Below are 1,142,765 nucleotides of genomic sequence, written 5' to 3' on the forward strand. Positions count from 1 at the left end.
CATTCTAATAAAGCCCCTTGGACATGAGGAGATGCATTCCTCCTACTTTGTGGTCTGTGGTTAAGAAAGATGAACAGATATGTTCTATACTACAGTTTAGATGAGTAGTTCTTAACCCTGGCTACACATTAGAATCACGCGGGGAGCTTCATAAAAGAAATAAAACAGAATCCCTGGTGGGGTGGGGCCAGGAATCTCCATATTTTAAAAGGCCTTCATGTGACACTATTAGACAGCCAAGATTGGGAAACACTTCTTTAGATCATATCTAGAGCAGAATTCAGTCCATCAGTACCAGCTCTAAAGAAAGCATGGTGCCAGTGTTTTTGCTACTATTTATAATAGCTATGTTATCTTGGAAAATCACTTTATTTCTCTAGATATCTGGTTTCTAGACTAGAGCAATGGTTCCAGACCTTGGTTATGGTATTGGGGAGCTTTAAAATCTCTGATTCCTGAATCCCACCCACACAGATTCTAATGTAACTTATGCCCTGGGCATCTGGATTTTTAAATGCTCCTCTGGTGACTTTAATGTGCAGCTAAGGTTGAGAACTATTAAACAGATGATTACTGAGGTTCTTTCCAGCTCTATTCTTATTTTAAATACCTGTGGTTTGGATTGACATAATCCATAATATTAAAATATTTTATACATTTATGGGGAGAAAAAAATCTCAATCTTCACAGTTAACTCTTGTAACATATTGTATATAGTACTATTTGTGAATAATTCAAATTTGTTATTAATATTTGAAGTCATTCAATAAATTGAAGAATTGGAATTGGGTAGAGTTAAAACTCTTTCAGAGGAATGGAGTTATTAGCAAAATTGGGAAGTCAGGAAGTACCACAGAAGGATGGCAGACCTAGTGACACCAGGTTTTGTGGATTGTGCATGGATATGGACAGAAGGCCAACTTAATTTTCTGAAACCAGGCATTGAATGATTTTTCCATGGCTGCCCACCTAATGACCATATTGTCTTTTTTTTTTTTAGGAGGTACCTGGGATTGAACCTAGGACCTTGTACATGGGAAGCAGGCACTCAACCACTGAGTTACATCTACTCCCCAATGTGAGTTGTTTTTTGTGTTTGTTTAGTTTTTAAGAGTTACATGGGAAGCAGGCGCTCAACTGCTTGAGCTACATCTGCTCCCCCAAATAAAGTATGTATCATTTTTTATTTTTATTCTTTAAATGGGGTAACAGAGGAATGTTTTCTGTGTTTCTATTTGTAGAAGTAAGAAAGCATGATTCTGTAGTTGCTTCACAAAATGACCAGTGCAAGTTGCTTGAAATCAGTGACTTCAGTAAGAGTTGCTTGTGGCAGGTGGTCTCTAAGATGACCCCCAACGATCCCTGCCTCTCCCCATGGAGAAATCAGAGTCATTCAATGTCTAGTTTCAGAAAATTAAGTTGGCCTTCTGTCCATGGCCTTGGAGGTGGACTGGACCTAGCGACTTGCTTCTAACCTATGTAATTCAGCAAAGCTGGTAGAATGTCACTTCCAGGATTGGGTTATAAAAAACTGAACTTCATGATGTTTGTACTCTCTCTCTCTCTGACTTGCCATGGGCTGGCTCTGATGAAGCAAGCTGGAGAGGCCGACTGAGGATAGCTTCTGGTTATTTGTCAGTGAGGGACTGAGGTCCTCAGTCCAACAATTTTTGAGGAACTGAATCCTGCCAACAGTTATTTAAGTGAGCTTGGAAGGCTTCAAATGAGAACTCCACCTTGACTGCAGCCTTGTGAAAGAACCTGAAATAGAGGAACCACCTAGCTGTGTTCAGATGCCTAACCAAAAGAAACTGCAAGATAATGAATATGTGATGGTTCAAGCTGCTAAGCTTTAGGATGATTTGTTAGGCAGCAATAGATAATTAAGACAATGCTGACAGAGAACGAGGCTGGAGGAATCTCCAGGTGATGCCAGTTTTTCAAACTTGGAACTCAATAAAAGTGAGAATAACTGCTGCTTTCTTGCATACAGAGGCTTACTCCAAGGATCTCTGGACTGTACTCCCCATAGGATATCTTTATTCCCTGGGAAGGACTCCTGGCCTGCCTACTGATGCCAGGAATGTGGTTTGTTGACCAAGAACCAGGCTTCGCTCTTCCTGGCATGGACACTCATTTTGATAAACCCAAAATTAGAGAAGTGAATCTGCTGATAAAGGAAGAAGGGAATGAAGAAAATTGAATGCAGGGCTGGCAGACATGTGCTCATTGCTTGACCCAAACATTGGACATAAATATAAGGTCAGTGAAGTTGTTCCATTTCACAGAGGAGGAAATTGAAGCTAATGGCAGTTAAGTCGCTTGGTCAGACTCTACCTACATTTTTCTAGATATTATTTTTCTACTCCAAGCCATGCTTATAAGTAATCAATTTGGTCTGAATAGGTCATTCCCACCTATAAATACTATCAGGCAAATCTAAAACTTGACCTTTCTAAACACAGAGTAATTTTAGCTGAATTATCATCATCATTGTCAAAGTCATTTTTATGGAGAGAGCAAAAAGTGATATAGAATGTTTTTTGGCTTCTAGCTCATTTGGAAATAGGGCTTGTTTCTTTTGCCAGTGCCAATTGATTGGTAGTGGTTGCTGGAAGTCTGTGTTAAGAAGGTTCCTGAGGCCAAGTCTAGGCTTAATTGGACAAGGAGTTATGATTGATTAGAGATTAGTGAGGGAGGGTTGTGGTAGAACAATTGTTAAGGATTTCCATTGTTTGCTCTGCTAATTGTTGGACCTGACACAGCCAGGCACCTAGGTGGGATGAATAACTTGCCCTGATTTGCCTGGAGCTTTCCTGGTTTTAACATTGAAAGTCATACATCCCAGCAACCCCCTCAGTCCCAGGCAGACAGGGACTGTTGGTTAACCTACACTTTCTTGATTGGGTTTTGGGTATATTATAATGCCTTTTTACTCAAACTGTGGTCCATGGATCAGCAGCACTGGCATGACCTAGGAGTTTATCTAGAATGCAGAATCTAAGGCCCCACCCAAGACTTACTGAAGCAGAGTCTGCACTTTAATATCATCACTGGGTGATTCATGTACATTAAAGCATGAGAAGGGAAGTGGATGTGGCTCAAGTGATTGAGCTCCCACCTACCACATGGGAGGTCCCTGGTTTGTTTTCCCGTACTTCCTAAAGAAGAGAGCGAGCTGGCAAGCTGACAAAACAAGATGACGCAATGAGACACAAGAAGAAAAACATGATGAGAGGTACAACAAAGCAGGGAACAGAGATGGCTTAAGTGATTAGGTGCCTCCCTCCCACATCGGAGGTCCTGGGTCCAGCTTCTGGTGCCTCCTAAAGAAGCAAGAAGAATGAACAGACACAGCAAGTGCAAAACAACAAGGGGGTGAGGAGAAATAAATAAATATTTTTAAAAATCAAAATAAAGTGTGAGAAGCTTCCCTGGGCTGTCAAACTCAGCTGGAGGTGCACTGTGTATAGATCACTGACTCCCAACCCTTTTTCAGCCAGAACACCCACGACTGGTCACATCACTCGCACGACACAGTCTCATGGACACACCCCACACTCTGTCAAAGTGCACTGGTGATGGCACTCCTCTCTCTCACTCAGGAGTCACACTCAGTTGAAAGGAGCAAGAGTGAGGCTATTACATAACTGCCTTGAAATGTCTCTAATATTTTTCAAAAGAAAGCATCCCCAAACATTGTTACCTTAAGGACTGCTGGTGACATAGTAGTTTGTGGATATGCCGTGGATGCAGACTGCTGCACAAAACTCAGGCTGGTCTGACCACTGGTCACTGAGGAAGAGAGAGAGAGGTTGGTCTTCTCTTGCTTCATGCTCATTGCTTGGTCATATGGCTTGGCGACATTCTCTCCTAGGCTGCCTCGTGTCCAAGTTCCCCTTCTAGATGCTATATATGGGGAGTAGGGCGTGGGATTTGGAGAGGAGCCGTGAGATCCTCTAAACCAGTGGTTCTCCATTTTGAGCGTATATTAGAATCGCCTGAAGGGCTGGGAAACAGGCAGCTTGGTGACCCCACCTCCAGAGTTCCTGATTGGCTAGGTCTGGGAAGGGATACAAATACTTGGCATTCCTTACAAGTTCCCACGGGACCTTAGTTACACAGGGCACAGCCTGTAGACCAGCAATGGAGGAATTACCAGGTAGCTTGTTAAAACTCTAACTGTCACAGACTCTCAGGTCCCAGGCTGAGTTCCTGAATCAGAATCTGCATTTTAAACAGATGCACAGGTGATTTGTGCGCTGTGGTTACGCAAACTACACACCTTGAGCAGCCAGGCTAAGGCGGCCATGAGAAGTTGTTTTTTTCCTTCCAAACTTGATTTTCTGAGGGCAAGGCATCTTGCATGCTGGCTCCTGAGCTGTTCTGTGCTCTATGACCTGTCTTCCCTTGAGCCCCTGAAGGAAAATACTATTTGGTTGTGTTCCAGGGTATGAGTGTTCAATCGTGCCGAGAAGGTGAATGCTCAAACAGTTGTCCACCTCCATGCTCCCTGCAAGCGGGTGATGACTTGTTTGAAGGAGACTGCTCCCTCCCCACCTCAGCGGGCTTGGAGCTCCTCACCTTCCCTCCAGTGTCCTTTAGTAAATGTGCTCGAGGTCAAAGCAATTCCACTTCAGGGCACTGTGACGGGAAGTCTCCAGGTATGTGCTTGAGTTAACGGTGGTGATGCATGTGTGCCAGGTAGGATTGGGGCATATTTGGCAAGGATCTCTGACCACCCTGAGGGATCAGGACTCCACTGAGGGGTCCTGAACTGAGGATAATCTAAAATTGTTCAGGAAGGAAAGCAAGAATGGCAGCAGTGCCGTAGACCTTCATGCGCTAGCCTAGCATTGACTAGGCTGAAATTTAGCATATCTTTCTCCTGCTTTGCCCCTATCAGCCACCCTACATGGGTCTGCAAAGAATTAGAGAAGTAATAAGCCAATATGAAAAATTTGGAAAATAGAGTAGAAAATATTCATTCACTATCCCACTACCCTAATATGCAGCTACTTATAAAAATATTTTTTCTCAGTCTGTTGAAAACCATAGGTGGTGGGCAGAATGATGGCCCCTCAAATATGTCCATGTCCTAATCCCTGGAACCTGTGAATATGTTAGGTCTCATGCAAATGGGGTATTATAAATTGCCAGTGAAATTAAGGTTGCTTATCTGCCGACTTTAAGATAGTGGGACTATCCTGAATTATTTGTATGGGTCCAAAGTACTCAAGGGTCTTAAATGTTAGAAGAGGCAGACAGAAGAGAAGAGGCAGGGGGAGATGTGACAATGGGAGGGGGACTCGCTACTGGCTTTGAAATGGAGGAAGGGGCCAGGAGCCAAGGAATGTGAGTGGCCTTGAGAAGGGGGAAAAGATGTGGATTCTCCCCAGAAACTGCCAGAAAGGAACTCAGCACTGCTGACACCCAATTTTAGCCCAGCTAGACCTACATCAAACTTCTAATCTCCAAAATTATAATTATTGTTATTGTTTTTTTAAAAGTTTTATTTATTTATTTATTTATTTCTCTCACCTCCCCCTCCCCACCCCGGTTGTCTGTTCTGTGTCTTTTTACTGTGTCTTCTTTGTCCGCTTCTGTTGTTGTCAGCGGCACGGGAACCTGTGTTTATTTTGGTTGCGTCATCTTGTTGTGTCAGCTCTCCATGTGTGTGGCGCCATTCCTGGGCAGGCTGCACTTTCTTTCGCACTGGGAGGCTCTCCTTACAGGGCACACTCCTTGCATGTGGGGCTCCCCTATGCAGGGACACCCCTGCATGGCAGGGCACTCCTTGCACGCATCAGCCCTGCGCATGGGCCAGCTCCACATGGGTCAAGGAGGCCCGGAGTTTGAACCACGGACCTCCCATGTGGTAGATGGATGCCCTAACCACTGGGCCAAGTCCGCCGTCTAATTGTTGTTTTAAGTTGCTAAATTGGGGGTAATTTGTTATAGAGCAATAGAAAATTAATACACTATATTTTTCGTTGTTGTGTCCTGCATAAACATTTTTCTGTGTTATGACAGTCTTCATAATATATTTGAATGGCCACTTATTCTGTGGAGTTGAAGCACTGTCATTTCCTTAACCATTCTCTTTAATCAAACATTTGATGTGTAAAGATCTTTCTCTATTTTCCTTTTTGTAGTACTTTGATTATTTCCTAAGGATAGTCTACCAGAAATTAAGATCTTGAATTTTGTCCAATTTTTCTATGTTTAATTTTTTAAATTATTTATTTATTTTTTATTTCTCTCCCCCTGCCCCAGTTGTTTGTTCTCTGTGTCTATTTGCTGCGTGTTCTTTGACTGCTTCTGTTGTCGTCAGCGACATGGGAATCTGTGTTTCTTTTTGTTGCGTCATCTTGCTGTGTCACCTCTCCGTGTGTGCGGCACCATTCCTGGGCAGGCTGCACTTTCTCTCGCGCTGGGCGGCTCTCCCTACGGGGCGCACTCCTTGCGCGTGGGGCTCCCCTACGCAGGGGACACCCCTGTGTGGCACGGCACTCCTTGTGCGCATCAGCACTGCGCATGGGCCAGCTCCACACGGGTCAAGGAGGCCCGGGGTTTGAACCGCGGACCTCCCATGTGGTAGACGGATGCCCTAACCACTGGGCCAAGTCCGCTTCCCTTTTTTTATTCTTGAGTTCACTTGGAGCTTAACTTGCTATATAATATAAAATGAGAGTGTACTTTTTTCCTAATCTGTATGTTTCAACAGGGTATACTAAATAAATTTTCTCTTCTGTGGTTTTTATAATCATTTCTTTATTAAAAGTTCAATGTTATACCAAAGTAAGTTTGTTTTCTGAGTTACTGATTCAATGGCAGAGTTGAGTTGTTGTAATAGACTGTCTACATTATTGAAAATATTCACTACTGGCCCTTTACAGAAAAGGTTTGCCAACCCATGTCCTATCTTGTCTCCAGTAATTCCCTAGCTGGGTTGAGTCAAGTTGCCCACAGTGCTCACTTTCTTGATAACATACCTTCTTTTGCTGTTCTCCCCTTCCATGTCTCATTTTCACACCCCCTGCCAGTGTTTCCTGGATCACCTCTAAAATAAATGATTTACACTCATATCCTTGACCCAAGGGTGATTTCTGAGGGATGAACCAATGCACACATTATATCCTTGTTGGTCTCAGTGCTGGCACCGCCACTTACTAGCAGTGTTAACTTCAGCACAGCGGTTAAGCTTATGAGACTTCTTGTTTCTTCTGCACCACCACATGAAATTCTAACTTTGTAGGTGCAGGTGTTTTTCTCATATGTAAGTTTCTGTCCTTTTTCTCTGACTTACCAATCACCACCTCAGTACCAGGGATGGTGGAGGAGAGAACAGAGGTGGAGAGGAAGAAAGAAAAGCCCATCTTGCACTAGACATTAGATTCCCTTTTGTTAAAAAGCAGCCTGCTTGGATCCCTTCCATACATGTCTGGTGTAAGATGTCCACATGCCAGAGTCATGGCCAGTTGTTTGGTCTGGGCCTCTGGCCCTTTTCAGCCTTCCAATCCATTGCCCACCCCGACCTTATTGCTGCTGATTCCATTTGTTTCTGTCTACCCTTCCTAATTACCTAGGTCACTTCAGACTTTAATTCTGTCTTCTAAAGTGTAACACAGCCATAATTAGGCCAGGTGTTAATTAGCAAGATGACGGCTTGTCACCAGTGAGGGATGTGGATCATCCCAGAAAGTACCATAGAGAGGGGTGTTCAGAGGAAAGAGGAAATCCAAGGAGGCTGGAAGTGACTCTGCTCAGCAAAAACCGCCTTAGAGTCAAGGAGAACATGGCAGTATGCAAGAGGAGGAAAGGATGGGGTCACACAAAGAAAAAGAGCTAGAGCTGGCCTTTTCTCCACTCAGGGAATGAGATGTAAGCTGCAAAGTGAGTCCGAGGCTGAGAACCCACCAAGGATGGCAGTATCTCTCGAAGGACTAGAGGTGATGGCCACGTCTGAGGTTAAGGTCCCTTCAGAGGCCACGGGCAAGGTGAGTACCAGGCATGCCCCCATCTCGTGCCCCAGAAACTCCTGGGAATGTCAAACCAATCAAGGTCAGTCCCTGCCTCTGTGGCCACTAATAGTTTTCCTACAAGGAACCTGAAAGGGAGGGGTTGCTTGAGGACTGTTTTTATGCACCATTTCATCATTTAATGTTGTTTCCTCCCATTTTCTGTTAAACGTATTTTCTGATAATCTTGGGAAGGATTGGGCAGGTCATGGTCATATGCTATTTCAGATATTGTCAACTTTGTCACCCAGAAGGGGATTTTCCAGGAAACTAATTATGAGAGAATATATGATTGGAAGCAATGACATGTGCATTTTAAAGATATTTACCATCCCTTCAATTTCCTGTTGAGCCCATTGATATGATGGGAGCCTGTTCTGTCATCATGCAACTAATGGATGAAAGGGACTAGGAGAGTCACTTTAAGTTATGTATTTGCTTGGATTTCAGAAAAAGGCATTTGACACAGGAACTTTGAAAGCACACCAAAGGATAAAATTGGAGAGGTAAAGTTCATGCTGATAATATTAACAAGTGTTATTGCTATTATTGCTAATATTTGTGGAGTTCCTAGTATATTCCATACCTCTTTGTGCATTACTTCTAATACTCCTAACAGTCCTTCAAAGAGAATATGATTATCCCCACTGAACACATGAACACTTGCAGCTCACAGGTATTGGGTCACACTGCCAACTAATACAGAACCAAAATCCATGTTTTGTTTTTTTTTACTATAAAATTTGATCTCTTATCACCGTACCAGGGGTCAGCAAATTTTTTTTCTGAAAAGAGCCCAATAGTAGATATTTTCAGCTTTGATAATCTCTGTTACAACTAGTCAACTCTGCTGTTGTAGGATGAAGGCAACCATAAACAATATGTGAGTGAATGGGCATGGATGTTTTCCAATAAAACTTTATTTATGGACACTAAAATTTAAATTTCATATAATTTTCACATGCAAATGAACTATTATTCTTCTTTGGGTTTTTTCCAACTTTAAAAATGGTAAAAGTTATTCCACTTGTGGGCCATACAAAAGCAGGCAGCAGGCCATGTTGGCCAGTGGGTTTTAGTTTGCTGACCCCTGCACTATACAAAACTGCTTATCTAACAATGAATTATAAAAATAGTCAAGTGAAAACAACTGAGCTGCATATTTTACCAAAGAGAGCCAAGTCAGCTATGGGAAAGCTTAGGGGACCAGAAGCTGTAGGAGACCATAGTTCTCATTCTGGCTCAACCACAAATTGAATGTGCAGATTTAGTCACATCTCAAAAACATTTGGGTCTTGCACTCCTTATCTCCCAGGTGAGGTTCCTTACAGTACTTTTAGCACAGACCAAATCATGTATATATATATAGTCTTCTGTCCTATACTTAAAAGCAATTTTTTTTCTTAGAGAAGTTGTAGGTTTATAGACCAATCATGTATAAAAGATAGGAGTCCCATATGCCACCCTACCACCAACACCTTGCACTGTTGTTGAACATTTGTTAAAATTGATAATAGCACTTTTTTTGGTAATTGAACTATTTTTTTAACAGTAATTACCATTGTTGCAATTGATGAAAAAATTTATTAAAATAGTCTGATTAATTATCCATAGTTTACATTAGGAGTACTTTTTCCATGGACCACCTGTCATTAACATCTTGTATCAGTGCCATACATTAGTTATAATTCATGAATGAACATTCTTGTACTATAAACTATAGTCCATTGTGTAAATTAGGGTTCACTATGTTCTGCAGTCCTATGCTTTATCTTTTACTTTTTATTCTAGTAACATATATGACCTAAAGTTTCCCCTTTTAACCACATTCACCAATATAATTCAGTGCTGTTAAATACTCTCAAAATAATGTGCTAAAATCATCACTTTCTATTACCAAACCTGTATAATCAATCTAACTAGAAGCTCTGTACAAATTAAATATTAATTCCTCATCATTGAACCCCAATCTGTTCCCTGGTAACCTATATTCTAGATTCTAATTCAGTGAGCTTCCTTATTATAATTATTTCATGTACTAGTCAGCCAAAGGGGTGCTCATGCAAAATACCAGAAATCTGTTGGCTTCTATAACAGGGTATTTATTTGGGGTAGAAGCTTACAGTGTAAGTTACTTCCCTCATCAAAGTTTGTCACCATGGGTTGGAATAAGATGGCTGCCAACATCTACAAGGGTTCAGGCTTCCTCTTCCCCTTAAGCCTCTGTGGTCCCAGCTTCTTCCAATATCAGGTGTAGGTTGGGATAAGCCTCATCTCTCTCTCTCCTAGGTCTCGTTTCTCTCCTGGCTCAGCTACTCTGCTCTTTCCTCACATACCTGCTTCTCTGTGTATTTACTTCCTGGGGCTCCAGCATTAAAACTCCAACTCCCTCCTCTGCTGTGAGGACTCAACATCCTACTGACATGGCCCAATCAAAGCCCTAATCATAATTTAATTGAGTAAAAATGAAACCTCTGAAGTTAATACAATCTTATACACCCAGAGGAACAGACCAGTTTACCAACATAATTCAATATCTATTTTTGGAATTCATAAAACCAAACCGTTACACTTCATATCAATGAGAACATACAATATTTGTCCTTTTGTGTCTGGCTTATTCTACTCAACATAATGTCCTCAGAGTTCATCTATGTTGTCGCATGCATTGGCACTTCATTCCTTTATAATATCCCACTGTATGTATATTCCACATTTTTTTTTTTTATTCATTCGTTGGTTGGTGGACATCTGGGTTCTTCCATCTTTTGGCAATTGTAAGTAATTCCATTACGAACATTGGTGTGTAAGTTTTTGTTCTGTTCCCTGCTTTTAGTTCTTCTGGGTTTATACTTAGTAGCAGCTTTGCCAGATCATATGCTAATTCTATACTTAGTTTCCTAAGGAACTGCCAAACTGTCTTCCACAGCGGCCGCACCATTTTATATTCCCAGAGCAATGAATGAGTGTTCCTATTTCTCTGCATCCTCTCCAACACTTGTAGTTTTCTGTTTTTTAAAATAGTAGTCATTCTAGTGGGTGTGAAATGATATCTTGTGTTTTTTTAATTTTGTGTGTGTGTTTATTATTTGAATTTTCATTGTGGTTTTGATTTGCATTTCCCTGATAGCTGGTGATGTTGAACATCTTTTCACATATTTTGTAGGCATTTATATATTCTCCTTGGAGAAATGTCATTCAAGTCTCTTGCCCATTTTTTCACTGGGTTGCTTGTATTTTATTGCTAATTTGTAGTATTTCTCTATGTATTCTTGATATTAAACCCCTTTCGGATATGTGGTTTCCAAATATTTCCTCCTATTGAGGAGGTTGTCTTTTCACTTTTGTGACAAAGTCCTTTGATAGACAAAGTTTTAAAATTTTGATGTCGTCCCATTTATTGTTTTTTTCTTTCATTGTTTGTGCTTTAGATGTAAAGTCTAAGAAACCATTGCCTAACACAAGATCCTGAAGTTGCTTCCTTACATATTCTTCTAGAACTTTTATAGACCTGGTTATTATATTTAGGCCTTTGATCCATTTTGAGATAAATTTATTTTAAAGATGTTTACTTCTCCTTTCAGTTTTGCCAGTATTTGCCTCATGTATTTTGGGGCATCGCGGTTAGATGCATAAATATTTATGATTGTTATTTCTTCTTGGTGGATTGGCCCTTTTACTAATAGTGTCCTTTTTTTGTCTCTTATAATGGCTTTTGACTTAATGTCTATTTTGTCTGATATTAGTATAGCTACCCCAGCTCTTTTTTTTGTTACTATTTGCATAGAATATCTTTATACAACCTTTCACTTTCAACCTATTAGTGTCTTTGGGTCTAAGGTAAGTCTCTTGTAAACAACATATACTTAGGTCATGTTTTTGTTTTTTTTTTTAAATTTTTTTATTTTTTATTAACTTTGTAATAATATTACATTAAAAATATATATGTGAGGTCCCATTCAACCCCATCCCCCCACCCCCCCCTCTCCCCCCCCAACAACACTCGTTCCCATCATCATGACACATCCATTGGATTTGGTAAGTACATCTTTGGGCACCTCTGCACCTCATATACATTGGTTCACATCATAGCCCATACTCTCCTCCATTCCATCCAGTGGGCCCTGTGAGGATTTACAATGTCCGGTGATTCCCTCTGAAGTACCATCCAGGGCAGCTCCATGTCCCAAAGACGCCTCCACCTCTCATCTCTTCCTGCCTTTCCCCATACCCTTCGTCCACTATGTCCACTTTTCCCATTCCAATGCCACCTCTTCTATGTGGACATTGGATTGGTTGTGTCCATTGCACCTCTATGTCAAGAGGAGGGTCAGATTCCACCTGGATGCTGGATGCAATCCTCCCATTTTCAGTTGTAATCACTCTAGGCTCCATGGTGTGGTGGTCATGTTTTTTTTATCCATTTTGCCACTCTCCTTTTGTTGACTAGGGAATTTAATCTATTACCATTCATATTTTTTTCTGTAAATGCAGTTCTTTTCAGCCCTTGTGTCCTTTGATTTTTCACTGATGCTGTCCTCATTTCTGATTCTGTATATATTTTAAATACTTTCTTTGTGGTTTACCCTGAGGTTTATATTACACAACCTACATCTATAACCCACTAATTTGAAAAGATACCAACCTAGCTTCAATAGCATACACATTCTCTGCTCCCATATCCCTGTTTCCCCTCTTTATGTTGTCCCATTTTATAATATGCCTTTATATTTTTCATGTCCCTTATCAGAAAATATGCTTTTTTTCTAGTTAAATTTTATTCTGACTCTTATAGGAAGTAAAGAGTGGAGTTATATTGTGGATACTGTATTTACCCTTTAGTTACCCTTACTGATAATCTTCATTTCTTCACATTACTCCAAGCCACTCTCTCCTGTCTTTTTCTTTCAACCTGCAGAACCCCATTTAGTAATTCTTGTAGGGCAGGTCTCTTGATAAACTCTCTCGGTTTCTGTTTATCTGTGACTATTTTACTATCCCCCTCATTTTTCTTAGGAGGTACTGGAGATTGAACTCAGGACCTCGTACATGCGAAGCAGGCACTCAACCACTGAGCTATACCCACTCCAACGCACCCCCCCTCATTTTTGAAGGACAATTGTGCTGGATAAAAAATTTTTGGCTGGTGGTTTTTCTCTTTCAGTACTTTAAATATATCACCTCCATGGTGTCTGTTGAGAAATTGGCACTTAGTCTTGTTGAGGATCCATTGTATGTGACAAATTGCTTTTCTGTTGCTGCTGTCAGAATTCTCTATCTTTCGCATATGACATTCTAATTAGTATGTGTCTCAGAGTAGGTCTATTAGAGTTTATTCTGTTTGGAATACGTTGTGCTTCTTGGACATGTATCTTTACATCTTTCATAAGGGTTGGGAAATTTTCAGCCATTATTTCCTCACATCTTCTTTCTGCCCCTTCTCCCTTCTCTTCTCCTTTTGGGACACCCATGATGTGTATATTTGGGTGCTTCATGCTGTCACTCAAGTCCCTGAGACATAGCTTATTTTTTTCTGTTTTTTTTTTTTTTTGCTCTACTTCTTCTTCTGACTGTGTGATTTAGATGGTCCTGTCTTCTAGTTTGCTGATACTTTCTTTTGCCTGTTAAAATCTGCTGTTGTATGCCTCTGGTATATTTTTTATCCCAAGTATTGTGCTTTTCATTCCCATAATTTCTGTTATGTTTCATTTTATACTTTCAAATTCTTCTTTATGCTCACACATTGTCTTCTTAATATCTTTTATCTCTTTATGCACATTTTCCTTCTTCTCCTTGAATTGATTTAGGAGATTTGTTTGACCTTCTTCAATTAGTTGTTCTAAATTCTGTGTCTCCTCTGAAGTTTTAATTTGCTCCCTTGACCTAGCCATATCTTCCTGTTTCTTAGTATTGCTTATAATTTTTTTGCGGATGTCTAGACATCTGATTATCTTGATGAAGTAACTCTGAATGTCAGTTTCTCCCTCTTGCCTAGGGTTTCATTGTTGATTTGCTTTGTGTTAAGACTCTTCTTTGACATTTGGTCCAGCTTTAGACCTTTAGAACAACCCATGTCTAATCACATTTTTTCAGCTCTTCTTCATCTGATTCTTGCCCTGGATATATGGTACAATTTTTAAGATTACAGTTCTGCTGTAATTGTTTCACCTCCAGGATAAAACTTCCTTTCCTCTGTTCCTTTTCCAGGAATCTTGATCTGCTTGTTTTTGTGCAAAATTTTCTGCCCAGCTCCTGTGATTTGTTTTAATTCCCTCATTCAGTGCCCTGTTTTCCTTAACTCTTTTCAGGTCTGGGACCCTCCTGTCTTATAGAAGTTCTCCCTGCTTCTCTCCCCTTCTCCCCCCTTCTCCCCGCTTTTTCCCTCTGTGAGGCTTTTCTGCCTTGGATTTCTTCCCCATTAGGGTAGTCCATCCTGGGAAGTCAGAGGTGTTCAGTCTGGAAAGGTGGGTCACGCTAAAAAAATCTGTTTTTTATTTAGGTGGTATAATCAATAGAAACTGGATTGAGTGCAGCACTTTCTAGCTGCAGTTTTACTGCAGTGTCTCTCGCCTTCTCTCCCTCTTTCTCTCTCTCTGTCTTGCCCCCTCTCTTCCCCCTTTCCCCCTCCCCATCTTTCTTTCTCTCCCCCTCCCCCTCTCCCTCTCCCTCTCTCTTTTTGCCTCCTGGAGACCCTTTTGTTTGTAACACTCCTCAACAGCTTTTGCTCCACCCTGGGTCTCTGTGGACTTGGGTCCGTGCGCCTAGATATGTGTGGGGTTCTATTGCTGCTGTCCCTGGTGGCAGATTGTAGGATCCCTGCCCCTGCCTCCAAGAAACTCCCAAGCTGCTCAGGACCAAGTGAGGGAGAGGGAGTGGACAGGTGGGTGTAGCATCAAAGTTTCCTACCTGATATTTTCCTTTTGCTTTGATTCAGCATCTAGGAGTCTTTCTACAGTCTCTACCATCCTCTGGAGTTCTAAGCAAGTGAGATTTATCCTTTTAGTCCCTGAATTTCTGGGGAAGTGTTTTCAGGGGATGTCTTACGTTGCCATGTTGATGATGTCACTCTCTCTGCCCATACTTTAATTGGTTTATTCACTCATTCAGCCAATATTTATTGTCTACCATTTGCTAAATAACTTGTTTTCTGGGCTGGGGATCTTATGTCCCCACAGAGCTTATTTTCTAGAAAAGGAGGACCTATAGTAAATAAGCAGATATATGCATAGCATAATTTGATGTTATGTTTAGTACTATGAATAGAAATAAAGCAGTATACGCTACTTCTTATATGTTGCTCTGGGAAGGTGATATTTGAACAGACACAGAAAGGAATGCAAATACTGGGGGAAACATGTTTTCCAGATAGGTGTTAAGAGCATAGCAAATGCAAAAGTCCTGTGGCAGGGATAAGCTTGGCCCATGTGGCTGGAACACAGTGAGTGAGGAGAGGATGAGGTAGAGTTTAATTTGGATTTTATTCCAAGTGTGATTGATTGGAAGACAACAGAATACTTTGACTACAGAGTGGTGGGATCTAATTTATGCTTTATAATGATCATGGCTGAGAGTGGAGAATAGACCTTGGGAGGGAAATAGTGACTTCATTTTGGCAGCTAGAGTAGTCTTATAGGTGATAGTAGTGGTGGCTTGGGTGGGGGGGCACTGGCTATGGTGAGGAATGATTGAAGTCCACAATTTTAGCAAGGCTTTGTTAATAGCTTGATGTGAAGAAATAATAAGAATCCAAGATGATTAATTGGATATGTGCCCAGAAGCTAGACAGATAAGGAAACATTTGTGATAAGAGGAAGAGCAGGGTAGGAGTAGATTTGTGAATAAAGTCAAGAGTTTGGTTGTGAACAAGTTAAGTTTGAGGTGCCTTAGAGACATAAGTGGAGTTGGTTGGATATTAGAAGACGGGAGGGAAGGTAGGACTATTGGTGGAAATTTTGCAGTTTTCAGCATATAGATTGACTCTGGGATGATCATGGCATTGCAAGAGTTATTTTAAGGTACTAGTTCCTAACCTCATGACATTTGGGGCTGGATAATTCTTTGTTGTGGGGGCAATCCTGTGCATTGTAGGGTATTTAGAAGCATCCCTGGAATCTACCCACTAGATGTCATAGCAGCCCTCCTCCCAGTTGTGGCAACCAAAAATATTTCTGGACATGGTGAAATGTCCCCTGGGGACAAAATCACCCCTGGTGGAGAATCACAATTTTAAGGAAAAGACCGAGGACTGATCTCCAGGGACTCCAACTTTGGATATCTGGAAGTGGAGGAGAAGAGAGTGGGAAAGTGTTGTCAGTGAAATAGGAGAAAAAGCCACATGATGGGTCCCAACTGTTTAGACTGGACTTGATTTAATAGTTAATGAAAAGCCACGATAGAAGTCAGAAATGAGCTAATGCCCCAGATCTGAGCCCCAGTGAGCTCTGCCATATTTCCTATTTGGGATTCCCAGAGGTGGTTGAGGGGACGGGGTGACATGAAGCATTAAGAACATACCTTTTCTAACTGCATGAAGCCTAAAGGCAGTGCGCTCAACAGAACATTTTGTAGTAGCAAATGGTGACTAAACTGAATAGGAGGTGAAAGTGACATTTAGGAATCAAAGATAGAGACCTTTGTGCATTTTTCCTTCTTTCTCATTTTATTTTTAGAAATCATCCTCAGAGGATAAAACTGTTACTGTCTGGGCACAGTAGAAAAACAAGAACAGAAGTAGAGTTGCTCTGGTTTTGAGGAAAAACAAAAGGGTGTAAAAACGGCAGCTTTTACCATCCCAAGCTGCAGGATGGGCCCTCTTTGTTTGTGATCTTTTCATTTGCTTCATGCCTAAGTCAAGTAAAAAGAGAAAAAATAGTAAATAGATTATGTGGACTTTCTCTTTATAGATTTGAAGACTGAGAGCTATGACTTAATAATGGCCCAAGCTGAAAGTGGAAAAGAATCAATTCCTCGTGTTGTAATCAATGTCATTAGATGGGCCAGGCCTCACACCTGATGCTAATTGACCGAAAGAAGGGGATAAGTATGTTTCCCTACTTTTTTTTTTCTCTCACTCTAAAATGAAGATAAACTTATCTCATGAGCTTATTATTTAAAAGCACCTCACAGTGCCTAGTACATAGTTGGGCTTCCATAAATGTTTTAATTTTTTTTTATTTTTTATTTTTTATTCATTTAAAAAAAAATATTACATTCAAAAAATATGAAGTCCCATTCAACCCCACCGCCCCCCCCATAAATGTTTTTAAAAAATAACAACCTGTACCCCGATTATGGTGGTGGTTATACAAATGTATAAATGTAACAAAATCTCATAAAACTATAACCATACCCCCTTCCCAAAATAGTACATTGTGAAAAACTGGTGAAATCCAAATAAGGTTATTAGTTGAATTAATTGTTTTATACCAACGTCAATTCCTGCTTTGGACATGGTACTATAGTTGTCTAAGATGTTATCATTGGGGGAACTCTGTAATATTTTGGCAACTTTTTGTGAGACTTAAACTATTTCAAAATAAAGGGGTATTAAAAAGAACAATAATTAGATATTGATATAGATTGAAAAGACATCCTGTTTCTGACTATTGTGCAGCTCAGGATCATTTGGTTTTATGGTCAACCTTACCTTATTTTTATTTTTATGGAGACTTAAATCATGAGTAATCCAAATTATCTGGTTTTATTAGTAAATGACAAAATAGACTCTAATCAATACCTCTTTAAGCTAATGCAGTAGATCAAGAATCCAGATCCTGAACCTACATAGATTTTAATAAACAGGCAGGCACGAAGCCCAACTATAGGTGAAAGTTTGAAATGAAACAGGCTTACCATGGAGTCTTTAATTTTGGTAGATTTTATATTTGGATATTCTAGGACTCATCTAAGTTTGCCTGAGATTGAAATTTTCACGCAATATATCCTTAAAGTCCCTGGGAAGTAGAAAGTAGAGGTGGCTTGCCTACACTTTTGAGTGAGAATTTTTATTTCAGCAGACTTTGGGGAGGGCAAACCTTCTCTGTCTTGCTGATATGCCTAAGATGTGATCTATTTATATTACCAACCATATGCAGAGCCTGGCAAGCCTTTCTGCAAATGAGCTCATCAGCTCTTGCCTAAAATAGGCGGCTGGGAAGAGTGGGCTGAAGGCATTAGGGACCTTTCACAACCATTACGCTTCTTGGTGCTGATTGAACAGGAAGGCTAAACAAAATCTTTGATTTCTGACAGGAAGGATAAATAATAAATATCACTCACGGTGACGAGATGCTCTCCTTGCTCTTTGAAGATCTTCAAAGTCAAGTCCTAAAGGACTTGAGTGCTTTTAATAGGTGTTCCTTTTTTTGTGTTGTACAGATTGCAAGAACAAACAATTTCAGGTTTGTCTTATTGACAGGCCTCCTTCAAAGTGCGGTGGACTTTATGTAAAGTTTCATTCAAATCAACCAGCATTTTTTGAGCATTTATTCAGTGTTACATAACTAGATTTATCTGTAAAGAAATAGAGACGAGCAGTTGCTGAGCTCAAAAGGTTCCCAGACAGGGCGGCGGACTTGGCCCAGTGGTTAGGGCTTCCGTCTACCACATGGGAGGTCCGCGGTTCAAACCCCAGGCCTCCTTGACTTGTGTGCAGCTGGCCCATGCGCAGTTCTGATGCGTGCAAGGAGTGCCCTGCCACGCAGGGGTGTCCCCTGCATAGGGGAGCCCCATGCTCAAGGAATGCGCCCCATAAGGAAAGCTGCCCAGTGTGAAAGAAAGTGCAGCCTGCCCAGGAATGGTGCCGCAAACGCGGAGAGCTGACACAACAAGATGATGCAATGAAAAGAAATACAGATTCTCATGCCACTGACAACAGAAGCGGACAAGGAAGATGCAGCAAATAGACACAGAGAATAGACAACCAGGGTGGGGGGGGGAGGGGAGAGAAATAAATAAATAAATCTTTAAAAAAAAAAGGTTCCCAGACAAGTAGGAAAGAGAAAATTCAACAAAGACTATATTACAAAGTGTAGACAGTGAGAGAGGCACATATAAAATTCAGAGAAAGGTTAAAAGAAGGGGGTGGGCTATCATTAACTGTTTAGGACAGTGTGTCTCAAACTGAGCCTGCAGAAGGATGTATTCTTTCTGGGAGGGTGGTGTTAAATATATATATATTTTCCTTCTAGTCATCTGGCTGAGTTTGCATCTTATTGAATACTCCTTTACTTTGAATAGAGGGAGGTGGATAAGAAAACCCAGTCATTCCACAGCACAAGGTAGTTGGGAACATTGAAATAAAGAACAAAAAAAACAAAAACAACAACAACAACAAAAACTTATACTAGTAAGCAGTTAGCATATTCCGAGTTCTAGTGAATGCTTTGCACAGATGCCATCTTTAATTGTACCAATGTGCAAAACTTCCTTAATATCGATTATAGTAGTACATATTGAAAGAAGAAGTTTTCTGCTGCTACTTCCAACCGCAATTGGATTGGATACCCAGTTAGTGCTTAACTCTGCATTCAAGGGAACAGGAGAGCTGTACCTGTGACAGCTCATTTTTTAAGGCATTTGATGATTGTTGTTCATGCCCAGAAATGTGGATAAATACAGGACTTCCTTGAATGTTAGCGAACAAAGCCTTGAAATCATTAATAACATTTTATGAAACTTCCTTACGAGAACAGGTATTCTCTGCATTGCTCATTTGGAAGTAAGAATTCATAAACATAATTACTATGGAAACAGACCTGCAGTCATATATTTCTGTAATTAAACTCAATATCAGTGATTTATTTATGCAAAATAATACCATTAATCAAATTAGGAATACTGTTGAGATTGTTACTGGCTTTGTAGTTTTGTTTCTATTTGTAAAAGGGTAATTGGTTTAAGGAATTTAATATTTAGTTTAATGTTGAGACCTACTCAAATAAAATTATAATAGAAGAGCATCTAAGTTTACGTTGAGAGTTGTGCATGGGAAGCAGGCGCTCAAACACTTGAGCTACATCTGCTCCCTTCGATAAGAGTTTTAAAAATTAAAAGTAGGATTGCCAAAATAAGAACTCAAAAGAAGGCACATAAAGAGCCAAAGAACTCTCCCAGAATTTAAAAATTAAGGAAAGTGATTTTTTAAAATGAGAGAAAAGATAAGACAAGGCGTATCATTATGTTCATTACCCAGCATAATGAATATAAAAGGCCCATAACTAGGCAAATCACTGTGAAGTTTCGGAACTCTAGTGTTCAAGAGAAAAATTCAAAAAGGTTCATAAAAGGGGAAAAAAACTATAAAAGAAGAATCAGAATGGCATTTTCAGGAGCAATGTTGTACTGTGGCAGACAATAGAGGAAGGTCTTTAAAATTCAGGCACAAAATGACTTTTAAGGTAGGATTCTATCTCCCAGTTTATTAAGAAAGCATGCAGGCAGATTAAAGACATTTTCAGACAGGTAAGGGCTCAAAATGTTTATATCCTTGTACTATTTCTTACTCAGATACTTCAGGACACACTCTACCAAAAGAATGTGAGGAAGGGAGAGAGGGACAGAGGGAAGGAGGAATGAAGGAGGGGTAAGGAAGGGAGGGAGGGAGACTGGTTCAGAAAAAGGCTGGTATAATCCACAAGATCAGTTATGGGTGAATTGTGGGGCAAGAGTTGTGTCGCCATCTAGGTAGTGACAGGTCGAGATGAGATCTTTGGGGATAAATGACAGTCAAGAATATATACTAATATCAAGGGCTTTGAGAAACTTGAGAACAAGATAAAGACGTTATTGAAGTGAACATAAAAACAGTCAACTAAAATGCACACTAAGAATATTTTCCTTTGAGTAATAAGGGGTCTTGTATTCTTAGCATGTACTTGTTCTTCAGCGAACAGTATCTTTGCTGTTTATTCAACATTCATCCCTTCTTCTTCTTCCTTGTTAACAGGACTCTAATTTTATTTAAAGTAGCAAAGAGCCAAGTGTAAGGCACATGATTTGTCTAAGGCTTTAAGACAACCTTATTAACTTGCTTTCCCTTGCAGTGAGGGTGACAAATTAGACTTAAGATTGCTGGGAAAACTTTGCTTTTTTGGTGAAAGAGGACATATGCAGCATCACAGACCCTTTCCCCTTCTCCACATTCTTGCCATGCCCAAGCAAGGCAGCAGCAAATTTAAAACCACAATGAAAAGGCCAAGAGACCTTTAGATTCATTGGCAGTATATAAGGTAGAGATTTCATTCAGCTAATAGCAATAAAAAGCCCTAAAAGAGTAGCTTAAATTACAGCTTTAGGGAAGCTGATTTGGCCTAATGGATAGGGTGTCCACCTACCACATGGGAGGTCCAAGGTTCAAACCCGGGGCCTCCTGACCCATGTGATGAGCTGGCCCACGCGCAATGCTGATGTGAGCAAGGAGTGCTGTGCCATGCAGGAGTGTCCCCCGCATAGGGGAGCCCCACATGCAAGGAGTGCACCCCATAAGGAGAGCCGACCAGCATGAAAGAAAGTGCAGCCTGCCCAGGAGTGGCGCCGTACACATGGAGAACTGACGTAGCAAGATGACGCAACGAAAAACGATACACAGATTCCGGTTGCCGCTGACAAGAATACAAGCAGACACAGAGGAACTCACAGTGAATGGACACAGAGAGCAGACAACGAGGTGGGAGGGGCATGGAAGGGGAGAGAAAAAAAATTATGACTTTATTTCTCTCCCATGAAATGTAAGTCCACGGTAGGTAGTCCAGGGCTGTTATGGTGGTTGCATGATCTAATCAGAGGCACAAGTTTATTTTGGTTTTTTGCTTTGCCATCTTTTGGGCAGAAGCTTCATCCTCCTGCTCCTAAAATGGCTGTCAGAGATCCAGCCATCATATTTTTCATTTCAGGCATGAAGAAGGGGAAGAGCAAAGGGAAAAGAAGGCATATACCAACTGTGTTAATCCCCTTTAAGTTATCTTCCTGGAAGTTCTGCTCAATGATTTCCACTTACATATCATTAGCCAGGACTATGTCAGATGATCACTTCTAGTTGTAAGGGAAGCAGGAAAATACTGTTGTTAGCTGGTGACACTGTTGATTCAAATAAACTCAGAGTTCAAATAGTATTTGGTAGACAGCTAGTAGGCTCTGCTGCAATGGGATCTAACAACGTTGAACTTTTGATCCATCTTCAGCAACCACCCACGTCCAGACATCTTGAAATGTGAGAATAAGACACCTCTTTTTGTTATTTAGGCTTCTGATATTTACAACTAAACACATTTCCTAACTGAAACGAAATATAAACACTGTTTATTGATATACAGTGTTCAGAATTGACTTATGGACCATGAATCCCAAATTCAAACATATTCAGAACTGGATGGGCAATGTGAGTGAGTGACACCGGCTTGGGGATGGGGAGCATGGCAAACTGGAGAGTGGTATGCTCTGTCTAAAGTGGGCAGCAGCTGCTGCTAGGGAACTGTGAGGGCTGTTTGCATACACAATTGCCAGCTCACTGTAACAAGATCTAAAATTTTAAGAGAACCAGAAAGCTGGATTTTTATGCATATAGCAGGGCCACAAAATTCTTTTCACACCACAATATAGACAGGAAGAAAAGAATCTCATTTCTTTATTTAGGCTGTAATGATGGCCTTTCCCCATTCTCCCTTCTGCTAGTTAGAGGAAAAACAAAACAACTCCCAAAATACCTAAAAGCCAATCTCGTTTAAATCCTACTCCACTCTGATAATTTAGGAAATGTTTACTTCTTTTTTAAAAAATTGAGATATAATTCACATACCATAAAATTTACCCTTTAAAAGCATACAGTTTAGTGGTTTTTAGTATATTCATAGAGTTGTGTAAGCCACCACCACTAATTCTAGAATATTTTCATCACCTCAAAATGAAGCCCCATACCCCTTAGTATTCATTTCCCATTCCTTCCTCCCGCCAGCCCCTGGCAACCAATAATCTATTTTCTGTCTCTATGGATTTGCCTCTTCTGTGTATTTCATATAAATGGAATCATATAATACATGACCTGTTGTGTTATCAAGGTTTATTCATGTTGTAGTAAGCATCTGTACTTCATTTCTTTTTATGACCAAATAATATTCCATTGTAAGGATATACCACATTTTGTTAACCCAGTCATCACTTGAAGGACATTTGGATTGTTTTCACTTTTTGGTTATTATAAATAATGCTGCTTCAAGCATTCATGTACAAGTTTTTGTTTGGATATATGTTTTCGCTTCTCTTGGGTCTATACCTAGGAGTAGAAATGTCTAATCATATGGGAACCCTATGTTTAACTTTTTTAGGAATTGCCAAACTGTCTTCCAAAGTGCCTATGCCTATTTACAGTCTCACCAACAGGTTCCAATTTTTTTCACATCCTTACCATCACTTGTTATTGTCCTATTATAGCTATCCTAGCTGGTATGAAGTGGCATCTCATTGCAGTTTTGATTTTCATGTAATTTCCCTAATTATTAGTTGAACATCTTTTCATGGACTTAAGGGCCATTTATATATGTCCTTTGGAGAAATGTTTATTCAATTTCCTTGCCAATTTAAAAACTGCATTATTTTTATTGTTGAATTGTAGGCTTACATTTTTTACTTTTTATTTATGGTAACATATACAACTAAAAATTTCCCATTTCGATCACTTTCAGGTATACAATTTAGTGATATTAATTACATTCATAATATTGAGCTACCATTACCAATATCCATTTCCCAACGATTTTCATTGCAGAAAATCTGTACCCATTAAGCATAACTCCCCATTTTCCTCTCGCCTGACCTCTGGTCAAACAAAAGTCAAATATTTGAATTTTTTGTGTCTCTCTTATTTCATTCAACATGTCTTCAAGGTTCATCCATGTTGTGGCATATATCAGAAAGCCATTCCTTTTATGGCTAAATATTCCATTGTTTGTATATAACATATTCTGTTCATTCATTCATTTCCTGATGGACATTTGAGTTGCTTCCATCTTTTGGCTCTTGTGACTAGTGCTGTTATGAACATTTGTGTACAGATACCAGTTTGAGTTCCTGCTTTCTATTCTTTAGAGTAAATACCAAGAAGTGGGATATACCAGTTCATATGGGTAATTCTATGTTCAACTTTATGAGAAGCTGTCAAACTGTTTTCCAAAGTGACTGTACAATTTTACAATCATACCAACAATGTACAAGGGTTCCAATTTCTCTACCTCTTCCTCAACACATTATTTTCTGCTTTTTTTAAAAAAATAGCCATTGTAGTGGGTATAAAGTGATATTTCATTGTGGATTTGGTTTGCATTTTCCTGATGATCACCACTGATTTTGAGCGTATTTTCATCGCTTCTTGGCCATTTTTATATTTTCTTTGGGGAGATGTCTATTCGAGCCATTAGCCCATTTAAAAAATTGAGTTGTCTATTTGTTGTTAAAGTTTGGAGTTTATGTTATTGTCATTTTTGAAGGGCATGAGTGGTTGAGACTTGACAATTAATATAGTTCAAACTAATATAAAAATACTCGATCCTACTGCTTTAATCTCTAGAATAGCATTGAGGAATAGGGTAGGTTCTGGCTTTTGCAACCTCCTGGTAACAGGGAAAGAGTCAGGGTCTTTGGATCTTCTTCTGGGTTCCATGAGCAATGTTCTTTGTCCATTTGGGCTTTTTTTTTAAAAAAAAGATTTATTTATTTATTTATTTCTCTCCCCTTCCTCCCCCCACCCCGGTTGTCTGTTCTCTGTGTCTATTTCCTGCGTCGTTGACTTTGTCCATTTCTGTTGTTGTCAGCGGCATGGGAATCTGTGTTTCTTTTTGTTGCATCATCTTGTTGTGTCAGCTCTCCGTGTGTGCAGCGCCATTCTTGGGCAGGCTGCACTTTCTTTTGCGCTGGGCGGCTCTTCTTACGGGGCGCACTCCTTGCACGTGGGGCTCCCCTACGCGGGGACACCCCCGCGTGGCACGACACCCCTTACACGCATCAGCACTGTGCATGGACCAGCTCCACACGGATCAAGGAGGCCCTGGTTTGAACCGTAGACCTCCCATGTGGCAGACGGATGCCCTAACCACTGGGCCAAGTCCGCCGCCTCCACATTTGGGCATTGTTAGTCTGGCTTACATTTATGGAATATAATCTTTGATATGAGATAACTCGAGATTTGTTCACTCTTGGCTTTCTAAGGGTCTTGTGTTGCTTTTGCTGCCTTGGCCTTAGCAAGACCTCTGTTGGCACTTCAAAATTCTCTGAGGTCTGATCTTGACTTCCATTTAACCTTGACTCAGGTGAACTTCTATGGAGTCTTCAGTGGAAAGCCACCTTATCTCCACTATGAATATTCCTTTGGGTGAGCTCTACATCTAGAAACTCAGCTACTTTTTTCCATAGTAGAACCCAGGGTAACTAGAACAAGCTAAATTTCAGGGTCTCTTTTTGTATGACCTGGTCGTCAGACAGGTAATATGACTTCACTGTATAATGACATGACACAATTTCTTCTCAGAGCTCCCTTATCATTAGTATTCTCCCTAATTTTCCCATTGTATCTCTCCCTTGCCAGGAGCAGGCTAAATAGGAGAAATATGTTATAGCTAGAGTGACCATAAAATGTATCATCCAAGCTGAGACAGATTTGATAATGAAATGAGGTGCTAACTGAATGGTATTCATGGACAACAAGTGTAAACTGGGACAGTAGAGGTCAAGATGTATGGTGACCCTACATGTAATGTCCTCCTACTACCATAGAGTATATCCTGATGGCAGAAATGGAAATATGACCTATTGTCATGCTACTATAGAAATCGATTGGGGAAATGGATGTGGCTCAAGCGATGAACTCCTATCTACTATTGGGAGGTCTTGGGTTCGGTTTTTGGGGCCTTCTGGTGAAGGCAAGCTGGCCTGCATGGTGAGCTAGCCTGAGTACAGAGCTGATACAATATGATGACACAACAAAGAAAGCGACACAGATGAAAGACAATGAGAGACAACAAAACCAGGGAGCGGAGGTGGCTCAAGCGATTGAGTACCTCTCTCCCACGTTGGAAGTTCCCAGGATCAGTTCCCAGTGCCTCCTAAAGAGAAGATGAGAAGAGAAGACAAGCAGACACAGAAGAATGTGCAGTGAATGGACACAGAGAGCAGACAGTGAGTATAAGTAGCAAGGGAGGGGGGAATAAATAAATAAAACTAATCTAAAAAAAAAAGATTAAAAATCAGAAAAACAAATCTATTGGCCTGGAACCTTGATACTTGGCGCTTGACAAGGGTAACACAAAGCAATATAGAAAATCTAGAAAATCTTCCCTTAAGAAAACAGCTAATATCAAGATGGCAGAGTGAGACACTTCTGGGCTTCGTACCCCCACAACAGCTTTGAACAACAAGCAGCACTGGCAGAAACATCTTTCTCAAAGCTCCAGAAAACAGTTAAAAGATTGTAGTAACATGGTTACTGCCTAATCAAAAAAGGGGAATTTGAAAAATGATAGGATCTCCTGACACCCTTGCTGGCCCCTCCCCCATTCCCTTACTGGGTTGGTGCAGAGCCAACCCCCACTCCCAGTGCAGATCCCTGGTCCTGACTCTGTAGGAAGCAGATTAATTTTTGTGCACCTACTAGGGTGTGTGTATTTCTGTGCCAGTCAGGCTGGGGGAAGCCTGAAGGACTAAACCAGGATATTTGTGGCAGGCTTGCCATCCCAAAACTTGCCCTGTTCCTAGAGGCAGTTCACAGAGCTCTCCTATAGAACACTGTAGAACAATCAAATCTAAGCTGCCTGAGGCAAAGGAGTGCCAGCTATAGGAGATAAAGAATAGCACCAGGCACCATGAGGATATATTGTTTCCTAGAGGAATGAGGGCATTTGTATCAGTGTAATCTGGGGAATTCCTAGGGCTGTGTGCTCATGCCTTGCATATGACACATATGCAGAACAGACTGGAAAGTCCCTATACTTTTTCCTTGGGCTGTTTTCTAAACTTATTGTGTGGTTAAGCTTTGAAGGACAACACTTGCACAGGCCAATCTGCAAATACTGGAAAAGTGTTTTCCTTTTTTTTTTTTAAACTCCTGGCAATTTCTGTCATAAACTAACTGGATGCAGTCTTAAGGAACACGTGCCTGAGAGTCTAAATTTCAGCAATAACACATTAAAATATCAAACTTTCCAGTTTATAACAAATGATTACAAAAGATACAAAGGAATGGAAAGCAATGGCCAGTGCAATGGAGAATGAAACATTAGAAACCATCAGTGAGGAGGACCAGACCTAGGGCATAGACTAAGACTAAGACAATAATCCTAAATATATTCAAAGACATAAAGGGAATTATGGACAATGAACTAAATAACATTAAGAAAATGATGGAAGAACACAAAGAGAATATCAATACAGAGATAGAAATTATGAAAAGGAACCAAACACAGCTGAGGATCACAGTAACAAAAATAAAATTTCCCTAGAGGGGTGCAACAGCAGATTGGAGCTGGAAGAAGAAAGAATCAATGAACCTAAAGATAAGACAACTGAAATCATTCACTCTGAGGAGCAGAAAGAGGAAAGAATGAAGAATAGTGAACAGCGCCTGAGGAACCTATGGAATACCATCAAATATACCAATACATGCATTGTGGAAGTCCCAGAAGGAAAAGAAAGGAACAGAGAGAATACTCAAAGAAATAATGGCTGAAAACTTCCTAAAGTTAACAAAGTCATGAATATGTACATCCTAGAAGCCTAGTGAACTCCAGATAGGCTAAACCTAAGTAGATCCACACTGTAGCATATTATAATCATACTATTGAATGCCAAATATAGAGAACACTGAATGTCACAAGAGGGAAGCAACATGTCACAGAATAGGGAGCCTGAATAAGATTAAGTACTGATCACTCATCAGAAACCATGGAGGCAAGAAGACAATGAGATGACATATTTAAAGCACTGAAAGAAAAAAAAATTGCCAACAAAGAATTTTCTATCTGGCAAAACTGTCTTTCAAAAATGAGGGAATACTTAGTTCATTCCCATATAAATAAAAGCAGAGGGAATTTGTCACCACTAGACTGGCCCTTCAAGAAATGCTGAAGGGAGTTCTTCAGAGTAAAAGGAAAGGACACTAGATAATAGATCAGAGTTTCACATCTCCAGAAAGATAACAACATGGGTAAATATAAATATGAGTTCTATTGTATTTTTGATTTGTAACTCCCTTTTTTACTTCCTGCAGGATCTAGAAGGCAAATGTATAAATGTAATAATGATTCAGTGGATTTGGACTCTTAATGTATAAATATGTAATTTGTTACAAGAACTACATAAAGGTGTGAGGGCAGAGGGTTACATGAACATAGTTTGTATGTGTTATTAAAGTTAAGTTGCTATCAAACCAACCAAGATTGTCATTGATTGAGGGTATAAAATTTAAGCCCCATGGTAACCACAAATAAAATATTGGAAAAATGTGCATAGAAGGAAATTAGAAGGGATTATAAAGGGTTTACTACAAAAGATCAGCTAAATATGAAATTATGCAGTAATGGGAGCCACATTTTTTTAATGAAAGAACAACTAAAGAGACAACAACAATTAAATGCAGTATCTTTCTTGGATGGGATCTAATAATAGAGGAAAAAAGGCTCAAAATGGTGTTATTGGGACATATAAAAAATTGGAATATAGATTGAACTTTTTATCAATATTAAGTTTCTTGAGCTTGATAGGTATACTTAAGGTAGTTATATAAGGAAATACCCTTGTTCTTGGGAAATGTACATGGAAATATGTGTTCAGGGAGGATGATGTATATACAACCTACTTTGAAATGTTTAGAAAATAGATGGATAGATAGAATGATACAGCAAATGTGAAATGTGGCAAAATGTTAAAATTGTGGATCTGGGTATTGGGGGAAGATATGTTGGAGTTAATTGTATGGGTTTTAGATTATTTTTGCAACTGTTGTAATGTTTCAAAATTTAAAGTTTAAGAAAAACAAAGAGAAAATATCTAGCCTTAGACCATTATTGTCCTGCTTCATAAGCCTATTTTTGAATGTGAAAAGATGAATATTCCCTTGGACTTACATTTTGAATTTCTTCTGTGATGAATTCTGGTCTCCCACCAGGCAACTGGACAAAGACTATTCAAGGGCGAAGATCATGTAATTGAGGAAGCACATGAATAAAGCACAATAGAAATATTAAGAAATTGCTACTCATTCTACAAGTGAAACTTCTCAATTAAAAATACAGGGAAACTAATTTAAAAATTCCTATTTATATCAGAAAAAAGCACGTCTATGCCTCCTTCACTAAGGGGCCAACAGTTTGTAACCCTTGCTAGGAAAATCATAGACAACTTTTGTTACCAATTCAGGTTGGAGGAGACAGGAAAAGCAGGAACATTGCTGTTTCACCTATTAAATTGGAGAACCTGGAGCCATTGCCTAAGGTGGATAGAACACAAAACAGAGAAATAGAAGTATACTTGGCTAGTTGCAGCGTTGTCCAAAGGAGGTCTTGATCTAGAGATATAACTAGAGTATATAGCTAAATGTAAAAGGATACTGATTTTAAATTAAATAATAATTTTTCCTACGTGAGAAAGCTGAAGACAATTTTTTTCTCCTTGAATCTACAACATTTAGGGAAAGAGTTGAAATAGCCAAATGCCTACCTATAAAATTTAACGTAAACTTTAGTTATATATACATATTTTAAATCATATGTTATATAAAATATATTCTTATACAAAATTGTTCTTTTCCACATTTGGACTCTTAATGTCATGATTGTTTTTTTTCCCAGACTCCTCACATGCACATTGACATTTGTTTCTTCCTCATCTAGAGCCACTTGCAAACCTAGTGCATAGTCACTTCCCCTAAGGATTGGATTGCAGCACTTTTTGAATCTGTATGTGATGCTGTCAATATAAGTATTGTCCTGATCCACATATGCCCATTCATTTGCAGTGAGCACCACAACATAAGCATTAACGTATTGAAATAAAGTGATTATTAAAAGGCTTGTATGCAGTGGCAAACAGAGGTGACACTTGAAACCATTTCTCGAGAAATGCTGACTCAATCTGTGTTAAATTTATGTACCTTACCCATCATGTCCTCAATAAGTATCCAAATCTAGCATTGGATGAGGTCATTTCAGGTTAATTATGTTTTCCCCAGATAGTACTTTGTTGTTCAAAATTAAGTAATTGAGAAACTCTGTATGATGAAAATTTTAATAAGAATTTTATGTTTGATGGGATAATTTTGAGGGGTAAACCTTGCCTTCTACTTGGGTACATACAGTATTTGGGGAAGGGCTACTGGAAGTTTTGGTTGATGTGAGTAAAATCTTCATCTATCATAGCAGAAAATTAATAGCAATAGTATCTGATGTTGATAAACCAAGAAATTGTGGCATAAAATATATTATCTAGAAGTATTCAGACCCCTGTTAGATGATCAAAGACCAGGAGTGATTTCATTTGGCAGCTTGTGGGAAGCTGGACTGGGATAGGGTGAGACTGAGCCAAGAAACTGTTACTGTTTATTATAAAAATTAAACTATATTACAGTGAAAATTTTAAAAAGTTACAGCAGGGGTAGAGTTGATGGAATTGTTGCCTAGATAATGGGGGTTCATGTAGAAATAAGAATGCAGGATGACTTCTGGTTTCCCAGCTTTGGTGACTGAGTAATTCTGGTGTCCAGTTGGAAATGGATGAGCAGGGCAGTGAGCAGCAACAGGATCCGTTGTGAACCTACATGCTCTTGGTTTCTGAGGCCTGTTCAGATAGAGGAGGCTGGAGCTCAGGAGAGAGGATCTCAGGAGCGATGCACATTTGGAATTCATCACCTTATTGGTATAGATACTGCATGGAGTGGTTAGGTTCTTAGCAAATATGTTTCATGCAAGATAACAAGGCCTTGGAGAAAACCATCATTATCTGAAGGGCGGGGAGGAGAATCCAATGAAGAAGGCTGGGAGAAAATGGCCAGAGATGAAGAAGGTCAAAACAAGGAAGGGGAAATGCCAAGGAAAGAGTATTTAGTGTTGTCAGGTGTTGAAGGAATACCAAGTGAAATAAAGGACTAAAAGCTATCCATTTGATTTGGTTAAATTCTTTTCTGTCTTCTAGGCAAGGCTGTAGACCCCAAGAAGAGAGATCTTTCTGTCTGCCAGCAATTTAGAAGAAGCTCTTGTGGGAGTTATGATTTAGGAATTCTTAAAAAATAATAAATATAATTCTTAAAGAAGCTTTAGATTACATAAATGTTACATTTTTTGTGATTTTTGTATCTTAAAAAATACAATTAAAAATACTATGAAAAAAAAAAGAAAATAAGATATATGAAAACCAATGTGTATATATATATATAGGGGATTCCCATCCCCTCCCCCTCCCATACTTTCCCCCATTAACAGCATCTTTCATTAGTGCGGTACATTTGTTACAATTGATGGACACATATTGAAGCATTGCTACTAATCATGTTCTATAGTTAATGATTTAGGGATTTTTAGTTGAAATAAACTCAGCATCCATCAGGAAGATACCTACCCTTGCACAAACAAATGAATCTGCTCTTTGCCCAGTCTGGCCTGTGGCTCTGCATAGTGACCACCTCATGGGCATCTAAACTGAGTGCCTACCCCTCTCCTACATGACCTCAAGGTCACTCTAAGTCTTGCTATCCTTTTTGGTTATGTCTGATTTTCCCTGTTCCTTGACTCTGATCCATTTTTGTCCAGTGTCCACCTCTCTGACAAGGGCTTTACATTTACTGGTAAGGTTCTCTGTTGATCAGAGATCAGATGTGCCTCCAGGCACTGCTGTCTTTCTTTTTCTCATGCGTACATCTAAGAGATGGGAACTTTGGGGAAACCGATTGTCTCAATCATTCCAAGTTTGTCTCTCAAAGTGATTCAAGGAGGTATTGAAAGAGTTAATCAAAAAAGCACCAAGTTGCCAGGATTTAAAGATCTTCCATTACAGATAGATGACCTGTCAGCAATAGTATTGCAGAGCAAAGAATGTATAGAATGACCTTTAAAATCCTTTCCTGCCCCTAAGAGGTAGTGGTCATCCAATACCTATCATAGTGTAGAAATCAGGGAACCTCAGGGTTGGACAGGATTTTAAGAGGTCATCTGATTCACTTCCTAACAAATAAATGTGTCCCTTCTACTGACTTATTGAATAAGGGGACTCCTGTTCCTTTGTGAATGCTCAGACAATAGAACTTCACCATTGTCAGAAATTCAAAATGTATTTAGGGCTGGAGTGCCTTATAGGGCATAAACCAAGATAAAGAATGTTTGCAGCTCCTCTGCCTGGACACATAATTCTATACGGGCTTTGGGCAGTGCACCCTCCTGAAGCAGAGCTCACTGAATATTTATTTCCTCCCCTACATTTTCCAGCCTCTCTTGTGGTTTGTTTGGCACATGTGGTTGAGCTCTGACTAATGGAAATAGCAGAACTGAAGGCACACTGCAGAGTCATTTAAGAATCTTTGTGCATCTTCCTTTTCCTATTTCTCACAATCAGAGACATTGGAGCTCCTTTGCTCCATCTGGAGCAGCTATAAGGTGGCAGAGCCTCTGTTCGTTTGGGCCCCCCAGATGACTGTGAAGAACAAAGCTCCTTCTGACTTATTTTTTTTTAAATTTATTTATTTCTCTCCCCGCCCCCCCACACCCCGGTTGTCTGCTCTCTGTGTCTATTTGCTGCGTCTTCTTTGTCCGCTTCTGTAGTCGTCAGTGGCATGGGAATCTGTTTCTTTTTGTTGCGTCATCTTGTGCTGCATCAGCTTTCTGTGTGTGCGGCGCCATTCCTGGGCAGGCTGCACTTTCTTTCGTGCTGGGCAGCTCTCCTTACGGGGCGCACTCCTTGTGCGTGGGGCTCCCCTACACGGGGGACACCCCTGCGTGGCACGACACTCCTTGCGCGTATCAGCACTGAGCGTGGGCCAGTTCCACACGGGTCAAGGAGGCCCGGGGTTTGAACCGCGGACCTCCCATGTGGTAGACGGACGCCCTGACCACTGGGCCAAGTCTGCTGCCTCCTTCCGACTTATATTGGGACATATAATGTGAGCAAGAAAACTTTCTAGTATTAAACCACTGAAATTTCAGGGTTGATTTGTTACCTCCCCTGGATCTCAGTCCTTCTCTCCCTATCTAGTTGGAACTCCCTTCCATGTCTGTGCGAAACTTTAACTTCAGTCCTCTTTCATTTATTTGGCAACCTGACTCAGGTTTTAGGAATGTGCCCCATGTCCACAAGCCTTCCCAGGCCCTGAGTTTATTTCTGCTGATGATCTTTTCTTTAGACTGCCTGAGTTTTTGTGCTCACTTTTCTTTCTGGTCCTTTCATTGGCTCTCCAGTGATTTCTCAGAGTTTCACTAATACCAGGGCTCCAGTTTTGAGCACCCTTGCTTGACAATTACTGTGTTAGACTGCCCCTTCTAATTTTAGAAGGATCTAATTGATATCAAGCCTTTTCCCTAATTGAGCACAATGACCCTGATGAAAACTGTCTTATATTTGTTTGACCTCCATTCTCTGGAGTTGTAAAGTATATCTATTCTTTCTTTCATGTGGTAGACATTCAGAAAATTGAAGATGGAAAGTTATCTTGTTCCTCCTAATTTCTTCCCTGCTCTGAGATGTGTTTTTCTCTAGGAATATGTGTATTTTTTACAAAAGTGAAATTTTCCTGATAAAAAATGGGATGATAAATGGATGTATATTTCTGCATAGAACTATAATTATAACTAATATCATAAGTTTAACACAAGAGGGATGAACTTGTTTTAAAAAAACATCACATGTATAGGCTGCATACCTATACTCAATCTGCTTTTTACACATCTTTTAGTTTTCTTGGTAAGATTTCACTTTGGTTTGAAACTTGGCAAAGCCTTAGTCTGACAGAAATTTTTAAAATACAAAATGTGAGAAGAGGAGAAAAGGATATGTCTTTTTTTTTTTCAGTTACAAAAGCCCCGGGGCAGGGAATAGCTCTTTTATCTTTTTTCCTTTCTCTGAACTCAGAAAGTCGAAAAAAGGGAGTGTTGGAAGAATAAAACCCCAGCACCTTCTAGCACTTTTATAAAACTTGCCCTGGATATTTAAATGAGAGAATAACCAATGACCTCTCAGAAGTCAGGGAGGTCACTGTAATTTAAAAGTACACTCAGAAGAGCCCATTCTGCCATGATATTTTCCCAGTCTCTCTTGTCTTCTAAAGACAGAGGACTAAGTATTTCTTTCAAAGTTCAGAAGGTTGCTGGGAATCTGTTATTGCCACCTTGTTCATTTAGCTCTAATGATTTTTCCTATTTTATCTCCTTACTCTTGGTTTATCCTCCCTCTCCCTTCATCTCTCTCCTTATCAAAGCATCCAGATGAGACCAAGGCAGCAGGACTAAGGAAACAGATATGTGTATACACAGAGAGGATGAAAAATAGGTATGTACAGCATTGCATAGTAAGAAGTGGGCTGTCGTGGGGAGTGGTCTTGAGTAAGGTTGCTATAGGGTCAGGTTGCCTAAGAAGCCAGATGGTGATTACTCTCTCTCCTTTCTGTCTTCTCTCTTCTTTCTTCCTGACATCTCTTTACTTATGTTTCTTTCTTTTCCTTTCCTCCATTTTGTCCTTTTTCTGTTTTCTCCAGTTCTTCCTCTTCTTTCTCGTAACGCCTGTGCTCTTTTCCTGATGTATCATTTACTATGCTGTGTAGAAAGACGCCAGCATCCTGAAGCTGCTGTTGGTAGAAGGCTTGCTGGCAATATTGGCCCTTGGCTGGCACCTGGGAACATGTTTTTCAAAATGTTCCCTAAGTCAGTATCATTGCACTCAACTGCTAGGGCACTGCGCCACTGCTTCCTTCTGCGTATCTAAAATTTTGGTTGTTGAGAATGGTCACAGACAAGCCCCCCAATAAAAACCCTGGGCTCTGACTCTTAAACAGGCTTCACTTGGCAGAAACACTGCACATGTGTTGCTCCATTTCATGAGAAAGGAAGGAACACATTCCTTCTGATGGCAGGGAAAGAACATAGCACACCTGTCCTTGGATTCATCCCGACTCCTGATGTGTCTTTTCTCCTTGGTGATAATTGTATTAAACTATAGCCATGAGTACAATTGCTTCTGAGTCTTGCAAGTACATCTACTGAATCACCAAATGTATGGGTGGTCTTGGGATCCCCGAAACACATACCAAGACTAACAGGCCCATCTTTGCTCGCCTGACTTTTTTGCCTTGTGAAATTATTACTATTTCCCTTTGGGAAGAGACTTGTTTGAAAAGAAAAGGTGAGGTTGCATAGAGACTGCTGTGTACCAGGCCCTTTGCTAAGTGTGTGTGTGTGTATGTAGTCATAGTGTCATTTAAACAACACATCTGTGAGATAGTTACTTTGAATGGGAAGATGACCCACCAAAGGTTACAAAGATGGCAGATGGAGGAGGCAGGATTTCAGAGGTCTAGTTCAGTTTAATGAACATTTATTGAACAACTGATATATACCAGGCAACGTACTAGACATGAGAGAAAATGATAAATAAGACAGAGACTGGCCACAGAATTATTCCCTGTTTAGGGATTAAACAGACAGAGAAACGTGATTATTATACTCTGGTGAAAGCTTAAGACAAAGGTACACCTGAAGTGCTGTGGGATTTGAATCTAAATCTTTCCGATGGTAAACCCTTTTCTTCTTAGAGTATATTATTGTTTTATTTTCTCCCCTTACTTTCATTGGAAATTCACATGAGGACATTTAAAAGCTCGAATTTGTTCTTTAATACTTAATAGTTTTTAAAATGTAAAAGAAGTATATGCTCATGATAAAAATGTTTGACGGTTCAGAAAAGTACAAAGTGAGATGCCAAAATCCACTTCCCTATTCAACCATTTCCCCCATTCCATTCTCCAGAGAGAATCATTTTTCCATTTGCCATTGTCCCATTCACTCCCTATTACTGGGAAATATCAAATAAAAAGATACGAGCCCAACAATAGCTAAATTTAATCCCTAAAATGGCAAATTACTTTTCTCACAGCCTTTCTGGGCAGAGTTTAAACATCCTGATTGGTCATGCTGAACTAGATTTGCATTTCTGAATAGGAATTATATTTGTGGCTAGAAATTACATTTTAGTTTACATTTCAGTTCACGTTTGTACAGAAAATGAGTTGTATTTTAGTTTCTTCATTTTTAAAAATACTACTGGTCAATATTTTGAGTTAGGAGTCTCAAATATTTATGTTGATGTTAGATTTTGAGAAAATTATTTTTAAAAAGTTCCTGGATTCAGTTTTCTAAAAGCTGATACTGTATATTTCTTTGACTCTTGATATGAAAACAATTTACTTTCCTAAGGATGTGGTAAAAGAATTGTGTGACAAAAATAGATTCACGCTCAAGTACTACAGAAATAGGTGATAGTGGTAGAGATGATAAATGATAGGAATAATCGTCATACTTTATGTTAGAACTGGAAGGATTCTTGGAGCTCACCCAGCATGCCTGCTCATTTTACATATAGAACTTTCCATAATGCTAATAAGAAAAGCAGAAATGAGTATTAATTCACAGAGTACAGTGTTGTTGTTGTTTTTAATCCTGCAGGTTGTTTTTCATTTGCCCCTGGGTATCAGTATTCCTGTGTATGTTTGGATCATTCGAAGTACTACAACTGAGTAATTAAGGAGTAGAAAAACCGCACTGTTAGATCCGAGATACTCTCGGTGTCTCCAAGCTTGTTCCTATGAATTTAAGTCAAATAAGTTCAGTCCAACTTAATGCATCAGGAATCTAGCACAAATTCTTGGCCTAAATTCTAAGGTGTTCGTCATTCCATGGGGAACAGAACCCCTGACATGATAAATTAGAAAGCAATATCAGAATGCAAATATGAGACAGACAAAAAGTTCTATGGGAATATTCGTATATTTTTATGTGCTGAAGATGGTAATTTTCCTTTGGTAAAATGAAGATTTTTGGATTAATTGGACTCAATGCTTTCTTTTATTGTTTTTAGTAAATTTATAGAGTCGCATAACCATCACTGCAGTCTGCTTTTAGAACTTTCCCAGTAGCCCCCAAATTTCCCTTGAGCCCATTTATAGTCAGTCACCACCCCTACACCTCCCACCTTTCCCTCTACCACTACCCCTGCCATGCTCAGGCAACCGCTGATTTGCTTTCCATTTATATATATTTGCCTTACTGACATTTTAAATACTTGGACTAATACCTTATATAGTCTTTTTCATCTGGCTCCTTTTAGTTAGCATAATGTTTTTGATATTCATTCTTGTAGCATGTATCAGTAGTTCATTTATTTTTATTGCTAAATACTATTCCACTATATGGATATATCCCATTTTATTTATCCAATAACCAATTGATAGTCATGTAGGTTATTTTCACTTTTTGCTTATTATGAATAATGCTTCTATGAATAGTCACATACAAGTTTTTGTGTAGACAAATGTTTTCATTTTCCCTTGAGTCGATTCCTGGGAGTAGATTGCTAGTTTGTATGATAAACTTATGTTTAATTTTTAAAGAAATTGTCAAACTGTTCTCCAGAATGGCTGCGCCAATTTACATTACCACCAGCAGTAAGGGTTCAGGTTTCTCTACATCCTCACCACATTCTGACCACATCCTCTATCTTGATTACAGCTGTTCTAGTGTACGTGTAGTGGTCATTTATTATGATTTTAATTTGCATTTCCCTATTGACTATGTTATGCATCTTTTATGTGCTTATTGGTTATTTGTATGTCTTTTTTGGTGAAACATCTAAGTCTTTTACCTATTCTCAAAATTGAGTGGTTTGCCTTTGTATTTTTGAGTTACAAGAGTTCTTTATAGGGAAACGGACTTGGCCCAGTGGTTAGGGCGTCCGTCAACCACATGGGAGGTCTGCGGTTCAAACCCCGGGCCTCCTTGACCCGTGAGGAACTGGCTCATGCGCAGTGCTGATGCGTGCAAGGAGTGCCGTGCTACACAGGGGTGTCCCCCGCGTAGGGGAGCCCCACGCGCAAGGAGTGCGCCCTGTAAGGAGAGCCGCCCAGCGCGAAAGAAAGTGCAGCCTGCCCAGGAATGGCGCCGCCCACAATTCCCGTGCCGCTGACGACAACAAAAGCGGACAAAGAAACAAGATGCAGCAAATAGACACAGAGAACAGACAACCGGGGGGGGGGGGGGGGGGGGAGGGATTAAAGAAATAAATCTTTAAAAAAAAAGAGTTCTTTATATATTCTGAATACTAGTCCTTTATCAGATATGTGATTTGTAAATATTTTAGTCTGTAGTTTGTCTTTTGATTTTCTTCATGTATCTTTTGATGATATATATTGAAAAAAATTTTAACTTTAATGAAGTCCATTTTTTGTTATAGAGATTATCTTCTGTTTTCTCTAGAAATTTTATATTTTAGCTCTTACATTCAGGTCTGGGATATACTCTGAGTAAATTTTGTGTGTGGTATGAGGTAAGCCTCTAAGTCTTTTAAATTTATTTTTCTTTTTTGGCAAATGGATACCCTGTTGTCCTGTTTGTATATGTGTGTGTGTATCTGTAGGATTTTTACATATGGGATCATGTAATCTGAAGACAAAGGCATGTTTGTATTTCTGTTTTTTTTTTTTAAGTCTTACTGAATTTACTAAAACTCCAGTTCAATCTTGAATGGAAGTGGCAAGAGCAGACATCTTTTGCCCTTGATCTTAGGGGAAATCTTTCAGTCTTTTACCAGTAAACGTGATGCTAGCTTTTTTAATATAAGTGAACTTTCTCAGGTTGAGGAAGTTCCTTCCTGTTCCTGTTTTGCTGAGAATTTTTATAATGAATGGGTGGTAGATTTTTTTCAAATGCTTCATCTTCATCTATTTTGATGATCACATGGCTTTGGTCTTTATTCTATTAATATGATGCATTATGTTAATTGATCTCTGACATTTTTAATACACCTTGCATTCTTAGGATAAATTCCTCTTGGTCATCCTGTATAATTTTTAAATAAATATTTTATTTTGAAATAATTTCAAATTTCCAGGACAGATGCAAAAATAATGCAAAACCCATACAGAGAGCTCCAAATACTCCTCCCAGATACCCAACTCTACCAACTTTTAATATTTTGCTACACTTACTGTATCATTCTATCTATATATCCATCTATCTGTTTATCTGTCTGTCTGTTTTCTAAACATCTGAGACCAGATTGTACAGGTCATGCTCCCCAAACACTTGGTACTTCCATGAACATTTCCTAAGAACAAAGATGTTCACTTATGTAACCATCTTAAGTACAGTTATCAGGTTCAAGAAAGTTGACATTGATATAAAGCTTACAGTCTATATTTCAGTTTTTTCATATGTCCAAGTAATGTCTTTTTGGGGATTTTCTCCTCCATTGTTAGATCCAGTCCAGGATCATGGATAGCATTCAGTTATTATTGTCTCTTTAGTCTCTCTTTTTGTCTTAATTTTGGAAACCTATGTGCAAATGAACTTTGCAATCACAGCCACTCCTAGGCATATAATTCAGTGATATCAGTCAACATTCATAATGTTGTACCACCCTTACCATTATCCAAACCAGAACCTTCCCATCACCCCAAACAGAAGCCCTGTAACAATTATATGTTAACTCTCTTTCTCCCTCCACCCCCAATAATCTGTAGTCTATTTTCTGTCTCTACAAGTTTGCATATTCTAGCTCTTTCATATAAGTGGAATCATACAGTGTCTTTCCCTTTGTGTCTGGCATTTTCACTCAACGTCATGTCTTCGAGGTTCCTCCATGTAGTTTCATGCATCAGAATTGCATTCCTTTTTAAGGTTGAGTGTAGTAGTCAGGGTTCTCCAGGGAAAGATAACTGACAGAAGATACATACATATATATGTGCATATGTGTGTGTATATATATGTGTGTGTGTAAATATATATTTATATTACATATATAATATAAATATTAAGAGATTTATTATAGGAATTCTTTTGTGTGACCATGGGGATTGGCAACTCCAAAATTTGTAGGGCAAGTCACAAGTTAGGAGCTCTGGTGAAAGTTTTGATAAACTCCCCAGGAGATGCCAGATGACTGTAGTAGAGATAAAAATTCTTCTTTCAGATTGCCAGGTCATATGGTAGTTCAATGTTTAACCTTTTGGGAACCCACCAAACTGTTCTAGAGTGCCTCTACCATTTGAATTCCCATCAGCAATGTGCTAATGTTCTTAATGTACTCAGATTCCTATTTCTCCTCATCCTCACCAGGATTTAATTTTTTTAATAATAACCTTGCTAGCAGTATGAGATGGTATCTCATTGTGGTTTTGATTTGTGTTTCCCTGATGGCTAATGATGTTAAGCATCTTTTCATGTTTTTAATGCCCTCTTTTAAAATTGGGTTGCTTTTCTTTTTGTTCTTGAGTTATAGGAATTCTCTATATATTCTGGCTTTTAAATCCTTATTAGATATATGATTTCCAAATCTTTTATGCCATTTTTTTGGTTGTCTTTTCACTTTCTTGGTAATGCCCTTTGGTGCCCAAAAGTTTATAGTTTTGACAAAGTCCAGATGTAGTTTATTTTTTTATTAAAAAAAAATTTTTTTTTGGTTTATTTTATTTATTTCTCTCCCCTTCCCCCTCCCGCCCCAGTTGTCTGTTCTCTGTGTCTGTTTTGCTGTGTGTTCTTTTTTGTCCACTTCTGTTATTGTCAGCGACATGGGAATCTGTGTTTTTTGTTGTGGCATCATCTTGTTGTGTCTCTGTGTGTGCGGTGCCATTCCTGGGCAGGCTGAACTTTCTTTCATGCTGGGCGGCTTTCCTTACAGGGCACACTCCTTGCAGGTGGGGCTCCCCTACGCGGGGACACCCCTGTGTGGCATAGTATTCCTTGTGCGCATCAGTGCTGCACATGGGCCAGCTCCACATGGGTCAAGGAAGCCGGGGTTTGAACCGTGGACCTCCCATGTGGTAGACGGACACTCTAACCACTGGGCCAAGTCCGCTTCCCCAAATGTATTTTAGATAAATCTATGTTTAGTTTGGTTGCTCATGCTTTGGAACTAAAATCTAAGAATCTATTGCCTAATACAAGGTCTTGAAGCTTTATCTCTATGTTGTTTTTTTTCTAATCAGCTTTATAGTTTTAGCTTTTATTTGGGTCATTGATCCGTTCTGAGTTAATTTTTGTATATGGTTCACTTTCAATAGATACCCAGTTTCTCTAGCACCATTTGTTGAAAAGACTATTCTTTTCCTACTGTTGGTGCCCTTATTAAAAATTCATTGGCCATAGATGAGTAGGTTTAATTCTGAACTCTCCATTCTAGTCCATTGACCTATATGTCTGTCCTTGTGCCAGTACCACACTGTTTTGATTACTGCACCTTGGCAACAAGTTTTGAAATCAGGATGTGTGAATCCTCCAACTTTGTTCTTTGTTGAGATGTTTTTGACTATTTGGGGATCCTTGTCATTCCCTATGAATTTTTAATGATTAACTTTTCCATTTCTGTGAAGAAGGCTGTTGGGGTGGGAGCAGGACCAGGTAAGAAAGCCATAGACTCAAAAGCCGTTCTTACACAAAGTTCAGTCGTTTTTATGAATACACGCTTCTTGGCTTAATGTATGCCAATGGTCAAGTTTCTGGATGCTGCAATAACTGTTTTTGACAGATTTGTACAGTTTTATAGGGAGAGGATTTGTTAACTCCATCATCTCTTCAAGCTAGAAGTGAATCTCAGTTCCCAAGTGTTTTTATATTTTAAACTCATAGACCTCTTTCTCACTGATAGATTATTGGAATAGTAAGCAAATAGAATAAAGGAGAACACTGGCTAATTGCCACCTGACTTTTATGTCACATACTCCATAGCCCCTGAATAAGCATTCAGAGGAAACCCCAAAGTTCTTTGGAGCACAGTTGAAACAACTCTTTGACTAGATGCTTTCCAAAATATTTACTAAGTAAATAGGTGACAGCTTGTTTTTTCATGGGATTGTGTTTCATATAATGGGGAGGATTTTTTTGGTAGAGAATAAGTCGAAATTTGTTATTTCAGAAGAAATTATTCCTTCCCATTCCCCATTCCATTCCTTGATTCCTTTCAGATTAATGCTAACTAGCTCCCTCAAAGAAAGCAGACTACATTTACTTCTGCAAGGTTTCTAGGTCAGAGAGCTAAGAAACACATTTTTAATTTTTGAGCTGTGTATTTTGCTAACAAAGGATTCTGGAAAGTACTTGACTTTAGCTTACGTGTGATGACAATAGAATTTTTTTTTTTAATTTTTTTATTTTTTATTGACTTTGTAATAATATTACATTAAAAATATATATGTGAGGTCCCATTCAACCCCACCCCCCCACCCCCCCCTCTCCCCCCCCCCCAACAACACTCGTTCCCATCATCATGACACATCCATTGGATTTGGTAAGTACATCTTTGGGCACCTCTGCACCTCATATACATTGGTTCACATCATGGCCCATACTCTCCTCTATTCCATCATGTAGGCCCTGTGAGGATTTACAATGTCCGGTGATTACCTCTGAAGCACCATCCAGGGCAGCTCCATGTCCCGAAGACGCCTCCACCTCTCATCTCTTCCTGCCTTTCCCCATACCCTTTGTCCATTATGTCCACTTTTCCCAATCCAATGCCACCTCTTCTATGTGGACACTGGATTGGTTGTGTCCATTGCACCTTTATGTCAAGAGGAGGCTCAGATTCCACCTGGATGCTGGATGCAATCCTCCCATTTTCAGTTGTAATCACTCTAGGCTCCATGGTGTGGTGGTTGTCCTTCTTCACCTCCATCTTAGCTGAGTGTGGTAAGTCCAATAAATCAGATTGTAGGTGCTGGAGTCTGTTGAGGCTCAGGATCTGGCTATCACATTGTCAGTCCAGAGATTCAAATCCCCTAAATATATCTTAAACCCCAACATTAACTGCACCTCCAGCACATTAGCATGAAAGTCTTATGAAGGGAGATCCCATCTGAGTCCAGATTCATCACACATAAACACCATTTCCAAAGAGGGGCCATCTGCCCTGGTAGTTAACCCCATCGGCCATGACCATAACTCCCATGGGTCTCTTTAGCCCTCAAAGGAACCAATATCTGGGGGTTGTATCTGCTTTATCTGTCTCTCTGACTCTGCTCAGTTGTGCATGAGGGCAAACCTTCTGCCAGCCTCCAGACTCTTTTTTAGAAACTCGTAGCCATATAAACTCATTTCTCCTTTCCATTTCCCCCTTACTTTAGGTCAAACAGCATTTTAAAGTCATGGTATTTTATGTAGACATGGATATTCTGCTGATCCGCATTGAACCTTCCGTATAAGGTCATTTTCCAGTTGCATCATCAGTTGGTAGTTGATAGTGGTCCCTCGTTGCCAGGGAGGCTCATCCCCGGGTGTCATGTCCCACGCTGGGGGGAAGGCACAATAGAATTTTTTGAGACTAAACTCATACCTTGGAATGTGAGTTATATGCAGCTTATATATAGTAAATTAGACTTAATAATATATCCAATCATCTCATATATAGTGGGGTCTGTTTTGAATCTCTAGCTCTGTATCACAAGGAAGTTTATGAAATCCCTTAACCTGGTATGCCTGAGAAAAGAGTCTTTGTTTTGGTCCAGTGGCAAAACTTAATTCCCTATTGGATATGAGCTGAAAATAAGAGTCCACCCCATTGGGTTGAAAAATGTGTGGTGTAACAATGTAGCAGGTGGGATGGGAGTTGGGATATTTCTGTTTAACCATTTTGTACTTAATGTCAGCAGGGCCACATAATCATGCTTTTATATGGGAATTAACTGTGGGGCCACAGGAGACATCTCCATGTGTCATCCAGTAAAGTGGGTCACATTTCACTTTCTCAGAATCTGTGGGGAGAAAACATACTTCATATGATTTTAACCTTTTGAAAGTTATTGGGATGCACTTTGTGGCCCAGCCTATAGTTTATCCTGTGGAATGTTCCATGTTCTCTTGAAAAGAATGTTTGCTATGAAAACTCTTTTAGAAGAAAAGAAGTTGATTCTGACTAGAAAATGTCTCATGAAATGTATCAGTTCATGATGCCTTTGTGTAAATGGGCTTCTTTCTATTTTTTTTTTGACTGAAGTAATTTTTTTTATTTTTTTATTTTTATTTTTATTTTTTTTTATTGACTTTGTAATAATATTACATTAAAAATATATATGTGAGGTCCCATTCAACCCCACCCCCCCACCCCTCCTCTCCCCCCCCAACAACACTCGTTCCCATCATCATGACACATCCATTGGATTTGGTAAGTACGTCTTTGGGTACCTCTGCACCTCATATACAATGGTCCACATCATGGCCCATACTCTCCTCCATTCCATCCAGTGGGCCCTGTGAGGATCCACGATGTCTGGTGATTACCCCCGAGGCGCCATCCAGGGCAGCTCCACGTCCCAAATACGCCCCCACCTCTCATCTCTTCCTGCCCTTCCCCATACCCATCGTCCACCATGTCCACTTTTCCCAATCCAATGCCACCTCTTCTATGTGGACATTGGATTGGTTGTGTCCATTGCACCTCTATGTCAAGAGGAGGCTCAGATTCCACGTGGATGCTGGCTGCCATCCTCCCATTTTCAGTTGTAATCACTCTAGGCTCCATGGTGTGGTGATTGTCCTTCTTCAACTCCATCTTAGCTGAGTGTGACTGAAGTAAATTTAACAAGAAGATGCATATATTATGTTGTGAATCATTAGGAAAGCAAATGTTGTACATGCAGAAATTCTTAAAAATGTAGCTTTCAAAATATTGTTTTTCCTTTTCCCAGTCCCAATAAACAATTGAAGGTGTGGAAATAGTGTTCCTTTATCTGATTCTTCAACATTTGTGTACCTAATGCAGGCTTATTAAGGCCATTCCTATGCATAAACTGAACTATTTGACATTTACTTAATTTAAAAATTACTCATTTATTGCACATGGGAAGAACTACATTTGCAGGCAATGACAGGGGCAAAATTACCCAGGATATCAATTTTTATTCTTCATGCTATAATCTTGATAATAGCTAAAAGCAGGAAGTACAAAGCAGCAAAACACAGCATTATGCAATTCTTTGAAACTTTGTCATGTAGTAGTAAAAAGAAATTCAGGTTTTTACATTATAGATTTTGGAAAATGTGTTCATCTCTGTTCTTTCAATCTTGGAATTGGTCATTTGAGACAGAATCCTGAGAAAATGTAGAACATTTCTAGGATAATTAAAAAAAAATGTTAGAATTATAGGATTTCTTGATTTTGCAGAAAGGAAATCCATTTTTCAGATTTTGAGTTCCTGTTTTTTCATGTTTTATAAGATAAATAGTTAAGATTACTTTGTTACTCAATGTATAACTATTTTAGAAAGGACCCTAAAGTTCAATATCAGGGAAAACTACTGAACTTGTTTTTTCCTTATACTTCAAGAGTTTTACTTTTTTGGTTTGCATTCCTACCATCTTGTCTCTGTCTCTTCACTTAGTGGCTTCCCATAGGTTCATACTAGGGGCTGCTGCCACTTAAGTGAAATGCTCATGACTGTTTCCTGATATTTCCACTCTTTTGGTGGCCTTTTCCCATTTGGGGAAGTAGGTCCCTATTGTTGGGTGTGTTTATTCTGGTTTTCTGGTTTTCATTCTTGAGGATTTGGACTATCATTTCTACTAATTTTGCTTCTTTTCACCTTGTGTGTTGCAAACTACCAAGAATTATTGTTCATTTACATGAGTCAAATTATCATTCAAATGCAACAAGAATGTACCTCAGGACAATGTGAAATCTAGAGCACATTTGCTGGAGAAGTTAAAACCTAAGACAATAAGCATTTATTTTTGAAAGGATAATTTCTCAAGATGTTATTTTCTCTTGAAGAATAGCTTGCTGTGGCTCTTGGCTGTCTACTTTATTATAAGCAAACTTATGCATGGTTACTATCTCTCAGGAAAATTGCCTCTTTAAGATTGAGGCGCAAGGAGAGAAACTGCTTGGTTGAGGATTTTCTGTGGAATCTTGGCCTGAAGTTCAGTTTCATCCAGGGTGTATCTGGACTGTGTGGTTGAAGCAATTCTGTGGCTCAGGTGGTGTGTGCAATCCTATCTCATGACTTGCCAAGTAATATTTTTTAAAAATTTATTCAAGTGTATCACTCATACATAAACATACATAAACAATAAGTGTGTAGTAATAATGGTGAACTTACAAAACAAACATGCGTAACATCGTACAGGGCTCTCATGCTGTACCCGCCCACCAATACCTTGCATTGTTGTGAAACATTTTTTAATGATGAAAGAGCACCTCAAAATATTACTCCTAACCAAAGTATCTTACATTTGATGTATTTTTCCCCCAACCCACCCTATTATTATTGTTATTATTATTTTTGTATTACTTATACTTGAACACACATAAACAATAAGTGTATGGTAAAAGTTGTGAACCTACTAAGCAAACATGCATAACATCATACAGGGGTTCTATTCATCAACCCACCACCAACACCTGGCATTGTTGTGAAACGTTTGTTACAAATTATGAAAGAACATTATCAGAATCTTACTGCTAGAGAGCAGAGGTGGCTCAGGACACTATTTGCCTCCCTCCCACGTGGGAAGTCCAAGATTCAATTCCTGGCACCTCCTAAAAAGAAGACCAGCACACAACAAACAGACACAGCACATGCAAACAATGAGGGTGTGGGGAGAAATAAATAAAAATAAAATCTTACAAAAAATCTTACTAGTAACTATAGTTCATATCTTACATTTGGTGTATTTTCCCCCAATCCACCCTGCTATTATTTTTTTAAATATACTTTTATTACAGAAGTTGTGAACATATAAAACAATCATATACATGTTCAGAATTCCCATATATCAGCCCTCTATCAACACACCACACCATGGTGGAACATTCATTACAGATTATAAGATAATATCATACTATTACCACTAATCATGGTCCATAGTGTACATTTGGCACACTTTTTCCATAATCCCCCGTTATCAACACAGTACATCTTTGGCATAGCTGCTTGCATATTATTACTGTTAACCACAGTCCATAGGTCACTCCAGTTGTATTTTTCTCCACATTCCCACCATCCTGCAATAGTGGCATACATCTGCTTTAGCTCACAAAGGACACTCTTTTTTTTAAAAAAAGATTTATTTTATTTGTTTATTCCACACACACCCCCCTCGTTGTTTTGCACTCACTGCTCTCTGTGTGCATTCTCTGTGTGCTCTCTATGTCTGCTTGTCTTCTCTCTAGGAGGCACTGGGAAATGAACCTGGACCTCCTATGTGGTAGGTGGGAGCCCAATCACTTTAGCCACAACTACTTCCCCACAAAGGACAGTTTTGCATCTGTACCATCCACCACAATTCTCACCCACCTCTGGGTTTACTGTGCTATTCAGTCCCTAGATTATTCTCTAGCATTCTTTCAATTGACATTTACATCCCTAGACTACCCTTTCCAGTCACATTCCCATTTATAAACCAGCTATTACTCAATATAATGTGTTACCGTAAATGCTATACATTTCCACACTTTTACAGTAAAGTTATTTAAAACTTCTACATACATTAAGCATCAGTAGACCATCTCAGTCCTCCTCTTATCTCCTTTAGGGATCCACCACCTACCACCAGGTCTTGAAGATGTTTTCTTAAATTTTCTTCTAGAAGCTTTATGGTTCTTGCTTTTATATTTAGGTTTTTGATCCATTTTGAGTTAATTTTTGTATAAGGTGTGAGATAGGGGTCCTCTTTCTTTCTTTTGGGTATGGATATCCAGTTCTCCCAGCACCATTTGTTGAACGGACTGTTTTGCCTGAGCTGGGTGAGTTTGACAGGCTTGTCAAAAATCACTTGACCAGGAGAGGGGGCAAGATGGCGGCTGAGTGAACATCCCTGTTAGAGTCTTCTGCAGGGAATCGGCTGGGCGGCGTTGGAGACTCTTTGGGACCGGATTGTTTCGGGATTTTTGCTGGTCCGGAGGTGTCTGGACATCGATTTGGAGGGAAGGTAACAGAGAGGATTCGTCTGTGAAATATACACGGAGATCCCAGCTACCTGCAGAGGATTCCCTTCTTGGCTGTGTAGTTCATACCATATTCCTCCCAAATTCAGTCATCAACTTCATAAAAGGTACTCTACCTACAGCTATAACTCTATACAATCTACATGAATCTAACCTCCATCCTTCCAGATCTCATATTCCTGCTTTATTAACGTACATCACCAATACAACTTTACACTTTTCCCTTGCTTACACAATTGCCTTTCCCCAACACTAATACTTTCCTCTAAAGTGAACTTAACCAACAACAAGTAACTAGAATAAGAAGAAAAAAGTGACAAAGAGAAGATATAACACCTGTGCAAAAATAACAACTAATTAACCTCCAAGAGCAGACAAAGAAGCTAAGGAACTGATTAAATTCGTCAAAATAAAGAGATGACCAGAAAGCAACAAAAATCTACGAACCAAACCAATAATCAGGAAAACATGGCTGAATCCAATCAACAAACCAATAATCACGAAGGGGAGCAAAACTTGGCACAAGCAATGAAAGATCTCAGAACATTTATCACCGACAAATTTGATGCAGTAATGAAAGAGGTTAACAACATGAAGACATCACTTGGAGGGGAAATTGCAGACATACGCAAAAACATAACAGATATGATGGGAATGAACACCACAGTTCAAGAAATCAAAAATACACTTGCAGCAAATATCAGCAGACTAGAAGAGACAGAGCAGAGAATTAGTGATGTGGAAGACAGTACATCAGAAATCAAACAGATAGTAGAAGGGGTCAATAAGAAGATAGAAAAAATCCAATTAGGATTTAGGGACCTGAATGACAATGCAAAACGCTCAAACATACGTATTATAGGCATTCCAGAAGGTGAAGAGAAGGGAAAGGGGTCAGAAAGAGTGTTGCAGGAAATAATGACTGAAAACTTCCCAAATCTACTGAAAGAGACAGATGTACATATCCAAGAAGCACAGCGCACTCCACAAGTCATAAACCCCAACAGGCCCACCCCAAGACATATACTTGTCAAATTATCCAATGCTCAAGACAAAGAGAAGATCCTAAAAGCAGCAAGAGAAAAGAAAACCATCACATACAAGGGAAGCTCAATTAGATTAAGTGCTGATTTCTCTTCTGAAACCATGGAGGCAAGAAGACAGTGGTATGATATAGTCAAGGTACTAAAGGAAAAAAATTTTCAACCAAGAATACTCTATCCAGCTAAACTAGCATTCAAACATGATGGAGAGTTCAAAATATTCGCAGACAAACAGAAACTGAAAGAGTATACCAACAAGAAACCTCCCCTTCAAGAAATTCTAAAGGGAGTTCTGCAGGAAGAAAGGAAAAAACAGGAAAGGCAAAGTTGGAGGAGAGTATAAGACCAACAACAACAACAAAAAAGACAAAAAAAAATATACAAACAAAATATGACAAACACAAATCCAATCAAAATATGGCTAACATAAATAATTCCTTGATAGTAATAACACTGAATGTCAATGGATTAAACTCACCTATCAAAAGATTCAGACTGGGACACTGGATAAGGAAATATGACCCATCCATATGCTGTCTACAAGAGACACATCTTAGACCCAGAGACGCATGGAGATTGAAAGTGAAAGGCTGGAAAACAATCATACAAGCTAACAATAACCAAAAAAAGGCAGGAGTAGCTATATTAATATCAGACAAAATAGACTTTAAATGTGAAACAATTGTGAGAGACAAAGAAGGATACTACATTTTAGTCAAAGGGAAAATCTGTCAAGAAGATCGAACAATCATAAATATCTATGCCCCTAACAAGGGTGCCTCTAAATACGTCAGGCAAACGCTGGAAAAACTAAGTGAAAGAATAGATACATCTACAATTATAGTGGGGGATTTTAATACACCACTATCAATTCTGGACAGAACATCTCAAAAGAGAATCACCAAAGAAGCAAAACATCTGAATAGTATATTAGAGGAGCTCGATCTAATAGACATATATAGATCGCTACACCCAAACACAGCAGGATATACATTTTTCTCAAGCGCACATGGATCATTCTCCAAGATAGATCATATGCTAGGCCACAAAGAAAGGCTGAACGAATTCAGAAAGATTGAAATCATACAAAACATTATCTCTGACCACAGTGGAGTCAAGCTGGAGATTTGCAAGGGAAAGAAGCCCAGATTTCACACCACGATTTGGAAATTAAACAACACACTCTTAGAAAAACAGTGGGTCAAAGAGGAAATCTCAAAAGAAATCAATGACTACCTTGAAACAAATGATAATGATAACACAACATACCAAAATTTATGGGATGCAGCAAAAGCAGTACTGAGAGGGAAGTTTATAGCCATAAATTCATATATCAAAAAAGAAGAAAGAGCAAAAATTGAAGAACTAACTGCACATTTGAAGGAATTAGAAAAACAACAACAAAGTAACCCAACAGGAAGAAGAAGGAAGGAAATAACAAAGATAAGAGCAGAACTAAATGAAATAGAAAATAAGAAAGCACTTGAACAGATAAACAAGACCAAGAGCTGGTTTTTTGAGAAGATTAACAAAATTGACAAACCTTTAGCAACACTAACAAAGAAAAAAAGAGAGAAGATGCAAATACACAAAATAAGAAATGAGAAAGGCGCTATCACCACTGACCCCACAGAAATAAAGACTATCATAAGAGGATATTTTGAAAAACTATATTCCAACAAAAATGACAATCTAGAGGAAATGGACAAATTCCTAGAAACACATAAACAGCCCATATTGACAAAAGAAGAAATTGATGATCTTAACAAACCAATCACAAGCAGAGAGATAGAATCAGTTATTAAAAATCTCCCAACTAAGAAGAGCCCAGGGCCAGATGGCTTCACAGGTGAATTCTATAAAACATTCCGGAAAGAACTGACACCAATCCTGCTGAAACTATTCCAAACCATCGAAACAGAAAGAACATTACCCAACTCCTTCTATGATGCCAACATTACCCTAGTACCAAAGCCAAACAAAGACATCACAAGAAAGGAAAATTACAGACCAATTTCTCTAATGAACCTAGACGCAAAAATACTTAACAAAATACTTGCTAATCGTATTCAACAACACATTAAACGAATTATACACCACGACCAAGTGGGATTCATCCCAGGTACGCAAGGATGGTTCAACATAAGAAAATCAATCAACGTAATACACCATATAAACAGATTGAAGGAAAAAAATCACATGATTATATCTATTGATGCAGAAAAAGCATTTGACAAAATACAGCACCCTTTCTTGATAAAAACACTCCAAATGATTGGAATACAAGGAAATTTTTTGAACATGATAAAGAGTATATATGAAAAACCTAAAGCCAATATTGTTTACAATGGAGAAATCCTAGACTCCTTCCCTCTAAACTCAGGAACAAGACAAGGATGCCCACTGTCGCCGCTCCTATTTAACATTGTCTTAGAAGTACTTGCTCGAGCACTGAGGCAAGAACCAGAAATAAAAGGCATTCAAATTGGAAAGGAAGAAGTCAAAATTTCATTATTTGCAGATGACATGATCCTATACATAGAAAACCCTGAGAGATCTACAACGAAGATTCTAGAACTCATAAATGAGTTTAGTAAAGTCGCAGGTTATAAGATCAATGCGCAAAAATCAGTAGCATTTCTGTACACCAATAATGAGCAAGATCAGGAGGAAATCAAGAAACAAATACCATTCACAATAGTAAATAAAAAAATCAAATACTTAGGAATAAATTTAACTAAAGAGGTAAAGAACTTATACACTGAGAACTATACAAGATTGTTCAAGGAAATCAAAGAAGACCTAAATAAATGGAAGACTATTCCTTGTTCATAGATAGGAAGACTGAACATTATTAAGATGTCTATCCTACCAAAATTGATCTACACATTCAATGCAATCCCAATAAAAATCAATGCAGCCTTCTTTAAGGAACTAGAAAAACTAACTATGAAATTTATTTGGAAAGGAAAGAGACCCCGAATAGCCAAAGACATACTGAAAAAGAAAAACGAAATTGGAGGAATCACACTACCTGACTTCAAAACATACTATAAAGCTACGGTGGTGAAAACAGCATGGTATTGGCATAAGGAGAGACATATAGACCAATGGAATCGAATTGAAAGCTCTGATATAGAACCTCACATATACAACCACATAATATTCGATAAAGCCACCAAACCCTCTCAACTGGGAGAGAGTGGCCTATTCAACAAATGGTGTCTGGAGAACTGGATAGCCATATGTAGAAGAATGAAAGAGGATTACCATCTCACACCTTATACAAAGATCAACTCAAGATGGATCAAAGACCTAAATATAAAAGCCAAGACCATAAAAACCTTAGAAAGCAGTGTAGGGAAACATCTACAGGACCTTGTAATAGGTAATGGATTTATGAATATCTCACCAAAAGCACGAGCAGCAAAAGAACTAATAGATAAATGGGACTTCCTCAAAATTAAAGCCTTCTGCACCTCAAAGGAGTTTGTCAAGAAAGTAAAAAGGGAGCCCACACAGTGGGAGAAAATATTTGGCAATCAGATATCTGATAAGAAACTTATAACTTGCATATATAAAGAACTCCTACATCTTGAAAATAAAAAGATAAACAATCCATTTAAAAAATGGGAAAAAGACTTAAACAGACACTTCTCCAAAGAAGAAATACAAATGGCAAGAAAGCACATGAAAAAATGTTCCAAATCTCTAGCTATCAGGGAAATGCAAATCAAAACCACAATGAGATACCATCTTACACCCATAAGATTGGCAGCTATGAAAAAAACAGAAGAATACAAGTGCTGGAGAGGATGTGAAGGAAGGGGAACACTCATCCACTGCTGGTGGGAATGCAGAAGGATCCAACCATTCTGGAGAACAGTATGGCGGTTTCTCAAAAAACTAGCCATAGATTTGCCATATGACCCAGCAATACCACTGCTGGGAATATACCCAGCAGAACTGAAAACAAGAACACAAACCAATATATGTACACCAGTGTTCATAGCAGCATTGTTCACTATTGCCAAAAGTTGGAATCAACCCAAATGCCCATCAACAGACGAGTGGATCAATAAAATGTGGTATATACACACAATGGAATACTACTCGGCTGTAAGAACAAACACACTACAAACACATGTGATAACATGGATGAATCTTGAGAACCTTATGTTGAGTGAAGCAACTCAGACATTGAAGGACAAATACTACATGACCTCAATGATATGAAATAAACAAGCTGCCCTAGATAGCAAGAGACTGAACGATAGGCTTGCAGGAAATCGGAGGGTGGAGGAAGGATATGAGCCGATGTCTGCAGGGGTGGAATTTAAGACGAGATGGTGGTAAGTATGAACACAAAGAAGAGATAAAAGGGGGGCAAGGGGTTGCCTTTGCTTGGGGCTTTGCGGGTTTGAGGGTGGCTGGGGAGGGGCGGGTGGGTAACGTTGCCCAAAAGTGGGGGGAGGGAGGGGTAGCATACGAACCAGGAGAGGGTCAGGTGTTGGTGGAGAGTAAAATGCCGAGAAAATCATATCAAAATATAATAAAGAGGGTTACCTGTTTAGAATGCTCGGAGGGGAGGGTCTGATGCAGGACGGGCTCCTGGGGAATGTCTAAATGCTCATTCTGCCAGAGTGGGTGACACCATGGGGTAGAAACCCAAGTAGTGAGAGTGGGGGTGGACCCACATCCTGGGGAGGACTAATGCCATCCAATAGAGGGAACTGTATCCCTCGAGAGAAAGGGTGGCTCCCAGGGCATTGGGGCAGTTGAGCAAGTTAGGCCCTGAACACTATTCCATCTATCTCTGGAAGTGGCTCCTCAGGAAACGGAGGTTGGCTATCACTGAGGGCACCAAGGTGGAAGGGAAAATGGACGTTAAATGTGTGGAACCAAAGTAAATGGGGGGTAAGAGAGGAGTTTCTTGAGAGTACACAAGGATGGATATAAAACATGTAATATTACACCATAACATATAGGAGATGACAGACTGATAATGTAAACCATAATGTAAAACATAGGATAACTAAAAATGTAAAGAACTGTGTATCCTAAAGTATGCACCATAATGTAAATACAGATGTCACCTTGTTAGAAAGCTAATGTCTCAGACTCTGTACATCACTTTAAGTAAATATGATATGAATAGGGCGTAAGAGTATCACTGTGGAAGGGAAAAGGTTTTCTGGTGGATGTGTGGGAGTGCTGTATATTATATATATACATTGCTGTGGTCTAGGACTCCTGTGAAGAAAAGCTGAATAATTAGGGGGGGGGGGGGGGGGAAAAAAAAAAAAAGAAAAAAATAGGATGTGGAATTTTTTCAAGTCAACATTCTTTATCTAAGTTCTTTAGCTAACTTTATCCAAGTTCTTTATCTATCCTTTAAACCCATCGCTATATGCCATTCCCTAGTAAGGGACCATGACATTATATTGGGCTTCAAATTTCGGGGAGTTCTGGATCACAGAGTGTTTCAACAATGGCAATGGAGGGATACTGGTATGGGATACCAATGACAGGTGATATATGACTGACAGGGAGCTGTACAGATCATATGTCCAGGGTGCATGGTAATGTTTGGATATACTCATAGTGGCAACAATTAAAAACCACAGTAGGGGGGGTACTGGGTTCCTGGCCAGTGGTGCTCTGTCGTGGTCCCTAGGGGAGCAGCGACAGTCTCCCAGGTACAGTGGTGGGGACCGGGAGGGAGTGAGGGTTCAACAGTGAGCCCCTGATACTAATGACTATGCTTGTGAGCTGATAAACCCAAAATAAGAACAAGGCCTAGAGCAACTTTGTGCCTGGGAATTTCCTTCTGTCAGCCTTCATGTTACTCAAATGTGGCCAGTCTCGAAGCCAAACTCAGCATGTAAATGCAATGCCTTCCCCCCAGCGTGGGACATGACACCCGGGGATGAGCCTCCCTGGCAACGAGGGACCACTATCAACTACCAACTGATGATGCAACTGGAAAATGACCTTATACGGAAGGTTCAATGCGGATCAGCAGAATATCCATGTCTACATAAAATACCATGACTTTAAAATGCTGTTTGACCTAAAGTAAGGGGGAAATGGAAAGGAGAAATGAGTTTATATGGCTACGAGTTTCTAAAAAAGAGTCTGGAGGCTGGCAGAAGGTTTGCCCTCATGCACAACTGAGCAGAGTCAGAGAGACAGATAAAGCAGATACAACCCCCAGATATTGGTTCCTTTGAGGGCTAAAGAGACCCATGGGAGTTATGGTCATGGCCGATGGGGTTAACTACCAGGGCAGATGGCCCCTCTTTGGAAATGGTGTTTATGTGTGATGAATCTGGACTCAGATGGGATCTCCCTTCATAAGACTTTCATGCTAATGTGCTGGAGGTGCAGTTAATGTTGGGGTTTAAGATATATTTAGGGGATTTGAATCTCTGGACTGACAATGTGATAGCCAGATCCTGAGCCTCAACAGACTCCAGCACCTACAATCTGATTTATTGGACTTACCACACTCAGCTAAGATGGAGGTGAAGAAGGACAACCACCACACCATGGAGCCTAGAGTGATTACAACTGAAAATGGGAGGATTGCATCCAGCATCCAGGTGGAATCTGAGCCTCCTCTTGACATAAAGGTGCAATGGACACAACCAATCCAGTGTCCACATAGAAGAGGTGGCATTGGATTGGGAAAAGTGGACATAATGGACAAAGGGTATGGGGAAAGGCAGGAAGAGATGAGAGGTGGAGGCGTCTTCGGGACATGGAGCTGCCCTGGATGGTGCTTCAGAGGTAATCACCGGACATTGTAAATCCTCACAGGGCCTACATGATGGAATAGAGGAGAGTATGGGCCATGATGTGAACCAATGTATATGAGGTGCAGAGGTGCCCAAAGATGTACTTACCAAATCCAATGGATGTGTCATGATGATGGGAACGAGTGTTGTTGGGGGGGGGGAGAGGGGGGGTGGGGGGGTGGGGTTGAATGGGACCTCACATATATATTTTTAATGTAATATTATTACAAAGTCAATAAAAAATAAAAAAATTAAAAAAAAAAAAAAAAAAAAGAATGTGAAAAAAAAAAAAAAAAATCACTTGACCAGGGAAGTGGCTGTGTGTCAATCAGTTGGGCTCCCGTCTACCATATGGGAAGCCCTGGGTTTGTGTCCTGGGGCCTCCTTGTGAAGGCAGGCTTGCCCACATGCTGTGGAGAAATGCCCAGTCCGCAAGTGCTGTGGAGTGCCTCCTGGCCCACGAGTGCTGTGGGGTGCCACTCTGCCCACATGCACCATGGAGAGCCAACTCAGCAAGGTGACACAACAAAAAGGGAGACAAGCAAAGAAAACACACACACACAAGAGCTCAGTGACGGACACAGAGAGCAGACAGCAAGCAAGCCACAAGGTGGGGAGGGGAAATAAATAAATACAGATACAGAAGAACGCACAGTGAATGGACACAGAGAGCAGACAGCATGCAAAAAGCTGCAAGGGGCGGGGCGAATTAAAAAAAATCACTTGACCATAGATGTGAGGTCTGTTTCTGAACCATCCATTTGGTTCCATTGGTCTATGTGTCTATCTTTATGCCAGTACCATGCTGTTTTTACCACTGTAGCTAGGTAATATGATTTAATGACTGGAAGTGAGAGTCCTCCAACTTTGCTTTCCCTTTTTAAGATGTTTCTGGCTATTTGGGACCCCTTACTCTTCCAAACAAATTTGATAATTGTGTTTTCCATTTATTTTAAAAATGTTGTTGGAATTTTTATCAGGATTGCATTGAATCTGGATATGAACTTGGGTAGAATTGAAATCTTAATGATATTTAGTTTTCCAATCTATAAGCATGGTATAATCTTCCAATTACTTAGGTCTTTTTTTATTTCTTTTAACAATGCATTGCAGTTTTCTGAATGCAAGTGCTTTGCATCCTTAGTTAAGTTTATTGCCAAATATTTGAATCTTTTAGTCGCTAATGTACATGGAATTTTTTTCCTGACTTCCTCCTCAGATTGCACATTACTAGTGTCTTTTAAAGTCTATCTCTTTCATCTGATATAAGTATAGCTACTTTGGCTTTTTGTTTTGTTACTGCTTTCATGGAATATCTTTTTCCAGCCTTTCACTTTCAATCTATTGATATCCTTGGGTCTAAGGTAAGCCTCTTGCAGAAAGCATATAGATGGCTCATATTTTTTTATGCCTTCTGCCAGTCTGTGTCTTTTAATTGGGAGTTTAATCCATTAACATTCCATGTTATTACTATAAAGGCATTTTTTATTTCACCCATTTTGACCCTTGACTTTTGTCTGTCATATTTTATTTTCACCACTCTTGACAGTTTTAGCCACTTTTACTGATATAATCTTCATGTCTAGACTTTCTTCCAAGGCTCTTTCTCCTGTGTTTTCTTTTCAAGACTGTAGCACACCCTTTAGTATGTCCTGCAAGGCTGGCTCTTTGTTATAAACTCTCCCAGTTTCTGTTTATTGTGAATATTCTAAACTCACCCTCACTTTTGAAAAGTAGTCTTGCCAGATATAAGATTCTTTGCTGGCAGTTTTTCTCTTGTAGTATCTTAAATATTTCATACCAATGTCTTCTTGCCTCCATGGTTTCTGATGAGAAATCAGCACTTAATCTTATTGGATATGTCTTACATGTTATGCATTGCTTGTCTCTTGCTGCTCTCAGAATTCTCTTTGTCTTTGGCGTGTAACTTTCTGGTTAGTATGTGTCTTAGAGTTGGTCTATTCAGATTTATCCAGATGGGAGTACATTGTGCTTCTTGGACATGGATATCTATGTCCTTCAATAGGGTTTGGAAATTTTCTACCATTCTTTCTTCAAATATTCCTTCTTCCCCCCTTTTTTTTTTCAGAGTCTAGTCAAATCTCCCTCCACATCCTGTCTCTTGGGGTGTATTTTTTTTCTTTTTTTTGTCTTTATTTTTTTAATGTTACATTAAAAAATATGAGGTCCCCATATACCCCCCACGCCCCTCACCCCACTCTTCCCCCCATAACAACAACCTCCTCCATCATCATGAGACATTCATTGCACTTGGTGAATACATCTCTGAGCACTGCTGCACCTCATGGTCAATGGTCCACACCATAGCCCACACTCTCCCACAGTCCACCCAGTGGGCCATGGGAGGACATACAATGTCCATTAACTGTCCCCACAGCACCACCCAGGACAACTCCAAGTCCCAAAAAAGCCCCCACATCACATCTCTTCCTCCCACTCCCTACCCCCAGCAGTCACCATGGCCACTTTCTCCACACCAATGCCACATTTTCTTCGATTACTAATCACAATAGTTCATGAATAGAATATCCATAAGTCCACTCTAATTCATATTCTCTTCCTCCATCCTGTGGATCCTGGAATGGTTGTGTCCACTCCACATCTATATCAAGAGGGGGCTTAGATTTCACGTGGATGTTGGATGCAATTCTCCTGCTTTTAGTTGTAGGCACTCTTGGCTCCCTGGTGTGGTGGTTGACCTTCTTCGCCTCCATGTTAGCTGAGTGGGGTAAGTTCAATAAACCAGAGTGTAGGATTTGCAAGTGATGTTTGTTCACAAGCCTCTCCTGTTACTTTTACTGGATCTGTAGTTGGCGCTGAGGTTTAGTGTATACCCAGGGGACCTGAATCTCTGGACTGACCATGTGAAAGCCAGGCCCTGAGCCTCAACAGACTTGCAACTCCTTTTTCCCCTTTTCACCTCTCTTCTTCTGGGACACCCATGACACATGTATTTGCATGTCTCTTGCTGTCCTTTAGTTCCCTGAGATCTTTTCTTATTTTTCCATTCGTTTCTTCATCTATTCTTTTGTGTATTCTCTTTTGGAGGCCATGTCTTCAAGCTTACCAGTTTTTTCTTCTGCCTCATCAAATTTGCTGTTACATGATTCCAGTGTATTTTTTAAAAAATTTATTGAAGTAATATCACTCTTACATAAACATACATAAACAATAATTGTATAGTAATAGTTGTGAACTTAGAAAACAAACATATATAACATCATACAGGGCTCTCATAACTTACCCTACCACCAATACCTTGCATTGTTGTTAAACATTTTTAACTAATGATTAAAGAGCATTGTCAAAATATTACTACTAACCAAAGTATTTTCCCCCAACCTACCCTATTATTACATTATCTTTATATAATTTATACATGAAAATACGTAAACAATAAGTGTATAGTAAAAGTTGTGAACTTACAAAGCAAACATACATAACATCATATAGGGGTTCCATACAACAACCCTCTACCAACACCTTGCATTGTTGTGAGACATTTGTTATAAATTATGAAAGAATATTGTCAAAAATCTTAATACTAATTATAGTCTTTATCTTACTTTTGGTGTATTTTCCCTCAACCTACCCTATTATTATTTTTTAAATATATATTTTTATGACAGAAGTTGTAAACTTATGAAACAATCATGCACATGTACAGAATTCCCAAATAACACCCCTCTATCAACACACCACATTGTAGAAAATGTAGAAAATACCATCTAATTGTTGCCATGTCCATAGTGTACATTTGGCTCATCACATTTTCCAAACTGCCTCATTATCAACACAGTCCATCTTTGGTATAGATACAAGAATATTATATTATTATTGCTGTCCACAGTCCATAGGTCACCCTAGTTGCATTTTTCTCATGCTTCTCCACATTCCCACAACCCTGCAGTAGTGATATACATTTACTCTAGCTTACAAAGGACACTCTTACATCTGTACCATCAATCACAATTCTCATCCACCTCTTGGCTTACTGTGCTTTTCAGTTCCTAGATTATCTCTAGCATTCTGTCGATTGGCATTTACATACCTAGACTACCATTTTCAGACCCATCCCCATTTATAAACTAGCTGTTACTATGTGCTACCATTCACTCTGTACATTTCCACACTTTTACAGTAAAGCTAATTAAAACTTCTATGTACATTAAACATTAGTAGTCCATCTTAGTCCTCCTCTTATCTCCTTTAGGAATCCACCATCTTCCACCAGATCTTGAAGATATTTTCCTTCAATTTCTTCTAGAAGCTTTATGGTTCTTGCTTTTATTTTTAGGTTTTTGATCCATTTTGAGTTAATTTTTGGAAAAAGTGTGAGATGGGGGTCCTCTTTCTTTCTTTTGGGTATGGATATCCAGCTCTCCCAGCACCATTTGTTGAATGGACTGTTCTGCCCGAGCTGTGTGGGTTTGCCAGGCTAGTCAATAATTGCTTAACCACACATGTGAGGATCTGTTTCTGAACCATCCATTTGGTTCCATTGGTCTATGTGTCTGTCTTTATGCCAGTACCATGCTGTTTTTACCACTATAACTAAGTAATATGATTTAAAGTCCAGAGATGAGAGTTCACTCTTACTTTTTAAGATGTTTCTGGCTATTCAGGACCCCGTACCCTTCCAAATAAATTTGATAATCATGTTTTCATTTTTTTTTAATGCTGATGGAATTTTTATCAGGATTACATTGAGTCTGTATATCAGTTTGGGTAGAACTGGCATAATAATGATATTTAGTTTTCCAGTACATGAGCATGGAATGTTCTTCCAGTTATTTAGGACTTTTTAAAAATTTCTTTTAATAGTGGGTTGCAGTTTTTTGAATACAACTGATTTACATCATTGGTTAAGTTTATTCCTGACTATTTGAGTTTTATCTGTCATACTTTATTTTCACCCCTCTTTTGATGCTTTTACTTTTATTGATATAATCTTTATTTCTATACTCTCTTCCAGGCCTCTCTCTCCTGTCTTTTCTTTTCAGGCTCTAGCACACCCTTTAGTATTTCCTGAAAATCTGGTCTCTTGATTAGAAATTCTCTCAGTTTCTGTTTATTTGTGAATATTTTAAATTTACCCTCAGTTTTGAAAGACAGTCTTGCTGGATATAAGATTCTTGGCTGGAAGTTTTTCTCTTGTAGTAATCTTAAATATATCATACGACTGTCTTCTGGCCTCCATGGTTTCTGGTGAGAAATCAGCATTTAATCTTATTGGGTATCCCTTATATGTTATGCATTGCTTTTCTCTTGCTGTTCTCAGAATTCTCTCTTTTTCTTTAGCATTTAACATTCTGATTAGTATGTGTCTTGGAGTTGGTTTATTTGGTGGTCCTTAACTGCATTGTGATTTTCAGTCCAACCCCCTTCCCCTCATCCAAGGACAGAGTCAAAATGACTTCTACAGGCTTCTTTCTAACTTATACAGGCTCTAACTTTAGTTGTTCTTAGGATTATACTTTCGCCTGCTGAATTTACTCATCAGTAGCTGAAGTTGGTGCCCAACCTCCTCTTTCTCCCCTGTTTTTGGGAAGTGGAGCCTCCAATTCCAGTCACAGAATAGCACCCAAGGCAGCTTGTGCCTCCAGTGCAGGATGGACACCAGCCACCACAGTGTGGAGTACTTTACTCACGAATCTTCTCTGCAGATGGGCAATCTCCTCCTTCCATTCTTTCAAGGATGTTGCAAGATGCTCTTCTGGTCTCCTGGATCCCCCAAACAGGTGCTTTAGATAGCTCTGGGTGGTTACTAACTGACTTTTAGCATGAGCTGATTCTAGGAGTTCCTTACTCTGCTGCCATCTTGCTGGTTCCACTCATTGCTAAGTAGTATTTGGATGCAGAGAATGTTTTCTGATTATCATCAAAGCTCCCTTTGCTTAGATATACTTGGTTTTTCCAGGAAAGGGAATTGGCAACTTAGAGCCAGTTGGCACTTGACTAGCTATTACTAAAGTGTTCTTCTCTCTCTGGGTGTCAGCTCCCCAAGGGCTCTGTGCCAATCACACTTTAATGACATTTGAAAGAGACAAATTGTTTTGGAGAAAAATGTTTCTGCCTTGGAATCATCTTATGAGATTCTTGAAACCTGATTATAAATTAACTCATCAAAGAGATAAAAAGTTTTGTAAGTCAGCTTGGATTTTTTCTAAATTGAGTAGGAACATATGGTTCCTTCATGGCTGAAGGTGAGGTGAGATGCATTTTAAGGGCTTTCAGTAAAGTACAAATTTCTTCTCATCCTGGGAGATGAAGCTTGATTAATCTTCATTTACCAATGGTTGTTCTCTTATTGGAAAGTTTGCAAGGTTATCCCTTCTCATTAGAGTAGAATCAATTCAGATATTTTCTTTTTAGTCTAAGACTCTTGAGTTCAAGTGAAATGATTAAACATAGTGCTTAAATTTTTAAAAATAAAGCATTAATCTCTGCTATGGTACTCTTAAGTAGCTTCAAGGTATCTAGTAATTATACTTCTGTGTATTAATTGTGGCTATATTTGTATAAAGATCATCAAGAGCCAAAGATATAATATAAGGTTGACACCAAAACCCGAGGCAAGGGGTATCTGAGAAAAGGAGACAGAGAGTTGAAGAGGTTTTTATTAGGATCTTATATTTAAATCTCTTGCAAAATAGTCATTTTCAGGGTTAGTATCCTATGTCAGCTAATTATACTGTGTGGGTTTCTCCATGACCAGAGCAGTGATGATGGCCTTTCCTAGTGAGTCTGTGGCTTTTTGCCCTGAATGTTTGGATCGATATTACTTTATTTTATAGTCCCTGTTTATCTAATACATTTAAAACACACATGCACAAACACAAAAATCCACAAATAAGAAAAAAAAAGGAAAGCCATTTAGCTTTATTTTTAGCCCACAGTTATATAGGTATGCATCAGGTCAGAATTTGTCTTTCTTTAATTCATTCATCTGTTTATTCACTTTTCTGTTCACGTGATATTAAAGGAACACAAACATGAAATGGATGCAGACACTCTTGGGGTCTGCTTTGGAGGCAAAACATATAACAAAATAACCAAAGCAAGTAGAAAGTGTTCAATACTTCAAGTACTTACCTCCAAGTAAAAGTCCCATGGAGGTTCTGAGGAGGCAGAGAACTTTTGCATTAAGGTGGGATTTGAGTAGAGGGGTTACGGGCATGAGTTACGAGTACAGTGCTGGAGGTGGTAGGTAGTATCTTGAAAAAGGGACTTGGGGGATGGCAAATCCATCTAAAGAAAGGAAATAGCATGAAGGAAAGCATTTTAGTGACCTGTGGGGCTCATTTGGGGACCATGGGATTGTTAGGCTAATACAGGTATCAAAAAAGGAAGTGCTAGAAAATAAGGTTTACACTTGAGTTAGGTGGAGATCAGGGAACTTTTGGAAACCAGACTCAAGATTTATTGTTGTACAGGTGTAAACTCTTAAATTTTTCTGTAGGAGAGGTGTGATAGCTATGAGGATCTGTCTCCCAGACTTCCTACACTGGGGAGCAGTTGACTCAGGGCTGCAGTGCTGTGCTCTGGAGTCCATTGTGGGTCATGCCTCCCACAGTTGCGCCCCACCAATGACTAAGTGTGGTAGGGATACTAAGGCAGTCTGTTCCAGGAGATAGACTCTTTTGTCACTTGATCTTGGCTCAAGAACTTCCTGACAGCTTTGCTGAACCTTCTTTACACTGAGAGTCTAGAATGCTTCCACCGTACTAAAGGTGGGTCTCTTCTCTCTCCTAGCCTTGCCCAGCTCCATCTGTATTTCTTTTACTCAGGCATTTCTGCTAATAAAGTCCTTGTATGTTTAATCCCATCTTGAGGTCTGTGTCTTGGAGGACTAGGACTAACTCAAAGTGTTTAAGGGTGGCACCCTGGTTGAAGGTATGTGGCAAGAGAACTTGTCTTGAAGATGTGTTTGCATAGCAAGCACTTTGATTTTATTTAGATTGTATAGATATTCAGGGTGTCTTGGGTAGGAACTGATGGAGATTATAGAAGTCTATAGCACCTCCTAAATTACCATGGGTGTTGGTAGTCAGGAGCCATTTAAAGTTTTTAACTTCTTAAAAGCTTATTTCCTATTTCAGTCATAAACTGACTGAAGTCATATATTATGTATGTAAATAGGTAGAGAAAACATACTGTTTAACCACTAGTTAATACAATGATTATTTTATTAAAATAAAAATAACTTCTGCCTTGTGTTCAATGCTTCTGACTTAGAAAGAACTGACATCTTAGGTGTTTGACAAAGACAGCTTGGAAATTCTTTTTTTTTTTGAAAGATTTTGTTTATTTCTCTCCCCTCCCCCCCACCCTGGTTGTCTGTCTTTGTGTCTATTTGCTGCGTCATCTTTGTCTACTTTTGTTGTCAGCAGCATGGGAATCTGTGTTTCTTTTTGTTGCGTCACCTTGTTGTGTCAGCTCTCCGTGTGTGCGGCACCACTCCTGGGCAGGCTGCACTTTCGTGCTGGGCGGCTCTCCTTACAGGGTGCACTCCTTGCACGTGGGGCTCCCCTACGCGGGGACACCCCTGCGTGGCAGGGCACTCCTTGTGCACATCAGCACTGTGCATGGGCCAGCTCCACACAGGTCACGGAGGCCCGGGGTTTAAACCGTGGACCTCCCATATGGTAGACGGACGCCCTAACCACTGGGCCAAGTCCACCGCCGGAAATTCTTTTCTGTATTTTTTTTCCTAAGTGTCCTCAATACATTTTATGAGGAATTATGGCATGGCCATGTGAGTTCTTATTTCACAATGCTCCTTCTTTGCATAATTTGCAAAAGACCTCTTATGACAGTCAAAAATCACTCAGACTCGATTTAATACTGACTAAGATATAGGCTGACACCTGCACCTTGTTCACCTGTTACTCAGCTTTGAGTTGGGCTTTCTCTTGGGTTGAAGTAATTCTGTTTAGGATGTTTCCTTTGGTTGCCTTGGATAATGTGATAGTGTCACAGCTTTAGGCTGTGACTTGACTGCAGGTGCTAACTGGAGGAAACAGTAGAGTGCCAGGCATAGGCAGAGGAGAGGAAGATGAATTTCCCACTTGCTTTGGCATATCCCACATGTATGGGTCTGTGAAATTAATACCTACTGGGAAGATCTTCAGTAAATAAATAGACTGCTCAGAAAGTTAACAAGAGTGAAGGAATGAGGGAGCAAGCAGAGAGGAGACCAGGTCTGAACTGAGGGCATCTGAGGCCACTGCATGGGCAATGTTAAGTGTGTGGTCAGCCACACAGGAGTGAGGACAGAGGACCGAGGGAATGTCAGGGCTTACATGGTGTAGCAGTTTGATATTGTTTATAAATTCCAAAGATAGATATTGGATTATGTTTGTGAAGTGGTCTGGGCATATTAGATTGTATTGGATTCAGAGGTTTCACTTTTACTTGATTAAATAATGATTAAAGCTTTGATTGGGCCATGTCAGTAGGATGATGAATCCCCGCCCCCTTCATGGGCAGGGACGCACAGAGAAAAACACCAAGGCACAGGAGTTAGTTGGAGTTTTGAGTTGGAGCCCTGGGAAGTAAACACACTGAGAAGCAGATACTTTAGACACAGCAGAGGCCCTGGGAAGAGAGACGAGCCATTCACCTGATTGTCCATAGCTGACTTTGTAGAGAGACCGGAGCAGCTGAGCTAGGAGAGGAACGAGCCCCGGGAGAGACGAGACTTATGCCAGCCTACAGCTAATATCGGAAGAAGCTGGGACCACGGAGCAAAGGGAGGAATAGGGAGACTGAACTCTTGCAGACGTTGGCAGCCACCTTGCTCCAACACGTGGCAACAGAATTTGGTGAGGGAAGTAAATTATGCTTTATGGCCTGGTATCTGTAAGCTTCTACCACAAATAAATGCCTTTTATAAAAGGCAACAGATTTTGCATGAGCACCCCTTTGGCTGACTAATACACATGTGTAAGCCAAGACACTGAACACAGTGAGTAAAAGAGAAGAGGAAAATTGTCAGTGGTTTTGATTTGCAGGCGCAATTGGAGAATAAGAACTTTTGGTACCCTTTGGATAAAGTATTTGTTTCCTCATGAGTGTTTCCTTATTTGTTTCCTCATGAATAAGAGCTTTTGGTACCCTTGGATAAAGTATTTCTTTCCTCATGAATCCCTCATGAGGGATTATTTGGCAAATGGAGAAGGTGCTCACACCTTTTGTCTTTCTATGCAAAACTATCCTGTCATTCCTTTGTTGTCCTGGGAATATTCTACAGAATTGCTGCCCCATTTACTCATGAAGACTTCCAATCTTTTCCCTTTCTATTAAGAGCAAAGTGCTTTCCAAAATTGAAAATAATTTAATGGACAATTTCCATTGACCTTAATAGCTCTTTAATTTTGTTGGCATTCTTGACTTCTGTTTATGGTAAAATGTGAGTGATTCCCTCCATAGTAAATGTTTTTTCCTCCAGTAAATGTTTGCCCTTGTGCAGAAAAATGTGAAAGAATCCCTCTAATTCATTGTTACCAATAATTTCATTAAGCTAATCATGAATTCATTTGAGGGTGGTGAAGGTAGGAATGGCAGAAAGATATCCATCTGTGACGTTCACAGAAGAATTCTTACAAAGAGCAGAACTGAGTGAATTATATTCTTTAAAAATGTATAGCATATTTGGTACAAAGAAGAGAATCAAAACCAGGTATCATTTATCTTATAGGTGGATGGGAAAGAGACCAAGAGGAAAAAAAATAAGTGACTCAATGACCTGGCTTTACCCCAAGAATGGAAAGTAAAGTGCAAGATCCCACGCTTTGCCCTTCCATTTCATGTTCATCTTTGACAGAGACGGGTGAGTATTTATATTCATTTTGAGAGTTGACCTAGTGGCTGTGGAAATCAAACATGGCCAAGACATCCATGTGGATCTGACTAAAAGATTGCTTTCATTTGCTTGCAAATGTAATCAGGATGGTATTGTTTTTTTCATACATGAATGTGAAAATGTGTGACTTGATTTCCTTTTAAAACACATCTGTGTGCTTTACAGAATTAAACCTCCACAACAACAATTACCACCACAACAGTAACAGCTGTGCTTTATGGCAGTCTCGTGGTATGATGAGTATTGTGCTTAAGTGCATTCCATAGATTTTAAAATTAATCCATGTAGCAGGATTAATTCGAGACAGGCATTTTCATGATTTGATGAATATAGAGACTGAGGCATAGAGAAGCTAAGGTATTTGTTGGGGCTCATATATGTAATATGACTGGTCTAGGCTTGTTTCTCTCCAAACCAGGGCAGAGCATGAAACTGACAAACCGAGTGGTGGTTAGGATACTCCAGATCCTTTTACAAATTTGGTTTTTCTAGAAAGATACCCAAATTTTAGAGTCAGTTGAATAAAAATGAACTGATTCATTCAAGACTTTGACATAGGAATAATTGATATGTGCCCTGATCTTATGAGGTCACATGTCCATTAATCGCTTGCTTCGAGGAAAAGAGCTTCACGAAGGAGGTAGAGTGCAGGCTAATAGTTTAGGTGATAAAGTGCTGAGAACATTGGGATTAGGTAGTAGCGGGTCAGATGGATAGGTATTGCAACAAGGTGAAGCAGCCTAGTCCTTCCTCTAAGGTCCTCACAAATCCACAGCCAGAGGCTAAATGTCCAGGGCTGACAAAGTCTGTGAGCTGTGGTTGTATGCAAGCTTATTTGCTTGCATGTCCCCTCAGTTATAAAAAAATGATGAGCCTTTTCTACTGGATTAATATATTAAGAAGTTTTGAAAGCGGCTTTTAAACATGCATTATGTTTAGAAAAATTCTGTAAAGGAATGGAATGAGTTTTGTCTCATGACTTTTAATATTACTGAAAAATATCACTGCATTTTGTCTTCATGAACTGGATATTTAGTTTTGAAAATATTTTGTAAACCGTGGTGACTTCCACTAATCTTAACCAATTTCTAAGAGAGGGAACAGACATTTGTGGTGAAATTGATGGTCAACTGGATGTTAATCCGTATTTCAGATAGTCTGCTTAATTTTGATTTTCTTATGGATGATTTCTCCTTGCATCTTATTTTATCAGTGATTTTCAAAATACTCATCACAAGCCTTGGTGGATTATGATATTATTCATAACGAATATCATTTTTAATAAAGTAGGAAAGGTCAGAGTACATCACTAATTAGTATTATTTTGAGAAACTTTTAGTTGTATACTAATATCTCTATGCCTGTATATATTTTACATGTATATTTATATATACTGTACCATGCTGTGAAGTGTGGCAGTCAAAAACTTTTGAAATTATTGCAGTAGATCATTGTTGTTTTTACCCAGGACCTGTAACTGTTGAAGGGCCCATACCAGGAGAGAGACATAAACTGTACTACTTTATAGTTTTCTCTTGTGCTTACATTATTAGCATTGCTTTCAATCCTTGATTACTTTGCACAGAGCTTTTTAAACCACTTGTGCATCATATGAGGATTCACTTAGTTACAACTAGAGAATATAATCCATAAATTCACCTAGCAAGGCTATAGAGCAAAAGTACTGCAGGTGCCCCTACCAACTCCTCAATAACCCTCTTTCCGCAGGAATTTTCCAGTGACATATCTTTTTCATGATCTTCAGTCATCCTGACTGAGAGAGGTAGCCAGGAGCAAGATTTTTTTGTTTGTTTTTCTTTAAATATTTATTTATTGTTATTATTTCTCTCCCCTTCCTGCTCCCCCAGTTGTCTGCTCTCTGTGTCCATTCGCTGTATGTTCTTCTGTGACTGCTTCTATCATTATCAGCGGCACCGGGAATCCATGTCTCTTTTTGTTACGTCATCTTGTTGTGTCAGCTCTCCATGTGTGTGACACCATTCTTGGGCAGGCTGCACTTTCTTTTGCGCTGGGCGGCTCTCCTTACGGGGCGCACTCCTTGCGCGTGGGGCTCCTCTATGTGGGGGACAACCCTGCGTGGCACGGCACTCTTTGCGCGCATCAGCACTGTGCATGGGCCAGCTCCACATGGGTCAAGGAGGCCCAGGGTTTGAACCGCGGACCTCCTATGTGGTAGGCGGACACCCTATCCATTGGGCCAAGTCTGCTTCCCCAGGGGCAAGTTTTATATGACCTATTTAATAGAACGTAATTTCTTTTTTATTTTGCTATCCAAAAATTACATTTAGATAAAAGTTCCAGTACTTTCATCCTGTGCCCTAACAGGTCATCTTGTGTCATGCCTTGTGGTGCACATACCTTGCTTTGTAGACATTGGTTCACAAGCATGGTGGTCAGTGGTCGCAACCAGCTCTGTCTTCTGTTTTGACCTCATCACACACCACTCTTGTGCTTATCCATCATGCTCTAGTCTAGCCACACTGAGCACACCAAACAAGTTCATGCCTCAGGGCATTTATCCCAGAGGTTCTTATTACCCATATTTCCTTGAGGCTGGCTCCTTGTCATCATGCAACACGTGTTCCAAAGGACACCCTCATGGAGAGACCTCCCCTGACCACTGTATTTTAAGTAGCTACCCCTCCTCTCTTCACAGCCCCTAGTCACTCTCTGTTCCATTACTCTTTTATTTGTTTTTTTCCACAGCATTCATAATTATCTGTTTAAGTCCCCCTCCCACTGTAATGTAAGCCCTTCTAGAACAGGGACCTTTCTCTGCTGTTCACTTTTTTATCTCTAGCATGTTATAGAGGCTGATAAATATTTTGTGGAAAGAGCCAGTGAATGACTAAGCACTTCTCTTGTCCCTCTGCTTCTTTCAGGCCAATCCCTTTGACTCTAGTCTCCACATTTGTCTCTAAAGGGACTGTTCCCCATGATATCATTTGTCAGAGACACTGTATTAGGAAGGATGGAGCAGTGGAGGGTTAGCCAAATGTTATGAGAACTCTCTGGAAGAAATGCTTATCACCCAGGGTTTGAGCAGGGAGGGACACTGGTCCCAGAAATCCTGATGGCTCATGTTAGGTAATAAAATTATCAGGGCATCTATGCATTTGGGAACATAGACCTTCAAATGCAGATGTATTGTGCTGTTCGCACTAAAGAGAATCAATTTGTTGAGACCTTAGAAAATTCCCATGATCAGAATTTGGAGAAGTTTTCCTGAGACACAATTAGTTGAGACTGCTAAGTTTTTCCCCCTGTAGACAAAATACCACAGTCTGAGTTGCAGTCAACTTTACTGGGTGTGGCAGAATGCCTTACCACCCTGCCCCATGTCTTGCACTCAGTAGACTAGTAATAAGTATTGGTTAGATGGATGGATATATAAATAAGCACAGTAAGTCATGGAAACTGACTTATTCAGCTGTGTAATCTAGAGAGGGGTTGCCAAACTATGACCCATGGGCTAATTTTAGTTCAGCACCAGTTTTTTAACATTTATTTTATTTAAGTATATTATTCATACATGAACATATATGAACACTAAGTGTGTAGTAAAGCTTGTGAACTTACAGAACAGAATAAACATGCATAGCGTCATACCGGGCTCCCCACATCACCCCACCACCACCACCTTGCATTGCTGTGATACATTTGTTGCAAACTATGCAAGAACATCATCGAAATATTGCTACTAACTGTAGTCTATATTTTACATTTGGTGTATTTTTCCCCCAACCCACCCTAGTTTCTTAAATATATTTCTATGTCAGCACCAGTTTTTGTCAATAAAGTTTTATGGGAACAAAGCTGTTCGAGTTTTCTAAGCCTGCTCAAAGCAGATGCCATAAAATGGGTTGACTTTTAACAGTGGGAATTTATTAGCTTACAAGCTTATAGTTTTGAGACTGAGAAAAATGTCCAAATCATGATACCATCAAGGTGGTGCTTTCTTCCTGAAAACTGGCTGCTGACTATCCTAGGGGTCCTCTGCCACATGGCAAGGAACATGGCAGCATCTTCTAGTCTCTCCCCTCTCTTCCAGATCAGCAGAATATCCATGTCTACATAAAATACCATGACTTTAAAATGCTGTTTGACCTAAAGTAAGGGGGAAATGGAAAGGAGAAATGAGTTTATATGGCTACGAGTTTCTAAAAAAGAGTCTGGAGGCTGGCAGAAGGTTTGCCCTCATGCACAACTGAGCAGAGTCAGAGAGACAGATAAAGCAGATATTGGTTCCTTTGAGGGCTAAAGAGACCCATGGGAGTTATGGTCATGGCCGATGGGGTTAACTACCAGGGCAGATGGCCCCTCTTTGGAAATGGTGTTTATGTGTGATGAATCTGGACTCAGATGGGATCTCCCTTCATAAGACTTTCATGCTAATGTGCTGGAGGTGCAGTTAATGTTGGGGTTTAAGATATATTTAGGGGATTTGAATCTCTGGACTGACAATGTGATAGCCAGATCCTGAGCCTCAACAGACTCCAGCACCTACAATCTGATTTATTGGACTTACCACACTCAGCTAAGATGGAGGTGAAGAAGGACAACCACCACACCATGGAGCCTAGAGTGATTACAACTGAAAATGGGAGGATTGCATCCAGCATCCAGGTGGAATCTGAGCCTCCTCTTGACATAAAGGTGCAATGGACACAACCAATCCAGTGTCCACATAGAAGAGGTGGCATTGGATTGGGAAAAGTGGACATAATGGACAAAGGGTATGGGGAAAGGCAGGAAGAGATGAGAGGTGGAGGCGTCTTCGGGACATGGAGCTGCCCTGGATGGTGCTTCAGAGGTAATCACCGGACATTGTAAATCCTCACAGGGCCTACATGATGGAATAGAGGAGAGTATGGGCCATGATGTGAACCAATGTATATGAGGTGCAGAGGTGCCCAAAGATGTACTTACCAAATCCAATGGATGTGTCATGATGATGGGAACGAGTGTTGTTGGGGGGGGGGGGAGAGGGGGGGGTGGGGGGGTGGGGTTGAATGGGACCTCACATATATATTTTTAATGTAATATTATTACAAAGTCAATAAAAAATTAAAAAATTAAAAAAAAAAAAAAAAAAAAAAAAAAAAAAAAAAGAAAAGGCAACTTAAAAATGGTCGTGAAGGAGACCAGGCATAGAGTGCTACATATTGTATGATTCCATTTATATAGAATGTAAATATAAATAAATTTATAAAAATGAAAGTAGGTTAGTAGCTATTTAGGGCTGGGGAAGGACTGATAAGGGGCATGGAGTCTCTTTTTGGAGTAATGAAATTGTTCTAAAATTTTTTAGATGATGAACATACAACATTACAACATTGTGATTATCTTAAAAAACATTGCTCATACACTTCGGATGGATCATATGGTATATGAATATATCTCAATAAAACTGCTTAATAAACAGATAAAGAATTGTGCAACAATAGCCAGAAATAGCAGCTATGTACAGCAGGGGAAACAGAGATTGAGAGGTGGGTAATTTTCTTTGTCTGGTTTTTGTTTATTATAATTATTATGGAAATAATGAAAATGCTTTAATAATGATTGAAGTGATAAACACACAACTCTGTGATTACACCAGATACCATTGATTGTATAGTTTGGATGAATTGTATGTTTTATTAATATGTATCAATAAAATTGATTGTTAAAAAAACAACAACAGTAGGCTCTCATGGCACCCTTTCTGTCCCCTCCTCCATTCCCTCACCAGTATGGCATGGAGCCAACCAGTGCTTCTAGGGTGGGTCTCTGGTTTCCAGTTCCGTTTCTGGAAGGGGCAGAGTAACCTTTTTGCATGTACGAGGGTACGTATATATCTCTGCCAGTCTGCCTGGGGGCACCCTGAAGTACTGAACCAGCACTTTCATTGCAGGATCGCCATCCCAGAGTTTGCCCTAAACTTAGAGGTAACTTACTGAGTTCTCCTATAGAACACTTTCTAGGGCAAAGGAATGGCAGCTTTGGGGCATACAATATAGTATACCTGGGACCATGAAGAAACACTGGTTCCTAGGGGAATGAGGACATTTGTGTCTGTGTAAATGGGGTAATTCTTGTGGCCACACGCATATGCCCAGGAAAAGATGCATGCACAGAAAAGACTGAGAAGTGGGAAAGGTGTTTTCTTTTTTCTTTTTCTTTTCGTTTTGGTTAGATTCTAGCATTCAAAGATCTCTGTCCCAACACTATCTGGATACAAACTTAAGGACAAGTACCTTAGAATCAAATTCTAGGGATAATACAATAATATATCAGAATGTCTAGGTTGCAACAGAAGATTACAAAACACACAAAGAAACAGGAAGCAATGCTTAATGCATCTACTATGTGCCAGTTCTGGTTTGAGTTGTAATATCCCGGTTTTATATTCTTTTATAGATTACAGAGCCATAGGAACTGCTCAAAGAGCTGTTTCTCCCTTGGGAGTTGGAGTAGTGGGCCCAGGGTTCTATAGAATGTGAAAATTCTTTGTAAACCATTCAACGCTGTTCGATGGTGACCTGATAATATTAGGAATAGCATCTTGGCTCTGCAAATACTTAACTTTTTTTTTTTTTGCCTTTGGGCAAGAAATAGTCCCTGGGCATAGTGTCTTGATCTGTGAAATAAGGGAATTAAACTAGATTATCTCTGCGGTCTTTCTCAGTTCTTACTTGCCATGGTTCTTGGACTTCAAATTAACTTGACTCCTAAAATAACTTCATTTATGCTGGGCTTATGCTCCAGAGATATCACTGTAGCAGATGCTATCACTGCAGTTCCTCACTCATATCCCCTGCCACTCACCATGTTTCCTGGCTTTTGCTACAAGCACCTATGACTCTCTGCCAGAGGGTTTCCTCTGGCTACAGAGACATGCTTGGATGCCAGTGCAGAGAGTTACAATCTTCAGGAGCAGCCTGCAACCAATGGCAAAGGTGAGTTAAAGAAAGATATTCCAGCATTCTTGTCCCGGGTTAGACACACCTCTGAAGCAGGTTCTGTACTTACCCATAGGAGTATGCTGTTGGTTAGTGCACCCTGTTGTGGCTTCCTTGATTTCCCTCTCTTATGTCACCTCTCAAGTAATCCACTTGCACTCAGATATTTATCTCAGCGTTTGCTTCTCTAAAACAATCCCCCAGCAAGTTTTTAACTGACTTATCTAGTAGCACTCGTATATTAATTCACAGTGGTCAGTTCCTTGAGGAATGTATTTTATATGTGTCCACTAGGGTTGCCATATTTAGCAAATATAAACAGAAGGCACCCAGTTCAATCTGAACTGAAAACAAGAAATAATTTTTTTAGTATAGTAAGTGCACGGGATACACTTAAACATTAAAAAGTCATTCATCAGAAATTCAAACTTAATGGGAGTCCTGTTATTTAACTAGCATCCTTATTTCCAACTTTCTTGGGGGACATTGGACATTGCACCCAGATCAGATTCCAGAATTGGGAAATCAAGAGTGATTGGGACAAGTTTAGAAGATGCAGGATGTGGAGGGAGTGAGGGGGAACTAGATGGCAATGTCCAAGGATAAAACTGGATAGAGAAATAAATAGTGATGGGTGTGGGAGGTAGATGAAGAATTATCCATTCAAAGGGCTCTGACAGGGCAGCAAAACCCAGGTACAGCAAAACTGAAACCAGAGTTCTCAAACATTGTTTGTTGGGAAGGAGATGCTGAGGTACTGAAGCTGGGCGGACATGATTCATTTTTCCAGCCCTACTGCCTAGCAGAGTACCTGGAGAATTTCTGGTGTTCAATAAACACTGAATATATGAGAGGGAATAAAAATTGGTGGAAACGTGAGATTCTTCCATTGTGGTTTTATGGAAAATGGTGTCCATTGATCACATAGGGCCTTTTTGAGCAATGACTTGTATCTGATTATAGATGCATAGAAAATATGAATTTCTATTTGAGTTCTAAGTAATTAGCTCTTCTAATGCTTTCCTCATTTTTCATTGTAGGTACAACTCAACTCAAAACTTTCATGGCTAGACTTGAATGCCACTTTTGTGTTCAAAGCTAATTTACTTAACAGGCAACTTGTGAACCTTGAACAATATTACTGGAGCATTTAGATTGAGAGAAGAGTTTGGGAGGAAATTTTCCCATTCAATTTCAGAAGACTAATCAATTTAGGTTTCTCATGACATTGCCTTTTCTTTCTGCTGAAAGGATAAAATGAAGGTTACAATCTCATTCTATGTTTATTATTTTAAACTCTAAGTTCAAAGTTGAAAAAACTTGGTTTTATTCTCAGCAAGAATGTGGTATTTTCATTATTTTGCAGAGAAAGCAAAGGAAGAAAGAGAAATAAATGACAGCATGTAGATAACAGAAAACTGGTACGAGCACTTTATTTCTGTTAAAGTCAGTTTTCATTTTTACTAGAGAAAATACATAATTTTTACAAAAGAGCAAGCAGACTGCTCTTCAAAGGATAGTTTTAATTTGAAGTCATTTATTCTGTAGAAGATGTATATTAACATGTTCATTTTATGCTAACACTATATCAGCCACATGAAAAAGCCAGAAATCTTTATATGAAGTACTAAAAATGCACCCAAGAAATAAAGATATAAGTATATGTATTAAGGTAAAGTTTAAGATATACTTGTTTTTGGTGTTCTTTCAAAAAATGAATATTTCTCCTGATGCTGTAGAGCCAACAACATTAGTGTGAGGCTTACTGTAACCAATCTGTGTGGGAACTATCATAGAAATTTGTGAAAGAATTAAAAGGAGGCTTCCTGTTTCTGATAGGGTCAGTTATTCAGACTAATTCTCCAGATAAAATGTTTGCAAGTAAATACCAGTTCAAGAGTGAAACAAACAAACAGGTAAATGAGCTATGGACACTGAGAGAAAATGTGGCTTTGCTGAAACCTTGATTTGGGACTTCTGGTCTGTAAAATTGTAAGCCAATAAGTTCTTGTTGTTTAAGGAAACCCATTGTGTGATATTTGTCATGGCAGTCTGGCAAACCAACACAATCGTCTAACGTAGAAAAATCCCAAAATATCTTCAAAAAAGCTACAAAAACAACAAGGTCAGTAGAGTGGGAAAGATGTAATGTTTTAATACATTAGAAGTCTCTATATTATTAATATGTCAAGTCTCCTCAATTTATCTATAGATTCAACATATAAAAACAGGCTGTTTTGTAGAAATTGATAAGCTGATTGATTGTAAAGTTCACATGGAAATACAAAGTACCTAGAGTAGCTAAAACAACTTTGAAAAAAAAAGAACAAAGTTGGAGGACTTATAACTTCTAAACTATAACAGTTTATTGGTGGTATTGGTGAAAAGATAGGCAAATAGGTCAAGGAAACAGACTAGAGAGTCCAGAAATACACCCACATATAGATGGTCATTGGTTTGCAACAAAATTGCCAAGAGAATTCAATGTGGAAAGAATAATCTTTTCAACAAATGATGATGGAACAATTGTATAGTCATATACAAGAAAATGACTCTCAACCTTTACCTCATATTAAATGAACTCAAAATGGATTATAGACCTAAAAGTATAAGTTAAAGTACAAACTTTCTCAGAGAAAACTTAAGATAAAATCTTAGTGGACTCAGGTTTGGCAAAATTTATTTTTCTTTTCATTTTTTTATTTTTAAAGAAGCTCTGGATTACATAAATGTTACATAAAAATCTAGGGGATTCCCATATGCCCCACCTCCTCCCCTCCCACACTTACCCAAATTAACATCTTTAGTTACAATTGAAGCATTGCTACTAACCACAGAATATAGTTTACACTCTGCCCTGCCCAATTTTATAGGTTTTGACAAAATGTATAATGGCCTGTATCCATCATTGCAATGTCATGCAGGACCATTCTAATGTCCCGAAAATGCCCTCATGTTATACCTATTCTTCCCTCTCCCTCCCTTCAGAACATCTGGCGGCCACTGCCTTTATATCAATGATAAAAGTTCTTCCTTTGCTAGAATAATAATAAGTCTACTTTAGTCTGTTGTTCACTCCCCAATCTTTAGGATTTGGGGATGGTGAGGCCCACTCGCTTCTAACTGAGAGGGTCCTTAGATCCATGGGGCAGATGGACAGAGCTGTCTTGCTTGCAGTTGCAGACACTTTCTGTTCCTTGGGATGGGCGTTGTCCATCATCATCTCCTTGTTAGTTGTTCTGGGTAAGTCGAATGAACTGGAGAGTAGGCATTGCAACTCTGCTGAGAGTCAGGGCTCAACTGGCACATGGACAGACCAGAGGTTTAAGTCTCTGGGACATATATTTAACAAGTATAGTGCTAATTACAGGTTCAAATAAAAGGGGCAGAAGAGCCACGTGTAGGGAAACTATAAATGAGTCTAACCCTGTTACACTGGGAGCGTAAATTCCAAAGTAATGCCCACTGACAGGGTGCTGAATTCCTGAGCCTGTCTGCCCTGCTTATAGTGTCTACAAGTCTCGAGACCTCAGGAGCCCTGCTGTTTGGGGTACTGTTTACCGTGGCAATCAATGAGATCCTGCTGAGACGTGCATAAGTGTAACCTCTGGAATGACCTCCCAATTCTCTTTGAAGTCTTTTAGCCATAAAAACTTATATGTGGTGGCGGACTTGGCCCAGTGGTTAGGGCGTCCGTCTACCATATGGGAGGTCCGCGGTTCAAACCCCGGACCTCCTTGACCCGTGTGGAGCTGGCCATGCGCAGTGCTGATGCGCGCAAGGAGTGCCGTGCCACGCAAGGGTGTCCCCCGCGTGGGGGAGCCCCATGCGCAAGGAGTGCGCCCCGTGAGGAAAGCCGCCCAGCGTGAAAAGAAAGAGCAGCCTGCCCAGGAATGGCGCCGCCCACACTTCCCGTGCCGCTGACGACAACAGAAGCAGGCAAAGAAACAAGACGCAGCAAATAGACACCAAGAACAGACAACCAGGGGAGGGGGGGACATTAAATAATAAATAAATCTTTAAAAAAAAACTTATATGTGGTGGCGGACTTGGCCCAGTGGTTAGGGCGTCTGTCTACCACATGGGAGGTCCGCGGTTCAAACCCCAGGCCTTCTTGACCCATGTGGAGCTGGTCTATGCTCAGTGCTGATGCGCGCAAGGAGTGCCGTGCCACACAGGGGTGTCGCCGTGTAGGGGAGCCCCACGCGCAAGGAGTGCACCCCGTAAGGAGAGCCACCCAGCGTGTTCAGCCTGCCCAGGAATGGCGCCACACACACGGAGAGCTGACACAAAAGATGACGCAACAAAAGAAACACAGAATCCCGTGCTGCTGACAGCAATAGAAGTGGACAAAGAAGACGATGCAGCGAATAGACACAGAGAACAGACAACCAGGGTGGGGGGAGGGGAAAAGGGGAGAGAAATAAATAAATAAATAAATCTTAAAAAAAACATGTATTTACTATTTCCCCCTTTCAGTCAAGGTCCTTTTTTTAAATTTAAATCAAGTCATTAGCTTTATTTATTTATTTTAAAGATTTATTTATTTATCTCCCCCTCCCCCCAGTTGTCTGCTCTTTGTGTCCATTTGCTGTGTGTTCCTCCGTGACCGCTTCCATCCTTATCAGCGGCACTGGGAATCTGTGTTTCTTTTTGTTGCGTCATCTTGCTATGTCAGCTCTCCGCGTTTGCAGCACCACTCCTGGGCAGGCTGCACTTTCTTTCGTGCTGGGTGGCTCTCATTACGGGGTTCACTCCTTGCACGTTGGGCTCCCCTACGCGGGGACACCCCTGCGTGGCAGGGCCCTCCTTGCGCACATCAGCACTGTGCGTGGGCCAGCTCCACACAGGTCAAGAAGGCCCGAGGTTGGAACCGTGGACTTCCCATGTGGTAGGTGGACGTCCTATCCATTGGGCCAAGTCCGCTTCCCTCAGTCAAGGTCTTTTTACAGATGCATTGCTAGTTGGTGCTTGGTAATAATCCCTTGGTGCCAGGCAAAATTTTTAAAAGTAGGACATAAGAAGCAGATAAATCAGACTTGATGAAAGAATTAAGAGATGCCTTTCAAAAACACTGCTGTGAAAATGAAAAGGCAAGTGGGAGAAAATACTTGCAAAATATATTCAACAAAGAACTTGTATCTAGAATATATAAAGAACTTTTATAACTCAATAATTTGAAAACAACTCAATAAAGAAAATGATGTGAAATATTCTAACAGATACTTCATGCATATGAAATATGTGTAGCAAATATGCACATGAAAAACAGCTAAATAGCCGGAGCTATAGAGCAAAGGAGAATCATCAGGGGAGTTCAGGTGTGCTGGGGACAAGGGAGAAAGAAATGTATGTGCATTATGCTTCCTAAGTCTGGCTGTAAGTTGGAGGCTGCTTGAAATAATTAACTAAAACTCAAATGATTTAAGAAACTAACTTCAGGACCACCAGAGACACTTCTGGAAGGCCTAGATATTAAAACAGTTTCCCTTTGAGATGAAGATGAATGCTTTCTTGTTAAACAGTCTCTTAACACCCAACCAATGAGGCTGGTAGCCACTGCTACAGTTTAAACTCTAAAATGGGTTCTTAATCGGTGAGCTTGAATTTAAATTCAAGAAAACATTATTTTTGTGGGGCCATGTTGGTGTGGGTGTGATATATTTATTATATAATGCACAGTACAGTGTGAACTTAGTAAGGGGTCCATGGTTTTCCCCTGACTGGCAAAGGGGTCTGGGGAACAAAAAGGTTGAGAACCTCTGCTCTAAAAATACATTTTTATGGCCCCTACTATTAAATAATGATGGAAGTACCATCTCCTCTCATTAATGTTCTGGAAGAAATAACCATAAATGACATTTTAAAAATCATCCCTTTGAGGGATGGAGTATGAATTCCTTCATATCAAAAATTGCCCTTTATGGAAGTTAAAATTTCAGGAAATACACCCTCCAAGAAAGCCTAATTTAGCTTTTTTTTCCTACTTGGGTGAAAGGCAAAAAATGGTATTTTTTAAATGAACATGTTTCTTCTTCAATTTTACACAATAACTTTTATATTTCTTGAGTTATATACTGTGTGCCTCATGCTAAGCACTTTATAACATGGTGCTGTCTTTGACTACTTACAGTCCGGTAGGAGGGAAAACAATTATTTCCATTTTTATTCTTGAGAACCTACTCTGGATCAGCCAACTGTTCTAGGTTATATCCACGAAAAAAATAGACTAAAATTCTTACCTCATGGAGCTTGCTTTCTAGGAGAAGTAGTGAACACAAGTGCTTGCAATGTAAGGCAGAAGTACACAGCCCTCAAGAAGTACTGAGGCAGAGAGATGAATTCCTCCAGAAAAAAGGGAATACATCATAGGAGATGGGCTGGGAAGCAGGCGTTTGAGGAAGGGTTGATTTTGGTCAGGAAGGAGGGAAACAGTGTTCTAATAGGAGGGAAGAGGAAGAAAAAAACAGGCTGGAAGTGGATAGCCATGAGGAGATCATTGCATTCTTGATGTAATTGGCATGAAAAAGGGCTTAAGGGAGGAAGGACCAGAAGGGAAGTCTGGATAGAGGTGGCAGAGGCTTCCAATGTCAGACCTAGGAGCAAGGAGTCTCTCTGAACAACTTGAAATAATTCCCAACATCTTCCATACAGGGGTATAAAATTATTTCCTTTTCTGTAAAACGGTAGTCTTATTTTTCTACTGGCTATTCTGAAAAAAAAAAGATAATGTTCAAAAGTAGTTTTCAGGTCTTTCAGTTAAAGTGTAACTTCAGTCTTTAGGCAAAATAATCCAATTTTATGTAAAAAGAATGGAATGAAATCTTTCAAATCTGCTCTACGAAGATATTTTCTTTATCATTTCTCTATATAATCCTAGCATAGAGGCTCTCTGAAGGTGGAGATATTAATACTTGATCTAACTCTTTCATATTTGTCATCTGAAGGTCATTTAGTAGGTGTTTAATAAATGCTTGGTAATCAGCTATGACATAAAGAGGATAGTAATCCAGTTGGCATCTCGTGACATTATTAAGAAACAAGTGTTTCCAAGTTAAAAACGAAAAGCAAAATCCTCAGCAGACAGCCAAGAGATAAATTTTGAAAATAGGGTAGAAATAAAGAGACTTTATTTCATGAAGCTCCTGCTGCTAGGTCATAGCTCTCGAAGTTAAGGGTCCTTCCCCAATCCAGGCTACGTTGAGCACCCTGGGCATTTCCCAAGTCAGACAGATTCCTCCCCGTGGAATCCAGTCCGTAGATGGGACACAGTTTATCCATCTCAGAATACCCTTCAGCTTTGTTAACAACACGTGTTCCCCTCTTATCCCAAAGGAAATGGTGCACAATATATCTCTCTTTCCCTGCCTACTCAATGTCCTTCCCCAGCGACCCTCAATGCACAAACCTCAGCCTTCAATATTGGTCCCTCTATGCTAATTTCCAAAATAAGCCCTGGAGTGGACAGAAGGCTGTACTGACAGTTTCCTGTGTGGAAACTCACCTCCCTTTTAGGCATACCCACTCCTACTCAAAAGGGAAACTCTGAAGTTCTCAGGGTGTTCCTTGTCCCTGGACAACTTTCCCTCTGTACCATCTCACCCTCTAGCATGCAGTTCTTCTTAATGAGATACCATCACCTGTGGACTTCTGAGCTGCATTTTTGCTTTTGAAATCATCTTCCTAATTTTCTCTGATTTGACTCTAAAGAGTCTGCTGTTATTGGATTTAATTGAAAATACTTTTTGCATGACTCTCAGGCGTCTAAGAAAACAACCCAGCTGAGGTTGGTTAAAGTTACATAACTAGGCAGGAGATCTATGTCCTCATTATCTCTGTCTTGATTTGTTTTGCTGTCAAAGAGATGCTAGAAATAGTTTTCTAGAAGAACTCCTACCTGCAATGGGATGGCAAAAACACAGGTAAATAAAGAGAAATTAGCTTTTTCCTTGATTTGGAAATCATGTGAGTGCAAGGCTCAGCAAATGTCACTGGAGAGTTGACATTCCCCACTTTAAATGTGCTTCCATTTTGTCAAAGCCAATTGGCCACCTGAACTTGGGTGCCTGAATCCTATCCTTGGCTATTTACCTACCACCTGTGTTTGGCATGAGCCCATCTGAGATGTAAAAGACATTTCTCCCCTATTGAAAAACTTCACTAAAGAAATGGATTTAGAGCAGTAGTTTCAACTGGGGGCAATTCTGTCTCCCAGGAGACATTTGGCAACATCTAAAGACATTTTTGGTTGGCATGACTGGGGAGATGGCACTGGCATCTAGTGGGTAGAGGCCAGGGATGCTGCAAAGCATCCTACAGTGCTCCTTACACCAAATAAGTGGCTAGCCCAAATTGTCCATAGTGCAGTGGCTGAGAAACTCTGTTCTAGAGAAAAGAGATATTCCACATTGAAGCCACTTATTGCTTCAATTCTAACTGCCCTGGGTTGTCCTGATTCATGGGGCTCACTGACAGAACTGCAATCAACCCTGAGTTGTCAATTTCTATACTCCATGCTGAACCTGACTACTTTTTCCCCAGATAAGTAACCTGGGTATCTTTGCTCATGTTCCGGAAAAAAAAAAGTCCCTGTTAATAATTTACAAAAGACAGATCTCCTCCTCTTTTGCATCCTCAAATCCTTCAGAGCACATGATCGCTTAAGCATATCTGGTTTCCAAGTAGCTAAGTGATGAAATATGATTGGCCTCTCAGCATCGATTCCTGCTCTCCTTTCTCTCTCTTCTGGTCTAGCAGTTGTTTGTTATGATACAACCATTCTTATAAAAGAATAAAGAACTGGGTTCTTCCTTTTTATCCTTAGGAAAAGGTGGGCTGTTTTGGCTTTCTACCATGGAGGAGGACCTTGAAGGAGAAAACTGGCAGACCTTCTCCATTCCCTGGGGCTTTGGCAAGGTTGCAGAAGATGAAGGAGAACATATTTGCCAGTGAGTAATGGTCCTCAAGTAGAAATATCAGGGTTCTTATTGTTTTCTTATGATATTGTCATGCTTTTCAGTAGGATGGATTTATTTGGACAAGGGTTGAAAGCCATGTCTTAGATTTATACAAGAGTGATGCCTTTGATAGAAAAGTGATGAGGTCTTTCTGAGTTTTGTCCAGGAAATTCTAATATTTAAACAGAATGTTGGAGGTGAGTCAGAAATACCCTGTAAGAGAAAAATACAAGGCCATATACTTCTTTGATTGTTTTATTTTGTTAAGAATGAATGTCCAGAGGTACTTTTGGGAAAAGAGAAACTGAATTTAGCTGCTTGTCCTTATATATGGCTTTTTAATAGGTCATAATTCACAGTAAACTTTTGACTGCAATTTTTCCAAGGGAAATTGGATTGTGCTATCTTGTTTATATTCTTTTTAAAATGCTGTCTTCTCGGTGACAAATATGTCTGTCAGGGTGAAAAGGTTTGATTTTTAAACAGATGCTGTTTTGGCTACACAAATTGGTTTATATTAATTGCTTCTTTATGTTCAGTGGTCTTGGTAAATAAGTTTTGCTCATTATGAAATAAACGACAGTTTTACAGAATGTTAAGATAATTGCTGAACAACTTATGGCTTATATAAATATATATTCTTTCTTGGGGTTGTCTAAGTTTCAAGTACGAGAAATTTGTCAGTAATATAGGCACTTTGGAATGCTGATTGGAAAGTTTCCGGTCATTCTGCTATTTAATGTTTGCTCATTAATCCCTGGTACTGTATATTATAAACCACATATGAATTGTTTAAGTGATGCTCTAGCAATAGATTCTATGATTTTTGAGTGTTTAAGCCTCGCAATAAGAACATTGTGTGAAGGCCCAAGTTTAGAGGAACTGCCACAGGTTAAGAGAAACTCTCCAAATTGATGTCATTAGCCTTTGCTTTTACTTCTTTGGACTTTGAGCCAAATACTTTTTAGAGCTGCCATATTTTTCCACGATGATAATCATTTGGTAGTACTGTTTGTTTAAAACAGCATTGAGATGTGTGCAAATGAAAACGTCTTTCCTTATGTAGTCCATGGTGAGGGAAATTTAGGAATTGCTGTCATTCCATGGAACTAAAAAACATGGAACACTGACATTTTGGAGCTAGCTACCGTCACCCCCAAACGCTACTGCTTGCTCGTGAGGTAATTTCATTGGGTAACTTTTCTTTAGCACACATTTTCCTCTTGATTTCATAACTGAAGGGCAAAGAGATTTGATATTTGGGCTTTGGAAGGTAACCATATAGGTATAGAATCCAGGGATCTGTGTCTCTTATCTTACCACATCAATTATGTTAAAAAAATAGATCTGGCTCCAAGCTCACTAAAACATACCATGAGGAAGAGTGCATGTTAGGTTAGGAATGCATGTATGTTAGGAAGAATGTATGTAATAAAAGAGATGAGAAATGCTTTAAATCAAAATACTAAAGCCAAATCACTGAATTCCAATTTGATAGTTGGCCACGGTTTTAACTCCATGTGTCTAGTGAAAAGTCTGGTTTTTGAATTGTTTTCTTTGAATTGGTGCTAGATATGTCTCTAAGGACTTAAGTTCTGTACTCTCCTTGGATGTGCTTAGTCATTAGATGATCCAGGTTAGTCTATTATTTATTTTGTCCATATAAAATTCTATTTTATTTTTAGGACTCAGTATAACAGTAATCCATGATTATAACTTCAGCTCAGGCCTCCAGTGGAGGATGCTCGCAAGTGTAGAACTTCATGTAAATGTGGTTCGAGAGTCCATGGATGGGGATAATGATATAGAGTTTGCTCATTTGATTCCCACTCATGCTATTGGCTTCATAAGGAATAGAATCTCAAATGCAAAGGCTGTCCTCCAACCAGGCAGTGAGTGAAACTTCCCACCCCACTCCAACCATGTGCTTCAGGGCTGTTTTGAAGGAGGTGTCATAAGGCTGACCTGAGGAAGAGAATGGAGTAACCAATAGTCATTGATGCCTCAGAGTCCACCAATTTGTACTCCATAATTTTCTTCCAATATGCACCTATTTTCTGAAGATTTTAAAGAGGACAATTGAGAAGTCTTCTGGTGTCTCAATAAAGTGGATTTCTAGAAGGAAAGAGCTTGGAAATATGCCAGAACTGCAGAGATGGATTTAGACAAACTAATTTTTTTTTTCTGGTTACAAAGCACTGACAAACTGTGCTTTGAAAGGCAAAGAGAGATGTCAGATTCAATATGCACCTGAAGGACCCCGCTTTGACAGTGACTCTTCTTTGCCCTTTCAAAGCCCACTCTCAGGTAAAAATTGTTATCCTGTGTTACAGATAATTGCTGACAGGATTTAACACAATCCTGCCAGGGGACTGACACTAATGGGTTTGCAAGTTCTGTGTCTTTAATATATTTCCCCTGGGCAGACCACCTCCCCTCCCCAGTATATATAGCACTCAGAATCCCAAAGACAGGAACATGCACACATATACACACAAAGCCAGTTCCGTCAATTATATCTTTTATTTGTTGTTGTTTAATTGTTTCTGTTTATTCTCTTTCTCTATTTCATGGTGTTACTTTTGTTTTTATCTGATAATCACATCCTAATATCAACCCTTCTTTCTGTCTCAGGACTTGTGCTAACTGCCCCCTTTCCCTAGAATGTTCTCTCCATCATGTCTCTGCTCAAACATCATCCCCTCTTGAGAAATCCTTCCTGACCACTTTATCTAAAAATTGTTCCCACTCACTGCTCCCCTCCTTCTTCTTACTCAGCTTAATTTTCTTCAGAATACATAACAACCGTCTTGCATTCCTATACATGTATTTGGGTTTTTTGGTTTTTTTGCAAGGCAGAAAACTGCTTTCTTGATTTTATTTCAGAAGTACACAGGGTCACAAAACTAAAGCAAGTTTTGTTTTTACAAATTTCAAAATCTGCAACAATGAATACTGAAGCCAGAAACTTTAAATACAAAATCATTTTAAAACTGACATTATCAAGGCAAGTGAAGTGTCAAAATATGTTTTCTCAGTAGTACAAGTGTATTTATTACTAAAATTCACAGGTCAGGGACACGAATAAGTGAATCAATGAATTGTGGTTCTCTTAACACTTGTGTCAGTAAAAATAATTAATAGAAAACACAAAGTTCTCCCTTGATTGGTGCTTTTAGGATCTATCCCCCAAACCCAACCCAACTGATATTCGCCATCCTTTTAAATTCACCACCCTTTTAAATGACAAAATAGGGTACTTTGTAAAACTTGATATTAATTAATACTAAGAGGCCAGATGTAGCAAATATTTGCTGGTGTTAGCAGTCATAAAATGAATGATCAGCCTAAAGAGGCAGAAACAGAACCACAATTCACAAGTTTATTATTATTCCGTGTTTCTATAATTTATAAATGGAAGTTGTGCTCAGCTATGGACAATAGGCAAATAAGTAATAGGTCCTAATGCAGAATGTGTTGCCTTTGTTGCAGGAATATCCGAAGGCATTGGAAATATTAAAACTTGCTCAGAACATTTACACTTCTAAACACAGGAATGCTATAAAATTATATGTACATATATAAATATAATGTCACAAGCCACTAAAAAGTTAAAATTGTATCCCCATGTTCCACAAAGTATTATGTGACACATCAGAGCATTAACCACATAAAATATGAACTTTTTCTGTGTACACTAGAGTAAGACATTTGAAAGCTCTGCACACTGTTGAGATGAAATTTAAAAAAAAAACTTTAAACATTCACATAATTTCAAATTTACATGCCTCATACACAAAGACACCAAGAATAGTTATTTTAAGAAGCCACACATTACAGATTTTTTATCCAACATCATGCAATGGGTTCTTTTTGTACTGAGTCAAAATGTTTACTTGTCCTTGGAGCTAATGCTCCAAATTTCTGGGAATCTTAAAATTAAACATTTATTGAATTGAGGAATGAGAAAAGTAACCACATAAATTGATGCTTTTATCTTGAGACAAAGAATTAATATTTCATCATATCCGCAATTTATATGGATAATGGTTTGAGTTTCTTTGTATTAACTACCACCCACTCCCCAAGACAGACTCAGGCTCTGTGTCCATTTAACAACTCCACAGCAGATAGCCCATAGTGAAAGCAAGTTATTTGTCTGATCAGTGGGACTTTTTTCTTTCCGACGGGAAAATAAGTAATATTGTCAATAACAAAAACAATACCAATAAGCTATTCTGTATTCAAGACACAGAACCACACAGGCACAGCATCATTTCTTTTCAAGTTATCAAATGTAACTGAAAAGATGGTGTCAAATCTCTAGGTATAATATGGAATTGAATAGTTTTGCTTCAAAGATATAATGCCTTCCTTGGCTGATGTTGTCTTTCTAATGGAAATGCTTTAATAACAATTTTTGGTTGTGCTCCTTAATGATCAGTAATAGTGATTCTAGAACAAATATTTGATCACTGACTCAAGTGAAATTATCAGTGAGAATTTGGGGGAAGTTATCAGATATTTTCTGACCTTTGGATCAGTTGCAGTTTACAATGAAAGTAGCTGGAGACATAAGCCTAAAAAATGAAATTCTGTCTCCTAAACTTAAGCACACCCAGTAAGACTCTTCAGGTTACACAAGTGATTTTTTAAAGTGCTTGATTCTCATGCTGTGGTTGTTATCACTCTAACCTTGAAAGCCTTTCTGGAAGAGATTATCAGTAGCTGAATCCTAGATAGACATGAAGGCTAAAGGAAAGAAGATCTTACACATGTCTACCTTTTGTAGTATTTCTACTTAGATTGATAGCATAATCTTCATTATATAAAAATCAAGAAAAGGAAGGGCCAAAATTTCTGTATTATTAAAGTTTCTGATCTGCTTTTTATTTATTCTCATAATATCTTATAAATAAATTATATTAGTTGTAGCAGTTTGATGTTATTGATGAATTCCAAAAAGAAATATTGGATTATGTTTGTAAACTGATCTTCTCCTCTGGGCATATTAGATTATATTGGATTCAAAGGTTTACTTGATTATGTAATTATGTAGACCTCTTGTGCCTGTGGGGCATTGAGCCCCCACCCTTGGTGGGTAGGGACTCACAGATCATGGCAAAGGACAGAGTTGGGGGGTTTTTGATGCTGGACTTGTGATGTTGGAGTTTGATGCTGAAGCCTTAAGTTGGAGCCCTGGGAAATAAGCTCACAGAGGAAACAGAAGCAAGCCCCAGAAAGAGAGGAACCCTGAGCCCAGGAAAAAGAAGCCTGAGGAAGGGAGGAACCCAGGAAGCCTGAACCCTTGCAGACGTCTGCAACCTTCTTGCTCCAACATGTGGAAATAGACTTTGGTGAGGGGAGTAACTCATGCTTTATGGTCTGGTATCTGTAAGCTCCTACACCAAATAAATACCCCTTATAAAAATCAACTGATTTCTGGTATTTTTGCATCAGCACCCTTTTGGCTGACTAATACATTAGTATAAAAGAGGTCAGACATCTGGCATTCAAAAGGAGCTACTGTTATAAATCATGAATTGTTTTCTTACTGTTAGAAAGCTGTGAATTCATTCAAAGAATGTTGGAAATATTGAAATTTAAAAATCTTTATGAACAGCACAGTCATTTAAATTACATCTAAAAATCACAGAGAAGAGGCAAGATTGGAATTGGGGATAGATAGTTGTCACAATGATGTGTTTTGGAAACAGTACCTTCACTTCTAGTACGTGAAAGGTGATAGCTAGCTCATAGACACCAGAAATTGATAATAAAAATTAAATTACCCAAAAGGCACAGATGAAAAGGTTAACACAAGTATAAAAGTAATTTTATGCAAGGTGAAGAACCTATTTAAAAAATGCTTCCGGGGAGTGGGTGTGGCTCAGTGGCTGAGCACTTGCTTCCCATGTGTGAGGTCCCAGGTTCAGTCCTTGGTACCTCCTAAAAAAACAAAAAACAAACTTTCAAACATAAAAGTATACACTAATCCTTTACACAGACATTCAGCTTAAGCATACCATGAAAAAGTGTATATAGTATTCTGCCTAATTACAAATTCATGCCAACACTAATTAATAATATGGCATTGGCCATCACAGTACGCAAAGAAGTTAATAGAAACGAATTCCCTAATAAAATCTAGGGAAAAGGTTTCAGAGCTAGCAAAATGATTTACTGCAGACCTTTTTGACTATGGACATTCTACTCTATCCACACTCCCTTACAATCGTATGGGAAATACAATAAATTCACTTTCCTCCTCTAAACAGCACTGAACACATTTGGCAGGTAGGAGTATTCTTTATGCTCCTTTTTATTCATTTTCCTTTTTTTTCTTTTAAAGAACCGATCACTTTCACAAAATTAAGACTCAAACTTTTTTAAAGCTCAACTTGACTTTCTGGATGAAACTACACAAAATCATGTTGGCCAGACAATAGCAACCATAGAGCCTCTCAGTGTTTCTAGAACATAAAATATGCAACTTCAAAAAACAAAAAACAAAACCACTGAAGTAGAAAAAAATTACTTTGGAACCAATAATAAGGGCATTTCAACTATAATTGCCAAGTAATATAGGCATACGAATTTTTTCTTATTAGAAAAATATCACCTGAAGTGAAAAGGCAGTGTTTAGTTGGCAACAGCCATTCATTTTAAAGAGCCTAGGTCAGTGAGTTCAGCGAATAAAATACACTAACTAAACCCTATGCCCTGACCTGGCCAGTTGCGCTTCTGAAGACTGCCTGAGGCCTCAAGGCTGCAAGGCCTCATATCACTCATCAACAAAATCCATCCCTACTATTACACCGACAGTGTCATCTTGGTGTGTAGCTGACAGCGTTTTTTAACTGAATCTGAGAGGAGCTCCTTTGCTGAGTCTCAGTTGCTTGTAGCAGTCTATTAATTAAATACTTAAATCATTTCATAGACAAGGTTTATGAAAGACTGACTCAGAGGTAAAACCAATAAGTTCTAGACCACTGTAGTGTTTTCTACGTTATTAGAAACATACTTCAATACATATAGTTTTCAAAGAATCATTAAAAACAAGAACACACACACACATATATATATTTTTTGCCATGTTTCTTTACTAATTTGGGGTGGGGGTGGGGGACAAATATTGACTCATGAAGTGAGAAAGACCCTGAAATTAAAGGTAGAAATTATAAAGTACCACTTTCAGATAATTCAGGTGTCAATCTGGTGTGCATGTAAGTTTACCAATTTCTTCACCTATCATTTCATATTCAAAGTGCTACTTATTACTTAAATATTGATATTTAATCACCTATAAAATCAATGTTCTAAAGACAATCCATCTTCTCTATGTGGCAAATTTATCTTTAGTAACTTTGATGCCTTTACTGTTTCAATACAACCAAACTAAACTTTTTGAAGTAAATGTCTTACGGTCTCTAATGAACTACTTTTTGACATATTTTAAGCATGGTGACCTAATTTGGAACAGAATAGGTTTTCATATGTCAAGAGAAGAACAGAAAAGTGGAGAACATAGAGGGAAGGCACAGAAGCTCTCTTACATGCTCTGTGCTGGAATCATCACAGGCACCACTCCCATTCTACTCAGATTAGGGGCAGCTACCTTGGCAGGCGCAAGAGTTGGACTCAGAATTGCATTTACTATCTTCACTTGGGACTTGGTTATACTGTCTTGGACTATCCTTCCATGTTGGAAAGAGACCTGGATGCCAGGGATGTAGCTCCTGGCTGTGGGTGTGCAGCTCTTTGGAGGAGGCACATCTTCCCTGAAATCATGATGTACTTCCTTTTCATATTTTTCTTCTCTGCACTTTTCACCACAGCAGGAGATGATGAGACCAATGAGCAAAAGAGCAAGCAGTGTTCCTATAATAGCTCCGGGAATTGTTCCAGCTCTCTTTGAAGAGGGAACAACACCCAAACATAGCAGGCACTGATCAGAACCCACTCTGTTTTTGACTACAACTGTAGGTCCCAGAGCACTCAGCAGTGGCATTTAAAAAAATAGATGTAATAGGTGAAGTCATTTCTGCTAACCATGAGGTGGGCACTTTCTGTGAGTTAGACAATTTTTGCCATTCATATTATAATGTAAGAGACCCATCTTTTGGTTCACATTTTAGTTTAAAGTCATTTCCAATTTCTTCTGATCCATCAACACAGCACCTTATACCCAAATGTATAGGCGTATACAAGAATTGTGAGCTGAATCTTTTTATTTCCAACATCAGGAGCTTTTTTCATTTTGCACTGATATATGCCATTCTCTGATAACTCTAAATTGGTTATATTTATTGATGCATTGCCAGATTTGAGAGCACTACTTGTAAAATGCACTTGTCCTTTCAAATCCTGATGGTAGTCATCATAAATTTTGTCTCTGGAATATAAAATAATCACTTGATCCACCTTCTGAGTATCAGCTGGTGACAGCAGCCACTTGATGTTCAATAGTCCTTGATCTCCAGGATACAGGGTCAGTTTGCATGGCAACTAGGCAGTTTCCCCTTTGGCTTTTTCATTCATCTGTTCAGGAGCTGTTATACTCAACCTTCTGGTCAAATCCATGACTCTGCATAGGAGCACGAGGTGCCGCAAAGGCGCCATGGTGGTGGCCTGGCCTGGGCTGTGGCTGCAGGTGGGTGGTCCTGACTCGGCATTTCACCTTGGGTCTAGCTTTTCTCATGGCCTGCATGCTCCTGACTCTGTTAGTTTATTGTCAGTTTTCCCCCCACCAAGGTTTAGGTCCTCAACAAATATTCCTTTACCCCGACTTTGAGTTTGTGTAATTTTTTCAATATTGGTCCTCATTGTTAAATGAATAAATGAATGACTGTTCAAGGGAAAATCTAACTGCAAGAAGTTAAAAAACCACAAACAGCCCTATACTTTCTTCTTACATCCTCTCTCAAGGCTGTCCTTGGGAAAGCATCCATGCCTTCACATTCATTCATTTAATGAATTTACTGAGGACTAACTGTGTACACATATTGATCTTTGTGCTGGGGGGAAGTTAGCATTATGCCATTACTAAGCCAGTCTTTGTCTCTTTGGGAATACTCGACTTTGATTTTTGAATGAAATTTTGATCTAAAACAAGCACTATTATAAGGACTCACAGTACCAATATATCAGGCTTATGTTTTTACCCCCTTGGATTTTCATAGGGGAAGAGGTAGCAAAGCGATAACATAGTTTTGAGCAGGTGTCTACAAGACTAATACCCTGTTCAAAAACAATATGTATTGACTTTTTATCTAGTGCAGTTAATGTATGATTTGTAAGTTCAGAATTTCCTTACAGAAAATGCTTATAAAGGATGTTATAAAAGCAATTGTAATTTATTTTTCTTACATCTTATTCTTACCCACTGCACTTGTTTTGTTGGAATATTACTGGCTTTTAAAAAAATTCTGAGGTCTCACATTACCAATAGTGATCATGTGATGGAAATGTTTTCTGTAACAAAATACATTATAACTGGAGTGTGGATGTGAGGGCTAAAGGTGATGCATCCATCAAATCTTTTGCATTTATTCCATATGTAAAGGGTTCTCTTTTATGTACACTTTTCACCTTCAAAGTCTTAGGTCGTCATTGTTGGCCCGAACACTACACTCCCCATAATAGGTAAAAACTGTCACATATGTTCTGCAATACCCTTGTAATCCCATGGTTTATTAAGTTAGTGAAAGTGTGTGTGCCACATGCCATAGCAAATAATAATTTCAAAGGTCTATTTAAAATTGTCATTCTGTATTTAAAGAACTTTGAGGACTTTCTGGAGTGTATTCATCAATGAGACTGACTGTTGCATTTTTGTACAGAAAATTTGGACACCGTTATTCAAACATTGCATAGTTCTTTTTACCCCTTCATTCTTCCAGGTTTAAGTTTTACTTCTTCCAATGAAGCATTCTCTGATAACTCCAGAATACACTGACTGAGCTCCTTCTAGTTGTCCATAACATTTTATTGCTGATATTAAGATATTTTGATTTTTAAATATATGTTTAGTGCATTGTTATTAATTGATATGTGTTCTCTAACTGTTTTCTTTGGAACACTAGTATTCCCAGATATATTTCAAGTTCTTGGAACTACATCCTAACTTTTCTCACATTCCTTAATAGCCCAGAATAAATACTTAATAACTTGAATTGAACATAGAACAGATGCCTTCATTAGAACTCTATAGATGTAAAGGTCAGTTCTCAACATATATTCTGTCTTACAGCTAATAGGCATGCTCCTCTATAATCCTTCCCTATTATCTCCTATGAAAGCAAAACATGTGCATCAGCAATCAATTGCTGTATAATGAACCACTCCAAAACATGATGACCTAAAACAACAAGGATTTATTCTTATGATTTTGTGGATTGGGCTCAGCAGGGTGGTTCTTCTTCTATAAGAGATCTTGGCTGCCATCACTCAGGTAGCTGCATAAAGCTCAGAGATCAGCTGGGGCTGAATGTACAAGATGTCTATGCTCCTATGTCTAGTACCTCAGCTGCAGTGACAGGAATAGATGAGTACTGGCTGTATGTCTCTCTCTCTCTCTTCATTCAGCAGATTATCCTGAGCTTCTTTATGATACAGCTGGATCTGGAGAAGGCAAAAGGGATGTTGTCAGGCTTCCTAAGCCCTAAGCCTAGAAGTCACACAGTTTTACTTCTGCCACATTCTACTAGTCAAAACAAGTCACAGGACCAGCCAGATGCAAGGGGACAGACTCCGCCTCTTGGAAGGAAAGGCAAAGTCACATTGCAGAGGGGCATGTGGAATTGGAGTATAATAAAGAACTTGGCTGGTCTTTGTTGCTAGGAGATAACTCTAAATCTTTGGAATTTGCTATGATAAGAGTGTCTTTTGTTACTCTTGGTGGGCCCCATAGCACACCTGATAGTTTAGGCTCTCATAGAGTTATGGCTCAGGGTGAGCCCAGCCACACTGGTATTCTGAGGGTGGAGGTTGGCCACATCAGAATACCAAGCATGTGGTAGTGGTGGGGGCTTTGAGCCACATCATATCAGGAGGGGAGGGGGGACAGAGGTTGAGTTCAACTGCTTGGGCATTGATTCAGTTGATCATGCCTTCATAATGAATCTCAAATTAAAACTCTGAGCACCAAAGCTCAGGCAAACTTCCTTGTTTGATGATATATATTGATGTGATGCATCCTGACACCATGGGGAGAGGACCCAGGAGCTTTGCATTTGGGGACCCATCCAGGCCTCATCCTATGTGTCTCTTCTTTTGATGGTTCTGATTTGTGTCCCTTTTTGCTATAATAAAACTATAAGCATACATCTAGCACTTTCCTGAGTTCCTTGAGTCATTCCATGAATTACCAAACCTGAGATGAGAACTAGCAAATTTCTAGGCAATTTTTCAAAGTGCTGGTGGCCCAGAAAAGTCCCAAACTTGCAGCTAGTATCTGAAGGTGGGACCGACTTGTTAAGGATTGTGCCCTTATCCTGTGGAATCTCACCTAACTCCGGGTAGAGCCAGAATTACATTGTGGTTGCTGTCAGAACTTACTGTAAGGAGGAATTGTTGGCAGCTATCTTGGCAGGACCACATGATGATAGCCTGAAAGGGATCTGAGGTTATCTAGATAAACTTGTAAAATTTTGCAACTGAGTAAACTGAAGCCGGGAGAAGTGAGATGACTTGCCCGAGATGACTCAGCTGGTTTTCTTGCTGTGCAGAATGTGGTCCTTTGACCGGCAATATCAACATCACCTGGGAGCTTGTTGGAAGTGGAGAATCTCAAGCTCTGTCCTGGAGAGAGGGAGAGGGGGAGGGGGAGGGGGAGGGGGAGAGGGAGGGGGAGAGGATGTTTTGAGGTCAGAGACTTGACTCAGCATGGAAAAGGCTTTGTTTCACTTACTGGTTGAGTCTTTGTAAGCATTGCCCCTAGCTCTTTAACAAATATTGTTGAATTTAATCCTCGCAACAACCTTGAAGGATAATTATTATACCTTTTATTTTACTAAAGAGGAAACTGATGCTCCAGAAGAGGTCAGTTAAGTAACTTGCCAGGGTCACACACACTTGCACATGGTGAACCAGGATTCAAACCAAGCGTTTTCTGACTCCAGACTCCATGGTCATCATCACTGGCCCACAGATGCTTGCAACTGCCACAGGGCAGTGGTCAAGGAGCCTAAAGATTTCAAGGAAGAGACTGTGGAAGGAGAGCCAGAGCATGTGGCTGCCTTGGTGAGATCTTTCTTCTCTCCTGATGCCTCCCACTCCCAAGTTGCCTGAAGTGAAGAGGCTGGCACGGGCGTGTGACAGATGGCACGGCCCCTTTCTGCCATATGTGCACTGCTCCCTGTTCCTGGGCACACAGCTGCCTGACACAGGCCTTGCCAGCTGGGCAGCTGCCTCTTGGGGTCTCTCCAAGGACCGTTGCTCAGAGAGTGCAGTCCAGCATTTTCTCTGTGTTCCCTTTTAGACACATCTTTCCCCTCTGCTACTCGGGTCTCTACCTGGGGCAGAGAGCACTATTTGGCTCTTCCTGGGAGCCAGTGCCAGACCTTGCACTGTATGTAAGAGGTGGCATGTGGATGGAGCCTATCCCACAGCAAGGGAGCCAAAAGATGGAGCAGGACAGCTCCTCCTGGATTCCCTCTTCTAGGAGAGTATGGTGCCTGCCAGAGCCTCCTTGCAACATCTGTGTGTGGGATGGAAAGGCAATTTCCTCCTTGCTGTTTCCTTTCCAGGAATGAGACAGGAGGGAATAAGGAACAAGTGCACGGCAAGGGCATGGAAAGAGGGGGCCAAGAAAGAAATCTCTAGGGTCTCTCCACATCACTCACTTTGGTCCAGTTGGCACTTGAGGCTACCAAAGGATAGATGAACTGTTGACATCTAAGACTGAATATACAGTCATGCTAGCTCTGGTGCTGGCATTACCTTCTCAAGATGAAAATCCATGTGCTATCACTTTCCTTGTGTAGGGTATTTGATCTTGCTAAACCTCAGAGTCCTCACCTGGAAAATGGGAGTAATGAGTTTATCTCCTCAGAGTGTTGCTGTGAGGAATAAATTGGGTAAACATGTAAAGGGATCACTTAGTCAAATAACTGGCCTTTTACACGTACTTGATAAATGCTATTGAGTAATGCTAATGTTTTCGTGAGAGTAGAAGCACTGTATTGTTCACTTTTGTGTCCTCAGTGCCAAGAACAGTTCCGGCACATAGTAGGTACTCAGTAATTATTTGATGAATGAGTGAATGAATGAATGAATGAACAGATTCTATAGCACTCTAACCATAATCTTTGTGCTTCATCAGAGGACACAATGGCTTCTGGCATGTTGGGTGGAGCACTTCTGTTGTACATGCATGTGTGTGCATGTGTGTGTTTGTATGTACATATTTATATAGAGAGGGTGTATATATCTATATGTATGAGGTTAGAGATTTTTCAGGTGCTGCTCAGCTGGTCAGAAATGACATCACATTTTCTTTCTCCCGGAATTTCCTTTCTTTTAAGTCCTTATTTTGGTTTTGGTGTTGAAATTCTGCCTCAAAGCACTATATTGCTCACAGCAGAGCAGAATAATAGTAACCTGGATAGAGCCTCAAGGTCTTTGCCAGGTAGGTAATACAGTCTTTCTGCTCCAAATGTAGCCTTTCAACAATGCATTTGCTGTTGTTGTAATTCATACCAAGCACCAGAACAATCAATCGTTCCACGCTTGCTTGGTGAGTGAGGGGTCTGCAGGAGGGGAGACCCTGCAGGAGAGGAGGCCTGTGGGAGGCTGTGAGGCTCTGACAACCACCAACTCCTTAGCTCCGTGCCTGTTAAAAGAAGGACAGGGTGAGCACAAAGATACATGTGCCTTAGGATACAGGCAAAGGCAAAGAATCCGTACATAAAAATCCTTTGCACACAGAATGGATCTACTCTACTCAATAATTACATCCTGTTGTCATGAAACAGAGGCGACTTCTCCCAATTAAAGAAAAGGCAAAGACACTGTAAAAGTGTGGAAATGGATAGAGTTGATGGTAACATATTATAATGAGTATAACTAACATGGCTGTTTTAAATGGAATTGTGGCTGAAAAGGGTAGTATAAGGACGTAAATGTCAATTGAAAGAAATCTAGAGAATAATCTAGGAACTGAAGGGTGAGGATTATAGTTAATAGTACAAATACAAGAATGTTCTTCTATGAACTAGAATAAATGTATGTCACTGTTACAAGGTAGTAAGAATATAATGATGAATAGGAAAAATGTAATTAATGTAAGTTATGGACCATAGCTAACAGCAATATTGTAATACTTTTGCATCAATGTCAAAGAAGGTACTGTTTCAGCACTAAGGGTCAATAATAATGGGGTATGGGATTTTTTTCTTTTGGACTAAGGTAAACTTTCAAAAATTCACTGAGGCGATGACTGCAAAACTCTCTGATAAAAGTGAGAACCACTGAATGTACACTTTGGATAGATTGTACAAGGCATGGGACTGTATAACACAGTGAACCCTGTGGTGGATGATGGACTGTGGTTAACAGAACAAAGGTGAGAGTGTTCTCTCATGAAGTATAACAAATGTACAATCCTAATAAATGGTGTTAATAATAGGGGGTGTGTGGAAAAAATACACCAAGTGTACGCTATCGACCGTAGTTAGTGGTGACAGTCTGATGATGTGCTTTCCCAATCTGTAACAAACGTTCCACAACAGTGTAAGGTGTTAGTAGAGGGGTGAGGTATGGGGATTCTGCACATAATGCACGATTGTTTTGTAAGCTCACAACTTCTCTAATAAAATATATATTGGGGGAAAAAAGGCAAAGAATGGAAGCTGACAGATCTCCGGTTCCTTAGGGGTCTGCTGCTTTGGGCCAGAGTTTGAGGGACACTGAAAGCAGCCCCACAAGGTCCTGGCTGCAGGTTGCTTTCTTGTCCCTCAGGCACCCTGCATTTCCTGAAAGGGTGATTTTATGACAAGAATTGGGAATAGAATCTGTTCTTTTAGAAATGAATCTTGGGATGGCTCACAGCCCTAGGTTTCGCTCCAGAATCAGCAGGAGGTTTCTCAATAGATGCATGTCTGGACCTCAGAATTTGATCAAAATTCGTGGGAATGTATTCCAGCTTAGTTTATTATTTTATGAAATAACCAGTTTTATTTTAGAACAAATTTAGATTTACAGAAAAGTTCCAAAGAAAGTACAGGGAGTCCCTATGCACTCCTCACTCACTTTCCCCCAGTGGTAACACATTACATTTCCATGATACACTTGGTATGTTACTATGAACTCAACTCCAGACTCTATTTGGATTTCACCAGTTTTTCCACTACTCCTTGTCCTGTTCCAGGATCCTATCCAGGATCCCACATTGCATTTAGTGTCATGGCTTCACAGTCTCTTCTGGGCTTTGGCAATTTCTGGTCTTCCCTTGTTTTTCATGGCCGTGACAGTCTTGAAGAATACAGGCCAGGAATATATGTATGTGTGTATGTATGTATGTATGTACTGGAGATTGAACCCAGGACCTTGTACATGGGAAGCAGGCGCCCAACCACTGAGCTATACGCACTCCCCAATGAGAATTGGTTTGTTTGTTTTTTAAGAGGTGCCAGAAATCGAACTTGGGACCTCATACATGAAATGCAGGTGCTCAGTCACTTGAGTTACATCCACTCCCATATATATATATATATATATATATATATATATATATATATATATATATATATATAAGTTTTAAGTGGATTCTCATTCTGAAGGGTACCCCTCTTCAGAACTGCTTCCTTTTGAGGGGCTTGAGCCTGTGTTTTCTTTTTGGTAACTATTTCTTCCTGAGCCCCTAAAGGTTTTAAGATTTTTCACTATCTGTCAAGTAACTACGACAGTTTGGTGGTAAATAACCTAGTTTGGTTAGGGATAAAAATATTGGCTATAATATAAGCCAATATAAAGTTGAAATTGAGATTTGACTATATCAAAATGCATTTTATGAACAAGCATTTTGGTGTAAGAATCTTTGGCTAAATAAACATTTATTGATGTGATAAGGATACTCATTACTTACTATATGCTAACTATGAGCCAGGTGCTGTTCTCAGAGTGCTAGCTGTGGCAAGGCCTTTAACCCTGTGATGGCTTTTGATATGTCAACATGGCTAAACTCAGCTGCAGTTCCTAGAATTCCCTTCTAGAAATTCTTTTTCCTGTTAGGGTGGGCTACAAGGGATATTCCCTAGAGAGTAGAGGATGGAAGGGAGGCAGTGGCCATTTTGTAGCATAAATACATCTTATCCCAGTTATTCAATCAAACACTAATTTAGGTACTGCTGTGAAGGCAGTTTACAGATGTAGTTAAGGTCCCTTGTCAGTTGACTTTAATCAAAAGGGAGATTATTTTGGGTAGGCCTGACTTAATCAGCTGGAAGGCCCTTAAAAGTGGGCTTAGACTTCCTTGACTTAAGAGACTCCTGAAGACAGCAAGCTTCAAGTTGCTTGCTTGTAATCTTCCCTTCCTAACTTCTTACACTAGGAACTTAAAAATTGATAAGCAGTTCCCACAATTGTACAGCCAATTCCTTGTAATAAAGCTATGGAGATATAGTCTCCTACTGGTTCTACTTCTTTGGTTGAACCTTGACTGATGGAAACCCTTGCCACATGAAATAGTTATTCCCATCTTTGTTTGGAGAAACTGAAGCAGAGAGAGATTAAATAACATTCCCAAGAACATACGATCAGTAAGTGACAGCTGGAATTTAAACCCAGGGGATTTGGACCCAAGGCTAGGTTCTTGACTGCTGTATTGTACTGTATTGGAAGCTCTAAATGAAAGAAGCCAGAATTGACCATAACAAGGGTGATTAAGCCAGAGTAGAGGTTCTCAATCTTGGCCACAGAGTAGAATCCCATGGGAAGCTTTAGAACTCCCAATGCCCCGGGTGAACCCCAGATCAATTATATCAGGCTCTCTGGAGCCGAGACCCAGGCATTTGTGTTTTCTAAAGCTCTCCAAAGTAAAAATGCAGTTTTTAACACCTGATATTACATGTAGGCTGAAATATTCTGCCAGTCTGAGTTGACCTCTTTGTTCATGGTCTTTTTGTAGTTACATCATCAGCTGGTGCTTGGTAGTAATCCCTTGGTGCCAGGGAGGCTCATCCCCGGGAGTCATGTCCCATGCTGGGGGGAAGGCAATGCATCTATATGCTGAGTTTGGCTTAGAGAGTGGCCACGTTTGAGCAACATGGAGGCTCTCAGGAGATAAGTCTTAGGTACTCCACAGCTATAGGCCTAGTTCATATTTCAGGCACACAGGCTCATAATCGGAGCCATCAGTATCAAGGGCTCATCATTGGACCATCCATCTTTATTGGTCTTTGCCATTGCACTTGGGGGATTGTTGTTGTTCCATTGGGGAATATGATCGAGCTCCCCTGGCCAGGAATTCAGCACTCTCTCATCTGTCGTTTCCAACTGAAACCACTATGAAAATATCCAAACCTTTCTATGTACCCTATATACATGCCCTGGAGAACTCCCTCCCAACCGTGTGCGTCCCACCAATGACACCCCACACAAGTGCTCCTCCCCCGCCATAGTTGAACCTCTCTGTAGTCCAAAACTTCTTCAAAAAGGAAGCCCAATATATTGCCAGGTTCCCTTAATAGAAAAATGGAATATAGTGATGGGTTTAAAGGTTAGATGTAGAATACATAGAAATTTAGAAAAATTAAATAAAGGAAAAATAAATTGGGGTATCAAAGAGATAAAAAAATGAAAAAGCTTTGTTTTTGACATTTTGACTTTGGATATAAAGGGGGAAATGGAAAGGACAAGTGAGTTTATATGGCTAAGAGTCTCCAAAAAAGAGTTGGGAGATCATCAGGGGGTGATGCTTATGCATGCCTCAGCAGGGTACCAGAGACAGCCAAGGTAGATGGAAACCCAGGTGCTGGTTCTCCTGAGGACTGCAGTGACCCACAGGTTCTATGGTCAAGGCAGATGGCTCTGGAGTTCGGGACCATGTCAGTTGGCCCTACTTTGGAGTTTGTGTTCCTGAGTGTGATGGAGTTGGACTCAGATATAACCTTTCGACACATGCCTCTTCTGTCACTATTACTGGACCTGTGGTTGGCGTTTGGGTTGGTGTGTACTCAGGGGACCTGAATCTCTGAACTGTCCATGTGACAGCCAGGCCCTGGGCCTCAGCAGACTTGCAGCTCCTACCCTCTGGTTTCTTGGACTTGCCCTGGCCAGCTGACATGGAGGTGAAGAGGGTCAACCACCACATCAGGGAGCCAAGAGTGCCTACAGCTGCAAGCAGGAGAATTGCATCCATCATCCATGTGGAATCTAAACCCCCTTTTGATGTAGAGGGGTACTGAACACAGCCATCCCAGGTCCACAAAATGGAGAAATAGAGTATGGATTAGAGTGGACTTACTGGTGTTCTGCTGGGGAACTACTGTGATTAGTAATGGAAGAAATTGTAGTAGTGATGTGGAAAGGGTGGCCACGGTGGCTGCTGATGGTTGGGAGAGGGAAGAAGAGATATGGTGTGGGGGCATTTTCAGGATTTTGAGTTGTCCTGGGTGGTGCTGCAGGGATGGATCCTGGATGTTGTGTGTCCTGTCTTGGCCCACTGGGTGGACTGGGGAGAGTGTGGACTACAATGTGGACCACTGTCCATGTGCTGCAAAGGTTCTCCAGAATGTATTCGCCGGGTGCAGTGGCTGTGCCACCATGATGGAAGAGTTTGTTGATGGGGGAGGGGTGACGTGGATGAGATGGGGGGAATATGGGGACCTCATATTTTTTGAATGTAACATTTAAAAGAAAATAAAGGAAAAGAAATAAAGCTCTCCAGGAGATACCAATTCACAGCTAAGTTCAGGAATCACTGCTGTAGATTAGAGCAAGAGGTCTCAGACTTTAATATGCATAAGGCTCACGTGGGGATTGTGTTAAACTGTAGATTCTCTAGACCTCAGTAGGTCTGTGGCAGGACAGAGCTTCTGCATCTCTGGGATGCTCCTCCTAGGCAGTGCTCATGCTGCTGGTCTGTGGACTAACTTGGGTATTGAGGTTCTAGGACATGCTCCAAAGTGAAGGATATTTGAGAGGAGGGAAGACACTGGAAAAGAGGAGGGTATCTTCAGCAGTGAATGCTTGCATGTGGAGTGGGCTCCTTGCAGCACATGAGGGAAAGCATTGGGCAGTCCAAGTGAGTGGAGTCACCTGCCTGACAGGGTCCCAAGCTGAAGGTGGTTGCTGGGGGTCCAGGGATGGTCATCAGTAAAAATCCTAGAGCCTCCTCCCAGAAAGTCTCAAAGGACCAGAAGATTCCAGACTGGCTATTTTGGATAAGATGGTTCTTGCTAGAGCACAGTGTCTTAACAGCAGCACTATTGCCATGTGGGACAGGATAATTCACTGCTGTGCAAGGTTGCCCTGTGCGTTGGAGGATGTTCATTAGCATCCCCGGCCTCTACCGCAGTGGACCCCCCAGTTGTGACAACCACAATTATCTCCAGATATGGCCAGATGTGTCCCAGGGGTAGGGGTGAACCACCTCCAGTGGAGAAACACGGGAAGAGACTGGAGGTTAACCCAGGGCTGTTTGTTGCACTAAATTCCAGTGGCTGATGGATCCATTCACTGCTGTAGAGTAATTGGGAGCCCTCGGCCAAAGGGGAATGGAAATGAGGTGGGTTCAGCCAATGTAACAAGCGTTACCCTATTAAAATCAGCAAAAACTCTTCTTAATTTCAAAAATAGGTAAGTAAAGGAGAGCAAAACAGGGGGATAGCTTGGTGCTGAGGTTAACATTCAGAGCTCAGCAGAAGGAAAAATGAACTGTTGCCGTGTCCAGGTTTTTTTTTACATCATGTTAAGACCGGGGACTTCTTCTGCCGTTTAGTCTCCCATTAACTGCCTACCCGGGGCCCGTGTGCCTTGTTGTTCTAGAAATCCCTCAACCATGTAATAGGTAGAGTGCCACCTCACATAATTTGTTTTCTTCCTGCAGCTGGGTCAATGTTTATGGTTCTGACACAGTCATTTAAGCATCCTGAGATTTTATAGCCATTTTAAAAGTCACTATGTAGATTTGCACTTGAATCCTTTGCCTAGTTTTCTTTTTCACCCCCTCTAATCAATCTACCCGTTCTGCTTTTAAAGATGAATATGTAAGAGCACCAGGATTCTTTCCTTTCAAGGAACCCTTCCTTATTGATGCTCTTCGATGTAATTTCTCAATTTCAGGCTTGCAGCCATTGAGTTCTGAACCATTTCCCCTGTGAAATTGCGCAGACACCCTTCTTAAGCTGTTCAGGCTACCATGGTCTCAGATTATGCAATTAGCCTTCCTAAGATTCAGAGGCGTATGTATTTTAAAGAAGAGAATTCAAACTTGACCACATTAGTTGCCTCCTCCTGCAGTGTTCTTTCCTTATCTTTCCACCCCCTACTGCCAAGGGATGGTGTTCTAAAGAGGCCAAGGTGATATCAGGCATCCTTGCTTAGTTCCTGTCACCTGACCAGCAGCAGGGAAATGTGCCAGGGATGGGGCCCTGACACAGCTTTTGAACATGTGTGCCGGGCCGCTGAATGGTTCCGCAAAGATTCTTTTGACGGGTGCTTCTCAGTCTGGTAGGTGCTCACAAATTCCCTGGGCATCTTGATAAAATGTAGATGCGGATTCAGTAGGTCTGGGACAGGGCCTGGATTTCGGTATTTCTATTAAACTCCCAAGAGATGCCAATGCACCCATCGCCAGGCCACACACACTTTGAGGAGTAAGGATTTAAGCAGGTCTTGGTGACTGGAGGTTTGAGGGTCATTAAATTCAGTGTCTGAATTGATCTGTCTCTAAGTTACTTAACAGTCACCTCACCCTGCTTTCTTTAAAAAGCTTGGTAATCACTGTTCCATTTTACTCCTTTAAAATCTGATATGAAACATAGGCGAATTGCAAAAACAGTACGCTGGGCAACTGAGGCCAGATACAAAAGAGTTCATACTGTATGATTCCATTTCTATAAACTTCTAGAACAAGGAAAACTAATGGCGAGTGACAGAGATCAGATCAGTGATTGCCTGGGTTTGGGTGGGTGGGGTCTAAATTTGTTAGGGATCCTTATCTCTTAGCAATAATACTGATATATTTACACATAGTCAATATGATTCCTGATCTAGATCCATAGACCTTCTCTCTTGCTATCCTACCTCTGACAGGAGGGTTTTGAGCAGAGTGGCACCACCCAGCTGCCGGGTTGAGGATAGACTCTAGGGGCATGAGTGCAAGCGAGGGGAGCCGCCGGGCAGGCTTGCTCTGCCCCCAGTGCTTTGCCTCACATGCTGCCTGGAGACGGCTCCAAATCCTCTCATTCACAGTTGAGGAAACCCTCTTTTCCAGTCTCTCCTTTCCTCTCGAACATCCTTGGAAAGATACTCTGGAGCTTTGCTAGCCAGTGTGGTCTACAAACTGCCAACTTTGGCATCACCTGGGAGAGGCCTCTTAGATGCCCCCTCAATAAGCCATGTGAGAGGCGATGGGGCGGGGAAGGGGGAAAGAATTAGACCAGATGAAAGCTCCAGAGGTGGTGAGAATGATCAGATTTTGGAAAAATTTTGAATGTACAACTGTCAGGATTTCCTGACCCATTCACTGTGGGCTGTGAGAGTAACAGAGACTGAAGACTGTGTCGAAGTTTTGGGGCCTGAGTAAATGGAAAGATGATGTTACCTTTAGATGGGGAGCACTGCTTTGGGTGTCCAAGTAAGGGTGTGAAGGTTGTTTGACATATCCTCCACTTTAAAGTGAAAATTACACCTAACTTTTAAAGCCAACAGACTCAGGAGCATTGACTTTCTTTGCAGTTGACACTTTGTGCTGCCAACCTCCCCTCTTATTTATTTGAGTTTGCTTTTCATAGTCACACTGTTGGCATCTTTCACTTTTTTCTCATTAGAGTTAAGACTTAGGGTTTAGACGAGAGATAAGATGATAATGATTATTTAGCTTTGGTCACAGAATTAATGATACTTTCATTGTAAAGAGATTTGAATATAAGTACACATTCACTTAAAGTAACTATTATGTGAAAGAGTTTTTATGGCTGGCTACTGGGTCATTGCTTTGCCAAAAATAGCACAATTCTAAATGGACAGTGTTTCTCCCCCTTCTCTTTTATTAAATCAGTTTTTTTATTCCCTGTCAGAATAGCATCATACTTCCCTGAATTGTGTTCTGCTATTACCACAACCCTACAATAATACAAAGTATTGGGTATTAATGACTTATCCAAATGTGTGGTGTTTGTAAAAATACTATATTACTGGTTCAGCGGCCCAAGTTTCTGAACAGTTTTCTTTAGGTCAGTTTCTTTGAGTTCTGTCAGGAGCTGATTTCCTTGTTACACTTTTATTTTTACCCAATCATAAGCAATTCCATATGGAAGATATAAGAATTTTACAGATTATTGAATTGCCTTTCAGTGAGTTTTATTTAACTCTTACCTCAGAGGAATATATTTAGCAGGAATCTGCTGTGTGACTGTTCACATTTGGTGTGAGAATGGAATTGGATCAGAAAAGGCAGTGACCTCTTACTTTCCTCTCACACCCTATATGGGGTGGAATACCTGGAAGGAAAATGAATAGCAGGCCAAAAACTGTTGTCCCCCTTTCCTTGACTCTTCCTTTTAGTGTCAGGTTTGATCTAATGAGGTGCACTCGAAGGGACACCTGGTCTAGAAGAAAATCAAGGGCTTTGGTACCACATGGGCATGAGTACCCTGATCCTTCAGTGGGAGACCTTGAGCAAGTTATTTAACTCCTTGGAGCTTTGGTTTCCTCAGCTATAAAAGGGGAGTGCAGCAGGTATGACTGTCAGGCCATGGACTCCAATGAGCAAGAAATACCATTTCTTTTACATTTTCTTTAAATTAACTTTATTTCAACCCCAAGCTCCCTTTGCACTTGATCGACAGGAAATTAAGTTCTAGTTACCTCTGTGGCTCCCCTCACAGGGTGGAGTAAATGTCCTAGAGTCTTAACTGATAGCATCATTCCAGCCTTCATTCATTTATTCATTCATTCATTCATTCACTCATTCATTCATTCCAGAAATGCTCACTGAGCACCTAAAATGTACCAGGCATACAGCAATGAACAAAAGAGATAAAAGGCCTGCCCTTGTTTGGCTTAAGTTCTAGTGGGGGCTCAAGCAATAGGCTTAATACATAAGGAAACTATATAATATATTAGAGGGTGATAAGTGATGGGGAAAAAGAGATGGATGGATTCTGGGTATATTTTGAATATAGGGCTGACAGGATTTGCTGAGGCAATAAATATATAGCCTGGGTCAAGGATAGCTGGATGTGTTTTGGCCTGAAGAACTGGAAGAATGTAGTTGATAGGCAGGGCATTCTCAGGGGCTTGCAGTGGGGATACTGAGGAAGACAGGATTCGACAGAATAAAGTGGCATTGAGAAAGAGGCAGCTGCCTTCTTCCATTTTGTTTACAGTCTTTTGAGTATGATGGGATGTTTTCCAGAACTTTCTAGTAAATGAAAACTGCTGGGAAAGAGAAGCAGCGTGTGTTTATGTTTGGGTATTGAGCATTGACGTTAACTCTAAAATGGAATATATTGCCCTAGTTTTCTAAACTGTAATATTTTCCATTTTAATATTTATGCTAATATAAATGTATTGAATAACTTTTATTGAAGGGCAAATTGAATCATTTTGGTTGAAGAGCAAATTAAAGCTAACCACATTTATATAGAGTTGAAATCCTCGGGCCAGAACATCAAAATAGTTGGTAAAGCTATCAAATAATGAGGCTAATTACTAAACCACATGGGAAACTGAGTCTTGGTTCTTTACAATCCTGCTTTCTCATTACCTATTTAAAACCGAATCACAATTCCATTTGTTCAAGTCTCATTTTCTAAATTCCATATTTCTTATTAGAAGTCAAGACATTTTCAAATTACAAATTTAAAAGGCATTAAGTTATATCAGAAACCCAATACTTGAATCAGAATTGTGAATTTAGATTCTATATTCACCAGGCAAAATTCCACAGAAATTTCTCTTTGTAACCTCCGGCTAGAAAAGGTCCCTTCTTTTGTCCTTTTAAAAATTATTCTTATTTTAAATCCTGTGCTATCTAGATTTTAATGCTTCCTGCTTTTTTGTATCTTATTTTGAGAATATTAAGTGAAATGCCAGGGTGTTGTGGAAGCCTTGTCAATTTATTTTGGAATGGCCACATTTATCATTTATCCCCTTTCTCTTTCTCTTTCAATTGTGTGGGTGCAAGTGGTTATCATATGTGGTGAAAAACATTATTGTTTTTATTTTTTACAGTATCTGTTTAAAGAAAAACTGGACCCAGCCCTCCATCATGAAGGGTAGATATCATAAAATGTTGCCTTACTCACTGAACGCAAATAATCAAAGAGAGACTTTGCCATTAAGTGCAAATATATGTTCTTTCTTCAAGTCTTGTTGATCCTAGGTCCTCATAGTTGAAGCGCAAGGCATACTTTAAAGATGTTGGCTCAAGGAAAGCAAGAGCTTAATTTGGGTTTTAAATTTATCGTCCAGTTTTGTCCTACCAACACCAAGTCAAGTGGTTTTACACAATTAGCTGAAAGAAATATCGAGTTTCCTGTCGCACTTCTTACTTTCACCCTTCTCAAGAAGCAACCGGAATTGACTGCATCAGCTTTGGGAGATCAATACTCATCAGCCACCTTTTAGGAATATCACCAGTGACCACAATAGGACAGAGCTATTATTAATCCTTTGATTGTTGTTCTCACTTTAATGGCAGGACTCTGAAGTCTTGACTTTGTACCAGTAGCCCTTGAGCTTTTTACAGTATGATTATTTTAAAAATATGACAGGTTTATTGACATATAGAGAATAAATCTATTTTTGGAGATATTTGTTTCTCAAATAGCTTGACTGTTTTTTCTATTTATTTCCATAGCAAACACAGTTGGTCATATCTACAATAGCACTTTCCCTTCTTGCTTGCCACCAGGAACTCATTTCTGCTTGGGTGGCAGTGTACCGAGCTTCAGGGCATGCCATTATTAGTCTACACCTGTGCATGATAATTCCATTTTATTTTGACAGATACTCCTATTCCAGTCCCCTCTTGCAGCCTAGGTAGCCATGTGAGTTTTGGTCAATGAGATATAAGAGGAAGACTGCTGCGGGAACAACCAGGAGAGGTTTTACTGTCTGACAAAAGAGAGTTTACAAGGATACCTCCTCTATGCTGCTTTTTTTTCTCTTCTTGAATGTGGTCTCAAGAAGATAGTAATGCCTGGATCTGCAGCAGTTATCTTGCAAGAACGAGGTTACAAGCCTAAAGCAAAATGCTTAGGTGGCAAAGTGGGAAGATAAAAATGAGCTTGGAACTTTAGTGGCACTCTTCATCTAAGGCATCAACTGGAAAAATTCCTACCTTCTCTTATTTTGAAATAGTTAAATATATTTACTGTTCAAGCTGTTGTCAATAATTCCATTCATCAGCAAGAAGCATTCCTTATTGATTCAGCTTCTGTTGTATTCTCCAGGCAAGTCATATACTCCACTTTGTAGAAGCGAACATAGCGTATTAGAAAGAGCCCTGGATTAGGAATCCAGACTTGGGCTGTAGTCCCAGAACACTTGTATTTACATGCCAACTATTCCTCAAATGTTGTGCTACATATTGGGTATTATTAAGACTGATAAACGTGTTCCTAACTGGGAAGGATCTTATAAACAAGTAGGGGAGATTGGCTTTAAATGCATAATTTTGATACAGTGTGTCAAGTATAATAATGGAGACATAGATTAAAAGCTATGGGAACAAAATAGGGGGTCATGGATTCCATTCTGTGAGACTCAGAAAATTCCTGAAAGAAAACTAATTTGTAAAATAAGATTTATTGAGGTATACTGTATACTTTACAAACAATAAAATTCACCAAATTTAAGTGGCCCTTTCAAGGAGTTTCAACAAATGTATATAATCATGTAACAACCACCAAAATCAAGATAAAAATAATTTTACCACTCCTCAAATTCCCTGTGTAGTCAGTCCCCTCCACAAATCCCCTGATTCTGGCAAATACTGACTTTCATTCTTTCCGTATAGTCTTGCCTTTTCTAGAATGTGAAATGAATAGAATCATACAATGTGGGCTTTTTTTTTTCACTATTTATTTTATTTTATTTTATTTTTTAATTCATTTTTTCAAAAAATATTACCTTCAAAAAATATGAGGTCCCATTCAACCCAACCGCCCCCACCCCCCACTCCCCCCACAGCAACACTCTCTCCCATCATCATGACACATCCATTGCACCTGGTAAGTACATCTCTGGGCATCACTGCACCCCGTAGTCAATGCTCCACATCATAGCCCACACTCTCCCACGTTCCATCCAGTGGGCCCTGGGGGGATCTACAATGTCCCGTAGTTGTCCGTGAAGCACCACCCAGGACAACTCCATGTCCCGAAAACGCCTCCCCATCTCATCTCTTCCTCCCATTCCCTGCACCCAGCAGTCACCATGGTCACCCTTCCCACACCAATGCCACATTTTCTCTGTGGACATTGGATTGGTTGTGTCCATTGCACATCTATGTCAAGTGGGGGCTTAGATTCCACATGGATACTGGATGCAATCCTCCTGCTTTCAGTTGTAGGTACTCTAGGCTCCATGGTGTGGTGTTTGACCTTCTTCAACTCCATGTTAGCTGAGTGGGGTAAGTCCAATAAATCAGAGTGTAGGAGCTGAAGTCTGTTGAGGCTCAGGGCCTGGCTATCATATTGTCAGTCCAGAGATTCAAATCCCCTAAATATATCTTAAACCCCAGCACCAACTACAGTTCCAGTAAAGTAGCATGAAAGTCTTGTGAAAAGAGATCCCATCTGAGTCCAGTTCCATCACACAGAAACACCAGCTCCAAAGAAGGGCCATCTGATATGGCAGTGAACCCCATCTGCCATGACCATAGAACCCGTGGGTCTCTTTAGCCCTCAAAAGGACCAATACCTGGGGTTGTATCTACTTTATCTGTCTCTTAGACTCTGCTCAGTTGTGCATAAGGGCAGTCCTTCTGACAACCTCCAGACTCTTTTTTAGAGACTCGTGGCCATATAAACTCATTTCTCCTTTCTATTTCCCCCTTACATTAGGTCAAACAGCATTTTGAAGTCATGTTATTATATGTAGACAGGGATATTCTGCTGATCCGCATTGAACCTTTAATTTAAGGTCATTTTCTAGTTGCATCTTCAGCTGGTATGTGGTAGTGATCCCTCGGTGCCAGGGAGGCTCATCCCCTGGTGTCATGTCCCACGCTGCGGGGAATGCACTGCATCTACATTGGCTTTGAGAGTGGCAATGTGGGCTTTTATATCTGACTTCTTTCCCCTAGCACAATGCCTTTGAAATTCATCCATATTGTTGTATCAGTCATTCCTTCTTTTTACTGTTGAGTAGTGTTCTCTTGTAGGGATGTACCACAATTTGTTCATCCACTTATAGGCTGATAAACATGTGGGTTTTTTTCAGATTGAGTATATTATTAATAAGCTCTTATGCACCTTCACACTTAGGCCTTTGTGTAGATATGTTTTCATTTCTTTTGGGTAAGCACCTATGGGTGGATCTGTGGGTCATATGGAAAATGTATGTTCACCTATTTAAAAAATAGCCAAACTATTTTTCAAAGTAGGTATACCATTTTGCATTCCTGTAAGCAATGTATGAGAGTTCCTGTTGCTCCAGATCTTTTCCAGCATTGGTGTGGTGGATTGAATTGTGTGCCCCAATTTGGATATGCTCTTGATCTTGGTCAACCTTTCGGTGGTTATAGATCCATTATAAATAGGATCTCTTGAACATTTAACTCCAGTTAAAATGTGGCTCAACTGAATCAGGTTGGGCTCTAAACTGGATTACTAGAGTCTTTTATACAAATTCAGACATAGACAGAAAAGGGCAAGAAACAGAATCAAATTCAGATGATATTAAGAGACTTAACTGAGGCTGGAAGTCATTGGAACATGGAGGAGAAAGGAGAAGGCATAGATATGTGTATTGCCACATGACAGAAAAGCCAAGGACCAAGGATCACCAGCAGCCAGCCCCAGCATGCTATACTCTTTGGCAAGAAAGCATTGGCTTGCTTATGCCTGATTTTGGAATTCTCCTAGGTTCAAAATAGTGAGCCAATAAATCCATTTTGTTTATACCATTGTATGATATTTGTTTCAGCAACCAGGAAACTAACTTAATTGCTATCAGGAGTCTTTTCACTTTAGCCATTCTAATAGGTGTGAAGTGGTATCTCACTGTGGTTTAATTTGCATTTTCTTCATGACTAATGATATTGATCTTCTTTTCATGTGCTAATTGGCCATTTTTATAGCTTCTTTGGTGAAATTTTTATTCATATCTTTTGACCACATTTAAAAATGAGATATTTGTCTTCTTAATATTATGTTGTGAAAATTCTTTATATATTCTGGATATAAATCTTTTTTCAGATACATGATTTGTAGATATTTTCTTCCAGTCTATGACTTATTGTTTCATAATCTTTCATTGCCTTGTTAAAGAGCAAAATTACTTACTTTAATAAGGCTAATTTTAACAATTTTTTATGGATCCTGCTTTTTGTATCATATGTAAGAAATCTTTGCCTAGTCCAAGGTCACAGATATTTTCTCCCATGTTTTTTTCCTAGATTTTAAAATAAAATTTTTCTTTTAGATTTATGTTTATGGTCCATTTTGAGTTGATTTTTAAATTTTATTACCTTTTATTTAAAGGTATATAGATCACACAAAGTGAGTTGATTTTTATGTATAGAGTGAGGAAATGATCTATCTTCATTTTAGATATAGATCCAATTGTCTCATCACCATTTGTTGAAAAAACTACCCTTTCCCTCATTGAATTGCCTTGGCACATTTGTAGAAAATGAATTGACTTTAAATTTTTGCCAGGTTCTCTTGGGTCTTCCTTGCATGTACAAGCAGCCTCAAAGTTATTCAGAGATTTATGGTGATCTTGGGCCCACTCAAATCTACCCTGCACACAGCCTCATGGTTAACCAAGTATGTGTCATAAGGTTAGGCCCCATCAGGTGTGTATTGCCCTGGCACATAACTCCTCAATTAGCTAGAGGTGTGTAGAAAGAATTTCCAATTCCTCTATGGTCTTTCATTTCCAGGATCTCCCTATTGTATTTCTTGATTGTCACCTAGTCTATAGATAACCTCAAGAATGACTGCAATCTCAGGCTAACAGAGCTGTAAACTTTCCTCTTTTGTTTCTTACTGATTTTGCTATTTTTACTGACAATATTTCTGCACATGTAGGTTTTTCTCCCTCTGCTGCAAACCAAGTCAGCTGCTTCTAGCAAAAAAATCTGCTTTTTTTTTTTTTTTTTTACATTGCCAGCCCCACCTGGCAACTACTACAAAGTAGCACTACTATGCTGATTAAGCTTCATGGGTGAATGGGTGTGTGCACACTACCATGCAAGAATGCCACAGATTCCCACATTTCTTCAACACTCATCAATTTTTCAGAAATAAATACTTTTCCATTTTTAATCTGCTTTTGGTCAATTTTGAGAGCCCTGAAATGGATGTTTTTGAGAATTGGTTCTAGTTTTATAATTGTGTATTAGGAAGAGATTTGCTGACAGCTTTACTCTGCTATCACTGAAAGCCTAACTTTAACATTGATTGATTTTGGGAGGTTTATTTTTAGTTTTGCTTTTTTAGGTTAAGTAATTTTTTAATTAGAGAAATAGCAGATTTACAGAAAATCATTCAGAAAATATAGAATTCCCATATACCCTTTATTATTAACACTTTGCATAGGTGTGGTGACTTTATTACAATTGATGAAATAATATTATTGTAATTGTACTCTTAACTATTGTTCCTAGTTTACATTAGGGTTCACTGTTAGTGTTGTACAGCCCTATGGGTTTAAAAAATTTTTTTTGTTCTAGTAACATATATATAACCTAAAATTTTCCCTTTTTACCACATTCAAATATGCAGTTCACTGGTGTCAGTGTTCACAGTGTTGTGCTATAATCACCACCATCCATCACCAGAATTTTTCCGTTATCCCAGATAGAAATTCTGCACCAATTAAGCATTATACCTTATCGCCTCATACTCTACCCCCACTTTGGGACCAGGTAACCTGTATTCTAGTTTCTTACTCTTTAAATTTGCTTGCTCTAATTATTTCCTTTCAGTGAGATTATAAAATATTTGTCCTTTTGTGTCTGGCTTATTTCACTAGGCATATGCATTCAACCTTCAGTCATGTTGTTGCATGCATCAGGACTTCATGCCTTTATATACCTAAATAATTTCCATTGCATGTATATACCACATATTATTTCATCTGTTTTTGGACACTTGGTTGCTTCCAGCTTTTGGCAATTGTGAATAATGCTGTGATGAATATCAGTATGCGAACACCTGGTTGAATCCCTGCTTTCAATTCTATTGAGTGTATATGTAGAGATGGGATTACCAGGCCATAAGGTAATTATATACTTAACTTTCAAAGGAATGGCAAAATTATTTTCCACAGAGGCAGCACCATTTTACATTTCTACTAACAATGTACAAGTGTTCCTATTTCTCTACATCCTCTCCAATACTTGTTATTTTCCATTTTAAAAAATAGTAGCCTTTCTAGTGGGTGTGAAATGGCATCTCATTGTGACTTTGATTTGCATTTCCCATATTGCTAATGATGTTGAGCATCTTTTCATGTACTTTTTGGCCCTTTGTATGTCTTCTTTGGAGCAATGTCTATTTAAGTCATTTGTTCATTTTTTCCCTTTGGGTTGTTTGTCCTTTTCTTGTTCAGTTGTAGGATGTCCTTATATACTCTAGATATTAAAATTTTATTGGATGTATGGTTTCTAAATATTTTCTCCCATTCTGTAGGTTGTCTTTTTATTTTCATGATGAAGACCTTCGATGTACAGTAGTTTTTAATTTTGATGAAGAACCATTTATCTATTTTTTCTTTTGGTGCTCATACTTCTGGTAAAAGTCTAGGAAACCATTAACTAACACAAGGTCCTGAAGGTACTTCTGTGTGTTTTCTTTTAGGAGTTTTATGGTTTTGGTTCTTATATTTAGATCTTTGATCCACTTGGAGTTAATGTTTGTATATGGTGTGATGTAGGGACCCATCTTTATTTTTTTGCATATGGATACCCAATTTTCCCTACACCCTTTATTGAAGAAATTATTTTTTCCCCATTGAATGAACTTGGCACCCTTGTCAAAAATTACTTGGCTATAGATTGATTTCTGAACTCTTGATTCAATTCCATTAGTCTATATGACTGTCCTTGTGCCAGTATCATGCTGTTTTGATTACTGTAGCTTTGTAATAAGTTTTAAATTTAGGAAGTGTGAGTCCTCCAACTTGGTTCTTCTTTATTAAGAAGGTTTTGGCTATTTGGGGCCCTTTACCCCTTCATATTAATTTGATGTATTGTTTTTCTTTTTCTGCAAAGAAGATTGTTGCAATTTTTTTTGTCGTTAATAACAATTTTATTGCATTTTATGTAGAACTATTTACAATTTTTAAAGAATATTTCATTTATTTCTCCCCCCTTCGTTGTTTTGCACTCACTGTCTGCTCTCTGTGTCTGTTTGTTGTGTGCTCCTCTCTTCTTAGGAGGAACCAGGAGCAGAACCTGGGATCTCCCATGTAGGAGAAAGGCACCCAATGGCTTGAGCCACCTCCACTTCCACTTGTTGTGTCTTTCACTGTGTTTCCTTGTTGTGTCTCTTCTTTGCATCACCTGTTGTATCTCATTACATCATCTTGTTGTGTTGATTGTTGGAATTTTGATCAATATTGAATTTAATGTGTAAACCACTATAAGTAGAATTGACATCTTGACAATATTTAGTCTTCCAATTCATGAACACAGAATGTCCTTCCTTTTATTTCAGTCTTTGATTTCTTTTAACAATGTGTAGTTTCCCAAGTATACATTCTTTACATCTTCAATTAAATTTATTCCTAGACATTTATTCTTTTGTTGCTTTTATAAATGGATTTTTTCTTGATTTCCTCTTCACATTGTTCATTACTAGTGTATAGAAACTCTACTATGATTTTTCCCTGGTGATCTTGTCCTTCAGTACCTTGCTGCATTCACTATTTGGTCTAGTAGCTTTGCTGCGGATTTTTTCAGGATTTTCTGCATATGAGTTCATGTCATCTGCAAATAGGTAAATTTTTATATCTGCCTTTACAATTTGGATGCCTTTTATTTCTTTTTCTTGTCTAATTGCCCTAGTTAGAACTTCCAGTACAATGTCGAGTAACAGGTTTGACAGTGGTCATCCTTGTCTTGTTCTTAATTTTAGAGGGAAAGCTTTCAGTCTTTCACCACTGACTATGATGTTGCTGTGGACTTTTTGTATATCCCTTTATCATTTGAGGAATTTTCCTTCTTTTCTTAGTGTTCTAAGTGGTTTTTTTTTAATCAAGAAGGGGTGCTGGATTTTGTTACATGCCTATTCTATATCATCTAAGATGCCCATGTGTTGTTTTCTTTCGTTGTATTAGTTTGATATATTAATTGATTTTCCTATGTCAAACCACCCCTGCATACCTGGGATAAATCTTGCTTGATCATGGTGTGTAATTCTTTCATTTTACTATTAGATTCTGTTTTATAGTATTTAGCTGAGGACTTTTGCATTTCTAGGATATTGGTCTTTGGTTTTCTTTTCTTGTGGTCTGTATCTGGCTTTGGAATTAAGGTGATGTTGGGCTCATAGAATGAGTTAGGTAGTATCCTTCCCTCTTTAATTTTTTGGAAGAGTTTGAGCAGGATTGGTATTAAGTCATCTTGGAATGTTTGGTAGAATTCTTCTGTGAAGGCCATCTGGGCCTAAGCTTTTCTTTGTTAGGAGCTTTTTGATTACTACTGATTTAGTATCTTTATTTGTGTTGATCTGTTGAGATAGTCTATTTCTTCAAGAGTTGGTGTAGGTAACTTTTATGTTTCTAGGTATTTGTCCATTTAATTCATGTTATCAAATTTGTTGGCCTACAGATGTTCATAGTATCCTGTTATAAGACTTTTTCTTTCTGTTGGGTCAGTAGCAATGACACTTGACAGATTGGCATGTACATATAGGCATCCCTGAATGTACATAGGTGTTACTTTGCTCTCTCTGATACTGGGCCAGGGACCCACAATGGGAGTGCAGGCTGGTTCCATCTGGCTCTGAGGAGGGGGTAGTGGTGGGGCCAGCAAGGACACTGCAACTTTTCCTACCATTTTTAAAACTGAGTTTTCTTGGTTTGACATTCACCCATTTACTACAGCCCTTTAACTATTTTCCTGAATATTGAGGAAGATGGCTCTGCCATTTTTTGCTCACTGTTCAAAGATACTGTGGGGGGTCAGCATCTTTGAGCATCTTTCACAATCCTCTTGACCCTATCTTTAAACCATTGATTGATTTTTTAATCTTACATTCATAGGAGAAACCAAATCCTATTTGGTCATGATATATTATCCTTTTTGTTGCTGGATTTGATTTGCTAACATTTTAAAGGATTTTTCTGCTTGTATTCATAAGTGATACTGGTTTCGAATTTTCTTGCATTGCCTTTTTCTGATTTTGGTATCATGGCAATGCTGGCCCCATAAAATGAGTTGGAAATATTCCCCCCATCTGTATTCTGAAAGAGTTTGTGTATAATTGGCCTTACTTCCTCTTTAAATATTTGGAATTATTCACCAGTGAAGCCGTCCATGTCTGGAATTCCTTTTCCAGGAAGGGATTTTAACTATGAATTCAGTTACTTTAATAGATATAAGGGTATTTAGGTCATCTATTTCTTCTTGAGTTAGTTTTGGTAGCTTGTGTATTTTAAGGCATTTACCCAGTTTCCCTTTATTTTGAAATTTGTGGGTATAATATGGGCCACAGCATTCCCTTAATCTTGTTTAAGGCCTGTAGGATCAATTGTGAAGTCTCCTTTTCTTCCCTGATATTATTAAGAGGTATATTTCATTTTTTTCCTCCATCAATCTGGATATAACTTTTCCCCTTCAATTTTATTAATCCTCTCGATAATGCTTTCATTAAATTTTCTGTGGCCCTCTGTTTTCTGTTTCATTGATTTTTACTCTTTTTTTCCTCATTATTTTCTTTTCCTTACTTTGAGTTTTGTTTGTTTTTCTTTTTCTGGTTTCCTTACGACATTCATTTGTGATCTTCCTTCTTTTCTAATAAATTCATTTAATGTTATAATTCCCCTTCAAAGCTCTGTTTTGGCTGCATCCCACAAATTTTGATATGCTGTGCCTTCATTTTCAAAATTCTGTTCAAATATTTATAATACCTATTGTGATTTTTTTCCTTCATCCCATGAATTATTTAGAATTGTGTTGTTTAATTTCCAAGTATGTGGGCAATTTTCCCAGATACCTTTTCTTTTTGGTTTCTACTTAAGTTTTGTTAAGTTCAGAATATGTACTTTTAATAACTCTTCTGAAGTATATTTGAGGCTTATTATGTGCCCCAGAATATGGTCTATCTTGGTAAATGTTCCACACTACTTGAAAAGCCTGTGTATTCTTTTGTTGTTAGAATGTTCTATAAATGTCATTTAGGTCAAGTTGGTTGTTAGTTTTAAAGTCTTTTCTATCATTACTGATTTTCTGCTTGCTTCTATCAATTTCTGAGACAGAGTGATGAAACCACCAGCTGTAATTTTTTATTTGCCTATTCCAAGAAATCTTTAATATTAAGATGTGAAACTCTTCTACTCACTAGCACAAGATTGTTGAAAAATCTCTTAAGCCCCGGGGATCAGTTCCTTCATGTTTAAAATGCTTATACTTTCTCTTTCTACCTCAGTTGTGGTTGTGTTCATAAAAAGGAATAATTCAGGAAGAGGCTTTATAAACTATATGGCACTATGTAAATGTACTACCTCATTAATGCCCATATTGAAATATTACATAAACATAAATACAATAATTTACAGTAATATAGAACTAGATCTTCTAACTTTGTATTTGTAATTTGGTGCTCTTGCCAAGGTAAGAATCATTCTTCCAAGGTATATGACACATCAAAACTCAGGGTGATACCTAGTAGGATTTCAAGCTATGACTTATTGGTCTTTTGTGAATTAATTGTAAACCTCCATAATAGACCTTCAGAATCACCATTTTCATTGTTATTAGTGAATAAATGTAGTTAATTTTGCTGTTACATTGAAGTAAATACGTAACCCTCAAATCAAATCTGCCCTGAACTTCTGTAGAAGGAATATCTATTGTGCTTAAGTGTCAGAACACCATATTTTTGGTTCACTGTTACTGATTAGATGATTTAGACAGTAAACTTCACTTTACCCTCCCCCAGTTCAAACACTGATTTTCTTTGTTCTATACTTGTATTTGTTATCTTAGAGAGGGGAGAGGATATATTGAGAATAGTTTGTTCAGGGAAGGTGACAGGTGGGAAAAAGAGAGGGGGGAAAGGTTAAAAACTGTCCTTTGGCTGGTTTTGAACTCCCTACCATGAGAGCAACACAGAGACAAGGTTAACAGAATTGGTCAAGAGGGGCTTTTTGGGACTGGCTGCCAAAATGTGGCATTGTGTGGCAGCAAAGGGCTTCTCCCTCCCTCTGAATGGACTCCAACCTCCATTGTGGCACCTTCAAGAAGAGCCAGACAATACCTCTTTGGCATGACTTTGGTGGGGCCTGATGGACACTGGCTGCAGACAATCTTGTCTGAGAAGCTGAGTGGGATAGACACCAGGTTGACAAGAGTGAGCAAGTATGCAGGCAGACAGCTCAGGTGGACTACAATTTGCAGATGTTTTTTGTGGTTGCATGAGAGGCATCCTTCTGAGAACTGAGAGATTGCGGTGATGGTGGTGGGAGGGAGAGTTAGGGTTTCAAGTCCAGTTGCCTTGCAAGTGAATGCTATGGAGCAAGAAGGTATTTAAGCAACAAGAGGAAATAGCTGAGGTAAGCCAAAGTGGTGTGACAGCCAGATTTGGTCAGAGAACTGTCAGCTGGGCAGGCAGGACACTTTCCCTCAGAGAGCTTTGATTGTAGCAAGGAGGTGAGGTCTAGGCTGTAACTGTGTGATTAATTGGCTGGCTGATTATCAGGAAGAGATTGACAGAGTAGAGAGAGAGGAAGGCTTTCAGAGGATACTTCAGCTGCAGTGGCTGATTTCTCCTACCCAGAAACCACCAGAAGGAAGAGGAACTTGGTCCTCTCAGCTGTTAAGTTGGCAGCTAGGGGAGAAGTGAGTTTGGATAAGCCACTCCCAGCCTCTTGTTATTCTCTGCCTCTTGGTTTGAAAGTGTAATCAGGTTGGTCTCACATTTTTATACACAGCTCATCCTCGGAATGTTACCCTTGGAAACAGAAACACATGCTTAACAAAGGACAAATTGTATTCTCCTCTACTCAGAGTTCAAAAAGGAGATCATTTCCCAAAAAGATAATTTCCTCCCTGCTTTCCGTCTAAATGATTGACACAGTGAACAGACAATTTTAGTTTACTGTTGTTCTTGTAGGTTAGAATAGCAAATGACTTATAGGTATAATAGCATATAAAAGAAATAAAAAGACTCAGGTTCCTCCAAGAATGAAAACACCACTTGACAGTAGAGTCCACTGGCCTGACAAGCCAGTGAATTTATTGGCCTAAGAAGAAAAAAAATTCTATATATTCATGATGACAAAACAAGATTTTGGAATGTGCCTGCAGGAGTTCCTTTTGTGCAAATCAACAACATTATAAAGCCCCATAAACACATGCAATTTTTTAAATATGTGGAAGCATTCGGTTGTCTAATCACAATGGTAGGACATGACAACGAATTGCTTATTGTCTGGTATTTATAGCAGAATATGAGATAAAAAAGAGGCTTCTTTTAACTGCTAATGAAGTAGGGAAGGGAATTTATGTATCACTTACTTTACCTCAGGCATGAAACTGCTGTAATTTAATTAGTTCATAATATTTAATATAATTCTGAAGTTATTACAATGACTTCATATTAGAGATAAGGAAACTGAGGCTAAAGGGGATTAAGAAACATATTCAGGAGACTTGAATCTCTGGACTGACCATGTGCCAGCTGGGCCCTGAGCCTCAGCAGAGTTGCAACTCCTACTCTCTGGTTCATTAGACTTAATCTGGTCAGCTAACAGGCAGGTGAGGATGGTCAACCACCACACCAGGGAACCAGGAGTGCCTACAACTGCAAGCAGGAGAATCGCATCCATCAGCCATGTGGGATCTAAGCCCCCTCTCGATTTAGAGGTGGAGTGGACATCACCTTCCCAGGGTCCACAGGATGGAGGAATAAAATATAGATTGGACTGGGCTTGCTGGTATTCTATAGAACTATTGTGACTAGCAATGGAAGAAATTGTAGCATTGATGTGGAGAAAGTGGCCACGGTAGTTGCTGAGGGTAGGGAGAGGGAAGAAGAGATGTGATGTGGGGGCATTTTCAGGACTTGGCATTGTCCTAAATTTATTGCAGGTACAGATGCTGGACATTATATATCATGCCAAACCCACTGGGGGAGAGCATAAACTACAATGTAAACTATAATCCATACTGTGCAGCAGTGCTCCAAAATGTATTCTCCAAATGCAATGAATGTGCCACACTGATGAAAGAGGTTGTTGATGTGGGAGGAGTGGGGTGCGATGGGGATGGGGTATATGGGAACCTCTCATATTATTTTCCTTATTTTATTTTTTAACATCTTTATTTCAAGGTTTGAGGACATTACAGGAGGATTGGCTGTTTAGGATGGGGTCTGCATAAGCAGAGGCCTGTGCAGGTAGGATACTGAAGGAAGGGGCAGAACTCCTACTTCCCATCACCTTCATTCACTGAATGAAATATTCTCAGATTGTAGTAGCAGTTGGGTGTATGCAGTATCAAAGGCCAGGATGTGAGAATTCTGAGAAGGACGTTTTATTTCAATAGGCTGGACTCAGCGGACTCTTTTCCTGATAAATACCAAGCTCATATTTTTTAATGTAACATTTTTTGTGATCTATGTATCTTTTCAAAAAAGGCAATTAAATTTAAAAAAGTTTTTTAAAAATGAAACTTTTAAAGGTGTCCGACAGATTTTGTGGCCACATTGAGATTCATACCCATATCTGCCTCGAGTCCTTAGTCCTTGTAATTCTCCAGCCTGTGGTTCAGATTCTAGTGAGCCTAAGCATTTCAGGCAGAGCTGATCCATATGCAGCTTTCTGGGCCCTGAGCCCCAAGAGTCTAATTCTGATATTTTCTTGGAGAATGGGGATGAGAAATTCCCAGGCATACCCTGTGATTCTGATGTTGTCTGAGGTTCTCCACCCTGATAGCACAAAAGAATCATCTGGGGAGGTTTGAAAAGTACCAATCAATCCTTGCTGTCTCACCCAGAGTCTTGGAGATGGGATTTAGGCATCAGTATTTAACAATAAAGTTTTCTCCCCATCCCAGATTATTCTCGTGGACAGTGAGGGTTGTGAATCTCTCATTGAGCTGGTTCTGGTCTCAGTCTTTCACTGAGTAACCCCCATGGTCACTGGCAGTCCATGTTCCTCCATGGAAAATTTAAGTATTGGATTCTGCCTTCAAGGTTTCTTCTGGATACTGGGGTCTTAGAGGAAAGCTGGTTGACATTGGGGGCATTGTTCAGGTTTCAAAGAAATTCCAGATGGTCTCCGTATGGTTTTCTCCTGGAATTAATTTTGTTCCCTTTTGTAAATAAAGAAAAGAATAAACATTTTCAGGCAAGGCATGCTTTTGTTTCAACACTTCCTGTAGTATGAAGATCAAGAATTTCTTTCCCCAATGCTATAAAATCAAATGGGGAAAGGGAGAAAGAGGGGGTTCAAATGGTAGAGTGAGGGAGCCAAGGAGGGGTATGGTCCCAAGCCAATTTCCCTGCTTCAGTGGGGCTCCCAGCAAATTCTGGAGAAGACAGATATGGAGGGAAAAGAGTAATGGTATTTTTAGATTTGTAATTGTAGTCACTTCAACCATGTTAGGTGATGAGATTTGCCAATACATCCTAGAAATCTAGTTCAAAAAGAATTCCACAGCTTGAAGAACATGGGGCTAAAGCTGTCACTCTGTGTTCTTTAAATATTTGTTAGATTATTTAATCCATTCAGATTTATAGGAAGTTCATAGATGCAGAAAATGAATTTGTCTTTTTGTTGAAAGGATTAATACATATACCATTGTGAACTGATGGGGTGTTACTATCTGGATAGTGCCTTGCAAATGTCCTTCGATCAGGATTGCTGATGGAATATGACTTGTTTAGAAAGCAACTAAGTGCTCCGGGTTCCTGTAAAAGAATCCTGCCTGAGAAGGGGTTGCAAACACAAATGCCAACAGGGGCCAGGCAGGTAAAAAAAGATAGATGTGCTAAGCAGATATAAAACTAGAAGGGACAATGAGAACTATGGGAAGTTGGAGCATGCAAATCTTGTCTGAAGGCATTCAATGTTTTTAAAATCATTTTGCAGGCCAAATAAACACATCTGAGGGTGACCACTTTGCAATCCCTGATACATACAAAACCAATCAGTAATCTTACAGGTTTGAATTGTATAGTTTAAAGCTATAATCCTTTGACTTATTTAGGAATTCTTTTTAGTTTATAGTGTGCCACTGTGTTGCTGTGCTCTCCTCGCCCTCTGAGAAAGAAAACAAAACTCAAAACAAACAACCCTGTGTGTTCTTTAAACTGTAGCAGATGGTGGCTAAACATATGGGAAAATTATTTCTCTGGGTATTATTATTCTCTGTGCAGTGTTCCGGATGAGGGAGAAAAAATAACTTTTTTTCATGTATATGTTAAATAACATGGTGTAGACACAACATATGCTGCCTTTGTCACTAGAAATTTTCACACTGAGTTTTGAATGGTGTTCGGAAATTTAAATTGATTTAACTTCTTGAAACAGATATCTGCTAAAGTTTCTATTCGTGAATCTCCAAAGGAAAGGATATATATATATGTGTGTGTGTGTGTGTACATATATATATTAGGGAGAAGAGCTTTCTAGCAACACAAAACAAATAGCTTTCAGGATGTGCTGGTCTTTACAGTAACTAACTTTTATTTCATATTTCTTGGCGTGTGCTGACCTTATAAATGTTACTAGTGTTGTCTTGCAAATATAAATAAGAATCTTCAGTAAGTGGAATTGTATTTCTGAATCCTGTGAGATTCTCCTCCAAGCTGTATGAGGTTGCTTTGTGAGCTTATAGTATATTAAAAAAAAAAACAACAATTTGTTTGAGAAGCATTTTCAATTAGGAGTAGTTAACCTGTTTTTTTCAAATAATAGGGATTGTTAAGCATATATCACACATGGGACTCAGGAAAATTTTCTTATCTTTCAGTCAAAGGAGTAGCAAAATACCCTACATTTTTAGGGCACAAACTAGCAAACATTTGGGTGGCTCTTGGGCATCTGGTGATGTATAAGCTGTGATTCTGGCCCTGATATGGAGAGGCATAGGACATAGAGCTGTGCTATCCAATACGAGAGTCACTAGGCCACATGCGACTACTAAAAGTAAAAGTAAAATAAATAAAAATTCCAGCTCCTTGGTCACATTAGGCACATTACAAGTGCTGAATAGCCATGTGTGACTACTGGTTACCATATTGGTCAGTACAGATGTGGAACATGCCCACCGTCACAGAAAGTTCCATTGACAGCACTCGTGTAGAGATCATAAACTTACCCCTGGAAGCAGACTTCTCTGGGTTTGAAACCTGGGTGTACCACTTAGGAAGGAGTTCCCTGAGATTACCATGCCTCACACTCAATTTTCCCTATTATTAACAATTTGCTTGAGTGTGGTAACTTCTTTTCAAGATATTTTTAGGTATTCAGGTGCCTTACCCTCCACATATATGTAACTTTGTTACAATTGATGAAAAATGATTATAATTATACTGTTAACTATAGTCCATTGTTTATAATAGGGCTCACTGTGTTGTACAGGCCTGTTTTTTAAAACGTTATTTTAACATATATACATCCTAAATTTCATGCTTTTAACCACATTCAAATATATAATTCTGTAATGTCAAACTCACAATGTTGTGCTACCATCACCACCTCCCATTACCAAAATTTTTCCATCACTTCAACCAGAAAGTCCGTACCAATTAAGCATTAACTCATGATGTTGTCAAGGCTCAGCCATGTTGTTGTGTGTATCAGAACTTCATTCCTGTTTTTGAATGAATAATATTCCATCATTGTTTGTATGTACCACATTTTGTTTATCCATTCTTCAGTTTTTGGACACTTGGGTTGCTTGCATCTCTTGGCAATTGTGAATAACATGGCTATGAACATCAGTGTGCAAATATCTATTCAAGTCCCTGCTTTCAGTGCTTTTTGCTATACACCTAGAAGTAGGATTGGTGGGTCATATTATAATTCTATACTTAATTTTCTGAGGTACCACCAAACTGTTTTCCACAGTGGCTGTACCATTTTACATTCCCATCAAAAATGTTTAAGTGCTCCTACTCTTCCCAATCATCTCCAACACTTGTCATTTTCCTTTTTTTAAAAAATAGCAGTCATTCTAGTCGGTATGAAGTAGTATCTCACTGTGGTTTTGATTTACGTTTCCCTAATGGCTAATGATGTTGAGCATATTTTCATGTGGTTTTGGTCATTTGTATATCTTCTTTGGGAGAAATGTCTATTCAAGGCTTTTGCCTCATTTTCATTTTGCTTTTTGTCTTTTTGTTGTTGAGTTATAGGATTTCTTTGTATATACTGGATATTAAATCCAATATTAAGGGTTTATTTCTGAACTGTTATTTTGGTTCCAATGGTCTATATATCTGTCCTTGCTGTTTTATTTGAGATTTGTAATAAGTTCTCAAATTGGGAAGTGTGAGTCCTCCACTTTGTTCTTCTTTTTTCAAGATGGTTTTAGATATTCAGGCCCCTTACCCTCCACAAAAGTTTGATGATTGACTTTTCCATTTCTGCTAGTAAGGCTGTTGGAATTTTGATCAGGATTACATTGAATCTGTAAAGCACTTTGGGTAGGATTGGCTGCTTAACCGTATTTACTGTAGAATCCATGAACATGGAAATGTCCTTCCATTTATTTAGGTCTTCTTGGACTTCTTTTAGCAATGTTTTGTAGTTTTCTGTGCATAAGTCCCTTACATATTGGTTAAATTTATTCCTAGATATTTTTTTAAAAATTCTAATATTTGTTAGTATAAATGAAAATTTTTTCTTGATTTCCTCTTTGTATTTTTCATTACTGGTGTATAGAAGCATACTGATTTTTGCATGTTGATCCTGTACCCTGCTGCATTGCTGAATTTGTTTATTAGCTCTAGTAGTTTGTTGTGGATTTTTCAGGATTTTCTATAAATAGGAGAATGCCATTGTAAATCAGAATTCTCTTAATTTTTCCTTTACAGTTTGAATGCCTTTTATTTCTTTTACTTGCCTGATGGTTCTGGCTAGAACTTCCAGTACAACTTTGAATTACAGTGGTGACTGTGGGCATCCTTGTCTTGTTCCTGATATTTAGAGGGAAAGCTTTCAGTGTTTCACCACTGAGTATGATGTTAGCTGTAGATTTTTCATAAATGCCTTCTATCATGTTGAGGCAGTTCCCTTCCATTGCTAGTTTTCTGAGTGTTTTTATAAAGGTTGCTAGATTTTTAAAAATGTTTTTTCTGCATCAGTTGAGATAATCATGTGTTTTTTTTCTTTCCTTTATTCTATTAATGTGCTGTGTTACATTAATTGATTTTCTTATGTTGAACCCACCCATGCATACCTGGGATAGAAAAATCCCACTTGATTGTGGTGTATAATTCTTTTAATGTGCTGTTGGATTTGGTTTGATAGTGTTTTGCTGAGAACTTTTGCATCTATATTGAAAAAGGATTTTTGTTTGTTGTTTTCTTTTAGTGTTAGGGAGTGTTCAATCCTCTACAGTTTTCCAGAAGAGTTTGAGCTGGATTGGTGTTAATTCTTTTTGGAATGTTTGGTAAAATTCCCCTGTGAAACCATCTGGTCCTGAGCTTTTCTTTGTTTGGAGGCTTTTAATTACTGATTCAATCTCTTTTCTTTTTATTGGTCTGTTGAGATCTTCTTTCTTCTTGAGTCAATGTAGTCGGTTTGTGTGTGCCTAGCAATTTGTCCAATTCAACTGTTACCCAATTTCTCATCATGTAGTAGTTCATAGTATCCTCTTATGATCCTTTTTATTGCTATGGGGTTGGTAGTTATGTCCCCCCTTTCATTTCTGATTGTAGTTACTTGTATCTTCTCTCTTTTTATCTTTGTGTCAATCTACCTAAAGATTTGTCAGTATTTTTTATCTTTTCAAAAGAACAATTTTTAGTTTTTTTGATTCTCTCTGTTGTTTTTTCTTCTCTATTTATTTCATCTATATTCTAATCTCCTTCTTTTCTAACCCAGTTAGCTTGATAGAAATAACATCCTCTACTTATTATGGACATGCCATTATCACTCATCTTCTAGGTCATTTTCAAGATTTCTCAACATCAGCATTACTGACATTTTGGACTCTCCTGTGCATTGTAGGATGTTTAGCAGCATCCCTGGCCTCCACCCATTCAATGCCAGTAGCATGCCTCGCAACCACTCATGACAACCAAACATACATCTTGTGTCTCTAGGCTTTTCCAAATGTCCCCTGAGGGGGCAAACTCACCCCCAGTGGAAAACCACTGGTCTTGCACAAAGGATTTGGTTAATGTCAAAATCTAAAGTCCAATTAATAAGGACTACACAAATATATTGGTGAGTTCATTAGAATCCATTAAACAGCCTAGCAGTTTGATGGTCGGAAGGGCAGGGTCTAAAGGCAGTGCATCAGGGGGCAGGGTGGTGGGCTGGGATCAGGGGTGCTCCTGGGAGATGATTGGTCTGACTAGAATGCTTAAGGGAACCCCTAGGGAGTCAGCAGACAATAGGGGGCATCAAGATATCTTGCTTAGCAGGTGTTTTTAAAGGGTCCAATGATAATCTCTACCTGATTTTTAAGAGCTGACTTTGGGGATGAGTGATAGGAAAATGCTGCCCAAGTCAAAATTTCCACCATTAAAATTATTTGTGTTTCAAATTCAAGGCTATTAATTGAAGCTACTTTATCATACTCAATTCTCATGGTTTAAAAGCCAAACAAAGTGGAGTATCTTAAAAACAAAAATCCCTTCTCCTTACTCCTTGCTCCTCTCCAAATGTTGTCAGTTTCCACTTGGTAAGGAGTTCAGTATCCATGACTGCACTGCGTACTATCTGCTGGGTAACTATTAAACTGTTCTGGAATTAGTACTGAATTAGTGAAGGACAATATAGCAATGAAAAATAAAGGAATGGATATTTATTAATGAATTTCTTTTTAGCACTGTAATTCCACAATTAGAAACAACACAGATGACATCATTTTATGAACCATTATACAACACAGCAAATTCTCCTTGCTCCCACCCTCTAAGTTTCTGATATAATCTCCAAGATCCTACCCCCCCATACCACATTTTATTTCTCATAGAAAGATACAAATTTTATTCTAGGTCCTTGCAGTCACTGAGATTCTGAATTGCTAGGGCCAGGAAAAAAATAAGGGAGAGGAAAAAAAGCCAAGCATGTTTTCAGCTTTTGCAGTAACTGTGAGCTTTGATCACAATTGATGATTAATGCTAACATCCTTAAATGCCAGGGTTGTTATGACAAGCAAATTTCAGTCAGCTACACCATAGTCCTATTAAATAGAAATGCAGTGGACCTTCCTTCTTGTCTGTAGGTTGGCCCCAACAGATTCTGTTCTTCCCTTCTCATCTCACTCTCCCCAGAGTTCAACTCATTAATCACAATATCTTCTGTACAGTAATTAGTCCTCAAAGATGGGCTCTAATTTGAAATAATGATCTGTGGAACAAAGGAGAATGTCTCTCTTGATAAGATTGAGACATGCTAAGTTTTAAATTCCCTTAATGATGAACTTCTTCATTTCCTAAATGTAGTAGAGTGTAGGAAGAAAGCAAAATAACATTTGATGAAAACCTACTGTGTTCTAGGAGCTTCTCTCATTTGCTTCTCATAGCACCCTGGGAAGCAGTTAGCAGTATTCTTATTTGACGAATAAACTGAGTAAAACTCAAAAGCTCAAGAAGTTTGCCAAGGCCCATCTCTAGTAAATGTTGAAATCACGTCACAAGAACAAAATAGCTTAGCTATGACACTGGTCTCTTTCCACTGGGGACAGCTGTTCTTCATTCTATGAGGTCAAGGAGCAGAGTGAGCTCTGTATAAATAGCAAAGAGAAGGAAATTTTATCTTTGGTGCTCCCAGACTGCCTTTTTGCATGTTTCTAGCCCTCATGGCATCTGAAAAGTCAAGGTAATGCTGGCCACCTGCTTTAACAACCATTCCCCGAGCTCAGGGACCTAATGTGGCAGATGGTTTAATTGTTCCTAATAGTTTGGTCTACTTCAGTATAAGAAGATATGCCAGTTGCCATTTAACTTGCAGTGCCTCCCTGTGAAGATAGAATGGTAGACGGAGGCTTGGCCATGTGATAGGCTTTGGCCAATGGAACATGAGCAAACATGATGGATGCCACATCTCAAGTTTAAGAACCTTGCATGCAGCTCTTTTGACCCATTTCCCCCCTCTATCGTGAAAATAGCATGTCCCACGTAGGGGCTTCTACTTCAGTCTGGATTCTGGAATAAAGAACAGATGAGGAGCACAGCCACAGCCAAAAAGCAATTAACATGTAATATAAACAATAAATAAGCCTTTGTTGTCATAAACTGTGGAGATTTTGAGGTTGTTATCATAGCATAATCTAACAAAAGCTGACTGATATGCCTAAGAAGATAAAAACTTATTCCTTGCTCATTCCCAGCCTGATGAAGGTTGGTTAGCTCTCCTTTATGTCTCTCTTTCCATATATTGGTTCAGTAATTGGAGCTCCTGGAATCATGAGGTTCTGTCCTCTTAAAGTCCTCACTTCTAGCTACATAGATGGAACCAAGAAAGAGCCAAGAATCTCTTGGGAGATTTTAGTGGACAGGCATTGAAATGGAGTATATCACTCTGCCCTCATTTCTTTGGTAAGAACTAATCACACGGCCCAAACCTAAATGCAAGAGAGGCTTGGAAATAGTTTTCCTGAGTGTCCAAGAAAAGGAAATAATGGCGAGCATCTAGCCACCCTCTGCTTGCACATCTGCCCCCAAGCTTTAACTTCTAAGAGGGCTCCTCACTTCCGGCTATCAATAATGCCCCAAAGGTGTTAAATGACAGTGACATGAAGTGTTAGGCACTCATCTGTTTTAATAAAGGGCTTTTAAAGATCAGAAATCCTTGTGAGCACCAAAATAATAAAATGCCAGAATAATCTGCCTGCCAGATGGGGGTACTACCTCTGTGCATCCCTTCCTAAAGTTGGACTTGACCTCAGCTGGTTCATTAACCATTTAGCTGTGTCCCAGATACATGGGAGTGACTAATTTTGACTGTGAGGTATTGAGAAGGTTGTTTGGAGGAGGTGACATTTGAGCTGGGTCCCAAAGACTGTTCATCCAGGGAAGGTGGTGAATGGCATTCCAGTCAGAAGGGTACCATCCTCACATGAGCACAGGCACAGAAGGCATGACCAAGCAGTGTGTTGTAGAAGTGCAAGTGGCCAAGGGTGTCCAGATCACAACATGCATTGGCCAGGGACAGGGTGAGAATGAGTCTCATTCTATGTGTCTTGTTGAGGGGTTTGGATGTCATTCTGGGAATAGGGGATGGCTGGGGAGGCAATAATTGATAATCCATAAGATGGAGATGGATATTGTCTGCTTTGTGCATTAGAAGGGCAACTCTGGCAGCTTTAATGAGTATCAGGCAGTTGTCAGTCTTGTGCTTGTCGAGTGGGGCAGTGATAGAACTGTGGATGAGCCATGAGGCACAGTGGGACTGAAGCTGAGATGGCTGCCTGTAGAGACACTGGCTGACCTTGGCCATGAGGTTTCCATAGCTACTACTCAACCCAGCCAGATGCCTCAGTACCCTCTCAGGGGATGCTAGTGAGCTGCCTTTGCTGGGCCCCTAAATAACTGTCTCATTACCAGAAAGATGGAGAGAAAATCCTTTTAAGTGGTTTCCCTCTGCAAAAGGCCAACATTTTGTAATCATTTGGCCATAGATTGCCTCTTCTAGAATAGTGACCTCAAAATATTCCAGGTGTGATGTAGGGGCTTGTCCCATGGGTGAGCACCCAAATTCTGTTGAGGCTTGTTATTTATTACTGCATTACAACGCACCCAAAACATAGTGTCTGAAAACAACAGCCATTCTCTTCTCTTTCATAGTTCATGGGTTGACTGGACTCAGCTGTGCAGCTCTTCTGCTGCCCTTGCAGCCTCTCTTGGGTCTCAGAGTTATAGGCAGATAGCGAGGATCATTTCAAGGCTCACCTGGGACACCAGGACCCTGGGGCACTGGGATGGCTGTGCCTTTCTCCCTCTCCAAGTAGCTTCAGCACCTCTCCTTACCATGTGTCTTCTTCACGTGGTCTCTCCAGGAGGATAGCGGACTTCTTACATGGCAGCTTTGGAGTCCCAAATGTGAGAGTTCCAAGAGGCAGGAAGCAAAAACTGGCAGTTCTCTTCAAAGCCAGGTCTGAAATCCACCTACCTTCACTTCTGCTGCATTTTATTGGTTAGAACCGGGTCTACCCAAATTCAAGTCTGTCCACCTCTTTGTGGGAGAGGGCAAATAATTGGCAACCATCTTTACTGCATCTCAAGGCCATTTTTGAAAAGTTCCACTTTTGTCATTCTCCTTAAACAGAGCCAGTGGGAGTGGAGTAGCACTGAGAGAAGTACCTGGCACAGGGTAGGTATTCAAAATGAATGCCCTGGTGCAAAAGAGTAATCTACATTGTAGAATTTCTAAGGTACTTTTTTTTTAAAGATTTATTTTATTTATTTCTCTCCCCTTCTCCCCCATTGTTCCCCCCAGCCCCCTTGTCTGCTCTCTGTGTCCATTCGCTATGTGTTCTTCTGCGTCCGCTTTCCTTATCCGCAGGCATAGGGAATCTGCGTCTCTTTTTTTTGCATCATCTTGCTGTGTCAGCTCTCTGTGTGCCGTGCCACTCCTGGGAAGGCTGCACTTTTTTCACACAGGGCAGCTCTCCTTACAGGGCACACTCCTTGCTCATTGGGTACCTCTATGTGGGGACGCTCCTCCATGGCATGGCACTCCTTGCATGAACAGCACTGTGCGTGGGCCAGCTTACCACATGGGTCAGGAGGCCCTGGGAATCGAACCCTGGACCCTCCATATGGTAGATGGATGCTCTATCAGTTGATCTATGTCTGCTTCCCCTAAGGTACTTTTAAAATGGGGAATTTGATAATATTCCCAGGATGAAGACAAGGTCCTGAAATTGCCCAGGAATATTTGAGGTACATTAGAAAAAAGGAAAATCTCCAGGTCTGAGTGTGATAGCTGGGAAATGTGCTTATTGAAATTTCTTCACTTAAGCAGCTTTGAAAATTCTCAAACTAATTGAGCTGGTTTTCTATTAATCTAATTTTAGAAGTTTACTCTTTGCGCTTGGTTCCCTGAAGGATAGTAACCAGACCTTCCCAGTTTTGCTTGCAGGAATAAGATAACATCTCAAAGCAAAACCAGACTGAATGGTGTAAATTTGTAACTTTTCTCAGAGACAAAAAGCCACCCTTGAGTGGCTGGCTGAGAAAGGAGCCATGAAGGCCTTGTCCCTGCACAACTATATCTAAACTGTGGTTTTTTAGCCTCAAGGACAAGTTGGATGTGCTTGAGACAGGACTGAGAAATTACACATACCCTCTTCATAAGACCCCTGGCATCACCGGTTATTTTTACTTGTTTTTCTTCTTCCCTACTCCTTTCCTTTGCCTATAAAAACCCTAGCTCCCATTCTCACTTTGAACCAGTTTTGAGAAGATTCCCCCAGTTCCTTGCTTGTGCACTCGCAATAAAACACCTTCTCACTAAAAGACATATTTGTCCTTTATAGCGTGGGATTGGGCGGGCCTGTCAATTGGAAATAGCTGTCCTTATGGTAACAAGTGTGAGCATAATTTCAGCATAGGGTGGTGCTATTAACTGAATTATGTTATTAAATTGCAGGGTGGATGCCTCTACCAAGGTGCAGGACCCAAAAATACTTGTTTGGAAGAAATCTTTGTTGCAAAGAAATATAGATGATAGTAATTTCTTTTTACCTGAACTGTAAACCAGTAGATAAAACTGCTGCAGACATAAGTTAAGAAACATAAGCTAGTCACTTTTAAAATGTCCTAAAATTAAAAAGCTTTTAGATCAATAGATACATTTCATCTTTACTGAATCATTCCACATACATAAATCATATTATTTCCTTTGCTTAACTTTTTCTAATCTTTACCTTTCTCTGTTTCCTATGATAGGAATCCTGAAAGTCCTATGCTTTCTAGTTTATGATATCATGATTCTGTGAATATTATAGATTACATACTACCTATCATGTTAATGATTCGGGTAGCATACAGAAAGGCATATCAAAATACAGGGAAAAATACCAATAACTTTATTGGGAAGATGTTATTCAAGTTGAGAGATTGGTCAACTGTCAGCTGTACAATGTGGGATGAAATCCTTCAAAATCCTGTTTCCTTGAGGTGGGTATGTCAGCCTGTGTATAAGATAGTAAATACTCAAAGCAAGTGCTGTTCTCCTGTTAGGTCTAAGAAAGATACTCAAGAGGACCAAAGAATCAGACAAAAAGCAGTGAAAAATGCCATGACCTCCACAAGGGTGCTCTTGCATGCCTTTGGCCAGGCCTCGACCCATATCCTTTGTCCTCCTTGGCCTGGAATTCACGTCTACAGTGGGCTTGCCCCTAATTCCATTCAGAGGCCTACTTGAATTCCACCTCACTCACCAAAGTGGCCTTTCCTGACCACCCTGGCTATAATAGCATCTCCACAATTCTAAGTTTCTTCGTGGCATATATACTTTATATCCTTTCCCTGAGAGCAGGGGCATTGTTTTTTCACTGCCAACTCTGCAATGCCTGGCACTTAGCAGCTGCTCAATAAATACCTGTAAATTACTCATAAGACCAACCTCCAAAATGCTGGCTTAATGTATCACACAGGAGCTGAGGGCACAGACACTCCACACTCAGGTACATGCTTCCACAAAAAAAAGAAAGATAAGCATAGCCACTTTATGTCCCAACCCTAGATTCTCACATGGAGACATCAGCACCAATAGTGAATAAAGCTGCCAGGGAAGCAGACTTGGCCCAATGGATAGGGCGTCCGCCTACCACATGGGAGGTCCACGGTTCAAACCCCGGGCCTCCGTGAACCGTGTGGAGCTGGCCGATGAGCAGTGCTGATGTGCACAAGGAGTGCCATGCCACGCAGGGGTGTCCCCCACGTAGGGGAGCCCCACACGCAAGGAGTGCGCCCCATAAGGAGAGCCGCCCAGCGCAAAAGAAAGTGCAGCCTGCCCAGGAATGGCGCCGCCCACACGGAGAGCTGACACAGCAAGATGACATAACAACAACAAAAAAGAAACACAGATTCCTGGTGCCGCCGATAAGGATAGAAACGGTCACAGAAGAACACACAGCGAATGGACACAGAGAGCAGACAACTTGGGGGGGGGGAGGAGAGAGAAATAAATAAAAATAAATCTTAAAAAAAAAGCTTCCAGTTCCAGGTTGGTGTCGTTTTTTATGGATTTAAAAAAGATTTGTCTCTTCCTTGTTGAGGCTTGTGCATCATTAGTATTTGTTTTTTTTGTCCTAAGAGCCATGCCCTTGTAATGTCCCCACCTTTTTTGGCATTTAATCTATAGTTGATCTCAGCAGCCTCATATTAGGCTGGAAATATCCTTCATTTGGGTCACTGAAAGTTTTCCAGATATATGGAATAGTGGTAAACCAGAAAAAAAAAAGGCAAGCAGAATATCAAACGTTTTCTTTTATTGCTACAAAATGAATTTAAGCCCTCCTTATACCCAAATCAGTGTCCAAAAATTCCAAGGGAACAAAATGGTCTCTATTGCCTCTCAGTGCCTCCACCAGCAATGCCATTTCATGAACCAATCGTATAACCACCACCACCACCCCCACACACACAATTGTGCAGAATAATTGCATGGATTTGTGGGTTTCAGACTGAGTTTCTAAAATATTTGATGACATTATGGAGGTTAGCTTTTGTGCTACTTAAGAGATGATCAATATCTCGCTAGAATAAATGTAGCAGCAAATTGCATTATTTCGATGGCAGGACTTCTCATCATGATTCAGTTGATAAGTCTAGTGCTAAATAGGCAATAGCTTTGCCCCTTCGTTTATGTTTGTCTCTGTGCTAATTTTCTTTTTAAATTAAATTATTTAAAAGAGAGCTTAAGGTGTGGAATTTTTATTTCTGTTAAATAGTCCTGGCTCATTCATGGCATATATGCAGTTCTTCTGGCCTGTTGTCAGTCATATTTAAAGGATTGATGAATTATCAAGATGGTTTGATAATATCAAGCAACTAGGCAACTACCTGAGAATCTCAGGTGCAAAGAATTACAAGTAAGAGATTTGGATTTTGTCTACTCTGCTGGGTAGGTGGGAGGATCATTACATGCTTACTGGGTCAGTGCATTGTGTACTAAGACTTGGGGTTGTTGGGAGTTTGTTGACTTGCTTGCCTTACTTGGATCTCCTTAATTCTTAAAAGAGAGCCATGTGTTTGCATTCTCACCTGAGCATGGTTCTGCCAAAGGCAGTGGACCTACCTAGAAACACGGATGTTAGGGATGGGCACAGTCTCTTGAATCCCACATTCACCAAGCCCAACACCAATATGGTTATTGAGAATTGGAGAACATTCTTCTGGCTTCTTGGCACAGTGGTTGCTAGGCTACCACCACTCACATGAAAGTTTCCATGGTAAAAGTGATTTACGTAACTTCTGAGAAAGATCAACATTCATTATGAGTGTAAAGAGAGAAACTGAGGAACATTTTCTGTTCCTACTTGCTGAAGTAATGTGTTCTGGCCAAATATAATTGGGGAGTATTTAGTATTCCTGAGAAGGTAACTTGATGGAGGAGGACCTTGTTCTTTCTTAAAACGATTATTTATTTGTAGCTACTTATATGTCTGTGTCCCTTCCTGCTGGGTTATAAAATCTCTGAGGATAGGAATGATGTATCTTTCTCCCCAAGACCTAGCAGAGGGTCTGATACATGGCAGAGGGTCAATAAAGAGTTAAAGATTGAATGAATGAAGGAATGAATGCTATCCTTGAAGTTAATAGCAGTTTACTGCCCAGATCATTTGTGTTTGTTGTTTAATTTGTTTTGCAGAAGAAGAGGAACTTGCACACAAAACATAGGGCAAGACAAATTACAAGCAGCTGGTCCAATCTTGTGACTGTCAAAGGTCAAGTTTATTCATATTTATCAGTTTGCCAAAAAACTTTGACCTTTCATGACACTGAATTTCTAGCAGCACAATAAACTATACGGTTTTTTTTTTTTAACATACTGTTGGGAGGTCTTCAGAGGTGATTATTGTGAGAAATGCTGAATGTTTTACCTACGGGCCATTCTGGTATTCTCCGTGGCCCCCAGGACTTAGTGAAGCAGAAGCATTCCACCCTTCCTTCCTCGCCACTTCATATCTGTAGGTAATTCTTGCACATGCATTCCCTCTTGGGGAGGGAAATCAGCTCTCATATACACTGGCTCATTCCAAAATGAAAAGAATGGACAGTGTCTAATTTGTTTATATTTCACCCCAAGTAATTAAAAGCTTAAAGGGAGCACGGTTCCTTTGCTGAAATAAAGCCAATGTTCCAAATTTGAAGGAATCTGGTTGGCTTCAAGCATGCTTCTAGAGTTATCGCCTAGTTTAAAAGACTTAGGCCATGGAGACCGAAGGCATACAAGTTATTTTTTACCACTAGTGAAATAATGGAGGCACATTTTTATTGCTGTGCTAGCTGAGAAAGCTTTTCTGCTGTGCTGAAAACCTCAGGTCTTCTTCCTCCTTTCTAAGGCAACACCAACACGGGCTTCCAAGCCAGTGTGTGTGAGGCTGGCAGGAGCCCTGTCACTTCATCAGTCATGACCCGGTACTTGGAGGAAGACAGAACATGTGCAGTGGAGACGTGAAGAAAACAAGCTACCCACATGCACAAGAATGTTAAAGTTCTGAGATGCGCAAGGGCTCAATATAATTACAAATTGCCTTCCAGTATTGATGCGTACAAAAGAGCAATGTGAAGCTGATCCCTGCCAGTGAAAACCTATCTTTGTAAGAATTGTTCTTTAGTGGAAATTTATGCTACATTTTACATTTTCATAGTAACTCTGCTTCAAATGCTTGCCCTATAGAAATTTCCCTGGCAATTGTATCAATCAATTTTCTAATTGTAAGATGCATTTTTAGTATATTGTTACTGAAATACAAAGAAATTAAGGCATAGGGGAAGCATAGGTAGAATTCCAGATATAGGAGAATTGAGGGGAGAGTAGTAACCTCCCACTTCATGAAATCTACTGGAATTGAGAGAGTGGAAGGTTCCCTAAATATCATGGCACTTCTTGTCCATTTTTTATCTGACAAAGTGGTGTTAAGGAATAGGTTGTCTTCCATAATATTGGTCTTTTCTTTTTAGAATATGTAAAAGAAAATCACAAGGGTTCCTCTTTTATTTGTAATAAAATACTCGTAAAATTCATCATTTTAACCGTTTTAAAGTGTACAATTCAGTAGCATTTAGTACCTTCCAGTGTTGTGCAGCCATCACCACTAGCTAGTTCCAGAGCATTTTCATCACCCCAAAGGGAAATCCCATACCTGTTAGGGAGTCACTCCCCATTGACTCCTCCTCCCAGCCCCTGATAACCAGTAATCTGCTTTCTATCTCTATGGATTTGCCTATTCTGGATATTTCCTATAAATGGGATCAATTTTCTTTTAAAGGGGGAACATACAGGTCAGTACTAGCCATGACTTAATAAGTGGGCTGAAGACAACATTCAGATTTTGCAATTTGGAACCCTGCAATCTATCTGTCCCTATAACATCCTTCCAGGGAGCTTGGAAATAAAGAGAATACAAATGAGGAATAAAGTTGGTAATTCAGTGCAGGTTAGTGAACATTTATTGAATACCTCCATGTACCAAGCAGAAGATGGCACCATTTCCTACAGAATTTTGAAGGCATTACTCCTAGATCCCAGTGTTGGTTTTGTTGTTGTTATTGTCTTGCCACTGTGATGGCCAGGCCGGTTCTGAGTCTTGATTCCTTGCTTTATGACCTGGCTTTTGTCTCTGATAGCTGGAAGGATTTGTTCTTCGTTTTTTTTTGTTTGTTTGTTTGTTTTTGCTCTTTCATGATGATGAGCCCTGGTTTGGGACTTTGGTCATCCACTTTGCTGGTACTCACTGAGTCCATATAGTCTCAAAATTCATGTTCTTCAGTATTTGGAATTTAAAAAATGATTTCATCAATCATTTCCTCTCTGCCATTTCATTTTTACTCTTTCTGGAAATCTTTCTGTTCAGATAGTGGAGTACTGATACTTTGTCTTTCTTCTTGTACTTTTAAGACATTCACACAACTTTATCTTCCAATGCATCCATTGGGCTATTTGTTTTTAATTTCTGTGAATGCTTTTAAAAATCTCTGGGTGTTCCTTTTGTACAGGATCTGGGAAAGCAGAAGTCTAGTTTACATACTAGATGTCAACATACTTTTAGCCAATTCTTCTGTTTTTCAACTCCAACTTCACCCCACTGCTAGAGATACTTGAGGGCTCCCAGTTCCTGAGACTTGTGGGTAATCTCTGAAGGGACAGATAGTAAATATTTTAGGCTTCTCTGGCCAGAGAGCTGTTACAACTATCAAATCACTACTGCTCACAGTTCCTCAACTCTGGCATTGTATCATAAAGGCAGCCATATACAATATATAAACGAATGTCTGTGGCTGTGTGCCAGTAAAACTTTATGTACTGACCCCCTGGTTTATGATATCAACTGGGAAACATCATGACTTTCCCCACTGCCAGTTTAGGATTCAGCTTCCTTTGGTCTGTTAACTTCCTATCTGCTTTCTGGCTTCCAGAATTTTTTAATAAGATTTATTTTATTTATTTCTACCTTCCCCTCTCCCCCCGTTCCTCCCATTGTCTGCTCTCTGTGTCCATTCACTCTATGTTCTTCTGTGTCTGCTTGTATTCTCATTAGGCAGCTCTGGGAACCGATCCTGGGACTTCCAGAGTGGGAGAGAGGCGATTACTCTCTTGCGCCACCTCAACTCCCTGTTCTGCTACATCTTATTTTCTCTCCTCTGTGTCTCTTGTTGCATCATCTTGCTGTGCCAGCTCTCAGCATCAGCCGGCACTCCTGCGTGGGGATGGCTTTCCCGCACTGGGCGGCATTCCCACACAGGGGGGCACTCCTGCCCAAGCCGACATTCCCACATGGGCCAGCTCACTGCGTGGGCCAGCTTGCCCTCACCAGGAGGCCCTGGGTATCAAACCTTGGATCTCATATATGGTAGACGGGTGCCCAGTTGGTTGAGCCACACCCGTTTCTCTGGCTTCCAGAATTTTGTTGCTGTCATTTGTCCCCTCTCCAATTCTTGTTATTTGAGATTATATATTTTAATGCTCAGAAAGTCATTATAGTGGAGTTTCAGGAGGAAGTGAAAGTAAATAAATACCCCGTGTCTTATATCATGTTTACCTGGAGAAGAGTTGAGCATTAAGAAAGGGTAGAATGAGGCATGAAAGATAGGTATTCCCATGACTTATTTCTGTAGTTTGATCCAGACAGCAGAGGCCATTTACAAATTTTTACTTGTACCCTATTGCAGCACCCACTAACTCTGGTCTTTTAACCTTAGATTTCCTTCCTTGTGGCAGATTTCACTCTCATTTCAGCCTTTATGTAGGAATCTCTTCCTGGCAGTTGGTGGGATTTTGGCATTTGTAACTTCATGTAAAATTAATGGAACATAGATTGTAGTCAGTGCACTCAGTGTATGAAGCTAACTTGCAAATGGCAGGTGAGAGAAAAACAACTCTCCCAATGAGGGGGCAGCACCAGACGAATTGCTTCAAGCATGTGGCCGCTGCTGCTTTCCCAACCGCCCACCACTGACAGAACTGAGGCCACTAAGAGAAGTGTTAGTCCCCGTGCCCCGGGAGCTTGAGCTACAGTGGCAAGTAGGACAGGAAAGCCACTCTCTGAGCCGACAGGTCCCCAGTATAAGTTGGGGGCAGCAACACCTTGATTACACTCCAAAATTCCTTCCTTCCCCCTCCCAGGGCAAAACACGGGCTTTCTCAGGATACGACTGCTGAGGCCAGAGGGCTGAAAAACCAATCCGCTGGTTTTTCCCAGCAGAGAATGTGGGCTCAGCGTTTCAGGAAAGGCCTAAGAGCAGCGCCTCTCTTAACTTGCCTGCAGGTCGGAATCCTCCTGGGAGCTTTGAAACATCCTGGTCCCAGGCCACGCCCCAAACCACTTACATCAGACTCTCTGGGAGTGGGGTCCAGGCTTTAGAATTGTAAAGTGACCCCGGTGATTCCACTGCCCAGCCAGGTGGAAACCTTGTGTTCTTCAACCTCGAGTTCACTTGGAAAGTCTCCTGGAGATTGTCTTCCTATACGGCTGCCGACTGCCGCTTCACCTGTAATCCTAACTAAACATTCCTTTAAAGCGGTGCTTCTCAAAGTGTGGCCCCAGTACCAGTAGCAGCCACATTACCTGGGAGCTTGTTAGAAATGTAAAATCTTAGACCCCCCCACTCAGACCTATTTAATCAGAAAATGGCGTGGGCCCAGCAACCTGTGTTTTAAGCAGCCCTCCAGGTGATTCAGATACACACTCAAATTTGAGAACCACTGCAGCCTATTTAAAAGAGCAGATATCCTGGGGTGACGGGATGGCAATGGCTTTGCTTATCAACTCACTTTCTTTAGCAGTAGAAAATCGAGAACAGGATGTGACACAGGACAAGGGTCATTTGACTTGGGAGCAAATTGTATAATTATGGCTTTAAAGCATAAGATTTTTAAAATGTAAGAATATGAGAATGATGTCACATTTAATTAATAATTAGTAGTAGCTCAAATTTAAGCACAATTTTAAGCATTTCCATATACTACCTTGCTTAATTTGACCTAATAATAACCCTATAAGGGAAGTTTTTATCATTTTCACATTTTCACCAAAAAGGCAACTGAGGTAAAGGGAGGATAAGTTACTTGTCCAAAGTATTATACAGGAAATAAGTGGCGAGCTGGGAGTCAGTCTCCAGGGTATGCATGTTCAAGGTCATGGCTACACTGCCTCTACATTTAATTTTGCAAATGGATGATGACTTTATGGAAATTAATCAAAATTACAATAAGTTAAATAAGAAACTGAGCAAAAATATAAATCACTTAGCACAGTACATATCTACAATCTTTTATCTCAATTCTGAAATCCCCAAAGCTTGAAAGTCAGGAGTTAGGCAAAACTCATTCACCTACAAAACCTGAACTAAGCCAATGAAGGGTTATGCAGAATCCATTTTTTCCCCATGTAGTCTAAATATTCACATTTGATTGTGGAACAATTACGGTGTTCTTGTACTCTTTGTCGTGGCAGACTGCTGAGACAATTAAATAATATGTGGCTGTAGAAGACAGAAGTGCTGTGTACCAAATATTTCTAGATCTCCATTCTCTAGGCACATTGTGGGGTTGCATTTCCCTGTCCCTTTGAAGCTGGGTATGATCATGTGACTTGATTTAGCCAATGTAACATGAGTGGGAATGTTAGAAGATAGTTTGTGTTTGCTTTAGCCCTCTTTCCCTCTGGAATGGTGACCAGCAACAGTCTTCACTGATAGTAGTTGTTCTGGCAGTTGGAGACCTGAAAGAGATGCAGAGCAAAGCCCCCACCAACTTGAATTTGGGGAGGGATGTTTGTTACTGGTGCATAATCTAGTTTATCCTGACAGATACAATGGTTTAAGTACATTACCTTTCTAAAATTGGAGAGATTCTGAATTCTGAAACAAATCTGGCTCCAAGGGTTTCAGATAACAGACTGTAGATACTTATTTGAATAGTTGAAATCAGAATTTTTTCCCCAAGAAAATTTGAATTGTGTCATTGCTTTAAGCTCCACCATTTCCTGGAGATAGTAGACTAGATTCTGAATAGCTTTCTCTAGATTGAGCTCTTGGAGGTCAGGTCCTCTCTCCCAGTACCTGGTACAGAGTGGATGCTTGGTAAATAGTTGCTGAAAAGAAATGGGTGTCAGAAAGTCATTTAGTACCTGGAGATTGAGGTTCCAGGGTAAAGAACAGAGAAAAGAGGAGATCGGAAGGCAGGAGTTATCTACTTCATAATTTTGGCCTTGTTCAAAGAGAAACAAACCCAAGACATGGCAAATCCTTTTTGAAAGGACTCTGGAATGACTGTAAATGAATGCTTATGGGGAGGATGTCAGGGCTCAGTGAGGTCATTGGAACCCGTACGTCTCTTAGCACAGAACTGGTTTATGGTTAACCTGTAATGATTTTAGCTATTATTAGTGTTAATAATAATGAAAAATTAAGTATCAATTCCCATGAAACTATACTTGAGAGGAGAAATCGGCCAACACTATAGTTTTCAAACTGTGCTTTACTGTGCCGTAAGGATTCTGAAGCACCTCCTTACATCCCTAAGGTGGGGGTCTCAGAGCCCCCCGGGGGGGCAGGGACAGCTGAGCGGGCAAGGCCCAAGCTGTAATGCCTGCTTCAACCTCAGCAGCTCTGCTTGAGCGTGGTCATTTATTAGTTTCCATATAGGATTTGTTTGAGGGAAGATTTCTGTGGCTAAGAGCCAGTTTGAGAGCCATTAGAATAATACATTTTAGAAGGATTTTTGGCAATAAATGTCAAAAACCAAGGCTTTTTGATAAATATTTTTAAATAAAAGGAATTACCAAACCCTGGCATTCTAGTTAATTAAGATGTTAATGTAGCATTTTGACATAATGTTTTGAAAAATATTTAATACTCTAGCAACCATAAGTAGCATTCTCCCTGCTTCTTCAGAAATCAAATGATAGATATGGAAATTTGTAGGTTAATCACACAAGAACTTCATTAAATTAGAATTTAATGAAATATTACTTCAAGCTCCTCAGATCTCCTCCTTGGCTCTTGAATTAGTGGCTTTGAAGGACATGTTCTTAGTGTGTTCTAGACATTTGTAAAAAAGAGAGACTTTGAGTAAAGTCCGTTGGTAAATTCCATTTTTGTGGTCCAATTAATGTAATAAATGTGATTCACTAAGTCTGGATTTTTGAATTGTGTGGGGTGGGCTGGAGAGAGGAATGGACTTTTTTCCTTCTCTTCTTCTTGCCTATCTGGAATGTCTCAGATTTCCAGGATCCTCAAGTGAGACTAGTATTTTGAGAAGTCTACTTGAGGTAGCGTAGGGCTCAGAGAAGCCTTTGGCTGAGAAACACCATCACCTCATGCAGCATGGTGAGCTGGTGATGGAAGATGCATCCTAGGCTTAAAGTGTTTAACAATGGACTTTGAGAACAGCACCCAGTGCCAGATGAGAAGTTGGTGACAGGAATTTTATATCCTTTACTTAATGGAAGTCTTTTTGATTATTAATGTTGTCATTTAATAGTTGAAGAAACTGAGGCTTTGAAGAGTCTAAATGACAAAACCTGAATATAAACCCAGAATATCCAGCACTGAGTCTGGCCATCTTCCTCTAATTCCTGTGTGGAAAACATGGCTGACCATGTTCCCTAGTCAGCCATGTTCATGTCAGCAGTTAACGTTGACACTACCACTCCTCAGAGTGTCGAATACCAAGTGGACTTTGCACTGTGTTGACTCTTTCAAATAGCAAGTAGACTGCTTTGTGTTGATTCTTTGGGCCCACCTCCCTTGACTACCATTTTGACCATGCTTGTGAGTTTCGTTGACTAGCCCACTTTAGGGAAGTGGGATTTGAAGAGGCCTGAGACTGGCCCTCACTAGAGAAGAAGCTGCCTTTCAGACCTAAGTATAGGTACTGCATGGACAGTCGAAGGGCGGGGCAGGCACACTGACTCAGAGGTCCACATCCAGTGGGTGGGCTGTGGCTTGGCAGAATCTGTCAGTTCTCTACTGACCTGTGAATTGTCTGATGGCCAAGAAAATATCAAATTCAACAGTTAGACTTTGAGAAGGCACTCAGTTTTGTTTTTGTTTTGTGCAACCATTAAAGGAAATTTTATTTTTTTTCAATTGAGGTGTAATTCCATTCTTTAAAATGTGCCATTTTAAAGTATCCAGCTCAGTGTTGCTTTGTATATTCACAAAGTTAGGTCCTAGGCACTGTCTCCTGTGTTGAATGGCTGCTCGGCCTTACTTTCGTGAATAGTCTAGCTTGTAGTCAGTGACAGGGGCTGTGGGAGCCTAATCCCCCAAAAGGGAACTTGAAGGGAATAACAGGATGCAGGCTTCTTCCTAGTTAGCCTAAACTTGGGGCTTCTATTGCTTGAAGCTGTAAAATCAACACTTCTTTTTTTAAAAAAAGATTTATTTTATTTATTTTTTTCTCTCCACCCCCTTGTTGTTTGCACTTGCTGTGTTTGTTCATCTTCCTTCTTTCTTTAGGAGGTACCAGGAACCCAAACTGGGACCTCTAGGAGGGAGGCACCTAAGCACTTGAGCCACCTGTTTCCTGCTTTACTGTGTCTCTCATCATATATTTCTTCTGTGTCTCTAGTTGTATCATTTTGTTGCATCAGCTCATTGTCTTCTTTAGGAGCTACCGGGAGCTGAACCAGGGACCTCCCGTATGGTAGGCGGGAGCTCAATTGCTTGAGCCCCATCTGCTTCCCAAAACGACACTTCTTGGGACATCAGGATAGGAGTGTTAACTCACAGCTGAAGCTGCAGCAGGAGGCTGGGTTTATAAGGGTAACCTCCTCAAATTTATCTCAGACTTTGCAGTTTTCATCCCAGGGGAGCAAAACCTAATCTGTCTTTCCCAGAACCCAATTGTAACCTTTGAAAGGCAGTGGGAATGGCAGCCTGCATCACTTTCCATCGCCTTCCATCACCTTCCATCATGGATGTAGATGGTTGAGATTGAAGCAGGTACTCAAAGCTCAGACAGGTATATTTAAGGAGCCCTGATTTTTTGCATTTCTTCCTGCTCCAGAGATTTTGGGAGGGGATATATTTACAGTCACCACCCTGCCCACATCCTGTAGCATCCTGCCTATCCGATAGCTCTCCTCTCCACCACCACCTTGTGTGGGGATGGCTGCTTTGGCCAGGGTGGTTTGGGACTCCTTGGTCAAAGGTGGCTGAGAATTAATTGCCCAGTGCTGCTCAAGGTGGGGATCATTAGCAGCATGTGCCTCGCCTGCAGCTGGTTAGAAATGCAAGCTTTTGGGCTCCACCCAAATCATAAACTCCGAGTGTAATACCCAGCAAGAGGTGTTTAACGAACCCTCCAGGGGATTCTTTTGCACATTAAAATTTGAAATGCACTGAGAAGACCCCTGATCTGGTGGGACTGGGAGTGCTGGAGAATGAGAGAGAATGAGACAGCTCCAAAAGCTTCTGCAAAATCAACCCAAAGAAAGGAGACCCATGTCCAAACTCTGAGGCTTAGCTTATATATGCAGCCGCAAATACTCTCCTCATATCACTTTCATGTAGGCTGCGAAGGCCTGAGCCTTGCACCTCTCCTAACTGCATCTGTTGTTTTAACATTTACTGATGTCCTTCTTCCTTTAAGATGTTCTTTATTGTTTTTGTAACTTCATTGCAAATGGATTAAATTAAACAAATAATAATAGCAGGGCTGGGTGAAGAGAAGGGAAACTGATTTTGTGTGTGCTTTGTACCCTGGTTTTCTTTGCAAATATTGACCTGGAGTTAAAACCCCAATTTGGAGACAATTCAGATTACTTATGGCCCATTTCAGGAGTGGGATTTTCTCACAATGGGATTTAGGGATCCAAGATTCTCTATCATGGTGCTATCTAAAACTTTTACCCAGATTTCCAGATATCATTTACACATTTGAAAACATGAACCTCTGGTTAGAAAACTGGTGAGATAGAAAAGGTTTTAGGAAAAATGTCTAGGGTTTTAAATGGCCATCACAGTTCGGACTGCCCTGAATCCATTTTATGCCAAACTAAACATTTCACGCCTCACAGTTTTATTAAATTGAAGTCACAAAATATGTCTTGTAACTCACCAAGTTTTTCATTAAACACATGCAAATATATAGCGTAGTTCTTTTTAAAGCACTTTGAGGGTAGGATTGGGTGAACAATTTAAAGTTGGCTGAAAGATATGGAAATCTTGTATAGATGGTGTTTGGCACTGGGCAGCAAAGAAATGTAGGGAAGTCATGAATTACAGAGAACCATGTGGCTAATAGGGTGTTCACAGGTTGTCCCAATAGCACCTCCTAAAAATAATCATCATGGCTGCCATGCTTTTTTAATGTTCAACAACTTAATACTTACAACAAAGCAGCTAAAAGCAGGGGAATATAAGTAGAGGTGAAGAAGGAGGAAAGGTTACTATTTTTTAACTTCTTATTTTTCAGTACTGTGTTCTACTGGGACCATCAGCTGACTACAACTTCTATGAAATAATGCATATCCTTCCTAATAGCATACTGTGTTCTTGCCATAGCATCTTGTGCCTTATCATTTTTATCCTTCATTACAGGATCATAAATTGATTGTGCAAACTGCAAATTCCTCACTGGGGGTTTGTTTCTGATCCTGTTAGGGTCCTTGGAGGCTTTTCTAATAGAGTAGGAAAATCTCATCACCAGGGACAAGCGTGAAACCTCTCCAAAACAACAGCAATGAAACAATAACAAATATAGGAAACAATTAAGAATCAACTGTGTCTTTGGCTGGTTTATAAATGGAATTGTGGCTGAAAGGGGTAGTCTAGGGATGTAAATGTCAACTGAAAGAAAGCTAGAGAATAATCTAGGGACTGAATAACATAGTGAACCCAGAGGTGGATGACGGTTGTGGTTAATAATATTAATACAAGAATGTTGTTCTATGAGCTAGAGCAAATGTACATCACTATTACAAGGTGATAAGATTATAATGATGCTTGGAAAAATACAATGAATGTAACTTATAGACCAGAATTAACAGCAACGTTGTAATATTCTTGCAACAATGTCAAAAAAGGTACTGTATCAACACTAAGGGGCAATGATGGGGGGGGGTATGAGATTTTTTCTTTTGGGCTAAGGAATACTTTCAAAGTTTACTGGGGCAATGACTGAAAAACTCTGTGATGAAATTTAGTGCAGCCACTGTGTGTACACTTTGGATAGAATGTACAAGACATAGGACTGTATAACACAGTGAACCATGTGGTGGATGACGGACTGCAGTTAACAGCACAAATGTGAGAGTGTTCTCTCATGAAGTATAACAAGTGTACAATCCTAACACATGGTGTTAATAATGGGGTATGAGTGGAAAAAATACACCAAGTATACGCTATGGACCATAGTTAGTGGTAACAGTCTGATCATGTTCTTTCCTAATCTGTAACAAATGTTCCACAGTAATGTAAGGTATTGGTGGAGGGGTGAGGTATGGGAATTATGCACATTATGCATGATTGTTTTGTAAGCACACAACTTCTCGTACAAAAATAAATAATAATTTAAAAAAGAATCAACTGTGCCTTAGTTTGCCAGAACTGCTATGACAAATACCACACAATGGATTGGCTTAAACAACCAGCATTTATTGTCACATGGTTTGGAAGGCTAGAAGTTCAAAACCAAGCTATTGGCTTGGCTGAGCTTTCTCTCTGAGTTAGTAGCCTTCTGGTGATAGCAGTCCTCTGTCACATGGCAATCTCTCTCTTTGTCTGCTTTTCTAGTTTCCACTAACCCTTTTTCTTTTTTAGCACTTTTTTCCTTTATTTTTTGAGGAGCTTTATGTTACATAAATGTTACATCAGGTGGCAGGCTTGGCCCAGTGGTTAGGGCGACCGTCTATCACATGGGAGGTCCGCGGTTCAAACCCCGGGCCTCCTTGACCCATGTGGAGCTGGCCCATGCACAGTGCTGATGTGTGCAAGGAGTGCCGTGCCACATGGGGGTGTACCCCGCGTAGGGGAGCCCCACACGCAAGGAGTGCGCCCCGTAAGGAGAGCCGCCCAGTGCGAAATAAAGTGCAGCCTGCCCAGGAATGGTGGAGCTGCCCAGCATGAAAGAAAGTGCAGCCTGCCCAGGAAATGGAGAGCTAACACAACAAGATGACACAACAAAAAGAAACACAGATTCCCGTGCCGCTGACAACAACAGAAGCAGACAAAGAAGACGCAGCAAATAGACACAGAGAACAGACAACTGGGGTGGGGGGGAAGGGGAGAGAAATAAATAAATAAATCTTTTTAAAAAAGTTACATCAGAAATATAGGGGATACCCATATGCCCCATCCCCTCCTCCTCCCACACTTTTCCCACATTAATAGTATCTTTCTTTAGTGTTCCACTAACTTTTGGTTTTTGGTTTCTACTGACTCACTGCTTTCAAAGTTCTTCTCTTAGAAGGCCTCCAGTCATTCAGATTAAGATCCACCCTGATTCAATTTGGCCACACCTTAGCTAACAATAACCTCCTAAAAAGGTCCTATTTACAGATGGGTTCACACCAACAGGAAAGGGAGCAAGACTCAAGCATGTCTTTTGTGGCAAACATGATTCAATCCCCAACACACTATTTTATTTGATAGCAAACTTGAATTTCTAAAGCCAGGCTTTTCACTACACTCCAAGAAATTTCCAAAATCCTCAACAAGAAAGGAAACACCTTTGGAGCCCAGATTTCTGAAGGGCAAGTAAGGGGCCTTGTCGGGAGGGAGGGAGGACTGGTCTTTCCAGCTTCTCTCGGCTGCAGGCCCCAGTGACATCACATTTTATGCTCAGCTTTGCCAAGGTACTGAATCAATTCTGTCCCAAGCAGGCATTATGTTAATAACCTTACACCCTTTGGAAGATGAGCTGTAGAATTCTTACTGCCTGCCATCTTCTTGATTGATGATGAGTTTGCCAAGCCAAAGTCTTCCCAACCCTTCTCAACAGCTTTCCATGTTGCTAGGCCTAAGTGCCCTGTTCTATGCAGTCTCCTTAGCACTCCCTTTCCCCCACTGTGTCCGGAGCCACCCTGACTCTGCACTCCATATCTTGCTTTCCAAAGATGGTATTATAATAAATTCAATGAAAGATATCAGGGAGGTATGGAGAAGGGGGAGCTTCTTTAAAGAGCATTGGCTACTCCAATATAAAGTAAGGTCTGACCTAGAAGATACAGAATATAACAAGAGGAACACACATCACTGTTAGTGTATAGTTAGGTTAACATTTAGTGGGATTCACTGGCTACAATTCCATGATAAATTTATGCAGCTTTTTAATTACCCTTGAGAGCAACCTGGCTCTTCATTGTTTGTGGATATTCTTTCTTATTAATATGCTTTTTTTAACATAGAACCTCTTTCAAATGTTATTCTGTCCCAGCTTTTTAATAGCGTTTTTGTTCTTTCCCTTTTTTATCATTGGCCTTCCTGAAAATAAACCTTGGCTGTTTTAGAAGCATTAGAATGTTTTTCCATCTTAAAATGAGAGCAAAATGAGAGAATTGCCACTGAGGGAGGTGGGCTGGCTACCTGACATATGTTCCAGGATCTAGCCCTCAGGTCTGAAGTTTCAGAAATTGGAATCTTTGAGCCCAGACTCAAGCAGCATTGAACGTAGCCCACACATACTCACAAGACTTTGTTTTACAACTAGAGTTAACAGTTTATTTAGACTGAGAAATCTGATTTTCAAGAATACTAGAGTACTTGTTTTATCTGGTAGTGCATTGTGTCCTTTATAGAAAACTGTGGTTTTTGGTGAGCCTGGGGAAATAGGACAAGAGCTGGATGAGCTCATTGGCTCTTGTGTGGGGACTTCTACCTCCTTCTCGATCCCATGTGCCATCTCTCATTTGATCCTATGAATATTAACAACTTTGTGGACAGAATATGTTAAAGAGTAAATTTTTCACAAAAGGTAAACCCATGACTCTCACACAAACATAAAATGAACTCATAAATAGTTTACATAAATTAATCAAATGGGGGATCCAGCAAGATATTATAACCAGGTCAAAGTAGAATTAAAGAACCACTAATTTATATGGGGTAGAGAAATATCAAATTTACAAATGGACACAGAACTGTCTTTTTCCAAGGGTGGAGTGAGGGAGTCAATTAAACTGCCACCAGACAGAATTTATTTGCATATCTATAGGCAATAATTATATTGCATTGCTATCAGATATGTACAATTTATGTAGTCATCAAATGGCTCAAAGAAAATGAGTGGTAGCTGCTGAGTGTAGGGAGAGGGAAGAAGAGATATGATGTGGGGGCATTTTCAGGACTTGGAGTTGTCCTGGGTGGTGCTGCAGGGACAGATGCTGGACATTGTATGTCCTGCCATGGCCCACTGGGTGGACTGGAGGAGAGTGTAAACTACAATGTAAACCATTATCCATGTGGTGCGGCAGTGCTCCAAAATGTATTCACCAAATGTAATGAATGTCCCACGATGATGAAAGAGGTCATTGATGTTGGAGGAGTGGGGTGAGGGGGGTGGGGGATATATGGGGACCTCATATTATTTGAATGTAACATTTAAAAAAATAGAGAAAAAAAAGACTAAAAAAAAAGGATAACCCAGAAGCTTGTGCTCTACAAAATGCATAGTTTTCCATTGTAGATTCCTAATAATCTTTTTTGCTTATACCAAATTTTCTTACAAACTTGTTTGACATCTTTTGATTGATAGTCATTACCTTGAAGGCCAATGGTAGAACTGATTCCTTCTACCCTGCTTTCGCTTTCACTGGCCGACAGCTAAGATTCCCTAATGATATCCCCTAAGGAAATGACTTTTATTATTTTTAAAACAACCCTCAATTGTTCTTTTGTTCAATTACAATTTATTAAGCACTTAATACATGGACTCCCAAATCTGATCGATGGGCATCATCTAGGTAGATTATTACAAGTACAGATTCCCAGGCCCATTCCCAGATTTTCTGATCCTGTTTCAATATTAGGAGTCTGTGCATACTTTCAAGGTTCAAGACATGGGGGGCCTGAAAGAAGGAAATGTCAGTGTTGATGGAGATGAGGGTTACGCTGGAGAGATATTTGAGGTGGAAGAGGCAGGACCTAATGACAGATTGCATAGTAGTGGCTGGTGGGAGAGGAGCAGGAGTTTTGAAGAGTTGAGGATGACTTCCAATCATTGATTGGTCTTGTTGTATGACAATAAGGAAGGCCCATTATCTTCTTTATAATATTTAAATAATTAAGACACTCACATTTCCGTTAGTATAGCTTTTCCCTCTCACTGTCAATCTGGAATTAATCCCAACATTCACCATTCCTTTAGAGACATGCTAAGTCTCTAAAGTATAGTACGTGAGAAATAGAGAGGATTACATTGTCTTTTATACCAAAAACCATTATGTAAACATAAGATATGTTTGGTAGTTTTGGACTCCATTAGAGTTTATTTAGGTAAGCATTAAAAAATCAGAATGCAGTTTATGTGTCCAGAAAAGAAATCTTAAATGAAATGTCCAAACTATTTATCATTGCAGGTTATATTTCTTAAAGCCGTTTCTATAAGTGAAGCAGACATGCCTTGTTACCAACCCTACTGCTTTTCATAAAGGATATAAAAGCCTTTAATTGACATAGGCTTTCTCTCCTATAAGGAAAAGTCACCTCCACAAACAGGAATAGACAATACCAAAGACAGCTGTGGGAGGTTTTAAATGTCTCAAATGATGGGGAGGTACTAGATGAATTCAAGAAGCCCTAATCCATGGATGTGGAAAGGGAACAGCATGCCCAGACAATGGCAGGTGTGTTAGCCTTTCCAGCAGTTGGCGTGTGTGTCCCCAGAACAGACACAGCGCTGAGTATTACAGTGTTGGGAAATAATAAGTCCATTTGGAGTTGCTTCCTCATGGAACATGTAGGACTTCCCTTCCTCTCCCCTCATTCTGAGTTTCTTCTCTGCTTGTGTGCATGCTCTTAGGGACCATTTGGATTTTAAAGGCTGAAGAGTAAGTCAAGTTCTTTTCCTGCCTGGGGTCGACCAGTTGCCAGCTCTTTCTTCTTCTGGGTGTTATTTCGTTCAATCTGTCATTGGGAAAGCCATGCATTGCTGCCCAAGAGGACCTGAGAAACAGCCTGATAATTTCAGATGCACTGATCCATATCAAGGGCTTATATTAAAAATACAAATTCAGCAGCCTAAAAATATTTGTCAGTTATCTTCATTTCTTGGCATAATTTTCTAAGTATGTTTTTGGCTCTTAAGTTTGGTTAAGAATTTTGACTTCTGCACAGATATCTGAAGATTTGAATCTCCCTATAATACAAAGATGTGTGTGCCATATCTACTTATAGGTTTTTTTTTTGCCTTTATTCTCTATTCTAATCCTGCAGTTTACTCTTTATAAAACTCTGCCTTGTACATGCTACCCACTCAGCATTCGATATACATCTTTATCATGACATTCATCACTGTGGACTGAATTCATCTATAATTTGTCTGCTGCCTCCATGGAAGCAACCTTATTTATTTTTATATCCTCATTACCTGGCACAATGCTCAGAACATATTTGAGTTAAATTGAATTTATTTCCAATTGTCTTCAGGGGTAAGTTCTAAACTCCATAACCTTGTAACCAAAGCCTTATTTAACTTCCCAACTTCCTTTCTTTTAATCACCTCCTAATAATCAATATGTAGAATGAGAAGAATTTATGGGATTGAATCGCAAAGGAAATTTAATTTTGCTTCCTTTATCCCTTTAAATTTTCTCTGTGGAGTTGTTTTTTTTCTTGTCCTTGGACTTTTCTAGCCACTCTTGAAAACACAAATTTCTATAGTCACTTTAGGCTGCAAAATAAAATCTCAATTCAGTAATTAAATTTGTTCATGCCATTTTACAGAACCCTGAACTTGGGCTGGCTGCAGGCAGCCAGAGAATGATGCTTTGTTGACATCATCTCTTTCCTCCCCTGGAAATTCTGCTCCTCCCCTTTCAAATTCCTCCAGAGTAGAGAGAGAAGGATGAAAGCAAAGGAAACAAGCAAGTTCTTACTTGACTGGCACTGTACAGTGTTCTAGCTTTGGTGTCCTCACTTGGCTTGACAGGGATGTAAAGTCAAATATCCAAACTGTAGGGGTATGGTGTTTTGAAGCTGTATGTACCCCAGATGTGTTCTTGAATATAGTCCATTCCTGTGGGTGTGAACCCATTGTAAATAGGACCTCCTGGCTAGGTTACTTCAGTTAAGGTGTGGCCCACCTCATTCAGGATGGGCCCTAATCCTATTGCTGGAGTCCTTCATAAATGAGAGAGAGGGAGAGGGAGGGGGAGGGAGAGGGGGATAGGGAGAGGAAGAGGGAGGGGGAGAGCCAAAGAAGCAAGAGGCTGAAATTAATGATACCCAGAAAAGAAGGGAGAGACCATCAGATGCCGCCATGTTCCTTGCCCTGTGGCAGAGGGGCCAAGGATCACTAGCAGCAGGTCTTGAGGGATAGAGCATCACATTGATGATGTCTTTTTTTAAAAAAGATTACTATTTATTTATTTCCCCCCCCCCTCCATTGTCTGTTCTCTGTGTAGTTTTGCTGCGTGTTCTTCTGTGTCTGCTTGTGTTCTCATTAGGCGGCTCCAGGAACTGATCCTGGGACCTTCTGGAGTGGGAGAGAGGCAATCATTCTCTTGTGCCACCTCAGCTCCATAGTCTGCTGTGTCTCTCATTGTCTCTCCTGTGTCTCTTTTTGTTGTGTCGTCTTGCTGCGTCAACTCTCCATGTGGGACAGCATTCCTGCACGGGGCAGCACTCCACACAGATCAGCACTCTGTGTGGGCCAGCTCACCACATGGGCCAGCTTGCCTTCACCAAGAGGCCCTGGGTATTGAACCTGGATCTCCTATATGGTAGATGGGAGCCCAATTGCTTGAGCCACATCCACTTCCTGATGATGTCTTGATTTGGACATTTTCTTGGTCTCAAAACTAAGCAAGTAAATTTCCTTTGTTCAAGCTGAACCATTTCATGATATTTGCTTTAAGCAACTTAGGAAACTAAAACAAGGTAACTCATCATAATTCCCCTGAATACTTACTCTTTTGGATGATCTGTTTCCCCAGGGATCCCTCTATACTTCATTCCATTCTACCAGCCATTTGAAGAGAGGATTCATATGAAACATATAACATAAATAATTATTAATTAGACTAAAAGTTGGTGGTTACTGATAGGCTCTTTTATCCTATCAGTAACCACCAACTAAGAGCACTCTAAGGGGTAACTGAGTTAGCCATTGCTAAAAGAAGCTACCTTCTCTAGGCATGATAGGTCAAAAGGAAGAGGTTGGAATTACTAAAGCTTAGCAACTGAGAGAAGGGGCCTCATCAAGCTGGTGCCTCGGGAAGTGGACTTGGCCCAGTGGATAGGGCATCCGTCCACCACATGGGAGGTCCGCTGTTCAAACTCTGGGCCTCCTTGACTCATGTGGAGCTGGCCCATGCGCAATGCTGATGCGCGCAAGGAGTGCCGTGCCACGCAGGGGTGACCCCGCATAGGGGAGCCCCATGCGCAAGGAGTGCCCCCCGTAAGGAGAGGCGCCCAGCGTGAAAGAAAGTGCAGCCCGCCCAGGAGTGGCACTGCACACACGGAGAGCTGACACAGCAAGATCACACAACAAAAAGAAACACAGATTCCCATGCCGCTGACAACAACAGAAGCGGACAAAAGAACATGCAGCAAATGGACACAGAGAACAGAAAACTGGGGCGGGGGGTGGAGGGGGAAGGGGAGAGAAACAAATAAAAAATAAATCTTAAAATAAAGCTGGTGTCTCTGAGTTGGAGGAGGGGCTCTATTTAGCTGGGACTCCCCTTCCCCCAAATATACACTGCTCAGTGACAGGAACAAACCCCTGCCACTGCAGCACTGAAACATTAGTGGGCTGGCACTCCCAGGAACTGCATGCTAACAGCCAGCTCCCTGGAGAGCAAAACTAGAAAGACCAAGTTCCTTCTCTCTTTCTAACTTTTTAAAAAATTGAAGTTTATAGTTCATACATGAGCATCCATAAACAGTAAGTGTATAATATAAGTTGTGAACTTACAAAACAAGAATACATATCATCATACAGGGCTCTCATACATTACCCCACCACCAACACCTTGCATTGTTATGAAATAATTGTTACAAAATATGAAAGAGCATCATCAAAACATTCCTACTAACTATAGCTCATATCTTACATTTTCCCCCCAACCCACTTTGTTAATGACACCATGTATTAGTATTATATACTCATTATCATTCATGAAAGAATGTTCTCATATTTATTGTTAACCACAGTCCATCTTCCACCCTTGGATTCCCTGTGTTATACAGCCCCATACTTTATACAATCCATTCAAAGTGTACATTCAGTGGCTCTCATATTCATCACAGAGTTGTGCTGTCATCACCTCAGTCAATTTTAGAATGTTTTCATTACTCCAAAAGGAAAATTCCATACCCCTTTATACCCCCTATTGTTGCCCTTTAGAATTGATATGATATCTTCTTTGCTATTGCAAAAAAATTACAATATTACTGTTAACTAGAATCCATAAGTTAAATTAGTTGTAATTTTCCCATGTATCACCATATACTTAACACTTTGTAAAGGAAGAATGTTTTTATACTATTAACCACAATCTTTTTCCACCACCCGAACCACTATGGTATATAGTCCCTACAGTATTCCCTGTTCCTTTCAATTAAAGTATTACAGCCACAGACTACCCCTTTCAGCCACAATCATATTTATAAGTCAGCAGTGTTAGTTATACTCACTATAATATATTACCATCAACTCTATTCATTTCCACATGTTTACAATAAACCTTACTAAAACTTCTACATACATTAAGTATCAGCTCCCATTCTTAACCCACATTCAATTTTCTAGTAACCTATAATCTAGAGTTTACCTCTGTGAGTTTACTCATCATGTTACTTCATATTAGTGAGACCATGCAATATTTATCCTTTTGTGTTTGACTTATTTCACTCAACATAATGTCTTCAAGTTCACCCGCGCAAATGTCAGTCTGAATCCTTGCTTTCAATTCTTCTGAGTATATTCCTAGTAATGGGATTGCTGGATCATGTGACAGTTCTATAGTTTCTTGAGAAACCACCAAACTTTCTTCTACAGAGACTGCACCATTCTACATTTCTATCAACAGTGACAGAGTGTTCCTATTTTTCCAATTCTTTCCAACACTTACAGTTTTCTGCTTCTTAAAATAGGGTATAAAATATCTCAGTGTAGTTTAGAGCTGTATTTCCCTAATATTTAATGATGCTGAATGTTTTTTCATGTGCTTTTTGGCCATTTGTATCTCCTATTTGGAGAAATGTCCATTCAAGTCTTTGGCCCATTTTTAAAAATATGTATTTTTTATTGAAGTATATCATTCATGCATGAACACGCATAAATAATAAATGTATAGTAAAGATTGTGAATTTACAAAATAAACATTTATAACATCATACAGGGGTCTCATACATCACCCCTCCACCAACACCTTGCATTGTTGTGAAACATTTGTTACAAACTATGCAAGAGCATCATCAAAATATTACTAACTATAGTCCCTATCTTACATTTGGTGTATTTTCCCCCAACCCACTCTATTTTTTGAAAATATATTTTTATTACAGAGGTTGTGAACTTACAAAACAATCATGCACATGTGTAGAATTCCCATACAATACCCCTTCACCAACACATCACACTGTCGTGGAACATTTGTTACAGATTATGAAATAATATCATCAGACTATTACCACCAATCATGGTCTGTAGCATACATTTGGCATACTTTTTCCATACACCTTCATTATTAACATAGTACATCTTTGGCATTGATGGAAGAATATTATAATATTGCTGTTAACCACTGTCTATTGGTCAACCAATTGTAGTTTTTCCATGCTTCTCCATATTCCCACCACCCTGCAATAGTGATGCACATCTGCTCTAGCTCAAAAAAGGACACTCTTGCGTTTGTACCCTCAACTACAATTCTCATCCACATCTGGGTTCACTGTTTTATTCATTCCCTAGATTATTACTTAGCTTTTTTTTCAGTTGGCATTTGCTCCCCCAGACTACCCTTTTCAGCCACAATCCCATTTATAAACCAGCTGCTACTTCCTATAATGTGTTACCATCAACTCTATCCATTTCCACACTTTTGCAGTCAAGTTAATTTAAACTTCTACAAACATCAAGCATCAGCAGTTCTTCTCAATCCTCCTCTTATCTCCTGATAACCTATACTCTATGTTTTAACTCTCTGTGCTTTTTCTTCATATTTAGTTCATATTAATGAGACAATGCGATATTTGTCCTATTGTGTCTGGCTTACTTTGCTTAGTATAATGTCTTCAGGAGTCATCCATGTTATCATATGTGTCCCAACGTCATTTCTTCTTACTGCAGCATAGTATTCCATTGTATGTGTATACCAACTTTTGTTTATCCATTCATTGGTTGATGGATACTTGAGTTGTTTCCACCTTTTGGCAATTGTGAATAATACTACTGTGAACATTGGTGTGGATGTCTGTTCGTGTCATAGATTTTGGTTTTTCTGGATATATTCCTAGTAGAGGAATTCCTGGAGGATATAGCTGTTCTATATTTAGCTTCCTGAGGAACTGCCAAACTGTCTTCCACAGAGGTTGCATCTTTCGCCCATTTTTAATTGGATTGCTTGTCATTTTATCATTGGGTTGTATGATCTCTTTATATAACATGGATATGAAACCTTATTGGATATGTGGTTTCCAAATATTTTCTCCCATTGATTAGGCTGCTTTTTCATTTTCTTGACAAAGTCTTTTGAAGCAAAAGAGTATTTAAGTTTGAGAAGGTCTCATTTATCTGTGTTTTCTTTCGCTCTGTTTTAGGTGTAAGGTTTAAGAAACCATCACCTACCGCAAGATCTTGAAGACATTTCCCTACATTTTCTTCTAGGAGTTTTATGGCTGTAGTTTTTATATTTAGGTCTCTGATCCATTTTGAGTTAATTTTTGTATTATGTGTGAGATAGAGGTACTCCTTCTTTCTTTCGGATATGGATATCCAGTTCTCCCAGCTCTATTTGTTGAATATACTGTTCTGACCCAGCTGGGTGGGTTTGATAGCCTTGTCAAAAATCACTTTGCCATAAATTTGAGGATCTATTTCGGAACACCCAGTTCTATTCCATTGGTCAACATATCTATCTTTATGCCAGTACCATGCTGTTTTTACCACTGTAGTCAAGTAATATACTTTATAGTCAGAAAGTGGGAGTCCTCCAACTTCATCTTTTTAAAGGTATTTTTGGCTATTCAGGAACTATTACTCCTCTGAATACATTTGATAATTGGCCTTTCCAATTCTGTAAAAAAAGACTGTTGAAAGTTTATTTGGATTGCATTTAATCTGTTGATAAATTTGGGAAGAATTGACATCTTAACGATACTTCCAGTCCATGAACATGGACTGTCCTTCCATTTGTTTAGGTCTCCTTTGGTTTCTTTTAGCAATGTTTTATAGTTTTCTGAACACAAGTTCTTTATGTCCTTGGTTAATTTTATTCCTAAATATTTGATTCTTTTAGTCTCTGTTGTAAATGGTATTCCCCCCCCCCCAACTTCCTCCTCAGATTGCTCATTAGTAGTATGTAGAAATGCTACTGGTTTTTTGCATATTAATTTTGTATCCTGCCACTTGCTGAACTTATCTACTAGTTCTAGTAGCTTTGTTGTGGAGTTTTGGGGATTTTCTAGATATAGGATCATGTCATCAGCAAATAGTGGAAGTTTTACTTCTTCCTTTCCTATTTGGGTATCTTTTATTTCTCTTTCTTGCCTAATTGCTCTACCTAGAACTTACAGCACAGTATTGAAAACAGTGGTGGTAGTGGACATCCTTGTTTTGTTCCTGATCTCAGAGGGAAAGCATTCAGTCTTTCTCCATTGAGTACAATGATAACTGTAGGTTTTTCATATATGCACTTTATCTTGTTGAGAAAATTTTGTTCTATTTCTATCTTTTGGAGAATTTTTATCAAGAAGAGATGTTTGATTTTGTCAAAGGCCTTGTCCATGTCAATCAAGATGATCATGTGATTTTTCTTCCTCAATTTAGTAATGTGATATATTACATTAATTGATTTTCTTGTGTTGAACCACTCTTGCATACCTGGGATAAAACCCACCTGATCATGATGTGTAATTCTCTTAATGGATTATAATATCAATTTTTACATCAATATTCATTAGAGAAATTGGTTCATAATTTTATTTTTTCCTGTTATCTTTATCTGGCTTTGGTATTAGGGTGATGTTGACTTCATAGAATGAGTGTGGTAGCATTCCCTTCTGTTCTATTTTTTGGAAGAGTTTGAGCAAGATTGGTATTAATTTTTCTTTGAAAGATTGGTAGAATTCATCTGTGAAGCCATCTGGTCCTAGGCTTTTCATCTTTGTGAGGGTTTTGATGACTACTTCAATCTCCTTACTTGAGATTGGTTCGTTGAGGTCTTCTGATTCTTCTAGGGTCAGTGAAGGTTATGTCTGTGTTTCTAGGGATTTTTCCATTTTGTCTTCATTATCTAGTTATATGGTGTATAGTTGTTCATAATATCCTCTTATGATCACTTTTACTTCTGTGGGGTCAATAGTAATGTTCCTCCTCTCATTTCTGATTTTATTTATTTGTATCTTCTTTTTCTTTTTTTCTTTGTGAATCTAGCTAAGGGTTTGTTGATTTTGTTGATCTTTTCAAATAACCAGCTTTTGGTTTTGTTGATTCTAATTTTGTTGTTGTTGGTCTCAATTTCATTTATTTCTGCTCTGATTGTTGTTCTTTCTTTCCTTCTGCTTACTTTGGGATTAGCTTGCTTTTATTTTTCTAGTTCCTGCAGGTCTTAAGTTAGGTCTTTGATTTTAGCTCTTCTTTTTTAACGTAAGCATTGAGAGCTATAAATTTCCCTCTTAGCACTGCCTTCACAGTATCCCCTATGTTTTCATATGCTCTGTTTTCATTTTCATTTATCTCAAGATATTTACTGATTTCTCTTGTGATTTCTTCTTTGACCTACAGATTGGTTAAGAGTGTGTTGTTAACCTCTATGTATTTGTGAGCTTTCCCTTTCTCACCTGTTGTTGATTTCCAGCATCATTCCATTATGATCAGAGATAGTGCTTTGTATATTTTCAATCTTTTAAAATTTATTGAGACTTGTTTTTTTTTAATTCATTTTTTTAAAAAATATTACATTCAAAAAATATGAGGCCCCATTCAACCCCACTGCCCCCAACCCCCACTCCCCCCACAGCAACACTCTCTCCTATAATCATGACACATCCATTGCACCTGGTAGAGACTTGTTTTTTGACCCAACATATGGTGTATCTTGGAGAAAGATCCATAAACACTTGAGAAAAATGTATATCCTGCTGTTTTGGGCTACAGTGGTCTATATATGTCTGTGAGATCTAGTTCACTTATATTATTAATGTTCTATGTTTCCTTATTAATCTTTTGTCCAGTTGTTCTATCCAAAGATGAGAGTGTTGTACTGAAGTATCCAACTGTTATTGTAGTGACATCTATTTCTCTCTTCAGTTTTGTAAGTGTGTGCCTCATGTATTTTGGGGCACCCTGGTTAGGTGCATAAGGACAGTTTTGTTGGATAAAGAATTCTTGGCTGGCAATTTTTCTCTTTCTGAACCTTTAATGTATCATACCACTGCTTTCTTGTCTCCCTGGTTTCTGATGAGATATTGATACTTAGTCTTATTGAACATCCCTTGTATGTGATGGATTGTTTTTCTCTTGATGCTTTCAGAATTCTCTATCTTTGGCATTTGACATTCTGAACATTCTGAACAGTAGGTGTCCTGGAGTAGGTCTGTTTGGATTTATTTTGTTTGGGGTGCATTGTCCTTCTTGGATATCGGTATGTATGCCTTTCATAAGATTTGGGAAAGTTTTGGTCATTATCTCCTCAAATATTTTTCTGCTCCTTTTCTAGTCTCTTCTCCTTCTGACACCTCTAATGCATATGTTTGTGCACTTTGCATTGTTGTTCAATTTCCTGAGACCCTGTTCCATTTTTTCCCATTCTTTTCTCTTTCTGTTCTCCTGTCTTTTCAAATTCACATGCCCTGTCCTCTAACTCACTTATTCTTTCCTTAACCAATTCAAATCTGCTATCATACATCTCAAATGTATTTTTAATCTCTTCCATTGTGTCTTCCATTCCCATAACATCTGTTACTTTTCTTTGCAAACTTCCAAATTCTTCTTTGTGTTCAACCAGAGTCTTCTTAATATCCTTATTATCTTTAGCCATCTCATTGAATTTATTAAGGAGAATTGTTTGGATATCTGTGATTAGTTGTCTCAAATCCTGTGTTTCATCAGAAGGTTTAATTTGTTCCTTTGGCTATGCTGTATCCTCCTGTTTCTTAGTATGGGTTGTAATTTTTTGCTGGTGTTTTGGAATATGATTTTTTATGTGTTTATTCTGTGTTCGGTTCCTCTGTTCCTCTTCTGTGAATGTTAGTCTGTTCTGTTTGTTTTCTATTTGCCTCTGTACATTTTTAATACTCCTTTTATCTTTACTTGCTGCTATTTCCTGGAGGGCTAATTTTGGTAGAAGTGTCTCCCTGGATACAACCTTCCCAGACCTGGGAAGTCAAAACAGGCTCAGGGGACCTATGAAGGAAGTACAGATACATTCTAATGTTCTCTGGAGAAGAAGCCCTAAAGGCCTTCTATCTTTCCTTTGATGTCTCCCCCTATCTAAGCTTTCCTAAAGTACCAGCAGGTAGCAGTTTTTATCCAGTTGTTCCCTGCTGCCATAAGGTTATTCTGTGCCTTTAATTCTCAGATGACTTAGTTCCTGCTGGGGGCATGGTTGAGGCTGAAGTTGCCATCCTACCAGGGATGAAACTGTTGCACAGCTCCCAGTCCCTGAGATCTGAGTTCTCTGATCAACTGCCACCGCCTGTGTTGCACCCATTCCCAGGTGGATGAGGTGACTCTGCCTGCACTGTCTTGAGAGAGAGTGATTTGAAGGCTCTGGGTTCCTCTCTTTCTTGGGGCCCCTTGGGAATGAGTGTGCAACAGCTGTTCAAGTTGGACAGGGTGAATCTGCCTGCACCACCTGTGAGAGTGTGCATGCTTCCCCTCCTTCCAGGGCTTGTTGGGGCCCAGTGTGAATGTACCTGCTCTGCACCCAGTTTCCTCACCTGCTGGGTGTAGGGGCCTATGCAGTGGCTTTCCAAACTGGGCATGCTAGATCTGATCCCTGCCACCCTGGGGGACTGGTATGTTTTTCAGTCACCCCTGCTTCCACTTCTGCTGGGGGTGAAGACAGCACAAATGCTGCTGGCTTCTTGGTGGCTTAGACAGGTTTAAACCTCAGCTGTTCTCAGGATTGGAATCCAGGTAGCCGAATTTGCCAGTCAACAGCTGTAGTTGGTGCTAGGCCACTGCCCTTTCCTGCTTTTGGAAAAGAGCTTCTGCTTCCAGCCAGAGAGTGGGTCCGGAGGCGGCCCTCCTCACCAGCGGGGGTTGGCACCCTCCTCTGCAACATGGAGGAATCTACTCAGGAATCTTCACTGCAGGTGGTCAGTCTCCTCTTCCTGTTCTTCCCTGGATGGTGCACGGTGCTCTTCTGGTCTCTGGAGTCCCCCAGACAGGTGATCTGGGCAGATCCTGGCTGATTATTAGTTTGCCTGCAGGACAATCTGATTGTTAGAGCTCTCTACTCTGTCGCCATCTTGGGTTTTTTCTGTAAGTTCCTTCTTTCTTCTCCATCCTTATAGTCTCTCTCTCTCTAGTGCCACCTATTGGTAGAGCCTATCAAAAACTGAAATATGGTACTTGAAGTCCCAGCCCCAGTATCACAGAGCAGAGTTTGAAGGGCACGTTTTCAGCTGAGTGACAATAACTACCTGGCACAACTCACCTTTGGGGAGGGACTAGACTCATAGCACATCAACAGCACAATCTCTTCAACAGGCCTCCTTGAACCATTCCCTGAAGCCCTTTTCATGGGTCTTGTGGTCAGGAGGTGGTACTTCCCTACCTTTCTCCCTTGAGGGCCTGGGGTTCTTAGCAGTCATTGCCCCCCAAAATAAATATGGGTAGGAGGTTGAGAGTCAAGGAACTGAGTTGTAGATAACTCTTTATAAATTTCTCATTTGGTTAAATACTTAAAAATATTATCTACATTGTCTCTTGGTGCCCTCTTAATATACATAAAGTGCCTCCATCTGACTTGTTTTCTCCTTATCTCCCTTCTACTAGCCCCTCCTACCACCACCACTAAGAAGCAGGGTTTGTGCCCTTGGTCTTTCTTGTAATATTGTCCTTATCTTCATTTACCTAATTCATTTCAATACCCATCCTGGGGTGGGCAAGTGAAATTATACAAATGATAGAATTGTCCAATCAGATTCACACAAATCAGAGACCTGGATAATTTCAAGGATATGGTAATCCCAAGGCACAGGTGATCACATTGAGAGGGCTGGGGCTGCTGCTTACTCCTCATGTCTTTTCTTGTTCAGGTTTTGTTCTCTTCGTGGTTATTGTATTAGTCAGGTAACTTAATCTCTTTCAAGAGAGAGGATGGATTACAGGCCTGCTGGCTAACCATTTCCTTCTCAGCTGGTGAGATGGAACTGACAAGAATTAATGGTGACTATGTTGATAGACAATGAATGGAGAAGAAAGCAGAGGGCAGAGATGTATGGGCAAGCTAATTGGTGTTGGGTCTTACAGGTGTTTTCTTTTAAAAGGTGGGTAAAGGCTAGGTCAAAAGTGGTAAGTCTAAGCAAGGGACAGAAGCAAAGCCTGGGAGTAAGCAGACAGGTTGTCAGAGAGTTTGGTTGAGGGCATGATGGGAGGTAGAGCCAGGGTTCAACTTGGCAACTCACAGATTACAAAGTTCTTGGGGATCATATTGCTTAACTTCTGAGTGGCTCTAAGCTAGTCAGGAATACTTAAGGTTTCCTAGGAAGATGTTTCCCATACTCCAGTGGTCATATGATTCATCTAGGACAGGGGCTCTTAACCTTTTTTGTTCCACGAACCCTTTTGCCAGTCAGGTTAAAACCATGGACGCCTTACTAAGTTCACACTATACTATGTATTATTTAATAAATAGATCACTCCTGCACCAACCTGTCCCCACAAGAAAAATGTTTTTTTTTGAATTTCAATTCAAGCTCATGGACTCCTTGTTAAGAACCCCTGATCTAGGAGACAGGGGGAAGGTTTTGACGAGTGCAAAATCCTTGGACCTATGTGAATTAGAGTCTGTGGATGGAGCTGGGATTGAATATCTTTGAGATGCTCCCCAAGGATATTCTACTCATGAGCTGCACAACCTTGGCACCACTGCACTGTAATACAGATCAAACCAAGTAGAACTTCTCAAGCTGTACTGTCTGGATCTGAACTACCCAGGTCTTTAAATAGAATGAGCCTCTTTCCCAGAATGCTAATACCCTGTGATATATCTGGTCTCTTCCATTTGGCACCAGGTAAGTATTACTGTGAACAGTTATTTGTCTATCTATGAATATATAGAGAAAAATATATTCACTATTGTATATTCTTGTAATGAATTCTTTTGTTATATATTTGTTACATAACGAATATATTTGTTGCTGTTGTGACAAATTACCACAACTTTAGTGGCTTAATCAATAGAAATTTATTGTGCAGTTCTGGAGATCAGCAGTCCAAAATGTATTTCAGGCTAAAATCAAGGCATTGGCAGGGCTGCACTCCTTTTGGAAATGCTAGGGGAGAATCTTCTTCCTTGCCCCTTCCATCTTCTAGAGGCTGCCCACAGGCCTTGTCTTGCAGACCCCTACTTCCATCTACAAAGTCAGCAGTGGTGGGCTGTGTCCTCATGCTGCCATTTCTCTCGTTCTCTTCTGCTTTCCTCTTCCACTTTGAAGAGCTGTTTTGATTATATTGGGCCCACTTAGTTAATCCAGGATAATCTCCCTATTGTAAAGTCAGCTGATTAGCAAATTTAATTCCATCTGCAACCTTAATTTCCCTTTGCTATGGAATGTAATGTGTCCCCAGGTTCTAGGGATTAGGATGGGGCCATCATCAGGAGTCTTTATTCTGCCTACCACATGTGCTGTTTTCCAAATTGGATGGAAAGCTTCCCAAGAGGACAGGGCTGCATGTAATCCTTTTAATTTGGAAAGTGTTTTCGCCAAAGTAATCACTCAACAATTACTTGCTCAATGGATGGATGGATTTGGGGTAAATGCTGAATGAAAGTGCCTTCATTCCCTAGTTTTATTCCACTGAAAAGGATTCCTTCATGTTGCCTCGTTCATCATTCAGAATAATTTTATTAAGTACATTTTAATCAGAAATAAGACCCATCAGTTTTCTATAAGTCATCTCAGTGTCCAAAAGAAATATTATTTCTGCTTATTTAGATCAATAAACATGCTTCCAAAACTATTGTCATTTCTCTGGGACCATGTTCCGATCATTTGATTCAGTAAATGTTTCATTACTTCAAGAGTCCCTGGAATATATGGCAGAATAAGAGTATGAAAAATCATCTTCCCTGTTTAATCATTATTTTGGGGGATAGAAATCAGTATTCTTTTGTCAGTTTCACATGGTTCCTGTCTCTTTCCACTCTCTCAGCATCTTAAAAAAAAACCCGTACACAAAAGGAAGAAATCAAACAATATATGAATGCAAAAGAAAATAGCTATTTTCACCCCGGGATGGGATTTGAATAGTGTCTTGATTTGGTTATTATTTAGAAGCAACCTCCTTATGTTTCATAGTTTTTATTCTTGAGCTAGGCCAGAAGTTCTTTCCTCTAACAAGGGAGAAATAATAGTTTTCCTGTATCTCTCACAAGGTTTAATGTTTTGTGAATCAATCAGGGAGTATTTGTTAAGCAATGTGCTTGATAAAGGACACCTAAGACACAAATTCTACCTAAAAGAGGTTTAAATGGTATGCTTTCAGCCTGTAGAATTTAAAGAACAATCTTTGAAATCATATTTTTCAAGACCTCTTTGTAAAATGAATAAATTATCTAAGGATGAAAAAAATCTACTAGAAAGATCAGTATACACAAACTTAGAAGGAAAGAAGCTTCTATACAAAGAAACAATTAATTGAACTTCTTTTATACATGGAAACATATTTGTACATAGTAATAATAATATTTTAGTCTCAATTTGGCATGGTAATAGGTTGAAAAGATAGCATGGATATGCAAACTATCATTAGAGATCCCCAAATGCTGTTTTAATCAAGAGTTTTAATTTTTTCCTAGTCTAATCTTTTATTTTTAATGCAAAATCAATAAGTAAAACCAACTAAGTTGAAATTCACTTTCTTTCTCACTTTTAACCTTTTCAGTAATGCCAAGTGACAGTTCCTTTGAATTGCAGACTCTTGCTTCGATCCACAATCTTCCTTAATACTTCATCCCTTAAACCTCCAGTTTGGTTTATTTCTTTTTAAGAAACTGACTTGTATGAATGCAGCTTAATTTTTCCCCCCAAGTATGAAAGATTAAGCATTTCTGGATGGCCACACTTGTTTGGATTACACTGGAGGATTTTCTCTTTTAATTATGTTAATATTCAGCTCCACCCCCACCCCCCACCATGAGCAAGTAAGCGGCATGAGTGTGAGTCTTAATCCTTTATCTTGGTTTCTTTTATGCTTTTCATGGTAAGAGGTAACAGCAAATAAAAAAGAATCCTGCTGCCATCCTGGAATTTGGACTGGGTGAAGACTTTAAACGTCAGTGTATCTTATCTTTGTTGCCTTCAGAAATTGGAGACACTGCTTCCCTCACCCATTACTGCTGAAAACTTAACAATGTAATGAACTGTTTTGCATGGACAGCAAAACAGTGTGATGTGAGTCCCTGATCGGATCCATAGCTTTAGAGTCCCAATTTACTACCTTTGTTAGAACTCTGTCTTTTGTGTCTCTGCATGACTTTCATTTGAACAATGCGTTCATAGCAGTGAGCTTTTGAATTTGTAAATTTCCAGTGCCTTGAGCTCCTACAGTAGCCAAGGCATTTTGAACCTGATCATTTGTCATTTTACAAGAAACACCTGGTCTTGCAATTCCTCAGAACCAGATACTGTTGAAACTCAGGGGAATGGAGGGGAAGCTCACCAGCTTCCTTCAGCTTGCGACCTGGCCCAAAAGGAGCGTGGGATACACTGAGAAGTGATTCAGCTCCTCTGCAAATGTGGCTTCTTTCAGGACGCTGACTAGCAGCAGATGGAGTAGGTTTGCTCAGAGCAGATTCTGCTGTCACTGTTGTCTTGATTTTCTGTGAGAAAGAAATCAAGATTGACAGGACGCTCCACTAAGGGAGGTGGCTAACATCTAGAATTCTCGCATCCCCTTTTTTCTCTAGTGTATTACATAAGCCTGCCAGTTATTTTCATTCCAGGTCCACTTGCACTTGCATTTCCTTCTCTGGCCACTAGCTGGGGACCCCATCATTTTTTGCAACTTGAAGAAACAATAGTATCTCTATGCCCCCCATCTTATCCCTTCACTGCACAACTACTTACCTCCACTTTATCACAGATTTCACCTGTGTAGGCATCAGTGCCGAGGGATTACTACCAATCACCAGCTGGTGATGCAACTAGAAAAAGACCTTGAATAAAAGGGGGAATGGTAAAGACAAATTATTTTATATGGCTAAGAGACTTCAAAATGAGTTGGGAGGTCATCAGAGGGGTTGTGCTTAACGCATGTCTCAGTAGGTTCTCAGGGACAGCCAAAGTAGATACAACCCCAAGTAGAGGTTCTCCTGAGGGCTATGGAGACACACAGGTTCTATGGTCATGACAGATGGCTCTGGAGTTCAGTGCCTTGTCAGTGGGCCCTACTTTGGAATTGTGCTCCTGAGTGTGATGCAGTTGGACTCAGATGTGACCTTACTACACATGCCTTTTCTGTCACTTTTACTGAACCTGTGGTTGGCGCTGGGGTTGGTATATGCTCAGGAGACTTGAAACTCTGGACTGTCCATGTGACAGCTGGGCCCTGAGCCTCAGCAGAGTTCAACAATCTACTCTCCGGTTCAATGGACTTGCCCAGGTCAGCTAACAGGGAGGTGAGGATGGTCAACCACCACACCAGGGAACCAAGAGAGTCTACAACTGCAAGCAGGAGAATCGCATCCATTAGCCATGTGGGATCCAAGCCCCCTCTCGATTTAGAGGTGGAGTGGACATCACCATCCCAGGGTCTGCATGGAGGCATAAAATATGGATTAGAGTGGACTTGCTGGCATTTTATTATAGAACTATTGTGACTCCAGCAATGGAAGAAATTATATCATTGTTGTGGAGACAGTGGTCATGGGATTTGCTGAGGGCAGGGGGAGGGAAGAAGAGGTGTTATATGGGGACATTTTTGGGACTTGGAGTTGTCCTGAATGATATTGCAGGGACAGATGCAGGACATTATATATCCTGCCATAACCCACTGAATGGACTGGGGGAGAGTGTGAACTACAATGTAAACTATAATCCATGGGGTGTGGCAGTGCTCCAAAATGTATTCGTCAAATGCAATGAATTTGCCACAATGAGGAAAGAGGTTGTTGATGTGGGAGGAGTGGGGGTGGGGTAGGGCATGGGGAATATGGGAACCTCTTATATTTTTTAATTAAGCATTTTGTATGATCTGTGTATCTTTTAAAAAAAGACAATTAAAAACAACAACAATAGCTGTGGCTCAGAGAGACTCAGGGCTATTTTATCTTGGACTGTGGAGCCTGTCTGCTGGGGGAAGAAAGGAAACCAACAGAGTGAGAGCAGCAAAGAGAAAGAATGGAGGTCACACCCTCCCACTGTCTAAGCTTTGGGTCTAGTTGATGATCAAAGCTACCACTTATTAAATGCTTATTATATGCCAGACACTGTGTTATTATTTCCAACAGTCCAATGGGGAGATGCTAGCATTTTCCCCTTCTTCCCCTATTCTTCCCAGATATGTCAAGCAAGAAACAGAGAGGGTAAGTTACTTTCCCAATGGCTACTTAAGAAAAAAAAAACAGAAAATAACAAGTGCTGGAGAGAAAAATTAAATCCCTTGTGCTTTTTTGGTGGAAATGTAAAATGGGGCAGCCCCTGTGGAAAGCAATATGGTTGTTCCTCAAAAAGTTAAATATAGAATCACCACATGAGTCAGCAATAAAACTTCTAGGTATGTACCCAAAGAAAATGAAAACACAGTCTCAGATACTTGTAAACCAATGTTCATAGCAGCTTTATTCACAATAGCCAAAAGGTAGAAACAATCCAAGTGCTCATCAAGAAATGAATGGGTAAACAAAATGTGGTACTTACACACAACGGAATATTATTTGGCCATAAAAAGGAATGAAGTTCTGAGACATGCTGTGACATGGGAGAATCTTGAAAACATTATGCTGAGTGAAATAAGCAAGGTATATTTAGAACAAATAATGTATGCTATCACTTACATGAGCTATCTAGAAACAGCAAATTCGTGGAGACAGAAAATGGATTGGAGGTTACCAGAGGATGGGGGAGGGGAAAGGAGGCTTTTTTGCTTGGTGAATATAGAGTGTTTTTAAATTTAAAAAAAAAATCCTTTCCGTAATAGGACTGCTCAGAGGAGCCCCACCCCAGCTCTCAAAGTATGGAAAAATGCCTTAAAATTCTTCTTGGGTGACCCCTTTAGCACAGGCCCTACTAATCCATTTACTAAAACTAGGTAGAATGGCAGAAATTTCTTGTCAATATTGATGAACTTCAGTTGTAGAGAAGCATAAATTTATGGCATTATGCCATCCTAAGGGTGAAAGCACCAATGGATTTCTATGGAGTTAGGCCTCGGATCTGAAAATAGGGAATCTTTCTTCAATGACTTGGATAATGGAATAAAAACATCATAGGTATTAAGATTCCAAATGACCTTAAAGCAATTATAGGGGTTGCCTATCGCTTGGAAATTAGGTCAGGATCTAAAGTGGCCTTGATAAATGGCAGCGATCATTGGTAAAGACCCACTGATGAATGTAAGTGTGAAGTATTGTGGTCTCTGGATGGCTAGCTAAGTCTGGGGTTAGGGAGATGCAGAGAGCTTGGTATCTGCATTATTTTATAAAATATCATTGTCTTTTTTACTTAAAAATATGTAACCACCATGTCAGTTCACTCTTACTTGAAATTCCCAAGGTAATAAGCTTCATTTACTACTACAGGGTTGCTTTATTCCCTCTCCCCCCATTCTATCCTTCTTCCCTCCACTCCCACCAATCTTCTTCAGAATATCCAAAATACAGGTAGTCTTATTATTGAGTTATAGTAAAAAGTTGTTACTAGTACATTTCCACCCCTTACCCTTAGTTCCATTAGCTGTGTGGTAGTTTTGGGGTCCTTGGGATACTGTAGTGAAGCCAGAGGTGGACACAGTTTGATGTATTGTGGGAAATTTTACTAACTTTGTAAGGCCTGTCTACCCAAAAGAGTAAGCAATATGGGTCTTCTGCCCAATTCAAAGGGAGACACTTTTCCAAAGGTATTTGTTTTTAAGCCTTTTTTTTCTCGTTTCCCATTAACCTTCAACCTTCCTGTCATCAAGAGAGGCAAAAGATGGAAGGTTGTTTGTGTTGTTGTTTCTCTTTGTGGGCCCCATCTAATGTTCTTATCTTCTTCTTGAAGGCTCTTTGCATGTTGTAAACCTGAGCTGCCCTACCCCAGCCACTAGACCTGTGTCACCAAATGGAGTCAGATGCTCACCACTTCATATAGGAGCTCTTTGATCACTCTTTTGCCTCTCCATTGTCCACCATCCACACATCATGGCCTAGGTAAATATCCAATCTCACTAATCCTACCCAGAAAACAGGGGAGAAGGGCTTGATCCTAGCACCAACCATTTTCTAAACTCAAAAATTAACAGTCTTCTAAGACCAAAAGAGCTGCAGGGTGTCACCACTCTTCATCGATATGAGCTAATCACCAGTGGAACGGAGAGAATAAGTGCTGAAGCCAGGTAGGGAGTAAAATACCTGCTGCCTACAAATCTCTACTCCCTTGACTAGGTTAAATGATCTTTCCTCCAAGATTGCTGTGATTGCCTCCAGTACCTGTTCAGTTTGTTAACGTGGTTTGACCTTGCTGGGGCTCGGTTCACAAATGTCTGTCATTTATCTCATACTACACATAGCCAAGGCAGAGGAATTTATCCCCATTTGGATAATCACACTTTTATTCAACCCAAATTCCATTTGCCTGTCTTCTGATTTAAGCCTCCCCAACAAATAAATAAATTGATTTGAGGGTTAGTATGTGAAATTGGCAGTGGCTTTTCCCATACTTCCAAAACATTTGTCTCGTGTGGTTTAGGATAAGTGAATATGCCAGGGGTCTTTCCAGTGGACATAGTAGATTGCCAGAGGTCATGATCTGCTGCCCAGTGTTTCTTTATTTCCTATCTTTCTGGAATCTGCAAGTCACTAAATATCTCAGCAATGATTGCAATATTATAATTTTAATACCTATGCAGAAATTATACATGTGTGTACATGTGTATTTAAATTAACAATGCAAATATTAGCAGAATATGAGCCAGTTTATGGCAGGGTCTTTATCTCATCAATCTTTTATATATTAGGGCCTTGAAGAATACCCCACTCAGAGATGGCTCTCAATATATGCTTTCATTTTAATGAATAAATGAATGAATCAAAGAATGAATTTGCACTGTTAGTTCTCCTCATGGTAGTATGTAACTTAACATTTTGATTGCTTTCTCAACATCCATTCTACTCTTCTCCCATGGGAGATAGCAGTCATGCATTTGGGGCAGGGATTGATGCCACCCCAGCTCTAGAGATAATTCTTGACTGGTCTAGGCCTGTTGTTACAGCGTTAGGTTCAGAAAAGGGCACACTATTTTAGGTACCACCAAGAAAGAATAAAGAAAAACCCTGCCAATTATATGAGGTAGGTTGAATTATGTACTGCAGGGAAACAAAAACATGCTCTTAATTTTAATTCCCATTCCTGTAGGTGTGACCCCCCTATAAATAGGATCTCTTTTGAAGATGTTATTTTTGGTGAAGGTGTGGCCAGCTGAATTCAGATGGGTCTTAACCCTATTCCTGGAGGTCTTATAAAAGAGACAGCCACAAGGAAGCTAGAAGTCAACGGGAGGCCAGAAGTCAGCAGGACCCAAAAGGAGAGGGCATTGTCATGTGATGGGAAATCCAAGAAACCCAAGGATTGCTGGCCAGCCAGAATGCTATCAACCCCAGGAGGAAGCCCTTCTTCTAGCCTCTGAAACTATGAGTCAATAAATTGCTGTTGTTACGCCAGTCCATTGCATGGTATTTTTTCCAGGAGCCTGGAAACTAAGCACTGTATCTCAACCAGAAGATGTATTTTACTTCAAGGATATTAAAATATGAGGAATGTGCATGTAAGAATGGATGTAATCTTGTAAGTTGGTCCAGTCAGAGTAAAGCTCAGGACTTTTATTTCATGACCTGGGGAAGAGATGCCTCCTGTTCTCAGGTGTGAGTGAGCAAGCATGTAGCCCTGAGAGTTGCTGGCCATCAAAACCCTACAACTCTAAGGGGAACTGGATCCAGATGTGACCAACAGCTTCAATGACAATGGGGAATCCTGAAAAGAAGGTACTCTTGAAACAAACCTATCTTGGAAGTTTTTCAGTTATGTGAGTTTAAATACATTCTCTTGGTCATTTAAGCAAGTTCCAATTACGATTATTTTTTATTTGGGACCCAAAGCCATTCACATGTGGGTTTTAAAAAAGGATCCTTGGCTCAGAGGAAACACAATATACTAAGCAGGAATTAGAAATGTAGCACTCTGCAATAGGGAAAAAATCCAAACCATAGTTCAGTATGCAGCAGAATATGAAAGAAAGAACGTGATGTAAGTGGGGTAAAGTATTCCTTCTGTGTTCTCACTCGTCTTGATCCTCAGGTCACAACTAGTTCCTGCTCTCAGGTTACCCTGTCGGACTCTTTATTAGAAAGGTCATAAGGAAATAAGTTGTAAGTGTTCAGGTTGGGGGGAAAAATGTCACGGAGAGGCAGGAGCATGTCATGGCTAAAAGCTCAGTGGCTAGAGTCAGGTGCCTGAGTTCCAATCCTGGCTCTTCTGCTCACTCTCAGGACCTTGGGCATGGGGTCTACTTTTCCTTCTCTTCTTCCCTCATCTGTCTTCTGGGTCTCATAGAGTACATAATCTTTGCATTGTTAAAATAATTAAATGAGGTTGCTGCATTTAAGCACAGAGTGGATGCCTTATAAATGATACCCATTAATACTGAAGAAATTTAGAAATCATTTTCAATTATATGCTATACCCTGAAGAGATAATCATTAGGTGACCTTAGTCTCATGAGTACATAAGAATAAATTAGTTGATATTAAAGCTCAAAGATTTAGGTGGTAAAAAGGGGGAAATTTTTCAACCACTTAAAGCCACTTATTTGTGGCACAAATAAGAGAATTATTACTCAGTAAAGTCCTCTCGAGTCATTCTGGTACACATTCCGAAATGGGTTTGACTTTGCCTCCCTCTCCCAATGTGTTGTGCCTTGGGGATTCAGCAGCATAATCCAGTATCTTTCCATTTCATCTGGTTTCCCCATAATCGCCACTTACCTCATTGCCACCTTCTAATTTATGCTTCCTCTGTCCTGTCGCCTCTCTTCGTTGAAGGAAACAACTTCTATATCTGTTAATTCAGAATCCCATCCATGGCTGTGAATATAGAAATCATTGTTATGTTTGAAAACATTTGGTTTCATTTATATGTATTATACATATTATGTTCCAAAGAAAAGGCTATGGTCTGAATTGCAGACCAGAGCTATCTAATCTTGTGTGTTCTGATTAAGAAGCTGGCCCAGTATAAATCCATCTTCAGGAATCAGTAGATCTAGAGCTTTGCTGTTCAAAGGGTGGATCTTGAGGTAGTACAACATAATCTGGGAGCTGATTAGAAATGCACAATCTCAGCACCCCTTCCCCCATCTACTGAACTAGAATCTGCATGTTAACAGGCAACTCTAATGCCTATCAAATGACCTGAAGCACTGTTCTAGGGAATATATATGGAAAAAGGTGGAGAAATGACTGTAAATCTCATCTTCTTATAGGGAAAAGGCCTTTGTGAGATTTTTTTGGCTGATAAATGTTAATTCTTTGTTTTTTCCATATTTTGTATTATGTACCTTTGTCACTAAGAGAGAAAGCTACCACTTACTAAGAGAGAAAGAAGATAGAGACCCACTGGTGATAAGGAGTGCTATATAACTCTAGGTAATAGGCAGTAAAATGTCTTGTGCCAGTGAAAGCTCAAAGGCTATAAGAATGGCTGCTAATTAATTCTGCTTAAATCTTGAGAACCGGGATTAGATTTAGCTGTGATTGGCATTGATTGATGATGCCTTTGGACCTTGGGATGCTAAGGAGCTGGGGCTAACAGGCCCAGGCAAGAGCTGAAAGGAGTCAACATAGAGTCAGGTCCGGGTTGTCAGGTGGAAACTAGATCTGGAGTGAGTGGTGTGGAGTGGAACCCTGGTCAGCATCAAGTTGAAAAATTTGTAAACGGAAAAGGAGAGAGTCAAGAGACAGGGGTATCCAAGTAGCATAGGAAAGAGCAAACTAAAAATATAATAAGCCCAAAGCAATAATCAGCAACTAGAAGATGCCTGGGAGCTTAAGAGGTAGGAAAAAGTAAAGCAGGAGATACGGAGTGTCAGCCCAATGACCAGCTTTGCTACTGAGAATATCTCTTTTCTCAGCCAGTGATATGATATTCTTTGGGTGTGTGCAGAACATTGAGCCTTGCATGTGGCTCATCAGGAGCCAAAGTTATTATTAAATAGGGAGCCCCTGGCTGGAGTGGGGAGAGGGGTCATAAAGAGAGGCAGCTACTGACCCAAGAGCTATTGATCCAAGTGGACCTCTGTGGGACAGGAAGTAGTGGGGCAAGGCTGGTCAAGAAAGATGAAATTCAGGAGGTCAAAGAAGGTCGAGGAGAAGGGTTCATGGAGGAGGTCTAGTTTCCTCACTATGCTAGGTCAAGGATCAAAGAGTTCTGAAGGATTGTTAGAGCACCGGAAAGCCAGAGAAAGATGTTAACTCAGGTCAAAAGGTGAGTAGGAGTCAGGCAAAAGAGGCAGTTGGCCTGGGATGCTGGGATTTTAATGCTTGTGCTCTTTCCCGTAGCCTAATGGGCGTGAATGATCCTGAGCAAATATCCTATCAAAAAGTAGGTTAGAGGCTTGCAAAGTACAAGAGCAAGGTACCCCAAATCAGTGAGACTTATACCTAGGTTGAGTGTTTTCCATTGTTCACTTAATCCAAAGAAGATGATACCATCTTGAATATAGGACAAAGCATGTACAATGGAAGCATGCAGGCATGGCAAACAGACATAGAGGCTTTTGGACAATTATCTTTGTGCTTTGTTTCCACATGCATAAATTGAGAAAACACTACCTTCTTTGCGGGGTTGTTGGGGAGGTTTAAAATATGTAGAACACCTAACAGTAATACGAGACACATAGTAGGGACTTGGTAAATCACAACTAAATACCCATGAGGGGGAGAAATTATTCATACTAGCTGTCTTAACCCTCTACCTACTATCACCTCATTATGGAAGTATCTTTTTTTTTTTTTTTTGCATTTAGGAGTACTAAAATTTTTTGCACTCACTGCATGAAGATAATAATTCTGTTTCTGGTGGGTCCTGGATGAGTACAGAAGAAATTCTTTCTTAAAAATATAATTGAGAGGGAAGCGGCTGTGGCTTTATCAGATGAGCTCCCGTCTACCATATGGAAGGCCCTGGGTTTGCGTCCCAGGGCCTCCCTGTGAAGGCAGGCTCGCCCGCACGCTGCGGAGAGCCACCTGGTCTGCAAGCACCTGACTCAGCAAGGTGACGCAACAAAGAAGGGAGACAAGCGAGAACATGGAAGAGTGTGCAGTGAATGGACACAGAGAGCAGACAACAAGCAAGCTGCAAGTGGGGAGGGGAAATAAAAATAAATAAATACAGACACAGAAGAAAGCACAGCTAATGGACACAGAGAGCAGACAGCCACAAGGATGGGGGATAAAAAATATATATATATATATATAATTGAGAGAGGGAAAATTGAACTCTCTGTAGAAGCTGCACCCAGCCCAGTGTAGAAACAACTGCTGTTTGCTGCCTGCTTCACATCTGGTGGGCAGAGAGCCTCGAGGAAAATAACAGTTTCTTAGACCGGCCTGAAAAATCCCATGTCTATAAAGTGAAGGTAAACACTTCAACTTAAATCAGTCAAGGAGCTGCTCTTTAGCTGGTGAAATATATGAAGTCCAGCTGCTGTTGAAATTAATGGGTGGGTATAGCTTAGCACCTTACCCTTTCCAGAGAACACATTTGCATTTTAACAGAAGTCTCCAGAAGAAAAAAAAATCGCCACCATTCAATGCAGTGACTCTTACATGGGGGGTTTTTGATGATGTGGCAGATGTGTGGGAGGCAGCTTGGGAACAGGGGACTTTTTGTTCTCCCTGGCACTCTTGAACTCTCCCCCTCTGGGTGATCCTCTTCTCTGTAAGTTTAACCCTGGGCTTCCCTGATATTGGGTTAGGGAGTGGATTCTTCTCAAGCTGCTTTCTACACAGAGATTTTAGGTTCTGAAATAGAACTATCTGAATAATCTGTAGCTTATCACACACAAAAAATTAAATGACAAATTCTCTATGAAAAAATGAAAGGAATAATAATAACAAAAAGAGCCACTGAGCTTTCGATAGTGAATGCCACAGGAGATTAGTCTTTCCTCTAAAAGCTATTTTGGCTTTTTAAAAAAAAAATATCATACAGTTTTGATGTTCTGGTGCTGTCTTCCTTCCAACAAACACTCTCTAGAATACAATAGTGATGATGACTCATCCAGGGCTGGTAAACTGTAGCCTTGATCAATAAATTAGTTTTTATTTGAATGGGAAGGAAAGCCACCTCTGGCAAGGGCATCAAAGTGGTTGAACCCTGGGTGTGCTCATTACAACTGTCAAAGGACCTGGAAGACATAGTTTTAAGTAAGTGCGATGTGATTCCACACATTTCTGTTTTGTATCAAACGAGCCCATTGCTCGTCACCATGTCACGTTATGTGAATTAATACCAAACAAATTTCTAGTAACTAGCCAGTTTAAGACATTAACCTTGCTCACAACTGTCTAACCTGGCTGGGTTTAAAGCAGTTTTTGTTAGACCTGGTTCTTTCCTCTTCCTTCGCCATGCCTCATCAGCCTCTGAGAGCGGCTCCGTGATCATTTTCATTCTGTGTACTTTCTTTAAAATTGCATCAGATTTTCGTTTTAATTTTCCATAGCACAGGATCACATTTGTTGCAGAAGGGCTTATTTCTTCTAAACAAACTTAAAAAATTATAAATCCTGGCTCATGGAACCAGTGGCAAATAGTACTCCACTACTAATAGCTTTTCTTTTGTGTATAATGTGTAAAAAATGCTAAAAAGGCATTTAGGTTCATAAATTTTGCTGCTTCCACTTATTAAAAAGTAGCTGGAACAGTGGAAAACAAAACGAGCAAATGGCTGTGTTAAGGTAAATTTGTTTTTTTAACAGTTGCAGTGCAGTCCTGGGTCCCAGAATGGAATCTCTGTACAATGATGATTTCAAGGCCATCTACCAGCCCACATGCTTTTTTATTCTCTGAGGATCTGAGAATAAAACAGCCTGATGTCACTGGGGCTTCGCTTGTTTGTTCTTCCTCCTGGAAAACCTCTTAAGGCTGTAGACCTTCCTTGTGAGGCAGAAGGGTTTGGCTTTGGAAAGAGAAGGTTTTTTGGTTTTGGTTTTGGTTTTTTAAAGGGTAGAATATGTCAAATGATGTCAATGAGAGATGTGAAAAGAGAAGTACACCCAAGAAGACTGCAGCATATCTGCTTTGACGAAATTGAGAGAGATCTAGGACATTTTGCCTGTTTAAAAAAACAGAACTACCTCCGGAACTGAGGAAATTCAAGGAATATATGCTGCTTTTCTCAGAGGGCAAGAACAAGAAATCCTTCTGGTAATTACTGTAGGAGAAATCTAAACTGCATCACTAAAGTAATGAAATGGTTATTATGAGCATTATAACTCAGGGCTGCTGGGAAAATAGAGTCTTAATGAGTAGAAAATAAATCACGCCCCACAAATACAGAACTTTATTTTGAAGCAATTAGAAAATTAAGGTGTAAAAGAAAAGCACATCTTTAAGATCTTCATTCACATCAGGGTTGGTGCTTTTCCTTAAAACTCAGCGTATGTAGAACTGGAACCTTCCATGTCTTCTCCCCTTTCCATACCACCTGCCCCCAAACTTCGCACCCTAGGGTAGGGCCGGCCCCCTTCATTCCCCAATAGTACCTTATCCCTCTCCCATGTGGCACTAATCACTAATTACCACTTTTGGAAATTAATTATGGGGAATATATATGCATACAAAAGAATGTTTAGAGAAGTACAGTTTAAAGAAGAAAAACAACATACCACCTGGATAAAGAAATAGAATAGTACCAGTACTTTTGAAGTTTCCTCCATACTGCTCCCTGATTGCTTCTCCTCCTTTACCCAGCAGTAACCATTTCCCCGAGGTTCTTGATAAAATCGCCTTGCTTTCCTTTATGGTCTTACGACTTAGGTATGTATCCATAAACAATACCCATTTAGTTTTGCTTCTTTTTGAATTATATATTGCCTGGCTTTTTAAAATCAAGGTAATGTCTTTAGATTCATCCATGATGATGTATGTAGTTATAACACTTTCATGTATTTATATTATTGGATTATATTAATATAAATTATCCATTCTGCTGTTGATGGATACTTATTCCCATTTTTTTTAATGAACAGTTTTCCTTTGTGAACTCCTGCTTATCTCCTAGCATATATTTGCAAGCATTTTTCTAGAGTATATTCCTAAGAGTGGAATTGTTGGGTCATAGAGTGGGAACATGCACAATTTAATAATACCAAACTGTATTCCAGAGCACCTGTGTCCATTTCTTGTCACGTCCATGTAGGATGAAATCTTATCTCTCTGTACTTCACCAATGGTTGGCATTATCCAAATATTTTATTTTTGCCAATCTGGTAGGCATGAAATTGTACTTCATTGTGGTTTTAATTTTTATTTCCTGATACTAATGAGGTTTAGCATCTTTACTTATGCTTATTAGTTACTAGGATTTTCTCTCCTGTGGCATCCCAGTTCATATCTTTAGCATTTTCTATTGTGTTGTCTATTTATTGTTGATTTGGATGTTTTCTCTGTATATTCTGGATTATAGGCACTTATCTGTTCTATACATTGCAAATGTCTACTTCTGCTTCATGGTCCATATCTTCACTCTCTGCATGGGGACTTTTTTTTTTTAAGATTTATTTATTTATTTTTTATTTATTTCTCTCCCCTCCCCCTCCCCCCTTGTCTGCTCTCTGTGTCCATTCGCTGTGTGTTCTTCTGTGTCTATTTGCATTCTTGTCAGCGGTACTGGGAATCTGTGTCTCTTTTTGTTGCGTCATCTTGCTGCGTCAGCTCTCCGCGTGTGCAGCACCACTCCTGGGCAGGCTGTGCTTTTTTCTTTCGGGGTGGCTCTCCTTGAGGGGCAACCTCCTTGTGCGTGGGGCTCCCTACGCGGGGGACATCCCTGCGTGGCAGGGCACTCCTTGCACTCATCATCACTGCGCGTGGGCCAGCTCCACACGGGTCAGGAGGCCCTGGGTTTGAACCTTGGACCTCCCATGTGATAGGTGGATGTTCTGTCAGTTGAGCCAATTCTGTTTCCCTGAATAGTGACTTTCAATGCACAGAGGTACTTAATTTTAATACAAGTGAATTCATCCACCTTTTCCTCTATAGTCTTATAAGTTAAGAGATCCTTCCCTACCCCAGGATCATAAGGCTTTTCTCTGTTATCTTCTAGCATTTTGGGGTCTTGTTTACCTTTAAGTCTTTAATAATTAAAGTCTTGTGTGTGTGGTAGATTACTAGCATTTGACCCTAGTGATTTCTCTGTGCAAAGTTAACCACTATCTCAATTTCTTTAATAGTTATAGGATAAATCACGTTTAAAAAATATATTTATTTGAATTGTTTTTGTTGGTTGTATTTTTTACAGAAATTTATCAATTTCATCTCATCTATTTTAAATGTATTGACATTAAGCTGTTCATAAAATTCTTTTTACTTCTTTAATCCCTTGCAACATCTCTACATTCCCCTTTTTGTTCTCAATATTTTTCATTTGTTTCTTCTCCCTTGTTTTATCTCTTTATTCATCTTGTCAGAGACTTGTCTATTTTATAATCTCTCCAAAGAACCATTTTATAGCTTCATTGGTCCTATTTTGGTTGGCTTTCTATTTAGTTAATTTTTCTTTAATTCCTTACTAATTTCAGGTTTTGAGTTTCTGCTCTTTTCTCCTAACTTTTCAACTTTGTCAACTTCCTGAATAAATTGGGTTGTTCTTATCTGAGGTAAGCATTTTTTAGGCTATTAATTTCTCTGTAAGTACTGCTGTATGTCTATCCCTCAGATTTTTACCATTTAATACTTTTTGTTGAGGCATAATATACTTATAGGACAATGCACATATGTATTTATAGCTAGATTGATTTTCAAAAACTTAGTCTACGCATGTAACTATTGACCTGAACCCATCTCAAAAGTTTTGTTTGGCAGGATTTTCATCATCAGTCATTCTAAATGTTCTGATTTTCACTGCGATGTTTTATTCTGCTGTGTTGTTTATATGGGACACTAAACTTCCAGACATGTGGGATCTTTAAATTATCCTTGTTACCGAAATCTAATGAAATGAACTAAGATAAGGGCCAGCAAACTAGGGACTGCAGTCTAGTATGGTTTTTGTAAATGAAGTTTTATTAGAACACAGCCACACCACTTGTTTCCTTATTGCCTGTGCCTGCTTTCGTGATATAACATCAAAGTTGACTATTTGCTACAGAAACTGTATGGCCCTTAAAGCCTAAAATGCATACAATCTGACCCTTTGTGAAAAAGTTTGGCAACCTCTGATCTAGGTTAATAGCAGATACAATCCTGGCACTGATCAATTTTTGTAATGTTCAAATTGTACTTTCCAGATGTGGGATGTGATAGTCTATATTTGCTCTTTAGATAGTTTACAAATTATGATATCCAGATCACCTATTTTTTTCTGACTCTTTTGTCTGTTCTTTTAAAAAATAATCGAGATATTATCATCATAATGGAATTATCAACTCCTTAAAGTTCTGGCGATTTTGCTTTCTACCTTTTAAGGCTCCATAATTTGCTATTATTTTAGGATTATGGATATACTTGGATTATTTTATCATTTTATTGTGCACTTATTTTTCCTGACAATGTTCCCTTCCTCTATCCCACCCCCACCCTGCCCTCATTTCATTTGGAATGATCTCCTTTGTCCCCCTTTTTTGCAAAGCACTTTTGCCCTCCATGAGATTGGATGCCATAGACTGGACTTTGTCTATTCTTTTATTGCTCACTCTAGCTATTTTACTATGGGAACATCAAATTAATCAGTATCTTGGCCTACTACTGAAAAATAAAAGCCAGTTAGAAGTCCTTAACTCCAATCACCCCTCCCAACTTATGTCACTCTTTAATATTTTAGATCTATCTTTTTAACCCTACAAATTATTATTTTCATATAGTCAGTATTTTATTTTATTGTAACTATTTACAGATATCTTACCACTTCTTTCTGTGGTAAAAAAAAAGAAAGAAAGAAAGAAACTGTAATCACTTTTCTTTTGCCTAATGTCTATTTTTAGAATTTCATTTAGTGAGTATAGGTTGTGAGTAAACTCTTCATTTTTGTTTGTCTGCAAATATATTTCTCCCACCTTATCCTTCAAAGATTGTTTTGGTAGGTACAGATTTCTAGGGGAACTGTTAATTTCTCTTGGCACTCCTCTTCTGGCTTCTACAGATGAAAAATCATCATCCGCCAAATTGCATTTTTTTTTGCCTGTGATTTCTCTTTTAGTTTTCCCTTGTCTTCTTTTGAGATCTTCTCTTTCTCTTTGTTATGCATTTCCATGATGATATGTCCAAGTATGGATTTCTTTTTATTTATGCTATTCAAAATTTATCAAAACTCTTGCATCTTAGGATTGATATCTTTCAACAATTCCAAAACACTCAGAGATTTAGCTCTTTCAAATATTGCTCATCTCTGTTCTTAATATTTTACCCTCTGGATATCAGATTAGATGAATAAAATCATCTTACATTATCTTTCATGTCTCTTATCTCTGTCACATTTCCAACTCTTTGTCCTCTAGGCTGTATCTGGAATTACTTCATTGGATGGCTTCCAGCTCCACTGTCCTGTTGAGCTATGCTAAATTTTCTGTTTCATCTGTCTATCAAGTTTCTAATTTAATTATTACAGCTTCATTTCTAGATTGCTTTTCTAATTTTTTCAAATCTGCTTGATGAATTTGTATAATCTCTTTTCCCTGATCATACTTTTAAACTTTTCTCACATGTCTTTAAAATATTTAATAGTTATTTTATATTTTGGGTCCACTAGTTCAAATATGTGAGGTCTTTGTGGGTCTGATTCTGCTGTCATGCTTCTGCTGACTCTCACTTATGTTGTTTTGTTTATTTATATTTTTTTGTTATTTTTCACTAGATCTCACATCCTTTGTAACTTTATTTGTGATCATCCTTTACAGTCTGGGTGAGACTGAATTCCTCAGGAAACTATTGGTGTTTGTTCCTATCAGTCACCTAGGAGCACCTCCTTCCCAGGATTGTTCTTCACTCAATTTCCAACCTAAGCTTTTCATCCCACACAGGTAACATGATTTGAGAAAGCCAACCCGTGTGTGGATCAGCTTTAGGTCACACACTCAGGGGAATGTTTTTTCCTCCACCTAGCACCAAAGTTAAGACAGGTATTTCTTTGCTGAACCTGCGTAGTAGATTTATTTCTTTTTCGCATTTACATTAAGGGGTGCAGCCTCCTACCAAAAGTATGGCCTTGTATACTTCTGTTATATTGTCTGTCTTGGATGGACCCTTGCCTTTACCTCTCCTTCTCTATACCCTGTGGAATTTTAGGATCGTTCACCTTCAACAGAATCCCTTGAAGAGAAAGGTAGATTGCTATTTGCTTGCCTCTTGAGGTTCACACTTTTACTGCATTTTGCCCTCTGTGGACTTTTTACTTTCATGCCAGCTCAGTGAAGCACTATAAAGTATCTATTCTTTTCTGGCTTAACTCAGAAGTTTAGTTGTTTTCATGGGAAGAATTGTTCAGTATATTCATTATAACCTAAAGTCATACAGAGAATATAAGGAATATTTCGGATCATAAGCTCCATGATGACAGGGGCCACCTCTAGTTTGTCCACTGATGTTTCACAGTGAAAAAAGCAAATGCCTGGTGTCCATCAACTGACGAATGAATAAACAACCTATGGTTTGTACACACGATGGAATATTATGCAGCTGTAAGAAGAGATGATGTTGTGAAGCATATCACAATGTGGGTGAACCTGGAGGACATTATGTTGAGTGAAGCAAGTCAGACACATTAGGACAAATACTGTATGATTGTACTTCTATGAACTAAATATATTACGTAAAATCATGGAGTTAATAATTAGAATATAGGTCACCAGAAAATAGAATGAGGGTAGAGAATGGAAAGCTGAGGGTTACTCTGTGCAGAACTGGTTAAAAGGTTGTTTGTAAATCTTTGGAAATGAATAGAAAAATAGTGAGAGCACATCAAGGTGTTTGTGACTATCAGAGCTATTATATGGGTATGACAGCGGTTGAAAGGTCATGTATATTACCAGAAGGAAAGCTGAAAAATGTAACATGGGACTATATAACATAGTGAAACCTCATGTAATATGCAAATATGGGTGCTATTGCATATACAAAACTGTTTTTACAAAATATAAATACAAATAAACTAGAGAGATGAAACAATAGCAGCTATGTATGGCAGGGGAAGCACAGAGATTGAGAGTTTTTTTGGTTTGTTTTTTATTTATTATTGTTATAATGAGAATGCTCTAAAATTATTGAAGTGATGAATGTACAACTATGTGATTATATGGAATACCATTGATTGTAACTTTAGATGGATTTATGCTTTATTATTATGTATCAGTAAAATTGATTTGGTTAAAAAAAAAAGCAAACACCTGGTACATTGTAGATTCTGGTGCATAGTAAAGCCTTAATACGCATTCATGCATTCTTCTCTTTACATGATGGAATTCTTGCAACCTCTTTTCTGGCCTCAGTTGGGATAAGTTTCCTCAGGGCCTCTAATATATGTAAAACTTGAAGCTATTGCTTTGTTTTGTTGGTTTTTGTTTTGTAAACAAACTATCCAGAGTCACTCTGCCTTGTTTTACCAAAAATGCTTTGGAACCACACAGTGGGCAAGCCACTCATCATGAAGACCTCTATTCTCAATCCCTCTCCCCACTCCCCACCCTGCATCCTTGCTTCTTCGAAACACAGATTAACCTTTCCTGGGTCCATGATTAGACCAGTCCTGTGTGGTCACTCTCTTGGCCTTTTCTTTGTAGGTTTTACTCTCAAACTTGCTAGGGAAAGTTTGTAAAGTGTGTTCAAAGAATGAAACAAAGCATTAGGGTTGGGTGATAAAAAATCATTGATTTAATATACATGGTGAGACAGGAAACCAGAACACAATGAAATGGAATTTTCAGTAAAAAAATTTCCCAAGTATTACATTTGCAAGTAAAATGATTCTTTTTACACATAACTGCCCCCCCCCACTTGCCCCATTCTCTGTGGGGATGATCAAGAGGGAAGATAGTGATCACAAAACTTTAATACAAACTGATGATGTCATAGTTACTGTTATGAGACTCTTAAAATTTTACTAAAGGGTTTTGCCAAACTGGACACCTTGGCTCATTTGTTGTCCTAATTTCTTCTATGGTATATTTTCTTTCTGTGTAGCATCTTTGGGGATCTGAAACATAATCCATTGTATCCTCCACCATAGTCCTTTCCTTTCCTACCTTTTCATGGGATTCTTGGGGTCTGTATTAACTCCCTAGGGCTGTGTAGCAAATTGCTAAAAACGTACTGGTTTTATAAAACACCCATTTATTATCTCACAGTTTCTGTGGGTCAGTAGTCTGGGCAATGGATAAGCTAGGTGCTCTTTACAGGGTCTTATAAGGCTAAAATTGTAATGTGGCCTGGCCTGAATTCCCACCTGGAGGCTTGAATGAAGAATCTGCTTCCAAACTCCTTAATGTTCTTGGCAGAATTCATTTCCTTGCACTGTAGACCTGTGGGCCTTGGTTTTTTGCTGGCTTGTGGATGGAGCACACCTGCAGCTTCTTGAGGCTGTCCTCAGGTCCTAGAGTTTGCCTGCCCTTTCTTGCACTGAGACCTTGTCCAACATGGCCGTTTACTTCATCACGCCTGCGAGGAGACTCTCTCACTCTAGTCTGCTAAGACAGAGTCTTATATAATGGAACTTGATAATGGAAGTGGCATCCCATCCCTTCTGCCATGTTTTGTTGGTTAGCTTATTTGGCTAATCGCAAGTCACAAGTTCTGCCCTCCCAAGCGGAGGGGATCACACAAAGATATGAACACCAGACTAGGCAGTTGGAATCATTGGGGGGCCCCTAAGGGCCTGCCTGCTGCAGGGTCTAATCGGTAAGAGCATGTTAATATAAGGTCCAGCGTTTCAGGCATAAACACTTCCAAGTCATGATTTCAGGAATTTATTATCATGTAAAACAAAGAGCTGGCCCCTTCTTGTTGCCTGTGAAGATCCTGTGCTTTTGAATTTATGTTATCTTTCCCTGGATGCCCAGAAATAAAAGATAAGTTGCCTCATGTAATCATACATTGCAGCAGAATTTCTAGCTCTGTTCTTCTTTCCAACAACAGACAGGGATTTAAATTTAGACACTAATTCTAGTTGAATAGATTTTTAAAGTCAAGTTTAAGGATAGCAATTGCTTCTAAAAGCCCCACACTTCCCACATCCTCTTGATCCTGAAATATTTCTTCTGTGCTTTGAGTAATAGAAAAAAATGATTTCCATTGCATTTCAGTCGTTTGCCATTTAGTTTATATGGCAATATATAATAAAGTTTGGAAATTTGTTCCTCTAAACAGCGTAGGAGATAACACTACCTCTGACAGTGTGATAAACCTTGCATTTCTGTTGAGGTGCATTGTAAGTACTCAGAAGAGTTGAGTTGATTTTAGGTTTGCTTGCCCTAATTGCAGAGAAGCAATTGAATTCGCATTGAAGTTTTATTGTAAGTGCACTCACATCCAGATCACAGGGTAGTGCTTTATTTTTATATCCAGACTACTATCCAATGATTTAGAAGATAGATCTCCTCTAATTTTATTCAGTGTATTCTTTCTGGGTGCTATAATAGGCTTTTGTTTGCACGCAGGCACCTAATTAAGAGAGGGGGAAAAAAAATCCCTTGTTAAAATCAGCTGGGAATAATCAGAATGCTCATTCTTTGGCTCATAAATATTACATGAGCAATATGGGGACATCAGTAATATTTAACTCTTTTCCAGTTCCACTTAAAACTTTTTGTTCTAAAAATCTCTGAGCCCAGAAGGAGATTGGTGCTTTAAATTCTTAATCAAAAGAAGAGCTCATGGGATTTCTATTTGCAGCAATTTGGTTTATTTATACACTTTCAAGGATTATTCCAGAAACCAAGGTGTTATTGCTGTGGCTACTTGCTTAGTCTCTTGAGATAGAAAGCAAGTGTGACTTACCCAGATCCCCAGGGGTGAGATGTCTGCACTTCCTGAGCTATTTCACCATTGCCCAGGTTTTCTACTTGAATACTTTGATTGCGTCTTTGTGTTTGTTTGTTTGATTTCCACTCCCTTTAGAGAACATGGAGCAATGCGATATGATTACATAAATCTTCCAAAAATTTGAAGTCAAATCAGAGCTCTCAGTCAACAGGTTTAACTAGAGTTCCAGAAAAGAGATGCAAAGGAGAAAAGAAATGATGGTGAAGAAATGTGCTTAAAGGGGTGGAGGTGGGAAAGGCCCACCAGAGTTCTACTGACTGTCCACTTTGTGGCCCTGCCCTCTAGCATGATGCCTCCTTGGGACCTCGGGAGTCACTTTGGTGGTGTTCTCGCCTCCTCTTGATGGCGGATGAGGGGTGGGGTGAGTAGAGGTGGAGTTTCAGGGTGAGAAGAGCCTTGAAGTACCCCTGGAGTTTCTAATGCATAACCAAATAATGTATTCCCATACCAGCAATAATGAATGATTTTCATGGGTCTTGATTTTTTTCCAGCCATGCAATTCATCCGTTTAAAAATAGGATTTTATTCCAATTGTGCTTTATTATTATTATTATTTTTTGTATTAAATGATACTTTTTAAGAATTTTTTTTAATTAAAATTATTTATTTTTACGAATTACATTAAAAAAACACGAGGTCCCAATCAACCCCACCGCCCCCACCCCCCATTCCCCCCACAGCAACACTCTCTCCCATCATCGTGAGACATCCATTGCACCCAGTAAGTACATCTCTGAACATCACTGCACCCCGTAGTCAATGGTCCACATCATAGCCCACACTCTCCCACGTTCCATCCAGTGGGCCCTGGGGGGGTCTACAATGTCCTGTAATTGTCCGTGAAGCACCACCCAGGACAACTCCAAGTCCTGAAAACGCCTCCACATCTCATCTCTTCCTCCCATTCCCCACACCCAGCAGCCACCATGGCCACCCTTCCCACACCCATTCCACATTTTCTCTGTGGACATTGGATTGGTTGTGTCCATTGCACATCTATGTCAAGTGGGGGCTTAGATTCCACATGGATACTGGATGCACTCCTCCTGCTTTCAGTTGTAGACACTCTAGGCTCCATGGTGTGGTCGTTGACCTTCTTCAACTCCATGTTAGCTGAGTGGGGTAAGTCCAATAAATCAAAGTGTAGGAGCTGAAGTCTGTTGAGGCTCTGGGCCTGGGTGTCTTATTATCAGTCCAGAGATTCAAATCCCCTAACTATATCTTAAACCCCAGCACCAACTACAGTTCCAATAAAGTAGCATGAAAGTCTTGTGGGAAGAGATCCCCTCCGAGTTCAATTCCATCATGTAGAAACACCAGCTCCAAAGAAGGGCCATCTGCCATGGCAGTGAACCCCATCTGCCATGACCATAGAACCTGTGGGTCTCTTTATCCCTCAGAAGAACCAATACCTGGGGTTGTATTTACTTTATCTGTCTCTTAGACTCTGCTCAGTTGTGCATAAGGGCATTCCTTCTGACAACCTCCAGACTCTTTTTTAGAGACTCATAGCCTTATAATCTCATTTCTCCTTTCCATTTCCCCCTTATATTAGGTCAAACAGCATTTTGAAGTCATGTTATTATATGTAGACAGGGATATTCTGCTGATCCGTATTGAACCTTTAATTCAAGGTCATTTTCTAGTTGCATCTTCAGCTGGTATGTGGTAGTGATCCCTCGGTGCCAGGGAGGCTCATCCCCGGGTGTCATGTCCCACGTTGGGGGGAATGCACTGCATCTACATGCTGAGTTTGGCTGTGAGAGTGGCCACATTTGAGTAACATGAAGGCTGTCAGGAGGAAACTCCCAGGCACAGTGCTACTCTAGGCCTTGTTCTTATTGCAGATGTATAGGCTCAAAAGCATAGCCATTAGTATCAGGAACCCACTGTTGGGCCCTCCTTCCTTCCTGGTTCTTGCCGTTGCCCCTGGCGGACTGCCGCTGCTCCCCAGGGTCCATGACCATGACCCCCCGGCCAGGCGCCCAGTATTTATTATTATTTTTAACTTTACCAGGTACTATTAGGCAGATGTTAAATTAAAAACTTGAGCAAACTTTGGTTAGATTTCAGGTAGTTCTGATGAATGATTTCACAAATTGGGGAGACTCCAGTGGCCACAAGGTAGTCATTTTGCTGAACAAAGAGAGCAATGGATTTTTATAGGCAGGATAAGCAAGTACATAGGGAAAGAATTTTATCAGTCAGTGCAGGCTACATTTCCTCATATGGTTTGTGGAGGTGATTGCTTAGGAATGAGGAAGTTAACTGGCCATAACTAATCGACTGTATTTAAATTTGGTTTTCTGCACGATAGGGGTATTTGCAGGGAATAGAAACTTGCTTAGGTTTTTGGATTTGCTGACATGGGCCTTAGCATGGGCACGTCCATGTTAGGTCTACTGACTTTTATTTATCAGGTCTTCTCAATCCAAAAAATTGACTTTGTCATGTAACAGTGTTACGGGGTGCCCGCAGTGGATATAGTCCTATATTGAGACATCGCAGATCATTAAACAAATGGAGAAGATGTGGGTACCATCCCATTCTCAGGTTGTAACCAAATGGGAGGCTGTGAATGGGAGTTCTAATTATGTAGGCACTATTAACATTTGGGCCGGGTAATTCCTTGTTGAGAGGCTATCTTGTGCATTAAAAAATGTTTAACAGCACCCCTTGCCTCTACCCACTAGATGCCAGTAGAATTCTCTCCCGCTCCCAAGCCCCATAAACCAAAAATGCCTCCTCCAGACATTGTCAGATGTCCCCTGCGGGGGATAAAATGCCCAGTTGCCCAATGGAGAAGCACTGATCTAGGGAAACGACAGGGAGTAGGAATAGAGAGTACAAAAGAAAATAAGCATTCATTTTCAAATCAATACGTTATATAGATTAATATGTCAAATGAGCTAGAGACATGTTATAGACATATATTATACCACAAGTAAGAAATAAAGATTGGCATTGTTTTGGAAAAAAAGAAAAAAGCTCTGCCTCTACATACATTCTTAAAAGTTAATTTTTGTTTCAACAGTTTTTCTGATGCAGTATTTTCCAGGGCTACAGTGAGTCCAAAGGAATATAGTCTGTTGTTTGCCCAGTAATGCTTTTAAAAGTAGGTATTTCTAAATAAATCTGTGGACAAAGAATGTGACTGTGTATTGGGTACTTGCTTAAAGAATATGATTCAAGAATAAGCAAGAACAAAAGCTCTTGATTAGAATCCAGTTCTGCTAATTATTTTGTGATGAACAGGTTTCTTGTTGTTTTTCCAATGATTTATGTACGAATAGCAACTGCAAAAGAATAAAAACAAAATACGAGGCAATGAATTTAAGGTTCTTGTTGTTTGCAAGTAAGATCCATCTTTGCGTAGAACAGTGGTTCTCAACTCGGGTCATTTTGCCACCCAGGGGACATTTGGCAGTGTCTGGGAAAACTTTTGATTTTCACAACTTGGGGAAGGGGGGCTACTGGCATCTGGTGGGTAAAGGTCAGGGATGATGCTAATCATTCTACTGTGTACAGTTATAGGGAAGGCCCTACAACCAAGAATTACCTGGCCTAAAATATCAATAGTGCCAAGGCTGAGAAACCCTGGCATAGACTTATGGGAAAGGAAGGCTTCCTTTATGATGGACAGGACCATTCTTTTCCCCTAAAATGACCCCCCATCTGGCCTTTCTGGGTTGATTCCTTTGGGTTTCGCATAAACTTCTCCTTCTCGTCTTTAGACGGCAGACATTCTTGGCAGAGGTATGATATTGAGTTACTAAAATACCATCAGCCCTCACCGGATGGTTTGCTCTGATAATAGGAAAATTGCAGGATAGAGCTAGTATACCAACCTTGTTTGGGAATGTTTTTGGGAGTGGAGGAAGAGTCTTTGAAATGAGGAAGCAGCCACTGAAAGGGGCAGTCGAATCTGCTAAGGTTGGACTCTCTTTACTGCATGATTTCCTCATGGTTGGTTGTTTTCAGGAGTATTCTTAGTACACACACAAAATGGCAAGCTGTGTATTCAGGAGAGTGGGGGAGCTTTTTAGATTAAATATAAAAGATTTCTTTCAGATGAATTTCCCATGCGTTCTTGTTCTTCAGATAATGAGTGATAATAGGGCCTACTCATCCCAATAACTCAAATCCTCGAAGTTTTCATCTACCTGATAGACTTCTGGAAGACACCAATTCTGTAGGAAGCTCTACGCTTGGTCCTTCTTTCCAGCTCTGAGTCTATGTTATTCTTTTTTACTGTGGCATGTATTATGCCATATGTCTACTCTGAAGTAGGCCAGGAATAATTTGAAATACTGGACCACTTTTTTAAAAATCTAAATATTAAAAACTCTAAAATACTTAAAACAGCTCTCTCTTTTTTCTCTCAGAACAGCTTGTAAAGTCAACTTTGGACCTTATATTTTTCCTTCCAGAATATACTTTTGTCAGTGTACTAAATTCTGTCTCATTGCTGAATTGTAGCAATGTAGCAATTGACAATGAAGGTTGGGTTTATTTAAGAGTTTCAAAAGTGATCTGGAGAGCAAAGATAATCACCACAAATGTCACACTACAGTTGTTCGAGGCACAGCATCCCCTAAAATTTGGGCTTCCTGGCATCTGTTTCTCCACAGTGACATACTATAACCCCTTGTTTTTTTCAGTCAATGATCAGCCTGGAACAGGTCCCAAAGAAATTTAATTTTGTCATTCCAATATCTTCCACTCTTGCTTGGGTCCTGCTAGATTTGTTTATTTTCTTAAAATTCTCATTTTTTGTTGCCAGTGAGCTGTAAATAGAGTTGAATTGTCAATGTTTCAGCCTTCTTGCCTCTACCCAGCAGGTACAAAGGAAGACTCTACTTCATATGGAAAATACTCTCTAAATTTGAAGATCTTGAATTGAAGATAATGAATTTTCTGATACTCTTTCACCAGTTAGATTTTAAGACATGCAATTATTTAAAGTATTAAGAAGAACTTATTAAAATCAGAAAAATCTCACTGTTTCTGCCACCGTTAGGTACTAATGTAGTTATCTTTCTTAGTCATTTGAAGGCCTTTACCCAGAGACCTGTCAGCTTCTCTTTTCACTTGGCATTAGTCATATCCCGGGACCATCCTGGATATGGACTAAAAGTGTGGGTATAATGACTCACTTATGTGGCTAAATACCCAAATAATTAGTGTCAAATTATGTTTGAAAGGCCCAACACTGCAAACCTTATGTGTATTAAGGCATGGTTGAAATATTGGAAGAAGTTGTCTTCAAGCAAATTTCACTTTTCATATGTGCATCAAGGCCATTTTTCAGTATCTTTTGGCAAATCACTTTAAAGTTCTGTTATGAATTCTATTTCACAATCAACAATGGGACTTTAAATTTACCCCAGTATGTGCCAGGTATAAACATTTGGTTATTTAGATAAGCTCTTCATTTATAAAAAGGAAAAAAAAGCAGGCAGAGAAACTAGGAAATGCAATTCCATTAGGCATGCATTGATTTTGCAACGTAATATGCTGCCTCTTTGATAAATTATGGAAGCTGCTACATTTATGTCAGATGACAAGGGAGAAAATCAAGAAAACACATTTAAATATTTGTTTCTGGTAAATTGTGGAAAAATATAAATATTGTGCTTTAGCAGAAAATTCTCTCCCCAGATGCCCTTTCTTCCCTTCCTCCTTTCCTTTGTAAAGAAAATAAATAAGGATTGACAATCATGTGCCCAAAGTAGTCGTAATTATGTTAAGAATATTCCCTAGGTAAGACATGATTGTGATTTCTGGAAATGCATTTGTTGTGCTCATCTTCCATCTTTTAGTCCAGCACTAAATATCAACAATTAAAATATATGCAATAAATAAAACCAAGTTCCTTCAAAGGAAAACAGTAATGCTTCCTTTTGCATATTTACTTTTTGATGCTGTAAATTGTCACATCCTCAAGGCCTTAGGCTATGGTTTATCTTTTTGTGGCCAATACATATCATAGTGACTGGCATATCGTAGGTGCTCAGTCAGTATGATTGAACAAATGAACAGTTATTTTTAGGCATCAAACAAATGTCCATTTCCTATTGTGTCCAGCCATTCTGCAAAGAACTTTGGAGGGAGAAGAGAATATAGTAGAATTTTATATAGCTCTGACTTTTGAGAAGATTTCAGGGTAGTTGGGAAGACATGATACACACAAACACCCACGTACACACATACAGATATACAAAGCCAATGTTTAATAAGATGCTTCTGGGTTATAGACTAAAAATGAAATAATTGTTTCATCTGCATTATATAACTCCAAAACCTTTATTTCTTAGAGCTGATGGAAAGTTATGAAAACTTTGTAATACTTCTTTGGGAACCAACTTGTCTTTCCAAATGGCTTGCATCAGGAACAGCTGCACAGTTACTTAAATGAAATAGTTGACTAAGTGCTTTTCAGTTTATACAGAAAGATGGTTTTCCATTGCTTAATAAAAAAAATCTGCTTTGGTTTTTTAAAAGAAGATAGCACTCAGGTTTCCCATGATGATGTGATAGTTATTCTTCGGGTAAATCTATTTGTCTCCAGGACTTACAGTAAATAATAATTGATCATCTGATTTCTGGTGTATATGCATTTCATCTAGAAAGCCCTTCCACCCACTTTCTTCTGGAGAGGGTATGGGAAATGGGCACCTGAGGAACTGCCCCTTCCACCACATCACTTTCTCCTGGGAGCCAATCTCACCTTTACCCATGTCCATAGGGCTCTCTTGAGAGTTGCCATGTTTAACTTTGACCTGCTGCTCAATCCCAAAGTGATAAAGAAAGGGCTGGCTATACCATACCCAAACTGGATGTGTGCTCTGAAAAATCTCAAGAAGGAAAGAGGTCAAGGATCAGCCCAATCCCATAAATTAATACAGAGTTTTGATTATGAAACACTAACCTGAACAAATGAACCAGAAAAACTATTAAGTTGAATAGTTTTTCAGCAAATCGGACAAAAGAACATACACGAGGACAAATAACATCGGGTATATTGTAGCTTGTGGTGGATTGAACTGTGTGCCCCAGTTTGAACATGTTCTTGGTCTTGGTACGCTTTCTGGGTGGTGTGGGCCACTGTAAGTAAGCTCTCTTCAAGATGTGACTTCAGTGAAGGTGGGGCTCCACTGAATCAGGGTGGGCTTTAATCTGGATGACTGGAGTCCTTTACAGGCAGAGTGAAAGTCAGGAGGAGAGAAGCCAGGAGAGGCCACCATGTGCATTGCCATGTGATGGAAAACCAAGGACCAAGGATCGCTGCAGCTAGCCTCAGAATGCCAAGATCTTCAGGACTAACCATGGCCTTGCTGACACCCTGATTTTGGACTTCCCCTGGCTTCAAAACCGAGAGCCACACTTTCATGCTACTTTACTGGAATTGTAGTTGGTGTTGGGGTTTAAGATATATTTAGGGGATTTGAATCTCTGGACTGACAATATGATAGCCACGCCCTGAACCTCAACAGACTTCAACTCCTACACTCTGATTTATTGGACTTACCCCTCTCAGCTAACATGGAGTTGAAGAATGTCAACCACCACACCATGGAGCCTAGAGTGCCTACAACTGAAAGCAGGAGGATTGCATCCAGTATCCATGTGGAATCTAAGCCCCCACTTGACACAGATGTGCAATGGACACAACCAAGCCAAGGTCCACAGAGAAAGTGTGGCATTGGTGTGGGAAGGGTGGCCATGGTGGCTGCTGGGTGTGGGGAATGGGAGGAAGAGATGAGATGTGGAGGCGTTTTCGGGACTTGGAGTTGTCCTGGGTGGTGCTTCACGGACAATTACGGGACATTGTAGATCCCCCCAGGGCCCAGTGGATGGAACGTGGAGAGTGTGGGCTATGATGTGGACCATTGACTATGGGGTGCAGGGATGTTCAGAGATGTACTTACCAAATGCAATGGATGTGTCATGATGATGGGAGAGAGTGTTGCTGTGGGGGGAGTGGGGGGTGGGGGCGGTGGGGTTGAATGGAACTTCATATTTTTTGAATGTAATATTTTTTAAAAAATGAATAAAAACAAAACAACAACAACAACAAAAAACTGAGAGCCAATAAATTTCCATTGTTTAAGCCAGTCCATTGTAGGGTATTGGTTTATTCCCTCCAGAAGCCGCTAAGGTATACTTGCAACTTGAGGCGGAAAGTTGGGGAGGAGATTGAGAAATTCACCATGGCAGGGTGAGTGAGCACATGCAAAGGGAAGCGTGCACCTGTACCAATCACGTGGGAACAAGGTCCGCATCGCCTGCCGCTGATCACATCAGAGACTCTCAAAAAGCAGAAAGCGAGCCTGAATGGGAGATTACAGAGAAACAAGCAGAGGAAGCAATTAGCAAATGGAGTGCACCAGCTCCCCCAAATAAAAACCTCTTCATTAAATGATTATGAGCATCTGTGTGTGCCGTTGATGGCAGTGTCTGTCTTTGGGAGCCCATCAGAGATATTCAGAAAGTGGTAAAGATGAGCTTTTCCTTGTCAACACGCCAAACAAACGCGAAAGGAATTTTTCTATGCTTTGAATTCTCTTCTACTCTTTGAGGAAAAGGACTTAACTTCAGACATTTAAAAGGCCCATATTTGAGACTTAGTGATAAAATGATCTGCTTTCTCAGAAGTCTTTTTAATCATATCAAATCACAAGTTTTAAGGATATTAAAAAAAACACACTTTGTTACCTACTGGAGCTCTCAGCGTCTCTGCTCCACCCCCTCTCTGCTCCAAACACATGAAGTCTTTTCTGTAGGTTTTTTTTTTAAAGATTTATTTATTTATTTATTTAATTCCCCTCCCCTCCCCCAGTTGTCTGTTTTCTGTGTCTTTTTGCTGCGTCTTGTTTCTTTGTCCGCTTCTGTTGTTGTCAGCGGCACGGGAAGTGTGGGCGGCGCCATTCCTGGGCAGGCTGCTCCCTCCTTCGCGCTGGGCGGCTCTCCTTATGGGTGCACTCCTTGCGCGTGGGGCTCCCCTACGTGGGGACACCCCTGTGTAGCACGGCACTCCTTGCGCGCATCAGCACTGTGCATGGCCAGCTCCACACGGGTCAAGGAGGCCCGGGATTTGAACCACAGACCTCCCATGTGGTAGACGGACGCCCTAACCACTGGGCCAAAGTCCGTTTCCCTCTGTAGGTTTTGATACAAGTTTGGATTCATTTTTCCCAGTTAATTTTGGCATAGAGTAGACCTGTGAAAATGTTTGTGAAGAATTTTTGTTACGTGGAGGTAAGGTGGTACATAAGCCAGAAAAGATTTCATGCTATTTACAAATATTTCGGGAACAGTGACTGGAATTATGCAAGAGAAATAAAGATATGGTCCAGTAAAAAATGAACAAAAGGCAACTTTGACATAAAAATGCAGCAAGATTTCCCAGGGGAAAAGAAGTTCACTATCATAATAGACTAAAGGGAGTTGGTTTGCTTGTAAAGAAATTGTCACACATGACTCTGCATTCTGCTTGTTCTGAGCCACCCTGTTCTCATTCTTTCCTCATCGCAGTAGCTGTCTTGGGATATATTTTCCTTCCCCAGAATATCCTTCTCTGTCTCTTTACTTCCTCAATTTATGGTCACACTTCCCCAGCCTTGAACTCAGGCATCACCCTGCTCTGAAAATTCTTCCTGATCCCTCACTGGATTTGGTTTCCTTTCTCTCTGCGTCCCTAGCACCCCCTGGTTAGCTCCTTCACAGTGCTCATCACACTAAGTCACCATAATCTTCTGGCTTGTGAGTTTCTTCCCTAAAAAACTGTATCTTTCATTTCTCTAACCCCCAGTGCCATAACAGCTTGTTGAACGAATGGGTCTTTTATATCTAAATCTTGCTTTTCTAGTTGATACAATTTAGAACTCATTGGGTGCTTTTTAAAACCAACATGAACCTAATTTTAGTCTTTATTTATCTTCTCCAGAGTGAATATTCATGAATTTAGCTGTAGAAATATTAATGTGGTTGATTATAGGGTGCTGCTGCTCTCTCTCCTACTGGTGGGTTATGTAAAAATGGTACGGGCACCATTTACCTTTCTAAAATCGTTAAGAAAAAGGATGATTTCACGTAAGCCTGTGATCCTAAGGGATTCAGATAGAGGACTGTGGACCTGTTTATCTCACTTGTACCGGGACCAGCAGCTGGCACTTAGTGCAGAGGCACTTGCATTAGTGAAGCTTGGCTGTGCTAGCTGCAGCGACAAAGGTTGAGAAACAGCCACATCCATTAAGCGACTCCTAACATTCCTTAAGGTGGGCCCCATGAAATGGAACAGAGGACATATTGGAAGTGCAGGGGTTTCTCGGTGAGAAGCCTGTATTTAGATTTTAAAAAACAGCATATTATTGGGGGGGGGAGGGGAAAAATCCCTTTTAGGGGAATGATTGCATTTTCTGACAAGTTACTTCACAGTCACACTGAAGCTTAATTGAAAATATAAAAAGATGATAGGCATTAGATTTAAAATAAGGTGGAAGATGACCTAGAGAAGAGAGTATAAAAATAACCATACACTTCTCGGATATTTTAGAGTGTGGTCAAATATTGACTTAGGAAAGCAATGAGGCCCGACCATCTTCTCCAGTTCAGAGGCCCTGAAATACAAAGAAACAAGCGTTATTAGAAACAGACAAAACAAAGAAGGTGGTAAAGAGGAGCGGGAAGTCGTGTCTGATACACTGGAAATGTCATTTTTCAATTTTGAATTTTTCTTCTGAGCTAGAGGCTTGCTGGAATGACTTGCCCTGCACAATTGACCCATTTTTATCTTTGTCATTAAATGAGACCTTTGGAATTCTTTCCCGTGAACAAATGTGTCAGATTGGCCATGGAATTGATAATCTCCCCATTGTGCTTTTCCAGGGACTTTGGGTTTTGAATAAAGATTGACTTGCCATCATTAAGACCTACCTCAAAGCCTGGGCTTTCAGAAAATGTAATCTAGGGTGGGCCTTGTGGATGACGGTGCCTGTGTGTAATCAGGATCTTGGAATTTGATCATAATAATTGTGGCTCTTCCTCTTCCCGGGAGCCAGCAGGGCACACAGAGTTCCCTGCTAAACACAGGGTTAGGCAGCAAGTCGGAGGCCTGTTCTCACAATGCCGGAAAGAAAGATGCAAAATGTGACCACAGAGCACTGGACAGCCTTTTCAGCACATCCAGGAGGGCATTTATTAACTCAAATTCTGGACAATGAAGGATGCATTTTAATTAACTTTCTGTCTCCCCAGTGAGTTTCTGGACCCCTCACCCCCCTTTATGTGGCTCGAATGATATACAGGAGCAATAGCCTGCCTGCCTCTGCTCACGTGGCATGGGAATCAATTATTTTCCTAGGCTTGTTCATAGGCAGGTGGCTTTGATTGCCTGTCAGGTCAGCAGTTCCAAGAGGCTCAGTATCATTACTCCTAGAATCGTACTACCAACCTCAGGACAGCCCCACAGACTGATTTTCTCATGTGAGACAGGAATGCCAAAGTAAAATGAAAGTTAGATGTCAAAAGCAGTCATGCTATGTTCTCATCCTTCTCTACCTCCTTCCCCCGCTTTAAGCCCTTAATCTGAGCGCGACCATGTTGGACCTCGGTGAGCCTTTGCCCGCGCTCGCTGCTGTGTTCCCACCTCCTGGTACTGTGTGTGGCACATAGTAGTGCTCAATAGGCATTTGTTGATTGAATGGAAGAAAATTCCCCTGGAAATTGAAGAAGTCCCCTGAGGGGTCAGTCTTGTATTCACTCCTTCTTCAGGCAATGAGTAAGCGGTTACGAAGAGTCTCCTAATATTTGGCATTGTGGGTCGCCAAGCTGAATCCTTCTTGCTTGTGTTTCTCAAGCCTAGGGGGGGAGGGCTTGGAACATGTAGGCACTTGGGTGGAATACACCTATTAAACTTGCTCCAGTAGATAGATGTTTCTGTAGTCCCCTCCCACTAACAGAGGAGGGGATAGGGATTTCTTCCCCAAAGCCCCAGGCCCTGGGAAGCTGTTGGGTGGAATTTTAGTGAAATAAATGGTAGCTGAGTGGACATCTACCAAGTACCCCAAAAGCTGCTCTGGTGGTAAGCTAGTCCACTGAGCGCCCCACCCGTGCTCAGTGTTCTCGGAACTTGGGTTGTACACAGACTGCAGTGACCCATGAGCAGGAGCAGCTTCGAGGTGGGTCACCCCCTGCATTCCTACCTATTCCAGCCTGAGAGAGTGGAAGGGGGGCTGGGAGCCCAGAGAATTGATTTGGAATGCTAGCTCTTGCAAGTTACTTCACCTTGTTTAAGCCTTGATTTCTTTATCTGTAAAATAGGGATATAATAGGATTAACGGGGACAGTTCAGGGGTTCTGAGAAGTGATATATTCCACCTCCCTGGCACATATTCTGTCATTAATTTGATTCAGTTCAGTAAGTGTATATTGAAATCCCACTGAGGAGCTATTCATTCCTTTCCCACATGTTGCCCTGGGCCCCTTTCTTGGGGTCTTTTATACCTGCCCACCATCAGTTCCAACATACATCATTAGCATTACAAAATATACAAGTATTTTCATTACTCTTTATTCATGGTGCAGACGATTGATTGTTTGTGGTCATTCCAGGCATATGCTCCTAACATAATTAGCTCAACCAGGTTCAAGTCATGAATCTGTCCCACTCCTCCCCTGCATCTGCCTCCCCCAGGCAGGCAGGGTCAGGTCTGCCTTCGCCTCCCCTCTCCTCTCGATGTTGGCTGTTTATTAGAATCACTTGGGGAGCTTTCTAAAATTACTCCAGGCAGCCCCCTCCCCTCCTTCAGCAATATAATTGATCTGAGCCTGGGCATCATTATGTGTCAAAAGTTGTAGAGTTTAAGAATCCCTGCTCTAAAGCAGAGCTCTGTTTTGGTCCTGGTAGGATGGGGAACTTCCGGCCAGGTCCAAGGTCTGCCCACCTGATTTAGATGAACACTCCCAACCTGAAGCGGTAGCAAGCTGATTCAGCTGGTGCTTGTTCAGTCCTCATGGTGGAACACATGAGTGGCCTTCCTTGCTTTGGACACACCAGCGGTATCTGAACAGGGCCTCTGATTGGCATCAGTCCTTTCACCTCCATGTAGCCCACACTAGTGCTTGTCTGGTAATGTTCACCATCAGCCTTGGCCTGGCCCACACCACACCATGAGCCAGCACCTATTACAGTTTGGCCCCCAGATCCTCATATTGTTTATGGCCTTGGTGTTAGGCACTTCAAAATGGGAACGAATTGGAACAGGTTAGATTTTTCAGCTTCTGATATTGTGCCTCTACTTCCTGTTTATAATCTCCAGCTGCCCTCTCGTACCTGAATGCTTGGGATCATACCTTCTGCTTTGACCCTGTGTCTTTCCCCTTGGTGGAGGGGGCCATGTGGCTCCACTGCCTCCGCCAGTAGGGGTGAATGTCCTATCCAGCCCAACCCAGCCTCAAAGACTCTGGACTGGAGCCAGGTGCTCCTCCATCCCAGGAGTGGGAGCCAGGTCTGCTGGCCCAGCATTCTGCCCGACTTCTTCCTGGCTTCCTTTCCTAACACCCACATATGACCTTCGTGGCCATTTCCTGAAATCTAGTCTACACCATCAGTGATTTGGGGACAAATAGTTTAGTAATTGATCTGTGAAGGTGCCAAGTTTCATTGATTAGCACTTATTCAGCTCCTCTCAAACTTTAGGCAATTTCCTAAAACCCTAAGTGACATGGAACATATGTTTCATTTTATTATTTGGAAGAAAAATGAAAGAAAACAGGGAGTTCACAAAATGTCTTCTTTAGCATTAAGCCTGAATAAGCCAGATGTCTTTCTATTCTGTTATTTTACTTCTATCCACAGTTTGAATCAGGACTTCTCACACTATAGTGTGCTTAAGAGTCATCTGTAGAGCTCATAAAACACAGATTGCTGGACCCCATCCCTAGAGATTCTGATTCAGTAGGTCTGGGACGGGGCCCAAGAATTTGCACTTCTAACAAGTTTCATCTCTGCTGCTATTCCATGAACTACACTTTGAGTAGCACTGGCCTAAATCATAGACGTTCCATCTTGCATTGACAGTATATTTAAACTTCAGCTCAACAATTATTGAGAGTTCTCAGCATGAAGATCTTGTGACACTGTTTCCCCCCCCCCCAAAAAAAGAGATACCCATTCCTTTGGTCCTCTTTATTTTATTTCCAGTCTAGACAGAATCCATTTTATTTCCAGTGTTCCATTAATCCCTAAGTACCTGAAGACGCAGACCCATTCCGTAGAATTTTATTGTCCTAGTTTTTACCCTGATGAATCATCTTTTAATAGGCATGTGAGCCTTCACCAAATGCATTATGTCATCCTTCTGAGCTCTGCAGAGAGAAGAACTGAAGTGCCTTTGGGTTCCATGTGAGGCAATGGCTTCAGTGTGCCCATCATGCAGGAACTCTGACTTGGGCAGTTTCCCAGAAGCCTGAAAGAAAACCCTATGGTTAGTGCCGAGTAGGGAAGGGTGGGCTTTTGACACTGTTTTTCAAGCCTCCCCAGTCCATGCTGGTCTGAGCAGCTCTCTCCCTTCCCAGGCTGCCTCATTCAAAAGTGGAAATTATTTTTAGAGAAGACATCATTAGTCATTAGTCTTTTCCAAGCTTCTTTTTTTCCCTTTGGGCAAATTTTAAGAACCTGATCTTTATGAGAAAATTTTCAGGCTGTTAAAAGAAACGGTAAAATGATTATAGCCTTGGTACAATGAACCCATTCGCCTCCCTTCCAGACAAAGGCAGAGTTCCCAGAGGAGTCACTGCCTGAAGCTCCTGGACCCGGCATCTAAATCAGCCTGTTCTTTCACGTATTATTAGAGAATCCCGTGGATCTTTTGATTTTTCTGGCCCCCTCAAACCTAGGATTTCAGAAATTAATTCTGTCGCACACTGAATGTTTGCTCCTTAAACCTATTATCAAATCTCATAATGGAAGTTGATTCTTAGCAAATAGCCCTCTGGCTTAGGTAAGTACAAATTTTCACTTAAGAGCAGAAGGATTCAAGAGATGGATATATATATATATAATCTCAAAGCAGAAATAACTGAAATCAAGGTTTCTCTATCTTTAAATTTGTGGTTAGATTACAAGAACCTTTCAACATGTTTCCATTGCCTTGGGCTATATAAAAGTGATGTTAATGTTTTACTACCAGAAAAGCCACAAAAAATACCCAATTTTGCTTTAGTTAAATTTCATCTGAAAATGTGAAGTTGGGAATGTCATCATTTAGCAGCTCATCAAAAATTCACAATCACCTGGTGACTGACAAAGCCACGTTCTCCCCTGGGAGGAACACAGCACCTTTCGTTGGATACCTCTTTCCCATCCTACAGCAGAAACATTTTGCATTTATAGGTCAATCTTACTGAGAGTGAGACCATCAATTTTAGAAATCATAGGAGGTAGATTCTGCAAAGAGATACAAGAAACCCAAAAGGAAGGGGTTCTAAGATAGGGCCACCCAAAGCCCAGTAGGTTTCTGTGATTTCAGAGCTGGAAGGAGGGCCCCTCTGCCTTACTGAAGGGATGGAGAAAGAGGAGAGAGAGGTAATATAAGGTCTTTCTTCTCTTCTCCTACTTAAAAAAATGACATGACAAAGATGGCCACAGATTCTTTGACATTCCTCCCATCAGAGGAAGATTCCAATGTCCTATCCCCTTAAATCCGAGTGGGCTCTGTGACTGACTGCACAACAGAGTACAGTGGAATGATGCTGTGCCACTTTCTGGACCCAGATCTTAAGAAACAGGAAGCATGTACTTTCCGTCTTTTGGAATACCCATTCTTGGAACCCAGCCTCCATGCACTGAGGAGGCCAGAGCAACTCTGTCGACAAGCCCACATTAAGAGGAACTGAGGCCTCTGGCTAGCAGTTCAAACTGACCTCCCAACTAACTCAAGCACCAATTTGACAGGCATGTGAACAGGCCAACTTGGAAGTGGATCCTCTAGCTTCATCACACTGTCCCAGTTGATACCATGTTGAACAGAGACAAGCCTTCCCACTAAGCCCTGTCCAAATTGTAGATTCAGGAGCAACATGAATGATTGTTGTTATTTTAAACTGCTAAGTTTTGAGGTCATTCATAGTGAAGCAATAGATATCCAGAACAGTTAGCATCTTTTCCTACTCTTTCCCATAGTTCCCCTGTGAGGCACTGACAAAACCAAGTAATAGCTCTAATGTCAGAGCCTTTCAGATAGGGTCCTACTAGAATTTTCAAAGCCCAGAACAGCTTTGAACATGTCCTCTCAGTACCTTTTCACTGGCAATTGCTGTAGTCCAAAATGCTTGCTTCTTCTTTCCTATTCCATCATCCTCATGCTGCCTTTTCTCATTCAGAGAGCACTGATTGGCCAAGTAGTGTGTTTGAGGGAAAGGGCAAAAAGTAGCCTGAGAATTCCAACCAGCTGCTAGTCATCACACCATCAGAACCCTTTTATCAAGATTTAAAACTTCTTGGTCTTATAGAAGCTGGAATATAGAAGATACAACTCTTCAGGTTGTAGTAAAAATCTGTGACATTGTTGAACTCTGAGCAGGGACTGGTGGCAATCAGCTAACAGTAAGGATCTGCCTGTCTGTGGCCACAGTATGAGGCCCTCCCTCCCCAAGAGTGGTAGGAGAGTGGGAGCACTCACCTTTAAGAGAGAGACACTGAGAAGAAAATAGGAGATGGGAAGGCATCAAAAATATGCTTTGCATGGTTTACCCTTCACTCAGAAAGGCTGGTCCTAAGCCACTCCCTGCAGGCTGATGCTACTTCTGTTTGCTGACATAGCAGGACTTTTCTTTGTGTCAGGTACTGTTCCAACTACCTGATACTACTTAACTATGAATTAAGAAAGGTGCCATTATCATTCCTGATTTATGATTGAGGAAACTGAGGCATAGAGAGGAGAGTATACTTTGCCAAGTTCACATGGCAGTGCAGAACCAGGATTCAGAACCAGCATTCAACCCCAGGTGGCCTGGCTCCATCCTGTGTCATCAGTTTTGGCTAACACTGGGAGTCGAGGCAGAGGCCGGGAGAAGCCCAGTTTGAGTACACAATCCAGTTTTAGTCCTGGGCTTATGTCAAGAATCAGGGGAATTGGGCTAATAGCTGCTTCCTTTTTCTTAGTTTAAACATATTTTAATCTCACATATATGTCCTTTTGCAGGCTGTTTTAAGTCACTCTAAGAAAAAGGCAGCATATAAGTAAATACACAAAAGCAGTTGTAAAAAACAACAGAGTAGCTCAGTGTCATAATAGCTGTCATTTGAGGTCCAGCCCATTGGCCTCTCCCCACCAGAAGTGCTGAGCATGAGTGGCAGGCAGAAAGGCCTGGGTGTATAAATGGCTGGTTTTCTGTGACGAACCAGGAAATGAGGTCACACCTGCATTAGGCACATATCTCTGCATTTACAGACATTTGGATAACCCTTATCACAGTGACTTTGAAAATATTCGTTTTTGCTTAAAAATTTAGATGAAGACTTATTATTTTTTTCAGTTTGCAAACATTTATTGAGTGTCCACAGTGACACTATTTTATGGTAGGTATTTTGCCAATAGGATCACCTCCAGCTCAGAGAGACTCCTGCTTATGGAGAAACCTTTCATTTATGTTAAATTGCTTACATAATTTAGGCTGGCTGTCATACCTCCAAGAGGCTCAAAAATGAATCCATTCCTCCTCACTGGGCAGATAGAAGTAAACTCTCTGTAATTATAAAGAATGTGATTCCTTTCAGAGACAGGGATATTAAAAAGAAATTCTGATCTCTGTATCAAAAACGATGCAATTGTCTATTGTAAATACAAAGACATTACAAATATTGTTTAAAAATTCATGTGCTAGTGTTTAATATATACAGAATAAAGCCAAGAGGTTTTTACAGGAAGATATAAAACAAACATCCTGTCTTCTCACCACAGCTTTTTTTGGTTAATGTTTCATATCAGCTGTGTAAACAATCGATACCAAATACTAAAGAGGTGTCATTGAGCAGATAATGGACTTGAATTGGAGAAACTTGATCTGGGAAGAATGCACACACTGATGGGGCATATTATTCTTATGGATGGTTTAATCTAATAGCTACTAACCTGAATTTTAACAGTTTGAAGATGTTGAATGAAACAGAGGGAGTTACTCCCTTTCTAAAGAGGACAGATGGAGCAGGGAGAGCCAGTGTGAGCAGTGTGAGAACTGTGCATTTTTTTTTTGGTATCTTTTGAAGTTTTGAAAAAACATTTTTCCTTCCTTTTTTTAACAGAAAAATTATTTTTCAAGAAAGCTTTTAACATCATAAGGTTTCACATTTAATGTTTAAGTTGCATTTTGAGTTTAGAAACAAAAAATATTTTTATATGACCAGTTCTCTTAAAAATTGTTGCTTTTCCATTAAAAACGAACATGGCTTATCTGGGCCATGATCACGAGTTTACTAACTGGATGTCTTTGTATTTACATTTTCGGTTCTGCTGGCATCTTAGTTCAATCTGGGGGAAAGCAGGTAAGCACAGAGAGGCAAAATGACATAAGCACTGAGCCAGAGATCAGAAGATCTGGGCTTATGATCCAGTTTTGCCACCTCCTTACTATAAGCCAGCCCGTCTATGTTCCTTAATTTCTCGCTGTGCAAAATGTGGATAATGACACCTGCTTGCTCTGTGGCAGGAAGTTATCTTGACAGTTAAATGAAAAATTAGATGGGATAATGTTTGCAAAGAAAAGAGTGCTATACATAGCAGATACTACAATTAAACCCTTATAAAAAGGGAAATCATCTAAAATATATATGGTGTTACTGCTATATGTAGAGCAATATTCTAGACTTTATAAAGATTTTAAAGAGAGTACTGACATAGTTTTTGTAGTTCCTTCAAGAAGCTTATAGTAATCCAAGGCTGGCAAACTTTTTTTGTGAAGGGCCAGATAAGATATATATTAGGATTTGTAGGCCAGACTGTCTCTGTTGCGGCTACTCAACTCTGCCACTGTAGCATATAAGCAGCCATAGTAGATATGTTTAAAAAAGGTGTGACTATGTTTCAGTAAAACTTTATTTACAAAAACATGGAAGGGACCAGATTTACTGACCTTGGGGGCCATAGTTTACTGACCTTCAGTCTAATTGGAGAGGTGATGTGCACATAAAACTATAGTGTATGGTCAGAATGCTAAATGTTACAAACAAAGCAGATGAAGAATAAGATGACATCCAGGTGAGGCATGAAAATGACCTTCAAGAAAGTCTTCCAGAAGATAGTAGATTTGAGTTCAACCTCGAAGGATATGGCCATGTTTACACTTGTACAGGTGGAAGAAGACATTCCCAGCAGAAAAGACATCCAAAGAAAAGGTACAATGGTGGAAAAATGAAGGAGGTATTTGAGGAAGAACAAGCAAATTGTTTGGAAAATCTGTAGGGGTAGAGTTAGAAGCAAGAATTTACTGGAGTTGATGTGAGAAGAAAAACATATATAGTCACTTAAACATAAGCTATACTATTTCTGACCTTACCCGCACCCTCTCAATGACTATTAAGCTATAGTTGATAGGAAAGCACTTCTTTATATTTTTGTTTAATGAGAACATGCTTGCGTGTTTCTACATTGCAGAAGTGGTTTTGATGTTTCTAAGGACCTACAGCAACTCGTAATCATTGTCCAGGGGTGGTTTGTTTACCTTCATGCTGCTTCATGCATTACTCATCAATCAATAAAGAGCTGCATGTAGGTTGGCTGCTCCGAGGATAGAAAGTTGAGGAGGAGTGTCTGATTCAGAGCAGGGACTAACTGCTCTCTCCAACATGCTGGCCACTAGCCTCATGTAGCTATTTTGACTTAAATTTAGATAAAATGAAAATTTCAGTTATTCAGTCACATGGGCCACATTTCAAGTATCTAATAGCCACTTGGGTCTAGTGACCACCATGCTGGACAATGCAGATATAGAGTATTTTCAGCACTGCAGAAAGTTCTATTGGATCATTTGCTCTTAAAAGAAACCAAGCAGCCATAACAGTAGAGAACTAGGGCATAAGCTTGGGTGACAGTTATAACATTTAGTAACTGTGGATCCAGTAACAAGTACTTTACTTTCTGATATGAGTTTTGACATCTGTAAGACAGAGGAATGATAGCTCTGTGGTTGTGAAGATGAAATGATGCATAGCTCTTTGGAAGCTATAAAATGCTACATAAATATACAACCACTAATGCCATTTCTGTGCCTTCAGGCAATTTCCACAATTTCCTTGCTTGCTTCTACATACAAGATAATGCCATCAGCAATAGAGAGAGTTTTGCTTCTTCCTTACCAATTGGGATACTGCTTATATCATTTTCTTGCCTAATTGCCCTGGCTAGAATCTCTAGTACAATGCTGAATAGAAGTGGCAAGAGTGAGCACCCTTGTCTTGTTTTTCATCTTAGGCAGAAAGTATGCAATTATTTCCCACCGTTGAGTATTATGTTAGCTGTGGATTTTTCATGGATGCCCTTGGTCAGGTTGAGGAAGTTCTCTTCTATTCCTAGTCTGTTGAGAGTTTTTAATCATGAATGGGTGTTGGTTCTTGTTCCCCTCTATGTATTACATGTGCGTGTCACCTTTTCTTAATCCCTTCACCTGCTTTTATTCTCTAATTCCTTGTAGGAGTGGAGAATAGCTATGATGCTGGTTATGCCTAGCATCCCTTAAAGATTTTCTTTCCCTTGTAACCAGTAAGGTGAGACAAAAATATATGGATGGATTAGACAAATCCATGGAACCCATGTTAAGGCTACTGCCAAAGAATCAATGGAGAGTTCATGTCCTACCACAGTGGAAAACACATTGTGTCTTGGGAGAAGAACCACGTACAGTGAGTATTCATAATTTATTATTTTGTCATGAAAAAAAAGGAGATTATTGATATGGAAACCGTCTATTGGGGAGAAGAGAAGAGATATATAGGAGAGAAGTTAAAGTATGAGAAAGGAAAGGACTCTAAGTTGGCAAAACTGCCTGAGCAAAGACACAGAAGTGGAAAACAAAAGATTATGAAAAATTCACAAACTAGTGAGGGAGTTGTCTTTGTAGCATAAGTAGGTAGGTGTTTAGGGTGCCACTGAGTCCAGGCCTCCCATAAAATGTCACTTTGTGTAAAGAGCTACTGAATTTGGGTCTGGAGTCCCTTAGTTCACAGAGGTCTTGTGGTTGAAAGGGAGTCGATAAAATCTTTCAGATTCTAAGGAAATTGTCTCTCAAAAGAACTGAAAAATTACTCTCTTTTTCTTTATAATTACCAATTTGACAGTGTACTACAGTGTTTCAAAGCCTTTGCTTTCTCTAGGAAGGGTACACAGGTTTTATTGTGCCCTTCTTCCATTATATTCCCAAACTTCATTATTTTCTGCATGTTCATCGGAGGAGTCATCAGGCCATTTATATCCATGGTAAGGAACAGAATTTTATAGTCTCCCAAAGATCTCACCAATGTGGAATAGATGGTAAGCATTGTTTCTACAGCCTTTGTGTATTATATTTCTCTTTATCCAGCTCAGTTTCAAGCTCACTTTGTTTCTGCTGCAGTATGAATTTGCTGACTCATATTTAATTTACTTGACCCCAGGCTATTTTCTCAAGCTCTGATGATGTCTATTCCTATCCTCTTAACTCCTGTATCAGTGGAAGGCTAGAATTAGCTTCTTCACTGCCCATCTGCCCTTTCTGAGACATTTTACCATTTTTTTTTAGCTCCCTCCACCTCCTAGGTGTCAAGCCTTCACCTGGGTTCCTCCTGAGTCTACAGAAATCTGACAAATGTATTCACACTAAGGTATGAGGTGCTTCATATGTTCTCTCTCTGCTGAGTGCAAGCATGTTAATACAGGACATCAAGGCGTGATGTGGTAGGCAGCTTCTTACATGGCCCCGGTTAACTCCTTCTCTTGGTATTGGCTCATTTATGTGATTCCTTCCCCTTGAGTGTGGGCTGGACTTAGTGACTTTCTTCTAATGAATGGTACTCAGTAAAAGTGATAGGATGTCACCTCTGTGATTAGGGTATAAATGATGGTGACTTCTGACTTGCTAGAAGACCCTCTCTATTGCCTTTTTTACTTTCATGCTTTGTCAAAGCAAGCAGCTATATTGGGGGAGGTTCACATAATAAGGAACTGAGGGTGGCCTTTGATCAAGAGCTATTGATAAACTGAGGCCCTCAGTTTAATGGCCCACAAGGAATTGAATCCTGCCAACAACCATGTGAGCTTAGAAGGGCATCCTTCCCCAGTTGAGTCTTCAGATGAACCCCCAGACCCCGGGCTGACAACTTAGTTTCAGCCTCACTGTATATCATGAAGCAGATGACCCAGTCAGGCCACAATCAGATTCCTGACCCACAGAAACTATGAGATAATAAATGTGTGTTGTTTGAAGCCACTAAGTTTTGGAGTAATTTGCTACACAGCAACAGATAACTAATACTGGTAGATAATATCTGATACAAAGTAATGAATTGCAAATGGTGGACATCTAGGCATTTGGGATCAGGAAAGGCAAATATTTTGGAACAGGAGCTGTCCCTGGCACTCCCCATGCAGACAACTGCCTACTCCTGCTAAACATAAGGTCATCTTTACTGATGGTAACCAAGAAGCTCACAGAACTTAATAATGAGTTCTTCAGAGTTAACAACTACCGTTAGTACATGGACTTGGCATAGGCCTGTCTCAGAAGTTTCAATTTTCCCTTCCTTTATGATTTGACCTAGACATGTTGTCATTGGCCTGCGTCATGTTTGTACTCCTGCAAAAATTCAACTTAGAATTATTTCAACTGCATCTCTCCAGGTGTTAATTACATCCCCCACCTTGGCTTTGTCATCAGAATATCACATGAATAATCTCTTCAGCCCATTACCTAAATCGGGAAGCATCACAGTACACTGAGAACTAACCCTTATAAAACTGACTCAATAGAAACCATGTATTAAGTACCACTTTGAAAATGGTCCTCAGATCAGGTATATTATTTAACACATCTTTTCTTAGTTTTCTTGCAAAACCCAGAGTGTGCTTATCAAAAGGTTTCCTAGAGCCAGGTCTCATTTTATGCCTATCTGGTCCCTAAGCCAAGAAGGGAGAGGTGCATGCTCTGATTTGCTGCACACCTTCCTCCAGAGTATGCCAGCCTCAGATCTGACAGCACAGGCAATGGCTCTCAACTGGGCTTCAGTGTGTCACTGATGGGGAAGCAGCAATGAGAAGCGGGTAGGAGGTGGGAGTGGGCAGGGTTGCTTCATGAGGTCAGCCACTCTCGATGTGCTCAGATAAGAGAGAAGACTGTGACATGAGGTGTGGGATAGCAAAGAATCCTTAAATGTCCTAAACTTGGAGATAGAAATCTTGCTGATGATAGTCTACCTTAAGATCAATCCTTTTGTCCAATCCCATATGCATGATATACTTCAATACATTTTATCTATAAAAAAACAAAGCAAAGAATAAAACCTTTTTTTCCCCCCAGAATCCAAGTATAGTGTTGCCTGTTAACAGATGCAGCAAAGAAACCTGTCCCCCTCTCACTCTTCCTTTTATATCTTTGGGTCCAATCAGAGTCTTCGTCAAGCTAACTTATTTGTCCTTTACCTTCTAGAATGGCATTTTTACTGGTCTCTTGAGAAATGGGGGTATTTGGAATTTAATCATCATAACTGCTCCTCTAGATCCTTATAGCCCACTTCTCTGTCATAGTTTGCAGATCTTACATGACCGTTACTTCCACTGAAGTTTATACCCAATAAAATCATGGAGCACTTGATTCTGTATGTTTTAAGCAGTTATCCAGGCACAGCTCTCTCTGTAATTCCTGAAACCTAAATATACACAGTTGAGTATGCATTTCTTATATCAATCAACTTTTTAATTTTCTCCTTTTCTCTCCATAACACTGAAAACTAAGAGAAGAAATTTTTTCCCTTATTTTCCACAACCCCCAGTTTAATTCTCTGTGAAACAGGTGCCAGCCAGGCAGGGATGCCTATATCCTGGTCACTTAACTCAGACCTAGTCAAACCTTTCAGTTTGCAGAAGTGAGCTTCCAGCCCCATGAAACAACTGGAATGTCACATTAAAAATACTTTGTAGCTACTCGGTCAGATAGTATCCACTTGGCATTGTAAAATCAAAATGCTATAAAAAAACAATTAATTTACTCCTCATAGAACAGAGTGATGAATGTCACAAGTTAAAGGGAAAGCAGATTGGTCTCTCCTGGGCTCCTGTGCTTTTACAGGTGGCCATGAGAAAGGATTCTGACGGTTAAGATGTAAGTAAGGCTTCAGGGAATGCTGTTGCCTATCGCCCTACTCTTTTTTTTTTTGTCTTTATTTATTTTTTTAATGTTACATTAAAAAAATATGAGGTCCCCATATACCCTCCCCACCCCCCTCACCCCACTCCTCCCCCCATAATAACAACCTCCTCCATCATCAAGAGACATTCATTGCATTTGGTGAATACATCTCTGAGCATCGCTGCACCTCATGGTCAATGGTCCACACCATAGCCCACACTCTCCCACAGTCCACACAGTGGGCCATGGGAGGACATACAATGTCCGGTAACTGTCCCTGCAGCACCACCCAGGACAACTCCAAGTCCCGAAAACGCCTCCACATCTCATCTCTTCCTCCCACTCCCTACCCCCAGCAGCCACCATGGCCACTTTCTCCACACCAATGCCACATTTTTTTCGATTACTGATCACAATAGTTCATTAATAGAATATCAGTAAGTCCACTCTAATCCATACTCTATTCCTCCATCCTGTGGACCTTAGAATGGTTGCCTGCTTGGGGCATGGTCACAAAACTGAAAGAACAGCAGCCACTTTGCAACCATGAGGAAACAAGCATAAGAAAAAAAAAGCCACATACTATACAGAAGCCGAGAAGAAAGACAGATATGGCCTAGATCCCCAAAGGCATCATCCAGCTACTGTGTTCCTTGGCACACTGTATTTTAACACAAGAGAAAGAACCCCTTTCCTGATGTTCGTGACTTTTTTTTAAAGATTTATTTTTATTATTTATTCATTCCCCACCCCCCCTTGCCACTTACTTGCTCTTCACTCTCTGTGTCCATTCACTGTGTGTTCTTCTGTGTCTGTTTGTCCCTCTTTGTTGCGTCATCTTGCTGCACCAGCTCTCCGCGGGCGCGGGCCAACCTGCCTTCACAGTGAGGCCCTGGGAGGCAAACCCAGGGCCTTCCATATGGTAGATAGGAGCTCAGTCAGTTGAGTCACAGCTGCTTCCCTGTTTGTGACATTTTGAAGAGTTGTTCTTACTTGTGGTGGTAAAAAATGAAACACAAAGAAGGAATGATATTAGGACTATTTTGCTTAGAGAAGAAAACCTAAGTTTCGTTGGACTGTGTATTATGGCATTGAGGGGTGAGAGAGTGATGTGAGGGGAAATCATACCCCTTCTTGGGAACTCACATGTGAAGAGGTCGTAGAAAAGAAGAAATTTGAAGGTGAGACCAAGGTGCCGCTAGAGAGAAATAGGAGACGTGGTGATTGAATGAGTTAAGTCAAAGGGAATGAAAGGGGAATTTTGAAGGTTTGTGGGCTATCAAATGCTCTTGTTATTAAATGTGGTTGATTTGGAGAAGAGAGACTCAATGTGGTTAGTGTACTTACCATGTGCATTAAGCAGACTAGAGTGCATTAAATGGGGAGTCAATTGATTTTATACAGTGAAACTCTGCCATCTTTTCAGAAAAATCATGACTAATGCAACCCTGCAATTATATTTCTCCAGAAAGCTTTTGGGGAAGGGAGATTTATTTTATCTAATTCCTTTTCATCTATGTTATAGATTATTTAATTTGCATATTTGACCTTGAGAACTATACTCCTAACACAAAGGAAGGCTTGCCAAAGAAGAGAAAATATATTTAGCACTATTCTTTTAAAAAACTATATTTAGGCTAATTTTCCCCCATACTTAATCATATAGAGTACATTGCCAATAAATGGAAAACTCTGCTTTTGGAAGGCGAAGCCTGTAGACCAACGCATAGCCCATAGTAGAAGCCACCTCTCTCTCTCTACCCTCCTAGTCCTTCTTCCAGGGAAATTTTCCCGGATGACTCCAGCCATGGAGCTCAGACTGTCCACACTAGGGGAAGACCCAGCCTTCCCACAAATCAGGTCAATGCCTCTTACAAGAGGCAAACCTGGGTCTTTCTTCTCCAAAACTTGGATCTGACTTCCTGAGCTTCACCCCTTTCCTCTATTTTCTCCATTCACTGTTCTATTGTTTGTCTTAGAATAGTGCTTGTCCCATATACCGAGCTTATTTATATCCTCTTGCTTCTTGCTGATTGACCTAGCTTTGGAATCCTTTCTTGCCCTGATCTTTGATTGCTGCATATGCTTCCTTACTGGCTTGCCTTGAGGCTTCTGGTCCATTTCCAGCTCTGACTTCTGGTATTTGCCCAGCCAATAACTACCTACTTTGTTTCTGCTTCCTTGTTTCCTTGGTTGGCCCCTTGGAACTGGTTGAGTTCTTCTACAAGGTTAAATGTATAGAAACTCAGCAGACAGACTATTTAGCAAGGAATGTGTTATGAGCACATAACCTTCACACAGCCCTGATACACAGTAGAAGCCAGACTTCTTGCCTGTGGCTGTGTTTACAGCAAACCTTTCTCAGTAAGTCAGAAACCAGTTAATCCCTGGAATCTTATTTTGAGCAGGCTCAATTTCAGATGTCCTCATTTCAAGACTTGGGCCATCAATTCCCTTTTCTTTCTTTCCTTTTTTTTTTTTTTTAACACTTATATCTCAAAGGAACCTCAAACTCAGCTCTTCATAGAAAAGCCTGTTCAGGCCAATGAAAGGTAATGGACCTGTCATCCAGAAATAAGGAAGAGGTTTATGGTGTAAAATTATTACTTTCTTCTGTAAATCCTACCCACCACCCCCATTTTGTTTACTATTGACAATGCTTTTTGTAGTTCCTAGGGAATGGAGACTAAGGATCATGTAGTTCTCTGTTGCTAAGTCAAGTACAAATCTTGGGGTCCTGTTCCTCTCTCAATGGATGAGCCAACAGAGGGCCTGCAAAAGGGAGAGTTTGCAGTGTATAGCCACAGCTCTAGATCAGGCATTCTTAAGCAGGGGTCCACAGACCCCCAGGAGGTCTGTGGAAAGATTTCAGGGGTTCTGAGCTTGAATTTTTAAAAATCAACTTATCTTTATTTTCTCTGACTTCTAACTGAAATCTAGCATTTCCTTCACTTATGAATGTATGTAATAAATAAATTACAGTAGTATTCATTTCACTTGGCTGGCAAAGGTGTCCATGGAACAAAAAAGTTTCCCTGCTCTAGATTGAAAGGGACTCAAGATAGTCTAAGCATTTATCCCAGGTTAGCTAGCAACAGGCAAATGGTAGGCATTTGGAAAGTATTTATTAAATTGGGCTCCGGATCTGCTGATGATCAGATGGGCGGCATTGTTCTAATCTCTTTATTTCTATTTTATAGATGAAAAATTTGAGGCTCAATATCTGCTCTTCTATCAGAAGTTTTGTAACTAATATCATGATAATGTTTATTTATTTATTTATTTCTCTCCCTCCCCACCCCGGTTGCCTGTTTTTCTGTGTCTGTTTGCTGTGTCTTCTTTGTCTGTTTCTGTTGTTGTCAGCGGCACCGGGAATCTGTGTTTCTTTTTGTTGCATCATCTTGTTGTGTCAGCTCTCTGTGTGTGCGGCCCCATTCCTGGGCAGGCTGCTCTTTCTTTTGCGCTGGGCGGCTCTCCTTACAGGGTGCACTCCTTGCACGTGGGGCTCCTCCCCGCGTGGCAGGGCACTTCTTGCGTGCTTCAGCACTGCGCATGAGCCAGCTCCACACGGGTCAAGGACGCCCAGGGTTTGAACCGCAGACCTCCCATGTGGTAGACGGACGTCCTAACCACTGGGCCACATTTGCTGCCAATAATGTTTATTATAAATCAAAAGCACTGTATAAATTTTACTACACTGACCCCTTATCTAAGACCTTTGGGCCAGGAGTGTTTTGTATATAACATATATTAGATACTCTTCCAGCAGGGTCTGGAACAGCACCATGTATTAAGCACTGTAATATATTTGCGGGAAAATATAACCATTTTCACACCAAGTAAGATAAATAAAGGCCAATAATATGATCTCATCAGTTAGGTCAAGTTTTACTGCCAAATGAATTATGGCATAACTTTGACCTGATGTATTTTTCGAAGGTCAGAATTGCAGGTAATGGATTATGGGCCTGTAACACACAGACTTGGATACCTTTCCCTTCAAAATCTTTGTCTCCTAATTCATACCTTTCTCATTCTCAGTGTCATTTTTCTAGTTCTGGTCCTTAGTAACTCACAGCTAGATCACCAGAAAATCTTCCTAATCATCTCTCACTTTCACATATTCCTAACTTCCTAACCAGTCTCTTCTTTCTCTCTCTCTCCACTCGTTAATCTTGCTTGCCCTCTGCCACTAGATTAATCTTCCTGATACACAGTACAGTCTAAGCCATTCCCTTGATCAGATGCCTTCTATCACTCCCTGTTGTCTCTTGAATGAAGTCCAAACTTCTCAGCAGATAGTAGTCAGTGCCTCTAGAATCTGACCCCTCCTCTTCCCTGCAGGATTCCTGGGCAAGGGCTAAACTGGACCAGTCACTTTTTCTATCACTTGTCCTGTAATTTCCATTCTGTATGTGTGTTTTTCTTTGTCACTTGAAAACATGGCCCCCAAGCCATTATTTCTAAATGTTCAAATTCCACTCATCCTTTAAGACCAAATGATATCTGCAGGAAAACTTTTTCAATCCTTTTTTTTGGATGTGACCTCATTTCCTCCTCTTGTCTCATGATAATGATAAAGGTGACATTTTTAAGCACTTACCATGTGCCAGGGACTGCTCAAATATATTGGTTAAATTAATTCTCACAATAATCTATAAGATAAGTCCCATTAGTATCCCTTTTTTCCATATGTAGGAACTGAGGTTCAGAGAAATTAAATAACTCTTCCAAAGTCACACAGTAGATTAGTGGCAGATCTAGAACTAGAACACATGGCTTCTAGCTCAGGAAGTTATGCCTTTAGCCACTGTACTCTCTTTTGAACTCTTATTATATTCCTTATCACTCTCTCTTGGATTATGAATATCAACATTTATCTCCCTATCTAGATATTAGCTCTTTAAGTAAAAAACTTACATGGATTTTCTCTTTGTGTCTCCTAGATCCCTTAGCACAGTGCTCTGCATATAGCAAGAATTTATTTATTGTTTAAGGTGGTTCTAGCTGCTGTAACCAATAAACTCTGTAATTGTATTGTCTTGACACAGTGAAGTTTCATTTTTTGCTCACACAACCAATTATTGTAGGTATTTCTGGCTTGTTGGCTCTTCTCTCAGGGGTAATCTAGGGACCTGCTTTTTTCATTTCATGGCTCTCTTGTCTATATAACTTAACTTGAAGTTGCCCTCTGGTTTTCTTCCTTCCAGCCAGTTGGAAAAGGTGAGTAACATATTAAGAACTGTGAATGGGAGATTTTCATGAATCAGGCCTTGAAATGGTATGCATCATTCCATTGGCCACAGTTCAGTCATTTGATCACACCGAGCTGCAAAGGACTGGAAAATGTCGTCTAGCTGTGTATAAATGTGTTCCGGAGGAAAAGGAATTTGAGTAGTATAAGTCAATATTGAATGAATGCATACTATATGGATTCCTGCATTGTACCAACACTGCAGGATTTCAATTAACCAACTCCCTTTGTGTATAGTGTTTTAACACTTAAAAGAAAACAGCAAAACAAATAATCATGCATGTTATGTTTCTCCACCTTGTTCTCAGGATATTGAGAAAAATTTATGGCAAAAGTGTTAGTAAAATCTGGCTATATACTGTATTTCTAGCATTTCCCCATAAACATGTATATACATTTGATTAGCTTTAAAATCTGTATTGCAGTGACACAGTTTGCGAGGGGTATCTCCTACTTAAGATGTGCCATTCAGGAATCCCTTGACCTTGTCTGTCTTCTCATAGTTAAGTACTAACAATTTGGTTGCCCATTAAAATGAAACAAACGAGAAACCACATATAGACATATCCATGAGTCAAGGCATCAGTTTGCCTAAAATCACATTTCCTTCATCTCAATTGATTGATGTAATGGTGAGCTATTTGACTGAGAGTGTTTTTTTCCTATCCTTAAACCTGTTTGATAATTAACAACTGAAAACAATAACAGATTTATCTTTTTAAAATTTTCTTTTTCTTTCCCAAATGGGAAATGTAAAAGCAATGTTGAGATGATTTGTTATTTGCACTATTGTACCTTCTTCTCTCTATAACCTATGAATTTCAGGGGACTGAATAGTACTTTCACTTAAATATATATAATCTTTGTGTATGTGGCTGTTCTACAGAAACGAATTGATGTGTACTTTCACAAGATATTATTGACAGAATAACCATTTTAGGCATAAAATAACTCTTTAAAATTTTTTTATTGAATTGTCTTTTTTAAAAAAAAGATACATAGATCACAAAAAATGTTACATTAAAAAATATAAGGGGGAGAGAGTGTTATTGGGGGGGAGTGGTGGGGTGAGGGCGAATGGGGACCTCATATTTTTTTAATGTCATATCTTTTTTAAAAATGAATAAATTGAGTAGAATTTGGAAAAAAAAATATAAGGGAAGCGGATTTGGCTCAATGGATAGAGCATCCACCTACCACATGGGAGGTCCAGGGTTCAAACCCTCCTGACCCATGTAGTGAGCTGGCCCATGTGCAGTGCTGGTGCATGCAAGGAATGCTGTGCCATGCAGGAGTGTCCCCCACATAGGGGAGCCCCAAACGCAAGGAGTGTGCCCTGTAAGGAGAGCCGCCCCACACAATAAATGTGCAGCCTGCCCAGGAGTGGCACCGCACTCACAGAGAGCTGACGCAGCAAGATGACGCAACAAAAAGAGACACAGATTCCCAGTGCCACTGACAAGAATGTAAGCGGACACAGAAGAACATACAGTGAATGGACACAGAGAGCAGACAACTGGGGAGGGGGGAGGCCGGGGAAGGGGAGAGAAATAAATTTTAAAAAACTTAAAAAAAAGAAAAAGAAAAATGTACTTAAAAAAAAAAAAGAGGTTCCCACATACCCCACCCCCCACCCCCACCCCCCACTCCTCCCACATCAACAACCTCTTTCATCAGTGTGGCACATTCACTGCATTTTGTGAATACATTTTGGAGCACTGCTGCACCGCATGGATTATAGTTTACACTGTAGTTTACACTCTCCCCAGTACATATAGTGGGTTATGGCAGAATATATCATGTCCAACATCTGTCCCTGCAATATCATTTAGGACAACTCCAAGTCTCAAAAATGCCCCCACATCTCATCTCTTCTTCCTCCTCTCTGCCCTCAGCAACTACCGTGGCCACTTTCTCCAGATCAAGGCTACAGTTTCTTCCATTACTAGTCACAATAGTTCTATACATCATCATCCCAGGGTACACAGGATAGAGGAATAAAATATGGATTAGAGTGAATTTACTGATAACATAGCTCTTAATATCATTTAAAGGAACAAGGTCAAACATTAAGCACACCTGTGTATATTAATGAATAATTAAGTTTTTGCTCCAGTTTCATTCAGTTCTTTATGACCCATGAGAACACAGATTTCATAAGGAAAAAATTTCCCCTGCTCCCCTTTCCACCTTCCTTCCAAACATATGAAGAAACAGTTCTTTGATCCTTGGTAATATCATTTTCTGGACACTTACAGTACCTGTCTAGTATAAATCTTTTGACCCTAGAAACTTAGTCATAGCTAGTTCCTGGGATATTACTAGGTCAGGAAAGGTCCCGCATCAGCCACATATGCTGATTTCCCCCCTTGGGGCATGTTGGAGCCTCAGGTCCTTTGAACTTACACATTTCTTGGTGCCTTGATGGGCCTTCTCCCAGAGCAAAGCCTGGCTTCTGGGCAAGAACTTCTGTAAAGCCAAAGCACATAGAAGTGAGAGTGCTGGAATGCCAAGGTTAGAGTCCCAGCTCTGGTGCTAACTTGCTGTGTTACCGTGGGTGAGTAAGACACTCCCTTGGCCTCAGTTTCCTCCCAGCATATCAAAAGGTTAAATTAGAAATCTCCAAGGTCTCCTCCCCCAAACCAGGCATTCTTGGAGGGCTGAAAACATGTGCAATATGAATGTTTACATGAACAAATTCATGCACCAATGCATGTAAAGCATGTCTGGCACAGTGTAAGCACTGTGCTAGCTTCGCTATTGTTTGCCCTAAAAGTCTATCTGCATTCAGGAGAATTGCTGGCAGTGCACATGATGGGAGGCCACATGCTAGCCCAGGAAAGTTGCTGAACTGAACCTTCCTTGGTAGGTAGACCCATTCATTGCTTGATAAATTACACACATCAAATATTTTCAGTGCTGGGATTTCTCTCAGGAATGAGTCTAAAAAAGAAATACTTATGGATTCATTCAACACCTTCCCTTCTCTCTTGCCAGGGGCAGCTCACTCTTGGGTCTATGCTGTTAAATCAACAGGGAGTCAGGCTGGGACAGGGAGTATCAGGCTTTCTCCATCATGCTCAAGACGGTGTCGGCCACATGCTATCCCTGAGAGCCCAGATCTCTTTGTCTCCCTGGTCGTCTCCTGTAGGACTCAGGCTCTCTCCTATGCTGACGTCTCTGATGACAGCATCCTTCATCCAGTTTCTCCCAACACCTGTCGGCTAGGGTAGCAGCAACATGTTCCTTCTTCTGTCGCTTCCGTCTTGGCTTTCAGAAGGTTGTTCAGCTCAGACTCCCTGTAAGGACAAATCAAAGAGTCAAGAAGGAGCCCTGGGGCTCTGTGTACCTGTGGCTGGATCACTCTGCCTCCCTCCCCTCCTCCCCTCCCACCCACACTCACGTCTTGCTGCCACTACTGATTTGCCTTGAAACCATCAGGACACATCTCCTTTTGTCCTTTAACCCTGTTTGCACTAGAAATCACAAGAAGTTCAGTCCTGCCCTGTTGTCTCTTGTCTCCTGGACTCTTCTCCACTAGGTCACAATTCACCTTATCAGTGTGCTTGTCCCTCCTCACTGGATTTAAATTCCCAACGCCTTACCCCAGCACTCATGTATGCTTTTCTATAGCTCTAAATTAGCAACAGTTTATAATTAAATTTTTAAAAATGTCTTGTTTTTTCTTTATTAAGGGAGTTGTGGGTTTACAGAACAATCATGCATAACATACAAGATTCCCATACACCACCCCAACACCAACACCTTGCATTGGTGTGGCATATTTGTTATAATTGAGGAAAGCACAGTTTTATAATTGTTCTAGTAACTCTAGTCCACTGTTTGACTTAAGGTTCACCATTTGTATATTGTAGTTCCATGGATTATTTTTAAAAATTTTTATTCTGTTGCTGTATATACGCTCTTCTAAAAATTGTTTCTGTCCCCTCCCACTGGAATATAAGCTCCATGAAGACATAGACTTTGTCTTGTTCATTGTCTCCCTTGTGCCAAGAAAATGCCTGAGCACATAGTTGGACAGTCATTGACTATCAGCCATGGCACTTGGGAAAAGATTCTCAGGACTTAATGTGCCCACATCTGCCTCTAGGAATTCTGTTCCGTTCCTTCCTTATAGCACTGGCTCCCTTTAACTTTCTTTTCAGGGTCTTTCCACTTACTTTGACCTTTCCCATCCTGGTCATCACGACAATGACCGTCTTCTTTAGGCTCCTGCCTCAACCTGCCTTTTCTTGGTTACATAGGTGCTAACGGAGTGCCCATTCTCTTTTTTCCTTCCTTTGTTTTCTTTTGGGAGGCAAGGGGAAGATCAGTGATGGAGAGGGTCAGACTGGGAGATTGCTTTTTATTTTTGGAAAGTCACATAACTACAGTCAAGTCAAAAAGCTTGCCTGGCTTCTGAAGGTCTTTTTTCCTTCTACTTCTCTTGTAGTAACACAGGCAGATCGGAATACCATTTGGCAGTATTCCCTGCCTTTTCTTCCCCTTTGCATTTCCATTTCTTTTATCTGTAATCTGCACTCTGGCTGAGCTCTGAAAGATCGTCTTTTTTTCAGCCCTCACCCTGAAGGTTGAGTAATAAATATGATTTGTTTGCTTCCTGCAGTACATCCATCTATGGGTGTGCATCTGTGTGTGTGCATATATGAGTAGGTATGCACACACATACACTTTACAGATAAGAAAACTGAGGTTCAGAGAAGTGAAATAACTTTCCCAAGGTCAGTCAGAGGGTGAAGTCAAATTTCTCATAAGAAGAGTTTCTCCTTCCTCACCTCCTTTTCTCCCTTTAGTCCCTTTTAGTCCATTTCAAACCACCCTTGAAATGGTTGCCAAACTGTCAATTTTTGTTAATTTAAAATTTTTACTGGGCAATGTGACTATATTTGCTTTAGACTATTAAAAGAAATAATACATTACAGATAATGGGATGTCTCTTGGGTACCTTTTCCTGATCACATTCCCCCATTCCCTCCTCAGATGTTGCCAGATTTTCTCTAGGTTCTTGGCTATGTTACAAAAAAGGAATTTTAAGTACATTCCAGTTTAGGTAGGCTAGTAGTTTATTAAGAAAATGAGAGAAGAGATATGGGAGAAAATAACAGATTATGGGGCCCAGGTATACTTGCATGTTGGTCCAGGCAGAGAAAGGAAAAAGGGTAAAAAGGGCTGATTTACAGACTACAAGTCCCCATTACAGATTACAAATCCTCAATTGTACTTGCATGCTATTCCAGGCAGGGAGAGAAGGGGAAAAACAGGAGGAAGAAGGGTTGATTGAATGTCTGTGCTTGCTTTTAAAGCCATTATTATTAGCCCTTGTTAATGTTTGAGGGAGGAGTCCCAGCTGTTTGCTGTTTTGATTTGTTACCCCACCCGTCAGTTCCCCCAGGGGGCCCAATGGCAAGGCCCCTTGGAATATTTGGTGCTTTTCCTTGATCCCAGACGAAATCCCCGTTCCAAATGGGGAGTTCTCGTGAGGTTCTTCACGCAGCCATCTTGTGGGGTCTTTCACTCAGGGATGGTTCCCACACTACATGTTTCATAGCCATGGTTTTCTGCCAGGTACCAGACTCATCTTTTCATTCCCTAAACCAGCCTGCTTCATAACCACACCCAAGGGTCATTTAAAATTCCCATGCTTGCTTTTATATTATTTCTATATACAAATGGATCTATACGGATATATGTTTGGCTTTAGATGATCTTTAACATTTAAGTAGTATCTTTTCCAGCAGGTGCCATTTTTCACTCAACATGTTTTTGAGATTTTTCCATGTTGATGCGAGTGTCCCTATTTTTTATTCATTTAAATTGTATACAGTATTCCATTGCCTGCATATACTGTGTTTCATTTCCTGGTCTCCTGTTCATATATAATTACATTGGTTTCATTTTTTCATTTTGCAAATTATGATGTCACTTTTCAGTCTTCTTCTTGCTCAACCTCTTAGCAATATTTCATGTAATAGTCTGCTCCTTAATTCTTCTACACCCTTCTCTCTTGGTTCCACAAAACCAAAAGTTTTTGTTTTTTTGTTTCTTTTCCCCTTCTCTTCTACCTGCTTCTTCTCAGTTTTCCTTCCTTTCCTTCCCTTTTCTACTTAATCTAAAAGTGTTGGATTCCCCAAAACTTGAGATCTTAAACCAGTTTCCTACTATTCTTTCTCTCTTCTCTCTCCTTTCTTCTGGGGTGGTCTCATCCATTCCCATGAATTTAAATATAGCCTGCCCTTGCTGAAAGTTCTATGTCCTCCTCTCCCCTCCCCTCCCCTCAGAGCTCCAGACTAATGGATCTTGACAATTGCCTACTTGACACCTCTTCTTGGATATCTCAGAGGACCACTCAAATTTAAACTTAAGGCATCTAAAAAACCAGGAACTCTTGGTTTTTCTGTCCAAACCCTTGGTAGAGAGCATCTAAAATGGCCTTCAATGAGCCCTGTCTCCTGGTATTCACACCTCTGTGTACTCTCCTCCTCCTGTGTATGGGCTGGACCTAGTGACTCCTAATGACTAGCATACAGCAAAAGTGATGGGAAGCAATTTCCAAGATTAGGTTATAAAAAGCTGATTCCATCTTGCTCACACTTTTTCTGGCTCTCCTTGCTTGCTCACTCTGATGAAGCTATTTGCCATTTTGTGGGCTGTCCTATGAAGATGCCCCATGGCAAGGAACTGAGAGTGGCCTCTGGCCATTAGCCAATGAGGAGCTGAAATCTGCCAGGAACTATGTGAATTAGCTTAGAAGCAACTCCTCCCCAATTAAGCCTTGAGATGACTGTAGCTGCTGCTGACACCTTGATTTCAGTCTTGTGACGGTCCCTGAGACAGAGGACCCAACTAAGCCCCACTAGGATGGCTGACCCACAGAAACTATGAGATAGTAAATGTTTTTTGTTTTAAACTGCTAAGTCTTGGGAGTGGTTTTTTACGTAGTGTTAGATAACTAATCCAAATCCTGTTCAACTCCCAGTGGTTCCTATGTCAATAAACCATCCACTTGGTTATTTAAGTCATAAACTAGAATCTTTAACTCATCTGTCTTCATCCTCCACAGCAATCCATGGGTTAATCCTATAGCTTCTGACTCCAAAATATAACATAAATATTTCTACTTTTTTTCTGTCTCCATTGATAAATGCTAATCCAAGCCACCACATCTCTTGTCTTGAAAGAGAAAGAAGAGGTCTTTAAACTAGCACCTTTACGAATGTTAGTGAGGTATGCCCCCTGTCCTTTTAATTTCTTATTCATTCATTTATTCACCATTTAACACATTTTTAATTTAACACTGAGATCCTTCGCTCAGGGAGGGTGGTCAAAACTTAATGTGGTCCCTGAGTTCATAGAGTTTTCAGTAAAATAAGGGAGACAGGTATTAGTAAAATAAACTGAGAAATGTAAAAGTTCTCTGAAGAAGAGATAACTGGTTTTATGAGGAAAAGATCTCATTGCTGCCCAATGTACTAATGTTTTCTCAAGAAAATGTTGTGTCATTCTTCATCAGAGCTGCTTGCCAAATTGCTTGTTTGAGGCAGATTTTTCCAGAGCATGGCACAGAAAGTGGTGATTAATAAAGTTATGTGTGTTTCATTACATTCCATCATCTGAATGTCTGTTCTCTTTTCTTCCTTAATTACCTTCCCCATATTTGACTCTCTCAGGGTAGGGCCATAAATACTAGAAACTGTGGCTGGGGTGTTCTTCCCCCCATCACCATTGAGAGTTTGGACAAATTGTCAGGGTTATATTATAACTAAGAAATAAGGCATAAATGTGTTCCTTTAATATAATATGTGATGTGATGGGTATATGATATCAAAAACCATGCCACAGCACAAACATGCAATGGTATAGGATTTCTCTTTTTTTCTTTTAATTAATTAATTATTTTTTTATTACATTCAGAAAATATGAGGTCCCCATATACCCCCCACCCCCCTCACCCCACTCCTCCCCCCATAGCAACAATCTCCTCCATCATCATGAAACATTCATTGCATTTGGTGAATACATCTCTGAGCACCGCTGCACCTCATTGTCAGTGGTCCACATCATAGCCCACACTCTCCCACAGTCCACCCAGTGGGCCATGGGAGGACATACAGTGTCCGGTAATTGTTCCTGCAGCACCACCCAGGACAACTCCAAGTCCCGAAAATGCCTCCACATCTCATTTCTTCCTCCCATTCCCCACACCCAGCAGCCACCATGGCCACTTTCTCCACACCAATGCCACATTTTCTTCGATTACTAATCACAGTAGTTCGTGAATAGAATATCAGTAAGTCCACTCTAATCCGTATTCTATTCTTCCATCCTGTGGACCTTGGATTGGTTGTGTCCACTCCACATCTATATCAAGAGGGGGCTTAGATCCCACCTGGATGCTGGATGCAATCCTCCTGCTTTCAGTTGTAGCCACTCTTGGCTCCATGGGGTGGTGGTTGACTTTCTTCAACTCCATGTTGGCTGAGTGGGATAAGTCTAATAAACCAGAGTGTAGGAGCTGAAGTCTGTTGAGGCTCAGGGCCTGGCTATCATATGGTCAGTCCAGAGATTCAGATCCTCTGGGTATATATTAAACCCCAGCACCAACTACAGTTCTGGTAAACATAACAAGAGAGGCTTGTGAAAAAAGATCACATCTGAGTCCAGCTCCATCACACAGAAACACAAACTCCAAAGAAGGGCCAACTGACATGGCATTGAACTCCATCTGCCATGACCATAGAACCTGTGGGTCTCTGTAGCCCTCAGAAGAACCAATACCTGGGGTTGTATCTTTTTAACTTATTGACTCTTTTTTACTTTAGAATCATAAAAACTTTTGGAATTGAAATAGGAACTTTTACTGTTCATTGGATTCACTCTCCCATGCAGTTTAGGAAATTGCCCTATAGCCTTCATAGCTGGTGATCTTCCATCCTCTACAAAATCACTTTGTAGAAATTGGCAACTCATTATCTCACAAGGCAGCTCATTTCATTGTTAGGAAGATAAAAATGTTGTAACTTCTTCTATTGATTACAATTCCGCTTCCTTTTGAGTTATATCTGTTAGGTCCGTTCACTTCTAACAAAATGGAATAATTCTAATCTAGGGCTCATTGCTACTTGGGAAATCCATATCAAAAGGCTTAAACCCCTCATGACTAAGGCTTTTTATATGGCTTATTACTTTTAGGTCCTCAAAGTTCTCAATTTCTTCTCACATCAACCAAGTGTATTCTCCATCTATAGCAAAAACAATCTTCAAACCTTGGACCATGAGAAATTATAATTTCCTCAAGCACATAGATTCTTAGTGCAATCATCACATGTAAGCAAGTCCTCTATGTGAGGAAAACTTGAATCATCCTGAAACATTTCTTTCCTGTTATATGGAGTGTGACAGAGTGATCATCAAAAGCTTTTCATCGAACTCAACACCCATTCCTCAGTCCTTGCTTTCTGAAAATGAATTTGCTATAGCATAAGTAAGGTAAGCAATAAATAAGTAGAAAAGGTAGTCCTGATGTAAAATAAAGTCAAATTGAAACATCTCAGCCCTTGCTTCTTCTAAACTGGACTTCTTAAGACATATTTACTGATATCTCATAAAATATTTTGGACTAAACTGTGACTTCTTTTCCTTGCCAAAAGAAATATTAACCAAACTAATAACTGGGATATATTACCTGTGCAGATAAAATTATTCCTGATAAATGGCCACTGTAATCAGAAAGGGTCTGCAACAAATGTAGAATAGTTTTCTATTGTCTGGTGTTTAAATATTGCCTTTGTCTTTGAGGTTTCCATAGGATGGTAGATGTGGATTTATTAAATAGGTTCCTAAACTCCTGTTGCCAACTATTGAAATTCACATCCCAACATTAGGGATGTCTTCATTTTCTATTGCAGCAGGAAAGTTATCACAAACGTTGTGGCTTAACACCATATGAAGTGCCTGGACCTGATTTAGCTGGGTTCTCTGCTCAAGGTCTCACAGGGCCGAAAGCAAGGTGTTGGCCTGGCTGCATTCCTTTTTGGAGCTTAGGATCCTCTTCAAAGCTCATGTCATTGTTGGCAGAATTCAAGTCCTTGCAGTAGTACGTCTGAGGTCCCCACTTGCATGTTGGCTATCAGCTGGGGGCTGCTTTCATCTCCTAGAGGCCCCCTCAGTGCCGTGTCACTTGACTCTCTTACAATATTGCAGCTTACTTATTCAAAGCCAGAAGGAGGATCTCTCTGATTGCTAGACTCAGGGTAATCTCCCTTTTGTTGAACTCAACATCAACTGATTAGGGATTTTAATTACATCTGCAAATTCCCGTCACCCTTACCATTATAACCTAATCACCTAGTGACTATCCCATCCTATATACAGGTCCTGTCCACAGAAGGAGAGGGGATTACACAGGGCCTATACACCAGGGGGCAGGAATTTTGAGGACCCCTTTAGAATTTCACCTGCCACCTTCTGTGTGCTCATTCCTGGCCCTAACATCCTCTGAGCCTCACTTTTTTATCATCAGTGAGAAGTGTTACAAATATGAGGTTTCCATTCCTAGCAGCAACACTGCCTTTCCTTTCCCTCTAGGCTATTGTGGTAAAGACAGATAGCAGTCTGGCTTACAGAAATTGTAAGACACTTTCAAGACTTCATGAGGCACACTGGCATCCTGGAGGGAGAATTCACTGTCTTCTAGAACAGCTCAAAGGAACAGGCATTCCAGAAAAGTTAGTTTCTATTTTGCAGCATCTTTCACAGTTCCCTTCCAGTTCAATACCACTGCCATTAGCACAACATTCTACAATAAAGATAAGGGGTATCAGTGGGCAGGATGATGTAGTAAGCCTTCAAATTAGATTTTCTCTCTCACGTTAGACCTGTTGGTGCTTGCAGTCTTCTTCTGGTGGTTTTATGGCACCTTAATAAGCATTGGCCATCAGTTTGGAAAGCTCCTTCTGCAATGATTCAGGAAGTACCTTATTTCTTGGCACTTGAAATCTCTGTAAATCCAGGATCAGTTGATAAGGTGGAAGGCCAAAACGGCAAATATTTTCCACAGTGAATCTGGAAATGGCAGTGAGCCACAGACATCTAATCTTTGTCACATGGTTATTCTTTAGTCACAAGTGGAAACAACAATTCTAATACAAATACACATGGAAATTGTTAGAGAAGGTACTATCCATTAGCACTGGGAATGAGAGAGAAGAAAGTGAAACCAATGAAGCAAGTTGGAGTTAACCATTGGATAGCTTCTAGGAAAGACACAATGGTCGCTGAAACAAAGCAAAAGGTGAGGAATTAAGGCTATGTTTTGATGGAAACCTTTTGCCTCTTAAGCCAAGGCCTAGTATTAACCCAAATCCAATTGAGCATTTCCTTTTCTAAGGTATTGTAACAGAGTCACTATTGCCACTCTGGATGAACATGGATGAGGACCACTTATAATATTTGTAAAATACCTACCATAACGCCTGGCAGATAATGAATGTGTATAATGGATGTTAGTCAGTAGTAGTCACAGAAGAAATAGTATGAGTAGTAGTATACAGTGCAGTTTCCCTACAGGGGGAAACTGTAAAGTGACAAGACCAATGTTCACAGTAATTTGTGGCAGGACTGGGGAGAGGAGAAGTGAATAAAGAAAGGCATGTTTCAACCTGCTTGGTCAATTTTCAGTGATTGCAGCAATCATGCTTTCTCCAAGAGGTCAATATTCTGGTAGAAACCATAGTGAATAGAAGCATGTATCATCTGTGACTATCTGATGACTGTTATTCAGAAATAATAATTATTTGTAAGAATCTCATGAAATTAAATCTGCAAGGAACATATGGCAGCTGACAAGTTTGAATGGATAGAGGAATGTCAAGAACAAGAGCTCAAAAAGTGGAATGAGAAATGTCCACAGTGTTGAATTTCCCACAAGATCAGTGGCAAAGTGGAATCTCTCAGAGTAGATAATGAACTGGGAGTGTGAAAGTTAAGGAGTCAGGTTTAGTTTCCATTCCTCTAGGTCACTGGTTCTCAACTAGGGCAATTTTGAACCCCCACCCCAGAAATATGGCAGTGTCTGGAGACATTTTGGGGATTGTCACTACAGCAAGGAGAGAGAAGTGTTACTCACATCTGGTGGGTGGAGCCCAGGGATGCTGCTAAACATCCTACAATACACAGGACAGCCCCATTACAACAAAGAATTGTCTGACTGAAAATGTTAACAATGCCAAGGCTGAGAGACTGTTTTAATCCTAATCTTGGGTCAAGTTCAACCAGCATAAATGCTACATCCATAGGCTTTGTTAGAGTTTAGCCCCATCTAGAATCACAGAGTAGCAGTTTTATGTTTTGCCTTTTACCTTTGCCAAAAGCCACCACTATGAGAAAAACAGACAAAATGTTCCATAACATTTCTGATTAAAAAAATAATAATAATAATAAAGGTATTGGTCATGTCCTCCATGAGTCACAAGTTTAATTTCACTGCTGGTAAAAAAAAAAAAAAGAATACCCTTTACTGAGGAATTTTCATGTGCTTCCTGTTTAATGAGATCTATATAAAAGACCTTCTTTCCCTTTTTGCCTTAGTAGCTAGGAAATTCAGGGTGAGACCTGATGCAGTCATGCTTTTCGCACATTTAAGCATGAGAGCTAGAATAGTTTGTATATTTTTTCCTTGGTTACAACTTTCTCCTTTCATTTACATTGAATTCTATTTTTTTTTTTTTAAGATTTATTTTTTATTTATTTCTCTTCCCTTCCCTCCCCCCCACCCCCATTTGTCAGCTCTGTGTCCATTTGCTGTGTGTTCTTCTCTGTCTGCTTGTATTCTTGTCAGCAGTACCAGGAATCTGTGTCTCTTTTTGTTGCGTCATCTTGCTGCATCAGCTCTCCGTGTGTGTGGTGCCACTCCTGGGCAGGCTATACTTTTTTTGTGTGTGGGGCAGCTCTCCTTATGAGGTACACTCCTTGCACGGGGGGCTCCCCTAAGCAGGGGACACCCCTGCGTGGCTTGGCACTCCTTGCATGCATCAGCACTGCGCATGGGCCATCTCACCACATGGGTCAGGAGGCCCTGGGTTTGAACCCTGGACTTTCCATGTGGTAGGTAGACGCTCTATCAGTTGAGCCAAGTCCGCTTACCTGAATTCTATTTCATAACATGATTTTCTTAATCAGACAGAAAGAACCTCCCTTGGTCTGTAGTTTTTAAAATCATTCTTAACATTAAATGCCTGGATTATTTATATGTAGGTTGTTATTGTGAGTCCCCTCTAAGAAGCATACATTTATGCATTTTTATACTTCAACTATATTATTGGAATGTCAGACACAGGACTAAGTTCTAGAATGTTCAATGAAAATGAAATCCACGTGGTCTCCCTACCCTCCTAGAGCTTGTTGTCTCAGGAATATATAGTCAAGTGGGTAGTTAACATTGAGTGAGAAAAGTGCTGTAAGCAGGAGACTATGTGCATATAGAAAGGGATCCAATACCATTCTGAGAGTTTAGGGACAACCTGCTGAGGGCATGCTAGCCAAGCTGAGATCTGAGAGCCTAGGCAGTAAAAAGATGAAGGATACAGACAGGGAGTGTTCTGGGTAGGGGAGGAGAATAACAGTATAGGTAAGATCCTAGAGGCAAGAAAGGACACAATCACCTGGAGGGAAGGAAGATGTCGAGAATGGCTGTAGCAGAGTGGAGTGAGTAAGGATGTTGGTGGAGTGGTTGGGAGAGTAAGAGGATATCAGGCTGGAGGGGTAGCCAGGCGTCTCATTGAGCAATGCCATGGGAGCTGGTTTGGAGTTTGGGCTTTAAGAGTAACAAGTTATCATTGAACAGTTTTAAAGAGAAAAATCACACAATCAGGTATACATCTTAGAAAGCTCCCTCTGTTTTCAAGTGGATAGAAACCAGGCTGGACTCAAGGGAACTTCTTCTGATATCATTGTCTCCCTCTTGGCTAAAGGATACCTGTTGTCTGGACTTAAGTTATGACAATGAGGATGGCAAGAAATGGGCACAGTCAATAAATATTAGAAAGTGGAATTAACAGAGGTCAATGATTAATTGGATATGTTTAATGAGGGCATGGGAAGACCCCAGGTTTTTTGTTTGATAGTATCATTCACTAAGACAGGACAATAGGAGGAGTTTGATGGCAATGAAAATAAAGAAAATAAACATGTTGACATTGACATGCATGTTAGGACACTTACATGTCATGGTCTAGTAGGCTAAAGGTCAGGCAGTTACTATAGGGTGGAAATGTGGAATTGGTTACCATCCTTTTACAATTATTGAAGCCATAGAAGTTGAAATTGAAAATAAATCTAACCAAGAAGAAGGCCAAGGAACTCCAGCTTTTCAGTGACAGGCAGTGAAGAGAAACTTGCAAAAGGAATGGGGAAGGAGCTCCTACACAAATACAGGAGCACTGCAAGATGTCTTTCCATGAGAGTATGTTGGAAAGAAGAGAGTACTTGGCAGTATTTAATGTCTAAAGAGGTTAACTGTAATCATCAATTGATTTTCAATGAGATAACCATTGGTGATAATGGGGAGAATAGTTTTAGTGGAATCATTTGGCCTTGAAGGAGAGGAGAATGATAGGGAAAAAACAAATGAAAGTGCTTGTGGGTACAGGAGAGGAAATTTTTTTTTAAAATGGCAGGAGCAGAGCAAGTGCAGCTCAGTGGTTGAGCATCTGCTTTTCATTTGTAAGGTCCCAGGTTGAATCCCTGGTACCTCCTAAAAAAATGACAGGAACTAGAGAATGTTAGAATGCTGAAAAGTGGAGCTAGTTGAGAGTGGGAAATTTGAAAGGACAGGATGGTTTCTAGAGAACAAGTGGTGAGAGTAGCCTTGATGGAAGAAGGAATATCTTCTGGGTAGCAAAGGGATGATGGAAGTGGTTGGTGAGTTAGTTTATGAGCCTGTTAGTGGTAAGCTGAAGAAGTAGTAGCCTGAGGGACTCTTTTCCTCTAGGATGTTCAAGATAAATTCATATGGAAATGTGGGGGGAGGTAGTAGGAATTTTGAGGAGCTGGAAGAAAGTTTGAAATGCCTGCTGTGGAAATTGGGAGAGACAGATGACCTGGGAAACACATAGGATTCCTAGTTAAAGGAATTCTGAGAACCAGTTAAAGTCAGCCACCTTCAATGTGGTGTCACCAATTCATTCTGTTTTGTATTCTCTCCATCAGTTATCAGCATCCTGGTGTCAATGTTAAGAGATGTGATTATTAGGGCTAAGATTTGGTCATGTAGACTTGATAAAAGGAGAGTGAAGGAAGGGTGTTATGCAATCGAATGCCCATACAACTAAATTAAATGGAAAATTAAGTGAAGACAGGAAGGAGAGTGACGTTTGGGAGAAAGTAGTAGAATGATTGAGATAATAGGGGTCTCTATGAAGTCAAAGGAAAGCTAATGGGAAGACCTAGAGATAGTGGAAGTTGTGGCCCAAGGAGAGATATTTGAGTTTAAAATTTCAGTCATAGAAGCATTCTAGGTTAAGAAAATGTGAAAAATGTGTCCATGGAAGGAAAAGGTAGAAGTGAAGTGAAGATGAAGGTAATTGGAGTTGAGAAAGTCAAGGTTGCAAGAGGCAAGAGTGTTGAATGCAACATGACAATTAACATGGACTAGGAAGGTAGTCACTGTGGATCATTAAAGGAGAAATAATCTCATGTAATGAAGGGAGAGATTTAAAGGTGATGGCAAAGAAGAGAGGAGAAGGAGGTGGCTCTGGGTGTCATCCACAGAGGTGCGGGATTGATGGTCTACCAAAGTGGCCTTGGTAGGTGAGGAGGTCATGATCTATTTCCCTATCCAGATACTGTGGATTTTACCTGAGAGGACTTCAAGGGAGCACATAGGAGAGAAGAAGAAGAAAATAAGCTATAATTTCACCATCCTGAGCAACCACTGGTAGCAACTGGGAGTATGTTATTCCAATTTGCCAAAGACTTGAGCAGGGGAGTCACATTTAAGAATTTACCCTAGAAGTAGTATAAGCATTTTTGAAAGGGGGGATGGGGAGACATGACTCAGACAAAAAGGCAGTGAAGTTTTGATCTAGGGCTGTGGCACTGAGGATGGAGAGGGAGATGGATACAACAACATCAGCATTCAGATGGACAGTTACTTTTCCGACTTTTTTCAGTTCCAATTTCTGAACATCATCTGTGTTCACTCTTCTTGCTTATCCTTCATTCTGAGCCCCAATCCATCTAGCTCTCACCTGCTGTTGCTTCCCTCAGTTGGAGTTGATGTAAGTGAAAAGGTTTTCAGATGGCACATACTTCTTGTTTTACATGAAGCCTCAGGTGAAGTCTTTGTCTTCACTTTTGATTCTTTCAGCACTTGAAAGTAGAGTAGCACTTACAATACAGCTGGGCCATTTGCCTCCATTCTGGTCCAGTTCCTTTTCTGGGAAGATACACTCAGCCATGATCCCTGTAGTGAAACCGTTCAAGAATAGGAGACCAACTCATAAAACAGCACAGAGACCTTTCTTCAAGGGAGCTACATTTCAGTTAAATGATCTGTATCTTTGCCAGAAAACTTGCGTGCCTGTGTGTGGGTGTACGTGCCTGTCTGTGTATATGTGTTTGTGCGCATGCATGTACACATGACTGATAAAAGCAGCCAGTGTTTCTGAGTGTGTTCCTATAGCCCTGTGTGTAGGCAGCTCTAGAATTGCTGTAAAAGGTATGTGGTGGGCTGACAACCCAAAATGGCAGCTGTTCTGCCTAAAAATGTACATTACTCCAAGGAGTCTGCATGGAAAGCAGTCAGTCTCTTGAGCAGCTTATGCCTGGTTCTTGGCATGGTTTAAATTTCGTTTTATTCAGTGTTGCTTCATATGTACAATCAGGATGATCCATTTTCAGGCATTCAAAGCATTGAGAATTCTTTAATAAATTGGTTTTTATTTGGCACCAAATCCAAGATGAATGATTCTCCATGAGGGAAATAACAATAGTATTGTATTTTGGAGACCTTCCTCCCCCTCTTCGGCTAACATTCGTAACTACTTTATGGCATCCAAAGCTCTTCCATATATGATATGAGTTATTGCTTATGCAGCCCCATAGAGATATGTGAGCCCCAATTTAAAGATGAATAAACTGCTTTTCAGAAAGGAAAAGTAAATTATGTAAGGCCACATTTATTAAAAAAAACTGGTTGTTTTAAACTGTAGGGATCAATCTATTATAACATACTAACTTTGAGCAAATGGGGTATTTCTTGTGTTATAAGTATGTGTTGTAGTAATAAATGAAGTGTGCAATAAAGTATGTTCCACTTAATCTCAAACTGTATTTCAAGGTTAACACTTTGTAAATGGAACTAAATCATTAGATTTTAGACCAGGGGCTGCAAGTTTATTTATTGATCCAGTCTGGCCTCTTGGGTTTCTTGATATTTGGTGAGATGGTGCATTTGTCAGTACACTGGAAAAGCGTTTTGTTTCCTCTAGAAGGAAGAGCACTGCTCTTGAATTTTAAACAGAAGAAATGACTCTCTAACAGGGTTCATGAGCACAAAGCGTAAACAATAAACCTCATGTTAGCACAGGAAGAAAATAAGGAATTTCAAAAGAGCCCTTCCATCAACATCTACTTAAACTTATGTGTCTGAAAAATGATGGGGGGCTTCTGGTTGACCAAGATGGTGACATAGATGTTCTAGGGTGCTGTCGCCCACCCCCAGAATCTTTGAACAACTAGCAAAAACTGGCAAAGTCATCTTCCTCAAAACTCCAGGAAACAGCTTAAAGGTTTGCAGTAACTAAGCGAGCATGCAATCAAGAAAATGCTGCTTTTAAATGGTAGGTCATATATATGTGACTAGAAATTTAAAAAATGAAAGATAAAGCATAGGACTTACAACACAGTGAACCTACTGTAAATGATGGACTATAGTTAATAGTACAATTATAAAAATGTTCTTTCATGAATTGTAACAAATGTACCATACTAATGCAGTGTTAATAATAGGGGAATGAGTTATATGGGAACACTTTTTTTATATGATTTTTCTGTAAACTTGTAACTACTCTATTTTAAAAAGCTAAATTGAAAAAAGATACAATGAAAAAAAATTTAAATGATAGCAGACGCTCTTGGCACCCTTGCTGGCCCCTCCCCAACCCTCTTTATGGGGCAATGTGGAGTTCAGGCTGTTCTGGAGGGAGCAAGTAACCACTATGTGTATGCTGAGGTGCCTCTATGTTGGAGCCAGTCTGTCTGATGACACTATGAAAGACTGAACCAGGAAACTCATCTCTGGCTCACCCCCAAATTACTTGCTCTGCAGGCAGAAGCAGCTTGCGGAAAGCTAAAGCAGTGTAAGAAACAATTAAGTCAAAGTGGCCTGGGACAAAGGATTGCCTGCTTTAAGTCACACGAAAGAGCACTCAGGAGGGGAGAAAGTCTATTTCATAGGGAGTAGAGGGGATATTCCTAAGGCCAACAAGCCCAAGCCCAGGATAATACACAAGCTCAGAAAAGACAGAAACAGCCCTACATGTCACATTTGCTTCAGGGTGATCTTCTTGGTAGGAGGGCTAAACTTTCAGGGAGAGCACCAACTAATGCAGAGCCAATTTGCAGACTGTGAAAGGTGTTTTTTGCATTGGTTTGTTTTTATTAGCTCCTGGCACTCAAGGAAATCTCTGACATAGCACTAGCTTGATACAACATTAAAGAACTGACAGCTCAGGGATTAAAGCCCAGATTTAACACTTAAAAATATTAAAATGTACAATGTCGGGAATGGATGTAGCTCAAGTGGTTGAGCACCTTTTCATGTATGAGGTCCTGGGTTCAATCCTGCACACCTCCTTAAAAAAAAAAAAAGCAAAAGATTTCAAGACAAAGAAACAGGAAATGATGGCCCATCCAAAGGAACAAGGTAAAAATCAAGAAACCATCAATGAAGACTAGTCTTTGTATATTCTGGACAAAGCCTTTTTAAAAGTGATCTTTAATATGCTCAAGGAGAAAATGGAAAATACAGAGAAAGAGCTGAAAGATATCAGGAGACCAATGAATGACCAATATGAGAATCTCAAAAAAGAGATTGAATTTCAAAAAAGAAACAAACAGAAATATTGGAGTTGAAGATCATGATAACTGAAGTAAAAACTTCCCTAGAGCATTTCAGCTGCAGACTGGACCTGGCCAGAGAAAGGATCAGTGAATTCAAAGAAAAAAAACAATGGAAATGATTCAGGCTGAGGAGCAGAAAAAAATGAATGAATGGAAGAAAAGAGTGTCTAAGAGAACTGTGATACACAATCAGGTGTAACAATATATGCATTATGGGAGACCCCAAAGGAGAAGAGAGAAAGGGGCAGAAGAGGTATTCAAAGAAATAATGGTAGAAAACTCCCCAAATTTAATGAAAGACATGAATATGCATATTCAAGAAACCCACTCCAGAATCCCAAACAGAATAAATCTGAAAAGAATCATGGGCAGACACATAGTAGTCAAACTGTTGAATGCCAAGGACAAGGAGAGAGTCCTAAGAGCTGCAAGAGAAAAGCAATGGGTTATGTACATGGAGCCCCAATAAGATTTAGTGCCAACTTCTCATCAGAAGCCATGGAGGAAAGAAGGCAGTGGGGAAAATATTTAAAGTGCTAAAAATATATTTAAAGAAGCTAAACTGATGGTGACTTTAATAAGTATTCCTAATTAGTGGTTTGGGATCTACCATTACATTGTCTATACCCTTGTTTGATTTCCAGGTCAGTTGTCATTGTCAGGTTCTCCACTCTCCCACTTCGTATTCCCCAGTTCTTAATACTATGGGATTCCACTGTCATCCCACACTACCATGTTTTTTTTTTTCTCAAATTATTTTTCTTTATTTTTAAAGAAGCTTTAGAGTATACGAAAGTTACATCGAAAATATAGGGGATTCCCATATACCCCACCATCTCCCCCTCCCACACTTTCCCCCATTAACAACATCTTTCATCAGTGTGGTACATTTGTTACAATTGATGAACACATATCGAAGCATTGCTACTAAGCATGGTCTATCGTTTACATTGTGGTTTACACTTTGCACAGCACAATTTTATAGGCTTTAACAAAATGTATAATGACTTGTGTCCATCATTGCAATATCATGCAGAACAATGCTTTTAAAGAATGAAAGTTGGCATTGAGAAAGAAAATTGGTGGGCATGTATAATAGTTTCTTAAAATCTATATAGTGATTAAAGTTATCTTTCTATTCCAAAACTACATCTGATGGGCTTATTAGTGATTAAATGTGTGTATTTCCAAGGATATTATATGTTGCAAAGTTACAGCCTTCTAATATTAAAACATATTTAATAGAACTGAAGTGTGCACTATCAAAGTATTTGTATATGGATTTCTTATGAATTACAAAGGAAAAAAGATACCTCTACCATGGAGAAACCTGACAAACACCTACTAAACCAAATGATGCAAGTTAACGTTCCCAATAAAAGGACAAATGAATTCCACGTCCCTCCTGATGTGATGTAGCAGGAAGGACACAATATCATGTCTGTGGTATTCCTGCCTAAAATGCTTAACCAGAACCTGATCTTGAAAGAACACCAGAGAAATGGAGATTGAAGGACATTCTACAACAAAACTGGCCCATGCTCATCAAAATATTGTTCTTGAAAATGTCAAAGAAAGGCAAAGGAACTGTTCTAGACTGAAAGAGTCTGAACAGACATGGCAACAAAATGCAATGCATGATCTTGGATTTCATCCGAGATCAGCAAAATTCTATAAAGGATATTATTAGGAAAATCTGCAAAATAAAAAGTTGAATAAGAAAATGGTTACTAACCATTGAGAACATTTTGACATTTCTTTAGAATTAATATGAATTGATTTGAGTGTTATATTGAAAACAATCTAGAGCTAAAAAATGAACAATTTGCAGCGAATTCTTTGCTTCATTATTTCAAAATGTAGTAAAAGAGAAATTCTCTTTATTTCAAATGAAACAAATTAATTGCAGAACTTTATTTCAGCTCAGACATTGTCAAATTTGATAGAATTTCTTTATTTTGCTTTGTTAGTTTGTTTTCATCTTTAACTTAATCATCTGAAAGCCATTTTCTTATTCATGCTTTCTTTATATTGAGTGTCCATCTGTTTAGAATCCTCTGGTTTGGCAGTGCATAATGAACAAAGACTCTAAAACAGCCATTCAGGCACTAGTGACACAGTAGCATAAGGAATTAGATTAATTTATAGACTCCTCCATTTTCATATTTGGCCATTTAATATTCCACCTCCACACCTGGCACAGTATCTGAACTTGGCTACATGTCTTGGTTAGTATCCATTTAGCTCTTCATTTTTTATATAAATACTTATTGAGCAGCTATGAGATTATGGCTCTTTTCTGTTTACTGGGACCATACAGAAAAATTACAGTGTTTTTTTACTCACACATGCAGTGCACTGACCTATGTAACTCCCAGGTATTTCTCTCATGTTCTCAGTTGGAAGACAGCTAAATATTTATAGCTTTCAGTGTGAAAGGAATGGAGACCTATTTCTATCCATGTGGTTGCACCTCTCTGTTATTCTCATGAAGATAATTTTTGACAAAACATTTTCGGGACTTGGAGTTGTCCTAAATGATATTGCAGGACACATGCAGGACATTATATATCCTGCCATAACCCACTGAATGGACTGGGGGAGAGTATAAACTACAGTGTAAACTATATAATCCAAGCAGGGCAGCAGTGCTCCAAAATGTATTCACCAAATGCAATGAATGCGCCACAATGATGAAAGAGGTTGTTGATGTGCGAGGAGTGGGGGTGGGGGGGTGGGGGGGGTATATGGGAACCTCTTATAATTTTTTTGTTTTTTATTTTATTTTATTTTTTCTTATATTTTTTAATGTAACATTTTGTGTGAGCTATGTATCTTTAAAAAAAAGATTTAAAAAACCTCTTTCCCCCCTTGGCACTTATTTATTTATAATGCATGTTGTTGAATGCATACAATTGTGTAACCACCACCACAGTCAAGATATAGAACATTTCTATCATGCCAAAAGAATTCCCTTGTGCTCTTTTTTTTTTCTTTTTTTTTAATTATTTATTTATTTTTAAAAATTACATTAAAAAAATATGAGGTCCCATTTAACCCCACCGCCCCGACCCCCCACTCCCCCCACAGCAACACTCCCATCATCGTGACACATCCATTGCACCTGGTAAGAACATCTCTGAGCATCACTGCACCCCATAGTCAATGATCCACATCATAGCCCCTTGTGCTCTTTTATAGCCTGTTTCCTCCCACTCTTGTCCTTGGCCCCTGATCTAAAATCTGTCCTTATTGTTTACATTTTCCAGTGTGTGATAGAAATGGAATCATGTGGTATGCAGCCTGATTTCTTTAACTTAGTCTAATGCTTGAGATCCATTCATGTTCTTGTGTGCATCAGTAGTTTCTTCCTTTTACTTGCTGAATAGTGTCTCATTGTATGGATGTACTGCAGTTTATCCATTCACCAGCTGATGGGACATTTGTTTACAGTTTTTGATTGATTATGAATAAAATAGTTATAAACAGTCATGTACTAGTCTTTGTCTACCTATAATTTCATTTCTTGGGTAGTTGACTAGGAGTACGATTGCTTGATCATATGTTAAATGCATGTTTAACTTTTTTAAAAAATGCTAACCTGTTTCCCAAAGTGTCTGCACCACCCTGCCTTCCCACTAAGAATGTATGAGGTCTCCAGTTATTTTGTGTTCATACCAGCATGTGGTATTTTTAGTCTTTTTCATTTTAACGATTTTAGGACATGGTTAGCAATATAATATTGTGGTTTCTAATTTTCTATCCATATGTCCTCTTGTTGGCTCATTTTTTGAGTTGTAATAGTTCTTTATATGGTCTAGATACAGACCTTTTGTCAGATATGTTTTGGAAATATTTTCTCCAAGTTCTGCAACATGCCCTTCCATATTCTTAACAGTCTTTGAGGAACAGAAGTTTTCAATTTAATGACGTTCAATTTACCAATTTTTTGTTATAACTTGTGCTTTTTCTGTTTCTATATAAGAAATCCTTACCTAGCTTAACTTTGCAAAGATAGTCTCCTATATTTTCTTATAGGTGTTTTAGAGTTTCAGCTCTAACATACAGGTTCATGATCAAAATATCTTCCAAAGAATTTGTCTGTTTCTTCTAATTTTCATAATTTGTTGGCTGGCATGAATTTTTTACATTATTTTCTTATAATCCATTTAACTTCCTTAGTGGCAGTGATGTCCCCTCTTCCTGATTTTATTTTATTTTATTTTTTTAAGATTTATTTATTTATTTAATTTCCCCCCCTCCCCTGGTTGTCTGTTCTTAGTGTCTATTTGCTGCGTCTTGTTTCTTTGTCCGCTTCTGTTGTCGTCAGCGGCACGGGAAGTGTGGGCGGTGCCATTCCTGGGCAGGCTGCTCTTTCTTTTCACGCTGGGCGGCTCTCCTCATGGGCGCACTCCTTGCGCGTGGGGCTCCCCCACGCGGGGGACACCCTTGCGTGGCACGGCACTCCTTGCGCGCATCAGCGCTGTGCATGGCCAGCTCCACACGGGTCAAGGAGGCCCGGGGTTTGAACCGCGGACCTCCCATGTGGTAGACGGACGCTCTAACCACTGGGCCAAAGTCCGTTTCCCTCTTCCTGATTTTTGTAATTTGTTGCTTCCTTCTTTTTATTTCAGATGGGCTAGAGTTTTATTGATCTTTACAAAGACCCATTTTAGTATCACAGATTTTCTCTATTGTGTTTCTGTTTTCTTTTTGATGGATTTCCTCTCTCTCCTTCATGATTCCCTTCTTGCTTACTTTGGATCTAATTTGCTCGTTTTTTCCCTACTTTCTTAAAGTAGAAGTTTAGATTATTGGTTTGTGGCCTTCCTTTTTTTTTCTATTATAGGTATTTAGTACTATAAATTATCCTCTAAGCACTTCTTAACTTCATCTATAAATTTTAAAAAATGTGACTTTGTCTTAATTCAGTTCAAAATACTTTCTAATTTCCTTTGTGATTTCTTCTCTATCTTATAGTGTTTAGAATTAAGTATTGCTTGATTTCCAAATATTTGATGATTTCCTATTTTTTCTCTTGTTGCTTTCTAATTTAATTCCACTGTGGTTGGAGAAGATATTTTTAACTCTTCATTCCTTTTACATTTATTGAGACTTCTTTTGTGGACTAGCATATGTTCTATTTGAAGTATGTTTCACATACACTTAAAAAGAATGTGTAATATGTTGATTTTTAGTGGAGTGTTCTGTAAGTGTTGATTAAGTCATGTTGGCTGATAGTGTTGCCCACATCCTCTACAACCATATTGATTTACTGTCCAGTTGTTCTATCAATTGTTGAGGGTAGAATATTGAAATCTCCAACTTGAAATGGTAAATTGTATATTCTTTCAGTTCTTTCAGTTCTTTCTTCGTGTATTTTGATGCTCTGTTGTTAGGTACATATGTTTATAATTGGCATATCCACCTGATGTATTGATTCTTTTATCATTAGTGAATGTTCCTCTTTGTAGCTGGTAATGTTTCTTTTCTTAAAGCTTATTTTCTTTCTAGTAGCATACACACTCCAGCTCTTGTAGTTACTGTTTGTATGGTTTATTTTCCATCCTTTTACATGCAAACTATATGGGTCTCTTATAGAAGCATATAGAAGTATAGTGTTCTTCATCCAATACAGCTCTATTTTTTCTCCCTTCCTTTTGTGTTATTCTCTTATAAATTACATTTATATATTATGAACCCAAAAATGCAATGTTGTAGTTATTGCTTTATACATTCTTATGTTTTTCAAAAATTTAAGAAAAGAAAAATATAAATGTACAGAGACTTTTATGTTTGTACACATTCATATCATTCCCAGTGTTCTTCCTTTCTTTGTCGGGATTTGACTTATGGCCTGAAGGTGTCATTTCCTTTTGACTAGGAGGAATCTTTAGTATTTCCTTTAAGGTAGGTCTTCTAGCAACAAATTCTCTGTTTATTTCAGAATGTTATTTCATCTTCATTTTTGAAGGATAATTTTGCAGGACATAGAATTCTAGGTTAACTTTTTTTTCCCTTTTAGTACACTGAATATGGCATACACTTCCTTTTGGCCTCCTTATGTCTGATTTGAAGTCAGCCATTGGTCATATTGTGTCCCCCTGTAGGTGATGAGTTGTTTTTCTCTTTCTGCTTTCAAGGTTTTCTCTTTGTCTTTGCCTTTTAACAGTTTGGACTATAATGGGTCTATATGTGGCTCTCTTTGCATTTATCCTATTTAGCATTAATTGAACTTCTTGCATCTGTAAATTAATGTTTTCATCACACTTGGGAAATTTTGGGCCATAATTCCTTCTATGTTTTTTCTATCCCTTTCTCCTCTCTCTCCTCTCCTCTGAGATTCTTACTAGCCATATGAGATGCTTACTAGCCATCTAGCATCATATGCTTGATGATGTCCCATGGATCTCTAAAACTCTGTACATTTCTGTTCTTTCTGTTCTTCAGATTGAATAATTTCTATTGATGTGTCTTCAATTTCTTTGATTTCTTCTATCTTCTCAAATCTAGTATTGAATTCACTTTGTTATTTTTTCATTTTATTTATTGGACTTTTCAACTCTAGAATTTCTATTTGAGTCCTTTTTATAGTATCTGTTTCTTTATTGAGATTCCCTATTATTTGAATCATGGTCATAATGTCTTCCTATAATCCTTTAAACATGGTTTCTGTATTAGTTAGCCAAAGAGATGCTGATGCAAAATACCAAAAGTCTGTTGGCTTTTATAAAGGTATTTATTCAGGGTAGAAGCTTACAGTTACAAGGCCATAAGGTATAAGTTACTTCCCTCACCAAAGTCTTTTGCCACATGTTGAAGCAAGATGGCTGCTGACGCCTGCAAGGGTCTAGCCTTCTTCTTCCTCTCTTGGCTCCATGGTCCAAGCTTCTTCCAATATCAGCTGGCTGGGATAAGTCATGTCTCTCTCCCTGGGGCTCTCCTGTGACTTGTTCCTCTCCAGGCTCACCTGCTCTGTTCTCTCCACATGGTCAGTTGTACACTATCAGGCTCTCTCTCCTCCCGGGGCCTCTGCCATATCTCTGGAGCTGTGTCTATGGAACCATCTCTATTCCACTTTGTTCTTCTCCCATGTGTTTACTTCCTGGGGCTCCAGGATCAAAACTCCATCTAACTCCTCTGCCGCGTAGTTTTCTCTTTGAGTCCCCACCTACTACTGACCCAATCAAAGCCTTAATCATTATTTAACCAAGTAAAAGTGAAACCTCTTTAAATAATACAATCTAATACACCAGAGGAACAGACCATTTTACAAACATAATATCTAACTTTGGAATTCATAAATAATCCCAAACTGCTACAGCTTCTATAGTGGTTTAGAGCTATATACCCAGAAAAATATGTACTTAAATCTAATCCATTCCTATGGGTGTGAACATTCGTAAATAGGACCTTTTAATGGGGTTACTTCAGTTAAGGTATGTTCCAGCTGAATCAAGGCAGGTCTTAACCATGTTACTGAAGGCCTCATAGGGGAGGCCACAGAGAGAAAGTAACAAAGGGAAGAAGTTGGAAGTCAACAGACCCAGAGAAGGTAGGAGAGTCTGCCATATGCATGTCATGTGACAGAAAAGCCAAGGATCAAGGATCACTGGCAACCAACCCAAAAAGCCAGTCTTGCAGGAGAAAGCATCGCCTTGATGATGCCTTGGGTTTGGACTTCTCTTAGCCCTAAAACTGTGAGCCAATAAACTCCTGTTGTTTAAGCCAATTAATTGCATGGTATCTGTTTTAAAAGCCAGAAAAATAAACAACTTTCTTTAGTTTTTTCATGTATTTTCAATAGCTGCTCTGAAGTTTTTTTGTCTGCTAACTCCTGCATCTGTGCCCGAAGTCAGTTTCTATTGCCAGTTGTTTTTTTTTCTTTTCTGGAGAGCATATGGATCACATGATACTATTTCTTTACATGCGTCTTCATTCTTTGTTGAGAACTAGACATTTTAATAATATGTTGTGGTAATTTTGGATTCTGAATTTTTTCCCATGAGGGTTTGTTTTTGTTTGTTTATACAGTTTGTTCAGTAACTTGTCTGTACGTACTCTGCAGAATCGAACTCTCCCATTATGTGAGGTGTGGTGTCTGGTCACTGCTCTCTCTGCTCACAGTTTTACCCTAGTTTTAGTTTTTATCCTACATTTATAGATGTCACTGCTCTGTCTGCATGCATTATGCAATGATTGGGTAGAGGTTGTCCTCAAACACTTGAAGCCTGTATGGCTCCCACCCTCTGCCAAGGAAATTGTGTGTGGGTTGGGAGCACATTCAAAGTTCAGACAGTTTTAAAGAAAGCCTCAGCTTTTACTTGCCCCTGGGTTCTTTTGGGTCTTCCTGAACATGTACATAATTTTGCTAGTCAATCAGGGATGTGTGGAGAGCTCTTTTTGCACTTCTAAGTCAGTCTCATTTCTAGGACCACTTCTCTTAAATTTCTGGCTGGCTGGCCTCTTGCCCTGGAACCTGGGCTAACAGGGCTGTGGGTTTTCCTCTTTTGTTTTCTACTGAGTTGGCAACTTTTACTGCTGGGCATGGGTTTTCAGCTCTTCTCCAAATGGAGTAGCCCTTTCTGACAGTAAAGCTGCTAGTTTTCAGTCCAGCCCCACATCAGGACAACTACCATTCTCCTGTACTGAGCCAGGCAGTGGGGTCAGGAGCAGCCCCCGGCAAGAAGTCTGAAGACTCTCATGAAGTTCTGAGAGCTTTTCATGAATAAGGTCTCAATTTTTTTTTTGGCCTTTGTTCAATTTTTGGAGCTCTGAAATAGTTGTTTAGTGACAATTTCATCCAATTTTACAGATGATTTGCCAACATCTTCACTCTGTCATAGATGGAAGAGCTGCCGATCATAAGGGTCTTAAAAGAAAGATGTATTCTTTTGTGGTGAAAGAAATGATATATGGTTAATTTACTGAGCTAATGATGAAAACTTGTAAATGAAGTAAGGCAATAATCGAAATTGATAAGGAATTTAATTTAGAAAGTAAATTCAATAGCAAGTTTAAGCAAAAGGAAAGTTAAGAAGCTTCTGAAAGACCATCTTTGATTTGTTGTGTGAGATTTACTTATAAAGGGGTCAGGCATATATTATGTAATGATGCATAATCAGTATTTAATTTTGTTTAAAAATGAGAGCTAAAAGAGACCTCAGATATTCTCTCATACAGTGGTCCCCAAACACTGGACTGGATTATTAAGGCAGTTTAAAACATCTGAAAGTATTTTTCTGATCCATAGAACAATTTTTAAAAATAGTAACAATTGAACATGCTTTTCATAAAGCTAACTATTTAATTTAAAGGACTTCACTTTAACTGAGGTAATATTTTTCCCTGTCTTGGTATTAAAATATCCTTACTCTTCTATGAAATGGTGGTACTAGAGGAATATACATATGATATTCTTACTTAGCAAACTTAAAAATTTCAACTGTATGGCATTCTCTAACATTTTGCAAATTTATGCAGGTCCTGAGAAGTTAAAAGCTTTTTCTCAATTTCACACAATTAGTTTTCTTAAGAGGAGAAAATAACGTGTTATGATAATAGAATATAGATTAGTTCTTCATGAGAAAGTCTTTTCATATATCTGACAGGAAAAATGAATTATTGTCTTCCCTTCTGTGTCATTTAGCTATTCGAGTTCATTTTAACTAATTTTCTGAATGATAAAACCTGATTTTGACTGGCGGAAAAAAATTACCCATTGTTGTTAAATCTTTCTCTTCTTAATCAATTTAGCAGCAATTAGATTTTTATAGCCAGTAATCCAGAATCGTACTAATATCATTTTGTTACTCTCTCATCACAACACTTAATGTGTTCTAAACCTTGAGAGCTATGTGTGCATATGTAAAGGATTTCTAGAGCATACCTTTCTTGTTGTGCATCATAAGCAACCAGCCCGTTCCTTCTCTGTCAGTTGATCCTGTGTCCTGGAGATACATGAGCTTTGCTCAAAGGGGACAACATTCATATATTTAATAAATGTCAAATGAGCAATTTCCAGGTGTCACCTGCATTGGTCTACAAGTGAGAGATAGGGAGGTAAATAAGGAACCTTGAGGCGAGAAAGAAAAGCAAAAGTTTTCAGTGTAGTGGTTAAGTGCTGCTGGGGAGAATGGGCAAAGGGTAAAGCAGGCTGAGATGACAGAAGCATTACCATTGGACAGATCAAGGGAGGCGTCTGAGAGGAGCTGACATATTTGAGCTGGATTTTCAAGGACGAGTAGAGGTTTTCTATGCTAATCTTCTAGTGGTGGACGGTGATCAACTCACTTAAACCTTTCTGGTCATAAGGATCTCAGTCCTGGTCCTAAAACTCAGCAATCACAGATCAATATAGACCCAAACATTTTGTTAGGCCATCAAATAGGAGGGTGTGGTCACTTGTTTTTGAGCTCTGAATTTGTAATATATGGCACGATAAGAGGCTCCTCTAGCTTGTCTGCTGGGAAAGTGCTATGGAAACACGTATTCTTTTGAATTAGTGATTATTATTTCTGCTTAGTTCTAATAATAGCAAACATAGATACCACTTACTATGTATTAAATAACGTTTGAAGACAGGGAGTGGCACACTTTTGCCTGTGGGCCAGATTTGCCTTGGTGCCTATTTTTGTACAGCCTATAAACTAAGAATGCCCTCTACACTTTTAAATGTGGAAAAAGAAATCAAATATTATTTATGGACACAGAAATATTATTCAAAATTGAAATTTCTGAGTCCATAAAAAACTTTTATTCACACTCAGCCATGCCTATTAGTTTGTGGCTTGTCCATGGCTGCTTTTGTGCTAAAATGGCAGAGTTGACTAGTGACAGAGATATTTTCTCTCTGGCCCTTTACAGGAAAAGTTTGCCAGTCCCTATTCTAAACAGAAAAGAAGAACTCTTTTTGCAGCCTAGGTTGAAGGTATTTCTCTCCAAAGAGGTTGTGTGCTGACTCCCAAAATTACTATCAGTGGGGGAGCACTTTTTATTAATTATATCTTGGGTTGGGGTTTCAAGAATGTTTTGTCAGTGGGGTGAGGGGGGTAGGGGATATATGGGGAGCTCATATTTTTTAAATGTAACATTTAAAAAATAAAGACAAAGAAATTGAAAAAGATGATGCAACAAAAAGAAAAGGAAAAAAAGAATGTTTTGTCTTTGCTTCCAGAGGCTTTATCAATAGGGAACCATGTTTAATTATTCTGTCCCTGACTTGGAGGTTTCTTAATCACATCTCTATTCATCATCTGCAATATTCAAATCCATACGAGGGCTGATCTGTGATTTAAAATGTCAGAGGAAGATTTCTGTTTTTCTCTGCCACGGCCTACATTGAGACAGAGACAGTACTCTGTTCTCTTGGTCATTTGAGGGGTTTCTTTCCAGTCTATCCTTTTGCTGAGGTCTGTAACCTTTCAAGAATCCTTTGCAAGAAGGCAATTAAATTCAGAATTGAGATGTAAGAAGTAAAAATGAACAGAAAAGAATCACAAACCAGGCGGGTTCACCTAAATAGTACTACTGAGACCATGTTAATGGCCAAATTTTAGGGGCAAAAAAAAAATGCAAGGGGAAAATAAGTTAATGGGCTACAGTGGCACATAAAATGGATGGGGATTAGTATCAGATTTAAATTGCTCTAAGGTTCCCATATTTTTGGAAGAGGTAAACCTTGATTAATTTTGGACAAAATATAATTTAAATAAAAAAGCATTATTAGGGATAAAGAAGGCCACTACCCAATGGAAGAAAAAAAGTATATATTAACTGAAAGGTATACAGTCTGACTTCCATGAAATTAAGAGCGTAATCTCAAATATATAAAAAGTAATTATTTACAAAATGTCAAGGAGACCAACAAATCCACTGTAGGAAGTTTCAATATACCCCTCTTAGTAATGGAACATTTATAAAAGTTTACCAAGAAATGTCTCTGCAAATTCACAAATATTAGCATCATACTGACCACATTCTTCAAACATGATGCAGTGAAATTAGAAATCGATAGTAAAAATATAACAATAAAGCTCCTATATTTTTAAAATTTCTAATTAACCCTTGGCTCAAAGAAGAAATTATGATGGAATTAGGAAATACTTGTAATTAAGCAATGATAAAATGTTATATTTCAGAACTTGTGGGATGTAGCTAAAATTGGTCTTAGAAATTTTATAATCCTTAAATTCTCAAAGTAATAAAAAGAAGAAACCTAAAATTAAAGTGCTAAACATTCCAGTTATGATATTCAAATAGTCCCCCGAAAATTAGAAAGAACCCGTTAAGAGTATAAAAGAAAACAAAGATACAAAAGAAAAATATCAAAACCAAAAATTTTTAATTGAAAAGGTTAATAATACCGCCCCCCGACATACACATACACATCCATACACACTCATGCAAGATTGGTCAAGAAAAAAAGAGAAGTCACCAGTGAACATTATTTAGAATCATACAATTTTTATAATGTGAAAAGAGAAAGTTAAAATTTTAAATTTCTCTATTTTTAAAGAAAATATAAAAGGATAACTTTGAGGCTTTAGTATAGGAAAAGATTTCTTAAGTAAGACACAAAAAGCCCACCATAAAGGAATAGATAGGTACATTAGCTACATAGAATGCTGAAAATTTTTGTGAATTAAAATACATTGTAAAAAAAAAAGAAAGGAAAACTTACCCTTGGGCTTGAAGATGTTTTCTAGGCATATAACTGGCAATTAATTATTAATTAAAATGTATTAATATCAATAGGTGAAGTATTGATAGGTAAAAATAACACAAAATAATCACACAAAATAAAAATACCAATAGTAAAAATAACACAAATAACTCAATGAAAACATAAGCAAAGACTATTAGCAGGCAGTTCACAAAGGAGGAAGCCTAAATAGGCAACACAGATACTTATCCTTATCAGTAATCAGGGAAATGCAAATTAAAATAAGATATAGGTCCTTGCCATTGAGAATGGCAAAAATAAGTTGATAATATTAAGTGTTGATGACTATGGGGAGTGATTGGAACTCTCATATTGCTAGTGGGAGTGTAAAGTGGTCCACTCACTTTGGAAAGCAATGTGGCAGTGTCTAGTAAAGTCTAAGACATTCATATCCTATGACCTGGTAGTTCCACTACTACCTTGAAACAGCTTGCACTTGTGCACAAGTACAAAAAGACCTGTACAACGTGTTCATAGTGACATTGTTTGCTAGAGCCAAATATTACAAACCTCGTAAGTGTGCATCAAGAGGAGAATGGAATAATAAATGATGGAATAGTATACAGGAGGGAAAATGAATGAGCTACATGTATCAACATGGATAAATCCCATGTTGAACAACAAAAAGCAAATTGCATAAAGATACATATACATTGCATAAAGACACATACAGTATAATGCCCTCTGTATGAAGTTTAAAATTATGCAAAACTACTCTCTCTGGTTTTAGGACACATACATAGAATGGCCATGGGAATGATAAACAACAAATTCAGAATAATGTGAACTTCAGTGAAAATAAGGGGAAGTGTACACAGAGAACTTTATTTGTAATTTTCATTCTGATAAGTGAAGAGTGTACGCTTGTTTTTTATAATAAATGTCATACTTTTTGGTAGACTAAGTAGCAAAAGTAACCTTACTACAGAAGGTGTATGTTAATTTAGAAAGGATACTGTTGGATAAAACCTTATATGGTGGTGAAGGTGAAAATATGGGAGTTTCAGAGGTAGTAAGATTATTTTTAGTTGTTCCATCAGGCACAAAGTATAAAAATTATAATTATTTAGAATCCATTATGTTCCAACTTCATGATTTAATTTTCTCTATTTAAACTTGAACTTATTTGAAGCTTTCTATTCAGAGGAGAACAAAATAAGAGAATATTGAAAAGGCTAAATTGTTACTATTGTGTCTTTTTTTAAAAATTTCATTTGAATTGTGAAAAACAGAATTGTTTAGGGTCATAATGACCTTAGAGATCATTTACTCCAAGTTTACCTTCTTTTTATAGATGTCATGGCTACCTATCCATCCTTCCATCCATCCACCCAAAAATTGCCCACCATGTCAGGAGAAATACATTCCAAATGCTTCAGAGACACAGTAGAGGGAAGTAACTCCATTGGTGGAAACAATTTTCATCTGTGTTGAATGTAGGAATAACACATAATTTCTTTGATTAAAATGGAGTAAAAATTTTATTCATTCATCATTTAGACATTTTATGGCATACCTCAAGTATATTTTTGTTTTGCTTTTTGACCCATAAACGAGTTGTTGAATAAACACAGCACTGCCATTTAGATATCTTGCACTAAAGAAAGACACCAAGATTTTACCAGGCTACATATTCTTTAGTTTATTTCTGTCAATCCAAGGTAGATTCAGATGAATCCTTTGTAAACCACTCTGTCAGATTTATAGAGAAGGGAAGCTTATAAATGTATCTGTGGTGGTCATTAAATGCCCTTTGTCTTTTACCTAGATTGCGCTGTATTCATGGACTACCCTACATATCAAGGAAATTCAGTTGTAGCGTTGATCTTGTTCAGAAAGCAAGTCAGATGGGAGTGGGGAGGAGTGGGCGTCTGAATACTCAAAATTGTCTTTACAGTATTTCCATAAAGAAAATGCTTGGCGTGGGTGTGGAGGGTAATGGGATATACACATTGACTCCCATGGCAAAACGGACAGAGTAGAAAAGCCCTGAATGACATGAACTCTGTTGTCTTATTTCTGTCACTCTGTGACATTGGACCAATCAACCAGCCATTCCAAAGCAAATATGGAGCATCTAGGTCTCTGTCTGCTTTATCCTGCAGCCACTCAATTACCACGTATCTCTGAGAAAATAAAAGTGTGATCATTGCCTATAGGCACGTCCTTTGTAAGTCTCTCAAGTAACAGGCATTCTCTCAATGACTTTGTTTTAAACAGCCACCACCACCAAAAGGACACCTAAGATAAATGCACAATAATTCTCTAATAGTATCAACTTTAATAGGGCACAATTCAGGGCCAAGAAACAAGATATTGAGGAAGTTAGAGGAGTATTTCAGGGAAATGAACAGACTAATATGAGAGGGTAGTAAACATAAAGATATTCTAAACATGGATCATATTTACTCTGGCTAAATCTATGACACATATTGCAAGATCTGGGCTTCTTGTAAAACACTCTGTTAAGAAAGAATTTAAGCTACCAATTCAGGTGGGCAACAGCATCATGTTGGATAGCGGCTGCCCAGTCAAGACCTACGTATCACAGATGAAAGAGAAGAACACAGGTACCTGAGCAACCTTGATGTGGTCACTGCTTAATTTTAAGCCCCTCCAAACTTCCAAACTCTCTCCATAACAACATTTGGGAAACAAGAATTGCCACTTAGTTCCAGCTGGGGTCTCTGGGGTGAGGAGCCTAACTGCCGAGCACTTGCAGATCCACAGGTAATGATTTTTAAAGGTCAAGTGGATGGGAAAGGATGGGCAGGCATTCTCTACCTGCTCCTCCAGTGTCTCTTCATTCCCGTTGGCTTTGGACTCATCCGGGTTCTGCACTACTTTATTTCTTGAAAAGTCCCATTGACACCCTCCTCCCAACCCCAGATCCTCATTACCCTCCTCTACTCTTCTTATTTTACCTCCGTATAATGTACTTATCTATTATGTCTTCTTTTAAAAGTGTTTTTCTCGTCCCCTTAGAACATAACGTCCATGAGGGCATCAATCTTCCTTTGTTTTGGTCACCAGCTGGTCAGGAAATAGTCATCTAATTAAATTTACTTGAGTTTAACCAGAGGAAAATGGAAAGGATTTATTTGGAACAGATCTTATACCAGAGAAGCAAATGGAAAAGGGAAAAAAAACCCTACATATCAGTTTATTTTCAGTAACCTAAGTAAGGCATGTTTGATATATTTTTTTAGAATTACAGAAGTGTGATGTGACAAGTCACACTGTATACATGCTCCAGTCTTTCTGCCTGTCCTTATCCAAAGGAGAAACGTTTGCCTACCTTGGGACCTTTTCTTGAAGTTTTTGGAGAGAATGGATAGAAGAAGATGGGGCCTAAGTCTTGAAGCATGGGGGTACAGGGAGATTCAGTAAAATAGGCTACATCTTTCTCAACCTGGATGCCTTTAGTTCATAAAAGGCCACCTGAGAAAGGAGAAGCCTGGCAGAATGGGAGAGGACAGGAAGGGACTGGGAATCATGTCTCTGGGGGTTAGAACTTGAATCCAATTTAATGTTTGTGACAGACTTAAGGTAAATATTAGACATTTTAAACCATTCTCATTCTGAAAGAATAGTCAGATTTCTCCAGTTCCTACTTCTTCTCCCAATCCTTCGCCCCAAGCATTATATTTTCTTAGCCATTTGGTCTGAATTTTTCTAAACCTTTTTCTATGCTGAAAACATAAATATGGATGTCATATTTTTAAAATAAAAATGTCATTAAACTAGACGTATTACAATTTTTTAAAACTCAGTAAAAAGTTTTGTCAGTACAATCTGACAATCTTAGTCTTTTGAGTGGCTGCATAACATTCCATGATATGAATGTACCAAAATGTATTTAGCCACTTCCCTATTGATGGGCATTTGGAGTTTTTCTATGTTTTAATATAACAAATAATGTTTTGTAATGACCATCTTTATGTGTTTTAGCAATTACTGAGTTACGTCTATACAAATGACTCCTGGTATGTCTGGTTTAAAATAAGAAAAGGCTTGTTTTAAAGTAAATTATATTTTCTTCCTTTTCTGACCATTGTGTAAGTTTAAATTCTAGTGCTTATTTTTATAAAAACTATTTTGGTGCTATAAAATGCTTTGCTGCAAAGAACAAAAACACCATACAGTAATTGTGTGATAAATTTAATGTGTAGATAATGAAGACAGTCATTTATTTTAATTATCTAAATTTTGGCAGATGTCCCTTCTGCTTTCATTTGTCAATTAGTTACATTACTGATGATGGTGTTTATGAACAAAGCATAATTTAGTCTCATCAGCTTCACTGAAAAGAATCAAAATCAGAATTACTATTTTTAGTTATTTTTCTTCTGTCATTTCTTATCTTTGTCATAAATGGAGTATATTTAAATGTTTAGAGCATGAATTTAGATTTGGGTATACTGTCCTGTATGCCATTGGTTTGTTATTGTGTTATATCTTATGAGATATTTTAAGAGGTGGTGAAATACAGAAAACTGCCCCCTTTTCACCAAGCCTTGTTGGGCCTAAGATAGTCTAAGAGAATGAATTTCCCAAATAAAATAACTGAAGTTTATGTTTTCCAGGGCTTAAATATTTTGAGCATTTTAATGGAAGTCATTCTAAATAAATATTAGTTCCCCCCTACTGTATTAATTGTCTGCACTGCATAACATATTACCACAAAAAGCAGCTTAAAACAATACACATTTATCATCTCACAGTTTTCATGGGTCAGGAATCTGGACCCAGGTTAGCTGGATTCTCTGCTCAGGGTCTCACACGATAGTGATCGAGAGGATGGAGATCATGGGTACCATCTTCAGATTGTGCCTTGGCAAGCCTATGTTCCAATGCAGACCGTCATATAGACTTCATTTGATAATTTTAAAAAACAATATTTTGAATATCCGGTCCTGTAATACATTGCTATTCCACATCAGCTTTTGAGTCATGGTGACAATCAGTTCTTCTGCCTCTGCCTTTTTATCTTTGCTTTAAGGTTGGTTTCCAGAAGCCTGAGTTTACTAGACAATTTTGCTAGATAAGTAAGAAATTCTTGTTTTGGGGGCTGGTCAGCCAGAGCTTCTCAAAATCCTAGAATGCCTGCTTCCTCCTACAGTATTTCTATAAAATCCTTTAGGTTGTTTTCCTTTCACCATTTCAAATCTTTCCTAACAATGGGTTCAAGGCTAGCAAAATGCAATTATGCAGAGAATACAGAGGATGTCATCTGTCATGCACAAGCAGAAATTACTTCAAGAAATATTGTTGTGAGACAGAAGGATTATATTTCATTTAAGACTCCATCATCAAATAAAATGACTTTAAGCTCATTTAAGGGTAAGTAGGAAAATAAATGCTAATTAAAGCTTGATGTGAGATACCATTTTTCATGCACTGGTTGCATAAAGAGTTTTTACAAAGTACAATATGCCGGGGTGCTGAGGATTGACAGCGTAAAAGCATAATTGCCCTGGCCAAGTGAGTATCTGTGGTTTAACACTTCTGGAGAACAGGTCACAGATACACTTCTAACATATTCAACCTAGGTGTTCATCCTAAGGAAACGGTCAGGTATCTACCCTAAGACTGAAACCATTAGCATGTCATCACCACTCCTCCTTTCTGTGCTCCCCCAAATGCCCTTCCTAACAGACTCTGCTATGGCTAATGAAACTGGGCAGAGCCAGTTAGTGGCATTGCTTATCGGTAACGTTTGTAACTTTTCCTTTTCTTCTTGAGCTTGTTTTTCCAGTGGTCAAAGTTACAGCTCCCACCTCCTCATGTTTATTCAGAAGGAACTTGCTACACTGCAAGAAAACACTGTTTCCTCTCCCTCTGCAGCATCTGCTAAAGCCAGGTCTGACTAACTCTAGCTACTAGGGCATGCACAGTCAGGAGAAGCCCTGACCTAAAGTTACCTTTGCCTCATTATATAATAATAGTAAAAAATCACACCCACCGATCAGATTAAGCCACCGTTTTCAAACATGCAATACATGAAGTAGTGTGATTTAGAACTGCATGTGTTCTCCTTAAGCCTGCCACTTAACGCACATCACCTCACTTTATTTTAAACTACTCCCCTGGAGTCACCTACCCAAAACTGCATGGAAGACTCAGACATCTTCAACGCAGGGAGAGACAGACCTGAGGATTTTACCTCCTGTCTCCTTGATGAGCTACTCACAATAAACTCTTTTCTCAAACTCCTGGGGTCACGGCATTGATCTCTGCACCCGCTGGGCAACAAGCCCACTTTGGGCAATAACAAGACTTATGTGTGTTTCTTATTTAATGTAAAACTAAAAAGTCTAGTTATATATAATTATATATATGGCAAAAGTATATATATACTATAACTAAAATTATTATGTTGTAATATTTTAAAATCATTAAAAGATGTTTATAGAGAATATTTCATTAAAAAAATCAGAAAAAATTGTCATGTTAATTTTTTATTTTTAAAGATTTATTTTTTTAAAAATTTCTCTCCCCTTCCTCCCCCGTCTGCATTGTCTGCTTTCTGTGTCCATTCGCTGTGTGTTCTTCTGTATCTGCTTGTACCCCTGTCAGTGGCACCAGGAATCTGTGTCTCTTTTTGTTGCATCATCTTGTTGTGTCAGCTCTCCGTGTGTGCAGTGCCACTCCTGGGCAGACTGCAATTTCTTTTGCGCTGGGCGGCTCTCCTTATGGGGCGCACTCCTTGCACGTGGGGCTCCCCTATGCAGGGACACCTCTGCATGGCAGGGCACTCCTTGTGTGCATCAGCACTGCACATGGGTCAGCTCCACACGGGTCAGGGAGGCCTGGAGTTTGAACCCTGGACATCCCATATGGTAGGCAGATGTTCTATCATTTGAGCCAAATCTGCTTCCCTTATCATATTAATTTATGATCTCTACATGCCAAAATCAGCCAGTATTTTTGTTTGAAACTTGAAAATAAAGATTCCATATTTTACAAAGAATAAATGTGGTGATAGGGATTTTTAAAAAAATTTAAAACAAGCTTACTTATTTTCACACACCTCTCTGCCCCATTGTATCGAGGAATATTTTGTTGCACCAAATTTTTGACATGTATTTAGAAGTTAAAGTGTGTTGAGCTAGCAGATTAGCATGATTTCATTAAAATCTCTTTGGACCTAATTTGAGAAAACTAGCCTCCTTATACTCAGAAAGATGAAAAATATGCAATTTATATCTGAAAGGACTTAGAAGGAGCTAATAAAAAGCCCCTATTAAGTCTTCAATATCCTTAAGATTATTAATTAGAAAAATGAAGCTTGGAAACAATCAAAAGCATGCAGTCATAGGGATCAGATAAAATTCTACTTTTCTGCCCTCATCCCAATCCCTTCCCTGACCAGGATAATGTTTCCATGCAGCTTCTGTATCTATACACAGATACGCACCTGCAGAAATTTTTTAAAAAATTTGGCATTAATGGGATCATCTGGGAAACTTATTTATTTCACTTGATAGCATATCATATTTGTTTGTCTTTATCATCGCATATAAATCTACTTTACTCTTTGCTGAAGTTTAATGGTATTCCAAAATAAGTACATAACATATTTAACCATTAGTAGAGATTATTTTGGAGAGAAATAACTTCTTTTTCAATATCAAGTCTTCCCTTCCAGGAATATGGTATGTCTCTTCTTTAATTAAAATCTTCTAAAATAAACTTAATGATGTTTTATAATTTTATACATATAGGTCTTTCACATTTCTTGTTAAGTTTATTTCTAGGACTTTTCTAGTATTTGTTGCTTTTTCTGTATGTAGATGCGTGGGTGGATGCGCAGATGTGTGGGTTATTGGTGCTATTGTGAATAAGTTCTGCCTTTTTTCCCATGATGATATTCTCTGATTGGTTATTGGTAGCATATAGGAGAACTATAAAAATATATATATTTTTTCTTTTTTCTTGAGGTACCAGGGGCCAGGAATTGAACCCGAGGGCTCATATGTGGGAAGCCAGCACTCAACCATTGAGCCATATCTCCTTCCCTGAGTTGACTTTTTGTTTGTTTGTTTTGCTTGTTGTTTGTTTTTGCTTTTTCAGGAGGCACCAGGAACTGAATCAAGGACCTCTCATGTGGGAGGCAGATGCTCAACCACTTGAGCCACATCCATTCCCCTAGGAGAACTATATTTTTTTAAGATTTTGTCTCTCACCATGTTGTTGACTGTTGTTAGTTTTACTAGTTTTTCTATTGAGTCACTTGAATATTTTAGGTAGAAAGTTGCATGTCAAAAAGTTATGACAGGTGAGCAGATGTAGATCAAGTAGTTGAGTGCCTGCTTCCCATTTACAAGGTCCTGGGTTTATTCCCTGGTACCTCCTAAAAACAAAAACAAACAAATGAAAGAAAACAACAACTGTCATTGAAGAGTGAATGTAGCTCAGTGGTTGAGTGCCTGCTTGCCATGTACGAGGTCCTGGGTTCATTCTCCAGTACCTCTGAAAAAAGAATTATGACAAAAATAATCATGGTGGATTTTGTTAAATTTTCTAATATTATGAATGTTTATATATATATATATATCTTCAGATAGGCCCTCCTGTTTAATGTTGATTAGTCAAGATGAGAACAGGCATCTTTGCCTTACTCATGGCTTTATGGGAATGCTTATAACATTCTCCCACTAAAAACAATGTTTGCTAGAGATTTCTGGTAAAAAGCTTTGTTCAAATTAAGGTTTCTCCCCATTTCTTTATTGTTTAGTTTTTAATTAAAGAACAGATAGTAAAATTTATCAAATTTTTTACCTACTGGAAATATATTATGCTTTTCTGCTTTAACATAGTAATGTAGTACAATTCATTCAACCACTTCCTAATGTTGATTGTCATTGTTATGTGATAACCAAATCTACAGAATTAGATTTGCTAATATTTCATGTCATAGTTTATATTCAGGATAATAAGTTGAAGTGAGTGGTAGTACACCTTATTTTGTGCTGTCCTATTTCAGACACAGTTGGCCTAGTGGAAAGGGAAAAGAAGTTTTTATCTTCATCCAAGTTCTGGACTAGTTTAAATATAGGACTCTCTGATCTTTGTATTTTTTGTTAGGATTTTTCTATAAAACCATCTGTGCCTTTGTAGAGATTGTGACTACCTTTTCAGTTTCTTCTATGGTTATTAGGCAATTCGAGTTCTCTGTATTTTCTTGAATTAATTCTAGCAATTCATATTGTACCCTAGGGTTAAGAATTAACAAATGAGTTTGATTACTGGATCATTATATAAATGCTTTCTCTCTTTCTTTTCTAGTATATTATCTAATAGCCAAAAGTTAATACCTGAAATCACTGAAACTCCCTAGGCTGCTCTCACCCTTGTTGATGGTTATTCCAACTATTCTCAGCCTTGTTTATACTTGCTATAGTGCTGGTAACTACACCTTCCCCTGAATCCATGAGAACCCTAAACGCCGCAGACTCAGGGAAACAGGTTTTAGGCCAATAGGCCCTCTGATCTCCTTGCTTTGCTGCTTAGCAATAAACTCTTTCTGTCTTTGAAAGGCCATTGACTCAGGAACTGGTCATTGGAGTGCATCGGGTAGAAGCATCCCACTTTTTGCTTGGTAACAATATCTTCATAGAAATTTAGTCAGTTTATCTAGATTTTCAGATTTATTAGTGCCACTTATTGTGTAAAACTTAATGAGTTTACTTTTGTTTTAATGAAAACATCTAAATTCCCTCTAGACTATTTTCTTCATTGTTGTCAATGATGACTGTTAATATCGTAGTGCTATTTTAGTAAACACAACAAGTTATCAAGTCTCATAGCTTTAATTAGAGACTAATTGAAGATGAGGAAGAAGTACTAGCCTAGCTTTCCCCCTGTCTTACCTATCTGGGTGGGAGGAACTCTGGAACATTCTACATGTTGCAGTTCATCCTACTAAAAACACTTGTACATTTGTTTTTTAAATCTCCAGTGAGCATTGCGTGTATATGTATGTACCCACTAGTCCAAAAATAATTGGCATGTTGTTAGCTATTTTGCATCCAGCTCTGAGCTAGGAAGTTGTGTCTTTGCAAGTCAACTGTATTTGTATAAACCAGCTAATGGTTTGTGACAAGATATACTGTTTCTTCACCATCTATTTATTCCAGGCATTATTCTAAGTACTTTATGTATATTATCTCATTTAATCCTCTAAACAGCCCTATAAGATAGATGTTAACATCGACATTATCCAGATGATAAATCCAGATTTAAGGGGCTACTGTATTTCTTCAATATTCCAGAAGAAGTTTGTGGCAGCACCTGGGTTTGAACCAAGTACTGAGGCAGCTGGAAAAATTCACAAGGCAGGACCAGATCCCTGGCACAGATCTAGATTGTGAAGGAACTTCTAAGGGATCTAGATAAATGACTATATTCCCAAGATATGCCTCCCTGGGCTTATGACAAACCTGATAGAGACCTGAGCAAGAAATGTCTGATGTGTGGATTACCAGCCAGTTATCTTTTTCTAGAGGTAAATCAAAGCTTGTTTTAAGTCTCTCACTGAAAATTCTTAAATGCAGAGTTTTGGAATTGTTGATAATTAATTAAGATAAGGTGCAGGAGAATGAAAAGTGAGGAACACTGAGGTTAATCTTAGCAAGAATAAGAAAGCTATCATCCACCTTATTAGGTGGTTTTTCCAGTGCTCAAGACAGGGGGAATTAGATCCAGAATCCCTAACAATATATTCTGTGAGAAAATTTATTCTAGGGCCTGATATAGTAATTAGTTGAACTCCAAAACAATTGAAAAATGATCATTTCAGTGGATTAAAATCATGTCAGTAGATTTAATGAAGATTACTAAATTTTTCTGCCAGGTTTAACAAAAAATGAGCTAACTCGTAGAAGAAGGAATGTGGTTTGAACCTTTCAAGTTATTAAGAAGGATACAGAAACCACATGATTTGTAAATGTCAGTGTGCATACTTAATAATCTCTATATACTAAAGGAAGAAGAGGCAATTAGCCAGAAAATAGAGGAATTAGGCTTCTTTAGTTTGTAAAGTGATGTAAAGATTCCTGTTTGCAAATACTCTTGAATTTTAAGTCATTCTTAGTTGGCAAATTGAGTGGCTTTTAAGAGGCCAATGAATTTTAGAATACAAAAAAAGTGTGACTCTTAGTAGGCCAATGCATGCTAGAAGGAAGTAAATTGCTAAACCTTTAAACAGATTTCTGTATGAGCTCCAGGTATTATGGTTTATCCCTTTCAAATAACGCTGAGCCAGTGTGAGAAGCAAATAGCTAGAAATACACAGTGACTCATGGTGGCAGAAGGCAAGAAAAGGTGTGCCTTCAGCCAATGTCAAACAGTGACTGGAGACATTGTCATTGGGGGAACCAAGGCTTAGTCAGATGCCAGTTCCAGTTCCACTGGAAAGGTACACCCAGCAGGCAGGCAGGCTGGCTAGTTGGGTTGGAACTGGTGGCCTGAGGGCCGTATTCCTCCTCCCTCCCTCCTTCCCCACTTCCAGACCAACCCTTGAGGCTGCATATTGAACGTATCTCCTCTTGCTTTTCACCTTCAACAGTCTCCCTACGGTGACTGCTCTTGTTTCTACCCTTGCCTTTGCGGTTCAAGGCTACCTTTGATGATTATTTTAAACAAAGCATTTCCTGAATACTAATGTTACAGATGGCGATGGGGACACGAACATACCTTATGGTTTCCCTTGATTCTTATATCTTCAGGGATGGCTCCCTTTTCATCAAAGTAATTTTAATGTTTGTATGTTTTCTTGTCCAAATTTGGACCTTGGAACTATGGGGAAGGTTATTCGTGGGTTGTTTTTTTCAGTCTATATAAATCCCATTTAAGCTGTATTTCTAACCCTATCCATTGTTCAGGTTCAGGAATCTTCCACTGTTCTTCAAACATTTTAAAATTGAACTGTATTCTATCTCCTGGAAGATATATCATGTCACAGCCATTTGGGTTAATCTATGAGATCTTTCAAGTGTTTCAGAAACTTAAATCTTTTGGTTGGGGCTCTATAATTACCTATTAAATAACAGTACCATGCAGTGTAAGTTTCAGCACGTTTCCTATTTTGTTTCTTTAAACCAGTAATTCAAAACACAACAAAATTTGGCTTTGTGGTCTCCTGCTATCTTTATTAACTTAAATAAATTGAATTTTGTTCCAAAGAATATTGCCTGCTGCAGATCCTTATTTTAGGATGTCTGCTCGAGTCATCTCTTGTCCCTGAAAATTATACTATATAGTTTCAGGATCTTTACCCATGTGTAGAAACAAAATGATGAGGTACCAATACCATATTTGAGGCAGTGTTACCTAGGAAACAAATCAAATTCTGTGACAGTGTTTTCTATAGTCTTCCATGATTGTAGATGAACCCTTGAAGTGTAATGTCCAAGGAATATATTTTTTTATAAGCATGAAATGCACAGAAATAATGGAAAGGACCAATTTAGTAAATATATTCAATGGAATAGTCAGCATTTCTCTTTTTTGCCCTTTTAATGAGCTGAATTCTGTTTGTCTTTTAATGAACATAGGTACTTTATGTATTTACTTCATGGGAAAAGAAGAATTTCATTATGGAGCATTTAGTTTTTGAATTTTGGGGATGTATAAAGAGCAATAAAAGGCATAGAGTTCATGTATTATAGAACATGTAAGTTCTGAAATAAAGTTTTATTACTGATTTTTTTAATTTTTTAATTTTTTTAAAGATTTTTAAAAAATTTCTTTCCCCATCCCACCCCCCAGTTGTCTGCGCTCTATGTCCAATCGCTATGTGTTCTTCTGTGACCACTTCCATCCTTATCAGCGGCACCAGGAGTCTGTGTTTCTTTTAGTTGCGTCATCTTGTTGTGTCAGCTCTCTGTGTGCGGCACCATTCCTGGGCAGGCTGCACTTTCTTTCGCGCTGGGCCGCTCTCCTTACGGGGCGCACTCCTTGCACGTGGGGCTCCCCTACGCAGGGGACACCCCTGCGTGGCAGGCACTCCTTGCGCGCATCAGCACTGTGCATGGGCCAGCTCCACACGGGTCAAGGAGGCCCGGGGTTTGAACCCCGGACCTCCCATGTGGTAGACGGATGCCCTAACCACTGAGCCATGTCTGCTTCCCTACTGATTATTTTTAAATTCCAGACTATATCGATTTATAAACCAAAACAATATATAGTAAACATTATTTTGGGGTAAATACTGCTGTATATGTCAAACTCTAGTTCCTATAGTTTACAACTCTAGATACCTTTTAAAAAAAACAAAAAAACAAAATGCAAACTTTACAGCAACCCAACTTTTTAAAAGAAGCACTGAACTCCGTGACAGGTTTATTGCACAGTGCACCTCTTTCACAGGAGAACACGAGAAGATGGCCCCATGTCCTCCGTCCTCCACCCCCACTGATTTGCAGACACTATCTGGGTCAAGGGATGTGAGCAGCATTTGAAACTACAAGGGGCAAAGAATAGATTCTCCCCTAGAGACCCTAGAAGGAATGTAGCCCTGCCAACACATTGATTTTAGCCCAGTAAGACTCATTTCAAATCTGGAGCTGTAAGACAATCTGTGTTGTTTTAGGCCACTAAATTTATGGTGATTTCTTATCACAGCAATGGGAAACAATACAAGAAAATAACTTTTTTTTTCAAAATAGAAACTACTTTTTTCCGGGTTATACCAGTAAAAAGCTCCAATTTTAAAAAATTACTTCAGAAAAATATAAAGGGAGAAAGAAAGCCATCATTCAGAGACACAGCAGTCCCAGTGGAGACTGATCTGTCCTGGGGCCTTCTGATCACCAAGCCCCTTCCCTCCCTCTGCTTTATTACTGTTGACGTCTAGTGAACACATTATGTCTTGGTGCACTTTAATTAGGGTAGAGAACTAGACTATTTATTTGTTTAACTTTCCCATTAACCTTGAGTTCTTGAATCTTGGTTCCTATTCTTAGCTTTTTGTAAATATCTTAACACACAGTAGGTCTACGAGCGATAAATGTGGAACTCATTGACTAGATGATTGATTGGTGGGATGCTATTAGAGCATAGCACTCAATAAATATTCACTGAGTATTAAATGAAATACTTCATGAATATTTTTTGAGTGTCTACTGTGTGTCTGACCCAATTCTAGGCACTGGATAAAAAAAAAAGATAAAGTCCCTGTCTTGAGGTGGTTACACCCTAGAGGGGCTACAAAGACCACAAACAAACAAACAAGAAAAGCAAATAGATATACTTCTGCAATTACATAAGTATAAATTAATATTCTAGCAGTGACCACGCTTTGAAGAAAACTAAAGAAGGGAGTGTGCAGTAGACAGTGTTGGGTTGGTGCTATTTAGGTGGGGAGGCAGGGAAGCCCGCTGTGATAAGGTGACATAGGAGTAGAACCTGAAGAACACGAGGAAGTGAGCAAGGCCGTTCTCTCAGGGATGAGCACGCGCACTAAAGGTGGAGGATGCTCAGGATGTTCAGGGAGATACAAAGAGATGCTTGTGGGTGGACCAGCAAATGAGGGGAAGATCAGAGAGGGAAGTTTGAGTCGGGTCAGGAGGGCCAAGGTTAGCACTTGGACTTTCACCTGAGTATGATAGGAAGCTTGAGGAAGTGATGTGCGTGGAGGGTTTAAAAACATCTCCCTGGCTGCTGTATGGAGAGCAGACTACAGGCAGCAATGGTAGAAGCAGCGAGAATAGTCATCCAGGCAAGAGGTAATGGTGCTTTGATCGTTGCTGTGGCAGAGGTGGTGAGAATTAGCCGTATTGTGGGTATATCTCTAAGAATGTGCCAGTAGGATTTTTCTCAGGGATTGGATGTGGAATATGAATCTGGAGTTCTAAGAAGAGGTCCAGGCTGAAGACATACATTTTATAAAGCTCAGTGGAAAGAAGGTTCAGTCCAGGAGACGATGTAAGTATGCCTGAGGAGTGAGTAAGCCGCGAGAAGAGGGCTAAGCCCAGAGCACCTCCAATGTTTTGAGGTAGAGGAAATGAGACTGAGAGGCACTCACCAGAGAGAGGAGAAAGAACCAGGAGGGAAGCCCCTGAAGTCGGCAAAGAAAGCATTTCGAGGAGCAGGGAGGGATCACTCATGGCCAATACATACATGAGAGGGCTAAGAGGAAGAGTGAGCATTGATATTGGTGTTTGTGGTCATGGAAGTCCCCGGTGATCTTATATGAGCAGTTTGGGTAGAATGATGGAAACAGTGACTTGATTTCAGTATGTTCAAAAGAGAATGGGTAGACAGGGAATGGAGACAGTGAGTAGAAGCGAACCTTCTGAGGACTTGAGCTGCAAAGGCAAAGAAGTTGGACAGGAGCTGGAGAGGGCTGTGGGATCAAAGGCAGGCTTTTAAATTTTTTAACATAGGGGCTATCATGGGAAGTTTGTTTGCAGACAGCAATGATCGAGTAGAGAGGGAAAAATTGAAGATGCAGGAGAGATGGAAGACAATTGCTAACGTGATGTGCTGGGGTGGTCCAGAGAAGGGATGGGGTACAGTGGTCCTGGCCAAAGTTTAGCCTTATAGATGGGGAATAGACAGGCCACATATTTTTTGTGGGACATGTATTTTAACAAAGGATTTTTATTCCACTTCTTAGTGTAACAGGCATTTCAAGACATGATTTCATTGTAAAAAAGAAAAAGTAGAAAAGTCTAGGAATTTTCCTGGTTTAGAGGGACAACAGGGCAGAACAGTAAAAAATCAGGCTTTCACAGGAGCCGCATATATATAAACAACTATCTAATTGAGTGGTAGTTATTAGATCTGCTTTATTTAACTCATTTGTTAGAGTTGTTATATTGAGGCCATAGTTGGAGGCTTCAACCCAATGTAGTTCTGCCACCTTTAAACAGGTAAAAAATGGTTCTGGGCTGTGAACTGCCCGACTGGAGCGAGCCATCTGAAGCTCTTTCATTGTAGGGCTCATCATCACTACAGGAAAATATCAGCTCCAATGACAGTGCGTCAGCATTATTATCTCATATGAAACATGGCCCTTTGGGATGGAAATATATATATATATATATATATATATATTTTTGGAACTGACATTTTCAGTGTAATGAAACAGCCTTTTCAAAGATGAGATACAGTTGAACTAAACCATTGGAAGTACAAACCTTGGAGCCTCTTGGACATTTGCATTGCAATTCGCTGTTTCAGCATCAGGGGTCTGCCACTGTATTGGTCTTTAACTTATTTCAGAGGAATGTGTCCTATGGACTTATTTTTGAGAATCCGGTTTTGGTCTTAGAAAATTACTTTGTGATGTTGTTGTGAGACTGGCTCACTTATCCTCCCACTGTGGGTGACAATAATCAGATGGTTGAGTTACCTGCCCAAAGCCCAGAAATAGTGCTGATCAAATGGGTCAGTGGGTCTGTAATTATTAATTAGTCCTGGTCAAGATTTTCCTTAATGGGTGGGCCACAGGCTTCCCTTTTCCCTCCCTCTCTCTCCTCTATCCTTTCTCCTTTTGCCATCTTCCTCCTTTCTTTCCTACCTTCGCCCTCTCCTTCCCTCATACCTGCCCTCTGTAGCGCACATGAACGGTGGTATATACCGTACAAATCAGGGAAAATCGTTTAAGTTGCACATGACACACACCCAAGCATCTGAAATCACTAATGCCTTTGCAGAATTTAGCTTTTTATTTAGCATTTTGGTAGACGTTCGACAATCCTGTGAGGCAGAGGTTTACTCTTCTTAGTTTACAATTTCATTCATTTGGCCTTCGAGAGGACAAGGAGCAGACATAGGATCACATAGACAGCAAGGGGCAGGCAACGCTGATAACCAAGTCCAAGTCCAAGTCTCATGACTCGGCCTTAATGCTGCACGATCTCTCCAGCTCTTTGCCTCCTCATTAGTGAAGGCAAGCAGGCATGACTGGGACAACCCCCCTTCCCCCCGCCCCCCACTGTCCCTTTCTCCATAAACTTTTCCTTACAGGTTGGTGAAAATCTTTCCAGTGCCCCACCTCTACCTCAACCAGCAAAAGGAAGGCCCGGCCAGGCAGGCATTTGCCCCAGCAATGAGTGATTGGGAGCAGCTTCGCTCCTCGTGCAATAACTTGCTACTGGATTCTTTTCCGTTTGCATCTCAGTTTCAATATTCATAAAGCATTAGTCTTGGCTTAGGGCAATTATTTTGTCACCCACACCATATAGTGCTCACTGTAATTAGGAGTATAGTCAAATAGCACGGCTTTCTGGACTATGTAATTAATCATGCCGGGCTGTGTGCACTTCCTAGCATCCAACAATGTGGAGCTGACACTAGCCAAACCTCCTGCCTGATTGCTTTCCCCAAGTGTTATGTAATTCAAAGGGCATTATAGAAAAGGTTGTGGTCGGCTGGAAAGGCGGACAATAGAAATAAGAGCTATTGGAGTGGTTTGTAAATTCTGGAATGTTATTTATAATTATGATATGTACCATACATTCCAAAGATATAGAGAACATTGCAATGACCGCATATATACCCAGATTAAATACATTGTGTTTCTTTTATATTTGCTACAGGTATTTCTTAATAAAGAAAAGAAACATTATTGATGCAGATGAAATTCCCTATCCCATTTCCCTCTTCTCCTCCATAGAAATAACCATTATCTTGAAGGTATATGTCTGTCCCATCCATATTTTTATAATTTTATTCTTCCTCTTTATCCTTTTGCAACATGCTGTTATTTTTCATTCAACATTGAGTGTCTGAGGTTTATCCAAGTTGATATACGTAGGTCCAGTTTTTATTTTCTTTGAACTATGATAGTTCATTGCATACATATACCACAGTTCTTTATTATAAAGTCACTTCTTAATGGACATTTAGGTTGCTTCCAGTTTCTTTCTAATGCAAATGTTACTCGAAGGAAAACTTTTGGATATCCTCCTTGCACTCATGTAGGAGAGTTTTCTAAGGCTGTAGTCTACAAACTTTTTCCTGTAAATGAGCAGACAGTAAATATTTTCAGCTTTGTAGGCCATAGTCTCTGTCGCAGCTACTCACCTCTGCTGTTGTAGTATGAAAGCAGCCATAGACAATAGGTAAAAGGGTAGTCATGGCTAGGTGACTGAAGGAACTATCTATGAATGCTGAAATTTGAAATTTGAAATGCAAATCATTTCATGTGTCCTTATTATTCTTTTCTTCCCCCAGCCATTTGATAATGTAAAAGCCATTCGTATCACATGGGCCATACCAAAGCAGGTGGCAGGCCTGATTTGGTCCATGGGCTGTAGTTTGCTGACCCCTGTTCTAGAGTACATATACCTGGAAGTGGCACCACTGCACCAAATGGCATGCATAACTTCATCTTTGCTGGATAGTATCAGGTTACTCTCCAAAATAGGTATAATAATGGATTTTTCCTCTCCTACCCACTTTTCCCAATGTCCTCACCTTGGTATTTATTATCAGACTTTTTCGGTGTTGCCATGTGATGTCTATGAAATGGTATCTCATTTTTGCTTTTAGTAGCATTTTCTTCAAACTAGCGTTTTCATCTTTTCATTCATTCAGGATTAATAATCTTTCATATATTCATTGGCTGCTTGCTTTCCCTGTTTGTATTGATTTGCTCATCCATTTTCTCCAAGTTTTCTGTAGTGTTGTTTGCTTTTTAACTTCATGATTTGCAGGAGTCTGTATATATTCTGGATTATAATCTTTGGCAGGTATAAGTGGTGGTTCACAATGTGTCTCTGTTGTACTGAGATAAGTCATGTGAAATTCATTGATATTTTCTTGATGGAATTTGCTTTTCATGAAAGAAATTTCCAGACTAATTTATTTGCTCTAAAATCATTGACATTTATTTAAAAGGTCAGCACCATTACCCTAGTTCCCACTTCAAAACTGAAGAGGAATTGACACTTGTCTTAGGCAAGCTCATCCTCCTGACTTTTCATCATCTTCCCTCCTGCTCCCATTTTTCTCATTTCCCTGTGCACGCGCCTGTTATCTTCCTCCCTCCCCTCCTCTATCCTGCTTACATGCAAATACCTGATACTTGCTTAAAGATTTTTCTAGACAAAGAGTTCAGTGCCTTAATCTAAATGGATAATTGACTGATGTAATATTTCAGGCGTTCCATCAGTGGAAAGAGGATTTTCTCAACTCCCTGAAATCAAGCGAATTAGACTGCAGTAGACCTGCCTTACCATTGCAAGATAAACGAGATTGTCTTAGACACAGCATATTATTGATTCATCGTATGGATTTTATATTCTATTAATGAAATTTGAGAAAATAAGAATGTGTAAGTGTCCCAAAAATGTATTACATGTTTGGATTGCTTTTCTCCAGTGACAAGAGATGGAAACTACATTTGCTCTGTATGGGTCTTGCCCCATGTCGAGTGACATAATTAAGATAATCTCTTTTATCCTATAATTCCTGTAGCAACATTCAGAGGTACTCTCCCTGAAACGCTTTAAATTATGGACTTTCAAAAGAGAAGTACAGGGTTGGTTAGGGGAAGAAGGATCGTGCAGCCTGTGTGGGAAGAGGGTTGTAACCAGCATTAAAGAAGCTGAAGAGCAATGAACTTATGGCCAGATCCTATGTCAAAAATTTGGGGTGAGTAGATCTGATGCTCATACAGGCTGTAATTTGAGTTTGTCTTTGAGCCTCATAACTGAGAATGGTTACAATCTGGAGGCTGTTCATTACTGTGCCTAGGCATAGAATGAACTATCTGATGACTCCCTTTGCTCTTTCTTTCAACTTTTAGACAAGAAGTCACTCTTTTTATATACCTGTGTTCCTTGGGCATGTGTATGAGTGAGAGGTGGCCAGAGATCGAAACCCAGGGAATTCTGGAGAGGAGGAAAACTGGGCCTGCTCTGAGGTCAGAGCTACTCAAGTTTGGGAAGGCACAGGCTGCAATGGGACAATGCAGAGGCTGCCATGTAGAGGTTCCTTAAAAGAGGACAGGAATGGTGATGTGTTGATGTGGGAAGAAGTCAAGAACTCTTTTAAGGAAGGAGTTTTCTCCTGGCCTTTAGGGAAGGAACAATGATACAACCCAGGACCACAGAGTGGAGAGAAGGAAAAATGGAACTTCAAACAAGCAGATCTAAACAGATTCTCTCTTTTCCTTGGGTCAAGGATGTTCTGAACACTACCTAGCAACCTCCGGGAATGAGTGGCCCAGGACTCTCTAGCCTAAATCTTAGAAGGAAGGGAGAACAGCACACAGTCAGCTGAGCAGCTGGAATTGAGGGTATCTAAATAAGATATAAATGTGTATGACGGAAACTTTATATTACGCCCCAGAGAACGAGACTCTTCTTGCAGTAGATGTTATGTGTTAGTGAGATGGAAACAGAACAGCTGAGATCATTTGCCATCTCTAGGTTTAATGTCTAATTTCAGTGTCATAGTGGTGGTGGTGGTGGTCATAGCAGTCAGTCATATGCCTCCCAAGGGAAAATGGTCAAGATCTTACCAGCAGTGCTGAGAGTTGAATAAAGAGTGGTTATGCTTTCAAGGATATGTCCTAAATTAATGACATGAGGATTTTATAAAAGGGGCAGTTAACATGAGTTATTATTGGGTGTGATTTCAAAGGGAGACTTAGCATACCCTTTCACCTGAGTTATGCTTTCCTCCCATCAAGTCCATTTCCCAAGTCACTACTGAGAAAGGCCTACTTCAGGCAACGTGCAAGGCACTGAGTATGTGAAGAAGAGGAAGACAAATACCCCCCTTGATAAGCTCATAGTCTAGAAGAGAATATAGATAAAGAACCAGAGAATTATAGTACAGAAAGATAAGTACTGTGGTAGAGGCCAACTGTTGCACTTTATACCTAAAATTCTCCCTGGCCCTTTGTTCCAAACCACGGTCCACCAGTACCACCATGACACACATCCAAATATAAAACAGTTCTTTCTCCAAAGACCCTATCATTGGCCAAATTAGCCAGACTAGGAAGACACATCGAAAACTCGGTGGTGGTCTTTTTTTAACCATGATCTTGCAATCAGTAGAAGCAGTTAGAGCCATAAGGAAATAATAGCAACAATATTGCCAACATTTATTAAGTATTTATAATCTGTCAAACTATGTCTTAAGTACTGTACATACGGTATGTCATTTAATCCTTACAACATTTTAAAGCAACTACTATTATTCTTTTCGTATATAAAAGGCGAAGGAACGGAGGCTTAGTCACTTTAAGCGACTTGTCTAAGGAAACTGACTAGTAATCATCACAGCTGTGAATTGACCCAATCCCAAGCTCTTATATATACCATGCTAAATGTGTATGCTTTGGGAGCCTTAAAAATAATTGTGTGCCTACATCCAGGTGTATATCGTGGTAGGGGCCTCACAACCTGGTCACCAGGACGGCAGTTAGCAAAACAGAGCTGCAGCAGGGACTCTGTTCTCACCACTGCCCACTGACCCCGCACTGTGGGAAAGTTAGTTTTCTTGGCCAGAACTAAGTGATAATTACAGACTAGCAAGTCACTTTCCAGACCTTCTTTATAATAGCAAATTAGCAGCTAAAGAGCCAGTGACCACAATGGTTGCGGAATTAATTTGCCTGGGCTGAACCGAGCTTCCCTTGGGTCTTGATTGCAAAGCACTCCAAGAGATTGAAACTGGAATTGCAAAAGAAGACATTTGTCACCTGGGAAGTCCTCTCCTATCTCTCTTCTTAGTAGTGTTTTAACCCAAAACTCTGGCCTTGGCTTCATAATAAATATTCCAGACAGTTATTCAATGAGTACTTTCCTTTTTGAAAATCATAGCTGCAGGGAATGTTTTTCATTGCTTCCATTCCTGATCTCTATTAGGAATAGGCACTTGGGGTAGAGAATTATGAACATTTCTCATTCTACAGGAAGTTGGCCGAAGCGCATCAAATGCATGAGTCAAGCATCTGGTCCCAAAGAGAGATTGATGGCTTCATCGACTTTTCCCCTCTGCAGAGTAGCACCCCCTAGTGTTTTCCATTGGCAGATTAGTAGTCCTTGGATGGAGTGATACTGGGGAAAGTGTCAACTGCAGTTTTAATGAGCGAGAGAGACAGACAGAGAGACAGATTTCCTCTCAGCAGCTTGAGAGTCCTAGCTGAAAACCAGAGATCATCAAATAGATACCCACTATTCCCACTTTGGTCTGGAAAATTCTGATTTCCCCTTGGCAGGCCATAGCGATCAAGGACCCTTGAGGCACTGCAAAAAAAGACCCTTTGATTTTCTTTCCTCAGTAAAGAGAAGATTTTTACCCACCCTGCCTCTGCAACAAAGGCCTTTCCCTAGCACCTGACACCAACTGGCCCTGCTTCTAGAAACTTCTAGAAACTCTTCGAATTTCACAAATGACTCTATTTCAACTCTCCCCCTACTTCTCAGAATAGACCCTTTTCTAAGTTCTTTTCTCTCTCCTCAATCTCTCCTCATCCTTTTCCATCACCCCTGCCACCAGCCTAGTTAAGGTTGTATTACTTCAAATTTATGTTATTTCAATAAACTTTCCAAATGGTATCCCTGCTTCCCATTCTCTCCTTTAAACAATGGTATCATTTTTATTCTTATTTCCTCTGCTCTGCCAGCACCCTTTTCCTCTCATTCTTTTTATTAATTTAATTTCTTAAGAAGAGTCTATTTTCTTTCACTTCCATCAGAGTTGGAGTCACTTAAAATGTAATTTTTTACAAATCTTCCTTTAATAAATATTTTCCTAATTATATACATATTCAACCTTCTTCCTTCTAAATTTTTATTCTTTCTTATTACAAACATTTCTGTTTAGACTCCACATTTGTTTTTGTTTTGTGCGTTTTGAATTGGAGCAGTTCTGCTTGCAAACAACTTGTCCACTTTTTATGTTTTGAATATATAACACTGATACAGTTTCCTTGATATGCCTCTATTTTTCCCTGAACTCATTGGAGTCTTTCTCGGAGAACCTGGGATGGAAGCTTGGGTGTTGCTGTTTTTCAGTCTTTCTTTAGTCCCTTGGTTTCCTAATGGTGTAGGGAGGGGTGTTTGGCTTTGGAGCTGGAAATGCAGAAATCCATCTTGTTGACATTTTCCTCCACATCTGGAGAGACTCCTAAACCAGGAATTCCTATGTCAAGCCAAGGCACTGTCCTTTCTCATCGAAATGTATCACTCATATTTCCACCTACTTAGGAGGGGTCTGGTCCTTTGAACAAAATATGGGTGAAGGTGAAATCTGGAGGCTTTTCAGACATTTGGTGAAACATGGAATTTTCTCTATGTAATTCCCTTTGATCCACGGCTGCGCTGCTGATTAGCCTCTAGATGCCAGTGTCTAGTGTTCCTAACAAGCATCACTGGTGGCAGACTTGGCCCAGTGGTTAGGGCGTTTGTCTACCACATGGGAGGTCCACGGTTCAAACCCTGGGCCTCCTTGACCCATGTGCAGCTGGCCCATGCACAGTGCTGATGTGCACAAGGAGTGCCCTGCCATGCAGGGGTGTCCCCCGATGGCAGGGGTGTCCCCCGCGTAGGGGAGCCCCACACGCAAGGAGTGCACCCTGTAAGGAGAGCCACCCAGCGTGAAAGAAAGTGCAGCCTGCCCAGGAATGGCACCGCACACACGGAGAGCTGACACAACAAGATGACGCAACAAAAAGAAACACAGATTCCCATGCCGCTGACAACAGAAGAGGACAAAGAAGATGCAGCAAATAGACAGAGAGAACAGACAACTGGGATGAGGGGGCAGAGAGAAATAAATAAATAAGTAAATAAATCTTTAAAAAAAAAACAAAAAACAAGCATCACCTACCCACACCGCCCACACACACACCTGTCTCAGGAAGTCAGGTCATTAAAAAGAAGAGTAACACACGGCTCCATAGTCTTCCTTTAGCTCCAGAGACATTTTTCTCCCATGTTGTGTTCATTCTCTGATGCTGTATAACAAATCACCACCACGAATTTTGCAGCTTACAGCAACACGTGTTATTTCCATTTCTGTGGGTCATGTTCGAGCATGTCTTAGCTAGTTCCTCTACTCAGAGACCTCACAAATCTGCAATTCTAGGGTCAGGATTGCAGGATCATCTGAAGCACCACAGGGATAAGATCCTCCTCCAGACTCCCTCAGGTTGTTGCCAGAATTCATTCTCTTGTGGGCTCAGGCCTGAGGTCCCTGGTTTCTTCCTGGCTGTCAGCTGGGGGCTGCCCTCAAGTCCTTGCACGTAGCCCTCTCTATACGCAGTTCAGGACATGACAGCTGACTTCTTCATGGCCAGTGTGAGAATTTCTCATTCTAATCTTCTAAAACAGTCTTATATAATATAATGTAATCATAGGAGTGACATCTCATCACCTTTGCCATATAATGTAGCCTAATCAAGGAAGTGACATTCCATCACCCTGGCCATATCCTTTTGGTTAGAAGCAAGTCACAGGTCCCCCCCCCCCCCCACACACACACTCAAGGAAAGGAATTATAGGAGGGGACTGACTCATTGGAGGTCACCTTAGGAGGTGAAGGATGAGAGGTTAGCCATCTTTTCAAGGTGTGGGGTCTTAGCAGGACCCCTCAGATCCTCCTCCTTTCCTTCCTGCACCATAAAGACCTTCTAAAGACCCTGCAACCCTTTGAATATGGAGACTCAAGCTCCAAATGGAATACAACCCCACAATCAGGAAGCTAATTATAAACTTGTCCAGTAGTACAGTCCATAAGTATCAACATATGTTGGGTTAGATTAGCTATCCAATGGTGGATTCTATCATAAGATGTTGCTTGGAAATACAGCACTAATGTCTATGACAGGATTTGTCAACCATGGCATAATTGGGATTTGGGGTGAGGTAATTCTTTGTTGCATGGGGTTGTTCTGTGTATTGTAGGAAGTTTAGTAACATTTCTGGTCTCTAACCATGAGATGTCAGATCCCTTCTCCCAGTTGTAGTAACCAAAAATGTCTCCAGACATTGCCAAACGTCCCCTGGGGCTATAAAATCACCCCCAGTTGAGAATCACTGAGATAGGTTCTTTCTGCAGGTCTCCATTAAGAAGACAGTAAGCATCTCTTGATTTTAATAAAATTCATGTAGTGTAATTTCATGGAAACGTAATTAGGGTGAAATTGGCATGAACACAGCTGTGAGTCTACCCAACTGCATTAAATCTGATGTTCCAAGGCCATGGGAAATTAAGAGATAACTTTAGGCAGCCTAGTAGAGAGTCTAAAGAGTTCCAGTCCTAGCTGGAATGGTAACTGCTCTGTGCCCAGGTCACATCACCTGTAAAATGAGGGTACTGGAATCATGGCAATGGAACTTGGGTTTTGGAAGTGCTGCTGCATCCATTGAAATTCGTTTTTATTTCTCCTTATGTGCCTGGTAATTGAAATATCTGTATTTATCGCTTGCAGTCTCAGGATATTTCTTTAAAAAAAAAAGAATGAAATTTTACAGCTTCTATAGTTAAACAATAAAAACTCTTTTAAAAGGTGAAATTTGCTTAATGATTCTCTACAATAATCCATTTTCCAAACATTTCTTTATGTCTCCATTTTAATATTTTGTTGACTCCAATTTACTATCCCTTCAAATGGTAATACATGTCTAGAAATGAAAGTCCTCAGCCATATGTTTAATACTCTAGAAATTGCAATTTGTATAGCTGACCCTGTAAATCTAAATTTTCAGCATTCATGAAAGACTATTTCTATTTATTTGGTCTTATTATATAATAATATTTGTTTAAGCCATTGGTCGTATTATGTCCTGCCAGTTCTATAGTCATAACCTCATGATTTCACTTCTTTTGTAAACATCTGCAGTCTTGCACCCACATCTTAGGTCATTCTGCTATTGGCAGCATGAATTGAAATATGGTCTGCAACCAAGGTCTTAAAATATAGAAGACTTGTAATCGTCTATGACTACATTATAATAGGCTGGAAACATGAGTATTTCTTCACAGCCAGGGTTTAAATACAAAGTAAAATCGAAGATATATTATACCTCAATGTGCATTTTGGTAATTAACATGTTCATGTAGAAATGAAGTTCTTACATTTTGAAAACTGTTGCTGACCAATTATACTTTTGGCAACACTTGAAGATCAGGCACAATATCCCTTTAATCAGAAGTGTGTTTCTCTGGTGTGGATAGAATGAGGATGTCCTGCCCCCAGTGGGCAGGATGATAATATCTGCCAAGTCTGTGGCTTCATACTGTCATCCACAAATCGACAAATTCTTGCTTCTCTTCCGTTACATAGGGACAGATCACACTTTCTAATTTTAGTAACTAGAATGGTCATATATTCCTGTTTGCCCAGGACAGTCCCGGTTTACACCTGGTTTCCTGATGTCATCATTTTTAAAACCTCCATTCGCTTTCAAAATCATCCCGACTTGGTTGAGAACATGTATGTGTGTGTGGTCCTCTTAAACATCTCTTATAGGATTCTGGAGAAAAATGTTTCCCTCTAGGTGGTATTACCATATATGTCCACCAGGGAGTGCTCTTGCTTCTGGCTTACATTCTTCAGAGAGGTTTTTTTTTCCTGGCAGATTTTAAGAAAGAGAAGGGGAGAAGCCTATCTATGGATATCTGTGAGAAGACATTAGTTGGATAGTTGGGCACAAAGTTCTGGATAGAGCCTCTAAAACTTGGAAGCAAAGAATAAAAGCAGAGTCTACACTGAAGCCATGAGAAAATAGCCTGCAGAAGGAAGAGAAGACAGTCATTGCTAAGAAAAAATAAAATAAAATAGAAGCATCTAGAATTCTAGACATTCTTTCTGGTGTGATTATTTGGGAATTAAAATTCAAAGTGAATTTATAAGCTTGCCCCTTTCAGTAATGATCACAGCTGCTTTTTAAGGTAATTGCAAAAGGTCGGTGTAAGAAGAAAATCTTCTTTTGGAAGAAAATAAGGCTCACCCGATTGTGGAGAAGAAAAGAATTTATTCTCAATCTTTCAGGAAGGGGCACACAGCCTGAAAATGTGGCTGGTGCCCTGAACAAAGGAAAATGGCACAATTTATACGCCTAAGCCTAGCACGCAAGCCCTTCCTCTGTTTCTCCATAGATTGGATACTTCAGAGGTTACAGCCCATCTGAGAAGTTTAACTTTCCCTTGCAAGTCCCACAGTTTTTGATTAACAGTTTCCCCCATCACATTCCAACCGTTTTGACTTTTACCTGCTCCTTTTGCCAAATAAAGAATGGAATTTGGTGCTGAATTGGTATTGATTTAGCTCTTTCTCATGCATCCTTTCTACCGGCTATAGGACTGGCTTAAACTGGTTTCCTTTGTTCTTGCTTAACCTGGGAGTGGGAGACTGAGGCAGTAGGCTGCTAGGTTAAATTAATTAATTTTTTTCCCTCCCTGCTTTATATTGCCTTTATGTGAAAACTAAACTGATCCCCATCTCTTACAGTCAGTCAATGCAATATTGCTATAGATTTCTTGAGTAGCCCAGCTAAACAATGCAAAAGGTGAATTATTTCTTTATAAAGGCATCAATATTGCATTTCATTACTTTCCAAAAATGCGTCAGACTCAACTCCTCTGAATTATTTGCCTATTTGCTTGCCTTTCTTCCTGTTTAAGTGGCCAATTATTTAAAGCTAACCTCAGGAAACTTCATCATGGCAATCTTTCCTCATTTTCTCACATTTGTTCTTTTCATGAGCTCAGTTACTTTGTACAGAGCAGACTTGTACATGACCCAAAAATTAAGTTGCTCTGATTTACCATGGCCTCCTACTCAGTAGGAAACCCTGGCCCCCTTACCCGCTAAGACCACAGAAAATGAGAATAACCTTCCCTTTGATGCATCTATTTTTATCTTACTTGTAGACACAACCTGTATGTTGTAACTAGGTTAAAGTTAATGCTGACAACATTTCCTTTCATTCTAGGCTTTCTTTTTTCAACTTAAGATTTTCCTAGAAGCTACCTGATAGGACAGCACATCTATTTACCTTAACAATCTTCTATATGACCAGAGCAGTTTTTGTTGGATAATTTTCAGGTCATGGTTTTATGGGTGGTAAACTTGTCATTACTTGATATTTTTCTTTTCCGTGTTTTCTTTCTCAGCCATGACTTTGGCCATTGTCTTATATTCTCTAAGTGCTTAACAGAGAGGAAAGGGGCTTGAAGACCCAGTAACAGACTGAGCAGGAACAGCAAAGCTATATGAAACCCTTCCCATAACCAGTGATACTTGGATTGCTGCTTTTAGAATACCAGTTTTCTCTATTTAACTCTTTGGGTGTAATTTTATATTCTAAAGAGGAGGGAGAATTACATGACTGTATACTCTTATAGGAGCTGTGCTTTACCTTTTTTATGGTATGTGAAATCCCCTTAATGTCTCCAGAATTGACAGCTCCTACCTTAGAAAATTTAATCAGTATTCTCTGCTGTGTATGATACGAATTTCCTCATTCCTATGAAATTTATGATGCGAGGAAGGAGCCGCCATAAATATTCTTCCCTCTCACTGTGACATTATTCAGACAGTCTGTTAGTTATACTTTTGAAATTACCTGATGTAGCCTGACTCATGATATTTTTAGTTATTCCTTCCAGGAATCAAGCTCAAGTTATTCGCTATAGGAGACCAATTAATTGTGAAAGCAAGAAGAAAGTTTAACCAAATGAAACGATAATATGAGAGGCAGTTAATTCTTTTTGGTATTATTATTTCTTTGCAAATACCCAGTCGCATTAATATGTGTTTGTGTGTGTGTGTATGTGTGCATTCTAAAGCACCCTTCTTTCTGCAAAAGGCTTATATTTCACAATGAGTAAATAGATGAAATATTCATATTTCAGTGCTCTAAAGGAGTTACGGGGAATTTCTGTTAGCATTAAAAGTCATTTTTAATGTAGAACAAGAGACTTTATTTGATGCATATTGATCAACTAATTTACTTCTTATCCACCAATGTGAAACTTTTAGGCTTTAAGTCCCTGAGTATTCTCTCAGTATAACCATTATTTTTTTTAATTAGAGAAGTTTAAGTTTACAGAAAAAAATCACCAAAAAAGTTCATAGGTCCCATATGTACCCCCTCACCTACACAGTTTTAAGAATCTTATTTTTGAACATCAAAATAGAGCTAAACATTTTGATGGTTCCATATATAATATAATGAGCAATTTCCAACATATCAGAAAAATAAACAATAGATTTTGAAATTTCTTGCATGTCTACTGTGGATAAATGCAGAATGGTATAAAAGATACTTAAAGCAATCTTCTCATGGCATAGGAGACTGCCAGAAGAGAAGTCGCTTTGAATGGAGGTTTTAGAAAGACCTATGACTCAAATGTGAGATCCCCTTATGTGTGGAGGATTTAGTGACACATGATTTTTTGTATAGGACAATATAGCAATTGACAAGTTGAAAGCATTAAGGCAAACTCATACCTGACATTTAAAATTTTGGTAGAGACGGAAAAGTGTTGGGAAAAGGTAGTTTGTTGACTATCATCAGGGGATGGCAAACAAAGGAAGAATAGGAAATAAAAACACAGCATGGGCCCTGCCCCAATCAAGGTGGTGGAATGAGACACTTCAGGACTCCTTCTCCCCACAGATCTTTGAACAACCAGCAAGAACTAGCAGAAACATTTCTCAAAGCTCCAGAACACAGTTAAAGAATTATAGAAACAGGGTGAGCACTGAATCAAGAAAAAGTCATCCTAAAAGTGGGAGGATCTGTGATGCCCTGGCTGACCCCTCCCACACCCTTCACCTGTTCAGTGTGGAACCAGCCCACATTCCTAGTATGGGTCACTGGTCCCAGTTCTAGAGGACACAGAGTGGCCCTTATGCCATACTGGGGGCATATATGTCTGGGTCAATCTTTCTGGTAGCCTGAGGGACTTGGTGACCCAGAGCAAGCCCTGAATGTAGAAGGCAGCTCACTGAGCTCTCCTACAGAATGCTGTGAGAATGCAGACAAGTGGCTGCCTGGGGAAAGGGATTTCTGGCTGTAGGACAGACCGTGCAGTGCCCAGGGCTATGAGGAAACTGTTCCTAGGGAAGAGGTGACATTTGCATCCATGTGCCTGACCAAGACAAGATGCATGTACAGAAGGGATCAGGGTATGTACAGAAAGGATCAGGGTAGGCCCTATGCTTTGATTTCATTGTATGGGTGATACCTGGAAGGGAACACTTCCATAAGTCAATCCCAAAGACTGGGAAAGGTGTTGTTTTTTTGGTTGTTGTTGTTAGCTCCAGTCATTCAAGGGAAGCTCTGTCATAACACTAGCTGGAATAGAAACCTAAGAATTTAAATTCCAGTGGTAACACTGTAAAATATTAAAATGTCCAGGTGTCAACAAAGGATTACAAAACATACAAAGGAAAAGGAAGTAGTGGTCCAGTCGAAAGAGAAGATTAAAGCATTAGAAACCATCAGTGAGGAAGACTAGACCTGGGACATAACAAAGACGTTTTAAAAAATGGTCCTAAATATGCTCACAAGCTCAAGAAAAACATGGACAAAGAACTAAAGGACTACAGGAAATGATAGGTGACCCCAAAGGAGAGTATCAATAGAATAATGGAAATTAGGAAAAGGAACCAAACAGTGACAAAAATTAAAGATTCCCTGTGAGCTTTTCAACAGCAGATGGAGCTGGCAGAAAAAAGAATCATTGAACTTGAAAATATGACAATTGAAATCACCCGGTCTAAGGAATAGAAAGAAGAAACAATGAAGAAAAGTGAACAGAGCCTGAGGAACCTGTGGGACACCATCAAATGTTCTAATAGATACATTGTGGGAGTCCCAGAAGGAAAATGAAGGAAGGGGCAGAGAAATATTCAAAGAAATAATGGCTGAAAACTTCCCATATTTAATGAAAGTCATGAATACACACATCCAAAATGTTCAACAAACTCCATACAGACCCACACTGAAAAGTATAATCAAACTGTTCAGTGCCAAAGATAAAGAGAAAATTCTGTAATCTTCAAGAGAGAAGCAACAGGTCACATACAAGGGAGCCTCAATAAGATTAACTGCCAATTTCTCATCAGTAACCATGGAAGCAAGACAACAGTGGGAAGACATATTTAAAGTGCTAAAAGCAAAAAATATTGTTTACCATGAATTCTCCATCCAGCAAAACTGTCTTTCAAAACTGAAGGAGAGAGTAAGCCATTCCCAGATAAAGAAAAGCTGAGGGAGTTCATCACCGTTAGACTGGCCCTACAGGAGATGTTAAAGAGAGTTCTTCAGGGTGAAAGGAAAGGACACTAGACAATAGATTGAAGTCACATGAAGAAATAAGGATCTCTGGTGAGAGTAACAGCATGGGTAAATATAAATACCAGTACTATTTTACTTTGGTTTGTAACTGCAGTTTTTACTTCTAACAGGATGTAAAAGGTAAATTCATGAAATATGATAAAAATTCAGTGGTTTTTGGACTCATAATATATAACATGCAATTTGTGACAAGGACTGCATAAAGGTTGGGGGACAGAGGGTATAGGAACATAGTTTGGTGTATACTACTGAATTTAGGTATCTAAGCAAACAAGAGTGCTATAGATTTAGGATAGTAAGTTTAAATCCCATGGAAACTACAGAGAAAATATCAGAGAATATGCAAGCTCATAGAGACAAAAATTAGAGTACAGGTGGCCAGGGGCAGGGGCAGGAGAACTGGGGAGTTCTTGTACAATGGATGTAGTGATTTTGTTTGGGGAGATTGGAAAGATTTAGCAATGGAGGGTACCACAAGATTGTGAATGTGATTCATCCCACTGAATGGTATGCTTGGGAGTGGTTGAGATGGGCAAGTTTATGTGGTATATATGTTCCCACAAATATGAAAAAGAATGAGCAACTAAATGGACAATGGCAATTAAGTACAGTAGATGATCCTGGATGAGATCTATCAAGGGGGGAGAAAAGGCTCAAAGGGACATTATTGGGACATATGAAAAAATTGCAATATAGACTGTAAACTTTATAGCAGTGTTAAATTTCTTAAACTAGGTTACTGCTCTTAAGGTGGTCACATAAGTGAAGGTCCTTGTTCTTAGAAAAATGTACATGGAGGTAAGATGTATACAACTAATACTCAAGTGTTCAGAAAATGGGCTGATAAATAGATAGATAGAAAAATGAATTGTCAGATTGATGGATAGCTAGATAGAATGATATGGAAAATGTGATAAAATGTTAAAATTGCTGTATCTGGGTATCTGCATGTCTAGGGGATATGTTGGAGCTTTCTGTGTGGGTTTTGTATTTTTTTGTAACTGTCATTTAAGTTTGAAAGATTTTTTAATCAAAAAGTTTAAAATTGAAAAACAAAACACCACAGCATGGATGAAATGCTGATAGTCTCAACCCAGTATATTTAAAAGTCAGTGTTGAGATAATCATCTCAGTTGAACAATTTGCTGTGATAATGGTATTTACTAATGCCCCCTCACAGCAGATATACTACCAGATGGTAAATTTTATCCACTAAATGTGGTTTCGAAGAGTTCAATTAAACAGTCTTCTTCTGGCTCTACCATATGGCAATTATTGCACTAAACATGTAATATTCAGTTTTTAGAAATTGAAATGTAATTTAAATATATGAGGGGAGACTGTCTTCATAGAAATGTGTAGGTTTCTTTTGAATACTGAAAAGCAATAATTGATTTGATTGTATGATGAATCATCACCCCTTAATGAATGAGTTTTATAATTTCTGGATTTGGATGGATACATGATGGCTATTGTTCCATTTTTTTATCTTTAAAAATATTTTCAAATAATAAAAATTATGGTGGGGAAAATACCCTTACACTCATCAATCTGATATAACTACAGTCATCTATTGATATTAGAGAGGCTTCTATACATTTTCATATGTGTGTGAATATGTGTATGAGTACATGTGTATACACACACACATTTTAACCTTGTTGCCATCAAATACATAGAAAAGGCCTTCTAATCAGTGTGGTAGTTTGTGTCTTTCGTGGACCCCAGAAAATTATGTTCTTAAATTGGTCCCGTCCTGTGGGGAGGGGGGCTTTGATTGGATTGGATTCAGTTGAGGGCCATTTGATTGAATTGCTTCAGTGGGGAGTAGCCCAGGGTGGGTCTTGGTCCTCTTGCTAGTGTCCTTTAGAAACAGAATGAATACACAGAAAAAAGGCCGCAGGCACAAAGAAAAACTCCTAGAAGCTGAGAGGGAAAGCCACAGATGAAGCAGCAGAAGCCAAAAGCAATGGAGCCCAGAAAAGAAGGCAGAGACTTGCCTCATGCCTGATTGCCCACAGCTGCGGCTCAGGGAGACAGCATCTCCTGATAAAACCTTGATTTTTGTCATTTTTCTCAGCCTTGAAACTGTAAACTTTTTAACTAATAAACCCCCATTGTAAAAGTCAACCCATTTATGGTATATTGTCTTGGCAGCCTTTGGAAAACTAAAACAATTAGCTAGCTAGTCTTCTTATTGTTTATAAATTACAGATTGACACAGCATTCCATCTATTGAGCATAATGTTATATATTCACATGCTTCTGATTTCTTACCATTATGCGTATTATTACACTGAATATTTTTACCCATATAGTGTTTTCCTTATTTTGAATAATTTCCTTAGAATATACTTTTAGAAGTGGAATTGCACGTCAAAGAGTTTATAACATTAAGCATTATCAGAATCCCCTCCATTATTTTAACTTGTATTTCTTTTGGTGCTACCAAACTGAGCTCTTTCCTGTCTGTTTACTAAATGCATAATCTCCATTTGTATTAGTTCTCCATGGTTTTGTTTTCTATTAATAACTTCTTTCTCTTTGACTGTATGGACTAACACTATATAAAGGGGGAAATTAAGATCAGCCATACTTGCAGTATTCATACTGTTAACATACTGACCTATTTCCTGCTGTGTGTATACATGTAAAGATGTGTATATGTACAAACAGGTATATTTGTCATGGGAGCGCTTTAATTGAGATATACTTATGAAGTTCTTATTGAAAACAAGCCGTTTCCTGATAAATTGAAATGAAGCAGTCGTATTTTTCCCTAAGCTCTTCCTTCTTTAATTCCACAAAATATTTAATGGCTTCCTTTTTCCCATTTACATTCCTTTTGGCAAATGATCGCACCACAGCCCTTTCATGTCTTGATTACACTCTCATTTTGTCTTTTCCATGTAGCTCTTAGAGCAGTCTCAAGCTCAGTGTTTGGACCGCTGCAAGTTCATAACAAACTTTTCACCAGTCCATGACAAAATTAAAAAAACAAGGAGAAGTAACCTAAATTAGTTTTACTTAAAGAATTCACCCTATTTGCAGCACAACTGTCAAAATTTTAATAACCCACTATAGAAATAGCTGATACAATTTGAGAAAAGTAAAGACAAATAAAATGAAAATTTGGATAAAAAATATAAATATGCAGTTCCGAGAAGGACATGAACATTGACCCAAACCGAAAAGATTCTCTGGCCTCAATGGTAACCAGGGAAATTCAAATAAAAGCAACACTTCTGGTGGTGGTGATGATGGTAGTGGTGGTAATGGTGGTGATGATGATGATGATGATGATGAAAGTTGCATAATTACCTTATATAATTACTGTGAGAACTGAGTGAGAGAAGAAATATAAAGTGTTGTACAATATATGACATAGAGTAATCATATAATAAAAGTTATCTAATATTACGTAAGTAGTAGCATTGCCATTTTTTTCTCATCAGAGTGACCATAATTAAAGAGGTAATAATATTGAGTGCTGGAAGCATCTACTGGGGAGAGCCACTCTGTGCATTGCTGGGAGGAGGAAGAGTGTGATATAATCTGTTTGGAAAATAAAATGGTAGAATCTATTCGAATGCAATAAAAATCCAGCAATCCTTCTTTTTTGGTAGTGCGGTCACCCCTTGGGCTGAAGTGTGGTTTGCTGGCCTGGCGGGGGGGGGGGGGCAGCCACGGTAGGCCTAATTCCACTGCCCCCATAATAGGGTGGTTGGTCGGGCCCACCGCCACCCCTGAAGGGAACTCGGCATGGGCACAGAGTGCCCTCGGGTCTCCCCTTCTCGGCAGCCATGCTTCCGCGGCCGCCCCTCCTCCCGGATGGCGCCACACGATGCCTGTGGGGCGGCGCCCTTCTTCTTCTTTCTCCCTGCGCAGGCGCAGGGCGGAAAATTCCAGTCTGCCCTTTTCCCCTCCCCCGACAGCAGCAACAGCCAGGCGTGGGCGGAAAAATCCAGTCTGCCCTTTTCCCTCCCCCGACAGCAGCAACAGCCAGGCGTGGGCGGAAAAATCCAGTCTGCCCTTTTCCCTTCCCCCGACAGCAGCAACAGCCAGGCGTGGGCGGGAAACTCAAGTCTGCCCTCCACCCCAGCAACAGCAGCCACCAATCCCTAAACCCTGCCCCTTCCCCCAGCAACAGCAACAGCCAATCCCTAACCACCACCCCTCCCCCGTCCAGTACCGCCCACTGACCTTTCGCCGGCAACCAATCAGAACAGGGCGTGGCTTCGACCAATCAGCCTTCCCCAGCCCCTATAAAACTGTTGCCTCTCCCTCAGTAAAGTGGACTTGTGTGTTTACCTTGTCTCCGCGGTAGTTCTTCTGCCGTGCGCCCTCCAGTCCTGAGAGCCCCCGACAAGGGCCTGGCCTCCCTTGTCCCCAGTTCGTCACCTGCTTCTCCGGGCGACCCCTTCGTCGCCTGCTTCTCTGGGCGACCCCTTCGTCGCCGGCTTCACCGGGCGACCCCATCAGCCGAACCGCGCAACCCCTTGTGAGACCGATCCCTCGTCTGCTGCTGGACCGACCCCTCGTCCCAAGTGGGACCGACCCCTCGTCCAGAGCTGGACCGACCCCTTGTCCGCAGCCAGACCCCACCTCTACCAACCGAGCAAGCCGCCACAGGTAGGACCTAGGAAAATGTCTAGGATACTTTCAGTAAGGGTTGGGGGTGGGAAGGGACTGTTGAAAAGCCTATGTGTATGGTATGATCCTTTTTTTTTTGCCAGATAGTCATTTTTATTCTTGTTTTTTTCTTTATTAAAGGAGTTGGGTTTATAGAACAATCATGCATAAAATATGGGATTCACATATACCATGCCACCACAAACATCTTGCATTGGTATGGAACATTTGTTACAATTGATGATAGCACAGTTTTACAGTTGTACTGTTAACTATAGTCCATTGTTTAACTTAGGGTTCACTATGTAGCGTAGTTCTGGGATTTAAAAAAAAATTTATTCTCTTACCATATATATAATCTAACAGTTCTCCTTTTAATCATATTTGGATATATATTTCAGTGCTGTTGATTACATTCCCAATACTGTGCTACCATCACCAGTGTCCATTACCAAAACATTTCCATCATTCCAAATAGGTACCCTGCACATTTCAAACCTTAACTTCCCATTCCCTATCCCCATGCCATCCCCTGGCAACCTCTATTCTAGCTCCTGACTCTATGAATTTGTTTATTCTAATTGTTTCTAAATCAGCGAGATCAGACAATATATGTCCTTTTGTGTCTGGCTTGTTTCGCTCAACAGGATGTCTTCAAGTTTCATCCATGTTGTTACATGTATGAGGACTTCATTCCTTTTTATGGCTGAATAATATTCCATTTTATGTATATAACACATTTTATTTATCCACTTGGGTTGCTTTCATCTTTTGGCAATAATGAATAATGCCGCTATAAACATTGGTGTGAAAATATATGTTCGAGTCCCTGCTTTCAGTTCTTTTGGGTATATATACCTAGTAATGGGATTGCTGGGTCATATGGTAGTTCTGGTATGATCCTATTTTGTTGAGAAATAAATGGGCATATCCTATATATATGTGCAAATGTTTATATATGTTTGTGTGCACATAGACAAAAATGTGTAGGAATAGTCATCCCTGTGATATCAATGATTACCTGGTAAAATGTAAGTGTTAGAAGGTAGAGGGAGGATTTTTCTCTACATGAATCTTTGTATCATTTGGCTTATTGCAATAAACGTGTTATTTTTATTTTTATACTACATTTTAAAGGTAAAATTAATAATATTGCACCTTTGGCACTTAGAAGAGTAATAAAAATAATCTCAAAAAGAACCATTAAGAAATTAGAGGCTTGTCCTTTAGTCTGAGATACATGCTTTCTTCTTTTGGCATGAAAATGTCTTTTCTTTTATGAGATTGCAGATATAGTAGATGATGGAGTTTTTGGTTGGGATATCCTCACTTGGTTAAATACGAAATTAGCAATCCTATGTCAATTAGTCCCTCCCCCATTTTTAAAATATTTACTGATCCATGAAATTCCAAATTCTGAACCATAGTCCTAAAATGCAGGCATCATGCTCAATGAAAGCTCTAGTTTATCAATAAGTCAGGTGAATATTTAGCAAAAATATGATAATAAGATTACTTGCAGGTAGTGGTGAGAGGGCAGGTATTATATGTGATATTTTGTATTACTTTCCTAGGGCTGATATAACAATATATCACAAACTGGGTGGCTCAAAACAACAGAAATTTAGTCTCTCACAGTCCGGAGGCTGTAAGTCTAAAATCAGGGTGTTGGTAGGGTCATGTTCTCTCTGAAACCTGTGAGGGAGACTCCTTCCTCGCCTCTTCTAGCTTCTGGTCTTTGCATCAGTCTTGGGTGCCCCTTGGCTTGTAGTTGCATCCCTTCAATCTCTATCCCTGTCTTCAAATGGTCTTCTCGCATGTCTGTCTGTCCCCTCTCCCCTTCTTTTTTGAAGACATCCAACCTATTGACTGAGAGACCCATCCTGCTCCAGCTTGGCCTCATTTATCTAATTCCATCCGTAAGGCCCTATTTCTAAATAAGGTCATATTCTGAGGTATTGGAAGTTTGGCCTCCAACACATCTTTTTTGGAGAACACAGTTTAACCCGTAACATGCTTAAAATGTGCTGTGTAACATTCACAAACGTATACTTTCACATATAGCACTGTAACTCTCTTTAAGGCAAAACCGTCTGAGGTAGAATAGAAACCTCTTGGATATGATTTGAGAGAATTCTAAAGGACACAGTTTCCCCCAGATACCTGTCCAACGCCCCCATCCATTTACCTAAAATTCCCATTTTGTTGGTTATTTGGGTTAAGGCAGCATTTCCCTACATGTGCTCTTTGGCTCTCTGGGAGGGTATCCTAAGGAATTCCACACTCACACAAAAGCACACATACACATACACACACCCTAGAAAAGAAAAGGAAGATGGCTCTGTGGTCTAATAAATTATGGAAATGCTGAATACTTATCTTCCTCTTGTGGATGAAGAAATTTCTTTGGGTTATTAAAGGCCCTAAAAGCCCTGCAGAAAAAGCACTTGCTTAAATTTGGTTCACTTGCCATTTCCTCTTTAGATTTGACCACAAAACTCGTTTTTCTTCTATAATAACTAATAACACAGGGAACACATCTTAAAAAATTCTGAGGTTTTCTATTAAAATGCTTATATCCCTGGAATGGATATATGACTGGGTCATTAATTTTTCATTTTACTCTATAAGAATTTACTCTATCAGAAATTAACAATCAGTACTTTGGATATTTGAGGAAGGATGGTATGGTGAGCCCCCTTCTTTCGAAGACTGGGCAAGGTAGACAGATCTGGGTGAGCTGTGTCGTCCAGGGAGGACCGTGTGAAGCCAGGCTAATCCCAAGAGCACTGTGTTAGTTATCTGTGCTGCATAACAAATGACCACAAACTTAGCTGCTTCCAACAGCATACTCTTCTTGTCTCAGTTTCCATGGGTCAGGGGTCCAGGCATGGCTCAGCCAGGTCTGCTCAGGGTCTCCCCACGGCTACAGCCAAGGTGTTAGCTGGGCTATGTTCACTTCTCGAGTTCAGCATCCTCTTCCAAGCCCATCTGGTTGTTGGCAGAATTCAGGTTCCAGAACTTTTGCAGGCTATCACTTCATCCCCTATTAGCTCCTAGAGTCTGCCCCCATTCCTTGCCATGTGACCCCCCTCACAGGCCTCTTGGCATGGCAGCTTACTTCTTCAAGGCCAGCAAGGGAGGGTCTCTCCAGTCTGCTAAGAGGAATTCTTACATAGTGTCATGCAATCAAGGGAGTGGCATCCCATCTCCTTTGCCATCTAACATAACCTAATCAAGGGAGTGGGCAGGAGTTAAGAGGTCTCAGGGAAAAGTAAACAGAGGAGAAGCGTTGGGAATGTGGAGGTGACAGGCTTTCAAATCTGACTTCCGTAACTCAAGATTGGTCTCAGTTGGGCCTTGCCTTGCTGCCTGTATTTGGTTTGCAACTTTCACACACTCAGGGCTCTCTTCTTAGAATTCCTCATTCATCTTCAGTATCACTTGGGGTCAGCATCGAGATTCAGGAAGCCTCCCAGGTAGATAGGTTTGTTTACCCAAGCTGGGTTATGTAATACTCTGGCCTCTTTTGTAGCTTCACCTCTTTCTGGCATTAATATGCACTCAGCAGAGAAGAGACACAAAAGCCTTGCTCAAGAAGAAACAAAAAATACATACTACATTAAGTTAAACATGTTTTCCTTGAATACTATATATATATATTTGCCTTCAAAACGACAAGGCAAAGAATCACTACTTGTACGATTTTTCTCTTCCTTTCTCCCCAAAGCATGTAACGATCCTACAACACAATGTACCATATAATTACTAACCAACTACTAAGTTATGATTCTGCTGTTCAGCTGCAGAAATTAGAGCATACATATATTCTGAAAGAAACTATTGGTTCCAAAGAAAATTAATAAATGTGTCCTCTCTTACTAGATTCCTGTCAAGTTTTCATAGAAATGTGTTCTTACAGAAAACACTCAGTGCCTTTGCTGCAGGTAGACATTTTTTTTTCTCTATGCCCAAGGATGGTCAGCTGCTTCTGGAGGGCATAAGCCTGGGACCTGTCCTGTGGAGCTTTGCTAATTACAAGCAAACAGAGACCAGGGGAATCTAGCTGGGAGTTAGAGGTCATGGGCTTGCATTCCCACCTCATCTGTGAATTGGCTGTGTGGTTTCAGACCAGGAGATTACGTTTCAGTGCCATTTTCTTGACTAAAAGGAAGCTCTTTGCAATTCTCAAGTGCTCTAAGCTCCGTTTAAAGAACGACCAGTTCCAGTGTGTTTAGCAAAGTCCTGGAAGTGGCAAACAGATCCTGGAAAATGGAGTAGTTGAGGGATTTCTGAATGTAGGACTTCTGCTATCTACATAATATGTACAAGATAGAAAGCACTACTTGGGAATAAGGAATATCACGAATTGATTCCTACTTACTCCTACTGAAATCAACCAAAATAGTTTTAACTTTATATTGAAGAATAGGGCACATTTAGAAAAGAACGCATACTTTAAGTGCACAATTTAATGAGTTTTCACAAATTGAACACACCTATATAACTGAAGCTCAAAAAAATAGAACATTCCCAGAAAAGACCCCTTATTCTCTCTTCCACAAGAATAACCACTGTCTTAACTTCCAACACTATCAATTTGTTTCACCAGGTTTTGTACTGTGTAAAATGGGATTGTACACTATGTACCCTTTTCTGCCGGACTTCTTTTACTCAACATTGTTTGTGAAATTCATTCATATTGATTTGAGTATATAGATTGTTCACTTTCATTGCTGTATAGTATTCCACTTTAAGAATATGTTTCTCTTTTTTTCATTCTACTGTCAGTCAACGTTTAAGTGGTCTCCAGCCTTTGGCTATTATGAATGGTGTTCCATGAATATTCTAATGCCTGTCTTTTTAATGGATTAATGGATGCATATCTGCAGAAAATAAACCAAAGAGTGTAATTGCTGAGTCACAGGCTGTGCTTATGCTGAACTTTTGTAGATACTGCCAAACAGTTCTCCAAAACGGTTGTATCAATGTGAGGTCCCATCAGTTGTGTGTGAGAGTTGCTCTACATCTTTCTCATTTTAGTCATTTTGTGAAATAATATCTGCACAAGATTTTGTTTTTTTTCTAATATTTTTTAATAGGATACATAGATCACACAAAATGTTACATTAAAAATATAAGAGGTTCCCATATACCCCACTCTCCACACCCCCCACTCCTCCCACATAAACAACTTCTTTCTTTTGTGTGGTACATTCATTGCATTTGATGAGTACATTTTGGAGCCCTGCTACCCAGCATGGGTTATAGTTTACATTGACCTCTCTGATATGAATTAAGCAAATCAAGCTGTCTCAGAGAGCTAGAGACTGGTAGATAGGCTTACAGGAAATAGGGATTAGAGAAAGGTTGTGAGCCAAACACCCACATGGGTGAACTCTGATAAAGTGGAGGTTGTGCAGTGAAGGGATAAGATGGGGGCATAGAGATACTATTGGGTTGGACTTTGCAGGCTTGAGGGAGGCTAGGGTTGGGAGGATGGAGTACAAAAGGTTTTTAGTATCTTTTCATAAATTTGTAGGATATATTCTCTTGTGGAGGGTTTGTTCCAATCTTTTTACCTGTTCATCTATTGGTCTATCAGGTTGTTTGCTTTTTCGGTGATTTGTGTGACTATTTAGATATATGAAATGTTTGGATATTATAGAATATATGTCAACCAAGTATCATTTTACTTTATCACAACTCCTCCACTGAGCATAGTGCCACAGGAGATACACATGAGAAGCAGAAGTTAAGGTCCTTGCTACAAGCCAGCTAAGATTTGGGTGGGGGATAAGGAAGCCCCATAGGCAGCCAGTGTGTAACAGCCTGAAGCACATATGCATGAGATGCAGTGCCTTGTTGAGAGGTGAACTCCTCTGAGTTCTACTGGAATCAGAAGACATAGTCTGGAGAGCATTCCAAGGGCCACAGGCAAAAGAAGCAGCTAAGTTGATGCCTGGAAAATAGATAGGAAGTGGTAAAGCAGAGACGGCCTGAGCAATTGCAAGGGGGTGGTAAGATTTTCATTTGTTCCTATGCAGTGAGGCTCCAGTCTAGTCAGGTGGGGAATTTGTGATGCGGATATATACACATCCAAGCCTACATGAAGGTATCTTCTTACCTGCAACCCCTTCCATTATAGGACTGTAGAAAATAAGGAAGGAGACAATGAGAAAAGAGAGTCCAGCCTTCCTTGATCTGAAATGGTTGGAGAGCACATAAAGCCCATATCAGTTTTATTATAAATTTGTATTTCTCCTTGTGGATTTTTCCATCAGATACTTAAAACTCATGTTTAAAGGCATTTAATTCTCCCTGCCTTTCTTTGAAATTAGCACATCAAGTATTTGTGTATAAAGATTGAAAGAGAGAGACTAAATGAGTCTTTTGGATGTGAGAGATTGTATTCTTTTCTGAGTAGGTAGTCCCCCAAAAGCTAACCATGTGTTCTTTGCCTCCCCTTGAAAAGTAGTGTGGCGATAAAACACTGATTGAGTGCCTTCCACCTGCTAGGGCCTGGTTTGAGCATGTTACATGTTTTCATTCACTTAATCTGCGCAACAGCTCTTTGTGTTTAGCACCATAATCATCAGCCCCATTGACTGATAGGGAAGCTGAGGCACCACCAAGTTAAAGAACCTTGCCACCAATGGTATCAATGATAAGCAGAACTACTATTTAAAAATGGGCAGTCTGGCTCCAGATTCTATGCTATAAACCAAGAGTTAGCAAACTCTTTCTTAAAATGGGCCAGAAAATAAATATTTTTGGTTTTGCAGACCATATAGTCTCTATTGCAACTGCTCAGTTTTGCCATTGTAGCATGAAAGCAGCCATACCCACTGGATGGAACGTGGGAGAGTGTGGGCTACGGTGTGGACCACAGGCCATGGGGTGTAGTGATGCCCAGAGATGTACTCACCAAATGCAATGGATGTGTCATGATGATGGGGGAGAGTGTTGCTGTGGGGGGAGTAGTGGGGTGGGGGCGGTGGGGGTGAATGGGGACCTCATATTTTTTGAATGTAATATTTTTAAAAATGAATTAAAAAAAAAGAAAGAAAGCAGCCATAGACAATATGTAAACAAATAAGCATGGCTATGCTTTGATAAAACTTTATTTACAAAAACTAGTGGTAGGCTCAATTTGGCCCACGGACCATAGTTTTCCCATCCCTGCTCTAAACCACAATGCTATACTTTAAGTGAGATCTTTTTTACTATCTTCTAACTCCTGTATCCTGGTCACTCCTCAGTGGTTCTCAACTGGGGCAATTTTACCCCCAGGGTTCACCTGGCAATGTCTGGAGACATTTCTGATAGTCACACTGGGGGAGGGTTGTGACTAGCGTCTTGTGGGTAGAGACCAGAGATGCTGTTAAACATGGTACAATGCCCAGCATAGGCCCCACAACAAAAAATTATTTGACTTCAAATGTCAATCACCATGAGGTTGACAACCCCTGACTAGTTAAATCAGATTCATCTTTCAACCTGTTGAACACCCCTCTTCTCTGTTTCTTCTCAGCATGACTGTCTTCTATCTTTGCTACCTCCTAGATAGTTCAGTCCTTCCTAATGATGATGAAAGTGGGGGTGGAGGTGGTGGTTTACATGTTATGAGTACCCGTTATGGAGTGGACAGTTGCATTCACAGTAATATCCTATTCACACAATATCCCATTGCATTCTAAAGTAAATTCATAAGGTAGGTGTTATGATTTTGCTTCTTCATGTGAAGAAATATCAGTGCCTTTATCCAAAGCCTGGATCATTCCATTCCACCACACTACCTCTTTCTTATTATTGCAAAGAATTATATCATGTTTTATCAAACCAAGGACTTCAAGGTTTGGACAGCCTCAGTGAACACCAGCTATACCTAGGAGACAGTGCTAGACATGTGTGTTCAAGTTTTATTTTTAAAGTTGTGTCTCTAACCATCATTAGCTCAAAAACTGCTTTTGTGAGAGCTTGGGATTGAAAATTTGATGATTGCCTCCTTTTTCCACTTCAGGAAATAAGGTCAATGGTCAACCCCATGCCTTCACTGTTGATAATAAACCTTCCATTAGTGCATGGAGATATTTCCCCTTTTCATCACTTTACCTTTTGCTTAATGTGCCTTGGGATGGAGCTCCCACTGTCCTGAAAGGGAGTAACCCATGAACAGAGGCTGAAAACAGAAAGAGTGCACAAAAAAATGTGGACCCTGGAGGAAGCCAAAACATGGGACTAGAACAACAGCCCAAAGGCCAACCAGGAAAACAGTGGGACTTGAGGCTTATTGTTGTATTGCCTTAGTTTTGTTCATTCATCCAACAAATATTCATTGAGCCCCATGCTACATGCCTGGACACAGCAGGGATCAAAACAGGCAAAAGGCTCAACTGAAAGAACTTATAAAATAAAGGTAACTTCTATAGTATTTTGGAAATGTAGTAAGTGCTATGGAAAGAAATAAACCATCAAAGGAGATGGGGAGTGCTGGAAGGGAGATTGCATTTGTCAGTAAGATGGTTAGAACAGGACGATTCATGAGGGTGACTTTCAGTAGATTTGAAGGAGGCAAGAGAACAAGCCATCAGGATATCTAGGGGTTAAAGTTCCAGGAGGAGGGGTCCATAAGCTAATAGTTCCTCAGTCTGGAGGTTACATGGTAAATTGGTGGAATGGCAAGGAGGCAGGCCCATATGGATGGCCCAGAGTGAACATGGCTAGTGGTTGGAGCAGTGAGAGGGGCGGAGGTAGGTCATCAGGAGGATTGTGGCTTTCACTCTGGGGAAGATGTAAAGTCATTTAGCATGTTCTGAGGAGGGGAGTGCAAAGAGCTGCTGTACACTGGAAAATAGATCGTTCTGGATGCCTAGTTGAAAACAGAGTGCCCTTTCTGTAGGAAGAGTGGGATCTAGTCATATCCATTTCTTTCTCATTTGAGAGTTCTGTCCCCTTCTTTTTCTGCAAGCCAGAGAAAAATCACCTGTATGAGAGTCTGCATAGAAGTTAGAAGAGTTTTCTTTATCTCAGTTTCAAGACCAAAAAGGACATTAATGCCCATGCTAGCCAGTGCTCTTATTTTACCAGTGAGCAAATCCATAGCAGTTCATTTAATGTTTATTTGGAGCCCACAGACTGCCCAGCTTTGTAGTAAGTACAGTCAAGATGAAGACAAGTCTTGCACTCAAGGAGCATCCAATCTGTCTGATGAGGAAATCAACAGTTTCAAGAAAGCATGTGTAGTATGACAGAAGTCTGCTTGGTACTATGGATACATGAAGGAGGCTACCCATTTGGCCTGGAGGTCAGAGAGAGCTTTCTGGAGGAAGTGACCGAAAAATCAGGGTCCTGCTTAAATTCTGAGAATGGGCTGCAGTCAGACCAGCTCTCCTGCTTCATCTATCTGCTTCTCTTCTTTCTACAATACGGTACCTTCTAGGAGGCAGAAGAGTACCTTCAGGCCAAAAGAACTCCTAAATACAGGGAGTTTGTGCTTCAGTTACTTTGAAAAAAGGCACAAATAGCCTGAAAATTGGGCCTGTCATTTCAGTGACAGAGTTGCAGATTGGCAAAGATGGGAAAGAGATTTTAGAGAGTGCTGCTGTTCTTTGGTTCTCTAAACCTTCTCAGTCACACAGGGGCCATCCTGACCTGGCATTTAGACTTGGTTTTCTCAGGGTGATTTTAATCATTCTGAAAATAATTAATAAAGTGTTATTTATTCATAAAGCCTCCCAAAGACCAGGATAGTACCAATTTAATAAACACAGTAAAAGAAAATCAACTGTCCTGTTTTACTTGTTCTTGACTTTTTTGTTTCCTTCTAAAGACCTCAAGCAGTGTATTACTGTTAATTAATTTACTCAACTCCCTTGCATGAGACTTGAGGATATTAATATTGTCCTTCATCTTACAGAAGAGACATTGAAGAGAACCTCTTCCCCAGGCCAGACTGCGGAACAGCAGAATTGATTTTCCCCGCCTTTTGAGATCCCTTTTTATACTGTCTTCCTGCCTTTCCACGGTTGCCCAGTGTATTAGTTAGCCAAAGAGGTACCAGAACCCTGTTGGCTTTTATAAAGGGCATTTATTTGGAATAAAATCTTAAACTTACAAAGCCCTAAAGAGACCATATCATGGTACCATTAAGGGGTAGTTTCTCACCCAAGTCAGTTGTCACGTGTTGAAGCAAGATGGCGGATGGACTCTGCCTGGTCTCTCCTTCCTTCCTTCTTAGGGCTCCATGGGCCCAGCTTCTTCCAGTCTCAGCTGTAGGCTGGCATAGGGCTCTTCTCTGTTCCCAGGGCCACAGGATCAAAGTTCTCTCCTCTTCTGTGTCATGACAAATTTGTCTCTTCTGGCATCTATGGAGCTCTTATCTCTTTTTTCTTGTACCTTCTATGTTCTGTGTGTCTTCTTGAGTGTTTGTTTATATAGCCCACCAAGGGGGCAGAGACTTAATCTGAATTACACTCTACTGATGTGGTTGAATCAAAGCCCTAATCTTAACATAATTAATCAAAGACATCCCAGCTGAATCTAATACAGTCAAAGGGGATTATGCCTAGAGGAACAGACCAATATACAAATATAATCGATATTTCTTTTTGGAATTCATAAATAATATCAAACTGCTGCACCCAGTATCTCTAGTTCCAAAGGCTCACTGTTGGCCCCACCACCATTTCCCAGACTTTCCAGTCAATGAGCTTCCAACTTTTCCTTACCTGTGGCTGATCCCAGCTCATCTGTTAAATCAAGATCACTGCAAGTGGTGGAATATGGTTAAGTGTGGGAGCTCCAGGTAAGAGTGCTGGGTCAGATCGCAGAGTTTGAAGTCCATTCCCAGCACTTTGCCTCTTGTGAGTCTGGGCAAGTTACTTAATGTTGCTACTCTGTTTTCTCACTGACAACACAGGCATGAGCAGAGCACCCACTTTCCAGGTTTGTTGTATTGATTGAGAAAATATACTTTCAAATCCAGCTCACCACTTTGTTGCTGTGAAAAATGATCTGAGCTTCAGCATCAATAAATGATACCTGTAGTTATAATGACTGACAAAGGGGTTATGAATATGAAGGACAAGTCCTGTCTCTCAGGTTTTAGTCAAACTCAGTCACACAGCTACCTAGACACAAACTCCAATATCATCTTGTCCAGGGTGGGTAAATTATGGCCTATGGGCCAAATCCAGCCTACTGTGTATTTATTTCTATATAGTCTGTGAGCTAAGAGTAGCTGAAAACTATTCAGAAGAAGAAGAAGAAGATTTCACGACATGGAAAATTATATGAGATTCAAATTTGGGGATCCATAATTAAAATTTAGTTGGAAAATAGCCATGAATGTTTTCATATTCTTTTTGGCTGCTTTCCCCATACAATGGCAGTTGAGTAGTTGTAACAGAGCCTGCCTGACCTGCAAAACCTAAATTATTTACTATCTTGCATTTTACAGATAAGGTTGTTGACCCCTGATCTAGTCCCACACAGTGGTCATCAGCTTGAGAACTTTCCATGTTGATTAGCTTACTACCTTATTAAGCTAGCTCCTCCAGTGTCACATGATTATCTTTTGTAGCAAGTTCTCCCAAACATCCAAAGACCAAGTCTGCCTCCTTGAAACTTAGCCCCATTAGTCCTAATTTCTTCTGGATTAGCAAATATGAGACTGATCCTTCTTCAACATGACAACACTTCAGTCATGCCCATTCAGTTCTCCCTTGTCTAGGTTATCCATCCCCAGACCCATCCTTAGCTGCCCTCATGATCTTAGCTCTCTCTCTTTGTAAGACTCATCACACTGGTAATTATTGATTCAAGGTCTGCCTTCCTTGATAGCTTATAAGCTTCACAAGGGCAGAGAATTTGTTTCCTTGTATTTTCCTATATCCACAGTGCCCAGCATGGTGCTTGATGCTGATGGCTCAGTTATTTAGTTATTTGTGGAAAGTTGTTGAATTACAAATCCATCAAAATCCCTCTTAAAATATGACATTTAAACCTGGGTATCCTATTCCAAATGCCACCTGAACTCTGTACTTCTGTTACTGCTGCCCATGGTCATACTATTCTTTTCAGAAATTATATCATATGTCCCATTCACCTAAAAATTGTAGACATGTAAAACCCACAGGCTTTTAAAAAATGAGTGATTGTCAAGCCAGATTTCCTCCATTCTGTTCTTGTGAAATTGATTGATTGAAAATGTATATCTATTTTTATAATTTTCCTTTGCTTGTTTTGGCACTTTGTTCCAGTGTATTGAAGTATTTTTAAATCTTAGCTCTATTATCTAATGTATTTGCTGCCCCTGTGATCCTTGAATTCAAACTGAATGGAGAGTCTATATCCTCAGTGATTTTGATAACAAATATAGACCAGTGAATGGTCCTGTGACAAGACTTTGTAACCCTCCTCCAATTGATCAAAATTAATGTACTGAAACACTGTGTTCAGTATGTATTTGACAGAACTATTAGAAGCAATACATGAGGCAAAAGAAGTGAAGGGAAATAGGGACTGAACAAAAAGGGGAACATTTTCAAGTTGGAGGACTTTGAACACTCGTGAGTTGTCTAGAAAGTAGCTACCACCTACTCTACCAAAATAAAGAATGGGCTTTTAATTGATACACCCATGCACTAATAAGTAAATTGATTCGTGTTCATTATATGTAGTGGCAGCAATGGAATCAAAACCTGTAAAATGTGATATCTTGTCTCAGTCTCATTAATTTTGAGGATGCAAAGAATGTTAGAACTGGAAGGGAACATAGAGCTATGGGGGCAATCTCTCATTTTTTAGATCTTCATTCAGTCTTGATTGAAGGAAGGACAGTGGATATTTACAGATTGAGTTTATAGCCTGGTAAGTGAACTTCGGTTTTCATTCAGGAAACTTGATTGACTTATTGAGATATAATTTATTATCCTAAAATTCACCCATTTAAAGTGTACACTTCAACAAAAAAAATAAAAGTGTACACTTCAAGGGCTTTTAGTGTATTTACAGAATTGTGTAACTATCACCCTGATCTAAGTCAAGAATAATTCCTAGATAACTAGAAGTGGAATTGCTGGGTCATATGGTAAATTATATTTAATTTTTAAGGAAATCACAAAATTATTTTCCTCAGTGGCACCATTTTACAATCTCACCAGGGAAGTACAAGGGTTCCGATTTCTCCACATCACTGTGAACACTTGTTATTGTCTAGATTTAAGTAGTATTTTAATTGATGCTAGAATGGCATGCATTTAAAACCTGATTGTTTTTTTGCTACGTATTTTGAATTTTGATAGGAAATGTTGGGAATTATATAGGTTTGAAAATTTGCTATGAAAATTCCAGAATCATTTAAAATGTAAACACCAGAATGAAAAAAAAAAGGGAAATAAAAACCCACATCAATCCATAGATTATTCGTGTTGCCATAAAACCTATTGTAGTGAATGCCAAATACTTGGGACTGTAAAAAAAACCAAATATGTCAAGAAAGCATGTTATTGTGCACTTCAGATTTGCAATGAGTTTATAGCTGCAAAATAATGGCTATACTTTTTAATAATGGCTATACTGTGAGTGGGCTCATGGTCCTTAAATAAAACAGAGTGCCCTGGCTAGTTCTCATGTGGATTTATTTTATTCATTTTTGTTGGATTGACTGTTAGGATAAACTCCTCTCAGGTGGGTTATGTTCTAACCCAGTGTTTCTCAATTGAGTGGTTTTGTCCCCTAGGGAGCAGCGGGCAGTGTCTGCAGACATTTTTGTTGTTGCCACAACTGGGAGAAAGATGCTTCTGGTGTCTGGTGGTAGAGGCCAGCTATGCTGCTAAACCCCCTACAATGCACTGATGGCCTCCACAACTAAGAGTCATCCAGCCCAAATAGCAATAGTAGCAAGATTAAGAGACTGTGAAGGTGGGGCGGGGGTGAGAAGGGACAATTAGAATCACTTCAGTCATTTTTTCCCCTTATTTTGCTTCCAAAGAACATCTGCCAAGTCATGTCCTGACACCACTCAGGGTATCTTGAATCTTGAGGTGGTGGCAGTGAAAGCTGGGCTGTTCATTTAAGATAAAGATCTCCAGCTAATTCTGTTTCTCCTCTCTCCATTCCTTCATTTTCCCACCCAATCGAATGCTATTCCTCTAAGTATTTTATAATGTCTGTGGCCCATCTTTAAAGGAACTTCATGTTTATCATAAATAGATTGGAACAAATGGATATTTTCTTACGTCCATGTTCTGCAAAGAAGCAGTCACTCAATTCTTTGCATTGGATATTTGAGGCAAATCTCTGGGATATTGAAGCCCAAATAAAAAAATGGTCCATGAGTGTTTTCCAGGAAATTCAGGTTAAAATTAAGTTTGGATGTTCTTGTACTAACTCTCTACTTGATTTTGGTGGGAATGACTTCACACTGAAATAATAACAGCAAACCCTCTTGAGACTATAAATTTTGTGAGCATAGGCCCTGAAATCTTGATATATTCAACCTGAGTTACTCGTGTACCATTCATTTGATGGAGCACATGTGTATTTAGTTGAGCAGAACCTCTCCTCTGAACCATAAATCTTACTTTTAAATGGCTGCAAAGGTATGATGCCATTTGACAAAACTCAGTGAAAAGCAAAGAACATGAGGTCTGGGACTGATGGTCTTAGGCTCAAACCCCAGGCCTGCCAGTGTGACCCAGGGAAAGTTGCTTAAACACTCTGAGTGATAGTGTCTTCATCTGCACTTTGATAATACTATCTCCTTCACAGGTCAGCAAACTACTGCCCATGAGCCAAAATAGACCTGCTGCCTGTTTTTGTAAATAAAGTTTTATTGGAACACAACCATGCCCATCCATTTATGGTATTTTCTGATTGCCTTTGTTCTACTGGAGCAGAGTTGAATAAGTTGCAACAGAAACTGTATGGTCTGCAAAACCTAAAGTATTTATTCTCTGGCCCCTAACAGGAAAAAAGTGTCAGTCCCTACACGAGTTAAGATTTGGCTGGACTTAAATAGAGTTAGTACGGTTGGTCTTCATTATTTGCAGATTGTGTATTTGCAAATTTTTCTACTTGCTAAAGTTAATTTGTAACCCAAGTCAATACTTGTAGTGCTTTCATGGTCATTTGTAGACATGTACGGAGTGGTGAAAATTTTGAGTTACCTGACACATGTGTTCTCAGCTGAGGTCATGCAAGGCAACACTCTGTCTTGTTTCAGCTCTCAGACTGTAAACAAGTGCCCTTTTCATGGTCTATTTAGTGCCACATTTTCATATTTTTGTGCTTTCTATTGGTGATTTTGCTATTTAAAATGACCGCCAAGCATAGTGCTGAAGTGCTGTCTAGTGTTCCTAAGCTCAAGAAGTCTATGATGTACCTTACAGAGAAAATGTGCGTGTTAGGTAAGTTTCATTCAAGCATAAGGTAAAGTGCTGTTGGCTGTTTGGTGTTAGTGAAACATCAGTATATATTAAATCAGTTGTCTTTAAACAGCACACATAAGACAAGTTTATGTATTGATGAGTTAATGAACATGTTGTGACCAGAGGCTCACAGGAACCTGTGTGTGAGAAAATATTTAATCCTTACAAGAGCCTAGATTGGTATAATTATTGTTTTGCGTTTGAAAAAGAAGCGTTCAGAGAGATTAAGCAACTTCTTCAAGGTCACACTGCCAGAAAGGAGAGCTAGTGATAAAAAATTGCAACTGTTTTGCTTTTTTTTGCCCCTCCTATTTAAACAACACATTTATAGCATATATGCCTTTTGTAGGACAGTGTGTGAAGCAGGTAAAAAAGTTGCTGAAGGTTTAAGCATATGTGTATAAATTTAAGTTGAATATTTACTTTTGGCTGTTTTCTAAAAGTTTTTATATTCATATTAATTTGTCGTTGCCTTCTTTGTACTTCACACTTTATCATCCCTCCTTTCTCCTATTTCCTTAACCTTATGTTTCTTTCCTTCCACTTTCAAGTCCTCCCCTCTCTTTCCTAATTGAGACCATTTTGTAAGGCAGAGTAATGAGTATCCCTGCATCTGTGAAACCAAAGAGCAGATGGTTGCAAGGAGCAGCTGAATGTTACTATGCAACTCTTCTGAAGCTAATTGTCACTGGCGCTTGATTCCACAGCACTCTTCATATTCATGAAAAAACTGTAGTTCCTAAAGACAGGCTACTGCCTTTATGGCGTATTATTTTAGGATACATCTCACAGCTCTGAGGAATATCTTTACGGATAGAAAATCAACTTCATAGTCACTTCTTATGACAGGTTGTGGGCAGGATGGGCATCTATTGTACGGGGGCGTGTGCCCCTTTAGATGGCCATCTGGCACCCGGGGGTGTTCATCTGTAGATGGTCATCTGGCCTGTGGGGGTGTGTTTCCAGAGATGGTCATCCGGGATCTGCATGTGTTCCCATAGATGGTCGTCCATAGTTGGGGAGTGCTATCAAGCTCTTTAGCATGCATTCATCATGAAAAAATGTTTTTCCCTCTGCTGAGCTTCAGCAAACTCTCTTTACTTTTCCATCTATTCATCTTCGTTCTACTCTTTGAGCTGCCTGGAGTAAAGTCTAATCCCTTCTCTTCATGTATGCTCTTCAGAGTATTTGATGAATCTTATCTCATCTCCTCCAAAACCTTCATTTTCCTATGATAAATATCTCACAGTCCTTCAAGTGTTTCTCATAAGGCAAGATTATGGCCCTTTATTATCCTCAGGATACTTACAGTGACCCATTCTAATATATCAATGTCTTTCTTTTCCAGGTAATACTTTTTTCCTGAATTAAAAGAAATGAATGTTCAATACAAAAAACTTGGACAATATGTAACTCCCCAGGGAAGGAAGGAAGGAATGAACAAACAAGAGAGGGAAAGAGGAAGGAAGGAAGGAGGGAAGAAGGAAATGAGGAAAGGAGAAAAGGAGGGAAGGAGGAAGGAAGGAAGAAAGAAAGAAAGGAAAGAAATCATCTCTTATCCCACTATTCAGAGATTAGTTCTATCTTCCAGGCTTTATGTGTGTGAGTATATGAATGTATGTGCACATCTGTTTATCTAGATCTCCATCTGTAGTTGTGTCTTTACATATTGGCATAGCAATCTGACTACATGAAACTTTATATCTTTAAAATTTTTTTAAATTTATTGCCTTTTTTTTAAAGATACATAGATCACACAAAATGTTACATTAAAAATATGTAAGACGTTCCCATATAACCCACACCCCACTCCTCGCCTCCCATATCAACAACCTCTTTCATCACTGTGGCACATTCATTGCATTTGGTGAATACATTTTGGAGCACTGCTGCACTGCATGGATTATAGTTTACATTGTAGTTTACACTCCCCAGTCCATTCAGTAGGTTATGGCAGGATATATAATGTCCAACATCTGTCCCTGCAATATCATTTAGGACAGTTCCAAGTCCCAAAAATGCCCCCACATCACATCTCTGTGTCCCTCTCCCTGCTTTCAGCAACTCCCGTGGCCAGTGTCTCCACATCAATGATACACTTTCTTCAATTGCTAGAGTCACAATAGTTCTATAGTAGAATATCAGTAAGTTCATTCTAACCCATATTTTATTCCTCCATCCTGTGGACCCTGGGATGGTGATGTCCACTCCACCTCTAAATCGAGAGGGGCCTTAGATCCCACATGGTTGATGGATGGGATTCTCCTGCTTGTAGTTGTAGGCACTTTTGGTTTCCTGTGTGGTGGTTGACCATCTTCACCTCCCTTTTAGCTGACCTGGGCAAGTCCAACACACCAGAGAGTAGGAGTTGCAACTCTGCTGAGGTTCAAGGCCCAGCTGGCACATGGCCAGTCCAGAGATTCAAGTCTCCTGAGTATATACCAACCCCATCTTTTTTCTTTCTTTTCCTCCCTCCCTTCCTCCCTCCCTCCTTCCCCTGCCCCATTCCCCCCATTATCTGCTCTCTGTGTCCATTCATTGTATGTTCTTCTGTGTCTGCTTGTATTCTCATTAGGCAGCTCTGGGAACCAATCCTAGGACCTTCCAGAATGGGAGAGAGGCAATCATTCTCTTGCAGCACCTCAGCAACCTGATCTGCTGTGTCTTTTATCATCTCTCCTCTGTGTCTCTTTTTGTTGCGTCATCTTGCTGCACCAGCTCTCCATGTGTGCCAGTACACCTGCATGGAGCAGCACTCCTGTGCCTTGCAGCACTCCACATGGGCCAGCTCGCCACACGGCAGCTTGCCTTCTCAGGAGGCCCTGAGTATCAAACCCTGGACCTCCTATATGGTAGAGAGGAGCCCAATTGCTTGAGCCACATCTGCTTCCTGAAACTTTATATCTTGATTTTGTCTCCCTCACAAGAAGTAGTATTGATGAGCATGATTTTTTAAAAATTTCTCCCTGCCGCCTCCATTATCCGCTCTCTGTGTCCATTCACTCTGTATTCTTGTGTCTGCTTGTATCCCTGTCAGCGGCACCCAGAATCTGTCTCTTTTTGTTGCATCATCTTGCTGCGTCAGCTCTCCATGTGTGTGGTGCCACTCCTGGGAGGGCTGCGCTTTTTTTGCATGGGACAATTCTCCTTGCAGGGCGCACTCCTTGTGTGGGGGGCACCCCTACGCAGAGGACACCCATGCATAGCATAGTACTCCTTGCGTGCATCAGCACTGCATGTGGGCCAGCTCACCACACAGGTCATAAGGCCCTGGGTTTGAACTCTGGACCTCCCATATGGTAGATGGATGGTCTATCAGTTGAGCCAAATCCACTTCCCCAGCACGGTTCTTAAGGACTATAGTTTACTCTAGCATGTGGATTCATGAGAAGTGATCAATGCTCTTCAAAGGCCACCATAATGTTCCCATCTGAATGGACCACAGCAGAGTACAGTGGGGCACATCCTTGTTTTATCAGGCATCTTTACTGTTACATGTATAAATGTGGATCTTGAAATGAACTTACTTCTCTTAGTTCTTGAATCAACTTTCTCCTCAGCATCTGAGCACCTTTAACCTATCAATCTGCAGAGGACTGGTCCATTTGCAGATGTGATGGCTTAGGTATAGAAACTATAAAATATACCAGAGACAGAATAAAGTCATTCAGAATGAAAGCTGTTGCCATGATTGATTCAAGTTGTCTTGTGATATTTATATTTTTCCAAGCAGTAAGAAGTTTTTCAAGTAGTTCCCACCACCCTATTTTCAGTGATTTTGTGATCTGTTCCTCCTCAGTATCTATTCCTTTCAAGATGATAAAGTATACATTTGGATGTCAGCTTTTTCTGTTTTGAGCACATAAATGGAAGCCTTTAGAACATTTAATAACCAGGTTTATCTCCTATATTGTAACTCGTTTTGGATTCCCAGACATTCTGCATGCTCAAAGTCAATAGGAAATACAAGATTTTTTTGTGTGTGTGTTTCAATACTCTAAGTCAAGAGATCTCAACCTAGGAGTCATAGATGTCTCAAAGTCAGTGACTGTTTTGGGAGGAGGTACTCTATAAACTCCTGGAAAATGGAATGCAAGTTTTTGTCTGAGCATTAATTTTCCTAGGAATAGGGTCCATGGTCCTTACTAGATTTTCTCAGAATCTACAATGATTGTTTAAAGAGTAACTTAGTAAAACTGTCCTCAAAAAGCTTGATTTGGGAAGTAAATGTAGCTCAAGTGCTTGAGTGCCTGCTTCCCATGTACAAGGTCCTGGGTTCAATCTCTTGTACCTCCTGAAAAAAAAAGCTGGATTTGCTCAGTGATGACATCATCATGGGGAAACAATGACTAATATTGGAAATAATTTGAAGATGCATTAAACTTTAAAAGTTGATAGCTTTTTTGGTAACCTATATTCTAGATTCTGACTCCATGAGTTTGATTATTCTAATTTTATATCAGTGAGATCATACAATATTTGTCCTTTTATGTCTGGCTCATTTCACTCAACATGTCTACAAGATTCATCCATGTTGTCACACATAGCAGAACTTCATTCTTTTTATGACTGAATAATAGTCCATTGTATGTACATAATCACATTTTGTTTATCCATTCTTCCATTTTTGGACACTTGGGTTTCCATCTTTTGGCAATTGTGAATAATGCTGCTGTGAACATAAGTATGCAAAAATCTATTTGAGACTCTGTTTTCATTTCTTTTGGCTATATACCTAGAAGTGGGATTGACAAGTCATATGATAATTCTATATTTAACTTGATAAGGAACTGCCAAACTGTCTTCCACAGTGACTATACAATCTTACATACCCACAAGCAATGAATGAGTATTCCTATTTTCTCATATCCTCTCCAAAACTTGTAATTTTCCATTTTTATAATAGTAGCCATTCGTGTGGGTGTGAAATGGTATCTCATTGTGGTTTTGATTTGCATTCCCTCGTGGCTGATGATGGCTGAGCATCTTTTTGGGATGTACTTTTTGGCCACATGCATGTCTTCTTTGGAGAAACGTCCGTTCAAGTCTTCTGACCATTTTTTATTTGGGTGTTTGTCTTTTTGTTGTTGAAGGATTTCTTTATATATTCCGGATATTAAACCTCTATTGGACACGTGGTTTCTAAATATTTTCTCCCATTGTATAAGTTGTCATTTTACTTTCACGATAAAGTCCATTGAGGCGCAAAAGTTTTTAATTATGATGAGGTCCCTTTTATCTATTTTTTTCTTTTGTAGCTTACGCTTTGGGTAGAAAATATAAGAAACCATTACCTAACACAAGGTACTGAATAAGTTTCCCTTTGATTTCTTTTGGGATTTTTATGGTTCTGACTCCTAAATTTAGGCCAGTGATCCATTTTGAGTTGATTTTTGTATATGGAGTAAGATGGGGGTCTACCTTCATTCTCTGGCAAATGGAGATCCAGTTTCCCCAGCACCATTTTTTCAAGAGACTGTTCTTTCCCAATTGAGTGGTCTTTGTCCTCTTGTCAAAAAATCAGTTGGCTGAAGTGCCAGAAAGGATGTAGAGAAATAGGAACACTTCTTCACTGTTGGTGGAAATATAGAATGGTACAGCCTCTGTGGAAGACAGTTTGGCAGTACCTTAGGAAGCTAAATATAGAGCTGCCATATGATCTGGCAATCTTTCTACTAGGAATATATCCAGAAGAACTGAAAACAGTGGCGTGAACAGATATTTGCACACCGATGTTCATAGTGGCGTTTTTCACAATTGCCAAAAGATGGAAACAACACACGTGTCCATCAACCGATGAATGGATAAACTAAATGTGGTATGTACGTATGATGGAATACTATGCTACTGTAAGAGGAAATGAAATTGGGACACATATGATAATATGGATAAACCTTAAGGTCATTATGCTGATTGAAATATGCCATACACAAAAGGACAAATATTGTATGGTTTCGCTAGTATGAACTAAATACAGAGAATAAACACAAAGAGTTAAAATGTAGAATATTGCTTACTAGGAGATAGGATGAGGGCTGAGAAGGGGTACTGATGTTTAAAATATGTAGAATCTTTAATTAGCTTGACTGTAAAAATGTGGAAATGGATAGAGTTGATGGTAACACATAGTGAATAGAACTAACAGCTGGTTTATAAATGGGATTGTGGCCGAAAGTGGTAGTCTAGGGATGCAAATGTCAATTGAAAGAAAGCTAGACAGTAATCTAGGGACTGAATAACATAGTGAGCATGGAGGTCGATGAGGATTGTGGTTAATAGGACAAGAATGTTCTATGAATGAGAACAAATGTACACTGTTATTACAAGGTAGTAAGAATATGGTGATGCATGGGAAAATACAATTAATGTAACTTATAGACTATAGTTAACAGCAATGTCATACTATTCATGTATCAATGCCAAAGAAGGTACTATATCATTGCTAAGGGTCCATAATGGAGGAGGGGGGTATCAGACTTTCTTTTGGACTAAGGAAAATTTTCAAACATTTCCTGAGGCAATGACTACACAATTCTCTGATGAAATTGAGAGCCACTGAATGTACACTCTGGAGAGACTGTACATGCAAGGGACTGTATAACACAGTGAACCATATGGTAGAAGATGGACTGTGGTTAACAGAACAAACGTGGGAGTGTTCTCTCATGAACTGTAATAAAAACACAATACTAGTACATGGTGTTAATATTAGGGGGTGTATGGAAAAAATATACCAACTGTATACCATGCACCATAGTTAGTGGTAATAGTCTGATGTTCTTTCATAATCTGTAACAAATATTCGAGAATAATGTAAGGTGTTGGTAGAGGGGTCTTGTGTGGAAATTCTGCACATTGGTGCATGATTGTTCTGTAAGCTCACAACTTTTCTAATAAAAAAATATATATTAAAAATAAGTTGACTGTAAATATGAAGGTTGATTTCTGAGCTTTCTGTTCAATTCCATTCATCTATATGTCTGTCCTTGTACCTTTTCTGTATCAGTTGAGGTGATCACGTGTTTTCCCCCTCCATTCTGTTAATGTGGTATGTACTACATTAATTGATCTACTTATGTTGAACCAACCTCGCATAGTTGGGGTTAATCCCACTCGATCATGGTGTATAATTCTTTCAATCTAGTGTTGAATTCAGTTTGCTAGTATTTATTTGAGGATTTTTGCATCTATATACTTAAGAGGTATTGGCCTGTAATATTCTTTTCCTGTGCTGCCTTTATCTAGCTTTGGTGTAAGGGTGATGTTGTCCTCCTAGTATAAATTAAGGAATGTTCTCTTCAATTTTAAGGGGAAGAATTTGAGCAGGATTGGTGGTAATTCTTCTTGGAATGTTTGTTGAAATTCCCCTGTGAAGCCATTCAGTTCTGGGCTTTTCTTTGTTGGGAAATCAGTAATCAGTTGATTACTGATTCAGTCTCTTTACTAGCTATAGTTTTTTGTTTTGTTTTGTTTTTGTTTTTGTTTTTGAGATGTTCTATTTCTTCTTGAGTTTGTGTGTTTCTAGGAATTTGTTCATTTCATCTAGAGCAAGAGTTCTTAACCTTTTTCATTCCATGGACCACTTCGCCAGTCAGGTGAAAACCATGGACCCCTTACTGGGTCCACAATATACTGTATATTATTTAATAAATATATGTCATCTACACCAACACATCCCCACAAGAATAATGTATTTTTGAATTTCAATTGAAGCTCATGGACCCCTAGTTAAGAACCCCTGATCCAGGGTATCTAACTGTTGGCAAACAGTTACTCCTAGTATCCTAGTATCCTCTTATACTCTTTTTTATTTTGATGGGATTGGTTGTAATACCTCCTTTTTTTAAAAAAAGATTTATTTATTTATTTCTCTCCCCTCCCCCCCTACCCCGGTTGTCTGTTCTTTGTGTCTATTTGCTGCGTCTTGTTTCTTTGTCCGCTTCTGTTGTTGTCAGCGGCATGGGAATCCGTGTCTCTTTTTGTTGCGTCATGTTGTTGTGTCAGCTCTCTGTGTGTGCGGCACCATTCCTGGGCAGGCTGCACTTTCCTTTGCGCTGGGCGGCTCTCCTTATGGGGCACACTCCTTGTGCGTGGGGTGCCCCTACGCGGGGGACACCCCTGCGTGGCACGGCACTCCTTGTGCGCATCAGCACTGCACATGGGCCACCTCCACTCAGGTCAAGGAGGCCCAGGGTTTGAACCGCGGACCTCCCACGTGGTAGACGGACGCCATAACCACTGGGCCAAGTCCGTTTCCCAAAACCTCTTTTTCATTTCTGATTTTAGTCATTAGTGTACTCCCTCTTTTATTCTTCGTCAGTCAAGCTAAAGCTTTGCCAATTTTATTCATCTTTTCAAAGAACCAACATTTGTTTTTGTTGAGTCTCTCTATTGTTTTATTATTCTGTATTTCATTATCTCTATTCTAATCTTTGGTATTTCCTTCCTTCCACTTGCTTTGGGCATAGTTTACTCTTCTTTTTCTAGTTCTTCCAGTTTTGAGATTAGATATCTGATTCTTAATCTTCCTTCTTTTTTAATGTAAGCATTTAGAGCTATAAATTTCTCTCTCAGCACTGCCTTTGCTGAATCCCATAAGTTTTGGTATGCTGTATTTTAATTTTAATTTTCCTCAAGGTACTTCCTAATTTCCCTTGTGGTTTCCTCTTTAACCTGTTGGTTGTTTAAGAGTACCTTGTTTAATTTCTACACATTTGTAAAATTTCCATTTCTCTCTGTTACTGATTTCTAGCTTCATTCCATTATGTTCAGAGATGCTATACTGTATGATTTCGATATTTTTGAATTTTTTTGAGTCTTGTTTTGTGACAATATATGGTCTCTCCTGGAGAATGATCCATGTACACTAAAGAAGAATGTGTATTCTGCTGCTTTTGGGGGAAGTGTTCTATATATGTCTATTAGGTCTAATTGGATTAGAGTATCATTCAAGTCTTCTGTTTCCTTATTGATCTTCTGTCTAGATATTGAAAGTGGTATATTAAAGACTCCTACTATTAATGTAGAACCATCTATTGTCCATTTAAATCTGTCAGTGTTTGCTTCATATATTTTGGAGCTCTGATATTATATGCATATATATATTTATAATTGTTCTGTCTTCTTGTTGAATTGACCCTTTTATCAGTATATAATGACTATCTTTGTCCCTCATAACAATTTTTTTACTTAAAGTCTATTTTATCTGATATATATTTTTTAAGATTTATTTTTATTTATTTCTCTCCCCTTCCCCACCCCACTCCCCAGTTGTCTGCTGTGTCCATTCATTGTGTTTCCTTCTGTGACGGTTTCTATCCTTATGAGCGGCACCAGGAATCTGTGTTTCTTTTTTGTTGCGTTATCTTGTTGTGTCAGCTCTCTGTGTGTGCGGTGCCATTCTTGGGCAGGCTGCACTTTCTTTTTTGCTGGGCCGCTCTCCTTACAGGGTGCAGTCCTTGCATGTGGGGCTCCCCTATGCAGGGGACACCCCTGCGTGGCACGGCACTCCCTGCGTGTATCAGCACTGCTCATTGGCCAGCTCCACACGGGTCAAGGAGGCCCGGGGTTTGAACTGCTGACCTCCCATGTGGTAGACAGACGCCCTATCCATTGGGCCAAGTCCACTTCCCTATTTCTGCTTTTAATAATTCTTTTTTCTTTCTTCTCATCAGCCCGACTCGTTTCAATTGTTTTGTCTTCAAGTCCACTGAAGACAGCTCCAATTTGATGGTGAAAATCTCCTGGGAATTTTTCATTTCAGTTATTGTGGTCTTCAACTCTAACAACCCTGTTTGGTTCCTTTATAAAATTTCTGTCGCTCTGTTGAGAATCTCATATTGTTCATTCATTGTTTTCCTGATATCCTTTAGTTCTTTCCTATGTTTTCCTTATTTCCTTGATCATATTGAAGATAAATTTTTAAAAGTCTTTGTCTGGTATGTTTACAGTCTGATCTTCTTCAGTCATATTTTCTGGATTTTTGTCCTCTTCCTTTGGAGAAATCATCATTTCTTGTTTTCTTCGTTTATCTTGTAATCTTTTGTTGTATGCTGTACATTTTAATATTTATTCCCTGCAATGTTTGTTTCTTGAGTTTGTAACCAGCAGGGGATATGACAGAGATTTTCCTGTGTCAGCCCTCCTATCAGGCAGATCCACCCAGGTAAATGCAAAATTCAGGGTCTTTACTGTCGTTTCTGGGCCTATGTCTTGTCATGGGCTTGTGTTTGCTGGTAGTAATAGGAGTTCTCCCATTTACAGGAGTTTGAATGTCCCCTCTACTTCCCAATAGTCAGACCTTCTCCCTCTCCTGGATGTTCTATTGCCAGACTTAAATCTAGTGAGCTTTTGCCCCAGGATCTCTGCCTCAGTTGTTTCTTACACTGCTTTTGTTTTTTCAAGCTGCTTTTTGCAGGGAGGGCAAATCCTTGCTGGTGGGCACATCAGAGAGGAGTTTCCCATGTTAGTCTTTCCCAGTCAGAATAAGTCCAGGGATCCACAAAGAGAACACTGGCTGGCTTCAGACTTCCCTGGAAAGGGGATGAGGGAGGGACCAGGAAGGGTGCCAGGAGCTTCTTCCATGCTCTTCCATGCTCCCCAACGCTATGCTATCTTGATCTGCACAGCAAATGTAGCTTTTCAACAGTTCTCCAGAGCCCTGAGGAAGTTTATCACCTTTAACTTCTGCCTTCGTCTGTGGCAGGTTGCCCTCAGAGCCAGGGCTCCAGTGATCCAAAGCAGCTAATCGAAAGCTGTGATCATCAATTGACCTGTGATGACCTTTTTATTTTACTTGTCTTTTGGTATTGCAGATATCAATTGATCTATGATAATTTGCTCTCAGCATCCAGCAGTCTACTTCCCCAATTATTTCTGAGATTACCTGGAAGGTGTTTTGGGAATTGTCAAGAATAGCCCCTGACCCCAAAACATGGCACCTACCATGTTTCCCTGTCCAGGCAGTCCTTTCCTGATGCCCATAGCTGAGATATTGATGACCTAGAATGCTATGAGATGGCCCCTCACACACATCTCTGGTGTCTATGGCAAGTGATCCACTGGGAAGGCTCTCACCTCCATGTGCCAATGTCACAGTCCCAAGTCCCAGTGTGGAGCTTGGACCATTGATGCCACTTTGTGCCCCCTTCAGGAGGGGGACACAAAGCATCCTCCTCATCATTTTCACACCCAAATCTATTCCCATCACTTTGACAACAAAGTCTCATTCTTTATGCCCTATTTTTGCACAGTTTTCAGTAAATATAATTACTTGAAATTTGGTCTATAGGTTCTATTTCTCTCTCCCTTTCTTTTTCTCTCACTCTCCTCTCTTCCTTCCTTCTCTCTTCTCCTTTCCCCTTCCCCTTTCCTCCTCTTCTTTCCCTCTCCTTTCCTCCCCCTCTCTCCCACTTATCCTCTCTCCCACTCCCCTGGGTCCCCTTCCCCTACCTCCTCTACCCCTCCCTCCCCTCCCTCCTGCTTCCCCCTCTCCTGTTCTCCCCTTCCCTCTGCATCCCCTCCCTCTGCCTCATCTGCCCCTGCCTCTCCTCTCCCCTGCTTCCCCTTCTCCCAGCTTCCTCCTCTCAAATCTCTTTCCTCCTTTTCCTTCCTCCTCTTCTCTGCCCTCCCTTTAAGTCTTCCTGTCTTTCCCTCCCCCTCCTCTCCTCTCCTTCTTCTTCCTCCCCATCTATTCCTCCCCTTTTCCCCCTACCAGAAGTCTCTGAGCTTACCTAAAGGACTACACTTTTAGACAAACATTTGCTCTTCTCCCACCCATCTCCCCCTCCAAGCCCATCCTCTCTAAGCCCCAGTCAGAGAGTGATTGCCATGTGGCTCAAGCCAGGACCCCTGCCATTATAACAACATACAATACAAGTACTTACCAACCAGTCTTCCCTTACCAAAATCTTAGCAGGGTCTCAAGTGTCTTCCAAGGCCAAGAAGGAAGGGAAATGGGAGGGGCAGCTGGACATGATATTGCAGGGAGAGAGGTAAGTGCCAAACTCAGGAGGGCATGCCTACTCATAGGAACTTAAAATTCAGTTCTTCTGAAACACTAAGTAGACAAAAAAAAACACTGTATCTACATGAAGACACCACAGGTGGACCTGCAGTTGATGACCTCAGCCTTAGAGGAAACTGAGGATGACATGGTTTTCAAGACAAAATGTCACAACATAAATCCTTAAATTTCAGAGCGCTGAGCTGTCCTAGAGTTTGTTCAATGGGTGAACTCTTTGGTTTGATAACATAGCTTTGTGAATAGTAGCACAGGTCTGGAGTTTAGATTTCCTACATTCTATGCCTGGCTCAAATCCTGCTGTGATATCAGACAAGTCGCAGTGCTTCAGGTTCCTCATCAATAAAATGGGGATGATCATAGGATCTATGTTTTGGGATGATTATGGTGACCAAAGTAGTGACTATGGGTAAGGCACTTAGAACAGCAAGCCAGGGGCCTAGTAAATACTCCATAAAGACTACTCTCTTGACTTTGTTTTTATTCTATTTTTTCAAATAAGGCAATTTAGGGGTTGAATGTCTTATCCAAGCCCTTTCAGGTAGTGAGTGCCTATTTCATCATGGGCAGGCCATGCTTGGGAATTTTCTTTGGACTGGCTAACTCAGGTAAACCTTGTCTGTCAAGGGCCAAATGGTAAATATGTTAGGTTTTGTGAGCCATGCACCTCTGGGCTCAACACTGCCCCTGTGACATGAAAGCCACCATGGTTAATACCTAAAGAAAGGGGCATGGCTGTGTGTCAGTAAAGCTTTATTTATGAAAACAGCAGGTTGGGTTGTTTGTCAACCTATCTAACTAACTGCAGAAAATGTCTGGGTAATTCACACTCCTTAACATGAAGGGAGAAGCAAAGGTGATCGTTTCTTCGCTTTAAATCTTTTCTGTTTCTTAATGCAAAAGTTACCAAAAAAGTGTATCATAGAAAATTTAGAAATTATAGATAAGAAAAAAACAATTGTTGAAAAATAAATGCACCTTTATTTTGCCACTCAGAGATAACTAGGGTCTACATTTTGGTGAATATTCAGTGAGCATTTCTCCAGCAGAAAGGAGTTGCTCTTTATCTCTTCCCTTTGTAGGCCTCTGGGAGTTTAGTTTATTTGTAGCCTGACTGGGAACATCAAGGTTTCAATATGGTAATTAGTTGGCGAGGCAACTGCTAAGGCCTAGTACCTAGGGCACTAACTGTCAGCAGAGAGCTGGTGAGATGGTGTATTACAGATTTATTATTTTCAGAGTCATCCTATCTTAAATAGCAAACTTCCTTATGTTATTATTAGGGTAGTTGCTTTAAAACCATTCAATATCTGTGTGTCCTGGACTTGTGTCATTACCTAATATACATGTGAAAACCTTTTAATCTATATCTCAGAAGTTTTAGAAATGTCCTATTGTATTATTATTTATTTTTAAATTTATATTTAAAAAGTTCAAAACTACTCAAGGGAACTTCCAGGAAGATGGCAGACTAAAAGACACAGGACTCTCTTCTCTCACAGAAAAATATCTAGAGAACAGGCTGAAATGGCCTGGATAAAAAACATCTTCAAGGGATTAGGACATGAGGTGAAGGCTGGATACCACCCAGAAGAGAGAGGGACAAAGGAAAATAATTATGATAGCAAAACTGTGAATTAAAACCAGCAGCTGCTACTGCTAGCACCCTCCACAACACTAAAGACACTTTTGAATTCTCAAGCCTCTGGGCCAGCTACAGGCAAAGGGTGCTCCAGGGATCCCCTGCCCAAGGAAAGGGGAGAGAGAAGGTCACATCCTGTCTGACTCAGCTTTTGACCCACAGATTTGTTCTGCTGTGTCCCATGAGCCATTCCAGGTTGGGTGGGGCATGCCATTGTTTGCCTTGGGAACCAGCTTGGAATTAAAGAGATCTGGGACTAAAAGGATCCAACCCTCTTACTTGCCCTCTCTACTAACCAGGACTGATTGTCAAAGATGCACTTCCCCATGAAAGGGCAGAGAAAGGGACACAGCCTAAGGTTGACTCAGCTTTTGACCCACACACCTGGTCTGCTGTGTCCTACAAGCCCACCCAGGCTGTGCCATTGTTTGCCTTGGGAGCCAGCTTGAGACTAAAGAATTCCAGGACTAAAGAGATCTAGCCCTTCCAATCTCCCTCTCTACTAACTGGGAATGATTGTTGAGAACATAGAAGGGAGTGGAATTATTTCCTACCTGGGAAAAGGAAGGGGGCTGCCAGCAAAGATTGGAGAACTGTCTCTGAGAAAGTTTGAATTACAAGGCTCTTAGCATCCAGGCAGGAACATCTATCAACATTGATCTGATCTGTGTTGCAGCACAGTCCAACCAGGCATTGAACTGAGAGGGTTGTCAAAGAGCATCATCTGCTGGCAGACCAAGGAAGTGCATGTGAGAAAATTAAAAGTAATTAATTGAGAGGCCTTTTCCAGCCTTTATAGCCTCTCTCCCCAAGTCCCTAGGAAGCAAGTCTGCAACCCATTAATTGGTCGAGAGCCCAGTTTCGAGCAACTAACAGGGACAATCCTAAAGACCCAGGTTAAGCCAAGAATCAAAGAACAGCAGTAACACACAGCCTCCCACTATAAATCCCCATGAAAGAGAGAAATTGAGCCCCTGAGTAAACACACCATCCCAATAAGATGACTAGACATCACCAAAAAATTACAAGCCATAATAAGAAAATGGAAGGCATGGCCCAGGAAAAGGAATATATCAAAGCCCCAGAAGAGATGCAGAATTTGAGACAACTGATTAATAGCATGCACACAAATTTCCCAAATCAAATTAATGAGTTGAAAAACAATATGGCTAAAGAGATAAACAACTTCAAGAAGACATTGAACACAAAGAAGAATTTGAAATCCTGAATAGAAAAGTAACAGAGCTTATGGGAATGAAAGACAAAGTAGGTGAGATCAAAAACACATTAGAGGCTTACAACAGCAGACTTGAAATGATAGAAGAAAGAATAAGTGATACTGAAGACAGAAGAGCTGAAATTGAAGAGAGAAAAGAATGGAAAAAATTGAGAAGGGGCAAAGGGAGTTGAATGACAACATGAAACACAGTAACATATGTGTCATGGGAGTTCTAGAAGGAGAAGAAAAAGAAAAAGGGACAGAAAGAGTATTTGAGGAAATAATAGCTGAACATGTCCCAATTCTCATGAAGGAAATGAACTTACATGTCCAAGAAGTGAGTGTACCCCAATCAGAATTAATCTGAATAGACCTACTCCAAGACACATGCTACGCAGAATGACAAACATTAATGATAAAGAGAAAATTCTGAGAACAACAAGGGAGAAGCAAACTATCACATACAAGGGACACCCAGTAAGACTTAATGCTAATTTCTCATCAGAAACAATGGAGGTGAGAAGACAGTGGTATGATATAATTAGGATACTGAAAGAGAAAAACTGCCAGCCAAGAATTCTTTATCCAGCAAAATTGTTCTTCAAATATGAAGGTGGGTATAAAATATTCACTAACAAACAAACAAAAACTAAGAGAGTTCATAAAAAAGAATCCAACTTTGCAGGAAATATTAAAGGAAATCTTAGAACCTGAAAGAAAAGACAGGAGAGAGAGGCTTGGAGGAGAGTATAGAAGAAAGAAGAGCAGAAAGGATTACCAAAAGAGTAAAAAAACAGACAAAAATATGATGTGACATGTGAAAACCAAAGAATAAAATGGTAGAAGTAAATAATGCATTTACAGTAATATCATTGAAGGTGAATGGTTTAAACACCTCAATCAAAAGATAAAGGCTAACAGAATAGATTAAAAAAACATGAGCCATCCATATGCTGCTTATAAGAGATTCACCTTAGAACCAGGGATACAAATTGACTGAAAGTGAAAGGTTGGGAAAAGATACTCCATGCAAATATTAACCAAAAAAGAACAGGGGTAGCTATACTAATATTAGAAAAAACAGACGTTAAATGCAAACAAGTTGTAAGAGATACAGAAGGTCATTATATATTAATAAAAGGGGCAATCCACCAGGAAGATACAACAGTCATAAATATCTATACACCTAACCAGGGTGGCCCAAAATACATGAGACAAACTCTGGCAAAACTGAAGGAGAATCTTTACAATAACTATTGGAGACTTCAACATAGCACTCACATCATTAGATAGAACAACCAGACAGAAGATCACCAAGAAAACAGAACTTGAACAATATGATAGAAGGTTAGACCTAACAGACATATACAGAATGTTGCATTGAAACTCAGCAGGTTATACATTCTTCTCAAGTGCCCGTGAATCTTTCTCCAGGATAGTCCACATAATAGGGCAAAATGCAGCTTTCAATCAATATAAAAAGATTGAAATTATACAAAGCACCTTCTCAGATCATAATGGAATGAAACTGGAAATCAGTAATAGAAAAGAGGTAAATTTGCAAATGTGTGGAGGCTAAACAACACACTCCTAGATAATCACTGGGTCAAAGAAGAAATTGCAAGTGAAATCAGTAAATACATTGAGACAAATGAAAATGAGAACACAGCTTATCAAAATTTAGGGATACAGGGAAGGCAGTCTTCAGAGGGAAATTTATAGCCTATATTAAAAAAGAAGAAAGCTCTAAACCCAAAGATTTAACTGAACAATTGGGAAAAAATGGAAAAAGAACAGAAAAACAATCCCAAAACAAGCAGAAGGAAAGAAATAATAAAGATTAGAGCAGAAATAAATGAAATTGAGAACAAAAATCTATTGGAAAAAAAACAAAACCAAAAACTGGTTCTTTGAGAAGATCAATAAATTGACAAACCCCTAGCCATACTAGCAAGGAAAAAAGAGAGAATGTAAAAATAAATACAATCAGAAATGAAAGGGGGAACGTTTCAACTGACCCCACAGAAATAAAAAAGATCATAAGAGGATATTATGAGAAACTGTATGCCAACAAACTAGACAATCTAGATGAAGTGGATAAATTCCTAGAAATGCACAAACAGCCTACATTGACACTACAATAAATACAAGAACTTAACAAACCAATCACGTTTAAAGAGACTGAATCTGTCATCAAAAATCTCCCAAGAAAGAAAAGTATAGGACTAGATGGCTTCACAGGTGAATTCTACCAAGCATTTCAAAAAGAATTAACACCAATCCTGTTTAAACTCTTCCAAAATACTGAAGAGGAAGGAAAATTACCCAACACATTTTATGAATCCAACATCACTGTAATACCAAAGCCAGATAAAGACACTACAAGAAAAGAATATTATAGATCAATCTCTTTAATGAGCATAGATGCAAAAATTCTCAACAAAATACTTGCAGTGAGAATTCAATAGCATATCAAAAGACTTATACATTACAACCAAGTGGGATTTATTCCTAGTGTGCAAGGGGTTCAGCATAAGAAAATCAACCAACATAATGCACCACATCAACAGACTGAAGGAAAAAAACAAACACATGATGATCTCAATCGATGCAGAAAAGGCATTTGACAAAATCCAGCATCCTTTCTTGATAAAAACACTTCCAAAGATAGGAATAGAAGGAAAATTCCTCAATTATGATAAAAAAAAGGCATATATGAAAACCCACAGCCAACATCATACTCAATGGGGAAAGGTCCATTGTCACCATTTTAACTCTAGAGCTAGAGCTAGAATAACAATCAAACTGAAATTTTAGCTAGAGCAATTAGACAAGAAAAAAAATCAGTGGCATCCAAATAGGAGAAGAGGAAGTAAAACTCTATTTGTGGATGACATGATCCTATATATAGAAAATTCTGAAATGTCTACAGCAAAGCTACTTGAGCTAATAAATGATTTCAGCAAAGTGGCAGGATACAAGATTAGCATGCAAAAATCAGTAATGTGTTTGTACACTAGTATTGAACAATCTGAGTAGGAAATAAGGGGAAAATTCCATTTACAACAACAACAAAAAGACTGAAGAACCTAGGAACCAATTTAACAAATGAAATACAGGATCTAAATGCAGAAAACTACACAACAATGCTAAAAAAAACAATGAAGACCTAAACAAATAGAAAGACATTCTGTGTTCATCGTTTGAAAGACTCAATATTGTGAAGATTTCAATCCTACTCAAACTGATTTGTAGATTCAATGCAATACCAATCAAAATTCCAACTGCCTAATTTACAGAAATAGAAAAGGCAATTACCAAATTCATTCGGAAGGAAAGTGCACCTGAATAGCCAAACACATTCTAAAAAAGAAAAGCAACATGGGAGGAATTTCACTGCCTGATCTTGAAACATATTACAAAACTACAGTGATCAGAACAGCATGGTACTGGCATAAAGACAGATGCATCGATCAGTGGAATAGAATTGAGAGTCCAGAAATAAACCCTCACCTCTACAACCAACTGGTTTTTGATAAACACCAAGTCCATGTTAATAAGACGAAGCAGTCTCTTCAACAAATGGTGCTGGGAGAACCGAATATCTATAACCAAAAGAATGAAAGAGAACCCCTATCTCACTCCCTATACAAAAATCAACTCAAAATAGATCAAAGACCTAAATATAAAGGCCAGTATCATAAAACTACTAGAAGGAAATATAGGGAAACATCTTAAAGACCTTGTGGTAGGTGGTGGTTTATTAGACTTTATACCCAGAACCTACGCAACAAAAGAAAATATAGATAAATGGGACCTCCTCAAAATTAAACACTTTTGCACCTCACAGGACTTTGTCAAAAGGGCGAAAAGGCGGCCCACTCAATGGGAGAAAACATTTGGAACGCACATGTTTGATAAGCTTTTAATATCCATGATACATAAAGAGATGTTACAACTCAACAATAAAAAAACAAGCGACCTGATTAAAAGGTGGGCAAAAGACTTGAATAGACATTTGTCCAAAGAAGAAATACAAATGGCAAAAAAATGCATGAAAAAATGTTCAACATCACTAATGATTAGGGAAATGCAAATCAAAACTACAATGTGATATCATTTCACACCTATCAGAAGGGCCACTATTAAAAATACAGAGAACTACAAGTGTTCGAGAGGATGTAGAGAGATAGGAACACTTATTCATTGTTCTTGGAAATACGGAACGGTACAGCCACTGTGGAGAACTGTTTGGCAGTTCCTAAAGTAGTTGAATATAAATTTTCCATGTGACCCTGCAATACCACTACCAGGTATATACGCAGAAGAACTGAGAGCACTGACACAGACAGACATCTGCACACCAATGTTCATAGCAGCATTATTCATGATTGCCAAAAGTTGGAAACAACCCAGGTGTCCATAAACATATGAATGGATAAACAAAGAGTGATATATACACACAATAGAATATTATGGAGCTGTAAGAAGAAATGAAGTCATGAAGCATATGACAACATGGATGAACCTGGAGTATATTATGCTGAGTGAAGCAAGTCAGACACAAAAGGACAAATACTGTACAATTGCACTACTATGAACTAAATATATTGTGTAACATATTGTATGATTCCATTTATATAAAATGTAAGTATAAATCAATTTATAACGATGAGATTTGATTAATGTTTATGTGGGCCTAGGAGAGACATGCTAAGGGATGTGGAGTTTTTCTTTTTGGAGTAATGAAATAATTCTAAATTTTTTTGTGATGATGAATGCACATCATTGTGATTGTACTAAAAGCCATGGATTATACACTTTAGATAGACTGTATGGTATGTGAATATATCTCAATAAATCTTCTTAATAAATAAATAAATAATTGTGCAAGAATAGCCAGAAACGGCAGCTATGTACAGCAGGGGAAGCACAGAGAGATTGGGAGGTGAAGAATTTTCTTGATTGTCTCGTTTTTGTTTATTATTATCATTATTGAAATTATGAAAATACTCTAATGATTGAAGTGATGAATGCACAACTATGTGATTATATACCAAATACCATTGGTTGTACACTTTGGATGAACCGTATGCTTTATTAATATGTATCAATAAAATGGATTTGTTTTTAAGAAGCTAGTCTGGGGGCACAGGCATGTTCTTATCTTTGTTTTCATCATCTTATGTCTCCGAGTTATTAATCACTATTTATTGAACAGTTGCTATAGATTATACACCATGCTAAGCACTGTGCCTGCATCATTTCATTGAATCCTTCCAAAAACCTTATGAAATAGATCTACTGTTCTCATTTTACAGGCAAATAAACTAAGGCTTCCCCAGGTTTAATTACTTGTTCAACATGACACAGAGAGTAAGTGGTAGGATCAGGATTTGAGCACAGGTCTGTGGACCTGCATTAATCTGTATACTTGATAGAGTTTTGTGTAGTGCTGTTATAATTATCCCCCTTCATTTCAGTTTCAGATGGTGGTCTTCGTTAGTGTAGGAGAAGGCAAAATCCCAGCTGCACATTACCTTCTCTTACTTGACGAGCAGAGGCATTCTTCAGAGAGAGTTCAGTTATTTGCATAGAAATCAGTATGCTGGAGAAGTTTCCTCCCCACCCCAGTGCTTCCTTCCATCACATTTGCCATGCGATTTTGCACGCGAGACAAACTCTCTGCCTTCCAGAGGATGCTGAGTTCTCCTCTCCACCTTTGTTGATTGAGACATCCCAGCCTTGCTCTCCTTGGCACTGGCTCCTCAGGTTATGGTTCTGGCACTAACCGTATCTGCAACATCATGTTACTCTATGGTGCTAAAAATAACTGTGATCCTGAGTGAGACTTCATAGATAATTCATGATTTTGATTTACTAATCTTTCCATTAAGCTAGAGAACGACAGTTTTGCTGGCTGCATGCCAGTCTGCATTATCTTAGACATTTAGAGCTTAGAGTTTGCATTAACTGGAATATCCTTCGTGTGTGTGTGCATGTGTGAATATATGTGAGTGTGTGTGTGTTTATCGAGGGGTTTAGTTGTGTCAAAATCATTGCTGCTTATGACAACTTCCTTCATCTTTCCTCTAATCCCGACTTCAGACCCATAACACAAATATTATATCTGAAAGAAGCAAACATGAAATGCACATTGATGTTAGCAAACCTACAGAACCAGAATGCAAAAAGAATGGCTTTGCTTTTTTGTAGAGCCCTGAAGTTAATATCCTATCTTCAATGAATGAGGAAGGGCAAAAATTTGAAGCTGGTCCATTCGATCAGTTTTTACTTCTTTGGTGTCTCCTACGTGCTAGGACCTGTGGACAGGATGATCAAGATGATGCAGCGACTATATAGATCAATCAACTTTCCTACTACACTATCACTCTTTAAAATAAGTTAAAATCCGTTCCCCTTCCCATAGCCCCATCAGTTGGTTGGAGTCACCTGAGATTTGTAAAGACACTTGGAAGAAAATGAACACATTTTAGTTGTTTCACAAGATGGTTCTCTGAGATCTGCAAAGAACCGTCATCCTTGGCAGTCACTTTGACTTCTTTGACTCTGTCACCTTCCGTGAAGACTTCACCATCACCACCATTTCCTTGGCCTTGGCCAGGCTCTCCGAAGCAGAAAGGGAGGGTGACAGTAATATAAGAGATCAGTAAATGATGGAGGAGGACCACTCTGTTGACAGAGCCCTGATGCTCTGCCCTCAGATTCCACTGTCCATTGATTCCAGAATTCTGACACCCCAGCCCTCTTTGAACAATTACCATGTCCTTTTGGTGGCAACGCTAGCTTGAGTTCACAGTATTGTCACTTAGACATTGCAATTTCGGTTGCTTTACCTGTCATTCATGTACTGATTGTCCCACTTACTTCAGAGCTGCCAAATTTCACTTCTTAGAATAGAGGTCAGATTTTTAGGAGTCATATCCATCATTTTGGAGAGCCTAAGGGCGTTAATAAAACCAGAAGTGTACTCAAAGTCTGGTTTATTGCTTTCATTGTAGTGATGTTTTTAAAATCATATGATCAATATTTGAAGTTGCAATATCGATTTCAACTTTTGAAAATCATACATTGAATATGTACTTTAAAAAGTTATGTTGTGTTTTGTGCACAGTGTCAGCTATCATTCCAGTTTTCTCAATGTGCTTTCCCTTTAACTCTTCTAGTAACAACACAGGTCTCTCTTGTGGGGCCTTAATTCCACGGGGTTTCCACAGGACTGACCCTTCTCCACTCCACTCCAACCATAAAGGTAGGCAGGACCAAGACATGGCCAATGAAAATACTGCACACTGCTAGCTAAATGATAGTTCAAGGAAGGGTGTGGCCTGAATCAATCCAATCAGGTTCCTTTTTAGGTTTTTCTGGAGTTTGGGATAAAAAGCTCTTTCTCTTTTTCTGAGGATTGCTAGCTTTGAATAGGGCCACCACATGGTACAACTCAAGGGATCCCCATATATTAAGGACAAGGAAAGCCTTGAATTACCTGTGGTCATTTTTCCCATGATGTTGGGAGAACCTCCCTGAAGATGAGACCTGCACAGAAAAAAGCATTGTTAAGAGATTACTGTAACAGACAGGTTCATGACATCATCTGAATCCTTGGATTCAATTGGGTTGCAGTTTAGCTGTACTCCTTGAACTTCTTGGTGACATGAGTGTAGTAGTTTCATGTTGCTGCTATAACAAATTACACAAACTTAGTGGCTTAAAACAACACATTTACTGTATTGTAGTTCTGAAGGTCAGAAATCCAAAATGGGCTGGCAGGAGTGTGTTCTTTCTGAAGGCTCTAGGAAAGAATCCATTTTCTTGCCTTTTCCAGCTGCTAGAGGCTGCGTGTTCCATGGCTCATGGCCCCACATCACTCTGACCTCTGCTGCAATCATCATGTCTCTTTTTCTGACTCTCCTTCCTGCCTCCATTTTTTCCATATAAGGACCTTTGTGATCACATTGGGTCTGCCTAGATAATCCAAAATAATCTCCCTGTCTCAATATCCTTAGCTTCATCCCATCAGCGAAAGTCCCTTTGAACATATAAGGTAACATATTCTCATTTCTTGGGGGAGGACAGTCTACCTACCACAATAATAAAATTCATTCCTTTCAGTTTAGGACAGTCCTGATTTGGATTTCGGTCATTTGCACCAAGAGTCTTGGAAATGTTGTATTCAAGACAATGGCATGTTATGGCAATTTAAGAATTACGATGAATAGAGGACTACTATATAGATATTTGAAGTTACACAGCATTTTTTTTCCTTTTAGAAAGAAAGGATTGCACAAAAAACATTAAATTATACATATAACTTTGAAATCTCCAATATTTCCCTGTCTTTTAATCTCTTTGTATCTGGTTAAAACCTCTTTTTCAATTCTGGTGTGCTATCAACTAGGAATTTTTTTTCTCACACTCTTGTTCTCTCATTCAAGTTCACCTTTAAAATATCTTGCTCCTCTAGACTATTATATGTTACAGAGACTTTCTACAATATTTTTCTTCTTGTTATCCATTTTTCTTCTTTCATCTCAACTATCATTTTTCTGATTTTTCAGAATATTCATCTTTTCCTTTCTTAGTTTCCCTTTGTTCACTGTTTCTGCAAATGATTTTTTTCTATTTGTCCCTGGGGATTGGAAATAGGTTCAAGGCTTTTTTAAAAAAAATCTCGTGCTTCTGTTTCTCTAGAGAATGTTTTGTTATAATTCTCATGACTGGTATCAAATAAACATGAATTCCTATTTCACAATGAGTAAATCTCTCTCTTTCAGAGTTGTTTATATTCTTCGCTGTTTCTATGCAAATAGCATAGCCCTATATTGCTTTCTGAAAAGCTTATAAAATCATATTTTTATTCCTTAAATACCCATCCATATTTCAATCTCATCTTTTCTTAATTGAAATATAATTTTACCTGGCTATTTTGACTTTTTGCCCATAAGAGTACGTTGGGTAAACTCTATATTTACTCCATAGCATTTACCCATAAAGCTTTTATTTATGGCCATTTAATGAAACAAGTGAAAGCTGTTTTCTTATTATACTAGTATGCCAGAAAGAACTTATAATTTTTCATTTTTGTTCACTATTTAATCATTTTTAAAGCAAACATATAAATGTGTAACAGCCAACAAAATTACTAAATATCTGTTAAAACATGACATTATTTATCTAGAAGATTCTATGACAATTCTTCCAGTTCTTGTTTTGGTATGTACAGAGTTCATTTTTCCTCCTTTCTTCTTAATTCACGTAACTTTTCTATGTCTCTACTTGACCTGCATGCTATAGCATAGTACATGTAGCCATAGCCCAACTTTGCTCACTTGTTGGGTATCCTTTCTGGTTTGGTTATTGTTTTGTTTGTTTATACTGAATAATACATCTATAACCAGTCTTGAATGCATTTTAAGTAATTCCTTGGGATAGATTCCCAAGAGTGGTAGACCAGGCCAAGCGAAATGGTCATAACTAATTATCTCTATTATACTTTTAGTGTTGCCAGAATAAATACCCCAGAGAGTAAATAAGATTTGATTGAAGGAAGCTACCACGAGGAAAGAAGGAAATGAGATTATTCTATGTCATATGAACAAAATTAGATGGAGAAGTGTGTATTCTTTTTTGAATTAGACTAGTATCTGAGGGATGCTCGAGAAAAGAAAGGAGGTGTATATATTTGGGATGGATGTTTCTGGTCTTTGTGATTACTTTCTTTTTCTTAATCGTTCCTTGCAGTATTGCTTGTCACGCTTTGTGGTGTTGTGCCATTGAGGCTCTCTGCCTGCCCCTTGCTCACTCTGCTGACTCTTTTCCATGCTTCTTCCCCTATCTGAGTATCCCCCTTTTCAATCTCTTCCTCACTTACTGCAGATTTGGCCTCTGTGTTATACATGTCTGGAAAATTCTATAGGTGTGAGATAACCTGATTATCATTCCTACAATACCTTCCCCTCTACACCTTTACTGCCACCCCCTTGTTACACAGCCTTATGCTTTCTCCCTTGGATGACTTAAATTCATTCCTGAGTGGTTTCCTTGCTTCCCATTGGCTTGGCTTAACTGGTGGTTTCAATCCTCACTCCTTCCTTGCAAACTCTACCTTCCTTTGCTGCTCACTTACATATTTATAATTCTCATTTTTTATACCTTGGATCATGAAGGAATAGCCTGTTACCCCTGCCATGGCATATATGTGGCAGTTACTTTACTCTTCTGGTCTTTCTTTAAGTTGCCTCCTTCTGCGCCCAGCATTCCTGCTGTCACAAACAAGTCTAATCATGTCACTCTTTAACTTTAATAACTTCAGTAACTTTCCAGAGTCCATAAATTAAAGTCTAAGTCTTTAATAGAACATACCAGGCACTTCATGAGATAGCTCCAGGTCGCATTTCCCACCTCATATTCTGCTATCATTCCCCAGTCTTACTATCCCTAGTCCCATCATGCTCCTCACTATTTCCCAAACATGTGAAGCCTTTTCAACTTTCTATGTTTACACATGCTGTTTACAATATGTTTACACATATTTCTTGAACTTGCAAGCCCCCACTGGTTTTTTCAATATCCAGTTTACAAGAACTCCTTGTAAAGCCTTCGCAGATACTTGAATTCACCCCATCCTCCTGTGATTTTGAATCTTGAGAGTGAAGCAATATGAGAACCAAGTTCAACCTCCAGATGTCCTTTTTCATTTGGGGCACCACCTTTGAACCACAGAAACTGAAAATGATTTGAGTGACACTTTTCTCAATTCTTCCAGAGATGGTACATAAATAGTTCCATTTTATACAAAGATGAACTAAGTCGTTGTATATGATGCATGCTGTAGTGTGGTAGACTTAATTTTCCCATGGAGGCCAGATAATATGCCTGCTATAGAGCATTTTTGTATCTGTCAACTTTCTAAGCCTGACCTACCAAGCTCTCATTGATGTTGTGAGCACCTAGTAGTCTTAGGATAAATTCTCTTTGTACCCAAGGTGATTAGAGTCAGTTTGGGTTGCTAACAAATAAGACCTATCTCTGATATAATAGTATCAGAGAATATATATTTGTTACTATATATGTTTGTTGACTGATTAATTGGATGAATAATCAAATCTTTGAAATTCCTCTATCTTCTTTTAATCCTATATAAAATCCATCGCTGCACCCATTCATTTGTTCTTAGACTGTTGCTCAGAGTCGTTGCTTTCTTTTCATTCCCTCTGCCTCCGTCCTTGTCTAGGTTTTCCTCATCTTAGCCCAGATTCCTTCAGTCATCTGCTAATATTGCCATTTACCTCTTTCAGACTCTCTTCTTCAATGGTACTAAACCCAGATCGAATTTTGTACCAAACAAAAGGACATATCCTTTTACTTCCAAATATCACACAACTGACTTTCCGATTGAGTTTGAAATCATAAGCTTGGCACTAAAGGCCTCCCATGATTTGGCTACATTTTCCTGGTCTAATCTTATCTCCACTGTGCTGCCAGCTTCCATCACTCTACTCATATAGGACTTGTCACTCTTCTGCCTCTCCTCCCCTAAAACATTTGTTACAGTCTTCTAAAATCCTTTAGAACCACATCAAAATCCATCTCCTTCAAAAAGCCTGCCTGACTCTTCTTGACCCAAATAATCACCCTTTCCTAACTTTAATTCTTACGCACCATTATTGCATTGTCCACATACTAGTAATGTGTGCTTATCAAGTGGAATTATCTACTGGAACTTTCTTTATTAAGAACCATTGATGATCCTGGTAAGTGTGCACCTAAGTGGATGGCAAAGAAGACAGACTGTTCCAAAATTGTATTATTACCCCACTTTCTTTGCTTTTTCATATCAAATTGCTAAATACTTCTAAAAAACCTAGAAAGACCACAGCAGGTCACTGTTGGCTATTAACCAACCTAGTAATGAACAAAAGTCTTTCCAAGTCACCGTGGAGGCTTTGGCATTGTCAGTGGAAGCAGAAAGGCCTCCTGTATGTGTCTGGGGATCTCATTGAGATCACCTTCTGCCACTGAAGTGTGGGGGTGGAGGGCAGGGTTGTCTTGATGTCAAAAGCTATGTCACACTTGGAGCATCATGCTGCCCACATCCATGCTGTTCAGTGGTAAAGATGATCTTGAATGGGAATCATTTGGTTGTGTGAGTTAGAAGACTGCTCAAATTAGCTCATTTAAAGAAGGGAGTCATCTTCCATTTACACTATACAGTCACTCAGACAAAGGAATCAAAATGTGGTCGAGCTTCATGGCAACAGGAGAAGGAATGATGCTGGGACTGAAAGCTCTTTCCTGTTTCTCTTCATCTCTCTTTGTCCCTTAGCAACCACAAACTCTCTCCCATTTCTGCTTCTTTTGGTCTCATTTTTCCAACAATTTTGTTCACTTACAGAGGGCACAAAAGGACCTCCAGCACCATAACTATATAGCTCCATCAGCCACCACTGAGTGACTGCATTTTCTGTGTCTCAGATTTCAAAATTTCAAGTGAAAAGATTGGTTAATCTTTGGTCTGACAATGGTGGTTGGCCATCGGCCAAGTGTTCATTCTTGGTCCAGAGAAGAACTGTGTCTGGGATTGAGGCCATGCGTTATCAAAAAACCCCAACACCACTTTGTCCTGTTCCCTTGTCCCTTCAAAGGGGCTTTGACTGTTGTCACACATTGGTCCCAAAGCTTCCTTCATAAAATTTAAATGTGGTGAATGTGTTCAAGAGTCATCATTGAATAATATAAAAGGAGAATAACTAGAGTTTACAACCTAGAGCTGTTTCTTTGCCTTCTTCTAATTTTAGTAGCTAGTTTACTGTGAAATAAAGGAGAAACCCTCAGTTTAATCTTCTTGTGATCATGTTACTGATATGTCATCAATATGAAGTGAAGAAAAAAAGATGAAGTAATTCTTACAATCACATATACTGTATGCTACGTGGTTAAAAATCAACCATATTAGAGGCTGACTGCAATTTGGATCTGTAAATTCAAGAGAGCATATGGAAGAATTGTAGGGGGTCTTTGGAAAGCAAGGCAAATGATAAAAGGGAAAGAAAATAAAATTGTGAGTTTCAATTTAAGGAAGATGATAGACTTTTTTAACCCAGAGAAGAGAAGACAGAGTAAATCATGTGAGAATTTCCTTAAACATATGAAGGTGAAGCAGACATATATTGAAATCATCTCTATTGTCTTGAAAAAATATGCAACAGAATATAGGTGTCAATGATAGCATAAAATCAAATCTTCCAGACATGTAAATGTTATCAGTGAGAACAGAATGTGGGGTCATAGGCAAAGGAAGATTAATATTAGAGGACTTGGTTGAGGTTGCCTCAGGCTCTGTGAGGCTAAGGTCAGTTCTATGCTACTTAGTGGAAATGGGGGAAAGAAGTAAAAGAATCTTAAAGTCATGTTTTTCTTAATGAATTATTCCAAGTATGGATGAATGAATTGTGTTCGCCAAGTGACATTCCAAAGAGAGGCAATAGTCCCCAACCACTGAGCATTCTTTTGCAGTGTGAAACTTGCAAACTAAGTGTGAAAGCTAAATTGTCCTCCTTAATAAAGTGGGATTCAGAGTGTCTCTGTGAAATGAAGAGAGAAAGGAAAGATGGGGGAACTGGAAGCAGGAAAGGCTGACAAAACTTCAGTTAGAGAAATCAGTAGCGTATGGTGTGGTTCAACTTCCTCCACCCCTTTCCCCCAAGATTACTCTATAAGATTGCTGCAAAATATTTGTCTCTGCTGACCAGGTCATGGAGCTGGATCTATTTTAGGATGCATAGAAAATACTAATATAGCCTCAAGGTGGGATTAGATAAGAGCTGAGGTCAACTGTGAAAGGTGTGCTAATCTTGGATTAGCTATGCTTATCTACCCAACAATTAAATAAGTAGACTTTTCAATGGAGTGTTAGGAACAAGTAAGAACTTGGGGTCTAAGATAGAATCCAGGGCTGGGACTCCAGACAGATTTACTATATGACCATGGGCAAAAGCAAATAAACTCTCTGTGCCTTAATTTCTTGTTCAGATGGAGGTAATGCATATTCCTCCCCAAACCTCAGGATACACTAATGTACGATCACGTAAAAGAAAACACAGCTGTTTGGTATCACCAGAACAATCTGACTGTCCAATAGTGAGATCCATTAAGAGCTGAGCAAACACCAAGTCTTATGACATAGCCAATCACGTGGTTTGGTCTGGAACACTTTGGGGTCTCCAGGACTCAGTCAGGGGGCCCACAAGTTCAAAAGTACTTTTATGATAATACTAAGAATTTATTTGCTTTTTCCAATCTCATTATTTCATGAATGCCTGGGAGTTTTCTGGAGGCTACATGGTATGTGATATCTAAACAGATTGAATGCAGAAACTGATATGAGAATCCAGCTGTCTTCTTTAAGTCAGACATTAAAGAGATTTGCAAAAATGTAAAACAGTGCCACTCTTCTCAACAATTTTTTCTTTTGGAAATATAATTTGTCATCAAACATGTTATTTCTATTAGCATGCAATGGGTTTATTCCTATTTCTAAATAATTCATAAATATTTAAACATCTTTCAGTATTCATTTCTAACACAGTAAATATCACTAGATATAACACACATGACCATAATATCTTTGGGGTCTTACATTATTTGTTTTAATTAACTTTATTTTTTGGGCTGTTTTAGGTTTGCAGAAAAATTGCATAGAAAATACAGTGAGTTCCCATGTACCAAACTATCTATCCCCAACACACAACAATTTCTCTTATTATTAACATCTTACTTTAGAGTGGTACATTTATTACAATTGTTAAATTGGTATTAATGCATTATTCTTAATTAAAGTCCATGGTTTACATTAGGGCTTACCCTTTGTGTTGTACAGTTTGGTGGGTTTTGACAAATGCATAATGTCATGTGTCCACCATTGCAGTATCATACAGAATAGTTTCATTGCCCTAAAATGCCCCATGTGCCACCTACTTATCCCCTCTTCCCTCGCACTAAACCCCTGGCACCCACTGATCTTTTTCACTGTCTCTCTGCTTTTGCTTTTTCCAGAATGTCGTATAGTTGGACTCATACATTATATAGCCTTTTCCGACTGGCTTCTTTCATTTAGCAATATGCATTTAAGATTCCTCCATGACTTTTTGTAGTTTGATTGCTCATTTCTTTTTTATCACTGAATAATCTCTATTGTATGGCTGTACTAGTTTGTTTGTTCATTCTCCTATGGAAGGACATCTTGGCTGCTTCCAAGTTTTGGCAATTATGAATAATGCTGCTATAAACATCTGCATGCATGTTTGTGTGTGTGTGAGAAAGAGAGAGAGAGAGAGAGAGAGAGAGCGAGAATAAGTTTTCTCTTCCACTATTTATAGGAGTGTAATGGGGTCCTGAAATGAAAAGTTTCTCTATCACTTCACGTTGACCAGGTAACTTTTGAGGAGGATATCTGTGTACATTCTAACTTTCCCAAATCCTTCTGTGGTCTCATGGTGGGTGGTGGGAACCTCAGTAAATTATAGAACTTTGGGTTCCCTCTCAACCTTCTGTGAGATGAAATTGCTCTGTGAGCTTGCTTCCTTAGGCTATACTGTCATATCCAAGCATTGCAACACATCCCAATCCTATGCCTTCGGGATTCTCTAAGGTCCCTCATCTCTGGATCATAAGATTAACAGCCTCTCAGGCTGAAGGAAGGGTTCTGGGGAAGAGCTGGACATGGCAACAAAGCCTGGCCATTCGCAGCCTTCTTCTGTAAGTCTCTTGCCACATCCGTATTCCGTATTTCCCATGCTAGACCTTAGTCTGGGCAATTTACATATATTTAATTCCCACAACACCCTTAAGAATTAGGTGTACTTATTACTCCAATTTTTATGAGGAAACTAAAGCATATGTTCAAAGTAAATTTGCCCAAGTTCTCACAGCTAGAAAGTAGCAAGGATAGGATTCAAGCAGAGGTACTCTGGCTCCAGTGTCTGTGGCATTAAACACTATATTTTATTGCCCTCCCAAGGGACTTGAACACTATGATTTTTCCCTTAGCAGTGTATTAGGAAGAGCAGGCTAACTGCCTTAACAAACAACCTTGCATTTACGAAAGATTAATGCAAATGTTGTTCTTTCTATTTCCAATGCAAAGTGGGTCAGTGAGGCTACTTAGGGTCGGCAGAAACTCAGGCTGTAGGCCCCAGCAGTTCTTTCTGTTCAGCCAGGGGATGGGGAGAGAGAAAGTGGGAAACTGCACATAGGAGGCATTTATGGGCCAAGCCACACCGACATCCTGTCTTCCTTGCCCTCAAGTCATTCACATGTCTAAACCCAACTGTGAGGATCCTAGGAAATGTAGTCTAGGAAAAGGGGAAGAGTCTGGCACACAATTACATAGTCTCTTTCACAATCACTATAAAGATCTTTGTTAAGTTAACCAGCAATGGTGGAGATTCCAGGAAAAGCGCCAGGGTCTGAGCTCACAGGTCAACTGATACCATAGAAAGTCTACCAGTAAGTCTCAGTCCCTGACGTGGAAGCTTCTTTTCTTTTAAGACCTCCAGGGCCTAGGTCCTCAGATATAAATATATATATGGGCCTGAGGTTAGCTATCAAACACTTGAATATGATGGTTGTCTTTTTTCTATGGCTGCTATAGCAAAGAACCATGAACTGGATGGCTTGAAACATAAATTTATTGCCTCACACTTCTGGAGGCCAGAATTCCAAAATCTATAGGGGACAATTCTTTCTTGCCTTGTTCTGGCTTCTGGTGGTTTGTGAACAACCCTTGGGCTTCAATTTCTGTCTTAGTTGTCACATGGTGTTCTCCCTTGTGTTTGTCTGCCAATGTCCATTTCTCCCCTTCTTAAAAGGACAGTAGTCATATTGGATTAGGGCGCATCCTAATGCAGTTTGATCTCATCTTTGCTAATCCCAGCATCAAAGACCCTATTTCCATATTGAATCATATTCATAGGACCAGGGTTAGGACTTGAAAATACCTTTTTGGGGAATACAATTCAACCCATAACACTGGTTAACTCTAAGCAGTCCATATAATAGTGAAAATTAGTAAAATACCTTATTTTCTCAAAACACTTCCATGCCATGTTCCAAAAAATTATTTTCTGAGCAAATAAACAAATCCGTAATTAATATTTTGCAAATGCTAAAGCTGCTATATACATTTGCATGCAATTGTGTGTGTGTATACATAAATTTTCTATTATTTTTAATAGTGTAATGAGGATACTGAAATGAAAAGGTAAAGAAGTGAAAAAAGTGAACAATAGAAACCTAAAATTAACAAATATTTGTACAAAAATATGCAAATAGAACTCTCTGAAATTGTATAGTGTGTGCCCTACCCCGCTGTACATTATAGTCCTGCCATTATACTGGCTGAGGATCTTACCCCATTAGTCCTTAGAGCTCAGCCCAGGTTCTTAGTTATCTTGCTAGAATGCCCCTGAAAGTGTAATCAAATCAAAGCTTGATTTTCTTTGCATGTTCCTTTTCCAGACTCCTTTCATTTGTCCCATTTACTGTAGCATCACTCACACCAGGAATGAAATTTTTTTTTATCATTGCCTGACCTTATAGCAACTGACAAACAATGGATTTTTCCTGGAGAGAGGACCACCTAGCTCTAGAATCCCAGCTTCTGGTTTTAACAGGGTTTCTTAACCTCAGCACTACTGACTTTTGGGGCCAGATAATTCACTGCTGTGGGAGCTGTCCCATGTATTACAGGTTGTTGAGTAGGATCTCTGGCTTCTACCAATTAGAGGCCAGTAGCACTCCCCCCAACCCCCAGTGGTAAAAACAAACATGCCTTCTGACATTGCTAGATGTCCCTGGGGCTAAAATTATAGTTGAGAACCACTGGAGACAGGTAGCAGCCTGAAGGCCAGCTATTGTCTCCTGGAATTGGGTTAAATGGAGCGTCTGATGCCTGTTCTACTTGGGTTAGAGCAGTGGAATGAATCCTTGACTTCTACTTTTCTTCATTCTCTACCCCACCCACCCCTGGGAATTTCAGGAGTAGGCATGTCACCACTCTTCTTAAAACACACTCCAGTGGCTTCCCTTTGCTCTTAGGATAGGGGCTGGTATCCCTCCAGTGGCCTGCAGACCCTCCCCTACCTCTCTGACCTCACCTGCTACTTCTCTTCCAGTCCCTAGTACCTGCCCTGCTCCTTCTCTCCCTTGGAATTTTGCACATGCAGATCCCCCCTTCTGGAATGTTCTTCTCTACTCAACTCCATTCTTCTTTCCCTAATTAATTTCCACTTATCCTTCAGTGTTCAAAGGTCATCACTTCAGGAAAACTTCCTCTAACATCACTCCACCTCCTCAGGGCAAGGTAAAAAAAGGTCCTGGGTTTTAAATGCTAACAGAATATTCTCTACTTTTTCTTCCTAGTTCTTATCATAATTAAAAATACTTAGACTATTGGCCAAGCAAGTAGTAACTTTTTCTCCCCCACTAGAAGGTAAGTTCCACAAGGAAATTGCCCATTGGGGTTGCCGTGTCCCTTACACATGGCAGACAAAATTTTTAAAAAAGCATTTGAGATATCCAAGGGTCTGTTTCATCATTTGATACCTGGGAGAAAAGATATGCCTCCCCCCAGAAAAAGATATTTACAGAAAAGAAACCATAAAATTAAATGTAAGAAGTGTATAATTAAATATTTATAAAAACATATGATTTGGCAAGCAGTTGACTGCATCTCAATTCTTGTTATATTTAAATCACAAGAACAAAGTGAAGATTTTATTCTGAACAAAATTAAAAATTACAAATATAAAAAATATTTTAAAAAATGGGTAACAAACAAATATATTTAAAGTGGAACAATTGTTCATTTTGGTATGCCTGATATGATATGGATGAGGGGGCCATGGGGCTCCGAAGCAGAGTGCCTCCTGTAGTATAAAAGTGCTAGGGAGTTGCATCTGTGGTAGCCACAGAATCTAGCATGATGCCTTCTGTGTAATAGAAACTCGATGAGTAGTTTTTGAATGAACGAATCAATGAATCAGAACATGTGTTATACTGCTTTGAGTGGTATTATTTTCCAGCCTGCAAGTCATCTAGGAACTTTTTCACCCTCATTTCCCTTGAATCGGGCAGGGGCAGTCCTGCACCTTGGCTGGGTTCCTAACTCACCTTGCAAGTGAAGCACTGGTGATATGGAGAGCACGCTTGGGGCCCCAGTGGCTCTCTAAAGCTTATGTCAGCTCCTCCTTCTCCAGCATTTACAGCTCTTCCAAGAATTCCATGGGAGGGTCTAAAACTCTCATCCACTGTGTGAACCCCCTGTCGTTCAACCATAGCATTTATTTGTGAGTCAGTGTAGGTTGTGTTAATTTTCTGGAATGTTTTCCTGGAACTTGGTGATCCTGAGATAGCAGACCCCTAGAGTTAGAAGGATTCTCCTTAAGCCTTACAACTCTGGAAAGAAAACTTATCTGGAACGCTTTCATGAACAGGGTGTTACCAGAAAGAAAGCAACCTCATTACTAGCCAATCTGAAATATATAGGAAGCCCAGAGGACGGTACCCAACATTACTTTTCCCGCTGAGTAATCCTTCCATCTTGACAGTCAGCCCTTGATGAGCAGTTGCGAGCCTTTCCCTCCTTGGTCTCCCTCCCTCTTATTCTTTCTACTCCTGCTCTCTTTCTGGTGCCTTTCTAGCAAGCACAGTGGGCCAGGTGGGTGGAAGCTGTCTTTCCCAGTTCTGTCCTGGAAGGAATCCAATGAATCCCTCCAGACAGGATGAAGTCCTGCTCAGGACTTATGTCCTTCAGTTTCTTCAGGCAAATATCCCACCTGCTAATATTGATAGCCCTCATAGCAAGAGTTCAAATGTTATTGGGTTTAAGCCAACAGATACAAAAGCCCCCTCCTCCCAGGGCCAAGAGGGGAAGGATTGAAAGGGATAAGGGGGACACAACACATCATCCTGCCATGTTGAAAGCCCTGAAGAATCTGGCTCAGTGGTCTTTTTCCATTTCCATGCCTCAGCTCTCTCCCCTCTTGCCTAGCATTTCACTCTGGCCCATCCTACCAGAGCCTAAGGGCATCCCCAGGATCAAAGATGCATGGGGGAACCTACAGCCTTTTGTATACCATTCCCCTAACAACTGAGATGACATTTTGCTAGATAACTTCTGGGTGATGGCAGACAGCGCCTCAGTAATAATACCTCCCAAGTGTAACATGTCTGTAATTAGACTGCCCTGTAATTAGGGAGCTGACAACTTAGCCACAGCTTGTCACTAGCCAGTGACACAGCAGGACCCAGGAAGAACAATAGAGAAGGACATCTGTCTGCCAAATGATGACGAAGATCCCGAGGAAAGCCAAAAAGAATAACATAATAATAATAATAGCACCAAAAAGCCATAGAGACAAGAACATCACATTTCTTGATAGAGACAAAGCTCTGGTGCCTCAAGAAGAAAGGGATTGTGGATCTCTCTTCATCCTCTTGCTCTGAGGGGTAATGCAGGAGAAGTGGATTTTAGTGTCTCAGGAAGCCAGGCACACAGCTGGATTTTGGTGGTGACTCCTGGTGGGATGAGAGAGAGGTCCCACAGAATATGCAAATGAACCCTGGGCTTAAAAATGATCTCTTGAATTGGTTCCATGAGGAAAGTTTTATTTGATTAAAACATTCTTTCCAGGCTCCTGAGGAGCAAGTGGACTGATCCTCTCCACCCTCCCTCTAAATGTGCTGCTTCTACTGAATGCCTTGTAGTCTCCTTTGGTTCCTCTGCTCCTCACCATGTCTCACACCCAGTCCTGCCATCACCCCAACTACATCCTGTGCCTTACACTTTGGATGTCCCATATAGTTTGGCTCATCATCACCACTCTCTCATCTGGACCAGCTACCACAAATACCCCTCACCCATTTCTCCACTCCAGGCTCTTTCCCTCCTTCATCCACATTCAGCTCTGTGGATAAATCTCAATTCCTGGGCTGTAACTGCCCCTGCAGTCCATATTCTAGAGTTAGTGATGGAACCCCACTGCCTACTAAAATCATCTGTAGTTTCTTTCTAACTTGAGGCTTGTACACCAATCAAAATACATGTTTAGTATGCCCTGTGTTATCCTACTTTCATCTTCATGACATTCTCTTTTTCTGGAATGGTCTTTACCTAACCTTTTTTTTAAATTCCCATGTATAATCCTTTAAGGCCCAGCCCAAAAGGCAGCCCTTCTTCAGGAGACTTGTCCTGTTTTCTAGCTCTATATGTCTCCCTCCTCTGAACATGGTCTGTGTCTTCTCAGCCCTCATCTCTACTTCTCACAGGGTTTCCTTAGACCACGTGGCAGTGGTGCTGAGGGAGGTAGCTTGGGTGTGGTTGCAAGCTCAGTATGCTGGAAAGTAGAGTACCTCTACTGAAGAGCTTCCACTTGGCTTGCTGTGTGATCTCTGTCAAGTCACTTAACTTCCTAGAATCTCAATATTAGTATTTACAAATTGGGGGTACTAATCCCTGCTGCAGAGCCTTGTTGTAGAGCCTGCAGTGATGTGTGGAATGCTTTCCTAAACCGTAAAGCATCGTAGCAATGTGAGATATCATAATGATCCTCTATCGTATGCACCACTTATTTATAGAATTGCCTTAATACGGGCCTGCCTTGGAGGTACTGCAGGTTTGGTTCCAGACCACCACAATGAAGTGACTATCACAATAAAGTGAGTCGCATGAAATCATTGGTTTCCCAGTGCATAGAAAAGTTATGTTTATTATTCTGTAATCTATCAAGTGCAATAGCATTATGTCTTAAAAAAACAATGTACATACCTTAATTAAAATGTGACACAGAATCATGAAGTGAGCACATGCTGTCAGAAAAATGGCACTGGTAGACTTACTCGATGTAGGGTTGCCACAAACCTTCAATTTGTTTTAAAAAATGCAATATCAGTGAAGTGCATTAAAGTGAAGCACAATAAAACACGGTATCATACTGTAGTTATTTGACTAATTTTTTTACCCCATCCTCCCACCACACTGGTTATTAACCCCCTGTGTGGATCAAGCACACATTCAGCAGCCTGTAACAAGATACCTGCCTCTTAGGTCTTAAACAAAACAAAGTTATTTAATGATCTCACAAGACAAAACATTGGAAGGTCAGCTGTCCAGGCTGTTTCTGCAACTCAGCAGTCATCCAGGACCATGCTCCTCTTACCTGCTACCCTCCTCTCTTCAACACCCTGACTTCCAGGTTTCATGTGTATTGTGTTCTGGTCGCAAGATGATAGCCACAGCTCAAGGCTTGGTGACCTCATTTGGAGACAGGAAGCAGCCAGGGGAAGGGGGAGTCATAATTTGGAGGTGGGCCCACCATCAGCTGTGAAAATGGACTTCATTTCCACAGAGAGGAGAGAGGGAATGCCTTGATGACAGAAATTGAGTCTTATTCATCTTAATTCCTTCTCTACAGTGCCTCATGCCTAGTATTTAGAAGATGGCATATAATAGATACATAATAATAAATATTAATTGAACGAGTTAATAAAATAATAAAGTGATACCCGAATGAGAGTTCAAAAACCTGGAATAACTGGTCTCAAGTCAGCTGTTTTTGTACATACATCTTCCTTAAAGTTCACCCTCATAATAGCTTTCAGGACTAGAGCAATTTATATATCAAGCAAAAGTGCTGTTATTCCAAGTGATTTGATTAGTTTTTGTCTAGTCAAGGGCCAAGGTGCAGGAACATTATGTCAGAAAGACAGCACAAAAGTGAATCTGGATCTGAAATGTTTAAAATGAAGTGGAAATATTAAAATGTGTTCAGACAAATCTGATCCGTTATGATTTTCTTTTTTTTTATGATGTTGCATAAGAACTCAAAATATTGTTACAGTGTATATCACAATAAAAATTCATCTTCTGAAAATTATATACCAGCAGAAGCTTTTAAATGACCTCCTCCCCCTTTTCTTTCCATACCTCATCAGACAAGAGGAGATTCAGTGGGAAAGCAGTAATTACAATCCTTCCTACATTGACAGACTTTTGGTATTTACTTGAGCAAAATGGGTAAGAGAGGGTGGGAATAAAGATTTAAAGGAAATGAGGTGTTCTTACAAGGCCTAGCGGAAGGTACATGTAACAAACGCTGTTCTTAACACTGAATAAGTTTCATTTGCTAGGGACTAACTAAGCTAAGGGAAGTCTATTTTATAGATACAGACTTGACTGGTAAACATCTTCAATCTTGGATTTGTTCCTGTAGAACCTCTACTTGACTACAGAAGTATCAAAGTAGATGGCTTTTAGCAAGATTGACCTGTAGATCTGCATTGTATGAGAGTGGAAGGGAACCTAAAAACATATTTTAATCCATTCGCTTTACAGAAGAGGCAATCCTTCCTTTACTACTCTTCTTATTTTTTTTACCTCATTTTTCAAAAATCCCATTGCCTTTAGATGCTTGGTCCATCTCTGAGAAAATTGCACCATTATTCACATACAGACTTTCATAGAAGGGAATTTAACACTTGTACAAAGCTCGTCATATTTGGTGGCTCAGTGATGGGTCACAATAGCCTTTGGGGTTCAGGTGTGTAGACCTCCCTTCCTGTGGATGTCATCTAGGTGTTTTACAATCCCTTCAAATTCAGCATGTCACAAGTGAGATCATCCAGTCTCTACAAAATCAGCTGTGTCTCATGTATTCTCTGTCTTAGGGGTAACTTTGTTTGCCTGTGTGTCCAACATAGCCCCCTGGGAGGAAGCCATGGCCCTCTCCCCTCTTTCCTCCCTATTTGCCCTTTCTCTCCCCCATGGCCTATTGTCCATTACATGCTAGTTCAGATGTGAGGATGTGTTAGATAGTTTTGTGGAAAGAACACTGGGTTCTGATACTATGTGTGTGGCTCTAAGCAGCTCACTTCACCTTTATGGAACATAGTTTGTTCCTTCATTCATTTAGTCAACAGTATTTATAGATCCCTCCCTATGGAGCTTACATTCTGGTAGGAGAAATAGGAAATTACAAACAAACCAAAATTTTCCTGTGATAAGTAGTGCTATGGAGAAAAAATAAAACAAAGGAAGAATAAGGCATTTTGGAGGGTTGAGCGTTTCTCTTTGAAATAGAGTGTGACAAAAGAAAAGACCCTCTGATGAGGTGACATTGAATATAGACCTGGAGAAGTCAAGGCATGCAACTATCTGGGAGAAGAACTTTCCTGGCAGAGGGAACGATTACAAATGTTCTGAGGCCAACTAGCAGAGCAGCCAAAAGGCCGATATGAGCTGGAGAGAGAGTGGCAGGATATGAAGTCAGGAAGGAGCAAGAAGCCATATCATATCACTGTTTTGAGTGAGAGGGGAAGCCGTTGGCAGGTTGCGAGCATAGACATGCCTTGATCTGCCTGATGTTTTGCAGGCAGCCTTCTAGCTGTTGAGTGTAGAGGCGATGGGGGAAGCAGGATGACCAGTTAGTAGTCTATGGCAACTAGCCAGGAGAGAGATAATGGTGGTTTGGGCATATGCTGCTTGTGGTGGAGGTAGTGAGATCTGTAAATAGTAAGGATCTCTTTTGAAGGTAGAACTGAAAGATTTGATGACAGGTTTGGGGTGGAGCATAAGAGAAAGGAAAGTGTCAGAGAACATAGATTTTGGAACTAAGCAACTGTAAAGATGGAGTTGACATTAATTGGGATGGAAAAGACTGTAGGGAGGAATTGTCTCTAACGGAATTGGTTTTAGGACTACAGTTCAAGGGGCCTATTAGATGTCAGAGGGGAATGTTAAGTAGGTGGTCTGGAGTTGAGGAGAGAGATCCAGGCTAGGGATTTAAATGTGGGAGTTGCCACATATACATAGTTTTAGCCTTAGCAACCCTCAGTGAGGTCACCCAGGGCATGTGCATAGACAGAAAAGGGAAGTTCTAGGTCTAAGCCCTGGGGCATTAGTAATGTTTAGAGATTGGAGAGATAAGGCACAGTGGCAGTGGAATAACAAAAAGATATTGAGACGGCTCAGGCACCAAGGAAGGAAGAAAACCAGGAGAGCATGGTATGCCCAGAGCCAAGTGAAGGCAAGGAAGAGAGAATGGTCAGTCGAGTCAAGTACCATGAGAGCAGAGAATTGGTGGTTGGATTTAGCGACACAAATGTCCCTGGTTACATTTGTAAGGGTGGTGAGAAAGTGCAGATAGAGTAGATTCAAGATCAAGTGGGAGTCAGTTTTTGAGAAGTTTTGCTATTAAGGCAAACAGAAAAGTGGGGCAGGTCTGAAGGGAGGTGGGGGGTTTCCGATTTTTTGAAAAGATGGGATAAATAGCAGCATAATTGAATATTGATGGGAAGTCGTTTGGGAAGAAATGCTGATGTAGAGGAAAGAGCAGATAGGTGCTGGAATGAGGGCCTCGAGCAGGCGAGAGAGGCAAGGATTGGGTGGACACATGAGGGTCAGTCTCCCAAGCAGGAGAGTTCACCCTTATGGACTGGAGGAAGGTCAGGGACATGGGTACAGAGGCAGGGAAAATCCTTCTGGTTCAAATATGTTCTATACCTGGTGAAGGGAACCAGGGTGTTTTTAAAATAACATAAACCAGTGAGTCATCCCTGAGTCCTCTCCCTCCCTATCTCCCGTATCCAATCCTGTTTAAAACATATTCTGAACCTGGTGACTCTTCACCACCTCCTTGCCATGGCCCTCTCTAAGACACTGCCATCTCTTGCCTGGATTATTTCAACAGGCTCCTAAGTTTTCTCCAAGCTCACCTCTCTCAAGAGTGGCCATTCAAAATAGAAAGCAGACTTTCCACTTCTGTGCTGAAAACTGTCCTATGGACGATTCCCATTCCACAATAAATTCCAACCTGCGAACCTAGACTGCTGCATACCTCCTACCTTGGCCAGCTCACTCAGTTCCGTTCCATTTTACGTAATACCCTGCAGTACACTGGCCTTCTTATGATTCTTCAAACATGTGACAGTTGTTCCTGCTTTGTCCTTGCTGTCCCTTCTCTGGGGAGTGCTCAGTATGAAAATTGTGTGGCAGCCTCCTTCCTGCCCATCATACCTGTTGAAACCTCACTGCCTTGGAGAGGTCTTCCCTGACTGTAGGATCTAAAATACCCATTCCCTTTCATTCAAAACTACTGGAATTTCTCGACATATCACTGCTGGCTAATTTTCTTATTAATGACATTTTCCATATTGTGGGTTACCAGCTATCTCTCCTAACAGAATTTAAGTTCTATAAGAGCATAGACCTGCCGGGCTACCTAAGGAGAATGCCTGTTACATAGAAGACACTCCATACATCTTTATGGAATGAATGGATGCCTCACTTTTATTTACTCACTACTGTTTTCAGGACTGAGACCAGAGAGTGAAAATGATATAGACCAACTGAGAAGTGCAGAGGGTTCTCTCTACTGGAATTTTCAGCAAAAGAACCCTCAACTGCCAGGGTTGTGTGAAACATCTGGCCCAGTAGAAGATTTCTGTCACCAGCTTTAGATAAGGCCTTAAGAGTGATAAAGAAGTTCCTCCCTTTTCCTCTGAGAAACCCTCTGGAGCATAAAAGATACAACTGCTTAGAGCTTTGGAGACTTTTAGGGTGAAACACTCACCTCTGAACAATCCAAAAGACTTTTACAGCCTTCCAAATAGTGCGCTTAGAGGTGGCATCTTTTCCTAACAGTACGGCCAACTCTCAAAACAGTTGGAGAAAACTTTCTGGAGCTAAAGTTCATGAGCCTTGATTCATATGTAGCCAGCTCAGAATTGGTGCCCAACTTCAAGTAATCATCTTGCCAGGTAGGGATGTGCTATCATTTCCATTTTACAGGAAGGGAAACTGAGTCTCAGAGATGTTAAATGACCTATTCTGGAGCTGATGACTTTAGGACTATTATTTATGAATATATTCCATAGTGTTTGAAAATGTATTTGGCTTTCAGAAATGGCCAAATAGCTCGTGGATCCAAGGAAAGCAAATTAGGTAGATTCTCGTGCCTGGATAATACAATTTTTGATGAATAAACTTTCTGCCAGATCTAGAAGGAACCTTAGAGATTATCCAGGCTAAAGATAAAACTTCAGAAAATCGTGTATCTAATCAAGATGCCACTCAATGAATTTTGTTTTGTTTTAGGCAGATCCATTTCACCCTAGACAAAGAAACATATCCCAATCACTCCCACATGCACCTGGTACAGAGAAGGTCAGAGCTGGTAGACTAACTCTTCCAGTCTCTGCCAAGTGGGCTTGAGGGTCTAACCCGGCTGCCTTGGCAGGTTGCAGGGGAGCAGATCCTTCCATTTTTACATTAATGAGAAGCAAAGGAAGAGAAGGAGAATCTCTTTGTTTTAGAAAAAGATATTGATCAAAATCCATCAGAAACATACTGGATAATTAATATATCAGAAGAGTTTGAAGACCTGCAGAAGCCAGTAATTTCTCTTGCTGGGAGTTATGCTGTGGAGAGTCAGCATCTGCACTGTTAATAACTGTAGTTTCCAAATTGGCGGGGGCAGCGGGGGGGGGGGGGTTTAGGGAGGGGGGATTGGAGCCCCACAAACAAGCTGTGCCAAGTAGACCAGATGTCTTGGAGGGCCACTGTCTCTCTACAAGTAAACACAAGGACTGTTTCCTGTCATTTTTGCCATCGAGTAACTAGATATTTGGTATCTGAAATACTTCTCGGGTAATAGGGTAATCTTTGCAACAAGAGCATCCTTAGTGTTCTGTTATCAGAAGGAAAAAGGTTTTCAAAATACATTTTCCAAAGACATTGCTTTCTCCCCTTTTTTTGCTCAAGGTCTTGTGCCGCCAGGTGTTGACTCAGAGATGAAGGGAGGTGTCACGGCTACTCTATTGGGGAAGGGTAGAGAATGTGAAAAATTGGGGGGACCTCATTGCCATCCATTAGATATCCAAAGGATGAGCAAAGGTGGAGGATGCTGGGAAGGGGGCATGGTGGGGAGATGGATGAAGATCAGCAGAGTGGTCAGAGAAAGTGAGCAGCTCTAACCAGGGGCTGCTTGGCCAGTTTTGATTTGGCTGGGCATTTTACAAGTGTAACGTTCATATCATTCAACAAATTTTATGAAGGTCTTCTACAGCCAGGGAACTGTTCTAGGCATTTGGGATCCATCATCGACAGAAACAACATCCCTGCTCTTGTGGAGCTTTCATTGCAGTGGAAGAAATCAGACAAGAACCAGTAAGCATAAAAATAAATTTTATTATGTGTTAAAGAGTGATAAGTGCTATGGAAACGAGAAAAGAAAAGAAAACAGTTCATTGGGGATTCAGAGTCCAGGACGTGGGGACCTTGCATTTTAAAAATAGGCCTTTCAGAAGTGGTTTTTTGGGAAGTGATATTTGTGCAAAGAATTGATGGGATGAAGGAGCCAGCCATGTAAATATCTGGGGGAAAAGCATCTCAGGCAGAGGGAAGTACCATGGCAAAGGGCCTAAGGTAGGAGGATGCATGCTGAGTTTGAAGCACATCAAGGAGGCCGGTGTTGCTGGGAAAGAGTGGACTGGGGTGGGGCCTACCAGGTTAGGTCAGTGAGATCAAGGGCCAGGGTGTCTAGGCCTGGTTGGTGCTTGCAGGGGTGCAACTTCAGCTCACAGGAGAATGTGGAGTTTTTTTTAGGGTTTGGCTCAGACAAGCAACCTTATCTGACCCATGTTTCAAAAGCATCTTTGTCTAGTAGATTGAGAATGATGGTGGCAGAAAAATAAAATATTTCTTTTTTCAATGACTTATGTGACAGGGTTGCTATGAGACTCAAATGCAAAAGTGCTTTAAAAATGATAAAGCACTGTGCAGCCCCAAAGGATGATTATTTTACACCAACAATACGGGGTTCAAAAGGCAAGGTCCCCTCCCCCACTCACGTTCTCTGCTCCATTAGCAGTAACCTGTTTGTGAAATTAGTCTCTGCAAGAAGCTAAAGGAAAAGTGATTCCATGTATTTTTTTAAAATGTTATTCTATACCCCAGTTTTGAAGCATTTGGATTTTTTTCAGATTGCTAATTATTTTTATGTTTGATTTTTTTGAAAGACTGATTTTTTTCTTTTAACTTGAAGTACTAGGTTTGAATACTAATGACTTTAAATCTAGCGGCGGAGGAGAGGAACAGAAGTCTGGGAACTTTAAACCCATTTCTTTTTTCCAGATCCCCTTGGAGAGCTAGAGGAGGTGGCTAGGTCCTCTAATACTTGGGGGGGGGGCACCTTTTCTTTGCGGTGGCCCTGCTTTCAAGTGAACGCTGCTGGGTGGGAGGACACACACTTTGTGCTGGCCAGCTGACCTTCAGAGTCTTGGCAAAATATCTTAAAGGGTTTTGTAGAAGAGGCCTTGAGATTCCAAGAGAAAGAAGGAGGAAAAGGGCCCAAAGCAGCGTTGAGTCTCCCAGGCGATAGACCTGAGTTGATGAAGAAGGGTGGTTGTCCAAGGTAATTATGTAAAAGAGAGGATCAGGAGTTCTAAATGGCTGCAACTTGGAGTTTACTCTGCTTAAGGTGAGTGTTTGTGTTTCTGTGTTTTTGTTCTTCAGGCAAGGTGGGTTTTGCTTCTTTCCTTTTTCACCCATGCTCTGCTCAATTTGAAAAAGCAGCTGGCTCTGCCTACCCGACCCCCACCCCCACCCCACCCCGATTCTCTTCCCTTCTCTTCCTTTAGATTTTGAACCCCATTCAAAATCTCCCCACCGCTGGCTTTCGGGACCCTCTCCTTTCCTCATCCAGCAAGAAGCAGCTGTGTGTATGGCCCCCCACCTGCCAACCCTCTGGTTCTTATTTTCTCCGACTCTCCCCGGGTGCTGCTGTCCAAAGACACACCTTCTCAGTCAGCCCAGCTGCCACGTCTCGCCCCAGCGGTTCAGGGAAAGCGGTGGCAACTCTGCGCTCTCCAAATTCAGCCCGCTGCGCTGGGCAGCTCCTTCCCCTTCCCTTTGACCAAGGAGCCGGCCCCAATCATTCCTGCTCATTCGCAGCCGCTAGTTTTGTTTATGGAGCAAACCTAGGCTTTGGGCAACCTGCGGTCGCACCGCTTTCCTAGGGTGTGGGGAGGGAGGGGGTGGCATTCAGAGCCCCCCAGCGTGCCATCGGCTGGTAGATCCAATATTTCAGATCTGGAGGCACACGCAGCGGGTGACAGGAGAGGGCGCCCCCCCCCCCCCCGCCCCCCAGGCCCCAGCGGGTGAAATGGGGGTGGGGATAGGAGCAGGGACTCCGGTTGGGGAAGGAGGCAGGGAGGCAGCTGCAGTGCTGCGAGGGGTGCGTGCGCGTGTGCCAGGCTCGCCCGCCGCCTCCCGGCTCAGTCTGCGCTCCTCGGCGCTGGGGACAGCGGGGGCCCGCGGGCCCGCGAGCAGGAGCAGCGCCCCTCGCCTTCCCCCGGCGCCCGGCTGTCCCCCGGGCCCCGGCGCCCGGCGCGGGACGCCAGATCCCCGCCGCGCTCCCCGCCTTCGCAGCTCGCGCCCGGCCGGGCTCCTTCTCCATTGAGTTTTCCCGTCGTGGACGCCCATCAATGGTCCTGCTCGGAGATGCACACGCAGCTCGCGGCCGGAGGGGGGTAGCAGCCGCCGTCTCCAGGTGCGGGCTCCCCCAGGCCGCCGCCGCCCCCTGCCGCCGCCGCTACTCGAGTCCCGGGCGCGCTGAGGTCCCGGCCATGGGGCTGTCGCGGCTGCCGCTGCTGGCGTGAGAAGGGGCGACTGAGCCGCTGCGCTCGGGGGTCCCCGGCTGCCTGCATGGATGTCTTCAGCTTTGTGAAGATTGCCAAGCTCTCGAGGTAGGGGCTGCGCTGGTTCCATTTGCACCCGGGCCGCCACCCTGGGCAACTTGGCGCTTTATTTTTCGGGGGGGGGCTCGGGGGAGAAGCAAAAGCTGGGGAGAACGGCGAGGCTTGAGATAGGCCTGAACCCAGGTGGCCCGGGGCTTCTGCGTTCAACTTCTTTCTCCCTGGCTGGTGGGGCTCGAGTGTCCACAGTGTAGACCCCACGCAGAAATACACGCACACCCTCACGCACACACCAGTGCTCCCAACAGTTTGTTTGCCCTTAGGAAAAGACTCTGTGGTGCTCGGGGTCACATGTGTAATTAAGGACTGAGAAGATGGTTGTAAATGCTGTTGCCCCTACTGCTAGGAAAAGCCAGGGAGTGCTCGGAGCTGGGTTCATGTCTCCCTAGCAGCAGCAACAGAAAGTGGCCCCTTTCCCCCCAGCCCTAAATCTGCCCTCCACACCCCTGAAAAGTCAGCTGACTGGTTGACCCAGCTAAGGGTCAGGTGTTTAGCAGTGACTAGATGAAGATCATGGAGATGGGGAAGAGACCTTCAGTCTTTCTTTGGGTAACTGTAGTCCTAAGCCTTGCAAGGTTTAGAAATTTGCTTCCAAAGTGGCCATGTTGTTGAAACCAAAGGAAAAAAACACCGATTCAGGCACATTTCCCCGGGTGGTCCTAGTAGAAGGTGGCCCAGTTCCACTTTTTAGCCACCTAGGTATTACCCGGTCCGAGCCTTCCTGCTGTGTCTTCTGCCAAGCTGCTGCTTCTGAAGTCCTCATTGAACCCATGGAGTAAGGTTTGTGTTGCCTGCAGTGTGCCATTAACGTGGGAAGAGCCCAGTAAGAGAGGCTTCAGAAAACCTTTCCCAACCTTCTCTGCCCAGGACCATGGAAGGCCTGGCGAGCTGCCCCTGGAGCTCTTTAGAGCAGTTACCACCACGTCCTCAGGATGTAAACAGTAGGCTTTTTTTTCTAGGATGCAGCTTAAAGACCTCCTTTGCAATACAGAGAGAGTAATTCTAGGTTTTCCCTCATTCTTTAATGTTGGGGTGAGACATGTCGATGGCATCAGGCAGGAATGAGCAGCCTCAGTTACCCCGAGTCAAAAATGTATATTGACTTGACTTTGCCAAATTACGTTCAGGCCATTGCAGAAACACTCAGTTTGGATGTTGCCACTTGGACATGTCCCTCTCCAGTATCCACAGGTCTTTGCCTATTGCCTGTTCTTCCTACTCATCTCCACCTACCTTCTCTATTCACATGGGTCATTCTTAATGTCACAAGCAGATTTCCCCAGGGAAAAGGCCCCGGTGTAACTTACTCCAGGTAGATTTGAGGTATACAATCTATAGGTAAGTGTGACTGTCTTAGAGCAGCCCACCCTGACAGTGGGAAGACTGATGTTAGCCCGTGGACAGTTACAGTGGGGCAGGTTGTTTGGTTTCACTTCAATATCGTGGACAGCCATGGCTTCACCCCGCTCTTTTAACTTTCTGCTTGCCTTAGTCCATGGTTGTCAAGTAATGAACCATGGATAGGCAACAGTTTAGAGCTTGCATGGAGCCCTGTGAGATAGACTGAGATAGTGCTTGAGGGCAAGGGAAAATTCTACCAGTTTTTCGGTTTAAAATAACCAAGCTAGGTCTCAGTGTCCTCAAATGCTTAAACAACAAGAATAACGAACATCTAAAGGCAAGTTTTAGTCCCTAAACTTTGGAGTTTAGGAGAGGACGATGCCGTGTGCCAGTGAAAAGAGGCTTTATACTCCTTTTACTAAATTCTAGGGGTATCTTCATCACATTAACGAAATCTGAGTAGTTTCAAAACCTAAGCCAGGTTGTGGGGGATTAGTATCTTTTTTTAAAAAAGAGAGTTCAGAAATTAGTAAATGAGTGTGAATTTCCCTTTCTCTCCATAATGTGCTCCAAGACAGGGTTTATTTTAAAGGGAAAAGGTACACGTGTTCTGAGCTTATGTGCCGATTCAGAAATCTCCCTTCCACGGGAATTCTTTTTTTCTCAATGTGAACTCGATGATGGCCCGCTGAGACAGTAACACCTTCAGAGGGTCATCAGCCTGCAGAAACACATGTTTCTGTCCTTGAAGAATCAGAGTGTGGTATGTGTGTTTTAAATGGTGTCACAGAAATCAGGTTCTTTTCTCAAAGGTGAAGCGTAAAAGTGCTTACACTGCAGGATTTTCCTGATTTCAGATGCATAATCTTCCTAAAGGATTTAGCTTTGATCAGCGTGGTTACTTGAGTGCTTAAAATCCCCTCGGTTTAGAGGTGAACACACATTGTTCCCTGGCCTTTGCCTTGTCTTTGGCTCCGAAAAACTCCAGTTTCTAATGTTTATTCAGAAGCATTTGCAGTAGAAAACGTAACAGATATTTGCTGAATGTCCTCGGTGTGAGTAAAGACAGTGATAATTGCAAAGAATTTCAAGGGGAATATTAATCCATATTGGAATTAACAGACGACATGCTTTGACTTTTCAAAGTATCTCTGTTTAACCATTTGTTCCCAGAATCTCTGCCCTTTTACTCATATGAAAAATCTGAATTCGAATTGTCCCTCCAAAACTCAGTACCATTTTATGAACATGTAAAACTAAAATGCTGTCAAGCATGAGACTAGCTGGCAAGTTGCGACCCTTTCCGTCATCTGTTTGAGTTGTGACCCTTGAATGTATCTATCGTGGGTGGCACAATATGTCATGGTTCTCTCTGGAAATGTTTTTTCTTGTTCTTCTAATTTTCTGGTTATTAAACAGTTCGATAGTTTACATGGAATTTGACTTCACTGTTTCCGTGGTAACAGTTATATATCATTTCCATCCTTGTAGATGAGAGCATTACAGATGATTGCCTTATAAACCAGTAATAGTATAAAAATAGGCATATATTGTTATTGTTACTGCTCTTTGTATCGACTATTTCATTTCTAAAGCAGATGCACTCTTTTGAATGTTTATAGAAGAAAGTGGTACCATAGAAAAACATATGATTATCCCCCAGTTGCCCGAGGAGAGTGATTTAAACCCCAAAACTCATAGGGATGTTATTAAACTGAGCAGTGTTTTACAGTATCCAAGAGCCCGACTTCATTTCTTTTCGTTAAGCAAAATGGCTCATTTTGAGATAATGATTGGGCCCCAGTTATTAATATGAAAGTAATTGCTTGTAGTAACAAGTAAATTTGGGGGAGCTTTTATTTTACATTTTCCTGTAGTTGTGGTATGTAGCAGTGCCTAATATCTGTACTAATAAAACATGTCAATTTTGTAACAAGTGTCATATATTTGTGGAAGAATAAAAAATATATTTCCTTAGATTTTTTTCTGAAATCCAATTACAGACAGCTAAACTATTTTATAACTGTATCTGCTTCAGAATGAACTATTTTCTAGGAAAAAGGGGAAGTTAAAGAAGAAATGTAAAATGTTAGATTTTGCCCGTTGCCTCTATTTTTACCTAAGAAATTGCATTAATATTGCTGATAAAGTGAACTCAGGAGGCTAAACCCCAAAAGACTGTGGATTTGAATTTTATTAAAAATGCTACTTGCTCACCGTCTGAGTCCTTTCTGAGTTCTGCTGATTTTCATGGCTGTCAGGAGGTGAAATGATGAACAGTTTCATAACAGAACCAGATTCCTGTTTTAGGAATATTTAACTCTGGTTTCCCAGAGGTTGCTGCTATTTTGCAACTGTGAAAGTCTAGTGGCTTGCAGGAGAAGGCATCTAGTTTAGGCTTTGTACCACTTCAAGCCTCTCTCTCTCTCTCTCTGCCCACCCCCCTTCTCTGTGTTGAGGAGAGGAAGTGAATTTCACCTTCTTGCTATCAGAATTGGATATAGACTGTTAGTTGTGGTGAAACTTCCTTGTTTTTCCTTCCTTTAATTCACACTTTCTACTTATGGACCTTCCAGCTTTTCATTCTCTCCTTTTACACACACACACACACAACACACACGTATGCACAAATCATGCTGAGCATTATTATCTCGCTTTGGGATTGCCATGGAAGTTCAGCTGAGAGAGAATATACATTATTGGTGAACCAGAAATTTATCTTCAAGGAATCAACTTGAAGCTATTGATTTTATACTCAGCTCAATCAGAGAAATTGAGAGTGTTCTCTGAATTTGTTTAGAAACATGGTACTGAAATCTACCACCCTTACTGTCCAAAGATCTTTAACCTTGAGAGCTAATCATAGGAAGGCAAGAAAATTATGAATCGGTTATATCAGGGATTGGCAAATTATGGCCCACTTACCAAATCGGGCCTGCTACCTGTTTTGGTGTGGCCCAAGAACTATGAATGGTTTTTACAGTTTTAAGTTGTTTAAAAAATCAAAAGAAGAATCATTTGAAATTCAAAGTTCAGTGTCCATAAATGAAGTTTCATTGGAACACAGCCACACACATTCATTTACATATTGTCTATGGCTACTTTTGTGCCTCAACAACAGAGTTGTTATAAAGACTGTATCTGACCTGCCAAGCCTGAAAATATTTACTCTCTGTCCCTTTCTGGGAAAAGTTTACTGACCCCTGGGTTAAACAATGCCTTTTCCTAAGTTCTCCTCTCTAGCATTATCAACACATATGTGTGAGCACTTGCATGCTCAAATATCTCATGTCAAGGTTAGTACATTATGTACCTGAGTTCACTAATGTACATTCACAACTAAGGTAGACCTTAGGTTTATTGACCCTTCTGATCTCATACAGTTTAACTGTTGGTTACTGACCATTTGAAGCTGGCATATTTGCCCTTTTGGTTATTTATTTGCATGCTTATTCTCTGGTCACTAAGTTGGCCTGCTTTCTTTGGGCTGGAGTGTTCCTTCCCTTCCATAGGACTTTAAGCTTTGTAGTTCAGTATGGATGGAGAAAGAATGGGTAATAATATAATACTTGTTTATAACCTCAACCAACATGTGCCTGTGAACTGATAATCAAGTCAAAGGGAGAATGCCTGGTATTTCCTTACAGTACACTTGAGCCATCTGGACCTAATGGTTAATGACCTTCATTAATCTGTTCCAAATGGAAAGAAAACTGGATAAGTGGATTTAGTTGTGGGCAGAGGGATAGAGGTAGGCTGTATCAATTTGGAATTGAGTTTAACCTAACTCTCTTATGCACTGACGGAGAACGTTGTAATGAAAAACCATAGGCTGCCTTTGGTTTTTTACAACATAAAAACATTCCAAAAGCATGTTGCCTTGCTTCTGAGCAATTTAGGTCATTATGTACTTCAGCCCTGAAAATTATCTTGAAGAAATCTAAGCCTTAGTTTTAGATGACAAAGTTAACATTCCCATTTTTTCTTGGCAAAGAGATGAGAAGGGCTTCCTGCCTGAACTGTTCCTTCAGAAATATATTTGAGCATGGTTTAGAGTATTTGGCACATGACCCATACTCTATACTAAATAATTGGTGAGTGAAGTCATACACATCCATTCTAACCCCAATCCTGGGTTAAACAGCTCAACTGAAATCTCTTGTTAGTTAAAATAATCTATTAGATTAGCCCTTCCATTTTTAGTGGCTTAACCCAGTAGGTGTTTATTGGTTGTTCAGCTGAGGGCCCAAACAGGTGTTCCTGATGGGGCGCGGGCACTGTGCCCCACATCATCAGGAACCGGAAGATGGAGGCACTCTCATCGTCAGTGGGGTCCAGGATCGCTTGGCCCACCAACGTGCGGCTGATAGTTGAGGGAAGAGAAATGGTGGAGGCTGGGAGGTTTTTCAGGGCTGTGCCTGGAACTGAAGTACATCGTTCTACCCATGGTATGTTGGCCAGAACTCAGTCATCTGGCTCTATCTGTGAAGGAGCCTGGGAAATTTCGTCCAGCTCTGTACCGTGTCTCTAATGAGTGTCTTGTGCCTCACCCTTATCATAATACTTATAACACTGTGTTTTAGATTGCATTTCATTCTCAATTCTTTAACCTTCCCTAAAGCCAAGACTTCCTTCACATGACATTGGCAATTACTCCTGCTAGAGGTAATGTGTACTTCCTTCCTCTATTGGTATTGGGCTTGGCTGTGGTATTGCTTTGGCCAATAGAATATGGGAAGACTTCACAGAGTTTCAGCTTGGGTAGAAAGCCTTTAGAGGCATTGTGCATGATAGGAACAACAGGCTGGGTTAGCCTGTTGGTCCAGAAGCTAGAAACACATGGAGCAGCAGTATCCTGCAAACCTGTGAACGTGAAAATAAATACTTACTGTCATGTCACCTGAGTTTTAGGGAGGTTTGAGAAACAGGATAATTGTGGTGATGGTTACCCAATGTATTTTGTGTTAGAATTGAGTCCAGTTTTGGATGGTCTGAGAGTCTGCATTTGGTGAATCCCAAAGAGAGACTATATTCTTGAGCTGATCAATTTCTGTGGGCATGGGGCCTGTGTTAGTCAGCCAAAGGGGTGCTGATGCAAAATACCAGAAGTTGGTTGGTTTTCATAAAGGGTATGTATTTGAGGTAGGAGCTTACAGATACCAGGCCGTAAAGCATAAGTTCCTTCCCTCACCAAAGTCTATTTTCATGTGTTGGAGCAGGATGGCTGCCGACATCTACGGTGGTTCAGGTTTCCTAGGTTCCTCCCTTCCTGGGGCTTGCTTTTCTCTGGGTTCACGGTTCCTTCCTTCCTGGGGCTGGCTTCTCTTTCCTCGTCGTGCTGACTTCCCAGGGCTTCAGTTTAAGTCTTCAGCATCAAACTCCAAAATCAAAACTCCAACATTGAAAGTACTCAACTCTGTCCTTTGCCATGCCTTTTATCTGTGAGTCCCCACCCATCAAGAGGTGGGGACTGGGTGGGGACTCAACGCCCTAATCATAACTCAATCATACCCAGGTACAGATCAGATTACAAGCATAATCCAATATTTCTTTTTGGAATTCATCAATTATATCAAACTGCTACAGGGCCCTTTTGATTGGACCAAGTCAGTGAGGTCTGACTCAAGTTGTGTCTCCGCCCTTTCACTGGGGCTTTATATAAACAGAGACACACCAAGAGAGACATAGAAAAAGGAAGTTGCCAGTTTTGATCCTGCCATGTGGGAGAAAGGAGGAGAGAGAGAGAGAGAGAGAGAGAGAGAGTCTGATAGTCCACTGAGACAGAGAGGAGGCCTGGAAAGAGACAAGCCCCTATACCTGGTCATCCACAGCTGGGCTCTGGAAGATGGTGAGCCTGGAGGGGAAGGCAGAGACCTCTGCAGAAATCAGCTGCGATCTTGGTTTGCCATGTGGCAGGACATCAGGATCACCAGTAGCTGACTTTGGTGAGAGAGCATTTCTACTGATACCTTGATTTAGACATTTCATGGCCTCAGAACTATAAGTTTTTACCCCTAATAAACTTCCCATTATAAAAGCCAACCCATTTCTGGTACTATGCATAGGCAGTCCTGTGGCAAGCTAAGACAGACGGTATCTCCTTTATGAGCTCTTTGAAGGCAAGACCCCTCACTCTGCAGCAAACTTCCCTGTTTAATAGTAGATATTAAATATTTGGTATGTTAAGAATGAACCAGTGAAGCCCTCCTGCATTCCACATGATGGCAAGTATCTGTCATCACAGATATGCCCACTTCTGTACCCCATTCAACAGGTTTGACTGCTCCTAGTTTGTAGGATCTGCTGACAATGCTCACTCATCATGCCCCTTGGATACCGAGCAGTGCACTGCTGCCTGCCCCTCCAGTGTGGGTGCAGTGCCCCCCATCTGGGCTCATAGCCTCTCATTTGCATATTTGTTTTCTTTCCCTTCCTTCTTGTCCTGAAAATCTTAGTCTTCCCCAATTATATACATTGTTTCTCTACTGCCAGGATTAAATAGTAGATAATGTTTGTAAGCTATTGAAAGATTCGGTAATGAGAGCTTTTTGTACTTAATGGTGTTATCAAAGAACTTACGATATGAGTGTCTTGTGTACAGCATGTTGGGAAAATGAAGTACAGAGCTAGAAAACAGAATACTCACTATACTAAATGAAAAACTTACTAAATTGGACGTTTGACCTAGTTATTTTGCCCTTTTAAAGTATTGCGCTGAATGAACAAATTTTAAGAAATGGGTCTCTTGAGAATTTGCTTAAAAATTAACATGAAATTAATTTGAAAAAAAAACAAGAAAATGCTTTATGCATTGATTAAGAAAGAGTCGAAGAGTTCTGGATAATATATATTTACACACACACACACACAGACATGTGTGTGTGTGTATGTATGTGTATATGTGTGTGTATATATAAAAGCAGAGAGACAGAAGCATGAAATGGACCTGACAGAAAAGATATAAGCTCAAGTCTTCCCTGACAGACTGTGACAAAGAAAAAGCGTCCTTGTTTCTGCAGTATTCCAATTCTGTTTCTAGCCCCTTATACCCAGAAAAAATATATTAAAGAGGAAAAAAACCAATATATTCAAAAGATAAAAACATGATATTGGATTATGGTGTCTAGGCATTTTACAGATTGAACAATCCAAGAATAAAATGATCAAAGGGGATGAACCAGAAATTTACAAAAGAAAATATGTGAAGAACAACGAAAGTTAAGGATTACTTTATATGAATCAGTAGAAGATGTTTTACTAGGATATTAAATGAAAAACATAATCAGACAATCCTGGGAATCTTGAAATAATACACATTGGCTATGTAAACTTGGACAGAAACTAAACTAATTTAAATCTTAATATCTTCACTTATATAGTGGTGACGTGAGTATTTGTCCTCCTAAGAAGGCACTTAATCTTTTTTTTTAGAGATTTATTTTATTTATTTCTCTCCCCTCCCCCACTCCCCTGTTGTCTGCTCTTTGTCCATTTGCTGTGTGTTATTCTGTGTCCACTTGCATTCTCAGTGGTGCTGGGAATCTGTGTCTCTTTTTGTTGTGTCATCTTGCTGCGTCAGCTCTCCTTGTGTGTGGTGCCACTCCTGGGCAGGCTGCGCTTTTTTCACTTGGGACGGCTCAATGTGGGGTGCACTCCTTGCACATGGGGCTCCCCCACATGGGGGACAACCCTGCATGGCATGGCACTCTTTGTGCATGTGTATGGGCCAGCTCACTACGTGGGCTAGGATGCCCTGGGTTCGAACTCTGGACCTCCCATATGGTAAGCGGATGCTCTATCAGTTGAGCCACATTCACTTCCCACAAGTAATCTTTATGTATATCTATTTTTTGAGGTACCGAGGCTGGGGATTGAACCCAAGACCTTATATGTGGGAAGTCGGTGCTCAACCGTTGAGCCACATTAGCTCCCCTGAGTTGGTTTTTTCATTTGTTTGCTTGTTGTTTTGTTTTGTTTTGTTTTTAGGAGACCCCAGGAACCAAACCTGGGCCCTCTCATGTGGAAAGCTGGTGCTTAACCTCTTGAGTCACATCCACTCTCCAATATTTATTTATTTATTTATTTATTATAAAGGTACTTTAGATTACATAAATGTTACATTAAAAAATTAGGGGATTCCCATATGCACTCCCTCCCCTCATACTTTCCCATATTAACAACATCCTTCGTTAGTGTGGTACATTTCTTAAAATTGATGAGCACATATCGAAGTATTGCCACTAACCATGGATTAGAGTTTACATTATAGTTTGCACTCTGTCCCCCGCAGTTTTGTAAGTTATGACAAAATAGATAATGGCCTATATCCATCATTGCAATGTCATGCAGGACAATTCCAATGTCCCCAAAATGCTCCCATATTATACCTATTTTTTACTCTCCCTCCCCTCAGAACCTCTGCCAGCCACTATCTTTATATAAAATGATACAGTTTCTTCCACTGCTAGAATAACAATAAGTCTATAGTAGAATAATAGTAAGTCTACTTTAGTCCATTGTTCATTCTCCAGTCCTGAGGATTTTGGGATGGTGATGACCACTCTGCCTGTAATTAAGAGGGGGCTTAAATCTCATGGGGCATATAGATGGAACTATCTTGTAGTTGTAGACTCTCTCTATTCCTTGGGATGGTAATTGTCCCATTCATATGCTCTAAAGCATGTAGGAATGTGCTCAGGTTTTCATGGGGCAATGTCACAGTGAGTGGAGATCCACACAATAACCAAAAGAATAAAGTGATTTCTCACCCTGGAGAGTTCTGCTAAATTCTCTAATGGGACAGCAAGAATACCCCAAGTACAGGGACAGTGCCTAGTGAAGGAGGAGAGACCATTGCACCGGGCCCTTGATATTGATGATTGTGCTTATGAACCTTTTCTTTTGAAATTGAAGCCTAGCCTGGTATTATATGTTGCCCAAGAGTTATCTCCTGAGGGCCTCCTTGTTGCTCAAATGTGGACTCTCTCTGAGCCAAACTTAGCATGTAACCACACTACCATCCCCCCTGGCATGGGACATGACTCCCAGGGATGAGCCTCCCTGGCACTGAGGCATTATTACCAAGCACTAACTAGCAATGTACCTGGAAAAAGACCTTGACCATAAGGAGGAAATGGTAAATGCAAATGAGTTTTTATGGCTAAGAGATTTCAAAAAGTGAGTTGAGAAGCCATTCTAGAGGTTACCCTTATGCACGTCTCAGCAGGATATCATTGACTGCCACAGTAAATAATGCCTCAAATAATGATGCTCCTGAGGACTCTAGAGACACCCAGACACTATAGGCAGGGCAGACAGCTCAGGAGTTTGATGCTCTGCCAGTGGGTCTTACCTTGGAATTTATGCTCCACAGGGTGATAAACTTGGACTCATTTTCATTTCCCTACATAGGGCTCTTCTGCCCCTTCTATTCGAACCTATAATTAGTACTAGACTTGATAGTTATATGTCCAAGAGACTTAAATCTTTGGTCTGTCCATGTACCACTTGGGCCCAATCTCAGCAGAGTTGCATCACCTACTCCCCAGTTCATTGAACCCACCCAGGACAACTAACATCAGAGAACAGAGAGAGTCTGCAACTTCAAGCAAGATAGTTCCACCCAAAACTTAGCATAGCTCCTACCTATCAGTCAGTGAGTGGTTACACTAATATTGAGATGAGGCTCCAAAATGCCTACATCTCAATTTTCTATCTCTCAATTTCAGCATTTTTTCTTAATCTTCATGTCCCAAATTCCACTACCTTATTTCAGTTCCTTATCGTCCCTCCTAGCAATAGCAGGCTGGCACTCCTCTAGTCCAATATTCACACTGACTGATTGAAATCTTTCTATATTACAAAGTTAATCATCAAATATCACAATTTAAAACACAGATTACTTCCCACTAGAGAATGAAGCCAACATTCCATAGCATCAAACAAAGCTCAACTCTCCATGGCTGACCTTCTAACATCTGTTTCACCGCATTCTGCCCTCATCCACACTGATCTCTAAGATACTGAGTTTGATTTGCGCCTTTACCAGAGCACCATAGTTTCCATACTCTGCTATTTATAAACCTGCTTTCCCATTTTGGAATCTCTCCCACTGCTCCATTTGGATTTTTTTTCACTCCCTTTCCTTCTGGAAAACACCAACCCTCTTTCAGGATAATAAGAGTCATCTCCTTATTGAACCTAATTCATAATATCCCTAGAAGGACTATTATTATGAGTTTCTTTTTAAAATTTTTATCTGTTTTTTTAAGTTAGCTTTTATTTCAACTTTAAAAGATAAAATAACAGACAAAGGCACTTTAACAAATTATGAAAACATTACTCTGAAAAGGTCTGCCCAGGATATATTTATTGTTAAGTAAAAACAGTAAAGCAAAAACCATTTAAAAAGAAGGGGATTTGAATACACACACACACACACACACAAATACGCCCACATGCATGTGACTGGAAGGATACACAAGAAATTAAATAGCAGTATTTAACTGTAAAACTGTGGTACAGGGGTTAACTGTGAGGGAGGCATGGTATATGGGGACATGAGTAGATTCCCAGGTCCCTATCCACATTAAATACTGTTTTTTCGTTTTTGAATCCTGTGAATATATTACCTATGAAAAAATAAACCTGAATTTCAAAAAAGCTACTAAGATAGCTTAGTTATCTTTGAATCCAAGGATCCAAATAACAGTATCAACAGGTTCTTACCATGTTTTTCTGATTGTTAAAATAAGACACCTTTATTGAAAAAGTTTTGAAAACACCAAATATATAAAGGGGAAATTTTATAAATATTTAAAATTCCACCAGCCAGATATAATCACCATTAGCTCAATTTTCTTTAAACTTTAAATCTCTTTTATATAGTTAAGAAAATGCCTCATATATACAAAATTAAAAAGATTTAAAATTTTTTATAATATAAAATTAACAATACATATACCACACTTAATGATTTCCTATTTAATGAACATTTAGATTGTTTCCAATGTGTTGCTTTGTATAATATAATAATGTGATGAATATCTTTATAGCTAAGTCTTTGGATTTCATGGGCAGTTTTTTTATGACAATAATAATAGCATATCGAGTATTTCATAATCCATAAAAGTCAGAATGTAGATTAAGATGCCATTTAAATGCTATTCAAATTTTATGCTAAACTTATGGACATTTTAGTTCCTCAAAGGTATTAAAGTTGACAAGCAGCATTTGTCATAGCGGTTAACATAATGACAAGGTTTTGAAGGAATTGGTGATGGGACAAGCTTTGGTAATGATGGTTGGAATCATCAGGTGCATTTTGAGCAAGTCAAGCCTTTGTTTCCTCATTTGTAAAATGGGAAAATTATGAGATATTCCCTCTAAATGTAATCTATTTCTAAAAGTTCATCATTTTACCATAGAATGAAGAAATTGTAAGAAATGCATCTATTAAAACAAAAAGAAATACATCTATTAAAACTTGGCTTAAAAAATAACTTGAAATACTATGCAGCTGTAAAACATAAAGATAAAGACAAAGGAAATACTGTCTACAGTATGATCTCTGGGGTGTATTTATTGCTAAGTGTATTAGTCAGGGTTCTCTAGGGAAAGAATCAATAAGAGATATCTGTCAAGAGTATGCGATTTTATGAGTCTCTCACGCAACCATGGGGATACACAAGTCCAGGCTGTGCAGACAGGCTGCAACCAGAGGCTCCCATGAAAGTCCAATGAGGGTTCTTGATGAGTTCTGGGAGACATTGGCTGTCCAAAGATGAACTGGGAAATTCTCACTCAGTGCTGGAATCACTTCCCCTTTTAAGGAATTCAACTGATTGGATAAAGCATCACTCATTGCTGATGGCAATCTCCTTGATTGATGTAATTGTAATCAGCTATCTATGATTTACCACTGCAGTATAGTCAATGGTGACTCAAGTCCATAAATGCCTTTGTATTACAGTTAGCCCAGTGCTTGCTTGACCAAACAACTGGGCACAATTACCTGGCCGAGTTGACACAATAGCCTAACCAGCACACTAAGTAAAAGTAGTAAGGTACACAATAGTCAATATGCTTATATATGCATAAAAATGGAAAAGATACATAGGAAACTAGTAACAGTCTTATTAGAATGAAGAGTGGTGGGGGAAGAGAGTTTACCTAGACAAAAGAAAGGAAATTGTATAAACAGGATTCCCAAAAATGTGGTAGAATATTGAAAAAAATAGCTTTGGATGAAAACATTAGTTCCTGTCTTTGACAACTCTGACTTGTAATGTCTTAGTTTTTTTCTATTTAAAAATGCTTAAAGAATCAATGAATGAAATACAAAGGTAGTTTAATAGAAGAAGGATATATATTAAAAAGTATAATAGAAATTTCAGATCTATACAATTGTAATGGTAATTTTTATTATCAAATTAAAAAGCTGGAAGAGCATATCATTATAAAAGAATAGAATTGAGTAGAGCTCTGAAGCAAAATTCCCTCATGCTTTTATATCTAGATTAGGTTTCTTCTGATAGGAAAATAAACAGAAAAATATTTTCCTTTTGTTTCCTGTTCCCCTCTACAACCAAAAGAATTTATTAGTTGATCCTTTTTATAAAACTTAAATATTATTCATTTTTGACCGCGATCTGAAAAATCTTATCACCTGCTAATCTTCTGTTCACCAAAGGGTGCAACATGGTATTTTTTTTTTTTGGAGAACTACTCTCTGGGGATATATTGATGGATATTTCCTTTAGGACTGTAATTTGATTATGGTGCCATTAGTTCATAATTTGGCTTTCCGGGTGAGATCATGTTGACAGCCTAAAGACTAGAGTGCTATTTAACTAAGTTGATGAAACACACAGCGGAGGCAATAAAGTGCCTAATCCTTTTCTACTGGTTAATCCTTTACTTTATCTCCCTTCAGCACTGATGTAGTCACGCATAACTCTGTAAACGTCCATTTATCTAGAATGTAGTTAGGCATATAATCAAATATTCTACCCATTTTAAGGATATGTGTTAACATTTTTAAAAGATCGTTTGAACACTCAAAAGATAATGAATAAAACTCTACCGGCCATACTACATAATTTTATTGGTGACCTACAAGTTATTTCAAAATTTTTATTGTCTTCTAGATCTGGGATTGGCAAACAGCTGCCTAAGGGCCAAGTCCCACCTGCCTCCAGTTTTTGTATGAAGCTAAAAATGGTTTTTACATTTTTAAATGGTTCAAAAAATCAAAAGAAGAATAATGTTTCATGGCATGTGAAAATTATATGAAATTCAAATTTCAGTGTCCATAAATAAAGTTTTAATGGAACACAGCCATGCTCAACATTTACGTATTGTCAATGGCTGCTTTTCTGCTGCAATTGCAGAGTGGAGTAGTTGCTACAGAGACCATATGGCCTATGGAGCCTAAAATAGTTGCCCTTTTACAGAAAGTTTCCTGATCTGTGTCATATATCATCAAATATCATCGAGTGGTTCTTGTTGGGAAGGGAATTATAAATGAGTATGTAGATATTGATTTGATATATAAATATTTTTACCTTCTTGGGTTATTTGGAATTCTATACAAGTGGGAGTTTAAACAATATCACTATGAAGTTATACATGTTTCTCTGTATAAATGTTCCTACTGTGAACAATTCTTTCTCTACCCAAATGATTTTAAACAACTTGAATAGGATATGTGTTATACATGTTTATACTCTCCTGCAGTGTTTGCTTTCTTTCCCATGCAAAAAATTTAATAACCCACACATGCCATGCAGTAAAGGAGTAAAAGCAAAAGTGCTGAAAACTGTTTCCCTTTTGCCCACTGGTTGCTTTGTTATGGTTGGTAGATACTCTGAGCACAAATGTAGAAAGCACCCTGGGAAAGTGGGCTTGCTTAGGAACACAGACAAAATAGAAGGGGATGGGGCACCCCACTGCCCCTAGTTCAGCTAGGTTATCCAGCTGCTACCCACTGTCCAGGAAGTGGAAGTCAAAAGGCAACTAAATAGGCCTAGAACTGCAGGGTGCCTAAGAGTTACCTCCTGAGAGCCTCCATGTTGCTCAGATGTTGCCACTCTCTAAGCCAAACTCAGCATGTCAATGCATTACCTTCCACCCAGCATGGGACATTGCTCCCGGGATGAGCCTCCCAGGCATGAAGGGCTCACTACCAATTACCAGCTGGTGATGCAATTAGAAAAAGACCTTGAATAAAAGGGGGAAATTGTAAAGGCAAATGAGTTTATATGGCTAAGAGACTTCAAAATTAGTTGGGAGGTCATCAGAGGGGTTGCACTTATGCTCATCTCAGCAGGATCCCAGATAGCCAAAGTAGATACAACCCCAGGCACTGGTGCTCCTGAGGGCTATGGAGACACACAGGTTCTATGATCATAGCAGATGGCTCTGGGGTTCAGTTCCTTGTCAATGGGCCCTACTTTGGAATGTGTTCTCCTGAGTGTGATGGAGTTGGACTCAGATGTGACCTTTCTACACATGCCTCTTCTGTCACTTTTACTAAACCTGGGGTTGGTGTATACTCTGGAGACTTGAATCTCTGGACTGTCCATGTGCCAGCTGGGCCCTGAGCCTCAGCAGGGTTGCAATTCCTACTCTCTGGTTCTTTGGACTTACCCAGATCAGCTAACAGGGAAGTGAGGATGGTCAACCACCACATCAGGGAACCGAGAGTACCTACAACTGCAAGTAGGAGAATCGCATCCATCAGCCATGTAGGATCTAAGCCCCCTCTCGATTTAGAGGTGGAGTGGACATCACCATCCCAGGGTCCACAGGATGGAGGAATAAAATATGGATTAGAGTGGATTTACTGGTATTCTACTGTAGAACTATTGTGACTCAAGCAATGGAAGAAATTGTATCATGGATGTGGAGACAGTGGCCACAGGAGTTGCTGAGGGCAGGAGAGGGAAGAAGAGTACTTGGAGTTGTCCTAAATGATATTACACTTTCAGATGCTGGACATTATATATCCTGCCATAACCCACTGAATGTACTGGGGGATAGTGTAAATTACAACATAAACTATAATCCATGCAGTGCAGCAGTGCTCCAAAATGTATTCACCAAATGCAATGAATGTGCCACAATGATGAAAGAGGGTGTTGACGTGGGAGGAGTGGGGGTGGGTGGGGGGTATATGGGAACCTTTATATTTGTTAGTGTAACATTTATTGTGATCTATGTATCTTTTTTTAAAAAAAAAGACAAAAGAAAAAATGCAACTAAAACTTGGGTAGCTATTTAAAGACACCTATTCTTAGAACTACATGTACAACCAAAATGGTTCCTTTATTTTCAAGTTTAAAATGTTGTTCTTATTATGCCTTATTATTATGAGCTTATTCGTTAGCATGTTTTCATTTGTAAAGTAAAGGAATGTTTGACTAACAGTGGCACAAGCAATAGTCATTTAACTTATAGAATGTGATGCCTGGATGTTGGCAGTTCCTGTGTTAGGGTTCAGTGGTTCAGCGAGGTCAACAAAAACCCAGGCTCTTTCCCTCTTTCCGCTCCACCATCCTCATGCCCGTCACCTCATGGGAGTAAACTAGCTGCCACAGCTCCAGCCATCATTTCATCAAAAACTGGGTTCAGAGGTAGGAAGCAGTGGGTGGCTGGAACACTGCGAGCATTCTCCTTGAATAGTTATTTCTTTTAATCATGAAGGGAAATCTTTTCCAGAAGGTGAGAACTATCCCTTAGAGTTGCATTGACCATAATGGGTCGTGTGCCTAACCTAGCAAAGGGTGATGAGATGCTTATTTCTGTCTTGGAACATTCATGGTTTATCCCCTGGAGCTGTTCCTTCCTTCCCAGAGATCCTTACATTCAAAATCAGGGTTTTAGTAGCAAGGGAAAAGAAAGGAAGTGGAGTTGAGGAGGCAATCACCATGCTGTTCTTCAATAATTTTTATTTTATTCAGAGATTCCCTTGGAGAACAACAAGGCTATTGCTTAGAGAAGAAATACTTGAATTTGGATGGTAGCTAGCAAGGATCCATCTGGTCACCACACTCATACTCCAGTAAAAATATATCACCCTAATTACTTTATGGCCAAATTGAAAGTATATTCATTAGGATGCTGTCAGCAGCAAATCATAGAAAACACAGCTAAAAGTAGCTTAACTAGGAGAACAATTTATTACCTCACCAAGAAACCCAGAGATAGAGCCATTTTAGGGTTGGTTAACTTTAAATATTGTTGCTGGCTGTTTTCATCTTTTTGATGTACTGTTCTCAGCACATGACTTGATGAGCCCCTCGTGGTTACAAAATGGCTGCAGTAGTTCCAAGTATCATATCTCCACACACACAAAAGACCTAAAGTGAGGAGAGGGGAGCAGGTTATTCTTTCCATTCCTCATTCCTTCCTTTTTGAAAGTGTGAAAGTTTCCCCAGAAACCTCAAGGCAAACTGCTCTGATAGTACATTGACCAAAATTTTCACAGTGTTTCATGTCTTCCCTAAATCCACCTGGTAAGGGGAATGGCCATGACTGGTTTAGACTTTGCAGAGCTCAGCAAACTGTGGTCTGTGGATCAAATCCACCTCATCACCTGTTTTTGAAATAAAGTTTTATTAGAGCACAGCCATGCCCATTTATTTATATATCATTTATGGCTGTGTTTGAACTGCACCGGCAGGGTAAAGTGATTGTGACAGAGATTGCACGGCCAGCAAAGCCTATTTACTATTTGGCCCTTTACAAGAAAAGTTTGCCAACCTCTGGTTTAGAGTCCCACTGGTTCTCAACTAGGTGGCAGGTGTTGAGAAATGCCCCGGGGGTGTTTTAGTTATTATAATGATGAGGCAAGGGGCCTGCAGGCATATAGTGGGAAGGGACCAGGGATGCTAATCATCTGAACCTGGGCAGAGAAGTCATGCATAATGAAGGATTGACTTACTTGAAAGAGCACTGATACCCCACATTAACAAACACTGGCTTATATTAAGAGTCAATTTCTAAGGTAGAGGAGGGCCTCTGCTCCCCGAACCCCATCTCGGTACTTGGCCATCTGATACCTCTACAATATTGAGATTCTGGGAGAAAAGAAGAGGGAATGACTGTTGATTAGGCAACCAATGGTGTCTTCTCTGGAGACTAGAGAGGATTTGCCAAATTGCTATCCAGAAAGGGATACGTGGGCACCTGCTAATTATGGACTGACTCATCGGGGATCACAGTGGTTGCTCTGGTAGGGGACAGCACAGAATACAGTATTTTATGGGAGTGGGCAATATACTTCTCTGCATTCCATAGTCAGTAGGATCCTCAGAGCTTCCAGAACTGAAAAGGTCTTCTTTCATGCTTCTCTGTAATGAACAAATTATCTCCAACAGTTGTGTGACTGAAAGTACATTTTTAAAGATTATCATAAACAATGAAGTAATTGAATTTTTTTTCTTGGTATAGATAAAACTGATTGCTTTCTTTGGAAACTTTATTGTTTGGGTGTTACAGTGAACAGAAATTCATAGCCATGTTCTTGTTATTTTAATCATTTTCTCATTGATTGATGTAGGTTCAATAGTTCATAATAACAATGTCTCCATTACACTCTTTTCCATATCTACAGCCATAGCCATATTAATTGAAAGGCATGGGGGTAGGTATGAAATACCTACCGAGTAGTCCCACGAATGGGTTGGTATAGGCGCACACATGTTATACAATCTGATGCCGATGATTGCCTAGAATAGTGTAGTACTCTGATTTCTTTTAACCAAGACAGATAGTGAGAAATATGTTTTTTATTGTTACCCAATACACCCATACCCCCCCAAACCAAACTTACACACACACATACCCACACAGTTAAAAGTTTCACAAAATAACACTGACTACGATACACTCTGATTTTGTTCTGTTCTATCCCTTTCCCACACTTTAATTCTGCTGACTGCAGCCCGCTGAAATGGTTTCATGACCCTCCAGTAAATTGTAGCCTATGTTTGAAAAACGCTGGGGGTGTGTATGTGTGAATTTCCCCTCCTGGGAACTCCCGTAGGAACAATACTCTTCCTTTGGGGAATTTCTTCTTCCCCACCCCAACCATAATATGTCTGGTGGCTACTGGTCATGAGACCCTGGCTGAGCCTATGAGAGTCCTAACCCAGAGTTTTCCAAACCCGAGCGGCAAGGAAGGGTGTTGTTCCTCTTTGGTGACAGTCCTTTAAGAATGCAAGCCCAGTGCTCCCTGTAGCCATAAGGTGCCAGTCTCAGTGAAATCCAGCCTGAGAATCTGGACCAGCATCTAGTGAAAGGCTGGGAGAAAACACCCTGGTGGCATTTGTGCTCCAGATCCATGCCAAAGGCCAATATATCTTGGTGGGTTTACTTAATATGAGCAGACATTTTCTTTCTTCTTAATCCACTCAAAGACAGTTTGTGTCCTGAGAGGGATCTGACTGCAGACATGGGACTCCTAGGAGTGGCCTCCTTTGATTTCAGAAAGGACCCGATCGGCAAAGAATCTGCTTTTGAGCCTGGAGTCGCCATAGGATTTTGAACGAGGACAGCCATTACTTACAGAGATCCAAGAGTCTTGAAAACATTAGAATCTTATAGAAGATAAGCCTATTGTAAATGTGTGAGGACTGCCGATCCCAAAACTTGAGGGTATACTTCAGTCCTAAATTTTAAAAAAATCCTTGTTTGAATTGGAGGTTATTGGACCGGGCTCCACAGTGAGGAGTAGTTGGAGGTTTCCAGTGGTTGGAAACATCCTACCATGGAAATCTTCCTCCCTCACTTGTCTAAATGAGTGTACTTGACACTGTAGACACTTTGAAACTTTGCATCCCTAATAAACCTCTTCCAAACTTCTCTCCTAGCATCAGTACACATGATACACATGGCTATTTTGAAGTATACTTCATTATTAATTAACTGTATTGAAACTTAAGGTTTATGGGCAAATAACTCCTAAATGTAGACTCAGTGAATGTTCACAACGTGAATACATCCATGTAGCAAGCACCCAGATGGAGAAATAGAACATCACTTCAACTCCCGTGGCCTTCTCAAAGTTAACCACTTTCCTGACTGCTCTCACCATCAGTGAGTTGGCCTGCTTTTGAACTTTACATAAATGGGCTCATATGGATGTATCTGACTTCTTTCCTTCAACATAATGTTTATGAAACTCATCTATGTTTGTGTGTAGTTATAGTTCAGTTATTCCCATTGCGGTATAGTGTTCACTTGTATGAATATCTCTAATTTATCTTTTCTACTGGCAATGGCTATTTGGGTGGTTTCCAATTTTTATTTTGAACAGAGCTTCTCTGATCATTCTTGTTTCTTTTTTTTCTCTTTGGGTTAGCTCTTCTCTTTTTTGTAATTGGAGATGTTGTGGGATTACGGAAAAATCATGCAGAAAATACAGAGTTCCCATCTACCTGCCACCATTATTAACATTTTGCTTTAACGTGGTACTTTTGTTACAGCTGGTGAGACACTATTACTGTAATTGTACTATTAATTTAATAGTTTGAATTAGGGTTCATTGTTTGTGTTGTATAGTCCTATGGGTTGTTTTTTTAAAAATTTTATTCTAGTAACATATATGCCACCTAGAATTTCCCCCTTTTAACTGCACTCAGATGTATTACTGAGTGGTATTCATTACGTTCACAATGTTATGCCACTATCAGCAACATTCATTCCTTGTGCCTGTCTTTCGATGAGCCTGTATCATCATATCCCTAGGGGTGGAATTGCTGGGTCTGCAACTGTCTTTTGCAGTTACCCACAAATCTGTCTTCTCTCACTAGACTGTAAGTTCCTTAACAGAAGAAACCGTGTCTTTTTAAAAATATATGTTTTAATGTTTTTAAAGATACTTAGATTACATAAATGTTACACAAAAACTGTAGGGATTTCCATCTGCTCTGCTCCTCCCACCCCCACCCTCACATTTTCCCACATAAACAACATCCTTTATTAGTGTGGTACATTCATTGCAATTGATAAACGCATTTTGGGGCATTGCCACTGAGCATGGATTATAGTTTACAGTTGTAGTTTATGCTCTCTCCCACACAATTCTGTAGGTTATAGGAAGATATAAAAGGGCCTGTATCTGTCATTGCAGTGTCATTCAGGTCGATTCCCAAGTCCTGAAAATCCCCCCTTATTATACCTGTTTTCCCTCTCCCTGCCCTCAGAGCCTCCAGTGGCCATTGCCTCCACATCAGTGTAATCTCTCCCATTGCCAGAATCACAATAAGTCTATAGTAGAATACCAGTATGTCTACTCTAGTCCATAGTTCATTCTCCAATCCTGAGGATTCTGAGATGGTGATGTCTGCTCCTCCTCTAGTTGAGAGGGACTGTCAGTCCCATGTGGTGGCTGGAAGGGACTCTCTTGCTTGCAGTTGCAGCCTCTCTCATTTCTTTGGTATGGTGGTTGTCCTCACCTCCCCATTAATTGTCCTGGGTGAGTCCAATGAATTGGAGAGTAGGTGTTGCAACCCCACTGGGAAAGAAAGCATGTCTTATCCCTGGTTCCCCTACACTTAGCAGAGTAACTGCACAGACTTCTTAGACACCCCTGAAAATGCTCTTGCATTAATATTTAAACTGGAGCAGGGTATCAGGTACTCAGGCAGGCTCTGTTGGCCAACCCATCCAGATTTAATGAGTTAAGGTATAGATGCTGTAATAAAAGAACTTCAAAACTTGTAATGCCTCCAACACCATAAACATTGTCTTGCTTCTGTAAGGTCTAATGGAATGTTTAAGATTGACTACAGTTCTCCTTCAAGTGGTAAGTTAGGGTCCCAAGTTCCTCTGTACTTTTTTAGGTGTAACATTTTCTCTTCATTGGTGATCCATATACCTCATCAATAACCCTTGCTTCAATGGCTCCTCTATGGTTTTCCTTCCCTTAAATCTACATCAAGATTGCTCTTTTTTCCTAATCTGTGCCAAGATACAATTATCTTCTTTGAGAGGAAGGCAAAGGGGTATTACACTTCTTAGAATACCACAGTGTCCAAAACAAATAATAATCTCTATTATGACATAGGTCAGTTTATCTTGCATTATTTTTATTGCCTGTGCAGTGATTCTCAGGGTCTAGAATGTTGGCATTATTATGAGTCCTGATAACAGCAGTGTTCTTTGTGTTGTTACTCACCAATGATACTAGAATCGTCAATATTCATATTAATAAGAGTATTACTACTACTGTTACTAATATTAATATTAGTATTAATATTGCTATTTAATTGTGCAATTTTATTACTATTAATACTGCTTCCTACTATATATATTACAATTACCTTGCCACTGCCAACCTATGGATTATATTATCACTCCTAATAGCCACTGTGACTAGTACTAGTGCTAGTACTACCGCTCCTTCTACTACCAGAACTACCTGAATTGCATTGAGGACTTACTGTGTCCCAGGCACTTTGCTAAGCATCTTATAGACGATAGCTCAGGTATCTGATTTTCACAACCACCTAATAAATATAGGTTCTACTGCTATTCCCATTTTACAAGGAGGACCCTTGGGGTCAAAGAGGTTAAATAACTAACTTGTCCAAGGAAGAAGCAGATTCAGGATCTGACCCTCACTCCAGAGTCCCTACTTAGAACCACTATGTATCCTGGAGAAATTAATGCCACTTTTCTGTGCTGTCATCATTTGCCGGCCATGGCCACATTGGGCTGCTTTTTAAAATAATAATATCCTTTCTCCTATGGCGAAGAGAATATTTACATTCTTTCTTGTATTTTCTGTATTTCCAGAGCTATAGAATCAAACACAGATAATCTCATTTCCAGTAATCTGGTATTAATGAGAGTGGTTTCCTCCCTTTAGTCTTTTAAAGCACAATGATTTTTATCACTTCCACCAAAGGAAGTAGAACAATTAGGTTTTCCAGAAATCCCAAGAAACCTTCTAATTACATATTCCCTTTTATCTTTTGAAGCTATATTGCCTTTGTACATTTTGTTTCTGAATTAAATGAGTATGATCTGCTCAAAAGAACAATAGCTGTCACGAGATGTCAGAGAATAGTAAAAAGTCTGAATGTGGAGGTAATCTGAAATTGCAGGTAAAACTAGTTATTTTTCTCCTGGAATAATTGTTGGTGTTCTGATGAATAGTTTTCCATGGCATGTATAATTAACTCTAGGGCAGGAACCAGTTTCTCATATTTAACGATGTTTATCCAATTGGTAACAGTGTGGAAAGTAGAATTACTAGAGGTGCAGTTTTGGGGTCCATTTTGGGTAACACCATATCAAGCTCAAGAAAATTGCTGTTGCTTTCTAAAACATGATTAAGAGCCTTGTGCTGGAGTTATAGTTGGTGTTGGGGTTTAAGATATATTTAGGGGATCTGAATCTCTGGACTGACAATGTGATAGCCAGGCCCTGAGCCTCAACAGACTCCAGCACCTACAATCTGATTTATTGGACTCATCTCACTCAGCTAAGATGGAGTTGAAGAAGGACAACCACCACACCATGGAGCCTAGAGTGCCTACAACTGAAAGCGGGAGGATTGCATCCAGTATCCATGTGGAATCTGAGCCTCCTCTTGACATAGAGGTGCAACGGACACAACCAATCCAATGTCCACAGAGAAAAGGTGGCATTGGAGTGGGAAAAGTGGACATGGTGGCTAATGGGTATGGGGAATGGCAGGAAGAGACGAGATATGGAGGCATCTTTGGGACTTGGAGCTGCCCTGGATGGTGCTTCAGGGGCAATCAGTGGACATTGTAAATCCTCACAGGACCCACTGGATGGAATGGGGGAGAGTATGGGCCATGATGTGGACCATTGACCATGAGGTGCAGAGGTGCCCAGAGATGTACTTACCAAATGCAATGAATGTGTCATGATGATGGGAATGAGTGTTGCTGGGGGAAGGGAGTAGTGGGGTGGGGGTGGTGGGGTTGAATGGGTCCTCATATATTTTTTTTAATGTAATATTTTTACAGAATCAATAATAAAAAAATAAATAAATAAAAGATTCTCAAACACTGTAAAAAAAACAGCAAAAAAGCTGCACATTAATTTTCTAGTCTATAGATATATTCAGGTCTATTAACTTTTCGTTCAGTGTAAGGAATGTCTGAAAGATTTTCTGACATTATGTCCTAGGTGAAAAACATTTTTAAAAATCATCTGTACTTTAGTTTGTGTTTTGTGTTATGTATTAAAATAGTTGCCAAGTTTGACTTAGGAAAAAAAAAAAAGAGCCTTTAGGAACAGAAGCTTTGGAATTACTGTAATACCTTTTCCTTCGAACAGAAGTGATTGCACGAAGCATATTAGCTGGAAGACCAGATTCCCCACTCAGAATGCAGTAGTAAATTGAATCGAGGCTGTTCTATAAGCAGATGTACTTTTTTGGTGACTTGCTTCCTGTTTATCGTTTTCAATGACATTTACAATTAGTGCCCTTGAAACTGAGGACCGGGAGTGCCAGGGAGAGTTAGTCTGTGTAGCAATGAGTCACAGTGGTGATAACATACGCTTTTGGATTCCCTGCTTACCACAGACACACTGAGGACAGCATTTGGGATTTAATCCCAGGCAAACCTGGGAAAAATCCTCTGCTTCCACTCCTAACCAGTGGTATGTCCCCTTCCTTGTAGTAAACCTACTTCTTTTGGGTCCAGGAAATTCCTTCTTGACCCCACCCACTATCTGCTTATGGTGCAGAACAGTGGAATTTGATAACTTTCTTTGTTGTTCAGTTTCCAGTGTTATGATGAGCCCTAGAATGTACCAGCAACACTCTTCTCCTTTGAGAATTTCTCCATTACAGAAATGTCCAGATTGCTGTGTTAAGTAAGAATTTTTCTTTGCTGTATTGTGACTATCTTACTAGTCACATCTTTTGACACATCCTCCTTATGTCACATCATGGAAAAGGAGGAAGGAAGAGGGCACAAAATTTGTGCAAAGGCGAAAATGAAATAGTTGCTTGTAAGATGTTTTCCAAATGATAAATGGAGCTATTAGGTTCAAATTAGGAACTTTAACCTTCCTAGTGTGTCGGTGCCCCACAACAGAGATATCCAGAAACTAATGATATTGGCGAGATTTTCCCAGAGCTCATAGGTTTGAGCAAGATAAATATTCCCATTATTCCTTCTCCTTCTCCAGAGTTGTGTTTCTACCCATGTTGTCAACTCTTAGAGCCTAATGTTGCTTTCTTTGTTTGTTTATAAGTCCATTATTATTTGATCATTATTGAGTGCCATAATTTTTCACAGTTGTATTTTTTGGTCCTAAAGACCTTTTGGATCCCCTTCCCCCAAAAAAGGGGTGTTTTATACCTTGTGGTTTCAAAGTTTGGTTTTGATAGCAGCTTTCATACTAAGTCCACTCACCTGTGTGAATTATAGCCATTAGGGTTTCATTCTGTGCCAGGCAGGGTTTCCCCTTGCCAACATGCTTTTTCTTTTGCCTCAAAGGATAGCATTATGCAGAGAATGCCTTCCTGGGCTCCAGCATGAGCCTCTTACAACACCATCAGGATTACTTACTCACCTCTTTCCTAAGCAACCACTAAATGCTGACGGGAGTATACGAAAGGCATGGGCCTACCTTTGCCTTGTAGAAGCTTCACATCAGCAAGACTGTGAGGTAGTTTCCAGTGAATTGGGATCATATAAGCAATTATCAGGGACTGCAATGTTTGGCACAGAAGAGCCGTTTTTACAATCTCATGGGATTTGGTCTCACTTGCAGAAATGGTTTTGTGCATAGACTATTGCCTTCCTTTGGAGAGAAGATAGAGGATGGTAGATTTTTAAGGGGAGGTGAATGAATCTCAAGCCATAGCTATGGAGATCTGGAAAAACCCCAAGGGAACCTATTTTACTTGGGCTTTTAAACACTTCTTATGTGATTCAGATACAGGAGTTGTTCCATGCCTGGCAGAATGGTTCCCAAATGATTGTGAAATAATTCAGGACAGTGGGAACAGACCACTTGCATTATATGTGAAAATGATATTATTGACTTCCCAGCTGGAGCACACACAACTCTTGGGACCATGTGCGTGAACAAAGACAACTTGATAAAATAATAGGAAAAAAACATTTAAAAGTAATTTAGTCTTTGGGGAAAAACAGAACACACATAATCTCTAATAGGTTATAATAATATTTTGAGTCAATCAGTATTCCTTAACATGGGGGGAGGATTTTGCCCCCCAGGGGACCCTGAGCAGTGTCTGGAGACATTCTTGGTTGTTGTACTGGGGGAAGGTGCTCCGGGCATCTAGTAGGTAGAGGCCAGGGCTGCTGATGCCCAGCCTACAAGGCCCAGGATGGCCCCTGCCATGAAGAATGACCTGGCCCGAAAAGTCAGGACCGCCACAGTAGAGAAGCCCTGGTCCAAAGACTGAGAGGAGGACAGAGCCCCAAGGTGGAAGGCATCAGGGCCCCTAAATCACTGCACAGAGCAGAGCACACCCGCTTACCCTCTCCAACTTCCCTAGACTGGGATAGTGAAAAATAAAAGTTGACTGAATTAAGCCACAGATACTTTGGGGGTGTTTCCTTATGGCAACTAGCCTTTCCTCCTAATGGAGATCACAAGCTAAGATTGTACAGCCTCTTCTCCCCGCAGCCTGAGTGGTATACAAGCTTCTTGTGATGCCATTGGAGACAGAACAGTAAGAGAAGAAAATTTTGGAAATTTTTTCTGTGGTTGTCGGGGAGAGGCGGATTTTATTCAAGAATAAAGAAATGTAAGTGGAATTTTGGAAAAGTATTTTGCACACTTTTGAGGTCCAAGGTAAGGTACTTTTGTATCTTACTTCACTTCAAAGTGTTTCTCTCATCTTTGACATAGCACATCCCTAATAGTTCTGTTACACTTACTGTTCATGATGAGGCTTGTATTTTGGCACATACATGGAGGTAGCTTTCTAATGCCACTAGACATTAACCTTAGAAGAGAGAGTAATAGAGCAAGAGGCTAAGACTGTCCATATGTGAGAAGAAGATTGCTGGAGGTGGAAGTAAGCAAGCAGTGTTGAATGGTGAATATTGAAGAAAGGGGAGAACAGTTTATATGTATGATCTCTCTAAGTAAGAAGGAAAAAGGTGGTTGGAAAACAAAGATATTCAGGTGTTTTTCTTCAACTGGCCAATAGTTGGTGTCACTGGCATATATACTAAATTTCATGGAATCTAAGGTACCATCAATTGTTATTCATTTTGTCGTGTTGTGCCCCTAAGAATTTAAGGCATAATGCTTACTTAGTTCATAGATCAGCAACCTGTTCCTTAGGTCAAATCTGGCCCACTGCCGGTTTTAATAAATAAAGTTTTTTTTTAAAGATTTATTTTTATTTATTTCTCTCCCTCCCCCCGCCCCCCGCCCCAGTTGTCTGTTCTCTGTGTCCATTCGCTGTGTGTTATTCTGTGTCTACTTCTATTCTTGTCAGTGGCACCCAGAATCTGTGTCTCTTTTTGTTGCGTCATCTTGTTGTGTCAGCTCTCCGTGTGTGCGGCGCCATTCCTGGGCAAGCTGCACTTTCTTTCACGCTGGGCGGCTCCCCTTACAGGGCGCACTCCTTGTGCGCATGGCGGGGCACTCCTTACACGCATCAGCACTGCGTGTGGGCCAGCTCCACACAGGTCAAGGAGGCCCAGGGTTTGAACCGTGGACCTCCCATGTGGTAGGCGGATGCTCTAACCGTTGAGCCAAGTCCACTTCCCATGAATAAAGTTTTATTGGAACACAGCCATTTGTTTGTGTGTCATCTTTGGTTGCTTTCCCGCTATAGTGGCAAAGTTTAGTAGTGGAGACAGAGACTGTATGGCCCACAAAGCCTAAACTATTTACAGGCATACCTCATTTTATTGTGCCTTGATTTATTGTGTGTTGTAGATATTGCATTTTTTACAAATTGAAGGTTTAAGGCAATCCTGCGTGAAGCAACACTGCCGGTGCCATTTTTCCAACACTTTGTGTCTCTGTGTCACATTTTAATTAAGGTATATGCACTGTATTTTTTAGATATAATGCTGTTTCACACTTAATAGATTACAGTACAGTGTGAACTTTTGTAAGCACCAGGAGACCAAAAACTTCCTTTGACTCACTTTCTTGCAATATTCCCTTCATTGTAGTGATCTGGAACAGAACCTGCAATATCTCTGAGGTATACCTGCACTCTATGTGCCTTTACAGGAAAATTTTGCCAAACACTGACCTACATTTTTATTTTATACTTCTCGAACTAACTTTTAAACTTAGGTGTACATTTTAGTCCTGTCATACTTTTCGTGTGTATGTAAATGTGAAATATGGCCAAAATCATCATTAAGGTAGTCCTCCATCTTTTATACATATAACATATGGAGCTTGACCCTCTGAATCACCTTTTTTGTCTGTTTGTTTAGAAGCTAACTTTTTTTTAAGATTTATTTTTTTACAACAGTTGTAGTTTAACAGAAAAATCACACAGAAAGCACAGAGTTCCCTTAAACTCACCCCCTCCCACACACACGGTTTTGAATTTTCTCCATTCTTGGCATAGAATTCTAAAAAAGGAAACATGGAGCTCCATGGAGTGGGTGGCAATGGTGGCTGAGTTACAGGGAGACCACCAAGGTAGGACTCGGGGGCCCCGTTACCACTGGGTCAGTCATACTCTGTAGGGAACTTCCCTTCTAAGAGAAAACCTTGTGGAAAACCTGGGGGCTTTGGACAAGTGGTGAAGAAGGAGCTAGTCCCTGATGACCTCATTCCAGATCTGGAAGAGGTCCTGGGACCTGCCATCCCTGGTATCTGACACTCACTCTGGCAAAGTACACTGGGTGTCTCTAGTCCAGTGGTTCCTAATATTTTTTGTTCCAAGGATACATTTGCCAATCAGGTGAAAACCATGGACCCCTTACTAAGTCCACACTATAATGTGTATTATTTAATAACTATATCACACCCACACCAACAAGTCCCCACAAGAATGTTTTTTTGAATTTCAGTTCAGGCTCACAGACCCCTTGTTAAGAACCCCTGCATCTAGTCCAAGAGCTGAGTCCCACTCTCAGCAGCCAGAAGGCTGTGACTCAAGGGCAAGGGAGGGAGGAAGGGCAGGCACCAAAGTTCAGCATAATGTACTTGGGAAGTCTGAACAGGTAATGAATCTCTCCTTCTTAAGGAAAAGCTTCCACTGCAGCATCTGCTTTTGAGGAGGCTCTGAGAAACATTCCTGGCCAAGGAACCCAGATGACAGCTGGAGCCCAAATGGGATCTGGTCAGTGGATCACAGGGCAGATGATAGACTTAACTTTCCATCTGATGACCACCATCACAACTACCAGCCACACCACCAAAGTTAATAACGCCAAACCCACCCCCACCATTTTCAACCCCATCAAAGCAACAATCACTTTCACCAAGGCCAACAACCTCAAACTCACAAACTCAGTGACTGTGATCAAAACCATCATCACTGTCGCAGCCACTGCTCAATGACCTTGATCTGTGCTAAAGCTTCTGCTATGACCCTCATGACCTTCAGCCACCACCCCATCACAGCCACCCCCCAAAATACCATCCTGATGTGCCTAAACCACCACCATCTGAATTGAATGGAACATCAGAAGTGTTCTTGCTCTGTGCCCAGAAATCCTGGTCTTGATGGATTGCCTCAACTGGATCCCATGCCCTCCAGCTTCTGACTGGATTTGTCCAACAGCAGGCTTGACAGAGAGCAGAAGGAGGAAGAGAGTGACTGCAGCTACTTATTCCCTAGGTTTCATCCCTGCGGGACAGTCCTGGGCCAGCCACATCCCAAAGACCAGATCCCTTGTCAGTGACCCTGTCCCCAAAGATATAGGCTCCAGGTCTCTGAATCACTCTTCAGAGCAATAACTGAGGGCCATTATTTCCTCTGAAGTGTTTGCCTCAGTGCCATGAAAAGCATTGGCGATGGAGAATCTCTTAACCCCAGTACTCCTTTGTTGCCTCAAGGCTTTTCTTCCAAGCTGTGGAAGCCCGTTCTGTGTGCTTTGATGCTGATGCTTTCTTGATCTTCCCAAAAGTTTTCAACAGATTTTTTTAGTGGCAAGCAGGCCTCATATTCCTTCCTCAAGTGGTCTTTAGTAGTTTGTTGGCTGAAATCATAGCTCTAGGAATAACCAACCAATTGTGTATATTCAGGCCACGATAATTCCCGGCAGGCAGAATTCGAACGTGCCCTCCATTGTAAGATCAACTCAGAGACGTTAAAATATAAAAGTTGGGAGGCGGACATGGCCCAATGGATAGGGCATCCGCCTACCACAGGGGAGGTCCATGGTTCAAACCCCGGGCCTCCTTGACCCGTGTGGAGCTGGCCCATGCACAGTGCTGATGCATACAAGGAGTGCCCTGCCATGCAGGGGTGTCCCCCCATAGGGGAGCCCCACTTGCAAGGAGTATGCCCCATAAGGAGAGCTGCCCAGCACGAAAGAAAGTGCAGCCTGCCCACGAGTGGCGCCACACACACGGAGAGCTAACACAACAAGATGACGCAACAAAAAGAAACACAGATTCCCGGTGCTGCTAAGGATAGAAGCAGTCACAGAACATATAGAGAGCGAACACAGAGAGCAGACAACTGGGGGGGGGGGGAACGAGAGAGAAATAAATAAAAATGAATCTTTAAAAAAAATTAAAAGCCCTGTGCTTCTGAGAATCTGGGAAATGGTTTGGGTTCTGGTTTCTTGTGCGAAAGGAAGAAGAGAGAATCCAACCACATGTCCCTGCGGACCCTTCATTTTGTAGGCACTATTTGTACACTGGAAATTCTCCCTTTTCTCTTTATTTTCCCAAGCGGAATAGACTTCCTTCCAAGGCTCAAAGTGCAATGTCACAGAGATGTTTTTAATAAGTCTCTAGATTTTAAGCTGCTTCACTCTTCCGGGCCACAGGAATTCAGATTGATTGCGGTGATGCTTGACTGTGATGGGAAGCTCAGCTCCTGCCACTTAGGCAGGTTGACCCCCCGAGCCCAAGTCAGCCTCCTGCCTCTGCAGCCACAGGATCCCTTGAGAACTTGGAAACTTAACGAATCCCTCTCCTCTTTCCTGTGTGTGACATAAATGTCCTGTGAAAGTCTAGAATCCCCTTACTGGGCTCAGAGGATGAAATCATTCTTGGAGTTGATTTCTACTCCCTAGTGTGGTTCAAAGAGATGTGCCTAGTGAGCAGACTTTCCCACTCACTCTCAAATTTCTAGCTGGTAGTGTAGCATTTGAGAGAAGTATCCCCCAGTTGAGTGGTTATTAGGAACTATCCAAGGATCTCTTAAAGCTGTTCTTCCTTGTCTCAGGGTACCCCAACTTTTTGGGTGTAACTTTTTATTTCTCTGGCAGCTTGGGTCACAAGACTACATTGCCCCAAGTACAGTGGAGAAGGGGCTGATAATTTCCAGCACTCTCCTTGTGGAGGGGACCCCACAACTAAGAAGGCAAAGGATTTGAGCAAGTGGAGAGCCTAGTAAGAGCAACCAGCTTTGAATTGTGCCAGGTAAGGATTGGTGGTCCATATTAGAGCCTTTCCACTGGTTGTGCACCCCATTTTGGAGTGGAAAAACTTATATTTTTGCTGTGTGATCAATGTAGTTATATAAGCAGCTTTCAAGGTGAGAAATAAAGCTTTTGATTTTCCTATCTTTTGCTTTCACGGGAAGCCTTTTAGAAAGCCGAGCTGTTTTATAGCAAAAAAAAAAAAAAAAAAACTACACAAAAAAACAAGAGAGAAATGGGCTCTCTTTTAGGGAAGAGCTTGCTGTGTGTACTTATAACTTGTTCAGGTTGAAGAGCTACCTTACAACTTGGCAAGATACTGGAGATAAAAGCCAGTATTGCAGGGCTACTGTGGTTACAGATTCAATTTTTCAGAGTCTAAAAGAAATTTTAAAAAGCCTTTCTGAGCTTAGAAATCAACCGTGGGGTGAGCTGTTACTTCATGCATGGTGATGAGCATGGAGCTTCATGCTATCCAATCCCCACGACAGAAGGGTGACCCAGAGGTTGGTTTCTTGGGCCTCATTAGCTTGTAGAAACAAGGAAGGACCTATCAAGAATTTCCAGAGACTTGGGGATAAAAGAAGGGCCTAACAATAGTGAAAACCAACCAATGGCTAGGGCCATTCTTGGAGCTCAGAGACTGAGTACAGAGGTCCCCCCCACACTTGGCTCCTGCACCTACTGCATGCATGTCGTGGTCGCAATTGCCTGTTTACCCCCCTTGCATCACTCCCAAATACTGGCTGTGCCTTTACTGCATCTCTCTTCTCCTGAATGCCTGCTAGTCTAGAGAGCTACTGGATCAGGTCATGGCTGCCCAGTATTGGGAACCGCTTGATCCTCAGGGTTAGTCATATCTGAACCAATGCTGGGATGTCTGTGGAAGGGTCTGGGTTGACACTGATCCAGCAGACTAGTTCCTTTGTTAAGGTCTTTTCTCCAGGACAAAGTGAAGTTCAGATCTCAAGTCCTTCCCTAAAGACCTCAGGCTCTCTCCTTGGAAACTGTTTGAAGGAGACCTTCTCCTGTGCTCAGAATCACCTGGAGGGCTTTCTAAAACACAGATCTCTAGGCCCCACCCCAGGGTTTCTGAATCAGTAGACCTGGGATGGGGCATGCACATTTGAATCTTTAATCAGTTATCAGGTGATGCTGATGCTGTTGTTCTCAGGACCACACTTTGAGAACCACTGGTCTAGAAAAACTAGAAGAGTCAAAAGGAGAAGAGTTAGAAGTTTGAAATGTGAGAAGGATCGACATCCCCCCACCCTTGCTTGCTTTGAAAAGGGCCCTAAGCCAGAGAATACAGCCTGAATCTAGGAGCTTTGGGCAGAAGGCAGCCAAATCCATTTCAGAAAAGAAACCTTTCTCTAAAGGAAATTGTGTCTGCAAAGATGTGACTCTGACTACAACCACTTTCTTATTCGCCACCATAGCACTTTGAGCATTTCAAACATCTCCTTTGCTAAGTATAGGCTCTGCTTTACATTTGCTTAACTAAATGGTCCATTCAAGCAGCTTTCTTCAAATAAAGTAATTCTCTGTCCAAAATGGGTATTCAGTTTCTACCCAAGAACCACCTCAAACTGCTCTTGCTTTCAAAGATATAAAATCCAAACTGTGGTCTGAGCCCAGGCTCAAGGTCTCTCTGCCTTTTTTTCCCTGACCAGAAGTCTCCAGAAGAAGGAAGGTTTTGTAGGACTTCAGGGACTTCTGCTTAAAATAGCTCTGGTTGTATGAGGCAGGTAATTGGAAGATATTAACAGATCCTGCACCCAGGGCGTAGTAGTAAACTAAACCTGGGCTGTTCTCCAGCAGATATATTTGGGGCATGGAATTTCCTTCTTGCAACCAACCCCAGTGGGGTGCAGCACTGGAATGCAGGCTACAGGTGGGCTTGCACATCTTGCTCCAGGGATCACCAGCTTTTTCCCTGCGGCTGTATGTCAGTGAAGCCAGAAAGAAAAATGACTTTGATATTCAGATTCAAGGAGAGCCAACAGAAGAGAAGGTCATCTGGAATTTGAGCACAGTGTTGGGAAACAGAATTTCAAGAAATGCCCCCACTTCTCCCTTTTTCTAAATCAGATTCATCCTGGCTTAGCCACAACTTGGCTCCCTGGGTGAAGTGTACGGGGCAGAAGGTCCCCACCCCATCGATAGAGCCATTGGGAATTACTCGGGCTGTTAGAGTGAACTGCTGGTCTTCCACATTAGCTGTGGAGATGCTCATGGCCCAAGGTGGATGCTTTGGCCGATGGCCCCGACTCCTTCCAGATAAACTTGACCTCTAGACGTTTCTTGCAGCACACAAGGCCACAGATCTTGCTGGCTCTTCTCTAAGACACTGCTCTTATGGCCCCAGAAAATACCTGCTTCCTCTGAGACCCAGGAGCGGAGACTGGGGCTTAAGGCGGCACTGCACATGGAACCCACAGCCTGCTGTCCCAGGCCCAGGGATTCTCACCTCATTATTCCCTTCTCCCTCAACCTGTGGAGACTTCTCCAGCTCCAGACCTTCACAAGCTTAGTCTTTAGAATGGTGGTTGACTGTCTGTCTGTCAAGGGCCAGATAGTACATATTTTCAGCTTGTCAGGCCGTGCAGTCTGTCACAACTACTCAGCTCTGCCATTCTAGCATGAAAGCAGCCATAGACAGCTTGTCAACGAGTGGACGTGGCTGTGTTCCAATAAAACTTTATTTATGGACACGGAAATTTGAATTTCATATGACTATTTCATGTATCACAAAATATTTTTCTTTTAAACTTTTGTCAACCTCTTGAAAATGTAAAAAGCCATTCACAGCTTGCAGATGGTACAAAAGCAGGCAGTAGGCCGGATTTGGCCCACAGGCTGCGGTTTCGGTGACCCTTGCCTTAGAAAACCAAAGTTTCTTAACTCTTCTCTGGGGCAGGCAGAGTAAGCCCAGGTGACCAGGAGAAGATATTAACAATTCCTCAGCTGGGCTGTTATTTTATTTTATTTATTTTTTACATATTTTCAAATCATTCTTTGCAGTCTGGTCCCAGCCTCCTCTATACTCTGGCTCTCCTCTGGAAACTTTGCTCCGCTAGAAGATCTCCTTTGGCCATAATCCTCTACTATCAGTTGTATCTCAGAATCACCTGGAGAGCCAATACAGCACATACAGGACCCCAGAAAGAGCTTGAACCTGTGTATGCTTACCAAGTTTTCCAGGTGGTTCCAATGCCCACCAGATTTTGAGACCTGCTGCTAAATTGTTCCATGCCTTTCTGCCTTTAAGATCTTCACTGCCTGGAGTGTCTTACCTCCTTCCTCCTCTGCACACTTAACCTGACTCTTATCTTTAAAAACTTAAGTCAATTGGTAGTGCTTCTGGGCAGATTCCTTTCTGGTCCTTATCTGATGTTGAGTGTCAAAGCAGACACAGATACCTCTATGATTGCACAATTTCCACTCCTTACTTTGAATATTTGGTCACTTACCTTCTTAACCAGGCTGTAAGCTTCTAGACGATCTTGTTTTCTTTGATCTCGTATTTCTAACCTCGCATCATACCAAGTATATAATATGGACTCAATAAAAGCTGGTAATAGGAATTCATTTGGATACCCAGAGCATGGAGGGTAAGCAATAAGGAAACAGGCAGGGGAGGAATGGTTCTGGTAGAGATTTCTAGTATTTAGGTCCTATTTCTCTGTCTTTACTGTGAACAGTGATCTATCTGGGTTTATTTAGCCTCCTCTTAATTCCTAGGTCTAAGATGTCCTCTTACTAGTACTCACTCACTAAATGCCATAGAATAGAGAGTCTCACAATGTGGTCCTTGTGCCAGCATCAGCATCACCTGAAGACTTGTTAGAAATGAAACTTCGCAAGCTTCACCTCAGGGCCATTGAATCAGAAACTGTCAGTGTTTTCTGGTGACTGCTTGTGTCTGAGAACCACTGTGCCTAGACCACTGGTTCTTAAACTTGGCTGCACAATGAAACCATCTGAGGAAGCTTTTAAAAAAATAAAATAACTGATGCCTATGCCCCACCCAGGGGCGTGCTGGTAAGCGTTTAACAATTGGATCTCTGGAAAATCAAGAGCTATGATTTGTAGTGTTTGCCTATTCCCATGGTGTCAATATTCCCACTGTTGCTAATTCGAAGCTACCAACACAATGTCACTGAAAACAGAGTTGGGAAGAAATGTGTACAATTAGCTCTTGCGAGCTGGTAGGATCCAAGCCAATTTGAGGACACATTGGTTCCATCCACAGAGATCCTGATGAATGGGTCCAGGTTGTGACCTGGGCATCGGGATCTTTTAGAAACAACTCATAGAATTCTAAAGTTTAAGTGCCACTCCAATAGAATGTTTGTGAAATAAATTTATCAGTAACTATAACTCCTCACACCCAGCCACTGGCAAAATAGGTCCTGCTCCTTTAATTTAACCCTGTTTGTACTTTGGCACGATCAAAGCTGCTCCTGTAGGGATGTCATTGATCTTCTAGTCATAAAAAAATTTTGTAAGAATTTTATGAGTATTTCCCCCAATTTTCTTTTCCAAAAAGTTTGTATGAATATACGACTGTGTGATATTAAAATCTGTATAATTAAAATCAAATTTAGTTTATGCTTAATAATTTTAATCAATTGTGAGATGATAAAATAGTATGTTTGAGACAAGATAAAAATTCCTCACTATAAAAGTTTATTTCAAGACATTGATTAATGTGACTATGTTTTAAAATTGGCTTCAGAGATTCTACATTTAATGTTGCATTTAAACTTACACAAAACAGCAGTATTTTGTATACTGAACAGTAAAATTTGGATATATTATTTGATTAAAAGGCACAGAAAATATTTTAAAATGTGGTATTTTAAAATATCTAATATAAGTAGAAAAGGGAAACCATAAAGTGATTTTCTTTTATGTGGCTTGCTGTAGTCAAGTCTGGAAAATGCAATTTCTCAGATCCTCAGGAAGAAAAATGGCTTAATAAGAGCAACAAATACAAAATTGATTATAACAAGAAATGAATCATTTACTCTAGTGTGACATTTGGTTTTCTGTGGCTGAATAACAATAAAAAGCCATTGTGAGTGGGTTATTTTTCATCCACCAAGATGAACTCAGAACTAATGAAACGATGCTATTAATTAGGGTCCATTAAATACAAATATGTCTGGAAACCTCACCTACTGGTTTATAGGTGATGGTGGTTATCTGGATCTTAAATCTATTATCCGTTCCAAAATATCCATTTAATATGGCAGGAGGGCAAGTGGGTCCAGTATTTTTTTAAGTTTTTTTTTAAAAAAGATTTTATTTCTTTCTTTCTCCCCCTGCCCTGCTGTCTGCTATCTGTGTCCATTTGCTATGTGTCCTTCTGTGTCTGCTTGTATTCTCATTAGGCACTCCGGGAACTGATCCTGGGACCTTCTGGAGTGGGAGAGAAACTGTCATTCTCTTGCACCACCTCATTTCCCTGATCTGCTGCATCTCTTGTTATCTCTCCTCTGTGTCTCTTTTTGTTGCATCTTTTGCCATGCCAGCTCTCTGCGTGGGCCAGCACTCCTGCACAGGGCAGCTCTCCTGCATGGGGCAGGACTCCATGGAGGCCAGCACTCCACATGGGCCAGCTTGCCACATGGGCCAGCTTGCCTTCACCAGGAGGCCCTGGGCATCAAACCCTGGACCTCCTATATGGTAGATGGGAGCCCAATTGCTTGAGTCACATCTGCTTCCTTTGGGTATGGTTTTGATGAGCCAAGGTTAGATGGTCATTAAGCTGGGTAATGGGTACATAGAGATTCATTAGCTTATTCTCTCTACTTTAATGTATTTTGAAATTTTCCATTACTAAAGTTTTAAAATATTCTTTACAGTTTTATTATTTATGCCTGGTATGGCAGTTTGATATTATTTATGAATCCCCAAAAAGAGAAAGATTATGTCTGTAAATGCCTGTTCCTCTGGGTGTGATACCCTTTGAATGCATTAGATTCCGCTGACATGTCTTGATTAAATTACCTGTTAAGATTAGGGCTTTGATTCAACCACATCAGTAAGGCCTGACTTGGGTTGAGTCCCCGCCCCCTTGGTGGGCTGATATAAATGAATACTTACGCAAGAACACATCTGGAAGAGGAGAGAACTTGGTCATTTCGGTCCTACTATGTGACAGAAAGGAGAAGACTCAAACAGCTAAAGCCCCAGGAAGAGAGATGAGCCATTTGCCTGATTGTTGACGGCTGAATGGCTGAGAAAGCCCAGAAAGAAACAAGCCCTGTGCCAGCCTGTAGCAGAGGAAGACTGAACCCTTGCAGAGACTGGCAACCATCTTGCTTCAACATGTGGCACCTGACTTGGGTGAGAAAGCAACCTTGAGTTGGACTCTTTAGTTGAACCTTGTAACTGTAAGCTTTTACCCCCAAATAAATACCCTTTATAAAATCCAACAGATTTCTGGTACTTTGCATCAGCACCCCTTTGGCTGGCTAATGCAGGTGTGCTAGGCAGAGTAGAAAACATTACAAAGAAACATGAAGTTGCAATTTCTAAGTCATCTGCCAGTCCACATTCATGTATTTTCCAATGAATTAACATTACCATTTTGAAGTGTCCAAACTTTGAAAAGAAAGTTTAGTAGGATACTTTCCAAAATGCTACTTCCTACCCCGTGTTCTTGAACTTGGTATAGTGAACCTAATGTAACCTTTTACTGGATAACTCAGGTTAATTTTATCCATTGGTTTGTTTTGTGCTATCGACAGTGCTGTCATCTTAGAGATTGTTCGTTCAATCAACAAATATTTACTGAGCACTGAAGATGGGCCAGGCATTGGGGTGTAGGAGCGAACAGAGGGAATGAAAATCCCTAACCTCGTGGTGCTTACCTTCTACTGGCTGCTGAGATGTTTAGGGTGGCTTATGTGAGCCCTTTGAGTGAGAAGAATCTCCAAATACCTCACAGTACAATAGTGGTTTCTGGCTCTCCTGTCTGTTCTTTGTAGTTAATGTTGTTTGTCTGCTTCCTTTTCCTGAAATGTTAATCTTTTTTTTTAAATAACTTTATATCAAATTAAAAAAAAACAGAAAAAGGCAACTCAACAAGTTATGGAAGCATTACTCCTAAAAAGTTCTGACCAGGGACTTTTATCTCATCTAATTCCAGCTCCTAACTCAGTTTTTCCTCCAGTGTTCAGAAAGAACACAGATTAGTTAAATGTCATAGTCAAGGTCTCCTTATTAATGAAAAAACTGTTAAATCATATTCATACCTCACAAAACCAAACGTCATATTCTTTTTGACCTTTAGCATTACTATAGCACCAACTTTGTTTTAGCTACAAAAACATTACAAAGTTAACTATAGTCTATAAATTACATTGTTTTCCCATGTATCACCACATTCTTAACGCCTTGTAGTAGAACATTCCTGTATTTATATTATTAACCACACTCCTCATCTACTGCCCAAATCATTGTTATACATTCCCTATATTATCTTCCAGCTGTCCTGGTAATGTAATCTCCCTAGACCACTTGTTTCAGCCACAATCACATCCATAAATCAAGTTTGTTACATTCATTATGGTGTGTTACTATCAAGTCCAACCACTACTACATATTTACATTTGACAACATTCTACATACATCCAGCATCATCCTCCGCCCTCATCCCACACTCCATATCTCACCAACCTACACTTCATAGTCCAGCTCCGTCAGTCTACTTATTGTATCCCCAATTACTTCTGTTTCTGTGTTCTAGATAGCTTAGGTTTCCAGATGCATAAATCATTCTTCAGCATTTGAAAGATACTTACTAAACACCTACCAGGTGCCACGTACTATTCTAGGTGTTGCAGATACAGGGTATAGAATGTGAACATGTGTTTGCTCTTAAGGCTGGGGAAGGTCCAAGAGATTGTAATAACATGTGCCAGGTGGAGAATCATAGGAAATGGTAGCTCATGCAGAATGCGGGCTGGGTTTGGGTGCTCAAGGAAGTCTGTGGTAGTCTGAAGTAGATGGGGATGCATTTAATTGTGGGCTTGTAAATTTTGACGTGTTTCTGAGCCCTGCAAGTGGAGACATATGGACAGTTGGTGTTTCTGCTACCTATTGTTGCAGAAGAAACTGCCCTAAACTTAATGCTTTTAAAATAACAAGTTTATTATTTCTCACAATTCAGTGTCTTTGCTGGCAGTTCCTCTGCTGGTTTTGCTTGGGCTCACTTGTATGGCTGCATTCAGCCAAGAGGTCAGCTAGGATGGAAGATCCGAAGGAGAACCTCATGCATGTGTTTGACGGTGGGTCCTGGGCCATTCATGGGGAGCCTTCACGTGGCCTCTGATCCTCTCGGAGACTAGATTGGCTTCCTTCCTTACATGGTGGTCTCTGGACAACTTTTCAAGAGGGCACAAACAGACGCAGCAAGGTTTCTAAAGGCCTAGCCTTGGAAGAAACAACATCATTTCAGCCACAGTTTTTGGCCAAAGCAAGTCACAAGAGCAGCTCAAGTTTGAGGGATGGGGACATAAATAGATTCGCTCTCCCACTGGGAGGAGCAGCAAAGTCTCTACAATAGGTCTGTTCCTCCAGGATGGCAAGAATCCACGGCCCTGTTTTGTAATCTATCACAGTTGCATAGTTGGGTCTGAATCTCAAGAGAGCCATTTGTATGGAAAATAGCGATCTGGAAATTATCAATGTATAGATTAGAAGCTGGTAAGTCCTGGCTGCACATTGGACTCCCATGGGGAGCAGGGGAAGTTTTCCATATGCTCCATGTGCAAAAATGGTAATTAATTAGGCAATAAAAAGTCCCAACATGTGGGAGAAATCAAGGCCTCGTGGAGAAATGAGGCTGACTGAACACAAAGAGTAAAGAATACAAGCTCATTTCCTGAAGTGATTCTGTTGAAACTAGGTCAACAAATCAGCCTTCATTTCTACCTGCTAACCACAAAGTCCAGTGCCCCCTCACAGGAATTTATTATGTTCAATAAAGAATTTGTAATAAAATGAAAACCTAATGAATTCCTAAATAACCTCTGTAGTGTTCTAGTTGGCATGCTATTTCCTAACCTAGCCTTTATTTTTGTAATGGCATATTTGTTCTTTTCTAAGAATTCTTTTAATATGAACTGAGTTCAAGAAGGTCCACATTTGCCATAAACTGTTGTGAACAAGATGTACTTCAGCCTGCCAGTCATCTGTTGGTATTAGATACGGAAGAAATGAAGGAAGTCTCCCCAGAGGCAGTTAGAGCAGAGCCTTGAAAGAGCCTTGTTCAAGAAAATAGTGCTTTGGGAGCATACAGACTTTACTATTTATGAATGTTCAAACACTCTACTGTCCAATACAGTAGCTACTAGCCACATGCAGGTACTCATATTTAATTTTAAATTCATTGAATTACATAAAATTGAAAATCCAGTTCCTCAGTTGGACTCATCCTATTTCATGTGCTCAATGGCTACATTTGGCCAGTAGCTACCATCTTGGACAGTGCCAGTATAAAACACTTCATCAACATGGAAAGTTTTCTTAGACAGTGCTGGTCTGCATTTCTTACCCATGTTGAGGACTGGAATTAAGGGTGGGGGATGATTGTTCTAAGATACCCATTGCAAAGCATCATGGGACAACTAAAACAACTTCTAGGAGGAGAATAAAGATAGGGAATAGCATTATGTTTAAGAGACCATTTTTTTTTTGTGATTTAAAACAGTTTAGATGTAGGCCACATATGATGGAATAGAAGATCACACCTAGCTGGAATGAAGGACCAAACTAATAAAATCAAATTAACAAGGGTAAATGCAAATCTGTGTATTGTTGTTTTAAAGTACAAATCAATAAGCTTTTTTCTGTCAAGAGCTACATAGTAAGTAAATATTTTCCACTTTGCTGACCAGACAATCTCTGCTGCAAATACTCATCTTTGCCCTTGTAGCACAAAAGCAGTCATAGACAGGATGGAAAGCAATGGGTGTAGCCATGTTCTAATAAATCTTTATTTACCAAAATAGAGAGTAAGCTGGCTTTGATCTGCCAGCTGTAGTTTGCAAATCCCTGGTGGTTCAAGCTCACGAAGAGGAGGCATGGCATGAAAGCAATTGGTCTGACACTGTCCTGGGGGTCTTTACTTGGCTGGTAGCTTGGTTTGAGGTAGTTGACTTAGGTAATGCCATTTTCATCTGCTTTGAGATATATTCTATCCAAAGTCAGGGAAAGAAGAATCCCCTTGTAGGTTAGAATGGGGATTTGCATTCAAAATGGATGTTGCATGAAATGTCAGGGATTTAGAAACTGTATGAAAGAGGGATTATGGAAGGAACTGGTGTCTCACCTAACAGTGGAGAATCATCAGAGATAGAAGTATAGCTATCTTCAAGTATTTGAAGACCTGCCAGGTGGCAGGAGGTATGATTTACCTGAATAATTCTAGAGGTTATAAATAGAATTTATGGGTCCATTTGAATAAAACAAGAACTTTAAAAAAATTAGAGCTCTTTCAAAATGGGCTACCTTAGGAAGTAGTGAGTTTTCCCCCATGGAGGGTTTTTAGTGAAAGGATGGATAGTCATCTGTGAACTGTTTGAAGAATTTATTCTAGATTTGGGTGGGAGGTTGGAAAGATAATTATCTAAATTACTGTCAATACTGTCAGATTAAGAATTTGGGAAGCGGATGTGGCTCAAGTGATAAGGCCTCCGCCTACCATATGGGAGGACCTGGGTTCGATCCCTGGGACCTCCTGGTAAAAAAGAAGAAGAGAAAGCATGTCCCTGTGTTACTGGATTTTATCTAGGTTCTTGGCTATGCTGCAGACATGAATTTCAAGAGCATGCTGGGTGAGTTAGGCCAGTAATTTATTCAGTTAGGGAAGGAAGAGAAATGGGAGAAAATAAAGAGCAGGGGTCCCAGGTAGAGAGGATGGGGGTAAAAAGAGATGAAGAGGGCTGATTTACAAGCTACAATTCCCCATTATAGATTTTTTTCTCTCTTTATTTTTTTAAAATGTTACATTCAAAAAATATGAGGTCCCCATATACCCCCCACCCCCCTCACCCCACTCCTCCCACATCAACAACCTCTTTCATCATCATGGGATATTCATTGCATTTGGTGAATACATTTTGGAGCACTGCTGCACCACATGGATAATGGTTTACATTGTAGTTTACACTCTCCCCCAGTCCACCCAGTTGGCCATTATAGATTATAAGTCCCCAGGTTTACTTGTGTGTCCATGTGGCAGAGGAGAAATGGCAAGAGCAGGGCATAGAGGACAGGAACAGGTCCAGAGTCAAGACAGCAGGGCAAGAACATGCTCAGGCCTTGTGGTTTGCTTTATAAACTATTAATTATTCCACCCCTTTGCTAATGGCAGGGGAGGGGTTCCAGCTGTTTGCTGTTTGGATTGATTACCCCACCCATCAATCCCCTAGAGAGGACCCAATGATAAAGTCCCTAGGGAACATCCGGGGCTTCTTTTCCTTGCCCCTAGAAGAAGTCTTTGTTCTGGAGAGCAGAATCTTGGGGGTGGGGGTCTTCCAGGAGCCATCTTGGGGGTTACTGATGTCCACGTGGACTCTCTGCCAGGTTCCAGATCCATCTATTAATTCCCTATCTTACTAGCCTGCTTCACATGCAGTCAGTCAAGTGCCCATGTGGGTGCCCACGTGGTGAGCCGAGTGCCCATATGGTGAGCCGAATGCCTGTGTGGCAAGCTGAGTGCCCATGTGCGTTCTCACACAGCGAGCCAGTGCCCACGAGTTGAGCCAAGTGCCCGTGCAAGTGAATCACACAGCAAGATGATGATGCAACAAAAGAGAGATGAGGGGAAAGTCAAGGTGAAGTGCAGAGGAAAACAGGAACTGAGGAGGTACAATTGATGGGGAACCTCTCTCCACATCAGAGGTCCCCAGGATCAAATCCCAGTGAATCCTAGAGGAGAAAGATGAGAAGACAAGAAAAAGAAATAGATACAGAAGATCACACAGTGAATGGACACAGCAAAAACAGCAGGGAGGGGGAGGGGAAGAAAAAAAGATTAAGAATTAGGTTGCAAATAAGAGAAATCTCAACTCAAACTAGCTTAAACAAAAGAGATAATCTGTTGGTCTATGCAACTGGAAAGTCCCAGGATAGGGCTAACTTCAGACATGGCTGGTTCCAGAGGTCCAAACAAAGTCTTCAGGCTGCACCGGCTCCAAAATATGTGGGGCCTAGTGCAAAATGCAAATGCGGGTCCCTTGTTTAAATATCATTTCTAATTTCAAGAGGACAACAGCGTTAAAACAAGCATGGGACCCTTCAGTGCCCAGAGCCCTGTGGGATATTACAGGCTGCATGCCCATTCACCTCGTCTTCAGGTTCTGGCTTCGTTAGCCCTGCCTCTCAGTTCTCTTTTTCTCTGGGCTGTTTTTCAGGGAGTCCTTCTTCATGTGGTGGTGCCTGGAAGTTTGAGGCTTGTATTATTGGATTTCTTTAGCTGCAAAAGAATATTTTTCTCCCTTGGTGCCACCAGCAAATGGTACCAGATGATCTCTGATAGACCCTGCTTATCTTTGACTCCAAACACGTGGCCACAAGATGTGACCCTTTTGACCAGGCTGGGGTGACTTGTCCACCCCTGTAGCTCCACTCAAAACATAAGAACCAAGAAAGAAGGGGATAGATAGTGCCAAAAGGAACAAACACATTGGCCTTACCTGAAGAATGGGAAGGGAAGCTGCATCGTAAATATCTTCTCTGTTTGCCAAACAACAGTTATGAGGGATCTGGAAGAACTGGCTCCTAAGCAAAAGTCTTAACCCAGAGATCTTGCCAAAAGGAAAACTGGGTAGATCCCTTTCAACCCTGAAGGGCTTGCTAAACTTATAAATCCTGTTTGCTCAGGTATGCAAGCAAGAGTTTTCCTGTCTCATTTATATGCAATATAAAATCTTTTATTCTTAGCACGAGCTACTTAAAAACTGTCAAGATTCCAAGATCCAACACTTATTTCCCTACCTTGAAATTATTTTAATGCAATGAAGAATGCTCCCTGGAACCTAATTATGTTTCCCAGGCCCACCTCCCAAGCAAAATGTTTTTCAGTTTCTTAGGGAAGAAATTATGTATATATAAATATTAGTCATCACTTTCTGTCTTGGTCTGTCTTGCTGCTGAAGCAGCATACTGTTTAATAAGCTTTGTTCAGAAGCTGACCTTTTTGGAGAAAATATTGGTCAAACACCTGGAAAGGTGAAGAGGAGTAGGTAGCACCAAGACTTGTAGAGTGTGTAATGGACTCACCACCCAGCGGATCAGTTCGGCCAAGAATTTCATTCTAATCCAGTTAGATCTGAGCTTGTTTATTCTGTTGAGTTTGATGCTTTGGGGGAACAGAATTAGCTAGCGATTTTATTTCAGTCAGTTTGTCAGGAGAGGCAGAGGACAAGTGATTAGAGTCCACCCCTGTCCTGGTTCCATGCCGATCATGGGGAAGCCTATCCTGAAGTTGGCCGTACAGAGACAGAAGTTAAACACCAGGTGTCTGGAGAAGGATTTGGGGGTTTCGAAGCCTGGCTCTGCTACTCACAAGCTATGTTTCTTTGGGCTGGTTAACCTCTCTGAGCTTCTGTTTTCTCACCTGGTAAATGTCATTATTGTTTTCTATGGGTAAGTTTTCAACGCAAAAACAGGAGAAAGTACTTGCTTCCCAATGACCACCACACATGCTTAGTTTCACAGTGTACACTTTTCTGGGTCATTTGACCAGGGCCCTTGAACAGAAAAATGTCATGGAAATCCCTGGATTTCTTAATATAAACAAGTTATTGATTGCTAATATGCTTGTCTAAGAGGATGCTGTCTCATTAGCATCCAGTCCATTGATTAATATCCAACCAACATCTGTCCTTCACCAGCATGGCTTAACCCCAAATTATGGGGCATGTATTTCTACTGGTTGACTTCCATCCAACATCTGTCCTTGAGCAGGCTGACTCATCTTCCACATATCTAGGAGGCATACACTTACATTAGTTGAAAGTCCAAGATGACTCCTTTTTGCCTCAATTTTCCAATCTCCCAGACAAAAGTACTCACTAGAGTAAAGAAATCCTAAAGATTTTGGAAAAAAGAAGAGCTATTTCAAGGAAGAATCTTTAAATTTTGATCCTTGGCCCCAGAGATTGATATCTCATCTAATAATTACTCCAAATGTTTTTTTTTTCAAAAGTACCTGGATTTTGCCAGTTTACAGGTTTGTGCTTACCTTGGGTAGCCTGCATAGATTTTAATATAAATTTTAGATGTGTAAGAGTTTGAATGCTCCGTGCTATCTTCTATGGAGACAACTTTAATGGGTCTTCCCACTGAGAGGCATTCATATTTCGATGGCTTTTTAAGATGTACACACCAGTACAGTATTATTCAGAATTAAACTAGAAGCAGTGAAAATACTCTTGGAGCTTTCAAAATTGACTTCTTGATGCCTTCCTTGAACTAAGTTAGAGATTAAAGTTGGACTGGCATGACTGTCTTTGGTTCATTAACTCTTGCAGTGTTTGCTATGAAATGGCAGGTCTTCTGGGACAAATCAAAGAAACATTCTCTTTAAAAACTCAGAAGGGGCCAATTTTCTGACGATTTTTAATTATTCTTTACTAGGACTGCATATTGAAAATGGAGAATATCAGCTGAGTCTATTAAGGCAATAGATGGGGGAAAAAGAAAAGAAAAGAAAGCATATGCCTGCTTGTATTCACTGGCGAGGTAGACTGTAGCACAACTGCATTTTTAACAAGTCCCAAGCCACTTTCCCGTCTTTGCTAACAGAACTACACCGATTTAAACATACCACAGCTTGCGGGAACAGGATAAAAATCCTGAACACCAAACAAATGTGCTCTTGGAGCAAGCTTTTTGAGGAACATTTACCTGCCTGGATATACAGAAACTATGCTGAGCCCCTGTGAATTCCCATGGCATAGTAGAACCACTGAGTTTGACTTCAAAATTCAGGTCCAATCGGTCCTTGTCTCCTGGTGGCTACTCACATGCCTAAAGGGATAAATACCCCCGTAAGGCTCATCCCTACATAAATGACCATAAAAGTCATCACCCAGCGATAAACACATTACCGTAAGAGTACTGCCAATGCATTTTCCCTCCATTGAGTCCAAGAGTGCAGCAGGATCACACATTTTTATACCAGCAAGTGGTCATGTAAAACCTTGGGGAGATTTTTATAGAGTACACGTGCCTAGACCCAATGGCATACCCAGGGAATCAGAATTCTGGAGGGAGTCCTGGCATGGGTAGGCGGATCATACTCCACGAATGAATCTCCATTCATCAAGTATCACTATAACTTTACTGCCTCTTCAACAGAAATCGTTGCAATTTGGTAGTTTTTGAATTCCATTACCCAGGGCTGTAAAAATTCCCTCTATTAAGAAATCATAGCTGTCAAGTCCAGGCTGATTAAAGAGAATGACAGATGATCTGCAGCCTCAGAGATGATGTTTTTGACTGTCCATTACTTCACGTATGAAAGATGACTAAGTGATTCAAACTGGAAATCTATGGGTACACGTACAGGGACCCACATCAGAAAAGATTTGAAAGGCGTTTACATGACTTATTGTTTGCTTACTGTTCTTTACATTGCCTCCGTGTCAAGGTAATTCTGCTCTCTACTCATGTAAACTACCTTTTTAAAATATCTATGACCACAAAACTCCCAAGTCAGATTTCTCTCTGCTAATAAGCTAGAATGTCTCTGTAAGGAACTAGCAAATGGTGGCAGTTAACTCCTCCTTCCTATGGTCTCACTTTTTAAAAAATATTTTTTTGTCTTTTTTGTTTTAAAGATACATAGATTAGCAGTTGGATCTTTTTTTTTCCTCAAAGATTTCATGTAGTTACTTTATTGTTTCTTTGTGGTATCTCCCAAACTGCTTGCTAGTGCTGTTTCATTTTTACTTATGTGTGCATTGTATATGTATTTTACTTATTATGCTTATATTATTATGTTACAGCAGAATGGCAAAGACAGGACTGTATATTCAATGACAATAGTATCAATCTATTTTGCTGGTCAACATTGGTAATTGTAACTTCTTTTTTTTTTAAGATTTATTTTTTATTTCCCTCCCCTTCCCTGCCCCCCCCCCCCAGTTGTCTGCTCTCGGTGTCCATTCTCTGTGTGTTCTTCTGTGTCCGCTTGTATTCCTGTCAGCAGCACCCAGAATCTGTCTCTTTTTGTTGCGTCATCTTGCTGCATCAGCTCTTCATCTGGGTGGGGCCATTCCTGGGCAGGCTGTGTTTTTTTTCGTGCTGGGCAGCTTTCCTTGTGGGGGGGCACTCCTTGCGCCTGGGGCTCCCCTACGCGGGGGACACTCCTGTGTGGCAGGGCACTCCTTGCGCGCATCAGCACTGCGCATAAGCCAGCTCATCACATGGGTCAGTAGGCCCTGGATTTGAACCTTGGACCTCCCATGTGGTAGACGGACACCCTATCTGTTGGGCCAAATCCGCTTCCCAATAGTAACTTCTTTTTTTTTTTTTTAAAGATTTATTTATTTATTTAATTTCCCCCCCTCCCCTGGTTGTCTGTTCTTGGTGTCTATTTGCTGCGTCTTGTTTCTTTGTCCGCTTCTGTTGTCGTCAGCTGCACGGGAAGTGTGGGCGGCGCCATTCCTGGGCAGGCTGCTCTTTCTTTTCACACTGGGCAGCTCTCCTCACGGGCGCACTCCTTTGCGCGTGGGGCTCCCCTACGCGGGGGACACCCCTGCGTGGCAGGGCACTCCTTGCGCGCATCAGCACTGCGCATGGGCCAGCTCCACACGGGTCAAGGAGGCCCGGGATTTGAACCGCGGACCTCCCATATGGTAGACGGACGCCCTAACCACTGGGCCAAAGTCCGTTTCCCCCAATAGTAACTTCTTAACAACAAAGTATTAAATAATATTGTAGCTTAAATGTGTTTTTGGCATGTGGTATGATAATAAAAATATTCATTAAAACGGAAATAATGATGCTTCTGTTGATACAGCAAGGAGCAGGCTGTGAATTCTGGAAAGGAAATAAAATGACCTTATGACTGTCTTTTCATGTGGTTTCCCCTCTCCCAATACTTGAAACATTGCCCAGTCTTTTTTCTCCAACTTTTGGGAGAGAAGTGTATCTCCAAATGCATCACTGCATCCTCAGATTGTGCACAGTAGAAGGCCTAGGGAGCTAAATTCAGCAGTATTTTGGTTGATGCTGGAAAACGTGCATTTATCTTACCTGTCTAGAGAAATGCAGCATAATTTTCCTTCTTCCAGTTGTTGAAAGAAAATACCAGGGTGGAAAAGGAGGCAATAATATAAGTACATAATGTTTTTGGAGGGACTTAGCTATATACCACACTGTTTTGGAAGACACTGACCACCCAGTAAGAAACAAAAAAATATCCCCAGGTACTTGACCGCACATGCCCGTCCACCCCCATTGCTATCATTCACCACAGTTGGGCTCCAGTGGCACCCTGTTTTCAATGGAGCCTTCTCCATCTCCTCCCCACTCCCGTGTATTTTCCAGGGGCCCTTCATAAATGGCTTATATTGTGGACCATATCACATTATATTTTAGTTATTTCCAAGTGTGCCCTCCTGACGTGAGTGTGAGTTTCTTTCTAGCAGTACTGTATTAAATCTACCTTAATTTCCACAGTGACTGAATAGCAGAGTGGCTGGAGAGGAGGCAGTGGTAAATAGTGTTTGTTGAAAGTCTGTCCAAATTTAAGATTGAAAACTGTTTGTTTATAACTACGGCAGTCCTTGAAAATATTTACCTGATCTAATTCTTGGGCAGTGTTTTTCAAAATGCAGGCCCTGGCTTACTAGTGAGTTGTGAAGTCAATTGAAGTAGGTTACAACAGCATTTTACAGTGACATAGGATAGAAAAGAAAAGAGTGTGCATCACCATAGAATATTGTCCAAGTATTGTTTCATGTAAGAAAGTTTTGCTTGGTGAAACTCTCATTATGTGTATATGTGTGTGTGTGTGTGTGTGTGTATACATATATATATGTGTGTATATATATATGCACATACACAAATATGTGTATGTATATTGGAATTTTTCTGTTTTTGTATGTTTATATAGGGACACATGCACGCACATGTTCATGTACATATGGGCTGGGTTAAAATTAAGAATTTTTTCTTCTTGTGGGTCGCAGTCAAATAATGCCTCTGTTTTAGATCACAGAGACCTTAGCACATTGGGGCGCATGGGCAGAAAAATGCTCTCCAACAGTGTTGTTAGTATGCCACAGTGCAGACCCTCCTAGCCAGAGTTCTGGCACATTGAGGAGTGGCGACCGTTGTGGGAAAGGACCAGAGTCAGGTGTGCGAATTGAGCCTGTATCGTGGAAGCTGTAGCCACAGAGCAGTGTGGCATAGCAGTGGAGGGCTTGGTGTCTGGAGTCAGCTGAGCAAGACTGGAATTCTGGCCTCCCAGCCTCCCAGTACCTTGGGCAAGGTAATAAATCTGAGTCCCATTTCTTTGTCTTTAAAAGGGCACACATCTCCTAAATTTGCTATGGGGCTTAAGTGCAGAGTCTGGCATTTCCAGTTACTGTTCCTCTCTAGCCACTTAACCGGCTGGGTGACCTGGGACCGTATCCTTAGCCTTGCTGTACCACAGTTTCTGCATCCAGAAAATGGGGAGAGTAATAGCATCAACCCCATAGTGTTGTTTAAAGAGGATTAAAAGAATTAGCAGAAGGTTTAGAATTGTATCTGGCACACGGTCAGCACTATATAAGTCATTGTTATAGTATATGTTTGGCCCTACAGAACATCTTGTTAGTATCTTGTAAGTATTTCAGGGATTCGGATCTTGTTTCAAAGACAGGTTATAAGCCATTGAACAAGCATTTTAACTGAGCACAGGATGGCAAGTGTTTTGGTCTGAAAGCTGTCTTCAAAATATAAATGAGCACATCAACCACAATGGATTTCAGTGACATCTTTGATGGAAGCTTGCCAAATAAAACACTGTCATCCTTTCCTGTCCAGCTTACACCTTGCCAGATGTTTCTTTGCCGGTGTGTAGGCATAAACCCCAAGTAGCAACAGTAAAAGCATCATGAATAAGTAACATTGTGGTAGGCGGTGCATCAAATTCTAGCATTCAGGAAAATAACTTACTCACATACAATTTAAATCCAAAGAATCTAGCATTTCAAGCTTTGTTCTTCTTCATTTAAAAATGAAATGCTCATGAATTACTCTTTCCTTATTAGAGAGCTTTTCCCTCAAGGCGTTAACTTACCTTGGGTTGGTTGGAATGAGCTGTGCTTCTTTTCTGTTGGTTGAAGCAACTGTGTCACATTTTGAAATGCAACCAAGATTTTTGGGCACATTTCTGGAACTGAGGCCCAGATCCCTGCAGTGGCACTACTGTGACCGGCCTCTATGGCACTGGTACTTTTAGAACTGGACAGCCTTGATGATTTAATTAACTTGCCTTTGTTATTCCTGCAGTGAATTGAGGACGGAAGGTGCTCTTTAGTTACCAACAGGTGTTTTTGAAACTTTGCCTGGAGCTAGCTGTAGAATGGCAGCTGATAACTTAAGAGCCTATCCAAAGATGACAGACCCAGTGACATTGGAGTGAGGTCTGCTGCAGTGTTAGGAAGGATTTTGTGAAACTTTGTACGACCACTTTTCTTCACCTTGGCAGTCAAGCATGACAGAAGGATAGGCCTCCCTCTAAAGGTGACAGCTTGGGTACAGCTGTAGTCAGAGTTTCCCAGTTTATTACACACATGCCAAATGTTGAAGAACACTGATACTCAAACTTTAGTGTCCATCGAATCACCCGGAGGGCTTGTTAACCTGATTGCTGGGCCCCACCCTCACAGCCTCTGATTCAGTAGGTCTGGAGTGGGACCTGAACGTTTTCCCAGGGGATACTGATGCGGGTGGTTCAGGGTTCACACTTGGAGAACCTCTGCTGCAGAAGAGGATCCACCTGGACAATGGAGGAAGAACTCAGAGGAAGTTGTTAAGCCACCATAAACTATGGCATGTGCTTATCTGTTGTTGTTTAAGGAATTGGTAGCTCAGAACGTTTTTGTCTTGAAAAAAACTATGACAAGTGTTCCGGATTGGGGAAAAAAAAAAGAGTGTGCTACTTCCTCTTAAGGTGTTGGCAAAAATTGTATGGAATGAGAGCAAAGACCGGGCAGAAGGGTGGGGAAGCAATGTCAGATCTGAAAATAGGGAACTTTTGCTGCCTACTTCCAAATCAGTTCTTATATTTTATACATATTTAGTCATCTCAGCATATGCTAGATGGCTTTCTAAATTGTGCTACCTGCTCAGCTCATACTCAGTTTGGACAGAGATACTTACACAACACATCATAAGCTGTTAAGATGGATTTATTGACTTTGAAAGATTTGTAATTGTCTGGATATGGCTTGATGGTCATCATCGTGAATTATTGGTAATTAACTCCTATTTTCCCTCCAAAATATCATCAAATATTTCCTTTAATGTCAGAGCTATCTAGGTGCTACATATTTAGTTATCGGAATAGAAGCATGCCTTTTGGGGGAAGATTGGGCCTATTTTGGGTCAGTGTGAAATAACAGGTGAAAGAGAAGTTGCAAATGGATTTATGCTAATTGTATAATATAAAAATTGTCTGTTTCTTTGGTAAATATTTAACAAGTAGAGGTAGGTGAGAGCTGTATCTCCTTCCTCCATGACCTGGCTAGTAGGCAGAGTGTTACAATGACAGCAAGTCTCAGATCCAAGGTTGTACAAATATTAATTAGGAGAAGGAAAAAAGAAAAAAAGAAAGAACAGCCCTATTGCCTCTTCTTGTGAGGTCAATGAAGTCCCTGCTAAAGAGTTAACTTTGAGACAGACATGGTGCTTGGCACCCAGCTGAATCGGGCACAGAGTCCTCCACTAAGTGGGCAGTGGGTGGGGGTGAGGCACTGGGCTCTTGGACAGATGGAATTCTAGAATTCAGAGTATTACTCTTTGGCGTTCAGCAGCTGGTTTTGCCCAGTTAGTATCCTTTTCTCATGCAGGGGCAATAGAACTTGCATAGTTTTCCTAGCTATCACGTTTCTGGACCACTCATTTCCTCAGTGAAAAATGATTTCTGACACCCTTGTGCTAATTAGCAAACCCTCTGGTACAGATTTAGATAATACATAAGAAGTACTGGCCTTGGCTGCCTCTGAAGTGGGTATTACTGATCCGGGTCTTTAAATATGACCTAATTGCCTCTAGGATGTGGGTTAAAATTAACATACACACTCATCAAACTACACTGGTTTGTTCCAAATATACAAAGAAGCTAGCAGAGGTAAAAAGTCCTTTGTGCTTATCAGAGTGGGGCTTAAAAAATTCGGGGTGCTACCCATTTGTCACGAGTGCATGAAACAAGTATTGGGGGTCAAGGAGGGAGTCTGAGGACTATAAATGTTTCCTGACGTACCATTACATAAAATTTGGATATTTTGCATATGATTTAGGTTAGTAATTTGGAAAATGTTATACATACAATTGTAGCATTTACTGATTCCGTCTTGAACAGTCATGATTTTAGAACCTCTAGGGCAAAACAGCTAACAACTGCAAAGGCATGCTGAAAAAGCCGGGTGGATCTTTTTCTGAGGGAATACTGTTTTCTTTTCACACTTCTCTATTCCTAGCACAACACTTGGGTAATGCTGATAGCAAGCCCTGCATTTAATTATCAAAAACAATGTCATCATGAACTGGAAGTTCCCAAAACCGGCTTTCCTCTTTTATCCACTTTTATCCAAGATCATTTAATTTAACAAATAACTTGAATGAAGAATTGAGGCTGAAACGTTAATAGAAACCGTGTTGCCCTTGGCTTAATTCTGTCCTTTCTCGTTATGTCATTTGATGTTCAACTCAAACGTCTAAATTCAAAGACAGGACAGGACAGCATGAGTGTGTGTGTGTATGTTTACATGTTAACTACTGTGCAGCTTTTCTGGCTTTTTAAAACACTGACTGTACAGGCACATGGGTCATAATTACAGTGAACTTGACAAAGTAGTTTATTTCACTGAAGTTGAAATTTTATTTTACTTCCCAAGTGCTCAAATGCCCTGACTAATTGTCCCAAATACCGCCCTCAGGTTCAGTGATTCACTAGAGAAACTCACGGGACAAGGCCTGTGTGTTAACTCTTTCCTGCACAGGCATGTATACTTATTTTGTGCTATTCTAGTAGTATTCATATAAACATCTCTGCAAATGTATGTTTGTTTGAATGAATAGATTAAACCATCAGCTCCTTGAGGGAAGTGGTTCTAGCTTGTTCATCTGTGTTTCTCTGGCATCCAGAATGTTGTGGAATGAGTGTGTGAAGGCCTCAGTGGAAAGTGGAATTTTAGTCCTGTGTGCAAATTAAAAGTTGGATATTTGTTGGAGTATAATTAAATGTAGGTATAATTTATAGATGATGAAATTCTCATTTTCTGAATGGAATTCTGGCAGCATGGCTACAGTCTGAAAATGACCTCATTTCTGATGGCCCAAGCTAACTGCTAAATACTTATTGTTTTGCACAATTTTAAACATCCAAGTCATTTTTAAAAAAGATTTATTTATTTATTTATTTATTTCTCTCCCCTTCCCCCCCCCCCCAGTTGTTTGTTCTCTGTGTCTATTTGCTGCATGTTCTTTGTCCACTTCTGTTGTTGTCAGCGGCACGGAAATCTGTGTTTCTTTTTGTTGCGTCATCTTGTTGTGTCAACTCTCCATGTGTGCGGCGCCATTCCTGGGCAGGCTGCACTCTCCTTCACGCTGGGCGGCTCTCCTTACGGGTGCGCTCCTTGCGCATGGGGCTCCCCTACGCGGGGGACACCCCTGCATGGCAGGGCACTCCTTGCGCGCATCAGCACCGCGCATGGGCCAGCTCCACATGGGTCAAGGAGGCCCGGGGTTTAAACCGCGGACCTCCCATGTGGTAGACGGGTGCCCTAACCACTGGAACAAGTCCACTGCCCATCTGAGTCATTTGTGCAGCAGTGATCATAAACGTTTCTCTACTTGTTTCCTAGGTGTGCTGTAACAAATGCCACAAACTAGGTGGCGTGAAACAACAGAAATGTATTCTCTCCACAATTCTGGTGGCCAGAAGTCCAAAGGCAAGGTGGCACAGGGCCATGCTCCTTTCTAAAGATTCTAAGGAAGAATCCTTCTTTGCCTCTTCCCAGCTTTGGGTGGCCCTGGGCATTCCTTGCTGTGTGGCAGCACAACTCCAATCTCTGCCTCGGTCTTTTCATGGCCATCTTCTCCATACATGTCTCCATCTTCCCACAGTGTTCTCTCTCTATCTGTGTCTTGTCCAAATGTCCCCTTCTTATAAGGATACCAGTCCTATTGGACTTAGGGCCCACCCTATTCCAGTATGGCCTTATCTTAGCTAATGATATCTGCAAAGACCCAATTTCCAAATAAGGTCATATTCGGAGGTTCTCTAGCACCATGAGGTTAGGGAGATGTTCTTCAATCCAGTATAATCTCCAAGGATAAGTGTTGGAGAAAATATGGCTCTTACAGGGACACAGAGACTGATTGACCATAAGCAAAGTATTTATTGAGAAGCTCTCCCAACAGAGGGGGTCTGAGGAACAGACTTCAGTCTCCCATCAGCATGGTGGGGTTCTGAAGAGAGACTTCAACCCACTCCTGGAAAGGGGGAATTTGAATTCTTAGGTGGGGGGAATGATAGTTAGTGGGAGGGGGTTGAGGGTTTGAGTGAGGTGCAGGGACCAATAGGAAGCTTTAGAGGTGAAAAAATTTTCCTAATAATGATTAGGGGCTTAATGGTCTCTTGGAGTGCTATAGGAGCAAATGTTTCTTTTGATCTGTAGGACTTTAAAGGGTTTCTTTATTTCCTCCCATATGTAAATATGAAGGTTTGCCTTTCCCTCTGCTATGCAGGTGGAGGTAGTAAAGCTCTCCATCTCCCTCTGATATGCAAATGGTGAAGATTTCTATCTCTCTTTATTCCTGTCTCTATGAGGTTTCTTGATTTAACGTGTGGGAAAGTGCCATGCCCTGTCCTCAGACACAGGGGAGGGAGTTTGCCTTTTCCCAATGCATATCAGGGGAAACTGAGGTACAGCTTGTTAATTACTGCAAACCTCTAACAATAAGGATGATTTTGGTGTTAGGCATTGCCAATAGAATTGCCCCATATTCACATCATTCGTTGGCAGGTTCCTGACTCTTCCCAGTCCCAACTGCCATTGTATTCTCCTTTGGGTTTAGGAGGAAGCAAATGAGTATCCTGAGGAAGAACTTATATTTAGGGCAGGATATCACAGTAATCACATCAGGGATGAAAAAGGAAATAGGAGAAGAGGATCTGACTGTTTACCCACCATATCTGGGCCAGTTGAAATTCCGGACCATTGGTAGGAGTCTGAATCAGGTATCTTAGATACTGTCCATCCGGCTTGCCTCAGTACACATCTTAAAAGTGCCAATAAGGGGTGACTGCTTTTGTTGAACACATCTCAGGCAGAGCACATTTCTTATTGCCCAAAGAAGCTTTCAAAAAATATTGGCCTATTCAAAACCCGTCACTAATAGAATAGCTTGGAAATGTGTGGGTGGGTGGGTAAGGACAGAGGACAAAGTGTTTATGAAACAGTCTCTGAACAGCAAATCAGCAGACATTTGTACGTGTGTTTCTTTCATTTTTAGATTTAATTACCTAGAATGTGAATAGAAATGTACTTACAGTTGAATTGAGTTCAATTATTATGAAGTTAGGAGTCTCTTTAACTTTCTAGGAACTGTCTTTACAGATGTGTGAGAAACTGTTACTGAGCCCTACCAGAGAGTAGAATGTTCTATCCTACAGTGTAGCCAGACTTAGCATGTGTGTCTCATATATCCCATCTCCATTGAAATGATGATATTTGATTATGTGCTTTTTGAATAAAAGCTCTCACTCAGACAAATTAGGATTCTTATCCCAATTCACCCAGTTTTAAATTCAGCCAGAGAGACACAGGCCATGTCTTCATTCTTCTATGTGACACCAATGAGTACTCATCGCTGTATTGTCCCTGTCCCCTGACAGGACTTCCCAGTCTTTCCTGGGCACACAGATGCAATAAAATGAAGATTCTGATCCAGCAGGTCTGGAGCGGGGCTAAGGTTCTGCATTCCTCATAGGCTCCCATGCTTCTGGTATGTGGACCACACTTGAATAGTGAAGCCTTAGCTTTCTGTAACATTTTAAGTAATTCTTCCATCCACTCACAGATGACTTCCTCACCCACTGGCATAGCAAACTTCACTCACAGTTTGATTGGTGTCCCATTCCTTTGTCTATCTTATGACATTAAAATGTCATTCCCATTCCATTCTGCACACATCTCCAGGCTTTGTGTTACTGTGGTCATAAAATGAAAAGTTTAGTAATACCCTTGAAGATTAAAATTAATTACTCTGACTCTCTTAAAGAGAAAATGACTGCTCTGAAAGAATTGCATGGAAATATTTCAACAGATGAAAAGATAGAAAGGACGGAGAATAACATCACCAGGGTGACAATTTGAACTCCACTGAATGAATGTTAACGTTTTAAAAGGAACAGCATTTTAAAAAGTTGGTGCTTGTATCTAAATGATTTTTAGAGTGTTTCTAGATACTTTTTATAGCTTGGCGATTTTAAGGCAGATATAGTGGGGTTTTTTTTTTGGTTTTGCTTTGGTTTTTACCATAATGGTTGTACTTCTCATGAGTCCTTAATGTCACAGAAAAAGAATGCAGCTCGCTGGACAATTTTTCCTGCCAAATACCTGAGAAGCAAGGGCCCTAACAGGGTATGTGAGAGTTTTGGTTAAATTAACTAATTCCAGGGCCAAATTTCTCACTAACAGTCCTTCACTCAATAAAGGAGATTATCTAAATTTTAGGAAAAAGCAGTACATTTGTGTGTGCGTGTGTATGTTCTTTGGTGTTGGAAGGTTTGGAGCAAGCAATGAGCAAGGAGTCCGTCTACCCTTCGGGTCACAGGCCCGTCACTCCTCTAAGGTCTTACAGAAGGCCTGGGTGACACGTTTCTGTTAATCACCCTACCATATAGGTGGATAAGTTTGCTCCCCTGATGGAAATGGGTCCTCTCATATAGTGTTTTGTTTGTTTTTAAAGATTTATTATTTCTCCCCCCAACCCAGTTGTCTGCTTTCTGTGTCCATTTGCTGTGTGTTCTTCTGTGTCTGCTTGTATTCTTGTCAGTGGCACCAGGAATCTGTGTCTCTTTTTCTTACATCATCTTGCTGTGTCAGCTCTCCATGTGTGCTGTGCCACTCCTGGGCTGCACCTTTTTTGCGCAGGGCAGCTGTCCTTACGGGGCACACTCCTTGCACGTGGGGCTCCCCTATGCGGGGGACACCCCACGTGGCACGGCACTCCTTGCGTGCATTAGTACTGTGTTTGGGCCAGCTCACCACATGGGTCAGGAGGCCCTGGGTTTGAACCCTGGACCTCCTATGTGGTAGGCAGACACTCTATCAGTTGAGCCAAATCTGCTTCTCCCTCATAGAGTGTTTATAGGAGCATTTATGTGGACAGCCTGCCAACAGTAGGTTTTGTATTTAAATTTGCAGGTATTTTGACCCAGCATTCCTACATCTAGATATCTGTCCAAAGAATTAACTGGATTTTTGTTCAAGGTTGTTTGCTGTGGCATTGTTCATGATAGCAGACTATTAGAAACTACCTACATATGCATCAGTATGGAACATTCATACAGTGGAATATGATGTAGTCATTATAGACTTATACTGATCCCCATGGAAAAGAAGAGCGTGATGTTTTGCTAAAAGAGAAAAGCAGATTACTGAGAAGCAGATACCGTGGAGTCCCATTATTGCAAAAGATATCAATGTGTGTGTTCAAGGACATTTTTAAAACAAGGAAATATCCTGACTCTTCTACAGATATAAGATGAGCTCATGTTAAAGATTATAAATCATTAATGAGGGAGCTAGTAAGATGTTACAGCAGTTTGAAAGAGAATCCATAGAACCTGCACTTGTATATATCAGAAATATGAAAGTGATTTTGTAAATGGTTGCAAAACTGGCTTCTTCCCTGAGTGGGGGAGGGCATCAATTGCTCCTCCACCTTACAGAATTCTTTTGCTTATCTGTAGACAAGCATTCTTTTGCATTGCTCTCAGTTATCTGCAACTTACAGAGATGTAAATAGCTCAAAAGTCCCAGAACCCCCAGACAATCAGAATCAGGTAACTGGGAGGGTGTGTTTGAACCTTTAGAGTCTGAACAATGCATCTGTTTCCCTGGAAGCACACTTTTTCCTTGCAATCCTGTATATATTACAGTCTGGAAGAACAGAAAAATAGTAACAGTTTGTTACCCATGGAAGATGAGATTTTGTAGCATTATTTTTCCCCTTACTTTTCTGTGTTGTCACAGTTTTTCTAAAAGAGTATGTATTGTTTTTTTATTATTGGGGGAAAAAACCTACTATATTGAAAAATGATTCCAGATCACCCCCTCATGTTTTCAGTAAATTCTTCAGCCAATAAACAAACAAATAAGATGCTGCGTATCTGCTGCCCCAAGAATGAGAGGGTGGGCTTCAGAGAATGTGGGGTTGGTGACATCTCCCCTGCTAACCTCTCATTTCTAGTGGGTCCGTCAATTGATTCCTTTGTGTTTAGGTTTAAAATATTCCCACTTAGTAGGAAATGGTGATGAAATCAAGGTGCATTAGCATGGCAGAGGTACTTTTAGCTTTAACATTCAATAAATGAAGTGCCAAGAAGTTGCTAATGTTTTCTGTGCCCTTTTTTTAAAAAGCTGAGCCAGAAAAAAAAACCCAGTTTACTAATGAGCAACTTGTGGGCAGGAGAGGGGAGGAGGACAGTTGCTCTGGATGGTGTGTCAGAAGGGAAGATGCCACCCATAACTGTGTGTGATGACACTTATTTATGAATAGTGATTTCAGAGTTCATACAATGCCCCCCCTCCAGTTACTGCACTTATTTATAGACTGATTTGAAAATTAATAAGCATGACGAAGCCTGGTATCACTCCATAGGTGTGGCTGCCTGGGTATCAGTTATTGCCTGGAGACTTGTCTTTCTCTGCTCAGGGTTTTTTTGTTTGTTTATTTTACCTTTGCTCTTTCCCCCCCCCCCTTTTTTCCTTTCATACCATTGTGCCTTCCTTATTGGCTTACATCCTGCCAAACTGCAGCTCCTTTTGGGTACCAGGTTTTTCTTACAATTCTCATCCTGGCTGATGAAAGATGTATAGAGAAGCTGTGTCTTGTGGAACGCACTCCTGGAATATTTTGGATAACCCTAAAAGGTTATAGTCCTCACTTGTTGTATCAAAATGAAGCAGATAACATAAATAATTAAACAACAATGTCTTGTTCTTTGGGTTGGCTTATAGCCCTGTGCGTGTTGGTGCCAAGTTTTGTTGTTGATGATGAATCATCAGAACAACGTTTATTTATATCAAGCTATGTATCACCTTTCTGGAGTCATGATATATGTCTCTGGGTGCATCCTGCCCTCAGAAGGAATAACTTCATCTATAAGAAACTTTTGAGGGGCTAATATTCAAGTTTGAGTTGAAGCTTTAGTTCTAAGAACATTCTATCTCCTTAAATACTGGGCATCTCACCCATGATACTCAGGGCACCAGCCTCTAGGGGAGGACTGGCCTTGAGAGAAAGGAAGCAGGAAGCAAATGTGGACTTTGATGTCCCCCACCTCATGGTAATGTTCCCCCTTCTGCCTTAGAGCCTCCCAAAAACCCCTGATATCCTGTGCCCTTATCCTGTAACTTTATCCATGTAGTAATCAAGGTTGAACAAGGTAAGCAGAAACCACTCTAGGTCTATTGAGTGGGAAGGGATTGGATATAGAGAATTATTATATCTACTTGTCAGCGTTGGAGAAATTAAGTAGCAAAAGTCAAGGAAACTTTTGGTAATATGGAGAACTGAGGATGCGCAGGAAAGGCAGGGATCTACTGACCAATATCTTAGCAACTTAAAGAACTTAACAGGGTAATTCCCAGGAAGATGGATGGTTGGAAGCCACCAACAAAAGCCCACACAGATCATCTGTGGATGTCTCCAGCTGCTGCCAGTGAGTAATGCCCTCTCTTTCTTTCCTCCCACCCTCCTATGAAAGACTTTCATTGGCAGAATGTAAATGGGAACCCTGTTGCTAAGGGGATGCTGGGAAGTGCTTTCAGGATACTGGATAGAGTTTTGAATGGCAGGGATGGAACTAAATACAAGGGGTGATAACCTGCTTACTGATCTTACTTCCTTTACCCTTGAAGAAAACAAAGGTACTTCCCAGAAAAATCTTGATAATCTATTCATTTGCACTGTGGTATTAAAGACTGATAATACCTTAATGTGAATTTTCTCCTATTTGCACTTTAACAAGATCAAATATTTAATTCAAGGTGATTAAAGGGGGAAATATTAGTTTGTATGTATGTCACTAGCATAAAAATTAAGAAAAAAAACATAAGGCCATACAACACAGTGAACTCTATTGTATATGATGGACGATAGGTAATGGTGCAATTATAAAAATGTTCTTTCATGAATTATGACAACCTACCACACTAATGCAAGATGTTAATAATAGGGTGGTATATTGGAACTCTGGATTTTATGCACGATTTTTCCGTAAACCGACAACTTCTCTAATTAAAAAAAAATATTTAATTCAAGAAAGTGAATCCATCTAATTGACACTTGGTTGGAACAGGAATGCACTAACAGCAGCGTTTACAGGAGTCCTCAAAGATACAAAGACATCTTAGATGGAAGTCTTGGCCCCCAGTGTTTTAATCCAGCTCAGCCTTCCCTTTGTGTATGCAATGATGCTTGGTTTCGTCAATCTTCTGTTGTTTTTGTACAAATATGTAATAATTGAGAGACAGGTTCATTCTGTTTAAATGAGGCATATTTTCCTCAATCCTCTATTTCCAGTGTCTTCAATAGTGGTGGTGGGGAGGCAATTTTGGCCCCCACAGTCCATTTGGCACTATCTGGAAACATTTTTGGTTGCTGAAACCTGGGGGCCATGCTACTGGCATCTAGTGGGTAGTGAGTGGCCAAGGATGCTGGTAAACATCCTGCAAAGCATAGCATGGCCCCCATAGCAAAGTGCTGTCTGGCCCAGCATGGCAATAGTGTCAAGGTTGCGAAAACCTTCTCTAGTTCTATATATGGAAAGGGTGAGGTCGATCTTTATTATTATGGCTCTTGTCTAGCCTGGGCCTCTCTGTCTTGGTCCCAGTTGAGCCCTCTCTTCCTTTTTAACCACTCTGGAGTCATTCCATTCTGAGATCTCATTGCTGTCAAAGCCTGCTTCTTCCCACAGTCCAGGAGCAGCCCATCTGTCAGCTTGCCCCTTGTGCATGGTAAGATCCTTCTCCAGGGTCTCATCAGTGTCTAGAAGGCCTGTTCTTCTCTCTTCCCTTTATCACCCTCCCTCCACCCCTGCCCTTTGCCAAATGGTCTGTAGCTTAACACTTTAAACGTTCTCATCTCCTCTGTAGCAGCTCCCTAGATTCATCAGAGAAAAGCCGATGGCACAGAAATCTGCTCTTCTCCCCAAAGCCCACCCCAACCATTTTCATGCACTTGCTCCCCACGTCCAGAGTACTTATCCTGAATTTGCACATGTTGTAAATTGTTCCATTCATGAATTGGGCCAATGGTTGTATTTCTTTGTTCCTTTGCTTAATGTTGGAGGAGTCACATCTCTGGGACAAAAACAGGGTCTCCTTAGTGCTCTTGGAACAATCTGGACCACAAACCCAGGGCTCATTAGATGTTGAAGAAATGCTTGATGATGATGAAGGCCATGATAACCCTGGGCTGGAAGGGACTTTGGAAGTCTGCATAGCCTGCCTGCTCCCTGTCCTCCCAGGCAGATTAATCATCCAAGATAGATGCGTATCTATCCAATTCTTAGAGATTTCCAGACAAGAAAATTTCACAACCTGTTCCAGCTATTAACTATCCTGTTATAAAATACTTCTCTGAATCTAGCCTAAATCTACTGCCTCTTAAGGAATCAACGTGCTACAAAAATATGTATAAATAAATTTTGAAATATGGGTAAAGTTTTTCTTTAAATATAAGAAATTTATATAGTATTATTTCCCATTTACAGTAAGAAAGTTTTTATATTTTTTATCTGAAGAAAGTGCTAAGCTGGGGCTTTTGGCAAAAGGATAGAATTCAGGATGAACAAGTAGCTTGAAAAGATGATAGATTATATGAAGTAAGAAATCTAGTTTCATTCTTTCTGCATATTCTCAGGGTGTTACTGCATAGTTGACTTAGAATGCCTAATGCTCTTAAAAATTTTTCATTAGAGAAATTGTGGGTTTACAGAAAAATCATGCATAAAATACAGGGTTCCCATATAACATTCTATTATTAACACCCTGCATTGATGTGGTACATTTGTTACAATTGATGAAAGCACCTTATAATTGTACTATTAACTATAGTCCATGGTTTAACTTAGGGTTCATTGTACAGTCAGTTCCTTGGATTTTTTAAGAAAATTTAAATTCTAATACCATATACACAACCTAACATTTCTCCTTTTTATTACATTCAAATATATAATTCAGTGCTGTTAATTATATTCACAATGTTGTGCTACCATCACCACCATCTATTACCAAAACCTTCCCATCGTCCCAAATAGAAACTACATTTCAAACTTTTACTCCCTATTCCCTCTCCCCTTCCCTTCCCATGACAACATATATTATAGATTCTGATTCTCTGAGTTTGCTTATTCGAATTACTTCAAGTTAGTGAAATCATACAATATTTGTCCTTTTGCATCTGGCTTATTTCACTCAACATGTTGTCATCAAGATTCATCCATGTCATTGTGTGTATTAGAACTTTTGTGGTCTTTGGCTGGATGCTGCACATTGTTCTGTTCTCTGGAGTTTCAAAATAGTTGGCTCAGATAATTCCTGCCTGTCTTCTCACAATCGTCTCTCCTAATGTTCTTTTTTTTTAATTTCTCTCCCCTTTCCCCGCTCCCCACCCCAGTTGTCTGTTCTCGGTGTCTATTTGCTGCGTCTTCTTTGTCCGCTTCTGTTGTTGTCAGCGGCACAGGAATCTGTGTTTCTTTTTGTTGCATCATCTTGCTGCGTCAGCTCTCCGTGTGTGCGGCACCATTCCTGGGCAGGCTGCACTTTCTTTCGCACTTGGCGGCTCTCCCCACAGGGCGCACTCCTTGCGCATGGGACTCCCCTATGCAGGGACACCCCTGCATGGCACAGCACTCCTTTCGCACATCAGCACTGCACATGGGCCAGCTCCACACGGGTCAAGGAGGCCCGGGGTTTGAACTGTGGACCTCCCATGTGGTAGGTGGACGCCCTATCCACTGGGCCAAGTCTGCTTCCCCTAATGTTCTTTTAAGATGACTCATATTGGGATGTTTATTTCTTTACAGGCATCATTTCTCCTTCTGTGTTGAAATGGTGCGTTGTCCTGTTTGCCTCTTAACTTCCTACAGGGCAGCTGTTAAATTGTGCAACTTCACAGGGCAGTTCTGACTACCTCAGCATTACCCCTTTCATTGCAGAAATGAAATTTCGAAATATGCGTAAAGTATTCAGCAAACAAGGATTGAGTCTCTTGTGTACCCAGGTGCAATGTGGACTATTTATAGATTTTGAGAACAAGATACTGTATTGACCTGCAAGGGGCTTTATAGTAGAGCAGGGAATCTAGACGTCCAAAAGGATTATGAGCTCTGTGAGGGCAGTGTGTACAAATTGCAGTGGGAAACATTTCCTGTGTACCCTTCTCATAAGGATATTTTTCTGCATTATTCAAGAGCAAATGGCTTTGAACCAGGATAAACCTGGTGACAAATCTTTACCACTGTGTGAATATTCTAAGCTTCACATACCTTTGCACATGGAAAGAAACAATACCTGCTGTAAGGATTATCACAGTGATTAAATTAAACTAAATTAAATTAGATAATGTGATTTAAAGATTCTCAGAGCAAGGGATCTGGTACATGGTAGGTACTTCAGTGTTTTTTTTCTTTCCCTATTTGATGATTCAAGGATATTATAAGGGATAATATTAATCCTTTTTGTTTGTTTGACCTCCCAGAATGAAAATTGGCTTCCTGCATTTGGAATTCTCCCAAGTCACAAGGCAGAGCCCACCTTTCTATAGAATCTAAAGATGCCTCAGACCTACCTTTCCAGCCTCCCTTGCAGCTATGAGTGGGGCATATAGCTCATCAGACACACAACACCTGATCTTGAACTGGTAGCTGGTGGCTCGGAGAAGTAGGGGTCACATAGAACCCATTCTGAGGATAAGTCACATCAGCAGGGGCCACTGTACCAAGTCTGTCGAGGTCTCAATCACTCCAGATTTAAGGGTTGCAGAACAAGTCCAGCACTAGTGGTGTCCACTGTACAGATTTCTGTGTCTCTCCTCAGTGGCACAGCAGTGGTATCTTTAGTGTCCACTTCTCTGGCATGATTTTAAATGTTGCTTATGGATGCATTGCCTTGAAGCCTGATTATCATGATCATTAAGACCAACCTTCATGAACAAATGAATTTCCTTGAATTAATCCCTTTCCAGCATATGTTACATACATTCTGTTTCTATTGCTCACTACTAGAACCTCTGACTGATATATTGTTATGAATATACAACGATCTAGTTTGGTATACATTGATGCCTTACATGCTATCAAAGAAGGAAAGACTTTTCCCTTCTACATTAAAAAAACCTTTATAATGATTCCTTTTTAATTCTTTTTCATTTTGTACCTTTGTACATATTGCTTTACTGTCACATGTCATCTTATTAGAAAATTAACAACCTAACAGAATTTCTATTGTCTTGGTGCTAGATCTACATGACAGGGAGATATACCTTGTAGAATTGCCAAAACCTATAATGCCATATGCAGAGAGAAAATATTTCAGACATTCTCTTTTGGCAGGAACAAGCTGCCTCACTGTTCTTCATTAATATTCTATTTTAAAACCTGACTCTTAAGCCCCAAAGTTCTTTGCTATAGATAGAAATTTCTCAATATTCTTAATCAAGACTGAAATAGAAAAAGCAAGTGCCTCTTTAGTTTTTGAAAACAAATAAGCAATCAATCAAAAACAAATCCCTGGGAGCAGATGTGGCTCAAGCAGTTGGACACCCACCTTCCACATGGGAGGTCCTGGGTTCAGTTCCCAGTGCCGCCTAAAGCAGACAATGAGCAAAAACAATGAGCATACAACAAGCAAAAACAAAATGACTCTCGATACCAAATTGGAGTGGACATCGCCATCCCAGGGTCCTCAGGATGGAGGGATAAAATATGGATTAGAGTGGACTTACTGGTATTCTTCTATAGAATTATTGTGACTCTAGCAATGGAAGAAATTATATCATTGTTGTGGAGACAGTTGCCACAGTAGTTGCTGAGGGCAGGGAGAGGGAGGAAGAGGTATGATATGGGGGCATTTTTGGGACTTGGAGCTGTCCTGAATGATATTGCAGGGACAGATGCTGGACATTATACATCCTGCCATAACCCACTGAATGTACTGGGGGAGAGTGTCAACTACAATGTAAACTATAATCCATGCAGTGCAGCAGTGCTCCAAAATGTATTCACCAAATGCAATGAATGTGCTGCATCATGAAAGAAGTTGTCGATGTGGGAGTAGTGGGGGGTATGGAGAGTGGGGTACATGGGAACCTCTTATATTATTTAATGTAACATTTATGTGATCTATGTATCTTTTAAAGAAAGATAATAAAAAAAGAAAAAAATAGTAAAAGAAGCAAAGAGAAATTATGTAAAGTTCCTATCTATTGATTAAGAACTTTTTCATCAATTTTTATATTTGGTGGTGATGGATATCAAATCCCTATGGTACTCTGATATCATTGGACATATGTAATTGAATTATGTAAGAGCTATACTTTATTATGTATATGTTTACAGTGCATAGGAACAGTTTAAACTTATAAAATATTTTAAAATATATCAAGCTAAAAAACAAAAACCAACAATAAAATCCAAAATGAGCAGGGAGTGATTGTGGCTCAAGCAGTTGAGTGCCCGCCTCCCACATAGGAGGCCCTGGGTTTGGTTTCCAGTGCCTCCTAAAGAAACAATGAGCAGACATTAAGCACAATCAATGAGCAGACAATGAGTGGAAACAACAAGCAAAAACAATGAGCAAACAGATGAGGGAGCCATCTTGTGGGGTTGGTGGCGGGGGGGGGGACGGACAATGAACAGAAACAAACCAGCAGAGAAGTAAACAGCTGAGAGAGCCATCTCAAGTGGGGAAAAATCTCCTAGTCTTTCACTCCAGTATGGCCAGCATAGCTTGTATGCTAACTATCATTGGACTAACCATAGTGCTGATAGCAATTAAAAACTCAAAATGTTAAACTTTTAAAACAACAGTTTGAAAGCACTAGAAGGCAACAAAAGCAAGCAGAATAGGGGCTATGACCCTTGAAAGAAAAGGAGCACGTTAGGTAATATCCACACTTACCTGGCTTTTCCACTGAGGGTACTTTCCCAGTCATGTGGTATATAGGGGTAGGGATCAGGCAGTTAAGTGGCAATCCTGTTAAGTAGAAGAGGCCGAGGTTACATTTCAGGGCTGCCAGAGCATGTGGAAATTGAGAAGGGGGAAACCCTGGAAATTGGGAATCCCCAAATCTATATTTATGTTCTCCTTATATCCCTGGTTGACTCCTAAACTGTGCATGTACAAAACTCAAAGGAACACAAGAGAAAGTAGTCTCTGGGAATTTAAGATGAGCAGAGTTCATCAGCTGCCTAGTTCTGAGATGACAGAGATTGGAGGTCAGATCCTATCAAGTGATAAAGATTGGATAAACCCTTCATGGTTTTTTCATTGGAGCTTCAGAGTAGCCTCACTTTAGGAGTAAGGATCATATCCCTAGAATGAGGACTACACCCTTGAAATAAAATCAAAACCAAAATAGTGCCATCCTAATAAAATCTAAAATTCAAGCCGCAATAGGATTATGTGATCCTCCAGTAATAGAATTGCCTGCCAAGACAAAACTCAACATAAGAGAAAACTCAACATTTTCAGAGGAAGATAACAGAATCTAATTCTCTACAACATAGCATCAATAATGTCTAATATATAACTATGAATTACTAGAAATGCAAGGGACAGGAAAATGTAATCCATAATCAGGAGAAAAAATATTCAGTAGCTACAGATCCATGTGTCACCCAGATATTGAAATTAGCAGACAAGTACTTTGAAATAACTGTTATATTGTTTTTAAAATATTGAAAGAAAAGATGGCTAGAATGGGTGAAAAATGGAGAATTTCAGAAGATACGAGAAAACCCTAGGGGAAAAAAACAATGAAATAGAAATCCTAGAAAAGAAACCTTAAAATTATTTCCTTGGTATCCTGTTCCTTTTGGTATCCTTTCCAATGCCTTTATGCCAAATAGAATTGTTTTTGCATAGCTGATAATCAGTTATTGTTAAAATCTCAATTTCTTTAAGTCCATAAATTTGGATTTCCTCCTGCAAATTGAGTAAACAGAGGCAGGTAATAACTTATTATATTATAGTAAAATTTAGAGTAAATTAAAGCAATAATGTATCTTAGTACATTTTAAATATGGTTGTACAAATTAATTCAATTAAGCCTCCATATCCAATTAAATAAAACTATGCACTACATCTACTACCTATATTTAAAATGTAATTCAAACATGGATAAATTCTATTTAAGAAGTCTTTCTCAAAATTATGAAACAATTTGGAGAAACTGTAAAAGGGATTATGAATCAGGCTAGTAGTGGATTTTGCCTGTTTAAACTCAGCTAGCTGAGATAAATTGTCTTTACGGAAGGTGTTTAATTTGCTGATTTTAATTATTGAATGCATAAACTATTTGTGAAATTAAAGATCACATACCCAATGCAATTAAGTGCTAAAGGACTTTTGACTTTTCAGTAGGTACAGCTGCTGAACTATTTTTTTCAGCTCTCTTGTGAATCAGTCTAGTGTACCTTTTTTTTTTAAGATTTATTTTTTATCCATTTATTTCTCCCCACCCCCTTGTTGTTTGCATTTGCTGTGTCTGTTTGTTGTGTGCTGGTCTTCTTCTTAAGAGGCACCAGAAACTGAACCCAGGACCTCCGCTGTGGGAAGAAGGTGCCTAATCGCTTGAACCACCACTGCTCCCTGCTTTGTTGTGTCTCTCATCATGTTTTCCTCTTGTCTCTTGTTGTGTCATCCTGCCACATCAGCTTGCCATGCATGCCCCTCACGTCAGCTTACCATCTTGCTCATTTTCTTTAGGAGGCACCAGAAACTGAACCCTGGACCTCCCATGTGATAGGCAAGAGCTCAATCACTTGAGCCACATCCACTTTCCCCAGTGTATCCTTAATCATTATGTGAATTAAATATTTCCAATCTTAAAATATTTTCCATAAACCTCTATAGTTCCAGGGTTTTTTTTAGATTTATTTTTTAATTTATTTCTCTCCCCTCCCCCCCCCCCCAGTTTTCTGCTCTCTGTGTCCATTCACTGTGTGTTCTTCTGTGACCGCTTCCATCCTTATCAGCTGCACCAGGAATCTGTGTTTCTTTTTGTTGCATCATCTTGTTGTGTCAGCTCTCCATGTGTGTGGTGCCATTCTTGGGCAGACTGCACTTTCTTTCATGCTGGATGGCTCTCCTTACGGGGCGCACTCCTTGTGCGTGGGACTCCCCTACACGGGGACACCCCTGCGTGGCACGGCACTCCTTGTGTGCATCAGCACTGCACATGGGCCAGCTCTACACGGGTCAAGGAGGCCTGGGGTTTGAACCGCGGGCCTCCCATGTGGTAGGCGATGCCCTTTCCACTGGGCCAAGTCCACTTCCCTATAGTCCCAGTTTTAATCCAAGTTTCATAAAACTAAGAGCAGACATCTCAATGCTTTTGACACTATTTTTGCCAGTTTTGTGTTGCATATTTGAAAGAGGAAAAAAAACAATAACCGGTATTATATAGTATCTCACCTTCATAAAAGAAATGACTTTTTAGCATCAAAAATCAATTTAGGAAGCCATAATATCAATGGAAAGTGAAATCCTCTCTAAGCAAGGACTGTAACCATTTTATAGCCAAAATTTTTCTTTTCTCACTGCAAACTGTTGAACACTTCCTCACTCAACAAAACTATAGTTGACCATTTGAAAACACCTGCTGCAGTGTGATGGGTTGCAGTGGAGTGCATGGGCTTGGTGGGTGTGTCTGTGGGTCCCATAAAAGTGCTTGAAAATATTTATCTAGGCACATAGTTGTTTTCTGGGAGGAGTGCCCCTAGCTTTCAGATGGTTATCCGATGTATCCTTAATTCCAAAACGTAAGAAACTGTATTAATAGTCTTTTTCAGTTATTGACCATGGTGAATCTTTTCCATTTCCTCATGACTCCTAACTTTTAATAATTGACAAAGGAACTTACTTGAAAGTGGTATTCATGCAATCATTTCTAATAGTCATTTTACTTATAAGAAATGAGGTGAATCTTTTCGATATCAGCTGTTGTTATTGTAAAATATGAAAGCCACTGCCACATTTGCATAAGTCCCACTCAAGTGCCAGTGGCAGTGCCTTGGTGAATAATTGTTCTGAGATTTGGAAAATATTAAGTATTTAAAACTGCTCATAAATATATGCATGAAACATTAAAATAAAATTAAAAGTAAGTGATAAAAACCCATGAACTAGGGAGCTGAAGTGGCTCAAGTGGTTGGGTGCCATCTTACTACATACAAGGTCCAGGGTTCAATCCTTGGTCCTAGTACCTCAAAAAAAAGTTAAAATTATTAAAAAACAAACAGAGAATGAACTAATGAACCACTGGGAAAGGTGATAAGAAGCAAATGTTAATATGGAAAACATGTGCCTCAGTCTACTTCGTTTAGGCTAGACATGCAATTCAAATTTGGATCCAGTCTTCATCGTAGTTAGCACAAAGGAAAAAATGAATTGAGTTAGCATGGGAAAGAGTGCAGGTCAGCACAACTAGCTTGAACCAGCCTGGACTAGCATTTGCTAGTATGAACTGGTTAGAATCTGCATGAGTCTCCCATGCCTCCCCCAGCTCATGGAGTGGTTCTGGCTTCCTCTCTTACAGACACCTCCTGGGACAAAGAACAATGGGTGGCCCTTACCTTCCTCTTCATGAACATCAAGTCTGTCCTGCCACCCTTTAGCCACATCATTCTGCCATCTCATCAGTAGTTGTCTCCTTCTTCAAGTATTTCTTGAATCCCAACTTTGTGCCAGGTTCTCTGCTGGGTGCTAGAGATAAAACATGAGAGAATTCACTCCTGAGGGAGCTGCCAGCCTACCTGATAAGTCAGATAATTGAACAAAAGTGATAACACGGTGTGAAAGATGATGTATTAAGAAGCAAAGGGTGACCTGAGGAACCTGCTTGGGGAAGTGGGGTGTGCATTTGCAAGGAAGGCTCTCCAAATGGCCTGGCCACATAGATGGTGAAAGGTTTAGAAAAAATGAAAAATTAACTCGTGTATTATCAGTAGCGGTTTAAATGTAACTGAATTAAACTCTTCAGTCAAAAGGCAGAGCCTGGCAGAATGGATAATAAAGTATATGTATACAGTTTTAAAAAAATAAAAAACAAGAACAAAAACAAAGGGCCTAGCCAGGCAGGAAGGAGGGCAAAGGTGTTCCCGTTTCTCTAAAAAGACGAGGGGATATAGCTTCCTAACATGCATTTAAAAATACCACAGCAGTCCTCCCAGGGAGAGCACAATCTGATGTTCTGGAGACGCTGTAGACGATCAACCTGTGTTAATATTGGAACTTCCCCCTACACACACACACACACACACACACACAAACACACTCACCAACACACACTGAAAAATGGGAAAATGCAACTAGACAACCTGCAGGTTGAATTTAGATGTATGAGAGAAAGTGACAGCCTTAACATTCGCCAAATTTAATGAGACAACATTCAATGGAAAGTTGTATTTTAAAATATCAAACCCCGAAATGTTGAACTTTCAGAAATATGAAGGTTTTAAAATGTCAAAACTGGGAATTTAAAAAAAATCAGCAGATATAATTTCAGCGTGACAAAGTGAAATAGAATATGTCTCTGAAAGGTACTTTTGTTAAAATAAAAGGGGGTTTGATTTTTGTGGATGATTACTTTATGTCTGTGGCATTTATTTCACATTCTCGGCAGGGACCTAGGAGAGAACATCTCTGTGTGATGTGACAGAGTTGGACTGACTGGCATTTTTGTAGTTCTCATTAACAGGATTAAATCCACCAAGACTTGGATAGTGCTGGTTACTTGGGCTCTGTTACCCGGGTTGAATTCTTTGCTAAGCAACACCATGATGAGCTCTGGCAAGAAATGGTGGTACAGAAGACTGGGCAAAGCATCTTGCATCTTCTCCAGACTTAGAATGTGTTTCCTGCTTTTCCGTTTTAGTTGTCAAATCCACCTCCTTTTGCTCCTCTTGCCTTATAGATCTGTTTCCCAACCGATTAGTTGTTTGATGTCCCAGGGAAACCTCTGCATTTAGAAAGGCTCATTTACAGTAACTTTGTTTTTAACTTTATATTTGGTTTACTAGAGTTAAACTTGTAAAAATCCTAGTTTTTCTTTGGTTTTGAAGTTGTGAATAAAACTTATTATTCTCTTTTTAAATCTAGTGAAATAAGGACAATCACCTTGTGTTTTCTTTGATTAACATTTAATTAATTCAAGCAAAACAAATTATACTTAAATAATCAGATCCATTTTCAAAGTTATTTCATTCAATTGTCTTACATATTTTACATTACAATTACGCGTTTAGTATCTTTTCCTTTGTAGTGCTTATAGTGACTGATAGAAAAATTCAAACAATCAAAAGCTTTTTGAGCATTTATAAAGTACTCTTATGATAAATTAAACTTATAAAGCAAACAAGCTCTGTCAAATGCCCATATTCTGTTTAGAAATATAATCAATTCTCTCATTACTTTCTGTTTAAAATGGCAAGACTATATGTCAGAATTTCTTAAATTCCTTATCTAATGTAGAGAGAGTGTTTATAAAATTAACTCAAAAATACTAATTCTATGAATTTGTGTCACTTCAATTGTTTATTTAATTATAAATATTTCCTGTTTTGTAAAGACATTTACCACTATGGCAGAAACTCACAGTTCCTTCCCTGTAGCTATCTATCCTTCTTCTATAATAGGAATCTGGAAACTTTTTCCATAAAGGACCAGATAGTAAATAATTTTGGTCTTGCTGGCCACATGTAGTCTCTGTACATATTTGTCTTTTTTATTTTTAAGTGACATTAAAAAGTCAAAACCGTTCTTAACCCCTGGCAGTATGAAAGCAGTCAGTGGGCTAAATTTGGTCCATGAGCATAGTTTACTGATCCCTGGATTATTTTATTTTTCATTTTATAAATTTTTTGAAGTATACCACTCACACATAAACCTGCATGAGCAATAACTGTATAGTAAAAGTTGTGAACTTACAAAACAAACATATATAACATTATACAGGACTCTTATAACTCACCCTACCAACAATACCTTGCATTGTTGTTAAACGTTTTTAACTAATGATTAAACAGCATTGTCAAAACATTACTACTAATCAAAGTATTTTCTCCCAACTCACCCTATTATTATTTTTATATCGTTTATATATGGACATACATAAACAATAAGTGTATAGTAAAAGTTTTGAACTTACAAAGCAAACTTGCATAACATCATACCAGGGGTCCCACATATCAACCCTCCACCAACACCTTGCATTGTCGTGAGAGGTTTGTTACAAATTATGAAAGAATACTGTCAAAATCTTATAACTAATCATAGTCCTTATCTTACATTTGGTGTATTTTCCCCCCAACCCACCCTATTATTATTTTTTAAATATATTTTTTTATGACAGAAGTTGTAAACGTATAAAACAATCATCCACATGTGCACAATTCCCAAACAATACCCCTCCATCAACACACCACATTGTGGTGGAACGTTTGCTACAGATAAGATAATATTGTCTGATTGTTACCATGTCCGTAGTGTACATTTGGCTCACATTTTCCATACTTCCTCATTATCAACACATTACATCTTTGGCATAGATGCAAGAATATTATTACTGCTAATGACAGTCCATAGGTCATTCCAGCTGTATTTTTCCCATGCTTCTCCACATTCTCAACACCCTGCAGTAGTGATGCACATTTGCTCTAGCTCACAAAGGACACTCTTGCATCTGTACCATCAACCACAATTCGCATCCACCTCTTGGTTTACTGTGCTTTTCAGTTCCTAGATTATTCTCTAGCATTCTGTCAATTGGAATTTATGTATCTAGACTACCATTTTCAGTCACATCCCCATTTATAAACTAGCTGTTACTCAGTATTTGTTACCATCCACTCTATACATTTCCACACTTTTACAGTAAAGCTAATTAAAATTTCTACATACATTAAACAGCCATAGTTCATCTCATTCCTCCTCTTATCTCCTTTAAGAATCCATCATCTACCCCCAGGTCTTGAAGATATTTCTTCTAGAAGCTTTATGGTTCTTGCTTTTGTTTTTAGGTTTTTGATCCATTTTGAGTTAATTTTTGGATAAGGTGTGAGATAGGGGTCCTCTTTCCTTCTCTTGGCTATGGATTTTCAGTTCTTTCAGTACCATTTGTTGAATGGACTGTTCTGCCTGAGCTGAGTGGGTTTGACAGGCTAGTCAAAAATCACTTGACCATACATGTGAGGGTCTGTTTCTGAACCATCAGTTTGGTTCCATTGGTCTATGTATGTGTCTGTCTTAGGCCAGTACCATGCTGTTTTTACCACTATCACTAGGTAATATGATTTAATGTCTGAAGATGAAGGTTCTCTTTTCCTTTTTAAGATGTTTCTGGCTGTTCAGGACCCCTTGCCCTTCCAAATGAATTTGAAAATCTTGTTTTCAATTTTAAAAAATGCTGGTGGAATTTTTATGGGGAATGTTTTGAATCTGTATATCAATTTGAGTAGAACTGACATCTTAATGATATTTAGTCTTCCAATCCCATGAGCATGGAATGTTCTTCCAGTTACTTAGGCCTTTTTAAATTTCCTTTAACACTGAGTTGCAGTTTTCTGAATACAACATTGGTTAAGTTTATTCCTAACTCTTTGAGTTTTATCTGCCATATTATATTTTCACCACTCTTGACACTTTTAATTACGTTTATTTTTTTAAAAGATTTATTTATTTATTTAATTCCCCCCCTCCCCCGGTTGTCTGTTCTCTGTGTCCATTTATGCGTCTTGTTTCTTTGTCCGCTTCTGTTGTCGTCAGCAGCACGGAAAGTGTGGGCAGCACCACTCCTGGGCAGGCTGCACCTTCTTTCACACTGGGCGGCTCTCCCTGCGGGGCACACTCCTTGCGCGTGGGGCTCCCCTACGCGGGGGACACCCCTGCGTGGCACGGCACTCCTTGCGCTCATCAGCACTGCGCATGGGCCAGCTGCACACGGGTCAAGGAGGCCCGGGGTTTGAACCGTGGACCTCCCATGTGGTAGACGGACGCCCTAACCACTGGGCCAAGTCCGCTTCCCGAAACGGTATCTTATTGTGGTTTTAATTTGCATTTCCCAAATGCTAAAGATGTTAACCATCTTTTCATGTGTTTATTGGCCATTTGTATCTCTTTTTGGAGAAATGTCCTTTGGAGTCCTGATACCTGTTTTATAATTTTATAAAACTTTCACTATTTTAGCTGAGCATTTTTCTCGGACTCTCTTAATGCTAGGTGGCCATGTGACTTATTTCTGATCAATGAGATGAAAGTAAAAGTAGTGAGTTTAATTTTTTATACCCAGGAAGGGGATAGGTAGCATCTTTTCTTCTTTCCTCTTTCCCTCTGAATGTAATGCAGACCTAGTGATGCACCATCTTGGACTTTGTGGCCAGGAGCAGCATGCTGGGATAGTAGAACAACAAGAAAGATGGAGGCTGGGCTCTGTGTCACCATAGGACTCCATATTGCTCTGACAGTTTCATGGAACCATATTGCCGTATGATCTCAGACTATTATGTGAGAGAAAAATAAAGTTTTATCCTGTTTAAGTCCCTGTTACCTGCATCCAAATCTATTTCTTAACTAATACATTTTCTAAGGGAACAGATTTCCTTTTTCAGGAGGCTCGTTAGTGAATAACAAATTCATATTCACCTTATGTTTGTCATTAAAATTACCTAACTCTCTAGTAGGTGCTTTCAACTTTTACATGTTTTTGTGATTAAAAATCCTGTAACCTACATCCAGGTCTGAAGAACTTCTTAGGTATTCCATTGGATTTTTAAATTCCCTTCATAGTTTTCTGGAAAAACCACTGACGTTTTTTCAATGCCTTGTTTTGGTTATTTGGATGACTTCTCCGAAAAAGGCAGGGTTGTTTGTATGTGAGGATGTAAGGACCCTTGATTACCATTGTACAAATTATGACCTGAGTCAAGAAGGTTATTGGGACTCCATTACGAAGGCTCCAGATCAAGTTGCCCTCACTGGTGTAGACCCAGTGCCCAATTGGTACAGACATTACTATAGCTGCATTTATTCTGGCTTCCTGCATTTCTGAGGCTCAATTTTGATAATTTACCTTGACTTGTAAGGGTCTACAGCTCTGGCTTATGTTATCCAGTCTCCATCCAGATTGGCACCTACCTCTGAATCTCCATTCCATGATAAGGCCCTCTTTAGGACAAAGTACCTGGCACAGAGGAGAGACTTGATGAAAGGTAATCTCTTGTCCCTAGGGCTTTTGAAAATGAAAGTAAAAATCAGAATTCTTGATGAGACTTCTCATTTGTGGCCTTAAAAATAAAATATGACAATGTAAATATGCTGGAGATTTCTTTTTCACCCGATGAAATTAGTCTTTTTATCCCTAACAGTTGAAAGATGGTTGGGGAAGATCTAGAATTTTTGGAAAGTATTTGTCATGAGAAAGTTTGGATATGCTTTCCCCAAAAGAGGCATTGATCTCCTGAGAGCGCTGTACTTGAGTGGATCAATTTTTGCTATAGATACCAAATGACTGATGGAAATGTAATAATTTTTGTTTAATGGGTATTTCTCAGTTGAGTTCCTTGTTGGAACTCAGTGAACACAGTGCTATGAAAAATATTTTGCATCTCAATTTTAAGAGCCATGGGTTTCCATATTTGTAGGAACTTTTACATATTGCTTTTTACCTGAAGTATTAGGATGGTTTACTTTGCTCTGTGTAAAGTGAGAAGGTAAAAATGTGTGGTTTAACCAAATTCTGCTAAGGTAATTACTTGCTATCATTTATAAAACTGGCGATGTCTTAAATGTTTTTCCTCAGTTGTTTGTTTATCTACTATCCTTTAAAACTGTCTTACCATTAGGTTTATATTGAATAATGCATATCTCTCAGTGCATTTATTTGTCTTATTTTCAGGTCACATATTTTCCAAATTTAGTGGAAAGTTTGAGTTAGGAATATTTATTGAGAATTTGTAGCTATTTCACCTAGGAATATTGAAATTTAAAGGGATATTATAACACATTTCAATTGTCCTGTGTTGTCATGTTCTAATAACTTAATAATTATGATTTACTATGGTTTCTATAATCAAGGTAGAAGTAATTTTTTGAAAAGATCTTTAGAAATATAATGATTGAAGATTTTCTCTGTATAATTTTTTCTTGGTGCCTGGCATTGGTAAAGTAGTTAGTTCCAGATTATTGGCCTTTAAAAATATCAAATAAACTTTTCTAAGAAGTATAAGCTTAATGCAGTTAAAATATCTTCTTTTGACTAAGTAAAAATAATATGCTCCTTTGAAAATATTGTGTCACTTAGTTTTGCAGGATCCTGAGTTCCCAGCTTAGGGAAAAATTGGTACTTAGTCATAGGAGCTCAATTTATACCTACTATTTTATCTCTTATGATTTATCCCCTGTTGTAGATCAACTCTATACTTACCAATGAGTCATGGCTAAAGACATAATATAAAATTTATTGTTTGTTTGTCAGAAATCCAAGAAAAGAGTCAAAAGAGACCTCAGGGCAAAGACTAATTTTAGAACAACTAGGACTCTTTAACCCAGATGTCACAGAATTCTTTTAAGTGGAGCAGTCATGACAGTTGGTTTAACCTTCTAAACTCTCCATGTTTCATATGGACTGGAAGTTGAGTCTTTATGTGGAAGCTCTTGGGCTGTTATAACCATCTCCATCTCCTATAGTAAATGAGTGAATGTGTAGATGGAGTGTTAGGCATCTTTCCAGAGGCCTTTTGAAAAATACCACCAGGGGAGCAGATGTAGCTCAGTGGCTGAGTGCCTACTTCCCATGTACAAGGTCCTGGGTTCAATCCTCAGTACCTCCTGGGAAAAAAAAAAACACCAAAAATTATGTGAGAAAATGCCTGAGATCAGTATAAATTTTAAAAATTGATAAATATATAAATCTTTGATATAAATAATTATGTTATATACATATTTATATGCCCATCATTCTTTATAAAAAAGAAATTAATATTTTATAAGTAAAATACTGTTTTCTGTCCTGGTATATGTATATGTGTGTATGCATGGATGTATGTGTATGTAGACACACACACATCTCTCAATCTTAGAGGGACAATTGCTATAATACTGTTAGGTTGAACCATATAAAATTCCTGATACTCAAGCTCTTCTTGACCCACAAAAAAGGCAATTTTATAGTTACAGTAAAATAGCATTTGTTATTTCTGGGTCATAAGAATGCATGTGCTGTTTCTTGACCTAATTATGTTTACTCTATGATCCATCCAAGGTTTTTAGGAGGTGCTTTTCATACCTTTACAATCAGGAAGAAACTGCCATGGAAGTTGTTAAATGAAACCTTTCTCCCTCATTCTTGTAGCTGCCGTCTCCCCATCCAGGTTGGCGGTATTCACCTGTGCTAATGGCCCCCAAGCTCACCCCGACTCTTTCCTCTTTACCACTTGCGCCTTGTGTTCAACTTCTTGTGGAGACCATTCTTCTGCCATATTTCTTACCTGTGTCTCCTCTCTTTCCTTTGTTACTCCCTGAGTTTCAGGCCTTCAGTTGCTCTTTGACTTCTGCCGTAGCTTTCCAACTGGTTTCTCTCTGCAGGCTGCCCCATTACTAACCCCTGTCAAGTGACAAAAACAATATTTTTGGAGAATAAAGGGGATAATGTTGCTTCTCAGAAAACCCTTTGTTGGGGTCCTCATTCAACCTTTTCCATGCCTTGGCCTCACCTACTGTGCAGATCTTAACAACGACAAGAATTATGAGACAACTGTGAGTACTTAACTAGTGCTTACTCTGTGCCAGGTGCTCTTCTAAGCCCTACACTTCATTTCATCCTTACAGTGACCTAAGATGTAGACAATATTGTCACCGCACATTTTAAGATGAGGAAACTAAGGTGCAGAGAGATGAAGTCACTTGCCCAAGAGGTAATCTGGGTCTACAAGCTATATGCTAAAGTATCAAGCCTTACCGCTGAGTACCTTATTTTGCCTCCAGTATGGTCTTGGTTATTTCTAGAATAAGCAGTCACATTTCTGCCTCTTGGCTGAATATCAAGTTTCTTCCTTTGCTTTAAACCAGGGTCAGCAAACTACATCCTGTGGACCAAATCTGTCTCCCCTTTTGCCTATTTTTGGAAATCAAATTTTATTGGAACACAGCCGCACCCACCAATTTATTATCATCTCTGGCTGATTTTTCACTACTATGGCAGAGTCAAGTAGCTGCAACAGAGACATTTTGGCTGTTATGGCCAACAGTGCCTCCAATATGTACCAGCTGGCCCTTTAAAGACCAAGTTTGCCTACTCGTCTTAGAATCCAGCCTCTGTGCCACTGTTTTGCATACTATGGCTATGTAACCAACTACCCCAAATCTTAGTTCTGTAAAATAGCCATTTACTATGCTCATGGTTTCTGTGGGTCAGGAATGCCACCAGGGCCCATCATTTCTGCTCTGTGCTGGCTGGTCCAGGCTGAAAAGACTCAAACAGCTAGGAGCTAGAGCAGCGGGGCCTCCTCAGGCCCCTGTCTCTGTCTCTCTGTGGCCTCCTCACATGGTCGCCCTGGCCTGGCTGCTTCAGGCACCCTGACTGCTACCATGTTGCTCATGGTTCCCAGTGCATGTGTCCCAAGGGAGAGCCAGATGGCAGCTAGTGGACCTTTTATGACTAGGCTAGGCAGTCATGTGGTACCACTTCTAAGTATCTTGTTGGTCAAGGGCAGTCACAAAGACCTGCCCAGGTTCAAGCAGGGGGAACATGAGCCTGCTGTCAAGGGAAGGGTGTCAGCGTCATACTGGAAGAAGAGCATGTGGAATGGAATGTATATTGGTGTGACTGTCTTTGGAAAATGGTATCTCCCAAGACCCTAATAAGGAACTCATCCTGACATATGCTATCATGTCTCTGAAACCCTCAGTGATCTTTGGACCTGGAAGTCACCTGAATTTCACTCTTGCCCTAGAAAGCATCATATTCTTTATGTAAGCCCTGAGAATCTCTCATCTCAAAGTTCTGCTCCTTTTGCCTGTATCTTTATCAGCGTTGTTGGTTTTTTGTCATTGTTTTTTCCTGAGCTAGAGTCAAACCTTAAAACCTGGAAGTGACTTCTTGTTCTCACTGTGCCTAAGTAAGCCCTCTGCCCTCCCTAGGTTTAAAACTTAATTACCCCTTGCTTGGAGCTGCAGAAGTCCTGTGTAAAAACGATGGAGGTGGCGGTCTGGGTTGACGGGAATCGGGTGTGTGGCAGCACACAACAGAGCATTTCAAACATGACTAAAAGCAGTCAATGTACACTTCTTTAAAAAAATTATAGGCAGTGTGGTTGATGTTCTATCACTCCTTGGTCTGTCACCGTCTTCCTTACTTTTGGGCTCTCTTATTTGTCATTTATAATTTTTGGTTGTCCTGGGAAAGTAACCTTTTGTAGGGTTGCTTTGAGATTTACCAAAAGAAAGGTAAAGGTAAAGAGAAAGTTAGAAAAGCAGATCAAAACCGCACTCGATGGTCTTAAATTCAAGCCTGTCCATAATAGTGATTAATAGAAAAGTAAGCTTTCCTTTGCAATTTAATGAATTGCTGTCTTTAAAGAAAAGTATAAAAGCAGGAAATACATTTTTGATGTCCCACTACACAGGTACTTAGGATAGTAAGCTTGATGTTCTTAATTGGCAAGTAGGGTTTTGGTTTCAGTTCATCTCAGGAAATAATATTTTGGTTTTTTCATTTTTCTCCCCATAAAATTTCCCTAAGTCAGTGGTCAGCAAACTATGGCCTGTAGGACAAATCAAGCTCAGTACCAGTTTTTGTAAATGAAGTTTTATTCACGTGTTGTCTGTGACTGCTTTTGTGCTACGGCAACAGGGTTGAGTAGATCTGAGAGAGTATTGTCTGCAAAGTGAAAATATTTACTGCTTGGCCCTTTACAGAAAAAAGTTTGCTGACCTAAAACATGCTGCAATTTAAAATAAATGTTAAATTCTGCCCCCCCTTATTTGAATATCAGATAATACAGTGAATCACATAGAGAATTTTAGTAGAGATATATTTTACTTTCCCCTGATTTATGGATTGAAGCAATGTAAAGGCATCAGGAGGAACCAAGATGCCTCTTAATTTTGGTGCTTATCTGATTGGACCTGAGAAGTAAACTTTCTCAAAAAAGATTTTGGTCAGAAGTATTCATTAACGTCATTTAATTTTTGTAACATCTTGAATTAAGAGAAAAAAAATAAAAGGTCAAGGCAAGACGTAATGAATCTGTGAGATGAACACTTTGAAAGAAGCAATTAAGATGAATAACATCCTTTTAATGTACAATGATATTTCAGTTAAATGAAATTTTTGAAAAGATTTCCAATGACTTTCAAACATGGTTGCAGTAGTGAAACTCCTTGGCTATAACAAAATATCATGCAGTATTGGAATCTGCCTCCTGAGATGCTGAGAGCCTGGGGGTAGTGGGAAAGGGTGGCCATCATCTATAAACTACTGTGCAAAAGAGGGGTGACATATGCTCCAAAAAGAGTAAAAAAGTTGTCTAGTTAGAGAATCCAAAGTTGTCTGATAATTCAGCTATGATTTATAGACTCTATAAGCAGAGTTAATATTAATAGATCTCTGTTGAATTCGGGTTGTTTTTTTTCTATTTTACCCACTTCCCCAAATGGGAGTAGGGGAAGTAGGTCAGCTCTAAAGTTAGCAGAAAGGTAGAGTTGACTTTAACCGATGGCTTTTGAGACGATAATCATGGTCATCCAAATTTCCAGAAGATTGAAGGAACCTAAGAAATCCGTTAGACTAGAGTTTCAAACTCTACCTCAGGGTTTAAAGGTTCCTTGGGCACCCTCATGGCCTGCTCCAGGTGGAGGCTTAGGAGGTTGTCCAGTGCCTGCATCTTCCCACCTTCCAAATACAACAGCTATGCTTTTATTTTCTATGAACTGCTTCCCACGTAAGGTTTTTTTAAATTACTTTTTAGTAAAATGTTTTTAAACCCTAGATCCTAATCTTCAAATTTTGCAGATGAGGAAACTGAAGCGCCAATAATGTGGGTTAATTGGCTCATACAATGAATTACTGTAGAACTGGAATTAGAATCTGGTCTCCCATGACTAAGTCAAGAGCTTGTTTCTTTGATTCTTTAATGATGAGGAGCAGGCTCCCATGCCGTCATCCACTGAAGCAAAGGAGAAACCATTATACTTTTAATACTCTTAGGTTTAAGAGTTCAGTGTTGGTCAGCTACTATGACTTTTGTCACAACATTATAATAATAGTTCTCAAATTTTTGGTGCGCATAGGAATTATCTGAGGAACTCATTTTTAAAAAAATCAGCATCATAGTTATCCTTCCTAGAAATTCTAGTTCATATGATCTACATTTTTAAAAAAGATTTATTTATTTATTTATTTCTCTCCCCTCCCCGCCCCCCCCCCCCCCCCCCCCCGTCCCGGTTGTCTGTTCTCTGTGTCTATTCGCTGTATGTTCTGCTTCTGTTGTTGTCAGCGGCACGGGAATCTGTGTTTCTTTTTGTTGCGTTATCTTGTTGTGTCAGCTCTCCGTGCGGGCTGCGCAATTCCTGGGCAGGCTGCACTTTCTTTCGTGCTAGGCAGCTCTCCTTACGGGGCGCACTCCTTGTGCGTGGGGCTCCCCTATGCGGGGGACACCCCTGCGTGGCAGGCACTCCTTGCGCACATCAGCACTGTGCATGGACCAGCTCCACACCGGTCAAGGAGGCCCAGGGTTTGAACCACAGACCTCCCATGTGCTAGACGGACGCCCTAACCACTGGGCTAAGTCCGCTTCCCATATGATCTACATTTTAATCATATATACCAGGTGCTTCTGGTACAAATGGTCTGTGCACTTTAAAAATACTTCTTAAAGCTTTGTAGTGGGTCTTAAAAGCTACTAGTACAAGCATGATTAGTTATTCCCAAGTACCATGCTCTCCATTGAGGCAATTACTACAAAGTATATGATGTTAATATGTAAGACAAGTTAGGTTAGGTTGTGCTGCAATAACAAACCCCATTATTAGCATTCTACAGTAAATGCTTTCATCTTGCAGTTCTGCCATCGGAAACACATGGTATCTAAGGTGCTCAATAAACTTAACTAAGTAAAACGAACATGCAGAAATATGCCCAATTACAAATGAATTTTTATAAATGAGCACGCTCTTATAACCAGCACTCAGATCAAGAAACAGAACATGGTGGGGTGGGGGCGGTGGGGGTGAATGGAGACCTCATATTTTTTGAATGTAATATTTTTTAAAAAATGAATAAAGAAAAAAAGAAACAGAACATGTAAAAACCCTTTGTATCCCTTCCCGGTCCTTACTCATATCCATTCCCAATAAGTGTAGCCAAGATGCAGGATTTTTCTTGAGACTGGGTCTTGAAGTGGTTTATACTTCTTCCAATCACATTCCATTGACCAGAACACAGATATATGGACCCAACTGCAAGGAGCATCCTTAGGCGTTGAAATGTAATTTTCCTGTGTGCCCAGGAAGAGAAACAGTGTGGTTAACATAGAGCATTATCTCTATTACAGTTACTAAATTATAACCTGGAATATAACCTCATGGTCCAAATACAACACCCACCATCCTTTCTGTGGGTGTGGCAGATGAAATCAAAGTTTGCATAGTTTCTAACTTAATGATTCCATAGAAAGTAAATTCCTTCCAAAATTTCTACAGTTTATATTAACAATTACCTGAAGACTATTATATGGCGTGGTGGATGGCAGATAATTTAGAGCAAGACAGAAAGAAGCGTGACCTTCTAGGGACAAGTCATTCTTCAAACATGCCCTGAATGCGTGTCAACTTCATGAGAATGAGGATTCAACCCTGAGTGTGCAGGGCTCCTGCAGAATGTCCATATTTGCCTTAGAAAACGGGCCTTTCTTCAGCCCATGTTTCCCCACTTTACTTTCTTTTTCTACCATAGCTCTTTGACATTTGAAAGTGGTACTTGTCTTTCTAATTTTTGCGAAACACTTAAGCTTACTCATTGAACACTTTTCTGTTGATAATCCTTTGGAATCAAGAGTATAAATTAGCATATGCTTCTGATTCGATCTGCACTAATTCAATGGTGTAAAAAGAAGCCTAGTACCCATTATATGCTTAGCAAATGCAGAAGGAAATACAAAAATTACAGAAGAAGCAAAATGTATGGTTCCTGTCCACCAAGGGCTTACAATCTGGTCATTCCCAAGACAGAAACAAAAAAAAAATGTAATACACAGAATGATGTCAGATGTAACTAGATGTCCATATGAATAAAGGGCTACAGGAATTCAGTAGAAGAAGGTGGGACTGTGTGGACTCCTGGATGATAGGTAGTTCTGCCAGCTTGAAGTCAGTGAATAACGGCATTCTGTGCATGGGAAGGGGATTCATGCAAAGGTATTCTTATTAGGAAAGAGCTCACGCAATTTGGAGAAAAATGGAATAACTGGTCTCCATCAAGAGGAAGTAGGAATTTTGAGCACATTGGAAGATTAATTTAGATGTGGCCTGAGAATTTGGTGGACCCTGAATGCTTGGTGGGAGTGCCTGTACTCAGTGCTGTTAGAATTTAAAAATAATCTCATGGTCACAGGAGAAAGTGGTTGCGTGAATTATGATGCAGCCACAGGATGGAATGTGAAGCACCATCGATGATGTTTATAAAGCGTCCATATAATGTAAAGGGAGGTGGCACATGAAAAGAAAGAAGTCCAAGTATTTAGTTAGCACGATTACAACAGTATGAAAAAATTATGCTACAGAAGTAAAAGAGAATGAAAGTAAATAAGTTAAAATATTTATAGAGTGATGTTCTGAAGGTGAAGAAATTCTGGCTGACTTCTTTTCTCCTTCTCAAATTCTCTATGATGAGCATATGCTTCTTTTTATATGAGAAAATAACTAATAATTCAAATTGTTTGCTTATTATGTATAACAAACTGCACAGACTGGAAAAATTCATTTTATTTATCTGCTAGTAGAGAAGAAAACCAGGCATAAACCTCTGAAAGAGTTAAATAATTTCGTAATTAAAGTATAAAACACTAAAATATTTTAACAGCATTATTGAGGTATAGTTTTTATACCTTAAATTGACCCATTTTAAGTGTGCAGTTTGATGTGTTTTACAACCACCATCACCATCCAGTTTTAGAATAACATCCATCATGTAAAAAATTCCTGTGTCTTTGCTTGTTTGCAGTTAATATCCACTCCGATGCTCAATGCCAGGCAACTACCAGTCTGCTTTCTGTTTGTATAATTTGGTTTTGTCAAGAAATCTTTTACAAATAGCATCAGATACTATGTGATTTTTTGTGTGTTTGGCTTCTTTCACTTAGTATAATGTTTTGGAAGGTCAGCAAGATTGTACCAGTATCAGTAGCTTGTTCCTCTTTGTTGCTTAGTAGTATTTCATTGTAGGAATATACCACATTTTGTTTACCCATTCACTAGTTGTTGTACATTGGATTGTTTTCAGTGATTAGCTGTTATGAATAAAGCTACTGTGTACATGTGCGTAGAAGTCTTTGTGTGCAAATTTATTTGTATTTCTCTTCGGTAAATACCTAGGATTGAAATTGCTGGGTCCTAGAAAGTGTTTAATGTTTCAAGGAACTACCAAATCACTTGCCAAAGTGGTTATACTATTTTACATTCCCACCAGCTGTGTATGAGTTATGATTTCTCCATATCCTCACCAATGCTCTTTCATTATCTATCTTTTTTATTATAGCCATTCTAGTGGGTATGATATGGTGTTTAATTGTTGTTTAATTTGCATTTCCCTGATGAATAATGATATTGAGCATCTTTTCATATGCTTATTGGCCATGCATGTATCTTCCTTGGTGAAGTGTCTTTTCAAATGTTTTGCCCATTTAAAAATTTTTATTTCTTTTGTTAAAACATTTAAAATATTACATTATTAACTGTATAGTTTAGTGCAGGGTTTGCCAACCTTGACACTGTTGACATTGTGGATAATTTTTAGTTGTGGGGTATCTGTCCTGTACATCATAGGAAATTTAGCAGCATCCCTGGCCTCTACCCAGTCATACCACTAGCACTGTCCCCAGTCATGACCATGAAAAATGTCTCCAGACCTTGCTGGGTGTCCCCTGGGGGACAAAACTGCCCTTAGTAGAGACTCCTTGCTATAGCTAATTGATATGGATTCAAAAGAGGTAAAGATCAAAGGTATGTGGTTAAAGAGGAACTTTGCTTGAGTATTTTAAATGAACAGAATTTAGAAGGCGGGAAGAGAAGAGGGGTATTCCAGGTAAATTATTTCTTTTTTATATTTAAGTTTTGCTTCAAAAACAATTTTGCAGATTTAAGAAGAAAATTAGACCTTGTTTTCCTACCATCCTAAGAGCAGTGTTTTTCTATTTTGTGTTTTCTTCTGATCGCTCTCCATACGTCTCTCTTGGTAAGTAGGAAGGCTGCACAGACCTTTTGTGAGACATTTAGGTCCACTCGTTTTGTGCTCCTAAGTCCAATCTTTTGGTGTAATCCTCTATTCACAAAACTGTTCTTTTTCTTACTTTGAATTATTTTCCTAGAATGAATATTGATGAATAATATTACTGGGATAAAGGGCATAACGTTTTTTATGGATTTTAATATGCACCACCTTTTGGATTTCCAGATGGTTTGTACTTCTTAGGAAATGCCCATTTCCAATTTGTATAGGTCCTGTTGTGCCAAAGATAGTCTTTGAATAAACCCTCCTTTCTCTGCATCTTGAGAAGCAGCTGTGCCAGTTTCTAAGCCTCTAGCAGTGATCGTCTACCACTTCTCCTTTTTGGAGGCTTCTATATATGAAACAAAATGTATGTTAAGTCAAAATTCCTGTGCTAAATAAAATCCCCATGACAGACAAAGATTTGAAGTATGGAAAGAGAGGAAATGAGTTTAAAAAATGATAAATCCACTTGTGTGCCAAGTATGGATGGGGCTGTATGCAATAAAGCCTCCTTAAGAAAACATTTGATGGGAGGAATAAAATCTTACTTGCACATAAATCTTTTTATATTAACAGCAAGGTTGTGTGTATAAGTGAGCTCTAATGTACCCAAGGGAAGGGGAAATAGAGGAGCAATTATAGCAAATAAGATGGGGGCAGAACTGTTTCACCATTCTTCATAAATTGGTCCAAAGTTGTTTAACCAAAACTAAAGAAAGATGGATGACTGTCATAATGGTGCTTTCTAATACAGAGTGAAGTTTATACTTAATCAATAGCAACTTTCTCTAAACGTTCTGAGTGCTCTAAAAACCTAATGTAATTCAGGCATAAATGGACATGTCTCCTGCCATTCTCCTTTTGGATTTCCCTAGCTCAGCCAATAATGGAAGAAAAGAATACACACCTCAGATGGAGCTAGTGCTGACTAGTTTTGTGGTTACAATTCTGCTTTTTTTCTACAGAGCTAATAACATTGCACCGGGCAAATTTTTCTTGTTTGGCCAAGGAAGAGCCCCACTCTTCCTTGGAATGAATTTTCTAGCAGTTCATAGCATTTCACAAATGTGGTCCCATTTACAGGTGTTCAAAATGATGGGCAATATAATTAAGTGAGAGGAATAACAAATGAAGGCTTAAATGTGCTTGAATCCAAGTGGTGTGTGCTAGTGTTCAGACCATGTGGGAAAACCTATCCTTTTGCATGTGGCATCAGCCTGCCTTGTTTGGAATTATAGTAACTACCTCCTAGGGCTCTTGTGCACATTGAATAGCAAAATTCATGCTTGGCATATAATTAGCACTCAGAAATTTTTAGTCATTCATTGTGGTGGTGGTGGTGGTGATTTTATCATCATAGGAAACATGTATTTGATGGGAAGCATTGTGGGGAAGATTCATCCTAAAGACAAACTTGGCTCAATGTCAAAGTCTCAGTCATCCTGAAGAAGGACAATTAAGAGTAAAGTGATGAGTATCATTTTGATTTTTTTCTGGTCTACCTCTATCATCAGCATTTAGGTCTTAACTCTAAACAGTGGGTTCCTAAATATAAGTGTGAAGATCTGTTAATGGTCTGATGTGTTTTTTCTCCCTACTTACAAACTAACAAGGTAGCCTGCCACAATCTCATGGATGCTGGCAGGAGATATGAGGCTCCTGTGTCAGAGACAAAGGGTAGTTTATTACTCACACAATAGTAGCAACCAGAGTATCAGAATTTGGCTTGATTCCCTGTGTCCTAATTCCCACAGGATGACATGACGAGGGCCAGGTGAATGGCAGATAGTCAGTGGTTTCCATTACAGGAGAGGAACCCTGAACTTAGAGAACATGACTTTTTTATAATGGGCAGGAAACATGTCTACCCTTTGCTCTGAAGGGAGGCACTCTCTGTCTTCCAACACCGTAAGTAAACCTGCCCTCTGCTCTGAAGGGGACACTGCGTCTTCCAAATCTGTTCCCTATACAAACATCCTCGTAAAGTTAGACTGGAACAAAGGTAGTTAGGGTCTCTGCTCAAAAGACATGTGAGACCTATGGAGAATTGCCTCCTAACAGTAAAATCTGAAAGCTATGTTTGTACTGGAAGATAGGGAAGGAAGCAAAGAAACATTGCTTTGATATCTGATGTGAGAAAATGTAACCTAAAAGGGAAAACAAGTGAATATCTCCACTTCAGATTGACATATAGTGTGGCTTTGGTACATTGAAGACTTCAGAGCACACATGGTATTTCAAGGGCCATGTGTGCAAGTATTCCATTGGCACCGATCCAGTGGTGATACCGGAGGTGGTGGAACCTGATGGTGACATCAGGGTACCTGCTGGTGTATTGAGGGTGCCCAATTCCTCAGCTCCTCATGGCACTGAGGAAGGACCTCTGCAGATGAGTGGGCAGGAGAGGTGTAGATGAGCAGCTACTGCATGGCAGCTAACAAGAATTATTCAAGAGCCTCTGTATATACTTGTTGGAGACTCCTGGAAGTAATGCAGGCAATTCTCTAAGGAACAGGGGGGTCCCCAATAATTGGGGTAGGAGGAAAGATCCAACAAATCATAGATTAGATTGATAATGGCTTCTTCTGCTCCTGACTTCAAATACTATGTCTTTTTAAAAAATATTTATTTATTTATTTATTTATTTATTTCTCTCCCCTCCCCCCCCCACCCCAGTTGTCTGTTCTCTGTGTCTATTTTGCTGTGTCTTCTTTTGTCTGCTTCTGTTGTTTTCAGCGGCACGGGAATCTGTGTTTCTTTTGGTTGTGTCATCTTGTTGTGTCAGCTCTCCGTGTGGGCAGCACCATTCCTGGGCAGGCTGCACTTTCTTTCGTGCTGGGCGGCTCTCCTTACAGGGCACACTCCTTGCGCGTGGGGCTTCCCTACGCAAGGGCACCCCTGCGTGGCAGGGTACTCCTTGCGTGCATCAGCACTGCACATGGGCCAGCTCCACGGGGTCAAGGAGGCCCGGGGTTTGAACCGCGGACCTTCCATGTGGTAGATGGACACCCTAACCACTGGGCCAAGTCTGCCGCCCAAATACTATTTCTATGGTGTGCAGTAGATATCCACAAATGGAAATTTAGTAAGAAAAAGTGAACAAAAATGATGAAGTAGTGAGACACAATCAAACTGATTCAACTGTGTCCATTAACTTTCTGTTTCTGATCCATAGTTTATTAGTGATATGCAATTATCAATTATCCATTGTGGAATTCCCAAAGTGTGTTTTGGGGAACCCCAGGACATTCTTCCAGATACCCCACAAAAGCAAAAACTTTTGCCAAATACATTTTGAAAATGCTCTGTATCATTCCACCCCTTTGGGAATTTAGAATTTACAGTAACATAATTAGAGGTTCTTGGTTGTCCTGTCCTTTAGGATGTTCTTGAACTTCATTCAAACCAACCTTTTCCGAACTCACTTGATTACAGAATCCTATTTTTACATAGCATTCATGAACATCACGTGGACCTAGTGTATGATGTTATGACATCACTGTCACAATTGAAATACTAATAAATAATAAATTAAACTTCCAGACTCTTTAAGATTTTTTTCAGTGATACCCATTGTTTCATTTGTTGCTTATGTTTAAGGTCAATTACAAATGCAACATTTTTCTATCCTGGCACTGCACTGTATTCATAACTAGTAAGAGGGTCTATAGTCCACCAAGCATGATTGAGAATTTCTGATATTGGCCTTAGGAGTTAATTTGGGCTTTTGATAAGCCACAGTTCCCGCATCGAATTGATACGATTCTGATGAAAGTCAAACACAGTTGGCATTTTACAGAGCTCGTGCAGCCAAACTGAGGGGTGGATTTCCAACTTTCAGCAGGTTTATAGAATATTAAAACTCGCTTACAAATACGCTGTTTGTAAATTCCTTGAGGTATGAGGTGCAAGGTTTGAGACCATTGGATAAAAATGTCTTTTTTCTTGAATCCATGTGGGGTCTTTATTACTTTGTCTTTGTTCCCAGGTAAAATATCAAAAATGCAGTTGAGAACTAAATAGCAGCCTTGCTTTTCATCTTTAGAAGGCTGTGTTAATTGGAGGATTTATTGGGTGTTTTTCATTATGTTAAGTGGAAGATAAATTAGTTTTCTATCTCTCGTTTGCACAAATCATGTATCAAATTTTATATATGAAAGCTGTTCCTTTTGTAGTTATCTCTTAAAAAACAAGAAGTGAGATAAGACCAAGTTGGCAGAATTGACAAGAGATATTCTGGAAGGATTTATCACATACTCACACTGGATTTTATGGTAAATTTCACAGTGGCTAAATTTGTGTTGTGTCATGGGCAAAGTTTTTTTTTTCCCTTCCCAGTAACATCTCTCTCCTCTTTCTGTTTTATTATGCATTAAAGTCAAGGAGGTCAGGGAGGAGGGTTGTGTTTCAATCCAGGTTCCACCTTGGAAATTTACTTAGTATTTATGAGCCTCCATTTCCTCTTTTGTGATGAGGGTTATATTTATGTCATAGGGCATTAGGTGCCTTAAATGAAATAATGCCAACTACGAAGGAGCAGGTACAGTTCCTGGCATATGGTGCATGGTCTCGATGCATTCATTTCTTGCCCTTTCTTCCCCTCCCTTCTGTGCTTTACTGTCCTTCTCATTCAACCCCTCAACTGTATTCCAGGTGAGACTCTCCTGATCTGCTACTCCTGCACCTTCCCCTTTCTCCCATCTGCCACAACCTGTGCAGGTGAACTGAGAACCTGAGGGGAGGCAACAGGAGCTGAAGAAAGACACATAGAGACAAAGACAAGATTAGAGGGGACCAGGTGGGCTAGGGCTAGCTGATGGCAAAGCCAAGGTCCCGAGCTGGTGCCACAAGCTTTATTTAAAGCAGTTAACTAGGTCATTGTTCTCAGAGCAGGGGCTATCAGGCATGAAGTTCTTTGAGGATGGCGTTCTTAGAGTTTCTTCCTATCAGGACATCAGCTCCTTTCTGCTTACTTGCAGGTACAGACATGGCTGACCACACACTCACCTCTCTGTGCACATTAATCCTCCCTAGCAATGTGGCTTGAGCCCAGCACCTTACGTCGGGGACCCCTACACCCATCCTTAATGGAATCTTTTTTGCCTTCTTTTCCATTGCCCTATCCCCCAGCTTCATCTTCACTCTCTCCCTCTCTATGGACCTTTCTCCTGGGCTTCAAGTGTACATTGGTCCCATCCATCTTAAAAGGTCTCAGTTCCACACTGTCCATCCCTTGAGCTACCAACATTGTTCTCTTCTTCACTTCTTTGACAAAATCCCAATCGTGTTGTCTATGCCAGCTACATCCATTTTCTCTACACCTTAATCCTTCCTTAATTCTGAGCAATTTTCCTAATATCCTGCTATTTTAGTGCATCACCTCTCTTAAAGGTCACCAAGAATCCTTTGTGCAAATCCAACCCTCAGTCCTCAGTTTTCTAGACTCTTCTGCTGCACTTGATGCATTTGACCCCCTTGAACGTGCCCCTATCATTCAACTTCTACCGAAAAGTCTTCAGTCAAGTCCTTTTGCTCCCTTTGTGATACCATTGTTCTGTAAGCTCTTCCATGCCTTCTTCCTCCTGCTGCTGCTTGTTTTACCCCAAGGTTATGCCTGGCCCATTGACTCTGTCCCCTAGGCTGCCATTCAGCAGGATTACATTATGTCTGCAGATGAATCTGGCCAGCTGTTTTCCTCTTGTATTCACATAGCAATCACTCGAGGAGTGGCCCATGGGGAAGCCATACCTTCCAACCAGACTAGCTGTGAGCATAACATTGGCACTGCTATTCCAGCCCTGACGTTCAAGTCTCCAGAAGTGATGATGCCAGCTGACAGGTACATAAAGTATATAAGGGGAGGAACGCTGGGAAACTGAGACCAAAATTATTGAGACTGCCTTTGGGCATATGAGCAGGAGGCGCATTGTTTCTCTCTTGTTTGTGAGCCAAGCCAGGAGAGAGAGAGAAAAATAACCTAGTAAACAAGTCTTGGAGGTCACTGGAGGTCAGATGCAGCATTCTCCTGCCTGCTTGTCAACATGACTGAAACAGCAAATTCACCCTTTTCCAATGAAGGAGTGAAGGGCCTCAAACTCCAGAAGGTCTCATTCTGTGAGACCAAAAGGCAGGAGGTTATGGTTTCAAAGGGATTTTCCAGCCCCAGGGAAAGGCCAGCATGGGGAATGGATGAACTCAGGCTAGTGGCCATGGTAGTTGCTGAGGGCAGGGAGAGGGAAGAAGAGGTGTGAGGTGGGGGCATTTTCAAGACTTGGACTTGTCCTCAATGATATTGCAGGGACAGATGCTGGACGTTATCTATCCTGCCATAACCCACTGAATGCACTGGGGGAGAGTGTAAAGTACAATGTAAACTATAATCCATGCGGGGCAGCAGTGCTCCAAGATGTATTTACCAAATGCAATGAGTGTGCCACAATGATGGAAGAGGTTGTTGATGTGGGAGGAGTGTGTGGGGGTAGGGTGTGGGGTATATGGGGACCTCATATTTTTTAATGTAACCTTTTTTGTGATCTATGTATCTTTTTTTAAAAAAAGGCAATTAAAAAATTTCCTATTTGCATCCTCTCATTTCTGCTCTTTCACTTTTCCCCATCTGTATGAACTACTTTACTCAAATAATTTTCTCAAACCTCTCCCCACTCCTTTTTTTCCCTTAAGGTAGCTATTGGGTTTTTGTAGTGGATTAGTTTCACTACAAAGCACCATTAAAAAGAGTTCTAATTCAAATAAATACGTTTTTGTATAGCGTGCAGTGGTGAATAACTTCGGGCTCTGAAATCAGCTTGAGTTCAGATCTGAGCGCCTCCATGTGCTACTTGGGTAACTGTGAGCTAGTCGATTAAATTAGGAAGCATCAGGCTCCTCTTTGTAAAAGGAATAAATGAGGCAATGCTTGTAAAGCAGTTAGCACATTGCTTGGCCATTGTCCTGAATAGTATATTTCCTCTAAACTTAGTAGTTCCTTTCTTCCTGTGGTCTAAATGCCATCTGTCAATGAAGCATTGGTGAGCAGCCTGCCAATCAGTCTTACACACAAGGCCTCTTTGTGGCTCACCTTTGAAACATCCCATCCCCTTACCACCAGGGGTCAAGTGAATAGATCACATCAGTAGTTTCCATCTACCATTGCACAGAAGACTCACTTGGGCAAACTTTTAAAAATACAGACTTCCTGATCCTACACAGCTTTGCTGGACCTGAAGCTTCTGGGAAAAGTACTGTGATGATTCTGTGCCTCTTTGGAAAGCCCTTAGGGCCTAGGTGATTCTTACGTGCAGCTGGTCTTTTCCCCATGATTGGGGGCCAAGAGATAAAATGATCTCCCCCCTGCCCAGCCCAGTCCTACCCTCTTATAGTTTCTTCTAGTTCTTGAGTAAAGCAGAGACACCTAGACTAACTTGGATGAAGGCCTTTCTAATGGTCATCCTATGTGCAAACGTTTGTGTGCTCTGTTGTGTGCTCTATACCACCTCCCAGTTTAAAATGGATTCTTTTTTCTTTTTTTAAAGATTTATTTATTTCACTCCCCTTCCCTGCATTCCCCCCCCCCCACGGTTGTTTGCTCTCTGTGTCCATTCGCTGCGTCGTTCTTCTGTGTCTGCTTGTATTCTTGTCAGTGGCACCGGCAATCTGTGTCTATTCTTGTTGCATCATCTTGCTGTGTCAGCTCTCCATGTATGCGGCGCCACTCCTGGGCAGGCTGCACTTTTTTCGCGCTGGGTGGCTCTCCTTATGGGGTGCACTCCTGGTGCATGGGGCTCCCCTACATGGGGACACCCTTTGCGTGGCACGGCACTCCTTGTGCACGTCAGCACTGCGCATGGGCCAGCTCATCACACAGGTCAGGAGGCCCTGGGTTTGAATCCTGGACCTCCCATGTGGTAGGCAGATGCTCTATCTATTAAGCCCAATCTTCTTCCCTAAAACAGATTCTTGAATGTTGTCTGAGGTGATCTTTCAATTGAGGGCCCTTTTGACAGTGCATGGAGGGTTGTTAATACTTACTCTGGAGAAGCAGACATAAACCAGGACTGCCTGAAGCAAACTGGGATGTATGGTCACTCATGAAAGCCTGGCTAGAGAAAAGTAAGTGGAGAAGGACCTACTGGAAAACATCATGAGAGTAGAAGATCCACCTTGTTTTGTCCTCTTTATGCTTTGCTCTCTTCTCCTTCTCCCGTATGTTTTATTTGGTACACAGTGCACTGGTCAAAGTAATACTTTTCAGGAGGACCCCAGGATCCCCATCTAAATCCCCCACCCTTTCCTGGCCCCTCCTATTTCCTTTCTTTACATTTGGTGACCCATTCTCAGTCTCCAAATGTGGTTTATCATCCAAAATTTTATGTAGCCTTGCCCAGTACTAAATTTCAATTCTTCGCCGCTACACTCTTGTTCCCTGCTCACACAGCCAATCTTCTGAAGCGCGTAATGCTGGGCGAGGACTGTTTCAAATAATTGCCATGACGATGACTCTCCCAGGGGTTATATGTAATTCAAAAGTGAGGGACCTTAACTCTAAGAAACTTCAAAATGGCCTATTTGTAGGGTTGCCAGATTTAACAAATTAAAATAGAGGATGTCCAGTTAAATTTGAATTTCAGATAAGTAAATATTTTTTGTAGTTTAACTGGGTCCCAAATACTGAATTGAGACCTTTCTGGAACTCTTTTATTTGGTCTTCTTTATAACTCTAGCCCTAACCATTCTCCACCATGAGACCATGCCCTTCCATTCTTTCATAAAGCATCCATTCACCTTCTCTGGGTTGCAACTTGGGAGTACAAGGGTCACTCCAGTGAGTTGGAGTGGCTGGGTGACAAAGCTGGGTAGGGAGGCCAGGGGAAAGTGTGTGCGGTGGAGGCGGTGTAGCTGGAAGCAGCGTGGTTTTGCTGAAGCTTTGGTAGAAGGCAGTCAGCGGCATGAGAGCTGGATGGAGTAGGATAGGGCCTTGGGGGAGATTTAGAAATGGAAGCAGACAGCTGATGGCCACATAAACAAAGCAGGGAAACTTCTTGAGGGCAGGACTTGTGCTCTATTCATTTTGTCTTTGCACGTGGCTTGAAACTAACTTTGCACCTTGGGGAACTGTGCAAATGTTTGGTGAATTAAGTCGTGTCCTCCAAGGGGATATCTTTTGCCTAATCTGCTGGGGAATGAAACACTTGGACTAATTTATTTCTTAGCTTGCTCCTGCAACATGACATGCTTTCCTTCTTTAAATTTGGAAATGGCCCCCTGGGTTCAGCCGAAGCATCTTCATGGGGAAGAATGGGCTGCCAGACTGTGCAGCCAGCCCAGCTATGCAGAAGGCTTCCTCTTAACATGATGGCAGTGTGTGTATGCATGTAGCCATTCATGCTTTGCACAGGGCTTCCTATGAACATTATGGCAGAGTATAAGTGTGTGGATATATGTGTATGTGTGAGGGGAGGTGGGGGAAGCACAAGTGCACACTGTGCAAAGGATAGGTTACTGTGTTGGCATTTTACAATATAAAACTTTCCTTTGAACCTCCGAAATACAGATGAATTAAAAAATGAGGCAGGGTCTGTCCTGAAGGCAAGAAATGACCTGTGATACTGCAGGTCGTCGATCCTTTGCTGCGGCTGGAGCAGAGAGGTGCGCCAACCCAGCAGAGAGATGGATGTTCTGAGCAGTGCTCTTCCTTTCCTCCTTCAGCACTTCCTGACAACTCTGCTTTGCAGCCTCCTGGAACACAGCCAGCCATCTCTAGGGGTGTTAGGAAATGTTCAAAACAAAATTAAAATCAACTCAATTTCATTTAAAATGCAATTAAATTCTATATAACACTTTTAGGAGCAGTGGGACTGGGTGTTAGAAACTCAGACAAAGCAAATAGGGCAGCCATGAAGGACTCGCCCACTGGATGGGGAAGGCAGGGGTGAGGGGTGGCCCGTTAAAGACTTGTTAAGGGACCAGGCACTACTGGGAAGGAGATAAAAACAGGAGGCAAAAACAGCCTCCAAACTGAGTGTTAATCAAACTCCTGGAATTCACCTCTATTCTTGAACTGCTGTGGTCATAGTTGATGTTGATCATTTATTTGCTTATTTTTTATTTATGCTTCATTTATTCAGCGATCACTTGTGTGCTGTCTCCATGCTAAGTGCCGAGCTTATTAACATGCAGGTTAGGTCTCCCCTGGACTCATCAAACACCCCCACATCGCCATTCCATCTACAGATGTTGCCCATGGCCTGAACTGGAAGCTGGGAAGGGGGTGCAGCGTCAGTGGGTGGAATTTGGCGAACTCATCAAAGGACAACTATTGAGAGCCCAGGTGTGCTGGGCGCTGTGCCCTGGGAAAATGTGGACAGTAATGGCTTTGATCGAGAAGTAATATGCGCTGCCTTCCAGGTTCAGTGGCGGTAAAGCACAGAGATGAGTGAGGATGACGTGCTCTCCCCTTTTATAAATCTAAATTTAATCGCAGTTAATAGGAGTTGCCTTTCCTGATGCCTTTCTGGTGGGAAGGGAGGCCTTCCAGGTCTGTGTTTGATCACATCAGTAAAGAGGCTGGAGTTAGAGAAGATTTAGGATGTGGTTTTATTTCATCCTATAGCACAACTTGGTTTGGGGTAGACCATCAGGTGACAAAGAGACTGATTTATTTTAAAATTTAGAGTCAAAAATTCATGCTTTCCTACACTGATATGAAGATAGTGGTTACCAGAGGTTCAAAAGGGCAGGGGGAGGGATGAATAGGTGGAACACTGGGCATTTTTAGGAAAGTGAAATTGTTTGATATGATACTGCAATGACGGACCCATGACATTATACATTTGTCAAAGCCTATAAAACCGTACAGCACAAAGTGTCAACCATGATATAAACTATAGACCATGGTTAGCGTTCATCAATTGTAACACATGTACCACACTAATGTAAGATGTTAAAACTAGGCAAAACTATGTGTGGGTGTGTGAGAGGGTTATATGGGAATTCCCTATACTTATGGTATAATTTTTCAGTAAATCTAAACCTTCTCTAAAAATAAAGTTTATTATAAAAAATATCATTTTGCTGAAAAAAATAAACCCATCCTATTGATTATTTTAAAAATTCATGCTATCCCAATACCAGGAAAATAATTAGATTTTTAGCTTGCATAATTAACAGTGTTATCAGTCAATACTATTAAGCTGCTTTAGCAGATTAACCATCAGTAATTATGAAAGTAACTGCAAATTAAAGGATGATGCTTAGATTTCAGTATAGTACTTTCTATCCAGCATTTAATATTATACTTTTTTTTCGGTACTGTACTTCTAGCCAGAGCCATTTCTCTTTGTCAGCAAGAGATCTGAGTGCCAGTCTGAGCACAGTCTCTAATGAGCTCTCTGACCTTGGATAAATTACTTTACTTCTCTGAACCTCGGTATTTTTACCTGTCGGTGGAGATAATGGCACATCATGGGGTTGTTGTGAAAGTCTGTGATACACATGCAGTTCTTGGCACATAGTAAGAGTTTAATAAATGTCAGTCCCTTCCCAACCACCCTCCCTCTGACCCTTCCACTTCCACGTGTGCCTGATATCAGCATCCAGGTCATACACAGACTCTAAGTCTGAGCCGAAAGATTGATCTTTGTGGTTTTGGAATTACTGGTGTCTGTTGTAGTAGAGTGCTTAACTAGCACTGAAACATCCTGTATTTTTAGCTACTTGACATTTCCAAGACGCTTAATCTTGGGTAAGCCACTTGCCGCCTCTGAATGTCAATTTCCTAATCTGTAAAATGGGGATTATCAAGCTATATAGGATTATCTGAGACTCATATGACATTATATGTGGAAACTTTGAATACTTTTAAACATTACAGGTGTGTGTTCTGCTCAGTAGCTTTACTGTCAGGCACTGATCCCAGCTCTAAGGATATAGGTCACATAAAACCAAAGGCCTGCTCTTATGGACTTGACCTTTTATTTGGCAGAGGCTCTTTAAAGGGAGGGATTCGGTCCTACTTATCTGTGAATCTGTCTTGGCCCTCACAGAAATTGGCATTTTAATAAACATTTGATGAAAATAAAGGATACATAATTTACATGAAGGAGAAATTCTGGAATTTCTCTTTTTTCAGTGATTGTTCCATCAAATATTGAAGAAAGTTCATATAGCAATAATAAAGGGTAAATTATTAAGTATGTTGGTATATATGTTGTATTATAGTTAAGCCACACAAAAGTTGCTTTTTCCATAATTCTACATTTCAGAATACCTGCAAAATCAGGGATAATGTACATATGCCATACATGTGTACTCTACCTGTGATTAATTTTGCAGTTTGATCTGAATTCGGGTATATTTCCAGCTTATTTCTTATTGTAATAAAGACCCACAAACATTAAGAAAATATATAGCCTCAGAACAGCACTAAAAGCATATGTGTATATATTTTTCAAAAATTGTGTTTTGTTAATATTTATAAGATAGATATTTTTATGGAATTAAAATAAAAAGAATGATACAACGAACAACCATGTCTCCACTGCCCACATGTAAATGCTTTAAAAATCATAGTTCAAAAATTTTACAGTGGGTAAGGGAAAAAGTAATTAGAATAAAAAGAAGAACTTATAAGCATATAGAAATAAAAGATGAGAGCCAAGTACTTTTAAAGTGAGTTTTACATTTGGAAATTAAGGGAAAAAATAACCCTCACAAATATGTATCTTCTATCTTATTTTATGAAAAATCACAATGAAAACTGTGTTTAACATTAAATCTTAAATCCTAGGCAAATATTATTTTTTGAAAGATTAAAAAAGGATAAAAGAGCATTTTTAGTTATCTCTGTCATGCGTTTCTCTATGAATGACTGGAATATTTGACAAAGAGAAATCCACATATTTGAGGGACTTGGTTTCCACTAACTCGTACTACTGCTGTGACCTGTCCCCCCCCCCAAATTAAATATGCCAAGAATCTAATCAGAAAGAATGTTTGATAACAAGCTTTCGGTATCAACTAGAAATCCAAAGGCCAATATTTTGTAAAATTCATGAGGTTTGAAATATCAGGTTCTGTAAGCTCGCAATTCTTAGCATATTGCAGTGCTGATGGGTATTAATTTCTCATGGATGCTAGAACATGAGTTGATTTACACCACTCCTTCACAACTTGGGGCGATTTTGCCCCTCAGGAGCCACTTGGCAGTGCCTGAAGTCATTTCTGCGCTGTCACAGCTGGGCGGGGGCTGCTACTGGCATTTGGTTGGCAGAGACCAGGGATGCTGCTAAATACCTTATGACCCCCAGGGCGGCCCCCACCGCCCAAAATCATCCGGCTCCAAATGCCCATAGTACAGAGGTTGAGAAACCCTTACCTATCCAATAGAACAAAGGTTTAAAACATTTATTTTCTAAAAGTAAAATATATGAGGACATTGCTTGTGCATTGCTTTTCTTATGATAATAATAGATGAGTCAGAGACACTAAAACTTATTTTTTATTGATTTTAATTATAGAAATTGTAAGTTTACAGAAAAATCATGCAGAAAATACAGAGTTCTTCTATAACATACCCCATTTTTTAAACTTTTTAAATTAAAGTTAAGAGATCACAGAGAACATTACATTAAAAAAAAACATAGGGAAACGGACTTTGGCCCAGTGGTTAGGGCGTCCGTCTACCATATGGGAGGTCCGCGGTTCAAACCCCGGGCCTCCTTGACCCGTGTGGAGCTGGCCATGCGCAGTGCTGATGCGCGCAAGGAGTGCCGTGCCACGCAAGGGTGTCCCCCGCGTGGGGGAGCCCCACGCGCAAGGAGTGCGCCCGTGAGGAAAGCCGCCCAGCGTGAAAAGAAAGAGCAGCCTGCCCAGGAATGGCGCCGCCCACGCTTCCCGTGCCGCTGACGACAACAGAAGCGGGTGCCGCTGACGACAACAGAAGCGGACAAAGAAACAAGACGCAGCAAACAGACACCAAGAACAGACAACCAGGGGAGGGGGGGAAATTAAATAAAATAAATAAAAAATCTTTAAAAAAAAAAAAAAAAAAAACATAAACGTGAGGTTCCCATATACCCCACTCCCCAACCCCCACCCCATCATTTTTGTAAATTGTATTTTTTTGAAGATATGTACATCACAAAAAAATGTTACATTAAAAAATATAAGAAGTTCCTGTATACCCCCACGCCCCCACCCCACTCCTCCCACACCAACAACCTTCCCCATCATTGTGGTACACTCATCACACTCGGCGAACACATTTTGGGGCACTCTGCACCACATGGATAACAGTTTACCCTGTAGTTCATACTCTCCCCCACTACACTCAGTGTCTCCCCTATTTTTAACACCTTGCATTAGTGTTGTCCCTTTGTTACAACTGATGAAAGAATGTTATTATAATTGTACTATTAACTATAGTCCATGGTTTACATTAGGGTTCACTGTTTGTGCTATACAGTCCTAAGGTTTTGTTTTTAAATTTTTATTCTAGTAGCATATATACAAAACATGCTGGAGTTGTCCAGAGTTTCTATTTGGGGTGATGGAAATGTTTTGGTAATGGATGGTAGTGATGGTAACCCAACACTGTGGACAAGATGGACAGCACTGAATTAAATGTTTGAATGTGGCTAAAAAGGGGAAATAAAAATTAATTTTCAAAGGGCGTCTTTACATCTAAGAAATACATTTTTGCATCATTTTTGAAACATGTGCATCTAAGAATAGCAAATTTTTTATATTTTTCCAACTGTATCAGAAAATAGATGATTCAGTGTGTTTAGACATGCTCCATTCATGAATGAAATGTCTGCCAGAGAAGGATCAACTGTACATATTTCATGTTGGCAATCTCTGTTTTAGAGATGCTCTTAGCATTTGGCATAAATTTCTTTCATATTCATGGGGGGAGGATTTATCAAAATAGCGCCAATTAAATTCTATGTCAATTCTTGGTGTCAGCTTATTTTATTTACTTTTGTATTATATGACTCTCATACTTGACCACAGATTCAGAAGGGGAGAATGTGTTTAGCTCTTAACCCTGAAGATTTCTGGAAAATTCTACATTAAAATATTTTCTACTATCCCTTTCTCCTTCATATGCTCCAAGGGTTCTTATCTCCCCAAATCTAGTCCATTCACAACAATCTTCACGTTCTTATCTTTTGGAAAATTCATTTTTGCAGCAGGCTAATAGCATGACATAATTTTCTAGAAACTGATTAGAAAATCAAAGAATACCACTATGTATCTCCTGATTATTATCATCCTTATAATGTTCTTCCTAAATACATAAATCAATGGTTTAAGAGGTGAGGGTATCATTGTTTTTAATACTCTTCTGAAGTTGCCATTTTGAAACAGTACAACAGGGGGTGGCAAAATGCAGCCAGGCTGGTAGCTTGTTTTTGCAAATAAAAGTTTTCTTGGCACACAGCCACAGTCACTCATTACATGCTATCTATTGCTGCTTTCATGCTACTACAACAGAATTGAGGAGTTGAAATAGAGACTGCAAAACTGAAGATTTACTCCCTGTTAACTAGAGACTGGTCCTTTGTAGTCCAAGTTTGCTGACCCCAGCAGCAGGAAGTTAGGCCTTTATAAAAGTCACCTATAGTCTGCTATGGACTGTTGATAAGTTTTCTAAACCAAGTGAAGTATCACTATTATATAATGTCACCATATATAGTTAAATGAGTAGTCATTACTTTATCATGATACATGTGTACTTTATCAGCCTAACATTATTTTCATCTATCTTTACATCTCAAATATAAAGTTTACCTATTTAAGAATTCAATATAATAAAGAAATTATATTTCTCACAAAAGACTTCCTCCTGAAAAAACCATGTGTATGCCCTCAGATAATATAGTCTAATGATCTTCAAGTTGACTATAAATGTTTGTTATAGGACACTTTTACTGTCCTTAAATACTCCCTTTAAAATTAGCAGTGCAGCTATAAGATCTGTGAAATCAAGGATGTTAGAGAGCATAATTGCAGTGTCTGTTTCGAACATTCTTTAGAGAGTAGATGAAGAATGCTTTAGAAAGTTTGATTTAATGAAATTAAATGGTCTCTTTTGTGGTTCCATCTGCAGATGGGAAAAATGATTTATTTGTATATGTCATTCTATATGTGTTATTTGCATATGCTATCAATTTGTCACATTAGGAGGAATCGAGGCTATTGCCTGAAATAAAATCATACCTTGTTTCCTTAAGACTAGTACAACTTCAGCTCTCAGGTATTTAGAAATTGGTCACTGGCAGGGATTTGTTTCAAAAAATAGGTGGGGCGTTATCCCATCAGATTATTCTTTCCAAATGTTAAAAAGGGCAGGATAGGCAGAAGAGAGGGTAAAATAAACACCACAAAGCTTTATTTGCTGAACTATTATAAAGAAGCCTTTAATTCAGAGGATTCTGGGAACTGCAGCTTGTCACAAGAACCCAGATGGAAGCATTTGTGTTTCTCCAAGGAAACCCTTGTTCATTTCTGCAACAGTTTGCATGATATCTGTTCTTCTCATGATAGTTGAAATTCTCCAGTTACTTATGTGTTAATCAGGGGATGCCAACTACTGTTAACAAACCCAGAATCTAAATGCAATAAAAATTATTTTTTATTCATGTCATCATCCAGTGGGTATGGAGGAAGTGGTGGTCCACACAGTCATACAGGGACCCAGGATCTTTTAATCTAGGGGCAGAAACCTACTACCTGTAAGCTGTGCATGGTTTTTATATTTTTTAATTGTTGAAAACTAATAAATAATATTTCATGACACTTACATATTGGGTGCTGTTCACATTTCAGCATACACAAATAAAGTTTTTTTTGAAGATTTATTTATGTATTTCTCTTCCCTCCCCCCCTCCCCACCCCGGTTGTCTGTTCTCTGTGTCTATTTGCTGCGTCTTCTTTGTCTGCTTCTGTTGTCAGCGGTACGGGAATCTGTTTCTTTTGGTTGCGTCATCTTGCTGTGTCAGCTCTCCGTGTGTGCGGTGCCATTTCTGGGCAGGCTGCACTTTCTTTCGTGCTGGGCGGCTCTGGAACACAACTATGCTCATTTTTTTACGTGTTAACTGTGGCTGTTTTTGTGCTACAATAGCAGAGTTGAATGACTGGGACATAGACCATATGACCTGCAAAGTCTACATATTTGCTATCTGGCTCTTTATAGGAAAAGGATGCCATCCCCTGGTCTAGGGGCTCTACCATCTTCTCGGGTCTCTTCATACCTCATTGAAGAGGGAAAAGAGAGTGAACCTGGAGGTTCTCACAAGAGGTTTTAAGGGCCAGGGTAATATGTAGCTCTGCCACCCAATTGACCAGCATTGAAATATGTATCTCTAATACCTGCAAGGGAGACTGGGAAATGCAACCTTGCAAAGTGCTGAGGATGAGACAACACAGATATTAATGGAAAATAGCCAGTGTTGGCCACTTTGGAGGAGGAATTCATAGACTCACCCTTGAGCCCTGGCCTCAACTATGACTTCATGTAGTTTTACGTTCAAGACATGCATGTGCTATTTTATTCCCTTGTCCCACAGTGCCATTATCTCAGCTCACCACCCTTTTTTCCTCAGTATGTATGGTCACAAAATGAAAGACAGGCTTTTTTGTTTTTTGCAAGATGTGCAACACGATGAGAACAGCAGAGGTGTCCAATACCTGAGGTGCATTTGACAGACTCATTTGTGTATTTTCGGAGCTAGTCATGCAATAGGTGTTTGAAATATCGATCAAAGCACTGTTTTCTTTCTCTCGATCATGTCGTCCTTCTTTTTGGTCTGCTCACACCTGCTGATGTTTGCGAGTTCTTGTCAAATGGGTACCATCCCAAAGAGTGATGTTTCCTTGGAGTATAAATTACATGTGAGAGTAGAAGCTCCTACAAATTCAAAGATTGTGATCAGCCAGATTTTTCTTTCAAGACAGAAGAAAGAGACAAATAAGAGGAACATGGCAATCAGAGATTTTTATATTTCTAAAGGGAAGCTCTGCATGAAAAAAACTCATAGGATCCTTGACTTTCTTTGGGCTCCTAGGAATTTTCTGGTATCAGTAAGAACTTTTAAAAAGCAGACAACAATAGAAATTACAGACATTTATCAACCCACAAAAGACAGTGTACAAAATGGGTGTCTGACTCACTACATTGCAGAGATCTATCAGTGGTGATATCAAATTGAAACAGGACTGACTCAAACCTCATCCAAGGGGGTCACTTTCATGCCCTCACCAGTGCATCTCTGCCAGTTCTTGGAGAACCTCGCAGAAGTCACAGTTGCGTGGAAGGTAGGAGGTGGAGGTGTGTTTGGACTCACAATCAGTGTGGCTCAGAGACTCTGCCTAGATATAGGCCTCTGGACAGGGCAACTTTCTTCTTTATCCTTCGGTTCCTTTATCTGTGCAGACCTCGGATTGTGTCAGGCCCCTCTGGCCTGGGCTCCATTTGATCCATGCCCCCTCCTGCAGGACTTCCTGGCCCTGGCATGCAAAGCTTGTCATCCCATTCATGCTTGAAAATAGCCTCTTCTTCCTTGGACAGCATTCCTACCAAGCTCACATGACATGAATTTTCCATCCCTCCTACCCACGTCTTCTCAGGAGGGCAAGAGAGAGAGAGAGAGAGGCAGCCCAGGGAGGCCTTTAGGCTTAGGCAAGCCTTCAGCAGGCTGGCCAGTGGGCCTCAAACTGGGCTGCACATGAGAGTCACCTGGGGAATTTTTAAAAATGCCAATGCCCAGGCTGCTGCACCCCAGACAGGAGTCTCTGGGGATGGGTCCCAGCATGGGTTTTTTTTAACCCCCCCCCCCCAGGAGATTCCAGTGCACAGCCAAGGCTGAAAACCTTTGCTCTAGCCCAGCCCTTCGACTGCCCAGCAGGCTTCTGTCATCCTTATCTCTGGCATGACTATAGACCCCCGGGCGGCACCACCATTGAGGCGCCAGGGCCCCCTCTGTCAAACACAGAATTGACAAATGTTACCTCATTTGTCACTCGCAGCTTTGTAACTTGGGCCTACCACAGTGATGCTGCTGAACCCCAAGACTGGAGATACAGCAGCGAAATCACGCTTCCAACTTTCGCGTGGAGTTGCATCTCAGGGAAGCTGACCAGGGCTACTGCTTTGCTTAGTGTCAGACATTCAGGGGTGGATGCAGAATCGCTTATGTGGGCCACCAGCTATGGAGAAAGAAGAATGAGAAATTGCCAGGACGCTTCTGGCACTCGGCGGCCTCCTCATGCAGCACTTCAGTTCTTCTGCCCTTTCAGTTGTGCTCCCTGTTCCCTTGGGCTGTTACCTGATTTTGGAATTGTCGACTTAGGTTGAATATGAATATATTTATATTTACAAGGAATGATGATTTTTCAGCCTGTAATTAAGAAGATTTAGTGTACTGGTCCACAGGCTTAATCTACCCACTCTTCTCCCAAATAACAATATATTTCTAATAAAATAAATGGTCTTCCTTTGGTAGCTGTGGAATAAAATTAATGGTCATCTCTGCTCACCAAACCTATACCTAATTCTCTCTTTCCCTTCCATTCCCAAACTAATCTACTCTGAAGTATTTATTGGATGGTGAGCTTAAATATAGGAGTCTATATTCCTTTATCTTAAATGGGAAAAATAGTTGCCAATCCATCCAGAAGTCCAAATAATCCCCCCTGAATATCACTAAAATACTCTATAACAATCCACGAAGGATTTCTGCATAACATAAAGCATGTAGAACAACAATTAACAGACTATTGAACATTTAATGAACACATCAGTGGGTTTATGTGCTGTATATAATTATACCACACAATATCAAACATAACAATATCTTCCTTCTCTACTATAATGGAAATTACTGTAAATAAACATGGATTGAGATATATGCAAGTTATACAGGGATGGGGTAATGGCCCACTTATGCCTTCTGCATGCTCACCTGTCTGTATGATTCACTCCCACCTCATTTTTAATATATGGGCTTCTCTAGGCCTCTTAGCATCCCTGCCTTCTTCATGGGATTTTCCACTTTAACATAATGCATTTTCAGTTAATAATATGAGGAAGTCTATGGTGCTAATGCACAAGATATTTAAACAACACAAGCACAGGATACGTTCCAATCTAGTAAAACCACAGCATAATCCTTGGCCTCTCCTTTAGGCCCATGAGCACCTTGAGCATTTCCACTGGGCATGTGTGTGCAAATTTGCTATGGTGGGTGTATTAGTCAGCCAAAGGGGTGCTGATGTAAAATACCAGGAATTGGTTGGTTTTTATAAAGGGTGTTTATTTAGGGTAGGAGCTTACAGATACCAGGCCAGAAAGCATAAATTACTTCCCTCACCTAAGTCTATTTTCATGTGTTGGAGCAAGATGGCTGCCAACGTCTCTGAGGGTTCAGGTTTCTTGGGTTTCCCTCTTCCCAGGGCTTGCTTCTTTCAAGGCTGAGGGTTCCGCTCTTCCTGGGGCTCAAGCTTAAGGCTTCAGCATCAAACTCCAACATCAAAAACACTGCAAATCTGTGCTTTGCCATGCCTTTTATCTGTGAGTCCCCACCCACCAAGGGTGGAGGTGCTATACACTACTGGCACAAGAGGTTTACCTGATTAAGTAATCCAATATAATCTAATATGCCCAGAGGAAAAGATCAGTTTACAACATAATCCAATATTTTTCTTTTTGGAATTCATCAATAATATCAAACTGCTACAGTGGGTTTCCCATTTAGAAAGTGAATTTGGGGTACAAATTTTTGGCAAGCTGTTCTTGCTATATTTGAATGGTGAGAGTGAAGTAGCAAGGGCACCACTATTTATAAGGCTGCTTTTAATCATAAAGCAGGGCAGATGGGGATTTCTTTTCATTACATGGCATACTCAAGGTTTTTCAGGTAGAGGAAGCACACCTGGGTTATTTTGTTGATGGAAGCTTTTCTCTTCAATTGCGTGGGATAGAGAAGCAAGCTAGGCATTTATTCCAGCAGCTGTGTGGTCATCATGGCCCCAAGTTCCTGATACTGCAGTAAGCAGGAGGCAGAAACAGTTGTTGGTAGCCTCAGGGATAATAGCTCTAGGGACCTGTTCCTTTATTTGTATACTGCTTTCATTCTTCCAAAGAGAGAGGAAGTGTGCCCATAAGCTACGCCTGATTCGGTGGGCTGGCTGTCAGTCAGTGTCCAGCCCAGCCCTATCCACACTTCCTTCCAGCTCAGTAAGGGTCCCTTGCTCAATCTCTCAGGACTGGGGTTGGGATTGGCTTGGGCTGGTTCCACCTTCCCTGAAGGACAGAAGGGATAGCATTTGCCCCTTCAGACCAGGTCACTGAACCATTTAGTGGACCTGAGGAAGGTTTTTTGGTTTTGGTTTTGGTTTTCCACCTGAGGTCTCCCTTCTCTTGAGGCAGCGAAACACATTTCTGTTTTTCCAGATAAGTAAGGAGTTCACCATGGACAGCGAAGTTAACAGGGCCCCAGATCTGACTTGGAGGGGTGTTCACTCAGAGCCCCTGTGGATCCTTCTACATTTTGTTGCCAGGCCATGGCAGAATGCATGAGTGTGGTGACTGAAATCCAGTCATTAATCTGCCACCTTGTGCCCCCAGCTTGTGCTCATGGCAGCAGTGCTGACCCTACAGAGAACAGGGCAGGCCATATATTACCATCCACAATTCTAGGCTGCACATGTAATTTAAAATTCTCTTGGAGTCACATTAAAAAGTAAGAAGAACAGGTGAAATTAATTGTAATAACATTTTATTTTACCCTGTATGTCCAAAATATTATCATTTCAACATGTCATCAATATTGTTTAAAATGAGCTACTTTACACTTTTTAAAAATGCTAATTCATAGAAATCATACCTATGTTTTACACATAATATGGCACATCTCAACTTAGACGAGGCACATTTCAGCGGCTTAATTGCCATCTGATGCGGGCGGCTCCTGGACTGGCTGGTTCTAGGCAGCTGACTTTGGTCCCCCTCCTGGCATGCCATTTCCCACAGCCTGAGGAATTTATAGAGTCCAGGGGCCATGTGCTCTGGAACCCATACCCTCCTGCCTTCTAGACCAGGAGCTGGCAAACCATGGGCCCACCACCTGTGTTTGTAAATAAAGATTTTTTGGAACAGAGCCACCACATTCATTCATTTATGTATTATTTGTGACTGCTTTTATGCTGTAATGGCAGAGCCCAATAGTTGTGACGGACAGTATGGCCTGTAAAGCCCCAAATTTTCACTCTCTGGCTCCTTACAGAAAAAGTTTACCAGCTCCTGTTTGAGACAGTTGGGCCAGGACTTGTGGCCCTGGAATGCCTTGCCCACTCAGCCCTGCGCCTGCTTCCAGGGTCTGCACACAGCCTTCCCTGGGTCTGTCTCCTGAGGGTAGTCACACCAAAGGGTGGCCGAGTGGGGCTGTTTGCACAGAGGAGGTGGGCAGAGCTAAGGTGTGGGTTAGAGTGTCCTTCTATGTCCCCAGAGGGGGCCCAAGCACTAGTGGGGAAGAGAAGAGTCTTGGGCTGTGGGTAGGGTTCTGGGGTGGTTGTCTCCATGCTGCCACACTGTGTGGCAGAACTCAAATTTGTGTAGGATGTTCACATTAGAAACCGCCTTGCATTTTGCTTCAAAAGTGCCTTTGTCAAATTAAAGGGATGAAACACTGATTTGATTTAATGGATTGTGACCTCAAGTGGGAACTTTTACGTATTTAGATGTAGAGTATGTGAGCCTCCATTTTGTTCTCTTGCCCCAACCCACAAATGTGAAGGGCGCACCTGCCTGGAAGAGGGGCACCTCATTTACACACAGGCACTCCGTGTGCCCTTGGAGGCAGGTGCTTGGCTGTACCACCCTTTTGTCTGGCCCTGTCTAACTTTCCAAGCACCTTGGCTTGTCCTGGGGCAATGAGGCAAGAAGGACATCAGTAGTGGATTGGGGTTACCTTCCCCACAAAGGAACTATGTCCATGGCTAGCCCTGAGGCGCACCCAAGCATCTAAGCTTCTTAGCAAGAGAAAAGAGGAACCATGGACTGAGAAGTGCCAGCCAGTCCCTTGTGAGACCCCAAATATTTACTGTCTCCTCACCCCGAGTAGTCATGATAATCAACATAACCCGCTTAGTCTGTTTGCCCATATCATCTCAGTCGCTCCTGTTCTCGTTTTTCCCTTTCCTGGGGTCCCGGGCTCCGTCCCGTAGAGGATGTCCCAGTCCAGTCACCCTGGATGGATGGCTGCCGAGTTGCCTGCACTGAACTAACCGAGCTGCGTCTTCCGATCCAGCCAGGGATGCCAGGAGTGGTGCCCCTTGGGCTTTACAGCAGATGCTTTGACAGCTAACCACTGCTTCTCATGATTCATTTCCTCAGAATGACTGAACCCCGGGCCCCAGGAGGGTCCTGAAAAGATTGCTTCGCAGTCGGGTTGCTGCTCTGTTAGCAGTCGGCGTAGTCTTGGTTGACACCGCATCAAAATCAGATCCCTCCGCCTGTTTCTAAAAGCCGACTGTGCGTTCACTCAGCTGAAATGAGGAGCCTCTCACTTCCCACCGTCTTCTGAAGTGTAGGGGTTACACTTGTGTGCTTTTCGCAGACAAAGCCCTCAGATGGGAGAAAAACACAAAACACGCGCAGGATTCATTTCTCCTTAGCATCATTTTCTTCATTGATTGTCCCGGGGACAATGTCTTGCTGTGGAGCCCCTGTGGATTCCCGGATGAGCCGGTTCATGCCCGTTCATTTCCTTGGCCTCCAGGGGTGGGGAGTTCATTCCTTGAAACTGGAGTAACACTAGCTGTGAGATTATTTTTAAGGATATAGTTTCATTTTCTTTGATAATGCTGTTAAGCTACTTAGAGTCAGAAGGGAAAATGCCCTATTTTTTTTCCTTTGCATAATTCTTATGGTAATTTCTGTTCTTTTTTCCTACTGATGAGAAATAGTGCAGACAAAAGGAGATACATATGCATGAGATTCCTGAACCAGTTTAGCATTTTTAAACACATTTTAGTATAATCTTCCCTGGACACCTTAAAATTAAGGTCTCATTTTCTATTAATGTGTTGGCCATTGAATATCATTACATCTGCCAACAGACATGGTTCCTATAATTTAAAAAGAAAGATATGAAATATTCAGAAACCAGATTTCTAGCGACCTAAGCCTATAATTTAAAACTAGAAGTGTTGGCAACGAATAAGCCTAGGTGAAGATTTTTTGTCTAATGGACCACATGATTACTAATAATTCTCTACCTTCCACCTGCCATAGATTGCCATTTTCTTTTGCAACATGTGTTGTTCCCTGTAATTCACAAAAAGAATGTTCACGGGGTGAGAGTCTAAGAAACCATCATATCTTTTGAGCTTTACTGGTGTTTTAGTACAAAGTATAATAATTCCAGCAGTTGAGGCTCAGGAATTTTCTATATAGGCATCCCTTTCCAGTTTCAAGTCTTATTTATTGCAAACAAAAGCAATAACCAGACTCTTCTTTATAGTACTCTAATAGAAGACAATGATGTATTTATTCTCAGGTACTCTCTTACCTTAACAATGTTGATAGTCCTCCTGAAGTCCCAGCTAATAATGTGGTAATTGATTTCATGATTTCCCAGGGAAGTGCTAAGGGATTCTGAAACATGTTAGCAAACTTCCAAATACTAAGAAATTGTGAATGGTCTTGTTCATCTTATGTTGAGCTACTTCAAGAGTAATTTTTAATATTTGCTGTATTTATAATTATACTGTAGCAAATTTGGAAACTATATAAAATTACAAAGAATAAAACAAATTACCCATCATTCTGCTGCTCTGGTGACATTTTGGTGTCTGTCTTTTTAGTCTTTATTTTTTAGCCATATACATATATTTAATAAACACATTGGAATCATGGTAGTCATAGTATTTTCAAAATCTTGACAATAGTAGGCACAAAAGGCACTTTTTGGTGTGCTGAAAGTCCCTTATGGTATTACATTTTGCTGGGAAAATATGGAGAAGGTAAAGGGAAGGACAGATGCTTGGGCATCAGCTTCTGAGAAAGTCACAGGTCCAAATAGGTTTCATGGAGAGTAGGTGGTATTTCCTTTGCCAGCCATGGTTAGTAGGGCAGTGTAGACTCACTGTGCAAGACTGTGGGCAGAACTGGCTGGCAGTGAAGGAAGAGGAGGACTAACCCAATAAAGACCAGTTTCTAGTTTCCTGAGGGCGTGTCTGACATTGTTGCCAAGAAGCAGATGGAACAACCCAAGATGACACGTGAAAGCAAGAGAGATTTGTTTCATAGGTAATCATGCTTTCCAGGGCGAGAAACCTTATCATCACCATCCCAACACACATTTGTGGACTTTTTCCTCAGTTAGGCACAGGCAGAGTAAAGTGGGATGGATTTATAAGTGTCTTCTTAATACCTGGAAGTGTACTGAGAAAGGAAGAAAACCATCTGGACAGTTTTTACTTAAAACCATCCACATCATTCACTCAAAATTTTGTCTAAATTGCCAGAAGGTAAAAAAAAGCTGTTAATGAGTTATTTAATGGTTCTGGTTTAGAATACCACCACCAACAAAACCTAACCTATATTTCATGTTTGTATTAATTGTTAATTATGGCCAAATATATATGGTATATTTATTGTCAAATATTGGGTAAAGAATATAACCTCAAATTGTAATGCTGACCTGCCAAGGAGGTTTTCTTAGTGACTTGATTTCCAGGAATGCCCTGCAGTCCCAAGCAGAGCCTGCTTGTATGTGGAGTGGGTTATAACTGGGCATTTAACTCTGTCCTCTGCCATCCCTCAATGCAGTCTGAGAGTCATTTTTCTTAACATTCTCATCTGGCAATGATTCTTTTCACTGTGAAATAGAATAATGTGATTACCAAACATATCTAAACTGTTGAAAGTGTTATGACATTTTATGAATTCTTAAGGCACTTTTCTTTAGAATGCCATATGTAAATACTCTGCTATGAAATCAGAATTTCCAGGTTTAACCAGATCCTTCTTTGGCAGAGGTCACTGCTGTTGTTCAATGGAAAGGGAATATACCTTGGGAATATTGGTGTATGTTATGGAATTCACTTCATAGACTAAAGAATAATATAGAAATCTCTTAAGCGGACAGTTTCTGTACCTCAGTCAAATTGACTACCCAAGGGAAAGAAAGTCAATATTTCACTAAAGTACAGTGGAAATTAAAATGCATTTAAACTAATTCAGTGACTGTGTGTTGTCAAATTTTAAATTTAGCAAAGAAGTACCATTAAAAATTGATTGCAATAAAAGAGAGGGCAACAATGAAAACATAAATTTCTACTCCCCTAACCCTCAGCTGAATGGTGATAACGATCGTTTCTCCAAAGGTCAGATAAAGTACTTTGCCATAATTTAAAAAAAAAAGAGCAAAACAACCCCAAGTTGCAGGACCAAGATTGGGTATGAGTAGTGCTCCTTATCAACAGGACTGTGGAGCTGCAGATCCAGGACCCAGAGAGTGCTTATTGTCTCTAGTGGATGCCTAAGGTCAGATGTCTCACCCCTGTAGAAGGAGCGACCTCTGCTCAGAGGGTCTAGCCCTGCTCAGGGTCTTTCCTCACATTGTCTTCTGTCTGGTACATCAAAGCATCCAGCTAGAGTTCTGGTTGTTTCCTTGTTTAAAAACTAGCCTCACTGCCATGAGAAGAATGGCAATTCCAAACCTTACAAATGGAACTGAAGACTTGTAAACTTTCCTGAGGTTTAGAAATATCCTTTTATGAGTTACAGTCTCAGCCTGTTCTGCTTAAGACTTAAGACTTAGGAGAGCCAACTGACCAAAGAGCAAGTGGTTGGTCTCCTCCAAGAAGTTGGTTACTGTTTTTATGCACTACAGCCCCCATTCTATGTGATTTTGCTCTTTTACCTCTTTCTTGGTGACTCCCCTTGACTACTAGAACCTACTTTGAACCCCCTTTTCTTGAATGCATAGAAAGCTAGAAGACCTCAGAGTTTATACCCCAACCCCATACACAAACAAATTACTCTTGACCAGTGACTGGCTGGTACTGGAACAACAAAGCCCAAATTCTGCCTTCAGGTCAGGACAACTCCAGGGCATAACTCACACTCCAGAGTCCACTGTGGGATCAGGCTGAAGCTTTTCTCTATGGGGCTTTGTCAGGAATGATGTCCTTCTTAGCTTCCTGCCCTTCCTGTCCTTCCTCCCTTCTTCCATCACCAGGCTTCTCCAGGGAGCACTGCCTTTAGGATCACTTTAACACAAATCCTCATTTCAGGGTCTGCTTCTAGAGGGGACCCATACAAAGAAAACAGGTTGGCCTGTGTATTTTGGGAAGAAAGAGGAGCTAACAAGCATTGACACCACCAAGTTACATGAGACTGTCCAGAATAGTGGTTATAAGAACAGAAGCTTCTCAGGCAGAGAAAGTTTGGTTTCTCTCCCAGCCCTTCCTTTGGTAGCTGAGGAAAATTAGGCAAAATGAGTGATAAACCCCTCTGAACTTCACTGTCCTTGCAAAATGTGGTGGTGGAGAGGAATAGAGCCAGTCCTGTAAGGTTACTGTGAAGCTTAAAAGAAATAATGCACAAAAAACTCTGTTCAGACGAGATCATGTGCATTCAGGGTGGAATGGCTGTAGACAGGGGAGCTCTGTCACATTCCTCAGTGGAACAGCAACAATCCCCAAAGGGCAAGGGCAAAGACCATTGAAGAAGGATGGTCCAATGATGAGCCCTTGATACTGATAACTATGCTTATGAGCCTGTGTGCCTGAAATTTCAACAAGGCCTAGAGCTGCAGGATGCCTAAGAGTTACCTCCTGAGAGTCTTCATGTTGCTCAAATGTGGCTATTCTCTAAGCCAAACTCAGTATGTAAGTGCATTACCTTCCCCCCAGCATGGGACATGACTCCAGTGGATGAACCTCCCTGGGGCCAAGGAATTACTACCAATCACTAGCTGGTGATGCAACTAGAAAAAGACCTTGAATAAAGGGGGATAATGGTAAAGACAAATGAGTTTATATGGCTAAGAGACTTCAAAATGGTGTAGGAAGAGTGGGGTGGGGGGTGGGGGGTATATGGGAACCTCTTATATTTTTTAATGTAACATTTTATGTGTGATGTATATATCTTCAAAAAATACAATTTACAAAAATGATGATGTGGGGGTGGGGAGTGGGTTATATGGGAATCTCTTATTTTGTTTTCTTATTTTTTAATATAATGTTCCTTGTGATCTATTAACCTTAATTAAATTTTTTTTTTAATCTCTACTTAGACACCAAAAAAAAAGGAGTTGGGAGGTCATCAGAGGGGTTGCTCTTATGCACATCTCAGCAGGATCCCAGAGATAGCCAAAGTAGATACAACCTCAGGTACTGGTGCTCCTGAGGGCTACGGAGACACACAGGTTCTATGGTCATGGCAGATGGCTCTGGAATTCAGTGCCTTGTCAGTGGGCCCTGCTTTGGAATTTGTGTTCCTAAGTGTGATGGAGTTGGACTCAGATGTGACCTTTCTACACTTGCCTCTTCTGTCACTTCTAGTGACCCTGTGGTTGGCACTGGGGTTGGTATATACTCAGGAGACTTGAATCTTTGGACTGGTCATGTGCCAGCTGGGCCCTGAGCCTCAGCAGAGTTGCAGCTCTTACTCTCTGGTCCTTTGGTCTTACCCAGGTGAGCTAACAGGGAGGTGAGGATGGTCAACCACCACACCAGGGAACTGAGAGTGCCCACAAATGCAAGCAGGAGAATTGCATCCATCAGCCATGTGGGATCTAAGCCCCCTCTTGATTTAGAGGTAGAGTGGAACATCACCATCCCAGGGTACACAGGATGGAGGAATAAAATACAGATTAGAGTGGACTTACCGGTAATCTACTATAGAACTATTGTGACTCTAGTAGTAGAAGAAATTGTGTCATTGATGTCAAGACAGTGGCCACAGGAGTTGCTGAGGGCAGAGAGAGGGATGAAGAGATGTGATGTGGAGGCATTTTCTGGACTTGGAGTTTTCCTAAATGATATTGCCGGATCATATGCAGGACATTATATATCCTGCCATAACCTACTGAATAGACTGGGGGAGAGTGTAAACTACAATGTAAACTATAATCCATGCAGTGCAGCAGTGCTCCAAAATGTATTCACCAAATGCAATGAATGCACCACACTGATGAAAGAGGTTGTTGATATGGGAGGAGTGGGGAGTGAGGGGTATATGGGAACCTCTCATAATTTTTTAATGTAACACTTTTTGTAATCTATATATCTTTTTAAAAAAGAAATTTATAAAAACTCTGCTCATGGCACATAACAAACCCTCAATAAATGTTAGCTTTATAGAAAATCCTGCTCCCAAGATACTAAGAAGGAGCCAGTATGTTTAGATAATCTTCTGTAGTACAACTCAAAAACAATACATTATTAGATAGAACAACTACTAGTGTCCCTATTTTATAGGGAAAGAAATGGGCTCAGAAAAGTTAAGTGCCTGTTGGTTGTCATATGCTTGGCTGTGGTCTGTGACTAGGACCCAGGGCTCTGGGCTAGCAGGACACTGCTTTGTCCAGGTTACATACAGCCTCTCAGCAGCTAGTGGTCTGACATTGGGAATGTGTTTGCTTTAGCCAGGGCTCTCTTTGAATTGTAAGTCTAAAAATGGACGTGAGATTTTTAAAGAAGAGAAATAGTATGTTATTAAAGAAAGATGTGTAAGGTGAAGGAAGGGAAAAGCACAGTAAGAGTGCACCCTCCAACTATTCTTTGAATCTTCCAAACAGTAATAATATTTCATTAAGTGAGATTCATTCTTCATTTGTAAATGATTCAGCTCTCTGGTATTGATTCCTCTACCTTATCTAGAGGAAATGAAAGCAACTTTAGATGATGGTGTTCTCAGAAGCTCATGCATCTGTGAATCTAAAAATGTCACATGAAAAATGTGAAGGTCATGTGCATAAATTTACATATGTCTACATTCATGTATGTGTTAATTATTTCCAAAGAGATTAAGATCAGACATATGGAAAAACATATGTACTGGGAGGAAAAAATTCAGGTGTGTTCAATATATCAACCTGCCAAAATCTAACCTGGTGAGACTGAAGATGGAGGGCATGTATGAGTTAAGTCTTTATAATAGAGAAAATGACCAAATTTCACCAGGGCAGGTGGGAGGGTCAAAGGCAGGAAATCTATTTGTAAAGAGAACTTTAAAGAATATACAAAGAACTTCAAATTATACTTGAATTTCCTGGGAGGTTTGGGAAAGGCAAAGTCTGAGAGACTTTGAACATAGGGGTAGAATAGTGGCAGTGAGAAAGATAACAAAATAATGTCATAAAAGTAAGGAGTCTCTAATTTTTCTTTTTGTTTCTTTGAGGCAAGGTTCAAATACAAGCAATGCATGCAGGAGTCTAGGAATTTTCTTCAAACACTGGAAGGGCTGTGATCTGGATGAAGGTGTGGGCTTTTTGTTGGTGCTTCTGGAGGGTAAAACAAAAATTGATTGTGGAAAACTACAGCGAATTAGCCATTGGATCCACTTTCTTGTAACTGAGCTGTGAACATTTGGTGAGTTGCCCATCACTAGAGGTGTTTTCTGCTTACCATTGATGCTGTAGAAAGCTTAGGACAAAGTCCGACTCTCCCACCAATCTATGACTATTTCATTTTAAATTTCATAATCATTTGGGATCTTTATAATTTAAACATAATCAGTGTTCTTAATAAGATATTAAAGTACCATGAGTTTTATAACCTTGTGATTGCTGTGAATCTACTTAAGAAGCCATCTGTATCTTGAAGTTAAATATACCACACATAATGTTATAAGCCTTTATTGAAAGCAATGGATATTAATTATTGATGTTAGTTCTCATTTAAAAGTGAAGACTATGTTTTTTCAAATGGGCAGAATGATTCTGCCTGTATAGTGGAATAATACTTCAAAGAGAGAGGAAGGGACAGAAAGCAGGAGTGAGCAAGCAAAGGAGGGACTGTATACCAATAATTTTATATTGAGAAAAACTATTTTTAAAGGATGGGATAAAATAAAAGATATTTTCCAATAAAAAACTGCAATGAATTTCCATCAAGAGATGAAACTCTAAAGAGTGTACTTCAGGAAGAAGGGAATATCAGTGGAAGGAAAGCATGAGAAGTAAAAAATGCTTTCTGTTTTCTTTTTCCTCTCCCTGGAAACAGAAACACACTGAGAAGGAATAAGTCCAGGTTTCCCATCATTTTAGTGATATGGAGCCCAGAGTCAGAAAACATTTTTTATAAAAATATGATGGCACAGTATTTCTTGGGAAAAAAAACAAAACCAGATTGGATGATGGCAAGAGTGGCTGTAGAGGGCTAGTTTGTAGATTACTACAGTGATTTGGGCATCAGAGCGAGGGAATTAGAGAGAGTAGATAAACAATCAAGTCTGGGAATCAATAGGACTTGGCAACTATGAGATGTGAGGAGTAAAGGCTAGGCTGGATGCTTGAATGAGCACACAGGTAGATCTTGGAGCCTTTCAGCAAGATTGAAAACAGACAGACCTGAGGGCAAGATGTTTGTGATATGTCCAGTGAAGGTGTTAAGCGGACAGTTGAATATGTTGATATAACCTTTTCTGCAGCTGAGACAACTTGCTTTGAGATTCCAATATAATTTTTCTTGAGCCCTAATCAACATGTAGTGGGAGGCCCACAGCCCTCCCAGTCTCTGAGGATTCTTTTTTTTTTTTTCATATAACAAGTTTTATTTTTAGAGAAGTTTTAGATATCAAAAGTATGGAGGGGGTGGGGAACGGATGTGGCTCAACCAATTGGGATCCCATCTACCACATAGGAGGTCCAGGGTTCGATGCCCAGGGCCTCTTGGTGAGGGCAAGCTGGCCCACGTGGTGAGCTGGCCCACACAGAATGCCAGCCCACTCTCGAATGCTGCCCCACGTAGGAGTGTCCCCCTGTGTGGGAATGCTGCCCAGCATGGGGAAGCCACCCCAAGCAGGAGTGCTGGCCAACGTGGAGAGCTGGTGCAGCAAGATGACGCAACAAGGGAAACAGGACGTGGCCCAGTGGTTAGGGCGTCCGTCTACCACATGGGAGGTCTGCAGTTCAAACCCTGGGCCTCCTTGACCCGTGTGGAGCTGGCCCATGCACAGTGCTGATGCGCGCAAGGAGTGCCCTGCCACGCAGGGATGTCCCCTGCGTAGGGGAGCCCCACATGCAAGGAGTGTGCCCCATAAGGAGAGCCGCCCAGCGTGAAAGAAAGTGCAGCCTGCCTAAGAATGGCGCCACCCACATGGAGAGCTGACACAACAAGATGACGCAACAAAAAGAGACACAGATTCCCATGCCGCTGACAACAACAGAAGTGGACAAAGAAACAAGACGCAGCAAATAGACACAGAGAACAGACAATGGGGGTTGGGGGGGTGGAGAGAGAAATAAATAAATAAATAAATCTTAAAAAAAAAAAGATGACACAACAAGAGACATGGGAGAGAAAATAAGAAGGCGTAGCTGAATAGGGAGTTGAGGTGGCGCAAGAGAGTAACCACCTCTCTCCCACTCTGGAAGGCCCCAGGATTGTTCCTGGAGCTGCCTAATGAGAATACAAAGCAGACGCAGAAGAACACACAAGGAATGGATACAGAGAGCAGACAATGCAGGGAGGGAGGGGAACAAGGGGGAGAAATAAATAAAATAAAATAAAATAATTTTTTAAAAAAGTATAGAGGATGCCCATATAATTCATCCCCTCCCCCTCCCACAATTTCCCTATAAATAACATCTTACATTAGTGTAGTACATTTGTTACATTGATGAACACATATTGAAGCATTGCTACTAACTAAGGTCTAAACTTTACTTTATGGTTTATATTTTGCACTGTACAGTTTTATAGGTTTTGACAAAATGTCAACTAATGGCCTGTAGTCATCATTGCAATACCATGCAGAACAATTCCCATGTCCTAAAAATGCTCTATATGCCACCTATTCGTCCCACCCCCTCTCCTCAGAACCTCTGGTAACCACTTTCTTTTTATCGATGTTACAAGTTCATCCATTGCTAAAATAATGCCTGCTTTGGTCCGTGGTTGCATTCCCCCCTTATATTTGTTCATTCCTCAGTCTTGAGGATGATGATGCCTGCTTTGCTTCAGAGTCAAAGGGGGCTTAGATCTTATGGGGCAGATGGAAGGAACTGTTTGGCTTGCAGTTGTAGATACTGTTTGTTTTGGGGAATGGGTTTCACATCATCATCATTTTGTTAGTTGTCCTGGGTGAGTCTGATGAACTGGAGAGTGGGTATTGGCCACAACTCTGCTGAGATTCAGGGCTCAGACAGCATATGAACAGACTGAAGATTCAAGTCCCTGGGACATTTATTTGATGGGTATAGTGCTAATTATAGGTTCAAATAAAAGGGGTACAAGAATCAGGTATAGAAAAATTATAAATGAGTCAACTCTATTATATTGGAGAAGTAGATTATCATATAATTCCAAAGTAAGGCCCACTGATGAGGTGCTGATTTCATGGGGTTGTGTGCCTTGCCTATAGTGTATGGATGTCTTTAGAGCCCTCAGGAACACCCCTGTTTGAGGTTTTGTTTACTGTGGCAGTTAGTGAGATCTGCCTGAGACATGCATAAGCATAACCTCTGAAATGACCTCCTGACTCACTTTGAAATCTCTTACCCATAAAAATTCTTTTGTGTTTAATGTTTCCGCCTTTTGGTCAAGGTCTTTTTCCAAGTGCATCACTGGTTGGTGCTTGGTATTACTCCTTCAGTGCCAGGAAGGCTCACCCCAAGGAGTCATGCCCCATGCTGGTAGGAAGGTAGTGAGTTTATTTGCCAAGTTTGGCTTAGAGAGAGGCCAAATTGGAGTAACAAGGAGGTTTTCACGAGGTAACTCTTAGGCAATAGCTATTAGGCTAAGTTTCAGTTTTATAAGAATAAGGTTCATAAATACAAGCATTAATACTGAAGGCTTGGCATATTGGTCTGTTTTATTTAATTAGGCATTGCCTGTGTACTCTAGAGATTCTTGCTACTCTATTTGAGAATGTAGTAGGACTCCCCAAGATGGGAATTTATATTTGGTCAGTTTTTGTGTTGGTCTCCACCTACTGAGATAACATGCTATGACCACATGAACACATTCATATTCCATAGAGGTGTGCCCCAAGTAGACCTCTCCCCACACATCCCCCGACCACCAATACCCTGAACCAGTGACCCTCCCCTGCCATAGATACCAAAAGAACATTCCCATAATTGTATTCTCAGCCACAGTTCTAAGGGTTCTTGATGGAGGCAGAAGGGGACATTGAAGGTGAGGAATATAAATTGTTTTCTCTTCATACCAGTCTGAATTTCTGCTTCCAGTGAATTTAATCAGTGTACTGAGTATCTCCTTGTCTTCCTCATATGGTGTTTTTCTTTTCTTCCACATTTCTTCCAAGTGTAAAATAGGGCCCCATTTAATTGATAATATCATCAACAACAATTATTCCTACAAGGCATTTATTTAGCAAACTTGAAGTTCTGGGAAAATGGAGGGGTTGACATAATGGCAGTTGTTTTTACACTCCTTGTTCTTCAACCTTGCCACCATATTGTTTGTCCATCCTCTTTCTTCTCCAAGACCTTCTCTTTTGGCGTTTTCTGAATCCTTCATGCAGGTTCCCCTCTTTCCATACAGCACAGTACTTTCCCTATTCACAGTTCCCAGTTAGCTGCATACTTACTCTCATGCAGCTAAGTCTCAATAATATCTTCCCTATACCTCATTCCAGGCCCTGCCCTTATGTAGCTCAGAACTGCTAGAGGTATTGTGATGTCAGCCTTTTCCCTTCATGGAATGGAGCAGAAAAGCAGTTAATTTTCCTATTTAAATAAAATTTTGTACCCTCTTAACAAGCAGAAGTAACAACGTTTTTCTTTAAGAAACATTTTTTCCTATCCAACCTTGAGTCTGGAGCTCAGAAAAGCATTCTGGTCTAGGGATAAATTTCAGAAGATGGGGAAAATGTTTTGGGAAGCAATATTTCTGAATAGCAGTTTAATTCAATTGAGTTGCTGTTATAAGCAGGCCTTCCTTAAAGCATTCAAATATTCAACAAATACATAATTATTCCACTTGTTTATTTCTCAATTATTTCATAAGTTTCACACAAACAAATCCCAGTATTGTAGGCATTCAAAATGAAGTGTCATTCTCTAGTGTAGGTAAAGGGAGAATTTAGCCATGTGTGTGATTGAATGCCTCTTCTTCAAGGTAATAGGTTTGTGGATGGTGGAAAAGAGCCCCTCCCTTGCTTTGGGGGCCATCAAAGTGACAATGCTGAAAAGGGGTGTCATCCTGTTTCCTTAATTTTGTGAATACAGAACCAGAGTGCTGAAGAGGGGACAAAGCTATGAACAGTAGTACTGGTCTGGCTATTCCCCATGTTTTAGGATATGATTCTTGATGTTGAAAACCAAATGCCATCTTCCCTGACCGAGGTCAGAGACCTAACATTGATAGGTGCCAGGCTTGATAATGGAGGTTGGATGCCAACATCAATGGCAGGTGGTCAGTTATAATCACATCTGCTTAACCATCACCCTATTTGGAGACCTCCATAGGGTGGAATGTGGGCATGCAATTAATGTGAGAGTTCTGAGGTGGTTGGCCTCTATGGATTCCTAACCCAAGCCCCTGGTGTGCCTTTGACAAGTATCATGGGGAGTTGACAACACCAATCTCAGATACTTCCATGGTTCATTCAGATGCCCTGCTCCAGCCAGTCCTCCCCTCAACCTCAACAAGAAAAGAAGGTAGAACATAAGTTGATAGACTGAGGCTACATCTCACCAGGTAGACACAACTGGAACTTATGCCCCAGGACTTCCTATAAATTAGTTAGGTCCATGAGCAGGTAAACAAGTCCTGTGCTCAACCCCTCCCTTGGGAGCGTGGCCAAGGTTTAAACCTGGTCAAGTATGAGTGGACAGCTGTAAGCAGTTGGACCCCATGGCAGATTGTTCTTGATTAACCTTGATGGTGGGATGCTCTACAAGACCTATGACCAGGAAACAGTTGTGGCTGGATCCTGTGCAGGTGGTCTGTTCATAAAGTCTCATTTCCAGTGGTGACATCTCTATTTGTGTATGTGTCAGTTCTTCCCAGCCTTTTCATGTCATGACAAATACAAAATCCATTAATGGGTGAGGTTATTTGTGGTAGAAGGTACAGACGAAGAGGCCCCAATTGTTCCAGGCCACTCGCTCTGGTTAAATATCTCTGTTTAAATATCTCCACACACTTGTAACCCACTCATGGTACACCAGTGTATTTTGACATTGTACATTATTTCACAGTTCTTCCTAATCTCCCTAAACGTTTGTTCCATTACTATTGATAAAATCAAATTAGCATCTCAGAATTCTCATCTACTTTATGGCCAAGGTGAGGTAACTTTGCAAAATATTTTCCTGAAAAGATGTTCATTGCCAAGTATTAAAAATAACACCCGGCTTCTTGTTTGAATTTTAATTATCCTACTAGTTGAAATGATTCTTCAGAGTTAATGCTTCCTATGTGGTTTTATTGATGTAATATCTCTTGCCAACATTTTCATTGTCTCTGTGCTATAATTGTTTGGTACTTACATGTCATTCTGTCTCACCAATATTTGGCTTTGTGATCTTTTCTTGCAAACCTTCAAGTCCCACATGCCTGGTGAGGACAGTTTCTTGATTGAAAATGTTATCTTTGGTTTTATTAATATCATACTTGTGACTTTTCCCCTGTACTTTGTTTTCCTTCTCTAACACCTTACAAATTATAGGTATATGATGATTTACTTGTTCTTCTGACTCTTAATGTAAAAAAAAAGCATTCTTTGATTCTTGACTCATTTTCCCTGTATTAATATTTGAGGCCAAAGACTTTTCTTGTTATTTTATTGTCTTGTAGTTTCTGGTTCTTGGAAGTGGGAATGAATCTTTTTCTTCTCTCTTCTGATTTTCCCCATTGAACCATGACAAATGTTGTGATAAAAGATTAGGTGAAAGTCCCTTCTAAACTGCTGAGTATATTAAAAAGAACATGGGATTTTAAAACTTTTACTTTTTTTTTTGTCAAATGAACTTGGGTTCCAGTCATGTTTCTATTTTTTTTAAGTCTGACCTTGGAATAGTACTTATCCTCTGAGTCGTTTCTTCACCTAAAAAAAAGGAAAACCAAATATTTGCTTTGCATGCCTTGAATAACTATTTTAAGAAAGTATTTAGGGAAGCGGACTTGGCCCAGTGGTTAGGGCGTCTGTATACCACATGGGATGTCCACGGTTCAAACCCCGGGCCTCCTTGACCCGTGTGGAGCTGGCCCACGCGCAGTGCTGATGCGCACAAGGAGTGCCATGCCACACAGGGTGTCCCCGCGTAGGGGAGCCCCACACACAAGGAGTGCGCTCCGTAAGGAGAGCCGCGCAGCGCGAAAGAAAATGCAGCCTGCCCAGGAATGGTGCCTCACACATGGAGAGCTGACACACAAGAAGATGCAACAAAACAAAACACAGATTCCCATGCCTCTGACAACAACAGAAGCAGACAAAGAAGAAGACGCAGCAAATAGACACAGAGAACAGACAACTGGGGCGGGGGGAGGGGGTATAGAAATAAATAAATAAATAAATCTTAAAAAAAGTATTTAAAATTATCTTGTGCTGTGCTGGAGACATAGTAGGTGTCATTAACTTGTTTCTGCTCTTGTGATGTTTTCTACTTAGGAAAACCTCCATCTGTGCTTCCCTCTAGTCTCAGAAGATGAGACATCCCTTCCTTTTTTTGTTTTTGATGTTACTCCTCTCTCTGCATTCCTGATCCCTTCTGCTTTTGCCTTCTCCAGTGTCTTGTGCCTGCTCTTATCCCCTTCTACAGCACCCCCTTTTCTCTCCCCACCAAATACCTCAGTCTTTTTTTACTTTTATTAACAAATCAATTTTACTGATACATATTAAAAAGCATAAATCTATCCAAAGTGTACAATCAATGGCATTAAGTATAATCACATAGTTGTGCATTTATTACTTCAATCATTTTTAGAGCATTTTCATTATTCCAATAATAATAATAAACAAAAATTCATTACCTCTCAATCTCTGTATGCTTCCCTTGCCATACATACCTGTTATTCTTTTTCTGTCTCTCTAGTTTGTACTTATATTTTGTAAAAACAGTCTTATATATGCAGTATCACCCAAATTTGTATTTTATTTGAGGTTTCGCTATGTTATACAGTTCCATGTTACATTATTTTAGCTTTCCTTCTGTTGATATATATGACCTTAGACTTACCCTTTCAACCACTGTCATACCCATACAATAGCACTGCTAGTTACAAACACTATGATGTGTTTTCACCATTTCTATTCCTCAGTCTTTAATACTCATCTAGATTATCTCTCATCCTGAGGGTCACCCTCTTTTCACCCTTTGTCCCCTGCTCCACTCCCTACTCAACTTCTTCCCTATCTCTGAACTTCAATTCACTGAACACTTTAAAAAATACATTCTAAATTTGTTTTAGCTACTTTTACTTTTCACTCTATTGCCAATCTGCCACTATTTGGCTTTTATCCAAATGAAGAGTGCTAGAGCACATGTCACCAGAGATCACCTGTATTCTTGAAGGTAAAGTTAAATACTGAAACAGATAAAACCTCCAAGTTCAATGGCATAAGCCAATAAAATTTCATTTCTTACCCATGTAAATAACTTATGATCTTGGTCAGGAAGTTCTTCTCCAACCAATGATATATGGTCCCAGACTCTTTCCATCTTGTGGCCCTACCTTCTTCAACACATGGCTCCCAAGAGGAGTGTTTCCATTCTAGCCCTCCAAAAATATAAAAGGGCACGGATGATTGCACTTAGGAGGCTTTTATGATCCAATCTGGAAAGGGGGTACATCACTCCTTTTCACATTCCATTGACTACAACTCAGTCCCACAAACATACCGAGCAGCAAAAAAGGCTGGGAGATGTAGACATCCTTGCATGTCCAGGAAGAAGGGGGCAACATGTGTTTGGGTGATCAGTCAGCAGTCTCTGCAACCCCTCCATGTGACCAAATCCTGGGAACATTTTCAGTCATCTATTCCTGCTGCATTTGGCAGTATGGTCCATGCTGTTCTTGATGTTGATGAGGAAATGGATCTGCTCATGCATGCACTGGGCAAGGTGATCGATACATATTTTCTCAAACTTTAACAACAGCTCTGCAAAGTAAGGATTATTGTCCCATTTCTCAGATGGCATCCTCCTTGTCAGCTCCATTTCTTTTATCTCTGTGACCCTATCTCACTTTTTTGGCTTTCGTACTCTCTAATTATTTTTTTAATGTATTTTTATTATGGAAGTTCTGAACCTGCTAATTATTGCTTCTCAGTCATTCTTGGAGGTTTTTCACATGTACACATTTTAGATGTAGGCATTTACCTGCTTGTGACCTTGACCTGTTGACCTTCCTTGTCAACATATATTCTCTCAGTAACCTTATGCTTTGGTCAATTGATCTGCATCTATATGGTAATGACTCCAAAATCTAAATGTCCAGTCCTGATCTCTTACCTGAACTTCAGAATGATATGTTGAAATGCCTATAGCATATATTCTGTAGATACCTAAAACTCAATCTCTCCCAAAGTGCACTTTTCCAATTTCCTCCTGAGAACAATCTTCCTCCTGTCTTCCCACAGTAATTGACACCATGCACTCACCCAAAACAGGTTACTAGTGGTGATCATCAGTTCTTCTGACTCTTTGCCAAGGCTACCTCCTCGGTTAATCTTTGAACTAGATCTCATGTCATCTTTTAACCATCCATCACCTAGTTCTGTCTCATTACTCCTGACCGGCTTTTACTTTCAGTAGCTCTCCATGGTCTTAGTTCTCACTCTTGCCTCCTTCAAATCCATCATCCACACTGGTACCAGAATGTTGTCTCTGAAGTGATAGTTGTATGGAGTCGTCCCCTGTTCTCTCATCAGTGACTCCCCTTTAAGTACCAATCCAAGCTCCTTAGCCTGGCATATCAGGCCATGAATGATCTCTCTCTCCATACCCAGTCTTCAGCCTTGTATTCTCATACCCTCTGCACTATATTTTACACTCTACTAAGACACAATTCTAGTTCTCCCAATACGCCATGCTCTTTGACTCCTTTATGCCTTTGCCTAAGCTGGTGCCTTCTCTTTTTCCTGTGCGGATCTAACTCTGCTTATCCTTCAAGGTGCCTCAAGTTTCTCTTCTCAAGAAACCTTTGGGTTAGACCAAATAGACCTTCACTGGCCCCACCCTCACCCTGTGATTTTTCTCTCTTTGCACTTAAGAATATTATACAGAAATCCCTATTCATGTGGTTCCTGCCAAGAGTAGGAACCCTAAGGGCAGTGATGTGTGTCCCACGGCCTGACAGAGTAGTTCCTAGACCGTAGTAAATGTTGCATAAACATTTGTTGAATGGAGACATGCTTTCTGAAAAGGACACAGTCACCCAAGGCAAGATTTTGAGCCTGGACATAACCACAGATGATGGCTCATTACCCCCCACACCCCCAACGAGCAAAGCAGATGCCCTACTTAGTTAAAAGCTGTGAAAATTGCATTTCTAAATCATTAAGGCTGACATGAAGAGAATACAAAATATACAAATCCTCTACTTCCTTCTGATTCTCTGGGTTGTATTGATTTAAGGGGGGGGGGGTACAATTTTTTGGATGCTTGCTAGAACCTCTGACTTCAAAAGCTAACAATTTGCATTTATCCTCTTAAAATGCCATTAATGCATCTTTCCTGCCTAAGTGCACACCACCAGGACTTGACATTTAGGAAAGAGGTTATTGGAAGCAAAAGAACTGGCAGGCGTTGTTTTGGTGATTAAGAAAGCAGAAAACTACAAACAGCTTAGCCCAGCAAGAGGTCAGGAGGAAAACAGAACGATAGCCCACCAAGGCACTTCTAGTATGATGCATTTTATTCAGTAATAAATAAGGCTTTAATGTTTTAAATTTTTCGCTATGAAATTTTCAAACATACAAAGTCTGGGAAACGGACTTTGGCCCAGTGGTTAGGGCGTCCGTCTACCATATGGGAGGTCCGCGGTTCAAACCCCGGGCCTCCTTGACCCGTGTGGAGCTGGCCATGCGCAGTGCTGATGCGCGCAAGGAGTGCCGTGCCACGCAAGGGTGTCCCCCGCGTGGGGGAGCCCCACGCGCAAGGAGTGCGCCCGTGAGGAAAGCCGCCCAGCGCGAAAAGAAAGAGCAGCCTGCCCAGGAATGGCGCCGCCCACACTTCCCGTGCCGCTGACGACAACAGAAGCGGACAAAGCAACAAGACGCAGCAAATAGACACCAAGAACAGACAACCAGGGGAGGGGGGGGAATTAAATAAATAAATAAATCTTTAAAAAAAAAAAAAACAAAAAACAAAGTCAACAGAATAGTGTAATGACCTCTCACATCACCCAGCTTCAACAATTATTGACATTCTGCCATTTCTGTATTGTCTTTGTGCCCAGCCATTCCCCATGCCCATTCACTGTTTTTCTAAACAGGTTTTTTTTTCTTTTGTGGTAAAACTGAGGCTTTAGTTTTTCATATTCTAAAGCACAAACTAATAAACCTATGTTAAAAATGTCCCATCATTTGGAAATGGATGGTAGTGATGGTTGCACAATGCTGTGAATGTAATGAATGCCACTGAATTATATACATAAAATGTTTAAAATGCCAACTTTTATGTTACATATATTTTACCCCACTAAAATTTTTTTAAAAATTTTTTAAAATTTTTTTAAAAGCATTCCATTGCAAAATGAATAGCATTATAAATAAAAATTATTAGAGTTTTATTGCTTAAAATTGTAGCAGTATACCTTGCTTAATTTCTGCCTTGTTTACTTAATAAAATATGTGGCAAAAAAAAATCCACAAAAATATTCTAACATTGCTCATTTGAATGACATTATTTGCACTTCTGAATTGTATCCAGAAGCACTCTGGTGTGGTGGTTTAGAGCAAGAGCGAGCAAACTACAGCCTGTAGGCCAAATCTGGTCCCTTACCTGTTCTTGTAAATAAAGTTTTATTGGGGCACAGCTATGCCTATTCATTTGTGGCAATGTCTGTGGCTGCCCTCATGCTAGAATGGCAGAGTCAGGTAGCCGGGACTGAGACCATATGGCTTGCGAAGCCTAAAGAATTTACTCTCTGGCCCTTTACAGATGAGGCTTTCTGACCCCTGGTTTAGAGCATGAGCTGCCCCTTATCATCTGTGTGACTCTGGGCAGGGTACTTAATCTATTGGAGATTGTTTAATCATCTGTAAAATGGGAATGAATGTCTAGCATAATTCATAGGGTTGTTTTGAGGATCAAAAGTGTTAATACACCTGAGTCCAACTCCATCACACCCAGGAGCACAAATTCCAAAGTAGGGCCACTGGCAAGGTACTGAACTCCAGAGTCATCTGTCATGACCATAAGACTACCTCTCTACACATGTCTCTTCTGGCACTTTTATTGAACCTGTGGTTGGTGTTGGGGTTGGCGTGTGCTCAGGAGACTTGAATCTCTGGAATGGCCATGTGCCATCTGGGTCCTGAGCCTCAGCAGAGTTGCAACAGCTGCTCTTCAGTTCATTGGACTTACCCAGGTCAACTAACAGGGAGGTGAAAATGGTCAGCCACCATGCCAGGAAACTGAGAGATTCTACAGCTGTAAGCAAGAGAATTCCATCCATCAGCCATGTGGGATCTAAGCCCTTTCTCAATTTAAAGGTGGAGTGGACATCACCATCCCAGGGTCCTCAGGATGGAGGAATAAAATATAGATTAGAGTGGACTTACTGGTATTCTACTATAGCACTATTGTGACTCTAGCAATGGAAGAAATTGTATCATTGATGTGGAGACAGTGGCCATGGGAGTTACTGAGGGCAGGGAGAATGAAAAAAAGGTGAGATATGGGGGCATTTTCTGGACTTGGAGTTGTCCTGAATGATATTGCAGGGACAGATGCAGGACATTATATATCCTGCCATAACCCACTGAATGGACTGGATATGTAAACTATCACATAATCCATACAACGTAGCAGTGCTCCAGAATGTATTCATCAAATACAATTAATGTGTCACACTAATGGAAGAAGTTATTGGTGTGGGAGGAGTGGGGGTGGGTGGGAAGGGGGGGTGGTATACGGGAATCTCTCATATTTTTTAATGTAACCTTTTCTGTGATCTATGTATCTTTTTAAAAAAGATAATTAAAAAAGAGTTAATACATGTAAAGCACCTAGAATGATGTTAGGCACATAATCAACACTAGGTGTTAGCTTTATCATCATTATCGTTATTATTATTGGCATAGTGGTAGTATTGGAGTCACATAAACCAGGCTTCAAATTTCAGCTGTGCCACTTAGGGTCTTGAGAAAATAAGTTATTCAGGCTAGGCTGTTTCTGTAGCTGTACAGTGGAGCTGACAGTCCCCTCCATGTGTGAGCATTGTAGGGACTGAAGGTAGCAAAGCCTGGAAAGGGTTTGTCAAATGGGAACTGTGGTCATCAGTATGTTTCTGTGGGCTTTGTCCATTTGGCAGAAGTTCCTGGGCACATGGATCCTTGCAGAGATCTGGTGGGCAGGGACTCAAGAAGCCTTGTAGGGCAACCCTCAAAATCTCAGTTAATTTGCTACAGCCCAGAGTCTAGGCCTTAGCTTTGAAGGTATAGGAACTTACTTTGTTACTTCTCCAACAGTGCATTCCCCTCTCCTGCACAGACTTTTTGTCATGAGACATGTAGAAAACCGGCAGGTCAGTTTGTACATTTAAGATTCAAACTGGAATTGCTAAAAGGATGGAGCACCTGCATCTCTCAGTCAGCCCGTTGTCATTGGTACACACCCCTCCACAGAAGATTGCTGGTGGATTCAGAATGAGGGCCATCTCTAACGTCATTTGCATGTTGCACGGGCACCGCCAAAGACTGCTCTGTTTCCACCTCCTACCAGGGACTCTGCCTTTGAACGGGCCTGGTCAGAGCTGGGATGGGAGCTGCCAACCTTTGACTCTTTGGCTCTCCATTGCAAAGCAGAATGGTGGGTTGGTTGGCATTATTTCTGTAGCTATGTGAATATAGTGAATCAGGTCACAGTCTACCTGGCAGGACTGTGGAGAAGTCCAGGGGTTCCCAGAGCCAGGGGAGGGCAGCTGGGGGGGCTCAGGGCAGCTGCTATGCACTCTCTGCTGTGGAAGTACTTTGGTATTTTACACTGTGATTTGGTGTACTGGTTGAAAAGCAATGTGTGTCCTAAAGCTTGAATACCTCAACCTCTAGATGGCAAAATATATTCAGAAAGTGAAATCAAAGGCGATATTCATGAGAGAGGGAAAAAAGAAAACTGCTGGGAATTTTATCATTTGTCTTCATGAAGTAAACATTTGCTTCTTAAAAATCAGATATTTATTCGGGAGAAAAACAAAGACTCCCCCAGTATAACCTTGAGATAATATAAATTTGTTTATGAAACCAGTTGTGGGTAAAATGAGGTGATCATCATTTCTGCATCGCATTGCACCTGATTTATTGGCAGCCTTTAGTGCTCATAAAATGCATTAAACACTAACCCCCCCCCATAAGTTGTTTATGTCATTAAGATGTAGTTGGTAGGTACTTTATAATAATTGACTTATGCTTGAAAAAAATCTTGATATGCTTCTCAGAATACAAATGAATTATAGTGCATATTAAATGCGGGAACAAATAGCAGCACACATTTTATGTTAGTCACACTAACTGCCCATTTTCAGCCAATCTTTCTTAGGTAGACTTTGGCTCAAATTGCAAGTTCATTTTCTCCCACAATCACTAGATTTTGTCTGTCATCGATTTTTCCAATCATCTTACTGATTATAGTCCTTAACATTAAGGAAAAGTATGGAACCAGTGTTGTCTTCTTGAAACAATTTTGCCATTTGAATCATAAAAAGTTCCTGAAACATTATTATATTATACAAATGATTTCGTTTATCTCATATTTCCTGAGCATCTATTGTGCACCAGGCACTTTTCTAGACACTGGAAATATAGCCATGAATTAAATGGGGTAAGATCCTTGCCCACATGGGGCTTATCTTTTACTTGAGGGGGGGGCACAGAAATGAAACAAAATCAATAATTAAATGTAGAGTATGTTATATGATAATAAGAACTGTGAGAAAAATGGAGGAGGAAGGTGGGAGAGAGATTGATGGGAGGGGAGAGTGGTGAGTTTTCAATACAGGTAGGGTAAAGACCTAAACTGAGGGAAGAAGCTTGCCAGTGAAACTGCCGAGGGGAAAGTGTGCCAGGCAGAGGGAGGTAGGGTGACTAACTCATGCCAGTTTGCTTGAGACTTTCCTGGTGTTAGCACTGAAGGTCCCAGGTCCCAGACCACCCAGGGAGGTGAGAGTGTCTCAGGCAGGTGAGAGGATTTGCAAGAAGACAAATGTGGTTGGAGCCAAAGGAATGTGGGGCAGTCATAAATGGTGAGGTCAGAGAGGTGCTTTGGGGGTGTCAGGCCATGTCAGGCATTTTAAGGTCTAGCTTTGACTTTGAATGAAACACGAAGTTACTGGAGGGTTGGTTTCAGAATGACAGGGTCTGATGTCTCTTCCTAAAGGCCTACTCTAGGTTCTGCTTTGAAAACGGAGAAGGGATCAAGGGCATCTGAAGAGAAACCCATTGGGAAGGTACCACAATAACCCAGGTATGGGGTACCTGATGATGGGGTAGCCATGAGAAGTAGTGAGAGGTGGTGGAATTCTGCATGGACATTGAGGGTAGAACCAATAGTTCCCTGACAGTTTGGATGTGGAATGTGAGAGAATAAGAGGAGTCAAGCGGGTAGTTTGAGTTTTTGTCCTGCATTCTCTCCTGAAAGGAGAGGATTGCCATTTCCTGGGGCAGGTAAGCCTGAGAGGAACTGATTTGTAAAGTGGAACACCAGGAGTTGTTTGTAATGCCTATTATATCTCCAAGTGGAATTGTCACATGGGCAGTTGGATTTAGGAATTGGAGGTTCCAGATGTTGTCCTGGGGAACTGAGACCCTCCTCCACTTCCTCAATGCATGACAGTGGTTGGTATCTCCCATTGCAGCTGCTTTCCGTGATCATTTTATTATAGCTGTGTCCTATATTAATATTTCTAAAAATTCAAGATGATAGTAAATCCATCTCTTCACAACAGGTGTTGATTGGAATAAAGTACTATGGAAGTGTAAGCTACCATATGTTTGTTTTCCCACAGGACTTTAATGAGTTTGTCTATTAGTTTAACATAAATTTTTGAATACCAGGAGACATTTGATTATGTTCCTTGAAGAATGCCTAAAGCTACTGTTTGGTTGATTTAAAAGAGTTCTTTTACTAATTTTTAAGGGACGAAATTATTCTAATTGTTTTGCCTTTCAAGATGGGAAAATATTGCGTTGGATTGTATTAAGCCTAGTGAAATTTATTAAATGAACTGTTCTCTTCTCTCCATCTACTAAATAGGCCCAGGGCAAAAGCTGTGGTGCAAAGTGAGCCAGTTTTCTTAGAGGAAAATGAAGGCCTAATGCTGTACATTATCACCCTATCATAGAGCAAGAGATGAAAATATTGCTTTGTTGACTTTGCAACTAGAAATTAAGGGCCACCTGTGTTACATCTCAGCCTGTAGTGCAATCAAGACACAGTGGTTTTAGCACACCTTGGAGTGCTAAAAAAAAAATGACTGGGTCCCACCCACAAAGATTGTGATGTAATTTGTCTGGGGTGTGACCTGAGTATCAGAATGTTTTAAATTCCCCCAGGCGATTCGCATGGGCAGCCGAGACTGAGTACCTCTGGTATAGGACACATTCTCATACTGGGGTTTGCTAGTTCATTGGACAGAGAAGATCTCCATTACAAATTAAGCAACTTCCAAGAGAAAAAGAATCCCAGCAGAGTTATAAGGGTCACCTGTGTTTATATGGTTCTTATCTCTTAGAGAGTTTTTTTGTGTGTGTGGGGGGTAGATAAGGTTCCATGCTTCATAAGGAGAGTGGACCCTTCACAGCTCTTTCTCAGCCACATGTATGTTGAAAGGGCATTTTGATTTGCAGGCACTGCCCCTTGGGGAAATTTTCTAAACTTTACTTTACCTTTTAAACTTACAAAATCTATTCATTTCAGGGAAAAAACCTACCTGTTTCATGAGTTTCTGTCACGTTTATTTCTCTCCTTTCCCTGGCTTGTATCAGTAATACAAACAAATATTTCATGTGGACAGATATTCCAAAATTACAGTAGTCCTTTATGATTAAAAGGTAGATTTAAACTTCTGTGATCCAGCCTGAGTTTAGCACCCCTAAATATGGATTAGGGTGTTAATAATAAATCCAGGAAGATTATTGATCTGCGTTTAAATTTTGAAAATTTTTTTCTTAGAAAATACTTTTTATTATACCACTCTGTGCACAATGTATGTACGGAAATAGTGTGTTTAATCATTTAGGTCCAAGAGAAAAAGGTAATTGGTAGCCAGATTTCACTGACAGAATAAAGCATCCAAATTTCTTTATTTAAATTTTAATTTAAATATACACAACATCAGATAGACTAGGCTTCTATACTGGACCCCTACAAAAACAAGGTATTTGCCTATTTTTAGAGTCTTCCCTTGCCAGAATTGGCTTCCCTGCAAGATCAGGAGTTCTGGAGTTGAATTAACATATTCCTCACTGGATCCCAGAAAGCTGCCCATGGTCCGCTAAGTGACAGAAGACAAAAAATATAACTAAGCCTCCAGCATTGCTTTACACCCCATGGATGGAACGTCAACACACAGCGATTCTAACAGGACAGCTATCTCGAAGAAGGGCAGCAATTTCTTCACCAGCCCCATCCTAAAGGTCTTTGGGTAAACTGGTTTTCTTCCTGAGTGAATTGATCTGAAGCCTCTCATCTGCATATTCATAAGCCATTTTTCCCCTCTTCATATCGTGCAATATTCTCCAGTCTACATGGTGTCCTTGAACTTGACCTGAAGCTGATAAAGCAACCTTCTGCTGGGGAGTCTCCAGCAGCAAGCCCAGCATGAAGGCCACCATCTTGTCCACTGCTGAACTTTGTGGGGAAAATGTAAGATGGTGAAATACATGACTGACCAATTGCATTGGTTAGCTTTGGCCGTGTAACAGACCACCTCTGAACTTGGTGGCCTACAGTACACATTTATTTCTCATCAACTGATCTAGGCTAGGATCCGCTGGACCTTGGCCACGCTTACCCATGTGCCTCCATTCTGCCTCTGTTCCAGATGATTCTCATCCTCCTTCTGGGATCGGTTAACCCAGACATGTCCTTCTTGTGATGGTGGCAGAAGCATAAGAGAACAAATGAAAATACACAACATCCCTTGAGTCCAAGGCTTGGAACTGGCATAGTAACATGTCTACCTCATTATATTGGCCAGAGCAGTCACTGACTAAGCCTGGAGTCAAGGGCTGAGTCCAGGTTACTCCATTCACGGTGGGAGGACACAGCAAAGTTACCATATTGGGAGGAGTGATTTGATACCATTGTTGAAATCTACCATACCAGTTTATCTTTGCTTTCCTTTAAATGAAATTTATGTATTTAATACATTGAAATAAAGTAGGTATGATTCATGAATGCTTTCCTGTTTTTATCCTTTCTCTGGAAATAACACCTCTGATCATATGTTCACAGGGGCTTATAGCAGATTTGGGAGACTGAATTAGATGCTTGTATAATCAATCACTTGCCCTTTTTCATCACAGTGTAAGTATTGAGAGGGGGGAAAATCTATATTTTTAAGCCAACTTCCAAACACATTGTAATTTCCCCACATTTCTTCTAGAATACTGAGTACTGGTAGTTTTACTAAGCTTGGTTATTATGACAACCCATTCCCCCTCCCCCTTTATAATATCAAAAATGTACAGTGCTACAGATAGCCTCCCTTTTTTAAGACAGATGGGATACTTGAAAGTTAAATCTCAAAGCCTGGTTATTAGTGTAAGTCATGATAAATTCAATCACAAATTATGGGTTCACTTTTGGTTACTGGCTCTTGGCAGAGAGAAGAAACGTTGTTACTTGTCTTATTATTTTATACCTACTTTTCTGTATAGAAGATGTTTGGAAGTAGAGGTTCACTTGGAAATTATGGGGTCTCCCATAGTTTTGTGAGGAGTAGTTAGTGTTCATTTCCTCAAAGTCAGCTATCACTAGGAGTTTTGTTGAAGATGAGGCTAACAATGAAATCCTTGCGCAGAGGTGAAAAGGGTTTAAGATCATTCCTACCAGCCTGCTTGGTTTCCCCACACCAGGTAGAGGCTGTGATGGGGATCTATGAGGAACATTTGTAGCTTGCTTCTACAGGCTGGGGCCTCTGATGATGTATGTTCCTTGAAAATCTGCTATTCTTTCCCCTCCCCAAATGTGTTGATGCCCTAGTTGTTTTTTTACAAAAGCAACTGTAATAGTTAAGGTAATTATACCCCAGATCTCAGTGGCTTAAGAGAAGTTTCTTTCTTTCTCACATCCCTGGCCAATGCAGTTTGGCTAGAGGTTACCCACCTCCACACAGTCATTCTGGGATCCACACTCCTTCCATCTGGTGGATCCTCTGGGTCTGTGGAGTCATCTCCATGTAGCTGGAAGATGGAGGAAAAGTGAGGACCTCAAGTGGGAGACTTTTCATTGACCAGGCCTGGAGGTGGCACACTCATTTCTCCTCACATTGCATTGTCCAGAGTTCATCATGCGGCCATGCCCAACTATGAGAAAGGTAGAAAGACATAGCTTTCTGTGTTCCCAGGAAGAGGAGGTGACTATGGCCCTGCTATAGCCATGGAAAGGAAAATTTAGGGAGTACAAATATTGTAAAGTTGCCCAGTGGGCAGGAACATTCTATTCTACTCTAGAGGCAACTGAGGTGTAAAGCAAAGAGCAGTGGACTTTACAGCAGGGAATCTGGGTACCAATCTCAACTCTGTACTTGGGAAGGGTTAGAAGGTCTTGCCTCATTTCCTTACCTATAAAAATGAGAATAACAATCTCTTAGGATGGTTTTGAGAGTCAAACGAGCTAATAGTTAGGAAAGTACTTCGTGTTATCATTCTGTTGTTTCTTCCACAGTGCTAGGCTTAGCCTGTAATTGCTTCTTTGTGATTCTTTTTCCAAATACTTTCCCTTTCCATTGAGAAGAGAAGCACATCTCTAGTTCCTATGGGTGCATGGCCTTCTGCAAGGAGTTATGATTCTAATTCTGGGAGGAGTTATACCTCCCAATACCAAGGGAGTTTTGATGTAAATGCCATGTCAAGCTTTACCTTCTTACTGAAAATAGCTATAAAGATTTCTCACTTTCCTTTAAAAAATATCACCAGTTTTTGCCCCTCCATTGGCAGGTTGGCTGTAACCAGCATTTAGGTCATAAACTTTTCCCATGATGTGACAGGATGTATTGGAAATGAATTAAAATAAATGGCACTCTGAAAAAAATGAATCAGAATGTCTTCAGCTGCTCATCCTTTGTTAAATTAAAATATCTGATTGTCTCTCATCAGGACAATCACACACACACATACACACAATTATTTACAGAATGGGGGAGTAAGAGATGAAATTTGACTATTCTTTGATTCTCTTTCCGTTTCAAGATTATTTTCTGCTTTTATTTGCCAGATGGGAAAGCTAGGGCTGGGATTTTATATCACATAAGTAGGTAATCTACAGTCTCTCAATAAAATGATAGCACATGGAATTATGTGAATAAAAGTTTGAGAGAAGCCCAGGATAATGAATAGAACACTGGAATAGAAACCATACAGCTTGGATTTCATTATAATTCTCTCACTGACTTGGGTGACTGTGGAAAAGTCCTTATGTCAGATTCCTCATTAACAAAATCAAAGAAGTAATCTTCTGGGAAGCTCTTTTAGGACCCTTCTAGCTATAGTCTCTATTCTGTATATCGAATGACTAACAAAGTTGCGAACAAGTTTGGTAAAACTGGAATGGAAAATTTAGGGCATATTGAGGGTCCACTCATATTATTGATAGGTAATATGCTAGCCATTGTTTATTGTTTAAAGGACTTGGTTTTTGTTTGAAAGTATATCTAAGTAATACCATTAAAGCTGTGGTTCTCAACTGGGGGTGATTTAGCCCCATGGAGGGTATTTTGCTATATCTGGAGACATGTTTGGTTGTCACAACTTGAGAGGGGGAAGGCGTGACTGGCATCTAGTGGGTGGAGGTGAGGGATGTTTCTAAACACCCTGCAATGCACAGTGCAGCCCTCCTCTCTCACACACACACAGCAAAGACTTATCTGGCTTCTAACGTCAATAGCACCAACGCTGACAAACCCTGATTTGGAGACAGAATGTAGAGACTCCAATTTCCTAGGTGTGTGCCATTGAGATGAGGAGATGTTTATTTAGAAAGAAATAGGTATTTAAACCATGTGTACCATAGAGTTTGGCAGAGATGGGGGTAGTGAGAAATATGGAAAATAATGGGAAGGTGGTTCTAAAAATCATGTACTTGAATATGGTGACGTTTAATTCCCAGGATTCTAATGGAGCAATAGAACATTCTATTGGGGGGGAATTACTGATTCTGGGATTCTTCAGAAAGAGTTTCTGGATGGTAAATACCCTTGAGCTCACTATATCTAATATCATTGATTGATTATGGGCCACATGGAGAATTTCTTTCTTTAGTTTCATTAGTGGATATTTTTCCTGAGCAATTCTTTATAATGTCATTCTGATGAGGAATACTAGTTAGCATGGCAAATGCCATTGTCTTTTTTTAAAAAGCTTCAAAAAATACCTTCCTTAGTCTGTATTGGGCTTAATTGAGCCATGTGTTAAATAATTTTCTATTCTCCTAAATCTCGATGACTGGACAATCAGCAAGATGGTGACAGAGTAAGGAGCTATTAGAGTCAGCTCGTGCTACAGGGCAGTTAGTAAACACCCAGAACTATCGAAAGCAACTGTTTGGGGGCTCCAGGAAACCAGAAGAATATCTTGCAACATTCTTGAAGGAATGGAAGGAGATGACTACCCATCTGCAGAGAAAATTCATGAGTAGAGCTCTCCATGCCACGGAGGCCAGTGCCCATCCTCCACTGGAGGCACAATTCACCTCGGGAGCTGTTCCATAGCTGGAATTGGAAGTTTCACTTACCAAAAATGGGAAAGGAAGAGAAAGTTGGGCACCAACTTCAGCTACTGATTAATAAATTTGGCAGGCTAAAGTATAATCCTAAGAGCAGATAAAGTTTGAACCTGTCCAAATCAGAAAGAGGCCGGGAGCCGCCATCTTAACTCCAACCCCTGCAAGGGGAGAAGCGGGGTAGCCTGAGGATCCCAGTGCTGGTGGAGACCGGCTTCTTCCCATCCAGGTCAGATTGCAGCTCTAGCCTAACTCCTAGCCCCACCTCCAGCAGGGAGGAAGCTGAGGGAACCTGCGCCAGCCTCTCCGGGAACATACAGGCCACGCTGTGGAGGCCAGTGATTATCCTACTCTGGAGGCACAGGTCCCCTCAGGAGCTATTCTGTGTCTGGAATTGGAAGCTCCATTTCCCAAAAACGGGAGGAAGAGAAGGTTGGCCACTGACTTCAGCTACTGATAAGTAAATTCAGCTGGCTAAAGTATAACCCTAAAAACAGCTAAACTTTGAACCTGTCCAAGTCAAAAAGAGGCCAGTAGCTTCCATTTTAACTCCACCTCTGGCATGAAGGGAAGCTGGGCTGACTGAAAATCACAGTGAAGTTAGGGACTGGCTTCTTTCACCCAGATCACTCTGCAGGCCTAGCCTAGGCTACAGCCCCACCTCTAGCAGGGAGGAAGATGGCAGGCCCTGCACTAACCTCTCTGGATAATTACAGGTATATTCAGTAGGCAGGGACTGAATAGTCAGAATTCTAATGGGGCAACTGTTGTCATTTTGGGCCTGCGTGGTATAGATTACTGCCCAAACCTGTAGCTCCATCCCCACCCCAGGCAGGGGAGAAAGGGGCATGAAGCTTCATCAAGCTCTCTGGGTAACTAGAGCCTAGGTCTGCACAACTTGGATTATTCTACACAACTGTGGCTCTGTCCCTACCCCTGGCAAAGGAGAAAGTTAGGAGGCGCTTCATTGGTCTCTGGAGCAATGAGGGCAGCTTGAGCCTCCATAGCTTGCAGCACCAACTACTTCCTTGGCTCCTACTACACAACCTGCAAGGGAGAAAGGGCAAGAAAGCCCTAAACTTAAGAGAAAAACTGCACCCAGAATGAATACATGTAGTAAGCCAGATCCCAAGACACCAACAAAAAATTACAATTCACAGAAAGAAACAGGAAGATATGGCCCAGTTAAAGGAATAAGAAAACCCTCCAAATGCATAAAGGAGTCGACACAACTAATCATAGATATTCAAATAAATCTCCTTAATAAATTCAATGAGGTGGCTAAAGATATTAAAGCTATTAAGAAAATATTGGATGAGCACAAATAAGAATTTGAAAGCATACATAGAAAAATAGCAGATCTTATGGGAGTGAAAGGTGCAATAAATTAAATTAAAAATACACTGGAATCATGTAATAGCAGATTTGAGGAGGCAAAAGAAAGGATTGGTGAGCTTGAAGACATGGCCTCCTAAAGTGAACATACAAAAGAACAGATGAAGAAAAGAATGGAAAAAATTGAACAAGGTCTCAGGGAACTGAACAACAAGAGACATGCAAACATATATGTCATGGGTGTCCCAGAATGAGAAGAGAAAGGAAAAGGAGCAGAAGGAATATTTGAAGAAATATTTGAAGAAATAATGGTAGAAAACTTCCCAACAAGAAGCACAACATACTTCCATCCAAATAAATCTGAATAGACCAACTTTGAGACATACTAATCAGAATGTCAAATGCCAAAGACAAAGAGAGAATTCTGAGAGCAGCAAGAGAAAAGCAATGTATAACATATAAGGGATACCCAATAAGATTAAGTGCCTGTTTCTCATCAGAAACCATGGAGGCAAGAAGACAGTGGTATGATATATTTAAGATACTGCAAGGGGAAAGCTTTCAGCCAAGAATCTTATATCTGTCAAGATTGTCTTTCAGAAATGAGGACGAGTTTAGAATATTCACAGATAAACAGAAACTGAGAGTGTTTGTAACCAAGATACGAGCTTTGCAGGAAATACTAAAGTGTGTGCTGCAGTCTGGAAAGAAAAGTGAAGAGAGAGATTTGGAAGAGAGCCTACAAATGAAGATTTTTACCAGTAAAAATAACTCAATGTCTCAAAAGAGTGCTGAAAATAAAATATGACCGAAAAAACTCAAAGGTCTAAATGGATGAAATAAGAACTGCCTTTACAGTAATGACATCGAATGTTAATGGATTAAATTCCCCAATCAAAAGACACAGAATGGCAAAATGGATAAGAAAATATGACCCACCTATATGCTGTCTGCAAGAGACTCACCTTAGACCAAAGGATACCAATAGATTGAAAGTGAAAGGCTGGACAAAGTTATTCCACACATGCAGTAACAAATAAATAAATAAAGTTAGAGTAGCTATTCTTACATCAGATGAAATGGGCTTTAGAAGACACTAGTAATGAACAATCTAAGGAGAAAGTCAAGAAAAAATTTTCTATTTACAATAGCAACTAAAAGAATCACATATTTAGGAATAAACTTAACCAACGATGTAAAGCACTTGTATTCACAAAACTACAACTCACTGTTAAAAGAAATTTGAAAAAACCTAAATAATTGGAAGAACATTCCCTGCCATGGCTTGGAAGACTGAATATCATTAAGATGTAATTTCTACGAAATTGTTATACAGATTCAATGCAATCCCAATAAAAATTCTACCAGCATTTTACAAAATAAATGGAAAACACAATTATCAAATAAATTTATTAGGAAGGGTAAGGGGTCCTGAATAGCCAGAAAGATCTTAAAAGGGAAAAGCAAAGTTGGAGGCCTCTCACTTTTGTACTTCAAATCATATATTACCTAGTTACAGTGGTAAAAACAGGGTGGTACTGGCGTAAAGACAGACACAGAGACCAATGGAACTGAAATGATGGTTCAGAAACAGACCCTCACATCTATGGTCAAGTGATTTTTGACAAGCCTGTCAAACCCACCCAGCTCAGGAAGTGGTGCTGAGAAAACTGGATATCCATAGCCAAAAGAAGGAAAGAAGACCCCTATCTCACACCTTATACAAAAATTAACTCAAAATGGATAAAAACCTTAAATATAAAAGCAAGAACCATAAAGCTTCTAGAAGAAAATGTAGGAAAACATCTTCAAGACCTGGTCGTAGGTAGTGGACTCTTAAAGGAGATAAGAGGAGGACTGAGATGTACTACTAATGTTTAATGTATGTAGAATCTTCTACAAATGTTAAATGCAAGGGATACTCTAAAAGTGTCGAAATGTATAGAGTTGATGCTAACACATTATACTGAGTAACAACTCGTTTATAAATAGGAATGTGTCTGAAAAAAGGGTAAGCTAGGGATACAAATGCCAATTGAAAGAAAGCTAGAGAATAATCTAGGGACTGAATAGCACAGTAAACTCAGAGGTGGATGACAATTGTGTTTGAAGGTACAGAGGCAAGAGTGTGCTTTCTGAGCTAGAATAGATATACATCACTATTGCAGGGTGGTGGAAATGTGGAGAAGCATGGGAAAAATACGACTGGAGTAACTTATTGACTGTGGTTAACAGTAATGTAATAGTACTGTGTTGATAATGGGGGAGTATGGAAAAAGTGTGCCAAATGTACCCTATGGACCTGATAATAGTCTGATAATGTTATCTCATAATCTGTAATGAATGTTCCCACACAGTGTGATGTGTTGATAGAGGAGTGTTGTATGGGAATTCTGCACATGTGCATGATTGTTTCATAAGCTTACAACTTCTGTCACAAAAATATATTTAACAAATAATAATGGGTGGGTTAGGGGGAAAATGAACCAAATGTAAAATAAGGACTCTAGTTAGTAGTAAAATTTTAATGATATTCTTTCATAATTTGTAACAAATGTCTCATGATAATGCAAGGTGTTGGTGGTGGGATGATACAAGGAACTCCTGTATGATGTTACACGTGTTTGCTTTGTAAATTCACAACTTTTACTATACACTTATTGTTTATGTATGTTCATGTATAAATAATAATAGGGTGAGTTGGGGAAAAATATCCCAAATGTAAGATACTTTGGTTAGCAGTAATATTTTGAGGATGCTCTTTAATCATTAGTTTAAAATGTTTCACAACAATGCAATGTATTGGTGGTAGGGTGAGGTATGAGAGCCCTGTATGATGTTATGTATGTTTGTTTTTTAAGTTCACAACTATTACTATACACCTATTGTTTATGTATGTTTATGTATAAGTGATATACTTCAATAAATTTTTAAAAATTTAAAAAAAAGAACTTTATGACCATCTGATTGATTCATAGCTCCTAAAAAGAGAAATCAGTTTGTTTAATTTCCCTTAAGGAACGACAAGAGGGGAGGGGATACAGAACAGTTCCAATATTGCAGTAGGACTAAAAGATTATGGTAAAGGTACGTGGCAATATTATGAATAGGAAAGGTTAATTCGCTCATTGTATTCCTTTTCAATTTCAGGTATATATATATCTGTGTGTGTGTACACATATGTACATATTCTTGCATACATATATGTATTTATATCTATCTATATATTTATAAATGCATGTCTACACATGTAATATATAAAGAGACAATAATGTATAATAGTAAAAAACTAATTACTACAGGTTTATTGTATTAACTTATACATAGCTGTTTATTTTTTGAATCTATGAAGAGCACCAAAAGGTATAAAATTAGCAGCTAATATAGAATATTGTTGCTGGTGAAATCTCAATAGAGTCTGTAGTTTAGTTAATAGTATCATGTCAAGGTCACTTTCCTGATTTTGTAAATATATTGTGTTATCTATGAGGGAAGCTGGGTGAAAAGTACATGGAAAATCTTTGCATTATTTTTGAAATTTCCTGTGGGTCTAAAGTAAAATGTAAAAAACAAAAACAAATCAAAACTAGGATTGTCTTACCTACTTCAACAGGAATGTAAATGTAACAGAGAACAAACCCTGTGTCTTTGTTGAAAAATATAGCAATACTCATATATACTATCCACTGATACTATGTAATTTCCCCCATGAAGCTATAAAGTCTTAACATTATGTTACATGTCTGTTCATCATTAAGGCTACTTGATAGAAACAGTAATCCCTTTTAGGTACACGTTTATCAACATACAACCTACATGCAGAATAATGCACAAATACCTTGTCTACAGCTGATGAATTTTCGTAAACTGAACACACGCATGTAACCAGTGCCCAGGTCAGGAAATAGGGCATGACCAGCACCCAGAGCTCCCCATGCCACACCTTCCAGTCCCTCACTGGGCACTCATCCCTCACTGCCAAGGAAAAAAATATCCCAATTTCTAACTTAGACTCGCTTGGACTGTTTTCTAAATTTGACGTAGTGAAGTTTCAGTGCCTCACATTTTCTGCCAGGAAAAAGATGTGGGGATCACACAGGTGGGAGTGGCACCCTTCGAGTAGACTCTGTCCTCACGCCAGCTGCAAAGGAGCTGCCCTTGAAAGCTTCTTTGCTGCTAATGTGTGCCTGATTACTGAAGCAGGGTTGGGGATCCCAGAGTCTCTTTATTTTAGTTACTTATATTGTGACTTCAGCTTGGCTTGACAAGATAAAGGTGAGAGCTTTTTGCACAGTAATCACAAAGTCAGTATTGTAACACTTGTCATTGGGATTAAGGTAGAGTTAAATTAAGAGTTAGATAAGTGCATCTCAGAGCATCCGACTCCCCAGGGGATCTATTTAAAATGCAGATTCTGACGCAGGAGGTCTGTGGTGGAGTCACAGATTCTCCATTTCTACCACGTTCCTGCTGGTGTTGCTGATGGGAGGTACAAGGATGGCATTTTGAGGGGCCCAGATGTAGACACTTTCCTATAATCAGGGGCAGCACTGCATGGTCGCTAAGAGGGACTCTAGCACCAGATTGCCCACATTTGAATCCTTCTTCTGCATATACCTATGGACTTCAAATAAGTTTCCGATTCCTTCTCTGCCTCACTGTGATGATAATAAAAATATTTTGTGATGATTAAATGCCATAATACATATAAAGTGCTTCAGTGCCTGACAAATGGTAAGCACTCAGTACAGGTCATCATCCTCGTGACTGGGCAATCTTTTCAATCATTGACTGGCACTGGACCTGCAGCCACTTGACCTTCTAGGTAGGTATTTTTTTTTCTGGAAAAAGTACTGAGGATAGCATAGAGTCTTGGTGTTTGGTTTAGGGTAAGAATGATGAGGGTATTGAGAGTAGATGCTCGCTGCTAGAGAATCTTGAACTGTGGAGACCAAGGAGGGGAGTGAGTGGATTCATGTAAGTGGGAAAGAGGGCAGGCGGTTGATAGCAGAGCAGCACTTGATGAGATGATTAACGTGGTTGGGCCTAGGATGACTCGTATAAGGGGTGGCTTGTGCGACTTTTTATTAATTCAATTTCTTTCTACTCATAGAGTGATGTCAAAATTTAAAGGGTGAACCTTAACTTTACTATTTGAAATCTGTAACAATTCTGAACTAGTAATGATTAGCTAGCTTGCAGAGAAATAGGCCAAAGTGGAAAAGAAATATCACAACCCAAGATATATTTTTTTAAAGATTTATTTATTTATTTATTTTTCTCCCCTTCCCCCCCGCCAACCCCGGTTGCCTGTTCTCTGTGTCTATTTGCTTCATGTTCTTCTTTGTCCGCTTCTGTTGTTGTCAGTGGAATGGGAATCTGTGTCTCTTTTTGCTGCGTCATCTTGTGTCAGCTCTCCGTGTGGGCAGCGCCATTCTCAGGCAGGCTGCACTTTCTTTCGCACCGGGTGGCTCTCCTCACAGGGCGCACTCCTTGCCCGTGGGGCTCCCCTACGCGGGGGCACCCCTGCGTGGCAGGGCACTCCTTGCGCGCATCAGCACTGCAGGTGGGCCTGCTCCACATGGGTCAAGGAGGCCCGGGGTTTGAACCGTGGACCTCCCATGTGGTAGACGGATGCCCTATCCATTGGGCCAAGTCCGCTTCCCACAACCCAAGATATTTTAAAAAGAAAATACAACTCCTGTATGCAGCCACATCTTAATGAAAAACAAATGACTGTCATTGAATTTATCAGTGCTACCAGCATGCCCACTTTGTCATTTAAGGAAATCCACCTCCTACCCCCTACCATGCTTAGTCGTGTTATTCTAAATAAAGACAACTTTACATGGCCACCAGAGGTTCTGAGGGATGAGAGAAGGAAGAATAGGTGTAATATGGGGGCATTTTCGGGGCATTGGAGTTTTCCTGCATGACATTACGGAGACAAATACAGGCCATTGTTTATTTTGTTATAACCTACAAAATTGTGCAAGGCAGAGTGTAAACTTTAATGTAAACTGTAATCCATAGTTAGTAGCAATGCTTCAATATGTGTTCATCAATTGCAGCAAATGTTCCACACTAGTGAGGGAAGGTGATGATGTGGGAAAGTGTGGGAGGGGAATGGAGTGGGGTATATGGGAATCCCTTATATTTTTCATGTAACATTTATGTAATCTAAAGCCAGTTTAAAAATAAAAAAATTAATTAAAAAGATAAAATACAATCTACAACAACGACAACAACAAAATAAGACAACTACAGAAAAGTAAGTATTTTTCTTCGTGTGAACTCAGTAAAAATGAACATGGAATTTTGAAAGTATTAACAATTAAATGTCTAAAATTGTTAAAGGAGAAGATAGCTTTACATTTTACTTAATTTGCTTTTATTTTATATTTTCTGCCAAAGTACAGTGTGACTTTTTTTTTGCACTAATGCTAATTTGGCTTTCAAATCAGACTCATTCAAAAACACTAAAAATTTTGCAAGCATAAAAGTTGACATTGATTTATTTTCTCAATATAGATTGCTCCACGAATAAAAAAAATTGAAAATGGCATAAATACTATTTTATGTGAATGTAGTATATAATCATATGATATGCTGAGCTGATAGCACCCTCTTAGTTTCTAGAGGCTTCTGGTGCCTTGTGGTGTCAGTTTCATTAGTGACGATAGCATTTTAGTAAAAAAAGCACACTCGAATATATGGTGCCAGTTATTAAAGATATTTTTCATGTTTTGCTCATAAGTGCCTGTGCCCTGCTGAGAGCCGGAAAGTCTGAATATGACTCTTCAATGCTTCACGTATGGGGAATTACTTTCGGAAGAGGTGCTTCTTTGTACTGAGTTTGCATTTCTGGTATCAAAAATGCGTGCAATTTAATTTGCCTTCTTGACTGAAATGTTTCTTTACTCTATTGTCACTGTCACTTTGTTTTTGCCTGGAGAGATAATTGTATTTCCATGCTGCTGCACCACTTTTTAGAAGTGTCAGTTTCCTCATTGTGGAATTCTATGATATCACAAAATATCGATATGTTCATTCATTCATTGATTCATTCATTCGACAAGGGTTTTCCATATGCAGAAGGGTGGACCTACCAAGAATGCAGAAGGCAGAATGTAATCAACACATTTTCATGGGTTTGGGGGCCCATAAATTGCTTCTAGGATGTATTGTTTTAAGAGTGAAAAAAAATAGGCTTAGATATCTGCTCTTTCCAGCGAAAAATTAAAAGAGAACGAAAAGCAGGCACAGATCCAGGTTTTCTTGGATCCTGACGCTTTTACATTATGAGAGGCCCACTTTGGGAAGAAGAAGAATACCAAATTATGAATACAAATTGCCAGAATCCCACCCAGAGCCTTGGAAAAGGCCGTGCAATTAGGGCTCTTAAATTGAAATGTCATTAGCCTCACAGTCTATCCACCACAGAATAAAAATGGGCCATTTTACTCTGAAGAGTTTCATGTTCACACTTAACTTCTACAGAAAAGAGAGATCACTGATAGAACAATAAAGCAGAGAAACGGCATGATTGAGATTTCTGGCTTATGCAGACAGCCAAGTGGTAATCCATTGAACATGGGTTGTATCGTTTCCTAGTTTTCTTCCCCAGGATTTGTTTCTGGAGAGATGGGAGGAAAAGGGAGCGGCAAGGGAAAGGGGGCCAGGCTGTGGCCCTTTTGCCTTGGGTATGGAACAACCGTGCTAGTTCCATTTGGGATGCAAAACTGGGCCCTGCTTAGAAGGAGAGTGTTCAGGCCAGGAGGCCAGGAGTCCAAGATAGGATGCATTTCTCTTTAGAAGACAGAGAGACATAGTGTTAAGGAAACGCAGAAGGCAGTAGTGTTAGTGCCAGCTGAAGAAACACAAGCGTTCCAGGGAGAGGTAACATCTTAGCGCAACTTTGATTGATGGGTGACATTTGAAGGCGCAGGAACGAAGTGACAAGGAATTTCAAGCAGGGGACTCAGTGCACACCATGGAAGGAGGCTGGTCCCGGGGTCATCTCCATGTGACAGAAATGGAGGACCAGAAGGCAGAATGGGAGGAAGTAGGAAAGAAAGCTCCACCATGGACACGGCAGGCCAACAAGGATAGGGGATGTTTCCTTTTTACTGGGTAATGGGGAGCAGGGGGAGAATTTTGTGCTGAGGGTGATGAGGATCTGAGGGGGAAGATTAATTGGTAGTATCGAGATGATTTGGAGATCAGTTTAGTTCAGCCTCTCACTTCATAGACTAACTTGGGCCCAGAAAGGAAGAGTGGCTTGTCAAGACCACAGAGCGACTTGGGAGTAAGCTTAGGTCTCTAGACTGGCAATTGTTCTTTCTTTCCATCAGGACATTATAGGTCAGGGTCAATCACCATCCCTATAGCTTAGTTCACAAAAACCTTGTCCCTTCCTGTGTCAAGAAGGTGGAAAAGGGGAAGACAAAACTGTTGCTTAGCTACAATCATGGATCTTGATTTGACCATACATACCAATTTGCAAACACTTTTTTTGTGTGTGTAAAGTAGCACTGTTCAATTGAAATATATGAGACACATTTGAAATTTAAAATATTTCTCATAGTACAGCTCCTTCTGAAGTAGGAGCCCTTAGTTGGGACTTTTTAAAATAGAAGCATCCACTCTGCAATGTATACACTAGTGTGCTTCTACTAAATGCCACCGCTACTAATGAAATGGACACCATAAGGAACCAGAAACTTCTGGAAACTAAGAGTGTACCCTCATGTTAGCATATCATCCGATTATGCACTACAGTCACATAAAATATTATTTATACCATTCTCAATATTTTTTATTCATGGAACAATAACTATTTAGCCCAAGAGTTCCAAATCATTATCATTTCAATACATAATCAATACTAAAATTCTCAGAGATATTTTACATTTTTTTCACGAAGTGTTTGAAATCTAATGTGCATTGTACACATATAGCACATCTCATTTCGGACTCACCACATTGTAAGTGCCCAAAAGCCACATGAGGCTGGTGGCTACCTTTTTGGACAGCACAGGTGGAAAGCCTTAGACTAAGATTTTAAAGAACAGGATTTCTGAATTTCTAGTGTGGCAGTTCATTTTCCAATTGGTCTCAAACTGGTCAAAAATTGATTGTTTTCCTGTATCTTTTCAAGCTAGTGTTAGGAATTGCAAGAAATAACTGAATAAATGTTCCCAAAGTGAGACCTCCATGGGACATATGAATATCACTTTTGATTCTTCTCCTAATTAAATATCTGGGCAAAATCTCTGTATAGATGTTAAGTGCATGGCCATTCTTTTCCTTGGCTCACTGGTCTCAAAAGGGACCATTCTTCCAGGAAGGTGCTAAGTACCTCTTCTTGACATTCTTTTTTTTTCCATTTAATATTCAGGGTTCAATTTTTTTTAAAAGCCCAAAGAAGTACCAAGCCTGTTTGACAGGAAGTGCCAAGGAATGATTGTCTTTTTCCAGCCCATATTTGATTTTCACCCATTTCAGCAGCCTCTTCTGGTCACAGATGCTCCCAGCCACCTGTTCTCTGAATATATTATTTTCCCAACTGGCTTTCCCATTTGTTTATATATTGGGCAAAGTAGATTCCAGCCATCACTCAATTCTTTTCACTCATTTATTAAGCCCATTCAGTCCGAAAAGCTTTGTCCTCATCAGCCAGGAAGACAAACTCACAGGCAAAATTCCCAGATCTAATTCTAAAACCTTAAAACAACTCTCCAGTGGTCCATCTTGCATATTAACCCCTGAAGGGAAAATGGAGACAAAGACAGATGTCTCTGATTGGAGCTGAGCTGGAAGGGGAGGCAAGGATACTAGGAGGCTTTCAGATGTCTTCGGTTTTATATTATCCAAATGACTTGCTATAGCAGATGCTTTCAGGGGGGGCACAGTGTAGATACAGAACATTTCCATCAAAGCTGAAAGTTTCATTGGACCATGCTGGCCTATACTGTATTAAAGCTTGTTGAGGATTATGGGATTTGTGGTTTCCTGGATGCAAAATCTTATGTTAGAGACCTGCCCTGGAGAAGGGTCCTCAGTCTTCATAGTCTTGCGGGGAGGAGCAAATGTTTAGGGAGAAGGTTGAGCAGGAAAGCTAGTGGGCCAGCCTGCTTCAATGAAAAGATATGAATGTGGGTCAGTTAGTTCCATCATTATTTCTCAGAGAGTATTTCACAAATCCTTGGGATCAGTTTGTTCTTGTGGGCAAATTAAGCATGCCTGCAGAAATCTTGTTTGTGCCGTTAAACTGATGGAACATACTCTTCATAGTGCAGAGATAAATTTCAGTTTACACAAGGTCAACTGATGACACCCACTGAAGTGGTGGGCTCTTAATTAATGTGGTTCTTGTATAACTCTAATTTTCTCTAACAAACATTTTGTTTCACTTGAGTTTTCAGAGTCTGAATTGCCTAAATGACTAATTCAAATCTGAGGCATTGGGTTTCTCCAAAACTGTGAAACCAATTTTCTTTTTTCCTTGTTAATATTTGTTCTCCCATTCATTTACCAGACTAGACAAAGGAAGACCCTAGGCCCATAAGGTCACACTGAACATTTGTGGGTTTTTAGAACTCTTGTTCTTAACACTTCCTTAACATGACTGTGAGAAATTCTGAAAAATCTCTTTAAGTGGAAACATATTATTAGTAAGTTTTATTCCATAGATACCTCAGGAACTATCTGACGTCATTCATTATTCCATCTCATGTTTTCCCAGACTGTGTTCCACAGAACCCTAGGGTTCCATAAGGTTTCATAACAGGTGTTCAGAGAAAAAAATCCCACAGACAAATAGTTTAGTAAATGCTGCAGACTCTGTCTCTCTTTTGGAGATTCAACATGCATGTGACCTTAATAAAGATCCTAATAAATACTCCAGCAGTAGATAAACCTACTTAGCATTTCTCACATTTATTTGGTCACAGGTCACCCCTCTTTTTTTTTTTTTTTACCCCTCTTTTTAAATTAAAAAAAAATAAGTTTAGATCAATGGCTATTGTCATTGAACAGTAAGTTAGTGCTATTTCTCACTATAAAATATGATATGTGCCTCCATAGAAATTAATGAAACCCCTCCTGTTTACTAGCTCCTTCTGAAGTAGGAGCCCACAGTTTGGAGCTTTTTAAATCTATCCCATTCCTTCTGCAATGTATACTGGATGACAAACAGGTTACCTTACTGTCCCCCCCCCCCCACGCCCAGTGCTTCTGCCCCTTCAGCCCCCAGTGTTCGCTGAGTGATTATTTCAGCTGTTCCTTGTGATGAGAGAAATTCTTCTTGTGGCTTGAACAGAACAGGAGAGGAATGTGTTTGCAGGAATTAAGATCTGGATTGTAAAAGAGATTATGTTTTCCAAAAAAAGTGTTGGAGGATAAGAAAGCTGCCTTAGCCACCCAGAATGGTGAAGCTTCCAGGGCAGGGCCTAAATGGGTGATAGTAAGATCCCATTGATTCACATTCATCTTAAAGTCCTTCTATGCCACTACGAATATTCTGCATGCTCTAGTCAATGCACATCTCCCACCTCCCCTCCCCATGCCAAACCACCTCCCAAATACATGTAAAGAGCCATTCCTGCCTTTGCATTCAGAACCTTGCATTTATCAACGTTAAGTTTTATCTTGCTAGGTTGAACCCATTGTTCCCAGTTGTCAGGATCCTTTTGGGGGAAGTGATTAGGAATACAGATTTCTCCAGACAGCCTGTTCTCCAATTCTGTCTCTGTTCTTCATGAGCTGCATGAACTGGACAAAATTTAAACTTCCTCTATGCCCCAGTTTTCTTGTCTGTGAAATGGGGAAGATCAGATGACTGTATCATAGGATTATTGGATGGACTACATGAGTTAATTTATGTAAAGCATTTAGAAACACGGCTGGCATAGAATAAAGTGATCAGTAGGGGGACTGGCTATTATTATTTCACTAATCTATAATTCAACTCTCCCAGCTTAGCACCCTATAAATTTGACCAGGTTTCTATTCATAAGTCCCCATCCAAATAGTCAATAGAAATGTTGGATGAGGGACCATGTGGCAAACCTCTTGAGAGTCCTCCCTAGGCACTGGAGACCTGTGTGTTGTGGGACACCTTTTGAATGTGGACATTCATCCAGTTAGAAATTATCTCTTTGTACTTCTTCAAACACACATGGCTCCATCTAGTTCCCAAGGAGGTTTGTGTCAAATGTAACATTTTCTAAAATAAGACAACCATCAACTTAACAAATTTGAGATCAGGGGTTCTTAAGATGGGGCAGATATCAGAATTATCTGGGGAGATCTTGGGACTATTTATTTTATTTGATGATTTTATGTCTTGAGGTGTAGTGGAAATGTTTAACAGAAAGAATTAGGTGAACAAATATATAGAGATGTGCACGATGCATTTGGGGAAATGCAGGCAGGTCAATTTGATGTGTTTGTACATCTGTCTCATATAGGTAGGGATAGATGAGAAGGGGTGAGCAAACTGGAGAGTGTGGAGGGAGATAAGTCTGGATATAAAGATAGACCAGAGTCTATTAAGCAAGGGAATCCTATTATCAAACACTGGAGAAAAATGATGGAAAAGCATTTGAATACTCACTTGCTTTTTTATTTCTCTTCTCAGGAGCCCTCTCCTCTGGCATTTATCTTATAGGAGTCCAGTCTTCAACAATATAAATGCTAGGTGTGCCTAAGGACTAAATGCACATCTGTTGCACTTATCAAATGATAATCCTCAGGCAAACCACCATTTGCATTTCCACTTGGGACTATTCTGTGGACAAACAAATCTGACATAGGAACTCTGGTTTGGCCTTGGTACCCAATAGAGGTGTAAATTGGGAGTGCATAGGCAGTTCCCCTCCTAGCCAAGCGTGTTGTAATGCATTCCACTTCTACTATGCAGACCCTTGGCAGGATACATAGTCCTACATCTTCATTGATGGTTCTTTATCATTTTTTTGAATGAACCAAAGACATTTTATAGAGATATAGGTACCTACTAAAGAATACAACATGGCTAAAGATAAAACTTTAATGTCTTATAAAGGCTACCACACATACACATACAAAGTCACCCATATTCAGATGTCAGCTGTCCTTGACAGAAAAATTTGGGGGTAATGTTTTGCATTCTATAAGGATTCTGGTCTTTCTGAAAAAAAATCTTGCAACAGTTGTCCTCTTGATCATGGAGCTTCCCAGTAGATATGAAAATACACATTGGAAATGCAGCCCAATTTTTTTTCTTTTAAGTGAAGAGGGCCACCCTTCAATATGAGGGGCACTCCTAGCATTGTGCAGTATACTATCTCCTCTGAAAAGGAGGTGCTGTATTGGCTCTATGATTTCTGTGACCCTCTAATCAAATTTATGAATCAATCACTTACGCTTTTGAGTAAGTTTCACATATTATACTGAGGCATAATTGTGATTGTCGTAACATTGGGATATGCACCAGGACACCTCCATTTTTTATGCATTATGAGGGATTGCATAGTCTTATAGCTTTGATAAAATTGGTCATGGGATGAGTGGAGAATTATATCTTGTGGTTGAATTTAAGGAACTCATTTGTCACTCCATAGATTCAGTGAGTTGGTCAGAAAGCTAAAGAATGTGGGGATTTAAGAAAGTCAAGTGCATGACATTTTGGTTTTCTCTAAAGTATGAAAAAAATGGTTCATTGACTTTTTTCATTATAGCAAATGCAGAAATGAAAGTGACAAGGTCATCTGGCACATTTCACACAACTTTTGACTTTTTCAGACTGGAGTATTCCTGGCCTTCAGGAATCTTGATCCTGTATGGCAGACTCTGTTCTCTGGAGGCGGCAATCCTGATTTGACCTAAGTCAAGAAAACTTTGGAGAATGGGTCAGTTCTATACAGTATAGTTATTGCTTTGCAGTTGATGCAGGATGTGAGAGAAAGGACCATTCATTTATTTGTTCATTCAACGTTGTTCATTTACTGAATACCTGCTGTGTGCCCACTGCTTTCTAGGTGCTGGGGATTCAGTGATGAAAGAGGCAAGACCAAATGTACTTAGATTAGGGGGTGGGAGTAGGGTAGGAAAAAGCCAAGGAAATTGGCAATTGTAGAGTTATAAAGGAAGATCAGTGTGATGCGGGAGCCCTTAAGAGAAGCTAACCGAGTCCTGGTGATTCAGGGCAAGTTTCCTTCCTAGTGGGAGGAGTGATAAAGGTGAGTTCTGAAGCCAAAGGAGGGGTTAGACACAAAGGGAGTAGGAGTAGGTTCAGCATCCCAGCAAAAGCAAAGACTATAATAGGCCAAGATTTGAAGGCAAAGGTGAGTCTAGCATGCTTAGGAAACTCCTAGTCAGAATGCAAAGATCAAAGATCGAGGGCAACAAGAGGCATGGCTGGAGGCCTTTGAGGGCCAGATCCTGGAGGTCTTTATATTGTGTCAAGGAATATGGATATTACCTGGGGGAGAGTGAAGAGCCAGGGAGGGAGGGGCTTTAAGCCATAAAATCTTACAATTAGACTTGGAATCAAGACTTGAAAGCAGCAGACCAAGTGCTGGGTTTGTTAAGAGTTGTTACAGTCATCTAGGACAGATGCATTGACGACCTGATCTGTTGGAGAAAATATAGAATGGTAGATTCAAGAACACTAAAGACATAGACCTGAGTGAGGACTTAGAGATACCATTTTACTGCTACTTAATGATAATTATTGTATCATTTAGGATATTTCGGCTGCTAATGAAGAATACCCGATTAATAGTGGCTAAATGTTAAAAGCATTTATCTAACATATCAAGAAATTTGCATGTGGGTTTGTGGAGTTGCCCCGTGATATGGGGCTCTGGCTTTTCCACAGTCTTTTTGGCTGCTGCCTCAGGAATGCAAGGTGGCTGCCACCCACCCAAAGAGCATGTCCTCCTGTGACAACGTTCAAAGGCAGGCAAGGGGTGGGTTTCTCCTCACTCGTCTTTATTCTTGCGGACTTTAATCTTCCCCTCACTTCCTTAAGATGTCTGGTGTTTCATTGGCCACTGTGAGGGCACAAATTAATGACAGAACTGCTTTTGGCCAATCATGATACATCTCTTGCGTATAATGCCATTCAAATCCTGAGCAAAATCCAAGCCTTGTTAACAGGGAAGAAGAGGCACCTGGCTATGGCTCAGGCAATTCAATAATGTATTCCAAATCTCTTAAGGAGTGGTAGTGACTGAAAATGTAATCTTGATATTCCCCTTTCAGATTTCAACCATCTAACTATACACATGCATACAAAATAGATGACCTTATTTTTTATGGAGAAATAGAGGCAATAGGCAGAAATTCCCCTAAGTACACCAAGATGGTCTCCTTTCTTTGTTACTGCTTGTTTTGAAAGAGGAGGCTTCTTCCTTAAAATGCTAACTCTTCCATAAGCACTGGATTCCCTCCCCTCTACCTTGTGATTTTAATGATCTCTTCTCTTCCCTAGTATTCCATCTTTCCAGTTCCCAGGCTGATTCCCCTTGGTCAATTAGCATGTTCAAACCCTCTTTGGGTTAAAAAAAAACACACAAAATTTTAAAAGGTCTTAATATTCATTATACTCCCCTATCTGCCTTGCTGCCCTTATCTCTCTTTTGAACAGTTTTTCTGGAAGGCCACAGAAGACTTCCCAATTGTCAAGTCCAAAGGCCAATTTTTTATCTTACGTGAACCACTCTGTAACATTTGTCCCTACCACTTCTACTTCTTGGTCTTTTTTTTCCCTTTGGTTTCTAGTTTTCTGCTTTACCTTAATTTTCCATATACTTCTTTGACTCTTCTTTCTTATCATTCTTTGCTAGCTGCCCCTTTGCCATCAAATGTTATAGTTCCTTAAGGATTGTTCTTGGTCCTCTTTGGGGCCTCACAGCACATTCTATCCTGAGATGATCTTAGCCATCCTCATGGCTTTAAATGCCAAGCATTTATATACTAATTACTTTCAAATCTTTGGCCCTGGATTCACTCCAAGTCTCCATAGCTATACTTCCAAATACAGGACATTTTCTACCTGGATATCCTACAGGAATATCAATGTTACAATTGCCAAATTTTATTAATGATCTTTTCTCCCAGACTGCTGCTGCTTCTCCAGTTCCTCAAATCGGTTGTTGTTGCTGAGTTCACCCAGTTTTCTCGGTAGGCATCACAGTCATCCTCTTTGCCAAATCTTTTCCTCCCTCTCTTGGTTACTCATCATTTGTTAGTTGTACCTTGGACATATATCTTAAGTCAAGTTTTGGCTCCTTTCCTAATGGCACCCACTGCCTTAGTGCTACCCTCATCCTCTCTGCTAGGGGTGGTTGCTTCCTACCCAATTATTACCACAAACCTCTTCCCAATTCAGTTCTTTCCCACATCACTGTAAGAGTTATTTTCCAAACAATGAGTGTTATTTTGCTTCTTATCTCCCTTAAAACCTGTTTGCTCTCTGTTGCCAAGGGAATAAAAATTCATACACTTAACTTGGTGAAAAGATATTTGTCAATGCTCTCTAGTCAGTGACCACCTGGAACTCACCTGGAATTGAACAGGTTGGGTTTCTTGGAGAACCTGCACTATGGGCAACCATGGGGTGTCTCAGTAAAAGGGTTTTAGAAAGGCCTTACTATAGAATCAGGGCTATTGGGAGGTGATTTGGGAAAGTATTCAAGCAAGTGGGACTTTTCTCTGCATTGGATACTTCAGGAAGTGGGAGAAAAATTCTGATTTATAGAGAGTAACACATTTTATCTATAAATCATATCTATAAGGAAGATGAATGAATCGAGGCTAAAGTTCATTAGTAAAGAATCAGCAGCCTCTGTCGTGGTCCCTAGGGGAGCAGCGACAGTCTCCCAGGTACAGCGGCGGGGACCGGGAGGGAGTGAGGGTTCAACAGTGAGCCCCTGATGCTAATGACTATGCTTGTGAGCCGATAAACCTAAAATAAGAACAAGGCCTAGAGCAACATTGTGCCTGGGAATTTCCTCCTGTCAGCCTTCATGTTACTCAAATGTGGCCAGTCTCGAAGCCAAACTCAGCATGTAAATGCAATGCCTTCCCTCCAGCGTGGGACATGACACCCGGGGATGAGCCTTCCTGGCAACGAGGGACCACTATCAACTACCAACTGATGATGCAACTAGAAAAGGACCTTATACGGAAGGTTCAATGCGGATCAGCAGAATATCCATGTCTACATAAAATAACATGACTTTAAAATGCTGTTTGACCTAAAGTAAGGGGGAAATGGAAAGGAGAAATGAGTTTATATGGCTATGAGTTTCTAAAAAAGAGTCTGGAGGCTGGCAAAAGGATTGCCCTCATGCACAACTGAGCAGAGTCAGAGAGACAGATAAAGCAGATACAACCCCCAGATATTGGTTCCTTTGAAGGCTAAAGAGACCCATGAGAGTTATGGTCATGGCCGATGGGGTTAACTACCAGGGCAGATGGCCCCTCTTTGGAAATGGTGTTTAAGTGTGATGAATCTGGACTCAGATGGGATCTCCCTTCATAAGACTTTCATGCTAATGTGCTGGAGGTGCAGTTAATGTTGGGGTTTAAGATATATTTAGGGGATTTGAATCTCTGGACTGACAATGTGATAGCCAGGTCCTGAGCCTCAACAGACTCCAGCACCTACAATCTGATTTATTGGACTTACCACACTCAGCTAAGATGGAGTTGAAGAAGGACAATCACCACACCATTGAGCCTAGAGTGATTACAACTGAAAATGGGAGGATTGCATCCAGCATCCATGTGGAATCTGAGCCTCCTCTTGACATAGAGGTGCAATGGACACAACCAATCCAATGTCCACATAGAAGAGGTGGCATTGGATTGGGAAAAGTGGACATGGTGGACGATGGGTATGGTGAAAGGCAGGAAGAGATGAGAGGTGGAGGCGCCTTTGGGACATGGAGCTGCCCTGGATGGTGCCTCAGAGGTAATCACCGGACATTGTAAATCCTCACAGGGCCCACTGGATGGAATGGAGGAGAGTATGGGCCATGATGTGGACCATTGTCTATGAGGTGCAGAGGTGCCCAAAGATGTACTTACCAAATCCAATGGATGTGTCATGATGATGGGAACGAGTGTTGTTGGGGGGGGAGAGGGGGGGTGGGGGGGTGGGGTTGAAGGGGACCTCACATATATATATATTTTTTTAATGTAATATTATTACAAAGTCAATAATAAAAAAATTAAAAAATTAAAAAAAAAAAAAAAAGAATCAGCAGCCATTGATATTAGCCAGGATAGAGAGGTGTTTGGCCATATTTGTGATTTGGACAATGTTCACATTTTATCTGTCTTCAGAAATGATTACGGAATGGCTTTGTTTTTGTCTTGATCCACTGCAGCCACAGAGTGGCCTTGTCTGGAGTTGGTGTTCATGAATTGTTCATGTTCAACAGAAGAGATCCCAGGCCCCACTGTGAGTGTTCACTGTGTCCTGCATGTCAGGGGCTGCTTTTCTCATACGTTTCTCTGTCAGGTACCAATGCATCCCACTAACCTTCTGCTCTGTCCTTGGCACACTCTCCCATTCTCTCCTACTTTTCTCTTCCTGTGTATTTTATATTTTTGCCTCACTGAGATTCTCAAAGTTTTCTTAACCATGCCATAACATTTCCTGCTTCTTTGTCGTTGGCTATCTCTGAACTGCTCCGCCCCTTCTCACCCTTCTATTTCTGAATGGGTGATGTCAAATCATCAAGTGTCTCCTTCTCAGAAGGATTTTGTTATGGCACTTTCTATCTAGTACTGTCTAGGATATTGATTTCCCCCCACTGCAGTATGATCTTCCCCAGTGAAGAACTTGCTAGCTATACAACTCCTGGCAAGTTACTTAACCTTTCTGTACCTTGGGTTGCTTATCTGTAAAATGGGAATAATTGTTGATTTATATTAAGTGCTTAGAATATTGCCTGGGCCATAGTAACTACTGTGTAAGTGTTATCTCTTATTGTTATTATTGGTGGTGGTGGCAGCTTTGACCAGTGTTGCCTAGTATTATGATTGCTTTATTTCCAAGGTCTCAACACCTTCTGCAGTGTGTGACCCACAAAATAGTGGTTAAATAAAAGTTTTATATTTGTGCATTTCTTTTCAGTTATAAAGTACTTGTAAGCTCATTATTTTATTTAGATTTAAGATAAACATATGAGGTTATTCTTTTCATCCCCAGTTTGGAGTTGAAAAAACAAGTGTGGAGTGATCAGTAGGCCTGCTTGTGATCACACAAAAAGCAAATGGAAGTCTGAGACTTGAACCTGGGTCTTCTCATGTCTGATTCCATGTTTTCCAAACAGTTTGTGCCAATTTAAATAACAACATTTTTATAAACATTATTATACACAAACCGTATTTCCCAGGCTGTGAAGTCTCTTGACATACATTAGGGAAAATATTAAATGATCACATAATTTTAGTATATTGGGGTCAAATTGAGAAAACAGAGCCTGATGTTGAATCGTTCCAGTGAATTCAATCCAAGGATAAAGCATTTGGGTGTGCATGTACATGCACACAGCACATATGGACATCCTAATATTCTCTTATGGGATATCAGTTTTAAAAACCCAAGTTTGATACTAACTGTGACTTTTGCTCTGAAAGTATCAACTCTATTTTTGGCTGCTATGGCCATGTACGTCCACAACTTTGTAGCTAGAACACTAAGGAAGCAGCATGTAATAACAGGGATCTAGGGCTGTAGAAGGCCAGGCCAGGAAAAAGAATACTAAGTCTTAGGCCACAGAAGTAGATCTGGCAAATGGATTTACTTCACAGGACTCTATTTGCAGTGTTGTGATTGGTGTGCAATGCAAATTACTGCCTGGAGAAGGAAAACAATTTGAAACCCAACTTGTCATGGACAGCAGTGAATAAATATGCAAATTGTTTCATTCTTTGAAATAGCACGAAAGAATTATACCTTAATTTACTTGTGGTGTCAGTGTCCATTTTAATACTCACAGAAACATTGGATTCTTTCTACATTCAATTTATTCTTTGCTTTTCCTTGAATTATTCTTATTGTACTGGGTGGCCACTGTTATACAACAAGTTAGGCTAATAAATTAAGACTGATTGCCTTGTATGGCATAAGCCAAGGCCTCCGACTTTGGGATAATATTAGGTAATTTTTCTGAAATTTAGTGCAAGTCAGCTGCTGTGATTTTTAAGTCTTTACACTTTTCCAATTCATGTGGTTATGTTTTTAAATTTTATGTAATATTTGAGTATTAATTGTAGTATGAATGAAGTATTTCTACATCTGTTTGTCTTGCAGTTGCATGCTATTGTGTTCTATATTACAAAGCATAAAGATTACTATACAAACCCAGCTTTCTCCATACAGAAAGTTTATTAAATATGTTGTGTATTTGTCAATAATTCTCATTTTCACTAAAGGTGTTTTTGATAAAAATGATAGAAAAGCTCTTAGAGCAATGTATCACACTTATAACTCAAGCACAATTGGAAAGAACAAACTACTTTTTTCGAAAGCATTTATAGTGTACTCACTGTCCTAAGGTAGTAATTAGGTGTTGGAGCAGATTGGCCTTTGAACTCTAGAAGTTTACACTCTACATCAGTGCTTTGCAAATCCCTTCCCTCTCTTTCTTCTTTCCTTTAGGCTCCAGAATCTTTTATTGAAACAAGATATTGCCCAACTGCTCTGGTACAAGGCAGCATGGTAGTTAGTTGGGTTGAGGAATGCACTTGGCTTTGCTCAGGTGACCTGAAGGTTTTCCCCAGAACTTGGAGGTCCCTTAGAGCAAGGTGTAAACACCATTGTTCTCCATGATGACAAAGGTGGATACCCTTTTGAAAAGCTAGTGGCAGTTCATCGCATCAAAAGATGCACACCAAGTGAGCAACACAGGAGTTAGAAAACTAACCATGGAATCTAAGTAAGTAAATTACTTCATCAAAGGAAGGTTTTGACCCAGTGTATGAATTTAAACACTTTAGAAAAACGTGACCATAGACCCATAGCTATAAAAACCAAGTCAAGGGAAGTGGACTTGGATCAATGGATAGAGCATCTGCCTACCAAATGGGAGGTCCATGGTTCAAACCCAGGGCCTCCTTGACCCGTGTGGAGCTGGCCCACACACAGTGCTGATGTGCGCAAGGAGTGCCCTGCCACTCAGGGGTGTACCCTGTGTAGGGGAGCCCCACACACAAGGAGTGTGCCCCGTAAGGAGAGGCGCCCAGCACAAAAAAAAAGTGCAGCCTGCCCAGGAATGGCGCCACACACAAAAGAGCTGACACAGCAAGATGATGCAACAGAGACACAGATTCCCGGTGCCGCTGACAAGAATAGAAGCAGACACACAAGAACACACAGCGAATGGACACAGAGAGCAGACAATGGGTGGGAGGAGAAAGAAATTAAAAAAATAAATCTTTAAAAAACCCAAGTCAAACCAAAACAAAAGAAACAAACACACAAAATACACACACAGTTTTGTAATGGGTTTTTGTATGCTTTGTGTGTAGCAGTTAGATAAAATATATTTGACCAAGATGCTACCCCATATTTGATATATATATGCCACAGGGATGTCATTGCATGGTGAATTACCTTTCTGGAGATGTCTTTGATCTACTTTGCAAAGGGGGTAGTGATAAGATTGAGGGCTCCCCCACCAGAAGGTAACTGTCAGTGCAGGGAGCATATTATCACAGCTATCCCTGAATCCCCACTTCCCAACTCAGTCTCTGGTAAGTATCTGTTGAATAAGTGAATACACAGACTCTAGCCCTTATCAAGGAACTGGTCTTCATATACATACTCTGGGAGTCAGATTTTGTTCTCATACAGAACATGAATTTGGGCTCCCAAGGATGGATCCCTATTAATCACATTCACTTAAGAATTTAAGTATAAATTTGCATATCTTACTTATTTATATAAACATGTACATACCAATTAGATATATGGATTTCTATTCAAATGTCAAATCTACCATGAGAAATCCAGTCCTCAAATAGACAAGCATGTTTACTTTCGCATCTTCTGTCCCTGTAGGCAAGCTACGTGATAAGCCAAATTATAATCAGAATTCCAGTTTAGAACAGAGTAATACAAATTCTTGAGTCAACTGGAGGTTCATGTCAGCTTGACCTGCTCACTGTTTCTTAGCGGAGACTTTATAGTAGAAGCCAAATGATCAAAAAACTACTTTGGGGGAAATGGATGTGCCTCAAGCGGTTGGGCTCCAGTCTACTGAATGGGAGGTCCAGGGTTTGATTCTTGGGACCTCCTGGTGAAGGCAAGCTGATCCATGCAGCGAGCTGGCCCAAGCAGAGAGCTGGCCCATGTGGAAAGCTGGCCCGCACGGAGTGCTGGCCCACACAGGAGTGCTGACCTGCATGGCAAGCTGGCCTGAGAGAAGAGCTGGTGCAGCAAGATGACACAACAAAAAGAGACACAGAGGAGAGACAATAAGAGAAGCAGCAGACCAGGAAGCTGAGGTGGTGCAAGAGATTGAGCACCTCTCTCCCACTCCAGAAGGTCCCAGGATCAGTTCCCAGTGCCTCCTAAAGAGAGGACAAGCAGACACAGCAAATGGACACAGAGAGCATGTGGGGTGGGGTGGGGGATAAATAAATAAATCTTAAAAAAAAAAAAACTACTTTGGTAAGACTGGAATCAGAACCAAAGTATTTAGGATATGAGTGAAATGTTTAATTACATCAGGTTTTTATAGTTCTGGGCACATCTATCAGGACAAGGGGTATTTAGCATGTGTGAATGGATGCTGTGTCTTTCTGCCAGTGCTTGCTTGGACACTGCTATGGTCTGCCTCTGTAAAGGAGCTGTTTCTTATAATAACAACCCCATGCAGTTTTTGTGAGTGTCAAAAGAGATAACTGCTGTAAGATACTTACTGAGTATTTAGTAAACGCATATTGTTTAAATAATGTGCATTTATTACTCCGCCTCTTTACATTCCTCTTTTTGTCTTTTCCTTTTTTGCCATCTTATTTCCATCTCCACATTCACTGATGACTAACCTCACTTTGTTTTCTGCAGTTGTTGACATCTTCTAACTCTCTTCAATCTAGGGACCTTTTTGCCTCTTTAAGGAGAGTTTGCAGGTCTCGACTATATGTCATTATTTACATATTTTAAAGTAGAGCTCTCAAATGTCATTGTTCCTCATTTCCAAGTTTTTGAAGGTCATGGGGACCTTTGCTTTAGCCTCTGGAAGGACAGCAATCTTTGTTGTGTAGTGGGGAGGGCTGGCAGTACCCAATGCCTGATGCAGTGCCTTACACATGGTAGACACTCAATAAGTTCAGGTTTAATTAATTGTAGCAGTTAACCCTTTCTTTGACAGCAGGCCCTATTGACATTTGAGACTGGATATGTTTTTTTCTTTAAGATTTATTTTTTATTTATTTCTCTCCCCTTCCCTGTCCCCTCCCAGTTGTCTGCTCTCTGTGTCCATTCACTCTGTGTTCTTCTGTGTCCGCTTGTATTCTTGTCAGCAGCCCCGGGAATCTGTGTCTTTTTGTTGCATCATCTTGCTGCGTCAGCGCTGTGTGTGTGCAGTGCCACTCCTGGGCAGGCTGCACTTTTTTTGCTCTAAGTGGCTCTCCTTCCGGGGCGCACTTTCTTATGTGTGAGGTTCCCCTATGCAGGGGACACTCCTGCATGGCACGGCACTCCTTGCGCACATCAGCACTGCGCGTGGGCCAGCTCATCACATGGGTCGGGAGGCCCTGGGTTTGAACCATGGACCTCCCACGTGGTAGGCAGACACTCTATCCATTGAGCCAAATCCACTTCCCTGGCTATGTTTTTGTTGTGAGAACTGTCCTGTGCCTTGGAGGATGTTTAGCAGCATCCCTGGTCTCTACCCATTAGAAGCACTAACAACCCTTCCCCCAGTTATGATAGCCAAAACTGTCTCCAGACATTGGCAAATGCCCCATGGGGAACATGATAATCTCTACTTGAGAACCACTACTTTAGAGCAAAGTTTGCCCAATAGTGCCATTCATGTCTTTGTTATCTCCCCAAATTTTCCAAACTCAGCAAAAATACACAAGAGGGAATGGCACTGACTTTCCTATTAACAAGTTGCCACCAGCCTCAGGGCAGTAGCATTTCCCACTAAATACTACAGAAAATTCACAGCCACCAACAGTGTCTCTACTTTAGAGGTTCTACTCCTCAAGTTCTGGGACAGGACACAAAAGGAAAAGGCCAGAAGAAGGAATTGAGTGGTGAAGGCTCAGATCTGTCCACATGACACAGCTGTGATGCTGATCCCTTTGCCCTGGGGATGGCTATGGCTCTGTCCACAATCCCTGGCAGAATGGGGAGATAAACAGTTCAGACAAGAGTCAGTCCCAGCTTGCTGCATCTCTGTTTCTGGAACTGTGACCTCAGGTCTGGATCTCTTGCCCTGTCTCCAGCTATTTCACAGCAGGGACTTTGCTGAGTTATTTAGATTCAACCACCCCTGTCCAGAACCTTTCCCAAGGAACTGCCCTCCCACCCCATATTAAATCCCCAGGGCAGCAGTTCTCCTTTCAAGTGCATAGAACTCTAAGGGGGTGTAGCTGTCTGGTAACCCCATAGGGAAGAGGAATGGGGTGAAGGGTCACTCCACCTGGCTACTAGCGCTCACCTGAGCATGGCCTGTGAGTGTGAACCTCACTGTTCATTCCCAATTCATTGATTCCTTTGTCCCTGAAGTACTGACTCCTTCAGTGACTGCCCATTTATGCACCAGAAACTAGGCTAAGTGATAGAGGGCAGTGCCACTCAAAGGCCTGTCCATGAACTGCAAGTTACTGGTCCAGGGTGAGATAAGAAGCTGGTACTAAATTGTAAATCTGCAGTGGTAATCATACTCACAATGTTTCCTTGAGATGACAGTGCTTTTCTAGCAAGATGTTGTTGATAAGAGAAGCCTTCTGGTGCAAGCTCCTCATCTCGTCATAGACTGCTAACTGTGTTTGAACTGGTCTCCTCTGAGAGCCATATTTGAGTAGCACTGATATGGAATAGAGAAAGCTTAATAAGATATATTTTCCAACGTCAGAAACCTCACAGGCAGATTTACATACGTCATTGTGGGAGAGAATGGGCAATTGTGGGAGAGGAAAGAATTGTGAGAAAGACAAAGAATTGTAGAAGAAACAAAGAATTATGGGGAGAGGGAATAATTGGAGAGAAGAGAATTTTGAGAGATTCAAGGAATTGTGGAAGATTCAAGGAATTGTGGGGGCTATAGGGATTGTGGGAGTGACATGAAATTGTGGGAGATATGGAGACCCATGGGCTATATGGGGAATTATGGGAGAGAATGGAAAATTGTGGGAGATATGGAGAATTGTGGGAAAATAGAGAATTATGGGAGAAGACAGGGCATTATGGGGAGAACTTGGAATTGTGGGAGCTTCAAGGGACTGTGGGAAAGACAAAGAACTGTGAGAGAAGAATTGTAGCAGACATGGGAAATTATGAGATAGTACAAGGAATTGTGAAAAAGACCTCAGAATTGTGGCAAAGAGGGAATTGTGGGAGAGAACTGGGAATTGCAGAAAAGATGGGAATTGTGGGAGAGAATGCAGCATTGTGGAAAGGATGGGAATTATAGGAGATGGAGAACTATGGGAGATACAGAGAAATATGGGAAATATGGGGAAATGTAGAACTGGAAATTGTTGGAGCTTTAAGGAGTTGTGGGATAGGTGCAGAATTGTGGGAGAGATGAAGAATTATGGGAGAGAATAAGGAACTGTGAGAGATATGGGAATTGTGGGAACTTTAAGAATTGTGGGGAAGGCAGGGAATTGTTGGAAAGATGGAGAATTGTGGGAGATATGGGGAATTGTGGGAGCTTTAAGGAATTGTGGGAAAGATGGAGAATTGTGAGAGAGATAAATTATGGGAGAAATGAAGAACTATAGGAGATATGGGGGATTGTGGGAGATATGGAGGATTGTGGGAGATATGAGGAATTGTGGGAGAAGCAGGAATTGTGGGAAAGAACTGGGAATTGTGGGAAAGATGGACATTGTGGGAGAGGCTGGAACATTGTGGAAAGGATGGGAATTATGGTAAAGGAGGGAGAATTGTGGGCGATATAGAGAATTGTGGGAGAACTGGGAATTGTGGGAACTCAAGAATTGTGGGAAATGTGGGGAATTGTGGAAAAGATGGAGAATTGTGGGAGAAACTAGAGAATTCTGGAAAGGATAGGAATATGTCTGAGTGACAGGAATTGTGGGGAAGACGAGGAATTGCATGAGAAATTACAGCATTGTGGAAAGGATAGAGGAGAAGATGGAGAACTGTGGTAGAAAACTGAGCAGTGTGGGCACTTCAAGGAATTGTGGGAAAGCTGGAGAATTGTGGGAGATTAAAGCAATTGTAGGAGAGAGATGGGAACCATGGGAAAGTACAGGGAATTGTGGGAGCTTCAAGGAATTGTGGTAAAAGTGGGAATTGTGGGAGAGAATGGGGCATTATGGGAAGTTTTGGAATTTTGGGAAAAGATGGAGAGTTGTGGGAGATATGGGGAATTGTGGGAGAAACTGGGGGATTATGGTTGCTACAAGGAATTGCAGGAAAGATCGGTATTGTGGAGGAGAAGAGGAATTGTAGGAGAGGAGGGAGATTATGGGAGGGTACAGGGAATTGTGGTAAAGACCTCATAATTGTGACAAAAACAGGGAATTGTGGGAGCAATGGTATTTGGGGAGAGTCAAATAATTATGGGTATGATGAGGAATTATGGAAGAGAATGGAGCATTCTGGAAGGGATGAGGAATTCTGGGAGAGAATGAAGAACTGTGTAAGATATGGGGAATTGTGGGAGCTTCAAGTAATTATAGGAAAGATAGAAAATTGTGGGAGGGATGAGGAATTCTGGGAGAGAATGAAGGACTGTGAGAGATATGGGGAATTGTAGGAAAGATGAATTATGAGAGGGATGAGAATTATGGGAGAGGATAGAGAATTGTGGGAGATCAGGAACTGAGGAAGAGACTGGGGAACTGTGGGAGAAAACTGGGAATTGTGGGAAAGATGGGCATTGTGGGAGACAGTGGAGCATTGTGGGAAGGATGGGATTATGGGAAAGGATGGAGAATTGTGGGAGATATGGAGAATTGTGGAAAAGATGGAGAATTGTGGGAGAGACCAGAGAATTCTGGAAAGGATAGGGATATGTTTGAATGACAACAATTGTGGGAAGGATGAGGAGTTGCATGAGAGAAGGATTGAGGAACATTGTGAGAAGGATGGAGGAGATGATGGAGAACTGTGGTAGAATACTGAGCAGTGTGGGCACTTCAAGGAATTGTGGGAAAGCTGGGGAATTGTGGGAGATTAAAGCAATTGTAGGAGAGAGACAGGAACCATGGGAAAGTACAGGGAATTGTGGGAGCTTCAAGGAATTATGGAAAAGGTGGGAATTGTGCGAAGGTTTGGAATTTTGGGAAATGATGGAAGGCTGTGGGAGATATGGGGAATTGTGGAAGAAACTGGGGAATTATGGTTGCTACAAGGAATTGTAGGAAAGATGGCTATTGTAGAGGAGAAGAGAAATTGTAGGAGAGGTGAGAGATTATGGGAGAGTGTAGGAAATTGTGGAAAAGCCCTGATAATTGTGACAAAGACAGGGAATTGAGGGAGCAATGAGATTTGGGGAGGGTCAAATAATTATGGGAATAATGAGAAATTACGGGAGAGCATGGAAAATTCTGGAAGGGATGAGGAATTATGAGAGAGAATGAAGGACAGTGGGAGATAATAGGGAATTGGGACTTGAGGGAAAGGTGGGAAAGATGGTGACTGTAGGGTAGAAGAGGAATTGTGAGAGTGGTGGGAAATAATGGCAAAGTACAGGGAATTTTATAAAAGACCCGAGAATTGTGGCAAAGGCAGGGATATTTTAGAATGAGAGGGAATTGTGGAGATGAGGAATTGCATGAGAGAATATAGCATTGTGGCAGGGTGGGGATTATGGTAAAAGATGGAGAATTGTGGGAGATTTGGAGAATTGTGGGAAATATGGGGAATTGAGGGAGAGACTGGGAACTGTGGGAGCTTTAAGGAATTGTGGGAAAGATGGGGAATTGTGGGAGAGACCAGGGAATTGTAGGAGAAATTGATGATTATGGGAGAAGACAGGGTATTATGGGAGGTGAATTGTGGGAATTCAAGAAATTTTGAGAACGATGAAGAATTATGGGAGAGAAGAAGAATTGTTGGAGAGATGTCAAATTGTGGAAGAGACCTGAAAATTGTGCAAAGACAGGGACTCGTAGGAGCAACAGGGAATTGTGGGAGAGTCAAGGAATTATGGATAAGATTGTGAATTATGAGAGATCAGGGTATTGTAGTAAAGGCTGATAGATGGGAAAGGACTTGGCAATTGCAGATGTTCTTCATCCAATTAATAGAAATAATTTTGAGTAGCTCTAATAATTTTGAGTAGCTCTATTAATTAGGGTTCTAGAGGGAAACCAACAATATAATATATATGTAAATAATTTGAGATGTATTACAGGAATTGGCTGACATAGCTGTGGGGATTGGCAAGTCCAAATTCAAAGGGCAGGCCATAAATTGGGAATCCAGTGAAGGGTTTGAGGGATTCCCCAGGAGAAGTTGGCTGGCAGAAGTAGAGAAAGTAGAGAAAGAGAAAAAATCTGACAGCTGAAATCATCAGTTTTCTCTTTAAGACCTCCAAGTGATTGGATGAGACTTCTCTCACTGCTGAAAGCAATCTCCTGATTTGATTGTGGTTGTAATCAGCTGTAGATGCAAGCAACTAACTGGTGATTTAAATCTACAAAATACCCTCACGTTAGTAACAAGCAGGCCTGTGCTTCATTGTTCAAACAACTGGACACCATAACCTAGCCAGGTTGATGTGTGACTTTAACCATCACAGGCAGCAAACATAGGAAGCCACTTTTATAGTACTATTGTGTTCTTTTTACACAATAAATCGTCATTGGGCATAAATCCTTTTCACGCATGCAGAAAGTTCCAGTTTTCCCTCCATGAAACTAAGATTTTCTAGATATAATCCTTCATATGTCAGCAACAAAGATTTGTTAATCATGTATTAGTTCACTTCTTTTCTCTTCCCACCCTACATCCCATTTTTGCCTTGAAGACAGTGGAAGCATCCACAGTGTTGAGCTAAAAGGAACATAAAAAAGAACAATTTTCAACCACTTTTATTAAACCCACACTGATGCTGGGAACTCTGCTTTGTTTATGTAAAAAGTTCCAACTCTCAGTCATTTCTTGACTGAAAAAAATAAATAACTCTCAGGAACGAGACCAAATACAGCCTGCATAAGTTATTATGTTAATTCCTATGTAGTTAGTAATACCTCATATTTTTCCATAAATGATTTGAGAGAGCTTACCAAAATATAGACAGTCCTGTATAAAAGAATTAGTTGAAGAAACCAAGGAAAGAGGAAATTTGTGTAAGGAGAATAATGCAGCCAACAATAAGATTAACACTTTGAGCATGCAGGCCATCAGAGCCTGAAGTTTTTCCTTCTGAACACAAATGAAAAGTGTTCGTTTTCCAAGGCCAGCCAGAAATTGGATTCAAAGCTTTTGGATGCTCAGGAAAAAAAGAGGAAACTACAATCATTTAAAGATTTTCAAGGGCTCATAAGATTAAACCTCAAGACTGGTGTCTGGTTGGTTAGTTGTTTTATTTTGAGAAGCACATTTTTTTCTTGAGTTACTTAATTTTCAGTCCCAAGAGAAATCTCAATTCCTTGGAAAGATGGTTTAAGGGGAAAAAAATATTAAGATGTTGATTAATTCACACACTTTTTATATCAACTAGAGGGAGGGTGTTGGGGATTTAATCATGTCCCCCACAAGACATGTTCAAGTTCAAACCTCCAATCCTGTGGTTGTGAACTCATTTGTAAATTGGCTCTCCAGAGATCTTATTAAGATGAGGCCAAGTTGAATCAGAGTGGGCCTTAAACCTACATGACTGGAGCCCTTTAAGCAAAGGAAATTTGGACACAGTAGTAGAAGCAACAGGAGACCAAAGGAGACAGATAGCCGTGTGACAGATGCAGAGGCTGACTGCCAGCAAGCCATCACCAGACACTGCAGACTTCAAAGAAAGGACAGCCTCCCATACCTTGAATTTGGCCTGCTAGCCTCTAAAACTGAGAGACAGTAAATTCATGTTGTTTAGGCCACCCAATTTGTGATTTCTTTAGAGTAGCCCTGGCAAACTAAGAGAGTAGTTTCAGCTTCTGTGAAGAAAATTAGAGCATCTGACCAGAAAGGGACACAGCCTGATGGCCCCTCCACCCCTTTATAGAGACTGGCAAAAAAGGCAAAAAATGACAGGCTACAATAAACACATCCAGGTGACTCCAACTGGAAGCCAAATAGGTGATCAAGGATCCAAAATCCTATTCTGTAGAGCATGGCTGCAATAATTTTAGCCTAACAAGCATAACCTGCCAAAAGCATGAGAAAATTCTCAATGTAATACTCAAGCACAGGGTAAACAATTAAACATCTGGAAAGAAATGTCCAATCTTGCTTTTACTCTATGGGACTCGTGATGAATTATTGGTCTTTATTCACAGGATGAGACACATAGAATCACACACATGCATTCCCTTTAGCAAATTGCCCTTTAAGTTTCCGCCTTAAGAATCTAATGCTGGCAAAGTTATACCACTCGGTTGATCTAAGTTAATATTCACATCTAACCAGTCATGATAACTTTTCTCTTGGAAAAAAAGAAGTTATCCTGTAAAAAATAAGTCAAAATTCATAACGGTTGTGACTGTTAATTAACCTAAAAATTTGATGAGTCTTTCCGATATCCTACTTTAATAAGATTTTTCCATCATAAAACAGGGCATAGGATATCAGGGTGGAGATAAAAATATTCCAAAACCCAGGGTTCCTTGTTTAGCACAGATCCTGGAAATTGTTTTTCTCTTGCTAGAAATGGAAAAGAAATTGTAATATACTTGGGGACACTTTATTTCCAACAGTCTCAAGTCTCTCAGGACTCCAGTATATGATTCCAGCTAATTCAGTTTTATTCAGTATTCATGGACTATGAGAAATGCAAAACTGAGCCAAATACAGTCCCTGCCCTCTAAGATGTTACCATTTTATAGGACACACAAGTAAATCTTGTTGACAGTATGTGCATGTAAGAATGTGAACAAAATGCTATGAGAACACACAGAAGGAGAGAATGAAACGTAAGGAGATTTGACAAGTCAGTAATAAAACTCTCAAATGAAGGCAAGAGAAAAGAAAGGTTTCTCAAAGGAAGTGATAATTGAGATAGACCTGGCACAGTGGCTAAGATGTTTATAAGTAAAAATGAAAGCTCACAGTATTCGAGGTGAGAAATCAGTGTGAAAACAACAAACACAAAAGAGAGAGGAAGGAATGGCTGACTTGCAGAGCTAGCTGGTGTTATGGTTCATGGGAGGATGGGGAAGGAGATATTAATATACACGCATCCAAACAGACAACTGGGATTCAGATCTTGGAGTCCAATTAATGCAAAGCCAGAGTTTGGATTCTCTTCCATAGGCACGGGGGTCTAATGAGTATTTTAATGTGAAATGACATCAATGTAAGGTCAAGGAGAAGGAGGACAATGGAAGGTAGGAAGGAAGAACATTCCTTGACAGGGCTTAGATGTGCCAGTATTTACTAATCAAGGGCCAGTGGACCGGAGCTCACAGGTGCCAAGGGCTGGAACTGCCCTGGGAGGGCCAGTGAGGCTCTGGGAGGCAGAAAGGAAAGGAAACATAGAATGTGTAAAACAAGTAATTGAAAGGGGAAAGCAGGAGTAGGGGCATTTGGAAATAGAGTAAGGTGACATGGGGCTCAGATGAAGGGGAGTTTGGAAGTAAGAGGTGACATGGACTTTATGTCCCCCTTCTAGACCTCAGTTATTTCCACTTGTGAAGTGACACTCTGGACTAAGTGATATATTCGATTGCCTTATGTTCCAGTAATTATGTATTGTTCTGGGTGTTTCAGGTTATTAGACAGGCAAGATAAAAATGCAAGGTGAGTCGAGGTGAGTGCTAGATAATCTGAAAAGTAGTTCCTGGATTACCAGATGCCAGAGTTGGGAGAAAATACAAATCCTCAAGAGGGAGGGGTTTGGAGTGGATTAGGGGGAACTGAGAGATTAGGTGCACAGAGTCTAAACCCAGGTGACTCAGGAACAAGTCCCCCCTCCCCAATGGCTGCTGAATTTATTTGCTTGATCAATAATGGTCCTGGCAAAAATTAGTTAATCAACGTTGAGACATTTACAATGGAAGATTACTTTTAAAAATACCATGACATCTTTATAGAAATTTAGAGTTTACACAAACAAAAAAGAAGCACTTGATATTGCCAGCAAATATAAAATGAATGCAGCATGCATTTTCTGTGTTCCTTTAACATGTCATGGATGTTTTAAAATAAAAAATAGTATTGTAGCTACCTATTTGTCAGTTTCATACTTATCCTTCTCAAAGACAATGACCTCCCTGAGCTAAAACAGCACTGACCGTATAGCAGATGCCCAATGAATATTTGCTGAAGATCTTGTGGGAAGGACCTAGTAAGAGCCAGGCACCACTACAGGTTCTCAAAAATGGCTGCTTAACGGGAACCCATTGGCCTTGAGATGAATCCTAAAGTAGTAGGCTCTTAAAGATCTGGTAATTTCAAGCTTCATCTCAATAGTTCAAATAAGGAACATCCCATCTATATTTACAGCATTTCCTTTGTAACTCTGAGCTTTTTCTCCACAAGCAACAAAGTATTTCTTGCATTATAAACAGCTCCCTGCCTTTACTGAAAAGACCAAAATCAGAGCAGCTAGAAAGAAGGACAAAGGAAACAGCTCAAGGCAAAGCCTTGTCTCAGTCTCCACATGAACAGTTTAGGAAGGAAGGCCACCCAGCTCTGAGTTCTGGCAGCAGCATGTGGTGCAATCTCAGGAGTCTGTCTTTTGGGCGTCACCCTGGCCTGGGCTGCTTGCCTTGCTATTTTAGAGGCCTATTGGAAATGTTTGCTGACCTGCTTTGCCTTTGAACTGTACTCCTCACCACCATTGGCTCCATTTCTTTATTCTCAAACTCTGAGCATGTTTGATGAGGAGGAGGATCATGGTTACTACTGGTACTATTAAGATAGTTGGCATTTATTGAATCCCTACCATGTGCCAGGCACTCTTTAAGCATATAGTGTACACTATCCCATTAGCTATGCACAGACTCTTATGAAGTAGGCACTGGCATTAGTTCCGTATTACAGGCAACAAACTACTAGGTGAGATTTCGCATGAGGGCTGGTTCTCACCTCACTTGAGCAAAGCCGAGATGAACAGTCCTGTGCTCAGATGCCGCTAACCCTTGAGGTAACTGTTCCAGCTCTTGCCCAGCAAGGCCATACTTATACTCAGATATTATGCTGCCCAGCTTCTAACAAGCTTGACAAATGCTGCTCTTACTCAAAGAGCTAAGTGCTTGCTCATTACAAAACAAAGGGTTTAAGAAGACCCAAACGCTTATATCATTAATAATTTTGTAATCTTACAGTGGATTATTCTTTTTTTATAATTTTTCAATTGTCGATGTTATAGGTTTAAAGAGAAACATACAGAAAATACAGAGTTCCCATATCCCCCACCCCATTATTACCACTTTGCATTAGGGTGGTACCTCTGTTACAATTGATGAAAGACTATTATTAAAATTGTACTATTAACTATAGGCTTTGGTTTACCTTAGGGTTCCCTGTTTGTGTAGTACAATCTTATGGTGCTTGTTTTTTTTACAATTTTTATTCTAGTAACCATATACATCATCTAAAATTTCTCCCTTTAACCACATTCAAATATATAATTCAGTAGTGTCAATCACATTCACAAAGTTATGTTATCATCATCACTACCCATTACCAATATCATTCCATCTCCCCAAACAGAAATTCAGCACCAGCTAACCATTAACTTCCCATTCCCTACTCACATCCCAGCCACTGGTAGCCTATATTCTAGTTTCTGACTCTATGAATTTTCATATTCTCATTATTTCATATCAATGAAGTCATACAATATTTGTCCTTTTGTGCCTTGGCTTGTTTCATCTAACATGATGTCTTCAAAATTCATCCATGTCGTTACATGTATCAGGACTTCACTCCTTTTTGATGGCTAAATAATATTCCATTGTATGTATATACCATATTTTATTTATCCATTCATCAGTTGGTTGCTTCCACCTTTTGGCAGTTGTGAATGATGCTGCTATGAACCTCAGTATGCAAATGTCTGTTCAAGTTCCTGCTTTCAAATCTTTGGTGTGTATGTCTGCAAGTGGGATTGCCATGTTATAGGGTATGGGGAAGGACAGAGCCTGCAGGTCCCCAGTAGAGGCACAGGGAGGGGAGAGGAAGCTTCCTCCCCACCCAGTGTTTGTCAGGATTAAACCCACCATCCCAAGAGTAAGGTCCTGCAAACGTGTAGACTTTTCTTAGGAAGACTTTTTCAATCTCCTTTCTCAAAACTAGTAGTAAAATGCTTCCTCAAGAAGAATCTTTTAAAGGGATAAGATCTGAGCATACACTTTATTTTAAAAATTGAAGGAAGAACATTTCCCACAAGCTGCAAACAGAGAAATAAAATCAAGTTTTGATTTTAGGCAAGTCAGATAAAGTAGATGAGGGAAGGTAAAAGTAATCACTTATAGTAACAACAATGTTAATTGAGATTTAATTGGAAGTAAGAATCATCACTTATGGTTATTATTCTTTTTCATTAGCCATCTTAATTAGAAGATAAATGAACTTATTGTGATAGTAAATTTGGAATATAGAGCAAATGATACATTATAAACTTATAGTATGTTTGAGGAAAAATATGTATAACAGACTGATCTTTCATTTTAACCAATGAAATAGCACTCTTTAGAGAAACATTGTTTAAGCCTTTTGCTAGTACTTTCTTCCTGCTTATTAGCTGAGTTAATGGAAATAACCCCATTTCAAAACAGGAGTCAACAAAGGGCAACAAAAAGAGGAAATGTATAAATTGATAATGTCAGTTGATGGTGACAATACTGGGAGAACCTTCATAAGAAAAGATCCTTGAACAGCAAAAATGCTACGGTAACCAAAGAGGAAAACCTATCTTTACAAAGGGAAAAGATGCGAGTCAAAGTCAAGCATCATTTACACAAGCAGTGTAAAAGGTTTGAGTCATTTCTTTGTGTTCTTTTTCAATATAAGCATTGAAGTGTCCAAGTTGAGAACCCTTTGGCTAAACTGTGCCCTCCTAAGACAAGAAGCTTCTGCAGAGCAGTCAAGACTGATCCCGAGCCTTAGTACCTAGTCAGGTTTAGAGAACATGCATCACACAATCAGCTTGGAGATCTTCCTCAGAATATGACATATGCCTTACTTATTAATATTTATGCATGTGAACGATGAAAGTAATCACTCCAGTTTACCAAGGTGTCAGTGCCAAATATTGTCCCCAATAAACTAGGTCTTTAACGTCTATTTCTAATACTGGGAAACTAAGAAGGACAACATGGTCCATTACCCAGAAGCCCCTGCATAACAAAAATGGCACTATTAGTTTAAAACTGACTTGACCTTCTCAACCTTGGACCTAGTGACATTTGGGACTGGATCACTCTTTGTTGCCAGGGAAGAGGGCTGGGCCTGTCCACTGTATGGTGTTAAACAGCATCCAGGGCCCATACCAACTAGATGCCAGCAGTACCCTCCCCCAAGGTTTTGACCTCACACATGTCTCCAGACTTTGCCATATTTCCCCTGAGGGGTATATATGTGGTTGAGGATCCCGGCTTTATATTAATAGTATGCCTGTAATAACACAACTCACATCGTCCTTTTGGCCCCCAGCTATTATAACTAAGAAGGTAAGCCAGTCAGTGATGGGGGCATGAGGGTATTGAATTCCTGCCAAGACATTCATTATTGGATAGAGATATAGCTGCCGTGTTGTCTGCTTTGGTCCCGTGGAGCCATTTAAGGTAGCCCCTCCCATCACTCATTCGCTCACTTGAAGCAGAAACTAACCTTGGAACATTTTTGTTTTATAACCACACATAAAATATAGATGCCCCCATGCATGATTTTGAATTTGAACTTGATACATGTTATATGAAATGAATTATTCATGATGGAGGCATGATACAATCTATTGTAGAGCAATATACTGTAAAGAACTGTATTAATTGGGTGACTATTAATAAAATATGAACATTGCAGGTCAGCACCTACTCTGCCATGTTACCAATTAGTTACAGCCCACTGCAAAAATCTGGGTAGAGAAGATTAGGAATTAGAAATTAAGAAGCATGGTAGATGGGAAAAAATTCTTTGTACATTCTGACTTTAATATAACTCAATAGGCAAAAAGTTCTTGTAAAGATTTTTCCTTGACTTTAGGCACCGAAATAGCAACAACTGTGCATTTAAGGTACTTAAATTCAACTGTATTTGGTGAGGGGTGGGCAAGGAAGAGGAGGGGGATAGGTAAGGATTTAAATAGTCCTAGAGGCCTTGCCAGCTTCCCACAGGCAGGAAGCGAGGCAAATTTGAGACATTCAAGTTGATAAAGCCTTTGGAAAGAATATTTGAATGGCATTCAGGGTCCTACATCACTGAAAAAGAAACTGAGCTCACTCTTCAGGTGACAGACAAGTGGTCCTGGAGACATAATGACTTGGCAAGAGTATGAGGGAATCCTAACACTGTCCGCAGAGGACAACATGGATGACGACCAAAAGTCAGATGTGGGAATCTTCCTAAATGTGCTAAAGTGTCCTAAGTGACAAAACACTTAAATGAGTTCAGAATTAAGCTCACACCATAACTCTCTTTAGATTAATGTTTATAAATTCTAGCAGAGGGTTAAGTATACCAAATGGTGCCAACTTTATCTTCTGGGCAACTGTAAGTGGTTTCAAGCATGACTAGATTCAAACTTCAGACCTAACCACCACCTCAGTTGCTCCTTCACTTTATACCGTTGAGGAAGATGTTTTTATTAATTTCACAAACTTACCCTGTGTTTTACAAAATCCTCAAAAAACCTGACCCAACAGACGCTAACTAAGTCACTGTAGGTTGTAAATTGACAGCTGTCATTTTTACAGAAATTCTTTCCACAATCAGAAATGCCAGTTGTACTTCATGTTTTGTTCTCAGAAGCCTTTCTTATGTGCTTTCTTCTCCCTCCAAGGTTTTCTCAAACTGATCTTTCCACCGATTATTCTTATCTTTTTTGTTTGTTCAATAGACTGTGAGACTGATATGGGCGAGAAGTACATGTCTCCAGTCCTTCTACCCCACACAGCTCTCAGGACAGGGTCTGGCAGTGATCTGCATTTAGCAAAAGAACACATATTTATTTTAAGAATGCAGGCTGAATTAACCAGCGATCCTTTTCTACTAATTATTTTCTTTCCCTCATTGTACCCACAAAAAGCCCTGTTTTGTTCAAATTAGCCCAAAACTGAATAACATGCAACTAATTCACTTCTTCTTGATTTGCCAAATTCCCTCCCTGCTTCAATGATTAAACAGTTCATCAAAGTTAGGTGTTCACTTACCACATGGAATTCCAGTAAACCAAAAAAGGAATGTCCTTGGGAACATGGTGCAAGTGGCGTCAGAAATTTAATTGAGAATAGCAGCTGATCCCTTCTTTTAGTTCAATTTGCCAGGTAATTATTCTGATAAGGCACTGTGGGCAGTGCTGCTGTGCCACAGGAAATAGAGGTAGAATCGTAAAGTGTATTGGGCTTCAAAGCCTGGAAATACAACATTTTCTCAGGGCTTCCTGTGGGAGCTGGCATTTTAGGTGAGCCTACAAAGTTGTGGATGTTTTCCACAGCCATAAATGAATATATCAGGCATGGAGCAATACCCCTCCCGTGAAACATGCCATTGGGAATACAAGGGTCCCCAGTAAGAAAGGGAGTGGGGTGGGCGGTGCCTGAATGGCAGCAAATGATCTAATTTGGTTTAATGTAAGTCAAATGGAGGACAGAAATGAACAATAAAGCCTGAGATGGTGAGTCACACACAGTAGGTGGAAACTGTTGAATGTTAGACCAAAGAGTCTAGTTTTATTTTGAAAGCCAGTGAGAAGTCATTGGCACTCTATAAGCTGTGGGATCATATAATTGGAGCTTTGCCATGAAGATTTTAATTTGGTGGCTTGTGCTGGAAGGAACGAGAAAGAATGTATCATTGCTACATGCAACAGCTTGGATGAATCTCACAGGCAAATGTTGAAAGAAAGAGGCCCAACATGAATCGTGCCATTTACGGGAAAGTCAAGAACAGGCAACACTGGTGTATGGTGTTCTTCATAAGAATAGTGGTTACTTTTGGTGGGAGTATTAACTGAGAACAGTCATTAGGGGCCTTTCTGGGGTACTAAAAATAGTCTGTATGCCTGGGTGTATCCATATATGTGAGAATTCATTGAGCTGCACACATAGGACCAGGGCACTCTACTGTGTGTGTGTTGCACCTCAATAAATATTTATTTAGCAGTAAAAAAACAATATGAAAACAAAAAATGTCACAGCAATAGTTTTATAGAAGGGAAGAGGGTCTGAGCTTGAGGCCAATGAGAATAAACAGAAGGGGAAAGATATGAAAGCACTTATGAAGTAGACTGAGCTTAGGGCTTGGCAAACAATGAGAAGAAGAAGGAAAAGATATATACAGAGATATGAGGTCACTGGATAAATGGGAAACTCTGTGTTTGTGTTGTTATATTAACTAATGAGGAACCATAATCACAGTGTGTTGGGTACCACCGTATAATTAGGATGACCATTTGGTTTCAAGGACCTCTTGAGCTTTGGCAAAATTTACCTCTGCTCTGAGGTCCTAGCCTCTTCCCATGCTCTTTGGCATCCTTTGTTCATGCCTGGAGAAATACAAAGACTCACAGGAATTACTTTGCATTCCATGGTCCTCTGCATCTCATTAATGTCCACCTTGTATTCCATACAGATCTGCTCCTCACTCTGAGAAAGTTAAACAAACAGTCTCACCAAGGTCGGTGCAGAACTTACACAGAAACCATTCTGCATCCAGAAGATTCTGCAGTCTACAGGCATAGGAAGCTTGCTTTTGTCCTTTCAGGGTCATTATGACCAAAGAATGTTGATGCTTGGTAGCTGATTTTTGAAGAATACTGGGCTTCTGTCGCAGTACTATACAAGGGATCATGAATATGAGCTGTTCATGCCATCTTTTCATGTCTATGTACAGAGCTTGCTTCTAGAGAAATGGGTTTGGGGCCTCTCCCATAGCCTCTCTGCCATGCTTGGGGCCTGCACATTTGAAATGAACAGTAAGTTCTTAAAGGGGAGACTGTACTGGCAGTAAATTGGTACTTCCTGATGAGCCAGCAGAGAGCGTGAGGACCGATAGTGTAGGGGGTGGAAGACCAAGAGACCAGGCTTTCACAGAAGGGCAGCGGGCTCTCCCAGAAACAATTGGGAACAATATTATGTACTCTTCTGGGCTTTGCCCTGATCCTGACACACCAAAGCAGTAGAGGTAGGGTGGCAGCAAGCAATATTGGCATTTCATAAGGAAGAAAGGTGGGAATGGTTTAATTGCATGAAGATAAATGTTGTGCTGTAATCAAAATCTTTATTTAGTAACTGCCTGGCCAACTCCAAGGAGACGACTGCTCAGAATTTGTTTTCTTCCCTGGTGATTGAACGTTTTTCCATGTGTCGAAGCTGGGACCACTTCAGATATGGTTAAGGTGGCCCCTCCCTGGAATTCCCTCTAGAGACAACTTTTTCTGCAAAGGGTCAGACAGTAAATATTTTAAGCTTTGTGGGCCATACAATCTCTGTCGCAGCTATTCAACTCTGTTGTTGTGGCGTGAAAGGAGCCTTAGCCAATATATAAATGAATGAGTGTGACTGTGTGCCAATAAAATGTGTTTTCTCAAAAACAGATGGCTGCCAGATTTTGTCCACAGGTCCTAGTTTGCTGATCCCTGCTCTTGAGGGCTTTAAAAGATGCATCCGATCCATTGTACCAAGCTATGGCTCTATGTGCTGCTACCCGGAAACCTTGTCTGTGTGCACTTACCCCTGAGAGATACCTAGAAAGTCACTCTTTAGAAGTTAAAATTTAAACCACTGATGGAAAATTACCAAAAACAAATGCCTGGAAAGTGTTGAAGGCCTAGTGTTTTCTTATGTCTTAGGCCAGTGGCAACAAATTATTGAAACAAGGAACCTATGCATTGTTCATGCTACTTAATACTAATTATAAAGTTGTTTATAAAGTGAGAAACTGGTATATAAAGATAAGCTTATTTAGTCATATTCACTAGGCTGTGTGCATCATGATGATAGAGGCCATTTTGGCTACCCATTGTATGCCCAGCTCCCCATTGTATACCCAGCTCCTAGCCAGAGATGCAAAATAAATATTTGTTGAATGAATTAAGGGATGAAATGTGCAGTTTCTAAAGCCTGATCTCTGAGAGTATTTATTTTGGAAGCAAACTATTATACAATTCCATTGCACAAAACATGCTGCCCTCATGTGATGCATTGGGGCAGCCATCAGGCATGGCATCCTTGCATTGTTTACTGATGTTCCAGATTTGCTCTGCTCTGGTACCAGTCTTGCTAATCCCTTGGTTGCTGATTGACTCAGAAAGACATCTCTGCTTATGTAGGGGCAAAGCTAACTGGTTTCCTACAGATGGAATTTGGCTTCTTTGTGTTCTAAGCATGGTCCATTCAATCTAATGAGCTAAACAAATTCAATGTATCTCCTTGTTGGTCTTAGACTTAACTAAACTTCAGAAGTCATCACCAGTCCAGTTTCCAGCTTGCTCTCCAAGTGTCATAAAATAAAGTCAATAGCTTTTATGAGGTACGTTCAGCATAAAATAGCATTCATGTTGAACAAAGAAGGAATGACTGCTTATAAGACTATATTTTCCCCAAGCTAATTCCACTAGGTTCACTTAGTTTGAAGAGTTGACCATAATGGGTAACTGATTTCACCTTTAGTAGTAGTGTACCCTAATGCAATCAGAAATCTTTATCTGCTCAGCAGTAAAGAAGATCGTTAATTACTCTAAATTTTCTACTCTATTTCTGCTGGTATGTTGCTGTTCTTCTATAGTTTTCCCTATGCTTTATTTATCCTTTAACATTTTTTCTGTAGCTTTGTATTTTATATGAATCTCTTGTAAGCAGCATAAAGTTGGAATTTTAAAACTTTTACTCTGATTTTGTCTTTTCACTTAAGCATTTATTTCATTTATATTTAATGTAATTACAGATATTAATATGCATAGATTTACATCTAACATTTTGTGTGTTTTGTATTTGTCCTAATGAGCCTATCTTCCTTTGTCTATCTTTTGCTGCCTTGTTTTAAGAGAGAGGAAAATCTGGACCTGCTCCGAGGTATCTGTTGCATACACTGCTAAAGATGGCCAGGTGAGGGTTTGAACCTCCAATGCCATCCATTTCCAGGCCTCGTTGATTCCACAGTTTTCTATCCTTTCGGTGGTCACCATAGAAAACTCACTGTGAATTGTTAGTATCAAAGTCTAAAGCCAATCATTTCCTTCCACAGAATGCAAAGGATATTTAAACTCCATTTACTCCCACATCCACCCTGCTTGTAAATGTATATGCTGATGTTGTTGTGTATTTTAATTTGTTCCACAAGGTAGGATTATTTTTAAGACACTGGGGGAGCATACAGAAGAAATTGTCACTGTACATAAGCTATAACACATCTTATAGTGATGAAAGATATGATGGAAAAGACTTTTTTGTTTAGTTTTTTTTCACATATAATTTTAAAAAGTTTTTAATTTAATTTCTTTTTTAAAAACAAAAGATACATAGATCACAAAAAATATTATATTAAAAAATATATAAGAGGTTCCCATATACCCCACACCCCACCCCTCGCCTCCCACATCAACAACTTCTTTCATCATTCATTGAATTTGGTGAATACATTTTGGGGTACTGCTGCACCACATGGATTATAGTTTACATTGTAGTTTACACTCTCCCCCAGTCCATTCAGTGGGTTATGGCAGGATATATAATGTCCAGCATCTGTCCCTGCAATATCATTCAGGACAACTCCAAGTACCGAAAATGCCCCCACATCACATCTATTTTTCTCTCTCCCTGCCCTCAGCAACTCCCATGGCCACTGTCTCCACATAAATGATAGTTTCTTCAATTGCTCAAGTCACAGTAGTTCTATAGTAGAATACCAGTAAGTCCACTCTAATCTATATTTTATTCCTCCATCCTGTGGACCCTGGGATGATGATGTCCACTCTAAATCGAGAAGGGGCTTAGATCCCATGTGGTTGATGGATGTGATTCTCCTGCTTGCAGTTGTAGGCACTCTTGGGTCCCTTGTGTGGTGGTTGACCATCTTCACCTCCCTGTTAGCTGACCTGGGTAAGTCCAATGAACCAGAGTGTAGGAGTTGCAACTCTGCTGAGGCTCAGAACCCAGCTGGCACTTGGGTAATCCAGAGATTCAAGTCTCCTGAGTATACAACAACCCCATTTTCAACCCAGGTTCAGTAAAAGTGACAGAAGAGGCATGTGTAGAAAAGTTACATCTGAGTCTAACTCCATTGCACTCAGGAACACAAATTACAAAGTAGGGCCCACTGACAAGGCACTGAACTCCAGAGCCATCTGCCATTACTGTAGAATCTGTGTTTCTATATAGCCCTCAGGAGCACCAGTACCTGGGGTTGTGTCTACTTTGGCTGTCTCTTGGATCGTGCTGAGACGTGCATAAGTGTAACCCCTCTGATAACCTCCTGACTCTTTTTTGAAGACTCGTAGCCATATAAACTCATTTGTCTTTACCATTATCCCCCTTTTTTCAAGGTCTTTTTCTAGTCACATCACCAGATAGTGATTGGTAGTAATCCCTCAGCACCAGGGAGGCTCATCACCGGGAGTCATGTCCCAGGCTGGGGGGAAGGTAATGCATTTACATGCTGAGTTTGGCTTAGAGAGTGGCCACATTTGAGCAACATGGAGGCTCTCAGGAGGTAACTCTTAGGCACCCTGCAGCTCTAGGCCTCGTTGAAATTTCAGGCACACAAGCTCATAAGCATAGTCATCAGTATCAAGGGCTCATCATTGGACCATCCTTCTTCACTGGTCTTTGCCCTTGCACTTGGAGGATTGATGCTGTTCCACTGGGGAATGTGACAGAGCTCCCCTGGTTAGGAACTCAGCACTCCCTCAGTTGTTGTTTGTAAGTTAATTTATTTTTTTATTTTTTGTATTTAATTTGTTTTAAAATTATTTTATTTTTTATTCATTTGTTTTTTGGCTTTGTTTTGGATTGCAGAAGGGTCGCAACTGTAGCAGGGAAGGCTCACTTGTGTGGGTTGTTGGTGATGGGGGGAATGTGTGGGGAGGGGGAGGGGTATGCCTGGGGCATGCCTTTATGGAATAGGAATATATTCAAGTGGTCTTAGGGCATTGTCTCCGTGGGTGGAGACCCACCCAATAACTGAAAGAATATTGAATTCCCATCCTTGGAAGTTCTGCTACATTCTCTAATAGAGCAGCAAAAATCCCTAGAGTACATGGGCAGTGTCTAGCAAAGAAGGACAGACCAATACACCAGAGTCTTTACATTGATAAAGTTGTGCTTATGAACTTAGCTTAGTATTATATATTACCTGAGAGTTACCTCGTGAAAGCCTCTCTGTTGTTCAAACTTAGCATATAAACTCACTACCCTGGGAAGCGGACTTGGCCCAATGGATAGGGCCATCTGCCTACCACATGGGAGGTCCGCAGTTCAAACCCTGGGCCTCCTTGACCCATGTGGAGCTGGTCCATGCACAGTGCTGATGTGCGCAAGGAGTGCCGTGCCATGCAGGGGTGTCCCCTGCATAGGGGAGCCCCACGCACAAGGAGTGAGCCCAGTAAGGAGAGCTGCCCAGCACAAAAGAAAGTGCAGCCTGCCCAGGAATGGCACTGCACACATGAAGAGCTGACACAACAAGATGCCACAACAAAAAGAAACACAGATTCCCGGTGCCACTGATAAGGATAGAAGCGGTCACAGAACACACAGCGAATGGACAGAGAGAGCAGACAACTGGGCGGGGGGGAAGGGGAGAGAAATAATAAATAAAAGTAAAAATCTAAAAAAAATAAAAAAATAAACTCACTATCTTGCCTCCCCACCACAGCGTGGAACATGATTCCCAGGAATGAGCCTCCCTGGCACTGAGGGATTATTACCAAGCACCAATTGGCATTACATTTGGAAAAGGACCTTGACCCAAAGGGGGAAATATTAAATACAAATGTTTTTTTATGGCTAAAAGATTTCCAAGTGAGTCAGGAGGTCATTCCAATGGTTACACTTATGCATGTCTCAGGAGGATCTCACTGACTGCCACAGTAAACAGTGCCTCAAGCAGAGGGGTTCCTGAGGGCTCTGGAGACATCTTGTCACTATAGGCAGAGCAGACAATCTCAGAAATCTGACATCCTGTCAGTGGGCCTTGACTTTGAGTATATGTTCCCCAATGCAACAGAGTTAGACTCATTTATAGTTTCCCTACACATGGCTCTTCTGCCTCTTTTATTTGAACCTATAATTAGTACTATACTTGTTAAATATATGTACCAGAGACTTAAATCTTTCATCTATTCATATGCTGGCTGAGCCCTGAATGTCAGCAGTGCTGCAACACTTACTCTCCAGTTCATCAGATTTTCCCAGGACAAATAGCAAAATGGTGATGATGGACAATGTCCATCCCAAAAAACAGAGTATCTACCACTTCAGGCAAGATAGTCCCACCCATCTCCCCCATGGGATATAAGACCCATCTCAGTCAGAAACAGAGTGGACATCACCATCCTAAGATCCTCAAGATTGAGGAATGAGCAAACATAAGAGGGGAATGCAACTATGGACTAAAGTAGACTTATTATTCTAGCAATGGAAGATCTGATAACATTGATATAAAGACAGTGGTCACCACAGGTTCTGAGGGGAGGGAGAGGGAAGAATAGGTGTAACATGGGGCATTTTGGGAACATTGGAATTGTTCTTCATGGCATTGCAATGACAGATACAGGCCATTATACATTTTGTCAAAACCTATAAAAATGTGTGATGCGAAGTGCAAATTCTAATGTAAACTATTGGCCATGGTTAGTAGCAATGCTTAAGTATGTGTTCATCAATTGCAACAAATATACTTCACTAATGAAAGATGTTGTTAATGGGGAAAAGTGTGGGAGGAGAAGGAGGTGGGGTATATGGGAATCCTCCTATATTTTTGATCTATCATTTATGTAAGCTAAAGCTTCTTTAAAAATAAAATAAAATTTAAAAATCTTTTAAAAAAGATAAGATTATTTTTGCTTGCTACATTCAGTGTTTGTTTAGAGTTACCCAAATATTTACTACATTCTTTGCTCTTTCTTTTTTGTATCTTAGACATTTCTTCAGGCAACTTCTTTTTTTCCTGGTTAATGTATATGCTTTAAAATTTCATTTAGAGTGACTCTTGTGGTCATGGACTCTTTCTATTTTCATTTGCCTAAACCTGTCTTTATTTTTTCTTTTGTTCTTGAAAGGTATTTAGTGAGTTATGTGTTCTTGGTTGGAAATCATTTTCTTCCAGCTCATTAAGGAAGTCTTCTAACTTCCATTTTTGCTATTGAGAAATCATCTTTAAGTCTAACTGTAATTCCTGTGAAGATAATTTCTCCTTTATTTTAGCTACCTATGAGAATGCACAAATTTCTAGGCGTCTGTTTGACTTATTTTATCCTCCCTGGGATTTTTTTTTTTTATTTCTTGGAACTGTGAACTAGTGTCTTTTATCAGTGTAAAAATATCCTTAGATATTATCTCTCCAAATAGTTTCTCAGTTCAATACCCTTTAGGAAATGTAAATTAAATCCTCTCAGAGGATCTTCTCTATATTTTACTCTCCCTTCTATATTTACCAACATTTTGTCTTCCCATGCTATGCTCTGGGTAATTTCTTCTGATTTATCTTTCATGAATTCTTTCTTCAGCTCGGTTTGATCTACTGTTAAACTTGTCTATTGAGCTTTTAAATAGATATTTTTGTTTATTTGTTCCCACTTTTTCAGTTGTTTTCATCCAAAAGACTGACCCAAATAACGAAACTCGTCATTACTGGAAACTGGGTGCCCTTGCTTTATGCATTTTTTCTTCTTTACTTTTTTAGAAGATGGAATCATGAAGTCCTTGATTTTGTCATCCTTATCACAGACGCCTGCAATTAAAATGACCGCTTTTAAGAGACCAAATGGTTTTATATGTTTGTTTGTATGTTGGGGTTCCTCTACAAACTGACGCCATCCCTGCCCTCACTAAAAAGTGGGATAATAGGCCAAGAAACCATCAGTGACAATTCAGTATGTACCCATGTAACCATGATCCCACTGAATTACGAAGGAAGCCTAGAATCTTTCTGGGAAAGTCAGAGAAGTCTCTCTGGGGGGAGTGATGGGTGGAAGGTGTATGAGATAATCTGGTAGAAAGTGTTCCAAGAGAAGAAGGAGAGTGTGTCCTGAAAAATGCTTACATTTCATGGGGCTAGGTGTAAGAAGAGGGGCAAAAAAAGAAGCTGAGAAGTAATGGTTAAAAATCAGGACAGTAGAGCTTGGCATCCTAGGAAATAAGAAGGGGAAAGTTTTAAGCTTGAGAATATGAGAACTGGAACAGATTATATGATCAGGTAGTTTAGTGGTCATTAGTTATCTTAGAGAGAACAATTTTCAGAAGAGGAAGGTAGAAGTTAGAACTCCTTGGGTAAGAGATGATGAAGAAACAGAAGGTTTATAGGTAACAGGAAGGAGCCATAGGATAACACCTCAAGGGGACTATACCATGGTTGGCAATCTATAGACTGTGGGCCAGATCCAGCCCACTCCTTGTTTTTTTTTTTAAAGGTTTATTTATTTATTTCTCTCCCCTTCCCCCTCCCCACCCAGGTTGTCTGTTCTCTGTGTCTATTTGCTGCGTCTTCTTTGTCTGCTTCTGTTGTTGTCAGCAGCATGGGAATCTGTGTTTCTTTTTGTTGCGTCATCTTGTTGTGTCAGCTCTCCATGTGTGCGGTGCCACTCCTGGGCAGGCTGCACTTTCTTTCACACTGGGCGGCTCTCCTTACGGGGTGCACTCCTTGCACGTGGGGCTCCCCTATGTGGGGGACACCCCTGCGTGGCAGGGCACTCCTTGCGTGCGTCAGCACTGCGCGTAGGCCAGCTCCACATGGATCAAGGAGGCCCGGGGTTTGAACCGCAGACCTCCCGTGTGGTAGACAGATGCCCTAACCACTGGCCAATCCGCTGCCCTCCTTGTTTTTTGTTAATAAAGATTTATTGGAACACAGCCATGCTTATTCACTTATGTGTTGTTATGGAGGAGTTGAGTGGTTACAGCAGAGACTGTATGACTTGTAATACTGAAAATATTTACTACCTGGCTCTTCACAGAAAGTGTTTGATGAGCCCTGAACTATATGGATGAGCAAACTTTGTGCTTGCTTCTTTTTAATAGTACAGAGGAACATGTTTTAAGCCAATTAGAAAGGAGGACTGGAGAGGAAGAGGATGAAGGTCATAGTAGGAGAGTTGTTAATTGATGAGGATGGTTCTCAAGGAGATAAGATCCAGAAGGCTGATGAGAAGAACAGCTTTCAAAGAGTAGGAACTTTCTCTGAGTCCCTAAACAGACAAAAGTGAAGAGAGAATGGATAGATCTACCAAGAACTTTGAATTGAGAGGAGATATTGAGAGAGCTCATGATCAAGGTTTCAGAGAGCCTTTCTTTTTGTAGTGTAAAATATTCAGAAAGTTGAAAAATATCTACCCTTTGACAGAGTAAGGCTTTGTGAGTCCCCCCCCCCCGCCCCATTTCTGTCATCTTTCTATACAACTTCTTTTAATTTCATGAGGGATAGGTAGTTTCATTTTTTAAAAATTGTTTTCTCCCTTTTTTAAAAAATGTTACATTTAAAAAATATGAGGTCCCCATATACACCCCCAGGCCCCTCACCCCACTCCTCCCACATCAACAACCTCGTTCATCATTGTGGGACATTCATTGCATTTGGAAAATACATTTTTGGAGCACTGCTGCACCACATGGACAGTGGTCCACATTGTAGTTTACATTTTTATCTTATAATTCTTGGTCCTGGCTTAGACGTTTGACTGCTTTATTTCTTTCTGTTATTCCCTCTCAGTGGAGCTGGCTTCCCCACCAACCCCCCCATGACTTTTTCAAAATTCCCCAATCTTCAATAATAAAATGGGATTTCTTCAAAATTTAATATAATTCATTGAGAAAGCTTATAGCAAAAGATATTAAAATATTGATGTTAAAATTTATATTAAAATAAAATTGATATTGCTATTAAATATTGATATTAAACTGGAAAATGAAAATCAGGACCAAGGAATGAAAGTCGTCTATAAATATTCTATCTGTATGTGATGTTCTATCTGCTCTGAGTTTCACATTTGGTGTATATCTCTAGAAACCAGAGCAAAAAGCAAGACATTAAAAGTTACATAACCCTCATTGAAAGCTGAAAGTGTTTATTCAAATCAAGTAATTACTGATGACCTTCTATCAGTTAGGCAGGGAGAAATGCATAAATCTAAGATACCCTCTTTAAGGAATGTACCGTTAAGAGAGGGAAGGGATGACTGAGTCAATGCCAGTACAGGTAATAAGGACAAAGAGAATTCAGGGTACCTTGGACACACAGAAGATGACGTTTAACCCAGTCGGGGGTTATCAAGCAGACTTCCTGGAGGAGGTGGGCCTGAATTGTCTTAAAGCTGTGGTTCAGAAACTTTAGGGCACCTGAGAATCACCTGGGGATCTTGTCAAAAATACAAATTTCCAAGCTTCTCTTCCCAGAGCTTCTAAATCAGTCTTTTGGGGCTTGCAGGTGCTCTTCAGGTCTGGGGACCCCACTCTGAGCAACCAGGCTGTAAAGGATATGTAGGTATTATCGAGCAGTACTCAAAATAAGAGCCGTTTGAGATAATCAGAACATAAAAATCTCAATTTCAAATGAGCCTATAGCTGCTTTGGGAAATTTTGAGGTTATGAATATTGAGGGCTTACGGTTTACATATGTTTTCATGGCTTTTTTTTTTAAACTTGGTAATAGACCCGTTAGACTTGTGCGTGTCTCGCCCTCCCACCCTGAATGTGGCAGTGGTCCACATAAGAGACAAGTGACTGGGAGGCCGCGTGATTAAAGAGGGACTCTAATTAGTGACACACACACAGCTACCACTGTGAAAGCAGAAGCAACTGCAACCGTTGCTAAATATAATTGCTAGAGAAAAGTTTATAAATATTCATTTAAATGTATTTCTCAAAGGCTCATGTTTGGAAGCACAGCTGCTGGGTTGCCTAAAGAAACACAAATGTACCACAATTAGTACATTCGTAAAGGAAGAAAATAAAAGCCTTATCTTTAATGTGCAGGCATTTGAGTAAATACTGTGGATCAGTGATTTCTATAGCTAACATTTTGCATGTCATATTTATTAGACAGTGTTACTACTTATACTTTAGAAATTCAGTAGTTGCTCTGATTATGGCTTTCTCAGTTTAACAGTTATAAATTTAACTTGTGCCCAGTGACTAATATATTATTTCTTGTGTGATTAAGATTTGTGTTTGCTTGCCAGAAAATTAGGCTAAAGGCCGTTAAAATGAATTTCATTTTCTTATCAAACAGATACTCAGATGGGGGAGAAAACGTTTCATTTTAAAATTTCAGGCTAATGGTTTTGCTTGTTAGTTTGGGTTTTTGGTTTTGGGTGTTTTGGGTTTTTTTGTAAAGATTTTGTGGTTAATTCTCCATTTTCTGTCTTAAGATGAGTGTTGTAATAATTATTCACCAGCCACGTGTGGCTCCATATGCTCCAAATATGAGTGAAAAGATTGCATTCCTGTGACAGTCTTATATCATCTCGCATGTTGGGTTTGGTGGCTTTGTAGAGGGGGCAGAACAAAGACAATGAGGCAGTGATCAGCCTGGGAAAGGCCGCTGGTGGTAGTCAGGGAATATATAGATGCCTGAGAAGAAGATGGGCACGACGTAGATTAAAAATATGCAGATTCTCCAAGGGTAAAGTAAGCAAGAGACACCAACAAACTTATTGCCATAGGCTGAAGCAGAGTAAAAGGCAAAATTCCCCATAAGCAGATGTGAATGAGCACTAGAGACCAACAAATAATATGTCATCGTGTGAGCTTGATATTAACACAAGATTTGGCCAAAGAAGGTGGATACCTGTGGGAGACCTAAATATTCTTTTTGCATTTTTTCCTTTTTTTAAATTATTAGCATTTTTAAAGAAGTTTAGATTACATAAATGATACATTGAAAATACAGGGGATTCCCATATACCTGACCCCTACACACACACTTTTCCCCATTAACATCTTTCATTAGTATCGTACATGTGTTACAACTGATGAACACATACTGAAGCATTGCTGCTAACCATGGTCTACAGTTTACATCATGGTTTACACTTTACATTGCACTATTTTATAGGTTTTGACAAAATGTATAATGATCTGTACTTGTCATTGCAATGTCATTCAGAACAATTCCAATGTCCCAAAAAACGCCCCATTACACCTATTCTTCCCTCTCCCTCCCCTCAGAAACTCTGGTGACCACTGTCTTTACATCAGTGGTACAAGTTCTTCCATTACTAGCATAATAATAAGTCTACTTTAGTCCATACTTGTATTGCCCCTTTATGTTTCTTCATTCCTCAAACGAGGATTTGGGGATGGTGAGGCCCACTCTACTTCTGGTTGAGAGGGGGCTTAGATCCCATGGGGCAGAGGGGTGGAACTGTCTTGCTTGCAGTTGTAGATAGTCTCTGTTTTTTGGGATGGGCGTTGTCCATCATCATCCTTTTGTTAGTTGTCCTGGGTGAGTCTCTGGGTGCAGTCTCTGGCTGCAACTCTGCTGAGATTCAGGCCTCAACCGGCATATGAACAGCCAGAAGATTTAAGTTTCTGGGACATATATTTAATGGTAAAGTGCTAATTATAGGCTCAATTTAAAGGGGCATAAGAACCATGTGTAGGAAAATTATAAATGAGTCCAACTCCAGTACATTGAGGGGCTAGCTTATCATATATTCCAAGGTCAGGCCCCCTGGCAGGGTGCCAAATCCCTGGACTTGTCTGCCCTGCCTCTAGTGTCCAGATGTCTCTAGAGCCCTCAGGAGCCCCCTGCTTGAGGCCCAGTTTACGGCAGCAGTCAGTGAGATCCCGCTGAGACGTGCATAAGCGTCACCTCTGGAATGACCTCCCGACTCACTTTGCAATCTCTTAGCCAGAAAATCTCATTTGTATTCAGTAAAGCAACAGTTCTCAAACAGGGGCGATTTTTGTCTCCTGGGGAACACTTGGCAATGTTGGGAGACATTTTTGGATGCCACAACTAGGGCAGGGATGTTACTGACATCTAGTGGGTAGAGGCCAGGGGTGCTGCTAAACATCCTACAATGCACAGGGCAGGCCCCACCACCAAGAATTATCTGGCCCACATGTCAGAAGTGCTGACCACGAGAAACCTCTCTTCTTAGCCCATGGGCGCCGATGTGGGGCTAAGGCGGTGTTGCAGGTAAGCACACACCTCAGACGGCATCTTTAGGTTTAGTAAACTAGGTCAGTTGTCAAAATTTGTGTTCATTTCCTGACTTCTTAAAGAGCAACACCTTTGGTGGTAATAGCATAGACATTCTAGAGCAAAAAGTAAAATTTAAAATACTCTTAACCATTATGTTTTTTACAAGGACATAGTTATTAAATTATTAATTATTAAAAGGACTTTTATTAAACTCAGCTGAAAACTTGATTATATTATTTATTTTTATCAAACCAAGAGTATGGGGTGGGGAGTGGGGTATATGGGAATGTCTTGTTTTTTAATGTAATATTTTGAGTGATGGATTTATCTTTGAAAAAAAAAGAGAGAGACAAAAAAATTTGGAGTTCTGTGCCATGTCAGAGGGCCCTACTTTGGAATTTGTGCTCCTTAGTATGATGGAGTTGGACTCAGATGTGACCTTCCTACACACGCCTCTTCTGTCACTTTCACTGAACCTGTGGTTGGCACTAGGGATAGTCCATACTCAGGAGACTTGAATCTCTGGACTGCCCATGTGCCAGCTGGGCCTCTCCGGTTCATTGGACTTACCCAGGTCAGCTAACAGGGAGGTGAAGATGGTCAACCACCACACCAGGGAACCGAGAGTGCCTACAACTGTAAGCAGAGGAATTACATCCATCATCCATGTGGAATCTAAGCCCCCTCTTGATCTAGAGGTGGAGGGGACATCACCATCCCAGGGTCCACAGGATGGAGGAATAAAATATGGATTAAAGTGGACTTCCTGATATTCTACTATAGAACTATTGTGACTAGTAATAGAAGAAATCGTAGCATTGAGGAGGAGAAAGTGGCCACAGTAGTTGCTGAGGGCAGGGAGAGGGTAAAAGAGATGTGATGTGGAGCATTTTGGGGATTTTGAGTTGTCTTTAATGATATGGCAGGGTCAGATGCTGGACTTTATATATCCTGCCATAACCCACTGAATGTACTGGGGGAGAATGCAAACTACAGGGTAAACTATTATCTGTGTGGTGCAGCAGTGCTCCAGAATGTGTTCACTGAGTGTGATGAGTGTGCCACAATGATGGAGGAGGTTGCTGGTGTGGGAGGAGTGGAGTGGGGAGGTGGGGAGTATATGGGAACCTCTTATATATATATATATTTTAAGATTTATTTATTTATTTCTCTCCCCTCCCCCCCCCGCCCCAGTTGTCTGTTCTCTGTGTCTATTTGCTTCGTGTTCTTCTTTGTCTGCTTCTGTTGTTGTCAGTGGCATGGGAATCTGTGTCTCTTTTTGTTGCGTCATCTTGTGTCAGCTCTCCGTGTGTGCGGCACCATTCCTGGGCAGGCTGCACTTTCTTTTGCACTGGGTGGCTCTCCTCACGGGGCGCACTCCTTGCGCTTGGGGCTCCCCTATGCGGGGGATACCCCTGCGTGGCAGGGCACTCCTTGCACGCATCAGCACTGCACATGGGCCAGCTCCACACGGGTCAAGGAGGCCCGGGGTTTGAACCGTGGACCTCCCATGTGGTAGGTGGATGCTCTATCCACTGGGCCAAGTCCGCTTCCCATCTTATATATATTTTTTGTCTTTATTTATTTTTTTAATGTTACATTAAAAAAATATGAGGTCCCCATATACCCCCACCCCCCTCACCCCACTCCTCCCCCATAGCAACAACCTCCTCCATCATCATGAGACATTCATTGTACTTGGTGAACACATCTCTGAGCACCGCTGCACCTCATGGTCAATGGTCCACATCATAGCCCACACTCTCCCACAGTCCACCCATGGGCCATGGGAGGACATACAATGTCCGGTAACTCCCTGCAGCACCACCCAGGACAACTCCAACCCCCGAAAATGCCCCCACATCACATCTCTTTCTCCCACTCCCTACCCCCAGCAGCCACCATGGCCACTTTTTCCACACCAATGCCACATTTTCTTCGATTAATGTAACATGTTTTTGTGTGATGTATGTATCTTCAAAAAAATACAGTTTACAAAAATGAAGTGGGGAGCAGGGAGCAGGGTTTATGGGAACCTCTTATGTTTTTTATGGTTTTTTTTAATGTTTTTTAATGTAACATTCTTTATGATCTATTAACTTTAATAAAAAAAAGTGTAAAAAAAAAAACCATGAAGAGTTTTAGTGGTGCTTCTCACATTTCCCTTTGTTTCTCAATATTTCAGCTCCACTTCTGAAATGTATTCCATCCTAAGGGTATTCAGGTAAATCCTTTGCTACCCACTGTGTGGTGCACTTTTTTTTAGCATTACAAAGAGTTATCAGAGAAATCCTCCAGAGTTCTATGGCTGCCTTCTCTTTTACATTGCAAAAGTTGCTTTAAAGTCAGGTGCATAGCTGCTAGGATGCACAGATCAGAGTAGCTGATTTGGAAATAAAAATCTTTTATTGTCATGGCGCTCATCATTGAAAATGCATGCACAGTTTAGCATTTTGCAATGTTATGAAAATCTTTAAAATTTATACTCGATGAAACATGTTTCGTTCTGAACTAATGAAATTCCTATGGCCATTTTAAGATCTGAATATGGAAGCCATTTGAATTTTAAGGTCTTTGATGGCTGCATAAATTTGATTGCAAGTAAATGGCAATATATAAAGTAAAAAAACATATATATGTTGTCTTATTGCCACTATTAAGCAACCTATTTCCTTTATTCTGGTTTGTTCTAATGAGAATAAGGGAAAATTATTAAGAATGTTTAGGTGAATTGTCAGACGACTTGAAAGTCATCTTTTTTTTTCAGTCTTTTTTTTCAACAATAAACTTACTTTTTTTTTAAACTTTTTTTAAATGTTACATTCAAAAAATATAAGAGGTCCCCACAAGTCTGAGATGTTTGAAATGAGAATGTGATGATTCTGTTTGTTCAGTTAGCTCACCAAATATTGATATAAGCCTCTCCAAAGCCTTAACTGTGCCTAGTAAGAGCAGAGGCAAAACTGAGAAATGGATTTCATATCTTGGGCTCTGGCTAATTGGCTGCCTTAAGGCTGAGAAGAATTCTAATTGATTAGCAAGTCTGCCACAGCCATAGAAAGGAGGGTGTTGGCACCCTGTCAGCATATTTGCTGGCCCTGCCAGGCCTTCTTGCTCTGCTGTCAGGAACAGTGTGCAAAATGTTGATCCAGTGTGGGGCTTTATATTTGCTTTTTATCTTTAAAAAAAAGAAAGAAAGAAAGAAAATGTAAACTTTCCTAACAAACCGTACATGGATTGGTATTTCTGTGGCATGTTCATACGTCATGGTTGGTCATGTATCCTGAGGAAAGTGAAAGTTTTATCGAGTGGAGGGATGGTCAATAGTAGGTACCTTCCTTTTTTTGTTTCTTTTTTGTTTGTTTTGTTTTCAATGTTTTGCATCACGTTGTCATTTACATGCTGTAGGATGCCAGTATTGTGTTTAGCTTAATTAAAATATACTTTTAAATAGTGGAATCTTTACTGTACTTTGTAATGAGATGGAGCATGTCCTTTATAATCTTCTGATTCCTGCAGAGGCTTGCTCATCATCTCATGGCAAAATACTTCTTACAAGAGTTGTTGAAAGTAAAGTTTTACCTTTTATTTTACAAAACTTTTCTCGTGTGACAAGAGGGTGTCAATAGTATACCACCTAGCAGATCGTTTTGAAACATTAGACCTATTTTTCTGTTATTTCTATATAAAATTTGAAGCGACGAATGAGCAATTAACTGCTTTTCAAGAGAAATACTTCCAAATTCTAGACCATTTTGAAAATGGATGTTTAATAGTGTTTCCATTGTTCTAAGGCTCTGTTTCTAAAAATGATGGGCGTTACCTATCAAAACTCTCAAAGCTGCATGTTTAATATCCTTGGAGTTTTCTAACCTGTTTACAAATCTTCCAGATTTAGGTTTCAGTGGGTTCTGAACTCATGTATTAAAAATACCAAAAATTAGCATATTCCAGTTCGTTTCCAGGACAACTGTCAGAGGTGCCTGATGGATGGAGGTGGGTTGAAGACTGAGCTTCATGAGGTGGAAAATTCAGCCAGTCAACATTTGGGGTCAGCATATCTCTGTCAAGTAGTTCTTTCAGTCTCAGAACCACTGATCCAAACTTTGCAATGAACTTGGTACCAGACCTTCAAATTGCTGTGTCATAGAGTATTAAATCAAGATTTTCTAAATTCATTAAGCATATTAAAACAAACTGTTCTCTGTAAAAAATGTTGATAGCAATGAGTCCACAGGAGCCAATACTGTACTGATGGATAATAGGACATGTAAAGATACATTGATTTCATCTATTTAATTTTTTTTATTTGGGGGGTGTTTTATACTGTACATCATATATTGGTACAGTAGAACAGGGAAATAATTTAGCATCATCTAGGTCAGATGTTGGCAAACTGGGGCTCATGGGCCCAAATCTGGCCCCTTGTCCCTTCGTTTATGTATTATCCATGTCTCTTTTGCACTACAGTGGCCAAATTGTCTAGTCGAGCAGATGTGACAGAGACCTTGCTGCCTGCAGAGCCTAAAATATAGACTACATGGCCCTTTACACACAAAATTCGCTGCCCCCTTGTTGAGGTTAATAAGGCATCTGCCGAAAAGAGGTGCCTTGCCATGCAAGTGATCTTTTTGAGGAGGCCTTGTAGCACTGGTTCTCAAATGGGCCTGCACATTGGAATGGTCTGGACAATATTTTTTAAATCCAAGGCCAGAATCCACAGCCAGGGATTCTGATCTAATTTGATTGAGGTGGGGCCCGAACACTAGGAGGGTTAAAATCTCTCCAGTGGATTGTCATGTGCAGCCAAGTTTGAGAACCACTGCCTTCGGATGCTGAGCACTCCCTGGTAGGAAGGTCTTTCTCTGGGTAGCCTGGAGCTGCCCCAGACAGGATGGCAGGAAACATTCTTCCCTGGCTGCCTGGGTTGAATATGCTTGGAGTAGTCTGTCCCCAGATTTAGAGGACATAGGACAGATTTGACAATAGCAGTCCATTGTCAAACCTTAAACTTGCTCGGGTATGTGGCCAGAAGAAATGAGATCCCTTGCCGATTCTCTAGATGTAGGTAAAATCTACAGCCTAAGTGCTTCTGTGGTCTATGTGTTCAGTGCTGTCCTTGGCTCTCTGATGCCGATTTTTATCTCCAAACAATGAAAATCTATTGGCCAAGCTCCTGGTAGTTATCTTCCATTCAAATGTCAATAGAAGATGATCTGAAGTTCTGGGAGTTTGGCCATGGTGGATTTCTTTTCCTGCCTGGCTTCCAGACTGGGGATTATTTCGGCAATAATCCTATTTCTGAAAGCCTGCCACATAATGTTATTTTGCTGCTCTGTGCGTGGCTGTCGTTGTAAACACTGTTTATAGAACCTTTATCAGCATTTGCCTCTGGAATTTATAAAGCACTTAGTATAATTTGCTGTGAAACCACTGGTGTTTTTTTTAGCTTAATAGAGTCGGCACATATGGAGTATTCAGAAAATAGCTGTTTACATCCTATAAAATGGCTTGTGAGTCGAAAGCGCTTTTATCTTAGCATTTAAAATGATTGATCTCAGTTAACTCACCCAGCCAGGTACTGCTCTTCTCATTTCACAAATGAGGGAAATGAGGCAAAAAGAAGACAGGGGACTTCTTCAAGGCCACACAGCAAGTAGTGGGGAATTGAGAACTGGAACTCAAGATTCCTAACTCCCTAGGCTGAGCTTTCCCATCTAAGACTTGGCTCCACTGCAGGGCAGTAACAACAGAGTCTCTTAAGTGTCCCCTGGGTCTTTGTCCTCCCTGAATCATTAGCATCCCCCCAGCAGATGCTTGTAAGAAAATGCATGGCTGACTGTTCCTCCCTCGAGGAAACCTTCTGCAAACTTTATTATTATCCGCTTGAAATGACATAGATGCAAATGGATCCACTGAGGAAGAGACATTTTGCTTTTTAAAATTAAACCGCAACTCCGGGTAAGTAGCATCATCCACAGAGCAGTTAGAAATTCATTTCACCAGTGTTCTGTAGGGGGAGGTGATAATCAGTAGTATGCTTTCCAAATGGCATAGGGTAGCATCTTGGTTCAGTTGTGTAATTTGAAAGCTTTTAAAAGAAGTACTGTACATTTGGACTCATCAGAAAACAAGTAAACAGAAATCAACCCAAAGTTAATCAACTGTACCTGGAAAGAATAACAAAAAATTGGGTGGGGGGTAGTCGTGGCGTGAAATCCTTGTATTCAGAGTTCATTAAAAGTGTTAATTTCCACACCAAGTACGGTCTTCTTCCTGTACAATGTAACCATGTTAAATATTCATGACAGTGATCCACTCAATTATCAAATGGATTCACTTCTCTCTATATACTTTCTAAGGCAGCAGAATACTTTTTTTTAATTGTAGAAAATATTCCATCACCAGAGCTAAGCCATGTCTATTCACCAAGAATTTATTGTTTTGATGCTTAAAATGTATGGAGATTTTGCTTGGGAGAATACATGTACCCAGTAACATTTGCTCTGGAAGACAATTTTTTTTTTTTTGTAAAATGAGACCTCTTTGTCCACCATCATAAGATGGCCAACCGTTCCCATAGCAGGGGCATATCTGGATAAAGATCTGAATCATAGAAGTTATAAATTACAAAGGCAATCTAAATTGATATTAATTATGTTTTTGTTATGAACTAATATCTGCCCTCATGAGGCTTACATTCTAGTTGGGGTAATGTGACAATAAAGAGAACCAAATGAGTAAGTGCAGCTGTAGTTAGTGCTGTCAACCAGTATCAGGGCGTCCCCAAGCAGCAGCAGCACAGCAGGGCTGACAGGCCACAGGAGCATCCGTTCATTCAGTAAGCCAACAGTGAGCCCCAGTGGATTTGAACAGTTTATGACTCGCGGTGCAGCATGCTCCCCTCAGTTCCCTTTGCCCCCAGAGTTCCACGGGGTCAATGTGGAAGAGGGCCCAGGTAGGTGCTGTGCACAGGGTGGGTTCCCAGATGAGCAATGCTGAGTTGAGGAGACTCTCAGTCTTTTGAGAGGAGTGTCAGCAATTCTGCCCATCCTGCCTTCCAGCCAGATGATCTTGATTAGTCTGGAATGTAAGCCATTTTTCTCTGGGTCAGGGAAGGAGACTTCCCTTTGTATCCTTTAACGTCTGATGAGGGCAGGGGTGTGGATACTACTCTACCTTAACTGTCCTCCTGGTTGTGAACCAAACCTGTGACCCAAGGCTATGTTCTCTCTGGCTCCCCAGCTCAGAAGATATGCAGAAATGCCTAAATTAGCTTCCAACACCGGAATGAGGTGATACGAGGTAAGATAGCTGAAGGGTATCAGGGAAGCTGAACTCTGAGCAGACATATGAAGATGGAGGGAAAGGGGTCCTCAGAATAACTCAAGAAAGGTGCTTCAGAGAGAGAACAGTATGAAGTGGGCAACATGCTTGGTGCATTCTAGTGACTTCCAGAAGAGCTTCTTGGGCGAGCAGGGGGATAAGTTTGGGAGAGTGCAGAGGCCAGGTCATTCAGGGGCTTGTGGGCCCTGGTTTGAGTTGGAGTTTATCAGAAGAGTGCTGGGAAGCCCACACAGGGCTCTCATCGGACAAGTGACCTAATTCAACAGTGGGGGGCCAGCCTGGGATGACGGGGCTGCTCTTCCTGGAGTCTCCTTTTTGACCACTTCTCAGCCAGGCCCCACATTTTGCTTTCTCACTGCTTCTTTTCACTGTAGTCTTCATTTCTTCTACAAAGGGCTACTTTTAGGAAATATGCTCAGGCAGAGAACTCACCTGGCTCTACTGTGCCTAAGGGGTGGCACCTGAGTCTCTGGGACTAAATGGAAACCAGGCTAAGACTTTCCTAACAAGAGCAACTGGAGCGCCAGAGTGTGGGGTTGCTTTAATCCCTTCTTGTAAATCTGAGTTCAATTCCTTTTAGAGCAAGGTTGAGCCTCTGGGTGGGAACCAATTGGTATAAGGAAGAGGACAGCTGCCCCGGCTGGCATCAAGCTGTGGTTTAAAGATCTTATCTCTTGAGAGGAACAAAATAACTGATGAGTGGGCAAAGGGCCACATGTGGGTTGAGTAAACAACTAGTAGGAAGGCAAAAGGATGTGTGTGGGTGCTTTTTTAAGTAAAGCTCTGGACTTCTTTCCCTCTCCAAGTTCTCTCTGTTGAAACCCTATTCAATTTCTCCAACGTTGACTAGAAGAGGGAACTAAGCACTGACTTTTCAGTATTCAGCTTGATAACGTGTATGTAGTTCGAGTTGAATAACCTCTTGCCAAGAAACTTAAATTAGTTGTAACATTTCATTTGCCAACACATACTCCAAAATATGGCCCTTGTTAATTATCAGAAGATTATGATTAAAATTAATCAAGACACCTAAGGCAGCCCAGGAGCAGTAAATTGCACGTGATAATTTGTTCTTCACCTAATTCTTTGTTCAAACCATAGCTTCTGCCCTTCTATGTGGGCTTTAAAACATCGAAAGGCATTTCTTGAGTTTGACTGAGTGGCACATTTGGCTTGTATTTATAAATTGTTTTCAACGATAACTGTTCAGATATTTTGAACACCATTTTGATGCATTATGAAGACAGTTTCTGCCAGTTAACTAAAAAGCAGTTTGAGAATAAATATGTTAAAGGGAAATTTCCCTCATTTTCTTGTTATTTTGATTTAACTATAACAAATTATTTTACATTCTCAAATATTAAGTTCCCAGATTATTTCACTTCTCTGTTGATATGAGACTGTATTCATTAATATATATATTGATGCATCGGAATTAATTGCCATCTCTTTAGTTAATATTTTGAGAAAGCGATTGCTGTTATTAATAAATTTTCTAATTACGTAAGATAACGGGGTGCTTTAGGGTTTTTTTTAATACAATAGACTTTCACCAAGCCCAGGTTGCTGTTTTTATCGTCTTTTAACATTTGTGTGACAAGGAAAGTTCTAGGGATTCAATATAGTTCTGTGAGGAAAGAAAACAATTTTTTTTGATGCTTTATCAACACTGTTAGCTCTCTAATGTCATCTCCATTGGGGCAGCTTTTCTTTCAATGCCATTTCCCTAACCCAAAGCACAAATTAAAAAAATGTCAGAAGAGGAAAGGATTTTAAAGGAATCCAATTTGTTTTCTTTTTTCTGATTTTGATAAATATTATTTGCTGTAAAGGAGTATATGAAACAGTTCCATATACTATTTTATAGCCTTTTATATTGGGCTCAAGTGTAATATACCTTTGAAAAAATTGTTGAATGACTACTCAAGGCATATGGGCTACAATTTCCAACACCTTAGGGACTGAAATCTATCTAAACTGATCAAATCAACTTCACTTAGACCATTTTACCTTTGAAAAGTAGTTGAAGTCAGCTCTTCTCCAACTTTAATGAGATATAGAACTCTCCTGGGGAGTTAACCTGTACTGATTCAGTCGGTTTGGGATGGGGCCGAGATTCTACATTTTAAAGGAGCCCCAAGGACTGCTGGTGTTCCTAATGGGTGGACCATTCATTGTAGGGGTTGGCAAACTTCTGCCATGAGTGAAATCCAGCCTGCAGCCTTTATTTGCAAATAAAGTTTTATTGGAACACAGACATGACCATTTGTTTACGTATTGTCTATGGCTACAACAATGGAGATGAGTAGTTACGACAGAGCCTCATAGCCTGCAAAGTCTTCAATATATACTATCTCATTTGGTTTAGAAAAAGATGGAAAGCATGCTAAAGATAGATTAGAAATGTACTCCGTTGCTTTGTTGCCTGCTTAGCACCCAAATTATTACATCTGATACGTTTGTGCTTTACTTAAAATATTTATTTCATCTTTTGTTCAAAGTGTTTTGCTTATAATTTGCTTTTATTATATGTAATTAATATTTATTATCAATGAAGCATAGATAATATTTAATCATAATAAATAAATTACTATTTAATTAATACCTAATTAAAGAGCTTTTCTTTTTTTAAAAGAATTTAACATTTTCCTGTCCAATTTATATGTTTTTGTTCATGTCATTTCAAATGCAAGACATGCTACCATTCTAGGGCAGTAATGCCAAACTTTCAATATTAATGGGACTAGTTTCTAGGAATCCAGTAAGGACCCACATAATTCCGATGATGCATCTGGATTTTTTGGCCACCATATAGATGACTGGCAGAGATCTTTATCATCCTCTCTTTCTCCAAGCACTTATTTCTAGTTCCTACATAGGGCACCTTTGTGATTTCAGCCTGCTTCAACTACCATCCTTGATCCACCACCTGGATATGGTATCTTTGATTCTACATTTTGAAAGATGAAAATATCAGTGCTCTCATCCTTCCTGCCACTTTGCCACCACCCTGCCTCCCAGCTTCTGTCATCTCTACCTTTCCATATATACTCTCTCCAGATTGATAACACTTAAATGGGTCCCATAACAATGGTTTTCCAAGCCCATCATTTGTTCTGGTCATTTACTTATTTTATTTTATTTTTCACATGGATTAGATTTTTAAAAGATACTTAGATTATATAAATGTTACATTAAAAATGTAGGGGATTCCCATATGCCCCACTCCCTACCCCTCCCATACTTTCCCACATTAACAACATCCTTCATTAGTATGGTACATTTGTTACAATTCATGAACACATATTGGAGCATTGCCAATTGGATTATAGTTTACATTATAGTTCAAACTCTCTCCCACACAATTTTGTAAGTTATGACAAGATATATAATGGCCTGTATCTATCATTGCAACGTCATTAAGGACAATTCCAAAGTCCCAAAAATGCCCCCCTAATACACCTATTTTTCCCTCTCCTCAGAACCTCCCATGTCCACTGCCTCCACATCAATGATAAAGGTTCTTCCATTGCTAAAATCACAATAAGTCTATAGTAGAATAACAGTAAGTCTGTTCTAGTCCATCATTCATTCCCCAATCCTGGGGGTTCTGGGATGGTGATGCCCACTCCCCCTCTAATTGAGAGGGGGTTTAGATCCCGTGGAGCAGGTGGTTAGGCCTATCTTGCTTGCAGTTGTAGACTCTCTCAGTTCCTTGGGATGGTCATTGTCCATCATCTTTCCCTTGTTAGTTGTTCTGGATAAGTCCAGTGGTAGGTGTTGCAACTCTTGAGAATCAGGGCCTGACTGGCATGTGGAAAACCCAAAGATTTAAGTCTCTTGGACATAAACCTATCAACTCTAGTACTAACTATAGGTTCAAATAGAAGGGGCAGAAGAGCCACGTGTAGGGAAACCATGACTGAGTCCAACTCTGTCACGCTGGAGAGTATAAATTCCAAAGTAGGGCCCACTGGCAGGGCACCAAACTCCTGAGCCGTCAGCCCTACCTATGGTATCTGGATGTCTCCAGAGCCCTCAGTAGCCCCACCATTTAAAGCAATATTTACTGTGGCAATGAATGGGATCCTGCTGTGATGCTCGTAAATGTAACCTCTAGGATGACCTCCCAACTCACTTTGAAGTCTCTCAACCATATAAACTCATTTGTCTTTACCTTTGTCCCTTTTGGTCAGGGTCTTTTTCCGGTTGTATTGCTTGTTGGTGCTTGGTAGTAATCCTTCAGTGCCAGGGAAGCTCATTCCTGGAAGTCAAGTCCCATCGGGGGCAGGGGGGGAAGATGGTAATGCATTTATACGCTGAGTTTGGCTTAGAGAGAGGCCACATTTGAACAAGGGGGCTCTTAGGAAGTAATTCTTAGGCAACCTATAATACTAGGATAAGTTTCAATTTCAAAAGGAAAGTTTCATAAGTATAGTCATCAATATCAAGGGCCCACCAGTGGTCCATCCTCCTTCACCAGTCACTGCCCCTGTACTTAGGGGATTCTTGCTGTCCCATTAGAGAACGTGGCAGAACTCCCCAGGATGGGAATTGGATAGTCTTTCTGTCTTTGTGTGGATTTCCACCTACCATGACAATGCCCCATGAACACTGAAACTCACTCATATGCCTTATAGGTATGCCCCAGGTGAACCTCCTCCCATGAATCCTCCATTACTGACACCCCACACCAATGATCCTCCCCTGCCATAACTGGAACCCTTCTGTGATCCAAAACTTCTTCAAAAATGAAGCCAACAAAATAACCAAATAAAATTAATAAGAAAATAAAATAATAATGATAGTTTTTAAAATGACAAATAAAATACAAAAAAATTAAAAATTTGAAATAATAAAAGAAATAATTTAAAAATTAAATAAAATTTTGGCGTTCTGTCTTTCATCACTGTAAGATCTTTTGTCTAGTATGTACAGTGACATTTTCTTCCATTTATTCCCTCAGTGTCTTATTTTTTTCATTTTATCTTCAAAGAAGCTTTAGGTTACAGAAAAGATACATACAGAATATAGGGGATTCCCATATACCCAAGATCCTCCCCCCTTTCCCCTTTCTCCTGTTAATAACATTTTACATGTGGATGGTACATTTGTTACAACTGATGTACAAATATTGAAGCATTGCTACTAACCATCATCAATGATTTACATTACAATCATTTTATTTTTGAGGAACGCTTCTGCTCTCACCAAGCTTGCTACTCAGCTCTCTTGAGCAGGTCTTCTCTTCGATGGATTGGACTTGCTAATTCGTATTTTGGAATGAAGAAACAAGTAGCTCCTAAGGAAGCTCTGTGAAATGGATAGGGTTTTTTTTGACTGGTGGGCTTGAACTTGAGTCTGAGCAGGTGGGTACTTAGATTGTTTCACTATGGACTTTGCTATAGTATGGAGGTCTTTATCTTGGGCACCAATGACTCCCACTTCCAGTCCTGCATTTTCTCAGATGGTTTATTACATTTCTTTAAAGAATAATCTCCTAATTTCTTGCCTTGGAAAATATTGATTGTTGGCCTTTCTGCATGAGCGAATGGGGTGGGGTGAATTGTTTCCTATAGAGACGTTTATTCCTTCTCTGTTCTGTCCAGGGCTTGTGCCAACCCACATTGTACCTGGCACTTCTGTGTCCCAAACTTATTATGATTCTTCCAGGCAGGTCACTTTCCCCTCATTTCTCCCTCTGACTGGCTTGAAGTTTCTCAGGCTCTGTATTCAGTGGTGGGCCACAGATTTGGGACCATCGGATTTCACAGCCTTGCCATTATTGACATTTGAGGCCAGATATTTCTTTGTTGTGGGGCCTGACTCTAGCACAAGGATGTTCAGCAGCATCCCTGGTCTCTTCCCAATAAAGGCCAGAAGTACTCACCTCCTCAGTCACGGCGACCAAAAATGTCTCTATAGACATTGCCAAATGTGCTCTAGGGTCAAGATTGCCCCTGGTTGAGAACCACTGAGTTAGAGAGATGCATAGAAATCGATGTCTTGGGAAACGGACTTGGCCCAGGGATTAGGGCGTCCGTCTACCACATGGGAGGCCCGCGGTTCAAACCCCGGGCCTCCTTGACCCATGTGGAGCTGGCCCATGCGCAGTGCTGATGCGCGCAAGGAGTGCCCTGCCACGCAGGGGTGTCCCCAGCTAGGGGAGCCCCACGCGCAAGGAGTGCCCCTGTAAGGAGAGCCGCCCAGCGTGAAAGAAAGTGCAGCCTGCCCAGGAATGGCGCTGCCCACACTTCCCGTGCCACTGACGACAACAGAGGCGGACAAAGAAACAAGACCCAGCAAACAGACACAGAGAACAGACAACCGGGGGAGGGGGGGGGGGGGGGAATTAAATAAATAAATAAATCTTTAAAAAAAAAGAAAAAGAAATCGATGCCTTGCCAGATGAGCTCAAGGCAGCTAGAGACCCAGGACATCCGCCTCTAGCCTCAAGCGTTCTTTCTATTCATCCCAGTGAAGCATAATATTATTTTTCCTAGAGGTCACGAGTTGAAAAAGTTGGGGAAACCCTGGATAAGCTAAATCATCTCTGCCCTTCCCTTTGGGGCCTTGTCTTTCCATCAGATTTACATCTGCCCAACTCTTGTTGAACTCCCTCAGCTGCCACCCTATCTTCTTTCTTGCTCTCTTTGTTAGTATTGGTTTAATTCCTTTTCCTTCTTGATTTTCATTTTTAAATAATCTCGATTAGGAGAGGAGATAAATATGTATTGTTGGTCTGGCATTTTGAACTGAAATCTCCATTATAATGTCCTCTAAGCTAATATACTGGGGATTGGGAAACTGACTTTTATAGTTTCGGAATCTTATTTCAAATTTGAATTTTGCCATTGCTTAGTTTTCATTAGCTGGTACACAGTACATTTTTAAAAACCATCACAAAATGGCTTAATTTCTACAGCTGACTCCCATGAATGGCTCATCATGTCAGTATTAGTAATATGACTGTCCTTTGGGAGGAGTAGAAGTGACATTTGCTTCCTACTGCAGGAGTAAAGATGGTCCTCAAAACTCTCCCCAATCTGATCAAACCTAATTCATTTACTCCTCTAGACAAAAAAGGTTTTATATTCTGCAGTGATTAAAATATTCAATTTTCCAGTTTTGAACTTAATTTGCCATCTGGTTATTTACTGCACTTGTGGCATGTGAAATTGTTGTTTATTCACTTGTCAGAGGGAGTAAGTCTGGGTCAGCCAGAGAATAGACTCTGTAATCTACCTCCTGTGGTGAAAATATTGCATAGCAGATCTGCTCTACAGTTTCCTTTGGATAGTTCACCATTTTCCAAAGAGAAAGAAAAGATGACATCTCTCCTGCTAGTCCTCCTGCTAGTACCTACCAATGCCTTTGTGAATATTGTAGACTGATTACGAAATTGGTCCCATTTCTCCATATTTGCCTTTATCCATGTCCTTTGCACTGTGACTTTTCAGCTCTTCCCATCAATAATTGGAGTCTGTTTCTCTTCCTCTTGAATCAGAGATGAGCTTGTGGACTGCTTTGGCCAGCAGCATGCATGGGAAGTGAAGAGGTGTCTGTTTTGTGCCTAGTTCTCAAGAAGACATGCACATTTCTGCTCTCTTTCTCTCGCAACACTGCCCAGCCCCATGAGAACAAGCCAGGGCTAGACCGCTGGAAGATGATAGACCCTCGAGTCCCAGCCATCCCAGAATTCGACTGCAGGTACCTGATAGAGCCCAACTGAGGCTTGACAAACTGCCCTTGTCCAATTGCCATTCTGCAGACATGTGAGCCAAGCAAAGAGATAGCATACGTAGTTGTTTTAAACCACTAAAAGCTGTGATGATTTTGTTATACATTTAGTGTAGAAAGGTATCCCCCTTGGGGAGCCAAGTTAGATAGCAGCACCCCTTATTCTGGTACGGACCTTACCAGAGTACACACTCCTACCCTCTCCCTCTGGCGTCCTCATGCAAAAGAACAACATTCACACTTGGAAGCAGCAGCCGTGAAATCTAGAGCCAGGTTGCTGCATTCCACTGGGCACAGCCATTAGTCATCTTCAAAAGGATTCCTTATCTCTGTAAGCCTCTGGATTGCTTCCCCCAGTTTGGATATTTGAAAGGACTCACTAGATGCCACAGAGTAGACCTCGTATGAGGCTTTTATTTAAAGGCGAAGGACACAATGCAGCAAGAGTGAGTATGCAGGCAAGCACTGGGAATCTTGGAGACATTTCAGCAACCCAGACTCTCCAGGACCCCTTTCTTTGAGTACACGGGGCCAGGCTCAATCCCTGCCTGGAATGCCAAGATCCGTGTGAGGAATCTTGCCTTGGGAAGTAGTAGAAATACAGGCACTTCTAAGTCCCCTTGATCACACTCCAACCAGGCTTCTCAAACAGGTTATGCCAGTTGCAAACCATCAGTAAAGAAACTGGCCAGGGCAGGAGTGGGGTGGTGGTGGTAGGGTGGGGATGATGAGTGTGTCACTGGCAGAGTTTCTAAACCATTCAAAAAGACATCTGGAACCCCATTGCCCTTATCTTGACCAAGAACTCAAAAAACCAGACAGCTGGGCTTCCTTAGAGATATAGAACTTCCAGCCCAACAATAAATCAACTACCTCTCTACAGCTCCAGTTTCCTTGTCTGTAAAATGAGGTTAATTAGAAACCTTTTCATAGGGTTGATGTGAGGAATGGAGATGATTCATCCTGAATATTTGCTACAAGGGCCTCGAGCTTAGTAAATGCTCAATAAATCTGTTATTGCAGTTACTTAAATGAGAAAACTCAGTGGGAGTCAGGGATTAAAGTTTAAGCTATGTGACCTTGGACACAACACCTCAGCTTCTTGGGCATCAGCTTCCTCCTATGAGATTAGGGAAGAAATTATCTGATAGGTCCCTTCCTATGGTCATGTCATGAACACGTTCTATCAAATTAATGCCCCCAAGCCCAGGTAGGAGTACATTTTACCATTTGCTCATGCAGATTACTCCTTAGTAACCAGAAAAGATAGAAAAATTTGTGAGTCCTCATATTTAGGGGGTAGTTCATAATTAGCATGGATAATCTAGCAAGCAAAGTTCAGAAAACAACTGTTTTGAAGAAGGCCCTAGGTTTACAAAAAGCTCTTGAGAGGAGGTTGAGAACTTTTCAGCATGGAAAAGTCTAGGCATCACCAGGATAATCTTTTCAGAGTCACTTTGGCAGGGGGGGCTTCAAGTGTGGTCCATAACCATCAGGGGTCAGTGGGTTTCACCCGTATTTGACTGAAGGAGCCCTTAAGTTGGACTGTCACTTTCTAAATTCCCACCAGTGTATGAGAAGGTGGACGGCAGAGGTGAGTGAGAAGCTTAGTTTGGCACGGTGCCCTTCTTAAGAAACACTTGATTTTACCTTGGAAACTCTGTTGGCACCCTTGGGACACTCCCTAATACCTTCGTTCTGTAGTATGCTCTCCTGCTACCTGTGTTTGGCCATGCTCCCTGCTCTGCCTCAGCAGTTACTAGGGCTAGATACTGACTGAAGCGTCCAGTGCAAGTGTGGCTATTCCCTGCAGAAGCAATGCAATGGCTGAGGGCAGAGCTGATGATTTACAGCAGGAGTCTGTCAACCTCTTAGGTCAAGGGCTAGGTAGTAAATGTTTTAGGCTTTGGAGGCCATACGGTCTCTCTTGTGACTACTCAGCTCTGCTGTTGGTTGTAGCACAAAAGCAGCCATAGACAATATGAAAAGGAATAGGCATGGCCAGTTTCCAGAAAAGGGTTTTTTTCATAATGCAGTTGGCAGTGTGCCGGATTTGGCCCCCAAGCTATTGTCTGCTGACCCCTGATTTACAGGGTTGGCAGAAATAAAATACATATGTTGCTACGGACTGGGCAAAGAGTGTTTTCAGGACTTCTTTTTTTACTTAAAAGCAGAAAAATCTTGTCCATTGTGTACTTGAAAATGGCATAACACTATAAAGACATGACAATTAGCCCTCAACAGAATAGCAGCATAGAATTACAGTTCAGAAAAATCACACTTGTAGCCTTGAATAACTTGTCCACATCCTGAAGATGATACCTATTCTTGGTGGAAAGCTAGCATGCCACTGTAATTGAGAATGTTAGGAACATACATGAGGTTTAACTTCTCAATTAGACCTCTGATACTGAGCACCAAATAATTGTCCACTGGGTTTTCCCTGAAACCATCTTTGGAACTTGGTTAATTGAAGGACACATAAAAGGAATTTTTTGAAACATGAATACCTGAGATGCATCCTCAAACGCAAGACTAGTGAATTAGAAGCAAAAATGGAATGCCATCTCACTAAGTTTATCCTTTTCAAAATGCATTATTTTTAAAAATTCAGCAATGAATTCAAGGTAATGAGTACCATTTAACAAAGTAATATTTCAGCATTAAAACCTAAAGAAAAATGGTGAAAAGACCCTGAGGAGTTGACTTTTGGTGTTTATAACTTTTTTTTAATTGATTTTGTAAAAATATTACATTACAAAAAAATATATGAGGACCCCTTCAACCCCACCACTCCCACCCCACCACTCCCCCCCACCCCCAGCAACACTCATTTCCATCATCATGACACATCCATTGCATTTGGTAAGTACATCTCTGGGCACCTCTGCACCTCATGGTCAATGGTCCACATCATGGCCCATACTCTCCCTCATTCCATCCAGTGGGCCCTGTGAGGATTTATAATGTCCAGTGATTGCCCCTGAAGCACCATCCAGGGCAGCTCCAAGTCCCTAAGACACCTCCACATCTCGTCTCTTCCTGCCATTCCCCATACCCATTAGCCACCATGTCCACTTTTCCCACTCCAATGCCACCCTTTCTCTGTGGACATTGGATTGGTTGTGTCCATTGCACCTCTATGTCAAGAGGAAGCTCAGATTCCTCATGGATACTGGATGCAATCCTCTTGCTTTCAGTTGTAGGCCCTCTAGGCTCCGTGGTGTGGTGGTTGTCCTTCTTCAACTCCATCTTAGCTGAGTGAGGTGAGTCCAATAAATCAGATTGTAGGTGCTGGAGTCTGTTGAGGCTCAGGGCCTGGCTATCACATTGTCAGTCCAGAGATTCAGATCCCCTAAATATATCTTAAGCCCCGACACCAACTACAACTCCAGCACAGTAGCATGAAAGTCTTAAGAAGAGAGATCCCATCTGAGTCCAGATTCATCACGCATAAACACCAGCTCCAAAGAAGGGCCATCTGACATGGCAGTTAATCCCATCAGCCATGACCATAGCACCCATGGGCCTCTTTAGCCCTCAAAGGAACCAATATCTGGGGGTTGTATCTACTTTATTTGTCTCTTAGACTCTGCTCAGTTGTGCATAAGGGCAATCCTTCTGACAGCCTCCAGACTCTTTTTTAGAGACTCGTAGCCATATAAACTCATTTCTCCTTTCCATTTCCCCCTTAGATTAGGTCAAACAGCATTTTAAAGTCATGTTATTTTATGTAGACAGGGATATTCTGCTGATCTGCACTGAACCTTCCTTTCAAGGTCATTCTCCAGTTGCATCATCAGTTGGTAGTTGATAGTGATCCCTTGGTGCCAGGGAGGCTCATCCCCGGGTGTCATGTCCCACGCTGGGGGGAAGGCATTGCATTTACATGCTGAGTTTGGCTTTGAGACTGGCCACATTTGAGCAACATGAAGGCTGTCAGGAGGAAACTCCCAGGCACAATGCTGCTCTAGGCCTTGTTCTTATTTCAGGCATATCAGCTCACAAGCATAGTCATTAGTGTCAGGGGCTCACTGTTGGACCCTCTTTCCTTCCCGGTCCTTGCCGCTGCACTTGGGAGACTGTCGCTGCTCCCCTAGGGACCACGACAGAGCACCACCGGCCAGGAACCCAGTACCCCCCCAGCTGTAGTTTTTAATTGTTGCCACTATGAGTATATCCAAACATTACCATGGACCCTGGACATATGTCCTGTATAGCTCCCTGTCAGCCATATAACTTTTATTGGGGGAAAACTTTGAAGTTCTTTACGCTACAGTTTGATTTTCTTGTTGTTCAAAGAAGGCAAGACATAGCAACTGTAGCTTCATTGAATTATTGGGAAATAAACGAGTTGGTCATGTGTGCTCATTGGGTCCACAATATGATAGATGAAATGCAGATACTTGCTGAAAAATATGATTCAATGGATAATATTTTCCTGGTTACTTTATATCAGAATTAATTTTCTTTTAGGAAGCAGGTAGATAAATTGGGATTTACTTATTTTTGCCCAAACTTGATTTGGAACTAATATTAAAACTCAAGACATTGGGCTTATGGGTTAATTGGGAATCCTGGCATTTAAAAAAAATAGAATTTCAAAAATGCTTAGCATTTTTAACATCTATAAAGTAAAAATAAAAGCCACCAGAAACCCCAACTTGTACTGTTTATTCTTTCTTCTGAAAGAGTTCACTCTTGAAATACTGCATCATTAAGCAAGGTGCCCTTGTATCCTGAAAGCAACATATGGGCAGAGTAAATATAATCCTGATTAAGCTCTGTATTTTGTATGGAATGGCAATACAGCCAGACATTTTAAATACCTGCAACTTGTCAACCCCTAATTTGTGGTTTCCCACAGGACTAAGGCTCCAAAGTATATTTTTCTAACTACAGATGTTTGCCATTTTTAACCATAATAATGTACCAAAGTTTAAAAGCATTGTATTTGTCTACCCCCATTTAAAGATAAACATCTGTTTGCTTTAAAATTGGACTAAAGTCTATGAATCACAGAAAAAGTGACATGTTTTATCAGCCATATGTACCAACTCTAGAAATGGGCTAGTTTTCAAAAATTATTATGGTCAGGCAATTATGTGCTTGAAATTTTGCAAGCCTATCTGATTCATTACCTATGCCACATTTAGCATTTTCACATTTAAAATATTTTTGTAAAAAGCCAGCCAACAGGACGTTTCTATTTTGCACTCATAGTTACATACTTGTGGCCAAGATAAAATGCAACTGAACTTGGGCTATTATGACCAGGAATCATGGTCCTCAGAAAAGGTAGCTTTAGACTTCACAATGCTGAAAAAAGGAATCCTCACTCCTTCAAGCTAATCAGGAAAGGGCATGTGTCAAAAAATGCTACATAATCTGGGTTATAACTCCACCTGTGAAAATTAACATCTGGGTTAATATGGGTTCTGTTACACTTCATAGTTTTCTGCAAATTTTGGGTTTACCTTTTATGCAACAGTGAGTTCTATGACGACATAGCAGTGTAACATCGTAGATGTAACTTGTTCAACAAAAGATTGAAATCATGATCCTGGTTTTCTAGGCTTTAACAAGCCAGCCAACCAAAGCTTGTTTGGGGGTGGCATTTAAGTAAAATTGAGGAGTTCTTCTGACATCCTACATAATTAATATAGAAAGCACGGCTGAAAGAAAACATATTCAAGCCATATCTATAACACTTCATTGTTGTGGTTATCTCCAGTTGTTTTAGTTTTTGGAAGAAAACCATTGTTGTGTCAGCTTTCAAGAACATAAGGGCATCAAGTATAAATGATGAGCAGATTTCCCTAGACCCTCGGGCAACAGGTAGACTTTTCTGGTGTGTGTAAGGTACGACTGACCAGAATTTGGTTCTTTATTATCTTTTCCCATTAAATGATCCCTTATGTGTACACTTTTATCAGGAGACAATGAAACATGTCTTTACCTCTCATGCCCTGTAAATTGCAAAATGCTCCTGTAGTATCATTAGTATCTGCCTTACACTGAGAGTAAGTTTGACAGTAAGCTTTATCCTGCACTTTCAGTCATATTATTTCAGTCCTGCATTAAAATGGTTTAAATGTATGAGTGTCAACCTAGTTATTCAATTTGCATGCAAATGGATTTGCCTCCAGCCCTCAGTTTTTTCCTTTCTTTCTCATGTTCATATCAGAGCCAAGCATCTGTCTGGTGTTAGAAATCACCTCTGCCTCTAGGACCTGCCTCAGTGGTTGTGCAGTGTTCCTACTATGGGCACCCACAAGTCAAGTGCAAGGGCAAAACTTGAAGGCTATGCAAACTCATTCTAGATGTACACTTTGTATAAAGGCATACATTCTTGGGAAATTAGGCAACTTTCTACATCGACTAATTTATTCCACCCCTCTCTGTTATCCTGTGTAGATAGGTATGGTATTTACAGAGCACACTTGTGAGTAAATAAGCCAATTTATCTATAGCTAGGTAACTAGAAGAGGGGTTTTGGCCTTTGTTGTTCCTATCCGGCAGTTCCAGTTCTTTCAGTTCAATGCAACAAACATTTGTGCACCTCTTATGTGCCAGCTGTTTTAGAAGGATGGATAAGACATAGAATCTGTCCCCAGGAGTCCACAGTATGCAAAGGGAAGGAGACAGGAAGACAACCCTAGTACACCTCCAACAATAACTATTGCTTTCTAGGTAAAGTACATCTTGTACTAAGTGTCAGGTATTGTTCTTACTCCTTGGCATATATTATCTCATTTAATCCTCAAAATAACACTCTGAGGTAAGTTTTATTAACCCATTGTACAGATGGTACAACTGAGGTTAAATAACTTTTGAAAGTCATACACTTCCATGCCTACATTGCTTATGACTTTAACTCAAGGAGTTGGGGTTGATTTTCATATTTTCGTGGAGGAGGTACTATGATTGAATTTGGGATGCTGTGCAGGAAGTCTCATCTCCTACTTAACTTTTTAGGGTTTTATCTAATATTAATAATTTTCCTTACCATCCAAGTTTATTTTTACTTCTTTTGACTTTTCCTCACCTCTTTTTACCCTTGATTAATTTTATTTTAAGCCACCATCTTTTAAGATGTTAAGGATATTATTTTAAACTTTGATTCCATTCAATTTCATTTAATCTTTTTTTAGTTATGGTGAGTGACATTTTTAAAAATTTATTGATATATATCACTCATACATAAACATACATAAACAATGAGTATAGAGTAATAGTTGTGAACATACAAAATAAACATGTATAACATCATACAGGGCTCTCATATCTCACCCTACCACCAACACCTTGTATTGCTATGAAACATTTTTAACTAATAATGAAAGAACATTCTCAAAATATTACTACTAACCAAAGTATCTTACATTTGGTGAATTTTTCCTCATGGCACCCTATTATTATTTTTATATCATTTGTACATGAACATGTATAAATAGTAAGTGCATAGTGAAAGTTGTGAACTTACAAAGCAAACAAGCATAACATCATATAGGGGTCCCACACATCAACCCACCACCAACATCTACTATTGTTGTGAGACATTGTTACAATTTTTGAAAGAATATCATGAAAATTTTACTTATTATAGTCCATATCTAACATTTGGTGTATTTTTCCCCCAACCAGCCCTATTATTTTTTTAAAATATATTTTTGTTACAGAAGTTGTGAACTTACAAAACAATCACACACATGTGCAGAGTTCCCTTATAATACTCCTCTATCTATAATATACCACACCATGATGGACCATTGATGGGCCCTTGATATTGAAGACTGTGCATATGAACATTTACTCTTGAAATGGAAACTTAGCCTAGTATTATAGGGTACCTAAGAGTTGCCTCTTGGGAACCTCCTTGTTGCTCAAATGTGGCCTCTTGCTAAGCTGAACTCAGCATATAAATACGTTACCTTCTCCCCAGTATGGGACATGACTCCTGGGCATGAGCCTCCTTGGCACCTAGGGATTACTACTAAGCACCAACTTGCAATGCAACTGGAAAAATACCTTGACCAAAAGGGGGAAAAGGTAAAGACAGATGAGTTTATATGGCTAAAAGATTTCAAAGTGAGTTGGGAGGTCATCCCAGAGGTTATGCTTATGCACATCTCAACAGGATCTCATTGATTGCTAAAGTAGATACTACCCCAAATAGTAGGGCTCCTGAAGGCTCTGGAGACATCTAGACAATACAGTCAGGGCAGATAGCTCAGGAGTTTGGTGTCTTGCCAGTGGGCCCTACTTTGAAATTTATGCCCCCAAGTGTGACAGATTTGGACTCAGTTGTGGTTTCCCTACACATGGCTCTTTTGTCCTTCAATTTGAATCCATAATTAGTACTAGAGTTGGTAGTGTATGTCCAAGAGACTCAAACTTTTAGGCTGCCTATGTGAATACAAGTGTTTTACATCACTGGCTAAGCTTATTCCTAAATATTTGATTCTTTTAGTTGCCATTATAAATGGAATTTTCCCCCCAGGTTTTCTCCTCAGATTGCACATTATTAGTGTTTTTAAAAATCTAATTCATCTGATATAAGTATAGCTAATCCAGGTTTTGTTTTGTTTTGGGTACTGCATGCATGTAATATCTTTTTCCAGCCTTTCATTTTCAATCTGTTGGTATCCTTGGGTCTAAGATGCATCTCTTGCAGACAGCAGATAGGTGGCTCATATTTTCTTATCCATTACACCAGTCTGTGTCTTTTGATTGGGGAGTTTAATCCATTAATACTCAATGTTATTACTGTAAAGGCAGTTTGTATTTCACCCATTTTAACCTTTGAGTTTGATCTGTCATATTTCATTTTCACCACTCTTTTGACACTTTTAGTTACTTTTACTGATGTAATCTTCATTTCTAGACTCTCGTCAAGACCTCTCTCTCTCTCACCTGTCTTTTCTTTTCAGACTATAGCGCACCCTTTAGTGTTTCCTGAAAAGCAGGTCTCTTGGTTACAAGCTTTCTCAGTTTCTGCTTATCTGTGAATATTCTAAACTCGGCCTCATTTTTGAAAGATCATCTTGCCAGATATAAGATTTTTGGCTGGCAGTTTTTCTCTTGCAGTATCTTAAATATATCATACCACTGTCTTCTTGCCTTCATGGTTTCTGATGAGAAATTGGCACTTAATCTTATTGGGTATCCCTTATATGTTATGCATTGCCTTTTTCTTACTGCTCTCAGAATTCTCTCTTTGTCTTTGGCATTTGACATTCTAATTAGTATATGTCTTGGAGTTGGTTTATTCAGATTCATTCAGATGGGAGTACATTGTGCTTCTTGGACACAGATATCCAACAGCAGAGTTGGGAAATTTTCTACCATTATGTCTTTAAATATTCCTTCTGCCCCTTTTCCATTCTCTTCTTCTTCTGGGACACCCATGACACATATGTTTGCATGTCTCTTGCTGTCGTTTAGTTCCCTGAGATATGTTCAATTTTTTCCATTCTTTTCTTCATCTGTCCTTTTGTATGTTTACTTTCAGAGGCCATGTCTTCAAGCTCACCAATCCTTTCTTCTGCCTCTTCAAATCTGCTGTTTGTATGATTCCAGTGTAGTTTTTATTTCATTTATTGAACTTTTCATTGTTAAGATTTGCTATTTTTCTATGTATGCTTTCAAATTTTTCTTTGTGCTTATCCAATAATGTCTTCTTAATATCCTTAATATCTTTAGTCATCTCATTCAATTTATTAAAGAGATATGTTTGAACATCTATGATTAGTTGTCTCAATGTCTTACATCATCTGGAGGCTTAGCATGTTCCTTTAGCTGAGCCATATCTTCTTGTTCCTTGGTATGGATTGTAATTTTTTGTTGGTGTCTTGGCATCTGGCTTACTAGATGTACTTATTCTGGGTGCAGTTTCTCTTTAGTTTAGGCTTTCTTGCCCTTTCTCCTTTGCTGGTTGTGTAGTATGAGCCAAAGATGTAGTTGATGCTATAAGCTATGGAGGCTCAAGCTGCCCACATTGCCCCAGGGATCAATAACGCTTCTCCCACCTTTCTCTTTTGCTAGTGGTAGGGTCAGAGCCACAGCTGTGTGTAATAATCCAAGTCATGCAGACTAATATCATCTGTAGTTGCCCAGAGAGACTGATGAAGCCCCTTCTTCCCCTGAGTGGGGTGGGGATGGAGCTGCAAGCGTGGACACCAATCTCTGCTGTGCGGGCCCAAAATGACCAGAGTTACCTGGGTAGACTCCCAACTATGCAGTATGTGTTAACTGAATGTACCTGCAGTTACCTGGAGAGGCTGGTGCAGGTCCCACCATTTTCCTTCCTGCCAGAGGTGAGGGTGAAGCCCAGACTAGGGCTGCAGGCTGCAGGCCAATCTGGGTGAAAAGAAGCCTGTTCCTACTGTCACTGTGATTTTCAATCAGCCCAGCTTCCCCTCATGCCGGGGGTGGAGTTAAAATGGCAACTACCGGCCTCTTTCTGACTTGGACAGGTTCAAACTTTAGCTGTTTTTAGGGTTTTACTTTAGCCAGCCAAATTTACCAACTAGTAACTGAAGCCAGTGGCCAACCGTCACTTCCTCCCGTTTTTAGGAAATTGAGCCCCAAACTCCAGCCACAGAATAGCTCCTGAGGCAGCTTGCACTGTCAGAGTACTATGAGCACCAGCCTCTGTGGCATGGTCTGTATTTTCTTGAAGGGGTAAAAAAGGGGCTGGCTTAAATGTCCCTCACTGGTGACTGAGTCTTTGCCTGGCTGGGGTTCTAAATGCAAATCCTTGTAGCTCAGGCTATGGTGTTAATTTCCTGTGAATGATGTAGTTTTAGGAAATGAATTTCCTCATCTTCAAGTTGATTTTTTTTTTGGTCATAAAAGGGAAAGTACTTGACAGAGACCAAGATGGGTTGAGAGGCCATCTCCAAGTTTGTTGATTTATACTCAAAGGACTTGTTTTCTCTATGCCTTGTTTAGCTCTTCCTAAGGTGGCCTTGGCAAGGCTTAAAGTTTCTAGTCCATCCAGTAAGGTGTGCACCAATCATGTTGCTGCCCAGTGTCAACTGGACAGTTCCTAGAGCTCTGTAAGTTCTTTGTATCCAGCAGATGGCATAATTATTTGTGGAGCCCTGGTCGCCCTAGGCTCAGAGAATTATTTCCCTTCAGGTTAATTCTCCAGGGAAAGTGCAAGGTATGGGATTCAGAGAGCTGAATGTTGCCTTGGCTGCCCTGGGCACCCCATCCCAGAAGAGGATGTGTTCTCTAAGGGGCAGTTATATTTTTGTTAAATAGGGGCACAAAGTGGTACATGGCACATGATTGATTCATGGTTAAAATATATGGTAAGCATCACAGATCCTGCTCAGAGAACTATAACCCTTCACGCAGCAGGCCTGACTTGGGAGGAAGGCCAAGAGGCTCTTTCTATATAACATCATTTATGGAGTTTTCAAAACTAGCTATGTTTTGGATCTAGCTGAATAAACTAATCCCATGCTGGGCCTGAAAGGTCACACAGCTGGTACAGGAAAAATGTCCAATTTCAAAGCCAAGCTTTTTCTCTTATGCTGCAAGGAGAGGAAAAAGGGGATTCAAGAAGGTCTAGGGCAGTGTGTGTGATGGCTCAGAACTTTTGATGAGAAATATCATTGGAGTCAACCAAGAAGATAAATAATCTGGCAGAGCAGTAGGTTTGGATTGTAGGGTAATGCGAAATACAGTGCCTCTGCTTGAGTGGGACTGAACGCTTGAAAACTGGTACATGTTTATGTGGGTTTGACTGGGGGTGGGGGTGAAGCGGGTAGCCGGAGCAAGTGGAGTTTTAAGAGACGCATTATGTTAGGCTGTTCAGAACGGGCTTGAAGGGGGTGAAAACCTGTTGCCACTTCAACAAGGACACAGAGCAATTCAAACATGAGAAAACAAAAATGGTCATTAAATCTGTGTAGTAGACATTTCTTGCCTCATGATTAATGCTCAAACTAAAGATGATCTCTTTGTAGGCAAGTACTCATTAAGAGACTTTTCTGTTATGTTTATTAGCTCAATATCTTTTTAATTGCCAGAGCAAGATAAAAATGATCATTATTGCCATTGCTCAAGAAGATTAGGCTGTTGAAAATTGTTCATCGAAGAGCTAGAGAGAAATTGTATGGACCTGACTAAGAAAAGTACAACTGGAATTTATAAGGAATGCATACATACTTTCACAACAGGCTGTGCAGTATTTTTAAGTGTCTAGTTTATGAAATTTGTTTGGGATATGGGTTTAAGGTAATGAAGTACGTTATTATGAAGTATCCTGATTTTATGTCAGAGGCTATTTTTTCTCTTCAATGGGTGTTTTGACAACCAAGTCTCCCTTTGAGCTTAATGATAGCATGAATGCTTTGCAGCAGTGATTTGTACCCTCTGTTCTGAGTGGGTCATGAGATCAACTGTGGCTTTTCAGAATGAACCTTAAAGAAGGTTTGACCATTAAAAACAAAAGTAATTTGTAAAAAAAAAATAGTTCTTTATATGGTTATGTTGCTTTACTGTTAATTTGTGATTGTCGGGTTTCACCTTCATGATGAAAAATCCTTTTTTTTTTTAATTTTATTTTTTTTATTGACTTTGTAATAATAGTACATTAAAAATATATATGTGAGGTCCCATTCAACCCCACCCCCCCACCCCACCTCTCCCCCCCCCCAGCAACACTCGTTCCCATCATCATGACACATCCATTGGATTTGGTAAGTACATCTTTGGGCACCTCTGCACCTCATAGTCAGTGGTCCACATCATGGCCCATACTCTCCTCCATTCCATCCAGTGGGCCCTGTGAGGATTTACAATGTCTGGTGATTGCCTCTGAAGCACCATCCAGGGCAGCTCCATGTCCCAAAGACGCCTCCAATCTGATTTATTGGACTTACCACACTCAGCTAAGATGGAGTTGAAGAAGGACAACCACCACACCATGGAGCCTAGAGTGAATACAACTGAAAGTGGGAGGATTGCATCCAGCATCCATGTGGAATCTGAACCTCCTCTTGACATAGAGGTGCAATGGACACAACCAATCCAATGTCCACATAGAAGAGGTGGCATTGGATTGGGAAAAGTGGACATGGTGGATGATGGGTATGGGGAAAGGCAGGAAGAGAAAAATCCTTTTTGAAGAAATATTTCATTCTGAATTGGACTTGATTTGACAGGAACAGAATGGGAAAAAAAATAATCCTTATAAACTGCTCTAGAAGTATGTGTGCCATGTAGAAGTGTGTCCATTTATACATCTGTGTACTGGTCAGCATATAATCCTGTGGAAAAGGAAATGCAGCTTTACGGGGGAATGGGGTATTGCATCATCTTTAGGAATTTGCCTCTGACTTATAAATGGAAAAATCCACCCACACCATTTATGCATTCACCCCTCCATTCGTTCAGTAAACGTTCATTGAACACCCATTATAAGCTTTGATTGAACTCCTACTGTGTGTCAATCAGTGTATTTGGTATGATTCAATACAAGGGTGGATCAGACTGTTGTCGGGAAGAATTCACACACTAATGGGAGAGACATGTTTAAGAAGCTACATAGTGGTAAGTGTTAGAAATGGATATAAACTATTTTAGAAATTCAGGAACGGTTGCCTAATGTGACCGAAGTAAGTCAAGCCAATAGAAGGGAGCACACAGTTGTGGAATGCACACTACCTGGAGGAACTTTTGCCAGGCACTTTGTGCAATATTTAAGTTATACAACAACGTCAGGTAGCATCATTATTGCCTTTTTAAAAATGAGAGCGCGGACTTCCAGAAGGGGAGCAGCTTGCAGCTTACACCAGGGCAAAAACCTAACCAGGGGCAGAGCCAAGATTTCAAACTTGGTCCACTTCACTCCAGAGCTCATCTTGTCCTGCCCCGTGTTGGATCTTGAAAGGTAAGTAGGAGTTCACTGGTGAGTAGAGGAAAGGACATTTGGCCTGAGAACAGAGCACGTAGAAAGGTCTTTAAATGTTGAAAAGTTTTTGGGTTGGGTCTAAAGCATTTTTGGGGAAGGGTTGCAGGAAGGAGAAAGACTGGGAAGAGCTGGGAATTCAGAATTAAGGATTACATGCAAGTGGGAGAAGCAAGAGTATGGTAGAAAAAGGGCTTCCATCTTTGACCAGGGAATTCATAGTTCATCTGGCTTTTAGAGAGGCTCTCTTCCTATGTACATTTTTTAAAAAGATTTATTTTTATTTATTTGTCTCCCCTTCCCCCCCCCCAAGTTGTCTGCTCTCTGTGTCCGTTCACTGTGTGTTCTTCTGTGTCTGCTTGCATTCTTGTCAGCGCCACTGGGAATCTGTGTCTCTTGCTGTTGCATCATCTTGCTGTGTCAGCTCTGTGTGTGTGCTGCGCCACTTCTGGGCAGGCTGCAGAAATTGCCCAAAAAGGCAATTTGGGCATTTTGTTGTTTAGTATGCCAAATAGAGTTAGCAAAGAAAACCATTTCCGTTTTTATGGATTTTTTGGAATACCTTGAGATTTTAGCCTAGGAGCATAAATGACAGGTCATCGCTGTGTTAAGCCAGCTAGCAGCAGCCTCCATCTTAGTAAGGCAAGAGCTGCACAATTTTTCTCCTCAGTGTTACATTTTTTTTAAAAACCACAAATATATATATTCGTGTGTTTTGAAATACATACATATCTGTATGTATGTATGTGTTTGGTTTTAGTTTGTCGGCATTTGTTTTAAGTAATTTTATGCATCCACAAGTTTTGATTTTGATATCAATGTTGATTTTCAGTGGACCACAAACCTTCCTTGCCAGCATCAGTTGCTCCACATCTTAAAAACGCACGTCGGAGGTGTCTTTGGGACATGGAGCTGCCCTGGATGGTGCTTCAGAAGCAATCACCGGACATTGTAAATCCTCACAGGGCCCACTGGATAGAATGGAGGAGAGTATGGGCCATGATGTGGACCATTGACTATGAGGTGCAGAGGTGCCCAAAGATGTACTTACCAAATCCAATGGATGTGTCATGATGATGGGAACAAGTGTTTTGGGGGGGAGAGGGGGAGTGGGGGAGTGGGGTTGAATGGGACCTCACATATATATTTTTGATATAATATTATTACAAAGTCAATAAAAAAAAATGCACATCTGTGTAGCCGATGGTCTACCTAAATTACCTGTTCCAATATGAGTTTCTAATTCTTTTCCATTAACTGTGTAAAGATGAACGGCATTCAGATCATGTGAGGTGAGCCGGCCAGCACTTTCTGCTGTCAGCACGCTGGACTGAGGACCAGTGAACTTACTCTATAGCCACAAACATTGCAAACTTCACTTCATTTCTAAACTGCAGGCCTCCAGCCCTCAGCTTGGTTTACTGTTGTTGCTTTTTGGTTTTGTTTTGTTTTTCAATTCGGTTTCTTTTTCTGTAAAAGGATTGGGTTTGAAGCCATGATATATCAGGTGCTGCCAATCTTAAATTCTGTGGCTAGGACTATTCTTCATGAAGACTGGCCTCCCACCGTGTTCCCCTCTATCTTCAAGGCATGAAATAAGACCTCAGAATGGCGTCATTTTAGGAAATGAATCTAAAGCATTGCTCAGCAAGTAGTGATGCATAGGTGGAAAGTGTAATGAAATACTGCCCTATTCTAACTCATTTGTCTTTTTTCTTTATGGCTGAGTTACGGATTCTATTTGAAACCGATTGCTGTCTAAGTCATGGGGACGTTTGCATTTTGAATACTGAAACTAGAGGAAAGGTCAAATGCGTTTTCCTAACCTATTTTTATTGTTGTCCTTATTATTGTGACTAACACGTGCCTTGTACTGACTTTTTATTATTGGCCAGACACTCTGCTGTCTTACCAGACAGACATTAGTGTCCCTGTTTATAGTTAAGGAGACTGAGGCACAGAGCAGTCCAGTTGCATGAGGCCACACACCCAGCAAGTGGCATGGGCAGGATTTAAAGTCATTTCTGTCTGATTCTAAAGTTTGAGCTCCTAGTAGGCCACCGCATTTGATTTTTGCTGGCTGACTATTAATATGTCTCTCCCACTTGGTTCTGTGTAATCTTATATCCCCTAATACAGTCCTTGATTCAAGGAACTTTTTTAAAGTGTGCCTTTTCAGATATTTTAATGACTCTTGCCATTAAAATGCATAAAATCCAGGAACACCATTATTGATCAGCATGGGAAGTTCTTATACAATTGCTTTCTGCCCTGGTCCTACAGGGAAGATAAAAAACAAACAAATAACAAAAAGGGCCCATTGGTAAGAAAATAGTTCACCACCAAAATAGAGATTTTTGCCTTTGGATTTTGCCAAACCTTCTAGACCTTTCAGAATTGATATTCAATAGAGCAGATATTCAGATTGACACCCCCGAGCCACACATTCACTGCAGTCCACCTCCTCCATTAGGCAGGCTGGCGAATATTCATGCATTTGACATTTAGTTTTTGGTAGTGCAACCTGGGGCTAGATTACAGTACAAGGAACTGGACAAGGGATAAAATAGCAGGAGGCAGATATGAAAGGGAGCAGGTGTATTTACATCAGCAATGGCTAGTACTTACTGAGTGCTACCCTGAACCTGATCCTATTCTAAAGTGCGGCACACATGCTATTCCATTTGATGGTCAATACCCTATAAAGTAGGGGCAGTCATATGCCCCATTTCTCTTTTGAGGAAGAAATTGAGGCTTGGGGGAGGTGAAATGACTTATCCGGGATCACACAACTGTTGTGAAAGAGCAGGAAATTCCAAGCCAGGCAGCATGTCCCAGAACCGGGGCTTTTCTTGGTGGGTCATTGGTGGGTGTGATCAACTCTAGCTAGAGAAGAGGATTTTGCTTATGTATGCCAAGTTCACACTGGCCATCTAGACCCTGGTAATAGAACCTGGGAAGAGCATTCCAAGCTGAGGTCATATTTGGAGAAATAACAGAGGCAGGAAAGTACAAAGATGTCTGAGAGCAGCGAAGGGCCAACCTGGAAGGAATTTCTTGTGTTCAAAGTGATGTGGCTGGAAGGTGGGTGAGAGGCAGATCATAGAGGGCTGCAAAGGCCAAATTGTGTAAACGAACACACCATTTACTTAAGGGACCGAGACCTGACCGTGTGCCCCCTTCATCCCTCATGATGAGGTTATGTGTCATTAGAAACATTCCCGTTTCAGATAGGGAAACTAAACGTACTAGAGATAAAGCCAGTAAGTGATAGAGCTTAGATTCAAACCAAGGAAGCCAGGGCCCAGAGGCCATGACCTTCGTGGCTAAGCTGCTGTCCTGTTTGGAAGTGAAGTGATGTGATCATGAGTGAGGACCCGTGAATAGGACAAGAAAGACTGAGGGAAGAAAAGCCAGCTGCTTAGGTGACTGTCGCAGTCCTCGGGAATAGTAGTCAAGATGGTAGCAGTGAAAAGGGCTGTGAGGTGGGAGGGATTCAGGAGATGGGAAATGGGATTTGGAAGGAGGCACTCGAATCTGACCCTGTGCTTTCCTGGGTGCTGTGACCTTGGAGGGGTGGGCTAACCTCTGCACTTGCTTCCCTCGTTCCCAAAGCAGGAAAAGGCAAATGAGTTCTACTTGGACCCTGCCGATGGCGAGGTGGCAACAGGCCATCCATCTGGCCACGCCTGGCGGGTCAGTTGGAAATCTGGGTCTGGAAAGAGGTCACGGCACTCAAAGAAATGTGGACTCATCTGCAGAGGGAAAGGTTGAAATCACCAAGAGGGGGGACATGTAGGGAGAGAGAAATGAAAGGAGGACTGAACCGACCCGCCTCCTCCCGAGAGCCGGTCAGGACTTATAATGAAATTCCTAGGAGCACATTACCTTTTTCTAGCGCCATCGTTTTTTAGTTAACATCGTTTTTGATATGTGAAGCTGTCTTCTAACCCTTTCCTCGCGTCAGCATTTTCTACCTCAGCACAATGCATCATACAGTGGCCAGGTGAATGCTAATACCTCTTCTTTACTTGGCTCCACATTTGCTATTTCTTAGGATAAAATCCCTTCCACATGAAGCCCTCTACGGTAACCTCAGAGTTACTAATTCCGTATTTGAAAGCCTTAGCTTTCCTGTGGGGCATCATATGTTGCCAGAAAAGTCATGATGCTGGTTTATTTGTTTGGCGTTTTATTAATGCATTCACTCCATTAATTTAAGATGGAATTTGAAAGTGCGATGTGGGACTAAGGTTGCTGGTTGACGCAATTGCCCAGAAGAGCAGATCTGGGTGATGGGCTTTGAACTGACTTCTTTTAGTGCCTTTTGTTTTCAACTTCGATATCCCTTGGCACACTCTTCTCCAGGCTGCCTGCTCTGGCCTTCAGACTCACCTCAGCAAGCTGGGCCATTCCAAAGAAACAAGCACGTCCCCAGGAGCCCTTGCCAAAGCCATGGAGTCTTTGCTAAAGGTCTTGGGGACATGCTGGCGGGCTTGCATGCGGGTGGACTGTGGGGTCCATCACATCGTACTGCAATGCTCCCCCCACCTCCCCAAAAAACTCTCCTCTCTCCTAATCCCACTTCTTTTTGTAGCTGCTCAAATTCCTCCTCTTCTTCTCCCCTCCCCCCTTTTGCTCTCTCCCGGCCAGCACACCCTCCTCTTTATTTTTTTGCTGTCACATTTTCCCTCTTCTCCCTAGCCTCACTTGCATCCCAAATCATTGCAGGCCTTGCAAAACCAACACATTTTCCTTATTAGTCACCATTATTAGGAGGTTGGAAGCTAGGAATTTTAATGCTTTGTCCCTGTCATGCAACTATTGATTTCATAATATTAATTATTGAAATAGAACTGAACCACATTCAATAAATCATATACAGCAGATTCATAGCCAAAGAGCATTTGTCTTCTTGGACTTAAGTGAGATTTCACTGACCTTTGCAGACTGGTTGTGCTGACTTCCTCTGGAGTCTGTTTCTAGCTTTTAAATTTTTTTTGGCAGGCTTCAGTAAATGGGCAAGTGCTAAACATATACAAGTGTTTGTAGACCTCCCAGATCTACCCCCAGAGAGGGAGGGGAGTGTAAATCTAGCTCTAAAATTCTCGTTTGCACCATTCTCCAACTCTTTGCCTCAACACACACAAGGCAGGGAGAAAAGAATAATGGAAATGTCCTCAGCCTTTTGGGGGGCTGTTTGTTAAAGATATAGGTTGTTTAAAAATGAGCATAATAAATACCAAGTATCAATGCAATAAGCATTCAATGGATGGATGGATGGAGTGAATGAGTGAGTGCATGAAAGGAGGTAGTGCCCCTCCCCCTTTAACCTGGGATGGTAAGAGAAATGGGTAGGTGATTAATGGCCTGGTTATAGTTGTATTCAAGCTTGTGCTCCAGCTCTGCTTTGACATCAGTTCAATAACAACTTCCTTTTCTTCTAGCAATTGTACCTCTAACCCAATTTCACCAAAATCAGGAAGGTCCAGTAACTTTACCAATGACCCACACCCAGTTAGTGTTGGAGCTCATGAACTGTAAGCCACGTTGCTGGTTTTTATTAGACCCTATAGGTGTCCCTGTGGCTGTAATGTATAATCCTACATTTTTGTGATACTGATAATGTGATTCGTGGCATATTGGGAGACCAGGAGGGATGGTAGCAAAACCTGATCTGTCATTAATTTAGCCAATTCAGTTCAATCCATTGCTTCACTAACTCTACTCACATGGTATAAAATATTATTAGTATCTCTGGCTCTTTAAAACACAAACTAATTTTGCCTTCGAAATATATTTTCCATGAGAATTTTTATAATATTTAAATTTTTAAAAAATATATATTGAAAAGGTAGATGCTTAATAAATACTAATGTAACTTACTTGAACTACTCAAAATTATGATGCCAGTTGTAGAAAAAGAAATCAGCAAGCAAACGTGAATGTTGTTAGAATGGCAAGTTGGTGATTCATTGAAAGTTATCAAAAATGATATATCAGGGAAGTAGATGTGGCTCAAGCTATTGGGCTCCCATCTACCATATAGGAGGTCCAGGGTTTGTTTCCCAGGGCCTCCTGGTGAAGGCAAGCTGGCCCGCACGGCGAGCCAGCCCAAGTGGAGAGCTGGCCCATGCAGAGTGCTGACCCATGCACAGAGCTGGTACAGCAAGGTGATGCAACAACAACAAAAAAGAGACACAGAGGAGAGACAATAACAGATGCAGCAGACCAGGGAGCTGAAGTGACACAAGAGATTGAGTGCCCCTCTCCCACTCTGGAAGGTTCCAGGATCAGTTCCCAGTGCCACCTAAAGAGAAGACAAGCATACACAGAAGAACACACAGTGGATAGACACAGAAAGCAGGCAGCAAGTGCAAAATCAACAAGGGGGCAAGGGAATAAATAAATATTTTTTTAAAAATGATATATCACTATGATTCACCATGGAATAAGTGGGAAGAGTTTCTTGGAATGATAAAGTATTGCAAAAAAAAAATTAGGCTGCATCAGGATTCTGGAAATAAAGAGGAGGAAGGCAGTGCCCAGTCTGAGATGGCCTATTGGGGGGTTGGCCAGTCTAGACGAGGCTCTCAGTGTGATGGGCATAGAAACAGTCCAAGGTTTGAATTACAGCTCCCTCACTGATTCGAGCTGAAACCTTGGGCAGGTTTTATCATTTCTTTGCTTAGATTTCCACATCTGTAAAACTGGCAAAGTAATACCTACTTCAAAGAGTTGTTATGTGGATTATTAATAATGATATAAATATATCCTTTTTACCCAAATATACTTTCTGAATCTTGCTCATTGTACTTAAAATATATACCTTAGAAAAGGCAAAACTATTGAAACAGAAAGCAGATCAGTGGTTGCCTGGGGCTGGAGTGAGGGAGGGGAATGGTTACAAACAGGCAGGAGAGAACTTTCTGGGAGAATGGTTTGGTCCTAAAACTGGATTGTGGTGATGGTTGCACAACTGTATAGGTTTACTAAAATACATCAAACTTTATACTTTGTGGCATGTAAAACATAGCTCAATAAAGCTATTACATGCATGTACGTGTCTATGTGTGTATACATATCATAGAGACCGTTACAAATCAGATCACATAGAGGGGTTTCACTGTTGTTGGTTTTACAACTGCAGAGCATTCCACAGCATAGACATAGAATAATTTCTTCAACTAAACCCATACCACTGGCCCTTTGTATTTTTCTAGTCCTTTGCTCAGGGCTGCCATGAATAACCTTGAACACACTGGATTGGTACATGTGCAAGGATGTCAGTAGAGTCAGCTCTCAAAAGTTAAATTACTGGGTTGTGTGGCATGAGCACTGGTGATTTTGAGAGATACTGCCAAATATGCCTTCATAAGAACTGTACCAATTCACACTTCCACCAGGGCCATTTGAGTCCCTGTTCTTCATTGCTGTACCACACAGTATTGGTCACCACATTTTAGTATGTTTGCCAGTCTAGTATATGAAAAATTGCATCTCAGTATAGTTGCAACTGACGTAATTTCTTTTTTAACTTACTTTTTATTTTGAAATACTTTCAAACTTAGAGGAAGGTTACAAAAATAACACAAACCCCATACATAAAACTCCAACATACCTCTACCCACCCTCCAGATACCCAGATCCACCAATTTCAACGTTTTGCTACATTTGGTCTGGTATTGTTTTTTGCTGATAATGAAATATTGTCCTAAGGCCGTGTATTGAAATAGTCCATCTATATCTTAGCTCAAGTCCCATCTGTATTTAGGTTTATAGCTAAACCTTCTGTTGTGCTCCATTGATCTGTATATCTACTCCTGAAATAATACCACATGGTCTTGATTACTGAGACTTTAGTATGTTTTATTTCTTAAGAGAGCTAGTCATCCCACCCACCACCATTGTTTTTCCTTCTTAGAGTTCTCTTGATTTTTCTTGTTTCTTTATTTTTCCATATGAACTTCGGAGTCACCTTCTTTGGGGAAAGGGCTAGAATGTATTGGTGTTTTAAGGGGTAGTGTGTTACATTTAGGAATTGCTTCTAGAAAGGATTGACATCTGTAGGGTGTTACATTGTCATTTCCAGTTTGGTGAGGCCTTCTTTTTGTGCCTTCAGGTATGTTTTTAACTTTTGTTTATATTGGTTCCGTACATTTCCTGTTAAGTTTATTCTTAGGTGTTTTATTTTTCTTGTTGCTCTTGTCCATGTAGTCTTTTTTTTTAAAAGATTTATTTATTTATTCCCCTGTCCCCCCGTTGTCTGCTCTCTGTGCCCATTTGCTGTACGTTCTTCTGTGTCTGCTTGTCTTCTCTTTAGGAGGCACTGGGAACCGATCCTGGGACCTCCTGGAGTGGGAGAGAGGTGCTCAGTATCTTGTACTGCCTCAGCTCCATGGTCTGCTGCATCTCTTATTGTCTCTCTGTGTCTCTTTTTGTTGTGTCATCTTGCTGTGCCAGCTCTGTGCTTGTGCCATCTTGCCTTCACCAGGAGGCCCCGGGAATTGAACCTTGAATCTCCCATATGGTGGATGGGAGCCCAATCACTTGAGCCACATTCACTTCCCCCATGTAGTCTGTGTCATCTTGCTGTGCCAACTCTGTGCTTGTGCCAGCTCGCCGCATGGGCCATCTTGCCTTCACCAGGAGGCCCCGGGAATTGAACCTTGAATCTCCCATATGGTGGATGGGAGCCCAATCACTTGAGCCACATCCACTTCCCCCATGTAGTCTTTTTAACCATTGTATCTTCTAAAAAGTTATTTGTGTATATGGAAACCATTGATTTTTTATGTTAATTTGTTCCCTCTTTCTTTAATGAATTATTTATAGTATTTTTTATTCTTTTGAAATTTTTTGGTATATAGCCATATCACCTACAAATAATGAGTGTTTTACCTTGTCCTTCCAATTTTTATTTCTCTGAATTATTAATCTTGTCTAGTTGTGTTGGCTGGGACCACCAGAGTAAAATATTACACAATAATATTGATAGTGTTCACCTGTGTCTTGTTTTGACTTTATGGAGAGTTCCTCTAAAATTTTTCCATTAAACATCTTGCTTGTTTTGGACTGAGATAAATATACATTATCATGATATTTAAATATCCATCTGTTCCTTTTTTATTGAGTTTCTTTTCTTTTAATCAAGGATGGTGGTTAATTTTGTCAAGGTCCTGTTCAGAAGTTATGAAGTTTATCATGAGATTCTTATATCAATAGATATGTTAATATTGCACCATCTTTGTGTTCCTCTAATAAATCCCTACTTGATTGTGATGTATTATTATTTTACTATTATGTTAGTTTCTGTGTACTAAGACTTTATTAAGCATTTTGGCACCATGATCAATAAGTGAGATTGGCCTGACGTACTTTTTTTTTCAGGGGAGGAAAAGTTCATTATCCAGCTTTGATATCAGTGTTACACTTACTATGTGAACATAATTTGTTTATTTTATTTTATTAAAGTATATCATTCATACATGAACATACATAAACAATAGGTGTATAGTAAAAGTTTTACTTACAAAATAAACATGCATAACATCATACAGGGTCCCATACATCACCCCACCATCAACACTTTGCATTCTTATGAAACACTGGCTACAAACTATGCAAGAGCAGCACCACAATACTATTACTAACTATAGTCCATATCTTACAGTTGGTGTATTTTTCCCCCAACCCAGCCTATTATTTTTTTAAATATATTTTTATTACAGAGATTGTGAACTTCTAAAACAATCATTTACATGTATAGCCTTACCATACTACACCCCTTCACCAACATACCACACCGTGGTGGAATATTTGTTACAGATTATGAGATAATATCATCAGATTATTACCACCAACCATGGTTCATAGCATACATTTGGCACACTTTTTCCATACTCCCCTATTATCAACACAGTACATCTTTGGCATTGATGCAATATTACAGTATCGCTATTAGCCACAATCCATAGGTCATACCAATTGGATTTTTCCCATGCTTTGCCATATTCCCACTACCCTGCAATAATGATGTACTTCCCTCTAGCTTACAGAAAGACACTGTTGCCTCTGTACCATCAACCACAACTCTCATCCACCTCTGGTTCACTGAGTTATTCAGTCCCTAGATTATTCTCTAGCTTTCTTTCAATTGACATTTGTATCCCTAGACTACCCTTTTCAGCCACAGTTCCATTTATAAACCAGCTGCTACTCACTATAATGTGTTACCGTCAACTCTATCCATTTCCACACTTTTACAGTTATGTTAATTAAAACTTCTACGTACCTTAAGCATCAGAAGTCCTTCTCAGCCCTCCTCTTATCTCCTAATAACCTATACTCTAGGTTTTAACTCCATTTGGTTATTTTTTGTACATAATTTGTTTTTGGTTTTCTTCTTATTCCCTTCTATGTAAAGTATTAAATAATATTAACATTATTTTTTATTAAGATTTGGTAGAATTCCCCTGTTAAAGAAATTCAATATTTTTATTCCTCTCTTTCCCTTTTGAAAGGTAGCTCTTTCACAACTTCCTCTAATTCTTTTCTGAAAAATACTGTCTTTATAATTTCTCTCATGGAGTGAATTTTGATATATTTTACTCTCTTAAAATGTTGTTCTCCTAATCTAGGTTTTCACATTTTTATTTCCTTGATTATATTGTTTGTGTAATTTATTGTCACCCTAGTCTCCATATATCCTTTGAAGCCTCAAATTTGTTTATTGTTTTTACTGCTTAACATTTTCTGCTTCCCTAATTTCTGCTTTTAATTTATTATTTCCTTCCTTTGCTTTCTTTCAGTACATTTTGTTCTTAATTTTGAGTTATTTATTTACTTTTTAAAATTATTAGTATAGGTAGAGAAAGTTTGAATTTCCTCTGAGCCCTACTTTGGGTGTACTCTGTAAATTCATATTTATTTTGTTTTTGTTTTCCTTATTTTCTAAAGTTATGCAATCTGTTTACGTTTCCTTTTTTAAAAAAACTAACTTGTTTAGGAAATATGTGTTTAATTTCCAGGAGTTAGGGAGGTTTCTTTTTGTTCTGATTCTATTATTAGATTTTCTAGTTTAACTACATTTTGATGTCATACATTTTTTAAACTTAATTTATAGCTAGTTTTTGTGGAGGATCTAATTTATGTTCAGTTTTTGTGATGGTGTCATGGGTGCTTGAAAAGAAGATATATTTTGATTTTCAGCGTATTGACTTTGGTAAATATCAACTAGATAGTATCAGACTATAGTAATTTTCTCAAGAAGGACACATAGAAATAATATTCCTTGAGTTCTTACATGGTCAAAACAATTATTTGAAATCTTTGGACTTGAAAAACACTTTATTTGGATAGAAATATCCTTGGGTTTCTCCTTTTTGCCTTGGGAATTTTGTAAATGTTTCTTCTGATGTGGAATATTGCTGTAAACAAGTCTGAAGCCATCTCAATCTCCCCCTATATATGCTTTTCCCCCTGGTTTTCCAAAGAATTCTAGCTTAAATTTGAAATCCAGTGAGTTTTCAATGACTTTTTTGGGTCCAAACTCTCTGATATACCCTGTGTTCTTTCAGTAGGAAGACACAAGTCTCTTTTTTTTTTTAAGGCCAGGTTAGATTTAATATAATCAATAATAAGAAATAGATAGTGTAGCAACAAACATTCATAAATGTAAAAAATAATTCTAATATAATGGAAATTAATTATAACATAATTCTAATTTTTACATTATAGCTCTAACTATTGGACATAATAATCTCTAAGAATGGAATAAATAATTGCTTTAGTCATTTAATTTCCATTTAGGCCATAATTCTTTCTGGATAATCAAATTCCTATTTGGGAATTCTTCACATCTTATTGGAATGAATTACCACAGATACCAATATGCCAACTCATAATTTTATGAGGCAGAAAACCTAAAATCTTTTTCAGCAGTAGTCATGCTAAATCATTATTGATCCAGGTGGATTATTTTAATTAACAAGAATGCATAAGGAAGGGTTAAAGAAAAATGAAGTGTCCAAAAATATATCTCTTCTCCAGTCCTCCTCAATTAAAAGCAAATGCTTATTTTGTATGAAGAAACTAAGTCTTTTAATCTTTTGGGTTTTTTTTCAATACCAGAGCTGGGGAATGAACCTAGGACCTCATATTCAGGAAGCCAGCCCTCAATCACTGAGCCACATGGGCTCCCCGAGTTGGATTTTTCACTTGTTTGCTATTGTTTTTCTTTTTGTTTTTAGGAGGCACTGGGGATTGAACCCAGGACTCCCATGTGGGAAGCAGGTATTCAACTGCCTGAGCCACATTCACTCCCCTTAAATTTAATTTTAGTAAAGTTTTGAAAATTATATCTTTAAAAGATTGCTTTCCTCTATTATGTTTGTTTTCTTCTTTAGGATTTCAATTGTAACCATGTTGGATCTTCTTTTTCTGACTTGTAAGTCTGTCATCTTCTCCTAATTCCTTTTATGACTTTATTTTCATTTTATTTTGTTTTCTGCAGGTTATACCTATATTTGTGCTTATGAAAATTTTATCTTTTTATTTCTATAATGGTTTCATTTTCCCACTTAGCTTTTTTTCCCCTGAATTTTGCCAGCTTGGTTTTCATCTCTTCCAACTGTCTCGCTGTTTCTATGATGAGGTTTTGATGAGGCTTTGTTTATGTGATTACTTCAATTATTATTTTTTTCATTCTTTTCTAAAAAATGAATTGATCTATTCTCTAGGAACATTTCTCAGGCTAGACTTCTTTATATGTTAATGAATTTCACTGCTCCTTTTCTACATTTTCCTAATAGTTCTAGACTGATACTGTGCTACTTCCCATTTTGTTATTTTTTTGTTGTTGTTGAAGGCATTGGATTTTAATGGACCAGCAAATTATGAGAGATCCCTGAAGGGGTAAACAGGTTCATATTCTAGCCTCGGTGATTTTTTTGTTTGCTTGTTTGTTTACCATTCAGAAGGTCTCTTCTCACCTGCCATGTCAAACTGCTTCCTGCACAAATAGCTTATCTCTGAGCTTCTTTTAATAGCACTACATCCATATGTAAATTGGAACTTGGGTTTTTTTTCTCCTACCACTGAGCTCACTTCCATTCCCTTTCTTGCCTTTTCAGGGAAGGGATAAAACATCTCTTCAGTATATGCTCTTCACCTGCAGGAATTGTAGTGTGTGTGTGTGTCTGCACATGCACAGGCAAATAAGTGCACGCATCATAACTTTTGCCACCCCTGAACTCTCTTCTTTAATTCTTTCCAGCATACCTCTTGTACATATTCAGCTGTTTTTAGCACTCTTTACAAATATTTTGGAATCTGCTTCTTATATTTTGTCAAAAACAAGGCATGCATTTTTTTCTCCATTCACCTCATTGTTTTACCTCTTTATTTGTTAAGGGAAGGTACCAATTCTTTGATATTTTTCTTTAATTTCTTTAGAGATTTTTTTAACATCACAATTTTTAGTGTTACTAATTTGGATGGATGCTATTGTTATCTCCTTTAATGAAAGGTGATAACTTCCCCTACCCTTAAAGAAAGAATCAGGGGAGCAGATGTGGTTCAAGCAGTTGAGCTCCTGTTTCTCACATGGAGGTCTTGGGTTCAGTTCTCAGTTCCTCCTAAGGAAAACAGAAACAAACAACAAGCAAAAACAAACGTAAAAGCCAACTCAGGGGAGCCAATGTTGCTCAGTGGTTGAGCACTGGCTTCCCACGTATAGGGTCCCAGTTTCATTTCCCAACCCCCAGTACCTCAAAAAAAAAAGGGATCATCTTAAATCTTAAAAGATGCTTTCCTTCATTCATACCAATAGAGTGGGCATTTATAAACAGGATATGAAATTATGTGAGATGTATTATCTAATATTTTGGGACAAATAGCCTAAGTAATATTTTTCACAGATACAGAATTGGTTGTATAATTCTCTTTTTCTGTAATTAATTGGGGTAGTTGTAATAATATAGTGCTTCAACCTGGTTGAGAGTATTCGATTTAATCACATAATCTGATTGATTTGATTGATTTTTTTCTCTGATTGAGAAAAAGCTGCTTTCTCTAGATTTGGGCACAGGAATGCAGTCTGGATAAATCTTATAGTCTTTTTATAACACATTCCCTGTCTTTCGAAGATCCATCTTTAATATTTTATATATATACTATTTTCACAGCCACTATTATAAGACTTTGGTAGTATTTATCATCTTTTAAAATCTAGAATTAAAAAAAAATCCTTATGAAATTAGTATTCATTTTTCACCCAGAATGAGTTTAATTACACATGTGAACATATGGATGATTATTTTTAGAAGAAACATAAATAAATAGTAAATAATAGTAAACTAAATTCTTATTCTAGCCAATTATTTCATAGATGTTCCAAAATATTTAATTTTACTTTGTAATCTAAGGTGGTATCAATTTATTTAAACTGTTCATCAAAGTGAAAATAGCTATTTTAAAATACTATATTATAGTGGAATGTGCTTAGTGTTAATGTTTGGTTTTCCTTTTATTTAAATGTTTTCTATTATAATAAATGTGCAGATGTTTCATAGTTATTGCACATTTTATAAGCATGATTATGTAATTTAAATTAATACCATCAATTTTCACTTGAAGCAGTGTTTTGTAAGTAAACATATTTGAGTTTGGCTCTTTTCTTCCCTACAGGGGAAATCCAATTTGCAAACAGTTGGTTAGAGGGGAACACTCTGAAAGTAAGGGTAGGTTTCACTAGATTACATTCATGAGACATTAAGTGATTTCTTTATCATGATTTTAAAATATTGACAGACCCTCAAATTGTGTGGGCTACACTTGTTTATAATAAATAATGAACCAAAGTGGAAAATGGAATTGGAGATTTTACATTGATGAAGTTTCATTTCACTCAGCTGATGAGCCTGTTTAGACAGACTCTCCATCCACTAAATCCTGACTCTGAATTTTCTTTGACCATAAGTAAAGGAGGAATGTATAAGAGAAGCTTCCCTTACCTGCCGTGTTCCCGTGAGTGAGAGAGAAGCCTGAGAAGGAGGATGCAGTATGAATATATTGCTTCAAGGTAGGAGGGACAGATGAAATTGGAGGACCCTAGGTATTCCAAATCATCCCCAAAGGTAGAGTGGAGAGGATGACCAAATGGTTTTCTTTTACTTCCTGGAGTACAAACCAAAGACATTTGCCCTGGGTCTCCTCTTTCTTTTAAGCAAATGCTGAAGGAAAATCTTCAGGATAAAATTGGACCTTGAATGAGCCTTTGATGTAGAGAGGAACTAAAAAAAGGCATTTTTTAAACAGACTTTGATCATAAACTAAACTAAACTAGAGAATTCAGTAGCCCATAGGCCATGGCTGGGTGCCACTTTAATGAATCTGACACTCTTTTAAATTGAATAATGGAGAGATTTTCATTCAAAATATCAGGTTTAAGCTGTGCCGACCCCATTCACCTCTATGAAACTAATGGAAAACAACAACAAAAATAATTTAAAAAGAAGAAAGCTCCATCATTAATGAAACCAGGAAACAAGGTGTAAAAGTTGGCCAAGGAAATAATTCCCAGACTACCAACTACAATGGGGAAATTGCCCCAAAACAGGGAAATTTAGCCCAAACTGAGGGAGCCCTGGAGAGGAGAGATATGTCTCAAGGAAAGGAGTGTTCCACAAATGGGAGTCATAGGTGAAAAAGTGCAAGGAATGGTCCTTGAAAGAGTAGGACCCAGGCACAGGCACCTCTCGTCCCTGCCAGAGAGTAACAGGGGAGCTAGGGTTGAAGAAATTTGCAGAGGGCCAGGCTGGCGGGCACAGTGGGCAGGTGGAAGAGAGACAGTGGGTGGCAGTCAGCTATGCCACAGCTAATCTCAGCTGAAGAGAAATCAATAATTTTAAAAATGCAAAATCACCACAAACACTACAAGCCCTGTGACATACAGGATTTCCCCACCAGCCATATGCATACCTTCTGTTGGCACCAAAAATGGCAAGGAGGATGAAGGACCTTAGAGTCCCCATGCAACAAAAAACAAGTTACCTCCAAGGGCGATGGAAGGAGAGTAAGGGTGTCTTCCGAATTCTCCAGAGCTAAGCTCAGCTCTGAAGAAGTGGCCTAAAATAGCGACAGTGCCATAGAAAGAGCATAGTGAAAGCCAAGAATCTAATGCTCAGCCACGTTGTTGTTCGTCTATGAAGGCAAAAGACTGACATTTTTTAACATGGAAGTGAACATCGGCAAACTCTTTGTAAGAGAATAAATGACTTGATTTTGAGGTTTCTTCAACCAGAAATGAATAAAGAAGCTGAAATGAGTATCATATCTGTGTCCATATAAGAGAAAGGTCAAAACAACTGTGGGAAGTAGGGGTGCGGAATGCAAATGCTTTATGTCTTGCTAATGTATAATTAGTAAGATAATTTGTCTAATATAATGAACACAAATTCATCGCAGGAGAGGATGGGGGATAAATTTAGGAGTGTGGATTTCCCCAGGTTTCATAGCTCAGAGTCAAAAGCGCCTGCCTAAAATGAATACATTAAGCAAGAGAGGCTTGAATTATATTTTTAAAACATTGTTTTAAAAGTACAAGAATAACCAGCAGAGGGACCTAAAAAATACTTTAACAAATCACCATGGAGAAGTGAAGGAGGGAGTTAGGAGGAAGTGCATATTCATGTATTTCTCAGTCTCTATAAGTTGGGAGTTAGTAGAAAAAGGTAACCACTAGGAGATAAAAAAAAAAATTGACTGTAAGATTGTCAAATTATCAGGAGAAAACAAGAAGAAAAAAAGAGCATATAGCAAGACACTGGCGATGCTATTGGACAGAAGTGTGGAACAAGAGGGAGGGAGAAGCCCTTTTCCTTGTATTCCCTTTGTTCTGTAGGATTTGAGTTTTCATTTTATTTATTTTTTGGCCATGTGCCTGTTTTATTTTCGTAATGTATGGAATAGTTTTTCCAACCCTCAAATTCCAGATTGGCTTTAAAGGTTGTATTGCTCTTTAAGTGCAAAATTTCTGTCCTATGTGGTCGACCAGATTTCAAAAGTTGAGCCAGATTCATATGTTAGATTTGTTTATAGAGGCTCAACAACTGCCTTGGTCATTGTAACCTCACCTTTATTGAAAAGGAAAGTTGTTTTGGAACTACAATAATAGACCGAGATAAACTATCTCATATTTAATTAAATTTTCAAAGTGTTTTTGATTAAAACTACCCTGATAAGAATTATATGTTGAAACAGATTAGACGTTTCAGATTAACTTTGTAATAAGTTAAAAAAAAAAACAGGTCAGGAGACAGGAAATGAAAACTGGAGGTGAGCAAGAGATTTTCAGAGTAGGAGGATCATGGAACAGTCTCTTTAGAATGAAGGATCTTATATCTATTCATTAAACCTTTGGAAGATTTACATTGTGACAGAGCAAGATATGCCCAAAGTAGAAGATGGCAAGAAATGAGAAAGGATGCTGGAGAAAATGTGTTGGCCCATAATGTGTGATTACGCTGCAGTTCTTTCTAGAGCATTACAGATGGAGACTCCCTAGAGATTTGTAGATGTTGCTATTATTTCTAAAGCCCATCATTTCTGGCAATTATCTCATTGCCCTATTGGCATGGGCCCCCCTTAAAAGTAGAGGCACGTGTGGCTTATTTCATTATGCTTTAATTTCTTAGCATCCTTTAGCTAAGCAGTTCCCAGGCTTGGGAATTTTAGTCTTGAACATTTTGCTTTTAATTGGCACACTGCTGTAGTGATGAAAACCACTGTTTCCAAAAAGAAGAGCATTTTAAAGTAAATGTTTTGTTAAAGTGTAACAGACAGACAGAAAAACGCACAAAACGTAAGTGGACCACTCAAAGAATTTTCACAAAGCAAGCATACACGTGCAACTAGCACCCAGAAATGGAACATTACCAGCCCACCAGAAACTCTTCGTGTCCCTTTGGAGCCAGCCCAGGGGTAACTTCCATCCTGACAGATTAGTGTCCTCCTTTTTTTTTTAACTTTATGTTAATGAAATCCTGTAGCTTGTGTTCTTTTGTATTGACCTTCTTTCACTCCACATTAGGTTAGTGAGTTCATCCATGTAGTTGTGTGAAGTTGTAGTTCCTTCATTCCCAGTGCTGTATAGAATTCCATTGAGTGAATATGCCACAAATAACTGATCCATTCAATTGTGCATGGCCATTTGAGTAGTTTCCAGTTATGAGCATTATCAATAGTGCTAATATGAACATTCTAGCATGTTCTGCTTGGTGACTATATCTGCATTTATGTTGGGCATATATCTAGGAGTGTATTTGTTGGGTCACAAGGTATTTTTCACATGTTTAGCTTTAGTAATTCCAGTTTTCAGACATGTTGATGGTCATTTTTATCGACTCTAGCCAGCAGCGTATGAGGGTTTGCGTTGCTTTTCAACAGCTCCCTAACACTTGCCATCGTCTATCTTTTCCATTGCAGCCCTTCTGATGGGTGTGCAGCAGTACCCACTGTGGTTTTCGGTTGCATTTTCAAAAGAAGGGGTGTTTTAACCAAAATTAGAAAGTACCAATGCAGAAAAAGATATAATCCTTTCTTAAAGAGAACAGTTAGTAATTTCTGTTGACCTGCAAATTTTTAAAGACGCATAGAAAATATGAATGCTAAAGTAGGACAACATAAAGAGCTTCTTTTTCGTGACACGCCTGTGTTAATTTGGGGGTTTTTGTTAGCTCTTTCACCACAAATCCAGCTAGTGGAGCCTGGGTGCCCAATTCGTTCTGGTGTTTCCATTGTTATTACATTCATGATTGGAAAACAGAATGAACATCTATAGATCCGTTCCCTAAATCTAGACTATTCTGGCCAGACTGAAAGAAGCCAAAGAATAACATCCCCTATGCCCGAGGTTCACTGCAGTGTCAGGACGAGTCGGGGGTAGCTGACTAACCCTCTGTGTGTGTGCTCAGAGGGAAACCTCCAGGCTTAGCTGTCCCTACCCAGCTCAGGTAGAAATGCATCTCGGAGGGATCCGCTGCCTGGCCGAGTACCTGCATTGACCAGCACCTGTCCGCAGACCGGCTTTTAGAGACAACTCCTCTAGCTGATTCCAGAGACTGTTTCTCATGCAAGCACTCCTCTCTCTGCATGGGATTGCCCATTTTAGCTCATCGTTCAATAACCACTTTGGTATCCCATGGTTATGCATCCGCTAGCCATTCTGCCCAGCAGGGTGAATTCTGCTAGGCGAAAGGCCGAGAACCAATCATGCTGGACTCACCAGCTGAAGCTCAAAATATTTGGGTTGCTCATCAAAAAGTTTTTCAGAGGCAAATTTACCGTGAAGTTCATGACCCTTAAGCTTCAGGGTTTCTCACTTGCACAGGCCCCTTCCAAGGCCCTGTGTCTCTGTTTTGTAGTTGTAATTTTGTATTCTTGCTCTTCAAGAGCTCCCCAGCACCACCAATTATATGTACTTCAGGTCCCATAGAACCTGGGTAAGCACCTGGCTTCAGATGCCCATCATCTTGTTTGGCTGATTTTCCCTTTTTTGCCCTTGGACAAGAATTTGGAAATCATGTAGATTGACAGTTCTCAGTGACAGAATGTTACAATTAGCTGTGAAGTATGTATTAGGTAGTGAGAACAGTGGCCACTATTTATTGAGTGCTCATTCTGTCCTAGATACAGGCTCAATGGGATTTCAGTTAATATTCATGATAATCCTATGACAAAGACTATTATTATCCCTACTTTCACAGAGGGGTGAAAGTAACTTGCTAAAGTCATGTTTCTAGAAAATGGCAGAGTCAGGGCACTGTGCTCCTACTAATAATTAAATTTTAAAATGTTCAAATGATTTCCTACCTCAAACCCACTTAAAACATAATTTAGCACAAATGCACCAGTAACCCCAACTTGCTGCTTTCATTTGCCTTTTGGGAGGAAATTGTGACTAAGTCAAATTCATCCATCCGTGCCCTATTCTCTGATGAGCCCTCCCCCAAAAGGCACTATGTTCTCCATGTGGGCATCAGCCACTGTCAGATGGAGGACATAAATTAAGAATAGCTGAGGGGAGCAGATGTGGCTCAAGCAGTTGGGCACCTGCCTCCCACATGGGAGGTCCTGGGTTCAGTTCCTGGTGCCTCCTAAAGAAGACACAATAAGTTGATGCAACAAGCTGATCCAACGAGCTGATGCACAAACAGACACCATGAGCAGGCACTACAAGCAAGGAGCAGATGTGGCTCAAGCGGTTGGGTACCCTCCTCCCAAATGGGAGGTCCCAGGTTCACTTCCTGGTGCTTCCTAAAGAAGATGAGCAGACAACAAGCAGATACGGCAAGCAGACAACAAGCAGACAGACAAGGGAGCCATCTCAGGGGGTGGGTGGAGAATAGATGAGCTAGAATGCCTGCCTTACATGGCTTCAGGAGGATAGGCATTGCTTCCTGCTGAGGTATGTGAGAATTCCTTACAGCTTGATACTCTGCCTCCAAATCAGCAGACCTCAGGAGCAAGATCTTGATAAGTGTGGAAAAACTGGCTACAGGAAAGCCTGAGTCAAACTGAGGTCATGTCCACTCTTTCAATTGTCTTCCCCACTTTATTCAGTTCTGCGTGAAAATATTGCAGCCTCAGACATTACAGAATTAATCTTGAACTTTGGGTTTGGGCCAAGATGGTTCTCTTTTGCTCCTTAATGGAAAATTCCCTGGCTGTTTAGACCCCATATCAAACACTGTTGGTGATAGTTTGGACCTCTAGAAAATTTAGTGCACTGTGATTATTTTTTTCAAGTAGCTATTCATATCACTAACATAAATCTTTCTGGCAAAGATCCCACTAAGCGGTGCAAAAGAATTCTGTCCAGCGATTTGTAATCTCTCCTCCAGTAGCAAGCAACAGAATTAGATGTCACTGACTTTTTCTTCTCCCACTGAAGGAATAGAGATTAAAATGTAATGAAATTAAAGATGGTTGGGGAGAAGATTACAAATTTCAATTTAGTGTGTGCGGTTCCTACATATGGTGGGCTTCTAAGGTTTTCCTTGATATAGTACACCTGAATTTAATGTACATGAATGGAAAACTTACAGAAGAGCATTTCACCTCTAAGGGAATGGTTATGGATTGGTTTTCCTTCCTGGTAATTCAGGATCTACTTACCACATTACAAGCTGTTTTCTGCCTAGAGATTTCATCTACAATGTTCTAATACTAGTGAGGTACCACTTTAAATCTACCTGCAAGCACTTCCACATATCTCTATTTGACAGCTCTCAAAGTGGCCACAAAGTTTTAATAAACGTGTGGTTAATGGCAAATTTTATTATATTAGGAGCATGGGGGAAATTGAATACATGAATGATTTGTTTTCTTCCAGAATGAGAGACATATTTTCAAGATGAGTGGGGGTAGATGGACTATCTGGGTCTTCCTCTCCAGTTTTCTTTTGGAATAAGACTTCAGTTAATTATACAGGGGAGAAGATCACAACTTTCATAACAGTTCTGTGAATCCAGTGTATTAAAGAGCAAAATAAAAGCCACTATTAAAAAGCAAAAGTGTGACCTGGGCGGGGATGGGAAAGGATTCTTGCCTTAAGAGTCATTTGCATTTGAGTATGAGCTACATCCCTGCTGTGTGATGTTGAAAAAGTTACTTATTCCTTTTGCATGTCCTCAAGCAAAATGCAGAGACTATCTATCTGCCTTTTTTGAAAGCACTTAGACCTTGGTAAACCAGTAATTTCTCTTCAATTATAAGGTGGCATTAATTATTGTTATCTTTATGACCATTAATATTCTTTTAAACTTCAGAGGAAAAAATAATTCAAATTTCTTAACCTGAAAAATAGATTGGCATTTTCCATCTAATATTCACCCTCAGCTACCTTGCTTTGGGAAGTTGCAAAAAGATAACACCAAGATTTTAATTCTGGTGAGTTTGCCCTGAAGATCCCAACAGCCAGGGGAATTGGATAGCAGTTCTGTCTTTGATGCTTGACTTAGTTATTTGTTTGCCCCTGGGGTCTCCCGGGCACCCCAGAGCACACACTCCTGAAAAGTATAGATTTTGTAGAAATACCAAAGGATCTGGGAAATTCTGTGCCAAGGGAAAGGGCCAATACATCCCCCTCCCACCCCCAAACACCCAGATCCACCAGCTGCAACATTTTACCACCTTTACTGTGTCACTCCATCCACCAACCTAACTAGCCATTCATCCATCCATTTTCCAAACACCTGAGAGCAGGCTGCACATATCACACTCCCTGAACATAGAATAAATATGTCCATGTTCACCTCCCAGGAAGAAGGACATCCACCCATGCATCCATCTCAAATACAGTCATCAAATTCAAGAAATCCAACACAAATACCAAGTCCACACTGTACTTCCACCCCTTCCTGTGTCCCAACAGTGTCCCCTGAGCTCCTCTTCTCCACCCTTAGATGGCATTCATTGTCACTCTTTGCACTTAATTGTCATTATCTCTTTAGTTTCTCTCTCAGTCCTAGAACTGAGAACAAGGTAAATCTGCCCATCCCAACCACTCCCAAGCATACCATTCAGTGGGATTAATCACATTCACAATGCTGCAGTGCCCTCACCACCATCTGTTACTAGAATTTTCCTTTACCCCAAACAGAAACCCTATACTCATTTACAGTAACTCCCCCACTGTCCCTGCCGCCCACCCCTGGTAACCTGTCCTCTACTTTCTGTCTCTGTAAGCTTGCATATTCTTTGATATTTTCTTTGTGGTTACCACGGGGCTTAAATTTAACATCTTAAATCTATTACAATCTCATTTGCTTTGATACCAACTTAATGTCAATAACATACACACATTATGTTCCTATACACCTCTGCCACCCCCACCTTTTTGTAGATCTCATAAATTTTATGTTTATACATTACAATTCCAAAACAACTGATTTATCGTTAGATTTTAGGCATTTGCCTTTTAGATCCTATAGGAAGTAAAAAGTGGAATTACAAATCAAAACTATAATAGTGCTGGTATTTATACTTACCCATGTCATTATGTTTCCCAGAGATCTTTATCTCCTCGTGTGGCTTCAGTCATTTGTCTTGTGTCCTTTCTTTTCAAACTTCAGAACTCCTTTTAGCATTTTCTGTAGAGCTGGTTTAGTGGTGATGAACTCCATGAGTTTTTGTTTATTTGGGAATGTGTTAATCTTGCCTTCATTTTTTTTTAGTTAGGCCAGTAAAAGGAATTTATTGGAAAATGGGGGAAAAACAAAGCTTGCTGAGAAATGGGAGAGAAGGATGGAAATATGCACTGAGATTTGGTATAGGCTCTTCTAGGCAGAGAGAGAGAGCTCTGGCTTGTGTGGTTACCTTTTAAACTATTAGTTATTCCTCCCCTTGCTAATGCTAAGGGAAGGGGCCCCTGCTGTTATTGGCTACCCCACCAATGGTGTGGGCCAATGGTAAGGCCTGTTTCGAATATCTGGGGCCTTCCCTAGGCCCTAGGAAGAGTCCCAACTGGGACCTCAAGGTCTCAGCGGGGTCTCAAGGTCATGTTGTCTATCAGCCAGGTTATCTGTTGGCCATGTTGTGGCTCATCTTTTCATTTCACTGTACAAACCTGCCTCAACTCCCCCCTCAGAGAATTCGTGTCCTTATTCTTAAGGGGGTGCTGAGGGGCGATGGCGATTCTTCTCTAGTTACTTCCTGCTGGTTAGGGCAGTAGTCCCTGCCTGATAGGGCATAAACCTCTCTGACTATTCTGTTGAGGTTGAGGGAAGATGGATCTGGCACCCTTGTTGGAACTGGATGAAATCCCTGCATTGATTCTGTAAGAAATAAACTTAATTAGAATTTTGAAGATATATGGTCCTCCTAAAAGGATAAAGATGATGGTGGTGAGCAGGCTCAAAAAGGGGGCCAGCCATGACATACTGGACCATGAGAATGAGAAAAGGCCAGATGCCGCATCCTCCCAAAGTTGATGAGAAACAGCATTCTTCCGTGCATTCTTTTATGCTGTTGGTTAATTCAAGGGAGAGCTTGTGGTAAACCTGCTGGGTTTGGAAATAAACTGCCAATCCCAGTTCCCAATGCAGTGGTTATGCTTAGGACAGACAGCTAGGAAAAGTATGAAAAGAGGCACTGCCCTAGACATAAACTCACAAAGAGGCATATGGCAATCAAAATAAAGACAGTACTTAAGGAGAACCATTCTTTTGTCTTACTGCCTTCATTTTTGAAACATAGTTTTGACAGAGAATTTTTGGTTCACAGGTCTTTTTTGCTTTAAATTTGCCTTAAATTTGTGATGCCACTGCCTTCTTGCAGCCATGGTTTCTGATGAGAAATCAGCACCCATTCTTATTGAGGCTCCCTTGTATGTAACACGTTGCTTCTCTATTGCAGCTTTCAGAACTCCCTGTTTATCTTTCACAACACTTTGACTATAATATAGTGTGATGTGGGTCTACCTAAGTTTATCCTCTTTGGAGTTCGTTGAGCATCTTGGGTATGTATATTCATGTCTTTTGTTAAATTTGGGGAGTTTTCAGCCATTATTTCTTTGAATATCTCTCTGCCCCTTTCTCTCTTTTCCATCTGGGTCTCCCACAATGTGTCTATTGGAAGTTGATGGTGTCCCACAGGTTCCTCAGGCTCTGTTCACTTTTTTCCTTTCCTTCTTCTTTCTGCTCCTCAGACTGGATGATTTCAATGTTCTTATCTTCAATTTATCTGATTCTTTCTTCTGCTTGCTCCAATCTGCTGCTGGACTCCTCTGGGGAATTTTCTATTTCTGTTATTGTGATCTTCGGCTCTGGTTGGTTCCTTTTCATAATTCCCATCTCTATATTGTATTCTGTTTGTGTTCATCTATCATTTTTATGATTCCCTGTAGTTCTTTGTCCATGTTTTCCTTTAGCTCTGTGAGTATATTTAAGACCATTGTTTTGAAGTCTTGTCTGAAATGTCCCAGGCCTAATCCTCCTCATTGATGGTTTCTAATGCTTTAATCTTCTTTACCTCGGCCTTCACTTCCTGTTTCTTTTTATGGTTTGTAATCTTTTGTTGAAACCTGAACATGTTAATATTTTAATCTGTTATCACTGGAAGTTAGATGCTGAGGCATCTGTTCCTTAAGCTTGTATCCAGCTAGTGTTATGCAGAGCTTTCCTTGAAAAGAAGGCCAAAAAGAAAACACCTTTCCCACTCTTTGTGGATTGACTGTACATGTCCTCTCCTTCAGATTTTATCCATAGGATGAGTTTAGAGAATTGTTCCAGGCCAAGCAACACCCTAGGAATTCCATTTCTAAGATTCCCAATGTTTCCTCTTTCTTCAGAAATAGTTTCCTTATGGTCCGGGCACTGTCCTACAGTCAGACCATATGTCCTACAGGCAGCAATCCTTTGCCCTAGGTAACCGCTTGGGTGCTCTGTCATAGTATTCTGTAGAAGAGCTCTCTGAGCTGTCTTCTACATGCAGGGCAATTTCTAAGATAGTCAGTCCCTCAGGCCACCACCAGACAGATTGGGCCAGATATACATCCTCCCAATACGTGCACCAGGGCCACTCTGCTCCCCCTGGAACCAGGGCCAGTGATCTGCACTGGGAGATTGAGCTGACTTGGTGTTGAGTCAGTGAGAGGTGGAAGAGGGGCCAGCCAGGGACCCTGAGATTTTATTGCTTTTAAGTAGCCTTTTTCTTGATTCAGTGCTTGCCCTGTTACTGTGGTCCTTTAACTGTTTTTCTGGATTTTTGAGAAAAACGTTTCTGCTAGTCTTTGCTGGGTATTCCAAGCTTCCTTGAGGGGACAGAATCTTGAAGTTTCTCCTACTACACTCTTGATCAGGGCAGAGACCACTGAAGCATTTTAGGCAGAAGAGTGACACCATTAGATTTGGGTTCTTTAAAAGGTTCTTCAGGTTATGCTTTGGAGAATGGCTCAGAAGTGGATGAGCCTGGAAGCAGGGTGGCTAATGCAATCAACAGGTATGAAGTTACAGAGCCCAGGGATTGAGGAGAGAGAATGCAGCCAAATTTGGGATCTCTGAGGAGATGACATTGACAAGTTTAGCTTAGCAGCTCATTACTCCAAACCCTGCCAACTCGCTGGGTGCTGGTTTGCTTGTCTTTTTTGCTTCTGGTAGAGGTTGCTAGGGTTTTTGTCCCATAGGCTCATCCTCTTGAATAGCTATAAAAGTAAACATCCAGAATCTTCTTAAACATTCAGTTATTGCTCCTTGGCTCTCAAATTGATTGAAGTAGAGGTGCAAAAGTACGCCAGAAATCCTTGACTGCTACAGTGACAGCAGCTGCCACTGCTATGTTGAAACCTTGCCATCTGAAATTCAGCATGGTCTCCTAGCCTTGTTCCTTTGCTGTGTAATATAATCATCAGTCTCCCTTTCCTTTGAAGAAAGAAGTGGATGAGGGAATGTTCTGGATATTAAACTTGCTTCTTTGGTATATAGAGAGAGCAATCTTAAGTTCACAGTAACAGGAGGAACCAAGCAACTCTTTGATCCGCCACTGTTTCAGTCAGAGAACAGAGAGCAAAAACAGTCCAGTACATCATCCATTAAACCTCAGCTTGACGATCCTCTTGTCTCTCAAGTGGGTTGATGTTTCATTAAGGATTAAAATCTCTGCTCTTCTATTCTGCACGGTTTTGTTTTCACAGCTTTGTCTGAATAACGTGTAGGATAAAGCATTCCGAACAGCAATATCACAGCTCTGGAGATCAGCCCAGACACCATTTTCCTGGGGATGTGGGCCCCACCTGTGGGTGGGTGGGTGCTGAGCCCAACAGAGCAGGCTGCCAGTAGCAGCCAGTGGACTCACTGGTTCCTTGTGCTCACGCAGGCTGTGCCGGCACCCTTGGGAACCCGGCCTGGTGTTTGTGCACTGCCAGTGGGTCCCACCCCTGCTCTACACTGATGAGATAAGTGTTTTGTTTGTTTGTTTTGTTTTGTTTTCCTTCTTTATTTTTTTTAAATGTTACATTCAAAAAATATAAGAGGTCCCCACATACCCCCTCACCCCACTCATCCCAAATCAACAACCCCTTCCATCATTGTGGCACGTTCATTGCATTTGGTGAATACATTTTGGAGCACTGCTGCACCACATGGATAGTGGTTTACATTGTAGTTTACACTTTCCCCCAGTCCACCCAGTGGGCCATGGCAGGACATACAGTGTCCAGCATCTGTCCCTGCAGCACCACCCAGGACAACTCCAAGTCCTGAAAATTCCCCTACGAGATAGGTTTTTTAATCCATCCCTGGTGCTCAAGAGCCACACTGGTAGCTACTAGCCACATGGGCTATTTATATTTAAATTAATTAAAATTGTTTAAATTTCCTTAATCAGTTGTACTAGGCACAGATCAAGTGAACACTAGCCCCATATTCCATCAGCTGATGAATGGATAAGTAAAATGTGTTCTCTCCATACAATGGAATATTATTCAGCCATAAAAAGGAATGGCGTTCTGCTACATGCTACAATGTGGATAAAGCTCAAAACATGATGCTCAGTGCAAGAAGCTGAAGAAAACACATACCAAAAAACACATATTGTATGATTCCACTTCTATGAACTGTCCAGAGTAGGCAAATCTATAGAGCCAGAAAGTAGATTAGTGGTTTCCTGAGGCTGGAGGGAGGGGGGCATGGGGGTGACTGCTGCTGTGTTTGAGGATCTTTCAGGGGTGATGAAAAGTTTTGGGAATTATACAGTGTTGGTGTTTGCACAATCTTGTAATTATACCAAAATCCACTTTTAAAAGGTAAACTTTATGGTGTGTGAATTATATCTCAATAAAAAGCTGTTCTTTTTTAAAATGCATGTAACCCTGTAAAATATATACTGTGGTTGTGTGTACAAGTGTTTTAATGTACGTAAATGGCATTGTGCTATGAAAAAAAGTAGCACTGTGGCTAATGGCTGCTGTATTGGGCAGCACAGATAAAGAACATTTCCATCTTGGAGAGTTCTCTTGGACAGCGCTGTTCAGGAAAAACAATGCTGTACTTTACAGATAATAAGTTCTTGAACTATTATTTGCCTCTTCTCTCCATACTTCTCTTCCTGACTTCACTGCCAAACATAGATTTTTTTGAAATGACTTTTTTGAAATCATCTATAAGGCTCACTTTTGGATCTAATAAAATTCTTCCAGAAATCTCTGGGGGTGGGAGTGAGGGGTAAATTATTTCTTTTACCCACCATCCATTTCTCCAACTCTGGCCATTCTTAAACTTTACGTTTTCTTTGGAAGTATTGGCTGTTTCAGACTTGAGGTGTTGATGTTGGAGGCAACTAATTTCATCCCAGTAAATGACACATGAACTGTATTTAAATTTGACAAATGAGTATTCTAATGATCTAAATGCCTGCCCCTTTCGTTGGAAGCTAGGTTGATGTGACTGCTTCTGAGGCTTTGGCAGCATTCTGGTGTTTTCATGCCATGGCCAGTCAGTCGCTTATGTTAAAGCAAAATCACGATGGTCTCTGCAGCCAGCTCTTGCAGGAGCAAGAGACATGGAGTTTTTGTTTCTTTAGGTCTCAATAGTTCACAGAATTAAAAATATCTCTAAGTTAACATTGACTTCTTCATTGTGATTTATTCCATTTTGAAGAAACACAAAATTCTATCTTTAGAGACTAATTTTATAGATAGCCCTATCCCAAGGAAACATTTTGAAAATACTTTAAAAACTCACTCTTATACCTAAACTGTTCTAACTCCTCATAACTGAATTAATATACATTTCATTCCTTCCTATTTAAATTTACAGCTTTCTAGATAAGAAGCAGATATTTAATTTTATTTCCCCCCCTTTACTCTAAATATTTCTTTGTACATTTGTATACTAAGGAATTCCATTGTTATCAAGTAAAGCAGAGATGTCATCGGTGCAAATTATCATTATTGTCATTGGAAGAATTAGCCTTTAAATATTTTAAATGCTTTAACTATACTCAAAGGACAGAAATAGCTTGTATTGAAATATGTGCTGTGGGCCAGGCCTTGCTAAGAACTCTCTATGTAGTGACTCGTTTCATCCTTTCAACTCTATGCCATGAATCCTGTTACCCTCATTTCACAGATAACTGCTTAACTAGAACACAGCCTTTAGCATCTACATTCTGAACCCCAACTGTGTTCAGTTCAGATGTGGATCCAGTTTCCCCGCATGCAGGAAAGTTGACACATGGACAGCAGTTCCGGGCATTAAAAGGTGACCATTGCTTGTCACAGCAAATTAAGTCTAAATGAATCTGTAGGTTCCATAGCTGCTTGGGTGGGCGCATGCCCTGGCAACTTACTCAGGGGCTTTAGGCCATCTCTCTGAATTGAAAGCATAGAATGGAAACAAGGTACTTCAGCAATGGATGTGAGCAATCTGAATAGAGCAGATGTGAGGGAAGAAAACACTCTACTGGCACATTTTACCTCTTGCATGCCTTTGGGTCCTTGCTATTCCTTTTTTTTTTTTCAAACAACTGTATCGATGTATAATTTACACACCATACAGTTCACCCATTTGAAGTGTATAATTCAGTGGCTTTTTAGCAAATTTACCTAGTTGTGTAATCATCACCATAATCCTAAAATTCCTCTTGCTCATTTATAGTCAATCCCTGTTCCCACCCCAGCACTAGGCAACCATTAGTCTACTTTCTGTTTCTGTAGATTTGCCTTTTCTGAATATTTCATAAATCATAAAATATGTGGAATCATACAATATGTGGTCTTTTGTGATTACCTTCTTTCACTTAGCCTAATGTTTTTGATGGCCACCTATTTTGTAGCCTGTGTCCATATTTCACTCCTTTATACCATGGTTTGTTTGTCCATTCTCCAGTTGATGAACATGTGGGCTTTTTCCACTTTTTGGCTATTAAAAATTATGCTGCTCTGATGATTTGGGGGAAGTACTAATGTTTTCCCACATTATTCAGTCTATGCACAACCTCTCACTCTTCTAACAAGGCTTTCCCTGCCCCCATGTCTCCTATGTGTAGACAAGGAATAAGTTGAGTCCCCATAGCCAGCAGAGACATCTCCTGCCTGGTTGAAATGACTTGTGAATAAGAGCTCCAGAATGCTGATGTCAAAGCATTTATACATTCAGAACAGTGACTGTCCCCTGCTATATATTGTCCTGTACTAGTTGGTAACTGAGGAAAGATGGTGGTTTTAGTCTTGGTAGCTTCATGTCTCCATTTTACAAGATTGCACAGTAAAGCCGCTCATTTCACCAGCTTTGTGATTTGTCATTTACTTGAACTTTATAATACTGCCTGAAGACTCCAAAAATCTACTTTCTTAAAGCGTCATCTCCCCTCCCAATCTTTCCAAATCCCTTCATTTAATAATTAATTTTAAGGTTAAGTTACTGAGAGCCCCTGAAAGAAGGCTTTACTTACCATGATTTAAAATTAAGGAGAAAAAGAATTGTGAAACATAGAGAAAGACCATTCAATTAGAGTTCTCAAAGCAGAAAAGAGATCGCTTCAAAAATTCAATGCTGGATGTCTTTAAGAACACGTAGGGGAACTGCTACCAAAAAATGTTCGGAATTCAGCGAACCCTTGTTTGAGTCCTTATGATTTGATTTTTGGCTCACCCAGTGTGTCGTTCCTAATGACTTTTAACTGGATCTCCAAATAGACATTACATCTCTAACTGTAAAAATATTGTGAAATGTGGTGCAAAGCTTGCCCTGAAGGAAACCATTGCCTTTTTAAAAAAATATTTAAACAAGGGTACAGAATGCTGGAAGCTATTGTCAATGCTAGATGGAGAAAATGTGATGTCTGTTTCCATGATGCTGCAAATGTGATTACGGGTAGTTCTATTCATAGCCCAGACTTGACTTTTGACCTTGGATTTATTAAATTAAAGATACTATAAAAATAGAAATGAATAAAATGACCTGAAGGAAACCCAGAACTCTTTTCCCCACTTAACTATTTTCCTTATTAACATATACCATATTGTGTGTGCGTTGAGGGGGAATATATACATATATATATAGGGTTAGTGTTTTCTGTGTCAATCCTTTCAGAATATAAATGTTACTTTCAAGTTTATCTGATTAGGAATAAGAAATCTTAAGGGAGTCATCTACACTCATCTTCCTGCCATTTTGTTTGCTTACAAAGAACCATATCTGTGCCAATCAAGTGCCACTATTTTGATGGAGGTAGGGAGGAAGTGTTCCTCCTCCCCTTCCCATACTTATGCTAATGGTTATAGTTCATCAGTAGGTGGACAAGGCCAGAAAACCTCAGTGTTTCAAATGTGACATATCAATGTATTTTCTTCATCTGGTAATGTCCACAATAGACTTTTAGGGCTAGGGGCTCCGATAAGCCTGTTGAAGCTACTCTCTATGGGATTTAAGTTTAGTCTTAATGCTACTTTTCTGTATCTCAGTAATGTACTTTGATTGTTCAAGATTTCCTTTTATTTTTATTTATATTTTCCTGGTAGGTTTATCAGCTTGATTATTATAAAACTAGTGATCCAAATATATACCATACCACTGGCACCTGGTCTTTAAAGGAATTGGATATGTTGGATATGTGCCCACTTAATTTTTGTGCACCTCAGTATGAGTAAATTCATGTAATTCTACTCCAAATCTGGTTGGGATTAGGAGGCAGGGAGAAAGTCTGAGGACAGCATCCAGAACATCTGGAGGCATGGAGACCAAATTCCAGTAAGGGCAAAATTTGGTAAATGATTAGCAATTCAGTGTATTGAGCTGAAAAGAAATAACATATTTATTGGGAAATATGGGGACAGTTAAATGGAGGGCAATAGTCCATGTATGTACCTTGGCAAGCGTGATGATTTCAGCTTCATTTTCTATATCAAAACTGGACGTACAGAAAAAAAGAAGGAATAAGAAAGATCCCTCTGTCTTCTCCACTATACACAAATCTAAATTTTGAAAAAGTCCAAGTTACTTTTGGTTGCCAATATTCTGAGATGTTAAGAGGAGTCTAGTAGGCCAGATGACACCAATTCCATTTCATCCTCCTACAAACTAAACAGGAACTAAAATCTCATCATGGGCTGATTAATTTTTGACATTTCTTTACTAGGTAAAAACTGACTGGTTGCAAATACTCGAGTAGTCCATGTGACGTGTTCCTCCATACAGAGTAACCACATCTTTAATAAACCATTTCAAGAAATGAGTATTTTGTGTTCAAACAACATAGATTTTCTGAGAGTTACACTTCTGCTTTTATATGTTCATTAATTTTCTAATTATTTTGGGAAAATTCAGAGACATCTGTGGCTTCTTGTACTTTATGGCTGTTTTGCTAAAAAACAAAGTCATGTAAAGAAGAAATCAGTGACTAGTTTGAACTCTGTAGACATAAATGAATCTCTGAGGCTTTGAAGAATGATCACAGAAGCTACTCAAAATTGCTGTTGTTTTGTCACCTAGGAGTGATTGAAGGAAGATGAGATTTCTCTGGAAAAAAAATCATTGTGGTGTAATAGATGGGCTTGATGGCTTTGTCTTACAAAATAATACAAACCAGCTCTTTCTTGAATTGTCGGATGGTGCAATCCTGATACTGCATTTCTCTGGATCTAACCTGTGAGGTATATTTTGAAGAATACTTTGTAGTGTTGAAGAAATGGCTTTTATAATAGCCAGAGCAATAAAAGTTCAGTTGGAGTATTAAGGAAACCTTCTCTGCAAGAACGCTTAAACAATAAAATAAAATTGTCAAGGGGAATAATTGGTTTGCCAACACTGGAAAGATTCCAGGCTGAACTTGACATCATCTCTCTGTGATAATTTAAGAATCACAGAAGCAGGCCTGCCTTAATGTGGACGAGCAGGCGGATGAAGCAGCAGGCTTTGCTGGGATCGCCAGTCCTCTCTTTCCATTTGGTGTCTCCTGAGATTTGATCATTTAACTCTTTCTGTGTGAGGGGAAAGGGTCAGATGCAAGAGTTGAACACAGTGATTCTCAAATATTGTGAGACTGTGACACTCTTTTACATTTCCACTCTGTGCCTTTTGGATTTTGAATATACATATGACAGCAGAGGAGACTCAATTAAATTAGTAGTTAGTAGAGATATGTCCATTTATTTTATTCCACTTCATGGAGACAATTTTCTCTGGGCCTTTGGAAATATTAGAAGAGAAAGCCCATCAAACCAGAAACTTTTCTTAGTCTACCCAATGTTGGCTTACAATTCTGAATTCCTACCAGCAGAATATTTTTTTCTTTCAAAATACTTGTCTTGTTGAAACGATACATGTTAGTGGCGGGGGGGTGTTCCAGAACATTCTCCAGGGCTCCTCAGCAGCAGTGTAGACAAAGGGAAAGGAAGTGGTACCCGGATGAGAGTGAGTGTGATCCCACTAAACCGCCTCCAGAGACCTGGCTGGCCACCCTTTAGTCCCTGGCCCACATTGCCAGCTCCTTTTCCAGGGCTTTGCTGGGTAGACAGCATTCTACAAGCTGGGGTGCCAACCACATGCCACTGTGAGTATCTAATTTTGCTGTCACTTCACACATGAAGCAACTCAGGGACCCAGATTTTGAGTCACTATGAGGTGGTTCATTCTGTTGTGGTGTGTGTGTGTGGTTTTTTGAAAAAGAACTCGACAGCCCTTTTGGAGAGTGCCGTGACAAGTTTGTCAGCGTGACAGCCCCAAAAGTGGCATCTTGTAAATAGGGAGGAAGGTGATGCCCCTGGCATTAGTGTCACATGGTTAGAAGCAAGAGAGAACATTAGGTGACAGAAAGTACTTTGGAAGGAAGTCAACCTTTTTCAGTCTCCTTTAAACATCTAGGCAGCAAGTTGGTTAAAACCCAAGGGGAGGGAAGCAGACTTGGCCCAGTGGTTAGGGCGTCCACCTACCACATGGGAGGTCCGCAGTTCAAACCCCGGGCCTCCTTGACCCGTGTGGAGCTGGTCCATGCACAGTGCTGATGTGCGCAAGGAGTGCCCTGCCACGCAGGGGTGTCCCCCGCGTAGGGGAGCCCCACGCGCAAGGAGTGCGCCCCGTAAGGAGAGCCGCCCAGCGAGAAAGAAAGTGCAGCCTGCCCAGGAATGGTGCCGCACACATGGAGAGCTGACACAACAAGATGACACAACAAAAAGAAACACAGATTCCCGGTGCCGCCGATCAGGATAGAAGCGGTCACAGAGGAACACACAGCGAATGGACACAGAGAGCAGACAACTGGGGGGGGGGGGGCGGGAAGGGAGAGAAATAAATAAAAAATAAATCTTAAAAAAAAAAACCCAAGGGGAGCTTCCCTTGTTTATGTTTAGAATCTATTATGTGTTTTAAACTTACGTGTTATCAAGGAAAAGAGGAAACATCCATTTTCTCTGAAGACAACTAGAGAAGCCAGTCTCCTTGCCCCCCAACACACACGCACATGCATGCACACATTTATTTTGAGAATGGCTCTTCTAAAATCATGAAGCCAATTTTGAATCTTGCTGACCTAGTTACAAAGCCACAAAGCCTGAGATTCATATACACTTTCTTGGGTGGAGACTACCAGAAGTAGTAAGGTGCTCATTGATTGGCTGATTCATTTCTTTATTCACTTGTTCATCAACGTATATACTAGGCAGAAGAACTATCCCTGAGGGCTGGGCTTCCAGCAGTTGTCCATGATTCCGGTCCCTGTGGGTACTAAAACATTCCTGGAAGTGGACAGGAGATGGAGGATATTGTCTTTGACAGAAGATCTCTTGGGAAATGGTGGAGGTGCATGTGTATGACTGGAGGAAATAGCCAGATCGGCTAGTGGTATTTGCATGTGGGGGGAAGGCAGTCAGGTCACAAGACTCACCTTCAAGGAACAAAAGGTGGCCATTCATCCATTGTCTAAGGAAGGTGATTCCCATTCTCTGCGGGACTTTGATTTTGATAGCTGGCGCTTGTTGGGGACCCGTGCTGTGCCCCCTGGGACAACAGAGACGAGGCTTGGCCTGCCTTAGGCTGTCCTCCTCTGCTTTCCACTCCCAACTGCACAGACGCTGCCATAAATAAACGTTGACCTAATACTACCAAAGATGGGTTATAAGGAGCAAGAAAAAAAAAAAAAGAACCGCTTGAAGTGCCCACACCTCCATCTGAGCTGAGTTGTAGGGGACAGCTGTCAAGAACTCCCATCAGGTAGGCAGGGTGGAAAGAAAAGTGCATGGTCCCAGGACCAATCAGAGGCAACCATCTGGAATAAACTTGACAATCAGCAACACCAGGCAGGAAGGAGGCAGCCAGAGGTCCGTAGAAAGAGCACTGTGCTGGGAGCCCGTGCTTCTGAGTTCCTACCATGGCGAGGGGAAAGTAATCACCGGAATTCCGTTTGTATTTGTGAAATGGCCATAATTTGTTGTTACTTGCCCAAGAAGTCAGAGACTGGAGAGGTTGGTCTTTTGCGACCCCTTTTGTCCTTTAATGTGTGACTGCCTCCGATTCCACAGTGATGGACAATCTGCGCTTAAAAAGGAACCCTAGAGAATCATGTCCTTCGTCATACCTCGAGCATTTCCTAAGCCCTGACTGTAGTCCTTCTCTATTGCTGCCGTAAAAATAACCCCAAACATAGCAGCAGCTTAAAACAACACAGTTATTATCTCAGGGTGCCAGAGGGCAGGGGTCCAGGCAGGATCTGCTCGGGGTCTCACCAGGCCAAAATCAAAGTGTCACCTGGCTGGGCTCTTATCAGGAGACCCTGGGGCGGATTCAGCGCCAAGCTCATTCAGGTTCCCCAGTTCCGTGAGGACTGAGGCCGCCCGGTCCTTGCTGCTTGTTAGCTGGAGGGGCTGAGTGTCCTCCCCAGGCTTTCCATGTGGCCCCCTGCAGCAGTGGCATGTCCAGTCCTTCTCACGCTTTGGAATCTCTTGGACTTCCCCTTCAGTGCCATCTCTCCAACGGCCTCTTCTGCTTTTAAGGACCTACTTGATTATGTTGGGCCCACCTGGATAATCCAGGCTATTCTCCCTACCTTAAGGTCAGCTGACTAGCAGCCTTCACTCCACTTGCAAAGTCCACATGCTGCAGTACCTACAATAGTGTTGGGTTGAATAACCAGGGGTAGGAATCTCAGGGGTCGTTGGGATTCTGCCTACCACAGACACTGCCCCTGGATCATTTATTTTACTCCAAAATTAAATTAAGTCCTCTCTTACAAAGGTCCCACTGTGCTCCCAGCTTATAGTGGAGGTGTCTGAGGCACGCCCCAGGTCAGCTGCTAGGCGAGGAACTAGGATTTGAACCCCAGTCATCAGACCCCAGAACCCTCACTGTCACCTCTGTGGATCTGAGACCAGAGACCTGGTGTGTCCAGGCAGATGTTCCACTGAGACATGACTTTTACTTTGATTCTGTATCTTTGCACACAGCCTGTTTGAGAACAGATCTGGGCATGGCTTCCCTGAGGCCAAACTCTAGGGGGTAGATGGGAAGCAGAAACCTAAAGATACTGGCAGACAGGAATCTATGTCCCAGAATGACTGAATCCTCCTTTGTCTTTCTCATTAGCTTCTTGATATTGAGACTCTGTGGGGGGAGAAATAGAGCCTGAAGACCTGGGTTCAAATCAGAGCTCTGCTACTTTCTACTCTGGGACCTTTTGTGCATGATATGCCTCTTGGTCTTGGTCTTGCATCTCTGAAATGTGGATAACCGTGACTCCTGTTGATGGGGTCAATGAGATGGTGTGGGAAAAGGCTTGGCAAACAAGATGGCGCTCTCCCCATGCCATTCTTGGTTGTGATTTCTGACCTCATGTTTGTAGAGACAGTTGTGAAGTGGGTGAGCTTGTCCTCAGCACCCTTGGGTTCCACTCTTTCCACTCCTCTTGCTCCATTCTGCTGCCTTGTTGGCTGAGCCCTGGGGCTTTCTCACTTCCCCCGTCATCCAGGCTTGCCTCTCTGGGTTCATGCCTCATTCTCTATTTTTACAATGCGATGGCCCCTGTATGTCCTCCTTCTTCTCCATCCCTCAGAATTTGCCTGGCTTGGCCCCATTCCATTAGAACCCAGGTGTGAGGGTAGCTGTCTCTCCTGCCACTGCGGGGCTAGGGGAGGTAGTGATGGGAGCTGGTGGTAACACCTGAGAAGGGTGCTGGGAAATTTTTGTGTGTCTTGTCTCAAGCTTTTTCATTCTTCCTTTCATCCCCATCTTCCTTATTTTCTGCTAAAATCCCTCATCCTTATGAGTCTTTCCTATGTTCTTTCATTTTTTAATTCATTCATTCATTCATTCAATACCATTGTGAGTCAGGCCCTGGAGATAAACACTGTCCTGCACTTGAGAGTTTATAATCTCAGATTGACAACAAATGTTTTAGTAATTAGTGGCCCAACAATGTGTTTCACTTTAGGGTAGCGGTTGAAATAGAGAGCTGTAGAAATGCAAAGTAGGAACCTTCTCACTTGTCCTTGGCATTCAGGGAAACATCAGAAGAAGTGACATTTAACCTGGATCCTGCGGTACATGAAGTTTTCCAGGCGAAGAAGGGGAGAAGACATTTCATTTCAATCAAGGCAAAGCAGGTGAAATGAGCATATAAAGGAGTTTAGCATAGGTGGACTTAGAGGTGAGACCTGGGTGTCAGGTTGGGGAAAAAAGGGAGGCTGGATGATGGAGAACCTCATATGCTCTAAACCAGGAACTGGAAATGGATCCTGCAGGCCCTGGTGATCAGGTAGGATTAAGTGGAGGAGTGAGAGGATTAGACAAGGTCAGATTAGCTAATCCCAACTCTGGTAGCAGTGTAGAGGGTGGACTGGAGTGAGCAGAAATTAGTTTAGAGTCTAATTGGGACATTGTGACAGTTGTCCAGGATAGAGATGAAAAAGACACTGGAACCATCCAGTGTTCCCATGGGCCAAGCTCTATGCTGGCTCAGGTAACAAAACGCTGAGCCAAAGTGACGTGACCCCTGCTCCAATGGACATACAGTCTAGTGGGAGAGGGGGCCATGGATCCGAGGGGCGCAAAGCTAAGCATTGGAGACCAGTGACTTGGATGGCATTGAAGAAGACCTGCACATTCGTGGGAAGCAGCATCCCAGGGAATTGGGCCAAGACTGGCAGGCAGGAAGGGCTTCAGAGCCAGCGCTGCTGGAGCTGGGATCTGGAGGGGGCCGAGCATGTGATAGCCAACGGGAGAGGAGACTCGCCCACCCCAGGCAGAAGGAGGGGCAGAAGGCCTGAAGTGGTCGGAGCACAGAGGACCAGGGGCGATGGGGGTCAGCCCCACCCTGAGAGGGGGAAGGGAGCTGGCTGATGTACTTCTTCCCTCTGGGTGGGACCACCCCGTCTGGGGTGAGAGGGCAAGTGGGAGATGCTGGACTGTGGGCCAGCTCCCTATGGGCATCAGGAGACTGAGCCTTTGCTTTTCCTAGTCTATGGCATGTCCCTGCAAGGGAGCAGGAGAGACAATATGGAAAGACACAGCCTTGTGTTTGATTCACTTAGCTGTTGGGAATGAGTGGGAGAAGAACAGAATGCCTAGAGATTCTCAAACTCTAATGCTCTGTTTTACCTGCTTATGCCAACTCCGAATTCCCATTCTTTTGCCCTCTCTCCAAGCTGGTAAGGTTGCTCCCTGGTTGGACTGGTTCTGGGTGGCCAGTGCTGCCCATTCCCCTGTCCCGGTTTGGCTTTCACATCCAGCCTGCAGCACTGCAGTTCAAGTCTTCGCAGTTTACTCTCATGAACGGTGCCTCCTGGAGAACAGCATGGCTAAATTGCACATAGCGCCCCCTGGAGTTGTGCGATCAAGTGCCCTATGGGGTTACCCTGAGGTCTGATTTCCGCTCTGACAAGGTCTCGTTGGTCGTGGCGTGGAGAACAGCGGTTGGAGGGTGCAGAGAGGGTCAGGAGTCCAGTTGCAGGGCTGCTGCACGAGTTCTGTGCTGGCTGGTGGCTATGACAGTGGGATGAAAGGGATGATTCAAGATGTTTTCTGGAGGTAAAATTGACGGACCTGGTCAGTGATTAGATAGGGAAGGTGAAGGAGAGGGCAGTGTCAAGGAAAAACCCTAAGTCAGGCTGATGAGGGTTTTGTGGAAGTGATTGATCATGTTATTTAAGAAGGAAATAAAGGAGGGGGGAAAGGCTGAATGTGCCTCCAGCTTCATTAAAAACAGAAACAAAAACCCCTTTCTTGGAAGGTTCACACACCTGACCATGCCGGCTTACCCTTCTGGTCCCTGATATCCACTGGTTTCCAGGTAGCTCCCTGGCTTAGGTCCCAGTTCTCTCTCTGCTTCTCACTCATCCTCTAGGGTGACTTCAGCCTCCATGGAGATGATGCCTCTCAAGCAATGACTTTAAATCGCCAGTCCCTTCCAGAGACCCTTTCCTTTTGGCACACCCCAGAGGTTGGCCTTTCCCCTGGGAAACAGAAGGGATGATGGATGCTAAGAGCTGGCCCCTAAAGGCATTCTGCCTGGACTAGACCAAGTGGCTGTATCTCTGTGCCTCAGTTTCCCAAAGGAAGGCACTAAGGACATGAACTATAGAGAGGAAAGAGCCCCAAAGCCCAATGCTTGGGCTAGATACCATTTTGGGTAGCCGGAGATGCGAGCAAGTAAAAAGAACTGGCAATACTGAGAGAGAGATAAAGAGATTGAATACAATGTACCAAAGGAGTTTTTTAAAAAGCAGCTAGTATAAACTATTCACACCATCTTCTTTTTCATAAAGTGAAGCCCAGCACTAAATTGAAGAGGGGAGAAAAAAGTAAAAAAAGAATGATTTAAAGATTACTACCCAGCAAGAGAAAATGTTTTACATTTTCCACTCTGGGCTATTTTTCCTTCAAGTGTTAAGGCATTTAAACACAACCTATTATCTAAAAACAGTATGATATGTAATAAAAGCTCTTAAGTTAATACCAAATTTACAAATAGTATGTAATAAATTGGGACCTAGTTTAAATCTCTCTCTCTCTCTCTCTAAAGCAGTCCCCAGAAGGTGGGTTAGTGGAATCCGAACTTTGTGACATTGTATCAAATTTGCATTTCCTGATTTAGGGACAGCTTCCCTTTTCAAGGGGCAGTCTGGTATATATAAGGGCATTAAACACTTTAAATAGCATGTGATACATAAACAATATCTGCAGTGTATCAATATGTCCTGAAGTACAAGCATCCATTGAACACTTAGGAACCTAGTTCCAGCAGCAAGGAAACATACCTACCTGTGTGTTTCTTCTTCATCTCAGTCCCCTTCTTCCCCCAGCAGTGATCAGTATCCCCACACATACATGTTTTTGTCATTAGAGGTTTTCTTGTCACTCAAAAATTTTACCTGTGAGCACCCTACAGCCTGCTGTCGGTATTTTTTTCTTTCGTGGTAAAATGTATTTTGTTCTGAAATGTTTTCAGACCAGAGCCCCGTCCTGTGGTTACTCTGGCTACAGTAAAGATTTCCCTTTCCCTTTGAAAAAAGGTGTTTCCTAAGTGCTCAAACCCACAATTTCCCTGGGAGAAGGGGCTCCCTCATAGAAATAAACATGTTCCAGCCAACTAGATTAAAAAGGTGCAAATGTTTTCATTGTAAACTGTGTACTCAACTCTCCGCTTCTACCAGCATTACGTACTGACATTTACTGCCTGGATAAGGACATTTCCTCCAGACCAGGGTTAAGAAATACCGTTTTCTAGCGTGAAGTGTATCATTGACCTAACACAGGCCTCATTTTTGTCAGAATTGATTTCAAATTCAATTTAACCCATATTTCTTTGGAAACTGTCAGAGAAAAGTACCAGACGGTAGTTAGAGTGGCAGGACAGCCTTTATGCAAACTGCCATGGCAGGCGAGAAGAGAAGCCGGCAGCAGCCGATCTCAACTCGGATTAGCACAGAAGTAGACTGATTTTTAAAACACCAGAGGGAAGGGGAATGGGGAACTGGGAAATGACTGAGCATGTCCAGGGTAGGTCTGAGAGGGAAGGAAAAAAGGGAACTGGAAAATGGCTGAGAGGGCTGTAGGGAAGGTCAGAGTGGGTCTGGCAGTGGGCTAACGGAAGAGGGGGAGGTCCTCGGGTAGTCCTCCTGGGAACAGTCCTTTCTGTGGCTCAGCAGTGTGGCCCCATCTTAGAGAAGAGCTCAGTGTGGCATCAGGGCTCTGCCCAGGGACACAGCCTAGCATTAGGCAAGTCTACACTAAAGTTCGGGCAAGTCTGTGGTGCAAAGTTTGGACAAGAAGCTGGGCCAAGCCTAGTCTCGTCAGGATTCCCAGTACTCTGCTGGACACTCAAGACAGAAAATGAACGTCAGAATTGGGAGTCAGGCAGCCTAGAATGGGAAGGAGATTCAAACACATAGTGATGCAATGTGATAAGTGTCATAGTTCTGTTCAAAAAGGGCCATGGCAACTGATGACCATTGCCTGGGGCTTCTGGGGAGGCTTCATGGAGGAGGCGGTGTTTAATCAGGGCCTCAAAAGATAAGAAGTTCAAGGTTGGAGAGAAACACTGAGGGTCTCATAGTCAGTAGAAACAGTATTTATAAAGAAAGATCCAGAAGTATAAAATTATGTGGTGGGTAAAGAGAACTTAGCTTAATGTGGTATTCTTGGGACCAGTAAGTGAGGTTGCAGCCAAATTGGAACAAACCTTGTTGCTATGCCGAAGAATTTGGGCTTAATCATAGTAAACTAAAGCATCAGAGTACTGATTCTCCTCTTCTATTACATAGAAATAGGTATAATATAAATTATATACATATATATATTATGTGATGTAACATGTATTATATGTTTCTTCTATCTATACGTTTTTTGCCTCCTCTCCAAGGCTTAATGGCTCTAGTTTTGATTGGCCCGAACTGTTTGCATGTGAAAGTTTTCTAGAATCTGGTAAATGCTTTTTCGCCCCTTGTAATTTTCCTAAATTTAAAAACCATGCTCTTAAACTCCTAACATAATTCACAAAGGGACTGTCCACAGGGAATATGCTTCAAACTGGTGGCTTCACTCAGAGGTTTTGAATTGGAAAAGCAGATGCAGAAAAGAAACAAAAATCAAAAGGGGACTCGGTTGAGAGTTCTGGCTGTTTTGCCCAGGAGGCTCACATCAGGACTCTGAGGGAACTGCAGCGACCCTCTGTCCTTCAGCTTGGCCAGATGGAGCAAGGAAACCTTGCTGGGGGCGGTGGAACATTCTGCAGACAGTGCTGCCGGGAGCTGCGGGTAGCCCTGGGGCAGCGTCTCTCTCCAAGATGCCATTCCATGTGCTATGAAAATCTGTTCCTATGAAAAAGGCAGGGCTTTCGGAAAGTGCTTATAAGAAGTGACAGTTGTTCGAACGCAGAAGGTATTAGGTGGGAATAAGGAAAGGTTCCGGTGACCCATTCTTTAAGCGATAGCCAGTCAGACACCTGGCCTTTCCTAAAATTGCTAGAACCCGAACCTTCTTCCTTAAATGCAGTTTTAATGCGTGCATCTTGATTGCTTTGTGTTCAGGGACTTTATCCTTAAGAATATTTTGGAACCCAGAATGTCTCTGTATCTTAAGTAAAATAGAAAAATAGACCCCAGTCTACTGTGTTGTCCTGGGTGCCTTCGATATTAAAGAGCTAGGCTCAGCATTAATCTCAGTGCCAGAGGGAAATTTCTCTCTCCTGTTTAAGTGTGCTTCCTGTTGTTAGATAGGGAAGTTGAGTAATAGATGGTATTTCCCTTTTTGCCATGCCTACTGGGAAACCTGTAATAGATTTTCACCCAAGTTGCTGTAGCTATCTTTAGCCTAGGGTTTCTTGTAAAACTATCTCACCCTGCTTCTTAATTTGAATTTTGAATTTTTATACCTGTTTTAATGGTTTTGTAGTATCTGTATCTCTTAGTATAAGTCATCCCAATAACATATATATTTCCCAAAAAATCACGATAACACTTAGCCCATCACCTGAAGAATATCTCCTGCTCCCACCCGTGCCACCATCAGGTATGGGGATTATGGTGGGACAATGCTTGAGCAGCAGATTGAAGTAGGAAATCAGGAAACATGAGAGGAATGACAAGGAGAGGAGCAAAATAAAAGCATCGGGGGTTGGGGAGACAAGTTCCCAATTAACCCTCATTTTCTAAACTCATTTACTTGTGGCTTGAAGAACTGAGCTGGAACTTCCTACATGAAGTGTTTCTGTAGATTTCATTTTCATAGGAGTATTTTGAAGACTCCTATGCGTTCAACTTTTTAGAAAGCCCTAATAATAACCACTGCTACCACCTAAGAAATCTTACTTATGGCCCAGGCATTGGACTTTGTGCTTCATAGACTTACTTAATTCTTATTGCATCCATCAGAAGTGTCCTATTACATAGTGCAGCAGCACTAAGGCTAAGAAATGCTAAATCATTTGCAGAAATGGCTCACGGAAAGTGGTCAAGCTTGCACACACGCCAAGGTCTGTACCCACAGTTTGCCCAGCAGGAAGCAGTATGGCTAGGGCCTCTTTCTTGCCCAGTCTTCAGACCTGTAAAAAACGTAGTGACTATGAAGATAAAATGTACTAAGGTACAGCGGGTGGCACATGAGTTCAATAAACACACCTATGATCACAGCGAAGAATAAATATGAATAGGGCTGCCAGATGTAGCAAATAAAATACAGATGCAGGGTTAAATTTGAAGTTCAAGTAAACAACCAATAATGTTTTAAAATCTGTCTCGTGCAATATTGGGGGCATACTTTATAATAAAAAGTATTATCCCACGCAATATTTGGGATGTATAACATGCAATATTTGGGACATACTTATGCTAAAAAGTACTTGTTGTACATCTGAAATTCAAATTTAATGGGACATTCCCTGTTTTATCAGATAAGCCTAAATATGACTGTGTGGAATGGTGTCATTTGATAAATGCTGAGATACTTCCTGAAAACCAGTCCCACCCCTCTGTGAAGAGCCCACTCAATGTCTCTTGCAGCATAGGGCAAACCTAGATGAATCTTTCTTGATTGGATTTGATTTGGAATTTCCATCTCGACAGTTAGGTAAGTTTCAGGCACGTGTGGCCTCCCAGAGTTGGCCATTTGCTAGCTGCAGGAAGCTACTGGAGCCCTAACAGCCCTGCTCTGGTGCTTCTCAAACTTAGCTGCACATTAGCATCACCTGGAAGCTTCTGCAAGCCCCACCGCCCAGTCCACATCCCAGAGAAGTCTCGTCAGAATCTCTGAGATGGAGCCATGCATCAGTATTTTTGAAGTTTCCCAGGTGACCCCAAATGCCACTTGGGATGAGAGCCCTCACTAAATTTACAGACCCTCTGAAGCCTTGGCTGAAGCACAGCGATGCTGGCCCCTCAAAGCCCCTGCTGGAGCATTCTCTTCATAATCCACGTCGCCTACCCCCACCCCTGACATCAGCATCCCCCCACCTTCCAGAGTAGAAATAAAACTGAGAAGACCAGGCGTGGTGGGCTTTCACAGCAGTGTGTGTCTGGGCTAGACCATTGCATTTGGCTCCAGGTTCTGTAACTTGGACTGAACTTGGCTAATATGGTTCCTTGAAGGTTCCTAAGAAAGTGACATGGCCTTTTTCCTTTTTGTCACATGCTGATGGAGCTGGCCTCCATTTGAACTGGCTTCCAGGGACACTCATCAGAGGAAGACAGAGAGTTCTGAATCACAGAAATGCTTGCATCTGGTTAATCAAGGCACCGGTACTGAAAAACCACAGGGCCCGAGACCATCTTTCTGGGACTGGACCTCAGGAGAGGCAGGGAGTCCCTGGCCCAATCCAGATCTCACGACACCATGCTAGAGCAGAGAACTCCTATGGCACTCGGCAAAAGAGCCCTGCTGACTTAACTCGCTGCTTCCGATCATGCTGCACTTACAGGACAGTCTCAGTGTATCTTGGTCTTGCCCGGGTTAAAGGTGTCAAAACCTGACATAACTTGGCCCTGGATTTGCCAAGTCAAATGCATAGTTGTGATATGCATGACTTAATGTTGTCCCGAGACAGGCTTATTCACCCACTTTGCTCTGTGTGTGCTGTTCAATTATTGGAGTTTTAACTGACTGCTCAGTGGAAAGGAAAAATTCATTTGGCAAAGAGATTATTACATTTCACATGCTTCAACCTGGGTGCTTAAAAATTCAAATTCTCATATGACACTGTGTTTCCTTCTTTGCATTTTAATTATTATGGAGCCTTTAAGAGTGTTCAGTCATTAAGTAATAATCAGATGCTGATTGCTTAAACTCTGCAAAGTGTTTTCTTTTAAAAACCTCAGTCCCAGATAATAAATGGTGGGAGTTTATCAAAGCCAATGGCATATATTTTTCCTCTCTGTTTTGATTCTGATGTGTAACAGTTTCTACCTGCTGGTTTAAATTGGCCCTGAGAACACCTTTTGTGTTAAGCCCACTCACAGTTAAAAGGAGCCAGTATCAAGCTGACAATAGAATAATATCTCCCAACTAAACAAAGCAAATAAGCCACAGGGACAAATCATTCTGTCAATGATCCAAAGTCTAAACCCTGTGATCTCCTGTGATTTTTAGAACTTGAGAGGGGGAAAGAATCCTCCTTCTGTAAAAATGATCCAATTAAATATGAAGTTGGCCACTGGGAAACTCAATATTTCCTTTGAGCACCATTTTGGAAACCAGTGTTCCTTTTATGAGGGCAGGAAATGAAGCCCACCAAGAAGGAATTCAAAGGAGGAAGAGAGGACTCTGAATGCTCGGTTACCTGCTTCACTCATGTCAGCTGGCCTTCCCACAGGCTGCAATTACCAGCTGCATGGAGTTGCCAAAGCAGCTGGATCCCATTCCACTAAGATAACGAAGAGAAAATGCCTGTCCTATCTCTGACTTAGCTCTCCCTGAATTTTACCTGATGACTTCGGGGACACTAGTGGGGATTGCTCTTGCCATGTCCCATCACTCCCACGGACCAGCTAGAAGAATGGAGTCAGTCTGTGAACAGGATGGTGGGTCTGTAGATGATTGCCCCCTCCTCCCAGCCCTAGGCATAGCTGGTGTATTAGTTATCTAGTGCTATGTGACAAACTACAACAAACTTAGTCACCTAGACCAACACCCAGTTACTACCTCAGGATTTCTGTAGGTCAGAAGTCTGGCACAGAATGGCTGGATTCTCTCATGAGGGTCTCACTGGGCTAAAGTGAAAGCATCAGCCAGGGCTGTAGTTCTCAGCTTCTAGAGACTGGGTCCTCTTCCAAGTCCATGAGTTAGTGGCAGAATTCGGTTCCCTGTGGCTCTAGGACTGAGAGTCCCATTTCCTTGACATGTACCCCCCCCATCATCTTCAAGGCAAAAATGACACGCCAAATCCTTCTCATGCTTTGAACCTGTCTGCCTTCCTCTTCTGCTTTTAAAGGCTAATGTGATTACATTTGTCCCACCCAGATAATCTAAAATAGTCTCCTCACCTTAAGGTCAGCTGATTAATAACCTTGCTTACATCTGCAAAGTCCTGTTAGCCATGTAACAAAACCACAGGCATGATGCCAGAAGGTGAAGGCAGTGGGGCTCAAAGTTTTGCCGACCACAGCTGGCAATTCTGCCTGGGACAGCTGATGACTTACAGCTCCTTCTGGCAAGTCAGGGTCCAACCATCCTTGGCTGCCTCTTGACTTCTCTCTTCAAGGAATTTGGGGAGATTGGGTCAGCCATTTAGAACCACAGGGGATATTTCAGATGGGTCTGAAATCCCTCTTGTGGACTCCTGTCATCTTCTGGGACTTGGGCAAAAGTATTTCTTTGGGAAATGCAGAATGGCCTCCTGGGTCCTAAGACAGTATGAGGCACATCAGGTCAGGAGGCGAGATCCATTATTCATTCCCATGTCCCCCGATGCCCAGCATTGAGCACAGCCCATGGTAGGCACTCTGGAAATGTTTATTTGAATAACTAAATGGATAAATGAATTCATCCATCCTGAGCATCTTCTGTTGGGAGTTTTTGATCTGATATTTATAGCCACCATTTCCTACCAGCTGTTTCCATGTTCCCCAAATTCTGGAAGGCATCATCCAATTGTCCAGGCTGTGTACAATCACAATCATAAAAACCTTGCTTCCTTTCTGAGAGAGCTTAGATGGAACATTTTCCTGAAAAATGGTTGTCCTCATCAATAACACTAACATACATATCTGCTTCTCCTTCCCTGTCCCCACTCATGCTTCCCAGTCTTAGGCTAATTTTTTCAAATGTCTGTGCTAGGATTAGAAATTGAATTTATGTACTTAGGTCTCTTGTTGAGTCTAAGAATCTGCTATATTTTATTATCCTGTTAATGTCTCAACTATTTGTGAACCCTCTTAGCCATACTTGTATTTCCCATTGACTCCTAGTATGAGATTTACATAACCAGGTATTTATTTTCATACCTTCAACACATACACATACACTCCATTACCTCCAGGGAGTTTCTTAGTCCACGAAGAGAAAGAAATTGGCTTTAGTTTCAAAGAGAAGCTAGGAAAAGACATTATTGCCCAGCAGTGGTAAGCTTGGTTTGACACTAGATTCATTTTTGTTTCCTTTTTCTTTAATTGAATTCCCTGCGTTTGAAATCCCAGAAAATAATAATGTCACCCTCTGAATACCTGAATCCAGGAAAAAACTGGAGAATTGAGTCAAGCTCAGGTGGTAGATGTGAAAATCCAGGTCATTTAAAAGACGCATTCCCTTTGTCACAAATTGTTAATGGGGTAAATTATAAAGTCTAAAGTATAATTCAGCTTAGACATTGTTCTCCTGTGAGTGTGGTTGGTGTGAGTTTCCAGAGAGCCACATAAGCCCTGGGTACCATGACCAAATAGGGTTTCTCGACTTGCAGAGCAAAGCAACAGAACTCAGACCCAAGTGAGAACATTCTGCATTTCCCATGGAAATACATCTGCCCAAGTCTCAAGGCACTTCCTCGCAGCGAGCTGCTCAGTACCCACCTAGAGTCTCTGACAACTTCTGCCATCTCACTCGGTGCAACAAAGGCTGTAGACAAACCTTTCTGCTATATTCAAAAACTCCTGTTACCCAAACTAGAGGGTGATAAAAGATCAAGGAAGGGCCCTTTCAGGCCAGGCCACGATTCCACCCCGAAAGTCCAAATCCAGAAGCACAAAGTGAGATTCAGCACATGTCTGTTTAATTCATAAGCTATGCTAGAGTGTTGAGGCAATCCTCAGGGAAAAAAACCACACTGTAACAGTATTGTCTTTGGAAGTCAGTCAGCTGTGAATTGCACATAAGGGGGGAAAATGTCACATTAAATGATGGAGGAGACCTGCTTCCCATTGATGGTACTGGGTCATTTTAATCAGGTGGGAAGTTGGTAGTGCCCTGGTGGCTACACATTATCATGTTACAGACTTTTGGGACAGTGAGTTTTTATTAACATTACGATTAATGCCATATATCAAAGATGAATTAAAGCTAGGGCAGCGCCATTTTCCTGAATCAATTTCTATTAAAGGACCACAGAGCAATTACTTCTCAGCACAAAGCTGACAGCCACAGTGCATCTGGTGACAATTTCCCGCAGTCTTGAAAGTTGCTGATTGAAAGAGAAAAGAGAAGCAGGGCAGAACCAGTTCACTCAGCATCATGGTCACCGGGGGTGTCCCTGGGTGCTGCTGGGGGCTTGGAGGAGGTGCTTCTCTTCATTTTTGTGGTTTTTTAAAACAATCTATTTTATTGATACATATTAATAAAGCATACGATCCATCCAAAGTGTACAATCAGTGGTATTTGCTATAATCACATAGTGCGTTCACTTCAGTAATGTTACAGCATTTTCATTATTCCAATTATAGTACACGAAAAAACAGACCGACAAAAAGAACTCTATCCCTTGATCATCAGTAGGAGGTGCTTCTCTTCACACGAGACAGCACAGCATTTCAAGCAAGTGAGAGTGTGGACAGGATGCTGGTGTGAAGTCACAATGCTTGCGGAAGCACAGTGGGTGCGGGCAGTGGTCCAGGCGGTGAAATGTAAGCTAGCCGTGTAATAAAAGCTGCCGGGGAATGCAGAAGATGCCTCTGCATTAGGCATTCTCCTCGTGTTTCACATAAATGCACCCTGTTCTAGGGAGCGGAGGAGCAGTGCGTGTGCACTGGCTCATTCAAATTGAATGTGGGTAAAAGGAGAGTCCTGAGCAAACAGAAGAGTCGAGCAGCTTTGAAGGCAGGAGCAAGGTTAAGCTGTCAGCTGCGTTTTTCTGCTCTTTACCTGCCGTTTATTTGCTGGCCTCGGTACACCCCCAAGTTATGCTGCAAACACCAAAAAGCACCAACGGGGCAACAGATGTCTGCACAGCACAGGCACCCGTGCGATTTGGTCCCGGCTCCCTGGGGCAGTAAAGTTCAAGGCGTCATATGTGGCTTCACCTGTTGCCACCACGCCTCCCGTGGATAATGTTTTGCTGGAAAAGAAAGCTGCTCTGGAGAGGCAGTTTGTATTGTATTTTTCTTTTGTTCTTTTTTTTCAATGCTGAAGCTTTCACTTTGTCACAGAAAGGGTAAGGAGAGCGAGACTGTACAAAGCTGTTTGCAACATGCTCTTTCAATTAGTTTTAACAGGAGCAGAGCGTCACAGATAGCGCTGCTCCCTCGCCGGCTCTAGAGTCATGTGCTGTGAGGAATAAAGACGCTGTAGGGCAGTGAACCTGAACTTGGCCTGTTCATCCATACTGCACTGAGTGATTGCATGGAGTGGAGTCAGATGCCACTTGGGGGTGAAGAGCAAGCATCGTCCTGCATTCCATTTGGATATATTAGGAAGGACCCTTGCATCCAGTAATTAAAAGGTAAAGTGTTAAGTGTGTGGTGTGCGGAGGAACGTGGAAGCTAGGGAGTTTGTATGGGGGAAGAGGGAATTAGGTTTCATTTTCTTGGGAATGATATATGTTCCTTAGATTTTCTTGACCCAGGGATCAGAAGAGGAAGGGGGTAGATTCGGACTTGCTGCTGACTTATAGTGTGGCCCAGGACGGCCACTGACTTTTGCACATGGTGATAACGAACTCCTCTCATCCCTGAGTTCTCCGAACTGCACTGTACTTGCCCCCCGCGCCGGGGAGTGTTTTCACAGGAATCCTGGTGAAAAGTCAAGTTGCGACCCCAGAAGGGAACGCATCCACTGTTGGCTGACTCTGTTTTCTTTCATGTGAAATCTCATCTGGAGAATTCATTTGGTGTTTTGAAGTAGTGGTTGTGTTTGTGTGCTTTCTCATAAATCTAGTCGTGGCTTTCAGAGACCCGAAGACACGGAGAAAATTGACATTTCCTTGCGAGCCCCTTCTTAGGGCGTGTGTAGTTAGCACGAGCCCTTTGGGAGAATATTGACAAGAGTGAAGTGCTAAATTTCAACATGTCATCAGCTCAATGACATTTTGTATCATCTCTTGTAAATCATTGTTACGTGCTCTGGCTTGAAGTTAGGACTTGCTGAAGTAATCTCATTCAGTGAGTTATGGACTTTGCAGCTGTAAACTTCACTAGTGCATAGTAAATCTCCTGCCCAGCGCTTTGAGCTCTTATACAAGCTGCATTAAATGCAGATGGATAGGTTTTTAATTAAACCTGGTATGGGAGTTGCCTTCAGGGAGCTGAAGTCCAGTTCTGCAGGCATGTGGACCATGTTGAGTCCCTGGTTTCTAATAGACTTCATATAGATGGCGATTTGGTAAAAAGCCTGCTGCTGTTTTTATCTTTGGGGTATTTTCTTCTATCAGCACATACCACTGAATCTATTGACTATCTGGTTCAATTCACACCCAAATTGAATAGACACATCATGATCATGCATATATGGGTGCAACCACAAAATATGCTTCTGTATGACATGACCCATATTTCCATTATATATCATTTCACTTATTTATACACACAAATGTGTATGAATATGCATACACATGTATAGGTACACATATATGTTTAGGAATACATAGAATGTATATATATACACCTACGTACACCTATATGTATGTATATGTGTGTGTGTATATAATCTTCCAGAAGATTTTGTTCAAAACCTGAGAGTGGGAGCAGTCTAATTGGCCACCAGCAGCATTAACATGACTTAGGGAAAAAAAACAACAACAAAAAGTAACCATGACTTAGAATGGAGTAACACATTCTTGGCATATAAATACGGGTTCTCAAAGAGAAGGGAGAAGCTCAAGTGTGCATCTGTGCATCATTCACAGGCGTTCCACTTGAGGAAGGCACCGGTGACTCTCCAGGGACTTATCGCAAAACTGCCGTGCAGATCATTCTTTTCTCTGTATCTGATCTGAGGAGGAGAGGACGGGAGTGGGCCAAAGATTTAGAGCAAAGAATGCAGAATTGGGGGCGGTGGGATGGGTGTGGGGGAGTCGGGATTGGAAGTGGACCCTGCTGACACCACAGGGTGTCAACTACGGCAACTTGGATGGAAAGCAAGTTAGGGTGTTTTTTTCCCCCCAGGAATACTTTTCTAGTGCATTTTTAAAGCTATAACCCTGTAGTTTCATGGAGCGCTTTATAGTAAAGCATCAAAGTCAAGAGCAAATACATGATAACAGAGAAGTTACTAAATTTTCAGGAAAAGTTTTTAGTAGTGAGCCCTGAGTTTAGGAAAGGGCAGCCTGAATGGGCACAGCATGATGGAAGTCAGACCTGTTTTCCTTTGTTTTCATATTTTCTTAATACCTTTAATAAGAATGTGTATAGATACATAACAGCAGGCTGTAGGAAAACAAGCTGGACCCATTGTCCAGAATGCTTCAGCTAATTTGGAAGAGCACTTTAGTTGTTGCTCCATGAACTATTTTGCTTGAACTAAAAGCAAGTGCCTGGTCCATACAAAAAAGTTCTCCAAAGCCCCCTGCCACCGAAGGCTGCTGCAATGAGCGTTTCTTGGCCGTTCCATCCTCACCTTGCTTGTTAAAACAGGCAGAAGGAATTCTCTGGCACTGAAAGTCTGGGATGTCTGTGTTTGATTTATTTCCTAAAGTGATTTATCAAAGCAATTGTGATGCCTTGTGTTTACAGAGTAGCCTTTTGTTGAAGAGCTCAGAGTGTCTTTGGACATTATCTAATTATTAGAGTGCCACAGGGATATAGGAAGCTCATACTGTCTCCACTCCACAGGTGAGATGACGGAGGGACAGAGAGCGATTTATCTGAGGCAATTCCAAAAACTGTGGTTAACAAAAACAAGGAACTGAGCCAAAGTGAGCTCCATGGATGGGTCTAGGGGCTGTTGTCCCCTAGACCAGGGGTTCTTAGCCAGGGCTCCATAAGCTTGAACTGAAGTTCAAAAGAACATTCTTCTTGTGGGAACGTGTTGGTGTGAGTGATATATTTATTAAATCATACACAGTATCGTGTGGATTTAATGGGGTCCGTGGAGCAAAAATTTGAAGAGCCCCTGCTCTAGGTACATTTGGTGGTGGGTTCTTGCCAGTTGGCCCTCAGTGTGCTCTGGGGTCCTCGGCCCAAGAAGAACATATTCTAACTGTATTTCAAGGACACCATCCCAATGATTAGTGGCTGTAGGATTCCTCTGAGCTCTCTGACATCTGTGATTACCAACTGGAGTGAGAGCTAAGCTGCAAATCCGGGGCCGTTGAGTTAGCAAATGTCACTCGAGGTCTTTACAACCGGGGCAGAAAGGAATAGAACCGATGACCTCTCTGGGTTTTGACTTGAAAAACATTTGATCCCTTCCCAGAAGCCCATCTCCTGTAGAGGAGGGAGTTGGGATGCTTTCCCACCTCTGACATAAGGACCCTAAAACTGACTGTCAGGAAACATGCTTCCTTAGGTAGTTTAGTTTTTAGGCTTCCAGTCAGGCTAAGCTTGCTCATTGCTGAGTTAAAATTAAGGAATTAGAAAAAATTGTTCTTGTACCTGTGGGGCTACTTAATAAATATTTACAAAATTAAAATTATCCCCCCAAATATAGCATGTAATTGCTATGTCCTGAAAATTTTATGTTCAGACTCATTTGGAACATAGCACATTGACAAAAAAATTCTTTAACAATAAAAGGAAATATTTTAACCAGTGGTTCTCAAGAGGATGATTTTCGCCTCCCCCAGAGGACATCTGGCAATGTCTGGAGACATTTTTGGTTGCCACACCTGGAGGTGGAGAGGGCGAGGGTGTGCTACTGGCATCTAGAGGGTGGGGACCAGTGATGCTGCTACATTTTTTTCCTTTTTTTAAAGATACATAGATCACACAAAATGTTGTATATAAAAATATGAGGTTGGACCCCAGAAACAGCCAGTGGATACAATCCCAGGTACTGGTTCTCCTGAGGGCTACTGAGGCCCACAAGTTCTATGGTCATGACAGATGTCTCTGGAGCTCAGTACCATGTCAGAGGGCCCTACTTTGGAATTTGTGCTCCTGAGTGTGATGGAGTTGGACTCAGATGTGACCTTTCTACACATGCCTCTTCTGCCACTTTTACTGAATCTTTGGCTGGTGCTAGCATTTGGTGTATACTCAGGAGACTTGAATCTCTGGACTGGCCATGGGCCACCTGGGCCCTGAACCTCAGCAGAGTTGCAAATCCTACTCTCTGGTTCATTGGACTTGCCCAAGTCAGCTGACAGGGAGGTGAAGATGGTCAACCACCATGCAAGGGAACCAAGAGTAGCTACAACTGCAAGCAGGAGAATTGTATCCATCATCCATGTGGGATCTAAGCACCCTCTTGATGTAGAGGCGGAGTGGACATCACTATCCCAGGGTCCACAGGATGGAGGAATAAAATATGGATTAGAGTGGCCTTACTGATATTCTACTATAAAACTTTTGTGACTACTAACAGAAGAAATTATATCATTGACGGGGAGAAAGTGGCCACAGTAGTTGCTGAGGGCAGGGAGTGGGAAGAAGAGATGTGATGGGGGGCATTTTGGGGACTTTGGAGTTGTCCTAAATGATATTGCAGGGACAGATGCTGGACATTATATATCCTACCATAACCTACTGAATGTACCACGGGAGAGTGTGAACTACAAAGTAAACCATTATCCATGTGGTGCAGCAGTGCTCCAAAATGTGCTCACTGATTGTGATGTGTGTGCCATTATGATGGGGGATGTTGTTGGTGTGGGAGGAGTGGGGTTGGGGGTGGAACCTCTCTTATGTTTTTTATAATGTAACCTTTTTTGTATCTTCAAAAAATACAATTTACGAAAATGATGTGGATGGGAGGCTGGGGAATGGGTTATATGGGAACATCTTATGTTTTTTTTAATGTAACATTCTGTGTGATCTATTAGCTTTAATAAAAATAAAAATAAATAAATAAATAAAAATATGAGGTTCCCATATATCCCACTCCCCACACCCCCCACTCCTCACAAATCAATGACTTCTTTCATTAGTGTGGTACATTCATTGCATTTGAGGAGTACATTTTGGAGCATTGCCACACAGCACAGATTATAGTTTATGTTGTAGTTTGCACTCTCCCCCAGTCCAGTCGGTGGGTTATGGCAGGATATATAATGTCCTACATCTGCCCCTGCAGTATTATTGAGGACAACTCCAAGTCCCGAAAATACCCCAATATCACTTCTTAACGTGCAGGACAGCCCTGTCACCAATAAGAAACCCAGATTAAAAAGAAAACCCTTATCACATTGTTTAGAGTGATTTTTGTTATCTCTACTTCCCACCAAACTCTGTGCTTCTTGGTGGCAGTGGTTGCCCTATTTGGGTTTGCATACCCCGTGTCTGCACAAAACTTAGCATGTAGTAGGTTTTAAATAAGTGTTTGCTGAATTGCCGAATGAATGAATATTGATGATGCCAAAAAGGGCACTCCAATACACTCTTTGGAACAACACAATAATTAGAAAGTGCATTTCTAATCAAGGCTGTAACATTAAATGATCAGTAGGTCAGTGATAGGTTGTAAAAGTAGAGACACAGCAGCCATATGTTCTCGTTTTTAATTAAGAAGTCTGGCTGGACCTCATGTCATGGAATGGGCTGAAGCAGACCAAGAGATCATCCAGTTCAACCCTATTAAATTTCAGGTGAAGCAACTGAAGCCCAGGGAGGTTGACTTGTCTAAGGTCTCACAGTTAAATGGCAGAACTGGGAGCTGAATCATTTCTAACTCTTTGTCTTGGCATATTTTCATAATGGCAAGCCCCCTCCATTTTAACAGTCCTGTAAAAACTGGCACAACATATTGCTCATGAGGCCCTGCTGATGTAGTGTTGAATGAAGCGTGTAAAAATTATATCTTTATTGTATTGTAGAATTTGACCTTAAACTAACATGCTAGGTGTTATCATTATTGATTTAGAAGCTTTAAACAATGGGATTGGCAGTGGACTTGGCCCAATGGATAGGGCATTCGCCTACCACATGGGAGGTGCGCGGTTCAAACCCCGGGCTTCCTTGACCCGTGTGGAGCTGGCCCATGCACAGTGCTGATGCGTGCAAGGAGTGCCCTGCCACGCAGGGGTGTCCCCCACATAGGGGAGCCCCACGCGCAAGGAGTGCGCCCCGTAAGGAGAGCCGCCCAGCGCAAAAGAAAGTGCAGCCTGCCCAGGAATGGTGCTGCATACACGGAGAGCTGACACAACAAGAGGCTGCAACAAAAAGAAACACAAATTCCCATGCCACTGACAATAACAGAAGCGGACAAAGAAGACTACGCAGCAAATAGACACAGAGAACAGACAGTGGGGAGGGGGGGAAGGGGAGAGAAATAAATAAATAAATCTTTAAAAAAAAATAAAATAAGAAAGCTTCTTTGAAAAAAATGGGATTGTAGGGCTGGAAGAAATCTTAGTAACCATTTGGCTAACCCCAGTATTCTGGGAGGGAGGGGAGGGAGTTAGAGGTCAGGAGCTTTGTTCAGAGCCATAGAAAGGGAGCATTAGAATTCTCAACTCAGTGTTCTTTTCACTCTAGGAGTGTTTCTCAAAATAGGCTATTGGTTCCAAAGGATATTACAGGAAAACAGGGCAACACAGCCAGATAAATTTGGAAAATGCAAGGGGAAACAAAAACAAGCAGGTGTGTTTGCCAAAGGACTACTCAGAGTTGTTCATCGAGTAACTCTCCAAGAGGCAGATGTAATCTGTGGCTCCTCTAAAACTTTCCTGAAGAGATCCTTTCTCTTAGACCCTGGTGCTCTCAAAACACACTTTGCAAAATGCTGTACCACTTTTTCCGGTCAGTTTAGTTACTAGAAATGTGGCAGGCCTGCTTAGGCTTCAGAGGGTCTTTTATGTAAACTTGGGGATGGCCCGTGCCCTTTTGAAAAAGCTGTCCAAAAAAGGTGGTTGAATTGGTACCTTCTGTTTCTCACAGGAAGTTTCCCAATCACAAGTTGAGGCTCCAGAGTCGTTTCTTTGATGAGTCTTGCAGAAATAGGTATTGAAGCATCATAAAGTAGAACAGAACTGGCCTGGTACTCAGGGGCTGTTGCCTTCGTAAGTCAGCTAACATCTGTTGGTCATCAATGAAGTGGACCTGACCTGACAGTCTGAAGTTGGGAACTTCCACGTGATCAGGTAAGACAGTCAGGCTAGTCTGAAGAACGTGCTAAGAAATTGCCCATTTTCCACCCTGTCTCTGCTATGAAATCTTGGAGCAGCTGAGCGTAGAGAGGCCAAGTCACTTTCTGACCTGCTGTCTGCCCAGTCCACACTGCTAAGAACGCAGACCTTATGCTGTAATACCGAGGTCCATAGCCACAGCCAGTCCTTCAATCACTTTGCATAATTATCTCAAGGTCAGTATCTAAATTGACTTGAATTTCTAATAAAAGTATTTCCTTTTCTTTTCCTTAGTTGGAAAGCATACCAACAAAAGAGGGTCCTTCACACTTCGGGTCTTAGAGAAGGAATTGAATTTTACCGAAAAGTGCATAACTGTATCAGAGGTGCATTTACCGCAAGAGTCTTGAGTGAATTATAAAGAAAGTATATTAACATGTATTTAAACAACACTGAAAAAAAAGAGAATCAAAAAGGCTCTAAGAAAGATCTAGACATGCACTGAGCAATGATAGATAAAAGTCTGCACCTTGACCTAAAAGAAAAGCAGTCTGAAGAGTAAGTGTTGTTTGAAAAAGCTGCCCAAAGGTGCTTTAAAAAGTGCCTTCTTTTTCTTGCAATAAGTTGCCTCCTAATTGCCACCCAAAGCCTCCAAAATCAATCCTTTGACAGTCCTTTCAGAAATTTGGAAAATGTGAAGGTAGACACAAAAAAAGTAAGACTGCCTCAGATGAGCTTTGAGGTGACTCATCTCTTGCTTCTCTTCATTGAGTTTGATGACTTTCAAGTCTACCTTGCTGAAAGTCTTACTTAGGAGATCTCATGATGAACACGTTATCTGTCATGTGACTGGAAACAAATCCCAGCGCTTCAGAGTGGAACCAGGTGTTTGGTGTTAAGTCTGGTAACATTTGGAAAGAGCTCAGGGCAGCTAAAATTGCCACCATAGGAACTAACCCTCTCAAATGATGAGGTACAAAGCAACAACCCATTTCCATGGGAAATTATGTGAGGGAGAAAAGCCTCAGAGGGTTGGCACCCAAATATAGACTAAATGGTTTATGCAGAGAATGAACAGAGGGAAATTTGTAAGCAGCCAAGGACGCAAGTGTGTGGATGGATTGATCAGTGGGTCCTTTTTCTTCCCATTCTTATTGTTTGGCCTTGAGTTTGATAGATGGACTCCTCAAAGCGTTCTGAGGTCTACCTAACACCCTCAGAGTTTGTGCGTCACAGCTGACTGCTTGTTCAATAAGTTCACCCTTTGCCGCCTTAAGTTTACTTTGATGAAACAAAAGGACCCAGAGTGTGGTATCTGCTTCTCTGCTGGCTTAACTGGAGCCAACTCATCATCATCTTCACATGAAAATTCCTCAGCAAGTCTCACATGTTACTGAATATATCACAGGATACAATGAGAACAGAGAAATGAAATGACATTTTAAAAAATGGAGAATAGACAAAAGAGGTGCAGCTCAAAGTACAAAAGCTTTTCATCAACAGTAGTAAATGGAGATGGTGATAAATGAAAGGGCAAGGGACTTTTCATCAAAAAAAAGATTATTACAAAGTCAATAAAAAATAAAAAAATTAATAAAAAAAAAAAAAAAAAAAAAAAAAAAGATGCTGTAATAAATAGATATGGCCGTTCTTCTGGGGAGGGGATAAGCCTAAAGAATCATTTGGGACAACTTGGTTTTTGTTCTAATTATCCATATCAGTAGAAAATCATTTGGCTAACAGCAGTTATACTAGAAAGGAATCAAAATGTGCAGTTTTTGGGAAACAAGACATAGTGGTGGAAAGCTTTTTAAAATTTTTTGAAGGTGGTTTTTCTGTGCTGTATTTAGTTTAAAATATGTTTTCGTGGGTCTACCCTATTATTTTAATTACCATGTTAAGAATATCATAAAACAATAGGGAAGCCATCCTTTCTTTGTCTCTGTATGAGACGAATGTCTAATGGCATCAGCAAGCTTTTTAGTAACAAAATTTGCAAATGAAACCTTGATAAATATTTTTCAGTGTTTCGAATCCCATAAACATCCCCGGGGGGTGAGGGTACTTTAAAACATGGGTTAACACCATTTCAGGCAGACCTGTTGATTAAAGTCTGTTCTTTTTGTTCTATGGCATTAAGTCTAAGCCTGTAGGAAAATTTAAGACATTAAATCACATGAAAGCAGCCACCTGAAAGATGCACAAAGGAGCATGAGGTGTATTGATTATGAAGTGAAATGAGCCTCACTCAGAGGCAGGAAGAGTGGGGAAGGAAAGGTATGTCTGTGCAGCAAGGCTTTTTAATAAGGTGCCGTGATTGAAGAGAGAAGTTTAAATCAAATAAATAAGAAAAACATAATTAAAACAAATTAATCACCGATCAACATCTTGCTGGAGATCCTCTTGTTTATGAGATTTAATAGAAATATTAATAATGTTACTGTTCGTAATTTGATGTACTTGTATCATTTCAGGAACTCCCATCTGTTTTTTTCTTATGATACAAATCTCTGAGGGCTAGATGAGCAGTACAGTATGACACAAAACAAGTTTATGAACCTAACATGTTCTCTACCTCTTCTCTCCCCCTTTTTCTTCCTCATGTGTATGATAGATTTGCCTTTGTTGTGGACTTGGTATGTCTGACAGCCAATATCCGTGTCCATCAGCTACATAAACATCCATTGACCACTTCATGTGTCTGTTGTAATAACTCTCCCTTTGCTAGCTTAGTTATTACATCTGGGATATAAGAAGCTTTTTTAAAAAGTAATACAGTCATACAATGAAGTACTATAGAGTGATACAAAGAATGAACTGGCATCATACAGACACGATGTCTGAGTGAAAGAAACTAGATAAAAGAATATGCACTGCGTGATTTCATTTGTATGAAGATTAAGAACAGGCAAGCTCTTCTGTGGTGATGGAAATCCAAATAATAGTTACTTCTGGGTGACAAGTTGGGTAATGGCTGGAAATGCACAGGAGGGAAACTTCTGAGTGCTGGATATGTTCTATATCTTGGTTTGGGTGTTGATTACATATTTAAAAAATCATCTAACTGTACATTTAAGATTTATGTACTTTATTGTGTATGTTGTATTTCAATAAAGAAGGTAAAAAAGAACCTATTCGCATATTTAGAAACAAGATATATTCTAGTGAATAAATAGAGGAGTTGACTTTTTAAGCAAAAATAAATCTCTGCATTGTGAATATATTATTTTATATAACTAATAATGATAGCAGAGGCCCTTGCTAATCCCTTAATATGTGCTGGGTGGGTACTGTCCCATAGGTTTCCTCATTTATTTCTCATGAAGTCTTACAGGATAAATAGTCTCAGTCGCATTTTATAGATGCCACCAAGAATAGATCATTGTTGGCTGTCCTATAGCTACTAAGTGTGATTGAGCCAAGTTTTAACTCCAGATTCATCCTTCTCTGGTTCTACTGGGGAGTTCATGAAATTGTGGCTATAGGAGAAATGAACTGAAAATGGAGTCTGGTAAATGACTTGTTGGGTGGTTGTAGTTTCTAGGCTTTCTAGAGTATTTTTTTTTTTTTTTTTTTTATGAATTACAGCCTGTTTAATGCCCTCTTTTGGTTATTCACTTTATTTTTTTTTTAATTTTTTTATTTTTTATTGACTTTGTAATAATATTACATTAAAAATATATATGTGAGGTCCCATTCAACTCCACCCCCCCACCCCCCCCTCTTCCCCCCCCCCCCAACAACACTCGTTCCCATCATCATGACACATCCATTGGATTTGGTAAGTACATCTTTGGGCACCTCTGCACCTCATATACATTGGTTCACATCATGGCCCATAGTCTCCTCTATTCCATCATGTAGGCCCTGTGAGGATTTACAATGTCCGGTGATTACCTCTGAAGCACCATCCAGGGCAGCTCCATGTCCCTAAGACGCCTCCACCTCTCATCTCTTCCTGCCTTTCCCCATACCCTTTGTCCATTATGTCCACTTTTCCCAATCCAATGCCACCTCTTCTATGTGGACACTGGATTGGTTGTGTCCATTGCACCTTTATGTCAAGAGGAGGCTCAGATTCCACCTGGATGCTGGATGCAATCCTCCCATTTTCAGTTGTAATCACTCTAGGCTCCATGGTGTGGTGGTTGTCCTTCTTCACCTCCATCTTAGCTGAGTGTGGTAAGTCCAATAAATCAGATTGTAGGTGCTGGAGTCTGTTGAGGCTCAGGATCTGGCTATCACATTGTCAGTCCAGAGATTCAAATCCCCTAAATATATCTTAAACCCCAACATTAACTGCACCTCCAGCACATTAGCATGAAAGTCTTATGAAGGGAGATCCCATCTGAGTCCAGATTCATCACACATAAACACCATTTCCAAAGAGGGGCCATCTGCCCTGGTAGTTAACCCCATCGGCCATGACCATAACTCCCATGGGTTAATGCAGTTAACATACGTATGAAGCTCCGGTATTGAATTTCATCTTTGGGCATGGAGGAATAAAATTGTCCAGGGCAACCAAAGGTTGGTTACCCAAACTCAGTCTGAGGACAGAACCTTCCAATGGCATAAAAGAGAGAATATGGATTTAAGAAGAAAAGAAAAAGAAACAAACCTCTGTATAAATATAAAAGAAATAATTTGTAAATATTCGAGAGATGAAGTTTTTCTATTTACTTGGTCATGACCCCTTTTTACCTTTGTGGGGTCCCTCAGAAGCTCCAGTTTATACCAAAGCTTGGCTTATGGGATGATCCTTTTTACTGTCAATGATTTGACCTTTCATAAAAATGTAGATTTTTTTTGTTCATTGTTTCATCTATATTGTTTGTGTGCTGTATGCAATTTACTTAGATAATAAATGAAATATGTCAAATTCATTTTAAGAGTCGTTTGCCCCATCACCCTAGAAAGGGAGGAGATTGGAATGAGACTGGGTCCTTAGCAATCACATTTCAGACCTCATTTCACAGAGAAGGTTGCCCCAAAATGGCGCAACCCTTTGTCCGTGGCTATATTGCTCAGGAATAGTGAAGCCAAGTCTCCCATTACCTTATCACCTTTTCCTGGATCTGGGTCAAGTCACTCCAACTGAGTGGTGAACTTTTAGGGTCCACTAACAAAGTCTTATATATCTTTCAGAACTTCTCCCGTTTGCTTACTCCTTACACACTTCTGATTTTAAGGTAATTGTTCAAGAGGTAGTTTAAAATATATTCAAGAGATTGTAGGGCGGCGGACTTGGCCCAGTGGTTAGGGTGTCCGTCTACCACATGGGAGGTCCGCAGTTCAAACCCTGGGCCTCCTTGCCCGGTGTGGAGCTGGCCCACGCGCAGTGCTGATGCGCAAGGAGGGCTGTGCCACGCAGGGGTGTCCCTGGTGTAAGAGAGCCCCATGCACAAGGAGTGCGCCCTGTAAGGAAAGCCACCCAGCGTGAAAGAAAGTGCAGCCTGCCTAGGAATGGTGCCGCACACATGGAGAGCTGACACAACAAGATGACGCAACAAAAAGAAACACAGATTCCCATGCCGCTGATAATAACAAAAATAGCAAATAGACACAGAGAACAGACAACTGGGGTGGGGGGGAAGGGGAGAGAAATAAACAAATAAATAAATCTAAAGAAAAAAAAGAAGTAAAGAGAACTTTAAAAAAAATCAAGAGATTGTAGATGGAAATCATCTATTAAAATAATTTTCCCAGGAAACAGCTATAGCTCAGTGGTTTGAGAGTCTGCTTCCCATGTACAAAGTCCTGGGTTCCATCCCCGATAGCCCCTAAAAAAAAAAAGGAAAAAATTCCCCTCATGTTTCAAATGCTTTCTTTGGCTCGATAAACTCTGTGATTTCCAGATCCACATGGAGAGAAGGATCAGTACCCCATAGTCAGTCCTTTGGAACAGAAGGCCTATAAGAGATATTCAATCCCAACCCCTTTTGTTAGAGTTAAGACCCTATTAAACTTTGAATCATAAAACCCCTCACAGACTACTTCCTAAGAGAAAGGTTTGCAATTCTTTTAATAAGGAAGTCACCCGAGAGAATGATATCCTTCCTATAGAGTAATTGCTTCCCACCTGCCCCCACTCCTTCTGTAATTAATAAGAGGAAGGGGAGAGGAGAATGGCACAAATCAGACTCCTGACATTTAAGGTACCTTCCTTGTCAAAAAAAGAGAGAAATGACTTTTCCAGGGGCAATGTCCCGGACAGAAGATATTGCTCCCCACCGACATCTATGAATAATGAGACCACAGTTTGATGCATTGCCCTTTCAGAACTCATCAAGTTTCCATGATGACCGGGAGCGAGTTAGGAGAGGAGCGTTTCTAGTCACCATCTACATTTGTTCACACCCCTGGGACTCTAGTCTCATGATGCTGTTCATTTAATGGACTCCTAATGTTTGGAACCAGAAGAACCTTTAGAAATCATCTAGTATCCGGTCCTCCTTTTAGAAATGGGAAAATGGAGGTACAAAGAAGTGAAGTCACTTGCTTATTTTCATTCATATTTCCCTAATAGGATTTACTTTGACCATAGAAGTGATTTTTTAAAAGAAGACAAATAATTAATCTAAATTAAGATAGGCTTAGCCTATTTTGCCCTCTGGGCTGGAAAACAATTAAGTTGGTATTGAACTGAAGTGTGAAGAAGTGTGAATTTCTGAAGAGTCGTTATATTCCATATCAAATTGGCTTTGTGTGCAGAGGCCCATTTTAAAATATTAATAACCAAACCATTGGACTGTTTTTCTTTTTAAAGCAAGGGCAGTTTTGTTGTTGCTGCTGTTTTGAGAACAAATATCCCTAGATTTTCAGGAAGATTACAGAAGATATGGTCTTTTGACTAATGTTATCTCCAAGAAAATAGAAAATTTGCATATACTTTTTTCCTCAAGTGATCCATTTGTCAAGACATCATTTTCATGCCTGAGGGCATACAAAGTGATAAACAGTATTTATTTACAGGCCGACCAGATGCATTTTTAAAAACCAGAGCTTTTAAAGAAAATCTTAGATACTTGACTACTTAGGAAAGACAGGAATCTGTAGCCACTCTGTAAAGCTTTACGTGAAATTGCATGTGTGTGATAATAAAAATAAGCAGTACTGTTGACATCAATATGGAATTGTCATGACTCATTTTGCCATCATTGACAAAATTATGGATCTCAATAGTCTTTCAGAAAGAACAGAATCACAGTGAAATTCTAGATTTTCAGGGTTAGAAGGAACCATATATCTCCATCTTTAAGCTGAGAGGTGTTGAAATGAGGGAATTTAAAAGAAGTTTTTAAGCTGATGAAACAGAATGGCAGCTCTTCTTCAAGACCAAATAACAAATGGAATTTCTTTCTGCCTTCATCCTGCCACCTTTCTCCCCTTCATGAGCTTTTCCTTCTCATTTAGGTATTCTTTTAATTGCATTTTAAAAAATCACAACTATAGTTCTTAATAAATCTTTTTCAAATGTGTTGTGGAGTGGGTGTAGCTCAGAGTTTGAGTGCACGCTTAACGTATACGAGGTCCCGGGTTCAATCCCTGGTACCTCCTAAAACAGTATTAATTGCAGTCCCTAACCTTTTTGATGGAATGATTTGGCTTTCTTCTTGGTCCAATGACAACTGAAGAATTGGACTGTGGACAAACACCAAGTGATGTTGGTAATATGCTTGCTCTCTCTCTTGCCTTCCCCCCGTCCTTCCCTCTGTTCCTTCCTTCCTTCTTCCTCTTTCATGGCAACTAAAATGTCATTTGTTGTATTGATCAATATTACACAGAACCACCTGGAAGAGTTACAGGGCATTCATTGTTTTCATCTCCAGGTTTGGATTCAATTTGTGTTCTGAGTTAACATGCTGATCACTGGCAGATATACAGCGCAGAATATCGCTTTCTAAAGATTCTGTGGGTGGTAGTGCTGCTTACAGGATTCAAATTTGTTTTACCAAGTGTTGCGGTAACGATGACTGAGATTTTCAGGCAGGCTGTGTCTTTCCAGCATATTGTATAGGTTGGCATTTCCAGGACTCAGAGAACCCTGAATCCAGTTTGCCACATGTGAAGCATGAAATGTCCTACTTATCTGCCTGTGTTGACACATTTAACCAACAGACATCTGTTGGTGTAGGTGTTGGGCACTGACCAATAACAATTATAGGCTTCCAACTGCTAGTGTGAGGCATAATGTAGAATTAGTTAAGCTCTATTGACAAGCATACAGGCAGACTAATTAGTTCCAGGAAGTTTCTCTGGGGATTTGGCCTGGGTAGACCTCTAGCAAAACCTTTCCATAGGGCTCACTTGCTTGGAGAATGAAGGGAAGTTCCAATGAAAACACAAAAGTGATTAAACTGGCCACTTAAAATGTTTTGAATTATATTTTAACTATGCAACTGGTTCCGTTTTCACAAAATTAATAGGCAAATATGTTTTCAGTTTATCATCCAATAAAAGATGAGCTTGATTATTTTTGCAACAGTTATATGGATATTTTTAATAGGAATTTCACTCACATTACCTGGAAAATATCAGGTTTTCATCTCTCCTCTCTTCGTTGACATAATTCCCCTAGTGAATATTTTGGAGGTTCTAGAACCCTTTCTTTGCCTCTGCTATAATTGTGGCTGCATATTATACTAAATTTCAATGTACAGCATAATATTTGTTTAAACCTGGACCAGTGATAACTGCATTTGTAAGATGCAAAATTTGAAAGACTAGACTGAGGTGGAGAATTTGAAAGTTCCTTAAAGTTAAGCAATGCTTTCCATTTTTGTCTATTTCACTTATGTGGGGATGTTCATGTATCTGAATAATATTCAATTCCATCTTCATAGCATAACTTCAGCATAACTTCCTACTATGTAAGCGGTAGGATCAAATGACAACTTTCTGTTTGGATGAATGGGGCCTTACTCAAGATAATAATACCAGCTGCTGTGACAGAGATACTCCATAATCTCAGGGGTTTAACACATTAGAAGTTTGTGTCTCACAAACATGAAGTTCAGTTTTCAGCAGGAGTGGGGTGAGTCTTTGCTCCACGCAGTCATTCAAGTACCAAGGCTGCTGGAGGCTCTGCCAGCTTCAAACATGTGCTTTCTGAGGTTGCCCTGGGCATTGATTAATATTCAGCTCGCAGGTGGGAAACAGAAAGCACAGGAGTTGGCATGAGCGGTTTTTGTGGGCCGGGCCTGGAAGCAGCACACATGACTTTTCCCTACATTCTATTAGCTAGAATTCTAGCACATATCCTCCCTGCATGCAAGGGAGCCTGAGAGATGAAGACAGCTGTGTCCCAGCCACAGCACTGCATGGAGGGGGGTGGGCACATGACTGTTTGGAAGCCAGCTGGTCATCTTTGTCACAAATGGTTCTTAAGAACCTATTTATGCTGGTGAAAGTGGATATGAGATTGTTATTATCTCCTGGCTAAGGACTTGTTAGTGACCCAAGTTTTCTTGTTCAGTAGCATAGTCTGTACTATTTACACATCTTCCTTGGGGTCTGCTCTGAGGGTGCTAGGGACAGCACACATACCTGCCCAACAGACTGAGACACTTTCAAAGATAAGGATGTTGATTTTTAATCATGAAAGGAATCTGTGCTCATTAAAGAAGTCACAAAAACCTAGAAAAGCAGAGAGAAGGAGTGGAGCAAACAATCGGCAAGTCGCATTTTCCGAGCACAATCACTAGTAATTAGTGTGTTGGTACATTTTCTGCCTTGCTCTTTCTACATAGGCTTGGAGATTTATTTATTTATTTGTTTGTTTGTTTGTTTTCCTCACCCTCAATCTGTAAGTACAGTTTTGTTTTCTGGTTTTCTAAAAGTTAATTACTGATAATGAGCATTTTCATGGCATTATATTCTTTTCAAAAGCACATTTTGTGATGTTTCCCCCTATTCCATTTATGAATGATCCATATTTTGTTTAATCATCAACCTATAATCAGATATTTTGATTGTTTCCAAATTTTTGCTATTATATAAAATACTTAAGTGTGTACAATGAAATGTTTAAGGGGGTAAGAAAGAAATTCCCCAAATGGCACTAGATCAAAAGCTATAAACCTACATACATACATATAGACATAATATATATACATGTGTGTGTCTTCTAGTTACTTTCTGAAGGGTTTATATACTTTCACTACCAAAATTGATTTGTAAGAATGGTTTTTACTCCCTCCTTGCCAACAGTGAGGGTTTTTTTATCTTTACAAATTTAAAAAAGAAAGGATCTCATTGCAATCCATATTTCTTCTGTTGCCAATATAAGCAAAATATTTGGTGCTTTGTTTTCTTTCCTCTTGAACCATCCTGAGGGACTTGTGATGATGTTCATAAACTGACCAAGATTTTTCTTCCCAGGGACTGAGGAGGCTGACTCTGGGAGTTCACGGGTAGATATACATTAAATAGCTCGAGTAGGACAGCCCTGTTAAGTGCCCACTGCCCCCCTGGTTTTGAGAGATGGATTGTCCCTGGGCCCTTCACCCTGACACCACCAAACTCATCATCCTGAAGGAAGGGTGGGATCTGGGTGAAGGTTCCAAGATGCCCAGATCTGCCCAACACCTCTCAAAAACTATAACAAGACCGAAGGATAAGCAATGCTTTTCAGAAACTTATTTATGAAAAAATATAAATTTATGAAAATGAATGTACATCCCTGAGAAGAGCATTCTGTGGAACACATTTTGGTTAACTGCACTCTGCCCGCCATCAACTGACAGAAGTGTTAAAGTAATGTGAATAAAGGAAGAAAAGAAAAAGCAGATATCAAGTGATAAGCCTGCTAAGTTGGTTTCAAATTACAATGCAAGGGCAAATTTCAATTGTTCAAGCTCTACGGTTTTGGAAAATGGATACAGAGATTATATTTTTATTGGAGCAAGGATATTAAATAAAAAACCACTTGTCAGTATAACGGACCATTTTCTTAGTTTCTCTGAGTATCTTAAATACCCAAGGGTTCTGGTCACTCTGGTCAGACAATGACTTGGGCGACCCGCCTTAGGGAAATAGGCACAACATTGCAGACCTCAGCCTCTCTCTTGCCTCTTCTCCTCTGCCGCTGGTTGTGGTCGTTCTGCAGTGTCCCTCTTTTAGTGAGACCTGGAGTAATGGGAACACACTTGAAACAGAGTCACATCCTTTATAATCCACTGAAAATACCCCTGGCTAGTCACAGTCATAATGTAAGGTCATAAGATGTAAGCTTCACGAGGGCAAGGGAACTTTGTCTATTTTGTTCTCTTCTGTATCCCCAGCAACAGGAGCAACACCAAGCTGAATAAATATATGTTAAATGAATCGATGTATAGATGTGAATTCGTAGGTCTAACAAAGCCTTTGCTCCTTAAGCATAGAACAAGAGTGGAGGCATCTTTGATAAATCTCCAGTCTCTGGAAGAATCATCCTTTCTCCCTATGAGTTAAATAACTTGGGCATTATGCTCTTGATCTGACCACTTTTGAAACCTAATCTATTTTTAAGTAATATACCAAGTGGTATCAATTTTCTAACTGAACTTTTCCAAACTTAAAACCTGAGGAACATTGCTTCGGATGTTTACCTTCACCGTGATTTAGTAACCAAGAAGATGGAGAGAACCTGAGCTCTCTTTTTGATTACTTTGTGTACCAAAATTAATTCAGAACATATTTTCTAAATACTTGTGATTCCTCCCGAGAGACTTAGATATATCCAGTGTTACACAACAAAGGCAACTCTAGAAGTATTCCAGAAAGTCATTGCAAGTTGTACCAATGAACAAGTCTTGCCTCCTGTTCCATGTGCAGGGCACTAAAATGAGCACAGCTCAGCAAAAGCAAGGTCTACATTCTCAGTCCCTCCCATTTCCTCTAGCTCCCTTCACCTGGCTCACTGTTCATCAGCTTCCACGTTCCAGGACAGACAGCATCCCTGCCTCAACTGTGTCTTTCCTTAACTCCTAAGCCTGGTGTAGCTACTCTTCTTCTATGATTCTCCAGGGTCCTGGCCACACCTTCTTCTTAGTTCTTATTGCCCCATATGTTTACTGCCTTCTAGGCAGTAAGCTCCAGGAAGAAAGGTCCCTGTCTACCTTGTTCACTGGTGCTTATCAAGTACCCAGGACAGTTCCTGGCACACAGCAGGGTCTACAGAGATGTAGATGTGGTTGTGGGTGTGGACATAGCTATAGAGATGTAGACATAGATATAATCATAGGTAGGTATGTCAATACATAATTTTTTCTTTTTGCTTGAAAGCATCTTAAGAATTCCTCAAAACCACAAAATGGTAGGGACAAAATCATATGAACACCGAAGTTTTACCCCAAATATTCATGCCATGGCGTTCCACACTGATGGAAATAGTTGTTAGGTCAGTTGGTATTTGCTCTTAATTTGAGCTTGGCCGCATGCTCTCCTGGGCATTCCTTAGGTAGAATACTGTTGTCCCACACCAACCTCTCAAACCCCACCTGAAAGATATTTTTTAACAAAATAGCCTTAGAAGAAACTCAATACAAACATTGGCACTTGTTTCAGATTCCTCAGGCAGGTATCCTCCCCATAACCCATTGGCTAATAAAACCATTTTTGTGAGAGGGCTGCATAGCAATACCCTGTCCCATACAGAGGTGAAAGGGAAGTCCATGTAAAATAATTGCTAAAATTGACCTTCAATGAGATTTTTAGAAAGTAATTTGAACCATCTGCTTCTTCATATTTGTCATGTTTAATTTACCAGGCTGGCTTTTTGATTAGAAAATGGGCAACCGCTGTATCCTTTTGGGAAATCTGCCCAAGGCAGAGAGCAAACGCCAACTGGCAGAGTGCAAAGCCTAAAATTACTTGGAGGAATACAAATTCTAATGGCTCACCCCATCTTGGATGTCACTACATGTATGAACGTAGCAAGCATAGCAACAAATGTGGATCAAGTCCCCTGGGTTTTAAGGATAATGACGTTAACAACCATCATTTTACATTTCAAAATTGTGTGTGTGATTTTGAGGGTATTACTATTCTTTTTGCACATTTCACTTGTACTTTTGAAATTTTTAGTACGCTTTTCGAACCGTAGATGGATGCCAGGCTCCCATTTTAATTTATGTGACTCTTAGGCCCGTTCCATTTCATTTCTAGTTTGGCTTTCAAACAAGTTCAGACCAAATATCAAGATCACAGAAGTGGTGGCTGCTGGGTGCAGGGAATGGGAGGAAGAGAAGAGATGTGGAGGCATTCTCGGGACTTGGAGTTGTCCTGGGTGGTGCCCCAGGGACAATTGCCGGATGTTGTATGTCCTCCCATGGCCCACTGGATGGAACGTGGGAAAGTGTGGGCTATGGTGTGGAACACAGGACATGGGGTGCAGCGATGCCCGGAGATGTACTCACCAGACGCAATGGATGTGACATGATGATGGGGGAGAGTGTTACTGTGGGGGGAGTGGTGGGGTGGGGGCGGTGGGGGTGAATGAGGACCTCATATTTTTTTAATGTAATATCTTTTAAAAAAATGAATAAATTGAGTAGAATTTGGGGAAAAAAAAGATCACAGAAGTGTTCCATTTTGTTTAATTAGAGTTCTTTTATTCATGTTTCTGTTTTGATAGTTTAAGGTCATGGAAAATTTTGTGATGGCATTGATGTGAAGAGAACACTTAGATCTGCTGTCATGATTGACAATTAAAAACAAACAAGCAAACCAAGAACAGAATCCTGAAACTAAATAGCTCAAAACTCCATTTTTATCAAGAGTCATAGTAAGGATCAATTTGCATGTTTTGTTAGAGGAATGGAAAAAGAAGAGTATAAGAACAAAATTGAATGTCCCTTAGTTTAAGCCAGTTCTTTGCTGAAGAGAATGTTGTCATAAGAAACTAGAGTAACATTGGTTATTTTTTTTTCCTAGATAAAATAGACAACTTAAATATAGCTGAAATCGATTCATCAGTTGATACATCTTTCAATCTTGATGAGACTTGAAAAGAAAGTTAAACTCTCTCTCTTTAAACACATGCACTCACATATACAATTTAATTCTCCTCTTATGCAAATAAAAGTGTTCCTGCCAACCCTGGCTTCTTTCAGGCAGCTCATGGCAGTCTGAGTGAGGACAGTCTGAGGACAGTTGCCTCTAAAAGTTTTTGGCTTGTGTTGCTGCTCATTTCTGGTCCTCAACATGTTCCAGATTTTCCTTGTTATTCTTATCTCCCAAACACTCTCCCTGTCTTTGAAAGGCCCAAATGTGCCAGAGATAAATGTGGAAACAAGAAAAGAGGAGTAAATACCTAACTTAAGTTGGATATGCTAATTAAATTGGGGCAGTTGATGATTAGACAGTAGTAGTTTTACAAAGAAAGTCACTTGGCATTTAGATATATCATATGGATGTGTATTGGACATGATCATGGTTCATGAGATACCATAATAAATGTTAGGGCTGAGGGCTCCAGCATTTACAGATTCATTCATTCCATAAATAGTCCATTTGCAAAGTTGTGCAAAGTCATGTTTGTTTATTTATTTACAAAGTAGTGTACTAGATATCGTGGGGGCTAGAAGTGAGTCAGTAGAGCTCTTGTCCTTAGGTTGCTTAAATGTGGAGGTGACACCCTGGATGCTCAGGACATACCAGAAGGTCAAGCCATGCTTCAGGCACACCCATTAAGGATGAGTTTACCCTGGGCTAGTGTGAGGTGGAAACCCTGATCATTGTGGAACTGGCTGCATACTTGAAGGTAAATCCCCTGGTTCCCTGGCCTGTGTTGGGAAAGTGAGAGGTCACCTTCCGAAGGTGGCCAAGCAGAATAGGGGGAAGAGGAAAAAGAAGAGGAAGAAAGAGAAGAAAACAATGATGATGACTGACTGGACCAAGTAACAGCTGGAGCTTTGCCAATGTCGTGCCCACCTTTGGCAGCAAAAAGAGCCCCAGTGCCACCTCTTAAGTCATTTGTAACCCTAGTTTTCTCTAACAAAGCCAATAATATTCCTCACATCTCCCCCATAAAAATCGGATAAGGCGGTCAGAACAGAACTCTCTGAAAGGAGCATTTCAGATGAGGTCTGACTAATGAGATCTGAGAAGGGAGACATCTAGAAAGAGGGAACAAAAGAAGTCCAATGACTCTGAGGCTGGAGTAAGCTTCTTGTGATCCAGAAATGAAACACTGCTTGTATAACCAAGAGGACTTCCCCATCTCAATAAATTTCACCACCCCAGATATTCAGTCCAAACCCCAAGGAGTCATCCTTGCTGCTTTCCCCAACTCCCCCACAACCCATGCATTAGCAAGCTTCTGAAATCCACTCCTTCTATTTGATCAATACCAGAGTAACCAAGATCCAACACTGTATCTCACCAGGCTTACTATCAACACCACCTAGCAGGTCTCCTTGATTTTTAGTCTGCTGGGCTGCCAAAATGCAATATATCAGAAATGGGTTGGCTTTTACAATGGGAATTTATTAACTTGCAAGCTTATAGTTTCAAGGCTGAGAAAAATATCCAAATCAAGGCATCATCAAGCAATGCTTTCTCCCAAAAGACTAGCTACCCATGATCCTGGAATCCCTCTCTCACATGGTAAGGCACATGGCAGTGTCTGCTGATCTCTCCCTTCTCTTTTGGGTTTCATTGCTTTCAGCCTCTGGCTTCCTCTGCCTTTCTCCTTCTGTGTCTTTCTCTCCACATTCATTCTGTTTACTGAAGTAACCTCATCAAAAGGACCTTAACTGAAGTAACTTAATCAAAAGAACCCACATACAATAGGTTTACACCCACTGGAATGAATTAGCTTTAAGAATATAATTTTTTTGAGATCCATAAAAGCCTCAAATTACTATACCTTGTTTCGATTCTTACCCCTTACAGGCCATTCTTTACAGACAAGCCAAAAGGGTCTTTTAAATACACAACTCCAACCAGGTCATTTCCCTTCTTCTAATATACCAGTGTCTTCCCATTGCACTAAGAATCAACCCTCAAATCTTCATCATGGCCTATAGAGCTGTATTAATCCAGCCCCAAACTACCTTTCCCACTTCCTTGAGACCACTCCTCCCCCTTTATCCTCCACTTCTGGCACATGATCTTCTCTTTGTTTCTGCAATGCACTGAGCTTTCTTCTACATCAGGGTCTTTGAGCTTCTGTACCCTTTTCTGGGAAGGCGTCTCCCCCCAGAACTCATTACTCAGGTCTCTTTGGAAATGCCAGTGTCCCGACCACCCCATCTGCAGTAGTGACCCTCTTCCTATTTCCCTGACTCCATTCCATCACGCTGATTTGGTTCCTTCATGCCTTTTATCACCATAGGCATTCTCCTTTATTGGCTTGTTGGTTTACTACCTGCCCCACTCTCTCCTCCACTGCTCCTAAAACTGTAATCTCTCTGAGAACCTGTAGATCCTAATGAGCACTATCTCCCAGTGCCTAAAGTAGGATCTGGGTGCTCAGTAAATACTTGTTGAATACACATGTCCCTCAGGCACTCGCGGAACCAACCTGCAGCTCAGCACCCACCCAGCTGTACTCTAGCATAGATGCTTTCTGCTCTCCCTGACTGTTTTTCTGTCCTGACCTCCTTGGAGCTTCAAGCTTCCTTCTTATTTTTGCCTTGATATGTGTTTCCTTCCGATGGTTCATAACCTTGGTCCCTCCTTGGCTCTGCTTCTTTCCTGGGTTTAACATTAGTGATTGAGAAAGTGTTCACCAGCCTCAGCCCACAGCCTAACACTGTTGTTGCTGGTATGAGACCAAGTGTAAACTTTTTTAGACCTTTAATTATATACATTTCAAACATGCAAAAAAGCAATGAGAATAGTATCATGAACTCTATTATACCCAGTCCATGTATCTGTCACTTAGCTTTACCAGTCATTAACATTTTACCATACCTGTGTCATTTTTTGAGGAAGTATTTTAAAACAAATTACAGAAGTCGTGACATTTCACCCCTAAATACTTAAGCCTGCAACTTCAAGCAATAAAGATGTTTTCTTATATATACATGGTTTCATTGTCACACCTACCTAAGTTAACAATGCCTTCAAATCATGTAATACCTGATCACTATTTAGTCTCCCCAAGTTGTCCCCAAAATGTCTATCTTAACCAGAATCCAAAATTGGTCTGCGTTTATATTGGTCGATATACCTTCAGAGCCTCATTTGATCTAGAAAGCTGCCTCCCTTTTACTTAATGCTAATAACTTGCTGAAGTCAGGTCAGCAGCCCTGTGGAATACCTTGACTTCTGCATTTGTCTAATTGCTTCATTGTAGTGTTTTTAAAATGTGTCACCTATGAGTTCCGTAACTGGAAGTTAGATGTAAAGTCTTGAGTAGAGTCCAGGTAAACCTTTGGGGGAAATTTCCCTCAGGCATCATGCTGGGTGTCATGTATTATATCACAATTGTATTTTTTCTTAGTCTCACCGTTGGGTTCAGGTGATGAAAGCTCCATTGTACTCTGTGTGTTTCTTCTTACAAATGGCAATGATTCTGTGGTGAGGTAAAATTTTATTTTTCTTAAGCTATTCCTTTGTCAGCCTTAGTGGTTTAAAGCAGAGGTTAGCACATTTTCCTGTAAAGGACTGTATAGAAAATATATTCAGCGCTGCACGATAGACATTCTGTTGCAGCTACTCAGCACTATGATTGTAGTGCAAAGGAGCCATAGAAAACAAACAAATGAGTGTGGCTGTGTGCCAATAAAACTTTATTTACAGAAAGAGTTGGAGGGAGGATTTGACCTGCCCACCCTCCCTGCCCCCCCTTCTCCACTTAACTGGAAGGTCTCCACCCGGTTGACTAGTATCCCTTGGGAAGTTTTGAAAAGAACCAATGCCAAGGTCCCACTCTAAACCAATTAAATCATCATCTCTGGAGGTCCCTGAAATAGGTAGTCTTAGAAGCTCTCCAATTGATTCTGAGGTACAGCTGTGGGCAAAAACCACTGGTTTAAAGGGGGTGCAATCCCCGTTAAAGACAAGGAGTTACGAGGTGAGGTCAATGTGCATGTGACCTATGAAATCTAATAAAAGAGAGTAAAAAAAAGTGTTACAGAAGAACGAGGGCAGCCCAAAGAAAGAGCAGGGGAGGGAAGCTGGTATTCAGAAAGATTTCCCCGGAAAGCAACATTGGAGCCATCACTGAATTCTAAATAGATTTTGATTGGTGCAAAGGGCATAGAACCAGCAGGCACAGTCCATCTCCAGCCAAATTTCTGCCAAGTCCTGTCTCCCTCATTAATGCCGAATCAGGAGCGTAATGAAGAATTAAAACCTGTAACCTGCAGCCTCTGTTTATTTTGCACATTGTCATCCTTATGCTTCTGGAATTAATACATCAGCAACTAAAGGCAAGTGATTAATTAAATTTTATTTACTTAAATTGCAGCTTTTTCAGGGGACTGAAAAGAATAGTCTGAGATCTAAAGAACAATGTGGAAGCCCCACATGCTTCTATATGCTTCCTATATGCTTCCTCAGAAACCAGTCTCTCAGTATTATTTCTCCAACACCTTATCATTTATTCATTTTTGATGGGGAGGATCCTGGGGAGTAATGGTGGGGGCATTGAAATACATAACAGCATGATGGGAGTCAATTAAAAAATAAGGTTGGGAGAGCAGATGTGGCTTAAGCAGCTGAGCACCTGTTTTCCACATGGGAGGTCCTGAGTTCGATTCCTGGTGCCTCCCAAAAACAAACCAACAAGCAAACAGACAAAAAAACAACAACAACACAGAGAGCCAATGTGGCTCAGTGGTTGAGTGCTGGCTTCCCACATATGAGGTCCTGGGTTCAATCCCCAGCCCCCGGACCTAAAAGAATATAAAATAAAGTAAAAAGTTTATCGCAGATTATGCTAGTGGTTCTCTGCGTGGGGTGATTTTGTCTGGAGACATTGTTGGTGGTCACAACTGGGGTAGGGTGCTCCTGGCACCCAGAGAGTAGAGGCCAGGGATGCTGCTGACCATCCTCCAGTACACAGGACAGTCTCCACAGCAATGACTCCTCCAACCCCAAATGGCAACAGTGCCAAGGTTGAGAGACACTGGGTTAGGCTAATATATTCAGACACACATAGCTTTTCTGGAAAATTTCTGTCCTGCTTTTCAAGGAGTTGGTATAAGTTATCCCTGTTGGTGAAGTATTTAATAATCTCTCAAGTCACAAAGATCTTTTTTTCTTTAGAGAAGTTGTGAGTTTACAAGACAATCAATCATGCATACTATACAGGATCCCCATACAACACCCCACCACCACTACCTTACATTGTTGTGATACCTTTGTACAAATGATGAAAGAATATCATTATAATACCACTGCTATCTATAGTCCATAGCTTATATTTGGTATATTTTTCCCACAAACCATCCTCATCCTATTATTAACACCATGTATTAGTATTGTATATTTGTTATTGCTCATGAGAGAATGTTCACGTATTTATACTCTTAACCACAACCCATCATCCTCCATGCGGTTCACTGTATTTTATGGTTTCCTGCCTTGTACAGTCCATCCAAAGTGTACACTCAGTGGCTCTCAGTTTCATCACAGAGTTCTGCTGTCATTCCTTCAGTCCATTTTAGAATGTTTTCATTAATCCAAAAGCAAAAATCCCATACTCCCTTACACCCTCCCATTGTTGACTCTTAGCATTGATATAGTACCTTCTTTGCTGCAAAGGCATTACAGTATTACTATTAACTATGTCTGTAAGCTACATTTGTACTTTTGCCATGTATCACCATATTCAAAGAATATCTTTTAACAAAGGGGGAGGGCTGTGGCATTAATGTGTCTGGAAGTCTAGAAATTTGCTCAGATGCTAGAGGAAAAAATAAATTTTGAGGAAGGTCTGCATATATATAAAACCCCATCTCAAACAGTCTATTGCCCTGGGAGCAATGCACCTCTCTTTAGCACCAACCAACCTACCTATGTAGGTTAGTGACTGCCTTCAGGAAAGATGTGCCAAAACCACTGCAATTGATATAGGGAAAGCAGTATCAGAATTCCTCTTCTCAGGGTTGGTTATTTCCTGACTAAACTAAAACCCCACCTAAATGTATATTGCAATGGTCCCTGAAGCTTCAACTATTAGTTTGAATTCGAATAAGTCCCTCTGTGGCTGCAATTTTGTGTGTACTAAAAAAAGTGGCCCAAGTAAGTACAATGTGGCCTGTGTGTCAGTTTCCTATTGCAGCTATAACAAATGATCACAAACCTAGTGACTTAAAACCATACAGATTCATTATCTTAAAATTCTGAAATAGGTTTCACTGGGCTGAAATCTAGGGGCCACAGCAGGGCTGGAAACCTTCTAGAGCCTCTAGGGGAGAATCCATTTTCTTGTCTTTTTCAGTTTCTAGAGGCCACCTATATTCCTTGGCTTGTGGCCCTATGAACTCTGCTTCCATCATCACATCTCCTTTTCTGTCTCTGCCTCTCCCACCTCTTTCTTCCATTCGTAAGGACCATAGGGAAGACATTGGACCCACCCATATTATCCAGGATAACCTCCCCATCTCAAGATTCTTAATTCTACCTGCAAAATCTTTTGCCCTGTAAAGTAACATACTCACAGTGTCCATGGATTAGGATGTGGACATCTTGGGGGAACATTATTCTCCCTGCCATAGCCTAAAAGTAACCAAATACGGCATCAAGTATGCTTAACTTTGGAATTGCTCACATATTTTAATTCTATCACACAGAGAAGCATGCCGTTCAACACAGAACTGGAGAGCCGAAGAAATGGATCTGGGCTCCAACACTGGCTCTACCAACTATGATCTCTGTGAACATGGAAAGTTATTTCATCTTGTCTCGGTTTCCTTATCTGTAAAATGAACATTTCAATACCTCCCTCATAAGGTGATTGTTGAGGACAGCGAATGAAATAATGTGCAATAAACATAACACCTGGCACATAGTATGTGCTCAGTATCTGTTAGCTGTTAATATTGTCACTTCATGGGACTGTTATGAGTATTATTAAATGAGATAATTCAAGAAACTGGTAGAATTTTCTATAAAAGATCAGACTGCAAAGTAAGTATTTTTGGCTTTGCAGGCCTTAAGGTCTCTGGTGCAACTATGCAACTCTGCTGTTGTAGAAAACGGTCTTAGGCAGTACATAAACGAATGCCTGAGCTGTGTTCCAATAAACCTTTATTTATTATACTGATATTCATAGCAGTCCTACTAACAGTAACCAAACAGTGGAAAAGTTCATAGAGACAGAAAGTAGATGAGAGATTACTAGGGTAGCAGGAGAGGGGATAGGGAGTTATTGCTTAATGGATACAGAGTTTCTGTTCAGGGTAATAAAGTTTTGGTGATGGAGGGAGGTGCTGGTAGCACAACATGGTAAAAGTAATGTATGACACTGAATTGTACACTTAAAAATGGTTAAAATGGCAAATTTTTATTACCAAGGCCCCCACAAATACCAAAATCTATGATTTTACATATATGTAAAATTATATGATTATAAATCATTCAGAGACTATCCCTACTTAATTGGAAAGTACTGCCTTAATTTATAGATAAGGGTGACACCATCAAGACTTGAAGGCTCAGCTCAGATAACATCTCCTCCAGGAGGCGGCTTCTAGGCTAAGCCCCTCCTTTGTGTTCCATAGTGGTTGAGATTCCCAGCTGCTAAAACAAATACCATGCAATGGGTTGACTTAATAACAGGAATTTACTGTCTCACAGTTTCAGAGGCTAGAAGGCTTGCTTCCTGCCTGGGTCAGTGGCAATCTTTGGGGTTCCTTGGTTTTTCCATCATTTGGCAATGCACATGGTGGCACTGTCTCCTTTGTCTTCTGGCTTCCATTGACTTCCACACTCTGGCTGCCTCCCACCCCCCCACACACACCTCCCACCCCCACCCCAGAGCTTCTCTCTTTGTGGCCTTCTCTATAAGGTCTCCAGTAATAGGATTAAGACCCATCCTGACTGAGTTGGCTCACACCTTAACTGAAGTAAGTGCACCAAAAGGACCTATTTATAATGGGTACGCACTCACAGGAATGAACTAAGATGAAGAAAGTGTTCCTCTGGGGTACACAATTCCAAGCTACCACACATAGAGGGGTACATTCTCTAATATTTCTCTACTGTATTCAGTTTCTTTCTTTATAGCTCACTCTTTCCTGTTTGTTATAGGTTACTTTTATTATCACCAGCAGATATCACTGTGCTAGAAGCACTTCAAAATACTGCTAGATCTTTCTATTTAATGTTTTCACCAGGAAGCATACATATTGTTATATTATTAATTTGGTTTTGAAAATAGGCTGATAACTATATGGCAGTGTAATTGATTTCCTTTGTAATTCTACGTATTTTATTTTATGCATTTTAAAACATTCTTCTAAGAAGGGCAGGCTGCACCAGACTGCCAAAAGGGCCCATAGCATGAAAAAGGTGAGGAGCCCCTGCTGGAATACTGCATTCCGAAATTCACAGACAACTGAGAGAGGTTTGAGAAGATTGTTCCACACCCACTTGCCATGGCAACTCTCTTAGTTATTGATCATGATTCCATTACTGTCACCATGCAGAGAGCTTGCTGACTTGTGGCTGGTGCCTGGAGAGCAGAGCCTAGGTGACAGAGGTCTATTCTAAGCCCACGTGGTAACTCATAGATTGCAGCACCATCAGTTTTTCTATTTGTAAGCAGTACTTGTCTCTGTGTTGGAAGGTTGAGGTAGGCAGAACTGCTGTTGAATCTAGACATAATCATGTTACTCTCCCTCTACTTCCTATGATAATACTGTTATCACCAGCTTACAGATAGCTGAAAATAGTCATTGCCTCATCGACTCTTCTCTGGAAAGGCTAAAGTTGTTGCATTTTATTTTGTTGCTTCTTCTAAAATCTTTCTGCATGAATTCCAGTTTCCCAAAAGGGCTCACAATTTCTCTAACCCCAGAGCTACCTTTCTTGATATTTTATGCCACGATGTACAACTATCCAATGAGACTTAATTCTTTGCATGTCCTAATAAGAAAGGAAGACTTAATCATTTATGTCAAATATTCTCTATGCTTTTAAAATTTCTGACCCATGCCTTCCTCCTGCATCACGATCCTATTTGATACAGCAAGTAGAATTTATTGAGAAAAAAGTCTCTCACCCTTCTGCCCCCAAACCTATTAATTTACTCATATCCACACTCAGCATTGCCTCCTTCCTCTTATTAGAATGGAAGAGAAGTCTCTCCTCCTGTCTCAGATGAAGGCAAACTATCTGTCTCACATCCTGTCTCCCATAATATTGCAGCAGATTGAATCTAGAAGCTGATATGAGAAGCCCACTGTCATCTAGGAAACCATACATTAAAGAGATCTACCTGCAAAGGTGTGAGAATGTGTTTTTCTTCTCACCAAGTGTTTTTGTTTTGGAAAATATAGTCATGTTTCATAAAAATACATTACTGACATAATGGAGCTGTGTTGTTTTTAAATGAATTAAGAAATATTTCAGTAATTTATCAGTCTTAATTTCTCATACATTAGATACTGATAGATGTAATCCACATAAACAAAAGTTCTTTGGGGTCCTCAGGATTATTTGAGAGTGTAAAGGAGTCCTGAGGTCAGAGTTTGAAAAATGCTTGTTGACACGTTCTGAATCCACCTTTTTACCTCCATTCCCCTCCTCAACCCAATCATAGCTGGCTCTTTCCTCATCAAGTCCCTGAACCTGTTTAAAACTTTGAAAATGTTTCTTGACTCTTTCCTCTTTCCTAAGAACTCTTCCCCGCCTCTACTATCTCAGCAGTCCCTGAGCCCTGTACCACCCATCTCAGAAATCCTCAGATCCATCTCTTCTTCTGTAACTTCTAACACTGACCTGTGCAGACCTTCATTGTCTCTCCTCTGTATGACCTCAAGAACTTCCTAATTCATCTCCTAACCAGCCTGCCGATTAGGCTGCACAATACCACCATCCTTCTGAGGTGCAAATTTCATCGTTTCGTTATTTCTTCAAGACCTGTGATCATCTGCTCACCTCACTTGCTCCATCTCTCATTACTTCCTCTCCCTCCAAGCTCCTATGCTGGCAACAAGTGCTTCCTTGCTACCATACTGTCTCTCCTCCAGGTCCTCCTATGTGCTGATCTTTTACCTTGGGCGATCATTGCTTCCCCTTCCCCATTTTCATCTCCTTACCTCAAACATATGCTCTGCCTGGCTAATTCACACTACTGATGTATATTCCAGAATAGCTGTTTCTTCCCTAGGGATGCCTCTCCTAACCACCCTCTTCCACCCCACCTTCCTCCTGCCCCATGTCCAAGCTTCCATAGCACCCCATGTGTGCTTGGTGATGGCATTTGTCAGTCCACATGTGTAATTGCTTGTTTGACATGACTTTCAGGAGGATAGCAGCCTGCTCTTTCATATTTGTCAATGAATCTTCACAGCATCTGCTAGTCTAGACCCTGGCACTCATCAGAATCTTGGTGCCTATCTGTTGAACAGGAAATGTCCTGGGTTTGTTTTTTTTTTTAGTTTATATTATACTTCAAAGGAGAAAAAACGGCATTGATTTTCCTTTGTCAAGTAATCACAGAGTGGCTTGAGCACAAAAAAGCCCTGATTTCAACACTTATGAAAATAAAATATTTGTAGTTATCTTAAGACCCAAGTATAATTGCATCTATCACCTACAAGAAAGATTTAAGAAAAAACATGTTTGTCCTGGGGTGGTGGTGGGAATTGGCAGCAGGCTGACAATGTTAAAAACTTCCATCTAAATATAAGAATGGTTGGCTATGGGGAATGGAGAGCTATGAAAACATCATCCTAAAATGGTTATATCACCAAAAATGGTTCAATTGGTTTTGTTTTTCCTTTCCAAAAGTGCCCTTGAATGATAAATACCCTAATTATAAAAAACGGTCCTTTTATTTAACTCTTTTGTCACAGAGATGAACAAATAAAGTCATAGAATTTATCATAGGACATTATTTCTAATCAAATATTATCTGGTAGATCAGGTGGTGTAGGGGAAAATTACTTCCATGCTATCCTTGGGTTTCTCATAAAGTAAAAATTATTTGCCATGGAGGTAAAAAATTTTATCTATCCTTTTCCTAAATAGGTTAAGTTTCTAGTTCATCTCATAAGGGCTTTAAGCTTCTATGCATTCGCCCTTTTTATATATTTCCTGTTACTGTATTATTGTTGCCTGATTGGAAGAAAAAAATATAAAGATTGCAGAGGAAAAATAACTCCGTCAGTGTAACTGAAATGCCTTTCTCTGCAGCTCAGACTTTATTTTTATTTTATTTTTAGATGTTTATAATTGTCTTTTAATGACATAACATCATCTTTAACTATAGAGCTAATTGCCTGCTAATTATCAATGCTCTTTAACCTTGTGCATTCAACTTTGACTCACCATTTTAAAATTAAAAGAATCTCAACTGATGGTATTGGCATCTGGGAACTGCTGACAAAGCCCGATAAAGCTTCATGTGCACAACAGTCTCAAATCACAGATTACTAGACCACGTAGGCTAGTTCACAGATGCTATCAGATACCACCATGTGGTCTTACATATTTAAGCAAAACAAAGGAATGAAAGAATGAAGGAAGGGAGAAAAGAGAGGGAGAAGGAAAGAAGGAAGGAGGAAGGAAGGGAGGGGGGGAAGGAAGGAAGGAAGGAAGGTAGGAAGGAAGGAAGGAAGGAAGGAAGGAAGGAAGGAAGGAAGGAAGGAAGGAAGGAAGGAAGAAAGGAAGGCAGGCAGGCAGGCAGGCTTTCAAAATAAAATGCATCATGCCCTTTTGGTTTAATGGGGACATTTTAGTGTTTAAATTACTTGTTAATGCAGGCATAACATTTTGTATGATTGTGTGGAAGAAATGAAACATGATGCTATTGTGAAAAAATGTTGGGCAGTGTTGGCAATGTTGAGTACGAGACTGGCCATATAACCATTGGACTTTGAACTTGCTAGATGGCCCTTTTAGTTTCTTTTCAGACAGATTTCTCCTCCCCCATTGTGGTGGGTTGAATTGTGTACTCAATAAGCAATCTAAATTTTTTCAAACCCAGTCTCTGTCATCTGGAATCCCTTGTGTGTTTTTCAGGGGAAGGAGTGGGGCTTGTAGAATACCTCTTCACTGCCTAAAAAGCCCATGGAACACAATTTGGGGAATATTGCTGTGAGAGTGAAATTCAGCCAGTGGATAATCACTCCTTGGTCAAGGGACGAGAAGTCTAAAGAGAACCGTTGTTGCCATTGTATTTAATGAATGCATAATTAAAAGCAACAACTCTTGTTTTTTATTTACTAGATACCAAATACTGTGTCCAGTGCTGAGGACATAAAGATAAAAAAGAGAAGAAAAATGGAATACCAACTGGTAGAACATCAGAATAAAGAAATACCATTGTTAACATTATAATAGAAGTTTGAAGTTTTATGGAAATCCTTTATTTTGATTGAAGGGCTCTGTGCAGGCAACTTTGGGTTGGGTTGCTGTGAGTTAATTAACACCTGATGGGTGCAAGAGAGAAGGAAAGGCATTTCTGGCAAAACAGAGCACAAGCAAAAATAGCTGCACATTAGAGTATATGGTGATTTCTGGAAACAACGGTCAGACCTGTCTGGAACAAAAATGTTTGAGTGAAGAATGGGACAAGGGCACAGTAGTGAGAAGAATGTGGGCTCTCGGGTTTGAGAAGTCTAAGCTGTCTTCATTGTTCTACCTGCAAATGTCCTTGGAAAGGTGATTTAATCTCTCTATAGAGAGAGAAACTAAATATATATATGTATGTATAATGAGAATAAATAATATTTACCCCATATATATAATGAGAATAAATAATATTTACCTGACAGTGAGGATGCAATAAAAATAATATATGCAAAGTTTCCAACACCGTGTGGGCACCTAATCCGTGTCATTTGTTATTATTATAAGGCAGATGGGGTGAAGGCATATTTCCCAGGAAGAATCATGTTCTTCTTCTTAATTTCATTCCTGTGTATGTGAACCCATTGTAAATAGGCCCTTTGGAAGATGTTATTACTAACGGAATCAGGATGGGTTTTAATTCAATTCCTGGAGGCCTTATAGTGAGAAAGCCACAGGAAGAGCCAGAAGCAGAAAGCTAGCAATCAACAGAACCCCGAAGATAAAGGAGAAGACATTGTCGTGTGATGCAAAGCAGGGCTAGAAGCCAAAGAACTTCAAGGATAACTGGCAGCCAGTGCAAGAATGTTACAGATTTTAGGGAGAAAGCTTGCCTTGGTAACACCTCTATTTTGGACTTCTCCTGGCCTCAAATCCATGAGTCAACAAATCCCCATTGTTGAAGCCAGCCCATTGTGTGGTGTTTGTCATAGCAGCCTGGAAACTAAGACACCCATATTCAAATAGCCAACCAAAAATAATGTTCCTTTAAAAAACATTTACAGTGAAAGCCCAAAGTTTGATCCTGTGGCTTAACTTAGTCATTCCTATTCTATTCTATTTAATTTGTTTTCTGTTCTCACATTTTGTAAATACTGTGGTATTCCTGGAATATCCGAACTTCATTTGAAAAGGATGTGTTTTCTTTCATGTTTTCCAAGAAGCTCTGAAAACAACATTCTCAAATAACATATTTTCCCTTCATTGCCACAAAAGATTCTATACAATATAATCCTAAGGGATAAAACTGGACTCTCCAGCACAGTGATTCTCAAAATTTAATGAGCATAATTATTACCTGGGGGTCTTGTTAAAATGTAAACTCTAGTTCAATAAGTCTAGGTGAGGCCTGAGCTTCTGCATTTCTCACAAGCTCCCAGGTGATGCAATGCTTTTATTCTAGGGAGACTCCAGAATGACATTGAAGCTCAGACATGAAGCCAGACTTTCTGCCTGAGCAGCAGCTGCTTGTGTACCCTCTAATGCTCTAACCTCTCCATCCTGAAAAAATTTATGTTATTTGTCACATCATGAAAACATATGAAAGCTCTCAATATTTTTTAATTGTTTAAAGTTTCCTGAGTATCTGAGTATTTGTGCTGCATGAAATACAAATAATGATTATAATTTAAGATTTCTCTGTGTTTGGTAAAAGCAGTACTACTTCTCTAAAACTTTTGCTTTCTCAAAGATAAGCTGATTTGAAAATCAAATCCCTCTGTAAACCCAGTTTTTATTTTTTTCCAAGGAATGTTTTCTTTTTTCTTGATTTCATTTATTTTTGCTCTAATCTTTCCTTTTGCTTGCTTTGGGGTTAGTTTACTGTTCTTTTTCTAGTTACCCTAGGTGTGTGTTTAGGTCTCTGACCTAGATCTTTCTTCTTTTTTAACCTAAGCATTGAAGGCTATAAATTTCCCTCGAAGCACTGCCTTTGCTGAAGCCTATAAGTTTTGATATGGTATGTTCTTAGTTTCATTTGTCTTAAGATATTTATGGATTTCCCTTGCAAATTCTTCTTTGTCCCACTGATTGTTTGAGTGTGTTATGTATTTCCCTATATTTTGGGGCTTTTCAGTTCTCCCTCTGTTGTTGATTTCCAGCTTCATTTCCATTATGGTAAGAGAAGGTGCTTTGTATGATTTCAGTCTTTCTAAATTTATTGAGACTTGTTTTGTGACCCAACATGTAGTCTATTCTGGAGAATGTACACTTGCAAAGAATGTATATCCTGCTGTTTTGGGGTGCAATATTCTGTTTTATAAAATCCATAGAGTTTTTATTATTGTCATGATGTAAATATTGTTCTCTCCTAAGCCAGTCAACATACTACAATGACATTTCCTTTTTTGAATACCAGTTAAGTCTGTTACGTCTAGTTCATTTATTGTTTTGTTCAAGTGCTGTTTCCTTATTGATCTTCCATCTAGATGTTCTAGTTATTGATAAGAGTGGTGTATTAAAGTCTCCAACTGTTATTGTAGAGGCGTCTATTTATCCCTTTGGTTTTGCCAGGTTTTGCCTTGTGTTTTGGGGCACCATGGTTAGATGCATAAATATTTATGATTGTTATTTCTTCTTGGTGGATTGTTACTAATATATAGTGTACTTCTTTGTTCTTATAACAGCTTTTGACTTAAAGTCTATTTTGTCTGATATTAGGATAGCTACCCCAGCTCTTTTTTTAGTCACAATTTGCATGGAGTATCTTCTTCCAATCTTTCACTTTCAACCTCTTTGTGTCTTTAGGTCTAAGGTGACTCTTTTGTAAACAACATATAGTTGGATCATGCTTTTTTTTAACTGTTCTGCCAACTTGTGTCTTTTGATCAGGGAGTTTAATCCATTAACATTCAGTGTTACTACTGTAAAGGCAGTATTTACTTCAGCCGTTTTGTCCTTTGAAAGGTTTTTATATGTCTCATCTTTTTTGTGTCTCTCTTTTCCTTTATTGCAACCTTCTTTTCTGTATAGTTTATCTTTTGTGATGTATCTGACTGATCTCTTTTTCATTTCAGTTTCTATATATATTTTAAGTACTTTTTTGGGGTTACCCTGGGGTTTATATTAAACAACCTACATCTATAACCTACCAAGGCAATGGGGAAGATATTATACCAAGAGAAAGCAGAGATCTGAAAGCAATGACCTAACTTGACCTAATCTGAATAGGCTTATTTTGCTTACAGCCTTTTTATTCCTTCTTACCATCTCCTCTGGCAATAAGGACAAGCGCACCCTCCTTTCTCTTCCTTCAGTATAGGCCTTAGGAGAAAGAGCTATTGGAAAATCAAGTGACACCTCTCCCTAAACAACACAAAACAAACCAAATTACCAGAAAGCAAGGAAAATAAGAGAGGGGATAAAGGTGCCCTGTTGGCCCTTCCGTAATCAGATTGATCCTTGTTCAGGAACAACACACATTCTGTCTGACCATTAATTTAACCTCCCCCAGAAGCCATCTCTGGGGTTCTGCTCTTCTTGGTTTGGAAATAAAATGCCTTCAATCCCATATCTATTTCCTTGGGGCTCCTAGCCATAGAGTAGTGTTTTTTTTTTGAAACTGGGTTGGAATCCTGGCTGTGCCACTAATTGTGTGACCTCAGGCAAATTAAGTAACTTCTCTGTGCCTAATCTCTCTCAAAATGGGTATAATTATAGTCCTTACCTCATAGATGAATGGTCACTAGTGGCTAAATCAGTATGTCTAAAGTGCTTAGGACAATATCTGGCACATTTTAAGCACTATATAAACATTAGTCTCATTATGATGTGTGTATATATAAACACTTATATTTAAACATCTTAGAACTTAATTTTGTTTTGATGCAAAGGGTAATTACATGGCTGAAATGCCTCTTCCTGTGTGTTATCATCGCATATTTAAGAATGTTCTGTCTCCTTAGTACAAAATTTCATATTCATAATGAGTCCTTTTTCTCCCCCAGTTTTATTTCTGTCTCTCCATCATTCTGGGAAAAACAAACAATCAAGCAATCAGAATTTTGTTAGTTTGCAATCAAGATGCAGGCTAGTGCATACATATTTTTACCTTGCATAGGCCAGTACTTGGTGAACTCCTCAAGCTAATGGGACTAGATGCGTAGATGAGTGATGATGGGCATGAAGAAATGGAAAAGAGCTAAGAGAAAAACAGTACAGTGCAAAAATAAAATGAATCAAGGTGTTGGTTCGTCTCTTGTGGACTCTCAGGAGAAAAGATATGGGAGAGAGCAGAGAGTGAAGATACTAGCACACCTGGGATATTCCCAAGGACTTGCCAGCCCCACTTGGTGAAGCTATCATAGACCTAGGAGCTCTCTATAATCATGAATGGAGATTACAGATGCCAAAAAGAATAATTTATGTAAGGCACTATCTGGAGTCAGATGCTATTCAATTTCCTTTTTTGTTGTACTTTTAATTTAAAAATTTTCTTATAGTTGTAAAAGTCCAATTGTGCTAAAGGACTTATGAGATCTAAGACCAAAGTCATTTACCTCCTTCTCCCTGGCCTTGTCTTGCTCTTTAGAGGCAAATCCTTTGAAATATGGTAGCTTATTTATTCTATTATTCACAAGTATATGTTCCAAAATAATACATAAATTATCTTTTTGATTCATCTAATTTTAGACATTTTATATTGACTTTTTTTTAAAGATTTATTTTTTAAATTTATTTCTCTCCCCTTCCCCCCTACCCCCCAGTTGTCTGTTCTCTGTGTCCATTTGCTGTGTGTTCTTCTGTGACCGCTTCTATCCTTATCAGCGGCACTGGGGGGAATCAGTGTTTCTTTTTGTTGTGCCTCTTATTGTGTCAGTTCTCTGTGTGTGCGGTGCCATTCCTGGGCAGGCTGTACTTTCTTTCGCACTGGGCGGCTCTCCTTTCAGGGCGCACTCCTTGCACATGGGGCTCCCCTTCGCGGGGGACACCCCTGCGTGGCAGGGCACTCGTGCACGCATCAGCACTGTGCATGGGCCAGCTCCACACGGGTCAAGGAGGCCGGGGATTTGAACCGTGGACCTCCCATGTGGTAGGCAGACGCCCTATCCATTGGGCCAAGTCTGCTTCCCTATATTGACTTTTCATTATGGCAGGTGAGTATTTTAATTTCTTTCCCCATTTTTAAAAATTATTTTTATTTATTTCTCTCCCTTCCCTCCCCTCCACCCCATTGTCTGCTCTCTTTTGTCCATTTGCTGTATGTTCTTCTGTGTCTGCTTGCCTTCTCAGCAGCACGGGGAATCTGTGTCTCTTTGTTGCATCATCTTGCTGCGTCAGCTCTCCATGTGTGCTGTGCCACTCCTGGGCAGCCTGCGCTTTCTTCGTGTGGGGTGGCTCTCTTTACAGAGTGCACTCCTTGCGCGTGGGGCTCCCCTACACAGGGGGGAGTCCCTGCATGACACGGCACTCCTTCACAGCAGCACTGCACATGGGCCAGCTCACCACACGGGCCAGGAGGTCCTGGTTTTGAACCCTGGACCTCCTATATGGTAGGCAGACACTCTATCAGTTGAGCCACGTTCACTTCCCCCTTTCCCCATTTTAATCACAGTTTAACTTTTTATAAAATCCATATAATTTTTTTATTATTGTCGTGATGTAAATATTGTTCTCTCCGAAGCCAGTCAACATACTAGGATTATATTTCCTTTTTTTTCTAATGAGGTTAAATGCCTCATTTTTTTATTTGCTCACAATTTTTTGAATGTCAAGAGAGTCTTCATACAACTCCAGCAGTTCCTTAGAATACCTCTCAATACAATTTTCCCTATGATCCAATATGTCAGATAATGTATCCACTTCTATTTTTTCCTGGATTCCTCCAACCTCTTGCTCTAATCTCAGAGAACTACTCTGAAATTCTCAGTTTAAGATGGCTCTCATTTTGCCATCATCTTGTAAATTCCCTTTGTTTTTTTCCACTGGTGCTGGAACCTCTGTTTTTCCTGAATCCCATGTCATCTTCAGACTTGGTTTTTTCCCTCTTTTTGATGGAGTGTATTCTCCAATACATTTTTAAAGAGAGTGCATGGTAGTATAATTTTCATGTGTGCAAATTTCTTTATTCTACATCTCATTTCATTCAGCTTAGAATGTTAAATTTTAAAAAATATTATTCTAATAAATTTGAAGGCATTAACATCTTTCAGCCTTCAGTTTTCCTGTCATGATTTACATTGACATTCTTATTCTCACTCCTTTCAATTTTTACTTTCTGGAAGCTTTTAGGTCTTCTCTTTGTTCCTGGTGTTCTGAAATTTCATTCTCAAGTTTCTATATGGGGATTATTTTCTTTCACTCATTGTGTTAGGCATTCATTGAGCATTTACAAAGTACAGATTCCTACCCTTCAGTTCTGAAAAATTCTCTTATACTCTATCTTTAATGATTTCCCCCCAATATTTTCACTTTTCTCTTTCAGGACTCTTTTTTTTTTTCCTAATGTTGTACTTCCCAGATTCAAACTCTAATTACGTTAACTTTTCTCTCCTATTGTCCATCTCTTTTTTTTTTTTACTTTCTGAGACAGTTCTCAACTTTATCTTTCTATTCTTCTATTGAATATTTATTTCTAATTTCATAATTTTAATTTCCAAGAGTTCCTTTTTGTTCTATTTTTAAAGTACCTGCTCTTGTTTCATAGATGTATCTTCTCTTATCTCTCCAAGGATGTTAATTACAAGATCTTTGAAGTTGTGTTCTGCTTCCTTGTCTTTGCTTTTTTCTGATTTCTTCAGTTTTTTTCCTGTATATTCTTTATTTTTTTTCTGTATGTGTGTGTATAATTGGTTGATTTCTGCCCCAAACGTTTTGTGGTTCCTGAGTGCACATACCAAAAATGACATAGAAAAAACCTGGTTGCAATTTCCATATACGAGGTTAGGATTTGTGGACTGGTGGACTTCAGTGTAAAGCAATTGAGCCAACAGCCAAGAATTTCATTGGAAACCCAAACCATTACCCCAAATGACTGCCTGTGTCAGGAGAAGGAGGGCTGGTAATAAGCCAGGCTGACAGCATTCTGGAGCTGGGCACTTGAGAACTCACCAGTCAATATATTGACTTTCATGTGAGCCTCCTTTTTCTTTCAGTGCCTTCTGGTTTCTGTCCTGGGCTTTGGTGTTGATAGCCTCTCTGCTTCCATTTCTTCCATGGAAAAAACTCCTGAATTCTCTAGTTGTTGAGGAAGGATAGTAGTTTGCACTTAGTGGGGGTACAGAACCAGCTAAATAAAGTTCTTTTGGCACATTTTCAATCAAGCTCCCTCTTTTTGAAGGAAACCCCACAGGGATCCCTCTGGGTTCTTCCCCAGAGCAGATGAAATGGAGTCCACACCAGAATGGTCATGAGAGATAGCCGGTTTATTAATGCTGGAGGAAAGATAGGAGATGAGGGTGTCTCAAATCTGCCTTTCCTGAACGAGGGGAGCAGAAGTTTTTGAGAATTCCAACAGGGGCGGGTAGAGTGGTTCATCACAATGGCAAGTAAATACAAGAGTGAGCCTAGTTCTGAAATAACCATAAAAAAGATAAGTTTAGTTAGAATTACCATCACAATAATAAGTATACCCGAGGGTGAGGTTCAGTCTAGAGTAACCATAAACAGGGCTGAGACCCGTTTAGAATGGCCCCCACAATAGCGGGTCTAGACTGAATCCAGCCAGTTTCAGCAATTTCAGATATTAACCTTCGCTATTTTATGATATAAAGGCATCTATACAATGATTTTGTAGTCATAATTATTTAATTCTTAACTCTCAGTTACAGTTTCAGGCTTCATTTTTACTTCAAAACAAAAACTGAGCACTTTTGTTTATCAACTAAACAACTATTTTAATGTTAGGTCATGGAGGATAGGACTGCCTCAAGACCCTGGTGTTTCCAGAAACCATGATGGGGCCGGATTTAAATTGCTGTGGTTCATTTTCAGCCAGTCTCACCCCTCCTTCCATTGTAACTGGTGCTTCTGAGTCCTGAGACTTTCTGGGGTTCTGTGGCAGTAAAATTCTTGTTTCCATCATTAGCACCCCGCCACCCCAACTCAGGTACCTAGATTTTGATCTTTCTCCTCTCTGCCTAGTTCATTTGGTGTTGTTCCAATTCATTTCTGTAGTTTGGGGTATAGTTGCCCCTAGTAACATGCAAGGCAGAGATTGTCCTCTGTACTTCTTCTTATTGTTTTTACATAATTTTTAAAAGAAGGAGGTGTGATGTCTTTCCCCCACCATTTTGAATGTATGACCCCCATGCCCTTTTTGATTCCTGTGACTCTAAGCTGATAGCTTTCTTATACATGCCTTATAGGAATAAATTACTGGAGCAGAATGAAATGCAACAACAAAGAGTTGTTCTTTTTACAACCTCATTTCCCATAATTCCATCATAATTGATTTTGTATTTTTTCCATACCAAACTATTAGCTGTTCCTAGAACTTGCCATGCACCTTCTCAACTCAATCAAAACTTCTCCCAAGTATGACCTTTAATCAGAGATATATATCTTCTAAGTCTCATATCCTGAGAGATGGTAACTCCTAGAAGTCAGCCCTACCTTCTCTTTAATACCTTTGCTTATTTCTTTACACATCGGTCTTCCAAACCAGACCAGAACACCTTGAAGGAAAAAAGGTCATCTTATTTATCTGTGAATCCTCACTGTAGCAGAGTTCCTTGCTTAGAGTGGGTGCTCAATTAATATATGTTCAAAGAATGAAAGAACAATATTTGTTTGAGATGATTGCCCTTTGAAAGTTAAAGATGCTCTTCTTGTGCCAATGCCACCTTCACCAGCAGATGGAAATTGGTGGTTCTAAATGACAAAGTCAAGAATACATTGCTGAACCCTCTTTCTGGCTGATGAATTATCCTTTCAAGCTACCCATTTTTATTTTATGGCCAATCTATTTACACTCAGCCTTTCTGATTCATCTTTAAATTTCTTAAGCTTTATTTTCTAACTTCCCTCACACATATGTAACTTCGTCTTTGGGGGTAAAATGACATTATTGAAGTGGTTTTTAGATGAAAAACATTCTCTGAAGCTTTTAAGCACTGCTATTAGTTTTCCAGACTAATATTTCCATAACACTCAGGGTTCAGAGAAGTAAAGCATTTGTATTCAAATTACATAGAGAAATTCAGTTTTATCCTTGGGTTACAAATCAAATTGCATCTTAAGTATTATATCTGAAAGAGACGTAGCTTTCAAATGCTTTTGGGAATGTTTATTTAATCTATTCATTCACTTATACAAGACTTTTGTGAAAACCTACTATATGCCAAGCACTGTTGTTGAGGTTTAAGAATGCATTTATGGGCGGCAGACTTGGCCCAGTGGTTAGGACGTCCGTCTACCGCATGGGAGGTCCACTGTTCAAACCCTGGGCCTCCTTGACCCATGTGGAGCTGGCCCATGCTCAGTGCTGATGCGCGCAAGAAGTGCCATGCCATGCAGGGGTGTCCCCCGTGTAGGGGAGCCCCACGCGCAAGGAGTGTGCCCTGTGAGGAGAGCCGCCCAGTGCGAAAAAAGTGCAGCCTGCCCAGGAATGGCGCCACACACACAGAGAAATGACACAGCAAGATGACATAACAAAAAGAAACACAGATTGCCATGCCACTGACAACAACAGAAGCGGACAAAGACGACGCAGCAAATAGACACAGAGAACAGACAATCGGGGTGGGGGGAGAAGGGGAGATAAATAAATAAATAAATAAATCTTTAGGAAAAAAAAGAATGCATATATGAACATGTTCTCTGCTCTCAAGGAGTCCAGGAGATTAAAAGAGAGAGAGAGAGAGAAAACCATTATAAGCAAAATAAAATGTATCTCATTTGAATAGTTGATTATTCATGAGACCATTGTCAAAGGCACAGGTGTGATATCTGATGGTGGGACTTCAATAAATAGAGGAAATTGTTGGTCAATTATTCACAACAACTTTTTGAATAACAATGTGAATGTGAGTCTTCCCAAGCAAAATTTAGATTCAAACCCAGCAAACATTAATTGAGAACCTACTATATGCTAGGCAAGGTGCCCAATGTTTAACATGTTGCTCATAAAAGTCATAGCATGGGGAAGTGACTGTGGCTCAATCAGATGAGTATCCCATCTACTATATGGGAGGCCCTCGGTTTGCGTCCCAGGGCCTTCTTGTGGAGGCAGGCTCGCCCACACACAGGCGCCGTGGAGCACAGACTCAGCAAGGTGACGCAACAAAAGGAAGGGAGACAAATGAGCACACAGAAGAGCCTGCAGCAAATTAACGCAGAGAGCAGACAGTAAGCAAGCCGGAAGGGAGGAGGGGAAATAAATAAATATAGACACAGAAGAACATACAGCGAATGGACACAGAGAGCAGATGGCACACAAAAAGCCACAATGGGGAGATAAAAAAAAGTCATAGCATGCATTACAGTTGCGTTAATAATTCACTTAAACAGGACAGATTAAACCCAGTAGGGAAACAGAACAGTTGAGAATTTTATATCCATCTCCTTTCTCCACGGGATTTGGAGAAGATCTGAAAGGCCTCCCCAGGCTTTGGCGTGTAGATACCGTTTTCTCCTTCCTCAGTGGTTCCTAAGCTTTAGCATGCTCAAGAATTATTTAATAAGATTGCTGTGCCCAAATCATTTATAACGAACTTCATAGTTGATCATTCCTTTTTTTTTTTAAGATTTATTTATTTATTTATTTCTCTCCCCTTCCCCCCACCTGCCTGGGTTGTCTGTTCTCTGTGTCTATTTGCTGTGTCGTCTTTGTCCGCTTCTGTTGTTGTCGGCAGCATGGGAATCTGTGTTTCTTCTTGTTGTGTCATCTTGCTGTGTCAGCTCTCCATGTGTGCGGTGCCATTCCTGGGCAGGCTGCACTTCCTTTCACGCTGGGTGGCTCTCCTTACGGGGTGCACTCCTTGCGCGTGGGGCTCTCCTATGCGGGGGACACCCCTGCGTGGCACGGCACTCCTTGCGCGCATCAGCACTGCGCATGGGCCAGCTCCACACGGGTCAAGGAGGACCAGGGTTTGAACCGCGGACCTCCCATGTGGTAGGCAGATGCCCTAACCACTGGGCCAAGTCCGCTTCCCTGATCATTCTTACTATATGCTGTTTTTGCCTTCTACACTAAATGTGTTTCCTGGTAAGAAGCAATTTTTATTCACATTTATTAAAAGGTCATTTAAAACACAAAAACACATTCCCTTTACAAATGTGCCATTTGTGCCTTATCTGGTCACACACCTTTCCTTTATTGAGGATTCAAATTCTGCCAGAAAGAAACTTCTCACCTAAAGCCAGGGGAGTCAAAGCAAGCAAACTGGCCCGCTTATAGAAGTAACAAGGATGGCTGGAGCTGGAGGACCCCTGCCTGCCATAAACTCGGGGTTCTAAATTTGCTTTAGACAAGTTTTTGGTAGAATTGGACACTTCAAGCCCACGTCTGGCTCAGACTCTTGCACTTGCTATTCCCTCTTCTTGGAATGCACTTACTCCAGATTTTATCATGGCCAATGCCCATGCTTTCTTCATCTCTGTCCCCAAGTGCCACCTTCTCAGAAAGGCCTTCACTGACCACTTCTTAATAAAATAGAAGCCCCCCCACTTCTACTCCAGCCCCTCCTAAACTCCTTATCTTTCTTTTTTTCTTCGTAGTACTTAACATTCAAAATATCAGAGAATGGATGTAGCACAGTGATTGAGTGCCTGCTCCCACCTACAAGGCCCCAGGTTCTATTCCCGGCACCTCCTAAAAAGATATATATATCATGTCTTAGTTATCTATTGCTGTGTAACAAATTTCCCTAAAACCTTGCCACTTAAAACAGCCTAAGTTTGTTATTTCATGATTTCTGTGGCTCAGGAATCTGGGTGTTGCTTAGCTGGATCGTCTGCCTCAGTCTGTCACAAATCTGCAGTCAAAATGTGGAGCAGGGGCAAGCCCCCAGCACGAAAGAAAGTGCAGCCTGCCCAGGAATGGTGCTGCGCACACGGAGAGCTGACACAAGATGACGCAACAAAAAGAAACACAGATTCCCGTGCCGCTGACAACAACAGAAGAAGACAAAGAAGAACACGCAGCAAATAGACACAGAGAACAAACAACTGGGGTGGGAGGAGGGGAGAGAAATAAATAAATAAATAAATAAATAAATAAATCTTTTTTTAAAATATGGAGCAGGGGCAAGATTCCCTTCCCAGTCACTCCCATGGCTGGTGACTGGATTTAATTTTTTGAGGGTTGTTGGACTGAGGGCCTCAGATCCTTGCTGGCTATTGGCCAGTGGCTGTCTTCAGTCCCTTGCCATGTAGGCCCTCCATAGGGCAACTCACAATATGGCAGCTACTGTTATCAAAGTGAGCAAGCCCAGCATAAGCATGCCAGTGATAGGGAAATCACAGTCTTTTTTTTTTAACAAATCAATTTTATTGATACATAGTAATAAAGCATAAATCCATCCAAAGTATACAATCGATGGCATTCGGTATAATCACATAATTGTGCATTCATCACTTCAATTTTAGAACATTTTCATTATTCCAATAATAATAATAAACAACAAGCAAACAAACTCAACACCTCTCAATCTCTCTATGCTTCCCCTGCTGTACAGAGCTGCTATTCTGGTTCCATCTCTCTAGTTTGTTTGTGTTTCTATTTTGTAAAAAACGTATTATATATGCAATATCACCCATATTCATAGTTTACAAGAGGTTTCACTGTTATACAGTCCCATGTTACATTTTTTAGCTTTTCTTCTAGTAATGTACATGTCCTTAGACTTTCCTTTCAACCACTGTCATACCCATGTAATAGCACTGCTAGTCACAAATACCATGATGTGCTCTTACCATTTTGATTCATTTCCAAAGAACAACCTTTTTACCAATTCAGCCCAGATTAGCCCTCAGCTTTCCATTCTCTACCCTCCTTCTATTTTCTGGTGACCTATATTATTAACTCGATGAGATTACACAGTATATTTAGTTCATCGTAGCGCAATCATACAGTAGTTGTCCTTTTGTGTCTGGCTTGCTCCACTCAACATAACATCCTCCAGGTTCATCCATGTTGTCATGTGCTTCATGACTTAATTTATTCTCACTGCTGCATAATATTCCATTGTTTTTATATACCGCAATTTGTTTATCCATTCATTGGTTGAAGGACACCTGGGTTGTTTCCATCTTTTGGCAGTTGTGAATAATGCTGCTATGAACATCAGTGAATCAGTCTTTTAAAATCTAATTCAGAAGTGACACCCCATCACTCTTGCTGAATTCTATCATAGAATCAAGTCACATAGTCCAGCTCCCACTCAGGGAGTAGTTCACACGAGAATGTGAATAACAGGAGGTGGAAGTTATTGGGAGACACCCTTTAAGGCGTATCATGTATTTGTTACTTTATTTTTGATCTCCCCCTTCCACCAACCAAAATTTAAACTCTAGGGAAGCAGGATTCAGCCTGTTTTGTTCACTACTAAATCTCCAGGGGCCTAAAATATAGTAGGCATCAAATAGATAGTTGGTGAATGTTTGAATTTCATAAAACAGACTAGCTTTTGAAATAAATGCTAGTATTATTTTCCTTGGTGTCTGTGCTGGAAAATTGCACCCATCTTCCTTGACAAATGGATGCTCATTGGTAAACTCTCTAGCCTCTTTTTTCCCCCATAATATTCTCCTTTGCATTCCAAGATTTGGTTATGTGGAACTTAATTCCGTTCCTCCAACTCATTTCTGAGCCTTTACATGTGCAGTTTCCTCTGCCAAAATTCTCTCCCTCCCACTATAATTAGAAGCCTGAACTTAATTCCTCTATTGGTTATTTTTGAAACTTTAAATAAAATGCTTAACTTTTGTTCCTTGTTTCATAAACTAATAAACTATTGCTTGACTCTTGTAAGATAAAGATATTATATTAGTTTTACTAACCTTTCCTGGGTACCATCTTCCTGTAGCCCCCCCATTCCCTTGCTCTAATCTAGATAATTGCTTTGCAAACCTGAGACACAGCTGTCCTGGGACTTCCTTTCATTGGTGTCATAGTTTGGGACTGTGTTTTCTTTCTTTCTTTGTTGGTGTTTACTACTTAGGTTTACTAACGTCCTACAAAAAGGTGAATGTTTCCAAATCCTTACATGTATTTGTTTTTTGTCCTAACATTTAGTTGATAGTTTGGTTGGATATGTAACTATAGGTTGAAAATGGGTTTCTTTATTATTTTAAAGACATTTCACCATCGTTGCTGGTAGAGATCTGATGCCATTCAGATTTTCATTCTTTTACAGGCGATTTGTTCTTGATCTTTAGGATCTTCTCTTCATACTTTATATTCAAAAATTTTACAGTGCTGTTTGTAGACATTTTCATTCACTGGTGGATCAGTTCATCCTGAAATTTCCTGACCATCACCTCTAGGGCTGAAGATTTTTTGGTTTTTCTTTGATAATTCTATCTGTACATTTATTTTGCCCTTTTTATCCCCCCGAAAATCTTGTTAGTTGAGTGCTGAAACTTCTGGACTGATCTTCCGATTTATTTAGTTTGTCTCTGCTGTTGAATGTGTCTTCATTGCTTTGTTCTATTTCATAGGAATTTTCCTTGGCTTTATCTTCAAACTCATATATTAATTTTTAAATTCTAAACACAGTTTTCCCCCAATCATTTTTTATTGTTCTGAATGTTCTTTTTTATAACGTCTGTTCTTGTTTGACAAATTTCCCCAAAATCCTTTGAGGAATATTATGAACTGTTTTTTTTCCTGTTCCTCTTGTCCATTTTCTATATGCCATTTTTGCTTTTTATTTATCTTACACACTGTCTTTCATGTTTCAGGGTTTTCCTAAATGTTTGATCTGTGTTTGTCAGTTTATGTCCAAGAATCAGGCATGAGAAAAGCTGAATCTGACTTCAAGAAGGACTCAGTGACTGGTCTCTTCCATCAGGCAGGGAGTTCTGCTTTTTCAGTGAGTCCTCTTGCACATGAATGTGTGCATGTACAGGTATTGTGTGTGTGTGTGTGCATGTTAAAACAAAATTGGGAACATACTTAATCTACAATTTCACATTTTTAACATATTTTCCTAAGCTATTACATATTCTTTGGAAAAAATCTTCAATCTGAATAAAATGGAGTAGCATAATTTCTTTGACCAACCTTATTTTTTGACAAATTGATTGTTTTCAATTGTTTATTATGGTAAATATCAGTTTTTAGAAGTCTTTATCCACTTCTTTGATTATTCTTTTATAATAGGTTCTTTGAAATGGTACTGCAGAGTTAAAGCGTTCTTATACTTTTTTTTTAAGTCCTTGAGACATAGCAGCAAACTGCTCTGTGGAAAAATTCTACCAATTTGACCTCCCACCATCTCATTTATGATTCCCTAGACAGGACTAAATATTAACATCTTCATAGTGTTTTCCAGATTGATAAGTGAAAAACAGTATCACACTTTAGCTACTTGACTACTAGTAAGGTTGAATTATTTTCATATGTTTAATAGCTGTTTGTATTTCTTTGCTTTGTGAATTTACTATGTATTCCCATCATCCATCTTTTTTGTTGGGATGGTAGTCTTTTTCATATTGATTTGTAAGTACTCTTTATATATTAAGGAATCAACTCATCATCTTCAACATTTTTTACAACTCATTATTCCAGTTTGCCATATACCTTTTAGCATTCTTTGTTATATGTTATGAGACAGAGACTACTTCCAGTTTTCATACTGACAAATGTATCAAATTTTTCTCTTTTGATATCTTCCTCAGCTTACATACTGAACTCTTCACCTTGAACATATGTTTCAACTTAAGTTCTTTATGTTAGATGTGATTTTCTTTATTGTTTAGATTCAGGCAGAGTTTCTCAAATTTGGCACCATTGACATTTGCACTGGATAACCCTTTGTTGTGAGGGAGTATCCTGTGCGTTATAGGATGTTTAGTAGCATCCTGGCCTCTACCCAGTAGATGCCAGTTAACAGCCCTCTGCCCACCCAGTTATGACAATCAAAAATGTACCCAGACACTGACAAATGTTTCCTGTGGAGCAAAATCAACCCTGATTGAGAGCATTGCATTAAAGCAATAGTGGATAGTAGGAGGAAGGGTGGGGTGAAATGGGGGTAGAAAAGAATTCTATTTAGTATAAATGAAAGGAGGCACAAATCACTTTAAATCATTTTCTAATGCATATTTCCTGTCTAACAAGGGCCTTTTTCCTTTTGAAATATGAGGTCCCAGGCTCGTTCCTTTTGTTTCCCATGATAGAAAGTTTGCAATTCTTTGTGAAAATACAACCAAGTCCAATTTACTCACTAAAACACATTTTAATGTGAGATATAGAGATTTGGTAAGTGATATTTTAAAATATTCTTTAAAATCATTTAATCGCACCTTGAATTGTTTGGTCATTGGAGAACCCTTTGGGATTAAGTGGGATTTAAAAATCTACCTGTTAGTTTTTTCAAGCTCTAATTTTAGTTAACCCCAAACTATAGTGAACTGCAGTTTTATATATTGAAAATGAACTGCATTTTTCTGCTATGAAATGTGAGAAGTAGCCACAGAATTTATTGAAAACATTATTTTGAAATGGGGAATTTCAAGGTAAGCAGCTGAGTTATGAATTTGCTTTAGTACCCTAAATAGTCCTTTAAAGTTTTATGAGTTAACTTTTGAGCTATGGTAGTTGTCAATATTAAAACCAGAGTCTAGCAGCTAGCTAAGCTTTCAGGAGCAGAGAAGGGGTTTATTATCTTGGAGGTTTTTCTGTAAACAAAGTCATGGGCAGAACAGGACAGCGCAGATCAAACAGCAGTCCATTTTGCTGACATAGAAAGGAGAAGAACGGGATTAAGCTATAAATACAGCCTGGAGATTGTCATCTCCTCTCCTTCCATGGATACAAGAGTGCCCTGGGCTACAAATGATTTCCAAGGATCTGAAAATGTGGAGATTGAATTGGCCTCTTGCTACTGGAGAGAGATTACTCGCCAGACGTTGGCCAATAATCGTGGCTCCATCTTCAGCCTTAACTGATGGAAGGGAAGTGAGCAGGGTATGCAATCTGAAGACAAGTTAAAAGTGGCCAGGAGTGGAACTGGGGCTGAGGATATTAAGTAGCCCCCTCCAAAATTTGGTCAGGACACAGATTGTTCTAGAAGCGTGGTCCCAGAAATCCAATTGAATCAACAATATTTTCTGACAGCTCACTGTGTTCCAGGTATTGTGAGGGATGTCATAATGGTACCACTTAGTTCCTATCCCCAAATAGCTTACAATCTATTTGGAAAGGTTTAAATATTTCTAAAGTTAAGCAGCAGTAAAAGATTTCCGCCTCAGCAGAAGAGCGACCACCTGACAATATAGCTTCAATTGCCAACCTAGTGATATTGATGTTAAATACGAGTTCAGAGAAAGTAAAGGGATCAAGAGCCTGGGGTAATCAGGGAAATATTTGCGAACAGGGCAAAATCTCCTTGAACATAGTAGGCTGCTAGACTTACTCAAGTCTTTTATTCCCATTAATATGATTTGTTACCTGTGGTTCTTCATGTATGTTTTCTTCATAACATGCCTTTATTGTTTGGGTTTTTTTTGGTTAGATTCATGCCAAGATATTTTATAGTTTTCCTTACTATTGAGAATGGGATCTATTTTCCTATTACATGCTCTAACTGGTTACATCAAGGCATCTGGGTCTTAATGATGGTTATATGTTAATCTTATCACTAGTCACTTGCTGAGTTCTCATCAAATTCTAATTGTGTCATGAATATCCTGATTAGTATAGTATCTGCAAATAATGAAAATATTGTCCCTACCTTTACAAACCTAAAGTCTTTTCTTCTCTTTTTTAAATCTCTGTGTTAGCTGGACTCTCTAGTAAAAATCTGAATATCTTTTGACTATCTGCTGATATTTTTAGCTATGCAGGATTTTAATTGGATTGCCTTTTACATTTACTACTCAGCAGGTTATTTTCTGTAGATTTTTAGTAGGTATTCTTTATTGAGATAGGTAATTTCCTGGTTTGCTATAAATTTTTATCAACGTCTAACACCTATTGTTAAAAAAAACTGCAGCAAATGCTTACTCTGCCTCGATTAGAATTATTTTTATATCTAAATTCATAAACAAGCTTTGTCATTTGTTTTGTTTTTAATGTTCTGTTTCTTTGGTTTTGGTTTCATGGCTATGCTAGACTTAAAAGAAGTTGGTAGGCTGTTATTTTTTACAGTTATTTTAAGATTGGAAGCGTTTTAGTAGAAGTGTGGTGGAAGTCACTAGTAAAATCTTCTAGACTTAATGGGGATTGGGAGTAGGTGCTTGGTCTGTTGATTCTCTTACTTTTGTGCTCATCAGTTTGTTTAGGCTTTCAGTTATTTCTTTGTAGAAGTTTATTGCCCAGGTTTTAAAACTATTAGCTTAAAATTAGGTACCATATTCTCTGATTTTTAAAATCACTACAGCATTTATAGTTATGCCCTTCTTTTTTATCAGAGATTGAACCCGGGACCTCATACATGGGAGGCAGGCACTCAACCACTGAGCTATAGCCACTCCCTGCCCTTCATTTTTAATATTTATTTTTGCCCTTTCTCTTTTCTTGTCCCTTTCTAGAGGTTTATTTCTTTCACTAACTTTCATAGAACCAACATTAGCTTTATGGAGCAACTCCATGCAAGTTTTATTTGGCTGAATTTTTCCATTTTAACTTCTTTTAACTCTTGTTTTCTTTTTGCTTCATTTGGTGTTTTCTAGCTTTTTGAGTTTATCACTCAGTTCATTTATTTTTGGGCCCTTTTTCTTTTTTCTTTAGTTTATCCACACATTTATATATGGACTGACTTTCATTACATTTCCCATCTAGATGTCTTATAAAATAATATTTACTTTTCTTTCTTCTTTAACCATGAATTAGTTACGCATGTTTTAGTTTTCAAGTATTTTGGGTTTGAAGTCTTTTTGTTTATTTTTCTTTTTATTGCATTGTGATAATTATAGTGATTATGATGTAAGTTCTTCAAAATTGAAGCAGAATTACTTTGTCCTAATTATAGATATTTTTAAATATGAATATATTTTAATAGATTAATTTAACTGATTCATATTTATTAAAGTTACTAAAATAGTTGGACTTATGTCTTGCATCTTTTTATTTTGCTTTCTTTATTTCTAATTTCTGTTGAATTTTGTTTATTCCCTTGTTACTGCATGGATGTTATACATTCCATTTTTATGATTTTTTGCTCACTTTATTTTTCATAAAGCATATTTAAACTAATATTTTTCTAGCAAAATCTAAAGTTAATCTGCATTCACCTTTCTATACAAGACACTTTCGCTTCTATACATGCTCCCAGCCTGGAACCTACCCCTACCTCTCAAGTTATTATTACTTGGAAACTGGAATTTTCATTCCAGCTTATTAAATACACGTGCACATGCATGCACTCACTTTTTCCTACAAATTACCTATTTAAATTTACCAATATATTTTGTCTTTTGTATTTTTCTTTATACTACCTGTATGTTTTGCCCATTTCTTTGCTTCTTTTATTCCTTTCAGTTCTGGAATAGATCCTAATTTTTTTACCCAGTTAAGGTCTTTCAGTGACAAACTTTCTGAGTTCTAACATGTCTGAAAATGTCTTCATTTCCTTCTTACCCTTGAATGATGTTTGGGATACTAGATATCTTTTTCCCCTTAGACCTTCCTCAGCAGTACTCAGCCCTCCAAAATTATTACTCCATTGCCTTCTGGAATTTACTGCTGTGGTGAGAAATCTGATATTGGTCTATCTCCATCTCTGTCTTCTGTCTTAGCTGCAATCTGCCTTTCCCTCTTTTCCTTTCATGAAGTTCCCTTACACATGATTTTCTGAAATTTTGCTATGAAGTAGCTAAGAGTCCAATGAATCTTTCCTGTGGGTTTAGAAGCTTTAGTCTTTTCCAAGGATTTACTGCCATATTATCCATTTGAAGTCCCTTGGTTAGAGTTATAATTTGAAAATAGAATAGAATTTTGCGTTGCAATTCTGTTCAGGATCAGAATTTATTGATGACAACAGTGTGGGTATATTTCTATCCCTCTTTTACCTTAACGTGTGAAAGAGGGAGAGAAATAGATAAATCAATGCTGCCCAGCCTTTAGAGTTCTATTATTTGTGATTTCCCAGCCCTAAAAAGAATTAAAAGAGCTTTGGATTCTATCCAACTGTATTATTTAACAACTGAGTGTATCAGCAAAGAAATCCACAAAAGGTTTACAGGTGACCTTTAAAAGGAAACTATTTTTACTATTTTAGTAAAGGTATAAAAAAAAAGTCAGTTTAAGTAGACATACCACCCAAAGCCTTGGTGAAATTGGAAACCCAAGAGAAGAATATTAATGAAGTGACCTTCCTTTTTCTATCATCCTTTATGCAGTTTGGAATTGAATATTAAATCCTTCTACTTCCTTTGCCATTATGATATGCTCATCCATTAATGAAATGTGAACAATATTAGATTTGTAAGGTTTTATGTCAGGTCCTCACTGACAAGAGGGGGCTTGGGGGGGGGGAGAAATAAGTGTATCTATCACTTTATAATTTAAAAGTGTTTTCTAACTTATTAGCTCCTCGTTCCTTATAATGATATGAAGAAAGTATTGTTATTCTTATTTTAGAGAGGAGAAGCCCCAGAGAGCTGCAGGATCTCTCTCAAGGAAACAAAGTTAGATTAAGCCATACACTCTGGCCTTAGTCTAGCACATCACACTGAACTTGTAGGTGGTAGGTGTTCAACACATACCTGCTTAATGGTGGGTGACTACAGGCATGATGCCACACCCCAGAGTGTCTAAAGAGCTGCCTTTAATGATAAGGAATTGTGCAACTGTTGTGGAGGAGGCAAGAAACAGAGCCAGTCGGAATAAACAGAAGTCATATGAAGAGGAACTCTGGGAAGTAGAACCTGCAATTCCCATTTTATAAATGAAGAAACTGAGACTTGGTGTTGTGTTGGGAGACAATTTTCCAGTGGTCTCTTCCATATCTGCATGTCATTTGCTAACAGAGGCACTGGCTGCCTTTGTTCCAGACTCTCTTTTCAAGGATGTTCGTACATGAACAGCCTTAGATTACAGAGATCATGTCTCTATACAGATCAAAGGGGAGGTTTGTGCCCTGTTCTATCTAATAAAGGTAACATCTCTCTCTAGGATAAAGCTCAGGCAACTTTATTTCCCACTGTGCAATATTCGTGTGCCCTAAATTTGCAGTTCATCTCTTGTATCCCACTGCATGTACAGCTGTCACCTGACCCTCTTCATATCTCCCTGTGGAAATCGGGGCTTGGAGAACTGGCACAAGTGATGATACACTGGTGAATGCTGTTGCTATGAGTAATAAATTCCTTTGTCTCTGATCCAGGAGTCTTGTGACTTCTGCCAATGTCCATGAAAGTAGGGTTAAATCTCAGACCTGGTTCGGGGGAGGGGGGCTGATAAGGGAGTGGGAAGAGCAGAAGAGGGGGGGGGGAGGAGGAAACCAAGCCAGCATATGGTTGCATCCAGAGTCCTGCAGGGAGCTCTGGAGTTTGAGTTACACTGCAGATTTGGCTCAATCAGAGGCCAGAAGGTAGACTGTGATATTCCCTGCACATCTCAGTTATTGGTGAAGGGACACTTCAGCTTTTCTGTAGTAAATGGCAAAGCAAGTCCAATGGCCCTAGGGCAGCCCTCCAGAGAAGATCTGCCTGCAGGTGAAGATCATTGAAAGGGAAAGCACACTGAAGGGGAATGGGACAACAGAAACCCTAAGGAAGGGATGTGAGAAAACCTGGGAAGAGCACCAGCACTGCTGGCTGCGCTGCTCCCTGTGGAGCTGCTCCCCAGAATGCTCCCTGTGGTTGATAATGACAACTTGAGGGGTGGTGGTGAAGCAGGATAATAAGGTAGAGAATCAATAGATGGATCTGGAACCTAACAAGGAGTCCACGTGGACATCAGGAGCCCCCAAGATGGCTGCTGGAAGACCCCCACCCCTGGGGTTCTGCTCTCCAGAGCAAAGACTTCTGGGAGCAAGGAAAAGCCAGGATGTTCCCTAGGGACTTTATCATTGGCTCCTCACTAAGGGATTGGTGGGTGGGGTAATCAATCCAAACAGCAAATAGCTGGAGCCCCTCCCCTTCCATCAGCAAAGGGGCGGAATAATTAGCAATTTAAAAGCAAACCCTGAGGCTTGAATGTGCTCTCCCACCTTACTTTTTGCCTACCAACCTGTCCTGCCCTCTGTACACCAATGTCGATGCCACCATTTTTCCTCTGCCCCGGGGCCACGCAAGTCACCCTGGGGACTTATAACCTATAATGGGGAATTGTAGCTTGTAAATCATCCCTCTTTATCACTTTTCAGCCCCTGCCTCTCTGCCTGGGACCCCTGCTCTGTTATTTGCTCCCATTTCTCCTCCCTCCCTACCTGAATAAATTACTGGCCTAACTCACCCGCCGTGCTCTTGAAATTCATTTCTGCAGCAGAGCCAAGAGCCTAGATAGAATCAGGTAACAGTGGGAGACGGGGTTCTCAGTTAAGAAACCAGGGAGCTAGAGGACCCTTCTCGCCTGAACGATGACTGGCGTCGTTCTCCTAATAGTTGTCTGTAGGTTCTGACGGACCTTCAGGAGAAGGTTGGAGCGCATCTGTCCCTATTTAGTTTGCATTCATCTGTGAATTAAACAACTTTCCTTGAATCTGGAGAGAAAGCAGCCCCTCCAGAACAGCCTCCTCCTCCTGTGGAAAGCACAGTTGGAGGCAACCATAAACATACAATCGCTAGCCCTTGAAAGGTGTCTAGTGCAGGAACTCCAGGGCCTAATTTGGAAGTCCATGAGGTACTACATGGCTTTGTCTAGAAAACATGGAGAGAAGTTGAATGGTCTTAAACTGATGCCCAAATTGGATACTTTAAAACCCTGTAATTTAGAGGCAGTTGCCCCAGGAGGCAGTATGCACTGCTTGGCCTAGAAAACTCTAAATTTAACATTAAAAACCACTAAATTCGTAACTGGAAGAAAACATGTCTATGGAAATCCTCTTTTGTTTGTTGTTATTTTGTTTGTTTGTTGCCCCTTCTCTCTTCTTTTTCAAATAATCCTCTAGGGTCACAGTTGCTCCCCCTCACCCGGGCTTGAGACTCTCAGGATGCAAAATGATAGGCCAGTAGGGCAGGGCAGTTTGCCACTGCCTTGTGCATTATTTAGAGGAGAAAAGGAGCAAACTGAGAAGCTGGGGAAAGAGCAAGAGAGTCTTTGGCAAGACACATGAGAGAATTTATTTTTGAGAACTGATCCTTTTGGAAAAAATGAACTCTGTTGGAAAAAGCTACAAAAGCAAGATCCCTGGACTCCATGGAGAATCATATCTGTTCTCTACCAGTAACAAAGTTACCACAATGATGATGACTCACCTTTCATCTTTGAGTCCCTCCCTCCAAGAACTTCCACTTAAAAAGGTGATTATTTTAATGGAACAACACATATTGAGACTGACCAACCGTTTAGGAACACAGAGCCCCTACATTCTTTTGGCCACGAGAAGTTGGGCAGTTGGGAAGTTCCCAAACACCGTGTAATGAGCTCCTTCTACGGAGACCCAGCCTGCAAGGGCAGCTCCCCAACCAGCATGCCACAAAGAGGCAATAAGCAGGGTGACCATGTGACATAGTTTGTTTGCAACAATCTTGTTTTATGCCCATAGTCCCAGCATAATTGCTACTCTCACTGTGTTTTGTGCAAACAGTTGTCCCAGTTTAGATGATAAATATGAATTACTAGATATTAATATTTGGTTGTAGGTGTGCCCAGATTTTTTACTCTTTAGTCTTCAGGGTGGCTAGAGTGGCAGGGTCATTTGTGTCTGGTGAGCAGCCTCTTCTATTTTCCACATTCTACTGGACAAATATCATTTCTCCTGCTTGCCATGCTGGGTGCCCTGTCCTGTGAAGGCGCCTGTGCTTACTGGGCACAGCATTACTATGAGCACTGCTATGCAGACAAGTAGGTCTGGAGGTGGAAGAAAACCAGGAAAGAGAAATCATCATGGAGTCTGCAAGGTATGCAAGCAAATTGTCCTTGAGGACTTGACAAATTGATGTGCTTATAGCTCCCATGTAAAGATCATCCAACTCAACACTCTCTAATAAAAATATAATGCCATCAAAACCACAATAAGATGCCACTTCACTAGGACACCATTGGGATGGATAACATCAAAAAGACAGACAATAACAAATATTGACAAGGATATAGAAAAACCCTCATACATTGATGGTGGGCATGTAAAATGATGCAGCTGCTTTGGAAAACAATCTGGAAGATTTACAAAATATTAAACACAGAGTGACCATATTACCCAACAACTCCACTCCTTAGTAAATACATATATATATTCAAGAGAAATGAAAATATTGCCCAACCAAAAACCTTTACAGCATTATTTATAATACTCCAAAAGTGGAAACAGCTTAAGTATAAATCAGCTGATGAGTGGATAGACAAAATGTGGTATGCCTGAACAATGGAATAATATTTGGAAATAAAACGGGATGAAATACTGGTATGTGCCACATGGATGAACATGGAAAACATTAGGATAAGTGAAAGAAACAAAACACAGGAGAACACATACTGTGTGATTCTGTTTATGTGAATGTCCAGAAAAGGCAAATCGATGAAGACGGAAGGTGGCAGAGCAATTTTTGTCAGGGCCTGGAGGGGATGAGGAATGACTACAAATGGGTATGAGGTTTCTTTTGGGGGTGATTCTAAAAATAGATAGCAGTGATTGTTGCACAACTCTGTGTATATTCTAAAACCCACTAAACTGTACACTTTATAAGGCTGAATTGCATGGTATGTCAATTATATCTCAATAAATGTTAAATATATAAGGCAAACCACATATATAATTTAAATTTTTCTAGTAATCACATTAAGCAAGATAAAAAGAAACAAGTGTAAGTAATTTTAATAATGGATTTTGCTAAACTAATATATCCAGATTATAATTTCAACATGCAATCAGCATCTTTTTGAAATTGTTAATATAGTTCACATTCTTTTTACTGTACTAAGTCTTCAGATTCCAGTAGGTATTATATGCCCACAGCACATCTTAATTCATTCTGGCCACATTTCAGGGGCTCAAATGCCACATGAAGGTAAGGGCTTCTGCTGGGTGCCTTAGGGAAAGGTGTGGGTCTAACTAAATGGTTACTAACAGCTGTTAGCTTCTGGGTTCTGCCTGTTGAATGTAATGAGTTTACATCACAAGGCTAAAAGGCCCTAAGCTTTTGAGCGAGCTTAGTAGAAGTGGAAGCTATTGAAATCATGATTTCATGGGGTTTTCATTATTTTTAGGGCCAGCTTCCTTGTACCTTCTAGCTCTGTCGGTTATGCCGCCAAGGCAAACGTGGGATGTGGATGTTTTTGCTTTTTGAGGAAAAGAGAAAACCTACAGCTACTAACAGAACTCTTTTATAATTCATATTTTAGCCTCCCAAGATAAGTGTGTTCCAGTAAGAAAGCCACATGGTGAGTTAGCTTGCTTTGAAGAACTTAAGCTTCCATATCGTTTACTGCATCTTCTAAAAACTGGCCTAATGTACATCTTAGCAATTTGAACTTGAAAACCCTGATTTATTGAGTTCAAATTTCCTGTCCGTCTTGGTTTTGGTCTCCCTGTACCTTGACTGAATGACCCAGAATAGACCCTAAACCCCTCCATATTATTCTCCCCATCCCATGATTTCAGAGAGACACAAGGTGGACTTGGGATAATTCATGGAGCAGAGAAAGGAAAGGGAAAGAAATGTGGGGAGGTGAGCTCCTCTCTCTTAAAGCTTAGGTTTTCTCGGGGGCAAGGAAATGTCTCTAGACATTGCCAAATATTCCCTGGAGGGTGAAATTCCTCAAGTTGGGAACCACTTGTCTAAGGTAATGAAGAGAACCCCAGATGGCTTTAGAAATGAATTTCAAGGAAGAACAAGCAGTTCCCCAGCAGTAGGCCCAGAACAAACGTGTCCCATCCTGCAGCTTTCCCGAGTCACCCAAGGCACCAACCAGCAAAGCGGGAGAAAACCTTCTCCTTTTCCTAAAATCTCATCCTTAAACCTTCTGTGGTGATCTTTGCTTTAGCTGACAAAAATTTTAAAATTATTTGTAAAAGGGGGGCGGTGTGAGTCAAATCCATCCCTGGTGTAAAGCGGGAAGTTAAGTTGGAATGAATGCAGTGCATCAGCATTAAATGAGATAATGCTTCTTAGACTTTTCATATTTCTCTGGGTCACCAGTGATTAGATAATTGCTTTACAGCCTAACTCCATATTGGATCCAGGGCCTGGTTCTATTTACTTACATGTAGAATAAATATGTAAATTGAAATCTGTACAGGTTCTTGGTGAAATCCTGTTTGGATGAGCGAAGACAATGCTTGACATGCAGAGACTATTGCGTATTTGCATAGTCTTTAGCAAAACAACTAAGGACAAACATAAGCGTCATGCCTCTGCTAAATTCTTTTCCTTTTCACTGTTCCCTTTCCATTTTATTTGACCAAACTAAATGTATTTTGTCTTCCCAACAGAAACCCCGCTTTCAACTTTTCTAGGAAACATGATTTGGGTTTAGGTGTCATGGGCATCAACTATCCTTGTTTTTACAAAGGCAGTATTTGTAGAACAGAGATTAATTTTATACAGCAAGTAATGCTTGACTCTCCTTAGAATCCACTGACTGTGCACGTTAGGGAATGATGGAACATTTGTGTACTCAGTCAATCAAAGTGGAAGCACTTCGTGGTTTCCAAACAAAATAAGCTTCCCTCAAAATTTATCGAGAGTCGCTGCTCTTGATAAATGACCTTGCCTTTGTTAGAACTTTGTCCTCCATTTTGAGGGAGACTATGTTTAGAGCTAAGGAGAATAGAAAATTATTCTTTAGAATTCATGCTGTTGGCAAATAAGAAGATCACAGGATTTGAATATAAAAACAAACAAACAAAAAACTACCTAATTCTTTGCCCAGAAACATGTTAATAAATAAAATGAGCTTCTTCAATTTAAATAAAAATTTTTCAAGCATGCAATGTGGACTAGGCAAATTCAAGACCAGTAAGTAAGTACAGGTTTTTTTCCTTGTGAAATTTATTATTTATGCTATTGATTGAGTTAAGAAATCTTCAGCTGGAAAGAAAACAACATTCTTGGCATATGCCTAGTCGAGATTAAATTATCTAGGCAAATGGGTTTGCTGTTTTTAATGCAAGAAAGGTTATTGGGAATTATTGTTGTCTTCATGGAAGTACAGTGATCATAGGGCATCCATACTGCAATGAAAGTGCTTCTGTTTCATGAACTTAACATTTACGTATTTGACTTCAAGTTAAGTGACACATTGAAGATTAAACATCTCCTGATATAGGAAGACAGAACTGATCTCATGCCAGTCTTTTCCCACTGTATGTTGAGCAGATGTGGATTTGGCATCTCCCCTGGTTGGGTACGTAAGGCCCTGCTTGAACATCCCACTACTGCTCAGAAAATTGCCTCTCTGATGGCCTGGCAACCTAACCACAAGACTTAAAGGAATTAATTCTCAGCCTGTTTCATACCTGGCTGATCTGTTTACACACACAGAAATCCATGGGTGGACCACGCTATTTTGAAATTCTGAGTTAAGGGGTTTTCATAAATTCCTCTCTCAGCCAAAGTTATTGTGGTCATCCATCATGGAAAAAATCCATAGGGTAAAACAAACACTAGATTTGCAATCAGAAGAGTCACTTCTAAAACTTCTCTCTCTCACTTCCCAGCTAGGTAGCTTTGGGTCAGTTGCTCTCTCTTATTCACTTCATCCTCTCCTTCCTCAAGTGTTAAATGAGAGTCACCATTAAATCAGTCCTATGTCTCAGTGTTGTTGCAAGTATCTGAGACAACAAGACATCTCAAATTGCTTTGAAAGCTGTTTAAGTGCCCTCAAAATATAAGATAATGTCATTTCTTAATAATTAGAACTGGTTGGCAGAATGTCTGGGCTTGGAGAATGAACCAGAAATGATTTTCTTATAATATAATGAATTGATGAAAAAAAATGTAATAATGACATAAATCATGCAACCACTGATGATGATGCTTTTCATTTCTTTAGAGAGCTTCCATGCCTTGTATATTTGATCTGATCCTTATACCCCTTTGAAAAGACCAGGCGATTTTATTTGATCTATTTTGATTAGTGAGATGGGGGGACACAAATGACAGAAATTGGGACCATAGTGGGGAAATCTCAGAAAAACAATCCTTGAGCCCCTACTGTGTGCCATGCCCGAATTGAAGTTGAGTTTGTCATTTTAATTCCATCATAGTTAATCCTGCTACAATAATGTATAGTACTGAAATTTGAACCCACTTGCATATCTTTTAAGGGGAAGGAAATGAGAAAATTTTTACATCAGATATTGCTCTCTTAACTTGAAGAAAACTTGAAGAAATAAATAGTAGCATTTTCCAGTGGAAATGTCTGATTCTACATAATTGGGGACAGCCATTTTTATAGGTGTCCTGTATACAGGATAAAGATTTCCATTCTCAGGAGATGAGATGTGGAGGCATTTTCGGGACTTGGAGTTGTCCTGGGTGGTGCTGCAGGGACAGTTGCCGGACATTGTGTGTCTTCCCATGGCCCACTGGATGGAACGTGGGGGAGTGTGGGCTATGGTGTAGACCTTTGGCCATGGGGTGCAGCGATGCCCGGAGATGTACTCACCAGATGCGATGGATGTGTTATGATGATGGGGGAGAGTGTTACTGTGGGGGGAGTGGTGGGGTGGGGGCGGTGTGGGTGAATGGGGACTTCATATTTTTTGAATGTAATATTTTTTTAAAAAATGAATAAATAAAAATTAAAATTAAAAAAAAAAAGATTTCCATTCTCTCTGTATATGATCAGTTCAGCCAGTTAGTCTATGGTCTTGGCCTCGGTTCCTGCTTCCACAGTTCACTACTCAAGATACCTTTATTATAGGCAGTGCTATTTGAACTGGCTCCCTTATTTCCCTGGTGATGAGATTTTCTAAATTTGTGGTGCTTGTTTTCAAGGAGAGAGATGTATTATTTCAAAGCAAAAGGAGTAATTTTTTAGTCTTTTTAAAAAGCTAAAGGAGGAAAACACAAAAGAATAAAACATCCTAAACCTCTCGATTTGAATTAGGTTTCATTACACATAATAGACAACTTAAAAAAAATAACAAAGCAGTAGATTTAACAAACAGATGTTTCTCTCTTCTGTAAAAGAAGTCTACAGTCAGTAGCACAAGACTGGGGTGGGCACTGAAGTTACCTGGGTCTCCTGCTCCTTCTACCTTTCTGTTCTACCATTGTAGAGAATGGCTTCTGTAGCAGTTTGATTTGGTTCATGAATTCCAAAAATAGATATTGGATTATGTTTGTAAACTGGGAGTGATTAAATTATGATTAGGGCTTTGATGGGGCCACAACAGTAGGGTGTTGTGTCCCCGCCCCTTGGTGGGTGGCGACTTACAGATAAAAGACATGGCAAAGGCCAGAGTTGGAGTTTTGATGCTGGAGTCTTGAGCTGGAGCCGGGGAAGTGAACACACAGGAGAAGAACACAGAGGCATAGAGACAGCTCGTTAGACACAGCAGAATCCCCTGGGAGAGAGACAGAGCCATTCACCTGATAGTCTACAGCTGACCTTGTGGAGAGAGGCAAAGCCTAGAAAGCCTCATACTCTAGAAATGACTGTGGAGGAAACAGAGAAGCTGAACCTGGAGAAAAATGAATCCCAGGAAGAGAGGAACCCAGGAAGCCTGACCCCTGGCAGACGTTGGTAGCCATCTTGCTCCAACATGTGAAAACAGACTTTGGTGAGGGAAGTAACTTATGCTTTATGGCCTGGTAACTGTAAGCTTCTACCCCAAATAAATACCCTTTATAAAAGCCAACAGATTTCTGGTATTTTGCATCAGCACCCCTTTGATGACTAAGACAGCTTCCAATCTCAAGTTCCCCTCATGTTCCAAGATGGCTCTTGAACCTACACCCTTCACCTCTAAATTCCAGATAATAGGAAGGGAGGTGTGGAAGGAGAAGTAAAGAAGAGCAGAAGGGGTGCATCTCACAGCCTTAAGCAAGTTTCTTAGAAGTCTCACTCAACACTCCTTGGCCAGAAATGAATTGCATGGCCTCCTCGAGCTCCAAGGCAGACTGGGAAATGTAATCTTTTTTAAAAAAACTTTTATTTGCATTTATTGTATGCTGAAGTTATTCTCGAGCCATAACTTTTTGTTTCTTCAGTTTCTTCTGGGATATCTTTTTCTTCTGTGCAACCTCCTCTTCTGGTTTAGGAACAGTTTGTTCCTTTTCAGTGAGGATCATCTCAATATGGCAGGGGGAGCTCACGTATGGGTTAATCCGCCCGTGAGCTCTGTAAGTAGCTGGCACATCTTGGGGGCTTTGTTCACCTGGATGTTCTCAATGACCAGAGAATCTACATCTAAACCCTGAAGTTCAGCATTACTCTCTGCATTGTCAAGCATGTGCAACAAAACTTCAGCACTCTTTTTGGGCCACCGACCCTGTTTCCAGCCCCACTTTTTGGCCTCGGCACACCTACCAGCGCCACCATGGTAACGATGGAATGGCACACATTGCTTCTATAAAGTGACATTGTTAGTGCAATAATTAACAAGTTATACCTCAGTTTCCCCTGATATGCATTGGGAAAAGGTAAACCCCCTCCCCCATGAGGCACTTTCCCACAGGTTAAACAAAGGAACCCAGTAGAGATAGGAGTAAAGGGAGATAGAGATCTTCACCATCTGCATATCAGAGGGAGATGGAGACCTTTACTACCTCTACCTGCATAACAGAGGGAGACGAGACAGAAACCTTCACTATTTACAAACCCTTTAAAACCTTACAGATCAAAAGAAACACCTGCTCCTGCAGCATTCCAAGAAGCCATAGACTGACTCCCTTAACGCCCTCCTACTACCTCACTCAGACCCTCAACCCCCTCCCACTGACTATCATTTCCCTGCCTAGGAAAGTTCTGTATAAATTCAAGTCCCCTCCTTCCAGGAGTGGGCTGAAGTCTCTCTTCAGACCCCCATCATGCTGGTGGGGGGACTGAAGTCTGTTTTTCAGATCCCCTCCGTTGGGAGAGCTTCTCAATAAATGAATTCTTTGCTTATGGTCAGTCTCCGTGTCCCAGTAAGAGCCATATTTTCTCCAAAAGACATCTTTCGGATACTTGGTGGCTTTTCGACTATGCATATGCTTGATGACCTGGGAAGTTTCTCGGGTGTTCTTAAAATGAACATGAAGATGTGAAACTCTTGATTTGCATGCTTTTGTGGGGTTTTCGAGGTCAAGGGAATAGCGAACCATTTCCAGAGATCACCACGACATGCTGGGCCTCCGAGGTTGGAGGCACCGGCCACAGGCCAACCCCATCTCCCAGCGGGCAGATGGGCCCGGCCACTCCCATTCCCCAAAATATAGTCTTTTAGCTGGACATCTTGATGCTTTGAAGAAAATTAGGATTCTCTTACTTAGGAATAGGGGAAGAATGGCTATTAGGTACCAGCTAGAAGAATCTGCGTACTTTTCCCCAAAATAAGCAGGTAATGATCTATGAAATGGAAATAGAATGTTTGATGAACGCCTTCTTTGTCCTGAGTGATTATCACCAAATTAATGAAAATATGTGCCTTTGCTTTGGACTCAATGCTGTGGAAGTGATCTAAGAGAGAGAGAAAATCAAGAAGTACACTGAGCCAGTGGCTCCCCATCTCCCTGGGAGTAAAAGTCAAAGTCCTTACAATGAAGGGTGAAGAAGGCCCTGGAGCACCCTGCCTGTTACCTCCTTGATGTCATCTCTTCTTGCTCACACTGGCCTTGGACATGCCAGGTAGGCATGTGCCTTAGGATCTGCTCACTGGCTGTTCCCTTGGAGCCAGAACTGCTTCCCCCAATATCTGCATGGCTCATTCCCACTTCTCCTTCAAGTCTTTGCTCAGCTGTCCTCTTCTCAGTGAGATCTTGCCTGATCCAGAGAGACCAGAAGTTTTGCTCTTTTTGCCTCATAGTGTTCAGAACTGCAGAACACCCACTCCACCCCCCAAAAAACAGACAACAAAATAATGAAACTTTCCTCTTTTTTATGCAACACCCAATTGTCCCTGAAAATGGTTGAAGAACTACACTTGGCTTTCATGGATTCTTCAATTTTCTCTTCCTCTGAGTTACATTTTCCACCCATTTAATAAGGAAGGGAGAAGGAAGGGAATTTTCACAGAGGGTTTGGCCTTGAAAGAAAGGGACAAAGATGGCATATATATGTGTTTTTGTGTCAGGAATTATATGTCTATTTAAATAAAAATATGCTCACAGGGAGGCAGATGTGGCTCAACTGGTAGAGCGGCCACCTACCATATAGAAGGTTCAGGGTTCAGACCCAGGGCCTCCTGGCCCAAATGGTGAGCTGGCCCTTGCACAGTGCTGCCGCACGCAAGGAGTGCCGTGCCACGCAGGGGTGCCCCCCTACGTAGGGGTGCCCCACATACAAAAACTGTGCCTTGCAAGGAGAGCCGCCCTGCACAAAAAAAGCACAACATGCCCAGGAGTGGCACTGCACACACGGAGAGCTGATGCAGCAAGATAACACAACAAAAAGAGACACAGATTCCCAGTGCCACCGAGAATGCAAGCGGACACAGAAGAACACACAGCAAATGGACACAAGAGAGCAGACAATGGGGGGGGGGGAGAAATAAGTAAAATAAATCTTTAAAATATATATGCTCACAGGACATGAACAAGGGAAAAATCCATTAATATGCAACATCTTCATGTTGCATTTGTTGCTAAATTTTTTAACTGTTCTCAGGGTACATTCTCGGTCATGGTAAAATCTTTTGTTTTCAATTTCTGAACCATGGGTAGCTTCCCCCTGATACCTCAGTGAGATGGGCTCTATCATAACTGGTTTTATATAATTCTCTCAGTAGAATAGTCTCTCTCCTGCTGATCCCTTTTGCATCTATCTATAGGGACACATATCAACCAAAACCAGTGCCTAAGTTGCGAAAACCAAGGTGAACAAGGGCTGCTGTATCTGAGGATCTGGCCCCAACCAGACAAGGTCTTTATCTTCACAAAATAGAAACAAATAAGCCTATTTGTTCTCTAAATCTCTGATTTAAATTGTTATTTCTCAATGAGTGGCAGTTTTAACAATTTTTCAAAAATAATTTTTAATTCGTGACCAAAATGTAAATACACAGATGGGATTGGCTAGAAATTTATTTTGTCATGCATTACACTATAATTTAGGGAATAACTTTTGTTTCATTTCTGCAACATATCCTTGGGTTTTTTTTGTAGCTGCTAGATGGGGGACTGTTGGGATGAGCGATTCAGAAACTTTGCCATGGTTAGCAGAGGACAGCTGGTGTAACTGGCCGAGTCCAATTTCCTTCCCACAACTAAACCAACAGGGCCGTGGTCTTCCTTGCCAGTAGGCTGGACCACATCTGCCTCTGTTCTGTGTCAGCCACTTTCATCTCTCTACCCCGGGGCCATGTTTTATGGAGGCATTATGGGGAAAGAAAATACAATGGAATACCAGTTAAAAGCCAAGCCTATTTCTATTATTAATATTCATTTTGCAGTGTGAAACAGGCATAACTTTTTATGTCCACTCGTAAATGTGGAAGCAGACCCGTGATTCGGCACCATTAAAGTACTTGTAAATTACTACTGATGAGGCTAAAATGGCTAGCTCAACAACCACACTGCTGGGAGGGCTTCCTATAGTTCAGTGAATTACCCCCTCAAAACTGCCTTACAAGTTGCCCAGACTGTCTGGTCAGGCTTGATGAATGCTTGATGGCTGCTGTCCTGGAGCTCGCAATGGCAAGGCCAGGCTATGAGCCCAGCATGCCTGTAATTATGGCTACTTTTGATTTTTTTTTTTTACTATGAAGGTAAAGTAGAATGAGAAATGTCCAGAAAGTGTAATTAGAATGCGACTCTCATTACTTAAAAAGACCGTGTGTTCATCCTTGTTACTTGGAGTCAGGCAGTACAGAAACAGACTGTGGGACAAAGGTTCTGTTGGGTTTCATTGCCCATTGTGAGCTCTTGTGTTTATCGCGTACTTTTTCCAAGCTCCCTACAGCGGGTAGAACAAATTAAGCAAATAAAAGGGAAAAATTAGGTCTTGGCAACTGCCCAAACACCAAGATGTTATACTTCTTGAAGAGTGGTTTTAAATCTAAAACAAAGAGCTGCAGGAGGTCTGTGTTCATAATACAATGGCAAGGTTGTCGTATTTTGTTTTTTTGTTGGTGGCAGTTTTGCTTTTGAAGTTAATAATTTATCTAAGATATTTAATGGAAACATTGCCTCTTTAAATATCTTATTAAAAGCAGCAAAATTGGGGAGTGGATGTAGCTCAGTGGTCAAGTGCCTGCTTCCCATATATGAGGTCCTGGGTACAATCCCAGGTACCTCCTAAAAAAAAAAGGCAGCAAAATCTTGTGTCTACTAATTCTGAGGAAGTATTTCTCGACTGTGTTGATACTGGTTAGATTGTCTACATCAGTGCTAAGTTACTTTGATGAGCACCAAGGAGCAAGATACAGGAAGTTTGGATTTTCCGCTAGCAAAGTTCAGCACCCCGTATGCTATCATTCATTCCTTCACAACCATGTGTTAAGCACCCACTATGTGCCAGAATAAAGTGAAAATAGAAAACAGAACATGGCCATTTGAAGCTAGGAATAACATCATCTGAAAATTTTGCAGAACTTTTATTTCTGGTATGAAACGAGCTTTTTAACATTCCACATGAACTATTATTTTATTTGTACCACCGTGAACCTCTGACTTTTGCTTTAATGTTCCAGAGCTCTTCAAGCCAACATATTAACATACTAAACCAATAGATTGCAATTTAAACTGTGTTCCTCTGTGCTATCATGAATGATTGTTATTTCTGCATATTCTACTTTGAAGATACAGATGAAATAAATATGGTATAGGAATGCTTTGGCAGTGAACAGATTTGCTGCTTGTCCAAGGAAGTTTTTTTAAAAAGGGCAGAAGAAATCTCTGTCATGTCTTCTTAGAATGTTGGATATAAGCATTTGTATTTGCTTAGCTAAAAGTTGTTTTTTAGTTGCTTAAGTTTCTTTCTGAAGAGTAACATTCTAAGTCCACATGTACACTTCTACATGTGGATAAAGCAATGAGCAAATCTGTTCCTGAAATGTCCACTGATGGATCTGTAGGTGTTGAGTTTTCAGAATCCAGTGAAACCTTGGAGATCATGGAAAAGAAAATATTTTTAAAAGAAGGTACTTAGGAAATAGCTGCATGACAAATCCCTGCCTTCCAAGCTAAGAAGACATTCCTTGCCCTGTAATCTCTTCTAAAATAATCACGTGCTCATTGAAAACAATGAGATTTCTGGAAGAACTCTATAACATGTAAGATTCCACAATACAATTAAGAATAGCCACATGATCATAGACCTCAAGGAACAGAGAATATTAGAGAATTGTTAGGGGGAGTTTTTTGCTAAGAAAAATGACCTTTTGATGATTAGGACCTGTTCTGCCAACGTAGGTTTACAACAAAAAGAGGGAAGCCAGGACTCAGAACGTCCTGTCTAAGCTGTGTAAATCACTCATGCTAGGAACAGTTATTAAGTCCGGGTGTACAGTAATTGGGGATGTGAGAAAAAGGAGCGGCTGTCCTAGGTCATCTCTGGCCCAAGTCAGGTTAGTTGAGTGAGGAACAGTGAGATTGCATCAAGTTGTTTGTATTTGCTCCGACTCTGCCCTAAAGGTCAATATCTCATTTGGGAAGAAAGGCCTGGAGCCTCACTGCCTGAATTTTCTCCTACCACAAACTGGCCAGGGGTCTTCAAGCATGCTAGTTAACTTCCTGTGCCTGGGGTTCCTCATTTTCAAATGAACATAAAGATAACAGAATAATGGAACCTATGGCATAGGGCTATAGGGAAAATAAAGTGAAATAATCAATGTAAGTGCTTAGCACCTAGTGAGACCTCAGTAAATCCTGGCTCGTGTGCCTACTCAAGTCTCTTTCCCTCCTTCTCTCCTCTCTCCCTTTCTCTCTTTCTTTTTTCCTTTTATCTCCCTCTCCTTCTCCCTCCCTCCCTCTCCTTTAGTGGGGCTGGAGCCAGCTCCCTCCACCTTGGGAGAACCCGTTGTTAAATATTCTGAATTCTTGCAAGCTGATCCTTAAATCATTAGTAGCTTGAAATTGGCCGCGGGGAAATAGTGACACCACGGAAATCAACATGGTATCCTTTTCTCTCTCTCAATCTCTTACTCTCTCCCTCCTTGCCCCTTCATCCTCCTTCTGCCTCCCTCTCTCACAGATGGGAATCACCATGGATTCCCTCTTGACCTTAAACTCAAAAAGGGGATTTATCTTAGATAAGAGTTACTGATTACATATAAAACTACCAGAGAAAAAGAAAAAGATAGATGACAGATGAAAATAATTTATTGCAAGTTTCTTAAATAAACTTTGGCTGGTTTTGGCTGTTATATTTGCAATCTGCTGTCAGGTTTAAATTGCAAGTCAGATAATAACTCCAGTGTAGATAATAGGCAAATCAAGATCGCTTGTCTCCAGAGTAGGCTTTGTTTAGGCTTTGGAATTTGAACAAAAGCTTCCTACTGTTTAGACTTTTCTTAAAATGAAATGGATTTGGTCAGTTCCAAGGTCACATCTCTGCCCCATGTTTGAGAATATGAGCAATCCTCATAGAATCTGAGCCCCATTGGTGGGTTTCTAGTTCTTTGGCTTCACTGAAGGAACTCCTGTAGCATACTCATTTTTAAGAGCCCTCTAAATAAAACTCACAGCCACTCTGACAGAGAAATCCGCTAGATCCTATGGACTGACAGTCAGTAATCTCTTCCACTGTATACAATCATAGCCAAGTTGGTCTGGCAGCTGATTTTTTTTTTTTTGTAAATGGATAAAGGAGTATTTTAATAGCCTTTTCAGGTAATTGTGGGTATTATTTTTTTTCACACTTTTTAAAATTAAAGTTAATAGATCACAAAGAACGTTACATTAAAAAACATAAGAGATTCCCGTATAAATACCCCCCACCCCCCCACCCTACTCCTCCCACACCAACAACCTCCCCCATCATTGTGACACACTCATCATACTTAGTGAATACATTTTGGAGCACTGCTGTACCACATGGATAATAGTTTACCCTGTAGTTTACACTCTCCCCCAGTACATTCAGTGGGTTATGGCAGGATATAGAAAGGCCAGCATCTGACCCTGTTGCAGCTGATTTTTGACAAAAAAAGTTTCTGTTTGTTCCCTGAGTCAGTACAAGATGCTAAGCCAATCTTGAAGACCATTAATTTTCCCTGTGGAATCCACTGGGGAATTAGAAAGAGGTTGGTGGTTGGCCCACTACAGAGAAAGAAGAACGACCCAGTTCATTAGAGCACTGACCTTCTCATAATGATTGTTGATCTATCAGGCCTCACGTTTCTCACTCAGTTGAGTCAGGAAGAAAAACATCCAAAAGAGAAACTTCCAGAGATGAGAGGTGTGGGCATTTCAGAAACTTATGGAGCATTTGCCCATCTTCCAGGTGCAGCATTAAGCCCTTTAGTGAATTGCCATTCATTTTGCTCCAATGAATACTCTATCCGGTGTAAATACTATTATTATCACCAAACTAGAGGTCCAGTTAGGCACAATGGCAGCTGAATGGTAAAGCCAGGATTCCACTGCCCATGGTTCCTCTCAACACTGCTAACTATAAAAAGTACAGAACCACCATGCTCTGAGATTGTCATCATCATTGCTGCATTTTGCAGAGTTCTTTCATGCAGTACTTCACAAAAATCATTTTAAAAATTTAACATGGCAGTCCTCTCATGCATTTTCCATCCTTTTTATAAAATCTTTACCCAACTCATTGTCACCAAGATTTTATCCAATGTTTTCTTCCAGAGGTGTAATGGCTTTAGCACTTTTGCTTAGGAATATGATCCATTTCAGGTTGGTCTCTGCGTATGGTGTGAGTCAAGGATGAGATTCATTTTATATTTCAGTGCACAAACGTTGTTGCAACTGTATATGTCTTTTTCCTCCATTGAGTTTCCATGGCACCTTTGTTGAAAATCAGTTGACCACATGATCCTCATGAGATTTGAAGCAGCCAAAGAACTGGGATCTATTGTGTCTTAGTTTCCCCCAAACTGTAAATATCCCAAATTGTTGGAGAGATCTGCTTCTGTTCTTGTCAACTTTTTTAAAAACAATAATGTGATTTTTTAAAATAAAGGAATAAATTAATCATGAGATGAATTAGAAGGAAATATAAAGCAATATAACTCATTGGCCATCAAGTTTAAGTCAGATGATTTGTTTTCATGAAGAAGAAGAGAATGGATAACATGTATATTTTTGCATTGCTTCAGGTGGAAACTTAAAATACCAAACCTTTTAGGAATGTATGGGCTCTGCTCTGGTTCATAACCTTATATTTGACCATAGGATTAGTAACCGATCATTACCAACTTCATGTAGTTACAGATCCCTTTAATGCCCTTAGGGAAAATAGTCTAATATTTGCCTACTTTTCATATTCCCATGAATCAATATACCTAAATAGACAAAGGCACTCTTAAAATGGCGTTTGCCCAGTCCACTTTCATATGTAACTTTCAACGAGTGAAGTATTTTATTTAAGCATAATAGAAAATCAATTGCTGTGAAGAGCATAGCTAACAGTTATCAAAAGAAGAGCAGAAAAATTGATGGGGGTAGGGGGTAGGGAGTGGGGTGTATGGGAACCTCTTAGGTTTTATAATGTAACATTTTGTGTGATCTATTAAGTTTAAAAAAATAATTTTTAAAAAAAGAGCGGAAATTTTTTTTTTCTACCTTGTTGATACTGCTGTAAGCTGAGAGAGGGCTGGTTTGGCCAAACCCCAAAGTACCCTCCACCCATTAAGAACAGACAAATGCAGAATTCTCTCTGAGAATTTGGTGAACCGAGAAAACGTTTGGAAAAGCCTCCTTTGAGGTGCCTTGTTTTGAACCCGCCTGACCCCCCCACCCACCATTGTCACTGTTCAATAATCCTGGCTGAGGGTGTGCATAGTAGATGAGTTCTTAGCAAAGTCATCTAGAAGGACCACTTGAGAAGCACATGGCTTGTAGTCAGCTCAGGGACCCTTCACCAGCTCTGATCTGCCTGCCAGCAGTCTACTTCCCAGCCTCAAGGCCTTCACGAACCAAACATGTTCCTTTGCAATACTTTTCTTCCTTAAATAGTTGATAATTATAAAATATAAATGTTACACAATTTATTCTCACACTAGAACAAACCTGGGTCCTGAAGTTGCTACTTGATCTTTAGTATCACCCTCTAGGAAGCTTCCATTTCTACCAGGGCACCAAAGCCAGTGTACAATTGATCATACTTTATTCTTTCTTTTATGCTTCTATGATCACTTCTGTCAATAGACGTAGAGTGTGTGTCTGTGCCTGCTGCATGTCAAGTGTTCACAGAGCCCAAAATAAGAAGGTGAGGGCAGGTAATTTATTTAGGAAGTGATTCCAGGATGCAGGAATGGAGAAGTGGGAAGAGTGAAAGAGAGAGAGAGAGAAGGAAGAAAAGCAAAACAAATAAAAAGGCATGTAGGTTGGCAGTGTGAGCATTGGGGTCCCACACTCACTGGACAGTCTCTTAAAAATCATGTAGAACAAGGGTCAGCAAATAATATCCCACAGGGCCAAATCTGGCCTGTTTCTTATAAATAGAGTTGCATTGGTGCATTTCCACACTACAGAGTTGAGTGGTTGCAACAGAGACTGTATGGCCTCTTGTCTAATAATATTATATATCTACTAATATCTGAAATATCTAAAATATTTAAAATACCTGGCCCATTTCTGAAAAAGGTTGCTGATCCCTGGTATAAGACACACTTGTCCCTCTGAAGGCTGAAAGGCTGGAGTATATATTCACGGGTCCCCTTCAAGTGTTTACCCCAGGAGCACCCGAGCTGCATCTAAGCAACTTCAGAGAAAGTGCTAAGACAGAAGAATGGAAAGCACTCAGCCAACACCATTGAGGTGAGATTGCCGGCTGGCACAGAATCTTTACCACAGCTGAACAACAGGCACAGGTTGGCCCGGCTAAGAAGGAGGCATCAAAATCGGCAAGTACTTATGAATTTTAAAGGAAAAAAAGCACTTCACAATGGGGAAATCCGGTGGGTGCCACCAGAACGAAACCAAGTGAGCAAATACCACCAGTGATAGGACTAATGGACAAAAGCACCTCCTCAAGTGAGGAAGGATAGGGTATTACTTACTATTAAAGATGAATAACCGGAGTCTAATCATGTGAGAAACTTGAGGGACAATCTATAAACCAATTAGCCTGTACCCTTCGAAACTGTCAGTGTCATGCAAAGAAAGGCTGAGGAATTGTTCCTTAGAAAAGAGACTAAAGAGAGCTGATAACTAAATGCAATGTGTGAGAATACTGGGACAACTGGCAAAATTTGAATATAGAGTATTTCTTTGAACCATATGAAAAAAACGTTTTTATTGGACAAAAGCAAATAACAGTAATTTCATATGGTTCAACCTAAATAGATTAATGTAATGTATCAATGTCAAATTACTTGACATTGAAAATGGTATTGTGGTTATCTAAGAGAATATGCTCGTTTTTTTTTTTTTTTTTTGAGGTGCTGGGGCCAGGGGCTTTGTATGTGGGATGCTGGTACCCAACCACTGAGCCACGTCAGCTCCCGAGTTGTTTTTTTTTTTTTGTTTGCTTGTTTGTTTTTTCTATTTTTAGGGGGCACCAGGAACTGAACCAGGGACCTCTTACGTGGGAAGAAGGTGCTCAACTGCTTTAGCCACATATACTCCCAATATGCTTGTTCTTAAGAGAAGTATGCTAAGTACCTCGGGGTGGAGAGAAATAAAAAGTTGGGGGGGGGGGAATCATCTGCTACAGTGCTGTTACCCTCAGGTGTTGGCATTTTCTCACTCACCAATATTTGTTCTTCTGTGACCATGAGAAAATCTTATTCTTGTAACATCATCCACAAAGTTCTGGATATTCCAGGCATCTGTTATTAATAGTTTTGAAAGTTTGGTATATGCATATGTGTTTCCCAGGAGTTTTTGTTTTTAAGTTAATTTTGCAAAATAAGCTTGAGAGACAATTTGACCTAAAAGGAACCTCTGTGCATAGCCACAGACTATGGGACAACAGAGCTGACAGTGGCCCGACTAGCTTATTAGGTCTCCTAAATGATATATGCACATAACTACAGCCAGGGCAAGGGATATGGAGCTTAATGTCTCCTTAAAGAATAATTTTCCATTTGATGTTACCTTCGATGCTTGTTATCAGAAATTATGCACAAAATATTAACTATTTCCGTAATCCAATTAAGAGATACTTGGACTGTTTAAGAATGACAGGTGGGTTGGGAGCTACAATGCTGCACTGGGACTGAAAAAGAGGCAATCATTTAGTACAGGCAAAATGACGAAGCCAAAATGAAAAGAGCAGGTGGAATTCAGAAACAGAGCTCTGTCCTTAGAACCACCCCGAGTGAGAGTTTAGGGCAATTATCTGTTCACCATCTCTTCGTTAAGTGTACTACATATTTCCCAGTAGTTAGAGGGTATTTGGAGCATATAAAATGAACATTTCTTTTTAAAAGATGGCCTCTGAAAAATAGAAGACAGAACCTGAGGCATGTAGAGTTAGAAAAACTCTGTTGAATGCTCCAACTTTCCTTCCAAGGCAGAAACCCTGTCTACACTGTTCTGGATCGGTGAGCACTGCCCAGGAGAAATAAGGTGCCTAGGTCTTTGTCAGGGTTCCCATGACTTCTGCAGAGGAGTAACTAAATGTCATTGATTTGGAAAGATTACATCAACTCAAGCTACCTAGGAAGAGTTTCCAAACCACTGACTGAAGGAAAGGATCTGGTAAGATAAAGTATTTTGCTTCTTAGGGATAGAGTTAGTATTCTGATGGCCACTTGGTTCAGCAGCCTTATGGCCAAATGTCTTGGTGACATCATGAAAGTGAGGCTGGATTTTATTATAGAACCGTCTAGAACAGAGGCCTTCTCAAACCCAAAAATAAATTTGCTGTACCATTGCTCAGAAAATATCTACTGTTTCACTGTGCTTCAAAAAAGAAAAATGCATTGTTGAATTTCAGATTAGGATTTGTAAGTTCCATTGACTCATCTTTGATGCTGTACTTTGAATATTCTAAGACCCAGGTTGTAATAAGTATTTGCATGGGAGTATTGGGAACTTTAGGGTAAAAAAGAAGGGCTGCCCTCTTGATGTAGAGGGGGACTGGACATAAACATCACAGGGTCCACAGGATGGAGGAATAGAGTATGGATTAGAGTGGACTTACTGGTGTTCTGCTGGGGAACTATTGTGATTAGTAAGGGAAGAAATTGTTGCATTGATGTGGAGAAAGTGGCCATGGTAGCTGCTGAGGGTAGGGAGAGGGAAGAAGAGATATGATGTGGGGGCATTTTCAGGATTTGGAGTTGTCCTGGGTGGTGCTGCAGGAAGAGATGCTGGACATTGTATGTCCTGCCATGACCCACTGGGTGGACTGAGGGAGAGTGTAAACTACAATGTAGACCACTATCCATGTGGTGCAGCAGTGCTCCAAGATGTATTCACCAAATGCAATGAATGTGCCACAATGATGAAAGAGGTTGTTGATGTGGGAGGAGTGGGATGAGGGGGGTGGGGGGTATATGGGGACCTCATATTTTTTTAATGTAACATTTAAAAGAAAATAAAGGGAAAAAAAGGGCTGGATCAAGCACTAAATGTGGTGCTTAGAATGCATGATTTCTTGTAGGTTTTTATCATCCAAAATAAGAAAAGTAATATTTTATGGAAAGAATAACTTCTGATAACAGAATTATTCTTCCACCACATCTGTTTTAGAAGTACATTTGTTTGGAAGTACAGAAGGGATAGAGAGTGTGGATAGATACTTTATACTCCTAGGCCAGAACTCTGAGTCCCATGGCTGGCACTGTTTGTGTGTAGGGAACTCACCTGCCCCATGCCTTTGCTTCTTCTCTGGAGAAAGACCAGTGTATAGTTGAATTTTCTCCTGAAAACATTTTGGGTATCTATCAGATACTTTGACACTGGATTTTGCATAGGACTGTTTTCACTTTTCATGCCCAAAAGAGATGGCAGCCTCGGTTAGACAAGGGGAGGAAACGAGGCACCAAGAATGGGGAAAGCATAATACCAATCTGAGAAATGTGGGTTTTGCCAATATAAATCCCATTAATACAAATGGAGCATTATAAGTGGGAATATAACCCTTTTTCTGAGAATAAATAAGCCTTTTTGGTTTGCATTCTCTGAAATGTCTGTGAGAATAAACAGGCAAACAAAATGTTATGTCAAGAAAAAGCAGAGCAAATATATTTCCCAGTGTTGTTTTTATTCCCCTTAGAAATGCCCACAATGAGTAACAAAAGATGATAAGGATCATATTTTTATACTATGGGGCTAAGAGACCCATTTGCCTCCCAAATGCATAATGGCCTGTTCTCAGCAAGTCTGAGATTTTCCCATTTTTCTTTTTGGTTTCATTTTGCCCAAAAGTTATTTTCCTATGATCTGTTCTACTTTTCTCTTCTGTGATCTCTGAAAATACATTGCTTTCCTTAGAACTTAACAAAAGTCAAACGAATGTCCGGTTTTGAATGTCTTCAGTCTTCAAATCACAAAAACCGAAAAAGAAAAGAGAGCAAAAAGCCCTATTAGAGCAGAGCATGGAATACCCAGCCTCTGCCTGAAGACCACGCTTGATGGAATGGACAGTGAATGCTAAATCAGTACGCAGAGCTGCTTCCTTTTTCCTAAACGAATAACAAGGAAAGGGGTGGCTGGACTTGAGCAGGACATAACTCACTTGGTATATTGCGAAAATTAGCATCAATTTAGGAAGAATCTGAATGTTTTTTGTCAGTGTTGATATGTTTGAACCAACTCATTTTCTAGTAGTTCTAGTTGGCTCCACCTTCTCTCTGATTCTGCACTTCTATTAGTCACCAAGAATTTAATTTAATTTAGTTGGGGGGGGCGGGGGAGAGAGAGAGAGAAAAAGAGAGTTGCTATAGAAACTTTCACGTGTGTCGGCTATATGGATGCATGGGTGCATGCTTCCTTGTTTTCTCGGAAATACTAATTATGCAGCCCTAATTAAGGCAATTGTTGGACGTATCACTGAGCAGGCAACCATGTTTCTTCATCAGGTCCTACACTTACCATTGGTTTGTTCTGTAAAAAAAAGAAAACAAAACAAAAAAGCAGTTTGCATTTACACACCTTGGCTACTTCGAGTAGCTACAAGAGAGCTTTACTTTTGACACATGTCCCACTGTTCCAGGCCAACTTGTGCTTTGTAATCTAGCGTGTTAATCAAATTTCTAACATGGCTTCCCTTTACAGCTGAAGACCACGTTTCACCTCAAGCTGAGAAGCTCCAAGAATGAAAGCCACAGTACTTTCACATAGTGCAGCATTATATGGTGACTAACGTTCCTTGGCTTTTTGTAGCAGAAGGCCACTCTGACATCTTACCTGCTTGTCTCTGTTGGACGAGTTGTCAAAATGTTGTGGCTTCATTCTCAAAAGGACTAGTATGCGATCCACAGCGTAAACGTGCCCAGGCCAGCATAGCGTAAGAGATTAAGATAAAATCCATGTTTTGAAACCATCAAGAAAAATTACCTTTTACTTTTAAGAAATGGAAAGTGCTTGTTGAAGCTCAGCCAAAGGATACAGCACTGCTATCTTTTAATTAAGATGACACTTCCCTGCTTTTCATGCAACATTAATTTGTTCCAATTTAATGCAAACGAGAGGGACGAAAAGTGCGTGCTATGCTACATAAGGGCCTTTCTGTGGGTAACGTCTCATGGAGGAATTTGATTTTACAGTGAGTGAAGGGATTAGATTGACACCAAATCAGAGCCACCCAAAGACGATTTCAAAGGGAGGACAGAGGCGCCCCTTGTTTTCACCACGATTGCAGGATATTGAATTCTAATTTACTGGTACTGTTTCAGTGTCTTCATGTGAAGGTCTGTTTCACGTAAGGCATACAGGAACAGATGACAGCCTGAAGACTGGCCAAAATAAAATGCGTGGAGATGTGAGTTGGTGAATGCACAAGAAATTCCGTTTACTAGCACTACTCCACACATCCTATTTGCCTTTGGGGAGGGGTCTGGATTTTAGCCCAGTGCATTGAGTGAATTGAAGGCGCAACTGCCTGGCTTTGTTTTCAGCAAGCCTGTACATTTTTTGTGAGGAATAAATAACTGGTTTGAATCCAGCCGTATCTACTTGAAATGGTATTAAAGAGCTAGAACAAACTATGCTTCTGTCAGGAAAGTATTTTTGAACAGAATGCAGAAGACATCTCATGCAAAAGCAGGAAATACTGTCCACAATATGGCATAAAAAAATGCAGATTTAACAAAGGAGCGGGTAGGGAGGGACTGTCTCCGTAGCTAGTGTTACCATCATTGTGGCTGCACTGAAGGGAAGAGTAAGTCGCCCACCACTCAAAGCTTATCGTGCCTGCCCATTTTCAGGCCCTATCATAGGACGACAAACGTTCTCTCAGAACGGAAACTGTTCATTTGTGCGAAACGTTTGAACTTTCAGAAACACCTGGCCTGTTGTGGGGCATGACTTGAGGCTGGTGGGTGACGGGCATGCCCAAAATGGGACCCAGTATTCTAGCCTCATCATCACCCCCTTACCGTGATCCCAAGCATGAGTCACTGTGATATCCTGACCTAGGCAGGTGTTAGTTCCCTGCCAGCCACACAGAAATTTCTGGATAGATGTTTGTAGAGAATGAAATGTCCTAAAAGTACTCACTGATCTTACAAGGAAAGAAGTGATATACATATGCAGTTTACCCTGCTGATTTCACACTGCCTGTATGGGACACGTTGGACATGAGTAGGATCAAATCTAAATTATTTAATACTTGATACATCGTGATGAAAATAAATGCCACTCCAATAGGGAAAATGGAGGGCTTTGATTTTTTTGAGAAAAATGTGAATTTTTGAAAGGGATTTAAGAAAATAAAAGTATGGTCCCTTTCTACTGTAAAATTAAACAGAGTCATTTCATTTGCTCAGAATGACCTGGCCGTTGACTAGTAGTGTCTCAGACCTAAAGTTTTGATCTTTGGAAAACCATAAAGTGTCACTTAATAGGTTGGATATTTGAAACTGATATAGATTCATTTTTCCTCCCTTTCTTTCTTCTTTTTTAAAAATACATATATTTATTAGAGAAGTTGTGAGCTTACAAAACAATCATGCAAAATGTGCAGAATTCCCATACATCACTCCACCAACACCTTGCATTGTAGTGGAACATTTGTTGCAGATTATGAAAGAATATCATCAAAATATTACTACCATGATCCATAGCTTACATTTGGTATATTTTTTCCATGTACCTCCCTATTATTAACACCATGTATTAGTTTTGTAAATTTGTTATATAATTCATGAGAGAACTATGGTCCATCATCTACTGCATGATTCACTATTATACAATCCCATGCCTTGTATAATCTCTTCTTTTCTGAAAAATTATCTTGGCAAACTATATTTCTACAGGGAGAAAGAATCTTATTCTCAGAAGGCTGTGATTTTCAGGTTGGGGTAGACTCACCTTTATAATTACCTTCTTGAAGACAAGCACTGGCAAATACTCAAGATGAAGCAGGATGAGGAGTATTTCAAAGGCAGCCTTAAAATAAGGCTAATGAGGAAAAGAAGAAAATCTTTGAAGTTATCTCAAATGTATTATCCACAGTTTGGCTTATAATTGGATGCTGTATGTAGAGAAATATTATGTCATCTATTAGGTAAAAATATCCCAAAGTGTCTCTTCTATCAGGAGACTCTTCCCTCAGATAGTTAACATGGAGTAACGGGCAGACTATTGCACTTAGAGACAACAACAAAAAGGTATCAGCCCTTTAACCAAGGGCCAGGCAGTTCATCATCTCTGCAAAGCAAGTACTGATTTACCCTCCTTGGTCCAGTGGTTAGGATGAGATGAAATGACGTATGTGAAGGCACTTTTAAAAGTGAAAGGGTATGATACAAGATACCAGTATTTCAGTGTACCATACATTGTCCTGATATCCAATAAGGAGGCTATTACAAGGGAGACACAATAACATATCAGTATGTCAACAAGAATAAAGTCCCCCCATTGTAAATCCTCACAAGGCCCACTGGATGGAATGGAGGAGAGTATGGGCCATGATGTGAACCATTGTCTATGAGGTGCAGAGGTGCCCAAAGATGTACTTACCAAATCCAATGGATGTGTCATGATGATGGGAACGAGTGTTGTTGGGGGGGGAGAGGGGGGGTGGGGGGGTGGGGTTGAATGGGACCTCACATATATATTTTTAATGTAATATTATTACAAAGTCAATAAATTAAAAAAAATAAAAGACATCATTTAAAAAAGTTAAAAAAAAAAGAATAAAATACAGAATGTGGAATTCTTTATCTGTTAAAAAAAAAAAAAAGAATAAAGTCCCCCTTTCTTAATGACGAGTTAAAATCGTATCTCTAAGGAGGTAGGATTCTTAAGCTGTCTTTCTGTTTGGAAATTGTGGTAACATCTATATTTTCTTTGTGTGTTTTTCCCCATGTAATAACCACCCAAATGATGATCAATATGCTATTTTTTTATAAATAAATGAAGTTACAGCCATTGATAAGCCTACAATCAAGAATATTTAAGACCCGGTTCTTACCTCTAAATCACCCCATCCGTTAAATTGCACTTGCATAGGAAAAAATGAATTATTCATAACACTGCTGATTGACTACAGTAACCACGATGTGTTTCTTTTGGCAAAATGGGGAAAGTGACCTGAAGTCTTTGTGACTAGACTCACACATATTAAATATGAATTAATTATATTTGTGAGTGAGCATAAACATGTCTTATTCTATTTCTAGTATTGTTATGACCATTTGCGTTCATTTCAGATATAGTAGAACCAAAGTAATAGAAAAGTGTCTTTCAAGTTCCTTTGGGAGGGTGTAATTATATTTTCCTAAGACCCAGTGTGAGAAGATCAAGCAGCATTAACAAGGTCTCCCATTCAAGCTGCTAAATATATCTTCTACATCTGCCATATTAAATAGGTCTTCTGCCTCATAGAAATCTTCCAGTTACTCTGAAAACAAATTCAGAAATCTAATTTAAGGCTTTTAACCCTTCATTGTTTACCCCTCTCATATTCGTGTTCATTCATTTATCCATCCATCCGTCCATCCTTTCATCTATCCACCCAATAAATCAACAAATATTTATTGAGCACTTACTATTTTCTGCTATATACTTCCAAAGACAATACAGAAATTCAAGGTCTCTCTCCCGCTGATATGTTCTGCATGGAAATTTTTCACCTGGGCTTCCCATTAAAGAAGCAACCTTTCTCCCAATTTATAATATTCAAATCAGCAGATGGACCTCCACAAACATTCTGCCCAACATATTTTCACATGTTTCACAATCCAGGCTGAACCAGACCATCCTAACCACAAGAAGAGTTGTTAGAAGAAGCCACCATGTCAGTGCCTGAGCAGAAACCACTCTCTGTAACAAACCACATTCCACCCTAAGGAAAGATGTTCAAGAGTACAGAAACACAAAGCCAATTTTTAAGGTACTTATAACTAATGGAGCAAGGATAAACACTGGAGAAACATGTAAAATATACTCATAGAAAACAGCATAAGTGCAGTTTTAAAGACCTTCAGTAACATACACAGAGAAGAGTGAATCTCTCCTGAAGTTAGGTTACTGGGGCACAGGGACTAATGAGAAAAGAGAAGGGGTGATGCAAGCAGGATTTGGAATGTGGAGGGAAAGGGCAGTTCCTAGAATGTAGATGAGAATTTAAGCAAAGTCAGAATAGTTTGCCTGGCTGGTAGTTAAGCCAGGGAGCAAGGAGATTTGAGGATGGCAAGTTTGCAATGCTCACTGTTGTACTTCTTTTGAGTGGAACTCTGCATAATACTCATCCTCTCTGTATGATCTTCAGAATCTTGGGAGGGTGGGTATTATTATTACTATTATTATCCCCATTTTATAGATGAGGAAACTGAGACATAGAGAGGTGAGGTGACTTGCATAAGGCACACAGTAAGCTCACACAATAGAGGTTAGAGCCAGGATTCAAACCCAGACAGCGCATAGCCTCATCGCGCCAGCGTGTGGGTGTGAATGAGGCCACATTTGTGAATGAGGCCATATTTTGCAAGGTTACCATCCCTGCCCTCCTACGGACACACACAGAATTCTTTACACAGGGTCTCGAACTTCTACAAAGAGCCCCTCCCCCACACACCAATAGTAGAGTTGCCTCAAAGGTGAAACTCCAAAAGAACAATGGCAGCAAGGAGGAAATTAAGGCAGGCTTTCTGCCTGGCTGTATTTGTCTGAGATAATACTCAGATGCAAACATATCCTAGAGCAAAAATGGGAAGGCTGATTTCTTCTACTAGGAGAGCAAATTGGCGATCTGAAGTTGGTAATATTGGGAACTTCTCTAGGACTGACATTCAAACTAGGACTGTATTAGACAGCTATGGCTACCTAATACTATATAACAAGCAGCCTTACAATTTCATTGGTTTGAAACAGCAATAAGCTTTTATTTCTCATTGCCACATCTGCAGGGCCACTGACCATGCACCTCTCATTGCCTTATCTAGGCTGACCTCAGCTGGGCTTGGCTCCAGCTGTGGATCAGGCCTCGTCCTCTCCACATCTATCTCCTCCTCCTCGCTGCAGCAGCCACTCAAGGCATGGCCTTACACAGCCAAAGCAGGGGCTCAAGAGGGCAAGTTCAACCACTCAAGCATGTTTCAAGCCTCTCACATCGTGTCTGCCAATAGCCCATTGGCCAACTCTGTCACTTCACCAGGCCTAAAGGCGTGGGGAAAATTCACTCTGCCCACCATGCAACCATGACAAGGAGGCAGAAGTGTGTGACATAATTACTGGGAGTTTAAAAATATTGGAGCAATAACTCAATTTATTGCAAATTCCCGATGCACAGATTAGCCAATCCTTTACCCACAGAATTGCACTGTCCGTTACAGCTATACTAGGCACAATTCAAGCTCCAAGGCAGACACAAGAAAATATGCAATGAAAATCAAGACTCCTATATTGGATTCCGAAATATTAAAAAATACTTGCCATTGGCCGTAGATAAGTTGCCAAGAGAAGTTGCCCACAAACCCTGTGTTTGCATGAGGACTCCTGGAAGTCAATAATCTGGTTAAATCTATATGCCCTCACTTAGGGTGAAAAGTGAGGTCTGTTATAAATCTGGTTACACCCACACTTGAAACTGCAAAAGAGGGCCTGGAAACCAGTATGAAAGCCAAGTTTGTACAACTCAAGATTCTTAAGACAACTATCCTTTTTCTTGGGGGGGAGGGGGCAGCTAGTAATTACAGCTTAGAAATTCTTTTATTTATGTATTTTTTTTAGCTCTTAAAAATATATATGTATTTTTTAAGGAAGTTGTAAACTTAGAAAACAATCATGCAAATGTGCAGAATTCCCATACAACACCCCTCCATCAACATATTATGTTATTGTGGAACATTTGTCACAGATTATGAGATAACATCATCAGAATATTACCACTAATTATGGTCTATAGCATACATTTGGTATATTTTTTCCATACCCTCCTATTATTAGCATAGTATTAAAAGTTTTTTTAAAAGACTTGTTACAAATACAGTGTTGTGCTTTGGGGTCAGCATAAAGCCTGAGAACTCTGGTCGTGGAGCAAAGCTCTGTACAGGCTGATCCTGAGGTCTTCCTGCAGAGAACTTAAGAAACTGCAGCTTCGGCCATTAATTATTTGAAACCCTCTCCATGCTGGCAGTGTGAGAAGAACTGCTGGGCAGGCATCAGCCTTTTCAGCTGGGTTGGTTCCAGCTGCCTTGTTGAATACAAAGGCAAATTATGAATATTGAAAATTTCTTGAGATTAGGGACCATGTGTTAGACCCAGTGGGGTTATTAAGAGGCCTAACACATAATTAGCAACAAATAAGTTGGTATTGCAGTCATTTGTGGGCCAATATTTATCACATGCCAGCTACATACATGTGTCATATAACAATGGGTGTACCTACTTATTAAAAAATGTCAATAGTTGATTAGCTATCTATGAAAGTTTTTATTTTAATTTCTATTCTAGTAACATATAGACAACTTAAATTTTCTCCTTTTAACTGTGTTCACCTATATAATTCAGTGCTGTTAATTACATTCATAATGTGCTTCCATCACCACCATTCATTACCAAAATTTTGCAATCAACCCAAATAGAAAATCTGTACAATTTGAGCCTTAACTCCCCCATTTTCTACCCCCACCCCAGCCCCTGGTCACCTATATTCTAAATTCTGACTCTATGAATTCGCTTATTCTAATTATTTCAAAGCAATGAGAGCATACATTATTTGTCCTTTTGCATCAGGCTTGTTTCACTGAGCATGATGTGTTCATGATTGATCCATGTTGTTTCATGTATCAGAACATCATTCCCTTTTATACAGCTGAATAATATTCCGTTGAATGGATACACTATCTTTTGTTTATCCATTTCTTGTTGATGGACACTTTGGTTGCTTCCACCTTTTGGCAATGGTGAATAATGGCATGCAAGTTTCTGTTCCAGTCTCTGCTTTCATATCTTTTTGTATATTCCTAGAAGTGGGACTGCCGGGCCATATGGTAATTCTATACCTAACTTTCTGAGAAACTGCCAAACTGTCTTCCACAGTGACTGCGTCTAGGAGAGTTTTTGATAGTAATTTTGTGGTAATAGAGAAAGCAAAGTTAGCAGAGTATTTTAAGTTTAAAACAAAATGATTAAAAGGTAGTTGCTCCAATTTTAGAAAGTCACACCAATCAAATCCAATTTAATTCCTGCTATAAGGACTTCATCATGTATGACAATAAAAGTGGCCATACCTACAGAATGTACACCAGAAGCATAGTTCCACATTTCAAGTCTTGGCAATGAGTATGATACGTGCTTGAACCTTAAAATTTATAAGCTGGGGGCAACAAATAATTCTAATATGAAAACACCTCATTAAACTCGTAATTTAGGGCATTTTCACACATTAACAAGGGGTAATTAGAAAATGATGGTTATGCTGGTTCAGAGCATACACCTCAAAGTCAGGACTTAGGTTTCTTTGGTTCTGATTCTCTCTTGGTTACATCTCAACCTACCCATTTAGAAACTAGAAAATAATTTCAGTTGTGTTTTGGGATTAGTTTCACCCACTTGGATACAAAGACTTGGGCTCCATTTGACAATGTCATAAACACAAGGGCTTACAAAGCTGACAGAGGACATGTGTTTGAAAGGACTTAAGTTTGTGTGCTTCTTTCTTCCAGATAACTGCCCATATCTAATTGTTGAGCTGTGACATCTTTCAGGGTATACTGTCCTTGCAGATAATTCCAGGGGAAGTTGCATGATGAGATCATTAGATCGGCAGGGAAGCAAGAAAATAGGTGTTCCTTCTTATTCCCCCTAAAGCGTTATATGAAAATGTTTCACATTTAATCATTTCTCCTTTTAATGCATTGCTAATAATTACTGCCCCTTTCTTACTTAGAGCAGGACACTATGTGATCTTCTTTATATGAACAAATGTGTGTGCATAAGGGTGCATTTGTTTATAGATTAAAAGAGCCAAAAAAGATCTTGAGGGACTTGGAATGTTTTGTTTATTTTGTTTTGTTTCTCCTGTTTCCAAGCAGAACTGTAAAGAACTGCATGTGCACTCCCCAGGAGAGTCCTAAAATAGTTTTAGGGTTCCTACCCTAGGGATCCCCTGAATGGCTGAAACACCCAACAGCCTGTGGCAAGGTAGGGATAGGAGACTTGGGAGAGGGTCCCCAGGCTCTCAGCTTCCAGGATGGCCTTGGCAACGTCCAGCCTGAAGGGAACATGCTGGCAACGCCATCACACCTCGTGAAGACCTAAACTTGAAGTTGAAAACAAACTGATGGACACGGCAAGTCCATTGGCAGGCACTTCCTGATTGCAGGAGGAAGGCGGCGTCAGGAGCAAGCCAAGCTGCTTGTTCCCATAGAGGGTGCGTTCCAAGGTCAGGTGGTCCCAGGGGAGGACAGGCCCTAAGAAACCCAGTTGAAGTGTGTGTCTCTGCTGGGTGTGGTGGTGGGGGTGGTAACGCAAGAGAGAAGCAATTTTTACAAGGGTAGCAGGACTGGAATTAGACAAACCCAGGTTGAAATTGTCTCCATCCACTAACTAAGTAGATTATTTTGGGCAAGTAGTCTTGGCAGTTTCCACATGTGTGAAATGGGGTTAGGGTTGTTTAGATCATTAAATGTGATAATAGTTATAATATTCTTTTTAAAAAAACCAACAGTATAGACAGAAAAGTCAGGAGACTTAGCTTACGAAGCTAATTTGGACACTCAGCTAGCTTGGTCAGATCTTTACATTTTGAGCATGACTCACCTCATCTCTAATAACGAGTGGCTGAGGAAGAGGGGTGGTCCAACTCTCTTTCAGTTTTAAAGTTATTCAATGTCATCAATGAAATCTAAGTAAGACTATTACTATTTAGCAGTGGGAAAAGTGATACAGTTGCAGGGCTCTCCAAGGAACCCCAGAAAGTATGTGGAACAGAGAGTAAAATTGAAAATAAAACATAAATGAGGTTTCTGTTTCTTCCATCTGCATGCCTTGTCAGCACATGACAGGCACAGATATTAAACCAGGTAAGAAGAAAGGAGTTTCAAGGGCTAAGAGTCACCCTTTCATGTTGGGTAAAAATTAAGGCTGAGGTCCAGAGGGAGGGAAGGAGAGAAGGAACTGTAAGAGCCTGGACCAATTCTGATGTAAATGTGTCACATTCTGTTCCTCTTCTTTGAAGGCTCAGAATACTGCTGCCTTAACCGCCCCCCCCCCCACCTCAGGTCTCTACTGGGAGGGAATTGTAGTCCCTCCTTTGCAGAGTTTAGGGAAGATTGATGAGATAATGTCTGCCCAGTGGCTTAATCTCCTTGGGTGAGGAACCCTCTGCAAGTGCACATTTTGATCATTATGACTATTTGTGCCTCTGTGAAATACTGCCAAAGAGAACGCGAGGAGCCTGCCAGGAAAAGAAATTTCCTAGGGCTGGAGATGAAAAAGAAATGGAACAAAGGGAATATATACATATATATATATATATATATGTATATATATATATATAACAGGAAAAAAATGGGGGGTTGTAATTGCAAGAAAGAAATTAGAATAATTATATAAACAGATGGTGTCAAGGACACACGGCCAAAATCTCAGAGACCAGAGCAAGGCGGGTGGCTGGTAAAAAGAAAAACCTTTGAGAGTTAGAATGTGGAATTCTTCAGGGGTGGTCAGAGAAGTTCCGGGATAGAAGCTTCAGGGTAGACGACATTAAAAAAGGAAAAAGGAAAAGTGAAATTCCCAATAGGCCCTTACATTTCTGGCTCCTCTTAGCTCTCCAGAAAGATTTTTTGGTCGTAAGATATTGGCTATCACTGGGAAAAAGACACATGGAATATAAATAGTAATTATAGATTTCTGTCACCTACTAAAAGGAGTTTATTTATGCTTCTGTATGCCTTGCCCCTTCCTTTTCAACTCGTTCACCTGCACTCTGGCTAAAACTACTTTTCTGCTCCCACCTTCCTTTTGCTAAATTGAGATTGTTGTCTTGCACATCATGATCGATGGCCGGCATCCTTTTTATGAATAAAGAAAATTAGCTTGATAACTCCAGGGCTCCACATTGGAAACACTGAACACAGCAGTGGCGCTACCACAGACAGTCAGTCTACAAATGTTGATGGATTAGACAACTGGGTTTCCAGTTGCTGGGAGATGGAAATAATTTTATGCTGTTTAAGATTATCTTTAAGTGAAAAAAAAAATCCTAAGAACAAGCATGTTATCTCGTGTGGATATTTTCACTCAGTCAACTTAGCAGTTGAGAATTTGTGCACTTCCTTGTTGTAGGTGTAAATTGATTGTGTTCTCCCCAAAGAGCACCTTGAGATCCACAGAACAGGTGATTGGGGATCTTGAGGCACTGATCTGGAGCTAGACTACCAGCTCAGGTGCTGCGATCAGCTCATAATAGGTTAGCTCGAAGGGAAGGTGATGCAGAATCTTATGAAATAAAGAAGAGAGAGAAAGACACAAGAGAGGAGATAAAGATGGGACCAGGGGACTCACAGCTTCTGGAACTGAGAGCCTCGACCCTAGTTTCCGCATCATATTTATTAGGAACTCCAAAGCAGCTGTTCCTCAGTACGTCAATGTTTACGATAATTGGGGACAAGTGCAACAAATAGGGAACCGGTAAGCCAGTTTCCCACAACACTCAGGCAGCAGGTACCCAGTGCCTTTGGGGCAGTCCTTATTGCTTGCTCCTTATTGCCTGGAGGACGGAAGGAAAGGAAGAGGGGTTGCATCCCTGAAAGCAGACATTCCTGGACACTGGCTTCCTTGGAAGTTTCCTAGTAGCACGTGGGGAATTTGCCTGATTACTTGAGGGAGCTTGTCACTCCTGCTCAGGTCAAGTCTGGTGTCAGGATTCGGGAGAGTCACTTTCTCTGCTTCCCTCCACTCTCCCACCTCTGCCCCTCCTCTCTGGGCTTAGCCTCACCCCTCCCAAGGAAAAGTTGCCACATGTGGACCTGGTTTAAGAAAAGTCCCTTCAAGTAAATACTTATTCTCCCAGGCCACGCCCCCTCCCCCCGTAAACCTTAGTGTTTTCAGTTTGCAATTTGTTGAACTGATCATGGCTTTTAAGGAAATGCTAACTGTCCATGTCGAGTAGTTGATAGCAAGGAAAATATAAAAGACATCTTTCACCTTGAAAGAGCCGAAAACTTGATGAGGTGGAAGAGACCCATTAATCATCCATATTAGTCATCTGCAGTCGATGAAACTAGAAGGGATGATCTCGTTTAACCCCCTCATTCACCGCAGCCCAGAGAGGTCTCCTGATGCTTAATCTCCTGCCTGCATTCATTCAGCAAACATATGCGAGGGCCTGCTATCCATCAGTTATGGGTGTACTCAGGAACAAAGCCACACTTCCCAGCTTCTAGGAGCTAATAGAACCTGGAGCAGATAGACAAGTCCACAGGCAGATGAATAGAAAAGATGGAGGGTATAAAGAAATCTGCAGGAGCAACACCTAACCCTGCCCCAGGGGTCTAAAGCAGGACAGGCTACTAAAATTATAATACGAGCCACATGTACAATTTTACATGTTCTGGTTGCCATCTTTTAGAAAGAAGAAAGAAACTGGTGAAATTAACTTTAATAGGATGTTTTACCTAACCTAATAGATCCAAAAATAGCATTTCAACTTATAATCAGTATATAAACAATGATCAATGAGATTTTTTTTTGTACTAAGGCTTCAAAGTTTGTTGTGCATTTTAAACTTCCAGCACATCTCAATTTGGGCTGGCCACATTTCCAGTACTCAGTAGCCGCATGTGGTGAGCGGCTACCATATTGGACTGTACAGGTGGATAGAAAGTTTCCTGGAAGATAAAACATTAAGGCATAAAGAGAAGAAGTTAGTCAGTTGGAAGAATGGAGATGAGAGAGTTGAAGACCAGTCTTCCAGGCTGAGGGGCCAGCAAGCTCAAACCCCCAAAGGTGAAAGAAGGCAGAGGCTTCCACGAACTGCCTGGAATTCATTGTAGCCACTCTTGGCATACAAGGTTGCCATTTAAGGAGATGGCACAATTAGGAAGAGGAGTGGATTTGGGGAAAGGAATGTAAGGTTAGTCTTGAATCAGGAATACCTATGGACAACCAAATGGGAACATGAGATGGTAAGAACTATAGGAATTTAGAGACCTCAGTGTGGAGGAAACCAGAGAGCAGAAGCTTTATGAGGGAGGAAGAATTAAAACCATCTCTCAAAGTTGAGTAGCAAATTCCATTTACTATATAGGGGTAATTGGTTATATTAGGTTGGAGTTGTTAGCTGTTACCATGCCATTCAGGGTCAGAGTTAATTGTTGGAACAATCAAAAGTTTATGGATGTACTAAAGGGTACCTGTCATACTATCCCAGCTTCCTGAGGACACCTGCCCAGCCATGGAGCCTCATCCTGGCCCCTTTCCTTGCTCCTGAGCCTCTGGATGGCCCAGAATGTCCCCAACATCACAGGCCATGGATTCTTCTGGCCAACATATGGGGAATCCTCCATCAGAAAGCATTTTGACAGAGGACCGGGTGGAGTATTTGGAAGATTTATTCGCTAAGAACATCCAACAATTTCCCAATATCAAAAAATGGCCCCAAAGCTCAAACTAGCTCTGCATATAGTTCAGAATTGGTTCTGCCACAAGTAGGGGAAATTGAAGTTTTAAAACAGCAAATTTGTCAAAGTCAAATATTGGAAGAACACGCCAGAAATATGCTGTGCAGGCAACAGCATATGGTCACCAAAATCTTCTTTGTCCTGGAACCCATGGGAACCTATTTTCTACACCTGGAAAGTAACTCTGGGTTGGCCAAATTAAGATACCCTTTTGTTTATTTCGAAGCCACCAGAAAGGCTTAATGCGCCAAGTGCCGCACCCTCAGCATTTGGTCCTTCTCTTGCCCTGCAGAGGGGTCTTTATCCCTACTTCTACAGTATGCATCAGTATACTTCTATTGGGCTATCCCAGATGAGAAGACCAAGACCTGCCCTCCTTCCCTTTCCACAATCACCCAATGGACTTGTTCCATCTTCATTGCTTACCTCAGTGTCTCAACAAAGATTTGTGGCATCCGACCCTGGATCCAGTCATGAATGTCAGAGCCACCAGAAATGCTCCAGACTCCATGGACCAAGATGATCAGAACTCAAGTTGATAAACAGCCCAGACTGAAGGAGGGTCTTCCACTTTGATTCATTCAGTGTTTTGTTGTTGTTTTCAACCTCCTCCTTTACTCTTCTTTGACAATGGAAACACCTTCCAAGGAAGTCCTCAGGCTTACTGATTCCTTCCTATTAAGCGCTCTCTCTCCCTGAACTTGTAGTATATATGAATAAAATGAAATGTGATTGATGAACTGCAAAAAAAAAAAAGTTTATGGCCATCACTTTACCCTTTATTTATCAGCCACACCTCATTGTCCTCTATAAACGAAGTAAGGGTCCTTGTTTTGCTAAGATGGCATTTGGATGCAGGATGCTAAATCTTTTGAGAGAATATTTATTTTCCAATCTTCATGAACTCAAGGTCCATTTTGTGTGCCTTATCAGAAATTTACAAATCATAAGCTTTTATTTGGAAAGAACATTCATAGAAATGCATTGATTTTTACTGTGTAATATTTTTTGCCATACCTGAGTAAGATAAATCAGTTAGGCATCACATTTATTAGTCTCTTTTTCTATCCAAATTGTTTCCAAGTTTTAAAAAAATTCTCTAAATTTAGAGACAAAGTTCAGATATAGAATCTGGGCAAGATTAGAAATTTGAGATTCCTTTAAATGGGGGAAATAAAAGGAAGAAAATGCTATATATATAAGAATTAATCTTAAATAATTTTTTAAATGGCCCAAAAACCACCAGCTTCTTGGGAACACCTTTCATCTGCTCTCTTAACAGCTCTCAGGATTTGTATGGGCTTATAGGACTCACAATTGCAAATGAATGGAATTTGTGGGGCCAATAGAATGGTAGGAAATAAAGGAAATACTGAGCACTAAAACATTCAATGTATGAACACGATAATTAGGAAAGAATCTGACTTCATCTCCTTTCTAAAGGCAATGACAGAAGGTGTGTATTTTTATTCCATTCTTAAAAATTGATGAACATAAAGGAGGACATTTTAAAAGGAAGAAAAAAGTTAATTGCTTACAAAATGCAATCACTGCCTCTTCTTCCTTCTGGGTCCTTGGAGCCCAGCTACGACTGTAAAATACAACACAAATGGGGTTGCTGGAGCAGAAGGAGGAATACACAGCCCATAAACCAGCAAGCCGATTGTGGTGCCTTTGGGTTGTGTGCATTGGAAAAGGGCAGGGACTGTCCTCTTTATCTCTGCTACAGCTTGCAAGTAAAGAGTCACCAAGGGTCTCTAATACGAATATCAAATATTTTATGGGCGCAATTCATTACAGAGCCTCTTGTAAAATCCCTGTCAAACAAAATGACTCTTTGCTGCCAGAAAAGACCATTTGGCTTCTGCTAATTTAGTTTCAGGTGTAATCAGATGTTTGCTTATTGCTCTCAGTAATTTTACCGGCCTAAATATCATGGCTTCAATTGTGCCCTAGAAAAACTCGAGGCTTCAGTTTAATTCAACAGTGTTTCAGTGAGTTCCAACTTTGGGGAAATCCCTGTGCAGTGGAACACGACTTACTCGGATGAGGAAGGATGCTTAGAATCTAGTAAGAGAACTAAGACACTGGATCACTTATAAAGGGCATAGAACTGCCTGGATTTGTGCAAGCAGGTGGCCCTAGAGATTATAGACATACACGCACACACATACACACACACATATATAATGCAATAGAGGTGCTGTCAGGGAGGTACGCATAACTCTAGAGCAGGGGTGGGCAAACTTTTCGCATGAAGAGCCTGAGAGTAATTATTTTAGACTTCGCAGAGCACGTGATGTCTATCACAACAATTCAACTCTGCCATGGTCCTGAGAAAGCAGCCGTTGACATTAGCATTGTCAACCAGTGGGCGGGGCCATGTTCCAATAAACTTTTATTTACAGAAAGGGGCAGCAGGCTGTGTGGAGATGCCGTTTCTGGAGGAGAGAGCCACGGGCCTTTATGAGGGAGGGAGCGCATGAAATGGGTGGAGTGGGCTGTGTGATATTTCTGTAGGGATACTTCTTCCCAATCTAGTTTATTCTGGGTTGTTTTCAAGATATTGTCGTGTATAATCATTTCCTGTCAGCAGCTTTTGTACATGTTCCTGGAGAAAGGGGGCCACATGATCAGTTTGTGTTCTTACAGAGTTAAGATGCGTTCTGAGACACAATATGTGCTCAGTCAATACTGCTGGAGAGGATTAGGGGGTGTACTTCACAGAAAGATTTGCAGCACTTTTAAACTGTTCTGCTAAAGAACCAAAACCATAGGCAAAGATCAAGAGCAAGACGCACTTTGTATACAGCATCTGGTGTTGTTGGACGCTGATAGAGCGTCGGAGCTAGACTCTTACCCTGAGATCTTGCCCAAAGAAGGACACTCATTAGTTCTAGGCCATGAAAGCTGCTGGCTGTTAATGCTGGAAGGAAGTGAGGTGGCATTCCATGTAATGGGTGGTCATTTTAGAAATCTGAGGTGGTCCCGTGTGTGAAGAGCCAGTTTTGTTCAGGAGACAAACCTTGGCTTGGTTTACCCTGGTCAGACCACATCTCGTGTACTCTTTTTGCCTGGCCCTGGATCTCCCGTGGTCAATGGCAGGTAAGGAGCGGGTGCTGCCAGGCTGACCTCAAGTTGAAATCTCCAGCAGTGATGGTTTACACCCTCTTTCAGAAACCTGTTAAAGCCACCTACCCAAAAGTGTAAACTGGCAGCATCAGCACCACCTCCGAGCCCATTAAAAACGCAGCATCTTGGCCCCAGCCCCAACCTGCCAAATCATAATCTGTGTTTTACCAACTTGCTCAGCTGATTTTGATGCGCACTGAGTGTTGGAGAAGCCCCACTGTAAGGGGCACTTTCCATTATGCAAGGCTTTTCAGCACTTTTCTAATAAATGTATCAGCTAGTTGCTAAAACCTTTCCTGGAAACAGTCACGGTCACAGATATATTATTATTGTCTGTTGAAGGAGCACATTTTTAGAACCTGTCCAATAAAAATTAAGCATGTCATACATGGCCATGACATAGCTCATTTGCACTGTGTGTAAGTCTGCCCTTTGTAAATTCATGTTTTCCTTAGCATGGAAATAATTACTCCATGCTGGAGAAGTGTTGAGCACTTATTGTCCTCATAGTGTTTTGAGCTCATTGTGTCTTGGGAAAAACATGATATTTTTTCTCCTGATTTTTAAAAATGATCATGTTTGGACATTAAAAATGTCGCAGAACCATTACTTGAGCTGGGACAAAGAGTTGAGAATCTCTGAATCTTTCTCTTGTGTTCAGTGATAATGTGACCATCTTTGGGGCTGATGGAATTAAAAATATGAATGCACACCATATCGAATCTGGGGAAGATGGAAAAACCTAAGAAGCTTTAAAATTATTAGTAATGGCACCATTTATCTTGCTATAGTTTTTATTATCACCATCATGGCAAATATACTTGCTAGCAAAATTATTATGGAAATGTGAGGCCAGAAGGGAAAACTATGAAAAAATTGTGAAAAAAATGTGACATTTTTCACCTTCAGAGTTAGAGGTGGACTCTCAGGGACTTCTCAGGACATTAACCATAATTCTGTTATCCCCATATGGAGTAAAGGGGCTTGATGTTCATCTTTTCAGCACACACTCAGAGGTACCTCCTCCCTTTTTTTTAACAAATCAATTTTACTGATACATATGAATGAAACATAAATCCATCCAAAGTGTACAATCAGTGGTATTTGGTGTTATTCCAAAGTTGTGCATTCATCATTTCAATCATTATTAGAGAATTTTTCATTATTCCAGCAATAATACTAAACAAAAAACAAACGAATAAACAAAAAAACCCTCATCACCTCTCAATCTCTCTGTGCTTTGCTTGCCATACATAGCTGCTATTCTGTTTCTGTCCCTCTAGTTTATTTGTATTTATATTTTGTATAAAAACAGTCTTATATATGCAATATTAAGGATATTTGTATTTCACTTGAGGTTTCACTATGTTATATAGTTCCATGTTACATTTTTTAGCATTCTTTCTAGTGATATACATGTCTTTAGACTTCCCCTTTCAACTACTATCATACCCATATAAGAGCTCTCCTAGTTACAAACATTATGACATGCTCTCACCATTTCTATTGAATTCCAAAGATTTACAAACAACCTTTTTATCAATTCTGCACAGATTAACCCCCAGCTTTCTATTCTCTACCCTCCTTCTATTTACTGGTGATCTATATTTTAAGTAGTAACTCCATGAGTTTACACCATGTATTTAGTTCATAGTAGCACAATCACACAGTATTTGCCCTTTTGTGTCTGGCTTGCTTCACTCAACATAATGTCCTCCAGGTTCATCTGGGTTGTCATATGCCTCATGACTTCATTTTTGCTTACCACTGTATAATATTCCATTGTGTGTATACACCACAATTTGTTTATCCATTCGTTGGTTGATGGACACCTGTGTTGTTTCCATCTTTTAGCAATTGTGAATAATGTCCCTGTGAACATAGATATGCAGATGTCTGTTTGTGTCACTGCTCTCAGTTCGTCTAGGTATATACCTAGTAGTGGTATTGCAGGGTCACATGGCAAGCCTATAGTCAGCTTCCTTAGGAACTGCTAAACAGTCCTCCACAGTGACTGTACCATTCTACATTCCCACTATCAATGAATAAGCGTTCCTATCTCTCCACATCCTCTCCAGCACGTGTAGTTTTCAGACTTTTCACTGGTGGCCATTCTAACAGGTGTGAAATGATATCTCATTGTAGTTTTGATTTACATTTCCCTAATCACTAGTGATGTTGAACGTTTTTTTCATGTGTTTCTTCGCCATTTGTATTTCTTCTTTGGATAATTGTCTATGCAAGTCTTTTGCCAATTTTTTAATTGGGTTGTGTGTTAGTCAGCCAAAGGGGCGCTGATGCAAAATACCAGAAATTGGTTGGTTTTTATAAAGGGTGTTTATTTGGGGTAGGAACTTCCACATATGAGACCATAAAGCATAGGTTACTTCCCTCACCAAAGTCTATTTTCACATGTTGGAGCAAGATGGCTGCCAACATCTGCAAGGGTTCAGGCTTCCTGGGTTCCTCTCTTCCCAGGGCTTGCCTCTTGGCTGGGTCCAATTGCTCCGCTATCTCCACAAGGTCAGCTATAGATTATCAAGCGAATGGCTTGTCTCTTCCCAGGGCTTCTGCATGTCTAATCGAGCCTTCTCTGTGTGCTTACTTCCTGGGCTCAGTATTAAAACACCAAACTCCTTTCTCTATAGTTCAGTTTCTCTGTGTGTCCCTGCCCACTAAGGGATTGGCGATGCAACGTCCTACTGACATCGCCCAATTAAAGCCTTATCATTATTTAATCAAGTAGAAGTGAAACCTCTGTATCAAATATAATCTAATATGCCTGGAGGGACAGACCAGTTTACAAACATAATCCAGTATCTATTTTTGGAATTCATAACCAATACCAAACTACCACAGGTAATTTGTCTTTTTATTGTCGAGTTGTAATATCTCTTTATATCTCACGGATACTAACCCTTATCAGCTGTGTGATTTCCAAGTATTTTCTCCCATTGAGTCAGCTGCCTTTTCACCCTTTGACAAAGTTCTTTGAGGTGCAAAAGTGTCTAATTTTGAGGAGGTCCCATTTATCTATTTTTCCTTTTGTTGCTCATGCTTTGGGTGTAAGGTTTAAGAAACTACCACCTACCACAAGATCTTGAAGATGGTTTCCTACATTCTCTTCTAGGAGTTTTATGGTTGTTCTTATATTTAGGTCTTGATCCATTTTGAGTTAATTTTTGTATAATGTGTGAGATCAGGGTCTTCTTTCTTTCCTTTGGATAAGGCTATCCAGTTGTCCCAGCACCATTTGTTAAATAGATTGTTCTGGCCTAGCTGGGAGGGCTGGACAGCCTTGTCAAAAATTGCTTGACTATAGATGTAAGGGTCTGTTTCTGAGTTCTTGATTTGGTTCCATTGGTCAATATGTCTGTCTTTATGCCAGTACCATGCTGTTTTTTACCAGGTAGCTAAATAATATGCTTTTGTTAAAAATTATCTTACCAATTTATTTTCTTGAAGATTTATTTTCTTTATCCCCCCCCCCCCCCCCATTTTTTGCACTCACTGTCTGCTTTTCTGTGTCCATTCACTGTGTGTTCTTCTGTGTCTGCTTGACTTCTCTTAGGGCAGCACTGGGAACCAATCCTAGGACCTTCCAGAGTAGGAGAGAGGCACTCAATCTCTTGCACCGCTTCAGCTCCCTGGTCTGCTGCAACTCTTGTTGTCTCTCCCCTGTATCTCTTTTTGTTCCATCATCTTGCTGTGCCAGCTCGCGATGTGGGCCAGCATGTGGTACACATCAGCTCTTCACTCAGGCCAGCTCACAGTGCAGGCCAGCTTGCCTTTACCAGGAGGCCCTGGAAATTGAACCCTGGACATCCTGTATGGTAGCCAGGAGCCCAATTGCTTGAGCCACATCTGCTTCCCTGAGCAACATGCTTTAAAGTCAGGAAGTGAGAGTCCTCCAACTTCATTCTTCTTTTTAAAGACATTTTTGGCTTTTCAGGGCCCCTTACCTTTCCAAATAAATATGATTATTGGCTCTTACATTTCTGCAAAAAAAAAAAAAAAGACTGTTGGGATTTTTATTGGAATTGCATTGAATCTGTACAATCAATTTGGGTAAAATTGACATCTTAACGATATTTAGTCTTCCAGTCCATGAACACATACTGCACTTCCATTTATTTAAATCTTCTTTGGTTTCTTTTAGCAACGTTTTGTAGTTTTCTGAATACAGGTCCTTTATGTCCTTGGTTAAGTTTATTCCTAAATATTTAATTCTTTTAGTCACTATTATAAATGGAATTTTTAAAATGATTCCTCCTCAGATTGTTCATCAGAAGTGTATAGAAACGCTATTGATTTTTGGGTATTAATCTTGCATCCCACCTCTTTGCTGAACTCATCTATTAGTTCTAGTAGCTTTGTTGCAGATTTTCCAGGGTTTTCTAGATAAAGGATCATGTCGTTAGTGAATAGTGCAAGTTTTACTTCTTCCTTTCCTATCTGGGTGCATTTTATTTCTTTATCTAGCCTAATTCCTCTAACTAGAAAATCTAGCACAATATTGAATAACAGTGGTGACAGTGGACATCCTTTTCTTGTTCCCAATCTCAGCAGGAAAGCTTTCAGTCTTTCACCATTGAGTACAACGCAAGCTATAGGTTTTTCATATATGCACTTTACCATATTGAGAAAGTTTCCATTTATTCCTACCTTTTGGAGGTTGTTTTTTGTTTTTTGTTTTTAATCAAGAAAGGCTGCTGTATTTTGTCAAATGCCTTTTCTGCATCAATGAAGAGGATCATGCAATTTTTCTTCTTCAATTTATTAATGTGGTTTATTACACTAATTGATTTTCTTGTGTTTAACCACCCTTACATACCTGGGATAAAACCCACTTGATCATGGTGTATAATTCTTTTAATGTGCTTTTGAGTTTGGTTTGCAAGTATTTTGTTGAGGATTTTTACGTCTATATTCATTTGAGATTGTGGTCTGTAGTTTTCTTTTTTCTTAGTATCTTTATCTGGTTTTGGTATTAGGGTGACGTTGGCTTCATAGAATGAGTTTGGTAGTGTTCTTCCCTGTTCAATTTTTTGGAAGAGCTTGAGCAAGACTAGTATTAGATTATCTTTGAATGCTTGATAGAACTCACTTGTGAAGTCAGCTGATCCTGGACTTTTCATCTTTGGGAGGTTTATGATGACTGCTTCAATCTCTTGATTTGTGACTGGTTTATTGAGCTCTTCTATTTCTTCTAGGGTCAGTGTAAGTTGTTCATGCATTTCTAGGAATTTTCCCATTTCATCTACATTGTCTAGTTGTGTTTTTTTTGGTGTACAATTGTTCATAGTATCCTCTTATGATCCCTCTCTCTCTCTCTCTTTTTTTAAGGTACCAGGGGCTGATGATTGAAGCCCGTACCTATTATGTAGGAAGCCGGTGCTCAGCCACATCAGCTTCCCTGAGTTGGTTTTCCATTTGTTTCACTTGTTGTTCATTTTTGTTTTTTCAGGAGACACTGGGAACTGAATCTGGGAGCTCAACCGCTTGAGCCATATCCACTCACCATTATCTCTCTTATTTCTGCAGGGTCAGTGGTAATGTCCCCCGTCTCGTTCTGATTTTATTTATTTGCATCTTCTGTCTTTTTTTTCTTTGTCAGTCTAGCTAAGGGTTTGTCAATTTTCTTGATCTCAAAGAATCACCTTTTGATTTTGTTGATTTTCTTTTTGTTCTTGATTTCATTTATTTCTGCTCTGTTCTTTATTTCTTTCCTTCAGCTTGGTTAGGAATCAGTTTACTGTTCTTTTCTAGTTCTTGCAGGTATGCAATTAGATCTTGGATTTTAGTGCTTTCTTCTTTTTAATGTAAGTACTGAGAGCTATAAATTTCCCTCTCAGCACTGCCTTAGCGGTGTCCCATAGGTTTTGATATGTTGTGTTCTCATTTTCATTCATTGCAAGATATTTACTGAATTCTCAGGATATTTCCTCTTTGATCCACTGATTATTTAAGTGTGTTGTTGAATCTCCATGTATTTATGAATTTTCCCTTTTCCATCCATTATTGGTTTCCAGCTTCATTCTGTTATGATCAGATAAAGTGTTTTGTATAATTTCATTGTTTTTAAATTTATTGAGTCCTGTCTTGTGACATCACATATGGTCTATGCTGGAGAAGAATCTATGAACACTTGAAAAGAGTGTATATCCTGCTGGTGTAGAGTGTAATGTTCTATAAAATCTGTTAAGTCTAGTTCATGTATCATATTATTCAAGCTCTCTGTTTCTTTATTTATGCTCTGTCCAGATGTTCTATCCAATACTGAGAGTGGTGTACTGAAGTCTCCAACTGTAATTGTAGAGACATCTGTTTCTCCCTTCAGGTTTGCCAATGTGTGCCTCATGTATCTTGGGGTACCCAAGTTAGGTGCATAAATATCTATTATATTTATTTCTTCTTGGTGAAGAGGTGAGTCTCTTATAGAGAGCATATAGATAGCTCATATTTTTTAATCCCTTCTAACTGTCTATGTCTTTTGATTGGGGAGTTCAAGCCATTAACATTCAATGTTATTACTGTAAAGGCATTACTTAGTTCATTCGTTTTGTCCTTTGGCTTTCTGTTATCATATCTTACTATTGTCTGTCTTTTTACCCTTTAATTTACCCTTCCTAATAAACTTCATTTCTATATTCTTCTCCAAGTCTCTCACCCTTGTTTTTTTTTTTTTCCTTTCTAGCTGCAGCACTCCCTTTAGTATCTCTTGCAATTCTGGTCTTTTGGTAGCATACTCTCTCAGTTTTTGTTTGTCTGTAAAGATTTTAAACTCACCCTCATTTTTCAAGGACAGTTTTGCTGAATACAGAATTGTTGGCTGGCAGTTTTTCTTTTTCAGTACCTTAAATACACCATACCACTTTCTTCTTGCGTCCATGCTTTCTGATGAGAAGTTTGCACTTAATCTTATTGAGGTTCCCTTGAATGTGATGCTTTGCTTTTCTCTTGATGATTTCAGAATCCTCTCTTTATTTCTGATATTTGTCATCCTGAATAGTAGGCGTCTCAGAGTAGGATATTTCAGGTTTATTCTGTTTGGGGTGCATTGTCCTTCTTGGATATTGCTATTTGTGTCTTTCATAAGAGTTGGGAAATTTTTATTCATTATTTCCTCAAATATTTTCTGTCCTTTTTCCATTCTCTTCTCCTTCTGAGACACCAACAATACATATGTTTGTTTGTTTCACATCGTCATTCAATTCCCTGAAACTCTGTTCCATGTTTTCCATTCTTCTCTCTTTCTGTTCTCCTTTCTTTTCCAATTCAGATGTCCTATCCTCAAAATCACTAATTCTGTCTCCAAGCAATTCAAATCTGTTATGTGCCTCTAATGTATTTTAATCTCATCCTTCATATTTTTCATTCCCATAAGTGCTGTTACTTTTCTTTGCAGGCTTTCCAAATTGTTCTTTATGCTCACCCAGTGTCTTCTTAATATCCCTTATCTCTTGTTATATTTTTCTTCAATTCTTTGAATTGATTTAAGAGAGTTGTGTGATTATCATTGATTAGTTGTCTTAAATCCTGTATCTCATCAAGATATTTAGTTTGTTCCTAGCCCATCTCTTCCTCTTTCTTAGTATGGCTTGTAATGTTTTGCTGATGTCTAGGCATCTGAATATTTTGGTGAATTTATTCTGATGGTCAATTTCTCTCTCTTGCCTAGTGACATTTTTTGCATAGCTCTTCTTTGATTTTTTGGTTTAACTTATTCTAATCTAAGTCTTTAAATTTGCCCAGCTTAAGTTATCAAAATCAAGCCAGGAACTCAGTAATGGGATGAAGATTTTCTCCCAGGAGTGGGAGAAAATTCTCCTTGCAATTTCCTGGTCAGCCAGCAGATGGTGCTGGTTGGCAAACCTTTCCACAGAGTTTTTTTGTTTTTTGTTCGTTTTTTTTTATGGTCTGATTTTCTGTGTTTCTCATCTGGCCACAGCCGAGATTCAAAGTGGGCTCTGCTGGCCAAATTCACTGAAGAGAAGCCCTCCACTGTACCCTCTCTCTTCTCTAGTAACAGCTGAGAGGAAGGAAGTCATCTGATTCCCTGTCAGTCAGTTGCAATGAGCCAGGGGTTTTATCCAGGCTTAATGTCTTGAGGGTGGGGATAGGACCCCTTCCTGGCTGTTGCAGGGGTTTAGTAACTTACACTTCTTGTTTCTGGTTCTTTGTCTATGTGTTCCTCACCCTTCTGGGAATTGTGCAGCACTGTCCTGGCCTACTGACCCCAATGCATGTCCCTCAGACAGCTTTTGGCCCTTTCTCCATTGTTTTGTGAGAGAGGTGAGCCCTCTCTGCCTTCTCAAATGCCATCTTCCTGGAACTCCTCCCTCCTCCTTTCTTCATGTTTTTATTAGATTGTTCATTCCTTGAGGACAGGAACCTGTCTTTTTTGTTTATCTCTCACAGTTCCACCCATAAAATGATGCTCCATAAAAAGTGTTTTGAATGAACTAAACAAAAATAAATGAAAGGAGGGTGATGTTGGATAGGAAGCATCTGCAAATTGGCTTACATTACTAACAAAAAAGTTCCCACACATCCTTAGGACATCTCTTTCTCCCTATGATATTCACAACTGTTTACAAAAATATAGGGAGGCCCTTAGTGATAGATACCTATTTTCAAGCTGGTAGGTTTATATCCCTTCTGAGTCTTTTTGTGCTCTCTAATCTTATACATTTTTAATGACCTTGGAAGTGTGTGGATATTGAGAAATCTAATGAAATAATGTATTCCCCTTTGATATTTAGGCAGGGAGTATTAAAAAATCATTTTAATTTCTACACTTAGCATTAAGTATACATTGATAGTTTAGGAAAATTAAGAGATGCTGTGGTGTGGAATAGTGTGATGGATTTTGGATTTCAGTGGAGAGAGGTGACAGTCATCAAAATGCAGGAACAAAGCCATGAGTTTCTGTATTAAATAACTTTAAATGAAAAGCCACCAGAAATCTTCCTAGAATCTGATAAAAATAAAGTACACTAGGTTTATGTGTTTTTTTTTATATTATAAATAACCCATTAAAAATATCACAAATGCGTCCTGACTTAGGCGAAGCGAGCCAGAAAACACATCTTACTGCCAGTGTGTTTGGGTGTACCTAAGTGTGCTGTAACTCTCTAGCTTACCTTGGTAAGGATGTCTGCATCCTTCCTGTACTTCCAGGAAGGATAATTCAGTAGTAAAGAAAGAGGTCTCCAGCAGACACTGAAATAGGAAACCGGACTCAAGAAAGGATTTTATTGAAAATCAACACATTTTAGCTTGGAAAGTTAATAGCCTTTGGTAGTTTAAAAAATGTCAGAGGCTAAAACAACAGTGGATTTTATTAGGCATCATGCCCCTTAATATGAAAACCATCTCATCTTCTAACATCATATTTGGAAACTCTTCAAAATCAGCTTGTGATTCTGTTTCTATAAGCCCAAGAGTACCTTGGTTTGAATTTTGGAAAGCAGCCACTAGAGCAAGTTTTTCCATTGTGCATTTGGACTGCCTATGTACTTCATATCTGAAACACTATTCATCCAGATAGTGGCCCTATTTACAAGACAGGATCAATGGTTCAGAGATTTAAAACTCTCCATAAATATTCAGGTATATGATGGATTGAACTATAATGTTCTATCTTTGAATCAAATGCTATGGAAAAAAGGAATCTTGCTCACTTTCCCTGAATGGTGAACTGTTATCACGATGGAAAAACAGTTTTGCAGAATTTTTATGTCTGGGTTTCTTCCTAGCCTGTTAAAGATTAGGGCCTTTGTTAATGACACCTGATTTAGCTGATAAAAGTGGACATTTTGGAGCTTCAGGTGACCTCAGAAATCATGTAGTCCAGCACCTTCGTTCTGTGAATGAGAAAATTGAGGGGCAGAAATATAAATAGCCTTCCCATGGTGACCCTATAAGACAGGCTTGGGCAAACTACAGTCTAGGGTCAGATACAGGCCTGTTTTTGTAAATAAAGTTTTATTGGAACACGGCCAGGCCCATTTGTTTACATGTCGTCTATGGCTGCTTTCCTACAACTGCAAAATTGAATGCTTGCAACAGAGGCCATATTACCCACAAAGCTGAAAATAGTCACTATGTGGCCCTTTACAGGGAAAGTTTGCTGACCCCTGCTATAAATGATTGGCTTAGAATTTAACCTCCTGCCTTCCTGGCTGGTGTTCTTCCATCCATATCCTTTTACTGTGTAGTTTACAAAGGGTACATGCATAGTTTTATTAGTTCCTTCCCTCTCTTTCTTCATCTTCTTCTTTTTAATAATCCCTCTTCTATTGCTGGTATTTAGTCAAGGATATATTTTTCAGTAACATTTTGATTCTCTTACTCAGGAAAAAATGCATGATGGAATAGGAGCTATTAGGTATGCTTTTCACTTAGGATTCTAAAAGTCATTTCAGTGAGGCTAAGAGTTTAAGAAAACTATAGTCCAGATAAGCAACTACTTTCCAGTTTAATCCATAAAAAGAAAAAAATGGCCAAATTATATACACATGCCCCCAACAAAGAACCGAAATATAATTTTCACAAGGGATGGCTAGCTCAGACAATGTTTGAATTTTTCATATATAGTTTACAAAGATATTCAATGGGAAGCTTATTGGATTTGGTAAAACTTGGTTTTGGCACTATTAGGTGATGAGTCATCTATAAACAAGTCAAATGTGAAAATGAATACTGCCTCTGAAAATTATGAGTAGTTGCTGGGGAGCGGGTGTAGCTCAGTAGTTGAACGCCTGCTTCCCATATATGAAGTCCTGGGTTCAATCCCCAGTACTACCTAAAATAAATATAAAATTATGAGTGGTTGCAAAAAGGTTTTAACATCACATTTGAAAATTAGATTAGGCCATTTGGTAGATTTAACCCAATGCTTGGTTTCATAAACCCTACAATCACCATCAGGTTCTATGACATGATATATTTGCTAAGTCCTAAGAATCTATCCAGTTTCCTTATTACAGCTAAAAGCAAAAAATCTGACCCTACATGAAAGAGGGAAATCACTTAATGATCAATATGGGTAAAATACTTGTCTGTGTGGGATCATTTGAAAGATGTAAGGAAGATTCCCTTGTCTCCTGAAGTTTGAATTTACCCAGCATGACACACCCAACTGAAGAATTTCAATGAAAGCACAGTGTTCAGGGAAGAACCTGGAACCAGGACAATATCCATGTAGGGTGAGCTGTGATACCTACATGCCCCGCAGTTTTCAGTTCCATGAGGGCAAGCACCGTGTCTGTTTGTCACAGCTCTAGCCTTGCACAATGACTTAAACAAAAGTCCTCGATAAAATGTTTTGAAAGATCGATTGAATGAATACAGCATCTTGCGGGCACTAGGTACTTAGAAGAGGAAAAAAAGCATTCTCAGATATGTCCTCTTGAGAGCAGAAACTGTATTTTCAAGGCTTATATCACACACAGGGCCAACTCCAGAACCCTGCAAACAGGAGTCGATACCTGGTAAATCTTGTTGATCAACTGGAACTGCTCTCAGGACTTGGAGTGGCCTCTCTGTATGGATGTTCAGCCCATACAATGTGCTGTGTGTCCACTCAGAATCTGCTCTTAATCCAGGTGGGGAAGTGGATGTAGCTCAAATGATAGAGCTTCTACCTACCATATGGAAGGACCTGGGTTTGATTCCTGGGGCCTCCTGGTGAAAAAGAAAGAAATGAAAGCATGCCTGTGTGGCGACCCAGTGTCCATGTGGTGAGCCAATGCCCATACGGCAAGCCAGTTCCCATGTGGCAAGCTGAGTGCCCGTGCAGTGGGCCAGTGCCTGCGCAGGTGAGTCACGTGGCGAGATGATGATGCAACAACGGAGAGACAAAGGGGAGAGTCAAGGTGAAGTGCAACAGAGACCAGGAACTGAGGTGCGCAGCTAACAGGGAACCTCTCTCCACATCAGAGGACCTCAGGATTGAATCCCTCTGAATCCTAAAGGAGAAAAATGAGAAGAGAAGACCAAAAGAGAAATAGGTACAGAAGAAGATCACACAGTGAATGGAAACAGAAAGAAAATACAGCGGGGAAGGGGAAGGAGGGGGAAAGGAAAATAAATAAATAAATAAGTCTTTTTATAAAATTTAAAAATATCAATCCAGGATGGCCATTCTTCTCTCTAGCCATCAGCTACACTAGACTTTTTACTATCTATCTCAAGAGATACATCTGCCACCTCAGATCTTTTCTGGAAGGAGAAAAGATGAAAGTGACAGATGAGTGTATGGCATTCAGTGGCAAATACAATTTTGACCATGTCTCTGAGGGGCTTTCTGGCTCAGGTAGAATGTTCCTTGATGTCAAAACCCTTGTCCTGGTGCTTATTGTGTGTTATTGCTGCTGTCTCTTGGCTGTACCACTGCCTTGCCCTGACCACCAGGATTTGGGGCCTTCTAATTCTTGACTGATCCGACCCTTTTTTCCTCCTATCTGGTTGCTGATTAGTTATTAATCCCTGGTCCTGTCTTGAACTCTGCCCTCTGAAATATCCACGGAGTCTTTGGAACCCTTTTATACCGTATCAAAATTGCCCCCAATCACCACGGTCCTAGCAGAAAAAACTCTAAGTAGTCAAATTAGGCTAGGTTCTATGGTGTGATTTATGAACACTGGTCATTGTTTGGGTTTCGAAGGAAAGGGTAGCATATCTTTTCTCAAGTCTTTAAGTCATTATAATTTTGCATCCTTAAAACATGGTCTAACAAGGAGACAGGACAACTAAATGCAAGTTATGATCCTTGATTGAATACTGGATCAAAACAAAATAAAAAATCTGTAAATGGCATTATTAGGACAATTAGGGAAATTCGAATATGGACAAATTATTAGATAATATTATTGTATCAATCTTAAATTTCTTGGGTGTGACAATGGCATTGTGGTTTTGCATCCCGCCCCCCCCCCCCCACCGAGATGACTCCCTCATCTGTCTGCTCCCTGTGTCTGCTCATTGTATCTGCTCGTCTTCTTTAGGAGGTACTGGGAACCATGCCTGGGACCTCCCATGTGGGAAGTGGGGACCCAACTGTCTGAGTCACATTCACTCCCCAGCCTTGTGGTTTTGAAGGAGAATGTGCTTGTTTTTAGGAGGTAGATACTGAAGAATTGGAGGAGGAAGTGTCATATGGCTGTGACTTATTTTCACATGGTTCAAGTAAAAATGTTACATGCATAAGCAGAGGGAGACAGAGAGAGAAAAGAGAAGAGAGATGAGCTAAAACAAACGTTGCGAAATATTAACAATTGATTTTCTTGGTTTGGGTTTTTCAACTATTGGTATTTGCAGCCAGATAACTTTTTTGCTGTGGGGGCCATCCTGTGCGTTGTAGAATGTTAAGCAACATCTCTGGTCTCTATCCACTAGATCCCAGCAGCAAACCTCCCTCCTCCTTAGTTACAGGCACCCAAAATGTCTCCAGGCACTGCCAAATATTTCCTGGGATATCAAAATCACCCCTGGTTGAGAACCACTGCTTCAGGTGAAGAGTATAAGGGTATTTATTGTACTTTTCTTTCAACTTTTCTATATGAAAGAAATCATCTCAAAATACATTGGGGTAACAAACAAGGCTGAGACTGTAAGTTCACCATTAGGGAAGAGCCATTTCCAGCCACGGGAGCCTTCAGCTGGAAAAATGAAACTGACCTTACATCTGGAAACTATGATCATCAGTAAGATTTAGATCTAAATTGGGCTTTGATCTGGGGCTCCAAATTGGGCTTTTGTCTTCACAAAAAACAGAGGGTTTCTGGAATGCTGAAACAGCAAGTTCAAGTTGAACATGGTGTTGCCTTATGGACTGTAGGGTCTGTCCCTTGAAATCCTAGGCCTGCCCAGTCACCGTTATACGTCTCCTGGAAGAACCCAGAGTTGAGCGCTGTTCATTCATCCATTCATTTGAATACTTTTATTAAATAGTTTCCATGTGCCAAATCCTGTACTCAATGCTGATATCCAAAGTATTGGTAGTTTTTGATCCAGTTACACAAAGTACAGGTTTGTTGGCCATTGCTGATCTCAAAGGTGAGGGCTGAAGGTCAAGGAATCACACATGGTCCAGTACCTGTACATTTTAATCATACACAGACATAGATCCATTAGCAGCAGGTAATGTTAAGGGGTTATGATGTTGCTTCCATGTATTAAGGTCCCCCTCTCCAAAAACAATGAAAAATCTCCCATTTCTGTGCTATTTTGTAGCCTTCAGTAAACCAAGTTTCACAGAGAAACTTGTGTCAGCTCAGTTAACATTGCTGTATACCTACCACTGGAAGGCATGGTTTGACCTTCAAGGATATAAAGATGAAGGGGACTCATTTGTATCCTTAAGGAAATCATAACTGGCAAGGGAATACAACAGATGAATAAGAAATATTTCAAACTCAGTGTGGCAGAGCTAATGAGAAGAGTTCAAGTTGCAATCATATATCCACAAGTTAATATTTCTTGAGCATCAACCAAGTGCAGCATGGGGAAAATTTTTTTAAGTGGCGATGTGCTCTCTAGGAGTTGATAATCTGGGATGACTGGTAAGCACACAGTAATTAGTCATCATACAAGGTAGATGCTACATCAGTGGTACAAATAGTAGCTACCCATGAGTACAGGGAAGCAAGAGAATCATTTCAAGAGCGGGGTACCCGAGGGCTACGTTTTGTAGCCAGTAGCCTTTGATAGGGACTTTGAAGGATGGTTCACGTTTGAACAGGTATGGGGACATATGGGGAGTGGGGTAGGGTGTTTTAGGTAGAAGGCATTGCTTGAACAAAACCTTGGAGATATGAGTTTAGAAAATACGTGAGTCGAGAGAATGATAAGTCAGTGTTTTAGTTAGGGTTCTCCAGAGTAGCAGAACTAAAAGGATATATATAAATGTTAAACAACTTATTATAGGAGTTGGCTCACACAACTGTGGGGATGGGCAAGTCGGAACTCCACAGGGCAGGCCAAAAGCTGGGAAGTCCAATGAAGGTTTTGATGAATTCCCCAGGAGAAGCTGCCTGGCTGAAGTAGAGCTAGAAATTCTTCGTTCTGACTGCTGAAATCCTCAGTTCTCCCTTTAAAGCCTTCAACTGATTAAATGAGATACCTTTCATCTCTGAAGCCATTCTCCTTTGTAGATTATGGCTGTAATCAGCCATAGATGCAGTCGACTGGCAAATTATTTAAATCCACAAAATATCCCCACAGTAACAAGCAGGCCAGGACTTGCTCAACCAAACAACTGGACACCATAACTAGCCAAGTTGAAATATGAACTTCACCATTACAGTAAGTTCATTTAAAAGTAGGAAAATATTCTTATATAAAATCATTAGGATGCTAGGCTGGAAAAGAAGGTCTGGGCCAGATTATTGTACTTGTTTCTTTTCTGTGTCAAAGAGTCTGCTTTTCTTTATTTTATTCACTGTATATTCTAAGGACCTCTAACAGCAGACAATACATAGTAGATAATCAATATTTGTTAGATGCATGAATGACTATGTGCAAATAATAACAATAGCAACTATTTTTGAACACCTAATTCACATACTCTTTACAGAGTAGTTATTATCCCCAGTTTTCAGAGGAGGAAGTGCTGTCTTGGCCACGATAAGGAAATTGACCAAGTTGACACAGCTGCTAAGAGGTTGAACCAAAGTTGAAGTGCAGCTCTGTCTGAATCTAGACTCCATGGTTTGGCTTTATTTCTGCTTTATTCTTCCCTTGTTTTTATGCATATGGTAGCAGACTGTGCATCTTTCTGCATCTTTTTTTGTTCCATTTAATAGATCTTCAGGATCTTTCCCAATCAGTACTCAAAGAAATCCCTCATTTTTCTTTTTTTCCTACTGCATAATATCCCATGGTGGATCGTATCATAGTTTATTTAATCTATCCCATACTGATGGACACCTAGGTCAAAGGGGATACACATTGGCAATTTGGATAGAGCCTACTAAATTACCCCCATAAGAGATTGTTGAAGTGTGCTCTGCGCAACACGTGACAATGTGGGTTTCCCTACAGCTGCATTAACATCATGTGTTTTCACACTTTCCCTACTGCCTCTTTACAATTTCTACAGTGAATCCACCAAAACATCTACAGGGAATCATAGCCCTTTTCCAGTTTCTGTTGTCTGAAATCAAATTTTAAGTTTAATGTTAATTCAGTGTTAATCATGAAAGTAATATATGTTCATGATAGGAAATAAATATGAACCAAAAGCAGAAAATAAAAATCACCTCAGTCTCACAACCCAGACATAGCCACTGTGGATCTCTCCTTCCAGACTGTCTTTCTGGGACTATGTACACAGATGTGTTTTTTGTTTTTTACTGAGTGGATCATGTTGTGCACACTCTTTTTGTAATCAACTTTGTTCATTTAATTCTATATCTAATGGCAGTCTTCATCTACAACTTGGGGTTAATGGCTGAATGGTATTCCATTGTTTGAATGGGCCAGCAAGGCAGCAACCAACCCCTTTTGTGGAACTGTTGTGAGGATCAAAAAGGAGTAAACTATGAAAATGCCTACAACGGTGCCAGGAGTTATGGAACAAATGTCATACACACACGCGTACACACTTTTACTCACATGAAGACAGGGTACTATGATTTTAATGCCTACAGTTCTGTACTGGCACCATCATGAACCTTGTATTCATTCATTAATTCAACTCACATTTGAGCATCTATCACCTGCCTGGCACTAGACTCAGTAACAGAGATAAAAAAGTGAAGAACACATGGTATTTGCTGCCCACACAGTGTGTGCACCTGGCTTGGCATGTCCTTTTGGCATCATGTGCTTACCTGGGAGGTACAATGATGAACTCATGAGCAGGTACAAAGGCATTCTAGTGAAAGGGGCTCAAGACTCGAGCTGATGACTGTTCCCACATTCAGCTCTGTAACAATTCTCTGGGCAACCTTTGGCCAACCTTGACATTCAGAATCTGTCGTTTCATCCACACTGTGGGGCTGATTGTGAGTGTCCTTCCAGATCCGTAAGGTTGGAGAATTCAGTGAGTTAATAGATGTGAATGTACTTTGCAGAGGTCAGAAGTCTGATCTGAGGCAGGTCTGCATCTGACTTTAATGGCCACCTCAGCAAGGGGACCGTAGGGACATCATCTCAGGCCTCTGGGACATCTCGAGTTTGTCACAAGATGGTTTCCAGAAAGAGGCGACGTTTTTGGATGTACAAACTTCTGGAAGGAGAATCAGTTAGCCCATATTCTCCTAGTATGCTCCTAGTAACTCTCCCAGATACCTACTAGGAAACATAAGTAATTCAACAGGCTGGTGAGACATTTGTATTGAAATTCATGATGTATAATTGTACAATTAGTTTTATTGTGTGAGTTGGTAAATCCTGTAATGAAGCAGATGAAAATAATCAGAAAAAAATGTTGAAATTTGTTGTTAAAATGTACATTTAAATGTCTTTCACCGTAGTTAAACTCTTAATTAATAACATTTCTGCTTGGCTACAATGATTTCGTAATGAATATGTTTTTGAGAGGCTGCTTTCGTGAGGCTTGGCATTAATATTTAAAGTATGTTCTAACTACCTGTGCTAGCCTCTTGACTGCATTTTCCTGTCCTCCTCATCATAACAGAAGTAATGTCTTAAAAATAGCTGGGGGGATGATTCTTCCATCCGTCTGTGTGGCTCTGATGTTATTTTCACTTCAGCAAGGTAGCTTTCTTCACACGCACCTGCCCCCACACCTGCTCATAGGGACAGTTGGATGGAAAGCTCAATGGAGATAGAAGAGAATGGCAACCTAATTCAGGAAGGGTCCGCATATTGATGACACTATTAACTGGGACCAAAAGACTTGGTCATTTGGTTCCTCACTAATCCACAGGGACAGAAACCCTGCAGGACAGGCCTCCCTGGGGTCATGCCAAGCCACCCCCCCTGCCCAGCCCCCATTGGGCACACCAACCTTGGTGCAGAAGAAACACGGCTGCCATGGAGACTTGGCACTTTTCAGTTTCATCCAGGACCATCTTATGTTGTTCATTTTCCTCATTCCCTCTCCTCTTCCCTCACCTTAACCCACCTTTCATATCAACACAGAAAATACCTCGTATATCATGTGCTTGCTAAGAGAAAATATTGTCTGCAGCCATATGAGGAGTTCTATAGGCTTTAGGGTATTGTAACCCAGCCACCATGTGCAGCCAAGAGAAAATGAGAAAACGCTTTCCATTTTGTCACGCCATCTGTAACACCGGATTTCCTTGGGTTATTCTGAAAATAATCTTTGTGAGTTCAAAGAGGTAAGAATGAGCAAACACTGGGTCGTGTTTTAGTTTGCTGAATTTGTATAGTGTCAGGGTGACTAACTGACTACATGTGGTTCTGGTTTTCCCATATCTGAAATGGACAGGCTAATTAATTTCTCAACACCCCATAGCAAAGGCTACAGCTTAATCCTGGTTAATTGTCCGCAACATCACTGGGTATGTTGGGAAGCCCAGTAGATACCATCAAACATAGTGGTGGCTCAGTGTAAGTAAGATGGAGTTTGGAGTAGACTGAGGATGCAGTCTTCTAACCAGTGGCGGAACCCCAGCAGGAGCTTTGCTTTGGAAGGGTGAGTTTGGGGCAAGACCTTAGCCTCCTGCCCCATTTCCATTCCTAGAAAATTGACAATCTAGGTAAAGCCTAGTGCTTGCCTCATAAACACAGCTTCAAGACACAGATTGCTACAGGGGTTTTTCTTTTCCCTCAAGAGCAAAAAAAGCTAGAGCTTCCACTGGACATTGGGCAAGTTATAAGTCCTCTCTGAGCCTCAGTCTCTTCATCTTTAAAATATATACAATAATGCTCTGCAGGTACTCTTTTGCTTGGCCAAGGAAGGGTAGTGAGTATCAAAAGAAACCAGGTACATAGAAGTGCTGTTTAAATTATTAGGTCCAACACAGATGCTACCACCATTACCATTACAACTACCCCTCAGAACACAGTGTACCATTTGGTGAGGATTAGTCCAAATGAACCAAGTACCATCCTGGAGAAGTTTGTGTAGTTTATTTCTCTGCACAGTGTCAGCTGTGAGCAGGATGTCATCATCTGCATTTTCCACAGAATAAAACTCAAGCCCAGAAGGGCCAAGGCATTTGCCTAAAGCCATACAGCTCTTACGTGGCATGCCTGGGGTTTGAACGTGTTCCCTCTTATGCCAGGGTCGTCCCAATGATCATAATTAGGTTTTAAGGGGGATCATTGAAAATGTTGGAATTTTTATTTTTCCACTAAAGCTTATTGAGCAACTACTTATGTACTCTTCCAAGACTTTTGCACTCATGATCTTATTTATTTTTCACAACTATTGAGCTAGGCACACACTATTGGCATTTGGGGTGGGATCATTCTTTGCTATGGGGACCATCCTGTGTGTTGGAGGATGTGGAGCAGCATCCCTGGCCTCCATCCACTAGATGCCAGAAGCACCCCCTCCCTGCACTGTGACCACAAAAAATCTCTCCAGACATGCCAAGTGTCTGCCAGGGCCAAAATTGCCCCCAGATGAAAACCACTGAGTTAGAGTGTTTCTTTTTTACGGGGGATGAAGACAAGTTGCGGTAACTTGCCCAGGGTCCCCAAGCGAGTGCAGGGCAGCATGTGAACCTGCCTGACTCAGGACTTTGGAACCTGACCTCATAATCCTGCTCCCCTCCCAGCGTCCCTTTTCCTGATACTGAGGTGACCATATGGACTGGCAGCTCCTTCCTAAGACCCTGCCATCTCTTAGGGCAGATTTGCCATCAGGATGTGGCCCCGAGCTGAGAGGTGGGCACACAGGAGGGGACCACCAACTGCCTCCACCCACGACCCCAAAACAAGGAGTTCTGCCACTTTGCCGTACCATTTGCAGCTGCTCTCAGGTCGCATAAAGCACAAGGATCTGGTTTGCCCAGGACAGTTTCGGTCCGTTGCGAACCACAAATGAACGAAGCACGAAGTTGCAAACCAGTTCAGCCATTTGGTGGGAGTTTCTGGGTGCCTTGAATCGCCCTGCCAACGTAGGTTGCAGTTCTTCAGGCTGAGCTAAGTGTTTGAAAGTGGTTTGCACAATCGCGATCTCAGGTAGAAGTCGCCGAATGGCAGAGCTGCCAGGAATCTCAAGGCCTTCCCTGAGACAAGGGGAAACTGACCCTGAAAAGCAGGGTCATACCTGGGATCGCCCAGCTGGGATTCCTGGGTCCCAGCAAAAACTCTTTCTGCTATTTCACTGAGCCTTGAGAATGGCCACACTCATCAACTGCCGACCCCTAGGACCTCGTGAATGCTTGCCCCAGTCCCTGCCTGCCCTGTTCTGGCCAGACAGGACAAGCAAGAAGAGGTGATTGAGCTTTTCACCCTCTTTCTCTTCTGAGAATGGATTAAAGCTGTTCCTGTTTGCATAACTGACTCAAGTTGGTCGGGAAGGCATTCATTTAGCAAAGGCTTTACAGCGCATAGTATATTAAACACTTTACTAAACTCACTTAATTTCCCAAAGATGCGGCTCCTTTTATCCCCATTTTACAGAGGAGTAGCTGGGACCGAAGGAGGTTAGAGAGGTTAAGTAACTTGCTCAAGGTCACGGAAAATAAATGACAGAGCCTGGTTTGAAGAGAGTCTGGTTCTGACCCAGTGGTTCACACACTTGAGCAGGTACCAGCATAAACTCAGATTTCTGGGTCCCCGTCCCCAGAGTTTTGGTTTCAGTAGGTCTGGAGTGGGGCCTGAGAATTTGCATTTTTAATAAGTGCCCGGGAGGACACGTTGTAAACTGGCTGTTCCAGTGAGTGAGCTCTTATGAAAAGGTAGACTTCTTTCCTGCCAGCAGTGGTTTACCCCTTGGCTGACGTGGAGGCTGTAAAATACCAAAGCCTGGGCGCCGCCTCCTGATATCGGGACTCATATGCTTGGACCTGGACCCCAGGCAGCCGTCTTGTACAGGCTCCACGTTGACAACCACTGATTTGGGCAGTGCTTCACAAGCTCTACTGGTGGTGTATGAATCCCCCTGGGATGTTGATAAAATGCAGATTCTGGGAAGCGGCTGTGGCTCAATCGATTGAGCTCCCATCTACCATATAGGAGGCCCTGGGTTCGCATCCTGGGGCCTCCTTGTGAAGGCAAAGCTGGCCCGCACCCGCGGAGAGCTGATGCAGCAAGATGATGCAACAAAAGGGAGAAAAGCAGACACAGAAGAACATGCAGCGAATGGACACAGAGAGCAGACAGCAAAAGAAAAGGAATAAGCTGCAGGGGGCGGGGGAGTAAATATAAATAAATAAATAAATAAATCTTCTTTTAAGAGTGCAGATTCTACATTCCTAACAGCCCCCAAGTATACCCATGCGGCTGCACCAGAGCCCACACTTGGAGTTGCAAGTGCTAGTGTTTCCCAAATTCCTTGGGGTTGCCAGATCAAATATAGTACCCCCCAGATGAATTTGCATTTCAGATAAAGGACGATTTTATTTTTAGTATACATGTGGCCCAAATATTACCTGGGCCATATGTATACTAAAAAATAGGTTGTTTAACTGAAATTCCGATTCAACTGGGCATTTAACTTTCCCCTCTGGGAAAGATTTGTCGCTGCTCCCTAGGCAGGCGGAGTCCTTGCAGATGATCTTGGTGGGACCAGCCTCCGTGCCCTGCTCAGCTGAGCACAACTGCACTCACAGGAGGGGCTGGGAGCCCCACAGAGATGGTCAAGAGGAATCCTGAGGCTAAGGGGTCCTTGGGCAAGAAAACTCAGGCCTGATTCAAGGGGATAAAAAGGGCCCCAGCCCCCGAGCGGGTTGCCCAGGAACCCAGAAGGGACTCCACTGAATTGGAGGAAAATAAGAGCACATGCTCCCCTGAGGCCCAGGGCCGGCATCACTGCCCAAACTAGGCGTTCCGGGCAGAGGGGTGCCATCACAGCAGCGGCTGCTCTCGCCCGAGGAACCAGCTCCAGTTTCCTCATCAGGGGGCTTCCCTTCTACCTAAACTGGTCCTGCTGCTGCTGGTCCAAGGGCCACCACTTGGCACTCCAGAAGGGAAAGGGTGCGTCTTTCAGCAGCAGTGGGCTGGGAGCATTGGGAGCCATGGCCGGCCATGGAGGAGCCTCAGAGGTGGGAGCAGGGAAAGGCGTTCCCGGAGCTTCTCCCTGGTAAGCAGAGAATAAGCCACCCAGCCTCCAAGGCTGGCTGTTGATGGGGCTGGACTTCCAGCGGGAAGCAAGGGCCCACCCCCTCCACGATTAGGACCTAGGTCCTTGATTGTAACCCAAGCTGACAGTGGCCAGATCCTGAGAAAGGGGGTTATGTTCTTTTAGCACCACTTGCACTTTGAATCTGCGGAATTCCACTAAGGTACCCTGGAGATGCAGGTCCTTCGGCAGCACATCGGCAGACAGACAGGGAGTTCAGTCTGATTTTAGTTATTCAGTGATTTGTTTTACATCCCCTGATGCCCCTGGCCTGGATTACCCCAATTAGTGTTTGCAGAGTTTTCCAGTCTTTCCAGCACTCCATTTGGTGTTTGATAACAAAAGGCTTTATTTGAAAACATCTTGCTGAACTGTTGTTTGCTGCTTCCTGAACATACTGTACAGGACAGAATGCAATTTATAATAAAAGTCAGGCTTCCTCCAGCTCGTTTTTGTAATGGTGCATTTTACATGTAAATTATATTAGGAAGCCTGTGCCTTTCCTATAGTGATTAAGACTTCAGCGGAGGGAGGAAAGGATGAAAGAAAAGAAAAGAAAGTTTGCTTATTTGTGTTTAATGAATTAGCCCCCTCTGGGAAAGATAAGCTTTCTGATATAGTACATCATTTAGTGATGCAGAATAAATAGTTGCATTCTCTACATAGGCCTCCTTTCGTTTACAAGAATATTCTTTGTGTCGCCTCTTATTGTAGTAATGCTTTTGGAAAACTTTTTAAATAACCGGATTTACTGCGTCGTACCTCTAAGAGCTTGTTTTCTTGGTACCATCTTCAAAAGCATTCTGAATGCACTGTCCATGGGCATACAGAAATTGGTGGGGTTTTGTAGTTCTTCAGAGTGGTAAATTCATGTATTCTTTCCCTGCAGGGAAACAGCACTGCTGACTTCTGCACAAAGAACAAAAACATGTCACCAGGTCTTTTCTTTTAATAGTCACTGGGCAAGAACAAATCTTAATGTGGCATTCTAAATTTGCCAAACCTTTATTAAATTTGTCAATACTTTTGCTCACCACATTTGAGGAAGGAAGTGGGAAAGCAAAAAAGGAAGTTAGAGAAAAACAACGGAGGTGGTTAAAAGAATGCAAAGTGGTCGCTCTGCAGAAAACTTATGGGAAATGGTCTTGAGAAGAAGTGTAGGGTTGTGGTAAGATGTATGGGTTATGGGGTGCCCTGCATCCTGGGGAATTTTAAATCTCCCCTCCCTACAGAAAGGTCAAGATCCCTGATTTGGAAGTTTGCTGTAGGAGGGTCAGAGGGTGCCTGAGAGCTGCCACGTAGGGTTGTGCAAGTTGTGCCGGGTGCAAGAGCCCCCAGCCCACGGCATATGGAGGAGCTGAAATCTGATGCCTGCATCCCTCACTAGCCAGGCTGGCCCTTGGCCGGGGCCTGCCTCAGCCGGGAGGAAGGGCACATGCTTTGCAGTCATTTAACCAGAGGGGGTGCTTCTTTCTCATTGTAAAGAGCTAGATCCTGTGTCCTTGAAACTGTCATCGCTGCCTTTCTCCAACCCACTTTGCTACCAGTATGTGACTTTACAGGCTACCCTGGGTGAGTGACTTCGCCCAGAGCCAAAGGACCAAATAATGAGTGGGGTTGGCAGTGCTAAAATGGGATCACTTATTTCTTTTCAAAAGCATGGTTAAGCTCCAAAGGAGTCTTTCTGGTTCGTGAGGGAAAAGCAGAATTTCTGCCTGTTTTGGGCAGGCAGAGTGGCCAAGATTCGAGTGAAGATCCAGAAACGGAACCCAGACCTCTGGTTTACGATCGGGACCAGGCACGGATGCCTGTCACAACTGCTCGTGACCTGGGGTCCCTTCCTCTTCCCTCTTCCTCCTGAAAAGACGGCCTTCTAGAAAATTCTTCTTGATCTCCCCTTTCATTTTGCTGATGAGCCAAGTCGAAGGTAGGGACTGGGCATTGTAAAAGATAATGTGTGGATTTTTACTGCAAAATAGACTGAGGGTTCACCTAAGGTTTTAGGACTCACTGGAGTACAGGGTGGCTAATGTGAACCCTAAATTGTGTACTTTGGTCAGATGTGTACAGGAAAGTGAGGCTTGGCGTAATTTACTTACTTTCCATAAGAACAGAGATTTATTTTCACATATTTCTTTATATTGTGGTGGAAAATCTATTTATGTGCCCAAACTGTCTTAACTTGTGGTCTTAGGAATGCCTTGACTGGTGGAAAGGGTGCAGAGCTGTGTTCAAAATTGGTTTGAGGGTCCTCAGGAAATACATTTACTCTTACTGGGCCATTCACTGTTTTCTCATATGTAAAATGGAATAAGCATACTTATCTCACAAGGCTTGTATGGAAAAGTAGGTGAAATAAATACCGGGAAATGCCTCATGCGATACCTGATGCAAAAACATTCTTTATCCTTTCCTTGGATCAGCTGAGATACAGACCGCCATTTAGAGTTTGTCTCAGGAGAAATATTCAGAGTCAGAGAGAATGATGCTTTTTTGTTTGTTTTGCAGCCACAGGACAAAGTCTGCAGGCTGGCCACCTCCCTCAGGAGCCTGGGGCTTGAACCAGGTGCCACCCTACGGATGGGAGATGACGGCGAACCGAGATGGGCGAGACTGCTTCATCAAGTAGGTGGAACAGATGGCTTGAACACGTGGCTCTATGGACCCATGATTCTTGGAAGAACTAATATACTTAAATTAAGGACTTGTAGGCCATTACTTGAAGTCCCAGGCCTGCTATATCTTGTGACATGGGGTTGCTTCTTGTTCCCCTTTCCTTGGACAGGCACCATCTTGAGTGACAATTCACTGTGGTGCACAGTGATCCTGGCCCATTATCAATATAGGCCAGTTGTGTTAATTGGGCTGTGACTAATAACTAAAATTCAACCAGGAAGATTATTATGGAGAACGCTTTCTAGAAATGTTAAAGACAGGAGATGTTACTGGCTCATCTATAACTAGAAAAATCCACCTTACATGTTATGCCATAAATGTCTCACACAAACACTGGCCTAGGGTTGGGACTTTTATGGTGCTGTGTTTGTTTGCAGTTGTGTGATAGGAGCTCAAAACGGCAAGGGTTGGGAGTGGATGTGGCTCAAGCAGTTGAGAGCCTGCCTCCCACATGGGAGGTCCCAGGTTCGGTTCCCGGTGCCTCCAGAAAAAAAAAAAAACAGCAAGCAAAACAAACAAAAAAAATAACTCAGGGAAGGCAATGTGGCTCAGTGGTTCCAATTTCCCACATATGAGGTCCAGCGTTCAATCCCCGGCCCTGGTACCTCAAAAAAAAAAAAAAATGGCAAGGGCCCACCCTGCTTTCTTCCCCAACTTAAGTGAAATATCCTTAATTATGAGGAATTAGCGATATGTATTCATAATCAGCACACATGGTTGGCTTCTGCATGACACAATCAGCCAGGATTGGAGGCCAGAGGAAAAAAGTCTTTTCCCAGGCTGCAGCAGTGGTTCCAGCCAGGGTGACTATGGACTGATTGGGGAACGTGGAGCCACCGTGAGAGAGGGACTCATTTTTATGAAAATAAAAACCTCCACCCATATTGGTTTCTTGGGATTTGTTCTTTTGGACTCCCCATCCCCACCCTCCACACCCCAACTCCCAAGTTAGGATTGTTGCTAATAGCTGGGGGGGAGGACTCATGTGAGCATTGCGGGCAGCTTCCCCAGCCTCTGAAGCCCCAACCCCTTCCGTTTCCCTAAATTGCTCCAGAGGGGAGAGGGCCTCAAGTTGCCCTTGATCAGGACTCACTCCCGGGGAGGCTGCTGGAAGTGGTGCTCAGCCTCCTCACAGCTTTCCTGAGAAAGTGTTCTCTAAGAAACTGCAAGAGAAACGGCAGTCGGAACAGAATCTCCCAGAATGTTTCGTTTAAACCTTTGATTGTGAGTCGTTCATTTCCTACAGTTGGCCCAAGTCCCTTCCTTAGGCTGCTAGAAAGACGATGTTTTTGTTTTTGATTGTTCCTATCATATTGTGCCATCTATTTGGTAAGTTGGTTATGAGTTTATGTGATTGGTGCAGTTGCAAAGATACTTTGACTCAAAAGGATAAAAATTTCTTCTGAACGAATATCATTTTTTTTCATTTAAAAAAAATTCTTGAAGTGTATCATTCCTACATGAACATACATAAACAATAAGTGCATAGTAAAAGTTGTGAACTCAGAAAACAAACATGCATAACATCATACAGGGTGAAGGAATATACTTTTTAAGAGACATGGAGAATGAATTTATGAAGCCATAGCTCAGACTTCTCCGATTATAATGGATCTTTCTTTTCCCCTGGGTGGATTTGGGTTCTCATAAATTCCAGGCCTTTAGCTCAATAGGCGGAAATGCAGACTAAGGCAGACTGAATCAAGGAACCTGGGAACCCTGCTAGCTCCATCTGCATGCATTTCCACTGGCGCCATTGACATTTGTAAGGGCCAAATCGGGTGTCAATTTAACATTTACACTGGCCCGACGCCAGCTGTTACAGCATGGAAGAGCAAATCAGAAACTTAATAGAGAAACCTGCACAGATTACTAAATGGCAAAATTTTAAAATCAAAGTCGCCAGCATCTTTTCCAATTCCAGTTTGTTTACTTAAAAAGTATGTTCCTATAGTCCTCATCAGAGGCACTGCTGTCAGATGTCAAGAAATGTACTTCCACTGAAAGTGTTTATTCTTTCTTTATCAGTAATGAGCTCCATAAATAATGAGAATCTTTCTGATTTTTTCCCCCTGCATACTGAGTAATGTCATTATAAAGAGATACTCTAATTAACTGGGTTTGCAGTAGGGAGCATAATCCGTATTTATGAGCCTTAGAAGTGAAAAAGGACGATTTGAAAATTAACCTGTGGTTAGTAATTAGCACCTTTGCATTTAATTTGCCACTCCTTTATATATTCTCTTTGAACGCAAGTAGTTGGGTTTTTTTTTTTATCTCATCACTAGGATCTAAAAGATCCTACATCAGGTGATTGTTTCTGATGGAGGTAGAACTAGTTCCAAATGAGGGACAAAGGTATGGGAAGACCAGGGCTTCACATGTTCAAAGTTAGAGTCTAGTGACTAGCTAATGAGATAATTCTATCAGTCTCCCAGAACGGAGCCCAGATAGTTCATGTGTTGTAATTTCATCTTCTACTTCCTACACCCAATTATTCAGGTCAGCGCTGGGTGGTGACCTGTTTTCTATAAAGAGTAACTGATCTATTGGGTTAGAAAAATCCAGGATGCCAATACACGCCCTTGAAAGCACATTTCTATAATCTTGTCCAGCCTGAAAACTAGTGGTTCACAACCTTGGCTGCACATCGGAGTAACCCGAGGAGAAGTGAAAAGTACCGATGCTGCACCTGGGGTGGGGTCTGGGAAGAGGGAATTTCAGAAGCTCCCTGAGTGATTCTTTCTTTTTTTAAAAAATGTTTTATTTTTTTTTTTTGAAGATACATAGATCACAAAAAAAAATGTTACATAAAAAATATGAGATTCCCATAAACCCCCCACCCCCCACCCCCCACTCCTCCCACATCAACAACCTCTTTCATCATCGTGGCACATTCATTGCATTTGGTGAATACATTTTGGAGCACTGCTGCACTGCATGGATTGTAGTTTACATTGTAGTTTACACTCTCCCTCAGTACATTCAGTGGGTTATGGCAGAACTTATAATGTTCAGCATCTGTCTCTGCAATATTTAGGACAACTCCAAGTCCCAAAAATGCCCCCACATCTCATCTCTCTTCTTCCCTCTCCCTGCCCTCAGCAACTACCATGGCCACTGTCTCCACATCAGTGCTACAGTTTCTTCCACATCAGTGCTACAGTTTCTTACTAGTCACAGTAGTTCTATAGTAGAATACTAACGCACAGCCATGAGGGAGAGCGGCTACCCTAGAGAGCTTTTCTGCACGTGACCTTATTTAATCGGCATCAAGGCAAGACTGATTATGCCCATTTTCCAGATGAGAAAACTGAGAATCAAACTGATCCATTGGCTTTCCCAAAGTCACACATGTGTACCATATCTTCATCCATTGCCTGTTCAGGTAAACCAGGTTCCCCATTAAAAAAGGACCACTATTGTTGGTAGCCCTAGAGAAATATAAAATACAGCTTTTTTTTTTTATTGACTTTGTAATAATATTACATTAAAAATATATATGTGAGGTCCCATTCAACCCCACCCCCCCACCCCACCTCTCCCCCCCCCTCCAGCAACACTCGTTCCCATCATCATGACACATCCATTGGATTTGGTAAGTACATCTTTGGGCACCTCTGCACCTCATAGTCAGTGGTCCACATCATGGCCCATACTCTCCTCCATTCCATCCAGTGGGCCCTGTGAGGATTTACAATGTCCGGTGATTGCCTCTGAAGCACCATCCAGGGCAGCTCCATGTCCCAAAGACGCCTCCACCTCTCATCTCTTCCTGCCTTTCCCCATACCCATCAGCCACCATGTCCACTTTTCCCAATCCAATGCCACCTCTTCTATGTGGACATTGGATTGGTTGTGTCCATTGCACCTCTATGTCAAGAGGAGGCTCAGATTCCACATGGATGCTGGATGCAATCCTCCCACTTTCAGTTGTAATCACTCTGGGCTCCATGGTGTGGTGGTTGTCCTTCTTCAACTCCATCTTAGCTGAGTGTGGTAAGTCCAATAAATCAGATTGTAGGTGCTGGAGTCTGTTGAGGCTCAGGACCTGGCTATCACATTGTCAGTCCAGAGATTCAAATCCCCTAAATATATCTTAAACCCCAACATTAACTGCACCTCCAGCACATTAGCATGAAAGTCTTATGAAGGAAGATCCCATCTGAGTCCAGATTCATCACACATAAACACCATTTCCAAAGAGGGGCCATCTGACCTGGTAGTTAACCCCATCGGCCATGACCATAACTCCCATGGGTCTCTTTAGCCTTCAAAGGAACCAATATCTGGGGGTTGTATCTGCTTTATCTGTCTCTCTGACTCTGCTCAGTTGTGCATGAGGGCAATCCTTCTGCCAGCCTCCAGACTCTTTTTTAGAAACTCGTAGCCATATAAACTCATTTCTCCTTTCCATTTCCCCCTTACTTTAGGTCAAACAGCATTTTAAAGTCATGTTATTTTATGTAGACAGGGATATTCTGCTGATCCACATTGAACCTTCCGTATAAGGTCATTTTCCAGTTGCATCATCAGTTGGTAGTTGATAGTGGTCCCTCGTTGCCAGGGAGGCTCATCCCCGGGTGTCATGTCCCACGCTGGGGGGAAGGCATTGCATTTACATGCTGAGTTTGGCTTCGAGACTGGCCACATTTGAGTAACATGAAGGCTGACAGGAGGAAATTCCCAGGCACAATGTTGCTCTAGGCCTTGTTCTTATTTTAGGCTTATCAGCTCACAAGCATAGTCATTAGCATCAGGGGCTCACTGTTGAACCCTCACTCCCTCCCTGTCCCCGCCGCTGTACCTGGGAGACTGTCGCTGCTCCCCTAGGGACCACGACAGAGCACCACTGGCTAGGAACTCAGTACCCCCCCTGCTGTGGTTTTTAATTGTTGCCACTATGAGTATATCCAAACATTACCATGCACCCTGGACATATGTTCTATACAGCTCCCTGTCAGCCATATATCACCTGTCATTGGTATCCCATACCAGTATCCCTCCATTGCCATTGTTGAAACACTCTGTGATACAGAACTCCCCGAAATTTGAAGCCCAATATAATGTCATGGTCCCTTACTAGGGAATGGCATATAGCGATGGGTTTAAAGGTTCGATAAAGAACTTGGATAAAGTTAGATAAAGAACTTAGATAAAGAATGTTGACTTGAAAAAATTCTACATCCTATCTTTTTCTTTTTTTTTTCCCCCTAATTATTCAGCTTCTCTTCACAGGAGTCCTAGACCACAGCAATGCATATATATAATATACAGCACTCCCATACATCCACCACAAAACCTTTTTCCTTCCACAGCGATACTCTTACACCCTATTCACATCATATTTACTTAACGTGATGTACAGAGTCTGAGACATTAGCTTTCTAACAAGGTGACATCTGTGCTTACATTATGGTGCATACTTTAGGATACACAGTTCTTTACATTCTTAGTTATCCTATGTTTTACATTATGGTTTACATTATCAGTCTGTCATCTCCTATATGTTATGGTGTAATATTACATGTTTTATATCCATCCTCGTGTACTCTCAAGAAACTCCTCTCTTACCCCCCATTTACCTTGGTTCCACACATTTAACGTCCATTTTCCCTTCCACCTTGGTGCCCACAGTGACAGCCAACCTCCGTTTCCTGAGGAGCCACTTCCAGAGATAGATGGAATAGTGTTCAGGGCCTAACTTGCTCAACTGCCCCAATGCCCTGGGAGCCACCCTTTCTCTCGAAGGATACAGTTCCCTCTATTTGATGGCATTAGTCCTCCCCAGGATGTGAGTCCACCCCCACTCTCACTACTTGGGTTTCTACCCCATGGTGTCACCCACTCTGGCAGAATGAGCATTTAGACATTCCCCAGGAGCCCGTCCTGCATCAGACCCTCCCCTCCGAGCATTCTAAACAGGTAACCCTCTTTATTATATTTTGATATGATTTTCTCGGCATTTTACTCTCCACCAACACCTGACCCTCTCCTGTGTTCGTATGCTACCCCTCCCTCCCCCCACTTTTGGGCAACGTTACCCATCCGTCCCTCCCCAGCCACCCTCGAACCCGCAAAGCCCCAAGCAAAGGCAACCCCTTGCCCCCATTTTATCTCTTCTTTGTGTTCATACTTACCACCATCTCGTCTTAAATTCCACCCCTGCAGACATCGGCTCATATCCTTCCTCCACCCTCCGATTTCCTGTAAGCCTATCGTTCAGTCTCTTGCTATCTAGGGCAGCTTGTTTATTTCATATCATTGAGGTCATGTAGTATTTGTCCTTCAATGTCTGGGTTGCTTCACTCAACATAAGGTTCTCAAGATTCATCCATGTTATCACATGTGTTTGTAGTGTGTTTGTTCTTACAGCCGAGTAGTATTCCATTGTGTTTATATACCACATTTTATTGATCCACTCATCTGTTGATGGGCATTTGGGTTGATTCCAACTTTTGGCAATAGTGAACAATGCTGCTATGAACATTGGTGTACATATATCGGTTTGTGTCCTTGTTTTCAGTTCTGCTGGGTATATACCCAGCAGTGGAATTGCTGGGTCATATGGCAAATCTATGGCTAGTTTTTTGAGAAACCGCCAAACTGTCCTCCAGAATGGTTGGATCCTTCTGCATTCCCACCAGCAGTGGATGAGTGTTCCCCGTCCTTCACATCCTCTCCAGCACTTGAAAATACAGCTTTTTAAGGAACAGAAAACATTATTTAAGAAGCATGAGAGAGAGAAAAAAAATAGATATAGCTATAGATATAGATATAGTTGTGGAGGTATATCGTAGATATTGATATAGATATAGATATAGGTGGATATAGTTATAGCTGTTGATATACTTGTAGATGCTGGTATATAGGTGAATATAGCTATAGTTGGAGAGAGAGAGAGAAAGAAAGGGAGGTTGAGTGAGAAACCAACCATACAACCAGGTTTGCCCAGGAAGGCCCTAGTTTATGGGTGTTGTTCTGACATAATTATTGATGGCACCCCCTTTTACAATCAAGAATGTTCTGGTTTGGATAATACAAGTAAAGGGGCTCTATTTATATAATCAAAGTTTAGAAAACCCTCACAAGACTTAAGATTTCATTTCATCTTGACAAATGACCTGTGAAGTAATTATGGCTTGTCAAGCAACCTCCCTTCTGCAGAAGAAGCTGAAGTTCACAGGGACTGGGGTCTCCACATCCTTGCTAGATAGAACCAGTGTTTGCACCCACGTCTTCAGGCCCCAAAGCCTGTATTCTTTTGGTTCTGTCATGGAGCTTAAGCTATACTAAGCCTTCTATATACTATAGCTTTGACCCCCTACCCTCAGGGTTACCCAGCTCTATCAATGTCTGCTCAGCTCAACTCACCTCCCCTCTACTCCCCTCTACCTGTCCCTGCCATACCCCCTCCCTCTGCCAGCATCCTTGGATCTGGGCCTGATCAGCCTGGTTGTATGGACATGTGTTTCCTTCAAAAGCTCCCCTTGCGGGGAGCAGATGTGACTCAAGTGGTTGAGCACCTGCCTCCCACATGGGAGGTCCTAGGTTCGGTTCCCAGGGCCTCCTAAACAATAATAACAATGACAAAAAAACAACAAGCAGAAAATACCAACTCTGGGAAGCCGATGTGGCTCTGTGCCTAAGTGCTGGCTTCCCACATACAAGGTCCTGGTTTCAATCCCCAGCCCCTGGTACCTAAAAAAAAAATTTTACTTGATCACATCCACCCTTCCATCCACCAAACATTTATTGAGTGTCACTAAATGCTGAAAATACCCAGATGAATAAGGCCAGTTCCTATCTTCAAGAAGCTCAGAGTGGAGTGGAAGTGATAAGTAAAATAACAGACTATACTTTAGATACAGTGGAGGCCCCTGGGAGGAATTAGCCAAACCTGCTGGGAGTGGGGATAAGGGCCAGGAGAGGAAGGAGGTCCTTTCCACCAAACGATTGTCTGTTTTAACTTCTTTAGAGACTCGTGATAGATTTAATGATCAGCAAGTAGAGGACACCATGTGTTAACTCTTCTCCATTTTGTAGCTAAATGGAATCAGAACATGCTCGTTAGACTGTGGGGGAGGGTGGGAAAAGTTAAAGAAAAGGTAATGTAGTTCATAAATCTACAAAAAAAAAATCTGTTTTTTGTCGATTAAAGGAAAAATGAAAACATGAGCAAAATAAGTACTAAAACATGAGCTGGCCAGATGATTAGGAGGAGAGAAGTTGGAGCCTGAGAGAAAGTGTAGGGGTGGGAGGAGAGAGTAGAGGATCATTCCAGATCACATGGCCTGAATTTTCAAGTTCTGGCCACCTTCACCCCGTGACACTACAAAAAGTAGCCCTGAGTGTGTATTGGGCAAGACTCACAGTTCTTTTATTTCCACCAGCAATTACGATGGTGGGCAATTAACCTGAGTCCCTGTCTCCTTAATGCAGAAGAATTCAATTCTGGAACCTGAATAGCAAATTAGTAATGAGATGTGGAAACATCCTCTTTATTCACCAGTATGGACTTGGCCCAACTTGGGGGATATTTGAGAGCTATTCCTATGTGCCAATCTATTCATTGGGCAATGTGAAATTTGTCTGGGGCTTATTTATCTCCAGAAATGAATAATCTGAAGAAATACAAGCAATGTGTGCTGCCCACCCCCCCACACTTTGTTTTTTAAATTTAGTTTATTTAATTATCCCCCCTCCCCATTGTTTGCACTTGCTTCTGCTCTGTGTCTGTTTGTTGTGTCCTCTCTGTGTCTGCCCATCTTCTTTTTTTTTTTTAGGAGGCACTGGAAACCGAACCCAGGACCTCCCATGTGGGAGGGAGGCACCCAATCACTTGAGCCACCTCTGCTCCCTGCTTATTGTGTCTCTCATTGTTTCCTCATTGTGTCTCCTCGTTGTGTCATCTTGTTGTATCAGCCTGCCACGCCAGCCCAGTTGCATCAGCTTGCTGTCTTGCTCATCTTCTTCTTTAGGAGGCACTGGGAACTGAACCCAGGACCTCCTCTGTGGTAGGCGGGTGTGCAACTGCTTGAGCCACGTCTGCTTCCCCCCACTTTGTTTTAATCAACCATGTCAGAAGACAGTCAAGTCAATATGAGAGGATTCTGTCATCATGGAAATGAGAACTAGTAAAGCCTGACCTCATCCTTCCCTGTGAGCTCCAAATTCCCTTTAAAACTTTACCTAGTCAAATTCAAACATTCCAAACAGGGAAGGAGCAATAGATTCTCTTCAAATATTAAATGGTAGTTCAAGCACTCTTCTTTTGACATTTTGTTTCTTGACTTGTACCCCAAGATTTCATACAAGAGGTTATTGTTATTCTGCAGTTGAGTCTCCTTATCTTTTCCTCTGAATGAGTTCCCTTAAACTTCCCCTTCTCTGAAAAAAAAAAAGTCAGAAAGTGTTAAGGTGTGAAAATTCAATATGGATATTGTGGTTGCAACCACCATCCCCTGTGATATTTTCTTATTTGAAGCAGGCTTCAATTTCCTACTTTATGAAGACTACATTTTTAATAAACAACTGACCATGGACAAAAGGATCCAAGAGATTACAGGTGTTGGCACACTGTGTCTCTGGTAATAAAAAGCTGAGAGTCTTTGTGAAAATGAACAGTTGTGCCCATATAGGAACTACAAATCTGTTGGTGGTGGGTGCTTCGCTAGTTTGTAAGGTTTTAAATTTCCGAAGAGTTAAGAAGTGACATCATGTTAGAGAAGGGACAGTGGGGGGGATTGAATCATGTCCCTCACAAAAGGCATGCTCAGGTGCCAACCTCTGGCCCCGTGGGTGTGAGCCCATGTGCAAAAAGGACCTCCGAAGATGTTAGTAGTGAAGGTGGACCCAGATCGAAAGGGGGTGGGCCTTCGTCGAAGTGGCCCAAGTCCTTGTGAGCAAAGGAGCATGGGCTCGGCAGAGAAGCCACAGGGAACAGCGTGGAGCTGGGAGTCAACGCAACCAGGAAGGAAAAGGAGCGGGCATCGCCACGTGCACTGCCATGTGACAGAAAAGCCAAGGAGCCCCAAAGCTTGTGGCCAGCTGGAAGACGCCCAGCCCAGAACGAAGCCCGCCTTCTAGCCTCTGAAACCGCCAGCCCGGAAATCCCTATTGTTGAGCCACCCCGTTGTATGGCATTTGTTTTCGCAGCTGGGAAACTAAAACAGGCAGTTTGCCTCCTTTCTGTATTTTGGGGGGAGAATTCTTAAATAAACCATATTGCTTCCAAGTGCACACAGTGGGTTCTGCAGAAAATGCAAATAATTCAAACGTCAGTGGTTAAATGAGTTCCTTAGGATCCCGCACATCCATGCCAGGAGTGGGAAGTGTATTATAATTTTGGAATTGGGGGAACAAAGTAAACGTGATAGTATCATTACCTGAAATGAAAGGTAATTATGTCTTGTCAACGCAAATGCTTCCCAGCCGGAGCATTAGAGACTGTTTATTCCCTTCACTGGAGCAGATTTGTTTTCTTTCGAATCTGACAAAGCACCTATCCGCTGAGTTAATAATCACTGTTCCCAGCTGGAAGGTAAGTTTGCAGAGCTGATGGAAGGGCTTTTAACAGAAAGGCTCTGAAGTGACACTATCATTCCAGGCCTCACTTGGCATATGGCACAAAGAGCTGTGCTAGGCAGACTTCTCCCAGATCAGAGGCTGCTTCAGTTTCCCTGGGCGTTTGCTCTTGAAACTTTGCTGGTTTACTTCGGCTGGCCTTCACTCTAGGACAAACCCCCTGAAACGCTCGGCACATTTGTCCAGCAGGCCAAAGTATCCCCAAGGATTGTAATTAGCTGACGTTCCTTGTGGACACTCACTACAGCCAAGGGTTGAGCACCGGCGCATTTGGGCCAAGCTGTGGGTAACAGCGTAGCGAGTCCCTGGGGTCGGCTGACTCCTTCTGAGCACTTATGTAGCCCCCAGGGATGTGTGCGAGGTGGGTGGCAAAGTCCACTTGCAAACAGAGATGGCCAACCTGTGACAAGAACAAAACACCTGGAGGACCAGGTTTCTATCCCAGCCGGTAATTGAAATCCTAGCTTGGGGCTGCCTGCCACCCCTTGACTCCTCCGAGCGGCCTTTGGACCTCTTCTTTCTGGACTGAGCCAACCCTTGTGGAGAGCAATTTTGATGTCATTGCCTAAGGCTGGGACACGGGCAGAGATTCTGGCCTTTGCCAAGCGCCAAGTGAGAAATATGGGTGTTGCTGCCAAGTAAATTGGCTCAACTTCCGAGGGCACACAATCACCTTTGTGGCAGTTGTCTTTTCATCATGGCCCACAGTCCCACCTAAGGAGAGAAGAGGAGGGACTGAGAGAGGAGGGCTGGTGACAGAAGTGGCTTGCCGCAGTCCACAGGGAATGAAGCCCTTGTCCTGCAGCCCCTCTAAAGTTCGATCAAGCCTTGTTATCCATGGCCACTTTCTGGGGAAGAGCCTCTTCAATTGCAAGGAGGCTGAGAGATGGCGGTACCTTGGTGCCAAGGTGCCCTCAGGCCAATCCGAGTCAAGAGTCACCACGTCGCATGGAACCCAGGTTGGCCAGTAGCAGTTGAGCTTGGGAAGACCAGGGGAGGCGCTCACAGAAGGCTGCGTTGGCGCTGGATCTTAAAGGCTGTTGCTGAGCATTCAGGGCTGGCTACACAGTTTGCAGAGCCCCTTGCAAAAGGAAAACGAGGGGTCCCTTGTTCAAACCACAGGACACAGGTGCCGATAAAAGCACTAAAATATCAAGCTTGGCCCTTTCTTCTGTGAGCTCTCTGTCAGCTTGTCCTAGAGTTCTTCATTTGTTATTTAATGCCATTCTAAGTCAAGAATAAAATGTTAAAGTGTTAGCAGGAAATTTTGCTGTTCATCTTTACATTGCAAATTGCCAGTTTTAAATGCATCTTTAAGAGTGTCACACTTGTGTGCAGAATACTGACAATGCCACAGTCTGTGTTTCGTAGCTCATACAGGACGATGTATTTCTTTCTAACCAGAACAGTGGAAAGGCTGCACAAAGTGAACCCAGCTGCTTTCATTTTCCTTCTTGCTATGTGCACATTCTACCCACACTCTCTTTGGCTTGCCGGTAAGTAAGGGGGAATTGCAAGGAAGAGGAACTTCGGGCCGCCCTGGCTTTCCTTCTCTGTCATCATATTCAGCATACATGGCTGGCCACTACAGCAAAGTAACATGACTAAGAAAGGAGATGAGAGGGTGCCTTGGCCGTTCACGTTTCTCAGCGAACCATCGCCCTTCTGCCTGCGACTTCTTGCAGCAAGTTGTGCTTCAAACGGAAAGTGGGGGCCATCAGCACCCCTGCTTGCTCAGGGGTAGACTATCATGTTTACCTTGCCCTGGCTTTGAGTCTTGCTGAACCCCCACACATCGTGGGCCCAGTGGGACCCTGTGTCCCCAGGGCATTGCCAATGCCAGGTTCCAAGGGGGCAGCAAGGAACAGCCAACACGCACATTGCATGGCATCTCCTCTGCTCGTGCACAGGCTCCACTGGGCCGTTGGCCTTCACTTAAAAGCACAGGTAGAAAGATTACATTCTTAAGAATTCCAGGACAGCAAGATGGCACATTAAGCCCAGGGCAGGGCCCTTCAGAGTGTGGGGCCCTGTGCGACCACAAGGTCACCGCCCCCCAAGCCTGCCCTGGGAGTATGTGGAACAAGGTACACCACCTTTTCCGTTTCAGTCTCCAACTCAGCAAATCATATTCTGGAACAATCATGTTAGTCAACCTCTTTCAGGTTACAAAAAAAGAGAGCTAGGCTTGGGTCGCCACACGGAAGAGAAATTACTCAGGAGAGCGACACAGAGAGGGAAGGGGTCCTCTCAGGATCAAGGACTAACTGCAGCCATATCGACTCCAGCAGGGATTTTTTTAAAAAATTTATTTTTTATTTCTTTCTCTCCCCTTCCCCACCTCCCCCCAGTTGTCTGCTCTCTGTGTCCATTTGCTGTGTGTTCTTCTGTGACTGCTTCTATCCTTATCAGTGGCACTGGGAATCTGTGTTTCTTTTTGTTGCGTCATCTTGCTGTGTCAGCTCTCCGTGTGTGCGGCTACACTCCTGGGCAGGCTGCACTTTCTTTCGCACTGGGCGGCTCTCCTTACGGGGCGCACTCCTTGCCCGTGGGGCTCCCCTACGCGGGGGACACCCCTGCGTGGCACGGCACTCCTTGCGCGCATCAGCACTGCACATGGGCCAGCTCCACACGGGTCAAGGAGGCCCGGGGTTTGAACCACGGACCTCCCTGTGGTAGGCGGACACCCTAACCACTGGGCCAAGTCCGCTTGCCTCCAGCAGGTCTTGAGCCTTGCTTTCCTTCCGACTCTGCCTCTGCTGCTGCTGCTGCCCCCACCCAGCTTCTTTCGCTTCCTGCTCTTCTCTTCCTCAAGACTCCTGCTTACTTAAGGTGCCGACCTACTTCTTTCTCTAAATGTGGCTCAGCTTCTGAACCTTCATATAGTTTGTGTCTCCTCTTCAAACCTGGCAAAGCAAAGGCACAGCTTAAAAGGATTCATTGCTATCTAGCATAAGCAGTCCCTTTGGGGCAGAGTTCCTCTGCCCGTAGTGGCCAGTTTATGGCAGGTGCCTTTTTTCTTCAGCTATTGATCTGGTTCACTTGGTTAAAGTGGAAGCAATGGGGTCAAACGGTAAAAGCCATCTAGGAACAAGGTGCTGCTTCCAGACCCTTTGTTCGGAAAATGGCCATGGGCCTGAGGATTAGCCAGGTCTCTCCAACTCATTACTTCCTACTTTTAATTCTCACTTTGGAAAGACTTTGATCTTGCCTTATTTTTTAAGGAAAGTGTATCAGTCAGGGTTCACTTGGAGAAACAGAGCCAGCAGGAGATGAGTATCAAGAGATCTTATTGCATGGATGTATCATGATGATGGGAGTGAGTGTTGCTGGGGGGGAGTGGTGGAGTGGGGGTGGTGGGGTTGAATGGGACCTCATATTGTTTTTTTAATGTAATATTTTTATAAAATCAATTAAAAAATAGATAATAAAAAAAAAGAGAGATCTTATTGCAAAGAATGAGTATACACAACGATGGAGGCTGGCTAGAAAAGTGCACAATCTGTAGGGCAGGGGCCATCAGGAAGGGCAGGCTGGAACTGAAGCTACTGTCCAGAGGTGGAATTTCTACCTGAGCGGAGCCTCTATTCTCCTTTGATAGTTTTTCAGCTGATTAAATCAGGCCCACCCAGGTTATCAAGGTTAATCTTCCTTTACTTAAGGTCAACCAGTTATGGACTTTAATTGCATCTATAAAATCCCATTGCATCATCTAAACACCTAGGTAAGTGTTTAATTGAATAACTGATTATGGCCTAGTCAAGTTGACACATTAAACCAGCCTTTGCAGAGGCCTTCATTCCCAGGGTGTCAGATTCATCATTTCTGCTTTTAGTCAAACTGTCAGTTCTTAATGTTTTATTATGTAGTTAGTAAAAAGGATATTTTGAAAACCAAATGTTGTATAACAAAAAAAAATTTTGTTAAAAATTAAAGAGCCAACATAAACAAAAACATAATAAAATAATTAAGGAGCCTTCAGCCCTCACCTTCTGACTTCACCTATTGTCTTTATTATTTTGCACATAGGTTTCTCATTAAATGCCTACCATAAGGGACAGATTGACCCTAGCCATGGACTCTCCCAGAAAGCAATCTTTGTGCCATATCAAAGATGGCTTTTCTTACCAAAATATATGTACTTTTCTTTTGCCTTAAATCTCGAGGCCAGGAGTCAGCAACCTTTTTCTGTGCAAGGGAAGATAGTTAACAATTATTTGTGCAGGCCACGCGGTCTCTGTGGTAACACAACTCAGCTCTGCCATTGTAGTGTGAAAGCAGCCATAGACAATATATAAACAAATGAGTGGAACTGGGTTCCAATAGAACTTCAGTTACAAAAGCTGGCGAATGGGGGATGGATTTGGCCCAGGGACTGTAGTTTGCCAAGCCCTGCCCTAGAGCATCATGCATTTGAGTCCATGCTCATCTTCTTCATTCACTAATTGCTAAGTCTTCAAAAGACTCCCATGAAATGGGAGCTACCACATCATTTATATACAAAAAAATTAGGGCAGAGATTGCCAAAGTGACTTTTCTGAGGTTCCACCCTAGGTCATACAGGGAGCTAAAAATGGACCCTAGAACGCCTTGTTTGCCTACTTGTTGCCAGAAAGCTCTATGATGTGTCTTCTGTCAGCAAGTATGATATGCATGACCTACCTCTAAAATTGGAGCAATATGGTCAATATCCGGAAGAGAAGGAAAACTTTTCATGTGCAAGTGCTGTGACTCCCCGCTTCCTTGTGGTGGGTGCTCAGGGGGTGGAAGTCTGCTGATCACAGGGTTTGCAGCTGCTCCCCACCTCCACCCAGCACCTTGGAGGGAGCGGGATGGGGGGGAGAGGAAGTGATTGCAATGGGCAGCCCAGTCACAAAGGAATGCCGAACACAAGTGCAAATAATTATTAGGGAGGTGAAAATTACATAGCAACTTGTGCTAACTAATGGTCTACTGAGAAACAGCCCCATTGTACTTTCAAAAAGTTAATTGTCCATAGCATCTTGAAGAAACTCTGTTCATTATCCTTGCGGAATTTTATAAAGCTGCAAGATGAAGGTCCCCAACCCTTTTGTGGTGATGTTCTGTTCTAGGCGATTCTCTCAGCCTCCATGATGCCAGCCTCCTTCTTTTGCTCTGAGCTCACTGGAGATACCTTCTCATGTCTCCTCTTCTGGTTCTTTCTCTTTTTGCTCAACATTTAAACTTCAGATTCCCATATTATCAAGCCAGTATTTCCATTTAAAACCCACAAAAAAATAAAAAGGCTATATGAGTTTAAATATGGGGGGTTTTTTTGGTCCAAAAACTGCTAGAGACTCGTGTCTATTCCCATACAGGAGATAAAGGAGATTAACTGGAGATGGTTTACACTGCCTAGAATATTGCCTGGGAAATAGCACTTAATAAATATTGGTTGAAGAAATATTTATATGTATACAGTACATGTATGAGTGAATGGATAGATGGAGTGGTGGCTGGATGACCTTTTCTGAAGCGTTATATTTATAGCAGGTCATTAGAGAAGGTACTGGCATATAAATCAGTGACCTGAAATTCTCTCTCCTCACCTTGCTGATGGAGATATTTCACTACCAGAAATCAGGTATTTAGGTAAAGTTCACATATCCTAATAATACACTGAAGGTCCATCGAAGCCTTGTATTGATCCATATTTTAGTGTGACTGTTTTATCAGATCTCCAAAATTTCTAATGCAATGAAGGTATCTTTTGGGGGGAGGGTAGCATGATGGCCATGTATCCCCACAATGAGTGGCATAGAATCAGAAAGTGAGAGAAATTAGAGAAAAAAGGCTTGGACTGGGATCCCAGCTCTTCTCCATACTAGCTATGCGATGGTGGGTAATCAGGATACTGGGACCTCACTTTTCTGGTTATAAAACAATGTGTTAGGACTAGAAAACTGTGTCAGCTGGGAACCATCTGAGTTATGAGCAAGAATTTAGCTTACACAATAAGAAGAATTTGGTTTCTGTACCTAAAAAGTAAGTAGTAAAACTTTCACAACCAAGAGGAGTCTAGGGTGACACAAGGACTTGGTCAGATCCTGGAACAGGAGAACATTAGGTCAAAAGTAAGAAAGTCTGAAAAAAGTGTGAACTTTGATAACCATCTATCAATATTGGCGCATTCACTGTGATAGACGTGCCATACTAAGGTAAGATGTAAACAATGCAGAAAACCAGGTGATGGACGTACAGGGACTCTCTGTACTATCTTTTCGAATCTTCTGGAAATCTGAAACTGTTCTAAAATAAAAAGAGTATTTTTAAAAGTCTAAAGGAAGTGGCAGGGCTCTGTGCCATTTCTCTGGGCTCCCTCCTCTCAGCTTCCCTCTTCCTGAAGTCCTTATACCCACCCATCCAGAAGAGCAAGAGAGTCTGGGTTCTTGCTCATTGGACTTGGCAAAGGCCAGACACCCAGACCTGAACCAATCACTGGGGTCAGGAGGATAGGAGGAGGTGACTGGATTAAGCCATAAAGGGGTCACCCCCAAAGTGGGAGTGGAACTGATCCCATTCAGACCCCTTGGGAGAGAGGTAGTTTCCCAAAGGGGAGCATTTTATGTAAAGGGCCAGATAGTAAATATTTTAGGCTAGAGACATTAACTAAATAGATGGGCATGCTGTGTTCCAATGAAATGTTACTGATACTGAAATGTGATGTTCGTATAATTTTCATGAGTCATGAAATAGTATTCTTTTGTTGATTTTTTGGAACCATTTTAAAATGTGAAAAACATTCTCGGCTCACTAGTGGCTGGTTAGAGTTGGCAGATCCCTGCTCTAGAGAATCGCTCCAAATGCCTTTCACCTCAGTGATTTCTTTCCTTCTTGTTTTTACCTGGATCACCTTCATTCCTCCTGTCATCACTACTTGCAAAGGGTTGACCCCCAGGTGATGTGTTTGCTCAAAATCTTGCTCCGTTTTTGACTTACAGCAAGGCATTTGGAAGGTCGTGCAATCTTTTCCTTCTCCCTGGTACACTGAATTATCATAATAACTCGTTGACCATCGAACGCTTGGGAAACACAGAACAGTACCCTGTTAAATATTAAAGATAATGATTCTTCCCCTCTGCCATTATTGGAAATTAAAGACACGCCTTTAACTCTGCAGGTACAATTTATAGAGTTAGGTGAAAACTCTGTCATGTTGCTAAGCAATTGTTCTTCTATTTTAGTTCACCTTTAGTGGTGACTTTTTTCCTAGCTTAAATATTTAGTAGATTTGAGCTATATTCAGAATGATATACTTCTTAAAGCTTTTATTTCCCAGTCATTGGGCAGAGTGTCATTATGTAAATAATTGAAGTAAATGTTCAAAATGTGGGTGTAAAGATCTTCAGGGTCAGATGATGACCCTGGGAAGAGAGAGAGAGAGGCGGTGGAGCTGAACAAGAAGGAAGAGAGGGAGGATAAAGCCAAGGAAGCTTTTAAATTTCTGTAAGGAGCAAGTTTGGCTGGCTCTCTAGAGAAAGATGAAAAGTCAACAGGCTTGTGCAAAAGTAAAATTCAGTGGAATAGCATGGAGCCAGAGGAGGGTAATGATCTCTTTTAAAACTAAAATGGGCAACTGTGGAATGATTTGGTCATAGGTACTTTATCAGCCTTTGAATTTAAATCCAAATACCTTTAGTGCACATAAAACTTTGTTTTATTTGTTCAGTGTCTGGTTATGGCCTGCCTACTTCTTACAAAAATATCTGAGTCTCAACTAGCCTGTGGTGCCGTTATGTGAATTACAAAAGGCATCTCTTTGGGGCAGTTGCATCCCAGCCAGTGGCATCTTTGTGCTAAGTTTCTGGACTCTGGAGAGGGCTGGATTTCGACCCCCATTTGGCTTCTTGGTCAGGCTCCCTGCACATCCCTTCCCAGCCACCTGAGCGGTGACTCATGATAAATAAAGGATGCTTCTGATTGGGTGGCGGTGGGTTTGAGTTGCTGACCCTCAAGTGGAATTTCCAAATGTGTTCAAATGGCCATTTAGGGGACAGGTCTGTGAAGGACCAGGTAAAACTCACCAGCATTGACAGTGATGCATAAAGGAATGAGGATTCATTTGTCCAGCTGTTCACAAAACCAAACCATCCTATATAACAATAAACTATCATTTATAAACTCCAGAACTTTATTATAGCAACCACGTTGATGGCAAGATTCTGAAATGCCTAGTGTACAACCTTGGCCTGGTGCGCTGTCACAAGGCGGGTGTCATGCCCCACTGAAGTAATCCACTCAAAGGGCCCCACACCCACTGGAATGGATTAGACTAAGAACATGGTCTTTTCTGGGATCCACAAAAAGCTTCAAACTGTTACAGACAATTTTAAATTAATCGTTTTTTATTGGAAAAGTAAACTATGATATAGAAATTGTGATACAGCTATAAAGTGGATCCTGCAAAGCGGTCACAACAGATGTCTTGGAGGTACAAGTTTAAATATTTCAACATTGAAAATTCTCAAAAATATAATGCTGGGTGGAAAAAATAAATTGCAAAAGGATGTTAAGGATATGATGCCATCTTTAAAGTTTTAAAACAAGCAAAAAATATATACTGAGTGTAGATAGCTATACCTATAATGAAAATCTGGAACATTCAGAGAAATAAGAAACACTGAAATCAAAATTGAGGCTGTTTCTAGGAAAGGAACAAGAGGAATAGATTTGTAGACTGTATTTGTAAAATTTTAGCTCTATAATTGAATGGTGGATGCTTGCTTCTATTATAAACTCTCCTTTTTCAAACAATTTTATTGAGGCATAACTTAAATACCATAAAATTCACTTGTTTTGCCTGTACAATGCAATACCTTTTTGTAAATTTACAGTTTTACAACCATTACCACAATCTAATTTTAGAACTTATTTATCACCCCCAAAAAAAATCTCAGGGCCAACTGCGGTCATTCCTTGTTCTCACCTCCAACCCCACATATCCACTAGCCTACTTTCTGTCTCTATGGATTTGCCTATTCTGGACATTTCACATCAATGGAATCATACAATATTGATGTTTTGTGCCTGACTTCTTTCACTTAGCATCATGTCCCCAAGATTCATCCATGTTGTAGCACATATTAATACTTTATTCCTTTTTATTGCCAAATAGTATTCTGTTGTATGGATATGCCACATTTTGTTTCTCCGTTCATCAGATGATGGACATTTGGGTTAGCTGCATTGTAATGAACATTTATGTACAAGTCTTTGTGTGTGAAAATACTCTTTTCTTTCTCTCCGGTAGATAACTAAGAGTGTAAGAGTGGAATTGCTGGATCATATGGTAAATTTATGCTTAACTTTTAAAGAAACTGCTGAGCTGTTTTCCATTTTCCCTTCTCATCAGCAGTGTGTAAGGGTTCCAATTTCTCCACATTCTCAACAGCACTCATAATATGTCTTTTTGATTTATAGCCATCCTAGTGGGCGTGAATTGGTAACTCATTGTGGCTTCGATTTGCATCTCCCTGATGGCCAAAGAGGTTGACTACCGTTCCATGTGCCTATCGACCACTTGCCTATCTTCTGTGGAGAAATGTCTACTCAAGTCTTTTACCCATTTTTAAATTGGGTGATTTATCTTCTCATTAGTAAGTTTGTTAGAGTTCGGTACATATTCTGGATAAAATATCTCTATTTTGTTATTTCCTGAAATATTTTGTAATACTTTTTTCCCTCAGTTTCCGAGGGCTCCAAGGGAGGTAATTTAAAGTTTGAGGGCCTTCGAAGGGCCTCCTCGCAGGAGCAGCACTGATTAACAGTTCCCACAAGCAAAGAACCCTCTACACGTACCCCTGCTGCGTTCGTTCCCCTTGTGTGACCAATTCATCAAAGTAGAGTTCGTCTGTGTCATTCTCCCCAAGAGCAAGAGCTGAGTGCAGTCTGACTTTAGCATCATCTGCCCTGAATTTTAAGTTAAAGCACCTTCAGTAATAATATTTGCTCCTGAAATCCAGAGCAGCCAGAGTGAGTGACAGAAACCTATAATGAGAGCCTCTCCCGGGGTATTAGTCCTAATACATGCACAGGTTTGCCTCTTCGTTCCCCAAGAGCCCCTTGGGGCACGCAGCATTGTTAGCAGTCTACTTGATAGAGTTCTGAAACTGCTGACTATAGAAAAGTCCAGTTCTAAGGGACTTGAGAGTCTTCCTAATGTCAGTTCCACTCACCACACGTCTCCCTTTCGATCCTTTTCCCTTTGCCCTCCAGTGCCAACCTTCATAGTACATTCTCTAAATCTTCCTCTTGGTGAGCAGCAGCCATCTGGCAGTCAAATGAGCATTAAAAATGCCTTTGACAGCATGGTGGAAATCGTAACTCACGAGGCGCCTTGGGTTTCCAAGACACATAATTGATGGGTGACAACAGAAAGGTTTTTAAATGCCTGAAGAAATTATCATTTGAGAAAACAGTCTGATTCCCCTACTAAGCCAAAAAGATGTCTTATGCTTTAAAATAATATTGTTGTCTTGTCCATCAGTGCACATATTATCAAGAGGAATCACTTAGAGGTGGTGCTTGTTAAATTCCTCATCTTTGACAATACAGTCCATCATAAGATTCCCAGGAGCCTGAGTTCTAGAATTAGAAACTGAAAAAGTAAGAAGGAATGTGTGTATTTATCTTCAGTATGTCTTCATCTGCTATATCCAATCAGCTTCATGATTGGATCATATAAACGAGATTGAATTTTGGAAAGTTGTAAAAGAAAAAAATCATGCCAGCCTTGAAGAAAAGAATGCCTTTAGTCAATCAGTTTGCCTTCTAGATTGTAAACTTGTAATCAGTCAATCCTTGGAGGAATTAATATCCTTCAAGTGTCTGAGGCAGCCCCCCATACCTCCAGGTGCTTAACGAAAGTCGTTGCTGATTTTTCAACTGCTGGAAAATGCCACATTTGTGGCTTCTTTCTGGCTGAGTCCTCACCTAGAGAAGTCACTAGAGGTGTTTCCAGTTACAGCATCTGGTATTTGGCCTCACTTCTTCCTCTGTTAATTGACGTTTGTTTATTTTATTTGGCACTCCTTCTGTTACTGCAAATGATCCTTGTTAATCCTTTGGGTTTAGGGCTTGCAATATTAGTTGGTCCACACCCAAAATCAGAGATATCTGAGTTACAGTTATTTTTTGGTGTTCCTTCTTTGTGAAGCACAAGCAAATCACCATGTCCTTGGGTTTGGGTTTACTTGGCTTTGCACTTCTGAGAACTCCTCCACCTAGTAGCAACATCCTTCTCCCATCTTAAATATCTTTTCTGCATGGCAATCAGATATGGACAAAAGTATAATATGTATTGGATCAACACACCTGAAATACCTATGCAAAGCTTAGTTCATTATTATCTGGAAGTCAACCACCATAAAGCATGTACTCTACTAGTAAAACTTCCTTATACAGCAGAGATGCTGTGGTTGGAATTTTTCCCAAGGTGTTAGATGAGGCTTCTCAAATTTTCATTCCAAGGAAATTTTAAAACAGAAGAAATCTTGGCTTAGTGGGAAAATTGTACTGTTCTTTCATACAGTAACTTCTTCTGGCATTTTAAAACCTTTCCATCATCACCCATCGACCAATCAATCAAGAGGGATTTACTGGGCAACTACCATATGCATGCCAGTTGATGCATTAGGTACCATGAGAAATGGAAAAAAAAATGTGGCCCTGATTTCAAGGACCACATTGAAATTTAACCACATTATATTTGTTTATCTATTCATTTATTTGTTCTTTTTTCAACCACCATTTACTACATATCCACGTGTGCCAGGCACATAATCTAGTTGATGCAGAGTAAGTATAACAAAAAATCTAAGAGCTGATCAGAGATGGAACAAAGCCTCCAGGAGGAAGTAGCTGGCATCTGGTTGACCTGAGATATCTTGTCTCCCTCACAGTAGTCAGTCTTCTGGCAGCTTCTCCTACCTCTAATGTGGTTACAAGGCCTCTAGAGCCTGATCCAGCCTGCACCAAACTCCTCACCTTGGGAACCCTTGCCAGGGTTTGAAGAAAGATAGCAGCTTTGCTAAGTTTAAGCAGAAGACTCCTCTTTGAAGTATCTTAACCTTTGTTCCAAGGGAGTTATTATTTACAGCATAAATGTGCTCAGTATAATAATCACTGTCTGGAGTCCTTAAATAAATCTCACTTTTTCATGTTTAACTCAGTGTCCGAGATCATCCATACCCATATTTGATCACTATTATTTATCTCCCTGACTGGTTTTCTCATTGGATTAGTTATCTATTGCTGTGTAACAAACTACCCTAAAGCTTAGTGACTTAAAGCAATATACATTCATTGTCTCACAGTGTGTGGGGGTCAGGAACATGGGCATGAGTAGCTGCGGTGTCTGCCACTGGGTCTCTTACAAGGCCACATTGAGTTGCTGTCAGGGACTGGGATCTCATTTTGAAATTTAGACTGCAGAAGGATCCACTCTATGGTTGTTGGTAGTACTCATTTGCTAATGGGATGGTGGACTAAGGGCCTCAGCTCCTCATTGGCTGTTGACAGGAGGTTGCCCACAGTTCCTTGCCATGCCGGCCTCCCTAACACGGCCACTTACATCATCAAAATATGCAAGACAAGAAGGCCACAGAACCTGCTAGCAGGATGGAAATCATTTTTCTAATCTAATCACAAGAGTGCTATCTCCTCAATGTTGCTGTATTGTATGGGTTACAAGCAAATTACTCAAGGGGAAGAGATTACACAAAGCTGTAAATACCAGGAGATGGGAATCATTGGGGTCCATCCTAGAAGCTACCTTCCATATGCATAATTATTCTATTCAGCAGACATTTATCAATCACGAAGACATGTTTGTTACTAGTGTTACTGAGCAAAGGCTCATGCCTAATGTGCACAAAAGTCAATGCCATGACATTGGGATTTCGAGGAAAGAAAGTACTTAATGCAAGTTGACTGGCATGGCAACAGGAGCCCCTGACTCAAATCTGTCTCCCTGAGTCTAAAGGGCTTAAGGTTTTAATGGGATTCAAACAAGGGGAGTCAGAATTGTTACCGAGCAGTGTTACCAATCACTCAGTTAACATATGATAGCAATACCAAGCAAATGAATGGAACTAAGTTAAAGTAACCATCACAATAACAAGTAAAACCACTGTAGTCAGTGGTTACACTAGGGTGCAGCTATGATTCATAACCAGCCCTTGTCTTCAAGGTGTTCACAATCTGCTTGGGAACGGGGGGGCGGGGAAAGAGAGAGAAACAAATAAGAAATAAATCTTTTCTAAAAAATTCCCAATTATAAGATAGAAAATCTTTTATAATAGAGACAGGTTCAAAACTGAAGAATAACATGGAAGAGAAGGATGCCTTTGTTCCAGCTAGGAATGCCATTTTCTCTCACAGTTAAAAACAAACTTAATGTCACTTCTTCTGTGGAGCCTTCGCTGACATTCTTATTTTCTCCCAACTCCATTCCCAGAAAAAGTAACGTTTGACTGGTCGTTGTCCTCAGTTCCTGGGGAAGCAAAGTTTGACAGTGGAAAGGGGTAGGAGAGCACATAGAAAATTACCAGCTTTCTCCTTTATGATAATCCATGGCTTTGATAGTATTCATTAGGAATTTGTTATTTCATCCATTTCGACAAACTTCAAGAAAAGAGAGTTTCTTCCGAAAGCAAACTGATTCTTTATGCAAATCATGTCAACATTTTAGAAACCTTTTAGATTGCTCAGCACTTTATCCTGAAACATTATGTAAGGCAACCAACCATTCTGGCCACCGAAGTAATTTAGCATCCCTTGAATTTCAATTAGAGACAGGAAAGGAATATTGAATTTCTTGCCTCAGAATCTCAAATCAGAAAGCTCCTCCCCTTTTAAAAGCCCTGGCAAGTGGGGGCTCGGCCTGGCAAGGGCAGGGACTGGATGGGGGACCTCCTCTGTGCTGCCACAGACCTGTGCTTCCTCCACTGTGGCCTTTACCCCCAGGCCTCCATTCCTTGGTCTGTTAAATGGGAATAATCACACCTACCTTGAATAGTTCTTATTAAATGAGGACATGGAAATAAGATACAAAGCACCATGAAAATGCCAGTTGCTGGGAAACGGACTTGGGCCCAGTGGTTAGGGCGTCCGTCTACCATATGGGAGGTCTGCGGTTCAAACCCCGGGCCTCCTCGACCCGTGTGGAGCTGGCCATGCGCAGCGCTGATGCGCGCAAGGAGTGCCGTGCCACGCAAGGGTGTCCCCCGCGTGGGGGAGCCCCACGCGCAAGGAGTGCGCCCGTGAGGAAAGCCGCCCAGCGTGAAAAGAAAGAGCAGCCTGCCCAGGAATGGCGCCGTCCACACTTCCCGTGCCGCTGACGACAACAGAAGCGGACAAAGAAACAAGACGCAGCAAATAGACACCAAGAACAGACAACCAGGGGAGGGGGGGAAATTAAATAATAAATAAATAAATCTTTAAAAAAAAAATGCCAGTTGCTGGCATATTAATAAAAAGAAAAAAATTCCCACCCTTTATGCCCTACACCAAACTTACCACAACATGGCTCAACTATACTTCTTGACAGTTCTCAGGTTTCCTGGACATCAGATTTTCCGAAGCAGTACTTCTCAAACTTTGAATTGCGCCAACTGGAGATTTGGTGAAAACGCAGAGTCTGATTTTGTAGGTCTAGGATGGGCCTTGAGAGTCAGCGTTTCTACCAGCCCCCAGGTGATGCCAGTGCTGGGATCCACGGACCACACTCTGAGTGGCAGGGATCTTAAGGCATAATTCAGTGTTGGTGCCTTAACTGACATCACTATTGTTGTTGACACAGGTAGGTTGTCAGCTGCCGTTCAATCCAGAATTTCATTTACCTCCTGCCCTTGTTCAAAGCCTCCCTGAGTGATCTGATATTATCTATCTCTTCCCTGATGCTTCCAGCTCCTCCGACTTAATAATAATTTGCAGGGGTAGCTCTAACATGCTGTCTTTCCCCTCCTCCAGATCTCTAATGAAGCTGTCAGATCTGACCTTCTCACCACTCCCTTCTGCTCACCCTCACCATTTCTTAGCTTAACGCATTGTTCGCAGCCCTTAGATTTAGTCTTTCGGCTTTTGTTCCTTAAAGTCTTCAAACACAATCGATTAAGGTTCACAGGTTAGGGATTGAGTTCATCTTTTGAGTAAGAATTTGGGATCTGATCACTTGTGGTGTTTGGGAGGTTAGCAATGTATGTGTAACAAAAACAAATGAGAAAAGCTGTCATCCTGGGTCTCGGGAGTGACAGCTTAGCTGGGGACAAGGCAGCTCAAGTCTCAGCCCTCCTGCTAAACAATCGCATGACCTTGAGGAAACTGCTTACCCTACCTGAGGCAATGTCTTATCAACTGTAAAGCCATACATTAAATTTAGGTGATCTCTACGGTCTGTTAAAATGAATTATGTAGAAGCCAATTTAGCTTCATATCCTCGTTATATGTTTGAACTAAACTAGAGGTTCCTAACGTGAAGCCCATGGATCTCCAGTGACTCTGTGGGGAGTTGTGAACTTGGATGAGGGAAATTTACATCTTTATTTTCACTGCCCCCTGATTGACATTGAGCATTTTCTTCAATCAGAAACGTTAAACAACAGACTAGTGTAGCATTTGCAGTGCCTGTGACTTGGTCACCACTTAAAAACCACCAAAGTACTTTATATCACATTACAATTTTTGTAGATATCAAAGTATCATTGCCATTTGTCACTACTTCGACATTTTGGTGTTTATTAGATCTGCCACTATGTCTTGTGCTAAATGAAGAAGCACATCTATCTCTATAGCATGGTGGTTGTCAACAGTGAGTGATTTTGCCCCCCAGAGGACGTTTGCCAATGTTTGGAGACATTTTTGGTACGACTGGCATTGGCATCTAGTGGGCAGAGGCCAGAGAAGCTGTTAAACATCCTCCAGTGCACAGGACAGTCCCCATAGCAAAGAACGATCCCATCCAAAACGCCGACTGTGCCCAGGCACAGAAACCCTGCTACAGCCTTTTAGAATAATATTTTGATAACTATATTTTAATAAAATCTATTTTCTTTGTAATCCTATATATTTATTTTATTTCATGCAGTGACAAACATTATTCTGAGAAGGAATCCCATGGCCAGAGGGTCCAAGGCACGAAACATGTTTTTAAAAAACCCTGAATAACGGAATGACTGAATCACTGGGAGGTTTCAAACGCCATTTAAATTCAGACCTTTGGTTTAAAGACCAGGAAACTGGTCCCTGGCTCCCTAAGGCACTGTAACACAAGGAAAAGAGCATGGTTGTTGGAGTCGGAGACTGTGAGATTCAAACGCCAGCTCCACACTTAGGGCTTGTAAGACTTTGGCCAAATCATTTCACTTCTCTTGAGGTCAGTTCCCTCATCTGCAAAATGGGTAAATAGTCCTTCACTTAGAGCAGAGGCCAGCAAACTACTACCCGTGGGCCAAATCCAGTAGTCTGCCTGGTTGTGTTAATAAAGTTTTATTGGAACACAGCCATGCCCATTTGTTTACCAATTGTCCACAGCTGCTTTCCCACTATCACGGCAGAGGTGAGTTACAGCATGAACCTTACTGCCCACCAAGCACAAACTATTTACTAGCTGGTCCTTTACAGAAAAAGTTTGCTGACCTCTGACTTCAAGTGTAGCTGTAAGGTTAAAGTAAAATAAAACGCGTAAAGATCTAGCTCATTGTCTGGTATGGAGTCAACTCTATATAAATGTAGCCCATTCACCCCCTTCAAATGAGAATGACTTTTGTGGGATGACAAGACATTGTTCTAAGTCCAAAGAACATAGTTTCTTTGAACTGGAGAGGAATCTAACAGTCAGAAAATATATGAGGAGTAAGGTAGCTTTATAAATATGTCCTGAAGGTGTTCAAATAAGTGTGTAGTGTATTTAAATATCTTGCATTATTTTCCAGAAGGACTTGAGATGACTTCAAACCCAGAAAAGAGCAATGTATTTAATTTTCTCAATTGTCTGGAAAAGGCAGTAAATATGGTAAAAAGTGAGCATAGTGCCTGTAATTGAGCTTTATTCTCAGCGTTGAGCTTCCAAGTAGCTGTGGTAACAAAGAAAACATGAAAAATTGTGCAACACCTATTATCAGAAGAAAAGAATGTCCATCTAGATAGCCTATTAATGAAAGGTTTTTATCATGATACAAATTTTAACAAGAATCACTCACATAGATCTTTATGGACAGGGTTTAGAATTTAAAAAATAATCATCGACACTAACAGAAGAAATGACTTTTGAGAACCTAATGAGCTTTCCTGCCCTTGCCACCTGTTAAACCCCTTTGATAAAGGCAGAGGGTGGAAGTGCTTCAGCTGGTGGAATAGAACAGCTCTGGAAAGTAAAATGTCCATGAATGCATTTAACACTGCAATGCAATTCTATGAGTTACAGAGAGTGATCGAAGAGATTTGTGGGTTTTTTTTAAAGCACTTTTATTGAGATATATTCACATACCATACATGCTATCCAAAGTGTAGAGTCAATGGCTTTAAGTATAGTCACAGGGTTGTGCATTTATCACCACAGATGTTTTTAGAACAATTTCATTACTCCAAAAAGAAAAACTCCACACCCCTTAGCAGTCACCTCTCAATCCCTCTTTCCGCAGTCCTACATAACCACTAATGTAATTCCATCTTCATACATCGATTTGTATGTATATTTTATATAAGTGGAATCATATAATATGTAGTGCTTTGGTTTAGTTTTGCCTGATATTAACATCTTATAACATTAACATATATAACATTTGTTCAGTTTCAAAGAAAAACAGTCTTATATATGTAATATGACCCATATTCATATTTCACGTGAGGTTTTACTATGCTCTGTGGTTCCATGTTAATTTTGACTTCTGGGAAGAAGGCAGCATATTCGCGAATTGGATCATTAAAATGACTAAAAATACTCATTCCTCTGTAAACTAATGCTGGGAACATTTATAAAGAGAAGAGTCCATAGCAGGGCAGGGATTAGGGAGAGGCAAATGAAGTGAGTCATGCAAATGCAGGGTTGGGTCCTGCTTTTATTTAAAATCTTGATATATTGTTCCTCATGGAATTTTGCATTAATTTTTATTTTTAAAAATATTTTATTGAAATATCATTTATCTGGATTGCCAAGTTTTTGACCCTTCCTTAACTGATGTGCCCGAGGAAAAGGGCTCATTCATCTCTCCTATTGCTGGCCCTGACCCACATCCATGCTACTAGGAAATAATTGCCATAAAAATCTCCTTGCTTAGGAAGGATCTCTCCCCAGAATTACAGGATTCACTTTACAGGATGGTCGCCACCTTCTACACGTTGATATAAGGTCTTCATGCTTCTAAGGGCCCCTTTATTCATAGAAAATACTATTCAGGGGTGTGTCTTATTCAAATAATTAGCATTCAATGTATTAAAATGACAAATCCCAAACTTGTTTTTCTCCAACTTTTAAGTTCAGTTTTGGAGTCCAGCTTATTTTAGCAATGCATTTTAAGGGACCTGTGATGGTTAGGCTCATGTGTCAATTTGACCAGGTAACAGTGCCCAGTTTTCTAGTCAAGAAAGCACTGGGATAATTGTAATTCAAGGGCATTTCATGGACTTTAATCATCAGTGAGTTGATTGCATAGATGGCTGATTACATCTACAATCAACCGAGGAGCTTGCCATTAGCAATGAATGACGTCTCATCCAGTCAGTTAAAGGCCTTGAAAGGGGAAGTGATTTCAGCATTCAGAGAGAGAATTCCCATCTCTACTTCAAACAGCCAGCGTCTCCTGGGAACTCATCAAGGACCTTCATCAGCGCCCCTGGTTTGCAGCCTGCCCTGTGGAATTTGGACTTGCATATCCCCATAGTTGCATGGAAGAATTTTATAAAATCTCATACTATTTACAGATATCACCTGTCAGTTCTTTTTCCCTAGAGAACTCTGACTAATACAGGACCTTTAGATAATATTGGTCCAATTCCACATGTAATTGTTTAAATTCCTTCAAATTTTTAAGGTTTTTAATAAAGCTAATATATTCTATTGTAGTATTGTGGTAACATTATAGCATAAATTTGCCATTCTTAAGTGCACAATTTATTAGCACTGATCACTTTTGCAATGTTGTGCTACTACCATCAGCACTTGCCATTACTAAAACTTTCTAGTCACCCAAAACAGAAACCCTTTACCCTTGTATTAATCAGCCAAAGGGTTGCTGATGCAAAATACCAGAAGTCTATGGGCTTTTATAAAGGGTATTTATTTGGGGTAGGAGCTTACAGTTACCAGGCCATAAATCCTAAGTTCCCTCACCAAAGTCTTTTGCCACATGTTGGAGCAAGATGACTGCTGGCATCTGCCAGGGTTCAGGCTTCCTGGGTTCCTCTTCCTGGGGTTCATTTCTCTCTGGGATCAGCTCCTCTGTTTTCTCCACAAGGTCAGCTGTAGACTATCAGACAAAGAGCTCTGTCTCTCTCCCCAGGGCTTCTGCCATGTCTAAGGAGCTGTTTCTCTTCCTCTGTGTTCTTCTTCTGTGTTCACTTCCTGGGCTCCAGCTCAAAAACTCCAACAGAAAAACTCCAACAGCAAAACTCCAGCATCAAAATCTCCAACTCTGTCCTTTGCCATGTCTTTTATCTGTGAGTCCCCGTCCTCCAAGGGGCAGAGACACAATGCCCTACTGACGTGGCCCAATCAAAGCCCTAATCATAACTTAATCATGCCCAGGTACAGACCACTTTACAATGTAATCCACTATTTTTGGAATTCATAACTATAGCAAACTGCTACAACCCTTTAAGTAATAACTCCCCATGTTCTTATTCTTAAGTATTTCCACTGTCTGAATTAAATAACAAAACCTCCCCAAGTTCTAAGTATGTCTGACAATGCTAATAAATCAAATTTGTAAATGAGGTACATTAAAGTTTAAAAAAAAATATGTTCCAATGTGTACACAAGTGTTTTAGATTTCAACTTAAAATTGAACATCTAAACCAGTCACTAAATTATATATTTTATCTGAGAGTCACAGGCTATCATCTTAATAAGCCAGATCCTCTTAAATATCTTTACAAGTGCATACCGCTCCAAGTTTGTACAGAGGCATTAACCAAGAAATAGTAATGGTGTGGTTTTGAGTCTCTCCATTATTTTTGTTCTTAATCGTGAAGCTTCCCGCGGTTGAAAGATGCTCAGGCACTCAGAAAGTCAAGTATGGTCTCAGTTACTGAAATGACTTTGACCAGAGATTGCAACTGGGTGTTGAGACTTAGATATGGAGTTGTCCAAATGGATCCTGCTCATACCAAGTATCATATCCCATGCGTTCTGGGTGCAGGAGATTAAGAGCAACCAGCAGTTTCAGCCAGTAATTCACCAGGTCCTTCTCAGGATCCTTAGTGTGTTGTCCTAACCCTATATTCCGAGCGGCTGATGGTAAGCCCACAGCTTTACAGGATGAATTTATACACACTACCTAAGTCTGTCTTCTTCTCAGAAAAGATTGCAACCCCCGCCCCCACCCCCGGTAATCACTGAAATGAATTTTGCATAGTTTTGGCTCTACATGAGTGTAACTGTCCTTTCTGTGTGCCTCTAACGTCTTCTAATTTGGTAGAATCTTCCATCTTGCGGATCCTCAGCACCCGCCATGTTCTTGGATATTCAAATCAAATCCTATTGAGTTCTGGCTGTCTACCTGGCTCTATCTTGCCAAGCACCACAATTTATAATTCCCCTAACGCAACAAATCACAGAATGTTGTTGGCTCTAGAAATGCTCTCCACTGTGCCTTCAAGCTCAGCCATTCCCTCTGGATCAGCTGCAGAATAAGTGTTTTCCTTGAGTATATCTTCCTGTCATCAGGACCCAAATGCAAGCTACATCACAGTCTCCCTGGTTGGCAGGTGCCTCCAGGCAAAGTGAACCACATGCAAAAAGGATCAGCCACAGAGATTTCCAGAATGAATTCAAATGGGTATAAATCACCTTGGAAATTGCGTCACACATGTTTCCAGGCTGGGGGGGGGAGGGCGGCTGGGTAGGCTCTGTGTGCTATTTTCATGAGCCACGAGACCCTGGTTGACACTCCGACCCGCCCATATTATAGTTTAGTTTGGAAAGAGCAGGCTAATGATGTTTAAGGGTGAACTGTACACACAAAAGCAGGGAGGTGGGGAAATGGCATGCAGTAATCTTTCTGCAATTCAAGACATGGGGCAAGCCTTTATTAAAGTATTCTTTCCAGTTTAGGGCTCCACAGCTTAACAGAAAGTTGAAAACGAGGATGAGTCTGAGCCAGTGGCACATCTTGAAAGCAGGAATGCAAGCTCCCTAATTATCAGTTAGCCACTTGACATATCTTTATTGTGCAACAGTTAGCTGTTGTGCTTAAAACCACTCCTCGGTTTCCTCCTAGATGGGGGGAAAATGTGACTGGAGAACAGTGCCATTTGAAACCATCATTCTGAGCTGCAGTTTCAACATGGCAATGAAATTGCCATCCAAATTTTGGCATATCGTTTTCTAATGAAGTGTAGTTTCACGCTAGCCATCATTTAGTGAAATTTATTGCATCCCCAGTTGTAAGAGCTTTTCTTCTTGCCAGATGGTTTTATTCCTGTTCCCTTGGTAGCCCATGAGGTAGTTTTGCTACAGTCTCTCCTTATGAACAAAGCATTGTCCAATTATTGGTTTGTAAGCCAGAAAGTGGAACATGGGAAGCGTTTTTTCCCATAGAAATAATGCTGAAAGTGGTGGCAAAATTCCAGGCCATCCCACAGAAGGTACATGGTTAGCATATAATTTAGCTGTAGTTGGGTAGACACAGCTGCTTCTCTGTTTTTCCGCTGCGATGGTATGTTATGATTCATGAATCTCAACCTGGCCACCCCAGGGGCAGAAGTGACAGATGGGCCCACCTAGCATACAGTGGAGTTCGGTCAAGCTTAACCTTCACCTGTCACCATCCACAGCTTCCTCAACTAAAACACTGCTACCTGACTTGTAGGGTCAATGGTGGGTTTACATGTCAATATGACAAGACCAATAATAAAAACAGTTAATATTTACTAAATGCTTCTCGTGTGCCCTTCACTGATCACTTCACCCCTTCAACAATCCTGCTTCCCCATTTCACAGATAAGAAACCGAGGCACAGAGATGTCAAGTAATTTGCCCAAGGTCACATAGTTAGTGAATGGCCAGCCCAGTCCAAAACCCAAGTGGTCTAGCTCCAGAAACCATGCTCTTGGTCACTCTAGTGCAGGGGTCAGCAAACTACCACCTACTGCCTATTATTGGACAGCCTGCAAGCCAAGAATGGTTTTTATGTTTAAATGTTTGGAGTGAAAAAATAAACAAAAGGAAAATAATATTTGGTGATGCGTTAAGATGGTATGAAATTTAAATTTCAGTTCCCAAAAATAAACTAATAAACTTCTCATTGGGACCCAGCCAGGCCCATTCAGGTACCTGATGTCTATGGCTCCTCGCATACCACACCAGCAGCACTGAGTCGCTGTGACCATCTGTCTCGCAAAACCTAAGATACTTACTATCTGGCTTGGTCCTTTGCGGAAAAAGTTTGCTGGCCTCTGCTATAGTGCATGAAAAGCACTCAGGTCCAATGCCTAGCTTATTAGAAATCCTCAGTAAATGTTGACACTTGAAAAAACAACTGCATCTCCCTCCCAGCACTAGAGGTGGTGCTGTAAGTCAAAGGTTCCTACTGCTAAAGTCAAGGGTCTCCCATGCAGGAGACACCGGACAGCCCAGCCCCCACGTCATGGCCCCTGTGACAGTGCCTGCTTGCAAGCCTCCACTGACTACCAAGGCCAGGGCTCTGCCAAAGGCTTTGTCCTGGAGGCTTTGCTTGTACTGGCAGTGGCTGGAGTGTCAACAGTTCCCAAGGTAGTCATGGGTAGCACCTCAGCGGTGAGGACTCCAGGTGGACCAGCAGCACCTTCGTGGGAGCTGGAGGGATTCTGAATCCAGCTTCCTTGATGGGGGCAGAAGGCGTCAACAGCAAGAGATGCTGGGGACCCATTTGCTTTAGTCTCCTAGGCTGCTCAAAGCAAATACCACGCACTGGGTTGGGTTAAACATTGAGATTTGATTCGCTCATGGTTTTGAGGTTGGGATAATGTCCAAATCAAGACATCATCAAAGGGACGCTTTCTTCCCAAAGACCAGCTGCTTGCGATCCTGGACTCCTCTGACATACAGCAAGGCACAGGGCAGCGTCTGCCGGTCTCTCCCTTCTCTTCCGGGTTTTGTTGATTTCAGCTTCTTGCTTCCGTGGTTTTCTCTCCCTGTCTGAATTTCATTCTCTTATAAAGGGCTCCCGTAAGAGGATCGAGACCCAATCTGATGGATGTGGGCCATCCCGTAACTGAAGGCACCTCATGAACATGTCCCCCTTACAATGGGTTCACACCCCCAGAATGGATCAGCTCTAAGACCAGGTTTTTTTCTGGGGTACACACAGCTTCACACCACCACAGCAGTCCTAACCAGGGTGCCCCTGTCCAGCTGGTGAGGAGTGGGTCTCTCTCAATGAGGAACTTAACATCTAGCAGAAGGTGTACATGTTAGTGAGGGGCTGTTACCCACGGGAGCCAGGAGAGCGACACCAAATCCTTCAGGACAGCATTTCCACAGCAAGCCCTGGGAACCACGAGGGGTCATGGGCAGGAGGACAAACAAATAAAGGTGGGCCCATCCATCGTCTTCAAGCCTTTGCTCAGTCAAAACATTATCAAAGAAGTCCCCCCTGTCTGCCCGCTTGAAAATTTGAAACTTTCTTATGTATTCTGGATACTTAACCTTTAGTGAATATGTGGTTTCCAAATATTTTCTCCCCTTGTGTAGTTGTCATTTTACTTTCATGCTAAAGTCCTTTGAGGCCCAAAAGTTTTGAATTTTGATAAGGTCCCATGTATCTATTTTTTTTTTCTTTTGTTGCTCGTGCTTTGGGTGTCAAGTCTAAGAAACCACTGCCTAATGCACGATCCTAAAGATGCTTCCCTACTTTTTTTTTTAAGATTTTTTATCTATTTATCACCCGTACCCCCCCCCCCCACCCCGTTGGCTGCTCTCTGTGTCCGCTTGTATTCTTGTCAGCGGCAGTAGGAATCTGTGTCTTTTTTTGTTGCATCATCTTGCTGCGTCAGCTCTCTGTGTGTGCAGCACCACTCTTGGGCAGGTTGTGCTTTTTTTGTGCAGGTTGGCTCTCCTTGCGGGGATGCACTCCTTGTGCGTGGGGCTCCCCTATGTGGGGGACACCCCCTGTGTGGCACAGCACTCCTTGCACATATCAGCACTGCACATGGGCCAGCTCCACACGGGTCAAGGAGGCCCTGGGTATGAACCATGGACCTCCCATGTGGTAGGCAGATGCTCTATCAGTTGAGCCAAATCCGCTTCCCCGTACATTTTATTCTGAGAGTTTGATCATTCTGGCTCTGACATCAAAACAAAAAATAGAAATGTCCTCGCAAATTCATGTGCATGCCTATGAGCACGCTCCCCGTGTACACACACTGGGGCTGGAGCCAGCAGAGACTCCATCATCAAATATGTGATCACTTTGGGCCCAGTCGCTCTGGGGAACTCCGAAGCCAATCATCATGCCAACTGAAGGCACGCGGGCTCAGGGCTCCGAGGCAGTGACTGAGGGAGGGCTCCGTGGAGGCACTAGCGCTCAGACAGTGGGGGCTGAGGTGTCCCTGCTACCACAGCAAACACCCTCAGGCAGAAAGTCCTGGGCAGGTAGACGGAATGCCCTGGGGCATGGGTGGGCCATCATCCCCAATCCTGCCATCCAGCTGGCTTCCCCTCTGCTCAGCTGTGACCCGGAGCACAGCAAACTCAGCTGATACCCTCTGCTCTAACACAGAGGGCCTCTAGGCCTCAAACCTCTACCCTCTGGCCTGCTCACCAGACCTTTAGTCCAGGACAATTTAATAGCAGGTGTAACGTGACGCCTGCCGCAACCAAAAAATACTTCAGGGAAATATCTTCAGGATGCCACCCTCTGGGTGCCCTCTGAGGTCAACTTTTTATTAAAAAAAGCAAATCAAAGTAAGTGGATGAACTAACATTTTGTCTAGGGTTATTAATCAACCAGTTGCCAAGAGTTTTAAAAATCTTATAGCCTAAAATTACTGTTGTAATACTCTATGAATATAAAAAGTGCTGCAGCTCAAAAAGGGGAAAAAAAATCCCCTTTGGCTTAGTAATACTACTTTGAGGAATCTAGCCTTTAGATATAATCATGAATGTAAAAATGATTAATGAGATTTTTAAAAAGGATTTATTTATTTATTCTCCATCTCTACCCCATTGTTTGCACTTATTGTCTGCTTTCTGTGTCTGTTCGTTGTGTGCTCTCTGTGCCTCTTCATCTTCTTTCTTGGAGGTACCAGGAACTGAACCTGGGACTCCCATGTGGGAGGGAGGCACCCAATTGCTTGAGACACAGCCACTCTCTGCTTTGTTGTGTTTCTCATTATGTCTCCTTATTGAGTCTTCTCGTTGCATCAGCTCATTGTGTCAGCTCACCACACCAGCCTGTCATGTCAGCTTGCTGTCATGCTCATCTTTAGGAGGCACCAGGAACTGAACCTAGGACCTCCCATGTGGTAGATGGGTGCCCAAAGGCTTGAGCCACATCTGCTTCCTGAGATATTTTTCATAAGAGAGAAGACTGAAAACAAACTTGATGTCCAACCTTAGTAGAGTTATTAAACTATGTAATAGGCATATTATGAACTGTTTGCAACCACTAAGATTATTCTCTTAAAGAATTTTAAATAGCATGACAAGATATTTATGACATAATAGTAGGGAATGGAAAAGTTTATAGGAAGTATGATTCCACCAATCTACACAAAATGTTGAATCAGAAAAAAATACTGGGAAGATCCACTTTAAAAAGTAACAATAAGCTGTAGAAAAGTAGGTAATTAGAAAATTCTGTATTTTCCATGTTTTCTGTAATGAACAGGTATGGCTTTTGCAATAACAAATTCATCTTTACAAAGTTAGTTAATGGGCACAGGATAGGTCCAAGACTAGAACAGATTCTAAATGACCAAAATAAATAGAACTTTAATGACAGACTCTAGGATCAGAGGTCTTAACCATACTGCATTCGTTCTAATCACCTTTGGCTCTCATCACTCTTGAGTACTTAAAAATTGTCAAAGTACATTATAGGGATTTTAAAAGGCACACATATAAATGTAAACCTCATGTTTTCCTAAGCATCTTTATTTTCCGTTTATATTCTTATTCATTCCAAAGTGAGGGAAATGTAGACCTTAAGATTCGATTGTCATGTGATTAGGAAGTTTCTGAAAGTGGACATCCTGAAAAGAAATTTTGCCCCCTGAGCAATATTGTCCTACTATGTTGCTGTTTTTAAGGGATGAGATGTCTAAAAGGTATGGCTTCACTAAATCTTAACTGAAGATGCAGGAATCTCATTGCTACCTGGGCACTGTGGGAAGGAGAAAAACAGTGAGTTCAACTGCAAAGGATTTTATGAGGGATTTTGTAACCCTCAAAAGGGTTATAAAGAGTGCCTGCTGTCACCATTGTACAAATGCAGTCCTCTACATTGTGCCTTCACACTTATGCCATTCATCCATCACGTCATGGTAGAGTAACGCTTTCTGAGGCTCAGAAAGTTTACTTTCCCCAAGTTATCTAGATGACAAATGCCAGGGTCTGGCCTCACATCTAGTACTGAAACCAAGACTGCAGTGCCCCTCAACTGTCTGGCAACATGCCAACATGATGCCAGCCATTATAATTCCAATAAGCCAGACTGAATTCTACTCTCTGATGTCCCTTGGTTCTCATTAAAGGGTGTCATTAAGGCACACCAGTCATTCTAATGTTTTCTCCACCTCTCTGTGGACTGATTGGGAATCTGATAGGCAACTGGGAAGCTAGTCTAGGCCATGGCCGACAGTCAAGGGAAGGGGCAGTAGACAAGGTTGAGTCCTCTCTGGCTGGGCCAGGCAGCAGGTGTACGCTTTAATCAAGTCAGGCCAGGCATGGGTGGGGCAGTGGCTATCTCTAGATCAGCCTGAATTGAGAGTCAAAATCTAGACTGGTGGAAGAAGCAAGTCAGGCTCAAATGCAGCTTGACCCTGTCATCAAGAGCTTCTCAAAGGAAGTGGCTCGGAACCTCAGACAGTTCCCAGGAGAGACGATGTCATGGAAAGAGACTGGTTCCCTTTTTGCTAAACTTCTTCTTTGAAAAATGGCCCGTTCTCCCCTTTGTCCTCAGGGATCTTATCTGCAGCTGTGAGAGAATACAGCCACAAAGCATAAGAAGCTTTCTTCTGAAGATGTCCACACACTGAAGATTTCCCAGATTATTAGATAGAAAAGCTATTTCTTGTAGCCAGAAGTGTGTCTTCATAACTAAAGATTCCATCGGATTGGTTTATGGCAGGGCTAGGAGAGGGGGAATATACCTACTTATCATCCCTCTAGAGTTTTCTCTCCTGATTAATTCAGAAGTATAATACTAACAACCCAGCCCCTTCTCTGCAAGTTCTTGAGGGGAACAAATGCCATTTATTTCACAAATCTGATTCCGGGAATGTGTGCACTAAAAAACTCTATTTCTTAGATTCATATCAGACTGATCTTACGTTCTCATAAAACTAGATGACTTGAATTGCAGATTCTCCCCACTTATCTTCTTTAGCTGAAATTAATGTGCCTTTTCTCACTTAATACTTTAAACAGGTCCATATTTTGTATAAGTTCTCTTTAATGCAAAGACCCTGAACTATCTTGGTAGATGGAATTTTTTCTCTAAATTTGCCAACCTCTGCATCTAGTTCATAAACTAGAAGTTCTGAATCAGAGCTACAAAAATTTAATGGGCTTCATGCTGCTGGATCTAATTACCTGTTGTTGGCAGTACCCAGGCTCCAATGGCCCAGCATTTCCCAACCTGTGTTTCATTGAACACTAGGCTACCAAAAAGCTCTGTGAAAGGAAATAGTTCCAAGGAAGAGCAGTTTACAAAACTCAATCTTAGTCTTTTCTACCTTTTCTGGAGGATCACAATGCTCGTTATCATTAGATGTTCCAAATAAAGAAAGATTTTTCACACTCTTCCAACCAGCATTTTCCAAATCCGTCAGACCATAGAACCCTGTTTTACTAGTAGTACCCATTAATATCCCTCTGATCTATTCTTTACCAGAAAACACTTCTAAAAGCAGTCAGGTGGCAGGGATATCATGGAGAGGACTAACGCATCCAATGGGTAAATTTTTGGTATTTATATCTCCTAACCAGAGAATCTATGATTGTTTGTTATCCTAACTTAAATATTTACATTTGTGACAGAGTCAATTTAGTTATAAGCAAAAGAATTCATATTTATGTCTTTCTGAAATAGAGCATTTTGGGACTTGGAGAACTACTTTTCTAACAGGGGAAGTAATGAGATGCAATTACACAGTAGAAAGTGGCAGGTGTATAGATAGAAGCTTCAGGCTCAGGGGTTCTTCAATTCATAATTAAAATCTATAAAATTAATTTAGACAATAAATTCTATTAATATTCTAGAGTTGAGTTCTGTGCTAGATAAGGGGGAAAATAATCAGGCCAAACTGTGAAATAATCTCTGGACTGAACTGATTCATAATGACCTTAAAGATGTTGTCATCTTCTTTGAAGAATAAGACTCTTAAGAACAGTTTAAAAATAAACAAGAACATTCTACCTGATAGTGTTTCCACTGGAACGACTGGAATAATTTATTTTGGATTCACTGTGGTGCACTGCTTTTGTATATTTCAGAATAGCATGTCCAGTGAAAAACTATAGTACTGTACTTGCAGCTTTCACTTTTAAAGCAGTTTTCTAACCCATTTATTGAGGAATATTCATTTTCTGAGTCAAATTATGTAGCAAAAATAATTGTTCTCCATATATGCAAAGCACTCATCTTTCAGACCTTGAGCACAGAATATTGATTTGGCAATATTCGTCAATTCATCCATAGCCATACACGAATACATTTATGCACATATATCTTGTGGTGATTCGAAACCGTATGTACCCCCAGAAATCATGTGCTTAAAGCTAATCCATTCCTGTGGGTGTAAACCTATTGGAAGTGGGGCCTTTTGATCAGGTCACTTCATCCTAAGGCGTGGCCTAAAGTGGATCTTAATCCTCTTACGGGAGTCCTTTATGAATGAGATGAATACTGAGAGAGAGAGAAAGCAAGCCAAGGAAGCAAGAAGCTGAAAGCAACGAAACCGGGAAGAGAAGGGAGACCAGCAAATGCTGCCATGTGCCCTGACTTGTGGCAGAGGAGTCCAAGATGCCTGCAGCCAGTTTTCGGGAAGAAACCATAGTTACGATGCCTTGATCTGGACATTTTCGTGACCTCAAAACTGTAAGCTTGTAAGCTAAAAAATTCCCATTGTTAAAAGCCAATCCATTTTTGCTAAGCAGCTTAGCAAACTAAACATTTGTGTATATAGTCTCTGAAATGCATATACGTGTATGAACAGAATATACATAATCACATATATGCATTTATACATATTAATATATGTTCCTTTATACATTGTATATAAATACCCATAAATGTATAGATGTCTATATATGTATTTTGCATATATATGTATGTATATTCCTTTTTACTCTCTCTCCTAGGAAAGCATTATATTTCACATATATTCTTTCCTTTATATGTGTCCATGTAAAATATGCATTCTTTGTGAGCATGTTTTCTTAATTTATTATGTAAATAATATATTTACACATATATTTGCATTTCTGATGTTTTTCACCCAATATTATAGTTTTGGAAATAACATTATTTAGGAGAATTGCAAATAGAAACCAAAGCTGAGAAGAGTAGAATGAACCCCTATGTCCCCATCATGCAGCAACAACAATTAACTCATGCCCAATCTTATTTCATCTGTGCTCCCACTTCTCTGCTAACCTAGACTACTTGTAGCAAAGCTGAGACATCATATCATTTCCTCAAGTCTTTTAGTATGTAGCTATAACAGATCATGACAATGCCATGATCACATCTAAGAAAGAGTATTTTCTTAATGCAACCAAATGTCTGGTCCGTGTTCAAATTTCCGTGATGGGCTCATAGATTTCTTAAGTTTGTTTCAGTAAAACAGCATCTAAATAAGAGCCATATACAGCAACAGGTTGCTGTGTCTCTTCGATCTCTTTTGATCTCTAGACTTTTTATTTTCCATATATTTGTAGAAGAAACTCTGGTGGATTTTGTTTATTCCACATCCATGGTGCTATTTACCATGTTCCTCTCATCCTGTATTTTCTGCGAAATTGTAGTTTGATTTAAATGTTCAGTCAGTTTCTGGTTCAATTTTTTTGGAGGGGGCGGGGACAGACTACCTCGTTGATGGTGTTGAGTTCTTCCATCAGGAGCCATACAAGGTCTATTTGTAATGTTAGACAGCCGTAGATGATGGCTGCTGAAAACATTCATTCTCTGGGTGTTGCAAAATGGTGATACTCAGTATCTGTCTTCATTTATTAGCTGGAATACTTTCATAAAGAAAACCTTCTCCTCATGAACTACTTGTTACACTGATTACAGTTTACATGAAAGGCAGAATCAGTGTCTGAGTCTTTCTCTTTATTTACCAGTTTTCAAAATAATGACTCGGTCTCCGAGCCTCCTCCACAGTATGATCAATGACCAGTGATGTTTTCTTGTGTTATTGTGAATTTCTTTCTGACATAACAAGATGTACCGGGATCATTTGTGCATTTCCTGCTCCAGACCCAGAGTCAGCCATTTCTCCAAGAAGTCCTGGTTGCTTTTAATAGAAAATCCGAAACTCTGGCTGCCAGAGGAGCTCATTATTACTGGGTTAGTCTTTGTTACTTGACACATTTTCAGGATGCAAGGCTAGGAAATATGTTTTTTTAAAGATAAAATACATTATTATTTCATACTTCCAATGCAAATTCAGGACTACTAGATTTTTATAGAAATTCACTGACCTTATACCGCTATCTACTTTCTCTGGATCTCTCTTTTGCTTCATCTCATAAGTCACACATTCTGAGAAGAATAATACCAACACACCTCCAACAATATATCCTGAAAAGTCTAAATATTTTTTGCAGTGGGTTTTGTCCGTAGAATAGATCCCACTATGGAGGTTGGTCAAATCACTGTGCTTTAAATTGACTTGAAACATTACCTTTCTTTACACTTGTGTCACCAATTCAATTCACAGATTCTTTTTTTTTTTAAGATTTATTTTTATTTATTTCTCTCCCCTCCCCACTCCCACCCCAGTTGTCTGTTCTCTGTCTATTTGCTGCATGTTCTTTTGTCCGCTTCTGTTGTTGTCAGCGGCACAGGAATCCGTGTTTCTTTTTGTTGCGTCAGCTTGCTATGTCAGCTCTCCATGTGTGCGGTGCCATTCCTGGGCAGGCTGCACTTTCTTTCGTGCTGGGCGGCTCTCCTTACGGGGCACACTCCTTGCGCGTGGGGCTCCCCTACGTGGGGGACACCCCTGCATGGCAGGGCACTCCTTGCGCACATCAGCACTCGGCGTAGGCCAGCTCCACACGGGTCAAGGAGGCCTGGGGTTTGAACCTTGGACCTCCCATGTGGTAGGCGGACGCCCTATCCATTGGGCCAAATCTGCTTCCCACAGTCAGATTCTTTTGATTCATTTTTGCTTTCAATCTATAATAATTGCTTTTAAAAAAATTTATTGAAGCATATCTCTCATACTTAAACGTGTATAAACAATAAGTGTATAGTAATAGTTGTGAACTTACAAAAAAAAATACATAACATCATACAGGGCTCTCACACCTCACCCTACCACCAACACCTTGCATTGTTGTGAGACATTTTTAACTAATGATTAAAGAGCATCCTCAAAATAGTACTACTAACCAAAGTATCTTACATTTAGTGTATTTTCCCCCAATCCACCCTATTATTATTATTATTATGTCATTTATATATGAAAATACCTAAACAATAAGTGTGCAGTAAAAGTTGTGAATTTACAAAGCAAACATGTATAACATCATACAGGGGTCCCATACATCAAACCACCACCAACAGCTTGCATTGTTGTGAGACATTTGTTATAAATTATGAAAGAATATCGTCAAAATCTTACTACAGGGAATTGGCTGTAGCTCAATTAGTTGGGCTCTCGTCTACCATATGGGAGGCCCTGGGTTCACGTCCTGGGGTCTCCTTGTGAAGGCAGGCTCACCTGCACGTGGTGGAGAGACGACTCAGCAAGGTGATGCAACAAAAAGGGAAGCAAGTAAAAACACAGAAGAGTGGGCAGCAAATGGACACAGGGAGCAGATAACAAGCAAGCCACAAGGGGGGGAGATGGATAAATAAATAAATAAATACAGACAGAGAGACACACAGACACACAGACACACAGAATGCACAACAAATGGACACATAGAGCAGACCGCAAGCAAGCCACAAGGGAGGAGGGGGAATAAAAAAAATCTTACTACTATTGTCCATATCTTACATTTGGTGTATTTTCCCCCTGACCCACCCTATTATTATTTTTTAAAATATATTTTTATTACAGAAGTTGTGAACTTACAAAACAATCATGCACATATCCAGAATTCCCATACAACACTCCTCTATCAACACACCACACCGTAGTGGAACATTTGTTACAGATTATGAAATAATATCATCAGACTATTGCCACTAACCATGGTCCATAGCATGCATTTGGCACACTTTTTACATGCTCCCCCATTGTCAACACAGTACGTCTTATGCATAGGTGCAAGAATATTACAGTATTGTTGTTAACCACAGTCCATGGGTCACTCCAGCGGTAATTTTTCCCATGCTTCTCCACATTCCCACCACCTGAAATAGTGACATACATCTGCTCTAGCTCACAAAGGACACACTTGCATCTGTACCATCAACCACAATTCTCATCCACCTCTTGGTTTACCATGTTATTCAGGCCCTAGATTATTCTCTAGCTTTCTTTCAACTGACATTTACATCCCTAGGCTACCCTTTCCAGCCACATTCCCAGCTGTTACTCACTATAATGTAGTAGTATCAACTCTATACATTTGCACACTTTTACAGCAAAGTTAATTAAAACTTTTACATACATTAAGCATCAATAGTCCATCTCGGTCCTCCTCTTATCTCCTTTAAGAATCACTACCTGCCACCAGGTCTTGATGATGTTCTCCTAGATGTTCTCCTACATCTAGAAGCTTTGTGGTACTTGCTTTTATATTTAAGTTTTTGATCCATTCTGAGTTAATTTTTGTGTAAGTTCTTTTTTGTTTTTTTCATTTTTTAAAAATATTACATTCAAAAAATATGAGGCCCCCATTCACCCCCACTGCCCCCACCCCATCACTCCCCCCACAGCAACACTCTCCCCCATCATCATGACACATCCATTGCATTTGGTGAGTTCATCTCTGGGCATCACTGCACCTCATGGTCAATGGTCCACATCATAGCCCATACTCTCCCATGTTCCATCCAGTGGGCCATGGGAGGATCTACAATGTCCCGTAATTGTCCCTGCAGAACTAACCAGGACAACACAAAGTCCCGAAAATGCCTCCACATCTCATCTCCTCCTCCCATTCCCTGCACCCAGCAGCCACCATGGCCACTTTTTCCACACCAATGCCACATTTTCTCAATTACTAACCACAATAGTTCATGAATAGAATATCAGTAAGTCCACTCTAATCCTTACTGTATTCTTCCTTCCTGTGGACCTTGGCTTAGTTGTGTCCATTCCACACCTATGTCAAGAAGGAGCTTAGATTCCACATGGATACTGGATGCAATCCTCCTGCTTTCAGTTGTAGGCCCTCTAGGCTCCATGGTGTGGTGGTTGACATTCTTCAACTCCATGTTAGCTGAGTTATCCAGTTCTTCCAGCACCATTTGTTGCATGACCCATTCTGCCCCGGCCGGGTGAGTTTGACAGACTTGCCAAAAATCACTTGACCATAGATGTGAGGTCTGTTTCCAAAACATAAATTTGGTTCCATTGGTCTATGTGTCTCTCTTTATGTCAGTACCATGCTGTTTTCACCACTGTGGCTAGGTAATATGATTTTAAGTCTGGAAGTGAGAGTCCTCCAACCTCATTCTTCCTTTTTAAGATATTTCTGGCTATTTGGGACCCCTTACCCTTCCAAATACATTTGATAATTATGTATTCCATTTCTTTTTTAAAATATTGGTGGAATTTTTATGGGATAGCAATGAAATCTATATATCAATTTGGATAGAATTGATATCTTGATATTCAGTCTTCCAATCCATGAGCATGGAATGCACTTCCAATTATTCATGTCTTTTTTAATTTCTTTTAACAATGCATTGTAGTTTTCTGAATACAAGTGCTTTACATCATTGGTTAAGTTTATTCTTAAATATTTGATTCTTTTAGTCACTGTTGTAAACAGAAACTTTTTTTTCCAATTTCCTCCTCATATTGCACATTACTAGTGTCTTTTAAAGTCTATTTCATCTGATATAAAGTATAGCTACTCCAGCTTTTTTATTTGTTTGTTTACTCCATGCATGGAGTATACTTTCCAAGCCTTTCAGTTTCTTTTTTTTTTCCAAATTCTACTCAATTTATTCATTTTTTTAAAAGATATTGCATTAAAAAAATATGAGGTCCCCATTCGCCGCCATCGCCCCCACCCCACCACTCCCCCCACAATAACACTCTCCCCCATCATCATGTCACATCCATTGCATCTGGTGAGTACATCTCCAGGCATCGCTGCACCCCATGTCCCGTGTTCCACCCCATAGCCCACACTTTCCCACGTTCCATCCAGTGGACCATGGGAGGACATACAACATCTGGCAATTGTCCCTGGGGCACCACCCCGGACAACTCCAAGTCCCGAGAAAGCCTCCACATCTCTTCTCTTCCTCCCCTTCCCCACACCCAGCAGCCACCATGGCCACTTTTTCCACATCAATGCCACATTTTCTCGATTATTAACCACAATAGTTCATGAATAGAATATCATTAAGTCCACTCTGATCCTTACTGTATTCCTCCTTCCTGTGGACCTTGGCTTGGTTGTGTCCATTCCACATCTATGTCAAGAGGGGGTTTAGATTCCACATGGATATTGGATGCAATCCTCCTGCTTTCAGTTGTAGGCACTCTAGGCTCCATGGTGTGGTGGTTGACATTCTTCAACTCCATGTTAGCTGAGTGGAGTAAGTCCAATAAATCAGAGTGTAGGAGCTGAAGTCTGTTGAGGTCAGGGCCTGGCTATCATATTGTCAGTCCAGAGATTCAAATCCTCTAGATATATCTCAAGCCCCAGCACCAACTACAATTCCAGTAAAGTAGCAGGAAAGTCTTGTGAAAAGAGATCCCATCTGAGTCCAGCTCCATCATGCAGAAACACCAGCTCCAAAGAAGGGCCAACTGGCACAGCAGTGAACCCCATCTGCCATGACCATAGAACCTGTGGGTCTCTTTAGCCCTCAAAAGGACCAATACCTGGGGTTGTATCTACTTTATCTGTCTCTGAGACTCTGCTCAGGTGTGCATAAGGGCAATCCTTCTGACAACCTCCAGACTCTTTTTTAGAGACTCATAGCCATATAAACTCATTTGTCCTTTCCATTTCCCCCTTACTTTAGGTCAAACAGCATTTTTAACTCCTGTTATTATATGTAGACAGGGATATTCTGCTGGTCCGCGTTGAACCTTTAATTCAAGGTCATTTTCTAGTTGCATCATCAGCTGGTACTTGATAGTGATCCCTCGGTGCCAGGGAGGCTCATCCCCGGGTGTCATGTCCCACGCTGGGGGGAAGGCATTGCATTTACATGCTGAGTTTGGCTTCAAGACTGGCCACATTTGAGCAACATGGAGGCTGTCAGGAGGGAACTCTTAGGCACAGTGCTGCTCTAGGTCTTGTTCTTATTTCAGGCGTATAGGCTCACAAGCATAGTCATTAGTATCAGGGGCTCACTGTTGGACCCTCATTCCTTCCTGGTCCTTACCGTTCAATCTATTGGTATCCTTGGGTAATGCAGACAGAATATAGGCGGTTCATTCAAATCTGTGTCTTTTGATTGGGGAGTTTAATTCATTAACATTCAATGTTATTACTGTGAAGGCAATTCTTATTTCACACATTTTGATCTTTGTGTTTTATCTGCCATATTTTCTTTTCATCACTCTTTTGACACTTTTAGTTACTTTTACTGGTATAATCTTCATTTCTAGACTCCTTCCAAGCCTCTTTCTCCTGTCTTTTCTTTTCAGACTGTAGGACACCCTTTAGTATTTCCGGCAAAGCCAGTCTCTTGGTTACAAACTCTCTCTGTTTCTGTTTATCTGTGAATATTCTAAACTCACCCTCATTTTTCAAAGACAATCTTGCCAGATATAAGATTATTGACTGGAAGTGTTTCTCTTACAATATCTTAACTATATCATACCACTGTCTTCTTGCCTCCATGGTTTCTGATGAGTAATCAGAACTTAATCTTATTGGGTATCCCTTATATATTATGCACTGCTTTTCTCTTGCTGCTCTCAGACTTCTCTCTTTGTCTTTGGCATTTGATGTTCTGATTAGAATGTGTCTTGGAGTTGCTCTAGTCAGATTTATCTGAATGGGAGTATCTTGTGCTTCTTGGACATGGATATCTATGTCCTTCAATTGGATTGGGACATTTTCTACCATTATTTCTTCATATATTCCTTCTGACCCTTTTCCCTTCTCTCCTCCTTCTGGGACACCCATGACACATATGTTTACATGTCTCTTGCTGTCATTTAGTTCCCTGAGACTTTGTTCAATTTTTTCTATTCTTTTCTTCATCTGTTCTTTTGTATGTTTGCTTTTGGAAGCCATTTTTTCAAGCTCACCAATCCTTTCTTCTGTCTCCTCAAATCTGTCATTATATGTTTCCAGTGTCTTTTTAATTTCACTTATTGCACCTTTCATTCCCATAAGATCTGCTATTTTTATGTGTGCTTTCAAATTCTTCTTTGTGCTTATTCAATGTCTTCTTAATATCCTTAATCTCTTTAACCATTTCATTGAATTTATTAAGGAGATTTGTTTAAACATCTATGATATGATATGATTAGTTGTCTTAGCTCCTTTTTGTCATATGGAGGCTTATTTTATTCCTTTAACTGGGCCATATCATCCTGTTTCTGGGTATGGATTGTAGTTTTTTGTTGGTGTCTTAGCTTCTGGCTTACTAGATGTATTTATTCTTGGTACAGTTTTTCTCTTCAGTTTAGGACTTTCTCCCTTGCTGGTTGTATAGTAAGAACTTAGGATGTAGTCAGTGCTGTAAGCTGTGCAGGCTCAAGCTATCCTTATTTCTCCAGGGATGGGTGAAGTTTCTCCCACCTTTCTCCTTTGCCAGGGATAGGGACAGAGCCACAGCTGTGTAATAAATCCAAGTTGTGCAGGCCGAGACTGTAGTTGCCCAGAAAGACTGTTGACACTTCACATCACTTCCTCCCCTGCCTGGGGCAGTGTAGTAGTTTAATATAGTTATGAATTCCAAAACAGATATTAGATTATGTTTGTAATCTGGTCTGTACCTGAGAATGATTAAGTTATGATTAGGGCTTTGATTGGGCCACGTCATTAGGGCATTGAGTTCCCACCCTTTGGTGGGTGGGGACTCACACATAAAAGGCATGGCAAAGGACAGAGGTGAGGGTTTTTGATGTTGGAGTTTGATGCTGAAGCCTTAAGCTAGCACCCCAGGAAGTAAGTTTGCAGAGGAAATAGAAGCAAGCACCAGGAAGCGAGGAAACCTGATCCCAGGAAGAAGCAAATCCTAGGAAAAGAGGAACCCAAGAAGCCTGAACCCTGACAAACATTGGCAGATATCTTGCTCCCAACATGTGAAAATAGACTTTGGTAAGGGAAATAACTTATGCTTTATGGCCTGATATCTGTAAGCTCCTACCCCAAATAAATACCCTTTATAAAAACCAACCAATTTCTGGTATTTTGCATCGGCACCCCTTGGGCTGACTAATACAAGCAAGGATGGAGCTGCAGGTGTGGGAAGCACTTTAAGCCAAGTGAGTCCAAAATGACCACAGTTACCCCAGTAGATTTCTGATTATTCAGTCTGTGCTGGCTGAACGTACCTGCAGTTTCCTGGGGGAGGTTGGTACAGGTCCTGCCAGCTTCCTCCCTGCCAGAAGTGGGACTGAAGGCTAGGCTAGGGCTGCATTCTGATCTAGGTGGAAAGGAGCCGATCCCTACTGTGACTGTGATTTTCAGTCAGTCCTACTTCCCCTCATGCAGGAGATAGAGCCAAAATGCTGGCTACCAGCCTCTTTCTGACTTGAACAGGTTCAAACTTTAGCTGTTCTTAGGGCTATACTTTAGCCAGCCAAATTTACTAATCAGTAGCTGAAGTCGGTGGCCATCCATCTCTTCCTCCTGTTTTTGGGAAATGGTGTTTCAAACTCCAGCCACAGAATATTTCCTGAGGTATGCCACCAGCGGAGGATGGACTCCAGCCACCACAGTGTGGAGTGCTCTACTTACGAATCTTCTGTGCAGATAGGTAGTCTTCTCCTTCCATTCTTTAAAGGATGTTGCAGGATGCTCTTCTGGTCTCCTAGAGCCCCCAAATAGGTGCTTTAGATAGCTCTGGGTGATTACTAACTGCCCTGTAGCACAAGTTAATTCTAGGAGCTCCTTACTCTGTCACCATCTTGCTGGTTGTCCTATAACAATTGTTTTTTAAATTTAATCTTGTTCTCTATTTAAAATATTTGCCTAGTACCAAAATCAAATCTGCAAAATGCGATGTATTCAGAATCGACTTTTATTCCTGTCCTCTCCACCTTGTTCAGTCCCTCCCCCACAGTTACTATTTTATTTGTTTAGTTATTATTTTATCCTTACATTATTTTTCATTAGGAATTTGTAAATTTACAAAGCAGTCATGCATACCATACAGGATTCCCATACCTCACCTAACACCAACACCTTGCATTGTTGTGGAACATTTGTTACACATGATGAAAGAGCATCCTCATAATATCACTGATAATTATAGTCCTTGACTTACCCTTTGTGTATTTTCCCACAAATTATCCTATTAGTAATACCATGTATTAGTATGTATATTTATTACAGCACATTTCTATTTGTGCTATTATCCACAGTCCATCTTCCACCAGAGTACACTGTGGTATAGGGCCCCATACCTTGTACAGTCCATCCAAAGTGTACACTCAGTACTCTCAGTTTCATCACAGTGTTGTGCTGTTATCACCTCAGTCCATTTAGAACATTTTCATTACTCCAAGAAAAAATTCCATACCCCCTTATAAACCCCACTGTTGACCCTTAGCATTGATTAGTACCTCCTTTCCCATTGCTGCAAAAATATTATATTAGTTAACTACCATCCATAAATTACATTAGTTGTATTTTTCCCACATATCACCATATTCTTAACACCTCGTAATAGAAAAACATTCTTGTATTTGTAATATTAACCACAGTCCTCATCTACCACTGGAATCACTGTTATACTAAATTATCCTGTCAATACTCTAGCTGTCTTTTAATAGTTATTTCTTTTTTTTTTTTTTAGTTTTTATTCTATCCTCTCTTTTTTTTTAAAGCCTAAGTGTGTGTATGCATTTGGGTGTGTATATGCCTGTGTGTATATATATATATATATATATATATATATATATATATATATATATCCACTTTTTTTTCTCTCCCCTTCCCCCCCACCCCAGTTGTCTGTTCTCTGTGTCTATTTGCTGCGTCTTCTTTGTCTATTTCTGTTGTTATCAGCGGCACGGGAATCTGTGTTTCTTTTTGTTGCGTCATCTTGCTGCCTCAGCTCTCCGTGTGTGCAGCACCATTCCTGAGCAGGCTGCACTTTCTTTCGTGCTGGGCGGCTCTCCTTACGGGGCGCACTCCTTGCACGTGGGGCTCCCCTACACAGGGGACACCCCTGTGTGGCAGGGCACTCCTTGCACACATCAGCACTGCGCATGGGCCTATATATCCAGTTTTAAAAATAAATGGTAGCATACTGAACATGCTTTCCCCCATCTTGTTTTTCAATTCACAATATACCTTAGAGATCACACTCCAGCGATTTGAAGAAGCATTCCTTTTGCAGCCACAGAGAGCACTGATGGACATCTGAGTTGTTTCTCATCTTGTACTACAAATAGTGTTAACATTGTGTGATCCATCCGTATTTCTACTGATTCAGCTAGCCCACGACATTTAACTGCACAACATACTCCACGTAGCACAGCCATCGCATTTTGCCTCTCTTCCAGCCCTGTGCCCCCCATAGCCTCCAGCTCCCTCCACTTACCCAAGTCCCCGGGTCTTTAAACCAACCACCACTCCCCTGGAAGCTGGAGGCAGCTCTGTCAGCACTGGCCCAAGCCCTGCCAGATCTTCTAAAGACCTGCTCTGTGCAAGCTCTGGTCTTTGGGCTCATTATTCTTGTGCAGCTTCCTCACGAAGAGGCACTTCAGGAGAAACTTCTACATAATTTCAGTATAAAAAAAATAACTGTGCTTTCTATAAAAGGTCAGAGTTTACCTTCTGGACAACGTGAATTATCTACACGACTATGTTTCCCTCTGCATTGACTTCGAGAAAGATTTGTACAATACTTAATTTATGACCTACCATAGAAAGTATGTAAAATTATCTGTGTATTTCCTCATTTCCTTAAACTTAATTTTTTAAAAAATCATAGTTTGTTGCTGTTATTGTTTTTAAACCAAATAATTCTAGCTCTACAAAGCTCAAGTCTTGCTGCAACGCAACCTTTTTGTATCCAGGCTTATGTCGACATTCTAGAAGGATGCCATGTGATTCCTTTTAAGGGAATGGTTACAAATATCAGTGTCCTTGAAAAATATTTCTGACTGCAACTTTCCCACATTCTGTAAAGCACATTTCTCTGCAGTGAACACATTTCAAGGGGCTGCCCAGAAAGAAATAGGGACCTGACTGAGGAAGCTGTGGGTCAGAAGTTTAACATAGGGAAATTTGAGCCACAGAAGGCAGAGCCTTACTTAATAATCCTATATCTTAAAAAAAAACAAAAACAACTAAATGTATAACAGAAGCTGGTATTTGAAGTCTTTCCTTCCTTGTTAGTGTGTGTTTGTGTTTATGTATTTATAATCAAGAGACATATAAACAGATTTCAGAATTTGGCAAGTAGTCAGGTTCTGCTCTAAAGGATGTATTTTGCCTATAAGAGAGAAGCAAATTATATTCACATGTATGTAAACTTAAATATAAGTGCTGCTTTAGTTTGTCTTTATGTTTATGTTTATGTTTATGGTGAAAATATGATCTAGGAAAATCTGTCTCCGTAGTGTAGCATTTTAGACAAACTTTGGTTATATATGAACTTAAATTTTCATCGCCAAATGACGTGTGCTCTGGAAGAGGGTTCTTTGGGTGACTGGCTTTAATCCCCAAAGCATGACCTACTGATTCATCTGGGTGCTCCTGAAATGCCCAAGGTGGTGGTTCACGTGCAGAGATGAGAGCTCCCAAGACTCTGAGTTCCAAGGACAGCTGTGACCTACTGGTGACTCATGAGATCAACTCAGTAAGTCACAACCAGCATGTAAAAATATGACCCAGATTATAATAGAAAATCGTGTCTTATATATAGTATCACTTATTGTTTGGGGAAACGTGATTCTCTATAAATAAATATATATGTACACACGTGTATTAGATCAGAAAGGAAAGTATATTTCCTCTTGTGGGTGGCAATCAAGGAAGTCAGAAAGTCCCTGGGTCTGGGCAACTGTGGGCCCCTTGCCACTCCCATGGGCCCCTTTCTCTCCTTTTAGCCCCAAAGCTACAACCACAATAGCCACCATCCTTTTCCTTCTTCTCGTTACTTTTTCTGGTAGTAAAATTACATCTCATGTCTCTTTCTTCTTTTCTCTTTGGTTCTGGGCAAAAAAGGCTAGGAAATTCTCGTCCTGTCAATGAGCCTCTAACCTTCGCTCTTCTGACTTCCCCTTCCTGATAACTGGTGGATTGTAGAATGTCAGAGTGGATTCCAGGCCCTCTGCCTCTTTTCTATGGCTTTTATCAGTTCACAAAACCCAAAGGTTTTTTTTTCCCTTCTTGTCCAAAAAAACTGGGGTTTTATGCTATTACAGCTGTCAGGAGACTTCATTATAGTTTTATATAATTTTTTCTGGGGTTGGATAGATAAATTCACTCCTTTTACTATACACATCAAATTGAGACATGATAGAAAAATATAGTGTGTATTGCTAAGACAGACCAAAGGATTCAGACCCTTTCCTCCTGCTTAAAACTTTTCTGTAGAGAAATGACCTTTTTACCACCAAAATCCAACAAGTGGTTCCAAAAGAAATTTCCAGAAAAAAATTATTCTGGCATCCCATTAAAACATCTAGAATGCACTGCTCATGGCTTGAAATGGAGCCTAACCTAATATATCATATTAATTATAATGACAAATATTAAAAATTCATATTAAAAATATATCATATAAATTGCCCTTACATATAAAGTTTTGACCACTTTTCTACCAAATTAGACATTTTTGTAACTGTCCCCATCCCCTAAGATGACTCCCTCATCTGTTTACTTGTTTTTTTTTGCTCGTTATCTGTGCTTATTGTCTGCATGTTGTCTGCTCATTGTTTTATGCTCGTTGTGTGTTCATTGTCTATTTGTTTTTTCTTTAGTAGGCATGGGGAACTGAACTTGGACTTCCCATGTGGGAGGCAGGCACTCAACTGCTTGAGCCATGTCTGCTCCCTGCTTGTTTGTTTTTTTGCTCATTGTCTGTCTGCTCATTGTTTTTTGTTCGATGTCTGTTCATTGTCTGCTTGTTGTTTGTTTGTCTTCTTTAGGAGGTACTGGGAATTAAACCCAGGACCTCCCATGTGGAAGGCAGGCACTCAACTGCTTGAGCCACATTGGCTCCTAGACATTTTACTTTGAGTAGTATGGTAGGCAGAATTCTAAGAGGGTCTCCAGGATTTCTACCCCAATGTACATGCCCTATATAATCCCCTCCCCTTGAGTGTAGACAGAACCTGTGAATATGATGGGGTATCGCTCCCACAATTATGTTACCTAATATGGCAAAGGTGAAGGAATTTTGCAGATGTAATTAAAGTTCCCTATCAATAGACTTTGATTTGCTCAAAAGTGAGATTGTCCTAGGTGGGCCTGACCTAAGCAGGTAAGCCCTTCTGAAGAGATTCCAAGTCGCCCAGACCCTCTCCTGTTTCTTCCTCAAAACAGTCATGTTCTGGACTGCTTATGGAGGTGGCCTCTAAGAGCTGAGGGCCTCTTTCCTACAACCATAAGGAACTGAATTCTGCCTCAAACCAGTGAGCTTGGGAGAGGACCCCGAGCTCCAGATAAGAGCCACAGCCTGGCTGACACCTTGATTTCAGCTTTGTGAGACCTTGAGCAGAGGCTCCAGCTAGGCCTTGCCCAGACTCCAGACCCATGGAAACTATATGTTAATAAATGTGTGTCTTCTTAAGCCCTATATTTGTGGGCCTTTGTGACAACCGCAATAGAAAGCTATTACAATTAGTATCTGCTAACCCTCAAAAAGCTGTACATGTCGGGCCCAAATGAAGCCCTCTTGGGTTGCCCAAAATACTCACTGAAACTATCCCCATTGGAATATGTTGAAAATGTAGCAGTTACAAAACCTCTGCCAAATCTTAGAGTAAAATGGGTATTTCAGGGGAATTGTGGGTATAGAACAGAATCGTTCTTCTAACTTGCACCCCTTTGCTCTTCTCCAGTCCTCTCTCAACCAGTCCCTTGTCTCTCTGAGCACCTGGCTCCTTCTCAGTGTTAAGGGAAGGCTGGCCCTTTCCTACTCAGGTGATGTCCTGAGTCTCTGCTTTACCTGCCATTCCCCATAGGCCTTCCCTTAAAAAAATGAGACTACCTTATCTGTCAGTGAAAACGAAGAGGGCTGTGTCTTTGAGAAAATGGCCTACAGACATTTATATGATCCAAATTGGGTTTTGTAAACAAAACAAAAGCAGTACATCTTATCTATCGCTGCAAGTGTGACCATACTTCTCTGCAACTGTGACCATACAGTGAAAACCAGACGTTTTGTGCTTTTTAATTCAAGGCATGGCCTTAGGAAGCGGTGTGACTTTAAAACATAAACTGTATTTGCTAAATGATGTCTATTACAGCATGATGGATGCCAACTCTTTTAAAAAGTCATTTTGCTTTCAATAGGAGATAACGGGGCGGGCGGGGGGAAACAGAGAAATTTTTTTTCCTATTTGTAAGAAAGCCAAGAAAAGCAATGTCTTTCAGGAGAATAGCAGTAGGAGTTATTACATGGGTTTATTCAAATAAGGAAAGCAGTAAAACCACGTCTAAGAGTGAGCCGGGGCAAGATCAGAGCATGGCACTATTTTTTGGGTGTTATCCTGACTTTATTTTTAAGATTTATTGTTATTTATTTCTCTCCCGTTTCCCCAGTTGTCTGCTCTCTCTGTCCATTTGCTGTGTGTTCTTCTGCATCTGCTTGCATTATCTGTGGTACTGGGAGAATGGGTGTCTTTTTATTGTTGCATCATCTTGCTGCGTCAGCTCTCCGTGTGTGCGGCGCCACTCCTGGGCAGGCTGCACTTTTTTTTCACACATGGCGGCTCTCCTTGCGGGGTGCACTCCCTACACATGGGGCATCCCTACATGGGGGCACCCCTGCATGACATGGCACTCCTTGCGCACGGCAGCACTGCATGTGGGCCAGCTCATCACATGGGTCAGGAGGCCCTGGGGATCTAACCCTGGGCCCTCTATATGGTAGATGGATGCTCTATCAGTTGAGCCATGTCCACTTCCCATCTCTGACTTTTATATTGACATCCAGATTTGAACCAGGAGGAATCAATTAAGTATCAGTATTTGCAATTGCAAAACTGTCAAAATGTGCCTGAGTATTATCCCAAATGATTATCCAGCACGGAAAAGTTATTTGCACTGTACACCCCATACCCTGCCAGATTTAGAAATCCTCTAAGTCAGGTGAAGAAACTTTTCAATGGCTGATTGACCTAGAAACAGATATTCTGGCAGATCAGTAGTAGTACATTTGAGAAAACCAAAGCTTAAGAGGAGGAATGGAAAGAATTGCTTCTAGAAAGGATTAGCTCAAATGGAACGAGTTAGCAAGAACATGGGAAGTTTGAAAAATGGAAAAAGATTGTTCCAGTTAGGACATGATTGTATACTTCATGCACACTATGTTGAGATCTTGATATAGCTCTTATTTGGAAAGAATCTCCCTTCCTTTAATAAACATTTAGTTGCAGAAAATTGTGTAGTGTGAAGAACTATGATTTTCGCTTGGTTGAACTTTTTTTTTAGTTGTAAATATAGGGAAGAGAAAAATCGATGTCTTCAAATTAGATTTTATTCTTTTAAGAATAAAAACGTCTACTCTAACCAGTCTGCCTTCCCTACTTTGAGTCCCCAAAACCCAAGATTTAGTGCAGGAAGGAAATAAGAGACACCTTCTTTTGCAAATGCTTCGCAATTACAGAGAGCATTCAAACAGATGATTTATTGAATTGGGAAAGTGACAGAATCTACTTAGTAATAATTCACGATGCCTTTTTCAAAATCCACGCCAGAAAATATTGATTTGACTCTCATGATAAAATACCAGGCAGTATACACACAGTTGGGAAGCGGTCCCTTTTAACTGCAAACCTCTATGAGGCTGTTAAGTAATCTGTTTGCCTCATTCAAAACGTACATTCAACAAAGCATACTTTCATGGGTTTAATGACTAAATCCCATTTGACTAGAGGCTCCTGGTCTCTAAGTCTGCAAATGAAACAGAATTTCTCCCACTTGATATTTGTTCTAAAACTCCAGATAGTAGGAGATTCCCTCCTTGCAGGGATTTCAATCATGAAACCAGAAGTGTGTTGCATCACTGTAAATGCAACGCTGTGCTGGTAGTAGATGGTTGAATCTCTCAGGGTTTGCTCCACAGCTTCTGTGCTTTTTATACTCCTAGACCAAACTAAGCTTTCTTCTAGGACCAGAGCTCTAGAATCTATTTGTATGCAGCAGTGATTCTCAAAATATAGTCCCCCAGAATGCAACAGCAGCAGCACGTGGGGACTTGTTAAAAATGTGCATTCTCAGGCCTGCTGAATCGGAAACCCTGGGGTGGGACTCAGCAATCCAGTAATTCTGAAGTAGACACAAGTTTGAGAACTACTGACCAACTAATCAAAAAGTGTGTTTCCTTGGGTTGGTCCAAACCAGGGATACTGTGAAATAAAGATACCCACTTAAAAGAAAAAAACCACAGCAAACAAATAATAACAACAACAAAATACCTACATTCAAACATATGTGTTTCTCTTATCTGAAGTTCCCTTTAATCTAGTTGCCAAAACTGCCTACAGCACAGGTGAGAACCCAGAGATAGGCTAAATTTGTCCCTGAATTGCTGGGAATGAGAGCTGCTGAACTCAAAGGAATCAAAACAACATGGTCCTTTGATTTCAGTGTTGTCAGAGAACCTTAAGTAGTGAACCAGCTAAGCTGTCTAGCTGTGCCTAGACTCCTGACCCACAGGAAATTAGATAATAAATGTGTTACATTAAAAACCAACCAACCAACCAAAAAAACCCACAGCATATGTAGCTTAATAGTTGAGCGCCTGCTTCCCATATGTGAGGTCCCAGGTTCAATCTCTGGTACCTCCTAAAAACAAAATAACAACAACGGGAAGCGGACTTGGCCCAGTGGTTAGGGCGTCTGTCTGTCTACCACACGGGAGGTCCGCGGTACAAACCCCGGGCCTCCTTGACCCGTGTGGAGCTGGCCCATGCGCAGTGCTGATGCGCGCAAGGAGTGCCCTGCCGCACAGGGGTGTCCCCCGCGTAGGGGAGCCCCACGCACAAGGAGTGCACCCTGTAAGGAGAGCTGCCCAGCGCAAAATAAAGTGCAGCCTGCCCAGGAATGGCGCCGCACACACGAAGAGCTGACACAAGATGACGCAACAAAAAGAGACACAGATTCCCGTGCTGCTGCTAAGGATAGAAGCGGGAACAGAAGAATGCACAGTGAATGGACACAGAGAGCAGACAACTGGCAGGGGGAGAGAAATAAATTTGAAAAAATTAATAAATCTTTAAAAAACAACAACAAAAACCATGGTCACCTAAAGGAGCTCAAAGGACAGGTAATGACTAGACTCTACTGTCATTTGCCTTCTTAATGATGACTCAATTTTAGGAAAAATTTCAAATAGTGCATGCTTTCTTTAAAAATGAAACAAAGAAAGCAACAGTATACTTTTTGAAAAACACTACTGGCAAAATAAGAAAATAAAATTGGGGAGCTAAAAAAATTAAGTTTAATCAGCTGCAAATGTTTACTATTTCCAACAACGCTCAATACATTATTACTGCATATTTTAAACATCTGGCATGGCGTGTCTCTGGACAATAATTGGTGTGCATACGTTTTTTTTTTTTTTGCTACTGCCCTGCATCTGGGGGTAACCATTCTCCCTAGCGTTTGCACCTTCTCTCATCTTTTTTGATAGCACTAACACTGATTTCTCAGTCCAGGGGAAACTGTGAGCATTACTCATTTATTTATTTTTACAGTTAGATGTTAAGCAGCCACCAGGCCAAAGGGCGAGGAGACCTCCCTCACTGTAGTAGGTATACGGAAACAGGAGGATATCTTTGCCTTTGATAGACATCAGTCACCCCCCCAAGTACACAGGGTGCCCATCCTGCAGTCATTTCTCATGTTACCTATGGCCAGTTCAGGCTCTTCAAGCAAAACAAATTTGTTTAAGGGATTCCACTTTCATTTTCATTAGCATTTTTTTTTTGAAGTACCAGGGCTGGGGATTGAACCCGGGACCTCATAAGTGGGAAGCTGGCTTTCAACCACTGAGCCACATCAGCTCCCCCTGAGTTGGCTTTTTCATTTATTTGCTTGTCATTTGTTTCTTTTATTGTTTTTAGAAGGCACCAGGACCTCCCCCAGGACCGCCCATGTGGAAGCAGGCACTCAACTGCTTGAGCCACATCCACTCCCTTCATTAGAATTTAACATGCATGATTTAGATTTCAAAATCTACCTCCAAAACCAAAAAAATAAAATGAGATAAAATAAAATATAAACTAACAAAACCTCCCTCCCGCCTTGATGACTGTGTATAGGAGGGGGTGGGGAGTAGTAGTAGCCTGGACAGGCTCATCTAATGCACATCTTTCTAGAGCTTGGAAATACTGTGTCCTTAAGGTTCTGTCTTCTTATGAGAACTTCCTCTTTCTGTTTTACGGAGCAGGGTGAGCTCTAACTCACAGGACACAATCAGCCTTTTTTGAACATGCTCTAATATGCCTTTTGGTCCTGGCTATGGGCAAACATATCCCCTCTGGTCTCATTTCTCTCATCTGAAAAAAATTATGACAATCGGTACAATCTACCTACCTCAGAGACTTCTTTCTGATGATCTCTGAGGAACAAAGTGTGAAGTTATTTTATCTCCTTGGGAGGAAAAAAATGTACCAAAGAAGTACGAAGTGTTATGATTAGTTCTTTCATCCTGTTACTGGATTTTGTTTAGGTTCTGGGCTCCGCTGCAGAAATGAATTTCAAGAGCACGCCAGGTGAGTTAGGCCAGTAATTTATTCGGGGGAGGGAGCGGGAGAGAAATAGGAGAAAATAACAGAGCAGGGGTCCCAGGTAGAGAGGAAGGGGTGAAAAGGAATAAAGAGGGCTGATTTACAGGCTACAATTTCCAATTACAGGTTATATATGCCCAGGTTTATTTGCGTGGCCACATGGCAGAGGAAAATTGACGAGAGCGATGCGCTGAGGGCAGGCACAGGTCCACAGGCAAGAGAGCACACGAGAGAGCAGGAGAGCTCCTTCAGGCCCTGTGCCTGGCTTTTGAGCTGTTAATCATCCCACCCCTTTGCTAATGGCAGGGGAGGAGTTCCAGCTGTTTACTGTTGTGATCGCTTATTTCCCTATCAATCTCCCAGAAGGGCCCAATGATAAAGTCCTTGGGGAATATCCAAGGCTTCTCCTGGCCTCCAGAGGAAGTTGTCTTCTGAGTGGCAGAATATTGGGGAGTGTCTTCCAGCAGCCCTCTTGGGGTGGCTGATGTCCACGTGGACTTCTTGCCAGATCCCAGATCCATCTATGAATTCCCTATCTTGCTAGCCTGCTTCAATCCTTTTCAAATGGTATTAGTTGAAAGAGGAAACAAAATGGAAATTGTGTTTGAAATTGAGTTGAAAAGTCACATAAGCACACGCTCTGTGGACAGCCCTTGCGTGCAGAGACAGAATGAAGCACCTCCGAAAGCACAGATATGGTAAACTCTGTTATGAGGCTTGTCTGAGCAGAAGTCAACAACAACCCTGATTTCCTTGTAGCAGTGTTTCTCAATGTTGGGTCTAAAACTTTGAAGGGTCTAAGGTGTTACTCTACTTGCAAGCTAACAAATCAGACTGTCACAGTTACACACACATATACACATGCACACACAGCAGACTTCTGGATCAGAGACAGACTGTTTGCTCATCAAGCAGCTTTTCCCCAGCCCCAGTTCCCCATGGGGCACTGCAGTGAAAGCCAGAGGTACCTACGTGTGTAGAGGAGGTTGTGCCACAAGAGAACTCCAAGACCATGAAACCCAGAGCTTCTATAGAAGCTGCTGGCACATCTGTTCATCTTCCCTTCTGGAGAGAGAAAGGGTAACCCTTGCTCTGATATCATGTCCTGTTGACATGATGTGATGAGAAAAGCACTGCACCTCTGTGGTATTCTCTCCTAACACCTGTAATCTCTTCCAATCATGAAGAAAACATCAGACAAATCCAATTTGAGGGATATTTCCTCAAATGCCTGACCAGTACTTCTCAAAACTGTCAAGGTCATGGAAAACAAGGAAAGACAGAGAAATTGTCATAGACTACAATGAATCCTGGGGTAGAAAAAAGCCATTAATGGAAAAAATGATGAAATCCAAATAGAGTCTGGGGTTTAGTTAAACGTAATATACCAATGCTGGTTTCCTAGTTGTGACAAGTGTATCATGGTGATGTAAAACCTTAATAAATGGGGAAATTGGGTGAGGGATCAATTGAAACTCTCTGTGCAGTGCCATTAATTCTGAAAAAAAAAATCGCTTTATCATGTTAGTCATTCCAGAGGCAGGGCACTGAATAATTGAAGACGATGAAGATGTTGTATGAATTGGGGGAAACTCGGAAACAGGTTCAAAAAGTAGAGGGCATCAAAAGAGCAAAATTTCCTGAACTCCTAAAAGGTTGGAACTGAAAACTGTACCTCCTACTCAAATAGGAACCCTTGAGAAATGAAGGAAAAGGACTGCTGCAAAAACAGGGAAAGAACCAGTTTTGGCTCCTCCATGATATTGCTCAGCTTTGTGACTCTGCTGGTCCTAGATCAACCCCCGGCCCTAGCAAAACCCTAGAGAAAACTCAAACAGTTTTAAAATTCTTGACATTTTGTTTTCTGTATGTTATTTCTAATCTCACCACCATGATTACCTCCTGAACACTCAGTGTTAATATGCTCACATTTTCCTTACAAAAAGAGTTTACTTCATAATATTGGTAGCAACACAATATCATAATAAAAATATATGGATTTTCTATTGTGTGATTATTTTTAAAAAGCCAGCATAAATGAAATGATGGAAAAAGAAACATTTTTCCCCCGGAATTTAAAGGAAAAAAAAAAGAAGCTGAACTGTCCTAAATTTCTAAAATTGAAGGAGATAAAAATGGCGAAGAAAGTATTCATCAAGTCTTTATTTCACCTTTCTCTTGGGAAGGGGAAGAGGGTTCTTTTTACAGAGAAAACTGTCTTAATGACTGCCCACTGTTCTTTGGATTTAGGAACTATCACCTTTGAGAAACACTTGTTTAAAGATCATTTAGAATGTACTGAAAAAGATTGCTTTCCCCAAGAACACACATCAAACTACCCCTCACAACTCAGTTCTTAGTGAGGAGAACACCACCTTATTTTCCCACTCACAAAATAAAAATACTTCAAATAATGTATTTACAATATTATCATTGAATGTGAATGGATTAAACTCTCCAAACAAAAGATACAGGCTGACAGAATGAATAAGAAAAACATGAGCCATCCATATGCTGCCTACAAGAGACTCACCTTAGACCCAGGAATACAAACCAGCTGTGGCAGTATGAGATTATTTCTGAACCCCAAAAAGAGAAAGATTGTGTTTGTAAACTGATCTACTCTTCTGGGTGTGATACCCTTTGATTGTATTAAATTCAGTGAGGGCCCCCCCCCGTTAAGTTTACTTGATAAAATCAACTTAGGATTTCTGACTGGCCTTATCAGTAAAGCTTAACTCAGGTTGAGTTCCCGCTCCCTTGGTGGGCTGATATATACGGACACTCACTCAAGAAGACACCCAGAAAGAGAGAGAGAGCTCTTTTGTGTTTGATCCTGGGACCCTGGGGAGAGATGAGCCATTCTTTGATAGTTTGCATCTTGGGAAGAGAGCCAAGACTGATTTAGATAGACGGCCTGGAGAGAATCGAGGCCTTGCCCAGAGAGAGAGGAAGCCCTGAGGGACAAGCCCTGTGCCAGCCTGCCCCTGAGAGAGAGGAAGTGCAGAGGGGAAGGCTAAACCCTCGTGGAGATCAGCGACCATCGTGCTTCAGAAACATGTGACAACTGACTTTGGTGAGAAAGCAACCTTGAGTTGGAATTTTTAGGGCCTTGTAAGTGTAAGCATTTATCCCAAATAAATACCTTTTATAAAAACCAACAAATTTCTGGTATGTTGCATCAGCACCCCTTTGGCAGACTGGCTGAAAGTGAAAGGTTGGAAAAAGATATTCCACACAAACAGTAACCAAAAGAGAGCAGGGGTAGCTACATAATATCAGGCAAAACAGACTTTAAATGCAAAAAAGTTTTAAGAGATACAGAAGGCCATTATAAACTAATAAAAGGGACAATCCACCAGTAAGAAATAATAGTCACAAATATCTATGCACCTAACCAGGGTGCTCCAAAATACATGAAACAAACTCTGGGAAAACTGAAGGGAGAAATAAACATCTCTACAATAATAGCTGCAGACTTCAGCATACGACTCACATAATTAGACAGAACAAATAGACAGAAGATCAACAAGAAAACAGAGAAATTGGACAACATGATAAACAAGCTGGACCAAACAGACATATACCGAACATTGCATCCCAAATTAGCAGGTTATACCTTCTTCTCAAGTGTTCATTGATCTTTCTACAGGATAGACCACGTTAGGTCACAAGGCAGGTGTAGCAGTTTTGATATAATTTATGAATTCCAGGGTGGCGAACTTGGCCCAGTGGTTAGGGCGTCCACCTACCACATGGGAGATCCACGGTTCAAACCCCGGGCCTCCTTGACCCATGTGCAGCTGGCCCATGCGCAGTCCTGATGCGCGCAAGGAGTGCCGTGCCACACAGGGGTGCCATGCGCCCCGTAAGGAGAGCCGCCCAGGGCGAAAGAAAGTGCAGCCTGCCCAGGAATGGCGCCGCACACTTGGAGAGCTGACACAACAAGATGACGCAACAACAAGAAACACAGATTCCCGTGCCACTGACAACAGAAGCGGACAAAGAAGATGCAGCAAATAGACACAGAGAACAGACAACCAGGGTGGGGGGAGGGGAAGGGGAGAGAAATAAATAAATCTTTTAAAAATAACAATAATAATAATAATTTATGAATTCCAAAAAACAAGGATTATGTTTGTAACTGGACTGTTCCTCTAGATGTGATCCCCTTTGTTTTAGATTCACCTGAGATGTCTTTGATTAAATTACTTCTTAAGATTAGGGTTTTGATTTGACCACGTCAGGAGGGCATGACTCAGGGTTGAATCTCTGCCCCCTTGGTGGGCTGATATAAATGGACACTCACAGAAGAAGACAAGAAGAGAGAGCAAACTTTGTCAGTTTTGATCCTGAAGCCCTGAAAGATGAGCCCTATGCCAGCCTACAGCTGAGATCAGAAAAATCTGGGCCCACAGAGCCTTAAGAGGAAGAAGGAAGGAGAGACCAGGAAGAGATTGCCCATCATCTTGCTTCAACACATGGCAACAGACTTTGATGTGAAAGCAACCTTGAGTTGGACTCTTTAGGACCTGTAACTGTAAGCTTCTACCCCTAAATAAATACCCTGTATAAAAGCCAACCGATTTCTGGTACTTTGCATCAGCACCCCTTTGACTGACTAATACAGCAGGTCTCAATAAATATAAAAAGACTGAAATTATACAAAGCACATTCTCAGATCAAAATGGAATGAAACTGGAAATCAATAATAGATGGGAAAAGGGGGGAGGGGATTCACAAATGTGTGGAAGCTAAACAACACACTCCTAAACTACAGTGGGTCAAAGAAGAAATTATAAGAGGAATTAGTAAATATATTGAGATGAATGAAAACGAGAGTACAATGTATCAAAACTTATGGGATACAAGAAGTCAGTGCTGAGAGGGAAATTTAGCCTTAAACACCTATATTAAAAAAGAAGAAAGAGCTAAAATCAGATCTAACTGAACAACTGGAGAAAATAGAAAAGAACAGAAAACCATTCCCAAAGTAAGCAGAAGGAAAGAAATAATAAAGATTAAAGCAGAAATAAATTAATGAAATTGAGAACAAAAAACAATAGAGAAAATCGACAAAACCAAAAGCTGGTACTTTGAGATCAATAAAATTGACAAACCCGTAGTAGACTAACAAAGAAAAAAGAGAAGATGCAAATAAATAAAATCAGAAATGAAAAGGGGGATATTATGACTGACCCTGCAGAAATAAAAAAGGATCATAAGAGGATATTATGAGAAACTGAATGCCAACAAACTAGACAACCCTGATGCAAATTCCTAGAAACAAACAACGTACATTGACTCTACAAGAAGTAAAAGAACTTAACAAACCAACCACATTTAAAGAGATTGAATCAGGCTCAAAAAACTCCCAACAAAGAAAGGTCCAGGACCAGATGCCTTCACAGGTGAATTATGCCAAGCATTTCGAGAAGAATTAACACCAATCCTGTTTAAACTCTTTCAAACAATTGAAGAGGAGGAAAAATCACCCAACACATTTTATGAAGCTAACATCACCCTAATACCAAAGCCAAATAAAAATACTACAAGAAAAGAAAATTACAGACCAATCTCTCTGATGAACATAGATGCAAAAATTCTCAACAAAATACTTGAAAATAGAATGCAACAATATATCAAAAGGATTATGCACCATGATTCAAGGGTGGTTCAACATAAGAAAATTAATTAACTTATTATACCACATTAACAAATTGAAGGGAAAAAATTAACATGATCATCTGAATCAATGCAGAAAGGCATTCAACAAAATCCAGCATCCTTTCTTGATAAAAAACACTTTGAAAGATAGGAATAGAAGGAAAATCCCTCAATATATTTTTTTCCTCATGAAAAAATATATGAAAAACCCACAGTCAACATTATACTAAATAGGGAAAGATTGAAAGCTTTCCCTCTAAGATTGGGATCAAGACAAGGATGCTCATGGTCACCACTATTATTCAATATTGTGCTAGAAGTTCTAGTTAGAGCAATTAGACAAGAAAAAACTTAAAAGACATCCAAATAGGAAAAGAGGAAGTAAAGCTCTCACTAGTTGCAGATGACATGATCTTATATTTAGAAAATTTTGAAATGTTTATGACAAAGCTTCTTGAGCTAATAAACGAGTTCAGCAAAGTGGCAAGATATAATACCAACATGAAAAAATCTGTAGTGTTTCTGTACACTAGTATTGAACCATCTGAGGAGGAAATGAGGGGAAGTTTTCCATATACAATAGCAACAAAAAAACTCACATAGCTAAGAACCAATTTAACCAAAGAAGTACAGGACCTTTATTCAGAAACCTACAAAACAATGTGAAAAGAAATTTAAAAAGACCTAAACAAATGGAAGGGGAGCAGATGTAACTCAAGTAGTTGAGCGCCTGCTTCCCATGTATGAGTTCCTGGGTTTGATCCCTGTTACCTCCTAGAAACAAACACACAAACAAACAAATGAAAAAACCAACTCTCATTGGGGAGCAGATGTAGCTCAGTGGGTGGGCACCTGCTTCCCATGTACAAGGTCCTAGGTTCAATCCCTGGTACATCCTAAAAAAGAGGAGGGAGGGAGGAAAGACGTTCCATGTTCATGGATTGGAAGACTAAATATTGTGAAGATGTCAATCCTACCCAAACTGATTTTTAGATTCAATGCAATCAAAATTCCAACAGCCTACTTTACAAAAATAAAAAAGGCAATTACTGAATTCATTTGGAAGGGAATGTGTACCTCAATAACCAAAAACATTCTAAAAAAGAAGAGTGATGTGGGAAGACTTTCACTGCCTGACCTTGAAACATACTACAGTGGTCAAAACAGCTTGGTACTGGCATAAAGATAAACAGATTGATCAGTGGAATAGAATTGAGAGTCCAGAAATAATCTCTCTCCTCTATGGTCAAATGGTTTTTGACAAAATTGCCAAGTCCATGTTACTTGGAAAAAAAACTTTTCAATAAATGGTGCTGGGAGAACTGGATATCCATAATCAAAAAAATGAAAGAGGACCCTATCTCACTTCCTATACAAGAATCAACTCAAAATGGATCAAAGACCTAAATGTAAAAGTCAGGACCATAAAACTACAAACAGAAAATATAGGGGGGAAGCAGATGTGGCTCAAGCCATCGGTCTCCCACTTACCATGTAGGAGGTCCTGGCCCACACAGAGAGCTGGTGCAACAAGATGATGCAACACAAAAAAGACACAGAGGAAAGACAATGAGACATACTACAAACCAGGGAGCTGAGGTGGCTCATGTGATTGAGTGCCTCTCTCCCAATTCGAAAGGTCCGGGGATAGGTTCCTGGTGCCTCCTAAAGAGATGATGAGAAGAGAAGACAAGCAGACACAGAAGAACACACAGCGAATGGACACAGAGAGCAAACAGTGAGTGCAAGCAGCTGGGGGGGGGGGGATAAATAAAATAAATCTTAAAAAAAAGAAAATATAGGAAACCATTTTCAAGATCTTGTGGTAGACAGTTTCTTGGATCCTATACCCAAAGCACAAGCAACAAAAGAAAAAAAAATTGGTCCTTCAAAATTAAATATTTTTGTACCTCCAAGAACTTTGTCAAAAGGGTGAAAAGGCAGGTGACTCAATGGGAGAAAATATTTGGAAATCACATATCTGATAAGTGTTTAATATCCATGTTATATAAAGAGATGCTACCACTCAACAATAAAAAGACAAACAACCTGATTTTAAAAAATGGGCAAAAGCCTTGAAAAGACATTTGCCCAAAGAAGAAATATAAATGGTAAAAAAACACATAAAAAATATTCAACATCACTAGCGATTAGGGAAATACAAATCAAAACTACAATGAGATATCATTTCACACGTATTAGAATGGCCACAATTAAAAAGACAGAAAACTTCAACAATGGAGGACATTGAGTCAAGCAAGCTAGGCACAAAAGGACAAATACTGTATGATTATGCTGCTATGAACTAGATATATTGTGTAAAGTCATGGATATAATAACCAGAATATGCATCACCAGAAAATAGAAGGATAGAGAATGGAAAGCTGAGGGTCATCATGTGAAGAATTGGTAAGAAGACTGTACGTTAATCTTTGGAAGTGAATAGAAAAGGTGAAATCACAACATAGTGTTTGTAACTAGCAGTGCTATTATATAGGAATTACAGTGGTTGAAAGGTAAAGTCTAAGATCATGTATATTACTAGAAGGAAAGCAAAAAAAAAGTAACATGGGACTGTATAGTATAGTAAAACCTGATGTAAAATATGAATATGCGTAATATTGAATATGTAAGACTTTTTTTGTTAATGTTACAAGATGGTAATGAGGCAAAATAACAAACAAAGCCCATTAATGCTAAGTGAAAGAAAGCAGACAGAAAGTACTACATATTGTATGATTCCATTTTATATAAAATTCACTTTATATAAAAATATAAATCTAATCAATTTATAAAGAAAAAACAAATGAAAAAACTGAACTTACAAAAAAATTAAAAAATACTTTAATCTTGGGTTTCATTAAAATGGGTATTAATGCTGATTTCCTTTATTCCATTTAAATACAATTTTCCCACAAAGATAGTAAGCCATTGCACATTTTCCTTTGTCCTTTTGTGAGAAGGATTTTTCTCCTCCAAGTTCCCCTCCTTCAGCTCATTGCTGTCATACACAGCCATATTCTGAATTGCTGGTGATGTTGATTGTTTAAGTTCCTACAGTTACTAATAACTGTTCTGGCTTCCTGAGGAAGGTGAACCTCTGTTCTTCAGGCTTCAAGAGCAGGAGATTTGTATAACAATCATTATCCAGGCGCCACCCTCCACTGCTAGTTGTCCTAGAGCTATTTGGATTTCAGATGAGGGTTTTATATGAAGCCAAATATCCATGTCCCTTTATAATGGTTCAACTATATAGAATTGCTTCCTCTAAGAAAATAAATCCTAGCTCTCTCTGATCAATCATTCATTCATCCCTTAAACACTCAGGGACTACTGTGTGCAGATGGTAGAATTTTTAAAAATGAATATACAAGTGGTGTCTGCTCTGAGGAGGTTCCTATCTCCTAGAGGCTACCAATATGCAAGAAGATAATGGCAACATAAGATGGCCAGTGTTGACCTAAAGAAATGAACAGGAATGGAGACAGCTGAGTCAATGGAGTGGCACTCACAAGGTAAGCAGGAGTTGACTCTCTGGAGATTAGCCAAGGGCTTTAGGGAAAGAGGGTACAGCATGGAGGGCCAGGTCCATGACAGGTCTGTGATATGGCCTCGGATCATAGTGAGGGACTGCAGGAGAGGATAGTTTGGGGCAGATTCTTAGGAATCTTTCATGCTACACAGTATGAATTCATACACTATATAAATTGTGAATCAACAGAGGTTTTAGCCTGGAACTTTACATAGGTAGTCTCAGTTTACAATAATGTCTGCATACAATTGAGTGCTTCAAGAGTAACCCAATTTATGTATACTTAAATAATTATCAATTATTTCTAGAAATGCTGATTGTCTTTTTTTTAAAACTCTTCTAGTATCAAGAGCCACAAAATGGGGAGGCCTTAATTGCTACCTCCCAGAGGCAGCTAGGGCTCAGTGCTTTACAAAATATTGCCTGGAATTCTGCACATAACCTCTGCATTTTGTTTTAGCAAGAGAATATTAGCAGGTAGAAAAATCTTAAAATAACCTCATCAATGTGTTGCCAGACAAAATGGGCTTGCTGCCCAATGCACATGAAAATCAATTATGTGGCACTAGGATTTCAAAGAGAGAAAGAGGTTTATTACAGGGCTGCTTGTAAGGAGACAGGAGTCAGGAAACAAATTCAAATCTGTCTCCTCATGTCTAAGGAGCTTAGGGCTCTCATGAGATTGAAAGAAAAGGAGACTCATAACTATCTAAACTCATTTGTCCTTCATGGAGATAGTGATGTTGGTAGATATTGATTGATAATATTTAATCGGAAGCTTGTAAAAGCAAGCCAAAGAAGCTCCTGAAGACTCACAGCTGGGGTAAGCATTGGGTTACAGGTTACAGAGGGTTGCAAATCGTTTAATTAACATAAGATAACAAGTAAAGGAACTGAACTGAGTTAACTGAAGGGCCATAAAGAACTGACAAAAGCTGGCTGGGGCACACGGGTGGTTATAGGTTACAGCAGAGTTGTAAATAGTTGAATTAACATAAAATAACAAGAAAAATACTAAGCTAAACAAATGGACTATAAAATCTGAAAAAGCCAAGCCAGCTGGGGGCAAACATAGAGTTACAACTTATAACAATGTCTTAAATAGTTCAGTTAATATAAGATACCAAGTAAAGGAACTAAGTTAAACAAGCAGGCTGTGAGAAGTGGCAAAAGCCAGCTGGGGCAAACATATATATAGTTGCCAAACTATATATATAGTTGCCAGTTACAGTAATATTGTCAAACCTAAGAAAACAAGTGAAGGAATGGAAGCAAACTAAAATAACATTTATTAATACAATTAAAATCTTGTCTTTAGCAGTTATGGTCTACCAGGAAAAGCAGCTTTTCCCAAGGACACAGGGGAGGGTCTTAAAGGGAAGTGGTTTCACTGACCACAACAGTGGTTACACTGCAGTTACAAATGTATAACAAGAGGAATGAGAACCAAATGCAGAAAGGTGCTATTTCCTAGCATTTCAAGGTGTTTTAACTTTTAGTTCTATAGTTCCTGTAGCTTTCCAGCATGCTAAGGGATCTAAGGGATTCTTCCTGCTTTATCTTAAACTTCAGCAGGCAATAACTATTGCTCTTAACAAGGATTTCAAATTTTCGATAGATTAAAGTTCAGATATGGGAAGCGGACTTGGCCCAGTGGTTAGGGCATCCACCTACCACATGGGAGGTCCAATGTTCAAACCCCGGGTCTCCTTGACCTGTGAGGAGCTGGCACATGCGCAGTGCTGATGCGCGCAAGGAGTGCCCTGCCACGCAGGGGTGTCCCCGTAGGGAAGCCCCATGCGCAAGGAGTGCGCCCCGTGAGGAGAGCCGCCCAGCGCGAAAGGAAGTGCAGCCTGCCTAAGAATGGCACCACCCACATGGAGAGATGACACAAGATGACACAACAAAAAGAAACATGATTCCCGTGCCACTGACAACAACAGGGGTGGACAAAGAAGACGCAGCAAATAGACACAGAGAACAGACAAACGGAGTGGGGAGGGGAAATAAATAAATAAATAAATAAATTTTTTTAAAAAAATAAAGTTCAAATACCTTAAACAAATGTAAATGGTGCCCTGGAAAAATACTTGCAACACATGATTAACAAAAGGCTAAATTCCTTGCATTTCTCAGCTGATAAATCTTGAAGAACTTTCCATATCAACAAATTTAGAGTCCTCCCATCCTCTCTCTCTCTCTCATTCTTTTTAAAGGCCCCAAACATCCCATTATATGATTTTTAAATGATAGATTATACCTAGATAAGAATTGTGTAAATCACTAAAATATTCCTTTAAGGTACACTAGAAATGGTTAACAATATGTTCTGGGGAATGGGCCTAGGTTTGGGGGAACTGGGGTGAGAAAGACCCTTATTTATTTTATATAGTCTTCTGTGCTATTGAAATTTTCTTTTTTTTTTTTTACACCTTCTACTTTTCCCCACATTAACAACTTCTTTTTTTTTTTAAGATTTATTTATTTATTTCTCTCCCCACCCTGGTTGTCTGTTCTCTGTGTCTATTTGCTGTGTCTTCTTCTTTGTCCACTTCTGTTGTTGTCATCAGCGGCACGGGAATCTGTGTTTCTTTTTGTTGCGTCATCTTGTGTCAGCTCTCCGTGTGTGCAGCACCATTCCTGGGCAGGCTGCACTTTCTTTCATGCTGGGCAGCTCTCCTTACGGGGCGCACTCCTTGCGCGTGGGGCTCCCCTACGCGGGGGACGCCCCTGCATGGCAGGGCACTCCTTGCGCGCATCAGCACTGCACATGGGCCATCTCCACACGGGTCAAGGAGGCATGGGGTTTGAACCGCAGACCTCCCATGTGGTAGGCGGACGCCCTAACCACTGGGCCAAGTCCGCCGCCTAAAATTTTCTCCTAAAGCATATTTTACTTCTATAACTTAAAAACCTAGTCTAGGATGCCAAATTAGCAGAGAAAAGTCTGGAATTACTTGATTCCTACTCTGTGGCTCAAACTATTCAAGATGGTTCACCTATAAGGAAGATAGATTCTTCAGAGTTACATGGTAGGCCAAATCACTTCTAATTTTCAGATGCCTAAAAAGTGACTCCAGTGAAATTTTGGAATATTTCAAATGAAAACTCAAAAAAAATGTCAGTAAAGAAAACTAGTTATAGTAATGCAGTGCTGTAATTAATATTAAAATGCTCTTAAGATGAAAATCAGGAGACCTAGAATTTTACCTTTTTTATTTTCAGGCATTAAGCTATTTTCTCATCTTCTCTGGGCTGTTTATCAATCAGTAAAACAGAATGCTTTAGTCACCTACATCAATGGGAAAGGAATATTTTTACTCACTCTTCCAAGTCTATAACATATTCAGCTGGAAATTTGGGGGGAAAATACACTGCTAATTTTGTTTGCTATTATTAATTGTTATTCAGAGTTTATGTTTTCAGAATAATTCATCATTTAATTTAGATATTTATTTCTTTTGGTCTAGTGACACAGGTGTTAGTTTAAAGCAAAAGTGGAACCAACAGAAAGAATGGAAGACTGATAAGTGTGCTTAAACCAGAGAAATTTCAAGAATGATATCAGATAGTTCACTTTATAGGTGAATGCCTTAAATTCAGGGATTAACATACCTACGAGTCTATAGCAGTACCTAGTACAGCATTAGAAACAGAGGAGGTGATGAATAATTAACTGCTAAAAGACAATCTTCAAAAGAAAGGTAAAATTGCCACTTTCCTTTTGCTGGTGGCTGGTTTCTAGATTCTTGCCTATGTCACATAAAGGAATTTAAGGACATGCCACAGGGTAGGCAAGCAAGTAAAGAGTTTGTTGAGAAATGAGAGAAAGGGAAAGTACACACTGGAGACATTGGCATGGGCGCGCTCAGGGGGCTGGGGCCTTTTTCAGGCTGGCCTTTCCTCCTCCCCCTTCCCCACGCTGACTGATGAGGACCCTTAGCTATTTGCTATCCTGATGGGTTGCTTTTCTGCCTTCCCATTGGTTTACGCTATAGACCACTCTGGTTGTACCTGTTCGCTTTTAGGGAGCCAATGGGGAGGCCAGCCCATTTGAAATTATCCTGGGGCTTTTTGAGCCCGGGACCTCCTGACCAGGTCTTGGCCAACATTTTAGCTGTGACATTTAAGGCTTTGATCTCAACCAGGCTGTCTTCCCCCGGGGAGTTTCCAGTTGGGGTCTCAGCCATGCTGGATGCCTGGTGGCTTTGTTCTGACCAGCAGCCCTCCCTCATTTCCAATAACTCATTTCCTCAACTCCTACAAAAATCAAACGAGCACATATTAAAGATTTTATTTAATTCATGAATGAGGAAGCTGGTACAATGTGTCAACTTGCCTGAAGAACAATGCAAAGGACACATTTATAGATGAGGAATAACAAAAGGGATGAGCAGATGGAGGCAAAACTAGCTTCCTCCACAGCAAGGGAGAGAAGTCAGTGGAGCCTCTACTGGGCAGGATTTGCATGTCTATAGACAAGAATTATTTTGCAGTTATCCACAACTTAAGAGAGTTGGAAAATAACTCCTCCAGACTCAGAATCAGATACCCCCCCCCCCTAGGGTGTGCTCCAGGCAAGGCATAGTTTCCCACTGAAGCATATTTTCTCCCTAATTTTGATTGATCCAGAAGTGTTTGTGAACACATCTCCCATGTGGCATTCACAGCCTGTCCTAGAGAACATTGTTCTTTTTCTGGCTTAGAGGAATGGAAGACCCAGAAACGACCAGGGACACAGCCACCATCACTCTGATCAGTGACAACAAAAGGACCAACCTGTTTACTGACTTGTTTGTCCCTGAGCCCCGGGCTGGTCCTTCCTGCTGGCCTTGGTTTCCTGACCTTGGTTGATTGAGCATCAGAGAACAGTTAGTAAGGACTGCTGAAGATGAGGGAAATAGTTCCTGAATGCCTACTGCGGCACCAAGCACCTCTAGGCATTTAGTAGCCCTGGGCTCGCCTCTCAGTGATCCTCGGTTGAGCAAATAAGACATAGCAAAGCCAAGTACTTACCATGAGGAGCGCCTGGAGCTCTGTGAAACTCTGACAGCCTGACCCCTTGCTCTAACCCTCTTCCAGCAATAGAATTTCAATCATCTCATCTCTAAATGAATTCGGAAGAGGAGAAATGAAAAGGGTTCCATTTTTAATGACTTGAGAGGAGAGACTATTTCTGTTGGTGGAACGCTCTGGGTTCTGGGCTTGTAGGTTTTTGGTTTATGTCACATAAAATAACTTAAAGCCACACCATAGGGTAGGCAAGGGAGTAAAGAGTTTATTAAGAAACAAGAAAACTAGGAATACAATCTGAGACCTAGATGGCAGATGTGCTGCAGGGTGAGTCGTGTGTGAGCGGCCCAGGTCAGGTCTTTTTAAAGTCTTTCCGGGACTTGTCCCTCCTCATGATGTTGGGGAGAGGCCCAACAGCTGTTTGCTGTTCTGATTGGTTGTCCCACCCATTAGGTCTCAGGGGGCCAATGGGGAGGCCTGTTGTTCAAAGGTATCCAGGGCTTCCCCTTCAGGAGGTTTGGGGCAGGGTCTCACAGCCATGTTGTTACTGGATTTTGTCTAGGTTCCTGGCTTTGCTGCAGAAATGAATTTCAAGAGCACATCGGGTGAGTTAGGCCAGTAATTTATTCAGGTAGGGAGGGAAGAGAAATGGGAGAAAATAACAGAGCTTGAGTCCCAGGTAGAGAGGAAGGGGCTGAAAAGTGATAAAGCAGCTGGTTTACAGACTACAATTCCCCATTATAGGTTATAAATGCCCAGGTTTACTGGCATGTCGATCCATGCGGTGGGGGGGCGGAGGGGATGTGTGTGCGGGGAGGCAGACACAGCAAGAGCAGGGCACAGAAAGCAGGAACAGAGCAGTGTGGGCATGGGGACAGGGTGAAGGCAAAAGAGTGTTCAGGCCTTGCGCCAGCTTTTTGGACCGTTTAGCATTCCACCCCTTTGCTAATGGCATAGGAGTCCTCCCAGCTGTTTGCTGTTTTGATTGATTACCCCACCCATCAATCCCCTGGGAGGGCCCAATACTAAGGCTCCTGGAGACTATCCAGGGCTTCTCCTGGCTTCCAGAGGAAGTCTTGTTCTGAATGGCAGAATCTTGGGGGGGGGGGGGGATGTCTCCCAAGCAGCCATCTTGGGGTCACTGACGTCCACGTGGACACTTTGCAGGTTCCAGACCCATCTACTGATTTCCTATCTTACCAGCTGGCTTCACTGCGGTCTGCCAGCCATGTCGCCTACCAGGTCCGAGCCGCCTTCCCTCTTTCACTATACTAACCTGCCTCATTTCAAGGAGAAACATATTGAGTAAAACTTGACAGATTTTAGAGCACCACTAACTGCCATTTACTGAGCACTTGCTGTGAGCCAGGGCTTGTCTGAGGAGCTTGTCCTTAATTTACATGCATTGACACAAATTGCATCCTCATCAAAACCCTATGAGGTAGGTATTTTATCCCCATTTTACGGATGAAAGGCAGAAGTGCAGAACTTCCCGCAGCTATTCGGTGGACTTGCCATACAGATCTGCCTGATTTCAAAGTCAGTTGCTTTTACCTGCAGGATCAAGTTCCCAGCCCAACCCTGGATCCCATCCCACTTTCTCAAATGCCCAGGGGGTCTCAAAAATAGCCTGCAAGTGGCATTTCTAATCCATTCTGGCCATTAGTCATCAGGGCCCTTTTCCGTCCTCCCACCTCTGGGTAGGCCTCCCGCAGTAACTGCTTGCAGGGTCTTTGGACCCCTTTGTTCTTACCCAGGCCTTCCAATGGAGCGAGGGAGTCTACACCTCGTCTCGTAACTGGGGATTCACTCATCTTTGCAGCTTCTTCCCCATGTCTCTTCCTTGATTGCAATGGAAAAGCCAGTGAAGGGATGTTCGTAGGTTCCAGCCCCTCTGCTCTGGGAAGAAGTAGCTTCAGTCTTTGAGACCCCAAAGGGCAGGCAGGTGTTCTCCCTTTACCTCCAGGGTTTGCATGTCAAAGAATTCCTCCTATGAAGTAGAAGAAAACGTCTCCACTTTCCCCAGTCCCTCCCCTAATCTAAATGCAATGTCTCCTTTGTAATTCTGTAGTCTTGCTCCCCCTCTGAGCTGCCTCTGGTGAAAATCAGAAGGTGTTTTTCTTTTACAAAAGAGCTTTCAGGGATGGAACACAAAATACACAGAGTACCTTTTAAATTGTTTCCTTTACCCTCCTTTGAGTGTTTGTCTTGTACTCTTAATTCATATTCATGTTCTGTGTAACTGTTAAAAATTTGACAGCACTTTGTAGGTCTCCAAGTTACACGTTGGTTGCACGTGAATTTCCCAACCATTGCCAGGAGCTGAAGCCACTTGCCCAAGGCAAGGCTAGAAGTTTAGCCCAAGGCAGACCTTGTAAATGCACTGCCCTTTCCTCGGGGCACCAGCTGCTTCACAAGCTCCCTGAAGAGACAAAACTCACCTCTCTCTGAGCCTTACATATTGAGCCGGCATATTTTTTTCCAACACCTGGATGCAAAATGTACAAGTACTGTTACCTGCATTTTACATTTTTTATAAAAGTGTTTTAAATGTCTAAGTAATCTGCATCAAATCTTAACTTTAAGGTCAAGCTTCTCTACGCAGTCCTTACACCAGATCTTAATTTATTGAACTATTGGACACTCTTCTCCCACAATGAATAAATAATTCACCCTTCAGCCAGGCATGCCTAGGAAATAATTACATGAAAGCTACACAAATGATCACAAGATGAACCTTTAGTTACTTGCATATAAAATATATTTGTCATTCTCAGATGGACGTTGCTATAGCAGCAATTTTTTAAAAAATATTAAACATTTGGAACATTAAATGAAGAATGGACCTCTTATAATTTGTTTTACCTGTCCATTTGCATGAGCGGCAGCAATGCCTGGGAATGCAACAAGCATGGGCTTCCTCCTCTCCTTTCCTGCCTGTTAGCCCTTCGTTGGGCAAACCATCTCAGGCTTTCTATCTTGATTAACTGCATCTCAGTAATTGGAGATTACAGCTCAGAACGGTAATTCTGTCCCATAATTATAGATGATAAATTTTAATTCGGCTCTGTAATTGGCAATAATCAGGCCATGTTCTGGCTTTTCTGGAGTGCTCAATTAAAGGCCTGTGGGCTTCTCTCTCTTACCCTTGCAGTGAAGCATCTATTCTTGACTTAACGCCATCTGAATGAGTATGTCTATAGATACTTGATATGACAAATATTCCAAGATTCACAGGGCTTTAAAATGGGATTTCCTAATTACTATTGCTCACTTGATGGAAAATTTTCAAGCTAAGCTTTCATTTGCTTCAAGAAGGGTGACTTTTGTGTGGTCAGCCAAGAACATTGGCATAAAATAATAATGATTTTGTTTCTATTTCTTCTATACAAAGAGAAATATTTTCTAGATTAAAGAAAATAGCCAGAAACAAAGGTAGAAGGTTGGGTGGGTTTTCACCCAATTATGAAGAGACTTTTCTTAAAAAGACAGAATTTTCCAAGTGTGTTCTTCAGAACACCCTTACCCAAGGATTTCCCAAAGGAAAAGGGCCCCTGTTCCCCAAATGCCATGCATATGACACTCCATTAGGATATTTACAGTGTGTTCTAGACTTTGAAAGGCACTGATGATTCTTGCAATAGGAACAACCATGGGGAAGCGGACTTGGCCCAGTGGTTAGGGCATCCGTCTACCACATGGGAGGTCTGCGGTTCAAACCCCGGGCCTTCATGACCCGTGTGGAGCTGGCCCATGCGCAGTGCTGATGCGCGCAAGGAGTGCCGTGCCACGCAGGGGTGTCCCCCGCGTAGGGAGCCCTACGCACAAGGAGTGCACCCCGTAAGGAGAGCCGCCCAGCGCGAAAGAAAGTGCAGCCTGCCCGGGAATGGTGCCGCACACAGGGAGAGCTGACACAAGATGACGCATCAAAAAGAAACACAGGGAAACGGACTTTGGCCCAGTGGTTAGGGCGTCCGTCTACCATATGGGAGGTCCTTGGTTCAAACCCCGGGCCTCCTTGACCCGTGTGGAGCTAGCCATGCGCAGCGCTGATGCGCGCAAGGAGTGCCGTACCACGCAAGGGTGTCCCCCGCGTGGGGGAGCCCCACGCGCAAGGAGTGCACCCATAAGGAGAGCCGCCCAGCGTGAAAAGAAAGTGCAGCCCGCCCAGGAATGGCGCCGCCCACGCTTCCCGTGCCGCTGACGACAACAGAAGCGGACAAAGAAACGAGACGCAGCAAATAGACACCAAGAACAGACAATGAGGGGAGGGGGGGAAATTAAATAAATAAATAAATCTTAAAAAAAAAAAAAAAAAAAAGAAACACAGATCCCCGGTGTGCTGATCAGCATAGAAGCGGTCACAGAATGGACACAGAGAGCAGACAACTGGGGTGGGGGAGGGAGAGAAATTTATAAATAAATAAATAAATAAATAAATAAATAAATGAACAACCACAAAAACCTATTTGGTTTACTTTTTTTTTTCTTATTTTGGTGTTCTGAGGATTAAACCCAGGACCTCCTCCTCATAGGTGGGAAGCAGACACTCAACCACTAGGCTACAGCTGCTCCCCTACTTTGATCTTTTTAAAATTTAGATTAACCCATTGTTTCCCAGCTAACTATTAGGCCCTGTTTTCATGTGACATATATTAAACTGTGCTTGTAATTCGGCTTAACTACTTTTAAAAATCAGAACTTATATGGCATAAACTTACTCAGGTAATCATGTTAGGGTCTGAAAATTTCCTTCAAAGACATGATTGAAGGAGAGGTAAAGTTCCCATTTTAAGAAAGCAGAATAAATTTCACCTTCAGAAAAAAGACAAACCAATGTTCTGAACTGAAATCTGAGGGCAAAGTAATTCTTTCTAGCAGCGTTTCTCTCCCTCAACACTACTGACATTTGGGGGCAGGTGATTCTTTGTTGGGGGAGGGTGTCGCAGGGAGCTGTCTCGTGCATTGGAGAATGTCAAATGGCATACCTGGCCTTTACCTGCTAGATGCCAAGTAGCAGCCCATCCCCCAGTTGTAAAAAACAAAAATGTCTCCAGATGTTGTCAAACATTGGTGAGGGGAAGGGATAAAATGGACCCTATTTAGAACCTAACATTGGGTGGCTTGCAATTCATTTTTGACATGCAAATACTAAAAAATTGGTCAAATTTTGAAACAATTCCAGCCGTATCTAACATTTAAGGTAAGACAAAATAAAACATTTAAAGTTAACTGCTTAATGTAATTGAGAGGCAAATCCAGGGAAATTTTGAAGGGAATATTGTTCAAAGTGCTTTGGCTTTGTACCTATAAAGCATAACAATATTCCCCCAGCTTTACTAACTGAAAAGGACTTAAAAAGGAAATTTGTCCTTTCTTTCTAGTTCACTGGTTAATCATTGGTTAAAACGCTTTCAGTCTGTAAACTTTCAGAACAAAAGGAAGGATAAAAATGTAGACCAGATCTGTGTAAAAGGAATCTTAGAGAAAGAGGGCTTACTAGTAGGTAGACCAGCCAGCCAGGAAGTGCCTGGGCCACCAGACCCCCCAAACTGTCCCTACTTCTTAGAGGTCTAACGACTAAGTGGTAACATGGAACCATAGAATAAATCTTTACTTTTGAAGACAGTGTTTCTCTGACTTCAGCCCTAGTACATATTCCCTGGAGTCCATAAATTTATTAGTACTACTAAGATATCATTTGTCCTTTCACTCTCATTCTGTCACAAGTGTACAGTGGCATTTTCTAGATCTCATAAGAGATGGGCCATAGAAGCAGATATGAGAATCCAGCTGTCTTCTACAAAGCCAGGCATTAAAGAGATTTGCAAAAATGTAGACAATGCCACTCTTTTCACTGTTTTGTTTTGGAAAATATAGTTGTATTTTATACATATGTTGTTTATGTTACATTATAATGGGTTTCTTATTGTTGTTTTAATGAATTAATATTCTTTAAATTTCTCAGTTTTAGTTCCAACAGGTCGATGACAGTAGATATATCCCATATACACAAAAGCTCTTTGAGGTCCTCAATAATTCTTACACTTGTAAAGGGTTTCTGAGACCAAGAACTTAAAATGTACTGTGCTAGATAATGAGAATATTTTTCTTGGGGTCTATGTGGAAAGGAGAGGATCAGACAAAACTTGCTGGAGTATTGAGCATGAAGGAGCATTTTAAATACACATTGAGAGATATAGTCTCAGAGCTAGGACTCATTAAAATTTTCAACCCAATAAAATTGTACATTAAAAATTAGGCTTCTCTTCTGACACCCTGCTATCTCCTGAGGGTACTCATTAAACAGGAATATCTATGAAGACAAGTCTCCCCTCCTGACAGATTTTGTATCAGCTGTCACCTTCTATTTAACTCATAAAGTGATGCCCTGGAGTGAGAAGCTGTCCTCCCCCATCAGTTTCACCATTCCCTGCTGGAAATGACAGGCCAAGGAGGTCCCTCAAGTGATACCATTCATAGACAACCTAACCAATGGACATGACTGAGTGCTAAAAGAAATGGAAAGTGTAATTTATCCTGGACCATCAGAATTTACTATCACCCTTTCCATGACTCCAAATCTGGTGGTAGTTCAACTATCCGCTCATTTTTCTCATTGTTAAGTAGATTGTAATAACCATCAATAACCTTTCAAAGAAAGGAAGGAGGGAACGACTCCACTGATTGTCAATGTTCTGATTGGGAAAAAGGAAAAAAAGAAAGGAAAAGAGGAAGGAAGGGAGGGAGGGAGGGAGGAAGGCAAGAAGAAAGGAAGGAAGGGAGGGAGGGAGGGAGGGAGGGAGGGAGGGAGGAAGGAAGGAAGGAAGGAAGGAAGGAAGGAAGGAAGGAAGGAAGGAAGGACCTTTCTCCACTCTCCTTTTTTTTTTCTGCATGGGACTAACAAAAAAAAGAAAAACAAAAAACGAAAGAAGCCATACATGGATTTTTCACAATTAAAGACCCATTTCTCGAGGACGATGTCTCGTCTCTCTTCTCAATTGTGAATCTCACTATTACTCAGTCCTGATGAACTGGAGGCCCAGATGGGTAAACCTAAATTCTTTGCCTTGCAGCATGGAACAAGTCAATAACATTCCTAGAACCAATCTGTGTTAGAACTTCAAGGAACATTTCAGCATCGAATCCAATGTTTCTTAAATTCCCCCCTGCCCTCTCCCCAAAGATGTCCACATCTTAATCCCCAGAAGCTGTGAATATGTCACCTAGCTAGCATGGCATAGGGGAGTTCAGATTGCAGATGGAATTAAGGTTGCTAAGCAGCTGACCAGAAATCAGATGGACCCAGTGTCATCCCAAGGTTCTCGAGTTGTGGAAGAAGCAGGAGAAGGGGCAGTGGCAGAGTGATGCAATGTGAAAAAGACTTGCCTGGCCATTGCTGGCTTGGAAGATGTAAGGAGGTCATGGGCCAAGGAATGCAGGCAGCCTCCAGCAGCTGGAGAAGACAGGGAAACAGATTCTCCCTTAGAGCCTTCAAAAAGGATCCCACACTGCTGATGCCTTGCTTTTAGCCCAGCGAGACCCACTGTGGGCTTCTGACCTGTATAACTGTAAAATAATAAATTGGTGTTATTTTAAGCCATTACATGCATCCCAGTAACCAGAAACTACACACAGCCACCTATACATACCCAACTTTGCGAATGGCTCCAGAGAGGACAGGCCCCAGGGTGAGCACCCACCGATGTGTTCCAAGGTCTCCTTTTATGGGTGGCAGGAGAATCCAGACTCCTGACTTCTAGTCACCAAAGCTCTTTTTTTCTCTAGCGGTGAAACATGTACTTTCTTTCTCATAGCCAAGTTCAAGGTTCAAATACGCTACAGTTCTATGCTTTTCTCCTCCTGTAAAAATACGAGCTTTGACTTCAAGTTGGAAGCACTGGTTTTTGGTTTTCAATGAAACCAGAATAAGCAAAAGAGTTCAATGCAGGCTTAGAATTAATCACGCCGAAGAGGGGAAGGAACAGCTACAACAACGACTCTTGCTCCCTAAAGGGCCCACATCAACCCAGATGCCCGAGATGCGGGTGGTACTGTGTGGACTCAGGAGGCACGCTGCCTGCCTGTCCAGGGAAATGAATGTTTATACCTTACAGCAGCCCCGGCTGCTCGAGGCCTACAGGCTAAATGTGTGAAACAAGCAACTTGGCTGTCCCTCCTTCATGCGTGCACTCTCAGGCACTTTTTTAAAAAGATTTATTTATTTATTTATTCTCCCCCTTGCCACTTGTTCCTTTCCATGCTCTCTCTTCTCTGTGTCCATTCGCTGTGCATTTTTTCTGTATCTACTTGTCTCCCTTTGTTGGGTCACCTTGCTGTGCCAGCTCCCCACAGCCTATGGGCCATCAGCTCTCCATGGGCACAAGCCAGCCTGCCTTCACAAGGAGGCCCCGGAACATGAACCCAGGGCCTCCCATATGGTAGTTGGGAGCTCAGCTGATTGAGCCACAGCCGCTTCTCCATCAGGCACTTTTTGTGGGAACTCAAGCAAGAAAAGTAAAACCCCAGTCAGGGTTGCAGGAGGCAGGCAAACAGTATCAGCTGGGTGGAGTGACTGTGACTGCTCAGAGGGAGCCTTCCTCTTGGTCTCCTGGGGTGCTGCGATGCAGCTCCCTCCAGGCTCTATGGTAACCAATACTACAGGTGTCCCACAAAGCTTTGGACTTACCTTTAGTGCTTTGTTGAGGAACCAGGAAGGAAATACAGATCATTTCACCTGGAGTACTCATCCTTCTTTATTTCCCTTCTGTCTGTAGCAAGGAAATGAGCAGGAGAGGACATTCATTGTGAGGCTAGTCTAAGAACCGTGTCTGTCACATGGGCCAGCAGAGGTTTTTGAGTGACCAGGAATGTGGGGACTCCATGAGGGTGGCCACCTTACGCCTTTGGGTCCTGTTATATTGCAAAACCATGCGCCTGTCTTAAGACATCTACTGACTTCTTACCCCTGAAGGAAAGACGCATGCCTCATTCATCTTTCTAGACCCAGGGACAAAAGCCTCCTGCTTAGTGGGTGCTCAGTAAAGGCTGATGAGATTTGGGGGATTGCTGACACTTCAGTTTCAATCCACAGCTGCTTATTCATTCCAAGCCTTGTGTTAGGGGATCTGTATTTCTAAAATAAATCACCAAAAAACAGCCCTCTCTCCTACAGAGGTATACACTCTAGAAGACAAGAGAAGAAAGACCCTTACACAGGCAACTGTAATGTGAAGCATCATTATTGCTGGCATGAGGCTTAGAATTGCTTTGGGGAAGAGGCTGTGTTGGAGTTGGGGGACTGGAGGATTTTTTTCCGATCATGATGGTGCAAGAGCTTCTTCACAAGAAAAAGGCAGTGGCAGATAAAGCGATGAGAGGGTGTGGGGAGCCCAAAGCGGTCAGTTTTGGCCAAAGCTGAGGCGCTGGACTGGGTGAGGAAGAGCAGGTTATTAATTTAAACCCAGTACAAAATGGGAAATTCGGTTGGCTAGCAGGGAGAGCCAGGGCCCACAAGCTGTTAAAGGATGAGGAGAAGGCGCCCTGAGGATGCAGGGCTGGGAAACTGGGAAAACACAAAGGAGTATGCCTAGGAGATCACTCGGACCTGAAGGCAACTGGCTAGGGGTGGGCAAAGGCAAGCTTCCGGGGCTGATGAAAAGCAGAGTGCACATCCACCCACACTGGAGGCTGCACATGGCACTCATATGCACACACGGGAAAATCCTGGGCCAGTGCATTCTGTCTGGGAGGTCTCAACTCTAGCTGCAGCGGCAGCAAAGAGTAGGCCTGCTCTCCCTTTGGAGTTGCGCAGGAGAGGAGTTGGCACTGAGATTTCCCAGGATGTTCCTTAGTGACTGGTTTAGTATGATTTTTATCCACTGGGTACCCTGGGCGATTGATATGATCTAAGTTGCAACATAGCTTTTTTTTTTAAGATTTATTTTATTTATTTCTCTCCCCCCGCCGCCCTGCATTGTCTGCTCTCTCTGTCTATTTGCTGTGTGTTCTTCTGTGTCTACTTGCATTCTTGTCATGCGGCACCAGGAAACTGTGTTGCTTTTTTTGTTGTGTCATCTTGCTGCTTCAGATCTCCATGTGTGCAGTGCCACTCCTGGGCAGGCTGGAATTTTTTCACACGGGGAAGCTCTCCTTGCAGGGCACACTCCTTGCGTGTGAGGCTTCCCTACATGGGGGACAATCCTGCGTGGCATAGCACTCCTTGCACGCAGTAGCACTGCGTGTGGGCCAGCTCACCACATGGGTCAGGAGGCCCTGAGTATCGAACCCTGGACCCTCTGTATGGTAGGCGGATGCTCTATCAGTTGAGCCACAACTGCTTCCCACAATATAGCTTTTTGGGGTATCATGATATTGAACTGACAGGCTCACACAAAACCCTGACCTGATATAAATATAAAGGTAGATATAAAAGCTTTCTAATTTCTCTCTTTCATCTATCTAATGGTATAATTGTAAATAAATGTCTTTATCTAATATGTATCCTGAGATGTGTGTGTGTCTGTATCTATCTATATATCCAATGTTTCTCAACTTTTTCTTTTTCTGTTATCCTTCCACCCCAGGAGACTTTTTAGATATTTTCTCCCTAATTGTCCTTCCATAAAATTTTTAATACCACAGATATACTATATATCTGTTTATGTGCAGTATATAAAATGCTTTATAAATTAAAAGTGTGTGATTTTTTGCCCTCCCCCCCCAATCAATTTTCACACGCTTGGGAGAAATATCACCTCCGTTGAAAATGCATGAGTATACATGTGAGTGTATATGTGTCTATGTATAATATGCATGTGTGTCTTACTGCACAAAAGAGGATGCCAATCAGATGTTATTTAGTCATTTACAGTAGAAAATGTAACTTTCCAGATGAATGAATATTCCTGTTTCCTAGCCAGGTACCAAGAAGATTGAAATGGTAGACAGAAAAAAAAAGTTTAAAAAGCATTCAGTTAAAAGAAAATACATTGGATAGTCATGGGGAATATTTCTTCTAACATGTAGAAATGCCTGATGAACTATCCCCCACCCTAACACTTAAAACTTACCTTTAGTGAAAGAATATATCTCACTCTATAATAGAAAATATTGCTGGCTCTTTGACAATGCTGAATAAAGTCTCAAAATTTCTGTTTTTTCACTACTGCTTTTTCTAGACACCTTTCAGACCATCCTTCCAATTTTGTGATAATACAACAATTGTCTCAGATGTGTTACAATGCAATTTGAGCAGTTTATATCCCTCAAGAACCATCTTAGTTTTCTTAATTGGATTAGACTTAAGGATCTAGTCTCATCAGGGACATATTTCAAAGTCATCTAATAAAGAGAGTTACTCCAGCAGATCCATTATATGTTGTTTTGAGTAGTTTCAGCTTCAGGGGTAACCTCTTTCTGACCTTGTCTCCAAATCCTTCTAGTCCCTCAATGGAGCCTGTATGCAGTGAGTGCGGGTGGTAGACTGGGTTGGGCATGCTTTGTTTAGCCTGGAAGCTGTTTACTTCCTTATCTTCATTGTTATATAACAATGCTTTTGATACTTTTATTTTTTTTTAATCCAAGCATACTGTAGACAAAAATCAGTTTTTGTTCCTTTAGGAGCTGATTATTGAGTTAGTGGCCTCTCTAAATTCTTATGGGAAAGAGAAATTGAATACAGTTTCCTTCATGAATGTTTCATTACAGTTCGAAGATATTCCCAACAAACAAAAGGAAAAAAACTCAAAATGCTTTCTTGTTAAAGTTTCAGAGAAAGATTAGTTAAAAAAAGAGAAGATGTTAAATCTAGGAGATAAATGTCTTTGGAAAATAAAATAAAACTTCATTCTACTGAAAGGAAAGCTATTGGAATAGGTTAAAAAGTTCAGATAACTTGTTTAAAAGCTAAAGTGGGTTTCCATTTTCAGTATGGCCAAAGAAGGTCTGTACCAGACTGATCCTCTTGCATATAGTATCTATAAATTCAGGACAAAATTTTAAAAACTGATAATTAAAAATAAAACACCTATTGCAAGGCATTGGACGGTGAACAAAATGTGTAAGAGATAGAGTAACAGTTTGAGTCCAACTAAGTAAATTGACCACTAACCTAAAAAAAAAAAAACAACACTGTTCAGAGAAACATAACAGAACCCAGAGTCTCCACAGTATATCATTCACAATGTCCACAATGTCAAAAATTACTTGACATATGGAGAAACAGGAAAATGTGAGCCAGTCTCAAGAGAAAATACAATCAACCGAGATCAACACAGATACTGATGACAACAGATGAGCATAACCATGCTCAGGACATGAAAGAAAATATGCTTGTAATAAATGAAAAGATAAGCTATCTCATAAGAGAACTAGAAACTATTAAATTAAAAAGAACAAATGGAAATTCAAGAACTGAAAATACGATATCTAAAAATAAATATAGTGTCATTCCTTTAAACACATATAACAATATACATTAGTGTCTGATAAATTGTCAAAAGGAATTCTTGTTTTAAGTAACCAAAGGTCATTAATAATCTTGTTAGTAACTGTAAGCAAATGAATTCTAACAAAGATTTAAGAAAGGATGAAAAGATCCTATGCAATCTTTTCTATTTATTAGCTTGTTTGTCAATTCTCTTTTTCCATAGAAAGTACAGTCATAAATTGGGTCTCACCCAAGTTATTGTACAATTTCTGAGCAGGATAAAAATTAGTGTAATTGATATAATGTAATTGTATCTATGAATTCTCTTTGCCTACAATAGATTATTTTCTTCATATCTTCTGTTAATATGGAAACCAAGACTTGATATTTTTAGTCAATAAGCCCATGGCATTTGCTAAAGAGGATATCAGTAATTCTCTTCTACCTCTAGAGATGAGACACTTGAAAGAATTTCGGTGATTGACGTCAGATACCTGGACGTAGTTTTTTTGGGGATAAAGGTATGTTTCCCAGTTTCTGTTGCCAGCAGAGACACTGATTTGTCCAGCACATTTTTTTGTGCTGGGCCTTATCCTAGATCCACTGATCATCCTATGAGCTGGCTTCTCTTGGGACAGGTGTCCTCTCCTGTCCCATTAGATGTGGCCCAGAGCACACAAGATTCCCAGATGCAAGGAAGGTAGGCAGAGTGGTTTACCTTAGAAAGAGCTATGGTTGGGGCAGTCACCAAAAACTAATAATTCTAGGGCTAAATCCCTATTCTCACCTAAATTCAAAGTAAATTCCTATTTCCCATAAGGCAGAGAGCTAGCAAATAATCATGGACCTACTTGCAATGTCAGGATTTGAGTACAGAACCCAAAATGAGAAGGGGAGTATTCACAGATGTTCTTCAGAAACCTAAGTTTGTCAACTAAGTGACCACAGACAGTGCAATCCGAAAGCATTTATTCACCATGTGCTAGGAACTGCAACAAATGCAACAGCTGTGGTGATTAGATTTGCAGGCCCTGCCCTCAGGCATCTCAAAGTCAACAATGACAAGTGAGCAACTAGACCAATGTAATGATACACATTTCATAGGAAGTAACCTCAGGATATAACAGGAGCCCAAAAGGAGCTGTGGCCTAATTTGGCCTGGGGTTATGGGGTCAAAGAAGGCTTCTTAAGGAAAATGATACCCAAAGTGAGAGAGGAACAAAAGGACAAAGTTTGCCAAGCAGATGAGGGGAAGGAAAGTCATTCAGGAATAATGTAGGAAGGCTTCAAAAAGCGGGGTGCATGCAGTCCCTGGAGGTCGTGGGCAGGCAAGAGCACCCCCAGGGCTGAGCCTGATGATGCTTGCACCTAGTAGGTATTTGGTGACTGAGTAAATGAATGGCCTTGCCAATTCTTGCATCGTCTGAACGATGCCTACTCCTCTGAGCCCATGTCCCAGTGCTCTCCTCAGGTCAACCCCCTGTAGCCCACTGCCTGCTTGTGGTTCTTTGAACATCCTCTGGCCTGAGGCCTTTTCATTTGTGGTTCTCTCTGCCTAGAAAGTCCTTCCCTCCTCAAATAGCTTGCTCGGTTCCTACTCCTGATCCCTCTTCAGATGCCATCATCTCAGGGATGTCTTTCCTGCCTCCGCCCCCCCGCCCTGCCTTCTGACACTTCTGTATCCATTTCCTGTGTTCTTTTTCTCCATACCACGTATTGGCCTCTAACCTTATGTATATTTTGTGTGCGTGTTTCATTGTCTGTCTCACTAGAAAGTCAGCTCCCAGGAGCATAGGGACATTTGTATGCTTATTCTCTTCTGTCTCCCCAGTGCCTAGAACTATGCTGCAACAAGCAGGTTATCAAAATTATTGGTTCAATGAGTTAGTGCCAGACCAAGTGAATGAATGTTCTTCTGTCTCATTGGGCAATAGGCTATCATCATGAATGGTTGCCACACCTTCACTGTAGGTCTCTCATTCAGACACAAAAACATTGAAGTATATCCCTGAAGATAGCATTGGCTTCTCTCTGCTTAGTATTGTTGGAAGGAAGGAAAAATACTATTTTTCTCTTACTATCTTTGAGTCAGGAAATACAAATGTTGGAGTTAGATCAGTCCGTCATAATCAGTTCAGAATAATTCCTTAGTGAAAATCGTCTCCCACTTGTTTTCAGCCCATCCATGTCATCAGTCAGTTCCTTTTCCAGGGCTTGAAAACTTTCCTGGCCCCCCTGAGAATGCACTAAGAATGTGCCCCACATCCTAAGGCTCCAGACTCCATGCAACGGCCCTTGTGTCAGTTTGCATCCACAGAAGCAGAGATGAGGATTTCGGTGAACGTGGTTTATTTTTATTGGGGTGTGTCCCAGAAAAGTTCCCCTGTGGGAGTGAAGAAGCAGGACAGGGAGGAGAAGGATCCCAAAGCAGGGTGCAACATCAAGCAAGTGCCATGGAAGGGAACTTCCTGCTCAGCCCTGCAGGGGAGCTCTGGGGACAGAGCTGGTCATACCTCAGAGTTGTCTCCAGCACAGCCACAGTCTCCCCTCCCATCCAGGTAAATTTTTTTCTGGCTCTGTGCATACAGGCCAGGTGCTGGCAGCCAACCAAGGGACACAAGGCAGGGGTGCTGACCTTCAGGAGGGCAGGCACCCAGGAGGCAGTATGCAGGGAAGTGATAAAGGGATTCTAGGAATACGGGAGGGCTCTTGAAGCACTGACAGCATCGGCTGCCTTGTTACTCGTATTTTCACTCCTCTCTGTTTGCCATGGCCGCTGCCCACTCTTCCTCTGTGCCTTTGCTTGCCCTTGGCCTGCTTTGCCTCTCTCCCACCATCCCTACCCATCCTTTAAGACTATCTTTGGCCAGATATTAAAGAGCTAACAATCCACATGGAAGCCATGCCCAATCATGTAGCACCACCACCAACCAAGTGGTTTCTGGAAACTCAACCACTCCTAAAGCTTGTTCTTTGCTTTTGTCAAACACATGAAATATGGATCCAAGGCCAAGGTGACGGTAACCCAGTGGTTCTTCCACAAAAGTGACAGATGTTACCATCTTGGCCTTTCCTAGCACGCTGCAATTATTTATCGCAGAATTTAACACTCATCACTGTTAGTTGTCTGTGGCAAGCTTTGTTCTGGAGCAGTGGCCTATCTTTTTGAATTTCGCTATTGAAATTATGAAGCAGACCATGCACACATAAACACTAAAGCTGTCACTTGTTCCCTCACTGATACGCAGAAGTTTGAGGACCTAAAGCTAATTCTGCAGCAAGGAGTCACCTGCTCAGAATCACAAACACAATTTATCATACCAAGAACCTGCCTGAAACATTATTGCAAAACCTTCCACTAGCAGGTAGGATCAGTTGTACTTTCCTCTCTCTCAGGTTCTTCCTTTATAGATAGACTTCCTCCGCCTTCCTCTCCCCACTCCCTTCCTTGGGAAAGACCATGGGAATCGTGATTCAGCCAATCAAATACTTGGGCTTTGCAAGGGGACTGGCATTTCTTTTTATGATTCTCGTAACTCTGAGGCAGTGCCCCGTTGTCAGAGCAGAGGAGTGAGGAAGGGAGATTTGGAGAGAAAACAAGTCCCTCAAAGGGAATATTTATTGCAGTTTTAAAATCCCCTCTGGCCTGGTCTATCAAATTCTGGTGGTTTTAATTTTATTTCAATAATGGGTATCAGACAGCAATTAAGAGACTCGTTAACTGAAATGATGAAGGAAACTTCATGAAGTACAGAAGGCAGGGAATTCCTCCCTTGGGGTATAAAAGAAGAGTCTAGTAAGTACCACATAACACCCCCCACCCCCCCATTACTGTTAATGAGCAGGCTGGAAATCAGAGTATCTTTCTGTTCCCTGCATACATCAGGAGGCGGTGGTAAAAGCAACGCCTCTGACAAGGATCTGAAAAACAGGATATAGGAAATATTTTGGAGTATTTTGCAACGGTATCGTAGGTTCGAACTGAACAGCAGAGATCCTGAGCCTTCCCAACAATATTTTACCTTTCAATTTGATTTCTCTCCCACCTAAAAATAATCCAGATAATTTTGCATAACATAGACAAGGCAATACATTTCCAATTGAGCATACCTGTTTTGTAAAGAAACCCTTCACCCCAGAGCTACTGTCAATTTTCTTAAAACATGAATAGTATGCTTCCCATGCCTCTTCATTTAAAATAGCCTTTCTGTCCGTTTCACGTGTTTTTAAATTTAAAATGTAATTTTTAAAGGAGAATCAGGCCACCCTTTTAAAATATCCTGGCATCAAGTCTCTTATGAGTTCCCCTAGGGACCTTTGGGAATCATTGTCTTCAGTTTTTAGTGAATAAAGCCTCTTCCAAGTCAGTATTATCCAAATATTTGGCTGAAAGTGCCTTTAAATAATTTTGATTATTTTCTGTGTGTTGTCAGAATATTTTCATAATATAGGCATAGGCATTTTAGGTTCACTAATATTTGATAGATTTGAATCTTAGAATCTTGGGGAAAAAATCTCCATCCAATTTGTTTTAAACTAAGCTAATGCCTAATGTGATTTTTTTCTTTTAGGCCAGAACCAGGTGTTTCATTTTGAGCTTTTATTGTCTAATGATAATATTCATGAAAGTGGCAATGCAGTTATCTTTTTCCAGAGGATCAAGCCACTGTTCATTCAGTGGCTTCTTAATAAATTCTGAGAATTCAAGGAAAAAGCTGTGGGGAGAGAAACTTAGGCTTACAGGTGTGAACAAGCTCAGATTTTAATATACCTGAAATTGAATACAGAAAGGGTTACATACTGTTTAGCAATGACAGTCACACATAGAAAATGTTTGCCTTTGCAGAATGGTTTCATGTAACCTAGATAAGATAAAATGTATTAGCAATTATATTATTATTATTATTATCTATAACCCCCTAAATTTGATACCCGCTGAGAAGTGCTTCAACTCTGTCTTCTCAACATCCATTTTTGCACACTTTTAACATATTAAACGCTTCCAGAGACATGCCAATGAAAAGTGAATTATGGGAAGCAGACTTGGCCCAGGGGTTAGGGCGTCCGTCTACCGCATGGGAGGTCCGCGGCTCAAACCCCGGGCCTCCTTGACCCGTGTGCAGCTGGCCCATGCGCAGTGCTGATGAGCGCAAGGAGTGCCCTGCCATGCAGGGGTGTCCCCCGCGTGGGGGAGCCCCACGTGCAAGGAGTGCACCCGGTAAGGAGAGCCGCCCAGCGCGAAAGAAAGTGCAGCCTGCCCAGGTGTGGCACCGCACACACGGGTAGCTGACGCAGCAAGATGACGCAACAAAAAGAAACAGATTCCCGGTGCTACTGCTAAGGATAGAAGCGGTCCCAGAAGAACACACAGCGAATGGACACAGAGAGCAGACAACTGGGGCGGGGGTGAATTGTGGCCTTTCCAAGCTTAATTTGCTACTTAATTATGCATGATTTTATAATGCACATAAAATAACACCTATAGGCATAGTATTCCAAAGGCAGTGCTTTTCAGAAAAGGAGTTAGATTTATTTCCAGATGTTTCTACCAAGCATTTTCTCTTTTCTTTCCCTCACCCTCCACTCCTGTTTCATTGTGATTAACAGCCTAAAGCCCTCTAGCAAAAAATTCATCAGCTGAGCCCTTCCACCTAACAAATACACGGTTTCAGGTCTCAATTTGAGACATAATGAAAGTCTACTTTGCATAATTTTCAGATGAGACTATCTATAATTAAATGCTGCCATGTGGTTATGCTCCAGTGTGTAGACTAGGCTTTATGTGAACTGAAACCACCAAGATTTAGTCCTCAGCTTTAACTTTCATCTGGTGTTTGTTGGCAGGGGCACAGGGAGGATACTAACAAGAAATCATTTCCAATAGAGTTTAAATTCCTTATGGGAATTTTTTTTTTAAACATCAGGAGAGAAGATGATTTCTATAATTGAAGAACTGGAGACTTTAAAATTATTGCCTCTTCACAGTTAATAGACATTGCTCACAAAGTTTAAAAATTGCTAATTATCAACATTAAATTTTGAGTTTTGTCTTAAAAATATTTTACACAGTTTTTATGATGTATTTTCAAATACATATACAAAAAGACTTGCTATTCATCATGCAATTGTGAAGCCTGAAACGAGTCTTAAAAAAGTTTCTAACCTTGATTTGCATCCTTTCTTTTTCTTCCAACTAGAAAAAGTCAAGTTGGCTAAACCAAGTTGAAATCTAAAACAGTGAAACAGTGGTTCTAAAATGTATTCAATTTAGAATCACAGTGCCTCTGGGCTAATTTGTGAAACCCTATGAAATATTTTTAAATTAAACTTAAAATAACTGAAAAGGTAGGCTTGACTAAATTATATCTGTTTTTAACAAGTATTCTTTGCACAGCAACTATGTACCATAAACTGTGGCAGAGACTGAAAATAATGAGATGAACATTATACAACTTTCAAGGAGTTCAGAGTCTAGTAGCATTTCTTCTAAAATAGCCGAGGGGTTGATGAATCCTGGAGTAAAGCTGAAACTAAAGTAAAATTTATCCAGTGACATTTCCTGTCCTCAATATTGTGGAAAAACCACTATTGTTTAAACTTAGTGGAACATTTGTGACCTTGACATGACTTTGAGAATGACTCAAGACAGAGGCTTCCTCTTAGGAACTAAAGAAGGAAATCTGAGCGTTAATCTTTAATGTGTCCATAATGATGATTCAGAAAATCCCGTCCTATTTATTGTCTTTGTAAATGTACTGATTCCCTATGTATATCTGGATCTAGGGTCAGCAAACTATGGCCAGTGGGCCAAATCTGGTCTTGTGCCTGTATTTGTAAATAAAGTTTTATCAAAATACAGCCATGTACATTCCTTATGTCTTGTCTGTGATGGCTGCTTTTGTACTACAATGGCAGAGTTTTACTACCTGGCTTTTTACAGAAAACGTCTGCCAACTAAATTGGTTTCTACCTTTGTCTATTTTAGACTTTATCTACTGATTGCTAACTCCACTAGATAAGGGGGTTAGGTCAGTTACCCCCTTCCCTACCTCCTCACACCGCTCTCTTCCCAGTGTAGTTATATAACTACCGGTTGCCTTTGTAATTTTAAATAACAGATAAGACCTTTTTTTATTTTGTTTTTTTCAAGGGGAGCTGACTAGTCCAAGTGGTTGAGTGCCTTCTTCCCATGTCAGAGGTCCTGGATTCAATCCCCAGTACTTCTTAAAAAGAAAAAAAAAAATACTTTCTATTATAAATAGCGTATTTTGACACTAGTAAATCCACCTGGAAAAATGAAGATATAGTTCATGCACCCTTTCTGCTTACTTCTCCTTATGCTTTCCTTTCCCAACTTTTGTCTTCTATATTTTGACTTTAATATTACAAAGGTTGACAATTGTTCTGCAACCAGTATTAAATCTTTTGTGTTTTGTCTATAGGTTGATTCTAAATATTAAAACTCACCGAAGGATTTTCATTTTCATTACTAAGAAAGCATGATTCGTTGTATATGTCTAATTATTGCTGGTTATATTGCCACTGCTGTGAAGTTTTTTGTTTTTGTTGGTTTGGTTTGGTTTGTTCTGGTCTGGTCTGGTCTGGTCTGCTTTAGTTTGGTTTGGTTTGGTTTTCTAGCAGTCTCTGTTGGGTTTTTTTTTTCTTTCAGTTTTTCTCCTTGCATCTCCTGTCTTAAATGCCTTGGCTTTCTCAAGGATAGAGTGAAATATCTGGAGCCACCTTCTTTTCCAGACTTCCTCATTCCCAGGCTCCATTCTCTGTCTTAATCTGGATGAACTCCCTAGGCCTCCTACAAAGCTGTCATCCTAAGGCTATGCTTCCTTCTGGTGTTAGATCAATTGTTTCCTTGATCCCAGGCCTTTCTCTTTCTTGATTCTGTTGGAGCACATCCTCAGATAAGTTGCTCAGAAAATATGCATCAAAAGAAAACTTTCTAAATAGTTGCATGCCTAGAAACCCGTCTTTATTCTGCCCTCTTATATGACTTAGAATTCTAGGTGGAAGATTATTTTTCCACAGAACTGTTAAGGCAAGCTACATTGCCTTCAGGCCTGCACTCCTGCAGGCAGATAATCTGATTCTCATTCCTTTATCCTCAACAAATCTTTTTTTTCCTGGCTTTTAAGATCATTTCTTTAAACTTGATATATTGAAATATATTGAAATTTCCTTGCCATGTATCTAGCTGTGATGGTTTTTTCATTGTCAGGCTAATGGATCTCAGGCTAAATTCTCAGGTCATTCAGCTCAGGGACCATTTCAGATTCATTTATTTGATAGTTCTTTTCTCTCTATTGTTTTCTCTTTTAGAAATCCCTGTCAGTTGTAGATTGGATCTTCCAAATTATCTGCAATTATTTTTCTTTTCTCCCAGTATTCCAACATTTTTTCTTTCTGCTTAACTTTCTGGAAGATTTCTTCAATTTATCCTTTAAGCTTTCTTTTGAATTAAATATAAAATTATCTATTTAACTTCTAAAAGTTCTTCCTCATTCTCATGTTTCTCTCTTTTTCCCCCAGTGAAATGCTGCTGTGTACATCCTTGTGCATTTAACTCTACCCAGTTATCCTATAGGATACATGCCTAGAAATGAGATTGTTGAGACCTGTAATATATACATTAAAACTCTGAAAACTAGCAGTGCCCTCCAGAAACAGGTTACACCAACTTACCCTTTTACTTCTAGGGGAAGAAAAATGATTTATCAGTGTTTTTTACTTTGCATTTATTAATGGAATGAGTATCTTCCAGATCTTTATTGGCCATTTGTGTTGTTGAGTTTTCTTTTTGAATTGTATGAGCTCTTTATATGTTGGGTACATTATACATTCATTACTTCCATATGTTGCAAATATTTCCTTACAGTGTATTATCTGTCTCATAAGTTCGCTTATGCTTTTGTCATTTTAAATTACTATGTAGTTGAACCTGTTTGTCTTTTCCTTTATAGCATCTCAATTTCACATACTTGGAAAGGTCCTTCCAGTCCCAAGACTCTAAATTTATTTGTTATTCTTTTCTTCTAGTGCTTTTCATAGTTTAAATGTTTTATAGGAATACATGTAGGAAATTTCGCATGTTTTTTTCCATATGGTAATTTTATACTTGTTGATGGTCCAAACAGATAGGCAATGATGTCCATTTTTTAAAAAATGTTTTATTCTTTCTCTGGGATTTGAACTGCCCTCATGCTTTGTATCTGGGCCATTTCTGCTTCATTGTGCTATTGGTCAGTGTCATGATGATTCAGTAAGGATTCCTTCACTGGCACTTACACACTGTCCAATGTCTAATTACTTTGCGCTGTTCCCTCTGTGCCCTCATCTATAAGTGAGGGGGAAAAAAAACCCCACTGATAGGTTTGTTGTGAAAATAAATGTGATCACACTTAAATAATTAAGAACAGCACTTGGCAAACATAGCTGCTGCTGTGTTTGTGGTGCTTCTTCGGTGCCTAGCAGAGTACCTGATTTTAAAACATACAAACTAAAAGGTAGATGGCGTGAACCTCAATTACTGAAGAGAATGAAAACCACTTGTGGAGAAGAGAGAAGAACATAAAGTTGCAATGCCTTTTTTACAAGAGGAGAGGGATTGGACCAAAATCTCTCGGAGTTTTATCCTGGGTCTTCGATTTGTTTCCCCCATGGCTTGTGCAACCCAGAAAATAAGTGTCGCACTAATAAAGCTTGAAAGTAGTTTTCAGCCCTTAAATTGAATTAAATGAATACTATTGTGACAAGTTAATTAGACAGCCATAAAATTGCTAAATATATGTCATTAAAAATGCCAATGTTCCATATTTTGTTAAACATCAATTATTATCATAAGAAATCTGCATCTAATAAAATGGATACTGCTGACACATGTTAATTATTCTGGAAAATAATTAAGCTCTTAAAAAAATTCAGTATGCTATTAAGCATGCATGGCCCTGAATGCTTAAGCTATTTTGAGCTTATCCAAATTAATCTAACAATATACAATGAAGTAAAAATTTCCCTGAAGTTCTCTTAGTAAAAAGAAAAGGCAAATGCAATTGCAATGGTGAAGGGCCCATAAAATAGACTTGGCCTTGACTCCAGATGTTCAGGTTGGAATGTTCCCAGGTCACAACAGCTCTAGGCTGTCTTGGAGTAGCCACAGTAAAAGAAAGTAAAACAATGAAGAACTGTTCCCACTGTCCCTAAGATTTTGGCATGTCAGGTCTCTACACTGCAACATAAGAAAGGGTTTTGCAACACGTGTCTCTAATCGACATGCTTGCCAGCCTTTGACAGTGGTCCTGACACCCACCAATGTACAGCCGACGTGAATTCAAACCATCAAATTGTTTATGAAAAGCAAACAAAACTAAACAGCTATTGCCTCCCATTAATGCTTCTCCATTTGGAAACTGAGATTGTCAAGAAAGTCACCAGGGACTCAAGAAGACATAAAAGTCGCCGGCACTCCAGCTAGCTGTGTAGTGAGGGTGGCTGCACATGACAAGATAACGCGGAGGCTGTCTGCGTCATCTCATGAGTTCTCTCCATGGATGTCTCCCACTGAGCCAAGTGCTTTTCAAAGTGTGGTCCTCGGCCCTGCTCCTGGGATGGCTATTAAAAATGCAGATTACTGGGTAATGCTGGATGAAACTAAGGGGAAATTGTAAGTATGATTTAGGTTATCAGCTAAGCTGGGACTGCAGAATGAATGATTTTTTAAAAATTATTTATTTATTTTTTAAAATTACATTAAAAAAATATGAGGTCCCATTCAACCCCACCTCCCCCATCCCCCACTCCCCCCACAGCAACACTCTCTCCCATCATCGTGACACATCCATTGCACCTGGTAAGTACATCTCTGAGCATCACTGCACCCCATAGTCAATGGTCCACATCATAGCCCACACTCTCCCACGTTCCATCCAGTGGGCCCTGGGGGGATCTACAATGTCCACGGACCACCCAGGACAGCTCCACGTCCCGAAAACGCCTCCACATCTCATCTCTTCCTCCCATTCCCCAAACCCAGCAGCCACCATGGCTACCCTTCCCACACCCATTCCACATTTTCTCTGTGGACATTGGATTGGTTGTGTCCACTGCACATCTATGTCAAGTGGGGGCTTAGATTCCACATGGATACTGGATGCACTCCTCCTGCTTTCAGTTGTAGACACTCTAGGCTCCATGGTGTGGTGGTTGACCTTCTTCAAGTCGATGTTAGCTGAGTGGGGTAAGTCCAATAAATCAAAGTGTAGGAGCTGAAGTCTGTTGAGGCTCTGGGCCTGGGTGTCATATTATCAGTCCAGAGATTCAAATCCCCTAAATATATCTAAAACCCCAGCACCAACTACAATTCCAATAAAGTAGCATGCAAGTCTTGTGAAAAGAGATCCCCTCTGAGTCCAATTCCATCACGCAGAAACACCAGCACCAAAGAAGGGCCATCTGCCACGGCAGTGAACCCCATCTGCCATGACCATAGAACCTGTGGGTCTCTTTATTCCTCAAAAGAACCAATACCTGGGGTTGTATCTACTTTATCTGTCTCTTAGACTCTGCTCAGTTGTGCATAAGGGCATTCCTTCTGACAACCTCCAGACTCTTTTTTAGAGACTCATAGCCTTATATTCTCATTTCTCCTTTCCATTTCCCCCTTACATTAGGTCAAACAGCATTTTGAAGTCATGTTATTATATGTAGACAGGGATATTCTGCTGATCCATATTGAACCTTTAATTCAAGGTCATTTTCTTGTTGCATCTTCAGCTGGTATGTAGTAGTGATCCCTCGGTGCCAGGGAGGCTCATCCCCGGGTGTCATGTCCCACGCTGGGGGGAATGCACTGCATCTACATGCTGAGTTTGGCTGTGAGAGTGGCCACATTTTAGTAACATGAAGGCTGTCAGGAGGAAACTCCCAGGCACAGTGCTACTCTAGGCCTTATTCTTATTGCAGGTGTATAGGCTCAAAAGCATAGCCATTAGTATCAGGAGCCCACTGTTGGGCCCTCCTTCCTTCCTGGTTCTTGCCGTTGCACCTGGGGGACTGCTGCTGCTCCCCCAGGGTCCACGACAGTGACCCCCCGGCCAGGGACCCAGTACCCCCCCAGCTGTTGTTTTTAATTGTTTCCACTATGAGTATATCTAGACATTACTATATATACCCTGGGCATATGCCCTGTATAACTCCCTGTCAACCATATATATCCTGTCAAAAACATCCTATATCAGTATTCCTCCGCTGCCATTGTTGAACCACTCTGTGATCCAAAACTTCCTGTAAAGTGAATCCCAACATAATGTCAGCTTCACAAGAGTCTTAGATCACCAAAATTCATATATACAATATACAGTACTTCCCCAGATTCACCATAAAACCTTTTCCCTTCCACAGCGATAATCTTTTAACTTGTTCATATCATATTTCCTGAAACTGATGTACAGATTCTGAGACAATAGCTTTCAAACAAGATGACATCTGTGCTCACTATGTGGTCCATACTTTAGGTTGCACAGTTTTCTAAATTTTTTAGTTATCCTATGTTTTGCCTTATGGTTTACATTATTAGTCTGTTGTCCCCTATATGTTTTTGGTGTAATATTACATGTTTTATGTTCATCTTCGTGTACTCTCACAAAACTCCTCTCTTGCCCCCATATTTACCTTGGTTCCATCCATTCCACATCCATTTTCCCCTCCCCTTGGGGCCCACAACGCCAGCCAATCTCCATTTCCCGAGAAGCCATGTCCAGAGATACTTGCAGCAGTATTCAGGGCCTGACTTTCTCAACTGCCCTAATGCCCTGGGAGCCATCCTTTCTCACGAGAGATACAGTTCTCTCTATTTGACGGCATTAGTCCTCCCCAGGATGTGGGTCCACCCCAACTCTCACTTCTTGGGTCTCTTCCCAATGGTACAACCCACCTTGGCAAAATGAGCCTTCAGCTATTCGCCCAGAGTCTGTCCCGCATCAGACCATACCCCCTGAGCATCCTAAACAGGTAACCCTCCTACTTATATTTTGATACGATTTTCACAACATTTTGTTCTCCACGAACACCTGACACTCTCCCATGTTCGTATGTTGCCCCTCCCTCCCCCCAATTTTTGGACAATATTACCCCTCTGCCCATCCCCAGCCCCCCTCAAACCCACAAAGCCCCACCCGAAGGCAACCCCTTGCCCCCATTTTGTCCCTTCTTTGTGCACATACTTACCGCCAGCTCATCACAAATTCCACCCCTGCAGACGTTAACTCACATCCTTCCTCCACCCCCCGATTTCCTGTAAGCCTCTTTTCCAGACTCTAGCTCTCTGAGGCAGTTTGCTTATTTCATATCATTGAGGTCATGTAGTATTTGTCCTTCAATGCCTGGGTTGCTTCACTCAACATAAGATTCTCAAGGTTCATCCATGTTATCACGTGTGATTGTAGTGTATTTGTTCTAACAGCCGAGTAGTATTCCATTGTGTGTATATACCACATTTTATTGATCCACTCGTCTGTTGATGGACATTTGGATTGATTCCAACTTTTGGCGATAGTAAACAATGCTGCTATGAACATTGGTGTACATATATCTGTTTGTGTCCTTGTTTTCAGTTCTGATGGGTATATACCCAGCAGTGGTATTGCTGTGTCATATGGCAAATCTATGGTTAGTTTTTTGAGAAACTGCCAAACTGTCCTCCAGAATGGTTGGATCCTCCTGCATTCCCACCAGCAGTGGATGAGTGTTCCCCTTAGAATGAATGATTTTTAAGCAAAGAGCATCAACGTCAATGCCATGGAAAATATCCAAACCTCGTTGCACTTTCTTGAATCCTTTCAGTAAGCTGAATATTTTTATTTGGAAATGGAGACAGGTGGTAGGAAATGCATGATCTTTCATATGTATGGGCTCTAAAGTCCTATTAAATCAGAATCTCAGCAATGTGGCCTGGACATCTGCTTTTTAGCAAACTCTGCAAGTAATTCTTTTTTTAAAAATATTTTTGTTTTATTTATTTCTCTCCCCCACTCCACCTCCATTCCCCCCATTGTCTGCTCTCTGTGTCCATTCACTGTGTGTTCTGTGTCTGCTTGTATTCTCATTAGGTGGCTCTGGGAACCGATCCTGGGACCTTCTGGAGTGGTGAGAGGCGATTACTCTCTTGCACCACCACAACTCCCTGTTCTTCTACATCTTCTTATTTTCTCTTCTCTGTGTCTCTTGTTGCGTCATCTTGCTATACCAGCTCTCAGCATCAGCCGGCACTCTTGCATGGGGTGGCTTTCCCACGCTGGGCGGCGTTCCCATGCAGGGGGGCACTCCCGCACGGGGCAGCATTCCAGCATAAGCCAGAACTGTGTGGACTAGCTTGCCTTCACCAGGAGGCCCTGGGTATCGAACCCTGGACCTCCCTATATGGTAGACGGGAGCCCAGTTGGTTGAGTCCCATCCATTTCCCTTCAAGTGATTCTTGTGCACGCTGAAATCTTAGAACTTCTGCTAGCCTTGTAGGCAAGCTGTGATAACAGGGACACTTGACAACTTCAAACTCCTTAGAGGTAGGGATTTTTTTCCTTGCTGATCTTTTTCACCTAGTACTTTTCACAGGTCCTCATACATAATCGGCTTATTTCAAAAACTCCCTCTGGGTAGACCAAGGCCCATGGAAAGGTTAAAGAACACTCATTTCCCCTTGACATTCTGGTCTTCCTTACCTGGGATCCAAGTATCAAGACTTCTCTGTCTTACCCCTGATACCTGTGTCCAACTACAGGGAACCTGCCTTGTAATGGTCATGTGTGGCTGCTCTGAGAACTTAGATGCTCTCTGTGCTTGCTTTCTCTTTCCTCAACTCTCCACCTGCCATCTTCGCCCCTTGTAGATGCAAAGCCAAGGTGACTAAGCCTGGTTGTGTTAGGAGGGCTGCTGGCATCCCAGGTGGGATCTGGAGTTAACCTTGCTGCTATTACCAGAGTTTATTTAGGTTCTTGGCTCTGCTGTAGAAATGAATTTCAAGAGCAGGCCAGGTGAGTTAGGCCAGTAATTTATTCAGGCAGGGAGGGAAGAGAAATGGGAGAAAATAACAGAGCAGGGGTTCTAGGCAGAGAGGAAAGGGGTGAAAAGGAATAAAGAGGGCTGATTTATGGACTACAATTCCCCATTATAGACTATAAATGCCCAGGTTTACTTGAGTGGCCACATGGCAGAGGAAAAATGGTGAGAGCAGCACACAGAGGGCAGGAATGGGTCCAGAGGCAAGAGAGTGGGACACACACAGGCCTCGCGGTCTGCTTTATGAACTATTACTTATTCCACCCCTTTGCTAATGGCAGGGGAGGGGTTCCAGCTGTTTGCTATTTTGATTGATTACCCCACCCATCAATTCCCTGTGAGGGCCCAATGATGAAGTCCCTAGGGAACATCCGGGGCTTTTCCTGGCTTCCAGAAGAGGTCTTTCTTCTGGATAGCAGGATTTTGGGGGTGGGGGTCTTCCAGCAGCCATCTTGGGGGTTACTATGTCCACGTGGACTCTCTGCCAGGTTCCAGATCCATCTATTGATTCCCTGTCTTACTAGACTGCTTCACTGCCATAAGACCATTTGCTTGGGGGGCACCCCTGGATACTGGGTAGGTTGTAGAAGCTCTACTACCCCAACCGCTACCAGGTGTGGTATGTCTATACAACTGGGCTGTTTCTTAGCTACCCTTACTGTGATGCTTTTCAATTGTTTATTAAACCTATAGTAACATTGTTTTCTATTGTGATCTCTCTCTCTCTCACACACACACACACATACACATAAATGAAGTGTCATTAAATAATGGTTGCCCTCACTACCTGCTACCTGCTATGTATTTTGATATTTCTAATTTCCAGTCTTTTCCATTCCATTTTTTTAAAATACTGTTTATAACCCATTCAGTTTACTATAAGACCCCTGTGGCTTGCTACCCAAAGTCTAGAAAATCCCAATTTTCTACTTTCTCTATCTTCCTCTCCTTCCTAAAATCGAAGGCCTTCCCTGCTTGAATGGGATCTGAACAACTAAATCCTCTGGCTTCCTATTAGCCCACTTTCATCTCCACCCCCAAGGTTGACACTGTTCACCGGCACCTCTAGCTTCTAGCTTCTAGCACCTTGAAATCATAGGACTGCCCACCAAGTGCCATGGAAAACCGTTGACATGATCTGAAGATCCCTGCTGCTGGGTCCTGCCCAAACACTCAGAAGTCAGAATTGAGAACACAGGCTTGGGCTAACACCTAGGAGTGGGACTGGTTGGCTTTGGTACATACTGCCAAAGAGTGTTTCAATGTGGTTGTTCCAATTCATTCTCTAGGAAGAGATTTTCTAAAAAAAATAAATTTTGATAGTGATATTTGAAGTGCCACCTCTAGAATTTAATCCACATTAAATTTAATTCACTCACATCGATATCACATGGCTTATACTGGTTATGACCAAAGAGAGCATGTAATTCTGAGCATTTATTGTGTAGTTAGCTGTCTATATTATCTGTCTTTCCTACTTTTAATCACCAATAAATCTCAATCTGAGATTGAGTGTTCCTTGGGAGTAACGCATCTCTGGGGTTGATGGTGTGAGTCGAGGTGGGGAACTACCAGCTCTGCTTAGCATCTCAATCAACCCAAGGATGTGACTTGATTATTATTGCCTCTGACACATTAGAGTGTCATTAACACAAAAGTCATCTCTTCAACACATTGAACTGAACTCAATTATCGTAATTGATAACCACCCTAGCTGTAGGGATTTTGCAGCTTTAGGAAAACTGACAAACATCTTGCCCTTTTACATTCCACAATTAGATTCACAAGGCAGAGTCAATAAGCATTTTGCAGACACTAAATTCATTGCACTTAGTGATGACAAAAATCTCTCTGGGTGGATGAACTGACTGTTGATAAAAGACTAATTCTTTGAACGTTTTCAGTAGTGATATTGACAAATAGAATTAACTGCCTCAAGATAAATATGATCACGAATTAACGGAACCTATTTTGAACGTTAATCTACCTAAAAGATCCTTGATTTATTGCATCTAATTTTCTAAGGCGGAAAGCAAGCATGACTGGAAAAATGTATCCATCTGGGCTCTATGTAAACCCTATGGTCCTTTGAACTGTAACCCTCAAAATGATTAGTACTGTGACTGATAAATGAAAAGAGTATCAACATTTGTGCATTGACTTTAATCTTTAAGAATTATACCTTATTTTCTAAGATATTCTTCTTTGGTTCCTATAATGTAGAGAGAGAATTCCAGGATTTTTATTTCCTTAACCCATTCACTATTGGATCCTAATCAAGCAATCGATTTTAGAGTCCCTAAGCTTTCCACCAAGGGTGTGCTCTTGCTTCCATGAAGGGGATGTGGGTGATGTAGGACAGCATTCTAACATGGCTTAAAGTATTGCTCTCTAACTACATTTCTCCTTGCTACTGCTCTCCTGCCCTTACCTAACAAGGGGCATTTAAGGTTGTTCCAAAACACCACTTTCTTTTACGCTTCCATGGCTTTGCTTTTTGTACCCTGGGAATGGAAGACCCATCCTCTCCTTATCTATATAGGGGTTACCTAAGCACTTCTCCAGACTCACCTCAAAGGCACTATGCTGTCCCCATCCCTGCCCTTTAGGGTTGGAATGACCACTCCATGGATTGTACCCTGCCTCTAGATGGGAATGAATGGAATATGTCACTGTTTTCACAGAACCAAGGAGAATCTCACAGAAAGTTGATTCTCAGTAAAATTGTCTTGAATAAAGGGATGATGGCATGAATAAAACAGTGGCCTGGAGACTGTTCTCCCAAGGCCTTTGTTTCCTCTGCCTGGGATATTTTTCCCCACAGATAGCCTCTCAGCTTAGTCCTTCACTTCAGTTAGATCCCTGCTGGAAGGTAAACTCAGAGAAGCCTCAACTCCAATTTTGTTTAAGCAACCTTTCCTCTCCTTCACTTTCTAATCTGCTGTGTTTTTCTTCATAGAATTGTCAGGCCCTGAGAATATGTGATATAGTTTATGTTTATTTGTTGTTGTTGTTGTTGTTGTTTTTGTCTTAGTCCTTCTAGTACAAGAGAGTTCAGCAAATATTTTTCTATGAAGGATCAGAGAGTAAATATTTTCAGCTTTGCAGGCTACAAGGTTTCTGTGACAACTATTCAACTCTGCTGTTGTGTCATGAAAGCAGCCATAGCTAATAAGAACACCAGTGAATGTGGCTGTGTTCCTATAAAACTTTATTTACAAACTCAGGCACTGGGCTGGATTTGGCCCGTGGACTGTAATTTGCTCACCCCTGCGCTGGAATATAAACTTCCCAAAGGCACAGACTTTGTCAGTCTTATTTATAGCCATATCCCAGGCACCAGGCACATGGAAAGCCTCTATTAAATAGTTGTTGAATAAATGTTGCAGAAATTGATCTACCATAAATTATAAAAGGGATTCATTTTAATCAAATTTGCAGAGTCAATTTCTGATTTACCATACCAACCTGAGAGAAAATGGTGAGCAAAATCTTCAAATTAGCATATCAATGTCTCTAAAACAAGAAGGTGTTAGCTAAGGTCCCATCTAGCTCTCAAATTCAATGATATTCTTGCTCTTGTAAATTTTACTGTTTTTCTATTAAGTTTTATTTGTGGGTAATGTTGACCAAAGACAAAAGTTTAATGGGAAACCTTTGACAGAGAGACAAACAGAGACTGTCTCAGTTGAGATAAAAAGAGACTTAATTTCATTTAAATTAAGCAAATGGTAATGTGGTATGTGGTCAATGTGTGAACCCCAATTTATCATCATATTTGAAACTGCATACATGGAAATGTCTTTTCATCCATAATAAATGCTTATTTAATAGGTATTTGGGTGTTAGGGATTGTATTAGTCAGTCAAAGGGGTGCTAATGCAAAATACGAGAAATTAGTTGGTTTTCATAAAGTTATTTATTTGGGGTAGAAGCTTACAGATACCAGGCCATAAAGCATAAGTTACTTCCCTCACCAAAGTCTATTTTCATGTGTTGGAGCAAGATTGCTGCTGACATCTGTGAGGGTTCAGGCTTCCTGGGTTCCTCCCTTCCAGGGTCTTGCTTCTCTCTGGGTTCAGGGTTCCTCTTTTTCCTGAGGCTTGCTTCTGTTTCCTCTGTGGCTGACTTCCCAGGGCTCCAGCTTAAGGCTTCAGCATTAAACTTCAACATCAAAAACCTTCACATTAAGAACCCCTTCAGGGAAGCAGCTGTGGCTCAATCAGATGAACTCCCGTCTACCATATGGGAGGCCCTGGGTTCGCATCCCAGGACCTCCTTGTGAAGGCAGGCTTACCCACATGCTGCAGAGCGCCATCTGGCCTGCAGGTGCCATGGAGAGCCAACTCAGCAAGGTCACGCAACAAAAAAGAAGGGCGACAAGCAAGAACACAGAAGCTCCTGCAGCGAATGGACACAGAGTGCAGACAGCAAGCAAGCTGCAAGGGGGGAGCAGAAGTAAAATAAAATAATAAATACAGACACAGAAGGATGTACAGTGAATGGACGCAGAGAGCAGACAGCATGCAAAAAGCCGCAAAGGGGGGAGGATAAAGAAAAAGAAAAAAAAAAGAACCCCTTCAACTCTGTGCTTTGCCATTCCTTTTATCTACGAGTCCCCACCCACCAAAGGGCGGGGACTCAATGCCCTACTGATTAATTAATCAAGTAAACCTCTGAATCCAATATAATCTCATATGCCCAGAGGAAAAGATCAATTTACAAACATAAGCCAATATTTCTTTTTGGAATTCATCAGTAATATCAAACTGCTACAGGGATTTTTTTTTTTGAGAACTATTTGTGTATACATAAGAAGGTTGATATGTCATAAAGACATATTAGTTGAATAATTGATCTCACTGTTGCTGTCAATGCAGAAATATTTATTGCTCTTGATAAAGAATCAGAAAAGAGGCTAGAATTACTTTTTCATTAAAAGCCAGAATGAGAGGCCTCCCTATCAGTACCATCCAAAGTGCAGTGTTTGCTTCTTACTATTAATAGATCACTCCATAGAAGAAAGTAGCATGGTACATGAAAGTCCTAAGAGGAAACAGATGGACATGAGTACAAATAAGGAAACCAATAAGTCACACTGAGGCACCCAGGGACTAGCGGCTGGGAGCTGTTAACACCCCTAGACCTCAAGGAACAAGGAGCGGGAGCAACGTGGAGCCTGGTAATCCTTGGGGCCAAGGAGGAGGGAGAAGCTGGCTTGACAAGAGCAGTGGTCAGAGTGGAGAAAGTCCACTTCCAGAACTTCACCAAAGCAAGGAGGAGATAGGAGGGATAAATACTCCAATATCTCTTTCCTCCCACCCTCATTCTTCCCACCTGCATCTCTGATTGGTCCAACCCAACTGGAAGCCAGAGGACAAGGGGTCCAGGGGGTTTCATCCATAGTGGCCAAGGTCTTGGGGCACAGAACAGGCAGAAAAGAGACCATGCACAGATGTGGGGGTGGGGGGTGGGGGGCTTGAGTGTGGGTAAGATTCCATCTATGAGTACGGTGTTTAGAACAGGGAAGCACAAGCAAACAAACAAAATAGAAAACAGGGAAACGGACTTTGGCCCAGTGGTTAGGGCGTCCGTCTACCATATGGGAGGTCCGCGGTTCAAACCCGGGCCTCCTTGACCCGTGTAGAGCTGGCCATGCGCAGTGCTGATGCGCGCAAGGAGTGCCGTGCCACGCAAGGGTGTCCCCCGCGTGGGGGAGCCCCACGCGCAAGGAGTGCGCCCGTGAGGAAAGCCGCCCAGCGTGAAAAGAAAGTGCAGCCTGCCCAGGAATGGCGCCGCCCACACTTCCTGTGCCGCTGACGACAACAGAAGCGGACAAAGAAACAAGACGCAGCAAATAGACACCGAGAACAGACAACCAGGGGAGGGGGGGAAATTAAATAAATAAATAAATCTTTAAAAAAAAAAAAATAGAAAACAGGAAAGATGTAGAATTGGGCAGAAATGTAGTTTCATGTATAAGGAAACTGAATTCTCCAGGTACGAGTTAGGAATAATTATTTAAATGTGTAAAAGATTAAGAGATCACAAGTTCTTAATTAAAATAGAATAATTTCGCTCCAATCTTTGATTCTGTGACTCCCTCCCCAGCCCCTTTCAACTTCTATCAGAAGTATGTAGTCATCAAAGGGAGACTTTAACACTTATCTTTTGGAAATCTTTTGGGCAAAGATGATAAAATTGTGAAATTTGTAAAGTATGGCCAATCAACTCTCTAATAATATCTCCTTTATGAAAATCAATTCATGTTTTAAAATGCAGCCTTAGATCAGGGTTTCTGTAACACACACCCTTATGGTTTGTATTTATGGAAGCCATGGAGTTGTTTTTACTTTCCAAATATAAATTTATAATACAAATTTTTAGGAATCACATAGTCGAAGGGAGGGGCTGCACTAGGTTTTCATGCAAAATACTGGCCCAGAATATAGAGTCCAATTTGATGAAGACAAATTCTCAGGCATGAAATGATTATTTTAACATGTTTGCAAAAGTCTTTGTTCATTGCTATCAAGTCTTTATTCAAAAATGTATTTTCTTGAAGGTACAAAAAAAAAAAAGGGTAATCGACCAGGCAGAAAAAAATCTGCCCACCCATGGTGTATGCTATGCTTTGTAAACAACAGATGTAGACAACATCTCTGAAGGGCTTGCCATGGTTGGATTTCCCACCCCCAAAGGGTTCAGTCTACTGGAGCCCAAAGGAATAGGACATGTAAGAATCATCAATCTGTCTGTCCTTTACTCACTCAAATCTGGGACCACTCCGTTCCCTCTCATTTGTGTTAGACAAGCAGAATGGAAATGCACCGTTTCTCATTAGCACTCAAAAATCATTTTTAGGTTTCTAAAAATGCCAGAGTTTTTCTGGGCATGAGAGCTGATTTCCCAAGAGCTGTTGTCAGCTTTGTAATATTAATGATTCTGTCCGTTATGGTTGAGTATATAAAACACCTTTGGGCTTACACTGTAAGTCAAGACCCCTCTGAATCACAGGACCGAAATTGCCATATTTTTAACTTTTCAACTCCTATTAGTAAAATAGTTAGGAGCATGTACCCCTCAAATATGTATTAATTGATTCATAATTCACATATATTTACTACTGTAAATAATATCTTATGGAGAGTATAAAGCATATGTAAAAAGATGTTAAAATACAATGAGAGGTAGGTAAAATATACATTTTAATAGTTTCTAAACATTTTATCATCACTGCTGCATGAGAAATTGCTTAATATTTTAAATGAAAGCAAAATAATTGAAGATGCTTCATTATTTTTGAGCATCTTGTTTTATCACTTCACTGGATGAAACTTTGAAGGTCTGATTGCAAGTACTGCTTATTGTCTTTACATGCTTTTAATCATTGTCACTGGAGAATAAAAGGAACCACAGTAACATATGGCGAGACAATTGGACAAAGTTTACCAGCAGCTTGCTTCCTAGATCATAATACACTAATTTTTCAACCCCATCTATGCAAAGAGTCATGCTGAAATTGAGCTAGAATATTCCCATCTTCTGACGACCATCAACTGTTCTTGCAAACCAAATATAAGATGTTGCACTTTATTATATTTAACAAGTGAGTACAATCCAGTGAAATACTTCATTTGGAAGATTTTTAAACAGGTTAGAAGTTTAGTTCTAAGTTTTCAAAGACTGCAGTTTTTATAAGTACACATTTGCATAATTTTCAGGAAAACAATCACATAACAGTGGAATTGTTTCCAAACATCTGTTTTTCCCTACATTCTCTCCAAGACCCAAGTTTATTTTAAACAATAAGATACTTTCTTACTCATTATTATAATATCTCCTTTACCCTGAAAGGACAACTCTTTTCATTCACTGCCAACAACCCCTGTGTATAACAAGAGATTTTCATAGACATTTGACTGTACTTTAATGGTTTTGTTTCCAAAGCAACCACATTGTTGACATGCTAAAGTACTTCAATTTCTTTGCTGCCACAGCTTGCAATGAATTCTTTCAAGAAGGCAGGTTTCAGACCCCTACCTCACACCATATACAAAAATAAATTCAAAATGGATCAAAGACCTAAATACAAGAACCCGAACTATAAAACTACTAGAAGTAAACAGGGAAGCATCTTCAGGGCCTTGTGTTGGGAAATGGTTTCATAGACTTTATACCAAAAGCACAAGCAACAAAAGAAAAAAAAAGATAAATGGGCAGTCATCAAAATTAAAAACATTTGACCATCAAAGGACTTCATCAGGAAAGTAAAAAGACAACCTACAGAATGGGAGGAAATATTTGGAAACCACATATCCAATAAGGGCATAATGTATAGACCATAAAAAGAAATCCTACAATTCAACAATAAAAAGACAAACAACCCAAGAGAAAAAAAAGGGCAAAAAACTTGAACAGACATTTCTTCAAAGAAAATATACAAATGGCCAGAAAGCAAGTGAAAAGATGCAGAATATTATTAACCATTAGGGAAATGCAAATCAAAACTACAATGAGCTACCACTTCACATCCCCTAGGATGGATACTATTTTTTAAAAATGGAAAATAAGTGTTGGAGAGGATGCAGAGAAATAGGTACACTTGTTCTTTGTTAGTGGGAATGTAAAATAGTGGAGCCACTGTGGAAGACAGTTTGGCTGTTCCTCAGAAAGTAAAGTATAGAGCAGCTATACCACCTAGCAATCCCACTGCTATGTATCTGCCCAAGAGAAATGGAAGCAGGAACTTGGGCAGGTATTTGCATACCAATGTTCATAGCAGCATTATTTACAATTACCGAAAGATGGAAGTCACCCAAGTGACCATCAAGTAATGAAAGGATAAACAAAATGTGGTATATACATACAATGAAATATTATTCAGCCATAAAAAAGAAGGCTTTCCTGATTCATGTGACAACATGGATGAATCTTGAAGATTATCATGGTCATTGTAATAATCCAGACACAAAAGGACAAATACTGTGTGATTTCACTCATATGAAATAATTAGAAAGAGAAAATTCGCAGTCAGAAACTAGAATATGGGTTTCCAGGGGATGGAGTGAGGATAAAGAATGGGGAGTTAATGCTTAGAGTTTCTGTTTAGGGGGTGATGGAACATTTTGGTAATGGTTGATAGTGATGGTAGCACAACCTTGTGAATATAATTAACACTACTGAATAATATATTTGAATGTGATTAAAAGAGGAAATTTTAGATTATATCTATGTCACAAGAATGAAAAATATTTTTAAAAAGCCATAGGATTATGCAACACAAATAGTGTACTCTAATGTAAGTTATGGACTATAGTTAAAAGTACAATTATATTAATATCGTTTCATCAATTGGAACAAAAGTACCATACTAATAGAAAGTGTTAATAGTGTGGGGGAGTGCTATATAGGAACTCTGTATTGTCTTATTTTCTGCATGATTTTTCTGTAAGCCTAAAACTTCCCTAATATTATAAATAAAAAAAAGAAGGCAGGCATCTCTAAATATGCCCTAAAATCCTTGTTTTGTTCTAGTCAAAGCTGCTACTCCATTGTCATATACTTTTCTATATTTGTGCCAGTACCACACCATTCTAAGAAGTGTTATTTTATAATAGCTTCTAATGTCTTATAGGACTAGATGACCAGAGTATTTTCCTTTTTCAGAGTTCTTTTAATTACCATATAAAATTTAGAATTATCTTTGTTGAATTATTTTTTTAAAAAAAGAAATATTGATATGTCTTTATTGGATGGCATTAAATCTATAAATTAATTTGAAGAGAACTGAAATGTCCACATTTAGATTGTCCATTAAAGGAAAGCCCTATTTAATTTAAACCCTCCTAAAATTCTCCAATGAGGTTCCTCTAAACATTGTGTGACTTGAAGTTTAAGCATTCTGGATTCCAAATTCTATTGGCTTTTCAGGTACTAAGCAAGCTTCCAAGTTTGACCAAACAGTTCTAAATCTTTAAATGCTTTCAATTCATTGTAAGAATTGATGATAGTGGCCTATGAAATTGATCAATAAAAGTTATATTCTTTTGAACCCATGATATACATATTCATGAAAGCAAAAATGTGACCCACTAGCTTATGAGAACCATATATATACATTATTTATGCAGTTATTTGTGTTGATATTGAATTTAACTAATCTCCATTGAGATTTGTTTAGACTTTTTTTTTTTTTAGATTTTATTTATTTATTGAATTCCCCCCCTCCCCCGGTTGTCTGTTCTCTGTGTCTATTTGCTGCGTCTTGTTTCTTTTGTCTGCTTCTGTTGTCGTCAGCGGCAAGGGAAGTGTGGGTGGCGCCATTCCTGGGCAGGCTGCACTTCCTTTCACGCTGGGCGGCTCTCCTTATGGGTGCACTCCTTGCACGTGGGGCTCCCCTACGCGGGGGACACCCCTGCGTGGCACGGCACTCCTTGTGCGCATCAGCACTGCGCATGGGCCAGCTCCACACCGGTCAAGGAGGCCCGGGGTTTGAACCGCGGACCTCCCATGTGGTAGACGGACACCCTAACCACTGGGCCAAGTCCATTTCCTGTTTAGACTTTTTTTTTATTCCAAAGAGCAGAAGCACATCCAAACTTGTTCAAAAAGTAGGAACCGAGTATAAAAATACATATGGCATAAGAGAGATGGAACTCAAGAATGGAAATGTGGAGCAGCCAAACTTCATGCCATTATGGGAAGCAGCACAAGGCGGAGATTCCAGATGTAGGAAACATTTAGGCTCTTCATGGGCAGGAGTTCTTAGATCTCCTATCATATAATTATTTTGAATATTCAAAAGTCCTGGGCATCTTATGCAGAGCAGCAATTCAAACAGGCTATCTTAGTTTGCCAGAGTTGCTATGATAAATACCGCACAGTAGGTTGGCTTGAAAAATGAGCATTTATTGTCTCATAGTTTTGAAGGCTAGAAATCCAAAATCAAGATGTTGGCAAGACCATGCTTTCTCCCAGGGTCAGTAGCATTCTGATGATGGATGTCTCTCTTTTCTCCCTGGCTTCTTCTGACTTACAGCTTCTTCCATCTGACTGCATCCAGATGTCCTCCTCTCTTTATATGGCCTCTTGTCATATGGATTAAGACCCACCCTTACTCAACTTGACCCAGCTTAACTAATAACATCTTCAAAGGTCCTATATACAAATGGGTTCACACCTATAGGAATGCAGATTAAGATATGAACATCTCTTTTGTGAGGGACATGATTCAATCACCAAGACAGGCCTTTATGGTCTTTGATACATATTACCTACTCCAGAGTTACACTGATCCAAACCTGTGTGGTCCCCTGAAGTTCACTGACTCTGCCCTTTCTTTGAGCCTAGGGATCTTTGTTGAGCTTATAAGTCTTGGTGCTTTGCTAGACATACCACCAAGCTATTTCTCCTGAAGTTTCTGCCACCTCACAGAGGTCCTCTCTTCTTGCTCCCTCAGCCAACTTGCTCAGGCTTTCAGGAAACGAAAGTCAGGAAAGAAGTTTATCTCTAGTCACCTTTTGCTTTGGACCCTGGTCTTGTGTAAAACAAGAGTACAAAAGACCCATCTACCATATTAGACTTAGGAGAGGGGAAATAAACCTCAATTAGAACAAAGTAAAACATATTTTTGAACATATTATTTTGCCATACACATCATCATAACCTTTCTCATGCTGTTTAATCTAACTCATGACCTTGCTCATTTGTTTGCCATCAACGTTAACAAGCCATATTCTGCTTTCTCCTTTTCCTTCCCACTTAAAATTATTGTGCTGGAGAATTTTGATTTGCCAGGATCAGCCCTGTTGGTCAGAGCTTTTCATGTTAGGCCTGCTCACAGGCCACAGCATGGCTTATGAATGGTTGGCCCTTGAATTGGAAGCCACCACTACCCCAAGTCTAATCAGGAAAGTGGGAATGTCTTGAAGAAGAGACCATGAGCTTCTTGTGGCTGCCATGTCACCAGAGATAATGAGGGGAACTGTTTCTCTAAGAAACAACAGTGGGTGTGACTACCACTGTGTTTGTCCAGTGTATCATATTTGGGGAATAAGGTTGGTGAAGAGAATCCTTTTGGAATGTAGAATTTAAGGGTTTTTAAATAAGATTGAAAGCACTCTTTACAGAATGTATTAGTGAGATTTTGCTGCATAACAAACACCTCCAAAATTCAGTGTCTTAAAATGATCATTCTTTATTACCCCGCATTCATCTGGCTAATCTACATTGGAGGCTAGGTAGCTCCGCTATACTTGGCTCCTCACTGAAGTACAGGTCAGGTCAGCTCCACATGGGTACATTCTGGAGCCCTGGCTACAGGGGCAGTTGCTACCCTAGTAGTTTCCTGGTGAATACAGAGAAGCAAGAACATATTCCCAGCTACACAAGTGCTTTTCACTTGCCACTTTTAGACTCAGCCATGCGACATGCTGTGGACAATGAAATGTTAACAGAGTAATGGTGTGGAGAAATAAGCATTGTGTATAGTAGAAAGGAATGGAAAAATAGCAAGGCATCTAGTAGTGAATCGCATCCTGGTGAGCCAATGAAGAATTATTTAGTTTACCACACAGACCATTGCTGCCAAGGTGAGAACATAATGTATTCATGCTTGATGCTTTCGTGTCATCACAGCGGGCCATCCCTGACAGGTAACATTGACAATGACCTACTAAAGCAGAACTCAGGAGCATATGTTTGTTGATACTCATTTTCATTACATGAAATGCAATTCTTAACTACCCAGAGGCCCCACCTGACACCATTCTCCCAGATTCTTTAATCTCCACACCAAAGTTAATGGCTTCTATACTTTGGGTCTTCCTTCCAGAACCTTTCCACTCAGCATCTATTCCAACAAAGACCTTGCTAACTCAAAGGAGAGTATCAAGACCCAGAATTACTTTAGGTTTTCTTCCATGGTGCTTGCTACTAGTCAGACTAATCCTTTGTGATACTTTGGATGTATTGGTCTTTTATTTCTGCTGAGGGGAAATATTCCAAGTGTTCAAGGAAAGCCCTTTCTTTCCACTTGCCATAGAGTTTGGCAGTGGCATGGCCATCATTCCTTTTGTAATGAAATCTGTTAGAAACAGGAAAATTGCTCATTGAATCTTGATGGACACATTTGCCTTCTCAACGATGTTCTCTCTATTGCCAGGTCATAGACTCTGGCCATCTGTGCCTTGGTTGGAGAAGGCTGAGGGCAGAGAGACAGAGGTTTGTATAGCTCATCAGTCGTTTTCTTCTAGCCTTAGCATCAGAATTCACTGAAGTGTATTCAACATGAAAAAATGTGTGTTGCTTTTCAGCTCATTATAAAGGGACTCAAGCATCTTCATCAAAAAATATTGCAAGTACGGTGTGGGCTATGGTGTGGACCATTGACCATGAGGTGCAGCGGTGCTCAGAGATGTATTCACCAAATGCAATGAATGTCTCATGATGATGGAGGAGGTTGTTGTTATGGGCGGAGGAGTGGGGTGAGGGGGTGGGGGGAATATGGGGACCTCATATTTTTGAATGTAACATTAAAAAAATAAATAAAGACAAAAAAAATATTGCAAGTATGGGGCCAAAAAGTGCTTGCCTTAATACAAAGAAGAAAATGATATTTTGGGGGGAACATTTTAGTGTAGAGCCATAGTTACTGGAAAAGAGACAAAGGTTGATAATTTTGAGATAATTCGTTCTGAAAACCAACATGTTGAGCAAGGAAATGATAATGCCTTTGGAAGGTTATCCTCAACTTGGAAGGAAAACAAAAAGAATTTTAAAAATCATAAACAAAAAAACACCAGAACAAACAGTGACCACAAAATATCCATTTGGTTGTACATTTTCAGAACTTGTCTGGGTGGGGAGAGAACAGTGAAGTGATATGGACCAACTAAAGGCTCTGTTGACACGGAGGCTGGCAGCATGTGAGGTGAAAGCAGCCAGCCCCTCTGTTGCACCCCTCAGAACGCTCATTAGCTTCTTGTCGTCTGGTCCCGTCTTTTTTTTTTAAGATTTATTTTTTATTTATTTCTCTCCCCCTCCCTGTCCCCACCCCCACCCTCCACCCCCCGTTGTCTGTTCTCTGTGTCCATTCTCTTGTGTTCTTCTGTGACCCCTTCTATCCTTATCAGTGGCACCCGGAATCTGTGTTTCTTTTTGTTGCGTCATCTTGTTGTTGTGTCAGCTCTCTGTGTGTGCAGCGCCATCCCTAGGCAGGCTGCACTTTCTTTCGTGCTGGGCGGCTCTCCTTACGGGGCGCACTCCTTGCATGTGGGGCTCCCCTATGCGGGGACACCCCTGCGTGGCACAGCACTCCTTGTGTGCATCAGCACAGCATATGGGCCAGCTTACCACACAGGTCAGGAGGCCTGGGGTTTGAATTCTGGACCTCCCATGTGATAGGTGGACACTCTATCCGTTGAGCCAAATCCGCTTCCCTTCTGGTCATGTCTTGACTGCAGTTAGCTACCAAAGCAGGCGTGGTGAACCCTGGGGTACCTAAGGGTTTCCCACAACCTGCGCTTGCTCTCCTGCCCTCTATTCCACAGTCACTTAGTGACTGGCTTGGAAACACAGCCGTGGAAAGCCTGATGACAGCGATTTAGTCACTAGGGAGCCTAGAACTTCTTTTATCTTTTATTCTCCCATGAACAGCATTGCCTTGTGTATAGCAATTTGTATTTCTGTTTACTGTGTCATTGTATTGGATATGATTTTTCAAATTGAAGACCTCAGAAGCTTACCTAAAATTTGTGAGGCGTTTCACTGAGAGAGTGGGGCCTCGGGTATTTGGAATGGTATTGATTTGGCTTTCAAATTTTAAGATGGAATGAATTCATCATGTCTGAAATGTATTCCTTTCAATTTGCTTATTCCCGTACAATAGTACTTTTTGAATGCTTACTTCATGCAAGACGTTTTACTACATACTTTGCATTTATTCACGCATTCAATTCTCACCATCATCTTTTAAGGTCATTACTGTGATTATCACCCCTTGCTAGTGGAGGAAACTGAGGCACAGAGTGCTGAAGTGATATGTGCAGGTTCACACTGCTAGGAAGTGGTGGGGTCAGGATTTGAACCCAGGCAGTCTGGCTCCAGAGTCTTACTCCAAGCTACAATGTCTGGTTTTACATTCATCCTGTACTGGGCATTTATTTGCTACTCGTGCAAACCAGAGAGTGTCACCTCCTTGAAGAGAGAGTGTCTCCTACCATTCAGATACATCAGGTCACAGGACTTGCATCAGGCAACCTGCTGGTGGATCCACCCAGATGGGGAACATCGGGCGTGTGCAGGAAGCAGGGCCCAGAGCAGGAATCCCACCCCTGCTTGGTTAGAGGGGCTTCCAGATAGACTCAAAACCCAGCTATTTCTTGCCATCTCTATCACTCGCACCCTGGCCCAAGCCACTGTGACTTTTAAAAAAATCTTCTTTAAAAATTGTATCGTGGTAACATCTATACAACATAAAATGTCCCATTTTAAGCACTTTCAAGTGTGCAATTCAGTGGTGTTCATGACATTCCCAATGTTGTGCCACCATCTCCACCATCGAGTCACCATGATCTCTTGCCAGGTTCGATGCCGTGCCCCTGACTCGATCTCCCTGCTTCCACTGGGGACCCTCTCCAGCCTGCCCTCCACACCAGACCTACCAGTGGTTTCTTATTTCACTCAGAGCAAGAGCCAAAGTCCTTCCAAGGGCTGATGTGATCAGCCCCCAGGCCCCATCACCTCTTTCTCACTGTCCTCGCTGCCTCCAGCCCCACGCACTGGCCTCCTCCCGGCTCCCCAGGCATGCTCTTGTCAGGCACTGTAGGCCTCAGGACCTTGGCACGCACTTGCTGTGCCTTCTGCCTGAATGCGCCTCCCCCCAACCGTTCCCCAAGCCCCAACAGAACTTGGAGCGCCCCTCACCCAGCAGCTCTCTCTCCTTCCTCCCGGCTTGATTTTTCTCCTTAGGGGTCATAATGACCCAATAGCCCATATATTTTATAAATTTATTAGTTTGTTCTCTGCCTCCCAACACTGGAGTGAACTTTTTTTTTTTTTTGGTCTGCTTTCTTCCTGACCAGATCCCCAGAACTGAGAACCCAGTGGGCAGTCAATAAATATTGGTTGACTAAAGGAATAAATGAATACATTATAGAGTGGTTTTAGAGAATTAAATGCACTAATCTAGGGAAAGCATTTGGAACAATACTTAGCACAGAATTAGTGTTTAATAAATGCCCACTATTAATAATACTATGCTATGAATGGGTGGATGGTTGAATAAATTAGATACTCTTACTTTATCATCAGGTAACAGAAAGAAAATAATCAAGCCGTAGATGTTTTAAATATTTAAGCTGGGAAGCGGACTTGGCCCAGTGGTTAGGGCGTCCGTCTACCACATGGGAGGTCCGCGGTTCAAATCCCGGGCCTCCTTGACCCATGTGGAGCTGGCCCATGTGCAGTACTGATGCGTGCAAGGAGTGCCCTGCCACACAGGGGTGTCCCCCGCGTAGAGGAGCCCCACACGCAAGGAGTGCACCCTGTAAGGAGAGCCGCCCAGCGCGAAAGAAAGCGCAGCCTGCCCAGGAATGGCGCCGCCCACACGGAGAGCTGACACAGTAAGATGACGCAACAAAAAGAAACACAGATTCTCGGTGCCACTGATAACAACAGACATGGACAAAGAAGATGCAGCAAATAGACACAGAACAGACAACCAGGGTGGGGAGGGGAAGGGGAGAGAAACAAATCTTAAAATATATATATTTAAGCTTACATTTGTAGCACACGCTAGAGGATGTAATTGGGGACATCATTTGTGTTGTGTTTTCCCATTATCTAGAAGACATATTATACCCCACCCTTGCCTGGGCAGGCACGTGGTCCCCAAATGTTGTTGCATTTTGAAATGACCCAGGGATCGTAAAAAGAAAACAAAATGACACCTGGTCTCTACTTCTAGATCTTCTGATTTAATGGGTCTGGATGCGACCTTGGCATTCAGATTTTTTAATGCTCCCCTGGTGACTCTAATGTGCAGTGAAGTTTGGGAACCACCGCTGTAAGCTTTTCCCAGAACTAGCTACAGCAAGGGGAAAGCCTTCCCACGTCCCTGTCTGGGCTGGGGATTCTGAGAGATGCCAAGCAGGGTTCAGATCTCTGCTCTGCAGCCCCCAGGAGTGTGGGCAAGCCACCTAACTGCCTCTAGCCTGCCCTTGCTCATTTAGATCTGCAGGGTGTGCTGTGGATGCCAACTGCCCAGCGCTCAGGGCCACGCCCAGCCACGCCCGTGACGCCCCCTCCTCCCTTCCTCTTTTCCTTCCTCTCTCCCTCCCTCCTCCCCCTCCTTCCTTTCTTCATTCCATTCCTTTCTCCCTCCTTCACTCTGCCCTTCCTTCTCTCACTCTCTTTCTCCTTCCCCACCCAGGGCCTGGCCTAAGGCTTCTGCCCTGAAGACTGGGGCCCCACCAGCGACCCCTGCCCACCTGAGGTCTGCCCCCTCCTCCGTCTCCAAGCACATGCCCCACTTGGTGGCTGTGTCTAATCGCTGGGTCCAGACAGACATAAGACAGCCCTTCCTCTTCTACCCTCTAACGCTGCTGTTCTGAGCCTGGATATTTTTAGAAGTGTGCTAGGACACTACCTAGCACATTACCAGGGCCCTGTGCTCGGAAGTTACTCCCGCCCTTGGTTGAATGCTCTGCTGTCACCATCTTGAACTTCATGGTCTTTTTTTTTTTTTAGTTTTTTTTCCTCTATTTTTAAAAAAATATTACATAAAAAAAATAAGAGGTCCCCATATATCCCCATGCCCCTCCCCCACTCCCCCCACATCAACAACCTCTTCCATCATCGTGGCACATCCATTGCATTTGGTGAATACATTTTGGAGCCCTGCTGCACCACATGGACAGTGGTCTACACTCTCCCCCAGTTCACCCAGTGGGCCATGGCAGGACACTCAATGTCCAGCATCTGTCCCTGCAGCACCACCCAGGACAACTCCAAGTCCTGAAAATGCCCCCACGTCACACCTCTTCTTCCCTCTCCCTGCCCTCAGCAGCTACCGTGGCCACTTTCTCCACGTCAATGCTGCAATTTCTTCCCTTACTAATCACAATAGTTCCCCAGCAGAACACCACTAAGTCCACTCTAATCCATACTCTATTCCTCCATCCTGCGGACCTGGGATGGTGATGTTCATGGTTACTTTTTAACAAGGGAGCCTGCAGATGATGTAGCTTGTCGTGTGCGCTAGATTCAGAATCATAAGACCCAGGTGTGACTCGCACCTGGCTGACACCTGAGAAGAGTGTGACCTTGACCCAGTTGTTTACACTTTCAGCATTTGCAAAGCGGGGACGGGGGGAAAGCTACACATCAGCTCTGTACACTCTTTTCACCTCGCCTTCCGGATCTGAAGGAGCTAAATGACAATGACATTTCCTTTCTGCTTAAAGGAGAGTTTAAACTTTTCTTTTCCTAGTCAGTGATGTATGCCTAAAGAGCAGATCCTCGAGGGCTCTCACTGATGTTCCTTAACTCTTATTAATTACCCAGAAGGACAACAGGACTCCTCCTTCCCTGTCTGTCTTTATTACATGTGAGCAATATTTTGGCCAGATGGTGTACAGAGTAGCCTCATCCAAGGTACTTAAAAATGATCTTCTTTTACTTATTGAAGAAGATTAGAGAGAGAGAAAATTGAATTCAGCCCATGTCACTGAAATAATCTTGGCTTACATTACTTTAAGGAGATTTCCAGCATTCAGACTAATAACTCTTCCCCCAAAGACGGCTGCCTAGGATAAGGTGCATAGGTAAAGACTTCATTAAGAGGCACAGGAGTGGATTTTTAAATCTGACTCTGACACACCAGCCATGGGCCCTGAGTGACAGCCAGCCTCTCTTTGATCTCAGTTTCCTTATTAGGAAAGTAGAGATAGCAATACCTGCTCGGCTCCCTCACTCTCAAGGTTGTTTTGTGAATCCCGTGAAATATCGGTGGAAGCATGTTGAAAAAATTTGACTACTGTACAAATTACAAGTTGGGATAATTGGTGAGACTTAAACCAAAACTTCATTTAAATCATATGAAAAGCTTACCAGAAAATAAATGCCAAGAACCAAATTCTCAACCTCTTTGGCAGGGAGATGCATTTGACACTGGGATGGCCTGTCACCACCAAAATGAGCCACGTCACTTAAGTTGCATTGGAGCTCACAACCTTCCTCTCCCCACCCCACCCCATTTCCTGTAAGCTTATCATCCAGTCTCTAGCTCTCTGAGACAGTTTGATTTGCTTAATACATATCTGAGAGGTCATGTAGTATTTGTCCTTCAATGCCTGGCTTGCTTCACTCAGCATAAGGTCCTCAAGATTCATCCATGTTATCCCATGTGTTGGTGTATGCTCAGGAGACTTGAATCTCTGGTCAGTCCTTGTGCCAGCTGGACCCTGAGCCTCAGCAGAGTTGTAACACCTACTCTCCAGTTCATTGGACTTATGTAGGTTAGCCAACAAGGAGGTGAGGATGGTCAACCACCAAACCAGGGAATCAAGAGAGTCTAAAACTATAAGCAGGAGAATTCCATCCATCAGCTATGTGAGATTTAAGCCCCCTCTCGATTTAGAGGTGGAATGAACATCACCATGCCAGGGTCCTCAAAATGGAGGAATAAAATTTGGGTTAAAGTGGACTTACTGGTATTCTATTATAGAATTATTGTGACTCTAGAAATGGAAGAAATTATATCATCGATGTGGAAACAGTGGCCACGAGGTTGCTGAAGGCAGGGAGAGGGAAAAGAGATGTGATATGGGGGCATTTTCAGGACTTCGAGTTGTCCTCAATGATATTGCAGGGATAGATGCAGGACATTATATCTCCTGCCATAACCCACTGAATGGCCTGGGAGAGAGTGTAAACTACACCGTAAACTATAATCCATGCTGTATAACAATGTTCCAAAATGTACTCATCAAATGCAATGAATGTACCACACTGATGAAAGAAGTTGTCGATGTGTTAGGAGTGGGGGGTGTGGGGAGTGGGGTATATTTAATAAATATATATATATATTTAATAAAGATGGGACCAGGGGACTCACAGCTTTTGGAACTGAGAGCCTCAACCCTAGTTTTCATATCATATTTATTAGAAATTACAAAGCAGTAGCTATCTGTGTTACTTTCAAGGCTATTTGTTATTAGAACTGCAACATTTACAATAATAGGGAACAGGCCATACAAACTTCAAATGCCTCCTCATGCGAATAATTTTCGTACTGACAAGATAGTGTTTCGTTTAGTCAAGGCCTGGTGTTCCTAAGCCCACACTTCTTATCTGTGTTATGGAAACATTTTAACTTCAAGCCAGGTTCCCAAGTTCAAATTCAAGCTATTTTCCCACATTTTCCCTTTTTGTTTTTGCAAAGTAATGAACACAGCTTGGGCAGTTTCTTGTTGTATTAATCCCAGGAGGTTTTGTAGTGTGCATCTGAGAGCTAAATACATACAAAACAGACAGGAACAGATAGTTAATATACCTCCTAGTCTTATATATTTTAATGTAACATTTTGTGTGATCTATGTCTTTTAAAAAATAATTTAAAAATGAAAAAAAATTGCATTGGCGCCTGAAGCCATAGATGTTACCTACAAAACAGCCATGTCACTTTGAGGCTCTTCCTCAACACATCAGTTATAACGTGATGGCTTTTCTTACTTTTTATCTATTTAGTAATTCAATTATTTGTTGAGAATCTACTATGTGCCAGGCACTGCTCCAGGTAAATCAGCAAATAAAACAAAGTTTCTTGCCTTCATGGAGCTCACATTCTAGTATGGAGAGAGAAACAATAAAAATGAGTATATTCTGCAGCACGTTGGCAGGTGATCAGTGCTATGGGGGAAAAAATTCCAGATTGCAATTTTAAAATATGTTGCCAGGTTAGTGCTCTTTAAGAAGGTCATCTCTAAGCAAAGACTTAAAAGAGGCAAGGGTGAGCCCCATAGATAGCTGCAGGACGAGCGCTCCAGAGATGGGGAGCAGCCCGGGCAAGGGCCTAAAGCAGACGTGGGGCTGGAGGTGTCAAGGACCAATGGGGAGACCACAAAAGCTGTGTTGGGGTCCCCTGATCTTCTCCACTCTCTACCTAACAGAGCATGGACGGCTCAGAAACCAGAGAGGATGTGATTGCCAGGCCGATGCTGAGTATATCCATTGACGCCGCGTCTCTCTTGTGTCTGTTTTTTCCACAGTCACATGACACAGGCCATACCATTTGACGACCCTCGGTTAGAGAGCTACCAAATCATCCCTCCAGCTCCCCGGAAGGTGGAAATGAGGAGGGACCCTGTGCTGGGATTTGGTTTCGTGGCAGGGAGTGAAAAGCCAGTGGTTGTTCGCTCAGTGACGCCAGGTAAGCCCCCGGCCCCACTCCTTGGTCTTCTAGGACCATCAGCCCCACCCGCCAGAATGATGGCTGTTCAGTCCCTTAAGTGGGTGCCTAGGCTGTGAAAGCTGGGGGTATCGTTCCAACACCCAGATAGGGTCAGACCACCAGAGGGACAGAAATGGCTCTTCAACCTATGTTTTGAACTGCTGAATCCATCATTTCATTTGACTAAGGAAAAGACTGATTCCTTGGTGCTGTACGGTTTCAGTAAGCTCCTGAAGAGCTCCTCAGTAAAACAAGGAGGAAGTGCTCTTTACCACATTTAGTCCTTGGGATGGATGTGTTGTTTAGCAACTCAGCACTCCCCTCCCTTCCCACTGAAGGCAGAATAGAGCTCCCCGCCCCCTGGTTGAGGGGCTGGGCCATCTGACTGACTTTAACCAATGGAATGGTAGCACAGATGACATCAGCAAAGGCTTGAAAGGTGCTTGCACAGTTCAGCTTGTTTCTTGGGCTTCAGCCATGGCCATTAAAAGGGCTCTCCCTGGGTAGCTGCTACCCTTTCCGCCTGAGTTCCAGAATGAACACATCTGAATGAACACCTGAAGCCTGAAGCTAAGTGCAGCCTGGCCTGCAGTTTGAAGCCGAACTACCCAACTGTGCTTAGCCTAAGTTAGCCAGTCTGTAGTCATACTAAAGACCCATGCATGAGAAGAAATGACTATTAGACACCCCACTGAGCTTGGAAGGTTTGTTATGCAGCAAACACTGACTGATACAATGCCAAAGCTCTTAAATCCTATAGTTTGGTCAGATAAGTAATGTACTTTGCCTTGATCATCCTTGTTAGAGTATACAGATGCTCCATGATCACTGCATTGGAGTACGCCAGAATTAATGCAGGGGCCTGAAGTGGGCTGCCGTTGCCATTCCTGAAATGATGCCTTTTGTATTATGTATTTATGTACTTATTTTAATGTTCCTGTATTGGATTTATTTCCAGACAAAAGGAAATTTTCTTCCATACTGATTATCTCCAGGATTTTGCAAATCAGTAATAGAGCTCAGTAGCAAAGTACTGTAGTCAAGAGCACAGACACTGGTGTCAGATGGCCTGCGTTCAAAATCTCCCTTATTAGATTTTTTAGCTTCCCTGTTATTTAAGTCCCCTGCAGTTCAGTTTCGTGTAACTTCTCTGTATCATCTGAATAATGGGGATCATGGTCGTATCTAACTTACAGGGCCATGTCGAGAATGAAATAAGTTAGAAGTGTACTCAGTACATAGTCAACACTCCAAAAATGTTTATCATTGTCATCATCATCATTATTTAACTCTAAAATATTTGGCCAGTTGAGTCGATCAATTAAGGGAAATGAAAGTCAACTAGTGAACTAGGGTAGATTTTTAAAGTTGAGTTCATTTTTCATTGTTGGGACATAACATGCCCCAGGGAAAACACCACAAATACAATCAACCACTCTAGACTTGTACTTAGAAGAATGAGTTTCCTTTGCAGTCCTACCACTGTCTTACCACACAACTTCTTCCTCTGCCTGCCAGAGCTCTTTATTTCATTAGACAGAGATAACAGTTTAGTTCTCTCTGTGGGATTGTCGCACTTGATGTAATTGAGCATTTTATTTTTAAATTTGTTGTTTTTTATGATAATGAAATAATACGTGTTCCGTAAAAAATTGCAAACAATGTAGATGGTATAGAGGAGAAAGTGAAAAAAGAAAAAAGAGTCACCTGATTCCCTACAACCAAGAGATAACAATTATTAATGCATACACAGAAAGCATATGTGTAGTAAATATAATTTGGTGCATAAGCATACACATACAAACACATATTATATATATTTATATATAGTGTATGTATAAATACATACACAATTGTTTTTCCTAAATGGGATATTGGGCATGCTGTTTTGTTATACTGATATATTTTTAGATCCCTAGTTCTGAGGTTCTCCAAAGTGTGTCTCCTCCAAGGAGCTGACTAGAAATTCGACTTGTGTTTTTCATTTTCTTGCATTGTTTCACTGTTCCTTCAGCTTCTTCCCTTCCTTGTCCTCGACCCTCTCCAAAGGTTCAAAGACACTAATAGCTACTGTTAGACAATTTAGAGAAGAGGAGAAAAAGTGAAACAGAGGTCAAAGAGTAATGTTTCCTGTCGAGTTCATGAAAGAAACTGCTGGTCAAATAAACTGTGTCTATCATAAAAACGACTCTACTAAAATCCCAAGTGATTTCAGTGGCATGACCTGGCTTTCTATATTAGACAACCTAGTGTTCAGAGCAAAAGGTATGAGACAATTCTCTGAAGCATGCCGCTGTTTCATATCTCGGAACAAACCGAGGGTTGCTTCCTTCAGATTTCTTGATTCAAGTTGCTTTATTGAACAAGGATTTTTCCATTGGATTGAAAAGCATTGGTCAAATATAAGTGTTTGTCTATTCCTTTTAGAGTGGTTTTCTTATGAGAATAGTTATGATCCATTAACCAAACAATTATTTTGAAAACTATTCTGTATTTGACCAGCATTTTATTTCTAAGCATTCTCTTGACTGAATTTGAGTGAGTGCTTGCACATAATCCAATAGTTATAAGTTTCCCCAGTGATTTTCCAAATTCCTTATGTGTGCAAACATTGGATTTTAGTTCACACATCTGTGAAATGAGTATTTTCTATCACTGATAAGGGGCCATGTTAAAGTTTTCCCCACACCCATACTCCCCAGAAGGAAGACAAGTTTATACATATATGACAGCTTGCAGGACACATATGCCAACCGTCTGAGTGGGTGGGGAACAACTGAATTACTTTCAGTTCTGTGTTCTGGGCATGCAGTGTTCATTTGGCCTACTAAATAAAGGAAAAGCAAAAAATATTTGAAAGGTAATGTTTCAACAGGACCTGTCACCCAGTGCTAGGCCTCTGGGAATAGATAGACCTTATACAGACAGAAATGTTAAGAAGGTAATCGAGATAAGTGTTCGTTGTGTAGATTTTATTTAAATGCAGATGTGTGGCTGACTCAAATGTGGCTTTAAGTGTATGTCATGTCTCTAGAGACCTGATATGAGCAGTCTTTGAATTATGGGAGCAGGATCAAAGAAGAAGAAGAAGGCCATTCTGGACTTGGAAGTGTGTTCACAGACTGAAGTTGAGATCCAGTCCTACCCCTTCAAGCCAATTCCCAAGCCTGCGTTAGCCTCAGTTATCTCATTATATGGAAAGGATTATAGTGTTCAGTTGGGCTTAGTAGGCAAAGCATTTAGCCGGTTGCCTGGTGAATAACAAATGTCCAGCAGATATTAGTTCCCTATCTTCTCCTTGGGAAAACAACTAAGAGAGAGAGGGAGAGGCCTTCCCTGACAGCCAGAGCTGGCCAGGCCCTCACAGCTGGGTCATGGTGTTCTGTTGAACATGAATAACTTCACAGGATATCAGCATCAGACAAGGCCACTCTGTGAGTGTGATGGAGCAAGGCAAATACAAGACTGCACCGTAATCACATCGGAGCACAGCCAAAGACCTCTGAGTGCAGTCCAAACCACCAAAACGACCAAACACCTCCCTCTCCCTGCTGATATAAGGGACTGCTGCTGCTTTACCAATCACAGCTTTAGCCCTGCTTCCTTCCTCCTGCCTTTTAAGCAAGAATTATTAAGATTAAGATGCCCATCATAGAATTATCCATGCTTCCCGATGGCATCTAATCCAGAGCAAACCTGATTCCTTGAACCCTCCCCCAAATCACCTAACACAAGCCCACAGCCTATAAGAAGTCCTTTCTTGCATTCTTTTATCGAGTTGCCCTACAGTACCCCATGTTGTGCGGTCTCCCTTGCCATGAGTAAATAAACTTGACTTTGTTCAAATATAGGTGTGCCCGGGTGGTTGTACCTTTGGCTGCAGGCCATCACCATACCTGATGGGCTACCTGTTGGGAGATATCTTCCTCTAGGAGCCTCCCTACTCAAAGTACCGTCAGATAACCAGCAGCAGTGGCAGTATTTTGTAAGATCCAGGGCTTGTTAGAAATGTATTATCTCAGCCCCTCACGGCCACCCCAGTCTTCTGGGTGATTCACAAGCACGTCAAACTATGAGAAGCCCTGCTCAACCTCACCTGGGAAGTTTTAGAAAAATGGTGATGCCAGCTTGCCTCCCCCAGAGATTCTGATTTGATTGGCCTGGGTGCATTCCGGCCATGGGGATGGTCAAAAGCTTCCCTCTTCTTTCTCATGTGCAGCCAGGGTTGGATTGACTGAGACAGGGAGCTCTACTTTGTTTTTGCTGATAGCATCTTCTCACAATGGCTCATGAGTGCTGGGGAGAGGAGGCTGGAGGGGTTAACCAGGGTCTTCTCACGTGTGCTTACCTCTCATTTGTCTCCAGGTGGCCCCTCGGAAGGAAAGCTGATCCCGGGAGATCAGATTGTAATGATTAATGATGAGCCAGTGAGCGCAGCGCCGAGGGAGCGGGTCATCGACCTGGTCAGGTAGGTGACTCTCTCACCTGTGTACAGCCCTGAGCCCTGATCAAACACAGGAAGGGCTTCCTTGGGCCAGTTTAGGCACAAACCCACACATTCAAGTCATTGACGGTGGTGGTGACACTGACCGGTGATATAAAATAGGCACCATACACCAAGTTCACACTCAGGTCACATATGTTTCAACTTAACAGCTGTTGACTCCTCTTTCCATTGCCATGTCCAAAGGTTGTGTGTTTTAAATTTTCCCTTCCAAAGTGACTACCAATGGCTTTTCCACAATCAGGGAGGTCAAAATGCAATATCAAGTTCAGCTTAAGTGATGAGTAATTTTACGTACGTAGGTCCATGGATACTCAAGGACACAATTCCCTGATAGCTCATACTTGACTGAGTGATGCATTATTGAAGTTTGAGATCATCAGCCAAGGCCAAAGGATAATTGACTCAAAGCTAGGACAATTTTTAAAATGTGCCTGGTTTGTTGGTTTAGTCGGATCGTGGATATGAGTAGTTTGCTATGTGATGTTCTTATTCATGACTGGTGCACCAAAAAATGTCTTTTATATGGTGTTAACATATTGGGCAAGAATCCCCTTAGAAACCACTGGAGTTGCACTTCCACAGTGAATTTAGGGCGAAAGGCTTCTTTGGAAAATTTCCAAATGAAGCTGTGCATATTGTATGAACAGATCTACTAGTGCCACAGGGGTGGGGGAGGATAACAGGAGTGCAGCATTTATTTTTCACAAACTGAGCTTTGCAAGCATGATGGAAATGGAAGCTAAAGCAACCAGAACACTAAGCTGAGAAGGGGGTCTTCTAACGTTTACTTTCTGCATAACAAAATTAGTATCTGTATTTTGGGAAAGGCCATAAGGGGAGTAGTTCTGGTGTCTTCAGGAGAAAGTTTTTCCTCCCAAGCCTACTTCAGCTTCCGCTCCACAGAGAGTCCCTGGATGGTTAAACCTCCTTGGAAGTACTGGGAGAAGGGTAGGAAACAGAGAAATAGAGATAGAAGGGGCTCATTTTTCGGGGGACTAACCATCCCTGTCTGCCTAGAAGTGTCCCAGTTTTAGCAGTGAAGGGGCCATGTCCTGGAAGCTCCGCCCATCCCAGAGCAACTGGGACAGTTGGCTATTCTACTTTAGTCTCGGCCTAATACCACCGATCCTACGCAGCTGGCTGGGAAAGTCATACCTGTCCTTGTGGGTCTCCCAGTTCTCCAAAGGATGTCCTTGTAAGCGAGCAGGCATCTAGGCTTCTGTCATATTTGCCCTACACCTGGGACCAAAGAACACTTCGAATCTTCCGATGGACCAGAAATGCAAGCACCAGCAGAAACCCATAAGTGAGTGCCCTTGGGAGGGAGCTGCACGGCCACTCTTTTGGAATTCCTTCTCTCTTGCTAAGCATCTGGTGTGCACAGGCACATACTTCACCCACGCAGGCCCTGAGCCTGGGGTCACTTTGCATCCTGGATACCATGTCTGCACTTGATAGCAGAAGTCACATGGGCATTTTGTTTGCCCCAGGCTCATGCCTCTTGTGATTAGTCCTATTGATTTCTGCGACTGAAGGATGATAGAAGAAATAAAATATCTGTGTTTGAGTTTACTGTGACCGAATTGCCTGCTGTGGGAGAGAGACAGAGAAAAAGCTATTTAAAAGTGTGATCATTTCCTAGCACTTCTTCCAGGGGCATTTAGAAAGGTTTTTCCCCCAGCAAGACTGTCTTCCTTCTGGTTTAATATATTATGGCAGAAAATGGTGTCACTGTAAACAAAGCATTCTGTATAAGATGGTATACCTAGTGGAGCTCAATGAGTATTTGTCAAGTAAATGAGTCAGAAGAGGGATTGGCAAATGGTGGCTCACAGTCTGAATGCAGCCCACCACCTGTTCTGGTAAGGCCCTCAAGCTAAAAATAATTTTGCCATTTTTAGCAGGTGGGAAAAAAAAGAAGAATGTTTTGTGATGTGAAAATTCCATGAGCTTGCAATTTCAGTGTCTATGAACAAAGTTTTATTGGCACACAGCCATGCCCATTCATTATGTGTGGTCTCTGGACACTTTTGTGCTACAACAGGAGAGTTGAGTAGTTGCCACAGAGACTCTGTGTCTCACAAAACCCAAAATATTTACTCTCTGGCCCTTTACAGCCAAAGTATGTCAATCTCTGTTTTGGGGATTACTAAGGTACCAATTACATTTTCATTGCTTAAATCAAATCTAGACTAAACCTCCAAATATTCTATGCAAAGAATTTCCCTTTAAATGGGATTGTGATGAATTCCGGGATTACCACATGCTTGATAAAGAGACTGTGGCATATTAGAATGGATGGGAATGGAAAATATGCCTTCTTTCCACCTCTCCCTTGGCCCTGCCCTGAAAGTTCTGTTCAAGAAGATGCCTATGGCTACCACACTGTGCGTATACACTCTTGTGATATTAGATAAGATCTTCATAACCAAGAGGGAGAGGCCGTAGGTGAGGGGCACCTAGTGTGGAAAACCACCAGCCTCGGGCTCATTTCCCCAGCTGTGGGCAATGAGCATAGTCTCTCCTTCACAGTTCTTTTCTTCTCTTCCCTTCTTCCTGATGACAAATCAAGTCGCTGGACTGGACTGAAAGAAAGCAACCTGACCTGAACTGGATGGAGAGAATGCGATAAACCTGGGGAAACTGAGGGTTACACTCTTCTAAACTAGGAGAAACAAAAGCAAAGGAATGCAACAAAAAGAAATAAGAAGAGTTTCTTAACCCACATAAGTCTTTAATTGATAGGAGTCTGAGAAAGATGTATCAGAAGAATAATCTTTGGGTCTTTTCCTTTATTATTTCTTCAACCTCAAGTTGTTGTTGTTTTTTTCCTACTGCTTGTTCTAGCTATCCAGGGTAATCAGCAGATGAAGATACACACACAAACACACGCTTTTAAAAAATCAGTCATGAAGCCATAAAACAAAGAATACACCAGGCAGAGGGGATTCCATGTTGACCAAGACACAGTCTTCATCTTTAAGCAACTTAAAATTTCCTTTTCTACCCATTATCACACATACCCCAACTATACCATCTCTTTGCTAGTGAAACCACAATCCAAGACAGAAATGTGAGAGCCATCCTCAAATTTCCCTCTCCCTCGTTTTCCCTACTCAACCATCTATCCATCCAACCATCCATTCTGTTCATCCATCCATGTGCTTATAGAGCCATTTCGACTCAGTGCAAGACACAAACTGGGTCTGTTTTTCTCCGAACATTGTCTTCAACTGGGAACGGTTGCATCTTCCTTTTCCATCCATTACTGTCACCTCAGGCAGAACCCATAGACACCTTCACTTATTCAAGCCCAGTTTGGAGCTCCAACCTTATGTCCAATTTAAATTCCATCGTCTCCTCTCCCTACAAGTCAGACTCAGCCTGTGGGACATGGGATGGGAGTAGGATGTAAGTCTGCTAACTCTCTTTCCCTTCTCAAGGACCAGCCCCTCTGGGATGGAAGTTGGGAGGTGGAATAGGAGGGAGAGGAGAGGTCTTCTTGGTATACTGCCCACCGGTGGAGCCTTCCCTTGGTGACTGTGGCTGCTTCTCTGACTTCCACTAACTGTCTGCTCCCTCTCTGTGGCCAGTACCTACATACTGGCTCCCCTGTGAAGCTCAGATATGATTTCTTTGGTGGTGGAAGTGGGGGCATATTTGTTTTCTAGGGCTGCCATAACAAATTACCACAAGCCGAGCAGCTTAAAACAACAAGAATTTCTTCTCTCACGGAGGCCAGAATTCCCATCCTCAAGGTGTTGGCAGGTTGGATTCCTTCTGGATGCTCTGAGGGAGAACCTGTTCTGTGCCCTTCTCCTAGTTTCTGGTGGTTTCTGGTGGTTTTTGGCATTCCTTGGCTTGTAGACACATCACACTTCAATGCTGCTGCTGTCTTTATATGGCATTTCCCTTTCTGTGTCTCTGTGTGCCATCTCCTCTTCTTGTAAGGACACCAGTTACTGGATTTAGGGCTAACTCTAATTCAGTACGACCTCACCTTAAGTAATTATATCTGCAAAACTCTATTTCCACATATGTTCACATTCTGAGGTTCTGGTTGGACATGAATTTGGGGGGGCACTGTTCAACCCAGTATGGGGGTACTTCTGAGGAGGCCCCCATCCCCACTGTATAGTACCATATGTGGTATGTCTGGCTCCAGCCCTTTCACCCTTTTACTGCTAGTTTTCCTGACCAGAAATCTTGGATGAGGCACCAGTAAACAGCTACTCAACAAAGTGTCCACTTGACATCTGCACACAGGGGAAGACGTAAACTGTCATGAGATCAGAGCCAAGGTTCTCTTTCTACAAAGTTCCCTCTCCCACCCTTTTCCAATCTTCTTATATAGCCTGGGGGAAGCAGAGGAGAAGGGGATATGGTGGTGACTGGAAGGAGCAGGGTACATGGTGTCTCCTCTTAGAAAGCCTGGGGGATCCCACTTGTTTGCTGCTCCCTTTGGAAGGTGGACCGAGCGTCCACATCGGAAGCATCTCATGACATAACAATGGCACAGTTTCAATCGGGAAAATGTAGCTTGATGCTGTAGAATCAGGTGACCTAGAGTCTAAGTTCTATGGAGACGAGACCTTGCCTCTGTGGCTCCCTGCCATGTCCCAAAGACTGAGCACATTGCCTGGCTCATAGGAGTTATTCTATAAAACTTTGTTGAGAAAGTGGACTCTGAAGAGCAGTTTCTGAAAACTACAGCTTTAGATCTAGAGTCCTCCTTCAGCTCTTAAGTTCTAAGAGTTTGAAGACAAGGTAATGAATCAGTGCCTCCGAAAACATCCATTGTATTCACTTATCTATTAAACACTTTTTTAGGCAGCTGCTAAATGCAGGATACAAAGCTAGGCCCTGGATATACGGGGATCAATGAGACGAAGCCCTGCCTTCAGGGAGCCTACAGTTGACATTCCGATGAGCAGTGACATCTATTCTAGTTGGACGTGCTCAAGACAGACAAGCCCCCTACAGTGAAACCCCTGGAGGAGTTGTTACGTCTCTAGGACTTTTACTGGCTATAAAAACACAGAGGCTCCACATGCTATTGAGATGGTAAACATGTGACCCTAAGATGTATTCCCTTTAAATCTCAGGGCTATAAATTTATCTTTATAAAAGCCACAGGTGCTTCATTTGAACCTGATACATCTAAGTACAGTGACACCATGCAGCTGGTTGTAGAGTTTCTATCATAACTGATACCTTCAATCTCATTAAACCAGAATTCTGAAATAATATCTTTCTCCCTAATGAAAAAGCTCATGCATTAGAAAATTTTCCTGTGCCTTCCTATCAGTTTTGTCATCTGACTGCCATTATGTGTACTAACCTAAAATTTTAGCTCTCATAAAATAATGCCTTTTTTTATTGGGCTCTTCAGCCGATATGTGTTTTAATGTCTCTATCTTATACAAGATAAATTCCCTTTCTGTTTAATAAAATATCCCATTTTCTTAGCCACTAAGGAAATCTGGAAAAACACTCATCATTTTAATAACACTGTAAAATTCTCTCTTTAAAAATTGGCATCCATTTACTTGCCTAAGTCGGTTAGGCTTATTTTGTTCTTTTCCCCATTGCAGCATTTGCTCATGGATCATTTTTTGTTTCCTGATACATTTGTGTTTCTTTGTAAATTATTTTTCTTATCATCTGGTTGCTTTATTATAGAAATGTGTTATTTTTTTCCTTGAGAAAATGAAAGAGTTTTGTGGAGACCAATTTACTACTATAGTAACCACATTTTGATTTTTCATGTATTCTTAAAAAGAGCTATAATTGCAGGACTGAAATGAGGAGCGTTCCGTTCATTTCACAGTGCTCAAAGTTGTTAACTCTAACTCATCCTTTACAGTGGTCAGAGAGCAAAATATTTGAAGAATCCATGCCCCTTGCAAATGACCGTATTTTTCTTCCTTAAAAGCACCCAAGGATAATTTCCCTTGGCTTTTCACAATTACACAGATTAGATTTAAAACAGTCTCCCCAAATTAATTTTTTTAAAAAACGTGTAGCATAATTGCTCACAGAAACACTAGGAATCATGTCCCCTTCCCCCAAGGCTCGCCAAACCAGTTAAATTCATTGGCCTTCAACCAACAATTATTGAGCATTTACTACTGGGTGGCAAGTAGTGTGTCACGTCCCAGGGATGTGGACATATGGAAGACGTGATTCCTGCCTTCCGGGAGGAGACTTCCAATCAGTCGCACTGTGCTGATGATTGTGCAAGGCTGGGAGGGTGGGTGCTTGGTGCTCGGTAGCCTTGCCTGGTGGGGATGGTGGGGATGTTATGGCCTCTAGTGACGGGTAGAGCGTACCCATCGGCCCGGTGGGAAGGGCAAGTTCATGCATGGGGAAAGGGTCGATTTCTTTTCCTTTTGTTCCTGGAAACCCCAGATGCTCCTAATGGACACTCGCTTCACTCCCTGCTGATGCAGAGCTATCCTTTGCCCAGGCGGCTGTCCTGAACCACCACGTCATCCTTTCCTCTTGCCCTCCTTCAATTGCCCCTGCAAGCAGCAACATAAATCTCCTGGCTTATGTTCTAATGGGGGTGCTAACATTTGGATTAGTGATCTATTTGAAAATCTAATAAATATGATGCACTTTTCCCTTCCTCCTGGAAAAATCCACATACATCCACAGTTTCTCATGTAACATCAGAATGTTCTTAGGTCCCCTAAGCCACTCTGACTTTTCAGCTGACTCTGAAAAGGCTGGTTCCTTTCCTTTCCCTTCTTTACCATCAGCAGGTAACGCTGACGAGCTAAGCACATGGACCGCTCAGTTGTACCCTTTTCCAACAAGGCAGTGGAAACTGATTAGGTACCAGGGTTGAACTGAGGCTTGTTCCTCCTTCTCCCAATTTCTGCACTAGGTCAGCTATCTGGCCCACTGCTGCCTTCTCTCCCTTCCTAAGTAAAAATATTCCTGCTGATCCAATCGGTGAGTGGCTATGGCCATATCTACAGAAGGTTGCCCACATGGGTCAGATGTACCACCCCTTCTACACTAGTATCTTGGGATTGGAGGGCATTTCTGGAAAGCAGTGGTGTTCCCCCGATAAGCAAGTAACTGTAATAAGAAAGAAGAAGGCATGTTAAATTACTAATCATTATTTTGATTCACAAAGACAAAATACTACCTTCCTTTTACTTGAGTAACTAAAACATAAACCTACCCCAAATCAGGGCAACTCTCACTTTAAGACTATGATTATTTTTCTAAAAACAAGAAGAATGCTCAAAAGGGGACTCATGTCTTCCTGTCAACACATACATCCCTACCGAAGAAATGGCTAAGTCACTTCCATGTACCTGACCATAGGAACCTGACTCCACAGTCAAGGTCAAAGGTTTGCATGTAACTTCAAAGGGCAGCTGCTTTTCAACACCTCTGCAAGTGAGAAAGAAAAATATCAATGGCATGTCAACTAGTAAGGATGACGCAAGTTACGTCTGTTGAGTCCTTAGTGTATGCTAAAGTTTGTGCTAAGCCCTTTCCATGGCACTTACTATGAGTTGCTCCTAACCCACTCAGTCCTCACAACAGTGAATGGGCACAATGGTTACACCCAATTTTCAGGTAGGGAAACTGAGACACCAAGAAGCTAAGGAATGTACTTAAGGTCCCACAGCTAATAAGCAGTGGTGCAAACCCAGATTGGCTCTTGGGTGAATACTCTTAACTACTCCTTTACCCCGCTCATCACATTACAGAGTGGAAACTGAGGCTTCCAGAGGTTCAAACACTTGTTCGTGGCCTGGACCAAGGAGGGAAGTGTGGAGTGGGAAGAAGGAGAAAGCCAGTACAAATTACCAGGACCTGGTAACCCAAAGGGGGCCAAGTCTATCTGGCATCTCAAGTCCTCCCTTACTTGGGGCTTCAGCACACGGCGGAGCTGTATTTGGCAACTAGAAGGTGGGTCTTCACTCCTACACCCCAGAGACACACCCCAGAGGCCATTTGTTTGGATTATATACAAATAGCCTGTTGCCTCTCCCTGGTTTACCAAGCGGGTGCCTTGACTTTCATAGGGACAGTTCGGGCGCGCCTGCTTGCTCTGGTCGGCGGGAGACTGGCAAGCTTATTAAGAGCTTATTAAGGGGCCCATCTGAGAAAGAGAACTTAGCACATCTATCTTTTGATCAGTCCCCCCTCATCAGAATTATAATGGGAAGTCAAATCATATCATGTTCCAAAGGCGCTGCATCTGCCGAAGAATACATTAGGAAGGTCACCTTCCTGTCTAATTTCAGCCAGGCTTAGGTGTGTCACGTTGCTGCTTAGCAAAATAACAAAGCAAAGAACATCCACCCAGCATCCGGCACATAAAATATGCATGGTGGCGGATGATATAATAAGGCCTTGTTAGAGGAAGGCCAGCAAGCAATTTCAGTGAAAACACCAAAAGAACAGCCCCTTGGTATGCTGACAGTACAAATTGTGGCCTCACCTATTATACACTTGCAGGGTACAGGGTTTCTGGCGATTGCAAATTATAGAGCCCGGGGAGAAAGAGGTCAGCGGTTCTGGAAAATGGGAAGTATGGGAAAACATTCTAATAAGCATAAAGCGGGAAAGGGGATTTGAGTCCACAGTTCATAAAAGTTATAATGACATATAATGAAGAAAATTAACACGAAAAATGGCTTCACCCAGATTATTTTAATGTCCCTTAGATTTTGTTAATGACTGTCTCTGACTCTCTCATTAAATCTCTCCATTATGATAGATGCTTTTAAGCAACTCATGTATGGCAAGTGGATGGTGAAGATCGAAGAACCAGAAAAAATTTTAAACTAGGGCATGTTTTCAGTGACCTCATAGGGTTGACACTGCTGCTTGCCTTCACATCTTTCTTGCATTAAGAAAAGTAAAATGGAAGGAGAGAATCATCAGCCTATCAGCCCTCTGCCATGTTCTGTTAATCATTTGAACTTCAGATTTATAAATGATTACCTGCCTTTCTAGAGGTAGCGGAAAAGAAAAAAAAAAGAACCTTGGGGAGGCTGTGCCTTTTCCCTGGAGTCTGAGCCTCCCTTGCACAGGGCCTCAGAGGCCCTGAGCTGGAGCTCTCAGCATACTCACTCTTTTTTTTTTTTTTTTTTTTAATTGACTTTGTAATAATATTACATTAAAAATATATATGTGAGGTCCCATTCAACCCCCCCCACACCCCCCCTCTCCCCCCCCAACAACACTCGTTCCCATCATCATGACACATCCATTGGATTTGGTAAGTACATCTTTGGGCACCTCTGCACCTCATAGACAATGGTCCACATCATGGCCCATACTCTCCTCCATTCCATCCAGTGGGCCCAGCATACTCACTCTTTGAGCAACATACTCATTCCCTGAGGACCTTTCTGGCCCTCTTGAGCCCTGCTCAGACCTTCAGAATGTGGAGTTAGGGGTGGGCAGAGGCAGAGAAGAGAAGGCAGGGGCCGGATAAATTCCTGAGCCTGGGCCAGGAGAATGGGAAGAACCCGGTGGTCCCAGAGAAGGCAGCTGGGCAGGCCAGGGGCCGGGTGGGAAGGGACGCCGTGTCCTGCTCTACTTCTAGCCCTGCTTGGGATTTAGGTAGTGACTGAGGCGGGTACTGCAGAGGGATGCTCCGTCTTGAAAAGGGACCTCCAACTCATTTTTCCTCCCAGGAAACACTCAAAACAGTGTTGGGGTGACTTCGTGATATCTGCATGTGATGAGCAGAAAGGTGTGAAGCTGTGTCTTCAGAGCGAGGGTTAGCTCTTTCCCTGAGAGTCCCATCTAATCTCTGGGACTAATTCCCTCTGGGGTCTTGTTCCCTTTGCAGGGTTCTGACTGGGAAAGGAAGGCATGGGTTGCCATGCTCTTTAATCCCTCCAGGCTTTCTAGGGCTTCCCCATGGGTCCTTCCTGAAGGATCAGCTTCTGGAAAGAGAGGGGGGCATGCCTGCCTGTTCACAAACACCCATAACTGTGTGCCCTCCTGCTTGCCCTAAGATCTGCCTGTCTCCCCCATCCTTAGACTCCTCTTCTGCGGAAGAGTCAGCTTTACTCTGATTCACTGAATATCTTTCCTAGCCCGGAGTTTTTACTCTTCATTCCCTAGAACCCAGATCTTTCTCTACTTTCTTCTGCAACAGCCCTTCCCTGGGATGATGAGTGCCCTGTGGTCTGGCTGGCAAATGGTGCCAATCGTATTTGGGAACTTAGGTTAATATTCAAAATAGCCTGCTAGCCAATGAAAAGATGTGTGGCACTGGAAGCAGAGGAATCTGAATTCAAATCCCCCCTCTGCAGTCTACTGGCCTTGCGTAACCTTGGGCAAGGGACTTTATATCATTCTTGTTTCTTTGCCTATAAAATAAATAGGGCATCTGCCTACCACATAGGAGGTCCAAGGTTCAAACCCCAGGCCTCCTTGACCCATGTGGAGCTGGCCCACGTGCAGTGCTGATGCACGCAAGGAGTGCCGTACCACTCAGGGGTGTCCCCGCTTATGGGAGCCCCACGTGCAAGGAGTGTGCCCCATAAGGAGAGCCGTCCAGCGCGAAAGAAAGTGCAGCCTGCCCAGGAATGGTGCCGCACACACGGAGAGGTGACACAGCAAGATGATGCAACAAAAAGAAACACAGATTCCTGTGCTGCTGATAAGGATAAAAACGGACCCAGAAGAACACACAGTGAATGGACACAGAGAGCAGACAACTTGGGGGGGGGGGGTGGAGGCGGGGGGAAGGGGAGAGAAATAAAAAAAAATAAAATAAAATCTAAAAAAAAAAATGAAGTCCTCCTTCATGTAGTGGTAAGAAGTAGACAAACCACCATGAGTAAAGCTGTTAGCAGAGTAAGAAAGCAGAATACGCTCTTAAGAAACTAGTGTCCTCATCCTCCTCAAGGTTACCGGCAGCAGCATTTCTGGCACTGGGTGATCCTGGGACAGTTTCTGAAGTCTCGGGGTCTTGGTCTCCTGGTCTCTAAACGTAGCTAAGAATCCCCACTGCTGAGTCTTTGCCTGAGGAGCACACGGGATAACCTAGGCGAGAGGCCTCTGGGACTTGTAACCCGTTAGGTCCTTGCACCAGACGCTGTCATGACTGCTCCTAAAATTTCAGGGAAGGGGATTGGAGTGCGAGCCCGGACACCCAGTCCAAATCAGGGGGAGGAACCCAGGGCAGAAATCCAATCTTTTATGGCAAATAGAACTTGAGGAGTAATTAGGAAGATCTGAAACTCAGGGTTTGCCAAAGCACCCAGGTTGCACCCCCTGAGGCGCTAGAACCCAGAGCAGCGAACTTGACTTGGGAGCGCACCCAGGTGTGCAAGGTGGTGTCTGGAATAAGGGTGATTGCAGTGTCCTGTCCTGTGGAGGAAGGAAGATGGAAAGCTTCAGGGGCTACTGGCCTATGCCCTGCTGGGGTTGAGATTAGATTAATGGCCTAAGTCAGGGGCCGGCAGACTTTTTCTGCAAAGGACTAGAGACTAAATATTTTAGGTTTTGTGGGTCACATGGTGTCTATAATGATTCAACTCCACTGTTGTAGCACAAAAGCAGCCATAGAGAATAAGGAAACAAGTGGGCATGGCTGTGTTCCAATAAAACTTTATTTATAGGAACAAGGAATAGAGTGTATGTGGCCCATAGCCTGTAATTTGCTGGTCTCTGATCTAAAAGGATGAAACTTGAACAGACCTGATCTGGAGCTAGGAGGATGTAGAGGCTGCAAAACCAAGCAGAGGTGCCAGGCTTTTTGCTAGCCATAATAATAAAGATCAAGCAAATATGATGAACTCTCTGACCATCTAAAACCTCTTTGCAAAGTGGAGAGAGGGGAGAAAGCAAACTTTCCCTGAGCCACCCTAATCCACCCCACAATGTTAATTACTCCCATTCTTTACCCACTGAAACATACATAGACGTTTATTATAACCTGTAGCACATGATGTCATCATTATTTGTGTACTTGACCTTCTTTGTCACAAGTCTGGGTATTTCCTAACAAGGGCCTGTGTTAGGATAGCACTAGCTGCTGGAGCAAGCTCAAAACTATTGCAATGGCTCAGACTCGGCAGGAAGTTATTTGTCAAGCGCATTGAATCCATAGGAAGTGCCCCTGACTGGTGAGCAACTCTCCTTCAAGGGGTGATCCAGGGACTTGCCCCAGGCCCTCTCCATTGTGTGGCTCTGCTGTCCTCCACCCACAGCTTCAGGCTTGTCCCTGTCAAACTGGCAGAAAGGGGAGAACATGGAAGGGCAAGTGGAGGATTTACGGGCCAGTCCAGGAAGTGGTGTGCCACACTTCTGCTCCCCTTCTTAGTCCGGAAGCCAGTCATGTGACTAAATTGACCTGCAAGGGAAGCTAAGTGTAGTCTAGCTGGGTACCCAGGTGGTGAAGGGAGCAGGCTGGCTGAGAAGTCAGCCATTCTCTGCACAGATCCCATTTTGTTCATCGTGTGCCCGCACAGCCTAGCGTTGGGCCTTGTGCAAAATAGGAAAGAAAGGTTTGCAGAATGATCCCTAAAAGTGACTTTAATACCACCCGCCATTCAAAAGACAACATACATTTTATTTTATTACTCTTGCAATTGAATAGACATGAGCCTTGCACCTGAAGCAGGCCCATTGTTTGTGCAGTGCTTCTGTGTATGTGCAGACTTTTTAGCCTTGACACACCATATGTTCCAGATATCTCCATCATCCCATCACTGCCATTCACTGGACTATTTCCATTTGCTTCACTTTTACTGATGTTGCTGTTCTCAACCTCTCCAACTCATTTTCGCTTTATTCATGGCTTTGAAATGAAGTGTTTGGTAAATGGTTTGAATGACTACTCCAGAATGCACCTGCCTTAACCCAGAGTCAGGTCATAGTGCTGGCGTGACGGAGTCACATTTATGCTCACACTTAAGTGCCCTTCAATTTTCTTTAAATTCATGGGCATTAAATAAATAATAACTTGCCTTCTGTTTGGGAAAATGCCGAGTTTACTGCCCATTGCTATGGGATTTTAAAAGGTGATATTTATGCCTTTTGTGCATCAATTACCCATGAACTTGCAGATACACCTGGTTCTCCTCCTGTACTAACAGAATAGGTGTCCATGCGATACAATCTCCCTGAGTTCTCTTCTTGTCATTAAAATGCAGAGTGTCGCTGAGTGAATGGGACCTGCATCTAAGTGAGAGAAGACTGCATTCTACTCTAGCTCTCTCCCAACCAGCTCTGCCAACCTGGACACATAACAGCTTCAGAGTCTTCATCCCTCAAAAGGCGAGGCAGGGCACTATAGGCATTTTGGGAGACACTGTTCTTCACTGCACAGGTCTTTTCTTGAAGGGAAGGACATTTAACATCCCTGATCCCATCCACTAACTCCTAATAGTGTTCTCTAATGGTGGGGTTCCCATCCCATAGAAAACCCCTGGGGATGATTGTTGGGGAACCGTTCCAGCTTAAACATACTATGATTGGTAGTGGAGTCATCTCCCCGTTTTCCTAGGAGGCAGTAATTGTCAAATTCCTGAAGACGAATGATTCGTCAGTGGGTGGGAATGCTCCAAGCTGGCAGAATAATCATGAGAAGGTTGAGAAGAGAGGAGGGAGACCATGAGGCAAGCTCTGTCCCCACTCCCAGGCAACAAGGAGCAAAAGAGTAGGGAGCAAGGAGGTAGCAATTACCAAAATCTGCCACCTCCCTGCTGAGAATCCAGATGGTGTGGTGGGAGAGACCACCATGTTGGAAAACTAAATGGTCAACGGTGGATTTTAGTTATAACTGGGGATCTGAAAAAGGTGTATTGGCTTACGAGTCTGCAGGATGAGGCAGAAAAAGAATTCTTTGAACAAGATGCAAAGAGGGATTTTGTACTCTCTCACCACCCCTCTCCTAGCCTGTTTTTTCATGCAGCCAGTAGCTGCTAGAAGAGGCACTTGAACCTAATTTTTTTAAAAAAGGGAAAACGGAAGCAGCCACCATTTATTCAGCCCTTGGGTCACATACACTGAATCCTTGCACCTCTCTCTGAGTGAGTCTTACTGGACTTGTTCATATTCAAGAAACAAGATTGGACAAGTGATGACTGTGCAGAGCTCAATACTATACTAGTCAGTTCTGTAATTTGCTCAAGGTCAGCCAAGCAGTACAAGATGAAGCCGGGAGGTCAACCCAATCTGTCCATGCTCTTTCTCTTATACCCTGCACCTCTCTGGGTGACAGGAAACGAACAGAGGGACAACAGGGTGAATTAGTAGCAAAGAAGCTAGTCTTAGCTCCTTTCCCAAACCTAATTCAAGGAAAGGGAGGCCCTAGATATGTGGCTAAAGGCCTGAATTGGCTTTCAGCAGCCCCTTTCCAGGGACTGTTAGACAAGGAATGGGCCATTCCATGGTGGCTGGTGTGGATTAGCCTCCAGGGGACCATTCCTGAATGATGGGAGCTGAGTGATATCCTCAGGACCCTTGCATGTCTTAGGCGAGGGGGAAATCTCCCAAGACACAACAATGTCTTTCCCACCAGCCAGGGACTCACAGTAGACATACATTATTTAGAAAAAGAAAGAAATGGGATATTCCTTAAAACCAGTATTACGAGTAAAACTTTTGTACATGCTACATAGTTTTGTTGTCATTGCTTAATGTTGGACAGAATGCAGAAACGAGGTGGGGACTTTCTTTAGGGCCATTTATCCATTTTGGTTTCACAATGAAACATCACCTCTTGCCTGTCAGATCAGTCTTCTTCTAGATATGATTTTGTTTTTATGTTAACATATTTGCTCACAAGCATTCTGTGTATTTTAAATCAATCTTTATTAAGTATACCAAATTATATACCATCACACAGTAGACATTTTTTTAAAAAATGTTCATAAGCTATCTGATAACAACTTAAAAGATAAAATGTAGACTCATTTTCTTCCTGTGGTACACAGGTTTAAACAGAAAGGTACAAAAAAACATTGTAGACCTTTTTTTAGACCGAAGCAGCCACAATGTATTATAATTCCAAATAAGATTTCACTTTTATTTCAACACCTTTGCTTACTTTTATTTTTCGTATCTCAAATGTAAACAACCAAGGCGAAATTTGTTGCCGATTCTAGGTCAAGTAATAAAAGACTCAGAAGATAAAAAGATTTGTTATTTTTCCCTCCTGTGAAAACTTAACACTGCTAAATATTCTTTTTTCCATGTTAGCTCCTTGCTGCTATTCCATTTATATTTTATGCACAAAATAGTCTCCATCTCTGTGTCTAATAAATGGGATGGCTTGTGGACTTGAGCCTTCTTGGATTTTTACAAGAAGCATGTCAGAGCCAAATTTTCATCATAAGCTCTGAAACTCTACCCCAGGGTGTTTTCATTTATATTTAATGTTAAATCAAGGATATTAGTGATGGAACAGACTGTTCTTCATTGAACCCAATCAACAGTATCCGCTCACTTCAAATTCCAGAAATAATATTTGGAATGTTCTTTCTGATTGAGCACTTCAGGGTTTCTGGGTAACTCGGAAACTCAGAGCTTTGTAATTTCAAAACTGAATAAACAAACACAATAACAAAGAAAATCTCTCTAGGGATTTATTATAAAACATCCCAAGTTTGGTGAGAGCTTCTAAAAGTGTGAGGATTCTTTTTGAATACATTTTCTTGTCCCTCTAATTTCCTGCATGTATTATGTTTCTTAAGCACAGTGAGGTACCAGTTTCCATTATTTGACCAAGTAATAAAATACGTAGGAAGCCCTTAATTTGTTTTATTTTCTCCATGAAGTGCCTCTCCATGGGCTCTCACAAATACAGTATGTTTTAAAAGTACAATAGCTGTGAGTAGTAAGAGCCTTTCAGGCAGAAGTGAAAAAAAAAATCCAATTCGAACTGGCTTTAGCAAAACAGGGAATTTGCTAGTGGAGGAACTCAAAAGCGGGTGAATGGTTCTGGCTTCAAACCGGGAGGAATTAGATGTTGAGCCCTGATGGTGTCAGGAATCCTTCATGGTCCGCACACTTCCCTGTATTGGCTTCTTCCTCAGGAGAGCGCTCCCCAGGTGGTGTCAAGATCCACCAAGAGTTCTAGACTGGCATGCTGCCAGCTCAACAGCAGGGTGAAAGGGCAGCCTTTCCCAATACGTCCAACCAGACTTCCCAGGCGGAGTCTCATTGGCCCAGCGTGGTGACTGTCTACCCCTAAACAAATCACTGCAACCCAGGGGATGGAACATGTTGAGGGGCCAGGTCTGGGTCATGTACCTGCCCCTAGAGAGAGGGGATGGGGTCAGCCCCATCTAGATTTCACCTAAGACTGCGGGAGGTCAGTTCTGCAGAGGAAGTCTGGTGCCCATCACCGAAAGAATGGCCTGAATACTTGTCGAACAAAGGCAACAACTGCCCACTATAGCCAGCCATTCGTGGTGGCAGGTTGGTTTAGAAACATTTTATTATGGACAATTTTGAACACAATCGTAAGTGGAGAGAATTGTATAGTAGACACATGTTCCCTTCACCCTCTTCAGTAGTCATCAACTCTTGACCAGGCTTGTTTCATCCATTCCCCCAGGCACTTTGCCCCTCCTTGATGATATTAAAGCAAATCCCAGGCTTCATATCACTGCATTTTAAATAATTCAGTCTGTAACTCTAAAGGATAAGCATCCATTAAAAAATAAAAATAGAACCACAATACCATTACCATATCTGAAAAAATGAACAACCATTTCTTAATATTATCAAATATCTAGTTAGTATTCAAATCTCTTCCATGGTCTCATTAAATAATTTCTTTTTACAGTATATTTGAATCAAGAGCCAAATAAAGTACATATGTTGTGATTTGTGATATACCACTTAAAACTTTTAATTTATACTTTTTCCTTTCATTTTCTTTTCTTTAAAAAAAAGATATTTTATTGTTTTTTTTTAAAAAAATAACAACATTATTTGTCATGTAGAGATTCCCAGAGCCTGGATTTTGCTGATTGTACCTCTGGATGTCATTTCCTATGATCTCTGTCCCCTGTATTTCCCATAAGATTTAGACTCGCTCCTTCACGGAGCACGCTGTGTACTTTCATCTTCCGAAGGTGTGTGATAGCCAATTGTCTCTCCTTTTGTGATGAAAGCAGCTACTGGCAATCTTTGCCTGGATCTGTGAAGTCACCAGCACTGCAAAATGGCGGTCCCATCATCTCTTCATTTAGTAGCTGAGCAACTCTATAGAGGCTCTTTGGTCACTGGGAGGAAGAATTCATATGACGGCAGGCCGAACGCCAGGTTCTGCCCCTCTGTTTATCAGTTTTCAAAATACTAAGCTGGTTCCCTGGAATTCCCAAAGGAAGAAAAATAGTTTTTTGTTCGCGTGTGTGTTTAAGTATCATTAGTAACTCATGGATTTAAATAAACTTTCTCGATTTCGATCTATTGCAGTTATTTTTCTTGTTGAAGCTGAAATTGGCAAGTGGGACCCTATTCCGGTGGGTTATTGGATCCTTCCAACATGACTCTCATAGTCTTTATTAGCATCTTGGCTTTCTGGTATGACAAGATGCTCAAGGTTCAGCTTGTGAATTTGTTGTTCCAGATCTAGAATCGGTAATTTCTCCCCAAAACCATGATTCCTTTTAGTGGGAGATGGTATTTAGTAATCTGAGTGCTGGCATGCTCATTGATAAGGACAGAACTAAGAAAAATAGGTGCACTTTTATTTTCAAAAGATAAGCTACATCATGAGCTTATACTGATATGTCCAGTTCAAATTGAGGGCAAAAGCTTTTTATGTAACCTCATCTATCTCCTTTTTCTCAAACTGTAAATTCCAGTTCTCAGTGACACCATCATAATTTCTCAACTTTATCCCACATTACACACACCACAGTCTCAGAATACCAACACTACCTCAAATAACATGATTACTGAACACAGTTTAAGATATTTTTGGTGCAGTTCTATTTGTCTTTCTGGTCTATCTTACCAGGATGTTCAAATTACTGTGTTTTAAAATCACTTGGGGTAGTTCTGCTTTGTTGTTCGGCTAACCAATTGGATTCACAGGCACAATTATTTCATTTTACTTACAATTGTTAGGGATGGCTCTTTTTATTTAATTTTGTTTTAAAATGGAATATAACCAGAACCATGCCACCATCTGGATACACAAGCTCGTGACTTCATTTTACATGCAGTTTTTAGGGATTGCTTTTTATTTAACTGTGTTTCATAACTATGTATACCTACCAATACCCCAGTCAGAGCTACAAAACATAGATTCGAAGAAGTATACATTCTGCCCCTGTCCTCTCCACCCTATTTCTTCCCTTTCTCTATATGTCATACTTAAATTTTTTATTTTGCTTTATAGTTTGTTCTTCTATTGTTTCATGTAAGCACATACTCCATGCCCCCCCATTCTTAGACACAGTATACCACATTTTTTTCATTTTGCTTTGTTTACTTAACTCTATAGCCTAGCAATCCCTACATCATATCACTATGTTTTGCAGTGTACACACACACTTAGATATACATGCATGTGTGTAACTTTTAGTTAAGAAGATGTATATTTTTGTTCTAGTGTTTGTCTTTTAGACTAATGCCTTTTTATAATAGCCTGGTCCCACCTTTTATTTTTCTGGCTATGGTCTGTTGGTTTCCTACCCTGAACAATATTGAAATTAGCTAAGTAACTTCTTCTTCACTCTTTTTTGCTCTCTCCCCGAATATCTGACTTAAACTACTATCTTTCTATTTCTAATTAATATTAATATCTCTAAGGCAAGCAGCTAGCTTACTCTACTCTTCATAAATGTTTCCCTCTCTCCCCCTATTTTTGGGTAGATGTACTGCACACACATTGCCAGAACAGAGCCAGTGTAGATGCTACCCATCTCCCTTATACCATCACTGAGTCATCATTATACAGGTAAATACAGGCTTGAGCATCACCATTCTGCCTCAGTGGCTTTCTCTCTGATTACTCTGCATGTCTGCAGCCAGCTCTCTTATAGATTCCTAGGCTGGGAATCTCCCACTTCTTATGAGAACCTGTAGGCAATTTGGTTCCTTTCTGGTCTCCGCATCATCAGAAACCCCTGTGTCTTCTCTCCACTTACTCCACTCAGATGCTTTGGGTGGGGGGTGTCTCTAACAGCTCATATTTTGACATTCCTGGAAATATCTCATCACCCAGTTTTGCAGGTGATGTTGTCACCAGCCTAACTATCCTATTTGTCTTGTTTCTTTGCATGGGAAAGCTCAAAGAGATTTAAAAACCATCTTGCCAACTTCCCATAATCCTCTAATGCCTGTACATTCCATCAAAAAGTTTTGAATCTGAAGAATTATTTGGAAATATCCAGTGTCTCTATGGTCATGTCACACTTTAAGTTGCATATCTTGCAATCCGAGCAGACAAATATAAATGAATGGCAATTCTCTCAGTCTTAGGCAAAATCCTACTGTTTTAAAAATGAAGAATAATCATCTATTTTGGAAAAACAAAGCTGTTGTAACAAAAGAAAAAAGAAGCCAAAAACTTTCCTTTTTTCCTTGGATGTGAAGAGCAGACCACTTTTTATGATGTACTTGCCATTCGCTATATATATGTAACTTAAATGGTGAGAATTTTACACTGTAGAGATCAAATAAGGCCTACATAAAAAATGACTTCCTGCAAAGTTAAGTATCTATTTATAAAGCAGTGTGGGAAATATTTGATCCATTGGAGGCATTGTCTCCGCAAGTATTATTTTCATGCTGTCTATTCTTTCATAACTAATATATGTGAGTGAGGGGTACCGTCCACCATCACAAAATAGTAGACTCATAGAGAAGGTCTTTATTTTATAAATCAGAATAAAGAGGCTCAAACAGGTATGGCATTTTGCCCATCGTTACCCAGGCCATCCTCAGCAGAGCCTAGAGTCAAAACCAGTCTTCCGATGCCCATAGAACAATGGATTAGGAACCGCTGTTCTAGATGATGCAGGAACCCATGTAGCACCATTTTCAGCACAAGAAGGAATTCATATAGTTACCACTGGAGAAGAAAGCTTAGACTTTTCATTTGTTTAAAGTATAGTGAGTTGGGAAGGGGGAAGGAGAAGGTAGTTGAAAGGCTTGTATTGTCTAAACAATGTGATTCGAAGGATTTGAAATTTTTTTCTTCCAAGTTTTATAAGTTCTAATTCAGAGTCACCAGGGTTGTATCTGCCCACCTCTGGATCGAAAAAGAAACACAGAATCAAGGCTATTTTCAGCATCTGTCAAGCTGTAATTACCTCTTTGCTCAGAAAAAATCTTTATGTAAGACTAATGCAGATTGGCATTTCTTCAGTTTAAAAGAACGTTTCTAGTCATCCTTTTAAAAGAATGGTCCTTATTAATGATGGTTATTAGAATATGTTTTGATAGAGGGAAAATGTTCCCAATACGGTCTCAACGTAGGCGATTTTACTGATAAATCTGATCTTTATCTTATTTACTTGTAGGCCACAAATACTTCTTTGAGTTTTCTTTTCTTACTCTTTTTAGTTCAGAAATTGTTGAATGGCATTTATTTAAGCTTTCAAGTAATCTGGACTTGGTTACCAACAAGTTTATCTATACTTTCCACAAAAATTTTACTCAAATTGTGACCATTAAAATATGGGATTCAAATGAAAGTTTGTAGAGAAAATGCGTATGTTATAAAGAAAAAGTATCCAGTCAGTTAAGACTGTATCTGGGAAGTGGATGTGGCTCAACTGATAGAGCATCCACCTACCATATAGGAGGTCCAGGGTTCAAACCCAGGGCCTCCTGGCCTGTGTGATGAGCTGGCCCACGCGCAGTGCTGATGCACGCAAGGAGTGCCATGCCGTGCAGGGCTGTCTCCTGCGTAGGGGAACCCCATGCTCAAGAAGTGCGCCCCACAAGGAGAGACGTCCCACACGATAAAAAATGCAGCCTGCCCAGGAGCGGCGCTACACACACACAGAACTGATGCAGCAAGATGACACAACAAAAAGAGACCCAGATTCCTGGTGCTGCCTAGAATGCAAGCGGACAAAGAAGAACACACAGCAAAAAGACACAAGAGAGCAGACAACGGGGCAGGGGAGAGGGGGAAGGGGAAGAGAAATAAATAAAATAAGTCTTTGGGGAAAAAAAGACTGTATCTATGGGAAGCAGATGTGGCTTAAGCAGTTGAGCTCCTGCCTCCTATATGGGAGGTCCTGGGTATAGTTCCTAATACCTCCTGAAAAAAACAAAATCAAACAAGCAAAACAAACCAAAAACATCAACTCAGGGAAGCTGAAGTGGCTCAGCAGTTGAGCGCCAGCTTCCCACATATGAGTTCAGTTCCCAGCCCCTGGTACCTCAAAACGAAAAAACAAAAGCAAAAACAAAAAAGATTGTATCTGTGCAGATGAGCATGAAATACCAGGAAATTTCCCTGAGTGCTTGAATTACTTTATCATCACAGCTACCCTCGAAGGCAAGTATTATTACTACTGTGTTGGAGATGACAAAATGTGAGGCTCAAAGAGATGAAATGTATTCATTAAGTATTATTAGGTGCCCACGGAGTGTTAGGCAGGGTGGTAGGGGCAGGTTATGGAGTGGCCAACAGAATGAACCTGGTCCCTGCCCTCTTCAAGTGTACCTCGTGGAGTGTATGGTCTAGTGAGGAAGATGGACCGTAAGGGGTGAAACCAGCAAATACATAGATAATTACAAGCTATGGTGAGTGCCATGAAGAAAAAGAACGGGACACTATTAAGGATAACAATGGCCTAGGAGTAGGAGAGGCAGGGAAATCCTCAGTGAGGAGGTGATATTTAAGCTGTGACCTGGAGGATGAGAACAGTCAACTAGGCAAAGAGTGGAAAGAGGGAAAGAGCTTTGAGTATTTGGGGAAGTGAAACGAGCAGTGAGGCTGATCCTAGGCCAGCAAAGGGGACAGTAGTGTGAAAAAGTCTTGAGAAATGGGCAGGACCTTGGTCATGGAAGGTCTTCTAGAGCAGGGCTTGCAAACTCTGGCCTGTGGGCGAAATCCAGGCACTGCCTGTTTTTGTAAATAAAGTTTTCTTGGAACCCAGGCACACGCATTCACTGCAGGTTGTTTGTGGCTGCTTCTGCGCTACAACAGCAGCATCCAGTAGTAGTGACAGAGCCCGTTTGGCCCACAGCATCTGAAATATTTACTCTCTGTTCCTTTACTGAAAAAGTGTGCCAACCCATGGCCTAGACCATGGAAAGAAATCTGGATTTTATTCTAGCAAAGAAGGGGAGCCATTGGAGAGTTTTGAATGGAAGAGTAAAATTATCCAACTTACATTTTAAAAATATTACTCTGGCTGCACTACAAGGATACAAGAGTGGACACAGAGAAGCCATTAGACTTTCTTGAAAGAGTCCAGGTGAGAGATCATACCTAGAGGATTGGGTCAGAATAGGGGTTCTGGGGATAGAGAAAAGCTGTGTTCCAGAAGAATAATCAAGAGACCTAGGTGGTATATTGGATGTAGGGATGGAGAGACAGTGAAGAATTGAGGATGACCCCCAGATTTCTGGCTTAAGCCAGATGGTGCCAGTCAAGGAGGTGAGCAGCCTAGGGTTACTGAAGTAACAAAGGTGAGTAAATAAGGTGAAGTTGGCCCTGTTATTAAGTGAGGGAGGCTGCATCAGAGAACAAGTCATCATGCTTTTCAAGAAACCAAATGATACTGTAGTACATGATATTATACCTGTAGCAGTTTGATATTATTGATGAATTCCAAAAAGAAATATTGTATTATGTTTGTAAACTGATCTTTCCCTCTGGGCATATTAGATTATATTGGATTCAGAGGTTTATTTGATTAAGTAATTATGTAAACCTCTTGTGCCAGTAGGGCGTTGAGTCCCTGCCCTTTGGTGGATGGGGACTCACAGATAAAAGGCATGGCAAAGGCATGGCTAAGGGGTTTTGATGTTGGAGTTTGATGCTGAAGCCTTAAGCTGGAGCCCCAGGAAGAGAGAAACCCTAAGCCTGGAAAGAAGCAAGCCCTGGGAAGAGGGAAACCCAGGAAGCCTGAACCCTTGCAGACGTCGGCAGCCATCTTGCTCCAACATGTGAAAATAGACTTTGGTGAGGGAAGTAACTTATGCTTTATGGCCTGATAACTGTAAGCTCCTACCCCACATAAATACCCTTCATAAAACCAACCAATTTCTGGTATTTTGCATCAGCATCCCTTTGGCTGACTAATACAATACCTTTGTCAAAACCTATACAACTGTACAGCACAACCATGATGTAAACTACGAGCTTTGGTTAGTAGCAATGCTTCAATATGATTTATCAATTAAACAAATGTACCACACTAATTTAAGACATTAATAATAGGGGGAAACTATGTGTGTGTGGAGGGGATTATATGGGAGCTCTCTGTACTTTCTGTGTAATTTTTCTGTAAATCTAAAACTTCTCTAAAAATAGATAGATAGATAATAGAGAATTACCACATGACCCAACAATCCCACTTCTAGATATATGCCCCTAAGAATTTAAAAAACATGGACTCAAACAGTTATCTGTAAACCAACATCCATAGAAGGATTATTCACAATAGCCAAAAAGTGAAAGCAGCTTAAGTGTCCATGAACAGATGAATGATACAGGAAATGTAACAAATCCATACATTGGCATATTATTCAGCTGTAAAAAGGAATGGCTTTCTGATACATGCTACAATATGGATAAACCCTACAGATATCAAGTTGAGTGAAATAAGCCAGACCCCAAAGGACAAATGTTGCTTGATCTCACTTACATGAAATACCTAGAATAAGCAAATTCATAGAGCCAGAAAATAGAACAGAAGTTACCAGGGGCTGGGGGAAGGGGAGAATGGGGAGTTAATGCTTAATGGGAAAAGAGTTTCTGTTTGATATGATTTAAAAAGTGTTGAAATAGTGGTGATGGTATTGTGAATGTACTTAATGCCACTGAATTGTATACTTAAAAATGGTTAAAATGGTAAATTTTAAGTTATGTATATCTCATCACAATAAAAGAAAATAAATAAAAATAGACTCTCCCTTCCGAGGGATGATCTGCACAAATACACATACACACACACACACACACACACACACACACACAGAAACCAAGTGGCCTCTCCTGGGAATTATCACATGGGTCAAACTCTCCATTGAATTAGTGTCATAGACACCAAACCACCAACAAACAATTCTTTTGCTGCCGATATTTGGAGCACTTATGTAATTAGGCCACCAAAAATTGGTCAACGTGATCTGTTTTGGTCTGGTATGCCTTTAATTGTATGGCCTTTGTTGCATTTGACAAAATTTATGTCTAATTTATAGTATGCCTAAGTACCAACTAATTTTGAGTGTCATCATTTAAAAATAAAAACCACTTTAGACTATTGCTTCAAATCTGAAAAATGTAAATTAAATAAGAAGCCCCACAGACTGTTTGGGGAGCATCTTTCAGGACCTACAGTAAGGGGCTGGCAGTTAGGGGGCTCTTAATGGCTATCATTTAGTTTGTCTCTGGTAGCTGGGGACTCGCCAACCTCTCTTTGGTCCCAATTGGAAATCAACAGATTCCTCAACTGTTCGCAGCCATAGACTTGGACAGTGGTGGCTCTGAGGGCCCCACGCCTGAACAAACCCCCGCATCTGGTTTGCCTTCTCATCTTGGTAGCTGAGGGGGCAGAAAGGGGCTTCTCCTGGCAGCCTCGCTTCTCCGCCCAGGCCGAATGGAATCTCAAGCCCCATGCCTCCCCCATGCCAGCCTCCTTGAGCAGCAGGCACGTCCAGGCTGGAATTCAGCACAACTCTGAAGCTGAAGGATGACCCCGGCAGCCACATTTCAAACTCGAGCTCATGGAACAGCACCCATGTAATCGTTTCCTGGGGGTCCATTTAGCAGGCTCTAATGTCCCCTTCTTTAAGTGGACAGCAGTTCACCTACGTGGGGAAACGGCCCATGAATGACAGCCAAGCATGTGAAGAGTCAGTTATGAACTATGCAAATTGACTCTGTCACCAGTTCGGTTCTGACTTCCCCTAACAGCTTTCTCGTATGTATGCTTTAAGACATGTTCACAGGCTAAATTAGGAGAGGTTCAAAGGGGCTGTTACATTCTCATGTGCACAAAGAAAATGCTTTTTTTAAGGAACCGCTAATTTTTGTTTGCATAATCGTGTCTCATGATATTTTAACGTTGTTACTGCACGTCAGATATGAAAACTAAGACTTGACAGTATTATCAAAATAATTTTCACACAGTAATAGTTTCTTACCTCTTTTATCTTACCTGCTAATCCCTGACCACTGTTTCCCATATATTAGGATCCCCTGGGACCTTGTTATGTTTTGTTTCCTACTGCTATTTCATGCCTAGTCCTGTACTTTGTGCACTGGGTAATTGTAAAAGCTCTCTCTCTCTCAGTTTTTATATTAGCTTTTCCTTTTCTGCTCACCTCCCTGCAAGACATTTCTCCTTTTTTTTCACCCAGTTGAATATTGTGCCTCCTTGGGCATTAATGACACCCAAGAAAAAAAAAGCCTAGTAGAAGAGACAAAAATGTGCTTATATTTTTAAATGATTGATGTACATATTTTGATTTTCACTCTATTAAATCCACTCTGGTTCTGGATATGAGGTGAGGCTTCTTTTTGGTGGTGGGAGTGAAAAATATAGGATCATTAAAAACAGAAATCACCAAACTCCACCCTCTCTGTTGTTCATATCCCTGCAAGTAGAAACAACCAAAAGGCCATGTCTCTACTAAAACTCCAACCTGTTGTTCTTTTAGGGAATATAGGGAAAAAGTCTCAGGTATGCTCCTGGGTTCTGTAGAAAGGAAGCTATACCACTACTTCTATTGATTTTACTTGCTTTTTTCCTTGTTTGCAACCCCAATGGAATAGCTCCTTTCATAAGGTAATTTTTATATGTTTTTTCACATAGTAATTGGATAGCTTTTTTGAGTGAAACATTTTCTTTTTTCAATGCAGACTATAAACCCTATTAATACAAAGAAGAAAGGTCTTGGAATTCAGCCACAAGGTCATTGTGTCCCAAGTTCATTTTCAAAGCAGTATTTCCCAAAAGGCAAGGAAATGGGATTTCTCACTGCCTCACCATGGATAAATTATAGACACCAGTTAAAATTTATAAATATTATTCCTGGTTTGAGGCTAAATTCAAACATGGAAGGCACACTTTGGAAATTTAGCATAAATCCTACAGCCTCTGCTCCTCGATGGAAATATCGTGTTTGGCTGAAAAGCTGCTTTCAGAGAGGATTAGGGTATGGCTAGTTTTTTTGAGATTCGTGGTGTCACTTCAGAATATCTATCTTTAAACTATGTACCTATTCTTCCAAAATCTGGTTTTTACCTCCTAGTAAGAAAGCACATTCTGTCCTGTAGCTATTTACAGGCAGCCTCAGCATGTGTCATCCTTGAATTGCCTTCAAGGACATTGTTTTTATTCTTTGCCAACATTAAAAATAATATTTCTTGGTTTACATTTGTCCTTTCTCCCCTAACTTGCATATAACAATTACCAACTGAAATAGCATTTAGGAACTTTGCCAGCACTTATTGTTAATATTCAAGTGCAAGTTCGACCCCAGTAGAGCTCTATATTGTTCCAATGCTGATACACACAGACTGGGAGGTGGTAACTGTGATTAGTTCTGGCTAATGACTATGTTCCGGCACCAGAACAACATTCTATATAGGTTCTATTCACAGTTAATTCCATCTATGCCTCTCACCTTTTCATTCTTGGATACCACTTGTTTTAGTTTGCTAAAGGCTGCTGGAAGAAATATATCAGAAATGTGTTGGCTTTTATAATGGGAATTTATTAGGTTACTAGCTTATAGTTCTGAGGCTGAGAAAAATGTCCAGATCAAGGCATCAGCAAATCTCTCTCCCTGAAGGTTGGCTGCTGGTGATCGTGGACTCCTGCCATGTGGCAAGGCACAATGGCAGCTCTGCTGGTCTCTGTCTTCTCCCCCAGGCTCCCTATCTCCCCAAGCTCAGCTGTGAGTGACCAGGCACATGGTGGTGTCCGCTCATCTCTCCCCTTTCCTCCAGGCCTCATTGCTTCAGCTTCGGGCTGCTCCATCTGTGGCTATTCTCTCTCCTGGGTTTTTCAACTTCTGGAGGCTTCTCTGTCTCTGCCCGTCTTTTTCATTGTGTCTGTAGCTTTTATTCCTCCGTTTATAAAGGGTTCCAGTAAGAGGATTAACAACCACCCTGGGTCATGCCCTACTCTAGTGATCTAATCAAAAGGAAGTTCCCTTAAACAAATCTAACAAAAACAAAACTATGGGTTTATAGGCACAGAAATGGGTTCACTTTAAGAACAGGATCTCCTGGGGTCCACAAAGATGTCAAACCAGCATACCACTTAAAACATAAGGCCTCAGGATACAGGTCCCCTCTGAAACCTGCATCTCTGTGACATATACTCCTTGCCCCTCCTTGATCTATACTCTTCCTACTACCATCCTATATTTGAGCTTACCCAGAAGCCAACTCTGAGCCAAGGCCTTGACTGTATATAGTTGATTTGGAGGCGGAGGGGTGGTAATCTCAGGAAATACCACTGAGAGTGTAGGGAAATGGGACAGGGAAGTGAAGACAACCTATGAAGCATGGGTCATCAAGCCAGTTTCCACTGTGGGCCCCTGGGACTTCATCCTGCTGGGGAACTCTAGAATCAGCGTGGAACACATGCTTCAGAATTACTCAAATGAGGAATGAGGGAGTTGGCATCTTTCTACAGGTATTGACTGAGAGCTGCTCCTGGGGGTAATACTCCAGCACTTCTGGCTGACTGTGCATGGCTAGGGTGGACTTTGGCAGCCTGAGAGAGCCCTCAGACAGGTGGAATGGGGCAGTGCACCCACACTCTCTGTTCTGCCTCCTTCCTAACCCTTTCCACTGCAGCCTCTGAAACTCTCACTTCCTTGTCAATGTAATTACCTTAGCATTTAATGGCTTCACCAAGCCTCTTTACCATCTTTACCTGGTCCTTCTCTTGCAGCCATCTCGAAAGGAGGCTCAATCCTTCTGCCACACCATTTAGACTGGGATCTTAAGCAGGATGATGCTCTAGTTACCCACAGTGGTAACTGGCTTGATGGAACTCATCCTTTATTGATTGTCTAGGTGATGTAGCAGAGGTGTGGCAAGAGGTAGTTGGCATTCTCATGGTGTCTGATTTTTAATCTATAGACTACTATTCCTTCACCCAAGTGCAAAATTTGCTCCTCTTTTACTATTGATACCCTCCAACAATATCGTCTCTGATGCCCTCCAGATTTCATGCCATTCTCTGCATTTGCAGAAGACTTTGGCACTTTTCAAGCATCCTGCCACACAGGATGGATATCAACATTCAGATATCCACATGGATTAATTTACCTCTTCAATTTGTCTTCTTTACTCCGTCTACCTTCCCTACCTTTCTCTTCATGCCACCTTTGGACCTGTACATGCTTCTACAGGGCGCCTTCATTGCAATTATCTTTTTATCTGTCTAGACTATGGGTTTCTTGAGGATAGGGAACCTGTTATAGTCTTCATATCCCAATAGGCTAGCATAGCCTATGTTTACTGCATGAAAAAAAAAGTGAATGAATGAATGCATGAATGAATGAGATCCAAATTAGGCTGATTTTGAAAACCTTTATCCTTGTGTCTGGTTTCCTTCTGAAAAAAAGGAATGGATGTCTTCTAAATTTGAAAAGTGGCAGTGGACATTCCAGAGTTTTCTTTGCTGTGTGAGACCTACTAAAAACACAAATCACAAACATACTTTTAAAATTTCACCTGTCACTCCACTCGGTCTCCTATACAGAGTAATAATTTCTATAGAATATTCCCCACTGATAACATCCTCTCGCTCCAGTTCCATTACTGGAAAGTAATTCTCACCAGGACTATTTGTATCAACAGGGTCTTCCTCAAATCTCCCCCTCCTCTTTTCCAGCATTCTTTCTATCAAGTATAATGTTGCCTAATCAAGCCTCATACATTCTTGCCTATAATCTTATTGTCACCTTCACTGCTCCTGGAAACCACTTTCCTCGGCAAGCTCTTGCCCATCCATTGAGATCTAACTCAAGCACTGCCTTCTATGTGGTTCTCCGCCAGTTTGCTTCCTCTCGCACATGAGTTGGAGTTACTCTTCTGTTCCGTGTTTCCAAGACCTCAGTGGTAGCTCTGCTTCACAACGGTGTCAATCCCTACCCTGCTGGTGAAGCAGGCAAATTATTGAGCCTCTCTGGGCCTCAGTTTAATCAACTGCCACATGGAAAATGTGACAGCTACCTGTCAGTGTCATTGTAGAGATGAAAAGAAACAACATCAAGTGAACATACTTTGGAATCCATAAGGACTAACACATGTATCTTTACTGGCAGCTCTAACGGGCCAAGGGAAAAAGGCAAACCCTCGGCATGTGGACACTTGGGTACTGATAATGACTGTTACTGAGGACAAAAGAAGAGCACTTTGGTCCACAAGGTCTGAGCTAGACTCACAGCTCCTCCTCCTATGAGCTGTGGGGCCTTGGGCAAGACACTTAGCCCTTCGGAGAGAGCCTCAGTTCTCTGATATATAAAGTGGAACTAGTGAAGCCCACCTTGCAGAGTTATTGTAAAGGCTAGAGATGGCAAAGATAAGGCAGCCAGACCCACACCTGTTGCTACACGGAAGCTGGCACAGATGGCTCTGATGGTCAGCTCCAACTCAAAGGGCTCCCGATATTCCCATATCATCTCTCATATGGACCCGAATTGACTGGGGCGCACGTGCAGGGGTCAGCATTATGTGACTTCACAAGGCCTGATAGACAGTGACTGTCAGACCTGTAAGTCTGAGTTCCATCCTGGAAGACCATGCGGCCAACCTTGCCAGCTTTAGAAACCTGCTTTGCAAACCGGCGCACCCCTAGGGTTCTGTGAGTCACGCATGGCAGAAAGTAATGCTAAAGGGTCATAGCAGGTTCCACAGGAGTTCTTCTCAGAAGCTCAGGCTCAGACAGAAGCTCCAAGAAGGTGCAACATGCACTGGACTGGAGTGGTGGTGGGGGCGGCAGTGAAATGAGCAAACCCAGTGGCTGGGTCTCCTCTGTTTCTTCTGGAATGCTCTCCCTCAGGGCTCCAGCAACAGGAATTAGTAATAATAAGAGTTTAATAACAACAGCAGGGGCCACTGTTCATTAAGACTGAGGTTTCAGGGCAATGTGCACTTTGTTTCACATGCATCATTCCACTTAATCCTAGATTAGGCTCTAGGGCACCTAAGCCCAGGTCTGTACCTGTACCCAAATGCAACTGAGACAGGAGTGGATATGGTTAGGTAAATGAGGTGGTGGTTGTTTCTTGGCACTCTGGCATCTCGGGCAAAGTATTTCAATTTCCAGATCCTTGGTATCTTCACCTTCACATGGGAATAACAATATCTAATCCTGAACACATTTGGAAGAGTCCACAAGATATATTGGGTTCGAAGTGATTTGCACAGTGCCTGGCATACGGTAGATATGAAATACATATCTATTATACCAATATAGAAAATACCTCTGAGAATATTCTAATTGGCCCCACATAGATCCAACCCACCCCTCATTCCTCTCCATATCAAAACCTTGTACAGAGTAGCCATGTGGTCTCAGGTAGCCAAGCAACTTATTTCTCTCTTGCCCCAATTTCTTCTTTAAAAGAAGAGAGAGAACATATTTCCTCCCACCTGCCCCAGCAGAGCTGTCCGTGGTTGCTGAAGAGTTGCCATGGACACCAGTAGGTCTGGAGGCAGATGGGATATTCTGGGAAGACTTCAAAGGGACGATTCCTGGACTCCGTTCTGAAGAAAGAGGGTGGGATATCATTCGTTGAAGAAAAGGTAGCAGGCTGTTTCAGGACAACGACGTTCATAAAACAGGTTGAGTTGACATGGGGGCCTCACCCACAGGAAGAGTAAGCTGGTTTGGGTCTGTAAGAGAAAGTCATGCATTTGGAGGTCTGGGCCAGGTTCTGCATCTCGTGAATGAGAGCAAAGATGGACGGAGGGTGTGAGGGATTGCTCAAGCCCACTCCCATCCAGCTAGGGCACCCTCTGCCCCAGTGCCCCAGTCTTAGATGATTTCTTAGGATGTCAACCCTAGAAGGGCAAGTATAATTTTCTGTTCTGTTCACGGGTATATCCACGGAGCCTAGAATAGTCTTTGATGCATAGGAGGGGCTCATGAGATACTTGTCGAATTAACTCCAGGGGCCTTTGAAGTTGAGGTGTAGGTAAAGGTGAGGATAGGGGAGTTTGCTAGGGAATGTTTCTTACTAGGAGACAGTGATTAGGAATCTTCCTTGAATCTGGGATGCAGTTGGAAATCGGCATGGTATTCTGAGAAGGAAAGTGATACAGCCAAAACAATACCTCAGTAAGATGACCGAAATTGCTTCCAAGTAGACCAGAGAGAAAGGAGGCAGGAGGCACGCCACTTCTTGCCCAAAAGTTATTTTCCCCAAGTTTGGTCATTGAATAAATTCGTTTTTAAAACAATTCCTACATCGGTGGTCATGAAAGCCATAAGCTTCTCAAGTCAGCTCCCCTGACAAGGTGGAACTTACCCATGGTGTCCAAGACATGAATTTAGCGTCTCTCACTAGAAAATGTGACCAGCCAGCTTGTGGCCTTGCCTTTTGAAACGCACAGTTTCAACAGCAGCAGCATGTAATGGTCTTCGCATGCTAACTCCTTCAGTGGATGGTGCCCGAGTGCCGGCCCTTGGCCCAAGGTGTTCCTTGTTGCCCAGGTAGCATATTCTCGGTGCCTGCTAAAAACACACAGCACAACAATGGGAGTGAAGTCAGCAGCCTCGTCCATAAGATGGAGAGGATGCTCTTAGCACAATGGACATGTACTCTCCATATTCCCCAGTCAAGAGCGAGAGGGGGAAATAGCCTGGCAATCACTCCACCCCTCCATGGTTGTGTGGCTAGCCAGATGAACTTGACTGCAGCCAAGGCAATGGCCGCAAAGAACGTTAAATGTACTGGTTTCTCTATCACTTGCTTCCTTGAATTATTTTCTCTCCCTTTCCTACCTCAATCCCTGTCTCATCCACCCACTAGGATCTTTTATTTATTTTTGGCAGTCTGCAAGGAGAAAAAATAATGACAAGGAGAAAGAACTGGAATTTACATAATACCTTCCTTCCAAGATACTAAAAGCAGTTCACCCATCTATAATTTGTCCTCACAACAATCCTTTGAACAGGCTATTATCAATATTATTATTATTTGTATTTTGCAATCACATAGCTTGCTGCTGAGATTTTTAGCTAGGACCATCTTGTTTCCTGAACCATTTCAGCTCCTCAGCATATGTACAAAAGAACCTTCAACTGCCCCCTCCCATTGGTGATTTGCTACTTATGTGATTACTGACTCTGGCCTTCTCTCTGTTTAAATTTCTATTTAAAAATATATTAAATCCCTGTATTGTGAGAATGTGGCAGGACTGGTGAACAGAAGGTGAAGAGAGCACTGAAAGAGAGCAGAATCAAACATAACTCTCTCCTGAACTAAAAGAGAAATGGAAAGGAACTGTCACTGAAAATTGATTTGAATTGCATAAGAGTGATTTTTTTTTTAAAAAGAATAGACTCAGGATATGAACTATTCTTTCCAACAGCTTCAACTTCATAGCTGACACTACCTGTCTCTTTCTAATCTCTTCCAGTCTTCCAAGCTTCAAATTTGTATTGGCTTCAAAAATTTTAACTTCTCAAAAATGTTTCCAGCTCACTTACTTCTAGTCATCTCACATATCCCATGACAGCTGTGCCTCCCATGGGAGTGACCCTAAAATGTCATGAGCCACTTGCAAATGGTCTCTTTTAATCACCCCCAACAATCAGTTCCTTCCTTGGGCTACCTGACTTATTTTTAACACAGACAAATTTCACTCAGCAGACCAGATGTTGAATCTTACCTTTTCCCCCTCTTTTCTCTTCTCCTCTTACTCACATTCAGGGCCATCACAAATTCTCACTCTCTATGTATATTAACTGCCCTCCTACCAGAGAGGGGCCGAACCAGTCAGCTATTGCTTCATAACAAATAACTCCATGACCTCAGTGACTTCCAACAATAAGGACTTCTTTCTCACGGAGCTGCAGACTGGCAGGGGTGGCTCTGCTGATCTTCACTGGGCTTGCCTGGAAGCTGCATAGTAGGTTCAGCCCTACTCCAAAGGACTCACTTCCTCCTTAGACCAGTGGGCTGGCTGGGAATATGATATCACATGGTGATACAGAGCATGAGAGGGCAAGAAGGAACATGCAAGGTCTCTAAAGGATTAGACTTTGAACTGGCACACTTTTACTTCCACACCTGTTCCACTAGCCAAAGCAAATCATTGGCTAAGCCCAAAGTCTAGGCTCAGGCCAGTAAATTCTACCTTTAGTAGAAAATTGCAAAGTTACCTAAAAGTACATGGATACAAGGAGGGATATAAACTTGGAAGTGACCTAACTAACAAAAGGATGATGATGGACAAAGCTCATCCCCCAAAAAAGAGAGTATAACTGCAGGCAAGACAGTTCCATCCATCTGCCCCTGTAAGATCTAAGCCCTGTCTCAATCAGAAGCAGAGAGGGCATCACTATCCCCAAATCCTCAAGATTGAGGAATGAACAAACAGAAGGGGGGAATGCAGCTATGGCCTAAAGAAGACTTATTATTGTTCTAGTAATGGAAGAACTTGTAACATTGATATAAAGACAGTGGTCATCAGAGATTCTGAGGGGAGGGAGAGGGAAGATTAGGTATAACATGGGGGCATTTTGGGAATATTGGAATTCTCCCTGACATTGCAAAGATGGATATAGGCCATTATATATTTTGTCAAAAATCTATAAAATGTTGCAGTGCAATGCAGTGTGAAACATAATGTAAACTATAGACCATGGTTGGTAACAGTGCTTCAATATGTGTTCATCAATTGTAACAAATGTACCACACTAAGGAAAGATGTTGTTAATGGGGGAAAGTATGGGAGGGGCAGGGGAAGGGGCATAGGGGAATCCCCTGTATTTTCTTTTTTTTTTTTAAGATTTATTTATTTATTTATTTCTCTCCCCTTCTCCCCCCTGCCTCAGTTTTCTGTTCTCTGTGTCTATTTGCTGCATCTTCTTTGTCCACTTCTGTTGTTGTCAGTGGCACCGGGAATCTGTGTTTCTTTTTGTTGCATCATCTTGTGTCAGCTCTCCGTGTGTGCGGCGCCATTCCTGGGCAGGCTGCACTTTCTTTCACGCTGGGTGGCTCTCCTTACGGGGCGCACTCCTTGTGCATAGGGCTCCCCTACGTGGGGGACACCCCTGCGTGGCAGGGCACTCCTTGCGTGCATGAGCACTGCGCATGGCCAGCTCCACACGGGTCAAGGAGGCCCGGGGTTTGAACTGCGGACCTCCATATGGTAGATGGACGCCCTAACCACTGGGCCAAGTCCGCTTCCCTCCCCTGTATTTTCGATGTAACATTTATGTAATTTAAAAACTTCTTTAAAAATAAAGGAAAAAAATTACATTAAAAAACAAAACAAGGGGGAACGGATGTGACTCAGTCGTTGAGCACCTGCCTCCCACATTGGGAGATCCTGGGTTGTTCCCGGTGCTTCCTAAAGAAAAGCAAACTGACAATGAGCAGACAATGAACACAAATAATGAACAAAAACAATAAGCAAGCCATTTCATGGGGCGGGGGCCAGGGCAGATTTGAAAGTGTCCTACATGGTTAAAAATGGTTGGTTATAGAGTTACATGGATCATGCTCCATCACTTTTGGGTCATGTGACTTATTAAAAGTGCTTTACCCTTTCTGAGCCTCAGTTTCTTTACTCGTAATATGGGCTTAATAGTATTACCTATCTCATAGGATGTTGTGAGAGTTGCTGAAATGCTCTATATTTATAATGAAAAATAGGAGAAAGCAATATTATCATTCTTGAAAGTTAGCAAATTTTAAAAAGCAATCAAATCCAATCAAACTTTTTAAATCTTTGTTTTTCACTGAAGTAAAGAAGTTTAGGTTATGAAAGGATGCTGGAAACCTTCATGGATATCCAGAAGGGAATTCAGAATTGCAGCTTAAGGCCTATTAAAAATTTTTTTTCCTTATTAGAGAAGTGGTGGGTTTACAGAACAAATACGCATAAAAATACAGGATTTCTATGCACCACCCCACCACCAACACCTTGTATTGGTGTAGATCATTTGCTACAATTGATGATAATGCATTTTTATAATTGTACTATTAACTAAAGTCCATGGTTTAACATAGGGTTCACTGTTTGTGTAGTGTAATTCCATGGACTTATAAAAAAAAATTTATTGTTTCCATATATACAATCTAACATTTCCCTATTTAATCACATTAGGATATACACTTCAGTGGTGTTAATTGCCTTCATAGTGTTGTGCTGCCATTACCACCATCCATTACCAAAACATTTCCAGCATTCCAAATAGGAAGTCTGGACATTTTAAGCCTTAACTTCACTTTCCCTACCCCCATCCCCTGGCAACCTATATTCTAGCTCATGAATCTATGAGTTTGCTTATTCTCATTGTTTCAAATCAGTGAGGTCATACGATATTTGTCTTTTTGTGTCTGATTTAGTTCACTCCACAGGATGTCTTCAAGGTTTATCCATGTTGTCACATGTATCAGGACTTCATTCCTTTTTCACAGCTGAATAATGTTCCATCTATTATAGAATAGGTATATACCACATTTTATTTATCCATTCATCAGTTGCTTTCATCTTTTGGCAATTATGAATAATGCCATTATGGATATCGGGGTGTAAATATCTGTTTGAGTCCCTGTTTTCAATTCTTTGGGGGTATATACCTAGTAGTGTGATTGCTGGGTCAATATGTTATTTCTCTACTTAGCTTTCTGAGGAACTGCCAAACTGTCTTCCACAGTGGTTGCACCATTTTACAGTGCCATCAGTGGTGAATGAGTGTTCCTATTTCTCCACATCCTCTCCAACACTTGTTATTAAATATTTTCCATTTCTTTTCAATAGGGGCCATTCTAAAGGGTGTGAAATAGTGTTTCCTTATGATTTTGATTTGCATTTCTTTGATTGCTGATGATGTTGAGCATCTTTTCATGTGCTTTCTGGCCATTTGTATATCTATGACTTCTTTGGAGAGATATCTATTCAAGTCTTTTACCTCATTTTAAAGTTAGGCTGTTTATCTTTTTGTTATTAAGTTGAAGGATTTCTTTTTATATTCTGGATATTAAATCTTTATCAGATATGTGGTTTCTAAATACTTTCTCCCATTGTGTAGGCTGTCGTTTTACTTTCATGATAAAGTCCTTTGAGGAACAAAAGGTTTTATTTTTTTATTTCTTTTTTTCATTTTCAATTGGTTTAAATGAAAATGATGATGTTTTGATGAGGTCGCATTTATCTATTTTTTCTTTTGTTGCTTGTGCTTTTGGTGTAAAATCTAAGAAACCATTGCCTAACACAAGGTTCTGAAGATGCTTCTCTACATTTTCTTCTAGGAACTTGATAATTCTAGCACTTAGATTGAAGTCTCTGATCCATTTTGAGTTGATTTTTGTGTATGGTGTGAGGTTGGGGGTCCTCATTTTTTTGTTCAAATGGAAGTCCAGTTTTCCCAGCACCATTTGTTGAAGAAACTATTCTTTCCTAATTGAGTGGTTTTGTCCTCTTGTCAAAAATCAATTGGCCATAAGTGTGAGGGTTGATTTCTGTACTCTCAGTTCTATTCCATTGGTCTATATGTATGTCTTTATGCCACTATCATGCTGTTTCTTTGTGGGGGAGGGGTAGGCAAGGAAGTAAAGAGTTTATTGAGAAATGAGAGAAAGGGAAAGTACACACCCAAGACATGAGTGGGGGCATGCTCAAGGGGCTGGGGCTGGGGCCTCTTTAAGGCTGGCCTTTCCTCCTTCCCCTTCCTCATGCTAAGGAGGGATCTTAGCTATTTGCTGTCCTGATTGGTTGCTTTTCTGCCTTCCTATTGGTTTACTGCACCTGTTAGCTTTTAGGGAGCCAATGGGGAGGCCTTTCTGTTTGAAATTATTTGGGGCTTCTTTTGAACCAAGGAGTTTCAAATGGAACGGTGTGACCAGGTTCTTAGTGGGCTTTTCAGTTGTAATGGTTACAGCTTTGTTTTTGAATAGCTGCCTTCCATCAGGGGGTTTCAGGGCAGAGTCTTACAGCTATGTTCTTGGCAGGATCTCATGGCCATGTTCTTTGTGGGGTCTCAGCTGTGATGGTTACAGCTTTGTTCTGACCAACTCGTTTCCTATATTATCCTGCCTCAACTCCCCCCTCCGAGAGTTTCACCTTTATTCTTAAAGGGTTGCTGAAAGGTGATGGTCATTCTTCTGTAGCTGCTTCCTGCTGGTTAGAGGCAGTAGGCCCTGCCTGATGGGGTGTGAAACGCTCTGGCTGTTCTATTGAGGTTGAGGGAAGGCAGTCCAGCACTATGGTTGGAACTGGATGAAATCCCTGCATAAATATTAGTTTGCTTTGAAAAGCACCCAACCTGGAAGAGATAAACCTGGTTAGGGCTTTAAAAACACAAGGGCCTAACAGGAGAATAAATAGAAAGTTTGAGAGTGGATCTAAAAGTGGTATGAGCCAGGAAGGGTTAGGAACACAGAGAACGGGAGGGCTAGGTTGGTGGGTTCATGAGATATGGAAGGGGCAATGTATGCTGGTGAACATAAGCCTGTCCAGAGGGGAGATAAAGAGAGGAAGCCTTGTTTCTGCAAAGAAAGAAAATTCCATTTTGACAGTTTAAAGTAGAAGCAAATGTGAGAATGGGCAAAGGTTTCATCTTCTGAAGTTACTTCCTGCTGATTAGGGGTGAGGAAACAGTGAGTATCGCATTATTTTGTTTTGTTTTTAGGAGGTACCAGGGATTAAACCCAGGACCTCGTATACGGGAGGCAGGTCCTCCACCCCTGAGCTACACTGCACCCCATGTTGTTTGGATTACTGTAATAAGTTTCAAGATTGAGGAGTGTGAGTCCTCCAACTTCATTCTTCTTTTCCAAGATGATTTTAGCTATGCAGGCACCTCACCCTTCCATGTAATTTTGATGGTTGGCTTTTCCATTTCTGCAGAGAAGGTTATTGGAGTTTTGATTGGGATTACATTGAATCTATAAATTGCTTTGGGTAGGATTAACATCTTCATGATATTTGGTCTTCCAACCCATGAACGCAGAATGTCCTTCCACTTATTTGGGTCATCTTTGATTTCTTTTAGCAATGTTTTGTCATTTTCTATGTTCAAGTCCTTTACATCCTTGGTTAGATTTATTCCTAGATATTTGATTATTTTAGTTGCGATTGTAAATGGGCTGTTTTTCTTGATTTCTGTTTCCGATTGTTCATTGCTTGTGTATAAAAACACTACTAATTTTGGGTCATTGATCTTCACAAAGTACTTCACCACTTTGCCGAATTCATTTATTAGCTCTAGGACCTTTGTTGTGGATTTTTCAGGCCTGTTGGAATTTGAAGAACCAGTAGCAATCATTTTGCCAATTGGTTTTCCTATCTGCTTTGAGCAGTAGAAAACCTCTCATGAAGAGAACCCTAACCTAGAATCCCATTGCATAAAACAGTGGAGAGATGCAGGTTGAAAAGGCACTGGGGTAGCCAGAGCTCTGCCCACTGGCATGCATCCCTGTCTCAGAAGGGTTCCACAGAGCCCAGTTTGAAAAGCACCAGTTTAGTCCAACTTTCCCCATCTTCCAGATGGAGAAAGTGAAGCTCAGTTGGGTGATGAGGCTTTTTCCCCAAAATCATACTGTTCATTGGTGCCTGAACAAAGAGGATGAGTAGAACCTTGCTATCTGACTCTTCAGACTTGCCATCTGACTTTTGAGAAATTTCTTTGCCTGTGTTGTTTTGCAGAAACCTCTTTTATCTAATTTCACCTCTGTCTTAGTTTGCCACAGGGCTGCTCATGCAAAGTACCAGAAATGGGTTGGGTTTTATAATGGGAATTTTATTTAGGGTAAAAGCTCTACCCTAAAAGTTCCAGGGCCATGAAATGTCCAAATCAAGGTATCAGCAGAGAGGCTTTCTCACCAAAGTCAGCCACTGGTGATCCAGCCACTGGGGTCCTGCCACGTGGCAAAGCAAGATGGCCATTGATCTCTGCCGAGGTCCTTGCCTTCCCCTCCAGGAGCTCAGCTGTGGGCAACCAGGCATAGGGCTTGTTTCTTCAGCCCTGAGCTGCTCCATGGGCCAGCTTCTTGGGGGCTTTGTGCTTAAGCTCTAGTTCTTAGTGATCCTCGTGTCCTCTCTCACATGGCAGGATCAAAAATGGCATAGTTCTCATTTCCAGCAGGATGTGAGGATCATTGGGAGATGGGTAAGTTCATGTATCAACTTGTCTAGGTTATGGTGTACAGTTGTTTGGTCAAGCAAGCTCTGATTGTTGCTGTGAGGGTATTTCATAGATGGATTTACATGGATAGTCAGTTGACTGCATCTACAGTCAACAAAGGAGACTGCCCTCAGAATCAAGGGGATTCTCCTCAGTGAATCAGTTGGAAATCTGGAAGCCGGAACTGAGGGTTTCAGCAGTCAGAAAGAACAATTTCTGTCTTTACTTCGGCCAGCCAGTTTAACCTGGAGAATTCAACATCACCTTCATTGGTGTTTCAGACTTGTGGCTTGCCCTACAGAATTTGGACTTGCCATTCCCCTTGTTCGCATGCGTCAATTCCTATAATAAATCTCTTAATATTTACATATTTTTCTGGAGAACCGAAGACAGGAGCCATCTTAGGAGCTGCCTACCTAAGGCAGCTAAGTTTTAAATTCTAACAAGCTGTACAATTTGTGCACTTTCAGTATATCCATTGTACTTAAATCAGAAGTTTGGTTGATTAATTAACAGATCCTCTGGATCTCACAAAATAAGCTCTCTTAGAAACAGTTTCCAAATGCAAACTGCCTAGCCTAAATTTGCCTGCAAAGGTTAAAAAATATACAATAAAATAAAGGGTTTTAAATGATAAAATTTTATCAGAATGTTTACTTTGATAAGCACTCAATTACTATTTAACTTTATTATTATTTAACTTTAGTAGCATAATATTTTTTAGAAAGGAAATCATAGCCTAAGTCTTAAATACAGCCAGTTCGACATGTGAATTAGACTTTGCAGCCTAAGAAATCTGGTTTCTCCCTAGGTGTACATGCAGGTCCCCACTTGCATGTAAGCTGTTTAATTCTAAACTTAAAATCACAATGTCCCTTAACCTTTTCTATGCAGAATCCAACTATATACCGAACAATCAATATGCATTGCCAATTATGCCCTCCAAATTCTTTTTTGTAGTGAATCTTTTAAAATCCTAGACCCTGACTGGGTCTTCTCCTCTCCCTTAAGCATATATTAGTTCTTCCCCCCTCCACCCTATTCTCCTGAAAAGTCACTTGTGCTAACCCCACTCCCAGCAGTTAGCACATTCTCTTCCACGCATCAACATGTTTGTAAGACAGAAAAAAATTTAAAATATATTGCAGGTTACAAATACAGTATTCTGGGAAGCCACTAGCATGGGTTCTTGAGAAGGGAGACATGGTCAATTTCAAAACATGACTTCTTTGGATGCTACTTTTTAAAAAAACATTTTCAAATTCTTTATGAAATGATGGTTATCCAGGTACCTGTTGCTGACTAACACCCCAAACGGCTTAAGAAAACCATTTATCACTTCTTATGGTTCTGTGGGTTAACTGGGCTCTTTCAGATGTTCCTCCATGGGCTCTCTTGTGTGACCGCTCTCGCTAATTGACAGCTGGGGCTGCAGCCACCAGAAGATGAGACTGGACGGGGCACCCGAGATAGCTTCTTCACTTCTATGCCGTTGCCTGGACTGGGGCAGCTGACACAGCCAGGGCTGGCCGGGTATCTCTCCCTCTTGCTAGCAAGGGCTTCCCCACAGCGTGGCAGTTGCAGGGCTGTTGGCCTTCTTACATGGTAGCTGACTTCCCTCAGAGTGAGCATTCCAAGATACCCAGCAGAGGTGTCTAAGATTCTTCTATCTGAGGCCCAGAAGTTAGGCAATGTCACTTCTGTGATATTCTCTTTATCCAAAGTGAGTCCAGGGACCAGCCCAGATTCAAGTGGAGGAGACTATGCAGAGGTCTGAATGCAAGGAGGTGTGTCCTTCAGGGACATCTTTGGAGCCTTCAGACCACAAATGGGAAAAGATGAGCAGCACAAGCATCCAGGTTTCCAGGGATGGACGCTACCACATTCCTTAATAAGGACCTTTCCTTATTCTCATTTTCCCTTTAGCTGCCAAACCGGTGGTCTTTTTGCTCATCAATAATAATCCTCTTTCAAGGGGGGAAATGGGAGTGGGAGAGACATTGTCTGTATATTTGGTAGAAACCAAGTTGAGGCTCCTGGTCAAATGGACTCTTTGACCTATCTCCTCTGTGTCTCTGTTGGCCCTGGTGACTACGGTGACCTCATTCTGCCCATTTTCACGCACAGCACCCCCTGACCAAAACTGAGAAAGGATAAGGAATCCCATTCCTCTTGGTTGTAGATATCAAATTAAAGGCAAGGGTCAGGAGCAATGGGCAGAGTGTTAGTGCTTCATATAGTCCATGACAGATCACACTTAGCCGTAATACGTTGCACTTTCCTGAATGGTTGGTAATTTGCTTGTCATTTCCATTCTCTCCAGCTAATGGCTTCAGTACCTGTTAGGAATTGATGCAGTGGGTAATTATAATCTCTGTTTGGAGTATTGGAAAGGTCAAGTAGATGAAGCATTAAACCCCATCCCAAGCGTAGTCATGTGGCAACTCTTCTGCAAACAAAGGACAACACTGCTTCCTCCAGCTTTGCTGGCAACTGGCTAGGCTGACACCATGTTATGGCTGGTCATCAGATCAGAAAAATCTCAGTGTTCTTTCCCATCTCCAGGTTGAGATAGGAAGAGAAAATAGAAGGCATCCTGGAGGCTTCACAAATTCCCCAGGATTGAAGAAAGGCCCTTTGGAGCAGAGTCATTGGAGAAATGCTGTTAATCAGTTCTTATTTCTGTCAGCAGTGACTGTCCTCCAGCAGAGCTTAAAGGCTGAGCAGGACGAGCTTGCAGAAAAGAATATTTTTTCATCTCTTTGAAGAACTCTGAAGTGTAAGAAGGGGAAAGAATCTTATGTGTGCATTTACTTACCAAATGCCTTTTCATTGTGCCTTACCACCTTCTTTTCCAAATAAAAATATTGCACAGCTATCCTTTGAGTTATGTTAGAATATCATTTTTCAGTTTACAAAATCCTCTCACATATAGTCCTAAATTATCTCTTTATTTGATTTTTAAAAGCCTAGTCTTTCAGCCTTCAGAGATCAATTACTTATTGCTACTTTTGAAGTTTAAAATATCATAGCTTGTTTGGACTTGATTTTTTAAAAAACAGGACTCAAATTTTGATGTCAGACATCTTCTCGTGTATTTTAGTTATTTAATTTTTGTTTTGTTTTTCTCCCACTCTTTAAGGACATCTCAATGGCCCTTCACTGCTCTATTAAATTTATATCAAACTCTGAGTTGACCAAGACATCTATTGAGTTGGTCTAGAAGGGAAACACAAAATGGCACATGCCAATGTGATTGCATATTGTGATATTAAAATGGTTTAAATATAAAATGGGAAAGGCAATTAGAATAATGTTCCAAATTTTGCTTTACTAAGAAATAGGGAGCACCAGCTTTAGTTTCATTGTGGAAAGGGATTTTAACACACTTCACCAAGCTCCACCTCATTAGAATCTGCACTTCTTCCTCACACGACTAATGCTTGCTGCAACAGAATGCCATCCAGTGACATTATAAAATGGGATATGATGCCAAAGCATAACCTGTGACCACTGATATTGGGTGACCCAAACACATGTCAAGGGACCTTCTATCAAGAAAGGATAAGAAAAGACTTTTATTAGAGATAGGAAGAAAGAGGAATGGTAGATGGATTTGACAGGAGTGGTTTAGGGTAAGATTAGATTGCATTTTCCCCTGCAGTTCAACACTGTGACTCAGAGATTAGAATTATGTTTTGAATAAACTAATCATTTAAGTAGATATTGGGATAGCAATTTGAAATTATTCTTCAAAAGCAGAACATTCACTTGGATTTATTATGAAATTATATTTCTCTAAATGTGCTTCTAACTGGATCTTTAAAAATCCCCAAGTGTTTTAAGCCTTCATAAAAAGAAAATAAAAGTTATCAGATTACTTAATCATGGCATTTTCAGTTTCAATTCTGATCTTTCTATCGAGGCTGTTTCATAAAGGCTTGGATCTTTTATTTTCCCCACCCAGGACTGGATTAGGAATTCTAAGAGATACAAAACATTACAGAGTCAATTCTTCTGGTCTGGCAGATTGTAATTGAATAATTATAGATGAGAGAAAACAGAAGGAAAACACACCCCCATTCCTGATGATAAATAACATATTGGAATATTTTATTTCAATTCAGATAACTTCATTTATTCATTAAATGGTAAAATTAAAGTCAGTCTAGGTAACATTTCTGGCAAGTTACAGAGCATTAATGTAGACATAAAAACTTGAAATGCCATAAATATAATAGAGATATTTTGAAAAACAGTTCCTATTTTCAAATAAGGTGTGCCAAGCAATGCTTATTACTGACATTTTTGATAGAAAAAAATTCTGTGATAAGATAGTCATGGGTAGAAATGGCTTTTTAAATTTTTATCAGATTTTTTAGTGTCTTTTTCTTTTAAGATACATAGATCACACAAAATGTTACATTAAAAAATATAAGAGGTTCCCATATAACCCACTCCCCATCACCCCCCATGCCTCCCACATCAACAGCCTTTTTCATCAGTGTGGCACATTCATTGCATTTGGTGAATACATTTTGGAGCACTACTGCACCACATGGATTATAGCTTACATTGTAGTTTACACTCTCCCCCAGTCCATTCAGTGGGTTATGGCAGGATATATAATGTCCTGCATCTGTCCCTGCAATATCATTCAGGACAACTCCAAGTCCCAAAAATGCCGGGGATGATCCTCCCTGGTGCCTACCAATCACCAGCCAGTGATGCAACTAGAAAAAAAAAGACCTGGAATAAAAGAAGGAAATTGTAAAGACAAATGAGTTTATATGGCTAAGAGACTTCAAAAGGAGTTGAGAGGTCATCAGAGGGGTCGCACTTATGCACATCTCAGCAGGATCTCAGAGACAGTCAAAGTAGATACAACCCCAGGTACTGGTGCTCCTGAGGGCTACAGAGACACCCAGGCTCTATGGTCATGGCAGATGGCTCTGGAGTTTGGTGCCTTGCCAGTGGGTCCTACTTTGGAATTTGTGCTCCTGAGTGTGACAGAGTTGGACTCAGATGTGACTTCTCTACACATGCCTCTTCTGTCACTTTTACTGAACCTGTGGTTGGTGCTGGGGTTGGTGTATGCTCAGGAGACTTGAATCTCTAGACTGTCCATGTGCCACCTGGACCCTGAGCCTCAGCAGAGTTGCAACTCCTACTCACTGGTTTGTTGGACTTACCCAGGTCAGCTAACAGGGATGTGAGGATGGTCAACCACCACACCAGGGAACCAAGAGTGCCTACAAGCAGGAGAATCACATCCATCAGCCATGTGGGATCTAAGGCCCCTATCGATTTAGAGGTGGTGTGGACATCGCCATCCCAGGGTCCACAGGATGGAGGAATAAAATATGGATTAGAGTGGACTAACTGGTATTCTACTATAGAACTATTGTGATTCTAGCAATGCAAGAAATTATATCATTGATGTGGAGACAACGGCCATGGGAGTTGCTGAGGGCAGGGAGAGGGAAGAAGAAACAACTTTTGAGCTACTAATGGATTATGAGGTTACAGCTCTTTTTTGTTAGTGTGACAGACAGAATCTAAAACAGTGCCCAGGGAGCTCTACCTCCTGGTATTCAAAGCCTTGTACAATTCCCTCCCCTTTAGCATGGGCAGAACCTGTGACTTGCTTCTAACCAAAGTGATGGTAGGTCATTTCCTTGATTATGTTACATAAGATTGTGACTCCCATCTTCCCAGCAGACTCTCCTCTGCTGGCATTAATGAAGTGACTTGCCATGTTGGGAGACCCTTGTGACAAGGAACTGAGGGTAGCCTGCAGCCAGGAGACTTCAGGAGGCCTTCAGTCCAACAGCCCAGAAAGGAACTGAGTCCTGCCAAATATCCTAGAAGTGAGCTTGGAAATAAATCCTCCCCTATCCAAGCTTTCAGATGCAATCCCTGGCCAATACTTTGATTGAAGCCTCATGAGAGAATTTGAAGCAGAGGACCCAGCTAAACCACACTGTGGCCATATTTCTGACCCACAGAAATTAAGATCATAAATGTGTGTTGTTCTAAGATACTAAATTTGTGGTGAGTTGTTATCCAATAGCTAGCTAATCAAGTTAGCATCTGTGGTAGGCAAAACAATGCCTACCCCCTGCCCCGCAAAGATGTCCACATCCGCAGAACTGTGACTGTGTCACCTCACAGAGCAAAAGAGACTTTGCAGAAGTGATTAACTCAAGGATCTCGAGACAGGGAGATTATCCTGGATTACACAGGTCGACCCAGAGTCATCACCAGGGTCCTTACACGTGAGAGGGGGAGAGAGGAGAGTCAGGCAGAGATTTGATCCTGCTTTGCGGATAAAGGAAGGAATGCAGGCAGCTTCTAGAAGCTGCAAAAGGCAAGGAAATGGGTCCTCCCCCTATAGCCTCCAGAATGAACGCAGCCCTGCTGACACCTTGCTTTTGGCCCAAGGAAACGCATTTCAGGGTTCTAACCTCCAAAACCTTAAGACAAGACATCTATTGTTTTAAGCCACTAAATCCGTGGTGATTTGTTACAGCAGCAGTAGGAAACAAATACACCATCTGCGCTTATTTTCCTAGCATCTAAAATGAAGAACAAGAGTCCTTATCCATGAGCTCGTCTGCTCCATATCCACACGTTCACCTAGCCACTGCCCTAGACGTGGCCACCCAACCCCCCATCCTCTGCAGGGAACCTCCTCATCCCCTAGAGCAGGGCATCTTAACCGGGGGTCCAGGAGCTTGAATTGAAATTCAAAAAACATTATTCTAGTGGGGATGTGTTGGTGCGGGTGTGGTATATTTATTAAATAATACACAGTAGAGTGGGGGTTTAGTAAGGGGTCCCTGGTTTTCACCAGACTGGCAAAGGGGTCCATGGGACAAAACAGGCTAGCAGCAGAATTCCTTTGTGATATAAAGCCCGGGGGGGGGGGGTGGGGGGGTGGGAGACGAATTGCTGGGTCATAGTGTTTGTGACACTGAGGTTGACTGAGTGGAGCCAGGTGGTTCCCCAGAACCGCGACCAATAGTACTACTCGCCGGCAACTCGCGATCCTTCATCTTGCGCCCTGAAATCTCATTTGAATACCCTGGTGCTCTGTTCCTCCATCTAAAGTGGGTACTGGCTGTCACTCCAGTTGGTGGGAGCTCTCCACCCACCGTGGGGACCTGGACACTCGGGAGAGCGGGTGGGCTCCTGTCAGCTGTGTCCTGCCCCCCAGCCCCTACCCATCATGCTCAGTGAACTGATGCTTCCTTGAGCTGCAATCCTAGTCCTCCTTCCTCTGCTTCTTTGATCCCTCTCTTCGCCCACCCACCCCCACTCCACCCCACAGCCTCCACTCCCTGCTGTGGCAAGTCAGCAGGACGCTGCACGACACAGCCCCAAGCGAGTGGGCAGGCGGCAGAGGAGCTGACGCTGGAAACGCGACTTGCAGCGGCTTCTTCAAGGGGACAACCTTGTGTCGCCTTCTTCGTTTGGGCAATAAATCACAAATGCCAGTAATTAATTACAACCCAAAGTAGGAAAAGTCAGTTCCACCTCCCCAAAGTGGCAACTGACCTTTCTCCTATGCATGATCCAAAAGGAACAACGGAAGGAAGGAAGAAAAACGGTTATAACCCATTATATGATTTTTTCTTTTCCCCAAGAGCCTGAGTTATTTGAAAGGTTTGAGTTCTCTGGGGGAAATGAACACCGGTACATGACGGTGTTCTGCTTTTAGCTACAAAGTGCTCCCTATTGTGAACAAATGTCCCAATTGGTGCCTGTCTGAAATATTTATCGGGCCAGGGTCCTAGGTACTGTGCCCACGTCCTTAGTAACCCAGACAGTGGGGAAGGAGCTACTCTCTGCCTTCACATAAGAAACCTACCGTGATATTTTTCCTTCATGATGCTGACCCTGAAAGAGAATCATGGTCCACAAATTGACAGAATTACTTAAAATCTCTCCCCCTTACCGAACACTACAGAGAAAATGTTAAGTTTCTAAAGAAAAAGTAGGCTACAGGAGAATCAATTTTGAAAGCAGCCAAAGTGTAAAGAAGCTGGCTGAGTTGATGCTTCGGAAACCATTCCATCCCTCAGCAGAGTTTTACTTTCCGGCCCTGCTGTTAGCACAGATTAACATCGCCCAACGTAAACCCGGTAGGAAGCTTTCAATTGGGCTGTTTGTTCCACTTGGGGAACACTTGATTTTTGTTTCCTCTGTTGTCTGAGAGCCCACTTCTGAGCTTTTTGATTGACTGCCCTGGGAGCCCAAAGAACTTTCACCAATGCATGACATTTCGTATCAAAAGAAAACGGTTGCTGCTAGAGTTCAGGCCCTGTGCACTTCATAAACATGTTTGTTTTTCTCTCTTACAGAAGCTGCAAAGAATCGATACTCCTCACTGTCATTCAGCCTTACCCTGTAAGTGTTGTGGGACTCAGAGCACCACTGGATGGTCGCAGGTTTCTCGTCCCCTCCCCCATCTCCTTTACCCACTCCAAGAGAGCCAGAATGATGGGTAACCTCAGAGAAAATGAACATGGACTCACAAGATGGCTTTAGAAATCTTGGTGATGTTTACTTTGTGCTCCATACCTGGAGGAAAAAAAAAGTCATGCCCTTTCTAAACATCTTGAAAGACAGTAAGCTATTCAGTCCTATGCTACTCTCACATCAGGATCTGATGCAAAACACAAGCTTTCCTATGGTTTCCGGCTTAAGAGTCATGAGTCTAGTGGGAATAGTTAATTGGAGGAGATTGGAGCATAATTGTTTTTCTTATCCCCATCTAAATAATTTGGTCAAGGACTGAATATTCCATCGAGGCCTGATTCAAAGGTGGGCATTAGAGGAAATGTGGTCGTGAGAATATGATTTCTGCAGCTGTGGTCAGGATGGTGGAGAGTGATTAAAATCATATTGAACTGAATCCTCCAGGTCCCAGGATGTATTTTTAACAACTTTATGGAGGTATAATTTGCATACCATAAAATTCACCCATTTCAAGTGTACAATTTAATTATCTTTCTCAAATTTCCCGAGGCGTGCAACCTTCCCCACCATCCAATTTTAGAACATTTCCATCACCCCAGTAAGATCCCTCGTGCCCATTTACCGTTAATCCCCATTCCCACCCTCAGTCCCCGGCAACTGCTAATTAACTTTCTATTTCTATAGATTTACCATTGCTCGGAAAGTTCATACATTGTCGGTTACGCTAACAAGTATTGAGGCAAATTCTTTGGGATTTTCCCCCGAACATTTACTGTCAATGCTTTGCCTGGCCTTCATGTGGAGTAGCAGAGATTCCAACCTGCTTCAGCTTCTGTTTTCTCCTCCTACAGCGTTAGGGTGTTTCTACACTTATCAAAGGGCTCCAGCATTTACCAGTCTCCATCTTCTGCCCAGCCTCCTCATCTCCCTTGTGTAATATTTTCCTCCTAGGCTCCGTGGGCTAGGCATTTTTCGCTGAAATATATAGATATATGTAGGATTCCGATAACACCACAAATAGAACTAAGCAAGAGAGCAAATCATGCCATCCAGGCCATAATGTTGCACAGTAAAAGCGCACCTTTATATTGACTGTTACTCTTAGTCCGGTCTTTTTGACACAACGATACACACACGTTTGAATTCAACAACTAAGGAGGCAGCAGGATGTAATGGGACCAAGATTTGAGATCGAGTTCCCAGCAGTCTAGCCGATGGCTCTTGTACCTGCTCAGAACCCAGGCTTCCTCATCTGGATGAGGAGGGGGTCGGATTGGCCTCCTCCAGGGTCTTCCTCTCTACTGTTTCCTAATTCTGCCATTCCTGCAGTGCTTCCATATCAGTTACAGCCAGGCTGTAATGGTGGTTTCAAGTAGCCAAACCATCGTGCACACTTGCTACAAATCTTCAAACCTATCCACACTCCATTCGTTTGCCTTGGACAAATGCATTTTGGTGAACCCAATGTAAATCTTGATGATAAGCACATGATTGAGCAACTATTAATTCCTACTGGAACTTCAAGTTTACATTGTCTTTCCTGAATTCTCTCTCCCTGACTTATAATCTATTAGAAATGCAAGATCAGAACCATTTCACTTCAAACCAGGTTAAACCTGGTTTTGCTCGCTCTTTTTTGGCCCTTGGAGTCTACAGGCATGCTACTCATATGAATACTCATTACTGTCAGTGACTCACAGAACTTCCTTTTAACAGATAACCTGGAATTTTCTGAGTCCAGGTGGCCCGTTCCGTGGTCCTCTATTGAAAGCCAGCCACAACACATAGGATCGACTGCTGCAGGTTCTTATTGCCAGCTCTGCCCCTCTGCCTCCCCTAGTCACCCTCTCCCTTCCTGGTTCATTGCCAATGAAGTCTTATCTTTGACTTTCCTTTGGCCAGCTCCCCATTCTGGAATGCCCCCTACCTCACTCTTATCACCTCCTTGGCCTCAACAAATCCTGCTCACACTTCAAGTCTCAGCCCAAGTTCTAAATGCTCCCTCAAAATTTCTCAGCCTGGGCACTGGGGACATTTTGGGCCAGGTCATTGCCTGTGGTGGGAGCCGGCCGTGCTGTGCATTGTAGGGTGTTTAGCAGCATCCCTGGTCTCTCCCCACTAGATGCCAGGGGTGACAACCAAAACCATCTCCAGACATGTTCTCTGGGGGTGCAACTGCCCTGGTTGAGAACCACCATCTCACTTGAAGTCTTTCCTTTCTATTCCAACCCAAAGTGACTTTTCTCTCCTCTGAGCTGTAGGGGACAAAATAAAGAAACTAAAACTTCAAAGTTACTAAAATAGATGTATTTAGTTGGTTTGCATTATGGACACATAGAGTAATACCCCATTTAATACTCTAAATCATTTCGGGACCTGATGTTAGGTTTCATTTATTTGCTAAGCATCCTCTCAGAACCCTGGCTTGATGTACAGAAACAGATGACCCAGCAGGCCGAAAGAAAGTCAATGAAGTCGACGTTTATTATCAACAATAAAATTAGCATTTTAATTTCGTTTGCAACTTGCTGGCCAGCATTTTGTACATTGCATTTCTTCTGCTTAATAAGGTCCAGTAAAGACAGAGACCCAATGTTCACCCCCTCCTGCCACACTACCTGTGCCCAGGGCGCCCTAGTGTGACCTGGCCACAGAAATCAATCCCCAAAGAGGCCCAGGTCAAGGGGGCCTGGGGAGAAAGGCTTGGGAATCCCTGGAACTCTTTATAAGAAGCAATTCTTAACAGGTTGCCACCTCATTTTTTTTTTTAAGTATTACAGAGGGCTCCCTCCCCCTGCAATTTTTACTTTTTTCCTTAGGAAAAAAATGTGGAAGGCACAGAAGGAAATCTGTAGCAGAAAAATATTCATTGGCAAACCTTTCCCCTAGAGACAACCAGTGTAGACATTTTGTCCTGTTCCCTTCCACTCCTTTTTCCTATGCCTTGTAAGCAGTTGATCACATTGGTACATACAATTTTTTTCCCCTGCTTGTTTCACTTAATATATCACAAGCATTTCCCCATGTCATCAAGAATTCTTTTTAAGCCCATTTAAATGGCTTCAAAACATCACATTGAACCCAGATTTGCTTAACCCACCCCCTATGACTAGGTCTTTTACAGTCTTTAATGTTTTGCTTTTATAAATAACTCTGCAAAGAACATCTTTGTGTATAAATCTTTACCCACATTTAGGAGTATTTGCCCAGGATGGAAGGGGTTTTTTTTAGATTTTATTTTATTTATTTCTCTTCCCCCCCACCCCCATTGTCTGCTCTCTGTGTCTATTCTCTGTGTGTTGTTCTGTGTCCGCTTGCATTCTCAGTGGCTCCAGGAATCTTTGTCTCTTTTTTTGTTGCATCAGCTCTCCATGTGTGCGGCATCACTCCTGGGCGGGCTGCGCTTTTTTTGCACAGGGCGGCTCTCCTTGTGGGGTGCACTCCTTGCACATGGGGCTCCCCTACTCAGGGAACACTCCTGCGTGGCATGGCACTCCTTGCATGTAGCAGCACTGCACGTGGGCCAGCTCACCACCTGGGCCAGGAGGCTCTGGGTTCAAACCCTGGACGTCCCATGTGGTAGGTGGGTGCTCTATCAGTTGAGCCACATCTGCTTCCTCCAGGATGGAATTTTATAGGGTCATTTTCCAAGTTACCTGTGGACGTTACTTGTTTTGTTCTGATATACCATCTTTCCTTCCTTGTACTATTACCTTTTAAAATTATTAATACAAATATTTCATTGGTCAGCTCCTTCCCTCTTTCCTTTGACTCTACCTCCCTTAGTTCCCAAGCCAGAATTTCCAGAACTTCCCAGTCCAATCTTAACTGAGACAGAAAGTATTTAAAGACATTCTACAGCCTCCTCACACAACTCCAACTCACCGGGACCTGCTTGGGCTGAGTTACTCTCACAGTTCCGGTGTCCATGGGCTCCCATGCATTGTATACCCTCAGATTTCTTCTAAGCCAAAGATCTGAGGGACCTGCTTGCCTGCTTCCCACCAGCTGACCACCTTCCACTGTGTACCACATGCCCAAGGGAGGCTAGCTACCTATTCCTGCAAACCCCAGTGTGGCAGATGCTATCAAAGCCCTAGCCATATGTTCTTGGCATATATCACGCCAAGCACACCAGCCCAGTTTCCAAGTAGAGCATCTGTGGCTCTTTGCCTGAGGGATTTCTCTGGCCACAGGAGCCTGCTCATGGTGCAGGCCAGAAGTGACAAGGAATTATTAGCAAGCCCCCAGGAGCAGCCACCCCATCAATGATCGATGGGAGCTGGCGCCTCACTCCTTGGACAGTAGAGCTCTAAAGCACATGGTCTGCCTAATTCATTGTTGGAAAACCTTTCCCTCAGAGGCAACCAGTGTAAACATTTTGTCCTATTTCCCTCCAGTCTTTTTTTCTATGCCTTGTCAGTAGTTGAGGTCATATTGTACATCACAAGCAGTTCCCCATGTCACCAAGAATTCTTTAGATGCATCATTTAAATGGCTGCAAAACCTTACACTGAACCCAGATTTACTTAACCCACCCTCAGTGTTCCCCAACTGGTGTAAGCTCTAGTTGCCTCCAGTGGTAATTTACGTAAAATGAATGGTTAACTGGCTTACTTCCCTTCCCTGTCTCCCTTCCTCATCATCTACCAGGGTTTTCAGGAATCTCCTGCCAAATCAACTACTGCTTTGGGGAGACTCCAAACTAAATCACCTGGTGACAGCACCCCCACACACCAGCTGCACCTCTGTGATCTTCCTCTGAATCTATATTGCTGTCCTCACCACCACCTTTTCTGTCCTCGGGCTCAGGGAGATCTCAGACTACCCCAGCAGGTTCCCCAAGTGGTCTTCTTTATCTCCAGTCCCACCCTCCAAATACATCTTCGTGTGCCTTCCAGAGTGATCTTTCCAAAAGGCAAATTGGCCCAAGCCACTTTGCCACTAACATTCTTTGCTGGCTCTCCACCACTAGTAGGAAATCATTCCAACTCCATGGCCCAGCCTGCCTGCATGCCCAGTCTTATCTCCCATGTGGCCTATGCATCCTGGCCAACAGTTGTACTTGCTTTCCCATGAACATACTATAAGTTCCTCATGTCTTCTTGCTTGTGCATGTGCTGTTCCACGTTGTCTGTCTAGTTCACCAGGCCTCACCTTCGAAGTCTCAGCCTTCTCTCAGAGGACTTGCCTAGACTTTCCCGGCCTGGCTATGTGTAATTGTATGACGGACACACACAGCAGGCTTGGGTAGTAGCTGTGGTCAGTGTTACACCCACATCCCTTTGGGTCCTGATCCCTTGGCAATTTCCATACACATAGGATCCTGGCAAGCTTTCACTGCCACCAGCCAGCACCTGTGTCTCTTTGTTGGCAGGCTGCCCCAAGGCTTCTGGAGCCTGTTTTGACTGCTTTGAGAGCCTCAAGTACCTGGGAATATACAGCCTTCCTAGGGAACAGGCCTTATTCAATGACTGATGTGAATGGCGGTAGCTGGGTGTCCAGCTCTCTTGCCCCTGAAAAGATGATTCTGATGTACGATCTAAACCAGGGGTTGGCAAATTACAGTCCATGAGTTAAACCCAACCTGATGTCTGGGTTTCTAAATAAAGCTTTGTCACGGTACAGCCATGCTCATTCATTTACAGATTGTCTGTGACTAATTTCACGCTCCAAAGGCAGAGTGGAGTAGCCATGACAGACACCGTATGGCCTGCAAACCAAAATTATTTACTATCAGGTCCTTTACAGACAAGGTTCCCAACCCCAGGCCTATACTATATCTAGAGTTTCCCTCCATGTGCTTGAGTTTGTACCCTTATTTGGTGTAGCAGTTTGATATGGTTATGAATTCCAAAAATAGAGATTTGATTATGTTTGTAATCTGGTCTGTACCTAGGCATGATTAAGCTATGATTAGGGCTTTGATTGGGCCACGTCATCAGGGCGTTGAGTCCCTACCCCTTGGTGGGTGGGGTCTCACAGATAAAAGGCATGACAAAGGACAGAGTTGAGGGTTTTTGATGGTGGAGTTTGATGCTGAAGCCTTAAACTGGAGTCCCGGGAGGTAAGCTCACTGAGGAAAGAGAAGCCAGCCCCAGGAAGAGAGGAACCCTGAACACAGAGAGATGCAAGACCCTGGAAGGGAGGAATCCAGGAAATAGACTTTGGTGAGGGAAGTAACTTATGCTTTTTGGCCTGGTATCTGTAAGCTCCTACCCCAAATAAATATCCTTTATAAAAACCAACCAATTTCTGGTATTTTGCAGCAGCACCCCTTTGGCTGACTAATACACTTGACCTATTTCCCCACTCTCTCCTGGTTTTTCCTGGCACAATTCCTAAGAAATCTATTTCACGCTAAGCCTTGCCTCAAGCTCTTTGTATGGGGAACCCAACCTAAGGCAACTAGGTAAATAAAAAGTGAATGAAAAAAGCCCCTTCTACACCTGCCTTTTATTGCCTTAAGGAACCATCATGTCTATCCTTGCAAGCTGACTAGTGGACTGAGTCTCTAACCAAATATTTACTCCATGCCTATTATATAAGTAGCACTATAAAGCTACAGGGATTGCAAGTTTAAGACCTCACACTTCAGTTTCAGAAACTAATATTATTTAGATAGATTTTTTTTTCTCCAAACTATGTTCTAGTGACTTCTAAAAGCATCTGAAAGCATCAGGAGCATGCCACACATCTCTCATGGCCTCCTTAGCAACAGGGAGTTTGGAAAAAGGATCGGGGGTTGATTAAGGACCTTCTAATATAAAATTAATAAATAGCAGGAGAATCTAATTATTCTAAACGGTAATTACTTATCATTTCCACCACGGGATATGAAAGTGCTTGTGATCAGCACCTCCAGGTGTGGAGGTTGCTCAGAATTAAGGTGCCAGGTTTTTGGGGTGCTGCACATTGTATAATTTTGGAGCAGCAAAGAGAAATCCAAGTTAAAATTGCAGTCATGCCCAGCTTACATGGTGCCATGTACCACTAGTAACTCCAGCCAATGGAAGAAACCATTACATTGTTGATCCTCATGAAGCAGTCTTCAGACTTGGAGAGTTTAGGTTTTCCTGATCAAAAAATAATTCTTTCAAAAAGTATGTCGATGGTGTGCAACAGTCACAAATCCAGAAGTAAACCAGAAAAATGCATTTGTTATGGATTCGCAGGTAGACCTTGATCCCAAGTCTATTGACTTCTCATTACGTGTAAACTACTGTTGACCTAACAACTTTGGTTATTTGGTTTCCTTTAGGGTCTTCCTGTTAAATACCTATGGGGCAAGGTCTCCATGAGGTGTGGTGCTATACCTACAGACAGAAAAGGAGGCAAGCCTAACTTGCTCTCTGGGACCATTGTGTTTAGGGGCAAACGACTCTGTTCACTCCCATGAGCCCTGAGTACATCCCCATGTTCTAAGCTCAGAGAGTCAATGATATGCATCCCCAAACTAAGTTCTGTTAAATATTCTTTATTGAGGCAAGGAATTATCCAAAACAACTACGGTAAAATATCGAATTAAGTCATTGGGATGCATAGAGAAATAAACCTCAGTACCTGGCACACTGACGTGTGAAATGCGTCATTCCCCAACAATGCAGGAGAAGTGGGGTGTTACCGCACTAGGACAGCTCATCTAATTAGTCGCGGCTGTTGTCGCTAGCGTTATTACAGCCGCTCTGCTCATTGTGCCAAGGTAAATATCGCCTGCTTAAAATCATTAAGGGAAAATAATGTTTTCCCTTCAGCTGAAAAATGGCATCTCAAAAGCAAATGAACTCTTGAATTAAACACATGGGATTGCCTTTGAAATTTTCTCTAGGCATTCACTAAACCTTTTAATCACCTGACACCTTCTGCCCCTCCCAGCAGAAATCTGTATCTTTTTTGTAGAAATAGGAACCAGAGCACAGTGGTGAAGTGGCTTTCTTCCTCAAGAGAAGCAAGAACTCTCAATAGGAATAGTCAGGATTCTCAGGCTCCATGGGCAACCAGGCCCAACTTGTTTCTAGTCACTTCTCTGCTGCCCTAACCAGTGTACTAAAATGCCCCTGTGATCCCATAAGAAAACAAGTGTCCATGAGGAGGAGGTTATAAATGCATACAATTGTAATTATTTTCCAATAAAAATAGATATTGAAAAGAAGCTCAAGGCAGAGCTGTGTCTGGCAACCTGAGCTTCTGAGGAGAACCAAGTAGCCTATTTTTGAGAAGGCAATAATACTTTCTGAAATTCTTCCTTAGTAATATCTTTAGTATCGTATATACCCCTTGACTAGTTGCTAAAGAGTATAGGGTGGTCAGCGAAGAATTTGAATTGGAAAGTTCAGGAAATGTGGAATTATGATTTAAATAGTTTTCCTCTCTATGACACAGGACTAACACATAAACACTAGAGTTAGGGGAGACTGTATTTTTGGGAGAACAGAGCTGACTTTTGAAAGCCAAAGTGGCATGCAGTCTAACACCCTTGGTGTCTGTAGAGCTGATCTTTTTTGAGGAGCAACAATTCAGGATTTGGTTTTATTTGTTTGTGTTTTAAGAGGGTAGCCATTCTCTCAAAATATCCTGCATAACTGAAAGAATTGAAGCTCTGGAGGCCAAACCATCCACCCATCCAGTCCTCTGAGACACTGCTCTTAGAAAACATTGGGAAGAAGGTACAGGGGAACTTTAGAAATAACAGGATTCACCTGGTACTAAGCAAAAAGAATTCTACTTGGAGATACCCATACACACACAGAGATAGTTTTTATCATGTCTTTTTATTGTATAAAATATACATAACATAAAAATTGCCACTTGTTTTAGTTTGCTAGGCTACTGAGAGCAGATACCATAAAATGGGTTGGCTTTAAAATGGGAACTTATCAGCTTACCAATTTACAGTTTTGAGGCTATAAGACTGTCCAAATCAGGGCATCATCAAAGCGATGCTTTCTTCCCCAAGACTGGCTGACAGTGATCCTTGGGTCCTCTGCCACATGGCAAGGCACATGGCAGCATCTTCTGGTCTCTTCCTTCTCTTCTGAGTTTCCTTGATTTCAGCTTCTTGCTTCCATGGCTTTCTCTTTCTTTCTCTGAATTTCATTCTCTTATAAAAGACTACAGTAAGAGAATTAAGACCCACCCTGGGCCACACCTTAACTGAAATTACCTCATCAAACACTCATAGGAATGGATTAGCTTCAAGAACATGATTTTCTGGGGTACATACACTTTCAAACCACCATATCATTTTTACCATTTTAAAGAGTACAACTCAGTGGCATTAAGCACCTTCACAATGTTGTGCAGCCATCACCACTATCTAGGTTCAGAACTTTTTCATCACCCCCAAAGGAAATCCTGCACCCAATTAAGCAGTCACTACCCATTCTCCCCTCAGCCCCACCCCTGGTAACCATGAATCCATGAATGAATTGACCTAATCTGGATACTTCATATAAATTGAATTATATAAAATGTGTCTGGCTTCTTCTACTTACCATAATGTTTCTAAGGTTCATCCACATTATAGCCCAAATCAGCACCTCATTCCTTTTTATGGCTGAGTAATATTCCATTGTGTGGCTGTGCCACATTTTGACTGTCCATTCTATCATGTAGTTTTTCTTTTTTTCCTAAATATTTACTTATTTATTTATCCCCACCCCCTCATTTTTTGCACTTTCCATGTGCTATGTCTTTAGGAGGCACCAGGAACTAAACCTGGGATCTCTGATATGGGAACAAGGCACCTAATCGCTTGAGCCACCTCTGTTCCTTGCTTTGTTGTGTCTGTCATTATGTTTTTCTTCTTGTGTCTCTTGTTGTGTCATCTTGTGTCAGCTTGCCATGCCTGCCTATCATGCCAGCTCACTGTATTCTTTAGCAGGCACTGGGAACTGAACCATGGACCTCCCGTGTGGTAGGCGGAGCTCAGTAACCTGAGCCACATCTGCTTCCCTAGTTTTTTGATTGGTCTCAAATCAACTTGTATCTCCCAGAGATGGGAATTTTGTCTTTTAGTTGAAATCCAAAATACAGGTCACCCTAATTGGCTTGCCTCTTAGGACATTTACAGTGTGATAAACCTCAGGTTGAGCCATATGCAATTGCCAATATTTGACCATTTTAATCTGTAAGATGGCAATTGTATGAGTCAAACTAAATATTTACTTAAATATTAGGTTCAATAGAGAATGTGTTTCTTTTTTTTAAAATTTATTGAAGTATATCATTCACACATAAACATACATAAACAATAAGTATATAGTAATTGTTGTTAACTTACAAAACATACATAGCATCATACAGGACTCTCATAACTCACCCTCCCACCAATACTTTGCATTGTTACTAAACGTTTTAACTAATGATTAAAGAACATTGTCAAAATATTACTACTAATCAAAATATTTTCCCCCAACCCACCCTATTATTATTATCTTTATATCATTTCTATATGAACATACATAAACAATAAGTGTATAGTAAAAGTTGTGGTCTTACAAAGCAAACATGCATAACATTTAACAGGGCTCCTATACATCAACCGTCCCCCAACACCTGGCATTGTCGTGAGACATTTGTTACAGATTATAAAAGAATATTGTCAAAATCTTATTACTAATTATAGTCCTTATCTTACATTTGGTGTGTTTTTCCCCCAATCCACCCAATTACTATTTTTTAAATATATATTTTTTGACAGAAGTTGTAAACTTATAAAACAATCATGCACATGTGCAGAATTCCCAAACAACATTCATCTATCAACACACCACACTGTGGTGGAACATTTGTTACAGATAAAATAATATCATCTGATTGTTACCATGTCCATAGCATACATTTTGCACACATTCTCCATACTGCCCCATTATCAACACAGTATATCTTTGGCATAGATGCAAGCATATTACATTCTTATTGCTAACCACCAGCCATAGGTCACCCCAGTTGTACTTTTCCCAGGTTTCTCCACATTTCCACCACCCTGCAGTAGTGATGTACATTTGCTCTAGCTCACAAAGGACACTCTTGCATCTGTACCATCAAATACAATTCTCACCCACCTCTTGGTTTACTGTGCTATTCAGTTCCTACATTATTCTCTAGCATTCTGTCAATTGGCATTTACATCCCTAGACTACCATTTTCAGCCACATCCCCATTTATAAACTAACTGTTACTATTTGTTACCCACCCACCTCTTGGTTTACTGTGCTATTCATATAAACTAACTGTTACTATTTGTTACCCACCCACCTCTTGGTTTACTGTGCTATTCAGTTCCTCATTATTCTCTAGCATTCTGTCAATTGGCATTTACATCCCTAGACTACCATTTTCAGCCACATCCCCATTTATAAACTAACGGTTACTATTTGTTACCATCCACTCTAAACATTTCCATATGTTTACATTAAAGCTAATTAAAACTTCTACATACATTAAACATCAGCAGTCCATTTCAGTCCTCCTCTTATCTCCTTTAAGAATCCAACACCTACCACCACGGCTTGAAGATATTTTCCTACAATTTCTTCTAGAAGCTTTACGGTTCTTGCTTTTATATTTAGGTTTTTGATCCATTTTGAGTTAATTTTTGGATAAGGTGTGAGATAGGTGTCCTCTTTCCTTCTCTTGGCTATGGATATCTAGTTTTTTCAGCATCATTTGTTGAATGGACTTTTCTGCCCAAGCTCAGTGGGTTTGACCGGCTAGTCAAAAATCACTTGACCATACATGAGAGGGTCTGTTTCTGAACCATAAATTTGGTTCCATTGATCTATGTGTCTGTCTTTATGCCAGTACCATGCTGTTTTTACCACTATATCTAGGTAATGTAATTTAAAGTCTGGAAATGAGAGTTCACTTTTCCTTTTTAAGATGTTTCTGGATATTCAGGACCCCTTACCCTTTCAAATAATTTTGATAATCTTGTTTTCAATTTTTTAAAAAATGCTCGTGGAATTTTTATTGGGATTGCATTGAATCTGTATATCAATAGAAGTAGAATTAACATCTTTATGATATTTAGTCTTCCAATCCATGAGCATGGAATGTTCTTCCAGTTATTTAGACCTTTTTAAAAATTTCTTTTAATATTGAGTTGCAGTTTTATGAATACAAATGCTTCACATTGTTGGTTAAGTTTATTCCTATTTGAGTTTTATCTCTCATATTTTATTTTCACCACTCTTTCAACACTTTGGGTTACTTTTAGTGATAAAATTCTCATTTCTAGACTCTCTTCCAGACCTTTCTCTCCTGTCTTTTCTTTTCAGGCTCTAGCACACCCTTTAGCATTTCCTGAAAATCTAGTCTCCTGGTTAGAAATTCTCTCAGTTTCTGTTTATCTGTGAATATTCCAATCTTGCTCTCATTTTTGAAAGACAATCTTGCTGGATATAAGATTCTTGGCTGGAAATTTTTCTCTTGTAGTATCTTAAATATATCATACCACTGTCTTCTTGCCTCCATGGTTTCTGTTGAGAATCAGCACTTATTCTTATTAGGTATCCCTTATAGGTTATGCATTGCTTTTCTCTTTCTGTTCTTAGAATTCTCTCTTTGTCTTTGGCATTTGACATTCTAATTAGGATGTGTCTTGGAGTTGGTGTATTCAGATTTTTTTGGATGGGAGTACGTTGTGTTTCTTGGACATGGATATCTATGTCCTCCAACAGGGTTGGGAAATTTTCTACCATTATTTCTTCAGATATTCTGTCTGCCCCTTTTCCCTTCTCTTCTTCTGGGACACCCATGACATGTATGTTTGCACACCTTTTGCTGTCCTTAAGTTTCCTGAGATCTTGTTCTATTTTTTCCATTCTTTTCTTCATCTGTTCTTTTGTATGTTCACTTTCAGAGGCCATGTCTTATGCTAGCTGATCCTTTCTTCTGCCTCCTCAAATCTGCTTTTATATGATTCCAGTGTTTTAAAAATTTCTTTTATTGTGCCTTTCATTCCCACAAGATCTGCTATTTTTCTATGTAAGCTTTCAAATTCTTCTTTGTGTTCATCCAATGTCTTCTTAATATTCATAATCTCATTAACCATCATTGAATTTATTAAGGAGATTTGTTTGAACATCTATGATTAGTTGTCTCAACTCCTTTATGTCACCTGGAGGCTTATCTTTTTCCTTTAACTGTGCCCTATCTTCCTGTTTCTTGGTGTGGATTGTAATTTTTTGCTGGTGTCTTGGCATCTGGCTTACTATTTATTCTGGGTGCAATTTTTCTCTTTAGTTTAGGGCTTCCTGCCCTTTCTCCCTTGCTGGTTGTGCAGTAGGAGCCAAGGATATAGTTGGTGCTATAAGCTGTGGAGGCTCAAGCTGCCCACATTGCCCCAGGGATCAATGAAGCTTCTCCCAACATTCTCCTTTGCCAGGGGTAGAAAAGAGTCACAGCTGTGTGGAATAATCTAAGTCATGCAGGCCTAGACTGTAGTTGCCTAGAGAGACTGATGAGGCTTCACGCTCCTTTCTCCCCTGCTGGGGCAGAGCTGAAGCTGCAGGTGTGGGCAGCAATCTATGCAATGCGGGTCCAAAATCACCACAGTTGCCCTGGTAGCCTTCCAATTATTCAGTCTGTGTCAGCCAATGTACCTGCAGTTATTGGATAGGCTGGTGCAGGGCCCGCCAGCCTCCTCTCTGACAGAGGTGGGGCTGAAACCTAGTCTAGGATTGCAGGCTGATCTGGGTGAAAGAAACTGGTTCCCACCATCTCTGTGATTTTTGGTCCTGGCCTCCCCTCTTTCTAGGGGAGGAGTCAAAATGGTGGCCACCAGCCTCTTTCCAACTTGGACAGATTCACACCCCAGCTGTTCCTAAGGTCACACCTTAGCCAGCAGAGTGTTCTAATCAGTAGCCAAAATCAGTGGCCAACCGTCTCCTCCTCCCCTGTTTTTGGGAAATGGAGCTTCCAATTCCAGGCACAGAATAGCTCCTGGGGCAGCTTGTGCTGCCTAAGTAGGACAGCCTCCAGAGTTTGTCCAGGAATTTCCCAGAGAGGCTGCCACAGGTCCCCCAGCTTCCTTCCTCCCAGAGGTGGGACTGGGGCTTAGGCTAGACCTGCAATCTGATCTGGATGGAAAGAAGCCAGTGCCCCACCAGCACTGTGGTTTTCAGTCCACCCCACTTCCTGTCATGCCAGGCACAGAGTTAAAATGGCAGCTACTGGCCTCTTTCTGACTTTGACAAGCTCAAACTTTAGCTCTTCTCAGGTTTATACTTTAGCCCACTGAATTTACTCATCTGTAGCTGAAGTTGTTGCCCAACTGTCTCTTCCTCCCCCATTTTTGGGAAGTGGAGCTTTCAATTCCAGCCACAAAACAGCTCCCGAGGTGGCTTGTGCCTCCATGTAGGATGGGCACCAGCCTCTGTGGCATGGAGTGCTCTACTCACAAATCTACTCACGAATCTTCTCTGCAGATGGGCAGTCTCCTCCTTCCATTCCTCCAAGGATGTTGCAGGATGCTCTTCTGATCTCCTGGAGCCCCCAAACAGGTGCTTCATCTAGCTCCAGATAGCTGTGGGTGTTTGCTAACTGCCCTGTAGCAGGAGCTGACTCTAGGAGCTCCTTATTCCACTGCCATCTTGCTCATTGTCTTGAGAGTGCAGTTCTTATTTTAAAAAATAATTTAATGGTGCCTGCAATATAGTAGACATGTACTAGATCTCTTCCCCTGTAGGCTTCCTTATAATCATTGTAATTTTGTACCAAGCATGATTCTCAGATGGAGTGATTTTACCAAGCTCCTGCAGCCACGGTGGCCCTGGATCCCAACACCCTTCCTAACAGGTTCTCCCATTGCACTTCTGATTGCTGAGGAAGAACTGAGTCACTCAGTCCCTCTTACCAATGAGAGAAGGAAGAGATCACAAAGTAAAAAGGACCTATACGTTGAGGCAGAATATGAAGTCAATTTTCAATTTCAAGTCAAGTTCTTCTCTCTGCCCTGCCCACTAAGACCATAGGTTACCAACAAGGGGCTGAAACTAAGGTTGTAATAACATAAAGCATGGGTGCTTGAGAGAGAGGGAGACAGAGAGGGTGTACTTACCTGCTCACATGCCCAAATGCCCTTAATATGATAATAGTAGAATTATCTTTCGTTTTATATCCATCAGCAGCTCTTCTCCACCTTATTAAAATAGGTAATGATCGACTTGCTGTAAATCCAACATCAACTCATCATAAGCCCTCATTAGATTGGACCAGCACCTCCCCTTCCACAGCCTGCTCAAAAGCCCTATCTTAAGAGCAGAGTTGATGTACTTTCACAGAGATCATTTAAAAAGATCTTTGGAAATGTGCTCAGTAAGAACATCCAACATGCTGTTTGCAGTTCTGGTCTGATAGCTAAATCAAACTTATTAGTTTATGGACATAACAGGGTTTTGATGGTGGCTAGCCAGAATTTGTATCTCATCCTCGAATTGGGCATGCACCAAACATTTTGCTTTTTAGCAAAAAACATTGCATATCTGGGAGCATAAAGATGGAGAACAACTGTTACAGGGTTTGCATTATGTTACCAGTAATTACATAGAATGTGTTTTTTTCTTTCCAGTCTCCCAAATCAGCATTTATTAGTGCTGCGAAAAAGGCAAGATTAAAGTCCAATCCAGTCAAAGTGCGCTTCTCTGAGGAGGTCATCATCAATGGCCAAGTGTCGGTGAGTTTTCTATTGTCCGTTTTGTGAGTCAGAGAGTCACTGAGGCAGGGCTCTGCACTCAGGGAAGCCAGTGGTCCCAAATTGGTTGCTTGTTGGACCGCACAGGTCATTGACTTTCAAAGCTCAGGATCGTCAAGAGAAATCCTCAGGTCTTGCCTGAATCCCCTCTAACAAATCCAGAATACATGGTCGACCAGGTTTTGTTTGAATGCTACTAGTGTCAGAGACCTCACTCCTTTACAAAAAAATATACTTCCTTGAAACTTGCACTTATTTCTTCCTATTCTGCCAGATAAGGATTCTTCCCCATACCAGACCTTTATGTCTTTTGAGAAAGATATTTTGTTTCCCCTAAGTTTTTCCTTATCCAAACAAAAACAAAGGCACTTGTCTTTCAACAAATCAAAATGGCAAAGAACTAATGATGGAATGGTTTTGTACATGCAGCCAAAACTAAAAGAATACTGCCCGGGTCTTCATCAATAGGTCATCATAAAAATCATGATTGCTAAGGCACACAATTGTTCTTCAAAAGGAATAATGCAAACATCAATAGGATGCTTTAATTTCAACTTGGGCCAAAAAAAATATAGGACAGTGTTGTTACTTTTTAGGAAGCTCTCTCTTAGGGCACCGGTATTTTTTGGCCCTTTGAAATGCCAGATGTTGTTGTTGTTTTTTAAATGAACTCACAAGGCTAAAATCTCATCCTTGATATGTTCCTTAGGGGTCCCAAACTCTGCCCTGAGGTTGATCCTGGGTCTGAATTTCAAGATATATGTCACCAAAGGGACACCTTGGTTGGCCTTAGAGAGTTTGATTATTTTCTGTGTCCTGAGGAGAATAAACTAGATGTGTGGTACTACTGTGAAGCACAGAATTCTAATTTGATGGACTTATAACCCCATTTTTTGTTGAACAGGAAACTGTTAAGGACAATTCACTTCTTTTTATGCCAAATGTCTTGAAAGTCTATCTGGAAAATGGGCAGACCAAGTCATTCCGCTTTGACTGCAGCACCTCCATAAAGGTGAGCTGACCGGGGACTTGTAAAAGTCCCACTCTGGTACCTGAGTGGCAGGAGCTTCTTTGGAAACACTCCGTTTTTTCCAGAGATTTTGCTGGTTGCTCCCAAATGAGGTAGCGTGTGAATACTTAAAAACAAACAGAAACAAAAGCTTAAGATGAGGAGGGTCTGCGCTCTCTTATTTTTTATTGGTGTTGTGAAACAATATAATATGCTATCAGTGAAGAAACACTCGTTTTAATGCGACCGTGGCTTAATTAATACAGCGTGACTCCTAAGAAGCCTTGGCACTCTGCCCAAAACCAGCATGAATTCTCAGCAAAGTCAGCCGCCAAGATTAAGATGTTAGCTGTTAATTGAGTATCTGCTACTCCAGTGTCCAGCAACAAGGGGGAGAAGCATGTAAAGATAACACTTACTTTTAGTTGCCGTAGCCAATTGCATGGAAACAATGCATAAAAAAGGCAGAAATGAAGCATGTGTCTTAGCGGAAAGAGTAGAAAGGAAAAGTCACAGAGCAATCCTATTATTTCAGAGCCACAGGTGAGTTTTATATAACAAATATCATGGCATAGCATATGGGTTTCTTCCCCTCCCCCATGCTTCCTCCATGGGAAAAAAAAAGAGTGCATATTCTCTTTTTTGTTGGACAAAAGTGTGTTCAGAAATGGATTGTTCCCTGGTGCTCCATCAGCCTAAAATAGAGTTTCTTCAAATGGCACAGTAAAAAAGACTTTTATGGAGGTAAAAAAAAAAAGTACCTAGTGATGATCCGTAAAATAATCTATCAAGAGAATATTGACTCCGCATTAAAAATGACTTTGAATGGTCAACCCCTGTTCTCAGTGTTTTAACTTAATCAGCATAGATCTTATGCATGAAAGCATTTCTGCAAAGACCAATTCACTGCATGCTCCTATTGTCACAATAGCAGCAAGCAGCTTGTTTTGAATCGCTTTATATACATAGTGATTTAGCAGGTAATAGAGCTGACCATATAAATAGACTGATGATGGGACAGCTAAATCAACCTTAAACCATTCCAGATGAAATAGTAACTTCCCCTTGCACCAGGCTACTCATTTTAAATGGTCAGGACTGAAAAAGTCCTTTGCATTTTTTTCTATTCAATAGCAATTCAGGGTGAGAAGTGGATCAGTTATTGATGAACTAACCTAGGTGTTGGCGAAATTTCTGTAAATGGTCAGTTAGTAAATATTTTAGGCCTTGAGGGCCATTCAGTCTCTGTTGCAACCACTCAACTCTGTCCTCATGTCACAATAGCAGCCATAGGTTAATACAAAAACTAGTAAGTGTGGCGGATGTATTATCTTGTACCTCGCTGCACTCTCCTTTCTTTTTTTTTTATTTTGTTTTATTTTATTTATTGATTTCTCCCTCCTCCTCTCCGAGAAGATAGTGCTAGAGCTGCTCGCTTAGAATGCCATCCGCCCATCATGTTTTCCTGTAGCAATTCCATAAAAGCATCCTAGTGTGTTCACAGCCGAGGCCTTTAAGTTGCTATCCTACTGGTTTATTAAACGAAAATGGCACTGGAAAAAAAAAACCCCACAAAACTAATGGGTATGGTGAGATCTGGCCCTTGGGCCATAGTTTGCTGAGGCCCGAGTTAACCCAGTTAGCTAAGTAGTCATTGCTCCCTCAGACACTGTGGCCTTGTTCTGTGTGACCAGCTGGTCAGAGACACTCCTTGTTGGACTTCCTACCCAGATGAAGGTGTAGGTAAAGCCCTGAATGCATTTCTTAACAGAAATAAATCTAAATTTCAAAGCAAGCCCTTCTGTCAATTCCTCCAGACTCGATTCTAGGGACCCACGCTAGACTAAGTTTGACTTCTCCGAGGAAAGCAGGTGGCAATGAGGAGACAAGGAGCAATTTGCCTCAAAGAGTTCAGCTCAAATTAAGGTTATCTTATCACATCCTAACAGCCTTATTATCACAAAAGACATAGGCCAGGAGGTGTAAAATAGAAACAGTACAGTTATGAGGGGGAGGTGACACTGTTTAATAAAAATTGCCCCAAGTTCTTGTGACAGCATCGCAATAGGGGAAAACTATTGCTATTGATTTCCCAGCGTCCTCCCTGTTGATTCAGGAAAACGTTTTATAAAGTACATGTCACCACACAGAGCACTTGTTTTCTCTTCCCTGGGCTTTGGACAAAAATTACGAATCAAAGAATTTTTTTAATGGAATTCAACAGAGTCAAGGTATTTCTGTTGAGTGATTTTCAGGGGGAGGGGTGGGAATCTTTGTTTTACTGGGGCCTGGACATATTAGGAACGATCCACAGAAAAGAATCAAAACATTAGGGAAATTGGCAAAAAGAAAACTACGGCAAGGTCTTTCCACCTCAGCATTATTAGCAGTTGAGGCCAGAAAATTCTTTGTTGTAGGGGCTGCCGTGTGCATTTGGATGCTTAAGAGGATCTGTGGTCTCCACCCACTAGATGCCAGTAGCAATGTACCCACACCCCCAGTTGTGACCAACAAAAATGCCCCCAGAAATTGCCAAGTGTCGCTGTGGGACAAATTTGTCCCCAGTTGAGAACCACTGATCTTTGGGCTCTTGAGCCATCTGAGGATAAATTACCTCGAAGATCAAGGAGTCATTTACTAGTTTTTAAGTACATGAAAATAAGTAAAGATTGAGGAGATCCATTTGTCATTGCAATAAATATATGAGTATACATATGTATATATGTAGCAAGTTTTTAATCATAAATGTTGAATCCTGCCAAGTGATTGCCGAGAACTCGTGCTCCTTCCACCTTCCCCTGGCATTTAAAATAAAAGCTAATATGCATTGTTATGGCGCCCTAACTCTGTTCCAAACTGCATTGTAATAAATGCTTTCTCAGTATTAACTCATTTAATCCTTAGACACATTCTGAGACAGGCGTTACTGTTCTCCCCAACTTAGCGGTGGGGAAAACCAAAATAAAGAGGTTAAAATAACTCACCCAAAGCAGCACAGCTGATCAGCAGCTGAGCTGGGGTCAGAAACCAGGCTGTGTTTCCAGAGCCCATATTTCTAACCACTACCAAGGTTACTCTAAGGCGTTGACAAACTTTGGAAAGGGCCAGATGGTAAATATTTTCAGCTTTGTGGGTCATCCCATCCCTACCATAACTACTCAACTCTGCCCCTGCAGTGTAAAAGTAGCCACAGGCCATATGTAAACAACCGGGCAGCGTTATAAAACTTACAGAAACAGGCAGTGGGCTGGATTTGTCCCAGGGGCTGTCGTTTGCTGCCCCCAGGAGTTAGACCACTTGCAGAGTTGGCATAAGCGTCACCCCGTTTAGAAGAAAGGGGGATTGAACTGACTACACGACACCATCTCTTGCTAAGCTTTCTCATCTGGGAGCTCACCTGCCAGGGAGGCTCCCCCTCCAGCCGTATGCCTTGTTGTTTCTCTGTTCTGAGCTCCAGCCATAAAGGTTTCAGGGGGTGAGGGAGAAAGAAGGTGTCATTTCTGTCTCTTTTCGGAACTTCGGAGCAGCCAGCTTCAGAATCAGACAAAGGTATAAGATTCAAAACTCTGAAGCCTGCCTATGCACCACTTTTCGGTGACAGAAGACTAAACACGAGGGCATTTGTCAATGTCTCCCCTGCCAGGATGTCATCTTAACCCTTCAAGAGAAGCTCTCCATCAAGGGCATCGAACACTTCTCCCTCATGCTGGAGCAGAGGACGGAAGGGGCGGGCGCCAAGCTGCTCCTGCTTCACGAACAGGAGACACTAACTCAGGTCTGTACAATGACACCCTCGAGGGGTGCTGCTGCTGTTGGTAAGAGCAGAGGCCACCCAGCCTGCCATTCTCCCTTCCTTGACTCTTTTAAATGAATTAACTGCATCCCTGTGTATCCCCACCAGAGGAAGCACTGGCATTGGTAATGGAGTTGACACCGCAAGATGGTCTCCCACTTTTTGTCACTCTTTCATAGACTGTAAGTTGGTCCTCCCGATCAGATTTGTCGTTCAAAGATTCGGCAGCTACTTGTTGGGAATCTGACTCCAGAGAATTATATTTTGTTATTGCACTGATTCCTTCACCTGTTTTGATCATCGATCTCTTGAAACCACTAAAAAAAAATGGCTCTTGAGATGACTTAAATGAGAATGAAATCATATTTATTTGTTTTAAATTCTAAGTCCATCCTTAAGACTATTTTTGGAAGCCTGAAATCCCTGTCCCAGTCCTGCCCACTGTAAATATGTGATCTGCCATTGTGTCCCAGTTCCTGGTTACCAGGATATGCCACCCCCATCTGTTTTCTCTGGAGACCGCTTGGCTGTGCATTCATCACAGCATCCCTGACATTTTTTGTGGTTCCACAACGAATCTTTGTTGGATGGATCAGGGATTTCAACTGGTTCCTCATAGGTAGGAGAGTCCAGTGGTGAGGGAACTTTAAGGAAGGGTCAGGAAGGAACACCAGGATGTGAGGCCAGGAGTCAGGACACGGCTATAGGAGGGAAGTGGCGCAGAGTTTCATCACATGAAAGTGCTTCCTGGTTGTCCTGTAATTAAAGCTGGTGTCCCACACATTGCATCCCAGACACCCACTCTCTCGATGCATCAGCTAGAAAGTTCCCATTTGCATTGATTTATATTCCTCTACCTAAACTTCTTTCAGGTCTAAATTGACAAATCTATAAAGCATGTAATGAGTGCTTATTTAACCTGTGCCAAAACACAGCTGGCAAGAGATGACATATTTTATGCATCATCACAGGGGAATAACCCTGATATTCAGAATCCCAAGGGTGAAAGGTCAGTGCCTGGGTCTGAGTTCCCCCAGAAGTGGGCCTTGAGACAAGGATGCGAATGCAAGTGGTTTATTTGGGAGGAGATCTTGGGAATTACCAGCAGGAAAGTGGGGAAGGGAAATGGGAAGAATTGGGAAACCAGTAAAGAATGTACCCTCAAGCCACTTTTCACTATGGACAACTGAAGCTCAATCCTCCTGGGGAACTCTGGGCAACGATGGAGAACAGGTCTCAGAGCTATCCCAGCCAAGGGCAAGGTGGCTGGGGCCTTCAGCCACCAATGCGCTGCCCGCCCGGGGTTGTGGGCTACTCCCAGGGACAGTTACGCCCTGGCGTCTCAGTTTTGCCTCGTGCTGGCAGGCAGTCCAGGGGTGGGCGGGCAGTAAATAGCCTTCAGCTTGTAGCAATCATTGTCCAGGGGACCTGGGCATTGCACTGGCAGCCAATTACTGCGAGTCTAATGCAACCCCAGCCTACATTGAACGTAAGAGAATTTCACAACCTTTTGGATATTTCCAGTTAGACTTTCCCTCTGAACCCCCATCTATGACACGGCTTATATGGGAAAGCTTCCTGTTGATTTAATTGGACAAAAATTCTTTCGAATTCTCTTCTGGTGTTAGGTAATGATAACTTTCTCAAGGCCAATTGATGTCCAGTTTTAAAAAACGTTAGCTGGAAACAACCCCCAAAAAACCCTCTAACAATGATTCTCCTCTTATCCTTCTAAGAGAGGCTTTTTTTAGACTTGGAATGAAAATCAAATTGCTAAAACTCAAGTATTATCCCTAGAAAAGAGAATTGATTTAAATGTCCTGGAACAAAGCCAGCCCTATGCCTCCGAAAGAAATGCATCTGAAGAACTTGATCAATAAAATATTTATAGGTATGATGGGAAGAGGGAGGGAGTATAAGAAATAATAATTTGTTCAAAAACAAAAAATCGTTTTAAAGTACTTAATTTTGATGAAAATCCCCAAAGGAACTTTTAAGCAACTATACCTGAATTTCAATGCTAAAGTTCTCTCTCGAAAACACTATTGTCTATTTATATCACACTTAAAGTTTCCAGGAAATGGTGGTTTTTTTCCCCAGACTGTTGTTGTTCTTATGGACTCTGATTTCCAATGAGCCTAAAGCACTTTTTTGCATTACATTAATGTACTTCCCCAAACTAATTTGTGTACCTTGTATGGAACAAACTAGGTGTCTTTGGTTCTTGGCCCCTTTCACTGATTCAGCATTTTACTCAGCATTTATCTTTTGTGAGGAGGCCTAGGTAGATGTTGGTCCAGGTTCTGATTGTCCTGCCTTCTTCCCATGGCCTTCCTAAGGAGTCCACGAGGGTGGGAGGCATGAGTGAGGAGAAAATGTCAGCATGACGTAGGATGGACAAGGGGAGGCACCGAAGATGCCTGTCTTCAAGAAGCCTCTCTCCCAGAAGCCACTCTTTGATGCCCCTCCTGATGATGTTCCCACCAATGAGGTGCCTCTCGACAGCACCCCTCTGTGATTCCCCTCTCTCGGGCCCCTCTCTCTAGGATATCCCTCTGAATGATGTCCTCCATGGTGCTCCTCTCTATGATACCCATTAGATGCCACCATCTAACAGGCTTCTCTCTAACCAGCTGCTCTGTGCCTAGCAGTCTGGAAGAACAAAGATGCATGGGTTTGGTTTGGCTTTGTGTTTTGGTTTCTGTTACTTTCCCTCCAGGGAGATTATGAATGGGGTGCAGTAGAATTTGTTGTGGGCATAGCGCCTGGTGTCTAGAAAGGGTTCATGAATTGTTGAAGGCATAACCCAGATAGCGGAACCTACTGGACAGTAACAGTAGATTCAAGATGGCTTATGGAAAAGTCAAGAAAAATAGATCTTAACCATTAATTAAAGGAGCCGGGGATATAATGATACCTGACTTGCTAACATCAGAGCTGACTTTCTGACAAAATGCCCCATGTTGGCACTGGGAAATGCAGCAGCAAGGCTGAGCAGCACCACGGGTCTCTTGGGTCCCCATATTCCCGTCTCCTGGTTTGCTTGGCCATCAGTCAGCAATGAACATCCAATGGCCCCCAGGTCTTTCAGCTCTGCCACCCAACCCACAGCCCAAAAGCTGGCTGAGTGTTACTACTTTGCAGTCTGGTCTCTTTTCCTGTAGGAATTCTTCCATTCAACAAAGTTAGCAGTGTGAACTGTAAGAATATATTAGCTATGGGGCTCAATAATGTGATTTTTATTTTGAATTTTTAAATTGCCACTCAAAAACATTTTATTTTGCCAGATTCATCCCCTATATAAAAGTAGTTACACACAACTGTGTTGGTATATGCTGCAGCACAATTTTTGTTTCATTTCGTGGACCCCTTTAAGGGAAATTAAAGAGCTATTGCCTTCCTTCTTGGGGTCCAATGTCTTTGATTCATTCAACTGTTTATTGAGTGCCCACTATTTACTGACTGATTCCCTGTCTTGTTGCAAAAGGATTTCAGAAGCCATAGTAGTTGATCCATAATGTGACAGGACAAAGGAAAACAATCCAGGGGCCTTACTCTCGAAGAACTTGGTGCAATCTAGGTGCCTTTGACCACTTGAAAAGTGCCGTGATACCAAAGTCTGGAGTAGTTTGGAAACTGCCGCACTTCAGATTTAGTGCATGGGCCAAAACTGCTGGCGTTCTCCTTTCTTTCAAGATCTCAACCAAGGGTTATGCTATCATACTTCCATCACCACAGTCGGTCTGAAGAATAATTTAGGAAAAAAACAAGCAGGGTTGGGCAATCTCTGTGCCCTCCCCTTGGATCCCTTTTTTGTGCATATCCCCAACCCTCCATCCGGGCTTTGGTGTGCTCTATCTTCCAAGGACCAGCACCTGCAGATCGCCTTCAGAGGACCACCCTGAGGCTACTGGAGCCCTCTATCCACACCTGGAAGTTCATGCCCTGCTGGGACATCCCTAAACCAATAACTGAGAAGTGCTCCTTTGGCTCAAGCCTCAGCAGCTCCTCGGTGTAACTCACACTCCTGAGTCCCCTGTGGGATCAGGCTGTAGCTCCTCTCTGCTGGGCTCACCTGAGGTCAACCCTTGGCTTGCCATCCTCTCCTTCCCTGACCAGCTTCCCCCACTCCCTGACTCACCTCTCCTGGGAGCACTTTGGCAGTGCTCGCATACTGACCCTCATCTCAGGGTCTGCTTCTGTGGAACCTGACCTAATTCACAGATATGTAGAGTTTTTAGAGAATGATAAATGTTAAAAGATGATACATGTTAAAAGAACTATGATAAATGTTAAAAGAACTTCAACTGCTTCCTTCCCCAGTGTAAAAAAAAACAAACAAATTTTAAAAAACAACTTTGACATAGTTTCCATGTTTCTCAGCCATTTCTCTGTCAGCACTGAAGGATTCTTGTGTGATTGGTCTGCTCTTCTAGGTGACACAGAGGCCCAGCTCCCATAAGATGAGATGTCTTTTCCGAATTAGCTTTGTTCCAAAGGATCCAATTGACCTTTTAAGGAGAGATCCAGTTGCGTTCGAGTATCTCTATGTCCAGGTATGTGAAAAATTTAGCATGTTTTACATAAACATTGTGGGCTAAATTGACTTTGAATTTTTCTCCTGAATTCTTTGAGATCTTTCTCCTTGTCACCCACCCCAAACTCAATACATTGCAAATGATCTTAGAGTGCACTTTCTATTTTGAAACAACTTCATACTTATGAAGAAGTTTCAAGAGTTATATGTCTACACCCTTCATTCAGATTCACCAATTGTTAACATTTTACATTTACTTCATCTTTAGCACATGCACATGTTCTCTCTCTCTCTCTCTTACATACATATGCGATTTTTCTGAACTATATGAACAGCAACTACTGAAAACATGCCCCGTTAATTCTAAATACTTTAGTGTGTATTTTTTTAATAATGATGACATCTACTTATATAACCATTAAGTAATTAACGAAATCAGGAAATTTAGCATTGATATATTACCATTATCTGATCTATAGTCCATATCCAAATTTTGTAAATTGTCCCAAAATTGTCCTTCATATCAATTTCTTTCTAGAGCCAAGCCAGGATCCCATTTTTCATGAATTGTCATGTCTCTTTAGTTTTCTTTTTTTTTTAAGATTTATTTATTTATTTATTTATTTCTCTCCCCTCCGTCCCCCCACCCTGGTTGTTTGTTCTCTGTGTCTATTTGCTGCGTCGTCTTCTTTGTCTGCTTCTGTTGTTGTCAGCGGCATGGGAATCTGTGTTTCTTTTTGTTGCATCATCTTGTGCTGTCAGCTCTCCGTGTGTGCAGCACCATTCCTGGGCAGGCTGCACTTTCTTTCATGCTGGGTGGCTCTCCTTACGGGGTGCACTCCTTGTGCATGGGGCTCCGCTACGCGGGGGACACCCCTGCATGGCACGGCACTCTTTGCAAGCATTAGCACTGCCCATGGGCCAGTTCCACATGGGTCAAGGAGGCCTGGGGTTTGAACCTCGGACCTCCCATGTGGTAGACAGATGCCCTAACCACCGGGCCAAGACCACTGGACCAAGTCCGCTTCCCTCTTTAGTTTTCTTAAATCTGGAATATGCTTCAGCCTTTCTTTTACTTGTATGACCTTGACAGTTCTGAGATGTACTGATCAACTATTTTGTAGCAATATCTCAATTTGGGTTTCTCTGGTGTTTTTTCATAATTAGATTGAGGTTATACATTTTTGGTAGGAGAACGACATGAGTGATTTTGTGTCCTCCTTAATCTATCCCACCAGGAGGCACTTGATGTCAGCTTATCCCTTCAGTGGTGAGGTTAACTTTGATCCTTGGTAGTTTCTCCATTCTAAAGTCACTACTTTTCCTTTTGTAATTAATAAATGGTTTGTGGAGGGTCAATTTACAGCACCCTAATTGTCCTGTACCTCATCAAACTTTTACCCACTGGTTTAATATTCATTGATGATACTTGCTTGAATCTGTTATTACTGTGAGGGTTGAAAATGATGATTTTTCTAATTCAATTATTTCCCCTTCATTTATTAATCGCCATTCTACTGTAAGGAAGAGTTTTCCCTTCTCCTTTATTCACTCACTCACTCATTCATTCACTCATTCATTTGGGTGCTTAGATTCTCCTGAAATCATTTCAAGATAGTAAGACTTTAAGAAGAGAATACCCTTTGAATATTGTGTATATCTGATTTGGGGATATAAACCTCAGAAAAAGGTGTCCAGGAATGAGTATCTGGTAGAGTTTTGTCTCAAAGGGAATTTATCCAAGTTGATCTTTAGAAGATGTTCCAATATTTTTCTATAACAGCTTCCCATTACTTTCATTTAAATTTCTATCATAATCCCATTAAACAGTAAGACTCAACTTACCAAATGCTTAGACAACTAGCATTACAACTACTCAAAGACACTGTAAACTTAAATGTAACCTTCCCTGACAAAAAAAAAAGGGGGAGAAAAGACAAAATGAGACCAAAAAAAACAAAAACAACATGCTTTCCTTTGCTGGGGATACCTGGATAAGGCAGACCTCGCTGGAGCCAATAGTAAGTGAGGAAAAACAAAGTAGGAAAAAGAAAATAAAAGGGAACATTTGTTCATTCTGGGTAGTTGGTACACTGGTGTTTTATTATTCTTGGTATTTTCTTGTATACTTGAAACTTTCATTATTTTTTAAAATATGGGTGAAAAAAGGAAGTAGATAGAAAATGGGAGTCACAGACAAGAGAGATGTCCTAGGTTAGGAGCAGTGACAAAAATTAAAGTGGCAATGAGCCCCAGAGAAGAAAAATGAAGTTGAAGAAGAAAGATGTAGAACCTACTAGACCATTATAGCAGCTGGAAGCTGCTCAGAGAAAAGTTGGTTAAACCTTCCCCACCTCAGTGGTCTTTAGAAGAGTGTGATATTTATAGCTCAGTGGGATGATTGATGTTCAGGAAGATAACCCTGAGTCATCACAAAAAGGCAAATCTTGTTCAGTGCACCTTGGTTCTCAAGTCAAGAAATGTATAGTGAGTGCACTTCAAAGGGTTTCCACTGAGAACGGTGGGACATCTGTTATTTGAGTTCTTAAAGTGTTAAACTCTGGTCCCCTGGACCCTTCACTGGTTCAGATTCTCCTGTTCCTCATCAGGCCAGGTGACACCAACGTGACTGCTCGATACAAACTGCCTAATTCTCAGCTGATGTGTGACTGCAGAGTCCCCACATTCTGTTGAGAACCAACCCAAGATGTTGCCAGTGCAACTTAGACCTCTGTGTGCCATGGCTATTTGCGGCTCTTAGCTGCAAATAAAGTTACAGGTGCTGGTCAGGGCCCTGGCTGCAGATAGTGAGGTGCATTTGGTTATCATGCTTTAGAATGGTAAAGCCCCTTAAAAGGATGAGGCTTTAAAAACATTTTATCTGCTTCTGTTTTAAAACATCAACAGTCCGTTGCGTTTATAAAAGCAGAATGTCAAAAAAGAAAAGAAAAATGTCCTTTGTTCTGGGGAGGGGAGACCTCTTAAGTAGAGCAAGAGTATTGCTAAGCATGGTTTTGTTTTGTTTTTGTTTTTGTTTTTTTGAGATGTGTTTGCTCAAATCTGATGCGATTTTCGGAGATCTCTCATATTCAAAAGACACATCTTTTCTATCAGGGGGACAGTCCTCAGGATAGGAAATCCTGTCTGGGGATCTTGCCCAGGGACTAACAGAAGAAGACCCAGATATTTCTGTTTGGCTACCGTGGGTGTTGTGTGGTGGAGTGGACCAGCCACCTCTACAAGGAGTGGCCGCAGGCAGAGTGAAAAGTCATGTGTGCTGGGTATGAGAGGCCAAAAGAAAGCTACTCTCATCTTCTATATCCTCCACGGAGAAGAGGAGCGAATAGCTTCTTTGCCTCAGACCCTCGACTTCTAAAATGCCTTCTATCATGGAATGTGTGGTGTGTCTAAAATAACATATTTATCTATGTCAACAATTCTGCAAATGATGCCTGTGTGCCTTATTTCTCATATACTAAAAAGATGCAAGAAGATTCACCTACAGGTATCTCGCAGATTTTAATACATATATTAACAGTAAATCCTAATAATCCAGACTGTTCTAATTCATATTTATAATAGACTGTACTGATGTTTACTTTTCCAGTCTCCATTAAGAAAGAGATTGTTGCACCAGTTAGTACACAGGATAATACCAGAGAGGCAGCAAAATGCTTTCAAGCACTTTTCGAGTGTTTGTTTCCATTTAACATACAGCATGTAAATTATGAATGGACTTTTCTAGGTTTAAAGGGAAACCCATTGGGGCTTCCATTTAGCAGAACAATGACCACCTTTTGCTTGTTTAACTGTATTTTAAAGTAATGTACTTGAGAGTAATAAAAGCATGATTAATACCACAAAACATACATAATTCAGACTTCACACTAATTCTGCAGGATCAGTCTGAACTAATTCTATAATGTCATTAGCTGACTAATCACCTTGTCAAAAGAATTCACCCAGAAGTCTGGTTGAATACAGGGTAGAACAGTGATGGGGACCAAAAATGGTCCCAGCCATAACTCTTAGGGAAAGTAAAAATGATAACTCACCATTATAGAGCACAGTCCATTTTACGAGCCACCCCTACAGGTATCTTAGCAACCCTGAGAGTTAGTCATTGTTAGCCCATTTGGAAGATTAGAAAACTGAGATTCAAGAAAGACGAAGGGCCATATGCAAGGTCACTTGATAACTATGTGACAGAACCTAAAATCAAACAACAGATTTTGTCTCTAAGTTCTATGCCAACATTCCCAGTTTCAAATTGTCATGCCATAGTCATAGAAGAAAGTGATTTATCAAAAAAAATGAGTGATTCCAAGTGATTTCTCATGTGCCTGATATAGGCCTGGCACTGTGAAAAGTGACTTCCTCATCCACATCGCTCATGTGACTATAAAATGACCCAAACTGGGCCATCAACCATTTGGTGCCCCATTATGGACCATCCCAGGCCCATGGATAGTTCTGCCAAACCCAAGACAAGCAAAACAAAATAAATGGCAGCCTGGGATTGCTTTCAGAGGCTGCCCTCACTCAGACTGCCCTATCTCCCGGCTCAGGAACAGATCTGCTTCCAGCAAGGGGGCCAGGCCATCCAGATAGGTTTAAGATGCTCAGGGGAAGCCAAAGTGAAAGACCATAGGAGGGACGTGTGGGGCAGAGAATATGGTTTCACTCTCGGGAGCCAAGCGATGGGCTGAGGATGCAGAGCGTGCATTGCCCGGCATCAGTACGAGGCGTGCAAGTACACGAAGGGTAAATCCTGTATGCAGAAACCGTGCAGGGGTACATGTTCCCATCTTAGTAAAGACAACACCTGAATATGCCCATCTTACAGAGGAGGCAAACAAATCCTGATATGGCTTTCCATGTGAGTCTTCTTGGGACAAGGCCAAGAATCAAGGAAAGAAGGATATAAAGGTGGAGTGGACATCACCATCCCAGGGTCCACAGGATGGAGGAATAGAGTATGGATTAGAGTGGACTTATTTTATTTTTTAATGTAACATTTTTTTAAAAAGAAAAGAGAGAGAGAAAAATAAAGAGTGTGTGTGTTGGGTTGCGGCACCTGTGTTTGGAAATTTTCTACCCAGTTCTGAATTGTTTTTACGAAAAGCTAAATATGTAAATAGCAGCTCGTGGATGACTGTTAATGTTGTGTGTGGTCTCTGCGTTTGCGCAATTAAATACTGACTCGGTTCCAAGCAGCCTGGTGGAAATGTTTGCACATTTAGCCTCCTTGCCTTTGAAGTGAAGGTTAAAGCACTGGGGGAATGCATGTCACCTGTTCCTCTGCCACGAAGCTGGGCGCGCCCATTCTTTGACGTGCCGCGCCCTCTGCTGGTCTGTTCGCAGAGCTGTAACGATGTCGTCCAGGAGCGATTTGGGCCCGAGTTGAAATACGACATAGCCCTGCGACTGGCCGCGCTGCAAATGTACATCGCCACTGTTACCACCAAGCAGACGCAGAAAATCTCGCTCAAGTACATCGAGTAAGTGTTGACTCTGGGCGCCATTGCGGAGGCAGAGAAGCTGCCTCCTTCACGCCTGAGAGCATTTCTGATCTTTGTCTCGATTTCCAAGCTTGATCTTGTTTGTGGCAGCGCATTTGTTGACCAGGGACAAAATAGATATCATGTTCATTTTTGGTGGCTTCTCCCCTTCCATTTTTTACCTACTTTACCCTAGAGAACTGTGGCTAAAATGGGAGTCATATTTAAAATGAAGCATGCATTTTTAAACTCCAGAGGTGACCTGATTCTAAGCCAAGCATTGGGCCAAGTGCTTTTCAGGCATTGGTTTAATTTTCAGAAAACCCTATGAAATAAGTGGTATTGTAGCTCCATTTTCTAGATGAGCAAACTGAGGCACAGAACGGCTGAGTAATTTTGCTCAAGTCACATGGCTGTTAACTAGAGGGGGAAGGATTTGAACCCAGATTGTGTGGCTCCCCATTGGGCTACAGCAGGTGTGATGGGTTGAAATGCCTGTGTTTGGAAAGTGTCTGCATGACCTGAGATTACCTGCACATGATTAGAAAGCAGCCCCCAAAAGTCACGCACTCATTCCCAATCGGACAGTCTTTGGAGTCAAGAATTGTGAAGTTGTGGGAAAGGATACCACACATTAGACTTTTTTTCTTTACTCTCATGTCGCTTGGAAGATGTGAATGGCTCTCCTGCTGAGGACACCATTTCTCAGCATCAGTGTACCTCTTTGGCCCCAGAAGATCCCCTCTTCTTGAAAAAAAAAACGTAGTTTGTGTTACTTTTGCTTTAGTGTGCCTATTTAAGGGCCATCCTTTTAGAAGGCACACTCTTATCGCACATTCTGTGTGCTTTCTGTTGGCAGGTGATTCAATAGCCTAAAGCAGCCACTACTTACTTAACCCTGGCAACACTTAATGCTGTAAGAATAAAAGAAAAGAAAAAAGAAAATTCCTATTTCAAAGTTCAAGGCAGGGCGGAAGCCACATCTCCGTGTAACGCTAAGAGTCTTGGATTCCTCCCCATTCCCACCTCCAGGCTTCCAGAGAAGTTTCCTCTGGGCCGCCAACCAAGCCTATCTAAAGTGCATAATGCACGTTGGCCCACCAGGGGGCAGAATGGCTTTTTGCTCAACACATTTGTGAGCCCCCACTGGGGCCTGTCAGAGCTCCAGTTTGCTGACCTCTGTCCTGCTGTTCTTGCAACTGTCAGCTCATCATCTGTTGATAACTAGGAGCAACTCCTCGTGTGCACTTTGAGGCCCTCAGGCCTTCCAGCCCTCCTCTTCACAGTCAGTTTCCTGCCCCTTCCCATGCTGCTCACATGCAATGACGGTACAATGAGAGAGAAACTCAGCTCACAAAGCCATCTCCCGCTCGGTGGACACATTCACACCCTCCTACCTCCCTCTTCTGAAATCCGTGGGTCTGAGAGAAACTGGCTCCCATTTGAAAAAGTGATCTACACAACCCAAGACGAATTTTGGTCAGTTAAAATGTGATTCTGTTCCTACTCCCTGTACCCTGCCCACCCCTTTCACCAGGTTGAATATCATACAATCAGAAACCTATCGAGATGACTAGCTTGATGAAGAATCTTGCAGAGTCCGTGATACTGTTCTCATTCATTCGTTCACTCACCCACCAAACATTAATTGAGGATTTTACATGGTCTTCACACTAGGACGGTAGAAAATACAAATATGTGTACATTATAATCCTGGCCACTGAGGAACTTTACAATCTGGTTGTAAAGATAAGACCTGTAGAAGTGGAAAGTAATGATGCAAAATAATGATACAAGTAGAATCACAGGTGCCCATCAGGCGTGCCAAATGAGGAGTAGAGACAAGAAGTATGAGTGAGGAGGAAGAAAACATAGTAATCACAGAAAACACCATCTTTGTGAGGATGTGCATGAGTGATCAAGTGGGAGAAGAACGTCCACCTAGCCTTCTTTGAAGAGGGTTTGGGGAAGGATAGATTTCAAAGAATTCTAAATATGCCTTCTTAGGATAGAGTTGTAGTCACTGCTGGGGTTCTTGGAAAAAAATATATCAACCCAGTGCCCTATTTTTTGGTTTATTCCTATGGGTCCCCATCAGGACTGGCATACTTTAGGTTGTGCTCCTAATGTGGCCTGTCACCACGCCAGTGGCATCATCACCCCCAAATCTTTGTTCCAGGAATGTTGATGCCTGGGAGAAAAGGGAACTGTGTGTGCCCAGAGAACAGCCATTGATGAGGGAGTGGGAGAGGGCAGAATGAGTTGGGGGCATGAAGAAGTTGCTTCCAGCCTCCTAGAGAAAAGAGAAAGACAGCACGTGAGCAGACACACACGGACTGGGAGAGATGAGACTGGACATAAACAAAGGGATGGGGAGAAATGGGGGCCAGAAATGCAAACTCAGATACTTGTATGAATTCTGAGACTCAGAGGGAGGTTGGACAAATAGAGTGTCTCTTCAGTTTCCGTTGGTCCCAAATGCCTTGTTAGCATTCTCTCTGGAGAGCAAGGAATATGTTTCTTTTTCATTGCCAACATTTGTATTAATGAACAAATGGTATGTTTTCTGAGTGTAAATTAAAAGCTCCCTAACTGGAGACCTGTCTCCATTCCCCTGCCTTATACCAAGAGTTCATTTGTTCCAGCAAACATCAGAGTGCCATTTTGTCTTAGATAACTAATCATCACAAGAATGTGAAATTAAAGATATGCTCTTTATTGCAGAAAAGAATGGGGATTAGAGACTTTTCTTCCTTCTGCTGTGCTGCAAAGCATGAAGGAGAAGAACATAAAGAAAGCACTTTCACACCTTGTCAAAGCAAATCAAAACTTGGTACCACCGGGTAAAAAGGTATCGCATTTGCATCTTAATAGAAAATAGAGTTTAAAGAGAGAGAGGCTCATGTGCATTTTAAAAAATGGTTAAAATTAGCCCATGGATAAAATACTTAGCAGTATATTTTCAGACACAGCAGCATTATATAAGTTTTTTTTTAAAACGATTAACATGTTTCTAAGACTAATGAAAAATAAGTATTCGTAGGAAACCTGTTTCTTTCTTGCAAGCGCTAGACTTCTTATTGTATGGGCTCAGTTCATGTGTGCATGCAAATGAACTTTGTGCAGCCTCTAAGATTAGAGGCGAGAACTGAAAGATAATTCTTTGTATCCATCATCTTCTCACTCACCACTCAGACTGATTTAAATGCACAGCAACGAGAAAAGGTCCCAGCAGGCGAGATGCCACGTTAATTAAACCAGGGCTTCTCTGCCTCAGCACTGGTGACATTTGGGGCCGATCGTTCTTTGCTGTGGGTGGCTGCCCTGTGCGTGGTAGGAGGTGGAGCAGCAGCCCTGGCTTCCGCTCACTAGATGCCAGTGGCAACCCACCACCCCTCAAGTTATGACAACCAAGAATGTCTCCAGACATTGCCAGATGTCCCCTTGCAGGGACAAAATTGTCCCTGGTTGACAATTCAAAATCATACTTTGGGGGAGAAGATAAAATTATTTCTCTCATCACCATTGGTGTTAAATAAAACCTCCTCTCTTTTTCTCTTCTTTTATTAAGTAGAAGAAACTCAAAGAACATTTTAATATTTGCTGTTGGTCAGAACAGAGATGTATGGTTTATTGGTAATAAAAAGCAAAGGCTTTCAGGAACCAGAAAGAGAAGGAACCTTAAAACACTGGACCGATAGAACTGGCTGCAGTCTAACAACCCAAGAACACTTACCCATAGATATTCCCCAGAGAATGACTGTAATCCAAATCACTGTTTATGCAGGCAACTCCTTGGTCTTGCTCTCAGATTTTAAGTCTTTACTGGCTAAGGCACACGGCTCCTATTCTCTTCTCACGCTATGACTTGTTTTAAAAGGGTATAGTCAGGTTTAACACACCACCAGCAACCTTTGACCCACTTCCCAGCTTCATGGGGCTGATGCCTCAGCCCACTGAGAGTACCTGGCTGAAGCAAGGTAGGCAGGAAGTCACGGACCTAGAGTTTTTAAATTTCTCTTCTCATTTGCCAGAGGCTAATTTCTTTTAAACGATTCCATGTGATTTTGTTCAAGCCTGGGCCACTAGCCCTGTAATAATTCGGATAACTGCTTTAAGATCTGCCCATCTACCTATCTCTCGCTGTCCTGTAAAGGTCAGTTTTTTTCCAGCCAAGAGTGAATGCACTGCTTTCAAATCAATTTGTGAAATGCTTTCATTTTTGAAAGAAGTAGGATGGACCAATGGCCCTAACTAACAATGCCATAGAGGGCAGTACATTTAGGTTCAGATAACGAATGAGCTGGCAACTCACCAGCAAATGGAAACAGAACCTTACAGTCATTGCTACCTAATGGTGGACCACACCTTGTTGGAAATTTTCACCCCTGATAAACATTCCTAGCACAGACACTGTGGAATATGGACATTTTCAAAACCAAGCACATTTTTTTAAATGATGCAGTAACCTACATTTGTTAAGTTTTAAAGACACATTTTAGCCACATAGAATTCCATTTGTCGATCACTTGAAATTCAATAGCTTCTCGGAGTCAAATTAATAAAGCAGGGACTACATACATATATAGCAAGTTCAAACATTTCTGCCATGATTGGAGCTCAGGAAGTTCATTTTCCCTGAACACTCTCGCAAAGACTTGAGGAAACTTGAGAGGGAAAGCGTAAGCACGTGTTAAAAGGCTGCACGTGGATTGCAGGTGTCAGTATTCCAAAGAGCGCCCACAAACTCTGCAGAGAGGTGAGTCTCCCCTGCGAAGACGGGAGAATGTGTGCAAAGGCCGCCTTTGTCTGGAACTGCAGGGGGGAAGCACCAGTCGCCTCTTGCAATCTCCCAGTGAGCAAATGTTTCAAATGGAACATTCTCTCTTTGTTTTCGGGTGTTGAGTGTCCTGGCCCAGCCTAGCCATACATTTCCCCACAGATAAACACGATTTTAATCTTGATGTCATGTTGTTGCCCTTCATCGGGAAATCAAATCTATAGTGAGCTACTGTCATTCCTAATGAAAAACCAACGCTTGTCACACCCCATCTCGCCTGCAGTAAAGTGATCCTTCTGTAGTTTGCTCTCGTTTTCAGCTGGTTTCCAGCCCTGCAGCACCCAATGGAGTTAACACCTGAGGTTTCTTTTCTCTCTTCAGCTGTCTGCACTGCAAGCCAAGGTCCATTATCTCAAGTTCCTCAGTGACCTCCGATTGTACGGGGGCCGTGTGTTCAAGGCAACGTTAGTGGTAATTTCTTTTTTATTTTTTTGCTTTTGCTTTTGCTTAGAAGCTACAGAGGCCTGCAAAATGTCACCGTAGAGGCCGTTTTGAATGAGCTGCCTCTGATGACAAAAGCAAATCAGCTGTGAATCTTTTTCACCCTTCATTTGTAGTCTACTTCAGTCAGGGAAAAAGGGAGAAGAAATGTTAAACTAGATAACGCCATTACAGAATGTCCTAGAAAAAGAAATGTGAAGAACCAAGAGAATCAAAGGACTCTAACAATGGCCTTCTTTGGAATCATTGAGTCAGAAGTTAGTTTCATGTTTAAAAAAAAAACAAAAAACAACCTCTCCTAAACGCCTCTTACAATTAAAACCATCCTGTGTTATGATAATGTTTCAGTCATAATTTATCAGGGCCTCCTGGTTCTGCTAGTCATTCTTCTAATTGGATGACTTAGTACAACATAACCCAGAAAGATTTTATAAAGAAAATGTAATCTTATAAAAGCAGGCTCTGCAGGGCGCTTCAGAGGACTAGTAATTTTATATTTTGTTAACATCCCTTTCTTAGCAGGCAGAAAAGCGCTCTGAAGTGACTCTCCTGGTCGGGCCCCGGTATGGCATAAGCCACGTCATAAACACCAAAACCAACCTGGTGGCTCTTCTAGCTGACTTTAGCCATGTCAACAGGATCGAAATGTTTACCGAAGAAGAGAGCTCGGTGAGGGTGGAGCTCCACGTGCTAGATGTCAAGGTAAGTCTTCTGGGTGTTGGCACATGACCTTGATGTGACAGTTGCTGACAGTGCTGCTGATGCTTACAGGGCAGGCAGATGCCAACATGCATGGGGCATCGCAGCTGCAGTGTGGTGCTGAACAACGTCCACCCAACTCAGGCCCCAGGGTGATTTGGGGACAAGTTGCTTGACTTGTCTGGGCTCAGTTTTTTCAACTCTACATGAGAACATAATCTCATTTCTCAGGTCCCATCAGGCTCTGGAATATAGGAATCTAACTTTTTAGAATGTAGAAATCTTTTTATTTTATTTTTTTTATTTCTCTCCTCTCCCCCCCCCCCCACCCTAGTTGTCTGTTCTTTGTGTCTATTTGCTGCGTCTTCTTTGTCCGCTTCTGTTGTCATCAGCGGCACGGGAATCTGTTTCTTTTTGTTGCGTCATCTTATGTCAGCTGTCCGTGTGGGCTGCACCATTCCTGGGCAGGCTACACTTTCTTTCGTGCTGGGCAGCTCTCCTTATGGGGCGCACTCCTTGCGCGTGGGGCTCCCCTACGTGGGGGACACCCCTGCATGGCAGGGCATTCCTTGCGCGCATTAGCACTGCGCATGGGCCAGCTCCACATGGGCCAAGGACTGGGGTTTGAACCGCGGACCTCCCATGTGGTAGACGGACGCTCTAACCACTGGGCCAAGTCCTCCGCCCCCTAGAAATCTTAAGGAATAGAGAGTTGGGGAGATTTTTCCCAACCAACTTTCTTTAGAAGTCTCCTTCCCTTTTGTTAAACTTGGGTCCTATGTGTTTATTCTTCAAGAAAAGCTGAATATTTTAGTCAGTCTGGCTTCTTGTGCCATAGCAATTGGTACTGACTGAACATCTGGCCCCTAAGTCATCAACCACAAATGTCATGGGTGTTCTATTGAAAGCAAAAATCTGACATTGTCCACAAAGGACAAAACTCTCCTCCTAAAACAGAAGTTGACTGGAGATGATCCAGGTCCCCATTCTTTCCCCACTAACAATAGATGAGTCATTAGATTTTTGGGATGCTAATGTATGCTAGTGTTCCTATAGCAAAAAGGCTCTGGTCAGGAGGAGTGCTCTGAGAAAAGACAGGGAGGTACTGTGTCCATTTCCACTCCCACCAAGGTGATGTGGGATTTGTGGATGAAGAGTGATAGAAAATACTGGAAAATACTAGAAAGCAAATCAGGAAACATCAGTGGGCTCTGCAGAGGGAAGAGATGATCATGGAAGAGAGAAAGTGGAGCTCCAAAATGTTTACAGTGACCCATGGCGTTTCATGGGCTGAATCTAGGGGGTCTCCAGTTGACTTCGGAGCAAGCTGACAGCACAAGAATAGACTTGGAATGCCTCGCCCAGTCCGTGACCAAAGATGCTGAAAGAAATAGCACCATCTTGGAAAAGGGCAGAAGAAAGGGTGAATTGGATGCAGTCATTACAGACCTGATACCAGGGCCAACCTGTCCCAAACAGAATTGGGTGGCAAGACCTTACTGATGGTTTCCTGCCGATATATGAGGACTGGGGTGGCACACCACTGCATGTGTGGTGTTGTAGAGGCTTGGCCGCTGAGGAGGGAAAAGGTGGTTCAACAAGAGGCTTTTGATGGAAAGTCAGGTTCCACCAGATGGGAGGCTTAGAGCCTGGCCAGTGTTTTACAACTGGGGATGAAAGCAAGAGGCCTGTTGTCTCGCCCCTTTTTTTTCTCCTTTATTTCTCATGTTCTCTCTTTTTCATCAAAACACACAAGGCAGTCTACCCTTCCTCACTGCTTCCAGCAAACGCTTACTTCCCCTTATGCCCAAGATCCATGTCCAATTATATGACCTCATTGCCTCCAGAAAGTTTTAGCAAGGCCTTTTCTCTGTTTAATCCTTCTGCGAATTTATATTTTCTTTTAGAAGCATCTGCTTCCTGGACCACTTTGATACTTTTCATTTAGTCATAGTACCAATTTCCACTTGATTTTACTTCCCTTCAACACTAATTTTCACCATGAACCCCAAACTTAATCCTCCTGGGATTTTCAGATTGCAGGTTCACATCTGAAAACTGACTCCTTAACTATTACTTCTTTAAAATGTTAACTATTTGGGGACAAACGAGTGTTTGTTCATTTGTTTGTTTAATTCCAGTATGATGTGTGAGTGATTCAAAATGTCAGCCTCTCAAATTTGTGTCTCCTAAATGTTTTTCCAGTAAGGCTTGCTGTGTTATGTCTGCCTTTTTGCCTCCATCTGGGGACCTCAATTGCAGTGTTTGCCCACTAGCTTCTTTACTTGCTATTTTATAAGTATAAATACAGCCATTGACCCTTGAGGGAGGTATTAAGGAAAGATGCTTTTTTTTTTATTGACTTTGTAATAATATTACATTAAAAATATATATGTGAGGTCCCATTCAACCCCACCCCCCCACCCCCCCCACCCCCCCCACCCCCAACAACACTCGTTCCCATCATCATGACACATCCATTGGATTTGGTAAGTACATCTTTGGGCACCTCTGCACCTCATAGACAATGGTTCACATCATGGCCCATACTCTCCTCCATTCCATCCAGTGGGCCCTGTGAGGATTTACAATGTCCGGTAATTACCTCTGAAGCACCATCCAGGGCAGCTCCATGTCCCAAAGACGCCTCCACCTCTCATCTCTTCCTGCCTTTCCCCATACCCATCGTCCACCATGTCCACTGGAAAGATGCTTTTAACCAAAGCCTTCTCTCTTGTGTAGCCCATCACGCTCCTGATGGAATCGTCGGATGCCATGAACTTAGCCTGCTTAACAGCTGGATACTACAGGCTACTTGTGGATTCCAGAAGGTCAATATTTAACATGGCCAACAAGAAAAATGCAGGAGCCCAGGAAACAGGTATTCCCTTCCTCAAATAATTAAACACTGCCCCTCTCCCATACTCTATGCCAAAACAATACAAAGCTGTTTCTTGAAAAGTTAAAATTGCACCCAAATTTAACACAAAAGCCTTCAAATACTGGTCCCGATACAGTCCGATTTTTTTAAATGAATGTGCTGGCTTCTCATTATGCTTCACGTGTCGCCCTGAAAGGCTGGGGTGCCTGCTTACTGTAGTGGTGACTTTTATTGTCTTTCCGACTGAGTTTTTGCCACCTCACTCTTAGAGAGGTCAGGACACGGAGCCCTGAGGATGAGTCGGTGGGCCCCTGCTTTAAGGCTGGGCTCTCCTTCAGGGGCCCTAGCCTGGGACACCTGGGAGCCTCCTCCCTGCAACCAGACCTATCTCCAGGCTTCCTGGTGCTCCAGCCAGCAGGAGGACTTGGCTATCACCTAGCCCTTGGGCTTGAGGATCTAGGAGGGGAGTCCTCCAACCCAGCAGCCAGCGTGCCTCAGCAGCAGGAGCATCAAGGTGGCAACAGTGTTGGCTAATTCACTTCAGCCACTTGACAGGACAAAATGGCCCCAAAGAGAGGACAAGGAGGGTCACGGACACTGATTAAATTGAGAGTTGATCTGCGGGTGGGTGGTTCTCATTTGTTTTGGGGATGGTATTTTGGTTTGTTTTCCTTTAGTGTTTGGACATTTTCCTCCATCTGCAGTGGCTGCTCAGCATATGTGGCTGACGGGCAGCAGAGGGGAAAGTTTTTATTCAACCCAGAGCCACTAACCCATGAAAAACGTATCATCAGGGGTCCCACTGATTTTAAAAGAAAGCGAAATTCTTAAGAACAAATTTCATTGTCTTTGTTTCTGAAAGAAAGGGAAGGATAAAGAAGGGAAGGAAAGTTCTCTCACTTTTAAACTCGGCAGGAAACAAATCTTTATTCCATAAGTATACTGTAATATGTATGCACACACATACACATTTATTATGATGGCTGGTTAAGTGGAAGTGATTACAATCATAGGAAAAAGGAGCAGGGGAGGGGGAGAGAGAGAGAGAAAATGAATCTGGGACAAGGCACAGTGTAACTTGTAAGCCAGATCGAAAATTTTATCCAGCCCCTGATACTAAACTGGACATTGTGGTGTCTGGTGTTTTAAATTCTCTAACCTTAGGTTTTCTCATTTGTAAAATGGGAATTAAAAACCTAGCTTTCAAAGTAAGGGTTAGAAAAACATCTACGTACAGTGCCTAAAACAATGCCCAGCACTTCTGTTAATTGTGGGCAATAAATAATTGCCCATGGAAAAAAATGGCAGTGGGAAACATAAAAAATGATGGTGGTAGAAACATAGAAAGGAAAGGAAGACAAAATATGAGGCAGAGAAAGACCCTGAGAGGCACAAATGGCTAAAAATAGGGAACGGGAAGGGGGAAAGGAGGGAGAGAGTATACACTGGATTTGGTGGCCAGAATGTGTATGACCTCACGTTTCCATTGAGCTAGGAGACTTCAAGCAAGTTAGCATTGACCTTTGAAGTTCCAAAGAGCAGCTCAGCAATTTAACACAATCCTTTCTCATTGGAAAATCAGTTTTCAGCTTTTTATTTTCAAATGATAGTGTTTACCTTGAAAATAAAACCTATCCCCTATGGGCTGTTAAGATTGTACCAGTGTGTGAAAAACAATAAAACCTCCCATTCTAAAAATGGTTACAGTAATAAGGGGCCTGAATTCTGTCCCATTGGTAGCCACCCACAATGTAATGTTAGATAAAACTTCGAGATGCAAAAGCTTAGTTGTCAAAAGTATTATAACCATGGGGGAAAGAATGGAATTTTGACCTCACAGTAATTTCTCCCAGTTCTACAGTGAGAATGAGAGTAAAGGCACATGTTCCAAATACCTCTCCCCACTCTGAGAGAGCTAGGAAGGGGAGGTGGGGGTTACAAGGGAGGGAGAAGGTGCCTCCAAAAAAGAAGCTGGTAGACTTAAGCTGAGCAGGATTCAGCATCCTCCAATGGCTAAACGTACTGTCCTCTCTTCAGGAACTCCTCAAAGATCGTCTGAGACCCAACAGTTGTAGCAAGTGGAGCCTGGTTGGGCCAATCCATCTCCTGTCTTTCTCCCTTGAATAGATCCCAGTTCCCAACTCACATACTTCCGTGTCTCCAAAACCATTGCAGGAAGTCAGATCAGGGAATCAGTTTACCCTTCTGGTCGGACACCAAGATTGATCATGCATTTTCTTCTGGCCTCAGAGTGATCATAGACTTAGTCAAGATCCTATAATAAGGAGCAGTCAGCCCCCAATCTTGAGAATTAACCTTCAAGCACTTTCAAAAGCCTGGTCCCACATGTTAATGTGTCTCCAGGCCTTAGGAGGGTCTGAGTAAGTATCCATTAATTTGCTGGTAGCCTGCTGACCAGTTCAGTTTTCCTGTTGATCTAAAGTAGGAGTGGGGAAACGGACTTTGGCCCAGTGGTTAGGGCGTCCGTCTACCACATGGGAGGTCCACGGTTCAAGCCCCGGGCCTCCTTGACCCGTGTGGAGCTGGCCCATGCGCAGTGCTGATGCGCGCAAGGAGTGCCGTGCCACACAGAGGTGTCCCCGGCGTAGGGGAGCCCCACGCACAAGGAGTGCACCCATAAGGAGAGCCGCCCAGCGCAAAGGAGGGAGCAGCCTGCCGAGGAATGGTGCCGCCCACACTTCCTGTGCCGCTGATGACAACAGAAGCAGACAAAGAAACAAGACGCAGCAAAAAGACACAGAAAACAGACAACCGGGGGAGGGGAGGGGAATTAAATAAATAAAAATAAATCTTTAAAAATAAATAAATAAATAAAGTAGGAGTGGACAAACTATGGCCTATGGGCCAAACCCTGTTTCTGTAAATAAAGTTTTATTGGAACTCAGCCACAACCATTGATTTGTTTCCTGAGGCTTCCAAAACAAACTACCCAAACTGGCTGACTTACAGCAGAAATTTATTCTCTCACAGTTCTGGAGGCCAGAAGTCCAAAATCAAGGTGTTGGAAGACAAGGCTGAACTCCCTCCAAAGGTCCTAGGGTAGAATCTCCCTTGATACTTCCAAGCTTTTGGTGGCTATCCAGCATTCCTGGTGGCTGCCTCCGTCTTCACATTGCCTTCCCCTCTTCTCTGTGTTCCTTTTGCCTTCTCTCATTAGGACCCTTGTCATTGAATTACAGGCCCACTTAGATAATCCAAGCTTATCTCCTCTCGAGATCCTTTTCATTTTTTAATTTTTTTATTAAAGTTAATAGATCACAAAGAATGTTACATTAAAAAACATAAAAAAACAAAAAAACATGAGGTTCCCATATATCCCACTCCCCACCCCCACCACATCATTTTTGTAAATTATATTTTTTGAAGCTATATACATCACACAAAAAGTTACACTAAAAAATATAAGAGGTTCCTGTACACCCCCACCCCCACCCCACTCCTCCCACACCAACAACCTCTCTCATCATTGTGGCACACTCATCGCACTTGGTGAACACATGTTGGGGTACTGCTGCACTACACAGATAATAATTTACCCTGTAGTTCACACTCTCCCCCAGTACATTTAGTGGGTTATGGCAGGATATATAAAATCCAGCATCTGACCCTGCCATATCATTGAGGACAACTCAAAATCCCAAAAATGCCCCCACATCACATCTCTTCTACCCCCTCCCTGCCCTCAGCAACTACTGTAGCCACTTTCTCCACCTCGATGCTAAAATTTCTTCTATTACTTGTCACAATAGTTTTGTAGTAGAATATCAGTAAGCCCACTCTAGTCCATATTTTATTCCTCCATTCTGTGGACCCTGGGATGATGATGTCCTCTCCACCTCTAGATCAAGAAGGGGCTTAGATTCCACATGGATGATATATGCAATTCCTCTGCTTATAGTTGTAGGCACTCTTGATTCCCTGGTGAGGTGGTTGACCATTTTCACCTCCCTGTTAGCAGACCTGAGTAAGACCAACGAGCCAGAGAGTAGGAGTGGCCACTCTGCTGAGGCTCAGCACCCAGTTGGCACATGGGCAGTCCAGAGATTCAAGTCTCCTCAGTATGGACCATCCCTAGCACCAACCACAGGTTCAGTAAAAGTGACAGAAGAGGCATATGTAGAAAAGTCACATCTGAGTCCAGCCCCATCACACTCAGGAGCACAAATTCCAAAGTGGGGCTCTCTGACATGGCACAGAGCTCCAAATCCATCTGCCATGACTATATACCCTGTGGATCTCCATAGCCTTCAGGAGAACCAGTGCCCAGGGTTGTACCTACTTTGGCTTTTTCTGGGGTCCTGCTGAGGTGTGCATAAGCGCAACCCCTCTGATGACCTCCCGACTCTTTGGAAGACTCTTAGCCATATCAACTCATTTGTCTTTGCCATTTTCCCCTTTTATTCAAGGTCAAAGTGCAGTTTTTAACACTTGATCCAACATGTAGGCTGAGATCAAGATCCTTAATTGCATCTCCCTTTGTGGAAAAAATTGTCCAACCCCAGTTCTAAACCCAAAGGTGTGTCCCAGGTACAGCTTTGCTCAACCACCCCCCACCTTACCCCCAGCAACCCATAGTACCCCCCACATACATATAGCCAGTCATTATCTAAATGTTTGTTGTTGTTAACAAAACGATGTTGAACTCCTATAAGATGTATTAATTATAAGGAAAGATGCAAATATAGCCAGTGTGTAACTCTGTGTCTTCAAAATTATATGTTTTGCTTTCTGTTCATGAAAATATATATATTTCATAAAAGGACTTGGAATACTGTTCGGTCTTGGTCTATTGTGTAATTTGAGAGGAAGGTTTACTCCTTCCTACAATTGATTTCTGTTGTGTGTTTTTTCATATCTTCTACCTCTGATGTCAGTATTCTCCAAACGTGGGCCAGGGGGCACTTTGCAGGAACACATGGGAGAATCGGGGACTACGGTGATTAGTTACCTTTTCCTCAGAACATCATCCCTGGAAGCTACAAAGCAATATCGGCAGAAAGACCCCATGCCCCATCTCGTTAAATAGCAGACCAACATCTCCATATCAAAAGTCCCTTTTGAAGACCCTCTGGAGAGCAAACAAAAAGAAAAAGATTTAAATCAGGGTTTTGCGATTTTAATTCATGAAGCACATCAAACAAATCGAGTTCCCAAGAACAAATAAAACGTGAAATTGTCAAATCATTAGCTATTCTTAGAAACAGCAGAGAAGTACATTACCTGTGAATGTGCCACCTTATAAATTATATTCATAAATATGTACAAGTATTTATCTCTCTGCATGCAGGCATACACACTGACGTTTATACAGGAATCTGTTGATATCCACTAGAATATTAAAAGGCTGGGGGTAGAAGTTTTCATGCCAACATTACAGTATTTATTTTATTCCTAAAATACATGGTAGAAGTACTAGGAGCCTTGACCTTCTCTTTACTCCGTGAGGGAATAGTCCAACTTCTTCCACGAAGCAGACAATGTTAGATCTTGTTGTACAAAGAAGAGGGGCTTCTATTTAATGGAGCAGTGGCCTATTGAAATCTTGCCTTTAAGGATTCTAAAAAGTGTGCTGTATATTTACATCCATAGACATAAATGGGGTCTTTTTAACAGTAGAACCAAGGGAGGGATGGAATTAAGCTATAGTCCCCTACTCCCAGGCAGTATTGGAGTTTATCGCCTGCCAGTTATACTTTATGGAATAGCGATTTCGCTAAGGTCAGGAAATCCTGATACCTGATAGCTAAATCAGCCAGTAGCATGGAAAGCTGACTGACCTTGCCCACACGCCTGATGCGACAAGCAACGAAATAGGGAGACAGAGTTGAGGCTCTCCCTAGGAACCAGACAGCACAGTAACGTGTCTTTGCATGATTCTTTCTCTTTAGGAACTGAAAGTAAAGGAAAGCCTAACCTCCTGGGCCCCAATTGGAACTGCATCCCCCAAATGACCACCTTTATTGGCGAAGAGGAACAAGAAGCCCAGATAACGTATATAGATTCCAAACAGAAGACGGTTGAAATGACAGACGGCACCTTGTGTCCGAACGACCACCGGCACTTGTATATAGACAGCCCTTATAACTCTGATGAACTTCACCAGCAGCTGGCCCAGCCTGGTGAAGCCCCCTGTGAGGCAGACTACAGGAGTCTAGCCCAGCGGTCTCTGTTGACCCTCTCGGGCCCAGAAACCCTCAAGAAAGCCCAGGAGTCTCCCCGAGGAGCTAAGGTGTCCTTCATCTTCGGAGATCTCGCCTTGGAGGAGGGGGTCAGCCCCCCGACGCTCGGCTACGAAAGACTGTTGAGCGAGAGCCCGGAAATGCTGGAGAAACAGAGGAACCTCTACATCAGCAGTGCCAACGACGGGAAGAGCCTGGAGCTCGCGCCAGACCCGGAGGGCATCCAGTTCGTGGCAAATTCCGTTTATGCAAACATAGGCGACGTCAAGAGCTTTGAGGCCCCCGAAGGGATAGAGGAGCCCCTCTTGCATGACATCTGCTACGCGGAGAACGCCGACGACGCAGAGGACGAGGATGAGGTGAGCTGCGAGGAGGACCTGGTGGTGGGCGACATGAGCCAGCCGGCCATCCTCAGCCTGTCTGGATCGAGCGATGACATCATTGACCTCACGTCCCTGCCCCCTCCCGAAGGCGATGACAACGAGGATGACTTCCTGTTGCGTTCCTTGAACATGGCTATCGCCGCGCCCCCGCCTGGCTTTCGAGACAGTTCGGACGAGGAGGACTCTCAGAGCCAAGCGGCTTCCCTGCGCGAGGGCCAGGAGCAAGGCTGCGGCCTGCAAAGCGACGGGATCCCCGTGTCCCTCATCGACGCCGTGCCCACCGGCGCCGAGGGCAAGTGCGAGAAGGGGCTGGACAGTGCCGTCGTTTCCACGCTGGAAGCGCTGGATGCTCTCTCCGTGTCCGAAGAGCAGCAGAACAGTGACAATTCAGGTTCTTTCACGATTGTTACGTTTATTCACTAATCATATCATTTCATCCTTTCGAGCCATTTGCTCTGGGAGCCCTGTCGTGTCCTGCTCTCCATGGCACGCATGCCCCGTTTCATACATGTGCTGAAGCTACCATCATGGCTTTTTGTGTATGAGGTTTCCTTTGTTGTCACTTGTAGGTGTGTGTGCTGGTCCCCACCCCATACCTCCCCATCCCATTTCCGGAACAACGGTGCAATAAACTCAGAGTCCTTATTGAAAAGGGAAAAACTTGGTTTTATTTGTTTTTTATAGAATTTGTACTAGTGAGTCCCGTTTTCTTTACCTGTCTCCCAGGGCCTGGGGTGCATCCATTAATCGCTTCTTGTTTTTTGCGGCATGCAGGTGTAGCCATCCTGCGGGCTTATAGTCCCGAGTCTTCGTCAGACTCGGGCAATGAAACTAACTCTTCTGAAATGACGGAGAGTTCTGAACTGGCCGCGGCCCAGAAGCAGTCAGAGCACCTCTCCCGCATGTTCTTGGCCACTCCCGACGGCTACCACCACTCCCTCGCCGAAGAGCACACAGAGTTCCCCACCTCCAAAACCCCTCCTGGGGCCTTGCCTCCAAAGTCCTCCCACGCCCTGGCTGCCCGCCCAGCGACTGACCTGCCACCCAAAGTTGTGCCTTCCAAGCAGATACTTCACTCGGACCCCATGGAGATGGAGCCCGAGACCATGGAGACCAAGTCAGTCACTGACTATTTCAGCAAACTGCACATGGGGTCGGTGGCATATTCCTGCACCAGCAAGAGGAAAAGCAAGCTGGCCGATGGGGAGGGCAAAGCACCTCCCCATGGGAAAAAACAGCAAGGGACCAAAACAGCCGAGGCGGAGGATGACGCCAAAGGGAAGTTTGGTACTGTGTCTTCAAGGGACACGCCACACCTAAGCACTTTTAACCTGGAGAGAACTGCCTTTCGCAAAGACAGCCAAAGATGGTTTGTGGCCACCGAGGGTGGGGGGTTTGAAAAAAGTGCATTGGAAGCCACAGCCGGGAAACCCTTTCCAAGAGCTTCTGGCCTTGGGACAAGGGAGGCCCAAGGGAAGGAGGAAGGGGCTCCTGATGGAGATGCCAGTGACGTTTTGGGACTTGGCCAAGGGGACCACTGTGTATCCTCAGTCAAAGACATCAATAACCCAGAGGATCCTGACTCGTCCACCCGCGACCATCCTTCCAAGCTTCCTGAGGCTGAAGAGAGTGTGGCCCGGCTTTGCGACTACCACTTGGCCAAGCGGATGTCATCGTTGCAAAGTGAGGGCCATTTTTCTCTACAGAGCTCTCAAGGCTCTTCGGTGGATGCAGGCTGCAGCACAGGCAGCAGCGGCAGTGCCTGTGCCACGCCCGTGGAGTCCCCGCTCTGCCCCTCTGTCGGGAAGCACCTGATCCCTGAGGCTTCTGGGAAAGGTGTGAGTTACATTCCTTCAGAGGAGAGAGCCTCTGGGCTGCCCAACCATGGAGCCGCCTTTAAGGAACTGCACCCACAGTCAGAAGGGATGTGTCCGCGGGTGTCAGTGCCTGCTCTGCACACGGCCATTAATGCCGAGCCCCTGGTTGGCACTTTGAGAGACGGATGTCATCGGCTCCCCAAGATTAAGGAAACCACAGGTACAGCAATGATGGATTTAGCTCTTTGCATTACATGTGAACTGATTTACAGCAAACCTGAAAATATAAAGTCTGGAAGAAAAGTAGAAGTTAAGATAATAAAGGCCACAGAACTGTGGCCAGGTTAAACAGCAATCGATCATTCTCTCTCTGTCTCACTCTGTCTCTGTCTTTGTCTCTGTCTCTCTGTCTCTCTGTCTCTCTCTCTCACACACTCACACACAACACACACACACACACCCAGTGTTTAATAAATGCAGAAGTTTCTAGGTCTGGAAAAGTGGTGAAAATGGCCCTTGCTCTTTATAATCTTGCTCTGCACTTGCTTTTAGAATTTGACTGGGCAATATTTTTTTTTCTAAATTCTGAATGTAGGCTTTTAGCAGTACCCAGTATGAAGTTTTATTTAGGACAGTATTTCTTAGAGTCACAAAAACAGTGCAGTCTCCTTCTCAAGACAGCTAATTTCTAATTTTGCCATCTTGGCATTGAAAGGTAAAGAAAGATGGTGGAGCAGGTGTTAGAGAGATCGGGGGGTGGTATGGGGAGATCATTTGGCTCATTCTCCTGCCTCTCAGCAATCCTTCCAGATGCCTTCCTGTTTGTGCTATTTTCTAAGATGCTCCTAAAGGAACATTCTAAAGTATCTGGCATATCCAGTGTCAGGAAGGCTTGGGGTGTATGTAATGAGCTGCCTCAAGAATAATAAAATACAGACACAAGTTGAAACAAGACCACAGCCATCTTCTGTGACCACATTCACCATCCTCACCCCCCAGTGGGTGTATAGCCCTCTCATCCATCCACCTGTCCAGCCATTACGTGGCAAAGGCAGATGCTCCTTCGCACTTTCACGTTTTTACATTTCAAATGATCTCATCTGTAGTGTCCTTTCCCGATTGGTCAATAGTTACATGTTAGTGAGATCTTACATGGGTCAGTCCCATACCTGGCCTTTTAAAATTATCTGCTTTTGGAAAACCAAACACTGGCTTTATCACAGAGAGACTGCCTGCTTTGGGAAGCCTGTCTGTAAGTGTTATTCAACTCATCACCCAATCAGCATCTTTCCCTCTAACCTAATTAAACCACACTGTTCAGTGACTTTGTGGTTTACAAAGAATTGTCACTTAAAGTTATCTCTTGCTTCTCAAAAAAATTCTGAGGTGGAGATTATTTTCTTCATATGAAAACTCTGCTGAGAAAAGTTGCATGACTTGCCCAGTGTCTCACTGCTACCTGACTTCAAACCCTGTATCAGGCCAACCTCGAGGTGACCTCCTAAAAAGGTTATCTTATTTGATTGACATTAATTAAATTGGGCCACGTCTTTGGAAAAAGTAACAGATGCCAGGATTAACCTCACTCCCTTGAAATGAAACTTAAATACTTTAAATATGTTTGAATACTCTATAAGGAGGATATGTGTTTTCTAACAATGTATGCTTTGACAGATAGGAAACAAGGCAATTCATGAAATTCCACTGTTGTCCCCCAAATGTTTGGGATCTCTAGGGGATTCGAAATGAATCAGTAGTTACAGATATAACAGATTCCAGAATTTCTTGACATTTCTTGAATGGGAACATTATGAGAGCTCAGGAGGTAGTCTTTGGAAAGCAGGGTGGCCGTGACATAAGGCAGCCCTTCTGGAATACATCTCTGGGAAATGACAGACATCACCTAGATGTGTAGTGAAAGTGGCCACCGGGGAGATGCTTAATGATTCTCTCTGTTTTTCTACTACCCCTAGTGTAGCTTTGACAGAGCCTGGGAAGGAGAGACGAGGAGGCATGCCTTCAGCTTGGTCTCAATATCCTGAAGCTGATCCCATCCTGCTACCATCAAACATTCACTCGGAATTAAAGGTGCCAATTCCTCAAGACCCTAATGATTTCTCCCAAGCAAACCAGGCATACGGAGGGGCCGTGAGCTGGCGACCACCGGATCTGAGAGTGGGGAGCCTCGGGACACCCCCCAGCCAGAGGGCTCTGAGACGTAGCAGCAGTGTCCTCATGGGAGCTGTGGCTCTGGAGACCTTCCGAGAGAGGACCAAGGGTGCAGTCAGCTTTAAGTGTCCAGGTATCACAGAAGCACAGGAAGCCAGTTCAGAAAGGCAAGCAGAACTCCCCCTGGGGAAGAAGCTAACCAAAAGTTTTTCCCAAAGCTCGATGCCCTTCAGTCCTGAGGGAAAGGTTCACAGAAGGTCTCCAGTGGATCACAAAGACTCGAAGCTGTATAGGACATTACCTTTGCGGAAGCTAGAGGGCAGCAATTGGAGGTGCCGGGGACCTTTCAGCTACTGCTTCCTGAACCGAGGACAGGATGAAGATGGTGATGAGGACGAAGAGGACAGAGAGGCCACGGGCCACATCTCTTGTCTCTATCAACCACAGATGACTCGAGCCCTGTCAGAACCAACCAGCCCATCCCTGGCTGCTGGGATTCAGAAGCCAGGAGGGGAGCTATCCAAAGGTTCAGTGCTGAAACCCTGGGCAGAAGACCTGCCGGGCCCGGATGACTTGGACCTCAGCAACCTAGCCTTTGATGCCCGGATTGCAAGAATAAATGCCCTAAAGGAGAGCACATATGCGATGCCCGATGGGTTCTTCGCAGCCCAAAATGATGCCAATGAGCTGCTCTGCCTCGTCAGAGCAACCAAGGGGAAGAGAGAGGAGTCACGCCCTGAAGCGTATGACCTTTCGCTTTCTCAGTACAAGCAACTGTTATCCATCGAGTCCAGACAGTTGGGAAGTGCCTGCAGGAAAATGGCAATGGCCGAAAAGAGCCCAGAGGAGATGCTCCTAGCTATGACCTCCAGCTTTCAAGTGCTCTGTTGCCTAACAGAAGCTTGCATGCGATTAGTCAAAGTTGTGAACTCAGAAACACAGCGGCAGGAAATTGTAGTGAAGATCGATGAAGTAGTCATAAACTACATTTGTCTCCTGAAAGCTGCCGAGGCAGCCACTGGAAAGACCACGGGGGATCCGAATGTGGGACTCTCAACGCGACATTCAACTACCATGGCCGCTATCGTAAGCACACTAACACGTTCTCTCAAGATGCTTTTAAATAAATAAAATATGAAAGTCACGTCATAATCGACCTTTGCAAAGCCATACATGAACTCTTATTTACTTTATGTGTACGATGAATAGATGTCTCCTTTCTTCTCTCTGTATATTTTGTTATTTTATATAAAGTAGGAGATAAAAGTGACACTGATGAAATGTTGAAATGTACTAATCAGATGTATTCTGTTTATATTATACATATATATATATACATGTAAAAGAGGTATACAAGAAAGTGATGGCATTTGGCTATTTTTCATATAGTCAAAACTCCAGGTATATGATGTGAAATTTCAAATTCTACTGTGTTGGAGTAAAACAATGAATCCTGTCCCCTTTCTTTCCAAGTGGATACTTGGAGACCATAACATTCATATTTAGAAGTTAAAAGAAAAACCACACTGTATATAAAACAGTACTTATGTTTTAAAATTATGGTTTTTAAGCATTGGAACTAGCAAAGACATTTAAAATTCAAGAAGGTATTATGAATTACTAGAGAATATATACAAAATAAATGAAATTTTGCTCATAATGCTTGGTTATCTGATGCTTTCTTCCAAATAATCCCAGATTATAAATTTTGACTTATTCCATTTGCTAGAAATGGGGCCGGGGGGGTGTGGAATTCTGTGTCAACACAAATATTCTTCACAATGTTTGCGGAATTAAAATACTTCCCAAAGAGAAGATGAGAGGGGAATGATGGGCAGATTCTTAGGAAATACCTATAGTTAGAGAGGATCTGGTTACAGGAAATGAAAAGTCCTAATATTACCAGAATTAAATTATTTTAAAAAGGAGAGATCTGCTTTGACTAAATGCCAAAATACTGATGAACCAAAAGCATCATCTCCCTCCACACCCCCAACTCAGTCATGAAACATGGAATTCCCTTTACAGTGATAGAACTTTTAGGAAAGTATATGCAGAATCACAAAGGAGCATTCAATGATGCGTCAAAAGTGCAGACCCAGCAGTGTAAAGCAGACTACACAGCAGCACCTGTATGCATTTCAGACCACAGCTCTGCGCATCGAGCTTCGTGTATCACCTCTTCTCCAGCAGCCCAGGCTGCCAACCAAATGGGGAATTCCAGCCTAACACCGGGACAAAATTTCCAATCAGGAATGTTCCAGAAAATGAGGGAGATGAGGCTACTCTAATAACAGAAGACATGATTAAATAAATAATAAAGTATTATTAAATGTTCTGTCCTGGACTGACTGATAGAAAAATGAAAGCTGGGGGGAAAAACTAAAGTGGTCAATTTGACCGATTTTAGGTGAAACAGTTGTAATGCAAAGAAGTTTACAAAACTGTCGTGACTTTGGAACTATCCCTTTGGGTCATAACATAAGGATTCAGACTCTGCAATCATAAAATAAAACTGACACACACACACACGCAAATAAAATTGACACGTACCTATGTACTTCCTGAGTCATTCAGTGCTCAAACCACACACCCTCCTATTTACATAGGTGGCTCTTGGAAATATGACAGGACTATGCCAGGTGCAAATACTGCCATTTTTGTCGTCCACTGGGCAGGGGGCATAACACAGTCCATTTTGGCTTTCTCACTCTTGTCAGAGGTTCCACAGAAACTCAACAACAAAAGCCACATATGTCATAGAGTGCAGCAAACAAAAGGGGTTTAGGTGTGTGTTATTATAAATAACATGTAATTAAATAATAAAATATTATTTCATCAGCATTTTAATTATAAACATTGGTGTTCTGATATTGAGAAATATTAGTAGTGTTTACTGTGGATAATCTTGGTAAATATCATTCTGTGTACTAAAATACCAACAAATTAATAGGATGTGTGCCCTATGTCAGACTCTGTGCTAAACACATAATATCTCATTTAATCACGGCAACAGTCCTCTCATTAATTCGTTCTGGGGGCCATATGGTTTAGTTGTTAAGGACATGGATTTCAGGGTCAGAAACATTTTAATTTAAATTTTTACTCTGCCATATTCTAGCCTTTTCATCTTAGAAAAGCTAATTAATTTTTCCATGTGTCAATTTCCTCATAGTAAAATAGAAATCAGTAACAAGATCTAGCCCATAGGGTTGCCTTGAGCTTTAAGTGAAATTGCACATGTAAATTTCCTAGCAGAATACCTGGCAAAGAGTAAGCACTCAATTGATGTTAGATATCATCATCATTGTGTTAAATATATGGTCCAAGACAATATGTGGGGGTATTTGTTGTATGTGCATATTGTGCCCTGACTCTACATGCAGAATGCATTCAGAACAATGCCCCAGTTCATTCCAGTTCTTTGAGAGGCCTCCGTTAAATAGCTCTCGATCCTTGTAATCAATCTCTTGTTTCCTAAACCTGCTTCAGTAAGTTTCTGTTTCTTATAAACAAACACTTAACTCCTCAGAAAACCTCAAGGGCCCTGGGGGTTTCTAACTGGGGCCCCAGCCCACTAGAATGTAGGAAGAACATATTAGAATGCTTTTATATTTATTTTTATGTAGCCTTTTTTTTTACATGTTTGTATATGTTTCATAATGGCATAATAGTACAGTGGTACATGTACTTACCTTGAAACAAACAAATCAATAAGTAAGCATACCTGGTGCATGTCTGAAAAACTATTGTCCCTGGTAGGGTGTAGGTATTAAAGTTTGGAGACCACTGAACTAGAGGATAAAACTCCCTCTCAATCCACGTCCTTTACAATCATCCCCCATTCTATTGTTCCAAGTTGATCCCCTACCATTTTTATTAATCTTTATTACAGAAATTGTGAACATATACCAAAGTAGACACTATCATATAATGAATCAATATGTATTTGTCACACAGCTTTAACAATCATCAAACTCATGTCAAATCTTATCTTCTCTATTTCTACCTACCTCATCCAATATCACAGCATTTAATCTACGAATATTTCAGCAAAAATCTCGTATAGACACAAAATTTTTAACATAACCATAATGCCATTTTCACATTTAAAAATAATAATTCCTAAATATTATCAAATAGCCAGTCCATTTCAAATGTCCCCCTGTCTCATGAACGCCATTTTTTTACAGCTGTGCAAATCAGTATCCAAATAAGATCCACACCCTGCAGTTCGTGAATAAATCTAAGTCTGCTAATCTACAGGTTCCTCATCCGGATCTTTTGTATTTGAAATTTTTGTTGTTGAAGAAATGGGGTTATCTTATGGAATTTCCCATAGTCTGAGCTTTGCCAATTGCATCTCTGAGGTAGGGTTTACCATTCCCTTGTTCTCTGTAGTTCCTGTGATTTGGTGTGGCTCTAGAAGCTTGCTCAGATTTGGGCTCCAGGATTTTGGCAAACCTACTTCATAGGTGGTGGGGGTTACTTCCATTAGGAGGCACATAGTATCTGGTTGTTTCTCTTTTTATGATATTAGCAGCATTGGTGCTCAGTGCCTAGTCCATTAGTTCATTGGGGATTGCAAAATGGTGATGTATTTGTGATACAACCACAGCTGGTTCTCCCCCGTGTCTCTCAACCATACCTTGTTTATTACTACTTTTCTATTGTTTTCTGATTTCTGGAGACCTTTTCACTGCATACTTGCTCACCTAGTTCCTACTCATCCTTCAAGGCCCTACCAAAGCTCCTCTCTTTAAGAAAACCTCCTGGACCACTCTAGCTCTGTGATCTCTTCTTTCTCCGAACACCTATACAATTTGTGTTCTAAGTACTCATTTAGGCTCTCCTTCACGTGCAGTATGTGATTATTGTTTAAGTATTTATTGAATGAATTCAATACTACTCCACATAGACTACATACCTTAGAGTAAGGGCTAAGTCTTTTATTTTTCATATTTCCACAGCCCTCAGCACAACATTGGATATGCATTTCCAACCACAAAGGAAACTGCCTAAGAGGTGCTCTCTAAATGAGGATAGAATTTGGCCCTAAAACATATTATGTGTAAAATCCTGAGTTTCTCTAAATTAAAAACATTGATTTTCCCCAGAAAAGATAAATAGATACATATACATGCAGACACACACACATACACACACATTTTGAGAAATCGATGGTCTGTTTAGTAGAAGTGGTTGACCAAAATTGAAAACAAGTATGACAGTATTCAGTACAAAGCTATTAGGGAACTCTGTACTCATCAGGAATCCAGGATCCTTCCACCTTTTTGCTTCTTCAATCTTAAGTATGGTTTCCACCTTGGAAAACCATACTTGGGATGTGTGCTCTATGTTAGCACTTTCATTTTTGTTGGCCAATTCCATCTTTTGTTTATCCATTTTTATAAAATCTTACGTGGCTTTATCTCTCGAAAAAGAGGCAGTGCAACTACATGCATCACTGTCTGTGGGTGAGCTGAATAGCAGATTCTTAGTAACCAATTACCAACAGACTTTGAAAGGAGTGATGTGATTAGCCACCGATCATGACATGAATCTGTTATTTATGTTACGATTTTGGGACTGAAGAGATAGCAATGAAGTTAGTGTTTTATGCAATTACTCACAACTTACCATGAAAACTGAAACTTGAACTACCTTGTTGGATGACTAAAGGTAACTAAAATTCATTCATATCAGAACCACACATGAGGACTGCCTGTACTCAGATGTTTAAGGGGTGATGAAAAGGGCTGAATGGGTGGCACTGTCAAATAGAACTTTCTGCAACAATGGAAAGTTTCAAGTCTGTGCCATCTAATATGGTAGCAACCAGCCATTGATGGCAATTGAGTCCTTGCAGTTGTGGCCAGTTTGACTAAAGAACTGAATTTTTAATTTAATTTAATTTAATTCATTTCCACGTAAACACCCATATGTGGCTAGTGGTTGCCATATCAGACAATACAGTTCTAGTGAGCAAGTAGACAAAAAAGAGTAAGCTGATAAACAGAAACACAATAGAATTTCAGGGAGTTCTACAAGGGAAATTAACAGGCTGCTGAGGAAGAGAAAATAAGTCTAGATTAGGGGGAAAGGAGCTTACTCTGAACAGTTAGTACACATGACACCCAATCCACACAGGCTCTGCTAAAGACTTTGAAATGGTATATATAATAGACACCTCAGCAGATAAAGGCTCTCCCTCATTAGACCTTGTTTTAGTTTGCCAAAGGGTTGCCACTGCACAGTACCAGGAATGGGCTGGCTTTTACAAAGGAGATATATACTTGGAGTAAAAGCTTACAGTTCCAAGGCCATGAAATGTCCAACTATCAGAGGGGCTTTCTCACCGAAGTCAGCTGCCACTTGGTGAAGCAAGATGGCTGCTGATCTCTGCTGAGGTCTCTGCCTTCCCCTCCAGAATCTGCTGCCTCCTGGAGCTCAGCTGTGGGCAACCAGGCATAGGGCCTGTCTCTTTCCAGGCCTCCTCTACCAGGCCTGGCTGCTCCACTTTCTTCCCGAGTTCAGCTGCAAGCTGTCAGGCATATGGCTCATGTCTCCCTGGGCCTCAGATCTTTGGGCCTCTCAGGGAAGCTTCTCTCCTTGCAGCTCACCTATGGGTGAAACTTTCTCTCACATGGAAGGTTCAAATATGGCAGCTTCCTGTATCTGTGTATGTGTCTGTCTCTCTCCGTGTCTCTTTTTATATCAGACCCAGCAAAAGAGCAGAGACTCAACCTAAGTCACACCTCACTGATGTAGTCCAATCGAAAGGGTCTCACACCCACAGGAATGGATTGGTTCACAAACATAATCTTTCTCTTTTTGGGATTCATAAATAATTTCAAAATGCCACAGACCTCAAGTTCTAATTTACCTAAATCCTTGCCCTGGGCAAATTGGAGGTCGAAAGACAACTGAATACCCCCACGGCAAGGCAAGCAAACACACACACATACTCAAACACACTCATTCTTCACTTTTGTATGCCTTTTATGAGGATGTGTGATTTACATGGGTAACTGTTTCTATCCTGCGATCTGAAAATCTGCTGTGGAATGTTGGCTGCACACTGGTTTGTAAATTGTTGACAAAGGCTACAGGGAATGGGAAGCTCTGTGGCAAATACTGATCCATCAGCCAGCATAGCACTCTCTTCTCTGAAACATGTCCTCCCAGACACAATCTGACCGCACACCAGCCCAGAGCCCAGAGCCCTGAACTTTCCTCGGCCTTTTCCCACATCTTTCTATGTGTTCTGGGCTCTAATTTTCTTCTTCGTTGGGTTCCAAACCTGCTCCCAAATCTACACAGATGTGGTCCAAGGCATACTGCAGCCTAAAATATATAGTGGGTAGAAAGAAAGGAAGATATGAGCTCAGTATTTTAGGAAAGCCCATTTGCATTTAGTCTCTGCTATCTATTATTCCCTCTCTTTGTCTTCTTTGCCCTCATTTTCTCCCCTGGCCCTCTCCCACCCCAACACTCTGTAATGAAGTTTTCTATTGTTGTGTAACAAATTGACCCCGACTTAGCACCATACTACACCACACACATTTGCTAAGACCAGCTCAGCAATAGATTTGCACGAAGGGAAGGCTATGGAGAACTGAAGAAATAAAACGACAGAAAAAAATGACACGAGAGAAAATAAAGATGGAATCAGGGGACTCAACAGCTTCTGGAACTGAAAGCCTCCACCCTAGTTTCCACATTGTATTTATTAGAAATTACAAAGCAGTAGTTATCTATGTTTATTTTCAAGGCTGCTTGTTATTAAAGCTGCAACACCTGCAATGCTAGGGAACAGGCCATACTAACTTCAAACGTCTCCCCACGCAAACAATTTTCATGCTGACCAGACAGCGTTCCATTTAGTCAAAGCCGGTGTTCCTAAGCCCACACTTTTTATCTGCATTACGGAAATGTTTCAACTTCAAGGTTCCCATGTTCAAATTCAAGCTATTTTCCCACATTTCCCCCTTTTTGTTTTTGCAAAGCAATGAAGGCAGATTTGTTCTTGCTGCTTCATACCCTGGAGGGCATGTTGTGTGCATCTGAGGACTAACTAAATGCATACAAAACTGACAGGAACAGATAATTAATATACCTCCTAGAAGACCCCCTCCCCAACTCTGAATCCATATCATAGGGTTCAGGGATCTTAATCCATCAACAATTCCTGTCATAGTTTCTGAGGCAGGAAGCAATTGCAAATGAGCATGTTGAATGCTTGTTACTTGGGCTTGTAATTGAGAAATTTCTAAGCTTAAATTGTCTCTATGGCCACACAAATGACATTGCACTGATTCCTAAGGAATATCATCACGGTTATTATATACATAGGGGTCACACAAAGACTAGATTATTCCAATAAATGTTCTGCTAGATAAAATGCTTTTCTAATGCTTTGCAACATCTAGCTCATGGCTGGGAAGCCCTGAATCAGCAGCCAATACCAGAGTCTTGATTCAAAAATAACAAGTACAGAGCACCCTCTCCCAGGGTGGGACTTCAACTGGCCTGACCAGAGACTGTCCCTTTCATTGAGCTCATAATCAATGAACTTAATACTGTAGATGCCAATTTGCAAATACTACGTTAAATCCTGAGAAAGTGGCCAGCTTTCCCAGAAAGGAACACAACACTCCCTGGACAGTACTTTCAAGGTTTATGCATCAATCCTTGAGAAATTGGCCAGCCTTCCCAGGGAGGACCACAATACTCCCTGAAATGCACCCTATCTGTTCTTATTTGTTGCAAACCATGCCCAATGTGCTCACTGTTCTAGTTCTTATCCCTGCTCCGGAAATATGAAAAGTGCTGACCCATAAGGCATAGGTTCACCTATTAACAAAGCTTCCCACATGATATTTTTACTTTTAGGTTTGAATGATACCCATTACATTTTTTTTCAATATATTCAGTCCCAGGATTGTTCAAACCCAAAATAAGAGATTTACATATACATTCAACAAGGTGCATTTATATATTACTTACAATTCATCAAATCACTTAAGTATACAATATGTTGCATCATTAAAGTTCTGATTAGTATTCAAGCATTTTATACATGATCCATAACTGTAGTACATTATACAACAACAAACAATAACATTTCCAACTAGCAGACATTTAATGAGTGATCTTTCATTTCTCATGGACTTAAGATTCCCAACCAGCAAGGCTATATAGGCATGTTCCCCAGTTTGTATAGTTTGAGGCATAGGCAGTGAAAAATTTTTGTTTCTCCCCCATTTTGGGCTGTGGGGCAGCTGGAAGTTTACCTCATAATTTCAATGCTTTCGTTGGTCCTGCTCTTAGCATCTTCACTGGACATGGGGCCAGAACTCAGTGTTGAATTTAAACATAGTCCATTGTTGTGACGATTCATTTTCTAGTCAGAAAATAGTAGCAGTCTTGTTATAAGAGTCCTGATGCAGTGTCTGCAGCAATGAAAGCATACCTCATCCCTCCCAAGAGCAGGAGGGGTCCAATGTCACAGTCATTGAAATGAGCATGATGGACACTCATGGGTGAAGTCCATGAGCTTTGGCAAGTAACAGGCAGCCGGAACTGCTGGGCTAAGCACCACAAGGTCTGGTACCTAGGATGTTCGCCCTTCTGATGGAGCCACTCTGCTTCTTCTCAGGTCTCAGTGGTATGGCTCTGGATCTTCATGCAGGCATCTGCCTCAGCAGTCCTAAGACAGATGTTAGAGGAGTGGGCAGGGACGTGATAGACAGTTACCTGTCACTGCTGGCAGGCGGGAAAGCCCCTTTTGGAGAGGGCCGGGAGCAGACCATTTGGAAGTTTCCCAACAAAGGAGTGCCATTCTTATGATAATTAGACCGACATAGGCCAGACCAATGATTTCCTTTACCAAAGCAGGGACACAGCTCATGTCGTTTCAGAGCAGAAATATTCTCTCCAAGCGGCATTGTTTTTCCCTCAGACCTCTTCTGACAATCTTTTCTCATGTGACCAATTTTTCCAAAATTAAAACATTTTCCAGAGAACCTCTTATTGATTTTCATTCCTGCCATAGGCTGAGCCATCATTATAGTGCAGTGGCCCTCTGTCCCTACATCCTGGCACAATTTAATATATCCAGTCAAATCCACTTTATCTTTCATAATCCCAATAGCTTTCTGACAATCCTGATTGGCATTTTCACAAGCCATGAGCTGCAAAATAGTATCAGCAGCCTCTAAGTTATTAACCTGTTTTTTGATAGCCTCTTGTAATTGGGCAATAAAGTCAGGGTAGGGTTCTTTAGGTCCCTGTAGTGTTTTTTGAAATGACACCAGAGGCTGGCCTTTAGCCTCAATTTTTTCCCAGGCTCTTAAGCAACAGCAGCGAACCTGTGCAATGGCTTGATCATGCATTGTTTTTTGGTTTTTTTATTTGTTTGTTTTCTCTCTATTTTTTTTAATGTTACATTCCAAAAATATATGGGGTCCCCATATACCCCCCACCCCCCTCACCCCACTCCTCCCACATCAACAACCTCTTTCATCATCATGGGACATTCATTGCATTTGGTGAATACATTTTGGAGCACTGCTGCACCACATTGATAATGGTTTACATTGTAGTTTACAATCTGTCCCAGTCCACTCAGTGGGCCATGGCAGGACATACAATGTCCAGCATCTGGCCCTGCAGCACCACTCAGGACAACTCCAAGTCCTGAAAATGCCCCCACATCACCTCTCTTCTTCCCTCTCCCTGCCCTCAGCAGCTACCGTAGCCACTTTCTCCACATCAGTGCTACAATTTCTTCCATTACTAATCACAATAGTTCCATAGTAGAATTTCAGTAAGTCCACTCTAATCCATACTCTCTTCCTCCATCCTGTGGACCCTGGGATGATTATATCCACTCCACCTCTATATCAAGAAGGGGCTTAGATTCCACATGGTGATCATCCATTGTTAACTGCTGTTCCACTCCTACCCAATTCCCCACCCCCACTAACTGATCCAAGGAAATGGAGATATTATGGGCTCCATTATGAGCAGCCTGAGTCTCTGCATGATCCGTCTACCAGGTTTTGAATTGTAAAAACTCTCCAGACTCTAGGGTGATGCATATTAACGTGCACCAGTCAGCCGGACTCAGCCTAGAGCCTTCAGCCAGCCCCTGCACAGCACCACAGGTAAAAGGAGAATTTGGACCATGTTGTTGCATTGCTGCTTTTAACTCTTTCAAAATTTTAAAAGGGAAGCATTCATGAGTGAACTCGTAAACTCCATTCGGGTTTTGAGGATCCACTCCGGAAGCTACTCTTTCCTGTATGGTAACCAGAAAGGCCATTTGAAGCACCTCCAAGTCACCTTCCCTTCTAGCCTGCAAAACACCCTCTTGTAAAGCTGACAACTTTGGCTGAGCATCTCCGGGTATAGAAGGGGGAGGAGGTTTAGGTGGAAGGGAAAGTGACTTTCTAAAGTCAGTTAATGAAGGAGCTGAAGGCAAAACAACTTTAGATTTAGTATCGTCGAAAAATTCCATAGGAGGAACTTCCTCACATTCTCTGTTTTCGTTTTTCTCTTCCTCATCTTCTGTTTGCCAGGGTTCCAAAACAGATTTAATAATAGTCACAAAGTGGTTTCTATAATCTGTAAGAGTTCTAAAATATGAGGCTCACTGGCCTTGGCTCCTCCTGCTTTAAGGAGCTGTTTGAGGAGACAGACACATGGGTGATATTTAGTTGAACTGTCTGTTTCCCACCCTAACCCTGATAAAACACCTGAGAGTGTCCTTACTCGCTGAGGACTTGGAAGGCCTTCTAAACCACTAGGGGCTCTGCACCGTGACAACACCTTAATTTCACTCGAAGAGATTTTTTTTAAATTCATTTTTAAAAAATATTACATTCAAAAATTATGAGGTCCCCACACACCCCCCACCCCTCCCAACCCCCACTCCCGCCACAGCAACACTCTTCCCCACCATCATGACACATCCATTGCATTTGGTGAATACATCTCTGAGCATCGCTGCACCTCATGGTCATTGGTCCACACCATAGCCCACACTCTCCCACATTCCATCCAGCGGGCCATGGGAGGATCTACAATGTCCGGTAATTGTCCGTGAAGCACCACCCAGGACAACTCCAAGTCCCGAAAACGCCTCCACATCTCATCTCTTCCTCCCATTCCCCGCACCCAGCAGCCACCATGGCCACTTTTTCCACACCAATGCCACATTTTCTCGAAGAGATTCTTCTTCCCCTCGAGTCCCTGTTCAGGCACCAGTTGCTGAGATCAGCTCAGCAATAGATTTGCACGAAGGGAAGGCGGCACAGAACTGAAGAAATAAAAGGACAGAAAGAAAGACACAAGAGAGAAAATAAAGATGGGACCAGGGGGCTCAACAGCTTGTGGAACTGAGAGCCTCCACCCTAGTTTCCACATCGTATTTATTAGAAATTACAAAGCATTAGTTATCTATGTTTACTTTCAAGGCTGCTTGTTATGAAAGCTGCAGCACCTGCAATACTAGGGAGCAGGCCAGAGAAAGTTCAAATGCCTCCCCACGCAAATAATTTTCGTGCTGACCAGACAGTGTTCCATGTAGTCAAGGCTGGTGTTCCTAAGCTCACACTTGTTATCTGCATTATGGAAACATTTCAACTTCAAGTCAGGTTCCCACGTTCAAACTCAAGCTGTTTTCCCACACACATCATCTCACAGGTTTTGTGGGTCAGGAGTCTGGGCAAGGCCTAGCTGGGGACTCTGCTAAGGGTCTCACAAGGCTGCAGTCAAGGCGTCAGCAGGGCACATTCTCATCTGAAGGCTCAACTGAGGATGACTCTGCTTCCAAGCTCACTCAGCTCATGTGCGGAATTCACCTCCTCCAGCTGGGAGACTGGGATCCTGACTTTCTGCTGACTGTCATCTGGGGGTGGCTCTCAGGGCATAGAGTCTGCCCAGAGTGCCTCGAGGCCACCAGCAGTTCTTGGCTTCTCCAATACAGCTTCTTATTTTATCAAGCCTGAAAGGAGACTCTCTGACCTCTCAGAGGGCCCAGTCCCTCTTTTAAGGGCTTGTATCTGATTAAGCCAGGCCCACCCAGAAATCTCCCTTTTGCTTAACTCAAAATTAACTGCTTTGGGACCTTAATGGCCTCTTCAAAACCCTTCACCTTTGCCATATTCAGTTGGCTAGAAGCAAGTGATAGGTCCTGCTCACATTCAAAGGGAGGGGCTTTTACAGAAGGTGGGGACCATTGGACCGGCTAAGAGCTCTGTCTGCCATGACTACTGAATAACCCCAGATGCTTCACCTCGCCATTCCAGGGATGGGATCAGGGAGGAGATTAGAGCAGGTGTGGACACCAAGAGGCAGGAATCATGGGGGCCGCCCCAGGGTCTAGTCTGTCACACCCTGCAAGGTCCTCCCCTTGGCTACAACTTTGAGAAATCATCTATTCCACCCAACAGAAGACATAATGTAGACCCTGGAAATACAAAATTGAAAGCCTTGTTACCCACAGCCCTGACCCATGTGGGCAGTCTTCAGTCTTTTCTTTTCAGGCCCAAGCCCACGTCTCTAGATTTATTTCTGTGCTAATGAGCCAAGTTGCTCCGTGGCTGAAAATGCCAATAGTTATGATGTACTGACCTGTGTATGTAAGAATTTTCTTAGTGCTAAGTCCATTGGTAAGTTTCCTGTGGCAATGTGGCTTTTCTCATTGCATTCATTTTAGAGTCAAGTTATGATTTTGGGAATCAGGTTAAAAGAAAATAATTCAACTGGCAGATGAAGTATTAATGATACAGAACTTTTCCCAGTGTCACCAAGCCTTTTCTCCAGTATTTATGGGGAAGGGGGAGAAGGTCATCTCAGGTCACTTGCTCCTAAGTTATTGATCTGAGAGCAGACTCCATGCATCCAGTTCAACTCCCCTTCTTGCCCTACTTGGAACCCCTGGCCAGGGCACTCTGAAAGGATGCTGTTTGCTCCACTTGGGCACCAGCAGAGATGAGTATGGAAGAGGGCTCATTTCTTTCTAGATTTCATGACCCTTTAGTCTCTTCCTTTATTGTCGACTGCTATATAAAGCTATATTGTTAAGAATGTACTGAAGTATGGCGGTGGACTTGGCCCAGTGGTTAGGGCGTCCGTCTACCACATGGGAGGTCCGCAGTTCAAACCCCGGGCCTCTTTGACCCGTGTGGAGCTGGCCCATGCGCAGTGCTGATGTGCGCAAGGAGTGCCGTGCCATGCAGGGGTGTCCCCCGCATAGGGGAGCCCCACGCACAAGGAGTGCGCCCCATAAGGAGAGCCGCCCAGCACGAAAGAAAGTGCAGCCTGCCCAGGAATGGTGCCGCACACACGGAGAGCTGACACAAGATGACGCAACAAAAAGAAACACAGATTCCCGTGCTGCTGACGACAACAGAAGTGGACAAAGAAGACGCAGCAAATAGACACAGAGAACAGACAACGGGGGTGGGGGGGCAGGGAGTGGAGAGAAATGAAATAAATAAATCAAAAAAAAAAAAAGAATGTACTGAAGTATTCCTCCTTTAGTACTCCCTGGATTTCTGGGAAAGAGATAAGGCAAAAAAGTAATAATAATGATGATGTAAATTAATTATGTATCACATCATCCAGAAATGCATGCACATATCAGATTTGGCTTCTCTGCCTCCACCGCCCACTCCCAGGAATTCAATCTCCAGTCTATGACCAGGGTGGTTATGATGACATTAAGAAGAAGAATAGCTAATATTTATTCATGCACAATGTGCCAGGTACTATGGTAGATGGTTTTTTGTTTTGGTTTGGTTTTTTTAAGATTTTATTTATTTATTTAAATGCCCCCCTCCCCCGGTTGTCTGTTCTCTGTGTCTATTTGCTGCGTCTTGTTTCTTTGTCCGCTTCTGTTGTCGTCAGCGGCATGGGAAGTGTGGGCGGCGCCATTCCTGGGCAGGCTGCACTTTCTTTCGTGCTGGGCGGCTCTCCTTACGGGGCGCACTCCTTGCACGTGGGGCTCCCCTATGCGGGGGACACCCCTGCATGGCGTGGCACTCCTTGCGCGCATCAGCACTGCACATGGGCCAGCTCCACACCGGTCAAGGAGGCCCGGGGTTTGAACCGCGGACCTCCCATGTGGTAGACGGACGCCCTAACCACTGGGCCAAGTCCGTTTCCCGGTAAATGGTTTTTGTGAATAATTACTGCATCTATGTCTTGCAACAAGCTACAAGAAATTACTGTTATTATCCCACTTTTAAAGAAAGAAAATTGGCATTAATAATGTATCCAAAAGCATGGACATAAGTCAAAAACAAGATTTGAATTCAGGGCCTGCTATTTTGTCTGCTTGCTTTTAGCGAAGTAGCTAGCTTGATTGTTGTTAATCAAAGAAAGACTTGCATGGTCCAAAGCAATCAAATTCCACCCAAAGAACCTACAGAAAAAATCAGCAGTCTCTTATCCCATCACTGCCCATCCTCAGGCCCAATCCCAAAAGACAATGCCTTTCACCAGTTGGTTTTCGTTTTTCTAGTGGTTTTCTGCATAATTCTAAAGAATATAACTTATTGACTCATCATTTTGGATAGTTTTTTATTGACTACCCCTTGAAAGATAAGGAATTTGCTTACTTACACTACCCCTCACTTTTTCTTCCCCTTCCCTAACCAATGTTTGATAGGGACATTGTTATTATCTTAAACTGTTTTCTTAGTTACCTTCCTAACTTTAAATAGTATAATTAAATTTTTGTTTCTTGTTCAGTCTCTTTTGGCTCCTCACCTATGAGAAATAAAACTATTGGTGCCCATGGTCGGCCTTCCCTTCCACCCACCACTTCTTCACTTCCTCCTCCTAACTGCAGCCATCAGTTCCTTCACATGTACACTGCTGCTAAGAGTAAAGTTCTCCACGCTGTTTTGAGCTCAAAATGCTATAAACCACTACGGTCTGGAGGAACAACAGAGTCTGCTGCTTTCTCAAAAACCAGAAAGTTATCTCAAGCATTTCCAGAGGGTGAGACAAAGACCCTATACATGGGAGGAAAGAAGTAGAGCGTTTTCTGTGAATTCATCCCATCTTAAGTCAGCGGTTCTCAAAGTGTGGCCTCTAAACCAACAAAAAGAACCTCAACTAGGAACTTGTTAGAAATGCAAATTGCTGGGCTCCATCCCAGACCTACTGAATCAGACTCTCTGGGGAACGAGGAACAAGCTAAGAACCGGGACTTTTTCCTGCACTGGACCTTGTCTCATAACTGTGAAATTACTTAAAACATGCTTTAGAAATTGAAATCCACACAGAGAGGCTATGATCAAGATTTCCAGAGGAGATGACTACAGGCTGTATACATAGTTAAGCAATCCCCTTTCCTCTCTGGACCTTCAGCAGGAGGAAACATGGTGGGAAGAAGTTTCGTAAGACACAACAAAGTAGATGGAACACTATTTGAATTGCATTCAATCTAGAGGAGTTCTATGCTTGGCAGAATATGCATAAATATGCCAGAGCAAGGCAATTTTCTGCTTGCATTTGACTAACAAAAGTTCAATGTAATGCTTCACAGAATCTAACTAGAGCTGATTCCTTTCTTTAGAGACACCATTTTCCCTTCTTTAAGAGGAGGTTTATCTTAGCACTTCCTCCTTGTTGAGGTTGGTAACATTTTTATTTGTCTAACTAAAATGAAGTCATTTGTGCTTGAATTCGGGTTGACTCTACAACTTTTAAGCCAATAATCAGCATTTGTATTGTGGTTATTATTGTGCTGAGAGGATCCCTTTTCTATACACCCAATATCATGGCTCCCAAGTCATTTGAAAGGGTATTCCTAGCATCAAAATAAAATAGATTATCTTTTCTTAAACAGCACCAATCTCTCAAAATCATGCCATATTTAGATCCCTTTGTCTTTATTTTTTTTATGATTTATTTTTATTTATTTCTCTCCCTTTCCCCCCGTTGTCTGCTCTCTGTGTCCTTTCGCCATGTGTTCTGTGTCCACTTGCATCCTCGGTGGCACCTGGAATCTGTGCCTCTTTTTTGTTGCATCATCTTGCTGCATCAGCTCTCCATGTGGGCAGCACCATTCCTGGGCGGGCTGTGCTTTTTTTCATGCAGGGTGGCCCTCTTGCAGGGCACACTCCTTGCGCATGGGACACCCCCACGTGGGGGCGCCCCTGCGTGGCACAGCATTCCTTGTGCACGGCAGCTCTGTGCATGGTCTAGCTTACCACATGGGTCAGGAGGCCCTGGGTCTCAAACCCTGGACCCTCCCATATATATGGTAGGCGGACGCTCTACCAGTTGAGTAACGTCCGCTTCCCCCTTTGTCTTTAAACCAATAATTTCTAAGTCCTCTCCCCCCAACTCCAGAGTTCCTCTTTTCTTACCTACAAAAGAATAATATGCTGTTCTGAGTATCTATTGCTGCATTTAAAAGACTCCCCCAAATATGATGGCTTAAACAACAGATCATCATCATCTCCTGGATCTAAGAATGGCTCTGCTAGTCAGTTTGCAAGTAGGTGGTGACTGGGACTTAGCACCACTTGAAGGCTTGACTGGGATTCTAGATGGCTTCTCACGTGGCAGTCGGCCGGGAGCTCAGCTGACGCTGTCCAGCAGTCTTACACAAGACATTTGCATGGGGCTCCGGCTTCTCAGGGCATCGCAGTCTCTTGATGTCAGCACTTCTTACATGGTGGCTGGCTTCAGAGGTGGACCATCCCAAGATCATGTATCCTAAGAGAACCATGTGGAAGCTGCAAGGCTTCTTATGACTTCAAAAGTCACCCAGTGACTGGTCATTGGTCGATGAGTCACTGGACCAGACCGGCTTCAAGAATAGGGAAACTAGACTCCACCTCTCAATGGGAGGAGCGACAAAGCTCTGCAGCCACCTTTAATCTACCATATGTACTTTCATCAAAGCTTCAACATGATCAAGTGTCTATTGTATTATTTACTCCATGGAAACAGCTTTCTTCCTGGAGATATCCCTTCCTGTCAGAGCCTTTTGATTTCATTGTCCAGTATGAACCAGCTGGTACCTGCATAAAAAGCATTAGGACTGCCCTTCTCAGCTTTCTTAAGATGGACCCACAGTTTCCTGGATCTCATCTGTTTCTCACTTGTTTTAGGTTTCTCTAATGTTATCTAGGGGAATTCTCTCATAAAGATTATATGGCAGGTGAACTTTTTTGAATTCTTGCATGTCTGAAAATACCTTTATTGCCCTTATGCACAATTGACAATTTGGCTACATCTAGAATTCTACATTCAGAATTACATTCCTTCAGAACTGAATGTCATCTCTTTGCATACAGTTTGCGAAAAGTGGTTCTTGTCCCTTTAAAGGGTTTCTTCCCCATCACCCAGAATATTTTCATTCCTTCTGTTTACTCTTGGTATTCGGAAATTTCATAAGGATATGTGTAGGTCTAGAATTATTTTTTTTAATTCATTCTTAGAATTTGATGGATCTTTTCATTTTGAGAGCTCATATATTTCTTCAATTCTAGATTTTTTTTCATATATGATTTCTTTTTTCTCAGTGCTCTCTATAATCCTTATCTGCTGTTCTCCAAACAAAGCAAACTATTAGTCAGGTTGGTTGATCTTAAATATAGAGAAAGATAGCTAGCTAGAGAGATAAAGAGATACATCTTTTGCTCTCTCTGCAATAAATTATATATTGCTCAACAGTGACCCAAATCAAATACCCAGAAGTACTCTCAAGTACCTAGGTTCATGTTAAACCCTTTTATACAAAGTCATTTTGTTCTTCTTCATGACAGTATGACATTGGCCATGGGTTTGCATTGACGCAGACACGACATGGATAAATGAAACAGACAGAGAGATAAGAACGAGACAAAGAAAGAAAGCATAGTTAGGGGAAGGAGAATCAAGGCAAGGGATGGTGTTTTAGTTTGCTGAAGGCTGCCAGTGCAAAAATACCAGAAATGGGTTGGCTTTTATAATGAGAATTTATTGGGGTAAAAATCTTACAGTTTTAAGGCTGTGAAGATATCCAAATCAAGGCATCACCAAAGATGCTATCTCATCAAAAGTCAGCTTTTGGCAAATCCTGGACTCATGCCATGTGGCAAGAGAAAATGGCAGGCAGACTCTGCCATCTCCTCCAGGATCACTTTCTCTCCAAGCTCAGCTGTGGGCAATCAGGTATATGGCTCATCTCTCCCCCAGGCTTCTCTCTTCAGCTCTGGGCTGCTCTGCTGATTCCAGCCTCCAGCCTCTCTCTCAGGCTCTTGGGGTTTCTCTGTCTTTTTGCAGATATAGGTGATCCTGGAGTACCCTCTCATATGGCAGGTAAAAACTGGCAGCTGTCTTTCTCTGTGTTTCATTTATATAAGACTCCAGTAAAAGGATTAGAGCCCACCCTAGATCCTGCAATCTAATCAAAGACCCTTAACTGAAGTGATCTAATCTAAAGTGATCTACTCTAAATGTCTCTAACTGAATCTAACCAAAAGTTCCCACACACCTTTCATACACAGGAATGGGTTACCTTAAGAACATGATTTTCTGGGGTCCACAAAAGACTCAAACCAGCACAGATGGGATGATATTAGATGATAAGTTCAGGAAGCCCATGAACTAAATGTAAGCCATCTGGAGGGTTTGAAGAAAAACATAGGGTTGTTTTGTATGCATATATCATGAATTAATATAAATGGCACTGTGCTATAAATCTCATTCTAATTAATATAGTTTTCATTATTTTCATACTATTGTTATACTATTATTGAAAAATCTGTCCCATGTTGCTATGTGTACATCTAGTCCATGGTTTCTAATAGTTGCATAATATTCTGCAGTTCACATCTATTCATCTTTACTTGCTCATTTGCCCAGTGATGGACACCTAGACAGCCTTCAACTTCAAGCAAAGCTGAGATGAACATCCTTACACATGCCCCTATGTAAGAATTTATATGTATATGTGTGTATGTGCACATACATATATACTGGATCACAGGGGATGTGTATTCTTAATGTGACCAAAATAGTGGTACCTGCCTATGCTCCCACAGGGAATTGATTCATGTATCCCACCAACAGTGGGCATTATCCAGCTTTCTGTCTTTGACTATTTGGTGGATTTATATTTCTCTGTCCTTTTTATTTTCATTCTCTGATTGCTAAAGAGTTTAAGACTCTCTCCATATGGTTGTTGATAATTTGGGTTTCTTTTTCTTAAAATTACATGAATTAAAGAAATTAAATTTTCTTCTTCATGTTTTTTGCCCAATTTTCAATTAAGTTTTTCATCTTTCTATATTGATTTGTAGGAGTTCTTTGAGTATTTAGATATCAGGACCCTCATTGCTTTGGGACACTGCAAATATCTTCTCCAAATCTATCATTTGTAAATGTTGTCCCTAGTTTCCTGCATTCAACTGAAAGGCTTAGTTTGGAAATAATCAGGTCCATCAATCGTTAATCTTATGATGTCTGTTTTGAAGGTTTTCTTTAAAAGTCCTTCCCCAGTTTTTTATGACAAATGTAGTTTCCCACGTTCTCTTCTATTTACTTTTTAAGTTTCACCATTCAGATTTAGGTCTTTGATCTATCTGAAATCCACTTTTTCAGAATCCACTTTTATTTTTCTTCATACATGGAAACAATTTGCTCAATACCAACTCTTGGGTCGGAGTGTCTGGGATAAATAATGTATGTTTAGGCTTGGATGACAAAGGTGACACAGATTGAGGATGGGGATGTGCATCACTCCTGAGTTGTACATGGGTTGCCCTTGATCCACAAGGACTGAACGGAGGGAGGGCTCTCGGCCATGGCACCAATTCCAGTGTGGTGATGTGGACACGGGGAGGGGTTGAGATGCTCTCCACCAGTTTACCAGGGAGCAGAGCCCAACCTGAACAAACAAAGACAGAGGACAGCGCTGATGGCACATGTTCTGGGCGGAACTGTTGGTGAGCTCACATGAGACGCCATCGAGGACTGCCAGGTAAACAGGATGAGACTTTGAAGGGAAAGAAAAATCCTACTTTACTAGGTGGTAACAAGGGCCACCAAACCACAATTAGGTACCATTAGGTTGATCCCTTCTCCAAGTGCGGAGCTAATGGAGCCAGGGGAACTTGGACAATATATGTAAATTACAATCTCTATTGTGTGATAGGGTGAAACTACCATTTTGTTCTCAGGCTCATGAAATAAGAATTACTTTCCTGGAAGTAAATTATAGTTTGAAAAGGGAAAATGTTATACTTGAAACCAAGTCTGTGTATCTCATCCATTCACATTACTATGAGTGAAGGATTACTCTATATTTTAGAGTTATTTTTCTATTATACAGTATTCACACTGTTACAGACAAATGGATATGAAATAAGACATTATAATTACAATATTTAATCATGTAAAAATATCACTAAATCACACTTGAATGTATCTTAAATAAAATAGCATAATGGAAAGATGCTATTAGGCTAACTAAATCTGGTAGGCCATTTTTACCTGCCTTTAAGAATACAGACCATAAGGCAGAGGGAGATCATAAGTTCCTGAGGCAACAAAGGAATAAGAACAGACTAAAAGTAGAATGATGATTAATTTTTGGTAAATAGTGTGTCTACATTTTGACTAAATACTTCTCGAACTTGTAACTATAATTTTAAGTGAACTTATTCAAGGAAAATTGCCAAATGCTTCAGCTCATTGTATCCAGCGCACATTCAATTCAAAATGCCTCGGAGTTCAGTCTCACCAAACTTAATTTCCAGATTTAATTTCACGTAGCTGTACATTTGGTTATAGCTGATGATCTTACAAGCCCTCGCGTAAATTCATTTACTGCCCTGAAGGCCTAAGGGCTGTGGTCTTCTCCAGGGAAGCCCATCATCTGAGTGTCAGTTCCTCCTCAGAGGCTGAGCCAAGAAAAGGTGCAAGGGTTCAATCAAGGGCAGATAAGTGTTTCACAGGGCCTGATACAATTGGTGAGTTTTCATCCAAAAAAGTACAATGAAACGTGAATACAAAAGTAAGTGAAAACATGTATATTTATTCAGAACGAGAAATAAATCACAAGTTTCAGTGAAAAAGTTCAACCCAACACTCTGTAAAATGAGGAGAAACTTAACAGAGGGGAAGTCAGAATGGAAAGAGACGGCCATCGTAATCAATTCCAGCTACAACATCTGACTTTTGCACATTTTTACTAAGATGCATGACCACGCGAACACATTGCTAGGGTCCCTCCAGGAGTTTTAGAAGTGGCCTATGCAAATGAGGGTCCCTGAAGTTTAAGCTTCCTGAGCTTCACAGTAAATCCTCCTCTGTTGCTGATGAAGCCCTCCCAGCACTGACCCACACCTGGCACAAGGAGAAAGGGGCAATGTTATTTATGACCTAGTTTTGGAATCCACATGCCATCACTTCCCCTATATTTTATTGGTCACATGGACTAAAGCTGAAATGCTGTGGAAGAGAACTATACAAAGGCATGATTTGAAGAAGACATCATGGCAGCTGGGTACCACACTGAAGGATCTCAGACTAGTTACTTAACCTCTTTATGCATTATGGAATTTTGCATGCCATTTCGTTTACTATTATTATTGTAAATTGATTTATATAAAATGAATCCTCCTGAAGTCGATCCTCTTAAGGGTAGTTTGTCTAATGAGCAAGAAGAAAATATAAAAGACCACAGAGTAGGTTCTTCTGTATATAAAGTTCAAAAACAAGCAAACTGAAACACCACTGGGTAGTGATACATATATCAGTGGTAAGGCTTTACAGCAGAGCACATAGAAGAGGTAACCATAAAACCCAGGTGAGTGGTTACTTCTCAAAGGCTGGGAGGCAGTTTGACTGGAAAGGTGGGCAGGAGAGGATTTGCAGCAACAGCAGTGCCCAACGTCTTAACTCAGTCGGTGGTTACATTTATAAAGAGCCATTACATTGTACGTGTATGGTTTAGGCACTTGTCTGTATTTGTGCTATACGTCAGTTTAGAATCTAAAGGTTAAAAAAGAAAAGCCTTGGGGAGGAGCCAGCCAACATGAATTTTGGGCAGGGAGTTTGGCAGTTTCCAAGTATATGTTTCCACTATCCAAAGTTATGATCTTTGAAGGAATCTTACAGCAAAGACAGCTGAAGGGGAGTGCCTTTTGAAGTATTTCCTAATGACTGCCAAGAATTCCCTTTGAGCAACCTGCACATAATATGGGAAGAGGTGGTCAAATCACACTGTGGGAGGTCCACCCAGTTGGCAGAGCTATGTTTAGAAATGAGTTTGCCAGAACGGTTCATTGGGGCAATCAAGGAAAAGAGGGCTGGATTGTTTCAACGAACGATGACCCTGTTCAAATATTTCTGTGAGGACCAGTGAGGACTTGAACTCTCAAATCAGGTTTCCTGGATCTGAATCCTGTTTCTGCTGCTTAGTAGCTGTGTGACTCTGGGAAAGTTATGTAACCTCTCTACAGCTCACCTCAGTGAGCTAACTATAGGGTCCTCTGGCCCCCAAGTCCTCTATACTCGGTCCCTTTAACAACCCCCCACACACCCCTATATGTACTTCCTCACATACAACAATGTACACAGTCAGCCACTCCAGCCTTAAGGAATGGGTTCTGCTCAAGGTCTCAGCCACAAAAGGCCAGGATTGGGTATATGTGATTGATCCATATAAGGAGATCATGTGATTGATCTCCTTTCCAAGAGAAAGGAGAAATAAAGATGTGACTTGCCAGTGTTCTTTTCTATGCGGAATCCCCTGGCAAATGGCTTATATTTGACATTAAGCTGGGTGATCTAGAAAAATAGGAGAGTGGTTTGGCCACTGGCCCACTTGGCATCATTGAATCCCATCCTGCCTGTCTACTGCTTTCCTCCGATACTCAATCTACTCTGGTAGATTCTTTCCTCTCCCAGAGGCAGCCCTCACCTCTGGTTCGGGTAGAAAGACATAGCAAAGATGGGCCCTTCACACTGGGAACCCCTTAGCCTAGTCGGTTCTCAACTGGGGTGATTTTGTCCCCCAGGTGGAATTCTGGCAATGTCTGGAGATATGTTTTATTGTCACAACTGAGACAATGCCACTAGAATCTTGGGAGAAGAGGTCATGGACAATAAAAATCTTAACAGTACACAGGACAGTCCCCTACAACAAAGACTTATTCAACTCACAATGTCAGTGGGGCCGTGCTTGAGAAACCGCTTGACCAAATTCCTTCATAGAAGGAAGCCCCCACAACACTCTCTATGTAATTAATGGCTTTTCCCTTTCTCGTGTCTACTAATGAGATGGACAAACTAAGACTCTCTAATGAACTTAAGTTATGCCCAAATCTGTAGACATCTTTTCTAGAAGACAATTTATACATACATATTGCGACAGGAATTTTGAAAGCATCACATATTCTGTGAGGAATCTGTCTAGAAATTGCACTTGCATGCTGTTTTAATGGTACAATTAGAGAGTAGACAGAGACTTGCCATGAACGTACCTTGAATGAGGTAACAGTTATGGCTGGATATCCATTGCTGATCATTTCTTCCCTGGAGGAGGTAATAAAAGAAGTCAGAACACTGCCCTGCTTTAACTAGTTGATGCATCTAATGAACTTGACTACACAGCTATGGGAAGATCCTTCTTGTCATCCCTCAAGAAAGGGGGAATTTAGACAGAGTTGGTAATACTCAGAGTATTTAAGGGGGGCTGAGGTCAGTGGCAAAAACGGCAGAATGTAGAAAATTAAAGAGGTGGTAGAAAAACACTCTCCAATAGACCTTTCTGCAAGGATTGAAATTTCTATAACTTGCATTGTCCAATATGATAACCACTGACCAAATATGGCTAGGGGGCACTTGAAATGTGGCCAGTGTGAATGAGTAACTGAATTTTGTACTGTGTTTCATTTTTAATTAATATGCATTTAACTAGCCACATGTGTCTGGTGGCTACCATGTTGGACAGCACTGGTAGAGGCTGTGTCTTTGTGTCCTAAAACTTAAAACACTGCTTATTGATAATCAAGGGAAGGGAAGTTATCTGTGATTTGGGGTACTCTCTTCTTCTACATGCTTGCTCTGAGCTGAAATTAGTACTTTTGAAACTATTCCAACTGGACTGCCTACATTAGAAAGGTAGATGTGAATGTATTCACACAGTAAGAAATCCCACCCTACATCCACACTGCCGGCGAGGCCACACAAGCCAGGTATGAACTTGTCAGTTATCCACTCAGTATCTTCATATACCTCACAACACAGAGACCATATCTCCTTGCGAAAGCTCTACCTCTCTTGTTTTATGCCACACTGCCACTAGGAAATATTAAAGTCTGCCATAAATCTGGTTTCTTCTTAGTCTGGACATAGACATCCACACCTTTGTTCTCCCTCTGCATTTTCTTACCTGGGCTAAATAATCCTGCCTCCATATCCCTTCCACTCTGGACCTATTTTTTATAATTCAAAGTTAACCCATCTCGGAAACCACTCTTGGATCATCCTGTAGGATCATTAGCACCAACATGGGCTTCTAAGTGAAAGGGTGCACGCGCCCAGGATTCTTGGGGCCTCTTCTCTGTCTGCACCCCCTTCCTCATGTCATTTTATCCAGTCCTATGGCTTTGAATGCCATCTCAATGTTGAGGACTCAGCCCAAGTCCCTCTCCTAAACTCAAGACTCATTTTTCTGACTGCCGACATCACAGCTCCATGTGGCATCCAAACTTAGAATGTCCGAAGCCATACAACAAACCTTCTATCTTCTCCATTTCAGTAAATGGTAACTTCTTCCCAAGCCAAAAACCTTGGAGTTATTCTTGACTGTTCTTTTTCTCACTGAGTAATGGCCCCTAAAGATACCCAGGTCCTATCTCTGGAACCTAATGAATGTTACCTTATATGGCAAAAGGGACTTGCAGGTGTGATTTAGTTAAGGATCTTGAGATGGAGAGATTATTCTGGATTATCCAGGTGGGCGCTAAATGTAATTACAAGTATCCTTATAAGAGGGAGGCAGGGGGAGATTGGACTATAGAAGATGAGCAGGTGATGTGACCATGGAGATGGAGATTAGAGCAATGCAGCCACAAGTCAAGGAGTGCCAGCAGCAACCAGAAGCTGGGAGAGGCAAGGAACAGGATTCCTCCAGAATGAACCTGCCCTGCCAGCTCCTGGATTTGTATCCCCCTCAGACTCATTTCAGACTTCTGGCCTACAGATATATAAGAGAATACATTTCTATTGTTGTAAACTAGTAAATTTGTGGTAATTTGTTATAGCAGCAATAGAAAACTCATACACTCCCCATAGGAGATCAGTCAGTAAACTCTATTGGCTTTATCATCTAAATATATTTATAATCAATCATTTCTTACTATCTCCACCATGGTCAAATTACCATCGTCTCTCTCCTGAATTACTGCAACAGACTCTTAACTCATCTATCAAATTCTACATTCCCCTGTCTAACCTCTACATAGAAGTCAGGGGGATTATTTTAAAGTGAAAGTCAGATTGTGACTCTCCTCTCTTCGAACCTTCCAGTAGAATCCTATCTCACTCAGAACAAAACCCAAAGTCCTTACTATGGTATACAAGGCTCCACATGATCTGAACCCTGGCTATTTTTCTAAATTCCCCTCTTCTTCTTTCCTCAGGTGCTCAATGCTAGCTAAAGGCCTCCTTGCTGCTCACTGAATTGTTAGGCATGTTGCCACAGAGACTTTTTTTTTTAATTATTTTTTTTAAATTACATTAAAAAAAATATGTGGTCCCATTCAACCCCACCGCCCCTGCCCCCCACTCCCCCCACAGCAACACTCTCTCCCATCATCATGACACATCCATTGCACCTGGTAAGTTCATCTCTGAGCATCACTGCACCCCATAGTCAATGGTCCACATCATAGCCCAGACTCTCTCATGTTCCATCCAGTGGGCCCTGGGAGGATCTACAGTGTCCCGTAATTGTCCGTGAAGCACTATTTTGCACTTGCTGTTTTCCTCGCTGGAATTCTTTTTGCCATAAATCCCTATGGGGTGGGTGGGGTGTTCTTTACTCAAATAACACCTTCCCAGTGAGGCTGTCCATACGGGCAGGGAATTTTTTTTATTTTGTTTGTTCTATAAACTCAGGGCCTAGAACATATTGGCACATATTGAAATATCTGCTGAATGAATTAATGGGAGGCATCTTGTTGACATCCTCACATATTTCCCAACCCTTCTAAAATGAGAAGAAAAAATAGTGGAGAGGAGAGAGAGGAAGAGCTAAAGAAAAGGAATGTATGACCATTTCCCGGTCCTGAAGGAAATTGGACAGACTTCTCTAATCAGATCATTTCCTGCTAGTGGATGCATGTCTTCCCATTCTCCCTTCTCATACTAGGGATCACAATATTCCAGGGACCCCGGTGTTCCCTTCCTGGGATTCTGCCATACAAATCCAATGTGGAGGACCCAAAAGCAGACATCTGTACTGAATTATTTTCTCTCCTTAGGCTGAGAACTCTAATTTCCAAAGGCAAGACTCAGAATCGTCCCAAGGTGTGAAAGAAGACTTTAGCTTTATCTCCTTGCTGCCAGCTCCACCATCCTCAATCCATCCTCACTTCTGCTCACCAACAGTGGCAAAACTGAACTGAGGTGTGGCATCAGGCCATGGTCTAAGGGGAGCCCAGGAAGCTAGGCCCACAGCTGATGAGGGGCTGCAGGTGAAAGAAGGTATGTCTGTAAATTGTTTCAACTACAGCTGAAGCTTGTGTGGAAGCAACCTCTCTCCTGGGTCCACAGTACAGATTCAGAGCCAAGGGGAAAGTTCTGGGAGAAGGGAGGAGATTTGAGACTGTTAGGAAGGAGAGCACGGGATGGGGTCTACTGAGCTGCCACCCCTGCTCAGACCCCAGCTACTGTTCTGCCTACAAGTGCCAACGACCACCCACCACCAGAGCAGGACTCAATTCTGCAGTTATGGAAATGCCTGTAGCATCCGTGGAAACCCCTAGAGCAGGGTTTCTTAACCAGGAGTCCATGAGCTTGGACAGAAATTCAAAAGAACATTCTTCTTGTGGGGCTGTGTTGGTGCAGGTGTGATAAATGTATTAAATAACACGCAGTAGAGTGGGGACTTAGTAAGGAGTCCGTGGTTTTCACCTGGTTGGCAAAGGGGTCTGTGGAATGAAAAAGGTGAAGAACCCCTGCCCTCTAGCTACTGTGATGGCCCCAGAAACCTCACCACCCGGCTATGGCACCTTCAACCTGCTTGGTTCCCATTGCTCTACCAGGGAGGAAAAAACAATTCCCTCCCTGCTTCCTTCCTCCTTCCCTCCAGGCCTAAAGCTCCCATCCCTTTCTGGCCAGAAAAAAAGAAGACAGAAACTCCTGGGAGGGCTTATTTGTACTTTGCAAGGGACCCTAAATTTTGCCAGTGATGCCAAGGCATCAAAAAGATCTTTCTGAACGCAAATATGATCATGCATCCCCCTGCTTTAAAAACTTCTGCAGTTCCCCTGAACATTCCAAGCTGTCTCAAGTTTCTGTGCCTTTGATTAAACGGTTCCCTCCATCTGGAATGTCCTTCCTTCACTGTGTCCAACTAATGACCTCCTAATTCGATTTTCAAATAACAGCTGAGAAGTCACCTCCCCAGGCAGCCTTCTGGAATTAACTCCCTCTTCTCACCCAAGAGCAACACTTCCTCCTCTGAGCTACCTGTGTCTTTGTTAATGCTTCCATACTGTACTTTTCACAAAATATTAGTTTGTTTTTAATTGTCTGTCTGCTGAGGGCAGTGTCTTATTCACTTTCTATTCCCAGTGCTTAAAAAATACCTGACAGGGAAGTGGATTTGGCCCAACAGATAGGGCATCTGCCTACCACATGGGAGGTCCAGAGTTCAAACCCAGGGCCTCCTGGCCCACGTGCAGTGCTGATGTGCACAAGGAGTGCTGTGCCATGCAGGGGTGTCCCCACGTAGGGGAGCCCCACGTGCAAGATGTGCACCCCTCAAGGAGAGCAGCCCAGCGCGAAAAAAGTGCAGCCTGCCCAGGAACAGCGCTGCACTCACAGAGAGCTGATGCAGCAAGATGACGCAACAAAAAGAGACACAGATTCTCGGTGCCGCTGACAAGAATGCAAGCACACACAGAAGAACACACAGAGAATGGACAGAGAGAGCAGACAACTGGGGGGGGAGAGGGGAGAGAAATAAATTAAAAAATAGTAAAATACCTGACATACAACAGGCACAAAATAAATGTCTTTAAAAAAAATTGAACTGAAATGCCAAGGGCTTTCTTTATGTGTTTACCTAATGATAAACCAGGCCTGGAGGGGAGAGGTTGCTTTTGTTTGTTTGTTTTAACTATCAAAAAATTTGAACTACGACTACATGAAAACTCACAGACTTAAGCAACCCCAACTTCGGAATTGGATGTTATCTAGCCCACTGTCTCTCCAACTTTAATGCTAATAGGAATCACTTGGGCATTTGTGAAAATGCAGATTCTGTTTCAGGAGGTTCGGGGCAGGGCCCAAGATTCTGCATTTCTAAGAAGCTCCCAGGTGATGCCCAGGCTTTGGGATCATCAACCACCTTTGGAATATCAAAAGCCTAATCCTCCTGGTAATCAAATGCACGAATTAGATCTACAACATTTGGACAAGTGGTCAACGAGGAAACAAATGTGAAAGTGAGCTTTTCTGAAGTTTCCTAGGACAGGAGTTCTCAAATTTTAGAATACTTCAGAATCCTGTCAAGGGCTTGTTAAAACCAGATTACTTGGCCCCATGCCCAGTGCTCCTGATTCAGTAGGTCTGGGGTAGGGCCAGGGGATTTGCATTTCTTCTAAGTTTTGCCACAGGCCAACCGTGTACAGAGGCCATATTAGATGGTCAATATGCTGCACCTTGGGACACCAGCCATGTGACAGTTAGTTGGTGGCCCTTGTTTGAGATGCTTCCCCACACTGGGGAGGTGGAAAGAGCATTGGACTAGGAGTACAAAGACCTGGCTTCTAGTTCCCATCTTACCTGTGTTTTACATCCCCTTGGGCAATCATCGACCCTCCCCGGGCCTCAATTTCTCTATCTACAAAACATCTACACTTCAAGACTCAGCTAAAGCAAGCCCTGCTCCAGGGGCCCACCAGAGCACCTCCCAGCCACCACCAGCAATTCTGACCTCCAACCTAACTGACCTTGATCCTTAACTCTTTACTTGATATCTAACTCTACAAAGACTCTGAGTTCCTTGAGGGCAGGGATGAGTTCTAATTATTATTTATTCCCAAACAATAGCAGTACCTCTGGCACAGAACAGGTTGCTCATTAAATGTTTATTATTGAATGCATAAAAGTAGTAAACTCTGGGCTCCAAATAGCCCTTTAGGACCTGGGATTATGCTATTTTGCTCATTTTAAACTGCTTTGAAATATCATGAAACTAGAAAGACTCCCCAAATAGTGCTAGGAAGGAGAGACACATAATCCAGTGCTTAATACAACTCTCCAGGGAAGGCTACATGGTTAGGCCACTGCCCTATAAATGGGAGTTTAAATTTTTTTCAGATTTAATGTTAGATAGAATTATTTTTGAAAGTAACTCTTTTTACTGATTTTTTTTATCACATGCCTTATTGAGGCAGCCTTTCCTACAGGGCCTTGCTTTCATGAATAAACTGGGTCTTTTTATTACTATAAAAGTTTTCGTTAATTTTTTAAAAATCCCTTTTTGGACTTAAATGTTTGACTTTAGATTTTTAAAGTAATTTTTATTTAGTTGCAATCACTTTGCTGCTTAATAGAATAACAAGCTAATACTTCTCTTTTTCTCAAGTTCCAGCCATGTGACTTTGGGTGCTTAAGTTTCCTCATCTGTAAAATAGGGTAAAAATTGCTACCTTATAGTTTTTATAAGAATACATGGATTAATAGATGTCCCTAGAAGAATGCCTGACATAATAAACCCTAATAAATGTCAGTGATGATCAGCTATTATTGTTTTAAGGTTGAATAAACACACTTACAGGGGATGCATGCTTTCTCACCGTAAACCATGCTTGCCCCCACACAGACCATATGGTCATAAAAAGATGGGCTTCCATTGCCTAATTCAGAGGGCGGGTCATTGGTTTTGTTCATCTGTTTTCCAACCTAAAATATCAACTGTTGGCTAATATCCCTCATTTGAATCTACCAAAAACTTGAAACAATGATCTGACTGTAGTTGTGTAAAAACCTTGCATAATTCTCAGTGTATATTTATAAGTTTCTATTTTTTTCATAACTTTGGGGGATATTTTGGAGGGAAAAGGTGGCAAATAGGGCCAAATTAAAAATGTGATTTATTAAAATGAGCTCATAATAAACACTTTGTAAATGAAAAAATGAAGTTGCCAAAGAGTACACAGGCAGGTAGAGGAAGGAAAACCAGGTAGAAGATTGCCTAAAGATGCTATATCCAGCAAGCCAGGTCTCTTTTCCTGGATCAAGGAGTTACCATGGTGGATAACTGAAATAGTGAAGAAGAAATGAAGCTAATGGAAAAACAGGGATGGAGGCCCAGGAGAGAACAAACGCTATCACAATAGAGAAGGCTGCCCTGCAAGCTGTCCAGTTAGGATGTGGCAAATCCTAGGCAAGCTTGCCAGAGGAGGAGAGACACAGGGCTCAGTCACCCCCAACAGCCCCGCTGACAGCCAGGCAACCTCCAGCAGAGCTGCCCTGCTGATCTGCAGCTAACTGCAGCTGCCAGAGGGAAGCCATCTGAAACCAGAACAACTGCCCAGCTAAGTCCCGCCTAGACGGCTGACCTAAAGAATCATGAGCTAAGCATCTGATTGTTACTTTTAAACATTAAGTTCTTGGGTGTTTTCTATGCAGCAATCTATAACTGATCCTGGGAACAGTTGTGTCCATTTGGATATGGACTAGATGATACTATTAATGTATAACATCAGAAAGTTACTAATTTTATTATGTAATAATAGTATTTGGATTATACAAAAGCATGTCCTCGTTTTTAGGAGATATAGGGGTGATGTTTCATGATGTTTGCAGGTTTCTTTCAAAGGATCCAGCAAAAATATATATAGATAGGTAGATTGATAAATAGATAAAACAAATATGACAAAATGCTATCAATAGCTGACTCAAAGCCATGGCTATATGGCTGATCATTGCACTACTTTTTTCAACTTCTCTATATGTTTAAAAAATTTTATAGTAAAACATTGGGAAAGAAAACAAAACAAAACAAAATATACCTTGTGATGGGTAGGCTGATGTGTCACTTTGGCCATGTAATGGTATCCAGTTGTTTGGTCAAACAAGCACTGGGCTAATTATAATACTAAAGGGCATTTCATGGACTTTAATCATCAGTGGGTTGATAGCATCGATGGCTGGTTACATCTACAATCAACTGAGAAGCTTGCCCTTATCAATGAATGATGTCTCATCCAATTAGCTGAAGGCTTTGAAAGGAGAAGGGATTTCAACATTCAGAGAGAGAATTCCTTTCTCTACTTCGGATAGCTAGGGTCTCCTGGGGAACTCAACAAGGACCTTCATCAGAGTCCTGGATTGCAGGCTGCCCTTTGGAATTTGGACTTGGTCATCTCCACAGTTACATGAGACAATTTTATAAAATTTCATACTATTTACAGTATCTCCTGTTGGTTCTGTTTCCCTAGAGAACCCTAACTAATACAAACTCATACCAAACATTAAATAAGTATTTATATATCTATAAATAAAAGCCTTTTTATCATTTGAATTTGAACTCATTTGGTTATGAGTAAGGATTCAATAGCCACTGGCTACACTTTCTTGGCTCCTCTCACAAACTCTCATGAACTCTCATGAAGAACAAAATCCACTTACAAATTGCTTTCAAATATAAAAAAAATTTTATAAAATTTATGATCTTTTATAAACTTAATGAATATCAAATTTAGGATTACTGAATTTAATCATGAGTGAATCTGGCACAATATTAATTTTTGCAGTCATTTCTTTGAACATTTATTAATTTTGGCTTGGCAGTTTTATTTCTGCAGTTAGGAGTCAGTAATTTTCCCCTAGTCCTCAAATGTTTTCATAGCTCTGAATGAAGTGATTCAGAGATAAAATGGACCTGCAGTGCCCTAAAACCAATTCAGCTCTGTCAACTAAAAAACAAATCTGGACTTAGTAAGGTGAGACTTTATTTGAAAGGATTATTACAAGGGGGGAAAGGGACTACTGCAATTGGGCAAATGCTCCAACCATAAGATCTACAAGCATCTCAAGGGTAAGGCTAGGGAAGCAGACTTGGCCCAATGGATAGGGCATCTGCCTACCACATGAGAGGTCCGGTTCAAACCCCGGGCCTCCTTGACCTGTGTGGAGCTGGCCCATGCGCGGTGCTGATGCGCACAAGGAGTGTCCTGCCACGCAGGGGTGTCCCCCACGTAGGGGAGCCCCATGTGCAAGGAGTGCACCCCGTAAGGAGAGCTGCCCAGCACGAAAGGAAGTGCAGCCTGCCCAAGAATGGCGCCGCACACATGGATACCTGACACATCAAAATGATGCAACAAAAAGAAACACAGATTCCCGGTGCTGCTGATAAGGATAGAAGCGGTCACAGAAGAACACACAATGAATGGACATAGAGAACAGACAACTGGGGAGGGGGGAGAGAAATAAATAAAAAATAAATCTTAACAAAAAAGGTAAGGCTAAAAGGGTTTTTTTTTTAGAGAGAGAGGTGTGAATAAGGTTAGAAAGAACTGGATGTGGGGAAATGGGGAAATGGAATGAAAGGGTGGCATGATCAGATAGTAGATCCCAGAATGTTTTCCATCCTATTATCTGGGAGGGATGCTCAGGAGGAGCTGTATGCTAGTTCAGGCTGAAGGTAGGCTAAAGTTCTGGCACTTGGCAGAAAGAGTCTTAACGAAAGTTTGATTAACGAGCATTTTGTTCTGACTGATCAGTGGACAAGGAGGCCAGCTAATCATTGATGAGACAAGGAATGGGAATTTGGAGAGCCTGTGTTAGGCTTTGTCATGGGTAAACACGACAGCTTCTGTGAGTGTCATCTAAATGATAAGGGGAAAGGTGGTTCTTTGCATTTTCTGGAACCCAAAGGGTAGGGGGATTTCTTAATCATTGTTTTTTTTCCAGGATCACAGGGCTTGGGTAAAATTCAGCATTGTCAGCAACTTTACCAACTTGGGAAGAAGCCAAATACCTCAGCAGACAGAGGCATTAGAGGGAGAAACTTGGGGTGTGGTCTTGGGAGCCAGAAAGACCTAAGTTTAAATCCCAGTTCTGCCATTTTCGGTAAGTCACTTAACCACTCCAAGCCTCAATTTTCTTATATTTAAGATGGAGATGATAATGACTCCATGACTGGATTGTCATGATGACAGAATGAGAGAATGACATGAAAGAGCCTTGCACATGCTTGGCCCCCATGGCTTCTATTTCCTTAAAATCAAATGACTGCCCAAGAGGAAAGAGACAGCCCCAGAAAGGCCATAGCAGAATTAGTTAGAGCACAACCATTTAATTAACCCCGTCACTACCAGAGATGCCACTAGTCCATGTGATGTCATTGTGCAAATTAGAAAAAGCTCCCCCTTCCTCAAAATACTTTACCTTCCACATATTGAAATATATTGATTTATTATCATTTGCTAGGAAATTGCCATATAAAATATACAACTGATGATATCTACTGTGCAAGTTATAGATAGAAATAATGCCCACTTTTTTGTGATCATGCCTAAATGTTCAAAGTTGGAATATGTGACAGTTTGAGATTATTTTATGAATCACCAAAAGAGAAAGATTATGTATTTATTGCAATAAATTCGATTGAGGGCCCTTTGACTAAAATACTTACTTGATAAGAGCACTTTAGGGCTTTTGAGGCATGACTCAGGTTGAGTCTCTGCCCCCTTGCTGGGTCTGATACAAATGGAGAAACAGAGCAAGACAGGCACAGACACAGGAAAAGGAAGCCACCATTTTAGATCCTGCCATGTGAGAGGGACTAGAGGATCGCTTAAGCATAAAGCCCCCAAGAAGCTGGGCCCACAGAACAGCTCAAGAGGAAACGTGCCCTGCTATATGCCCAATAGCTTACAGCTGAACTCAGGAAGAAAGAGGAGGCCCAGAGAGACAAGCCCCATGCTGGTTGCTCACAGCTGAGCTCTGGGGGCTAGGCTCTGACAGGCTATGAGCCTGGAGGGGAAGGCTGAGACCTCAGCAGAGATTGGCAGCCATTTTGCTTTGCTGCATGCCTGGGCAACAGGATCAACAGTAGCTGACTTTGGTGAGAAAGCCTCTCTTATGGTGCCTTGATTTGGACTTTTCATGGCCTTGGAACTGCAGGCTTTTACTCGAAATAAATTCCTTTTATAAAAGCCAACCCATTTCTGGTACTTTGCATCGGCAGCCCTTTGGCAAACTAAAACAGAATCTATATATTTTTTATTTCAAATATAGATATCTTCAAGGGTGAAATTTCATTCATGTTTGTCTGTTCTCTGGGCAGTTGAGAAATATAAAAGACTCAATCTCAGAAAAATGTAACAGATTTGTAGTACTAAATGCAAACAAATGAAAAAGCAAAATCAATAAGGGAAAATATATACTCTGTACCTGTCCTAAAATTATTTCTTCTCAGAGCTATTTTGGGCACAGCCAGGCATTGGTGTCTATTTTTATTTTTGTCTTAGCTGAAAAAGCACATTTTAGTTTTCATTTGTATTAAGCTGTGATGTTTCACAAAAATCAACGGAGAGCAGTAATTTGTTCTTCTTTGTCTAATTGTTCCAGTTTTGAGGTTAGGTCTCTGACTTGAAGTCTTTCTTCTTTTTTAATGTAAGCATTTAGATCTATAAATTTTCCTCTCAGCACTGCCTTTGCTGCATCCCACATTTTGATACGTTGTTTTTTCATTTTCATTCACCTTAAGATACTTCCTAGTTTTGCTATTGTTTTCCTCTTTAACCCAATGGTTGGAAAGTCAGCTAGCAAGATAGGGAATCAATAGATGGATCTGGAACCTGGCAAAGAGTCCATGTGGACATCAACATCCCCAAGATGGCTGCTGGAAGATCACACACACACACACACACACACACACACAAGATTCTGCTATTCAGAACAAGATTTCCTCTGGAAGCCAGGAGAAGCCCCAAGGACTTAATAATTGGGCCCTCCTGGGGGATTGATGGGTGGGGTAATCAATCAAAACTGCAAACAGCTGGAACTCCTCCCCTGCCATTAGCAAAGGGGTGGAAAAATGGATGGTTTAAAAAGCAAGCTTTTGTGACTAGTAATGGAAGAAATTGTAGCATTGATGTGGAGCAAGTGGCCACGGTAATTGCTGAGGACAGAGAGAGGGAAGAAGAGATGTGATGTGGGGGCATTTTCGAGTCTTGGAGTTGTCCTAAATGATATTGCAGAGACAGATGTTGGACATTATATACTCTGCCATAACCCACTGAATGGACTGGGGGAGAGTGTAAACTACAATGTAAACTATAATCCATGCAGTGCAGCAGTGCTCCAAAATGTATTCACCAAATGCAATGAATGTGCCATGATGATGTAAGAGGCTGTTGATGTGGGAGGAGTGGGGTAAGGGGGTGTGGGGGTATATGGGAACCTCTTATATTTTTTTAATGTAACATTAAAAAATAAATAAAGAGATTGTAGGAAGGGAAAAAAAAAGCAAGCAAGAAGACCTCTTGCTTTCTTGCCTTCACCCTGTCCTGGTACCAATCCCGGTGCCGGTCCTGCCCTGTTCCTGCCTTCTGTGCCCTGCTCTCACTGTGTTCCCCCACATGGATCAACACACTAGTAAAACCTGGGCATTTACAATCTATAATGGGAAATTGTAGTCTGCTTTATCACTTTTCAGCCCCTTCCTCTCCACCTGGAACCCATGATCTGTTATTTTCTCCTATGTCTCTTCCCTCCCTACCTTAATAAATTACTGGCCTAACTCACCTGACATGCTCTTGAAGTTCATTTCTGCAGCATAGTCAAGAACTTAGATAATAATCCAGTTACAGTTGTATAAGAGTATGTTGTATAATTTCCACATATTTGTGAATTTTCCATTTCTCCCTCTGTTATTGATTTCTAAGTTCATTCTGTTGTGGTCCAAGAAGAAATATTGTATGATTTCAGTATTTTTTAATTTATTGAGACTTGTTTTGTGACCCAATATATATTCTATGCTGGAGAATGATCCATATGTACTTGAGAAGATTGTGTATTCTGTTTTCATTGAGGGCAGTGTTCTACATATGTCTATTAGGTCTACTTGGTTTAAGAGTATCATTTAATTCCATACTTCCTTATTGATCTTCTGACTAGATGTTCTATCCAGTATTGAGAATGGTATGTTAAAGTCTCCTACGAAAATGTAGAATCATCTATTTCTCTGTTCAAATCTGTCAGTATTTGCTCCATATATTTTGGGATCTACTCTTAGATGCATAAATTTTTATAGTTGTTATAGCTCCCTGTTGAATTGTCCACTTTCACAGTATGTAATGACCATCTTTGGACTTCATAACTTTTTTACTTAAAGTTTATTTTATCCTATATTAGTATAGCCACCCCAGCTCTCTTTTGTTTACTACTTACATGGTATATATTTTTTCCCATCCTTTCACCCTCAACCTACTTGTGTCTTTGAATTTAAGGTGAGTCTTTTGAAGACAACATATAGTTGGGTCATGCTTTTTTATCCATTCTGCCAACATCTTTTTTTTTAAGATTTATTTATTTATTTATTTCTCTCCCCTTCCCCCCCACCCCGGTTGTCTGTTCTCTGTGTCTCTTTGCTGCATCTTCTTTGTCTGCTTCTGTTGTTGTCAGTAGCACAGAAATCTGTGTTTCTTTTTGTTCTGTCATCTTGTTGTGTCAGCTCTCTGTGTGTGCGGTGCCATTCCTGGGCAGGCTGCACTTTCTTTCGCGCTGGGTGGCTCTCCTTACAGGGCACACTCCTTGTACGTGGGGCTCCTCTACATGGAAGACACCCCTGTGTGGCACAGCACTCTTTGTGCGCATCAGCACTGCACATGGGCCAGCTTCACACGGGTCAAGGAGGCCCGGGGTGTGAACCGCGGACCTCCCATGTGGCAGATGGATGCCCTAACCACTGGGCCAAGTCCGCCGCCCCAACATCTATCTTTTGACTGAAGAGTTTAATCCATTTACATTTAAAGTCACTACAAGCCAGCCCCTGAGCCTCAACAGACTTGCAACTCCTACACTCTGGTTTATTGGACTTACCCCACTCAGCTAACGCGGAGGTGAAGAAGGTCAACCACCACACCAGGGAGCCAAGAGTGCCTACAACTGAAAGCAGGAGATTTGCATCCAGCATCCATGTGGAATCTAAGCCCCCTCTTGATATGGATATGGAGTGGACACAACCATTCTAAGTTCCACAGGATGGAGGAATAGAGTATGGATTAGAGTGGACTTGCTGATAATCTATTCATGAACTATTGTGATTAGTAACCGAAGAAAAGGTGGCATTGGTGTGGAGAAAGTGGCCATGGGGACTGCTGGGGGTAGAGAGTGGGAGGAAGAGATGTGATGTGGGGGCATTTTCAGGACTTGGAGTTGTCCTGGGTGGTGCTGCGGGGACAGTTACCAGACATTGTATGTCCTCTATGGCCCACTGGGTGGACTGTGGGAGAGTGTGGGCTATGGTGTGGACCACTGACCATGAGGTGCAGCAGTGCTAAGAGATGTATTCACCAAGTGCAATGAATGTCTCATGATGATGGAGGAGGTTGTTGTTATGGGGGTAGGAGTGGGGTGAGGGGGGTGGGGGGTATACAGGGACCTCATATTTTTTTAATGTAACATTAAAAAAATAAAGACAAAAAAAGTCACTACTGATAATACAGGACTTTCTTCTGCCATTTTCCTATTTAGCCTTTGTATATCTTATACCTTTTATGTACCTCACTTCCATTAATGCCTACTTTTACATGTATTTGATTTTTTTTGTGTGTTGTACCATATTGAATGTTGTATTTGTCAAAGGGGTGCTGATGCAAAGTATCAGAAATCTGTTGTTTTTTATAAATGGTATTTATTTGGGGTAGAAGCTTACAGTTACAAGGCCCTAAAAAATCCAACTCACAGTTATTTCCTCACCCAAGTCTTAGATTGCCATGTGTTGAAGGAGGATGGTGGGTGATCTCTGCCTGGTCTCTCCTTCCTTCTTCCTCTTAAGGCTCTCTGGGCCCAGCTTCTTCCATTCTCAGCTGTAGGCTGGCATAGGGCTTGTCTCTCTTCCTGGAGCTTCAGCTGTTGGAGCCTTCTCCTTTCTGTCACATGGCCCAAAACGACCAAGTTCTCTCCTCTTTCATAGCTGCTTCTTCTGTGTGTCTTTTTTAGCAAGTGCCTATTTATATACCCCACCAAGGGGGTGGGGAATTAAACTGAGTTGCACCCTACTGATGTGGTCAAATCAAAGCCCTAATCTTGTTTTTATCAAGTAAATGTAAGCATGTGAATTTAATACAATCAAAGGTATCATACCCAGAGGAATAGATTAGTTTATAAACATAATCAAAATCTTTGTTTGGAATTCATAAATAATATCAAACTGCTACAAGTGCCTTCTCATTTCTATCTGGATATATTTTTCATCTATTTTCTTTTTGGTTATCATGGTATTAAAATTTAACATCCTAAATGTGTAACAATCATATTTGGTTTGATACCAACTTAACTTCAATAGCATGCACATATACTTTTCCTATAGCCCTTTGTACCCCCACCTTTTTTTGGCACTTCTTACCACTTACATTTTTGTCCATTATATGTCCAAAAACATAGATATATCATTACATTTTATGCATTTGTATTTTTTTAATTTTTTAATTTTTGTCTTTTTTTAAAAAAAGATACATAGATCACAAAAAATGGCACATTAAAAAATATAAGAGATTCCCATATACCCCACACCCCACCCAATTCCACTCCTCCAACATCAACATCATTATGGCACATTCATTGCATTTGGTGAATACATTTTAGAGCACTGATACACCACATGGATTATAGTTTACATTATAGTTTACACTCTCCCCCAGTCCATTCAATGGGTTATAGCAGGATATATAATGTCCTGCATCTGTCCCTGCAAAATCATTCAGGACAACTCCAAGTCCTGAAAAATCACCCACATCACACCTCTTCTTCCCTCTCCCTGCTCCTCAACAACTCCCATGGCCACTGTCTCCACATCAATGATACAATTTCTTCCATTGCTAGAGTCACAATAGTTCTATAGTAGAATACCAGTTAAGTCCACTCTTATCCATATTTTATTCCTCCATCCTGTGTACCCTGGGATGGTGATGTCCACTCCACCTCTAAATTGAGAGGGAGCTTAGATCCCACATGGCTGATGTATGCACTTCTCCTGCTTGCAGTTGTAGACACTCTCAGTTTCCTGGTGTGCTGGTTGACCATCTTCACCTCCCTGTTAGCTGACATGGGTAAGTCCAATGGGAGTTAAATACCAAAAAATACAATAATACTGTCATTTATAATTACCCAAATGGTTACCTTTATCACTGGTCTTTATTTCTTTATGCTGCTTTGAACCATTGTTTAGTGTCCTTTCCTTTCAATCTGAAGAATTCCCTTTAGCATTGCTTATAGAGTAGGTCTAGTGGTGATGTATTCTCTCAGCTTATGTTTATCTGAGAATGTCCTAATCTCTCCCTCATTTGTGAAAGACACTCTTGCTCGATATAAAATTCTTGGCTGGCAGTTGTTTTCCTTAAGCACTTTAAGTATTTCAATCCATTGCCTTCTTGCCTGCATAATTTTTTTTGAGAAATCAGCAGTCAATGTTATTGGGACTCTCTTGCACATAACACTTTGCTTTTCTCTTGCAGCTTCCAGAACTTTCTCCTTGTACTTTGCATTTGATAGTGTGATCTATATATGATAGGGTGTATTTTTCTTCATGTTTATCCTATTTGGTGTTCTCTGAGCTTCTTGGATGTACATATTCATGTATGTTGTTAAGTTTGGGAAGTTCTCATCATTTCATTGACTATTCCTTCTGCTTCTTACTCTCTTTCCTCTCCTTCTGGGACTCCCATAATGTATATATTCGTGCACTTGATGGTGTCTCCAAAGTGTCATAGGCTATTTCACTTTTAATAATTCTTTTTTTTTAATTTCTGCTCCTCAGCCTGACTCATTTCACATGTATTATCTTCAAGTTCACTGATTCTTCTGCCAGCTCCAATCTGTTCTTGAAAACCTCCTCAGCATTTTTCATTTCAGTTATTGTGGTCTTCAACTCTAGTAGTTCTGTTTGGTTCCTTTAAAATTTTTGTCTCTTTAGACTCTCATATTGGTCATTTTTTTCCCTGACATCTGTTAGTCCTTTCTCTGTATTTTCCTTCATCTCTTTGAGCATTTTAAAGATCATGTTTAATGGTTTTGTTCAGTATGTCCACATTTTCATCTTCTTGAATGGTGTTCTCTGTATTTTTATCCTCTTCCTTTGTATGAGTCATCATTTCCTATTTCTTTGTTTATCTTGTATGCTTTTGCTGTCCACTGTACATTGTAACAATTTAAAATGTTAACTCTGGGATTTATTCCCTGAGATGTTGGTTTCTTGATTTTGTAAGCAGCTGCTAATAAGACAGAGACTTTTTTTGTGCTTCAGCCCTCCTACCAGCAAACTCTGCCCAAGGTGAATGCACCATGCAGGGTTTTCCTTGTCTGTCTGGGCCTCTGTCTCGTCCTGGGCTTTTGCTTGTTAGTTGTTTTGGAGTTCCCCTGTTCACAGGAGCTTGGTTGCCCTCTCTGTTTTCCAGGGGACAAACCTCCTTCATCAGTGTGTATGAGCTGGTAAGATTTTTCCCCAGACTGTCCAGCTCTATAGATCTTTTTATACTTCTTTCATTGTCTCAGGCTGCTTTTGCCTGGAGGGCAAGTTCTAGAAGGAGGGGCATACTGGAGAGGACTTTCCCAAGTCAGTCTTTCTCAGCTAAAACAGGGTCAGGGACCCAAAAAGGGAGTGCAGACCAGCTCCAAAGTACCCTGGGAAGAGATCAGGAAGGATGCCAAGAGCTTCCCCAACAGCACCCCAAAGCTGAGCTTTTCTGTCCTATCCAGCAAATGCAGCCCTTCAAGTAACTGTCCTCCATAGCACTGAGGAAGAACAGTGTCTTTAAGTCTCCTCCTCCACTGCTACCATCCCTGTCTAGGGATGGATGAAAGAATGGGAAACAGACTTGGCCCAGTGGTTAGGGAGTCTGTCTACCACATGGGAGGTCCGCGGTTCAAACCCCGGGCCTCCTTGACCCGTGTGGAGCTGGCCCATGCACAGTGCTGATGCGCGCAAGGAGTGCCCTGCCACGCAGGGGTGTCCCCTGCGTAGGGGAGCCCCACGCGCAAGGAGTGCACCCCGTAAGGAGAGCCGCCCAGCGCCAAAGAAAGTGCAGCCTGCCCAGGAATGGTGCCGCCCACACTTCCCGTGCCGCTGACAACAACAGAAGCAGACAAAGAAACAAGACGCAGCAAATAGACACAGAGAACAGACAACCCGGAGGGGGGGGGGGAATTAAATAAATAAATAAATCTTTAAAAAAAAGAAAGAAAGAAAGAATGGCTGCTGCCACCTTTTACTGACAGGTTGAAACAATAGCTGCCCTCAGAGCTTGGCCTCCAAATGATCCAAATTTGCTAATCAAAAGTCATGATCAGTGATCAGCCATGCCCACCCCTGTTCTTGGGGAGAGGATTTTTATGTCTCTTTCTGTCACCAGCAAGCTAACCAGGGGCTGGACCACTTGGCAACCTGACATAAGAGTGAGGGATGGGCACTGCTGGTGTGGGCAGCTGCCATGCAAAGAGAGCAATTTACTCTTCTTTACTGTAATTTATCAGCCTCTTCCTCCCACTCTTCCCTGGATGCTGTACAGTGTTCTTCTGGACTCCAGAGTCTCAAAATAGTTGTCAGGCAGTTTCTGCCTTTTTAACAGTTGTTTTGGTGGAAGGACTCATTCCTGAAGCTCCCTAGTCCACAGTCTTCCCTATTTTGTTTTTCTGATTTCCAAGTTTTAAAAGGGAATTTATAGGGGTTTTTTTAAAACTGCTTTATGTCTTTGTTTATAACACATAGTAAGCACACAAATATTGAAGAACTAAATGAATGAAATTCAATAGATCAAAGAGAAAATGGTCACCAATGAGAACAGAATTAGCACCTGGAAGAAAAGTGGGTTAAAGATGCCAAGCAGAATTTATGAGGAACAAGGTAAGATACATGAGGAGAAAAGATTGGGGAAACCTCATCTGCAAGTAACAGGAGTTCTACAAGGAGTAAAAGGAGTAGAAAGAGGTGAATAAAGAAATAAGAGAGGCTGATTTTCCTGGTCTGAAGAAAAATAAGTCTGCACAGGTCCAGATTGGATTAATGAAAATCAAAGGCACTAGGAACATCTTGATAATATTACTGAGCTCCAGAGATACAGAGAAAACTTTATAAGCATTATTCAGATGGAAATAATACTTCACTTACAAAAGCCCAAGAATCAGACATCATCAGACTTGTGAGCAACACTGAAAGTTAGAAGGAAGTAAAATAGCACCCATAATCCACTAAGAGAAAAGAATTACAGATGAAGAATCCAACAGCCAGCCAAGATGGCACTGCCCTGTCAGGGTAGAAGATAATTGTGGCAATAGTATTGAATGCTTACTATGTTCCAGGTGCTCTGACATGTGTCTTATAGATTCCATTCGTTTCAACCTTATAACAATCCTATAGGTAAATACTTTCATTATGACCCCAATTTTAGAAATGAAGAAACTGAGGCACAGAGAAACGGAGTAAATTGCCTAAGATCACAAAGCTCAGAAGTAGCAGAGTCAAACTTTAAATTCATACGCCCAAGCCCACACCCTTACCCTTGCATTTATGAGGGGTGGAGACAGGGTAGGAGAAGAATGGTTTGTTGAAAATATATAAAATTAAATACACACGTTGACAAAAACCAAAAGATAATAAGGATATATGAAAACATGGATTTGATCTTGATTGGTCTGCATGTAATTTTATTCTTTGATTTCTATTATTTCAATATACTGTCCATAATCAAGATTTCAAGAAGCAAAGAGGTCTGACTTTGGAGACCAACTACCTGGGGTCCAATTCTTGTTCTAATTACCTAGTAGCTGTATAATCTTGGGGATCTTCACCTGGGGTTTGTGCCATTTGAGGGAAAAGAGCTAGGCATTCACCCTGGTGCACCCATCATTCATTACCTGCAGCAAGCGCGATGTGCAGCAGCCCTAGGGAGGCTGTGCGACTTGAGGTAGCCTGCAGCGGAGGCTGCCATGGCTCCAGTAGCCTTTAGCAGGCCTCAGAAGAAAGTTACAGGTGTGAACAGTTACTAGCAAAGTGCACCGTGCCTAGGGAAATAGTGCCTAGAACTAGTAAAACATGCGCAAGGAAGTTGAGGCAGACCACTGCAGCGTCCTTATGGGGTTTATTTTTCTCCAATAACAAAAAAACACAAAGGGGAGTTGGAAGAGTTCGATTAGTGAGGCGACAATTCTATCAAAAATGTTCTTTCCATCTTGTGGCTCCTGCATCCTCAACATGTTGGCTTTTTGCTTTAGAGGTTGAGATGCTGTCCAGCTTCCAGGCATAACAACATTTTTCAAGCAGGAAGAAGTGGAAGGGGGTAATGGATAAAACCAATTAATGGGCAGAGGGAATGAGATCACCACAGTTGATTTAGACTAATCACGATTCATTCTCTGGTGCTAGGAGAGCCCCCTCTCGGATCGGTGCCAGCCACCTGAACAATTTATGGTTCTGTCAGCAGCACTGAAGGCAAGAGATGGCCGTTGGCTCTTGGCCTTATCTGCCACCATTCTTTACCCTAACTGAGGTCATGGGAGTAATGGAAATTATGCAATCCAAGAAAAGTGCAAAGAATGAAAAGATGGTGAAAACTTGAGCAACCAAGATATCTGAGGGTCAAGCAGAAGAAGAAAAGCCCGGGAAGGACCTGGAATAGGAGCCACAGAGCAGGAGGATAGCCTGGTGACTGTAATATCACAGAAGTCAAGGGAAGAAAAATGTTTTACCCATGTTTCAGTTATCTATTGCTGCATGATAAACGTCCCCGAACTTTGTGCCTTCAAACACCACTTACTTATTATTACTAGCTCTTAGAGTTTGGAGTTGACTGGACTCAGATGGATGCTTCTTATGTGGGGTCACTCAGGTAACCGCATCTGCTGGTGGCTGAGGCCAGAATTATCTCAAGGGCTTCCTCACTCACATGTCTGGCGCTTGGGTTGGGAAGATTCCAACATCTGGAGGCTGGAACAGCATCTCTCACTATGTCTCTGTGGTCTTTACATATGGTGTCTCCCACATAACTATTTCAGGGTAGTGGGACTTTTTATATGCTCCAAAGGTGTGTGTTTCAAGGAGAAAGTGAGCTGGAAGTCAATGTTGCCTTTTATGGCCTACTCTCAGAAGTCAAAGTCACAAAGCATCACCTCTTGCTGCATTCCCATTAGAAGTGAGAGGCTAAGGCCTGCCCATATTCAACAGGAGGAGAACTAGATTTCACCTCTTGATGGAAGTGCAGTTGATCTTAGTTTCCTAGGTCTGCCTAAATAAAGTACCACAAAGTGGGTGGCTTAAAACAGAGGTTTATTGTCTCAGTTCTGGAGGTTAGAACTCCAAAATCAAGGTGTCTGCCGGGCCATGCTCCCTCTCAAGTCTATAGAGAATTCTTCCTTGCCTCTTCTAGTTTCAAATGTTTGCTAGCAATCCTTGGCATCCCTTGGCTTAAAGCTGTATCACTTCAATCTCTGCCTCTATCATCACATTGCCTTCTCTTGTGTCTGTCTCACCCTGTGTCCAAATTTCCCTGTTCTTTTAAGGATACCAATCATATTGGATTAGGGCCCATCCTAATCCAATTTGGCCTCATCTAGCTAGTCACATCTTCAAAGGCCTTTATTCACATAAGGTCACAGGCACAAGGCCAGGGATTAGGACTTAGGCCTATCTCTTGGGGGAACACGATTCAACCCATAACATGTCAAAGCATTTCCAACCATGCTTTTAAACCACCACATCTCAGCAATTTTGCCTTGAGCCTACTGCTTGGTTGTCACAAAAGGACAGTGATACAGTCAATGGAAAGGTGCCATCAGTCAGGCCAAGGACACACATTTCTTTAATGTAGGTACAGGGTATAAAGGAGACAATACAAGAGTGATCTGCCTACTAAAGGGGCCCATCAGCACCCCAGCTGGAAGGACAGCTTAAAATCCCCCAAGTCGTCCTGCTGATCAAAGAGAGAAGCTCATCAGGCCCTTCAAAAGCTCACATTTCCAGTCCTGGGGTCTTCTTGTACTCTCCAGCTTGGCCCCTCATCTTCCCCCCACCCTCACCAAATGTTCTGGAGTCTTGTCCAAGATGACCTGCTCTCTCTCAGGTGCAAGCCACTAATAACAACCCTACCACTTTCCTTGGTATTTGCTGCAAGCCTGAGTGAATCAAAGATCACTTTTCTAGTCCGAGCTTCTGCTAGCTGGCCCTGGCTTCAGGAATGCCTGCAGCCTTTCTGACTTTCTTATCTAGAATCTATTCCCTGCCTATTTCTAAAGACTTTGAGGCCACTCACATGATTAAGCAAAAGGCACAGTGGGAGAATTAGAGAAAAAAGAGACCCACGCGAAGGGGGCAAAGAGAGTAGTGAATTACTGTGCAGCTCTAAATCTCCTGGCAGTGAAATCAAAAAGGAAAATCATAGATTATGTGGGGCTTTTTATTCCTCTTCAGAGATCAACTTTTTTCTAAGCAGTCACATTTATCACAATAGGGCATCAAATAAAGGACACTTGGTCACAAGGTTGACATACCACCTTTAACTACAGTTACACAAGTCATCAGCTGTCTGCATGAGGGATTCTTCTATAGATCCTTCATATAGATTAAAGATATAATATGCCTATCAGGCAGTCACTTCCAATATTATGTGTCTTAAATGAGTCTTTCTTAAGTACCTTCTCTGAAAAGTTTATTGCATATCATCAGTGGGTTTAGCATGGTGCCAGATACTAAAATATCTGGAGATATTTTAGTATCAGCCAATTTATCCCTGAAATCCCAAAGACAGTACTTCTCAAACTTTAGTGTGCAGCACAATCTCCTGGAGGGCTTGCTAAAACTCTAGGCTCCATTAAGTTTTGGATTCAGTGGGTCTAGATGGGGCTTGACATTCCATCTCTAACAACTTCCCAGTGATCTTCGATTACATGCACATGCACCCTCCAGGCAGGAGATGGGAAAACTCTTCCCTGGGAAATCAACCAGCACAACTGACCAGCACGCTGGGGCTTCTGCAACAGAGTGGATGGAGTATGAGTTTCCTATTGTTGCTAGAACAAATGAACACACATTTAGTGGTTTAATATAACACAAATACATTGTCTTACAGTTTTAGAGGTCAGAAGTTCAAAATAGGTCTCACTGGGCTACAGTCAAGGTGGCAGCAGGGTCATGTTCCTTCTAGAAGCCTTAGGAGAGAACCCATTTCCTTGCCTCTCCCAGTTTCTAGAGGATGCATGTGTTCGTTGGCTTGTGACCCCACTTTATTCCAACCTCTGCTTCCATTATCATGTCTCCTGGTCTGACTCTGACTATCCTGCCTCCCTCTTTCACTTACAAGGGCTCTTGTGATGACATTGTGCCCACCCATATAATTCAGGATAATCTCCCCATCTCAAGATCTTTAACTTTATCACATCTGCAAAGTCCCCTTTGCCATGAAGGCAACAGATTTCACAGTTTCCAGCATTAGGATGTGGGAAACTTTGGGGCCATTATTCTGCCTCCCACTGATGGCTTCATCACTTTCCTGGGAAGCCTATAGCTGACAAGTCACACTCACTGGCACAGGGCTTCTGATCCTCTCTTTGGTGCCACAACCTAAATGTTAGCATTCAGCATAGACATCCCAGCCTCAGTTTCCTCATTTCTAACAACCCCTATAAGAAAGGATTGCTATTAAGATTAAATGAGGGAAACGGACTTGGCCCAGCAGTTAGGGCATCTGCCTACCACATGGGAGGTCCGCGGTTCAAACCCCGGGCCTCCTTGACCTGTGTGGAGCTGACCTATGCGCAGTGCTGATGCACACAGGGAGTACCCTGTCATGCAGGGGTGTCTCCCGTGTAGGGGAGTCCCACGGGCAAGGACTGTGCTCTGTGGGAAGAGCTGCCCAGTGCGAAGGAAAGTGCAGCCTTCCCAGGAGTGGCACCACACACACGGAGAGCTGACACAACAACAAGATGACACAACAGAAAGAAACAGATTCCTGGAGACGCTGATAAGGATAGAAGCAGTCACAGAGGAACACACAGCGGATGGACACAGAGAGCAGACAACTGGGAGGGGGAAGGTGAAAGAAAGAAATAAATTTTTAAAATCTAAAAAATGCGTACATATATATATATATATATATATATATATATATACACACACACACACACACTAATAAGCTAAAAGGAATAATTGCCTCCCTAAAAAAACCTTTCAAAAAAAGATTAAATGAGTTAATATATGCAAAATACTTACAAGAATTTCTGCCAGACAGAAAGTGCGAAAAAAAAAACCCAACTGCTCTTTTTTATCCTTTCTTTATTAGAGAAGTATGTTTACCAAACAATCATGCACAAAATTCAGGATCCTCATATACCACCCTACCACCAACACCTTGCATTGGTGTAGAACATCTGTTACAAATGATGATATTACATTTTTATATTAATTAAGGTCCATGGTTTAACTTAGGGTTCACTGTTTGTATAGTGTAGTTCCATGGATTTTAAAAAGTTTTATTGTTACCTTATATACAATCTAACATTTCCTCTTTTAATTAGATTCATATATATATATTTCAGTGTTGTTAACTGCATTCACAATGTTGTGCTATCATCACTACTATCCATTACCAAAGCATTTCCAGCATTCCAAATAGGAATCCTGTACATTGTAAGCCTTAATTTCCCATTCCCTGTCCCCTCCCCATTCCCTGGTACCCTATATTATAGATGTTTACTCTATGACTTTGCTTATTCTAATTGTTTCAAATCAGTGAGATCATTCAATATTTGTCCTTTTGTGTCTGGCTTATTTCACTCAACATGATGTCTTCAAGGTTCATCCATTTTGTTGCATTTAAGAGAACTTCATTCCTTTTCATGGCTGAATAATATTCCATTGTATTCATCCATTCATTAGCTGATGGTCACTCAGATTGCTTCCATCCTTTGGCAATTGTGATTAATGCCACTATGAACATCAATGTGAAAATATCTTTTTCAGCCCCAGCTTTCAATTCTTTGGGGTATATATCTAGTAGTGGGATTGCCAAGTCATACAGAAGTTCTATACTTAGCTTTCTGAGGATCCACCAAATTATTTTCCATAGTGGCTGCTTCATTTTATAGTGCCACCAGCAGTGAATGAGTGTTCCTATTTTTCAAAATTTAATAATTTTATTTCAAATTTTTAAAAAAACAAATATGCAGTGCAACAAGTTATGGAAACAATACCCTGAAAAGTTCTTTCCAGGCACTTTTCTTTTTTAAGATTTATTTATTTATTTCTCCCCCCCTCCCTCCATTGTCGGCACTCTGTGTCCATTTGCCATATGTTCTTTCATGTCTGTTTATATTCTCATCAGGTGGCTCCGGGAACTGATCCTGGGACCTTCTGGAGTGGGAGAGAGGCGATCATTCTCTTGTGCCACTTCAGCTCCCTGGTCTGCTGCATCTCTTATTATTTCTCCTCTGTGTCTCTTTTTGGAGCGTCATCTTGCTGTGCCAGCTCTAAGCATGGGCCAGCACTCCTGTGTGGGCCAGCACTTCTGCGCATACTCCACACAGGCCAATACTCCACATGGGCCAGCTTGCCACATGGGCAAGCTTGCTTTGACTAGAAGGCCCTGGGCATTGAAGCCTGGACTTCCTATATGGTAGACAGGAGCCCAATTGCTTGAGCCACATCTGCTTCCCTTCCAGGTACTTTTATCTCATCTAATTCCAACTACTAACTTATGTGTTCCTCTAGTGATCAGAAAAAATGCACAGATGAACACAGATTAAATGACATAGTTAAGGTCTCCTTATTAAATAAAAAAAATGAAGAGAAAAAAATGCTAAATCATATGCATATCTCACAAACGATACTCCATATTCTTTTCTTTTACCTTTAGCATTAATACAGCACCAACTTTGCTTTTGCTACAAAAACATTGTAATGTTGTTGTTAACTATGGTCCATAAATTATATTTGTTATATTTTCCCATGTATCACCACAGTCTGAACACCTTGTAATAGAACATTCCTGTATTTATATTATTAATTGTTTTCCCCATCAACTGTCAAAATCATTGTTATACACTCCCAATATTATCCTTTAACTGTCCTCCAACTAAATTGACTACTAGACTACTACTAGACTACTACTAGACTACTCGTTTCATCCACATTCACATCCATAAATCCACAGTGCTTGTTACATTCATTAAAATGTGTTTCCATCAAATTCAACCATTAACACATATTTACATTTGACCTTATTAAACAGTCTGCATATATCCAGCATCGTCTCCTCCTTCTCATGCCACATTCTATCTCAGACCAACCTACACTTCATAGTCCAACTCCATAAGTCTACTCATTGTATTTAGGTTATGTCAGTGAGACCATACAACATTCACCTTTTTCGAGTCTGGCCTATCTCACACCACATAATGTCCTCAAAGTTCCTCCATGCTATCATATGCTTCCCCAGCTGATTTATTCTTACATCTGAGTAATATTCCATCAATGAATATATCATATCTTGTTTATTCATTCACCGGTTGATGGACACATAGGTTGTTCCATCTTTTAGCAACTGTGAATAAGGTTATTATGAAAATTGGTGTACAAGTATCTGTTTGCATCCTTGCTTCCAGTTCTTCTGAATATACTCCTAGTAGTGGGATTGCTGGATCTATATTTAGTTTCCTAAGTAACCACCAGATCATTGTTCACAGAGGTTGTACCATTTTACACTCCCACCAACAGTGAAGGAATGTTGCTATTTTCCCACATCCACTCCAGCACTTGCAGTTTTCTGTTTGCTTAATAATGGCCATTTGATATGGTGTGAGATGATATCTCTTTGGAGTTTTGATCTGCATTTCCCTAATAGCTAGTGGTGCTGAACATCTTTTCATGTGTCTTTTGGCCATTTGTATTTCCACTTCAGAAAAATATCTATTCAATTCTTTTGCCCATTTTTAAAATTGAGTTTCTTGTCATTTTGTCATTAAGTTGTGTGATCTCTTTATATAACATGGAGATCGATTCTTTATCAGATTTATGGTACCCAAAGACTTTTTCCCAAAGAGTAGGCTGCCTTTTTACTTTCTTAACAAAGTCTTTCAAAGAACAAAAGTGTTTAATTTTGAGGCAGTCCCATTTACCTATTTTTTTTCTTTTGTTGTTCGTGCTTTGGGTATAAGGTCCAAGAAACCACCACCAACCACGAAATCTTGAAGAGGTTTCCCTACATTTTCTTCTAGGAGTTTTATTGTTCTAGTTTATATATTTAGGCCCTTGATCCATTTTGAATTAATTTTTGTATAACATGTGAGCTAAGGGTCCTCTTTTTTTCTTTAAGATATGGATGTCCAGTTTTTCAAGCACCATTTGTGGAATAGGCTGTTCTGACCCAGCTGAGTGGGTTTGACAGCCTTGTCAAAAACCACTTGACCATAGATGTGAGAGTCTATTTCTGAACTCTCAATTCGATTCCATGGGTCATTCTGTCAATCTTAAAGCCAGTACCATGCTATTTTAACCACTGTAGCTAGATAATATGTGTTTTTTTTAAGATCTATTTATTTATTTATTTCTCTCCCCTTTCTCCCCCACCCCGGTTGTCTGTTCTCTATGTCTATTTGCTGCGTCTTCTTCTTTGTCCGCTTCTGTTGTTGTCAGCGGCATGGGAATCTGTGTTTCTTTTTCTTGCGTCATCTTGCTGCGTCAGTTCTCTGTGTGTGCAGTGCCATTCCTGGGCAGGCTGCACTTTCTTTCACGCTGGGCGTCTCTCCTTACAGGGCGCACTTCTTGTGCGTGGGGCTCCCCTACGCGGGGGACACCCCTGTATGGGATGGCACTCCTTGCGCGCATCAGCACTGCACATGGGCCAGCTCCACACGGGTCAAGGAGGCCTGGGGTTTGAACCACGGACCTCCCATGTGGTAGGCAGACGCCCCAACCACTGGGCCAAGTCTGCCACCCTAGATAATATGTTTTATAGTCTGGAAGTGAGACTCCTCCAGGGAGGAGGCTATTCAGGGACTCTTACACTTCCATATAACTTTTTTAATTGACTTTTCCAATTCTACAAAGAAGGATATTAGAATTTTTATCAGAATTTTGTTAAACCTGTAAATCAGCATGGGTGGAATTGACATCTTAATGATATTTAGTCTTCCAACCCATGAACATGAATATCCTTTCAGATGATCATTGGTTTCTTTAGCAATGTTATATAGTTTTCTGAATACAGGTTCTTTATCTCCTTGGTTAAATTTATTCCTAAATATTTGATTCTTTTAGGTACTATTGTAAATGGAATTTTTTTCTGACTCCCTCCTCAAATTGTTCATTAGTAGTGTATAGAAATGCTGTTGATTTTTGTGTATTAATTTTGCATCCTGGGAGGTGAAGAAGGTCAACCACCACACCAGGGAGTCAAGAGTGCCTACAACTGCAAGCAGGAGAATTGCATCCATCACCCATGTGGAATCTAAGCCCCCTCTTGATGTAGAGGGAGATGGGACATAACCATCCCAGGGTCCACAGGATGGAGGAATAGAGTATGGATTAGAGTGGGCTTACTGGTGTTCTGCTATGGAGATATTGTGATTAGCAATGAAGAAATTGTAGCATTGATGTGGAGAAAGTGGCCACAGTAGCTGCTGATTGTAGGGAGAGGGAAGAAGAGAGATGATGTGGGGGTATTTTCAGGATTTGGAGTTGTCCTGGGTGGTGCTGCAGGGACAGATGCTGGACATTGTGTGTCCTGCCATGGCCCACTGGGTGGATTGGGGGAGAGTGTAGACTACAATGTAGAACACCATCCATGTGGTGCAGCAGTGCTCCAAAATGTATTCACCAGGTACAGTGAATGTGCCACAATGATGGAAGAGGTTGTTGACGTGGGAGGAGTAGGGTGAGGGGGGTGGGGAGTATATGGGGACCTCATATTTTTTGAATGCAACATTTAAAAGAAAAGAAAAAAGAAAAAAAATCTTGTATCCTGCAACTTTGCTGAAATTGTCTAATAAGTTTTGTTGTGAAATTTACAGGATTTTCTAAGAATAGAATTGTATCATCAACAAATAACAAAAGATTTACTTCTTTTCCTAATTTATCTTTTCTTGTCTAATTGCTCTGGCTGGAACTTCTAGCACCACATTGAATAACAGTGGAGAGAGTGGGCATCTTTGTCTTGTTCTTGATTTCAGTGGGAAAGCTTTCAGTCTTTCCTTGTTGAGTACAATGTTAGCTGTGGGTTTTTCATATATAGCCTTTATCATATTGATAAAATTTCCTTCTATTCCTATCTTTCAGAGCATTATCATCAAGAAAGGGTGTTGTATTTTGTCAAATGCCTTTTCTGCAGCAGTTGAAATGATCATATGATTTTTCTTCCTCAATTTATTAATGTGGTATATTATATCAATTGATTTTCTTATGTTAAACCACCCTTGCATACTTGGTATAAAGCCCATTTGATTGTGATGTATAAAATTTGTTATGTTTTTTGGATTCCACTAGCAAGTATTTTGTTGAGAATTTTTGCATCTGTATTCATTAGAGAAATGGGTCTGTAATTTTCTTTTTTTTGAAATATCATTACCTGGCTTTGGTATTAGGGTGATATTGGTTTCATAGAATGAGTTTGGTAGTGTTCCTGCATGTTTTAATGTTTATTTCATCCAATATAAGTATAGCTACTCTAGTTTTTTTTTGTTCTTTTTGTTGTTGTTGTTATTCCATGCATGGAATATCTTTTTCCAGCCTTTCACTTTCAATCTATTGGTATCCTTCATTCTAAGGTGAGTCTCTTGTAGACAACATATAGATGGCTCATATTTTCTTACCCATTCCACCAGTCTGTATCTTTGATTGGGGAGTGTAATCCATTAACATTCAATGTTATTACTCTAATGGCAGCTCTTATTTCACCGATTTTAACCTTTAGATTTTATCTGTCATATTTTATTTTCACCACCCTTTTTGCACTTTTAGTTAGTTTTACTGATATAATCTTCATTTCTATACTCTCTTCCAGGCCTCTCAGTCCTGTCTTTTCTTTTCAGACTGTAGCACTCCCTTTAGTTTTTCCTGTAAAGCTGGTCTCTTGATTACAAACTCTCTCAGTTTCTGTTTATCTGTGAATATTCTAAACTCGCCCACATTTTTGAAAGACAATCTTGCTGGATATAGGATTCTTGGCTGGCAGTTTTTCTCTTGCAGTATCTTAAATATATCATCACTGCCTTTTTGTTTCCATGGCTTCTGATGAGAAACTGACACTTAATCTTATTTGGTATCCTTTATATGTTATGCATAGCTTTTTTCTTGCTGCTCTCAGAATTCTCTCTGTCTTTGGCATTTGACATTCTGATTACTATGTGTCTTGGTGTTGGTCTATTTGGATTTATTTGGATGGAAATACATTGTGCTTCTTGGACACAGATATCTATGTCCTTCAAAAGAGTTGGGAAATATTCTACCATTATTTCTTCAAATATTCCTTCTGTTCCTTTTCCCTTCTATTCACTTCAGAGACACCCATGACATATATGTTTGCACATCTCTTGACATCATTTAGTTCCCTAAGACCCTGTTCAATTTTTTACATTCTTTTCTTCATCTGTTCTTTAATATGTTCACTTTCAGAGGCCATGTCTTCAAGCTCACCAATTGTTTCTTCTCCCTCCTAAAATCTGCTGTTATATGCCTCCAGTGTATTTTAAATTTCATTTATTGCACCTTTCATTTCCATAAGATCTGCTATTTTTCTATGCATGCTTTCAAATTCCTCTTTGTGCTCACCCAGTGTCTTCTTAATATCCTTAATCTCTTTAGCCATCTCATTGTCTCAACTCCCTTTATGTCATCTGGAGGCTTATCTTATTCCTTTGACTGAGCCATACGTTCCTGTTTCTTGGTATGGATTGTAATTTTTGTTGGTATCTTAGCATCAGGTTTACTAGAAGTATAATATTTACTCTGGGTGCAGTTTCTCTCTTTAGTTTAGGGCTTTCTTGCCCTTTCTCCCTTACTGGTGTGTAGTAGGAAATGAGAATGTAGTTGGTACTGTAAGCTATGGAGGCTAAACCTGCCCTAATTGCCCCAGAAACCAACAAAGCTTCTCCCAGCTTTCTACTCTGCCAGGGGTAGAGACTGAGCTGCAGTCATGTGTAATAATCCATGTCATGCAGGTCAAGACCATCTTTAGTTGCCTGGAGAGATTGATGAAGCTTCATGCCCCTTCCTCCCCTTCCTGGGACAGGGATGGAGCTGCAGGTATAGGCAACAATCTATACAATGTGGGTCCAAAATTACTGCAGTTGCCCAGGTAGGCTGATGTAGCACCAGTCACCATCTTCCCCTGCCAAGGGAGGGGATGGAACCTCTGGAGTGCCCAAGAAACAAATCCATATGGGTTGAATATGCCTGCAGTTGTCCTGAGAGGCTGAGGGAGTACTGTCCCCTCTGCTCTTTAGAGGGTGAGAATGGAACCACAGGCACCCAACAGTTCAGTCCATGTAGGCCAAAAGTGCCTGCTCTTACCTGGAAAGGCTGAGGAAACACTAGCCCCTTCCTATCCTATTAGGGGGGTGGGGGTGGATCCACAGGCACCCAGCAGTCCAGTCCATTCAGACTGAAAGTGCCTGCCATTGCCTGCAAAGGCTAAGGAAACACAGTTCCCCCCCTATCCCACTTGGGGCAGGGATGTAGCCACAGGAATTTGACTATTCAGTCTGTGTAGGCTAAAAGGACCTCCAGTTACCCAGAGAGGCTGGGGAAACACTGCTCTCCATTTCTCTTATCAGAGGTGAGGGTGGAGCCACAGGTGCCCAAGACTCAAGTTTGTGTAGGCTAAAAGTACCTGAAGTTACCCTGAGAGGCTGAGGAAACCCTGCCCCCTCCAATCCTATGGGGGGAAGGCCAGGGAAGAGATGGAATTGGAGGCGCTCAACAAACCAATTTGTGTGGGCCCAAAACACCTGTAGTTTCCTGAAGAGGCTGAGGAAACACAGCTCCCCTCCTACGCTATTGGGCATCTGGGATGGAGTTACAGGTGTCCACATATCCAGTCTCTGTGGGCCAAAAGCACCTGTAGTTGCCCAGAGAAGCTGAAGAAACACCAACCCCCTCCTATCCTATAGGGGTAGAGAGGTGGAAATGGAATTGTAGGTGCTCAACAAACTAGTTTGTGCAGACTGAAAATGCCTGCAGTTGCCCAGAGAGGCCAAGGAAACACAGCTCCTCTCCAATCCTGTTGGAGTGTGGGAATGGAACTCCGGATGTCTGACTATTCAGTCTGTGCCAGCTGAAAGCACCTGCAGTTACCCGAAGAGGCTGGTGCTGTTCCTGCCAGCTTCCTCACTGCTGGAGGTGGGGCTGAAGCCTAGGCTAGAGCTGCCATCCAATCTAAGTGGAAAGAAGCTGATTCCTACCATCTCTGTGATTTTCAAACAGCCCCACTTCCCATTGTGCCAGGGGTGGAGTTAAAATAGCAGCTACCAGCCTCTTTCTGACTTGGACAGATTCAAACTTTAGCTGTTCTTAGGATTATACTTTAGCCAGTCAAATTTACTAATCAGTAGTTGAAGTTGGTGGCCAACCTTCTCTTCCTCCCCTGTTTTTGGGAAATGGGGCTCCCAACTCCAGCCACAGAATAGCTCCCAAGGTGGGTTCTGCCACCAGTGGAGGATGAGCACCAGCCTCCACAGCACCAAGTGCTCTACTCACACAATTTCACTACAGATGGGCAGTCTCCTCCTTCCATTCTTTCAGGGATGATGCAGGATGCTCTTCTAGTCTTCTGCCCCTCCCCCCCCGACAGGTGCTTTAGATAGCTCTGGGTGATTACTAACTGCCCTGTAGGATGAACTGACTCTGGAGCTCCTTACTCAGCTGCCATCTCTCATCTAGATTCTTGGCTTATTCTTTTGACTGGGCCATATCTTCCTGTTTGTTAGTATGAGCTGTCATCTTTTGCTAATACCTAGGCATCTGTTTATGTTAATTTTGCTCTGTTGAGGAATTTCTCTCTTGCCTAGTGGTTTTTTTTTTTTTTTTTTTTTTTTTTTTTTTTTTTAAATTTTTTTATTTTTTATTGACTTTGTAATAATATTACATTAAAAATATATAAAAATATGGAACGCTTCACGAATTTGCGTGTCATCCTTGCGCAGGGGCCATGCTAATCTTCTCTGTATCGTTCCAATTTTAGTATATGTGCTGCCGAAGCGAGCACGCCTAGTGGTTTTATTTCACAGCTCTTCTTTGATTTTTAGTTTAATTTTTTTCTAAACTTTAACATTGCCCTGTTTAAGTAGTCAAAACAGGGGCAGAGAGTCACTAATGGAGCCCAACCAGGTATACTGTGCCTGGGAAATAATTGGGAGAGACTTGTCTTCCTTCACTTTCCCAGCTGGCCAGTAATTGGTGCTCCTCAACAAACCCTTCCACAGAGCTGAAACCTTCAATTTCCACTAGCTCTTCTGAAGCAACAAATTCTGGTATTTGCATTCACCAAAAAGAAACCTCACTCAGCCCTCTGCTGCACTCTACCTCTCCCTAGGGAGGAATATATCCTTTCCCCCTCTCCACTGACTGCTCAGCCACAGATTTTACCAAGGCTGTTCCCCTTGGAGAAGGGGACAGGCAGCATTCCCAGCTGTGGGTGTATCAACTCATGGTTTTCCCTTTGGCCTTCCATCCCTCTGTCTCTTTGGACGATGGATGTGACACTCTCCTGAACTGCAGAGGTCCCCAAAGCAGCTCCCTCTGATGACTTCTGTGCCTTCTCCCTGATTTTGAAAGAGATCTGTGCCCTGCCTGAGTTACTCCGACACCATAAGTGTTCTTTCTCTCCACATCCTCTCCAACACTTGTTATCCTCTATTTCTTAAAAGAGCCATTCTAATGGGTGTGAAATGGTATTTCATCATGGTTTTGATTTGCATTTCCCAGATTGCTAATGATGTTGAGTATCTTTTATGTGCTTTCTAGCCTTTTATATATCTTCTTTGGAGAGAAGTCTGTTCAAGTCTTTTGCCCATTTTTAAATTAGATTGTTTGATTTTTTGTTGTTGTTAAGTTGAAGGATTTCAGGATACAAATTCTTTATCAGATATGTGGTTTCCAAATATTTTTTCCATTGTGTATTTGGTTTTTTACTTTCATGATAAAGTCCTTTGATGTACAAAAGTTTTTCATTTTGATGTGGTCCCATTTATCTATTTTTTTTCTTTTATTGCTTGCGCTTTTGGTGTAGTCTAAGAAACCATTGCCTAACACAAGATCTGGAAGATGCTTCCCTACATTTTCTTCTAGGACTTTGATACGTCTAGCTCTTATGTTTAGGTCTTTAATCCATTTTGAGTTGACTTTTATATGTGGTGTGAAGTGGAGTCCTCCTTTTTCTCTACAAATGGAGATCCAGTTTTCCTAGCACTAATTGTTGAGGATACTATTCTTTCCCCATTGAGTGGTCTCTGCCACCTTGTCAAACATCAGTTGGCCATAAATGTGAGGGTTGATTTCTGAACTCTCAATGCTATTCTATTGATCTATATGTCCGTCCCTGAGCCAGTCCCATGCTGTTTTTGTTTTTTGTCATCCTCCCCGCACCAAGATGGCTCCCTCGTCTGTTTGCTCATTGTTTGTCCTCGTTGTTTGTACTCATTGGGCTTTTTCTTGCTTGTTGTCTGTTTATTGTTTTTTCTCATTGTTTTTCTGCTCATTGTCTGTTTGTTGTTTTTGTGTGATGTCTGTTTGTTGTCTGCTCATTGCTCATTTGTCTTCTTCAGAAGGCAGCAGGAACTGAACCCAGGACCTTCCATGTGGGAGGTGGGCACTGAACTGCATGAGCCACATCTGCTCCCACCATGCTGTTTTTTATTACTGTGGCTTTGTAATAAGTTTTAAGATGGGGAAATGTGAGTCCTTCAACTTCAGTCATCTTTTTCAAAATGGCTTTAGCTATTTGGGGCCTCTGACTCTTCCATATAAATTTGATGATTGGCTTTTCCATTTCTGCAAAGAAGGTTGTTGGAATATTATTGGGGTTGCATTGAATCTATAAATTGCTTTGTGTAGGATTGACATCTTAATGATATTTAGTCTTCCAACCCTTGACCACAGAGTGTCCTTCCATTTATTTAGGTCTTCTTTTATTTTTTGTAGCAATGTGTCACAGATTTCTGCATATAGGTCCTTTACATCCTTGGTTAGATTTGTTTCTAGATATTTTATTCATTTAGTTGCTATTGTAAATGTAATTTTTTCTTGGTTTCTTCTTCCCATTGTTAACTGCTTGTGCATAGAAACACTACTGATTTTTAGGTGTTGATCTTGTAACTTTGCAGAATTCATTTATTAGCTCTAGGAGGTTTTGTGGATTTTTCAGGATTTTCTGTATATAGGATTATACCATCTGCAAATAAGTTTAACTTCTTCCTTTTCAATTTGGATACCTTTTATTTCTTTTTCTTACCTAACTGCTCCATCCAGAACTTCCAGTAAAATATTGACTAGCAATGGTGACAGTGGACAAGCTTGTCTCATTCCTGATCTTAGAGGGAAAGCTTTCAGTCTTTCACCATTAAATAGGATATTAGCTGTGGATATTCATATATGCCCTTTATCATGTTTTGTAAGTTTCCTTCTGTTCCTAGTATTCTAAGTGTTTTTATCAAGAAAGGGTGCAGTATTTTGTCAAATGCTTTTCCTGCATCGATTGAGATGATGATGTGTTTTTTTCCCTTCATTCTGTTAATGTGGTGTATTACATTACTTGATTTTCTTATGTTGAACCAACCTTTCATTCCACCTGATCATGGTGTGTAATTCTTTTAATATAATATTGGAATCGGTTTGCTAGTATTTTAGTGAGGAATTTTGCATCTATATTTGTAAGAAATATTGGTCTATAGTTTTCTTTTCTTGTGGTATCTATCAGGCTTTGGTATGAGGGTGATACTGGCCTTGTAGAATGAGTTATGGAGTATTCCCTCCTCTTCAATTTTTTTGGAAGAGTTTGAGCAGAATTGGAATGTTTGGTAGAATTCCCCTGTGAAACCATTAGGTCCTGGGCTTTTCTTTCTTGGGAGATTTTTAATGACTGAATCAACCTCTTTATTAGTAACTAATTTGTTCTGATCTCTTTCTTCTTGAGTCAACGTAGGTCGTTTGTTTCTAAGAATTTGTCCATTTCATCTAGGCTATCTAATTTATTGTCACATAATTTTTCATAGTATACATTTATAGTCCTTTTTATTTCAGCAGGGTTAGTAGTAACCTGTTAGTTAGTAGTTACACCCCCTTTTCATTTCTGGTTTTCTTCATTTGTAACCTCTCTCTTTTTTTCCTTTGTCAGTCTAGCTAAAGGTTTACTGATCTTGCTGTCTTTCTCAAAGAACCAAACTTTGGTTTTGTTGATGCTCTGTGTTGCTTTTTAATTTTCTATTTCATTTCTTTCCACTCTAACCTGCATTATTTCCTTCCTTCTGCTTGCTTTGGGTTTAGTTTGCTCTTTTTTGTCAAGTCCTTCCAGGTTTGATGCCAGGTCTCTGATTTAAAATCTTTCTTCTTTTTTTACTGTAAGCACTTAGAACTATAAATTTCTTTCACAGCACTGCTTTCATTGCATTCCATAAGTTTTGGTATGTTGTATTTTCATTTTCATTCACCTCAAGATATTTCCTAATTGCACTTGTATTTTCCTCTTTGACGTATTGGTTGTTGAAGACTATGCTGTTTAATTTCCATGTATTTGTCAATTTTCCATTTCTCCCTCTGTTAATTCATTTCTAACTTCATTCCATTGTGGTCCTAGAAGAAATATTGTATGATTTCAATATTTTTTTAGTTACTGAGACTTATTTTGTGATCCGACACATGTTCTATCCTGGAGAATGATCCATATGCACTCAAGAAGAATGGTATTCTGCTTTTGCTAGGGGCAGTGTTCTACATATGTCTGTTAGGTCTACTTGGTTTAGAGTATCATTCAATTCCTGTACTTCCTAATTGATCTTCTGACTAGATGTTCTATCCATTATTGAAAGTGGTGTGTTAAAGTCTCCTACGAAAATGTAGAACCATCTATTTCTCTGTTCAAATCCATCAGTATCTGCTTCATATATTTTGCATTATCAGGCAGCATTTGCTGCATCAGCTCTGCACAGCAGCATTGTGCGTGGGCCAGCTGAGTTTGAACCCTGGACCTCCTATATGGTAGGTGGATGCTCTATCAGTTCAGCCACATCTGCTTCCCTGCTTCATATATTTTGGGAATCTGCTCTTAGATGCATAAATATTTATAGTTATTAGATCTCCCTGTTGAATTATCCACTTTCTCAGTATGTAATGACCATCTTTGGACCTCATAACTGTTTTTGACTTAAAGTCTATATTATCCTATATTAGTATAGCCACCCTAGCTCTCTTTTGGTTACTACTTACATGGTATATATTTTTTCCCCATCCTTTCATGCTCAACCGACCTATATCTTTGAAGTTAAGGTGAGTCTTTTGAAGACAGCATATAGTTGGGTGTATTAGTCAGCCAAAGGGGTGCTGATGCAAAAATACCAGAAATTGGTTGGTTTTTATAAAGGGTATTTATTTGGGGTAGGAGCTTACAGATACCAGGCCATAAAGCATAAGTTACTTCCCTCACCAAAGTCTATTTTCATGTGTTGGAGCAAGATGTCTGCCAATGTCTGTCAGGGTTCAGGCTTCCTGGGTTCCTCCCTTCCAGGATCTTGCATCTCTCTGGGTTCAGGGTTCCTCTATTCTCAGGGCTTGTTTCTCTTTCCTGTGTCAGCTTACTTCCTGGGGCTCCAGCTTAAGACTTTAGCGTCAAACTCCAACATCAAAACTCCAACATCAAAAACCCTTAACTCTGTCCTTTGCCATGACTTTTCTCTGTGAGTCCTCACCAAGGGGTGGGGACTCAATGCCCTAATGACGTGGCCCAATCAAAGCCCTAACCATAACTTAATCATGCCAGGTACTGACCAGATTACAAAAATAATCCAATATCTATTTCTGGAATTCATAACCATATCAAACTGCTACATTGGGTCATGCTTTTTTATCCATTCTGCCAATATCTGTCTTTTGACTGGAGAGTTTAATCCATTTATACTTAAAGTCACTATTGATAACACAGGTATTTCTTCTGCCATTTTGCTACTTAACCTTTGTAAATCTTATACTTTTTTCATCCCTTGCTTCCATTAAAGCTTACTTTAATATTTATTTGTTTTCTTCTCTTGTACCATATTAATAGCCTTCTCAATTCTATCTGGATATATTTTTCATCTATTTCCCTTGTAGTTACCATGGGGTTAAAATTTAAGACCCTAAATGTATAAAAGTTATATTTATTTTGATACCAACTTAACTTCAACGGCATGCACATACACTTTTCAAATGACCCTCTGCCCCCTGACCATTTTTTATACTTGTTATCACTTAAATCACTGTCCATTATATGTCCAAAACTTAGATTTGTCATTACTTTTTGTGCATTTGCATTTTAGCAAATGTAGGAAGTAGGAAATGGAGTTACATACCAAACAATACAATACAATAATGCTGGCCTTTATCATTACCCAAATGGTTGTCACATTTACTGCAGGTCTTTATTTATTTATGCTGCTTTGAACCATTGTTTAGTGTTCTTTATCAGTCTGAAGAACTCCCTTTAGTGTTGCTTATAGGGTGGGTCTAGTGGTGACATACTCTCTCAGCTTGTGTTTATCTGAGAATGTCCTAATCTCTCCCTCATTTGTGAAAGACAGTCTCACTGCTTATAAAGTTCTTGGCTGGCAGTTGTTTTCCGTAAGCACTTTAAGTATTTCAACCCACTGCCTTCTTGTCTGCATGGTTTTTGATGAGAAATCAGCACTCAATGTTATTGGGACTCCCTTGTATGTAACAATTTGCTTTTCTCTTACAGCTTTCAGAATTCTCTCCTTGTACTTTGCATTTGATATATAGATAGTGATCTCTATATGATGGGGGTGTATTTTTCTTTGTGTATATCCTATTTGGTGTTCTCCGAGCTTCTTAGATGTGCATATTCATGTATTTTCCTAATTTGGGCAAGTTCTCTGGCATCATTTCCTTGATTATTCTTTCTGCCACTTTCTCTCTTTCTTCTCCTTCTGGGACTCCTAATGCTTTTGATGGTGTACCAGAGGTGTCTTAGGTTATTTTCACTGTTAATAATTCTTTTTTTCTTTCTACTCCTCAGCCTGACTCATTTCAAGTGTCATCTTCAAGTTCACTGATTCTTTCTTCTGTCACTCTGATCTGCTCTTGAAACCCTCTTCAGCATTTTTCATTTCAGTTACTGTGGTCTTCAATTCCCTGTTCAGTTTGTGTTGAAACAATAACTGCTCTCAGAGCTTGGACCCAGTGATCTGCTTTTGCTCACTAAAAGCCAAGATCAGTGATAAGCCATGCATCCCCCTGTTCTTGGGGAAGAGGATTTTTATGTCCCTTTTGGTCAACAGCAGCTAGTCAGGTACTGGACCCCATGGCACCTTGCTACAAGGATGGAGGATAGGTGCCAATAGTTACCATGCAGAGACAACAATGTACAGTTCTTTTTCCTAATAACAGCCCCTCCCTTCTGCTCTTCCCTGGATTCTGTGCAATGTTCTTCTGGCCTTTGGAGTTTCAAAATAATTGTTTCAGACAGATCCTGCCTGTTTAATAGTTGCTTTGGTGGAAGGACTGAGTCCTGGAACTCCCTACTCTGCCACCTTCCCCAGATATTCCAAAACATTTGCTTTTATTATTCAATATTAGTATCATGTAAGCAAAACTTCTAATGGGGAAATCAGAGAACAAAACATTGAGGCAGACAAAAGCAACTTTGAAGAATGAAAGACTATACCAGAAAATAAAAAATGTCAATAAATATCCTCAGAGAGATGAGAAGATATTACATCCATGAAACAAGAGCCAGATGCTATCAAAATAAAAAGGGAACAATGAGAAAGGAAGAGCAAGCTTTTGGAAATTGAAAACATATGTCTAAAGCATATAAAACTGCCATTTTAAAAGATGAAACAAAACCCACCAAATATTGGCAATTTCATGTGGTTCAACCTAATAGGATTTCAGGAAAGAAAAAATCAGAAGAAAAAGTTGAGGAAATCTCTCAGACAGTAGAGCAAAAAGGGGTGAGTATGCTGTACATGGTAAGAGGAGAGAAGGGCTTGGCTCCACTTGATCTTTCAGGGACCCACATTGCCAGTGGCTCTGCCACCTCCAACATATGGCTTCCAAAAACACTCCAGTCATCACCAGTCCAGCATCAGGAATGAGGGAAGACTGTGAAGAAGTATGCAAGGTTTAACATCACTTCTGTTCCCATTCCACTGGCCTGAACTCAGACACATGCCTGCACCTAACTGCAAAAGCAACTGGGAAGGGTAAAGGTGTTCAAAAAGTCAGGAAACCTAGGAAAAACTTATTTTAAAATATTTTAGATACATTTTCAAATAACATGCAAAGTAGCAGAAATGGGTTGGCTTTTACAGTGAGAATTTTTTTAGGAGAAAACCTTATAGGTTTGAGGCCATGAAACATCCAAATCAAGGCATCATCAGAAATGCTTTATCACTAAAGAAGGTTACTGGAGATTCTGGCATCTCTCTACTTTCTCCTGGATCTCAGCTGTGGGCAATCAGTCATCTCTCGCTGGATCTTCACTGCTCCTTGAGTGGTGAAAGACTGAAGCTTTCCCCCTAAGATCAGGAACAAAACAGGGATGACTGCTGTCACCACTGTTAACCATTATTATACTGGATGTTCCATCCAGAGCAATCAGATAAGAGAAAGAAATAAAAGATACCCAAATTGGAAAGGATGAAGTCAAATTATCCCTATTCTCAGATGACATGTTCTAATATATAGTAAATTCCAAGGGAGACACAATGCATCTCTATGAAAACTCCAGCAGCATTTTGTAGAAACAGAAAAGCTGATCCTCAAATTCATATTGAATTGCAAGGGGCCCCAAAGAGCCAAAACAATCTTGAAAAAGAACAAAGTTGGAGGTCTCACATGCCAGATTTTAAAACTTACTACAGAGTTAAAGTAATTAAAAGTGTGGTGCTGACATAAAGATAGATTTATAAACCTTTAGAATAGAATTGGGAGCCCAAAATTAAATCCACACATCTGTAGCCAGTTGATTTTCAAAAAAGGAGCCATGTTCATTCAATGGGGAAATAATTGTCTCTTCAACAAATGGTGCAGGGACAACTGAAAACCTGCCTGCCAAAGAATGAGTCTGGAAAGGAGTAGATATATTTTGATGCTCTTCATCATCTCCATTGCTAAAGAAGAGGTTTATAGATCAAATACTTGTACAGCAAAATTCCATTGTTATCGCTTTGGCCTTTTTTCCATGAGAAACTGGGAATGGTCAGATAGGTGTCCTGCAGGGGTCTTTTGTTCCACCTAACTTTATCCAAAAAGCTTAGAGTCATTGCTATAGAAGAGCAGTTTTGATCTATAACTTGGTGGGTTGTAAATTATGGGTAAGGATTTCAGCTGTGGCATTGAAAAATAGACTTTCTTCAAGGACTCAGGCCTAGCTGACCTGAAATAGAAATTGCCGTATTCATCTGACAGGTAATAGCCAGACTAATAGGAATAACTTTGTCTTACATATCTATAATAATGTACACCAACTCTAGCTATAGGTCAAAGATTAATACATATTCTTTTTCAAACATGCCAATATTTGTCTAAAACTCTCATCTTTGAAATATGAGTATATAAAAGTGCCTAATGCAGAGAACATGTTCAAAAAATAGTTGATATAAAATGAAAAATTTTTCAAGATATGGTATACAGCACAGGAAATGAAAGCAGACATCAGACAAAATTACCGGCTAACCTCTTTTGTCAGTGTATTATAATCCAGTAAGGATCTCTCCAAGAGATCCTTGGGAAGGCAAGTGAAGTGAATTACTCTATGCACATCATCATCATCATTATCATCATCATCACTGTACTGAACTAAAGGGAACAATAGGTTTGCCCTGAAGAAAAAAAAAGCAAATGGACTATACCATTGGCTCTGAAATGTTTTTGTATACTAGAATCCCGTAAGGATCTTTGAAAAATTTCAAAGCCTAGGCCATACCTCGGACCAAGTAAGTCTCCATCTCTGGGAGAGCCCCAGACATCAATATCTTTGATGCTCCTCAGGGGACAGTATTCTAAGATGCAGACACTGGACTAGGGTATTTAGCAGTTACTTCCATGTAATAGCATCATCGGACATGAGCACAGCAGGTCACAGTTGATGAGCATTTTGGCATAGATTATCTCATCAAATCTTTGTGCAATGAATGCAATTCTTATGCGATAAGTACGATCATCTCCTTGGTGGCTCTTAAAGTTCTGTATAGGAGGGTTTAGGGACGGTAAGCTGAATGGTAGGGGATCTTGGGGAGTCATCTAGAAGCTACATTTGCCGAACTAGCATACTCTTTTAGCTGTATTATATGGTGGCTGGGATGGGGGGAACTGATGAAGAGTATGGAGGCTTAAAGTCTCCTCCTCCAAGTCTCCCTTTCATGCCACCTGTGATGGTTAGGCTACTGTGTCAACTCGGCCAGGTAATTGTGCCCAGTTGTTTGGTCAAGCAAGCACTGGGCTAATTGTAATACAAAGGCATTTATGGACTTGAGTCACCATTGACTATACTGCAGTGGTAAATCATAGATAGCTGATTACAATTACATCAATCAGGGAGATTGCCATCAGCAATGAGGGACACTTAATCCAATCAGTTGAATGCCTTAAAAGGGGAAGTGATTCCAGCATTGAGAGAGAATTTCCCAGCTCATCTTTGGGCAGCCAATATCTCCCAGAACTCGTCAAGAACCCTCACTGGACTTTCATTGCAGCCCCTGGTTGCAGCCTGCCTGCAGAACCTGGACTTGTGCGTCCCCATGGCTGTGTGAGAGACTCTTATAAAATCACATACTATTGACAGATATCTCTTGTTGATTCTGTTTCCCCAGAGAATCCTGACTAATACACCACCACTGATGGATTAGCTATACATTCTAGACAAAGAAGCCGAGGTTCTTGTTTCCTTAAAATCACAAGCAGTGCCTAGCAGGGCCACCACTGCAACCCCAAACCTGAGTGTCTGAGTGGAATCTCAGGTGGCTGAGTGGAAAGAGCAGAGGACTCCAAGTGCGCTTTCCATTCACAGAACTGCGATCAATATATTTCCAGTGTTCTTCATTTTAAGCAAATAGAATATAGGAAAATCTGAATTTGTCTAATTAGATGAGACAATTATTTACTTTGGGAAATATTTCCTTTCTTTATGGCAAAATTCACCACAGGACTTAAGATAATCAAATCCTTTCCTATATTTGAAATGACTCATTTAAAAATCCAGTTTTATCTTCACCTCTTTTAAGAATCATTTTGGAGTTAAAGCTAGATATACCAAAATATTTTGTCCAATTCATTAGTTCTGTTTTTATACTTGTGCACCCAATAGTCAATCAGACAGAAAGAGAAACTTTCAAAAACCCAAAGAGATTCTCCTAATTCATGGCTGTCATGTATGGTTGCACAGGTTGTACATTGCACAACTCCCAGAGGCACCCTCCAGGGAGACAGCGATATGAATAGCAGCCCCTCAAGTTGTGTGACAGGGTGAGGCTGCTCTGATGCTAGGTCCTGCAGCCACACCTAATGGCTGTCATTTCAAAGCCAGTGCTGTTTCTCTTGGGATGGCTTCATGTTGGTTCTATGTCATTTCTCCAATCATATTAAGACTATCACTGCCTTCTCCTTTTTAAAAAAATACTTTCCCTAAGAAAATTTAAAAGTTTGTTCCACCTCATCCATAATCAAGAAAGCATCATGCTGTGTAATCTGAACATGTCAAATTCATGTAATAGAAAGATCTTACTGTTTCCGCCTCTGAACATATACACCGTGACCCTTTCCCAACTTTCAATGTCACAGGTGTCTTTATTCTTCTGAGCAAATACTCTGACTCCTCTTGTATTCAAATGTGGTTTTGACCTCTTCTCAAATATATATTAGCAGTTTTGCATTTCAAATGGCATTTGATGTATGTTTCCTTATGAATGTAATGTCCCCCCATGCCCTGCCTTTCTATGGGGGGGGGGGGGGGAGGGAGGATCACAAAGCAATAATTCCTGGGTGGGGGGTGGAGTAAAAAGGGGGTGATGTTGCATAAGTTTCTTGCATTATTTGTCCAAAGCCGTAGTTCCAGATCCTGAGTCTGCAGTTCTCAGCCCATCCACCCCCACAACAACATTCCTCTTGAGAGTCATAAACTCGGTTTTCCTTCTTTGACTTGTTTGGCCATCTGGAGGCTCAGAATGATTTGGGCTTGCAAATGTTTTCTTCTAACTTGACTTTCTAATGTAATTCTGTCAAATCCACTTGGCCTTTAGGTTTTGTGTTCCTATGTTCAATTTTAATATTTCTGTGCTTTTTATCTTCCAGCTGCCCCCCAAATCCCTTTAGGGAGGAGATTGGGCAAATAAACAAACATGGGAATTGGAAATACTGCCTTCCAGCTCCAAGCCTTGGAGATGTAGACAGGAGGCAGGCACTAGGGAAGCCAGAGGCCAGGAGACCCCCTGAACCCGGCCTCCCGCTCCTGGAAATGGCAGGGGTGTCTAAAAGCAGACATACATCTTTGTTCTCCTTTTTCTTTTTTTTTTTATGAGCATTTATTTTTTATTGTATTTTTTTAAAGATACATAGATCACAAAAAATGTTACATTAAAAAATATAACAGAGTCTAAGAGACAGATAAGGTAGATACAACCCCAGGTATTGGTTCTTTTGAGGGATAAAGAGACCCACGGGTTCTATGGTCATGGCAGAAGGGGTTCACTGCCATGACAGATGGCCCTTCTTTGGAGCTGGTGTTTCTGCGTGATGGAAATGGACTCAGAGGGGATCTCTTTTCACAAGACTTGCATGCTACTTTATTGGAATTGTAGTTGGTGCTGGGTTTAAGATATATGTAGGGGATTTGAATCTCTGGACTGATAATATGACACCCAGGCCCAGAGCCTCAACAGACTTCAGCTCCTACACTTTGACTTATTGGACTTACTCCACTCAGCTAACATGGAGTTGAAGAAGGTCAACCACCACAACATGGAGCCTAGAGTGTCTACAACTAGAAGCGGGAAGAGTGCATCCAGTACCCATGTGGAATCTAAGCCCTCACTTGACATAGGTGTGCAATGGACACAACCAATCCAATGTCCACAGAGAAAATGTGGAATGGGTGTGGGAACGGTAGCCATGGGGGCTGCTGGGTGTGGGGAACGGGAGGAAGAGATGAGATGTGGAGGCGTTTTCGGGACGTGGAGTTTCCTGGATAGTGCTTCACGGACAATTACGGGACACTGTAGATCCCCCCAGGGCCCACTGGATGGAACGTGAGAGAGTCTGGGCTATGATGTGGACCATTGACTATGGGGTGCAGTGATGCTCAGAGATGAACTTACCAGGTGCAATGGATGTATCACGATGATGGGAGAGAGTGTTGCTGTGGGGGGAGTGGGGGGCGGGGGCGGTGGGGTTGAATGGGACCTCATATATTTTTTTTAATGTAATTAAAAATAATAATAATAAATAAATATTAAAATATATATATATAAGATGGAAGTAGATTTGGCTCAACTGATAGAGCATCTGCCTACCACATGGGAGGTCCAGGGTTCAGACCGAGGGCCTCCTGATCCGTGTGGTGAGCTGGCCTATGCCTAGTGCTGATTCATGCAAGGAGTGCCATGCCACACAGGGGTGTCCCCCACGTAAGGAAGCTCAATGCACAAGAAGTGCACCCCATAAGGAGAGCCGCCCTGTGCAAAAGAAGTGCAACCTGCCCAGGAGTGGCACCACACACAAGAAGAGCTGATGCAGCAAGATGACGCAACAAAAAGAGATACAGATCCCCAGTGCTGCTGACAAGAAATCAAGCAGACACAGAAGAACACACAGCAAATGGACACAGAGAGCAGACAACTGGAGGAGGGGGGGGGCGGTAAGGGGAAAGAAATTTTAAAAAATTAAATTAAAAAATTAAAAATATAAGAGGTTCACACACACACACTCCTTCCACATCAACAACCTCCTTCACAATTGCGGCACATCTATTGCATTTGATGAACACATCTTAGAGCACTGCTGCACTGCATGGATTACAGTTCACATTGTAGTTTACACTCTCCCCCAGTCCATTCAGTGGGTTATGGCAGAGTATATAATGTCAAGCCTCTGTCTCTGCAATATCATTTAGGACAACTGCAAGTCCGGAAAATGCCCCCACATCACATCTCTTCTTCCCTCTCCCTGCCCTCAGCAGCTACCGTGGCCATTTTCTCCACATTAATGCTACAGTTTCTTCCATTACTAGTCACAATAGTTCTATGGTAGAATACCAGAAAATCCACTCTAATCTACATTGTATTCCTCCAACCTGTGGGCCCTGGGATGTGATGTCCACTCCACCTCTACATCAAGAGGGGGCTTAGATCCCACATGGCTGATGGATGGGATTCTCCTGCTTGCAGTTGTAGGCACTCTCGGTTCCCTGGTGTGATGGTTGACCATCCTCACCTCCCTGTTAGCTGACCTGGGTAAGTCTAATGAACCGGAGAGTAGGAGTCGCCACTCTGCTGAGGCTCAGGACCCAAACAGGAATCACAGGACAGAAAACCATAGCAGTAAGTGGGGGGAGTGGGGGGGGGGTAGTGTGCACAGTTCAGTTGATGGGATTGGGAGTGGACACACCTGGGTTTAAATCCAGCCCTGCCGCTAATCCAGCTGTCTGTCCACTTGCTTATTCTTACTCTACTCGATAGTTAACAAATGTACCACACCAATGCAAGACGCCAATACTAGGGAAAACTGAGTTTTGGGGTAAATAGGAACTCTCTATGTACTTTCTGCCCAATTTTTCTATAAAGCTAAAACTGCTCTAATAATTAAGTATATTCTTTTTAATGTGCTCCGAATTTTACATGTTGTCCTGTCAAAAAATGGGTGACTCTGAAAGTAGCAGTAATTGTAGTAAATGTCTCTCTTTCCCCTATATCACCAATTAATGACATTTGATAATGACATTCAAAAGAACATACGACACGCAAAAACAAAAGCAAAAAAGTTTCCCAAATATTTTTTCTGGATTTTTATATCTCTTGTAGAAACTGTCCATAAACACTAGCTTATTAAGAGAGTTAAATGTTCAATTTGGATACAGTAATCTTACAAAATGCTATTCTTTTGGATTTTTAAAAATTTTTAAAGTAATAATACATTTTGGAGTAATGAAAATATTCTAAATTGACTAAGGTGATGACAGCACAACTCTGTGATGAAAATGAGAGCCATTGAGTGCACACTTTTGAATGGATTGTACAAAGCATGGGACTGTATACACAATGACTCCTGTGGTGGAAGATGGACTGTGTTTAATAGAGCAAATATGAGAACGTTCTCTCATGAACAAGTATATAGTACTACACAGGGTGTCATTAACCGAGTGGGTTGGGGGGGAAATACACCAGATGTAAGATATGGGCTATAGCTGGTAGTAATGTATTGACAATGCTCTTACACAGTTTGTAATAGATATTTCACAACAATGCAAGGTGTTAATGGAGAAGTGATGTGTGGGATGTATGTATGATGACATGCATGTTTGTTTCAAAAGTTCACAACTTATACTACATACTTATTGTTTATGGATATTCATGTATGAATGATAAACTTCCATTTTAAAAGTTTAAAAAAGTAATAATAATACATAGTTAACACACATAACTATAAAATAACCATGAGATAATCTATTCTTAAATTTCCTTCACTTTTGGAAAAACAAGTTCACTGAAAGTGGCTCTATTTCAGAGAGTTAAAATAATAAATTCTAGTTTCTTCCCTTCAAAATGCTCTGCCATGAGACTTATATACTTTCCATATATTTTTCCAATTGTAGAGAAAACGTGCAATGAATATTTTAAAATTATCCAAACCAATAATGATATGACAAAAGCTTTCTCTGGAAACGTATTACTAAAATAGCTATTATTTAGGTGTTTAAACTAATCCTGCAGAGCTCAAGCTACATATGGTTACAATTCATTTGGAAAAGAAAATTGCCAACCAACACCCTCTGGAACAAAACTCTAAATTTAGAAAATTCCACTGTTATCTGTTTTCTTAGAGCTACATTATTTCTTTAAAAATTAGAATTTTATTTAATTCTCTATAAGCACAAGGCAGTCAGCAGATCCTCTGCCATGGGGAGCACAAATCCTTTGACAGCTCCGGTCTCTAGCCCCCACCTCAACCCTGGCTGCCATGCTCTGTTGCCGCTAGTTCAAAATCAAGTGCTTAGGATTAGCTTTCATGTTCAGGAAACATTTACACAGGCCTATTTTGTCTGCTCTCGGTTTTGTTTTGTTTTCCTTTTTCCCTTCAACAGTAAAGGCACACTCCCTCTCCAGGAGGATAATTAAATTTCTCCAGACCGGTACATGTCCTGAGTTGCCAGCCCAGAATAACTGAAGACAGGCAGCTACTTTCCCTGTAATTTAAATGGGTCCTAAAGCTCAGGGGCATACAAGCAAAATCAGATGCCTGCAAAGACCAAGACAGCAATGGAAATGCATGACGAAGGCACCAGGCAATGCTAAATAGAAGGACATTCGTGATGATAAATTACAATGGGCATTGGGCCTCCATGGGGATGAAATAGAGACCGCCAGGGCTGACGGCAGAGGGGCAGCCTGGCCACCAGGCAAACGGCTGTGGACAGAGGCGAAAAGAAGCGCAGCATTGCCCTAGCTTCTGATTTTTCAAGAAAACACAAAGATTTGTTTTTAGATGAAATCTACATTTTTAAAAGTTAGCAACCCATTCAAATTACAGGCTACCACACAGTAACATCACTAGGTAGACCAAAATAAACAGCTGCAAGACACTGATTCTTAATTGTGACTTTGCCTACAAAGTTTTTTTCAGAATTGCATTGAGGCAAGTGCTGTTCTTTCAAAAACTCTCCTCCAGAAGCGATTAAAAACAAAAACAAAAACAACCATGCAAACCATATATTAAATGTAATGTGCTATCCTGGGTTGGCTCCTGGAACAGAAAAAGGACAGTTGTGCTAAAATAGGGAAAGTCTAAAGTTTAGTTCATAGGAATGAACCAGTATTAATTTCTTAGTGTTGACAAATGTACCATGGTTAACCTTAGGGGAAGCTGGGTGCCACTTTTCTGTACATCTAACATTATTCCAAAATGAAGAGTTCACCTAAAAATAAACTATATAAAAGAGCAACATGTGTGAAGAGGAGCTATATTATCAATCAATTAAATCATAAAGTACATATTAAGGAGGTTGTCCATGAGCATCCCTGTAGTGGATACTGGGAGAATGCACAAAGATAGGACATGCCTTGGTCCAGGCATGAAGTGTGGGAGTGAAGTGCAAAGGTATAAACTCCAGCAGGAATAAGATCCTTTAAGACAGTTGGTTAAACCCATGTGGGTGGTTCAGAGGGTCTGGGAGAGGATCATTTGGGTGAAAAGTCTGAAAGAAAATGAAGGCAAACTGAATTCTGTGCAGCGAGAGTAGACAATAGCATTGCTCATTTATTTTCTCTTGACTTAAATATCATTTCATTACCACCAGTTTCCTGGCTGCTGGTTTCCAATTGCCTTTATTCACCAAGTTAATGAGATACAAAGTGTTTACAAACAAAGGCTAAGCACAGATAAAGGGCTGGAACAAAATAAAAGAGAGAAAAATCTAAGGCACACCAACCCGTGTGCACACATGGCCGTGTTACCTATGAAACTGGCCTAGAACAGGGAGTCTCAGCCTCAGCAGTAGCGATATTTGGGGCAGATCATTCCATGTAGTGGGGGGCTGCCCTATGCTTTGGAGGCTGTGCAGCAGCGTCCCCGGCCTCTGCCTACTAGATGCCAGGAGCACCTCCCTGCCTCCCACAGTTGTGACAACCAAAAAATGTCTCCAGACATTTCCAAATGTCCCAGGATGGGGAGAAGGAATGACCCCCAGTTGAGAACCACAGGCCAAGAGGGAAAAGGATCTATCCAAGTCAGTGATTGTGTTCAACAAGTAGTCCCCAGTAAGGCCATTCCACTTGTTAGAAATATCAGGCTGAACCATATGAAACTGCTGCTTTTGTAGGTTGAAAACAGTTTAACGTGGCAATTTTATAAGTTTCAACCTGAAATTTATGTACTTCTATACTAACTGGAAAGTAGTAAAATGGCAACTGCTATTAGTGGTAAAGAATAATAATAATAATAATAATTTACACTGTAATGTAAACTTGTTAGTTCAAGGTCATGATGACCAGTGATATATGGTCTTCCAGTGACAGAATGAGCCTGCTGAATACAGAGACATTCTCTGCCGAGGAGATAAGAAGTCACCCAAGGACATGAGGAATGGGGCATGGGGGCAGTGCTGACGTGGGGCACCTGGCATTGGGATTGGAGAGGGAGATGCCAAATAGGCTGGGGCAGGGGGTGTTGGTGGTCCAATGGTCCACAGAGGCAAAGTTCTTGGGGTCCAGGTTTTGTAGAAAGCTCTAGTATCCAAAGGTTCAGCCAACTGAGACCTGGGACATGCTCCGTGGGGCCCTAATGATGTGCCATTAAAGGGGAACCTCATGGAATGAATTGGGTACAATTCCCTGAGTCAAATTATGGCTCAGACAGGGATATCCTATAGTTGTGGTCATAGTAGCAACTAACAAATGATCCCATGGACAGTTTCTAAAAATCAACGAATATTTGGAAATTAATAGGCTATTCAATGAACAATATGCTGCAGCTCAGATCACTTAGTATGTAGTTTGGGATTGAAATAGCTTAGTTTATTTAGAGAATAAAAGGAAACACATTTATAATTTTTATATATGTATTGATTTTTATATTAACTATACTCACATGTCACTTGTAAAGTATATTTATTATCACCTGTGACCAATCATCAGCTATCTAAAATCCTACTGTTCTCTAAGGATGGCTCACCACAACCAATATTGAAGACTGGGCAATTTTTTTCTGTGTTTCAATATAAAATATTCAAACTTATAAAAACAATCTTCCATTGCCTTGCATATTTTTTCTTTATTTTAAAAGAAGCTTTAGATTATATAAATGTTAAATCGAAAATATAGGGGATTCACATATGCCTCCCCTCTCCCCCTCCCACACTTTCCCTCATTAACAACATCTTCCATTAGTTTGTGGTACATTTGTTAAAACTGATGAACATACATTGAAGCATTTGCTTTGCATATTTGATCTATCCACCATCTGCCTGGAAGAGAGAGAACAGAGTTCAAATCCTGACCAACCACTTACTTGCTAGGCAACCTCAGGTACATTACTAATGCTCTGAGTTTCAGTTTTCTCATTTTCAGTAGTGGAGAAATACTCAACAGAGTTATTGTGAGAATTAGATGTGATTCTACGAGAAAGAACCTGACACATAGGAGGGACTCATGCTCTCTTCTCTGGTTCCCATGAATAAATGAATTAATGAACAACCTTCCTCTATGTTAACTGATACAATTTATATTTGATTCTCTTTCTTTGCACAATGTTGGTGTTTATTAAATGTATTTTATTGACTAATTTTAAAACATCCAAACTAACAGCATCTCAATATTACAGAGGAGTGTGTTTGAACTAAAATTTCTCATTATGGCTTGCTACTGTCCTCTTATCTGTGACAACGTAACCTTGAAGGAGTGCCAGTGAAATTAATAATTTACTAAGCATGACTTTTTCCCTAAAGAAACTTGAGCTGAGGCCTATTCAAGCCGGAACAAGGTCACATTATTCTTCTTTTAAAAGATTAAGAAAAACACATCATGCTCTTAAGAATTAATATTGATATGTTGGTGGTGGTTATCATCAGTAGGCGTTCAGGGAAATGAACATTGTTTAAAAGCTGTGGTGATAAATCCAATTATCATGTATAATAAATCTCAGGAAAGTACATGTCAGACTCTTTCAACTCCCTTAGAGTTCTACTTTGGAGGAAAAAAAATGTTTTCAAATATTATTCATTTTAAACCACATGATCATCTCAATTGATGCAGAAAAGGCATTTGACAAAATCCAGCACTCTTTCTTGGTAAAAACACTTAGAAAATTAGGAAAAAGAAACTTCCTTAACATGATAAAGGTCCAAATGAAAAACCCACAGCTAACATATATTTAATGGTGAAAGAATGAAAGCTTTCCCTCTAAGATCAGGAATGAGACAAGGATGACCACAGTGACTACTGTTATTGAACTGGAAGTTCTAGCTGAGCAATTAGGTAAGAAAAACAAATAAAAGACATTAAATTGGAAAGGAAGAAGTAAAACTCTCCCTATGTTCAGAAGAAATGCTCCTATATACAGAAAATCCTGAAAAGTCCTCAACAAAGCTCCTAGAGCTAATAAATGAATTCAGCAAAGTGGAGGGGTACAAGGTCAATACCCCCAAATCAAGAGTGTTTCTATACACAAGCAATGAACAATCAGAAGAAGAAATTTTTAAGAATTCCACTTACAATAGCAACTAAAAGAATCAAATATCTAGTAATAAATCTAACTAAGGCTATAAAGGACTTATACACAGAGAACTGTAAGACATTGCTAAGAGAAAAGAAAGAAGACCTAAATAAATGAAAAGACATTCTGTGTTCATCGATCGAAAGACAAAATATTTCTAAGATGTCAATTCTACACTAAGCAATCTACAGATTCAACACAAACTTCCAACAACCTTTGAATTAGTCAGCCAAAGGGGTGCTGATGCAAAATACCAGAAATCTGTTGGCTTTTATAAAGGCTGTTTATTTGGGGTAGAAGCTTACAGTTACCAGGCCATAAAGCATAAGTTACTTCCCTCACCAAAGTCTGTTGGAGCAAGATGGCTGTCGACATCTGCAAGGGTTCAGGCTTCCTCTTCCTCTTAAGGCTCCATGGTCCCAGCTTCTTCCAATATCAGTTGTAGGCTGGGATGTCTCATTTCTCTCTGGGCTCAGCTGCTCTGTTCTCTCCACAAGGTCAGTGATACACTCTCATGCTCTCTCTCTTCCCAGGGCTTCTGCCATGTCTATGGAGCTGTGTCTATTCCTGTGTGTTCTTCTGCATGTTTACTTCCTGGGGTTCCAGCTCAAAACTCCAACTAAATCCTCTGCCATTTAGTTTTCTCTGTGAGTTCCCACCCACCAAGTGTGGGCAGGGATTTGACATCCTACTTCGTGGCCCAATCAAAGTCCTAGTCATAATTTAATCAAGTAAAAGTGAAACCTCTGAATTTAATACAATCTAAGGGTATCACTAGCCCAAAGGAACAGACCAGTTTACAAACATAATCAGTATTTCTTTTTGGAATTCATCAATAATATCAAACTGCCACTACCTTCTTTGCAGAAATGGAAAAGCCAATCATCAAATTTATGTGGAAGGGTAAGGGGCCAAAGCCATCTTGAAAAAGAATAAAGTGGAAGACTCATACTTCCTGAGTATGAGTAATTAAAACTAATTACAAAGCCAAAATAATCAAAACAAAATGTATTGACACAAAGATGGACATGCAGACCAATGGAATTGAATTGAGAATTTGGAAATCAACTGTCACATTTATGGCCAACTGATTTTTGACAAGGGGGGGGGGGGCAAAGAACACAATTGGGAAGGAATAGTCTTTTCAACAAATGGTGCTGGGAAAACTGGATCTCCATATGCAAAAGAATGAATATAGCTCACACCATATACAAAACCCAACTCAAAATGAATCAATGACCTAAATCTATGAGCCAGAACAATAAAACCCCAAGAAGAAAACATAGGGAAGCATCTGTAGGACCTTATGTTAGGCAATGGTTTCTTAGACTTTGCACCCAAAGCACAAGCAACAAAAGAAAAAATAGATAAATGGGACCTCATCAAAATGAAAAACTTTTGCACCTCAAAGGACTTTATCATGAAAGTAAAACAAGACCCTACATGATGGGAGATAATTCTTGGAAACCATGTATCCGATAAAGGTTTAATATCCAGAATATATAAAGAAATCCTTCAACTTAATGGCAAAAAGACAAACAACTCAATTAAAAATGGGCAAAAGACTTGAATAGACATTTATTCAAAGAAGATATACAAATGGCCAGAAAGCACATGAAAAGATGCTCAACATCAGTAGCAATCAGGGAAATGCAAATCAAAACCACAATGAGATAACATTTCACACCCACTAGAAAGGCTATTATTCAAAAAGCTGAAAATTACAAATACTGGAGAGGATGTGGAGAAATAGAAAAAATCATGCACTGTTTGCGGGAATGCAAAATGTGCAGCCACTGTGGAAGACAGTTTGGCGGTTCTTCAGAAAATTAAGCATAGAACTACCATATGACCCAGCAATCCCACTTCTAGGTTTACACCCAAAAGAATAGAAAGCAGGGACTCAAACAGATATTTGCACACCAATTGTGGGGGTCCAGTGAATCCCCAGCCATGGCTCCACCTCCCTAAGGGAAACTCAACCTGTAGTATGCAGCTGCCTGCATGCTCCAAGACACAAGTTAAAATGTAACAAACCTCCTCACAAAGAAACAACTTACAGATAGTATCAGAGACTAATTTTCTCCAGGCTGCACAATTCCCTTCCCCAGTAAAACCACCAGACCCCATTTATGTGCTTCATGTGACCCTAGCAGAAACTCTGTTATGAAATGGCTTTGTTCTGAGTCCCTATATATTGCCCCCCATTTTCTTGCCTCTTTGCAGAGTGCTATCTTCATTCTCTGGACCACCACCACCAGAGAGAATATTGCCTGTCCATAAGTCCCAATAAAAGAATTTTATGCCTGACACTGTGCCGGGTACATCCTTTGATCTTACAGCCTCCCTGACCAGTGCCCTTCAGGAGCTGGGTTGCAACAATTGGTGAGCAGTGAGCCAGGAGACCGAAGTAGCACTGGCAGTAGCAGGCATGAGCTCCAGGAAGGGAGAATCCGTAGGGGAAATCCCGGGTTGGCCTATAATATCTATGTGGGGAGGGGTGGCTGCCCTCTAGGACAAGTGGGGACTGCTGCAAGAGTACAGGGACCCCCAAAACTCTCCGGCAGGTATATGGGCAGTGCTACAGCAGGTAGCAGAGCAGCTTCCCTCAAATGAAAAAAAGAGGGACCACCAGATAGTGGCAGGTATAGCATGGCCCGTTAGGACACTTGTAGGTGGCTACTGAGGCAGAGCAAGTGGCAAAGGCCTCTGTGCACCACTTAGAAGAAAAGTTAAAAAGTCAAAAAGGGACATGCACCTGGCACAGGCAGAGGTGATTCTTTAACTAATTGCCTGCACTGAATTAATGATCAGTTAACCCTGGCTTGTAGATATGCTTGGATTAGGGGTTGCAGGCTGCGTGGAGTCCAGGTCCAGAGGATATTTACCACCTCTGGGTGGGGCCCTAAGGCATGGGTCTCTATGGACTCCTCCTCAGATAAGGAAAAACAGGAAAAAAGGGAAATGGGCTAGGTGTGATAAAATAAGGAAATGTAGGCTGGGGAATTAAAAATCATACTTTGTCCTGTAATTCCCCAATTTAAACCTTTTAACAGCCTTAAAATAAGGGTAATTAAGCCAATTACCAAATTTCAACAAAAAGTCCTTAAAAGTTATGGAAAGATCTTTCCTAAGCTATGATTAAAACAAATAAAGCAATTTATAACATATATATATTCCAGAACCTGGCAGTCAATATGCTTTAAAGGTTATTCACACTTTTAAAATTGTATTAAAGAAAAAAAGGAGGTTTTAGCCTCCTGTAGAGAAAGTAAGAAAAAGAAAAACATTTCTTGCATAAACTATAATTGTTCCAATGTTATTTGGCTTGGGTGTAATCTCCCTAGATTTATAGGTTACTAATAAAATAAAATAGCTTTATATGTATTGAATCTTTAAGATAATGAAAGCTGAAAGTTTGTGTTTAAGGAAATTAAGTTTAAAAAGAAAATAAAGGTCTGTCCTAAAGTTAAATAACTAGTTTTTACAAAACAGAATGAGGAATGGAAGACAAGAGTTAAATGGATAAACATAAATTTCATTAGTTACTGATTGTAATTTAATAAGCTTATTTAAAGATAAAAGTAACTTATGGTTATTGGAAGTTTGCAAAAGCATTTTCTAAACTAAAATATTTAAATAGCTAATTCCAGGAAGGCATTATTAAATAGAAACCTAAATTGATATTGATAACAAAACATAAAGTTCTAAAAATAGTTAAGTTCATCTGATACGTTATAAACTGCATTGAAAGTATTTAGAAAGTATATAAAAATTTAAAAAGGTCAACTTCAGTATTGTCAAATTCTTTTGTGCATTCAAACTAGGACCCAGTACACTTCATGGTGTCTCTCCATATGAGTTTTTGGCTAAGTGGTCACTAGGACCCCTAAAACAATAAAAGTATCTACCACATCTGGACATGCTCCTGAAGTGGATGGGAAGTATGTTGCTGTTTTCGACTCCTGTAGCAGCCGGCATGGCTTGATATGGACAGATTTACAGTGGACATTGCCTCCAGACTGACTCTGTTTCTTAGTGCCAACGGGTGCTGCGCACCAGGTCAGTGGAACTGGAGCCTCCCTAGGGTCAACAATGCTGCAACATGCTGGTTCTGTGACGAACATACCAAGTGGAGCAATAATTATCAGAGTAATGTAAGTACAACTTAAACAAACACAATTGGCATTAAGCCTGCTCCCACGAAGAGACAGCATGTATGGTATTGCAAGCCTGGAGCTTAGATCTATTAACTGCAGCTCAAAGAGGAACTTATGCTTTGATTAGTGCATTGATTAGTATTAAGTGCTGTACCTATAAACCTGATGAATATAATAATATCTCTTCTATTCTGGATCATATGCAGAAGGATATTAAACATGTTAAAAGTCTTTGTAAACTCAATCCATTTTCTAAGTTTATTTTGTCCAGAATCAATGCCTTCCAGAACAAAGTACTAGTCATGCAGGGATTTTATCCAGTTCCAACTATGGTGCCAGACCTGCCTTCCCTCAACATTAATAGAATAGCCAGAGAGTTTCACACCCCATTAGGCAGGGACTGCTACTCCTAATCAGCAGGAAGCAGCTCCAGAAAAATGACCATCGCCCTTCAGTTCCCCCCTTAGGAATAAGGGTGTAAACTCTCTGATAGGGGAAGTTGAGGCAGCTTAGTATAGGAAATAGGGAATGTGGCTGGTTAGAATAAGGCTCACCAAAGACCCTGGTCACAAGGTCCATTTTAAAAGTCCTGGGTGCAAAACAAGTCCTGGATAACTCCAAACAAAAACACCTCCCCATTGGTTCCCTGAAAGCTGACAGATGAAGGTAAAAATGCAACCAATCAGGACAACAAATAGCTGAGGTCCTATGTGTGTCTATGTGGACTCTCCTTACGCCTAAACTAGTTTTTAATGCCACTGTGGAAAACTCAGAGAATTTAGAAGGGGAAAATATATAGTATTGGAAGCCTCCTTGTAGGACTTCCCTACCTAGTACTTTGTTATCACTAATGAAAATGTTGCTTGTATACTGTTAGACCAGTACAATCGGCCTTCAATAGTAACTCCTGCAAATTGAACAGCCTGGAACACCCTGCTGGCACGGCAGAATATAACCCATCGATAAGTTAGGAACAAGACCTTCTCATTAAATAATGTTCAATGTTGTTTATCCCTGGCAACGTCTTTATAGGTTTACTAGCTGTTGGTGGAGGACTCTTATTCTATTGTATGTTGTACTGTTGTTGTGAAATGTGCATGCAGTGTTTGCCCTATGGGCAATGCAGACTGCTGCATAGGGGTGGATTGTGGGGGTCCAGTAAGTCCCCAGCCCTGGCTCCCCCTCCCTAAGGGAAACTTAGCCTGCAGTATGCAGCTGCCTGCATGCTCCAAGACACAAATTAAAATGTAACAAACCTCCTCACAAAGAAACAATGTACAGATGGTATGGCTGTAATTTTCTCCAGGCTGTACAATTCCTTCCTAAAGGAACATCACCAGACCCCATTTATGACCTTCATGTGACCCCAGCAGAAACTCTGTTATGAAATGTGTTTTTTCAGAGACCCTATATATTACCCCTCATTTTCTGGCCTCTTTGCAAAGCACTATCTTCATTCTCTGGTCCCCTGCCACCAGAGAGAATCTCTCCTGTCTGTAAGTCCCAATCAATAGAGCTCATGTCTGACACCTTGCTGAGTGCATTCTTTGGTCTTGCAGCCACCTCGACCCATGCCCTTCAGGAGCTGAGTTGTAACACCACTGTTCATAGTGGCATTATTCACAATTGCCAAAAGATGGAAGCAACCCAAGTGTCTTGTCAGCCAATGAATGGATAAACAAAATGCTTGCATACAATGGTGTATTTTTCAGGAATAAAATTCTGATATATGCAACAGCAACATGTTGAGTGAAATAAGCCAGACACAATAGGACAAATATTGTACGATCTCATTGATATGAAATAATTAGAATAAGCAAACTCATAGTATCAGAATTTTAGAATACAGGCTACCAGAAGCCTGGGTGGGTAGAGAATGGGGAGTTAATGCAATGCACAATGGGAAGCTACTGAAAGGTTTTAAACAGGGGAGAGATATGAAGCAATGCATTTTGTTTAAAAATTTTTTTTCCACTTGCTGTGTTTAAAGGGGTTGGAAAGAGACAAGTATCTTGGCAAGATGGCTTTCAAGGAGGCCACTGCAGTGGCTGACTGATGGTCAGAGAGATGGAGAGAAACAGGTAGATTTGCGACCAAGACTTTGCCAAACAGTGCCAACAGCCTTGTGACCTGAAGGGCGATGGAAAGGTCAGAATGGAGGATGATTCATACAGTTTCGACTTTTGCGACTGGATGGTTGGTACACTTTGTATTGAAGGGAGAATGGGTGGTAGAGAGGAGGAGTGTCAAGACTTCCCATTGGAGAGGCCTGTGGAGGTTCCTAGATCAGGGTTTGGCAAACTTATTCTATAAAGGGCCAACTAGCAAGTATTTAGGCTTTGAAGCCACAGGTTCTCTGTTGCTTCTCCTCAACTTTGTCCTTGTGGCACAAGCAACCATAGGTAATATGTAAACAAATGGGTGTGACTGGATTCCAGGAAAACTTTACAAAACTGGGCCTTGGGCAGTGCGGCAGTTTGAGATTATTTATGAATTCCAAAAAGAAAGATTATGTTTGCAAACTGGTCTGTTCCTCTGGGCGTGATACCCTTTGATTGTATTAGATTCAGCTGAGATGTCTCTCATTAAATTACGTTAAGATTAAGGCTTTGATTCGACTACAGCGGTAGGGTGTAACTCAGGTTAAGTCCCTGCCCCCTTGGTGGGCTGATATAAACAGGCACTCACTCAAGAAGGCACAGAAGATACACACAGGAAGTGAGAGAGCGCTCCATAGACACGGCAGAAGAGAGTACTTTGATCCTGCGGCCCCAGGAAGAGAGATGAGCCATTTGCCTGATAGTTTGCAGCGCTGAGAAAACCCAGAAAGAAACAAGCCCTATCCCAGCCTGGAGCTGACAGAGAGGAAGGCTGAACCCTTGCAGAGATTGGCAACCATCTTGCTTCAATATGTGGCAACTGACTATGGTTAGAAATCAACCTTGAGTTGGACTTGTTTAGGCCTTGAAACTGTAAGTTTTACCCCAAATAAATAACCTTTATAAAGGCCAACAGATTTTCTGGTACTTTGCATCAGCACCCCTTTGGCTGACTAATAAAGGCAGGATTGACTGTGAGCTATAGTTTGCCAACTCCTGTTGTAGCGTTATCCTTGCCTGGCCTTTGGGGGAGAGGTCTGAGTTGGAGATGTAAACCTAGAAGCCATCAGAATTACATCGTGGCCCGGGTGAGAGTGAGGAGAACTCACAAGATCATGCTGGGAGACTCTCTTCATCTGCCAGAGCTGCCATGACAAATGCCACACAATGGGTTGGCTTAAACAAGAAGTTTATGGCTCATGGTTTTAGAGGCCAAGAGTCCCAAATCAAGGCCATGCTTTCTCCCTTGGTTCAAAGTGTTCTGTAATGTCAGTCCTCCGTCATGTGGTTTGCCTCCTCCTGTGTGGTTTTCTTTGACTCAGAGTCCGATTTTCTTCTGCTTATAAAGGGCTCCAGTAATACGAATTAAGGCCCACCATCATTCAATTTGGCCACACCTAAATAAGATCTTAGAAGATCCTATTCACAAATGAGTCCACATCTTAACTGATAATACATCTTCAAGGAGACTAATTTACAAACGGGTTCACACCCATGGGGACATGAATTAAGATTAAGAACATGTCTTTGTTGGGGTACATAATTCAACCTACCACAGAGGCATTCCAACGTTTCTTGGCAGGCATAACCTTTATCCAAACTGTGTTACAGGGATTATTTGGAATCCGAAAGCATGATAAGGAAGAAGTACTCTTTTTATACATCACTTCCATCTACAGTTCAGAGCCTTTTTCAACTGTTCCCACTTACATGGTGGAGTAAAGTAAGAGGCAGTAGAGTGTAATAGTAAAGAGCTTCCTGGCTCCACTACTTAGCTGTGGGATCTTGGGAAAATCACCTAACCTCTTTGTTCCTCAGTTTCTCTACCTGTAAAATGGGGACAAGCATAACAAAACCAAAATTACAGTGTCATTGTGAGGGCCTGCAATATATTAAGAGCTGTATACACACACAATATTATTATTCCTTCTCTCAATTGCTACCTCATTCTAGAGAGAGTTTGGGGCAACATGCTTTCATTAGTCCTTACTTAATTTAGGCTTTATGTTGCTCCTCTCATCCAAACATTTCCCTGCCTCTTCCCTGACAATGCAAATCCTGTACCCTCCTTAAGACCCTTCTGTTTCCACCATCATAAAACCTCTTTACATGCCCATCTACACCATTATTGTGAATCCCTGTGCCACTTGTTTGGCCTTCATTTGAGCTCTGAATTACATATGCCTTAGCCAGCTATCTTAAAGTTCAGTGAGGCAACCAGACCTTTTATCGTTGATCTTTTTTTCCAAAGTGACTGATAGGACCTACACAAAAAGCACATTCCCCTTGGCAGCATCAGATCACATGCAATCACCAGAGAAATAGCTGGAATTCCCCCTTCACTTCTCCTCTCAAAAAAGCTTACTCTTTGATTTCCAAATTCAAAGAAAGGAGGCAGTTTAGTATTAATCTTTGCTGCTGTCAAGTGAGGTTTACTTTGCTCATGTTTTGTTTAGGTTTTCATTTGATCGAATGCCATTATGGACTCATTGATTTTTAAACATATGCTGCATTCCAGGCAATTCCTGACATACTAATTTTTAAAATACTTTATTAGAGACGTTGTGAGCCTACAAAACAATCATGCACGATGTGCAGAATTCCCACACCCTACCCCTCCACCACCACCTTACATTGTTGTGGAACATTTGTTACAGATTATGAAAGAACATGATCAGACTATTCACTAACTATGGTTCATAGTGTACACTGGGTATGTTTTTTCCATACACCCCCTCTTATTATATTAACACTATGTATCAGTATTGTACATTTGTTATAGTTCATGAGAGAACACTCTCATATTTGTACTGTTAATCACAGTCCATCTTCCACCACATGGTTAACTGTGTTATACAGTCCAATGCCTTTGGTACACTAATTTTTTATTTTTACACCATCCTACCTTTGATCAGTAGTAACTGCTTTAAGTTGGTCCCTTTATCTTTCTGACATATTGCCACTAGTTTTGACATTCCTGAGATCTGATACTCCAGGCCCACACTGTACCGTGCCTGCCCCAGATCTTGAATCAGCTAAATCTCCAAGGATCCCCGGTTAGAGACCCAAAATCCTTACTCTGAAAATTGGCAATTAAAGGGAAAAGAATTGAACTTGCTTTTCCACTACAAACTGTATTTGAAGGTAACCGAGTAGCCCCAGAAGAGAAAGGAAAACTCATCTTTACCCAAGAATTCCAGGTAATATATTTAGAAGGAAAGGAATATTGGAATTAGAAAATTACTGTTTTGCAAGAGAAAAAGCAACCTTACAGTGGAAGAATCAGGCTGTCACTGCCTAAATCAGCAATAGATCTCAGTACACTAACAGCAGGACAACTTGACATGTTAATATGTTAAGTGAACCATGGTATTGGAGTCATGAAGAAAAATACCCTTATCCCTTTCTTAAACAGCTTTTTTGAGATATAATTCACATACCATAAAATTCACCTATTTGAAGAATACAAGTCAATGGCTTTCAGCATATTCACCGAGTTGTGTATCTCTCACTGGGGTCACTGTTAGAACATTTTTATTGCCCCAAAAAGAAACTCCACACCCATTAGCTATCACCCCCAAAACTCCACCCCACCCCTACCAGCCCTAGGCAACCAGTAATCTACTTTCTGTCGCTATGGATTTCCCTATTCTGGACATTTCACATAAATGGAATCTTACAACATGTGGTGTTTTGTGGCTGGCTTCTTTCGGTAGCGTAAGGTTTTCAAGTTTCATCCATTTTGTAGCAGGCATCAGTACTTCATTTCTTTTTACTGTTGAATAGCATTCCACTATAAGGATATGCATTTTATTTATCCAGTCACCTGCTGATGGTCATTTGGTTGTGTCCACATTTGGCTTTTATGAGTAATACTGCTGTAACATTCATTTACAAGCTTTTTGTGGACATATGGTTTCATTTCTCTTGGGTATATACCTCAAAATGGGATTTCTAGGTCTTATGGTAACTCTATGTTTAACCACTTGAGGAACTGCTAGACTGTTTTCCAAAGCAGTTGTATCATTTTACATTCCCACCAACAATATATGAGGGTTCCTGATCAGAACCAATGGTATCTCATTGGGGTTTTGATTCACATTTCACTGATGACTAACGATAGTGAACATCTTTTCATGTGCTTATTAGCCATCTGCATATCTTTTTTTGTCTTTTCAGATCCTTTGCCCATTTTAAAACTGGGTTGTCTTTTTATTATTGGGTTGTAAGGGTTCTTCATATAGTCTAGATACAATTCCCTGACAATTTTTACGATGTGCAGAACATTGTCCCACTTTATGGATTGTCTTTTCACTTTCTTGATGGTCTTCACTGAAGCACAAATGTTTTCAATTTTGATGATATATCCCATTTCTCTATTTTTTTCTCTTGTCACTTGTGTTTTTGGTATAACATCTAAGAAACCATTGCCTAATTCGTTGTCATGAAGATTTACACCTGTTTTCTTCTAAAGGTTTTATAGTTTTTGGTCTTATATTTAGGTATTTGGTCCATTACTTAATTTTTTTATATGGTGTCATGTCCTTATTCTTTTTGAGATGCAGACAAAAGAACCTAGAGGTGAATGCAAGATGTCTTTAATTTACTGTAAAATACTTCAGAAAAAATATATAAAGTAAATATGGCAAAATGTTGATAGATGCTAAATTTGGGTAATGGGTTTAGAGGTGTCCACTTATTTTCTAAAATAAATTATTTAGAAACATTAGCTTGTTATTTGTTACATATTATTTGCCACACAGCTAATAAAAATCACACAAGAGGGAAAAAATGCATCAGGGTGTTGTGACACCACTTTTAGAAACTAGTATTCTAGAGCTACTCGATGTAGCACTGCCACCACTAGCTCCACGTGGCTGTTGAGCACGTGAAATACAGTGAGTCTAAATGTGCTGATGGTGTAAAATGTGCACTGGATTTCCAAGACTTGGCACAAGAAGAATGCAAAATATCTCATCAGTAATTTTTATATGAATTACATGTTAAAAATATTTTTTATATAGTGGGTTAAATAAAAGATACTACAGAAATTTATTTCACCTGTTCCTTTTTTAAAAACATGGCTACTAAGAAATATTCATTACACATGTGCCTTGCATTATGTTTCTTTTGGACAGCACTGTTCTACTTGAGTAGAAGCCAGAGAGCTTCCATTTACTTCCCTTGCTGTCTTCTCCCAGCTGTGTGACTTTGGGCCATTCCCTCCATTTCCCAGCTGTGTGACTTTGGGCCATTCCCTCCATTTCTCAGCCAGAGTTAGGAATAAATTCATTCAACAAATATAGTAATGCTTTTACTACATACAATGAACTTGCCTAAATAATGTGGCAAATGAAAGATATGAAATGATCCACAAACTCAAATTAGTGTTTCCCCTTTCATCCCGATCTATCAGTCAATGAAGAGAGAAGCCAACAATGGAAATGTCTCATCATTTTTATTTCCTCCACTGGCATTTCAACTTAAAAGAGTATCAGAGATAAGAGATCCCATGTACACATTATATATGTTCCCTTGCTCCTTTGAGCCTTGAGTCTTTGCGTATGTGTTCCATTTTCCTGGAGGCTCCCCCAACTCAATATTCTGTCCAAGAATTATCCATACCATGGTAGACTATTGGTGTAGTCCCATACCCTATTGACTCTGGTCTTAAAATCGTGCAAGTTGCTTTGACCAATGGGACATTACCAAGCATGATACAAGGAGAGTAGTGCTTGCACGTTGAGGCTTGTCTTCTTGGGATACTCCTTCTTGGAACCCAGCTGCTACGCTCTGAGGAAGCCCAAGCAGCCACGAGGAGAGGCCCACATAGAAGAGGGAAGGGACAGTAGTTCTTTCAGACTGTAGTTCTCAACTTGGGCTAATTTTTTTTTGAGGTACCAGGGGTAGGAAATGAACCCAGGACTTCATATATGGGAAGCCAGTATTCAACCACTGAGCCACACAGGCTTCCCTGAGTTGTTTTTTTCTTTTCTTTTGTTCGTTTTTGTTTTTTTCAGGAGGCACCGGGAACCAAACCCAGGACCTCCCATGTGGGAAGCAGGCACTCAACTGCTTGAGCCGCATCACATCTGCTGCCTCAAGTTGGGATAATTTTGCCCCCAGGGGACATTTGGCCATGTCTGGAGACAATTTTTGGTGTCCCGATTGGGGGTGGGGTGGGGAAAGGTGTGCAACTAGCATCTAGTGGATAGAGGTTGGAGATGCTGCTAAACATCCTTCATGCACAGAATTAGACAGCCCGAATGCCAACAGGGCCAAGGTGGGGAAACCCTGGTCTAGACCAAGCTCGCTCCACAACCTGGCTCCTGTGGATCAAAGATAAAGGGGCTTGGAAGAGAAAGAGTTCACACTCGAATAAAATCATCGGTAGCTTTGTTTTAACCCTGTACATTTATGGTGACAGTTTTCTGGACAGTTTGCTATTCATCATAATTTTAGATGCTCTCTATTGGTATTCTCATCAATCCCAGATAATACATTTCCCCTGTTTACCCTCAGCATTTCAACATCATAATTCATCAAATGGCTAAGCCAACACCCATTTAATTAGTTACCCCAATGCAGATATTGCTTCTTCCATCAAGGTCACGGTTTGTCTCAATTCACTCCTAGCTTCCAAATCCCCATCCATCAGCAATCCTGGAGACCAGGGGCTTTAACTTTTACTGTTTTGTCATCCATCAGCAGTGTTATCAAAGAACTGTGGTCCCATCATGCTAACAAGAAGCCCATATTCCCCCTAAGAACATATACATATTTAGAGGAATCCCATTATTAATTAATTTTGTCGATGAGAGAAATTGTAAGACCTAAAAATCACAATATTGTTGGTAGTAAATTTTACTAGAAGAGTTTAAAATAATTAGCAGACTCATTCAATAAAAATTTAAACATGTGGCTGAGTATAAATCTTATCACTATGGTATGCTAACACAAATATAATAAACCATTATAAGAAAGGGTTTTGTTTTCTTTTGGTTTAATAATACAGCCCATACATGTTTCCAGGATGAATAAAAAAAGAGGCAGACATGCTGCCGAAATCTGTGGTTTGGACAACGTTTTGGTAGGCAGAGAGATACAGAAGTTTTAAAAAAAAAATACTTGAAGTGCAAGTTAATATAATTTGCAAGGTCCAAAGACCGAGATGAAAAATCCCCAATACTGCATATGAAGCTGGGTTAGTGCAGGCTGCAATCTACTGCAAGTGGCCTTTGCTGCTGAAGGAGAGCCAATTCTTGGCAAGTGTTAAGACAAATCCAGCCCTTTATCTAACCTATAAAATCCACGTTCACGGACGACTGTTAAACTGTGACCACCAGCACCGGGCTTCCACCCCAACATTATACATTCCCTTCCCTGAAATCGGGTTTGCACCTGGAGATTGGCCCTGATACTGCACGTGCTTCTTGCTCCGGTAAAACCCTTTTTCCTGGTTTCTATGGGGAGGGACTGAGAAGAGGCACTGCCTCCAGGAATGTGGAAGGGCTTCTGCTGGGGTCCTGGCTGGGGCAGTTTGTGTTCCCAGGATCAGGTCTACCCATCCGAAAGAGACCAGCCAGAAGTTATGAAATCGACCCAAGAACCACTACGTCTTCCTACAAATGAGGACTTGGGGGGGGGGGGGGTTGGTTTGGTCTAATGCCCCACCAAAACCCCCCTCCTCTTTTGGTCGGGACTCCGATGGCAGCTGGCATTGCTGGCTTTTTCAATGACAGGGGCAAATTCTGCTGATCAGACATCAGCAGATTTTAACTGTCAAGGGCCAGATGCTAAATACTTTAGACTTTGCCGGCCAAGAGGCAAACTGGAGGACATTTATATAACAAGAGAGAAAACAAATTTCCACCGTGTTTTAATTGGCAGGTTCAAAATATAACAATAATAATTGTGTACATTTCTTGGTAACTGCACCCTACTCATGAGAAGAAAGGAATTCTTTTGGGGAGAGGACAATATTTCTAATTGGGGTTCAAAGGCAGCGTGCCCTATCTTAGCATAGATTACAAATGTTGACCTGGAAAGCCCACTCTTAGGTCACTGGTACAGAAAGAGGCAGGGCATCCCGCTAGGGCTGAACACCCGTGGCCTGTGCGGGTGCTCTGGGTTAGGGGTCGCTCCTGGCTACAAGGGCCTCTTCCCAGGGCCTTCCCTCCGTGGCTGCGAGGCAGATCAGAAAGGTCAAGACTGGGACCTGGAGCCCCCCACGGGCAAGGATGCCCCTGTTCCTTGGGACCACCCAGGGCCACTCGACCTCCCGCCCTGGGTGTGCGGGCAACCCCTGACCCCGCCTGCAGCTCTCCCTCCCTCTCTGGCTCCAGGGGCTGGCCCTCCAGCTCCACGCCCCCCCCCCCCCCGCGATTTCGTCCTCCCCCCACCTCCACCCCCCGCCCCCAGCTCCTACTCCCTGTCTCGAGGCTCCTCGCGGTCCCGCCGCGGCGCTTTTCCGTTCCTCCGCCCACTCCGGCTCCCCGCCAACGCTCCCCCACAGCTCCCCACAGCTCCTCCTCCCGCTCCTCCTCCCGCTCCTCCTCCCGCGGCTCCTGGGTCTGGCCGCTGCGCTTTCCCGCTCCCGCCCGCCGCCCGCGCCGTCACCTCTGCGTCCCGCCATGCCGAACATCGTGCTCTTCAGCGGCAGCTCGCACCAGGACCTGTCCCAGCGCGTGGCTGACCGGCTGGGCCTGGAGCTGGGCAAGGTGGTCACCAAGAAGTTCAGCAACCAGGAGACCAGGTGGGCCCCGCGCCGGCCCCCGGCCCCAGAGGGGCTCGCTCCGCGCCGGGTGCGGACTCGGGCGGGGGAGCCGCTGGCCACGCACCTCCGCTGGGGGCCACCTCCCTGGGCCGCCGCGCTCGCCTTCCGGGGAGGGCGGGCGGTAACCAGGCCTCGGCGCCACCGCGGCCCCGCAGCAGCCCGGAAGGGCGAGATCGGGGCGGTCGCAGCCCTCGGGTTCCCCAGGGCTGCTCCGTCCCGGTGCCCGCGTCCCCTGCGCGGCTCAACCCCAGCCCCGTGCGAGGTACAGAAGGTTCCGCCCACGTCTCCCCAACCCTGGCTGCACACCCGAGTCACCTGGGGCGCTTGAGAATGCTGGTTCCCCGCCATCCCGCTCCCAGTCCTGGTTCTGAGTTAACGCGCCGGGCACCTGCGTTTTTAAAGTTCCGCGGGTGACTTTACTGAGCAGCTGGAGTGGAAACCTTTGGGCTAATGAGAGGGTGCGGTTGTGCCAAAGGTTGTACGGAGTGTGAGAGCTCCAGGGCACACGTGCTGAGTTCCCCTGTGCTTCCTCTCATTCTTTGAAAGCTCTGGGGCTCCACTGTGTTCAGGAGGCAGGCCATGGTCTGACGGTAGTTTCTTCCCAGTTCTCAAGTCGGCAAGACAGGGTCGCCTCTGCTCATCAGCACAGCCAGGTGGAGGCCATCCTCTGAAGCTGGCCCAGGGGCTCCTCTTTCCACCTGCCTGACTCCTTGAAGTCAAACTGGAACAGTTTCAGGTTGGTCCCTTTCTCCCCTCCTCTCCCTTAAGTGTGGAGCACCATACGTTACTGATTACTGATCAGTATCCTTGGTAAAGATCCAGTTCAATCACCATTTTCAACAGATGGTGCGGGAACAATGGGACACCCATATGCCAAATAAATCAACAAACATAGGAGCCTTCCTCCATACTTCCCACCATTCACAAGCATTACCTTGAAATGGGTCATAGCCCTAAATGTACACTCTGAAACTATAAAACTTCTAGAAGAAAAATAGGAGAACATGGTTGTGACCTTGGGTTGGGCAAACATTTCTTAGATCCCAAGGAGTTACATTAATACATATGAAGATGGTCTCCAAATTGGTCTAGAGTTAGGTGTTTTTTGCCGAGTCAGCTTTTAGGACATAGGGATTCCTTGTGACTTCTTCCAGGTGGTAAATTATAGTCAGGAGGCTCTGGTGATAATAGAAATAAAGAGACCTGAACGAGTGGTAGGTAGGTGATGTTACTGCTGGGAGCACTGCGGTTCAAGAATTCAGTTTTGTGATGCTTACTCCAGCTGGAGGAAGCTCAGGGGCTCTGCAGAAGGGTAGAACTGGGTTTGAATGTTGCAGTATTTTGCTACTCCTGTTCAAGTTTCACTGGCTTTTAGAAGTAGTGTGTAGTAGAAATTAAAGGAGAGATTTCTGGATGAAGTGGATTTTGAAAGCAAAAATGGTGCCCCTTCCATGTTATCTCAAAGCAGCAGTCCTTTGCTAAAGAGCACAGTTCATCTAGATCAGAAGTTCATTACTAAGTTAGTGCTGGGTTTCTGCTAAAAAGTATGGTGTGTGTATGTACTACTGTGGGGCTAAACTCACTCAGACATCGAAGACTAAATGTTTATACATTTGTTTTAAGGATAAAGCAGATTGAAATTTATTTGCTTTTGAGTATTTTATAACTGCCACCTGATAACTAGAAACCATGAGGTCTCAAAAACCAATCAAGCAGAAAGTCTGGGAATTTAGGTAGAATGTGAAAAGTTGACTTCCTGGCTTTTCTCTTTTTGATGAACTGTGCAGGTATGGAGGTTGATTTACAAACAGTTTTCTCTGGACTAGGTACTGTGCTAATGGTCTGGTTTTTACCTTGTGGTCCTAAAGAAGAAAAACAGAAGGGCAAAGGGAAGAGAAAACGGATTCAGTTCACATGAGGGCCCCTTCCTGAATCTCTTGCTGAGCCAGAACCAGAAATCTGGTTTCCTATCTCCTGGTCATGCTCCTTCCAGTCCACATTTTAAAATGCTACCTAACTGGGCACAGTACTTCCTAATTTTGCCTTCTTATATCTAAATCACTTCAGATATGCAGGGAAATGCCAGTCCCAACTTCATTCTAGACCACTGAAATCCCATGATGACTTCCTAGGACAGCACTGACCATGGTGTCCAAGTCTCTATTAGAACCTTGTGCCGGCAGAGTCGTTATCTGAAGTGAGAGCTCCCAGGTTCTGGTTGTTCATTGCCGTGTAACAGATCAGCACAAAACTTAACAGCTTAAAACAACTGTTTAATTTGCCCAGAAACCTGAGGTTTGGGCAAAGCTCAGCAAGGAAGGCTGGTTTCTGCCCTCGGTGTGGGCATCTGGGGCAGCTAACAGGGGCTGGAGTAACCTCTTCCAAGATGGTTCACTCAGCTGGCTGGCAAGTTGGTCATAGCTGTTACCTGGGAGCCTACTTAGGAACCTCACGTCCTCTTGCCCTGGGTTTCTGCATGGGGCTGCTTGAACTTCCTTAAGAGTATGGAAGCTGGGTTCCAAGAGCAAGTGTCCTCCTAGATAGGAAGTAGAAGCTGCCAGTCTGTTGAGTCTGGGAGATGGTACACCATCACTTCTGTCCTATTTTATTGGCCAAGCAGTCATATTCAGGGGGAGGGAGCATAGACCTCACCTTTTGATGGGAATAGTGTTAAAAGAGTTTGTGGCCAGGAAGCAGATGTGGCTCAAGTGTTTGGGCTTCCGTCTACCATATGGGAGGACCCGGGTTCAATCCCTGGGGCCTCCTGGTAAAGGTGTGCCTGTGTGGTGAGCCAGTGCCCATGGATTGAGCCATGTAGCAAGATGATGACATACCAAAAAGAGAGACAAAGGGGAGAGTCAAGGTGAGATGCAACAGAAACCAAGAACTGAGGTTGTGCAAGTAACAGGGAACGTCTCTCCACATCAGAGGTCCCCAGGATTGAATCCTGGTGAATCCTAGGGGAGAAAAATGAGAAGAGAAGACAAAAAGAGAAATAGACACAGAAGATCACACAGCAAATGGACACAGCAAAAGCAGCGCAGGGGAAGGCAGGAGAGGAAAAAAAAGAGTTTGTGGCCATCATTTTTTTTAGGAGGTACCGGGGATTGAAACCAGGACCTTGTATATGGGAAGCGGGCACTCAACCACTGAGTTACACCCACTCTCCATGTGGCCATTTTTTAATTACCACATCCATTCAGTGCTGAGTCAAACTCTTCAGCCTTCTTATGGGGGGGAAGTAAAGATATGCCTGAACAGCAAATGGATGTTGCCTTCTAGCCCCAGTTTTTAGAAGACCTAGAACAAAGATCAGGTGTGATCATCTTTATGAGTAGAAGCAAGAATAGCTTTGGGAAAAAAAGTTGCCATGGTGATGGTATTATGTGCCCTCTCCTGGACCACTAGTCGTAAGGAGGTAGAAGTTCCTGAGGGAAAATAGACCACTGGAGGGATAAACAGTCAAAAGACCAGGGCTTGGCAAATGTTACCTATAAAGGGCGAGATAATAAGTATATTCTGCATTGTTGACCACAGGCAGTCTCTGTTGCTGCTGCTGCTCTTCTTATTCTCCTCTTTTCCCCTCTAAAAATGTAAAAACCATTTGTATTAGTTTCCTGTGGCTGCTCAGATTTAGTGGTTGAAAATAGCACACCTGTTTTAGCATACAGTTCTATAGATTGGAAGTCGAACGTGGGGTGGCAGGGCTGCATTCCTTTCTGAAGGTTCTGGAGGAGAATACATTTCCTTGCCTTTTCCAACTTCTGGAGGCCACCCACAGTCCTTGGTTCATAGCCCCTTCTATCTTCAAAGCCAGTAATGTAGCATCTCTCTGGCCCTGCTTCATCCATCCCGCCTCTTTCTCTGACTCCAACCTCTTCTGTCTCCTTCTTTTAAGGAATCTTGTTATCTTCCATTTTTAAGGGCCCATCCAGAAATCCAGGATAATCTTATTTTAAGGTCAGCTGATTAGCAATTTTGATATCACCTGCAAATGTATTCCCCTTTGCTTTGTAAATTAACATGTTCACAGGTTCCAGGGATTAGGACGTGGACATCTTTGGGGGGCCATCATTCTGCCCACCACAGCATTCTTAGCTCATGGCCCATCCAAAAACAGGTCATGGGCCATAGTTTGCCAACTTCTGAGCAATACAATACTGTGACTTCCATATTTACTTTGATCCACATTTGAGGGGATATTTACAAAGGCATTACATTTAGCTCCTTAGAACTTGAAATAGGAGGGTTCACATAGAATTGTGTCCCTCTCACCACAAGATTGGTATCAAACTGTTTCAATCCATAGCAGAAAACATGCAAGAACAAGACCTAAAGTTATAAAAACTCATTTTTTAGAATACATCAACTAAAAGAACTTGGTTTTTTGCCTTCTAATTAGTCTATCTGAAGTTTGGTATAAGCTTCTGTTGTTCCACATAGACTAACAGATGTAGATTTGCTTTAAAATTTTCTTTAGATATTATTGGCTCTTTTAATAAAACAATTTTTTTTGCATCTGATTGGCTTCTGATAGTGGGAGAAGGAAGAAGGATAATTATTCATGGGCCTCAATTATAATTTAATAATAATCTGTATTATATTTCTTTTTTGGATGAGCCTTTGTTCATTTGGCCAGTTCTGCTGTAATGTGATGTGTGTTCCTAAACATTGCCCAATACAACTACTCCCTTACCCCAATGAGGTTCTTGTCCCCTGCTTCCCCACACCTTAGTGTGCCTTCCTCTGTTCATTGAGGGGCCTCTCTGGGCTTCATGTAGGCATGTGGTTGGTGGTTGGGTGAGGCACTGTATAGCTGCTGATGTTAAGAGAGAAGTCCCTTTTACTAACCTTTGCTCTAGTCCTCACCGTAGAAGTTTGAGGATTATTTTTTCTTACTACATATGGCAGTGTGAAGCTTTTGTGGACCCCAGAAAATTCCGTATAAAGCTAATCCATTCCTGTGCATGTCAATCTATTGTAGATGGGACCTTTGGATTAAATTACTTCAGTTGAGGGCCTCTGATTAGATGTGTCACCCAGGGTGGGTCTTAATCCTCTTACCCAAATCCTTTATAAACAGAAGAATAAAAACACTGCTGACATAAAAAACTGCAGAGACAGAGAGGAGCCAAGAAGCTGAGAAGGCTCTGGGAGCCAGAAACTGAAATCAACAGAACACAGGAGCTGAGAGAAAGCCACTTTAGCCAGAAGCTAAAAAGCAGCAAGGCCTGGAAGAGAGGGGAGAAACAAGAAGATGCCTCCATGTGCCCAGTCACCCACAGCTGCTGCTTGGGGAGAAAGAATCTCCTGGTGATACCTTGATTTAGACACTTTCACAGCCTGAGAACTGTAAGCTCTTTTTTTTTTTTTTCATTTTTTAAAATCAATTTTATTGGTACATATTAATAAAGCATACAATTCATCCAAAGTGTACAAACAATGGAGAACTGTAAACTTTTAACCTAATAAATCCCCATTGTAGATGTGTCATGATGATGGGGGAGAGTGTTGCTGTGGGGGGAGTGGTGGGGTGGGGGCAGTGGGGGTGAATGGGGACCTCATATTTTTTGAATGTACTATTTTTTAAAAATGAATTAAAAAAAAAAAAGAAAGGAAAAAAAATCCCCATTGTAAAAGCCAACCCATTTCTGGTATATTGCTCCCAGCAGCTTTTAGCAAACTAAAACACTACTCTGTTTAAATAAAGCTATAGGGAAACGGACTTGGCCCAGTGGTTAGGGCGTCCGTCTACCACATGGGAGTTCCGCGGTTCAAACTCCGGGCCTCCTTGACCCGTGTGGAGCTGGCCCATGCGCAGTGCTGATGCGTGCAAGGAGTGCCCTGCCATGCAGGGGTGTCCCCCGCGTAGGGGAACCCCATGCGCAAGGAGTGCGCCCCGCAAGGAGAGCTGCCCAGTGCGAAAGAAAGTGCAGCCTGCCCAGGAATGGCACCGCCCACACTTCCCATGCCACTGAGGACAACAGAAGTGGACAAAGAAACAAGACGCAGCAAATAGACACCAAGAACAGACCACCAGGGGAGGGGGGGAAATTAAATAAATAAATAAATCTTTAAAAATAAATAAATAAAGCTATAATAGCTTGACTTATGGCTTGAACCCTTTGTGTGTGTGTCTGCACACGGGTGTGTGCAAGCACATGTGTTTCAGGAACCACTTCGCCTGAAATGTTATTGGCTACAATGACCTAATTCTTGGCTGACTTCAGCTTATTAAACAAACAACAACAACAATAAAAAATTACAAGAAATCCAGAGGTAGATGGTGGCTGGCATTGTATCAGGTACTTAATGTCAGGATCAGAGCCTCTGGGATTCTTTTGGCCTTCTCTTTGTGGTTACAGGGTGGCTGCCACAGTTCCGGGTATAGAGTGTATATTCAAACCACGAGGCAGAGAGCAGGTCAAAAAAGAAGATGGGTCACAGTGGGGATGATGGCCCCTGGAGTTATGCATTGGTACAGCCCTGGGGCTGTGAGGATTCTGCCTCTATCTCATGGGCTAGGACTGTGTCACATGGTCTCTTGCTGCAAAGGAGGCTAGAATATCAAAGTCTTTAGCTTTCAAAGTCTCTGTGGTTGATGTTGACAAGGAAGAAAAAGGTTGGAAGGGGGTATTAGATGAGTTGTCTTCTTTGCCTGGCATAACCTCTTGAATTCATGTTTAAACTCATGTATTTTTAATTGATTGGATAAATCATTATTTGTCTTTGCTGTCACATATTCAGTATGCTTCAGTGAGTTATATGTTTTTAGTTTCTCTTAGCAGCTTAGAACTACATTTTTATGCATTTTTTAACTGAACATAATCAGGCCTTATAGCCCATTAGTTAAATGAAGAAAAGTCAGTTAAGGCAGGGGACCACAAAAATCATTACTGCCTTAAATGGTTCACTTTAACTTTAAATATGTAAGTTATGTTCATGTTCTAGTTATCGGATTTAAGACAAATATCGTGGAGTATTGCTGATTGCAGTTACACATAGCTCATGTTTCTTGCAAAGCCCATAGTGAAATGAGAATTTTTAAATATGTGGGAATCATTTAGGGCGCAAAATCTGCCTTTTCCTTCAATCTCCTACCTTGCTAATACTGAAGTAATTACATCAATAAGTATAAGTGGCAGTGATGGCTTTGAGAATAAACATTTTGGTAAGCATCTGTCTCAACAGACAGGGACAGAAGTGTGTGGACACATAAGAAAGCAGGTGAGTTAATCCCTAGAGTTGATTGAGTGATGGTTAAAGAGGGGCTTTGCCATTCATTGTTCCTATGCCCTGGGATATTTGCTGTTGCTCTGATGCCTTTGCTCTGAAGTCTTAGGCTCAAAACCATGAGAGATGATTACTCTGTGCTTTATTTCAGGTTTTCCAACCTTAGTGTGGATAATTTTTTTGTTGAGGGGGTTCACCTTTGTATCATAGGATGTTTAGTAACATCTCTAGCCTCTACCCCTAAATGCAAGTAGCACCACCTGGTCATGCTATCAAAAATATTTCTAGACAGTGTCAAATTCCTCTGGAGGGGGGCAAAGTCATCCACTCTTCCCTCATTGAGAACCAGCGCCTTATTCACATAAATGATTCAGTTAGGAAATGTCAAGTGCATATCTTGAACCTCAGAAAAGGAATGGAACTTCTATAATGTATCTGTTGATATTCCCATCAGAGCCACATTACCGAGTAGAGTGCACTGTTGACTTGACAGTTATTAGGTTAGATTGTCATGAGGCCATGGACATTAAGAAAAGCCTAGATAAATTCCAGATCTTGCCTTTTCCAAGAGGGACTGCTTCCTTCCTTTTCCTATTATTGACCCATAGGCAAGAAGATTTACTGATTCTTAGTCCACGTGTCTATGAATTAGCATTTAGCTGAGTAACCTGGTTTGGCAATACCCTCAAAAAACCTGCCTTCAGGTGCCCAGATAACTTGTTATATATTACATCACATATCTATTCCTATTTTGGCACATTAGTATATGGTTTGATATACAGCATTATATATGTTATAAAATCACTTATACCAACTTTTAATAAAAGGATAATGTTGGCAAATTATTCAAAAATATTTTTATAAATATACAACCTATACAAAAATAAAAAGGACAGTATACTTGACCCTCATGTAGCCAATCCTCCAGCAATAACAGTGATCAGCTTGGTGGGCAATCATGTTTCATCTCCATCTCCCCAACGACTCATGTGTTCAGATGTTTAGTTACCCCACTGTTAAATGTGAGCAGACATCTGAGGAAAAACCCTCTGCAAAAGATAAAAATCAAAGAGAAAAGAACTTGGAAGGAACAGAGACTATGAAGAAAGAACTAAGCATTCCTGCCCCTCCCAGAAAGAGAAATAAAAAATCTCATGAAGATCCTCAGAAAAATAAGGGAAGATTTTACAGCCAACAAGAGAAATATATTATTTTTAGGCAAAGGGAAAAAACAAAACAAAACAAAGTCTAACCAGAGAAGAAAGAACTCTTAGAAAGTAAAATGTGTTCACTGAAATTAAAAAAACAAACAAACAAACCTTCCTGTAAGAGCTTGGAAGATAAAGTTAAGTAACTTTCAGAAAGCAGACAGATGCAAAAAGAGGAAAGAAAAAATGAGATTAAGAAGGTCAGTTTGCTCAGATGGGATCTCCCTTCATAAGACTTCCATGCTAATGTGCTGGAGGTGCAGTTAATGTTGGGGTTTAAGATATATTTAGGGGATTTGAATCTCTGGACTGACAATGTGATAGCCAGATCCTGAGCCTCAACAGACTCCAGCACCTACAATCTGATTTATTGGACTTACCACACTCAGCTAAGATGGAGGTGAAGAAGGACAACCACCACACCATGGAGCCTAGAGTGATTACAACTGAAAATGGGAGGATTGCATCCAGCATCCAGGTGGAATCTGAGCCTCCTCTTGACATAAAGGTGCAATGGACACAACCAATCCAGTGTCCACATAGAAGAGGTGGCATTGGATTGGGAAAAGGGGACATAATGGACAAAGGGTATGGGGAAAGGCAGGAAGAGATGAGAGGTGGAGGCGTCTTCGGGACATGGAGCTGCCCTGGATGGTGCTTCAGAGGTAATCACCGGACATTGTAAATCCTCACAGGGCCTACTTGATGGAATAGAGGAGAGTATGGGCCATGATGTGAACCAATGTATATGAGGTGCAGAGGTGCCCAAAGACGTACTTACCAAATCCAATGGATATGTCATGATGATGGGAACGAGTGTTGTTGGGGGGGGGGGAGAGGGGGGGTGGGGGGGTGGGGTTGAATGGGACCTCACATATATATTTTTAATGTAATATTATTACAAAGTCAATAAAAAATAAAAAAATTTAAAAAAAAAAAAGGATAAAAAAAAAAAAAAAAAGAAGGTCAGTTTGGCACATCCAACTGCCAAATAGTAGGTGTTCTAGAAAGAACAGAGCAAATGGAAGAGAAGAAATCATCGAAGAAATAATTAAAGAAAATATCCCAGGACTGAAGGATGTAAGTTTCCAGATAGAAAGTACATAACCTAGTACCCAGAACAATGGATGAAAACAGACCCCAACAAAGCAAGCCATTGTGAACTTTTGGGGACAAAGTGAACTTTTTGGGGAACTTCTGGGGACAAAGTGAAGACCTCAAAAGGTTCCAGAGACAAAAGCAGGTCCTTTGTAAAGAACCAGGAATCAGATTGTCTTCAGACTTATCTATAGCAACATTAGAAACTAGATGTCATTTGAGCACTACTTTCAAAATTCTGAAGGAAGAAAACTGTCAACACAGAATTCTATACCCAGAAATACAGAATTTTTCAGACCTGTGAGTACAAAAAAAATTAGCTTCTATTTACTCTTTCTTGAGCTACTGGAGGATGAATGCCTGCCAACAAAACTAGGAAGTACACCAAGAAAGAGGATCCAGAAAATGGGAAATCTAGTGCAGGACTGGAGATCCCCGGATGGCAGCTGTATGTAGGCAGAAAGATAAAACAGATGAGACAGCTCTGGGAAGGATGTCTGCAGAGCAATGAAATGGATATTATACTGGAGGCCTTTGAAATCATGAGGAGATTTAGATTGTTTGCTGAGTGTTTAGGGTTGAACTGACATTCAGTACTTAGAAAACTTTTTGCAGATGAACAGGTAAGAAGATTAACTCCAGGGAAAACAAAAAAATTGTGTGTGAAAGGAAAAATTTAAACTTTAAGTTTACTACTGCATGGCTCAGCTGGGAACAGCAGTTATATAGTTAAAATGTGACACTCAGTATTTGGTTTGAACATCAATCTTTATTGGGGTGATGGTAAGATGGGAAAAGTGCTCATGTGAGGTGGGATGGGGGAGGAAAATGGAGCTAAATACTCAACTTCCATTGTGGGAACTCAACAGATGATGCTGAACATGAAACATCAAAACATAGCAATGAAAGCACAGTAGCTAGAGACTTGGGAAGAAATACAAAAAACTTTTTAAAGAGTTGAAATTGATTGCCTCTGGGCTATCTGTTATAAAGAATCTGCATATATACTGTTGATAAAAATAAAAAACACTAAAACTAAATACAATATTGTACAGAAAATAGTTAATACAGCAGGTCTGCTTTCCTTAGGAAGGCATACTACTTGCAAGGTTGGCACTTGGCTGATATCTGGGAATTTGGATTTTGCAGTTTTCCACTGTTCCTTGATCAGAATGGCTCACTGTGTCTAAACTGTATAAACAATATGGTTTCTGCTGAACATGTGCTTTCCTTCTGGGAGTCTGGAATTTTGGTACCTGCTAGGCAGAGGGTGCCTACGTGACTGGTGCCCCATAAAAACCCTGGGCACTGAATCTCTAATGAGATTCCCTGGTGGACAGTTCACATGTGTTGTTACCATTCAGTGCTGGAGGAACTGAGTGTGTCTGGAGAGAATGCTCAGAAGCTTCTGTTGGTTTCCTCCAGTCCTGGACCCACATCCCTTTTCCTTCTGCTGATTTTGCTTTGTATCCTTTCAGTGTAGTAAATCTTAGCTGTGAGACGATTCTGTGAGGTCCTGTGAGTCCTCCTAGCAAATCATCAAACCTGGGGAAAGTCTCAGAAACTACCCTCCATCCTGCCCACCACAAGCCACAGATATACTTTAATATTTATTGATGGGATCTTTCTTTGCCTAGCGTGGAGATTGGTGAAAGCGTGAGGGGTGAAGATGTCTACATCATTCAGAGTGGCTGTGGCGAGATTAACGACAACCTGATGGAACTCCTCATCATGATCAATGCCTGCAAAATTGCATCGTCATCCAGGGTGACTGCAGTCATTCCGTGTTTTCCATATGCCCGGCAAGATAAAAAAGACAAGGTAGGAGGTGTGGTGTCCTGTTCAAAAAATCTGTCCTGTCCAGGTTAAGGTCTACATTTTTCCCTCACATATTGCCTCAGTCAGAATGTCTAGGAATGTTTGATTTCTATCTTGATAGAGTAAATCAACGTTTTCACCTTGTCTTTTCCAATGATTTGTCTTTGAACCCCAGCTATAAGGTTAAGCTAATAGTTATAGAAACACCAAGCAGATCTGCTGTTTTTGCCAAAACAAAAACCATATTTTTGTAGGTATTAAAATACCATTATCAGGGAGCAGATGTGGCTCAAGCAGTTGGGTGCCTGCTTCCCACATGGGAGATCCCGGGTTTGGTTCCTAGGGAAAATGGAAATAACAACAAGCAAAAACAAGTGTAGGAACCAGCTCAGGGGATCTGGTGAGGGCACTGGCTTCCCATATGCGAGGGCCCAGGTTCATTGCCCCGCCCCCAGTACCTCAAAAAAAAAATACCATTATCATCCTTGTGGTGTTATTAGAACTGTTGTGTATCTTTGATCATAGTGGTAAATGCACAAAACTACACGTGATAAAATTGCATAGAACTCAACACACACACACACACACACCAATGAGTGCAAGTAAAACCGAGGAAATCTGAGTAAGATCAGTAGATCATATCGATGTCAGTGTCCTGGATGTGACCTTGTACTATTGTTTTGCAAGATGTTACCCTTGGGGGAAACCGGGTAGAAGGTACATGAGGTATCTTTGTATTATTTCTTAAAACTACATGTGAATCTCTATTTCAAAATGAAAAGTGTAACTTGCAAAATACCATGGCTTTCAACCTTGCAAGAAGAATGAGGTTACTATTGCTGAATTATTCACGTAGCAACATTGGCATTTTAGAATGCTCTGTGAGTCTCTAGAAGAAATTGAAGAAGATGTGGTCTTTGCCTTTGAGGTCAGTCAGAGAAGTTGGAGTTCAAGGGGCACTCTAAAGGGCATCAACTCGAAGCCATTATGTCTGCTGGAATAGAGAGCTTATGAATAGATGTTCAGTCCAGTTCTGCATGAATCCTTCCAGTTTAAAAGTGGCACTGCTGTTCTGTACGTGGTAACTAATAGTGAGAAAGGTCTTCCCTAGCATGCCTCCATTTACCTCCCTAGTTTATTTTCCAAAACAACACACGAGATCCCCTCAGCTTGGAAAAAAGCCCTCTGTAAATTGGAATTCGTATACCAAGAGCTCCCTAAATTTTTAATCCCAGCTTCTTCAGGTGTGACGTCTGAATGTCATGTAATTGTCATGACATTTTAGTCTTTTGACTTTTTTCCGCCCACTTTTTAAAAATTTGAAAACCGTTATTGGTTCGCAAGGAGTACAAGCTGCTGGCCGTAGCTGGCTGACAGGTCATTGTTTGCCCCAGTGTCTGCATTAGAGCAATGATTGGTCTTCTGTGTGTGTGTGTGCCTGTCACTTAGTGCCTTAACTTTAGCTTGTGGGCAGCTAAAACCTCAGGGCACACCTACTGCTGTGAAGCCAGGTCCTCTCTGCTGGCTCTGCATTTTTTTCTAATCTAAACTTGATTTGAAAGTTGCATTTGTAATTTTAACTGCAGAATTTCAACCTCATTATTTTGTCCCATCCACATAGTCTGTTGTCTTAGCATTCCCTCCCATCTGTGTGTTACCACAGGATCATTTAGGTTCTAGATCCTTGTCCATGCCGTAAAGGAGCTAAGATTCTACTGTTACTGCTGTTCCACGTGGCAAGAAGTTTAATCCATTCTCACACTAGAACCATATTCATCACCGATAGGATTTGCATTTGGATTTGGCTCTAAGACATGTGATACCCATAGTTACCTAACTATGTGTAGCAGTTTGATATGGTTATGAATTCCAAAAATAGATACTGGATTATGTTTGTAATCTCATCTGTACCTGGGTATGATTGAGTTCTGATTAGGGTGTTAATAAAAGACATGGCAAAGAACAGAGTTAGGGGTTCTTAATGTTGGAGTTTTGTGCTGAAGCCTTAAGCTGAAGCCCCAGGAAGTAAGCTCACCAAGGAAAGAGAAGCAAGACCCTGGAATAGAGGAACCCTGAACCCAAAGAGATGCAAGACCCTGGAAGGGAGGAATCCAGGAAGCCTGAACCCTCACAGCCATTGGCAGCCATCTTGCTCCAACACGTGGAATAGACTTTGGTGAGGGAAGTAACTTAAGCTTTATGGCCTGGTATCTGTAAGCTCCTACCCCAAATACATACCCTTTTAAAAACCAACCAATTTCTGGTATTTTGCATTAGCATCCCTTTGGCTGACTAATACACCATATATCCTCCTCAGTAAATTATCCTTTTGTCATTATATGGCCTTTTGCCCACCTTTTAGTTCTGCTTTAACTGATACTAATCTTGAGTCCCCTACATTTTTTGTATTCATTTTACACTTCTCTCTTGTTCTGGGGCTGTATTTTCATACTTTGTTCTTTTAATCCATAACGAAGTCTTTGTTGTATAGAGAAACGAGCACTTGCGTTGGTCACTCCATCAAACTGCACAGGACGTGATGGCCCTCCCAGCTTCTGTTCTCGAAATGGCAGCAGTGCCCTCAGCCACTGCACTAACAAGAAGAGCCCTGCAGATTTCCTGACACACCCTGGGTTCAGCCATTCTGTGGAACCACATGGCCTGACTGGCTCTTGATTTGTTTTTCCATTTTAGCCATTTCAAATGTATGTGTTTTTCTCTTCCTTTCTTCTTTCTTATTTTTTCTCTTCTCTTCCCTGCCCCCCCCCATTGTCTGTTCTCTGTATCCATCTGATATGTGTCCTTCTGTGTCCACTTGCATTCTCAGCAACACCAGGAATCTGTGTCTCTTTTTGTTGCGTCATCTTGCTGCGTCAGCTCTCTGTGTGTGTGGCACCACTCCTGGGCAGGCTGTGCTTTTTTCACACAGGGTAGCTCTCTTTGTGGGATGCACTCTTTGCACATGGGGCTCCCCTATGCAGGAGACACCCCTGCATGGTATGGCACTCCTTGTACACATCAGCACTGCGTGTGAGTCAGCTCACCACACAGATCAGGAGGCCCTGGGTTTGAACCCTGGACCTCCCATGTGGTAGGTGGACGTTCTCTATCAGTTGAGCCAAATCCGCTTCCTCTCTTCCTTTTGACCTTTCTTTAAACACACTTTAAGTGTGTCTTGCTAAAAACATGGTGGCTCTCTTTAGTTTTTTAACCCAACCAGACAAATCCACAACTTTCCAAGCAGAACTGCTGAAGATTTACGTCGACAGGCAAGGATGCGGTAACCTTCATGAGCCTGCACGTGTAGCAGCGTAGGGAATCCTGAGTTAGGAAATCGTGTGTGGTTGGTGGTTAGAGAAAACTGAACAAAGAGGGAGTCATAAGGGGGTGTCTTCATTTCCTCTGGCTGCTTTAACAAATTACCACAAACTGGGTGGCTTAACACAACAGAAATGGATTCTCTCACAATTCTGGAGGCCCGAAGTCCGAAATCAGGGCCTTCCCAGAGCTGCTGTGTTCCAGGGGAGAAGCCATTCCTTGCCTCTCCCAGCTTCTGGTGGCTGCTGGCATTCCTTGGCTTGCGACTGCATGACTCCACTCACTGCCACCGTGTTCACATGACCTTCTCTTCTGTGTGTCAGGTCACTCTCTTGAGGATCCAGGCACTCAGGGCCCACCCATATGATCCAGGATCATCTCCCCATCTCAAGGTCCTTAATTTAATCACATCTGCAAAGACCTTTTCCCAAATAAGGTAGCATTTACAGGTGCTAGGGATTAGGACCTAACATCTTTGGGGCCACCACTCGGCCTGCCCCAAGGACCTTAAAGGAAGCCATCGATGTGTTAATCAGTGAATATTTTAAGGTCCCTTTTCAAGCTTTTAGATGGTATTATTGTATTGTTTATCATCCCAGTTAGGACACTTGAGAGGGAAAGGGGACTCTGTGAATAACAAGTGTCACCCAGACTGTAACTGTGGGATTGACCTTGGAGGTGGCCAAGACATGTAGAATACTATTATTTCTGGCATGTCTGTATAGTCAGTGTGGCTCATAATATCGTAAGGAGACAATTTCATTTATTCACCAAACTTGTTGAAAGGGAAATTCTTAATTTTGTCTATTATTTGAGGTCTGCCTTTGTTTTTAATTCCTGGTAATAATTTTTCCAACTGTTATTTCTCTCCTTTAATCAAGTGGCTTGGCTTCATATTAGGAAACTGTACTTAGGTGAGGCTAACCAAGGCATTTAGAAAGCGCTCCAGAGAAATGGCCTGAGCCTGTTGGCATGCTTCATTTCTTAGACAAGCACCACCATTTCCCAGTCAGGATAAATGAGGAGGAGACCAATAGTGATTTGGGAAACCATGCCTCTGCCACCTTTTTGTGACACCTGAGTAGGCTGCAGGCCAGGCAGTATTTGAGAGCAATGGGATGTTATGGGCCACACTAGATTTCTGAGGCTGGAAGAAAAATTCTCCTCTTGGTCTACAGGAGGGGCTCTGGGCAGCCCTCTCAGACTCTCTGTTGTCCTTTTTCCTTCTCTTGACTACATTGCCTGTGTCATCTAATGCACAATGAAATTTTCATTCCGTGTAATTGCTCTCCTTTGAATAGCCTGCAGAGAAGCCCAGAAAAAGCCAGAGTCTTTTAATCACATGCAAACCTGGCTTTATTTTCTTTTGTCTTACTGCTTCTTTTTCAGCAAGCTCTGCACATATGTAAGTCGTTATCTCGGTTTTATATTTGTATGTGCAAGAAACCAAGGGCAAGTTCTGACAATGAACAGTTTCATTTTATTAGAATACATCAGTGCAATGTGCATGCCATGAATGTGGAAAAATGATGCGGACATAATGTTAATCATAAAAGATGTGGTGCAGAAGTGCTCTGAGTTCTGTGATTGCAGCTTTGGAACCAAATGGACTCAGGTTGGAATTCCAGCTCCACTATTTACTCAATTTGTCCTTTGTAAAAGTTACTTAAACTCTCTTTAGTTTTCTTATATGGAAAATGAAGGACAGTATTAGGTACTATTTATAAAATATCTAGCATATAATATAGGAGTGGGAAAACTTTTTCTGGAAAGAGCCATATGTTAAATATTTTAAGCTTTGTGGACCAAACAGTCTGACTTCACAGCTACTCAGTTTGGCCATTTGAGTGTGAATGCCACCAGAACCCATATGGAAATGAATGGGCATGGCTGGGTGCCAATAAATCCTCATTTATAGACACCAAAATCTGAATTTCAGATACTTTCCACATCACAAACCATTCTTATTTTGATTGCTTTTCAACCATTTAAAACCTAAAAAGCTATCCTTAGATCGCAGGTTGTACAAAAACAGGTGGTAGGCAGAATTTGGCCTGTGGGCCGTAGTTTGCCAACCTCTGATGCAGTAGACACTCCATAATTGCCAGTTCCCTCCCCTGGTAAAAACAGAATTCTGTGTGCAAAGCTGGAAATAATTACTTCTGAAGGGAGTAGAGGACTGGTACATTTGGGATTTAATTTCTTCTTTCAAAATCATTTTCAGTGTTATGTTCTCTTTTCAATGATAAATGTTTTGTATTGCTTTTTTTATTAAACGTGAGAAATTAAGGACAGTTGTCCTGACATGAATTTCTATGATCTTGTGATTTGTTTTAAAGCTTGCCAGATGTGTGCTTTTAGTAGGGAGATGTCTGACACATTAAAGGAGATCTGGAGTATCTGCAGTGTCTTTCTCATGATTGTGATGTTGTGCAAAACGTTTGCCCTTTAGATGTTTTTTGTTAGAGGAGTCTAATGTTTTATTTTTACCTGCTATACTTTGGCTCTATCTTTGTTGAAATGCACCAGTTTTACTCTATAGGCTATAAAAGTCAATTAACTTGTCACTCACTCTCTACAAGATTCATTTGGGTGTTGAGCCAAGTTAGGCAGCACCATAAGGAGCCAAATTTGTAAACAAGGTCTGCAGAAGGAAATCAGGAAGTATGAATTTAGAAATTGCCCCTGCACTTCAGGTCCCAGAAGTAAGAAATGCTCGATGCCAGTGAGGAGAGCTGAGAATGGAGGGATCTTTGTTGCGGTTGTAAAATTATATGAAGAGACTGCAACACATGAGCCTCGTGAATCAGATAATATTACGAAGAAGTTGCAGAGGCCAGTTTTTCTTTTTCTTATCCTTGCACTTTAACAAGTCAGTCAGTCAGGGGCAGACTTGGCCCAGTGGTTAGGCCGTCTGTCTGCCACATGGGAGGTCCCCGGTTCAGACCCTGGGCCTCCTGGACCCATGTGGAGCTGGCCCATGCGCAGTGCTGATGTACGTGGGGGGGGGGGGCGTGGGGGGGGCATACCACGCAGGGATGTCGCCGGCGTGGGGGAGCCCCACGCACAGGGAGTGCGCCCCGTAGGGAGAGCCACCCAGCATGAAAGAAAGTGCAGCCTGCCCAGGAGTGGTGCCGTACACACGGAGAGGGGTGACACAAGATGACGCAACAGAAAGAAACACAGATTCCCGTGCTGCTGACAACAACAGAAGTGGACAAAGAAGACACAGCAAATAGACACACAGAACAGACAACCGGGGTGGGGGGCAAGGGGAGAGAAATTAATTAATTAATTAATTTTTTAAAAAAAACAAGTCAGTCAGTGAGGCCAGTGACTAAACCTTAGAAGCTTGGTGATGTAGAGATCCTCTTACTAAATATTTATTGAAGAACTCTCATACCCATGGTATGGAGTTGTGGACCACAGAAGGTATGTGAAAACCAACAAAACCAAGTCTTTGCCCTTGAGGAACAGAGGGTCTAGTTGTGAACATATATCTTCTTACATCGATTTTTCAGCAGGCATCACAGGGCAGTCCCAAAAGGTAGGGGCCAAATGATTAGCTAATGTTGTGTCACTTTAAGGGAGAGAAGCGATTTCTCTCTGGAGTTCTCAGAGTGCCTTGAACTTGGGAGATCCAAACCACAATCAGAAGGTCCAATACTTTGCGTTGCCAGAACTGGGGGTGGAGTGCAGACGAGGTGTGCAGGTGGGCGGGGGTGCATTCAGAGGTGGCAAGGCTTCAGGTCTTCTCTGGAAGAGGAGGAGCCTGCCCAGTGCAGACTGCAAGGAGGACCCTGGTAGGCTGAAGCCAGGCAGGCCCTGGGGCTTTGGATAGCAGAAGAGCTGAGAAAAAGTGGTTTTATGCCAAAGACACAGGGGGAAGTAGAACAGAGGCGTTCCATGATGAAAACAGGAGTTATACAATATGGCTCCTAGAGTAGCTTGAAAAATTAAATATATATATATATATATACATGAAAAATATTGCTCCATAATCTCACTTCCTAGAAACATCTACTGTTAACATTTTGGCATGTGTGTTGAAAAATATATATATATGTTTTTGGATTTCCTGTTTGTATATTTAACTGCTTACTTGGTCTGTGTTCATCCTCCACCGTCTGCCCAGTGTCAACCACGTTGTCTGACGATAGTGGGTGGTCAGTAGGTATTTGAGGACTAGAAATGGAATGAAACAATCTTTTTTGTTATTGCAATGTGTGTGATTTTCCTTCCTATGCTTTATTGGTATTTCTTTATAGTTTCTCTTTCTCACGTGCTTCTGGGTTAACGGAATTTGTGTTTACCTTTTCCCTTTCCTCTCCCTCTTAAAAAAAAACATACTTCTAATATTTTAGAGCCGTGCTCCGATTTCTGCGAAACTTGTGGCCAACATGCTGTCAGTGGCTGGGGCGGACCACATCATCACCATGGACCTGCACGCCTCTCAGATACAGGTATGGCAATTGCTTTCTCACTCCTGTCTGGGATCAGGGACTAAATGCCAGGGTTCCAGCCTAACTTTCTCTCAAGTTAAATACTTGTGGCAGGGATGACTCGTGTTGGAGTCTGTAGATGACCATTTTATGGGCTTTGGGGCTTCCATGAACTTGAAAACATCGTTGAATGGCAGTGCTCCCTTCTTGCCCCCACCATGCTCCCAATCAGTTCTGGAGGCATGCGAATGGCTTTTTGGTCATCGATGCTATATAAATCCCATCCCAACTTCTGGAAGATAATTCAAAGGACAGCTTATGTTCCTCCAACCTCTTCACGCCTTAGTTCCTTCATCTGAGAAACAGGCCAAATTATACCAGACTCACTTTGTGGTGTACATTGAATATGCAGGATCTGGTTTTTAATGGGTGCGTAAGAAATGATGTCTCTTCTTCCCCCACTGCTCTACAAAGCCATTCTCCTATTCTTCGCCAATACAGGCGGTCATAAAAATTAAAAAAAAAAAAAAAAGAGGAGAAGGCTCCAAACATAATAAACTAGGCTGAAATATGCTCCTGGAATATATCTGTTGTTGTATTGAATTCTGTTTGACTTTAAGAATAGGGAGTCTATTAGAAAGGCTTCTTCTGAATAAAACATTCAGATTTTATTGACTGGGAAGAGATTATCTGGAAAAAAAAAAACCCTGCCGCAGGATGTACGTTTCTCCCCTCAGGGCTTCTTCGACATTCCTGTAGATAACTTATACGCGGAACCCGCAGTTCTGCAGTGGATTCGGGAGAATATCGTGGAGTGGAGGAACTGCATCATCGTCTCCCCCGACGCAGGTGGAGCCAAAAGGTATGACGCAAGCTACACGATACAGATTTCTGGCCTGGAAATTGATTTGGCCTTTTTCTGTGCATTAGAGAAGGAAGTGTGTTTGGAATTACCTAACACTCTATTTTTGCAAATGGCTACAGGCTTTGCTTCCGGAGCAGAGACCTGTCTATTTAATACTATTTCATCATTCGTGAAAGAATATATACACACACGTGTGTGTGGGTTTTGTTTTGTTTTCTGCAAAGAATATGTACTGCTTTGTTTGGTTTGGAAAAGTTTTTTTTCCTGATTATAAAAGCCATGAGCCTAGTTGGAAAATAGTGCTTTTAATAACGCAACTGACTTAGCCAGTCCTTCCTACCACAAACACCTCGAAGTGGCAGCCAAAATAGAACAAAACTAAGGAAAGAAACCTGTGTACGCACCACACCAAGAAAGAAAGGGAAATCTCTGAGGCCAGGAAATAAAGAAGGAGCTGACAGCCGTTCTAGGCGGGGGTAGCCGTCAGACCTGGTGGCTTGGCCCAAATGCCCATGGCGGGCCTTCCATCGAGAAGGAAGAGGAAAGCGAGACCTCTCCCCACCAGCCCTGGGAGAAAGCCAAAAAGCGTGTCTTATACCTGGGCCTTTGCAGGGAGGTGACGGTACTCACCCATGAGAAGTGAAACCCAGAGCCTGCACCCCATGTGGACGCGCCGTGGGGTATACTGCCCCACGGTGCCGGAGTCCCTCCACTGCAAAAATTCACCTGAGACTAGGCCCCAGCTGCCAAGCTACTTTCCAGGAAGGGTTTCCCCCCATGGCAGCTCGGTAAGCGCTCCTGCTACAGATGACCCAGTGAGCCCAAGTTAGAAAGCAAAGGGGGCACAGCCCACCCTGAGCCGGAGGCCACAGAGGGCAGGTGAGCAGGCAGCCAATACCTTGGGGTGAAAGAGCGAGTTGCTAGACTCGGAATAACTTTAGAAACGACAAAACACTAAGGAGGGAAGGGGTCTGAGATCTACATGGTACTGAAAGACTCATGGTTGAAGAACAGTGACTGGCAAATCTAAAGGGCTCTGCAAAGAGAATCAAGGAACAAATAAGCAGTCAGAGCACAAGGCGATCAGAATCAAGGCTCAGGACAGGGAAGGCTGAGTGGAGCTTGCTGCAGCGGCACTCAAAGGCACCTAGGAGAACTCGGCAGCTGCTATCTGGGAAGAAAATAAAAGTGGCACCAAGCTCGAATGCTCAGATAGGGCCACCAGGAGGAAGGGAGATGAGAGACCTCTTTCCACTAGCCCAGGGAGAAAGCCAAGAAGCGTATACACCCGGGAGAGTGGCCATCAAGCTTTGTGATGTCTTTAAAATGCAGATGCCCATCCCTAGTTTGGCACCCTCGTCCACCCAGCTGAGGCCCTGGAAGCAAGTTGACAAGCTTCCAAGGAGTGTGGAAAGCTGTCATCAAGCCCCTGCAGGAAAGCGTGGGTCCTGAATCCCAGCAGAGCTGGGGCTTTGTTTCCCAGCAGCGTGGAAGACGAAGGGTGGGGATGCAGCTGGAGGCGAGTCCCCACCAGTGGCAGGAAATGGCTGTTGGCAGGAAGGAGACACAAACACAGGAAAGACAGAAGGAGAAGCTGAACTTGAAGAGACCCGAGGCAGGCAGCTGAGGGTTGGAGAGAGGCTCCGGATTATAGCCAATTACAGTGCGTGGTGTTCACCCAAACACCCTCGGCCAGGAAGGATGTCGAGGCCCCATCCCGCTGAGTGGCGTCTGCTTCAGAAAGCAGGGGAACGTGAAAAACATGCTGGGGTCACTTCTGCTAAAGATGGATGCAGTTTACTGGGAAGCGTACTTAAGCTACATGCCAGAATCTGCACCTAAAGAGGACTGCAATCCACTGGCCTGATGGAAGCTTAGAGGCCAAGAAGGGGGTCAAGGGGGACGTGAAGAGAAGAAGGTGCAAGGCTTTTTAAAGAGCGCTTGTATCAAGGCAGAGTGCACACACCACACAGTCCACCCATTTAGAGTGGGCAGTCATGTGGTTTTGAATACAGTCATAGGGTTGTGTAACCATCACCACTGATTCCAGAACATGTTCCTCACCCCAAAAAGAAACCCCATACTCCTTAGCAGTCCTTCCCATCTTCCCTTCCTCCCAGCCCCGGGCAACTACTGATCCCCTTTCTGTCTCTATGGATGTGCCTATTCTGGACAATTCATATAAATGAAATTGTACAATACATGGCTCTTTTTGCGCCTGGCATATTTTTTTAACCAGAAAAAATATTCTTTTGGCAGCTGTTAAGCCAAAAGAGTAAGAGATTCCACAAATTTGTGTGGCGCTTTTCTTTCCTGTCCCAGCCCCTATTCTGTGTATGTGGTCTAAATATATCATACACATTCTTAGCAAAAATTCATCTGGTACAAAAGGGTACTATCCCTCATTCCTTCATTGGAGGCCTCTTTTCTTTCCAGTGTCAGAATTGTTATTCAAATATATAGCTCCCTTATTTATTTTACACAAATTGTAATGTGTGGTACACACTTCATTGTGCTTTTTTTCCTTCAAGAATTACTATATATTAGCAATGATTCCATAGCTGTGCGATATAGCTGCTTGTTATTTTTTTTACAACTGCATGATATTTCATTGCATGCATATATCATAATTCATTCAGCCAGTTCCCTGTTACCCACGTGTAGGCAGAGTCCTTTGGGAATATATTTGCTTTCACATTTTGTGTACTAGTGCAGTAGGATACATTCCTAGGAGTGGAATTGCCAGGTTTTGGTTTTGATGGACAGTGCCAAAATTGGGTCTTTCAAAGAAGATGTACCAGTTGACATTCCCATCAAGGATGAATGTGCGTGTGTGTTTCTACACAGCCTTGCTCACACAAGGCTTTTTAAAATTTTACAAACCAGATGGGTGGCATGTGGTATCGCTTCACGTTACTTCATAGGTGGCCGTGGATGAGGCTAAGCGCCCTTCCTTTCTGGAGTGTTCTCTGTGCTGTACCTTTTGCCTCTTCTATCGGCTGGACGTCTTTTCGTATCGATGGTTAGGAGTTCTGCACAGGCATGAGATTGCAGCTTTGGTTCTTATGTGTGCTGCAGTTTCTTTTCTTTCCCTTTTTTGTACTTCAGTCTCTTAAGGAATATTAAAATAGTCTTATATAGTTGTATTTATTCATATTGTCATTTCTGGGGTTTCGAAGGTTTCACCCTTTCCTTAAAATTTTTCTTCTCCCGTGATTTCTTATATTTTTAGGGTTGCCTTTTTCTTTTTCAGTTTTCCAATTTTTCTTCCATCTGAAGTTTATTTTTGGAATAAATAGTGAAATGAGAATCCAACTTTATTTCTCCCCCAGCTATCTAGTTGTTCAAAATCTAATTACTAATCTTTCTTTTCCCTATGGATTTGAAATACCACCTCTTATTATTTATGAAATTCCCCTATCTATTTGTCAACTCCTAGTTTTAAAAAATGCAAGTAAACTAAGGAGAGCAAACAGGGTTGAGATGCTGTTTTGTTTGAAACAGCCCTACCCACCCCACCCATGCTCCCTCTGCCAGGAAACTCAAGCTTTTTAGGGGTGTACGTTTTAGGTTTTTTGCTCTTTCCCTTCCCTCTTCCCAAAGGGAAAGTGCTCCACACTGTCACCATCCTCATATTCTGGAGGAGACTTTTCCCCACCTGATAGATCCCCTGGGAACAGCCTTCAGGGAACTCATGATACATGTTATTGATGTTATCCTTGGCTCGTTTGCATAATGCAAAAAAAAAGCATTTCATGGAAAATACCTGTCTCTAAATTGGAGCTTGTTGCTTTAGAAAAAGCTTTTGAGAATTGACTTGTTCCAGGTAAAACTTAATATCGCCACAAGAGGTCACTCTTGGATTGCCTTTGAAGCTTCACTGGGTTGACAAAAAACCTACCTGAAAAGGATACACACCTCCCTACCACTTTTTAGATAGTAATTATCTGCAGAAAACTGGTATGAAGAGTAGTTGAAATGAAATAATTCAGATTTAGTTACTTCCTCTGATTATATAATCATAGGACATGCTCTCTTTAGAAAATGTGGAAAGTCATAAAGAAAATTTTAACTACTTGTGCTCCAATCAGTGACGGCACTATGAACAAATGGATGTATTATATATTACATCGCTCTCCTCTGGGGGTGCCTACACACATGGGAGTGAGAATATAAATCTGTGTGCTAAAGAAATCAAGGGAGTTCAGTGTAGCACTTTGTCTCAGCATCATTTGTCAGGAACATACATAAAAATGCCAGTGGTATACATGGAAAAGAAGACTTACTCATAGCCTTTTCCAGGAAATGGTAATGCTCTAGAAATCCAGATGGCTCCCTGAAGTGGCTAGGGCTCCCCACTCACAGGAGATGTCCCTGGCCCCCACCGCCAAGAGTCACAGAGCAAACCTTCCTTCCCAGGCAGGCCTCTGCACCTTCCCTGCTGCTCTGGTGTCACCAGGCTTGAGGGCAGGACTCACCTGACATGGATAAACAGATTGGGTTTGTTCTTAGCGGATAGAGAACTTCAGCTACAAATGGCACTGCTCCCCAACGCTGGGCTGTGAGCCAGGACCCTGCCATGCTAGAATCTTCATAGTCTTCTCCGAAATTACCAATTCAAAAAAGAAATTTTCCAATATATATGCAGATTTTAGATAAGAAGTCTTCTTGGAAAACCTGTTTTGTATTCTAAGAAACTCGTTTTCTTTAATTGGAGTTTAAACAGCTTGTCTCTTACAAAGTTGTCATGTGGATGGTACTGTATGTTTTAGGGTGATTATGTGGCCACATTTTTTGTCAGCCTTCAAAATAATTTTTTTCCTCAGTTAAATCTTGAAACCATTAAACCATTAAGTCTTAGGAAACCATGGGTAGCATGACAAATTTAGAAAAGAAAGATGTCTGCTAGGGTACCAGTTTATGGTTCCAAGTGCTCTTATCTAGTCTAGTAGTCTCTGTCTCTAAGCGGAGAGTCTGGCCCCTTTGCTATGACCATGATTACTGACATTTGGATTTGTTACCACCACTGTATCATTGTCACCCCAAGCCAAACTATATCGCGCTTTATTGATACCTGTCATAAATAGTCATGGCATTTCAGGCAGGATATGGGTAGACAATCATTACCAGTCAACAACTTTCAAACTCCCTTCTTTGAAGGACTTCCAAAATCAGACAGCTACTGTAAAACCCCGCGAAGTCTTCATTTGATGCTCTGAACAGGGAAAGTGTAGAGGGTTGACATTTCACATTTAGCATGTTGTTTAACAGCTGTTCACTATCTAACCCTGACTTCCCAGAAATGAAAACGGCTGAGTTATCAGTTTGAAACGCCACAATCTAAAAAAGGAGTCGCTGCTCTTTTGAGGGATGCCATCTCAGTGGCATCACTGGAAAGATCAGATTGCCTGACGTCCTGGGAACCAACTTTTTGGGTGTCACATCCCAACAGGTCTCTGGGCTTATGGGAGTCAAGTCTATGCTGAAGACAAGGATGGAGAAGAGATGAGGACATAAAAATGAATTTTTGTTTTTCCACACCATGAGGCATCTGTGCCAAGGTGGCTAATGTGCATCATTGCGACGGAATCCCTCTTCCCAGGAGTCAAGAAACTTCCTCTAGAAGGTGCATTCTGCCGTATCAATCCAGCTTTGGAGGCATTTAGTGTCTATTAGTGACATTAGTGACATTCACCCCTTCTCCCTAAAAACAACAATGAAGTGTTCTGGGTGCTAGCAACATAGCTTTAAAATAAAAGAAAAACAAAATTCTGCGTTTTTATAAAACTTGATAGAAAAGAGTATTTCTAACTTTACAGTCACCAGAAGTAGACAGTGCTCAAAAACGCACACACTTCACCCGGCATCTCTGGTACCGCTGGCCTTCCCTGCCTGATCTGTTTTGGCATCTCTTTTCTGCAGGGTTGTTCCCATCCTCACCAGCACCTGCTTTCCCCTGTTTCCCTTTGGGTACCTTCTCTCCCTTCTTTGCAGGGGCCTTTTTAGGCCAAGGTCTCCAGCTTTGGAGGAGCAGGTTTAGCAGAGAACCTTGCAGATCTTCTGTGCAGTTCAACCTTCACCTTGGCTTTATCTCCTTTAGCATCCCCTCAGCCTTTCTCTTGGGCATGGTTGTGATGCTGGTGGGATGTAGGCTCTGGGTGTGGGGGTGCAGCAGCACATGGGCTTTGGTCAGCCTGGAGCATTCTCTTCCTCACACTGCTCTTATCTTAAGCTTTAAAAGTTATCATCCAGTATAGTTTTTTTTTCTTCCTCACACGAGCTGTTACCATTATTGTAGCTTTATACAATTAGCATTGATTTAGAGTTTTTCACATACTGATCAGTATCTTTGCTTCTTTGCTTACCTCCCCCCACACATACACACACATACATATCTCAGTGTTATCATTTTCCTTTTTGCTTAAGTTGCATTCTTTAGAATATCCTTGAGAGGTCGTATATTAGATGTGAAATCTCAGGTTGTATAGTTGGCAGAAAATGTCTTTATTTTGCCTTCTGGGAAGGCAGTTTTGCTAGTATAGAATCCTAGACTGATAGGTTGTCCTCACATCACACTGAAGATACTACTACACTGGCTTCTGGCCTCCACTGCTGGTGCTGAGCAAACAGCCAACAGCCTGATATTCACTTCTGGGTGACCTGTCTTTATCTGTTGATTCTTTTAAGATTTATTGGTGTTTTATGGCTTTATTACGTTCGCTGGGAAGTTCATTTGTTGGGCTTATTAAATAGAGGAATGGAATCTCCAACAGTTCTGGAAAATTCTCAGCTATTATCTCTTCAAATATTGCCTCTTCCTTGTTCTTTTAGCTTTTTCTAGACTTCTCTTTACTTGTGTCTCCTCTTTCTTTTCTTCATGTCTCTTAGCTTCTTTTTCCTACTTTCTACCTCTTTTGTCTCTTGGGCTACCTTCTATGATGTCTTCATTTCTGTATGTGAATTCACACATTCTCTCTTCAGGTGGATTTAATCTGTTTATCTATTGAGTTTTTCATTTCAAGTACAATATTTTCCATCTCTAGAAATCTACTATCTTTCCCAATCTTGATTGTTCATTCAATATGGTCTTTTCTCTTGTTCTTATGTCCAAGCTCCTGTTTAATTTCCTTAAACATATAATCATTTCATATTCTTTTTTGGCTAATTCCGGTGGCTAATTCTTTGCTGTGATGATTCTGTAACCAGTGGTTTCTGTTGGCTCTTTCTTTTGGTGCCTTGTTTCCTTGGCTACTTCTTGACTTTCCTTCAGAATTTATCATTATAATCCTTCAGAGAGGATTTGCATTTGTTTTTGCCAGTCACCCTGGGGCACTACCTCAGAGGATCACTGAATTATACTCTCCCCTTGAAGTTTCTCACCATACAAGCAATAGGAATTGGGGCCATCAGCCCTCAGGAGAGCAGATAGGTGGTTCTGACCTCTCAAGAGAGGACTCAGCATCAAGTTTGAGATAGGCAAGTGTCCTTCCTGTCCCCTCCTCTGCAGCAGGTTTTTCATTCTTCCCTATTCTGAAGGTGTAACCTTGGCCGTCCCTGGGTTACGTGGGGCTCTCCTGTTAAGTCTCCCTTTCTCCGCTGGCCCTAAGCTTTCTCTTTCCTCCCCCAGTCTCCACCATCAAGACAGAACCTGGAGAGCCCGGGGCGTGGCTGAAATCCTCAGGGCAAGAACTTGCTGCACACTAGCATTTCAGGATAACTCCCACGTTTTCCACCTTGGACAATTCTTCCTGCCATTCTAGCTCAGTGACTGACGTATTTATAACAATTATCTCCCTTTTTAACCCAGCTTCCTTTTTAATCTATCTCCTTTTTTAATCTAGTTTCTCTTGGGAAGGTAACCAGACTGCCTCCTCTGCCACAGCACCAAAATGCGCTATTTGACAGTGTCTGAAAATGGAAATATTTCTTAAGGGAATAAAGGCAGCCTTCCTGAGTCCTCATTTTCAGAGATACATCCTTGCTAATTCCAATGTAGAAAAAGCATTAAGTGAAGCGGATTTGGCTCGACTGACAGAGTGTCCTCCTACCATATGGGAGGTCCAGGATTCAAACCCAGGACCTCCTGACCCAGGTGGTGAGCTGGCCCACGCACAGTACTGATGCACACAAGGAGTGCCGTGCCACACAGGGGTGTCTCCCAAGTAAGGGAGTCCCACGCACAAGGAATGCACCTGGCATGAAAAAAGCACAGCCTGCCCAGGAGTGGCACTGCACACACAGAGGGCTGACACAGCAAGATGACACAACAAAAAGAGACACAGATTCCCGGTGCCGCTGACAAGAATGCAAGTGGACAAAGGAGAACACACAGCGAATGGACACAGAGAGCAAGACAACAGGGGGGGAAGGGGAGAGAAATAAATAAAAATAAATTTAGAAAAAAGAAAAAGAGCATTAAGCCTGAAATAAGTAGTTGCATTCTTTGATCAAATTGAAAAGAGCATCTCTTGAAGCTGTTACCCCCCTTGCCGTGTTGAGAGTCCCCAGAATCAGGGAAGGGTACCTTGGAATACCTGGTTCCCTTCATGCTATCTCTCAGCCCAGGAAAGTCACTTCCCCTCAGAGTCTTGCCCGATCTCGCCTTGATCGGGGCACACACAGAGTTCCGTGCCTGGTTGCCACCTGAGGATAACTCAGTGAACGGGATGTGTCCTTTAAAGAGGATGACACGGTGAATGAGATGTGTCCTTTAAACATCAGTTTGTGGAATTTTTATCCTCCATCTGCCACATATTAAATTGTGTGGTGTGTGTTTGTGTGTGTGTATGTTTTGGTTCCTCAGTAAATTTTTTTTCATTCAAATTGCATAATGACTGGTTGTTATTTACAAAACTGAGATAGGAAAATCTTCCTCAGTGTCACATTATATCTCTGGCACTACTTTGATATAAGTTTCATCACTTAAGTCAACTCTTTCAAGGAAAACCCAAGTGGCTGGGCTCACTGGTAACCTGGCCTGCCCACCTTTCTGTTGCTTACACAGACCCTCCTAAGCCAATGCCTTTTGGGTATTTGCCATAGTCTGGACAGCCAAGGAGCTGACCTGGTGGTTTCTGGGGTGTCCCTGTTTTCCCAAGCCTACCTATCACAGTGGATGCTTTAACCAGGCTCTTGTCCCTGGTGTCTAAGCAGTGTCTTAAGTAACTTGCTTTAAGGCACCTATGCCTAGAAATATAGTGCCCTCAAATCCTAACCCATTAAGTATCAACTTCTTAGCCAGTAGTTTCATCTAGTGGTCAGGGTGCCCTGGCATTCATTACCAGCTGCCATGAATGCAAGGTCATTCGAGTACCTTCCCATCCATGGATTGTTTAGCACATCTCCCAGACCATGCCTGGCCTTGGAAATGAGACTGGGTGCTTTCCAGTATCTTGAGTGGGGTTGGTTCCTACGTTCCTAAAGTACAATTTAGAAGCCCAGATTTTTTTAAATTATTATTCACTGTGGTTCACATGTCCGTTTGCTTCTTTGTGCAGGGTCACATCAATTGCAGACAGGTTGAACGTGGAATTTGCTTTGATTCACAAAGAGAGGAAGAAGGCAAATGAAGTGGACCGGATGGTGCTGGTGGGGGACGTGAAGGACCGCGTGGCTATCCTTGTGGACGACATGGCCGACACATGTGGCACCATCTGCCATGCTGCTGACAAGTATGCAGGGTGGTTGGGGGATGTTTAGTGAAGGGAAAAGGGCAGTCCTTTTAAGAAGGGAAAACTGTCAGTTTTGAGAAACTGGGCCTGCTTTGCCTAATGATTGCTGACTGCTTGGCAGTGCAGTTTTAGACCAAAGGCAATTCTAGACCAATCTAGTTTTATCATTATTTTCTCTGTAGAAAAGAAACCAAGGGCCTTTAGGATTTGATTTTCATTTTTAAAGTTGAGCTTTTTCAGGATATCTGAAAGGGTCTGAGAAGTTGCTGGCCCTAAAACTCAGCACAGACGGGCCGGGAGACAGTCCTTTGGGCTTCTTCAGGCCCTTCCGTCTTGGCCTTTACTGCAGTCTCCGCAACCGCATTTGCTTCCAGAAGGTGTAGAGCTGCACTATTCCAGTACAGGAGCCACCAGACAGCCACACGTGACTCTTGAGCACTTGAATGTGGCCAGTCTACACTGAGGTGTGCTGAAAGTATAAAATACACACCAGATTTCAAAGACTTTGTATGAAACAAAGAATGTAAAATATTTTATTAATAATTTTTTATATTGATTACATGTCATGATGATGATATTTTGGCTAATATTGGGCTAACCCCCCTGGTTCTCAACTGAGGGCAGTAGTCCCACAGGGGACATTGGGCAATGTCTAGAGAAATGATTGGTCGTCACAACCGAGAAGCTGCTACTGGCATGTGGTGGGCTGAGGCCAGGGATGTTGTTAACCGGCCGGCAATGAGGATGGCCCCAGCCAAAAACACAAATCCAGCCCCAAATGCCGGTAGCACTGAGGCTGAGAAATGCCGACTTAATGGGATATGAAGTATTTTGCTAACACATACAAAAAGATCCTTTTTAGGCTGATACATTTGTTTCAGAATGATCTCGTTTATGGAACACACTCCTTGTTTTCACATTGACTAGGGGAGAATGTTTCAAGAATATCTGGGTCCCCATCCTCCGTTTTTTATCTTCTGTTCTTTTACAGGCTACTCTCGGCTGGAGCCACCAAAGTTTATGCTATCCTTACCCATGGGATTTTCTCTGGGCCCGCCATTTCCAGAATAAACAATGCCGCCTTTGAGGCTGTCGTCGTTACAAACACAATTCCGCAAGAGGACAAGATGAAACACTGCTCCAAGATTCAGGTACTGTCCACACGGTGGGCGGAACGAGGCAGCGGGCACCTACCTCCCTCAGCTCCCTCAGCGTGCCACTGGGTCTCCTGGGTCTGACTGCTTGGCAAGGCAGATGCTGGCAGAGTTTGAAGCTTCTCATAACATGAGGATTTCTCTCACGTTAGCTCCCCGAGAAAGGTCAGGGCCGTCAGAGGTCAGCATTCATGCTTAAGAACTGGTGAGTGAATGAAATAGCAGTGGAAAACCCGGTCAGCAGCCGGCTGCACTGAGGCTGCGCAGGGCCCGGCTCCTGCTTGCCCTGCCTGACTTGATGTCCACCAGACATGCAGTCAGGAGCACTTTACACCAAAGGGCCTGAACTCAGCTGAAAGGGTTGGAGTCCCCATTTTGCTTCTCTGTCGCGGTGAATTGCAAGTCATTTCATAGTTTGCTGCCTTCTTCCCATCAGTAGAGCGTGAAAGTGGGCCAAAGCAATCCGCTTCATGACTTCTGATCACTCAGAGAGAAATGCAGTTCATTTGTATGAGGAGATAGGTTGGAAAATGGTCAGAATAGCTGTACCTTACATTTTCTTGCTTGATGAATGGTAATTTAGGTAGGGAGGCAGCAGACTACCCACAGGCCCAATCCGGCCCACTGTCTGCTTTTGTAAATAGGGTTTCAGTGGAACACATTCACGCCCCTTTGCTCATAATTTGTCTGTGGCTGCTCTCATGCGACAAGGGTACAGTTGAGTAGTTGCGGCAGAGACTGGCCTGCCAAGCTGAAAATATTTACTATCTGGCCCTTTATAGAAAAGTAGTTTGTTGACCCCTGAGTTAGCAGATCACAGCTATGCTCTTGAAATGACATAGTCACCACTATGTCAGTGAAAAACCTTCCATATATGTAATGATTGCATAAAATTACTTTTAAAACAACACACACCAACAAGAAAAGAATGTTCTTGGTTAACACTGGCCTAGAAAAGCCTTTGAAGATCTACACTGAAAATCTTGCTTCCAGGATCCCATCCAGGTTTGATTTAATGGGTTGTAATTTCAAGACAGATGGAAAACCTCTTTTTCCCCTCCAAAGAAAGGTGTGTGGGAGTTTTTGCTAGTGACACATCTTGTTTGCTGGGGTAGTAGTTTCTAGGCTTTCTGGTTTAAGGTTTTAAACAAATATAATGAGGATATCTCTTTCCTCTTGCTTTTTCTTTTTCCTTGTTGGTGTTTAGGTTATTGACATTTCAATGATCTTGGCGGAAGCGATCCGGAGGACACACAATGGCGAGTCTGTGTCATACCTGTTCAGCCATGTCCCGCTATAACCCCAAAATGTCCACTGTCGACAAGCCTGCTCTTGACCTTTGTCTGTTTTTTAACTTTAGGACTCAACAGTGCTAAAATATGTCAGTTCTTTGTATATTCTTTGATTCATTTCCACCACACACACCCGCCCCCCCAGCTTTAAGGCTTGAGACCATTTATTTCCAGAATTTTTTTTGAGGGGAGGTGGTTTACTTTTTAAATGAACTCTCTTATATGAGAAATGTTTGTGTGCTCTTGACTTGTTCTGACAGGTGACCTTTTCCTTTGTCTTTCAGTGCTTTGAGGCCACAACTTTCAAGTATATAATTCTATTGTGGAAATGCCTAGTTTGTATATTTCAGGGGTTGCCAAAGGTGACTTCTGATTAAAGCCTTGTGTGTAAATATATGGTAATAGCACCTATGGACATATGGGGTAAAACTCTGTGTAGAATTAATCCTTTACTTTCGAGAGAACTTTGGAAAATTTATAATTCCTTGAGTTTTTTTTTAATTAGTAACCAGGGATCAAATAAACTACTTTGGTTATTGTGCTTAATTGGAACAAAATTTTATTTAGCTTGAGATGGCCACTGATTTGATAAAAGTTTTGATACATTGGAGGCAATGTAGTTCAGAATAGTTTTTTATTACCACTTCTGAAAAACATACTTGTTACTTTCCCAAAATTCCATGTTCTGGAATCCCAAAATTGTGTTCAACAAGAGATGTGATTTAGAAGCCATTTTTGCAATGTGGTCTCTGCACTCACTACTGCAGTGTCACCCTCCTCTCTGCCTTCCAGATGGAAGTGAAAGGTGCAGGCTATTTCCAGGTCTTTGGGGTGCACCTCATGTCCTGTTGTCTTGTTCTTTTGCATGTTTTTAGTTATAGCTTTCACATTTCATTTTTTTCCAATAATTTTATGTTACAGATTTCCACCAAAATAGTCCCCTAAAATTTATTAGTCTGATCCTTGTTTTGCTTTTGACATTAATAAAAAAGGCAAATTTTTAGGAATGCCACCAAATGCATATTTGAATACTTTTTCTTTATTTTTGATGAAATGTTCTTTTGCCCTTTGTAATTGGAAGTGATCAGTCCCTAGGCGACTGATTATTTTAACTAAAGGTTTTACAAGAAAAGCGTAGGTAGGACAGGCCTACAAAAATGTCCGAGTAAGTAAACATTGCTCTATTTAGGATAATGTTCAAAAATGGCCCCAAAGTGATGGCAGTGGAGAAATTCACTGCACAGCGTGTTCTCCAGAAGACGGCCTTTATAATGTTCTCCACTGCGCTGCTTCTGTGGTAGAAACTGAGCACTGGGTGGTTTGTGAATTTTATTACGTACATATTGGTGAGATGAGCAGCTGATTAGTTGAATTCAGCCCAAAAAAGAGAATTTACCTATATGAACAAAGCCTAGGAATAATAAACATTTTTCCCTTCTGCTGAATCTTAAAGCTCAGAGCGAATAAATTCTCAGAGGACTCTATAAACTCTGGGGATGGAAATCAAACTATCAAAATCATTGCAAACTTGAACAGCAGTATTTAGGGGTTTGAACTTCACTACAGCAGAGGGTGAGTTGAAGTTAGAAAGTAACATTTTAGTTGTTGCAGAAACTAGCATTTTACTGTACCTTACACAGGCTGTTGGGAGGAAATTACATTGTAGCCTGGCAAAAACAGCCATGTAATCAGATTGATTATATCTAGAAAGAGGTGACTTGATGCTATGATGTAAAGAGCTGATTTTGATGCCATGTATTTCTTATTTTTGGTAAATGTTGACATCTGTTATTTGTTGGAATTTCTTTGCTTAGAGAAATGGAAATTAATTGTGGGCATGCATATGTAGACAGATTGACACACATGTAGACGTGTTGCTGTGACTAAAACCAGTTGACTTAAAGGTAATCATTTCAACTGAGATAGTAAGACTCTAAGAATGTAGAGAGCTACTGTAAAAAGAATGATTTCTAGATAAAACAAATGAATATAAAAATCTGCCTTGTCCTGCTCTGAGTTAAGAAATGATTGTTTCTGTCATTATTTAACCCCACTTTTGAATTTTAAAGTACTTTTGGATACATAATGAAGCAATTCGACCGGCTGACATGATTGAAGACTGCCTCGTGAATGGCTGGATCCCATGACTTTCACATTCCTTGCTATTCATGGTGTGGAAACTTAATGAGATCACCAAATATTTGGGTCCAGTCCAGTTCTGCTGAACGTGTGCAGACTTGGTATATAACTAGGCAAAAAGGGGAGCCAGAGAAATACAAATATACCAAAATTGTGTAGCCTCAAACTTCAAGTGTATCAGTAACCTTATAGATATTCATAACTTGCCTTTGTGAGATATCATGTCAACTATATTCAGAAATCGAGCATTTGCAGTGTTTGTATTGGTTTAGCATATAGAATTTTAACTTCCTCTCTTTTGACGTTAAAACACTTCAATAAAATCATGTTGCCATCCACTCCTTTCTTTCATGGTTTGTATCATTACTGTGGAGTAATATGTTAAATATGTTCCACCAGTAAAGCTCACCTTTAAACTGTGGGGTAACTCAGGGTGACCACACATTGTCTTAAAGTTGCAGTGAAGTATAATGAACTAATATCAGGTCATTTTCTGAGAAAAAAAGTTGAGTATAGGTTAAAAGAGAGAGAACACGATAGTGTGTGCCAGAAAGGAGGGGGATGAGGGAGCGATGGAAACATGGAAAACGCACTTCACCAGCTCATACTGCCATGCCTTTTTAGAAGCAAGTGTTTCATCTGGCGAGTCCTCCCAGTCCACCAGGTGAGCCACAGGAAGGGCAAGATAGGCATCAAAGGGGAGGAGGGGTCTGATTGTGCTGGGGAGATCAGAATGGGCTTTTTTCTGCATCCGAATGTCTTCACAGTGATACAGGCTATGGGTGGGAGGCTTTTTGTTTCTTCAGAAATAACTTAAGCTGTCTGACTTGTGGGTGTGAGATGGTGGGGGCTCCAGTCTTGTCCTTGGTGACTATGGCAACGATTCCAGTTCCAGGAAACAGTTTAACAATGCAAAGTTTATAAACTTTAAGTATTCAGGGGAAATGTAAACCAAATATGCTAAAAGCTTATCTAGAATATATGAAGTCCATGCTAAAAACTTACTTAAGATGTAGAAAATATATATGCTAATTCAAGCCTATTGAAAACTGAAACAAAGGAACCATTTAACTTTTCCTCTCTGTATAAAAGAAACTCAAAAGTCTTATTCGGGGCTCGGGATTGAAACAGAAAGCTCCCGAGTCCAACCGGCCATCAATAAACCATTTTTCCTTCTCAAAATCATTCCTGAGTCCTGGCCTCTCTATACACAAATAATTAAACCTCTCTCAAATTCTACAACAACAGCACACAAAGAATACATCCGTGAGTGCAAGTCTCATGGAAGCAGTTCTATGAATTTAAAAGAATGCAGAGCAAGTCTGCATAGGAAGAGTGGTATTTGATGAGTTCGTAATTCCTTACCAAATTGCACTGGTGCAGCCACAGTTTCAGACCTTATAATTGGGCCATGTTTTGTCATAGGCATGTGCAATATGAACTTTAATACATTTGAGAAGTATCTCTGAATGAACAGATTGACTCAGATGCATTGCCATCTGATGTCAAACTGAAGGTCCATGCTTGCAGTCCACGGGCCTGTCTTGATGCTTTCTTCCGCAGGCTCCAGGAAGGAGTGGGTTTCCTTCCGTCCATCCACTCACTCCACAGTCCTTTATGGAGCACCTACACAGAAGCCTGTGGTGCTAGGATGAGGTTCTCGTGTAAGTACAGGACAAATAACATACATGAGGAAGCCTTCCAGGTAGACAGTCTTTAGGGTTTTATATACAATACAGGAAGTGTGATGATGGCTCTTGGAGACATGCTCACTCAATTAGGGCAAGGGGAACTGTGGGGTTGATGGAAAAGAAGTGGGAATGTGACCTGCTGGGGTCAGGTCCAGGCAGTGCCTTGTAACACTTCCTCCCCGACCATATTCTGGTATCTCATGGCTTGTTTTCGATATTTTTGAGGGAGTACTACTATTTTTCCAGGATTTAAGAAAAATCAAACAGTGAAATCATTTCTGTTGGGGAGTCTCCTAATATGGTTTTACTCAGCATGAAAGTGTGAACAGAACAAGGTGCACTGACCACATCTCTTCAAGTTAAAACCCCTTTTCAAGGTAGCCATCTCTGGTGGCTGTTCTCAGGCTGTTGAGCACTTTCCTATATGTGTTCATTTCTTTTGTTTCCTTATGTAATTTCTTCTGGGCCAGCATTAGCCCCGATAAACTTCCCAAGGTCCCTGATGGAAGCATTTCAGAACGGAGGCAGTGAGGGGGAGCAGACATGAAGGGAAACAGGAGCGGGGCAGGCATCCAACCCAACCCAAGTACCCAAAAAAGCATTCATTATTACTCGGCAATAACCATGGCTGGCAGTGTAGTGTATAACCAAACAAGTACTTGTCTTGAAACACTTTTTGTTTACCGTCAGCATATTATTATCTTTCCCCATTACATTTAATACTCTAATATGGGACTTCTGGAGCCTGCATAGCCTCCTGACGTAACACATTTTAAATCTAATATCCTTCAAAGAACCTGAAACACCAGATTCGAGCTTAAATAGTGATCCCTTTTACACTTCTGCTATATATATACCACATGGGGTAGTTGACTTGAGAGGTTCCCAATGAACCAATGAACCACATCTCCCAGTATTCATGCTCCTGTGTTGTGACCTCCCATATGACTTTGGGCTTGGCAGATAAGACATTAGCAAGTGTGAAGCAAGCGGAGACTTGCTAAGTGCTTACACAGTGGGGCTTGTCTCTCTGGAAATAACTCAATCTTAGGGTGTAACCAGCAGGTAAGGAAGCCCAAGCTAGCCACATGGAAAGAAAAGGAGAAAGATCATGGCCTCCCAGCCTTCCCCACCAAAGCACCAGACATGTGAACAAAGCCATCTGAATGCAGCCTCATGGGAGACCCCAACTTTAGACCAGCAGAAGAACCTCCCAGCGCGCCCCAGGCAACCCACAGAATGGTGAGCAAATAAAATGGTTGCTGTTTTAAGTCAGTTCGTTTTTGCGCTTTATTATACAGCCGTAGATTATCGAAATATGACAGCATATAATGTTTACTCACATCAGATATGGAAAATAAATTCTTAAGACTCATAAACTCAAAGTGGCCTCATGGTTATTCTCTAGTCAAACTGCTGAGGTCCTGGCTCATCAGCTGACTTGCAGAAAAGAACATGGGCCGTGGAGTTAAAAGATAAGAGTTGTAACCCGGTTCTGCTTATTATTAGATAAATGAGTTCTTTGAGAATCAGTTTACCTGTGAGCAAATTAGGTCTTAACAATAGCTACCTCATAGGTGTTTTATTCTTAAGCCTTGTGAGTGATGGTACAGGTGTCAGTTGCGTTTTTATTATGCAGCCACATCTTTTGACTCCTAAGTGAGTGCTCTTTACAGTCCATCTCACTGTGAACCAACCCACTTACCCGCCTACAAGAGACCAGATGGTGATACAGTTTGTCTGTAACACCCTCCTGCTTGGGGGGCGGGGGGAGTCTGCACCTAACTTTCCAAGGCAGAACCACTTGGAAGCCATTACATCCATCCATAAATAGCCTTTCCTTTTTAAAACCCAGTCATCTCTTCCATGATTTGCATTGGGGGCCTTCTTTCAAAGCATCTGACCATGCAGATTCATCTGGTGAACTCTAGTATGTATTTGGGACTAGCCCCCGACATGAAAGTAGCTTTTTTTATATGAATTTACACAACATTTCAAGACATCTTCAGGAACACTTTCATTTCTCGGCAAAACGAAACTTACAGCACCAAGCAGGAAGGGGCTTCACATTTCAGATTAAAAGAGGAATGATGAAGACAGGGCAAGAGCATGACACTGGGGCTTTACAATACTAAAATAAAACAATACAAAACAAACAAACAAAAAACAATACACGAAGGAACCATGTAGGCTGTGTTCTGTTCCCACCAGTCCTTGCCAAGGTATCTGCAAAATTCTATGTGGGGATGGATGGATGGATGTATCTATGTATCAATTGGTACCTCCTAGGCTCAGACTCACGCTGGGCAGTGAGTCTTTAATGAGCTTCCCAACTTGCTGGGGAATTGCACGTAACCAGTGTGGCTCTATTGGGAGAGGACTCTGGGAATATTGTGCCTGGTCTCTTCCAGAATTCACCCCCATAAAGTTTTTCCTTTGTCGATTTTGCTTTATATCCTTTCACTTGTATAAAGCATAGCCATGAGCACAACTATCTGCTGAGTCCTGTGAGTCTAGAGAATTATTGAACTTGGGGATGGTTTTTGGGGGATGCCCAACATAGTATCAGGATCTCTATTTTTCTCTCATCTACCTACCTACCTACCTACATATTTATCTATATTCATCTATCATCTATCTTTACATTTATCTATATATAAAATTCTGTACCACATGAATATGTATCTATCAAAAAAAAAGGTTTTTGATTTATATTTGCCTCCTTCCTTCCTTCCTCCCTCCCTTCCTTCTCCCCCCATTATACAAAAGAGTTCTGCACTTATTAAAATTAAAGACAAAAATGTTTAAAGCTTTTGCTTTATATTTGTCTAAATAAAAGCCCCATACAAAATGTTTTCAGATTGAGTGGGAGAAGAAACAAAAAGAAATAACTAAATAAATTCCACTGCCTCCATCTCCAAGTAGACAGAAAACTCTTGCAGCTTTTAAATGGCAGTTTTTGTTAAACTTTTCTCCAGGTTTACACAGTAACGTTTCAAAACCTTAGGGCTGGGGAACAGATGTAGCTCAAGTGGCTGAGTGCCTGCTTCCCACGTACAAAGTCCTGGGTTGAATCCTCTTTGTACATATAAGACAGTCTATCACATAACTAGAAATACAGGTCTGCCATTCAGGAGAACACTTTTGTCACAGAGCTTGGGGATATCATATATTTTTAAGAAAGTTTTTAGATAAAGGTTTTAAAGAGATTACAGACTGTGTGAATACTGAATTGCTCCTGATTCAGAAAAAAAAAAAAGCTATAAAAGCTGTTTTAGGTCAAAGTGGAGAAATTTGAACATATACTCGACATACGATGATATTATGGAATTACTCTTAATTTTTTTTTAGTGTCATCCTTATTTTAGGAGATGCAGACGTAAGCATTTAGGGGTAAAATACCATGTTGTCAGAAAAATATATATGCTTATATACCCACATGCAAAGAGGCAAAGCCCACACAACACACTGTGGATTGTACAGTTCTTTCAACTTTTCTATATGTTGGAAAATTTTCAAACTAAAAAAGTTGGGAAGCAAAAGAAATGTTTCACTTAAAAATCAGGATATAACTGAAATTAAAATAAAATGACATAATATCAGTTATCAAAAATCAATAACCAGTCTGCTATTAAATTCACCACATTGATTTAAGAAGGACTTAGCATCTTTTGAATAAGAACTCATAGGCTTTATTTACACTTGCCTACTAGTCAGACCACATTTGACTAAACTGGCTAATTCAGTTTGTGAAATAAATCAGGTGGCTTCAATTAACTATTCTTACTTACAGGTCTTCCTCTCAAAACTGACATAATTGAATTGTTCTTATTTTTGTGATCACCTTCATTTTCATCATCATAAAGGAATATTTCTTTTTTTGTGAGGTTTTCCTTTTTAAACATTTTAATTGGAAATACTTTCAAACTTACAGAACAGTTGCAAAAATAATCCAGAAGCCACAGAGAGAATTGCAACATATACCCCATCCAGATTACCTGGATCCACTAACTTTTAACATTCTGTTGCATTTGCCATACCATTCTATTCTATCATATCATATCATATCAATCATATCTTACCACATCTATTGTCCATCCAATCATCCATCCATGCATCCACCCATCTATGTCTATCTATCTAAAGGACTATTTCTTAAGCACCTGCTATGGACAGGATGCTGGACACAGTGTATTCTTAACTGAAGGGGCCTGTAATATTTGGGATCTAGGAGATGTGACTCAAAAGGTAAAAACCACAAGAGAAAGCATAAGCAAGATGCTAAATCTGTAATATCATGAGCCCTCAGAATCTCACCATGGAAGACCTGGATGTTTCTTTACTGACCACACTGCATCACCCCTTACTGTACAGATAAGTAAGCAGATGTGTTTTTATGTAGTCAAATTTTTCAATGTTTTCTTTAGAACTCTGGGGTTGTCAGTACATTTTTGCTTGGTTGTTATTGCTATTTTGTTGCCATACTTAGAAGGACTTTCCCAATTCAAGATTATAAAAATATTTATGATTTCTTCTAGTACTTTTTTTTAGAGGTACTGGGAATTGAACCCAGGACCTCGTATGTGGCAAGCAGGTGCTCAGCCACTGAAGCTACATCTGGTCCCCTTCTAGTACTTTCACTGTTCACTGTTTTATAATTAAATTTTTGAACCATATGAAATTAAATTTCATACAAGAAATGAGGTAGGAATATAGCTTTATTTTTTTAAACTCCAAGCCAGTTGCCAAACATTATTACTACCTTCTGACATTTCTTCTGTCTCACTGACTATTCTCACATGTGGTATTTTTTAAATAAAACTTTTAGTGTGAAATATTTCAAATTTACAGGACAGTTGCAAAAATGATACCAAACCCACAGAGAACTCCAACATACTTTCCCCACCCAGATACCCAGATCCACCAACTTTAACATTTTGTCACATTTTCCTTATCATTCTCTCTCCCCATCTATCTACCTACTTACCTATCTCTTTGTCTGTCTGCCTCTCCATCTATCTATTTTCTGAACATTTGAGAGTAGGTTGTATATACCATGCTCATTGAACACTTAATGCTTCCATGTACTTTTCCTAAGAACAAGGGTATTCATTTATGGAACCACCTTAAGTGGAGTTATCAAATTCAAGAAGTTTAACATTGATCTAAAGCTTACAGTCTATACTCCAGTAATGTCTTTCTGGGTATTATCTCCTCCCTTGATATATCCTGTCCAGGATAACATATTGCTTTTTATTGTCTTTTTAGTCTCTTTATTTTTTCAATTGTGGAAACATATATGCACCATAAGCTTTCCCATCTCAACCCCCCCACACACACACACACACAAGCATACGGTTCAATGGGATTAATCACATTCACAATGTAGTGCTACCTTCCCCATCATCCATTACCATAACTTTCCCATCACCCCAAACAGAACCCTGCACCCATTAGGCAGTATCTCCCCATTCTCCCCTTCCCCTAACCTGTAGTCTACTTTCTGTCTCTGAATTTGCATATTCTAGCCATTTCATACAAGTGGAATCATCACCCAAGATCTGTCCCTTTGTGTCTGACATTTCACTCAGCATATCTTCAAGGTTCATCCATGCAGTGGCATGTATTGGAACTTCGTTCCATTTTAGGGCCCAATAATATTTTATTGTACATATAAAGCACATTTTCTTGGTCCATTCATCTGCTGATGGACACATGGGTTGCTTCTACCTTTTGGCTATTGTGAATAATGTTGCTGTGAACCTTGGTGTGCAGATATCTGCCCAAGTCCCTGATTTCAATTCTTTTGGTTATATACCTAGAAGTGGGGTTGCTGGGTCATATGGTAGCTCTATGTTTAACTTTTTGGGGAGCCATCAAACTGTTTTCCACAGTGGCTGCACCATTTTACATTCCCACCTATAATATACTAAGGTTCGTATTGCTCCACATCCTCTTCAACACTTGCTGCTTTCCTTTATATATTATATATATATAGCTCTTCTAGTGGGTGAGAAGTGGTACCTGATTGTGGTTTTGATTTGCATTTCACTAATGGCTATTGATATTAAGTGCCTTTTTATGTGCTTATTGGCCATTTGCATATCTTCTTTGGAGAAATGTCTATTCAAGTTCTTTGCCCATTTTTTAATTGGATTGTCTGTATTTTTTTGTTGTTGAATTGTAGGAGCTCTTTATATATTCTGGATGTTAAATCTTTAACATATATATGGTTTCCAAATATTTTCTCCCATTCTGTTAGCAGTCTTTTCACTTTTTGGGTAATGTCCTTTGATGCACAAAGTTTTTAAGTTTTGATGAAGTCCAATTTATCTATTTTTTTCTTTTGTTGCTCACGCTTTTAGTGTCATAGCTAAGAATCCACTGCTGAATCCCAGGTAATGAAGATTTGCCCCTATGTTCTCTCTAAGAGTTTTTATAATCTGAGCTCTTTTTTTTTTTTTTTTTTTTAAAGATTTATTTATTTATTTAATTTCCCCCCCTCCCCTGGTTGTCTGTTCTTGGTGTCTATTTGCTGCGTCTTGTTTCTTTGTCCGCTTCTGTTGTCGTCAGCGGCACGGGAAGTGTGGGCGGCGCCATTCCTGGGCAGGCTGCTCTTTCTTTTCACGCTGGGCGGCTTTTCTCACGGGCGCACTCCTTGCGCGTGGGGCTCCCCCACGCGGGGGACACCCTTGCGCGGCACGGCACTCCTTGCGCGCATCAGCACTGCGCATGGCCAGCTCCACACGGGTCAAGGAGGCCCGGGGCTTGAACCGCGGACCTCCCATATGGTAGACGGACGCCCTAACCACTGGGCCAAAGTCCGTTTCCCCTAATCTTAGCTCTTATATCTAGGTCCTTGATCCATTTTGAGTTAATTTTTGTATATGGTAGGAGATAAGGGTCCACTTTCAATCCTTTGCATGTGGATATCCAGTTTTCCCAGCACCATCTGTTGAGTAATTACTCTTCCTCCACTGAGTAGACCTGGCACCCTTGTCAAAAAGCAATTGGCCATAGATGTGTGGGTTTAGTTCTATGTTCTCAATTTAATTCTATTGGTCTATATGTCTGTCTTGTGCCAATAGCACACTGTTTTGATTACTGTAGCATTTTAAAAAGTTTTGAAATCAGAAAATGTGGGTCCTCCAACTTTGTTCTTCTTTTTTCCAGATGGTTTTGGCTATTCAAGGTCCCTTGCCATTCTATATGAATTTGATGATTAGCTTTTCTATTTCTACAAAGAAGCCTACAGGAAATTTGAATGGGATTTCATATGTGGTATTAACTCAGGCAGAATCAATGACTCCTTTTTATAACATGTATTTGGTAATGTGCACTTTATTACATGAAAGGAAATGAAATTCATGAATAACATAGCTCCAATCTTTGTGATAAATAAAATGCCCAGCTGATTCCCAAAATGCCCTCCAGTTTAAATCAATCTGGAAAGTTTCTTATGAAATCCTATTGGTGTTTGACTGAGATTGCACCATATTCACTGGGATGGTTTGAACCTGGATAGACTCCAGAATATTATGTTCTTAAAGTTAATACATTCCTATTGCAGGCAGGAGCTTTTGATTAGGTTACTTCAGTTACTTGTGCCTTTTGATTAGGTTACCTCAGTAAGGCATGGCCCAGGGTGGGTCTTAATCCTCTTACTGGAGTCTTTTTCAAGAGAATGAAATTCAGAAGAAGGGAAAGAAAACCAGAGGAAGCTAGAAGCTGAAAGCAATGGAAACCCAGAAGAGAAGGGAGAGCCTAGCAGATGCCACATGTGCTTTGCCACGTGACAGAGGCGTTCAGGATTGCCAGCAGTCGGTCTTCAGGGAGAAAGCATTACCTGACGATGCCTTTTTTTGGACATTTTTACAGCCTCAGAACTGTAAACTTGCAAGCAAATAAATCCCCATTGTAAGAGCCAGCCCATTTCTGGTATACTGCATTTCAGCAGCCTGGCAAACTAAAACATTTACAAATCAATGTAAGCAAAATGTCCTTTTCTTAAAAAACAAACAAATAGCATTTCAGTCTGTAGTCACAATAGGGATATATTTCTCTTCATTTATTCATGTCTTTTTTGCATCCCCCCCCCCCCCCCCCAGGATCCTGGCAGGAAACATGACAATCAAAGTGAGAAATTGATGAGTTTAACAAAGTGACTACAACAGTTTGAGCAGGATTTAGGGAAATCAACAAGGACGGTGCAGCATCTCAGGGGAGAGTTTTCACTACCACCCCAGGCCTGAAATGGCAAGGAAAGGCAGCAACTACTGGAACTGGGGAGAGTGCCTATGAGCAGTACCACCTAGCAAGAGCTTCATTAGAGGGACACGGCCATCACATAGCACAGCAGAGAGGGAGCCACAGGCACAAATACCCTGACCTCTCTCTCTCCTATCCTCCAGTTTCCCACAAAGGTCTCCCATTGGCCAAAGCCTAGCCTCAGCCAGCGAGCAAGGGCCTGTTGATGAAATTCATACAGCTCTGCTTCCCAGAGCAAGGTGGGAAGGGGTGGAGAGTGAATGAGGTGGGGGGAGAAGCAAATGGAAACCATCCAGACTGCTAGGTGACATAGTTACAGTCCCCCTTCCCACCATCACCTAAGTTCCTATGCCTTTTTAAAATCAGTTTCCTTCCCAAGTATTTTATAGTTTTGTTACTGTTTTGAATAGGATCTCTCCTTCCACTACCAATATGAATCAGTTATTATCTAGGTGGGAGCAAGCTATTGATTTTTCCTCATTTTTTGCACAGCAGAGTGGTCTGACAGGGTGTTTGATTCTTATTGCCTGTGTGAGTACTGTTTACTTGCTATGTGATGCAGGGCAAGTCAACAATCCTTTCTGCATCAATTCCATGATTTGTAAAAAATGGGCAGTAAGAGTATCTACTACATGTTTTTTAAAAAGTATTCAATGAAATAATATTTAATGAACAATTAAAACAGTGCCCTGCTCAAAACAAACACTCATATCTGTCAGCTACTATTAGGGTATCTAATAGAGCTGATTTAGGACACCATTTTTTCCTGTTCTTGTTTAAAATGAATAGAATATCTTTTACAGCAGTTTTAAAAATTGAACAGAAAATACAGATATTTCCCATATAGTCCCTCTCGGGCCCCACCATCCTCCCAGTTTCCCCATTAGTGTGATATGTTTGTTACAACTGATGAGTCAGTTTTGATACATTATTAAGTAAAGTGCATAGTTTCCATTAGGGTTCACTCTGCTGTTCTATGGATTTTGACAAATGCATAATGTCATGTGTTCTCCATTAAAGTATTACACAGAAGAGTTCTACTGCCCTAAACATGCCCCATGCTCCATCTACACATCCCCTCCTCCCTCCCACCAAATCCCTGGTACCCTCTGATCTTCTTACTGTCTACAGCTTTACCTTTTCCAGAATGTCATATAGTTGGAATCACAGTCTGTAGCCTTTTCAGACTGGCTTCTTTCACTGTCATTTACTATTCAATCTGGTAGATTAACCCCGATCACTATCAGCTCATCTCTCCATGCCAAACTTTCCATTTTCCAAATTCTCCCCTGGGTGGACTAGCTGGACTAAAGAACTTTAAACTTAACTACCAATATTTTGATTATTCCTACAAAAGGTCCCAATAATCGGTTAAGAAGGAAACAATTCTTTGGGGAACCACCCTTTGAGAGGCGAGGCTTTAGATGACACTAGACTCCAAGTGTAGCTGACCTTCATTAACTGCAGCAAGTGGACTAACTGGTAGCTCTACTACTGCTTAAAACAAAAGGGTCCCTTCCAGTTGGGCGGAAGGAAGACAAGGTAAATTTAGACATCATCTTTAAGCTATCTATAGAACAGTGGTTCTCAACTGCAGGGGACTTTACCCCCCAGAGAATATTTTGCAATGCCTGGAGACATCTGTGGTCATCACAACTGGAGGGGAGGGTGGTGCTCCTGGCTTCTGGTGGGTATAGGGCAGGGACGCTGCTAAAGATCCTACAATGCAACGAAGAATTACCCAGCCAGAAATGGCAATCGTGCGTGGGTTGAGAAACCCTGTTACAGTCTCTCAAGTTTGGATTTAGACAAGGCATTGCCCCAATTACTGCAGAAGACCGAAGAGGAACCTGGGCCTTCTGTAAATCTCATTTCTTGGGTGGCTTCAATAGTTACTCTCCCCCTCTTCCCCCCTTCCTTCCTCCCTACCCTATGCCCCAGCTTTGTCTTCACACTTGCAAACTCCAGACCTGACAGCCTGGAGTCTCTGTGTCTCTAGGCTTCCTGCAGCCCATCTCATCACCTCAGAAGACTCCAGGCATAGAATCGCTCACTGCAACCTAGAAGGTATTTTCAATATCGGGACAAATTCTGATACCTTAAGTAAAGCAGACGTGTGAACTGTTACAAGGGAGTGGGAAGGGAGGGAGAGTGAACCCAAACCATATGCAAAAGTTTTCTTAGAATGGAAAGAGAAATTTTGGTAATCTAAAATGCTAATTCTTCAAAGAGACAGACTTTTGATAAAAAGTATTTCTTTATAACTTTAAGAAAGTAACTATTACTAATAGGTGTTTTCAACAACACACTTAAAGCAATGTTCCCAGTAGGTTTTTAAGATACAGTATTTTGCCATCTTTGGAATATGAAGTTTGGTGTTCTCTCTTTATTTTAGTGGATGCTATCGGACCCCTCTCCCGCTGATCTTGCTATCTCCTGCTCTGCTGTCTTCCTCAAGACTTGTATATTCTATTTTGGAAGAACACTCAAAATGGTAAGAATAGCTGAGATCCCTGCAAAGTGGACTCTGTAATCCTTGTGGGAAAAACAAATGAGCTGGTGACAGCCATGTTTAAGAAGCTGTCTTTTGATTATTTGCAGGGGGAAACTGCTCAAAATTTTGTAATCAAGATGCAGCATGAGGGTATTTCGTAACTGCATATTAATCAATGCTTGCTCAGCCCAACCTTGTACAAGAGTTAAAATGGGCTGCACTGAGGAGGAGCTCATTTTTCTCCTCCGGTGCTTTTGCTTTAAAAGCCTACAACCCACTGGAGTTACTTGGTGCTTTCTCCAGCACTGTGGTACCGCCTGCACCTTCAGAGCAGTAGCAGAGGGAATGCACGGGACTAGGGAGGGCTGTGGGAGACCTGGGCTCCCGTGCTGTGCTCCCAGGCCCAAGCTAGGGCACCTGGGCCTACCAGCCAAACGCTCTGAGCCTCAATTTCACTGACTGTCAAATGAGCATTATGAGACCTCCCCAGCATCCTTCTGGGGCCATTGGGGGGCTCAAATAGCAGGGTAATTGTTCCAAGTTGTTTGTAAACTATGAAATGCCACGGTGAGTCATTAGGTCTGCCACAAATTAACTGAAGACATTAGTGAGTGGCCTTTTCCCAAAACTCCAATTAGACATGGACAGGCTTCACCAGGAGCCAGTTCTGACATTTTCACCTGCTTGTTGGCTCCAGGGCTCATTCTGGGCTCTACCCCGAGGGAATACTGAAGAGTTAACTGTATACTGAAGAGTTAACCACGGGGGTACTAGGTTACGATGGAAACAACTGCACAGTTTCATTTCCTAGAAACCCAGATGTCTGTTTTAAAGCAAACACAGCCCACATCTGTCTATGGCCTTGAAGTAAGAATGATAATAATAAAGCTCACCTTTATGGAACATGGACGAGCTTGACATACGTGATTCTAGCTTGATATACGTGATTCTGTTTGAACCTTGAAGCAGCCTTGTGAGGTGCAGATGGGGAAACCAGGGCTTCGAGGGGTTAAGGAGCTTGAGCACACTGGCCCTGCTAGGGAGCAGAAGCAGCCTGGTAGTCTGACTGCGGAGGCTTCAAGCTGCTCTGAACCACACAATTCCAGACGGGATGAGCCCCGCACAGTCTATTACCCACCCAGGAGGCACTTGACAAACGGCCGTGCACTGGGATTATGCTATTTTACCACTTTACAAAAAAGGAGAAATTGGTATTTCTATTACAAGACAAGACATGAAGACAATTGTCCAAAGGAGAAATACAAAAGACCAAAAAGCTCAGGATAAATAGTCAGCCTCATCAATTGTCATATGTCAGATCCTTTCTTCTAGAAATTCCACTTCTAGAAACTCTTCTTAAGGAAACGATCAGGGATGTGATGAAGTATTTACAAAGAGATTGGCTGCAACGTGGCAAAGAAAAGATCTCATGTCCCATGTTGGGGGAGGGTTAATTAATTGTGATCCACCCGTTCAATCAATGGAATATTATGTAACTATCAAATCATGTTTTTTAAAAAAAGAATAATTAATGACAGAAGAAACACTCAAGATACAATGTTAAATGAAAAAAAAAAAAAGCAATTCAGAAAGCCATAAATGCCGTGGGTTCCTGATTGTTTAAAGCACATGCTAGACAACTGCTAGATGCTTTACTAAATGTGTTTACATATATTTTCTTATTCGTTTCACAAAAACAGCCCTGTATTATAACTGTATTACAGTTGAGAAATCAGAGGCCATTGAGGTTAAGTGATTCACCAAAGTCAGAGAGCTCTGTTGAACTTGGCAGAATAAGGATGGAAAGTCAAATCTTTCCACTGGCAAAGCCCTGGCTATCACTAAAAATGCTTCTCACTATGGGAAATAGATCAGGAATGGGGAGATCACCATGAGAAGGAAACGTGTGAAAATATTAACAGTAGTTAAACAATTTCAAAAGTAAAAAAGCATGATTCTGCTCTTTACTATAGCACATTCCTTCATGACTCAATAAAGGGATAATAAGGAATCCATTTAGTAAATTAATCAAAATCTGATTTTTAAAAAATTTAGGAGGTTGTGCCACAATTAAAAACCATCATCACAGATGAGCTAACCAGTCGTTTTGTGCCCCAAGAATAGATCACTTATATCTCCAAACCCACCAAAGGTTGGGGCTGGGGTTAGCAAACCACAGCCCGTGGGCCAAATCTGGCCTGAGCCTGTATCTGCACAGCCCCCATGCTAAGAACGGTTTTTTAAAAAATATTCAAATAGTTGAAAAAAATCAGAAGAAGAATACTATTTTGTGACAGTAAAAATGGTATGAAAGTCAAATTTCAGCATCAATAAATAGTGTCACTGTTCGTGTATTTGTTTACATATTGCCCAGGATGAGGGAGACTGTGTGCTGGGGGGCCCCGCAAAGCCGAAAATATTTACTATCTGGCCCTTTACAAAAGTTTGTGGGCCCCTGGTTTAGGGAAAACACGGGAAGAGGATATAAGGTCAATTAAGATTTAATAGCCCGTATTATTTGGTACCCGTTGTGTTGCATAAGAGCTGCTGAAACCCTAATTTACATAAGGCTAGTTTATATCATGTTATTCTTTTATTTTGAAAACTAAGTCTGTTGCATTCAAATTAGAGGAATTAAGTCATAAAAGGTTTCTTTTTTTAAAAAAAGTAAGTGGGTTACATTTTTGTCCTTATATTTTTCTTTGTTACATAATGAGACTTTAATATTTCTGGTGTTTCCACTTTACAGAGATTAGCCTATAATCAGAAATATTTCAGAATTCATAAAAAGGGAAATTTCCAGAGGAGGTTAGGTCTGTTAAACAAACAGCACTTAGTTAACTTCCCTTATTCACATCCCCCTAGGGGCTAACCAAGCTAACCGAGCCCTAGGCAGGTTTACACACCACAAATCCAGTTATCAGATAATTCGCTGTCATATCAACATGGCCAAAGAAGTGAGTGAATTAAAAATCAAGCATTTCCAACAATTGCTCCCCCCTCTCCTGACCTCTTCCACCCCCTTTCTCTTTATTCTCCAGCCAGCCAACCATCCCCTCTGGTTCAACCCAAGCCATTCATCTGTGACACCCCCCCCCCCCACCACCATGACATAAAATTCCTTCTTCCACAGCAGGCCCGCAGGGTCTCTCGCCACCAGAGATGCTGCTCTCAGCATCTCCTTTGAAAGTCAGGCACCTTGGCTTTTTTTGACTCTGCAATCCTGAAAATAAATGGGAGGTGCAGCTGACGCCTGGAGCGCCTGTCCCAGAAGCATGGCCTGGGGTAGTGGAGAGCAGGCGCCCACTACCTGCTCGTCTTCTGACTGGTTGCTCAGTGGCTTGGTCAGTGGGTTTGGCTGGTGCATTGTGTGATGAGTGGAGTCAGAAGAGCGAAACCTCTTCACCCACTATCAAAAGATCTCCCCAGGCCTCAAATAGTCACATCTCAAGAAGAATTTCCTTCTGTGAGGAATTTTGGTGAAAATAATTAACTACAACTGCATAACAGCTATGCAAAGAATATATGATAAAGATTGGAAGGAGAATGCAAATCAGATCCAGAATGGTGGATTTTTTTAACGGGGAGGTGGGGGCTTCTTATCGCTACCAGACAATCATGCTCGACTTCACCCAGTCACTCTCCTACTCTCCCAGGGGCCTCTCCACCCTTCTCCTCTCTCTTCAGCCCCCCACCATCTCCTCTCCAGTCTCCTCACTCTTAGCTGGTAACCCTGTTTTGTTCTTCATGGAGATCTTTGAAGCAACTGGAAGAGAAACATGCTCCCCCCAGCCACCTTGTGCGCCTACCTACAGCATCTGCACCCACATATGCCCCTCATGGCTGCACCACGAATCACTCCAAAATGCAATGGCCTGGAACTGCAGTCAGCCCCGGCCAGCCGGCCAGCGCCAGCGCGGGAGGCCGGCGGGGTTCAGCGGGGCGTTCCCTGCACTGGGCCTCCTGCACGGCTGCGGCTCAGGGCGGCTGCATGGGGTCTCTCACAGGTCTGGGGCCTGGGCTGGGAGACTCAACAGCTGGAGCTCCCCGGGCCTCTCTCTCTGGCTCCATGTGGTCTCTCCAACATGGTGGCTGCAGGGTAGCCAGATTTCTTACACGGTGGCTCAGCACTCCAGAGCAAGTGGGAGGTGGGAGAGTGACCGAGCACCAGGCGGAAACCGTCTCCTTTTCTATCCTGGCCTCGGGAGTCCTGCAGCATCACTTCTGCTGCATTCTAGCCATCCAAACAGTCACCAAGGCCGACTCAGGATCAAACGCAGGTGAGAAGTGTGTCGAAGGATATGCAGACCCTTCAACAAAGGACCCAATGTTTACACTCCTCACTGAGGCCTTTCTCTCCACTGGTGCACCAGGTCCCCAACCTGCCCAGCTCCTCAGAGCCAAGGCTCCAGCCTTGTCCCCTCTCTCTCCTACCTCAGCTTCATTATTCATTATTAGTGGGTACTCTGGTTCTCAGAACCTTCAGTGTGTCATTCCCACCAGCATTAAAACCATGCTGCTACTACTCCCCTCCTGAAACAAGTTATCTTGTCTCTTCTTTCCTGGTGAACTACTGCCCCATGTCTTTGTTCCCCTTTGTAGGAAACCTAGAAAAATTTGCTATCTCCTATCTGTCTCCTCCCTCTCCTGCAAGAACTCTGAAGTCATGTTTTACTTGGTTATACCTTCAACATATTACTGGTATCCAACCAGTCCTCACCATCTCCTCCACTGCCACCTGGGTCCTGTGCTTGAAGTACTTGGACAGCCTCGTAACTGGTTTCCGTGCTTCTGCCCTTGCCTCTGATTGTCTCCTCTCAACACACTAACCAGCACAGTCCTTCTAAAATGCCAGTTAGACCATGTCTCTCTTCCAATCAAACACTTGCAGTGGCTCCCAGTTCCCCTCAGAATAGCTACCGCATCCCCACAATGGCCCACCAGGCCCTACGTACTCGGGCCCCCTCCCTCTCTGACTGCCTCTCCTGTTACCCATCTATTCCCTTGGCTCCAGCCATCCTGGCTTCGTTGCCAATTTTGGAAATATTCCAGCATGGTTCCACCTTGGAACCTTGACATTAGGCTGTTCCCTCTGCCTGGAATGCTTTTCCCATGGATATCTGTGAGGATAACATCATCCCTTCCTTCAGATCTTTGCTCAAATATCAGCTTCTCATTGATGCCCACCTAAACCACCCTATTTTGTCAAACCCCACCTCTCAGCCCTGATCTACATTACCCTGACTTGTTTTCTTTTTCTTTAACACTTATCACCTAACAGCTAATATAATTGTTATATATATATATATATATATATATATATATATATATGTGTGTGTGTGTGTGTGTTTATTTACTGTTAGCCTTGGCCTGCTAGAACGTAAGTTCCAGAAGAGCAGGAATCTTTTCTGTTTTGTCCACTGATGCATGTGTCCCAAGTATGTAGAAGTCAGTAAAGACTGGTTGAGGTTTTGATTTTCGATTTCTCACAATTTCCTTCAACATTAATATGGTGAGACCTTATTATTTCCTTCATAATTTTAGTTTTAAAAAATGTTCTAACAAAAACAATACATGTTCTCTGTAAAAAAGTCAGAGAAGTAAAAGAAAGTACCCCCCCCCAGTTAAGACCCCCTTCATATTATTTTCCAGAAGAAATCTGTTAAAGTTTTCTTGTGTGTTCTTCCATGCTTTTTTCTGTAAATATACATACATACATACATACATGCACATCCATCATAATGGGATCAAACTATTATGCTATTTGATGCTTTTAAAATTCATTTTCTAAAAATAATGGTAGGATTCCTTTCAAGGAACACATGATATTTACTCTTGGTGGTTTCCCACTTTTAGGTTATACCAAAATTGATGGATTGTTATCCAGTTCTTTTCATTCTTACTATTTCAGAGAGCTGAATAAAATGGATAAAATTATTTGATCTGAAGACATACAATGTTTCTTATTATAAAAGATGTGCTAGTTCTTTGCACTTGTTTTTTCTCTATGGAATCCTTAGAAGGTTAATGATGATATAAAACTTTGCGCAGACCATTTTGAAAGAGCAGCAGCAGCCTGGGATTCTAGGGGACTAGCAAGACTTCCAACTGAGGTTGGACCCAGGCAGATAAGTTTCAGGGGGCTCTGGAGCCAAGCTTTAGAATTGTAGAATAACCACAATAGAAAAGGATGGTTGAGATCAGCAAGTTCAGCCCTCAACATTTTGCAGACAGAGAACCACAGTTTCCAATCTGCAGCTCTGTCTTAATGGAGAGGCTGATGGGTCCTGACATGACTTTCAGTTCAAAAGATGATTGCTAACCTCCCAAATAAATAAACACAAGGAGAAATCAGACTAATCTTGTTTCTTCCTCTAACTTGTTCCAAGACACAAACCACTTAACCTCACTTCCTCAGTTTTGACATCTGTCTAATAGTTCCCAGTTACATAAGTGTCCTTCTAACTCCTCAGATTGTATCCATACATCTCTGACAAGCTTGCAGAGTTGTGAAAATAAACACGCTATCTGCAAAGCATGAAGTTAGAAATATCTTGGTAAAAAAAATTTTTTTTTACTATTAGTAATTATATCTCTACAACTGTAAACATTTAGTTGGGAATCTAATATGAATCCTAAAATCATGAGAATTCAGTTCTGATTATGGGCTAGAGTCCTGCCATAGAAATGATTCATCCAAGGAGATAAGCTGTGCCACTCTGAAGGGTTGTTTATTAAAACTTTCGTTTGAAGGGTGAGCAGGCATCCTTATCTTTTGGGCTGACTTTGCCCTCATCCCACCTCCTCTTACTTTTCCACCATCCATTTCCCTGACATCAGAAAGAGTTTTGTGCTCAGGAGGTACATGAAGCTTCTGACAGATCAGCAGCAGAGAGCTGAGGGTCAGAATTGGGTAGGAATGGTGTCACACTCATCATCTTTCCCCTCCCTTGTCTAGCACAGAACCTTGCCCAGAGTTGATTCCCAATTGTATTAGTCAGCCAAAGGGGTGCTGATGCAAAATACCAGAACTCTGGTGGCTTTTATAAAGGGTATTTATTTGGGGTAGAAGCTGACAGTCACAAGGCCATAAGCGTAAGTTTCTTCCCTCACCAAATTCTGTTGCCACGTGTTGGAGCAAGATGGGGTCAGCCTTCGTCTTCCTCTTAAGGCTCTGTGGTCCCAGCTTCTTCCGATCTCAGCTATAGACTGGCATAAGGCTTTGTCTCTCTCCCCAGGGCTCAATTCTTTCTGGGCTCAGCTGCTCTGGTCTCTTCACAAGGTCAGCTGTAGGCTATCACACTCTCTCTCCCCAGAACCTCTGCTGCATCTTTGGAGCCACCTCTATTCCTCTGTATTCTTCTCCTGTGTGCTTACTTTCCGGGGCTCCAGCATCAAAACTCCCATTCTCCCCTCTGCCATGTTGTTTTCTCTGTGAGTCCCTGTCCACCAAGGGGGTGGAGACTCAATGTCCTACTGGCCAAATCAAATCCTTAATCATAATTTAATTAAGCAAAAGTGAAACTTCTAAATTTAATACAATCTAATATGCCCAGAGGAAGAGACCAGTTTACAAATATAATCCAGTATCTATTTTTGGAATTCATAAACAATATCAAACTGCTACACCAATCATGTTTGTTGAATGAATAAGTAAGCCTACACTTTACTAAGCGTTTAGATAAAGCCTTCAAATCTATAAATTTATTTTTTAAAAATGCCCTGCAGAATTACATTGGGTGTAATTCAAAAAAAAATACATCATCCAAAAAGTCTTATTCCCCCCTGAGGTTGGTCCCACCAAAACATAAATATCTTTATTTTAATACTTGGAAATTTTTCTTATGAAAACAAACAATCCCCTTGTTGTCAATTGAATCAAGCCCCCCACAAAGACAAAATGTTCAAGTGCTAACCCCAGGTCCTATGGGTATAAGTGGGATCTTCCAAGATCCTATTAAGATGCAGCCAAACTGAAACAGGGTAAGCCTTAAACCACTATGGCTGGGGTCCTTATAAGTCAAGGAAATTTGGACACAGGAGTAGAAGCCAGAGGAGGAGACAGAAGGAGACAGAGCAACATGTAGCAGAGGCAGGGTCTGAGCCACCAGCAAAATATTCCAGACTTTGGAGAAAGCACGGCCTGTGGAGACCTTGTTGTTGGACTTCTAGCCTCCAAAACTCTGCGCCGATAAATTCTTGTTGCTAAAGCCACCCAGTGTGTAGTATGTGCCACACATACTAAGAGATACCTCTCCCCACCCCACCCCCCAAAAGACCCCTATAAAGCACAAAATAGAAAAATTAGAGTGTCAAGAATCCTTTAACTGAAAAGAAAATTAACCAAGATGCAGACATGCAGTACACTGGGTGCATTTCCTCTAACTACATGAGACAATTTGAAGATGATGGCTTGAAATTGGGTTTGGCTCATCTTGGTTTGAAATTGCCTCTCTGATCTCTGCTTCCTTGTCAGAGAAATGAGAATACTTATACTCCCTTTCTACCTCCTTGTAAGGGTTCTGGGAGGGTATATATACATCGTGTATATACCTCTGCACCTGGCACACAAGCAGCACACAATAAAAGGCAACTGTTATTTTAAGAAAACAAAAACCACCCACAGATGATTGATGGCCATTCAAAATGAATTCTACACTCCCCATTTTAACAAAATGGAGTGATTCACTGCGAGAATAGAAACGCCTGTGCATGAGAAATCAAACTTCCCGTTTTTACTCTAATTAACTCCCTAACTGAGCATCCAAACATACTGGGTATATTTGCATGCACAATTAGTTATGCTTCACCACCAAAGCTGGGCCTATGCCATGGTGTTTTAGGGTAGTGTCCAAACCAGCTGACTGAAAGACACATATCTGTTGGCAGTCCTAGCCAGAACACCAAAAAACAAGCAAACAAACAAACAAACAAACAAAATAACATGGGTTATTAGGAGCAAATGCAAACACAGACCTGGCTCAATGCTGAGCCCTTAAAGTTGAAAAACAATGTTAGTTGAAGCTAAGGTTCCTGCCTAAGTGTGAAGCAAGTCGATCCCACTGGCTTGAAAGCGGCAATTTCCACACTTAAGGAAATCTCCACTGGAACAAAAGAATATTTCATGTTTTAAAACAATCTTCTCAATAATATCTTTTGTTTGGAAACCTCAAAGGTATTATTCCTCTTGAAATCGCAAATGTAGAAAGCTTCACTTCCAGAGTCCACCATCTTTTGTTTGGACCTCCCCTGCAGGTCTCGCTGCACTCCATCTCCATCTTGGCATGGGTGCTGGCCCGCAAACTTGCTGGTACTTTGGAGTGGGAGGCTTTCCGTGCCTCAGGGCTGGTAGACAGAGAGCATTACAAGGGCCAGTTGGGTGGGGCAGAATTACTGCCATAGGACAGGGAGAGCCCCAGCCTGGCTGCATCTGTTCCCAGGCAAGACAAAAGAACTCTGTGCTTTTGCTGGGGTTTCAGGTTCAAGGGCACAAAGTTGCTGAGTAAAAAGATTATGGAGGGGTACATCCACAGTCCCCTTCTGTAGCAGTTTTATTATGTTTATGAATTACAAAAATAGATACTGGATTATGTTTGTAATCTGGTCTGTACCTGGGTGTGACTGAGTTATGACTAGGGCTTTGACTGGGCCATGTCATTAGGGCACCAAAGGGTGGGGACTCACAGATAAAAAGGACAGAGTTGGGGGCTTCACATGTTGGAGTTTGATGCTGAAGTCTTAAGCTGGAGGAGCCCCAGGAAGTCAGCATCCAGAGGAAAGAGAAGCCAGCCCCGGGAAGAGAGGACCTGAGCCAGGAGAAGAACACAGAAGAATAGAGATGGCTCCTTAGACATGGCAAAAATCCCAGGGAGAGAGACAGAGCTGTTCACCGGATAGTCTACAGCTGACCTTGTGGAGAAAACAGAGATACTGAGCCCAGAGGAACCCAGGAAGCCTGAGCCCTCACAGATGTCGGCAACCATCTTGCTCCAACACGTGAAAATAGACTTTGGTGAGGGAAGTAACTTATGCTTTATGGCCTGGTACCTGTAAGCTCCTACCCAAATAAATACCCTTCATAAAACCAATCAATTTCTGTATTTTGCATCAGCACCCCTTTGGCTGACTAATACACCTTCCCACACCCTCCCTCGACACCACCCCCTTTTCTTCAGGGGCAATTTCCCTACTTCAGATGCCCAGAGTCCTGGACTCTCCTCATGCCCTTGTCAAAATCTGATCTTTGGAAAAACTTTACTGATTGTGAAAGTCTAACATGCATTTTGTACGGGGTTTTAAGAAAGCTCAAAGCCTTACTTCAGCCAGGAAATATTTATCCCACCTGCACTATGTGGCAGGCATCATCAGTATATGAAAAGACAAAGAAGGATCCAGACCTGGAAAAGTTCACCACCTCGAGGGGAAGATGGATGAGTTGACACAAAGACTTGGCCAAGAGGTACTATGGGAGAGTGGCTGAGAGGGCCAGCTCAGTAGCCCAAGTGCAGAGGTCAAGTAAACACCCGAGGTGAAGGCCAGCATCCCCGGGCAGTTACTTGACTTCCACATCTCCCATCCCTCCTTGTACCTCTCTCTCAGAATTGGATAAGGATTAAATAATTTACTAGAAATTATTGATTGAAATTAGTGCCATGTGAACTGCCTTACAGGCTTGGCAAGGTAATGTAATGTAATTCCTCTTGTACTTGGTAGTCTTGGAGTGAATTTGCTTAGAGTTAATTCCATGCACAGGTACGACACAACTGAAGATTTTTTTCTGAACCAGGTATCAGCAAACTACAGCTGGTGGGCCAAATCTGTCGGGCCACCTGCTTTTTATCTGGCCTGTGAGCTAATAAGGATGGTACCTACATTTTTTATTAGCTACATTTTAAATGGTACCTACATAACACCCTTGATTCCCTAAGATATTTACTATCTGGCCCTTTCCAGAAAATGTTTGCCAATTCCTGCTCTACACCCACACTGTCTAACAGAACTTTCTGCAGTGATGAAAATGTTCAATATCTGCACTCTCAAATAAAGTAGCCATTACCCTAATGTGGCTTCTGATTATTTGAAATGTGGCTAGTGTGACTGGGAAATAGAATTTTTACTTTTATTGAGTTGTAATTCATTTAAATTTAAATAGCCACATGTGACTTGTGGCAATCATATTAGGCAGCACTGCAGTAGACAATTTTTTTGGATTAGTTTTTTTTGTTCGTTTATGCAGTAGACAATTTAAAATCTAAAGACTCTGTTCTGTCAATGCTGGCTTTAATGCAGCTCAATTTAATGCAACTACCCAGAGACTGTAAGAGTTGAGGGAAAGACAACACTCTTTATCAGACTTTTGCCCTGGACTGGCTTTCATTGCCTCCTAGCGAATGCTTAATGGAAAGTGCTGAGAAAGTACAAGGAGGCACACTCCTTTTTCCTCTTAAGGCTGAAAATCCGACTTTATCCATGACCTCTGCTTTAGTTTGGGGTAAACTTAGAGCTCCAGATTGCAGGCAGAGAAAACCTTTCTGAGCAAAGCTGTTTCCTTCCATCTCTGCCTGCAGATTGGCTAACTTCAGCCCTAGTTCATTCTCTCGTAAGAACTGGCTGAAAACAGTAAGAAGCCACCGACACACCTCTCCATTATGAATATTGCCAAGAGTAAAGTCATGGTTGTCACATGTTCTGCCTTACAAGATAGCACAGATGATCGTTTGTCAAGTGTTATGTGATGGCATAACATGGGTCACCAACTTCCCGGCCTCCTGTGTCTGAGTCTTTTTTTTTTAAAGATTTATTATTATTTTTTTATTTCTCTCCCCTTCCACTACCCCCCCCCACCCCGCCCCGGCCCAGTTGTCTGCTCTCTGTGTCCATTCACTGTGTGTTCTTCTGTGACCGCTTCTATCCTTATCAGCAGCTCTGGGAATCTGTGTTGCTTTCTGTTGAGTCATCTTGTTGTGTCAGCTCTCCGTGTGTGCGGCGCCATTCCTGGGCAGGCTGTACTTTCTTTCGTGCTGGGCAGCTCTCCTTATGGGGCGCACTCCTTGTGCATGGGGCTCCCCTAAGCGGGGGACACCCCTGCGTGGCAGGGCACTCCTTGCATGCATCAGCACTGCGCATGGGCCAGCTCCACACGCGTCAAGGAGGCCTGGGGTTTGAACCTTGGACCTCCCATGTGGTAGGCAGATGCCCTATCCATTAGGCCAAGTCCGCTTCCCATGTGTCTGAGTCTTTATTGCCCTCAACCTGACTACATCAATGTCATATCATTTAGGTTCTCTCATAACAACCTAAACAATAAGGCAGCAACTTGTTTCCAAGTTAAATTTCTACACTGGTTAAAGTTAGGCTTGGCTTTGTACAAACAGAAAAGTCAATTAACACTGGCTCAACAACAGCCTTTTATTATTTCTCATAAACTCCTGGAGGACAGCAGCTCATAGCCAGGGTTTCCATTCAGTTCTCTGAGGCCATACAAAGACCATGGATCATGGACCTTGCTGCTCCATCACCCCAAGCCTGTTCTCCTCATCTGCATGATCCGACACCCACATTACAAGAAGCCAGATGGAAGTAGAGGAGAAAGGGGAACAGCCTCTCTCTTTAAGGCCATGTCCCAGAAACTGCACACATATCTTCCTCTCTCACCTTGGCATGAACTTTGCATGCTTAGCTGCAAAGGAATCTGAGAAATACAGTCTTTTCCTTCGGCGTGGCGAACGGAGGTGCTATCACCAGTGTTGAGAGAAAGGGGGAAAGGATATTGGAAGACAGAGCAATCTCTGGACTCCAAAAGAATAATAAAAGTAATTGATCTGGAGTATCAGAAATGACCCCATGGAGTAAGACCAACACATAACCTACACATAATGTCAGCACCTTGTCCTGGAAGAACTATTGGTCCTACCAGTTTATATTTTCTTTTATTTTACTTTTCTTAAATATTTATTTATTTCTCTTCCCCCCACCCCCTATTGTCTGCTCTCTGTGTCCGTTCACTGTGTGTTCTTCTGTGTCTGCTTGTCTTCTCTTTAGACAGCACTGGGAACTGATCCTGGGACCTTCCGGAGTGGGAGAGAGGTGCTCAGTCTCTTGCACCACCTCAGCTCACTGATCTGCTGCAACTCTCATTGTCTCTCCTCTGTGTCTCTCTTTTTTTTTTTTCTTCCTCTGTGTCTCTTTTTGTTTCATCATCTTGCTGTGCCAGCTCTCTGCTCAGGACAGCTTGCCATGTGGGCCAGCACTCCTGTGCAGGCCAGCACGCCGCATAGGCCAGCACTCCACAAGGGCCATCACTCCTGCATGGGCCAGTACTCTGCTCAGGCCAGCTCACTGCAAGGGCCCCAGCTTGCCTTCACCAGGAGGCCCCAGGAATCAAACCCTGGACCTCCCATATGGTAGATGGGATCCCAATCACCTGAGCCACATCTGTTTCCCATCTACTTTGTATATTAAATCTGTGTATTGTTTTCCTCCTCCACTAGATTTTTGAGCATTTATTAGAAATTCTTCCTCACCAGATACTTGGTACAACTCCTAGATAAGGAATCGTTGGTGAATTGCCTGGTCCAAGCCCCACGGCTGGGTCCGGGAGGGTAGTCTGGGTCTCTGGCATGCCTGACTCGCAGGGGGCCTTCTCCTGGGCATGGTGCCTGCCCCAGAGGGGTCCAATGAGAGTGAGCCATCAAGTCAGGACTAGAACCCAGTTCTTCCGACCCTTAATCCAGAGCTCTTTCCACAGCCTTCTGGGTAATCAGTGGGGTAGGGAGTGAGAGGAGGGAGAGAGGATGTTCCAGAGGGTTTCTTGAGGAAGATGAGTTAAAGCTGGGCCTTATAAAAGTAGAGCTTCTTAAACCTTCTGCCAAGGAATATCTGGACAGGCTGAAGAGACAGAACATGACCCCTGGGGAGTCTGGGGGTGTAGGTTAAGGAACTTACTCCAGGGAAAAACTTCTTGGAAGTTTTGTCCTTCACTTGTTCATCCTTTCGCTTATTCATTCAGTTTTGGAGTCAGCAAACATAGCGGAGCACCTGCTAAGTGCCAGGCATTGTTGTAGGTGAGGATACCCAGGCCTTGCTCTCCCAGAGCTTACATTCTGGTGCAGAGAGACAAGAAACAAATAAGCACACAAATCAACGAGCTACATTCTGATTAAGTTAAGGGCTATGAAGGAAACAAAGCAGGATGGTACAATAGAAAGCACATATACCTCTCTGCACCTCAGGTGACTCATCTGTAAAATGGAGATAATAACAGAGGTCTGCAATTCCAAAATCCCCAAACTAAATGCTTTGTTCTAACTCAGTTGGTGGCAAAACACAACATGATCTGAACTCATTTGGAGGTGACTCTTGACCTGAACTGAATGCATTAATTATTCTTTTTAAAAAAATTAAGTTTAGAGTGAACAATCCCATGCTTTGCTACAGAAATTCTTGTAGGTTTGATTATGGGATGCTGCCCCAGGCCCCAATAGGAGTAGTATACATAATATAAGGTAAGTACGTGCATCATGTTACGTTCTGAAATCTGAAAAATCCTAAATTCCAAAATTAGCCCCCAAGGTTTTGGGCAAGGGATGGAGGACCTGTAATAACGCCTTCACAGGGTTGTTGGGAGGATTCAATGAGTTGATGTATGCAATGCATTTACAATGATGCCCAGCATATAGCATTTAGTAAGGGCTACGCCAGTTAAATACTATTACTATTGTTATCACTATCACTACCTGGAGGGTATTAAGATAAGCTGGCTCAGGAAGGCTTCTCTGAACAGGAACCAAAGGGACGAGAAAGATCCCGCCGCAGGAAGAGGAGGTGAAAGGTAACTTTGGAAAGAGGGAACAAGTGCCAAGGCTAAGGTGGTTATGAGCTTGGCATGAATGCAGAACAGAAAGCAAGTGGCTGGTGTGTGGTTAAAGAAGAAAAAGATGGTTGAAAGTCCGGGAGGTGACCTGGAGTCAGAACATGTGTGATATTTTAAGTAATGGTAAAAACTGGATTTCATTCAAAGTATAATAAGAAGCCAGTGTAGCTGACCTGATTCAGGTTTATGAAGAATGCTCTAATGCCACCTGGTGAATGATAGGAGAGAAGGGGAATTAGGGAGACCAGTTAGGAGTCTAGTGCCATAGTCCAGGTGAGACCTGATGGCTAAATGTACTGGGGAGGTGGTAGTACAGAAAGGGAGAAGTAGATAGGTACAAGAAGAAAATTAGAAAGCAAGAGAAAAAGGCTGGACTAGGCTCATATAGGCTCGTGAGAGCAATTCTGCACATCTCTTCCCAACTCTGCCTTCAGTGACATCACACTGGTAGCTTGAAATTGGCCTTGGGGAGTATTCGGGAAACTGGCTGAATAGGGTAGATTGAAAGAGAGAGAGACCCTGGAGATGAGGATAAGACTTTGGTGTGGACCAAAGCTGGAGTAATAGGGTTTCCGCTGGAACTGTGTCAGCAAAAATGGTACAGCAGGGAAGATGTCAAGAAGGACAATAAAGGAAGTCAAATGGACTCAGTGAATGGTTTTAGTGATGGGGAAGAGGAGACTGTGTGTGGGAGGGGAAAAGCCAACTTTGTACCTCTAACTCCAACAAACTTTGGGCACATAAAGATGTGTGAAGACGCCCTTTGAGATCATTCTGAACCAACTTGCACTGGAGAAAAAGAAAGCCAAGGGAAATTTTGCTTATTTCCCTCCTATCAGAGGAATTAAGGGAAGTAAGCATTTTATTTATGGGATACAAATGTCATTGGTTGATTCAGTCACTTGGGAAAACAAAGGCAACAGCTGAGCTATAAGCCTGTCATAGAGCTATAGGCTGGATCATTCCATTTATAAGCACTAGTTAAAGTAAAATCAATGTTCTTGATGGAAAGCCTGAGACTTGAGAGCAAGACCATGAGTAAATTCTCTAAGGCAGAACCAGATCAAGGCAATATGGTGATATTAGCAAAGGTCTTTGGTGCTTCTCACATCCACATTTAAGGTCTTTCTCCTCAGGGTCTCAGGGTCTCTCATGGTAGCCCTGGATGCCCAAGGATGACCATTATGGGTAGGTGCCCACAAGTTCTGGTTTCCCTGAGAGTCTTGGTTGATGCCTGTAGCCTTAGCAAATTAATAACTGCTTCCCTCTCTCACTCTCAGAAGTATCTTGTTTGGTCAGTTTTATGAGGTCACCCTATTATGCATCACCCAGGCAGTGCCCTAACTTTACCACTCTCTCCTCAAATTCATGAAACATGAACCTGCTATACAGAGAGAATGCCCATCCTCAAATCATCTTGGAGATGATTTCCAAAAACAATTCAAGAGAAAAGCCACAGATAGTATTGTAGTGACAGGAATGTATGTTTGATAGTCAAATGCCAATGACAAGTCGGTGACTTTGGGAAAAGCAGCTAATATTGCTAAACTGTGTCTTAATCTGTAACATGGGGATACGGGGTCTGCTTTTTCTATCTACTTTGACTATTATGAGGCTCAAATATGGTGAAAGATTTGTAACTAGGGCTGGCTTAGCAAGCAAGCACTAGTCATACTGAAATTTTAATGTTATTCTTCCCAAGCATATTTGTGTTTTAACATTCCATTACCTTCACAATTTCAGACCTTGGCAGCCAATTGATGGCTTTCTAAGAAATGATGAATAGGAAAACGCTGTTTCTACCACCTTAAAAGCCAAGCAACTGAAAAGCTAAAATGCTAAATGTGTAATTGCATTGTTGCCAACCTCAGTAATTGATAAATACAATCATGGGCTGGGAGGGTGCTGTTTAGACAGGTGGTAACAAAACCCAAATTGCTTATTTTGAGAGTGTAGCAAAAGAGAGGCAGTAAATGGGAAGTTTTCATTCCTATTCTTGGTGTATTTCAGACTGAATTTATTCTTTCTTATCCTTTCAGGTGTTTCTGATGTGGACATCAAACAGACAATTTCTTATCCTTTTAAACATGATCTTAATTTCCAAACTCCTTGGGGCTAGATGGTTTCCTAAAACCCTGCCCTGTGATGTCACTGTGGATGCTACAAAGACCCATGTGGCCGTGGACTGTACAGACAAGCGTCTGACAGAAATCCCTGCAGGCATTCCCACCAATGCCACCAACCTCACCCTCACCATTAACCATATACCAGGCATCTCCCCAGACTCCTTCCACAAGCTGGACCATCTGGTAGAGATCGATTTCAGATGCAACTGTGTGCCTATTAGACTGGGGCCGAAAGACCCCAAGAAGCTGTGTACCAGGAGGTTGCAGATTGAATCTGGAAGCTTTAGTAGACTCATTTATTTAAAATCCCTTTACCTGGATGGAAACCAGCTCCTGGAGATACCTCAGGGTCTTCCTTCCAGCTTACAGCTGCTAAGCCTCGAGGCTAACAACATTTTTTCCATCTCCAAAGACAATCTAACAGAACTGGCCAACATAGAAATACTCTACCTGGGCCAAAACTGCTATTTTCGCAATCCTTGCAATGTTTCATTTTCAATCGAAAAAGATGCCTTTGTACACCTGAGAAATTTAAAAGTGCTCTCCCTAAAAGATAACAATGTCACAACTGTCCCCACTATTTTGCCACCTACTTTAACTGAGCTCTACCTTCACAACAACATCATTGTAGAAATCCACGAAGATGATTTTCATAACCTCGGCCAACTACAAATTCTCGATCTTAGTGGAAATTGCCCTCGTTGTTATAATGCCCCATATCCCTGTACACCCTGTGAGAATAATTCTCCCTTACGGATCCATGACAATGCTTTTGCTGCACTGACAGAATTGAAAGTTTTACGTCTGCATAGTAACTCACTTCAGCGGGTGCACCGAGAATGGTTTCAACACACTCACAAACTTGAGGAATTAGATCTTTCCCAAAACTTCTTGGCCAAAGAAATTGGAGATGCCCAATTTTTGCATTCTCTTCCCAACCTTGTCCAATTGGATCTGTCTTTCAATTATGAACTTCAGGTCTATCATGCATTTGTGAATCTTTCAGAAACATTTTCTTCACTGAAAAACTTGAAAATTTTGCGGATCAAAGGATATGTCTTTAAAGAACTGAAGAGCCTTAACCTCTCCCCGTTACATAATCTTTCCAAACTTGAAGTTCTTGATCTTGGCACTAACTTTATAAAAATTGCTGACCTTGGCATATTTAAAGAATTTGAAAGGTTGAAAATCATAGACCTTTCAGTGAATAAAATATCACCTTCAGGAGATTCAAGTACAGCTGACTTCTGCCCTAACACCAGAACTTCTGTAGACAGTTATGGGCCCCCCATCTTTGACACATTACATTATTTCAGATATGATGAGTATGCAAGGAGCTGCAGGGCCAAAAGCAAAGAGACTCCTTCCTTCTTGCCTCTTAATGGAGATTGCTACATGTATGGTCAGACCTTGGATCTAAGTAAAAATAATATATTTTTTATCAAGTCCTCTGATTTTCAACATCTTTCTTTCCTTAAATGCCTAAACTTGTCAGGAAATAGCATTAGCCAAACTCTTAATGGCAACGAACTCAAGCCTTTAGTGGAGTTGAAATACTTGGACTTTTCTAACAACCGGGTTGATTTACTCTACTCAAGAGCATTTGAGGAGCTACACAACCTGGAAGTTCTGGATATAAGTAGAAACAGCCATTATTTTCAATCAGAAGGAATTACTCACATGCTAAACTTTACCAAAAACCTCAAGGTTCTGAAGAGACTGATGATGAACTACAATGATATTGCTACCTCCACCAGCAGGACCATGGAGAGCGAATCCCTGAGAATCCTGGAATTCAGAGGCAACCACTTGGATATCTTATGGAGAGACGGTGATGACAGATACTTGGAATTGTTCAAGAATCTGCCAAACTTAGAGGAACTAGACATCTCTGAAAATTCCCTGAGTTTCTTGCCTCCTGGAGTTTTTGACAGTATGCCTCCAAATCTAAAAACCCTCTCATTGGTCAAAAACAGGTTTGACTCTTTCAATTGGAGAAAACTCCAGCTTCTGGACAATCTGGAAACTTTAGACCTCAGCTACAATCAGATAAAGACAGTCCCTGAGAGATTATCCAACTGTTCCAGACGCCTCAAGAAACTGATTCTTAAGAATAATCAAATCAGGAATCTGACAAAATATTTTCTACAGGATGCTGTCCAGTTGCGCTATCTGGACCTCAGCTCAAATAAAATCCAGATTATTCAAAAGACTAGCTTTCCAGAAAATATCCTCAACAATCTGGAAATGTTGCTTTTGCACCATAATCGGTTTCTGTGCACCTGTGATGCTGTCTGGTTTGTCTGGTGGGTCAACCATACAGAGGTCACTATTCCTCACCTGGCCACAGAAGTGACTTGTGTGGGGCCAGGTGCACACAAGGGCCAGAGTGTGGTCTCCCTGGATCTGTATACATGTGAGTTAGATCTGACTAACCTGATTCTGTACTCGTTTTCTGTATCTGTGGCTCTCTTTCTGATGGTGGTTATGACAGCAAACCACCTCTATTTCTGGGATGTGTGGTACAGTTACCATTTCTGCAAGGCCAAGATAAAGGGGTATCAGCGTCTGATATCACCAGATTCTTGCTATGATGCTTTTATTGTATATGACACTAAAGACCCAGCAGTGACAGAGTGGGTTTTGGAAGAGCTGGTGGTCAAACTGGAAGACCAAAGAGAGAAACATTTTAATTTATGTCTTGAGGAAAGGGACTGGTTACCAGGACAGCCGGTTCTGGAAAATCTTTCCCAGAGCATACAGCTTAGCAAAAAGACAGTGTTTGTGATGACAGACAACTATGCCAAGACTGAGAACTTTAAGATAGCATTTTACCTGTCCCATCAGAGGCTCATGGATGAAAAAGTGGATGTGATTATCTTGATATTTCTTGAGAAGCCCCTTCAGAAGTCCAAGTTCCTCCAGCTTCGGAAGAGGCTCTGTGGACGCTCTGTCCTTGAGTGGCCAACTAACCCACAGGCTCACCCATACTTCTGGCAATGTCTGAAAAATGCCCTGGTCACAGACAATCATGTGGCCTACAGTCAGGTGTTCAAAGAGACAATCTAGCCCTTCTTTGCAAAACATGACTGCCTAGCTTGCCAAGTTGACCCTGGGCTACCTACATTCTCTCATCAGCATCCTGCCAAAATGGTGTCTTGAAATTCTCCAAGAATTGCCCCTATCTGAGAAGAGTCACCAACATTACATGAAGGAGTTGGAAAGATGGGATTTCCATAAACATCGAGTCTTGCTTATTATCTCTCTGTGTCTCCATTTGGCTTGAGTCTTTCCTCCTTTCCCACAGGCTCTCACATAAAATACTATTGGGAGCATAGTGGCAAGTAGCAGACATGGGGCTCTGATTCTCTAGCAACTATGATGATGAAAAACATACATGCAGTCATGAACTTGAGAAGAAGTACTGGTGTGTTCAGAAATATGGGAGAAATTGCCCAGATTCTGTCTATGTGACACCACAATGTACCATAGTTCATTTAGTGAAACAGAAACCCAATCAGTTGACTCACTCCTCAAGCATTTGCTTCAGCATCATCTAGTGCCTCCTTCTGTATAGACTGAGTATTGGCAACATACTCAGGTTGCTGCTTCGGTACTTCTTAAACCTTGGACCTGCTGCTGCTGGGTTCCATGGGGAAACAGTGAGAAACATCTTTACCGCTGAAAAACATGACTTCCCTACAAATGGACAAAAGTTTTAACAATGCGAATTCTTACAAAGTGATGCTCTTTACCTGTGATGATTATCTGCCTAAATATTTTCATCTGCACTGCAAAGTACTATAGTCAAAGGAAAACTGTTTCAGTCAATGATCTTGCAAACCCTGCTTAACTAACCAGTGCCACGTATTTCTAACTATCTGAGACTTCGATCCACCAACATTAGATGGTTTTGACTATCAACCTGGAGGAGGATGCCGAGGCATTTATTTGATGGTTTATGGTAATCAGGCAGGGCTGTCAATCATGTGGACTCCTTTCATTTGGCAGGGTGGGGAAGCAGAGGAACCAGAGGTTTACAGACCTTAATGATGAGAAAGTTTCTGTTTTGAACTTGAGCTTTAGTACTTAAAACCCACAAAAAGAACCGAGACATGTCCTTTCAACTGGGTATAAATTCACATTGAGTTCAAAGTTTGAAACCCAACTAATTACCCTTAATTTCATGAAAAACTGTTATCCGTGCCAATAGGAAAATTGTGTTCATGGGTTCAAATCCTTGGCATTAGCTTGGAGACATTGTATTTTCCTCATATGTGGAAATACCAAAGGTGTTGCTTTAAGTATGGCTGTAAATACATAGTAAATGAGGATCTAAAGGATATGTGATCAATTAATGAGGGTCACAAATTCCCAAATTAATCTCCAGAATGAATACAGAAGTAATTAAATTGCTACTCTCAACTACTCAACAACTTCTGCAAGCTTTGCTGTGCTTAATCAATGCCTTTCCTGTTCAGTGTAAACAGAGTTAACATCACAAAAGTTTGTCTATTGGCCGCCATAACTTTTCTTTTATTAAAATACTTAAATACATACATTTTTTGTTATTTTGGTAATTTATGGTTATAAACCACTTGCAGACAACTTCAACATTTTCTGCAGTGGATCAAGAGGAAGGGAAACAGAAAATAAGGCAACTCAGAAACCACAGGCATATTTTGACATGAGGTTAAGTACAGTGGTTTGTTTTAGGAAAACAATCCCAAACTCGGCAACAGATGGTCTTAGTTTTAATTCCTTTGTAATCTTGACAAGTCACTCTTTTAACTTTCTCTGGGTCCTCTGTGAAGTTCAGAGATGGCTCAGATCAAAAGCTACCAGCTCAGGCTATAAGGGTAGCATGACCACCAAGCCCCCGCAAAGCTCGAGATGCACGCTGCTTCTCGACTGGCCACCTGTTAGCTCCGCTCCCCAAGGGACTCCCAGATTCTCCATAAAGCCCACTCCACCTTCCAGGCTTGGCCCCCAGCCCCTTCAAGGCAAGACCTAATGAGGGTGTGTCCTTCCTTCTCAGCTAGATACTGTACTTTAGAAAAATTTGGGCATTTTTTGGATCCAAGCAGAGAGAGCTCTTGGGTAGTGCAAGTGCTATGGCTAAGAAAAAGGCAAGAAAAGTGTCTGAGGCTTTGAGAGGAGGGAGAGGATGAGTCTGGACCACCAGGCCCACACATCCTTACGTCTACATCCAGCTCGATCTGTCGGAACACTCTTTTAGGTCCTGCGGGTCCCTTAAATGTAGTCAGGGAACATACAGTATGTGAGGGGGTATGGTGACTGAGAACGTGGCCTCTTGTTCTCCAATCCCTGAGAAGGCTGCAGTAGGGACAGCAAGGACACACGCTCTGCTTTTTTACTGAGGCCTTTATTTTCCCACCAAACACACTTTTCGTTGATAGCCTCTGTCTTGTCCTAAGCCAGGGTGAACCAGAGAATCGAGTTGCCCGTCCTGCTAGGAACTTATGGCCTAATTTTAAAACAGGGGTGGGGATAAGGTTTGATTTATTTCCTTTTCTGCTCACTTCTGCTAAAGTGAGTGGGGTACACTCATGCAATCATGAGTGTTTTGGGGAAAGTTAGCTGGGCCATGGGAACACCCTCCCTCCTTGGAGGTTTGCAGGGGCCGACCCCAGGAGCAGTTAGTAACTGAACATGCTGCAGGTCACATCTGGTGGAAGGTGGAGCCCTTGACCCTAACGAACGCTGGGACTACCAGTATCTCCCAAAATACGAATGGCAATGTGTGGGAGAAACAACCAAAGACCACGGTCAAGGGGGACTCAAAGGGAGATGTGCTTTAGAGAACACCAAGACAGAAAATTAGCCCATTTCACCAAATCAGGGAAAGGAGGAGAATATAAGACCAACCAATCAACAAACAGGGAAGGGGGAGGGGTAAAAAGAGAAAAAAGTCCCAAACCTTGGTGTGATTGTGGGGGAAAGTCCTGGGACATGCAGGGACCCTCCGTGCTGGTGAGAATGAAATGACTAAGCCGGTTTGGACTTTCTTTTTGATCACTCTTCTTCCCTTCTGCCCTCCGTCCCCCCATCCCACCCCTGGGCTTTCTCTTGTGCTGTAAGCTACCCATGGGAAGCCTCATGTAACGCACGAGAATAAAAGAAAAGCAACCATTGTTGCAGCTGGTTTCTTCTGTTTGAAGGGGTGAGTGGTGGTTTTGTGTGAGTGTTTGGTTTCAAACTGCTCTCTCTCTCTCTCTCTCTCTCTCTCTCTCTCTCTCTCTCTCTCTCTCTCTCTCGCACACACACACACACACACACAGTAAATTCCCACCTGCTTCGGTGAACACGACCTTGTATAACCGGCTCAGTGAAACCTCCCTCGGGTGATACGGCCTGGACTCTCAGCCACCTTCAAAGCCATCTTCTTTCTGCTTATCTCAGGCAAGCACATGGTTTAAGAAACTGAACGTGACTTGGTGCTCTGCCTTTAGGATTACCTTACCTCAGGTGCTAATTAGTTTCTAACCTATTTGTGATGACATTTCAGTGGTTTTATTTCTTCTTACATCTTCCCCTTCCCACCTTAAATTAATGAACTGTATTGGCAAAGCCCAGACTAAAAATGACTGAGGAGACTTGAGTCATGGTGCTTCACAGTGCGCACCCTCTGGAAAGAGTTTGGGGAGATCTGGAGGGGGTGCGACATCCTATTGGCCTTGCGGCACTTCTCAGCCATCTCCGGAGGCCACCAGTGGGACGAGTGAGGCAGGCAGGTGCTCCCTCACAAAGACAAAGGCTCTCAATGTTCTGGCTGGTGGGAACCCCGGAGGCTGGGGCCAGGTAGAAAGAGCTGAGTAGCACTCCACCCTGCTCTTGCCTGATACACGGGACTGCTTTGCTTTCCGCTGATGGAGGCGATGGAGTGAGTCATAGATTCTAGGGGCTCTCATAAGAGTGAGCTGCAGGAGTTGACAGCTTGCGCAACAGAATCTTAGGAAGAAGGCACATGATGAAGTCGCTGGTACCCAGGCTATGTTACCGAGTGGATGGCGGAGGAGGTGGAGGGAAGGAAGTTACGTTTATTCAGCAGCAAACACCAGTTAAATAAAGGCTTGCCTTATTCCATTAAACTTTCCCATCACCTCTAGGAGGCGGGTATTAATAGTTCCATCTTAAAGATGATGGGTTAACTCAGAGATGAAGGTGAGATCAGAGAGGTTAAGTGAACTGCCCAAGATCACAGAGGAAGGAAATGGCCCCACCCAGATGATTTAGCTCTTCTCAACCAGTCCCCGATTTTACTGGGTCCCTGATTTTACTGGGGACCAGAATGCCCTAAGGAGCTTTGAAACAAGGCAGATTCCAGGCCCTTCCCAGAGATCCTAGCCTCTGGGGCTCAGGAATCTGCATTTCTGAAAACCGAGCCTAGGAAGTTCTGAAGCAGGTGGACTGCAGAGTAGTTTGGGAAGGACCACATTTGCCTTTGAGAACCCAGAGACTGTTCATACAAAGAAAGTCCAAGCTCCCCCAGACATGCCCGTTTCCTCATTCCCCTTCGATGTGTGACCCTCGGCACTCTTATCCAACTGCCAGGGACTGGGGCTGCACTTTCCATTAAGCACCTTTTGGGAGGGATATAAGAGAACTAGGTAGGCCTGGCAGTTTGGGTCAGGGCTAGAATGTGAAGACATGAACACTGGGACAGACTCAAGAGAGACAGGCAGGTGGCTGCCGGGTAATAGGATGGCTCTACCGTAAATTTCCTAGTAGCTGGCTGAATTGTCACAGAGTGCCACCTACTGGACTGTGTGATCCTTCGTGGACACTGAGAGTCTGCTTCTGAGACCCTGTGATTAGGTCTCCACGGTGGGGTGTGGGAAGAAAATGTAAGAAGAGATATAATCATCTTTTAAAAATTCTGTTTGTGGCTATTTTGGTGGTATAACCGCGTATTCGTACAGACATATGTAGAAGAGTATGCCAAACCTTGTTTATTGATGGCAGGGCAATAGAAAAAGATTTGGCGACCATGGACTCTCGAATCTTTGATTCTACCACTGGTTTCTATTGCTTTTGCTTGGAGTCTCAAAAGAGGGCTGGTCTGAAATTCCCTTTGCATGTGGAAAAGTAGATGAAAAAACCTGAGTGAACCCAAGTTAACGGAGAGGGCCAACCTCTTTCCCATGCTACGTATTTCCTCTTTTCATAGAACGTGGGCCCCAGTGTCAAACTGTGGTTTAAGTAGCAACGGAATCCCTCTCAGTCTCTCTTCTGAACAACCCAAGCACGAACTATCCCCTCCCACCACCCCTGAGGCCCATAACTGACATTTCTGACGCCTGCTATAACTCGGTAGTTTGAGGGTTAGCTGTCTCTGTCCTGCTACTCGACTGTCTATTCGTGAAAACTGCCACTGGGTGGGCAAGATGTTTGGCTGTTTCATGCCCAGCTTCCCATGGACAAGCTTAACCAACTCAACGATGACGGACTAGGATGCTCATCTGTCATACATGCATGTAGACAGAGATACACACATCCATCTGTTCATATATGCTGGTGTTTATATGCATAGATATGGATGCATGCATATGTTTGTATTTGTGGGTATGTGTGTGTATTAGAATTACCAATAAGTCTGCAGGCACCTCCTCCAGAGGTTATGGTAGGACTAAATCGTAGGACTAATCGATGAAAAATGTAAGGTCTGACATGTACCAAGTGCTCCATAAATGCTAGCTTATATCTTTTTATTTTACCATTTCTTTGTTTTTTATTATTTTTTAATTAATTAATTAATTTATTTATTTCTCTCCCCTTCCCCCCACCCGCCTCCATTGTCTGTTCTCTGTGTCTATTTGCTGCGTCTTCTTTGTCCGCTTCTGTTGTTGTCTGCAGCACGGGAATCTGTGTCTCTTTTTGTTGCGTCATCTTGTTGTGTCAGTTCTCTGTGTGTGCGGCACCATTCTTGGGCAGGCTGCACTTTCTTTCGTGCTGGGCGGCTCTCCTTATGGGGTGCACTCCTTGCACGTGGGGCTCCCTTACACGGGGGACACCCCTGCATGGGAGGGCACTCCTTGCGCACATCAGCACTGCGCATGGGCCAGCCCCACATAGGTCAAGGAGGCCCAGGGTTTGAACCGCGGACTTCCCATGTGGTAGACGGATGCCCTAACCACTGGGCCAAGTCCACTTGCCTATTTTACCATTTTAGATTTATACTCAATATATTTGATCATCTTAAGAGACTAATTCCATATTCCTCATACAGTGAATATTTTTAAATCTTCTTTTAGCACATAATATATGGGAATCTTCCATTATCCTTTTCTGTGATATATAAAGTTTATGCTCAACATTTCATTGACCGTATTCATTTATTATTTAAATTTTTTTATTTAAAGGAATGGCACACAGCTCTTCCACTCATTACATATTCTCAATGACTGCTCAACCTAGTCTCATTTTCTCTGGATTCAAGCCATCAGGCTTTCCAGAAATGGCCCAGATACCCAGAGCTCATCTCTGTAGGCTCTTTAAAAATATAAATTCTCAAAAACTTCTCTCTACCATGAGAAAGCTGACCACTTCCTGCTCAAAACTTATGTGAGAAAAGTCCCTCTCTGTTTATCTGTTCCCAGATTTCCCCAGTTCTGCTTTTTCCTGTGATTCCACAAAAAGAAGAAAATCAAAAGTATGAATTAGTGCCAGATGTTGACTTGCACAGAACTCTGTGATGGTTCTTTTCCTGTAAGACTCAGAACTGAGAGCTTCCCACTCTTCCTCTACTTTCTTTCTGCTCTTCCTTTCCTTCTGCTCTTTCCCCTGCCTCTGGGTATAACTGATCTTCTCCACTGCTGCCCATGGGTTTAAATCCTTCCAGACATAGCCTATTGTCATAATTCACTTAAAAAGCCATGTTGAGGGAGACAATGTCAAAGTTTCTGTGCAAACATCTAAAGGAGTTTCTTCTGAGCACATAGTGAGCAGGGTTTATCTCCCCACAGGAGGTGCTGACCTCCAGAGCTGGGCCAAACACACCTGGGAAGTGAGAATTCCACTTAGAAAGCCTGAAGTTTCCATCGCTGTGGGGCTTGGAGGGAGCCGGTTACTTACACCACTGTCCAGCTGGGCACTACACCCTAGAGAGAGGTGGGGCTAAAAGACAGCATTTGCTGGACTTGGCTTGTAACTCTCCACTCCTTCCACTCAGTTGGGTTTGATCCACCCAGGGATGGCTAGAAAAGACAAGAAACGCAAGCCTTCAATCCAGAGCAAGGGCTCCCCGCCACAGACAGTTTACCTTCGGGCACCAGCAGCACACACACGGTGCGCTCGACTTGCAGGTGGGCTGGCCCAAGAGAACCCAGAACCAAGAGGCTGCCCCAAACAGGAGCAGTGAGCACTTGCTTAAGGTTGCCAATCAAAAAAATCACTGTCATGTGTGAGAAACAGAGGTAGAGGGTCAGAAAAGGGCCACAGCCCCATCCTTCCCCATTTCAGGGGTTGATGTTGAAATATAGGGAGAAGAGAAACTTCCCTCTAAAGTACCAGTCTGAATCAACAGCAAATGAATTTGGCTCAATGGAACTGTCTATTCGAATAGTTAGGTCGGTAACATGATGCTATGCTTGGATTCATGAGATGAGGAAGATTCTTTTCTTTAGAGCCAGAGACCAGAGCTTACAGATGTCCCCCTTATTTTGTATATGCCTTGAGGAAGGTAGAGTCCCTACCTTCAGGGGGGCTTAAAATACCATTTTCAAGACTCACTATTATCGACCAGGTTCCACAATTTCCGACAGGCATTCATGAGATGGTATAAAATGAATCCATGAGCTTTGTAACTTTCCTTATGTAGATGTCATATTCAGAAGCTGCCAATCATATCCATTCATTCAGCCAGGTGGTCAGTCGGTAAGCCAATTGGTCCATAAATATTTATTGTGTGCCCACCATGGGCCAGGCGTGATGCTAGGGGCTGAGGAGAGGCTAGTGAGCCAAAATAGAAACTTTCCCTGCTCTCACAGAGCTCATTCGAAGACCCATTAGTCAAATCGCCCGACTGAGGGAGATTCAAGTGTCTTGAAGGAGAAGAGAGTTGTAGAAAATTAGATTAATTCTCATACAATGACTCAGAGAACTGAGTCAGTCTGGGGAGGGGGAGGCTGGCCACCTGAGAAAGGCCACCCAAGTGGAGACGTGAGAAATGAGTTAAATGAAGTAGAACCACATGAAAGCAGACTGTATTTGGGTGTGGGAGGGCACATGAGTATCTTAATCTACTGAATTTTGAGCCTTTGAATATCCAAATTGGAGCTGCTGTGTCAGCAGTGGGAGAAGCAGAGAGCTGCCCTGTGTACTGTGGGATTTTTAGCAGCATCCCTGGCCCCTACCCACCAGATGTCAGATGTACCCCCCAACACACACTTGTGACAATCACAAATGTCTCTAGATGTTGCCAAATGTCCCATGGTGGGTAAAATCCACACCCACCCCAGGTGAGAACTCTTAACCCAAGAAAAGGGTGTAGAGTAAGAAGAGAAAGGTGACTGGAATTGAGCTTGGAAGAATTCCAATATTTCACAGCTGGTAGTAGACACTGAGCCTGCACAGGGAAATGAGAAGGAGGGGACAAAGAGAGAAAAAACAACCCAGGAGAGCAGAGTCTAAAAAATCAAGGGGGAAACGGACTTGGCCCAGTGGTTAGGGCGTCTGTCTACCACATGGGAAGTCCGCGGTTCAAGCCCCGGGCCTCCTTGACCCATGTGGAGCTGGCCCATGCGCAGTGCTGATGCGCGCAAGGAGTGCCGTGCCACGCAGGGGTGTCCCCCACGTAGGGGAGCCCCACGCGCAAGGAGTGTGCCCCGTAAGGAGAGCCGCCCAGCGCGAAAGAAAGTGCAGCCTGCCCAGGAATGGCGCCGCCCACAATTCCTGTGCCACTGACAACAACAGAAGCGGACAAAGAAACAAGACGCAGCAAATAGACACAAAGAACAGACAAACGGGGGGGGGGGGGATTAAATAAATAAATAAATCTTTAAAAATAAATAAATAAAATAAAATAAAATAAAAAAATCAAGGGACAGGAGGCAGCGTCAGGGAGGGGCTGGTCACACCTGCAGCCCTAGGGTGGGGACCGCCCACCAGAGAGACCAGCCAGGTGATTAGAGAGTTGGGGCTTTGAGCTATATCCTAGCAGCCCCCCTGTCCGACCTCTGGGAGGGGAGAGAAGCTACAGATTGAGCTCAACCCCGGAGACACTGATTTTATCCATCATGCCCACGTAAGGAGCCCCCATATCAGCTCGAGACACTCAAAGCTCTGATGCGCTTCCATAATTGAGAAAATGCATCTCTGTGCCAGGAGAGTGATGCGTTCTCGCTCCATGTGAAGAGGACACGAAAGCTTGCTCTGAGACCCGCCCAGACCTTGCCCTAAGCCACCTCTTCCTTTGGCTTCCTTGGATTTGTATCCATTTACTGTAATCAAGCTAGAGTGGCAAAATGTAGCACTTTCAGGGAGTTTTATGAGTTGTTCTAGTGAATTACCAAACTCCAGAGGGGGGTGGGAACCTCTGAATTTGTAGACAGTTGGTCAGAAGTATGGGTGGCCCTGGGGGCCCCGGAACTTGTGGCTGCTACTTAAACGGCAGCTCCAGGATCGCCCTTACCACGTGGGGACTGGCTATGCCAGGTGCTTCGAGTCCGAATGGAATTGGTGGAGCTACTACAGTCCTTGCTGCTGCTGGCTGAAGTTCCAGATACCCACCTGCTGGCTGTAAGAAGCTGTGTGGTGGAAGCTGGGCAGGGTTTTGACAACCCAAACAGTTTGGCAGTGAAGGAGCGAGGAGAAATAGAAATCACATTGTGTGACTGCATATACAGTTTGTTTAGATTTAAAAGAACCATATATGGAGAAACATTGTGGGTATTTTTACAAGAATATATGCAGTTTACAAATTCATAAACCAGAACTCTTATTTCATTCCTATTTTCAAGATACTGGACTAAAAACGTCATGATTTTAAGCTCACAAATAAACTTCTATATTTTATATATAATATACATACACATTATATTACATATTATACTTTTATTAAGGCAATTAGTGCCCATGAAAATGTTTGCAAATAATTTGCTTTCATAAAAGCACACCTAATGTAGATTAGTATAAACACGATTTTAATTAATGTTTTTGCTGTTTTTTTAAGCTGGCAGGAACAAGGTAGACCTATATTATCCTAGACTAGTGCTTTTAACATTTTCCCCCAATGCAAACGGACATGTGGAACATAATCCAGTTCTAGCAATAACAAGGGTTACAACCTCCGAGGTTCTCAGGGTGGGGGTAGCATTAGACTATCCCAGCAGGGAGGGTTCACTGTGAGAAAGTCCCAGTGATTCAGATATCAACTTGCCCACCCGTTACAGTGGTTCTCAGCCTTGGCTGCACCTTGTAATTACCTGGGGAGTTAAAAAAAAAAAACACTCTACCTGGGCCCCAGCCAGGGAGATTCTGATTTAATTGGTCTGGGGTATAGTGTGGGTCTTTGGGTTTTAAAGCTGCAGGTAATTCTCCCACACAGCCAAGCTGAGAACCACGGCTTTGGAATCACTGCTCTATGGCATCAGAATCACCTGGAGTGGGGTAGGTTTGTTCAAACAGATTGTTGGGCTCCACTTCTGAGTTTCTGATTCAGTAGATCTGGGCTTGGGGCCTTAGAAATTGCATCTCTAACACATTTCCAGGTCATGCTGCTGCTGGTCTGGGGACCACACTTTGAGAACCTCTGCTCTGCTGAGTGGTCCTCAAACTTCATTGGCTAATGGAATCACTTGCAGATTCCTAGGCTCTACCCTGGAGCTCCTGAATCAACGTATCTGAAGGTAGAATCCTGACATCTGCATTTTAATAAGAATCCAGATGACCCTGATGCCAGTGATCGAAACAGTAGTCTTTGTAGAACTGTGCTCTAGACACAATTTGTATCTATAATGTGAGGCACTGGGAGGCAGAGTCATCTTCGAGAAAGTCATCTTTTTCTTTCCTCATTATTTTCCTTTTCCTTCTTTCCCGGCCAAGCTGACCTTAAGCTCTGTACACATTGTCTCGGGGAACAAGTAGCTCGGATTTCATCTGCTAACGGCCTAAAGTCTTGGCAATCATAGCGGAGGTGGTGGTGGTCGAGGTATTCAAGAACATCACTCTGGACCTCCAGGAAATGCAAAGGGAGAAGCGCGCTCCTCCACCCCTTATGGAGAGAGAAGTGAAGAGGAAATAGGGGAGGGAAGGGAGCAGGTGAGCTGGGCAGCTCTGCTGGTCCTTATGCAGAAAATGATTAAGAAAGGGATTGTCCTACACACACACACGTACTCACACATGCCACCCTCGTCTGTCACTAGATCTGACTCATAAACTGTGCCCAAACCCTGGGTAGCAAGAACCCCCTGGCAGAGGCTGGCTTCTTGGGAGTCAAGTAGGACGAAAGATCAGAAACAAAACTGAGTCACAGAAAATAAAGTCATTTTTCTGCACATTTGACTGGTGCACTGAGAGTCAGGCCAGATACATCAGACATATGTACAACTATTTTAACACTTTCTGCCTGCCTATATTACATAATCTGGTATAATTTTTCCCCAAAAAATCTAACTCAGTAGGTGAATTTAGAATTATAGGTTGTGAAGTCTGAGCTTGATTCCATAATATTTGTGATTTATGAAATTGACCCCTTTCCAGCTCAAAACTTAGTTAAAAATCCTCTACCTTTTCCCACGGGAGGGACAAAAAGACTATTGTTTTACAGCGTTTGCTTTCCTTAAATCTTTAGCACTTTGAGACCCATAGGGGACATTGTGAATATATATTGTTTGTATTTGGAAACTTGGATTGCCTTAACTGAAATGGCCCCTAAACCGGGAATAAACTTTACGCAGCTATGGCTATCATTAACTCTTAGGAAATCTGAAATTTTATACTCATTTTTATGCTACATGTTATCGCACACAAAAATGACCCAGTTGACTGGTGTGGAAGTCCGAAATAACGGCCGGTGGGCGCCATCCAGTGGCAGGATGGCTGCTGACACCTTTGACGTTGGCTAGAGCTTCCCAGGGAAATTTCTTCCTTCAACCCCGCCTCCGACTTTACGAAGAAATCCTATGAAGGCTAAAGAGACCCATGAGAGTTATGGTCATGGCCGATGGGGTTTACTACCAGGGCAGATGGCACCTCTCTGGAAATGGTGTTTATGTGTGATGAATCTGGACTCAGATGGGATCTCCCTTCATAAGACTTTCATACTAATCTGCTGGAGGTGCAGTTAACGTTGGGGTTTAAGATATAGTTAGGGGATTTGAATCTCTGGACTGATAATGTGATAGCCAGGTCCTGAGCCTCAACAGACTCCAGCACCTACAATCTGATCTATTGGACTTACCACACTCAGCTAAGATGGAGTTGAGGAAGGACAACCACCACACCATGGAGCCTAGAGTGATTACAACTGAAAATGGGAGGATTGCATCCAGCATCCATGTGGAATCTGAGCCTCCTCTTGACATAGAGGTGCAATAGACACAACCAATCCAATGTCCACATAGAAGAGGTGGCATTGGATTGGGAAAAGTGGACATGGTGGACGATGGGTATGGGGAAGGGCAGGAAGAGATGAGAGGTGGGGGCATATTTGGGACGTGGAGCTGCCCTGGATGGCGCCTCGGGGGTGATCACCGGACATCGTGGATCCTCACAGGGCCCACTGGATGGAATGGAGGAGAGTATGGGCCATGATGTGGACCATTGTCTATGAGGTGCAGAGGTGCCCAAAGATGTACTTACCAAATCCAATGGATGTGTCATGATGATGGGAACGAGTGTTGTTGGGGGGGGAGAGGGGGGGTGGGGGGGTGGGGTTGAATGAGACCTCACATATATATTTTTAATGTAATATTATTACAAAGTCAATAAAAAAAAATAAAAATAAAATAAAAAAAAATAAAAAAAAAAAGAAATCCGAGGCCTGCCAGGTGAGCTTCCTCCATTTCCCTCCTTTTTACACCAAAACATGTTTGTGTGAGGTGGAGTGGACAACACCATCCCAGGGGCCACAGGATGGAGGAAGAGAGTATGGATTAGAGTGGACTTACTGGTATTGTACTATGGAACTATTGTGACTAGTAATGCAAGAAATTGCAGCATTGATGTGGAGACAGTGGCCACGGTAGCTGCTGAGGGTAGGGAGAGGGAAGAAGAGATGTGATGTGGGGGCATTTTCAGGACTTGGAGTTGTCCTGGGTGGTGCTGCAGGGACAGATGCTGGACATCGTGTGTCCTGCCATGGCGCACTGGGTGAACTGGGGAAGAGTGTAGACTACAATGTAGACCACACCACTGTCCATGTGGTGCAGCAGTGCTCCAAAATGTATTCACCCGGTGCAGTGAATGTGCCACAATGATGGAAGAGGTTGTTGATGTGGGAGGAGTCGGGTGAGGGGAGTGGGGGTATATGGGGACCTCATATATTTTTTCAATGTAACATTTTAAAAATATATTAAAAAGAGGAAAAAAAACATGTTTGTGCCCCCATCTTCCTCACCATCTCACGATCACAAAGCTCATCCCCCAAGAGCCTATCCTTCCTTTCCTACCACCCCCCCCCCCAGGAGGTAGTTCTTACCTCTTGTAAGCTGAAAGCCCCTCTCCCTGGCTCCTGGCTCCACGCCCTCCCTCACAGTCCTGTGGTGGCGCAGCCGCTCTTTCCCACTCTGCTGGGTTTCCTCTTCACTTGAACACACTTCCCTTTAAATTAGCTCCCCTCCCAAGATGCGCTGCAGCGTTGTTTGTAATTTCAAAAAGACAAGACAAACCCAAAGACTTCTGTATGTAATTCTATGTCAGTATATATACAGGAAAAATCGGGAAGAATATACTATAAGCTAGCAATAATGGTTATCTTTGAGAAGAATTTGGAGAGCTGTCATGTTATACATTCCTGCATTAGAACGTTCAAGAACCTCTTATATTTTTAATAGAACCTCTTATATTTTTTAATGAACCTCATATTTTTAATGTAACATCTTTTGTGATTTATGTATCTTTTTAAAAAAGACAATTTAATTAAAAAATTTTAAAAAAATAACGTTCAAGAGCGCCTCCTCATTTGAAAATCAGAAAAAAATGATATATAAAAATCTCTCAATTCTACTGTCATCATCCTCTCGGTCTCCCTTTCATTTGTACTCACATTTATCAACTAATAAGTGCAAAAGACTGGGCTGGGTGAATAAAACACAGTCCTTGGGCCTAAAAGGCTTATGGTGTTGAAGAGAACCTAAGGAGGGCCTACCAAAATCTAATCCAGGGCAGAATAACTCAGGGCATAATTTAATCCAGCTCGTGTGCAACAGTGCTTTCCGCTCAAATCCCGGCTTTGCAGCTGAATTTGGGCTAATCCTCCAAAGTGGGGATTAGAGTAACAAGAAAGGGTCATGTGGAATGCAAATAGGTAGAGCCTTTAGAGCAGTGCCTAGCATGGAGGACTTCAAATGGCACAAGAGGCACCAAGGGGCCTGGGACCCAGAGCCTGGAGAGCTCACAACTGCTGGAGGGCCTGGCCAAGTGGGCACTGGTTGAAAGGGCAGAGGCCCGTGGACCATGTCCCCAGTGCTCATGGCTGGAAGGCACACCTGATCGCACAATGCTAGCTCCCTTGACTGACAAAGGGGTGGGGATGAACTGCGGGCAATGGGAGATACCGGGAAGTCTGGGGAAGGCCACAGAGTCAGGGAGACAAAGGATGTCCTCAAGGAGCGAAGGGTGGTCACATCAGGTGAAGAGCAGGACTGAGGTCCAGGGATATCAAGAAGGAAAGCTGGCAAGCAGATTGGATGGAGACTGCAGAGAAACTTGCCTGCCAGCTCAGGGCACGGTGGTTTGCCACTGGTGGTCAGTGCAGTGGTTCGGGGGGAGTTCATGTAGGATACCGATTGTCAGTGGGGTTGGCACTATTAGGTTTGGCTTCAACCCCCACGACTGTTTAACTCCCCACAACCCCTTTTGATCCTACCACACTGTCAAAACTATGCTCTGGAGTGCCACCAGTAACTTTCTCTTCGTTAAATTTGGCAGCTTTTTATGGGTCTCTGTGATCCCTGACATTGTTGGAATGTCCTACAGAGGCCAGCTCTGGAGTCACAGGGGCCTGGCTTTTTTACCCTCTTTGTGCCTCAGCTTTCTCGTGTGAAAGGCAGACAGAATACCATCTCTGAGTCCCAGGGTCACTGGAAGGGATAAATAAGTTCACTAATGAAAATCCCTGGCACGTCCGTGGGCTCTATGCAAGGGTCAGCTCTGGTTCCCCAACTCTTCCTTTCTCTTCCTCCCACTCACTCTCCTTCTCCTCCCTCCCTTTATTCCAGAAACCTTTACCCAAGCTTCAACCACGTCAGGACCCAGTCTTGGGTGCATAGGGATAAAATGATAACTAAAACAGCTGCCCTCAGGGAGCTTCTGGTCCAGCCTGGGGACCAACCAGCCAATCAAGGAGCCCAGTGCAGTGTGATAAGAATCCTGAGAGAGGGAAGCTGAGGACTGCTTGGTCCTTTGGGAGCACAAAGCTGGGCCTAACCCGGTTCAGAAAAGTCACCTCAGAGTTGACCTCCAAACCATGTCCTGGAGGCATGGCCGAATGTAACTAGGTGTTTGCCGAACACCTAGTTCGGGATGGGATGGATGGGATGGGATGGGTGGGATGGAAGCAGCATGCTCGTGTGCCCAGAAGCAGACAGGAGTGGGCCCAGGAAAGCCAGCCGCTCCTAAAGACCCGAGTGCTGAGTAAAAAGGACTTTTGTCTCGTGCTTTACCCTGAAGGCTGGGGAATCCCCTGAAGACCTTTTTTTGTACACAGGAGGGTGAGATGGGGGTGGGGGGGAAGCAGCCTTTTCCTCATTCCCCTCTGGCTTGACTGCCCAGTTCTGTTCACCCTCTCCGGGCCTGGCTCCTCCTTCTAGTACTCAACAAATGGGCACTGAGGCCTTGCCATAGGCCAGGCCCCAGTACAAGGAGCCAGGAAGCGGAGCTCTTCTTTGTGTTCTGTGCTCTCTGGACACATCCTCACCCCGTTTCCTCTTCTGTTCGCCTCTTAAGTTAGTCAAGGTCATCAAAAACAAGGAAAATCTGAGAGATTGTCACAACCCAGAGGAGCCAAGAAGACATGATGACTAAATGTCATGTGAGATCCCCAGGACAGAAAAAGGACATTAGGGAGAAAAACGAATGAAATCCAAAGAAAGTATGAGGTTTAATTAATTATAATGTATCAGTATCAGCTCATCATTGTGACAAATGTACCGCAGTGTAACATAAGAGGCAAACAGAAGGGGAAATGGGGTGTGGACTCTATGGGGACTCTATATATTCTATTATCGCAACTTCTCTGTAAAGCTGCAGGTATTTCGTAGAATGCCTCTCAATCTGGATTTGTTTGCTCTTTTTCTCATGATGAGATTGGGGTTATGGGTTTGGGGGAGGAAGAACACAAAGTGCCCTTCTCAACACATCATAGCAAAGGGGCATACTATCAACATGACTCATCACTGGTGATGTTGACCTTGATCACCTGGCTGAGATAGTGTTCTCCAGGATTCTCCACTATAAAGTCACCTCCCGCCACCCCACCCCCCATTCCATACCATTCTCCTTAGAAGCAAATCACTTAGAAATGAAGCAAGTCAGGCATAGCCCTCACTAAAGGAGTGAGGAGATATGAGAGGGTAGTATCTCCATAAATTTAGGGAATTCTTCTGCATGGGAGATTTGTCTTTTCTCCTCCATTAATTTATTTATTCAATCATTTATTTCTATTAGTGTGCACTCAAGGATATTTATTTTACACTTTGGGTTATAGTCTGATACTACACTATTTTGTTGCTTAAATTTTTCCAGCTTTGGCCACTGGGTGCTCATTCAGGTTGGCTCCTGTGTCCCTTTGACATGCCCCCACTCTTTTGTTTTTTGAGATCCTTCTTACTTTCTGACACTATGAGATGCTCCAGGTTCATCTTATATTTTTCTTGCCCCAGCCCTACACTCTGCTATTTCTCCACAGAGCCCTGGTTCCTTTTGTTGGGGAAAGGTATTAGAAACAAGACCTGAGTGATGCGAGTGCTCACTGCTACTGGACTGTCACTGCTTCCAAGCCATCTCAGTGGATAGAGCTAGGAAATATCTGTATGAATAGTTAGTAATTGTATATACACATCTATCTATAATGTTTCTAGTTATTCATTGGTATCTATATTATGTTAAATGAGTTCAAACTGATGTCTCCAACTCTAATCCAGCATCACATGGTTCATTCTAGCCTTCCCTTCCCCCATGTATAAACTCTATTTTTAACTAAGCTCTACTGCATCCTAACTCTATGAAGACTTTCTCTTCCACCCTGGTCTATACCCACTGGTAAGGATGGTAATACTTAAAGCTTTACAAGCTATAAAAAAACATTTCTATCTGACTGCAGATACAATGCAACAATCACTCAGGGTGGTCTGGCTTCATCACCCAACCCACTCAACTATGGCACATCAGTCTACACTGCCATCCACTGGTTCCCACAATCTGCTCTTGAGACCCTCCTGAACTGGAGTTAAATCTTTCAGCTGATGTTTGCTCTTCCTTCTTAAAGCATTTCCCCCAGTGACACTGAGAATCAGAGAAAACCAGTACAGCTATTTCAGGCCATCTTTTTCTCAATGCTCCCATGCCATGGTGTTGTGGAAAATTCTAGACACTGCCTTGCCCCAGGACTCCAGAAGTTCTATAAGGTGGAGGTTCCCTCTATTCTCCATCCCCCAAACTTAGCTGGATGTTCTAAGTTTCCTCTGCCCCTGATCTTACCACAGACAGATGCCTTCTCCAAAATGCCCCTGGCCTCTTTCTCTGTAGAGTTCTCTCTGGCCAGCTCATTTTCTCCAGTCCAGATCAGTTTTATCTTGTCCTGAGAAAGGAAATACTACTTTCCATTGTTTAACATATCTAAACAATTAGAACTGGACCACAGCTTTTGGAGCTCCTCCCTTTTCTCTAGTTCTGCTGAGGCAACCTTCCCTAAAGCTGTGACTGCCTCGGAGCTCAGGTCCTGACTGAGGGAGTGCAAAGGGAAGGACTGGGTGGAGGGAGACTCCCATCGGCAAATGCTCAACAATGCTTTTCCACTTCACTAATCCCTTTTGGCCTGGGAACTTCCGTCAGTACCTACATTTACTTTGGTGGACCTGAAGCAGCAGGGATTAATATCGACATATATATAATCTGTCGCTGAAGAAACAAACTTAACCACTATGATGAGATTTTTTAAAAAGAGGTGGGAAATAAGGATACACATTTGAGAGGAGCAAGAAGACCCACCAGCATCCTCTTCGCAAACCACTGACCGACTACTTGGAACAATTTGGCTTTTAACTTCTGGCATTCATGAAAGGAGAAGTTAAAAGAATATAAGAAAGAATATACCAAATGTATGCTGCTATAGACCATAGTTAGTGGTAATAGTCTGATGATATTATCTCACAACCTGTAACAAATGTTCCACAACAATGTAGTGTGTTGGTGGATGGTGGATGGGAATTCCACACATGTACCTGATTGTTTTGTAAGTTCACAACCTCTCTAATAAAAATATATTTTTAAAAAAGAACATAAGAGCGGAAGTTGAGTGTTGTGCTCTACCACCACTGCACTCTTGACCTTTGGCTTCAGTTTTCACATCCATGAAATAGAAGGGCCCTTCCAGGTCTAAGAACCATAGGCTCTTTGTGGCATCTTGGCCCATTATTTGGGAGACACTGGCTTATGGAAACAGGAAAGGGTTGCAACTAACGGGAAGGTGCAGGTTTTCAGATAATTGCTCCTTAATTCTAATCAAGAAAGGAATTTACTAGAAGCTGCAGGGACTTGCCTTGTCTCCATACCAGCGTAGTCAGACATGCTGTTGGAAAGAGGTGATCCCATTCATCAAGATGACATGAGCTTCAGTTGGTTTTGCTGGATCACTATGTACAGTGGCACAGGTTGTCCCCTGCACAAGGCTATATGAGGGCTGTAATGGAGCCCCTCCCTTCTCTTATCCAGTTCTGTGGCCTGATGTGGGGCTACTCATTCTCTCAGAGGAGCACCATTTTCTAACTGTCCCTGAGGCACTGTACAGACAAGCACTTTACACTTTTGTTTTAAATGAGAAATAATAGTACAAATGGAAAATAACTGGCTAAGATTGGGCATGAGCATAATGGGGTAGGTGTAAGTCAGAGTGAGTGCTAAGACTGGGAGGGCTCACAAAGAGGAAGGCAAAGGGTCCAGGAGGGAGACAGCTGTGGAACTGTGGGAAACAGTACAGGAAGAAAGGGAAAGAGACGATGCCTGCTACCCATTTCTGTCCACATCCTGTGATTCGTGTCACTTATGCCTGCGCCGACCAGGGAAGAGCAGCCTGCTTTCAGGTGCCAAGGGAAGCTGTCACGCAGCCTCTGCGACACAGGCTCACAGCAGCTGTCCCCTCAGTAGCTGCATCTCAATTTAAAACTGGAACAGGATCATACCAGATCTGGCCTTTGTGTAAAAGAATCTTCTTTGTGCATTTCTCCAACCAAATCTTCCACTCAAAAAATTGTTCTTTTGCATGATTCCTTCCACTGTAGCCTCATCTGTCCTAATGCTGAGTCATTTGTTTTTGTAATCATGACAAGGGATTCCTGGCAGCTGGTGTTTCCTTGGACCTTGCGCCCTCTCCAGGCTTCCATGTGCATTCCCCTTGCTGCAGCCCTGAAGGAGGGAAGCCATTTGCTGCCCCATTAATTCTCTGGTGGTCATCAGCTCCGGAGGAAGGGATTGCGGTCAGGGCTGGGTAAGGTACTGAGAGTGGTTCTCCAGGCCTACTTGGGGTGACCACCCAGGGGTGAGTGAAATGCTTTGTGATACAGATAATAACAAGAGCAAATCACAATAATACCAGCTCTACCTGTTGTGTGCTGACTGTGTGCCAGATGCTGTTTTCTAGCTTTCACAAGTATGAACTCATTTTACCCTCCAAGCCATCAGATGAGGAAGGTACTATTATTCTTATTCCCATTTCGTAGATGAGAAAACTGAGCATCAAAGAGGCTTATCTGCCCCAGCTGGGGATTTGTGTATGTGTTGCCTGGGAGGCTTGCCTGAGGGGGAGTAGTTAATGACAGATCTTCTTCATTTCAAAATAAAGATCTCTGCACACATGGATGACAAGAAGGAGAACAAAGAAAGACTGGTTGTAAGAGATGTCCAAGGGCTTTGTGCCCTCGCAGGGCAGGCAGTGGGTGGGTAGGGGGAGAGAAGACCTGGCTGCCAGGGGCCAGTTCTGGACCTCGTGCAGAGAGCGGATCTTCCGGTTCCTTTCCACACGGGTCTGAACTTCTGGTTTCCAGTGACCATCCGTGGAGCGAGGCGCTGCAACAGTGGTGTGTCATGGGAATTCAGGCTCAGGGCACAACAGAACCTTTCTGCAAATGACCTCTTTATTACTTGCACAGCATAAAGAGCCCAGAAGGGCAGATAACCTCTTTGTTAACTTACACAGCAAAAGGAGTCCAAAAGAACAGGGAAAGAAATCCCATCACAGCCCAGTGGCCAAAACCCGCTCTGGACCAAGATCAGTGGATGACAGCTCCGTACACCCCATCTCCCACAGGAGAAGAAAGCCAAGTCTATACTGTTTGAAGGTGGTTTTTGTCCAGGGGGCCCTGCCACCAGGAATTCCTACCTTGACTAGCATCTGGGGCTGCTTGTTCCCGGTTTTGGGGTTTAAAGTCTGGCTGGGCCTTTCCATTAGACTTAACATCTCTTCAGGTTATGGAATGGAAGCAGACTGATACATCATCGCACGACAGAAGAGGACACATGTGGGGTCTGGGAGGCAGGTGAGGGCTGGAAGATGACTTCCCCAGCACCTTCCCACCCTGGTGTCGATTCCATTTTCATTTTCACCTTTTATGGTTACTGGTTCTGTGAGAAAAACCTGTGAAGGCATATTTGACTTGCATGAATAGCTCGTTTTTATAAGTTTGCATGTAGACACCAGACCATATGCAATTATAACCCAAGGATGTACCAGTTGATTCATGATGTCTGGTTGATATCAAGAATCAACTGGTTGATAACTAACTGGCCCACATTTTGTTGCCTGGAAGCCAGGCATGTGAGCCCAGCTTTTCTTAAAAGGCAAACTCCCCTGCCACAAGGAGCCTTGCTTAACTCACTACTGGAAGTTATTTTTGTTTACTTTCATACTCCATTTTTGAGCAAACATTCCAAGGGAAACAAAGACACGTGGTGGCAGTCAGGTGAGGTCTTTGAGCTCACTGTCACAAAGGTTTTGGTTAGGACACAAAGGGATAGGCTGTGCTTTCTGGTACCATGGGATCCCCTCTGAAAGGGCGCATTGAGCCCTGAATCCCCTCAGGGACCAGTCGTTAGAGGTCAATTTAGGAATGGCTGCCCAAGCCTCTGACTTCTGAAAGACATTCCTTCTTAATAAGGTTTTTCAAAGTCTGTATGTTGAAAGAGAGCTGATGGAGGGAGGGAGACCATGGGTCTGGAGGAAAAAGATGAGAAGAAAAGAGGAAAAAGAAAAGAATGGAAAGGAAAAAGAGAAAAAAGAAAAGAGAAATATGTATCTTTATGAGATGTCACCTCCACCCACCCTATCCCCACTGCAGCTTCCTTGCCCTGAAGGGGTGTAAGGTGAAATGAAATGTATCATATCCCATTCCAAACTATAATTTTGGCTGGGGATGGGAAAACTTTTCCTGTAAAGGACCAGATGGTAAATATTTTAAGCTTTGCAGGTCTAGAGGCAAAATCGAGTATTATGTAGGTACGGAACACAATTAGAGAAACAAATTTCCACAATTTTTTAATGGATGAAAATCAAAATACAAGACAGATAAAGTTGATACAACCCCAGGTATTGGTTCTTCTGAGGGCTACAGAGACCCACAGGTTTTATGGTCATGGCAGATGGAGTTCACTGCCATATCAGTTGGCTCTTTTTTGGAGTTGGTGTTCATGCATGATGGAGCTGGACTCAGATGTGATCTCTTTTCACAAGCCTTTCCTGTTACTTTACCAGAATTATAGTTGGTGCTGGGGTTTAAGATATACCCAGGGGATCTGAATCTCTGGACTGACTATATGATAGGCAGGCCCTGAGCCTCAACAGACTTCGGTTCCTACACTCTGATTTATTGGACTTACCCCACTCAGCTAACATGCAGTTGAAGAATGTCAACCACCACACCATGGAGCCAAGAGTGCCTACAACTGAAAGCAGGAGGATTGCATCCAGCATCCAGGTGGAATCTAAGCCCCCTCTTGACATAGATGTGGAATGGACACAACCAATCCAAGGTCCACAGGATGAAGGAATAGAGTAAGGATTAGAGTGGACTTGCTGATATTCTATTCATGAACTATTGTGCTTAGTAATCGAAGAAAATGTGGCATTGGTGTGGAAAAAGCGGCCATAGTGGCTGCTGGGTGCGGGGAATGAGAGGAAGAGATGAGATGTGGAGGCGTTTTTGGGACTTGGAGTTGTCCTGGGTGGTGCTGCAGGGACAATTACCGGACATTGTAGATCCTCCCATGGTCCACTGGATGGAACGTGGGAGAGTATGGGCTATGATGTGGACCATTGACCATGAGGTGCAGCGATGCTCAGGGATGTATTCACCAAGTGCAATGGATGTGTCATGATGATGGGGGAGAGTGTTGCTGTGGGGGGAGTGGTGGGGGGTGGGGGGGTGGGGGGTGCATGGGGACCTCTTATTTTTTTTATGTAATTTTTTTTAAATATGAATTTAAAAAATATATAAAATAAACAGAAGCCTGTTTTCACCCCCCCAAAAAAAAATCAAAATATAATACTACTCTTTGAGTAAGATTTTGTAATCCAACTTTAATATTGAGAAAAATGGACTTCTTTTTGGGGGTGATAATATTTTGCTTAATTGGAGTTTAAAGTTGGTGCTCTCGATGATGAAAGAGGTTGATGTGGGAGGAGGGGTGGTAGTATGGAGTATATGGGAACCTCTTATATTTGTTAATGTAACATTTTTTGTGATATATCTTTAAAAAAACAAAAAGACAGTTAAAAATAAAAATTGAAAAAAAAAAGGATATCTAAAAAAATTTTTAAAAAATAAAGTTAGTGCTCTTTATCATCAGATTGCCAATATGCATCTATAAAATTTATTCTGGAGTGGGCATAGCTCAGTGGTTGAGTGCATGCTTCACATGTACGAGGTCCCAGGTTCAATCCCTGGTACCTCTTTAAAAAATTTTATTCTTTGCTCCTGGGTCATAGGAAAACTGAAGGTGGGCTAGGCTTGGCCCACAGGCCACAGTTTGCAGACCTTTGCTCTTGGCTCAACCTTCTGAGGCCCTCTCTGAGGGTTTAAAATGCAATTATCAGACCAAATTGGGAAAATTAAATTTCCCTGCCTCACGAATGCTCATCACGCATTCATTCACTCATTCAGTGAACATTTCTCGAGCTTATGCGCCAGATGCTGGGGAGGTACAGCGACACCCAGGACAAAGATGCCCTCTTTGGAGTCACAGCTTGGTGGGGAAACCCACACTCTCCTGTGCTATGTGTTAGCTCAGAAATGTGTGGCACTCAAGTTACTGAACTGCCCCAACAGATTA

At 41.1% G+C, this 1,142,765-nt stretch overlaps 3 protein-coding genes, 1 non-coding gene and 2 pseudogenes across 12 annotated transcripts; 3 read left to right on the forward strand and 3 right to left on the reverse strand.

Annotated features, from left to right (window-relative positions):
• The first annotated feature begins 7,721 nt into the window (after positions 1-7,721).
• FRMPD4 (FERM and PDZ domain containing 4) lies at positions 7,722-961,885 on the forward strand. Of its 9 annotated transcripts, none has more exons than XM_023588961.3 (19): positions 7,722-8,000; positions 66,746-66,877; positions 82,700-82,823; positions 735,032-735,148; positions 857,604-857,764; positions 862,151-862,253; positions 910,141-910,186; positions 925,833-925,937; positions 926,860-926,967; positions 930,608-930,739; positions 935,194-935,313; positions 940,659-940,795; positions 943,520-943,646; positions 945,957-946,046; positions 946,596-946,778; positions 949,518-949,656; positions 955,566-956,630; positions 957,014-958,276; positions 960,030-961,885. In XM_023588961.3, exons 2-19 carry the CDS (start codon positions 66,811-66,813, stop codon positions 960,032-960,034), a joined length of 4,092 nt encoding a protein of 1,363 aa, XP_023444729.1. In that variant the 5' UTR covers positions 7,722-8,000; positions 66,746-66,810; the 3' UTR covers positions 960,035-961,885. The 9 variants fall into 9 exon arrangements, with proteins under 9 accessions (XP_023444729.1, XP_004459181.1, XP_058147429.1 ...); XM_004459124.5 differs by having other exon boundaries at positions 7,916-8,000; positions 960,035-961,885; XM_058291446.2 differs by lacking the exons at positions 7,722-8,000; positions 66,746-66,877; positions 82,700-82,823 and adding an exon at positions 343,161-343,554.
• On the reverse strand, positions 90,385-91,454 carry LOC139438096 (coxsackievirus and adenovirus receptor homolog pseudogene; annotated as a pseudogene).
• On the reverse strand, positions 592,561-593,241 carry LOC139438097 (receptor expression-enhancing protein 3-like; annotated as a pseudogene).
• A 55,910-nt stretch (positions 961,886-1,017,795) lies between the features above and the next one.
• LOC111764297 (U6 spliceosomal RNA) lies at positions 1,017,796-1,017,902 on the reverse strand. The gene has a single exon (XR_002796943.1). It is a non-coding gene; the product is annotated as a U6 spliceosomal RNA (small nuclear RNA).
• Positions 1,017,903-1,051,557: 33,655 nt separating this feature from the next.
• PRPS2 (phosphoribosyl pyrophosphate synthetase 2) lies at positions 1,051,558-1,086,931 on the forward strand. Its single transcript, XM_004459122.5, has 7 exons — positions 1,051,558-1,052,334; positions 1,063,532-1,063,715; positions 1,071,395-1,071,493; positions 1,072,210-1,072,334; positions 1,081,835-1,082,008; positions 1,083,000-1,083,159; positions 1,084,370-1,086,931. Exons 1-7 carry the CDS (start codon positions 1,052,213-1,052,215, stop codon positions 1,084,460-1,084,462), a joined length of 957 nt encoding a protein of 318 aa, XP_004459179.1. The 5' UTR covers positions 1,051,558-1,052,212; the 3' UTR covers positions 1,084,463-1,086,931.
• Positions 1,086,932-1,098,528: 11,597 nt separating this feature from the next.
• Positions 1,098,529-1,120,603, forward strand: TLR7 (toll like receptor 7). The gene is made up of 3 exons (XM_058291447.2): positions 1,098,529-1,098,619; positions 1,098,948-1,099,046; positions 1,115,958-1,120,603. The coding sequence occupies exons 2-3, from the start codon at positions 1,098,951-1,098,953 to the stop codon at positions 1,119,111-1,119,113; spliced, it is 3,252 nt and encodes a 1,083-aa protein (XP_058147430.1). The 5' UTR covers positions 1,098,529-1,098,619; positions 1,098,948-1,098,950; the 3' UTR covers positions 1,119,114-1,120,603.
• Positions 1,120,604-1,142,765: the final 22,162 nt, after the last annotated feature.

This window comes from Dasypus novemcinctus, chromosome X (assembly GCF_030445035.2).
Source record: "Dasypus novemcinctus isolate mDasNov1 chromosome X, mDasNov1.1.hap2, whole genome shotgun sequence".
In the NCBI taxonomy this organism is placed as follows: Eukaryota; Metazoa; Chordata; class Mammalia; order Cingulata; family Dasypodidae; genus Dasypus; species Dasypus novemcinctus.

Coding starts and splice junctions, on each gene's coding strand:
- FRMPD4 (XM_004459124.5), top strand. CDS start 66,811: ATGGAAAGTAAAGTGCAAGATCCCACGCTTTGCCCTTCCATTTCATGT. Junction 910,187..925,832: donor CTGTCATTCAGCCTTACCCT/GTAAGTGTTGTG, acceptor TTTTCTTTCCAG/TCTCCCAAATCAGCATTTAT. Junction 935,314..940,658: donor TCGAGTATCTCTATGTCCAG/GTATGTGAAAAA, acceptor GTCTGTTCGCAG/AGCTGTAACGATGTCGTCCA.
- PRPS2 (XM_004459122.5), top strand. CDS start 1,052,213: ATGCCGAACATCGTGCTCTTCAGCGGCAGCTCGCACCAGGACCTGTCC. Junction 1,052,335..1,063,531: donor TTCAGCAACCAGGAGACCAG/GTGGGCCCCGCG, acceptor TTCTTTGCCTAG/CGTGGAGATTGGTGAAAGCG. Junction 1,072,335..1,081,834: donor GACGCAGGTGGAGCCAAAAG/GTATGACGCAAG, acceptor TTCTTTGTGCAG/GGTCACATCAATTGCAGACA.
- TLR7 (XM_058291447.2), top strand. CDS start 1,098,951: ATGCTATCGGACCCCTCTCCCGCTGATCTTGCTATCTCCTGCTCTGCT. Junction 1,099,047..1,115,957: donor TTGGAAGAACACTCAAAATG/GTAAGAATAGCT, acceptor TTATCCTTTCAG/GTGTTTCTGATGTGGACATC.